The sequence below is a fragment of the Symphalangus syndactylus genome, chromosome 2 (genome assembly GCF_028878055.3).
Source record: "Symphalangus syndactylus isolate Jambi chromosome 2, NHGRI_mSymSyn1-v2.1_pri, whole genome shotgun sequence".
Classification (NCBI taxonomy): domain Eukaryota; kingdom Metazoa; phylum Chordata; class Mammalia; order Primates; family Hylobatidae; genus Symphalangus; species Symphalangus syndactylus.
Window position 1 is genome coordinate 31231770 of NC_072424.2, and position 1112841 is coordinate 32344610.

Sequence of the window (1112841 nt, forward strand, 5' to 3'; positions counted from 1 at the left end):
TTACATATATTACCTAATTTATCTGTATAGAACCCACAGTACAAAGTTGAATAGAAGTGGAGAGAGAAGTCATTCTTGTTTTTTCCCTTATCTTAGGGGAAGAGTATTCAGCCTTTTGCTATTAAGTCTGATCTTAGCTGGGGACTTTTCATAGAAGTCTTTTATCGGGTTATAGAAGAGCTCTTCTATGCCTGGCTTGTTGAGTTATTTATCATGAAGGAGTGTTAAATTTTGTAAAATGATTTTTCTATATGTATTGAAATGATCATTTGGGTTTTGTCATTTATTCTATCAGGGATGTATTACATTAATTTATTTTTATATATTAAAGAAGCCATACATTCCTGGGATAAATCCAACTAGATCATAGTCTATCATCCTTTTTATATGTTGCTACATATGGTTTACTAGTATTTTGTTACAGATTTTGCATTTATATTCATAAGAAATATTAGACTTCAATTTTCTTCTTATTTCATGTTTTTTCCCACTTTTGGTGTCAGAATAATATGACCTCATATAATTATTCTGAAAGCATTTCTTCTTTTTTTCTTTTTTCTTTTAATTTTTTGAGGATTTTTCTCTTTGTCTTTCAATATTTTTACTATGATGTGTCTTGGTGTGGGTCTGTTTGTATTTATCCTACTTGGATTTCATTGAGATTTTAAATTATTGGTGTTCTCATCAAAATTGAAAAGTTTTCAACTATTATTTCTTTTCTGTTTCTTCTCTCTCCTCTCCTTCAGTCATTCTCATAATGCATATGTTAGTGTACTCAGTGGTAGCCCATGTTTCTCTGAGGCTCTGTGCATTTTCCTTCATTCTCTTTCCTTTCTCTTCTCAGATTGTATTATCTCTACTAGTCTGTCTTCACTTTTGCTGATGCTTTCTTCTATCAGCCTACCTTTCATCATTTGTCACCAAAATCCCCATTATTTTCAAAAGTGGTTTTAGTTTCAATGACTCCACCCTCTTTTTCAAATGAAATGAGTTCATTCAGAGAAAGCTTTGGAGCTCTTTCTTACGCACAGCTTCTCTCCTTGGCAAAATTTCCAAGACATAGCTCCAAACCTGTGGACAAGACTAAAAAGTCTGCTTCTCTCAAAACAACACTTCAGCTGTGTAAGTAGAGAATTGTGCAGGGTCGGTGGCTTCTGATGTTCTTGGCTTGCCTTCCTCAGCATAGAATCTCCACTTTACAGGCAAGCTGGAGTAAGACCAATAAAGGCTCAGCATTCTAGGCCTGTTGTACCTAAGGTAGAACCTCCATGCTGTGACTAGGGACTGAGTACAGGAAGGGATTCCCTGACCTCTCAGCCACACTTTCCAGGAATCTAGTCTCGGCAATTTGCAGCTGAGAAGTGATGTGAAACATGGGGGACGTGTCCATCCCAGTGAAAGGCCACATCCTTTGACTGAGAATTGAAGATAGAGGGACCATTGTCTTTTTGGTTATCCCCATCTAGAGTGGTGCACCATGCTGCATTGGGGAAGGTGGAGGGAGGGACCAGGTCACAGACCAAGTGCCACAAATTCACCATTCTTTCTCAGATTTAGTAGATTTCTTGAGTAAATGTTTCTTCATGGTATGCCTATAGGATAATTTCCAGAAAATTTAAATTGTTACTGTTACTTTTTAATAATACTCACAAGATATGGTTGTTTCACTAGGGAGTAGGTCTACAGATCTTCTCACATAACCTCTCCAAAAGTGGAACGACTTTATTGTCTTACTAATGATTATAGGATTTGTAGTAATATCCTCCTTTCTCATTCTGATATTGGTAATTTGTTTGTTCTTTATTTGTACTTCATCAGTCTAGCTACAGAATTACTAATATTATTATTTTCAAAGATACATATATCAGTTTTATTGAATTTTCTCTATTTTTGGAAATCGTATTGATTTCTACATTTATATGGTTTCCTTCCTATTGTTTAATTTTTTCTCCTCTTTCCATCTTCACAGGTAACATTCTCAATCACTGATTTTTTTGGATTATTTCTTTTGTCTTTTATATGTATTTAAAACTATACCTTTTCTTATATGCACTGATTTAGCGATAAGGCCAAAACAGAGACATCAGATGAAATAGGAAAGGAAGATGCAGTTATACAGTTCAGAAAAGTATTTGCTACTTCTTTGGCCTGAGAACAAATAAAAAGAAATAAACGGCCGGGCACAGTGGCTAGCGCCTGTAATCCCAGCACTTTAGGAGGCCAAGGCAGGTAGAACACAAGGTCAGGAGGTCGAGACCAGCCTGACCAACATGGTGCAACCCCATCTCTACTAAAACTACAAAAATTAGCTGGGCGTGGTGGTGCATGCCTGAAATCCCAACTACTCAGGAGGTGGAGCCAGGAGAATCCCTTAAACCTGGGAGGCGGAGCTTGCAGTGAGCCGGAGCTTGCAGTGAGCTGAGATCATGCCATTGCACTCAAGCCTGGGCGACAGAGTGAGACTCCATCTCAAAAAAAAAAAAAAAAAAAAAGAAAAGAAATAATCTGGTGCCCCAAACCTGCCAGGAGGAATATAGAAGCTTCTATTTCCTTGATGATAACAGATTTAGTTGGTCAAAGAGCTGTCAAATTTGAGTATGAGTTTAAAGAGTAGGAGGTTGAAACATCGTTTCACAGCCAAATGCATCATGACCACCCACCTGCCTATCTCTTTCATTCAACAATTCTTTAATGAGCACCCAGTCTGTGCCAAGCATTGGACGAGGTCCAGGGCACTCCACAATGAACAAGGCACTTCTCTTAAAAAGTTGAAAACCTCAGACACTGTTTCCTTGTGGAAACTAAATTAGATTCCTTGATAGGTTAACACTTAAGATTTGGTATAATAAAATATCCCTAGTTCCAAATCTAACTTTTCAACTTAGTAGTTGTGTAAAATCAAAACCAGTTACTTAACTTCTCTGGTTCTCAGGGTTGTCACCTTTGGAAGTGAATTAGAATGCTCCTTAACTCATATGGCTGCAGAGAAAGCATTTACTATATAGAACTGGGGCAGTGCCTGTCATAACATAGGTATGAATTTATGTTGTCTTTTTATCATCAATGGTTACACCTCTGAAGATCTTTGTAGAGAACATGGTGAACAGGCTGGACCCCTGTGCAAGGAATGTTAGAGAAGCCAGAGGTGGAAATGCCTAGAAGGGAAATGTATTTAGGTATAATATATTTAGCTTTTTGGACTATGAAAGAAATTATTTTGCATAGAAGATACTTGCTACAGCACTGAAAGGATGTTGATGAGTTCCCTAGAATTGAGAGCATTTCAGAATTTCTGAGATTCTGATGCATGGACCTCAGCTAACATCTCTATTTTCTGGAAGATTCAGTCAGGTGTCTGGGTATTATTTTAAGGCACAGCTTGTTTTTTCTAGATGTTTTATATTGCTCTGACATGCTTTATTGACGGAGAATGAGTCCAGCCTGTTGAGCTTGTAGTTAAAAATCCTAATTTACATTTTCATGAATCTGGGAGTACATTTTTCTTCAGGAGAACATGTCAGTTATTTACAAGAAGAATTAACTCTCAAGAGAGCATAAGAATGATGTGAATACTGTGGATGGAAGTCATAGGTAAATTTGCAGAACAGGGTAATGCTGTAAGGAGCCATCTCTGGGGGAGGCCTTAATGCATCCATTGATGACCAATGTATAGACTATAATTCTAGAAAGAGAGACATGAATGTCCTCAGGTTTTAACTCCCAGCTCTCAGGCTACTTGATATGCCAAGCCACATGACTGTGGGAGCCCAGGGAAATCTTACCTCTCACTTTATGATAGGAAGGAAAAAGGGATGCACGATGGGAAAAAAAAAAGGAGTCCAAATTTGTTTTGTTCAAAATAGTAGAGCCCAAGATTTTTAAAATCCAGTATGCATCAAACATCTTCTGCTAAAGAGTTGCCCAAAATTCATTTGACGTATCACCCTTTACCAAGGCTCAGGTCATGTGTTTGAAATGAGCTTGCCTTAGTTACGACTTCAGGTTTGGGTCCTAAATTATTTGAACTGGGGTTTTTCAAACCAGGATTCACACTGGAATCACAAAGGGAGCTTTAAAAAAAATAATGCCTGACTCTCACCTCGAGATATTCTAAGTTAATTTCTCTAGGGTGGGAAACAGTATAAGTATGTTTCAAAGCTCCTCAGGAGATTGTAATGTGAACTCTTATACTTATGGTATAAGCTTGTAAACAGATCTAATCTCCCTAGCCATAGTGATTGGTTCACAGATAGGAATTCAACCTCTTTGGAGCCAGTGAGGGCCTGGCTCTGCATAACTGTTAAGGCCTAGGGAAGAGGAAGCTTCCTCTGTTCAGCTGGACCTCAAGATAAAACGATATAAGATGTGGATCTTCTGCAGCCACATAACAAGGAGAAAGCCATTTGAGAATAAAGCCAAAACACAATGAAAGGCAATGCTGAATTAAGAGATGGAGAGGAGAGGATCCTGGTGACATGATTCAAGCCACATCTGAAACCAGCCCTAAGTCGGAACTTTAAGTCTGAGAGTTAGTACATTCTTTAATTTTCAAGCTTGATCTCCCAGCAATATGAACCAATCACACAGTTATTGAAATTAGGGATTTCTAATCTATGTTTTTTTTAAATTTAGAAATGAAAAGACTAAGGTCTACAATGACTAGTTACTGATAAACTTGCATCAAATTCAAGGTTATTGACAGGAAGACAAGTGTATTGTCTTGTCCACCACCTATACTACTTTAATATTACTCAAAAAATATACTTGACTTTAATTATTGAGAGGCAACAAAATGCTCAGTTTTATGTATTGTTTCCTGCAGTAGAGCAAGAAAAACTAAACAGGCCCACATCCAAACATCAATTCATTAAATCAGCATTTTCTAAACAATCTTATATGTCTAACAAAATGTTAAGGTATGAGGAAAAAAATATATATGCAGCATGGTTCCTGTCCTCAACAAGTTTATATTCAACCGCATAAACTAAAGAGACAGTAATTGGACATACATTATGTATACACTGATTCATAGAAGAGAAGAGTTATGCAGCATAGCATTAATGATCAGGCATCAAGACTTAATGTCAGGCCTACCCTCCATCCCACCTCTTTTACTTACTAATATTTTGACCTGTACAGGCTACTTCGTCTATTTAAAAGCCTCTATTTTGTGGTCGGAAAATTAGGGATAACCATGTATTTCTTCCCAAAGTAAAGATTAAATGAAATATTGTAGGTTTGAGTGCTCAAAACAGTGCCTGGTAAGTAATGTTCAATAAAAGAATTAATATTTTCTTTCTGCGCATAAAATTTACATAATAAAATTCGTGATTTAAATATCCCCATAAGACTATGGTTTGCAAAAGATGTCACAAAGTGGCAGATGCATGCTATTCAGACGTTACATATTGGCAACTTGTGGATTCAATCTGTGTGACAGGTTCTTTTGTTTCACCTATACAGTGTTTAAAAAACCCCCAAGTTATTTGCTAATATCCAAAAATAGGAAGATTTCACATAAATAACTGGATTATTCTCTTCTCTTGGAAAAACAAAAGATCTGAAAATACTATGGTGAAATTTCTGCATGGTAGCAATCAGTGAGAGCAGAGCAGTGGCTGCTCGCTTTTTGTGAACATGCTCTTCCCAATTTGTCAAAGTCCCTACCTTGTCTCCTTTACTCATTTGCAATAGATGTCTTACCCTTGTAGACACTTGAGTTTTGAGATTCTAATCAGTGTTGCCGACAGAGAGGAAAACTCTGTAAAATATTTGAAGAGATTTATTCTGAGCTAAATATGAGTGACCATGGCCCGTGACACAGCCCTCAGGAGGTCCTGAGAACATGTGCCCCAGCTGGTCAGGGTGTAGCTTGGTTTTATACATTTTAGGGAAGCATGAGACATCAATCAAACACATTTAAGAAATGCATTGGTTTGGTCCAGAAAGGTGAGACAACTCAAAGTGGGGGCGGGTGGGGATGCCTCCAGGGTACAGGTAAATTTAAACATTTTCTGGTTGATAGTTGAGTGAGTTTGTCTAAAGACTTGGGATCAATAGAAAGGAAATATTCGGGTTAAGATAAAATACTGTGGAGACCAAGGTTCTTTTGGAGGGTTATAGCGGCTGCCCTTAGAGACAATAGATGGCAAATGTTAACTATTCAGACCTTTAAAAGGTGCTAGACTCTAAATTAATCTCTTCAGGATTGAGAGGGCCTGGAAGAAAAGGATCTAGCTATGTTAATAGAGATTCTTGACAAATACACATTTCCTCCCACAAAGGACAGCTTTGCAGGGCCATTTCAAAATATGGCAAAGGAACATGTTTTGGGGTAAAATATTTTGACTTTCTTCCTTGTCACCTAATGTTATGCCAGAGTCAAGTCAAATTGGAAAGGAAGTCATGATATATGGGGTGAAATAAAGCTCATCTGATGAGAATTTGTGGTTTGTAGGGCATGACTCCACAGACCTCATAGATAGGAATTTGGGCTTAGTCCTCAGTGTGTATCAAAGTATTGTATATTCCATGTATGATAAATAGTTTTTACATGTGCACATGTACACTCACACATACACACACAATTACATAAACACACAAAGAATTACTTAGTCAAAAATAGTTAGAAATGTTTCATAATAAATTCTCACTCCCTTGAAGCATCACAATTGACTCAAGTCTCCAAGAAATGCTTACGTACAGAAACCTTTTTGATTTTTAATTAATTTAACCCAGTTTTTTCAAACTTTCTCCCCCAAAGAGATGGTGTTCAGCAGTGGTGTTTCTGCAATACAATTGCAGTCTGCTGGTACAGATGTAAACAAACTGTGAGGTCATAAGGGGGAAAGTTTCATAAAAAGTTGGTTATGTCATATTTCTGATATTTATATACAATCTACAGAATAGGGCTTCAGAATGGAATTAATTATCTAAGAGTAAGGAAAAGTTGGGCACAGAATGGGTGGAAATAATGATGTGCAATGTAGAGATATATGTTGAATTCTCATGAAACGTGAGAGTTATGGGGAATTAATCCAAGTACAATTCTGACACTATTCCTTGAGATGAAAGGCCTCCAGGGCTATATAGCATAACATTTTAATACATCCTAGTTTTGAGCTATTGTCATCTTTGTGTGTCTCTTTTCCCTCATATTTTAAATTATGATCACATAGTTGACATCAAAATGTGTCTCTCCTTGGACACGTTTCTTTGAAAACTGTGTATTTTTCTGCGTGTACAGGTCATCAAAAGGATTGGAGGATTGGAGGGCTGGTTTGCTTTTCTTCTCTGACATGAACTCAGGGTGATCAGTAAACTTTTACATGAATCCTTTGTTTACTGACCTCTTTTTTCCTTCTTCTCTCTGGGGCATGTTACTCAAAGAAGCCTTGTTTTGTTCTGCACCCTTGGTTATACATGGTAAGTTTTCAGTTATTAGTAGATGCCAATAATCCATAATGAGACTGATTAAAATATTTATTACAGATAGAAAAAAATAAAAATTGCAGAATGGAATACATTCAATGAAAAATAAATCAACCAGCAATGATGATATCTGGTACTATTTTAACATGTTTCCGATGATCAATATTACCTTAGCATTCCCCTTAGTTTACTAAACTTTAAACAGGTTTCTTCCTCACCATAGGCCCTTCCTTTTTCCTAGAGCATTTACTTTAGAAAATTTGCAATTATAAATTCTTTCTCTGCCTTTTTGAGATGTAAGTCTTCTCCTAGCTTCTTGCCAGTTTTATAACCAAAGTCTTTGTTAAGGAGCTGGGAGCCATATCTTTGACATATAATCATCAAGTAAGATAGTGCCACTATCTCCTGTCTCTGTGGGAAAGTACAAACTAACTCCAATAAAAGCCAATTAGCAAACACAGAGGGGCTAATCACATAGACCAAGCTAATCTCCACCCTAATGTCCTCCAGCACTATCCCACTTGCTCATTCCAGTGATTAAAATTTCACCTGCCTTTTGTTTCAGTGGAGTTGACTTTAATCTCCCTCGCCTATTGCAATATTCTTGATTAAAGTCTTCCTTGCCTGTTCAGTTCTGTCTGGTACAATTTTTCTTTGACACCTATTTGTTTGTTCTCCCAAATTACAGTTTAACATACTATTTTGTATCTTATATAATATGTATTTCAATTATAGAATTATAAAAAGTTCATTCAAACATCATTTAAAATGCATCTAAGAAAACTACTCAAATATCAATCAACAATAGAAGAAAGCTTTGTAGTATATTTACAAAATTGATAATATACACAATAAGAGTAAATTACAACTACATGCAGAAGTGTGGCTGGATCTCATACACACAATGTTCAACCAAAGAAGACAGATATAAAAGAGTAGATGCTCATAGATAGTTTATTTATATAAATTCCCAAAGAAGCAAAACTAATCTATGTTAATAGAAGCAAGAATAGACATTACCTGGGCGTGGGGGAGGGGCTGGCAACAAAGACTGAGAGAGAGTATGTGGGTAGGATTCTGGAGTATGAGTAATGATCTGAGTTTTGATCTGGGATGCTAAGCTGTACTCTTTGGATGTATGCAAGCTTCCCTAAATGCATTTATTTTTAACTACACATGCACATACATTATATACACTAAGTACGTGTGTGTACGTACATGCATATATATTATATATAACATGTGTGTGTGTATAAATACAGTTATTTTAAATATGACTTCAACTGCAGTTGGAAGCAAATAACTTGCTTCTTGAAGATAACCCTCACATTTATTTATCACAAAATACTTAATTCTCATTTTAATCTTTAAATAAAATTAAAATGTCAGTTTTATAAAGATAAACCAAGACGTCAGTCTCTCAGTTCATTTTTGGGCATTATTTTCTAAATTTTAGAAGATCAGGGATAATTGATATCCATCTCATGTTTTATTTACTATCATTCAGCTCAAGCAAACAATATATGATGCCGATTCCAAGAGGCTGTTTCATTCAGCAAGGGAGTTTCTATCATCTGTGTGGTTGGAAAGACTAGGTCAGCAATGATCCATAAATATGAATTACTGTTACATGAGACACAAGCTGGTTTCAGGGATCTGTTTCAATACACATAATTATGGCATGTATTGTCAAATGTAAATAAAGAGTCTGTTGTAAAGGCAGCAGCACATTTTTTCCTCTTCAGATTAATTCCTATTTCTCATGTAGATTTTTTTCTCTTGAAAGACAACCTATTGATGATTTGGTGTTCTAGGGATGAAAAATTATTTTCTGCGGCATGCAGTTGTTACTTGTGATGTCTGAGAGATGTGCCTTTGGGATGATCTTTCAAACTGAGAATTGTATCCTTACTTTTAATAATGTTTTTTAAAGCAAATTTACCTACTTGGGACTGGAACTTCTCTCTTCCTGTTTCAAGGAGTGGAGACAGCCTAAGGGTTCTATAATTTCTCCATTTTCATTGTGGAAATGTTCTCCCGAGGGCTACAGCCTAGGCAGAATTTCCCTTTGGCCCCTCACAGGCTTTCGCTGAGTATGAGACAGCAGGAGGAGGAAAGTTGGCAAAGTCTCCCTAGCAACTTTCATATTAGAATATATTATATTAATTTGCTACACAATCCTGGCACTTGTCATCATCTATTAATTCTCAGAAGCACAGGCATTCTTCTTAAATGGTAAACACAGTTGTTTACTACTGTCAGAGCAAGTCTTGCAATTATAAATCTAATTACTAAGAGAAAGAAAACATGAAAATAATGAATACAAATTCTAAATGAAGTTTTTCAACAGCTTATTGTCAGGAAGTAAGTGGACTAACTGTCGCAGGCACTAAGAAATGATCATGACACAATTTTCTAGAAACTGGAGTGACTTTTCACTTGATGTCTATCTTACTTGATCACAGATTTGGAAATGTAGGATAACTATAAAGGCAAGAGTTTATCAGTTAATAAAGAATGATTGAATTCAAAGATGTAATGAAGAAACCTATATAAGTTTGCTGTCTCATAAATTACTAGGCAACTATTTTCAGGCTAGAATACTATGAAATAGAAGATAACAGGGCCAGGCACGGTGACTCACACCTGTAATCCCAGCAGTTTGGGAGGCTGAGGTGGGCAGATCACAAGGTCAGGAGATTGAGACCATCCTGGCTAACGTGGTGAAACCCCGTCTCTACTAAAAATACAAAAAAAATTAGCCGGGCGTGGTGGCGGGTGCCTGTAGTCCCAGCTACTTGGGAGGCTGAGGCAGGAGAATTGCTAGAACCCAGGAGGCAGAGCTTGCAGTGAGCCGAGATCACACCACTGCACTCCAACCTGGGCAACAGAGTGAGACTCTGTATCAAAAAAAAAGAAAGAAAGAAAGAAGAAAGAAAGAAAGAAAGAAAGAAAGAAAGAAAGAAAGAAAGAAAGAAAGAAAGAAAGAAGAAAGAAAGAAGGAAGGAAGGAAGGAAGGAAGGAAGGAAGGAAGGAAGGAAGGAAGGAAGGAAGAAAGAAAGAAAGAAAGAAAGAAAGAAAGAAAGAAAGAAAGAAAGAAAGAAAGAAAGAAAGAGAGAAGATAACTAATTGCCAGTTGATTTTTGAGGGGGTGGAAGAGGATTGTCTTCTTGAACTTGAGGAAATTGCTTTGCAGATGATTTGGTACTGAATTCACCAACATCCAGAGTATGTGATAATAATGCCAAGAGACCTTGGAAATCAAGACTTAAACATGACTTGGGTTTCAGATTTCTATGCCTTTATAAATAAACTTTGTTTTATAATAAAACACATAGGTGTATTATACATTCAAATGAGCAAATTTGTACAAATTTGAAAACTGAAAGTCGATACTGCAAAAAATTTTTACTGGCTATTGTAAGTTGCTTAGGTTGTGCCATAACCCGCAAGTAGCTGCCCTCACTCTCATCTGCCATCAGGAATGTCAGAGAAGTGCAGTGATCTGCCTTTTCACCAATTTTGAGATGACCCAAAGGGACACTCGGAAAAGTAAAGTGACATATCCAGATGATAGAGTGATGTCCATAAGCAGAGCTGGAGCTGTGTACCTCTTGCTCCTCCTCCTGGACCCCTCCAGTAATTCACACAAAGGGACAGGGGCCACACCAGTGATTGCTGAGCATACCCATGTAGCCGACTCTACCTGACCCCACTTGCTCTAGCCTGCATCTCAGGGCAGAGTCACTATATATGTTCTTTCTGGATTGAAATCAGCCCCTGGGTAAATGGTATCAGGTCCTGCTTTAGGAACCAGATCTCATCCCTTCCCATCCCATCTCCAACCTTTTGCAACATTCTTCCCCTAAAAGGAGCAAAGTCCCTGCACTCTGCATGGATCATTTTTAAGATTATTTACTCATTAATTTCCTCATGTGTTCATTTTTATTTAACAAATGGTTATTAATCACCTATTAGGTGCCACATATGATTTTACAGCTAAGTATATACCAAAAAGAAATTGGTACAGATGACCATGAAAAAGACATGTAAACTATGTTAGAGCAGCTTTATTCATCATAGCACAAATTGAAAGCAGCCCAAAATGTATCTACAACAAAAGAATGAGCATGTTAACGGAGACAGAGAGCCAGGTAAGCCAAACATAATCTCTTCCCTCTAGGGACAACCAGTCTAATCTAGGAAGAGAGAAGAGTGAATCTGTGTCTCTTCTCATATATTTTCCTCATGGACCTCATCCCCCAAGAGCAGGTTTACCTTCCTTTGTTACGTCACACTTTTTATTGAGAAATTACATACAGAATGAGGTGCATAAATCTTAAACGGTCAGCTCAATAACTTTCATATCTATATAGAATATTTCCAGCTCCCTTGGGGCTCTCTCATTCTCTTTCTCACTCAAAAACTGATCCAGAACTTACCACTATTTCGACTTCCATCACCACATACTGCTTTTTGCCTATTCTTTCACTTCGCTTATGTGGAATCATATAGTGTGCTTTCTGTTAAAACACTGGCTTTTTTGCTTAATAGCATGCCTATGTGAATCACTCAAGTATAGCATTAGTAACAGTTCATTTTAACTGCTCTGTAGTAGTTCCCTGCACCCATATACACAATTTATTTTTTAATTCATTGTGGGTAAACATTTGGGCTAATGTACATTCTCATGCATCACGATGAAGCAGAAAGTGCCATATAACCTTTCTCTCTTTAGCTAATTCCTTCAGAGGAGGGGAAAGACTTCACATTTCAGAGGCAAACCTGTTCAACAAAGTGTACACTACAGAAGAATATCTGTAAATAAATATTTAATGGGATTTTAAATTCAAAACATCACATCACCTTGTCACACCCTACATTTCTCTAGAGTCTACATTTTCCTCAGAAAAACCACAATGGACACTTCTGCCTTTTAACACAGGATGCGTTAGATTTTTCTATTCTTATTAAGCAGCTGAGGAGGAAGGGAGCTTGGGTTCTCACCACACTTAGATTCCAGCTGTATTAACAAGGATCTCTGTGATTGCTAATACAGATGATATTTGTCTAGTTGAGAGATTAGCAGAACTTCTGATATGTGCAGAATATGTTTTAGTCAACACAGTACTTCCATACACATTATTTCACTTGATTCTTACAACAAATCCATAAGATGGAAAGCACAGATACCATTATCCTCATTTCACAGTGGTAGAAATCTACTCAATTAATATTTCTTATGTCTATTCAGTGTCATCACTGTGTTGAATACGCAAATACAAAGTTGAGCAAAGCACATTTCCCCTCTTGAGAAAGTAATAGTCTGTTGCAGAAGATGGGTATGTAAACAGAAGATTAAAATCCATATTTTAATTTGCATTAAAATGCAACATATTATAGATAAACCTTATAATTTTACACACATGAAAACAATGAATGCTATAAGTTATCATTATTATTTATACATATTTTAGAATCAACCCTACATGGAGAAATAAAAGGGAACGTCTATTAGAGGTGAAACTTGAACGAAGAGGAAGAATTTACCAGAAAGACTAAAGGAAGGGAGGCATTTACAACAGAGATAGTATTTTGTCCGAAAGCCTGGTACATTATGTAGTTGCAGCACCAGCACATGAAGATGCAATTATTAAAGATCACGCTTAAGCTTAAATTAGGTGGTTTTTTCCAAAGGATCTTTCTCTCCAATTACAAGTGTTCAAGCTCTGACCAGCAAATTGCTTTGAGCTTCCAGAATGAACTACTGCCTGAGGAATTGCCTCTAAAATGGGGCTCAACACAAACCACTGTTGGCATTCTCGATTTCAAGCCACATTACATTTGGGGAGAAATCACTCTGTACTGAAATATCACAACAGTTATGGACATAGTAATAATATAACAAGAATAATCAAATGCAATTGAAATGAACATGTATCAGTTCAAGCTGAGTTTTAGCTCTTGTAATGTTCATTCAAGTTTAATGTCCCTTATGATTTTCTGAAAGCTGTAATAGACTGGTTTCTGTAATTTGGTTTTGTTTGGCAATTTGTATTTCCAACCACAGCCTCAAGTTTTAAAAGGAAAAAAAAAAAAACAATCCACATACTGTTATCTGGCCATATACAAATTAAGCTAGGGGTGTGCTCATGAAAGGTGAGCAATTTATAATTATGTTTGATCTATTATCATCAGACTCAGATTGAACTAGTGTAACTTTATGTATAAATAATCATTGAGAAGTGATTTTTTTAAAGAATTTGGTACTTTTGTTACTTTATTGAGGCTGGTCAGAGACTGTAGAATATTGTCCAATATTGATTATTCTATTCTGGTTGCTTGATCATTTGAATTATCTTAACTGGTGACAGTTTCTGCCATTAAATTTCTCTTTTTTTAAAGTGAGGAGTCTCCTCAGAAGTGGGGGCTACTAGACTTGTTTTGAAGTCTGCATTGTTTTTACCTAGACTGAAAGGCTGGAGGAAAAAATCGGGGAGCTTGGTGGCACGGCCAGAACTCTCCCATGTAACCTTTCAGTGGTAACCTGGTTGGAGTTCAGGTTTCCCTCTCTTCTACTCTTCCTCTCTTTCTCAGTGGGGTAAGCCTCTCCAAGTCACTGATTTTGTGTCATAATTAAGTCAGCTGTGGACACATCCTATAAATAGCCTAATGAAAGAAGACATTCTGGGTAGGAGACAATGCACATCAAAAACTGAAGACTTCATATTTTCCTCCCTGGATTCTCGCTCATTTGTATGTGTAGAGAAAACAACAAATCCTTCCTACTCTTTATTTTCCATTTAAGGTCCAATGGACTAAAACTGGAGGCCCAATACAGTAACTAATTTTCTAATCAAGCATTTTCTCAGCAAAGAAACATAACCTGAAAACACTAGATTGACATACTGAAGTTAGCTGTTGAATCCATTTACCTTGGCTGCATGGCCTAGGATTGTCTTGCAGTTTATATCTTACTAGCCTCTGTGCCAAGCGTGTATTTCTTGATATAACTAGGTCACCTCTGTGTGGGAAGAGGATGGCCTTTTCTAGAGTTCCACATGTCAGCCCTTAATGGAAATTATAGTGAATCAACCCTGGTTCACCTATTCCACCGTGACCTCAGATGCACTACGCAAACTGTAACCCAGGGACCAAATCCACATCTGTGTGTGTGTGTGTGTGTGTAGAGTTTGTTGTTGTTGTTGTTGTTGCGCACATATGTACAGTTTATTATTAGGATAGAGTGGTGTCTTCTGGATGCTAGATGGAAAACAAGCCCTTGAAAGTCACTCAAATGAGGCATCACTCAATGGTGAATTTCACTTACTCAGTACTTTCCTTTGGCTTCACTTCCTTCAGGTCACTTCCTGTTGTTTTAAATAAAGTTTTATTGGAATACAGCCATGCCCATTCATTTATGGTTCAATGGCAGAGTTGAATATTTATGACAGAGGCTAGGTGTTGTCTTCAAAACCTAAATTATTTACTGTCTAGGTCTTTACAAAAAAGTCTGCCAACTTCTCTCTTTTAGTAAGATTCAGACACAATGATCTCACTCCCTTGTATTATTTTTAGAAATAGTAATGGGCTTGTACATATTAGAAATTCTATTTTTCTTGCACTTCAAAGGAATCAAAGAAATAGTTGAGGATTGACCCACTAAATTGACCCTAAGTCCACAGTCACAAGAGATGGAAATAACTATCTGTATTATTATTCCTATTATTGTTATTATTATTATTAACATGCATTACCTATGTGAATGTTATGTGCAGAACATATTATGAATATCTCATGCAATCCCCATATCAATTCTCTGAGATAGGTAATATTATTATGCCCATTTTATAGATGAGGAAATTGAAATAGGAGTGTGGCATTCTTTGCCCCAAACACACACTTACCCAACTATGTGATAGCTAAAATCAGATTCTGAGTCTTTCTGATTTTAACTACAAAGATAAGCAGCTGCATGGAACATGTTCCATACAGTTTCTTTCATTAACATTAATTCCATTTGATTGCAATGAATTCAACTTTTATTTGAACTCTCCACTTATTCAATGCACTGTGGAAAATATGGAGGGACAGAGAAACATGAATAAGACACAAGCATGTTTTTAGGGAACGTAGGCTTGGGTTAGTTCGTACTCTCCTTTAAAAGATAAATATTCCATAAGTGATCAAACTTCATTCTTATCTCTAGCTGAATCTCTTTTATTAGTTTGCTTTCCTCTAACTCCAAGCTAAGTAAACTGGTTTCTAAGGAGGCATAACTGATTGCTAGCCATAGAACTTTCTGAACATAATTAGGGAATGTAAATTTAGCTATTAGGAGGGTGAAGGGATATGGGTTTGAACTGAGAATAATACTGTTAGAGAAAGAACAGAATGTGAATCTGGGCTGGGCCTAAGGAATGCAGCAGGAGTGCTTTAGGAGTCTGTGTAAATGAGAAAATGAGAGGCAAGAAAAGACCAAGAAATTGAATGAGGAGACCCTCCACAGCAAACCAGCCTAATGGATGATTTAATCAAAATCAAGCTGGATGGGTGATTTGATGTGAGAAGGTGAGTGAGTGCAATGGCAGCTTCAAGAATTTCTACACCGTGTTGCTAAATTTGGAGAGTCCAGTTCATTCGAGGGCTGTATCAGGTCCTGAATCCATGAAACACACTCTGTGATGTAGCTCCAGCAAATGAACCGATAAGAAGGGTGACACAATGCCACCTCCAGGGATGCCTCTGGTGGAGCAGTTTGGAGATGCGATCACCTGGGTGAGTGAATACTTGTCCTGCAAGCAACCCTACCTGTCTGGCATGAAGATCACTCCTCATCTCCAGTCTGATATTATCCTGGGACACAGTTCACAGGTCTATCCCTCAGCAACAATGAAGCCATCTTTGGGCTTAGAACTCGCCCAAGCCTTCTATACTCAGAGAATTTCAAGTCATTAAAGGAAGAAAATGTGTTCTTCTTTTATGCTGCCAACCTTCATTTGTCCTGATGTCTTTACCTCCAGTATCCTAGGTCTCATCTCGAGATGCCAATCTGAACATAAGGGTTTTAAACCCACGAAGACCTTCTTTAAAATTAATGAAAAGAAGGAAAAAAAAAACCTCATGAGAAAAGTGTACAGTACTGAAGCCATCAGGGTAAATGAAGACTGGCAGTTTAATTTTATTAATACTGTAGGAGAAAAGATGTCAGCCATGATGGCTGGTATTCCTGCTCTGGGTGACAGCGAGAGATGCTGCTGGAGAAAATTAATAGTCATTTTTTAAAAAAATTTCAAGATGAAAAGCCCTGGGAGTGACCCCTGTGAATAAAGACTACAGGCTATACTTTGCCTCTTTTTCCCTGATTTCTCCCATATAGGTTGAACTGGGCTTATTTATTTGCTAATGCATAAAACAGAATTCCAAAATGCCTCTTCGTGTTCATCTTACTTAGGTGGTGTGCCCTCTGTGCATCCTCAGCTCATGCTGTCTTTGAGGATGATGTCTCAGCAGTGACAAGTACATTTACAAGGCTCAGGTCTTCTCAATTCAAATGCTTCTCAATTTAGAATCTGTCAAACACATCAGGTGCAAGAGGTTTGACATTATTGAAACGGGCAAATAATGCATACCATGTTTTTACTTTCACTTGGACACAGGGACTACAGCCTTGGAATTAATTGTAAAGGGCAAGTTTACTGAACAGAGAAAGCAAAATCAGTACCACAGATTAAAAACGAATCTTCACTTAGTGGGAAGACAGTGAAAGAAATTAGGAATTTTAGACAATTCAGCCTGTATGCAAGTGTGTTAGGGGACAGTAGAAGAGTGAGTTTTAAGGTAGGGATGGTGCAGTTTGGGGAGGGAAGCTGTCAAAAATCAGGGCACCCAGGGAGTAGACTCTGGAAACAATTTTAAGGAAAGGTCTCAGGATCAACGCCCATAGAAGAAGTGAAGGAAGTAGAATTGTTAAGGAGAAATTCAGCTGTGATGCAGTCATAACAAAGGACTCAGCTGATCTTAAGGGGAACCCTGAGATTGGAAGGACTCTCTGAAGTTTTTCTAAATTTGGGTACAGCTGTGTTGGGCCTTTATATTTCCACATTTGCCCCCAGAGAAGAGGGTATGATGTTGGGCAAGGTGTTTCTTTTCAGCCGAAGGCAAGATCTGGATGATATACTTGTAAAATCTTAGTCTCCAAAACCATGTGCAGTTGGAGGAATAAGAGCTTCAGTTCTGAAGTGGGGGGATTAGAAAGTGACACACAGCATCCACAGCAGCTTTTCCCATGAGTCACTTGGATTCACTTGCTTCATATATGTTCTGGAAGCCACGTCTTCAGGATTCAGGTGATGTCTTTCATTAAAGTAAACTTACAAGAGGAAGTATAGGAAAAATTACCCCTGCCACTGCCTCTTGTCTGGAGGCCACAACTACACTCATCACCTCCTTTCTTTTTGTTTTACTTTTTTTTTTTTTTTAGAGAAAGGGACTTGCTGTGTTGCCCAGGCTCGTCTTGGACTCCTAGTCTCAAGCAATCCTCCTGCCTTGGCCTCCCAATGTGTTGGGATTACAGGCGTGAAGCACCATGCCTGGCCATCACCTCCTTTTTATACTATGCATTCTAGATTCCTCTTTCCTTGTCTAGTTTGCTTGCTAGTGAGGAAACTCAGATCTGTATTCCTAAGAGCTTGAGACCCTTCTCAGGCTGTGGCTGTTGCTCTTGTCTATTGACTGCCCACATTGGTATCAAGAGACAAAAATGTGGATCATATTTTTCTTCATCTTCATGGTAGAAAATTATCTCTACTTCCTCCCAGTGATCATATTCATTATTCTTGCTATCATGACAACACCTACAACACCTCCCCTTTCCTGCTGGTCCCTCAGTTCAAGGGGCCCCAACTAGTGGGGATGTAGTCATAGCTTACAATTTAATGGTTCTCTTAGTGTTTCCCTTTTTGATACATTCATTCTCTGAGAGCCAAGTCTTTTAAACCTGCAGAGCCCAGGATTGGGAAGACAGAAAAAAAATTGTTCCAAGTGGGTCACTGGGAGTGATTCCGTGGTAGACTACCACTATTTCTTCCCCTTACTTACCAGACTCATGTACTCTAGCTGTTAGACACATCATACCAGATAAAAGGCATTGATTTAGAGGATATACATCATCTTAGAAGTTGGTGCCTACCCTCACAAGGTGTCCACTCCAAGCTGGGGATTTAGTTATACCCTCAACAAGCTGTTTCATCACTTTGGCAGGCCAGCAGCTTCTGGGTGGTGTGTTTGTAATTGAAGCAATGGATAGCATGGTCATATGTGTGCTGCTGCACCTCCTTTGCTGAAAAGTAGGACAATTTCTCTAATGCAGTCTCATATAGAAGCCCACAGTGGTGAATCATACATTTTGTAAGACTTATTACAGTAGTAGTACTGGCTAAGGGAGGGTCCATTAGCCCCAAAATTAAATTTATTCCTTGAATTTGAAAAAAATACCTATTCACATCAAGCGGACTTACTATCCTTTACAGAATGGAAGAGGATAAATCAACACACTTGGCACCGGGTAGGTAGTTCTTCTCAGAGGTTGGTGTCCTACTCAGTATTGTCTCTCTCTGGATAGTTGGGCATTCAGCATCTAGATTAGTTAGAATAAACATTGTAAACGGGAGCTCAAGCTGTTGGTCCCAAACATTGCTTCCATGCCTGCCACCATAGCTACTTGGTGCAGGAGTTTATTGTGACAGCACTGGGGTGGCCAATTACAGAGGCTGACTGATAAAAATTGGCCAAGTCATTTAGTCTGCTTGATTGTATAGAATAACAAAGCTTGGATTTCATGCTTCTCTAACAGAGAATTATGGGGACCTTTCATGCAGCCACAAGCAGGGACTGCTAGAAAGGCACCGGGGCAATAGTGGTGAATAATACAGGAGTCTAGGCCACCTGCAGTTTACCTGTGCCCTCTAGCTCCGCTCATGCCTGACTCTGGATGTACCACTTCCATCTTAGTGTGCATTATTGCTGGGCCTTCATGCTCTTGTGGTTTGGAGGGTGTATCTGAACCCAACTCATGGTGGACACTTCTGCCTGAATGGACTTTAATTTCTCATTATCAAATATCCTGTATCTATTAGGGTTCAGTTGCCTGCCAAGGGCTGGTTTTAAGAGCTTAATACATTACTGCAGATTACCTTGTCATGCTCCAGAACACTACACTATTACATTGTGAGTCTCCTACTTGGTCTTGCTAGAAATTCCTCCTGCGTTTTTTCCTAACAGTCATTTCTAATACACAGGGCCTTACATGTCATATAGAACAAGCAGCAGGGCTGCTTGTACCAGAGCCTGGTTCTACTACAGAGCCTTTTCCTGATGCTTTTCATGTGCCCCAATATGTGTGTCAGTACAGTATTCCCAAGATGCAACTGCTGCCTCCAAATGCCAAAAAGGTCTGCTAAGCATTGTGCTTCCTTCTTCATGCGCTGCTTCTTCAGACATTGTGAGATGCAATAGTGTCCTCTACTTTGGAGGTGATTTCCTGGCATGGCTCATTGGATCCCTAAATAATTTACTGATGTAGCAAGTTTCCAAATATTCATGGCTTTTATATCCCACTCTCTGAAGTGCATGTCTTTTACCAAGTCGTCTAGTGAACTTGTCACTTCTTATCTGGTCTGATTAGCATGATGTCATCAATAAATTCATTACTGTGATGCTCTGTGGGATGCCCAGGTGGCCTGCATCTCTTCAGACTATATAGTAACCCAGGGCAGGAGAGGATAGAGACTTCTGAGCTTCTCAGTGACACTGGTTCCCTGTTCAGCAGCACATTCCTCATTGCTTTGATAAATGGATGGTCTTTCAAATCTTCCCATGGAAAAACATTCATCTAGTGGATTTTCAAAACTTACATGGTATGTAATTCTAAGACCACTTCCCTATATCTTTTGATTCCTTCATCTACCTTCTTCCATAAAAATTCTGGCATTTCTTCTTCACTCAGTGAAGGGCCTCACTTTCTTCAAATCCCAAGAAAGTAGCTTCATGTCAAGAAACTCTCCCAAGTCGAACTCTATATTCTACCATGCTTTATTCCACACCCTCAGCATCTAGTTCCAAATACACTCTCCCAAATTCTGTCTGTGTATGTTTGCTAGGTCTTCCCTTCTTTTTATAGTCCCTTTCCTCCATAACAACCCCAGAATTTGCTGGTTATATCCTGTTGTGCATTAACCTTAGCTATTGATCTAGTGGCCAAGAATGGAGGTGCTGTCTAGCACTGCATTAGTCCATTGTCACACTGCCAATAAAGATATACCTGAGACTGGACAATTTACAAAAGAAAGAGGTTTAGTGGACTTACAGTTCCACATGGCTGAGGAGGCCTCATAATCATGGTGGAAGGTGAAAGACACTTCCCACATGGTGGCAGACAACAGAAGAGCTTGTACAGGGAAATTCCCATTTTTAAAAACCATCAGATCTCACGAGACTCATTCACTATCATGAGAACAGTGCAGGAAAGACCCAGCCCCATAATTCAATCACCTCCCACAAAGTTCCTCCCATGACAGGTGGGAATTGTGGGAGTTAGAATTCAAAATGAGATTTGGGTGGGGACATAGCCAAACCATATCAAGCAAAGCAGAGGCTTTTGCATAATCTTCAGTGAAGAGGGTGGAGGTGTGGAGTAATAGGGAAAAGTAGTATACTTCTCTAAGCATGGAGAATTGAAGGGAATCTAGTGAATCAACATTTTTTGCTCATCAACCTAATCCTATTCCTTGAAGTTCTATTTCTTCCCAATTAGGATCCTGACCTTGGCTTAGCAGACCCACCAGGACTGAGAACCCCACACACTCTTTGAAGTTCTATTAGTCTTCTGAGTAAGTCCTATGACTGTCTTCCTCTTTTTCTGCCTTCTAGCTGCAAGATATGTGAATTTCTATAAATGCTTACAAGGAGGTCCTCTGGTTTTCATTTCCAATTTTTAATTACTAATGAACCGCCCCCAGCCTTTTATTATCTTGTTTTTTTTTTTTTTTTTTTTTTTTTTTTTGAGACAGAGTCTTGTTTTGTCACCCAGGCTAGAGTGCAGTGGCAGGATCTCGGCTCACTGCAACCTCTGCCTCCTGGGTTCAAGTGATTCTCCTGCCTCAGCCTCCTGAGTAGTTGGAATTACAGGCACCCGCCACCACACTTGGCTAATTTTTTTGTATTTTTAGTAGAGATGGGGTTTCACCATGTTGGTCAGGCGGGTCTCAAACTCCTGACCTCATGATCTGCCCGCCTTGGCCTCCCAAAGTGCTGGGATTACAGGTGTGAGCCACTGCACCCGGCCTTATTATCTTCTTCATCCAGTAACAGTGTTCTTCTAATTTCTATTTCCCAGTATTTCTCAAGTATCAGATATATTGCACTTTCTGGTGCACTTCTTTTCACAGGTATACAATCCCGGTTCCCTACTGGTAAAACGTATAACGTTGTATTGCTATCTTGTGCCAGGGCCTATCTGTGCTGCACATAACACCAGTGATGGGGTCCTCACTGCCAGCCTGCCAGTGGGTGCTTCAGCTCTGAAATCCTGTCTTAAGATCTCCTCTTTCAGACCACCCCTGGTCACAACTGTCACAAGTTTTGTTCCTGGGAGTCAGATTCTGGGATGGATATTGGGGTGCCAGGAGATGTATTGGAGAATGCTCTTAGAATCAACTCCTGTGGGAAAGTGAAGGAAGTAAGACTGAGCAGAGGGAGAAGTTGTGCTGGGATGCAGCCACAACAAAAGCCTCAAACAATCCTCCAGGGACTTTGGATAACCCCTTAGAGTCTTCTGAAACAGGAACAAGGGGACTGGACCTTTTTGTCCCACACCTACCATTCATTGTATGTAGATGCCCCTGGGAAAGGCAATGTGATTTAGACAAGGGGGCTACCGTTAGTTAAGGGTGATCTCTGGAAGGGACTCAGCACCAGTATGAGATGCCAGTAGCTCTTGGCCTCTGTGGGACTGGCCACTCTAATCCTTAGCCAGGGAAATCTAGGCAGCACAACACGACATCCAATATAAGAGCAGAAACATCAATAAGAGAATGAGAATGTGTTCAACAATGGAACTAAGGTGAGGTGAGTGAGGCACTTGTCTTAGGGGCAAATTTTAGAGACTTCCAAAAAAGCCAATAATCAAAAGAAATCATGTCTTAATCCAATGTTTTTAAATCAACATTAATGCAAAACCAATCAATGTTGAATAATATATAAAATTTTTAAATGGACACAGGAGCCATATTACTGGCTTTTTCTTTTGCCTCAGGCATATGGCTTGGCACATCATTGATGTATATGAATTGGTTTTATTTCTTGATAATTCCCTAAAAAATAACTTACTGTTCATTAACCCTGGGAATGGTATACCCCATAATGGAATCACAGGAAAAATTTACTGAGAATCTTTTATACAGGGATTGTGCTAGGGACTTTAAGGAAAGCGCAGCTCCAATATTTGCAAGCAAGCTATTATATCCCCCATTTTACAGAGGAGACAAGAACAATCCAAGAGATTAAGAATTTTTATGCACAGGAAATATCTATATTTACACAAATCATGGCCTATGTTTTTAAATAAATCAATGTCATTATTTTACAGTCAAACCACAAACCCAGGAAATGACTCAACAATCTTGATAAATCTTCACACGAGCTAATATGAAATATCATTGCAAATAAGAACTCCATAAAAGTTTTTTACTTGACATGTGGTAAGTATAGAACCACAGCTTTTGAAGCCTTTACAGCCTTACTCTTGGGGGGAAAAACCTTGCTTTAGAATTCAAGGTCATTAAATTCCACATTCCTAAGGATCCCCCAGGCACCACACATTGACTACTATTTCTCCATCATCACGGGTACCAGGGAATATTCACCTTCATTAGAACACTTTTCACAGAGCACCCTGGATTACCAAAGGCCAGGCTTAGAATTACCAAAGCTTACATATCTTTTCTCCATTAGACCATGAGCTCTCAGAAGATAGAGAGTGACATATTCATCATTATCCTATACATATGTTAGAGGGTGAATAAATGTGTGTTGAAACGCATTGAAAGAAGAGATGCTGTTTATACACCCCTGTGTGACTGCTGATTGTCTTTCTCTCTAGCTCATTCTCTCTCTCCTCTGCTTCTCCCTCTCTGTCTCTACCTCTATATGTATGTACACCACACACATGCGCACACACACACAATTTTAACCTGTTGTTTCTTCTGAGAAAAATAAATTAATCCTGACCTTTCCATCTGCACCAGCTCTCTAGTGGTGGCCTATTCAAAAAGAGGATTAAAAGGACACCTCCAAAGGAGGGACTTTCATCAGTTATTTTTAACTAAACTGGGGTTTTTAAAATGTGTAATATGCACATATTATGGACAATGTTAATCAAAGAGGTGTGAAAAAATGAAAATAGAGGTTGTGTGTATGTGTCCTACATTGGATTCTCCAGAAACAGACCCTGAGAGGAGGATTTGTGTGCAAGTGATTTATTAAGAGCATGCTCCCAGGAGAAATCACAAAGAAAGCAAGGGATAACCACATGTCAGGGAAGAGGAGAAAGCCAGGAAAAGATGTGATGATTGGCAAAACAAACAAACAAAAAAAAACATCAGCCTGATCTCATTGGGCACTCCAGAATAGAAATCTACAACTTAAAGTTTGCCCCACTTTCAGGCAAAGGAGTTGAGATTTCATTGACCTTTCAGTCAGTGGCTAAGAGATGCCAGTCAGATAAAAGTTTCCAGAAACCTCTAATATGAGCCTGCAGGTGAGTTTCTAGTAGCCCAAGATCAGTCTTCTGGAGAAAGTCACAAGGATGAGACATAGCAAAACAAAGCACTTAGAAGCTGGGAGTGAGCTCATAGAAACAGTAAAATGGCTTTGAGGCAGTAGGAGCAAGACAGCACCAGTACCCCCTCTAGTCTACCACTGGCGCCACTGAAATCCACTTGCTTCTCACATTACATTTACTGCATGCTGTGATACACTTTCAAACTTATTATTGGGCACAATTTCTGAGAGAAAATTTCAAGAAGAAGTTTAGCAAGATGAGCTATAGTCCCCATTGCTGTAATCTCCAGGATATAGCTGGTCTTCATCTTCCTAGCTCCAAAAAATAGCTGACCCATTCTTTCACATTCCACTTACCATTGGCTGTACTTCTTTTTTTTTTTTTTTTTTTTTTTTGAGACGGAGTCTCGCTCTGTCGCCCAGGCTGGAGAGCAGTGGCGCGATCTCGGCTCACTGCAACCTCTGCCTCCCGGGTTCACGCCATTCTCTTGCCTCAGCCTCTCCGAGTAGCTGGGACTACAGGCGCCCGCCACCACGCCCGGCTAATTTTTTTTTGCATTTTTAGTAGAGACGGGGTTTCACGGTGGTCTCGATCTCCTGACCTCGTGATCCGCCCGCCTCGGCCTCCCAAAGTGCTGGGATTACAAGCGTGAGCCACCACACCCAGCCAGCTGTACTTCTTTTTTTAACCTTCTTGGTGTTTTGTTTTGGGTTTTTTTTTGTCACTCTTCTTTTATTTGTTTCTTCAATTAACATATAGAATTGTATGTATCGATAGTTTACAACGTGACTTTTGAAGTGCATGTACATTGTTGAATGGTTAAATCTAACTAATTAACAAATCCATTACCTCCCATAGTTATTACCATTTTTGTGATAAGAACATTTTACATCCACTCTCTCAGCACTTTTCAAGAATACAATATGTTATTAACTATAGCTTGCATGTTATACAATAGATCTCTTGAATGTCTTCCTCCTATCCAACTGAAAATTTTTTTAATATACATATATTTTTTATTATACTTTAAGTTCTAGGGTACATGTGCACAACGTGCAGGTTTGTTACATATGTATACATGTGCCATGTTGGTGTGCTACACCCATTAATTCGTCATTTACATTAGGTATATCTCCTAATGCTATGCCTCCCCCACCCTCAACCCCACAACAGGCCCCGGTGTGTGATGTCCCCTTCCTGTGTCCAAGTGTTCTTATTGTTCAGTTCCCACCTATAAGTGAGAACATGCAGTGTTTGGTTTTTTATCCTTGCAGTAGTTTGCTGAGAATGATGGTTTCCAGCTTCATCCATGTCCCTGCAAAGGACATGAACTCATCATTTTTTATGGCTGCATAGTATTCCACGGTATATATGTGCCACATTTTCTTAATCCAGTCTATCATTGTTGGACATTTGGGTTGGTTCCAAGTCTTTGCTATTGTGAATAGTGCTGCAATAAACATATGTGTGCATGTGTCTTTATAGCAGCATGATTTATAATCCTTTGGGTATATACCAGTAATGGGATGGGATGGCTGGGTCAAATGGTATTTCTAGTTCTAGATCCCTGAGGAATCGCCACACTGACTTCCACAATGGTTGAACTAGTTTACAGTCCCATCAACGGTGTAAAAGTGTTCCTATTTCTCCACATCCTCTCCAGCACCTGTTGTTTCCTGACTTTTTAATGATCGCCATTCTAACTGGTGTGAGATGGTATCTCATTGTGGTTTTGATTTGCATTCTCTGATGGCCAGTGATGATGAGCATTTTTCATGTATCTTTTGGCTGCATAAATGTCTTCTTTTGAGAAGTATCTGTTCATATCCTTCACCCACTTGTTGATGGGGTTGTTTGTTTCTTTCTTGTAAATTTGTTTGGGTTCTTTGTAGATTCTGGATATTAGCCCTTTGTCAGATGAGTAGATTGCAAAAATTTTCTCCCATTCTCTAGGTTGCCTGTTCACTCTGATGGTAGTTTCTTTTGCTGTGCAGAAGCTCTTTAGTTTAATTAGATCCCATTTGTCAATTTTGGCTTTTGTTGCCATTGCTTTTGGTGTTTTAAACATGAAGTCCTTGCCCATGCCTATGTCCTGAATGATATTGCCTAGGTTTTCTTCTAGGGTTTTTATGGTTTTAGGTCTAACATGTAAGTCTTTAATCCATCTTGAATTAATTTTTGTGTAAGGTGTAAAGGAAGGGATCCAGTTTCAGCTTTCTACATACGGCTAGCCAGTATTCCCAGCACCATTTGTTGAATAGGGAATCCTTTCCCCATTTCTTGTTTTTGTCAGGTTTGTCAAAGATCAGATAGTTGTAGATATGTGGTGTTATTTCTGAGGGCTCTGTTCTGTTCCATTGGTCTGTATCTCTGTTTTGGTACCAGTACCATGTTGTGTTGGTTACTGTAGCCTTGTAGTATAGTTTGAAGTCAGGTAGCGTGATGCCTCCAGCTTTGTTCTTTTGGCCTAGGATTGACTTGGCAATGTGGGCTCTTTTTTGATTCCATATGAACTTTAAAGTGGTTTTTTTTTCCAATTCTGTGAAGAAAGTCATTGGTAACTTGATGGGGTTGGCATTGAATCTATAAATTACATTGGGCAGTATGGCCATTTTCACAATATTGATTCTTCCTATCCATGAGCATGGAATGTTCTTCCATTTGTTTGTATCCTCTTTTATTTCATTGAGCAGTGGTTTGTAGTTCTCCTTGAAGAGGTCCTTCACATCCCTTGTAAGTTGGATTCCTAGGTATTTTATTCCCTTTGAAGCAATTGTGAATGGGAGTTCACTCATGATTTGGCTCTCTGTTTGTCTGTAATTGGTGTATAAGAATGCTTGTGATTTTTGCACATTGATTTTGTATCCTGAGACTTTGCTGAAGTTGCTAATCAGCTTAAGGAGATTTTGGGCTGAGGGGATGAGGTTTTCTAGATATACAATCATGTCATCTGCAAACAGGGACAATTTGACTTCCTCTTTTCCTAATTGAATACCCTTTGTTTCTTTCTCCTGCCTGATTTCCCTGGCCAGATCTAACTGAAATTTTGTATTATTTGACTTCTGTTGGTTTCAAATGAGTTGCCAGATGGCATCATACAGACCTTAATGACTGAGGCATCTGAACTGTGGGTTACCATATATCTTTCTGGCCATGTCTAGTGTAATTACTGATTTAAGGTGAAACGTGTTCAAGGAAGTAGCAAGAGATGCCTGATGCATCACCTGAAAAACTAAAAGAAAGTGTGTTGTCAATTTCATATTGAATGACAGTTATAATTTACTGAGGGAGAGCAAAATGAAGATGCCGTTTGTTTCTTTTCTTTCTTTCTTTTTTTTTTTTTTTTTTTTTGAGATGGAGTTTCACTCTAGTTGCCCAGGCTGGAGTGCAGTGGCGCGATCTTGGACTCACCGCAATCTCCGTCTCCCGGGTTCAAGCGATTCTCCTGCCTCAGCCTCCCAAGTAGCTGGGATTACAGGCATGCGCCACCGCACCTGGCTAAATTTGTATTTTTAGTAGAGATAGGATTTCTCCATTTTGACCAGGCTGGTCTCCAACTCCCGACCTGAGGTGATCCGCCTGCCTCGGCCTCCCAAAATGCTGGGATTACAGATGTGTGCCACTGTGCCCAGCTGTTTGTTTCTTGTTCAAAAAAATTAATATAAAAAAGGGAACAATGTTAATAGACATTCGCAGTAAATGCACAGAGCTAGCCTAGAGGATTTTGAAAAAAGAAGTCAGAACAATATTTTTAAGGCTTAATTATAAAGTAACAGTCATCAACGAGGTGTCCTATTTGTGCAAGGACTGACATAGTTCAATGGGACTGAATTTAATCCAGAAATATATCCTTGCATACAAGACCACTGAATGAAGTCTCCATGATAATAGAGATGAAGGCTGTGCACAGATGCAATAGCATGGCTACATTTCACCAAGGCCACTAAGTACTGCTGCTGATCGACATGCAACCTCTCAGCATCAAAGGCAAACCCATCACAAAATACTGTGTGATGCACTGTATAATAGGACCAGTGGATACCCCAGTCAGTGGCTATAGCTGTACTTTTCTTGTCATAAAGTGGTCACTCTGTTTGAGGTGATAGTATCCACTGAACAATGTTGTTGATTCAAACAATGCATTAACCCTTGGATAATGATGCTAGCCACCACAGTCAGGAAAAGCAAACCATTACTCACAACCTGTGTGACTCCTGATCAGAATAAATAGTTGTCCTTTTCAAGCTGAAGAGGACGGACAAAATTAGCCAACTCTCAAGAAGTTGGTTGGTGTCCTTATAAGATAGTATCATATCAAGTGATCAGGGTTTGCCTTTGATGCTGAGAGGTTGCATGTCCATCAGCAGCAGTACTTAGTGGCCTTGGTGAAATGTAACCATGCTATTGCATCTATGCATAGCCTTCATCTCTACCGTCATGGAGACTTCATTCAGTGGTCTTGTATGTAAGGATATATTTCTGGACTCAATTCAGTCCCGTTGAACTATGTCTGTCCTTGCACAAATAGGACACCTTCTTGATGACTGTTACTTTATAATTAAGCCCTAAAAATATTGTTCCAACTTATTTTTTCAAAATTCTTTAGGCTAGCTCTTTTATAATTGCTTAAAAATTTTAGAATCAACTTGTCAATTTTATTTGTAACAGACTGCTGTAATATTCATTTGTTTTATGTTCAGTCTGTAGATCAAATTGAGAGACATTGATATGTGAATAATATTGAGACTTCAGATTCATGAACATAGTACATTTCTATTTATTCAGGTTTTCTTCTCTTTCTCACTGAATTTCAGTTTTAGTTTAGTTTTCAGTGCATAGATCTTACACATATTTTATCAAATTATTCCTAATTGTTTCATATATTGACACTATTATGAGTGATATTTTTTTCAATGTGATTTTGCGAGTTTTCCTTGAACATTCAATTGACTTTATGTGTGGATCTTCTTCTATCTTCTAAATTTGGTAAGTTCATTTATTAGCTTTACAATATTTTAATATTATGTAGGACTTTTCATCACATCTGAGAATAAATTCAATTTTACTTGTTTCTTTCCAAGGTTTTTGGTTTTTTTATTTGTTTTACTCGCTTCATTGTACTCACTGGGACTGTTAATATTATATTGAATAGAAATGGTGAGAGTAGCTATCTGTACCTTATCCCTACAGTTTAGGACAGGAAATCTGTCTCTGTACCTTAAGCATATTATCTCAAAGGGCTTTTAAGTTGCCCTTTGAGAAAGTTTCATTTTGTTTTTGTGTTACCGAAAGTTTGATCATAAATATATGTTGATTTTTGACAAGAGCGTTTTCTGCACATCTTTATATAGTAAGTGCTTTTCCTGCACATCTTTATATTTTTTAAACTGTAGTGTATTACTTTATGTGATTTTCAAATGTTAAACCAATCTTGCATTCCTAGGATACTTAATTTCATCATGATGAATTAACCTTTTTATGGTGAATTTGATTTTATTAGGAATTCTTGCTTCTATGTTGCTGGAGGATATTGGTATGCAGATTATTTTACTTTAATGCCTTTGACTGGTTTACTATCAGGTAAAACTGGCCCCATAAAATGATCTAGAAATTGTTCAAATACCTGAGAAACTTTATATAACCTGATTATTATTTTTTTCTTAAATATTTAATAGAATCCACCAGTGAAGACACCAGGAAAGCCATCTGAGCCTTTAAGCATTGAAGGTTTCCAATGCCTTTAAGCATTGAAGCATTATGAGTTTCGTTTTAAGCACTTTTTAAAATTTTAAATGTTTACTTTCTGTGAGTACCTAGCAGGTATATATATATTTGTGGGGTGCATGAGATACTTTTTGATACAGGCATGCAATGTGAAATAATCATATCATGGAGAATGGGATATCCATCCCCTCAAGCATTTATCCTTTGCATTACAAACAATCCAATTATACCCTTTTAGTTATCTTAATATGTACAATTAAGTTATTGTTGACTATAGTCACCCTGTTGTGCAAACAAATAGTATGTCTTATTCATTCTTTCTAACTATATTTTCTTATACCCATTAACCACCCCACTTCCCCTCAACTCTCTTGCACTACCCTTCCCAGCCTCTGGTAACCAACCTTCTACTCTCTATGTCCATGAGCTCAATCAACTGTTTTGATTTTTGGATCCCACAAATAAGTGGGAACATGTGATATGTGTCTTTTGTGCCTGGCTTATTTTACTTTATGTAATGATCTCCAGTTCCATCCAAGTTGTTGCAAATGACAAGATCTCATTCTTTTGTTATGGCTGAATAGTGCTCCACTGTGTAGATGTACCACACTTTCTTTATCCATTGACGGACACTTAGGTTGCTTCCAAATCCCAGCTATTGTGAACAGTGCTTCAGTAAATAAACAGTGCTGCAGCTATTGTAAATGGTGCTGAATATACCCAGAAGTGGGATTGCTGGATCAAGTGGTAGCTCTATTTTTAGATTTTTGAGGAACCTTCAAACTGTTCTCCATAGTGGTTGTACTAATTTGCGTTCCCACTGTTGGTGGGAATGCAGTTAGAAAAGGGTTTCCTTTTCTTCATATCCTCACCAGCATTTGTTATTGCTTGTTTTGGATATAGGCTATTTTAACTGTAGTGAGATGATATCTCATTATAGTTTTGATTTGCATTTCTCTGATAGTCAATTATGTTGAACCCTTTTTCATATGCCTGTTGACCATTTGTATGTCTTCTTTTGAGAAATGTCTATTCAAATATTTGGCCTATTTTTTGATCAGATTATGACACTTTTTCCTATAGAGTTGTTTGAGTTCCTTATATATTGTGATTATTAATCCCTTGTTAGATGGGCAGTTTGCAAATATTTTCTCTCGTTCTGTGGGTTGTCTTTTCACTTTGTGGATTGTTTCCTTTTCTCTACAGAAGGTTTTTAACTTGATGTGATCCCATTTGCCCATTTTGCTTTGATTCTAAGCACTTTTTTGGCTTCATCACACAAAAATGATGTTCTGTTTTAATTTTCACAAATCTCATTATTTATTTATTGATTTTCTTTATTTATTGAGATGGAGTCTTGCTCTGTTGCCCAGGCTGGAGTGCAGTGGCGCTATCTCTGTTCACTGCAAGCTCCGCCTCCCAGGTTCAAGCAATTCTCCTGCCTCAGCCTCCTGAGTAGCTGGGACAAGTGCCCACTACCACGCCCAGCTAATATTTTTTGTATTTTTATTAGAGATGGAATTTCACCATATTTGCCAGTCTGGTCTCGAGCTCCTGACATGTGACCTGCCCACCTCGGCCTCCCAAAGTGCTGGGATTACAGGCATGAGCCACCACTCCCGTCTGCTCATTTAAAAAAAAAAAAATCTCTCCTTTTTTTTCTTTGATTGAGAAATATTTCATGAGTTTGTTGCTCAATTTCTAAATATTTTGAGATATGCAACATATTGTTCTTTTATTAATTCCAAATTTGATTACATTGTAGTCAGAGAGCATGGTTTGTATCATCTCAATCCTTTTAAATGTATTATGAGACTTACCATATGGCCAAGAATATGGTCTATCTGGGTGAATGTTATTTGTGCACATTAAAGTAGTATGTATTCTGTTGTTTAGCATTGAATGTTCTCTTAATATCACTTAGGTTAAGTTGATTCATTGTTTTCTTGAATGTTATATATATGTATATAACATGTATGTATATACACACTGAATGTATATATACATACCCTGAATATATAGAGAGAATATATATTTATATATCAATTGCAATATCTCTCCTTATTCCTGAGAACATCCCTTGTCCTAAAGAGACTTTATCTCATAATAATATAGCCGTAGCCCACAAGAAAGGTACTGTTTGTATGTTTCACTGTTTTTAAGCCTTTTAATTCAAACCTATCAATGTTCTTATATTTAAAATGTATCTCTTAAAGAGAATGCATAGATGGTTCTTGTTTTTATTGTCTAGCATAACAAAATCTACCTTACAATTCAAATGTTTAGAACATTTATATTTAATACAGTTATAAATATGATTGGATTTACCATATTGTTCTTTGTTTAACTAGTTATTTCACCTATTATTTGTTCATTTTTTCTTCCCTAATTTCTTTTAAATTGTTGATTTTTACTGTGTATTTTTTAACTGTACTAATGGCTTTTCAGCTATGCTTTGTTTTATTTTATAACTGCTGCTTTAGTGTTTCCTATATACATATTTTTAAATTTTCACATGATATTAATCTATTTCATGTACATTTTGAGAACTTTCAAATGTACAGTTTCATTACTCTCCAGTTTTTCAATTATTTGTAACATAAATTTTACTTCTATAGCTGTTGTAAATTACATAGAATTATTTTTAGTCCAAACAATAATCTATTCAAAAAACTTTTAAAGAAGATAAAATTTGTTTTTAATATTTAGTCACATAGTAACAATTTCTATTGCTCTTTCCTTTGTGTAAATCTAAATTTCCATCTAGTATGATTTCCTTCTTATGAAAGAACTCTTTTAATTATTTCTTTTATTGCGGGTCTACTGGTAACACATTTTCTCAGCTACTTTTTCCTCTAAAACAGTTATTACTTTACCTTCATGATTGAGAAATATTTTTGCTAGGCCTTTATCAGGGCCCTCCCTGACTTTGCTATTGCAGATTGCTGAGAATAAAAATCCACCTTTCCTATAATTGTCTTAAAATTAAGCCAATTAGTCTTTCAGCTACAGAAGATGAGGGTCCATTTAAATGCCACCAAAGATATTCAAGCCAGTCTATATTCTATAGAATATTTTTCCTTTAAGAGTTTCTTGCTTGCCTAGTATTTTACCAGTAATGTATAGTAAGTCCTATCTGATACACACTTAATTTAGCCTTTTTTTCTCTTGTCCCCAGGATGCTTATGAAATCCTCTCTTTTTCACTGATTATCAAAAATCTAATTATGATGTGGCTTGGTATGACTTTCTTTGTATTTTTCCTACTTGAAGTTTATTGCGGTTCTTAAATCTGTCCTGTCTCGCTTCCTGAGAGCCTATTATAGGGGAATCAGGATGAGTTAGGAGGCAGGTGGGACTTAACTCTGGACCAAATTGAGGACTAACCGAAACTGGGTAGAGGCATAGAAAGCCCCTCTCCATAAGACATGCCTACCAGTGCCATTACAGTCGACCATTGTCATGGCAACAACTGGAAGTTACTGCCCATTTTCTATTCCTGAAAAACCCATTCCTTAATTAGCATGTCATTAAAATTTATATAAATACGACTGCAAAACTACCCCTAGGCTGCTACTCTCAGCACCTTGCATATGGGTTAGCCCCGCTCACAGGAGCAGTCACGGAGCTGTAGTATTGCCGCTGCCTCAGTAAAGCTGTTTTCTTCTGCTGCCAGCTTGCTCTTGAATTACTTCCTGGGCAAAGCCAAGAACCTGCCTAGTATCAAGGCAACATGATAATTTCCCACAGCCACCGATGTTTTGTTTAATATGCAGTCTTTTTTCCTCTCTATATTCAGTTTGGATAGTTTATATTGCTATGGTCTCAAATTCATTGATGTTTTCTTTTACTATGTCTTAAATATTTTTTACCATTTGTTGAGCTTTTTTCATTTCATCTTGTTACACTGAGTTTCTTCCAGGCCTGTTACAGAAACAGTCAGCAGGTAGATTCTCTGGTCTTATACAATATATTCCTCTGTAATACTCTCTAAGGGTAGTCTGGCTACCCTACTTTTTAAATTATGAGCGAATCTGGCAGTGTTTCAGAATTAGCTCCAGAGGCCCTTGCCAGGAATTAAATTCTGAGCCACAGGGCAGTGCACCCATATTGATAGGCTCTCTTTTAGCTAGCTTTATATTTGCACACACACACAGAAGTTCAACACCCTCAAGAGCTACCTCAAAACCATGTCTTTCTCTTATCTGCTAGTACATGTAAATCAGGTTCCAAAGCTCCATTGCTGAATAACTCTAACAACTCTCATGCTCCCTCAGAAGGGATGGCATTTTCTCATTGGAGTTATGTTGACAACTGAACCTGGCAATTGATCTGGCCTGGAGAGAAATTGCGAGTATGTCTAAAGAAGACAAGCCTTGTCTTTCAAAGCATATTTCACAAACAAGAGGAGGCTTCTATCTTCTACTGAGAGGGATTTGGTGCATTCTGTAGGCCCATAGCATTCAATGAAATATAGGGGTTCAAATTGCCGAATGCATCTACCCATATATTTCTATCTCAATTTTCATTGTCTGACCCCTTCTTTATCAGGGCTCTGACTTTGCTATTGCAGATTGCTGAGAATGAAATTTCACCTTCCTATGAGTCTCTTAAAATGAAGTCCTGGTCCAAATCTTTGGCACAATTAGCCCTTCAGCTACAGAAGTTGAGGGTCCATTTAAATGCCACCAAAGATATTCAAGTCATACCTTAATCTGATAAATGATTGACTTGAGCTTGTAATTTTCCCTTTCCGCAACACCTAACAATTCCACAACCAAACAATTCCACAGTCCTTACAACTACCATTTCCTTATATTTATTTCCAAGTGTCAGATATACTACATAAGCTAGTGCATCCTCACTTCACTGCAGGTGGAAGTTCTAGCAATTACACTGCTGCAGCCTGCAGAAGCTATTAAGACTCCATGTAGCTCCAGTAATAAGGTCCTTATTGCCATCATGTCTGTGAGTAATGCAACTCCAAAATCCCATATTAGAATCTGCTTTCTAGGTTCACTTCTGGTACCAAGTGTCTTATGTTAAGCTCCCTAGGACTGGGGCCTGTACTGAGGATTTGTGTACAAGTAATGTGTGATGATACTTCTCCCAGGAAGACTTATAAGAGAGTTAGAAGATAACAAAAATAAAGGAAAGAAGCAAAGCAAAGGTGCGATTTCACTTTAAGTTCCACTCTCAGCCTGCTGTTGAGGGGAAAAGAAGCAAAGCCCACAGAAATTGGGAGATGGATACACAAAAATTGTAAAAGAGAATCTGAGGGAATATAGATTATGCTTTGAGAGTGGCCTCTATGGGTATAGAAAAGTAATTCGCAACTATTTGATCAATCTCTTCTTACACAGTACCCATTCATCACTTGCTTTTCTGCCTAAGCTTGGCGTAGCTGAAATCAAATGTCTCAGAAAGTGTCTATGACTATCAGTATAGCTAAATGACTATTAGGTGTCATTGGAAGGAAAAATTCCAGAGTTCTTCAGAATTTGGAATTTTCTTCCTTTCAGCAAATGTTGTTCTCAGAGCACTAAGGCTTTTCTTTTTGTTCAACTTTATACTGAGATTGAGAGAACTAGAGTGCTGGAGCTGGAAGAAAAAGAGAGGTATAAGAAGAAGAAAATGAGATGTAAGAAGAATAAAATGCTTCTAATTCTTGATAAAACACTTTGCTCAAAGTTTGGGGGAAAATTAAATTGGTTTGTTTTCTAAAATCCTGATTGTTGAATTGATTGTTTATTTTTTCCTTTCTGAAAAAAAATAGCAATTTACTATCTTCTCAGAAGTCCCAATAATCTTGGGGGAAAATTGTATACCTATGTACTTGTATTAATGAGGTGTCACTTTTCATTTGACATGGACTCTCCATTATGTATTATAGCATTTTACTTGCAGTAGGTGCACAAGAAATTGATATTAAATGACAAACTCAAGTATTGTTTACATTTTTATTATTAGTTTTATCCTTCTCCAATAGGGAATATATGTGTTACCTCCCAACAGTTTTGTATAGTCTGTTAAATGATGACCGCGCATAAATTTTTATATTGTCCTATCTTGTTTCTATATTTTTGAGATGACATCTCATCACAGATGAAAGTTTAATTTAAAAGTTCTCGCCTCCAATGCATGGGATACAGGCCAAACTTACCCAGACAGTAGCCAGTGGTGGCACCTGCACAGCTAGGTCTAATTTAGCTTTATTATTGAAACTTGAAATTCTCTTAATAAAGAAAAAATTTTATTTCATATTTATTTTGACTTTGACAGCCCTTGTTCTCCTGACTCCAACTCCCACTTACAGTTTGTTAGGCAAGTAGTAGAAACATAAGCCAAGTGGGAACAATAAGGACAAATAAGTAAATCACTGGAAAAACTCACAGTATAACTAATATTGTGCCGGGAACCATGGGGAATTCAAATCCAGACAAAACAAGACCTCATAATCCATATACAAATTTAAAATGGCACATAACCCTGGTTCCAGCCATTATTCATACTAAGATGTAACTGACTTTCTTAACTCTTTACCAGGGTGAACCTTTATGCACCTGGAACAATATTCTCCTGTGACAGGGAGTGAGGCTTCATTGGGAAAATAGAAACTGACCTAGAAAGGAGAGCTTATGGCCAAAGCCTCATTCCAGCAGCTCAATTTCCTATGCTGAACCTTTCTGAAGATGCTGAGGCCATGGGGTGCACACCCACCAGCTGGTTCTCTCTGACCTGAGAATCATTTGGAAAACTTTATTATGACGCTTTACTATTTGACCACAGAAGTGACATGGTCTCTCTTTCCTTTGTTAATCTTGTGAGTATTTTGTCTCCTCATTCAAGGGCAGATAATTAGTCCAGCTCCTGCTCACTTTATCCCAGTTTGTTCTCATTAAGTTAGATCATCCCAGGGGTTCTTTTTTTACATTCTCACACTGGCATTATCTCCATGCTGTGAAAGTTAGTATACCTGGCCAAATATCATTTTACTTACTAGGATACCAAGGTATCTTTTACCTTATTCCTGCTCCTGGACCCAATCTGTTGATAGACAAATCAATCTAAGAAATGTGATTATCAACTGTAAAGGGCAGGAAAAAAATAAAAGAGAATGCTCCTTCCATGGGACAGTTTATGACTTTGTTGCAAAGTCAATATTAGTTACTAGACTTTACACAATTAGAAGATTGATTCAAGGAGTGTGATATGGTTTGGCTATGTCCCCACCCAAATCTCATCTTGAATTGTAGCTCCCATAATTCCCTCCTGTTGTGGGAAGGACCCAGTGGGAGATAACTGAATCATGGGAGCAGTTTCCCCCATAATGTCCTCATGGTAGTGAATAAGTTACATAAGATATGATGGTTTTATAAGGGGAAACCCCTTTCACTTGGCTCTCATTTTCTTTGTTTGTCTACTGCCATGAGAGACATGCCTTCTGCCTTCTGCTATGATTGTGAGACCTCCCCAGCCATGTGGAACTGTAGTCCATTAAATCTCTTTATTTTGTAAATTGCCCAGTCCTCAGTGTATGTCTTTATCAGCAGCAGAAAAATAGACTAATACGGTAAATTGGTACTCATAGAGTGAGGTGCTGCTGAAAACATACCAGCAAATGTTGAAGCAACTTTGGAACTGAGTAACACGCAGAGGTTGGAACAGTTTGAAGGGCTCAGAAGAAGATAGGAAAATGTGGGAAAGTTTGGAACTCTCTAGAGACTGGTTGAATGGCTTTGAATAAAATGCTGACACTGATATGGACAATAAAATCCAGGCTAAGGTGGTCTCAGATGGAGACGAAGAACTTGTTGGGAAGTGGAGCAAAGGTGACTCTTGTTATTTTTAGCAAAGAGACTGTCAACATTTTGCCCCTGCCCTAGAGATTTGTGGAAATTTGAACTTTAGAGAAATGATTTAGGGTATCAGGTGGAAGAAATCTCTAAGCAGCAAAGCATTCAAGAGGTGACTTGGGTGCTGTTAAATGCATTCAGTTTTAAAAGGGAAACAAGTCATAAAAGTTCAGAAAATTCACAGCCTGACAATGCAATAGGAAAGAAAATCCCATTTTCTGAGGAGAAAAGCCATCGGCAGAAATTTGCATAAGTAAGGAGGGGCCAAATGTTAATCACCCAGACAGTGGGGAAAATGTCTCCAGGGCATGTCAGAGACCTTTGAGGCAACCCTTCCCATCACAGGCCCCAAGATTTAGGAGGAAAAAATGGTTTCATGGGCCCAGCCCAGGGTCCCTCTGCTGTGTGCACTCTAGGAACTTGGTGCCCTGTGTCCCAGCTACTCCAGCCATGACTAAAAGGGGCCAAGGCACAGCTTGGGCTTTTGCTTCAGAGCATGAAAGCCCCAAGCCTTCGCAGCTTCCATGTGGTGTTAAGCCTGTGGATGCACAGATGTCAAGAATTGAGGCTTGGGAACCTCCACCTAGATTTCAGAGGATTTATGGAAATGGCTGGATGCTCAGGGAGAAGTTTGCTTCAAGGGTGGAAGCCTCATGGAGAACCTCTGCTAGGGTAGTTCGGAAGGGAAATATGGGGTTAGAGCCCCCACACAGAGTCCCTACTAGGGCACCACCTAGTGGAGCTGTGACAAGAGGGCCACCATTCTCCAGACCCCAGAACGGTAGATCCATTGACAGCTTGCACTGTGCACCTGGAAAAGCCACAGACACTCAACGCCAGCCCGTGAAAGCAGCCAGGAGGGTGGCTATAGCCTACAAAGCCACAGGGATGGAGCTGCCCAAGACACTGGGAACCCCCGTCTTGCATCAGTGCTACTATATAGTTACTATACTTTACACAATTAGAAGACACAATTACTATACTTTATACAATTACACATGTGAGACATGGAGTCAAAGGAGATCATTTTGGAGCTTTAAGATTTGACTGCTCTGCTGGATTTCAGACTTGCATGGGGCCTGTAATCCCTTTGTTTTGGCCAATTTCTCCCATTTGGAATGTCTATATTTACCCATTACCTGTACACTCATTCTATCTAGGAGGTAACTAAGTTGCTTTTGAGTTTACAGGCTCATAGGCTGAAGAGACTTGCGTTGTCTCAGGTGAGACTTTGGACTGGGACTTTGGACTTAATGCACAGAGAGAAATGAGTTAAGACTTTAGGGGACTGGTGGGAAGTCATGATTGGTTTTTTAATGTGAGGACATGAGATTTAGGAAGGGCCAGGGGTAGAATGATATGGTTTTGCTATGTCCCCACCCAAATCTCATCTTGAGTTGTAGCTCCTATAATTTCCTCATGTTGTGGTAGGGACCCAGTGGGAGATAATTGAATCACGGAGCCAGTTTCCCCCATACTGTTCTCGTGGTAGTGAATAAGTCTCATGAAATCTAATGGTTTCATAAAGGAAAACCCCTTTTGCTTGGCTCTCATCCTCTTCTTTTGTCTGCCACCATATAGCACGTGTCTTTTGCCTTCCACCATGATTGTGAGACCTCCCCAGCCACGTGGAACTGTAAGTCCATTAAATCTCTTTCTTTTGTAAATTGCCCAGTGCTCAAGTATGTCTTTATCAGCAGCATGAAAATGGACTAGTACGCAGTATTTTACCAAATGCTAACGTAGACTTCTTTGTTGATTGTCCACACAGCCCATGCTCCCCTCCACCCCATTTCTAAGGCCTAGAATCTCTGTAATACCACCCACAAAGACACACTCATTGGGCCAGAATTGATTGGCTCAAGAGTACACAACTGAATCAAACTGAACCAATAGGATCTCTCTCTTCAAAACTATAATTCCTGGGAGCCTTAAGCATTTGAACTGAAAGGATATGCAAGAAATGCATGTGCTGGGAGCTTAAGCATGTGAACTGAAAAAATTTGCAAGACATGAATGAGTCCTAACTGAAATATGTACAATGAAGTAGCTCATAAAACATCTCCATAAATGTAGTATAAAGAAAATATTCATAGGAAAATAGAGAGGAGGAACAAGAGGGAAAATGAGATGGATAGAGTAGCAGCTTGGGTTCCCAAGACTTCCAGATCCTGGTTGAAGTTCATTAGGCTCACGAAGACCAGCCCTTGGGTTCAAGGAGATACCCTTGGGATCTTCCAGGATGTCTTCTTCATTTGCTAAGCTAGTCTGAGAAGTGTCTGCTAGTTTTACCCAAAAAGGTACAGATCAAATATGATGCCAAGCAGTATAGTTTAAAGCAAATAGTCATAGAAAGAGGTCTCCACAGCCTTCCACATCAGTCAGGGGCAGCTTCACAGAGGAGAAAAGAGTTTATTTAGGACAAACAGCAATAAGTAACAAGAAATATTCACATAGGATCCCTGCCTATGTGGAGAAGGCATCACAGATGGTGAAAACAGCATGATTAATGGCAGAGAGGCAGGATCAGACGTGATATACGTGGGATACTAAGAGACCAACTTGGTTAATACAGAGAGTTCATGCTATGAGGGTGTTAAAACGCTGCTAATTACCTCACAAATATTCATTTTTGTGGATGGACATGATTGTTTGCCTTTTGTGGTGTCGACTTCAAAAGATGATGACACCTGTAAATGGATAAAGAACTCAAAGAAACAGCTGATTCCAGGGAAGGGTAGATTAAAAGTGAGCCTGGAACATGTTTAGGGGAGAAAAATTAAGAAAATACTAAGAAAAAATATATGAGGACATGTTCCAATGACTAAGGAGCCAGTTTGAAGTGACAACTTGATCATCAACATTAGTATGCATTGGAAAAATAGTAACTTGTGAATTTGTATGGTGATACGGCTTGGCTCTGTGTCCCCACCCAAATCTCATCTCTAATTGTAATCCCCATGTGTCAAAGGAGGGACCTGGTGTGAGGCGATTGGATCATGGGGGCGGATTTCCCCCTTACTGTTCTCATGATAGTGAGTGAGTTCTCATGAGATCTGGTTGCTTGTTAAGTGTCTAGCGTTTCCCCCTTCTCTCTCTCTCCTGCTGCCATGTGAGTTATGCCTTGCTTTCCCTTGGCCTTCTGCCATGATTGTAAGTTTCCTGAGGCCTCCCCAGCCGTGCAGAACTCTTGAATTGATTAAACTCCTTTTGTTTATATATTACCCAGTCTCAGGTAGTATCTTTATAGCAGTGTGAGAATGGACTTATACATATGGCTAGCTAGATAAATAAATAAGTGAGGGAGAAGGGAAAGCTTTTGCTTACAATAGAATGCCAAATGCCTGTGAATAAATGTGCAAGGAGTATGAGAGTTGGAAAGTCATCATTTTGAAACTGTCATACTAAAGATTAGATTAGGCAAAAATCATCAATGGATAGTAAACTTATGAGGAAATTCTGATGTGAACAAGGGTATTTGCATCATCTTAAGGGATCTCCCAACCAAGTGTTTATTACTTGTGATGAAGAAAAATAATAATAATTATATAGCACAAATACCAGGCAATACTATGGCAGAGTAATCCAAATATGCATTATCAATGAAATCACTGTGGGGATCATGTGCCTCTAGATTGATAACTCAGGAAAAATCTAACTTTACTTATGTAGTATTCTGGCACAGAATGCACATCCTAATTGAACCATGGATAAACATTAGACAAATACAAGGTGAGTAACAGTTTATTAACAAAGGAAGAGAGAAATTCTATTATTTCAAAATGCTAATGTTATAAACTAAAGCAGCAACAAAAACTGGCTGTAGAAACGTTCCAAGTTAGAAGGTGCTAAAAAGTCATGACAGCTAAATGCAATACATGAGTGTGGACTGGATTCTGTTTTGGAGGGGAAATAATGCTCTAAGGAACACTCTTTGAGTCAATTGATGAAATTGGCATACAAATAGTAAGAGAGAAAAGTATCGTACTAATGTTACATTTACTGAAATCGATAACTATTGTGGTTATGTTTTTAAAGAATTATAATCATTATTAGTGTTACAATTATTCCCACATTATCATTGCTATTTATTTAGCAAATACTCTGGTAAAAGTTTTATGCATGTGATCCCCTTCAATTCTTACAAAACCCCAAGGGAGAGACAATCCAGGAGATGTTTGTCCTTGTAAAGATTTTCCAATGTAGATGTCTCTGGGATTGCCAGCTGCTTATCAAATCTGGACCAGTGAAACCTTCTATGTTGTGAAATGTAGTTTAATTCTGCTTAGAAACAAATTCTGTCCCTCTTCAAGTCTAAGCACATCAAGGTGAACTTAATAGAACCAAGATGAGAGGCTCAGGAAGATGTACTTTGCTGTCATGTGAAGTGAGGACTTGGGATGGGATCTGCAAAGCATTGAATGAGAATGTCCTTACTTGATAACATGAGGCAAATGACAATACAAGGCAGTCATGTTTGAAGTGCAATGAAACTAGGAGATGTGTGTGGTTCCCAGGCCAGCTTGGGCATGCATCAAATTTGTTGTATGCTCCCTTGGGTAAGCCAATTGACTCTCAAGGCTGACATTCACACAAGACATCCTACACTTGTGATAGATAATGTGAGAAAGTTTCATCAGATCTATGGCTCTTAACACTGGCTGCAGATTAGAATCACCAGGGGTGCTTTCCAAAGTAAAATAGAATCTAGGTCAAATTAAATCTCTCTCTGGATAGTGGAGTCTGGAGAGAGAGAGAGAGTCCTTGAGAGATTTTTGTTGTTTTTGCTAAGGTATAACATACATGCAATAGTGTGAACAATTACTAAGTGTGTGGTTCAATTAATTTTTACCATGCATATACCTGTGTAAATACCTGCTGGATCAAAACTCATTAAAACAATTCCACCACTCCAGAAGACTCCCTCACTTTCCCTCCCAGTCAATGCTTCCCCCACCAAGCAAACCACCATGATGATTTCCAACACCATGCTCATTTTTGAAGAACTTATGATCACTGCAGTTAAGCAGTAGGTCTTATTTTTGTGTCTGGCTTCTTTCACTCAATATTAAAGAGGTACAGTTTAACCATAACGTTTTGTGTAGTTCATTCACTAATTATTGCTGCCTATTATTTGATTACATGAATATATCACAATTTTAAAATTTGTGTTATGGATGATGGATATTTGATTCATTTTTAAATTTTTTATTATTATAAATAGTACTACTGTAAATATTCTTGTGCAAGTCATGTAGAAAATAAACACTCTTCTCCTGGGTGTATACCCAAAAGTAGAATGGTTGAGGCACAGGGTAGCTGTATATTTACGTTCAGTAGCTATTACCAAAACATTTTTCAAAGTGGTTGAACAGATTTCACTTCCATCAACAAGATATGAGTTATCCAGTTGCTCTATGTCCTTATCAGTACTTAGCACTGTCAATTATTATAATCTTGGAACTTCTAGTGAGTGTATAGTGGTATTACATTGGTTTGGGTTTTTGTTTTAATTTTTGTAATCTCACTGATGACTGAGGCATTGCCTACAGACCATCTAGATATTCTATTTGTAAAGTACCTGATTAATCCCTTTCTTTATTTTTATATAATGGTCATCTTCTCCTGTAGATTTGTAGAAGTTCTTTATTCTAGATGCAAAACAGCTTTCAGATGTATGTGTTGCAAATATATATATTTTTTAATTTTAGACACAAGTTCTCACTTTGTTGCCCAGGCTGGAGTACAGTGGCATGATCGTAGCTCACTGCAGTCTTAAACTTCTGGGCTCAAGGGATCCTCCTGCCTCAACCTCTTGAGTAGCTAGAACTACAGGTGTACACCACCATGTCAAGATAATTTTTAAATTCCTTTTTTTGTAGAGATGGGATCTCGCCCTGTTGCCCAGGCTTGTCTCTAACTCCTGGCCTCAAGTTAACCTCCCAACTTGACCTCTGAAAGTGCTGGGTTACAGGTGTGAGCTACTGCACCCAGCCACATGTGTTGCAAATAACTTCTCTCAGGCAGTAGTTTGCCTTTTTACTCTCTTAATATGTTGAAGAACATAAGTTCTTAATTTGAATGACTTCTAATGCAGTTTGGGCTCTCCAGACAAGAGGTATTTTAGACAGTCTGGTGTTCCTAATGGTTATAGAGACCACCCTTTGGATCAGCACTCACAGAAAGAAATGAGAAAGGGAGAAGTTGGGCAATGATGCAGGCCCATTTGTCTCAGCTATGCAAAGAAAGCTCTGGAGCACATATAACCTCCTAGAATTGTCCTGCATCAGGTGAAAATGGTGGAAATTTACACCTCTGTCTTAATCAGTTTCTGGTCATAGCTGTCTCTGGAAAAACACGGCCTTGAACAAACTGACTCACTGCCCCAAAGGCAATCCCTAAAGTGAGACGATGGCTGGATATTGTCTACGGACAGCCCTCCCAGCAGCTGGGCAGCAGCTTTTTCCTTAAGGGGGTATCTGGGTACCACATCTCTATGTCCACCTCAATATCCAAATCATAAATCTTTTATTCTATGATTTGTGCTTGTGGTGTTATGCTTAAGAAATTTTGCCTACTTCAACATTTTTGGTATTCCCCTATGTTTTGATCTAGAAGATTTAAATTTATTTTTCATATTTAGGCCTTATAAATGTCTAATTTTTGAATAGGTTATGAAGAAAGGATCAAAGATACTTTTTTTCTATATGGATATCTAATTGAGCCAACACTATGTATATAAAAGATGATTGTTTTTCCTCTACATTTCAGTGGTCTCATTTTGTTTTTTGTTTGTTTGTTTGTTTTTAGAGACAGAGTCTTGCTCTGTCATTCAGGCTGGAGTGAAGTGGTGTGATCTTGGCTCATGGCTCACTTCACCCTCCATCTCCCAGTTGCAAGTGATTCTCATGCCTCAGCCTCCCGAGTAGCCAGGACTACAGGCACATGCCACCATACCATACAAAATACCTAATTTTTTGTATTTTTAGTAGATGGCAGGTTGCCGTGTTGTCCAGGCTGCTCTCGAACTCCCGGAGCTCAGGCAATCTGCCTGCCTTGACCTCCCAAAGTGCTAGGATTACAGGCATGAGCCACAGTACCCAGCTAGTGGTCTCATTTTTATTTTAACATTCAACCAAACTTAAAAATTATCGATGAATTTGGATACTGTCAGGTCTAAGACAATAGGTACAAAATAATAGGCATGCAAGTGTAAATAAAGGGAAGTTGTGACATTGGTTACTCCAAAAGTGGTCAGTAATAAAGGTGTGTAACAAATAGAAGTTATGGAAACCTAATAAATGTAGAAGAATGTCTGTGAGGCAGAACTTGTTGAAACGGTGTTTGAGTTTGTGTGAATAAAATTGAATTGGCGATGAAAAACTTGTTGGCTATGTGCACATTACAAAATACAGTGGAGACATATAAAATAGGTATAGATGCCAATGGAAAAGTCTTCCAGTCTATTTAGAGACAATTAGATACACAATTAGAAACATAAATAAGTTTTTTCTTTGGGCATCAGTAAATGCTTCTTGGAGTAGTCAGCATTTTGATCAAGTATTTTAATAAAGAATGGAGCATGACGAATATGCACATGAGAACTCAAGATTGAAGGTTGAAGACATTTGAGAAAGGATAAAGTCTGCAAATTTTTGCATTCCACCAAGGAACACTGAAGTCTGATTTGTTCTTTACCCTCTTTGAGCTGTTTTAACTTTCAATGTCATTAATCATTTTTTTAAGCCCATCATTCTCCAAGAGTCCTTTTGGAAACTATGTCCTCTAGGAAACTATCTCTTGTTAGTCTGTCTCCCAACCCATCACTGCTTGCTGCCAGCATAATATTTACCATGTCAAATCTTCAACTAGGCTGTAAGCTCTTCAGAGGCAAGGGCCATTAATTACCATCTTGCTCCCAAGTGACTGTCATGCAGGCTGGATCACAACAGGCCATCAATACATTTTTGTTAATCTGGAGTAAAGTTTAACAAAGATAAATCAAATGGTGTTATTTCTTAGCTAAAAAGTCTAAACTTGGACTTCACACACAGTAGGCTCTCAATAGTTAAGAAAAGTGAAAGTATGTGTGTTGGAAATAATGACTTGTTAATTTGATTAATGTATCATGCTTGTGAACTAGAGAAGTGAAAGAAAAGGCCAAGTGTTAGTGGTACTAAATCATGAGAGATGAGAATATCTTTAAATACCAAAACCCTACATTTGTCACAAGCTTTTTGTATTTATGAGCAAAAATGAATAGATGAAGTGGGATAGACTTCTAGAAAGTTGTATAATTGACTTATTTTCCAGAAGTTTGCATTTCACAAAAATTATGTCTTTCTAACAACCCTAACTTTGAGGATTTAGCTGTGGCCATGCATTTTAGCTGTCCAAATCTCCAATGCATAAACAAGCTAGGTGATTTTTAAACATGTTGACATTTAAGCACATACTCAGAAGTTTTCACTTTCTTTAAAAAAGAGAAAATAAACTTGGAACTAGAGAAAGTAGTAAGTATATCCTCCCTTGTCATTAAATCAATAAAGAATTTCAGAACATTAGCAAAAATTATGGCTCTTAGAAGGTATTTTCAATCGTTATTTTTATTTTTGCCTTTATTTTTACTAATTACAACATTTTTCAGTAGTCACCAAGTATAAAGATTCCTAGAATGAAATTCATAGCAAGATGTAGAAAAGATACTGCTTTTGCCTGAGTTTTATGAAGCTGATATCAATCTTGTTTCATAAACTTCAGACCAGTTAGTATCCTAAACACAGGCTTTCCTGCATTCAGTTGACATTGACAGGAATACAAATAAGAGACTTCTCAATTATGCGAACCAGTGGATCTGGGGAGGACTGCTTTCTTTCTTGTGCCTAAAAAATGCAATACAGGCAAGGTCACAAAGCAGCCAGGCTCTGGAGATAAATATGAACTCAACTGGCTCAATGAATGACTCAGAGGTACAGTTTTTGCTGTTGTTTGTTTCCCAATAAGAGGAGAAAGAACAAAGGTTTGCATTGAGCCTCAAAATATGGGCTGAGGGTGGTGTAATTGAAAATTCCCAGGCCCAGTGTCAGAGATCAAAAGGCTTTTTTTCTGACCCAGCTTCTAAGGATCATGTGACTTTAACAAAGTCATTCAACTCCCTGGACCTCAGAGATTTTTGGTTTAGTTTGGGTGCATTCCGTTTGTTGTTGTTGTTGTTATTGTTTGTTTGTTTTTTTGACCTGTGAAATGACAGCACTGAATTTCTAAAAGTGCTTTCTGGCTTAAATATTTATTGGTGGCCAGTATCAGCAATCCTTGTGAAATGCCTGACTACAACAGTTGACCACTCACAACCAGAGAGGGATGAAGAACAGATACTATTATCCCAATTTTATAATTCAGTAAACTGAAGCTAGCCTAGACAAATGACCCATAACTGACTAAAAGTTCTTAAATGTAGTTCCAGCACTCATGACTTTAAGTCATGTGCCTTTTCTTTCCTCTCACACTGCCATTCACTGAAGAAAATATATGATTTTTTTCTTTCATTGATCATTCAAGTAAATCTGAGTACTAGTTCAGTTAGTCTCCTGGAGACACCAAAGTATAGGGGAGAAAGGGAAATGAAGTCTTTGGTGGAAGGGCCCCATGTTAGATAAAAGCCTTATTTTTAACAAGGAGAGGATGGATAATTGTGGGTCAACAAAAAAAAAAATCAGGCAAAGGGAACTACCAAAGTCTTTTAAGCAATAATTCTGTCATTATATTGTGTGGGGAGGAAATGAATATTATGAATATTTATGTAGTCACATAAGACATTTCAAAATATGTAACTACTTAAACTTTACTGTCTTTAAGACAAGTTGAAGCTAGAAATAATATATGTAAAAATTAAACATGAGCCTCAGGAACCAAGATGGCTGACTAGATGCAGCCAGGAAAAGCAACTCCCACTGAGAGACCAGCCCATCAAGAAGTCTGGCACACTCTGAGCAGATCTTTGGAAGGAAGACATTGAGAGTGGATGGAGGGAGGACACAGACCCTGGGCTGATGAGGAGTGGGGAAGCTGGGAGCCCTGCACAGAGCTGCCAAGTACCAGGACTCATTCCCAGCCCTCAGCGGCTCCTGTGGAAAGGGTGAGTTAAGTAGGCAGGGAGTGGCCCATTCTCACCATGGACCTCCAGAATCCTAGCTGAAGGAGACTCCACAACTCCCATGGATAATTGAGCTGGCAGGGAGAGGTACTTGAAGAAGTGACAGGGACAGTACATCATACTATGTGGAGCCCAGAATGTTTTGTGTAGGAAGGGCTGCAGTGAAGCACAGCCAGGGACATTCATCCCCCAAAGCCCGCCATGCTCTTCTGTGTGTCTTTGGCCTTTATTGACTGTCAGACCTGGACAGTGCAGTGCTGTCCTGCACGTGGGATAGGGCCAGTCTAATCTGAGGACCCCACTGTCTGCCATCCTCTTCTGGGCCCCCTCCTTGATCATGCCCACTTGCAGTACAACTTTGAATTCTACTGCGGACACTTTCCAGAAGCTGCCATCACAGCTCCTTCACTGCAGATCCCACCTAAATATCAGAAAGCTTTAGCAGTTGGGTCCCTACTGACATTTACCTGCCCACAGCTTCCCCCAAATGCCTTTCTACTGCAACTTGCTGGTAGCCTACCCCCACCTGGTTGCTGATGTGCACTCATCACAGCCTACCCCCACCAATTTGCAGGTGTACTTTCACGTGCAGACTCTGCCACCACAGCCCCACACCTGCGAGTATACACACACACACAGACTCCACTGCCCCACTGCCAGCAAGGCAAGCACATGAACCCCACAGTGCTGTTGCCTCATTACCCCTGCCACACTGCTGCCCTGCTGCTGGCACACATGCTCACGTAGACCCAGCCACACCACTACCCGGCTGCTACTGGCGCACACATTCAAATGTGGACCTCACTGTCACTGCTCCCAATGAAATGTTTTTGCTGGCACTCCCCCATCAGAGTTTGTTGTTAGTAGACCAGGAACACCTCAGACATTCCAGTGAAGCTGGTGCTTAACCTCAAGGGCCAGAGAACAAGCCTGGTCCCAGCAGCCCAAGATTAGAGCATGAAGCCCAGGAGTGGTAAGCTGAGCCTGGGACCCCAGAAATTATCCAGAAATGAAGCCAGTTGACTGAACCCAACTAATACCACAATCAAACCCTCAAGGACCTCAGAGAATATAATAGCAACAAGCCCCATCCAAAAGACAACAACTTCCAAAATTAAAGAACCATCAGCCCACATAGATGAGAAAGAATCAGCATAAGAACTGGCAACTCAAAAAGCTAGAGTGTCTTCTTTCCTGCAAATGACTGCAGTAGCTCTTCAGTAATGGTTTTTACCAGGTCAAATGGCTGAAATGACAGACTTAGAATTCAGAATCTGGATGGCAATGAAGATCATTGAGATTCAAGAGAAAGTTAAAACCCAATCGAAGGAATCTAAGGAATATAGTAGAATGATACAAGAGATGAAAGACAAAATAGCCACTTTAAGAAAGAACCAAACTGATTGATAGAACTGAAAAACTCACTACAAGAATTTTAGTGTACCAACAGAAATATTATCAGCAGAATAGACCTAGCTAAGGAAAGAACCTCAGAGCTCAAAGACCAGTTCCTCAAATCAACTCAGTCAGACAAAAGTAAAGAAAAAAGTTTAAAAAAGAATGAACAAAACCTCCAAGAAATATGGGATTATGTAGAGACCAAACCTACAGCTCGTTGGCGTCCCTGAAAGAGAGGGAGTGAAATACTATATAAGAAGACCATCCCCAAGACACATAGTCATCAGATTCTCCAAAGACAATATAAAAGAAAAAAATATTAAAGGCAGCCAGAGAAAAGGGGCAGGCCACGTACAAAAGGAACCCCATCAAGCCAACAGTGTACCTTTCAGCAGAATCTCTACAAGCCAGAAGAGGTTGGAGGCCTATATTCAGCATTCTTTTTTTAATTTTTTTTTTTTTTTTTCTGAGATGGAGTCTCACTCTGTCGCCCAGGCTGGAGTGCAGTGGCATCGCTTACTGCAATCTCTGCCTTCCAGGTCCAAGCGATTCTCATGCCGCAGCCTCCCAAGTAGCCGGGATTACAGGCATATGCCACCATGCCAGGTTAATTTTTTTTGTATTTTTAGTAGAACAGGGTTTCACCATGTCGGCCAGGCTGGTCTCAGACTCCTGACCTTAAGTGAGTCACTCCCCTCAGCCTCCCAAAGTTCTAGGATTATAGGCTTGAGCCACCATGCCTGGCCCAGCATTCTTGAAGAAAATACATTCCAATCAAGAGTTTTATATCCAGCCAAACTAAGCTTCATAAGTGAAGGATAAATAAAATCCATTTCAGATAAGCAAATACTAAGAGAATTCATTACCGCCAGCCCTACCTTAAAGAGGTCCTTAAAGGTGTGCTAAACATGGAAATGAAAGATCATTACCAGCCACCACAATAACACATTTAAGCACATAAAACATTGACACTATAAGGCGACTGCACAATGAAGTCTACGTAATGACCAGCTAAAAACATGATAACAGGATCAAATCCGCACATATCAATATTAACCCTGAATGTAAATGGGCTAAATGCCCACTTAAAAGACATAGAGTGGCAAGTTGATTAAGGAAGCTAGATCCAACACTGTTTTAAAGGGACCCATTTCACTTGCAATGACACCAATAGGCTCACAGTAAAGAGATAGAGAAAAATCTACCAAGCAAATGGAAAATCAAATAAAGGACTGATTGCTCTTCTAATTTCACACAAAACAGACTTTAAATCAACAATGATCAAAAAGGACAAACAAGGAAATTACATAATGTTAAAGGGTTGAATTCAATAAGAAAACTATCCTAAATATATATGCACCTAACACTGGAGCACCCAGGTTCATAAAACAAATTTTTAGAGACTTACAAAAAGACTTAGATAACCACACAATAATAGTGGGGAGACGTCAACATTCCACTGACAATATTGGACAGATCATCAAGGAAGAAAACTAAAGAAACATATTCAGGACCTAAACTCAACACTGTGTCTGGGCACAGCAAAAGCAGTGTTAAGGGGAAAATTTATAGCACTAAATGCCTATATCAAAAAGTTAGAAAGGTCTCACATTAACAACCTATCATTTCACCCAGAGGAACTAGAAAAACAAAAGCAAAGCAGCCCCAAAGCTAGCAGAACACAAGAAATAACCAAAATCAGAACTGCACTGAATGAAATCAAGACATAAAAACCATTCAAAAGATCAATGCAACCAAAAGTTGTTTATCTGAAAGAATAAATAAGATTGACAGAGCACTAGCAAGAATAATAAAGAAAAAAAGAGAGAAGATCCAAATGAAGACAATCAGAAATGACAAAGGGGCCATTACCACTGATCCTACAGCTATACAAACAAAATAAAACCCTCGGAGACTATTACAAACACTTTTATGCGCACAAATGGAAAAATATAAAAGAAATGGATAAATTCCTGGAAACATACAACCTCCAAAGGTTTAACCAGCAAGAATTGAAACCTTGAACAGATCAATGTTGAGTCCTGAAATTTAATCTAATAAAAATCTTACCAACCAGAAAAAGCCCTTGAGCAGATGGATTCACAGAAAAATTCTACAAGGTGTGTAAAAAAGAGCTGGTACCAATCCTACTAAAACTATTACAAAAAAAAAAAAAAAAATTGAGGAAGAGGGACTCCTCCCTAACTTATTCTATGAGGCCAGCATCATTCTGATACCAAAACCTGGCAGGGACACAACAAAAAGATGATAGCTTAATATTCTTGATGAACTTAGATTAAAAAATATTCAGCAAAATATTAGCAAACTGATTCCAGAAGCACATCAAAAAGCTAATCCACCACAATCAAGTAGGCTTTGTTCCTGGGATACAAGTTTGGCTCAATATAAGCAAATCAATAAATACAATTTGTCACATAAACAGAACTAAAGACAAAAAACACATGATCATCTCAATAGATCCAAAAAAATCTTTGGATAAAGTTCAACATCCCTTCCTGTTAAAAATCTTCAACAAACTAGGCATCAAAATTTTAAGAGCCATCTATGACAAACCCAACATCATATTGAATGGGCAAAAGCTGGAAACATTGCCCTACCCTTGAAAACTAGAACAAGATAAGAATGTCCACTATCACCACTTCTGTTTAACATAGTACTAGAAGACCTAACCAGAGCAATCAGACAAGAGAAATAAAAAGCATTCAGATAGAAAGAGAGGAAGTCAGACTATCACTCTTTGCAGATGATGTGATTCTATACCTAGAAAACTCCATCTTCTCTGCTCAAAGCCTCCTAGATCTGAGAAACAGCTTCAGCCAAGTTTCAGGATGCAAAAACAATGTATAGAATTCAGTGGCATTTCTATACACCAATAATGTCCAAGCTGATAGCCAAATCATAAACACAATCCCATTCACAATAGCCACAAAAAATTAAAATACCTAGAAATAGAGCTACCCAGGGAGGTAGCAATGAGAACTACAAAATACTGCTAAAAGAAATCAAAGACAATACAAACAAATAGAAAAACATCCCATGCTCATGGATAGGAAGAATCAATATTGTTAAAATGGCCATATTACCCAAAGCAATCTACAGATTCAATGCTATTCCTGTCAAACTACCAATTACATTCTTCCCTCACAACTGCAAATTTTCTGTTTCTGCCTCATTATTTCCTAACATCACATTTTCACTCACACTGTTTCCTTTGCCTATAAAGGTATTCACCTTTACATGACTAAAACTACTATCTTTTTAACAAGCAAACTTTGTTTCTCTCAACTAGTTACTCTCTCTCTCTCCCCTTCTCCCTCTCCCCTCTCCTCCCCCGCCCCACTCTAAAAATCTGTGGCCATACTATTTCTCTGCTGTATTATAACCATTCTTGAACTTGCCTTATCACTCCTACTAAATGCTATATTATTTCAGGGCTAGAAAGTTTTGGTTTTCAACAGGACATGGAATTAGGGGTTCAAAGCAAATTTGTCTATTGTTCCAAGTTTTCAGAAAACCCAAGCGATGGTCTGATTAGATATGTTTGACTACCAAAGACATTGTAAGATAGTGTGTTAAAAAATGTTTTCAATTTTATTTGTTTCATTGGTTTGAGGCCCACTTAACATTTAATTTATTTCACTCAATATTAATGTATTTAATACTCTGAGTACCAAATATATGCCATTTCATAGTATATTAGTTTCCTATTATGGTTGTCACTGATTACCACAGACTTAGTGGCTTAAAAGAAAGCAAACAATATCTTATAGTCCTTATAGTCCTGGAGGTCAGAAGTCTGAAATGGATTTTACTGGACGAAAATTGAGGTGTTGGCAGGGCTGCATTCCTTCTTAAGGTACTAAAGGGCGATCCCTTTCCTTTCCTTTTCCAGCTTCTAGAACTTGCCTGCATTCATTAGCATGTGGCCTCTTCCTCCATTTTCAAGCCTGTAGCATATCATCTTCCAACCTCTCCCTCTAATTATGATCCCTAATTCCATGGTCACATCCCACCTCAAGATCTTTAAATCATATTTGCAAAGTCTCTTTGCCATGTAAAATGATATATTTACATGTCTAGGGGTTAGGATGTGGACACTTTTGGGATATTATTATGCATACCACAGATATAAGAACAAATTTGTAGTCTAGTTGAAAATTTGTAATTAGAATATTTCAAAGCATTTTCTCCTAAAAAAAGAAAAAAGAAAAGGAAAAAAAAGGGAGAATTGTGGACCCAGACTCAGGACTCTTTTCCTTGTCTCTTTGGAATTACCGGGGGAACTTTGGTTTTTGTCCTAATATATCAGAAATAAAATGAACTTTGTGATATATTTTCAAAGCTCCCAGATAAAGACAAAAAAGAAAAACTTTTTCATTTTGATGCTGTAAAACATTATTCAGTTGACTACTAAAACATACTTAATCGTGGTACATTTATAAAGCCATGAAATATTTACAATCCAATGCCTCAGGCAGATGTCATATAGTATATTTGTTCCACAGTTCAGTAAATTATGGATACAAACACTCAAACAGATGTTTTCAAGCATAAGTGGAAACAAACCTTTCCTTAAAAGTTAGTTTTTTTATTTGGAAATTATTATTTTTTATTCTGAAAAATGATGTTTTCTAGACACCTTTAAAGTGACATAAATAAGCTTAGCTTGTAAAATTATCTTTCAGCCAACAGTCAGTGTCTTGGTTCTATCATTTCTTTTTTTTATTTTATTTTTGGACTTTTCTCACCCTGTTTTATGGTGCTGATCTATCATTTCTATGCAAATAAGATGACTTAGCTATTCTTTACCAGATATTGTTACTCCATGACACATAATTTAAATAGATACTTTTAAGTGAACTTTCAAAACTATATATATATAATTATCTTAAATATTTATAAAATTATTTTCAATAAGCTGATTTACCCAGAGCTCTAAACAAGTCTTTACTACTGATTTGGTGTCTCAAAAGTAGTCCTGGCTTTATGCATGAGTGTGTTGTCCCTAGGAAACCAGAAGCTTATGACAAAAGGGACACACACACAAATGAGTCATACAAGAAAACTTTCCATTGTAGAAGACTGAACTTGTTGTGGTAACTTTTATCCTTTATACATTTCCTTTTTTATATTATACTGATTGTATGTTATGGTTCCATGACCATTATTCCTTATTTTCTCTTTTCATTTTAAGCAATTGTCATGAATCTAGCTCTGTGGTGCTCAGTAAATATTTATTTAATGAACAGAACATTATTTATGAAAACCACTGTGTACAAAATACGGTGCCAGGTTCCGGGATACAATACTGAAAAAGATGACATTTTTCCTGCCCTCATGGAGCATGTAGTCTAGTGGGAAAAGTGGACATTAGTAAATCATCATGGAAATAAATGGACACTTACAGCTGTGATAAATGCTGAGAAAGAAAGGCACGTGATAATGTGAGTGTTTATGACAGCTTATCAGGAAGGTCAGAGAGAACTTTTCTGAGAAAATATACGTCAGCTGAGATCTGCAGGATGAGTAGGTGATCAGGTAAAGAAGAGAGGAGCTACGCATTCCAAGCATCAAGAACTGTGCGTGCAAAGGCCTATCTGGGAAGTTACCAGCAGCTGAAAGAAACCTCTTTTTGTGGAACTAGAGCAAAAAGACTTACAGGAAATATGATGAGATAAGGTTGCAGAAGAAGGGAGACATGAGATCATGCTTGTGACTCCATGCTACAGGGTCTTTATTATAAGAATTGTGGGAAATCCTTGAAGGAGGCTAAGCAGAGGGGAGACATAATCAGTTTAGATTTCAAAATCAATGTTCTGGGTTTCAAAACCAATGTGGAAATTTGTGAAGACCATGGTACAAAACAAGAAAGGCAGTAGAAATGTATAGTCGGAAGAGGGAAATATTGGCCGGGTGCGGTGGCTCACGCTTGTAATCCCAGCACTTTGGGAGGCCGAGGCGGGCGGATCACGAGGTCAGGAGATCGAGACCACGGTGAAACCCCGTCTCTACTAAAAATACAAAAAATTAGCCGGGCGTGGTGGTGGGCACCTGTAGTCCCAGCTACTCAGAGAGGCTGAGGCAGGAGAATAGCGTGAACCCGGGAGGCGGAGCTTGCAGTGAGCCGAGATTGCGCCACTGCACTCCAGCCTGGGCGACAGAGTGAGACTCTGTCTCAAAAAAAAAAGAAGAGGGAAATATTAAGCAAATGACTATAAGAATTTTAATACAGTCTCATTTACTTATCTCTTAATGTGTGCCAACCATCATGCTAAATTGTCATTTCCAATCCTAAAGGAAGAGCCCATTTCTAATCAATTCCAAGTTTATCCTTGCCAGCCTGACCTCTTGTTCTGGCCTTTTGGCCTTCAGAGGTATTATCTTTTCAGAGAAAATAGCAATGAAAAAGATAATGGAGAAAAAGGTCATCATTATGTTGCCAGAGATTTGAAAGTGTGATGCTCATGTCAGTGGTCATTAATTATTTCATTCAGCTTCAGCTGGAGACTGGAGCTCAGAGGCCATCTGGTGGGCAGCCCCATGACCTCATGGGCTGGCCAGTTTCACATTGTTGTTGTGCTCCAGACTTCCTACTACGATGACCATTATGTGAATGTGGGTCATTGTCACAAGAGTACCAGCTGGCTGAGTGCTACCACCCCTGCGGAATCTCAGAGTATATGATTTATTGAGCATAGGCCAAAGGCATTATTTTGTAAAGAAAGAATGGCCCATTTGCTTACCATCTGGGGAATCAATACCAATGGGAACTCAGTGGAGTTCTAAACTCCTAGCTCATGCTACAGAACTGTCTGTTATGTTATATAGGTTGATAAATAAGGCTTTTACCTACTGGTGATTTTAATCACTTTTTCATGGTTTATGAGATGAATGTTTGTATTATAATTTGGTTAGGAGTACTCTCTATGTACCAAAGGCATTCTAATTAAATATTTGAGTCTACTACTATTAATTTCTGTCTTTGTAATTAAACTGAACAGAATACCGCCTGAGGATGGTGTCTCATTGTTTGCCAGTTCTAACATATTCGTGAATCCAAACACAACTCATTAGTATTTCCTCACCCTTTTCTTCAGAGGTGAAATCCCACCCAAACTTCAAGGTCATGCTTCCTACAACACCACATCTGTCGAGTTTTTGCTGAGCACTATTCCTCAGGTGGCTCTGACGGTTGTTTCCTGTGAATCTGCAAATCCTTTTGCTTCTTACGAATTAGGTCATGTTGCCCTCTATAACAGTAATCCACACATGTTATAATGTTAAGGGACTTAAAGACAGAGATTTGGCCCCAGAAGAATTTAGTACAGCATGTTATAAATGCTCCATATATTGATTTAATTTTCACAAATTTCAGGAGAGTCCCTGAGATCCCTAAACTCGAGGCAGTGTCCTCTCACATTACCTTGACTTGGCGGGAAAATAAGCTCCCTCGTTTTAAAGCTGGGCCAGATCTCCTTGCTGCCAAGCAAATAGTAGATATCAATCCAAGCTTCTCAACTCAGAGAAGCTTTTTAGCTGAAATGATTTCAATCCCAAGCGTTAAAATGTGTGAAAAGAGCCAAAAATAACAATGAGTGTCAATTACTGTGTATAATGAATTTCTCTATTCATTTCTTCTTTTTTTTTCTTTTTTAGCAGTTAGTGTTTTGTTCTTACAGTAACACTGTAACACTTCTTACAGTAGCCATACGAGGAGGGGGGCTTGCTCTTATTAGTTGATTGGTTGTTGGTTGGCTTGTTTTATTAGCTTCATAAGAAAATCTTTATGTCTAGAATAATAGTTGCTATGAAGAACTAATATAAAGGGGTTGTGATATGGACTTTAAAATTTCACAATACGGAGAAAAATAAAGACTATGTAAGTCAATCAACCTGTTAACAAGGGTGTAGTAAATATCTTTTCCCTGCATTAGGCTTTGTAATAGCTCTTTTAAAAAACTGCGTTGCACTTACTACATGGAGGGCACTGTTCTCAGTGCGTTTTGTACATTACATCATAAATCAACCTTTTTCATCCTCCAATAACACTATGAGTATGGTTCTATTGTTATTCCCATTGTATAGACTGAACTGAGGTACAGAGAGATTAGGCAACCTCCACAAGGTAATACAGATAGTGATTGTGTAGCTGAGAGAGACAATTCAAAAAACTGATGTACTAGGCCGGGCGTGGTGGCTCATGCCTGTAATTCCAGCACTTTTGGAAGCTGAGGCAGGCGGATCACCTGAGGTCGGGAGTTTGAGACCAGCCTGGCCAACATGGAGAAATCCCGTCTCTACTAAAAATACAAAATTAGCTGGGCATGGTGGCACATGCCTGTAATCCCAGGTAATAGGGAGGCTGAGGCAGGAGAATCGCTTGAACCCGGGGGGTGGAGCTTGTGGTCAGCCAAGATCATGCCACTGCACTCCAGCTTGGGCAACAAGAGCAAAACTCTGTCTCAAAAAATAAAAATAAAAAAAAAACTGTCAAACTCCACTACGTTATATAGTGAAGCTTAGCCATTCCAAAAGAAAGGAGATAAAAGCACTTCCAAAATATTTTAGAGCTATTATTTGACCACATGAAGTAGAAAGCATAATACATTTTTGGGGAAGAGAAATCAGTGTGATCTAAACTAAAAATTTAGGGAGGCCTCTTTAATTAATGTCAGTAATATTAGCCAGAGTTTGGCTTTGGAAATAAGGATTTAGACCATCAGAGGGAAGGGAGAATGTTATTGCAGGTAGCAAAGAGAGGACGGCATAGGGGATTTTAAAAAGCAGGAGTAGGGCCAAGTCTAGTGTCTAGTGAAGATATTACTCCCTCTGGAGGCAGAATGCAGAGGACAACCTCCAGCGGAGGCAGGGGGAGGTTAAGTGGTTTGAAACTTACCTCATGCCAGACTCTGGACTCACTTATCTTTTTAAAATATTAGAAATTGTGATGTAATTTCTAACTTAGGATGCTTGAAAGAATATTGCAAGAAATATTTATATACATTTAATCTAAATTCTCCAGTTTTTAACATATTGACAAATTTGTTCTATCTGTGTGCATGTGTGTATACACACACATATTTCTCTATAACTACTTGAGGGCAGATTGGAAATATTATGCCCCTTTATCCAAAATTATGCAATATGTATTTCCCAGGAAGAAGGACATTCTCTTACATTATCACAGTATAATTTTTAAAATCAGGAAATCTAACATGATAAATATTTAAAATTTTTTTTAAGTTTCGGGGTACATGTGAAGAATATGCAGGTTTGTTACATAGGTAAACATCTTTCATGGTGGTTTGCTGCACCTATCAACCCATCGCCTAGATGTTAAGCCAGGGATACATTAGCTCTTTTTCCTAATGCCCTTCCCCGCCACCTCCCACCCTCCTCTGACAGGCCCCAGTGTGTGTTGCTCCCCTCCCTATGTCCCTGTGTTGTCATTGTTCAGCTCCCACATATAAGTGAGAACATGCAGTGTTTGGTTTTCTGTTCCTGTGTTAGTTTGCTGTGGATAATGGCTGTCAGTTTCATCCATGTCCCTGCAAAGGACATGATCTTGTTTCTTTTTATTGCTGCATAATATTCCATGGTGTATATGTACCACATTTTCTTTATCTAGTCTGTCATTGATGGGCATTTCGGTTGATTCCATGTCATTGCTATTGTAAATAGTGCTGCAATGAACATACATGTGTGTGTGTCTTTATAATAGGATGATTTATATTCCTTTGCGTATGTACCCAGTAATGGGATTGCTGGGTCAAATGTTATTTCTGGTTCCAAACCTTTGAGGAATCACCACCCTGTCTTTGACAGTTGTTGAACTAATTTACATTCCCCCCAATAGTTTAAAAGCATTCCTTTCCTTCTGCAACCTCACCAGCATCTGTTATTTCTTGACTGCTTAACAATTGCCATTCTGACTGGCATGAGATGATATCTCATCATGGTTTTGGTTTGCATTTCTCTAATGATCAGTGTAACATCATACAATATTCTTATCTAATTCAAAAGATGATATTCAAATTGTGTCAAATGGCCCGATATCATCTTTTATAAATATTTTTACCAGGTACAAGATCTAATGAAGGATTACGAATTATGTATAGATTCCAATCGAGTTTCTTTAGTTTTCTTTAATCCATAAAATTTCTTAATCGTTCTAATTCTTCCTTGACTTTGGCATTTTTAAACAGTACAAATCAATCATTTTTTAGTTTGCTCCTCAACTTGGTTGTCCAGTGTTTTGTGGTGATAAAGTTCAGGCTATACAGTTTTCACAGAAATATGGTGGAAGACATTCTTTGTCTGTCTTAGCACAGCATATCAAAGAACACAAAATGCAAATTAGTTCTAATAATGATTATGTTAGTTATGTGTTCATGTAGCAGTGTGAGTTTAACCAAGAGACAGAGGCATCAGGGGATTAAATAGGAGAAGCTTAACATAAAGCATTATTAACTGCAATGAAAGAGCAATTATAAGATATAAGGAAACATTGTATGGTATCTTAGGGCTGAGGGAGGGTAGCCAAGGAAGCACAAAATCGAAAGGCATTCAGGCCCCTTTTGTGGTTCAGCCCACCAGATAGCAGAAAAGTTTGCTGGTTTGGCCAAGCTAGAGCTGGTTAGGAGTAGGTAGGCAAGCAATAGACGCCATTCTGTAGAGAGCTGACAGAGGTAGGAGGTCATCAGAGCATGCAGGCCATGGGGGTTTGCAGATCTGTGGGACCACCCAGGTCACAGGTAGGCTGCTAGCAGGCAACTTCACAGGTGGTTTTGCTTCTATTTCTAGAGAGCTGCAGAATGCTTATTAAAAAGCTGAGGCAGCAAATTTGCCGAAGGATCACGTCTGGCATTCTGGGCTCATGCTGGGGCAGACTCCACTGGATATCCGTGTGTGTGTGTGTGTGTGTGTGTGTGTGTGTGTGTGCAGTAGTACCCCCTTATTCCTCAAGACCCTCCAAGACCCTCAGTGGATACCTGAAATAGTGAATAGTACTAAGCTGTAGGTACTATGTACTAAGTACTACGATTTTTCCTATTCATACATACCTATGATAATGTTAAATTTATAAACTAGGCATAGTAAGAGATTAACAGCAATAACCAAAATAAAATAGAATAATTATTACACTATGCCAGCATCATTATTCTTGTGCTTTGGGGCTATTATTAAGTAAAATAAGGTTTCTTTGAATACAAGCACTGTGATTCTATGATGATTATTCGATAACCAAGATGGCAACTAAGTGACTACTGAGCAAATAGTGTAGACAGCGTGGATACACTGGATAAAGGGATGATTCAAGTCCTGGGCAGGATGGAGTGACTGTCGTGAAACTTCATCACACTGCTTAGAATGGCATGCAATTTAAAACCTATGAATTCTTTATTTCTAAAATTTTTCATTTAATATTTTTGGATAGTGATTGACCACAGGTAACTGAAACCTCAGAAAGCCAAACTGAGAGTAAGACGGGGACTACAGTATGTGTGTGTATAATTGGAAATATCAGTATATTTATATTGATATTTTCAATTCTAAGTCAACCCATTACAGCATATTGAGGTATTCTCCCATTTTATATTTGTAACTCCCTTCTCCAACAATGAGAACTGTGGCTCCTCTTACTTTCCATATTCATTTCCTCAGTCCTACAATACATGAAGGTAGCCTCACAACAGCAAACATGCCATTGACAAAAATAAACATACTAACTAGAGTTCAATGTTTATGGTTCTTTCCCTATCCCCATTTCTGGTAAAACATTCATACAGTGAAATTCACAAATTTTAAGTGTGAACTTGAAGAATTTTTTAAAAATGCCTATATTTTCACCACCCCAGGAAAATTTGCCTGTGCTCCTATCCCAGTCTGGTATTCTTATTTCCTATTTTGATTAGGGGCCCAGCTCAATGGCTCAAGCCTGTAATCCCAACACCTTGGGGGGATTGCTTAAGCCCAGGAGTTTGAGACCAGCCTGGGCAATATGGTGAAACCCATCTCTACAAAAAACACAGAAATTAGCTGGGCGTGGTGGCACACATCTTTAGTCCCAGCTACTTGAGAGGCTGAGGTGGGAGGATTGCCTGAGCCCAGAAGGTCAAGGGTGAAGTGAACCTTGATCATGCCACTGCACTCCAGCTTGGGAGACAAGCTGTTATTGTCTCAACAACAACAAAAAAGGTTTAGGTACATGTTTTCTCTTAAAATAATAACAGTTACAGCTACTGTTTATTGGACCTTTACTCTAAACCAGGCATGACACACATAGTACATCATGAATTAAGAGAATGATCACTATTAATTCACACACAAATTTTATAGTAAAGGCAATATTGTAACCTTCACTTTCCAGATAAATAAACTAGACTTATAACAAGGGAATTTTTTTCTTTTGGATCCCAGAAGCAGAAAGTTGAGTTAACCATTCTTTTTAGTGTGGAGCATGTTATTATAGTTCATCTGTGCAGTAAAAACAGGCTTTTATAAAAGAGTGGTTGCCTAGTGTTAGATCAAGATAGGTCTTATGCTAACATCTTGTTACCAAAGTCTTGACAGTCGTCTTAACAAATTTTGAACTTGAAAAATGTTGAATGGGAACCACTTTTGGAGAATTTGTGCTGAAATTTTGAACTTTGTCTGTCTGACTTTAACATTTAAACACTGAACCACCAAATCCTGTTATCCTAAGTGCTGTGGAGAACATTTCTTGCCACTGGTCACTGTGTATCTGTCTTGTGTAAGAGAAAGCACGCATTCCCATAGTTTAACTCCAATCCAACTTCGAATTCAGCTCCTTTTGCCCTTCATTGTGCTAAAGTAGTCGAAGCTTCTCAGACACTGACACACTTGCAATAAATTGGATTAAAAATAAAGGATGTGTGAAGAGTGCATAAAATGATTCTCCTGGACCACTTAGATCTTGTCCCCATTGAGATTCCTCTGTAACACTTCCCTTTTCCTTTTCTGAAAGTAATATTTTCATTTTTTATGAAATCATTTTCCTTTAAAAGCAAATCTCGAAAGAGTAGCATTTTCTGAGCAACACCCCTCTTTTTTAAGGAAACTTTGTGTCTCATTACACACCTTTCTCTTTAAAATGGTAACTCCATGAAGCAGGTGGTCCCCAGTATGATAATTATATCCCCTGCATTCTCTGGGTGCCTTCCCAAAATTATTGCCAGAACTTTTGGTGCTAGGGGTAGAGAAGTCTCCTCAGCATGGGGGCTCAAGTCTGCAAGAAAGGTCTTGGGAAATGCTAAGTCTCTGCTGACTTCACATCTTTCAGCGGATGGCAGCATCTCCTTCCCACGAGAAGCAGGAAAGAGAACCATGGGAAAAACAAGGGAAGCTGAAAACTAGGAAACCAAGTATATCCTCATATTTTATAAATCACGGTATCGAGAGCACTAAACAAACAATAATTCTAACATTATACCACACAGACATGCCAAAATCCCCTCTGGATCTAATTAAAATTTTTGACCAACTACCAATCACCATCATCAACCCCCAAAATCTGAAACATCCTAAGACTGAATAAAACATAAGACCTTCTGAGAGATAGTCTAAACCACAAAACCAAATGCATTCACCATCACATTTTATTTTTCTAGCCCGGAAGCTACAAGAGGACAATTCAGATGATGAAAATATTATTGTTTATTGGTTAAAAGAATTTGAAGTCACAGATGCAAGAGAGAAAGGAGACCCAGCTGTGTCAAAATTCTGGAGAATAAATGTTTATATTTCTAAATTTAGGAATGGTTTAAGAGAACTTTAGAGCAAAACACAGAACCAAATAAAAATGTAAATTAGCTAAGCCATTGTTTGTTTATGAAAATTGTAGTTACATAATCTAAGATATTAAGTGAGAGACTTTTGTACATGTAGTATCACTATTAGTTGTTTGTTTATTTTAATTCTCTGAATAGAAAATCATCCCACTTTGTTCTTTGGAAACATTTTCCTCCTTCAATTTCTCAGTACTGAATGGTCAGGAAACATTAGCAAAGTCAATTTCACAAACATATTTCCATTTAAGTGTCAGTCAGTTTCCAGCCAGAAGGTGGAAACAAAACCTCCTATTTTAATGGAAAGAATTCAATAGAATGTATTGTTACCTGGTATGAGAGAACCGAAAAAAAAAGAAAAATAGGAATTGGAGGTATCACAGAGGCAGAGGAAACAGTTACTACCCCTGCAACTGGCTGGACGAAGGGAAGGAGTTGGGCTTATTAAGTGTACAGACTAGAAGTAGCTACAGAAAGCTGGGCACTCAGGTCTTTGAGAGGGGTCTGTTGTTTGTCTGGTACTGGTACCCCAAAAGCTTAGAAGAGCTCCTTCAGAGCCAGGACTGGGACCACTGATCAGGAACTATTGCTAGAGCAGCAGCTAAGGAGCTTGGAGGTCAAGTGTTGTGGAGCTGAAACTCAAACCATGGAGGGGAGAGTACTGGACAGCTGATGTCTCTCTAGCCCAATGGATTTCTCAGTAAAAGAGTTAGAATAGTACACTAAAATGTATCTAAACTGCCTGCAAGATGTAAACAGCCCCACCAGTTACTATTAAATGTGCCTCCCATTTAATAGTAACAGTGCATGATGAAGCAACTTGTCTTGCACCTTGAAGGGGATATCTTAACAAACTTCAGACCATCAGACATTAAGAAATTGCCCAAAGATGGTGTGTCACTATTTCATAAAATTCATCTCCCACAATCTGGCTTGCAGGTGTCTTACTAAAGCAACTGAAGTAATTGATATTTTCTGCTCATCTGATCTGATCGGCACAATACCCTCAGCATAGTGGCCATTCTTAAGACATTCAAGATTTCTGCAGCCTATGAGTGACAGCAAAAGATTTGATGTTGCCAGGAAGCAAGTTTGTGAAGATGAATCATGGGGTAAAATTGAACTATCTCTGATGGATAGATCTTGCAAAGTGAAATAGAGAATAAAAGCATGTTCTAGCTGAAGACAGGTGTTATAGTTGCCAGCGGCTGTGCTGATTTTCTTCTCGAGTCACCTTGCCATATCTGCAGCAGCAGCTACCATTGTAGTTGTGACCTAATTTTGTGTATGATACTCACATTTGTTCTTAAAGTTCCATCTCCCTTTATCATAGGCTAAATAGGCATACTAAATGAGGTATAATAGGTATCAGCACTTACAAATATTTCGAGGTTTTCGTGGTAGCACTAACCTTTGCAATCCTATATGGATATGGTATGGTTTTTCCTTTGGCATTATGGTAGGAGAAGAGAAATTCCAGGGGCTTCCACTTGGCTTTTCCTTTCACAATAGCAGTCAATCTATGGGTCAGAGAGACAATATGTGCCTTCTGACATTTTAAAAGTCTGTCTATTAGAATTCCTCATTCGAGAACTGAGGAAATACACAAATATACACAGGGTATGGATAAAACTACTGAATCTATTGTAATTCAAACATATACCAAAACTCCATCTATTGCCTAAACTCCATTGGCCTCTAATTAACTTGAAGACCACTGTCATATCATGGATTCCTAGGAATTATTGTCAGATTGAAATGGTTTGTGTCTGTGTCCCACCCAAATCTCATGTCAAATTGTAATCCCCAATGTCGGAGGAGGGGCCTTGAGGGAGGTGATTGGATCATGGGGGCATATTTCCCCCTTGCTGTTCTCATGACAGCACATGAGTTCTCACGAGATCTGGTTGTTATTTAAAAGTGTGTAGCACCTCCCTCTGACCCTTTTCTCCTTTTCCCGCCAGGTAAGAGGTATCTGCTTCCCCTTCACCTTCTGCCATGACTAAGTTTCCTGAAGCCTCCCCTACCATGCTTCAATTAGAGCCTGTGGATCCATGAACCAATTAAACCTCTTTTCTTTATAAATTACCCAGTTTCAGGTATTTCTTTATACTAGTGGGAGAATGCATCAATACACAGATCAAATATAATATCTATTGAGCATGATAAATGCTAAGTATTTCTATTTCCTTTGTTAAAGTGCTCATACCCTTTGGGGAAGGTAGAGGAATATTTACATATATACTTGTGGCTACACGGTAGGTCCCATCCTTAGGGAGAAGAGATTCCTCCATTAAACAAGTGGCTGCAGATCTGTGAACTGACTGTGGTAGAAAAACTAGGTGAGTGTCCATGATTCTTAATGATAGCAATTAACCCACCAGAATTAGAAGTTTTGTTTGTTTGTTTGCTTGCTTGCTTTTTTTGTGTTGCTCAAGTAATATCTACTAGGCCAACCATTTATTCCTAGAGCATTTTCATCAATTAGCAAACCTCAAAATTTCCCTACAGGTCCAAAGACTCTGATTTCCACCACATCCTTGCAGTTCAGTATGGTAAATAGTCCCACCTTGTCCAAGGTAGTTACGTGCTGCCAATTGTCTTTTGTTCTTCTGGGATCCTATCATCTCCTTTGACTTCAGGGAGTTCTTTCTCTTCGAAGCCTAGATAGGAAAGTGATCACAGAGCTTATCAAGGACACTAGTACTCTCATTACTAATGTATATCTCAATGCCTTAGTAAACCAGTTGTCTTCTGGGCACTCTTAAGGGATGTCGTGGGAGGATGCTGAATATCCAAGGCTCAAATACTAATTACATTCCACATTTCCATCTTCCTGAACTTTGAATTCTTTCCTTTATGTTATTTCAGGGAAGTTGGGCATCTCAATCACATTAAACGAGGGAAACCATTAAGTTCTAGTTTTAGTCAACCAACAAAACTTGTCAGCTCTTCTAGATTAGAGGAAGTTAAGTCTAGTATTTGTGACAAATGTGCATGCATCGAAATACTTGGACTAATGAAGGATTATATTCTGTCTTAGTCAGTTTGGGCTGCTATAATGAAAACACATAGACTGGGTAGCTTAAAAAAGTTCCATTTATTTTTTCTAGTTCTGGAGGCTGGGAAGTCCAAGATCAGATGTCTGGTGAGGGAGGGCCTGCTTCCTGCCTTGTAGACAGCCACCTTCTCACTGTAGCTTCACATGGTCTAGAGAGGGAAGGAGAGCTAGTGCTCTGTTATGTCTCCTCTCATAAGGGCACTAATCCAATCATAAGGGCTCTAGCCTCATGACCTCATCAACTCCCCAATCCCATATCTCCAAAAACCATTTCATAGGACTTAGGCTTTTCAATACATGACTGTATGAGTTTTTGGGAGGGGGACAGAAATACTCATTCCACAGTATATTCTACCTTGCTTTATCTTTAAGGGGCTACCAAAGACACTGTTAAAATCCATTCTCAGCCAGGTGCAATGGCTCATGCCTGTAATCCCAGCACTTTGGGAGGCCAAGGTGGGTGGATCACGAGGTCAAGAGATTGAGACCACACTGACCAACATGGTGAAACCCTGTTTCTACTAAAATACAAAAAAAATAACCAGGTGTGGTGATGTGCTCCTGTAGTCCCAGCTACTTGGGAGGCTGAGGCAGGGGAATTGCTTGAACCCGGGAGGCAGAGGTTGCAGTGAGCTGAGATCTCGCCACTGCACTCCAGCCTGGCAACAGGGCAACAGCGAGATTCCATCTCAACAACAACAAAAAAATCCATTCTCATATGTATTTCCCAAGTTTCTGCTGGTGTAAATTAACAAAATCTTGGAAACTGTTTAGAATACTAATTATTTTCTTCTGGATTATAATTTGTGCTTGTTCTCCTAAAGGATTCTAAGATGTGACTCTAGGATTCTAATTTATGACCCTAGTGGCAATAAGGGTGTATATATGGTGGGAATGAGAAGAATAGGCATTCTCCTATAAGACACCCTCTTCTCCAGGCAGTTATTGTAATGTCTTCAAGAAAGAGATATACAGACTCTTCAGACACGAGAGAATAGGTTGTTTCTATTAGAAGGAAAGGATTCAAAATAAACGGAAAATTCAAGATTTTCAGCCTTATCTCAGTCTACTCACATACTCCCAGCCTTAATTGTATAGCCCCAGTACTTTTCAATAAATGCTCTTTCACGTGAGATACTTGGCAAAGCTGCAAATCCAATGTAAACTGAAATTTTGCAACTTTCACAATTAATCTCTGTGTCTGGATTATTAAATTTAACCCTGTGGCTACAAGAATAAGACATTCTTTTGGGGGGCAACCACAAAAGTCTTTTGGTTCCTTAACTATGGCCTGTGCTTGTGATTTCTTTAAGCGCTCCACGATGCTCAGAAGCAGTTATTCCACACCAAAGTCCTTGTTATTATCCTTTGTGCCATTATGGCACAAGGTCACTGAATCACACGACGTCACTGAATCACAAACAGCCAGGATGATCTTTTAACTAATTATCATTTCACTAATTGCTGTGTGTTACTAGCCTTCCAGCCCTGCCTACCTATATCAAGGAGTACAGCACTGCGTTGAATCCCAGAGACATAGACAAACCAATCTATAATTCCTATCTTTGAGGGTTTGTTCCTGAAACTATTCTTGTTATCCATTTCTATATTATTCAGGTTCCAGTCAAGAATAAAGAAGAACTGACCAAATTTTAACAAAGCAAATTCAATTAACCATATATTAGATAAGTGAAAACGCAAAAGGAGATCACAGAGCGAGTAGCTTTGACCCCGAGGGTGGGGAGAACAAATGGAAGAAGATGGAAGAGAAGGGAACCCCACAGAGCTGAGACTCAGCCCTGGAAGAGGGGGGGTCTGGTAGGCTGGAACTAGTGTCTCAGAATCTCAGAAACATACCCCTATCATGGTGGACCTCAAACCTCTAAGCAAGACATGCTAATATGTCTGAAGCAGCAGTAAGGGACCAGTTCTGTATTGTGGAAGAATGACAAACTGTAATCAGCCGCTGATACAGAAACCAGCCACTACAGCCAGGATGAAGAGCAGTTTCTGTGGTGACACAAACAGGAGCAAGTTTGTTTGTCATTCCCAGTCTTACAAATTCTATCTGGCTTTCCTTGTTGGTCGAGCCTAACAGCAAGCCAGCCCACAAAGGAGAAATGTAATTTTCACAGTCCCAGGCTCAGTATCATAGAGCGTGGTATAAAAGGGTGGGTTTTTTATTTAAAAAAAAAGAAGCACTACCTTGACAGTAACGAAACATTGAGAAATTGAAATAATCCCAATATCCAAATAAATTGCAGGTGTTACCAAAAAACAAGAATAAGGGACTAAATTTTGGCATTAGCTCAAAACTTACTGAATGTGGGAATAGATTTCCACATTAATGTACAGAGAAAACTTTGTTATTCTTCATGCTAGCCCAACTAAGAATAAATTAATGATGTGCTTTATAAAATCTACCCTTATTAAAATAAAATGAATTTTGCCATAATAAAATTGTGATATTCTGAACTTGGTGACTAAGAGTATTTGCTGAATTTCTGTGCATGAAGTACTTAAGAGCAGAATGTACCATCTGGATCAAAGAAGAATGAGCAATGAAAGAAGCAAGTTCTCTAGATAACCTTTAGAGTTTCTTCCACATTTTGGTAGTATTCTGGTATGTTTTTTAAAAAAAAAATCAATGTTCGTTTCACATCATTTTAGAATATATATCTTTACCACCAGTGGAGCCTGAGTTTGTATAGAGTTTTGAACTTTTAATAATGTTTACACTTGCGTTAGTTTTATTTGGCTGCCATAATAAATTCCCACAAATTTATTAGCTTAAGCAATATAAATATATTATCTGGAGCTTAAAAGTCTGGCTGGGTCTCACTAGATGAAAATCAGGGGATCGGCAATACTGTGTTCCCTTCTGGAAGCTCTGGGGGAAAATCCCTTTTCTTGCCATTTTTAGCCTTAGAGGCCATCCACATTCCTTGGCTTGTGGCTGCTTTTCTCCATCTTTAAAGCCAGCAACTTTGCATTTCTCTGACCATTCTTCTATGACGATGTCCCCCGCTGACTGCATCTGGGGATAGCTATCATATTTTAAGGAGCCATGTGATTAGATTAGCCCTACCTGAATAATCCTGCATAACCTACTCCTCTCTGTGTTTTAATTTAATCACACATGCAAAGCCCCTTTTCCCATGTAAGGTAATATAGTCACATGTTCTAGGGATGAGGGCAAAGCCATTTTTGGAGGCCATCATTCTGATGATCAAAACACTCATAATCTTTCTGAGGTGCACAGCCACCTGTAGAAATACAAGCTGGGCATTTTATGGGTAAGGCAATTGTAACATAGAGAAATTAGGAAACTTGCTAAAAATCACACCTCAAGTAAATTGCCAGAGCCTGAACAAAATGCACATTTCGGATGTTAATTTGTTTTTATACTGATGTCATGAAATCATAACTGCCAACATTTAAAAATTACCTAGCCTAGTTCTTCATTACACAAAAGAGGAAATAAGACCTAAAGAATGTAGGCTTTCCCCCAGATCAGTGCCAGTGAGTGAGAGACCTAGTTTTTAAAGAAAGGACCAGAAACAAAAGCAGAATCTCCGTGTTTATTATACCACTTTGCCACTACAAAATTGTCTCATATTTTTATAAATTGTTTTAAACATAAAATTCACAGTCAACATTCCTTTAAGCATCTGGGCACGTGTCCGCATGTGGACTTGACGTAGGACAGGCTTCACATGCAGAGAACTGGTTCAGCTCTGATGTTTTTAGAATTCCTGGACTCAAATCAAATTGTTTAAGGCTCAATATGTGTGTAACCAGTATGTTGAACAAGCACGACTCCTGACATAATCAAAACACAACTTTATTTTTGTCTCTCGCCATTCTTCAGTTCTGATAGTTTTTCTGCCCCGGAAGAAAACTTCAAGTCCATGATATTTTTATTTGTTTCTTTTTGTAATAAAATAGCCTGGAGCTACTTTAAGTAACAAACTGGTCCCAATTCAGAAATTAGAATGTCCAGTCCAAATCATTAATGCAGACTTTGAATTTGACTTAGCATTAAAATGCTCTCATCTCCCCAGCCTGCAGAAGCCTGCATCTCCTGGAAGGATGCAGTGGAAAAGAGGCGCAGCATTGACTTATTTTTTTATTTCATTACCTAGTGCTTTCACTCCTTCACCACCCTACCTTGTTAGATAGTTTCTGACTCCTACATAGCTGGAACAGGGTGAGGGTGGAGCAGAAAAGGAAAATTGAATCTTTTATTTTAAAAGATAATTCCATAAGCTAGTTTTCTGCTCTGTGCACTTGGCAACGATTTAGAGCTAAACTGTTTTGTTTGGATGCTCTCAGAGACTCTGTGGAGTTACTTTGCTGACCCCTCAGTCTGTAGATCATATACCCTCAGCATCAATTTGTGGGCAGTGGCTTACCGTAACCTCAGCAGCCCCTAGATATCCAGGGATGCACCTTAGTTCTTGCTGCTAGGAGTCGAAACTCTTACTCCTGAAACCTCTTGTTGGCACTACTGGACTGGAGCCACAGTGACCCCAGGCTGAATATTACTCTTCCATATGTCCACCTCTGGTCCAAGAGAAAACCCTGCATATCCTTCGCATTAACCAATTTTGGAGGTACAGGCTTATAGCAAGATAACCACAAAATAGCCCTTCCAGAACCATCTGTATTTCATTAGTGGGAGTTAGACTGTGATATTTGGTCACAGAAGTCATGTATTAAGTCTCTTGTGTTGTTTCAGGAATGCCTACTTAGCAAGAATTTGTGTGAAGGATTGAGAGCACCTTTCTTCCAGAGTTGCTTGGTCTTTCCTACAAAATCCTTTCTTTGATATGTATATATGTGTGAATGTGTGTACATATACACACGCAAACACACACACTTATACAGACAAATGTACAAATACATATAGCTATTGATATAAATACACAGAGAGGGTTGTGTGTATATATATGTATAATCTAGCTAAGAGTTTCAAAATTTGTGGAACTGGTTTAAAGAATTTCCTTTGAACATTTCCATGAATTAATTTGGAAAGTAACTTTAGAGGTTTTCATCTCTCGTACCTTGATGCCTAGTTAGAATATCACCTTTAATTAGCTTTTCTGTGTGAATCATCGCCAATTTTAAAAAATACATAACCTAGAGCAGTGCCTCTCAAACTTTTGTGTGCATCATAATCCTCTGGAAAGTTTTTAAACTTTCTGATTCCATGAGTTAAGTTGAGGACAAATAATTTACATTTCTAACAAGTGCACAGGTGACATTGATGCTGCTGGTTTGGAAACCACACATCAAATCTCACTGCTATAGGGCAAGAAAATGGAAGGGTAGCTCTCCTCTGGTACCATTTTTGGAGTTGCCTAACACTTAAGAATATAGAACACTTATGAGTGTGAAGTTCTTATATAAGATTCAATACATGTAACCCGTCCAACCAACATCTGTGATCTTAATGCTATTTTGAGTTAGAAACTTTGCTTCCAACTCGCAAGTGATTCAAAATAGCAGCATGCATAAATTTTGCTTATCAATCCCATCTATTTATTTAACTAATCAACAAACATCTATTAATACCTATTGGGTACCAGGTATCATTCCTCTGGGACAGTGTTTCTTGAAGTATAGTCTCTGGACCACCAGCATGAGCAAAGTTGTTCTCAATCTTTTGCATGCATCGGAATCACTTGGAGGGGTTGTAAAACACAGAGGACTGGGCTCCATCCCCAGAGTTTATAATCTAGTAGATCCAGAGTGGGCATGAGAATTTATGTCTCCAACAGTTTACCCATTGTTGCTGAACAAATGTGGGTAGATACTTCTAAATTGTCTTATAGTATTACTCATTTCTGTTTACTCTTTACAGTTTTCAAAGTAAGGGAAAAATGTATTTCTTTAACAGTGGAAGTCTCCATCTGAATCATTTTGAAATTTTTGCTGATGGTTGAAAATGGGTGATATTTTAGCAGCACAGAACATGTATCTTTAATGATAAAAAAACTACAGAGTTCACAGATCATTATAATTGCAATCTTTTTTTTTCCTCATTATTTTCTTTCCTCTAATTAGCTGTTTCAAAATCAAGTTAAGGGCTATAGGTGACAGGGATGGACAAGAATCTCTGTCATCCTGTCAATAAAAATAAATGTCCAGCATAAAAATGTCATACATTTTTGGCAATGACTGAAATCCAGTGATGTATTTAAAGGGGTCACATGAAAACAAGAGTGTTTTGATATTTTGGACTCCTGGTTATAGCCAACATGTAATAGCTGGAATCAGACCAATCCCCCTATTGAAAACAACTGAAAACTTAGGCAAGAACATAAAATAACTGTTTAAAATGCCTTGAAAATAAACTATGCCTAGAGGACTCAAGAGGCTACAATTCACACAGTGAGTTAAGCTCCATATTCCCAAGGTTTTATTCCTGAATCTGTCAACTCCTGCATGGAAGAACATTTTCCTAATTAAAAGGAGCAAGCACATTGGGCCAAGGAGACAGAAGCTTGAGTTTAGAGTGGACAAAGCAGCTAAGACTTTAAGGGTAAATATTCCAAATAAAGGAAACGTGTAACTGAGTATAAAATATGCATGTAATCTGCCCTTGAGTTGTTTGCAATTCAAGATTTGCATATTGCAGGATCAAACTTCAAGAAAAGTAGCAGAAATTAGCAGCTGCTGGAATATTAAAGAGTAGAGATCCACAGTGATTTTGTACTAGAGACACACACACAAAGTTGAAATTCGAGGCCCTTTGAAGTAGAACAGCCCCTTTCATAGTTTTGTTTGAGACCCCAGAACGTACAGCAGCTCTAACAAACTCTAAAGCCAAATCTCACCCAGATAAAGGTTGTGTATTCTATCCTTCATCCAGGAGAAATATTTTTACAATTGTAGTAGAGATAACATCATTTACAGCCTCTAAATATTTGTGTTTTGTCTAGGACCCAAATAAAAGTATAAGCACACAACAAAACAGGACAAAGAAATAGAGACAGAGAGAGAGCATACGAAATAGACAATAGAAACAGATACACAGATGATTCACATTTCACATAGACAGGTACTTTATGATAATTGAAATTAATATGTTCCAGAAAATATAGGAAAAGGCTGGGTGCTGTGGCTCATGCCTGTAATCCCAGCACTTTGGGAGACAAAGGCGAGTGGATCACTTGAGCCCAGGAGTTTGATACCATCCTGGGCAACATGGCAAGACCTCATCTCTACAAAACATAAAAATATTATCCAGGTGTGGTGCTGCGTGCCCGTTGTTCCAGCTACTCTGGAGCCTGAGGTGGGAGGTTTGCTTGAGCCCAGGAGGTCCAGGCTGCAGTGAGCTGTAATCACACCATTGAATTACAGCCTGAGTGACAGAACAAAACTGTGAAAGAAAGAGAGAAAGAGAAGAGAGAAATACAAGAGAAGAAAGAAAGAGAAAGAAAGAAAGAGAGAGAGAAAGAAAGAAAGAAAGAATAATGCCTGCAATCCCTAAAAAAGTAAATTACAAATTTTAGCACTGAAAAAATTGTATTTTGAACCTAAGAATTCAATGGAATGTAATAGAAGAAAAAACATTGTTTCATTGGAAATTATGTCAGAGTGCTATAATCAAAAGGATGGAAATACACAAAAGAGTGTAACAGTTTTATTGCAATTCTAATTGCAGTCCAGAAAGAGTGGAGAGGCAGAAAGATTCTGAAGCAATATTTGAAGAAATACCGGCCAATAATTTTCTAAAACTGGCAAAACAGTGAAATAAAGCATCAAGAATGAATAAAGAAAGTGTAATCATGAACTTGTAGCCTGGTATCATTACTTAATTAGAATTTTGGGATCTTAGTTTAGTTGTGTGACTTACTTTGATCTTGTGGAGCACAGAGTGAGCTTTTTAGATCTTTGGGTTTGGGCTCCATCATGCAACGTGCTTAGGCTAATGAGATGATAGCATATAAGACACAGAAGAGAGTTGAAATACACTTCGATAGTCATGCTTGCTCTCTGTGTCTTCTGCCATCACCATGAGAAGAAAATATTTCAGATAGCCTGCTGATCCAAGGAGGATGACACACATATAGACCACTTGTCTGAACAGTCTTCCACCTTTGGCCACTTCCTGCTAAATTGACCAAAAATACCCAGCCCCAGCCAACCTACAGATGGATGAATATGAATAAAAGACTATTGTTTGTGATTTCAGCTTGAACTTAATGGTTTGAAATGTGATTTCTTATACAGCACTATACAGTGACAGCAAACAATATAAAATACTAAATTCTCCAATTAAAAGACAAAGACTGACTTTGGTTTCTGGGAAGATGGAGTAGACATACTTCTCCATATTCATGATGGTGGTACATTTAAGAACTTAAGCCATTATATATTTAGCAAACATAAAATGACTTTGAAAGGTACAAACAAGATGGGAGATCAGCTAGGGGCCTTGAAGCACAAGTGAAGACATAGTGGTGAATTCTCTGGTTTTCTTGTTACCTTATATATTACAGATATGGATTTGAAAAAGTTGGCAACCTAGAAATGCCAACAGACACACACACAAAAGTCCTAATGAAAGCCAGGTCTCTCCAGCCAAAGGACTAGAAAAGATGCAGGCTAGCAAGACACAAAACTTTTACTCAGTAACTGTGCTACTCAAGCCAAATATCACAGAAAGAAAAACTGTAGTCCCATCCCACCCATACCAGCTAATACCAAGCGGAGAGACCAAACTTGCATCTTTCTCATGCTCTAACACAGTGCGCCAAGCAACCCCGATCAGAGAAGACAATGTAGGGAGCCAGGATTTTCATTCCCACCAGGCAGTAAAGAAGCCCTTCTTTCCCTGTAGTAGAGATCATGTGGAAATCCTGGACTGGAGACGGTCAGTGAGGAGTTGGAACACTCACCGCTGCCCATTGGTAGCAAAGGCCACTCTCACTTGGGTGTCACTGAAGGCTATGCAAGGAGAAATACAAGAAACTCCAGGTTAGTCCACTCTTGCAATGCTATAAAGAAATACTTGAGGCTGGGTAATTCATAAATAACAAAGGTTTAATTGGCTCATGGTTTTGCAGACTTTACAGGAAGCATGGTGCTGGCATCTGCTTCTGGTGAGGTCTCAGGAAGCTTACAATCAGGGCAGAAAGTGATGTGGTGCCATCATGTCACATGGCAGGAAGACAAGTAAGATAAAGAGGTGGCAGGTACCCAGCTCTTTCAACCACCAGCTCTCATGCAAACAGAGTGAGAATGCACTCGTTACTACAAGGACAGCACCAAGCAATTCATGAGGGATCCACCCTCATGACCAAACACCTCCTACTAGGCCCATCTCCAACATTGGAGGTCATATTTCAACATGCAATTTGGAGGAGATAAACATCCAAACCATATCAAATTCCTGCCAGCCAGGGTATTGGTGCTGGCCTAGTGAAGAACCAGAACTCCCACTCCAACCAGAAGTGTTGAGGAAGACACCCCTGTCTGTGTCAAAGAGACTGAGAGGGGAACATGGAATTATTTCCTCTTCTGTCAGTAATGAGGTAGCCCACTCCCCACCCCTATTCTTTCCCTTGTTGGGAAAAAGTAGCTGAAACAGAAGGCTTAAATAAGAGGCCAGGTTTCAACCAAGAATCTCTCAGTATACCAAGAACCTGAAAGATCTCAATCTCAATGAAAAAATGACAAGCAATCAATGTGTACACCAAGGTGACAGAAATGTTAGAATTATCTGAATACAATTTTAAGGTGGCTATTAAAAATATTTCAATGAACAATTATGATCAGTCTTGAATCAAATGTAAAAACACAAAGTCTCAACAAATCAATAGAAAGGCACAGCAAAGAAAGGGAATGTACAAAGAACTAAATGGAAATTTCAGAGCTGAAAAATGAAATAACTAAAACACAAAACTCAATGGATAGACTCAAGAACAGAATGGAGAGGACAGAAGAAAAAAGCAGCAAACTGGAAGAGAAGCAATGGAAATTAAACGATCTGAATAACAAACAGGAAAAATGATGAAAAAAGTTGAGCACAGCTTTAGGGACCAGAGGGACTGCAGCTAAAGGTCTAACTTTGGTGTCTTCAGCATCTCAGAAGGAGAATAGAAAGAGAGGAAATAAAAAATTCAAACAAATAATGGCTGAAAACATTACAAATTTGGCAAGAAACTTATACAGAGTCAAAAACCAAGTGGATATAAAGAAAAAAAATGAAAATCCACACCAAGACACAGTATCATCAACTTCTGAAACTAAACACACTCAAAAAGTTTTTAAATGTCTTTTCTGTTGCTTTTTAAGAAATTGTTATAAGAACACCCTGAAATCTACCCTCTTAAATTTTTCAGTGTATGATAAAGTATTGTTAACTATAGGGTTAACTATAGGCACAATCTTTCACAGCAGATCTCTCAAATTTATTCGTCTTGAATAACTGAAACTTTATATGTACTGAGTAGCAACTCCCCAGTTACCCCTGCTCCCAGCCCCGGGGAGCCAATGTTCTACTCTTTGCTTCTGAGTATGACTGCTTTGGATACCTCATATAAGTGGATTCCTGCAGGAATTGTCCTTCTATGACTGGTTTATTTCACTTAACATGATGTCTTCAAGGCTCACCTATGTTGCTGTATATAGCAAAATTTACTTTTTTAAAAAAGCTGAATAATATTCCATTATATGTGTATACCATATTTTCTTTTTCTTTAACTTTTATTTTAGGATAGGGGTACCTATGCAGGTTTGTTATATAGGTAAACTCATGTCACTGAGGTTTTTTGTACAGATTATTTCATCAACCAGGTACTAAGCCTCATACCCAATACTTATTTTTTCTGCTTCTCTCCTACCTCTCAGCCTCCACCCTCAAGGAGGCCTCAGTGTTTGTTGTTCCCTTCTTTGTGTTTGTGAGTTCTCTTTATTTAGCTCCCACTTATCAGTAACAACATGTGGTATTTGGTTTTCTCTTCCTCTATTAGTTTGCTAGGGATAATGGCCTACAGCTTCATCCATGTTCCTGCAGAAGACATGATCTTGTTCTTTTTTATGGCTGTATAGTATTCCATGGTGTATATGTACTACATTTTCTTTATCCAGTTAGTCACTGATGGACATTTAGGTGGATTTAATGTCTTTGCTGTTGTGAATTGCACTGCAAAGAACACATGCGAGCATGTGTCTTTATGATAGAACAATTTCTGTTCCTCTGAGTACATACCCAGTAATGGGACTGCTGGATTGAATGGTAGTTCTGTTTTTAGCTCTTTGAGTAACTGCCACACTGCTTTCCACAATACTTTAACAAATTTACACTCCCACCTACAGTGTATAAGTGTTCCCTTTTCTCCGTAACATTGCCAGCATCTGTTATATTTTGACTTTTTATTGATAGCCATTCTGACTGGTGTAAGATGATAGCTCATTATGGTTTTGATTTGCATTTCTCTAATGATATTGAGCTTTTTTCATAAGTTTGTTGGCTGCATGTAGGTCTTCTTTTGAAAAGTGTCTGTTCATGTCCTTTGCCCACTTTTTAATCGCATTGTTTTTCTCTTATAAATTTGTTTAAGTATCTTATAAATGCTGGACATTGGACCTTAGTCAGATGCATAGTTTGCAAATATTTTCTTCCATTCTTTAGGTTGTCTGTTTACTCTGTTGATAGTTTCTTTTGCTATGCAGAAGCTCTTAAGTTTAGTTAAAACCCATTTGTCAATATTTGCTTTTGTTGGAATTACTTTCAGCATCTTCGTCATGAAATCTTTGCCTGTGTCCTAAACGGTATTGCCTAGGTTATCTTTCAGAGTTTTTATAGTTTTGGGATTCACATTTAAGTCTTTAATCCATCTTGAGTTAATTTTTTTATACGATGTAAGGAAGGGGTCCAGTTTCAATATTTTGCATATGGTTAGCCAGTTACCCCAGCAACTTTTATTGAATAGGGAGTCCTTTCTCATTGCTTGTTTTTGTAAGCTTTTTTGAAGATCAGGTAGTCGTAGATGTGTGGCCTTATTTCTGGGTTCTCTATTCTCTTCTGTTGGTCTATATATCTGTTTTTGTGACAGTACCATGCTGTTTTGGTTATTGCAGCCCTGTAGTATAGTTTGCCATTGAACACTGATATAAAAATTTTCAACAAAATACTTGTAAACTGAATTCAGCAGCACATCAAAAAGCTAATTCACCATGGTCAAGTAGGCTTCAGGTAACGTGATGCCTCCAGCTTTGTTATTTTTGCTTAGGATTGCCTTGGCTATTTGGGGTCTTTTTTGGTTCCATATGAATTTGTAAATAGCTTTTTTCTAGTTATGTGAAGAATGTCCATGGTAGTGATAGGAATAACATTGAGTCTATAAATTGCTTTGGGTGGTATGGCCATTTTAACGATATTGATTCTTCCTATTCATGAGCATGGGATGTTTTTCCATTTGTTTGTGTCTTCTTTGATTTATTTGAGCAGTGTTTTGTAGTTCTTCTCGCAGAGAACTTTCAGCTCCCTAGTTAGCTATATTCCTGGGTATTTTATTATTTTTGTGGCATTTGTGAATATAATTGCATTCTTGATTTGGCTTTTGACTTGGCTGCTGTCAGTGTGTAAGAATGGTGGCACATGTATACATATGTAACAAACCTGCACATTGTGCACACGTACCCTAAAACTTAAAGTATAATAATAATAAAATTAAAATAAAAAAAGAATGGTAGTGATTTTTGTACATTGATTTTGTATCCTGACACTTTGCTGAAGTTGTTTATCAGCTGAAGGAGATTTTGGGGCACAACTATGGGGTTTTCTAGATATGGAATCACATCATCTGCAAGCAGGGATAATTTGACTTCCTCTCTTCCTATTTGGATGTCCTTTATTTGCTTCTATTATGTGATCACTATGGCCAGGGTTTCCAATACTATACTGAATAGGAGTGGTAAGAGAGCATCCTTATCTTGTGCTGGTTTTCAAGGGGAATGTTTCCAGCTTTTTCTGATTCAGTATGATGTTGGCTGTGGGTTTGTTTGTCACAGATGGCTCTTATTATTTTGAAGTATGTTTCTCCAATATCTAGTTTATTGAGGGTGTTAAACATGAAGGGATGTTGAATTTTATTGAAAGTCTTTTCTGTGTCTATTGAGATAATCGTGTTTTTTTTTTGTCTTTAGCTCTGTTTATGTGATGAATCACATTAATTGATCTGCATATGTTGAACCAACCTTGCATCCTGTGGATGAGGCCTACTTGACCATGGTGAATTAGCTTTTGGATGTGTTGCTGAATTCGGTTTACAAGTATTTTGTTGAAAATCTTTGCATCAATGTTCATCAAGAATATTGTCCTAAAATTTTCTATTTTGGTTGTGTCTGTGCCAGGTTTTGGTATCAACATGATGCTGGCCTCACAGAGTGAGTTGGAGAAAAGTCCCTCCTCCTCAATGTTTTGGAATAGTTTAAATAGGAATGGTACCATCCCTTCTTTGTACATCTGGCAGAATTCAGCTGTGAATCCATCTGATCCTAGGCTTGTTTTGGTTGGTAGGCTATTTATTATTGATTCAGTTTCAGAGTTTATTATTGGTCTGTTCACGGAATCAATTTCTTTCTGGTTCAGTCTTGGGAGGTTGTATGTGTCCAGGAATTTATCCATCTCTTCTAGGTTTTCTGGATTGTGTGCATAGACATGTTCATAGTACTGATGGTTATTTTTATTCCTGTGGGGTCAGTGGTAACATCCCTTTTGTCATTTTTAATTGGGTTTTTTCAATCTTTTCTCTTTTCTTCATTAGTCTAACTAGCAGCCTATCTTATTGATTTCTTTTCAAAAAGCCAACTCTTGGATTTGTTGATCTTTTCAATGCTTTTTTTTTTGTATCTTAATTTTATTCAGTTCAGTTCTGATTAGGAAAATATTTCTTGTTTTCTGCTAGCTTTGGGGTTGGTTTATTTGCATCTCTAATTCTTTCAGATTCTGCAATATTTTTTAACCTATTTCTTCATTAAGCTGTTTTCACATCTTGGCTATTATGAAAAATGATAAAGAGAACATGGGAGTGCAAATATCTCTTCTGGATTCTGATTTCAATTTTTTTGAATACCTGTCCAGAAGTGGGATAGCTGAAACATATGGTAGTCTATTTTTAATTTTTTGAGGAACCTCTATACTATTTTCCATACTTGTTGCACCATTTTGTATTCCTCATGACAGTGTACAAGGGTTCCAATATTCCTTCATCCTCACCAACATTTTTTATCTTAATTTCACAATAATAACAATTCTTAAAGGTGAATTGACCATACTTACTATGGTTTTGATTTGCATTTACCTAATGATTAATGATGTAGAGTACTTTCTTAATTTACTTGTGGATCATTTGTATTTCTTCTTTGCGGATATGTCTATTCCAGTCTTTTGCCCATTTTTAAAAATTAATTTTATTATTTTATTTAGTATGGGTATATAATAGATATATACATTTATAGAGTACACATGATATTTTGATGGAGGCATACAATTTGTAATATAGTCATATTAGGGTAATTGAGGTATTCACCACCACAAGCACCTATTTTTTTTTTGTTAAGAACATTTCAATTCTACTATTTTCATTATTTAAAAACATATAATAAATTATTGTTGACTGTAGTTATCCTGCTATCAAATAGTAAATCTTATTCATTCTATCTAACTATATTTTTGCACCCATTAACCATCCCCACTCCCTGCTACCCCAATCTCTGTTACCCTTCTCAGCCACCGGTAACAGTCATTCTACTCTCTATCTTTGTGAGTTCAATTGCTTTAAATTTTAGCTCCCACCTATGAATGAGAATATGCAAAATTTATCTTTTTGCACCTGGCTTATTTTACTTCACATAATGTCCTCTAGTTCTACTCATATTGTTGCAAAGGACAGGATTTCATTTTTTTATGGCTGAATAATATTCCATTGTGTATTTTATCATTATTTTAGAGTGTACTTCCTCTACTTCTTATAAAAAAAAATTAAGTTAACTGTAAAACTGCCTCAGGCGGTTCTGTCAGAAATAAGGCATTGCTATCATAGGAGATGACAGCTCCACAGGTGTTATTCCTCCTGAAGACTTTTCAGTGGGACAAGATGCGGAGGTGGAAGACAGTAATATTGACGATCCTGACCCTGTGTAGACCTAGGCTAATATATGCATTTATGTCTTAGTTTTTACCAAAAACTTTTTAAAGTTAAAAAGTTAAAAATAGAAAAAAGCTTATAGAATAAGGATATAAGAGAAGCGAACACTTGTCTACAGCTGTACAATGTGTTTATGTTTTAAGCTAAGTGCTATTACAATAGTCAAAAAGTGAAATAAGTTAAAACATTTATAAAGTTAAAAAATACAGTCAGCTAAGGTTAATTTTTATTGAAGAAAAACATGTTTAATAAATGATTGTAGCCTAAGTGTACAGTATTTATAAAGTCTACAATAGTGTATAGCAATGTCCTAGGACTTCACATTCACTCATCACATACTTACTGATTCACCTAAACAAGTTCCAGTCCTGCAAGCTTCACTCATGGTAAGTGCCCTACTCAGTTATACTATTTTATAATATTTTATACAGTATTTTTACTGTACCTTTTCTATCTTTAAATATTTTTAGATGGACAAATACTTACCATTGTGTTAGAATTGCCTACAGTATTCAGTACAGTAACATACTGTATAGGCTTGTAGCCTAGGAGCAATAGGCTATGCCACATAGCCTAGAGCCTACGTGTGTAGTAGGTGATACCATCTAGGCTTGTGCCTAGATGTTTGCACAACTACAAAATATCCTAAGGAAGCATTTATCAGAAACTATCCCCACCATTAAGTGTTGCTTGACTGTGTTAGAAAAGAGGAAAAATCACAAATCAAAAATCTAAACTCTTCTCACAAACCTAGAAACAGAAGAGAAAAACAAACTCAAAGTAAGAATAAATATGTAAATGATAAATATAAGAGCAGAAATCAATGAAGTTGAAAACAGAAAATGGTAGAAAACATCAATGAAACAAAGAGCTCTTTCTTCGAAAATATAAAAAAATGGACAACCCATAGGAAGACCAACAAAGGCAAAAAAGAGAAAAGACATACATTATCAAAATCAGAAATAAAACAAAGGTCAGAGCCTTTCAACTGATAGTTCTGGAGCACCTGAATATCTATTAAAAATACAAATAAAATGAAATAACTTTGACCTAAGCCCAACACCTTTGGCAAAAATTAACTCCAATTAAGTCATGAACATAAATGTAAAGTGTAAAATTTTTTTGAAGAATAGGAGAAAATCTTGGGACTCCAGGATTAGGCAAAGAGTTATTAGAATTGACACCAAATCATATTTCCACAAAACTAAATATGTTTGTTCAAGCCAGTCTCAGTGGCTCACACTTGTAATCCTAGCACTTTGGGAGGCCAAGGCAGGAGGATGGCTTGAGCCCAGGAGTTTGAGAATAGTCTGAGCAACATAGTGAGACCTCATCTCTATAAAAAACAACAAGTTAGATAGGCATGGTGGCAGACATCTGTAGTCCCAGCTACTCAGGAAGCTGAGGTGGGATGATTGCTTGAGCCCAGGAAGTTGAGGCTGCAGTGAGCTGTCATCACACCACTGCACTCTAGCCTGGGCGACAGAGAGAGACCCTGCCTCAAAAAAAAAAAAAAAAAAAAAAAAAAGGTCTGTTTTGTTTTGTCAAAGGCCCTGTTAAGAGGATAAAAATACATGCTAAAGAGTGGGAAAACATATTTGCTAACCATATATCTGACAAAGGACCAGTATGTAAAATACGTTAAAGAACACTCAAAACTAAAAAGTGTAAAATCAAACAATTTAATTAGAACATGGGCAAGAGACATGAAGAGTCATTTCATGAAGATACACAGATTTCAAACAATGCTTAATGTTATTACCCATAAGAGAAATGCAAATTTAACCCATAATGTGAGGTCACTATACACCTATTATAATGGCCAAAATTAAAAATAGTGACATCAAATGCTGGCAGATATGCAGAGGAATTCGATTGCAGTGCTGAATACACACAGTGATCTGAATTAATTTCCATAGAATCATGCCGAGTAAAAAATGCCATTCTCAAGAGGTTTATATTGTACAATTTTGTTATATAACATTCTTGAAATGATGCAGTTACGTAAATGGAGAACAAATTAATGGTTTCTAGGAATTAAGGAGAGTATGCGGTGTCTATCCAAGGGCTGCATTGTAGAATGATTAAATCAAGCTAATTAACATATCTATCACCTCACATACTTTTCTTTGTAGTGAAAAAAATAAAAATAAATTCTTTTAGGGCATTCAAAAGACCAACAGATATATGAAAAAATGCTCAACATCACTAATCATCAGGGGAATGCAAGTCAAAGCCACAATGAGATATCATCTTACTGCAGTTAGAATGGCTATTATCAGAAAGACACAAAATAAGAAATGCTGTGGAGGATGCGGAGAAAAGGGAGCTCTCATAGGCTGTAGGTGGGATGTAAAGTAGTACAGCCATCATGGACAACAGTATAGAGACTTTGCAGAAAACGAAAAATAGAACCACCATATGATCCAGAGATCCCACTACTGGGTCTTTATTCAAAGGAAAGGAAATCAGTATATCAAAGGAATACCTGCACCCTCATGTTTATTGCTGCACTATTCATGATAGCTGAGATAAGGAATCAAATTAAGTGTCCGTCAATGAGTGAATGGATTTTTTTTTAATGTGGTGTATATACACAATGAAATACGGCTATTTAGCCATTTAAAAGAGAATCAAAGCCTGGCACAGTGGCTCACACCTGTAATCCCAGCACTTTGGGAGGCCATGGTAGACGAATCACTTGAGGTCAGGAGTTTGAGACTAGCCTGGCCAACAAGGCGAAAACTGTCTCTACTAAAAATGCAAAGATTAGCTGGGTATGGTGGCATGCACCTATAGTCCCAGCTATTTGGCAAGAGAATTGCATGAACCCAGGATGTAGAGGTTGCAGGGAGCCTAAATCGTGCCACTGGGTGACATTCCAGCCTGGGTGACAGAGTGAGACTCTGTCTTAAAAAAAAAAAAATAAAAAAAAATATATATATATATATATAAAATAATAAAAAAGAATGAAATCCTGTCATCTGCAGCAACATAAATGGAACTGGAGGTCATCACGTTAAGTGAAATAAGCCAGGCACAGAAAGACAAATATCTCATGTTCACACTCATTTGTGGGAGCTTAAAAAATTAATCTCATGGTAGCAGAGAGTAGAATTACAGTTATCAGAGGCTAGGAAGGGTGACAGGGATGAAGTGAGGTTGGTTAATGGGTACAAATATACAGTGACACAGGAGTAAGTTCTACTGTTTGCTAGCACAGTTGGGTGACTACAGTTAACAACAATATACTGCGAATTTCTTTTTTTTATTTCCAACTTTTAAGTTCTGGGGTACATGCACAGGATGTGCAGGTTTGTTACATCGGGAAAAGTGTGCTATGGTGATTTGCTGCAGAGATCATCCCATCACCTAGATATTAAGCCCAGCATCCATTAGCTATTCTTCCTGCTCTCCTTCCTCCCACCCCCAATGTTCCAACAGGCCCCACTCTGTGTTGTTCTCCCTCCATGTGTCCATGTGTTCTCATCATTCAGCTCCCACTTACAAGTGAGAACATGTGGTATTTGGTTTTCTGTTCCTATGTTTGTTTGCTGAGGATAATGGCTTTCAGCTCCATCCATGTCCCTGCAAAGAAATGATTTTGTTTCTTTTTATGACTGCATAGTATTCCACAGTGTATATGTACCATCTGCTGCAAATTTCAAAATAGCTAGAAGAGACTATTCAAAATGTTCCCAACACAAAGAAATGATAAACATTCAAGGTGATGGATATTTTAAATACCCTGATTTGATCATTACATATTATAAGAATGTATCAAAATCTCACATGTCTACCATAAATAGGCACAACTAATATATAAATAAATCTTTTTAAAGTAAAAAAATAAATTCTTTAAGCAATTTTGAAATATACTGTACATTATTTTTAACTATAATGACATTGTGCAACAGATCCTATAAATATATGCAATCATTATTTGTCAATTAAAAAATATATATTTTAAAGGACAGCATAAAGATCTTTGCAGTGAAGAGAATGTTCCATATTGTGACTTTATGTCAAGATGTCATAATATCAATATCCTTATTGTAATTCTGCAAGATGTTACCATTGGGGGAAACTGGCCAAAGAGTACATGGGAATACCCTGTATTTGTTTATCACCACTACTGTGAATCTACAATTATCTCAAAATAAAAAGCTGAATTTATAAAAAAGACAAAGAATGACAGGCAGAAAGAAACGATGTGGTGTTTTAAAAGACAGACTTTAAGGTAGACTGAAGGCAAAAAATGGAAAATAAATACAGTACAAGTTAAAAAAGGCAAAACTATATTAATATACAAAGTCGATTTAAGGCAAAAAATAATATAAAGGAGAATTCATAATAATGAAAGAATAAATTTTAAAAGATGATATGGCAGCTCTAAATATATTTGACCCTAATAACACATCTTCAGAATGTCAATAACAAATTGAAAACAAATCAAGGAGAAACACATGCATATGATTGGCAATTTTGATACACCTCTCTTAGTAATTACAAATTAAGCCAAGAAAATTAACAAAATTATAGAATATTTGAACAACATAATTAACAAACTTGACCTAATGAACATATATAAAACACTAAGTGTAAATATTGCAGAACACACATTAATTCAAGTGTGCTCGGAACATTTACCATTATTGATCATAACAAACTCCATTAAGCAAGTTTCAACAAATTTCAAATAATTGAATTTGTACAATATTGTTTCTGATTGCAATGAAAGAAAACTAGAAAAATTTAAAAACATAATTAGAAATACTTGTCTAAGTGCAGTGGCTCACACCTGTAATCCCAGCACTTTGGGAGGCCAAGCTGGGAGGATCACTTGAGACCAGAAGTTGAAGACCAGCCTAGGCAGCAACATACTGGGGCCCCGTCTCTACAAAAACTGAAAAAACTTAGCCAGGTGTAGTAGTGACCATATGCAGTCCCAGTTACCCAGGAGGCTGAGGGGGGATGATCACTTGAGCCCAGAAAGTCAAAGCTGTAGCGTGAAGTGATCACACCACTGCACTGCACTCTAACCTGGGAGACAGGCAACCCTGTTTCAAAAAAAGGAAAAGAAAGAGAGAGAAAGAGAGAAAGGAAGAAAGGCAGGAAAGGGAGGAAGAAAGAAAGAGAAAAGGAAGGAAGGAAGGAAGGAAGGAAGGAAGGAAGGAAGGAAGGAAGGAAGGAAGGAAGGAAGGAAGAAAGAAAGAAAAGGAAGGAAGGAAGGAAGAAAGGAAGGAAGGAAGGAAGGAAGGAAGGAAGGAAGGAAGGAAAACAGAGGGAGGGAGGAAGGAAGGAAGGAAGGATTACATATAATACATTTTAATAACTCATGAATCAAAAAACAAAATAACAATAGAGATGTTTTAAAAATTAAACTAAGTGGTAATGAGTGGGTCATATCAAAACTTGTGAGATGCAGCTAAAGCAATGATTATAGGGGAATAAAAGTTTCAAATATATGTACACATATATATATGTGTGTATATAAGCAGAAATAAATTAAAGCAAAATATACAAAACAAGAATAACTCAAATTTGCTTTTAACAGTGAATAAACCTGATAAACTTCTAGTAAGTTTGATCAAGGGCAATGAAAGAAAACAAAAATTACCCATATCAGAAATCAAGAAGAGGACATTAATATAGATCTAACAGATAGCAAAATGGTAAGAGTAATAGAATAATAAAACAAATTTGTATGAATAGATTTGAAAATTCAGATGCAATGAATAAAGTATTTGAAAAACACGATGTACCAAAACAAACACAAAAAGAAATAAATTGGCCGGGCACGGTGGCTCACACCTATAATCCCCAGCACTTTGGGAGACCAAGGTGGGCCTATCACTTGAGATCAGGAGTTAGAGACCAGCCTGGTTAACATGGTGAAACCCCGTCTCTACCAAAAATACAAGAATTAGCCAGGCATGGTGGCACACACCTGTAATCCCAGCTACTCGGGAAGCTGACAAGAGAATCACTTGAACCTGGGAGGCAGAGGTTGCAATGAGCCGAGATCACGCCACTGCACCCCAGCCCGGGTGACAGACAGAGATTCCATATTAAAAAAAAAAAAAAAAGAAAGAAAGAAATCTAAATAGGTTGATAAATAGTAAATAAAGCTTCCCATAAAGTAAATTCCAGATCCAAGTAATGTCAGTGGTTATTTCATTCAAACGAATAAGGAAGAAATAACACTAATCTTACACGAACTCCCCCAGAATATAGAGAAAGGGTGAACTCTTATCAGCTTGCTTTATGGTGCCGCTTTAACCTTGATTTCAAAATCCATTAAGGACATTATACAAAAGGGAATTAAAAGACAGGATATCTCATGAATATGCTTGCAAAATCCTAAACAAAATATAAACAAATCAGATTCAACACCATAATAAAATAAAATGTTTTGTTCAAGTGGAGTTTGTTCTAGGAAGGTAAGATTAGCTTCACATTTGATAATTAGTTAATATTGACAGAACAGAGGAGAAAAACGTGACCATATTGCAAGATGTGGAAAGGCATATAATAAAATTCAAAACCTATTCATGTTGTTAAAAAGTCAGCAAATTAAGAATTTAAAAAATTAATATAATAAAGTGATTGGCAAGAAAAACTCCAATAAACAGCATACTTCACAGTGAAATAATAAAACCTTTCCCCCTGGTCTTTTGAGCCAATTTTCCCCATACAATATTGTAAATTATTACCATTTCTATTTAATATCATATTCATCTTCCTAGCCAATCATCAACCAATCAATGGTAGATATATTTCAAATAGAGAAGTAGAATTTTAATATGCATATATCCTTAAGTACATAAAAATTCTAAAGGGCACTAAAAATTATTAAAATTAATAAGTATAATTAACAATTTCACCAGATATAAGGTCAATATAAAATTAATTTTGTTTTTATATTCTAGCAATAATCAATGAAACATTAAGATAAATAGATCATAGTCACAATGCCACCAAATACCTTAAGTAACTGAAAATAAATGTATTAAAAGATGTGGCCGGGTGCGGTGGCTCACGCCTGTAATCCCAGCACTTTGGGAGGCCGAGATGGGTGGATCACAAGGTCAGGAGATGGAGACCATCCTGGCTAACACGGTGAAACCCCGTTTCTACTGAACAAAATACAAAAAATTAGCTGGGAATGATGGCAGGCGCCTGTAGTCCCAGCTACTCAGGAGGCTGAGGCAGGAGAATGGCTTGTACCCGGGAGGTGGAGCTTGCAGTGAGCCAAGATGGTGCCACTGCACTCCAGCCTGGGCAACAGAGCGAGACTCCATCTCAAAAACAACAACAAAAAAAGAAAGACGTGCAGGATTTCCATATTGGAAAACTAACAAATATTGCTAAGAGAATTTAAAGATCAAAATAAATGCAGAAAAATAATATATTAATGGATGGGAGGACTCAATATTTTTAAAATACTAATTTATCCCTGATTGATCTATACATACAATGCAATCCTATTAAAAAGTCCATCATTCCTAGAGTTGACAGTGAGATTCTAGAACATGCTGGAAGAACTAAGGGACTTCATATCAGGTTTTATGATGTATTATGATGTTGCAATAATTAAGAAGTGCTTTGTTAGCACAAAATTTGACAAACTTGATCCATTAAGGAGAATAGAAAATTCAGAAACAATCACACACACGTAGTCACTTGACTTCAATAAATGTGCATGGCAATACAAAAGGAAAAGGATTTTTAAATTTTAAATTAACAGTGCTGAGTTCATTGACATCCATATACTACAACATGAACCTTGAACCTTACTTCATGCCATATACATACAAAGAAATTCCAGATGGATTATAGATATAAATGATAAAACAATACAGCTTCTAGAAAAAATTTCACAAGCATGAGGTAGGAAAAGATTTATTAAACTGAAAATAAAAAGCATTAGCCATAAAGAAAAGGTTTGAAGTAATTGATAAATTGAATTACATCATATTAAGAACTTCTTTTCCCTTTTAGCTGTTATTGAATATATTTATGAGGTATAACATTATGTTTTAATGTATATACAAATAGTGAAATCATTACTAAAGTCAAGCAAATTGACATATCTATCCCCTCGCATGGTTACTCCTCCTTCTCCTACTTTTTTTGGTGTGGTAAGAGCACTTAAAATCTACTCTCTTAGCACATTTCCAGTATATAATACAATATTAATAACTATAATCCTCATATTGTATATTAGATTCTAGACTTATTCATCCTATATAACTGTAACTTTGTACTCCGTGACCTACATCTCCTCATTTAACACCCTCTGCACTGCTAGACACGAGTACAAACTGTTTTATTTAATTGAATAAGTTCAAGAACCGCAAAATTATTGTATAGTTATAGAAGTCAGAAGAGGTATTACTTTTGTCAGAGTGGATGCACATAGGTATTATTGACTGAGAAGGTACAGGATCCTGCTCGGATGCTGAGAAAGATTTCTGTCTTCATCTTTGTGGTTGCATTTGTGTGTAAAAATAAAATCACAGAAACAACATATAATTAAGATTTTGACAATCTTATGGATGTGGGTTAAATTTTAATATAATTTTCAAATGTTTAAAAAATGCTAACAAACATTGTCAATGTTACCGGGCAGGGTTCTCTTTAAACTAACTTCAGCTAATAGCAATAGGTTAGAAAAGAGGAACATTTTCAGTTGATGATATTTTGCCTTAAATTGCCATATTCATTGATTCAAGTTTTCTCTTAGGTGTAAATTTAGCTTTATGTGACATTTGTGGTGGGTGTTTATGATTCATCCTAGTGCTGATCGTCTGACAATATTAAGAAAGGCTATTAAAAATGTGAGAACATTAGCTATGTTATTCACTCATTCAAGAAACACTGTCTTCTCTGTGCCTGCATTAGGTTATGGACTGAGGTTAAGAGATAGATGACACAACCCCTAACCTACAGGAGTTTGCAGTCTAATGGAGGAGATGGCTAACTTAGAAGATGAGAATTTAAAAAGTACAATGTCAGAATAGGCATAGAGTGCCAAGAGAATATAGAAAAAAGAGATACTGTTTACCTACTTAGCACCTACAACAACAGAACCAAAAAGTACATTACAAGGTGATCTCCATAATGAGAACCTTTAAAAGTCTGTGGATAAATTTCAAACATTTCCTAATATCATGCCAAGATCTAGCGGATGATGGCACAGGACATGGCAGGCACAGACCAAGAATTATGCTGCAAAGAAGGAGGCCATCAATTTGGGGTTAAATCTACGGTAGCAGACATCAAAGAAACAAAAGTAGTTAATGTAAGTCTAAGAAGATAAAGCTACTAAAATCTAGAAATATCAGTGAGTTGGATGAGAGATGGAGAAATGGAGAAAAAGATTTTGTCTGCGGGCCTCTACAGAAATTGGGCCTTTGGATAACAGGCATAAAATACCAGTTTAACAATGAACCGATTGACTTCTTAGATAGGGACTCATTAAACCACACCTGGAGAACCACAGCTCCTTTTAGAAAATGAACAGGCCTCAGCTAATAATGTACCTCATAGCGATATACCTGATGATAGTAACTGAGCAGGTAGTTGAGTGGATCCTAATAACAGTTTTTCAACAATCATGGATCTACGTCTAGGCAGCTTATTAAAGCTCATTCATATCTTCACACTCTGTCTCCACAAGATGAACTGCATGTGTTGAATAAGGGATGTATTAAGGGATTCCCTGGCTGGGCGTTGGTGGCTTACGCCTGTAATTCCAGCACTTTGGGAGGCCAAGGCAGGTGGATCATATGAGGTCAGGACAACATGGTAAAACCCCGTCTCTACTAAAACTACAAAAATTAGCCAGGCACGGTGGCAAAGCCTGTAATCCCAGATACCTGGGAGGCTGAGGTAGGAGAACTGCTTGAACCTGGGAGGCAGAGGTTGCAGTGAGCCAAGATAGCACCAATGCACTCCAGCCTGGGAGACAGAGTTAGACCCCGTGTCCAAAAAAAAAAAAAAAAGGGGGGGGGGATTCCCTTGGACCTTTTCTAAAGTTAATTTCTCAAGCTGCAAAGAATAATTCAAGTGCATAGTTAAAAGCTCAGTCTCTTGCCCAATCTACTGTTGATGTCCTAGAAGCTTGCAAAGATGCAGATTGATGGTACAGTGTTTTACGTAGAACACTGGATTGGCAATAACTAAGAAGGCAGTAGTTTATCCCATCCTTTCAATTTGCTTCCAGAGTGAAACTTCTGCGTTTTCACACCTGTTCTCTACTCTTCTTTTTATATCTTCTGGGGCATGGTGGTCTTTAAATTCTATTTTTACCCTAGCTGGAAATAAGTTGATTTTTTTAAAAAAATGAATGGATTTTAACTCTTTGTCTGCCATCTAGAGAACCATGTTGAAGAACAGTGTCAAACTGAAGTTGGTATTTGAAGTATGAAGCAACTTTAACAGGTAACATGTATTGAGTGTTCACTCTGTCTCAGGTAAATCAGTTTTACATGAGGAAGGTGATATAACCTACATTTTGCAGATTAAGGAACAGGGATTCCAAAAGTCAAATGCTAATGTACAGTTAGTGAGTGACATGCATGGGATTTAAAAGCAGGATTTTGATTTTCAAGTTTAGGATTTTAAGCCCCACACTGTACTGCCTCTCAGCACAAGACAGACAGACACAACAGACTTTGTGCCTTTGACCGCCTCTCTTCTTTTCCTCTTTGGTGTCCCTCTGTGCCACTATCAGAGCTTAGCATACTGTTGGGAATATCTGGACTGGAGGCCTGCTCTTGGTCCAGATCAAACAGAGAAATGGGAAGCAGCATAAAATAGTTAATGTCTGTCCAACTGTGCTACTGATTCTTTGATTTGTTTCCTCCTTCTTCTGTAAGATACTCTTTGCTCTGAGTGAGAGGTCCCAAAGATCTCGTTTTTCAGTAGCTACTGTATATTTTATAGAGTTGTATTCTGCTGGAATATTATGCCCCAGAAGTCTACTGAATTTGGCTTTGTACTAACCTCATTCATCTTTGGATAGGTTCTTGTTAAAGGGGACAAAAACAACCAAAGACTTCTTATCATACAGAAGCTTTTGGTTGTGCAATCATCGGCCTTGAAAGAGTTTTCTGAGGTAGTGTTTTCTTTCTTTTGCCTCCTCTCCTCCAGTCAGTATTCCCGAAGCAACAAAAGTGAAATGTAGCTCCAACTTTAGTTTAAAATAAACTGAGTTTATTTTTCCTATTTGTATTTCTAGGGAAGTTGGACCAGAAAACGTGTTATGAAGTTGGTTTCGTGATTTAGTACATCAAAGCCTTTTTATATTAGACTTACAGGCTAGAGAAAGACAGAAAACAGAGAACACAGAAGTTACATTTTACAGTTTTCAGATCATTTTAAGACTGTAATAAAGTTATGTTAATGCATTCTCAGACTTTTTGGTAAAGGTATATTTTCAAAAATCTAATAATACAATCTTTACATAAACTTATTTAATCATAGTATATTTTTATCTATTTCACTTTAAGTATGAATATTAAAATTGGAAAAATATATATGCATATGTGAGTTTATATAATGACAGTGATATTATTTCATGCTTCTCTTTTCCTATTTAATTATGCAAACTATCCTTTGAAACCTGAAATGATTGTATAAGCACTGCATAATAGCTACACAAAAATAATGTGGAATTTTAATTCATGAATATACAAATTGGGAACAGAATTGGGCAAAACAAGGGGGAAAAGGATAAAAAGACAATCTGCTCTAAGTCTTCTCTCTAAGTCTGTGACCTTAGATAAATTTCTTTGTATTCTGTAAGATACAGGCAAAAACTGCCCCCTACCTATCTTTTGTAGCTGCTGCAAGATTTATTAAACTAGGGGGAAAAAAGCAAAACAAAAACTGTTTAGATGTGTGATGAGATAGAGGGTACACAAATCCAAGATAGTTTTGTTATCTCCAACGGGTGTCCAAGGTAGAATTAACTTTCATAACATCCTTATGAGTTAGGTGGATAATCTTAGCCCTGTTTTTAAAGATAAGAGGGCTTATGCTCTCCTATTAGCACCACTTAGATTGGGTGTATGAGAAGGGATACAATTACTGGATTCAGAGCTAGGTCTCTATTTACTGATACCTGAAAGTATTTTAAGGGGCAGGTTAAAAAAATCCCATCATTCTGTTGGCAGGCAATGAGAATAGCCTGCATATTATTCTCCCCAGTGTTCTTTCTGTGGTTCTTCATGAAATTGATCTGAAATGCAAGACAAGACACCTTGTCTCAATGGTATCCAAGGGGAGCCAAGTATTTTGAGAACTATTAAAAGACACTGTTCAAATGATGAGGCATATAATGTGATTTAGTGCAAACTGAAGCCAAAGTAGCCATCAGAAATCAAGAGACTTAGGAAAAAGAGAAGACAAAAAACCAATGAGACAGTTAACCTGTAGCTTATGCTGTAAGATTATGTGGGGAGTGGCTATACCACTCTCTTTAACACTACTCCCCACACACAAAATAAAAGCAAATAGAAATGGAGAGTATATATATTCCCCTCAGCCTAAAAATGTGCATACTTCTTCCCAAAATTGCTTGCTCAACATTACTAAAAATGTTTCAAGCTAATTAGAGTGCCTGACACATAGAAAATCATCAATAAGTGTTACCTGTTATTAGTCGGATTCGGAGTAAAACAGTATTTCATAAAATCAAGAACATACTAGGAATAAGAATGCCTACATAGAAACCTTGTCTCTTTGCACTAATTGCTCTGTGACCCTAGTTACTTAATATCATCTGTGAAGTGTGGAAAATGATAGTACTTATCTGATATAAGCTTTGTAAACAAAAAAAAAAAAAAAAAAAGGCATGAGCTGGTACATTACTCCATAGCATACTTTCTGGCATAGAGTATATATCTGATTTACAAAGTATTAGTTACTAAGAGTTGTGCTCCTAGGCTTGTTATACTGGTGCCACCCAGCTAACCAGCCATTATTTATTGAGCACTTAATAAACTAGGCACTGAAAGAAATGTTGAAATGAGGTTAATGTTGAAAATAAATGTTGAAATAAGAAGGATATGGCCTTTATCCACATGTGGATTTTTTGGAAGTTATTAACAAAAAAACAGGTTTAAGTAAAATAATTAAATGCTGTAATATACACTTAGAAAGATCTGGCAAGAGACTGATACAGAAAATGTGGAATAAATTTCTTCTTTAGGCAGAGGTTCAGGAAAAGTCTCTCTAGGGTTGTATATTTAAAGTGAAGGTCTCAAAGAAGAGGAGTCAGCCTTATGAAGTGGGGTTGGAGGGTGGATGTTCTAGGCAGGCGGAACAGCATGTGCAAAGGTCAAGAACTGTAAAAAACTGGGCACATCAGAGAAAAAGATAGCCCCTAATGGTTGGCATATTAGGATGAGGGTAGAGAATCCTGCCAAGTGTGATTGAGAAGTGAGTACTTGGTCAGCCATGGTAAGGAGTTTGGATATTATTCTGTTTGTGATGGTAAGCTGGCAGGAAATATTAAGCGGTTACAATAAATTATATTTTTTATCCTTTTGAAAGACTACTTTTGCTGCTTCGTAGGGCAGTGTCCACACTTTTTTGATTGTGCACACCAATCAGTATACAATGACTATATATGAATAAATGTTCCTATTCTTTGTCTTTCTGCCTCTGCTTCTTTCTCTATCTGCTTTTGTCTCTCTCTTTATACATATATATGCATATATAGGAATATATATATACATACGTTTATATTGTATATAAAACTATATATAACATAGGTATATTAATCAATAATTAAATATTTTAGCAAGGCTAAATTTTAATCTGATTAAAACTAAATACATCACCAAATTCTACTATTTTCATCTTGCACAAAAATGGATCACCTCAGTGTGCTTGTGCCCTTGTACTTGTGCCATCTTTGGAGATGACTATTGGAGAGAAGGAATGGAATAGTGCAATTACGGAGTAGAGTGAGCAGTTGTTGTGGTAGTCCAGATGAGAAATGATGATAACTTAGACTAAGTCATGGCATATTTGTCACGTGCACAATGAAAAGACTCCTTATTGGAATTACAGATTTATGTTCTCTACTAGCCTTTGATATCAATTACTTTCCTAACAAATGATTCATTCTTATTACATCATATTATATTAATACAAATCTATTGGATTGCTTAGTGGGTTGTTGGATTGAAAACATCTTGAAATAGACTTCCCTCCATGATTAGCCTATTTATTGTAGTCTTCTGGAAAAGGGGAATAATTTAGGAAATTACTGGTACTTTCCTCTTCTGTTTGTTGGCAAAAGTAAACGGGGAGCAGAGCCACAAAAAATAAAATGAATCCATCTATCTACATATGAACAATACGACTTGCAGCCAATTTCATCCACACTTGTGTAACTTCTGTCTCAAATGAATAATTAAAATCAGGCATTAAAAACTTGCCTGCTCTCTATGAACTCCCAGCAAATGGACTGCAAATGCTTTCACTTTAAAGGGATCATTCTGACAGGTGTGTTTGAAAAGAGGTTGTAAATTCTGCGAAGGAAAAATCAACTCTACTTGTACCAGCATTCTTCAGGAGGCGCTTCCATTTTGAAACCAAAATAACATAAATGTTGGTAGGGCAATGATAGACTAAGGCCAGGAAACTGAATCCACTAATGTCTTCTTTTCCATTTTGCTTCTTCCAGCCTATATTTGGATGATAATTTATTTGGGTTCTGATTCTTTAATCTGGTTTTCCTTTCTTGGAGGAATTCCCACATACTTGTACTTATCCAGACTGGAAAGGAGGTTAGCAGGGCATAGAAAGAAGTCATTAAGTAAATGATCCTGCAAAGCTCTAAAAACCTTTCTGAGGAAAGAAAAAACGACCGCTCTGGGTTTTGACAAAGAACATTTGCAATTTGAGGAGGAGAGAGGACCTCTGGCTCTCCTCTCCTCCATCTAGAGGCCATAGCCTGCCAGACAGCCTTTCTGTTTTGGAGCATCCAGGCATAAAGGTGCTTTTGCTTGTATTTCTTCTTTAAGGACAAACGGGACACTCTTTTGTCCTTTTAGGTACTCAAGTTTAATGGCTGAGAAGCCTGCCCTCCTTGCATTTGCACTTTTCCTGCGCTGGTCATAAGAACAATAACTTGGGCCGATATTTTCACCACCTCTCTGGATTGGATTGATATAACAGACGTTTTCTTGGACAACATTAGAAAGAATTTCATTAATTGAAGAGTAATTATCACTGTATTACTTTGAACTCGGCCTCATCGCAAACACAGTATACAGATTTTTCAGTGAGGTTATCATTCTAGTATGAAAATGAACAAAAATGTAACTAGAAACTGGAATTGGCACTATTTTGTTGTGTCATTCATGTATTCAATCAGTAAATATTCATTAAATAGTGTAATAACTAACATGTACATAAGAGAATATTACGTATATGAAGACTGCAAAGAAATTTGAAACCATTTCAACCCTTAGAAGCAAACTGTCTAAAAAGGATTCGATTTTGAGAAATTCTTTGCCATTTTCAAAGCCCATTCACCTGCTATAAATCTTCATCTGAACTTGTGAACAGTAGCAGGGGTGCTAGGCTGGGCAGATACTATAATCATACAATTATAGAATTTTAGGAGCGGAAGGGCTTTTAAAGCTCATCTAATGTGACCATTTAATTTTAAAGCTTAGGAAGCTGAGAGACTGTGATTTGTCTGAGGTCCCAAAGCAAACCAGTGGCAGAGCACCATCACAGACTTGCTAATAGGGATCTCAAAGCATGTGGCAGTAGCACTGGGCCGGGCACCAAGTGACACAGAATAACTATAAGTACTGTGCCTCCTTTCCTGTATTTATTTGTTATGCAGATATACATTAGACTCACAATCAATATTTATTGAACTAATGACTAGCAAATTTCCTCCCATGTAGGGTACTGTGCCACGTCTTGAGGAAAATGGTAAACAAAAAACAGGTCACTTCCTCCAAGTTGCTCGAAATTTGATCTTCCTGTCCTCAATGAGTTTGCAGTCTCTTAGGGAAACCAAGATATATCCGCTTAAAAAACGCGTAGTGGAAAGCGTTTTCTTAAACATGATTGCATGCAGGAAGATTGGGTTCAAATTCAGTGAATGCTTTAGGAGGTTAGGAGAGAAATCTAAGCGTTATAATTAATGGTAAAAAAATCCCCCAAACTAACACACACACACACACACAAACACACGCACACACACACACACACACGCACACACGAGATCATTTAATTACATCACTCTCTGCTGCTGCCTTTCCGGGATCTCCCCCAGGCTGGGACACACAGGCTCTGCTGCGGGTAAGGTCAAGATGCCAACTCAGGAAGCATAAGAGAGGCAAGGAGCAGAAGCCCAACCATCCCTATCTCCTCAACTAGAAAAGACCAGAAAGACGGAGAAAAAAGGAAACAGCAACATAGACTGATAGAAACAATAAAGCAGAAATAGGAAGCTCCCGACACAGCGACTGCTCCAGGAGCCCGGGGTCGACCGCCCCCGCGGGCAGGGTGCGCGGACTCAGCGCCGGGACCCGCAGCCGCGGGGGCGCAGAGTGGGCGGCGGGGAGAGGCGGCGACAGCGCCTGCGAGGCCGAGGAGAGGTCGCCGGCGGCGCCTCCAGCGCCCGGAGACCCGGTGCGCAGCGCAGCTCGGCCGCGGGACGCGGCGCCTGGAGCCCCGGCAGCGCCTGCCCTCCCTCCCGCGTCGCCCGCCAGCGCCCGCGCCCGCTCCGCCAGTGACTTCAGCTCAGCTCCACCCCCGCGCGGCGGCGGCTCGCTCCGTCCGGACCCGCGCTCTGCACAAGCCCAGCCCGGGCGAGCGGCCGCCACCTGCCTGGCGCCGCCTCCGCCCGCCCCCACCGCGGCCCAACTTGGATGGAGTTGGGGTCCTGAGCGCCGGCCCCCCACAGCCGCCAGCGCAGAGCTCCGCGCCGCCACCTTCGGTTTGGGACCCCTCTCTCCGCTGCTCTTCGCTCCCGCGATGGGAAAAGTTGGCGCCGGCGGCGGCTCTCAAGCCCGGCTGAGCGCGCTCCTCGCCGGCGCGGGGCTCTTGGTCCTCTGCGCCCCGGGCGTCTGCGGCGGCGGCTCCTGCTGCCCCCCGCCGCACCCCAGCTCGGCCCCACGCTCGGCCTCGACCCCTAGGGGCTTTTCCCACCAGGGGCGGTCAGGCAGGGCTCCTGCCACGCCCCTACCCCTCGTAGTGCGTCCCCCGTTCTCAGTGGCCCCCGGGGACCGAGCGCTGTCCCTGGAGCGGGCTCGGGGCACTGGGGCATCCGTGGCAGTTGCTGCACGCTCCGGCCGGAGGAGACGGAGCGGAGCGGATCAGGAGAAGGCAGAACGGGGAGAGGGCGCGAGTCGGAGCCCCCGGGGAGTGCTAAGAGATGGAGGGCAGCAGGAGCCTGGGACTCGGGAGCGGGACCCGGACAAAGCCACCCGCTTCCGGATGGAGGAGCTGAGACTGACCAGCACCACGTTTGCGCTGACGGGAGACTCAGCACACAACCAAGCCATGGTCCACTGGTCTGGCCACAACAGCAGCGTGAGTAGAATGGGACTGAGGGCAAAGGGGTGGAAAGATGGAAAGGGTTAAAGTCGGCTGTGTGATCTGATGGAGAATTCGGGGGAAATAGGGTTTCTGGACTTGGGAGATGCTGCAAACTGGTCTCTGCCCACTTCCCCCAAGAGTTAGCATCACCTACTAGGAGACCAACCTCCCCATCTCTCCCACCAACACCATCAGAGAGAGTCCTCTCCAAATGCCACAGCTTCAAACTGAGGAGTCAAATCCCTATTTCCTGTTGCCTTGGTCGCATTGGTGTGTGGAACTGAAGACCAGGCAAACAGAGGGGTTAAAGTTCTCCTAATACAGAGATGAAAGGGTTAAATTTCCAGGCAGGCTGACATCCCCTCAAGTGACTTTCCCTTTACCTGCCAGACCTATGTACTGGCTCAAGGAAGATTAAGAAGACCCATATATGTAGGCGTTTTATTTTTTATTTTATTTTAATTTCATGCAGAGCTCCTAAACCCTTCTTCCCCACAAGGTAGAACTGCAGTAGAGAGTATATAAGGTGTTCTTTAGTGTATCCTCTGCTTTAGGGACCAAGTGGATGCAAGTTTCAGGGCAGGAACTCTCCAGCATCTTCTAACAGCACTAAGTGAGTGTGTTTTGAGAACTGGGGCTTTCCAGCCCGTGAATGAGCGGTTGTTCTCTGGCATGGTCAGTCCCAGGAAGATCAGATATATCCCAGTGACAACAACTCCCTGTTCTCCCCCATTGCCTGACCTCCTCTAATGAAGAGCACAAATAAAGACTTAACATTCTCTTTATGAAGGCAGGAAAGGAATTGCTCAATTCCAGGAGGCTGGATTCCAGGGGACTTAGGATGCAAGACCATGAGCTTTGGTCATATCAGGAAAGGTTTTAGATTTTCAGAGAAGCTTGCATGTCTGCAATCTGAGGGAGCTATTCCCGTTTAAATTGAACCTAGAAACTTCAGTGAGTTGAAATAGTAAAGAACCAGCTTTGATTGTAATAACTAAAAGTGATTTTAAAGTGTGGAAACTTCTCCAGACATAGACAAGAACATAACAACCAAGGATTGGTAAAATGGGGGAAAAAATTTCAAGTTTTACAGCTTCAACCAGGTAATTGAGATTGTAGTGTTTGTAATATGCACAATTTACGCAGTCTGGTACCTTTCAAAACGTTTTCTGTTGTGATGTAATTCCCAGAAACCTTCCCAGAATAAGTGCCACTTTAGTGAGTTGTGCTCATTGTCAGCTTTTTAATGAGAGTTGTGAACATTTTAAAATACTAATCTGTCATCATGAATTCCTTGGGTACATAGATATAAATTGTATTAAGGCATATCATTATAGATAATATTTAGCATTGATATATCTGTCCTGAGAGTAGTAGCAGGGTTTTCCCTACAATTCCTCCTTCATGACAGAGTCTGTGATTTTATATGGTTCTCAGGAGTGGTTTGATCAAATAAATGAAGCTGAGATTCTTTCCACTCAAGTTCTGGAGACCCTTGCCCTCATTCCTTACCTTAACTATTATATCTTTCATATCATAGCCACTAAAATTAATCCTCTAATTTGAACGTGAATCTTCTTAAACTGACTGAATAATTTTCACACTGCTTTAAGTGATTAACTCAAAGCTTCTGGCTTTAAGGGGAGATTTGAAATACATCAAACATGTTAGCTCTTGTTGTGTTAAGAAGTAAAAGACTTTGGACTCAAAATGTTTCTGGCTTTTAATGTAACTCAAGCTGTAAAATATCACTCACCCATTAGACCTCTTTTTTTAAGCTCATCTCTTGAAAGATCTTGGAAAGAAAGAGAAAAGTAGAATACATCTTTGGCAAATTTTTAACCTCCATTTAGGAAATGGTGCCAAGCACTGCCAGCATTAAAAAATAATAATAAATGGTGCTTATAATTCTATCAGGGCTTTTTAGGGTCAGGGCATTGAACATGCAGGCAGGTCTGAGATAACGTAGGAAATAAGGTGATGAGTGTTAAAGTTTTGATCACTCAAATCAGGTTAACTAATGAGGTGAGATTTCTGCCCCCTGAAGTCTCTTATTCCATAAAGACCTCTTCTGACCCAGTCTCTGCTCTGGTCATCACACACAAAGGTGTTTCTTCTTTTTCTTTTTTAAGTATATACATACAGATAGCGGAGAAAGAGAAATAGTCTTTATCTATGTCCTCCAAAACAAAGCCAGTCCTACGTATCTGGACCAGACTCAGAGAAAGTTTAAAATATTTTTTAAAGGGAAAGAAAGCATAAATAAACTTTTTTTTTTTTTTGGCAGTTTTGTAGAATGCAAAGCAGAGTGGAGACCTGAATTCTAGTTCTGCTTATTTGTGGTTTGACCGAAGCAAGTTGAGTGTCCGCTGAATGTGGATTTTTTCATCTCTAAAGTGGGGGCTATGCCGGTCAGATTAACTACAGAGAATTAGGATCCAGGCTATACATAAGAGGGCAGTGTGACTTTAAAGCCTCATACACTTGTTTGGAACTCTCAACAGCACTTCACTTTACCCCAGGGTGGGAAATCCACTAATTTAAACCGGAGGGCCAGATTGGAGTGGTGGTGGTGGCTGGGGGAGGGGAGTGGGGCATGGGGGACTCTTATCTTTTCACATTTAGATGTCCTCCCCTATAAATCTGCCCCCAAACCCATTCAGGGCCACAGGCAATGCACATCCTGTGAACCCCTCTCATCTTTAGCAAAAAGCGTTTGCTAAGAAGAGTCTCTGATTATGACAACACCTGCATTCAAGGTGCAAATGCATGGTAATTATAGGCTGCCTGTCAATCTGGTGAGGAATTCTGGATGGTTCACTCACCTCCTTCCCTTCTCTTTCCTGCCCCCTCAGCTGTTGGACTTGAGCAGTTGTATAAAGACATGTCTGTTTTGCCTCGTCTGTGGGTGTGATGTGATTCCTCTGTACTGCAGTCTCGATTGATGGAAACTGTTGCTAGAGTTGGTGGAACACCTGGGGGGATCTTCTGGCATGAAAGGTGCTGGGTATGAATCATTTGTCATGAGCTTGGTGTCGTAAGCAAGAACATATTGTTCCCACCCTACTCATCCCAGGCATGCTGTGCCCTGATCTAAATTTATATAGTAATCCTTAGAGTGTTAAAATATATATTTGCCTTTATATGTATGCATAATGGTGTATGTGTTTATTCCTTATTTCCAAGGGATTTTAAAGTGCTGTAGCATTAATCTTTATAAAATCCTTTGTAGGTAGTAAGTAGGTGACGGGTGTTAATATCTCTTTTTCATATTTTTATGCTGGAGTTAAGTTTAGTATTTCAATTCACCACTCTGCCCCTTTCTCACTGGCAATCGTATTACAAGATTTGTTAACAGAGGGTTTTACTTGACTTCTATTTTGCCATGATGACATCTTTAATGTTACATTTCTCATAGCACATAACGGACTGCTTGATTTCTGCGTACCTCTTTGCTTCTAGTTGTTCTGGGATTTGACATTTACCATCCAACATTAGTGAATAAATTGAGTCCCAATCTGGGCCAACTTTTGGGGTAGATGCTTTACATTCATCATCTCACTTAATTTTTCACAGAAATGTCATGTGTAGGTGTTATTATTGTCATTACATACAGGAGGAAACTGAGGTTCCAAGAGGCTAAACGAATTGCCAAATAGACACAGGAGGTCAGTGGCAGAACAGAGACTGTCACCCAAAGTGATCCTATTCCCAAACTGCACAGAAGGGCTTGTTCAGTAGACTTTAAAGTAGGACGGAAAAACTCAGACCTTTTGGAATCTGTATTTTAGATAATCCTATCTTGAGTTGATTTCTGATGATGGTGGAGGAGGACGTACTCTTAGCTGGAAGCTCCATCTCCTTGTAGAAAAGCGAGGACATTAACATGTGCCTGTCACATTGCACCCTTTACCTTAAGTAGTGATTTGGTTGTTCTCTCATCCACCCACCTCTTCATCTTCAGTGAGACATGGAATCTGCACCTGGTGATTCAGTGAGCAAGAGGTAACCTGCGATCATTCAGCTTTCAGCTCAGTTGTTCTTCAGGAATAGATTCCTTTTCTAATTTAATGACAAATCTGATATTATAGACACATTGGCTATGAATGTTTGACTTGGCTATACATTTTGATACAGTTTTTTTTTTTCGGTGGGGGGGAGCTGACCTTTTAAAAAGTAAAATGATGAAAGATTTTAGCTTTCTCTAGCAAGCCCACGTAATTCCCTCTCTCAGTACTTAGTGCTATATGAATGCTAATGTGGTGTGATTTGGAAGGCAATGGGTTTGAAATCAAACAGATTTGAGTTAGAATCTTAGTTGTCCTGCTAAATCAGCACATTGCCTTGAGTAAGTCACTTGAATTCTTTGAGCCTCAGTCTCCCCATCTAAAATATGGGGATAGTATATCTTTCGGAGGTTTTTTCCTCAGGAGGCAACATCGTGGATATAAAGTGCTTTATTCCTAGTAAATGCTCAATAAATGCTACTTACTCACGGGAAGAAAGAGTTCTCTACTGGGAATTAAGAATTGTGGGTTATAATACTGGCTGTATACAAAAATTTGATATGTAGTCATAGCATGTTGAAATATTGTAGCCTCAATTTCATCCTCTGTAAAATGGCACTAATAGACTAAAATCCATTGCAGGTCAAAACTACTTTAATACTTTGTTCATACAGATACTGGATACCTGCTGCATTTACTAAGTAAAGTGCACTAGGAGTGTTGGGGATGTAGAAATGACACAATGACCTATACCCTTGACCTGTAAGGGAACAAACCTTTTATTTCACAAGGTTCTTCCTTTTTCCTTAGTTCATATGCATATCTCTTTAGGGGAAATCAAGTAATTTAAGATCCCAGCAGGCCTTCATTTCAATCTGGGCACATGGGTTTGCAGCAAAACATAGTTTATTAGGTTTATTGTATTACATCTTCATGTTAAGGAACTTGCTAACTTTGGACCCCTCTTCCCCCACAAAAAAAAATGCTTCATGTGAAATTGGAAACTAAAAATCTCTTAGTTATTTAATGAGATTTTCTAGAGAACATTGATATGAATGTTGACTGTCAGAACTACATCCACATTTTTTTAAAGAGAGACCTTAGAAGTTCATAGAACAGGGCAAAAAAGCAGATACATTAATCTCATTTATATATGAGAATAATAATTGCTCCCATTTAGGAGTAATTGCTATGTGCCAAAATTATGCCAAGAGCCTTACGCAAATTATTATATTTAGTTTTAATTCAACAGGTATTTATTGAGCTCCTAATATTTGTCATTCACTGGCATAGGGATATTTGTGAAGTGCTACACAAGATGAAAAGAAATAATTCCTGCCCTCAATGAGCTCTCGGTCTTGTACCCAAAGAAACTTCTTAAGAGACAGCAGGAGATGTGTGTTCTCTGAGGACAGAACATGCTGTAGGAAGTCAGGGGAGAGTTGGGCATCTTCTGACTGGGATGGCCTTCAAGCTGGATTGTAGAGTAGGTACTTCAGACAAACCTTGAAATGTAGAGAAGATTGTTAAGTAACAGTTGGAGATCATTACAAGGATATTTTTAGCTGAATGGATATCATGACTAAAGGTCAAGAGATGTAAACATTCCTCTTTATATCCAGGAATTTAAATTACTTGATTTAAAAACTATGTTTAACCAAAGTTTTAACCTTAGGAATGATTGAAAAATATGAGTTAAGCAAAAAATATACACATCAATCTTGTAGTAAATTTGGGTACATTCCAAGCCCAGTAGGAAAATAAAAACCTTTATGGTCACTGAGAGACATGACTGACCTTATTTGCACATTAAACCTTAGCTGGAGTCATCATTGTTTCATTTTTACCTTGATATTTTCCACACAGAGTTTTCACAAAAGGACTTTCTTTTAAGTTATTGATGAGAGAGATCATTGTTCAGGCTGCCTTGAGGATAAATTAATTTGGCTCCCTGCCAGCTTATATTCAGTCGCTAAATGTATGTAAAATATTTGTCCTGTTTTTGTGTATGTCTTAATTACTGTCCCTTATTTTGCGGCTAAAAGGTGTGGAGGAGGCACTTGTGTCTCCTGGAGGGGAAGCTGGCCAAGCAGCGTCTCTGCAATGGCCAAAGGGGATGGCAGAGAAGAGATGTGTTCATTGTGAGGTGAGGCCAGGCTCCATAAAAGTGCAGTGGTTCCTATCAAGGAGCTCAAACTCTGTTCCGACTGTACGGATGGAGTAAGCAAACAGTTGGCAAGAAGCAAAGGTGGAATCTTACTGTGCAACGTTTAGAATGAAAGAAAAGGGCTTATCCTAGAATGTAGATAGGAGTAAAAAAAAGGATGTGGATGCTCTGTCGGAAATCCTATGTGAGATTTTACACACATATGAAAGATATTGTGTCTATTTCTATAGCACTCCTGAATGTTTTTATACCACTTTAGATCAGTTATAGCCCTTTTTTCTCTTTGCAAAATGCTTCAGTTTTCAAAGATCAACACATTACTTCCATTACTTAAGGTATTTTTTCTCACCACAATTCTATAAGATAGGAAAGACAAATGTCATCTACACTCTCAGATAAAGAAACCAAGATGTTCCTATTAAGTAGGTCAGTTAGTGGAAGAAGAAGGTCAAATAACATTTGGTCACACTATAGGAGTGATTCTTGGTTTGGCCCACTGCTGGCTTGCCACAGGCAAGAGTTAGAACACAGCTGCACCCTAGCCTTGTGGTTTGTCTGAAGCCCATCACAGGCAAGAGTTAGAACACAGCTGCACCCTAGCCTCGTGGTTTGTTTGAAGCCCATCACAGGCAAGAGTTAGAACACAGCTGCACCCTGGCCTCGTGGTTTGTCTGAAGCCCATCACAGGCAAGAGTTAGAACACAGCTGCACCCTGGCCTCATGGTTTGTCCGAAGCCCATCACAGGCAAGAGTTAGAACACAGCTGCACCCTGGACTTGTGGTTTTTCTGAAGCCCATGCACCTGTATCCATAAGGTTTTCCGTTGTGGGAAAGAGAGTGAATATTGGCCTAAGAGCTCCTGAGTTCTAGGTTCAGCTTTTCAAGTTGTTTGTCTTGGGCTTCAAAACAAGTAGCCTCATGCAAAGTCATGCTCTTGGCATTGTTTAAACCACTTGAGTTACCTTAAAGAGTGATGATGGGACCTTCTGGAAGTGAGGTTCCCAGTAATAACCTGTCTGCCATATGTATTCCACTGCTAATGGACTTCAGAGATGAGACTACTTATGACTGGGTTTATTGCAATAGCAGCTTGGGGTAGAAAGGAGGTATAGCCATCTCTTCCTCTCTTTTTCTTATGCAGATAAAAGCTAATTAAAAGTAATATTAAAGGTGGTCTCACTACGTCTTTCCATATAGGAAACCTAGGGTGTCCATCAACATTTTGGAGCAGCAGTAGTCAAACTGAAGGACTGCCTGTTGATGCTAATGGGTTTTACTTGCTCGAGGATTATAATTGAGTTACCAGCTATAGCCTTTTCTACTACTAACTTTTGGGGTGAGAGTGGAAGAAGAGAGCAAAGGAAAGTTTGCTGAATATCAAGACAACTCTATCTACATAAGACATAGTGATTATAACAGAAGTCTCCTTTAACAAAAATAATATAAATAACCACCAATTTAGTGAACAGCTTCCCTGGAAATAGGATCTGGAACATCACCACATGATTTCACTTGATTCTCACAACACCTTTATGAACTATGTATTGTTATCCTCATTCTAAAGCTGTAGAATTCAAGCTTAAACAACTTGCCCAAGGTTACCCAGCTAGCAGGTGGCAGAGCTGGGATTTGATTTTTGCCCTTTCTGGAACCAAAGCTCTTTCTGCTATAAATCATGCTTTGTATGGGTTTATTTTTGTTTAAGTTTATTTTTGAATGGGTTTATTTCTGAGTTTCTTTAGAAAGAACTCCACAATTCAGTACAGATGGGGTAGTAGGGGAAGTCTTGCTATGAATGACATATCTTGGGGGTCTCCCTTTCACTTCACCCCATTGTCAGGTCACTGACACTTTACTTGGCAATCACCCGCTCCATGATGCTGTTTGGGTTGAAGCCCCCACCTCTGTCCATCCCCACAAGTGGCTTCTGGGGTGGCAATCACCTGCTCCATGATGCTGTTTGGGTTGAAGCCCCCACCTCTGTCCATCCCCACAAGTGGCTTCTGGGGGTTATTAATGTGTGTCATCTTGTTGTCCTGGGAGGATGTGTGGGATGGGCTGTTTGGTTTCTCCCTGCTGACTAATGACCCTACAGTGACGGTGTGCACAACGTGTACACTTTTTAAAGAAAGTGCTAATAAGAATCACGTTATCAGACAACTAACTAATCATGTTGTGCCCTGGGACCAATAGATTGATGCCTCTAGTCATCTTTCCCTAACCAGAGTAACAGGAGCTATTGAGACACAAAATCATGGGCCATCAATCCTTCTGCTGCAGGGCCTTTGGTGGTTTGGGGCCGGGTAGTTTGGGGCTGGGTGGTGGGTGGGTAGGTGGAGCAGATTAAAAGCGAAAGATCTTCCCCTTATCTCAGCAATTCCCACTGTACATTCTTGATTATAATCATTAAAGGGAAAAAAGCTATTTTAGGCACATTCAGCACCCTGGTTTAGAAATTTATCGTCTGCAGCCCTGCTCGCCCTGACTTGCATTTTGCTGAAATTATAGAAGAAATCTTAACTGGGCAGGCATGGGCTCACTCATAGGTGCCTGGGGCAGCATTTCTCAAAGTACTGTCCTCATGGGTCCTGCTTTTGAATGCCCTGATAGGGAGAAGGGACCAGGAATCTGTATATTTTACAAACTCCCTAGGAGTTTCTTGGGAGCACTCAAGTTTGAAAACCATTTCCTTAAGATTTGCACGTGAGTTTAAGAGTCCATGGACTTCTTCCATTGTCTGCATAATTTTGTGTTAATATGCTTTAATTTTTCCCATGGAGAGATGCAGCCCACAGTGTTTATCAGCTTCTCATTGGAAACCATGACCCCCTACAGTGAAGACCTGGTGGAATGGGAGGCTCTATAAATCACATGGGACAGTACAGTGTCGCCCAGGTGAAATTTCTGTCATTCGGTGTATACTAAAAAATTATCTTCCATGGCTGTCCACATAACCACAGGCAAAATATGTCTTAAATGGCAAAAAGTACACATGATTTAAAATATAATTTATTGGGTTAATTGCCAACTCTACTATCCACTAGATATGTGAACTTGTGCAATTAACTTTATCTCTGTCCTTAGTTCCCTCATCTGTAAAATGAGGATACTAATGGTATATTTCTTATATGGTGGCTTGATGATTAATAGAGATAATATGACTTCTTAACAGAACATCTGGCATACACTAAATCATCAATAAGGGTTAGCTGTTATTATAGTTTCATTGATATTAATAGTGCTCTAGTATGGCCTATTAAAAGATGTTTGTAATCTGACATTCATGATGTTGTTTCTGTTTCTGCATTTAGGTTCTCTCGCTCCAGTTCTATTTTCTTATATTGAAGATTGGGGCACTGTCCTAATCTTTTTAGCATCCCTCTCAGCATCTCTAGCTGTTTCCACTTAATACTTGCTTACTAAATATATCCAATTTTATTTGCTTTTTCCTTGGGAAAGTTTTTTTTTGTTTTTCATGTGTTATGAACAGCCTATAACTTTGTACCTGTGTGTTGTAGAATAATGAAGTCATTAAAAGGTTGATTATAAAAATATATATTTTTAAGTGGGAAACTGTCCACAAAATACCAGAATAAAAGATTACAAAATAGTACAAACATAAACCCATTAAGTCAGAGTTTTTGTCTATGTTGTTCTCTCATATATCCCAAGTCCCTAGAAATATACCTGGAGGCCAGGCGTGGTGGCTCACGCCTGTAATCCCAACACTTTGGGAGGCCGAGGCGGGCAGATCACTTGAGGTCAGGAGTTTGAGGCCAGCCTGGCCAACATGGAGAAACCCCATCTCTATTAAAATACAAAAATTAGCCAGGCGGGTGTCTGTAGTCCCAGCTACTTGGGAAGCTGAGGCAGGAGAATTGCTTGAACCTGGGAGGTGGAGGTTGTAGTGAGCCAAGATGGTGCCACCGCACTCCAGTCTAGGTGACAGAGCAAGACTCCATCTCAAAAGAAAAAAAAAAAAAGAAAGAAAAGAAAAGAAATATACCTGGAAATAGTAAGAGTTTGAGACAGATTTTTTCAATTATTATATACTGTAAAATTAAAATTTTGTGGAAAAAAAGCAGGAAAGATATGACTCAAAATGTTTGCCAGTGATAATGATGAATGTTAGGATTCTATGCAAGGTTTCTTGTGTTTGTTCATTTTTTTGTCATTTCTCAGTAAATGTGTATTGCTTGAGTTACTTTTAAAAGTTATTTTAAAATGAAAATAAATGAAAGAGAGAGCAAATGAGTTTGTGAACTTGGCCTCATTAAAACTGAATTCCAGGCAACAACTGTACAAGAGCTCACATTCAAGTTGCCTGTTTCCCTTTTAATCACTATTGTTGGGAGACAGTCTGCTGTCCAGGCTTTTTGCAAAAGAGCAAGATCACTCTGTCTGTTTCCTGGGTATGCAGCAGCATGTGCTACCAGGCCTTTTGTTTATCATTGCCTTTGTTGATTCCAGAGAGAATGATCAATGGTAGTTTCACCAGCCTGACTATATGTCCCAGAAATTCCAGTGACCTCCATTCACCCAATAAAACAACATATGTTTCAGTTTAAGTCTCAATCTCTGTCTTTATTTTGGTCTCCATCTCCATATCATATAAGTACATATAAATATATAAATAATAAATATGTGCACTCTTATATGTCTGTATACATTCACAGCAACATAAGCACCAATGTACAACATTTAAGTCTCCACTCTTAAAAATGAAATATTAGTATCATAAGGCCACAGTAAGGATGTTTACTGATTGTGAGTGCTGACTGGAAAGAGAGCTCCAGAACAAGGAGAGATGGAAAAACAAACAAACAAACAGAGAGAAGGAGACAGAGAGACATAAATAACAGATATATGGAAGACAGAAAATGAATAAGAGAGAGAAGAAAAGGGAGAGGGAGAAAATGAAGGAGGGAGAGGGAAGGAGGGAGAAGGGAAGAGAAAGAACATAAGTGCATGACAAAGACAGAGAGAGACAGAGGAAAGCCAGAGAGCAGAGGCAGATTGAGAAGAGGAGGAAAAAAGAAAGATGAGAGACAAAGAGACACAGAGAGACCACAGGCAAAGGAAGTCATATTGGGAGACAAAGACAGAGCTGTGATGGAGGCATATAAACAAAGCAGGAGAATCACAAAAAGAGAATAAGAGATGAAAATAAAAGACAAAAGTGTCAGTGAGTGTATTAGTCCATTCTCACACTGTTAATAAAGACATACCCATGACTGGGTGATTTTTAAAGGAAAGAGATTTAATTGACTCACAGTTTGGCATCACCAGTGAGGCCTCCAGAAACTTACAATCATGGCAGAAGGGGAAGCAAACAGATCCTTCTTCACATGATGGCAGAAGAGAGAGGTGCAGAGTGAAGGGGAGGGAAAGACTCTTATAAAACCATCAGATCTCATGAGAGCTCACTCACTATTATGAGAACAGCATGGAGGTAATCACTTCCATGATTCAGTTACCTCCCACTAGGTCCCATGTGTGGGGTCCCCATCCAGGCTGCTTACATGGGTTGGCATTGAGTGTCTGTAGCTTTTCCAAATGCATAGTGCAAGCTGTCAGTGGATCTACCATTCTGGGGTATGGAGGATAGTGGTTCTCTTCTCATAGCTCCACTAGAGAGTGCCCCATGGGGACTCTGCGTGGGGAACCCAACCCCACATTTCCCTTCTGCTCTGTCCTAGCAGAGGTTCTCCATGAGGGCTCCACCCCTGCAGCAAACTTCTGCCTGGACATCCAGGCATTTCTGTACATCCTCTGAAATCTAGGCAGAGGTTCACAAACCTCAATTCTTGTCTTCTGCACACCCACAGGGCTAACAACATGTGAAAGCTGCCAAGGCTTAGGGTTTGCACTCTCTGAAGCAATGGCCTGAGCTGTACATTGGCCCCTTTTAGCCACAGCTGGAGCTGAAGCATCTGGGATGCAGGGCATCATATCCTGAGGCTACACAGAGCAGTGGGTTCTGGGCCTGGTCCACTAAAGCATTTTTCCCTCCTAGGCCTCTGGGTCTGTGATGGAAGGGCCTGCCTTGAAGGTCTCTGACATGCCCTGAAGACATTTTTCCCATTGTCTTTGTGATTAACATTTGGCTCCTTGTTACTTATGCCAATTTCTCCAGCAAGCTTGAATTTCTCCCCCCAGAATTTATCTGCTTCCTCTTGAATGCTTTGCCACTTAGAAATTTCTTCCACCAGATACCCTAAATCATTTATCTCAAGTTCAAAGTTTCACAGATGTCTAGGGCAGGGGCAAAATGCCACCAGTCTCTTTGCATAGCAAGAATGATACGGTTTGGCTGTGTCTCCACCCAAATCTCCACTAGAATTGTATCTCCCAGAATTCCCACTTGTTGTGGGAGGGACCTAGGGTGAGGTAATGGAATCATGGGGGTTGGTCTTTCCTGTGCTATTCTCGTCATAGTTAATAAGTCTCATGAGATCTGATGGGTTTATCAGGGGTATCCACTTTTGCTTCTTCCTCATTTTCTCTTGCTGCCACCAAAAGTGCCTTTTACCTCCCACCATCGTTCTGAGATCTCCCCAGCCATGTGGAACTGTAAGTCCAATTAAACCTCTTTTTCTTCCCAGTCTTAGGTATGTCTTTATCAGCAGCATGAAAACAGACTAATACAAAGAGTGACCTTTACTCCAGTTTGCAACAAGTTTCTCATCTCTATCTGAGATCACCTCAGACTGGGCTTCATTGTCCATGTCACTACCAGCATTTTGGTTAAAGCCATTCAACTAGTTTCTAGGAAGTTCCAAGTTTTCCCACACCGTCCTGTCTCTGAGCCCTCCAGTTCTCTAGGAAGCTCCAAACTTCCCCAGATTTTCCTGTCTTCTTCTGAGCCCTCCAATTCTCTAGAAGTTCCAGACTTTCTAACATCTTCCTGTCTTCTTCTGAGCCCTCCAAACTGTTCCAACCTCTGCCCACTACCCAGTTCCAAAGTTGTTTCCACATTTTTGGGTATCTTTACAGCAGTGCCCCACTACTCAGTACTAATTTACTGTATTGGTTCATTCTCATGCTGCTAATAAAGATATACCCAGGACTGGGTAATTTATAAAGGAAAGAGGTTTAATCGACTCACAGTTCAGCATGGCTGGGGATGCCTCATGAAACTTACAATCATGGCAGAAGGGGATGCAAACACCTCCTTCTTCACATGGCAGCAGGAGAGAGAATTGTAGAGTGAAGACGGGGAAAAGTCCCTTGTAAAACCATCAGTTCTTGTGAGAACTCACTATCACGAGAACAGCATGGAGGTAACTGCTCCCATGGTTCAGTTTTCTCCCACCAGTTCCCTCCCATGGCACGTGGGGATTATGTGAACTACAATTTAAGATGAGATTTGGATGGAGACACAGCCAAACCATATCAGTGAGTGAGAAGAGCTTATAATCAAATCAAGGGCATAGAAGAACTGGTCCTAAGAAGATTGTGCTGTTCCAAAAGCACAGTGCTTCACTTGCCTTTTGCTTTGAGTGATTTTGCACCCAACCATGTAACCATGTAACATGTGGCTAATGCACAGGTGGCCACTCTTGCATGTGTGATGGCTTTGAAGCCATATGTTTGTCAGATGGGTGTGGAGTGGAAGGGGTTTGTGTAGTATTTATGCATTATTAAGAATCTCTTAAGAGTGATTTTGTTTTGGAAGTAGGACTGATGTTCTGAATGGTGGAAAGACAACTTTTAACCTTTCCTTTTATGCCAGTTATGCTGTTCTGAATTTTTAACATGGGCATGCATTTCTTTAATAATAAAAATACTAAAACATGTTTTAAGTGGCTGTTGTGTCAGCACTGTGCTGAGCACTGGGAATACAAAGATGAATAAGATCTGATCTTTACCCTTAAGGGTGCATATTCTGGTGGAAATAGACCCATAAACAATAAATTGCAATTTACTGTGATAAGTGCATAATAGCCCTAATAGTGTTTTGTGCAAAGTGCTATGGGAGCAAAGATGAGTGGGGGACAGCTAATTTTGCCTGAGAGTGGGAGGTAAGGTTTTAAAGGGAAGTGACATTTAAGCTGGGTCTTTATACAAGATTAAAAATTTTGCAGACAGAATAGGGTGGGGTAGGAGAAAAGGCCATTAGTGCCTGTTTTTAATTCTTCATATCTTGGGTCTTGGGTTGATCTTAGGTTGTTAGCACAATCACCAAGCTGTGACTGGGAGAACACTTCCTTCATCATCTCAATGTCTAAGATATTTGGAACCAAGGCTAACAGTGTTTTAAAATATCAGATTAGATTCCACATCTTAGAATGTCGTGTTCTTGTCCTCAGACTCGACAAAGGAATTTGATTTTCTCAGAGATAAATTGCCCCCCTAAATCTACACCCAACCAACACACACAATCAAGAACGCACATGCATGCGCACATACACAAAACCATTTTAAAGCATCATCATCCTCTCTCTTCACAGTTAAATCTGATTAGCACAATGGTGATGGGATTTTTTATTGTTTATTCTGTATGTTTCTGCTTTTAAAGACTTAAAAGTGGTTGTTTTTGGTATTTTCTTGGACATGCTTCCCAAATCAGCATTAGAGACAAGTATATTGGGATGAATCGGATGGTTACCACTTATGATTAAAGCATGATTTTTTTTTACAGCAGTAAGAAAATGCAATAGAATATTCCACTCCAGTGTTATTCATGCTTGGTTATGCCTTGCCAACTGGAGATAGTGTATGTACACTAAATACATGGAAAAGTCCCAGAAAGCAAAGTTAGCTTTTAATTGGTTGGCCCTTTCCGTTCTTCTTGTCTACCTTCTAAATAAAAGAAAAAAAGAACAGAAAGCATGAAACTGGGGAGGAAATGTATGTATAGTCAGAGACAGAGGGAGTTGTGCTCTCAGGGCCGGCTTACCAGCCAGAAAATAGTTGAAGAGATACCTTCGTGGTCTTTCAGTTCCCTTCTTTCCTTGCACAGAAGTCTCAGCAGACTGCTGTTTGAGATGATGTTACAAGGTCCCGATCTGGCTTTAGGGTGTTGTGACTTTAGATATTTTTGCCTAGCATTTTTTGCTAGATAGTAGAGAATCAATTTAGGAGTTTCATCATTTTAAGACAAAAATTAGTTAAGACAGAGCTTTTCAGCAGATCCCAAATATGACCTGAGACAAATAAATGACTATCCCCAGAGAGGATAATCATTAGCTCCCTTCCAGTCACCTAAGTCTTGGTTTAATACCCTCTATGAAAGTCTCCTTGACATTCATTTAGTTTAGATTAAAATCTTAGGGCAGGGAGAAGGGAAAATTATATTTGCCTTAAAAGCTCACCAACTTTATAAGTACCCTAGTACCTCTTACTCAACTTAAATCCAGATATTGAAAATATCTTTAAAGAAAAGTTTGCATTCCCCATTAGAGGGAAAGACATAATTTATCTTCTGTTGCAGGCAGGATTTGACGTAGTTTAACGTAGCGTTTGCAAATTATAGCCCATGGGCTATATCTGTCCTACCACCTGTTTTTTATGGCCCACAAGCCAAAGATGGTTACTACATTTTTAAATGACTAGAACATCCAGAGAAGAATGATATTTCATGACATGTGAAAATTATTTGATATAAAATTTTATTGGAACATGGCCACACTCATTCATTGACATGTTGTCTATAGCTGCTTTCCTGCTACAACAACAAAGTTGAATAGTTGTGACAGAGACTGTATAGCTCACAAACCTAAAATATTTACTCTGTGACCCTTTACAGGAAAGTTTGCCAAGGTCTGATTTAGGAGATTGGAGAGAATGTAAGCAGTGAGGCACAGTAAAGGTCCTGTGGTTGTCATCTGCATGCCAACCTGAGAGTGTTTTTTGGACCCTTGGTTTTCCTGGCTCAAAGGCATACACACTCCTAACCATTACAGACTTCCAGTCACAAAGTGCATCATTTATTTTCCGTCCCCGCCCCTTTGCTCAAGCTGCCTAAAACTTTGCTGCCTCTGTTTAAAAACTCAATCTGCCATGTCTGTGTCCACTTAAATCCTTTCCATTATTTAAGTCCTCATTTGGATATTACCTCCTTTCTGAAGATTTCTCCAACACTTTCAAGAAGAAGGGAAGCCTGAATATCATGAAGAAAAGATCTGATCTTATGTGCCAGGTCACTCTCTCTATGTCTCCCTCCAAGCACTAAGCATCATCTAGTGTGTGCTCCAGTTAATAGTGAGTTTCTCAAGGGCAAGGCTTCATTTCATTTATTTTTATATGCCAGTATTTGGCACATAGGTGGTTTGTAATAAGCATATTTTTTCAGGACGCTAAAGCAATATAGAATCTTTTTATTTACCTCTCTTGGTATAGAAGATAAATGGTCAGCATTGATATGCCATAAAGAAAGGCTGCCTGGATAGTTTTCACTGTCCTGATTCTTGAAGTATAATCTGTCTAAGTTGTCTCATCCAAATTGTTCTACAAAAGTGGCCAAAAATGAGACACAGCAAGAGAGAGAGGGGATAGAGAAAGAGAGACAGTGAGAGAGACAGAGAGAGAGAGAAAGAAGCATAGATTCAGATCAAATCAGATGCATTGGAGGCCACAGCTCCCTTGTGGCAGGGAGGGTAGGGGTGCACTTTGATAAAGCATGCTGCTCCAGTGGATAGGATAGGCTGATGGCTGTCTAGTTAGGGCTAGCACTGCCAAAGGCCTGAGGGAGAAAATAGCTTCATGCTCTTCATTTAAGGAGCTGAACTGAGAACCAGCGCCCATGATGCAAAGTCTCAGCAGGGCAAGAACGTTTGAAAAATGACGAGGACGTATTGCATCATGAGAAAAGTAAAATTGCATTTGTGATAATGGACTGAACTAAGAGCACTGTGCCAATAAGAAAAAGAATTGTAGCTTAAACTTACATTTTCTTTCAGGCACATTTACCTGAAGGGGTAAATTGAGAGTTGCTGGGTTTATCAAGTAAGTTTGGGTATGATAGAATTTCAATTAAAGGTAGGTAAGGACTTAGGGCTTGGGTGATAGTTAATATAATAATAACTAATACTTACTGGGTTTTTACTGTGTGCCAGGCACTATTTGAGGGGAAACACATATCTGCAACAGTAGGAAGTAGGTACTGTTATTATTGCCTAGACATGAGTACAAGGAACTGTACTATTCCCAGTACAATAGGAAGTAGTCACAATCATTATTCTCTAAATTAAAGTCTAGGTTAAGCTACTTAACCTAGGATGAAAGGTTAAGTAATTCCCCCAAGGTCACATAGAAAGCAGATGGTAGAATTGGGAGTTGTGAAGTTGGGGTCTAAAAACACCAGACAGTTTATACCCCATGCAGTTGAGGTCTGAAAAGCTCAGCTCATAACCACTATATTCTACTGCATTTAGAACACTATGACATATCATCTTCAGGTAGCCTCAAGTTTTTCCTGTATTTAGTGATTGTTAATTGGACACCTGGTGTATGTCAGGCATACACCAGGTACTGGGGATTTATTCATGTTGAAAACCAGCCATAGCCTCGATCCTCCATGAGCTAAGAGCATGGGGCATCCACTCACGCTCTGTAGTCTTTGAGACATTATGATCCAGGATTCTTTTCAGGAAGTAGACTTTTCAAAACCCCCAAAGCTAACTCATTCGGAGTTAATTGAAAATATTTAGAGGAAACATTTTTTGAAATGAGATGAACATTTTTAGGTAATAGGTGGAGTGCTGGTTGTCATGGTTTAAATACCGTAAAAATGCATTTACAGAAATCTGTACCCAAAGAGACAAACGCTTAGGGTTCTCCTTATCATGGACATTGGTGAGTTAGTATTTGTGTGTGTGGGTGTATGTGATGGACATTTTTACAGACACGCATGTTTCTGCTTCTACATCTATATTATAAGCTATACTTACACCTGAAACTGGATAATCTCATTCAGTGTCTCTGCTTTGTCTTCAAATTTTGAGGCAAATTCTGTTATGTAAGGGTGCAATAAAACTGTAGAGCTACTTCCCTGTGAAAACCAGTATGCTTGCCCCAGTGGTATGATTAAACAAACAATTTGTGTGTACATGACAAAATGATGAAATTGTTTAAAGTTCAGTGATAGTGAAGTAAGGCACTGACTTAAAAATAGAGCTGAAATGATAGTCATTTTGCAAATAATTTGGGCTCCTTTCTTTTTGCAATAATTTCCTCTCTCACCTGGATAATGCTTCTCTTTGTTTAAAAGTTGTCCTTTTTTCTCCCAAATCAGAAACTGTTTTAGTTAGATTGTGTGTGTGCACTTGCTAACTTGCTATATTTCACCCTAACATTTAAGTTGCCTGAATTCAATCGGAACAAATTTGAATTGTCTGACCTTGATTTATTATTAAAACTTCCTTGTAGCCAACTTGTTTGTATTTTTAATGGACTTTATTATTTTTAGACCTGCTTAAATTTTATTTATGCTCAATTATTTTCAAAATCATGTTTATAACTTTATTTTCTTTGTTAAAACACTTGGTGCATGTGGGTAAATTTTCCTGCACAGTGATTTAGAGTAGGACAGACTTTCTTAAAATGCAGTATTTGGACCACCATCAAGAAAGAAAACCAGGATGATAAATGGTTTTTGCATCTTTTAGACAAAACCATTTTTGTAATCTGCCAGTCTGGGATGACTGACGAAATGTTTCCTTCCCAGAAGTTGCTGGTCTTCTGGCCTTTCTCCAGGCTCCTCATTTTCTTCTTTTGGTCATTTAATTCAGTCACATTCACTTTTTCCAGAATTCCTGGTAGTTTAGCTAACTTTTACCATCAGGAAATGCCAAATACATTTGCCCAAGACTTTCCTACCAAACACTGTGCTTTATTCATTGCTTGCCCCATCTCATCTCCCACTACCACCCACATTGGTGTTTATCACATTGTTTGCTGGTGGATATGAGCGGAGAAATATAAGTGCTTTTACACCTCTCCCTGCATTCACTGGAAGATAGAGATTATTGCCACCTTGTTGAAGAGGGAGATAGATTAAATAGCACCATGCATCCTGATGGCTTAATTCTTTAAAGGAGACACTGCAGAAGCCTTAGCATATTGACATAACTATTCTTTTTTTTCCCCTTTTTAACAGTGTGATGTGGATATTTGTCACACATATATCCTTATAATCCTGTAAAAAATGCAGGCAAGTGACAGAATGCAAAATGTCTCTCTGTCCCTATCGTGATGCTGTCATTTCTCAAAATTGTGACCACTCTTCTATTGATAGGTTCTAGCAAAGCTGTGCTGAAGAGGGAGAGGAATGTCAAGGAGTTCAGCAGGTGGAGCTGTTCCCTATGAGGCAGTGCTGAACCTGGCTCTTCAATTGGGGCTCAGCTGCTCACTACCGAGTGCCCAATATGGCAAGGCCACAGGCTCTTGTTTGTTTGACAGAGGCCAGCTAGCTGCAGAGTCATGTTTTTTCTTTAAACCCAGGTGATATTCCACAGGGATACGCCTTGTATATGATGAGATGTGAGAGTTGTGTGCCTAGCTCTGTGTCTGACCATTTTGATATCAGGCACATCGTCTGTGGTCAGCAAAGAGTTACAGGAGGAAGGAGAGGGTAATGGTTAAAAACATGGATGCATGTACCCAACAGTTTTGAGTTTTGCTTACTAATTCTTCATCTTTGTTTTAGTATTATTAACCCTATCATGTGCTTAACTTTCTGGTAGGGCTAAGAACACAGAAATAGTCCTCCTCCCAAGTAGTTCAAAGTCTAAGGGGAGAAATAAATAGTTGAAATATAATTTGGTATGTGCAATACACAGGTATTTACAGAGGAGGAGAATCTAGCCAAATGGGAGTAGGGTAAGGTGAGGGTATCAGCAAAGATTTTGAAGAAGATATCACATATGATGTTTCTGGTAAATATAAAAGATAAATAGGATTTTCCAGATGAAAACATGAGACAAGCAAGCTCTAAGGGGAAGGATAAGGATGTGTGGCCCCTCAGAGCACAAGAGGGAACAGCCCATGAAAGGAAGGGAGAATACAGAGCGGAAGATGGGATGGGAGATGAGGCTGGAGAGAAAAACAGGCATCATACCAAAAAGGGCCTTGCAAACCAGATTGAAAGAGCTTGGGGCTGGGCGCAGTGGCTCATACCTCAGCTCATTAGGAGGCTGAGGTGGGTGGATGGCTTGAGACCAGCAGCCTGGGTAATACGGTGAAACCTCATCTCTACAAAATACAGAAAAATTAAGCCGGGCGCGGTGGCTCACACCTGTAATCCCAGCACTTTGGGAGGCCAAGGCGGGCAGATCACGAGGTCAGGAGGTCGAGACCAGCCTGACCAACATGCTGAAACCCTGTCTCTACTAAAAATACAAAAATAATTAGCCTGGTGTGGTGGCGTGTGCCTGTAATCCTAGCTGCTCAGGAGGCTGAGGCAGGAGAATCGCTTGAACCCAGGAGGCGGAGGTTGCAGTGAGCAGAGATCGAGCCACTGCACTCCAGCCTGGGTGACAGAGGGAGACTCCATCTCAAAAAAAAAAAAAAAAAGAAAAGAAAAGAGAAGAAGAATTAGCTGGGTATGGCGGTGTGCGTCTATAGTCCCAGCTACTTGGGAGGCTGAGGTGGGAGGATAGCTTGAGCCCTGGAGGTGTAAGTTGCAGTGAGCCAACATCCTACCACTGCAGTCCAGCCTGTGCGACAGAGCCAGACCCTGACTCAAAAACAAAAACAACAAAACAAAACAAGAGCTTGGACTTTATTGTGAAGGTATAAAGGAGTGACATAATCAGCATTTTAGTTTGGAAGAAAAACATATATAGCAAAAATAAATTATCTGGGTGAAACATAGGAAAAAGGGAGACCAGTTGCAAAGCTGCTTGTAGGAGTCATTCATCCATTGAACTCATTTTCAGGGCATTGTGTGAGTGCCTGACCATGGATACTGATGCTGCTTGTGATTTTTACACATACTTTCTCAAGGTAACACATAGAAGGCAGGGCCAGTGCACAGTCTGTCACAAAATGTGTATGATCAAGAGTGATATCCTTTGTCTGTTAAATACTACTTCGTCCTTTGCTTCTGGAGGTATAACATATGTGACCTTAGCAATTTTAGAAACTACATACAGGGAGGCCTGTGCTAGGAGTCAGGACACCTTGGTCTTGGCCCCAGTTCCACCACAAATTTCCTGTGTATTTAATGAGGGTAATTTCAGTTCTCTGTCTTATTTCCTCCATTCCAAAATGAGAATGCCAGACTGGACAATAACCAAGGCCTCATCTGCTCCATAACCCTGTCAGTGTCACCCTACCTGTGATCTAGCGATGATGGCATTGAAGAAGAACTGGGAGAAGAACCACAGGTGAAACTGGACATTAGACTGAAGTACTAATGATTGAGAGAGATTTCTAGGAATAGAAAGTATGCATTTGAGCCATACTAAGATATTTTAATATAGACCAGTGCACAAATAAAATATATAAATTTAGGCTGTGAATAAATCTTCTGAGTGTGATGTTTAATAAATATTCAAAGTAAATACTAAGTAGCTTTACGGAATAGAGGACATCTACTTTCTTCATCACTATGCCTAACACAGTGCCTTTCTCACACTGGTATTTGAGAAATGTCACTTAACGAAGAGGATTTAAAACATTTTGGAGTGTAGTTGAACACTTAGGGAAGAAGAATACTTGTGGTTTTAGCTGCTTCTTGCAGCGCGGGTTCTCTGTGCCACAAAATCCAAGCTCCCCATCACAAGCTGATGTTCGTAAAACTCAATCACTAGTAGGAACTCTGCTAGAATCTGCATCTCCTGGGCACACATTTCAATATCATTTCCTCCTCCCACACCTCTGCCAAAGGCTGCACTTGGAAACCACAAATAGATGGAGAATGGCCCCTGGGAAGTAGCAAATAAGAGGACCAAGCCAGGGTCCATTTCCCTAGAATTGAATAGGAAAGCCGTGGGAGATTAAAGTGATTAAATTGGTTGGGGAGGATAATTCAAGGTGCCCCAATGTCTTTTCCTCCTCCACTTTATCTTCCCACTCCTTAGAATGAAGGAGATTCAGGTGTGTTTTAAACTGCCAAGAACTGCTTTCCCATAGCACTGTAAGTCTAGGAGAAAGAATGAGAATATTTTACAAGAAGGTGAATGCTGGTGTTTTTGATTGTGGAATATTCAGTGAAGTGAAGGGATGGTGCCACAGACAGAAAATCACTCTGCTGCCTCAGCATAGTTCCCTGGGTGCAGGACATACTGCTGGGACTGTGCTGGGGGAAGCTCCTTAGTGGAACACGAAGCCAGGCATCTAGGGAGTCATGATCAAAGGCAAAAGCTCCTCCTTGTTACAGGCAGCCTTTAAAATAGACCCAATTAGGGCCTTAACTGGAAACCCAAGGGATTCCTCTGCCCCACACCCGTTACCACTGCACTCTGCGTGGGACTTCTGCATACACACAGACTAGGAACAGTAATAATAACTTCTTTTTATTACATGATAATGAGCCAGGAACAATTTTGAGCCAGTGATCTGAGCACTGCCCCAGAGCAAGTCTGTGTTACGTAACTACCACCTTTTTGAAAAATAGTCCAATAATCCCCATTGGGCTCACTGCATACTTCCTCAGCTTGGAGAGTATGAGCAATGTTAACAATAGGCTCTGGAACGAAATGCTGAAGTTTATGTCATTAGATGGAGGAGACAATAATAATTTAAATTTGTTTCAGTATTAAATAACGTGTGTGTGCCCCTCCCCTCCGTTGAGTTCCTCTCTACAAAAGTGGCCAAGATAAAACTTGGCCCAAGGGGTTGCTTAGTCCAGAATCTTATGAACTCCACTTGAGTGCACGTGGGATTTCGCCTTTCATTCCTTGCTTTTCCACCAGTCTGATTTTGGTAATTGAGTGTAGTTAACGTGGGTCGCTTATGAAGAAGAAAGATCTCTGAGGTCATCTTCTCCAGTGTCCTCATTTTACAGATGAGAAATCTGAGGACTGTAGAGACTGAACTAAATATGCTGCGAAGGACTTCAGACTGTGGAAGCCCTTGCTTTTCATAAAGGGTTCAAAACACTGGCAGTGTAATGTGGTAGTTGAAGACTGGGTTTGAATTCCTGGTTCTGCCATTTACTGGTTGAGAAATATTGGACTGGTCATTTAATTTTTCCAAGATCATTTCATGATTCATAAAATGAAACTAATATTGTGACCACTAACAGTGTTAACCTGAGTATTACAAGAGAGCATGCATGTAAAGCATTTTGTCCAATGCTCAGCCAGAATTACCATGTGTGTTATATGTTGGGATATCAAATGACGTCTTGAGACAATAGAGCTATAGATGTCTTGAAAGCAATTTCTTATGGGACTGTGTATAGGTATATACAAGAATATATATACATAATATTAACTATTTCATCACAATGGTTGGTAAGAGAGCTAGTCTTCGTAATGTAAGAATTTTCTACTAAAGGCAGGTTGTAGAATGCATTTCACTTAAAAAACATTATAGGCATTCACAGTAAACGTGGAATTTTAGCTCAGTCTGTGACAACGTGGGCCAATAAGAACAAATGTTTGTTCATTTGTTTGAAAACTCAACATTTACAAGTCAGCCACAAAGAAGCAAACCACAAAAATGATATTGTGGAATTATTGCTGACAGTAAAACTGCATATGTCATGAAATTAGAAGTTTGAATTTCAACAACTTTTAACATAGCATACTTTTAGAAGTCTTTGAAGCCCTGTATTGCTGGAATCAGTATGTGAGAATTATTGTGATGTTGTAGTAAACTCAACTTCATAGATACTGCAAGGAAAGTTTGGTAGCTGAAACTTGAGCTATTTAATGTATGTTCACATAAACATAAATACACATGTATTTTCTTTTTGAATGGTAGATAACAGAAAAAATGACTGGCTGTGAGGTCAAGATGGAGATTATTTTATTACTGGATTTAATTTGAATGCTGTTGCAGTGTTAGCTTTGCTCTGATGAAGGGGTGGAATGTCATGCTTTAGACAATCACTGGAGGCCCATGAACCTGGGTTTGAGTCTTTCTCCACTTTTTACTAGCCAGGTGACTTCGAAGAAATTACTTAAACGCTCTAGATCTCCATTTCACCAAATGCAAAATGGGACTGATGCTAGCAACTCCATAGGAGTGTGGTGAGGACATACGTGAAGCACTTAGTGTTTGGCCAGGTGCATGGAGCTGCTGAATGTGAGCCAGTTACCAGCTCTGCCTGGGTTGTTATTATTATGTGTTGGTCACTCCAGGTTTCTCGGAAAGGACTGTGCAATCACTATAAATAGTTCAGTGAAGAGCTTGCCAAAAGACTGGATGATATGGTTTGTCATATGGAGAGCATCATAGCAGCCATTTGGTGATGAAACGCCCTCATGTATTTGGGCTTCACCAATCTCTACTGATTGTGTATATGTGTCAGGGCCTGACTATACCTTTGAGAATCTGCTGTCTGTTTTTTCCGCTCTGTCTTTCCTTTTCTCTTTCTCTCCCGCTCTCTCTTCCCAATCTCTCTGGCATCCCCTAGAATTTGCTGGGAGCTCACTGCAGTCACCAGTTGGTTGCAGGACCAGATCACAGGGTCTAGGTGGCAGTGTCTTTATTTCATTTAGAAAGCTTTTAGATAGATAAATAGTAATAGAAATTGCATTTTGTCTTGACTTTTTTTTCTTCAGATTTTCCAAATAAGCCAATCTTATATCAACATGGCTAAAACTAAGTGCACAACTCTGCCTATTACTAGCTTGGTTCCTGTTTTTAAAAAGTGTGTTTCTGGCTTTCCAAGACTAGTGACTTATCCTCTTTTCTACCTGCAATTTCTTTTTAAAGAAAGAATTTCCAGATGATTTAAGCAAATGGGAATTTAATTCATCAGATTTAATCTTATTTTCGTGCTTAGATTCATAGCTTTAATCTGTAAATAAGCACATCATTAGGGAGATAGGTAATTACACAAATTAGATTGGAGAAACTTTGCCAGGAGAGATGGATTTTGTTTACCCTCATTTGGTTGGCACCAGAGGAATTTCTCACACAAAACTCCATCTTACGTGGCTAGAGAAGAGGAAAAGAGTGAAAAGTCTAGGAAAGGAATATGTTTGTCCCTGGGATGAAATCTTGAAGCAACGAACATTTGTTCTAGCCTGCTCGTGGGGGTCAGTCTGCAGTGAGGGACAGCGGAAAGTATGGACCGCATAGAGGCACTGAGGCTTCACTCCCCCAGGGGCCTGGCACATACATTTTTTTTTTTCTCAAAATATGTTATTTGGCTTCAGTGACAAATCTCCTAAAATTTTAAGATGTGCTCTGCACATGAAGTGCACTTATGAACAATTAAATTGCCCTGAAAATCTTTACTCTTAAAAATAATTTCTAAGCCTGAAAGAAGATATTTTGTCCTCAAAGTGTGAATAATCTACATGAGAAATAAAATGTAAATGTGAACTGATGTCTCTGTCTGCCTATCTTAAAAGAAGAATGGGTAAAAGATTGACGAGTGGTGTAGACCATCAACCCTGGGCACAATTTACCAGAAGGCAGGATTACTGAGGGTTGGAGCAAGCAAGCAAAAATAGGAGGGGAAAAACTGTGTATGAAAAGGATGCAGTAAGAAAACACATTCTCTTTGGACACATAGATCCTCGTAAAGAATAATAAACAATGAGTCTGCAAAGACAGTTCAGATCCTAGTCACCAAGTATTGTCTTTCTCTTATGGACAGGTAGGGAGCCAGTAAATATTTTAAGTAAAGAATGAACTAAAGAAAGTCACATGAGAATAGGAATGGTTAGCCATGAAATTCAGAAAGGATTTGAGGGGTGGAGAGATCATTTAGGAGATAGAGGATTCATTCTTTTATTAAAAAAAAAATATTAATTGACCACCTACTATGTGCTAGTCACCATACCATTTGCAGAAATGAAAATATAAGAGAAATTATTTTGGCTGTGATTATTGTGATAATAATGGAGGATTATCTGCTCAATAACTCGTTTAACACATATAGAAGGCTTATTATATTTCAGGAATATAATGATAGGTGTCAGAGATCCTGTAATGAACAGAATACACGTGGCTTCTGCCTTCATGGAACTTGGAATTTAGTAGGTAAAAAAGGATATAAAATAAATAACAGTATTAATTTTTTTTTTTTTTTTTTTTTTTTGTGACGGAGTTTTGCTCTTGTTGCCCAGGCTAGAGTGCAATGGTGTGATCTTGGCTCGCTGCAGCCTCTGCCTCCTGGGTTCAAGCGATTCTCCTGCCTCAGCCTCCCAAGTAGCTGGGATTACAGGCATGCGCCACCAGGCCCAGCTAATTTTGTATTTTTAGTAGAGACGGGGTTTCTCCATGTTGGTCAGACTGGTCTCAAACTCTTGACCTCAGGTGATCTGCCCGCCTCGGCCTCCCAAAGTGCTGAGATTACAGGCGGAGCCACCGTGCCTGGCCTCATTCTCCCAATGGTGCATACTTGAGTAGTTTTCAGTTTTGGGCCACATATTTTTGCTATGAATATTCTTGTAACTGACACTATTGCATCACTTTTGATACATTCTAGTACATATGGAGGGGATTTAAGCTAGTCTGGCAGGGTAGTAAAAAAAAATTCAAGGAGTTGAAATTTGAGTTGTGGGGGGTGGGGGGTGCAGAGTCTGGTCAGAAAGAATGGTATACTATATGCTGACATCCAGGACAGGATGAGATTGGATTAAAGTGTTCCTATAGGTCAAAAAAGGCTGGGACCCAGTGGGATCAGTACAGTTGGCCTCGGAATGCTCTGGCACCTGTGTCATCCAGTGCCTACATAACACCCAAAGTTGGCTTCATCCTCTGCCATTCCTACTTCTCAGCATTCTCTAGTGCCTGGCTTCCAGGCTGGAGGAATGATGGCTGTGTCTCCAGGCTGGTAACTACATAAGGGATATCCTTATGGGAACCAAGAGTTAAAGGCCCTATGGGGAGCCTTATGACCACAAAGCCCCAGATTCTTCTGTTGGTGAAACACTTCCTTTCCAAAATGGAACACTGGACAAGCTTTTATCTAGAGTAGGGGCTAGACTGTGGTCTTATGCCTGTCTAAGGTAGAGTGATTGGAGGGGAATTTGTTCCCAGATAGAGTTAGGTGGAGCCGACTGGTCCTCTCAAATTTCCAAAAGGAAGCAGGGGATGGAGGGGAGTTCTGGTGGAGTGCAGAGAGGCTGTCGGTGTAGACAGAATTAGCTACGAATATGAAACCGGACGTCACATAGCCTGTGCTTGAAACCTAGTACTCCTGCTTACTAGCTGGGTGATCTTGGCCATGATGTTTCACCTCCCCGTGCCGCCATTCTCGTGTTTAACCTGCACTTAAATGTGGTTATGAAGATCAAATGATATATGTGAGGCAGTTAAAACAGCATCTGCTGTACCTCAGCACTTTGTAAGTGTTGGATATTATTGTTAATTGGGCACCTCATTTACCAGTTGTGACTTTGGACAAGTCATTTTCCCTCTCTAAGCCTCATTTTTTTCCTGCACTGAAACTCTGAGGTCTCCAAAACCCTTGACTACTGCAACATTCATGATTCCCCAAAACTAAACGATTAGATCACACAGCTCAGTACACAAATATGTTTTGTGTGCTCCCAACATTGACAATTACAGGCCCAAAGTGGTCTAGCAAAACCCACTGTTTTCAAGCTTTGATGGCTATGCCATCTGAACGTGATGCATTTTGTTTTTGTTGTAGGCTATATGGAACCCCTAACTTGGCTCAAAAAAATAAAGACTTACTGTTTGAGCTCCATTCTCTCATTCTTTTTGGTTTTTAAGATTTCAGCTGATCACTTGTATGAAGAAAGCCAGGACTTTTGTCCTTTCCCCTGCATATGGGTTCCAGAGTCATTCCTGTGAAAAGTCTTTGATGAAAAATGTCCTCCTAAGTTTTGTGTAAATGGATTTCTCGATGTTGCCTCCTTGATTTTAAGTTACCTTTTCTTGTCATCCTTTTTTTGTTTCTTTCCCATTTTTTTTCTACAACTGCACTCTTTACTACTAAACAAGAGCCACCTTTTCCTTTCATCTTGATGAACAACTTAAAAGAAAAAACAGAGGTTATTTATTTGGAAACAGGATCATGGCGAGGGGTGGGAAAGAATGAGAGAGAGATCAGGGGCTGCTTTCAGTTGCTATAACAACCATATGTAATATCTGTATTTTCTTCCCTCTTTGCTTTTAGTAGCTTCTCTAATCTGTCTTCTGGCTGTTGATTCTAGAAATCCCCTGGGATTATTTTATGAAAGGACATGTGATTTTAATAATACTTTTAAAAAGAAACATAAATGCAACAATGGCTGTCTGGTATCGTGGGTCTCCTACTGGCCAGGCACTTTACCGGGTGCTTAATATATGTCATTTCATTATAATACTCTCTGTCTTCTACAGAATTGTAGAGAATAATGCTTGGACATAATTGCTTTCTGGACAATATGGTGTTAATCAGATACACTGATAGCTGGAGCCATCAGGAAACTTCCAATGTATATTCTATGTCAGAGCTTCTATAAGGAGCACCCTTCTGGATTGGCAGGTGCTGTTTAAGGAGGATAGTTTGATCAATACCCTTTCATGATTTTTCCAGCAACTTGTGTTTATTTGATACAATTAAAGTTACGTTTGGTGACGTAATTGTCTGGTTATATTTTTTCTTTGTTGAGGGGAATTCTGATCTATGTGTATGATACTTTTGCCTCTTTAATTTTTAATGAGAAGAGGATATCAGCCATTTTTATACTTCAGTGCATTTAATTTTGCATGTACTATGTGCAAAGCACTGTGCTCAGTGCCAGGTGGGAAGGTAAAAATAGTCTTCAGCCTTCTGGACTTCATATTTCAATAGGGGAGAGAGGCACATATGTGAATAATGCAAATAATTTTCCAATTGTTTTAGAAAGGACATGAAATCATTAAAAGAAACTAATGATCTTACTGTAATAAATTATTTACCATAACAAATAATTACCTGTATATTAGTTCTTTCCCACAGTCCCCTTTTGACTATTTGAATTCAATTCACAAACATTTAGGAAGCTCCTATTATGTGTTAGGCCCTGTGTTCAGACAGGACAGATCCTCACCCACATGGAGTTTATGGGAAAGAGGTATTTGTACATATTTACCTGCAGAAAAGCATGAGTGTCATTTCCACAGCACCTTTTTCTCCTTTCCAAATCTCTTCCATGTGTGTTTCTTATCACAGGCAAAGCCACGGTCACTCAACTAAGGGCCCAAGACATCATCTGAGCAACTAGAGTTAAGTTTTTGAAAGACGCATTTGATTGCGTTACTCCCGTTAAAATCCTTCAGGGTTCCCTATAGTGTATCTGGAACAATAATGACTTTTCCTCTGCTGACTTGTCCCATTTCTCATCCCGCCCCAACCCTTACACTGTGGTCCAGTTACACTAAGCTACTGTGGAATGATGGAATATAAGTATTTTTTTTTTTCTTTGAGATGGAGTCTCAGTCTGATGCCCAGGCTGGAGTGCAGTGGTGCGATCTCAGCTCACTGCAACCTCTGCCTCAGCCTCCCAACTAGCTGGGACTATAGGTGCCCGCCACCATGTCCGGCTAATTTTTTTGTATTTTTAGTAGAGATGGGGTTTCACCGTGTTAGCCAGGATGGTCTCGATCTCCTGACCTCATGATCCACCTGCCTCGGCCTCCCAAAGTTCTGGGATTACAGGCGTGAGCCACCGCACCTGGCCGGTGGAATGTAAGTCTTAAATTATTCACTTTAGTCAGAGGTGGAAAGAAGGGAGGCTGGTCAGTAGGAGTTAAAAGCGTAAAGTTTAAAAAGCTGTGAAATATTTATAGTAAAATGATAGTTACTTCTTCATGGAATTAATTGTGGCCACATAATTCCTTTTTTCCTTCATGACATCAGTTTCTAACTCCCCCTGGTCCCCAATCTATTAGAGTGAAAGTATGCCAGTTACTTTTCCCAGGGCCAGGAAGACCCTCTGACTCCTTTATTGTCACCACTACTACTAGTACTGCTACTAGTAGTACTGTTACTACTTACTAGTAGTAGTAATAGCAACAGTAGCAGTGCATAGGGAGAGAATTCTGACTCACACAGAAATGTCAGCAATTTGTGGCAAAGTTTGTTGGAAGCTGTAGTTCTGCATATGTTTTCTTCGTTCAGCAGTCTTTTGACACAGTGTAAAGGATTGCTTGAGTATGCTATTTATGTTTGTTAGAGAGACAGAAAAGACAGAAGAAAATCTAACTAAAGTTGAAAGCTGGGGATCTATTGGACTTCCATTCATTTCACGGATATAGCTAGATTTGTTTTTGGTTGGCACATTTCTAAAGTTCTGAATGTTAGAAAACTGCAACAGTTGTCTCCAAGTGCCAACAGTTACATACATGCACCAAGGATGGTGAAACAGACTCAAGGGAAGAAAGTAAGAAAGGCAATGAGGCTGAGTTGTGGGTTCTTTCCACAAAGGCCTTCCAGCAGCCTAGGTTTCTAACTCTATAAAAACATCTTCTATACCTGATGTTGGGACTCAGAAAATGATACCCCCAAATGTACTGCTTCAGCACGCTGAGTACTCTGAAATAAAGAATATTGAAAGGCTTCAGAAATAGCCTCAAAATCAAGGTCTTTCTGACCTTCTTCGGTCTTTCTGACCTTCTTCGGCACTCTACCCTTCCCTGCTGAAACACAGGGAGGGGCTTTCTCTGAAGTTCCCTTATCTAAGTAAGGGAAGTTTCTAGAAGGAATGCAGTTGTCTTGAGCCGCCTCCCTGTAATATCAAACAAAAGATTAGCTCCCTGGAAAGGAGACCAAAGGTCCATGGATCCTGTTCTTCTGAGGACTGCTGCCTGAAAAGCTGTATCCGCCCAATAAGACAACCTTTGTTCACAGTGCAGTTCCTCCCCTCACCTTCTCATAGTTTTTCTGCAGAAGGCTTCAAGCTCCTATTTATTTCTGTAGTTCAACATTCTATTTAAGATTCAACCAATCTGGCCTTTCTTTGAGTCTCTTATTTTGTCAGACTCCGTGAATACAAACCTAATAAATTTGTATGTCTTTTCTCCTGTCTAGTTTATTCCTGAGATTGAACCTTCAGCGGGTGTAAGGAGAGTTCCTTTTGTCCCCACACTGATAAAGGGGACGAAACAAAATTACTCTGACTCTTCCAAAAGTGTGGTTGTTGTTTCAAAGGAAGGGAAAAGCTTGTGTGTATGTTGAGTTGTGCAAGGTCTTGTTTTTTTTTTTTTATTTTATTTTTGAAATATATGAGAAGGGGAATAGCAGAAATATGGTTATACACGTGGAGTAACAACGGGGCTGTTGAACGTGGTTATCTTAGTGAATCTGGTTAATGCTTTAGCAAACAGACAATAATCACAATCAGCACATTGATTCTTTGAATGGAACTAGGCACGGAAGTGCTGCCTAAAATAGTGTGTTGATTTTCACATAAAGTAGGCCAAATTCTGTATGTTTACAGTATTAATTTGCTTAGCCAGCCCTTTATTTCATTGACAGTACGGAGATAAACTTCAGCCCAGCTGTGACTGAATTATCGAATCAAGCAACAAGTATTTGTTGTCTACTGTTAGTGTGCTAAAGATTGCTTGCCACCATGATGGGTACATGGTATAAATAACATCATAACTCCAGTTTTCAAGGAGCTTGAGTCTAGAACTAAGGAACTACCAATTTGAAAATTAAGTGCTATGTTGTGTAAATTAACATATGGCACCGGAATTAAGAGCAGAATGGGTGGGATAGTGCTAAACAAGAGGGGCTCTCACTGAATTTTTAATAATAGGTGGGTTTGGATAGGAAAAATGTGAAGTTGTCTATTCATAGGTAAAGCTTGGGTATAGGAATAAATAATGGGATTGCCTGGAGTTTATAAAACCTGACTGTCTTGAGGAGGTAAGGATGATGGGTGGGAAAGATGAGAGAGAGGAGAAAGAAGAGGGGAAAGGGAGAGATAGAGAAAGGGAGGGAGGGAGGGTGAGAGAGAGAGAAATTAATCTTTATTAGATGCCTTTAAATGCTAGGCAAAGAGAATTATCTACAAGTTCTTAGTTGAGTCTGAGAAGTTTAACTTTCTAGGTTTTACTTTGCTACTTTCTTCTCAAAGAAAGAAACATTGATGGAAAACAAATTTTCTATTTTTCAACCAACAGCAGTGGTTCATGTTGGAAGGAGGCCTAAGGGCAGTGGACAAGAAAGAAGTGGAAAGAAAGGGAGATAAGATTTTTCCCACCTCTCATTGTGCCTCGGCTGCTCAATCTGTAAAGTGGATTGACAATAACTCAGTCACAGAGGATTTTCATGATAGCATCCTCTGTGTAGCAGACTCTGCCTAGCATTATTCTAAAGTATAAAAGAAAGAGACTTTTGTTTTTGAGACAGTCTTGCTTTGTGGCCCAGGCTAGAGTGCCATGCTGTGATCTAGGCTCACGGACCCCTTAGCCTCCTGGGTTCAAGAGATTCTTGTGCCTCTTGAGTAGCTGAGACTAAAGGCACCTGCCACCACACCTGGCTAATTTTTGTATTTTTAGTAGAGATGGGGGGGTTCGCCATGTTGGCCAGGCTGGTCTCAAATTCCTCACCTCAGGTAATCCGCCCGCCTTGGCCTCCCAAAGTGCTGGGATTAAAGGCGTGAGCCACTGCATCGAGCCAAAAGAGAGAGGCTTTCATCCAACATGCTGTAGCATCCAAGAGATTTTCTGCAGCTAGACTGTGGGAGCAGCAGTTTGTGAGGAAGGCTCTATAGTTGATGATAGATTTGTTTTAGAAAAAAGAGGTAAGACTTGGAGGAGCAGGAGTTGGGTCAGAAGACAAGGCAGAAATGTGATGCGAAAGATCCAAGTCAGAGACCTGGGAAGAGGACATGCCAATAATAATGTCTGTGTCAATACCAGGGGTCAAACATTAAAAGAAATACAAAAGAAGCCCAAATGCAAGAATGCTCAGAACTAAGGACAGGTAGTATAAAGAGCAGGAGAGTGTCTATAGGGCCTGGACACCTACATGTGGTGTTTGCAACAAGGAGGCTTTGAAAAGGGAGTTCAGATTCTAGCCCTTATCACTTATATGAGTTACACAGAATAGGCAAATTTGCAAAGACAGAAGAAAGTAGACTAGGAGTTACCGGGGGATTGGGAGGGAGGAACGTGGAGTTATTGCTTAATGGCTCCAGTGTTTCTTTTTGGGAATGATGGAAACGTTCTGGAAATAGATGGTGGTGATGGTTACACACCATTTTGAAGGTACTTACCACCACTGGATTGTACATTGAAAAATGGTTAAGATAGTAAGTTTCATTTATGTATTTTTAAATTCCAATGAAAAGAGTAATCTAGCCTTTAATCTAGGATTAAAAAAAAATAAATTTCTGTGAGGAAGGAGCTCTGGGTCCCAGAGTCCATAGGGAAATCTGTTCACCTTCAGGTAGGATAAGGGCCAAAGTGGGAGCAAAAGATGTTAGAGAGATTCTAAGTCGAAAGACTTTACATTTTTGCGCTGCCATCCACTGCCTGTCTGCTGCACAGAAGCTCTTGTCAGCTGTGTGAGGCCGTTATGATGTTGAACTCCTCTTACAACTCTAAATAAGTTGCTCCCAGCCTTTGCTCTTCTGGATAGATTTTGGAAAGTTTTTGATTAATCATTTAATACCTAGTTTACCTCTCAAAATTATTTAACATCTGTTACTGCTTTAATACTATGTTTTCTACTTTAAAACTATTATAAGTGTGAAGCTTGATTTTGAGAAATGCTGATTATTTGTTGCTCCGCAGTTTGTAACTGTATAGCAGAGTCCACTTGTTCCTTCTGTAAATAAAAGTAGCCATAAGATGAGAAACTTATTTTTTTTTTTTAATTTTCCTCTGCTTCTACATAAGGACGCTTGAATGACTAGGTTATCCAGATTGTCTCATTTTTGGTGGTTTGACTGAGAAAGTTTGGGTTCTCTTAACTCACAATGAAGTCTTAAAATTAGGATTGGAAAACAGTGATTCCCTCCAGTTGGATGATCCTTTATTGCGTGTGAAACATTTTTTCTTCCTTGATAGTTTGTTCTTTTTCTCTAGAATATATAGAAAACTTGGACATATTGAAGACATTATTAAGTCTGCTCAAGTTAGATGATGTGGATCCTCCTCTGTAATGCAGAGCAACATGATTTCATTCCTAATGGATAAAGGTACATCAACAAGCACAGAAACTCCCACTTGAACAAAGCAAAGCTTTTGTGAAGTTAAGGAAATGATCAATGGTCTATCACATAGAATCCAACAATAGCAATAGAGTGAGTGATGGGGTAACTAAAATCAATAAGTAAAAAGAGATTTCATCCAAGCCATCAAAGAAGTTATTAGGGGCAGTGAGAAAGGAGAATTAGAAGAGCAGTTGGAAAGGGTCTTAAAGAGCTTCCTTTGAAGAGGTTTGTTTCGAAGAAGCCTTTGGAATGTAAGATGACAAGAACACACTCCCATTTTCAAGTTAAATGACAAATTGGGAAGAGTGAGTAAAATTTAAAACTTAAATTATGCTCGTGTGAAATATTTTCCTAATTAATACGTTAAACCGTCTCCACCTGGTTTCTCCCTAATGAACAAAGGCAATTATGTTATTGTTCAGGCTCATGTGCAGCCTTTGATAACAACAGAGTTATTTGTACATTCTTTTTTCTCCCTTCTTTTTATGCCAGTGAGCAATTGAGCCAAATCATTGTATTTCTCTTAACGTTGAAGGAACTGGCAGCTCTCGCTTGAGCCTGATGGATTTATTCTATGTTCTTTCGTCCCACGGCAACTAAATTCCAGTTAAATTTATTTTTGAACAAAGGTAGTCAGCCTCCAAGAGATTCTCTTTTAAATGAATGACAGCAGACAGTTCCAAGACCATTCATTTGCTTATATCTATTTGCTGTATCTAGACAGCTATTATCATGCATGTGGTACTTCAGAACAGTTTCACCCAGTCTGCTGTCAATAGCAACCAGCTGAAGAAGCCTGCTCCAGCAAGACTTGTACTTGGTGTCTTGAATCTGAACGGAAACTTTTATTATTGCCTTGATATTTGTATGAGTTTGTGCTCAGAGACTGGTGTTGAGAAAGAGCATCCTTTTTTGCAAATAATTTATTGGTTTAAAAGGGCTTCAGATGTGCATTATATGTTTTTAGGCAGCCCTCTTATTAAGAAGTTTGCAGAATTTAATGTATTTTTATCAGAGTCTCATCACCAGGAATAGTGGCACGACCTGGGAGTAAGACCCAGGACACCTTATTGGAGATTGAGATCATAGCTAAAGGGCAGTGGGGAGAAATGCCAAATAACTGATGTTAATCAACATCACCCATCAGCATTATGAAGCAAGGAGAAAATAGAAGAAATGCTCCATCTCCACGATAAAGGGGTATTAGAATTAATGAAGTCCCAGCTAGGAAAATATTCCTTAAGGAACTAATGGTAGCAGTTCTTCAGCAGTTCCCTATGCTGTGGTTCAGATGTGTGTTTGTGTGTTTTTGCTAAGCACATTCCATGGATTTGTTTCATTATATTTAATCATCACAAAGTACTGTTGTTACTTCCATTTTAGAAATGAGAAAACAAGTTCAGACACTTATCCAAAGCCAACCACCTGGTAAATGACAGTGATGATTTCAAAATCTAGACTCTATTGCCTCTTCTGCCTTTCCTCCTTGCCCAGTGACTGTGAAAGGTCACTCTTGAGATTTGCAACTTCCCTAACTGTGAGAGCAAGATGGGACATCATGCAACCCGATGTTGTGTTCACCCAGAGGACACTTTAATCTCTTGTTTCTTTTGTGTAAATTCTTTCTCATGAAGAACATGATTTAGGCTTAGTTTATTTTTATCTGGAAGAGGGGCTTATATTTATCTGGAGAAAAGGATTACTTAAATTTCCTAAGTAGAAATGGAAGTGCTATGGAATTTGTTTCCTGCCTATGAAGATTGTAAGGCCTTATACTTATCTTGAAGAATGTACAAGCAGTAAGTAGAAATATTGGAAGGAAAATAAAATAATGTGTTGAGATCCTCCTGAGTTCCAGTCCCTTTCATAGCTATTTTGCAGAAATACTTGTATTCTATGAAATCACTATAAGTGTGACCAATTTACAATGAAGAATCTGAGGTTCCAAGATGATACATTACTGGCCAGAGTTCACACAGCTAGTAAAGGAAAGAGACAAGATTTAACGCCAGGTGTGCCTGACTCAAAAACCAGCCTTTATTGCCACATTCACCCCACTCTCTCAGTTTGCCTCACATTCAGAGGTGGAGGTGGGTCATACCTACCAGGTGGAAGAAATCTGGTAAGGCTGTATGCCCTTGAACAATGCCAGATGAAAAGGCAGCCTTTGAGCATGAGGGCAGAAGGGGAAAGCTGTCTATGCAGGTTGGAAGCACAGTGAGGTGATGCAAAATCAGAAAAGGCGTGAGATGCGCACAGGAGGACTTGACTAGAGCCAATTGCTTGTGTAAGTTCCTTTGCTATCTTCAGGAACATGATCCCATTTCCCTACTGTCCTAAGAATTAGCCAAATCATAGACAAAGTTATGCCTGTGGGGAAGATGCACAAAAAGGATGCAAGAATACTTAAGAAAATGAACGGAAAGACATGCCAATGACATAGAATCGCCAATACACGACCTGTATTCTAAGGAAATCTAAGTAGTGGAGGAGTCCAGACCTATGGAGGCCCAAACAGATATATCCTGGAAAACTGGAATTTCAACTATGGTGCTGAAAGTAAGGGAGCTATATTCAAGCAGAAGTGCATTCATTGGTTCCAGCCACGTAAGTATAAGAAATGCCCCAAATAGCAGCATAGAATCCTGAATCAATTAGTTTTCATCTAGAATCTCTCTAAGCTAATGGCAAGATCTGGCTCTTTATCAGCAAACCTCCTTGAAAAGCCAACGTAACATGAGCATTTTTTTTTTTTTTTTTTGCAATTACATATCTTAGAATAATCAGCCTGCCACAAACAAGTTTGGGGTTGTCGTCTCATTTGCTTCCAAAGCCATCAAAGATCTGTAAATTATGTTAACCACTGCTGGGCTCAAGTGAGTGGGCTGGGGTGGAAAGGCTACTTGCCTGTGGCGCTAAGTTGTATGCTGTTCCCTTGCTGTTGCTATTTATGGCAAGCAGAGTGCTTACAAGTATTCTCCCAATTTGCTCATTAGTTCCTATCATATCTTTTAGGCTCGTTTTTCTGTCATGGACAGACTGTGTCCCTTCTGCTTGGAACTGATTCATTAATACAATTATGTTGAGGTCACAGATCCTCCCTCTCAACTGGGATGCAGGGAAATGCCCACGATTAAAGGAGATAAAATCCACATCCATCAAAAGAAGTGCCTCTGCAATGAGCAGAACTGTTGTGTCCCCTCTCCTTAGTGTTTCATAATGAGCTGATGACATGGAGACAGACTCTCCACAAATATGCAGAGAAAGGTCCCTAATGAGGATTTCTGACTTCATCCCAAAGGCTGGAAATGGTTTAGATTAAGTTAATGGAATACAGCATATCACAAGGGTCTTCTCTTTTAAAGGTCAACAGGAAGCCAGATTATTTTTATTTCTCATTAAAATTTGACTACAGTCTAAATCTAAGAATTTTAATAAGGTAGATACCTGTCTGTCGAAGACGTTTTTCTTGTTTATGAATCACAGTTTTCTGGGTGGTGCAGGGCAATTTTCAAAGATGCTGACTATATGGCTTGGAACTCTTGGTAAGTCATATTTTTCTAGGCTGGTGATCTAAGTGTTTAATGATAATTTAAAAAATTAGGAGCAGACATTGGAGAGTGTTTTGTTGTTTGTTGTTTGTTTTAGATAGGATGAAGTGATTGTTGGTTTTCTTGGAAGAGGTTAGGCTTAAAGTGAGCCTAAAATGAAAAGGACTATTGTCACTCAGGGGACGTTTCCAAAGCAAAGACTTATTCAGGAAGGAAAGAAAAGGGCCAAGGTCAAAAAGGAGGTAATAAAGTCAAGCAGAGATAAATGTGACCTTAAACAAGTATTTAATTAGGTTGAATCATGTTTAATCACGTGTTACAGACATTTGCCCAACATGTTAGCTTACTGGAAAATCACCTTAGGGACAAAAGGAAGGACACTCCAATTTACAAGCATTGGTAGCATTTCTTCTGGGACCTGAAGCATTTCCCATAATGATGGTTTAATACAATCGTGGTCAATTACCTCTTCTGAGAGGGCTAGGGATATGTGCCACTTTGCTGGAAATGTTAAAATCCTATTAAACTTCAGTTATTAGTAGCAGAGGGGCAAAAAAAGAACTGAATGATTCAATTAAGACACAAACCACCAGGTGTCGGTGGTACTGAATTAGTTTTCCTGTTATGACCAAGAAATACTGATTTTCAAGTTGGCTAAAAGCCTGTTTTCCCCCTTATTTCACCTTCATTATTTGCTTCCTAGCCTTCTGATGCAGTCCCAAAAGCCACACTTTCAGAGATCTTTGCCATATGCAAATGCATTAAGCAATGTCTTCTGTATGCAAAAATTATATAGCCACCACTAATAAGATGAGTGAGTAGTGACTGAGTGAATATCCATGCTCCTGACGTTTCTAAGATAGCCTTCCTGGTCAGAACAAGCACATCCAGGCAGAATGCCTTAAGCTGTTCCCAACTTCCAATGGTAAATCCAGAGCAGTTTTCATGTTGTAGTCAAATATCATTACAATCCTTGAAAATTTCTAGCTGAGCAAATTTGTGAAACTTCTAGGCATTTCTGAAATAAAGAAAATGAGCATTTTTGCTTTAAGAAAGCTGAGTGGGGCCAGGCATGGTGGCTCACGCCTGTGATCCCAGCACTTTGCGAGGCTGAGGCGTGCAGATCATGAGATCAGGAGATCGAGACCATCCTGGCCAACATGGTGAAACCCCATCTCTACTAAAAATATAAAAATTAGCTGGGCTTGTTGGTGCATGCCTGTAGTCCCAGCTACTCGGGAGGCTGAGGCAGGGGAATCGCTTGAACCTGGGAGGCAGAGGTTGCAGTGAGCCTTGATTGCGCTGCCACACTCCGGCCTGGCAACAGAGCAAGACTTCGTCTCAAAAAAATAATAATAATAAAATAAAGAAAAGAAAAGAAAGCTGAGCAGAGTGGGCAGTGAGGTAGAATTCAGCTTTCCACAGTTGCATTTTGCTGACCAAAAGGCTGACACTGCCTTGATCTGCTCTGTGAGTTTTGTAAAGAGAAAATTACACGTTTCATACACGGTCACTTATTTATCAGGTTTGGCTGATTTTCTGTTTTTTGTTTTGTTTGTTTTTCACTTTTGATTTTGTTCTTATATAAGTCCTCAAGTTGATGGATCACTGACTCATAGACTCAGATTGCCTGTTTTTCTTTTATCTTTTTTTGTGCTGCTCCACTAGTGCTCAGATCACATCGACCACCAGTTCCCAGGAAAATGTTTGCAGGGAAGAATTGATGCCATTAATGGTTTGTTTACCTTCCTTTTCAGTTTTCTGTGCTCAGTTAAGAGCATTTTGGAGCTAGTTTTCATAGTCACCGGTTTGGGAGAAAAAAAGGAAAATGGTCCTGATTCCATTTTATGTTACCTATCTGACAGGTTTCTAATTACATACCTAATTCTAACATTGGAACCAGGGTTGCAAAGGGAACAAGACTTAAATACATTTCATATGGACTCGTGTCAATTGCAGGCAGTGATCAAAATTAGGAACTAATTTTAGAACGAGTCATGAACTTGGAGGCAAGCTGAACACATCTCTCTTCCTGGGGCTCCTGGGCTCAGCAAGAACAGTGACAACACATACCTGTAAACACACTAGAACTGAAGCATGGTACAAAAAGTTTTCATATATTATTTAATTCTCACTCTAACCTTCACAGGTTGCATTGTCTCCATTTTCTTTTCTTTTTTTTTTTGAGATGGAGTCTCGCTCTGTTGCCCAGGCTGGAGTGCAGTGGCACGATCTCGGCTCACTGCAAGCTCCGCCTCCTGGGTTCATGCCATTCTCCTGCCTCAGCCTCCCAGGTAGCTGGGACTACAGGCACCCGCCACCACGCCCAGCTCATTTTTTTTTTTTTTTTTTTTGTATTTTTAGTAGAGATGGGGTTTCACCATATTAACCAGGATGGTCTTGATCTCCTGACCTCGTGAACCGCCCTTCTTGGCCTCCCAAAGTGCTGGGATTACAGGCATGAGCCACTGCACCTGGCAACCTTGTCTCCATTTTCAAATGAGGTAACTGAAGCTTCCAGTAGGTAATATGTTCAAGTCCCCTAGCTAGTAAATGACAAAGCATAGATTTAGACCCTTATTTTTTGTCTCCAGGGCCTGCAAATTTCAACACTAAGTTATATCCTGTAGGTAAAAGAAAATCCTCACATTTTGAGTTAAATTAAGCGTTCTAAAAATTATCCAATATATCATCTTCAACTCTGGACACATCTCAGTTTCTTGTTTATATTTGCAGCATTAACTTATGATACATTCTATTTATTGTGTTTCTCTCCTGTGCTAAGTACTGGGCTAATTTTGACATATTCCCTGCTTTCAAAGGGTTCTGCCTTATGACTTTCCATCTATCCACTGCAAGGTTCTATAATTGAACTTACTTTCAAGAATTAACATTCACATAATTCCAGTCCATTTTAGTTTCTTGTACTGTTTATTGAACAGTATGTGAACAGTATGGTTATCTTCTTTTTTTTTTTTTTTTTTTTTTTTTTTTTTTTTTTTGAGATAGAGTTTCACTCTTGTTGCCCAGGCTAGAGTGCAATGGCGTGACCTCTGCTCACCGCAACCTCCGACTCCCAGGTTCAAGCAATTCTCCTGCCTCAGCCTCCCGAGTAGCTGGGATTACAGGCATGCGCCACTAGACCCGGCTCACTTTGTATTTTTAGTAGAGACAGGGTTTCTCCATGTTGGTCAGGCTGGTCTCAAACTCCCGACCTCAGGTGATCCACCCGCCTCGTCCTCCCAAAGTGCCGGGATTACAGGCGTGAGCCACCACACCTGGCCACAGTATGGTTATCTTCTATATTGCTTCATTACGTATGCATATTAGTTCATCTAGTCTAAGCTTTCAACATCAGATGTGGGCAAAACTGTGAATACAAGTACCAATTATTTTATTATTTACTGGGGAGATGCAACGTCATTGAGAATGTTTACCGCATACCCCCTTGTAAGTTGGGAGCTGCTGTGGCTCTTCAGATACTTTGGGCTTCATTCAGTTTTGTTGTGTTTGTTCATTTTCTTCCTTTTTTTTTTTTTTTTTTTTTGCCAGTTTGTCTTTGCCTCATGATTTTTAGATGTTTTAACAAAGTGAAAAAAAGAAAGGGGAAATTGTGGGTGGAGAGGAATATGATTTCTCATCTTAAATGTGAAAGAAAGCCTCCCTGGGAAAGCAGTAACAGTGAACAGAAGGGGCTTGTCAGAATGACTGATACTGTCTTTGCCTCTCTAACAATGTCTAGGATGACATCAACAACTCTGAGCATTTGCTTATCATTATTTCAACTTGAGTTTTCCTTCCTTTTCCTTTTCATGCCCAATTCTTAGCTTATCTCCAGCTGCAAATTCAGAAGAGGAGACAAGTGCTAAATTGTTACCTCACTTTGGAGCCTGAAACAGGACTATTTTTTTTCTTTCCTGCTTTTAGTCCATAAGGAGATGATAGACATTTTATAATGTCTATGACACAGAGGTGCCATCATGCCATTGTGCCATCAGTGTCAAAGTTAAAGAAAACGTAAAAAGCTATTTTATCCATAAAAATAACTAAATGCTACAGCTATTCGTATATGCATCGTTTAAGATTAGGGTCTTACCTTATTTCCTTCTTCAGATAAAAGCACAGACACTCAAATGCTATGCTATTTTTATCTATAATTAGTTTGAGTAGCTTCTTCCTTACCTTTCCTGGTTAAGTGATCAGAGAGGCAAGAGCCACAGAACGCTGACGTTGGAGTGGAACTCTTGCTACTTACTACTCAGCACTTCTCTTTTTGAATGGGAAAAGAAGGAAGGAAATGAAAATCAGACTTCTAATGGTTTTACTTGAAGGAAAAATACATGGAAGAAATAGTACATGGAAGAAATATCAGGGTTGACCAAGGTCAGGAATGGCAGGCACTTGCTTGTGTTGTGCTTAGTTGTGAGAACAGAGAGACAGAAATAAGAATGTCATTTGAATGGGTATTTTCCCTTATGAGGTGACCTCTTTGTGCCCTCTGGAATAGACAAAGCCAAAACCAGTCTCCATAGCACTTCTCAAGACTGGCACTAAGTACAGAGGTTCACATCTACATTCACAGCACCATCAGGTGGCCGGTGCTTTTTCCCTTGGGACACTGCCTGTCCACCAAACTAATTTTTGGAGGTAGATGTGCTTGCCTCCTTTTTTCCTTTTCCTTCGTTTTTATTATTATATAATAAATATATTTTTGTATTAAAAGGTAAAAATAGTAAATAAAAATATTGGTTTCCTTTGATAGCCCCTCTTCCCATGCCCAAACCACAGACAGTCCTTGTGTCAAAAGGAACCACTGTATATTTCTTTCAGACGTTTTATATTTGTTATGCATAGAGATGCATACACAAGAAAATAATGTGTTTTTGTCCCTTATCATAACAATTCCCCAACTGTATGTACTGTTATAACAGTTTTATCTTGTCTCTAAATGATATTCCCTGGGGAATTGATATGCTGTTACTTAATACCCTGTGATTTTTTTTTTTTTTTACTGTAGAATCATGTTTGATCATGTTGTTAAATCACAGTTAGCCATTTTACATTTAATGCATGTCCCTCCAGTCTTAACAATAATGTAATAACAGGCATCATCTAGCCTTCTTTGTTGTACTTTCCTTTAAACAACTTAAAAGCTTAGAAAGGATGGTCCCAAAGACGTCATTGTATGAATTTTGTCCTTGAGAACCCAAGTCTTTGATTGCGAGCAGTGGGGATGCTTCTTCTGCTCATGTAACCACTTCTAGCTCTGAGCTCCTGCTTTGCCTAGGTCCATGCATTTTATGGATCTTCTCAACATTCTGAAACTTTTGTTTTGTCAAAAATGGCTCTCAGGATTGACAGAGAGGGATTATATTTTACTGAGCTACTATATTCCAGACAATCTCGCGAATAATCACATGGCATCTTGTGGCAACCCTGAGAAACAGGTGGTACTGTCTGCAGTTTAAAAGGGAAAGTGAAGCTCAGGAAAATGAAATAAACTGCTTGAGATTATAGACACTAAGTTGCATGTTATAAATTTGAAGACTTCAGCTCCAAAGACACCTGTGATTTTCACTGTGCCATGTTACCTTCTAACATGAACCTCATTTTCGAAGTGCTGGTCGCTTCTCTCTTTATCCTCTGCATTTTGGCATATAGACCCTAAGCAAAGCCATCCTGTTCCCATCTCCCTCTTCTCCTTAGCATAGATCATTTTTTCTTGCTTTTTTTTCACTTGAGACCTGAAACATAGAACCTAGGGATTTCCTCACTGTGGTCTCCCCTACGAGGAGCATGTTACAAGAAGGGATGTTGTATGGAAATTAAATGGGTTTGCTTGAATGTGGATAGCCTGCTTTCCGCATTTTCAGTTGTAGCAGTTTGGTGCCAGTGATGCATGGCCGGTTTAAGCAATCGTGCTTTGCCTCTCAAGTTAGTCATCTTTGGTTTCATAGATAGATTCCTTCCTTAGAGGAATAGCAGGTGGAAAGATCTATTAGGTTATCCTGTGCATTATGAGATTGCCTACGTCCGTGAATTTCCTGGTCCTTTCCTTTATCCTTATTTCAAGTGACCCATGTTATAAGTCTTTGGTCTCTGTCTATAAACTAATAAGTATCACTGGTGTGATTTGCTTAGTCTCAATGGCCTCTTACTTGTTTTGAATTTTCTAGTCTAAATCAGACACTTCCCATCAGAGAATAGAATAATATAATACTGTACAATCATGTCTTCCAGGTACTTGCCTACAGGCAGTGAATTTTTTTTATTACTTTCTTTATTCATGTATTTATTTATTCATTCAGCAAATACAAATTACTTGCCTGCTATGTGCATAGCACTGTAAGAGATGCTTTATGCTGTATTGATGTATAATGTATGATACATTTATATGTGATATATGAAGATGCCAAGTAGTTAACATTCATTCAATACTTACCCTCAAAAATCTTGACTTCTAATTATTTCTGACATTAAATATATTCACTTGCAAAGGTAAAACCAATTTGAAGTCTAATAAACAGTAAGAATGATAATAACACAGGAGATACATTATAAGGCAGGCCATGATGGAAAGCCTGGTAGTCATCCTAGATGGCATGTGCTTTGTGCTCTGAAAAGATATTCACACATACAGGAATTAACTGGAAGAAACCATGGAAAGCTTTTCTAAGTGAGGGCAGATTTGCGGTTAGCTGTGATCGGTCTTGGCTGTAAATGGGTATAGCTCCACAGATAGAGACTCTCAGGCCTCCTTCATTTTCTACCACTCCATTTTTCGGATGATAAATACTCTCACTCTTTTATCTATCTGAAATTAATTTTGACTTAACTTGTGACCTATCTACTTGTTTAGTCCTCAGGAAATATGAAAAATACCCAAATTCTATAGGTTATTAGAAGACATTTTTCTTAGCTCCATGACATTGGACAACTAGGTTAATCTGTCTATGGATTAGACTTCCTATTGTAAAATAAAATATTTGAAGGCTTCTAACAATAATTGAACTTTTTCCCTGGCCAGAGATTTTCTTGGATTATTTAATATGATTATCTCATCAACTGTATATAGGTTGTGACTATATACAATGTATATAGGTACAATACTCTCCATTTTCCTAATAAAACAAAAATCAAGGCCAAGCAAAGCAAAGTAACATTTTCTTTTTTTTTTTTTTTTGAGACGGAGTCTCGCTCTGTCACCCAGGCTGGAGTGCAGTGGCGCGATCTCGGCTCACTGCAAGCTCTGCCTCCCGGGTTCACGCCATTCTCCTGCCTCAGCCTCTCCGAGTAGCTGGGACTACAGGCGCCCGCCACCACACCCGGCTAATTTTTTGTATTTTTAGTAGAGATGGGGTTTCACCGTGGTATCGATCTCCTGACCTCGTGATCCGCCCGCCTCGGCCTCCCAAAGTGCTGGGATTACAAGCGTGAGCCACCGCGCCCAGCCTGCAAAGTAACATTTTCAAAGCCTCAGCCACAGTAAGATATTTCTGACTGCAAATCGCGTGTTTTTATTATTCCCTTGAAGGGTTAAATTGGATTACTGCTAGAGACTCTTGAAATGCAACCCTTATATACAAACCATAGCCTTTCTTTAAAACTAGTTGCAATACCTCAGCTGAGTGCATAAAATGTACAAAGTGCCACCATTCTGTAGGTAAACAATAAAAGCACATTTAATATTTCTTTGCTGTATCTATGTCTATCCTAGTCACTTTAGTGATTCATCTCTAAACTCTTACCAATTCTTTTGCAGTTTTGAAAGTGTACTTCAAAATCTACAGTGAAACTTTGATATTTTGCCTTTTCCCTTCACTTCCTATATTACCAGTTCAGCTACTTTGGAGGCTTGTCCACCACTTCCATTTCACTGGCTCTGTACTCATTTCATTATGGTATATAGCTGTCAGGATAGATTAGCTGATGCTGCAGTAAAGAACAATATGACCAGTGTGAGTCATGTGGGAGTTCTCATCTGCATAGTTATCACTCAGGGACCCAAGTGTTAAAGAGTCCACCAACTGTGGCATTGCTGGTTCTTGAGACTGGAAAAGAGAGCTGTGGAGCACCTCACATTATAAGTATTCTGACCTGGAAGTTATACATGTCATGTCTTGTCTGTATCCATTGCACAGACATAGTTATATGTTATTTTATGGTACCCAGAAATAGAGGAGACAACCAAAATGTGACATACTCAGTATATGGTTATTTTGACAAGAAAAAAATGTGGTTACTATTGCAGGTATCCTCAAAGACTAAAAGGAAGTGGAAATGGATAAGGGTGCAAAGACCTGAATAGATATTATTTACCTAGATATCAATTCATTTGTATAGTCACCCATCGATCTGTTTATCCTTTTGTGTAATTTTTTGCAAAGTCCCTCACAGATTTATGGAGTAAGACAGAGTTAATTTTTAAATCAAAGGACATTGGGTGTTAGATAAATCAGTGGAGGAAAAAAATGAAGCCCAAGGATAAATGTGTCATTGGCATATGCATATGATATGGTCCCATTCAACTGATGGATTGTTTCCTGGATTTACTGCAAGCTTTCTAGTAGCTAAAGAAAAAATAAACACATTGTCTTAGTCAGTTTTGGCTGCTCTAACAATAACATAACCTGCGTGGCTTATAAACAACAGAAATTTATTTCTCACAGTTTTGAAGGCTTGGAAGTCCAAGATCAAGGCAACAACAGATTTGGTGTCTGACAAGAGCCCACTTCCTGGTTCATAGATGGCTGTGTCCCCACATGATAGAAGGTAGAAGGGATCTTATTTATAGAGTTTCTTTCATAAGGACACTAATCCCATTCATGAGGGTCCTGCCCTCATGACCTATACACCTCCTATAGGCCCCACCTTTCAATATCATTACACTGGGGATAAGGTTTCAACATATGAATTTTGGGGAGACATAAACATTCAGTCTATAGCATTCTGTCCATAGCCCCTTGAAATTCATGTCTTTCTTACATGCAAAATACATTCATTCCATTCCATTAGCCACAAATATCTTAATTCATCCTAGCATCAACTGTAAAGTCTAAGTCCCAAGTCTCTTCTAAGTCTCTTCTAAATTAGGTACGTGTGAGACTCGAGGTATGAGTCACTGTGAGGCAAAATCCTCTAAAGCTGTGAACCTTTGAAACAAAACATATTATGTGCTTCCAAAATACAATCGTGTGACAGGCATAGGCTAGACATTTTCATTTCAAAAGGGAGAAATAAGAAAGAAGAAAGGGAGTAACAGAGGCCAAGTAAGTTGAAACTACGAGGCAAACTTCATGAGATCTTGAGAAGGGAAGGAATTAAGGGTCAAGAATAATGCTCTGGCTCCATGCTGTGGCTCCATGGTGTGCCTCCAATCCCACCGGAGCTAATATTTCAGCTTCTAGGCCCACTAGGGAAGAAGTCCTGAACTTGAAACTCTACTCTGCAGGGTTCTCACCCCCAGCGCTTTCTTGGGTACTCATGACCTCAGAGTTCTGGGGGGCCCTGATCTCACAGCTTTGAGAAGAGGCTTTCTGGCCTGTTGAAAGCAAAGCAATGATCTCCTGTTTTGAACCTGAGAAAGCGGCCCTGATGGTCTCTGAATTGCCTCCCGGGGTTATTTTTCTTGTCTTGAAGAATAATGTCTGTTCTCAGATATATGCCTCTCTGGTCCCATACTGCAAAAACAACAAAGCCTGATAGCTTTCCTTCATTACTTTTTGTTTCTTTTCTTTTCAGTTCTAACTGGCAGTTTTCCTGCTTGGGTGGTGGATTAAGTTAATAGTTCACACCCATATTAATCTTCTTTTCAAATAGGCAGTTGGCCATGCTTTTTCACTTTTTGCAATAGGGATAGACTAAGAATTTTTCAAATCTTTAAGTTCTCCTTTCCTTCTGCTTAATAATTCCCTCTTTAACTCATTTCTCCCATTTTCTTTTATAAACTGAAAATTGGATTTTAATTCTGACAAATTTGGATATCAACAAGAATTGTGTTACTCTTTAGTGTATCAGTTTATATATAGTTTCTATGATTATTCATTAACACCAAGCTCTTGGAATAAAATTAAACCAAGACAGTTAATAAATCTGTTGATAGCAAGATTATTTCTTTTATATTTTAAATATTTAATTGGCAGATAAAAATCATATATACTCAATGTGTACAACGTGATGATTTGATATGTGTATACTTTGTATAATGATTATAACAAATTAATTAATAAATCCATTACCACCCATGCCATAAATTTGATCCCTGGAATTTGTTCATCTTAAAATTGATATTTTGTACGCTTACATCAACATTTCCCACTTTCTTGCATCCCCTAGTCCCTGGTAACTTCCTGTTTCTGTGAGTGTGATTCTACATATAAGTGAAATTATACAGTATTTGCCCTTATGTGTCTGGCTTACTTCACTTAGCATAATGTCCTCCAAGTTAATCCATGTTTTTATATATGGCAGGATTTCCTTTTTAAAGCTATATAATATCCCATTGCTTGTGTATGTATGTATGTATGTATGTGTGTATGTATATTATGTATAATACATTATATATGTATGTGTGTGTATATATAATTTTCTTTATCCATTTATCCAGCAATGGACACTTTGATTAATTCCGTGTCTTAGCTATTGTAAATAATGCTGCAATGAATATGGAGATTCTGGTATCTCTTTAAGATGTTTATTTCATTTCCTTCGAAGATAGTCCCAGGGTGAGATTGCTGGATCATATAATGTTGTTCTACATTTAATTTTTTAAGAGCCTTCCTACTGTTTTACATAATGGCTATACCAATTTACATTCCAATCAACAGTGAACAAGCGTTTCATTTTTTCCCACCTTCACCATAATTACCTTTTGTCTTTTTGATAATGGCCATCCTAATATGTATGAAGTGGTATCTCATTGTGGTTTCATTTTTCATTTCTCTGATTATTAGTGATGTTGCGCACCTATTCATATTTTTCAAAGAAAACATACAAATAGCCATTTATATGTTTTCTTTGAATAAAAATGTCTACTTAGGCCCTTTGTGCATTTTTTAATCAGGGATTTATCTTTTTTGCTATTGAGTTGTATGAATTTCTTAAAACATTTTGGATATTAACCCTTCATTATACAGATAGCTTGCAAACATTCTCTCTCATTTCATGGGCTGCCTTTTCACTAGGTAGGTTATTTTCTTTGTTGTGCAGAAGCTTTTTGGTTTTATGTACTCCCATTTGTTTGTGTTTGCTTTTATTGCCTGTTCTTTTGGTGTCATATCCAAAAAATCATTGCCAAAGCCAATGTCAGGGAGCTTTTAAACTATGTTTTCTTCTATGAGTTTTACAGTTTCAGATCTTACATTGAAGTTTTTAATCCATTTCGAGTTAGTTTTTATATATGGTGTAAGTAAAAGAATTTAATTTTTCTGCATATGGATATTGTTTTCCAAGAATCATTTATTGAAGTGATGTTTCCCCCACTGTATATTCTTGGCACTCTCATCAAAGATTAGTTGATGACATATGTGTGTGCCTATTTCTGAGATCTCTATTTTGTTCCATTTGTCAGTGTCTCTGTTTTTATGCCAATACCGTACAGTTTTGATCACATGACTTTGTAATATACTTTAAAATCAGTCAGTGTGATGCCTCTACCTTTGTTCTTTTTCTTCAAAATTGCTTTGGTTATTTCAGGTCTTTTGTAGTTGCATATGAACTTTAGGATTTTTTTTCTATTTTCATGAAAAATGTCATTGGAATGTTAACAGAGATTGCACTGACTTTGTAGATCACTTTTGGCAATATGGACGTTTAAACAATATTAATTCTTCCAATCCATAAACATGGGATATGTTTTTATTAGTTTATGTCTTCTTTGATATCCTTCATCAGTGTTTTATAGTTTTTAGTGTAGGTATCTTTCACCTGCTTGGCCAAATTTATCTTAAGTATCTTATTTTTGATGCTGTTGTAAATGGGATCTCAATTTTTGTATCTAAATTTGGATATAGTTGTTTGTTAGGTGATAGAAATGCAACTGCCATGTGTATGTCAATATTATTTCCTGTAACTTTACTGAATGTATTTATTAGTTCTGACAGGTTTTTGGTAGAATGTTTAAGTTTTTCTGTATATATATATAGTATTATGACATCTGCAAACAGAGACAATTTTAACTTTTTCATTTCCAATTTGGATGCATTTTCTTTCTTTCTTTTTTTTTTTTTTTTTGAGACGGAGTCTCGCTCTGTCGCCCAGGCTGGAGTGCAGTGGCACAATCTCGGCTCACTGCAAGCTCCGCCTCCAGGGTTCACGCCATTCTCCTGCCTCAGCCTCACCGAGTAGCTGGGACTACAGGCGCCTGCCACCATGCCCGGCTAATTTTTTGTATTTTTAGTAGAGAGGGGGTTTCACCGTGGTCTCGATCTCCTGACCTCGTGATCCGCCCGCCTTGGCCTCCCAAAGTGCTGGGATTACAAGTGTGAGCCACTGCGCCTGGCCGCATTTTCTTTCTTATTAGCACACAATGTTTCTGGCTAGGACTTCCAATACTATGTTGAGTAGAAGTGATGAGAGTGTGTATGCTTGTCTTATTCCTGATCTTGAGGAAAAGCTTTAAATTTTTTCACCATTGAGTATTATACTTCCCATAAGCCTGTCATGTATGGCCTTTATCATGTTGAAGTAAATTCCTTCTATATCTAATTCGTTGAGAGTTTTTATAGTGATTGTTGAATTTTGTCAGATGCTTTTTCTGCATATATTGAGACTATCTATGATTTTTGTCCTTTGTTCTTTTAAAGTAGTGCATCACATTTATTGATTTGCATATGTTGAATCATTCTTCTGACTTGACATGGTGTACGATCCTTTTAATGTGCTACTGAGTTTGTTTCACTAGTATTTTGTTGAGGATTTTTGCATCTATCTTTGTTCATCAAGGTTTCTGGCCTGTAATTTATTTTCTGGTATTATGCTTACCTGGCTTTGGTTTGAAGGTTATGCTGGCCTCATAAAATTAGTTTGGAGATGCCCTCTCCTCTTTAATTTTTTGAAAGACTTTGAGAAGGATGGGCATTAATTATTTAAACGTTTGGTATAATTGACCCTGGAATTTTTTTGTCGGGAGGTTTTTGATTACTGATTCAATCCTCTCACTTGTTATTTGTCTGTTCAAATTACCTAGTTATTCATGATTCGTCTTAGTAGGTTGCATGTTTCTAGGAATTTATTTATTTCCTCTAAGTTATCCAATTTGTTGGTGAATAATTGTACTCAAGTAGTCTTTTATGATCCTTTGTATTTTTGTATTGTCAGTTTTAAGTCTCTTTTATAATTTTAATTTTATTTATTTGGGCTCTCTTTATTTTCTGGTTAACCTAGTTAAAGCTTCGTCTATTTGTATCTTTTCAGAAAAACCAACTCTTAGTTTTGTTGATCTTTTCTTCTTAGTCTCTATTTCATTTATTTCAGGTCTGGTCTTTATTATGTCTTTCTTTCTGCTGACTTTGGGCCTAATTTGTTGTTTTCCTAGTTCCTTGAGGTGTAACAAAAGATTGTTTGAGTTCTTTCTTCTTCTTCTTTTTTTTTTGAGACGTAGTCTCGCCCTGTCACCCAGGCTGGAGGGCAGTGGTGTGATCTCGGCTCACTGCAACCTCCGCCTCCCGGTTCAAGCGATTCTCCTGCCTCAGCCTCCCAAGTAGCTGGGACTACAGGCACACACCACCATGCCCCGCTAATGTTTGTATTTTTAGTAGAGACAGGATTTCACCATGTTGGCCAGGATGGTCTCGATCTCTTGACCTCGTGATCCATCTGCCTCAGCCTCCCAAAGTGCTGGGATTACAGATGTGAGCCACCGCGCCTGGCCTCTTTCTTCATTTTGATGTTGGCATTTATCACTACACAGTTCTCTCAGCACTGGTTTTTCTGCATCTCAGAAATTTTGGTATGTTACATTTTATTTTCATTTGTCTCAAATGCTTTTCATTTCTATTTTGTTTTTTTCTTTGAACCATTGAGTTTTCAACAGTCTGTTGTTTAATTTCCACATATTGGCGAGTTTTTCATAATTATTTCTCATATTGATTTACAGTTTTATACCATTGTGGTCAGAAAATATACGTGGGTTGATTTCAGTCATCTCAAATTTGTTAAGAATTGTTTTGTGGCCGAAAGTGTAATCTATCATGGAGAAAGTTCATGTGCATTTGAGAAGAATGTGTAGTTGTTGCTGTTGGATGGAAATGTTTGCTGTAAGTCTGGTAAGTCCATTTGTTTCATAGTGTTGTTCAAGCCTACTGTTTCTTTATTAATTTTCTGTCTGGATGATCTATCCATTGTTGAAAAATGGGGTATTGATGTCCCCTATTATTATTTGATTGCTGTCTATTTCTCCCTTCATTTCTGAAATATTTGCTTTATATGTTTAGGTGCCTCAATGTTGAGTGCATATATATTTACAATTGCTATCATCATGTAGCTACCTTTTTTGTCTCTTCTAACAGATTTTCACTGAAAATCTATTTTCTCTGATATAAGTATAGCCACCCATGCTCTCTTTTGGTTGCCATTTTTCATAGAATACCTTTCTCTATTTTTTTACTTTCAGTCTATATTTCTCCTTAAGGCTTAAGTGAGTCTAGTTTAGGTAGCATATTGTTGATTTTTTTTTAACCCATTCAGCCACTCTGTATCTTTAGAGAGTTACAGTCATTTACATTTAAAGTTATTGTTGATAGATAAGGATTTACTATTGACATTTTTTAATTGTTTACAATTTTGTAGTTCCTTTGTTTCTTTCTTCCACTCTTGCTGTTTTCCTTTGTGATTTGTTGAATTTTTGTATTGGTATGCTTTGTTTTCTTTCTTTTTATGGTTTGTGTATCTACTAGAGATTTTTTCCTTTGTGGTTACCTTACAATGGAGCATATATAAAACATCCTAAAATTATAATATTATAATTTAGCTGATAACAAATTACCTTCTTTTGCATACAAGAACTCTACATTCATACTGCCCCTTTCCCGTTTTTTTATATTGATAGCGCATTTTCATCTTTTTATATTGTGTGTTCATTAATAAATTATTACAGCTGCAGTATTTTTTAATGCTTTTTAACTTTTATACTAGGGTTAAAAGTGATCTGGAAGCCACCATTATAATATTAGAATATTCCGAATTTCACTACATACTTAAGTTTACCAGTGAGCTTTATACTTTAATATGTTTTCATGTTGTTACATGAAACAAAAATAACTCTTTCTTTCAAATTGAAAGAATCCCTTTAGCATTACAGTTGCTGAGTATAGTATTGTTAGTTGGCAGTTTTTTTCTTTTGACACTTTGAATATATTACCTTACTCCATTTTGGCCTGAAAGGCTTCTGTTGAGCTGTCTACTGTTAACTTTATGTGGATTTTCTTATATATGACAAGTCTCTTTTCTCTTGCTGCTTTCAAGATTTTCTTTGTCTTTGACTTTTAATAATTCATTTATAATGTGTCCTGGAGTTTCTTCTTCAGGTTTATCTTAGTTGGGACCCTTTAAATTTCATGAATCTGAACACTCATATTTCTCCAAAAGTCTGGATAGTTTTCAGTAAGTGTTTCTTTAAATAATTCTCTGTCCCTTACTCTCTCTCCTTTCTCCTTCCAGAAATCACACAGTTTATATATTTGTACAGTTGATTTTTGTCCCATAGGTCCCTAATGCTTTCTTCAGTTTTTAAAAATCTTTTATCTTTTTGGTCCTGGACTTGGCTAATTTCAAATGGCCTGTCTTTGAATTCACTAATAATTTCTTCTGCATAGTGGAGTCTGCTGTTAAAGTTGTTTATTGAATTTTTTAATATTGTCATTTTATCCTTCAGCTCTAGGATTTGTGTTTGGTTCTTTATCATGGTTTATATTTCTTTATTAAACTTTTTATTTTGTTCATGCATTGTTCTAATTTCATCAAATTGTCTATGTTTTCTTATATTTCTTTGAGCTTCTTTAAGATTTTTTTTTATTCTTTTTTAAGGAAATTTGTAGATCTCCATTTCTTTGGAGTCAATTATAGAATGTTCATAGTTTCCTTTGGTGGTGTCACGTTTGCCTGATTTGTTGTTATCTCTGTAGCCTTGCATTGATGGCTATGCATTTGAAGGAGCAAATACCGCTTCTAGTCCTTATAGACTAGTTTTGGCAGGAAAAGCCTTCTCATGTTGAGTCTCTGAGCTGATGGGATTGCCTATAGGATTGGAGTCTTGTGGCGATGGAGCTGGATCACATGAGTCCATGAGGGGACCCACAGTTGGCAGGCCTGTTACCAGTGTCTCTAGTAGGCTTGGCTTTTATCTGACCTCTTGGTGGACAAGATACCATTAGTACCTTGGCCAGCAGGGCTGGAACTGGGATGAAGAACCACTTGAAGGTATGCAGACAGCAGGCCTGTTACCCGTTGCACAACTGGGAGTGACTTCCCTCAGGTCCCTGGGAGTGCTCCTACTAGGTCACTGAATATATACCTGGGCAGGCAGTCCTGACCCCAGCCATGGCTTAAAGGGACTAAAACCAAGTCACAATGATATAGTCTGGATATTTGTCCCCACTGAAATCTCATGTTGAATTGTAATCTCTGATGCAGTGGTGGTGGTGGGGGTGGGGAGAGTTGGTGTGAGGTTTTGGTTATGAGGGTGGATCCCTCATGGCTCGATTCTATCTTTGTGATAATGAGTGAGTTCTCATGAGATCTAGTCATTTAAAAGTGTGTGGCCCCTCCTCCCCAGCTCTCTAGCTTGCGCTTGTGTTTGCCATGTGACATGCCTATTCCCTCTTTGCCTTCCACCATGATTGAAAGCTCCCTGAGGCTTCACCAGAAGCTGGGCAAATGCCTGCACCATACTTTCTATTAAGCATGAAGAACTGTGAGCCAATTAAACCTTTTTTATTTATAAGTTACCCAGTCTCAGGTATTTCTTTATAGCAATATAAGAATGGCCTAATATAGAAAATTGATACTAAGGAGTTGGGTATTGCTATAAAGATACCTGAAAATCTAGAAGCAACTTTGGAACTGGGTAACTAGCACAGGTTGAAAAAATTTGGAGGGCTTAGAATAAAAAAGAAAGACGAGGGACAGTTTGGAACTTCCTACAGACTATTTAAATGGTTGTGACCAAAATGCTGTTAGTGATATGGACAGTGAAGTTCAGGCTGCTGAGGTTTCAGATGGAAATTAGGAGCTTATTGGGAACTGGAGCAAAGAAACTGAACCCTTGTTATACCTTGTTGAAGAAGTCAGCTGTATTGTGATCCATGTCCTAAAGATCTGTGGAAGTTTGGAATTGAGGATGATGACCCAGGGTATCTGGCAGAAGAAATTTCTAAGCAGCAAAGTGTTCAAGATATGTCCTGGATGCTTCTAACATCCTACTTATCAGATGAGGAGCAAAGAAATGACTTAAAGTTGGATGTTATATTTAAGCAGGAAACAGAATATAAAAGTTTAGAAAATCTGCAGCCTAGCCATGTGACAGAAAAAGGAAAAGCTTTCTCAGGAGGGGAATTCAAGCAGGCTACCTAGCAACCACTTGCTAGAGAAATTTGCATAACTAAAAGGGAGCCAAGTGTTAATATCCCAGAGAATGGGGAAAAGGTATTTCAGAGACTTCTGTGGCAGCCCTTCTCATCATAGGCCCAGAGGTCTAAGCCGAAAGAATGGTTTCAGGGACAGGGCCCAGGGCCTCACTGCCCTCCACACCATTGGGATGCTGCTCCCCACATCCCAGCCCCTCTGGCTCCAGCCTTGGCTCAGAAGGCCCCAGATACAGCTGAGGCTGCTGCTTCAAAGGGTGCAAGTCATAAGCCTTGGTGGCTTCCATGTAGTGTTAAGCCTGCAGATTCAGAGTGTATGAGTAAAGGAGGCTTGGCCTCCGTCTAGATTTCAGAGGATGTGTGAGAAAGCCTAGGTGCCCAGATAGAAGCCTGCTGCAGGGGTATAACCCTCACGGAGAATGTCTACTAGGACAGCACAGAGGGAAAATCTGTGGTTAGAGGCCCCACATGGAGTCCTCACTGTGGCACTGCCTAGTGCATCTGTGAGAAGGGGGCTACCATCCACCAGACCCCAGAATGGCTGATCCACTGGCAGCTTGCACCACGCACCTACCTGGAAAAGTCTCAGGCACTCAACACGCTGTGAGAGCCGCCTCGGAGGCTGAACCCCGCAAAGCCACAAGGGTAGAGCTGCCCAAGGTTTTGGAAGCTCACCTGTTGCACCATCACCCCCATGGATGTGGGATGTGGAGTGAAAGGAGATTATTTTGGAGCTTTAAGATTTAATGACTGCCTTGCTGGTTTCGAACTTGCGTAAAGCCTGTAGCCCCTTTCTTTTGGCTGACTTCTACCTTTTGGAATGGGAATGTTTATCCAATGCCTATACACTCATTGAATCTTGGAAGTAACTAATTTGTTTTTTTTATGTTACAGGTTCATAGGTAGAAGGGATTTCCTTTGTCTCAGATAAGACTTTGCGTTTTGGACTTTTGAGTTAATACTAGAATGAGTTAAGACAGGGGGACTGTTGTGAAGGCATGATCATATTTTGCAATATGAGAAGGACATGAGATTTGAGAGGGACTGGGGTGGAATGATACAGTGTGGATTTTTTTTCCTGCCCGAATCTCATGTTGAATTGTAATCCCCAATGTTTGAGGTGGGGCCTGGTGGGAGGTATTTGAGTCATAAGGGAAGATTCCTCATGGCTTGGTGCTGTCTTCATGGTAGTGAGTGAGTTCTTTTGAGATCTGGTCATTTAAAAGTGTGTGGCACCTCCCAACTACTCTCTTGTTTGCTCCTGCTTTTGCCATGAGATATGCCTGTTCCTCCTTTGCCTTCTGCCATGATTGAAAGCTCCTTGAGGCTTCACCAGAAGCCGAGCAGATGCCAGCACCATGCTTTCTGTAAAGCCTGCAGAACAGTGAGCCAATTAAACATCTTTTCTTTATGAATTATCCAGTCTCAGGTATTTCTTTATAGGAATGCAAGGACAGCCCAATACACACAAGGATGCTTCAGGATATGCGGCTGAAACTAAGGTCTGCAGTCCTGTCTCTAGGATCATAGATAAGCGTGTTTCCCTCCAGATGCCTGGGCATGTAGGATTGCTCACAAGCAACAGCTCAGAGGGGTTATAGCTGAGTTTCAGTGCCATTTCAAGATCTGCTGTAGGGCTGAGTTTGGCAAGCCTACCCTGGGGACTCAGGCAGGCATTTCTCCCTCTGGGTTCCTGGATGAGAAGGCCTACTCTCAGTCCACAGCTAAGAGTGTCTACAACTCAGTTTCAGACCTGTTTCAGGGTCTACATCCAGACTCAACTTTGGCTGGCCTGTCTGCAAATGTACTAGTGTGCATGAAATTTTCTGGGCCTCTTTCCTGATGATTTTTTTTTATTTTTATTTATTTTTATTTTTATTTTTTTATATATATTTTTTATTATTGTACTTTAGGTTTTAGGGTACATGTGCACAATGTGCAGGTTTGTTACATATGTATCCATGTGCCGTGTTGTTTTGCTGCACCCATTAACTCGTCATTTAGCATTAGGTATATCTCCTAATGCTGTCCCTCCCCCCTCCCCCCACCCCACAACAGTCCCTAGAGTGTGATGTTCCCCTTCCTGTGTCCGTGAGTTCTCATAGTTCAATTCCCACCTATGAGTGAGAACATGTGGTGTTTGGTTTTTTGTCCTTGCGATAGTTTACTGAGAATGATGTTTTCCAGTTTCATCCATGTCCCTACAAAGGACATGAACTCATCATTTTTTATGGCTGCATAGTATTCCATGGTGTGTATGTGCCACATTTTCTTAATCCAGTCTATCGTTGTTGGACATTTGGGTTGGTTCCAACTCTTTGCTATTGTGAATAGTGCTGCAATAAACATACGTGTGCATGTGTCTTTATAGCAGCATGATTTATAGTCCTTTGGGTATATACCCAGTAATGGGATGGCTGGGTCAAATGGTATTTCTAGTTCTAGATCCCTGAGGAATCGCCACACTGACTACCACAATGGTTGAACTAGTTTACAGTCCCACCAACAGTGTAAAAGTGTTCCTATTTCTCCACATCCTCTCCAGCACCTGTTGTTTCCTGACTTTTTAATGATGGCCATTCTAACTGGTGTGAGATGGTATCTCATTGTGGTTTTGATTTGCATTTCTCTGATGGCCAGCAATGATGAGCATTTTTTCATGTGTTTTTTGGCTGCATAAATGTCTTCTTTTGAGAAGTGTCTGTTCATGTCCTTTGCCCACTTTTTGATGGGGTTGTTTGTTTTTTTCTTGTAAATTTGTTTGAGTTCATTGTAGATTCTGGATATTAGCCCTTTGTTAGATGAGTAGGTTGCAAAAATTTTCTCCCATTCTGTAGGTTGCCTGTTCACTCTGATGGTAGTTTCTTCTGCTGTGCAGAAGCTCTGTTTCCTGATGATTTTTATAATAAGACGAAGAGAAAATGGAGCCATAGCTGAGTCCACAAGAGGATAAAGCCATTTCCAGGTCTGCAGCCAGGACCATGATCACCAAGTCTGCCATCTGGGCATGAGTTGACCCTCTCAAAATGGCCCTACTAAATATCGGGCTCCCCTGGAATTTCACAACCTCCTAAATTAATCCAAGGCTCCCACAAAGGCTATTTTGTCTGTGGGTGGCTGAAAAATTATTGTTGCTGTGGGAGATACAATTAGGTGAGCTCTTTTTCCACTATTTTGCTAATGTTACCTCATTTCTTTCACACTTAACTATAAGCAGTCAGGAGGAGCCAAGCCGCTCTTTCAGTGCTTTGTTTAAAGATTTCCTCAGCCTAGTATCCAATTGCCTTGCTCACAAATTCTACTTTCCACAAAGTGCTGAAACACAAAATCAATTCATCCAAGTTATCTGCCACTTTATAACAGAGATAACCTTCGTCCACTCTCTAGTAATATGTTCCTTATTTCTGTCTGAGACCTCATCGGAATGACCTTTGCCATTCATATTCCTAATGTCAGGATTACACAGGTATTTTCTAAGATTGAGGCTTTCTCTGCATCTCTTCTTTTTTTCTGAGGCCTACCCAGAATCACTTTTAAAGGTTCTTTACAGCAATGTAGGCTTTTTCTAGCAGGCACTTCCAAACACTTCTAGCCTCTACCCATTGCCCGGTTTCAAAGTCACCTGGACATTGTTAGGTGTTCGGGATAGCAGCACTCCTAGTTCTGGGTAACAGTTTCCTGTCTTAGTCTGTTTGGGCTACTATAACAGAATGCCATAACTGGGTGGCTTTTAAACAAGAAAAAATTATTTCTCGAAGTTCTGGAGGCTGGGCTCTTGAGCCCCAAATCGCTTCACTAGTAGATTAGATATCTGGTGAGGGCCTGCTTCTTTATACATAAATGGCCATTTTCTCTTTGTATCCTCACATGGCAGAAGGGATGAGAGAGATATCTGGGGCTTCTTTTGTCAGGGTATTAATCCCATTTACAAGGGTTCTGCCCTCAGGACCTGATGAGCTCCTCAAAGCCCTGCCTCTAAACACCATCACGCCAGGTATAAGGTTTAAACATATGAATTTGGGAGGGGAGGGCATAAATATTCAGTCTATATAATGCACATATATTTCTAGGATTGATAATTTTAATTTGATTGAAAATATGGGTAAAAAGGAGAATCTTTATTCCTGATACTGAGAGCTGAGTGTGATTTTTCCTTGGTGATTCTACAAAAGCCATCCCCAAAGATATTTAATAGATGTAATAGTTTTTTGTTATAATGCCGTTCAATATTTAGATATATAATTTGTAGAAGAAAAGCACTTCTTCAGGAGATGAATAAATGCAGAATAAATAGGTAGTTGTCAGGTCTGGTTTGACCCAAAATAAAAGGCATTTAATACTCATCTGTTAATAACATCTACTTAACAAACATTGACTGAGCTTGTGATATGCTGTCACTGTTCTGCATTTGGGAAATACCAGAATGAGGTACTCATCCTGTAGCTGGATTGATTAATTTATTGCATGATCACTATTGGGGAAATGCACCTTGCTTTTGCCAAATGTGGAATAATGGTCAAGTCTGTTCAGTATAATACTATCTTAAGAGTGAGTCTCATTTATATCATCTGAATGTACCTAGTATTCTGATTTTTGAGAATATTTGAGAAGGAGATCCTCATCCATACTTCTCATTTTCTGCACCCAGCAAGAGAGACATAACCGTCTCTTCCTTTAATCAGCTCTGGGAGGTCCACGGAAGTCCAAATCCAATTTAGCTTATGAATGTGTTTTCTGCCTTTCTAACTTCCTGGACTTTTTTTTATGCTTCTCTCCCCTCTTTACACCCTTCTCATGTGGTGCTTCAGCCATCGAGAATTGCCCTTTCCTTCCTGATCACTACATTCTCAGACCTACCACAAGAACTTTGTATATGCTCTGTGTGATGGTTAATACTGAGTGTCAACTTGATTGGATTCAAAGATGCAAAGTATTGTTCTTGGGTGTGTCTGTGAGGGTGTTACCAAAGGAGATTAACATTTGAGTCAGTGGACTGGGAGAGGCAGACCCACCCTCAATCTGGGTGGGCACCATCTAATCAGCTGCTAGCGTGGCTAGGATAAAAGCAGGCAGAGGAACGTGGAAGGAGTAGACTGGCTGAGTCTTCCGGCCTCCATCTTTCTCCCATGCTGGGTGCCTCCTACCCTGGAACATCAAACTCAAATGGACTCTTGGACTTACACCAGTGATTTGCTAGGGGCTCTCGGGCCTTCAGCCACAGACTGAAGGCTGCATTGTTGGCTTCTCGACTTCTGACGTTTTGGGACTGGGACTAGCTTCCTTGCTCCTCAGCTTGCAGATGGCCTGTTGTAGGACTTCACCTTGTGATCGTGTGAGTTAATACTCCTTAATAAACTGCCTTCATATATACATCTATCCTATTAGTTCTGTCCCTGTGGAGAACCCTAATACACTCTGTTTGCCTTTAGATCAGCCTTCCTTACACTCCGACTTCTACTTGCCCTTCAGATCTTAACGGAGACACCATGTTCTGTACTAAGGCTCTCCTGACCCTCCAGATAGTTCATTGGAGCCATATCTGTGTTTGCCCCCAGAACTCATTTCCTCATTTAGGCTAGATATGTTAAGTGCTAAACACAGTTATTAACTCACTATTCGCTGAATACATGTTGACTGTTTGAGTGTTAGGATCGGTATCAGTATTATCAGTATTATAATTATCATGCACTTTTCAAATATATGTTGATTATTGAGAAATGAAATTAGACTTTCTGGCCAGTGTTTCTTTCTCCTGTTGATTCTTCTAACTATACCACAGGCATTCAGGTCATTCTTGCTTCCTCTAGTTCAGCTCTTGGAGATCCTATCTCCCACACAACTAAGGTTGTTTCACACTTGCCAGCTCTTTGTTTCTTAGCTCTGGCAACAAACTCCTGACCTGTTCTTTCCTAGAGCTTAGAACCTCGTTTGTCTCTGAAAAAGATAAGCAGTATGTGTGGATCTAGACATAACTTTCCTGCACTCCGTAGGGAATTTGGTAAAGGACAGCAGAGCAAAAAAGGGAGCTCTTTCATACCAGGATCATGTGAGGCTAAGTACTTTTCCAAATTGCCAAATCCTGGAAGGTCTTTCAGCCATCCCTCTCTGGAATGGACATCTCTGGCTCTGGCCTGTTAAACATGCTTTTTTTTTTTATTTCCTGGAAACATCGCACTTATGTTCCTTTACCATTCTCCAGTCTCAGTCCACGTGTGTACAGTAGAGCAGTTCCCACACTCCAGATCCTGAGGTGAGAGGTGACTCTGGTCTGCCAGTGAGGCCGCAGTATTTCTCTTGGCTAGAAACACTGTTTCAGGAGAAGGAAGGTGACCAAAGCCAGCCAAACGTATTCAATTTCCAAACTTCTTTTGGAACTAGTGGATAATAGGAACTTCTTTCAAACTAGGGCTGCAAAGCAGGGGAGGTAAAATTCAGTGGAAGAGGATTAAACTTGGTGAGAATTTGCTTGAATATAACCCAAAGCAAGGATAGCTGAGCTGAGAGGTAGGGAGAGACTAATTCCTAACAGTATCACTTAGCACCCTGAGGCAGTCAGACCTGCAGATTCATTCCTTGAATTTCTCAGTTGCACTGGCAGTACATTTCCTTGAGTATTCAGTACAATTCCTTGAATTTGTCAGTTGCACTGGCAGTACATTCTCTTTGTTGTTGAAGCTTCATACAGTTGGGTTTCTATCATTTGTGTCCAAAAAGGTTCTGACGAATCTGCCATCCATTAAGGCAAAGAAAAACCACGAGTGCGATCTTTTGTCCAAATAGAAGAGTGGCCTTTGAGGCAACTCGCAGTGAAATGATGGTCTGTTATAATTTGACATTTCCCGGCTCTAAAATGGAGCCCATGGCAGTGGCCACAGGTGCTTAGGAGGATTTGGTCTTTAAGTTTTACATGAAGGAGCGCAAAGGGGTTTTATAATGGCTACTGGATTCCTCTTTGGGATTCCTTTCTCTGCTTCCTACTGAAATGTAAATGCCTGCACAATGCAGATGGCATATTTCATTAATACAAACAAAAGTCCAGGCAACAGATGCTTTGGGGACTGAGGGGAAAGGAGATCTCTGTATTTCTCCAACAGCAACAACTCCGATGATAAATTTCTCCCACTGAGCATATTGAACCAAGAGCAAAGAAATGTGTAGTTTTCAAGCCTTAGACACTCTACAGTATTTAAAAGTAGGAAGATCAAAATCAGTATTTTTGGACAAAGAGACCTTATGCTGAGGAAGCTGCATTGAAAAGCAATGAGCAAGTAAAGCTTGAGGCATGCTTTGTGAATTTCACAGGGCTTGGGGATGGGCAGGACTTCCAGTGTTCTGTTTGTCTAGAGAGCATATATTAATAAACCTTAGTTGGGGCTACTGCCATCCACAATGACAAAAGCCAGGCCAGGCCAATTATTTGCACATCAAGGGCTGGGTTAGCGTGGCTTCTTTTCCTTTGTTTCTTACATTGTTTTGTGGGAAATGTAATGCAGAGATGATTAATTGCAGAGCAGATCCAACTCTTTCTCTGCTTGTGATAAGTTTAAGTAAAAATGCCAAAGTCTAAATTCTGAAACTATGTCAAAGAGTAATAATTCAAAAATTTATAAAAATTACACCATGCTTTCTGGTCATATTCTCCTGAGTTTATTGTGACTATGGGCAACTGCCCGGGCAGGAGTGTTGGAAGGAGAAAGATATGGGGGTAGAATGAATTAGATAGGCAAAAAATGTTATCTACATTATTTTGGTGCTATTTCACTGAAGACGGAAGATTGATAGCAAGCATTTGGAGGCAATATTACAGGAATTTTTGTGACTCCTCAGTAGGGTAAGCATAATGCTAATAAAATACTGTGGACAGGGATTGTAGGACATTTTTCTGTTCACAAAATGTAAAGATTTTTACATTACATTTTATAATATATTATAGTATATAATCTTTAAAATACTTGCCCCTCTAATTGTGTGTGCATTTTTAGCCTATTTAGTTATCAGAATAGAAAAGGCTGAGTTAAGCCGAAGAACCACAGTTTATAGCTTTGCATCTAAGACATAGATGCTCAGAGTCTTCTGGTTTTGCAAGGCTTTTTCCTCCTTTCTTCTTTATAGTGCTTAGGTAGAATGCTAACTAAATGCCCACTGAGCATAGGAAGCAAAATAAAGCACCTTTAACAAATCATAGTTAGCCTCCTTTTTTATATGTAGCTCAAAGAATTGATACCATAAAAAATGTCAGCCACTGACAATCCAATATCTTGCCACTGCTGGCAAGCAGTCTTCCCTTGGTAACACTTGTTTGTTCTTTATATCCTGATCCAGATCCCAACACCTTGACATTTCGCATGACTTCCCTATATCCAGAAGTCGTCTCAAATCCAGCTTCAGGACAGTGAGCCATGCAGCTCGGCTTGCATGAGAAGGGCCTTCATGTACATTAAATCCTCTCGTATCAGAACCAGCTCCACAGTGTCTAAATGAATAATAAGATTAAATAATGAAGGCTCAATAATGACAAGTCCTTAAAATGCAGTGACTATTACTAAACATGCATTTGTTCATTCTTCACTTATTGATGTAGCAAATACATATTATGTGTTGCATTATGCTAGTCATTAGGTGGAAAGGATGACCAAGATAGAAATCATTTCATAAGGTCTAGAAAGCTCCGTTATCTTTGATCCAGGCCATACTGAAAACACACACTAAATATTCTATAGAAATAAATAAAGGTAATAGGCAGAGTCACTATAGATCAGAGATTGCAAACTGAAAGACTAAATGGTCCATGTAGTTTACATATATATACAAACTGGGCCAAATGAGAGTTGATAAAGCATGATAGAACTTATAGCTAACTGGAAAATGTCATACTTAAAGACATTTCAGTTATTTTTATTACAAAGAATATTGAGTCAACCTTCCCCAAACAGAAACACACACACACGCACACACACACACACAAACACACACACATAATTAGCCCATGGAAGACCTGTTTCTGGAAATGTTTTGCTTAACGTACTTAAATTTGAGGTTACTATTTTTTATTCAAGCATATTCAGCACCGGTGCATTGGTTCAGTCCTATAATCCCAGGAGTTTGAGTGACAGAGATGGGAGGATCACTTGAGGACAGGAGTTTGAGACCAGGAGGGAGGGCTGTCTAGGTGAAGCACAGGGGAATTTTACTTTAGGGAAACTATTCTGTATGAGCCTATAATGGTAGTTACATGACATCATACATTTGTCAAAACCCATAGAGTTTAAACACAGTGAACCTTAATGTAAACTATGGACTTTAGTTGATACAGACATGTCAGTGTTGGTTCTTTGATTGTCACATAGTGAGACCGTGTTTCTACAAAACATAAAAAAATAGACCGGGCACAATGGCCCACGCCTGTAATCCCAGCACTTTGGGAGGCCAAGGCGGGTGGATCACCTGAAGGTCAGGAGTTCAAGAGCAGCCTGGTCAACATGGTGAAACCCAGTCTCTAATAAAAATATAAAATATTAGCCAGGTGTGGTGGCAGGCTCCTGTAATCCCAGCTACTTGGGAGGCTGAGGTAGAGAACTGCTGGAGCGTGGGAAGTGGAGGTTGCAGTGAGCCAAGATCGCGCCATTGCACTCCAGCCTGGGCAACAAGAGTGAAACTTGGTCTCCAAAAAAGAAAAAAAAATAGCTAAGTGTGGTGGTGCATGCCGGTACTCCTGGCTACTCAGGAGGCTGAGGAGGGAGGATCTCTTGAGTCCAGGAGTTCCAGGTTATTGTGAGCTATATGATTGCATCACTGCTCTGCAGCCTGGGTTGCAGAGCAAGACCCTGTCTCTAGAAATATATTTTTAAAAATACATGTCCATTATTTCTCATCAGAAAGAATTATTATTTTCTTAAAGAGGGAGAAGTGTAAAGTAACGTTAAGAATCTTGACAGATAAACTTTTGCTTCTATGTGGGTATTCCCTTGTTCTTTCTCCTGAACTGTCTGTAGGAGTTAGATCTTAAAATAATGTCAGGAGAGAGTAATCAAGATCCAGCCCACTAACCACCAAAGTCCTTGCTTAGAACTGGTGCTCCCTCCTCTAAGGATTGTTCAGCTCAAACAGCTGAAGATAAGAACTATTCTCCCACCAACTCGGATAACTTTTAAACCTACCCAACCAAAGGCTGATTTTCAGGCTCTTTCTTTGAGATTTTCAGTACCTGCCCTTTTCTCTGATGTCCCTGGATAGAAGATAGCTTTGACTGTCTCATAAAGGCTGCGTAAGAGACTATTTACTTACTTTTTTTTTTTTTTGAGGTGGAGTCTCTCTCTTGCCCAGGCTGGAGTGCAGTGGTGAGATCTCGGCTCACTGCAAGCTCCGCCTCCTGGGTTCACGCCATTCTCCAGCCTCAGCCTCCTGAGTAGCTGGGACTACAGGTGCCCGCCACCGCGCCCAGCTAATTGTTTTGTACTTTTAGTAGAGACGGGGTTTCACCGTGTTAGCCAGGATGGTCTCCATCTCCTGACCTTGTGATTCGCCCACCTCGACCTCCCAAAGTGCTGGGATTACAGGCGTGAGCCACTGCGCCCGGCCTATTTACTTGCTTATTATTACTATTTACAAAATGTGCTCTCATGTTTGAAAAACTCATATTTGAATATATGTGAGGTAAAAACATTTAAATGCTGGCTGCTAAATTCACATCTGAAAAACCTACGGAAATTTCTGGAAGGAAACTGTCCTTTAGTTAGCATGATGGTTTATGTGACCCAGAAATATTGCAGCTTCTCAGGGACAGACATGTCTGTTCCTTTCTGCATGTGCAAATATAAGAGAGTTTCCATTTACTGTGATCGCAACAAAATTAGAGGTAATAGCAAATAATCACATTCTGTTGAAACTACATGTTATATTATCTGTATTCCCTCCAGGTTTTAAGATCAATGAGGTCAGAAATCTTGTGTATTTTGCTGATTAATCTCTTACTTCAAGTACAATGCCTGGCACATAGTAGGCACTTAATACGTATGTAGTAAATCCATACAAAACAAATGAAAGAATGAATCTAGATCACTTTTAGTTATAATATTTTATTGTATTCTTTATGGTTTTATTAGATGAACCTATAGTTCCTTGGTTCAGTAATTTTAAGGAAACAAATTTCAAATGCATACCAGCATTGTTTAATATACACTTCTGCAGTGATGGAATACCTGCTTTGTTCAATATTGTAGCCACTAGCCACATGAGACTATTAATAGACTATTAAGTGTGATTAGTGTGACTGAGAATCTGAATTTTAAGTTTAATTTATTTTTAATTTGACTTAATTTAAATTTACATAGTTACATGTGGCTAAAGGCTAAAGATCTATGCATAGCGCATAGACCACTCCTTTAGGGAATCTTGTTTAACTGTTGATTAGGTCAGTATTTGGAAATGCTCATGGAAAGGGTCACATATTAAGAGATGGACATGTAGACTCCTCGAATTTTCTAGTGGTCTCACCCTCAAAAATCTTCTCAATCAAGAGTCCCTGAGAATTAAATTTGAGTTAACATAAAGAAATATATATCATATACTATGTAGTTAATAGAGAAAGAAAATATCCTGTATCAAGCTGCCCTGAAAACCGTTTATCTGCCAATCAAGACTGAACCCAACTTTACTACTCTCAGAATTTTTCCCTCTTTACATCCTCTGCAGCGCCGTAGAATTTTGTCAATGCCTTTAACGCCATATATGTCTTCACTATAGATTGTTTACAGAGCAACTAAAACTTCCTTAACTAATGGACACTATATCTTACAGTTATAGTGCAGAAGCTCGTGCTGGGACTAATTCAGTACTGTACACATTGTTGGTTGTTCATGAAGAGTTATTGAGTGAAGAATGAAATTTGGGGTCCAAAGATCTGAGTTCTAGTCCTATGTCTGCCATTTACTTAGTGACTTTGTGCCTGGAATTAAACACCTCTAAGTTACGGTTTTCTTATTCTTAAAATGGGAATATTAATATGTGTTTTCCAAGAGTAATACATGAGAGCCACATGGGAGAAGTCATGCATGTGTAAAGATTACCAAAAATCTAATTCTTGTCAATATGGAGTTTTAGAGCAATATCTTCAAGGAACTAATTTCAATTCCAGAAAGAAGTCATTCCAAAATTGTTAGAAGTTATGCCGCAAAGGCATTAATTAAATTTCCTCTTCCCTTGTAAAATAGTGGCATCTTTAACAACGAGGTGTTGGCTGAGCCCAGACAGAAAACAGTAAATTCTCAATTTGATATGCATTCCTGACACGTGATACATATGCACTCACCAGATCTTTTATGGAGATAGCCTAAATGCTGAATGGTGGAAAAAACCAAACCAAAACGAAACATACAATTATTGATTTAGACAATAGAGACAGCTCACCAGTCTGCATTAGGACAACTGACTTACTTCTTCAGTATGGCAAGCAGCTCCCAGAAACAATAGTTGTTTCTGGACCTCTTATTGTTTACTAAGTGATGTGCTAGATGTTCGGGAAAGAGGCGTAAGACTAAGGAGCTAAGTTAGATTCACTTGGGAGGAAAGATAAAAGGGTTCAATATAGATAAGTTGGTAAGGAAAGACATACTGAGAAACATCATAATAACCTACTAATATTTGGCAACCTAGATATTATGCCTGATGTAAACAACAACAACAAAAACTAGATATTACAAAAATTGGCCACTTTGCAGCTTACCTAATGATTGTCTACGTGTGACTAAGACATGACCTGCACAAGGAGAATGCTTATCACAATAGTGCTTTGCAAAAAATAACTGTTTTATAAGTAAGATGTACCAGATATTAATCGATCACCCTACTGTATAACAGGCATAAAATGGGCATTTTTACCTATATTACATTGTCTCATATTTTTATAATAGCTCAAGGATGTAGATTTGTGTGTGAGTCAGGATTCTGGCAGAAAAGAGATGGCACACTCAAATGGAAATTAGAAATTAAAGATAACTTAATGAAGGGACTATTTAAAAGTCAGAACTAAAGGAAACCTATAAGCAATAAGAAAGCACCCAGGCACTAGCCAATGTGCAGCTATCACCTCTGGTCTTAAAGAGGCTGAGAGTTTGGTGACCAGAATTGAGAGGGAACCGTAATAGCAGGGAGGGCACAGATGAGGAGAGCTGCAGGCCCAGGTAAGAAGAATATGGCCCCTGCGTGGCCTGGCAGAGAGGCTGGGGCTAGGGGTGGAGTGGGATGGTGGGATAGAGTATAAATACTTTGGTCTTTCTCTCATTCCAGCTTTGGAACCCTAGTCAGTTGCTCCTATGAACTCAGACAGGCACTTTGCAGGCCCAGTTGTTACAGCACCAAAACTGGCATCCTATGACACACAGTGTGGAGATGGAACGTAGGAAAGGACCTGGAAGACAAATGGAAATGACCCAGCCAGTTTTGTTGCCTTTATTTTACAAATAGGGAAATTGAGGCCCAGAATAAATAAATAATTTGCTTAAAGGCATGCAACAAAGAAATCATATGAAAGTATTCTAATTCCAAAAATGTGTCTTTTAATTTCTCCATTCCTCGTTCACTTGTTAAAAATAAATCACAAATTGGGCTGTGCTCCTGGACTTCATTCCCTGAGCACAAAGGTTTTTATTCAGTTCCTTTATTGAAAACTATGTCCTAACACTGGCCAGTCATTTCCCAGAACCTTGCATTCATCACAATTGGACATGGTAAAAGTGAGTGTGTGTGTTTCTGTGACTTTGCGAAAAGATCTCAATACTGAGAGGTTATTCTCCTTAAAGAACGTTAATTGTTGTTTAAAACAATTGAAGATTGAAGATTGGTGTGTTGGGATAGCATAGAGAAGTGAATGGGGGAAATGAGATGGGCAATCTAAATGAAAACTAGGAAAAAGGAGCTTATGGAGAGAATCTTGGGTTAAGAGTGAGTTGATGATCCCTTTTGTTAGGAATTTGGCCTTTAAGAATATTGATAGGGCCGGCTGCCGTGGCTCACACCTGTAATCCCAGCATTTTGGGAGGCTGAGGCGGGCGGATCACTTGAGGTCAGGAGTTCAAGATCAGCCTGGCCAACATGGCAAGACCCTGTCTCTACTAAAAATACGAAAATTAGCCAGGCGTGGTGGCGGGTGTCTATAGTCCCAGCTACTCAGGAGGCTGAGGCAGGAGACTTGCCTGAACCCAGGAGGTGGAGCTTGCAGTGAGCCGAGATTGCATCACTTCACTCCAGCCTGGCGACAGAAGGAGACTCCATCTCAAAATAAATAAATAAATACATACATAAATAAATAAATACGTAAATAAATAAATACATAACTAATAAAAATACTGATAGTTCTAGCAAAGCTTTACTGAGGGCATATGATACGGTAAGTTGTTTTGCTAAAGCTAAGTCTTCATGTACATGATCTCTGTGTTCCCTATAGGTAACTACTTAACCTTTTCAAGGTGAAAGAAGTTGAAAGTCATATCAACAGTATGTGGTAAAACATGATTTCAAACCTAGTAATCTGTTTACCTCATAGCCAGTCCCTTTTACCTTTTAAAACTTGTTAAAACAAAGCACAAAGCCTTCAACATCTTATTCATTTGTTAAATGCCAGTGAAACATAACTTTGACTGCTTCTTGCTTCTTGTAACAATAACTTAGCCATATATTATCTGCATTTAAGGTGACTGCAAACACTGGATAAAATGCAGTTCATCTATTAGCAAATCATGAGTAACCATTGCCAACTTAGTGCTGTATATCTTATAATGATATGGTTGTTTCCAGCTAGATGGAAATGGGGAATAGACAGTGAGGGTTTCATATATACAAGAGGAAAAATCCTGGATAAGTTGTAAAGTGTATCTTTATTCTTGTTTTTTTTTTTTTAATGCAAATTGAATTCCACTCGCCAATTGGAAATAACTGTGTTGGGGCTATATTATAGGTTTATTGTAAGCAGGGCATATGATATTTTTCATATTTGGCTTTATAATATTTTAGCTGAATCACCTTTTACCATGTTTCTCCTTGGATGGGAGGTAACTTTTTTAAATATTCCTCATGATTTCTGCCCTATACTTAGCCATTGGTAACTTTTAAAATTTTTATTTTACTGTAAAACTCAGCACTGATAAATCACTGGCCCTTACATATAGAGTGGATTTAAAATTTATACACTGTGACTGAGGTGGGTAGAAATATAACTATTTCTTCATAACTGAATACTGCTTGCTCACCAGCACCCATTTCTGCTTAAGGAAGGAATACTTATATGCCACTTGAATTTATCTTACTAACTTCCAGTTAAAATCCATTGCCTTTTGGATAAATCCAACTTTTTAGAACAGACACTTAAACTTTCAGCGGTTTTTTTCCTCTGCTCTTTCTTCTTTGCTTGGGTTCAGGGAGACTATGAGTTTCATGGCTACATGCAGCATGATGAGGTGGGGAAGTGGCATCAGGTCAATGTGTACCCTTCGGTTGTTGCAGGCTCCTACTAAAGAATGTTGTCCCTTGGCCTTGCATATTGACTCTGTGTCTGATGCAACTGTAGATGAGACAGATTGCTTTCTGTTTCCTTGTCTGTATTATGCATTGGCATCAGCCCTCTGATAGACTAAGTCCCCATCATAATGCTCGCGGGTGCTATATTTTTTCCCAAGACTGGCTGTGACTGCCACTTAATTCCTAGCTTGGGCCATTTACCCTAACTCTTTCTCCTCCACGGTCACTTCACCTCTTGCCTTAATGACCAGCCAGTGCTCTTAGGTAACATCTGTGTCCTACACTAGGCCAGGGGGAATTTTTACATCTTGTTAGCAGCATAGAGCTGTCCCGCGTTGGTGAGAGACACTCTGAAAGACTGCCTTCTCCCATGTTCCAGAAGATCAGGCAGTAAGTTTCTCTTGCTGACAGATCATCAAACCTGTCTATGAGACTTCTATTACTTTCCCAAGTGAAGGTTTTCACTGCAAAGAGTGAAGGGGCTGGCTGTGTCAGGGACCATACTTACATCTAACCATGTTGCTTCTCTCGTTCTTAGGGGTCCTCCCACCAAGTCAAATGCTACTCTTTCTTTTGGTCTGGCAAACTATATCCTTATCATTCCCCACCGAATGCATAGTGTCCTCTCTGATATTAACAACTATTGATATAAGGAGCCTTTTTGAAAAAAATTCTAAACAAAAGCCACTTCTATTTCTTGTATCTAATTATTGCCAATCAAAATGTCTTGGGCTCTAAATCTGTTGTATGATCTGTGGCCTTGAATAAAAACCATTTTTTGAAAGTCATAGGTGAATAATTTTTATTCTATGGTTTATATCTGTCATTCCCCCCTTTCTGAAATTATATACCTCACCTTCATAGCCTATTCGTAGTGAGAACAAAGTGCTTAAGGAAAAATATTATGAAGCAGAAATGTGATTTCAGTAATATTTAGAAATGTTTTTCAACTGCAGTAATAAATTGGAGTTTCTTAATGTCAGTTTGGAAGAATACTTAACAGAAAGATTTCGCAGTGATTTAAGATTCTCTATTTGATTGAAGGATGTTTCTTAGAATATCAAAGATGAGGTATTATACATTCATATGATAAATAATTACCATATGACACTGTTTGAGTGCTGGGGGTGTAGGAGAGAATTAAAAAAACAAAAATGTTTGCCCTCATAGATCTTATATTCTTAATTTAAAAAAGAGAAAATATATACATTAGTGAAATATGAAGGGCATTATATGATCATCACTGTTATGGAGAAAATGAAGTAAGGGAGAATGTTAGAAAGTCTGGGAGAAGTGGGGTTTTTGAAGTTTTAAATAGAGTGATAAGAATTGGAAAATCTCGAGGTGGCATGGGAATGAGCTATGTGTGCTTCTGAGGGATAGCGGTCCAGGCATAGGAATGGTGAGTAAAAAGTTCCTGAGGCTGGAATGACCCTGCTGTGTTCAAGAAAGAGCAAGAAGATAAAGTTACAAGAGCTGGAGCAGAGTGCAGGAGGCAGAGAACAGAAAGGGATGAGGCCAGAGAGATCATGGTGGAAGAGGAGTGATAGGCAGATTGTGTAAGGCTTTTCCATCCATCATGGGGAATGTGGCTTTTATTCTGAGGGAGATTTCAAACAGGGAGTGATATGAAAGACCCGCTTTTTTTTTTTTTTTTTTGAAACTGAGTCTTGCTCTGTCACCGGGCTGGAGTGCAGTGACGTGATCTCGTCTCACTGCAGCCTCCTCCTCCCGGATTCAAGCAATTCTCCTGTCTCAGCCTCCCAAGTAGCTGGGACTACGGGCATACACCACCATACCCAACTAATTTTTGTATTTTTAGTAAAGACAGGGTTTCACTGTGTTGGCCAGGATGGTTTCTATCTCTTGACCTCGTGATCTGCCCGCCTCGGCCTCCCAAAGTGCTGGGATTACAGGCGTGAGCCACCGCGCCTGGCCAAAAGACTTGGTTTGTAAGTGAATTGCTCTAGTTGAGAATAGATTGCAGGGGAGAGGGTATAATGAAGAGATGTCATTCAGGACGCTATTTCAGACATTGAAGCAAGTGATGGAGATGTTTCAGACCAGGGATGCAGCACTGTCGGTCAATCGAAGTGTGTATGTGCTTGGCATGTATCTGGAAATCAGTCATACATTTTGGGAACCAGTACTGCATCATGGTTAAAAAAATCATGGCTCTGCAGTCAGATGGCTTGAGTTCAAATTGTAGTTCGAGTGCTTACTAGCAATGGAATCTTGAAGAATTCCACTAAAGCATAAGCCTCATGAAGCTTTTGTAAGGATTAAATGAGAAATGACTGAAAAGTACCAAAGAAAGCTCCCTAGCTCATAAAACTTCAATCATTACCTGGCATTATTATTGCCATGGTTTCTTTGTTTCTTTTCTTATTGAACTTGAGAAAAGTTGGAATCATGAAGCAGTAAGGTTTTTTTTTTTTTATGGTCTTCTTTTAGCCCGTGAACTTGGGAATATTTTCCAAAAAGCTGAAAGTGCTTTCAGGATTTGTCTGGCATAGGTACTTAGAAGTAAAATATAAAGCCTTCTGTTTCTCAAGTCCTGCACTTGGTTTTCCAGTGAAAAGCCACAAAAAGATATACTTGGCATCTTATGGTTATTGAGAAAAGGGTGTAAAAATAAAGTTGTGATAGCTCTCTCACAGCAGGTTGCTTAGTTCTTAAGCCTGTTCTTTGCTAATCTGTAGTACGTGTTTGATTCCTGAATGGGAGCTCAGTAAGAAGAATGAAGGAGCCCAGCATCTGACTGGCAGGCATATTGGACCGCAGCCTTGTCATGTGCAAGGCAGGGAGAACGATAACATTGAGAGTAGAGCAGCACTAGCTGTCATGCATTCAGCACTTAAGTGTGTGCCAAGCCCTATGCTTGCATTGCCTCTCACCATGCAATATGGATATTATCCCTCAGTACTACTCACCTTCCATAACCATAAACGATGATCTCCTGAAGAATTCTTGTCTCTCATCCTGGTTTTCACTGCAGAAAGAGCTCATGTCAGTCTTGGGCAACATCAGCTCTTGAAGCGTTCTTGGCATCTTAGAATCACACAGAGGGTGTATCTTGCAGTTTGAGAGTCTCTCTCTTTCCTAAGCTCCAATTTTGCAGTTGCCTTTAGTATGGCTTCCAATCCTCCTGCTTAGAAACATTTCTGAACTTCAGATGTATGGATGTACCTGCTTTACCAAACACTTTCATAGTTGGCTTAAGTAAGAGATCTTTTTATCTTCCTTCATAAATCAACTTTCAATATTCTTAAATCACCTTTGCAGCTCTTCTCGGAAATCTCTTAGATTTACTGGCCTCTTTTGGTCCTGTAGCTACTCTGCTAGGTACTGATGTGCAGTGTCGTGTACTCGGATGGCATTATGTAGGAGCTCATTCATACATAAAGACAGGAAAGACAGGATAATCAGAAAGTGAGTGATGGGTCATGAAACTGTGTGGCAGCTACTTGGCCATTGCGGAATATTAAGATGTTTGCATTTTACCCTCTTTACCATCTGGAAGAGTGAAATGAGTTGAAGAAAATAAAATATAGCCAAATGGATCATTTAGGCTTTGAAGGACCAAAGTCCAGCTGTTAGAGGCACATGGGGGTCTCCAGCAGTTACTCTATCTTGAAGGGACTCTCAGGTAAGCAATATTTCAGAAGATGATTGAATCTCAGTGACTTATTCTCCTCCACTTGGATCCTTAATGTAGCAGCAAATGAACTCGGTCTCTGGAATTTGAAGTTCATGCCCATGCACAAAATGCTAAAGATGACTTTAAAACAGACACTCCACTCATCTTCCCAAGTTTATGGGACTGTCAGGAGGCCAGAGGCACAAGTTTAGAAACATCAGAAGAGTTATCCTCCAGGAAATGGAAATTAATGTCCCATCTTAATCTCAGCCATCCTCCTCCTGTTTATATGACCACATAAAATGATGAAACAATGGATTGTTATCATCAGAAGCCTGACTCATAGAAAAGGGAGAGAGAACAGTAGCATTTGCTTTGAATCCTAAGGCGTCAGTCATCACCGATGCTGGGGAACCCATAAGCAGGTGGTGAGGATTATGGGATTTATCAGGGAAGGCTCAAATGGGGCTACTCACCAGCTCTGTGGCATAGGCAGGAAGGGATTAGTAGAAGAGTCATGTCAGCAGCAGCTGCGTGATGAGATTTGTGACAAAATATGGTAAAGGATGCTGCATTAACTACTTTTGTTGGTATTTTCCCATGATGAACCATAACAGAAGGTTTGGGTCTCCCTTGCTTTTGCTTTCTCCTCCAGACACCTCATGGAGATAGAGCTTTTCTTTCCCATGTGTTTACTCTCTTCTAGGTCACTGGCTATCTTTTCTTTCATTTCACTCACCAATTGTGTGTGTACGTATGTGTGCGTGTGCGTGTGTGTGTGTGTGTGTGTATACTTTAGAATAGATACCTGGCCGTATTGTTTTGGACAATCAATTCTAGATCTAGTGTTGTTTCTGACAGTGTCTCTTTCCATATCACTTCCACTGGGAATAACCTGGGTTCTACATCCCAGCTCAGAATCTTACTGGCTAACGCTTCCAGAACTCTGTTTATCAAAATAAGAGCTTTGGTTCAAATTACCTGTGTAGTCAGTGAGGCTGTTGTTTCTAATTTTACCATCTCTTTCATGCCCAGAATCTCCCAACCCCAGCTAAGCATCTAGGCTTGGTGTCGGAGGGTTCTGCACGGTTGAAAAATAATAGCTGACATCTATCTGTAGCTTTAAATTTTACATAGTAATTACCTTCTGTCATTTAATATCCCCAAAAATATTGGAAGATAGAAATGGTTTTTATTGTTATCAGTCATAATTGTCATCATTAGTACTATCATTATTTTACTCATGAGAAAGGTAATGTTCGTGAAGCAGTGACCCAACCCAAATTATCAGTCCAAACTCCTCTGTGCTCTCTTCCTACAGGGACAATGCTAAAAATGATTAGTCACATAGGGGAAACATTTGATTTCTCCACAATTTACATGGTAACTGGAGGCTGCCATGTCCCATTCCATTTTCCTTTCTCCTTTACTTCCTCTCTCATGGTGTCCAATTGAGCCCATGCTTCTCCAGGGTTCTCTTCAGGGATGCATAAACTAGGACAGGCCACTGTTGGGGAAAGTGCTCGCAGTGTTCCTGCCCCCTGTACAAGGAATCTGAGTGAGTGGGAAGAGATTAAGAAGGCTTATTCAGGGGCCAGGCACGGTGGCTCACGCCTGTAATCCCAGCACTTTGGGAGGCCAAGACGGGCGGATCACGAGGGCAGGTGATCGAGACCATCCTGGCTAACATGGTGAAACCCCGTCTCTACTAAAAATACAACAACAACAACAACAAATTAGCCAGGTGTGGTGGCAGGCACCTGTAGACCCAGCTTACTCTGGAGGCTGAGGCAGGAGAATGGCATGAACCCGGGAAGCAGAGCTTGCCGTGAGCCGAGATCACGCCACTGCACTCCGGCCTGGGCGACTGAGCGAGACTCTGTCTCAAAAAAAAAAAAAAAAAAAAAGAAGGCTTATTCATCCCAGAGAGAGCCAGAGAGAGACCTGAGCCCATCTGCGTGGAAGCCATCAGGCTCTCCACCTTCTTTCATTCTATAATGCCTCTGTGTCATTGTTGGGTGAGTTGCAAAGTGAAATAAACACAGGCTTAAGGGATTTTGTGGGTCGATGGATCATTCTTCCTAGTGCCCTCTTCATAATTAAGTCTGAAAAGAGCTGCAGCAATCCGAGAGCCCTTTTAAAAATTGTAACGATGGATGGAATAAGTATTGTTAGACATGAGTGGGTTCATTTTGAGACTGTAAGAACTTACAGTAACTTGAATCTAGTTTTGTGCCATTTTTCTTGTGTTCAGTGCTTTACGTGGTTAAAGATGGGGTTTGGAAAAATATAGATGTGACAAATATCATTGTATTCGTTTTACATCTGGAATAACTTGTTTGCCTTTGCCTGACAGCATCAGACTTAAATCCTTTTGTCTTTTTGTTGAGTTATTTTACCTCTTTTTCATTTGTTTATTCCTTCATTAATTTATTTATATAAGAACTAGTTTGAGTCCCCTGTTCAAGGTTTGGCTCTGTGCTAAGTGATGAGGATACAGCAGTGAGGAGGAAAGATATTTTCTGACTCCCCAGAAATAGTATCTATTAGATGATATTAAAGCACATGGAAAATATGTTTTAATTTCTGCAAATTTTTAAAGACAAGATAGATTTTCATGCTTCTAGGATGACTTAAATTAGTCTTTTCTGAAGGTCAGAGAGATAGGCTATGTACACTACTCGTATGTGTTGGATGGGAATCACATAATAACTAGAATAGCTATGCCACTTTTTGTTTACCCCAATAAACATTTTTTAGTTCATGTCAAGTAGTATCAGCTTTACTATTAATATTTGTTAATTTTATGAAAACATTGGCTTTAACTTTTAGTTTACCTTAACAAAGATGCCAGCAAAACAAAATTAAAAAGTAAAATTCTAAAAAAAATAAGGTTTGTCATATACTTAAATGAAAAATAAGGGAATTTGGCTTTGGGCAATTATGACCATTGATATTTTAGAGGTTAGCAGTTGATCAATCCAGCCTATTTTCCATGAATGTCTTTTGTATATCACAAGATTCTAAGTCAGATGGTAACGGCAATTTGAAATAGATTAATGTATCTATTAATATTAGTAATAGAATTAATAATAGAAACAAATAATAGTAATAAATAATAACTTGCTCATATTAGCTTAAATAGAGGAGGCACTGATTGGAAAGTACACAGATCCTTAAAATTCTAGGAAAAGCTGAACAGGAAGTTTCTGGGAAATGGAGGAACCATGACAAATTCAGGGGCTACAATAGAAGTTGTTCATGAAATTTTATTCTAAGGCCCTACCATTTATGTAACTCAAACTCTGCATCTGAATTACAGATGAGTAGGAGACACATGCTAACTGTCCCAGTTTGGTTCAATTGTTCATATCTCTTCCAGTGATCTGTGCCCAGACAGTAAAGACAAGAAGCCACTGATCATCCAGCAGTAGCTATCAGAGCTGACTGAGAAAAGGTGGGTAAAATAATTGAACAATATGCCTACTTGGTTACATCGTTGGCCTGCCGTATCCATTTGCATTATTTCCCCTGTGAACGGGAGATACTCTAGAATACGAAAACCAGTCACAGACATCAGACAGACAAACAGAGTGCCTGCCATGCCCCACCCAATCAGGGAAATCCCACAGTTCCACCCAGGGGCTGCCTTCAGATGCAGTGCATTGAGTAAAAGCCTCTCGTCAGTCATTGCGTTTCCTAGGCGAGGTGCTTGCCTCCCTAATGTTTATCTTAATTTTGTCTCACAATTCTGAGATCTATGGATAAAATGGTGAATTTAACTACTTCCAGTATAACCGTGCAGAGTATTCAGGGGAAAGGGTGGGAACAACAACAACAAAATCAAGCCTTTAAAAAAAATAAATTCAGGCCGGGCGCGGTGGCTCACCCTTGTAATCCCAGCACTTTGGGAGGCCGAGATGGGCGGATCATGAGGTCAGGAGACGGAGACCATCCTGGCTAACACGGTGAAACCCTGTCTCTAGTAAAAATACAAATAATTAGCCAGGCGTGGTGGTGGGTGCCTGTAGTCCCAGCTACTTAGGAGGCTGAGGCAGGAGAATGGCGTGAACCCAGCAGGCGGAGCTTGCTGTGAGCCGAGACCACGCCACTGCACTCCAGCCTGGGTGACAGAGCGAGACTCCATCTCAAAACAAACAAACAAATAAATAAATAAATAAATAAAACAAATTCAGCTGGTTAGGCAAATTACCCAACCCACAGCAATTGAGAAACTCTAGCAACCAAAAGGGAAACAGGCAGGAGCTATGGGAAGGTTTCGGCAGACAGTTAGGAGGCCTAAGCCGATATTTATTTTCCCTCCTCGGCTATTAATTCCATCTTTGCCACATCTTCATTATACATGTTACCTTTGTTCTTCAAACGCTTGACTTCTCATGGCCCTGCCTATATAAGGTTCTAGAAACTTTCCAGTTAATCTTGTGCTACTTGTCACCTTCATTATCTTCACTATTGCTGTATATTGAGCATTGACCAGGTGGTAGGAAATTGACTTGGTATATTACGTACATTCTTATTCAGTCTTTACAATGACTCAAGATATGGTATTATTTAGAGAGGAGTTAGTGACTATTCCGTTAGGTTAAAACTGCCTAATATTACTGCTGGGAAGTAATAGAACCAATCAACATAGATGTGTCAGGAACTTTCCATTATATTACATTGTCTTTTATTTATTAAGTGAAAACATGTTTCTCCAGGAACACTAGACATATGGATCAAGGATAAAGCTACTTGATGAGACTGGACTGGCTAGGGCCACTATGCAATACCATGTTTTCCAGGAAAAAAAAAAAAAGAAGGATTGTTTTACCCCCGATAAGGCTCCATGTTTGAGGGGACAGCCAAGCCAAATGGTGGCAGGTGAAATGTAGTGAGTGCCTTCTCTTTTATAGGGGACAATTATTTTGTCTCACCAAAGACAACCCCAAGACTGACTTAAAGTAAAAGAGATGAAGCCACAGAAGAATAAAAATAAAATCTAAAATTGAAACCCTCAGTCTGGTGTTCTTTCTATGTCTGGTAATTTTTTTTTTTTTTTTTGAGACGAAGTCTCACCCTGTTACCCAGGCTGGAGTGCAGTGGCACGATCTCGGCTCACTGCAAGCTCCACCTCCCGGGTTCACGCCGTTCTCCTGCCTCAGCCTCCAGAGTAGCTGGGACTACAGGTGCCCGCCACCAATCCCGGCTAATTTTTTATATTTTTACTAGAGATGGGGTTTCACCGTGTTAGCCAGGATGGTCTCGATCTCCTGACCTGGTGATCTGCCTGCCTTGGCCTCCCAAAGTGCTGGGATTACAGGCGTGAGCCACTGTGCCCCTGTGTCTGGTAATATTTTCTAGGTGGAGTTAAATAATGTGACTAACAGAGTGCTGTATTCCCAAACCATGCTGGTAGATCACTGAATACGACTAATGACTATATGATGTATGTGTTTTTCCAATTGCTTTAAAAAAAGAGAACCACATAACCCAAGAGATAATTCAGATGTGCCTGAAGTCCACAGCTATAAATGGCAAAGTTAAGATATTGAAAATGTTGAATCTAGACCTACTTGACTCCTAATTCATGGTCTTTCCAATATGCCATATTATTTATAGTTTGACAAATTTATTATTTGAAGTATAAACAACATAGGATAATTTTAGGATATCTCAGTATTTTAAGCTGTTGTGTAGTAACTTCTCTTAGTTATTAAAAACTGGTCTTTAAATGAGGTTAGGTATCTGCCCCCAACCTCCCAAAATAATCCACCTGTGTCATAAAATGCATCATCTGCTCACTTCCAAGCTTTGAGAAGTGGATTAATTTTGCATCTGTATATTCACATTTTTTGTAGTCTTGGCTGGGTTTTACTATAATATACAATAGATTAGGACTTCTGTTTGAATTGTGAAACTATTAAATGATTCCATGTCTCTGGAAAGCAATGAGCCCTCTAGGTATTGTGCTTAGACGAGATTACACAGATGCTTCTCCAGTGCCCGAATTCTCTTCACTGTGAAAACAAGCTTTGAAAATCCTTATTTTGACAGCATCTGTGAAGTGCTTTAAACCTCAAGTCACTTCCAGGCTTTGGACTTCTTTATTCAACTGCATTCTTTTCAACAATATGGCTTGGAAATTTGTTTGGTAATGGGGAAAAGGCCTTGGTTTGTTTTATTGTCAAATTCCAATTGCTTTGTGAGTGACTGTAGAATGTAGAGCTAGTGTCTTTAATGCAATTGCCTCGGCATAATACAAAATGCTCATTGTCTACTCTTCTTGAGAAAAACATTGTATAGTTGTTGAAAAGGATTATTCATGTAATTCTACAGTGTTCAGCCAAGTAGGATCTTTAAAGATACATCTTCAATGTGTCACATATATTTGGGTGTCAACAAACTTCTGTATTTTCTGAGCTGGAGTAAATGCTCTCAGGAACTTGTTTTACTTATCCAATTCTCTTCAAAACTGCCCTTGGCATTTTTTTATCCCATATGTCTTCAGAGTGACATCTATCTCCCTTATTGTAGCCTTTAATGAGGATGTTATTTGATAGTAAATAAATTATTTAAGTGTTTAATAAAATAAAGCATAGCATGATTGTCCATAAAAGGCAAGCTGCAAAATGAGCTCTAATCATGTTCTTCTGTTTTGGAAGTAAATTTCATATGTGTTTGCATAAAACTAACCATTTTCAGTCTTAATGGTAAGTCACCCCAATTTGAGGAGAGCCATGTTAAGTCAGTAGGGATATTATGTGTTGATACTCTGGCCAATTTTTGTTCATTGTGTTTAAATGGTATTACCGAAGGACAAATCAGCTTTTCTAAAAAGACAATATAGTTTTCAGAGTCCTCGAGATAGAGTGATTTAGAGAAACCTAGAGACAGAAGAAATATTTAGTGACATCTCTGTCTATCTGCGTCTATCTCTGTCTTTCTCTTTCTCTCCATCTCTTTCTCTTCAATTGTGAATAGGCTAAGGTACTTGTGCTTCTAAGATTTTATGAATCTGGAACCCAAGATCTCTTCAATAAAACAGAAGCTTTGAGGGCTTCACACTGCTCTGAACTCTCATCAAGACCAGATACTGGTTTCAGAAGCTGTGCTTCTGAAGTTTTGCATGCCCTAGAGTTTATATCTGGTGGATCATCAATGTTTTAATAAGCTTGTAGTCAGAGTCTCATGAACAATTGGTTCTAGTGTTTTCCAGGAAATGGGATAGATTAGAGCCTTAAATAATTTTGGAAGCTGTAGTTTTTAAAAATAAACTCACAGTGACTTTTGAATACTTAGTATTTGTGGTTTTGTAGAATTTACTTAGTCTCATTATGGGTCAGGAAGTTAGTTAAGAAGTATATCAAGGAATGCATTACTGTACCTCTACCTTTCAGATGGAGAAGTCAAAGTGTGGATTTGATGAGCTTGCATTTGTAACTATTGTAGACTATTATTAACCATTCATAAATAAACAAAAATAAAATTACATTTTATTTTTTCATGTTCTGTTGTTTTTATGCCAGTAAATTCAGTATTCTCTCTTCTCTCTCCCCTCTTTTCCCTTCCCATACGTATACATACACAAACACATCTGTGGTCTTTACACAGACTGTGGCTTAAACAGAGATTTGTCTTCTGACACTAAGAAATAGTATAGTTCTTGTCCATTTAAAACCTTTTCCTGGCCAGGCGTGGCAGCTCATGCCGGTAATCCCGGCACTTTGGGAGGCCGAGGTGGGTGGATTACGAGGTCAGCGGATAGAGACCATCCTGGCTACGGTGAAACCCTGTCTCTACTAAAAATACAAAAAAAAAAAAAAAAAAATTAGCCGGGTGTAGTGGTGGGTGCCTATAGTCCCAGCTACTTGGGAGGCTGAGGCAGGAGAACGGCGTGAACCCGGGAGGCAGAGCTTGCAGTGAGCCGAGATCTCACCACTGCACTCCAACCTGGGCAACAGAGTGAGACTCCGTCTCAAAAAAAAAACAAAAAAAGAACAACAAAAATAACCCACCGTTTCCCCTACTATGGGCATTCACATCAGCTCTAGGTAATATTCTGTATAGTTTTAGATGAATACAGTTGAGAAAGTTGTGTTAGGTAGGAAATGGAAGGATATGTCAGAGTAATCCATACCTGAGTGAATATCCAACAGCATTCCATAGATTTCACCTTAACAGCAGGTTGAGAGGGCCATGCTAAAGCCTTGGTGTCATGTTCAGACCCTTCGTATAACTCCGTTCCAGTCAGAATCATAATAGATTGGCATGAGTCATCCCACTCCCCTCTAGGGCCTCCTTTTAGAGTGCTCGTATGCAGCCCTCATCCCCCTGCCCTCTTTCCTTTAAAGCAGTTCCCTTTGAAGAAGAAAAGCTTTCACTTAGAATAGCTCTGCTCACCTATAAGGCTAGGAGTGGGTTAAGAATCTTCTGAAAATGTGTCCCATTTCTTGGAATTGTGGAAGTAATTGGTCTGAAGAATTCCTTGGGTTCACAAACTACTAATGGCCACATTTAGCCTTGTAAAGATAAGGAAAAAAGTATGACCCATGACAGTCTTATCTTCTAAGTGGTTGTGTCTTAGTCATCAAGGATTTTAACTGAAAAACATGTTTAGTAAAATGGGATTGGAATAATAATATGAGAAACAATGCAAACAGACAATCAAAATCATTTGAAAATAAAATGGAAAAAATTGAAATAAAACACAACCAGAAGTCTAATTTGAAATATATGAGCTATAAGACTGACAGTCCGCAATGATTTTACCTCTTAGGATGTTGCTTTAGATTTAAGTATTCTTCCTTTCAAATCTGCTTACCACAGTTCCTAGTTCTCCTCAGAGACAGAGGCAATGAGCCAGAAGAGAAAACCTCCATCTTCATTTTGTTCCCTTTCCTTTGATAATAATAATAAACCCTTTCAAATACTGTATTCAAGCAGTTGACTTTCTTTTTTTTTTTTTTTTTTTTTGGGTAGGAGTCTTGCTCTGTCGCCCAGGCTGGAGTGCAGTGGTGCGATCTAAGCTCACTGCAAGCTCCGCCTCCCAGGTTCACGCCATTCTCCTGCCTCAGCCTCCCCAGTAGCTGGGACTACAGGTGCCCACCACCACGCCTGGCTAATTTTTTTTTGTATTTTTAGTAGAGACAGGGTTTCCCCATGTTAGCCAGGATGGTCTCGATCTCCTGACCTCGTGATCTGCCAAGCAGCTGACTTTCACAGGCTTCTCACATCAAGAAATCCAGCTCTTGGACTTTGGACTTAAAGGACATTTGTAAAAACAAAACAAAATGAAACACCAGGCCAGATGCGGTGGCTTACACCTGTAATCCCAGCACTTTGGGAGGCCAAGGTGAGCAAATCACCTGAGCTCAAGAGTTCGAGACTGGCCAACATGGTGAAACCCCATATCTACCAAAAATACAAAAATTAGCCAGCCATAGTGGCACAAGCCTGTAATCCCAGCTACTTCGGAGGCTGAATGAGGCAGAATAATTGATTGAACCCAGGAGGTGGAGGTTGCAGTGAGCTGAGATCGCACCACTGCACTCCAGTTTGTGCGACAGAGCATGACTCTGTGTCTAAAAAAACAAAAAAGAAAAGAAAAAAAAAGAAAGAAAGAAACACCACTTCTTCATGGTAGTAAACAAATAAAACAAAGTCTTCACCTTTGAACAGCACTGTGTGTGAATTAAAATGATAATTAAGTAGTATAAACAACAATAACCAAAAAAAAAAAAGGCAAAGCAAAACAAAACAAAACCTAACCAAACAAAAATCTCCTCTTAAAGAGTAGGAAAAAAAGTAAAGTTCCAAGCATTTGAGGCCATTTCATTTTCACCTCAGAGCCTCTGAGGGCAGACAAGGCCCTCTTCTGACAGGTGGGAAACCATGCCTTGAGGACAGAAAAATCTTTGCTCTGAGAGTTTCCGAAAGTGCAGGTGTGATTAAAAATCAAACAGACCCTGAAATTAAATTGAAGGAAAACTAGGCTATTCAAACAAATTGGACAATTAAGAAATGGCACTATTGCTTCAAACATGCCAAATGGGAAACTGCCACTGTCTCTTTGGGGGAAGTCTCTTTTATCAGTTTTATAGTGATTTTCTTTCTTCCCAGACATACAAACACAATATTCTTCATGTTATCTTTGCTGTGAGTCCAAAGACAAAGAGAGAATTTTTCTAGTACTTTCCCGCTAGTTCATGTAGCTCACAGCAATGGTTTCCTTTGTGAATTCTTCTCTGTGGTTTTCTGCTTCATGCTAATACCTCATGTCTGAGATAGCCACAGGAAGGGCGGATGATCTTTGAGTTGTTCTTGCATTTTCAGTTGATGCTATTCGTGCAGTTACTTCCTTATTCTGTTTCTCTTCCGATCATACATTTTTTCACTCTTTTTCTTTGTCTTTGTATATTTACTGTCTCAAAAATCTGCTGCATTTATAAATAGACTAAGTGATAGCCATAAGCAACAATACATGAACTATTAGTAGCTTTTCCTGAATAAGGAGAGAATTAATTGCTATAGAATGCAAAGAAAGAAAGCAGCATTCAAGGGTCAAGTCTCTCACCCACAGGAGGCAGATTTGAGGGGTGGTTGAGAACAGTTCTCTAAATGGAAAGTCTTGTGGGTCTGTGTAACAATGGTTTAGTATAGTGATAGACGTGTTCACATCATATATAAAAAGCAGTCAAGTCAACTTTTCTCTATTTCAATGAATTATAGAAAATTCCCTGTGAAAAAAATTCATGGTGGATTCCTATTAGATAATTTTATTTGGGGTTAGCCTGTGATGTGGTGACCTGAGACGTATTTCAGGAAAAATTTCCAGATGTCTTCTTACTTTACCATTATCCAGTGAGTTGTAAAGTTTGATGAGATTAGATTCTTCTAGTATAGATAGGGAAAGATTAAAGAGATAGTTCAGCAGAGTGTTTAGAGATACAGCTTTTAGGATTAGATCTGAAACTGAACTGTAGTTACGGTACTCACTAGCTTATGACCAAGTTGGTTGACTTCTCTGAACTTCTAAAATGGGAATAGCAATGACATTTCTTTTTATGGTTGTGTGACTAAATGTTATGATAAATGTAATATACTTAACACAGTAACTCTTAAGAAATATATTAGCTATAATCATGAAAGACAGAAAATGCAGAATAGAAAGAAAGGTCCTGGTGAGGACTGACACTCTGGGAACAAAAGGTGCGTTTTGAGTTTCCTATAAGATTTTATTGAGATCAGTTGACAACATGAGGTTAAAATTAATTTAAGAGATTGTGTGTTATTATTGTTTTAATAACTGGGTTTTAAGGATGAAAAAAGAGCAGAACTTGTTAAAAATTGCTTTTTGAAATATCATAGCAGTGGAGCAACTTTTAGCTCTTGTATGTAAAATGCATCTGACAGAAGTGCAATACTTTCTTAATGTGTTGGTTACAGAACTGCTGAAGGCCTTTCACATACAAAGCTCTTTATAAAATGATGCACTGTCTGATTACTCAGTGGAAAACCTTATCAATAAATATGTTGTTACTAGACCACATGCAACTCAGGGAAGAGTTTGTGGGTGGTTGTTCAAAGGGTAAAGTACAAGATTTTTTTAACCTAAGGAAAAAAATTGTCTTTAAATTGAAAGTATTGTTAGTGTTCACAGTCCCTTCTGGCTAATGCTGGAATGACTTGGGGTCAAGGGAGATAATCTCATTTTACTAGTTGCCTATAGGTTGCAGACAGTATTTCTGGGAGAGATTTAACGCAGGGGAACATAACAGAAAACCTTGCTTGGCAGTGAGAAGACTACACACTGCAAAACAACATTATGGCTTAATGTCAGCCACTCAGACAAAGCACTGGGGGTTTTGTCATTCATTGGAAGACTTTGAGGAAGCTAATAAAATACATTAGAAGCAGGTTGTTCAAAATGGTCCTAAAAATGGAAAAGAACCCACATGTTTATTGCAGCAATTTTATTGCTGGGAAACATGGGCTTTATGACCAGAGTGTTTGTAATATATTCAGTTGGGTCTCTGAGGAATTTCAGACTGCTGAGAATTATTTGGATTGCATGAGCATAATTATGTTACAATTTGAAAGCTAAATCTCTGTTTTTAATCATACATTTTATTTTGTTAATCTTTTAGATGGGAGCTGCTCATGAGGACGGTTGTAAGCTAGCCAAAGGCGAGAGCTGGGGTCCATCCAAGATACCTTAATTATTGGCCAGTAAATCCTGGCTTCTGTGTTAGCTTGGAGTTCTCCTTTTGGTGGTATTTCTGTGGCGTGTGTACTAACATCCACAGAGCTGTCAGTTTTCTAGGGCTCTAGTCAGATTGATTGAGTTTTCTCACTCTGGGCCTTCCTGGTTTGCTTCCGAAGTATCTGTGGCCTCAAATTTTTATCACCCATTTCGGAACTGGGGCGCAAATTTCTTCTGAGGGTTAATTAGCTGACATCCCAGCCTCTAGCAGCCTTTCTGTGTTCTGGCTCTTTGCCTTACACTGGCAAGATGGAGCAAAAAATTGTTAGTGGTGGTTCCTAGAGCAAGTGGTAACCATTCACTTCTTTCCTATCTTCTTCAGGAATCAGTACTGACATCAGGGGAGGCACCAATACCAACCCTCCATTATTACAAACAATGTAGAATGTGGCCATTTTAAATATGTGTAGTTTGTAGTCACTTAACAATAATGACCTAATTCCAGAAAGGGTCTGTATTGGCACATCCATGGAACTCTTCCAAAGAATGGTAAAAATCCTATATTTAGTGAGAGGTATCATGTCTTTCAGAGTCTTCCTTTATGATCTCAATACCATGTTTCTTTGTTGTTTTTTTTTGAGACGGAGTCTCGCTCTGTCACTCAGGCTGGGGCACAGTGGCACGATCTCAGATCACTGCAAGCTCCGCCTCCCAGGTTCACATCATTCTCCGGACTCAGCGTCCCAAGTAGCTGGGACTACAGGCGCCCGCCACCATGCCTGGCTAATTTTTTTTGTATTTTTAGTAGAGATGTGGTTTCACCACGTTAGCCAGGACGGTCTCGATCTCCTGACCTCGTGATCTACCTGCCTCGGCCTCTCAAAGTGCTGGGATTACAGGCGTGAGCCACCATGCCCAGCCGATCTCAACACCTTTTTTTTTTTTTTTTTTTTTTTTTTTATTATTATACTTTAGGGTTTTAGGGTACATGTGCACAATGTGCAGGTTTGTTACATATGTATCCATGTGCCATGTTGATTTCCTGCACCCATTAACACCATTTTTAAGCAGTTAACTCCTTGAGTACCTTTTGTGTAATTTGTGAAAAATACAATAAGATAAAATGTGACAGCTGACCTCAGAGGATCTCAAGCTAGTTGCAGAGAGTACTTTACACAAATACAACCACAGTGAAACAGTAAATGACCTTAATATTTTAAGTGCTAAGTTAGGAAATATGGGATGTAGTTTTCTTGGAAGAGGAGAGGGGTGTTGGTAAGTCAAGTTCACTGATGGTCCTCAAAAACGATCAAGTACAAAGCTTTAGGTAGTTCAAAATATGAAGAGTCCCTGGACATAGATGGGAGAAAAATGAAGAAAAGATCTGATACTGAGGGAGCGATAGAGAACACAACTGAATGGAAGAGGTGTGTCCAGAACAAAGGCATTCATTGTTTTTGGAATTGTTTTCATCACCAGAGAATACTTCAGCCTGAGATCTGGGCAAGAAGCTATGTAAAGGCGTTCACATGCAAAGTCCCAATCCTATAATTGAGTGTCCACAAACAGGCTCCTGTCCCTTGAGTGATAAATTAGCTTCTCATTTCTAATCTTATTTTGAATTGTCTGGAAGCTGAGCTAGAACTAGGCTAAATTGAATGAGTAATCTTTTTTATTTTATTTTATTTTTTTGTCCCAAACACTTCCACTACTCCAGCATGGAACCTCCTTTTACTGAGTATAAGTTATTTAACACCATGATCTTAGAACATTTTAAATTACTATAGTAAAATATTTTTATTGGTGAATTACTGAAAATAGACCCACTGTCCCAAAGTATTTTACACAGTATTTAATGTTGTACATCACATTGGAAAGACACTTTGAAACTAATATTGAGTGTTCTTTAAAATTTTCTAGTTTCTCTTTACTCATCTAACACTTTATATTCATCATAAGTTATTAGGAAACAACAATTCCATTTAACAGATGAGGACCATGAATTTCCCAGACATTAAATGATAGTTTGGAATTGCAAAATCAGTGAAAAGGATTTTCCTGATTTTTTAAATTCTCACCCTAATTCTCTTTCTAAACATTTGCCTAACTTTCTTCCTAAATGCTCCCTTCTTTTCTAATTACCATATTCTCATCTAAATCTCTTCTTTTCCATTGCTATATGTAGTATATTTAGAGTAGGTTTTCTGGAGGCAGGAAAGCTTAGTGGTTAATAGGGAAAACTCTGGAGTCAGAGAGATCCAGTGTTGAGACCTGCTTCTGTGCTTCATAGTGGAATGGCCTTGATCCAGGTACTCAGCTGTGCATTTCAGTTCTCTTAACTGTGAAATGGTTGTAAGAGATTCTTATGAGGATTAAAAGAGATCTAGTATGTGAAATGCTTAATACAGTGCTTGCTATATAACAAATCTTAAATAAACATCACCAATTATTAACTGTCTGTATAAAATATGTACATTTTCCTGTTTCATCCTGCACTTGTTCTATGTAAACATCTAAAAAAACCACAGAAAAATTGTGCCTTTAAATTTATGAATTTGAAAATAACTAGTGGTAGGTAAGTAGTAGCAGTTTTATAAGAATAGCAAGAGTTTATAGTATGTATTTCTTAAGCATTTTTGAGACTGAGTTTAGGATGTATACAACAGGTAACCTTAAATATGTCATCTAATTGGACTGAAAATAGTTATTAAATGGTATTCAGTGTTGAGGATTTGATTACTTAAATAATTATTTTCAAAACTAGAAAAATGGCTAAACCATATACTGGGCCTCAGAGACACCACAGGAGAAAAGCTAGTAACACATTAGTGGGGAAAAATAAAACAGAAACATGTGAAACTTTAGGTCAATAGAAACAGTCTGAAAGTATGAAGGAAGATAAAAATGATTGGTTGTGAAAAAATAGAGCAGATCCCTCCGAGGTAGAGTCATTAGAAGTAACACATGCAAATAATCAAGCTGCTTTCATCTTGAAATAGCATAACAGGTAAAGTGTACATATCAGATGTGAGCACTGCAATATAAGATTTTTCGCAAAGGAGTTAAATATATTGAATCAACACACTAACTGTTCTCATGATGAAAATGTTTTAGTCATTCCAATGTCCCAGACTCCTCCTACGACATTGTAAAATGTGGCTTTGGGGCTATAGTAGAATAACAGCCACCATCAGAACCTCAGAAAAGTAAACTCCAGGGAACATCTAGGAGCGTCCACTTCACCATGATGTTCCCCTCAGTGGGAGCTAAAATAAAATATGTACCTTAATTTACCCATAAAGAGCTACGTGTTGTTCTCCCAAAAGCCCATCCCTGGGCTCATTAAATGTTGACTCACAACAGGAGAGTGAATTATGCTTGTGAACCATGTGAATAAACAACTTGCTTTCATATATTAGTAATTACTAGGAAATGTTTGTTGGATGAATTAATTAAAATTTGTTTAAACATTGTGTGTTGTAGTTTGTTCAAATATTGTGTGTTACTGTTTTGTGCTCGCTGGTGTATTGTGCATGTAGTTTAGAAGAGATTACTGTGAGAAATACCAGTGCTGCAAAATATTAATAGGTGTTAACCAAAACGTTAAAAAAGCTTCCAAAGTCAAACACGTTTGGGCTATGCTGCCTTATGCAATATTAAGTAGATTCCTTGAGTGTAGGTCTATGGAGACTTTAATATGCTAATATGCTCTGTGAATCACCAAGAAGGCTATAGTGCTAAGTTTATTTCACTATAGCGTAAGTATTTAGATACAATCTATCTCACAGTACTAATGTTCTAGCAAATACAGTGCCGAAAACCTAGCAACAGACTTTAGTATTCACAGTGCCACTACCTTGTGGGTAGCTGGCTCTCAGAAGCCCATGATCTGAGACAATTGGCAATTTTGTCAAAGTTAGTATTTGAATTTCAAGCACTGTACAGAAAGTCACTTAATTAGTAGCTATTCCCTATATTCTTGATTTTTTTTTTTGGTGTCACCCTTTTGAAATAATAAAGTTTTGTTTCTTTTCTCAAAAAGGACATCAGAAGAAAGTCAGCTGATATGGCTGGTGACAATAATAAAATGAATGTAAAGCTCCCTAAGAAAATTGTTGCCTGAAAATGGAAAGTGTAGAGATATTAAAGAGCAGAAAATTGAATTCAGCTGTAGCTTTTCTTGATGGGAACACACCCACCATATAATTTGTATGGAAACAAGAAAGAATGATTGAAGAATAGGTTTCAGTAAGTTCCCCAGCTACTGCAAAAGTTGCTACCCATATATATATTTTAAAAATTTTATTGAAAGGTACAAATTTAGACAATTTCTCTGTGAATCTGTGCATAGGAAACGTGTAACTTTAGAAGCATATGAATGGAGAAATTCAGGAGCCCAAAGATACATCTCTATGTTTGTGAATTTGGGAATTCCTGACAGTCTTCATGATTTTTTCAGTGACAGTATCAACAATCCTGCTTCTACAGGATAATGTTTATCAAATACCCTCTGCCATCTTCTGTGCCTAGAACATTTATTCCAAAGAGTGTTGATGTCAACTTCACAGATGAGGAAAGTGAGATTCAGAAGGCACTTAAATTGCATCATAGAAGACCTTTGCTTTCCTTAGGCTTTGCTTTCAATCCCTTTCATCATAGAAAAGTTGGAAAGCAAAGCCAGGCTAATTCCAAACTCTCTTCACTGCATCATGCTGTTTTCTAATAAGCAAATGACTTTTTAAATTGGGATTAATTATGGAGCCACCATTTCTGGCTTGTGCTCAAATTACCTCAAGTTCTTGATTTTAACATATAAAATTCAAATTCAGTATATTCTGATTAGTTATAAAACCAAATTGCTCAGTTTACAAAACTCCCAAAGAATATGTTGAAGTTTTTTTCCATGCAAATGTACTTATTGAAATGTCAAATCAGTGAGGCTGATTTATAGAGATGTAGATCATCCCACTTTTGGATAGATGTGCCTTGAATATCTACTGTCAAACAATAAACACATCAATAAAGGTGAGTTACTGTTATTGATGAAAACAGTCAAGAGAATATACTTTGTTTAAAAAAACATTTACAAAGAACTCTTAAAACTCAACAATAAGAACTTAACAGATATGCCACCAAAGAAGTTATACAGATGACGAATAAGGATATGAACAAAAATGCTGCACATCATATTTCATTAGGGAAACGCAAATTAAAACAACAATAAGATACCACTACACATCTATGAGAATGGCCAAAATTGAGAACACTGAAAACACCAAAAGTTGACAAGGATGTGGAGAAACAAGAACTCTTCTTCATTGCTATTAGGAACGGAAAATAGTACAACCACTTTGGAAAACAGTTTGGTGATTTCTCACAAACGAATCATACTCTTACCAAATGATCCAGCAATTGCACTCCTTGCAATTTATCCACAGGAGTTGAAAACTTATGTCCACACGAAAACTTGTACACCACTGTTTATAGCAGCTTTGTTTATAATTGCTAAAACTTAGAAGCAACAAAAATGCCTTCTGGTAGGTGAATGGACAAAGAAACTGTGGCACCATCCAGAAAATGGAGTATTATTCAGCCCTAATCAGAAATGAGCTATCAAGTCATGACGAGACATGGAGTAAACTTAAACACATATTACTAAATGAAAGAAGCCAATCTGAAAGGACTGCATAATGCGTGATTCCAAATATGTATGACATCCTGGAAAAGATCAAACTATGGAGACAGTAAAAAGACGAGTGGTTGCCCATTGTTGGGGGAGTGCAGGAGATGAATAGGTGGAGCACAGATGATTCTTAGAGCAGAGAAACTACATCGTATATTATAATGGTGGATACACGTCATTATAAATTTGTCCAAATGCATAGAATGGACAAGGCCAAGAATGAACCTCAATGTAAACTTTGTCCTGTGGGTGATGATGATGTGTTGATGTGGGTTCATCAGTTGTAATGAATGTACCATTCTGGTGTGAGATTGATAACAGAGGAAGCTGTAAAAGTGTGGGAGCAGGGAATATATGGGAAATCTCTGTACCTTCCATTCAACCTAAAACTGCTCTAAAAAATAAATTCTATGTTACAAAAAATATCCAAGCCCAGGTGAAATGTTATTTTCTCAAAGTAACCTTCTTTGCTTTCCCAACCATGTAGTACTGGTGTCCATAGTGCTACATGACATTTAGCATTTCTCTGTTGTTTTTATGGGAGGCAACATGACCTAGGTAAACACAGAGGACTGGGAGTCAGACTGGTACTTGGAATTAAATTCTGCCTCCAGCATTTATTAGCTATGTGACTTGGGTAAAATAGCTTAAATTCTCTGAGCCTTGCTTTATCTGTAAAATAGGGACTTAGACTTATCTGCCTTACAGATTGTTGTGAGCATTTAGTGATATAATACATATCAGACATTTTGAACAGTGACTGCCAGCATTAGTATTCAATATGTAGTAGTTGTTACTGAATTCATGTCTCTAAGTCTAATTGAGGGTAAACTCAAGTAGATGGTAGAATCCCCTCAATTATAGAGGGCAGAATCCTTGAGGGCAGTGGCCATACCTGAGTCACCTCTATTTGGCAAATTATAGGTGCTGGATAAATATTTTTATTGAAGAAATGCATTAAATGAATGCCTATGGAGGTTTTTCTCATAGAATTTTGCTGTATTTTTAAAATGTGTTTTTAAAGAATTGTAAGTCAGCTGAAACGCTCCTTAGAAAATTAGTTGCATCTCTTTATGCTTTTATTCATGGTCTTTCCACCTTGGCTGATCTCATCTCTCCAAATCTTTTTCTATGTGTAAAGTAGTATCATTAGGAAAGAATTATGTAAGAATATCTGTGCTATATGCAATTGAAGCCGTAGCTTATTGTAATTAAAAGTAATTGAGACCAGATAGTGAATGGGTTTTAATAGGAACACAGCAGACATCACCCAGACAGTGTCCTGGTGCTTTCCTAGCCCAGTGAACTCTAGTAACCCTGCAGTGTTAGGGCACAAGGGGCCTTTGTATCAGTGTCATTGAATATCGCTGAGTGCCCTACTAGGAAAGTGGCCTTTTAGAAGGAGATCTGGTGTCCCGAGCTGGCTGTGGATGGTAATATAGTGTAGTTAAGAGCACAGGGTTGGAGGTCAGATATGCATATAGGTTCTGGGCAATTATTCAAACATTCCCAATCTTGGTATCTCGGTGGTTCTTTTTTTGTTTATTTATTTTGTTCTGTTTAGAAATAAATATTACACTAGATCTCTAGAGTTAACGCAAATAATGCAAGTGTTCTCGATCTCTCTCTCCCTCTCGCCATGTGTCTATATATGTGTGTATATATATATATGTATGTGTATGTATATATAAATATATGTAAGTATATGCAGATATATGTATACATACGTGTATGTGTGTATATTCAGAGAGCAGGGAATTCATGTTATGAAGATTAAGTGAAATTACAGATTATATTAACTAAATCGTTACACTCTGGAGCATGGGGAGTGCTCAGTGCAGGTGGCAGTGTTACTAGCCGTTCCAAGGCATCTATTATGTAGATGAAAACTTTTTCAATTGCTGATTTCAGAATTTAACAAAATCTAGAGACTTTTCGTTGAGATAATTTGCGTGCCAGTTATTATTAGCTCCAAACCTACCCCTCTGCACTCTGCTTTGGGAAGCTGGAGAGGCCTCTGCAGCCTTCCTGCTTTGCCTGCAGGCTCCCTGTTAAGCTCTGCAAGCAGAGGGTGCTTCAGGAAGACTGCAGGGTTGAAGGAGGGGGTCAGGGCTGGTTCCTTATTTGCTCCCTGTCTCCTTCCTGTTACCCTGAGCTTCATCCCAGCAATGCATCTTCACTTGGGCAGCAGGAGTTCTTTCCTGCAGCTTCAGCTGCATCCAGTTTGCAGTTTTTCCAACACTCCAGGAACAAATTGCATGGTGTTCCACCAGAGATGCCAGAGGAGCCACGCTGCATCCCATCTTCAGAGTTTTAACTCATTGGGTCTCTCCTCTATATTTCTGAGTTTTCATATTGCCAACCTGTTTCCATTTTCCTCTCAGCCCTGGGGTAGCTGCTTTCTGTAGTTGCTTCCTCTGTAATATCTTCAAGTTCTCTTTTTACATCTTCAGTTATCTAGTTAACAATACTGTAATAGTTAACAATACTGTAATAGTTAACAATTCTTCCATTTAAATTCTCTCTGTTTAAGTAAGTGACGTGGTTTCTGTCCGCTGACTGGGCTGACTAGTGTGAGTGTTAGAACCTGTCTTTGTTACTAGTGCCAGTTGGCAAAATGCTAATTGAGGGGTGCTTTACTAAGTACAGTTCTTAGATCCAAGGAAGTAGATTAATCTAGAGGGATGATTTTCCCGGGATGTGGTGCGCCCAGTGACAATTCAACAAAGAAAAGATCACATTTTTCATCAGAACAACTGTAGGAGGACATCCTTATTCACATTACAAGGGCTGCAGGGGTGAAATGACTCACCATAATGCAGGCAGGTGTCCTTGAAGAGGTTCGTAGGTTGGCTTCAGGGGATTCACGTAAGCTCCCGCAACTCTGTGTAAAAGTTGAGTACACAGACATTTTTCAAAAGAGAAGTTTTCTTTTTGTTAAGTTTTCATTGGAGCCCTGGCCCATAAAAACTTCAACCCTGTTACGGTAGTAAAGGAAATATAGATGGATAAAAAAAGAAGAAGAGGCTTGAGAATTATTTGGAGAGTGAACATAAATAAAAACAACCACTTAAAAAAATACCAGCGTTTTTTCTGCTGTAAAGGCTGGTGCTGCAGAGGACAACCAGTTTTCTCTGCCAAGGTCCATGCTCCCTCTCTTGGCAACTTGACTCTGAGGCAGATGGGCTGTGACTCTGACTCCTGCCGGTCGTTGTCCTGTGCCCAGCCTCAGACTGGGTATAGCCAAGGCAAATGTTTACATTTTGCATTTTTGCATTATTTAGTGTCAAGCACCTAGTAGATGCCACACGAAAGCCACCTGGTTACTGACTGAGGTCAGTAGAAAGCCTCATTTATGGGACTATTTTTTTTTTAAGGTATCTTACCTTCTATTACAATAATTACAAATTTCTTTATATAGCATACCTATTCATAGGAAAATTATATATATATATGTATGTGTGTGTGTGTGTGTATATGAATTAGATTCTCCAAGAGTATTCAGTAACATAGTCATTCAGTAAGTGATAATGACAATTTTTGTTTTGAAATTTTTGCTTTTTCAAATTTTATTGTGAAAATTTTGCTACAGTTCAATCACAAACGAGGTATTATTTTTCTGTATTACTCATATTCTGTGAGAACCAGTAGAGTGGATTTAAAGAATAAAAGAAATGGATTGTATAAATGATGAAAGTAAATTATTTGTCTTTCTTGGAACTCTGATTCTGTAGCCACCAAATCATAGTAGGAGGCCTAGGGAAAGATACTTTAAATGGAGGATAAGTGCGTGACACTTAGCTTTTAAATTCTGCAATTTTGTTCTGTTATTTTTCATTAACTCTTTTTCTCTCAGAGTGCAGAAAGAGACCATTAAGTGGAAGTGTAAAACTATGCAGCTACTGTGAAAAACGCTCTGATAGTCACTCAAAAAGTTAAGCATAGAGTTAACATATGATCCAATAATTTTACTCCTAGCTATGTACACCAAAGAACTGAAAACATATGTCCACACACACATACAAAAAACTGTTTACGAATGGTCATAGCAGCATTATTCGTACTAGGAAAAATGTGGAAACAACCCAAGAACAAATAAACTGATAATGGGATATTACTCAGCCATAAAAATGAAGTATTGATACATACTACAGCATGAATAAACCTTGAACACATTATGCTAAGTGAAAGAAATCAGGCACGAGAAGTCACATATTATATGATTCTATTCTCATGAAATGCTCTGAGTAGACACTTCCACAAAGAATATAGACAGAAAGTAGATTCATGGTTTTCAGGGACTGGGGAGTTAGGACACTGGGAAGTTACTACTATAGGGTTTCTTTTGGGGTGATGAAAATGTTTTCCGGTTAGATCGTGATGATGGTCACACAAATCTTTGAATATACTAAAAAGCACTTGATTGCATGCTTTTACATAGTAACATTTAGGATATGTGAATTATATCTTATTTTTTGAAAGAGGCAGCTGGTAAATATTCATTCTTTGCATTGAAGGTGATAATCATTGCATAAGACATTGTTTGGATTCTGTACTACTTCTTTCAAACAAAGACTAATTTATCTAATTCAAAGGTGCTTTTTAAAAATAGGCACATGGGCTGGGCGAGGTGGCTCACACCTGTAATCCCAGCACTTTTGGAGGCCGAGGCGGGTGGATCACCTGAGGTCAGGAGGTCGAGACCAGCCTGGCCAACATGGTGAAACCCCATCTCTACTAAAAATACAAAAATTAGCCAGGTGTGGTGGTGGGTGCCTGTAATCCCAGCTACTCGGGAGGCTGAGGCAGGAGAATCTGCCTGGGAGGTGGAGGTTGCAGTGAGCCGACATGGCACCGCTGCACTCCAGCCTGGGCAACAAGAGTGAAACTCCTTCTAAAAAAAAAAAAAAAGAAGAAAGAAAGAAAGAAAATAGGCATGTGATTTCTAAAATGTAGTCTGCAATAGAATTTCAGAAATATGGAAATAATAGAGGTGAATTCAGCTCTAGAGGTGCTGATAGGGTAAGCATAGATGTCACAGTTTTGTGATCACATCCCTCTTCTCTGGGTCATAGATTTCTCAATGCATATACTGGAGGACCACCTTAGCTGGAGAATGCTGCACTCCTCTGGAAGTGCTTATTCAATCAATAGTATACCCTTAATGTCAGAATAAATTCAAGGCACATTTTGGATTGAGAACTCAGTTTATAGTCAGAAAGATGGATGAAATAACCAGCTGCAACAACAAAATAACAAGTATATGTTTAGGCACCACTGGGAATCTATCAGTGATGTGCTGTCTCTCACCAGTTAGGTTTCATATATAATTGCTTATTGTACTTGGGCGATCCCACCCTCCACCCCAAGAAAAAAAAAGATCATGGTGAGCTTTCTTTTTTTTTTTGAGACAGAGTCTTGCTCTGTTGTCTAGGCTGGAGTGCAGCGGCACGATCTCAGCTCACTGCAAGCTCTGCCTCGCAGGTTCACACCATTCTCCTGCCTCAGCCTCCCAAGTAGCTGGGACTACAGGCCCCCACCACCACGCCCAGCTAATTTTGTTTTTGTATTTTTAGTAGAGATGGGGTTTCACCGTGTTAGCCAGGATGGTCTTGAGATGGGGTTTCACCATGTTAGCCAGGATGGTCTTGATCTCCTGACCTCTTGATCTGCCTGCCTTGGCCTCCCAAATTGCTGGGATTACAGGTGTGAGCCACCGCGCCCGGCACATCATGGTGAGCTTTCTGAAATGGATTATAACTCTTGAAGTTTAGAGTCAGGCTGACTTATGCCTGAAGTAATGCTAGTTCAAATACTTACTGGTCACTTAACCTTCAGAAAAAGACTAACCATGTTTAGTACCCGGTTCCTGGTGATTTGTCATAAGGTTTAACTGGTATAAGGCATGTGTGGCTTCATAATATCCTGAGGAATTAGTCTGTTGTTCCCCCTTGTTATCGTCCACTGCTTCACCAAATACAAGCAGGTAGTGTGCTGGGAGTTCAGTTGCCTCAGTGAGAAAATTGGTAGGAAAAACAATGGTTGTCATTGACAGATCTTTCAAGTCTTTCTTTCCAAAAGCCCAGATCTTGAGTGGATTCCAGATTTGTGGTAAAAGGCTTCCCGAAAGCAGATTAGAAAGAATTCCTCCAAACTAGGGAGGGGAAGGAGGATGATGATTTCTGAAAGCAATTCGCATGCCTCTCAGTAACATCATTTTGGTAGGGGCAAGCAAAACCTCAGAGAAAGAATGAGAGAGGGAGTCTTAAGAGGGCTAACAAAACTATTCTGTACCAAGCTTGCCATGGAAGCAGCGTTTCTTTTTATTTTTCTTTCTTCTTCCTCTTGACATCTTTGTGAGATGGGAGCTTTGAGTCATCATCATCATTAATGGTAACACTTGAGATAGCACTCTTAATGTACCAGGCACTTTCTGAGTACTAGCATATATTTATTTATTTAACAAATATGTAATCCTCACAACAATTCATGTGAGGTTGGTGCTATTTGTTATCTCCATTTCAATGATGAGGAAACTGAATGAGAATCAGAGAGGTAAAGTGAGTTATTCAAGATCACACCGTTAATAATTGAAAGAACAGGTATTTGAACTCAGTCCGATTCCAGTTGCTTTTATATGCCGTTGCATGCTTCTCTTAATGATAAATTAAATCTTTTTATATAAAATCATGAAAGTAGCCGTTTCTAAAAAGCTGTATTTATGGACTGAATTTCATGCCTACTCTTCCTAAAAAGCACACACCATTCCATATATCTTACCAATATAGTTATATGCATACAGAATTTACACTGGAATGTTTTGGAGTTCTTGACTAATTTATTTTCCATTTCAAAGGGACTGTTCCTGCCTGCAGTTTTGAGTCTATGAGGCCAATATGATCTTCTCCCAGACACACACAAGGATTAGGAGATGGTTACCCAGATAAGTGTCTGCAAACTGCACAGCAACCTGTTGGAAAAAAAAAAAAAAGTAAAGTTGAACTAACTAGCCACTCTTTTTCCTAAGGTTTGGATTTGAATCCAGGGAAACTATTAATATGTCAGTAAGGAGTCAGGAGAAATGATAGTACACATTGAGAGAGCAGGTGAGTCCGTGAATGCCAGAACTCAGGAAAAATGACATCAAAATCCCACAGCTGAAATCTCTAGAGCTGCTTCCTCTCCAGTATGAGTTTGAGTTTCAGCCAGCTCCCGTAAAACAATGCTACCCTACAAATAAACTCTTTGTGGTTTTACTGCACCCCTCCCACATTCCCCATTTTTTAATTCTCTGAGTTGTTTCTCAACTAGCAAAGAGCTGTGATTGACACAGTAGGGATAGAACTTCTCTGTGATATTCCCACCTCTAGTATTAGGGTTGGCTAATTAGGTAAGCAAGATTATATTACAGAGGGCCCAACTATGGCCAGAAAGATGATTTGCCATATCCCAAGATGACAAGTCAACAGTTGTCAGTTCTCCTTTCCTTCCATTTATATGGTTGGGAACACACTATTTATTCTCCCTCCTTTTATAGTACTCAAGTCTTTTTTTAGAGAACTCAGTCCCATTTTGAGTTTTTCCTAAAAGGATTTGGACAGTGTTAAAAAAATAATAATAGAAATGATTAAATTACTACAACAAAGTAGACATTTGAATCTTAAGATGAGAGTCAAAGCTTAACAATAATTAACTCAATGACTCTTGATAACTGTACTTCATTCCTCATTAGCCTTGGGTCTCCAGTGTCTAGTGCACTGCAATAGACTCATTTGTAGAGCCTTGTAGCAGATGGCTGGCTTTTCACTTTCAGATAGATACCATATTTGAAAAGGAAGACTAAAGATACTAAGTAATATTTCTAGATTTCCTTTCGGCTTGCATAACACATTCCCATTTCACTCAAAAACATTTTTATTTGGTAAAGCAATTGAAGGATAATGAACATGGTAGCAGCTCACAGAGTAGTTTTCTTCCTGAAGGGATTAGAGGCTCTTGGATCAAAGTACAGTGACAACTCCAGGGTTAAATGTAGAAGATATTTCATGAATAAATGGCAACAGAAAGTGATCATGAAGCTTGGAACCCCAAGCATGGACTCAGAGCTACAACTGCCCTCTCCGTTCCAGACCAAATGAGAAAAGGAGTCAGGTAGATTAATTTGATGCAAACTTAACACTTGAAAAAAAGTCATAAAAATATTAGTGACCATTAAGAGTTCCACCTCTCTTCAAAGATTCAGTCTCTGTAGAGACTGAGCGCTTACTTTATGAAGGTTTAGAGAAATATGTTTTTATTAGAATGAGAAGGTATTGGTTAAGCCATTGGTGCTAGAATCAAACAGGCTGGGTTTGAATCCTGTCTCTGCTACTCACTGAGCTTGGGAGCTTGAGCCTCAACTTTTTCATCTTTAAAATGAGAGAAATTATAGAACTCATCCTTAGCATTTCAGGCAGGATTAAATGGGATTATGGATGAAATGTTCAGCATAGAGCCAGGAGTGGTGGCTCATGCCTGCAATCCCAGCACTTTGGGAGGCGGAGGCCAGTGAATCTCTTGAGCTCAGGAGTTCGAGACCAGCCTGAGCAACATAGAGAAACCCCATATCTGCCAAAAAAAAAATACAAAACAAAAACAAAGCAAACAAACAAACAAACAAAACCAATTATCTTGGCATGGCGGTGCACCTATAGTCCCAGCTACTTGGGGAGCTGAGGTGGGAGGATCGCTTGAGCCCTGGAGGCGAAAGTTGCAGTGAGTTGAGATCACGCCACTGCACTCTAGCCTGGGTGACAGAGCCAAACCCTATTAAAAAAAAAGAAAAAGAAAGAGAAAGAAGGAAGGAAGGAAGGAAGGAAGGAAGGAAGGAAGGAAGGAAAGAAGGAAGGAAGGAAGGAAAGAAATAAATGTTCAACATAATATTAGAAGTTTTGAAGCACTCAGTGTTAACCATGGCTCTTTTTATTAAGCGTGATTTGCTGCATTCTCATGGCTGAGCCAAAACATTAGTTAGGGATACCGAGTGTGTGCAGAGCTCGCTTAGGCTCTGTGGTGTTGGTAGGGAAAGTGAATGCTCATTCATGTTACAGACATTTCTTGGATTTCTGAACTGGAAGAGATATTAGAAATGATTTACCCTTATCTGTCCCATCCCTGCCTCCCCCCACCCTCAATCAATTAATGCATTTGGCTTGATTAATTCCCAGTCTTCAACAACCTGTCAGTCAATGATATGCTTTTCCTACCTGAGGGAAATGGTAAGGAGAAGCAAATCCACTTGAGCTCACAGTTCCAGCTGTTCCCAGGGAAACAGTGCTTGGAGGCCGGAGTTGCCTTCCTTCAGGTTCTCTACTCTGCTTTGCCACTATTTAGATGGTGTCCTTAGGCACAAACCCTGAAATTCACTTTCTTCCTCTATTAAATAAGAATCACAGTGACTACCCATCATGGTTGTCTTGAAGGTGAATGAAGATCACAGAGAGGGAAGCTATTTGCAAAAATAGTTAATTCTTTTAATCTGTTCCAGGACCAGTAGGCATGTATAATAAAGTCTTGTAGAGCTTACAGAGATGGCATAATTACACAAAAATATAACACAGTGTATCAACACCAAAACAGGTTGCTGTCTGCAAAAGAAGAGAAGGGAAGAATTTAGTAGATCTCACTTCTGGATAGATGTTCAAAAATACACCTTCAGAGGATTAAGTATGAATAAAACTCCAGCATATAAATGCAGGTCAGCATACAAGATTGCCTACATAAACTGGAGCATGATGGGAAGCAGACTGGAGAAAAGGCTTCGCAGAGCAGTCTCTTTACTGGTTATCACCTCTGGCTCCCAAACAATGTTTCCTTGGGAATAGCAGGAACTGTGAGCTAGAGTGGATTTGCTTCTTCTCACCATTTCCCCCGGGTAGGAAAAGTATATCTTTGAGTGTCAGGTTGTTGAAGACTTAGAATTAATCAAGCCAAATGCATTAATTGATTGTGGGTGTCGGAGGAGACAAGGGTGGGACAAATAAGGGTAAATCATTTCTAATGTCCCTTCCAGATCAGAGTTTAGAATTCTAAGAAGGTAAGGCCCAGCTGCTGGTACTGTATTCAATCTTTTCTATCCCTAGCTAAGAAAAAATGTTTAAATGTTAAAATAGAAATGACTTCAACTCTTTTCGAAAGGAAAATTGAAAACCACAGATTGCCGTCTAAAAGGATTTTAAAGATTTGGGAACAAAAATTATTAGTGAAAGGAGTGGGGATGGAATAGGGGTATAAATAATGAAGATGGTTGGTTAATGTTTTTCGACTCAGTGAGGCCTAGAAAGTGTTGAATTCTACTGAACATTTTAAGTCTGATATCTTTACTGTTCTTCCCATTCTACATTCATTTCAAGTATTTTAAAATGCACTCAGATTTCAATGCAGCCAGAGAGTTACTGTCATGAACTCTCCATTTCTCATTGGGAATATGGAGGAATGAGGAAGAAGTTGCAAATTCATTCAGCTATGTAACTTTGGTATAAGAGAGCTAAGGATTGATGTCACAGTCTTACCATCTGCACCCACATGTGCTCATATTAATTGATAAACATATAAAGCTAAGTCTCTTTCAGGAAGAACACAAAAATGAAAACTCAAATAACCAGACTTATCTTAGACTCATAGTCAGTGAGAATTTGTGATTTTTATGATGACAGTGAGGAACCATGACATTGTGAATTGCCTTTCCAATTATCAAAAGGATATTAAATTGCATTAAACATCTTCTAGTGTCAGACATCCTAGTGCTTGAGAATTGATTTTTCTGGATATGGTACACATGGTTACTTTTTATTAACCAGAATGGGAAAAGCTACCAGCTTTTAAATGATTTTAAATGATTTGTCCTGCAGAACTTTGTCAGCTGTCCATAAGCTTGGAGTGCTCTCCTCTCATAGAAATAGTAATATACAAGTATTCAAGTATCCCCATTTCTTGTGAAACTTTTTCTAAAACAGTTTTATTTTAAAACTACTACCTATTTTAGAAAACATGAAAATGGAAAATCAACTACAGAAGAAAACAAAGACTCCCATATTCCACTAATCAGAAGTAACTCCTTGTATGTTGATGCTTTTCCTTACCTACCCATACCCATACCCATTTACATTTATATTTATTGATGCATATTTTACAGATGTGCATAAGCATGTATGTAGGAATATAATTATACTAGTACATATTCCTCTCTTAGCTAACTTTGTGGTGTCTCACAGTCATTCATCACAGAACCTCTCACAGAGCCTAGTAAGGTTCTTATGAGTCAAGGAAAGGTCATCTACTTCCTCTGGCTGATGGTCTGGCTTTACAGAAGCATATTTATTCCTGAGTAATTTGAAATAGGCAATATGGATTTCCCCCCCTTTTCAAAGAATTATTTGAAAAAACAAAAACAAAACAGCAGACCGAAACACTGTAAAAAGCACCTGAGTCTTCACACATCCTTACCACTGACTTCACATTTCAAGATGCAGTATCCTTGATCTTGTTGAGTTATGGGAATTGGAGAGAAAAGAGATACTGACGTAAAAGGAAAGGAGGTAATAAAGGCATGTCATAAACCTAGGTGCTTTGCAAATCCGATCACAATAGAGCAGTTGCATTCTCTTTTGTGGCAGAGTCTCTCTGGGGTGTTTGAGCAGTTAACTTCTAGTTTCTTGGCTCTGAAATTCTGACCATGTCCCAGCTAGGCTGCATTAATTATCGTTAGCTATGGTAGATGGGTGATCAAGAGTTCTAGCTTCCTGTGGTGATTTAACATTACATCTCCTTCTGTTTTCATGAGTATTTTAATTAAAAAGGTGCCTTAATTATAATTATGCTTATAATTATAATTATAATTAAAGTAACTGTAATTATAACCTAAATGTGCCACCACCCAAACTAATTTCATCTACCTCATTCCTCTGCCATGTTGTGGTTGAAATACTAGAAAACAATACTATTGAAATATTAATAAATTAAAAATGTTAATGTTAGCAAAATATGCTGAAGATCAAGGGGATAGCTTGTATTTTTCCATGAAATTTAGAAGAGATTAAATTCAATGTCAATTCTCCTTATAAATAAAGGTTATTGTTATAAATTTAAGCTCTTTGAAGTTAAGAAAATAAACTGTACATATTAAAATTGTATACAGGTAGCTTGCTAGCTGGGTGAATTTGGACAGATCACTGAACTTCTTTATGTGTCTCCTCATCTAAAGCTGAGGGACTTGGGGGTGGGGTACCAATACCTACCTTAGAGGATGGCTGTGAAGATTAATTGATATAATAAAGTGTGACATACATTTAACAGTGTCTAATGCAGAGTAAAATCTCAATAAAGGTTAGCTACCAATATGTCCGCTCAGATTAGCTTCTAATATTTATTTCACATATATTATTCACTTAACCTTATTCTGTTAATGTATTTCTCCATTGCCATGTAATCGGCATATTTGCAATTTTTAATGAGTCATTCATGTGTTTAGTATGCCCTACTTATTTCCAAAATAATTTTAAGTTATTTTAACATTATATGAGAGAGAGAAAATGAAGCCATAAGTTACGTGAGAAATAAAGCAAGCAAATAATGAAAGTAGTGAAATAATAATTAGACCAGAACTCAAGATCTATTGTATTGGAGGCTTATTTTGTACTGACTTGTTCACAAAAGGCAAAAAGGAAAACATAACGAGTTATGGAGCTTTTGCTATCATCTTAAAAGGAAAGAATGTTGGCTTTTTAAATATAGGGTTTTCTTCTCTTGTACTGTAGTATAAATGAGATGTATTGCGTTGGCTTTCACATAAGAGATGTCAAAAAACCTGATAGATGGTATCTTTATTATCTATTTTACTAAAAAATAGTGTGTTCTAATTTTTAAACTATTACTAGAAAAATAGTCATTTTCTTCTTTCGTACACTGAAAGTAAAGCATTTTAATTAGATATGTAGTTTTTTGTTATGATACCATACTAACGTTTGCTTGGGAATTTATTCCTTTTAGTTTTCATGTTATAAGTATTCATTACGGATGTTTTTGAACAAGTTATTTTTCTTTTATCCTTTATCTTTTGTTTGTATATGTTCTCCCCTGATACAGATGATAAGAAATGGTAAAACTTCTCGTTAAACACCATCAGATTACTTTGCAGAGAGTGAACTGGTTCATTTTTATGTCTAATTTTCTTTAAAATTGTCTTTCCTTTTTCTTGATGGAATACATCACTAGCATAGCTCTTATACTTGTCAGGCAAAATTACTGTTATTTTTTACTCATAGATATATCTGGCTGGAGTGGAAACAGAAGATAAATTTTTTTATTTAACTTGGAAAGAAAAAGGGAAAAGATATTTCAAAATGTGAGGACTTCATTCAGTACACATTTATTGAGAATTTTTAAGACGTTAGTTTAGAGGCTTGTGATTCAATAAAATTAACTAAAATATGATTTTTTAAAGCTCCTTAAAAATCTCATTGGAAAGAAAGACACGGTATGAGATAATAAAGGAAGTGCTAAAATGAGTTACATTTAGTACTTTTTTTCATGTAAAAAGATATTGTCTAAGAGTAAACACGACTGCAAGTGTCAAGAGAGGAGAAAACTGTGAGCCTCATGGTCACAAATATCACAAAGTAAAGGAAAAGGGTTGTTGGCAAAGATAAAGATTGGGCAGCTCCTTTTCCTGAGCACAGAAAAATGACTTTGATCCCAAGGAAGGTCCTTGAGGCCTGAGGGGATGTTGGGAAATATGAGGACTGAACCATCCTGTCTGAACAGAGGGCAGAGAAGGTCTGGCAGCTTCCATTTTTAGGTTTGCTACGTCTGAGGCTTCACTAAGCACATGACAATAAAAAATTATAGCAAAGAAATTTGCCTCACTGTACATTTTGCTATCCTCAAATGGCTTTCCCATCTATTAATTAATTTTAATCTTACGAGAACCCTCCTCAGTACTGGTACCCCACTTTTACAGATGAGGGGAAAACAGATTATTGAATGTGTTATAAATGATTGAAAATCAGATGGATAAAACATTCTGAAGACAGCATGTAAACTTCAGATCCTTATTGTCATTTCCATCCTTCTGTCTACGTTTTAATATTCCAGTGTGCATGTGTACGTATCTGATATGGGATAGTGTGTGTGTGTGTGTGTGTGTGTGTGTGTGTGTGAGATGAGGTCTGGCAGGAGATTTGTCAGCTAGAGTACAGCTATGTGCTATCAATGATAAGAATTCTGTGTATGAGGACAAATGGTAGATTAAAGATCACTGTGTCATCTGTCAGAAGCATTCTTTGACCCTCCTAATAATCAAATCTCTGGCATTCTAATGTACTTTGTAATTCAATTTTATTTCATTTAGTAGAATGTCTACTCTCGAGTCTGTGAGTAGATTACTGAGGTTTTTTTTTTTTTTAAATCTACTTTTGTTTTTAACATCCAAAAGCATAAAATAAAGTAGGGTCTCTACTGTCTGGATTGTGGATCATCAGCCTGCTTGATGGTAGAAGGATGGGCCAGATGGACTTCTGAGGTCCCTTTCATTTTACAGATTTCATTACTGTCTCATCTCCTATTGCTCCAAAGGTCCTTTCATAATAAAGCTCATAGTGAAAGCCCTAAACAGGCCCATCCTTTATACAGAATCCCTTGGATTCTTTACAAGAGCAGAGCTGCAGGTCCTTGAACCTGACATCCACAGCGTTTCAGTGACTTTTTCTTTTATTGTCACTTATGACCTCACAGGAAATCTGGGCTTCTTGTTTTACTGGGATCGTGTGCATCTCTTCTGTCATCTGGGCAGTCACCAGACAGCATAGAGCCTTTGTCTCAACCAGAGATAATGCCTTTAAACAGTGGAAAACAAAGGAAAGTAATTGCTTTTGTTTCAAGGTCCTTATCTTGAAGTAGAGAACATTGAAAAATAAGATTGTGTAGGAAACTATAGCCATATCATGTCACAGTTTCAGCGAAACTAGAATGCTTGCATTTGTCACTTTAGCTGAAAGAGTGTCTTTGTAATGTGTGCGTGGGATTTGCTTTTGGCCTCATTCTAGTTCTGTGGAGTGAATTCCCTTGTTTTGACTTGTTGGCTGGCCTGCTTGTAACCCTAGGTTCCGGTGAGAAAACAACAAAGACAGGTTTTTATGTCTTGTGTTAGAGATGATTTAGATTATGCTAAGGAATTTTTATATGAACACTAATCATAGAAACAAATTCAGATCAATGAAAATATAAAAATTGCTTATTAGTTTTCCATCACAAGATGCATTACAGGGAAGAGTTTTAGCACACGATAAAAACCCAGTGCAGAGCTATTAGCAATGTGCTTTTTTAGTTGGTGATGTCCTTAGTTTTCTCGAAAAAGCTGCAAAATTGTGTTTACCTTATTGCCATTTGATATTCAAACAGAGTAAGATTTGAAATGCTCTAAATTATATTACTTGAAAATAAAATCTTAAGTAACTGAACTATAAACGAAAATTTCATGTCAGCCAGTACTTTAATATAATGATATTTAGTAATTCCAGTATTTATGATTGCTAACATTTATTTTTTGGATTCCATGTGACAGGCCCAGTTGTATATTCTAACTCACCACCCTATGAGATAAGTATTATTTTCCCATTTTACTGATAAGGAAACTGAAGCATAAAAGTGGTGAGTAACTTGCTCAGGACCATACAGATGGGTGACAGGGCTGGGATTCAAACTCAGGCATTATGCACTGGGAGTTTCTACTTCCTGAGATAGTAAGGCAGCCTGGAGTGCCTTCTGAATCATGGAAGAAAATTATAGTCAAGATAATTGCATTGTTAGTAATATACTAACATGTTCTGGGTTTTTTGAATGACAATCCGCGTTGGCTATTTAAATAAAAATTATATATTAGCCAGAATGTGTATTAACCAGAAATCCCTAGTTCTCTGTCATGTTGAATAAAAGCTGATTTTAGGCCGGGCGTGGTGGCTCATGCCTGTAATCCCAGCACTTTGGGAGGCCGAGGCAGGCGGATCACAAGGTCAGGAGATTGAGACTATCCTGGCTAACACGGTGAAACCCCGTCTCTACTAAAAATACAAAAAAGTAGCTGGGCATGGTGGTGGGCACCTGTAGTCCCAGCTACTCGGGAGGCTGAGGCAGGAAAATGGCGTGATCCCGGGAGGCGGAGTTTGCAGTTAGATGAGATCGCACCACTGCATTCCAGCCTGGGCAACAGAGCAAGACTCCGTCTCAATAAAAAATAAAAATAAAGTTAAAAAAAAGTTGATTTTGGGTCTCTTACATATCTTTAAAACAAGGCCAGTAAGGCCAGGCACAGTAGCTCATGCCTGTAGTCCCAGTTTCTTGGGAGGCTGCAGCCAGAAGATTGCTTGAAGCCAGGAATTTGAGGCTGTAGAGTGCGATGACCATGCCAGTGAATGGCCACTGCACTCCGGCCTGGGGAAAATAGTGAGACTCCTCTCTAAACAAGCAAACAAAACACAAGGTCCATGGACATATTTCCACTATAGGAAGGTTGTTATTTCTGTCCTTTGACTGTTGCATTGTGAAAAGGATATATGTGTTCTTTTTCCATCAACAGCAACAAAAATGCTTGGCAAATCAAATAATGCAGTTCTATTAGACATTGTTAGAAGCCAGATTTAGAGAGGGCAGGAAAGAGGGAGAGAAAAGGAGAGAGGACAGAAGAGAGAGGAGACCTAGTGACAGCTCATGTGTAGAAACTGTATCTGGCTCAGTTTAACATAAGAAAGAATTACTTGGTTTGGATTTGGAGTCGAATGCAATTGGGCCCTTGTTTGCAGAGGTAGAAATTGGGAAAAGTGAGCCCCAGGTTTGAGGATATGACTCCCAAGAGACGGAGACTGATAGCGTTTTATAATCCAGGTATATAAAGAACAGGGCTTTATCTTAATTAATTCCTTTCTCTAAGAACTAAACCTAGATATTGAGTTGTGTGTTTCTGTGTGTATAAGAAATAATACATTTGCGGCCGGGCGCGGTGGCTCACGCTTGTAATCCCAGCACTTTGGGAGGCCGAGGCGGGCGGATCACAAGGTCAGGAGATCGAGACCACGGTGAAACCCCGTCTCTACTAAAAATACAAAAAAATTAGCCGGGTGTGGTGGCGGGCACCTGTAGTCCCAGCTACTCGGAGAGGCTGAGGCAGGAGAATGGCGTGAACCCGGGAGGCGGAGCTTGCAATGAGCCAAGATTGCGCCACTGCACTCCAGCCTGGGCAACAGAGTGAGAGTCCGTCTCCAAAAAAAAAAAAAAAAAAAGAAATAATACATTTGCTGAAATTATAATGATGGTCCCTTGTAAGTAAGATTTCTGTTCAAGAAACTCATTTTATGAATAAGTTTTTTCTGGGGACGGATCTCTTTCATAAAGTGGTTATCCACTAATGATTTAAGAATCAACAGCGCTGATTTCATTCTTTTCTAGTCTTTCATGCTCTAGTGGTGTGTATTTTACTTCTTTGTGTGTCCTAGCCATGCTCTTTGAAGTTTTAGTGATAACATTCAGGACAGCGAAAGATAGTGGTCAAGTGATTGAGGATTTAGAAAGCGGGAACTGGATTCTGAAGCCAATCAGGAAAGTCTCTGTGCACATGGTGACAAGAAAGCCACCGGGCATGCTGAAAGGGGGACAGGCATAAATAGGGAATGAACATAAACTCAGCTTAAATTGTCTTGTTTGAAATATATCAATTATCTGGCCTTTTGGTGACATGAACCTCTCCTACATTATTGGGTTAGGGTTATTTACTGTAAAACTATAGTAAAGTTAGACACAGAACTCTGACTTTCTCTATCTGTCCTGGAAGAAGTTTGGGTGAGCAGAGAACACGTTTTACCATTGCATTTGCAAATTGAATTAACTTATCTCCCCATTTCTTGTCCTCTTGCTTTTTATCACTTATAAATGGTTGAGTGAGAAAGAGAAATGTTATTTTGCTTTCCATAAGTGTTTGAATTAGCTATTGATGGTTATGTGCTAATTATATGATAAGAGATAGTTTACCTCTGTCCTCGTACGTTGCTGCCTTCTCAAAGCCAAGTTTCTGTGCCTCCAGAATACATGACACCTCATTCTCTTTCTCAGAAATCGGCAGAGAACAATTAAACTTCAAAGGAAAGCTCAGTGGCAAGAGAAGGACATTATATCTATGTCTTGCACACGGATGGCTCCTAGCTCTCCTTCTGCGTCACCCTGCAAGGTGAGGCAGTGATCGTGCTTCATGCTTTCCCAATGAGACAAGAGAGCAGAGTTCAGTAAATGACTTGTTCTTTCAGGGCATAGTGATAGTTTAGAATCCCTAGAGTCCTGGCCTATTGCTCAGCTTACTAAACCATAAAAGTACATTGCTTCATCTAGGCTCCTTTATGAGGTCCTTTCTCATTCCTGAGCACATTATTTATAATGGTTGATGGGATGTTTATTGTGATTGAAGCCCCCCCGACACTTTTACCCTGTAACAACCGATGTCTACAAGCAGCTCATTCCACAACTTCTCACTTTTTTTTTTTCTGCCAAATGTCATAAAGAAACTACTGGGTTCTGAAATTAAATGGCTTTGTTTCTTCGTGGCTGGAGCTCAGATTGTCAAAGGGGGGTCTGTAAAGAAGGGCAGTCTCTCAAAGCCATCCCCTTAGGTGACTTCAGTCTTCAGAAGAAAAAAGGTAGTTATGGACTGGCTCTGATAGAAACTCCCTTGAACAGAATATGTCTCCTCGTTTCTGTCCTGACATAGCTCATGCTGAGCTAGTCTGTGCTCTTAGCAGACTGGTGCCTGGTGTATCCTGATCTCATCTCTATTTCGGAAGAAACCACAAGGTAAATCCAGGTGTTAATTAGAAATGTTCAGCTGTATTATTTTTCTAGTCTCCTGTCACTCTGATGGGTCTCCCCTCCCTTTGAATCAAATGGCTGTTGCTGCTGCCCGGTAGGAAAAAAAGTGCAGAACTTTGTGTATTAACGGACGAGTTCTATCACCTGCTCAGATCCTGCAGAGCACACTTACAACAGCACTCATATGCCCAGAGCAATATTTTCTGCCCACTGGTGAAGGGTAAAAATACAAGACTGGCTTTGCTTTTTAAAATTGTTTTTAAAAATTATTTTTCTGTAAGTAATAAAAATGTACCAAAGTCATCTTCATTGCAAGTATCCTAGGAAAACTTTGGACATGTATTAAGACCTGCCTATATAACTTAAACTCACTATCTATTCCTTTACATCAATGCCTCTTTCCCCTGTGCCAGATCTCTGCTTCTCTTCTAAATTCTGGCTTAACATGAGAGATTACTAGTAATTTGAGGCTGTGTTTGATGTTGGTTAGAACACAGAAAGTAACAGGGATAAAAGAGTTGTTGATGTAGGCAAAATAAACCAGAAGAAACTAGGAAGGTGATGTGGTATGTTCTTCAAGACTTCACTCAGACACCTCCTTCTCTCTCCATGAAGACCTCCCTGGTCCCGTGATTCAAAATTAATCCCTTCCACTCTGTGCTCTTCCAGCATTATATTTCAGCTCCCTATGGTCCTCAGCACATTCTCTGTTGGATCAGAGGTATCTGTGTTCATGTCTGTGTCTCTGACTATCTGATGGGCTCTTCTAAGTCCTAATAAGAGTGGCTAACACTTATTAGGCATGTCGTATTGACGAGGGCTCAACAAATGTGATACCACTTTATCTTTACCTAGTAAGCCTGAGGAGGAAAGTTCACTATTAATTGCATTATACAGATGCAGCAAAGAGATGGTAAATAATTTGTTCAAGTCAGGTCAAAATAAATGTTGGGGCTCAATTTCACAACTTAGACAACTCTGGTTGTTGGCTTGTATAGCTCATACCCTGTGGTTTGCTGCTTGGCTGTTGATTAATGAATGTCCCAGGGAGTAGAGTTCACAACATTTAGATGACCTATTTCACTTCCTGCCCCAGACTGTCAAGTTAGACTTTCAGCAAGGCTGTGAATGTGACATTTCCATGGTTATCCTTGACTCCCTGTTAAAATTCTAGCCCTTTTGCACTCAGTTCCAGCCAGACTTTCCTTCCTTCTGTCCACCAAACGCATCCAGCTCTTTTCTGTCACACAGGTGACATATACATGGGAATCTCTCTACTTGGACTCTTTCTGTCTTTACCTGGTTCATTTTTTCCCCTTCTTTAGATCTCAGCTGAAGCTTCCTCAGGAAACCCCCCAACAAAAGTTCCCAATTATTACATATACTTTCTTTTAAAAAAATGTTATTATAGTTAGAATTCTGCATTGTTCCAGGGTCTGCCTCACCAACCTATCACAGTAAAAATGTTAAAGTCGTTAAAATATTTGCACTGTTGTTCACATTTTCACTTGCATCACCTCTGTTGCAAAGATTTTTACTTCTAGTATCCCCTCTCTGAATCATATTGCATATTCGTTTTCAACCACTTGTTGTCGAGTCATTTAAAAATAAATATCATCTAAATCAGTAGCCTTCAACACTTGATACATATTAGATTCACCTGGAGAGCTTTTAAAAATTCTCATAGTTGGGTCCTAATGATCAATTAAATCTGAATCTGTTTGGGATGGGTTCCAGGTATCAGCAGTTTTTTGTTCCCATAGAGGATTCTAAAGTGTGCAACAAAGGTTCAGAACTACTGACTTCAGTGGCGATTGTACCCCCATAGGGACTCTGTATAGAAACGAGTGCTGTTTGCCAGACAGGCATGTGCATTCCAGAAATGCAGACAAGGTATGTGCAGCAGGAGATAAACTATATGATTGAAGGAGCTCTTGGAAACCCCTAGCAGTGAAGGTAAGAAAGCAAAATCTTTACAAGATACCAGAGCTTCTGCTTATTTGTATTTATAATGAAACCTATTTTGCTTCTGAATCATTTGATTTGCCTCTTCTTTTGCCCCAGGCAGGTTTTTGCAAGCATTTTCAGTGAACTCAGTGGGAAAAATTTGTATTGCTATCCATATGTGAGTTGCAAATATTGTAACTCTTCAAAGATACAAGTCAACCCTTTTTTCCAGTTGGAGACATTTTTTTTTCAATTGACTAAAAATTCTAATTGAAGAAGAAATATACAACTGGTAAAGAATAAATATTCATGTTTGCTCGCTCTGCAGTTTATATACAACTACCTACCTAACCTTTGACTGTCATCATTTACTTGTGGCAAATTGTGACCTGTGGATTGTTTTGTTCTTGAACTAAAGATTTTAAAGGCTTCCAGTAATGGCAAAAAGCCTGCTAAAAGCTGTTCTTATTTCCATATAATAATCATAAATGTGTAAAGTGGATTTCCCCGGAGGTATGCATTTTAAAGTTTAAGTGGGGGGTACATATTTGGAGAGACTAATGCATCAGTACTCAGCTAGTGGAAATCACAATTAAAGAGTTTAAATAGAATTTGACTTGAGACAGGGTTTCTTAGACAGTGGAGTGAAATAACTGAGTGGCTCTAAGTGAGGGAAAAGCCTGATTTTTGCCTGTTCGCTTTTGATTTAGACATAGAAAATGTATTTCAAAGTTAGATATATCGTTGACTCATGGTTTTGCCATATTCAGAAAGTAGCTGATATTTGATTTGTATGGATTACATCCTTAAAATAATAGAGAGCCACATGGCTTTCAGTAAAAATGGTGAGAGGAGAAAGAGAAGAGTTCCTTTCATTGCTGTGAATCTTCTGTGGAACTCAATGAGAAAGAAAGGATCATTTTCTACAAATACCGATTTCAGGCCTTTTTCTATCACTAATGTTCTAATAAGGGCCTATTTCACTAGAATATAATTTACAAATTTCAATGAAAAAAATTCCCATTGTAGAACAGAAGTTGACAGGTAGCAGAAAACGAATTCATAGAGATATATGAGAAGAAGAGGAAAATAAATCCTTGGGAGTGCAGAAGCAGATTTAAGATTTCTGTAACATCGTTGTTCTGAAAGTGTTTCTGTGACCTTGGAGGTTGGAATTTAACTTATGTCTTTGCATTATCCTTTAAAGTGCTGATACTTACAAATGTGCTTACCAAGTAGTAGGTGCTCAGTAAATAATACTTGAATCTGAAGATGTAGAGAACTAAGGTGACATTCAGCCTGATTTATCCTGTAGGGTTTCATCACATTTGTTGTCCTGGGTAATTATACCCCCTTTAACTTTAAAAAAAAAAATCCCAGTAGGTTGATAATTTATATGGTCACTTTTCTTAGAAGCAGTGAGTGATACCTCTCAAGGTTCAGTTACCTGAGATGCAACTTGATTAGACAGATCTTGAAATCTGAAAATGATCCTTGATTTGGACTGGAGTGTCATCCCTGAGTCTGAGGCTGTCCACAGATTCCCAGTGCGGAGAAATGATAAATGAGTCTCTCGTAAGTAGCCAGCAGGCCTCCACAGGGAAGTCCAGAACCAGACATATTTAACAGCTTCATTAATGACCTGGAAGAGCTGTAATAAGCAGCTTGCTAATGAAACCTGCCGATGACACTAAATTCTAAATTCTTAGGTGTGGGTAGCAACAATTGAAGCATGAATAACAAAAGATCCAAGCCAGCCGGGCGCGATGGCTCACGCCTGTAATCCCAGCACTTTGGGAGGCCGAGGCGGGCGGATCACGAGGTCAGGAGATCAAGACCATCCTGGCTAACACAGTGAAACCCCGTCTCTACTAAAAATACAAAAAATTAGCCGGGCGAGGTGGCGGGTGCCTGTAGTCCCAGCTACTCGGGAGGCTGAGGCAGGAGAATGGCGTGAACCCCGGGGGGCGGAGCCTGCAGTGAGCCGAGATCGTGCCACTGCACTCCAGCCTGGGCGACATCGAGACTCTGTCTCAAAAAAAAAAAAAAAAAAAAGATCCAAGCCTAGGCTGAGGCTTGACTGTAGAAGTCCATTTAGGGTGACTTTGCAAAGCAGTTCTGTGCAACACCAGTAGTCCTCAAGACCAAGGCAGGGTAGGACACAGAGATGATTTATGTCACTGAAAAGTCTGTGCCAACAATTTTCTTAGTCCCTAAGTCAGGAAGAGGATATTGGCAAGGTAGGTTTAGCATCGAAAAAGTTGGGTTCAAGTACCAGCCCTTTCATGAATTAGCATGTCTTAAGCAACTCATTGCATCTCTGGAATTCTTGGTTTCCTTTTATAAATGTTAAATTATTAATGTATCTGAAAACGCTTGGCACAGACATGCAACCCAGTACAAATTAGTTCAATCTTATTTTAAGAGGAGCATCATAACACTAAAAATCATTCTACCACTCTGACAAGAGTCCATGAATCTCCAGGGCTTATACAAATCGGCTTCAAAAGATCCATGAACCCCCTGAAATAATATAATAAATACTTAGTGTGTGCCTAGAAGCATGGATGGGTGTTTTTCTGGACGAAATGTCTAAACTTTCTTCGTACACCCATTGGCGTTGACAACTAGAAACATGTTAAGAACCTCCACACTGGATTGTAAACATCTTTCAGGTTCCAATTCAATATTCTAGACACATACTGAGCTTTCTGTCCTATGGACTTGACAAAATGGCTCTCAGCTCAGAGCCTGGACAATTGTTCATCTACTAGATATTTTTATGGCTGGTAAGATTTCAGCTCCTTGGAAAGATCTGAAGTATTACATCAACTTTAGGCACTCTTTATCCCAGTGCATTGTTTTCTTATCCTCATAACACGTGGCTGTCTGAAATTTGAAATGTTCTCATTTATTGTTTCTGTTTACTTTTGTGCTGCCATCCACTAAACTATAAGCTCCTTGAGAACAGTATTCTAGACTTTCTTGCTTACTGCTGTGTGCCTAATACTTAAAAGAGTGCTTGATCTATTGTAGGTGCTCAATTGTTATTTGTGGAAGGAAGGGAGGGAAGGAAGGAGGGAGAGAAAAAGGAAGGAAAGAAGGAAGAAATGAACTTTATGTCACACAGAACCTGGTTCATACTATATATTAAACGATTTAAAGAATGAAAGACTGAAAGGATATATGAATGAATAAGGAAGACTCATCTAGATTGTTGTAAAGATGTGGAGGGAGGGATGATGCCTGAGCAATGGGAAGATTCAGCCCACTCTTCTTTGACATAGTAGAGAGCTTCACTCTCTAGCCTGAAAAACCATATATATATATACTTAAGAAGGTCTCGTTCATACGTTTGGTTCTAAAAAGAAAATACCCAGTCCCATTTCCTCTGTACTGTAAGAATGGACTGAAGTGTCCATTGATCCATTTCTTGGAAGTACACAGGAGCTTTGGTTCAACTGCTGACAAGATGAACTTGTGGCATATTAAATTCTATACAGAATTCAGTTTTGAGGAGAGGTGCCACTAAAGCCATTTTGTGCCTACTTTTAGCAGGACTAGAAGGTTCTGGAAATAAAGCCTAAATAGAGTGCCATTATTCTCACTGGGGTTTCTATTGAGCTGTTCTACAATCAAAATACATCCTTCAGAATCAGAAAGCAATGTCTTAGATTCTTCTCCTCACAGGAATCAACTGCTTCTGATTGTGGAAAAGGAATTTTCCCTATGTCTCAAGCATACACTCCTGTTCTTTGATTGATTCATTTCTCACATGTGATTTTTCTCTTTCAGGTGTTTAAAAGTGACCATTTTCTGTAAAAACCTGTCAGCCCTAGATGGTAAATTGCCAGAAAAAAAAAAGAGAAAGAAATCTAACCGTTATGTCTAAGCATCAGCTATTAAACTGAATCCACTAATACCTAAGATTCAGAAATACAACTAACAAATATATCTGTTTTGACTGAATCTCCCCCTTAGGCTAATTTTTAAAGTTAAGGGTTAAGGTTTTTGGCTGATTAGACCTTTTCTCACAGGATCATGTTTTAGTGGGCCAGATTCCTTGAAACACTTGGAATATGCATGTACACTTGTGGAAAAACTAATTTCATACACTGATATCCCTCATTAAATGGGCTTGAAGCCAAAATTCTAAGCTGAGGTATATTACGTTTCGTTTATTGATTATTCTCTCTTCACACAAAACATTAGCCAAAGGTGGAATTTTGGTAGCATCGTACATATATCCAAGACACCAGGAAAATTTTTATTCCTAAAAATCCAAATTCATCTTTAGCCTCTTGTAATTTTTACTGCATAATTAACAATAATGTTTGACACTGTCATCCACTTGACAGAATCTAATTTGGAGCATCTGGTGTTATTTAGCCAAGCGCCTAGTTCTATTCTCCCAGTACAAAAGGATTCTGATTAATTAATCATTGCCCAAACCTGAATAATACATTAAAGATAAACTTCAATGCTAAGTGAAACACAAAAAGGAAAGTTTTCTTATTTAAAGAAGCTGGAGTTTCCTAGTAATAGAAATGTAACAATGAGTAAGTTTTAGCACTTGAACTTGTGACAGGTCCCAACCCAAGCATGTAGCAGACAAAATATTTTCTTAGATGGCTGAAATTTTGGGTTCAGCCAGCAGAGCTCACCACCTGCCCTGGGGTGTGTATTGTCTGCTTCTCTCTCAGACACACTCTTTTGCCCTCAATGTGTTGCTATTCTCCTTTTAAAGAGTCGTTAGTACAGGTTTCTGAAACACAAAGTTACCGCTACTGTCATTAAACATGGCCTTAGTGCCATGTGGCTGTGTCAAAATAACTCCTTCATAAAAGCCATCCTTCTGTTTCTGGTTCTGTCCCTTCTGTGGTTTTTCCTTTGGGCTGAATACAGATTGCTTTTCTACTCCATCCAAAAAATGTTGTCACCTACGATGTGAATGGGTGTGAAAAGGTACACTTAAGTAAGCTTCCATAGAGGAGATAGCTCAACTCTGAAGGTCATGAGACATTTTCCATCTTCACATACCCCATAAAATATTTATTTATAAGTGCTTATTAGATATTATTAAATAATTCATTGAAAACTATTTACTTTGCAAATATCACATCCCTGGAAAAGTCCTAGGCGTTGGGGCTACAGCAGTGAATGAGACACAATGCCCTCCTACTTTCATGGAACTTATACCCTAATTGAAAGACAAATTAACAAATAAATGTAGAGTATAGGATTTAAAGTAGTGTTAAGGACTGTGAAGAAACATGAGGCAAAGTAAGTAGAAAGACAGTGAGATGATATGCTAAGGTGATTTATGTTGTTACAAAGACCTTGTCAGGCATTACTGAGCACCACTTACATGTAGTGCTGTATACTAAAGCTCACTCTCTGTAATGCACTTACTTTCAGTCTGATAATCAAGACAGAAAATACCTAATCATAACTAAAATACAGCGTTAAAATGATTGAGGCAATAAGAAAAGTACAAAACAGTATCAAAAGACTTAGAAAGAAGGAAAGGCCCCATCCAGGTAGCCAGAGAGTAAAGTCTTTTTGTTGTTGTTGTTGTTGTTGTTGTTGGACACACGGTCTCATTCTGTCGCCTAGGAGTGCAGTGGCATGATTGCAGCTCGGCTCACTGCAGCCTTGACTTCGCAGGCTCAGGTGATCCTCCCACCTCCGCCTCCTGAATAGCTGTGCCACTACACCTGGCTACTCTTTGTGTTTTTTTTTTAGAGACAGGGTTTCGCCACATTGCCCAGACTGGTCTTGAACTCCTGAGCTTAAGCAATCTGCCTGCCTCTGCCTCCCAAAGTGCTGGGATTATAGGCGTGAGCCAACGCACCCGGCAAGCTTCCTAAACAGGGGTGTGAGAGATGGGCTTGGGTAAAGATGGGGCTCTATTCTCAGAGAACAACTGGAGCAGGGACATAACATTGGGAAAATATTGGCAACGCACTGCAGTAACAAATGGTCCGTTTTGGCTAGAGTGTAGTAAAAGAGCAGGATACTATTGAGAGAACAGAGTGTGAAGTTAGCTTGTAGCCAAGTGTTGAAGGGCTTTGAATGCTAAAGTGAGAAGTTTGAATATAAGAGCAACTTTAACAAAAATATATACTTTTTCTGATAATCAGAATAACCCATTTTCCTTACGTAAAATAGATACCATGCCTAATAATAAAATTTCTGGTAGAAAAGTGAGTTAAAGCGACAGTAACGAAATAATAACCTATCAGGGCTGTATAGACAATCTTAAAGTTTCAGGGTTGCGCAGTGTCATGTGGGCTTATCGACATCCACTATGGTAGTTTTGTTTTTAATTACTTGTTCTACTGACATCTGGACTTTATCTAAAATAAAACAGAATGCTGGCTGGGCACGGTGGCTCACGCCTGTAATCCCAGCCCATTGGGAGGCCGAGGTGGGCAGATCACTTGAGGTCAGGAGTTCAAGACCAGGCTGGCCAACATGGTGAAACCCTGTCTCTACTAAAAATACAAAAATTAGCCAGGTGTGGTGGTGCACACCTGTAATCCCAGCTACTTGGGAGGCCGAGGCAGGAGAATGGCTTGAACCCGGGAGGCAGAGGTTGCGGTGAGATGAGATCCGTGCCACTGCACTCTGGCCTGGATGATAGAGCGAGATTCCATCTCAAAAAATAAATAAATCAAATCAAATCAAATCAAATACAACAAAACAAAACAAAACAGAATGCCAGATGATCCTTTCCTGGAAACTTTATGAAATCCAAATATGTAGCTACCATCATGATAGAGGGACTATTTATGAAATATCAAGCCTTCTTTGCTTTATGCTCTTACATACCTTCTATGCTAACTGGTAGACCCAGAGTGTTTTGGGTCCTCATGAGAGGCTTATCCTAATACAAGATTGCATTTTTCTGGGAGGTTTTTAGATTTCAGCAACTAACAGGAATTTAGAAAGCCAAATAATCCTTTCTTTGGAATCAAAGCCCTTCCTCTTTTCAGATTCTTTGCTTCCTGTTTATATCAAAAATATGCTTCTTTTCCCACCCTCTGACATAGATGAGGCTCATGTCAGCACCCAATGTGTAAAGAGTTTTTAAACCTCTGCATTTTCTCACCCATCCTTTCTGGGTTGTATGTTGATTTGTGTAGACCTTAGGCACTTTTGCATTTGGGGTCTCTTTATCCATAAAAATATATATTGATTGTATTTATATAGATATATTATTAGTAGTACAGAAATATGTATTACATATATTTATTGATAAACATAAATATTATCAATAAATATATTAATGTGGCCAGATGCAGTCACTCATGCCTGTTATCTCAGTACCTTTAGAGGCCAAAGCAGAAGGATTGCTTGAGGCCAGGAGTTCAAGACCAACCTGGACAAAATAGTGAGACAAAAAATTTAAAAATTAGCCAGGTGGCCGAGCACAGTGGCTCACGCCTGTAACTCCAGCACTTTGGGAGGCCAAGGTGGGCGGATCACGAATTCAAGAGATCAAGACCATCTGGCCAACGTGGTGAAACCCTGTCTCTACTAAAAATTCAAAAATTAGCTGGGCGTGGTGGCACGCACCTGTAGTCCCAGCTACTCAGGAGGCTGAGGCAGGAGGATTGCTTGAACCCGGGAGGCAGAAGTTGCAGTGAACTGAGATCACACCACTGCACTCCAGCCTGACGACAGAGCAAGACTCCGTTTCAAAAAAAGAAAAAAAAAATTAGTCAGGCATGGTGGCATCCACCTGTAGCCCCACCTCCTTGGGAGACTGAGGTGTGAAGGATTGCTTGAGCTCAGGCGTTCAAAGTTGTAGTGCACTGTTATTATGCCACTGTATTCCAGCCTGGGTGACAGAATAAGACCCCAACTGAGAAAAAAAAAAAAAAAAAAGAAGATATATATACACACAACACACACGCACATACACACACATAAATATATATCCATGTTATTTATTTAAACATTTTTCTCAACTTAAAATTCTTTTTCCTGACTTTAAAATAAATTAAAACATTGGCATGGCCCCTTAAAACTATTGTGTGCCTTAGGCATTCTGCAAACTCTGCCTAATGGATAGGTTGACCCTTTTCCCTTTCTGTGGAGAATTGGTGATGAGCTGAATTGAAAACCAGAATGCATGGCTGGGCCCAAGTTGTCCATGCCCTGCACACTCAGCAAATATGAAGTTCAAGTCAGATATTGCATACCCTGAAAATACCTCCCAGTTTTACAGTAGGAACATTGGGAAAGGTCAGATTCATTTTACTGACCTTTTCATTCTGGTCAATAGTGGCAGCTGCAATTTCCTATTTGCAGCAAATTTAGGAAAAGTATGGACCTCAGAGTACTTACCTGAAAACCACCAGGGTTAATTAAAATTCAGCTTCCTAGGACCCTTATAATGAAATCAGGTATTTTGGATCAGAATCTCAGTGTTTGATATATGTAAATCTTACGCATACTTAAGCTTATAGCCACTGTCCTAAAACAAAAGCGTGATTGGATTGCTCCCCTTCAGCAGTTCCCCATTGCAGAATAAAGTCCAGCTCTTTAACCTGGCATTGATGGTCCTTCACAATACGGTCCTGGTCTCTCAAGCCTGAAGGATTTGAAGTTACTCAAATGCTCATCCTTCTCTTTTGGCCTAAACTCCCTATCTTTCAGGGCACTGTCAGTTTCATATGAATTCCTAAAGCCTTATATCGAATGCCATCCATCTACTGCAGCATGTGTTAACCCTTCGATATAAAACTGGCCCCCCTTTCCATCTATCTGATGCAGCACCTATAATACATCATTGCATTTGTTTAGTTGTCACTTTATTTATTTATTTATTTATTTATTTATTATACTTGTTTTAGGGTACATGTGCACAATGTGCAGGTTTGTTACATATGTATCCATGTGCCATGTTGTTTTGCTGCACCCATTAACTCATCATTTAGCATTAGATATATCTCCTAATGCTGTCCCTCCCCCTCCCCCCACCCCACAACAGTCCCCAGAGTGTGATGTTCCTCTTCCTGTGTCCATGAGTTCTCATTGTTCAATTCCCACCTATGAGTGAGAACATGCGGTGTTTGGTTTTTTGTCCTTGCGATAGTTTACTAAGAATGAGGTTTTCCAGTTTCATCCATGTCCCTACAAAGGATATGAACTCATCATTTTTTATGGCTGCATAGTATTCCATGGTGTATATGTGCCACATTTTCTTAATCCAGTCTATCGTTGTTGGACATTTGGGTTGGTTCCAATTCTTTGCTATTGTGAATAGTGCCGCAATAAACATACGTGTGCATGTGTCTTTATAGCAGCATGATTTATATAGTCCTTTGGGTATATACCCAGTAATGGGATGGCTGTGTCAAATGGTATTTCTAGTTCTAGATCCCTGAGGAATCGCCACACTGACTTCCACAATGGTTGAACTAGTTTACAGTCCCACCAACAGTGTAAAAGTGTTCCTATTTCTCCACATCCTCTCCAGCACCTGTTGTTTCCTGACTTTTTAATGATGGCCATTCTAACTGGTGTGAGATGGTATCTCACTGTGGTTTTGATTTGCATTTCTCTGATGGCCAGTGACAATGAGCATTTTTTCATGTGTTTTTTGGCTGCATAAATGTCTTCTTTTGAGAAGTGTCTGTTCATGTCCTTTGCCCACTTTTTGATGGGGTTGTTTGTTTTTTTCTTGTAAATTTGTTTGAGTTCATTGTAGATTCTGGATATTAGCCCTTTGTTAGATGAGTAGGTTGCAAAAATTTTCTCCCATTCTGTAGGTTGCTTGTTCACTCTGATGGTAGTTTCTTTTGCTGTGCAGAAGCTCTTTAGTTTAATGAGATCCCATTTGTCAATTTTGGCTTTTGTTGCTATTGCTTTTGGTGTTATAGACATGAAGTCCTTGCCCACGCCTATGTCCTGAATGGTATTGCCTAGGTTTTCTTGTAGGATTTTAATGGTTTTAGGTCTAACATTTAAGTGTTTAATCCATCTTGAATTAATTTTTGTATAAGGTGTAAGGAAGGGATCCAGTTTCAGCTTTCTACCTATGGCTAGCCAGTTTTCCCAGCACCATTTATTAAATAAGGAATCCTTTCCCCATTTCTTGTTTTTGTCAGGTTTGTCAAAAATCAGATAGTTGTAGATATGCGGCATCATTTCTGAGGACTCTGTTCTGTTCTGTTCCATTGATCTATGTCTCTGTTGTGGTACCAGTACCATGCTGTTTTGGTTACTGTAGCCTTGTAGTATAGTTTGAAGTCAGGTAGCGTGATGCCTCCAGCTTTGTTCTTTTGGCTTAGGATTGACTTGGTGATGTGGGCCCTTTTTTGGTTCCATATGAACTTTAAAGTAGTTTTTTCCAATTCTGTGAAGAAAGTCATTGGTAGCTTGATGGGGATGGCATTGAATCTATAAATTACCTTGGGCAGTATGGCCATTTTCACGATATTGATTCTTCCAACCCATGAGCATGGAATGTTCTTCCATTTGTTTGTATCCTCTTTTATTTCATTGAGCAGTGGTTTGTAGTTCTCCTTGAAGAGGTCCTTCACATCCCTCCTAAGTTGGATTCCTAGGTATTTTATTCTCTTTGAAGCAATTGTGAATGGGAATTCACTCATGATTTGGCTCTCTGTTTGTCTGTGATTGGTGTACAAGAATGCTTGTTATTTTTGTACATTGATTTTGTATCCTGAGACTTTGCTGAAGTTGCTAATCAGCTTAAGGAGATTTTGGGCTGAGACAATGGGGTTTTCTAGATATACAATCATGTCATCTGCAAACAGGGACAATTTGACTTCCTCTTTTCCTAATTGAATACCCTTTATTTCCTTCTCCTGCCTGATTGCTCTGGCCAGAACTTCCAGCACTATGTTGAATAGGAGTGGTGAGAGAGGGCATCCCTGTCTTGTGCCAGTTTTCAAAGGGAATGCTTCCAGTTTTTGCCCATTCAGTATGATATTGGCTGTGGGTTTGTCATAGATAGCTCTTATTATTTTGAGATACGTCCCATCAATACCTAATTTATTGAGAGTTTTTAGCATGAAGGGTTGTTGAATTTTGTCAAAGACCTTTTCTGCGTCTATTGAGATAATCATGTGGTTTTTGTGTTTGGTTCTGTTTATATGCTGGATTACATTTATTGATTTGCATATGTTGAACCAGCCTTGCATCCCAGGGATGAAGCTCCCTTGATCATGTTGTATAAGCTTTTTGATGTGCTGCCGGATTCGGTTTGCCAGTATTTTATTGAGGATTTTTGCATCAATGTTTATCAAGGATATTGGTCTGAAATTCTCTTTTTTGGTTATGTCTCTGCCAGGCTTTGGTATCAGGATGATGCTGGCTTCATAAAATGTGTTAGGGAGGATTCCCTCTTTTTCTATCAATTGGAATAGTTTCAGAAGGAATGGTACCAGTTCCTCCTTGTACCTCTGGTAGAATTCGGCTGTGAATCCATCAGGTCCTGGACTCTTTTTGGTTGGTAAGCTATTGATTATTGCCACAATTTCAGAACCTGTTATTGGTCTATTCAGGGATTCAACTTCTTCCTGGTTTAGTCTTGGGAGGGTGTATTTGTCGAGGAATTTATCCATTTCTTCTAGATTTTCTAGTTTATTTGCATAGAGGTGTTTGTAGTATTCTCTGATGGTAGATTGTATTTCTGTGGGATCAGTGGTGATATCCCCTTTTTCATTTTTTATTGCGTCTATTTGATTCTTCTTTCTTTTCTTCTTTATTAGTCTTGCTAGCGGTCTATCAATTTTGTTGATCTTTTCAAAAAACCAGCTCCTGGATTCATTAATTTTTTGAAGGGTTTTTTGTGTCTCTATTTCCTTCAGTTCTGCTCTGATTTTAGTTATTTCTAGCCTTCTAGCTTTTGAATGTGTTTGCTCTTGCTTTTCTAGTTCTTTTAATTGTGATGTTAGGGTGTCAGTTTTGGATCTTTCCTGCTTTCTCTTGTGGGCATTTAGTGCTATAAATTTCCCTCTACACACTGCTTTGAATGTGTCCCAGAGATTCTGGTATGTTGTGTCTTTGTTCTTGTTGGCTTCAAAGAACATCTTTATTTCTGCCTTCATTTCATTATGTACCCAATAGTCATTCAGGAGCAGGTTGTTCAGTTTCCATTTAGTTGAGTGGTTTTGAGTGAGTTTCTTAATCCTGAGTTCTAGTTTGATTGCACTGTGGTCTGAGAGACAGTTTGTTATAATTTCTGTCCTTTTACATTTGCCGAGGAGAGCTTTACTTCCAACTATGTGGTCAATTTTGAAACAGGTGTGGTGTGGTGCTGAAAAAAATGTATATTCTGTTGATTTGGGGTGGAGAGTTCTGTAGATGTCTATTAGGTCCACTTTGTGCAGAGCTGAGTTCAATTCCTGGATATCCTTGTTAACTTTCTGTCTCGTTGATCTGTCTAATGCTGACAGTGGGGTGTTAAAATCTCCCATTATTATTGTGTGGGAGTTTAAGTCCCTTTGTAGGTCACTCAGGACTTGCTTTATGAATCTGGTTGCTCCTGTGTTGGGTGCATATATATTTAGGATAGTTAGCTCTTCTTGTTGAATTGATCCCTTTACCATTATGTGATGGCCTTCTTTGTCTCTTTTGATCTTTGTTGGTTTAAAGTCTATTTTATCAGAGACTAGGATTGCAACCCCTGCCTTTTTTTGTTTTCCAGTTGCTTGATAGATCTTCCTCCATCCCTTTATTTTGAGTCTATGTGTGTCTCTGCACGTGAGATGGGTTTCCTGAATACAGCACACTGATGGGTCCTGACTCCTTATCCAGTTTGCCAGTCTGTGTCTTTTAATTGGAGCATTTAGCCCATTTACATTTAAAGTTAATATTGTTATGTGTGAATCTGATCCTGTCATTATGATGTTAGTTGGTTATTTTGCTCGTTAGTTGATGCAGTTTCTTCCTAGCTTCGATGGTCTTTACAATTTGGCATGTTTTTGCAGTGGCTGGTACTGGTTGTTCCTTTCCATGTTTAGTGCTTCCTTCAGGAGCTCTTTTAGGGCAGGCCTGGTGGTGACAAAATCACTCAGTGTTTGCTTGTCTGTAAAGTATTTTATTTCTCCTTCACTTATGAACCTTAGTTTGGCTGGATATGAAATTCTGGGTTGAAAATTCTTTTCTTTAAGAATGTTGAATATCGGCCCCCACTCTCTTCTGGCTTGTAGAGTTTCTGCCAATAGATCAGCTGTTAGTCTGATGGGCTTCCCTTTGTGGGTAACCCGACCTTTCTCTCTGGCTGCCCTTAACGTTTTTTCCTTCATTTCAACTTTGGTGAATCTGACAATTATGTGTCTTGGAGTTGCTCTTCTCGAGGAGTATCTTTGTGGCATTCTCTGTATTTCTTGAATCTGAATGTTGGCCTGCCTTGCTAGATTGGGGAAGTTCTCTTGGATAATATCTTGCAGAGTGTTTTCCAACTTGGTTCCATTCTCCCCATCATTTTCAGGTACACCAATCAGACGTAGGTTTGGTCTTTTCACATAGTCCCAAATTTCTTGGAGGCTTTGTTCATTTCTTTTTATTCTTTTTTCTCTAAACTTCCCTTCTCGCTTCATTTCATTCATTTCATCTTCCATCAGCGATACCCTTTCTTCCAGTTGATCGCATCTGCTACTGAGGCTTCTGCAATCTTCGCGTAGTTCTCGATACTTGGCTTTCAGCTCCATCAGCTCCTTTACGCCCTTCTCTCCATTGGTTATTCTAGTTATCCATTTGTGTAATTTTTTTTCAAAGTTTTTAACTTCTTTGCTATTGTTTTGAATTTCCTCCCGTAGCTCAGAGTAGTTTGATCGTCTGAAGCCTTCTTCTCTCAACTCGTCAAAGTCATCCTCCATCCAGCTTTGTTCCGTTGCTGGTGAGGAACTGCGTTCCTTTGGAGGAGGAGACGTGCTCTGCTTTTTAGAGTTTCCAGTTTTTCTGCTCTGTTTTTTCCCCATCTTTGTGGTTTTATCTACTTTTGGTCTTTGATGATGGTGATGTACAGATGGGTTTTTGGTGTGGATGTCCTTTCTGTTTGTTAGTTTTCCTTCTACCAGACAGGACCCTCAGCTGCAGGTCTGTTGGAGTTTACTAGAGTCTGTCCACTCCAGACCCTGTTTGGCTGGGTGTCAGCAGTGGTGGCTGCAGAACAGCGGATTTTCATGAGACCACAAATTCAGCTGTCTGATAGTTCCTCTGGAAGTTTTGTCTCAGAGGAGTACCCGGCCGAGTGAGGCGTCAGTCTGTCCCTACTGGGGGGTGCCTCCCAGTTAGGCTGCTCAGGGGTGAGGGACCCACTTCAGGAGGCAGTCTGTCGGTTCTCAGATCTCCAGCTGTGTGCTGGGAGAACCACTACTCTCTTCAAAGCTGTCAGTCAGACAGGGACATTTAAGTCTGCAGAGATTCCTGCTGAATTTTTGTTTGTCTGTGCCCTGCCCCCAGAGGTGGAGCCTACAGAGGCAGGCAGGCCTCCTTGAGCCGTGGTGGGCTCCACCCAGTTCCAGCTTCCTGGCTGCTTTGTTTACCTAAGCAAGCCTGGGCAATGGCGGACGCCCCTCCCCGAGCCTCGCTGCCGCCTTGCAGTTTGATCTCAGACTGCTGTGCTAGCAATCAGTGAGACTCCGTGGGCATAGGACCCTCAGAGCCAGGTGCGGGACACAATCTCCTAGTGTGCTGTTTTCCAGGCCCGTTGGAAAAGCGCAGTATTAGGGTGGGACTGACCGGATTTTCCAGGTGCCATCTGTTACCCCTTTCTTTGACTAGGAAAGGGAACTCCCTGACCCCTTGCGCTTCCCGAGTGAGGCAATGCCTCGCCCCGCTTTGGCTGGTGCACAGTGCGCTTCACCGACTGTCCTGCACCCACTCTTTGGCACTCCCTAGTGAGATGAAACTGGTACCTCAAACAGAAATGCATAAATCACCTGTCTTCTGTGTCACTCAGGCTGGGAGCTGTAGACCGGAGCTGTTCCTATTTGGCCATCTTGGCTCCAGCCGTGTCACTTTTTTATTTTTTTGAGACGCAGTCTCACTCTGTCTCCCAGGCTGGAATGAAAGGGCGCCATCTTGGCTCACTGCGACCTTCGCCCTCCCTGGTTCAAGCCATTCTCCTGCCTCAGCCTTCAGAGTAGCTGGGACTACAGACGCCTGCCACAACACCTGGGTAATTTTTTGTATTTTTGGTAGAGACGGGGTTTCACCATATTGGCCAGGCTGGTCTCAAACTCCTGACCTTGTGATCTGCCCACCTTGGCCTCCCAAAGTGCTAGGATTACAGGCGTGAGCCACTGTGCTCGGCCAACTTTTTTTTTTTTTTTTTTTTTTTTACAAATTAGAATGAGTCATTTTTTAAATGCAGGACCTATTTCTTATTTATTTGTTTATTTCATAAATTACAATGCTTGTTTTTTTAAAATCAGGCCACATTTCTTATTTATTAGTGAGTTTTATGGGGGAAAGCATGTGTGTGTGTGTTTATGTATTTATTTATATTTTGAATCCCTAAGGCCAAACACAGAATTTGGCCATGTTAGTCACGCAGGATATCTTGACTTCTTTCTTTTCCTTTTCCTTGTTTTCTTGTTTAATGAGGCGATGACTAGGCATTTATTTGGTTAGATAAGATTGAGATTGAGAATCAAGGTGAAGATCACCAGAAAAATATTGAAAACAAATGGTTAAAAAGAAAGATCTCCTGATTTCATTATACATGGTTCTCCATCACAGGCTTTTTTTGTTGTTGCTAGCAGGATAGAGAAGAGAAAAATTAGAAAAGAATTGACATTGATGGTTGTAGGCAACCTGTTGTTCGTGTGAACAAGAATGGGAACACCAGCAAGGAAAGTCACATCCCGCCAGGAGAATATCAGTATGGACAAGCTGTGGAAGTCCTACTTTTATGGAACATTACCAAAGACCTAGACGTGAAGTGAGCAAGACTTTCGGAAAGATGATTTGGTTCCCCATTCAATGACTATTTATTGAACATAGACACAGATCTTCCTTTATGGAGCTTTTTATCTTAGTGGGGTAGACAGGCATTAATCATGAAATCCCACAAGGAAACACTCTATTGCCAAATTTAGTAGGCATCATAGGGCTGGCAGAAGGGGCTGGTGGTGGTGAAATGTGAGGCTGAAGGGATAGGTCAGGGCCAGATTGTGGCAGGGAGGAGGGTGGCTTGGGGGCCATGATGACCTTGAACAGCTGAAGACAATAGAGAAATCAGATACTTAGCAAGCTTGACAGGAAGGGAAGGAGCCCACCGCAATGAGTACCAAGACTCGTTAACTTGTTAAATAATGTTAAAGAAAATCAGAAAAACTGTATTGCTTTGTTTGCTGGAGAGCTGTTCTTCCTAAAACTCAGTGCAGTTATTGCCTGTTTGCCTTATGTCTCCATGAAAAGAGCATCGTTTTATCTGGCAAGGGAGAACATTAATCATTCAGACGGCAGAATCAACATTGTAAGACTTACCTCCCAACATAAAACCTGCAGGTTGAATGAAAACCCGTGACAGAAAAGTCTTGCTAAAATTCCCATTTGCTATGTCCTCCTCCCTGAAGACATGGGGCAAAAAGGGGTTTTCTTTTTCCTTAGATGCTTTCCAGTTTTTTACCCAGCCTAGATCTTAATGACTGAGGATCCAGAGAGAGGTCTTAACATTTCCCTGGAAATATTTTCTTATGATTAAAAAGGTTTGTCTTACAGAATTCTCTTTTATTATTTTTTTCCTTCTGACAAAATTTTTTTAGCTTAAGTTAATAGTGTATTTGAATGGGTGACACAGCATGAAAAAGAATGAATTAGAAGCCTGGGATCTTTGGGATAAATTGAGAAATCTAGTTTAAATATCTTAACATATAAGTTTATTCTTGGGATAACCACAGAAGCTCCAACATGGCCTTCTTGCCCATAAAGCTGTGTCAGTGTTTAATAGTTCACTTCCAGCCAGGTGTGGTGGCTCAGGCCTGTAATCCCAGCACATTGGGAGGCCGAGGTGGGTGGATCACTTAAGGTCAGGGGTTCCAGACCAGTCTGGCCAACACAGTGAAACCCCATCTCTACTAAAAATACAAAAATTAGCCAGGCGTGGTGGCAGGTGCCTGCAATCCCAGCTACTTGGGAGGCTGAGGCAGGAGAATCGCTAGAACCCAGGAGGCAGAGGCTGCAGTGAGCCGAGATTGCACTACTCCACTCCAGCCTTGGTAACAAGAGTGAAACTCTGTCTCAAAAAAAAAAAAAAAAAATAGTTCACTTCCCCGCTGGTAAAAATCAGGGGTTCCCTGTACACAGCATGAGAACCATCCCTTTATTTTTCCATGTGCAAGGAAGATATTGCCCATCTGTCACAACACATTCATGTGGAAGTAGGATGGCCTTAAAAAGTAGTCACTACCCAACAGATCCAAGTTAGCATAAGAGAGAAAACTTATTTACCAGCCTGATTCTAGATGCTCTCCAAAGCTCTTTATAAATCTAGATGATGTGAGTCTCTTTGAAAATTCTGTTTTAGAATTTGGTAAATGCCAGGCCCTTTCCTGCCAGGGTAAAGCTATTCGTTGTTATTATTGTCGTTTCATAGTTCTTGTTTTTGTTGTGCTGCTGGATAATTCTACAATGCCAGAAATGATTACACCAGACTCAAAGACAGAATGAAATTGATAGATACAAGTTCTAAACCACAGCAGGAGATCTGTGGCTGTCTGATTTGTCATCACCTTTTATTTACTGTGATTATTTCAAGCATAATTACAGGAGATGTGCTTAAGAGTTTGCTGTACTTTAGGGTTGACAGCACTGTGAAGTTTTAAAGGCTACCATCTCTTTGCTTGAAATAGTGCATTTTAAGGTTAATGAAATCTTTATTATGGACTCAGATTTGAAACTGGAACAAGAATTTTTAATTTAAGAAAGATTTGCATTTTTCCAAAATGCCATAAGAGCTGTGCTTTTCATGTTATCAAAGCCTAAAAGATAGATAAGGAACATATTATTATTCTCATTTGGGATAAAGAAATCGAGGCACTTTAACACTAATTGGTTTGTCTAGGAAACAGAGACACATGCTCTGAAAGCCTCGTTTGAAATGTAGTGCGTTAGCCCCTCTGTCAGACCAATCTAAGGGTTCTGAGGTCTGTGTTCTCACTTCCTCACCTTTCACTAGATAGCTGGATTTACATACTGGGCCTCTATATAAAATTCTGTTGAATATAGGAACAAAAATGTTTAAAAACCATGGGTGTAGGGGAAGGAAAAAAAACTGGGAGTTTGAGTGTATTTCAATTGCAAGTTAAAAATCACACGTGGGACTAAAACTGACTCCATAACTAGAGGAATTACTGCCCCTGTAACTAAAATTTCAAGCCGATAGACCTAGCTTCAGGCCCCCTTGGATCCTAATGCTGAAGTTATCAGAAATCTCCTTTCTCATTTCTCTTTCTTTCTTTTTTTTTTAAATCCCCTTTAGAAGTTGTCCTTTCTTGCTTTTCAACTAAACATTTATCTAAGTATATTTCATTCTTGGCCAGGACATTTCAGAAAGTGGCAGAGATAGACAACATCATGAAATGCTTAACTGCAGCAGCTAGAAAGACCCTGTTTCCAATGTGCTGTCCTGGGTTAATCACTATGTGGGAATTTATGTGGTAAAATATATTGTATTTTACTGTTTTTTTCCCTAAATTCAAATTATTTCCTATTACACATTTGTTCTGAACTTGCGTTTTTCCTCCTGCTTAGCAATAATACATCTTAGAGATTTTTGTGTGTGTCAGTACATGTAAATCTACCTTATTCTTTAACATGATTGCATAGTATTACATTGTACAATAAAATATTATTTAATGATTTTGTCAATAATGGGCATTTAAGTTATTTGAGGACTTTTTTGTTATAGCAAACAATGTATTATATTAACAGCCTCTTACATGCTCCTTGGGCTGTGTATGAGATTATTTCTCTAGGATAGATACCAGGAGATAGATTGCTGGGTTAAAAGTTTCCAACGCTGGTAAATACCATCTAACTTTCAGACATTTATACAGTCTCATTAGTTTTTTAAGTGCTAATGACGCTGCTGCTGCTGCTGCTGCTGCTACCACCAAATCCTTTTGACTACTCTGCCAGGTACTATGCTAAGTGTTCTATATACATCATCTTATGTAATCATTACAACACTCCTAATCAGGTTTCTTTATGAGATGCGTGCTGATATTATCATGATCATTTTGCAGAAGGGGACAGTGAGGCTTAGAGAGTTCTTGTCACTGGCTTAAATTCAGAAAGGTGCTTTTCTTGTCTTTATAAACTAAAGATTGGCTTTACATACTAAAGTTAGAGGGTATTTTACTTGTGACATCTCAGCTGCTCAGTGAAGAAATTTGTCCTTGAGTCTTGGGCCAAATACGATAAGGGGTGAATTCACAAATGTTCTGTCCCTGTGTTCTGGATATGTGATTTGGATTCCATATAGTATTTCTGCATTTATTATCTGGCATAATTAAATGTGGAGAGCAACCCAAAGTCAATAAAAGAAAATTGCTGCTGAAGTTCCTACTGATCTGAGCATAAGCCCCCAGAGAAAATTAACGTGGCAAGAAGAAAACTTAAAAAACCCCCAAAACCCTGGGCCATTAGTTAAAGCAACACACGTATCATATGGAGTCATTGGCTATTGTGTAGCATGGTTAGTGTGGTGATAGCAGTGACTTGGGAATCCTGGAAGGATATAAATATTATCACTTTGCCACTGGCTTGCTAGGTTTAGTGGTTACTTATTTATTTTTATTAGAGATGGGGTCTCACCCTGTCACCCAGGCTGGACTGCAGTGTTGTGATCCTGACTCATGGCAGCGTCAACTCCTGGACTTAAGGAGGAGCCTGGCTAATTTTTTTCTTTTTAGGTAGAAATGGGGTTCACTGCATTGTCCAGACTGGTCTTGAACTTTTGGCCTCAAGTGATCCTCCCACTTCAGCCTCCCCAGGTGTTGAGGTTATAGATGTGAGCCACTGTTCCGGGCCCTTAGTTGTTAGTAAGTAGCCTTATTTTACTATATTCTGTGAAAAAAATGTGTTTATTTAACCTTCGGTTATTGTGGTCAGATATCTAGTTCTATTTAACACAGATTGCAGTGGCGGAAGATGTCTAGTCTCTTTAAAAAACAGATCAGCTGCGGAGCTCTTAGGAGGTGGTTAATTGGTGACTGCTGAGACTGAGAGGCTCCCCATCCCTTCCAGCTGATCCCGCAGGGGAGCCAGAGAGGAAAGAAGGATGCTTCTTCCTGCTGCTTTTCCAGAAAGATTGGGCTGAGCTCAGTTATTCTGAGAAGCAGGAAAGAATCAGAACAGAACATTTAAGTGACTTTGGCTCATGCTAAAGAATATTAAAATATTCTTGGCACATTTACGTTTGAGAAGTTTCTATAGGACAGACAAGAGGGCAGCATTATATAGGGCCAGAATTTTCAGTTAGTTTGGCATACTTTCAGAAGTTTGTCATCCTTTTTTTTTTTTTTTTTTTCTTTTTTTGAGATGGAGTCTCGTTCTGTCGCCAGGCTGGAGCGCAGTGGCGCGATCTACGCTCACTGCAAACTCCTCCTCCCGGGTTCACACCATTTTCCTGCCTCGGCCTCCCAAGTAGCTGGGATTACAGGCGCCTGCCACTACGCCCGGCTAATTTTTTTGTATTTTTAGTAGAGAAGCAGTTTCACCTTGTTAGCCAGGATGGTCTCGATCTCCTGACCTCGTGATCCATCCGCCTCGGCCTCCCAAAGTGCTGGGATTACAGGCGTGATTTCTTTTTTCTTTTTGTTTACAAAGAAAGTCATCCTTTTTTTATTTTACACTTTTTAGATTACTTTCCTATTACTTAGCTTAATTGTGCTTAGTAGTTTCTGTTTTGCTTTGTAAATGACTCCTCTTTATTTTGCATTAACCCTAAAGGCGATTCCTTGGCATTTTTATTAGCATTCAGGATTGAAAGATTATCATGCCTTAAACTTTGGTTAAAGTTCAGTTTCGGTAACTTTTCTGTTAGTCTCCAAAAAAGAACTAATTGTTGCTAATCTATGAGCAGGGATTAAAAGACAGAATATAATATTGAATATTAAATGTGCATTATCTCATTTAGTCCTCACCACCACCACCCCGCCCCCCATCCCCAGCCCGGGGTTGGGGGTGGGCGGTGTCTACCTTCCTCTTTATCCCCATTTTACCAGCTTAAAACAAAGAGAATTTAAGCAGTTTGCCTGAGACCACATAGTTACTAGGCAGTCGATTCAGAGCTGAAAGTCACCTCTGTGTGATTTTCGGACCCGTGTACATTACATGGCTAAGTGCTTGCTTGCTTTTCCTTCTCAGCTGCTTCTCCCTACATTTTTTCCCACACGTTTTCTACAGCTGTAGGAGAAATTTGTTTTTCTTTTCGTTTTCCCCATCTAGGGAAGCTTATGAAGCTTCAGTTCAGTCTTTGATCAATCTCCGTTTTTCCTCTATAGCTTTGTTTGGTGACACCTGGCTGTAAATAACTACATGGAGGAATTAAAAACAAATAAAGGACCAGGTGCAGTGGTTTACGCCTGTAATCCCAGCACACTGGGAGGCTGAGGCAGGCAGATCACCTCAGGCTAGGAGTTTGAGACCAGCCTAACATGGTGAAACCCTGTCTCTACTAAAAATACAAAAACTAGCAGGGCCTGGTGGTGCACCCCTGTAATCCCAGCTACTCAGGAGGCTGAGGCACAAGGATCGCTTGAACCTGGGAGGCGGAGACTGCAATGAGCCAAGATCGCGCCACTACACTCCAGCCTGGGCAACAGAGTGAGTCCTAGTCTCAAAATAAATAAATAAATAAAAATCAATAAAGTGACCTCAAAACAAAGTACATAGAAAGTTTCTCCCTTTGAAATTTGGTTTGGCTCTTGATGAGCAAGTTTCTCCTATTAGCCTCTCTAGCTGAAGCAATTGGGACTAATGATCCTTTTCTGGTGTTTACCTCAAAGGGGTATTATAAGAATTGGATGAGTCATTTGCATGGAAAACAATATAATGTTCAATATTCTGAAAACTGCACAAAGTTTCTCCACAATTTTGCCTGAAACTGATTTTATATGAGAAAGATGCTGGCTTTCCCCACTCCCACAGTTCATTTATAAAATGTGCCAATATTTATTCAAGTTTCTTTGAGTCCGGGAGCTAGATAGAAATGCAAACATATTATGGTTGTTTGATTCTTATTGAGCTATCAGGGCTGTATGCAGTTCTGAAATGAGTACATTGGCCTACTGCTCCTCCCCAGGAGCTTGCGGTAGCCTGCCCTCACGCACTTCACAGCCAGTTACATAACTTGTGTCACCATGGAAGCATCTCACCATCACTGAGCCTTTCGGTAGACTGACTTCATATATTTGGTTCCTAATTTTTTGTTTTGTTTCTTGAGACAGTCTCAGTCTGTCGCCCGGGCTGGAGTGCAGTGGCGCAATCTCAGCTCACTACAACCTCCGCCTCCCAGGTTCAAGCAATTCTCCCTCCTCAGCTTCTTGAGTAGCTGGGATTACAGGTGTGTTCCACCGCGCCCAGCTAATTTTTATATTTTTAATAGAGTAGGGGTTTCACCATGTTAGCCAGGCTTGTCTCAAACTCCTGACCTCAGATGATCCACCTGCTTCGGCCTCCCAAAGTCCTGGGATTACAGGCATGAGCCACCGTGCCCAGCCTGGTTCCTAATTTAAAACATAAATAATCACATAGAAAACAAGCAAGAATGGAGCCTTCTTTATAAATAGAAGCCTGAACGATAAGGAGGATGATTATAGCATCCAATTAAATGTTTTAGAATTTGGCATTTTCTTAACCATGAGATTTCCTTCACTCAAATGAGAGTTGGGTGGTGGTCTGGGTACAGATATTTTCACAGAGGGTATTCATGAGATGCAGGATGAGAAGGAAGCGCTGCTTAAAAAGGTCTCAGTGCTTTGGATCTGAGGCAGTAGTCTGTTCTATCAGGTATAGCTCTCACGTGTTGAAATCTCCATTAAGAACAGTCCGGTGGAACCAGCTCAGGGAGATGCAATGACTCTTTGGGCCAGTCAACCCAAATAGCTTGATGAGGTCACCTCTAGGCTTGGTGGGCAGAGGACTTAAGTTCACTTATGCCAGTGTCATCAACTCTCTCCTCAATGTATTATAGGTCTGTATTATATATGTCTGGGAACATAGAGAATATTGGCACTGGTTCAAGACTCCTCATTTCTACCTCACCAATGCAATTGTCCCTCAGTATCCATGAGAGATTGGTTCCAGGACCCCATGAATACCAGAATCTGCAGATGCTTAAGTTCTTATATAAATGGTGTACTATTTGCATAAAACCTACACACATTACATTAAATTATCTGTAGATTACTTAGAATGCCTACTACAATGTAAATTCTATGAAAATAATTGTTATACTATTTTTATTCATATTATTTTTTATTGCTGTATCAAAATGAAAGGATCTAATAACTCAACATTTCTTATGACCAAACTGTTAAACGTTTTCACATTTTCCCCTTCAAGCAGGCTGGATTAAATGAAACTATACATACAGATGGGCTTTTAATCTCGCTCTACTCCTAGCAAATATAACGTTATGGGATACTAGAAATATGTAGGCTCAAGAATCACACTGTGTGGGTTCAAATCCTGATTCTGCACTTACAAACAATATATATATATTATTTACAAACTATATATATATATTATATATATGTTGTAAATATATATATTTTTATATATTGTTTTTAATATATAGTATTGAGATATAAAATGGGAACTATACTTATAAGGTTGATTTCATAGGATATTTGTGAGGATTAAATGAGGCCATCCAAGTAAAGCGCTTAAGAGTGTAAGTATTCTAGAAGTGCTGTCCCTTTACCTATTAGTCTGTTCTAAAACACATTAGTGATTTAATGATCTTCAAATGTGAAATAGCTTTTAAGTGAGATAGGAGCTTTTCCACTGACAGGCAAAGCAGGTTAGAAGAGGAAAAGCCCAAATTGTAGGTGATGTTTGCAATCAGTCAGTGAGCCCTATGCCTCATCTGTAGAAAATCTGATTGACCGTGGAGCTCCAGATGATTTAACACTATACATAGTTCCCTGAGTAACTTTTAATCTGTTACTAATGATAAACATGGGATTTTTTTCACTCCATTTTGCAAAAGCATGGTTCTGCTGGTATGGCGTTGCTTGAATGGTAGGGCGCTAAGCTGCTGGGTTCAGGTGAAGGTACTCTCATTTAATCATGTAATGGGAAGACACATTCCTGATGAGAAGCACAGCACCTGATTCACTATGCTTTCCTCCAAAGAGAACCATGCGTAATGTTACATGTGAAGTTTTTCTGTGTTTTTTTTGCTTTTGTTTTTTTGTAGATTCACTGGACCAAACGCTCTAAGTTGCCTTAGAAAAACACTGGCACAGAATATAAGTCTCCACATCTAAAAAGATGTAGGGGGCCTGGAAATCATCTGAATCTGGGTCAGTGCATTCCATCTAATCTAGATATTTCTTGGGATTAAAAAAAAAAAGGTGGTAATATACTAAGCTTTTTTTATATTACAGATGCCCAATTAAAATTGTACATGCATTTGTGTTCTTGATTTCACAGAATGGCGAAGTCATTCCAGCTTTTAGATATTTCTTCGACTGGATGATGATTACATTGATTATATCACCATGATCCAGAGATCAGCTTAGCATTCTTGTATAATTTAGTTAAAAATGAGTGAATAGATTAAATTATTTTATATTTGATTACAAAAATAAAACATACTGTTTATGGGGAAAAATTATAAAGGGAGTTCTGGTGGAAAAGTTCGGGAGTCAATGTCCAACTAATTCATCCTGCTGGGAGAGATGGGTCTTTCATTCTTTAGGTTTTAGATGGAGCTGCAGAGAGGCTTTGTTTCTTCCATGAACATTGCTTTTTTTTGAGATGGAGTTTCGCTCATGTTTCCCAGGCTGGAGTGCAATGGCGGGATCTCAGCTCACTGCAACCTGTGCCTCCAGGGTTCAAGCAATTCTCCTGCCTCAGCCTTCCAAGTAGCTGGAATTACAGGCTCCTGCCACCACACCCGGCTAATTTTTGTATTTTTAACAGAAACAGGGTTTCACCGTGTTGGCCAGGCTGGTCTCAACCTCCTGGCCTCAGGTGATCTGCCCGCCTCAGCCTCCCAAAGTGCTGGGATTACAGGCATGAGCCACCATGCCCGGCCTATTAGTGTTGTTTTTTAATTGCGGTATGAAGGAAAGAAAGGTGGAAAGCGCACACGTCTCTCACGCATACTTCCCTGATGAAGCAGTGTCTGCACTCCTGACTCTGGGCTCTTTTCTGATACTTGGAGCATGGCCAACTGTATTGACTCACCAGCCTTCAGCTCCCTCTCTACCCCTCCCCACCATTTCTGTTTATGAGATCTTCTTTACTACACAATCTAATTAAGACTTAACCAGGGTGCTTCCAGATGTGAGAAATAAGAGATTTTCCTGTTGAATTGATCTTCCTATCTCTGTTCTCTCCAAGCTGTCTATTGGAAACCTCTTTCCAAATGTGTTTGTGATGCTGATTAACAGTTTTCCCACCCCACTACCAATGAACTAGGGGATTAACTGGCTTATAATTGTATCTCACTTCTCCCAGAGCATCAGGAGTGATTAATGTGCCACATGCAGCTGCCTTGCATAACTCTGTATTTCTTTATCTGGAGGCTCACCAGCTCCAGGCTCCCTCACCCAACATGGCTGGAAAGTTCTCCTGGAAGCAGAAACCCACTTACTTGTACTAGAGATGGCAGAATTCTGAAAATAAGAGAATGCGGGTGAGGACTTAAGAAAAGCAGCAAAACTTCGATAAGCCTCAAGGAGGGGAAAACAACTAGTTAGCTAAACTCTAGCCACTTTCTTTATACTGTTAATGGGAGTATTTAATCTCTCTGATCTGTAGTCTGTAAAACGAGAGAATCTCTATCTTATTGAACTATTATGTGGTAATTTGCTAACTTAATTGGACTAAGAGCTTAGCATAGTTTTTGGCATATAGAAATTGGTGTTTACTTTTAGATGAATGTGTTTTTGTTCAAGTTCTCTATCATCACCTGTTTGCTATAGAGATCAGACACTTTGCTCAGCCTATGCTATGCCTCTGCCAAGAATCATATTATTGTCTTTTTGTAGCTGTGAGACTGAGGCTTTATGAAAAATAAGATTGGGAAAGCATAGCACATTTTACTGGTGTTTAGAAACATGCTGATATGGTTTGGCTGTACGTCCCCACTCAAATCTCATTTCGAGTTGTGATCCTCAGTGTTGGAGGAGGGGCCTGATGGGAGGTGATTGGATCATGGGGGTGAGGTTCCCCTTTGCTGTTCTCGTGATGGTGAGTTCTCACGATATCTGCTGATTTAAAAGCGTGTGGCACTTCCCCTCTGCGCATATTCTCTTTCCTGCTGGCTGTGAGAATATGTGCTTGTTTCTCCTTTGCCTTCCACCATGATTGTAAGTTTCCTGAGGCCTCCCCAACCACCCCTCCTGCACAACCTGCAGAACTGTGAGTCAATGAAGCCTCTTTTCTTCATAAATTATCTAGTCTCAGGTAGTTCTTTATAGCAGTGTGAGAACAGACTAAATACATATGCCTTCCTTTAAAAAAGAAGATGGTGAGATCGTTGTACAGGCAGATTTCAGGGTGGACAGGTTCAGTGGTGATTGTGGCAAAAATCCTTGCGGTAGTCAATTCTTGTTGCTAGGTTGATGACTGCAGCAGTCAGTGTGAGGGTATCATGTAGTTTAAGGTGCGCAGAGTGAAGAGAGGGTGGGAAGGAGCCTTAATTGTGTTGTTTCAGCCCCGAATGATTGCCTCTCTCAGTGAACAGTTTCAGCAATATCAGCTCTGTTGTCATTTCCCCTGCGGCATTAGGTGCTGTGGAGAATCGCCCAACTCACAAGACCCCTCTTTTCTGGAGACATCTCCACATATCCATAGGGCAACAAGGGGAGGTTCTCAGCAGGCTTATTTATAGTAAGTGACTCAGCTCTCTTAACTCATTGCTGGTTGATACCAGATTTCCCATTCCAGGAAACTAGAGGTAGAATTGAGGGGCAGCGGCGGTTTCTGTAACTGACAGAAAACAGAAACTTCAGGAGTTCTAGGGTGGACACGGTCACCCAGAATGTGAACTGAAGAGCAAAAGAAAGGAAAAAATGCAGATAAGCAAAGAGAAATCAAGGAAAAACATGGACAATGAGCACTACAGGGATCTTAATGGTTTTTATGTCCTAATTTCAGCCCTCAAGGCTTTTGATCCATGCCATGCCTCTTTATAAATGTAATAACTTTCCCTTTTTTGCCCTTTCTTGCTTAAATTAGTCCCAGCTGATGCCTCTTAATTGTTGCAACAAGAGTTCTTACTAATGGACGTGTGTCTGCGTGTCTTACATTTATTTATATATTTGGAATGCAGCTTAGGGCAACAGATCCAATTCAAACTGCAGTCCTTCAGAGTCTTAGTCCCACAGAGAAGCAGTAAGGCTGTCTGTTCTTGGCTCTATCAAAAGGTTGCAAATGCTACCACTGATTCCTGTGGGCACTCTTCACTCCTGTGGGACTTTCCACTTCACAAAGTTCACGGTACACTGGACTGTGCATATGTCTGGGATTCTAAACGTGGTGGAATAACATATGGAGAAGAATAACATGTCAATGTTAGTCCAGATTTCTGGCTTTGGAAAGCAGAAACACAGGGTCCTAGTGAAGAAAAGTTGGGAATGGGAGCTAAAGAGAAGCAGAAAAGATGCTGAGTTTGGTGTGGAACACAAATATGGTTTGAAGTGTTAGAGAGGTAAGTCAGAGAGGATGTCATTTTGGCCAGGCATGGTGGCTTATGCCTGTAATCCCAGCACTTTGAGAGGGTGAGGAGGGAGGACTGTTTAAGTTCAGGAGTTCAGCCTGTAGTGCACTATGATTGTGTCACTACACTCCAGCCTGGGTGACAAAGTGAGACCCTGTTCCCCCCCACCAAAAAAAAAGAGAGATATAAATTGGTTGTCATTCACATTTTGAGGCTATTAATGCAATATTTTTCTTTTCTAGTAACGTCACAGAAACCTTGCAGAAAACTCAGTCTTTTTCAATAAGAATGGAAATAAAGTCATTCAAGGCAGTTTGCCAAGTGATGTTACTCTGTGCCTCCAAGCCCTAGGCGTTGATTCTTGAAATGACTATAGGCATGATCAATTGCTTTCAGATTGCTCATTTGATGATTATTATGGGCCATGGCTAGAAAAAATGCATTAGAAATGGAAAAATCTGGCAAGAGTTGAAAAGGATCACTGGAAAGTTACCTTTTGATGAAACCAAATGAACTAGCTTAGCTATAAATGAAAGAAGAAACTATTGACACATGTAATAATTCTCATGGTCCAGGGGTTAGAAAAAAAGAGGTGGTTCTATCAATATTTTCAAACCAAGATGAGAAACTTCTGACTTTTTTGGTCTAATTTTCTGTGTAGACCTCTTCTTCCATCTGCATGAATACCCTCCACATAGGCTGAGCTGTCCCTTCAGAAACAAAGCAGTTTCTGAGAAAAGAACAGTTTGAGAACTGTGAGCAGTGGTTTTTAATCTAATTGTTTCTCTAAGAACAGTAATGGGAAGCATGAAATTCTGAGATTTGGGTGAATTGCAGAAGATTTGGCATCTCCTGTGCCCTCTACAGTGTGACCCTTTTCATTCATTCTTCTGCTGTTTGTCCTGTTCCTTTTTTGTCCTTGTGATTTTGTCATTTTCTTAGTTGTCATCCAATCATTTTTCCTTCTTGTATAGCTTTCCCCTTTATTTCTATTTTCCTTCCTTTGGTTTTTAAAAAAATCTTTTCAGTTTTAAATGCGGCATAATGTAAAAATAAGGCCTGTTTTTAAAATGATGGCTTGTATTGAGAAAAGTTTTATTCCTGTTCAAAATCAAGTGAGTTTTGCCACTACTGTGTTTTTTCATTAACTTTTCAATATGCCTCCAAACAAAGAAAACACCAAGTTAAATTGCTTTTTTCTGTGAAATTCAGCTTTAAAACCTCTTATGAATATGTGCCTACACCTGTTATATTTGTGATTTTCCTTTGTCCAGATAGCAGAGCTATGGGTGTGGAGAACTGAGACACAAAGTGTGGGACACAGGCAAACGCATAGAGAAGTTAGAATCATACAAATTGGGGTTTACAAATTGACCTCAGGCAAGATATTTAACTGCATTTTCTTATCTGTCACTTAGGGACAAAAATAATGCCTACCTCAGGGTGTAGATAGAAGATGAGTATTATATAATGGATATAGAGTACTTAGCTTAGAACTTTAGGCATTCTCAGTAAATGACAGCCATTACTTTTAATAATGCTATTATTATGCTTCTCTGCGGTCACCTGGTACTTAAGTATTGAATGTAGAGACTGGCACTTGACCCGACAAAAGAGATGTTCTTAAACTTAAAAAAAAAAAAAAAAAAAAAAAAAGCAACACGGAGTAGAACACTCCTGATGTCTTTAATTTTTTTTCGAGTAGAAAAATGGTTAAAATACTTTTAGACCCTCTAAGTTATTGTGCGACATGGCACTGCTTGCTGCATGTGTGTGTCCCTCCAAGGCTCACTTTAGGCTCCTCTACTTTCCACTCTCTGCCTTCCAAACACATCTGCCATCAACTCTTTCATTGCTGTGATGTTCTTTCCTAAGAGATGTCACATACGCTGTTCCCTCTACCTAGAATGTGGCTTATGTTTTCAACACTAGTAAGTCCCTAATACAAGAAAGATAAAGGGCCTGGCTGCCAACCTAAAACTTGGATAGGAGTGAGAAAATAGAATGAGTTTGTATGCATATATACATGCAGGTATGTGTGGGTGTATTTGGTTAGTGTCTGTTCCCCATTCTTAATTGTAATGTCTAAAGTATCAATGGCCTAATTTCTTTACCTTCTCCCATATCTAGAGTACCTAATTCTTACCAAAATAAAGTTTCAATATATATCTGTTGGATTAATTGAATGATGCATTGAGAATTTAGGCAATAGGATTAAAATGAAGTGGCTCTCCTTTCACTCTTAGGATTTTGCTGGAAGAGAGGAAGCTAACATTTACTGAATGTTTGCTACACACTGTGGTTATGGAGGATTGCAGGAAAAGGAATACCAAGACTGATATTTGCAGTTGAATGCGTGAATGAGAAGTGTATGGTGAGGAGGATGTGAGCTCCCACATAAGTAGATTTAGTGGGAATTCTTCCGACAAATATGCTCCAAAACAAGTAAACCCATTCTTCTGACTAGTGAAAGAGAATATTGGCCATCATGCAAATGCCTTTATGGTATCCTTCCAGTGTTACAGAATGATGCTAGTGTGCCAGTGAATGACCAAAACATCCTCTCATAAAAACAAACATAAAGTCAGGTTTGTCCAAGAATTTGCTTAAATGAAAGCGTAACTATTGATTGACATTCCATGAGACAGCATCTATCAAAGTATCTGTACATGCTATGGGCTTACTATATAGTAATCTTCCCACTAAAGCAAAGTTAAGAAAATTATTTGGCTTCAGTTGGTTTAATAGTTTTTAACTGGACTGACTTAATGATTTGGTATCTAGGAACTATGAGTGCTCATTTCCTATAATCACAAACCCTTGAGCCAAAAGACCCGAGAGATTGTCTAGTCCAACTGATTCATTTTAATGATGAACAAAGAGATGTCAGGCGAGGTTAAGTGGCTTGCCGGGATCACACATCTACTTCCTTCTTCCTTGATTTAGAAGTGAGCATATGCAATCTGTGATGCCCTTCAGTGAAAAGGAGAGAGATAATGAGAGAATGAATTGCTTACAGATGAAAACCTTGGGGTATACCAGCAGATGTAGCACATAATTAAAACACTATTTCCATGCTTGGATTGTTGGTTGGTTTCTACAACAGTGCTTGATTGAATTATGAAGGGGTTCCTGAGGATTTAACCAATATAGCCCATTACTCACACAAACCAAATATTGCTAATCTCTCTAAAGAGAACTGATTGATTAAAATGATGTCTTCTTACTAATGAGCACCTATGAAGTCCCAGGCAATATGTTAGAAACTTTACACTCAACGTTTCACTTACACTGTATTGTAGTGACTAAAATTGCATGTGGTCTAAATTACTACTCTGGTTTTACAGATAAGGAAACAGAGGCTCTTGGGAAACCAAGTCGGCCAAGGTTACAGAAACCGGAAGTGGTGCAGATGGGAGCATAACCCAAGTGTGTTTTAATATGAGCCTCTTTCTGTTCCCTGAGGCCCATTTCACATAAGGAAAAGGATGGGGAATTGAGCATTTAAGGGTAGTTATATGAGAAACTATTTAATGCTTTCTTCCAATATATGTTCGTGTAAACCCTGGAATTCCTTTTCAACCATCTGAGAAGCTTTACCAGATTAAGATACAGTGGCCACTGATTTACCTGGCAGAAGTCAAGCTAGAAAGCACCTCCTTCCTGTTAAGAACTGTTCATTAATTCAATTCATGAGTGATAAAATAAGACAAGAAGAGAAGCAAATTTAACACCAACTTCTGTTTCTTTCTTTGTTAAAATAACCATTATCTCATTCACCAAAACTCATTCATTCATTCCTTCACTCACTCACCATACATATTTTGAGGACTTCTCTTATGCCAGACAACAGGTAGAGAACTGTGAATACTGTTCTTCCCATCAAAGTGTTCACATTCTCACTGGGGGCTGACTGGCAGGCAAATGAGTAATTGTGATGCGGTGGTAGGGGTACCTTGACAGAAATCCACAGAGATAATTTGCCACAGAGATAATGGTTTGTGTTTGGAGTCTCGAGTAATTCTGTATATATGGACCTGCCACAGAAGTGGAGAAAGGGTATCCTTCCCTGTAGCAGCTGGTGACTGAAACTTCTGTGGTGCCCTTGCTGATCCTGCTAATAAATCAGGCTGGATCCAGAGTGTGGCTTTCCGTGGCTGTCCTTGAGGAGAGGTGTCATACTGCTGCTCGGGGATGAGTGTAATGGTTTATGACTTCAGCACCTGAAGTCCTATCACACAGCAGGTTCCCTGGAGATGGTGATCATACAGAACTAATATTGCTTAGCTGGTGATAATGTCACGCTGCCACGCTGAGTTACACGGATTGCCTGATTCCTGCAGCTAAAAAACTCCTGGCTGATTAATCCCAATGTCATGTAAATCGAGTCGGTGTCAAGGAGATCATTAATGAGAAAATGGATGCTCAGATGGGGACATTAGTGAGGAATGGAGAGCCACCATCACCCTACTCATCCCTGAGTCAGCCCCTAACAACATCATTATCCAGGTGAGAGGAGGCACATCACTCAGCCAGATCTTGGAAGGCTTCCAAATCTTCCTTCCTTATCCCATCCCCTGACTCTATTTTAAACAGTTACAAATCACATAACCAGGCTTTCTCTTTTCTGTCATGCCTTCAGAGAGGAGTTACAGGACCATTCTATTTTATATATATATATATGAGATATATATTTATATTATATTTTTATATATTTATATATATTTATATATGTATATATTTATATATATTTTATACACACACACACACACACACACCCCGATAGTCAAACACCTTAATTACCAACTAAATTGGGGCATGATTTATTCATATTTTTAAAGACTCATTAGAGAGTTCCTTTAAGAAATGCTCTCATATTTGACTTGCAGAAATTTAATTGCACATGTAGGCTAGGTTTCAGGTTTGTTGACAATCCGCTCTTTAATTGCTTTATACCCAGAGATGTACAAGTTGACCCATGTCAATTATCTTGTAATTTGGTGGCTTTACTGTCAATGTGAAGGGTCATGGCATGGCACGGTGTCACACGACAGTCAGCACAGCTCCCCTTCCCCCATGACACTTGCTCTCCTCTTTTATCTTTTTTTCTTCTCTCTTTCTCTGCATCTCTTTCTCTTTAACAACACCCAAAAACTTTTTTTTTTTTTTTGAGATGGAGTCTCACTCTGTGGCCCAGGCTGGAGTGTGGTGGCGCAGTCTCGGCTCACTGCAAGCTCCGCCTCCTGGGTTCACGCCATTCTCCTGCCTCAGCCTCCTGAGTAGCTGGGACTACAGGCGCCCACCGCCATGCCTGGCTAATTTTTTGTATTTTTTAGTAGACGCAGGGTTTCACCATGCTAGCCAGGATGGTCTCGATCTCCTGACCTCATGATCCACCCGCCTCGGCCTCCCAAAGTACTGGGATTACAGGTGTGAGCCACCACGCCTGGCCAAAACCCAAAAACTTTCTTTTAGGAGTAGCCTCTATTACAAGCTTTAATCAGGGCATCTCTTTCAAATAAATTTATTCCTCTTAATAAATGCTTTATTCCGTTCACCTAAAGAAATCCAGGTGAACAACATTTTTTCTCCATCTTGTTATAAACTTTGAAACATTCCAGTGTGTAAAGGAAAATTAACCCAAATTCATTTGAAAGTCTGCAGATTTGGGTCATGTATTCCTTAGCTCCATGCCTGTGATTTCCTTTTGATGTGTGTGGGGGGATCTCAATCCTGCAACCTATGGTGGATTTTCAGGTTGGAATTCATGGGGTCCTGGATGGGAGAGACAAGAGCTTTTGTGTTGTGTGAAGAGAGGGTGATGTAACTCTCAAGGCTGACATTCAATTGACCTTCTTCAACCATTCCAGGGCTTATCTCTTCATGCCAGCATTATTTCAGCAATCCCTTTGCTGGTCCTCCCACTTGTGGGCTCTCACGCTTGCTGACTGCCGTTGTCAGATGCACCTTCCTGAAGGGCTGTTTTTATCCCATAAAAGACTCCCGTGGTTCCTACTGCCTGTGGAATTAAGTTCCAGCTCCTCAGCCTAACATCTAGGGTCCTCCAGAAGTTAACCTTTGCCTGACCGTCTGAATTTATCTTCCTAAAACGTGTCAAAGTTTTTAAATTCTCCTTGGAGTACCCTTGAAACAGAAATTGACCATTTTGTTTTACCCTGTAATCAGTTATTTTGTTTTGGGTCTTATATCCAATGTATCTGATTTGCTTCATCTTCTCTATATGCAAATACACTAAACATCATGAAACAATACCACCACAGCTGGCCCTAGTTTAACCCCCTAAATAGCTTCCAGGATAGTTTATTTCATGTCCAGGCTTCCATTGTAATTTCAGTCACCTGATTCAAAAGAGAGGCACTATCCATGAAAGCCCACAGAGGTTACAAGGTTTAGCTGGAGTCTGCTTGAGCCTTCAAGAACTGTTTATACCAAAGCTAGCATTTATTGGGGTTGATTCCTTCTTTCAGACTTTGACAGGCAGATAGTTCTAAATCTGTTTTAGCTAGAACTTCCAGCTGGAGTGTTAGAAATTTATTTTTCTTTATAGACTAACCATTTGCAGGGTTAAAGGTTTTAACATTTTCAGTACTTTTTACTACCTAAGCAACCCATTGATAAGACTGTGCCTTTCATTTTTTAGATTTTGATGTGTGACCCTTGATATAACACCTGACAGAAGTCATTGGACATAATTAATATTACTGGTAACACACTGTGTTTCACATCAGGTGATTTTGTGGTTGATTATTCAGCTTCACAACACTCTAGTACTGATAATACTAACCCTTAGCCTCAAGCCAGCTAGTTAAATCTCTACTGATTCTTCCAAAATAGAGTATCCTCTTCTCCCTTAACCGTCTAAATCCTTCTGTAATATTTAATAATAGTCATAAATTACTATATTTTAGGTGCAGTAAATGTTTTGCAGTCATTTTTTTTTAAAGGACCGTGTCTTTTAAAGATGTACTCTGTGAAAAAAATTACCAATGAAGTGATAGAGTATATGGGATTTCCTTTAAAATAATCCAAAAATAAGGGGAGAAAATGGGCAGAGGTACAAATAAAACAAGATTGACCAGGTATTGGTACTTGTTGAAACTGGGTGATAGGTACTTCTGTGCTCACTATGCTACTACCTCTCAAAGCCTACACACAAATCATGTGATCTTATTAAAATGTAGATTCCTGTTACAGAAATCTAGAGTTGGCATGGAATTCCGTATTTCTACCAAATTCCCATGCTGCAATTTGGATATTTGACCCCCAGTGTTGGAAGTGGGACCTAATGGGACATATCTGGATCATGGGGGCAGATTCCTTGTGAATGTCTTGATGCCATCTTGGTAATAATGAGTCCTCACTCGTTAGTTTCCATGAGAGCTGGTTGTTAAAAAGAGCCTGGTAATTCTCTTCTCACTCTCTCACCCCCTCTCTTGCCATGGGATCTGCACACATCAGCCCTTACCCTTCTGCCATGAATGAAAGCAGCCTGATTCTCTTACCAGAAGAAGGTGCTGGTGCCATGCTTCTTGCACAGCCTTCAGAACCATGGGCCAAATAAACCTCTCTTTTTTTTTTTTTTTTTTTTTTTTGAGACAGAATCTCACTCTGTCACCCAGGCTAGAGTGCCGTGGTACAATCTCAGCTCACTGCAACCTCCACCTCCTGGATTCAAGAGATTCTCCTGTCTCAGCCTCCCTAGTAGCTGGGACTACAGGCATATGCCAGCATGCCCGGCTAATTTTTCTATTTTTAGTAGAGACGTGGTTTCACCCTGTTTGTCAGGCTGGTCTCGAACTCCTGACTTCAAATGACCTGAACCTCTCTTTATAAGTCACCCAGCCTTAGGTTTTATTTTTTGTTTCTTTTTCTTTTTTTTTTTTAGAGCAACACAAATAAACTAGGACCTTCCAGGTGACATTGATGTGGCTGATCCTCTGACCACACATTTGAAAGCTTTAGGAAGTAAGAATTATAATAGTTTCTCTTAATTTGTAAATATTTGAATTTTTTCAAAATAACAGCAAATTCCTCTGTTTTTCCTTGCTTGACTGAGGTTCCATGACCTTTCTGACATCTTTTCCTCCCATTTTAGGACAAATTGACCTCTCCTTGCTTTAAACTTCATTAGTCCTTCCAGTCTCTACTATATATTAATATATAATCGTGTACTATCTTGAATTATTAGTTTGAACTTGTGTTATTTTCCTAAGACTATAAAAATTCTCATGTCACAAGCTATGCTTTGTGTTTTTTGGATACCTATGCCCTCTAGCACATGTTTATGGAGTTAAATTTGGTGCATGAAAAATAAGGGTATATATTGCCTAAAATTTTGAAGTGCTAAAATGAATACAACAAATTAAAATCCCCAGAGAAGTGGTTTGGGGACAGAGTGGCAGAAAAATGTAAGAAAATTTATTGGCCTGAGAGGGAGAGCCCTTGATAGTTTTGGTTTGATGCAGGAAGGTCAGTGTTTCCTGGAAATCCTTGTGTGGCAGTGAAAAAGCAGTGTACTGAGAATCGAAAGACCTGGGGTTTGGGTCCTGATTCTGCAATAGCATACCATGTGGCCAGCAACTAATGATGGCTAGAATTACATACATACAGGCTCTGGACTCGGCAATTTACATGCATTATCTGATGTAACTCTCACAATAGCACTGCAAGTAGTTATTATGACCCCCTTTCTACTGAACACATACTGCACTGTGAACTTGGACTGACCACTTATCGTCTCTGAACATGTGTCACATCCGGATTCAGATCCAGGTCTCCCACTCTGGAGCCGAAGCCTTTCATTTACTGGGGTTTTACGGTTTTACTCTATTGAAAAGTGCCTCAAGTGTGTTGTGCTGTACCAGAGGGAAGATTACCCGGTGTGTTTCAGCTCCTCCCATCTTACACCTTGAATCAGAATCTTGGAGGTAAGACCTAGAAATCCACATTTTAACAAGTGATTCAAGTGCTTTCTTTACCCTAAACCCTGAACCACTGCTGTGTTGTTCTTCTGACTGGTCAATTTACTATGCATTTCTATACACCACAGTTAACCCACAGGCAAAATGAAGGTGGAGTTGAACTATCTAATCACCAGTGTTTAACCTTGACTACAGAGTTAAGTCACTTGTTTGGTACTGCTCTATCACCTGTGTCCACTGCCTTATTGTTAGACTTAACAGTGGAGGTGTTAGACATGCTAATGACTGTAGGAGATCTTGAGCTCACTACTTTGTGAACTCCTTGAGTCCAGGGAGCTTGCCTTAAGGATCTCTTATGTCCAGCATATGGGACCTAGCACATAAGGGACCTCAATGATTGTTAATTAAGGGTTGTTTCTAAAGCTAACATTTGGAAATTCTGCTAAATAATCTTTCACTTGTCCTTTACAGCTCCCACTGGACCTCAGTCATGGTTCCACTTAAAGTCTTGATTTAAGATTGGTCTGGACTCTGGACCAGTGTGTGTCATCATTTGTGTTGTTCTAATGAGAATGCAAGTTAATTAACCCGGCCTTCACCAGAGTTCTTTGAAAGAAGTGAACATCCTAAATAGAAGAGAGAAGAGATGCCCAAAATTTGCATATGGCAGAGGGTATGCCAAGAACCACTTGCCTGTGGGTTCTGAAATCTCTGTATTCCTTCCCTTCAGCCTCTGCAATCCTCCTCCATCCTGTAAATGAGGGAGAGGGCCATTAAAATTTCATCAAAACTTCTCGTGGAAAGATAACTCAAATGTTAATTGCTCAATATTGGAGATCAGAGCGATCCCCACAAGTGGGAGTTGGCTGAGCTATTCTGCTTCCATGTTTGCAACAATATCATTTCTCTGGTTGTTAAATCACTACATCTTATAAAAAAACTTAATATAAAGTATTTATAAAAAACAGTTTCCCCAATCATGTAAAGTAGAATAGAAGATGTTATTTGCTTAAACCAAAGCAAAAGATAGTTAATATAGAACTTCAGGAAGCCATGTAAATAATTGATCAGGCTAGTGAAAGAGTTTGTGAAATTTCATTGAAAGATATTTTAACTCTTAGGAAAGATATTTTATCAATTGCCTATAACAGTTTGAAATGATAGAATTAGGTATCAAGACTAAGCCTACCTGACTCTAACATACTTGCTCTTAACGAATTTTTAGATCAAGAAGGTCACAAAGAAACATGAAATCTCTAAAACTGCCCTGCATTTGGGAGGAGGGGTTGGGATAAATATGTGTATTCTTTTTTTTTTGAGACAGAGTCTTGCTCTGTCGCCTAGGCTGGAGTGCAGTGGCATGATCTTGGCTCACTGCAAGCTCTGCCTCCTGGGTTCACACCATTCTCCTGCCTCAGCCTACCGAGTAGCTGGGACTACAGGTGCCTGCCACCACGCCTGGCTAATTTTTTTTTCATTTTTAGTAGAGACAGGGTTTCACCATGTTAACCAGGATGGTCTCGATCTCCTGACCTCGTGATCCGCCTGCCTCGGCCTCCCAAAGTGCTGGGATTACAGGAGTGAGCCACCGCGCCTGGCCAAATATGCGTATTCTTAAATTCACGAACAGTTTTTCCACATAGCCGGTCTTCCTTCCCAGGTGTAGCTACTGTAAGGACACACACACAGTTTGCATTTATAGTATGATCCCGAATGCAAGGCTGTTGCTTGATGTAGTGTATTCATGTGTGTACCCAAACCCTATGCCTGTCTCTTTGTATGCAAAATATCTGGAATATAATAGGCATTCAATAAATAGCAAGACCTTCTCCCTTTTTAAAATTGTTTCCCTCTTTATTAAAAAAAAAGTGGAGAAAGTTTAATTACCCAAATGAATGCTCTATATCTATAAATAAAAGTGTGTACAATGTATGTAGAGATAGGAAAAGTGAAGTTGATTAAGTTGAGAATTTAGTGCTGTAGAAAAAAATATTTTGCTTAGAAAATTTAGGGATTGCTGCTCTATGTTATCCAAAATTCCTTAAAATAACATCGTCTGAATAAACTACCCAATCAAGTCTGAAATTTTTCATAGCCTCCAAAATTCTTTAGAAAGGTCTGTTTCTTGATGATTAGGGAAAGCTATAACAGGAAGAAAAACAGGACACACAAGTTCAGCTCATTTATTTTCCCACACTGCATGAGGGCTTGGGTTCAAAAAATAAATCACCAAACAGAATTCCCTGAAAGCACCTTTTGAGGCATATTGATCACTGTTAATAGATTATGTTTAATCACAAAAACATCTAGAAATTGCAAATCAAGTAGATTTTCTCCCTAAAGCTTTGTTCTGTGTCTTTAGTTTGCTAACATCTATAAGAACAAAAGTTAAATTCTTCAAACTTATGGATGCCAGCATTCCCTCTTCCTCCTTCCCCAAGGGCTGAAGAGGACAGATATTCCAGATAACACTTTTGGGAATCAGATTTGAACAGAATCCTACAGGCCTACTCATTTTGAGTTTGTTCTGATTCTGTACTGCAGTCTATTTACTACATGCAATTCTAAAGACAGGAACATTTTTATTTTAAGGCCATTAGTGAAGTCCTAAGATTAGAAGCTGTGCATTTGGTTAGCATAAAAGGTAAAGACATTTGTCCTATTCATATCTTGTTTTTATCATTCTTGTCTGGGTAGAGTGACTTGGATAATTTGAGGTAAAAGCACCTATCCCAAACTGACTTCATCTCAGTGATCATCGCCTTCGTGGTCACTGCCTAGGAAAAGGGAATGGGATGGCCTTGGCTCATTGAATTTTAGGTCCATATGTTTAATGATTTCATTGCTTCTAAAACGCCTTGTCAGATTTTCTGTAGTTCACAATGATTGTTCCTTCCTTGGGGCCCCAGAGCACTCACTCTGTTTGCAGCTCTTGCTCTGGCATTTACTTTCCTTGTCTATCCAACAGACTTCTGTGCAGTAGCTGCCTCCCTAAGTAGATTGTAAGTTTCAAAAGGGCAGAGATAGTCATGCCTCAATGGGCTCAGTACAGCACACCTCACGAAGTGCACATCTGGCAGATACCTGCTGTTGGAAATAAATGTACAGCCCGTCTGAGCATGCCTTTGGCATTTCTGAAATTCTAATTATACATTTTGATTGAATGGCATTTCCCCTGCTTGGACGGTTAGGGCATTAAATGGGTTGCCTGCTAGAAGGAGCCTGCAGAGACTGAACTATGCATCACACGAAAGAAATGGCAGAGTGAATGGGCTCTCTCTCTCAGCAGATCCTGAACCAAAAGTTCAGTCTGGAGCTTTGCAATCTGATTGAGCTTTCTAATTTAGACGAGTTTTTAAAAATCCTAGCAATTACATTTTCTGTGGATCCCAAACTCATATTTCTGTAGTACTCATTCTGTCAATACAAGTGAATGATAGGGACTATGGTGAGCCAGAGTACATGGTCCATTGAAAAACAGACGCTACTCAACTTTTACTCAGCTGTTGCCATCAGGAATTTGAGCCAAGGACTGCATGATTGTCTAATATTTAATTGTAATTTGAAAAGTAATATTTATGACAAATCTGATTTTTCAAAAATGTTTATTTTTTAAAAAATACAGGCTATATATAACGGCTACAGGCTAGATCTACAATCTACAAATACAATTTACCCACTAGTTCACATCATATATTTATGTGATGCTTAGGAGTTTACAAAACAGTTCACAATTGTAATCTCATTTAATATTTACAGCTGAGATATGAGCTGAGGTCCTCTTCACAGATGCAAAAAAACAAGGCTCAGATTGGTAAAGTAAGTTACCTAAAATTGTATAGCTATTGAATAGCAGAGCTGAGCCTAGAAGCTGGAACTTCAAGCTATTTGGTTTAGTGTTGCTTCCACCGAACTGTACTGTTAAAAGCCTAGATTATTTTTCTCTCAGTTTTAAAAACATTCTTTCTTATTAAAGTGTAACATACATACAGAAATTTGCACAAATCATGAAGTCACTGTTCAATAAGTTATTTATTATAAAAGAAACATTTCAGGCCGGGCGCAGTGGCTCACGCCTATAATCCCAGCACTTTGGGAGGCCGAGGCGGGCGGATCACGAGGTCAGGAGATCGAGACCATCCTGGCTAACACAGTGAAACCCCGTCTCTACTAAAAATACAAAAAAAAAAATTAGCCGGGCGAGGTAGTGGGCGCCTGTAGTCCCAGCCACTAGGGAGGCTGAGGCAGGAGAATGGCGTGAACCCCGGGGGGCGGAGCTTGCAGTGAGCCGAGATCGCGCCATTGCACTCCAGCCTGGGCGGCAGCAAGACTCTGTCTCAAAAAAAAAAAAAAAAGAAAAAAAAATTTTTCTATAAAACCATCACCCCTATCAAGAGGCAGAACATTCCTAGAACTCCAGAAAATCTAGTCCTGCTGCCTGCTGTTGGAGAGGAAAGTTTGTTGTTATTATTGTTTCTTTGTTTTTTCTTTTTTACCTATTGCTAGGTTCATGGCTAAGGCACTTATAAGAAAAAATTGATTAAGAAATGAAAAGCATACAAGCTTAATTAATGTAAGTTTTGTATGACATAGGCGCCTTCAGCAATGAAAACTCAAACCCGGAACCCTTTGTATTTTTATGCTTAGGTTTAATAAAGAGTGGAGAGTTGTGGAGAAGTGTGCTTGGACAAAGGGCATGTGATCTAATGGAAATCAACTAGGGGGAACTTAGCAAGACCAGTTTGTTCAGATTCTTCTCTGTGCCCCTGTGTCTTTAGAGATAAGGACATTCCTTTCCCCTGGGTATAGGGTGGGCACCTGTCTCAGAGTCTTATGACCTGCTTTAGAGGGAGGTCAGAAAATTTTTTTGTGCCAGGGTGCGGTGGCTCACGCCTGTAATCCCAGCACTTTGGGAGGCCAAGGCTGGTGGATCACTTGAGATCAGGAGTTCAAGACCAGCCTGACCAACATGGTGAAGCACCATCTCTACTAAAAAAAATACAAAAAAACCCCAAAAACAAACAAAAAAGTAGCCAGGCGTGGTGGCACGCACTTGTGCACTTGTAATCCCAGCTACTCAGGAGGCTGAGGCAGGAGAAACGCTTGAACCAGGGAAGTGGAGGTTGTAGTGAGCTGAGATCGTGCTAATGCACTCCAGCCTGGGTGACAGACTGAGACGTTGTCTCAAAAAATATTTAAAAATAAACAATTTAAAACTTAAAAAAAATTCTTCTGTGGTCTGCTTTGGGGAAGAAGGCAATAGAAGATCAGACAGTGACTTCCTGCTTTTGTTGTTTCCTCAAATGTCAAGATACTATATTTTAGAGTAGTGAATCCTGAACCCCATCACTCCCTTTTCTGTCAAAGCTAACTACACTTCTGACTTCAACTCCATAGATTGTTGTTGCCTGTTTTTGCTCCAACTGTAAATAGAACTATACACACTATTATTTTGTGTCTGTTTTTTGTTTCGTTTGCACCAACTTGTGATTCTGAGATTTATTTATATAGGTTATTTCATGTAGCAGTAGTTTGCTCATTTCATTGCTTTATAATTTCTATTGTATAAATATTCCAGAGTTAATTTATCAGTTTCATGGTTTATGGGCATGTGAATTGTTTCCAGTTTTTAGTTGCTACAAATAGTGCTGATACAAATATTCTTGTGTGTCTTTTAGGCTCAAATATATGCCTTTTTGCCAGTTTTATCTAGAAGTGGAATTTCTGGGCTATAGAGTAGGCATGGCTTACTGTTAATATACTCTGTCAAACACTTTTGCAAACTAGTTAATGCAATTTACAGTTCCATCTGCTGTGTAGGAGAATTCCAGTGGCTCCACATTTCACCAAGTCAATATTTTCATGTCTTTCTATTCTTCGCTAATGAGTATGTATAGAATATCACTGTGATTTTTATTTGTGTTTTGCTAAAGAATAATGAAATTAAATGTTTAAAAAATGATTATTAGCTGTTTAGCTCTCCTGTGAATTTCTTGTTTGTGTTCTCCCTCTTTTTTTTCTGTTAGGCTATCTTTCCTTTTGATTGAAGGATTCTTTATACATTTATGGTATGAGTTGTTTATTACTTACATGGATTGCAGATATCTTCTCCTATTGGATACCTTCCCTTTTCACTCTGATAATGGTTTCTTGTGTTGGGTAGAGGTTTCCAATTTTAAAATAGTCAGTTTACCATGTTTTTGCTTTTATGGTTAGTGCTTAAGTGTCCTATTAAAGAAATCCTTGTTTACTCCAAGGTTACAAAGATTTTCTTTTATATGATCTTCTAGAAATCTCATTGTGTTGCCTTACACATTTAAATATATAATCCACCTAGAATTGATTTTTTTTTTCTTTTTTGAGACAGTGTCTTGTTCTGTTGCCCGGGCTGGAGTGCAGTGGCACAATCTCATCTCACTGCAGCCTCTGCCTCCCAGCTTCAAGTGATTCTCATGCCTCAGCATCCCCGAGTAGTTGGGATTGCAGGTGTGCACCACTGCACCCGGCTAATTGAATTGATTTTTGTGTATAGTGTAACTTAACGGTCAGGATTCATTTTTTGTTTTCCTGTATGGATGTATCCAGTTGACTCAGTGCCATTTATAGAAAAAGCCATCTTTTCTGACTATTCTACAGTGCAACCTTTGTCATACATTATGCACCTATATCTTGTGAGCTGATTTCTGAATTCTCTGTTCTTCCATGTTTGTCAATTTGTCTATTCTTCCATACTATATTATAGATTTATTAAAAATATTCATATCTGATAGTGTAGCTCTCTCAAACTTTTATTATTAATGACATTCTTAAACCTGCTCGGCCAACTGTCTTATCATATTAAATAGTCTATTTTTAAACATTTGTTTTATTTCAGTAGGTTTGTGGTATAAGTGGTTTTTGATTACACAGGTGAAATGTATAGTGATAAAGTCAGAGATTTTAGTGTCCCCATCATCCAAGTCATTTACATTATACCCAATATGTAGTTCTTATATTAATAGTCTATTTTGACTTAGGTATTTTCTATTCCAAAGTTGCTTCTTTGATATCTTTACAAATCTGTCACCTTTATTCAAAATTATACAAATGAACTCTTCTACTTCATCAAATGTTCTCAAGGAGATAATGGGGAAAGAGTCCTTGCAAAACATCTGTCCTCATTGTTGAAGACTATAGATCATTGAGACAGCCAGGAGGCCATGTGTTGCATGATACGGTATTATTATAGTTTCCATTTTGAAATTATTTGTGAGTATGGATATTGTTTTCATATACAGCATCAATTCTCAGTGTTTTAATTCTAGAACAGTCACTGTCCAAGACAGGGATGTTTCTGCTTTTGAGCCTTTGTACTCACTGTCCTGATGCCTTAAATGCTTTTCCCTCAGTTACTGGCATGTCTAACTCCCTCACCTTTGTCAACTCTTTGCTCAAATACCACCTTCTGCATAAAACCTAAGAACATCACTTTAAACCTCCTTGCCCTGCTCTATTTGTGTGTGTGTGTGATGGCAATAACACAAGTCACCTTCTGACATACCATACAATGTACTTACTGGGTAAGGCCCATCTATTTTCTATCTCTCCACAACAGCAGAGGTCTTGGCTTTTTTGGCTAACATATCCCAAGGGAAGAACAGTACCTTGTACACAGTAGGTGTTCAACACGTATTTGTAGAATGCGTTGAATGAATGATTTCCTTCATGGAATCATAGGGTTCAGCATAATCTGTCTCTGTGATTTAGATATAGGGTATACTCTGGTGAAAGGATGTAGCTGCGCTAGAGAAGTCAGTGTTCACAAGGGTCTGAGGAGCGTCCTTGCAAAGAATTCATCCTGACTCTAAGCATGGGATATTGATTCAGTAATATATTCTCTTAGTAGTTGCAAGGGAAGGGTGATCCTGACCATATTCCAACCACAATTGCCTATTCCTTCCTTTAGGAATTCATATCAGCATCCTTAGAGGGAGAAAAGAATGTGGTTTAAGAACATGTACATATCCAAACTCATCAAATTGTATGCAATAAGTTTATGTGGTGAAAAGATAAATTTTAAAAAGTAAAACTTGTTTTTTCTCTAGAAATTCTGTAAAATATCTTCAAACTTTAAAGCCCATCAGAGTTATTTGGAGGGCTTGTTAAAACACAGACTGCTGGGCTCCACCTCCAGTATCTTTAAATTTTGGTATTCGACCAGACAATTTGCATTTCTAACAGGTTCCCAGGTTATGCAGATGCTGTAGGTCCAGGGGCCACACTTTGAGAACTGCTGCTGTAACATAACAGAAAGCAAGGGAATTCAGTTCCATTTTGGCTGTGACCTAAAGGAGGAAAGATGCATTTTGGCAATTCCTAGTTTCTCATTTTGCCACAGAAAACTTTGCAAACTTTTGACACCTTGAAACATTTTAACAGCTCTGAAGTATCCAGAAAAATGGACAGTGGCCCCCACAAGAAGGCTGATGCCCTGCAACACTAAGCAAAGGCCAGAAAAAAAGCTGGAAGATGTTTTCTTCCTCCTCCCCTATTTTGTTTCTTTCTCTCTCTCTCTCTCTCTCTTTTTTTTTTTTTTTTTTTTGATGCGGAGTCTCCCTCTGTCTGGTTCAGGTTGGAATGCAGTGGCATGATCTTGGCTCACCGCAACCTCTGCCTCCCGGGTTTAAGCAACTCTCCTGCCTCAGCCACCCAAGTAGCTGGGACTACAGGCATGTGCCACCACACCCAGCTAATTTTGTATTTTTAGTAGACGGGGTTTCACCATGGTGGCCAGGATGGTCTCGATCTCTTGTCCTTGTGATCTGCCTGCCTCAACCTCGAGTCCTGGGATTACAGGCATGAGCCACTGTGCCCAGCCTTTTCTCTCTCCTTTTAAGCCACCTCTAAGGGTAGCCAGAAGTAACTGGGTGGGCCTTCTCTGTGGCAATCTAGAGATTCTAAATTAGTAGGAACTAGAGTCAAGAGTCACATGGGTGACTCATTTTTACAGACCTTTTAAACTATGATAAGCTTGTTAGAAAGAAAATCTTCAGCAGCCTGGTTCTGTATCCTTGTAGCATGAGGAGGTCAGACACGCTGGCAGGAGGAGTCCTGGAGGGAATTTATGGTGTCATTGCACAGTGGATGTTTTATTTAATTCTGTCTTCCAACCCCTGGCCAAAGGTAGCCTACAAGCTGAGGTGGTCCTGCATGCTAATAAATATCCCTAAAGAGCTCTTTAGGTTTCATCTAGGCTTAATTACAATGTGTAAATACAAAGACAGCCCCATTATTGATGTTAATCCTACTGATACTGCAGGAAGGGAGAGAACAGCAATGAAATAAAATACAATGGATAATGGCCTCTTATTAGCCTACTCAAAGGAAAAGTGAGTCTCCTGCTGGCTATCTGTGTGTGACTCCAGGTTAACCCAGATCTGATTACCTTCTACTTGGTGGCGGGTTCCATCTCAGTGCTCAGTGGAGTTCCTAGCTAGATCTGAAACCTTTCCACGCCACTTATTATATATATTTTAACTTCTTCAAGGTTTCTTGCTGAATTTCAGTGAAACCTGGACTCGGTTAAATGTGACCCACATTACCCAACTTTTCCTAGTAGCTTGATCCCTTACCGTACCTCTTCCAAACATACTTAAGGCAGGTGAATTTTAATTTTGTGAAGGGAGCCTGCCAACAGCCAAGGGGCAGTGTTCAGACTTCTATTTGTTTATTTATTCAACATTAATTAGCTACCAACTGTGTACCAGGTACTCTACAAGACCCTAGGGATATGGAATTGAATGCCATTTCCTCGACCTTAAGGAACTCCATCAATGGAGAAAATTGGACACATTGACAGATAATAGGAGGCCAAGACATGAAGTGGCATTAAGGAGGTATAGAAGAGAAACAAGCAACTCAACCTGGAAGAGACAGGTGCAGACATCTTAGTGGAATTGATAGCTTAGGATGCATCCTTCATATTTGGTAAGAGTTAGTTAAGGAAATGGGCAAAGAGAGGAGCTTGCCAAAACATGCACAATGTTATAAATAAAAGTATAAAGATGATAAATCCCATGGTATCTGTGGGGAACTATAGGATTAAGAAAGTGATGGAGGAAAAGGGTCACAGTGAGTTAACAGTCCTTCTGTACCAGGTTCTGTTTATAAAGTAGTGGTGCAGCATGTGGACACTAGAGGCAGATTACCTGAGTTCCAATTCTGATTGTTCCATGAACTAGTTCTATGACACTGGACAAGTAACTTAACCTCTCTGTGCAGGTTCCTTAACCTCTTCATGTCTCAGTCTTCACCTGTAAAATGAGGATGATGATATCTTTCTCATAGCTCTGGTGAAAACAAAAGAAGTTAATATATAAAAAGTGCTAGCATAATAAAAGCTAAATGAATACTAGCTATTATTATTATCAAACACTTATGTATCATCTCCATTATTCCCACCAAAAACCCTATGAGCTGTGAGCATCCCTGTTTGAATTTTTTTTTCTCAAGCCCGTTCAACTCCAGCACTTTCGCTTTTAATTGTTACACTACACTGCAGTTCTGCAAGCCTCTGCTGACATATCTCAAATGTCTAGCCATAAAGATGGGAAGAGGGTGTGAGGGATGAGACTGGATTGATACCCAAGGCTGTTCCTTGAGGCTAAACCATAACGTGGAAAATGGAAGGAAAGCGTGAAATTGCAACTAAGCAAAAATGTCCCCGTTTCAGTCTTAGGCAAGGTCTTGGAGGAACTCATGAAAAAAATCTGCTGCAATAACAATTGATTCTACCTGTTGTCTGGGCACATTTGAACATGCTATCTTCAAGAAACTGCTTCTGATGTTAAAAATTACTAAAAAAATGATAAAACAGTAAACATATTTGTGGGCTTTTCTTTTCTTTTAGAAATGAAGATCTCGTTATTTCACCAGTCCTTATAGATATAAAATTGTGATATCTCAATGTTTAAACAGACAACCTTGTGATCCAATGTTTTATAACCCAGAATATTCCAGGTATGGCAGATTAGCTGGTTCTTTACTTAGGACCTCCATGGCATACAGTAAAACAGCCTGAGGATGAGAACCCTACATACAGTCAATGGCTTTTGGTGTTCCAGGAAGTTAAAAATAAGTAGGAGGATTGTAAAGAGAAGGTGAAACGTTCTGTCTGTTCTCTTGTATTATCTGACAAATATCTAGGCATCTCATTGGTCTCCAGTTTTGCAGGAGGTAACTTGTCAAGTTCTTTGGAGCATTGGAATTCTGCAAGGAGTTGTAGATAGCTGCGAAGTAAACCTTGTGGCTGTTAACGATTGAACAAGAGTCCGTGTAGCATCTAATGGAGTGATCATTGGGTAGCTTGCAGGGCAGAAGCAAAGACACAGCATTTACAGGAGAAGAGAGCAATTGTCTGAGGCTTGCATGAATGTGTATGGAGACAAACATGCTTTTCTCCCTTTTATGTGGAAGGTCATGTTTCTTATCATCTGCTCTTGATGAGTTTAATCACTACATTTCATTGCAGACTTTCAATTATTCCCCCATAGGAGGCGACATTGGCATAAGAAGTGAAAAGTGGTTTAAGAAATATGAACTGACAAGTTTTCAATGCTGTGGATAATGCTCTGTGAAAGGGAGAGTGGGTCTAAAACAGACCCAAGAAAGAGGGCTTTATTTTGTCCACAGCCAAAAAGTTAAGAGGTACATCAAGGAAGCTGCTATTTATCAGTCACCTGTCAGCATTACTTGGTGATTAGGGCAGAATTATTATTACTTTCTTTCCTCCTGAAGTTCCTGTCCTCCTGCTCATCCCAGTGTGTGGGAATTGCCTTCATCCGTCTAGGCAGATCTTACAGCGTGTTGAAGAATCATAAGGCTTGGCTCCATGTGGTTCAGTTGACTTACGCGTTTTCTGGTGGGGCATGTGAAAAAATCATTGTGTTCCTGTCTCAGTGGGGTGGTATCTGGTTTGAAAGCTCTGTGAGAGAAACTAAAATTACCTGCAAGACACGTTCACTATGGCGGAAAAGAAGCCATGCAGGACAGCTCTGCCAGTAGACACTGCGATTGCCCGTTATCTCCATTGGAAGCTGCTTACGAACTCTGTCTTACAAAAGGAAGGGGACTGCCAACTTATTCAGAGATCTGAGGCCTCTCAAAATGACCACAGGCCCCATGGTTAGCTCAGTTATTCAGTCGGCTCCTACTTAACTTTCCTGAGTTGGGCTGATGGTCCAAGTTTTGTGCTTTGTGGATAAGGCAAACGCCTGATGCAGCTTGATGTCACAAAGCTGTGGAGAAACACATCTGCAGGGAAGATGAACTGAGTGATGGATGTTCACCGATGCAGGATATTTAACTGAATGGCATTTTCTTTTCCATAAAATGGAAGAACTCATTCAGAGAAACTACAAAAAAAAAAAAAAAGCTATGCCTTGTGAGCAAGTAGCTGGGCCTCAACTCAGTGGAGCATGATTAAGCATGGCTGGGATTTTCTTTCATATTCTGTCCTGCAGAGCAACTGTTTGAAAAATTTTCTGGCCCAGTGGGTTTTCAAACTTACTTAGCAGGGAACCAATTTTATAAATCTTTTGTGAAATCTCCCCTACTTCATTCTTCAGAAAGTATTAAAACAGCATTTCATTTAATAACTGTATAAATTAATGTACTTACAAACTCCATAGCTTCAAATATTGAAGTTACTTTGATGAACAAACACTTGAAAACAGGTGTTGTAGATGACTGTTACTAATTTTAGAAATACGTTTGATGCAGCGATTAGATTCTTTTTTCAGAATTGAGACGATACTGGCTTCCATACATAGTTCCACATCTTAAGTTTTTCAACAGTTCAAATTTCAATCTTAAGATATACTTCAGTTTTTCTACTAGTCTTCTTTCCATACTGAATCAGTACCAGATACACTTCTGAGTTCCGTCTTGTGACCCTCCTGAGTTTCTTTTACTTCATTACTTACATAGTGTCTCCCTATGCACCTATTCTTTGTCGCTCTGATAATAATTATTTGCATCTCTCAATAGGTGAAAGAGCAATTTAAAGGATGTCAAAAAACAGGTTTCTTAGTAAGTCTAACATTTTCGTCAGAAAATACTTTTGTGCATATTATGAGGTTGTGATATTTTCATGCATATTTTGGTGCCTGTCTCCGCAACTACATGAAACAGAAGAATTTATTTTGCTCTATATGTTGAGTACGAACTTAACTTTGAATGTCATTCCAGTCACTTTATCCATAGTCCTAAACTCAACAACCTCGTGTCCTGTGTTACGCTTATTTTGCATATTAAAAACTATATTCTATTTTATGGAGAAAAAAAAGTAGTGATTTCTCTTCTCAATTTAAACATTCATACTTGCCCTTCATGTTGATCAGAGGAGCTGAACACTTCAGTTAAAAAATAGAAATCTGGAACTCTCTGCCCAAGTAATTCTAAAATGTCTGTAATTTATGAACAGTATACATTGTATTGTCTAAGCAACTGTAATTGAAAGATGGTGCTACTCCATGCAACACACAAAAACAACCTGATAATATTTGGGGAATAGCTTTTACAAGGGTCATATTTTACAGTTTTTCCTATTGTTGCTGTTTCAACGTCTATATGCAGATATCACTGCATTTTTCCCATACTTGATCATGTATTTAAAAAACTAATTCAGACCCTTCAGAATTTTTTTTGTATCAATGTGGAATAATTTAACCAAATAACAAATCTTTCTGGTATCTCTGTATGACCACAACTTACCAAAGCAAACAAAATAGAGAGTTACAATAACCTTTTTTTTTTTTTTTTTTTTTAGACGGAGTCTTGCTCTGTCTCCAGGCTGGAGTGCAGTGGCGCAGTCTTGGCTCACTGCAGCCTCCGCCTCTTGGGTTCAAGTGATTCCCCTGCCTCAGCGGCCTGAGTAACTGGGACTACAGGCACTCACCACCATGCCCAGCTAATTTTTTGTATTTTTAGTAGAGACGGGGTTTCACCATGTTGGCCAGGATGATCTCGATCTCTTGACCTCATAATCCACCCGCCTTGGCCTCTGAAAGCGCTGAGGTTACAGGCATGAGCCTGTTGTGGGAACATCTTTCATGTGATGAAGCAATTTATCTTAAATGCTACAACTGCATTTTAATCAATGTATTTGAATTATCTTTGCATGCTCTTTTAAATAACATTTACATGTTTAGTTGTCCCAGAGAAAATTTAGAATGTATATTTGTGTTTTATATAACAATGACCTTGTGACTTGGCTGGAACACTGTTTTGCATGATTGTACTGCATAAATTACATTGAGGGCTTGGACTTCTATCACCTTAAAAATGGAAACCGATGAAATTATACTGTCTTTTTGAGTGGCTTTATGAAAAATACTGGCAACACTACTATTTTATATACTATTGAAATTGTCACTGGTACTAGATGAAGAATCATATGATGTTAGTATAGAAAAAACTGCCTTCTCATTTTGAGTCTAACTGATGTTATCACAGTCTTAAAAAAAAATTATAAAACTAATACTCCATTTCTAATGTGAATAATTACTTAACCTACAATAAACAAATAAATCTTAGTTTTAGACAACATACAAAGCACTTTATAATATCATGGGAGGAGCTAAAATTTAGATCAGCACTGAAATTCTACAAGAATATGTTGTATATTCATCACTTCTCGGCCTTTTGGCCAAGAACAAGTGAAGAATATGTTGTATGTTCATTTGTTACTGCACGTCTATCAAGTAAGCGTAATGTGGGCCTGAGCCTTGCATGGTATTCAATGGGATGTGGCGTAGAGGTGCTGAAGTGTAGTTAGTGTATTCTCTACTAGAAGGCTCATGTGTAAAGGATAAACACAGGTCTGAGTTTTTACAATGTTTTCTAAAGATTCATGCAGAATGTTCTACTTACCTGTTTCTGTGTTACCAACCATCCTAAAACTTTATGGCCTAAAACCCCAACATGTCTTTATTTTGGTCATGAATCTTCACTTTGGGCAGGACTTGCCAGTGACAGTTGTATGAGGCATGAACTAGAGAGGCTCAGCGGGGGCTGGAGTTCTGTTTTCAAGATGGCTTACCCACATGACTGGTAAGATCGTGCTGGCTGTTGCCTGGAAACTCAGCCAGGGGATATCTTTCTGCTCCATTAGGGTCTCTCCAAAGTGTTCCTTGGGCTTCCTCACAGCATGGCAGCTCGGTTTTAAGGCAGAATGTTCCAAAAGACAGAAGTGGAAGCTAACAGTTTGTTAATGCCTCATCTGGAAAATGGCACAGTGTCATTTCTACTATGGTCTATTGTCAAAACAAGATCCTGCACCAGTTAAAAGGAGCAAGACAAAGACCCCCTCTCTGCCTTGGGAAGAGGCCAAAGAATGTGTGACTGTCTTTAATCACCACACACAGTTACCACCTTCATAGTAAATGAACCTTTTGAAGAAATTTCAAATGATTACACAGGGATTGCAGGGGAAGTTTTAGACCAAGGTTAACACAAAAACCAATTACTACAAAATTGAGAACAAACTAGATGCTAAGCATAGGTCTAGTCGGGACATGGAGATACAAGGGAAATGACTTAACCTAGAAAAAATTAACAGTTTGGAATGTTAAGATTTGCTATAAGCGCATTTGAGTATGTAAGTTTGTTTTTTATTTATAATCATTGAAAATATTAATTTAAAAGGAATGAGAATAATAGAAGAATCTGCAGTTCTGTGGGATGTACTTTGAAAGTAAGTATTTTCTTTTTTTTGAGACGAAGTCTCGCTCGTCACCCAGGCTGGAATGCAGTGGCACAATCTCAGCTCACTGGAAGCTCCACCTCCCAGGTTCACACTATTCTCCTGCCTCAGCCTCCTGAGTAGCCAGGACTACAGGTGCCCGCCACCACACCCGGCTAATTTTTTGTATTTTTAGTAGAGATGGCGTTTCACCATGTTAGCCAGGATGGTCTCGATCTCCTGACCTCGTGATCTGCCTGCCTTGGCCTCCCAAAGTGCTGGGATTATAGGCATGAGCCACCGTGCCCGGCTGAAAGTTACTATTTTCATGTTCCTTCTTTCAAAGTCCAATTTCTTTTGCCTTCCAGAAAGAAACAGTTCTGACTTCCTACTTGTTACCTTCCTGGGTTTCTTTCACTTGTTCATTACTTATATTAAATAATGTCTCCCTGTGTCATCTATTCTTTTGTTGCTCTGATGTAATACACCTGTTGTTCCTCCCAGTCTTCCTTCTTTCTTTCTTTGAACAGCTGCTTTTCTAGTACCTGCCAGGTGCTAAGCACAGGGCTAGCTGGATACAGACACACAAGGATATAAGTTAAGAGCTTTTTGTCATCCACATCTCCCTCTCCCCTGATGCATTGTTCTACTATGAGGACCTAGAATAGGGTTTATGGTATATTAAGGTGTCAATAAGTATGCGTTGAGTACATGAATGAGAGTTCAGTCTTCAAATAACTCAAAATCTAATAGGAAAGACATAAAGAAATAAAGCTGCTGTGCTGTGATATGTATTAAATTGGACAATGCAGGGAAATGTGAAGGGGAGGTGGGTCAAAATGCAGCCTAAAGATGACACACCTCAGCCCTGAACAAATTAGCACAAAATCAAGAATGGGCAATTGATATAATTTTCTATCATGGTGGTATAGAAATTGAAATATTTATTGATTCCAAATAATTCTAGGTTCTCATTTAGATAGTTATATTTAGGTGTCAACAATCTTGAATAAAAATGGGACCGAAATCTTCATATAATTTTAATGTCAGGAAATATGTGAGAATCGTATGCCTATTTTTGTCACTTTAAAATATTGTATGGTCCCACTCATTAAATAAAATTTCCCCATGATTACAACAGTAAAATAATCTTATTGTAGAAAATACATAGGGTACAGAAAAGTACAAAAAAGGAAAATTGTGCAGAATTTTACCAAGAGATAAATGTGTTAACATTTATTACAAAGTATACATAATATGTAGGTATTCATATGGAAAAAGGGAAATACAACTTTTAGAACATAATGCTTGTGCAGTTTTTAAAAAATTCCTGTCTTTCAGTTAACATTTTATCTTCAGCCTTTATTTGTGAAATAGTTTTCAAAAAAACATAATTTCTCATATCTATATGATTCCACATTTAAAATTTCTGTATTCAGAACAATCTCTAGTTTTTAAAGTTTATATAGTGTTCAGCTTTTTCTCCACCCCCAGCCCTACCCCCGCCCTCGAAAGAGACAAAGTCTCATTCTGTCTCACCCAGCCTGGATGGAATACAGTGGTGCAATCATAGCTCACTGCAGCTTCAAACTCTCGGGCTCAAGTGATCTCTCACCCCAGCCTCCCAAAGTGCTGGGATTATAGGTGTGAGCAACCACGCCTGTCTTGGCTTTTCATTTTCTATTATAAATAATGCCGTGATGGGATTCCCTTATGCAGAGATCTTTGACCATATCTCAATTATTTCCTTAGAATTGATTGCTATAGCTGGAATTTTCTTAGCTGTGACCACCCCAGGGCTCTTACTCTGTATAAGCATATTGTTTTTCAGTGGTTTACATTAAAATATCCTTCCATATTGGCAGGCAACTGGAGAAAGTTTAATCAGGGGTGGATGACTTGCTGTTTTTGTTTTGTTTTGTAGGGTCACTGCTTTGGCTATCTTTAGAAATCCACTTTCACATACACGCACAGGCGCACCCACGCATACATACCAGCATATTTGTGGGAATTTGTAATTTTATCCTTTAAAAATGCCTCAACTATTTTCCGGCCAAGATGGCCGAATAGGAACAGCTCCGGTCTCCAGCTCCCAGCCCCAGCGACACAGAAGACGGGTGATTTCTGCATTTCTGCTTGAGGTACCGGTTTCATCTCACTAGGGAGTGCCTAACAGTGGGTTCAGGACAGTCGGTGAAGCGCACTGTGCGCGAGCCGAAGCAGGGCGAGGCATTGCCTCACTCGGGAAGCGCAAGGGGTCAGGGAGTTCCCTTTCCTAGTCAAAGAAAGGGAAAACAGACGGCACCTGGAATATCGGGTCAGTCCCGTCCTAATACTGCGCTTTTCCAACGGGCCTGGAAAACGGCACACTAGGAGATTGTGTCCCGCACCTGGCTCGGAGGGTCCTATGCCCACGGAGTCTCGCTGATTGCTAGCACAACAGTCTGAGATCACGCTGCAAGGCGGCAACGAGGCTGGGGGAGGGGCGCCCGCCATTGCCCAGGCTTGCTTAGGTAAACAAAGCAGCCAGGAAGCTCGAACTGGGTGGAGCCCACCACAGCTCAAGGAGGCCCGCCTGCCTCTGTAGGCTCCACCTCTGGGGGCAGGGCACAGACAACCAAAAACTCAGCGAGAACCTCCACAGCCTTAAATGTCCCTGTCTGACGTGGTTCTCCCAGCACGCAGCTTGTGATCTGAGAACGGACAGACTGCCTCCTAAAGTGGGTCCCTCACCCCTGAGCAGCCTAACTGGGAGGCACCCCCACCAGTGGGACAGACTGACACCTCATTCAACCGGGTACTCTTCTGAGACAAAACTTTCAGAGGAACTATCAGACAGCTGAATTTGTGGTCTCACGAAAATCCGCTGTTCTGCAGCCACCGGTACTGACACCCAGCCAAGCAGGGTCTGGAGTGGACCTCTAGTAAACTCCAACAGACCTGCAGCTGAGGGTCTTGTCTGGTAGAAGGAAAATTAACAAACAGAAAGGACATCCACACCAAAAACCCATCTGTACATCACCATCATCGAAGACAAAAAGTAGACAAAACCACAAAGATGGGGAAAAAACAGACCAAAAAAACTGGAAACTCTAAAAAACAGAGCACCTCTCCTCCTCCAAAGGAACGCAGTTCCTCACCAGCAACGGAACAAAGCTGGATGGAGGATGACTTTGATGAGTTGAGAGAAGAAGGCTTCAGACGATCAAACTACTCTGAGCTACGAGAGGAAATTCAAAACAATAGCAAAGAAGTTAAAAACTTTGAAAAAAAATTAGAAGAATGGATAACTAGAATAACCAATGGAGAGAAGGGCTTCAAGGAGATGATGGAGCTGAAAGCCAAGTTTCGAGAACTACGCGAAGAATGCAGAAGCCTGAGTAGCAGATGCGATCAACTGGAAGAAAGGGTATCGCTGATAGAAGATGAAATGAATGAAATGAAGAGAGAAGGGAAGTTTAGAGAAAAAAGAATAAAAAGAAATGAACAAAGCCTCCAAGAAATTTGGGACTATGTGAAAAGACCAAACCTACGTCTGATTGGTGTACCTGAAAATGATGGGGAGAATGGAACCAAGTTGGAAAACACTCTGCAAGATATTATCCAGGAGAACTTCCCCAATCTAGCAAGGCAGGCCAGCATTCAGATTCAGGAAATACAGAGAACGCCACAAAGATACTCCTCGAGAAGGGCAACTCCAAGACACATAATTGTCAGATTCACCAAAGTGGAAATGAAGGAAAAAATGTTAAGGGCAGCCAGAGAGAAAGGTCGGGTTACCCACAAAGGGAAGCCCATCAGACTAACAGCTGATCTCTCAGCAGAAACTCTACAAGCCAGAAGAGAGTGGGGGCCGATATTCAACATTCTTAAAGAAAAGAATTTTCAACCCAGAATTTCCTATCCCGCCAAACTAAGCTTCATAAGTGAAGGAGAAATAAAATACTTTACAGACAAGCAAACGCTGAGAGATTTTGTCACCACCAGGCCTGCCCTAAAAGAGCTCCTGAAGGAAGCACTAAACATGGAAAGGAACAACCGGTACCAGCCCCTGCAAAAACATGCCAAATTGTAAAGACCATCGAGGCTAGGAAGAAACTATAGCAACTAACGAGCAAAATAACCAACTAACATCATAATGACAGGATCAGATTCACACATAACAATATTCACATTAAATGTAAATGGGCTAAATGCTCCAATCAAAAGACACAGACTGGCAAACTGGATAAGGAGTCAGGACCCATCAGTGTGCTGTATTCAGGAAACCCATCTCATGTGCAGAGACACACATAGACTCAAAATAAAGGGATGGAGGAAGATCTATCAAGCAACTGGAAAACAAAAAAAGGCAGGGGTTGCAATCCTAGTCTCTGATAAAATAGACTTTAAACCAACAAAGATCAAAAGAGACAAAGAAGGCCATTACATAATGGTAAAGGGATCAATTCAACAAGAAGAGCTAACTATCCTAAATATATATGCACCCAACACAGGAGCACCCAGATTCATAAAGCAAGTCCTCAGTGACCTACAAAGGGACTTAAACTCCCACACAATAATAATGGGAGATTTTAACACCCCACTGTCAGCATTAGACAGATCAACGAGACAGAAAGTTAACAAGGATATCCAGGAATTGAACTCAGCTCTACATAAAGTGGACCTAATAGACATCTACAGAACTCTCCACCCCAAATCAACAGAATATACATTTTTTTCAGCACCACACCACACCTATTCCAAAATTGACCACATAGTTGGAAGTAAAGCTCTTCTCAGCAAATGTAAAAGAACAGAGATTATAACAAACTGTCTCTCAGACCACAGTGCAATCAAACTAGAACTCAGGATTAAGAAACTCAGTCAAAACCGCTCAACTACATGGAAACTGAACAACCTGCTCCTGAATGACTATTGGGTACATAATGAAATGAAGGCAGAAATAAAGATGTTCTTTGAAACCAACGAGAACAAAGACACAACATACCAGAATCTCTGGGACACGTTCAAAGCAGTGTGTAGAGGGAAATTTATAGCACTAAATGCCCACAAGAGAAAGCAGGAAAGATCCAAAATTGACACCCTAACATCACAATTAAAAGAACTAGAAAAGCAAGAGCAAACACATTCAAAAGCTAGCAGAAGGCTAGAAATAACTAAAATCAGAGCAGAACTGAAGGAAATAGAGACACAAAAAACCCTTCAAAAAATTAATGAATCTAGGAGCTGGTTTTTTGAAAAGATCAACAAAATTGATGGACCGCTAGCAAGACTAATAAAGAAGAAAAGAGAGAAGAATCAAATAGATGCAATAAAAAACGAAAAAGGGGATATCACCACCGATCCCACAGAAATACAATCTACCATCAGAGAATACTACAAACACCTCTATGCAAATAAACTAGAAAATCTGGAAGAAATGGATAAATTCCTCGACAAATACACCCTCCCAAGACTAAACCAGGAAGAAGTTGAATCTCTGAATAGACCAATAACAGGTTCTGAAATTGTGGCAATAATCAATAGCTTACCAACCAAAAAGAGTCCAGGACCTGATGGATTCACAGCTGAATTCTACCAGAGGTACAAGGAGGAACTGGTACCATTCCTTCTGAAACTATTCCAATCGATAGAAAAAGAGGGAATCCTCCCTAACACATTTTACGAAGCCAGCATCGTCCTGATACCAAAACCTGGCAGAGACATAACCAAAAAAGAGAATTTCAGACCAATATCCTTGATGAACATTGATGCAAAAATCCTCAATAAAATACTGGCAAACCGAATCCAGCAGCACATCAAAAAGCTTATCCACCATGATCAAGTGGGCTTCATCCCTGGGATGCAAGGCTGGTTCAACATACGCAAATCAATAAATGTAATCCAGCATATAAACAGAACCAAAGACAAAAACCACATGATTATCTCAATAGATGCAGAAAAGGCCTTTGACAAAATTCAACAACCCTTCATGCTAAAAACTCTCAATAAATTAGGTATTGATGGGACGTATCTCAAAATAATAAGAGCTATCTACAACAAACCCACAGCCAATATCATACTGAATGGGGAAAAACTGGAAGCATTCCCTCTGAAAACTGGCACAAGACAGGGATGCCCTCTCTCACCGCTACTATTCAACATAGTGCTGGAAGTTCTGGCCAGAGCAATCAGGCAGGAGAAGGAAATAAAGGGTATTCAATTAGGAAAAGAGGAAGTCAAATTGTCCCTGTTTGCAGATGACATGATTGTATATCTAGAAAACCCCATTGTCTCAGCCCAAAATCTCCTTAAGCTGATTAGCAACTTCAGCAAAGTCTCAGGATACAAAATTAATGTACAAAAATCACAAGCATTCTTGTACACCAATAACAGACAAACAGAGAGCCAAATCATGAGTGAACTCCCATTCACAATTGCTTCAAAGAGAATAAAATACCTAGGAATCCAACTTACAAGGGATGTGAAGGACCTCTTCAAGGAGAACTACAAACCACTGCTCAATGAAATAAATGAGGATACAAACAAATGGAAGAACATTCCATGCTCATGGGTTGGAAGAATCAATATCGTGAAAATGGCCATACTGCCCAAGGTAATTTATAGATTCAATGCCATCCCCATCAAGCTACCAATGACTTTCTTCACAGAATTGGAAAAAACTACTTTAAAGTTCATATGGAACCAAAAAAGAGCCCGCATCGCCAAGTCAATCCTAAGCCAAAAGAACAAAGCTGGAGGCATCACGCTACCTGACTTTAAACTATACTACAAGGCTACAGTAACCAAAACAGCATGGTACTGGTACCACAACAGAGACATAGATCAATGGAACAGAACAGAGCCCTCAGAAATGATGCCGCATAGCTACAACTATCTGATCTTTGACAAACCTGACAAAAACAAGAAATGGGGAAAGGATTCCCTATTTAATAAATGGTGCTGGGAAAACTGGCTAGCCATATGTAGAAAGCTGCAACTGGATCCCTTCCTTACACCTTATACAAAAATTAATTCAAGATGGATTAAAGACTTATATGTTAGACCTAAAACCATTAAAATCCTACAAGAAAACCTAGGCAATACCATTCAGGACATAGGCGTGGGCAAGGACTTCATGTCTAAAACACCAAAAGCAATGGCAACAAAAGCCAAAATCGACAAATGGGATCTCATTAAACTAAAGAGCTTCTGCACAGCAAAAGAAACTATCATCAGAGTGAACAGGCAACCTACACAATGGGAGAAAATTTTTGCAACCTACTCATCTGACAAAGGGCTAATATCCAGAATCTACAATGAACTCAAACAAATTTACAAGAAAAAAACAAACAACCCCATCAAAAAGTGGGCAGAGGACATGAACAGACACTTCTCAAAAGAAGACATTTATGCAGCCAAAAAACACATGAAGAAATGCTCCTCATCACTGGCCATCAGAGAAATGCAAATCAAAACCACAGTGAGATACCATCTCACACCAGTTAGAATGGCCATCATTAAAAAATCAGGAAACAACAGGTGCTGGAGAGGATGTGGAGAAATAGGAACACTTTTACACTGTTGGTGGGACTGTAAACTAGTTCAACCATTGTGGAAGTCAGTGTGGCGATTCCTCAGGGATCTCGAACTAGAAATACCATTTGACCCAGCCATCCCATTACTGGGTATATATCCAAAGGACTATAAATCATGCTGCTATAAAGACACATGCACACGTATGTTTATTGCGGCACTATTCACAATAGCAAAGAGTTGGAACCAACCCAAATGTCCAACAACGATAGACTGGATTAAGAAAATGTGGCACATATACACCATGGAATACTATGCAGCCATAAAAAATGATGAGTTCGTGTCCTTTGTAGGGACATGGATGAAACTGGAAAACATCATTCTCAGTAAACTATCGCAAGGACAAAAAACCAAACACCGCATGTTCTCACTCATAGGTGGGAATTGAACAATGAGAACTCATGGACACAGGAAGGGGAACATCACACTCCGGGGACTGTTGTGGGGTGGGGGGAGGGGGGAGGGACAGCATTAGGAGATACACCTAATGCTAAATGACGAATTAATGGGTGCAGGAAATCAACATGGCACATGGATACATATGTAACAAACCTGCACATTGTGCACATGTACCCTAAAACCCTAAAGTATAATAAAAAAAAAAAAAAAAAAAAAAAAAAAAATGCCTCAACTAGAGTGCGGATGAAAAGTTTTATATTTTTAATGATGCCAGCCCGCAACCCAAAGTATGGGCCTATAGAAGAGTATTATAAGGAGGGCTTCCCAGAAGAGTAGCCACTTCTGGTAAATCATGAAGTTTGATCAGGAAAAGATATGGTTTGGCTGTGTCCCCACCCAGATCTTACCTTGAATTGTAATAATCCCCACAAGTCAAAGGTGGGGTTAAGTGGAGATAACTCACTCATGGGGGTGGTTTCCTCCATCCTGTTCTCATCATAGTGAATAAGTCTCATGTGATCTGGTGGTTTTTAAATGGGAGTTCCCCTGCACAACCTCTCTTGCCTGCCGCCATGGAAGACGTCCTTTTGCTTTTCTTTTTTTCTCTGCCATGATTGTGAGGCCTCCTCCACCATGTGGAACTGTGAGTCCACTGACCACTTTTTCTTTATAAGTTACCCAGTCTTGGGTATGTCTTTATTAGCAGTGTGATAACAGACTGATACAGGAATTACCAAAGAAGGGGACTGAAAAATGATTGTAGAGACCTGTTTAAAAATACAAACTTGGATATCGGGAGTTATTACATATAATGCCAGTAGTATTCTCTGCTTTAAAAAGGGATTTGCTATGGATTGCTTTTGAATCATGAGTTTCTGTTATAATATTCCCTGCCTCCTTCCTTTTTCCCAGCTATTCAGGGCCATGTTAATTATGTGACGAGAGGCACGCTAGTCCTGAGCCAGAGGCAGGATCTTCTCTGTGAGATGCCTTCATCTCAGGCAGCCTCCTTCACAAGGCCAGAGACTCCATCCAGAATTAGACCAATACTGCAGATAATGTCATTACCCTAAGGATTACAGTACAACATGATGGTGCATTTTTATGGCTAGATTTTTAGATCTGAAATAGACACTAAGAATGCATTAGATCCAATATTCTGCCTTAGGCATTTATTTAAAAGATTAATATTCTTGTTGTATGAGATAGCTAAGAGGAAGTGAGTCTCTGGATTACTACACACACACACACACACACACACACGGGAATTTATCATTCTGTCTATACACACAACACGTGCATACTTTGGCTATACATAAATATACATCATATTCTTATATTGCTACCCCATTGGAAGGATGCTGATATAAGCTGCAAATATATTACTTATGCTGCTAAGTACCTATTGTAGAACAACTTTTTTTTCTTTTTCTTTTTTTTTTTTTTTTTTTTTTTTTTTTTGAGATGGAGTCTCGCTCTGTGGCCCAGACTGGAGTGCAGTGGCGTGATCTCGGCTCACTGTAACCTCCGCCTCCCAGATTCAGGCGATTCTCCTGCCACAGCCTCCCAAGTAGCCGGGATTACAGGCACCCACCACCTGGCTAATTTTTGTACTTTTAGTAGAGACAGGTTTCACCATTATGGCCAGGCTGGTCTCGACCTCCTGATCTCAGGTGATCTGCCTGCCTCAGCCTCCCAAAGTGCTGGGATTACAGATGTTAGCCACCACACCTGGCCTAGAACAACTTTTTATAGTAATGAGTGGGCCCAGTGATACAAACCAAAGCTGATTTCTGTAAGACTGTGAGTCGCCCAATGGAATCTCAGTAACAACTCCCACCTTGAATGATGCATGTCAGCAATTAGTAGGACAAAAGGATCTGGCACTTGTACATCTGTGTTTAAAAATAACCCTTGTTATTTCCTCTAGGTTTTAAAATCAGACTTGTTCCATTATGAAGAGACAATCATGGAACCTACCAGTTGCCTCTCGGTAGACACAGATGACATTCTCTGTATGGAATGCGGCCTGGATTTTCTAGGCACAATTATCTTAGTTTGCGAGTATGCAATTCCAGCAAACATCCAATTCATGTAGTATAGCATATTCAGGAAAGCTATGCTATGTGTTCTTACATTCTCCCAGGTTTTTGGAGCTATAGAAATGAGAACTCATTAGCTAGAGTTTCTGCTTCACTATGTGCTATGTGGGCTGGAGACAGTTGCTCACAGTGAGAGAGACAAGGCATCTAATAGCCCAAAAGAGCGGCTGTTTCTCGAAGCTTCCTCAATTAGCCTCAGGTAGGAGCTTTCCCAGGCTCCTGGTCTGACACAGTAATTAAAGGAGACTGGGAAGATTCACTCATTCCATAATTATTTTTAGTTCCAATACAATCTGACCTTACTAATTCAGAATTATTGAGAGAGATATTAGTTTGGCTTAATGAGAAGCATGAAAAATGTAACATTTTAAATTGAAACATGGCTTTATTACTTGGGGCTATATTCAAAACCACAAACTAATAGCTTAACACCTTTTGTGGTGATGCTCCTGGGTCTGCTTTAGTAATGAGATAAGGATGATTTTTAATTTGCTCAGGGCCATTCTTGTCCTTGGCATACAAATTCAGTGGTCTTCGCTGTGTTCATTTGCTGTGTAACACATTTTTTAAAATTTATATATTCTTGGATTTTTTTACTTTAGAATCATAAATGTGACACATTACTACTGTAAGAACCCAAAGGAAAAGAAAATAGATGAAGGAAGAAAAGTTAATAAATTCCTTCTCTTTCAATTCAAATCTCACATATAACCAATAGTAACAGATTGGTGGGAATCCTTTTAGAGCCAGGTTTAACTGCCTTTGCCAGAGAACATAGAAGATGCTTAATAAATAGCTGTTAAGCTGACTTGAAGAAATACCTGCTTATAAACAGTTTGAGCTGGGTGCAGTGGCCTACCCCTGTAATACCAGCACTTTGGGAGGTTGAGGTGGGCAGATCACCTGAGGGCAGGAGTTCCAGACCAGCCTGGCCAACATGGTGAAACCCTGTCTCTGCTAAAAACATAAAAATTAGCTGGGTGTGGTGGCACATGCCTGTAATCCCAACTACATGGGAGGCTGAGGCAGGAGAATCGCTTGAACCTGGGAGACGGAGGTTGCAGTGAGCTAAAATCGCGCTTCTGCACTCCAGCCTGGGTGACAGAGGGAGCCTCCATCTCAGAAAAATAAAAATAAAATAAATCATTTATTTCTATCTCTTACAATGTCCTACTTATTTCGTTCCTATTATTCCTATCACAGATTGAACCCCCATGTCTTTGCTTGTAAGTAGATTACTAAAAAGGCTTCTAACAGGCTTCTCCACCAGCAAACTTGACCCCTCTCTGTTCTGTATATGATGTTGGAATAACTGGTCTGAAATGTGCCTCATCCTACATTTCCCTGGCCAAGAGTCCTCCCTTTGCACTCCCTACTGCCTAAAGAGGTAATGACATTTTATTTTAGAGACCTTTACATCTGGCACCAGCCCAACATAACCATATTCCCTTTGCAACAATCCCCATCACACATCTTAAATTCCAGGCAAACTACACATTTAAAAATGCCTTGTCTACACTCTGCCCCTTCTTGCCCCTCTGCCTATTTTTATGCCGAGCTTCATTTTGGGATTCAGTTTAACATTAAGGAGCTCCTGTATTCAAGACTTGGGCTAGTCACTCCAGAGACTAGACTGGTAGTCATTAGGAAAACATTTTTGTTATTCTTCAATCCAAAGTGGCAAGATGTCAAGAAATTTATACAAAAAAATTCTTTACATCATCTCTATTAAATCTCCCACTATTTTTGCTTCTACAAATAACATCCATCTTCTAGTGTTCTCTCAAAATAGTCACTGATATCTTCCTTTCCTACCCTTCCCTAAACTGGCATTGCCCCTTCCCCTCACCCCTAGTCCCACACTTCATACCTGGCCTCATATTATATTTATTTGAGCCCATATGTTGAAGAGTATCTTAGATATATGAATATCACTTATTATCTTGTATTTATTTGTTCAAGCTTCTTGCCTGTACAAACTAATTGAAACCTTTATTTTGTGCAAGCCAGGTATTAGCTTGACGCATATAGAAATTCAGGTTTGAGGTAAAATTGACTCTTTTTTTTTTTTTTTTTTTTTGAGACGGAGTCTTGCTCTGTCGCCAGGCTGGAGTGCACTGGCACGATCTCAGCTCATAGCAACCTCCGCCTCCCGGGTTCAAGCGATTCCCCTGCCTCAGCCTCCTGAGTAGCTGGGACTACAGGCGCGTGCCACCATGCCCGGATAACTTTTCTTTTTTGTATTTTAGTACAGACGGGGTTTCATCATGTTGGCCAGGATGATCTCGATCTCCTGACCTAGTGATGCACCCGCCTCGGCCTCCCAAAGTGCTGGGATTACAGGCATGAGCCATTGTGCCCAGCCAAATGGACTCATACCTAAAAATCTTCCCAACATTTCAGTCGGTTTTTGGGGGAAAGATGGGAGCATGTTCTCAGGACCACTTTGACATCAACTGCTGGGTGTGCATTGCACACAAGAAAGTACAAACTTTTCTCTGTTTTTTACAGTAACAACATTTTAAAAAATTATTTATTTCAAATCATTGTTAATTCTGCAGACTTAATTGCTGATGGCGAGAGGGTGATGTGGTGTCACTGGGAGTACAGTTTTCTGCCCTATCATAGGTGGGTTCTCCCCTTACCCCCCTTCTCTACTTCCCTCCTCACCTGCTTCTTTCTAGCTTGCCCCTAGAAACCCCAAATTTTCCCTCCTGTGATACCTGGCCCAGCTGACATCTGCTGAGATTTTTTTTTTTCAAACAACAAACCATGATCCAGGTATATTTTCAACCAAACCCAATGTTACTCTTCAGAAGAATTCTGGTATCAGTTGTTAAGATAATAAAATTTCCCCCTATCCTGTTACACTTGAGAAATCCTGTTTTCATCATGAGGAAGTAAATTTGAGCCCAGCCCTTGGTTGAATTTGTAAAGCCTGAATTAAGGAGGTATAATCTGGAGGCTAGTGCCTGATTTGGAAACAAGAATGGCTCAGAAGTCCCTGAAGCTAAATTATTGTTTGTGAGAGCCAAGCTCCCCCTGGTGCAAATGGAAACAGTTTGTCTTGTAAGTCAACTCAAAGTGATTTCTCCTCTGACAAAGGGAAGAGATGAGAGAATAAATATGTACCCTGAACTCCAGAATCCTGTTTCTTCTGTGTAATTTAAGGCCAGGGACTAAGCACGTTTTCTTAAATGAAACAAATGGTGCTATAAATGGTAATAGAAACCATGCATCTTCACTTTTTGATGTGGCTCTGATGAGCTCCTGTTAATGAAACAGGACACAGCAGATGCAAAATTGTCAGAGTAGAAGACGGAAAATGGGATTCTGTGTGAAATACACACTGCAGTGCCCAGAGATCTGATCTTAGAGAAGACAAATGATGTTTGCCTGTTTGTGTGTGTGCGTGTGTGTGTGTGTGTATGTATGTTTGGTGGTGGCAGTCGTGTGTGCATATTTGCCAGTTTATGTGTGTGTATGATTGTGTGTATGTTTTTAGTGGTTAGAAGTGCTGGGCATTACCTGTTTTTTTCCATTAAGCCCGAATTATGTAAATCTATATTTTAATGCAGGCTCTTGGAAAGGCATTTTAGGACCTGTCTTCATTTGACAAAATGTGGTACTTTAGAAGTTTTCTTACTACTTATTTCTGAAGAATTTACTTAGAGTCACCTCTGACCAACCTCAGATTCCAAGAATTATTCAGCACCAAACTTCTGTAGTCAGCAACAAATGGGAGAACTCAAAAATAATACAAGGACATACTTCTTAATTGCTCATTTATTGTCTTTGCAGTCTGATTCTACTCTAAAGACTGTTACCTTTACTAACCACAGAAATTAATCTTTGCAAAGTCCTAAACTTTTGGAGCTCAATGTATCAGAGAGGTTATTTTTAGAGGAGATAAAACCACCAGTTTTTTAAAATGAGGTAATGGTGTGTGTATGTGGTAGGGGGTGGATTGGAAACATTTCGTGCTAATGAATAATTCAGTTTGATTTACTGGAGAAATGAAACGGGATGGCATTCTGCCCTTCTCTTAAAGTAAAAAAGATAATAGTGGTTTCGCATTAACTGTATATCTGAAAGTATCTAATACAGCTTATTTTTGTTCCAGGTCAAGTTGTCAGCCTTTAAAATAGTTTAAGACTGGCTGTCATATTAAAGTGCACCTTTAAGAATAAAAGGAGTGTGAGATGAAGTTGTGCCATTTGCTCCATTATCCCACCCCTACCTAGGTCTCCTTGCAAAAACAAAATGTGTTTCTTAATTGAACATCAAAAAAATGAAAGAAGCCAGAGGTTGGGAATCCTCATGACAAGAAAGGCCATCGTGAATGACCCTAGTAGTTCAGGTAACCAAGCCAGCATTATGAGTGCTGTTATTTTGACATTGCAAAGGCATGGATTTTCAGAAGCTGAGCTTATTCTTGTAGCTATTATTTTGCATGAATAGTTACACACTACCCTTAGCTCAGGCACTTTTAAATAAGAGGCCAACGAATTATGTAAAAGCAGCGGATATAAACATGTGAATGTATGTATTAGAATATGTTTGTGAAATTATGGGGCCTGACATTCGCATAAGAAGGCTTTGTACATTAAGCTTCTCTTCTTCTATTTGCAAGGCTGCTCATCTGTTGCATTTAAGTGAGGTCTTCTCCTTAATTAGAAGCAGACAGTGAACAAATCTGCTGAATCTGGGAAGTAACCAGAATATATGGTCACGAATGCAAAGTCCTTCCTCTTTCCTCTCCCTACTCATACACTTCCCACTAGGGGAAGTGGCCATTTGAGAGGGTGGTTACTGGGAGGTAGTGGTTAAGGAGCTTGGGAGACAGTGGAGAAAGAATGCTACCTAGTATGTTGGAGAGAAGTGGTTCACCAAGGAGAAGCATGTTTTTGAATTTATTTACTGTCTTTTTTTGTTTTGTTGTTCTGCAAAATGGCCAGGTTATACTCTTACCCTTTAAACTACAGTGTCTATATAAACATTTCAGGAAAGCCATTAGTAGAGGAGTATATATTTCTCTCATTTCTGATGCTACTTTGAAAGGTTTCCTAAGTAAAGGAAACTCTGTCTGGTCTTGTTTATAGTTTTCCTTCAGATGACTTGGAACATGGCTTCTATGTGGATGAGTGTAACATGCTTAGAGATGAGATGAATTGGGGCAATGTTTTACTGGGGGCTGAGTTGGGGAGAATTGTTCTGTAGCAGCATAAGTAATTTAGTATAGTCCAGATGTAGTCAAAGAGAAAAGCATTTGGTCAAAATAAGAGAATCTGTCGCAGCAGTGAAGTGTTAGGAGCATATCAAAGCTGCAAGCATGGGAAAATGATTTGTAAGTTCAGAGGCAGTGACAGTCAGGGACACAGAGGTGAGGGCAGGCACACAGAGAATGGCTCCAGGGACAGGCTGAGTTCACCAACTATTTATAAGACACCCACTGTGGGCCAGACAAGGTGCTGAGTCTAAAGGTAAGTAATGGATAGTTCTTGCCTTCAGGGGAGTTAAAATTACCAGGGGAAAGAATATCAGAGAATAATTTTAATGTGGTACCTGCCTTGGAATGGCAGTGCTATATGTAAGGGCTTAAAGAACCAGGCTAATCTGGTGCAGCTTTATAAAGAAAAAAAAAAGGGATGTTAAAGAGAATGTTATGCATTCCTCCTACCTCTTTCCTTTTCCCTAAATGAAAAGAAAATCCAAGAAAAAAATAGCAATGGAAATTGAGTCCCATATGTTTCTCTTGTGATTTTAGACATATTTCCTTCATTTTTAGAAAAAAACATGGATATTACTTATACTGCAAGATAGGAACTAAGCAAGGTTTCCTGAGTATTGGAAACATTGAGTTTAAGTCCCTTACAAATTGGGCTTTCTCATCTTCCCAAAGAGTACCGGCACTAATCACATTATGCAGGCGACACACTCTGGTCATATCATCCAGAATGATCAGCACTTTTCTTGCTTGCTGTGATATCATTGGGATGCCTCATTTGCAAATGGGAAAATTGTAGGGCTGAAAACAATATGCTTCTGATTTTTTTGGTACAACGAAAGGCAAGTGGTGGTCAGGGTAATGTCTGAGAGAACTTGTGCATTTGACTTTCATGTGTGGTTATAACTGATTTCTAAGGATCCTAGGGGCCAAGGTTGAGCTCAAATAATTCACTGGGTATAGGGAGAAAAATGTGCCTCGGCAGAAAAATATGCATTTTGTCTTTAGCATACCCTTCTGGTAGTTATCTGATTCTATGAAAGCTATTTTATAATTATTTAAATTGTAGATGAATGATAGCAGTGCAAAATAATTTTTAGCTATAGACAAGCAAAATCTGTTCCCTTGTATAGAGGCTCAGTTGACTCCCCCGACCCCAAGTAGTTTTGCCTGCATTTGTACATTCATTTCTACATTTTTTTTTTTTTTTTTTTTTTAGATGGAGTCTCACTGTCGCCCAGGCTGGAGTGCAGTGGCGCAATCTCGGCTCACTGCAGCCTCCCCAGTTCAAGCAGTTCTCTGCCTCAGCTTTTCCAGTAGCTGGGATTACAGGCCACCATGCCTGGCTAGTTTTTGTATTTTTAGTAGAGACGGGGTTTCACCATCTTGGCCAGGCTGGTCTTGAACTTGAACACGATCACAGGGTGGTCATGATCCACCCGCTTCGGCCTGCCAAAATGCTGCGATTACAGGTGTGAGCTACCGCACCTGGCCTCATTTCTACATTCTTTTAATCTGTAAAAAGTGGTGCTTTTTGAACTTCTCCTTTGACTAGTCACAACATTTGCCAGGTTCCCTTGTTATAAGTAAAATAAAATCTTTAACCCATATCCTTTTTATGCCTGCATGAAAATCATGATTTTGTCTTTTTTTGAAAATTATCACTTAGCATTGTATTATTATTGTTGCTGCTGCAATTGCTTACTGTTTCTACCATGACGAATATTTTTTGAGCAATGTCAGTGCTCAACTTCCCATGTAGCCCTAACTTAGGAAGAAAAGAACAATTTGACGCATTAGAAAAGCAACACTTCAGATAACTTTTATGAACATATATCTCACCCAGTGAAGTGAAGGCAAAATTCCACACCCACACAGGACTTTTTTTCCCATGCCTTCTCAACTTGTAGGATAACCTGTTGGTAGCTTTACTTTGATAATCCACGCCAGAGCATAGCAGAAAAAAACAAAACAATACACCTGCTGAACAAATCCCGTTAGTTTTCCTGCCCATCCAGACAGATGCAGTACCTTTTTATTCAAACTCATTTCTAAGGCTGTTCTTCTATTCTCTGTTACCTTATTCTTACCTTTTTTTTTTTTTTTTTTTGAGACAGAGTCTCACTCTGTCACCCAGGCTGGAATGCAGTGGCACGATCTTGGTTCACTGCAAGCTCCGCCTCCCGGGTTCACACCATTCTTCTGCCTCAGCCTCCCGAGTAGCTGGGACTACAGGCGCCCACCACCACACCTGGCTAATTTTTTGTTTTTTTTTTTTTTTTTTTTTTAGTAGAGACGGGGTTTCACCATGTTAGCCAGGATGGTCTCGATCTCCTGACCTCATGATCCACCTGACTCGGCCTCCCAAAGTGCTGGCATTACAGGCGTGAGCCACCGCGCCCGGCTGGCTGTTCTTACTTTTTAACTGCTAATATCCACTCTCCTGTGTGTTTTATTTTCCTCCTTTCAGTTATTGCTAATAGTCATTCTGTTGACAAGGTTTCCATTTAACTTTTATGAGAGAAACGGATAGATTCACTTTGCTTTCTGTGGAGAAAGGGTGGCAGGGCAAAATACATTTTGGTGCCTGCCTCTATGAGATGTCAACTCAAGCCAGTTTGCTGTCAATGAGTTATTGCCTCTTCATCTTCTCCTTCTCTTCAAAAATATTCAGCACCATTTCAGAATGTTATATCCTGAGTTGTTAAACCTTCACCAGTATTTTCACATTCAAGTAATGCTAAATAGCACGTTTGCCAGCAAAATTTAAATTGAATCTGAACCATTACTTTTACTTCAGGGCAAAAACAGCTCAGTGGCATATACTTCTGTCTGAAATAGTTTTAATCAACTGCTAAAATCAAAATTGCCATTTAAATTGATAGCATTTTCAAGAAAAAAATGGTTTCAGAGTCCTTTTCCAAACTGTCGTTGGCTTAAATACAGGTCAATTGCTATATCTGTATCTATGCCATCCTTATTTGATACTTCTATGGTATAATCCTATTTTTTTAATTCCCGGTTTTCTTAGCACTGAATTACATACTGAATAGTAACGTATACTGGTAAAGAAACAGATACCTGATTATATTACTTTCTTTGACTCCTAATTTTTAAGACGTTCAGCATATTCCAGACAGATTTTTGTCATGCTGTAGTCATTTTACATAAAGAGCTGACCCCCCAAAAATCAATTTTGTAGGTAGGAGAATTTCAGTATCATGCAGGTTTCCTGAAAGTCCTTGGGACTAGATTTAATTAGTTTTAATGGGCTTGTATTAATAGCAAAGTGGGTTTATTGTTTTTACTAAGACCATGAATTAACGAATTTGTTTGCTTCTCATTTTCTCTTTTTTTTTGAGATGGGGTCTTGCTCTGTCACCCAGGCTGGTGTGCTGCAGTGGCACAATCTTAGCTCACTGCAGTCTCCACCTCCCAGGCTCAAGCGATCCTCCCGAGTAACTGAGGCTACAGGCATGGGCCACATTGCCTGGCTAATTTTTGGTACTTTTGGTAGAGATGGGGTTTCACCATGTTGCCCAGGCTAGTCTCAGACTCCTGAGTCAATCAATCTGCCCACCTCAGCCTCCCAAAGTGTTGGGATTACAGGCATGAACTACCGCACCTGGCCGCATTTTCCCTTCTATATATGAAAATGTCCCTTCTTTATGTTACATCCTTGGAAAAATAAAATTTACTTTGTTGCATTTCAACTTTAAAAAGAGTATTTTTTTTTCCTTATATATACATTCAAACAAAGTGTAGACAGTTTCAACTGTGAACATTGGGGCATGATACTGTGCCTAATTTGAGCTAATACTTGTTACAGAATGAATAAAATACTATCCAGTTTTTAGCTTTAAGAAAATAATTTTTTAAAAGAAATGCCTGTGTACTCTTCTAGAAGTCAAAAATTCTAATTCAGAGTTCAGCCTCTATCATGTCCTTTGTGTCCTTGATAGTTAAGTCATTTATCTCTTTATCTCAGTCTTCTCATCTGTAAAATGGGACTGATAAAAAGGAATAGGGCTGCTTTGAGAGTAATATTCAAGTGTGAATATAGTTTGCAGTGAGATGTAATAAAAACCACTAGTGCAGCTTTGTGTAAAGCTGATGTCACAAACAAGTGAGAAGTCTACTGTCAGAGCCCATGCACAAAGATTTCCTGAAAAGACATGTATAGGTAGCGTTTCCAGCCCTATTTGGGCATCTGAAGAGGTGCTTAGAACGTTGACTCGAGATACAGTATCTAAACCTGACATGAAAGCCCTGTAAGAAATTAGCTCGGCCCGGCCAGGCACGGTGGCTCATGCGTGTAATCCCAGCACTTTGGGAGGCTGAGGTGGGCAGATCACAAGGTCAGGAGATAGAGACCATCCTGGCCAACATGGTGAAACCCTGTCTCTGCTAAAAATACAAAAATTAGCTGGACGTGGTGGCGCATGCCTGTAATCCCAGCTACTCGGGAGGCTGAGGCAGGAGAATTGCTTGAACCAGGGAGGCAGAAGTTGCAGTGAGCCTAGATCATGCCCCACTGTGCTCCAGCCTGGTGACACGGTGAGACTCTGTCTCAGAAAAAAAAAAAAAAAAAAAAGAAATTAGCTAGGTCTGGTGTAGTGGTGCATGCCTGTATTGCCAGCACTCTGAGAAGCTGAGATGGAGGATTGCTTGAGGTCAAGAGTTCCAGACCAACCTGGGCATCATAGCAAGATCCCATCTCTACAATTTTTTTTTTTTAAATTAGCAGGTGTGGTGGTGTACACCTATAGTCTCAGCTACTAGGGAAGCTGAGGTGGGAGGAACACTGGAGCCCAGAAGTTCGAGGCTGCAGTGAGCTGTGATTGTGCCACTGCACTCCAGTACCTTGGGCAACAGAGCAAGACTCCATCTCCTAAAAGAAAAGAAAAGGAATTAGTTGGATTTTAGAATTGACTAGAAAAAGGGGGTCTGCAATATAGATCATTAGGAACTACCTGTAGGTTTTCCATCTTGGAAAAAATTTTAGTAAATGTATGGTATTTTTTTACTCTGTCATGATCTATTGCTTTTAAGTCCAAAATCAGCCTCTATTTTCCTGGCTTGAGCTTATCCATAAGACCACTCTAATTCCTCATTATCATGACTACGAGAGGAAGTCTGAGCACTGTGAATATTGGGACGAATATACGGAAGTCAGGAGCTTCTTTGTCCACCATGCCTGTGCTTTTAAGTTCATGCCGAACAGTGCTTGAGAGAGGTGTGTACCGAGAAGTAAATACAAACAAGCATCCAACAGCCTGTCCATTGTGATCCTGTGTTGATTGCTCAGTCTTCACCTTTTTATTTTCTATATCTTTCTTCACTCTTAAGTTTTTGAGGCAATATTCACAATGAGTCACGTTATAACATGCGAAGTTTAATTGCGTAAAATATTTCATCTTTTTCAGATCTGTCACTGGTGGAAGTGGAGATAAAAAAAGATCCAAAAGAGTAATTTACTTTTACTCTCAGAATCAGATTCTAAATGTAGAAATTAATGAGACATTTATATAGTTTTAAAATGAAGCTACAAAAGAAAAATGCAAAAATGACTTTATACAACCTCAACTTCATCCTCCCTCTTCTTGTCTCTCCTCTTTCCTTGTCTGTCTTTTTCTCTTTACTGTCTTTCTCCCTATTCTTTTCCCTTTCCCCCTTCTAGTGATTTTTGTAATGTAGCGGGGAGTTAAAATCCAGCTCTGCTCCAGGAGTAATAATTTTTTTAATCAAAAGTAGATAATTATTAGTGATATTCAAAGCCAAAAATCATGGATTTACCCATTCTTGGTTCTGTTGACTCTGTTTCAAAAGGCATAACTACTTTTGTCAGTGAAGCTGACAGGCCTAAGTAGAGGACTCACATGGAGAAGATCTGTTCAGAGAAAATCAATTTTCAAGTAAGAATTGCCCACTATAATTAAGATCTGTGGGCTTTCAAACATCTCAGGCCAGCTCACCAGTTAAATCCAACTAGAAGTGTTCTCATTGCTTTATGTTTTAGTTTCATTTATTTGAGGAATAGAAAGGCCAAGATGTGAGTGTCATCTTCCTATCCAGCTTGTCAAACATGTCACTGTGGGGAGAATTATTGAGCCATTTGACTTCTGCAACCAGAAAACATGAAAGCTGAAATAACACTCTGGCTGGTAGAACACGTGCTGAATAGGTATTGGTGTGGATGGAAAGCTCTCCTGTATCCCGAGGGCCTTCCATGTCAAATATAAAATGTAAGTCAAAGGCAATGGAACATAAAGTTCTATGCTGTACCTGGTATTTGACAAATGGGTGAACATAAGCATAAGTCAGATTAGTTAGTCTCGTGGAATACTGAACAGGTGAAAAAGTGGCAGCTTTCTTTTCAACGTGATGTAGAAGAACTGAGCTCCAGTAACCAATGGCTAGGCATGAAGGTCCCTTTAAGCAAGATTATTTTAGCCACTATTATAACTGTGAAAAGCACAGATTTTAAAATATTCATTTTGCAAAAGGGTAGTGTGCCTCAAATAAAAGAAGTGTTTATATATTTTCTTAAGTTACAACCTCTTTTAATAAGAGTTTATTTTAATTGGTGGTTTTTGTCTGTTTAATTTTAACAGTGTACTCACAGTTTTTCAGAAGTAGACCTTATGCATTAACTAAATAAATGGGATGCAGGTAGAAATGGAAAATGGGAGATGAAGGTCTACATTTTCTCTGATCTCCTTAAGTCCTGTCATTATTAATTACAAACGTTTGGTCCCCATTTGCCCTTGTGATTTGTACTATCATACATCATGACAAAAGGACCAGCATTCGTTCTGAAGAAAGAAAAACTTGGCTGGGTGTGGAGGCTCATGCCTGTAATCCCAGCGCTCTGGGAGGCTGAGGCAGGCAGATCACTTGAGGTAAGGAGTTCAAGACCAGCCTGTCCAACATGGTGAAAACCCATCTCTACTAAAAATACAAAAAATAGCCAGGTGTGGTGGCACACACCTGTAATCCCAGCTACTCAGGAGGCTGAGGCAGGAGAATCACTTGAACGCAGGAGGTGAAGGTTGCAGTGAGCCAAGATCGCATCACTGCACTCCAACCTGGGCAACATAGCGACTCCATCTCAAAAAAAGAAAAATTTGAAATAGCAGTAGACTTCCAAATCTGTTAGAAGGACTTGTTTTTAGGATAGGGCGAATGTTTGCTTTAGTCAGATCTTGACTGGATGAAATATGTTAGAGTAACAGTCTCCTCTTGCTACTTGTTTCTGAGCAGGTAATCTATAAAGGAAAGCTTTATACTACTCCAGAGGTATTTTCATTGCAAAAGAAATGTTTCCAAGGTGGCCCTTCTTTGCACCTGTTCAATAAATGACCTTTAACATTACCAACAACGTGAATCAGGCTGAATTAAGAAAACATGGGTAGGCCGGGTGTGGTGGCTCATGCCTGTAATTCCAGTACTGTGGGAGGCCGAGGCAGGTGGATCATGAGGTCATGAGATTGAGACCATCCTGGCTAACGTGGCGAAACCCCGTCTCTACTAAAAATACAAAAAATTAGCCAGGCGTGGTGGCGGGCGCCTGTAGTCCCAGCTACTCGGGAGGCTGAGGTAGGAGAATGGCGTGAAGCCGGGAGGTGGAGCTTGCAGTGAACCAAGATTGCACCACTGCACTCCAGCCTGGGCGACAGAGTGAGACTCTGTCTCAAAAAAAAAAAAAGAAAAAATGTGAGTATATAAAGAGATGTTCTGCTTTGGAATGGTTTATATAAATGTATACAAATGAAGGGGCACAGTGCCTGTTGCTGCAACCAGGAAGCCCTATTCAAGAAGGGGGAGAGGATGAGGATTAGAAAGACTGCTGGGAAAACTACATTGTGAGTGGATCTTAAAGTGTCAAAGTGCCCTGCTGAATGGAAACAAGGAACAGATCATGCTTGAAGATCGGCAGTAGAGAAAAGGAGTGAGAGTTAAGTTCCCATACATCAAGGTTACTGCTGTTAGTGGACTTGGCAGAATCAGCGTACTGCCAAGGGAGATAGACAGCCTCGAAGGAAATTTTAGGGAAGGCACTTGCAGTATTCTTTTTTTTTTTTTTTTTTTTTCAAGGTGGAGCCTTTCACTGACACCCAGGCTGGAGTGCGGTGATGCAATCTCAGCTCACCTCATCCTCCACCTCTTGGGTTGAAGCGATTCTCCTGCCTCAGCCTCCTGAGTAGCTGACATTACAGGTGCCCACCACCACGACCAGCTAATTTATTTATTTATTTATTTTTCTGATATTTTTAGTAGAGGCAGGGTTTCACTATGTTGGTCAAGCTGGTCTCAAACTCCTGACCTTGTGATCCGCCTGCCTCAGCCTCCCAAAGTGCTGGGATTACAGGTGTGAGCCACCGTGCCCGGCAGGCACTTGCAGTATTCTAACATCATTTACATTAGAGGAAAAAAAGCCCCTCCTAGGGAAGTTTGATCCTTGTCTCATCAGTACAAGATTCTATTTTATAGAATATTCTCTGCCACTTTGCTTAGTATACTATAGTTTTAAGTGATGGGACTTCTGGCTTTTTCCCTTGGGAGGTTATTACAAATTCTGAAGATATTTCAGTGTTACAATTGTGTTAAAAAGGCACATTTTGAGACCTGATTTTTTATTTATTGTAGAGCATTGCAACCATTTATAGTGCTTATATGAGTGTTAAATATTAACGCATTTTTCCTACTCTACGAATTCCCAGGCATCCTGTGAGTGTATAATTCTGGAAAGGCAGTCGAAAGATTTCTAGGAGCTGTCCCACATTAGCCTTAAAAGGTGACCTTCTTGCAGAATTCTAAAAAAAAAAAAAAAAAAAAAAAAAAAAAAAAGTAAGATTATTTACTCACTTTTTGACCCAGTAGCTTCCTGGATAAGGGATTCTCTCCAGAAGGAGGCAGATTTTTTCAGACGCTAAGACGTCCAACTGAGAGACTGGTGTAATTCTCAACCCTCTAATTCCAACTAATGTTAAGCAGTCTTACCTTAGCCAGTGGTAGTCAGAGATAATATATTTTTCATCCACCAGCCTTCTTATCAGCTGAGATATGAATGCTGTCCTTCCTCTGGTTACACATCTGAAAAAATAACAATTTTAAAGCCACCACCATTTTAGAACTTGGAAGTAAGTGGCTAGATTCCTTTGCTCCCCAGGTGAAAGTGAGTATGGCATGACTCTTAATTTGTAGAATAAAGGTGCTGTCCAAAGTTGGCAGGTGAGCTAGCGGTCAGCATCTGCCTTTCCCACTACTTCTGTTGATGGCTTAATTGGACACAATACAGAAAAGTCATGGGGCATGGAAAGAAGTGGCAGATTGATCACTTCTCATATTCTTCTGTAATATAGTGAGAGAGAGGAAGATGAGTCTGGTGAAATGGCCTTTACTGTAACAGGGTCAGTATATTTCTGTTTTTATCACTTTTTGTTAAAGTTGGCCCTGAGGGAATTCACCTTGGATAAATTCAGAAAAGAAAACAAAAATCTTCCTAGAACATAAGTCAACAAGTGATTTTGTAATACAGTAAAAATTATCTTATTTAAAATAGGGTTAAGAAAGTAGACAGAACTTGAAAAAGACAGGGTTGTTATTTTAAGAAGGAGCCCCAGAGTGATAGTGGAACAGCTTATTACTAGGTTTTCTGCAGATAATAATTATAAATTCTGAGGAAGAAGAAAAAAATGTTCGAGGGCACTGGAGAGGGATCAACAACAGACAGAAACTGAATGGGTTTTAACCCATGAAAGAGGAGAACCTCAATAGGCAGGAACTATGTTTATACAGTTTCTCCCCTGAGGGCACTGCCTGGTCCATAAGGCATTGGGTGGCTATGCTCCAAGAAGAGAGCTGCTGCACACAAGGTGTCCATGGGTAGAACTTGGGGCTTCCAGAGTAGCTAGAGATTGTGGAGAAGTCCCAAGAATGAAGAAGCCATGGCAGTTAAGAGCCTCAAAATCTGAGTCAAATACTTGCTGATTCCTGAATTCTGAGGAGCAGATAGAAACTGTCAAGACTGAAAATGCTGAGAGAGGATTTCAGTTTCTGATCCCTGCAGGGGAAACAGACTTTGGAGTTTGAATTCTGCCATCTTAGAGGAGCATAGTAAGTAGCTGAACCTTCCATGAAAACACTCTTTACAAATAAAGACTATGTACCAGAGTAAAGGAATTTTCCATAAGCCTAAGTGAAAATCCAGAGTCTCATCCAAAGAAAATGTAAAGCTAAGCCTCTGCACGTTCCAGGTTATCAGCCAGTAATTTTTTAAACGCCTATTAGGAGTGAAAAAATTCTTCAGAAGAAGATAAGATCCCGTTCCCTGCAACATCATCCGTAAGGTTCGACGAACAATCAAAAATTACTAGTCATACAGAGAAAGTGGAAAATATTACCCATTGTCAAGGAAAAAAGTAGCCAAGAGAAACCAGCCTGAAGATAGCCCAGTTGTTAGAGCTAACAGCAAAGACTTAAAGCGACTATTGCAAATATGTTTAAGGGCTTAAAGAAAAAGATGAGAGAATAGATGGGGGTCACAGAAGAGAAGTGGCAACTATCATGATAAAAGCAAAATAAAAATTCCAGAAGTGAAAACATACCATCTAAAATGAAAATATTTATTAAATGGGCAGAGTGGAGACTGTGTAAGGAAAGGTCATTAAACTTGAAGAAAGACGAATAGAAATTATCCAATCTGAGGAGAAAAAGGGAAAGAATAAGTCTCAAAAAATAAATAAACAGAGCTTTAGTACCTGTGGGAAATATATCGAGCAATTTATAATCTGTGTACATAGAGTACCAGAGAGGAAAGAGAGAGATGGGGTATAAAAAAGTTACACACGGCCGAGCGCGGTGGCTCACGCTTGTAATCCCAGCACTTTGGGAGGCCGAGGTGGGCGGATCACGAGGTCAGGAGATCGAGACCACGGTGAAACCCCGTCTCTACTAAAGATACAAAAAATTAGCCGGGCGTGGTGGCGGGCGCCTGCAGTCCCAGCTACTCGGAGAGGCTGAGGCAGGAGAATGGCGTGAACCCGGGAGGCGGAGCTTGCAGTGAGCCGAGATTGCGCCACTGCACTCCAGCCTGGGCGACAGAGCGAGACTCTGTCTCAAAAAAAAAAAAAAAAAAAAAAAAGTTACACGCACACACACACACACGGTTGTATATATATTCTTAAGAATCAACTTCATATTAGGTAACAGTCTTGTCTAAAACAAATTACGGAAATAATGATTATTTTAGCAGTTTGCCTATGATATGGCTAAGTATGGTTTCCTTTATATCTAGCCTATTTTGGATTTGTTGAGCTACTTAAATATGTAAGTTTTTTAAACCAAATTTGGGGATTTTAGCATGTTTTTTACATGTGTGTTTGTATATATATTTGCTGTACATATGTGTGTGTATGTGTGTGTGTGTGTATATAGGTGTGTGTATATGTATGTGTGTGCTGTACTTATGTGTGTGTACACATGTATGTGTGTGTACACATGTATGTGTGTGTATATATAGGTTATACATATATGAATATACATGCTATATGTACATATATATCATGTATAAGTTAAAAGTTTCCAAATTTGTTTTCAAAAAACTTAACTCATTTAAGATAGATAAAAGGAACCCATATTTAGCCATATCATAATCAAACTGCTAAAACATAGTATTCATTGTTCCAAAATTCATTTTTGACATGACTGTTACCTAATATGAGGTTGATTCTTAACTTTTAATTGTTAAATCATGATCACCACTAGAACACAAGCATGTGGAAGGCACTTACTAGATCTATGAAGAGATAGACAAGGTTTGGGTCCTGTATCTTATGCTTAATGACTGAACCCTTGGGGAAAGGGGTACTCTGTGTCACATATTCATCATCTATAAGATTGCCAATAACTGTAGGGCTGTTGTGAAAGCTTAAATGAGTCCAGGTGCAGTGGCTCATGCCTGTAATCCCAGCACTTTGGGAGACCAAGGGAGGAGGATCATGAGGTCAGGAGATGGAGACCATCCTGGCCAACATGATGAAACACCGTCTCTACTGAAAATACAAAAATTGGCTGGGTGTGGTGGTGCGTGCCTGTAATCCCAGCTGATTGGGAAGCTGAGGCAGGAGAATCACTTGAACCAGGGAGTTAGAGGTTGCAGTGAGCCAAGATTGTGCCACTGCACTCCAAACTGGTGACAGGGTGAGACTCTCTCTCTCAAAAAAAAGCTTAAGTGAAATAATAGTACATGAACAGACTTCACGTGTTGTCTTGAACGTAGGTGACACTCTGTAGACATTCATTTCCTTTCCTCTTTCCATTCTTTTCTTCAAGGCATTTAGAGTGTTTTTAGCATAATTCTGGGTTTTCTATGTAGCATAAGACATAAGGATAGGCCGGGCGCGGTGGCTCACGCTTGTAATCCCAGCACTTTGGGAGGCCGAGGCGGGCGGATCACGAGGTCAGGAGATTGAGACCACAATGAAACCCCATCTCTACTAAAAATATATAAAAAAAAATTAGCCGGGCGTGGTGGCGGGTGCCTGTAGTCCCAGCTACTCGGAGAGGCTGAGGCAGGAGAATGGCGTGAACCCGGGAGGCGGAGCTTGCAGTGAGCTGAGATTGTGCCACTGCACTCCAGCCTGGGCGACAGAGCGAGACTCCGTCTCAAAAAAAACAAAAAGACATAAGGATATATTTTATAAGAGAAAAAATACACTTTGTAATTTCAAATCAAAGACCACTGATAACTTCATCTTGGTTTATAACATATTTCATGTAATGTTTCCACTCACAAGTCATTGGAGGACATGCATGATGATCATAGAACTATGACTACATGATTTGCTCACCCTATTTTATTTATTTTTTATTTATGTATTTATTTTGAGATGGAGTTTCACTCTTGTTGCCCTGTCTGGAGTGCAATGACGTGATCTTGGCTCACTGCAACTTCCACCTCCGAGGTTTGAGTGATTCTCCTGCCTCAGCCTCCCGAGTAGCTGGGATTACAGGTGCACACCACCATGCCCAGCTAATTTTGTAATTTTAGTAGAGATGGGATTTCACCATGTTGGTCAGGCTGGTCTGGAACTTCTGACCTCAGGTGATCCAGCCACCTCAGCCTCCCAAAGTGCTGGGATTACAGGCGTGAGCCACGGCACTCGGCCTGCTTGCCCTATATTTTTCAACAACTTAATGAGAAGGTGGTTCATGTTTACTAATGTTTTCATCATATTCCTGTGTCCATGAGGTTTCAGGATTGAAATCAGCTGTGAAATAAGTATAAAAGTGTGTGCCTATAAAGATAAAATTTAATTTCATGCCCTTTACTACCACACGAATGGTGATGATAACAGTAACTTTTACAATTAAGAATGGTAGGCCGGGCGCGGTGGCTCACGCCTGTAATCCCAGCACTTTGGGAGACCCAAGCGGCTGGATCACAAAGTCAGGAGATTGAGACCATCCTGGCTAACACGGTGAAATCCCGTCTCTACTAAAAATACAAAAAATTAACCAGGCATGGTAGCGGGCACCTGTAGTCCCAGCTACTCAGGAGGCCGAAGCAGGAGAATGGCGTGAACCCGGGAGGCGGAGCTTGCAGTGAGCGGAGATTGCACCACTGCACTCCAGCCTGGATGACAGAGTGAAACTCCCGTCTCAAAAAAAAAGAAAAATTTCTGAGAAATTAAGTTTAGCTCTGTCTAAAGTCTTGCAAAGGAATCAGAAATGCTTTAGACATCTGTTGGGCAATTTATATGTGAGTTAGTAAATAAGCTTGTGTCCCTGGGAGAAATATGTAAAAAATATAAACTAATCACTCTTACCTATAAGATGCCATGCTATCTTCCTAAAATCCGACTTTCTGATTACTGAGATAATACTTCAGTAGGACGTCCTTGTCTTTATGGTTCCCTTTTATAATTGACTAAAATATGTCAGCCTTTTAAAATATGTGGTCCAAGTCCTGTGAGACATAACGTGTATTGTTAATTTCCATTAACCCAGGAATTAGTAAAAGCCATTAGTTCCTGCATTTACAATTTTTTAATAACTGGCTTTTCTTTAAAATATTTCACCAGCTTTCTTATTAATTATCACCCTACTTCTGAATACCAAGTTAGATATGACCTTTACAAGTTGCCATTAAGGCCCTAGGCAACTTAAAGGTAACAAGAATTATGCTGTTTGGTCCTCCTGCTAGAAAATTTCCCACCATTGCTACGGTTTAGGTGATTTAGGCTTCGGTTTTGCTGTTGCTGCTGTTCTGTGTTAAGTTCTTCAATTTAGTGTTGTGTAGTAAAATCAGACACAGAGATGGCAACGTATGTATGAACTTAAATCTTTACCAGGGAACACTGTTCCTTAGTGTTCCTGGCTACTATTCCTGGCTACGAATAGGGGCAAAATCTGGTTTCAGAGACCATGGGCAGTGTTGCTTATGGGAACTCTAGTAGTGAAGAAAAGACAAATAGCTCCTTGGGAAATAGGAAGCACTTCTTGCTTAGATAGCTGACTCTTCAATTATTGTTATCAGAATAAAAGCAAGGCTGATAGGGTCCTCATTGTCCTGTGGAAAGAGAAGAACGATTTCCTCTGATTTTAGAATTCTACACATTAGATTGTCTACTACCTATGAGGTAAAGTATATAAGAAAATAATACTAGAGTGTAACTGTAAATAATACAAGCAACTATATATATATCAGAATATTATCAGTTTTAAATTTACCCATTAATATGTTGCTCCCCTAGTGTTAATTTCTAAGAATAGAAATATGTATATATATATTTATAAATAGAAATATGTATATATATATTTATAAATAGAAATATGTATATATATTTATAAATAGAAATATGTATATATATATTTATATATAGAAATATGTATATATATAGAAATATGTGTATATATAGAGACATGTATATATATTTATAGAAATATATATATATATAAACCTCCTCTGAGATAATGAGGAAATAAACTGTATATTGATGCCAAAATAAATATTTAAAAATCACTCATTTGCATGTCTTTTTTTTTTTTAAGCACCTTTAGTATTTCATTCATTTGATCAACAGTTATTAAATCTCTGTACCAGGAAGCTAGGCACTTGTGATATAAGGTGAATATAATAAGATCTCTGGTATCAAAAAGCTCTCAATAGGCTGCCTTCAGGACTAATCAAATGTTCTTTATTTGGTTATTTTTCTATTCTTAGAAATTAACCCTGGGGAGCAACATATTAATGGGTGAATTTTAAACTGATAATATTCTGATAATTTTGGAATGCAGTTTTAGTAAACTGCAATCAGCAAGCCAAAGCTTTGTTATTTCTAGAATACTTAATCATCCTGGCTGTATATTTTACCTGTAATAGTGATCCCTTTAAGGAACTGAGGACAAAGTCAAATCCATAAGAAAAACAAGGCAACAGAGAGTTTGTCTTAACAGTTGGATGCCTTGAAAAGATATTGTTCCTAAATGTTGAGTTCAAATAGATTTCTGGAAATGGTAATAGTTTGATGAAAGACATGTGCCCCCTACTCCCCCCTAAAATCTAAACCAGCTTGTCATCCTTGAAACTGGGCACAGTTCTCTGTTTACATTTCTGCATTTCACGGACTAACATACTGTGAAATCTCAAGCTAAGCTGTCTTGGCTAATGAATATACAGTATGCTGAAGAAGTGTGATCCTTACCATGGAAGGCAGAAGTACAATTTTGTTAGCAATTTCTCTATGTCAATATTTACTTAGCTATATGTATATACACACATACAAATTAATATTATCCTTACAAGTCAGCACAGTGAAAATCATAGGCATCAAGTCTTGGTTGAGTCTAAAGATTATATTTTCTTTGACTAGATTTCAGTAGTGGCCTTTATTGTGGTTAAAGGATCTAATTCAACCTTTTCTACACAATCTAATCGAAGACTATGTTCCAATTTTTCATATTATACCTGAGAACTCCTAGGTACCTAAATCCTTAACAGAAATAATTACTGTGCCTCGGCTAATGTATTGATGCCTGATTCTTGGTGACCTGGAACTTGGAACTCCACAAAAACAATGAAAGTCAATATGTTTGAATGGGTCTTGGGGTCAGAAACTCAGGAACCCACAATGAATGTTTTGTGCTTACACTATTTCGTGGGCTTCTCTTAGGAGATCCATGAAGACTTCAAACCCTAATAGACACCAGGAGCATGGAGTAGTTGGGAGGGCATTCACAGGAAAGAGGGACAGGAAGAACAAACAACAAAACAGTCTGTTATATGTTCCTTGGCAATGTGGTGAGAAAGCCTTGTCCTGCTTTCTTCTTTTGGATGTTGGTTATTTTCCTGAGCACGGCCATTTTTTAGTATGCCTCAGGCTATTGTTGGAGACGAGAAAAAAAATCCTCAAAGATGAAAAATACAGTTATTCTTTTGAGTCCTCTGAGATTATAAGTACCCAAGGGAAGTGATTACATCATCAGCCTCTGTGCTCTATTTTGAAAGAATGTTGGTTGTATGAGAAAGATCATCTGCATCTCTATAATTGAAGTTCTTTACCTAGAGTTAAATAAATGAACTTTAGAAGGTTGTCCCAGCATTTTGTTTGTAGTTGGTGTTTATTAGAAGTGGTGTATGTCGCATCCATAGCTCTCATCAGACACTCGAAAAAGTTTTTAACTTCAAAAAAGAGCCAGGTGCAATGAGCTCAGCACTCACAATTGCACTAGAATTCAGATTTAATTACTCTCCCAAAGAAAGCATTTGGACAGACTCCTGGTGGCAGATAATTAACACAAATGCATTCTTGCAAACAGATTGAAACTCCTTTAGCTTTCAGTATTCAGTGTTTTCAGCAACATTTCCTTCCTGTTGTATTTATTTATTTATCTGGAGGGAGGGATAAGTGTTAAGCTTCTTGCATACTGACAACCTAAAGACATTTTCTAGAATGCTACACTCCTGGAAAATAGACTTTCTGAGTCATTCTGATCTAAATTGTGATCTTTTTATTGGTTCAGATTCCTTGAAACTTAAGGAATTGCTTGCATTGTGCCACCCAGTTGTTTTTTTTTCCTCATAAACAAATGAAACCTTCAGTTCAAAGTTCAAGGAATCAAGCTTAAACGAAATAAATTAAAGCCCCCTGGGGAATGAGTGTTGAAGGAGAAGAATGAAGAATTGATGACCTGTTAACAGTTGTAATTCTCCACTTTGAATTATTGACAGCATGTGACATTATAACCTTACAAATTGCAATTTATAAAGCTTAGAAAATATGACCTTTGCATTACAGTTGGTCTCATGAAGCTTTCAGCTTATTACAAACAGCTACCACCAGCATATTTTCTTGTAGGCTGCGGAAAAGAGGGAATATGTATAACAGGAGCACTGGATGCTATTTAGACAGAGCTCAGCAAGGCCACTTACAGGCAGAGTGATAGATGGTGAGTGGCAGAAAAATTTCTCAGCCAGGATGAAGGTATGAGAAGTTTGCTTGTCATTGATTTGCAGTCACCAAATAGAAATAACTAATTAGCGAAAGTTGGTTGACTTAGCACTTTTTCTCCTCCACTTTTGAAGCAGGCAGGGACTGAGAATTTATAAACAGGACAGAGTTGCTCTGGGGTATTCTTGCCAGTATTTCTACCTACTATTGTTGTCCAGGATAGAATGCAACTAAAAGTCATCAAACTTGGTTTAACATGTGGCCTAGTTTTTACTGTTACCAGTGGTAGGATAAATGTTTATAATTCCTTTATGTAGCTTTGGCAAAAAAAAGTAGATCACAGACATAGTTATTATATGTTTGTTCCAATGTGCTACATTTGGGCATACCCCATGGAAATGGTTAGGCACATCGGCCCAACATCGTCTCTGATTGGCTTTTTTTGTTTTCCTTCTTGGTTCAGGGCATGCATTTGTTAGATGTTACAAATAATCCTCAATGTATTTGTGGTGGAACATGCTCAGAGTTTTGGAAATTGCTCTAGAGTCATTGGTTCTGCCACCAACTGCCAATGTGGACTTGGGCAATTTATTTAACTTTTTAAAAAGCTTTCATTCACCATAATGATGATAAACACAATATCTTACATTTGAAGGACTACCATGTGGCTGGGCTTCACATTCAGTATTTCACTTGATTATCATCATAATCCAATGAAGTATGAGCTGACAATATTCTATACCTTCATGATGAAGAAACTGGAGCATCTAGAGGTTAAGTTACCTCTCACAGTGGCAGAGTCAGGACACCAGCCTGGCAGTCTGACTCCATAGCATATGCATTGAAATCAGCCTACACAAACTTAAATGCCCGAGAGGGCCACACGGGTGATGGCAGAGGGCTCCTGTGAATGAATGGAGAGCCCACATCCTTCAAGCAGCGGGTAGCTGCCACACTCTTCCAGCTAATTTTGGTATGTGGGAAGATAAGCACAGTACCTCCAGATCTTCCAGTTTTTTGTTTGTTTGTTTTTCTAGAGAAGCAAAAACTCCAGTCTGATATTTTTCAATGCTGAGAACTGAGCCACTTTGTTTTAGAAACATACTGAGGGCTAATATTGTGTAGGACAAACCAAACATGATTTGAGGCCACTGTTGTTGCTGGTCAGTTCATCTGGTACAATATAAAATGAACTAAATAATCTCTAAATCCCCCTGTAGCACCAGAATTCTCTAGAATTCTGTGATTATCTTGACTCTGGGTTCCACATGTGTATCTTTTCGAATTGCTGACTTCCAAAGTTCCTAAGGAAGTTTTTCTGGAGTGGGTAACTAAGAAGACCTTGCCTGTCAAAGGTGCCTTTATGCTCCCAGTTCTCTTTGTTTAAAACCATGAAAAGATAGTGTTCATTCTCTTACTTTGTCCCATAAAGTATGCAATTATTCACCCTCTTTTTTCCTGGAACAACTTTTCTTTTTTGGCTCCATTTCGACTCCCACCACCCTGGGCCAAGCCTCCAAAATTTTATACCAGTACATTTGAATAGACTGTTGGCCGGGCGTGGTGGCTCAAGCCTGTAATCCCAGCACTTTGGGAGGCCGAGGCGGGCGGATCATGAGGTCAGGAGATCGAGACCACGGTGAAACCCCGTCTCTACTAAAAATACAAAAAAATTAGCCGGGCGTAGTGGCGGGCGCCTGTAGTCCCAGCTACTCGGAGAGGCTGAGGCAGGAGAATGGCGTGAACCCGGGAGGCGGAGCTTGCAGTGAGCCGAGAGGGCGCCACTGCACTCCAGCCTGGGCGACAGAGCGAGACTCCGTCTCAAAAAAAAAAAGAATAGACTGTTAAATGTCTTCTCTACCATTGTTTCTCTAGACCAGGAGTTGGCAAATTACAGCCTGAGAGACAAATCTGGCTCATTGCCTGTTTTGTAAATAAAGTTTTATTGGAACATAGCCATGTCGATTTGTTGACATATTGTCTATAGCTGCTTTTGCGATACAACTGCAGCATTGAGAAGTTGTGACAAACATCTTGTGGTCCACAAACCAAAAATACTTACTATTTAGTCTTTTTTTTTTTTTGAGATGGAGTCTCGTTCTGTCACCCAGGCTGGAGTGCAGTGGCGCTCTCTCAGCTCACTGCTACCTCCGCCTCCTGGGTTCAAGGGATTCTCCTGCCTCAGCCTCCTGAGTAGCTGGGATTACAGGTGCACGCCACCACACCCGGCTAATTTTTGTATTTTTAGCAGAGATGGGGTTTCACCATGTTGGTCAGGCTGGTCTCAAACTCTTGACCTCCTGATCTGCCTGCGGTGGCCTCCCAAAGTGCTGGGATTACAGGCATGAGCTACCATGCCTAGCCACTATTTAGTCTTTTAAGAAAAACTTTAATACTTGCTAACCCATTCCTTACATAGCTGTCAGATTAAACTTTGTATTTCTAGTACTGTATGTATCACCTCTGTGCTCAAAAATCTATAATCATTTTCCATACTTTATTGTACACATAAAGACTCCTAGGGATTTCTTAGTCCGGAATTGGAGACCACTCACAAAGGCCATCCTCTATCTTTCCAGTCATATTTTCTAACATCATTCTGATCTCCAACCAGGCTGGTTAAAATGATTAACCAACCACAGGCCAGGCATGGTGGCTCACGCCTGTAATTCCAACACTGTGGGAGGCCGAGGTGGGTGGATAACCTGAGGTCAGGGGTTCGTGACCAGCCTGGCCAACATGGTGAAACCCTGTCTCTACTAAAAATACAAAACAGTAGCCGGACGTGGTGGTGGGTGCCTATAATCCCAGCTACTCCGGGAGGCTGAGGCAGGAGCATCACTTGAACCCAGGAGGCAGAGGTTGTAGTGAGCCGAGATCATGTCATTGCACTCCAGCTTGGGCAGCAAGAGCAAAATTCTATCTCAAAAAAAAAAAAAAAATGATGAACCACAAACATATCATGCTCACTCGAACTCTGACATTTTGAAAATGTGCTACCATTCTGCAAAGTAATTTGCACTTCAACATTCTTTATGATATTCAGTGGGCATTTATGATTTGGATTAAACAAATTATTTATTGAAGCCGTACTATGGGTCAAGGTTGCTGGTATTCCAGCACAAATAATCTCATTTGTCCCATATTGGCTCATATTTAAAAGATGCATATTTGTATATTGTGTAATTATACACTGACAATATACTGGTGCTTTCTTTATGTCAGGTGCTGTCCTCTCACAAGAAATTATAAAAACAAAACAAAATTCAGCAGGAACAAATTCACAATCCAATGAATGACACAGGTTAAACAAATAATACAAGTAATTTGCTTCACTCATAATAGAAATATGATACTAAAGAAGCACAGATGATTGCCTGTTCACTCTGATGAACCACAATGAATGTTCAGGCCCCTGGAACTTTCTCAATTTCCAATACGCACTTAAAAAGCCATCTCCTGGCTGGGCGTAGTGGCTCACGCTTGTAATCCCAGCTCTTTGGGAGGCCGAGGTGCGTGGATCACCTGAGGTCAGGAGTTCAAGACCAGCCTGGCCAACATGGTGAAACTCCGTCTCTACTAACAATACAAAAATTAGCGGGGAGTGGTGGTTCACTCTGATGAACAGACAACCTACAGAATGGGAGAAAATTTTTGCAATCTACCCATCTGACAAAATTCTAATATCCAGAATCTACAAGGAACTTAAACAAATTTACAAGAATAAAACAACCCCATCAAAAAGCAGGCAAAGGATATGAGCAGACTCTTCTCAAAAGAAGACATTTATGTGGCCAAATATGAAAAAAAGCTCATCATCATGGATCATTAGAGAAATGCAAATCCAAACCACAATGGGATACCATCTCATGCCAGTTATAATGGCAATTATTAAAAAGTCGAGAGACAATAGATGCTAGCAAGGCTGTGGAGAAATAGGAACGCTTTTATACTGTTGGTGGGAGTATAAATTAGCTCACCCATTGTGGAAAACAGTGTGGTGATTCCTCAAGGATCTAGAAACCAGAAATAATTTGGTCCAGCAATATCGTTACTGGGTATATATGCAAAGGAATATAAATCATTCTACTATAAAGACACATGCACATGTATGTTTATTGCAGCACTATTTACAATAGCAAAGACATGGAACCAACCCAAATGCCCATCAATGATCGACTGGATAAACAAAATGTGGTACATATACACCATGGAATACCATGTAGCCATAAAAGAGAATGAGATCATGTCGTTTACAGGGACACAGATGAAGCTGGAAGCCATCATCCTCAGCAAACTAACACAGGAACAGAAAACCAAACACCACATGTTCTCACTCATAAGTGGGAGTTAAACAAGGAGAACACATGGACACAGGGAGGGGAACAACACACACCAGAGCCAGTTGGGGGTGAGAGGCAAGGGGAAGGAGAGCATTAGGACAAATACCTAATGCATGTGCGGCTTAAAACCTAGATGATGGCAGTGGGGTGCGGTGGCTCACGCCTATAATCCCAGCACTTTGGGAGGCTGAGTCGGGCGGATCATTAGATCAGGAGATTGAGACCATCCTGGCTAACACGGTGAAACCCCATCTCTACTAAAAATACAAAAAAATTAGCCGGGTGTGGTGGTGGACTTCTGTAGTGCCAGCTACTCGGGAGGCTAAGGCAGGAGAATGGCATGAACCTGGGAGGCGGAGCTTGCAGTGAGCCGAAATCACGCCACTGCACTCCAGCCTGGGTGACAGAGTGAGACTCCGTCTCAAAAAAAAAAAAAAACAAACCTAGATGATGGGTTGATAGGTGCAGCAAACCACCATGGCACATATATACCTGTGTAGCAAACCTGCATGTTCTGCACATGTATTCCAGAACTTAAAAAAAAAAAGTTGGGAAGGCTTCATGAAGGAGATGGCTTTTTTTTTTTTTTTTTTTTTTGAGACAGAGTCCAGGCTGGAGTACAGTGGCATGATCTTGGCTCACTGAAACCTCTGCCTCCCGGGTTCAAGCGATTCTCCTGCCTCAGCCTCCTGAGTAGCTGGGATTACAGGTGCGCCACCACTCCCTGCTAATGTTTGTATTGTTAGTAGAGACGGAGTTTCACCACGTTGGCCAGGCTGGTCTTGAACTCCTGACCTCAGGTGATCCACCCACCTCGGCCTCCCAAAGTGCTGGGATTACAGGCGTGAGCCACCACGCCCAGCCAGGAGATGGCTTTTTAACTGTGTATTGGAAATTGAGAAAGTTCCAGGGGCCTGAACATTCGTTGTGGTTCAAAGAAAGCAAGGAGGTCAGTATTACAGGATTGCAGAATTGCAAGAAGTGGCAGCAGACAAAACCAGAAAGGAGATATGTGCTATATAGAAAGGACTTTGGATGTCTTATTGAAGAATCAGGAGTTAATCCTGTAGGCAAAGGAACCTTCAGTGTTTCTGAAGAGGAGAGTGACAATCAGATTCTACCTAGATTGTAAATTCCTGCATGGCAGAAATTATATTTTGTGCATTTCTTTTTGTCCCACAGGGTCTACCAGCTGTTCCTTGAACATAGTAAACCTTCAATAGTTAGTTGTTCATTGATTAATTTCTTCCCAAGGGTGAAGCATTTCTGGCTGGCTTGTAGCCAACAGCATTCTGAGTTTTCTCTGAGCCCCATAAAATGCTGACACCAACATAGTTTTTAAAAAAGCAGCAAATATTGTTAAGGTGATGAGAAGCGGCAGATTCATGACATTTCTCAGTGCCTGTCAGCTTCATTCTAGTAGCCAGAAGTGTTGTTTTCAGCTTTCAGCAAAATGTTGGCAAAGTTGAAACTACCTAAAAGAAACTGGAAGTTTGTTCTCATTTAAACCATTTAAGGTAAGGTTGGGAAATTTTGAATCTCTAAACTCTGAGGGAAATATGCTGTTACTATTATTATTTAAATCAGAGGGAAATGAGATAATTGAGAAACTCTCTGAAGCAGTTGATAGAATGGGAGGGTTTTGCTTTTCCTCCAGATGTGTAGAACCCAAGCCCTTGGCCTTCTGTGTTGTAAGCGGTAGGAATTATCAGCCTGCACTAATTGTCAGGAGTTGCCAGGAGTGATAGAGGGCTGCAGGCATTGCTGATGTGAATGTTATACCTCAGGTTTTGTTTGTGGCATTGACAATTTAAAAAGAAGAGACATTTTGAAATTTGTCATTTGAGGTAGTTTAGCTCCCAAGGAACTGTTTTGTTTCCATCCTCAACAAAACCTTGGATTGCATTTTCATTCTCAAAACTGCGTAAAGCTGGGGTAATAGAACAGTTCTACCTTTGACTTGATTTTAAGAAGAGTACCAGGGTCCTCCTTTCTTTTGACCTGAACTGGTTTCTCCTACTGTAGTTCTGCTGCAGACAGCGTTGGTAATTAGCAAGGCTGGTAAATAATAACTTCAAAACCTTGCTTTGGAGACTGAATCTGGTTTTGGTTTCTGGTGTCTAGGGCCGATTTCTCCAGGGGCCACAGTCTCTAAAGCCTGTGAAGGTCACCGTGCATCCTTGTGGGTCTCTCGTTAAGCTTCTCCTGCCACCCTTCTCTGATTGCTGTCCTCCCCGTCACTGAGTTGTACCGTATCACCATACTCACTCTCCACCCAAACATCTCTGGGCTTCATATTTGCATTCCTCTGGTCTCACAAAGGCTTCTGTATTGAACGTGCTTCACATTTTCCAGCCCTTTGGCTAAATAGGCCTGGGTACAGTGAAACCATCTTTATAAAACCTTTCCAGATTCCCATCCCCCTACTAGGCATTTTGCATACACTTCTATCATAATACTTATCACGTCATATAAAGTTGTCTGAAGACCCCAAGGATCAATTTAAGAGCATAGAACTCATTGTTTTGTTGCAGTGGAATATCCCCATCACCTTGGCCCCATGTTTGGCCCACAGTAATTGCAATCATAAAATAAATAACGATAGCTATGATGTCATAGCAAGTTACCCTGTGCTAGTCATAACATCAAATGTAGTAGCACAAGTAGGTGCTCATTTAACCCTTGTAAATGGAAGAAAAAGCCTCATGACTGACTCGCACTGCACCCTATCCTACTCCAGATCCAAACAAATTCCTGTTATGCAAGGACATCACCTTTATCTTTATTGTGCCTGCCTCCCTGCCAGGCACTGCCATTCAATAATTCTGCCAAGTGGTGTCTTTCCTCCTGACAGAGTGCTAAACAGTGATTTATTGCTTGAATACACATTGCTTTCATGGAAGTGATTTGTTTAAAACAACGTAAAACACTAAATAAATTATTCATTCCATGCTAATTCTTCACTTTTATGTGCTGTAGTAAGCGTCAAAATAAGCAGCCTGTGGGGCATTTTATTTTTGCCACATTAATCTTGGACGATTTAAGGGGGAAAAAATTGAAGGAAACCTAAAGAAGAGGTTCCATTTTGAAGAAAATAGATTTTTTTTTTCTAGAGCCGCCAGCACAGCAGTTCTGGCAGACATGATTGTCTCTCCTGCCCCCAGGGGCTCTGTGAGTCACCTACAAGACCCCCTTCCACTCTTATTCCATGTTGTGAACAGTGGCTCTTTTTCTTGGCAGAGAGTGATTCACAATGGCCCCAAGCCTTGTCACAAGGCCAGGAAACAAGTGGGTTCTTTCCTGGGAGATTTGCATTTTCTGGAGCAGACAGGGTGTTGAGTTTCTAAATTTCACTGGTGTCTTGATTTTGGATTAAGGGATTATAAAGTGAGAGAAGCAGCAGGGACATACTTACCCATTCCTGCAACAGATTTCCCACTTGGAATAGAGGTATCATTTGTTTCTAGCCTTCCTTAACCTTCTTTACTGGAAATCGCCTTTCTTTGAACTGGGGACATTGGAGTGATTTTCAGTTTAGGAAAGTCTTCCCTTAGCAGAGGAGAAGACAGATGGTCTTGTTGTAAATTCTTGAGAAGCTTCACTCTTTTCTGAATACAACCCCTTCATGTTTTATACCTGCTGAGGGTCGAGCAAGGGTTTGTGCTCTCTGCCCGTGGAATCCACGGAGATCTCAGTGAATGTGATACAAAGATGACCCCTCAGCCTCAGTGGTAGAAGAGCTAACACAAGCCATCCTTGAAGGCCCTACTTCCAGATCAGAAGCCAAGAAGATCCAGGATTAAATATGTACTACCCAAGCCCCAGCCAGTTTTCATCTTCTCTAAGACAGCAACAAAAAAACATCTCCCCAGTGCTGTAGAATGCATTACAGGACATACTGTGTATAAAGCACCTAGCTGGTTATAAGAGATTGAAAAGGTCCCTACCTGCATCTAGCTAGAGATTGTCCCCTTCTCTTTATTCTCACAGTAATTCACCTCTAAAGCATTTAACTCAAACCCGTCAGCTTGGTAAGTCTCTACACAACTATGATGGGTAATGAGAGCAGGTATCTGTTTACTCTTGTCTACGGTACTGAGCTTTGGACTCAGACTGTTCAGGTTCAAATCTCAGCCTCCCAACCTAACTGATCTTGGGCAAGTCACTCAAACTTTATGGCCAAAAAAAAAAGAAGAAAGGTAAGACATATTGCTTTAAAGGATAGTTGAGAAGGTATATAGATTATGTTATTCAAAATGCTTAGGAGAATGACACAAATCAAAAATAAAGTCAGTGATAATCCAGTTAGAAGGGGAATTCTAATTTTCTTTTTTTTGAGACAGAGTCTCGCTCTGTCACCCAGGCTAGAGTGCAGTGGTGCGATCTCAGCTCACTGCAACCTCTGCCTTCTAAGTTCAAGTGATTCTCCTGCCTCAGCCTCCTGCGTAGCTGGGATTGCAGGTGCATGCCACCATGCCCGGCTAATTTTTGTATTTTTAGTAGAGGCGGGGTTTCACTGTATTGGTCAGACTGGTCTTAAACTCCTGACCTCTGGTGATCCACCTACCTCAGCTTCTCAAAGTGCTGGGATTACAGGCGTGATTGATTACAGGCATGAACCACCGTGCCTGGCCTGGGGAATTCTAATTTTATCAGTATCCTTTAATAATAAAAACAGGTTAAATGAATTAACTGAAGTCATACAAAGTGTTAAAATTGGCTCTGTAACCAGAATCTAGCCCTTTCAACCTCTTGCATTAGCCCTCACCCTGCCACCATACATACTCTATTTGGCCTTGCTCCTATTACACAGAGGAAGAGATTTTGAGAGTCTCAAAGGAAATAGCTGAAAAATCTGGAATTCAGACTTTGATTCAAAATCTGCACACTGTTATATTTGCACTGACCCAGGGCTGTCTTTTCCTAGATAGAAGAAACTGACAGAATGGGAAGTGGATCTCTGCAGTGTCCTGGCCAACCTTCAAAAATCCCACAGAGCCGTGCATGAAAGCTAACACTCTTGAATGGAAAGGACAGGAAAATCAATAAACCTTTGGATTAGATCATAGACATGTTTTACAACTACTCAGCCCTCACAAAAGAGTTACACAGCATTGAATTATGTGTAACATTTAATCCTTTAATCAGCCTAAGCTTTCAAGAGGAAATCCAAAGTATTTGGAATGTCATTCCTAAAATTGGAATTTGATAAAAGGGCAATGCTGGTAGATTGCAATTTCTCAGGGTATTCTGATGTGACTCAACTCAAGAGGCTAGTTACAATAATTGCTCATGTAACTGAAACATGTTGTTAATGTCTGGAAAAGCCCATCATCAATATAACCACAGTCATTCAGTCAGACGATCAACAAATACTGAAATTTCTTAGGTCAGCAAGAGGATATTACGTATTAGTTCACGTGGAATTGTGAGAGGATATGGGGCACTGGCATGATGCTGATTTGAACATGAGCACAGGAGCCAGCCCATTCTTACTTAGAGGTCATATTTTGAAATTTAAACTTTGAGATCAGTGAGAGGCTACAGACATGTTTTAAGGAGTGTGGAAAGATGTTTAGACTGCTATTTTTTAAAATATCGTGGTGGCAACAGTGTAAAAGGTGACCTGAGGAAAGCAAGATAAGATGCTGTAAAAGTTTTTGGAAGCAGGCTGGTCATGGTAGCTCACACCTGTAATCCCAGCACTTTGGGAGGCTGAGGCAGATAGACCACCTGAGGTCAGGAGTTTGAGATGAGCCTGGCCTGAAACCCCATCTCTACTGAAAAAAAAAAAAAAAAAAAAAAAAAAATTACCTGGGCATGGTGGTGGGCGCCTATAATCCCAGCTACTTGGGAGGCTGAGGCAGGAGAATTGCTTGAACCTGGGAGGTGGAGGCTGCAGTGAGCTGGGATCACACCATTGCACTCCAGCCTGGGCAACAAGAGTGAAACTCAGTCTCAAAAAATAAAAAAAATAAAAAGAGTTGTCGGAAGCATTGCGGTCTTTTGGTTGATGTAGCCCAGATCAGGTTGAGGTGAGGTTAGATGGGAGAGGTATATAAAACTTAGAGATTGGCCGGGTGTGGTGGCTCATGCCTGTAATCCCAGCACTTTGGGAGGCCAAGGCAGGCAGATCACCTGAGATCAGGAGTCCAAGACCAGCCTGGCCAACATGGCGAAACCCTGTCGTCTCTATTAAAATTTAAAAAATTAGCTGAGCGTGGTGGTGCGCATCTGTAATCCCAGCTACTTGGGAGGCTGAGGCAGGAGAATCACTTGAACCCAGAATGTGGAGGTTGCAGTGGGCAGGGATCACGCCACTGCACTCTAGCCTGGGAGATAAGAGTGAAACTCCATCTCAAAAAAAAAAAAAAAAGGTTGGTTACCTTTGGAGGGAAGAAGGGGAGGGGATAATAGAGTCAAGGAAGACTCAGAATTCTTAGTTTAAACAGTGACAATAGTACTTACTAAGACTGGCAACACTGAAGGTAGAGTAGGCCAAGGTATTCCGCATTGAATGGTATTATAATTGGAAGAGTCCCTGGCAAACGTGGTGCAGCCATAGAGGAAACTGAAGCCCAAAGAAGTATATTGACTTTCTCCCATCCAAGTACTAACCAGGCCTGATCCTGTTTAGCTTCCGAGATCAGACGAAAACGGGCACGTTCAGGGTGGTATGGCCATAGAGTATATTAACTTTCTTAGTGTCACAGAGTGTCGGCAGCAGAGCCTGGGCTCAGGTCCATATCTCCTGATTCATAGCCTAGGACTGCTAAAATGGATAGTTTCATTGAAAAGGCTTAATGAGCATCTAATGGGGAATCCTATCTGAAGGTGAATTTACAGTGAAGCTAATGAAGCTTAAGATTCAGAGCCTTCACGGGCACTGGCTCGTATGAATGCTGGGAGTTTGAGGAGTTGTCGATTGTTCCAGGCGGAGAGAGGAAGCCAGGGTGGAATCAGAAAGCATTTCTGTATACTCATTTCTGCTAAACCACCTGAAGATATCTCGGAACAAAAGTATGTCTATCTCTAAGGCACTATTAATTTCTTGTGATCTAATTTCTTGGGATAGTAAATATGAAGTTTTAGATCTCATTTTTTTTTATGACTTTGTATTATTTTTCTTAAAGAGAATCTCAACATTGAATAACTTTCATCCCCACAAAACCTGGGTCTAGTCCTGGTCCTAGATCTACTTCCCTCAACTCTTCCAACTCAGAACTGGCCCAATCCAGTCCTTCCTTGTGTACCTAGGCCTGCTTCAGAGACAAAATCAGCAAATGATATATTAAGATTATTTTTTGCTCTCAGATATTCCTTATTCAAGAACTGGTTCTTCTAAAAGTATAACCTACACTATTTGTGAAATGAGGTGGTTGGAGTTAGATGGAGTTAGATAATCTTTCCAGTCCCTTCCAATTTTAAATTTCTTTTAAAAGAATAACAAAATGCTAAATTTTTATACCCACCCACTAGCCATGCCATTGTAAAGAACTAGAACTAGAATCACATGGAAACATTTTGGTTCTGTGACTAAATGACAAGGAATATATAAAAATCACTTGACCTCCGTGGGATTTTTCCCTAACAGAAAGCCTTGTTATTTATTAATACATTTTACTTGGAATTTTAAGATGTTACTTACATTTTAGTTTCAAGCCAGATTTTTTTAAGCTTTGAATTTCCTTTTAGGCAAATTGTGTCTCACCACACCTTAGCACTCAGACAAGGCAAACAAAAGATCTGCTAATAGAGAAGGCAGTTGTTATTGTTGACTATAATTTCTTAAGAGAGTAAAATGTTTTTCTTCCTCCCTTGCCTACATTAAGACTTTCCCATAGTAAAAGATAAGATCTGATACTTGCTTATTGACTCTCTCTGTTGCTTTTGTTAGTTGTACTTATGGTAAATGAGAGGAGACAATGAAAAAAAAGTTAAAAGCTTGCATTCTTTTCAGTTTTTATTCCAGTTTCTTATTGAGGTTTATATTCTGACACTTGGAACACAGTAATATGCATAGCATTATTTATTAGCTTCCTGCAAGTGTCTTGTGTTAACCTTGAAAAATAATACTTTTTAGAATTGAGTTGACTTCTTCAGACCTGTGAATAAACAGCATAAAAAAACAAGATGGCGAAGTGGAAATGGAAAGACTTGCTTCATATCTTCCTATTGAAGCTAAATATATAAAGGCATAGGAATTGAAGGGCCCCTCATCACTAACACACAGTTTGCTGCTTAATGGTGTGTTCACTTTGTGTGTGGGTTCTCACATAGGAAGAATCTTAATATTTAGATAGTGTCTATAATTCAGACAGATACTGATTTGAAAGCATGGAAATCTGTCTTTCTCAGATCATCACATCAGGGAAGCTGGAAGAGAATTTCTCTAGCCCTTACTTGCCTTCCATCTCGCTCCTACAAAACCTGGGTTGTATCCCTCTTAAGTATTGGCACGTCTTTTCTCTTTTTCTTTTTTTTGAGACAGTCTTGCTGTTGCCCAGGCTGGAGTGCAGTGGTGCCATCTCGGCTCACTGCAAGCTCCGCCCCCCAGGTTCACGCCATTCTCCTGCCTCAGCCTCCCGAGTAACTGGGACTACAGGCGCCCGCCACCACGCCTGGTTAACTTTTTTTTTTTTATTTTTAGAGACGGGGTTTCACCGTGTTAGCCAGGATGGTCTTGATTTCCTGACTTCGTGATCCGCCTGCCTCGGCCTCCCAAAGTGCTGGGATTACAGGCGTGAGCCACCACGGCCCGCATTTTTTTTCTTTTTTTTTTTAATAGACTTTCAGAGAGAAGATAATACAATAAATATTTCCTTATTGTTTTACAGCTCTAAACTGAGAATTCTGTGCATTGTCTGTGTTTGTGCAGCTGCGTATCAGGTGAGCTAATTTGAGTAGGTACTAGCTTAAAGAAGGTTGGATATAATCTCTCTTCCCTTCTAAGCACTGGAGGGGAATGAGAACAGGGTTTATAGTTTGTTTCTTTAACTATAAAACAATGGGCTTGCGCAAGATATGCTATGTGGTTTCCTCCAACTGCAGGTCTGGAGACAACCACGCTAAGTTGCCAGCTTCTCCCCCTATTCCCTGGCCCCAGTTAATTTCAGGTCTTGAAGCCTTGGCTTTGGGTCTGTAGGCCTGTTTCATTTTTCTATTTTACTATCCATATGTAGAAAGATCTTGTCTTGAATATGCATTTTCCTCACATTTTGTATAATTATCTCATCTTGCTACTCTTTTGGGATTACATTGGTGCAGCTATTTGGTTTTTTTCTAGAAAAAATATTTAATTTAGCATCTCCCTTATTTTCCTGATTTAATGTAAAAGAAAGTCAAAATCATTTGGGGCAGAATAATTTACCAAGAGGAAGAAGAATATGCAGTGGTCAGCTATGTACTATATATGGATATATATTTTGAGAATTATCCTCTTTTTATTATTCAAAATAAAGAACAGGAGAAGGAGGTGGCAGAGGAGGAAACAGGACAAGTGTCCTCAGTCTCTCCGGTTTGAAAATGTGAAATTAATAGATTTTGGAGGGAGTGCATTTTTTTTTTTTTTTTGAGTGGATAGCATCTCTGAACTTGGGAAATAGATGAACCTGTCAAAGGTTAAATGTTGTATTTTCAAGATTTGCATCAAAAAGCAACTTAAGTCTAGTGGATTTGACAAGTTTACTTTTGTTTACTAAATATAAAGACCTGACTCTGTGACTAGAGTCTGATAGTTTGGCTTAGCCTTATTATAACCTTTTTATTTTTATTTTTATTTTTTGGGCTTGTTACTAACAGGAAGGAACTTAGCTTTCAGCAAAGGGAGAAAACACATGAGTTCCCTTGAGTGAGAGCTGCAGTATTTCTCACATGGCAGCTCCTGGGACAGGAAGAGTCCTGCAACTCAGGTGCAGATTTTATGTCTTAGCTACAAATGACCTCTGGCTCTGTGGGGAAACAGAGTCAGGAGGGTATAGCAAATTTACAAAAAGTTTTTTGCTCTTCACTAGGGCTTTCCGTGTGCTACAATTTGCTGTGTCTAATGTTGATTTGGTTATCTGTATGTCCCTAGCTCTGTCTGCATCACTGTTGGTTGGCTTGCCTTTTAATTTCCCCAGGGGAGTATGCAGTGGCTGTTTCACTCACTCAATTTCAGTGCCATGCAGAGGATTTTACATAAATAAACATGACATTAAATTATGTGTGGGCTGCTACAAAATATAAAGGGCATTTAGGGATTAAATACTTTTCAGAGGCAAAAATCCACTAACTGCTTTCTGGATGCTTTCCTGTACCTCAAATTAGTTTCACTCATTTCACTAACTCACTATTCCTACTGTTTTTTCATTTCGTCAAGTATGTTTGTCTATACCAGATTACTTTTGTCTGTTGACTTGACATGTTCGTGTGTGAGTGTGTGTGGTGTGTGTGTGCATATGTATTACCCACCAATTCCGGACACATTTCCATCAACCTTTCAACTCTCCTCTGGAGCACCTTGATCCAGCTTAGCCATTATTGATTTCTTTCCCCTTTGATAACTCAAAAAGAGTGTAATTATGCGTTCACTTAAATCTAAATGATGATACTATAAAACCATCTGTGGAAATCTGCAGTTAGCTGCATGTGCATTCGCTGTCAGGAACCCCTGATCTGGCAGCAGCCAAGTTCTCCAGTAATTTAAATGGAAGGATCAATTCCTAAAGAGGATTTTACCAGGGTTCAAAACTTTAAAAAATATAATAATTAAATTTTAAAATGACCACAAAATGCCACTGACTTGAGGTCAGTAAAGAGTAAAAACTCAAGCGTGTCTATGATCCAGAAAATATACTCCAGCAATGTCTAGAAGAAGGCAGAGTGAGAGAGAAGGGTTTGTGACTAGTACCATGTCTGACAGATAACGGGGCTTCGATAAATGTTTTTGAAATGAACAGAAAGTGAGGGCATTTCAGTGGTTCTGCCTTGCCTTTAGTAATCATCATTCCCATATTAGACAGGATACCAGAGAGGAAAGTTTAGCACAGTGATTAGGATTCCATATGTGATGTGAGTTAGACTTCAAATTACTAGCTCAGTAATTTAACTTACTTAGCTTCTCTGTGGCTCAATTTCATCATCAGAAAACAATGAGATAATTGAAATTTCTTAATTATTATATCTGGCACACAGAGTAGACATCAAATAAATGCTACATGTAAGTTCAGGTTTCAGGTGACTTACTGAAAATCACACAGTGGTACACCCTAGTATTTGCTACTCAGCAGCCATTCCCCACTCTTTCTTTGCTGGCAGAACCCACCTTTGATCATAGTAAATGTCAAGTGGAAATACCAGTTCCTTGTTTTCTCCATCTTTATTGCAACCGCAGGTGGGCATGTGGCAGAATCCTGGTTGGTGAGGGTAAAGGGAGTTTGCCGGCAGGGCTTTTGGGCAAGAGTTTCTTCCCTAGGTAGAAAAAAACACAACAAAAACAACAAAAACCCATGTATACACCAGAGGCCCTTCTTTACTCTGCTGAATATAGCCACATCTTCAGGTGATGAAAAGAAGTGTTATGACCGCTTTGCAAACATGAGGGTAAGTAGCACTGAGTGCTGACACTGTCAGAGAGGACACGTGGACATTGCTTAGGTCCTTGATGACATTGTTCGGCTAAATTAGTCCTGGAAATGCGTAAACTCTGGACTTCCTGCTATATGACATAATGAACCACTTATTGCTTGAGTCACTGTTAGCATTCTGTTTCTTGCTGCAAACGGCATTCTACTAGATCTGGTGGCTAAACCAGCACTCAAAATCTGGTCTTGACCAGGCATGGTGGCTCACACCTGTAATCTCAGCACTTTGTGGGGCTGAGGCATGAGGATCACTTCAGGCCAGGAGTTAGAGTCCAGCCTGGGCAACATAGCAAGACCCTATATCTAAAAAAAAAAAATTAGGCCTGGTTCAGTGGCTCATGCCTGTAATCCCAGCACTTTGGGAGGCCGAGGCAGGCAGATTAGGAGGTCAGGAGATCGAGACTACCCTGGCTAACACAGTGAAACACCATCTCTACTAAAAATACAAAAAATTAGCCAGGTGCAGTGGCACGCACTGGGACCTGAAGTCCCAACTACTCAGGAGGCTGAGGAAGGAGAATTGCTTGAACCCGGGAGGCAGAGGTTGCAGTGAGCCAAGATCGCACCACTGCACTCCAGCGTGGGTGACAGGGTGAGACTCCATCTCAAAAAATTAAAATAAAATAAAATAAAATAAAATAAAATATTAGCCAGGCATAGTGGTGTGTGCCTGTAGTCCCATCTACCCAGGAAGCTGAGGCAGGAGGATCACTTGAGCTCAGGAGTTCAAAGCTGCAGTGAGCTATGACTGCATCACTGCACTCTAGCCTGAGTGGCAGAGTAAGACCTTGCCTATAAAAAAATAATTAAAAATCAAAATCTGGTCGTCTTCTGGTTCCAAAGCCTTTTCTGTTTTGAGCAGAGCACACTACCAGCCTAATATTTAAGGTCCTCCACAATAGTGCCAAAGCCTATCTCTGTATTCTGACATTGTGTTGGGTCCCTACTCATACTCTAACCTTTAGGTAAACCAGAAGACTTGACCTTTTCTTAATGCTCTCTGAGCTTTCTCCCTCAGTTCCTTTCCTTACCGTACCCTTTGTATACCTCTCATCTTCATCAGAATCACACTCATCTTCTGCGATTTGTCTTAAATGCATCCTTTTCTAAGAATTGTCTCCTGATTACACTTCTCTTACTTGCTCCTTGAAAGACAGAAACACTTTCCTCCTGCTTCACATCTTTTTTCCTCATATTTTGTAAGTACCTGTGTACAGGTCTGCCTCTCCACAAGACTGAGCTTTTAGAGACTCATATCAAATATCATTCCTTTTTTTGTATCCTCACAGCATGTATTTTTTTTTTTTTTTTTTTTGAGATGGAGTCTTGCTCTGTTGCCCAGGCTGGAGTGCAGTGGTGCGATCTCCGCTCACTGCAAGCTCCGCCTCCCGGGTTTTCTCCATTCTCCTGCTTCAGCCTCCCGAGTAGCTGGGACTACAGGGGCCTGCCACCACACCTGGCTAATTTTTTTGTATTTTTAGTAGAGAGGGGGTTTCACCCTGTTGGCCAGGATGGTCTCGATCTCCTGACCTCATGATCTGCCCGTCTCGGCCTCCCAAGTGCTGGGATTACAGGCGTGAGCCACCGTGCCTGGCCTCTGCACAGCATGTATTTTAAAATTACTGCCTTTTAACAAAGCTTAATAAATGTTTATTGAGTTAAATCTGCAGAATTTTGGAGCTGAAAGTTCTTTTCTTCTAAAGAAAGCTCTTATTTTCTGAAAATTATGGAAGTTCTTATTCTTGGATGTATGACCTCCCAGGATTCAAGAGATGAGTAATACTATTAAAGTTATATTTATTCTTTTATGCCCATAAATTGTATCAGATCATATTCTTAAAGGATTCTTGGATCCCCAAAAGAATGAGAACCTCTGTTTAAGTTGGAAAGTCAAATAAATACTTACTGAGCCAAACACACACAATCTGGAACATGCATATTTTAAGGAAAACTAGTGTTGTGAGTTTGCTTCTTTTCCCTAAAATTGGAGTGCAAAGAAAACAATCAAAAACAAATTTCTGGCCATTGAACACTCCTCTGTTATTTTATCCAACCCTTCGATTCTCATGAAAGATTACTCCAAATCTCTTCAGGCTCCTTATTATTCTCTTCCCCCATATTTGCCTTCATCAGGATCTGTAAATACATCTAAACAAATGGTTTCTAGCAAGCTGCTGAAATAAGCAGAGAGGTGGCTATCTGAGCTTGGACAATGAAAAAACACTAAGGCATGCTGTAAGATAGTGGGAGTAGGACAAAGGTAGCCAGCATCAGCACCGCCCAACCTGCTGGCATCTTCAATATGGCTGTTCCCTTGCTCACCCAAGCCAGACTATGGCCCACCCCAGGCAAGAGCAATTATGACTATTAGTATGGCTGAGTGCTGTGGAGTCTTCCCATGTGTTACAAGAAGCACCTGCCCATGCCATCCCTGAATCACCTGTGGTTGAGAGGAACACAAAAGAAATAGTGCTGTTTTATAGACTAGGACCTAGTCATCATCTGCATTATTCAGGATTTGGAAATATAGACCATAAGGAATGGAAGACATTTTAGGATCGTGTACTCTAATCCTAAGCCCATACTTTTGTTTCTTTTGAGATTTGATACTGCTTCCACAGTTGGACATAGAGGAAAACAAGAATGCAAATTATTAATTGAAGAGTGAAGAGATATGTCCCCATTTTCTTTTTCTTTTCTGTTGTGTGTTTTTTTTTTTTTTTTTTTTTTTTTGAGATGGAGTTTTGCTCTTGTTGCCCAGGCTGGAGTGAAATTTCGCGATCTTGGCTCACCGCAACCTTTACTTCCCAGGTTCAAGCAATCCTCCTGCCTCAGCCTCCCAAGTAGCTGGGATGAAGGCATGCACCACCACACCAGGCTAATTTTGTATTTTTAACGGAGACGGGGTTTATCCATGTTGGTCAGGCTGGTCTCCAACTCCTGACCTCAGGTGATCTGCCTCAGCCTCCCAAATTGCTGGGATTACAGGCATGAGCCACCACACCCAGCCCTGATATGTCCCCATTTTCTAAGATGTCCTTGGATGAGCAGTAGGCAGGCTAAGTATCCTTACAAATCCACTGACACCCCCCCAACCTCCCGATGCAAAGCAGGTGAACCCCACAATTGGGGCTTAGCCTGGGAGGGTTCTTGACTTCACTCAGAAAAGAATTCAAGAGTGAGCTGATGGTAGAAGAAAGCAGGTTTATTAAGTGGCAACGTATAGCAGAATGGCTACTCCTTCCAGAGCAGGGCTAACCCATAGGCAGTGTGCTCAGAGTAGCAGTGTATGGGCTGTTTGCTAGCAATATTTATACCCACTTTTAATTACTTGCAAATTAGGGGGTGGGCTATTCACAAATCTCTAGAAAAGGAGTGGTAACTTCCAGGTGTTGCTATGGAACTTCTCAACTGTCACGGCACTGGTGGGAGTGTCTTACACTAAGGAGAGCAGTGAGGGCAACTAGAGATTGCCTTTGGCACCATCTGCTAGTTCTGCAGTTTTCTTCATTTCACCCTGCCGGGACCAGGAAATAAGTTCCTCCAGTCTCTTGCCTCACTTCCATCCCACTTTCTGTGGGGTGAATTCTTTTGTAAATAAAAGGAGGAAGACACTATATTTTTGTTTTTAAGAAAAGAAATGGAAAATTCCTATGCTTCTATTTAGAAAAGCATAGAAAAATTTTGGTTCTCTACAATCTAATACTTAGTTAATACATAAGTTGTCAAAAGTTGCTGTGTGTAGAACCAGATTACCAGGAAGGTGTTCTCAGGTTCCTTAAATGTTTGGGGTTTCATTTCTAAATTATATTTTATGTTAATAATAAAAACCATGCTGTCATAGTCAAAGGCGTTACATGACTGATAATTGGCAGAGGAGAGACTGCCTGTCTTATGCTGCTGGCAGGTTAATTCATTTCAATGCATACCTGTAAATAAGGCTCCTTGCCCTACCGTTTTGATACAACAGAATATTTTTCACTGACTTTTGGTAATTTACAGTGGAACAGTCTTATTAGTCATCCATATACCAGCATCTGTTTGTGAATGTTTTTGTTCTGTAACTCAGTGCAGAAAGAGGTTGGGGCTAGAAGGAAGGAATGAATTGACATTTTCCTCTCACAGAGTCCTTTGTGATGGTTTCTCAACTCCCTACCCAGAGGGAGTGAGGGCTAGAATTGATGGAATTATTCAGTAGGAGCTTTGTAAGGGCCTGAGCAAAGGGTCACTAATAGTTTGGGAGCCCGGGTTATGAAAATGTGGCTCAGTGCTGTGGGAGAAGAAGCCCTTGCTCACTCCCTTGGACCCTCTCCCATTCCTGCACAGAACCTGACCTGGCACTGTTTCTGGCACCCTTCTACCCTCCAAGGAATGAGTAATTTGAGAACAGCAGCTTGGTGAGTGGGCACTGGCATCCTCTCTCTGAGTATGGACTGGCCGGGTGCGGTAGCTCACACCTGTAATCCCAGCACTTTGGGATGCCGAGGCAGGTGGATCACGAGGTCAAGAGATCGAGACCATTCTGGTCAACATGGTGAAACCCCCTCTCTACTAAAAGTACAAAAATTAGTTGGGTGTGGTGGCACACGGCTGTAGTCCCAGCTACTTGGGAGGCTGAGGCAGGAGAATTGCTTGAACCTGTGAGGTGGAGGTTGCAGTGAGCCGAGATCGTGCCGCTGCACTCCAGCCTGGCGACAGAGCGAGACTCCGTCTCAAAAAAAGAAAAAGAAAAAGAAAAAAAAGTATGGACCAAGTGAAGTTCCTCCCAAAAGTTTTGTAAGCGATAGATGTGGCAAGAAGGAGTCACAGTGAAAGAAGAAGTGCAGATGTCATGTGGTGACAGCAAGTCCTAGACTGGTGAGGGGGATACTTGAAGCATGTCACTGTGGAAATCCCAGAAATAACTTGATGCTGAGGTCCTGGTATGGCATAGGGGAAGGTTATCAAGTCGTAGATAATTTGGGTCATAGCTATTTAAAGATAATATCCTAAGATTTAGCGAGGAACCTTAAAAAGCTAGTACCATATGGTGACCACTTGTTTTGAATCAGGGATGTTTGAACACTATATAATGAAAACAAGATACAGAAATAAATGGGGTGCTGATGGATATGCCACTTTGTGTGGGGGTATATGTGTTCATATGCATTTTGAGATGTATATGTGTTCATCAAAACAGTTTTGCTTTTTGGTTGAACTTGAATACACTTGAACTCAGAGTTTTTCTGTACATGAAAATTGTGTGCTGAATGAATAAAAATAAATTATGTGTATATTATTTAAGCACATACAACATTTCACTTAATTGAAAAGTTCCACTGAAAGCTGAACACAGTGTCCTGCACCTTACTCCCAGCTACTAGGGAGGTTAAAGTGGGAGGATCCCTTGAGCCCAGAAGTTGAGACCAGACTGAGCAATTGCGCGAGACTCCCATCTCAAAACAAAAACGAAAGCAAACAAAACAGCTCCATTTTCTTCCATTTTGAGTTTGAAAAATACACAAAAACAACAGAGAATATAACCAGAATAGGGAGACAATTGCATTTTTTCACATTTTCTCATTTAAATGTAGTGATTTTGGCTCTGGCTCCCTTAACAGAAACTGATTTGTTAAATAGTATTGCCGTAACAGAAAAGCAAACAAACAACAAAACATATCTAACATAAGGATGCATCGTTGTTCAGCAATAAGATGGTAAATAATGCACAGAGGCAGTGAAGGGAAAAAAGAAAAAGAAATCTCAAATAATCGATTGAAAACATAACTGAAGGTTAGCATTTCTCCTTTCTTGCTCTTGTTCGGAAAACAGAAAGATTAAATAGATTGATTCAAGCAGATATGCTTTCAAATGTCATAAAGGACTCCCCTTCTGGTGCTGTATTGATAAACTGCCTGAGTGTATCACTGGCATTTCAGTTTTACTAGCCCTGCAAGAAGAGGCAGGGAGCGGTTTCTACCGCCCTGCCTGCCTGCCCTGGGATTGCTTAAACAATTTCTGTGTGCTCGTGCGAGTGGCTCCACACCATTACATGCTGGGTTAAAGGGTTCCTTCTCCAGGGCGCCTTTGAATTCCCTCATCACAAGAATGGGAGACACAGCCTGTGATCAGCTGAACTTCATTATTTAGTTTAATGCTGTCTTGTATCAGGAGAGCAACTACCTAGAAATGCTTTATGCCCACACCCCTATTTTCTTGGTGGGGGATTTATAGGTTTATTCGGCAAAATTGTACTGAGTTGGAGTAGCAACATCATTCTGTGTCTTCAAACAAACAGCCACCCTGCTGCCACTGATCAGCGTTCCTGGGATGGCGGTGATTGAAATTTAGCACTGAGAGCGACTTAATTGGCACATAGATCTGTTAAGCATATGCCCCCACCACAGGCATGCCATCTGATGTGTCCATAGGGTGCCCCGCACCTCACACATGCTCACGTTTTGCTAAAGAAGCAAAAGTTTTGAACAGGACCTGGAAGGAAGGAAGCTGTGCTGTAGTTTAGGAGAGGGGTGGCCTTAGATGACAGGTACTCAGGGATCTCTGCCTGTTTTTAAGTTACTGTAATTTTTTTTTCCTTGAACTCAGAACAAACCTAAGGTTTGCTTGCTGTGAAATTAAAAAGTTCAGAATGTGTTCACTGATGCTTGTGCCTTCAATAAATCAAACGCTGTGCTAGTAGAGTGGAACTTGGACTCAGCATTCCTCAGCAGCTTGCAGCCCCGGAATTCAAGGTTAGAATGTTCTATGCTCACTGTGGCCAGAACGGACCCCTTGGCCTTCAGAGAAGAATTCAGGAAATCAATGTCAACATTTTTCTGCTGAGTTGGAAACAGCTGGGCTGGGCCAAATGTTCTAGGTTATGAGTACCAGGAGGAAAATACGAACTTCGACAGAAAACTGAGCAAACCCATAATGTTTTTCCCTAACGTAAGAAGAGCAAGTAAAAGGTGGAGAAATCAGTGGTTAGGAACACACATTGCTCTGTGGAATCTTCGCAAGTGTCCTTGGGCTCATGTATTTCAAATAACCAGGTGGACTCTGTTCATTGCTGCAGACACCAGAAGAAGCTGTCTTCCGGAGCAGCTGTGATGGGAAGGGTTGCGGTGTGACTGAGAAAGGGGTATATAGCTCTATCAACTTCCCTTTTCTTTCCTGAGCGCTTCTGTCCTAACTGGATCACAGACTCATAGACTGAATCTGTTTTTCTTTGTGTTCTCTTCTGGCATCAGACAAAATCCTGGGCTCCTAATAAATGTTTAATAAATGTTTGTTGAATTCTGAAAGAATGAAATAGTTTAGGTTCCTCTGGGTAAAGTTGGAAATAGTGCTGCTTTCGGTTTCAGAGGAGGATTTGCTGTGAAGCGAATATAGCTTAAATTTAGCATTCCGCAATTCTACGGCTTCTTTCCTGACACCTGTTTCTAATTTTTGATTTTTCTCTGTTTCCTATGGACGGTTCCATAAGAAATATATTACACCGTAATTATCTGGACCCCATGAAATAGATTTGCTCCTGTTAAAATGCTGTCGTTTAGCCCTGCCAATGTGGCTTCTATTTAATGGCTTTCCTAGAAATTGGAAATCAGAAGGAAGTTAAAACCAAGCTCACATAGGGCAAAGGGAAGGAATTAACATTTAAGAATCCCATGCTAGGCCAAGTGCGGTGGCTCACGCCTGTAATCCCAGCACTTTGGGAGGCTGAGGCAGGCAGATCACCTGAGGTCAGGAGTTCAAGACCAGCCTGCCCAACATGGCAAAACCCCATCTCTAAAAATGCAAAAAAATTAGCCGGGCGTGGTGGTGGGCGACTGTAATCCCAGCTACTCGGGAGGCTGAGGCAGGAGAATCGCTTGAACCCAGGAGGTGGAGGTTGCAGTGAGCCAAGATCGTGCCACTGCACTCCAGCGTGGGCAACACGTGCGAGTGAAACTCCGTCTCAAAAAAAAAAAAAAAAAGCCACATGCTAATAGATATGTAATTTGTATTTGTTTCCTAATTTAACTTCAAACAGCAGTTCTTTTGGGAGATAGCATTACTCTTCATCCCCCTTAATAAATGGGCATACTGACATTCTTTCAAATAATTCTTTGCTGTCTCCTAAAAAGATGGTAGCTAGGCACATTGGGTAACCTGCTCAATGCACCCAGCTACTAGGGCTGGAAACTAATCATTGATCTTCCTTTCTCCCAGGCATCTGCTCAGTGAGTACCTGAGTCGTGTGCATATTTGGCAGCTCTGCCAGCCTTCCCTAAAAGTGTTAAACCCACTAGGGAAAGAAATGCCTTCAGGAGCAGGTAACCGTTGCTGCAGGGTGACAGGGAGAAAGGTGGGGAGAGGATAGGCCTAAGCAGAAAGACACGCCAACCCTTCCCCAGTCAGTGCAGCAAATGCTGTAACAATTCATTCAATTATGTTAAGCGCCTATTAAAGGAATCCTAAGCCCTCCCTTGGGCCATTTCAGTTCTAAGAGATTGTAATTGTTTGAGACTAACCGTGATTTCTTCTTTTGCCTTCAGGTGATTCTCATTTTGACAAAGCTCTATGACTATAACCTGGGGAGCATCACGGAGAGCTCGCTTTGGAGGTATGTAGATAAATGGAGCTAATAATTACCGTGTTATTTAAGCGTGATGCCTGCTACTGCTGTCCCGCCCACTTTTTCCTGGCAGGAAGGTTCCTGGTAATGTGCACTGCTTGCTTTCTCTCTTTCTTCTCTGTTTCCTTTAGTGATGCGCTGGGCTTCATCTCCAGGCAGGCCAGAGCTTTACTTTCTTTATAGACCCCTTCTTTTAGTCAGCCAGATTCTTTTGCTAACCTGTACAATAGGTTGTGTTTATGCACTGTCTCACTGACCTGTGAGTTTATAGGAGCAGAAGTGAGACTGGAAGTCTCCTTGCAGAAAAATCAGCACAGCCTCTAAGTCTGCAGAACGAGGCTCTCTACCAGGGAAACATTTTTTGAGACGGAGTTTTGGTCTTGTTGCCCAGGCTGGAGTGCAATGGCACGATCTCGGCTCAGCGCAACCTCTGCCTCCCGGGTTCAAGCGATTCTCCTGCCTCAGCCTCCCCGAGTAGCTGGGATTACAGGCATGCGCCACCACGCATGGCTAATTTTTTTGTATTTTTCACAGAGACAGGGTTTCTCCATGTTGGTCAGGCTGATCTTGAACTTCCAACCTCAGGTGATCTGCTGGCCTCAGCCTCCCAAAATGCTGGGGATTACAGGCATGCGCCACCACACCCGTCTAATTTTTTTTTTTTATTTTTGGTAGAGACGGGGTTTCTCCATGTTGGTCAGGCTGATCTTGAACTTCCGACCTCAGGTGATCTGCCGGCCTCAGCATCCCAAAATGCTGGGATTACAGGCATGAGCCACCACGCCTGGCCCAGGGCAACATTCCTTTGCTAACTTCCCTTCCATGGCGGTCCTGCAGCTCACCAGCAGCACAGGCATACATACTCATACTCATGCACACCCTTATCTTTGGGATTCACACTGTATTGCTTCACACGTATAGAGTGTGGAAATGATACAGGATTTTTTCAGTGCCTCTTCGCCAGCCAGAGACCTCTGCAGCCAGCAGTACCTCTGCTTGAGTTTCGCTTGTGCCCACAGGGCTTGCTCTGCCCACTTGGCCCATCAGGCTGCACTCAGCTCATACTACTGGTCCATATCTCATGCCTGCCAAGGGCAAGCCACGTGCACCAGCTGCTGTGGTGGGGTGGGCAGCTCCAGACATTGGCTCTGTGCAAGGCTGTGGCTGGACCAGGTGTACAGCAAGGGGCTTCCGCCTTGGGTGCTGGTGTCTGGATGAGGGGAATGCGGTGGCACCCTAAAAACTCGGAGACACCAGCAATCATGGAACTCCAAAGGGGGTGTTACAGCATGACACAGCCGTGGCTTGGGGAGCTGAGGTCTGGGTCCCCAGAAGGGTCACAGGTCTTCTCTCCTTCCCACCCAGAAGGGTCACAGGTCTTCTCTCCTTCCCACCAACCACAGTGCAGCAAATGGGGTGGTGGGGGGTTTCAGCTCATTTGTGTTACAGCTTGTTCAGTCCCACTGCTCTGCTCTAGCCCATGGCTCCAAGGCTGGCCTGGCCCCACTGCTACTTCCTGTTGTGTGGGGCAGCTGCCTGGCACCAACAGAGGACAGGAAGACTACAGTGTTACAGCTCCTTTCTCACTCACTGTTTGGTGGGGCCCAGGTTCTTGTCCTGCATCCAAGAAGAATGAGGTTATACGGACAACTGGAGCGTGATCAAGGCAGAGAGGAGTTTTATTGAGTGATGGAACAGCTCTCAGTGGAGAGGAGACCCAAAGTGGGTAGTCCCTACCAGAAGGCGGGTAGTCCCAACGTGTGGCTGAGGGCAGGGTTTTTTTTTTTTTTTTTTTTTTTTGGAGACGGAGTCTCGCTCTGTCACCCAGGCTGGAGTGCAGTGGTGCAGTCTCGGCTCACTGCAAGCTCCGCCTCCCGGGTTCACGCCATTCTCCTGCCTCAGCCTCTCCAAGTAGCTGGGACTACAGGCGCCCGCCACCACGCCCGGCTAATTTTTTTGTATTTTTAGTAGAGACGGGGTTTCACCGTGGTCTCGATCTCCTGACCTTGTGATCTGCCCGCCTCGGCCTCCCAAAGTGCTGGGATTACAAGCGTGAGCCACCGCGCCCGGCCTAGGGCAGGGTTTTTATAGGCTCAAAATGGGAAGGTGTGAGCCATAGGTAGAAAGAAAAATACATATTGGGTCTCAGAAGAGTTTCCCATCCGTGATTTTAGACCCTTGGTAGCCCAACCGCCCAGTCATGCTGGTATTCAAGGAGCTCCTCTATGCTAAGGGATTTGTACCTATTCGTTTGAAAAATTTCTGTGATAGTGGTAAAAGGCCGACAAATTCCTAGGCAGATAGGCACAAGCCCCCAGTGAAACCCAGCCTTCAAGCCACAAGACAGCCTGAAGCCTGAAAACCAAGCTGCCAGTTCTGGGTATAGTCCCTAGTTACAGGGATGTAAGCTGAAAGCGTGGGAAGTTTCGTAGAGGCCTTAATAAAAGTGTAATTTTTTGTGCAATAAGGAGCCAGCACCTACTATATTGCTTCAATTCTGTAACCCTTCATCAGAATCTCTGTGACTCTGAGCAACTTCATACTTCCCTGATAGATTTCTCTAGTGGATCTCCATGTACAAGAGTAAAAGCCAGCATTTTTTTTCTGCAGTGCATTTTCCATATAAAGTATAGTCTGCATATTAGAAATTTAATAGATAATGCAGTTTTGTCTCACTGGGACAGAGGCTTCAGCAGTCATAACTCTCCACCTGCACAGTGGAAAGGGCATGCTTGCGGGGCCTGAGGAGCAGGTCGCCTTAGACTGTGGAAGCTCAGATTCAGTACGCTTTTCTCTCCGTAATGGGGCATTGTTACTAATGGCCCAGTCTAGGAAGAATATCCTTTTCAAACTTAGTGGAAAGGGTTAATTTAAAAAATGGCATCACATTCCATTAGTATCAGGCTTCCCTTCTGAAGGAGCAGTCTACTTGGGTGAAGTCTGGGAAAGTGTGGTGAGAATTGACCTGCTGGCTTCTCAATCTTAAGATGAATTTCACTGAAGGATGCATACTGTCATGTGCTACATAATGCCATTTTAGTCAATGAAACCATATACAATAGCGGTCCTGTAAAATTATACTGTATTTTTCCTGTACCTCTTTTGTTTAGATATGTTTAGATATACAAATACCATGATGTTACAATTGCCCAAAATTATACTGTGTTCAACACAGTAACATGCTGTACGGATTTGCAGTCTTGGAACAATAGGGTGTACCTTACAGCCTACATACGTAGTATGCTATACCTTCGAGGTTTGTGTAAGTATACTGTATTATGTTCACACAATGAGAAACTCACCTAAGGTCATGTTTCTCAAAATTCACCCACCTCATTAAGTGATACATGACTGTATATATACATATAGTCAGCCTTCCCTATCTGTGGGTTTTAGATCTGTTAATTCAACCCATCTTGGATCAAAACTGTTGGGGGAAAAAATTAAAAAACAACGCAACGCTATCACCTATACAAGTAAAAAAATACAGTATAGTAATTTTTAGATAATATTTATATTATATTTGGTGTTAGAAATAATCTGGAAATGATTTTAACTATACTAGGGAGAAGGTCAGTAAGTCATATGCAAACCCTACACCATCTTCTATCAGGAATTTGAGCATCTGCAGATTTTAGTATTCATGGGGGGTTCTGGAAACAATCCCCTCCAGATACTGAGAGATGACCATGTGTATACACACACGCATGCATGTGCGCGCGCGCGTGCGCACACACACACACACAGTACTCACAGATACACATTTTAAAAATATACGCCTAATAGTCATTTGCCATATATCATATACTGGTGTGACTACTGCAGGTATGTGATATATTAGAAACTGATAATTTTATTTATTTTAAATTATTATTACTATTTGAGACAGAGTCTCACCGTCACCCAGGCTGGAGTGCGGTGGCATGATCACAGCTTACTGCAGCCTCAGACGCCCAGATAAAAGTGATCTTCCCACCTTAGCCTCCCAAGTAGCTGGGACTACAAATATTTGCTACTACCCTAGGCTAATTTTTTAAAATGATTATTTTTATAGAGACAGGGTCCCACTTTGTTACTGAAACTGGTCTTGAGCTCCTGGGTTCAAGTAACCCTCCCACCTCAGCCTCCCAAACTTTCAGGATTACAAGCATGAGCCACCACGTCTGGTCATTTTAGTACTTTAATAGGAATGACACGTACCTTACTGAAAATGTAATTTAGAAAAGACAGAATAAGGTGGAAAAACATGTATAATATTTTATATTATAATATAACATATAATATGTCATATATAAAACCTCGGTAGGACTTTTGAACAGCTCACAGTGCCCGTACTCAGAGTCCATGGAACCTCCGTAGGTATGTTAATACAGAGGAGGAGTGGGATAGGCCTGGGTGGGTAGAGGACAGAGGTCAGGAAGAGAAAGCCTTATGGTTCTGAGTTGTCTAGCACAGCTTTGCTTGAGGGAAACTAGATGGCCTAGCACAAACTGACTTTCTCCTGCACCAGCTCATACTGTTACCAAAACACCAGGGATCCAATCTCAGCCCTGCTGGTCACTGCACAGAAAGCCAATCACTGAGACAACTATTATTGCCAAGGAAGAAGGCTTTAACCAGGTGCTGCAGCTGAGGAGATGGGAGATGAGTCTCAAATCCATCTCCCTGACTCACTAAAGTTAGGGGTTTAATATAGCAGGGAAGAAATGTAACAGTGTGTTGGAAAACAGGAACTAGGGAAGGGTAAGTAAATAAAATGAGGGGCCTGGCATCTCATTGTCTGAATGCAATGAGCTGGTGAGATTTAGTTCTTTGATACTTTTTGAGAGGCTTCCAGGGCCTTTCCTGAGGAAGGAACTCAGTTGAAACAAATGTTAAGTTTCAAGCTTTAAGACAGGAAGGGCCAATTCCTATTTTTATCCAGAAGAAGTGTCTATGGGACTACTGGGGCGGTTTCGGTACTTCATGCTCAGAAAACCTGCCTATGCCAAAAATTGGGGACTATGACCTCAGGCAAGTCTTAGACATCTGCAAGGTGCCCATAGCCCTGAGTACAGGACTTAGCATATAGCTAGTGCTCAGTAACTCTGTTCTTAAACAGAGCAGTTAACACAACAAACTTCACGGTCATCCAAAGATAATTTTATTATATTGTATTTTATTTCTTTTATTTATTCAACGGTGTTGTATTGATTAATTCCTTTATGCCTTGGAACGATCTGGTCCAGTGAGGGGAAGGTGTGTGTGTACCTAGATCAACAGCAGATAGGCTCTGTCCTCCAGATATAATTTTTTTTTTTTTTTTTTTTTTTTTTAAAGAAACAGAGTCTCGCTCTGTTGCCCAGGTTGGAATGCAGTGGCGCCATCTTGGCTCACTGCAAGCTCCGCCTCCTGGGTTCACCCGCCATTCTCCTGCTTCAGCCTCCAGAGTAGCTGGGACTATAGACATCCGCTACCATGCCTGGCTAATTTTTGTATTTTTAGTAGAAATGGGGTTTCACCGTGTTACCCAGGATGGTCTCAATCTCTTGACCTCGTGATCCGCCCGCCTCGGCCTCCCAAAGTGCTGGGATTACAGGCGTGAGCCACCGCGCCCAGCCAGGTGTTCCTTTTTAGAGGGGGACAAAGATCTGTGGACAGTCAAGGTGAGAGGGAAATACACTTGCATGTATCCCCCCTTATGTAATTGTGTTGAGTAAGTTATTGAAGCAGCTGCCCAGAAATGCCAGATCCCAGAATAAGATAGATATAATGTAAATAGACTCTTACACAACCATAAGTGTTGTAATAAAAATATGAGATAAGTGGTACTTCTTTACTTTGCTCATGTGGATATTTTCTCTTAACTCATCTTTGAGTCCTTGAACCCAGCCCCTTGCTGGTTTAGTGATGATGGTAATAATGATAATACTGAAAACCTTTATTGGTTATTCACTATGTGTCAGGCATGATGCTGAGTGTTAGACATGTGTTATTACATCCTCTTAATTCATTTTTATGGTGCACCCAAGGTCGCACAATTAGCAAGTAGTAGCCTACAGACTTACAGACGTGTTACTGAACTCCATATGTTCATTGCTTATCTGTCTTCCAGAGCTCTGCCTTCTGGTGGATCTTTCTATACCCAAACAAATAAACAAGATAATATTTTATAGAAATATATGTGTATATTATTATATAATATCTATATACGTATTGTGTGTATATATATACACAAAGACACACACACGTACAAACATTATATACAGAGTGGATAGGGTTTTCTATGTGCTGTAACATTCTGAGCAGCAATTGCCTTACTCCTGAAAAATACTGGGTGACAGAGAAATGGCTTCTTGTCCAACAAGTAGATACATGCACTTTTCAATTGAGCCCTTATTCTTTACAAGTTTTAGCAGCTGGAGAGTCAGAAAGGGGCAACTGGCAAATACCCTTGAGGTGGTAGGGTAGGCAAGAGGCCAAGAGGCTATTGACCTTATAGTGATGTCCTAGGGCTGTAAGCCTTGCTGGATATCAACAAACCAGGGAAGACAGAGCGAGATGTCACTGTACCAGATTAATGAGCTTTTGCTCCCAGTTGGTCTTGTCATTGATTACACCTTAATCTTGGAGCAAGGTGGTGATTTTTGTTTCATTTTGTGGTGTTCTTCACTCAGGGAGTCAAACTGAGAGGAAAGGGGGATGATTTGATGCAGAACAATTAACTGCACCTTAAAATTGTCTTAACTTTATAGTGGATTAAGCTTTGAGAATTGGAGACCGTGGTGGTTTTACCATATTGACGCAAGATAAGCTTAAAGGTTGAGATAAATAAAATGTCAAAATCTAGAATATAGTACTTCTGAGAAGAAATATATTCATCTTTTTTTCCCTGTTGTACTAGGGCAATCAGCACTCTGTTGAGAGAGGCTTAGCTGGTGAGAAAGCCGTAGGCAATTCTGGAAGGAGCTGGAAGTCTACTCTCTTAAAGCAGCACACAGCCTGCAGTGCCTGTCTTAGAGGTTGCCTGACGTAGCTGACTTCTCAAATTCAATGTCCTGTTCTCAGATCCACATGGGACACAAGCAGGCTTCTAACTAGGTCTCCAGAAGTACGTACTTCTCAAACAGCAAAACCTGCTTTTGGAGGGGCACAAAGCAAGTGCAGTTTAAGGAGAGAGAATGTGTTAGGCTTTTGATGTGATTCTGTATTGGTAGCCAGCCCTGTCCCATTTTCTCAGGAGACACATTTTCATGGGCATTACACATCGTGATTATCAAGAGAAGTTCCCCAGTAGTGTTTGTGAATAATAGCCTTGAGTCAGAGGCTGTGTAGGGATGAGGGCAGCCTGTGCTCTCTGGAGAACTCCTTGGGTTCAGGCTGAAGGGAACTCACGTGCGTGTTTGTGAGCCCTCTGCGAGCCCTATGGGTGAGTCCCAACACCTCCCTTCTCCTCCACGCCACATCCAGGGGAAGAGCAGTGGGTGGCTTGGGTCAGATTGTTAGTCCCTGCTTTGAAGGATGTTTTGCTACCAAATCCAGTTTTCACTCCGCTATAAACACAAGGCTATATGCACATCCTAAAAAGAAAAAAAATAATAATAAAACCAGAGTGCGATAACTTCCAGGCAAGAGAATTCTTCATGTCACACAGATTTAATGATGCTGTTCACACCTGTGCATACAAATGTTTAGTACCTCTCCAAAGTCTAAGGGAGCTAGTCAAACACTCAGGCAGGATCCGGAGGTGTTCTGGATTGTGACTCTTTGGATTCTAGATTCCTTAGTGTTTTGTAACTCCCATTCCATATTTGTGTCACTTGGAGCTGCTTGTGGTTCCTGAACTTACACAATTATTATTATTTTTGAGACGGAGTCTTGCTTTGTCGCCCGGGTTGGAGTGCAGTGGCGCAATCTCAGCTCACTGTAAGCTCCGCCTCCCGGGTTCACGCCATTCTCCTGCCTCAGCCTCCCAAGTAGCTGGTACTACAGGTACACACCACTGCGCCAGATTAATTTTTAAATTTTTTTGTAGAGACGGGGCCTCACTTTGTTGCCCAGACTGGTCTTGGACCCCTGGCTTCAAGCAATCCCCTTAACTCAGCCTCCTAAAGCACTGAGATTACAGGTGTGAGCCACTCCACCCTGCCTACATTTATTTTACTAAACCTTGTTGTTTTAAAAAAATCGCAAAAGTAATGTATGCTCATTACAACGAGCCAGAAAAAATACAGATACATTTTTTTAAAAAACTATGAATAGTTTCTTACATACCACCTAGATCCAGCTTTCCTGATATCTGTGATGTTGAGTTATTGCTTTTTTCTCTTCATATCTTTATGACTCAACTAAAAAATGTCAACAGCTATATACATACCGTAGGTCTACTTTTTCATTTGTTTAAGAAAATAGAAGTATACTATTCACTGGACTATGACAACCTGATTTATTTCACTTAACAATGACTCTTGGGTGTCTGTCCAGATGAATGCATTGAAAAAAATGGGCCAGGCGTATGAGCATCCCAGAGTATGCATATTGTACAGTATATTGAATTCAACAACTGCATGCTTAATTAACTTATGTATTGCTTCCTACATAGCAAGAAGTGTTTTCAGTGATTTATCCTTTTAACAACCCCATAAAATAGGCACTCTTTGTAGCTGTGGTTTCTTTTTTTTTTTTTTTTTTTTTGTTTTGAGATGGAGTTTCACTCTTGTGAAGAGTGATGGCATGTTCTCGGCTCACTGCAACCTCTGCCTCTCTCTGGTTCAAGCAATTCTCCTCCCTCAGCCTCCCGAGTAGCTGGGGTTGCAGGTGCCTGCCATCACGCCCTTCTAATTTTTTTTGTATTTTTAGTAGAGACAGGGTTTTACCACACTGGCCAGGCTAGTCTCGAACTCCTGACCTCCGGTGATCTGCCCACCTTGGCCTCCCAAAGTGCCGGGATTACCGGGGTGAGCTACCGCGCCCAGCTCCAGTTTCTAGATGAGAGAAGGAAGACTTAGAAAGATTTAGTAGCATGCTCAATGGTCTGACAGCCAATTAGTCAGACAGAGCTGGCTCCTGACTATTCTCTGAATGCCTGCGCTACACTGCTTCTCTATTACCTTTCCGATAGATCTTTAGTTCATTTCCTCAAGAGTTGTTATTACACACAGTGCTCTGATAAACATATCTGTAAACATATCCTTTTACTTTGGTAATGTTACCTCCATAAAGTACAAGAGAATTCTTAAGATGATATTGTTGTATCAAAAATGAATGCATTTATATTGTAAATGATACTTGAGATTACATTCCAAGAAGGTTCCAACAAATCATACACGTGCAAGCAATAACAGTTTGCAGATTTCCCCGGGCTTTCATCAGGACTGGAATTTCCAATACATAACTTTTAAATCAGTATTTTGGATGAAAGTGATGTCTTGATCTCAGTGTATTTTAATGGGTATTTTCCTGATCGCAAGTGATGGTGATCATCTTTTCATATGTGTATTGGTCTGTGGCACTGTGGACCTCTCTTTCTCCCTCACTCCTCAGGCAAAAATAATTGCTTCTTTCTCATTAATCTTGTAGTGAATTATGTATCTTTGACTTATAATGATTATCAGATATATATTTATTTTGTTCAACAAACATCTCTTAGACCTATCTGTATGCCATGCCAAGCAGTGTACTACATAGTCAGTGGGAATAAGCATATAAGTAAATAATTGTTCCTGTCCTGCAGAAACCCCAAATCTAGTTAAGAGCAGACTTTCAGTGGTTAGTTACAGACGTGTGCTAAACACAGGGTAAAATGTGTGCATAAGTTATTGTGATGTTTGTCTGTTTCCATACTGTATTATTAGTCTGTTCCCATGCTGCTAATAAAGACATACCCAGTACTGGGTGATTGATAAAGGAAAGAGGTTTAATTGACTCACAGTTCCACAGTGCTGGGGAGGCCCCACAGTCATGGTGTAAAATGATGGAAGAGGCCGGGCGCGGTGGCTCACGCTTGTAATCCCAGCACTTTGGGAGGCCGAGGGGGCGGATCACGAGGTCAGGAGATCGAGACCACGGTGAAACCCCGTCTCTACTAAAAATACAAAAAAATTAGCCGGGCGTGGTGGCGGGCGCCTGTAGTCCCTGCTACTCAGAGAGGCTGAGGCAGGAGAATGGCGTGAACCTGGGAGGCGGAGCTTGCAGTGAGCCGAAATTGCGCCACTGCACCCCAGCCTGGGCGACAGAGCGAGACTCCGTCTCAAAAAAAAAAAAAAAAAAAAAAAAAAAAAAGGTGGAAGAGCAAAGCCACGTCTTACATGGCAACAGGCGAGAGAGTTTGTGCAGGGGAACTCTCATTTATGAAACCATCAGATCTCGTGAGACTTACATGCTAACATGAAAACAGTATAGGGGAAGACCCTCCCCCATGACTCAATTACCTCCCACCAAGTCCTTCCCTTGATATGTGGGAATTATGGGAGCTACAATTCAAAATGAGATTTGGGTAGGGACACAGCCAAACCATATCACATACTAACCTGGAAATCCAAAGACTATGACCATGTCTTATTTTCATTTGGTTCACACCCAAAATAGAACTGGTCTTATTAAGTATCATTAAATGCTTTTTGCTTTGAAGCAGTATGTTATGAAATGACTTAGTGTCACTGAAAGCCAGGCCTGTGTCATATACTTGTTTCTATCCTGAACTTTTAACCTACTGCCTTACGTGTAGGTGATACAGTTCTGAATAATGTGCCGCATGACCTCGTGAAATTCCATGACATTGCTGTCAAAGAAGAAGAGCATAACCAGTGCCAAGTGGGAAAAGCCTAGAGATTCAAGGAATCTGTTATTTCCATAGAGCTCTAGGCATTCCTGTTCAGCCCCCTTGATTTTAACAAAATGTTAGAACTCACCATGTGAAAGCTGGTTCTACAAGGATCTACATGTCTTCATCCAAAAGATGCTGTAGACCTTCCTGAGATGTGTGAGGCTCTCTGTGAGAGTCTGGCCTCAGCTTGCACCCGTGCTCTCCTTGTTTGCCTCACTGAATGACACCCTGCTGAGTTCCCCACTTCTCCTTTTAGCAAGTAATAGATGAAATAACACAGTAAAGCAAACACTGTCTTGAGGTCCTAATAACTTTGCCAATGTGAGCTGAGAAAGCAAAGGCAAAAAATTTTACTAGAGAAAGCAAAGCAACTGACATTCTGATATCAAACCTGGCTATAGAGTCAGGAAGTATTTAGAATATGAATTCCCGTTTTAGTACATTGGTATGAACACCAGGTGGTAAAATTCTACATCTGTGAAGTCCCTTGAGATACAGATCACCACCATCCAATTACCTTCCACATCCTCATGGTTCCTCAGAAGGCTTTACTATGTATTCACTGTTTTGGATTGTCCTTTTATGTCAAAATTTAAGTTTAATAAGCAATCAAACAATGGAAATTAAGTGCTATTTGAGTGTACTGTCCTGTATTGGGCACAAAGAAAGTAAGAAGATCCTCAGAACACAATTTCATACCTTCTAGGAACACAAAGTCTCTTTATTCTTTCAGCATGACTAGATCCTCTATATTTTTCAGGTGATAGTCCAAATACCAACTTCTTTTTAAGAAGCCATTCATATCTGTACTATTAAAGCTAGGCTTGGCTGGACATGGTGGCTCACGCCTGTAATCCCAGCACTTTGGGAGGCTGAGGTGGTTAGATCACTTGAAGCCAGGAGTTCGAGACCAGCCTGGCCAACATGGTGAAACCTTGTCTCTACTGAAAATACAAAAAAATTAGCTGGGTGTGGTGGCTTGTGCCTGTAATCCCAGCCTCTCGGGAGTTTGAGGCAGAATTGCTTGAACCCGGGAGCTAGAGGTTGCAGTGAGCCAAGATCACATCACTGCATGTCAGCCTGAGTGACAGAGCGAGACTCCATCTCCAAAAAAAAAAAAACAAGGCTCTTTGTTTCTTTCATTCACTACATGTGTCATGATCTAGAATGATTTTATTTATTACTTGTCTATTGTCTGATGCCACCATTAAAATATAAACTCCCTGAGGGCAGAGACCTTGCCTGTCTTATTTTCTGTGTCCAGGAAATTGCCTGGCACAAAGGTATTCAGGTGAAATTTGGCAAATTAATTGAATGTATAAATACATACATACATAGACCCATGCTAACTGGTATAAATCCAGATATAAAGAAGATCAGATTGTTGTCCTTAAGTAATTTGCAGTCTGTTGGGGAGGCAGACAAATAAATGAGAGATTACGTCAGTATGTCAAGTGCCATAGTAGAAGTACCATAGGTTCTCTGGATGGGGAAGGAAGAGCTTCCTGGAGGAGAAGAGACCTGAACTGAATCTCAAGGAAGGAGTAGGAATTAGACTAGTAAGGGAGGCTGATTATTTAGTGAGTACTTCCCATATTTCAGGCACCTGTAGGTGCTGGCAGCATGGCATATTGAGGAAATTGCGCTAAATCACAATACAGTCTGTGTGTGCAATGGGTCAGTTCTGTGCTAAGTATTCTGACATTTATCCCAGAGGAAGTAATGCATCTTTGAAAGGTCTGGGGCAAGTAAAAGGGTTGATGAGATGTGAATTTCACACAAAAAAAATTACCTTGGTGCCATGTTGTGGATTCACCTGGCAAAGAACAAAACTGGTGACCATGAACATAGTAGTCAATGAAGCAAGAAGTAAGAGATGAGAAGGGGCCAACCTTTTTAGAGAGTGGGAAAGTGGAGTATGACATATAGAGGGTGGGGGTGATTTTAATAGATTTTGTAAGGGAAAGATGAACAGGACCAGTTGTTGGATGAGTAAGAAGGTGAAAGGGAGAGACATATCTGCAATGACTTTCTCACTTTTGTCTTGGACATTCCAGAGGATGGTGAGATTATTTTCTAGGAGAAGATGGAGGAAGACAATTTTGGAATGGGAGATGGGGATGAGGTGAAGAGACAATTAATTAATTAATTTTTTGAGATGGAGTCTCCCTCTGTCGCCCAGGCTGGAGTCCAGTGGCGCGATCTCGGCTCACTGCAAGCTCTGCCTCCCGGGTCCACGCCATTCTCCTGCCTCAGCCTCCCGAGTAGCTGGGACTACAGGCGCCCGCCACCACGCCCGGCTAATTTTTTTTTTGTATTTTTAGTAGAGACGGGATTTCACCGTGTTAGCCAGGATGGTCTCGATCTGATCTCCTGACCTCGTGATCCACCCGCCTCGGCCTCCCAAAGTGCAGGGATTACAGGCGTGAGCCACCGCCCCTGGCCTATTAATTTATTTTTTTAACAGATTGAGGTTGAGAGAGAGTTAGACAAGTCAAATGGAAATTTTCCGATAATTAAAGTATACATGGCCTTGGAGTCCAGGCGGAAGGACTGATGTGAAGACATACTTGGAAGACATGAGCTCAAGCAGTGGAAGCTGTGTTCATAGGAGCCTAGGGAGAGTGTGCAGAAGAAAATGAGAGAAAAACCGAGGAGATCCCCAGTTTCTAGACAAACAGAAGTCTGAGGAGGAGTTGGAGGAGTTGCTCCTTGAAAGCTGGAAGAAAAATTAGGCAGAGGAACAAGTGAGAAGAACATTAAACACCACAAATAGTTAAGTAAGAAAAATATGTGTGAAGTAGCCACCAAATTTGTCAATGCAGAAGACATTGGCTCAGCCGAAGTGCTGGAGGGAAGGTTGGGTAGCAGGTGGCTGAGAAGGTACATCTGTCTGTCCTAGTGATGCCCACTGAGCATCTCTGACTAGTGGATGAGCAGTCAGGGAATGGGGACAGGATATGAAGACAGCTCTCTCAAGAAGGAGCTGTGAAGGGAAATAAAAGGAAAAGACGTGATTTTGCAGAAAGGAGGTGACAGACTAAAGGAACATTTTCCTTCCTTTAAGTGAGAACAAACCTGGCCATGTTTACATTTTCCAGGGAGAAATCAGTGAAAAGAGACTGAAAATATAGAAAAATTAGTGGAGAATAGAACCGACAGAGAACTGATAGAGAATTGAGTGGTAGAGAAGGTATGGAATCCAAGGTCAGGTCGAGGAATTATCCAGTCGTAGTAGATCAGGGAGGGAAAGGGGTGGACTGAGGGGAGCTTTCCTTTTACCAAGAAAGGAGGCAAGGAGGCCAGGATAGGGATTCCCACAAATCAGCTTTCCTGAGCAATGTGGGTTGAGGGGTGTCCTGCCATTTGGTTGTACGTTGAGTGGGAGATGGACGTGAGATGGGACTTGACATTATGGAAGAGTCACTGAGAAGACAGGAGAGGGACAGCTCAGGAGCTGGCATGCACTGTGCTGAATAATGCTGAGATCCAGATGAAGCTACACCCTGGGGTCAGCATGGCTGTGCTTTTTTTGTTCCAGTGAGGCTTGTGTAACACACAAGAAGGCATTTGGTTATGATTCCAGGAGAAAGGACAAGAGGTTGGGGAACTGAGGGGCTTGAGTAGTAGATAAGAGGTCTTGACCAAATAGAGAAAGAAGAAAAGGAAGCCGGAGGTGGGAGAAGGACAAACAGTGAAACAGTAGGACCTCCGATCCATTCATATTTAAGAGCCTGAAGAACACTTAAAAAATAATACCCAGAGCAGTGTGAATTTTTGTATTATAAAACTTGGAACATACCTTGTGCCCAGGGAACTCTGTGAATGGGAACTGGTCAGAGCAGGTGGAGTTAATCAGAAAAGCCTTTTATAAAAGCTACTTTTAAGAAATCCACTCAGCTCTCTTAGGAGAAGACACTGCTATTTTTCTGCACGTATATGGAACAACTAGATCTACTTGTCAATTCTCCCCACATCCCTGAGTTATTTGTGAGTGACAACCCACCTCCACACCTTTGGGGAACACTAAGCAGCCTTCTCCATCCTGGTTATGGGAGATTTTCTCCAGGCAGCTCTCTATTCCCAGAACTAAGACTTACAGATTAACCACAACTGGCAGTCCCTGTGATACCATTGTCAACACAGAGTGAGTCACTCAGATGTTAGGCTGAAGTAATACTGGTTTTCTTGCTAGTCTCCATTTTTTACCCTACTACTTACTCTGAAGCCCATTCCAAAATTTTTTCCTTTTATAGTTAAAAATACTTTTTAGAGTTTAGTTTTCTGGAGTCTAAGTTGACCTTACTTTGGCTTCTCCAATCCCTCTCCTACTGGGAGCCACATTCCTTGGTATCGTTCACTTCACTTACTAAAATTCTCAATAAAGGAAGGCTATTGTGTGTTCTAGCCACGGTGAACTACTTATAGGTTCTGCCAAGGCAACATGTGCCCTTGGAAGGCCGTCCATGTCATGGGTCAGCACGTGGGCTTTGGCCTTAGGCTGTCTGGGCAGGAATCTAGGCTCTGTCCATTTACTAGCTCTGAGACTGTGGAGAGAGTTTTTTTTAAGTCTCTCTGCTCCATTTCCTCATCAGAAAAAGTGTACTTACCTAATAGGCTTATGGTGACACTGATGTTGAGTGTGGATCACCTACGAAACATACTTTAATAATACAAAACTAACAGACAAACACAAATCTTGGTCTTGTACTTCTGTGGTCTTTGCTGGAAATGCCTTTCCCCTTCTATTCAATTTGCCTAAAAAATAATACTGATAGCCATTTATACTGACAATTTACTATATGCCAGACATGCCTTCAAGTGCTTTATATGTATTAACTAAACAAATTCCGAAAATAATTTTATGAGCTCGGTACTATCATTATACCCTTTTTGTAGACATGGAAACTGAGGCATAGGGAGGTAACCCTAACAGGGTCATAAGGATACTAAGTATAAGGAAGAGATCTGAACCCACTGTAGCTCCAGAGCCTAGGCTTTGAACCCCACAAGGACCATCTTTTGTGGAATCTTTCCCTAGCCATCTCTATCCACACAGAGAATTTTTTTTTTTTTTTTTTTTTTTTGAGACAGAGTCTCATTCTGTCGCCCAGGCTGGAGTACAGTAGCACAATCTTGGCTCACTGCAAACTCTGCCTCCCAGGTTCACACCATTCTCCTGCCTCAGCCTCCCAAGTAGCTGGGACTACAGGTGCCCACCACCACGCCTGGCTAATTTTTTTATTTTTAGTAGAGACAGGGTTTCACCGTGTTAGCCAGGATGATCTCGATCTCCTGACCTTGTGATCCGCCTGCCTCGGCCTCCCAAAGTGCTGGGATTTATTATTATTTTTTCAGATGGAGTTTTGTTCTTGTCGCCCAGGCTGGAGTGCACTGGCACGATTTAAGCTCACTGCAACCTCCACCTCTTGAGTTCAAGCAATTCTCCTGCTTCATTCTCCTGGGTAGCTAGGATTACAGGTGGGTGCCACCACACCCAGCTAATTTTTGTACTTTTAGTTGAGATGGGGTTTTACCATGTTGGCCAGGCTGGTCTGGAACTCCTGACCTCAGGTGATCCGCCTGCCTCAGCCTCCCAAAGTGCTGAGATTACAGGCGTGAGCCACCATGCCTGACCAACACAGAGAATAAATTACTGCTCATGTGCTCTTTCTGTTGTACGTATTTTTCCTTTTGAATGTATTGGTTTAAATTGTAAGCACTTTCTATTCATCTCTTACCTGTACCAGGAACATTTTGAAGGACACATGCTACCTTCTTCATTTTTGTATACCCAACACCAAGTACAGACCTTGGTGCATAGTATGTTCAGTAACAAGAAGTGCCAAGTTAAATGTAATGAGGAAAGGAGATTTTTAAAAAATATATTATCTATGTGTCATCTGTGGGTTTAATTCTTATAAAGCGTGTCCCATATTAGGTAGCACAAGTAATCAATGGCTAAGAGAAGATAGTTTACTCAAATGTCATGTTTTGCTCTATCTATTGTCATTGCACTTGAGGGAGGTGATAGATATTAATTTAATTTCAGCATGTAGCTTGACACTGCTATACTGAATGTCTGTAATGATGCTTCCATGAGTGCTGGAAGCTAATCTGACTCTAAAGCAGGGGTACATTTGTTCAAATACAAATGTAATGTCTGGCGCATTGAATTCCCAGTCCCAAGGGCTGCACCTTGTGCTGTCTCCTGACAGTTCACTTTAGGTAACCGGACACAGGACCCCACTATGGACCTGGCTCAACTTTGAGCAAAGGCCACCAGAGCTATGTGTGGCACTGAAGCGAGTATCCATGGCTCACGGGGCATTGCCCTGTATATCATAGGACAAGGAAGATGAGAGCAACAGTACTGGAGAACTTTAGAAAAACCTTTTTCTTATTTCAGGTGAAGTTTCCGAAATACAGTATTGCTCCTCCATAAATCAGGCTGGGACACTTACAGCTCTTCTCCTCCTTCCAAAGGGAAGTGGTGTGCTGAATAGTTATTCCTCAGCACGGCTTTCTTTCTTTCTCCTGCTGGGATGTATTAGCAAGGTCATCACCTTTGGTTTATTGGCTTCAAACAATCTGTGATTGCAGAGGATTATGACTTCTTAGCTTGCAGAAGCAGGAGATGCAATCAATTCCTGAAAGGCACAGGACTGCGTTTTCTTTCAGAAATGTGTATTTATTTCTGCCATCACTTCTGGGGACCAAAACTTTAAAAAGACTTTTGAAAGGAATTTATCTTTGAATGTCCCGCATCATCGCCCCTTTCAAATGAGAACATTGAGTCAGGCCAGTGTGAACTTCGCTTTAACTATCTGAGTTTGAAAGAAGTAAGATAATTTCACAAGTTTGACTTCCCCATCTCCAACCCTAAACCAAATTAATTGGGAAATTTATACTCATTGCATTATTCCAAACATATACCCTTTGAAATAATTGAAGCCTTGGATTAGCCATGCCTGCAGGTTGATGAATACGTTCTCTTTGCTGGGGCAAGGAAAATGTTGTCTGGAAATCTTTGGAACTAGATTGGTATTTATCATGATGTCAGTTTTCTTTCTTATTTTGCCATTATCTGTCAGTTTCCTAGATCATTTTTCTTAAATTTGGTATTGCCCTTCTCCCAATTAGGAATCTATCACTTCTGACCTCAAAAAAGAGTCAGAATTTACACTATTCTCTTCCTTCTACATTACATGGGACATTTTCTCTTTAGGGTTACAAAAACACAGTCCCAATAATCCGTCTCTTCAAAACTTAACAAATTAACGTCATAACATGGAGACTATACTTTTGCTAGGCAGCAGGAGGTCCCAGCCTACAATAACCTTGGCAGTCAGAGTTTTACTGACACCAAGTGCTGCACTATTAATAGAGGTCTGGCCTCTGAGTTCCCATTTTGGCAGCTCCCCAGAGGTCAGAGGTTGATGTTCTGATGCTGATATGACATAGGAATTTGTGGACTCTGCTTAGAATAACCACTTTGTTTCTTTGAGTAGTTTTACAGAATCTGCAGAACTGAACAACTGTTACTCAAAATGGCTGCTGCCTACTTATTCTTTGGGCCATCTAAGCACATGATACAATTGCTCCTCCTGTCACCAGGAAGCATGTGGGAAGGAGGAAGGAGTAGTGAGATCAGCTACTGTCTGGACTGCAGGACGCAGGATGCGTCTGCAATGGCTGTATCCATGGTCGTCCTGATTAGCTTAGCTTTACTAGCTAGCGTGGTTGCCTGAGGTCCATCAATTTGCTACTTCTGCTCTTGGGAACTAATTCATCCATGTTCCCCATCTCTCCAAACATAAAACTCTACAGGATATCATCAGACTGAAAACATCTTCAGGCCATTTTTCTTATTAGACTCATTGTAGTAGGGCAAAGATCAAGGTGCAGCTACCAAGCTAGTGTATAATGACAAACATCAACTTGATGTGCTAAGTTCCCGACATAGGCCTGTACACTAGAGCAGATTGAGATTGTGAATTTTGGTCTCTCTTCTCTCTACTTCCTGGGCCTGCTTTCTTCATTAATTTGACACTCCCTGCCAGACCCTAGTTTCTGCATCCTCTTCTCTTCTGAATTATTTATCCTTGTAGAGAAGATAGAGTTGAGATGGATATCTAACCTGTCCAAGCTGTGGTTAATGATGCCCTCTCTGGACCTCATTTTCCTCATCTGGTGTATTAGACCACTTCCTTTCTTTTTTTTTTTTTTTTTCTTTTTGAGACAGAGTCTTGCTCTGTTGCTCAGGATGGAGTACAGTGGCTTGATCTTGGCTCACTGCAACCTCCGCCTCCCAAGGCCAAGCAATTCTCCTGCCTCAGCCTCCCAAGTAGTGGGGAGTATAGGTGCCTGCCACCATGTCCGGCTAATTTTTGTATTTTTAGTAGAGACGAGATTTCACCGTGTTGGCCGGGCTGGTCACAAACTCCTGACCTCAGGTGATCTGCCTGCCTCAGCCCCCCAAAGTGTTGGGATTACAGGCATGAGCCAGCATGCCCAGCCTAGACCATTTTCATACTGCTATGAAGAAATGCCTGAGACTGGGTAATTTATAAAGAAGAAGAGGTTTAGTGGACTCACAGTTCCACATGGTTGGGGAGGCTTCACAATCATGGTGGAAGGTGAAGGAGGAGCAAAGGCATGTCTTACATGGCAGCAAGCAAGAGAGCATGTGCAAGGGAACTGCCCTTTATAAAACTATCAGATTGGCCAGGCACAGTGACTCATGCCTGCAATTCTAGCACTTTGGGAGGCCGACGAGGGCAGATCACTTGAGGTCAGGAGTTCAAAACCACCCTAGCCAACATGGTGAAACCCTGTCCTACTGAAAATACAAAAAAAAAAAAAATAGCTTGGCATGGTGGTGGGCACCTGTAAATCCCAGCTACTCAGGAGGCTGAGGCAGGAGAATTGCTTGAACCCAGGAGGCGGAGGTTGTAGTGAGCTGAGACCGCATCACTGCATTCTAGCCTGTGCAACAGAGCAAGACTCTATCTCAAAAAAAAAAAAAAAATCAGATCTTGTGAGAATCATTCACTATAACGAGAACAGCATGGGAAAAACCTACCCCCATGATTCATTTACCTCCCAGTGAGTCCTTCCCATGACACGTGGGATTATGGGAGCTATAATTCAAGATGAGATTTGGGTGGGGACACAGCCAAACCATATCATCTGGTAAATGGGGTTATTAGTACTTCTGCATTTTAGACTGGAGTGGACACATATATGCTAATTTAAGATTAGATTGAGTTGATAGTATTTAACCACAGCATAGATTTTTCAGAAGTGGAGTGGTCATGAAGACTTGCTAGTAATTTTGTCCTTGAAGGATAGTTTCCTACCATATCTGAGAAGTCAACTATTTTGTTTTCCATTATCCCTTTAGAGTTGAACCTTGCATTATATTCAAGGACAGTCTTTGCAGTTGATGCTTCCTCTTAAGGGAATGAAGATATAACTTTTCTCAGGGGTTTATGCCAAATTTCTCATCATCAAGGCCATACCTGATCTTTGGAGGAAATCAGAGTGCAGGAAGTTCCTGAACAGTAGGTCTGCTTCCAGCTTCCCAGCATTCACAAAAACTTATTCCCTCACATATATATCTCATATAGACTTATTGCAAGGAAGAAGATATTTGAAGCTCCAGATGAATAGTAGAATCTCATTAAATGTGACTTCTCTCCATTAGTGGCATGTTCCATACATTCTTCTCTTCTTGATGCCAGAAAGTATTGGTGTTGGTTCACTGAAAGATGCAATAGGGTTAAGAAAAAGCCTGCCTTGAGATTGTCTAACCAAATCTATGTTCCTGTCTTGGACTTGAGCAGCTCTTCACTGCATTTCATCTCAGTTTTGTGCTGTTTCTGGGAACAGGATTCCATGGAATAGTTAGCAGCCATCTTATTGTTTGCCTTAGAAAATTATGCAACTGAGTGCCCATGAGATACTGGTCAGGATGTAAATGGAAACAAGAAGGAAAAAGATTGGTGAAGAGCTGTGTCCCAAAGTCTAAGCACAACTGATGGCTTGAGGCCAAGTCAAAAATTAGAGAAAAGGGGAAGTGAGATTTTCAGCAATTAGTCAGTATTTAAGAATAGATAGCTTCCTGCACCATACTGCAAAGATCACTTTTGCAGATTTTCAGGAGGCAGTAAAGAATAGTTAACATTCAGATATGCTCCAATCAGATGATAATAGGGGTAATTTGAGTTTACAGGCTACCAGTTCTTAAATTTAATTCTCAAGTTTCAAAGTACTTTCTGGAAATGTTAGAAATTCTAAATGCAAATTGGAATAGCTTCACCTACTTGAATTTCCCTCAAACTTTTGCAAAGACAATCAAAACAGTAAAAAGTGACATCACTTTGATGAATCCTGTGAAAAGTAAATAGTATGTTCTGTGCATATTGAGAGTAGGTGTGAGCATGTCCTGTGTTCTAAACTTAGCACTGCCACTAATTGTGTGATCTTGGGCAAATTGTTTTATTTCATAGAATCTTGGTCTTCTCATTTTTAAGAAAAAAAATTTGTAGTAGACAGACTGATTTTCAACCCAGCTCTAACATTCTATATTTCTAATAATTGCTGCCCCAAATATTTGCCTTGTTTACAGCAGGTGTCCTTGCATATTTTGGAATGCTAATGATAAAACATTGCTACTCCTATTTCTTCTAGGAATTTTTTTTTAAATGTATCCATTATAACTCATTATTGGTTGACTACAGGTAGACAGACCCCGACAGGTCAACCCACTATCATTTTGCAGGTAGGAAGTCAGGTATTTCGTGACTACTAAATTAGAGGACTTAAAATGGTAAATATTAGAATATTATCTCCACCAAGTTTCCGTATCTCTTCAGACATTTGTTTCTATATTCTATATTAGGGATAATAATAATTTAATCAACTTAGGTTACAGTGAAGAGTAAATAAAATATTTTAAGGACTCGCTAGGCACATTCTAAGAGGTAGAAACATAACTGAAACTCAGGTCTTCTGACTGTAAAAGCAAACTGGGAAAAGAGCTAACTATAAAATGCCTAAATGCTTCTGAGTCATTTTCCTCATTTGTAAGTGGGTATTCCAAAAATTATTTTCTTTTCGTTTTTTATTTGCAAATATTTTTTAATTTCAATAGTTTTGGGGACACACGTGGTTTTTGATTACATGGATGAATTGTATAGTGATAAAGTCTGAGATTTTAGTGTACCCATCACCTGAGTAGTGTACATTGTACCCAATATGTCATTTTTTATCCCTCACTCCCCCTTCCACCCTCCCTTTTCTGAGTTTCCAGTGTCCATTATGTCACTCTGTATGCCTTTATGTACCCATAGCTTAGCTCCTGGTTATTAAATGAGAACATATGGTAGTTGGTTTTCCATTCCCGAGTTACTTCACTTAAAATAATGGCTTCCATCAACATCCAAGTTGCTGCAAAAGACATTATTTTGTTCTTTTTTCATGGCTGAGTAGTATTCTGTGGTGTATATATACCACATTTTCTTTATACACTCAATGGTTGATGGGCATGTAGGTTGGTTTCATATCTTTGCAATTGTGAATTGTGATACTCAGTAGTGGGTTCCTGGATTGAATGGTAGATCTACTTTTAGTTCTTTAAAAAATCTCCATACTGTCCGGGCGCGGTGGCTCACGCCTGTAATCCCAGCACTTTGGGAGGCCGAGGCAGGCGGATCACGAGGGCAGGAGATCCAGACCATCCTGGCTAACATGGTGAAATCCCATCTCTACTGAAAATACAAAAAAAATTAGCTGGGCGTGGAGGTGGCCGCCTGAAGTCCCAACTACACGGGAGACTGAGGCAGGAGAATGGTGTGAACCCGGGAGGCCAAGCTTGCAGTGAGCTGAGATCGCACCACCACACTCCAGCCTGGGTGATAGTGCGAGACTCCATCTAAAAAAAAATAAAATAAAAAATAAAAAATCTCTATACTGTTTTCCCAAGAGGTTGTACTAATTTACATTCCCATAAGCAGTGTATAAACGTTTCCTTTTCACCACATCCACACCAATGTCTATTATATTTTGACTTTTGAAATTTTTTTTCTTTCTTTCTTTTTTTTTTTTGAGATGGAGTCTCCCTCTGTTGCCCAGGCTGGAGTGCAGTGGTGTGATCTCGACTCACTGCAACCTCCATCTCCTGGGTTCAAGCGATTCTTCTGCCTCGGCCTCCCAAGTAGCTGGGATTACAGGCATGCATCACCATGCTCAGCTAATTTTTTTATTTTTAGTACAGATGGGGTTTCGCCATATTGGCCAGGCTGGTCTTGAACTCCTGACCTCAGGTGATCCATCTGCGTTGGCCTCCCAAAGTACTAGGATTACAAGTATGAGCCACTGCGCCCAGCCAAAAATGTTTTTCATAGTTGAAGTTGCTATTGATATCTGGTAAAGTTAATGATGCTCCGTGTGCTCTACAAGTTGTGGAGTCCTCTGTGGGTGTTAGCTATCCTTACTTGGGAGTTGGAGCAGGTAAAACTTGACCTTTGTGCTTTCCTCTGCCATAGCTGGGGGTGGGGGGCATCCTGGATACAACTGTCTGTTCAGATATCATTGTGTTTCACTGTTGGACTTCTTGAGAGTAAGTGTTTAGTTTGCAACTTCTTGGCCTTGTAGCACCAGAGTTACCACATAGTGGTACTCATTAACTAGTTGTTTAATAAATCAATGAATTAATAAATCATTGATTGTATTTTAACTACCACTGTATTGATCCTAAGCCTGGAAATATGCTAAATACATTTTATACTCAGTGGCTATCAATCCTGTGAACATTAAAATCTTCTGGAGAACATTTTAAAATAGTGTATGTGTGGCCCCACCCGAGACCAGTTGAATCAGAATCCCTAGGACTGAGCCCGGGACACAGATAGTTTAAAAGCTACCCAGGTGATTTTAATCTGGAAAGTACATAGAATCGATGAACTTTGGCCCATTATTTTTCTGGGGTTTGCTTGACTGAGCTGCTCATTAATGCTGCTGATACCTTACTTCCGGGCTTTCTAGTTTCAGTGAACATGTTCTCCCATCTTGCCATTCGTCATGGCTAAAATATTCTGCATTTACAAGGATGCAAATTCATCATCCACATGTAATCTCTTTTGCATTTAGACCTGAACAGGATCGTGCTGTTCGGGTAAATCATAAACTTAGATCCCTTTGTGGTGTGAAAGAAACGTAAATTAGGGTGGGGAAAATTAATGTTGACAAAATCACTGATATGCTTTAAATTGCAGAGGCCTAGGTCTCAGATTGGTTTCAGAATCACAGCTATTGGTAATCATTCTATAACATTATAAAGTGAGGAGGCAGTGCCTGGAAAGTGGTTTGAATTGGAGTCTAATCCCCACTTAAGCATTTAGCTTGCAACTGTGTTGGCACAAACCAGCTAAAATTTACCATTGCTGCGAGGGGAGTGCTCACCTTGAAGGTGCTTCTGATTCTACAGAAGGCAGAGCAGACAAGCTCATTTTGCATGTTTGTCAAGGGTGTCCTTAGAGCAAAACTTTGTCTAGATTTCTTGGAATTATGGTGCTTTGTTTCTCTTGGATAGTTAACATTTTCGTTTTCCTGAGTCTTGCTAAGGTGTCATTTTGTCCAAGAAGCAAGCATAAGTTGTGCTGAAGACAGGCATACACATATGTGGTGGGAACTGGGGAGAAAGATCACCATCACTCTAAGGCAGCAAGGTATACCTTTGCTTTGTCATCAGTGACAAAGTTAAATAACAACTTAAGATTCCAGTAATAACACAGGTGACAGCAGTGCTGTGAGTTGCTTCAGGAAAGGGGGATTCGATGCCAAATAAATGGTATCAGGGGAGCTATCAGCAGCCAAATATGAAGTTATTTTTACTCAAGACAATGCTTTCTACTTTGTTTTTTAAAAATTTCAGGATATACTCAAATATATCAAAAAAGTCACGTAGTTCTCAAAAATAATAATATGTAGGCTGTATTAATACTATAGTATGCTTCTACCAGTGTGTATGGAAGGGGGTAAAAATTCACATAACATCAGTGCTTTGTAAATGGGGGATCAAATTGACTAATGATCTGCTTGACACAACCTTTCCCCATGAGAACCTCCCCAGGGTATAACTGTCAACGTCCCCAAACCCTGTGCTTTCCTAAGCTTCCTGGAAGCATTCAAGCTTGTGAATATTACTGCTGTTATGGAAAAAATTGTCTTTTGTTTTTCCCCATGAGATATTTTTCCTATCTTCCTAGCACATACGACCAGCATTCACAGTGCATTTATCTCCTATTACCCTTTTGTTTTTCTTTTTGCTCTTACCTTTGATTCCAGAAATGTTTTTAAAATAATGGATGGTAGTTAATAAACTGCACGGCAGGCAGGAAAAATGAACAGCAGTGAGTTCGTTTTGATAGACTGTGCTGTCTGCAGATAATTTACCAGGGCAGACTGCTGACATACACAACCCTAAAAGAAGGACTTATCCCTGTTCTTAAACCAAAATCATTCTTGAAAGTTTCCATTATTCATAAAGCACCATCCCCGAAAACTGCAGGGGGCTTTCCCATGATGATGCCTCTGAGCTAGTGGCTCTCCGGTTCGGGAGTTACAAACGAGCAAACATCTCTATTTGTGCACTTGGGGAGATTGCCATCTTTCAGAGGACTTTACACTGAAGGCCAGCATGGTGAAACAGTTTCCTGTCCTTATTACCAAGTATTTTCCCCACCAACTTCCGTGCTGCTCTTCTCAGTGAGTTCTGACTTCTGAGATTCTGCTCTTGCAGTTGTTTTTGTAGCTCCGTTGTGTTGACTATATTTCATCACTTTTCTGTCCTACTGCTACTGTAAACCCCTTGATGGTAGGACCACGTTTCCTTTTATGTCACTAGTTTACTGGAGTGTACATTAAGTAGGCTTATCAACATTAAATTAATTAATTAACAGCCAAAAAAGTATTTCTGGAGCTCGCTACATAGGATTTAAGTACAAATGCCTCTTAAGTATTTTTGGTCCCTGAGAGTCTTCTAGGAGAAGAAGGGTAGGGCAAGGATTTTGATGAGTCTTCTTAAAATTAGGAAGGAAATTAGACAACCGGTGTATATTTTTCCAGGATTCAACTCCACAGCATGTGGCTTTTCCAGAATCACATGGCTATAATTTGTGGTAATTGGTGGGGATTATAAAACCACAGTATCTGCATTAATACATTTCATAGCCAGTTCCACCACAGTTGTATCTTAGGAAATTCTGATTGCAAAACTCCCCTGAGATCTGCTGAAATTACCTTTTCTTTGAAGGGCAGATTCCCCATGTCTTGATTGAGAAGGCTTTGAGCAGATGTGGTTTTAGAAGGAGTTAGTGGGGAAGCATTAGAACACTAGGTTCACTGGACTTTTGAAGAACTTTCACCTAGAAGCCTTATATGACTAATCATATTATTAAAAAAAAAAAAAAGAAAGAAAGAAAAAGTCCTGACTCCTAAGAACCATCATATCTTTCCAAATTCTGAAGAAAAAACCAAAACAAAGCAAGATGAAACAGAATGCACCTGATTCAAGCATGTGATATATAAAGCCCTCCTGTGTTGGTGGTATGCCTGTGAGCTGGCTATTTTCTTGAATGTGAAGATAATAATTTATAATGAGATGCTCAAATACATAAATACACACATGAACATACAATGCCAGCTTCCATGTATCCCGGCAGCAAAATGAAGCAAGGATAGCTGAGGGTTCTGCAAATAATTTGTATTAAATATACAGCAGCCCTGCCACTTATTTTGCAGGTAGCTGATGACTGTTTACCCTAAGCATAATGACTCTGTTAGGAGTGACCTTTCCTGGTGATTTTGTAACCAATCAGTCTTAACCTTTTAATTCATTAATTTTCTTAAGCAAAAGAGGTCCTCCCATCCCTTCTCTGTTAGCAATCATTCATTTTACTCCATATTCAGAATATTAGTTTAGGATTTTTAATGACCATACTCCATTTATTCTCATCTTTCTTGCTGGGATCTCAGCAACCGAGTGCTCTGATTAATACTCGTGTGTGTGTGTGTGTGTGTGTGCGCGCGCGCGCACGCGCGTGCGCATGCCAGTGCCCTCACAATTGTGTGTGGTCATTTGTTTGTTATAGGAACCTTGCTGACTACTCCAAAATTCAGCCAGGAACAGCAGCTTAAGTTGACAAAGTTTGATTTCCCATAAACTCAGGCTACTAAAACAATGGAGGGAAAATGAACCAGAAAGCCTGCAATGTAGGCTTTTTTTGGTTGATCTGCTTTTCCAGAAGCTGATTAGCACTCTAATCTGTCTCAGTGTGGCTTCACTGTTAGAGAGGGAAAAAGAAAATGAGACAGAGCTTTTCTTTTTATAAAAGGTCATGTTAGTAGGAAGGGAAAGTAAACATAAGCCACATCTCTGTAGATCTCAGTTTTCCCTAATGGGCCAATTCACATCTCTTTTTAATTCTGATACCCCAGGTCTTTTCCCTTCTTTCTTTCTTTCCTTTTGTGATTTGAATTTTTCTATTAACTGCCACAGGGATACCCACATAAAATGTATAGTGGAAAGAAGATGGAAAAAGGATGAGTAATGCACAATTTCTAAGGGTTTTAGAAATCATTTGTTCTGGGGAAAAATTCATTCTCTTCTGATCTAAAAGTATAATCCCCTTCTAAGTCTCTCCTCTAAGGCTAAGCCACCCTTGAACATGAAGCAGTTCTTAACTACTGAAGCATATTCATGGAGACAAAGTGACACAGAAGGAGCCATTGCTTTCATACCTATGAGAGCCTGTGCATTTCTTATGGATGATTTAATATGTCTCATCATCAGTATGCTTTAATTGCATGTAACTGCAATTTTAAAAAGATTTGTTCTTTTTTTCCTATAAAATTATATATATATAAAATTTTAATTTTATAATTCAGTGAATATATATGTATAGGTATATATATTTTCACTGAAAAAAATAGAAAAATGCAGAAAGTTTATTTGCTATAAGGCAAAAAATAGATAAAAATTAGTTATTGGGGGGTAGGTGGTCAGAAGCTGTTAATTCCTTTTCCCCTTTTGAGACAACTTTTAGCCTTTCTTTTTCCTACTCCTCTTTCTCCCTTCCCAGAATGGGACACCTCTGCTCATAGTCAGTGTGAGATGTGAGGTCGCATGCTCACATGTGGCTTTGCTTCTGTGGGGTATTACGTTAGAAGCTCAGGGCCTGGCTGTGACAGGATCACGCACTCAGCTTTTTTCTGTCCTGTCACTCTCATCCAAGTACCTACCTCCGAAAAACTGGTGACAACATTGAGCCATGTAGTATTGTATTATGTATTATTGTATTGTTTTTCTATTTATTTTTCACTCCAGGAACTGGATGGATAAACTGATACTACAACCAACATAGGCATTTGTCATTATCTCTCTCTCTCTCTGTGTGTGTGTGTGTGTGTGTGTGTGTGTATATATATATATATATATATATATATATACATATGTGAATATATATGTGAATATATATATGTGAATATATATATATATATTCCTTAGAAATTTTGGAGGAAGAATGGCTATGGTTTGAGACCCTTGATCTAGTACCATCTTAATGCTACTAAAATCCTTAAATGCTACTAAAAGCTATTAATAATTATTTTACTTCAGAGTTAACACCTGCTATATTTGTGTTTGTTCCTATGGATGAGACTTTATACTCTAGTTTGTTTACTGTCTTGTTAGTTTTAACCATATGAGATTTTCAAATGTTGACTACATTGAAACTATAAAAATGGCAATTTTATGTGCCTCAACCTAATAACAGTAAATGTTCAATAAAAGGTAACTTTATAATTGGCTAAGCACTTCAAGGGTATCATCTCATTTAATTCTCACAGCAGCGCATTCAGGCAGTTACTTTTTTGAATCCTCACTTTTCAGATGAGACAGTTGAGGCTCAGGAAGATAAAGAGATGAGTTCAGTATTAAATAGCTGGTTAGGAAGCAAGCTACTATTAAAACTCAGTTATTTTTGACTTTAGTCTTTTTATTCAATGCACACAATTATTCAAAAAGCACATATTCTTAATGGCTGCATAATGGCTTGTATGGATTTACTTTATTTTTATCTTAAAAAGATTAACCCCCTGCTTATCATTTAGGTTGTTTCTATTCTTTCATTACCACAAAGAATGCTGTGATAAACATAACTCTAAGGATACAAATAACTCTATGCTTTAGCTGGGATTGAATGCACTTGCCATATCTTGATCTACTCTTGTGTTGTGCATTGATGGATAATATTTGGTATAAGCCTCATGATTTGCCATCTAGGAAATTATTTCTCAGTCTTTTTTTTCTTTCAAAGTGTCTTATTTTAGAATTATTTAAATATCAAATTTCTGATAAAGTCTATAAAATATTATTTATTTTTCATAAATTGTTTATACACAGTTGTCCAGGAACACAACTATTTTAGAGAGCCCAATAAACCTGTCATTGCAGCCCCTTACCAAGTCTTACCAAAATCATCGGCTTTACCTCTCCATGGAATGGGGACCCTCCCTCGGGCTCTAGTGTTACCATCAAATATACAGTGCAATTGTTCTCTCTTGTGTTGTTTTGCTGGGAAGGTACAATTTCATCATAAAAACACAGAAATACCCTTAAAGCAATTATATGTAAAATGCTGCATGAACAAATTTTTGGTTATCTAGATATAAAAGTAAAAGCTTGTTGTTTGAGCTAAAATATTCTCACTTCTCAAAAGCAGTTGTTAAGTGGAGGGAAGAGTGAGGGAAGAGATTGCTGCTGGGGTTAGAGAGACTCAATCTGATTTTGTCTTGGGATATGAAGAGGTTACGTATCAGTAAGCAAGCTTGAGGCCATCAGGAGGGGCTGCCTCTTTGCCTCTGTATTTCAAGCTATTTTCATGGTAAGCAGGGAGCCAGTGTAATTTAGGTAAGTTTATGCTGCAGGGACAGCCAGTTAAGTGTGGGTCCCGTCCAGGAATCCAGAAGCATGGAGTGAATGCTATACCTTGTGCAGCACTAATGATGCAAAGAGGGCAGCCTGAGTGCTGGCCCACAAAAGGCCCTGGAGGAAAATCTGAGGCTGGGCCAGAGGCAGATAGGATAGGGAAAAGGGCCTTTCTGCTGTACGGAAAAAAAAAAAAAAACCAAAAACCAATAGAGAAGACAATCATTTATGCAGAATTGTGAGTCTTCCTCTTCTCCAAATGAGCAATACTGCCAGAGCTTTGATATTTTAATTTGCAAATAATCATTACAAAATGATTTTTAAGTACATAAGATATGATATATAATATAGCATATAAAAGTACTATTTTAAAAATAATTTTTGAAGTAGATATGGTTTAGAAAGTATGTGTTTCTTTAATGTAAATATATCTTGTGAGTGAGGAAAATAATTGTCATTTTGCATAGATCAGAACATCTGAAGTTTGTTGAAAACAGAATGAAAACATATAAACCTGAGATACTTATGAAAGTTACACAAGGAATACATCTTGCTTGTCCGTTCTTGTCAAAATAAAAAGCATTAATCCACACTGCAATCAGGTTGCCTTAACGTAAAAAACAAAACAAATCCCTGCAGTTAAATGTAAAAATTAAAAGAAAAAAAAAGACTTGGGAATCCCTATTAATCTGTTTCTCAGGGCTGTCACTAGCAGCAGCACCAACATCTGTAAAAATAGAAAGTGAGGATGGTGGACAATTATTTTTGACAAAGTCCTTCCAGACCACCTATCTTCTTGTTCTTATGCTTCCTTTCTTTTCAATTTCCTCTTTTGGCTTTTGCCTCCATATGTTTTGGAGTAGCTCCTGCCCAGTGCAAATTAGATAGATAGATAGATAGATAGATAGATAGATAGATAGATAGATAGATAGATAGATCCTGCGCAGTGCAAATTAGATAGATAGATAGATAGATAGATAGATAGATAGATAGATAGATAGACAGACAGACAGACAGACAGATAGATAAACTGGAATTTTCATAATATTAAAAATCAAAATTTTATTTGCATGTTTTAATTTTGCTTTGCTTTATTTTTACCACATTGTTTATCTAATACAATAAAATGTTCCTTTCAATCACTGAGCAATTCCTCAGACACTCTCATTATCATGCATTTCTCACTAAAGCAAATTGTTTTTAATTAAAAAGTCGATTTTTTTTTTTTTTTTTTGAAACGGAGTTTTGCTCTTGTTGCCCAGGCTGGAATACAGTGGCACGATTTTGGCTCACTGCAACCTCCACCTGCTGGTTCAAGCAATTCTCCTGTCTCAGCCTCTCAGGTAGCTGGGATTACAGGCATGTGCCTCCACGCCCGACTAATTTTGTATTTTTAGTAGAGATGGGGTTTCTCCATGTTGGTCAGGCTGGTCTGGAACTCCCGACCTCAGATGATCTGCCCACCTTGGCCTCCCAAAGTGCTGGAATTACAGGCGTGAGCCACTGCGCCCGGCCAGATTATTTTAAAGTCATTTATCAAAAGCATGAGAAGACAGTCCACAGATTGGGAGAAAATATTTGCAAAACACATATCTGATAGAGAACTGTCATCCACACTATACAAGCACTATATTACAACTCAATAATAAAAAAAGCTTTCTTTAAAAAATCAAACACAAACAAACATGCAAGCAAACAAAAACAGGCAGAAGATCTGAACAGATAACTGGCCGAAGAAGATATGCAGATGACAAATAAACATGGGGAAAGATGTTCAACACCGTGTAAGAGAATTGCAAATGAAAACAATGATATGCCACTGACACTTATTAGGATGGCTAAAATCCAAGACACTGACACCACCAAATGCTGGTGAGGCTGTGGAGCAACAGCAACTCTCATTCTCTTTACTGGTGGAAATGCAGAGTGGTTCAGCCACACTGGAAAACAGTTTCGCAGTTTCTTATAAAACTAAACATAATCTTACTGTAAGATCCAACAATCAAGCTGCCTTTACTCAACTGAATTGATGAAAACTTATATATTCACACAAAGTTCGTTCAAAACCTGAATTCATCTAAGATGTCCTTTAGTAAGTGGATGGATTTTGGTACATCCATACAATGGGATATTGTTCAGCTAAAAAGAAATGAGCTATTAAGCCATAAAAAGACATAGAGGAAACTTAAATGCGTATTACTAAGCAAAAAAACCAATCTGAAAGGGCTACATTATCTATGACTCCAAATATGTGACATTATGGAAAAGATAAAACTATGGAGACAATAAGAAAGTCCATGGTTGGCCGAACGTGGTGGCTCCCGCCTGTAATCCCAGCACTTCGGGAGGCCGAGGCGGGTGGATCACGAGGGTCAAGAGATCGAGACCATCCTGGCCAACATCGTGAAACCCCGTCTCTACTGAAAATACAAAAATTAGGCCGGATGCAGTGGCTCCCGCCTGTAATCCCAGCACTTCGGGAGGCCGAGGCGGGTGGCTCACGAGGGTCAAGAGATCGAGACCATCCTGGCCAACATCGTGAAACCCCGTCTCTACTGAAAATACAAAAATTAGGCCGGATGCAGTGGCTCACGCCTGTAATCCCAGCACTTCGGGAGGCCGAGGCGGGTGGATCACGAGGGTCAAGAGATCGAGACTATCCTGGCCAACATCGTGAAACCTCGTCTCTACTGAAAATACAAAAATTAGGCCGGATGCAGTGGCTCACGCCTGTAATCCCAGCACTTCGGGAGGCCGAGGCGGGTGGATCACGAGGGTCAAGAGATCGAGACCATCCTGGCCAACATCGTGAAACCCCGTCTCTACTGAAAATACAAAAATTAGGCCGGATGCAGTGGCTCCCGCCTGTAATCCCAGCACTTCGGGAGGCCGAGGCGGGTGGATCACGAGGGTCAAGAGATCGAGACCATCCTGGCCAACATCGTGAAACCCCGTCTCTACTGAAAATACAAAAATTAGGCCGGATGCAGTGGCTCCCGCCTGTAATCCCAGCACTTCGGGAGGCCGAGGCGGGTGGCTCACGAGGGTCAAGAGATCGAGACCATCCTGGCCAACATCGTGAAACCCCGTCTCTACTGAAAATACAAAAATTAGGCCGGATGCAGTGGCTCCCGCCTGTAATCCCAGCACTTCGGGAGGCCGAGGCGGGTGGCTCACGAGGGTCAAGAGATCGAGACCATCCTGGCCAACATCGTGAAACCCCGTCTCTACTGAAAATACAAAAATTAGGCCGGATGCAGTGGCTCACGCCTGTAATCCCAGCACTTCGGGAGGCCGAGGCGGGTGGATCACGAGGGTCAAGAGATCGAGACTATCCTGGCCAACATCGTGAAACCTCGTCTCTACTGAAAATACAAAAATTAGGCCGGATGCAGTGGCTCACGCCTGTAATCCCAGCACTTCGGGAGGCCGAGGCGGGTGGATCACGAGGGTCAAGAGATCGAGACCATCCTGGCCAACATCGTGAAACCCCGTCTCTACTGAAAATACAAAAATTAGGCCGGATGCAGTGGCTCCCGCCTGTAATCCCAGCACTTCGGGAGGCCGAGGCGGGTGGATCACGAGGGTCAAGAGATCGAGACCATCCTGGCCAACATCGTGAAACCCCGTCTCTACTGAAAATACAAAAATTAGGCCGGATGCAGTGGCTCACGCCTGTAATCCCAGCACTTCGGGAGGCCGAGGCGGGTGGATCACGAGGGTCAAGAGATCGAGACCATCCTGGCCAACATCGTGAAACCCCGTCTCTACTGAAAATACAAAAATTAGGCCGGATGCAGTGGCTCATGCCTGTAATCCCAGCACTTCGGGAGGCCGAGGCGGGTGGATCACGAGGGTCAAGAGATCGAGACCATCCTGGCCAACATCGTGAAACCCCGTCTCTACTAAAAGTACAAAAATTAGCTGGGTGTGGTGGCATGCGTGCCTGTAGTCCCAGCCACTCGGGAGGCTGAAGCAGGGGAATTGCTTGAACCCGGGAGGTGGAGGTTCCAATGAGCTGAGATCACACCACCACACTCCAGCCTGGGGACAGAGTGAGACTCCATCTCAAAAAAAAAACAAAAACAACAACAAAAAAACTGCATGGTTGTCATGGGTTGCAGGAAGGGAGGGATGAATAGATCAAACACAGAGGACTTCCAGGGTAGTGAAACTATTCTATATGATACAAAATGGTGGACACATTGTTATTATACATTAGTCCAGACTTGTAGAATGTATAAGTCTAGGATGAACCCTAATGTAAACTGCGGATTTGGGTGATAATAATATGTCAATGTTGGTTCATCAGTTGCAACAAATGTACCACTCTGGGGGAGATGTTGATAGTAGGGGAGGCTGTGTGTGTACAGGGGAGGGGGATAGGAGTCATATGGGAACTCTCTGTACTTTCACTTAAATTTGTTGTGAACCTAAAGCTACCCTTAAAAAACGCCTAATAAGAAAACACTCCCAAAATGTCTTTGAATGGTTTCGTTATTTGATGGTATCAAAGTTTTGACTTTATTATCAACGGGCTTTTGTTTTTTCTTTGTCTATTTGTGTTGTTTGTTTATTGTTGGAAGCCCTTCAGGGGATGACAGAAGATCTATCCAGGTGCCAGAGTCTGCTGTAGTCTTCATGTTGAGAAGTCAGCTGCTCTTATCTCCCACATCCCTAGCAAGGCAACCCTGTAATTTCTTACTCTGTTGAGGTTCTATGTTAGTGCTCAGTGGTAGTTGTGTGTTTAGCGTATGTCACCTGGAACCCACCTCTGAAATTCATAACTTTGTCCTTGGCTCAAAATTAAAGTGCTGAAAGAAACTTATCCCTTTCATTCTTTCCTAAGCTCTAATGTAAGCTTTGTTCACCACCCGAGGAGACCTGTCTACTCGATAAGACTGTCCATTTACAAGTGGCATTTTCAGATTTTTGACCTTTCTTATATTTCTTAATGTTTTTCTACTTCTGGGACTTCAAAAGTTCAGCAGATCAGAGGGGATTTCTCAACTTGGTATGAGATGCAGCACAATGGAAAGCAATTTCTTAGATTTCCCTTATGGGAATAAGGTGCGTGAATTATATGAGGTCAGACCCTAGAGAGGGCCTTTCTGGAAACGCAGGCAACATAGCAAAGAAATAAGCATTGTTCAGATTGAATTTATAATAGGTGGAGGATAGGTGTCGGCTTGCTTACCTGGTTTTGCCTTTTGGGGCACTAGACCCTTAGCATTAATACCCACAGAGAGTTTATAGTTTCTTATTGTTTTTACTGAGTCCTTATAGTTTCTATAGGGGTAGCAATGCAATGGATGTCATGGTTCCAAGGCATGTGTGAGACAGACTTTCTCCTTCCTCCCCACTCCCTGTGTCTCTTGCACTGATTTATTAAGCCAATGATTCTTTTAATAACATTTGTTATTAAATGATTATGTAATGATCCTGTTTAATAACATTTGCACTCTTCAATCAAATAGAGGAGTCAGATAAAGAATACTGAAATGGAATTAAGAGAGAGAGAATACTCTAAGTCTGATATATCCAGATGAAGTTATGCTCTGAACTCCATTTTCCCTATTTCAGGAATTTGATTCCTGTTGCATCAGTGGAGCCTGATAAGGACCAGGGAAGCAGAGGCATTCTGTAGGTTTTGTATGTAAGGAGCTGAGTGAAGAGAACTTGAGAAAAAGTCATCAGAGTTCTGGGCTATTTTCTTTCCCCATCACATAGGGGTAGGAGGAGTCTTCCCCTCACTTTGAGCCCCATGAATGTATGGGCTTCAAGAGAGCTTTACCTGTATCTCTCGAAATTTGGGGCTATAAAAACTGGAACATAACGTTTGACTGAGATAATCAAAATGGTTTGTAGATTGAGATGTGATGCCTGCCTGGGAAATCGAGAGGGAGAGGCAAGAGCTGACCACCTGCAAGATGATGAGCTAGAGATGTTCTTGCCGTGGTGCCTTGGAGCTGGAAAAATGGGAGTGTTTTCCCAGGAGCATGCCATGGTGACTGTTGCTGGGGTCCTCTTAGGTCTCGTTCAGCAGACTTCTCTGGAGGGACAAGCAGGCCTCATGGGGAAAAGGGCTGGAGTTGAGCTGGAAGTTGACAAGCAGTTGAGGAGGGTGACTCCGCGTGCTATTTGGACTGGAGATGCATCCATCCAGGTCATAAGACCAAAAGGCAGAGATCCATCAAGAGATTCTAAAGAGTACACCAAAGAAAAAGAGTCACTTTCACCATCTGCCAGGCCCAGAGTGCTGGAAACCACCCAGCCACAAAAGAACAGCCCTCACTTCCTACACGCTTTTCTCTCCTGCTTTCCTGGAGCAAGGCGGCAAATTGAGTCAAGAAACTCCATTAGGCTCATTGAAGAGCAGATGACCACACACCGTTTCTGCAGTGCAGGTGTCAGCCTGAAAAGGGTGGGGGAATTCAGGGACAGGGTGGGTGTAGGGATGAGGACATGGGAGGGAGAAGGGGTGGATTTAATACAGTTGTATAGAGGATTTTGATTACTATCTTCAGTCGGACATTTTAGTTACAGAAATTAAGACCATGCATGTGATTTAAAGTGACTCTGGGACTATCTATTACGAAAGAATAAATAGAAAGCCTGGGGGCCTGCCAGAGATTGTATGCAGGAGCAAGGGAGATTGCTCCCGAAGAATAAAACCTAAAGAAAGAAACACAGACCATGCTTTAAGTCACTAGTCCTGTTTGCTTACCACTGTGGTTACAGACATAGGTTTGGATGTGAATGTTGGCCTTGAATCCCAGTGGGTGGGCAGTGGCTCCCTGCAGCTCCTGCTCACTGTCTGCTTTTCTCTTTGTCGGGGTTGTTGTTCTGGCATAAAGTGGTGACTGGGGGTAACAGTGGTGGCTGTCCAAAGCTGCTTTTTTGGGAAGTGATAATATAATTTTGGAAGGAGGAGGCATTTACCACCTACTCCATAAAACCTTTCTGTCGTCATCAACAACCTCTGAGGAGGAAGCATACCCATTTTAAAAGTGACTAAATCTGAAACCTGATAATATGTTAAACCAATCAGGTATATTGTGAAACTCAAGCCATATTTAGCATGACTATATTGTTTATCTTGATCAAACTGGAACCTTTTTAAGAATGGGCACTATAAATATTCATATTGAAACAATGGGAATAAATTAGGATTGTCCTGAGCCAACCAGGACATACATGGTCACTCCACTCATATTCTGTTGCTCCCAATCTATAGAAAAAAGCATGACTTTATTTATGTATTTTTATTTTTTTTTTTTGCTAGAAGTGAGAACTAAAAACATCCTGCTTTTGAGTAGTTTCATGACATTTACTATGTAGTACCGTTAGGCATCTCTGAACCAAGTAGCTCAGGGAATTTCCTTTTTTTTCACTTCATGCTCTGTGGTATTGCGGGTTACACACACACCTATCAGAATCCAGCCAAGGCACTTAAACCAAGGTATCTGATATTGAAGCAATGTGTATCTCTTCAGGAATCCTTACATGTTCCTGGACAGGGGTCCCAGTAAACATCCTCTTCCCAGGCAGACCATATTCCAGTGTAAGAGAGAGAAAAAGACTACAACTCGCAGGACAGAAAATGGGAAATCAGTAGTATTAGATGTTTTCCATTTAAGAGTCAGTGGGATCAAAAAGGGGAAAAAACCCATATGGTTTAAAAATCAGAAGACCTGGATTTAAATGCCTCACACTAATATTGTGTGAGGTTTGGCAAATATTTTACCTTTCTTCAGTGAAAAGGGCATAGCTATCATACCATCACCTCTTTAAATAGAAGTATTTAAGTGGTCTGTACTGTAGAAGACATTAAAATGCACAATATGCAGGCCAGGCATGGTGGTTCATGCCAATAATTCCATCACTATGGGAGGCCAAGGTTGGTGGGTCACTTGAGACCAGGATTTCAAGGCCAGCCTGGGCAATGTGGCGAACTCCATCTCTACAAAAAAATACAAAAATTAGCTGGGTGTGGTGGTGCACACTTATGGTCCCAGCTACTTAGGAGGCTGAGGCAGGAGGATTGCTTGATCTCAGGAGGTCAAGACTGCAGTGAGCCAAGATCATGCCACTGCACTCCAGCCTGAGCAACAGAATGAGACTGTCCCAAGGAAAAAAAAAAAAGAAGAAGTATAATACGCTCTACAATTTTCAATTATTTTGCAGTTGTATAACAGGAAGTTATTATGAAAGCTCCTGGTAGTTAATTTTTCAGTAAAATTAAGTATAAAACTTTTTCAGCCCTGCCTATTCTGTTCATCTGAGCCAGATGTTGAAACCTCTGGTGAGGAGATAATTGCTTGTTTTTTGCTTTTTTGACCACTGAATACTCCCTGCCCCCCCTCTCCCCTTCTCCCCCTTTCTCCCTCTCCTCCTCTCCTTATTTTGCTCTTCCCCATCTCCCTGTCTCCCCTCTCTTCAGTACGCCTACTGTTTGGTGAGACATTGTATGTGAGAGTACGTAGCAAAAGACAAAGTTCAACCAGGATATCCGCTATTAAGAAACATCTTTGGCCAGGCGCGGTGGCTCACGCCTGTAATCCCAGCAATTTGGGAGGCTGAGGTGGGTGGATCACCAGGTCAGGAGATTGAGACCATCCTGGCTAACGTGGTGAAACCCCGTCTCTACTAAAAAAATACAAAAAAATTAGCCAGGCGTGGTGGTGGGCCTCTATTCCCAGCTACTCAGGAGGCTGAGGCGGGAGAATGGCGTGAACCCAGGAGGCAGAGCTTGCAGTGAGCCGAAATCGTACCACTGCACTCCAGCCTGGGCAACAGAGTGAGACTCTGTATCAAAAAAAAGAAAAAAGAAACGTCTTTGCTTGGGTTCTCCGCTGTCTGGCAGAAGGCACTTCAGTAAAACAGCTGCATATTCTTACCCTCAGGAGGATGTCCTGGACAGGAAGAATTTTTTTAAAAGTTACAATGATGGAAACTTAATTGGCGAGTTCAGGGAATAGTAAATAAGATAAAAATTTATGTACTGTTCCAAGGATGTTCAAAATGAGCTGCAGCTATTGAGAAAACAATTACTAAGGAAGAAGTTAGCATAGGCTCCTGGCCAAACTGGCATCAGTTTCAAGTACTTGAAGCGAGCACCACTCGTAGGAGCTGACAGATATTTTTAGATATTTGTTCTATACCTTGGCTGTAGTGGAACAATTCCTCTCAGAGTCTGAGGGACTCTTTAGAACCCAGAGATTCCCAAGCCACCTTGCAATCTATTAATCAACATTGATTAAATTAAGCACTTAATCCACTGCTTCTCAGCAGGGTGTCAGGGGCAGATTTTGCCCACATTAGGATATCTGGCAGTGTCTGGAAACATTTTTAGTTGTCACAACAGGGTGTGGGAGATGCTACTGGCATCTAGAGGCCAGGGATGTTGCTAAACATGCTGTAGTACACGGGGCATGTACTGCATGAAAAAGAATCATCTGTCCTCCAGGGTTAATAATCCCCGGCCTAATCTAACTGTGGGTTTAGTACCTTGGGGGATACTAAACAAGCAAAAATATCATGTCTTTCCTCAAGAGATATAGAGCCTTGATGCAGAGGATACCAAAGCTATAGACCATTTAGTGGAAGTAATTTTTCAGCCGACAGTACTTACTGAGCACCAACTATGTACCAGGAACTCTGCAAGGTTAGGGTATTAATTACAATTATAGCAAAATAGATGTAGGGCCTGTCCTCAAGAAGCTTAGAGTTTATCAAGAAACACAAATGTTAAAAAAAGAAACACAAAATTTGTTGTATATTGGGGTAATCATATTTGGAATGGAAAATTAGAGCTGCCCTGAGAGAGATTATACAGGAGTTTTGTTAGATTGGATGGTCTGGGAACACCTCTCCAAGAACATCATACTTCAGCTGAGAACAAGCTGGCCAGGTGAAAAATGACAGGATAAAAAAGAAAAATTGGAAAGTAGGCTGGGTGCGGTGGCTTATGCCTGTAATCCCAGCACTTTGGGAGGCTGAGGCGGGCAGATTATCTGAGGTCAGGAGTTCGAGACCAGCCTGGCCAACAGGGTGAAACCCCGTCTCTACTAAAAATACAAAAATTCATAGTGGCACATGCCTGTAATCCCAGCTACTTGGGAGGCTGAAGCAGGAGAATTGCTTGAGTCTGGGAGATGGAGGTGGCAGTGAGCTGAGATCGTGCCCCTGCACTCCAGCCTGGCCGACAGAGTGGGACTCTCTCTCAAAAAAATAAAAGAAAAATTGGAAAGTAAACCGTCTTCTTTGTTAAGCTGATATAGGCACCTTTATGTAGAAGAGATCTTTAATGGAAATATATGTATATATTTATATAATTTATTATTTTATTTTATAAATTTTTTTCCAGGTCCAATTTCTGATTTCTAATTGTGCATATGTGTGTGTGTATATATATATGTACACAATTATATATCATTGTGTGCATATATACACATAATTATGTATATAATATACATAATACATATATACATAATATATAATCATATATACAATTATGTGTATGTGTATACACACACACACATACACAATTAGAAACAAAAAAGTTGGACCTGGAATAGCCAATAGTATAATGGAAAAAAAATGTATTGCCATCAATCAACTTTCCACTTCATTCATTTATTAAATAAATAGTTTGAGTGCCTTTGATGTACTAGACCTTGGAAACATATTAGTGACCAAAAGCAGAAATGATTTCACCTCTCAGAATGTTTACACTTTAGTGAAAGGGAATGCACTAAAATAAAAAAAATTAATTGAATACAGTATCAGAGTTAAGTACTGGGATGTGCAGATCTTTATCTTTATGAAAGCCTATACTAGAGGATTCTACCTAGGCAAGAGTGACAGGGAAGATTTTTTCAGTAGAGTGATGAGCAAGAGGTGTGTAGACATTGACCAGGTGAAGTAGGTTAGAAGGAAGTCTCGATAGAGGCATCAAGGTTTTTAGGATACCTTTCATTGCAAGCAATCTTTTCCTGCACCTTTCTTATCAATTGGCTTTCTCTTAGAAGTTTCCATTGCTCTTCCTGGAGGAGAATTTGAAGCCAGGTCCCTTCAAAATAGGTTATGGCTCACTCTTCCTACTTTGTGGCTCTCACTTGGTCCAGCTGTCCCAAAACACTCGGAGTGCAACAAACTGGAAGGGCGCAATAAATTATTGGAAGTCAGACATCTGTAATGAGGCCACTCTTCCTCACTTAAAACAGCCACGCAGCCTCCGTTTTCAGCTTTTTTTCAGTGTGAGTCTACTATGTTGCCCAAATATATCATACATATCAAATTCTCTGGGAAATCACCATGTGGATCCAAGAAGCACAACAAGAAAGAGGAATGGAAATGACTCCAATGTGACTAGATTAGAGTGGGCCTGGGAGAGTGGGGTGTGAAATGAGACCACACAGGTAGGGAGGAGGAGGAGGGAGGTGAGCAGGATGGCAGTGGAGTGGGATGGGGAGGGGAAGGAGTGGGCAAATATGCATTTTGAAAGGTCGAAGAGGAAGTGCTGCCAAATCATGTAGCAAAATATTATAGAAACAGGGAAGGGATAATGTATAAGCTAAGGTTTTATTGGTAGAAATGCATTGGTTTGTTTCTATTTAAGAAATTCTCAGGGAGTAAATGATAGCGCTTGGGGATGAACCAGTTAAAGGGATAGAGGTGTCAAAGATGAGGGCTAGGTGCCTAGAATGCCTAACAGGACAGATAGTGGTACCATTCACTGAGAGAGGAAACTCTAAAACAGGACCCATTTTGGAGGAGAATGTCACAAGTTCAGGTTTGGAAAAGTTGACTTTGAGGTCAGTTTGAGACACCTAAGCGTAGTTACCAAATGCAGGTCTGGAACTGAGCTGAAGATAAGCAACCACTGTGCTCCTGCTTAATGAAAAGCTGACACTCGTCCTTCTGTTAGTGGATGCTATCTCGCCCCAGTCACAGTCTGGTATCTGTTACTCCACATGCTTGAAATGGGTACATCCTGCTGTCAGCACCACTGATTGGAAAGTGAGCAAGGAGCCAATGGGAGTATAAATTCAAGATCAATGTTGAGCATGTGTTGAAGGGAGAAAGTGAATGACTAGAAATTTGCCAGCATGAGGGGGCACCACTTCCACCTGCCATAATTTGGAGAGATGAGAATTAAGGTCCCACACTAGTCATTCATGTAAGCCCTGAGGTAACTGATTAATGTTGTGCTGGCTAATGAGCTAATTGGATAATTCGATAATAGGACTGTAGCTTGGAATAGGACTTTCAAAGTGATCTAGGTCAATCCATGCCTTTTTCAGTTGAAATTGAGGTCCAGAGAGGATAAATGACTTATCCAAAGTCACGATGCACAATAATGACAGAGCATGGCCGCCATTGATCTCAGTTTATTTCACAGTCTTACTTGGTTCTGTCCAGTATTTTTGCATGTGAGGGGAGTGACATACAGTATTATTTTACTGCCTGGCACATTGTGTATAGATGTTGGTCATATAGCCCCAGGCCCCTTTAGTTAAAAGAGACAGTGTTTTATGGCTTTTTGCTAGCACATACTTATAAATCACCCCCCGGAAATCCAGAATAGCTTGGATGATGATATGAACCTTAACTACGAATTTAACAGTCTGTAACAGCATCTAGCAGTTTTAGTTTATTACTGTCCCAAGGGGAGAAAGGAGAAAAAAAAACAGCATAAGAAACAAGCTAATAAATTTGTTTTTAAAATCCAGCATCCTCCTCCCTTCCTTCAGCAAATGTTGTAAATTCTGGGTGTTTATAGTTTGCTTGAGGAAGGAAGCTCAATGTCAAAAGTGTTTTAATAGCCTTTGATTTACTTTTTAAGTGCTTATTAGAATGATTGATGACAGTGTTTTGAAGTCAATCAGAGACTTGAGAGAGATGAGAACTTCACAGCCATCTTCCCACTGGATGGATGTGTGTATTGGTTGATTTGGTTTGGTTTGGGGAGGACCTACAAGCACAGAAGGGACTCAGCTTGTATTTTCTTTTCTCTGTGAGTGGCAGGTGGCTCTTATTTTTCACTTTTGCCTCCTAAAAGAATGTAGCAACTCAAGGACATTTCTTAGGCTTCTGTCCCTCAGATGCTCAGTTCCAATGGCCACCTGCTGAGTGAGATTTGAGTGGCCTGCTCTGGGGGTTTCACCCTGCCTTCAGCATTTACAGGAAAAATGATCTTTCTGTTTGAAGTTATGAGCTGAGACAAGAACTAGTACTCCATTTTGCATGCCTTAAAGTCCTACTGAAAAGCTCACCAGGCAGTTGAAGCAATAATTGGCTTCAGTTTGCATTTGTTCGTGCCATAATAACCTCCTCAGCATACACAGCACCCAGCTACGAAACCCCTGTCTCCTTAATAGATAGAATTAAGTTGCATTTCATCCTGTGCTCATTCAGGAATCCCCAATAGCCAGCATAACTGAGAAAGCTGTAGAGTAGGCTTTTGAGATGTAAATACTATTGCCTCCACATGAAAATCCATGAAGTCAGTTCCTGGGTCTTTACTTACAAGATATTTAAATGAAGAATTGGTGTATTGCAGTTCCAGCAGCACCTTTCTTCTCTCTCAATCCAGCCGCAGTGTTCATCAATGTGTTTAATAATGCCTGGGGAGCCTTTGGTTCTGGCATTGAATAAGGAACATTCGAAGCGCCCACTGCTTTAAATACTTTCTAAATTTGTGTCCCTTTCTGTGTGCAAATGGCAAATGGACAAGAAAGAGACTTTTCTTTTTCTCACTCTGAAGAGAATTGACATGGAGGAGTTTGTTTTGGAAATGACACCTGGTCAAAGAAAAGACACTTTAGCAATGTAAGCCTTGCATTTTTTTTTTTCTTTACAGTCCAGTGGCATTGCCATTATCACACAGGCTCACAATCTGGCTTTTAATCAGAACTCTATATGAATCTTTAAAAAAATTCAGCAATGCCTGGCCAGGCGCAGTGGCTCATGCCTGTAATCCCAGCACTTTGGGAGGCTGAGGCGGGTGGATCACGAGGTCAGGAGTTTGAGACCAACCTGGCCAATATGGTGAAACCCCCATCTCTACTAAAAAATACAAAAATTAGCCGGGCGTGGTTGTGTGCACCTGTAGTCCCAGCTACTTGGGAAGCTGAGGCAGGAGACTCACTGGAACCCAGGAGGTGGAGGTCGCAGTGAGCTGAGATTGAACCAACGACGCGCTCCAGCCTGGGAGACAGAGTGAGACTCCATTAAATAACACAACACAACAAAACAAACAAACAAAAAAAGCAATGCAGGTACTACACCAAGGATGCATGGGGTAGAACCAGGAATCTCTATCTTATATTTCTTCTTGTTTTGCAATCAGGGCAGAAAACCCCAGAAGGATTATACAGTGATCCTTAATGCAATCACTTAGAAAGCAGTGGTCCGAAACTTTTGTGGGCTTAGGTGCTCTGGGGTACCTATTGAAATGCAAATTCCTTGGCAAACAGAGATTCTGATTCCCTTAGGTTGGGAGTGAGAATCAGAAATTCACACTTTAACAAGATCTTCCCATGTAAGAAATAAAAGGATCATCTCATAAAAAAAAGCGGTACAGGTGGACTGTCAGGGGTGGGCACTATTGTGTTTTGCTTCGTTTTGTTTTGTTTCATGTTCGGTTATTCTGACTTATGGGATTTGGCCAAACTAAGCACAATAATTGGATTTCATTCTTACTGTTCTCCATGCTCAGTAGGTGTAGCCTTACCGTCTGGCCACGGTTAACCTAAAGCAGCAGAAGAAGCCTTTATTTCTGAGCAGCATTTTTTTTTTTTTTTTTTGAGACGGAGTCTCAATCTGTCGCCCAGGCTGGAGTGCAGTGGCACAATCTCAGCTCACTGCAAGCTCCACCTCCCGGGTTCAGGCTATTCTCCTGCCTCAGCCTCCTGAGTAGCTGGAACTACAGATACCCACCACAACACCAGGCTAATTTTTTTGTATTTTTTTGTAGAGACGGGGTTTCACCATGTTAGCCAGGATGGTCTTGATCTCCTGACCTTGTGATCTGCCCACCTCAGCCTCCCAAAGTGCTGGGATTACAGGCGTGAGCCACCACGCCCAGCCCCTGAGCAGCTTTTAATATAAACTGATGCCTGAGTCCCCCGCTTCCACCAACAGATCCTAATTAAATTGGTTTGGGATGGGTCCCAGTTATTGGCATTGAAAATAATCTCCCAATGTGAATCTAATGGACAACCAGGATTGAGAACCACTGGTGTAAGTACTCTGCAAAGCCACAGGAGTTCTTGGATCAGCCGAGAAATGCCAGGTGCCGATGCTGTGACTGCAGGTGCTGACAGTATTTAGTGAGGTCAGTGACATCGCCTGTGGGGACTACACTGCCCAATACTGAGTTCGCGATCCTGGCTCTCTGGTACTGATGCATGCAGCTAATCTATAAATAGGATAGGGCTGAGGCTGTGTGACTGAAAAAAAAACAAAATTTAAGAGGAGAAGAAAAGGACATTTGCAGGTTTTGTTGTCCTCGGTGGACATGAGGGTGGTGTTATCTGTACCAACAGTGACCCCACTGCTACTACAGAAGGGAATCTCAATGTGTCACCGGATGGTGGTACACTCTGCTGTAAATCCTGAGTGAGACACATCAACCAGGGAGCTTATGAATGAAGAACGTTCACTTCCCTTTGAAAAGCCAGCTTTTCTGTTGTTGAAAGCTAATCTACTGGTGTCATCAGCCACAACAAAGAGTTCTTGGACATTTACTGAAAATTAACACCATGCACTTGCCCAGTGGTTTACAGTTTACAAAATACTTTGACTTGCATTTTCTTCCTTGATCTTTACAAGAGATCTGTGAACTGGACCAAATGAAGCACCTGGAGCTTAGAGAGTTTAAGTGATTCATCCAAGAACAGGCATCAGAAATATATAAGACCTAGATGGGATAGTAATTCAAGTCTTACTATTCTGCTTCCAAATCCAGGTAATTATAGTTGAAACATGGATAGACAGATTTAAAATGTTAGTTATTGCTACTTATGCACATTAAGCAATGATTAACAGCTCATTAGACCTATGATGTCATAGTTATTATCTTAGAACAAAACTAAGAAATATCGTTGATTTAAAGAAAAAAATAAAAAGTGAACAATAGCACGTGCCATGGTCCAGGATCAGGTAGAATCCTGCTGGCAGCACACTGAAGGACCATGGATGGGCAATACTGCTGTGGTCACATTATCATTGTATATGTATCTTTGTTCAGTAGATAATAATTTGATATGTTCAGTGGAGGAAAACTGTGCTATTGAAAACCAACTGTCAAATTACTAGAGCTGTTTTTGCCTTCTGTGAGAGACGGTTATATTAACTGATATCATTGGTAATAATCTATCTGTATACTACACATTTCTTCAGTGACTGATGGGATGAGACCTCTTGCATGACCCCCTGTCTAAGGCAAACATTTAAGAGGATTAACTCTGTGCCAGGTGCCAGATGAGCACCTTTTCCTCTCATTTAAGCTTCATGCAACCCCATAATACGATACTGTCATTAACTATATAAAATGTGGCGCTGTCTCTCACTCGTGAGCTCTCTCTCTCTCTATATATATATATATACACACACACACACACATAATGTAAAGAGACGGAGGCACAGAATCGTTAAGTAGATTACCCCAAATTTCACATCAGTAGGAAATCAGGCTTCTTGTATCCAGAGCCCAGTTATCAACTACTTTCTTCCACCTCAACTATATTTAAAACTTGTTGTATGTGCCAAGGATATCAAAATCACATATTAGTTTAGAGGTAGAAGCCACAGAGAATAGAATTGCTTTGCATTATATATTTAGATAAGTTATTTGACCTTGCTAAAACAGAGAGGCATGGCTATTAAAAAAATTCCAGTATGTAGGTAAGAGTGAGTGAAAATTGCTAGACAGCTTTTAAAGTCATTTTCTTGCCATGATATACAGCATGGATTCTTCCCCACTGTGACAAGCTCTGGAGACTTAACCATTCCCCCCACATCAGCAACCACATGCATAGCAATACCTGCAATCATATTGGGTGGATAGGTATCATTTGGTCAGTGCATATGTGTGTGTGTGTGTGTATGTGCATAGATATTAAGGAAAGGAGAATGAATTTCATGGACAGTGGAGGTCCACTGGAGGTGATTTGTAAAAGAGATGGAGAAACCAGGTTGGAGCCAAAAATAATTTAAAAAATTAATCATTCGCAGAATGCACAAAACTCTTGGGAAGGATGTGGGATAAAGGGATTTTATGCTGTCAACTGGATAGATAAGCACACACCACCACCCCCTACTTAGACCGTAATGCATAGTAACTAGGAAAGGCATGCCCATATGCTGTTTTGCAGAGGTTAAGTAGAGAAATGAGAATGTGAATTTCAGAGTTGGTCTGATGCATGGTCTGGAGGCAAAGAATCCCTCTCTCTGTAACCATCTAGGTGTGAGTCTGCATTTCTACCTCCCAATTTCTATTCCTGAGTATATCCTCTCTCTCTCTCTGTCATTTGTATTCTCCTTCCACTCTATACCTATAGCTACTTTGCAAGGAAAAGATGGTGACTTGTGACAAAAGGAAATGCATTCTTTTCACCCCAGTGAAATCAGCAAGGGTCCTCAGCATGAGAGCAATAGATTGAGGGCAAGCAAGGCAGCCAGGCAGCCAGGAGAAAATTGAATGCAGTCCTCAAAGACCATATGTTCTGTGGATTTTCAAAAGCCCGTGTCAGAACCTCTCTCCCAAACATCAAGGAGCCTAGGATACCGCACCCAGTGAAGGAGAAGAGTGGAGAGGGCAAGGAACTGCTTGCCTAGTGGCTGTTGTGTGGTTAGCTGAGGTGTGCATCTCAAGAAACAGCTGACCTTGGAAGACAGGCAAACATTTCTTCCAAAGAATCTGAAGGAGCAGAGAAGACAGGGAGGATACAAGTACCATGAAGACAAAAAAAAAATACTGGAGTAAATGGACAGTTTAAAGATGGCTGAAGAAACAGAAATTGGGTGGTGGAGGCTGAAGATGCCTAGGGCAGATTTTAATGGCTTCCATAGATGTAGGTTGGATTCGTTCTTGAAGTCACCAATGAACTGCTCAGAGGCTGACTGGGAAAAGCGGAGTTGTGCAGCTGCTCACGTAGGGTGGTTTCCATTGCCTCAGAGAGCGCCATTCTGTGGCAGGCTTCCTCCATTGTTAATGGCATGCTGTGTGTAAGGGCTGCTGGGCTCTCAGGAAAGAATGGACAGAATGGACGATCCCACTGAAGATGCATCCAGCTTGGGCCTTGCAGGGGACAAATTCCCCCGAGCAGAGCTTCAGCCATAGCTCTCTTCAGCTGTGGCTCAATCCAAGAAGGTTCTGTCATCCACACCAGCCCAGAGAGGGGACAGAAGTCATTCACTCCAGCCCAGAGAAGGAACAAAAATGCTCATTAGAATAAAAGAGGATCCAGCGGAGGGCTCCTGGAAACCATCAGTGTTGATAGGCAGTTACATCAGCTTCAGGTTTGACATCTATATTCTACGTAATGGTGTGCTCATGAAACTTCTTAGAACAACTCAGTGGTAAAAACTCCTAACCCGTATTTAAGACATATGCCAGTTAGGAAGTTAGGACAAGGGGTGCTGGCATATGCCCCCAGCTCATAACCCGTGGAACTGTTACCCAACAACATTAGGGGAAAAAAATGAAAATAGTTGAATGTGACACTATATCAGCTGCCATTTAGATGCCAGGGATTCAAATACATAAAGGGACATATAAATACATACATATAAATAATGACATATAGTCCTGACCTGTATAGAGAGATCTCTACCCAGAAAAATGGTCAGTAAGAACTTAAGGCACCATATGCTGAGTGACAAATGATGGATACTTTTAAGATGTCAGAGAAAGGATAGTAGTCTGTGGCTATTAATAAAACTCTCCCAAGAAATTTGGAAATAGGATGGTAATTTCAGTATTAATGGAGTTTCTGTATATGTGACATAATTTTTTTTTTTTTTTTTGAGTACAGTGGTGTGATCTCGGCTCACTGCAACCTCCACCTCCCAGGTTGAAGCAATTCTCTTGCTTCAGCCTCCCAAGTAGCTGGGACTATAGGTGCGCGCCACCATGCCTGGCTAATTTTTGTATTTTGGGTAGAGACAGATTTTCTCCATGTTGGTTGGGCTGGTCTCAAACTCCTGACTTCAGGTGATCCACCTGCCTCGGGCCTCCCAAGGTGTTGGGATTACAGGCGTGAGCTACCGCACCCAGCCATGACATAATTTTTTAATCTTATTCATGGATACTCATTTTTGTTATCAAAATAAGAACATATTTACTAATTTGCTGATTATCAGAGTAATATTTACTTATTTTTAAGATTTCAATATTAAAATAATTGAAATAATATAAAATCCACTGTAATCTTAGCACCTTCGGATAAAAACTGTTAATCTTTAGGTATATATACTTCCTTGTTTTCTGTATGTATGGACACAAATAGCTAGTTTAATGACAATATATTTGAACTGTATCCTTTATTTCTTCTATCAGTGTGTACTAATCGTATTTTCATGTCAGTCAGTATGAATCTATATTATTTTATTATGTCACAATATTTAATGGGTATGTCATAAAATATTTATTGGTTTTCCTGTTATTAAGCATTAGTTTTTTTCCAGTGTGGTGTTATTGTATGTAATACTGGGATAAAACCCATTGACCTAGCAAAGTCACTGCTAGGAAATAATAAGAAAATCTTGCAAAGATTCCAGCAAAATCATGTATGGGTTACTCTCTAGAACAGTTGCACTAAATATGCATCTACTGGCAAGTTATTTGGGTGCCTGTTTCCCCACACACTTGGCAGCAATGAGTATTATCATTGTTTTTCAATCTTTGTCAATATGTTAGCTTGGAAGAAAAAGCATGGTGAAATAGCATTGTTTTAGGTCTATAATACCTTTATTGTGTTTGGATGCTGATTCTTTGATATTACAGCAACTTTGTCCATGGCACATTCCCTCAACCGAGTACTCAGCCCCTCCCTGGGTGTTACAGTTGAACATCCCATACTCTATTGATGACAGATGCTTTGGGATCCAAGCGGAACATTGAATTTATGTATCTGGATTCTCAGGTGTGTATCTGAAATCAGACTCACCTGTTATTGTTCTAATTAGGTTATAGTCATGATATGGTTTGGCTGGGTCCCCACCCAAATCCCAACTGAATTGTATCTCCCAGAATACCCACGTGTTGTGGGAGGGACCCAAGGGGAGGTAATTCAATCATGGGGGCCAGTCTTTCCTGTGCTGTTCTGGTGATAGTGAATAAGTCTCGCGAGATCTGATGGGTTTATTAGGTGTTACTGCTTTTGCTTCTTTCTTATTTTCTCTTGCTGCTGCCGTGTAAGAAGTGCCTTTCACCTCCCACCGTGATTCTGACTGAGGCCTCCTCAGTCATGTGGAACTGTAAGTCAAATTAAACCTCTTTTTCTGGCCAGCCACGGTGGTTCACACCTGTAATCCCAGCACTTTGGGAGGCCGAGGCAAGCAGATCACCTGAGGTCAGGAGTTCAAGACCAGCCTGGCCAACATGGTAAATCCCATCTCTTCCAAAAATACAAAAATTAGCCAGGCATGGTGGTGGGCACCTGTAATCCCAGCTACTTGGGAGGCTGAGGCAGGAGAATTGCTTGAACTCAGGCGGCTGAGCTTGCAGTGAGCTGAGAACATGCCAGTGTCCTCCAGCCTGGGCAGCAGAGTGAGACTCTGTCTCAAAACAAACAAACAAACAAAAACCTCTTTTTCTCTTTTTCTTCCCAGTCTTGGGTATGTCTTTATCAGCAGCATGAAAACAGACTAATACAAGTGGTTAAACCTAAAAGTTTTCCCAAAGGTTGGAAGAGTGTTGATGTGAGGTAGATGACATTGAGTTATAAGAGGATAGAAATTAAGTTAGTTATGACCTCAGAGATAGTACAAAAAGTTTGCAGATTATCAGAGAGACTGATAATACATTATGGGATTGTTTTAAAGCGAATCAGAGCCTTTTAATTCTAAAATTCAGTGTTTCAATGTTTGATAGAGTTAGCAGACATTCGATAACATTTATCATTCTGATATACACACAAATGCATACAGGCACACGTGTGTAAACATGCACCCTCTGCTTGTGTTATTGAGGGAGAAGGTGAGACTCACAGAAGTGGAGATTTGACCAAAGCCAAATGGTGTAGTATTGGAAAAACAGCCCTAACCCTCTCAGCTTGTTTTGCAAATGTTTTCCTTTCCATTATAACTATTTTAATTAGAAAATTACCTGGAAATTAAATTTATATATGTTTAAATCACTTGCAAAATGGCCATCCACTACAAACTTTTCTTGAACAGGGCGATGTAGGGAGGAGGAAAGAATAGTTTTCTAATTGTGGGACAAGAATACTTTTATAATCTTGCTCCACAATTCTGGTAACATTTAAAAATCTTTATTATATTTTGATAATGTCTATTTTCTTAGAAATGTATTTATTCCACCTAGATTTTCAAATATATCAACATGGAATTGAAAAGAGGAATCTATTTATAATTTAAAGATTGTGCATTTATCTTTTCCTTCTCCAACTTAATTTTCTAAATAAATTCACCAGGTTCATACATTAATGCTTAATATAATGTACTAATTATGTTTTCCTAAGAAACAACTCTTGGATTTATTTAGCAATTTAGTATTTTTCTTTTATTTTTCCTTCTCTAAGTCAACCTTTTCTGCCTTTACTTTTATTTGCTTCCTCCTGCTATTTTAGAATTGCGGTTATTTTTCTACTTTCTTCAATTAAATAATTACTTTTTAACTTTAACTATTGTGAAAGTATTTAAAGTTAAACATTTATTCATCTACACAGTAGAGTTGTGTTATATTCCGTTTTTGACAGCAGTGTTTGCATTTTCATTATTTTCTAATTAGTCTGTAATTGCAGTTATTATTTCCTCTTTCACTCAATACTTTTTGTAGGGCATTTTTGATTTCTGAGTATAACATTGTTTTTATTTAAAATGTGTTTAATTACATAATTTTACTTCTTGAAGTTAGCAAATTAACATTGCTCAGTACAGAAGTCTCCATTGCCAACTTTTCCCCTTAGTCTAGATGGAATATCTCAATACAAATGGGCCAAAACGGGCCTATCAGTTGGATCCATTTGTGGGATAATTAGGTAAGATTTTTCTAAACATGGCATAGTTTAGCTAAAATCTTACTTAGATAGTTTAGCTGCATTCCGTCCCGTAGCTGTGCATCTTTTTATGACTTTGCGGGTTTGTCCAAAGTATGGGATGGAGGTCTGGATGCCCTGACAGTTAATGATCTATTCCAAGTCTCAGTTTAGGCACCAGGCTTGCTCTCCTCAACAGTCCTCTACAGTCCTCACACACCCAGAGCTGTGATTCTTTTCCCCATCAGTAGATGCCCATGGTACTTACATGCATTCCTCTCTGTGGCACTTTTTGTTTTTCCCCTTTTGGGGCTGAGCCATTGATATGTATATTTCCTTTTCTCCATTAGAAGGTAAATTCCTAGAAGGCCCTTATATGTCTTGATTAGAGCTGAGGATATTCAATGACCATAAAAAGCGCTAAGTAAAGGTTTGTTAAATAAACATTTAGACCAAGTCTAACTTTTAAATTTGGTATAAATCTGCTTAATTGGCAAATTCCATGACCACCTATAAGATAGATAGTGATATTAGATCTGTATAATGAGGATATCCCTAGTATCTACTATTGAAAGTATTCTGGAGAGAAATTTAAAGGAGCTGGATTATATCTATGATTTCAGTAGCAACTTCATAAACTTAGGCAATGCCAATTAATTTGTCTCTGTTTCATCTATAAGCACAAAACAGCTGTGTTTTTCAAGAGATAAGAGTTCTGATTGCTGGATTCTAAGTGAGGATTGAGGGAAGAAGGATGATTTTTCGAAGTCGTTATAAGGAAAGCAGTGGTAATGATGCAACCCATCATTTGTTTCAGAGAGACCACAATAAACAGGCAAATAAAACTGTTTTGTCCCATGCATACAAGCATGGACATAAATTATGAGATTTGCAAATATCTACAGACTAGTCCCTAAAGCAGAACCAACCAAAGCAGAAAGAAAACATTTTCCCAAGCTAATGCAAAATCTCATAGTAAGTAGAATTTGATCCCTTTGTCCTACTGAGAATGTTGTTATTAATGTAATTTAAAGGTAATTAAAAATACATTTGGTTTATTGTTGCTTTCCCTTCAAAATCTTCACTCTTTTCTTTTCTCTGAAAAAGTCCTGCTGAGTCAGTTTGATCTTCCAAAACAAACAATGTTCATTAATTTACAAAATTTCAGGCAAATTTGTTGATTATGGAGAGATGATGGTGTCGGAAATTAACACAGAGCCAAGTAACAATAGGATTGTCTTGGACTATAGATTTATATTCCGTAACGTTTGTTGTGCCGCAACTCTTGGAGAGGACAAGAAGCAACTGGCACTCACAGTAAACCTTTTTTTTCAGTCAGGAAAGCAATTCATTACCAGATGTATGGCCTTGGCTTTACTGCTTTGTATACTTGTCAACTTCCATTTTAATGGAAACCTCAAAAACAAATGCTTTCATAAGAGTCCATGAACCCTTAGAATTAGCAAATGCCCATGAACCACAAGACTCTCCAATGGTGGATATTATGGTTGGAAACATTAAAATGTAGGGAAAAAGGAAGCATGAACCCTCCAGATTTGGAGGATGAATTAGGCAAAGAGAGCACTACATAAATTATTTCGTTTTACCAGCTAATTATTTTATTATTATTTTTGAGACAGAGTCTCGCTCTGTCATTCAGGCTGGAGTGCAGTGGCGTGATCTCCATTCACTGCAACCTCCACCTCCTGAGTTCAAGTGATTCTCCTAACTCAGCCTCCTGAGTAGCTGGGATTACAGGCACCTGCCACCACACCTGGATAATTTTTTGTATATTTAGTAGAGGCGCGGTTTCACCATGTTAGCCGGGATGACCTCAGTCTCCTGACCTTGTGATCTACCTGCCTCGGCCTCCCAAAGTGCTGGGATTATAGGCGTGAGCCATTGCATCTGGCTCCGTAATTTTAATTTAATCCCTGGTGTCTTGTTATGCAGGAATAACCACCTATTGGTTTACTTCCTAAGTATAACAAATTCATATTTTAAAATAACTTCATATAAATATAAAAATTATGCATGCATATTTTATAAATGTAAATAAAAAAGTAACCCATAAGACCACCACCAGTTATAACTATGAATCTCTTCAAGTGATTTTCTTTTATCTTGATTTATTAATATTTAAAATAAGTTCATGCCAAATATGAAATTATAAGCCCTGCATTTTTTAAGCTGTCTATATTATTTTCTCATGCCATTTTGTAGTTTTCAAAATCTCAAACTTTAATGTTTAAGTATTCTAATGTATGTTTAAATCATTTATTTCTTTTTCTTGTCTTAGTGGGCATGTAGGTGATTTCTTTTTAATTGGCTATTATAAATAATATTTTGATGATTTTCAAGACAAATTTTTGTTGTATGTAAGTATACATGGGTGTGAGTTGTATTCTTAAGGCAAATCCATGCGGGGAAAATACTGGACTAAAGGTTAGGGACTATTTTAAAAATCGCTAGATCAAGTTTAGGGTCTGTATCAAGAAACCTATTATAAAATGCCAAATGCATTTTGAAATAGATTTCACCAATTTATACTCTCGTTGATATTATACCAGAGTGCCTGTTTTACTAATTACATGAGTATTATACATTATCATATTTTAGTATTTGCTAATATTGTGATAGAATAGTAAAATATAATTTTTTTTTTGAGACAGAGTCTCGCTCGCTCTGTCACCCAAACTAGAGTGCAGTGGCGTGATCTCTGCTTACTTCAAGCTCCGCCCCCTGGGTTCACGCCATTCTCCTGCCTCAGCCTCCCGAGTAGCTGGGACTACAGGCGCCCATCAGCACGCCTGGCTAATTTTTTTGTATATTTAGTAAAGACAGGGTTTCACCATGTTAGCCAGGATGGTCTCCATCTTCTGACCTCGTGATCCACCCACCTCGGCCTCCCAAAGTGCTGGGATTACAGGCGTGAGCCACTGCACCTGGCCAGTAAAATCTAATTTTTTTAACTTTGTGGCCAGGGACAGTGGCTCATGCCTGTAGTTCTACCACTTTCAGAGGCCAAGGTGGGCAGATCGCTTGAGCTCAGGAGTCAGAGACCAGCCTGGGCAACATGGTGAAACCCCATCTCTACAAAAAATACAAAACAATTAGCCAGGCATGGTGGCACATGCCTTTAGTCTCAGGTACTTTCGGAGGCTGAGGCAGGAGGATCACTTGAACCCAGTGGTTTGAGGCTGCAGTGAGCCGAGATCATGCCACTGCACTCCAGCCTGGGTGACAAAGTGAAACCCTGCCTCAAAACAAAAACAAAACCAAAAAACTGCATACCTTTAATTTTTATAAAGTTGAACACTTGGATGTGTTTTCCTCTCCATTATTTGTACTGTAGATAAATTTCTGTCTCTTACGTAGCTTTCTACCATGTCTAGTTTGCATAAAAATTATAAAACAAAACAAAAAAAATGATGGAAATGTACTTTTGCTTTGTGCATTGCATTGGGCTGCTTTCTAATACCTGTAAATTAATCCCTCCTATCCTAGGTAATCACAATGGCAGCCCTGTTCCTGCGACTCCCCTTGAGTGATCTCTGTATTATTTTAGGGAGAGGTTTAGTTTACCACTCTACTGAGTTGCCAGGTTCAGCTATTTTAGGTGCTGGGCTATAATCCTTCTCCACAGGGCTGCCTTTTGAATCAAGGGCACCATCAGCCGCTGGTATGTGAGCATTTTCATTAATGATGCTAAAGAGATCAGAAGAAAGTTAGTGGGAAAAAAGCACACACACACACACAAATCAAAACCAAAACCAAAATGTGCAGACCCGTTTATGATAGATTGTCCTTTCAACGACATGTTCCAAATTTACCGAACTTTAACCTCTCTGTGCCTCAGCTTCCTCATCTGTATAATAAGGATGATATGAATTCCTACTTCACTGAGTTATATAATTATTTTTAAACTTAAAAACATAGTATTGGGTACGTCTTAGTCGAGTTCAACCAGAAACAGATTCTGAGGGTAGGATTCTGATATAAGTCATTTATTTGCAAGACAAACCCTGAAAATAAAGTTTGGAGAGTGGGGAAGTTAGGGATGGAATGTCAGCCAATGTTTTGGAGCCATTGGAGCCATTCACCACTGGGAATGATTGAAGCTTAATCTCACTGGGAAAGTGTAGAAGTCACTGTAGAGCACACCTCTGAGTTATCCTATAGGAGGGATGTATTTATATAACCTCTTTTTGGCCATTGGTTGAGGGCTGCTACAGTGGGTGTTAATTCACCTGCATGTGCTGTCTGACTCTGTAATCACTGAAGGGGAGGGAGACTCTTGCAACTAGAGAAAAGCCACAGAGAACAGTAGGGCGCTTAATAGGATATAAGTGGATATTGTATATTGTATGATCAATAGCTTTTGATTTCAATTCTATTCAACAGGCGTTGTTACCAGACACAGGGAAAGGTACCGGGGATATAATGGCTGAGACATGGGCTCTGAACTCAAGTAGCTCATAGTTTTGTTTTTACAAACAGAGAAGTAAGCCAACAGTGTGGTAAGTGTACACTGTTTCAAATGCAAAAACAGGATGCAATGAAAATTCATAGGAAGAGCAATCATGAGAATTCATGATGGAAAATATGCCTATTTAGTGTGCGGTTTGGGAAGGATGGTTCCGAGGGAGATGTCCCTTGAGCTTCTTTTTTGAGGTTTGAGGAGTAGGTAGTAGCCTTGCAGAGAAGGAAGAGATGGACATCTCATGGAGGAAAAAAAAATATGTGTGTGTGTGTAGGTACACATATACATATACGTATATAATATGTAGAGAGAAAGAGTGCAAAAGGATGGAATAGTGAAATAACATGGCTTATTCTGCTATTTACATGTAACCCTATATACTTGGAAGGAAGCATTCACTTGGGCAAGTGGTAATTGTTGAATTTAAAGATCCATGCTGGTGCCAGGAACTTATGAAGGAAGTTAAGGGATTTTGAATCTGTTTTGAAAGCCCTTGGGAGTCATTAAAAGACTCTACACAGAAAAATCTTCGAGTGACATTTGGAAGATGCTTTGTGGAAATGCAGCCCTGGAAGCATAGAGACCAGTTCAGAGGCTACTGTAAACATTTTGGAAAAAAAAAAAAAAAAAAAAAAAAAAAAAGCCCTGGTGGCAGAATGGATTTAAGTAATAGTAAACAGGTGGAATGAAAAGGAAGTAAGTGAGATAGCGCAGCCCTGGATGATCTTTTAGAACTTCAGATTAGACAGCTGACTTCATAGTCCCGCAGCTCATCCACACGGGGTGCTGGAGGGACAGTTGGCCGGTTTTGAGGGGAGAGGACTGGGATATGTAATAGGGCAGGATGTTGCTTATTTATCTTTCTTTAGGATCCACCATTCCTTCCCTCACTCTTCGCCTATTAATGCCTAGTTTAGTTTTCAGTCTACATAGAGAATGTTTTACTTTTCTTGCCAAACCTATATTGTTAAATCCCCAGGGCTTAGTGAGGAATTCAGAGAGGGAACTTCATGGCTGCCACTTGGGTTCATGTGTAGACTGACAGGAAGAGCAAATGTCTTAGAATAGGGTTGGCTTATAACTATTACAGAAAAAATATGACTTGGTTCTGTGTTGTCAGCGCTACCACGTTCTACTGGTAGGACTTTGGAATGGGTCCTTCACTACCTGGAAAGATTATTGTGAGAAATGAATGATTTATGGAGTAAGAATCAATGCCTGGTAAACCACTAAGGACCATGTAAATCTAAAATCAATTAATCTATAAACTAGAGAAAGAAATTAGTCCAAAACCCAGCACTATTCTTACCAAAGAAGTCAAGACCAGGCAGTGAGTTCCTTTACTTAGGAGCTGTGGACAGAGTATAAATAAATGGGCCTTTGGGTTTGTGGGAAAAGGTGATAATAAAGATAAAGGCAACAATGAATGGCTTAGAATGGAAAAAGGACCGTCAGAATTGATCATTACAATTAGGAGCTATTTCTTTGGGAAAAAATAAGGAAAACCCAAGAGGGAATAAGAAGAATGATCTAATCAGGCTGGCAGCCCTGTGTCTTCCACTCCCCCACAAGTCTGGCTCCAACTGCTGTCAGCCACACCACCTACATCTTCTCAGCAATGTATCCTAGATTTGCACCCTGACAGCTACCCCCGACCCCCTACGCAAAAATTATCTTTTGATCAGTGACAGTGGCCATTTGTTTGATGCTGGGAGGTTTCCAGTGCCATGCTCATTTCGGAATGGTTGAAATGGTTGTCTTTTCATGAGTAAACAGAGGAAGAAAATTATGACGCAGGTGGCTAACTGGTTCCTAATGTACCTGTAAAACTCCTGCATAGAAAGCCCAGCAGAAGGATAGCAGTCCTGCTGAAGTTGGCTGTCAGACATCTAATTAGGTGGAGGGTGATTAGCAGGCTCTGCTGTAAGTGGGTTTATTTTAATAGATGTTTTTAGGACATCATTGGGCAGAACAGTATCTGATCAGCATGGATTTAAAGAAATCTGAAGAGCAAAATGATAAGACTGGAATTAGAAACATGGAGACAGTTTCAAAACCTTTCCATAGAGAACCAGGAGAGTAAGGGGATTTCACATTGCCCTAGGAGCTTGAGATTACAACCATGGCATTGCTCTTTTGAAAGAGCTGTGGAAATAAACATCGTCAGGCAATGTTTTCTAGTTGAAAGCAACAACAACCCACTCTGGCTGTTTTCACCGAAGGGGAATTTACGTGCAGGATAAGTGGTGTTTACAGAATCGCCATGGGTCCCAGTGAAGGAATGGCCAGTGGCCAAGGCTGCACCAGAGGACTGAAAAATAGGAACCTTAACAAGTCAGGATGCTGTTTAGCAAATGCCCAAACACCGAATGTTTGTTCCATTCTTATGTTTCTCAAAGTTCAAAGTCCTGAGCTCATGTGTCCTATTGACTAAGCATTGGTTACAGTCTCACTCTGTGGCTCTGCATAGTGGAAGGACAAGGATTTTGGCCCCTTTAGTTCTGGCCCCTTTTTTAAACCATCCTATTCATGACATTTTTTTTTAGTGATAGAGAGGTTAATTTACTGAAAGGAAATTTGAATGTTGGGAAGGAATAATGGCTTTTGAGTCACATACAGAAGCACACATACATGTACACACACAGATACACAGAGGGGAATTTCCAGTGTGGAAATGGTATGGAGGTGTTGGAAAAACCCAACCACAAAAGCTGATGTTTTTATGATGGGATTGTAAAATATTAAGATGTCAGGCCAAGGAGAAGTGAATAGAAAAGATATATCTTTTTTTAATGTAGGACATACATTAAGGATAAACTGAAAGAGGATCATAAAAGGCAACAGAAAATTGATCATGGACAATAAATTCTAAAAACCTTTGTCATTTCTGGACCAATGCACATAAACAGTTTTGGGGGCCAGGTATGGTGGCTTATGCCTGTAATCGCAGCACTTTGGGAGGCTGAGGCAAGAGGATTGCTTGAGTCCAGTGAACTATGATGACACCACTACACTCCAGCCTGGGCAACGGAGCAAGACCCTGCCTTTAAAAAGTAAACAAACAGGCTGGGCGCAGTGGCTCATGCCTGTAATCCCAGCACTTTGGGAGGCCGAGGTGGGTGGATCACGAGGTCAGGAGATTGAGACCATGTTGAAACCCCATCTCTACAAAAAAAAAAATACAAAAAAATTAGCCGGGCGCAGTGGCAGGCGCCTATAGTCCCAGCTACTGGGGAGGCTGAGGCAGGAGAATGGCGTGAACCTGGGAGGCAGAGCTTGCAGTGAGCCGAGATTGCGCCACTGCACTCCAGCCTGGGCGACAGAGCAAGACTCCATCTCAAAAACAAACAAACAAACAAACAAACAAAAAAAAACAGTATTTGGGGCATAGATTATGGAAATAGAGTGAGTAATGTGTAAGAACATCTGAACCTGTGACCTTGAGTCATTTGATCTCCCCCTGTGAACTCTAACACTGAGCTTCAGTTATATAAAGTGTTAATATTTGTAATATGTTATGGGTTGGTGCTTTAGTTGGGGAAAGTTTCCAGGGAGAGTGGATCTAGTGTGTCAAAGTTCATTTCAATCTGTTTTGTAAAAAAATGTAAAAAACATATAACCTAAAATTAACCATCTTAATTCCATCTTATCCATTTCTAACTGTACAATTCACTCGTGTTACATATATTCACATTGTTTTGAAGCAGATCTTAAAAAAAATTTTCATCTTGTAAATTTCAAACTCTGTATCCATTAAGCAACTGTTGTTTCTCCCCTACTCCTAATCCCTGGTAGCCACTATTCTACTTTTCTTTTTTCTTTTTTTTTTTTTTTTGAGACAAAGTCTCACTGTCACCCAGGCTGGAGTGCAGTGGCACAATCTCGGCTCACTGCAACCCCTGTCTCCTGGATTCAAGCAATTCTCGTGCCTCAGCCTCCTGAGTAGCTAGGATCACAGGCACCTGCCACCACACTGAGCTAATTTTTATATTTTTAGTAGAGATGAGGTTTCACCCTGTTGGTCAGGCTGGTCTCAAACTCCTGACTTCAGGTGATCCACCCGCCTTGGCCTCCCAAAGTGCTGGGAATACAGGCATGAGCCACTGCACTCAGCCTCTACTTTTCATTTCTATGAATTTGACTACTTTAGATACCTCATGTAAGTAGAATCATACAGTGTTTGTCTTTGTGTAACTGGTTTATTTCACTTAGCATAATGTCCCCAAGTTCCATCTATGTTCTAACATGTTTCAGAATTTTCTTCCTTTTTAAGGCTAAATATTACATGTGTGTAGGCATATGTGTATGTTTGTGTACATGTATATGTGTATGTATGATAACCTTTTGTCCATTTATTCATCGGTGAGCAGTTGGGTTGCTATTGTTGGCTATTGTGAATAGTGTTGTTATAAACATGGGTGTGCAAATATCCCTTTGAGACCCTGTTTGGACATACACCTAAGAGTGGGATTACTGGATCAAATGGCAATTCTATTTTTAATTTTTTAAGGAACCTCCATACCATTTTCCATAGTGGTTGTACCATTTTGTAATCTCACCAACATTATGCAAGTGTTCCAGTTTCTCCACATCCTCTCTAATTTATTATTAGTAGTAGTATTTTTGAGACAGTCTTACTCTGTCTCCCAGGCTGCGGTGCAGTGGCACAATCTCAGCTCACTACAACCTCTTCAAATCAAGCAATTCACCTGCCTCAGCCTCCCAAGTAGCTAGGACTGCAGGCGCACGCCACCATGCCCGGCTAATTTTTGTATGTTTAGTAGAGACCAGGTTTTACCATGTTTGTCAGGCTGGTCTTGAACTCCTGACCTCAGGTGATCTGCCCACCTCGGCCTCCCAAAGTGCTGGGATTACAGGCATGAGCCACCAACACCTGGTCATCTCCAATTTATTTTTACCTTCTAAACAAAACCTGAAAGTCACAGGTCATGCATAGAATTAATGAGGGTCTAGGGTAAGTGAGGACCTCTAGCACAGCTGTTTCATATCATTTCCTGGGCATTCCAGATGTTTCAAAACCCCTGCTACAAAGGGAAGGGACAGAGAAAGCACAAAACGGACTTGAGGAAGGTGAGAGCAGGAAATCGTCTAACTGTGAGGTCTTAACACTCTGACAAATGAAGTAGGGTGAGGACAGTATGAAAGCTTGACTAGGCCAAATTTACCTGGTTTTCTTCATCAGGATTTCTCCCAGTTGACATCTGGTTTATATCAATCATGAAAAAAGCCAATATGTTGGGGTACTTACAAAAAAAGACTCATGTAATCCTCTCAAATGCCAAATAATGTATATACTCTCATTATCCCCATTCCATCAGTTGAGAAAGCCAAGGCTTCTGAAAAACTGTTTACTCAAGATTACATTGAGTGTTTCTGAACTAGCCAGAACTCCTGGCTTTCTTCTAGAATTTAGGATCCTTGGCAATGTCAGTAATGTGATAAAATAACAAGTCTTTTTTTATTTTACCAGCTTAGAAAGCCTGTTTTTGTGGTACTACATGTACCTAAAACTAAGTATAACTTTGTTTGAAACTCATGAGCAACGCTTTTCTTAGTGGAAACTGTCAGATTGATGGCTCCCTCAGTTCCTCATATTCCTTCATTGGCTACACAGGTTTATTCCACACAGCACTTGTAACTCTACCATGGAGGTCTCCAGCATTTCTGCTGTCAGTCTTGGGGGTTATTTTTGTATATCTACTTCTTTTAGGACCTGCCTGAGATCACCAGATCTCATTTAATAAAGGTGGTCTGTTTAGCCCTTATAATTCCTTTAGACTACTGTCAACATGGATTGGAATTAATGTCTTTAAAAAAAGTTTTCTACCCAGAACATGTAACAGCAACCTTTTCCCCTTATCTGCACCACAGAGGCCTTTCTATTCTCCCTACACGCACACACACACACACACACACGCACACATGCACACACACACATGCACACACACAAGCACACATGCCCCACTAACTTCCTACATGCTGACGGATTTTCCCAATTTGCTGTTCATTAAGTTACATCAACTGTGGAAATAAAATATGTCACATGATCAAATGTTATTAGATAAAAATGAATTTGCCACCTGCTGCTTCCACCCACCCCTCTGGGAGAGAAAAGGAATTGAATTTGCTGAAAAATCCTCCTAATTTGTATTTTTTTTCTTTTAAGAAGCTCCATATGTCAGGGAGAGAGCCACAGCTGTAGTAAGTGGTTGAAAGTCCATCTCTGTTATTAATGAAAAACTTCTGTGCAAATAAAAAGCTCCATTTTATAAGATAAACTTCCTGTTTACTTGCAAACTCATGTTTTAATATCAGAACTGATGATGTATTCAACCTCATGCTGCTGGCCCAAAGAGCTGGAGAGATAATTATCCATTTTTGAAGGCTATGAAGTATTGAATAAAAATGTTTAGTTTGTCATTTGAGCTGAACTCCACTGTTTCTCCTATTTTTTTTTCCACTCGCATTTTTTTTTCCCGTGAATCTTCTACAAAAGAAAAAAGAAATTACCTTTCCTCGTGCACTGAAATGATCTGCAGTAATCTTCTAATAATTTTTTTGCGTGCAATATGTGGCAACATCATGTTTTAATTTGAAAGCTATTTAGAGATGTTTATAATTTTTGGTGTGTAAAATTATAGCGCATTGATTTAATTCATCATTAACTTATTTATTTCCTAATTATTGCATGTAATATATGCCAGGCATTGTGCTAGGTGCAGATAATACATGAATTATCAGAAGTACATAGCCCCTGCCCTCAGAGAGCTTACAGGCTAATAGGGAAAAAAGAATAAAAAATAAATATAGTTAAATTTATTTAACTGTATGTGTTGTTATAAAATCTGAGCTAAATGTTTTAGATAAAAACAAATGTTTCTCATTACTTTTGTTGGCTTCATCCATTATTATTTTTGCAAGTATTTATTGAAGGTGACCGAAAGCCCTATGCTTGGGTGATGATAGGGGAATGGCAATTGATTAAAGTTTTCAAGGCTGGGCACGGTGGCTCACACCTGTATTCCCAGCACTTTGGGAGGCTGAGGCGGGTGGATCACCTGAGGTCAGGAGTTCAAGACCAGCCTGGCCAACATGGTGAAACCCCGTCTCTACTAAAAAAAAAAACAAAAAAACAAAAAACAAAAAACTAGCTGGGCGTGGTGGTGGGCACATGTAATCCCAGCTACTTAGGAGGCTGAGGCAGGAGAATTGCTTGAACCTGGGAGGCGGAGGTGGCAGTGACCTGAGATCATGCCATTGCATTCCAGTCTGGGCAAAAAAAGCAAAACTCCATGTCAAAAAAAAAAAAAAAAGGCTTTCAAAATGCCCCTTTTTTTTCTGTGATTTTATTGAGTGAGTTTTAGACACTATAAAAAATACAGTTAAAATTTTTCATTTGAAATGTGCAGTTCTCAGATAAGCTGTTTTGGTAAGTGGAGTTTAATTTATCTGGAGACATATAGAAGTTAGAGGGCTGGAGACTTGACTTCATTTGGCCAGTAATACTACACACTGTGAACTCTGGCAGGGTTGAATTATCCTCATTTATATTTACATCTTGCCTAAAGGAAGACTTCATGATAAATTGTGAAATAAGTAGAATGAATGTATAAATGAATGAATAAATGGGTGGATAAATCATGGGTCTTGATAAAGTCCCAACATATATGTATGTACAACTTTGTTATTCAAATTTAAAGCTTTGAACTGTGAAAAAATTTTGATAAGTGCCTGCACAGAAGAGTGAAATGTGCTAGGTGTTCTCTGGAGCATAAAAATTACAGTCACTGAGCTTTCCAGTTAACACGCTGTGATGGAAGGCATTGTCCAGAGACTATTTGAAGTAGGTAAATAACCACATCTGTTTAAACTAAGTCAAACTCCAGGTGACTTAGAATAAAAGGTTGTTTACGAGTAAGAGAAGTAGATTGCAGTTGCAATCCTATTTGAACGTTGTTTAACTCTAGGGTGACCAAAGAGTGTTGGTGAGTTGTTGACACGTGTTCCCATTTGATTTGGCTTCAAGGGAAATCTTGGTCCATTTCATTCAATTTCACATCTGCAGATCAGCCTAGTAGCAAACTCATGTAGGTTATAAAATGCCAGGAACCTTTGCTCTGAGACATGGAGAAGGCTTTGTGTTCAGGGTCACATGCAAATGTAGTCTGGCATAGAACGTTACATTTGGAGTGAATTGGTCAGAATTAAGGCCATTTTGATGCTTACCCGATTAAGAACGCTGTGGTAGTAGAAGGAATGGTTTACCTCCTGTTCCCCAGCCCTGGACCCTCACAGGAAATGAAAGAACAGTACATTTCTTAAGTGATTTAGGCATGGGAGTAGCTTGTCAAAACTACAGGCCTGTTAATTCTCCTGTATGTCTTTAACAAAGAAAATGGATTGGTTTAGTTGAAGCCCTAAATTAAGACAAAAATCTTCTTTGATGCTGATTCCTTTTGGTCTGTTTTAATCTTTATTCTGTGTAATTATCAAAGAGGATCGTTATACTCAGTTTAAGGAAGATCCCTGGCAGGATGCCGTGGCTCATGCCTGTAATCTCAGTGACTTGGAATGCCAGAGTGGGAGGACCACTTGAGCCCAGGAATTTGAGGTTATAGTGAGCTATGGTGATGCCACTGCACTTCAGCCAGGGCAACAGAGCAAGGTCTTTTCTCAAAAAAAAAAAAAAAAAAAAAAAAAAAAAAGAATTCCAATTGAAACTTCTGATTACTTTCTTGTCTTGATATAGGTCAAGAGAACAGGAAACTCAAATCTGTCCATTCATTCATATATTTGATACCTACTCGATACTTAACTGTACAAGAGGCATTTTCATTCATTCTGATCACTCTATCAACTTTTTGCTAACTTGTTGTTCATCTAAAAATACTTTTTCTTCAGATTTCTAAGGGGCCACCGGTTATTAGCACAATTTACAGGTGCACTATAAAAATAGCTTCCTATCCCCTCCAGACCAGTCATCAGCTTGATTAATTTCATCAAGTACTCCAGTGTGACAGTTCATCCTAATTAATAATATTCTGTTTCTTAGTACTCTTAGGACCTAGATATTTTTGTTATGTAAAGTAATACAGGAACCATATTGCTTTCCTGTTCCTGAAGGCCTGGGGGTTACTCAAGTAGGGGATAAATTCAGAAGATATGTTCCACTAAGAGTGAGTCAGAGAAGAAAATGTATCATAAATACTACTAGAGGCATTATCCTTGAATCAGGAGCACATGTTGATTGCTGCTCTTTTTGCTGGAGCTGTCATGGTTACCATAAAGTAGAATCGATGCTCTGAACTCTGCTTCATAGGATTACTTATTCAATTCCTATTGAGATGTGGTGTCAAGCTTTTACTTTTAGCATGATTTTCCAGTAAAATATATATATATATGTATATAAATGTAAAACCACAAATGGTGCCAGTAACTGACATTCTACTTTGGTTCATAGAGGTACAAACAGGGCCAATGTTAGGGCTCTCTACATCATAAGCGAGTGGATTTGTTAATTTCAAAACTTTTGGTAACTTAAGAATTGAGACGAGTCCCTTGTGTTTCTATTCAGCATTCTCCCCTAGTAGCCCACTGATTTATTTGACCAGTTTGTGTTCCTTTGTCTTCCTAAGATGTCATTTAGAAAAGTTTTCCCATCACTAATGCCTCTCAGGGCTGGTTTTACATACTCATCACCAGCAATCACATTTTAATTACATAGACCTTTGTTTTGTTTTCTCCTTTTTAATAAGGCTCCACTGAGGAAATTTTCCCCTTTCTAGGTATAATCAGGTTGTCAGATCAATTAAGGTAATTGATGGCAGGCTTATCACATTCCTTAATCAAGGGTGTAGCCATTTTATTAGAGGAAAACAATCCCTAGATTATTTAGAGATAGAAAAAAAGGTTCAATCTGTGTAAATGGTGAGTGGGGAGAGGGAGAGAAAGACAACCTGAAGTGTCAGAGTTCCCAGTGAGAAAGGGAAATGGGAGGGAAATAGCCAAGGGTTTTCAGTCACCAAGGAAGAATAGTGCACAAAATTAACTGTGCATCAGAAGCACCTTGAGTGATTATTTAAAATGCAGACTTCTGCTCGCCATCCCGGTAACTTTACTAGGTATGTGGTAGAACTCAGAAGTCTGTATTTTTACAAAAACCCCAGATAATTTACCCTTAGGTTGTTCCATTGCCTGCTGCACTTTGAGAAATAGTAGTGTAAAGTCATCAGAAGAGCAGGGTGTCCTAATATCAAGCTAGGTCTAGGGAAGTGCTTTTTTTTTTTTTTTTTTTTGAGACGGAGTCTCACTCTGTCACCCAGGCTGGAGTACAGTGGTGGGATCTCAGCTCACTTCAAGCTCTGCCTCCTGGATTCATGCCATTCTCCTGCCTCAGCCTCCTGAGTAGCTGGGACTACAGGTTCCTGCCACCACGCCCAGCTTTTTTTTTTGTACTTTTAGTAGTGACCGGGTTTCACCATGTTAGCCAGGATGGTCTTGATCTCTTGACCTCGTGATCTGCCCACCTTGGCCTCCCAAAGTGCTGGGATTACAGGCATGAACCACCGCGCCCAGCTGATTTTTTTTGTATTTTTAGTAGAGACAGGGTTTCTCCTGTGTTAGCCAGGATGGTCTTGATCTCCTGACCTCGTGATCTGGCTGCCTCGGCCTTCCAAAGTGCTGGGATTACAGGTGTGAGCCACGGCACCTGGCCGGGAAGTGCTTTTTATACCTAAATGGACACACAAATTACCTGGGGCTCTGTTTTGTTATGGATGGTGTGTGGTGTATGGTGTGAGAGTCTGTACTCCTAATGAGCTCCCAGGTGACGCCATTGTTGCTGGTCAGTGGAACACATTTGGGGTGGGAAGGCTCTACAATTGCTGTCTGTTTTTCTTGGTTCTTTGGTGCTGTGTTGGCAGGAGCAGTGGCTGGGTTGTATGTCCATTAGGGCACTAAGTGTCTTGAGGCAAGGAGATTGGGCTTTCTGCCAAGCTCTTGGCTGCCTGGGGAACCAGAGAAGAGGATGCTTAACCTAGTATCTCAAAAAGTAACAACTTGCCTTTCCCCATATTTCTCTGAACCCATAGAAAATTGTTTCTAATTTCTGAATACTTTTGAGTAGAGACAAGTATTCTTTCCATAAAAAGTTTTACCTCCTATTGAAAAAAAGGGTTTATTGGAATGACCTTGATGTTTTTCACATCTTTATTCCCAGTACTTTTTTGTGTCACATAAACCTTTCTAAAACCGCACCTTGTGATTTTAAATACTTTCAAATTTTACAGATGCTTTCACATCTGTGGTTAATTAGTTTATTCAGCATAAGCTCTGTTCCATTCCTGCAGTGGCTGGCACAATGTTTGGAGCAAGGTCCAGGACGTAGATTCTCCTACTCTTACCAGCTTACAATCTATTTGAGGATATAAGATATCATTTCATGCTTTGCATTGTTGGTTATATTTATCTTTTGACATGCAAATAGGATATTCAGTCCAGTTGGAGAGTAGGTTATTTCCATTTGAGATGGTTATCGAAGTGACACTTAAATTGGTCATGGAATAGAAACTTGTGAAGCCAACAAGGCACATTATTACTACCCTCATTTTATGTAATGTAACCAAGGCTAATTGATTTCCCACTAGTAAAACCAGGATAGAAAACTTTCATTCAAGAAATATTTATTGGTCATCTATGGTTTCCAGGTACTTAGCTAAATACTGACCCTACTTTTATGGTAAATAGGGCTGTCTTGGTTCTTTTGCTTATGTTGATGATAGTCTTGATATTTTCTTCTTTTCCAATGCTGTTTCTATCATGAAAAAAATTTTAAAGGCATGAACCTCCTTAATGTACAGGCACCAGCACCAAATACCTTCCAATTGTTGAGCAGCCTCGGTCAGTTTGATCTTACTAAGGAGACTATGAAGTTAGAAGGCCTGAGACTTAACTTCTGTATTTGGCCGATAGTATTTTACTTTTTTTTCTTTTCCATCTGTTCTATAAACCACTACCTCAAATCAGCTTCTGAAGAATGGAAGAATAGTTTGTGTTCCATATTTTTCTACAAAAACCCAAGAACATTCTCAGATTCTATTTCACTTATCTGTATGACACCATGGATTGCAGAGAGGAGCCAGCCGTTTCACCATTTATAGTTGGCAAGACTAAGGCCCAAGGAGTTGGGAATTGGGAATTTGCTTCATGTTACATAATAAGTCAATGATAGAGGGAAGAGTAACCTGTCCAGGTGAGCATGCAGTTTGCAGCTTTGTCTACGTAGTCACTCCATCTTCAGTTAGAGTGTATCTGTATGCAACAGAAAGAATACAGAATACCGTGTATATCACTAAGTTGCCCACATGTTAGAAAACAATGTATTTGTAATGAAAAAATAATAGTCATGTAAACATTACAGAATGTAGCTTAAGAAAGCAAATTTCCAAAGTCTTCAATACTAGATCCTTTTAAGAGTGATTCTGTAACTGTCAGTGCATGTGTATGTTTTAAGCTAATCATTTGTCTTACTGCTAATAATTACCACTTATTGAAAGGCTATTTTCTAAGCACTTTATATGTGCTTCTTTATTAGGAGGTTATATTTATTTATTTTTGAGATGGAGTCTTGCTCCATCGTGTAGGCTGGAGTACAGTGGCGTGATCTCCTCTCACTGCAGCCTCCGCCTCCCGGGTTCAAGTGATTCTCCTGCCTCAGCCTCCTAAGGTTATATTTAAACTTATAGTCTCTGTGCCAAAGTAATAACATTTTTCATTTTCTGATAACTCTCTAATCCATCTAAGATTACCGAGTGTCAGGCATGATTTTGCCATCTTGATTTCTATTTTTTAACCCAAAATACTATAAAGATGTGAATTATTGCTAAGTTCAAGTAGTGATATTATTTCAAAATAATATTCATCAACATATTTTAAATGTCATTTTCATTTTAATGTATCAACAGTTCCTTAGTTTTAACAATTCGTTGAATGTTATTACATGTATTGAAAAAGCGCAATTATGGCCAGTTGTTAAACGGTATATTAATTAGTGATAATACATTAATACTGTCTCATGTGACTGATGTGTGCTTTCATTGGTACTCTGTGGTGTTTATGAATCTGTTGGTAACAGACTTGTTGTAATTGATGTTTCTACTCTGTTTCAGAAGCCATTGACTCTCATTTATGAAGACCATTGTATTTTCAAGGTCACAGTCTCTAGGTCCCTGGTCATCTTTTTCTAAACATTCTCTGCTTAGTGCCTGGCATAGTCCTGGGCACATGATAGCTTAATAAATAACTGCTGTTTGCTGAAGATAACTACTCTAGCCTTTGCTTTGCTCAGTTATTTGTATCGTCTAATACATTTGAGCTTCCATATTACACTTTCACGTAGAAACTTCCACTTAAATCTGTCTGAACTTTATGGCATTATAGGGTCTGGATTCTAGAAAGAGAATGGATCTGCTGCATAATTTTTCTGTATGCGTGAATGTTGGTACATTTAGTTTACTTCTAATGAATGATGCCTGCAGAGTAGATATTCAGGATCTTTAATAACATCCATCCTTCTTCCTTCTTTCATGACCAGCCTGGTAAGGTTGAGTTGCAATGAGCTGAACAGATCGATAGTAATCACAGGGTACTTGGAAAAGACAGCCTCCTCTATAATCTTGGGAGAGCTTAGTTAGCGTTGTCACTCAACCCAAGATGACAGAGTGTGTGTGTGTGTGTGTGAGATGTTTGATTCTAAGAATTACTAAGAATTACTAATTTCTGGAAAAAATCTAGGAAAAAAATTTAGAAAATAATCCACCATGGTGTATTAGTCCATTTTTATGCTGCTGATAAACACATACTTGAGACTGGGTAATCAATACAGAGAAAGAGGGTTTGGGGTGTTGTTGTTGTTGTTGTTTTGAAACAGTCTCACGCTTGTCACCCAGGCTGTAGTGCAGTGGTGTGATCTCGGCTCACTGCAGCCTCCACCTCCTGGGTTCAAGCGCTTCTCCGCCTTAGCCTCTTGAGTAACTGGGATTACAGGTGCCTGCCACCATGCCAGGCTAATTTTTGTACTTTTAGTAGAGATGGGGTTTCGCCGTGTTGGCCAGGCTGGTCTGGAACTCCTGACCTCAGGTGATCCGCTCGCCTCGGCCTCCCAAAGTGCTGGGATTACAGGAGTGAGCCAGCACCTGGCCAAGAAAGAGGTTGAATGGACTCACAGTTCCACATGGCTAGAAAGGCCTCACAATTATGGGGGAAGGTGAAAGGCACATCTTACTTAGTGACAGGCAAAAAGGGAATGAGAGCCAAGCAAAAGGCATTTCCCCCTATAAAGCCATCAGTTCTCATGAGACTTATTCACTACCACGAGAGCAGTACGGGGGAAACCATTCCCGTGATTCAATTATCTCCCACCTGGTCCCTCCCATAAGAAATGGGAATTGTAGGAGCTACAATTCAAGATGAGATTTGGGTGGGGACACAGCCAAACAATATCACATGGCTACCATAACCTTTTCTTCCACTATATTAGAAGATAAGCACGTAAATCATACTTGAGCATCCTTGCTTCCCCTATTCTGAGGCTGCCCGTTCCTTCACTGTCCTCCAGACAGCCTTGTTAGTTGCTCACATTTCCTGCAACGATGAAAGAAGGGCTCTTGTAAGACCTGCCAAATCTCTTTCCTTTGCTGCTGACCTCATGGGCAAAAATCATTTTTAGATGTTTGGCCATGAATTCTTTTCTTCAGCCTAATTATGAAGCATTCAATAATTGAGATCCAAAAAGGAGAGAAACCAGAACATCCAGTTCTATTTGATCTGAGGCTGACTAGAGGAAATTGAAAACTAATTTTTTCTTTCCCCTTTCTTCAAGTTCCCCCCCTACTTTCTCCTTAAAAACTTTATTATATTTCTAATAAAAAATCATACATACAGTTGAAAATTAGAAAATACAGAGAAGCAAGAAGAAAAAATGATATGATTATTGTAGCACTTAGCCTCTATTTATCTGTTTAAATTGGCTATTTACAATATCTTTCTTGTTTTATAAAGCCTTCCACAGAAATTCTAAACAACATAGATTTTCTACTATCCAAAATCACACACCGTCTTCAGTATAACAAGGGATCCATGATTTTATCAGGCTTTATCCTTGATGATTACATGTTAATTTCTAATTGCTAAGGTGCTTTTGTATCCCAGTGAAACTCATAAGCTTCAGTAAAGGTTTAGGCCCTGCCCTGACTTCTTTCGTCAATATCAGATGTTCACATACTTAGACCATTGAATTGATTTTCAGCATCCAGTAAGACAGTGTTTTATTTTGTTTTTTCATTGCCACCATGAGATAGATCACTTTTTAGTATGAAAAAATATTCTAACTCTTGGATAAATAAATATTCAGGTCTTCTTTTAAAAACTTCTCAATTATGATGTTTTTTTGGGCAGGGTGGCAGTTTTCCTAATTGACAACCACGGGTGATATTCAGCATCGAAAGTGTTCATGCAGCAGACAAGTGGAGGAAAATTTAATTTGTCGGGTATGGGCTTTAACTGACAAATGTTAGAAATTGACCTTTTCAATGGAAATTTACTTGGAAGTCCTAAGTGAAGCTCTGCTTTAAGCTAAATTTGTCACCAAGACATGATTAAATTCTCTTAAATGTAGATCAATTGCACATATTATTAATGGGAATTGAAATCTCCCTAAATGGTGTCCATAAATTTAAAAGAAAAAAAAATAGAATGTGAAGGTTAAGGTGCCTCATCTGCTGAGTGGGAAAGCTTTTCCAGAATATAAGAGAAAAGACAATCTTTGATGCTTCCAGAGAAAGGTGGTTATAGCTTAGATAATCTTACATTATCTCAGCACTCTATTTGAGAGAAAGTTGTTTTTTCCACAATAGGCTGTGACTAGACTATTCAAAAGCTTGTAAAAAGGAATTTAATGCTTAAATTTTCATATCACTGGAATCCAAGAGCCTTAGTTCTCACAGAACATTGTAGGAGTGCCATGAATATAGTTACAATGAGAGAAAGAAAAAAGGAGAGAGGAAAAGAGGAAATAAGAGAAGACAAAGTAAGTTTTTACAACTTTCCCAGATGCTAAGTAGTTTACAGAATTAGAGAGAGGAAGCAAGGTTGTAGATATATATTATGGCTTGAGAAATGACTTATGTTCTCAGCAAAAAAAATAACAATCTATTGGCTCAGAACTCTAGCTATGGGTGCATTATGAATTTTGAGCAAGACTCTGTACCGGACTGCAGATGCCAACATAAAAAAATAGTGAACAAGCCAGGTTCTTCCTGCTGTGACACTGTATGAAAGGTCAACTTACCTGTGCAAGATCGGAAATATCATCATTTTCTTTTCCCTGGTGAGTCAGAGAAGCTTAAGTCAAGGAAATGAGTAGAGCTGGCAATAGATACACAACCAAGACCACTGGTTAATAGATTTGCAGGCTGGGGGTGGTGGCTCACGCCTGTAATCCCACCACTCTGGGAGGCTGAGGTGGGTGGATCACGAGGTCAGGAGATCGAGACCATCCTGGCTAACATGGTGAAACACGTCTCTACTAAAAATACAACAACAAAATTAGCCAGGTGGCAGGCGCCTGTAGTCTCAGCTACGCGGGAGGCTAAGGCGGGAGAATGGCGTGAACTTGGGAGGCAGAGCTTGCAGTGAGCTGAGATCATGCCACTGCACTCCAGCCTGAGTGACAGAGCAAGACTCTTTCTCAAAAAAAAAAAAAAAAATACATTTGCTAATTATATTTTTAAATGATGTTGCACTTTAGCTCCTATGGCCCCCATTCAGTCTTTGAGCATGGCATAGAATCTGCAAGATCAAAGGGTAAAAGAAAAAAATCTATGAAAATGTTATTAAAATTCCTGACAATATATGCTAAACTTATAAACCTCACCCCTCATTCAGAAGCACTTTGAAGGCTTATAACATGCTTATGTTGATCATACATGTATCTCAGGTTGGCTACAAATGGGTCTTCTAAAATCAAATCAAATTGAAAAACATCTTACTCTGAAATGTCGGTGGCTTTCCACAAATGGTGAGGAAAACGTACTGGATGGATATCTCCAAAGATGCTGGGACACCTTCTGTAGAACCTCTTCTAGGTCTTTCAACAATTATTTCTGCAATCATACGGCTTTTGTAGACGAAATGTTATATAATGTGTATGTGGTGATGGTCATTCAGTGTAATCAGAATGGAACCTGATTCTACGAAAGTTTTGCTGGGGTTTTGTGTTTGTTTTTGAAATGGAGTCATTCAGTGTTCCACCTCAACAATCATCAGGAGGTGGTTTTCTTTTTTTGTTTTTTTTGAGACAGAGTCTCGCTGTCGCCTATGCTGGAGTGCAGTGGCGTGATCTCGGCTCACTGCAGGCTCTGCCCCCCGGGGTTCACGCCATTCTCCTGCCTCAGCCTCCCCAGTAGCTGGGACTACAGGCGCCCGCCACCTCGCCCGGCTAATTTTTTTGTTTTTAGTAGAGGCGGGTTTTCACCGTGTTAGCCAGGATGGTCTCGATCTCCTGACCTCATGATCCGCCCGCCTCGGCCTCCCAAAGTGCTGGGATTACAGGCGTGAGCCACCGCACCCGGCCAGGAGGTTGTTAAGTGCAGAGTCCCACATCCAAGCCTGTGCTGCATCTCCATCCAATGTAATTCCTGGTTAATCTCATTAAAATTCTCTAGTGAATACCTTTGTAAGGAGAACCACTGTTTTGTTTTCGTTTTTGTGTTTTTATCTCCGCCTCCACACAAATAGATTGCGTATGTGTGCGTGTGAGTGTGAGTGTGCGTGTGTAATCTCAGGTTAAAAAGCTAAAAAGTCAGCAACTAGGAATTTTAGCCTAAAGTATCTAGACTAGGGTCAACAACAGCCAAATTCTGCCTACCACCTGATTATAAATAAAGTTTTATTGGAACACAGCTACACCTGTCTGTTTACATATTGTCCATGCTCTAATGGGAGAGTTGAAAAATTGCAAATGAGATTCTATGACCCACAAAGCCAAGAATATGTAGTGCCCGAACCTTTATAGAAAAAAGTTTGCCAAATGTTGACCTAGACCAAGCTTGTCCAACTCACAATCCAGAATGGCTTTGAATGCAGCCCAAAACAAATTAATAAACTTTCCTGAAACATTATGAGATTTTTTGATGATTTTTTTTTTGTTTTATAGCTCATCAGCTGTCATTAATGTTAGTGTATTTTATGTGTGGCCCAAGACAATTCTTCTTCGTCCAATGTGGCCTAGGGAAGCCGAAAGATTGGACAACTCTGGTAGACCATATTCCCAATAGTATGCTCAGATTCACAGCATAATGGTGAAACCAGGGGAATTGCAGTTCATTCTCCAGGTATCTTGGGTGAAGCTGGGAATGACAAATAATAACTCAGAAGCAACTGTACTAAATCCAGAGGCAGAGAACTTAGGTATTTATTGCCTCCGTGGAGCATCTGAAAGAGGTAGTAACTTAGATTTCACTTTAGCTAAGCTTGCCCTCAGAGATCCTAGGGAGCAGCCAACTAACTTCTGTTCATTTCTGTGCCCATAGTATTTTGCAGGGCCTATGGCATACAATAGAATGTTCAGTACATGTTGGTTGGATGAATACAAGCATATCAAAGGGGGATTGTTGCCATAATTATTACCAATTGACAGGGGATAAATAGGATACCGGATAAGAAATCTATTCTAAAAATGGTAGCTTAGTAAGGTGGCAACAAATTTGAATCTTCTCAGCTCTTGCTGTTAAGCCCATTGGTCTCTAGTGACATCAGCTGTCTCATTTTAATTCCTTCCCTACTTCGTGAGTACATGTTGTAGATAGAAAATAGGTTCGAGTTTTATTAGGTGGGATTTGAAGAAGGCATTTTTGGTATAAATGATGTTACTGGAACAAATGACTAAGAGATGTTAATGAATTTCCTTTTCTGGCCTTTAAAAAATAATGGGATGCAAGCTTTTTTCTCTGAAAAGGTTAAAGACCAGGAGTGGGATTAGTCAATTTGGAATATATTTATCACCTTTGGAGCTTTTGTTTCTAACAGAGAGCAGACAAAAGAATAGATATTTATTAAATAGCTACAGTTTTCCAAAATGACGATAGTTTATTTTAATCTTCAACACTTACTTAAGGATTAGGCACTGCTGTTCCTATTTTGCAGAGGAAGACACTGAAACTTAAAAAGATGGAGAAAATTCCTGTAGTTACCTTGTGAGTGAACCAGTAAGGATGTTAATGAAGGTCTAGCTGTCCCTGAAGCCCAAAGTCTTATTACTGGACCACATAGCCTCTCTGTTCAAAAGTCATTGCTCTTTGTCATGTCTTTTGAGGAGATTTATTCTGCTTTTTTTTTTTTTTTTTTTTTTTGAGACAGAGTCTTGCTGTGTCGCCCAGGCTGGAGTGCAGTGACCTGATCTCAGCTCACTGCAAGCTCCACCTCCCAGGTTCACGCCATTCTCCGAGTAGCTGGGACTGCTACAGGCACCCACCACCACACCCAGCTAACTTTTTTGTATTTTTAGTAGAGACGGGTTTTCACCGTGTTAGCCAGGATGGTCTCCATCTCCTGACCTCATGATCCACCCGCCTTGGCCTCCCAAAGTGCTGGGATTACAGGCGTGAGCCACTGCGCCCGGCTTATTCTGCTTTTGAAACTGGGCCTACTGCTTGTTTCTTAGGGTAGTAGCTGAATTTGCACAAAGAGGTATACTGATACACTTGTTCCATTTCTCTTCTACTTCGTTGTTTGTTAGGTTATTTTTAGCCTGTTTATCCTATGGAGTTTCAAACACTCTTCATATAATTCCCTTACCTAAACCTTTTCTCAAAGTAGATTGTACCAATTCTAGGAAGCTTATTAAACTGTAGATTTATGAGCACTTCCAAGACCTGTTGGTTTAGAAGCTTTGGGAAAGAAACCCATGAATCTGAATCTTTAACAGACTATATCCTTCTCCCTGCTTCATAAATGTCAGACAGACTGTCCTTTAGAAAATTGGCCCTTTAATGCCCTTCAGTGACATATTTAGGAACTCTTCAACTGAAAAATTTTGTTTTCCTAAGTATGTTCATAGGTATTTTTTCTTTTAACACAAAAAAGATGATTTTATAGTTTTTTAGCACCAAAGCTAGTCTTTATTTCATAGTATCTTTAAATGTAGTAAGACTGAAGTGCAACAATTCTTTTTATACCTTTGACTATCAGGAAGAACAGAGCATGCTTATTCAACAAGTAAAATGGAACTCTCATACCTAAAGACTTCATTTTGAACTATCACTGAAGCCTGATCAATATCTGTCCCAGGTTCCAAATAATGATACTGTGAACACTTTGCATTCCAGCCACCTTAGCCACCAACCACCTTGTGCTGTCATTATTAGTTTTATCAGAACTAATATCTCACATGAAAATATATTAGCTTTCTATTGCTTCCTAACAAATTACCATAAATTTAGCATCTTAAAAGTGTATACATATATTACCTCACACAATTCTGTAGATCAGAAGTCCAGATGAGCTCAGCTTGCTCACGGCTTAGGGTTTCACAAGGCTGATGTTAAGGTATCAGCTGGCTGGACTCCCATCTGGGGGTTCTGGGGAGGCGTTCTCTTCTGTGCTGATTCAGGTTATTGGCACATCCAGGTCCTAAGGCTGTAGGTCTGAGTTCACTGTGCCTTTGCTGGCTGACAGCTAAGGCTTGTTCTCTGCTCCTGCACACAACCCACAGCTCTCCTCACCTGGCCCTCTTCATCTTCAGCAATGGCAGGGGCCGTCCTTCTCACACTTTAAATCTCTCTTTTTCTTCTGCCTTTAGGAGCACATGAGATTATATCAGGTCGGCCTGGGTAATCCAGGATAATCTCCTGATTTTAAGGACAGCTGATCAGTAACCACACTTAACATCTACAAAGTCCCTTTTGTCATGTCATCAAACGTATTCATTAGGGAAGAACATCTTTAGGAGAGGAGGAGGGAAAATTCTGCCTACTTACACTCACCTACACATGTGATTAAAAATAACTAAATAATCCCCTAACTGTAATACAATGTAGAGATAAAAAGAGTGTAATATATAATAACTGAATTGATTAAAAATGTATTTTAGTATGTGAGTGTTTAGACATTACACTGCCAAAAGTAATAAAGTTGTCAGAAGAGCTGTGAAGACTGATACAAGTGAGTAGGGTTGGCAAGTTCCGTGAGCAGTGTGGTCATCAGTTATGTGACTTTCATAAATGGCATGCTCACCATTGCTCACTCTTGATAAGTTATCAATGATTTTTTTTTTTTTTTTTTTTTTTCCACAGAGTCTCACTCTGTCGCCCAGGCTGGAGTGCAGTGGTACCATCTTGGCTCACTGCAAGCTCTGCCTCCCGGGTTCACGCCATTCTCCTGCCTCAGTCTCCCGAGTAGCTGGGACTACAGGCATCCGTCACCATGTCTGGCTAAATTTTTTTTGTATTTTTAGTAGAGACGGGGTTTCACCGTGTTAGCCAGGATGGTCTCAATCTCCTGACCTCGTGATTCGCCAGCCTCAGCCTCCCGAAGTGCTGGGATTACAGGCATAAGCCACCGCGCCCAGGGAAATTTTTAAAAAAAGAATACAGTATTTCCTCACTTACATGGGAGTCACATTCTGTAAACATTAATATATGTAAAAAATGCAAAAAACCTAGAGGATTTTATGTAAAATTACATATAAATTTTACAAAAAATTACACAAAAACCCAGAGGGACATATAAAAATTATGTGTGATGACATCAACTTCCTGTCTTAGTCCATTCAGGCTGTTATAAAAAAAATATATATATACTAGGTAGTTTATAAAAAACAAATTTCTTTCTCAGTTTTGGAGGCCGGGAAGTTTAAGATCAAGGCACTGGCAGATTTGGTGTCTGGCAAAGGCTCTTTTTGGGGTTCATAGATGATATCCTCACATGGCAGAAAGGGGCAAGGCAGCCCCTTAATAAGGGTGTTAATCCCAGTAATGAGGTCTCTGGCCTTATAACCTAATCGCTGCCCCAAGGCCTCCAGCTCCTAATACCATTATATTGGTAATTAGGTTTCGACATATGAATTTTAGGGGGAACACAAACATTCAGAACATAGCATATCCCCGGGCCCCCTGCAGTATATATATGCCTAATTATTGTGACAAGTTTATAACCTCCCACAAGGAGTCCCCCAGAAGACAGTGGTACCCCAGCTGAGAAACAGTGGCAAGGTGAGGGAATTCTGTAGTATCTGGATTAAAAAAAAAAAAAAAAAAAAAAGCCCTGTCGCCCTGTCTGCTCTTGGTCCGCTCATAAAAATTTACTACCTTGCCAGAAACAGAGACCTGAAGTCATGTATGGTATGACCTGGCCATTTATACCATGGGGACATTCATAGACTAGGAGTAGGAGTAGAGAAACCAGCAATATACAATTCACTCTTGGATAGTATGTTAGAGAGAGAGTATCGGGTAGAGATTATGACTAAGGACTTTGGAGTCACACAAACTGACATTTGGAACCCTCCTTACTACTCTGAGGGTTGTTTCCACCCTCTGAAAAGTAAGACACTGTGTCTGTAAGAATACCCCGCCAGGTATTATGGAAGAATCTTCCTCCTTTTTTGTGGCATGTCTCCTCCCATTGCTTCTCTTCTCTGCACCACAGAACCCGAACACGGTTCTGCATTTCGAAGGTGATTCATCTGTAGGAGTAATTCCTCACTGAAGCTGTACACTGAGTGTGGCTTCCCCGAGGGACTGGATTCTGTCAGGACCCGCATATTCCCAAATTCTAATCTAGAATTCTAATCCCGCAAATCCTAGATACATAGATCAAATATTTATTTTATTTCCCACCTGTCACCAAACATTACCCATGTTTTTGCTGGGCCTATATTCAGGTATTTTTTTTTGTTTGTTTTGTTTTGTTTTGCGATGGACTCACTCTGTCACCCTGATTGGAGTGCAGTGACACAATCATAACTCACTGAGAAACTGGAACTACAGGCATGCACCACCATGCCCAACTAATTTTTTTTAAAATTTTTTGTAGAAATGGTCCTTCTATGTTGTGCAGGCTGGTCTGGAACTCCGAGCCTCAAGCAATCCTCCCTCCTCGACCTCCCAAACTGCTAGGAATATAGGCATGAGCTATTGTGCCCATCCCCACTGTATTCTTTGAATAGAGTTCTACTTGTTCAAAAGTAGACTGATACTAGAATTTTCTCTTACAGCCCATTAACCAGCCTGAGTTTGATCCCTGAATTTTTGAGAAGATTTTGTATTGTTCATAATTTGTATAAAAATCAAGCTGTGGCAAAAGAAAAGTTCTCCCTAAAGATTTTCAGGCATTTTAAAGCACAAAAGAGTTGAAATGTTTTCCAATATATAAAAATAGCCAGTGATTCTCATTAGCCTCATCATTATCAGAATCATTAGGTAAATGTCTAATTAATAAAGACTTTATGCTAGGCACTTTACAAAGGAAACAGTACAGGCACAGTCTTTGTCCTCCAGAAGCTTACTCTGGAAAAACCTCTTAATGACATGAAAATGCCACCTCTTCAGTTATCAGAAGAGAAGGACTTATTGAAGTGGCTGTTCATGTTGGTAGTATTTGCAAGAGACACGAGAAGTTATATTGTGACATGGGAAATTAGTTTAGAGCAGAGCTAACAACATAAGTGATATAATAAAGAGCTGAAGACTGAATGAATGAAGTAATGAGTCCTGGAGACTTCTTTCCCAAGCAATCTCTGAACAGGATTTTAGGAGATCATAACTCATTTTGAGAAATTAGGCTCATGGACTCTGATGCCAGACCACTTGGACATCCTGTCCGTCATTCCACTGCCACCCACTGTGTGGATTTGACACACAGTCCACATTACTTACCATGTTTCTTCTGGGAAGCAGCCAGAGAGGGCATTCCCTAGAGCAACCAGACTGGCATTAATCTCCAGCAGTGTGCTTTCATTTCACTTCCTGTAAAAATCCATCTCTAGATCCTGTGCTTGACCTAAGGTTAGATGTCAGAGGAACAAAATACTGATTCTCATTTCACATCGCAATTGTTGCTGTAAATAGCGAATTTTATAACCTGGTAGATGCAAGGGATGCAGAGTGATGGATGAGCTTCTGCTGATTAAAAAAAGTCCATAACTTCTAACTACAGTTCAAGTTGAAGTAAACGATAATAAAGCACAAATAATGCACTGCTGAATTATTCATGTTGATTATAAAAACCGCACCCTCAATGTCAGAGAAGCTGCATTCTTTACAGTGTTATATTTAACCAGAATGCTTCAGGAATTGCCTGCTTCTAAGTGAAAAGGAAGGTTCAGGCACTGAATCAGAATTATGCCGAAGAAGAGCTTAAATTGAAGAAATATTAAAGGTCATAACTAGAAAATAATATAAATAATAAATAGAAATTATTTTGATTTATAAATCAAAATAATTATAAATGACTATATTTTGAGGCAAATGATAACTGATCATAGCCTATATTTCTAACTGAAAAATAAAGCCCAGAAGTGACTCCTAGCATAAGTCCCTAGTCTAAGCCATCAGTGTCACTTAACTGGGCTCCCTACTTTTTCTACTTCTGTCACTCTGTATTTTATTCAGCAGCCAAAATTGTACTTCAAAAGTGTTGTCAGAAATAATCCCTTCAAAAAGTGGGCAAATGACATGAACAGACATTTCTCAAAAGAAGATATACAAATAGCTAATAAACATATGAAAAAATGCTCAACGTCGCTAATCATCAGGGAAATGCAAATTACAGCCACAGTGAGATACCACCTTACTCCTGCAACGATGCCCATTATTAAAAAGTCAAAAAACAATAGATGTTAGTATGAATATGCTGAAAGGGGAACGCTTATACACTGCTGGTGGGAATGTAAATTAGTACAACCTCTATGGAAAGCAGAATGGAGATTCCTTAAAGAACTGAGAGTAAATCTACCATTCAATCCAGCAATCCCACTACTGAGTACATACCCAAAGGAAAATAAGTCATTATATGAAAAGATACCTGAACGTGTATGTTTATTGCAGTTCAATTCACAAGTACAAAGACATGGAACCAACATAAGTGCCCATTGACCAATGAATGGGTAAAGAAAACGTGGTATATATACATCCTGGGATACTATTCAGCCATAAAAAGGAAGGAAACAATATCTTTTGTGGCAACTTGAATAGAGCTGGAAGCCATTATTCTAAGTGAAGTAACTCAGGAATGGAAAATCAAATACCGTTTGTTCTCACTTAGAAGTGGGAGCTGAGCTATGAGTAAGCAAAGACATACAGAGTGATATAATGGACTTTGGAGACTCAGGAGGAGAAGAGTGGAAGGGGGATGTGGGATAAACTACATATTGGATACAGTGTACACTACCCAGGTGATGGGTGCACTAAAATCTCAGAATTCACTACTATATAATTCATCCATGTAACCAAAAATCACTTTTACCCCAAAAGCTATTTAAATAAAATAATACATTAAAAAATAAAAACAAAGCAAAACAAGCAGAAAAAACACAAAAATGTTGTCAGTTCATGACATGTCTTTGCTGAAATCCCTCATATGATTTCTTACTTTACACCTAATAAAATCCAAATGTCTTATCCTGTACTCCAATAAAGGCCATACGTGACCTAGCAACTGCGTGCCTCTTTCTATTCATCACCCTCTGAACTATAAGCATATGACTCTCTTGTGGTTCCTCTAATACATGTTAAAGGCATTTGCACTTGTAGTTTGTTCTGTTTCCAGTGCACAGCCATGTGCCTCCCAGCTTATGTCATCTCCTAGGAGAGGTTTTCCAAGGTCATCCAATGTAAAGTACTGTCACTTTTTACTGCAACACAGTTTTGTTTTCATCTCAGTACTTATGTAAACAAGAAAATGTCAATAGTCAGGTTGGTTGGATTGATCATCTTTTATGCTAAAATGCAGGCTCTTGAAGAGTAGGATCTTTGCTTGTTTTATTGAGTATTTTATCCGAAGTAAACAAAACAGTGTCTGTCATATATTATCCTTAGTTCACTTGGTTTCTTGAGTGATAAGCTCAGTTGTACACACACTTTATTATGAATGTCATAGTAATTTATTTTCTGCATATAATTATGCCACTTTAATGGACTAGAATCATTGTTTTCTTTGACTTGTAAGTGACTTCTAAAGCTTCCCTGATCTAATTCATTCTCCTCACTTAGGATAAGAAACCGAAATCCTCCCAGAATGCTGATAATATATAAGATTTAAAAAACCATTTCAGGCACAATGTTGACTGTTATTATGAGGTCCAGACAGAGTTTTCTGTGGTTATGCAAATCTCCTGGCTCTTAGATGCAGTGTGCTCATTGTATATTAGTAAATATTTATAAAGTACTCTATATTGACTAAATGTTTCACAGTCAGGTTGATTAGTAGTAATTCCTCCCAGCAACATTGTGAGGTCAATCAGCATTTTTAAAGCACAGCCCAGAGAGGTTGGGCAGCTTGCCCAAGGTCATTCAGCAGGTCATTGGCAAAACCTGCATTGGCGACTTCAGAGCCCATTACTGTGACAAGCCCTGGCACTGACTCTTTTTGGAAGGGTGACCCCTAATTGCTTTTCTTGTAAGGTAGGCATATAAACATTAAATGTTCTGAAGTGAGAGAAGTACAAAGGCCTTGAGGTGAAGGAGTTATTGGTGCAATTAGAAATTGGAGCCAGTTATTGAAAATTGAAAATGCTGTCTAATTGAGGTGAATTGGAGGATATATTATTTTTCGAGAGAATTAGAGAAATATAGTTTGAAAAATAGAAATCTAAAAAGCAGGAACCTATGTCGAAAATTAAAGTAGGTGACTTTGGCAGGGGTAATAAATAAGTCATAGGGCCAAAATGGTTTAGGAAGAGTTTATGTAGGCCATGGTATCAGAAAGTCTGTTCTCTAACAATATATGCCAACCATTCACCTTCCTCAAGCAGTGTTTTCTGAAGTTAGTATGGAGTATTTCAGTCCTTGAAGCCCAACATGCAAATTACATAGGCCCCACTATTATTAACATGCCCCGCTAAATATCCTCTAGGAATATAAATATCAAGGAAATTATCTTTTTTTTTTTTTTTTTTTTTTTGAGACTGAGTTTTGCCTTGTTGTCCAGGCTGGAGTGCAGTGGTGCAATCTCGGCTCACCACAACCTCCGCCTCCCAGGTTCAAGCAATTCTTCTGCCTCAGCCTTCCTGAATACCTGGGATTACCCATTTATTTCTGGGTTCTCACTCTGTTGCCCAGACTGGAGTGCAGTGGCACAATCTCGTCTCATTGCAACCTCTGCCTCCTGGGTTCAAGCGATTCTCCTGCCTCACCCTCCCAAGTAGCTGGGACTACAGGTGCTTGCCACCATGCCCAGCTAATTTTTTGTATTTTTAGTAGATATGGAGTTTCACCATATTGGCCAGGCTGGTCTCGAACTCCTGACCTTGTGATCCGCCCACCTTGGCCTCCCAAAGTGCTGGGATTACATGTGTGAGCCACCGCACCTGGCCAAGGAAATTATGTTAATTTTAAGAAAACATGATGCATCTTTACTTTCCATTCTTTTTTCTTTATGTTTGTTTCTTCCTTTAAGATTTAAGATAAATAGATTCAAGATAGCAATAAATTTCTGTCCTGTCTAATTTTGTCTTTTGGTACCTCAGATTATATCTCCTGTGTTTCCCTGGAAGCAAATTATTATGACTAACCATTGCAACCACAGTAGTAACTGCTTATATTGGTAAATGCTTACTACATGCTGAGAACTTTCTAGGGAGTATCTCATTTAACTTTTCCAACATTCTTATGAGAATAGGCATGCCTATCCCTATTTTGCATTTGGGAGCTAAGCTTCCAAGTGTAACTCCAGAGCCATTATTCTATTGAAACCTTAGTAAAGTCATGTTCTCCCCTCTCTCAGAACCCTCCACTGACTTCACATGGTCTGCAAGGCTTATTGTGGTTTAGCCACAGTTATCATGGTGAATGATCATCTTTGCTACAACTCTCTTCCTCACCTACAGACTTTGCCTCAAATATGCTCACCACCTAGTCATAAGTCAGATATCCTGAGCTTGGTCTGACTTGGTGTCCTTGCACTTGATCTTCTCTCTGCCTGTTATATACTTCCTCAACCCATGCACCTGGCCCAATTATGTCATTCAGATTTATTCTCAAATGCGTTTCAGGGAGGCCTTCTTCGGCTATTCTATATAAAGTAGTAAACTCCATTTTAACTACCTATTTTCCATAACTGATTCCTTTTTCTTCATGGTATATACCATCCCTTTAAAAATTATTTATACGTTTGTTTATTGTTTGTACTCTATTTCCACTAGAATTTAAGCTCCATGAGGACATCAATTTTGTATTTTATTTTCTTTATTTTTTTCATTGTCAGTGGCCAGAACAAGTCATGGAACATGGTAGACTCTCCATAAATAATTGTTGAATAAATAAATGAACTATCACAGTACATTGCTACACCAAGTTTTTTTTAACTTTAATTTTAGGTTGGGGGATACATGTGAAGCTTTGTTGCATAGGTAAACTTATGTCATGGGGGTTTGTTGTACAGATTATTTCATCACCCAGATATTAAGCCAAGTAGGCAATTGTTGTTTCTTCTGTTCCTCTCCCTCATCCTCCACTCCACCTTCAAGTAGACCCCGGAATCTATTATTCGCTTGTTGGTGTTCATGAGTGCTCATCATTTAGCTCCCACTTATGAATGAGAACATGGGGTATTTGGTTTTCTGTTCTTGTGTTAATTTCCTAAGAATGATAGCCTCCATCTCTATTCATGTTCCCCTAAAAGACATGATCTTGTCCTTTTTGATGGCTGTATAGCATTTAATGGTGTATATGTACCACATTTTCTTTATCCAGTCTGTAGTTGGTGGGCATTTAGGTTGATGCCATGTCTTTGCTATCGTGAATTGTGGTGTAATGAACATTCACATGCATGTGTCTTTATGGTAGAATGATTTGTATTCCTCTAGTAATGGGATTCCCAGTAATGGGATTGCTGGGTGGAATGGTAGTTCTATATTTAGCTCCTTGAGGATGGGTGGAATGGTAGTTCTGTTTTTAGCTCTTTGAGGAATCGCCATTCTGCTTTCCACAACAGTTGAACTAGTTTACATTCCCACCAATGGTGTTTAAGTGTTTCCTTGTCGGCCAGGCGCAGTGGCTCACGGTTGTAATCCCAGCACTTTGGGAGGCCGAGGCGGGTGGATCATGAGGTCAGGAGATCGAGACCACAGTGAAACCCCGTCTCTACTAAAAATACAAAAAATTAGCTGGGCGTGGTGGCGGGAGCCTGTAGTCCCAGCTACTCAGAGAGGCTGAGGCAGGAGAATGGCGTGAACCCGGGAGGTGGAGCTTGCAGTGAGCCGAGATCGCGCCACTGCACTCCAGCCTGGGTGACAGAGCAAGACTCCGTCTCAAAAAAAAAAAGTGTTTCCTTGTCTTTGCAACATTGCCAGCATCTGTTATTTGTTGACTTTTTAGTAATAGCCATTCTAACTGGTGTGAGATGTTATCTCATTGTGGTTTTGATTATATTTCTCTAACGATCAATGATATTGATCTTTTTTCATGTGCTTTTTGGCTGCATATATGTCTTCTTTTGAGAAGTGTCTGTTCATGTCCTTTGCCCACTTTTTAATGGGATTGTTTTTCTCTTATACACTTGTTTAAGTTTCTTATAGTTAATGGATATTAGACCTTTGTCAGATGCATAGTTTGCAAATATTTTCTCCCATTCTGTAGGTTATATGTTTATTATGTTGATAGTTTTGTTCTTTCTTTTCTTTTTTGCTGTGAAGAAGCTCTTAAGTTTGATTAGATTCAATTTGTCAATGTTTGCTTTGGTTGCAATAGCTTTTGGTGTCTTTGTCATGCAATCTTTGCCTGTTCCTAGGATGGTATTTGCCTGTCTAGGATGGTATTGCCTAGGTTGTCTTCCAGGATTTTTATAGTTTTGAGTTATTCATTTAAGTCTTTAATCTATCTTGAGTTGATTTTTATATACGGTCTAAGGAAGGGATCCAGCTTCAATCTTCTGCATATGGTTAGCCAGTTATTCCAGCACCATTTATTGAATACAAAGTCTTTTCCCTGTTGTTTGTTTTAGTCAACTTTGTTGAAGATCAGATGGTCATAGGTGTGTGGCTTTATTTCTGGGTTCTCTATTCTGTTCCATTGGTCTATGTGCCTGTTTTTGTACCAGTACCACACTATTTTGGTTACTGTAGCCCTGTGGTATAGTTTGAAGCCAGGAAATGTGGTGCCTCCAGCTTTGTTCTTTTTGCTTAAGATTGCCTGGGCTATTTGAGCCCCTTTTTTGGTTCCATATGAATTTTAAAATAGTTTTTTCTATGAAGAATATCTTTGGTAGTTTGACAAGAATAGCATTGAATCTGTAGGTTGCTTTGGCCAGCATGGACATTTCAATGATGTTGATTTTTCCTATCCATGAGCATGGGATGTTCTTCCATTTGTTTGTGTCTTTTCTGATTTCTTTGAGTAGTATTTTATAATTCTCATTCTAGAAATATTTCACCTCCTTGGTTAGCTGTATTTCTAGGTATTTTATTCTTTTTGTGGCAGTTGTGAATCGTATTGTGTTCCTGATTTGGCTCTCGGCTTGGTTGTTGTTAGTTTATAGGAATGCTAGTGATTTTTGTACATTGATTTTGGATCCTGAAACTTTGCTGAAGTTGTTTATCAGCTGAAGGAGCTTTGGGGCCAAAATTATGGGGTTTTCTACATATAGAATCATGTCATCTTCAAACAGGGATAATTTGACTCCCTCTTTTCCTATTTGGATGCCCTCTGTTTCTTTCCGTTGCCTGATTTCTCTGGCTAGGACATCCAATAACATGTTTAATAAGAACAGTGAGAGAGGGCATCCTTGTCTTGTGCTGGTTTACAAGGGGAATGTTTTCAGCTGTTGCCCATTCAGTATGATGTTGGCTGTGGGTTTTTCATATATAGCTCCTATTATTTTGAGGTATGTTCCTTCAATACCTATTTTATTGAGAGTTTTTAACATAGAAGATGTTGAATTTTACCAAAAGTCTTTTCTGCATCTATTGAGATAATCCTGTGGTTTTTGTCTTTAGTTCTATTTATGTGATGAATCACATTTATTGATTTGCCTGTGAACCAAGCTTGTATCCTGGACATGAATCCTACTTGATCATGGTGGATTAACTTTTGATGTGCTGCTGGATTCAGTTTGCAAGTATTTTGCTGAGGATTTTTCCATTGATATTCATCAAAGATATTGGCCTGAAGTTTTCTCTTTTTTTGTTGTGTCTCTGCTAGGTTTTGGTATCAGGATGATGTTAGTCTCATGGAATCAGTTGGGAAGCAGTCCCTTCTCTTCAATTTTTTGGAGATGTTTCGGTAGGAATGGTACCAGCTCTTACTTGTATATCTGGTAAAATTTGGCTGTGAATCCATCTGTTCCTGGGCTTTTATTGGTTGGTAGACTGTTTATTGCTGATTCAATATCAGAGCTTGTTATTGCTCTGTTCAGGGAATCAATTTCTTTCTGGTTCATTCTTAGGAGGGTGTATGTGTCCACAGATTTATCCATCTCTTCTAGGATTTCTAGTTTGTATACATAGAGGTGTTCATAGTAGTTTCTGATAGTTATTTTTATTTCTGTGGGGTCGGTGGTAGCACCTCCCTCATCATTTCTCGTTTTGTCTATTTGGATCTTCTCTCCTTTTGTCTTTATTAGTCGAGCTAGTGGCATATCTGTCTGCTAATGTTTTCAAAAAACAAACTCCTGGACTCATTGATCCTTTGAATAGTTTTTCATGTCTTGATTTTCTTTAGTTCAGCTCTGATTTTGGTTATTTCTTGCCTTCTGCTAGCTTTATGGTTGATTTGTTCTTGCTTCTCTTTCAGTTGTGATGTTAGATTGTTAATTTGAGATCTTTCTAAGGTTTTGATGTGGGCATTTAATGCAGAAATTAATGTCTTTCTTAACACTACCCTAGCTGTATCACAAATATTCTGGTATGTTGTATCTTTGTTCTCATTAGTTTCAAAGAACATCTTCATTTCTGCCTTAATTTCATTATTTACCCAAAAGTGATTCAGGAGCATGTTGCATAATTTCCATGTAATTTCATGGTTTTGAGCAATTTTCTTAGTCTTCCACATTTATTGCACTGTGGCCTGAGAGTGTGTTTGGTATGAATTTGGTTCTTTTCCATTTGCCAGGGATTGTTTTATGTCCAATTATGTGGTCAATTTTAGAGTTATGCACCATATGACGATGAGAAGAATGTATATTCTGTTGTTTTTGGGTGGAGAGTTCTGTAGAGGTCTATCAGATTGATTTGGTACAATATTGAGTTCAGGTTCTGAATATCCTTGTTAATTTTCTCCCTCAGTGATCTAATACTGTCAGTGGAGTGTTGAAGTCTCCCACTATTATTATGTGGGAGTCTGTGTTTCTTTGTAGATCTCTAAGAACTTGCTTTATAAATCTGGGTGCTCCTGTGTTGGGTGTGTATATATTTAGGATAGTTAGGTCTTCTTGTTGAATTGAACCCTTTACCATGATGTAATGCCCTTCTTTGTCTTTTTTTATCTTTGTTGGTTTAAAATCTGTTTTGTCTGAAATTAGGATGGCAACATCTGCTTTTTTCTGTTTCCTATTTGATTTTCCTCCATTTCTTTATTTTGAGCATATAGGTGTCATTACATGTGAGATGGGTCTCTTGAAAACAGCATTTCATTGGATCTTGCTTTTTCATCCAGCTTGACACTCTGTGCCTTTAAAGTGGGGCATTTAGCTAGTTTACATTCAAGGTTAGTATTGATATGTGTGGATTTGATCCTGTCATTGTGTTGTTAGCTGGTTATTATGTTGGTTTGTTTTTGTGGTTGCTTTATACTGTTACCGGTCTGTGTATTTAAGTGTGTTTTTGTATTAGCTGGTAGTGGTATTTCCTTTCTATACTTAGTGTTCCATTACTCACTCAACATTTGCTTATTTGAAAAGGAACTTATTTCTCCTTTACTTAGGAAGTTAGTTCGGCCAGATATGAAATCTTTGGTAAAGATTTTCTTTTCTTTAAGAATGTTGAATATGGCCAGGTGTGGTGGCTCACGCTTGTAATCCCAGCACTTTGGGAGGCCAAGGCGGGTGGATCACGAGGTCAGGAGCTCGAGACCATCCTGGCTAACCTGGTGAAACCCATCTCTACTAAAAATACAAAAAATTAGCCGGGTGTGGTGGTGGGCGCCTGTAGTCCCAGCTACTTGGGAGGCTGAGGCAGGAAAATGGCATGAACCTGGGAGGCAGAACTTGCAGTGAGCTGAGACTGCACCACTGCACTCCAGCCTGGGTGACAGAGTGAGACTCCATTTCAAAAAACAAAAAAAATTAATATAAGCCTCCAATCTGTCCTAACTTATAAGGTTTTAGCTGAGAGGTCTGCTGTTAGCCTCATGGGATTCCCTTTGTAGGTGACCTACCTTTCTTCTCTGGCTGCCTTTAACATTGTTTTTTTCCATTTTGACGTTGGAAAATCTGATGATTATGTGTTTTGTGGATGACCTTCTTGTGTAGAATCTTGCAGAGATTCTCTGTATTTCCTGAATTTGACTTTTGGCCTCTCTAGCAAAGTTGGGGGAGTTTTCATGGACAATAACTTGAACCATGTTTTTCAAATTGCATGCTTTCCCCCCTTCCCCTTCAGGGATGCCAGTGATTCATAGATCTGGCCTCTTTACATAATCCCACACTTCTTGGAGTTTTGTTTTTTTTTTTTTTTTTATAATCTTCTTCATTATTTTTTCTTTTTGTCTTACTGTCATATTGCAGATAACCAGTCTTCCAAGTTCTGAGATTCTTTCCTCAGCTTGTTCTATTCTGCTGTTAATACTTGTGATTGGGCCGGGCGCGGTGGCTCACGCTTGTAATCCCAGCACTTTGGGAGGCTGAGGCGGGCGGATCACGAGGTCAGGAGATCGAGACCATGATGAAACCCCGTCTCTACTAAAAATACAAAAAATTAGCCGGGCGTGGTGGTGGGTGCCTGTAGTCCCAGCTACTCGGAGGGGCTGAGGCAGGAGAATGGTGTGAACCCGGGAGGCGGAGCTTGCAGTGAGCCGAGATTGCGCCACTGCACTCCAGCCTGGGCGACAGAGCGAGACTCTGTCTCAAAAAAAAAAAAAAAAAAAAAAAAAAAATACTTGTGATTGCATTGTAACATTCTTATATTGTGTTTTTTAGCTCTGTCAGATATATTAGGGCATTTTTGTATAAGCTATTCCCTCCTTCAGCTCCTGTATTGTTTTATAGTGATTTTTGGTTTCCTTGGATTGATTGGGTTTTGTCTTTCTCCTGAATCTCAGTGATCATTTCTGTTTATATTCTGAATTCTATTTCTGCCATTTGAGCCAGCTCAGCCTGGTTAAGAACTCTTGTTGGAGTACTGGTGTGGTGATTCGTAGGACATATGACACTGGCCATTTGAGTTACGAGAGGTTTTGCATTGGTTTTTTCTCATCTCTGCATGTGGGTGTTCCTTTAACTGTGGTGTAGATTAAATACAGTCAATAGATGTCTTTTCTAAATGTTCTCACAGGGTCGAGGTTTTCTGCAGCGTTTTTATTTGAAGCTGACTTCTTGTTTTTGATTTCACAGTGGGGTTTTTAGCAAGATATTTTTGGTGCTGAGGCTTTGAGGAATGATCCAGTAGGTGGTGCTTCGGTGTATTTGTCAGTTGGTAGATCCTTGCTTGGTTGTGTGGCTCCCCCATGTTTCTTCTCCTTTGCAGCCTTGTTCCCTCTCAGTGCTCTGAAAGGGTGGGCTTTTATCCCCCTTGAGTTCTGGCTGTAGATCGCAGCTTGGCACTCTTGGGCTGCCCACTGCAGCTCTGGGAAAATCTCAGGGTTTATGTTCCTTCCCCAACTTGGAGATAGCAGAGGAAGAGACCTTAGTAGTGGCGTGGCTAAAGGTCTTTTGCATGTCTCCTGGGGACTGTACCCCAGAGAGATGCAGGTCAGCAGTCGCTCAGTGTAATCAGCCCAGGATGGAGGGTCTGTGCTATGGGCCCAACCTGCAGGTTCCCTGTCTGGTAATGAGTGGGGTTGGAGGGGATCCATGGGAGATGGAGTGACCTCCTCTTCTTGGGTTGACTGCAGCTTGTTGGAGGTGTGGATAAGGCACTTAGGGTCTTTGCTGTTTTGTTTGTTGGAGGGTAGCAAGGGCAGTTCCACTGCAGAGTCAGTGGCATAGAGGCTTTCAGTTACCCCTGGGGGCTCTGTCCAGGAAGTTACAGAGCTGCTATTGGCTCAATAGCCCTAGTGGGGGGTGGCCAGTGAGGAGATACGGGAACAGGCATCCACATAGTCTGGCCACTTTTTTTTTTTTTTTTTTTGAGACGGAGTCTCTTCTGTCACCCAGGTTGGAGTGCAGTGGCGTGATCTCAGCTCACTGCAGCTTCCACCTCCCAGGTTCAAGTGATTCTCCTGCCTCAGCCTCCTGAGTAGCTGGGATTACAGGTGCATGCCACCACACCTGGCCAATTTTTGTATTTTCAGTAGAGTTGGAGTTTCACCACATTGGCCAGGCTGGTCTTGAACTCCTGACCTCAGGTGATCTGCCTACCTGGGCCTCCCAGTCTGGCCACTTTTTATTTATTTATTGTTATTTTTATTTTATTTCATTTATTTATTTCTTTGAGATGGAGTCTCGCTCTCTCGCCCAGGCTGGAGTGAAATGGCACAATCTTGGCTCACTGCAACCTCCGCCTCCCAGGTTCAAGCAATTCTCCTGCCTCAGTCTCCTGAGTATCTGGGATTACAGGTGCCCGCTGCCACGCCTGGCTAATTTTTTGTATTTTTAGTAGAGATGGGGTTTCACCATGTTCCCCCAGGCTGGTCTCAAACTCCTGAGCTCAGGCCATCCACCCACTTAGGCTTCCCAAAGTGCTAGGATTACAGGCATGAGCCACCACGCCTGGCCCAGTTTGGCCACTTTTTAATAGGGCTGCTGTGGTATGTTGGGGGTCCGCTTCAGTTCCTAGTCAACTTGGGTTTTCCAGTACCTGGAGGGATCAACAGCGAACCCACAGACATGGCTGCCTGCCCCTCCCTCTGGGAGCTCTGTCCCAGGAAGGTATGGACCCATTGCCAGCTCAAATGCACCTGTAGGAGGTAGCTGGAGATCCGGGTTGGGAGGCCCCACACAGTGAAGAGGAACTGGATCAGTGACCCACTTAAACAGCAGTCTGGCCATGTTTTTGTATAGCAGCTGTCATCACATTTTTGTATAGCAGCTGTGCTGTGCCAGGGGTCTGCTTCAGCCCCTGGTCACCTATGTCTCTCCAAAGCCCAAAGGGCAGGACAGCTAAGTCACCAAAACAGCAAAGTTGGTGGCCCACCCCTGTCTCTGGGAGCTGTCTCAGGGAGGTTTGAAACCTCTGTTGGCCAGTGAACACCACTGAGGGTGGCTGGAGACCCTGGTTTGGGAGGCCCCCCCAGTGAGGAGGAACAGGATCAGGGACCTTCTTTAAAAAGCAGTCTAGTCACATTTTCATAGAGCAGTTGTGCTGTTCTGGAAGTCCACTTCAGCCCCTGGTTACCTTGGTTTTTCCAAAGCCCGAAGGCTGTAAAAGCTAAGTCTGCCAAACAGCCAATATGGCACCCCCTACTCCTACCCCCCAACCCTAGGAGCTCCAGCTCAGTGAGGTGCAATTGTTGCTACCAGTGGCTGGCTGGAGTTCCACATCAGCAGGTCTTATCCTGATGTGTTGTGGGAGTAGGGCCTGCAGATGGATGCTACTCATTCCCCTGGATTTAGCCTTTTCCTAAGGGTATATATGAGGGTCTAACCTCCTGCTTTGCCAGAGTTTCAGCTGCTTTTGCCGGGAAGCTCAGAAAGCCCGAGTATCTAAGGCTCCTGCATCTCTGCATGTGCCCGAGTGGCTGCTCTGCTAAGCCTCCACTTAGCTCTGTGTGTTAGACTAAAGGCCATGGTGGAGTGGGTTCACATGGGGATCTCCTGATTCGAGGGTTGCGAAGATCCACGGGAGAAGTGTGGGTTCCCAGAGTCACACATTCACTCACTGCTTCCCTGGGTGGGGGAGGTTACCCTGGCTTTGTGTTGCTTCCCGGTGGACCATCATTCTGCCTTGTTTTTCTCTGTTCTCCGTGAGTTGTTTTCTTGATTAGTCCCAATGCGAGCACCTGGTTGTTTCAGTTGAAGATGTTGTATTTACTCACTACTTTCATTTTTCTCCGTGACAGCCAGGCACACTAGCTGCTTCTAGTGAGCCAACTTTAGATTTTTTTCTATATTAAGTTTCTAATAATTGGATTAACTTCACACAGGCTACATGTTGTGCGGGTTGTGAAGAATCAAAGTCTTGGGCTTTGGGTGAATATTTTGCAGCATCTGTTACTGGTTGTTCAGGTCTTGCCTTTGCCACAGAAAGAACCCAAGCCAAGAAGAATCTGAGTGTTTTCGTCTACACTGTGTTCATCTCAAAGCATTTAAGAATCCAGGGAAGGGACTCTGGAAAGATTGTGAGATGGGACTGGCAGCTTTTCCTGTATTACTTTTTTTTTTTTTAAGGAAAATCTGAAGGCAATGGGAATCTGGCAATTCTCCTGGGACTTGTGGGCAAATGTCAGCGTGTCTAGTGTGATGGTGCATATTAGAGCTCCACTCCCTGTCAGCGGTACCATCCAGATTTTGTGAAACAGATATTGCCTGTGACTTGGTTGGGAATCACTACATGCAGACTGGAGGAATAGAGATCAGTGACTGAAGGGTATCTTGGCAAAAAAAAAAAAAAAAAAAAAAAAAAGTCTCTATTTCATGAGGGATGCTGGAATTCATTCTCTGTAAGCATTTCTTTTCTTTTTTTTTTTTGAAATGGAGTCATGCTCTGTTGCCCAAGCTGGAGTACAGTGGTGCAATCTCAGCTCACTGCAACCTCTGCCTTTTGGGTTCAAGCGATTCTCTTGCCTCAGCCTCCCGAGTAGCTGGGATTACAGGTGCATACCACCACACCTGGCTAATTTTTGTACTTTTACTAGAAACAGGCTTTCACCATGTTGGCCAGACTGGTCTCGAACTCCTGACCTCAAGTGATCCGTCCCCCCCCCCCCCCATTCCCCTTGGCATCCCAAAGTGCTGGGATTATAGGTGTGAGCCACCGTGCCCAGCCCTCTGTAAGCATTTTATATAATATTTTTATTTTTAATATTCTCTTAGACCTTGCCTCTTTCCCAAATGTACTACAGTTTTCAGTTGGGTATGATTCTGAAGTGTAGCAGGACACAGTTTTTTACATTTGTAGACCTCTTTGTTTGTTTCTGTTTTGTTTGTTTGGGGAGAAATCAACTTCTACAGAAATATTATCACATTTTTTCTTACAGTATTAGCTAATTCTAAAATGGATACACTTTACAAAATTTTTTTAATCGACGAGTTGAAGGTGCCTTTGCCTATTTGATGATGTATAATTCTAAGAAATATCTTACCATGAGAATCAGAAAACCTGGATTCTTTTCATGACTTTGGTCTCAACTAAATGCTTGACTTACTTTAATCTAAGTCTCAGCTACTTCATCTGCAGAATCAGAATGCTGAAACTTTTTTTTTTTTTTTTTTTTAGTAGAGACAGGGTTTCACCGTGTTAGCCAGGATGGTCTTGATCTCCTGACCTCATGATCCGCCGTCTCAGCCTCGCAAAGTGATCCGCCGTCTCGGCCTCCCAAAGTGATCTGCCGTCTCGGCCTCCCAAAGTGCTGGGATTACAGGCGTGAGCCACTGCGCCCAGCCAAACTTTTTATTATATGAAAACTATTTTATTAATCCTATGAAATTATATGAAAATGTGAAACAGTTAATAAGGAAGGTAAACTGTGTGTGTTGGGTTGGGGGTGAAATGGAGAACAAGTGTTTTAATGAGGACTAGGCTTGGGCTTAAACTCTTCTGCCACTTAAAAAAAAAAAAACATTGAAGAGAGATGAGATTACTTCTAAAATGTCATTGAAGCTCTAATTTTCTAGGATTTTTAGGTTTCCTCAAAGCAATGGGTAGGGACAAAATAAATGGTGATATTAAAAGACATTGTAATGATACGCACAAATAGGCAAACCATGTTTTCTGGATAGCATCAATTATTTCACCCTTCAAGAAATTAAGCAGAAAACAGACAGGATGTAATATACAAAGAAGACGTACCTTCACCCTGACACTCTGACCCTGAATGTCTCCAGTGATTTGGGGATGATATTGATCCATAAGTTTAACTTTTCACGTGTGTAATAGGTTTCACTATAGATGTTCAGTTCCCTAAAACTCCCTAATACTGGAATTCTTAAATGGTAGAGTCAAAGCTAGAGATCAGCTGGTCCAGTCGTCTCCAATTACAGATGAGGAATTGATTTATTCATTTTTTACCTCATTCAACCTTTAGAAAACTAAAAGTAACAAAAGCTCAGTTAAACATGTTTCTTATGAGACTGAAAATCCCATCATCTATGGTTAAAACAAGAAAAAAACCTAACAAGTTGACATTAGACTATGACACCTAGAGAACAGCTTACACTTTTTTTGAGATGGAGTCTCGCTCTGTCACCAGGCTGGAGTGCAATGGCACAATCTTGGCTCATTGAAACCTCCGCCTCCTGGGTTCAACTGATTCTCCTGCCTCAGCCTCCCGAGTAGCTGGGACTACAGGTGCATGCCACCACACCTGGCTAATTTTTGTATTTTAGTAGAGATGGGGTTTCACCATGCTGGCCAGGATAGTGTTGATCTCTTGACCTCGTGATCTACCTGCCTTGGCCTCCCAAAGTGCTGGGATTACAGGTGTGAGCGACTACGCCCGGCCAATTGAGGGTATTTGAATCATTTTAAATTTAAGGGATCAAGTAAATTCCATTGTCACTGCTATATGTTTAGTAGCTTGTCCTTCTAGAATACATTTTTCATAATTTGCATATGTATGTTTTGATGGAAAAGTTAGGAGAGCCAAGTAACATTGACTTCATTTGGCAAGTATTTTATTTATTTTCACATATTCTTTTTTTTTTTTTAAGGCAGAGTCTCACTCTGTCCCCCAGGCTGGAGTGCAGTGGTGCAATCTTGGCTCATTGAAACCTCCGCCTCCTGGGTTCAAGCAGTTCTCCTGCCTCAGCCTCCCAAGTAGCTGGGAGTACAGGCGCACACCACCATGCCTGGCTAATTTTTTTTGTATTTTAGTAGAGACAAGGTTTCACCTTGTTGCCCAGGCTGGTTGCGAACTCCTGAGCTCAGGCAGTCTGCCTGCCTCGGCCTCCCAAAGTGCTGGGATTACAGGCATGAGCCACGGCACCCGGCCTATTTTTGCATATTCTTAAGTCAGGACAATAACACTGCGTCTTCAGCCAACTGAGTACCGTGTGAGAAGAGAGTGAAACACACTGGCAGAATTGGAGCTCCAATTCATTTTCTAACAAGGGCTCTAAGATAAAGGACGTGTATATGTATGCCATTTCATTTTAAGCACAGTGCATTCACAACTGGGAGGAAGTCTGCAGTAATCCATGTTACCTTCAATACAGTTGAACTCCTAGTTTACTAGAAGCTTGGATTAAGGATCCTCATTCTAATAAAAAATTGAATTTAGGATAACAACTCGCCAATATTACAAACAGCAGTGGTTTGTTGTTTGGAAGGCAGGTGATGTAAGTTCTGGGAGCTCCATTAGGAAAAATCGATTCTTTTTCAGACACACTGCCATCATTCTATGAACAGTACCATATCTAAATGGACAGTTCACCGTATCTCTGTATTAAGCATGCTGACTTTGGAGGCTAACTGCCTGAGTTTGAATCTAGGCCATGTTCATCACTCCTGTGTGGCATTGGGCAAGCTGATCATCTTCCTTAAGTCTTGGTCTCCTCGTCTGTAAAATGTGGATCATACCAGTACTTAACTCGTGCGATGTTAGAGAATTCAGTGAGGTAAAACTTATGAAGTGCTTAGCCCAGTGTGTGGTATCTTAAGCGCTCAATGAATGTTCACTATTATTCATAAACCACATAATTTAGGAGTGTAGGGTAATGCAGCCTATGAAGATTTGACCACAGTGTGATGAAGGATGCTCTGCCTGTCAGACTAGAAGTACCTGGAGATTGGAGTTGTATCAAAAGATAGAACATGTCAGAAAGCTAAAAAGATATGTTCCTCTCCTCCTAAATTTATCTTTACCCTTATGACTGACAAATGGATATTTTATTTTCCATAGCTGTATTTATAGACATTTAAACAAACTGATATATAATACATTTTGCATATGCATTTGTATGAGTTCTTCCTTAGTGAGTCACTAATCTCTCTTATATTTATGTCTCATAATTATTCCTACCCAACACAAACTCAGCTGGAAGCCCTGAAGTTTTCTTGCTCCCAAACCCTCCAAAAGGAAATGCAAAACCCAAATGTGAAATTTTTCAAACTGAATTTTCTGGTGATAAAGGAGAACTTTACAGGATAGCGTGTTCGGTTCAACCTAGCAACACCGAGCACCTTCTGGATTGTAAGAAGCAGCTAAATGGTGGAGAGAGATACAGAAGAGTAAGCATAAATGCATTTTGCTCCTAGTAGATGGCCATCTGGTAAGCGAGATCAGATCCATGTAAATGTAATACATGGCAGCATATAAAGGCCAATAAGGAGAGATTCAAATGAATCACATACGGTATAAATGAGAGAGGCATTCCATTCAGCAGAGGGATATGAAAAGGTTCAATGAAAGAAGGGATATTGACCAGGCACAGTGACTCATGCCTGTAATCCCAGCACTTAGGGAGGCCAAAGTGGACAGATCACTTGAGGCCAGGAGTTCAAGACCAGCCTGGCCAACATGGTAAAACCCGTCTCTACTAAAAATACAAATGTTACCTGGGCACGGTGGCATGCGCCTGTAGTCCCAGCTACTCAGGAGGCTGAGGCAGGAGAATCGCTTGAGCCCAGGAGGCGGAGCTTGCAGTGAGCCGACATCGCGCCACCACACTCCAGCCTGGTGACAAAGCGAGATCCTGTCTCAAAAAAAAAGAAGGGATTTTTGAGTCCAGCCTTGAAGTGTATGAATGAATTGTGATCGACTGAAAGAAGAGTGAAAGGATAAATTATTATCTATCCCTGCCTTTAGAAAATGCAGTCTATTAGCACAGACAACTGTGAGCATTAACAGCAATGATGCAATGCCAAGGAATCTGGGTTGTCATGGAAGAAAGAACACAGGCTGACTGCTAGTTGATTGGCATGGTCTGGAGTGGCATCCCTGGGAAGAAAACTGTGGAGTAGAATGTTAAAAGATGAGAAGGAATACATGCCCTATGCCCTCCTCACCAGTACCAGCTTGTCTGCTTAGCAGTGGATATTGCCTTTGCAAAGACATGGAGGTATGAGAGAGGCCGCATCTATGAGGGGGAGCTGCTAGTAAATTTACCTGGACTACTGCAACAAGTTCTAGCCACAGCAGAAATAGTGATGGCCTGCCCTAGGAATGGCAGTAGAACTAGAGTGGAGGGTACATATTGGATACACTGGGCACAGACAATTGTGTGTTTGTATAAGAAGGATGTCATGGACATCATCTAGTGAAGGATAGTACTCCAATTTGCTCCTAAAGAGATGAACAGGAGACCTCTGCTTAAATTACTTTACCCTTTCTTATGCAAAATAGAGATCCAGGTATCAGGGCCAATGTAAGTTACTTTTATACTCAAAAATAAACCAGCAGACATGTCAGTGGTAAGGGTAACCTACAGCAGAAAAGTCACTGTCTGCACACAACCCCAATCAAATGCACCCAAATTTTTCTTGTCTTTTTTTTTTTTTTTTTTTGAGACAGAGTCTTGCTCTGTCTCCCAGGCTGGAGTGCAGTGGCACAGTCTCGGCTCACTGCCAGCTCCGCCTCCTGGGTTCACGCCATTCTCCTGCCTCAGCTGGGACTACAGGTGCCCGCCACCACGCCTGGCTAATTTTTTTGTACTTTTAGTAGAGACGGGGTTTCCCCTTGTTAGCCAGGATGGTCTCAATCTCCTGACCTTGTGATCCGCCTGCCTCGGCCTCCCAAAGTGCTGGGATTACAGACATGAGCCACCGCGCCCGGCCAAATGCACCCAAATTTCTTATCTCACCGGATCTGTATGACTAGAAACATCAAGAACACACAATAAAGATATAATTAGGAGAAGAAAAATGGAACAGACTACTAGATAGACGAGAACTTCTATCACTTATTAACACAAAAGTACCTTATATTTAAAGAATAAAAGCTTTTGATGTGATATTAAAAATTCTGTGATATAAGACAGAATGGAAATATTTTTATGTCAATTTTACATGACTTCCCCTTAACCTACTGTTTAATCCCTTTAGCTAATTCTGCAAGTTAACCTGAAAGGTTCAGGGAATCCAGGAAAGAGAGGGAAGCTCATTCAGCTCAGAATGCACCATAATGTCTCGGCAGCACATTTAAATTATATGTTTAGGCTGACAGGCAAACGTATTTCAGGGCAGAATCCTTAGAAAGCAGGAGACAATTTCCTTCAGCTCCACGTCATCGTTTGATGTAGATTTCCTATTATATTCTTGAAGTATTATGAAAAATGGATTTGAAGATATTTTCTTGACAGTGGGTAGACTAGTGGAATCCAGTGACTGTATTTAAAATGTGCAGGGGTTTGTTATAACATGGTAATAGAAATATCAATTGCACTGACAGGTTAAAAAAAAATCTGTCAATGAATGATAATGAAGTTATTTAAATGTCGACTCACTCGCAAACATTTTCCAAACCCTAAATTATTCTCACTGCTTTAACCTCATGCATCCTAAGTTATTAAGGAGCAGAGTCTGTGATGCAGCCAATGCGCCCTTGGCTTTTGGAGCTATTTTTATGCTGCCAAATGCACTAGGAGCAATGAAAGTGGCTGCTCTTAATGATTTTAGGAAAGAAACAAAACACAGACACTGCAGCTGCTTGATTTGGAGGTGAACACTGTTCTGCTTTCAGGACATCTCGTGGGCAGTGATTTGAGTAATGCCCTGATGCTTCCTGTGCCCAAGCTTCCCTCTATAGCCTGAGTCTTTGCTTTGTGACCTTGGCAGTATGGCTCTGTGTTTCTGAAATAAGGCATCTTCCCTCTGTGGGGTTTTGGGTAGGGAAGGAGATGGTCAGGATATCTGTATGCTTTCTAAAGCCTTACTGAAGGAGCAGCTTGGCTCATCCCTGGTTCAGTACGTGCCCTTTAGGCATTCATTCACCCTTCATGTGGAGAAGCCACCTGATTGTGCCAGCACTGTCCTGGGGACTGGGGATCTGGGGGTGAACAAAGATACGTTCACTGCTTTCAGGGCACTTAGAGTAATCAGGAAATGGGTGCCAGGCAGAGATTTTCTGATTAAAAGGAAGAGAGGTGAACTACTGGTTTCTGGTCCAGCATGTAAGAAGTTCACAGTTTGTCCATTTTCCTAGCAAGTTAAAAGCTGAAGAAACTGAACAATTAACAACTCTGTTCAGATCATCCTACAACTGAAGTCATAGGACAAATGCTGTCCCCCGAATTGGAAAGACCAACAGGCAGACACAGCAAATCACAATTTACCTGAGCAGAAACTCACAAGGAGAAACTTCCACAGGAACCAGTGCTAAGTTACAAAAACTTAAACAGTAGTTGATGGTTTGCTGGAGGCTCAGTGTGGACATGTCTGAGAGTTAACAACTTCGTGGGTACCTAGTCAGAAGGGCCCTCATACTTTTGTGAGTTTTACCTCCAGGAACTTTACCAGCTCCCCACAGTGACAATTGGTGGAGGAACTTACCTTTGTACTTCCAGCAGGGAGAGGGCAAAAGTAACCATTTTGAAATACACCAGAGCATTCTGTCTTTTTTTTTTTTTATCATACTTTAAGTTTTAGGGTACATGTGCACAGTGTGCAGGTTTGTTACATATGTATCCATGTGCCATGTTGGTGTGCTGGGCCCATTAACTCGTCATTTAGCATTAGGTATATCTCCTAATGCTGTTCCTCCCTCCGCCCCCCACCCCACAACAGTCCCCGGAGTGTGATGTTCTCCTTCCCGTGTCCATGAGTTCTCATTGTTCAATTCCCACCTATGAGTGAGAACATGCGGTGTTTGTTTTTTTGTCCTTGTGATAGTTTACTGAGAATGATAGTTTCCAGTTTCATCCATGTCCCTACAAAGGACATGAACTCATCATTTTTTATGGCTGCGTAGTATTCCATGGTGTATATGTGCCACATTTTCTTAATCCAGTCTATCGTTGTTGGACATTTGGGTTGGTTCCAAGTCTTTGCTATTGTGAATAGTGCCGCTATAAACATATGTGTGCATGTGTCTTTATAGCAGCATGATTTATAGTCCTTTGGGTATATACCCAGTAATGGGATGGCTGGGTCAAATGGTATTTCTAGTTCTAGATCCCTGAGGAATTGCCACACTGACTTCCACAATGGTTGAACTAGTTTACAGTCCCACCAACAGTGTAAAAGTGTTCCTATTTCTCCACATCCTCTCCAGCACCTGTTGTTTCCTGACTTTTTAATGATGGCCATTCTAACTGGTGTGAGATGGTATCTCATTGTGGTTTTGATTTGCATTTCTCTGATGGCCAGTGATGATGAGCATTTTTCCATGTGTTTTTTGGCTGCATAAATGTCTTCTTTTGAGAAGCGTCTGTTCATGTCCTTCGCCCACTTTTTGATGGGGTTGTTTTTTTTCTTGTAAATTTGTTTGAGTTCATTGTAGATTCTGGATATTAGCCCTTTGTCAGATGAGTAGGTTGCGAAAATTTTCTCCCATTTTGTAGGTTGCCTGTTCACTCTGATGGTAGTTACTGCCCAAGGTAATTTATAGATTCAATGCCATCCCCATCAAGCTACCAATGACTTTCTTCACAGAATTGGAAAAAACTACTTTAAAGTTCATATGCAACCAAAAAAGAGCCCTCATCGCCAAGTCAATCCTAAGCCAAAAGAACAAAGCTGGAGGCATCACGCTACCTGACTTCAAACTATACTACAAGGCTACAGTAACCAAACAGCATGGTACTGGTACCACAACAGAGACGTAGATCAATGCAACAGAACAGAGCCCTCAGAAATAATGCCACATATCTACAACTATCTGATCTTTGACAAACCTGACAAAAACAAGCAATGGGAAAAGGATTCCCTATTTAATAAATGGTGCTGGGAAAACTGGCTAGCCACATGTAGAAAGCTGAAACTGGATCCCTTCCTTACACCTTATACAAAAACTAATTCAAGATGGATTAAAGACTTACATGTTAGACCTAAAACCATAAAAACCCTAGAAGAAAACCTAGGCAATACCATTCAGGACACAGGCATGGTCAAGGACTTCATGTCTAAAACACCAAAAGCAATGGCAACAAAAGCCAAAATTGACAAATGGGATCTAATTAAATTAAAGAGCTTCTGCACATCAAAAGAGCATTCTGTCTTAACAAGACCTGCCCTCAGGAGAAACTAGTTAACAGAGCCTCACCTGCTGGGGATCTATCAGACCATAACTGACTAGGGGGAAGGGAAATAAGCAACTGCAACTTCTTCTGGCTACTATGTTCCACCTAAGCAGGGAAGAAATCTGAGAAGCACTGGTAAAGTTCACATTCCAGGGGCAAAGGCTCCCAAAAAATCTGAGAGTTAGTCATAGAACTAAAGAATGTTTTGCCTGGCTGGGCGGGGTGGCTCACGCCTGTAATCGCAGCACTTTCGGAGGTTGAGGTGGGCGGATCACCTGAGGTCAGGAGTTCGAAATCAGCCTGGCCAATATGGTGAAACCTTGTGTCTACTAAAAATACAAAAATTAGCTGGACGCAGTGGCGCATGTCTGTAATCCCAGCTACTCAGGAGGCTGAGGCTGGAGAATAACTTGAACCAGGGAGGCTGAGGTTGTAGTGAGCCGAGATGGCACCACTGCACTCCAGAATGGGTGACAGAGCGAGACTCTGTCTCAAAAAAAAAAAAAAGAATGTTTTGCCTCCCTCTTCGCCTCCCCGTATTACAACCACACAACTAAAGGCCTATTGACTATGGTTCCTTTTACCTAGTACCTCGTGTCAGCTGTTCAGGCATTCTAAGAGGCAAACAATCCAGTTTCTAAAGATTAAACAAGCATCAGAACCAGAGTCATATATGATAGGAATGTTGGAATTAGAAAAACCGATAATTTTTATAAATGTATGATCAACATGCTAAGAGCTTTAATAGAAAAAGCAGACAACATGGAAGAACAGATGGGTAATGTCATCAGAGAGATGGAAATTCTAAGAAAAGATCAAGAAGAAATGCTAGAGATCAAAACCATGTAATAGAAATGAAGAATGCCTTTGATGAGCTCATTAGTAGACTGGACATGGCTGAGAAAAGAATCTCTGAAATTGATGATACCTCAACAGAAACTTCCAAAACTTTAAAAAAGACCATCAAAGTGCAAATACAGAACAATAACTGTGGGGCAACTACAAAAGCATAATATACGTATAATGGGAATAACAGAAGGGAAAGAAAGAGAAAGAAGTAATGTATGAAGCAATGATAACTGAGAATTTCTGCAAAATAATGTACCAAACCTCAGATCCAGAAAACTCAGAGAACACTAAGCAGGATAAATGTCAAAAAGCAAAACAACCACCACAAAAACCATCATAACCCCACCTAGATATATCATATTCAAAATTCAGATAATCAAAGATTTAAAAAAAAAACTTTTTTTAAGGCAGAATGGGGAACACCTACCTGTAAAGAAGCAAAGATGAAAAATACATCTGACTTCTCAGATCTATACAGGCAAGAAGAGAGTGGTGGGGTGAAATATTTAAAGTGTTGAGAAGAAAAAATAATGAAAAACATCAAGAATTCTGTACCCTGCAAAATTATCTTTCAAAAGTGAAGGAGAGATAAAGACTTTTCTCAGACAGACAAAAGTTGAGGAAGTTTGTTACTGGTAGACCTGCTTTGAAATAAATGTTAAAAGAAGTTCTTCAGAGAGAAGGAAAGTGATACAGGACAGAAACTCAAATCTATGTAAGGAAAAGAAGAGCACCAGAATGAATAAGTGAATGTACCACAAAAACCTTTATTCTTCTGAGTAATAATCTCACAGATACCACTTTGTTCAAAATAATACCAACAATGTATTCAATTATGTACGCTCATATATATGTATACACACACACATACACACCTGGTATGCTTATGTACAGGTGAAATGAATGACATCAATAATAAAAGGATTGGGAAGGAGAATTAGGAATAAGTTGTTACGACAGAGTGCTTGCACTCCCCATGAAGTAGTGTGTTGTTATTAGAAGTGAACTTCATCAGTGGTAAATATGTATTGCAAACTCTACAGCAAGTACTAAAAAGAGTCAAAAAGAAGAGAAAAAAATAGGCTAAGAACGGAGAGAAAGTAAATTCGTATAAAATGCTCAGTTAAAATCACAAAAGTCAGAAAACGTGAAAGATAATAGGAACAAAGAATAAAGGAAACAAAAAGAAAATGGTAAAAATGTGATAGGTAATAATCCAACTATATTAATAATCATTTTAAATGTCAGTGGTCTAAATATACCAATTAAGACAGAGATTGATGGGGTGGATCAGGAAAACAAGCCCTAACTATATGTTGTCTATAAGAAACCCACTTCAAATACAAAGATACATTCAAATTAAAAGTAAATGGATAGAGAATGATATACCATGCTAACAGTAATTAAAAGGTCTTTGGAGTCATTAATTTTATACAGGGCAGATTTCAGAGCAAATAAAATTATCAGGGTAAAGAGGGGCATTACATAATGATAAAGGGGAGTCAATATGCCGAGAAGACATAAGAGTCCTTAATATGCACGTGCCTAACATGAGTGTGTCCAAATACATGCGGCAAAAACTGGTTAGAACTGCAAGTGTAAAGATGAATTCATTATTATAGTTGGAGACCTTAACATCGTCTTTCAAAACTGAACAGATCTAGTAGGCAAAAATTATAAGGACATATTTGAACTCAACAACACCATCAACCAACAGGGTAAAATTGGTATCTCTAGACAATATCACCTAACACCAACAGATTACACATTCTTCTCAAGATCACATGGAAAATTTGCTAAGACAGACCACTTTCTGAACCATAAAACACACCTTAACAAACTGAAACAAATAGAAATTATGCAATGTCTGTTTTTCAACTACAATGAAATTAAACTGGAAATCAATAAAAGAAATAGCTGAAAAATTTCAAAATAAGTGGGGATTAAACAACATGCTTCTAAATATCAAATAGATCAAAGAAAAAATATGAAGAGAAATTAAACTATAATTTGAAGTAAAGGAAGATGAAAATGTAACTTACTAAAGTTTGTGGGATGCAGTAAAAGCCATGCTTAGAGGGAAATTTACAATGTTGAAAGTATAAATTTAAAAATATAAAATCAATAATTTAAACCCCCACCTCAGAAAATTAGGGAAAAAATGAGCAAATTAAATTGATAATAAGCAGAAAGAAAGAAATAATAAAAAATTAGAGCATAAATCAACAAAACTGAAAATAGATAATCAACAAAACCAAAACCTGTTTTTTTGGAAAAAGAAAAATCAAGAAAATGGGTAAGCCTCTAGCCAGGCTAAGAAAAGAGAGGGAGCACAAAATACTAATGTCAAAAATGAAAGAGGAGAGAACACTACAGATCCTATGGATACTAAAAAGACAATAAAGGACTATTATGTACACTTTTCTACCCACAAATTTAATAACATAGAAGAAATGGACCAACTTCTTGAAAGACATGATCTGCCAAAACTCACATAAGATACTGTAGAAATCTGAATAGGCTTGTAACTATTAAAGAAATTGAATCAATAATTAATAATCTTCCAAAACAGAAAGCACCAGGCACAGTCAGTTCACTGGTGAATTCTCCCATACATTTCAGAAATAAATTATGCCAGTTTTCTACAAACTCTTGCAGAATACAGAAGCAGAGGGAATACTTCTCAGCTCATTTTATGATGCTGGTATTATTCCAATATCAAAAATCACCCAATGACATTAGGAGAAAAAAGCAAACTTACAGAAAGTTCTCTCTCATGAACAAAGATGCAAAACCCCTCAATCCAATAATGTTTGGAAAGAATTGTGCATCATGACCAAGTGGAGTTTATCCAAGATATGTAAAGCTGGTTTAATATTCAAAAATCAATTAATGTAATCATCACATCAACAGGCTAAAAAAGTCACATAATATACCAATAGATGAGAGAAAATACCAAAACTTAATACCAATTCATGGTAAAAACTCTCAGCAACCTAGGAATAGAGGGAACTTTCTTTTCTTTTCTTTTCTTTTTTTTTTTTTTGACAAAGTCTTGCTCTGTCGCCAGGCTGGAGTGCAGTGGTGCAATCTCAGCTCACTGCAAACTCCACCTCCCGGGTTCAAGTGATTCTCCTGCCTCAGCCTCCTGAGTGGCTGGGACTACAGGCATGCAACACCAAGCCCAGCTAATTTTTATATTTTCAGTAGAGACGGGGTTTCACCATGTTGGCCAGGATGGTCTCGATCTCTTGACCTTGTGATCCGCCTGCCTCAGCCTCCCAAAGTGCTGGGATTACAGGTGTGAGCCACCACACCCGGCCGAGAGAACGTTCTTAAATTGACAAGAAACATCTACAAAATACCTTCAGCTAGCATCTTAGTGGTGAGAAACTCGAAGTTTTCCCACTAAGATCAGAACAAGGCAAGAATATCTCCTCACCACTGCTTTTCACCTGGAAGTCCTGGCTAATACAATAAGACAAGAAAAGGTAATAAAAGTTACACAGATTGAAAAGGAAGAAATAAAACTATCTTTACTGCAGAGACATAAGCATCTATATAAAATCTTAGAGAATCAACAGCAATGAAAAAAACTAATAAGTAATTGTAGCAAGATTGTAATTAATATATAAAAGTAATATATACTAGTAATGAACAAGCAGAATTTGAAATTAAAAACACGTTACCATTTACATTAACACACCAAAAAAGAAAATAGACATAAATTTAACAACATATGCACACAAGATCTGTATGAGGAAAACTATGAAGCTCTGATAAAAGATGTTAAAAAGCTAAGTAAATTAAAAGATATTCCACATCCATGGACAGAAAGACTCAATAATGCCAAGATGTCAGTTCTTTTCAACTTGTTCTGTAGATTCAACACAATCTCAATTAAAATGTAGCAAGTTATTTTGTGGATGTTGACAAATAATTCTAAAGTTTATATGGAGATGTAGGAGACCCAGAATAGTCAACTGAGTAGTGAGGGAAGGAAACAAAATTGGAACACTCATTACCTGACTTCAAGACTTATTGTAAACCTGTAGTAATCAAGACAGTCTGTTATTGTGTGAAGGAATAGACAAATAGATCATTGGAACAGAGTAGAGCGCCCAGACATAGAACAATATAAATACAGTCAATTGATCTTTGACAAAAGACCAAAGCCCATACAATGAGGAAAAGAAAGTCTTTTCAACAAATGGTGCTGAAACAACTGGACACCCACAGGCAAAAATAAATAAATACAAATAAAAGGAAGTTGGAACACAGACCTTACAGCCCTCACAAAAATTAACTCAAAATGTATCACAGACCTAAATGTAAAATGCAGAACTATAAGACTCCTAAAGATAACTAGAAGAAAACCTAAATGATCTTGGATGTGGTGATGACTTGTTACATACAAGACCAAAGTCACAATCTATGAAAAAAATGGATAATCCAGACTTCATTAAATTTTAAAACTCTGAGAATGACAATACCAATAGAATGAGAAGACAAGCCACAGACTGGGAAATAATTATATAAGACCTATCTGATGAAGACCTGTCATATACAATATACAAAGAAATTCAGCAAATGGTGTTGGAGAAACTGGACATGCACCTGCAAAAGAATGAAATTGTATCCTTATTTTATATCATACATGAAAATCAATTAAAGATTGATTAAAAACTTAAACATAAGACCTGAAACCATGAAACTCCTAGAAGGAAACGTAGAAGAAAAGCTCCTCAATATTGGTCTTAGAAATGATTTTATTTTAATTTGACACCAAAAGCACAGATACCATAAGGAAAATCTAGGAATATACTAATGAAAAAAGTTTCTGCACAGCAAAGGAAACAATCATCACAATGTATAAGAAACTTATACAAGTAAATAGCAAAATTAAACAAAAAACCTGATTAAAAATGAGCAAAGCACCTGAATAGGCATTTTTCCAAATATGGCATACAAAAAGCCAATAGTATATGAAAAGATGTTCAACATCACTAATCATCAGGGAAATGCAAGGTAAAACCACAATGAAATATCACCTTACAACTATTAGGATGGTTTTTATCAAAATGTCAAAAGATAACAAGGGATGTGGAGAAAAGGGAACCCTTGTACACTTTTGGTGGGAGTGTAAATATGTAGCCACTATGGAAAACAATATGATGGCTCCTAAAAAGTTAAATATACTCCATATAGATCCAGCAGTTTTATTCCTAGGTGCATATCCAAAGGAAATAAAATCACTATCTTGAGATAGCTGTACTTCTGTGTTCATTGCAACGTTTTTCACAATAGCTAAGATATGGAAACAACCTAAGTGTTTTGAGAAATCAATGGATAAAGAAAATGTATTATATATACAGTGGAATATGATTCAACCTTAAAAAAAGGAAATCCTGGCCGGGCACAGTGGCTCACGCCTGTAATCCCAGCACTGTGGGAGGCTGAGGTGGGCAGATCATGAGGGCAGGAGATGGAGACCATCCTGGCTAACACGGTGAAATCCCGTCTCTACTAAAAATACAAACACAGAATTATCTGGGCGTGGTGGCAGACGCCTGTAGTCCCAACTACTTGGGAGGCTGAGGCGGGAGAATGGCGTGAACCTTGGGGGCGGAGCTTGCAGTGAGCCGAGATCATGCCACTGCACTCCAGCCTGGGCGACAGAGCGAGACTCCATCTCAAAAATAAATAAATAAATAAATAAAGGAAATCCTGCCATTTACCACAACATGAATTAAATTGGAAAACATTTTGCTAAGTGAAATAAGCCAGACATAGGAAGACAAATGATGCATGATCTCACTTACATATGGAATCTATAAAAGAGCCAGACTCATAGTAACAGAGAGTAGAGTGGTGGTTACTAGTGGCTGGGGGTTGGGAGAAAGTGGAAATATGAGTCAAAGCATAAAAACTTTTCATTATTGGATGAATAAGTTCAGGATACTTCATTTACAACATAGTAACTCTAGTTAATGCAATGCATATTTGAAATATGCTGCTAGAGAACTCAAGTGTTCTCACTGCATACACACACAGACAGTTAATGTTTGAGGTAATGGACATATAATTAAGTAGATTGTGGTAATTATTTCAAAATGTATACCTATATGAAAACATTATATTGTATACCTTAAATACAATTACATTTGTCACTCATATCAGTAAATTGGGGAAATACACACACACACACACACACACACACACACACGCACATAACTCTTAAAACTCAACAGTAAGGGCCAGGCGCAGTGGCTCATGCCTGTAATCCCAGCACTTTGGGAGGCCGAGGTGGGCGGATCACCTGAGATCAGGAGTTCGAGGCCAGCCTGGCCTACATGGTGAAACCCCGTCTCTACTAAAAATACAAAATTAGCCGGGCATGGTGACACATGCCTGTAATCCCAGCTACTCAGGAAGCAGAGGCAGGAGAATTTCTTGAAACCGGGAGGCGGAGGTTGCAGTGAGCTGAGATCACGCCATTGCACTCCAGCCTGAGAAACAAGAGCGAAACTCCATCTTAAAAAAACAAAACAAAACAAAGAAAACTCAACGTTAAGAAATTTATATTTAAAGCCATTTTTAAAAAATGACAACCTGGCTGGGCGCAGTGGCTCAAGCCTGTGATCCTAGCACTTTGGGAGGCCGAGGCGGGCGGATCATGAGGTCAGGAGATCGCGACCATCCTGGCTAACACGGTGAAACCCCGTCTCAACGAAAAATACAAAAAATTAGCCAGGCATGGTGGTGGGCGCCTGAAGTCCCAGCTACTCAGAAGGCTAAGGCAGGAGAATGGCGTGAACCCCGGAGGCGGAGCTTGCAGTGAGCCGAGATCGTGCCACTGCACTGCAGCCTGGGCGACAGAGCGAGACTCCGTCTCGGAAAAAAAAAAGACAACCTGAACAGACATCTCATGAAAGAACAGGCCGGACACGATAGCTCACACCTGTAATGCCAGTGCTTTGGGAGGGCAAGGTGGGCAGGTCACCTGAGGTCAGAAGTTCGAGACCAGCCTGGCCAACATGGCGAAACCCTGTCTGTACTAAAAATACAAAAATTAGCTGGGCCTGGTGGTTCACAAGGGTAGTCCCAGCTACTCAGGAGACTGTGAAAGGAGAATCACTTGAACCTGGGAAGTGGCGGTTGCAGTGAGCCAAGGTCACGATGCTGTTGCACTCCAGCCTGGGAGACAAGGTGAGACTCTGTCTCAAAAACCAAAAATAAATAAAATAATAAAATAATAGCATATACAGATGTCCAGTAAGCATATAAAATATGTTAAACCTCGTATGTCTTTAGGGAATTACAAATTTTAAAAAACCAATGATACACTGCTATTTACCTATTAAAATGGGCAAAATCTAAAACACTGAGAACACCAAATGCCAAGAAGGATGTGAAGCAACTGGAACTCTGATTCATTGCTGGTCAGAATGCAAAATGATAGTCACTTTGGGAGACAGTTTGGCAGTTTCTTACAAAACAAATATACTCAATATACAATCTTACAATCACATGCCTTGATATTTACCCAAAGGAGTTGAAAACATGTTTACAAAAAGTTCTGCACATGGATGTTTATAGAAGTTTTATTTATAATTGTCGAAACTTGGAAGCAACTGAGATTTACTGAGATCAGTAGGTGACTGGAAATTATGGTGTACCTAGACAGTGGGACATTATTCAGCACTTAGAAAAGAAGCTATCAAGCCATGAAAAGGCATGGAGGAAGCTGAGATATATGTCACTAAGTGAAAGAAGCCAATCTGAACAGGCTAGATGCTGTATGATTTCAACTACAGGCATACCTCAGATACTGTGGATTTGATTCCAGACAACTGCAATAAACCGAATATCACAATAAAGCAAGTGAATGAATTTTTGGTTTCTCAGTGCATATAAAAGTTATGTTCATACTATACTACAGTCTATTAAGTGTGTAATAGCATTATGTCTAGAAAAACTGTGTGTGTGTGTGTGTGTGTGTATTTTATTGAAATGGAGTCTCACTCTGTTGCCCAGGCTGGAGTGCAGTGGTGTGATCTTGGCTCACGTCAACCTCCATCTCCTGAGTTCAAACAATTCTCCCACCTCAGCCTCCTGAGTTGCTGGGATTACAGGTGCATGCCACCATGACAGGCTAATTTTTGTGTTTTTAGCGGAGATCGGGTTTCACCATGTTGGCCAGGCTGGTCTCAAACTCCTGACCTCAAGTGATCCGCCCTCCTCAGCCTCCCAAAGTGCTGGCATTACAGGTGTGAGCCACTGCTCCTGGCCACCAATGTACATATCTTAATCAAAAATATTTTATGGCCGGGCATGGTGGCTTACATCTGTAATCCCAGAACTTTTGGAGGCCAAGGCAGGCAGATCATGAGGTCAGGAGATCTAGACCATCTTGGCCAATGTGGCGAAACCCCATCTCTATTAAAATGCAAAAAATTAGCAGGGCATGGTGGCGCACACCTGTAGTCCCAGCTACTCAGGAGGCTGAGGTAGGGGAATCACTTGAACCCGGGAGGTGGAGGTTGCAGTGAGCCGAGATCATGCCACTGCACTCCAGCCTGGCGACGGAGCAAGACTCCGTCCAAAAATATATATATATATAATTTAAAAAATGTGAATTATTATCTGAGCCTTCAGTGAATTATAATCTTTTTGCTGGTGGGGGGATCTTGCCTTGACGTTGATGGCTGCTGACTAATCACAGTGATGTTTGCCGAAGATTAAGGTGGCTCTGGCAATTTCTTAAAATAAGATAACAATAAAGTTTCCTACATGAATTGACTCTTCCTTTCATGAAAAATTTCTCTGTAGCATGCAATACTGTTTTGATATCATTGTACACATGGTAGGGCTTCTTTGAAAATTGGAGTTCATTCTCTCACATCCTGCCATTACTTTATCAACTAAGTTTATTTAATATTCTAAACTCTTTGTTGTCATTTCAACAATGTTTACACCACATTCACCAGGAATAGATTACATCTTAGGAAACCACATTCTTTGCTTATCCATAAGAAGCAACTCCTCGCTGTTTCAGTTTTGATCATGAGATTACAGCAATTCACTCACATCTTCAGGCTCCACTCCTAATTCTTTTGATATGGTCACCACATGTACAGTTACTTTCTCCACTTAAGTCTCAAACCCCTCAAAGTCATCCACGAGTATTGGAATTAACTTCTTCCAAATTCCTGTGAATATTGGTATTTTCATCTCCTCCCATAAATCATGAATGTTCTTAATGGCTTCTAGAATGGTGAATCCCTTCCAAAAGGTTTTCAATTTATTTTGCCCCCAGATCTGTCAGAGGAATCACTATCTATGGTAGTTGTAGCCTTACAAAGTGTATTTCTTAAATAATAACACTTAAAAATTAAAATTACTCCTTGATCCACGGACTACAGAATGGATGTTGTGTTAGCAGGCATGAAAAAAACATCCATTTCCTTGTACATCTCCGTCAGAGTTCATGGATGACTAGGTACATTATCAGTGAGCAGTAATATTTTGAAAGGAATCTTTTTATCTGAGCAATAGGTCTCAATAATGGGATTAAAATATCCAGTAAGCCATGCTGTGAACAGATGTGCTGTCATTCAGACTTCATTGCTGCATGTATAGAGCACAAGGAGAATAGATTTAGGATAAGTCTTGTGGACTCCAGGATTTTCAGAAAGATAAAAGAGCATTGACTTCAACTGGAAGTCACCAACTGCATTAGCCCCCAACAAGAAAGTCAGCTTGTCCCTCAAAGCACTGAAGCCAGCATTGACTACTTCTCTCTAGCTTTGAAATTCTATATGGAATCATCTTTTGATTGAATGTTGTTTCCTCTACATTGAACATCTGTTGTTTACTGTAGCCACTTTCATCAATGATCTTAGCTAGATTTTCTGTATAACCTGATGCAGTGTCTGTATCAGCACTTGCTGCTTCACTTTGCACTTACCCATTATAGAGAAGGCTTTTTTCCTTAAACCTCATGAACCAAATTCTGCTAGCTTGAAACTTTTCTTCCACAGCTTCTTCACCTCTTGGCCTTCATAGAGTTGAGGAAAATTATGGCCTTGCTCTGGATCATGTTTTGGCTTAAGGAAATGTTGTAGCTGGTTTGATCTTCTAGCCAGACCACTAAAACTTTCTCCATATCAGCAATAAACCTGTTTGACTGTCTTATTCTTGTGTTCAGTGGATTAACAACTTTAATTTTCTTCAACAACTTTTTCTTTGCAGTCACAGCTTGACTAACTGTTTGACAAGAGGCCTAGCTTTTGCCCTGTCTTGCCTTTTGACATGCCTTCCTCACCAAGTTTAATCATTTCTAGCTTTTTATTTAATGTGAGAGATGTGCAGCTCCCCCTTTCCCTTGAACACTTAGAAGACATTGTAGAGTTATTTACTGGCCTAATTTCAATATCATTTGTCTCAGGCAACAGGGAGGCCTGAGGGGTGGGAGGAAAGAGAAGGAGGGAGAAAGGGGTAGTGGATGGCTGGTTGGTGGAGCAGTCAAAACATACATAATATTTATTGATTAAATTTGCCATCTTACATGGGCATGGTTCAGGGCACCCCAAAATGATTATAATAGAAATATCAGAGATCACTGATCACAGATCACCATAACAGATATAATAATAATGGAAAAGTTTGAAATATTGCAGGAACTACCAAAATGTGGCACAGAGACATGAAGTGAGCACGTGCTGTTGGAAAAATGGTGCCAATAGACTTGCTCCCTGCGGGATGCCACAAAATTCCAATTCGTAAAAAATGTAATGTTTGCAAAGTAAAATAAAGTGCAATAAAACAAGGTATGCCTATATATGACATTCTAGAAAGGGAAAAACTATGGAGAGGGTAAATAGATCAGTGGTTACTATGGGTTAGGGGAATAGGAAGAAGGAATAGGAAGAGGACCAAGCATTTTTGACCTAGTGAAACTATTCCCTATGATATCAAGTGGTGGATACATGTCATTATGCATTTGTCAGAACCCATGGAATGTATAACACCAAGAATGTACCCTAATGATTATGGGTGATGATTATGCTTCGTTATAGGTTCTTTGATTGTAACAAATGTAACACTCTGAAGGAGGATATTGATAATGCGGGAAGCTATGCATGTGTAGGGATGGGCTATATGAGAACTACTTATTTTCCGCCCTGTGTTGCTGTGGACCTGAAACTGCTCTAAAAATCAAGGTTATCAATTTAAAAAAAGTAGAGGGCATAGAACCTAGTCACCACCCTAGTGTCCCTTCTTTCCACACACCTGATTGTATCTTCTAACAGCAGGGGCTATTGTAGCCAAAAGTCCTTGCCAAACCATGTGAGCTTCTCAATTTTTCTTTCATGGAAGTCCACTGGGTAACACAAGAAAAGCAAGCATCCATCAGGCTAGCAAGAAGTCGAAAGCAAATAGTGCCTACTGTGCCTAGGGTGCTGTTCTGAGTGCTAGGAAGACATCTGTGAACAAAACAGACATCAGCCCTGTTCCCATGGAGAAAGACACAATAAAAATAAGTAAAAATCTATCAGATAGGGATAAATATTGTGAACAGAAAATAAAAGCACCTAGGAAGGGCAGAGTGTGCTGAGGGGTGGGTGAGGGAGGCTGTTACTTCATACAATATGAGCATTGTTCAGAAAGCAATAAGACAGTTGTCTATTAGGTGTCTGGGAAAAAAGCTTTCCAAGTGAAGGGACAAGGCTGGAATGTGAGTGGAGTGGGGAGGAGGCAGAGAAAAGAGAGGGATTGGGTATCAGGCAGCTCACAATTATATTGCAATCCTATTACGTGACAATTGGAATGCAAATTATACATGAAATTCTGTGGAGTACTGAGAGATTTATTTGCTGTAGAAACCAGGGCACTGACTGCCTACTAGATAGTGATGTTATTGGGGGGTCTCAGTTACCCCAAAGGGGGCTTTTTCCTGTTTGGTGTTGCAAAAGCCAATACACAAAACTGAAAGTGAGTGTCAAGCAGTACTGTCTTTATTCAATCATCATGGAATTGCAGAAGTGGGAACGTAGCTCACAAATTAATTTCCCAGCTCCTGAGAACCAGGCAGTTACAAATACAGGGTCTCTTTAACATAGGGGGTTGGGTTGAAGAGCAAGGGGAGGAATATTTATGCTTTTCTTTTGAAGGGACTGAGACTTTCCTGGAATCAAGGAGCTGCCTCTTTTCTATTTTTTCTTGGTCTCCTCCAGTCATTGTCATGGTAACTGTCAACTGTGATGATACTGGTGGGAGTGTCATTCAGCATGGAAATTGGATTATAATGAAGCTAGAAGTTCTTCAGAGGTTGAGTAAGCTGCAGTTGTGGATTTTGCTAACTTCAGCTGGTTTATTTCTAAGAAGGAACTCCTGACCACAGACATCCTGTTTGCTAAAAATAAGCAGAGTTAAAGCTGAATAGGAATCTAGTTTTGACATACTGGCATTGCAGTGGGCAACATAAGTGGGCTAGGAGTCCAACTAAGTCATGTAGGCACTGCAATGGGTAACGGTGAGAGGCTGATTCCAGTTGTGTTTTGCTTCAAGAACTTGCTTTTTCTATTAGACTGAGATATCTTGCTAATCTTGAGAAGGCATCATCAAGTCATTAATTGGTTGAGCCCAATCACTTTGTCCATATTTTCAGCCTTCACAGGAGTCAGGCTGGATCAGATAAAGGATATACCTTCTTTTCCTCATAGATCCTCCTGAGAGTTTCTGCTTATGGGTGATGATTATGCTTCGTTATAGGTTCTTTGATTGTAACAAATGTACCACTCTGAAGGAGGATATTGACAATGGGGGAAGCTATGCATGTGTAGGGATGGGCTATATGAGAACTACTTATTTTCCGCTCTGTGTTGCTGTGGACCTGAATCTGCTTTTTTTATTTAATCAATTTTCCCTGGCGGGTCTGTCTTTTAATGGGTATAAAGAAAAGCCAGGCTTTGGTCTACACCATATAAAATGGGAAAGAGTTTTAGTTAATGTTTCTTTTACTGAAAAATGCTCAACTAGGTTTTCTGAATACATCTTAACCGCAGATTTCTCCTGGTGGCTTTTGACAGAGGCACAGCAGTATGGAGTTAAGGATGCCGGCCAGTGTGCACTCAGCACCTCCCAAGATCTTTTTTTTTTTTTTTTTTTTTGAGACCAAGTCTGTCACCCAGGCTGGAGTGCAGTGGCGCAATCTCAGCTGACTGCAAGCCCCGCCTCCTGGGTTCATGCCATTCTCCTGCCTCAACCTCCCGAGTAGGTGGGACTACAGGTGCCCACCACCATGCCCAGCTAATTTTTTGTATTTTTAGTAGAGACGGGGTTTCACCGTGTTAGCCTGGATGGTCTCGATCTCCTGCCCTCATGATCCGCCCGCCTCAGCCTCCCAAAGTGCTGGGATTACAGGCGTGAGCCACCGCTCCAGGCGCACCTCCCAAGTTCTTTAGTCTTAAGCAGGCAGGTTACACTTTTTAGTCCTCCTTATTTGTAACATGTGATATTAATATCAGTGTCCATCTCATAGGATTCTACATGTGAAGAGCTCAGATAACATTGTATGTACTCAAGGAGCATTCATTGTTATGATGTTATCTGTTAGGACTTTTTTTTTTTTTTTAGACGGAGTCTCGCTCTTGTTGCCCAGGCTGGAGTGCAATGGTGCGATCTCAACTGACCGCAACCTCCGCCTTCCGGGTTCAAGCGTTTCTCCTGCCTCAGCCTCCTGAGTACCTGGGATTACAGGCATGAGCCACCATGTCCGGCTGATTTTGTATTTTTAGTAGAGATGGGGCTTCTTCATGTTGGTCAGGAAGTTCTCAAACTCCCGACCTCAGTTGATCCTCCCACCTCGGCCTCCCAAAGTTCTGGGATTACAGACATAAGCCATCACGCCCAGCTTCTGTTAGGATTTTTAAGCATAATGGTCTATTCAGAAATGGAATTCTGACATAATTATTATAGAAGCAGAGTGTGGAATCTTTATTTCTTATATTCCAGTTCTTACCATTGACTCTGTGATCCAAGTACCACGTAAAACTACTGCACATATCCTTCGAGATATGATAGACTAAATTATGCTACATTTTTAAAATGTTGTAATTGCTTTATGAATATCTTTTCTTCTAAGCAACCTAACTCAAAATTATTTTCAGTGGTTGGGGTTTTCCTTGAGAGGGTTCATGTTATAGGTTTTAGTAAGTATTGAGCAAAGAACACCAAAAACAATCAAGAAAAAAAGTTAGAAAATGAGTAACAAAAGCTGTCATTTATATTTTGCTTCTGTGCCAGTTATTGTGCTTATGGGTTAATTTAGATTATAATGATTCTATGTTTATTTAGGATCCCATTTGATGGCACAAGATTATAGTGAAGGAATTCCAGTCACACACTGCATTTCTGCAACTCCTATGGAAACTAGCTGTGTCCTATACTGATCCTTTTTTCAAGCGTGATAGGAGATTTTGCCACCTCAAAAAGATTATAACCTCTTGGAAGGCGCGTGGGATGCCTCAGATGGTGGTTTCTGAACTCTGCAGAGCAACTTATTTCAGCTCTATGTATATAGTAAATACTTAAATAGAGACATACTTTCAAATGTTCTAAAAGCCACTAAGATATATTTGTGAAAACAGTAGTGTAAGGATTAAAGATCAAAAGCAGAAGAAAGTAAGCCTTAATTTAATCACTTGCATATTTATTTTCATGGAATGCTTATTTTGTTAAGCTTTTAGCTTCTTCTGGCACAGTATAGGTGTTGACAGAAGCTCTTTTTTTCATTTATAGATACGTCAACCTGTAAACAAAGCCTGAAAATAAAAATGCTTGCTTTGAAATGATTTTTTTTAAATGGTACAAGTAAAGAATTCAAGGCTGCATATGTCGCATCTTAATTATGACTATTTAAGATACACATTTTAAGATCCTTTCCTTTTTTTGTTTTTTGTTTTTCTATTACAACAGTAGTCACTTTATGGTTAGTATAGGCTGGCATTTCTGTTTGCAATTTTCATTTAAGATACTTTTATAGTTCCTCTTTCTTATGAAATTAAGATCCATACCTTTCTTTTTCTTTCTTTGTCTTTGATCTTATGCTTCCCCAAGTGTGTTGCTCAGAACACTAATCTCATTAGATATCCCTCAAGAATGGATCCTATCATCAAATATGTTTGGAAAATGTCGCATGAAATATGCTTTTAAGAGGTACAATGTATATTAGAATAATATAGTTTGTGAAAAGTTATGAAGTAAAGGAACATTAAATGTTGACTAATCATATATTTCTCAATATTTTTTGTTCTTGGAAAATGTCCTCTCCCATACCTAAGGATGATAGTTAAAATATTTAACCAGCACATCGGCTCACCAGCCAGTCTGCTGCCCAACCTCTTTGTTGGGCAAAAAGCATCCTCTGCTCTTTTCGAGCTCATGTCCATAGGAGACTACAGCTCCCATAAATGTGCGACTAGAACTGGAAGCATCTCTTAGCTGTGAATCAGGGCTTACAGATGGGCACTAGAAATTGCCTTCCATGGCCGGGCGCGGTGGCTCATGCCTGTAATCCTAGCACTTTGGGAGGCCGAGCCGGGTGAATGACAAGGTCAGGAGATCAAGACTATCCTGGCTAACACGGTGAAACCCCGTCTCTACTAAAAATACAAAACATTAGCCGGGCGTGGTGGCGGACGCCTGTAGTCCCAGCTACTCGGGAGGCTGAGGCAGGAGAAAGGAGTGAACCCGGGAGGCGGAGCTTGCAGTGAGCCGAGATTGCGCCACTGCACTCCAGCCTGGGCGACAGTGCGAGACTCCGTCTCAAAAAAATAATAATAATAACAAAAGAAAGAAATTGCCTTTCATGATGCAGTGCCAACCCATGGTCACTGTGTTCCTCACTGGCGAGCAGCCTGATTGGCAAAGGCATGGACAGATCAGCACAGGTGTGTTGGTCTTGGTGCTGGAGCAAGTTTTTTGAGGATGTCTGCTCTGCCAGGCCTCAATCTTTTGATTTCTAGACTGTGAGGAAACTTGAGAGGCCCCTGAGTGAGAGACCATAGGTGATAAGGCTCGCAGGAACAGCTACACAGAGAACTTGGTGCAGTAACTATTTGTCAACTGGTTTGAAAGTATTTACTATTTTTACTTCTGTACCACCATACCAATGTATGCCAGCTGATTGTTGGTTCTACTGATGAAACTTGTCAACACTCTATCTAATTCTAGTTCTTTGGTACACCCTTGGACAACCGCTAATCTATACCACTTGGATGTGTGAAAATGCATCATTTTCTCCCTATCAATTGCTTATTACAAAGCCATGGTATTTAAATATGCAATTCTGCTCGAGTGGAGAATTATCAAAATTTGGGTTAACTTTTGAGCTTTGTAAAATCAAGAAACAAGAGATGGCATCAAAAAATAATGATAGATACCTTGAGGGATCTGGATTGGTGGATGAATTATGTTACAATAAGATAAAAATGTCCAATAACATAGTGTAAGCTTTCTGAAAAAAATGTTGCTAATATAAATCCGACTAAGTCACTCTATTGTCATCTTGTCCTATTGGGATTAGAGTTTAATACACACCCACTCACCCACCCACACAAACACACACACATGCAAATAAGGATGATTGTATGTAGCATCCTTATAATATAATCCTCATTTGCCTTTCTATGGCTTGTTTTTTTAAATGTAAAAATAGTCATCGAGTAGCTCAGGGATCAAGTTAATAGAAATTGTAAGAAACTCATCACACTCTCTATAGACTAGTTCCTACTTTTTTAGTCTCTTTTTTCTTTTTTTTTTTTTTTTTGAGACGGACTCTTGCTCTGTCACCCAGGCTGGAGTGCAGTGGCGCAGTCTCGGCTCACTGCAAGCTCCGCCTCCCAGGTTCACGCCATTCTCCTGCCTCAGCCTCTCCGAGCAGCTGGGACTACAGGCGCCCGCCACCACGCCCGGCTAATTTTTTGTATTTTTAGTAGAGACGGGGTTTCACCATGGTCTCGATCTCCTGACCTCATGATCCGCCCGCCTTGGCCTCCCAAAGTGCTGGGATTGCAAGCGTGAGCCACCGTGCCCGGCCTTTAGTATCTTTTTTCATTATTCCACTAGGAAAATTGAACCATTCTCTCGTCTCTCACGTAGTCTTACTGATTTCCACCTATCATCAGGCTAAATTTATTAATGTAGCGATATTTACACGTTTCATTCTTCTCCCACCATCCCCTGCCCCCAGGTAGATTTTGCATCTGTTTTTTTGTGTTCTGGAACTTGTGAGTATTGTTCAGAATAATGAATAGGAAAAAAAGTGTACAATAAAAGGAGGTAGTTTGTCCGGAATTGGTGGGTTCTTGGTCTCACTGACTTCAAGAATGAAGCCGCGGACCCTCGCAGTGAGTGTTACAGTTCTTAAAGGCGGCATGTCCAGAGTTTGTTCCTTCTGGTGTTCAGATGTGTTCAGAGTTCTTCTTTCTGGTGGGCTTGTGGTCTCGCTGGCTTCAGGAGTGAAGCTGCAGACCTTCGTGGGGAGTGTTACAGCTCATAAAAGCAGTGTGGACCCAAAGAGCGAGCAGTAGCAAGATTTATTGCAAAGAGCAAAAGAACAAAGCTTCCACAGTGTGGAAGGGGACCCGAGCGGGTTGCCACTGCTGGCCCAGGCAGCCTGCTTTTATTCTCTTATCTGGCCCCACCCACCTCCTGCTGATTGGTAGATCCGAGTGGTCTGTTTTGACAGGGCGCTGATTGGTGCGTTTACAATCCCTGAGCTAGACATAAAGGTTATCCACGTCCCCATCACATCAAATACAAAGTATTGACCCAAAGGTTCTCCAAGGCCCCACCAGAGCAGCTAGATACAGAGTGTCAGTTGGTGCATTCACAAACCTCGAGCTAGACACAGGGTGCTAATTGGTGTGTTCACAAACCCTGAGCTAGATACAGAGTGCCGATTGGTGTATTTACAATCCCTGAGCTAGACATAAAGGTTCTCCACATCTCCACCAGACTCAGGAGCCCAGCTGGCTTCACCCAGTGGATCCTGCACCGGGGCTGCCTGCCAGTCCCGCGCCGTGGGCTCGCACTTCTCAGCCCTTGGGTGGTCGATGGGACTGGGCGCCATGGAGCAGGGGGTGGCGCTCGTCGGGGAGGCTCGGGCTGCACAGGAGCCCACGGAGGTGGGGGAAGGCTCAGGCATGGCGGGCTGCAGTTCCGAGGCCTGCCCCACGGGAAGGCAGCTAAGGCCTGGCAAGAAATCGAGCATAGTGCCAGTGCGCTGGCACTGCTGGGGGACGCAGTACACCCTCCGCAGCTGCTGGCCTGGGTGCTAAGTCCCTCATTGCCCAGGGCCGGCAGGGCTGGCCGGCTGCTCCGAGTGCGGGGCCCGCCAAGCTCATGCCCACCCGGAACTCCAGCTGGCCCGCAAGTGCCGCATGCAGCCCCGGTTCCCGCTCGCGGCCTCTCCCTCCACACCTCCCTGAAAGCTGAGGGAGCCGGCTCCCGCCTTGGCCAGCCCAGAAAGGGGCTCCCACAGTGCAGCAGTGGGCTGAAGGGCTCCTCAAGTGCCACCGAAGTGGGAGCCCAGGCAGAGGAGGCGCCGAGAGCGAGCGAGGGCTGTGAGGACTGCCAGCACGCTGTCACTTCTCAGTAGAATAAGGCTACCGAGATGCGGGAGACACACAAGAAAGAGAATGTTGACTCAGGAGGTTAAGATAAGAATGGAAAGAAAGACAAAACACCAAGAGTGGACTAGGGGCTGGGTGCGTTGGCGCACGCCTATAATCCCAACACTTTGAGAGGATGAGGTGGGTGGATCACCTAAGGTCAGGAGTTCAAGGCCAGCCTGACCAACATGGTGAAACCCCATTTCTACAAAAAATACAAAAATTAGCTGGATGTGGTTATGTGTGCCTATAATCCCAGCTACTCGGGAGGCTGAGGCAGGAGAATCGCTTGAACCCAGAAGGCGAAGGTTGCCGTGAGCCGAGATCACCGAGCTGCACTCCAGCCTGGGTGACACAGTGAGACTCCGTCTCAAAAAAAAAAAAAAAAAAAGAGTGTACTGGGCTAGGAAAGAAATCTTAGATATTTCTTAGAGAATACCAGGGAATTCCCTCAAATAAGCTATGAATTTTGTAGAAAAAAGATTTGGAAGGAAGATGTTAAGAAGTTTTGTTGTGATTCATTAATAAGATATCCGTGAAATAGTTCTGGAATGCTCCTCAAATATTCTTGACTATCAAGCTAATGTGTGTTTGATTATAGTAGTGCAGAGACTGCTCCTGAAATAAGCCAGGTATATATTTTTGTTACAAAGGTAACATCTAGTCTATGATGCTCTTTCTAATTTTGTTTTCTAAACTTACCCATTTTCAGGGTTCATAGTTCTTTCAAGAAGTTTTGTGCAGTACTTTGTTCCTCAGCGATTAGGAATGGCATCTAAATCCTCTAAAGTGTTGACCGTTTTCTGTTTGCCATCTATGTATAAATTTTAGGAAGAAATATCTTGAATCTCCAGCCAGAATAAATCCTTAATTCCTAGCTCCAGGATCACTTTTATGCAGCTTTCTTGCTCCAGTGTTTGGTCCACCGTGTATACTGAATGGATGGTAGTGAGGTTGTTAACACACAATTCTGCTTAGTCGATATGGCCTATAGGAATTTGTAACTTTTACCAGTTTCAGAAATTAATTAAGATGATTACAATTTTTGTGTTTTTCTAATTAAATCAACTTTAATTTCTAAACATTGTTAACTCATATCTCTATCTTTGCACTTAACATATTATAAATATTTGTTTATATTTCTTTCTTTCAAATAAAATTGTGACATACTTGAGAGTAGAGGCTGTGTGCTATGTCCTTGCACTTAGCAACACTGTCTGGTATGTCTTAGGAGTGCTACAAATATGAATGAATGAATGAATTTTATCAACAATCTCCTAAGAAAAGAAAGCTGAGAGGAAATTTTATATCATTTTATGTCTATCTCCTTTTTATTTATTTTTTCTGAGATGGAGTCTTGCTCTGGACAAGACTCTGCCTAGGCTGGAGTGCAGTGGCACGATCTTGGCTCACTGCAACCTCCACCTCCTGGCTTTAATCAGTTCTCCTGCCTTGGCCTCCCGAGTAGCTGGGATTATAGACGCCTGCCACCACGCTTGGCTAATGTTTGTATTTTTAGTAGAGACAGGGTTTCACTATGTTGGTCAGGCTGGTCTCAAACGCCTGACCTCATGACCTGCCTGCCTCAGCCTCCCAAAGTGCTGAGATTACAGGTGTGAGCCACTGTGCCTGGACTTTTTTTGTTTTGAAATAGAGTCTTGCTCTGTGGTCCAGGCTGGAGTGCAGTGGTGTGATCTCAGCTCACCACAACCTCCTGGTTTCAAGTGATTCTTGTGCCTCAGCCTCCCAAGTAGCTCAGACTACAGGCGTGTGCCATCAGGCCAGGCTAATTTTTGTATTTTTGATAGAGAAGGAGTTTCACAATGTTGGCCAGGCTGGTCTCGAATTCCTGACCTCAAGTGATTCACCCATCTTGGTTTCCCAAAGTGCTGGTATTACAGGTGTGAGCCACTGTGCCCAGCTCTATATTCTTAAATTTTTTTTTTTTTTTTAAAGAAAAAAAGGCCGGGCGCAGTGGCTCACGCTTGTAATCCCAGCACTTTGGGAGGCCAATGCAGGTGGATCACGAGGTCAGGAGATCGAGACCACAGTGAAACCCCGTCTCTACTAAAAATACAAAAAAAAAAATTAGCCGGGTGTGGTGGCGGGCGCCTGTAGTCCCAGCTACTCAGGAGGCTGAGGCAGGAGAATGGCGTGAACCCGGGAGGCGGAGCTTGCAGTGAGCCGAGATTGCGCCACTGCACTCCAGCCTGGGCGACAGAGCGAGACTCCATCTCAAAAAAAAAAAAAAAAAAAAAAGGAAAAAAGAAAAAAAAAAAAGCTGAGGTATAATGAAAGCAACATGGGGCTTAGGCTAAAATATCTGAATTCCATTTCTAGCTGTCCATTTATCAGGAAGTTTTTTAAGTTTCTTTAAACAAGTCACTGAAGTTCAGCCATTTTCATCAAAGACAGATAATAATCCCTACTGTACATAGTTGTCATGATGATATGATAAGATTAAAATTCTGAAATAGAGTAGACCTTCTTAGAGAAGGTAATTAAAAGCAATTTATTTAATCTGAGTGAATAACTTATGACCAATGGCTAAAGTTGAGAGACTCTATAGGAAAAACAAAGTCAGTGTCGAGAAGTCATGTCCTCCTGACTCAGGATTGCTTAACACTGGAAAAGGCTATGGAGTATGAAATTCATGAAATCTCACTTATTATTGAGACATTTTCTTGCTCTCAGAAAAGACTGAGTGACCTTTGAAGGGACTGACCCACCATATATTCCCTGACTCATGGAAGAAAACACAATTTGTAGATAAATCAGGAGAACCTGCTTTTCTGCTGTGCCAAACATAAAGTAAAAGTTTGGAAATGTCATATCTGACTAAAAACTCTTTACTTCTTTGGTCAAATCAAGGGACACCCTCATCTCTTAATCTTTTTAAATTAACCACATTCTTTATGCAATGTGTGTACGTTAAGGAGCAGTAGAGAGATGGAGTTTTAATTTTTACCAATTCAATTTAAATGCAAATTTTAACCACTCACATGATGCTACTGTGTACATAATTAAGCATCATTATATACTACATGAATCATTGAGAAACCTCCTGAGAGCCATTCTACTATGTAAAGCATGCATTATACTGACAAGCAGCCAAATGACATATACTTCTGTCCTCATTAATGCTGTTTTTGAATTATAGGTCAACCGATTATGGAACAACCTATGAGAAGCTGAATGATAAAGTTGGTTTGAAAACCATTTTGAGCTATCTCTATGTGTGTCCTACCAACAAGCGTAAGGTAAGAAATGTATATTCAGCATGCTACTCATTCATGATGTGACTTCTGTCTTGGTTGGCTAACCTCTCTAGCTACCTAAAAATCCATTACAGTTAAGCTGGGATTAGAAATGTAAAGATGGGTTGATGGATGTTAAGGTTGTAAAATGTCTGACACATCATAATTTTCAGATCAGCAGCTGTGAATGTAAGAGGGCGAGGGATAGGTAGATCATTACCATTTCTGAAAGGCAGCTACAAAGAATGAGTCTTGTTGGGTGGATGCTGCTGACTCTCTACTAAGAGTTCTGACCAGTCAATCACAAGAATCAGAATGAGTCTTGACAAGACAGCAGAAAAGATGGATTTTCATCTGATGTCCCATTTTTTCCTTGACATGGAACAAATAGATCAACTAGAATTTAAGTGAATGCATTGTCCTACAGCAGATAGGAAGTTTCATTTTTAAAGTTTGTTCAGTCTGCACACAAATGTCAGGATGAATGCAATGCATTTAGCAGAATAGAGTAGCTTGGAAAGAGTGATAAGATTAGTCTCTTCTGAGCATGGATCTTAGCTGCAAGAAGCCTTGGAGATCATTATGTACAACACCGTTATTTTACAGATAAGAAAACTGAGATTCAGAGGAAAGAAATAGTTTGTGCCCATTGCAGAGTTATGGCCATAATTAGGGCTAGCATTAAGGTGTCTTGGTTAGCAGTCATACTTTTTCTACTATGTCATACATTTCCAATTAAGAGAGCTTATCTACTCCTCAGATATGTCATTTTTTAGGAAGAAAATATTCCTTTTAAATGAGGAAGACATTTATTTGTCCCTGAAGGGGAGTGGTATTACATCTATACCTTTGTTTTTATAAACTTGCATTATCAAATTCTGAATTCTGACATACAATTGCCAAGTAGTACATAGGTTACATGAACTAATAGTATTAATCAGGAAATAGAAATGTGTCATTCATTAACATACCCTAAACCATAATGTGTTATGAAGGTAGCACTGATGTCTATGTTCTCATCTCAGATTTTTCATTTGCTACTGTTAGTGACCTTGGGTAGGGTCTGCATTTTGCCATCTGGAATATGGAAGGTGATGAAAATATCTCTTAAGCAATCACTGTCAATCCTGGCTGCATGTCAGAAGGTACACTCTCAATTCTGGCTGCATGTCAAAAGTGGTCCCCAAATGTGCAAGCTCTAGCCCCACCACTGTTGCTCTGGATTAGGGCTCAGGTAACTATATCTTGATAAAGCTCCCAAGATGCTTCTGATAGGTATCTAGGATTAAGAACCACTAATATGAAGTGTAATGTTCACTCTGGCTGTAAGCATTTCAAGTTCTTCAGTAGAAACAGCATAACTTTTCAGCTGAGCATAGACTCTGGAGTAAGAAGAAGAGAGAAAACCCAGCGAAACTGATTACAAAGTATATAAGCATGGTGACTTACTTAATCTCTCCAAGCACAGTAGGATTCAGTTTAAAAGGCGGACAGTTATAGTACCTACCTACCTCATGCGGGAAGTTGTAAGGATTATATGAAATTAGACATTTCAAGTGCTTAGCACAGAATAGTAAAAGCTTAATTAATGTTTTCTCTTCACTTCATTCTTTTTTCTTCCTGCACTGTCCAGCAGAACTTGATGATAGAAATTTTCTTCTAAGTTTTCCTGTACTTTAGACATTAACAATTTATGGCTTTTGAGTATTTGAAATATGGCTAGTGTTACTGAGTAATTGGATTTTAAATTTCATTTAATTTTAATTAATTTAAATTGATGTAGCCGTGTGTGGCTGATGGCTACAGTACCACACAACCAATAATGTCAACCTCACAAATTTAGAACTATACCCAAACATTCCTATCTTCCCTTTACTGGCTGGTTACTTCATCAACAATTACGTCTAAACAATTTTGATCTGCTGTATGCAGTCCCAAATTAAGGAACTGAAGTTATATCTTTTATTTTTATAATGAAATTTAATTGTTTGTTGGCTTTGTATTGATGTTTACAATCTCTCTTGATTTTTCTTCTAGTTCACATTTTTAGCAAATTTAATTTAACAATCAACAAACTGTGTGCTAGGCAATGTGCTATGCACTGTAGGATATAAAGAGAAATAAGCCAGCAACTCATCCTCAGAGGTCCTATATTCTAGTACTAAATGTGGCATGACGTTTTGTAATTGAAAGATCCCTGAACTAAGATTCAGAAATCTAAGTCCCTGCCTTGAATCTACTTCCACCTAACAGGTGACTCCGGGTGAATCATTTACATTTTCTCCATTTGTAAAGTAATACAGGAAAACGGAAGAAATTTATGCCTGGACGAGACCTCAGAGTAATCAATGATAGTCTCTGTTTCATTGGTGCTGTTAGAGGGAAACATGAAAAAAAAAAAAAAAAAGGTGCCAAATGTCAAATCTGACTATAGGCTTTTCTGTAGCTGCAGAATGTATGGTGATGATCCAGAAACTCCAGGATTGTTTTCAGGAGCAGGACTTAAGTAGTGAGATGCTCAAGTCCAGATACAGCTGCTAAGACTGGAAGGGAAGCAGAGAGCTAATAATACAGCAAAGAGCCTAACCATCAAATCCACTCAAGTCAATATACCATGAATCAGGCTGCATAATTAGTCCATAGTTATCTGAAGGACGTTTAAAAGGGCATTTAGCCATGGGCATTTTACTGTTCTTAAGACTTGACATACCCTAGTTCTAGAAAAAGAGAAGTCCCTGTGCGTGACTATGAGGGAATGGCTTTCTCTGGGACTGTTACCCTTCAGAGCAGAGGTGGTCCTGAGCTGTTTAAATCACAATGTTATGAGTGAACCTAAAGGAAGGGATCTTTTCCTCTATAGATAAATGAGGCCTTCATGGTCACTTTCTGAGATGGCTGATAGATTTAAGAAATATTGGAGGACGATGAAGGTCTTAACAGTGGTACACAAATCAATAAAGTTGACATCGCAGTATATTTGTGCACAGTTTTTCTACTTATAAGGTGAATTTATCACCATGAAATATGTACTCCACCCACCCAAAGGACATATTTGAATCAAAGAGATAGTACTTGCACAACATTTTAAAGTGTGAATATATTTTCTCCAATCAATGAGAATTTTTGTTAAAACAAATAGAAGAAAGAAATTTCAGGCTCTGTTAATTATGCAGAACAAAGGCAGTGCTCACATTTGCTCCAATTCTTCTAGGACTTAAGCTATCCTCCAGTGAAAAGGGCAGACTCCTTTAAAAGTTGTATTTATTCTCTCAGGTCCCCGGGGTGCTATCTAGCAAGTCAGAATCTTTTGTACCAGATACTTCTCTCTGCTTTTCACACTAGTGAGAGCAACTGGAATAAAACTGACAACATCAGGGTAACTCTCTGCATTCCCCGAAACCTTTTTTGCCTTCACATTCTTATAGCTATTTTTAGCCATTTGTGTGGACAAGAGCAGTTCTTCAATCGTCATGTTGGAAACAGCAGGCTTCATGCCTTGCCTTTGCAGGCAGCTTGTTAGGGGCACTACCGGGGATCAGAGTCCAGAATAAAGCAGGATCTTATTTACAGTTTGAATTAATGATCATCCATTGGCTGTTTCCCTGCAAGCCTGCTGTAAATTACAGCAGCTTTCCTTGGCTAGGTCTGTTACAGTAAAAACTGTAATCTCAACATATGTCAGTGTAAGAAATCTTGACTAAGAGATACAAAGAGGGGTCCTAGGTATTAGCCTAGATTGTTCAGTCTCTTTCAAAGGAAACCTGCATCTGGCCACTGATACATGAGGTTGGCCCAGAAGAAAAGGCTGAGTGGTCCCAGTGCCAGAGGAGAGGCAGGCTGGCTATCTGTCACCATGTCTCAGAGGGAGAGCAGTTCCTCCCACCCCAGTTCATGATAAATCCCAAGGCTTGTTTGTGTCAGCAGAGGTTTCTTAGTCCCATACAGTCTGCTATAAGAAAAGATGATCGCCTGTAATCCCAGCACTTTGGGAGGCCGAGGCGGGTGGATCACGAGGTCAGGAGATCGAGACCATCCTGGCTACCACAGTGAAACCCCGTCTCTACTAAAAATACAAAAAAATTAGCCGGGCGAGATGGCGGGCGCCTGTAGTCCCAGCTACTCGGGAGGCTGAGGCAGGAGAATGGCGTGAACCCCGGGGGGCGGAGCCTACAGTGAGCCGAGATCGCGCCACTGCACTCCAGCCTGGGCGACAGCGAGACTCTGTCTCAAAAAAAAAAAAAAAAAAAAGAAAAGATGATTTAACCTTTACTGGAAAGGAACAGCTGGGATGCAGAAGGTGATGGGAAAAACTAATATAAATGTAGCAAAGAAAAAAAAAAAAAAACATGGCTGGGCGCGGTGGCTCACGCCTGTAATCCCAGCACTTTGGGAGGCCGAGGCGGGCGGATCACGAGGTCAGGAGATTGAGACCAGCCTGGCTAACATGGTGAAACCCCGTCTCTACCAAAAATACAAAAAAATTAGCCAGGCGTGGTGGCGGGTGCCTGTTGTCCCAGCTACTCGGAAGACTGAGGCAGGAGAATGGTGTGAACCTGGGAGGCGGAGGTTGCAGTGAGCTGAGATCACGCCACTGCATTCCAGCTTGGGCCACAGAGCGAGACTCCGTCTCAAAAAAAAAAAAAAAAAGTTGAAATCTCAATTTCACTCTCAAGTTCTCTGAGTTGATGTGTATTCTGCCTAAAAAGAAAACTTATATATACTCTGTGTGTCTTTATCAGCCATACCTTTCCCATCACCCCCAACCAACCTGAGCTATTCGACCTTCACAAGGGATCATGTCACATCTTCAAGGTTTAAAGAATACAAAACCCCTAGTGGAATTCACTGGGGAATAAAAGAAAAAAAAAGTGTTTTGTTTTGGTTTTTTACTTGGAAAAGCCAATTCTTTTAGTTGTTTTATCCTTGTGGTCTCAGCACACTATATTCTAGCAAAGAAAAAACGTAGACAGCATTTGTTCTTTATGTTTTCTGCACCCCCTTCACACTCCAGTTTTTTTCTCATTTCTGTGTTATCACCACTTAATTTACATCATTCCTGCTGAGAGACTCTTCCAAGACTTTGATTCTATAAACAGGACCCTAGCTCCTCGGAATACATTGGTCATTCCTATGGGTCTCTTGGTACATAGCAGCATTAAACGCTGTGTTTTCTCCAGATATTTAAGTTTTAATTACCCTGTTATATGTGGCACTTTCTAAATAAGGGTTTAATTATTGACTTCTTGTCTCTTTATATAAATAAGGGTTTGATTATTGACTTCTTGTCTCTTTATATCTGAGCATGCTTAATTCCTTTTGTCATTTGGTTGAGTACTTTGTGTATCACGTATGTGACTTTTCTTTTTTTTTTTTTTGAGATGAAGTCTCACTCTGTTGCCTAGGCTGGAGTGCAGTGGCACAATCTCAGCTCACTGCAACCTCCACCTCCCAGGTTCAAAAAATTCTCTGCCTCAACCTCCCAAGCAGCTGGGATTACAGGCGTCTACCACCACACCCAGCTAATTTTCATATTTTTAGTAGATATGGGGTTTTACCATCTTGGCCAAGCTGGTCTTGAACTCTTGACCTCATGATCCACCTGCCTCGGCCTCCCAAAGTGCTGGAATTACAGGTGTGAGCCACCACACCTGGCCTTTTTCTTTTTTGAAATGGAGTCTTGCTCTGTTGCCCAGGCTGGAGTACAGTGGCACAACTGCAACCTCCACCTCCTGGGTTGAAGCGATCCTCCTGCCTCCACCTCCTGAGTAGCTGGCACTAAAGGCTTGCACCACCACACCTGGCTAATTTTTGTATTTTTGGTAGAGACGGGGTTTCACCATGTTAGCCAGGCTGGTCTTGAACTCCTGACCCCAGGTGATCCACCCGCCTCGGCCTCCCAAAGTGCTGGGATTACAAGCGTGAGCCACCACACCAGGCCCATGTATGTGACTTTGGAGGACAGCAAAGAGGAATGGTTGATAGGATCCACCACCTTCTCTTAGGAAGAATCATGTATCATTGAATCTGAATCTAAAAGATTTTGGGGATATTAAAATTCTACTCTTTAACAGATATGGAAACTGAGTCCCAGAGAGTTTAGTGACTTGTCTGAAGTTACATGCAGCTGGGGAATGATAAGCTAAGATCATTAGACCTTGAAAGTAAATCTTAAATGCCACCTCTTCCATAAAATTTAATCAGTTTCCCTAATGAGACGCTCACTCCATCTTATCTCCAAGACATCTGTTTTCTTTTTTCTAGCACTTTACTCTCACTTCTGATTCTAGTTGTTCTTGACCATGTTTAATACTCCCTTTAGAATGCAAGGTCCTAGATGGCATAAAGTGCCTTAATCAGTTACGTATTCTTTAATGTGCTGAGCATAGGATTTTGATATACAGTAGGTGTCCAATACATGACTGAATATTTGAATTGAACTTTGGTTCACTTTTGGACTTCTATGAAATGCTTAAATGAAATGCTCTGTGAAATCAGCTTTGACTCCTTTATTTTCTCTAACTATAGATTTAAGTATTTCAAGTGAGTAAACAAGAACAGTAAAGAATCTCTGTAGGTTTTAGTCATTTCTAGGTCATAATGTATAATTTTGTCTGTTCTAACCAAGAAGAACATGATTAATATTTAAAATGCCAGGACTTTGCATAGCACTCACTTGACATTATCTATGGAGGCCAAGAGGAGCTAGCATATTGTATAATACATCAAAGGGGGTGCCTGACATTCCCTTGGTGGACAAGCAACACTTGCTCATTCCACCCTAACTCTTTCATCTGTCCCTTTGTACACAAGATCATCCATTTGCCTCTAATCTTTTAAAAAAGAATATATGTTTCATTCATAAAGAAATGGGCCAGGAGCGGTGGCTTACACCTGTAATCCCACCACTTTGAGAGGCCGAGGTGGGTGGATCACCTGAGGTCGGGAGTTTGAGACCAGCCTGGCCAATATGCTGAAACACTGTCTCTACTAAAAATACAAAAAATTAGCCGGGTGCGGTGGCAAGTGCCTGTAATCCCAGCTACTTGGAAGACTGAGGTGGGAGAATCACTTGAAACTGGGAGGTGGAGGTTGCGGTGAGCCGAGATTGTACCACTGCACTCCAGCCTGGGCACAACAGAGCAAGACTCCGAAAAAAAAAAAAAAAAAAAGAAAGAAAGAAAAAAAGCCACTCATGAATTCAGAGACATAGTGGAAGTGGCATTTTCCAGACTTCAATAAAAGTGACTTGTAGTAAGTAAATCCTTACTTCCCTACACTTCACCTGAGGAATGATGGCCAAAGGGAAAGGTCCTCTCCTTTGATCCTTTTTTGGGTACCACTGAGTGTTTATACTGTTTCAGTCCATGAAGCGTTGTTCTGTTTTCTTCTTGAGCATTAAAAATATAAAATCCAAGAAAGCATGCTGCATCTGTCTTTTTACTCGGAGTGATTTTCCAACAGTTATCCCCTGGGTTTCAAATGAGCTACAGAATAGTAAGTGCAGAATGCTCTCTTTGAAACAGGGTTAGAGTGCCAGGAGCAGTGCCCACTCCACAACCCCTCGTCACTCCAAGAAGTCCCTGCAGAAGCCTCTGGAACTCGTGGGCTCTTTGGAACATAGAGAAAAACAACACTGTTCTAAGACACTCTTCTCTCTGTACACTGACCTATACCTGAAATTGCCATATATCCTATATTAGTTTATATAAATCAAAGCACCTATTATAACATTCATAAATTTAAAAATGCTAATAGCACTACACTCTTAAATTTTAATACAATATATTACATTACACAGTAAGTACCTACTTGATTTTTCTGGGATATTATCTGTGTCTATCTAACACTGATGTAGTAAAAAATAAATTAATTAATGATAAATTAGATTCAGGCAATAAATTCTGATCAATGCATACATTCCAAAACTTACTTTTTCCTTCCTCCTATCTTTTCTTGTCCCCCATATCTGCTAATTTGCCTGGTTCTCAGAACTGATCAGGTTAACTGGTGGTTTACTGTTTTACTTCATGTGGTATTAAGTAGTACTAAGTACTTTTTTTTTTTTTTTTTTTTTGAGATGGAGTCTTGCTCTGTCACCCAGGCTGGAATGCAGTGGCATGATCTCAGCTCACTGCAAGCTCCGCCTCCCAGGTTCACACCATTCTCCTGCTTGAGCCTCCCGAGTAGCTGAAGACTACAGGCGTCCGCCACCACACCCGGCTAATTTTTTTGTCTTTTTAGTAGAGACGGGGTTTCACAGTGTTAGCCAGGATGATCTCGATCTCCTGACCTTGTGATCTGCCCGCCTCGGCCTCCCAAAGTGCTGGGATTGCAGGCGTGAGCCACCATGCCCTGCCTAATACAAAGTACTTTTTTGATAGGAAGAAGCTTCCTGCTTAATTAACATATTTGTTATTCTTCATTTGTAAGGTGTTATGTCTGTCACATATAAGAAGCATCTAATGCATTACATATTAATCATGAATTGGTGACTTTAAAAACTAAGTTATATCTGTATGATGATCAAGTTTATATGTTATTGACATTGTAATTCAAAATTGTATTAGCTACATTTATGTATTCTTAAAAGATACAGGTATTTAGCTAGCTCAATAAATAGGTAGAAAGGTAATAGATAGGTCCACCTATAAATCTCTTCTAAGTTTAGATAATGCTTTTTTCATTAAAAAATAGAACTCTATCTTTTGGTTTTATACCTTTGTAACAAATGAAATTAATCAGGGTGATGATAGCCTAAATTACTCTCTAAATATTATGAAGATTGATCAGGAAACTGCATGTTTTTTATATCACTGAGTGGTTCTTGGAAAATACGTTGCCTCTGTGGCCAAGTGATCAGAAATTCTCAGATACAAAAGGAAACCTTTTGGAAGCTGACCATTCTTCAAGTAAGCATAATAGACTATCTGCATAATCTTCTTTGAGAACAATTTGTTTTTAAAGTTATCTGTCTACTTATTTATTTATTTTTGTCTCATCATCTGTCCTTATTAGAGCTCATGTTCTCTGAGGTGTGACTGGCCAAATATTAAGTGCCCATCCATTACCCTTTTATGAAGGTCAAATGCATTATTTCTGGTTGGTTCCAAGTTATGCTCTGCTGTGGAAAATGGTCAGAGGTCTTTTCAACATTCTGGTCTGTTTGCTTCCAGCACACTCCCTGTGGTTTCGCAGGGGTTTCCATCATCTTGTGTTTGACATACTGTATCTAGAACATTTGTTTCTAGTGAATAGCCTGTGCTGCTCTTATGATGGATGGAGATGAATGCTGGCCGCTACAGGAAATTTGCGATATTTACTAGGGTGGAGATGTTTCACTCCAATGTATCAGAACTGCCCCAAGCTTTCTCCTGGTGCTGTCATGAAAACAAAGTCAATATGGATGAATCTTTAATAAAACCACTATTTTCTCCCCTGGAGAAATTAAGAGTGCACCACCAGCCTCAGGGGCTAAATTGTTTCTATTCAGACATTTCTTTTGCTGACCTGACCTTTCCCTTGACCAGATCTTCTTCTGATGGTTTTGTCCCTTTTTTTCCTCCAATCATCACTTCCCTATTTTACTGGGTCCTTGACCTCTAATGTGCTCTTGTTTTACAACCTTTCAAGTCAACTACTTAAATTAAGCTTTGCAGAACAAAAACTATAGCTTGTAGGTAACAAGTAGGCTTAGATGCTCATAGGTGAAAAGGCCTGCTGTATGGGATACATACGATATAACAGCTGGGAGAGAAAAATCTTTTCCTGGCTGCTTGGGGCAGTATGTGTGTTTGGGGAGTAGAATACTAAGTGTTGCCTTGATTGACGGCATCTGGCACCAGGAAATGAACATGCTTGTAGTGGAGAAAATGACAATGTGGATGAATCCAAAAAACAAAAGATATGTAGAAAGAAAATATCTGGAAAACACAGCCTCTCACAGATAAGAGAAGAGGCATAGAAGGAAGGATACAGAGGTAAAGCCGAGAGAGAGAAGACAACAGAGATTACTATGAAGAATTTAAAGTAACCAGAGTAATGGGAGAATGCTAATACAAAGAGCACAATGAAGACAGAGGGTAGAAGAAAAAGAAATAATAAAATTGTAAATATTTTCAGCAGTAGAAGTTTAAGAATCTCTTGAGATCTCTCAGAGAGAGGAGAGCTAATTTACCAGGAACTTATTAAGGCTTTCAGAGGGAGTACAATTTACCCTTATCTTTCTGTTCTTCCTGAGTGGTTTCAAAGGGGTAAAAGATGTTGATGGCTGTGGTTGAAATTGGTTTTGCCAGGAAGGAAAGCACAATTATGACTCAAGTGTGGGGGTGTGGTAGGCCTAGATCTAGGTTCTCCAGCTCCCCTGCAGCAGATTCAAATATCATCGCTGCTGCCCACACTTAATGGATTTTTGTCCTTTTAATGCTCTCTCTCTCAGCTACTCCCTCATACCACTGTGCAGTGATCTCTTGTATTTATATGTATACCTTGTATTTTCTGCACTCCTCACGTATACCAACTCAGCACCTATTTCCTGTCACTGCAGAAATACCCTTTGTTATTTGAAGGTGGTCATTATGAATTTTTGCTCAGGGGCGTCATTGGTTGTGGAACAGTATTTAATATAATGGACCCTGGAGCCAGGCGACCTGGCCTTAAATTCCAGCTAAGCTACATACCAATTGTGTGCCCTTAGACATTTTATTTGTTGGTTTATTTGTTGTAAACCCCTGCATGACACAGTTTCCTCCTCTCCAAACTAAAATATAATGATTGTGTCAGTATCCTAAAGTAGTTGTGGGAAATAAAGAGTCAAAACCAGCAAAGAACAGTGTCTGAGACCTAGCAAGCATTCAACAAATGTTAGTCTCATTGTTACTCTTCTTAACTGTTCCAAATTATATGGCCGTGCCTTACGCTGTCTTTTGTCAACTCAACCAGAACGTATTAAATGCCTATTTTGTTCCAGATCTTTTTTAAGAACTGGGAAATAGAAATATAAGACGTTATTCTTGCTCTTAATGATTGCAGAGTCTGGTCGAGGAGATGAATGTATAAACAATCTCTTACAGCACAGTACTTACGTATCATGATAGCTATGTACATAGAACTGTATCTTTGGAGACTAGGAAGGTTTCACAGAGATGCACATATTTGTCAAAGGAGAAGGGGAAAGGAAGATGAAAACAGTCTTTCAGTGTATGTACTATGAGAACCTAGTGTCCACAAGCGCACAATGCGTATCTTGGCGTAGTTTTCAGATTTAAATGATTAAGAGTGTCTATTTTGACTTGTAAAACATGTTAATTTCCACTGATATCTTACTATACTAATTAAATCCTAAAAAAGTCCAGCCGGAGGCGGTGGCTCACACCTGTAATCCCACCGAGGCAGGCGGATCATGAGGTCAAGAGATCGAGACTATACTGGCCAACATGGTGAAACCCCGTCTCTATTAAAAATACACAAATTTGCTGGGCCTGGTGGTGTGTGCCTGTAGTCCAAGCTACTCGGGAGGCTGAGGCAGGAGGATCACTTGAACCAGGGAGGTGGAGGTTGCAATGAGCCGAGATCTCGCCACTGCACTCCAGCCTGGTGACAGAGCGAGAATCCATCTAAAAAAAAAAAAAAAAAAAATCCTCATGACCTATTTGAATTACAGTTTTTATGTAATAATGTAATTTATTTTCAGTTGCAATAAACTTTCTTCCTGTCTTGCTTATAAAATCAATAAATGGGCAGTGGTGACATTATTAATATTGAATTAATAGAACTAAAATTCACCTTATTACAGATTTGATATATTCAACATGTATCTTAAGTACTACTGGCCAGTCAGAACTATTGATGAAATTTGGGGGTATAATATTAAGAAGAAATTAATTGACATGTTTTATTGAACACCTGGCTTGTGCCTTGTTCTCTGCAAGCATAAAGATGAATATAAAAGAAGCATGAACCTCACTCTGCTCTTACGGAGTTTACCATCCCAGCTCAGGGATGCAATTAAATAACGTAAGGTAGTAGAGTGGATTGTACAGATGGCAAAGGCTTTAAGAGTTTAAAGAGGGCTGTAATCTCACATAGTCAGGGAAGCAGCATAAAAGGGCTTAAGCTGACCAATGAAGCAGATCAGCATAACACAAAGTCATTACATTCACAACAGAAAAATATCATTTAGTTGAACCAATATTTATTGACTGCCAGGCAGTAGAGATACAAACATGCATAACACAGGGCCCTGTCTGCAGAGAGCTCACAGATGGAAGGGAGAAGTATGTAGCTGGAAATGAGCATCAAGTTTATACTGGTAAAGGTACTGTATCTTTCATTCTCTAGAATCTTAATAATTTGGTATTATCTGTTACACATTCTACTCTTTTGCCTCTTAAAGCTTATAAACTGTTCCTTTGATAGATAGTTTATATAAATTGCTGATGTAGAGAATACAGTCTCTCTAAACTTATTGGACCCTGAGGAGGTGGTATGGATCACGGGAGTGGGTGAATATTGGGAAAGATGAGGAAATGAGAAAAATAGAGTAAAGCATAGCAATAAAAGAAGCAGCCTTCCCATTTGTGGGGAAGCAGGAGGGGCCTGGTGTTCCAATGATTAGTACTTCATCTTTTTCTCTACTACTTTCTAAAAGGGGCCCAAATTCCCTTGAACAAGAATAACTACAACTTTAATTACAGATGCTATCCCCATCAGCATCCAGATTTCACTGGGATGGATGTAGCTTTTCTTAGGAGCCAAACCCATCCAACTTGACTCAAATAATTAAAGTGTTTGGATTCTAGGCTGTCCAGGAAAACAGCTGAACTTGTGCTGGGGAAAGAGATGTTCGATCTTATAGGAAGGCATGTATTTGATATTGAAATAGTTTGTTTTCTTTTGAATCTCTGTGATGTGGTATGTTTGTGTGTGTCCACCACTTTTGCTTTGTTAGTGCATTATTTAACCAACTGATTTACATATTTTCTCCACTCACTAATACTGTCTTTGTTCCTTGGGCCCAAGCCCTTTGTGCTTCCATTTGGAAGTACATTGCTGACATTTACAGACTCCCACAGAGGACTCAGTCAATTACTATCATAGATGCCCATTGTTCCAAGAGAGCTGACCTTTATCCCTAGGCACCAATTAAAATCCATTGCTTCTTACCCCTGCAGCGCCAGTGCTTGCTGTAATTCTGGCTGGATGCGCATTGCAACTGGTGGGATGCATTCATTTTAGTCTTCGTTTTATTATTATTATTTTTTTCAAACAAGAAGAGAGGGACCTGCAAATGAAAATGTATGCTTTCTTCAAAAGAGGGGCAGACCACCAGAATTACCAATCATTTTCAATTAAATGACCTTTTGTGTCAACATAAATAATGACCCTAAATAAATAAAATAATTAGGAAAAAATTGGGAAGTTGCCTGTAGGATTATCCCAGCTTCAAAAAACAGCAGAGCTCTCTAATTACTTCCTGATGATGATTTGTTGCTAATTGCAGGGCTGTTCTGCCCTAGGCATAGCTGGGTATGCTCTATGGCAAGCTGACAGAGAGACCAAAGTCCCAGCATGTGGGACATCAGGCACTGAGCCCTCTACCTATCAAATTATATGAGTTACCAGCACACTGCTAGGCTGGTAGCCTCTCAGGTAAACATAAGTTTCTTCCTATAATCAAATTTAGGTTTAGGGCATTTAGAGACAGAACTAGATTGTCTGAAATCTCAGATGTTCATTGTAGCAAGATTGGTACTTCTGACTGACCAGTAGCCTTAAAGATGTGCTAATTTAGAGAAATAAAAATGAAAAGGTATTGAAAGGTTTATAATTCCCTTTGTAACTTTTTTCACTCTTCTATTTCCACTACCTTCTGTTGTGTTAAGGGTTTGATGCTGCTGACATTTTAATGGAATTCGAAGCCAAATTCTACCAACCAAATTATTTTGGTACAAATGGCCATAATATAAACACAGTGGCCCAAAAAGAAGTCTTGAGTATACTCAGATTGAGACAAGAAGTCCCAATTTGCTAAAAAGTAAATGGAGCTTGAAATTTGCCTTTCCCTGTTTGATTTAAAATTCCAGATCTAAGCAAGTTAAAGCTTGACAGAAAGAACTGGCCTCTTCTTGTAGAAATAGCCTCTTCCTCCCACTTCCCCCTTGCACTTTTAGTGCTAACAACCACATGCAGAAAATGCAATTAATTATTTGATCTGCAGAGGAAGTGATTTCTGCAGTTATATTTCCCTTCTCCCCTGTATTTACTATTTGAAATTTTATAGACTTGTGAAGATTATACTTACACGAGGGCTTAAAAATTCCCAAGAGCCATAGATTCTCACTTATCCTACCCCACAGGCCTTGGTGGTATAGACTGGGAGTATAATATGATGAGTAGGAGGCCATCTGGCTCCCTGGAGACCCAAGTCAGCATTCTCTTACCCAAGTACCAATGGAAACTGATCAAGCTCATTTGATAAAGCCCAGAAGATTATCAAACCCAAACCATTTGGCTTCAGTTATTACAAATACAAAGTTTTGCCCATGGTTCATCATGTTCCTCCCATACATACCTAACTCGGGGGAATTACAGAGAACACTGAAATAAATATGTGGGAGAGGGCCTTGTTGAAATTGGATATTACGTATCTACAGCTGCTTAGTTTATTGCTTCTTTATCTTCTTCCCTCTCTCCCTCCCTTTATTCCTTCCTTTTTTCTTTCCAAATATCATTTATTAGAAGGACAGAAGCCAGGTTGGGTGGCTCACGCCTGTAACCCCAGCACTTTGGGAGGCCAAGGTGGGTGGATCATGAGATCAGGAGATCGAGACCAGCCTGACCAACATGGAGAAACCCCATCTCTACTAAAAATAGAAAAATTAGCTGGGTGTGGTGGCATGCACCTGTAATCCCAGCTACTCAGGAGGCTGAGGCAGGAGAAAGGCGTGAACCCGGGAGGCGGAGGTTGCAGGGCAGGGAGCTGAGGTTGCGCCACTGCTCTCCAGCTTAGGCAACAGAGTGAGACTCCGTCTCAAAAACTAAAAAATAAATAAAAGGACAGAATATAAGACCACCTTTTTTTTTTTTTTTTTTTTGAGACAGAGTCTCGCTCTGTCACCCAGGCTGGAGTGCAGTGGCACGATCTCGGCTCACTGCAAGCTCTGCCTCCCAGGTTCATGTCATTCTCCTGCCTCAGCCTTCCTCCGAGTAGCTGGGACTACAGGCGCCCACCACCACGCCTGGCTAATTTTTTTGTATTTTTAGTAGAGACGGGGTTTCCCCTTGTTAGCCAGGATGGTCTCGATCTCCTGACCTCGTGATCCGCCTGCCTTGGCCTCCCAAAGTGCTGGGATTACAGGTGTGAGCGACTGCGCCCGGCCAGGACCACTTTGTGTATTTACAACACAGTATATTTTCAGAATGATTACAGAACTGTGTGTATGAATGTGTAATCATCTTATCCTTATAAAAATACCATGAGGTGGGTAGGAGAGGTCTAAGGCATTGCTGCTTTATATGTGAGGTCTAGTTAGGGACTGGTTGCCTTTAACTAGAACCCCGATCTTTGCCTTTCTGGTCTACGTTCTTCTGTCATAGTTTACTGTTTTCCAAACCTTGCTCCAGTTTTCTTGTCTGGAAGGTTAGTTTTTACTAGTGTTCTTCAGGCTGATTCCTCTGTAGATCTTCAATAAATTTCACGTTTTAAATATGAATTATATAATCTCAGATAAAATACAAAGCACAGAGAAAATGTAAAGGCAAACCATATGTCATATTTTTAAGTTGCCTTATGTAAAATAATTCAGCTTGTCATTTCTGGATAACAGCCTTGACAGATTTATAGGATAAGCTTGATGCTTTTAGAATTCTGAAAAGGATTCTAGGCCGGGCGCGGTGGCTCACGCTTGTAATCCCAGCACTTTGGGAGGCCGAGGCGGGCGGATCACGAGGTCAGGAGATCGAGACCACGGTGAAACCCCGTCTCTACTAAAAATACAAAAAATTAGCCGGGCGTGGTGGCGGGCGCCTGTAGTCCCAGCTACTCGGAGAGGCTGAGGCAGGAGAATGGCGTGAACCCAACCCAGGAGGCGGAGCTTGCAGTGAGCCGAAATCGCGCCATTGCACTCCAGCCTGGGCAACAGAGCGAGACTCCGTCTCAAAAAAAAAAAAAAGGATTCTACATCGAGGATCCCAAGAAAACCTTGCTGTAAGTCCAGGTCTCAGTACTGGTTTCTAGGAAGGACTCAGTAAATACTTGCCAATAAGTCAATGAATAAATATACGCATGGATGAATGAATGTAACAGATAAAAGGAAGTTGATGGATTTTCTCGTTGGTATTTCTTTTGTTTTTGTTTTGAGACAAGGTCTCACTCTGTAGCCTCAGCTGGAGTGCAGTGGTGTGATCATAGCTCACTGCAGCCCTGAATTCCTGGGCTCAAGCAATCCTCCCACCCCAGCCTCCAGTGTAAATAGGGATGACACGCACATGACACTGCCCACTGTCCCCTTTGCCAGCTAATTTAAAAACATTTTTTTTTGTAGGTACATGGTCTCCCTATGTTGCCCAGGCTGGTCTCAAACTCCTGGGCTCAAGTGATCCTCCTGCCTCAGCCTCCCAATGCTTTGGGATTGCAGGCGTGAGCCCACTCCGCCTGCCCTTGATATTTCTAAGATTAGAGTTGCCAACAATAATCAAGATAGGTTTTCAATGGCAGGGAGATGTCATGCCATTTCTGTAACAAGACTATATTTCTTGTTCTAACTTTAAGATTTCCTGGTGGCCCACAGCTGCCTCTCTTTACTCACAATGTACATTTGTTTACTCTGGGTTTCTTTTCTCCATTGGAGGGAATGCATTTCAGAAATGCGCCTGTCAGGCCGGGCGCAGTGGTTCACGTCTGTCATCCCAGCTCTTTGGGAGGCTGAGGTAGGTAGGATCATGAGGTCAGAAGTTTGAGACCAGCCTGGCCAACATAGTGAAACCCCATCTCTACTAAAAATACAAAAAATTAGCTGGGCTTGGGGGTGGGTGCCTGTAATTTCAGCTACTCGGGAGGCTGAGGCAGGAGAATAGCTTGAACCTGGGAGGCGGGCGTTGCAGTGAGCCAAGATCTCACTATTGCACTCCAGCGAGGGCGGCAGTGCAAGACTCCATCTCAAAAAAAAAAAAGAAAAAGAAACAAAGAAATGCGCCTGTCCTACTCACTTACCTGTTGCCAGTGTCATGAGGCACAATACAATTCGCTGATGTTTGGTGCAAGGATCTGCTTAGATTCCATTGCCCTAAATGATGCTCCTTGGAGAAGCCACAGCTGAGAAATGGTTATTACATTATTGCATGTGTGTGCTGAGAAGGACTTGTTCTTTCCCTTGTACAGCTTTATTCATGGGCTCCGATCAAAGCTTGTGGCTCTATCGTTACCTTTAACCTTTGAGATATACTACCATTAAATCTGTAGGTACTTGCTTTTTCTGTAGGAACTACTAGTCTTTCTCAGCTCCCTAGAAAAGAGAGATGCTATTCTTCCATGAAATTTCCTCTGTAGTATAATAGCTATTAATATATACATAATATACATACATGCATACATATATGTTGCATTTACTCTGTCAAACACTGAGCACATGGATCCTAGTGAATAATCCTCCCCCACTTTTTCAGTGACAGACACTTTTTCTATATCAGATTTATAAAAGAAACTAATAAAACTACCCACAGGGAAAGATATAAAGAAAAATATTAGAAAGCTGTTTACAACTAGACCTGAATTGGACTAGAAATCTGCCTTTGCCTTTTGAGCTAAGTGGTATTTAAAGTAACCCACACTCACATGTTTTAAAGAAGAAATAGAACAGCAATGGCTCCAGCTTCTCAAATCAGTGATTATAATAAACTGTAAGCTCTAAGATATGCATATGTGAAATGTACTGAGAACATTCCCACGTATGGTGGTAGTAGATGCAGAAACAAAACAAAACTGCAGGCCGGGTGCGGTGGCTCATGCCTGTAATCCCAGCACTTTGGGAGGCCGAGGCGGGCAGATCACGAGGTCAGGAGATTGAGACCATCCTGGCTAACACGGTGAAACCCCGTCTCTACTAAAAATACAAAAAATTATTCGCCGGGCGTGGTGGCGGGCGCCTGTAGTCCCAGCTACTCAGGAGACTGAGGAAGGAGATTGGCGTGAACCGGGGAGGCGGAGCTTGCGGTGAGCCGAGATCCTGCCACTGCACTCCAGCCTGGGCGACAGAGCGAGACACCATCTCAAAAACAAAAACAAAAACAAAAAAAACTCTGAAACCATCAAGGTAAGTAGGATAAACTCCATTTTCAAGTTGAGGAAATGAAGATTCAGTGAGTGGATTGTCCAGGTCATGTAGCTGGTAACTGTGCAAGGATGTGGCAACCTGGAGATTTTCTCGAGGTTTTTGGTTAACATTCACATTCTCTACATAGTAACTAAAGAGTATAATCTCCCTAGGGCCACAGTTATTTCCCCAAGGGTGCATGGGAGTTAATAGCAACTGCTCAATGAAGCAAGTAGTAACAGTAATTTCTGTTTCTTAGCCATTTATAGCAGAGTGCTTCTGCTTGAATGTTTTGATATCTTTTGCTTTTCCCAATATAAATGAAAATCCTAAAGATATGCCCAGTTGCCTTTCAAGGGATTAGTGGGATGAAGTGGCTAAGTTACTACTGAGGTTCTTAAACATCCGCATATATGAAAATCACCTAGGGAGCTTGTTAAACTGCAGATCTGGGGGCCTATTTCTCAGAAATTCTAGGTCATTAGTTCTGAGAATCTGCATTTTAACAAGCATGTGCCACTTTTCCATCTCCCTGCAGTTCTGCTGCACATAGACCAAGTACTACACTTTACTAAACAGAGGTGAGCTGTGCCAACAGGAAGGTATTATTTTTCAGTGAAACTCTTGGTTACATTTTTTCTTTATGAAAAGGCTCTTGGTGTTGGTGATGCAAGGATAAAATATTGAAGTTATGTGTTTGAAACCAGCTGTCGTCTACTGGACGGTGGAAGTTTAGATTTGAAAACTTCTGGTGGCTCACGACTGTAATCCCAGCACTTTGGAGGCCTTTTCGGGTAGATCATGAGGTCAGAAGATCAAGACCAGCCTGGCCGAGATGGTGAAACCCCGTCTCTAATAAAAATACAAAAATTAGCCGGATGTGGTGGTAGGTGCCTGTAATCCCAGCTACTTGGGAGACTGAGGCAGGGAATTGCTTGAACCCAGGAGGCGGAGGTTGCAGTGAGCCGAGACTGCACCACTGCACTCCAGCATGGGCGACAGAGTGAGACTCCATCTCAAAAAAAAAAAAAAAAAAAGGAAAAGAAATTATACCCTTTTTCTCCATTTGTCCCTTTGACATAAAAACTAGCCTCGTGATTTCTCTCCTAGAAGACAGCTGTATTTTGCATTTGGCTGCTGGATGGGTGAAAGAGAGTACATAGACATGCTCAGAGCATCATTGAAATTTAAGGAAATGGGTAGCCACAGCTTTTAGGAGTGCATTAGGAGAGCACAGTGAGCAGGTAGCCCTTTCCCCTCTGCTCTTCCACCTAGGAAATGAAGTAGGGACTGGAATTCATAATTCTTAGTTACTTCATGGCATAGAATGCTTATTAGCAGTTGAACTTGCCAGAGCCCTGGCAGGCCACTATTATGGTGTATTCAGAGACATTTGTTAAGCCCAGGGAGGGGAGCTTCTTGGAATTTTGTTTTTGGAAAGTTCCACTCCATTATTCCAGAGTTCTAACTTTATTCCTTAGCCCAGCAAGTGACTCTGTCTTGGTATGAAATACAGGCATCCCACACAGGCTTATTAGATACAAAGTGCTGTTCAAAGAGCCCTTGAAAGCAAAACATTTTTTTTTTTAAATGCAGGTAGTTTTTTAAAAACAAATTTGGGAATACTAACATGTACCATTGCCTGCAAGATAAGTGAAGAGGTGGTTATATTGCTTTGAATTTGGACTCACGTAGTTTTAAGGCAGCTTGGACTAGTGGGCTAAACATTTTTTTTTTTTTTTTCCTGAGACGGAGTCTCACTGTGTCACCCAGGCTGGAATGCAGTGACATGATCTCAGCTCACTGCAACCTCTGCCTCCCAGGTTCAAGTGATTCTCCTGCCTCAGCCTCCCAGGTAGTTGGGACTACAGGCACGTGCTACCACACCTGGCTAATTTTTGTATTTGTAGTAGAGACGGGCTTTTGCCATGTTGGCCAGGCTGGTCTTGAACCCCTGACCGCAGGTGATCCGCCCGCCTCTGCCTTCCAAAGTGCTGGGATTACAGGCGTGGGCCACTGCTCTCGGCTAACTTAAACATTTTTCACCTCCCCACAGAAAGATGCTATTAATCATGGACATGTTTTATTCCATAATTGTAGTGCCTCCCTTCTGCCATCCACAAACAATAGATGTGCCTTAAAGTGAAATAACAAAACACAAGGGAAGAAAAGGACTGTTATTTGAAAAGAGACAGACACAAATACACAGAAGAGGGTTCTTTCACTTTAATAGAGCACCAGGTGCTCACATCAGCCTACAAACAGATTCTGGAGATCTTTATATATATATATATATATATATATGTATATAGTGAAGGGGAGTCTATGAAGGCTGTAGAACTGATGGAAGAATAAATGGTCCAGATACCACCAGATGTCCCCTTTCCTAGCCCCTTCCTTTGTACTCAGGAGCCCAGCCTTCCTCTGCCCAGTGCTACCAAAGCTGGGCTGTCACTCATCTCCATTTTGCATTTTGGCTGTCATGTCTTTCACGATCCTGCCGTGATGAGTGGAATCGTACAGGGCTAGCAGGGGGATCCTGGCATGATGGGAGAGCCTTCCTGAGAGCCCAGTACAGACTGGATCATGCCGTCTTCTCCAAAGGGCAGCCTGGCTGCAGAGCATCTCAGCCAAGAGAAGAGTGAGCTCCTCCAACCCTGGCATCTTCTGTCCCTGTGCCAAGCCCAAGGTCAACTTCATTTCCAATGTCTAAGAACTTGGAGACTTTTAGTCTGGGAGGTTTTTTTTTATTATTTATTTATTTTTTTTGTTGTATACCTATTCCTCCCCATTCTCACCCCTCCCCTCACAACCACAAAAACAAAACAAAACAAAACAGAGAAGAAGAAAGAAAAAAGTCTTGTCTAGAAAAAAGAAAATCATCATGCAAAGACTGAATCTGAGTCTAATGAGTTGGCTTGAATCCCATGTCTTGTTTACTTTACAACTGGCGGTAAAAGGGACAACTGCTTCATGATTCCTGGAGGCTTATACCTTGAAGTTATTATTTTGACTTGGTTTATTCAAACACATGCAAAGAAATTGCCACCTCTAGAGTGGAGGGAGTTTCAGATTGAGAACAAAGATCTCTAAATGGGATGAAGGTAGTGGAGTCCTCTGGTTTGATTACCCCTCCAGCTAACAGAAAGACATTCAGAAACTTTGCTTTAAATATACTCTTGTCCAGTGGCTCATGCCTGTAATCCCAGCACCTTGGGAGGCCGAGGTGGGCGGATCATGAGGTCAGGAGATCGAGACCATCCTGGCTAACACGGTGAAACCCTGTCTTTACTAAAAATATAAAAAATTAGCCGGACGAGGTGGCGGGCGCCTATAGTCTCAGCTGCTAGGAAGGCTGAGGCAGGAGAATGGCATGAACCCGGGAGGCGGAGCTTGCAGTGAGCCGAGATCACGCCACTGCACTCCAGCCTGGGCGACAGAGCGAGACTCCACCTCAAATAAATAAATAAATAAATATACTCTTTTCTGTTGTGCACACAAAACCACACAGTTTTGGGTGCCACTCTTACTTTATCTCCAAATATTGATAATAACACATATTCTGTTAGCTCATTGCATGCGAGTGAGGGCCAGGAGGTCACAAACAAAAGGATGAGCATTTATTGAGCTGAATTTAATATTTAAAAACAGCACTAGTCCAGGTGCGGTGGCTCACGCCTGTAATCCCAGCACTTTGGGAGGCCGAGGCAGGTGGATCACCTGAGGTCGGGAGTTCAAGACCCACCTGACCAGCATGGAAAAACCCTGTCTCTACTAAAAATGCAAAATCAGCCGGGCGTGGTGGTCCATGCCTTAATTCCAGCTACTCGGGAGGCCGAGGCAGGAGAATTGCTTGAACCCAGGAGCAGAGGTTGTGGTGAGCCAAGATCGCGCCATTGCACTCCAGCTTGGGCAACAAGAGCAGAACTCCGTCAAAAAAATAAAAATAAAAATAAAGGCACTAATACCATGTAGAAGAAGAAACTCGGAAAAGGGTGCAATTGATCTCAATCTAAGAGGCTTTTGAAGGACTCATTGGAAGAGAAGAGATTTGAGCTGAATCTTGGCAAATGGGAAGATGTAAAGAATGCATTGACATTGCAAACTAATACAGCAATCATTGCAGATGACAAAGGAGGCTGTGGCAGTTGGGGCTCACTGTATGTATTCCTTAAATGACTTCACTCCAGAAACTGTTTTGACCCAAACATAGTTGGAGCTTAGCTGCTGCTGTATTCTTGGCAGAGATGCAGAAGACTGCATGGGAAGAGGCTTTTGTTACAAACTACCTGGTGGAATGCAATTACTTGCAATGGATTCTGGCCAGGGCAATTGCTGTTAATATTACTACCTTTTGCAGAAAGTTTCCAGGGAGTCTTCCTTAAATGACTGAGCAGTCAGGGCCTTTGTTTTACATCTCAGTGAAAAACCTGCAAAACCACAGCCAGAAATCACCAACCAAAAGAAATTACTTTTCTTGCATGGATCTACCAACAACTGAGCTCAAAAAGCAGGGGCAGGCAATGGGGCCTTGGGGTTCTTACGGGAGAGATGTAATTGGGAGTCCCAGTGCTTAGTGAATGAAACAATTTATTTTATCATGTCGTAAATGCCATTTAAACAGAAGTTTAAAGTTTCAAAAAAGACACTTTACCATTCAGTGCTGCTATGTGGTCTCTACACACAAACAGGAGAAGAAAGTTCTTTATCTACAGTCCTTGCACTCTCCTACTGAGATTCCTTCTCTCTCCTTTTCCTTCCTTCCTTCTTTCCTTCCTTCCTTCCTTCCTTCTTCAAAGCAGATTGTTATGTTAGCAGAAAACCTTTGATAGTGTCATTGACCAACACTGCAGTACAAGCTAAGTATTTAGAGAAGTAATCTAAAGAGAAAGATAAAGAAAGGGAAAACTAATTGGGTTTCCCTGAATTAATCTTATACTAAATTATGACAAGAAGTAGGATGGTGAACATATGTGCTTTTTTTCCCCTTGGCTTTATTGATATTGTGTTCAGGATTATGGGAATTAAAATACACAATCTCAGCTCCACTTATAGCATGATAGTATGTGAATAAGGCGGGATGTTGAAAAGAGCCAAGCAATTATGCATTTGTCATGAATAATAGGGAAGGTGGAGTTTTCTTTATTTGAAAGCTTTCCTCTCCGCCGGGCGTGGTGGCTGACGCCTGTAATCCCAGCACTTTGGGAGGCCGGGGCAGGTGGATTACGAGGTCAGGAGATCGAGACCATCCTGGCTAACACAGTGAAACCCCATCTCTACTAAAAATACAAAAAAAAAAAGAAAAATTAGCCAGGCGTGGTGGTGGGTGCCTGTAGTCCCAGCTACTTGGGAGGTTGAGGCAGGAGAATGGCGTCAACCCAGGAGGCGGAGCGTGCAGTGACCGGAGATCGTGCCACCGCACTCCGGCCTGGGCGACAGTGTGAGACTCCGTCTCAAAAAAAAAAAAGGCTTCTCTCAGATGAGCTGTAGTCCCTCAGGATTTATACCCATGGGTAGAGGCTACTCCATGATTTTATTTTATTTTATTTTATTTTTTTGAGATGGAGTCTTGCTCTGTCACCAGGCTGGAGGCTGGAGTACAATGGCGTGACCTCGGCTCACTGCAACCTCTGCCTCCCAGGTTCAAGCGATTCTCCTGCCTCAGCCTCCTGAGTAGCTGGGACTATAGGCATGCACCACCACGCCTGGCTAATTTTTGTATTTTTAGTAGAGACAGGGTTTCAACATGGTGGCCAGGATGGTCTTGATCTCTTGACCTCGTAATCCTCCCGCCTCGGCCTCCCAAAGTGCTGGGATTACAGGTGTGAGCCACTGTGCCCAGCCTACCCCATGATTTTTTTTTAAAGTCTATTTCCTTTAGATCGTTATGATTTATATGTATATATCCAGAAAAAATTAATAAATGGCACATCCAGATACCATATAGGCAAATCATTTCTCTTATGGCACGAGCTCAGTATTGGAAGCTATAGATGGCAAGTGAGTCAACAAGCAGGGTGGCCTTGGGCAACTTGTCTAATCTTCCTGGCATTGGGAATAAAGCACTTAGCATCATAGGATCTTTTTTAAATGAGTTAAATGGATAGTAACCTTAAGATCTATTGGCCGGGCGCAGTGGTTCACGCCTGTAATCCCAGCACTTTGGGAGGCCGAGGCGGGCGGATCACAAGGTCAGGAGATCGAGACCATCCTGGCTAACACGGTGAAACCCCGTCTCTACTAAAAATACAAAAAATTAGCCGGGCGTGGTTGCAGGCGCTTGTAGTCCCAGCTACTCGGGAGGCTGAGGCAGGAGAATGGCGTGAACCCGGGAGGCGGAGCTTGCAGTGAGCCGAGATAGCGCCACTGCACTCCGGCCTGGGCGAAAGAGCGAGACTCCGTCTCAAAAAAGAAAAAAAAAAAAGATCTCCTATAAATGTCATGAGGTCCTTTCTACTTAACATATTGTAGTTCCTTTGATGTCTACTGCAGTCTGCTGTCTTTACTTGACCTTTGCTTTGTAAAACTAAGTAGTAATTTGCAGCTGCTGGCTTTCTGCACGGGGGGGCCCCCAAAGATAATAGATTCCAAGCCTCACAACATCAGAGGTACCTCTTCAAGGAGTAAGTTAATCCTTTCAAATCTCCCTAGTTAGTTTCTTAAGATCCTTATCAGACTCTCTGCTACTTGTTCAATAATATCCTTTAATCTAACCCATTGATTTGTTATCTCCAAACACCATTTTAGTTTAATTTGCAGCTATGATGTCCATTAGCAAGTGATTACAGTGAATGAACTTAACTGCCGTATATTGAGGTAAAATATGTTTTTAAGTCCTTTGGAAGGCCTGGGGAGTGATAAATCTGTAGTGCTCAGGAAGGCTTAAAAGGTTATGACAATTGGGTTCTGAGGTTGATACAAATGGTTTTGAAATTCACTTTCTCATATTATAGTTTGCACATAATCTTAGGGTATCAGTGAATGGTCATTCCGAAAATACTGAATAACCAGGAGCTAGTTTGCAAAAGTAAATATAAATGAATACCATTTCTTAGTGCACTTATATCCTATGTAATGGTTATCTATCTTTAGAAACAATGACATTCTTTCTGGGACCACCTGCTTTAATTCTGAGTACACTTCTGTACCAGGGGTTGCTATAATATATGTTCATTAAGAGGTCCATATATTTCACTATCACTCGTGAGTGCACCATGCTAGGAAAAGTCTATTTAAGTGGATTTCCTAGATAACTGAAGCTTATCTTCCACTGAAAAATATTTCAAAATTAGATTACATTCTCATCTTCCTTTTTCAAGCATCTTATATTTGGCATTTCTTTTATTTTATGAATTTTAAATATGTTTTTGTTCTTTGTAATGGTTCTGGTATACTTATAAGCTTCTTTTTACTTTATTGATTAAATTTAAGTTGTGTGTGTTTGTTTTGATTTTTGTTGTGGTTAAGCAATGTTTCTTGCTTTTGTTTACCATGTAGAAGGATTCTTCTTTTTTTTTTTTTTTTTTGAGATGGAGTCTCGCTCTGTCGCCCAGGCTGGAGTGCAGTGGCGCCATCTCGGCTCACTGCAAGCTCCGCCTCCTGGGTTCACGCCATTCTCCTGCCTCAGCCTCCTGAGTAGCTGGGACTACAGGCGTCCGCCACCACTCCCGGCTAATTTTTTGTATTTTTAGTAGAGGCGGAGTTTTACCATGTTAGCCAGGATGGTCTTGATCTCCTGACCTCGGGATCTGGCCACCTTGGCCTCCCAAAGTGCTGAGATTACAGGCATGAGCCACTGTGCCCGGTCAGAAGGATTATTCTTATAACTAAATTGTTAAGATTTTCAATTTGTTAGGTTTCTTTTATTTTATTTTCTCTTCGGAAACAGAGTTTCACTCTGTAGCCAGTCTGGAGTGCAGTGGTGCAATCATGGATCACTGCAGCCTTGACTTCCCAGGCCCAAGCGATCTCCCACCTCATCCTCCTAAGTAGCTGGGACCACAAGTGCTCACCGCCATGCCTGGCTGATTTTTAAAACATTTTTTTGTAGAAACAGAAAGTGGCCCTGGCTGGTCTCAGACCCCTGAACTCAAGTGATCCTCCCACCTTGGCCTTTCAAAGTGCTGGCATTACATCAAGAATGCTACTCTCATTCTTGAACCATGATTTTCATTTATTGGTACGTTGGTTAAGCTTCTTATAAATATTGCAAGCTGGCTGATTTTGGTTTGGTGAGCAGAGGTTTGGGCCCAAGGTCTGTGTTCTAGGTTGGTGTGAGCCTTCACGCCTCGCCTCATTTTGGTACTTTTAACAAGGAATTTTAAAATCTGAAGTTAGAAACAAATGTTGTATAAATACTTAATTTGAAACAATTACAATTACATTTTGAATTGGCCTCTGATTAAGGTGAAAGAATTCTGTGGACCTCTATACAAGTGCCTTCCATCCACACCTGCAGCTTCTCTGTATTAAGGAGGGTCATTCTTATTAAATGCTGTACCTTTTCTCTACTTTGCTTTTGACTCCCATCTCAGATGGCAGTCATACTTTCAGATGGTGGTATTGCTCCTCACCTGTTGCCTCACCTGTGAAACTGTAGCTTGATATACCCAAATTTCTAGGATGCAGAAATTGCCAGAGTAGTATCTATATTTGAAGTTCCATATTAGATCTTCAGAGGACAGTCGCTCAATATACCTGAAGCTGAGAAAATAAATGGGTACCTTCTCACTTCTGATAAAAAAGAGACAAGGAACCATCTTCCTGTGCCTACTTTCATCCCCACCTTTACCTCCAAAGTGGATGGCAGAGCCTCACAGAGACGGACCTTGCCTCTATCAGTGTGACATTCCTAGGCTGGATAAGAATTTTCTGTTGAGGCCGAGCGCGGTGGCTCAAGCCTGTAATCCCAGCACTTTGGGAGGCCGGGGCGGGCGGATCACGAGGTCAGGAGATCGAGACCATCCTGGCTAATATGGTGAAACCCCATCTCTACTAAAAATACAAAAAATTAGCTGGGCGTGTTGGCGGGCGCCTGTAGTCCCAGCTACTCGGAAGGCTGAGGCAGGAGAATGGTGTGAACCCGGGAGGCAGAGCTTGCAGTGAGCCGAGATCGCGCCACTGCACTCCAGCCTGGGGGATAGAGCAAGACTCTGTCTCAAAAAAAGAAAAAAAAAAGAATTTTCTGTTGAAGAAGGAACATGACCCAATCTTAAACCCTATCCCTGCACCAGTGACAGTGAACCAGGTGACTTGTGGTTTTCACTCTGGGATGGGGATGAAAGGACTTGAAAGAGCAATACAAAATATATCTGAAGAGGGGGGTCAAATTCCACCATGGGTTTTCGGATTACTTTCAGGCCACTCAACAATATTTACCAAAATTTTACGGTCCTATGCTGAGCCCCCAGCTCTGTCTCCAACAAGGTCATCCTCTTTAATTGATTCAACCAGCATTTATGGAGTCTTTACTATATGTGAGACAGTATTCTACGTGAGAGGTAAGATGGACAGATACATCTTCTCTATAGTTTCTAATATAGAGGAAAATGCATATTATATGGCAAATGTTTAACTTCCAGGGGTTGTGACAAGTAAGAGGCAGGGTTCCTTAAAAGCCCATAAGACAAGTACCTGGCCCAGATTTGAGATAGACAGACAGTTGGGAAAGATTCCAAGGGGAGTCATCTCTAAATAAGATTAAAGAATTCAGCTATTTTCAGAGGGGGATAAAAAAGTATGTCTGGCTGAGCAAACAGCAATGAGAAAGACAATCCATAGGCTCATAGAGTGTTCATGAGCAGGGAACCTGGAGTTGTGGATGTGAGAAGTAGAGTTATGAGTAGCAGAGAAGGGAGGCCGGAGTAAGATCATAAAAGATTTTGTGTACCAGCTGCTGAGGGGTTTGAATATTATGCTGAAAAAGACTGGAATGCATTGGAAATTTTAAGCAGAAAATGGACTAAATGTCCATTTTGGAAAGTCAGAGAGGAGCAGGAGTGGAGGCAGTGCAAATATTTAGGAGCCTGATGCAGCAACCTCTGAAAGAGAGAATACATTTCTATTTACCAGGCAGCTGACTTCGAGTGAAAGAAATTAGCAAACGAAACCTACTACCTAGTAGAACCATAAGATCTACATTATTCATCATGAATGAGACAGGAAGACTTATCTATAATGGAAGCTGTAGGATTGAAACAAGAGAGTTGATCAGAAAGTATACGTCAAGTCCGGCACAGAAGCTCATGCCCGTAATCCCAGCACTTTGGGATGCTGAGACAGGTGGATCACCTGAGGTCAGGAGTTGAAGACCAGCCTGGCCAACATGGTGAAGCCCGTCTCTACTAAAAATACAAAAATTAGCCAGGTGTGGTGGTGTGCACCTGTAATCCCAGCTACTTGGGAGACTGAGTCAGGAGAATCGCTGGAACCTGGGAGGCGGAGGCTGCAGTGAGCCAAGATCAGGCCACTGCACTCCAGCCTGGATGACAGAGCGAGAATCCATTTAACAAAAAAATGTGTAAGTCAAGCATATTAAAATATGAAAATTTAAAGTTTAGGAAAATTAAAAATAAAATAACAAATTTTTCATATCAGTAACGTCCTGGTGTAAGAGACTAAGAGCAGATGGTCTCTATACCCGAGAATTTAAAGAATTCCCACATTACTAAGTTGCTATGTAGAGACTGAGGTAAGCATTCTTTTTCCCATTGATAAAACTCTTAAAATACCTAAAGTTTGGCCAGACGTGGTGGCTCACGCCTGTAATCCCAGCACTTTGGGAGGCTGAGACGGGTGGATCACAAGGTCAGGAGATCGAGACCATCCTGGCTAACACGGTGAAACCCCGTCTCTACTAAAAATACAAAAAATTATTAGCCGGGCATGGTGACGGGCACCTGTAGTCCCAGCTACTCGGGAGGCTGAGGAAGGAGAATGGCACGAACCCGGGAGGCGGAGCTTGCAGTGAGCCGAGATTGTGCCACTGCACTCCAGCCTGGGTGACAGAGCGAGACTCCGTCTCAAAAAAAAAAAAAAAAAAAAAAAAGTACCTACAATTTACTCAGAGACTTCTGTGAAAGGATTTGGCTTTGGTGATTTAAACCCAAAGTCCTCCACATTTAAGAATAGTATTACTTGACCTTAGGTTTCAGAGGGATTCCAAGGATCTTTCTCGATGTTATGCTTTTTTTTATTTTTTATTTTTATTTATTTATTTTTTTGAGACAGAGTCTTGCTATTTCGCCCAGGCTGGAGTACAGTGGTACAATGTCGGCTCACAGCAACCTCCGCTTCTGGGGTTCAAGCAGTTCTCTGCCTCAGCCTCCTGAATAGCTGGGATTACAGGTGCCTGCCACCATGCCCAGCTAATTTTTGTATTTTTAGTAGAGACGGGGTTTCACCATCTTGGCCAGGCTGGTTTTGAACTCCTGACCTCGTGATCCACCTGCCTCGGCCTCCCAAAGTGCTGGGATTACAGGCATGAGCCACTGTGCCCGGCCTGTTTTGCTTTTTAGAACAGAGTTCTTTCATGGTTTTTGGATGTGTTGCTAGAATACCTTTGTCCATCTCTTGTCCAAGAAGACAACCAAAAAATATGCAAACTGGATTCATGATATCGCTGACCTAGAAGTTTCTCCTTCCCAACCAGTGTTTACAGATGTCCAAATTCCACAACATAATCCTCAGTTGTCTGTTCTGAAAAACAACATTCCACTATAAATTTTCCCCAAGAGCACAAGATTAATTATTTCCATACACAGTTGTTAATTATGTTTCCAAACTGCAGCTGATATGGCAAGAAGCCAAATTTGTCCCCAAGCACACGGTCCTCATTTTTGATAATGAAGAGATTTTCTTTGATACAATAATTATGATGAGTACTTTTTCACTCTCTCCCATCAGTTTGTTTAGATTACCTGTGGCTTGCCCAACTGACTTCCTCTTTCTAATGAAACACTCAGGTTTGGAAATTCCTTTCTTTTTCAGATGCTATCCCCGCAAATTGGCCCCATAGTCTCCTGGAATTTAACCTGTAAAACAGGCTGATTGTTAAATGGTCGCGTGTGACTTTTGTTCACATGAGTCATCTGTACAGTAGATGTTTAGAGATTCTGATTTGAAAAATGTCCTTGCAGAAATCAACTGTAATGGGAAACGGTTCCCAGAAATTCTCTGCTGCAAACCTAGATTGGGAGCCAGGGAGAAAATGCACAGTAATCTATTTCATTGCATGCCTTGGCTGTAACAATTCTGACAGACACTACATTCAGAAACTCTTTTATCAGTTGTTCATAACTTTCAAAGAATGTTCTACCCTCCCTACATTATTCACATCAGTCAATAAACAATATATAAGCTGGAGAGACACCAAAATGTATCACTGAGATAACGAGACCTAAAGAGCTGATAGAGGTTGGAGAGAAGATACTGAGTATGAACAGTACCCAGAACAGATTGGAGTCTGACCAACAAGCAAACCAAACATTGCATATTCTCACTCATAGGTGGGAATTGAACAATGAGAACACTTGGACACAGGAAGGGGAACATCACACACCGGGGCCTGTTGTGGGTGGGGGGAGGGAGGAGGAATAGCATTAGGAGATATACCTAATGTAAATGATGAGTTAATAGGTGCAGCACACCAACATGGCACATGTATACATATGTAACAAACCTGCACATTGTGCACATGTACCCTAGAACTTAAAGTATAAAAAAAAGACATACTCAAGACTGGGCAATTTACAAAAGAAAGAGGTTTAATGGACTTAAAATTCCACGGTGTTAGGGAGGACTCACAATCATGGCAGAAGGTGAAAGGCATGTCTCCCATGGCTGCAGGCAAGAGAAGAGAGCTTATGAAGGGAAACTGCCTTATAAAGCCATCAGATCTCATGAGACTTACTCACTGACACAAGAACAGCATGGAAAAGATCTGCCCCCCCAGGATTCAATTACCTTCCATCAGGTACCTCCCACAATACATGCGAATTCAAGATGAGATTTGGGTGGGGACACAGCCAAACCATATCAGGACCCGTAAGAAATGGTACCTCATATTTCAAGGAAAGTTCCGGTAAACTTTCTGTGTCAGATTGCTTTATATCTTAGCCCATCTCTGCCTACCGTTAGTTTTAAAAACATATTTTAGAGGATTCCGTGGTTATTTTTACTTTTTACATCTGTGTGCCACTCTGGGGTTGCCCTGCTCCCTGGGTGCCTGGACTGCACAATCAGAGATGCAGTCTGAAAAAGCCATCATCTGGGAGCGTCTGGCTGCATGGACTGAAGGGGGTAAAAGCCAATTGGCCATCTGCTGGGGCTGGTATAGACATGGAGATGATACTGGATAATATTCAGATTGATGTTTTACCCCAAGGGTGCTTGGAGAGGTTTTGTTTTTCGTGTTTTTCCGTAGACCTGGTTTAAAAATTCATGAACGCACCTGGTTGGTTGTTTCTGCTCTCTGTTTTTCACGTATTCTGGCGTAGCTAAAAAAACTCCTCAGCAAGAGACTAAATTGGAAAAGGATTGTATTCAGAGTTTAGAAGAAAATCTGTGTGGTTTTCATGAAAATCACCTAAGTATAGATGTTGGGGTCAAGATTTCCAAGAGTTAACGACATCATGTAGTTTACTTTTCAGTCTTAGAGAAATTTAGCCAAATGATACATTTGAAAAAAAATTTGGATATTTGGGTTAAATGCCATTGTCTAGGAATTCCAAAATTATCAGAGATTTTTGAAACACTTTGATGCAGATAAAAAGAGCCAGAGCAAAATGACAATGTTTTTCCCAGTAAAGAATCTTACTGAATCTCTTAGAATAAAGATGAAAGATAAGTAAAAAAGTAGTTGTTATCCTGTCTGAGAAAGGTACATTCTTTTATTTTTATTATTATGTTTTTGAGACTGAGTCTTGCTCTGTCGCCCATGCTGGAGTGCAGTGGCATGATTCCAGCTCACTGCAACCTCCGTCTCTCAGGTTCAAGTGAGTCTCCTGCCTCAGCCTCCGGAGTAGCTGGGACTACAGGCACCCGCCACCATGCCCAGCTAACTTTTGTGTTTTTAGTAGAGACGGGATTTCACCATATTGGCCAGGATGGTCTCAATCTTCTGACTTTGTAATCCATCCGTCTTGGCCTCCCAAAGTGCTGGGATTACAGGCAAGAGCCACTGTGCCCGGCTAGGTACATTCTTTTCTAGGTAAGATTTACTTTTGGTTTGAGTGGAAACTCTAGTTCAACTATGGATTAGACAAATTAAATTTGGTTAGGATCCAGGGAACCAGTTTCAGATCCCTTAGTGAAAGTTTCTATTTCCCAAACTCTGCTTCTTTCTCCCCACCCCGCACTGTCCCCATCCCTGTCAATCTTTGTTTCTCTCTCTTTCCCAGGAAAAGGGAAGAAAGATATTTAGCCTAAAGCCTGAGCTTTAATACAGAAAATGACCTTTACATTTTAGCTCAAAGAAGTAAATATAATCTTATAAGTATCATTGGCAATTGAGCCTTGCCGGGATGGGACTTATGAGTATAATTCAGCAGTAGAAGAATTTACCTTCAGGGAAAAAAACAAATTTGATAAAGGGACTGGTGAGAAACATTGTATGTCAAGAAGATCTACATCTTGAAAATTTCTGATCTTAGATTTAGAAACATGCTGAAGTTTCTGTAATTTAAAGCTTCCATTTAGCACAGACTTTCTGCCTGCTGTGTCCTTGGCACCCTAGGTTTACCTTGATTTTAGAAAATCTGAACTGTCAACATGTAAATGTAGAAATTCTTCACTTTACACAAAGAAGCAGTGCAGACATTTTAAAAAATAGCAGGCAGTCCTTGTATGTTTTGCTAAACAAGGGCAAAACTTAAGACTAAAATGCTAAGATCCAGTGCCATAGGAAGATCAATTAGTGGTGAGAAATGGCATTTTTGGAAAATGTAATATCAATTTATAGGTATATAAAATTTGATTCACTAAAATTTGATTTGCTCATAACCTCACTAGCATGCATCTCTCACCCCAGAAAAACCATATGATGTTTGAACTGGAAGATCACTAGAAACTTTCTCTTCTAACTCAGCATTTGATGATGATGAAATTGGGGCTCACAAATGTTAGTTGGTTTTCTGCCAGTGTCTTAGAACTAGACAGTGGCAGAGATGGACCCCATATCTCATTCCACGGCACACTGCCTCCCCCTGCTGTCTCTTAGAGGTTGACCCACCTTTACAGAATGTTCCCATTGAATCTCTTTCTTAATTCTAGAGTTGTAGCAAATTTCCTTCATTATATTGGATAACTTCGGAATATGTAGCAAATACCTTGATCCCTATAAATACCAAAGATCACACGAACACCCATTATTTTAATGGCTCAGAATGATGTGGATTTGATCATCTCCCGAAACAGGAAGAATCATTATAGCCAGAGCTTCTTATCCCTCTTTTTAGCCAGCAACCCCATATCACGTGGTCTAGTCCTCAGTGTTCCTACTGTTATTATTTTGCATCTTGTTTTCACAGATAAACTCAAAAAAACTGAATTTGATCTAAACCTTACAGAAATTCTAAATTCAGTTCTAAGAATGAATTGATAACTCTTAAGTATCTGCTATGTGCCAAAAAGGGATACTAACCAATCACTAGTATCCCAAAATATGTTTCTCAGAACCTTAGTTCTCTGGAAGCTTCCTGGGCAAAAAAACAAAAACAAAAAAACTAGATTATATCTTTGAATACATTTGGCAAATTATCTTCGACTCTTCTTGCTGCAGGATGCACTTTCCGAAGACTTTAATAAACCAGAGGAACCTGTTTTATTTTCTGTATTCTGATATTCCCCAAATTTACACGACTGTTGAATTCTTATGGTGTTATAACTTTTAATTTCACTTAGAAAATGCTACATTCATTGTGTTAGCTCCATCAAATCATAATGAACACCTACTCTGTGAATTGTGCATTGTTAGCCTCATTTCATAGCTACAGAAATAAAGGATGAGACATAATAAGTGATTTCCTAAGGTCATGCGAGTGAGCAGAATTGGGAGACCCCTGGTAAAGTTTATGATCTTAGCTCCTACAGGAGTCTCAACTCAAATACCTATTGACTTACACAGGTAATTGTAGATGAATGGAGTGACTAGGGATTCTATGAATATAGAAACTTTATTTTAAGAAAAGGAAACAATGAGGGCGCCGCACTGTGGCTCACGCCTGTAATCCCAGCACTTTGGGAGGCCGAGGTGGGCAGATCCCGAGATCAGGAGATCCAGACCATCCTGGCTAACACGGTGAAAACCCGTCTCTACTAAAAATACAAAAAATGAGCCAGGCGTGGTGGCAGGCGCCTGTAGTCCCAGCTACTGAGAGAGGCTGAGGCAGGAAAATGGAGTGAACCTGGGAGGCAGAGCTTGCAGCGAGCCGAGATCGTGCCACTGCACTCCAGCCTGGGCGACAGAGCGAGACTCTGTCTCAAAAAAAAAAAAAAAAGAAAAAGAAAAAGAAAAGGAGACAATGCTAGTGAGCATAGGACTTTGTAGGAAGTGAGGAATATTTCCAGTGTTTAATGCTCTCTGCCCACTAAATCTGTTTGTTGTTCTGTTTGAACAGCCAGAAGGATACAGTACTTTGTCTTAGCTAAGAATGTATGCTTTCTTCCCCTTACATCAATAAGAAATGCCAACAGAGACCTGCTTTTAGTTTTAACAAGATAACAAAAGATGATGTGGGCGGTGGTAACCTGGAAAGCTTATGACCTCTCTATAGGGGATAGCATTTCTAGAGTTCTTGTAGAGTATGGCCATATGGGAATAATGTCCAGGACATCTGGACATTGTTGGAAAATCTGTTAAACAGTGCTCTTTGGGCCAATATTATCTACATCAAACAGAACTCGGGTGCTGGTCAGAGTCAGTCTGTGGACTTTGGGGTTCTAATGTTTGCATTTCACTATGCTCCTTGCCAAAGAAAAAAAGTCTGCCACTGAAATCATTCTTTGTAGCCTGATGGTTTCCTTTGTGGCAATTCTATATTCTGTGGCTTGAGGAATTTGTTGAACATTGAAAAGGCACATGTGCTCATTTACATTGTTGGCAAGTGTTAAATTGGGGAGACATATGTTTTGTTTATTCTCTCTTCCTGTTAGATCCTTAAAGAGGATTGGTTGTCAGACTCAGCAGTAGCTTTATAAGTAGTGTGTTTTGGAAAAGTATTTTCAGAATTGCCAGTACTTATACATTTGGCTGGAAATAACTATAAAGTATGCTTGGAATCCTGGTGGACGTATTTTGGGTAATGCTTAACTGGTCATCTGCCTGGATTTAAGAGTATTTTTATTTTGCCTAACGCTGTTATTGTGTGTTTCTGAAACACTCGTCTTAGCTGAACCAATGTAATAACCTCTTAGCTTGAACTTCCTGGCCCCCATTCTCTTGTCTTTAATACAATCTCTGTATTACCTCCAAAGTGATCATTCTGAATGAGCTGTACTCTTTCTATTCCCCTGCTTAAAAATCTTGATTCTGTATGTATGCCCCTGAATAAATAGGTTCTGTTGCTATTTAAGTCAAAATCCCTTTACCTGGGAAGTAAGGCTCTTTCAACCTGGCTATAGACTGCTTTGCCTAACTTTAGCCAAACTGAGGAACTTGACATTACCAAAACATGTAATGCACGCCCGCATTCCTCTGCTTTTGCATACGTGATTCCCCTGTCATGAATCTTTCCTACTCATTCTGTTAAACACCTTTACTTCCTTCAAAACTAATTTTGGTGTCAGGTATTCTGTGGTTGCATCTCTTATTCCAGCAATGGAAAAAAAAAGTGCTTTTCTGTGTTCTAGTAAAATTTTGTATATTTCAATAGCTCTGCAACGGTAGTTTCACTGAGCTGTTATTTTTGTGGTGTTATCAGTTGTAATAAGGCATTTAGTGTCTTTTTCATTATTTAATCCCAAGTCTTAAGCACAGGGACTGTCACTTGGTTGCAGAAACTTCTTAAATTAGATTTTTTTTAAAAAAAGGAAATGAATGGTTGAATGATGAACATCTGCTCATCCCACAAAGAATGAAATTTTCCTCTCAAAAAAGTCATGTTTTTCCAAAAGTCGTGTTTTACTATTTGTTCTTGAAAGGCCTAAAAAAGGATTCTAAAAATTTTAATTTTTTTGAGTTTTTATATATATTCATTAAAATATTTTATAGACAAGGCACATTATAAGGTTCCATTTAGTGTATCACTTATGAATTGAGTGTAACGTGTGTCAAATAGAGAATTTCTATTTATTTCACATTTTCCCTTATGTTTTAGACAAATTTTAAAATGTTGGTTAGTTACTCTGTAAGCCCATGCTTACCGTTCAGAAGACCTGCTTATTATGTGCTCTAATGGTTAAGATGCAGTCCTGGGAAACCAGGTACTTGGGTGTGAGCCATGGAAATGCCAAGGATGCTCTGGAATAATCTTGGAGGAATGATTATGCCTCTCCATGCCTAATTTCACTCTCTTGAGGTTTGCTTCAATTTCCAGTTGGAATATCCTAATTAACATTTGTAAAGCGCTGTGTAATGCTTAAATGAAAAACGTCATGTGAGTATAAAATCTTTTAAAATAGCAGTTTAACAAATTTGAGTTTCTTGTGCAGTGAGCTATTTTTTAACATCTTAGAATTTATGATAAAAGGATAACCAGAAAGGTTTGACTGGGAATTGATGACATAGTACAAAAAGGAGAAATAATGTTTTTCTACGGCTCCTTTATTTTGGGAACACAATTACTGAAATATGCAGTTTAGAGTTTCTAATTTCTTAATTGTCTTCGAGCTTGAAATACGCACTTGGGATCGCCCATGTCTATGTGTGTATAATAGGTGCAGAATGCTACTGTATTGTCTTTTTCCAGAAATGTAGATGAAGATAGAAAGTGTGCATAAGCAGACTTATAAACAGACTATGAAGTAAGAATAACAATGTATATAAATCAATAAGTAAAAGAGATATACCCTTAATTTTAAATGGAGAAAAACATGACCAGTCCGTGTATCAAATGAGGATTTCAAGTGAGTAAACATAAATGACAAAAGGATAAAAGGGAGGGAAAAAGGAATGAAAAAATTCACTGTCATTAGGAATGAAAGTGGTATGTATTGACATAAAATAAATCTTTTTCTCCAGTCATCTTAGAAAACAATATAAAAAGACAGACAAAACCTAGTGTTGTGATAGGCACTTCCAATTCAATTAGTATACTCTTCTGAAAAACACTTGGTAGTGTGTATCAAAAGTGGTTACAAAATTCATATTCTTTTTTTTTTTTTTTTGTCGTCAAAATAGTGTCTCACTCTGTCGCCAGGCTGGAGTGCAGTGGCCCAATTTCAGCTCACTGCAACCTCCGCTTCCTGGTTTCAAGTGATTCTCCTGCCTCAGCCTCCCAAGTAGCTAGGACTACAGGTGTGCACCACCATGCCTAACTAATTTTGTATTTTTAATAGAGACAGAGTTTCACAGTGTTGGCCAGGATGGTCTCGATCTTTTGACCTCATGATCCATCTGCCCGCCTCAGCCTCCCAAAGTGCTGGGATGACAGGTGTGAGCCACCATACCCGGCCAAAATTCATATTCTTTATCTATAAATTTCACTACTAGGAAATTACTTGAGGAAATAGTAATTGACATACAGAAATATTAATCTACATTAATCATAATATTAGTGAAAATTAGAAACCTGGTAAATAAGAGATTAATTACATAGTGGCATATTTGTACAATCAATACTATGTCACCAATAAAAATGATAACACAGAAGAATATTGAATACCATAGAAAATCTTCGCAGTGTGGCTTTAAAGTGCGAAAAGCAGGTTAAAAAGCAGAAAGTGTCATGCGACACCCTCTTGCTATATAATTTTCTCTTTCTCTCACTTTATGTCTCTTTCTGACACCCACAAACCTTTATGTATGTGTGTGTATATATATATATATATATGCATAAAACAAAGATTGAAAACAAACATTAAAGTGTCAGTGACAATAATCTCTGCATAGTGATGCTTAAGTGATTGTTCTTTTATTCTGAGTACGTTTGGGGGGACATTTTTCAAAAATGTCTGTAATTAATACATATTTTTTCTTGTTCATATTTGGACACAATACGTAAACTTTAAAGCAAATAATATGACTAAATGAAAAGAAAGAAAATTATTGTATCTTTGACACAAAGATTCATACCTAGCAAGAGCTAGACGTCAGACAAGTAGCTTAAAAACCTGTCCTGCCATCACTAGGAGCACTCTTTGTCTTCATTCTTTTATTCTGAATTTGAAGCCAGCCCAATAGTCCCATAGACTGTCCTTTTGGATAAACATAGAAATTGAACTTTCTGGTCAATTGAAGCTTGAGGCTTATGTTTGTTTTATCTGAGTTCCTTCCTTAGGAAAGGACCTTCAAGCCTCTCAAAAAAACGTATCAAATAACTGAAACTCACCAGATTACCACATCCTGACAATGAGAAGCTTGGACCCCTCTTTCACTTTGATTGCTTCCTTGCCCTTCCTTAGTTCCTGTTTTCTTACATACGATTATATTTCTTCCCTGCTATATAAACCCCCAGTTTCATTCAGTCAGGGAGATGGATTTGAGACTGAGTTCCCAGCTCATTGGCTGCAGCACCTGATTAAAGCCTTTTTCCTTGGTAATAACTCATGGTCTCAGTGATTGGCTTTCTGTGTGGTGAGCATCAGGACCTAGACCAAACCTCTGGTGTTACAGTAACAAAGTGAAGGAATTAAGTCCAGTACAGATTGTTTATGAATTGAGGAGACACCATGATGTGGTTAGGCTTTGTTTCCCTACCCAAATTTCATCTTGAATTGTTATTCTTAGGTGTTGAGGGAGAGACCTGGATCATGGGGATGGTCCCCGCCCCACCGTAACTGTTCTCATGATAGTGAGTGAGTTCTCAAGAGATCTGATGGTTTTGTGTTTGGTAGTTCCTCTTGCTCACCTCTTCTTTCTCCTGCCGCCCTGTGAAGAGGTGCTTTCTGCCATGATTGTCAGTTTCCTGTGGCCTCCCCAGCCATGCAGAACTGTGAGTCAATTACACTTCTTTGCTTTATAAATTACCTAATCTTGGGCAGTTCTTTAGAGCAGTGTGAGAACAGACTAATACAGTGAATTGGTACTGCAGAGATGGAGTACTGATATAAATTGAAACTGCATAACAGGCAAAGGTTAGAACAGTTTGGAGGGATCAGAAGACTGGAAAATGTGGGAAAGTTTGGAACTTCCTAGAGATTGGTGAATGGTTTTGACCAAAATGCTGATGAGTGATATAAACAGTGAAGTCCAGGATGAGGTGGTTTCAGATAGAGATGAGGAATTTGTTGGGAACCAGAGCAAAGATCACTCTTGCTATACTTTAGCAAAGAGACTGGTGGGATTTTGCCCCTGCCCTAGAGATCTGTGGAACTTTGAGCTTGAGAGAGATGATTTAGGGTATATGGCAGAAGAAATTTCAAAGCAGAAAAGCATTCAGGAGGAAGCAGAGCATAAATTTGAAAAATTTACAGTCTGACAATGCAATAGAAAAGAAAAACCCATTTTCTGGGGAGGAATTCAAGCTACCCGTAGAAATTTGCATAATAGCAGGGAGCCAAATATTAATTGCCAAGACAATGGGAAAAATGTCTCCAGGGCATGTCAGAGAACTTCATGGCTGTCCCTCCTATCAGAGACTTGGAGGCATAGGAGGGAAAAATGGTTTCGTGGGCCGGGCCCAGGGCACTGCTGCTGCTCTGTGCAGCCTAGAGACTTGGTGCCCTCTGTCGCAGGCATGGCTAAAAGGGACCACCGCACAGCTCAGGCCATTGCCGTGGAGGGTGCAAGCCCTAAGCCTTGGTGGCTTTCACATGGTGTTGGGCCTGCATGTGCGCAAAGTCAAGAATTGAGGTTTGGGAACCTCCACCTAGATTTTAGAGGATGTATGGAAATGCCTGGATGTCTTGACAGAAGTTTGAGGCAGGGGCAGAGGCCTCATGGAGAACCTCTGCTAGGGCAGTACAGAAGGGAAATGGGTCAGTGCCCCCACACAGAATGCCCACGGGGGCACTGCCTAGTGGTGCTGTAAGAAGAGGGCCACTGTCCTCCAGACCCCAAAGTGGTAGATCCACTGATAGCTTGCACTTTGCCCCTGGAAAAGTCACAGACACTCAACAGCAGCCCATGAAAGTAGCTGGTGTGGGAGGGGTGCTGTACCCTGCAAAGCCACAGGGGGAGAGCTGCCCAAGACTGTGGGAGCCCACCTCCTGCATCAGCATGACCTTGATGTGAGACATAAAGTCAAAGGAGATCATTTTGGAGCTTTAAGATTTAATGATTGCCTCGCTGGATTTCAGACTTGTGTGGGGCCTGTAGCCCCTTTGTTTTGGCCAATTTCTCCCATTTGGTGGAAGCATTTACCCAATACCTGTACCTTCATTGTATTTTGGAAGTAACTAACTTGCTTCTGATTTTACAGGCTCAGAGGCAGAAGGGATTTGTTTTGTCTCAGATGAGACTTTGGACTGTAGATTTTCGAGTTAGTGCTGAAATGAGTTGAGACTCTGGAGGACTGTTGGGAAGGCATGATTGGTTATTAAATATGAAAAGACATGAGATTTGGGAGGGGCCAGGGGCAGAATGATATGGTTAGGCTTTATGTCCCTACCCAAATCTCATCTTGAATTGTAATTCCCAGGTGTTGAAGGAGAGATCTTGATCATGAGGGTGGTTCCCCTCATGCTGTTCTCATGATAGTGAGTGAATTCTCATGAGATCTTTTGGTTGTTTGATTAGTTAATTTATCATCCAAGTCATATCTGAATGTCAGTAATAATATTTATGATGGTGCTATAGGAATAAGCCAAGACTTTCAAAGGCAACATGTAATGTATGTTCACCCTATTCATGACACATTCAAAGAAAGCCAAACCATCTATGAACTGTCTTTCACATGATCAAGGCAGCTCTTGAATCAAGATCAGACAACTTTTAAAATGACAGTATCTTCATGAGCTTATTCAACTTATCATGAATATGAACCTGGGTCTGAAAATGGCTTTTGTATAGTCACAAAACAGAATTGGAGCTTTTATAATTGGACTTCGTGGTCCTTGATTAGGAGTTATTCTGATTGATGAGGATCCTCACCTATAAGCAATTGTGGTGACTAGCTGTATAAAAGATACTAGCCCAGATCCATAAAAGACATAAAAGATCGTGTTGTTTGAAAAGGTATAAAGAAGGCAACATTTTTGTTCCCTTTGCATACAAAATACTTTTGGGGTGTTGAGAAATACCACTGAAGTTAAGAGAGCTGATTTTGTGGTTATTTTCTTGAAGTGTGGATTCCCTGTTGGTAATAACTTGGAGCAGATGAGTGTTTTATAGGGTTGGCATAGCAGCAGTAGGAATTGAGCTATGCAGCAGGATGCAAATACAATTTTAAAAAATAATAAAATAAAAATTTTAGATGGTTTTATGTGGGCCTGGGCATGATAAAAATTGAACTTTCTGTATGTTTCTAGAATACATTTACCATTCACTTTCAGACCTAAATGGCCTTTTGTTGTTGTTGTTAGCCCAAGGATACCTAAAAATTAGTAGGTTTATTTTAAGATCCATTTTCCAAACTGAAGGGAACACTAAGTATCCTATTTTCAATTTCTGGTTTATGTTGTAAATGATACTGGTGCTTTCCCTGTGAGCATAGAAGAACAAGGACTACTTTGCTCTTAAGAAACCCATATTTCATGGTATCAGATCCTTAATTAAATGAGGGGATTATAATGCTTAGATATAGGTTCTCTTATTAGAGAGTTACTTATGCACACTTTAATGAACATTGTACTGGTCTATTCTTCTATAATTTAATCTGGGTAATTTATGTACCCTGAAAATTCACACACTGAAATTACTCAACCTTGGCTCCCTTAATGTCCCTGAGAGGGACTAAACAATGCAATTCACTTGGTCTTCAATAAATATACTCACGTTAAACTGACAACAGATTAGAATTTTTCAGCCTTCAAAAGTTTAAGGTAAGACCCAGTGAAAAATCAGGCAACTGCGAGATAATCTATATCCCAGGAATACTGTGATTATGAGGACATTTTAATTCATATTGAATATAATGATTACAACTTTTTATCATATCTATTTTTAAAAATTATAAATGACAAGCTTTACAGAAGATAGTTGTGGTTACTTATCTTCAATATGGCTTGCCTTCTGTGTGTGTGTGTTTGTGTGTGTGTGCCTGTGGACGCTTTTCTTCCCTTGAGAGGTGAAGTCTATTTTTTTCCTCCCATTAAATCTGGCCCAGAATTCTTTGACCAATAGCATGTGGCAAAATTGATGTCCTGGGTCTTCTAAGGATGGGTCATGCAAAGCTTTGCACCTTCCACTTTAGCCTTTTGGAATACTTGATTTTGGGACATTCACACTGAAGGAAACCACTGCTATATAAGAAATTCAACTATTATGAAACTGTCATGTTACGTGATGTTCCGCCACGTGGGGGGTCCTGGAGGACGTGATGCCATGCAGGGAGAAAGAGAGAGGCTAAGCCAGATACAAGAATGAAGGAGCCATCTTGGAAGTGAAATATCCAACTCTGGCCACCACAGTTGACATCATGTGGATTTGAGACTACCTACTCAGCTCAGCTTTTCCAAAATTCCTGACCCACAAAATCTTAAACAAAACAAAATGCTGGTTTGAAGCCACTGTTCTGAGATAGATTGTTATACAATACATAAGTAGAACAGAACTCCTTTTCTCTTTAATATACTATGTCAGTTCTACTGCTTCTGAGATAAGTATATTGAGATAGAATTAAACCTAGAATATGCAGTCATGAAAAAAATCATCTTCATAAAACACCGCACTACTATCTTTCCTGCTGTGGCTGAAATCCAAAAAGAGAGGAAAGCAGCAGATGATGTAATTATGCTCTGGCATGTCAATTAAGCACATTGACCCTTTTCCACCTCTCAACAACAACTTGAGATGATCAATGTTTGTCATTAAATAACTGAAGAAGGAAGGAAAATTTTACATGAAATGGATCCCATTGTTAATATGAGAGACTTCTTCCTGGATGACCCCCTCTAGGCCCATCTTCCAAAGAGCTCTGCAGTAGAGCTGCACCAGGCTATTCTCATCACTAATCTGTAAATCCTGTATAAGAGAAATCCCTGGTGGTCTCCATAGTCTTTTCAGGAAAGCTTTAATAGTCAAATACATTAGCAAGGTCTCACGCGGCTGAGACTTCATTCATCTTCCCCAGTACACCCTAGTATATTTGCCAGTTTATCATGAAGCATTAATATAAGTAAAATTAAAACGTACTTGTTAGTGTAGGAAAGGGAAAAAAATTCCCTCTGCCCTCTGAGTGCTTCATAATTGAGTCCATGAAATAAACCATCACTGGACAGATTAATAAGATAAAAGGTAAACAAATGTATGACATGTACAGGGGCATCACATGAAAGAAAAGTGAATACCCAAAACCCAGTAAGATCTAAAAGCTTATATGCCCGCTTCATAGGAGGGAGGAGAAGAGGGATGTAAGCAATTTAGGGAAAAGTAAATGAATTTTGGGAAAGACGTATGGGCCCTCAGAAGAACAAGTGATAGCCAGTCTGGGTGTAATGTCACCTTCTAGTCTCTTCTGTAATCTGAGTTCATCTTTGGTTGATGAGATTCCTGGGGAAGGAATTTGTGACAATTGAGTTATTTTAGGAGATCAGTCTTTAGACAGATAAGGAGAGCTCAGAGAGAGCTCCTGCCAGCATGGGCTGTTCCCCAAGGGCCCTCAGTTTGAAGTAATCAGTGTACCAAAGCAGCATATTTTGGGATGGCATTTCCTGAACTCCTTCATTAGGATGATGATACAAATACAGCAAAGGATGAAGAATGTGGATGAATTCTGTTCACTGATTTTTAGAGTGGATTAATGTCTATGGACTTTTCATTTAACTTTCCTGACTTTCAACTTGACACTTATTCAAACTCTAAAATCAAGTACACAACTTACAGATTTTACCAAAAATGGATTTCCCTCACTTAAATCAATGGTAAAATAGACTGATAGCTTCTCTTTCCTGCTCTCTCTTCCTTCTCACCTGAGTTTCTTTATCATTTCTTGTGGAATAAAGAGATTTCTTATCATTAAATGAACATCATTTCTTGTAAAGTTTCCCATGAGCAAAGAAGATGAATGTCTGTTTCTCTTAGCATCATGGCTCCTTCTCATAGCAGCTAACCTTTTAAAACGATGTAACCTTTTGGCATTTATAGATCTTTGGGGATTTAAGAGAGAAGTTACTTTGGGACTTGTAATGATGAAGGAAGTGTGTTCTGATTGGGTTGGAATGGGGGCTATAGGATAATGAGATTTTTAAGGTGGCTCAAATATTCTCAAGGTATTTAGTTATCATAGTGACTGCAATAATAAAAACATTCTTTGAATGTGTACATCATTTCCCTCTAAAATACCATGTTTAGGGTGTTTGTTTGTTTGTTTGTTTTTGACGGAGTCTCGCTCTGTCGCCCAGGCTGGAGAGCAGTGGCGCCATCTCGGCTCACTGCAAGCTCCGCCTCCCGGGTTCATGCCATTCTCCTGCCTCAGCCTCCTGAGTAGCTGGGACTATAGGCACCCGCCACCAGGCCCAGCTAATTTTTTGTATTTTTAGTAGAGATGGGTTTCACTGTGTTAGCCAGGATGGTCTCGATTTCCTGACCTTGTGATCTGCCTACCTCGGCCTCCCAAAGTACTGGGATTACAGGCGTGAGCCACTGCACCCAGCCCCATGTTTAGTTTTTTAAACCAGATGACCCAATGCTAAGCATTAGTGAATATTCCATATTCTCCACTATCACCTCATATGATATTAATAATAGCAATTTCTCCAGGAAAATGAGTCTGTTTTTTTAAATGACAATTAAGCATGGGATGCATTTATTAGGAAAACAGTTACACTGTAATAGTTCCTCTTTGCTTTAGCATAAACTTCTTTGGGAACTAGCATGTGGGAAAATGTTTCTCCACCAATAAGAACATTACATCAGATATTTTTGCCCATTTCTATTATCCTTTTCCCATCCATTTTTGTGATAAAGCATAAAATCCAATCTACAGAAGAATCATGCTGGAAGGACAAGGTAAAGGAAGCCAGAGCCATTGTGAAAAATCTGGGGTATGAACCATGACTGGCTAGTTTGATCCTCTGACTCTATATTTAAAACCAAGAAATTATCTTTATTTATTGAAGAATATAGTGTCTTACTAACACTTGTTACTGAAATTCTCCATTATCTTATACCCCATTTCTTCTTGCTGCCTCTTTTTTTTTCATCTAGGCAATATTTTAATGAGATATTTGCAATGCCAGATTTATATCTCTCTGCCTTTTTTGGAATTCAACTGTCATATTTTAGCAGAACATAAAGTACTAAATATGCCACCCTTTGTGAGGTAAACGTAGTAATATTTGCACAAAACTTAACAGTGCTTTTGCACAGATAATCTTATTTGATCTTCACATGAATCTATGCAGGGCATAGATAACCTTACCACTGACTAGCTGTGCAACCTTGAGCAAATTGCCTCATCTCTCTAAGCCTGATATCAAATGGACATAATGATATCTACCTAAAGTAGTTTTCATAAACAATTTAATGGAATAATTTAGTTTAAAGCTTTCGCAGGGAGCCTGATACACAACAGCTCAATAAATGGCAACTTGTTTATGGTATCACTACTATCTTCAATGAGGAAAATGAGACTCAAAAAAAGGATTATATGATCTATAAGGTATAAAGTGGTACAACCAATAATAGCAGAGAAGAAATTCAAATCCGAGTTTTTAAACCCAGGCCCCTTACTATTTCTTGTGATTGTAGTGTACCCTTCTTCTCATGGTGTGAATGCCCTTCACTAAGCACACTCCCTTCTTTTCAATTTTTTTTTTTTTTTTTTTTTTTTGAGACAGAGTCTCGCTGTCGCCCAGGCTGGAGTGCAGTGGCGCGATCTCGGCTCACTGCAGGCTCCGCTCCCCGGGGTTCACGCCGTTCTCCTGCCCCAGCCTCCCGAGTAGCTGGGACTACAGGCACCCGCCACCACGCCCGGCTAATTTTTTGTATTTTTAGTAGAGACGAGGTTTCACTGTGTTAGCCAGGATGGTCTTGATCTCCTGACCACGTGATCCACCCGCCTCAGCCTCCCAAAATGCTGGGATTACAGACGTGAGCCACTGCACCCGGCCCTTCTTTTCTATTTTGTGAGGAAAAGTACACATTCATGAAGACATTGACTAGAGCCAGGTTTAGGATTAGGTTATGGCTCTTCCTGTGGAACACAAGTCTGTGGTGCACCAGCGCCATGCTCAGCCCTGCAGATCAACCCGCCATGGAAATATATACATGGACATACATTTCCTTTATAGAAGTTCAGTGCCATTCACAGTGGTGGAAGCAGATTCTCACATTAAAATAGTGTTTGTACGTTTGGGTTTCTCTGAATTGTCTCAAAGGAGAAGATTGTGTTCAGTAGTCCCAGGTGAAATAAGGAGAGATGTCCTATACGTTTTCTTTTTTGAATCATCTTCCAAGGACTGTAACTCATATGTTGTCATTCCTGATAAACCTTACTCATTTCGTATGCTCCATGGAATTGGGCAAGAGGTACTGAATGACTCCTCATTATTGTTACAAATAATAATGGATTGGGTCTCCTGACAAGGCAATTAACACACATATGAAGGACTGAAATTACATGCTCCTTAAAAAAATGTTTCTTCCCAGCCTTACATGGTGGCTCATGCCTATAATCTGAGTGTTTTGGGAGGCCGAGATAGGAGGATCCCTTGAGCCTAGGAATTTGAGGCTGTGATCATTCAACTGCTCTCCAGCCTGGGCGACAGAGCAAGATCTTGTCTTAAAAAATGTTTTTTATGCATGTTTTTTTCCCTTAAAAAATCTGAGTCTCTGGATCCTCATGAGAAAACCAGTTTGAAATCAAAAGGACAGAATAAACTCTTTAAAATACAATGCCATAGTTTCCCAGTCATTTCACTGAATCACTTTCTGAGTCTCAAGTAGACAGTCTGTTGCCCAAATGTTCTGTTCATCTCTTAGTATTGAATGACGCGATTTTGTGCTAATAAACAAAGATGGCACATAGGTAAGCTTCGCTGAGTTTGGAAGGATGGGATTTAGGAAAATTGGTTGTGTCATTTCCATCTTCTTACAGACTCATTTCTATCAGTGTGTGCTTGATTTGAGCTTTTTTCTTTTTAATCCCCTTCCTCCGCTTCCTTCACTGTTTGTATTTCTGTGATTTTCTTTCCATGGATCATTCTGGGATCCTGTTCAACTTTCCCTAACACTGTCCTCCAAATAGTTGCCAATTGATAAGCACTTAATTGCTCTTTCCCTCAGCTCATCTGGGAAGGATAAGTGCTCAGCCCTCGTTGAGAATAGGTAGCTTTTCCACCCTCATTGGTCAGCAGATGACTTACTTTCTCTGATTACATTTTGCTTAATTTGTTTTTAATTTTGAGGTCAGAGGTTTGCAAATAGACTTTTATGCTGTTTATAGAGAGAAATATTTCTGTTTGAATAAAGTGGGTAGCAGTAGATAACTGGAGTGCCTAATTGCTGCTGTTGCTGTTTTTCTTTGCTGTTGTCATTATCATTATGAAAAGCATTTATTATGCACCTGTGATATGGGCATCTGGAGCTGAATTAAGCTCTGAGTAAAGCAAGAGAGATATCCACACAGCAGCCCATTACCTCTGCTTGATTCCAGCCCATTTATGACAAAGAATAGACAAATGAGCAAACAAATAATGAACAACACATAAAATAAATACTTTTTCCATTAGGACTGAAGAAATGGTACGCAAAAGTATATGCCCAGAGGTGGTGAAGAACTCTTTATTAACTCCACGCCACATAAACCAATAAATGGTGGAATTCCAAGAAAAACATATCTAGGAAAAGAATTTGGAAAACTAAATAGTAGCAGCATTCCTCTGGGAAGAAGGTCCACAGGAGACGACAGCTGGAACGATCAGAAAGCTGCCTGCCAACCTTTTGTAGAATTACTTCCTGTAGCCATATGTTGGATCTGGAGCAAGCCAAAGACAGTCAAAGTGCATTTAATTTTTGATGACACTGAGCTGTCAGAAGGACTAATACCAAAAAAAAAAAAAAAGAAATGACGTATTTGAAATCTATAAATTGCATTTCATGTTCATTTGTCTACTCTAGGAAAAGCAAATAAAGTTTCTTCCTCCTTCTGAAGTGGGTGATGAATGATTGCTTGGAGTTGGGTGGTAGGATCCTGTGTTGCCATTATTGACTTTCTATGGAAACAATTCATCTGCAGGTGCAGTCAGTCGGCACACCCTGCAAGGCGTAAGTAAACTGGTTCTAATCACTCATGGGTGGATCTGAACAGGGAATAATTACTTTCCTGATAAAGGCAGTCTCTTTCTCTTATCTTCACCTTCCTTGCCTCAAGCAGAACAGCAAGGATTTGCTCAAGGGGACTGGAAATCCCAATGTTGCAGGGGTCCCTGGGCTGCAGGCAGCAGAAGGCAGGAATGACAAGGACTCGTTCATTTATTCATTCCTTTATTCATTTACAACGGTATGTGGACCTACTATGGAACAAGCTTTGATCCAGGCAAACAATGACCTCTCTTTTTAGAGAGCTTACTAAATTTAGGAATCTGCAAAGCTTGGATTCATGCCTCCTAAAATTCTGTTGTCCAGAACATACTCCAGAATACAGAGAAGTAAACACAACAAAACATTATTTGTTCAAAGTTACATGAAGAGTCAGAAGGGGATAAAGAGTCATTCTAAACTAGCAAAAATAGGGATTGTTAGGCATCTTTAAGAAATGTAATCTATTGTTTTTGAAGAATATTTGCTAATTTGAATTTACTATTTTGAAAATATTTCTGAGTAGAAAATCTTGTGAGAAGATATGACTTATTCATTTATGAACAATATCATCTATGTCTAAGGACTGGATCACATTTATTATTTACAGTGTTTATTTCTCAAGTATGTTAAGCCTTTTTTATTTAGATCTCATTAAACTTTTTACTTATTTGCTTATTTATATTTTATTACTGATAAAATGATAGGACAAACATCAATTCATTTGAAGCAAAATTATTAAAGAATTTGAATTTAAGACCAAAATAATAAGGTTTTACTTATTCAATTAATAATTAGGTACATACTATGTTTCAGTCATTACAACAATCATAATTTAATTAATTTGAAGGTTGTGATTAATTGGAGTACATTATACAGTCGTGTGTTAATGTGTGTGCATTTGTGTGTTTATGGCTCAGTTAAAAATGAATATTTGGGGGGCTGGGCACAGTGGCTCATGCCTGTAATCCCAGCACCTTGGGAGGCTGAGGCGGGCGGATCACCTGAGGTCAGGAGTTCGAGACCAGCCTGGCCAACATGGCGAACCCCATCTCTACTAAAATACAAAAATTAGCCAGGAGGCAGAGGGCAGAGGTTGCAGTGAACCGAGGTTGTGTCACTGCATTACAGTCTGGGCAACAGCGATACTCTGTCTCAAAAAAAAAAAAAAAAATGGGTCATAATGTCAAACTTAAAAAAAAAAAAAAACCAGAATAAAATCCTCAATCCACACTAGGATATAGAGCTGTGGATAAAGAAGTAGAAAGAAACACAAACATCGTTTAACTTGCAATGATAGGGTCATGAGTTTTGTTTTTTTTTTTCTTTTGAATTCTATTAGAGGTCTTATGGAGTTGTTTCTGCAATAAGAAAAATAACAAATTATTTGGATCCAGATTGACCTGTTTGTTCTAAGTAGAATTGAACAGAAATTTAAGAGAGCAACCACTGGAATGTTTCTGTAGTACAGACATACCTATAAAGCTCACCGGGAAATTTCTGACTATTTCCCATTATTTCCAAAATGTCAAATTCTCAGATGGAGAGTTTTAGGTGAGGGCTGCATAGAGAAGGTGGGATTTTGGTCTGTCTATTTTCAATATCCAGAAAAAAAGCCAAGGATACGAGTCGCTTTATTTGTATAATATTAAATTTCCATCTGTTGGGAAATACGTGCATTACTCTGCCACTCGCACCCAATATTACCTGATGCATGATGTCTTAGGCAGTCTGATCACGTGGAGCATAAATGGGTATCAAAAGTACTTTAAAGTGATTGATAAAAATCAGCCTGCTTTGGGAATATTCTGTAGGCCTAGTTTATAATTGTGTTTAATTTTTATTTTGATTAAGTATTCTGCCAGGAGAAGCGGGTGGGGAGAGCTATACTCATGGGAAAAGAGGAAAGCATATTCTGGCTAACAGGGAACTAGAAAATCAGTGTGGGGGAGGGAATCACCTTGCCTGAGACAATAGATATTCTATAAAATTGAGCCTCTTCATATTATCATGGAAATGACTTTTTGGCAGTAGTGCAAAAAGGTTGTTTTACATTATTGTTAATTGTGATTGGAGACAAAACAATATGATCATTTGATGGCTTGTTATTCAAAAAATGACAGCTTTTATGTGTTCATAAATATGAACTCACCTGGAAATATTCCTGTGAATTTAGGAGCCATCTAAATGTACTTGCTTAATGCATATACTAGATTTTAATGAAACCATATGAGTTTGTACTTAGCAGATTACCTGATGGCTCCTTGTCAGCCATCCGATGAGGGAACGCTGTCTGCTTGGTGAATGTGAGACAGAGAAATCCGTAACTTTGTCAGAATTTATGGTTGGTGGGCAGTGGCTTTCCTGGAACATGGTACAAGAGGCAATTAGTCTTCAACTTTGTGTGCGCTTTTCATCTTGTCGGGAGTGTAGCTGACAGCAACAGCATTGCCTTCACCCCATTACATCCCTTTTCTCCTCTTCAAGAAGGGGAGGTTGAAAGAACAGCAAGGTACCTTAAATTCGTCCTGGATAACATAAACAGAGTTTGGGCAGAGTGTCTGGCATGCAATCCTTTCGTGCCATTTACAGAGACAGGACACCACTTTCAAAGATGACACTAACTGTTCGGCGACTTTAATATGATTGCCTCCAAATGCTTGAGAAAGCTCCATGTGTTTACCTGGCACTCTGCTCTTTTAAGATATGACTCTGTTCCCCACCCCCCCCCCGCCCTCTCTCTCTCTCTCTTTCTGGGAAGTGCAGCATCCTCAGCTGGTAATCTTTAAGCCCTGGGCTGCAGTGATTTCTCTTCATAACAGCAACATGTTAAGCACGTATTTCATGCTTCCCTGAACCAAATTCAGAAAGTGCCAATTAATGAGTTGATGGGGAAGAGGTCAATGGGTAGCATTAAGGCCACCTGTCTGGAGACATTAGGTGCACACTTTGAGTGAAAGGAGACCCACAGAGAGTTGGGAATGAAGTAATTTATCACACATTCCTGAAGGCACAAAATGAGAGGATTTAAGGCAGTTTTGAGGGCAGCTCCTCCATCTTGCTGCTACTGTGATTGATCCCATTGCTCTGGACAAAATTGGGCATCCCAATGAGACAGTGTAAAACGTCTGAAGCTGTGAATTTTTTTGTATTTATAGCTTCTTCTGTGGTGCAGACTGTGCAGATCAACCAACTTTTCTTTCAGAGAGTTTTAGAGAGTCATGTGGACTTAGAAGTTGTGAAGCTTCCATCCATATCTCAGAGTGTTCTGGGCATCTTTCTATGCACTCATTTATTCATTCATTTGACAAATATTTATCAGTGTACCATACATACTGGACCTTAGTCTAGCTGCTGGGAATACATCTGTGAACCATACAGACAGCTATCTCTGTTCGCACAGGGTTCATTTTTTTAGTAGAGGTTATATAGACAAGAAATAAATAAGTAAATTATGTAGTAGGCTAGAAGGTGATGAGGGTGGTGGGGTAAAATAGCCTTTGTGAAATTCCTAGAGAAAGCTTTAGAGCCTAGACTTTGACTTAAGACTCAGAAAATCAGGCTAGGTTAGGATGACATAGGAAATCATTGAAATGGAATGAAAAGATTTGAGGTAGGGAAGAAAAACAATGGACTCCATCGTCTTTCTCTTCCACCTTTCCCACAGCAGACTATAACCAGTCTTTTAGTCCCCCAAAATGGAAAGTACATAAGGCACAGTAGGAAGAAGTGAAGAAGGGTAAGTGTTCCAGGTTCAGGAAATAACCTTGGAAATAAAACAAAGAGTCCCCTAAAAGAGAAGAGAATACAGTTGTCTATTTCATCCCTCATTCTTCCAGCTTCTCCTACTCCCTTCATTTCTTTGTAGAAATATTTCTGTAGCATTGATCCAAGATGGAAGAATAAGCCTGACAGAGTCAAGGTCCCTGTTTGGCCAAGCATTCTTTGCCTGCCCCTGTCCTTCCCTTGTCAAAATTTAGCTAATTTTCAAGTTTTGCAAATTTGTAAACTTAATTTTCTGTTGTTTCTTTCTCCAACAATTCTTTGCCGCAGATAATGTTACTCACAGACCCGGAGATTGAGAGCAGCTTATTGATCAGCTCAGATGAAGGGGCAACTTATCAAAAGTACCGGCTGAACTTCTACATTCAAAGCTTGCTTTTTCACCCCAAACAAGAAGACTGGATTCTGGCATACAGTCAAGACCAAAAGGTGAGCATACTTACCTTGTTTGAGACAATGAAGCACGGTTCTCCGGGGAAAATCGTGCTAATTTAATCATCTCTCCATTTCAGCTCAATGATCATTTTTGTTCTGAGCAGTAGCCTGACCTCTGTGCTAATGGGACAAGGGAAAGCCAGGAGAGTCTCAGGTTGCTTGTTTAAATCATGTAAATATCTGAAACCACTTACCAAATAAAGATTAGGTGTACTAAGTAAGACATGGTGGAGAAGCAGTTCTCAGCATAGATGCTTAACGCAGTCAGGAGCCTCTGACCCCCACTGAATTGGAGACAGTGTCTTACGTTTGTGGATTGCTGATCATTTCTCTTGGCAAAGGACCCGTGGCTTTTCTCAGACTCTTAAAGGGAAGCATAACCCTGAAAAGGTTAACATCACGAAGTAGGGTTTTTCTAAAACACTGAGAGAAATGGCCAGAGGAATAATAATGATGTATATAGGTAACCTTATGCAGAACCTAGTCATCTCAGAACTTTTCTTCACTTGGTGGTAAGGTTGAAGGAGAAGTCCACTTTGTAAGAAAGGATTAAATGAGCTCATGGTATTAGGTGTGTGTGTGTATGTGTGCATATGACCCATAAAATGTCCTCCTATAATATATATTATGTACTCTATATGACATATATGCTATAACATACATATGGTCCCTGCCTCTTAGGAACTTGCATTCTCAGGTAGAATAAAAGGCTAGCAATAGCTAATAAAATTAAATTAAAATGAAAAGAAAGAGCATTTACACAGGCAAATGTGAGAGAGACTCTGGCCATAAAAGCCAGCGGGATAATTGTTGAAATACTAGAATACTCCTTGTGAAATGCATTATTCAGTGAAGTCATTCTGAGGATTCTCCTTAGAGGAATCATGAATTAGAAATTACATATATTTAAAGAAATGCTGGACTTAACTAAGTGAGGGGAGTATTCTGGGGTTTTATTTGTCTGGGTTTGCATAGATGGGTGGCATTTTTGAAGGTAGGAGAATGGTATGAGCAACTTCCCAAGGTCTCTACTGACAGGAGCATTTTAAAGGAAGCAAATTAAAGTTCTTAAGATTGGAGTTTTATTCATGATGCCCCTACTGCCAAATAAAATGCACATTAAGCCTAAAAATAGAAAGAATTTACATTTCATTTTTTTTTCCCTCTTGAGCAGCCTGGCTACCCTTTCAGCAGAATGTACAATTTTGTTTCTGGAGTCAAGCCACAGTGCATCTGGTCCAGGATGGTGCAGTTAACAGAGGCAAAGCCTGACCAGCTCAGACAGAGTATTAGTCATTTAATCCACAGGGTTATTACATTTTATTCGACAGTTGGTTAATTTCCCCCCCTCCCCGATGCCAGAAGCACAGCGAGGGCCAGATTTACCTGCCTAAGTAAAAACTCTGCATCTTTGCAATTATGCTGGAGGAGATGCCCAAATATGTAACCCTTTCGTTCCCAGCACTTCAAAGAGTGCCTCCCGTGGTCACTGTGGCAGAGTGGATGATACAAGACCAGTTAGGATGCCTGAGCTGTGACTTCAACCTAGCTACTTATGGTGAACAGTATTTAGCGTTGGTTTCCTTTGCGTTAAAATGTGTTTGTATGGATAATTATAATTGTAGGTACCCTTCCAAAGTGATTTAAAAAGAAACAAATATTAGATGCCACATCTCTTTTAAGTGCCATGCATGATACAGTGTTGATATAAAATAACAATATTCTGTCCATCTGGAGATAGATGATTAACACATATGAGGTGACCAATAGTTTAAGAGAGGCCACAAAGGCAGTGCTGTCACTGAATGTTAGTTATATACAAGTGACTGAACGAATTACATTAAATTGGTAGCCCAAAGTTCAGGAGATAGAGATCTAGTAATCTGTCTTCTCTAGAGGTCTTACAAAATGACTTCAGCTGGACTTTAATGGCGATGTTGGATTTGTATTGTAACAGTAGGGGAGGCCAATTTTTTACCACAGGAATGTCATATACATGAAATTGTAAAAATCATGTTCACAAAATTGCAAATTTTTCTATTTGGCTGAAACTAAAATTTGTTGTAGGTAGTTATAATTTACACACACACACTAACACACACATACACACTTTGGAACCTAATCTTTATTATTTTTCACTGTTTTGGCTGTTTGATTTTTTAGGAAAACTAATTTTTGTTTCCTTAATTAGGAGTCTTCAGAAATTTGGGTCCAGAGAATGATATATTTAGAGCTATAGATTTCAAGGGTTAATCGGTAGTAATATGAGTATAAACTATGGTAATATAAGGTCAAAAACAAGACCAGTTGGGATGATATTACAGCAGTCCTGGCATCAGATGCTAAGGATAAGAACCAAAAGGTATCTTTTGTGACCACAGACCCAATGATTCCTGTCATTTTAGCGTTGGAAGCAGTCTTCATCTGTTTGTTGTTGTTGTTGTTTTCTCTGTATGAGGCTAAGGATCTAAATATCTAAGAGGTTAATAAATTTTCTCAAAGGGAAAAATCGCTAATTGGTATCACATGTGGATATTCTACAAATGGGGTAAGGAGCTACCTGACATTTGATAGTATTCTCATTCTTTTTTTTTTTTTTTTTTTTGAGATGAAGTCTCGCCCTGTCACCCAGACTGGAGTGCAATGGCGCAATCTGGGCTCACTGCAACCTCTGCCTCCAGGGTTCAGGTGATTCTCCTCCCTCAGCCTCCCGAGTAGCTGGGATTACAGGTGCACACTACCATGCCCAGCTAATTTTTTGTATCTTTAGTAGAGACGGGGTTTCACCTTGTTGGCCAGGCTGGTCTCGAACTCCTGACCTTGTGATCCGCCCGCCTTGGCCTCCCAAAGTGCTGGGATTACAGGCATGAGCCACCACACCCAGCCAGGGTTCTCATTTTTGAAGGTGTTATTTTGAGATAAACAGATGGGTAAGAGTCAGCCTTTCTATTGACCTCTCTGTTTCTTTAAGAGACTGATGAAGGATAAATCTTACTGGAAAAAACACATTGTGGATAGCCAGCTATACAAGTAGGAATCAGAGAAGACCTCCATATCTCAAGGCTTGAATTACAGAATAGGGAGTGGGGCATTCACCGGAAGGGAGTGAGCCGCAGCCGTTAGCTGATGGCATTGGCTGGAAGTCAAGTTGAGAGGGTCTGTGGCCACTCAGGTGGGTCAGTGATATGGAAATAAAAGCTGACAGGCACCCATGGGTCATGGAGCTTTTAGCACTGATGAGATGTGGCAACAAGGAGGACCATGTGCTGGTGTTGGTTCGCCAGTGACTGCACATGCCCAGGAAATAGGAACATTTATTCTTTCATGTAAGTTTTGCTCGTCAGTTTTTCTGTGACAGCTGCTAATGTCACTGCTGCAGATCTCCCAGCTAGGATCTTAGTCAGTGTTGTCTCTGCTGGATGCTGTTTTACATCAAATTGTGGTGAACAATCCCTTAGAAAATGCCTTACTGAGGTGGCAATTCCTATGAACAGGGTCCTCCTCTTTTCTTTTTATTTGCTGGCTTCTTTGTTTTTTTAAGGCATACTCTCTGTCTTTTGAACACATAGCCACATTGATTTTTCCCTTATCTCCCTGACATTGCTTTTTCTCTCCTTCAGTGAATGCGACGTTTAAGCTCCTAAGGACAGAATTTGGAGCTCTGGCCTGCAGGATAGACCCCATATGAGCTGTGGTACCCTGCTCTGTGTTTCATTTTGGGTGCCTAAATCCCAGTGGAGGCTTTTTGATGTGGGCATTATAAGGGACTCAAAGAGTTTTGTTGAACAGATGTTCCTTTCTGGCCCAAAATAGAATTTTACTGGGTATCAGTTCTATGGGGGGGTCATATTAAGATTTTAAAAGGTAGTTTTAATCAGGGAAAAATGTGTATGGCCAAATGTCCTCAGAATTCACAAACCAAGGTTTTTGATATTTTTTCTTTTTACTTAGAAGGAGAAATCTATTTGTGATATTCAACATCTAGGTGGTTGTATTATTAAGGGTTCTCCAAAGAAACAGAACCAATAAGGGGAGGGGAGAGACGGAGAGAGAGAGAGAGATTGATTGATTATGGGAATTTACTCATGCAATTATGGAGGCTCATAAGTCCCAAGATCTGCCATCTGCAAGCTGGACAACCGAGAATGCCGGTGGTATAATTCAGTCCAAGTTGGAAGGCCTGAGAATTGGGTGGGGGTGGAACAAATGGTGTAAGTCCTGGTCCAAGTCCAAAGTCCTGAGAACCAGGAACTCTGATATCTGAGGGCCAGGGGAGACGGATGGATATCCCAGCTCAAAAAGAAAGAGGGAATTCACCCTCCCTCTGCCTTTTCTATTCAGCACCTCCAAGGATTAGATGATGCTCGCCCACACTAGAGAGGGTGGATTTTCCCAGCCTACTGATTCAGATGCTAATGTCTTCTAGAAAAACCCTTACAGATACACCCAGATAAGTTTTATCAGCTCTTTGGGCGTCTCTTAGCCAAGTCAAGTTGACACATAAAATTAACCATCACCATAGTTGCCAAGAGGTAAATGCTATCTTGTCTGGGGATGTGGCTATCCAGGCACCACTAGAATGACTGAAAAGAAAAGGCGTGGAGCCCTTTACCCATAGAAATTCTTAAATAAGTAGCATAGGTACATAGGAAACCCTGCCCTGAGACTTACCGAGTAAAGACATAGGAGCTGGACTTGGCCTCTGAAGGGCCTGTGTGAGGATGTGCCTTTGGAAAGCCCTGAAATTTTCAGTAAAAGGAACATTATAGATACAATTATAGAGATTCTGTTTCAAACGGACAGGGGGCTACTTGGTGTATAAAGTCCCACCCCTCACATTTTTAAAACAATGAATCCTTGTGGAAGGTATGAAGAATTCCATGGCATTTATTATAGGAGCACCAAAATGTTGCTTTCTTTTATTAATTTACTTTTTTATTTCTATAATTTAAACAGTAGGCAAACCAAGCATTCTACCCATTTAAAAAAATGTCTTTATATTTGGAAACTGAGCAGATAAGAGAAAGGAGATATAGTCCTTTACTTCATTGCTAGCTGACTTTCTTGCCTCAATACAGGAAACCACCCAAGGAAGGCTTAGCAGAAGGCTGAGTCTGCCAGATTACATCTTTGTTTTAATTTGGCAATAAACTAGTGTACAAACTGTGCTATAAAACATTGCCTCCAACGGCATCTCTCAGTCTGTCTTAAACACCTCACTAAACATGATGTGTTGGGAAACATTTGAAACGAGAGAAAACAAAGAGCAGATGTGACTGTAAGGAAATTAAAAAAAAAAAAAAAGCAGGAGAGAAATACAAGAATCTGTGTATACCTCAGCTTTGCTGTCTATGCCGGGGTAAGGGCTCGTGGAGCCTCTGTTAGGATTTGCAACGGAGACGTGATTTGTAAAGGGGAGAGTGCAATGTTGTGAAACCAACATGAACGCTGTCAGGACTCGGGCTGCTGAGTGGCTGGAGAGCAGAGGCCCCTTGCTGTCCTTATCCAGACCTCTTCTTCAGGTAGCTCCAGAGAAGGGCCTGCTGCCCCTGACCATGAGCAGGAAGGGCTGCTCTTCTCCTGTCCTGTGCAGTCCCCACCCTTGTGGACGTTCAAGACCACCTAGAGCATGAACGCAGTTCCTACACAAACAGGCAAGAAGTACAATTGAGCAAAAGAGGCTGGGTCCAGGCTGTGGGAAGTTGGAGAGCAGGTGTTCATTTAAAAGGAGGGAGGGATGTTGTCAAGCTCTAGCCTGCTGTTCTTGCCATGTAGGAAGGTGGGTTCAATGTCACCAGACCTTCAGAATTCTTTCTTTTTTTTTGAGAGAAGTAATTCTGCTTTGTTTTCAATGTGAAGTTTTCTTATTTTTATGTGTGTAACAATGACCTCAGAAATTTAAAAAGAAGCACTGCATAGGACGAATAAACCTCATCTGCTGCCCTGTGGTTGTCCTTTCTTCTTTCCCATTCTTTGTTTTTCTCTGTTCATGGGTCTCTCTTTTGATTTTATTTGAGAAGATGTTAATTTTTTTTCTTGCGATTTTTTGAAAAAATTACATTCAAATAAATGATTAGTTTTGTCGAGGGAGAATAAAACTTTTAGGACAGTTTGGTGGGCCACCCTTTATTTTGTGGCAGTTCTAGAATATTTGTAAGTTTATATTGACTCGCTTATTTTGGAGCTCTATGAGTCTGCAGTCCAAGTAAGAACATGTGGAAAACTTGCTTCATTCCTGATCTTCTTTAAATTCCAAAGGATCACAGTTTATGAAATAAACAGAAAATCCTAAAGCCTGTATGTTGGCCTTCCCTTCAACATTTTTTGGTACATATATGTCAGATACCAAAACATACTTTTAAAGGCAGAAAACAGGCTTTGATAGGGAGGTTCTGTTTACAAATAATGGAAAATCTAATTTTTTTTCCTTTTTTTGAGACATAGTCTTGCTGTCTTGCCCAGGCTGGAGTGCAGTGATGTGATCTTGGCTCACTGCAACCTCTGCCTCCTGGGTTCCAGCGATTCTCCTGCCTCAGCTTCCCGAATAGCTGGGATTACAGGCACCTGCCACCATGCCTGGCTAATTTTTGTATTTTTTTTGCAGAGACTGGGTTTGACCATGTTGGCCAGGCTGGTCTCGAACTCCTGGCCTCAAGTGATCTGCCTCGGCCTCCGAAAGTGCTGGGATTACAGGCGTGAGCCCTGTGCCCGGCTGGAAACTCTAAATATTAACAGCTGGCATTCTCTCCATAAACGAAGTCTGACTTTCAGTTAAAATCATATGTTGATAGAAAAGGAAAAATGGACTGCCAGTGTGATGAACAGCCAATGACAGAATTTTAGTAACATGAATAAAATAAGTTTTATTTTAAAAGAACTAATTTTAGTTCTCTGCCTTCTCTCTCTCTCTACCAGTCCTGCAATGTTTTTAAAGTTTCGTATCTATTCTACATGTATATTTATAAACATATCTATAAAAAACTCTTCTCTTTATTCCTTTTAATTGTTCCTTTCTTTTTTTTTTTTTTTTTTTTTTTGAGACGGAGTTTAGCTCTGTCACCCAGGCTGGAGTGCAGTGGCACGATCTCAGCTCACTGCAACCTCCACCTCCCGGGTTCAAGCGATTCTCCTGCCTCAGCCTCCCGAGTAGCTGGGATTACCGGCACCTGCCCCGATGCCTGGCTAATTTTTGTATTATTTAGTAGAGACGGGGCTTCACTGTGTTGGCCAGGCTGGCCTCGAACTCCTGGCCTGGTGATCTGCCTGCCTCGGCCTCCCAAAGTGCTGGGATTACAAGCGTGAGCCACCGCGCCCAGCCAATAGTTCCTTTCTTTTCCTGAGTGAGCCCTCACGGAAGGGCAATACTTATGGCTGCTTTGAATGGCAGACATTCCCTGGGAAATAATGACTACTAATAAAGAAATAGATGCTAGCACTTTCAAAATCTCAGTCATATTTAGGTTTCTCACCACTGACCGACAGTAGAGTGAGCTGGTAAGAGGATCAGCTGTCTGCTCTGTCAGGTCCTACCCCTGCTCTGTGATCTTCAGTAGGTCATTTAAATGTAGTTTCTCCAACTGTAAAGTGGAAACAATAATAAGAGTACCTGGCTCATGGGGCTATTTGATGATACTGAGATAACGCATGCAAAATATGAACACAGAGCCTGGCACATAGCAAACATGGCATAGATGCCAGCCAATGTATTATCCAAAGACCTGAAAGATAGCACCCCTGGTGTGGTGCAGCTGGAATTAGACAAAGCCTGTCTAAGTCAGAGGCTGTCTTATCCCAGTGTCTTTCCAGTACGTAGCGCTACAGGCACTTTAATCAATTTAATTTAAATGCCTTTTTAGACAATCACTAAAAGGTCCCATGGCAGCAGAATGAATGGAACAGGACAGATGAATATGTGGTACTTAGAAATATTATTGATTATAATAATAGAAAACCATTAAATATTAAAGTATTTATCTTCACATTAACTCTATTTGTTTTTTAATAGACCTAGCAGCCCATTAATGTCAAAAGGGCAAGATTGAGATAAAGACAAATTGATCCTTGAAATTCAACCCCCTGGGGATATTCAAATGATTTCTGCACAAGCACAAACACTTAGGAAACTGATACCTACCTAATGCCATCATGTTTCCCCAAGGCACTGCATTAAGTTAAAAGGCACTCGGTTTTTTATAAGAAATATGTTGAGCATTATATACCATGCTGGTTTGGCAGGATTTTCATGTGCTTGAAATTTCCCAATGTCAGAGCTGATTTCTAATCTCATGAATATGTAAGTAATTTAAGTATCCAAGTACTAAACTGGCAATTAGAGTGGAAACCAGGGAGCTCGCTAAATGTCAACCCCAACACTTGTTTATAAAACAAATTCTCAAGCTGAAATGCCATCATATGCAAACAAGGAAGGCTTACGTTCACCTTAGATACCATGTTTAAACAGGTTGTATCATTATTTTTCAATTGCTACCTGGAACAGTTTGATTTGCCTGTTTCTAATCATTTGGGGAAAAAAAAACAGAGCTACAAGAATAATGAGAAATGAACATTTTAAAACAAGCAATTGGGTTTAAGATTTGAACAGGCACAATTGTGCTGTTTGATAGTTTTGTAGGCTTTGAAAGAGAGGTATTTGTATGTCCAAATTTTTAGCTAGTTCTTCATCTGTTCTATGCCACCAACACTTGTCTTTAAGAACCTTTAAGGGGCCGGGCGCGGTGGCTCATGCCTGTAATCTCAGCACTTTAGGAGGCCAAGGCAGGCAGATCACTTGAGGTCATGGGTTTGACACCAGCCTGGCCAACATAGTGAAACCCACCCCCCCACCACTAAAAATACAAAAATTAGCCGGGTGTGGTGGTGCATGCTTGTGATCCTAGCTAATGGGGAGGCTGAGGCAGGGGAATCGCTTGAACCCTGGAGGCAGAGGTTGCAGTGAACCGAGATGGAACCACTGTACTCCAACCTGAACAACAGAGCGAGACTGTCTCAAATAAATAATAAATAAATAAATAAGAATCTTTAAGGCCAAGATTTTATCTTATCATTTTCCTATATACCTCCAGACATGGATGCACAGGAGGTGTTCACAAATCAAACTCTCCCACAGTCATATATTGACCCTCCCTTCCCAACCGACTCCAGTTCCATAAGTCTAATCTTCCAAGCTTCAGAGCACCACCCTCAACTGTAGGGCATGTGACAGACTTCAGTGACAGCTGGGGAATGGGCAGTGACAAATTTGATAAATCCAGCTGCAGGAGAGATTGATGGAACCAGCAATAGGCCATCATTCCTGCCCAGCCTTCATCAGCAAAGCCTGACTGTCCAGCTTTGATACTCTTATCTTTTGACCTTAATGACATTTGGATCCAGTCTACATCAGCTCCCCACAAGTATTGGTAAGATTGCACCTACCCAGCCTGGTTCCAGGCTCTCTTTATAGCCCCAGCTTCTACTTCACTCTGTAATGCATCCCAGCCAAACTGGGTCTCTTGCTATTGACCAAAGAAATGAGAGAACACCACCCTGAGTTTTGCTCCTCTGTTTATTTGCATAGACTGACCCATTCCCCTAGAACAGTTTTTCTGCATGTCTTCATTCTAAGACATGTTAATTGTATTACAAAGCCCACTGTGAATTATTTTGCAAATTCCAAACTTTTTCTCTACAACATAGGCCATTACAACACTGTGCACAAAATGTTACACATTACTGTAGGTTGTCTGTGATATCACTAATACACAGCGTTTTCTTTGAGAAACTTAAATCTATTGGGGCAGGGTTGGGTGTGGGGATCTGGATTGGGCATCATGGCTCTCTCACTATCTGCTGTCTGTACTGAACAGCCAAGGTAAAGACTTGTGTCAGCTCTTAGTGAAGTTTACGGAATCCTTTTAAGTGTTGCAGATTTTGGTTCCCCTTAGCATGGGTTCTGGCCCCCTCCTACGCTGTGGAACCAGAGCATCAGAACATACTTCTGAGGACCACATTTTTCTCTGGACTGATTCTCTTTCTTCCCATTGAGGGTGATGGAATAAAGAACTTGATATTTGTGATGCCTCAGGCCTGGCATTAGGAATGTATATGAAGTCCTTAAGGTACCATCTCTTTGTTGCTAAAAAAGGATGCAGGAACAGCAGTGAGAAGCAGAGAGTCATGAGGTGGATGAGTGCTTTTTGTACCCAGGCCATCCCCAGGGCAGTATTAGAATGAGGCAAAGAAAACAGAACTGGTAGGATTTTCTGTCAGCCTTTTCAAGAAGTACAATTTGCAGGCCCCCTGCTTCCAAAATGTTAAGAGGAGAGAAGGAAAGAGGAGTGGGCAGGCAACCTTGAAAAGAGCCGACAGCAGGATGTTTTCCACCAACGCAGGCGCCTCCTAAGGAGCCTGTGTGGAGGATCCCCAGGAAACTGCCCCCTGACCCCTGACCGGGGAAGCCACCGTGGGAAGCTTTGTGGTGAACAACATCTGGTCCCATGAACCAAAGACTTAAAACGTTATCACAACTCTTAGCTTCTATGGAATTCTCCTAGCACAAATTTCTGTGAAATGGATGCTCTTTCACTCATTTCCCAGCTGCAAAAGAGAATTCCATCACATGCACCTGTCTAACAATCTGAAAAGAGAGGATACATTGATCCGATTTAGGGATATTGAAAAGACTTTCTAGGGACACTGACAATTGCAAGCTTGTGGATCACCACAAGGAGATGAATTTCTTATCTAGTAGCAAGTTGTCACTCTTCTAGGGATTTAACCAAAATGTGAATGTTAAGGTGGAAATGAAAGTTGGAAATGGCTGCTACCCTTCTCTCATCCCATCTTCATCTGCTGTAGACTAGGAATTGAGCAAAACCAGTGCATCCCATTCTTTCCCTCCCCAAAACCAGTGCAACCCATTCTTTCCCTCCCCCAGGCTATTTTGTCCTGCTGTGGCATCCCTCTTTGTCAGTGCCCACCATCCAACTTGCAGCTCCGAGGACATCCAGAGGATGGTGCCAGAGATGCCTAACAGTTGGCTCAAAGCTCTCAATGAAACTAACCCTGGCAATTTCATCCTTTGGAATTAAGTGTATTTTTATCTGCATTCTTCTTAAAGCAAACAAAGACAGATGGCAAGGAAACAAGCCAATGTGAAAGATGTCTTTAAAAAAAAAAAAAAACCCTTCAGGAGAGGAACACGTCAAAATAGAGAGAGAAGTGCTAATAGCCCCAGACCAGCATAATGACAGTCTGGAGGGTTAGGCCCTAAGGCTGCTAATAGATCTTGAGCACAGGTGAGTGCTGGGTTTGTGCTCATTAAGTTGTATTTACTAATGCAATGTAGTCACAGATACTTTAGAATGATTTTACACAGAAAGGATTTTCTGTGTTGCATTCTTATTGCAGATATAACCAGAATCTTTCCCTGTTCTCTAACATTTCTGCTCCTTCAGTTCTTTTTCAACATTTATACTAATGTTAGCTAAACAAAATCAAACCCTCTAAGAATGGCATTTTGTTTTTTTTTTTTGGAGACAGTGTCTCGCTCTCGCCCAGGCTGGAATGCAGTGGCGCAATCTCGGCTCACTGCAAGCTCCATTTCCCGGATTCACACCATCCTCCTGCCTCAGCCTCCCGAGTAGCTGGGACTACAGGCGCCGGCCACCACACCCAGCTAATTTTTTGTATTTTTAGTAGAGACGGGGTTTCACCCTGTTAGCCAGGATGGTCTCGATCTCCTGACCTCGTGACCCACCCTCCTCGGCCTCCCAAAGTGCTGGGATTACAGGCGTGAGCCACCGCGCCCGGCCAAGAATGGCATTTTTAAGTTCATGACACGGCACTATAGAGGAATATTGCCCTCCTAAAACTAGTTTAAGTACTCTTTCATCCTCTTCCTAATCTTTCTTTCTCTAAGCTTGGCATAGCTAGAGAAAGCTGCTGCTGCTTTCTCTGATGTGACAGAAAGTAATGATAGTTCTCAGTTCTGTGTTCTGACAGTCAAAAGAAACCTTGGAGCCAGAGACAGACAGGGAGGGAAATAAATCTTACTTAGGTGCTGCCAACACTATGAATTTTATTAGAGGACATTGACTCATTCTACAGGGAAAGCCTTCCACTGGTGGCTGAGACAGTCATTGGGTAAAATGCTTTGCTACCATTATCTTCTTTGTGGAGGAGCACTTTGCTGCCAGACTGTGGGTTTAATTAACATGTTAACTTGAATGGCAGAGTTGTTGTTTTCTTTTTAGTAGGTATAACACCAGGCTGGACAATTAACTTTTTAGGGAGAAAATATCTGAAGTAGTAGGTGGAGAATACAGAGCAGTTTTGTCTAAAAGTGAATATTCAAGACTGCTTTCAAATCCTTGGGAGTTTCAAATATACTGATATTTATAGGGTTTTGTGGATGTGTGTTTTTTAGGTATACACCTCTAGTTATAAATCCATGGAAGCAAAACATATTCCTCTGATAAATTTTCTTTGTCCACCAATTGTGAAACCTGGGTTCTTTATTAGGTAGAAACATGACTAGGAAATTCACGTGGTGCAAAATCATTATCTTTTTCCTTTATCATCTACTGTGTTTGAGGCACCTGTACACGTAGAAGGATAGGATTTCCAACATCTAAAAGCTTTGCAATCTCATTAGAGAGGCAGGAAGTGATCTTAGATATTTTAGAATAATTTTAGATAGAAAGGAATTTCTACCTTGCCTTCATGAAAGGTTCTCTTGAAAGGCTATTAAGAGGCCGGGAGCGGTGGCTCACGCTTGTAATCCCAGCACTTTGGGAGGCCGAGGTGGGCGGATCACGAGGTCAGGAGACCGCGGTGAAACCCCGTCTCTACTAAAAATACAAAAAAAATTAGCCGGGCGTGGTGGCGGGCGCCTGTAGTCCCAGCTACTCGGAGAGGCTGAGGCAGGAGAATGGCGTGAACCCGGAAGGCGGAGCTTGCAGTGAGCCGAGATCGCGCCACTGCACTCCAGCCTGGGTGACAGAGCGAGACTCCGTCTCAAAAAAAAAAAAAAAAGGCTATTAAGAGAATTAAATATAAATACGTGGCTGGTAGTTTGATAGCATCTGCTCTTGTTCCACAGTTCTTTGGAGATGAGACTGGTAGGAATCTTGGTACGTAGAGGAGGGTTCATAGAAGAGGTGACCTTTCATCTGGCTCTGAAAACACGCCTGGTGTTGAAGAAGGAAAGTCTTGAAGCCACTTCTGCCAGAGTGGGCAGCCTCAGTGAAGGCACAGCAAGGCGTGTGTGGGAAGGTGACAGGGCCAGCCCACCAGGACCGAAAGATACCTTTGGAGAGAGTAAATTGAAAGAATCTCACTGAGCTGAATAAGAGAGGCTTGGTTTGGTGGATTGTTTTGTATACCCACTGCTTGAGGGGCCTCTATATGCTCACAAATAAGAAAGTTGCTCTTTGAAGATATAAACAAATGTCATGGGACATACCTGAGTGGTCCACAGGCTCCAGATTCAAGCTTAGGGGATAAATTTAAAAAGAGAAAAAAAGAACCACAAATGCTGGCGCCCAACAATTCCTCATAGAGATGAATTCTCTGTGGGAGCAGGAATAGCAATCCTTTGGTGTAGCCGTAGGAGCACACAGAGTTTATATATTATTCTTGCAGCATGTATATGAGTTCAGCCTGTTACCCAGACATACTATTATTTTGAACTGTCCTGATACTTTTACATTTGCATTAAGCTTTGCATGTTACTAAATATAGATATATCTATATGACATAGGCACACCACAATGGTATGAACTCTGTTCCTGTTAAACTTATAGAAAGAAGTAGAGCTCGGCTTAACAAAAAGAAGACAAAGGGGAGAGAGAGAGAAGCAGATACTCTCGGGTTGGGTGCCTGTTGTTGTTGTACAGTCCTCTGTGTTGAAATACCAGGTGTTCAGGACATGCTGAGAACAAGAAGCAGGCCACGCATACACTGGCTGTTTGGGTTCTCAGTTAAGACGGTGTGACCTGTCCCATCTTCTGTTATCTCTATGAGGGGAGTTGTCACCCATCTCTCCTTGGCGCTTATAAAATATATCAAACGTGAAATGTACCCAGGAAACCAGTCTCCCCCAGGCATGATGGCCAAAGAATGAATAATAGGCCGGGCACGGTGGCTCATGCCTGTAATCCCAGCACTTTGGGAGGCCGAGGTGGGCGGATCATGAGGTCAGGAGATCGAGACTATCCTAACACGGTAAAACCCCATCTCTACTAAAAATACAGAAAAAATTAGCTGGGCCTAGTGGCAGGCGCCTGTAGTCCCGGCTACTTGGGAGGCTGAGGCAGGAGAATGGCGTGAACCCAGGAGGTGGAGCTTGCAGTGAGCCGAGATCGCACCACTGCACTCCAGCCTGGGCGACAGAGTGAGACTCTGTCTCAAAAAAAAAAAAAAGAAAGAAAAATAAAAAAGACTTAGAAAGAAAACTTACAGATTCTCCTTGGCTAGGTGCCTGAATAATGTGTAATTATTACTTAGATAAGCTCACATAGATAAGCTAGGCTTATTTATATCTTGTCCCTGCCTATCTTACCACTTTGACTCATGTTGTTCCTTCTGTGAATAATGCTATTTTTGTCCATTTGAATGCTGTCATTCATTCAGGTCCCAGCTGTTTCACCACCGCATCTGGAAAGCATCCCTAAATTGGCTCCTGTCTTCTGCATTATTTTATCACTGGCTGCCTCATGCATTTCTCATTATGGGAGCCAGGGTCAGGTTACATTGCATGCTCTTCCAGAACCGGGTCTAGATTTTGTACTTCTTTGCATTCCGCACAATGCCCGGCACATGCTAGGTCAAGTGGCACAGCTAACTTTATCGCCAGGCAGAACAGGGTGTGCATTCCAGTTCATTCAGCCACTTATTTGGCATGTAATTTCTCACAAGTCAGTTAATCCTTCTAAGCTTCAGTTTCCTCAACTGTAAAATGAAGATATTAATCTGCCTTGCAGAATTTGTATAAGGAATAGAGATGGTACATGTGGAGCACTCACCTTGTATATGGCAGGTGTTCAATAAATGTTAGGTATTATTATTATTACTATTGATCCAGTGAACTGATGTTTGTATATTTGATGTACTATAGAACCTTAGTGCTGAGTAATTTCTGTTCTTTACAGTTATACAGCTCTGCTGAATTTGGGAGAAGATGGCAGCTTATCCAGGAAGGGGTTGTACCCAACAGGTTCTACTGGTAAGTCTCACTTTATCTTGTAGCACATTAAGATATGACCTAGTCATATATGACCTAGTAAATGACCATTGGAATCTTGTTCTCACCAGCGCTCTCACATAAGGTCTGTTCTTATTGGGACATGCCCACATCCCCTCAGGGCAGGATGTGACATTAGAGTAAGAAACACTTTAAGAGAATGTTAAAAAATGTGTCACAGTCTTTTTGAATTATGGAGGTTAGTGAACTGCAGGGGCTTTATGAGAATTGCTTTGTTATATTTTGGTGGAACCTTTGAGACAGACATTTTAAAAAATCTAATAGTGACTTTTTATTATTAAAAGCATTATATACACATATATCGCATATTCAAATGAAGATTTTCAGTCTAAATAAGTAGGTTTTATTTAGTCTAAAAGTAGATCTTCCTCTCATTCCTGATTTTGGATCTTGTAGGCCTTCTCCTTGTTATTTATTTATTTATTTATTTATTTATTTATTTATTTTAGACAGTCTCACTCTGTCGCCCAGGCTGCAGTGCAGTGGTGCGGTCTGAGCTCACTGCAACTTCTGCCTACTTTGTTCCAACGATTCTCCTGCCTCAGCCTTCCCAGTAGCTTGGATTACAGGTGCATGCCACCATGACTGGCTCCTTTTTGGATTTTTAGTAGAGATGGGGTTTCACCATGTTGGCCAGGCTGGTCTTGAACTCCTGACCTCAAGTGATCCGCCCACCTCACCTTCCCACAGTGCTGGGATTATAGGCTTGAGCCACCGTGCCTGGCCGGCCTTCTCCTTGTCATGTGGGACACAGTTGCTATTGCTAGTTTCTCAATTATCTTTCTAGAAATGTTCTGTGAATTGCCAAATGTGCGTGCGTGTGTGTGTGTGTGTGTTAGTGTGTGTGTGTGTGTGTTTGTGTGTGTGTAGTCTTACTTTGCTTGGGCTGCAGTAACAGAATACCATAGACTGGGTGGCTTAAACAACAGATATTTATTCTTCATTGTTCTGGAGGCTGGGGAGTTTGAGATCAAGGTGCCGGCAGATTTGGTTCCTGCTAACAACTCCCTTCCTGGCTTGCAGATGGCTCCCGTCTGTCTGTGTCCATACATGGTAGAAAGAGAGAGCTCTGATCTCTCTTCCTCCTTTTTTTTTGTTTTTGTTTTTGAGACGGAGTCTCACTTTGTCACCAGGCTGGAGTGCAGTGGTCCGATCTCAGCTCACTGCAAGCTCTGCCTCCCAGGTTCACTCCCAGGCCATTCTCCTGCCTCAGCCTCCCCAGTAGCTGGGACTACAGGCGCCCACCATCACGCCTGGCTAATTTTTTGTATTTTTAGTAGAGATGGGGTTTCACCATGTTAGCCAGGATGGTCTTGATTTCCTGACCTCATGATCCCCCCACCTCGGCCTCCCGAAGTGCTGGGATTACAGGCCTGAGCCACCGCGCCCGGCCTCTTCCTCTTCTTATCAGGGCATTATTCCCATCATGAGGACCCTATCCTCATGATCTAAGCTAAACCTAATCACTTCTTAAAGGCCCTATTTGCAAATACCATCACATCAGAGTGGGTTATGGTTTCAACATATGAATTTTGAGAAGACAGAAATATTCAGTCCCTAACATATATAGATAGAGATACTTGCATTTACATAAATGGTAGCTGTGCACACTGTTCTATGCCTTGTTTTTTTTGAGGGATGCAGTTTATTATGCATATATCATTATTTTTAGTTGACTACATATCATTTTGCTCTAAGAATATAGATTGGAGGTAAATCTTATGCCTAATTAATGCAAAATATAAACTATATATGTTAGTGGGATGTGTGTATGGGAAAAGAGAAATACATGAAGAGAAAGAGAGAAGGGGGCAGCAAGAGAAAGAAAGGGACAAAGGAAATAGCATTCCTTTCTTTAACCGCTTCAGTTCATCTGCCTAATTAAACTAGAGGTGGCTGCGTCCGTGGGAATGGGTGGGTAAAATTGAAAACAAGGAAAATATCAGAAGTTAACTGTGGCTTTTAAGTTTCCAAGATCTTAGATTCTGGCAAAGTAAGAACAAAGCACAGAACATTCTAGTGTGATTTTGATATTAATATTTATCAATACCTTTGAACGTACATCCTACCTCCTGCCAAAGACGTGATTCTACCTTATCCTAATTTCTCTAATCTGCCTGTGGAAAAGACATTTAGGTTGTGTCAAGATTTTTACTACTATAAACCGTATTACAAGGAATTCGCTCAGACAAGAGTTTAAATATCCTTTATTCATGTCATTCAGAAATCACTGTGACAGTGACCTTTTAGGAGCCAATGAGCTCCCTGCAATGAGGGCAGTTGAAAGTATCTCCTCTTGATTCCTCCTGAAATCACACTGCCTGTCATCAGCCTTTAGAGTTACAGGCAGAATAGATCACCAAAGCACATAATAGCTTCCCACCTCCACTCCAATTCTTTCGCTTTTATATGAACTTCTAAGAGGAATGCATTTTTATCTTTCTCATTTTCAAACACTGCCCTAAAACCCCTGTGGGAGTTGAAAGCCAGAGAACTACATTAGAGAAATCTCTTAAAAAGCTAGCAAAACTGCCTGAAAAAGTTAGACAAGCCATTTGCAAACAAACTGGCTCAGAGATAACACGGAGACTTCTATATGGTAAGATACCACTTTTTCCCCTATCGTAACGAGGCATTTGTAACTAAAGGAGGTTTTTGTTGCACAGAAGCTTATTTACCTCTCTCCCTCTGGTGCTCTTGTTCAGGATGCTGTGAGCCTTGCTTCTAAAGTCCAAATTGACATCTTCTGTCTCCAGGAACTCAACTCTGTCTCTTACTGAATCTCCCTTCTCTAGTCAGTGTTTTTTTCTCCCTCTCTCAACTAATTTTGTATCGTATTCATGAGAAACCTTCATCTCTGTGTGTTTTGTCTATAAAGTATAAAGTTAGTTTATGGAAGAGAGGGTTCCTGTCATTTTCTTTCATTCTCTGCCTTTTTGGGGGTATTATATGTGCATAGAAAGGCCTCAGAAAATAAGCAAATGAAGGACTGAAATAAATGAATGTTGTCCTCCTAGTTTATCCTGGAAATGGAGTTGCTGCTTTGCTAATGAAAAAGCATGCGGGATAAATCTTTTCTCAAGTCCCACTTTCTTTCTTTTTTTTTTTTTTTTTTTTTTTGAGATGGAGTCTCGCTCTGTCGCCCAGGCTGGAGTGCAGTGGCGCAATCTCGGCTCACTGCAAGCTCCGCCTCCCGGGTTCACGCCATTCTCCTGCCTCAGCCTCTCCAAGTAGCTGGGACTACAGGCGCCCGCCACCACGCCCGGCTAATTTTTTGTAGTTTTTTTAGTAGAGACGGGGTTTCACCGTGGTCTCGATCTCCTGACCTCGTGATCCGCCCGCCTCGGCCTCCCAAAGTGCTGGAATTACAAGCGTGAGCCACCGCGCCCGGCTCAAGTCCCACTTTCAAATGACTGCAAATATCTGTACATGGTGCCCAGCACTAGAGGGTAGGAAGTAGCCATTCAGAGGACTTTGCAGAAGTTGGTTCCTACCAATAGAAGCAATGAAAAATATTGAAAGGATGGGCAAGAAAAAGGAACTGAGATGAGAACATTTCCCATGTAAGTGGTACGTATATACAGTGTTTTCTATGTCACCAGAGGTCTTATTTATGCATTATTATAACCTGAGCAGACCTCACCACTGCTTCTACCAGTGCTAATTGCAATATTTTCTTACCTATTCCTTGAAGAAGGAATCTTCTGTGTGAAAGCTTGATTAGCAAAGCTCTTCTGATCAAAAGCCATAAAATTACCTTTATAAAAACATTACACACTATTGTGTATGAATTCTGATTGATCTGTTAAGTAAAAGAAATAAAACCTCCTTCTTTTGTTTTTGAATACAGACACATCTTGCCCATTCAAGTCTTAATAGTGCAACAAGCACTACTTAAACTTAAGCTATTTAATCCTCATAACAACCTTCTGAAGTAAGCTTTTCATTATCATCATTAACAGAGAGGGAACCTATGGCATACAGAAGGTAAGTAATTTGGCTAACGTCATACAGCTGGAAAGTGCCAGAGCCAGAATTTGAATGAAGGCTGTCTGTCACCAAAGTCTGTGCTCTACTAAATCAACAAATGCTGTTGTCTCTGCCTCTTAGCCTTATGTTCTTGGCTGGGACTGTGAGCCCTGGAAATCTAGCCCACTCAGGCATATCAATGGTGAGAGCCCAAAGTTCTTTTGACCACAGTGCCAACTGTGCTTGCCAAATGGCTCACAAGGGTTCCTTAAGCTTAGTTGATTTTTCTACAGAAGGCATAGGAACTTGTAAATTGCGTAGTACCATGACTGTTGATGAAAATCTCGGTCTCTGCCCACATGGTCTGTAATTTCTAACTCTGAGCAACTACCTTAAGCTGACAGAAAAGTTGTCAATCAAAGCAATATTTATTAGATTCACTTCTGGAAACCAGTTACTTCAAATTATGTAGGAACTATGGGGCTATCTAGGATAATTCACAAGTATAGTTAAAAGAAACTTCCTTTAATCATTTCTGCTTGGAACCTGGCTATTGGGGGTGTGTATGGGACTGAGGGAGATTTCTCTAGTGTTAAATCAAATTGTTAAGTTACCATGGGTAATAACATAGAATTTCCCTAGAGAAGAAATGAAGACAAATTCATATTTTTTCCTCATCACCTAACATATTGATAATTATTTTTATTTCTGGTAGCAATGGTCATGCCACCTCTGGAAGTAATAAAATAGCAATTGTGAAATAATTATGGCATGTAACAGCTTATTCTTATGTTATCACAGTGGTTTCTGCTAATGTTACCAAAGCACTGGAGGTTTGGTCAAGACCCTACTGCACAAAAAGCCAGTCACTGAGACAGCAAGTATTGCCAAAGAAGAAGGCTTTAATCAGGTGCTGCAGCCAAGGAGACGGGGGCTCAGTCTCAAATCCATCTCCCTGGCTAAAAGTATGGGTTTATATAGCAGGAAATCAATGTAACAGGGTGTAAAACAGGAACTAGGGAGGGGCAAGGAGGCATCTGGTTCATGATCTGGTGAGTTTCAGTTCTTTAATAATTTTTTTTTGAGAGGCTTGAAGATCCTTTCCTGAGGAAGGAACTCAGATAAAACAAATACAAGTTTCAAGCTTTAACAGCAGAAGGGTCAATCTCTATGTTTATCTAAAAGAACAGTGTATGGGAGTATTGAGCTGGTTTTATTAATATTACCATAGCAACCATAAATATGAACTTTCCTCCAAGGAGTTCAGATGGTTTCTAAAACTGATTTACATACATAGGACATCATGTAAGAGACAGCATAATATTACCATTAATAGAATAGGTGTCCTTTTAATTTAACCGACAGCAACAGTGGTCTTGTTCTTTCCTGTGCTGGAAATCAATTATATTGGGAGGCAGTACAACTTGTAGGTCAAGGGGTTCAAGGACACTGAGGTTTAATTTCTAGCGTTGCCATTTACCAAGTAAAAAAATCATGGGGAAGTTACATAACTTCTGTGTGACTCAGTTTTTTCCCCTGTAAAATAATTAATACCTACTTCATCAAATGAGATGCTTCTTGTGAGTTGGTTACGTGCCTTGTGCCTAAGAACCATATTGAATGTCCACTGGGTAACAGTGTTAATATTCTTCATATCTATTTCTATCTCTATTAGTTTTGTTTTTCTTTGTGTTGTCTTCCTGATCAGGTTTGCTTTCCCCATTTTGTGACAGCGGTGGACACTAGCAGCTTTAGGCTTACTTTTTTTTTTTTTTTTTTTTGAGACATTGTCTTTCTCTGTCACCCAGGCTGGAGTGCAGTGGTGCGATCTCGGCTCATTGCCACTTCTGTCTCCCGGGTTCAAGAGATTCTCCTGCTTCAGCCTCCTGAGTAGCTGAGATTACAGGCACATGCCACCATGCCTGGCTAATTTTTTGTATTTTAGTAGAGATAGAGTTTCACCATGTTGCCCAGGCTGGTCTTGAACTCCTGAGCTGAGGCAATCCGCCTGCCTCAGCCTCCCAAAATGCTAGGATTACAGGTGTGAGCCGGAGTGCCCAACCTAGGCTTACATTTTAACAGCTTAGAAGCCCCATCAAGCTAGTCTGTCTCTTTTTCTCTATTTCCAGGGATTGAATCTGAGAGGCCTGGCTTGGATCAAGGACATACAAGATAATTCATTACTCAAGTAGGTCAGACATGTATCTACCCCAAGAATTGAAATACGGTCTGGGGTTGAGACCTAATCAAACCGCATGGTTCAAGGTTGGAGGAAATGTAATTCCTAAAAAGGGAAAAAAAGACACACACACAAAAAGATTATGTTACTGTAAGGGAAGATGGGTTTTCTTATTAGGGAAAAAATATGTAGATGGGAGAACTGAGTGTCATAAGGATATAATTCCATCAGCGGATTTATATTTGTTGAGTAACTACATTGGTCTAGCTAGCCGGATGATAATCATGCTATTTGATCCTCTTAACAAGATTATATGGTAGTGGTTATTATCCCCATTTTGATGAAACAGAAAAGTGAAGTGATGTAGTTTATCCAACGTAACACATAATTTGTAACAGCCAGGTTTTGAAAGATCAGTTCAAATTCAAGACTTACTCCCTTCTCATCCTCCAATAAAAGACAGGAGAAAAAACTTTAAATTTTGAAATTTTATTTTAGTTTAGCACTTCAGTAGGTAAAAGCTAAGGTGCTGCATTTGACACTGAACAAAGAACATGGTGGTGGACGATCAGTGGTATCCAAATGCCTTAAATAAGGAAACCTCCTGCCAGAAGCCAAATTCTCTACTCGAGGATGGTGAATGTGGTTTGTTAGGATCGGAGTCAAGTATAGTATAAAGCAATGGAAGGCATTTCTCATTAGAAACTCTTCAGCAATCTATTAATTATCCAAAAGACAATGCAATCTTAGGGCTGTTTCACTTAATTAAAAATAGGTTCAGCCTTACCTTATTGATTATGTTGCTCTGACATACAGACAGCTGGCTTGAAGTAAGGACAGCTGAATGGTGATACATATTTTCTGTGACTAATTCACACATGGAAAATCAAGAGTTGGCTCAGCAATGAACCTTTGTTATTTTGGAATGCCAGCTATGTTTCAAGAATGTCCCTCCGGGGGTTATATGACATCTGTATTATATAGCAGAAGGATAAATGTTTATCCTTATGCTATACTCAGTGCATTTCAGCGTGTATACACATTCTCATTCTTCCCCACAGTTCAATGCCAGTCAATGTGAATGACTTCCCATTCCACATCTTTTTCAACAAGTCCCATTTGTTGAGCATTTACTGTGTGCCAAGCCTTGTGCTAAGTATTTTGCATATATTGTTTAAATCAATCCTCAAATAATTGATGTGAAATGGTTTATTGATCAAGACTCTTTCAAGAGATGTGATAGAAAAATGCATCCTGTTTTAAGAAGAAAAAAATTTTTAAAGAGATACTGGCTTATGCGTCTGGAAAGTCAGAAGGAACTTTATTAGACTCCACTATATCCATAGGCTTCTTAAAGGCATCAGATCTTGATCTCTCCCCATCATTCCACTCTGCTTTCCTCTGTTTTAGCTTCACTTGGGCACAATTTCTCTTTGCAGTGGCCTCTAGAAGCTTCTATCTTCCCAATTCACTCCAATGTAAAAAAAAAAGGACTTCTTGCTTGTTCCAGAAAAACTCCTAGAATTAAATCTTATGGGCTCTGATTAAGTAAAATGCCCATAGATAGACCTGGGGCTAGAACCAATTTTACTAAACCACATGGGCAGAAAGTAAGGAATATGATGCCCCAAGGGAGACTAAGGTGCTTTTACCAAAAGACATGGGGAGGATAATACGAAGACATCAACAAGAGGTACCCATTATCCAGAGATGTTTCGGTCGAGAAATAAGTAAGGTAAATAAATAAACACAAGCTTATATAATTTTGCCTAATGTCTCACACTAGTAGACAATAGTAATGAAATTTAAACCCAGGTATGTCTGGCTAGAGAGCCTGTGTTATCTGCACACTATGCTATAATCTACCTCCAGTGTATCTTCATGGCCCCCACTGCCATGGACCAATACAGTCTGGCTTGAGCTTGAGTTCTCTTCTTACGTAAAAATCCTACATTGGCAGGTACTTTATCCACATCCACTGGGCCTCACCACTACCCCTTGAAGTGACTTTTTTTTTTTTTTTTTTTTTGTATACCTGGCCTATTATCGCTGCCCCAAATTTTCTCCTCTAACCTTGAGTATCAAGGCTGACACGAAAGAGGCAGCTTCATAAACTTTTGATAACATACCTGTCCATGATCAGAAAACACTCCAGAATATAAAATAGCCTCTGTCTCTCTCTGATTCTGAGTTGTATCATTATCATTCATTCTCAAGGCCTTGTTGAATATTGCTGCCAAGCCAACTTCAGGTTTTTATCCCTCTTATTGTTGTTTGATGGTTTGTTTTATATACACGAGGTCACCATGGCCATTTCTCTTCCTCCTTCAGATATACCAGCCATTCAGCACAGCACCCCTAAGACTTCTTTAAGCCACCCACACCAAAGAGACTTAGAGAATGTGGCACGAGATGGCTGCAACTCTTTCCTCTTCCCACCCCTGGTGAATTTAGTGGATTCAGTAACAAGAGACTGAGCCTCTGCATTTTTCCTTCTCTAGGTTCTGCAAACTGGAAATGGGATGAAGTCTAAAAAGGTTACAAAAAAAGGAGAGAAAGAGCATAAAACTCTATTAGATAAAAATGACCAGATATACCGACAATATATTAGGAAGGGGGTATGGCTTTTTTTTTCCCCAAGATACTCTGCCTCATCTCTTACTCAAAGCTATGAAGCAGGTCACTGTCTGCAGAAAACTTCAAAATGAATACTATCACTCACTTTCAATTTATGTTGAGGTGGCAGTGGAATATCTTACCATTTAGAATCAGCTTTTTAAAAATAGGCTTCCATATTTCCTTATTGCTCCTATCCCAGCATGACCACTCTTGGGTCATATTTATCTCTGCTCTCTTATCTCTTCTTAAATATGTAGATTTCCAAGTTGTGTCAGTTCTTCCCTCATAGTATTATCCCTGCCCACTTCCTCTCCCATTCTCCTTAGCATTACCCTGGTTTAGCTCCACCACCAACACCCCACTGAGAAATAATGAAAAAGCCTCTCCATTCATCTTCCTATATCACTGCCTAAGGACTCTTGTGTCTCCCCAATCAAATATTTGTCTCATTCCTCATTGTTTGCAACATAAATTGAAGAGGAAGAATCTAACTAGGTTCTTGCCATTGTGGGCTGGAATGTACTTTTTCTGACCTACTACCCACGCCAATTCTGTATACTAAATTCCAGGAGGCCAGGTAAGTAATAGTAAGCACTAGTAAGTCTATGGATCTGTCAATACTTATTACATCTGTCCTTATTTATTTTAGCAATGATTAATTTTTAGCACCTATTATGAGCCAGGACAGTTTTCGTCTTTGAATACAAAGATGTTGTGTGAGGATTTTTGTCATTAGGATCACAGTGGATCTTTATGGCCTTATACCAAAGCCCACCTCTGCCATGGAGCCTTCTTTGGTTCTTCCTGCTTTTGGGGACAAAAGAAATCTCTGTCTTCTCTGAATTTAAATGTGATGATGTCACAGATAAAATGTAATATATCATACCATGTACCGGATTGCAGGTCTATATATGTGATTGGTAGGAAAAGCATGGATTGAGGATGAACATATTCAGGTGTAAATTTCTAGCTTTACTATTAATTAACTAGGTGATGCCAAGAAAAAATTTCACCTGCCCAAGCTTCAATTTCCTGCTACAAAGTCTTATTTTTAGAATTAAAAATGACATATTATCATTATTACCATTAAGTAACTTAGCATTTAGTATGTTCTCCATATATATTTCTTTATTGTCTTCTTTTCATTTCCTTCTAGAAGATAAGTTTTTTAAGGTTCAAGGCTCTGCCTTTAACATGTTTCTATTTTGTGTACTACAGTAAATAGAGCAGCAGAAACTTGTGCATACACACACACAGGGTACTAAAATTCATCAGATTTACACATGCTTGTACGTGTACACATATAAATCCATCAACACACAGACTGAAATATCTTGAGTAGACCTCATTAGTTAAATTAGAGAGCTATAGCAGGTAACCTCTGTATTTCCCTGTAGCATGAAAATGCCAGAATTCTAAATCACTGAAGTATATATTGAAGGAAGGAAAATTTTAGATCCATGAAAGGCACACTTTTGTATGCACTAGGCTATTTATTAACTCCTTAGGCTGTCCTAAGAAGTAATGAGATCCCTGTAACCAGAGAAATTCAAGCAAAAACAGAAAGACTCATCCTAGACTGCTCTCACAGTGCGAGCCTGTCCTTTATTGCTGATTTTGACAGGTCTTGATACATTTCAGAATATGGAGTTCAGGAGGAGAACTCAGAAAGCCCTTTTCTTTGAGAATGGACTTTATTCGCTCTTCTTTTATACTTCCCCTTATTCTCCCAGGCAGTCTCTTCTAATTCTGAACCCCTGCCCTCTGAGTAGAATCCTGTATGGTTTGGATAAGGAGCAGGGAGAAGTGACAGAGAATCGTCCCAGAGATCCTGTCCCAAGGTCTGCACTGAGGCATTTCTAGTGCCTGCACTAGGAGTGCTAGGTAAGAAAATTTTTATTACCTTGAGAGGCATGGTATTTCTTTTTTTATTGGTAATGATCTCCACATGAATGCTGCTCGCTAACCCTTTTGCACCTCCTCCACAATTTTTTTTTTTTTTTTGAGACGGAGTCTTGATCTGTTGCCCAGGCTGGAGTGCAGTGGCGTGATCTCGGCTCACTGCAACCTCCACCTCGCAGTTTCACACCATTCTCCTGCCTCAGCCTCCCTAGTAGCTGGGACTACAGGCGCCCGCCACCACGCCCAGCTAATTTTTTTTGTATTTTTAGTAGAGAGGGGGTTTCACCATGTTACCCAGGATGGTCTCGATCTCCTGACCTCCTGATCCACCCACCTCGGCCTCCCAAAGTGCTGGGATTACAGGTATGAGCCACAGCACTCGGCCTTTTTCTTTTTTCTTATTTTTTTTTTTTTGAGACGGAGTCTCACTCTGTCGCCCAGTCTGGAGTGCAGTGGCGCGATCTCGGCTCACTGCAAGTTCCGTCTCCTGGGTTCACGCCATTCTCCTGCCTCAGCCTCCTGAGTAGCTGGGACTACAGGCGCCCACCACCACGCCTGGCTAATTTTTTGTATTTTTACTAGAGACGGGGTTTCACCATGTTAGCCAGGATGATCTTGATCTCCTATCTCGTGATCCGCCTGTCTCGGCCTCCCAAAGTGCTGGTATTACAGGCCTGAGCCACTACGCCCGGCCCCTCCTCCACTTCTTAATCTTTAACAGTGATTAGCAAGTTTTCCCTTCAAATTAAGTTAAATTTCCCCTGCTGCAGTGTGAGCCCATCACTTTTCATGCAACCTTCATTCACTAATGGCCATCATTGATTCCTGTCATCCTTATCTTGATGATGCCTGTCCCCATAGGCTGCAGCTTCTCTATCTTTGAACAATAGATATTCAGTCACTTCTCGAGACTTCACTAAGAATTCCTGTGATGGCAGAATGCGAGTGATTGCCATGAATGAGGGTAAGAGGGAAAAAAAATCCTCATAATTGTGTCTTCTTAATTTAGAATTTTATTAGAAGGAATTGACTTGGCCCTAGTGATCACACCTCACTTAGCTTTCAAATTAAGGGCCTCTAAGTTTGCATCACTTCTTTGTATGCTTATCCTTGTTCATTCAGTCATCGACTTTGAATGTTGCCTTTAGTCAATAGGAGATGGTGTTTAATGTGTAAAAATGGGAGTTCTAGAGTCAGAATACCTTTGCCACAATCCTGTTTTCAAGGGGTGTGACGTTGAGCTCTTTAATTAACTTCCTTAAGCCTTACAGTATTCATCAGTAAAATGGTCCTCATAAGAGTATCTTCCTTATGGAAGGTAGATATCATTGTAAGGATTAAAATGAGATCATTCAGGTTGGTTACATATGTGATGAGTAAACATTAACTGCTACTAAAAAGAGGAATAGGGAAGAGTTGGGTATTAATGTGTTTCTGAAATGTGGCAATCTCATTTTGATTCGATTGAATAATTTATATTATCAATGGGAAATTTTAATGTGTGCATGTATTTTACTTCTTTCTTGTCCAGAATCAGGAACAGTGGATAGAAAATCAGCTGAAGGTTTTATTTGTAGCTTCCCAATTTTATATTATTCAACTCATTTAATTAATTTCAGTGGAGTGATTTTAGAGGCCAAATTCTGGCCGCAAAGATGTAGGAAACACAGTTCCTTCCATAAAGGGGCTTGCAGCTGCTTAGGTAGGACTGCAAAGAGAATGCCTAAGGAAGCATATGGAAGGATATTTCCCCTGCATAGCTACTGCTCAATGAGTTTGCAGCCAAGCAGCTTTGGGGCCTGAGGTCACGAGGTGGGCAGTCTCAAGTAAAACTGGGCATGGAATTGGGAAGAGAAGAACAAGGACAAACTAGAACCTGTCGGGACATCTGCATCTGCCTCTCTCACTACCTCTAACTAAAATGAGTCTTGGAAGGAATTGACTGCGCTCCTTTCCTGCCTTCCAAATCTCATATTTCTTTTTGGCGAATTCTAATATGAAACCATACCGAGACTCTGAGAAATATAGTTCAGGCAGAAGTAAATCACAGTCTACTCTTTGAAAACTTGTCACCTGTGCAGGTATTTTGAAACCATGTATAACTCCCAAATAAAAACAAAAGCAAAATTATGCTTCTACCTAGCATGATGGCATTTCTGCTCCTCCATAACTTAAATGTGATAAATAACTTTCCCCAAAATGGGAGCATTTGTGTATGCCACATTACGTATATTTGGGTAATATTCCTCCTCTGGTTGAGTCATGCTTCCCCTTTCTATATCCTGAAAGCAAAATACTGAGATGTAGGATTAGTCAATATAACCAATATTGACATATTTTCTGCAGAAAACATAGGTAAATGTGGGAGAAGACAAAAGGAAAGCATTGTTACACACACACACACACACACACACACACACACGTGTAAGAAGAAATTGACCACAGAGCGGAGACAGCAAAGTGCCTAGAACAGTTGGTGGCACGTACTGTATATCATAAAGTCTAAATTTTCATCAAAGGAAGATGCATTATTATTTTATATATCAGCAAAAAAATCCTGCCAATTAAACTATAGGTATATCTAAGATATATTGTGGGTTTCATTCCAGACTAGCACGAATAAGTGAATGTTGCAATATTCTTGCATCTCGGGGAATAGGGAGGCCTGAGGAGAGGGAGAGAGATGGGGGAATCGCTGGTCTGTGGAGCCATCAGAACACACATGCCATTTATCAATTAAGTTTGCAGTCTTATATGGTTGTTGTTTGTGGCACCCCAAAACAATTGCAATAGTCACATCAAAGATTACTGATCACACATCACCATAACAGGTGTTATAATCATGAAAAAGTTTGAAGTATTGCAAAAATTAGCAAAATGTGGCACGGAGACATGAAGTGAGCACGTGCTTTTGGAAAAATGGCACTGATAGAATTGCTGCATGAAGGGCTGCCACAAACCTTCTATTTGTAAAAAGCAAACAAACAAAACAAAACAAAAAAGCTCAGTATCTGTGAAGAGCAATAAAATGAAGTGCAATCAAAGTATGCCTGTATAACATTTGAACAATCATAAGATACCTACTGATGTACAAGATGTTAAAATGAGAAAAAATTAGCATTTTGGAATGGATGGAAGAGGCGCTCAATAAATATTTTCTGAGTGAGTGAAAAATGTAGGACAGATAATGGGGATGAGGTGGCATTATTTATTCATTTTATTTATTTTAATATTTCAATTGACACATAATAGTACATATTTATGGGATACATATAATGTATAGTTATCAGATCAGAGTAATTAGCATATCCATCTTCTCAAACATTTATTTCTTTGGGCTGGGATCATTCTATGTCCCCTCCTCTTGCTATTGGAAAATATATAATAGATTATTGTTAACTGTAGTCATCCTGTTGTACTATAGAACATGAGCACTTATTCTTCCTATCTAGCTGTCATGCTGTATCTTTAAGTACATTTTCAAATTGAAGGTTAAATAGGGTTGTCATAGTAGATAACTACTGAGATGCGGAATGCTAAATTCAAGACAGAAAAGTAGAGAAGACCCAAAAACTGAAGGCTGACTTATTTGACTGAGCAGAAAAGAAAGGCAGAGTAGATAGAGGAAAATTCTAAAACCGACTGTAAGACTAGTGAATCTATGTAGGTGATGAGCTCTGATGTATTTATGCATCGGAATCTCAGGATCAAAGAGAACTTAGAAAACATCTCATCTGACCCCCTATGACTTGCAGGAATCTCTTCTTAAAAATGCTAGAGAAATGGATGGAAACATCATTTTGGTTTGGGAATGGAACTTGGTCTGTCTGGCAGGATCTATCTTCCTCTAAAGAGAATAACTAGAGGAAATGGACCTGTCCCACTATTTTTTATTGTTGACTTTGGCACTTAAAACATCAACACCTCTAAACAGAACAATTCTATAATTTAGAGAAAGCTGTCAAGGTTTTCACAGGCATGGCAAGATGTGCCCTGGGGTGGGGGACAGAACCTGCATTTATGAGATTTATGGTAAAGGGTTTTACATGAGTACTGAAGTTTAAGGCAGATAAATCCCAGAAGACAAATACTACCAGTAATTAAATTACAAAGCCATTATCATGTGCTGAACAGAGCAATTTTATGACTATTGTGACAGGATGAAACTTGTTAGAATATTTATGCGCTTGGGATAGCTTCTGCTTCACCATCCCAGAGAACAAACCAGCTCTTCCATTGCCTTCTATGATCAGTTGGCCTTCCTGAGTAATTCAGTAGCCAAGGAAAGCAAGATGCCTAAGAGAGAGGAATCCAAAAGAGACATAGCAGACAACCACATCAGGCACAAGCCTCACATTTGACCTCACATTTCAGCAGCTCCTGGACCCAACATCTTTATGTTGTCATCTGCTATCAGGTTCTTTCAGTGGTAACCAGGGAAGCCCAAGGATAAATAAGAACTCTGGCTGTCAGCATTGTTTTCTGCTTATGAATAAATCAAAAATAAGAACATCCCAGAAATAACAGCCACTATAACAACCTTAACACTTTTTTGAAAAACGAAGTAGCTTTATTTTTTTGTGATTGTTGAAATGCCTGTATCATAAGTATAGGACACCTGAAGTGATACAGTTGTTTACCTGCTTTAATGACAGCATAACCAGTCCATTCCATGTGATGAGGCTGACTTACTAAATAGATTACTTTCCTCTTTGTAGGAAATTGTGGCTTTGCTCTAATTCATGTCCTTAATAAGATTGGGCATAGGATTTTTTTCCTCTTTTATTTAAAAATAATTTTAGAATTACAGAACAATTACAAAGATAATACAGAGAGTTCTCATATCCTATTCACCCAGCTTTACCTAATGTTAACATCTTACATTACCATAGTACAATGTTTACCAATAAAAAATTAACATTGGTAAAAAGCAGTGAACTAAAATAGAGACTATCTGGATTTCTCCAGGTTTTCTACTAATATCCCCTGCTTTTTTTTTTTTCCTGACCCAGGATACAATCCAGAATCCCAAATTGCATTTATTTTTCATGTCTTTTTATTTAGTCTCTTCAAATCCATAGGAGTTCCTCCATCTTTCCTTGTCTCTGATGACCTGGACAATTTTGAAGAGTACTAGTCAGGTATTTTGTAGAGTGCCCCTCAAATTGGGTGAGTTAGTCTGATATTTTCTCATGATTACAGGGTTATAGATTGTTGGGAAGAATATCACAGAAATGATGTACCCTTCTCATCACGTCATACCAAGGAGTATAAAATATCAATATGTCTTACTACTGATGATGTTGACTTTGATCACTTGGTGAAGGGGGTGTCTCCCAGATTTCTCCATTGCAAAGTTACTTTTTTTCTTGTCTCGTACTCTATTTGTTGGAAGCTCCCAGGTTTCTCCATTGGAAAGTTACTCTTTTTCTTGTTCCATACTCTGTTTGTTGGAAGCAAGTAACTAAGTTCAGCCCACACTCAAGGGAAGGAGACTTAAGCTCTAACTCCTGACAGGATGAGTATCGAAAAGTGTGTGAACATATGTTAATATGACCAGAAAATTGATTAAGATTTTGGAGAGATACTTTGAGAACATGCATTTTGCCCACTAACTTTAGTATTCGTAGCCAATCTTGCCTAGAGCAATTATTACTGTAGTGTGCTAATGAAGTTTGTCTTTATTTTGATCATTTCTTTTTATTAACTGGAATTCTTCTGGAAGGAATAATTGTTCCTCCTTCACCTTTTGTTTATTATACCATTGTTCAGTTGCTCAGTCAATGAAGAGACCAAAAAACACGGTGAAAAAGCTCAATTCTGGATTGTGTTTTGTTTCTTTTTTTATTTTTCTTTTCTCTTTTTTTTTGGAGACGTTGTCTCTCTCTGTCGCCCAGGCTGGAGTGCGGTGGCGCAATCTCCGCTCACTGCAGGCTCCGCCTCCTGGGTTCACCCATTCTCCTGCCTCAGCCTCCCGAGTAGCTGGGACTACAGGCACCCGCCACCAGGCCCGGCTAATTTTTTGTATTTTTAGTAGAGATGGGGTTTCACCATGTTAGCCAGGATGGTCTTGATCTCCTGACCTCTTGGTCTGCCCGCCTCGGCCTCCCAAAGGGCTGGGGTTACAGGCGTGAGCCACCGCACCTGGCCCTTGTTGTTTCGTTACTAATATCCCTTTCTCACTTTAGGTGTCCCTCTGCCCTGGCTCTGAGCTATTGTCCAGAGGATCCCTGTTGACCTGCTAATTAAGGGCAAGACTTTTTGGCTAATGAAGTTTTTGTTTGTCTTTTTTTAAGAAGCATTTTAGGGTCTGGCCTGGAATGGAGACGTCAGAAGAAAATGCACTTTCTCTGTGACTGATTTTCTTGGTTGACCATGGAGGCGGGGTTCTCACCCAGTAGTTCTGAGCTCTCCTCTTTGCTCAGCTGGGCAACTCACACATCTTTTCCAAAAGGAAGATGTTATACACATACACACACACGCACACTCTCACACTCACACTCTGTTTTACCTTTTCCTGTCTCTCCTCTGTCTTAGCCAAGGAAAAAAGCAAGCCTGGCTGCTCCTGAAAAACAAAACAGACCTGTAAGCAGGGTACTAATCTCTGTGTTTAAGTCATTTTAATTCCCAAAACAAAGAATGAATATTCTAAATTGACCGATTAATAAATACATGAAAAATATGGTATAGTAATAAGGTAAATATTCTAAACATTTTAAGCACTCTTATACCTTATGGACTTAAACTTTGTGGATAAGGGAAGACTACAATATTTCCTCCTATAACAGTTGTTCTTATTGAAAAACCAGAAAGATTAGAGATGCATACAGATATTTACCTACAAAGATCATCAGTGCAGCATCATGTCTAAAGGTAAAACGATGGCTGGGCACAGTGGCTCAAGCCTGAAATCCCAGGACTTTGGGAGGCCGAGGTGGGCAGATCATGAGGTAGGAGATCAAGACCATCCTGGCTAACACGGTGAAACCCCATCTCTACTAAAACTACAAAAAAATTAGCTGGGCATGGTGGCGGGCACCTGTAGTCCCAGCTACTCGGGAGGCTGAGGCAGGAGAATGATGTGAACCCGAGAGGTGGAGCTTGCAGTGAGCTGAGATTGTGCCACTGCACTCCAGCCTGGGCGACAGAGCGAGACTCTATCTCAAGTAAGTAAGTAAATAAATAAATAAATAAATAAATAAATAAAAGTAAAACAATAGCTATTACCAATACTCTGTGATCAGAAAACTAGTTAAGTCAACTATAGAATATTGTACAGCTGGCAAAACAGTGCATCCTAATATTACATTATGTGTTATGCTGTGTTCGTGATATGATGCAAAAGTCTTAGAAAAAAGAGTGCCTACACAAACACTGAAAAAGTACTGAAGGATTAACAGCAAAATATTAAAAGTGGTTAATTCTAGATGGTGGGATTGTAAGAATGTTTTAGTTTCCTTTATGTACTTCTGTATACTTAGTATTATATTTTCAATGAATACATATTCCTTTTACAGTCAGATTTTTCAAAGCAGTGTTATTTTTAAAGCATGCTATTTAAAGAAATTATACAGGCCGGGTGCGGTGGCTCACACCTATAATCCCAGCACTTTAGGTGGCCAAGGTGGGTGGATCACTTGAGGTCAGGAGTTCGAGACCAGCCGGACCAGCATGGTGAAACGCCATCTCCACTAAACATACAAAAATTAGCCAGGCATGGTGGAGTGCTCCTGTAGTTCCAGCTGCGCGGGAGGCTGAGGCAGGAGAATCACTTGAACATGGGAGGCAGAGGTTGCAGTGAGCCGAGATCATGCCATTGCACTCTGCACTCCAGCCTGGGTGACAGAATGAGACTCCTTCTCAATAAAATAAAATAAAATATACAAATAATGATAATAATAAAGCAGTCAAACGTATTTCCAGATGGATGGTGGTGTGGGGGGATTGGTGGCAGCCAGGCAGCAGGAGGGCATGGTGACCCCTGTGGAATAGTCACAGCAAAGAAAGTCTCCTCTCTCTGGCTTCTCTTTCCTTTCTATCCTCATTGTGTCTCCAGTGTTTTCATTTGCCCGTCTCATTCTCCTATCCTGTCTTTCCCATGTTCTCTTTTACTCCCTCTCTTTCCCTTTCCCTCCTCCTCTGCTCTCTTTTCTTTATCACATTGAGATATTTTCAAAACCAACTTTAGAAATTCACATCCATAGTGGACTACTGATTTAAAAACGGACCCCAAAATGACATAAATTAAAAGGTGTGTTTTTCTTTTTTTGTCATCACACTGGTTTCCTTGGCCAAGCAGTTAATGAGTTCAAAAGCAAACTGGCATAGCCTTCAAAGTATTTTCACAAAATAGCTTCCCTGTCTTTGCCCAGGTCCAAATCCCTTCACACCTTGTACTCAGAACTCCAGAAATTTTTCATCAACAAACAAAGTACAGGTAGTACATCCCTAATGTGAAAATCCCAAACCCTAAATGCTCCAAAATCTGAAATTTTTGAGTGACAACATGATGCCACAAGTGGGAAATTTCATACCATATTTCGTTCCTTGGGTTCTGGTCGAAATGCAGTCACAACTTGGTTTTATGCACACAACTACTAAACATATTGTATGAAATTGGCCAGGTGTGGTGACTCACACCTGTAATCCCAGCACTTTGGGAGGCCGAGGCAGGCGGATCACTTGAGGTCAAGAGTTTGAGACCAACCTGGCCAACATAGTGAAACCTCATTTCCACTAAAAATACAAAAATTAGCCGGGTGTGGTGGTGTGTGCCTATAGTCCCAGCCACTTGGGAGGATGAGGCATGAGAATCACTTGAACCCAGAAGACAGAGGCTGCAGTGAGCTGAGATTGTCCCACTGCACTCCAGCCTGGGTGACAGAGCTAGACTCTGTCTCAAATAAAAAAATGTATAAAATTATCTTCTGGTTATATGTACAAGGTGTTAAAAAACATAAATGGATTTTGTGTTTAGATTTGGGTTCCATCCCTAAGATATCTCAGTATGTATATACAGACATTCTAAAATCTGAAAAATAAAATCCAAAATCTGAAACCTTTTGGTCCCAAGTACTTCAGATAAGGGATACTCAGCCTCTATTAAGGAGAGCAGTTGCCATTTCACACGCCAGGAATTGCCTCTGTGATGAAGATCAGTCTAATTTTCTCCTATATCTAACCCAGTTCAATTCTTACTCCCTTCCAAGCTTTACTGACTGGATCTCTTTTCATTCTCAATTGAAGTATTTGAGGGCAATAGCCTCTAGTGTATTTTTGCAGAAGTACCAATACCCAACAAAAAGCAAGAGAAGGCTTTGTGTCATCATAATCTGACGAAGTATGGAAAAGTGACTACAAGGATAGCTAAACCAGCCTTACCTACAGGCCAGGCACTGAGTGTCCATGTAAAAACTGACCCTGTGTTTTCTGAGAAGGGAGAGAATTTATTAGTCATTTTGCAAGTGACTGCAAAAAAGCCACCTTCAAACTTAGAAACCCTGCTATTTAAGGCCTAAGCTGAAGAAATTAATATCTAGTCTGTTTCCAGTCTCTGGGACATGGGACCCCTCAAATATGTCTAGGCTTATGACTTCCAATACACATAATGCTTGCAGGATTTTGAAATGTCAGGATTTTCCACTATTTCTCCATATATATATATATACACATATATATACATATATATGTGTATATATATATATGTATATATGTGTATATATGTATATATATGTATATATGTGTATATATGTGTATATATGTATATATGTGTATATATGTATATGTGTATATATGTGTATATGTGTATATATGTGTATATATGTATATATGTGTATATATGTATATATGTGTATATGTATATATGTATATATGTGTATATGTGTATGTATATATGTGTATATGTGTATATATGTATATATGTGTATATATGTATATATGTGTATATATGTATATATGTGTATATATGTATATATGTGTATATATGCATATATGTGTATATATGCATATATATGTGTGTATATATGTATATATGTGTGTGTATATATGTATATATATGTGTACATATATGTATATATATGTGTATATATATATATATAGAGAGAGAGAGAGAGAGAGAGATATTATTTTTGAGACAAAAGAGTCTCTGTCACCCAGGCAGGATTGCAATAATGCAATCTCGGCTCACTGCAACTTCTGCTTCCTGGGTTCAGGTGATTCTCCTGCCCCAGCCTCAGAAGTAGCTGGGATTACAGGTGCATGCCACCACGCCAGCTAATTTTTGTATTTTTAATAGAAACGGGGTTTCACCATGTTGGCTAGGCTGGTTTTCAACTCCTGGCTTCAAGCAATCCACCTACCTTAGCCTCTCAAACTGCTAGAATTACAGGTGTGAGTCATCAAGACTGGCTTCTCTTTATCTTTTTAGTGTGTAAGACACACACATTACCTTCCTAGTTAACACTGTGTTGCCTCAGACACTAAGGGGTAATTTTTTTTTCTATGAAAAGAATTATTGAGATGAGTTAAGGACCTGGGTTAGTAATTCCAACCTTGATACACTCTGAGTGGTATGACTTTGGACATGGTATTTGCTCTCTGGAAGCCTGGGCTTTCTTAATTGTAGCAGGAGGTATTTGAACTAGCTAATCTCTAACAGACTTTCTGTCCCTAAAGGATTCCTTGATTCATACTCTTGACAATAGTAGTAGCTACACATATTTCGTCTTTTACCTTTCACAACAATCGTATTATTCAGTACTATTATCTCTACCCTTTTTTACAGGTGTTTTATAGAGCCCTAGAGAAATTAGAATGCCTAGGTTCCAGTCTGATTGTATCTTTTATTAGCTGTATACCCTTAGGCAAGTAAATTGCTTTCAGAGATAACCATGTCTTTCTCTTATCTTGTCATTATTTTTCCTGAATTTGTGTCATGTATGAATTTTCTAGGCACACAACATGTATTTTCACCCAAGTTGTTGACAATTGATGAGCAGGACACCAACAAGAGCATAGCCTTGCGGCTCTATATGACATCAATCTCACACTTAATAGATGGAAACCAGCCATTGATTGACACCGGGGAACAATGGGTTTTTTTTCCTGATGCAGCTAAATGCCTTGTATTTTATGTATTTTTCCTCACACAGCTTTCAAGAAATGTTATGAGCATCAACTGACATGTTTATTTTTAATTTCTCTGTGTTCCGTATTGAATTGTAAGCTTCACAAGGTACAGGGATTTTTCTTTTTTATTCAGTGCTAAACCCCTAATGTCTAGAACTACACCTAGCATTTGTAGTTACTCAGTAAACATAGTCAAAAATTTATTCATTTATTCATTAAAAAATTAATTCAGAATCAACCATCTGCCATACCTGGTGTTAAATATTAAGGATATCCCAGGAATCCTCAGTTTAGAGCAACAGTCTCCATGGTGACTTACCTGCACCTGCACCCTAGGGGGGTAATTGGTGATTCACTGAGGTGTGGGAAAAAGATACTTTTTGATTATTCTTTCCTCCTATATTAGTTTCTATTTTGTGTATATTTTCTAAAGTTAGTATGTAAGTACTGTACTGCATTTCCACAACTTATGTCTAATAAACCATCATGTATTAGGGATGCCTACTTTCACCCCCTTGCTTGATGTGTTCAAACAAAACATGTGGAGATAGCTGTTCTGGAATTCTCTTATGGAATATCATTTCCATGGGGTCAGGTTATCTCCAGCAGCAAAATGCTCAGGTTTAAATTTTCTTTCTTTTTTTTTTTTTTTTTGAGAGGGAGTCTCACTCTGTTGCCCAGGCTGGAGCTCAGTGGCGCGATCTTGGCTCACTGCAAGCTCTGCCTCCTAGGTTGATGCCATTCTCCTGCCTCAGCCTCCTGAGTAGCTGGGACTATACAGGTGCTCGCCACCACACCTGGCTAATTTTTTGTCTTTTTTAGTAGAGATGGAGTTTCACTGTGTTAGCCAGGATGGTCTTGATCTCCTGACCTCGTGATCTGCCCGCCTCAGCCTCCCAAAGTGCTGGGACTACAGGCGCTCGCCACCACAGCCGGCTATTTATTTATTTTTTTTGTATATTTAGTAGAGACGGGGTTTCATCGTGTTAGCCAGATGGTCTCCATCTTCTGACCTTGTGATCCACCCACCTCGGCCTCCCAAAATGCTGGGATTACAGGCGTGAGCCTCCACGCCCGGCTTGGTTTAAATTTTCAATTCCTTTTTATTTCTTTTTGAGACAGTCTCTCTCTCTCTGTTGCCCAGACTGGAGTGCAGTGGTGCAATCTCGGCTCACTGCAGCCTCTGCCTCCTGGGTTCAAGTGATTCTCCTGCCTCAGCCTCCCGAGTAGCTGGGATTGCAGGTGTGTGCCACCATGCCAGGATAATTTTTGTATTTTTAGTAAGATGAGGTTTCACCATGTTGGCCAGGCTGGTCTCAAACTCCTGACCTCAAGTGATCCACCTGCCTTGAACTCCCAAAGTGCTAGGATTACAGGCATGAGCCACCATGCCCAGCCAAAACAATGACAGTTTTCCCCAGGGGAAAAGTGGGCCAAACTCTGGACTTTCTTCTCTGAATTTCCATCTTCTCTCAGTTTTTGGCCTCATAATTCTTTTATTTCCTTGCTAGGTCTCTTACTACTTTTAATATTTACCCAACCTTTTTGGTCATCCATAGTGAGTCTATAGTTCAAATACCTAGTCCACTAACCTTGCCTTTTAAAACAATCCCTGGCTGGCCACAGCGGCTCACGCCTGTCATCTCAGAACTTTGGGAGGCCAAAGTGGACGGATTGCTTGAGTCCAGGAGTTCAAGACCAGCTGGGTCAGTATAGTGAGACCCTGGGATTACAGACGTGAGCCACTGTGCCTGGCCTTTTTAAAAAGTTTTAATAGAGATGGGATCTGGCTTTGTTGCCCAGGCTGGTCTCAAACTCCTGGACTCAAGCAATCCTCCCATCTCAGCCTCCCAAAATACGGGGATTACATTTGTGAGCCACTGCGCTGAGCAATTCCTTTAAACTTATATTTGCTCTACCCTCTAGTCTGAAGTTCTTTGTCCTTAACAGAAATGGATAAAGAGAGGAGAAGTAGAGAGGTTCTCTCTTCTCCTGTCTTCTGTTACTGTGGCCCCTCTGGCCCCACGCAGGATCTCCAGCTTCCTTCCTCTCAACGCTGAATTTAACAACAACACAAGCACGCCCCTCCAGGAGGTCCTTAGCACTGCTTCTCTGTCCAAAACTCTTCCAGGCTTTCACCTTCCTGGCCCTCTTACTAAGATGGTATCAGACTTATTAAGTATTCAAGATTTAAGAAAATCTCAGGTCTCCTCCCTATGGAAATGTCACTCATCCTTTTTTCTCTCCCTTTGTGATTTGTCCACATTTACTACCCACTTAGACTTTATTTTCCAGATGGAGAATATTTTCTTTTTATTAATAGTACAGCTGTATTAATTATTAGATTATTGCATATATACATCTTCCTTATAAAAATTCTTAAATTACTGATAAGGATAGGATCCCTTTGACTATTACCCACAAACCCCAAACTCTACCAAAAGTGACTACAATTATGAATTTTTAATGTGTATCTCCAATTTTTTTCCCCATTTATGTGTATTTTTTCTTTGGGTCCATCAATAGGCAATGACTGAATAAATTGGATATTTTCATTTAATAGGTTGCAATAAAATAGTTAGAGATTTATCTCATTAATTTTATGTTCTGGTATGGAGCCATCTCCAAGATATATTATTGAGTACATTTAACAAGTTGCTAAAAATATGCAGGGTATGATACCACTAAAGTTTAAAAAGATAAACCTTATTAAAAATATTTTAAGCTTTTCCTTTACCTTAATCTCATGCTCTTTTTGATCAGTTGAAATGCATTTCTCTGTATCTCATTGGCACTGTGATTTTTGTTTGGGGATCAGGAGCACTGATCTGAGCATGGTCCCTGGTATGTCTTTAGACCCCACACATACTTTTATCCTTTTTTTGCGGGGTGGGTAGGGGAGTGCAGTGGCATGATTTCAGCTCACTGCAACCTCCGCCTCCCAGGTTCAAGCGACTCGCCTGCCTCAGCCTCCTGAGTAGCTGGGATTACAGACATGTGCCACCACGCCTGGCTAATTTTTGTATTTTTAGTGGAGATGGGGTTTCATTATGTTGGCCAGGCTCGTCTCGAACTTCCAACCTCAAGTGATCCACCTGTCTCGGCCTCCCAAAGTGCATGAGCCACCATGCCTGCACCACGCCCCTCTTAAAAAAAATATTTATTTAAGAAACAACAAAGACAAAGAGGGGGCATAAAAGTGGGGAAATAAGAAGGAAACAAAAAAAGTGCAAACACTGATGGAAAAAGCAAAGTCATTAAATTAGAAAAGGGAAAGTGGGGAAAGGAAGGGGAGAGCTGCTGCAGAAAGCTTCTTGGCTGGTTTAGGTCTGGTCATTGTGATGTCTCTAGAGACAGGTTGCTTGTTTCTAAACATTGTTGTTTAAACTTTTAGTCCTATCTACCAAGCCCTTTGCTCAATAAATATCTTCACCTCCTCACTGCCCTCCTGAGCTTTATGTATTTCTTCATTCCAGGTCAGACTTGCGTGCCTCGCTTTGCTCCCCTACACCTATACACACACGCACTCACACGCACACTCACATGCACACACACACTTTGCTGCAGACATCATAGCAATAAACACTTGGGCTTCTGGCTTGGGTAGTAAGGATGAAAAAATGAAGCATGTGGAGGGCTTCAGGTTGCTGGCAATGCTGATTCTCAGTAGGCCATTATGCATTAAGGAGATTAAGCATCGTTTTTATCTGTCTGTTTATCTATTGATCTATTTATTTGTTATTTTTAGTAGGTACCTTTGGTTCTGGAGAACCAATGTGACAGTGTGGGGGGCCAGAGGAATAAAAGCAGAAAGCAGACATGTTTCTTAAGCTAAAGGGAGAGGTTAAATGGCGCCTTAGGCTGCTTTGTAGATTATCTGGCCCATTTGCCCTTGTTGGACAGCACTTGAGACCTCAGGCTAAGGTGCTGTATTCAAAAACAAAAGCTGTGGCCTTAACCAGGGTTATCTTGATGATGTTCGTCTGAGGGCCTAATTATAGTGGCAGGTGAAGGGGAAACCCTTGACTGTAGGAGAGGAAACCAGGGTATCTCACTGCCAATACCTGCCAGGCACTTTGGTAGCAGACAGGACCTGTTGCCCTCATGGGCTTTGTTTATGAAGAGGGGCTGTGGGAACATGAAGAGGAAGGCAGGGGTCTCCATCCTTCCAGCCTCTGTTCCTCTGCAGGTCCTTCCTCGTTTCTTCCCGTATGCCATTAACTGCAATTCTGAATCTGAATAAATAGGTGCTATCCCATCATGATATTTATTTTGTAATACTTGCTCTGACGTTATCTACATCAGGACATTTTGTGGCTCTGCAGCATTTATTGGGCACTATATTAAGCTGGTGTAAACTTGGACAAAATGTCAGGCGAATGATAAACTAGTGACATTTCTGAGTTTCTCTGTAGAAAATGTCTACAAAGGCTGCATGTGGCTGATTGTATTTCAGAAGGCTGATGTGCTGCTCACATCACTGGTATACTGTTTCAGAGTGTGATTTATTTTTGTTCATATTCTTGTCTTTAGTGATCTTTAGGTTTTATTTCAAGATAGCTTCTAAATGCGAACACCTACTTAAGATACTGGAAGTATAGATGCAGGAGGCTGCAATGGGCTTTGTCTTGTTTTCATCAACAAAACTCATCTAGATGACCTGTGCAACTTCACCTCATACTCCCTGAATAGCAAGGACCACACATAGACCAAGACTGAAGTTCTTTTCACCTGCTTATAAATGTATATGCTTACCTTTCTTTAGTGCCATCTCATGGCTTTCAGGATCAAATACAAAACCTTAGCATTACGCAAAAGGTGCTTTTTGATCGGGCCCCTCGTGTCTTTTCAGTTTTCTTTTACTAATCTACTTTGGAAACACTGGATCCAGCCTATTGACTTACAATAGATGCCTATATGGGTCGTCCTTTCTTTGAGCTAGGGCCCCAGTACCTGCTATTTGTCTGTAAATAGAATGCTCTTCACTCCTTCTGTCCATTGATCCTATTGCTGCATATACTTGAAGATTTGATTCATTTACTCCAAAGGGTTCCTGGACCTTGCTTTTCCTCCGGGTTTCCATCTGCAGGTGAAAGCTCATTTCTCCTGTGTCTTCAAATAGCACCTTGAATGTTAGAACCCTTTCTTCATTGGGTTACTGCCTCTTCTGTAGTTCTAAAGCTCTTAAGTGCAGTAATTATGTAGCCCTCATTCTTATTTCATAGTAGGGGTTTGGAAGGTTTCACTGACTAAATAAATGAATAAATAATTGAATTTTATTTATTCATATAGTTGATCTCTGAGCCATTGGCTCATTTTTTGTCTGTTGACTTATGACATTTAATAATTTTGATAAGTCATTTCTGTTAGCAAGGCATCCATGATATATCAAATTTTTTTTTTTTTTTTTTTTTTTTTTTGAGATGGAGTCTCACTCTTGTCGCCCAGCCTGGAGTGCAGTGGCACGATCTCAGCTTATTGCAACCTCCACCTCCCAGGTTCAGGCGATTCTCCTGCCTCAACCGCTTGAGTAGCTGGGATTACAGGCGCCTGCCACCATGCCCGGCTAATTTTTGTACTTTTAGTAGAGACGGGGTTTTGCCATGTTGGCCAGTCTGGTCTCAAACTCCTGACCTCAGGTGATCCTTGGATTACAGGTGTGAGCCACCGCGCCTGGTCAAGAATTTTTTAATACCAATATAAATTTTAATTTCTTAGGTATTAATATTCCCCCACCCATTTCTTGAAATAAAAAGGAGGAAAAAAGAGAAGAAATAAATTAACTCTATTTCCTGAGCCCTAGCTGTGTGCAGGAATCTTCTAGGTACTTAAAGATGTATATTACAGGAAAAATTATGTTAACTTATTTTAAAGACTAAAAAAGTGACAGCACAGAGATGTTAACTAACTTAACGAAAGTTACATACCCAGATAATACATGCTGATGTGGCTGGTTTGTGCACTTCTCTTTTCTCACAAACCATTCAGTTAATGCTTTTTGATAATCTATCTGTGGCATGAAGGTGCCTGGCACAGAGATACAGAAAGGTTTGAGTCTGTCTGTCAATAAAGGAGATTGACAAATGAGTCACCAATTATAACATGGCCTAATTTTTTCTGTGCAAAAGTATGTTCATCATTCTGAAAGTCTCAGAAAGGATAACCAACTTGGCTTAAGTGGCGCCCCTGCTGAGAAGCCTGTTTTCAACTTCAGTCATCTGCAGCTGAGCCACAGCAATAAGAGTTATGAAGGCAGAAGGATGAGAGGAGATCCCAGGCAGACACCAGGATGTACACAGAAAGACTCCCTTTCCCTTCCATAAAATACACTTCAAGAAGGGAGTTCATTTTCCTGGTTCAACATAAAGACAATATAAAGGTATACAAGATACATCTACCTATTGCCTTTTTTTAAATAATTAAAATATCCTAGACAAAATTTTTATCATATATTTACAGAGAGTCCCAGAAATGAATAACATGCTATATTGGACATTAGTAAATATTGACTGGTGCAAAAATGTTGTATATATATTTACTGAGAAAACTTGCTTCTCTGTACTTTGGCAAGCATAGAGAGTTCAGTGATAAAAGACAGAACACTTGCCTTTGGGAGTCCGGTGTAGTAAGAGAGTCATTTATGCAGACATGTGGCAAATCATTATGAACTATGACAGTGATATGTGCTGGATAATCTAGAGGCATAAAACAAAGGTGCCCGATCCCTTACGCTTAATACCAGAAGTCAGATTTGCCAACGTCTTTGGATAGAGATGCTTGAATATCAGTCTCAAGATCTCACTCCGCAAGTAAGACCATGAAGAGTTCATTTTGTATTAAATTCTATGTTGATGCTGTTTTTCTTTGATGATTATAATGATGATGACGGTGATGTTTAATGATGAGGATGATGATGAAACACATAGTTGGTCTTAAAACACACAGAATACCACCTAACTCCGTAGCTCCAGCTAAAATTTAGGAGCATATATAGGCTAGAGTAATGATATCATTTGGGTCAACTGCAGTGGTATGCTTTTCTAAGGTATCTGGTCAGTGACAGGACCATTAAAATCAGCACTTATACAGACATTCAGCATTGATTGGCCTCAGCAATTAAGAACTCACTAGGTCATAAAGTAAAAGCAGCAATAATTCTTTATCATCTGTGACTGCTAGAGATACTCTTGGACCACAGGTCTAGGAGTGAGGACATCATCAAATAAAAATTATTGGAAACACTGTGGTTTGACTTTCATATGTAAAGCTTTGTTTTGTAGTTGTAATTGTTTTACTATAGATGAGAAAACATTTAGGCAGAATAAGGAGGTTTGTTAACCACAGTAGATTTGGGGAGAACAAAGAACTCTGTTTTGCTCTTGCCTCTTTTTTCTTTTTCTTTTCTTTTCTTTCTTTTCTTTTTTTTTTTGAGATGGAGTCTCGCTTTATCGCCCAGGCTAGAGTACAGCAGTGTGATCTTGGCTCACTGCAACCTCCACCTCCCAGGTTCAAGGGATTTTCCTGACTCAGCCTCCCGATACAGGCATGCACCACCATACCCAGCTAATTTCTGTAGTTTTAGTAGAGACGGGGTTTCACCATGTTGGCGAGGATGGTCTCAATCTCTTGACCTCGTTATCCGCCTGCCTTAGCCTCCCAAAGTGCTGGGATTACAGGCGTGAGCCCCTGCACCCAGCCTTGCCTCTTTTTTGTTTGTTGATAAGGCAATGGGTTATGTCACTGGAAACAACAGCTTTGCCATTAAAGATAATACAAGATTTTAAAAAACTACTGCTATTATTTATGTGAGACCATAAGCACTTGGAAAGCTACACGGAATCCAGGGTAATTATTTTACCTCCCGTTGACACTAGCCATAAGCCAAGTAGATAGGCTTGCATGCTAGTTTTAACCTTGTGTTTCTGGGGTGCTGGGTTTCTCCTGGGAATAAGTGGTGGTAGTCATTTCAAGGATGAAACTTAAAGCAAGGTGGACAGTTGAACAACATGTAACTGCCCATTTTGAAATAAAACAGTTAACTGCCGAGCTTTCTGGATTGAGGCTTGTCAAGCAGCTCATTTTCTTTTTTAATGCTTGTGACTTGTGGTCTTGTCAGAAGAGGCCACCTGTGGATCCAGTTAATGCTTCAGTGTGAGGAGAGTCACCACCCAAAGCCTAGTAGTCGCTGCAGTACTTAACGGAAATGCTGATGAAAGGGTCACTTTCTGCCTGGATTCAAGCAGATTCCAGTGATTAAAATGTGCAAATGCATGTCCCATGTCTATATGAGGGAAGGGAAATTATGAAACCCTTATTAGGAAATATCTGCTTCCTAGGGGAAGAACAAAGTAGGATTTAATGTTTCAAGCATAGGCTCTGAATTTCAGGCCATGTATCTATCAGAGAAAACTTATTGACAGCAATAACAGGGCCTTAAGGAGACTTCTTTTCTCCAGATGAAGAGTGATTAAGCCAGCTAGCCCTCAGCTTCTTTGAGTTGGGAAAATGAGTTTAAGTAAGTAGAGTTCTGGGAATTCCCCTAGGACAATGATTAATGTACTTACTTCAGAAAACCCGCAGACCTTTATAGCTCCTTCGCTTTCTTTCTCTTTACCTCCTTCCTCTTGTCCTCCCTGCCTTTCCTCCTAACTTCTTTCCTTTTCTTTAGTCTTTCCTTCATTCCTTCCTTCTTTCATTTCGCATTTGACTGTTATATCCCAGGAAATATACCTATGAATATAAAGTGTGTAAAGAGAAGACCCTCCAGTAGCTTTATTGGGTATCTCTGTGTGTGTATCTTTTGTATTTGTGTGTTGTGTGTGTGTCTGTTGGGGGAAGGGGATGCCTTCATATTGGAAAAACACAAACATAATTCTTTATAACAAACTCTGATAAGGATCTTACAGGATTTATAACAAACACTTGCTGATAGGAGGAAAAGTCTTTCCCTGTCGTAAATGAGACATATTTAACAGAGGAAGTGACTTTTCAGTTGTGTCTTAAACTGTGATTCAGGGGTTAGGTGAAGCTGGAGAAGAGCATCTCAAGCGGAAGGCAGAAGCTTACAGAGACTCACAGAGGGGCGAGGAAATGAGTGTGGCACTTTCAGGCAATGGCAACATCTTTCAGTGTGGCAGGAGATGAGGCAGCAAAAGTGAGATGGACCCAGTCTGTGTAGGGTCATGGATACCACACTAGGCTCTGGAGGAATAAGTGCTTTTTTTTTTTTTTGAGACGGAGTCTCACTCCATCGCCCAGGCTGGAGTGCAGTGGTGTGATCTCGGCTCACTGCAAGCTCCACCTCCCGGGTTCACGCCTCCGGAGTAGCTGGGACTACAGGCGCCCACCACCACACCCGGCTAATTTTTTGTATTTTTAGTAGAGATGGGGTTTCACCGTGTTAGCCAGGATGGTCTCGATCTCCTGACCTCGTGATCCACCTGCCTCGGCCTCCCAAATTGCTGGGATTACAGGCATGAGCCACCACGCCCGGCCGGGGATAAGTAGTTTTAACATCTGCATTTTCTAGCCTTGATTGAGTGGCCCGGCTGAGTGGCTGGAGGCAGGCAGAGGGACCAGTTTGGAGGCATTTCACTGTTTTCTGTGTAGAAATGGAATAAATTAAAGTTCTGCAAAGCCTGATTTTTTCCAAAAGTGCAGATGTTCCCAAGTTTAATTAATCTCATTGTATAAAATGTGATAAAATGTGATTGCCCAATTTATTTATGTTCCAGAATAATAATTATTTTCTATTTAATACAGCTTACTGCAGGATTACACAAAATAATATGTGTCTCCAAGGCATTTTAAATAGGCTTTTATTTTGCTTACACATGTGGTTTCAGGCACGTATCAGAAAGTGAGGGGCATCTATTTCTCTTCACAGGGGTTCAACAATACAGAGAATCGTCATTCTGCTGTAACTGCTGCTGTATTGGTTGAGTCACAGGGTTTGCTCATAGGGCAGTAGTAGATGGTTTGGCACATTTCAGTGAAAAAATTAATTAGATCAGTGTGCTACGGGAATCACTGTTCGAGTGACCCAGCTGAAGCAGCATGCCTGGCATCTGCCTAATAAGTTTTGAAAGTTGTTTTTTTTTTTTTTTTTTTTTTTTTTTTTTTTTTTTTGAGAAGGAGTCTTGCTCTTTCACCCAGGCTGGAGTGCAGTGGCACGATCTCGGCTCACTGCAGGCTCTATCCCCCGGGGTTCACGCCATTCTCCTGCCTCAGCCTCCCGAGTAGCTGGGACTACAGGCGCCCGCCACCTCGCCCGGCTAAATTTTTGTATTTTTTAGTAGAGACGGGGTTTCACCGAGTTAGCCAGGATGGTCTCGATCTCCTGACCTCGTGATCCGCCCGCCTCGGCCTCCCAAAGTGCTGGGATTACAGGCGTGAGCCACCGCGCCCGGCCGAAAGTTTAATACACTGTCACTGGGGTTGTTGCAACAGTACACACACAACATGCGTAGGACCTGTATGCAAGTCCCAGCTAATGACATGCAACATCCTTGCTGGAATGCAGCCTGCCTTTCGTCAAGTGAAGTTTTCATTATCATTTTTATTTTAAGTGGAAATTTTACTGTCAGGCTGTATAAATAAATACAGTAGGTATATTCTAAGGATTGTGGGTTTAGATGCCTGTGGATATTAATAGTCTGGGGGCTCTGCCGAGTTCCTCTAAGGCACACGTGAAGTCATTAATATGGATGTTTCTTTTCATGTTTCTCCATTTTTTAGGTCTGTGATGGGGTCAAATAAAGAACCAGACCTTGTGCATCTTGAGGCCAGAACTGTGGATGGTCGTAAGTAAATCAGCTTTGCCGCAATGTTCATAGTAATATTAGTTCTATGACTCTGTCATGAACTGAGTCTGTGTGATAATCTCATGGTGTATGCAGAGTAATAGTGGATGTGTGGTTTCTGAGGATTTGGGGTTGCAGGGGTGACGTGCTTCTTTTGACTATAAGCTAGTAAAGTGCAGGTATCTTCTGTTCAGAAGAGCTAAGGATAGGTAGGTAGGCACAATGGCACAGTGGCAATAATCGTGTGATTTGGGCATGAAGACATTTCCTGTCTTCAGTAATGCAAAATAGTCTTAATAATTTTTCATAAATATATATTTTCATATATACTTATAAATATAAATATATAGGTTATCTAGAAATATGTATATTTTGATAGTGGTGATACCAGCACAGCCCTCTCATCCAATCAAAGTGTCTTTTCAGGTAAAGAGAATACCTCCAGACTGTTGATTCCTGAAGTGTTTTGTTGTTGCTGCTGCTGCTACTGTTTTGTGTTGAATTGTTTCTTCAGTCTCCTTATTTTGTCAGATACCATCCAGGCCATGCCTCACTGTCTTGTTTGGAGATTCACAAAACACTTGGAAAGAATTAAAAAAAAAAAAAAAGAGAGAGAGAATTTTTCTGTATGTCCCCATCAGAGGCAGCAGGAGGAGAGTCAGTTGAGTGAATTGCTCACCCGTCAGTAGTTCTCATCAACTTCAGTGGTTATGCTGCAGTGAAGGACAGGACTACACTTTGTGGCCTCATGACAACATTGTAGGTTGTTTTTCTCATTTCACATATGAAGAAACAAAGGCATAGAAAGCTTAAGTAATAATATAGCTAAGCTAATATGGTAAATAAGTAGAGGACAGTGATGTCTATCTCACAGAGCCTATTCACGTAAGAATTCAAGAAACCCATGCATATAAAATACTTCACACAATGCCTGACCTACTAACACCAGCAATGAATGTTTCCTTCCCCTTTTCTGGTACGGAGGATCCTCAGAAGGGCTAAGCATTTGAGGGGGTACCGCTAGGCCTAGGGTAGAGCACTCCAGGTGAGAGGGGTAAAAGAAAATGAGAAAAGGGGGAAACTGTATATAGAAGTGGGTGAGGGGAGAAAAGACAGGGAGAAAGAAAGAGGTCCCAGATGTAGAGAGGAACAGAATGGACTATCCACAATTACCACAGAGCAATGAGGCTGTTGTAGGCTGCCCAGTGCTGGCCCAGCGTGACCATCTCATTTCCAAGACATTCCCAGTTTCTAAAATATCCCTCACAATGCAAAAGTACCCTAATCACTGCCGTTGTGCCTGTCTACCATTCCTCAGTTCTCCTGAACACCAAGGCAGAAGGTCCTGCACTTTACCAGCTTACAGCCAAACAAAGCAAGTCACCCCTACAACCCAAACTCCCCAGAAACCACACATTTTTCATTACTATGCATGTACCTTGAGATTTCTCATCTCTAAAGGTTTGTTTCCCTTTTGGGGGAGTGAATATATTTTTTGACAGAGTCAGTGGGGGCACAGGTTAGAGGTCAAGACTGGCGATCATCCTCTGTAACCCGGGCCAAGCTGCCACGTGTAACATGCCCAGCACTGTGCCTGACACAGAATGAGCTCAACAGGTCAGAGCAGCTTTCCCACCTCCTCAGGGGGCTGGCTCTGGTGGTGACTACTCCATTTCCCTGGAGCAGGTGATGTTATCTTGGATTCCAAGGTCCAGTTCCTGCTACATAACAGAGATCAATATTTTCTTAATGCAAAAGTAAACACATCATTGTTTAAAAGTCTTGCTTACTAGAGATAGAGACCATCCTGGTCAACATGGTGAGACCCCCATCTCTACTAAAAATACAAAAATTAGCTGGGTGTGGTGGTGCGTGCCTGTTGTCCCAGCTACTTGGGAGGCGGAGGCAGGAGAATCACTTGAACCCGGGAGGCGGAGGTTGCAGTGAGCTGAGATCGCGCCACTGCACTCCAGCCTGACAATGGAGCGAGACTCCATCTCAAAAAAAAAAAAAAAAAAAAAGTCTTGCTTACCTCCCATTGCTTTGATGATAAAGAGCTAAATTCTCATCTTGACCTATAGCTCCAGCATAACTTGTGCCTGCCCATTCCCTCAGCCTAATCTTAGTCTGCCCTCTCCTCACTCCTTGCCTTCAGGCCTTTAGGCGGGTTTTCAATTCTTGGAACATACAGGGGTGTGTGTCTTGCCATAAAGCCTTGGTACATGCTGTTTTCTCTATCTGGAATATCCTTCTTTCTTGCCCGTACCCTGACCAATCGAGCATAATTCATTACTGTGGATGGTTCAGACCTCAGGTTAATCGCCTATTTCTTAGAAAAGCCTCTCATAAACTCTCAGTCTAAATGAGTTTCTTATTTTGATTGCTTTTATACAACTATGTTTTTTTTTCTTTATCACGTTCTTCTCTGTTTGAAATTATACTTTCTTTTTACGTGATTATTCAATCACACTGTTTCTCGCCACCAGTCTGTAAGTTTTATGAGAGCAGGGACCATGTATATCATATTCAATATTGTATCTCCAGAGCCAGCAATGGTAGCACACATCTGTAGTCCCAGCTACTCAGGAGGCTGAGGCAGGGGGATCATTTGAGCCCAGGAGTTCAAGACTGTAGTGCACTATGAACACAACTGTGAATAGCAACTTTACTCCAGCCTGGGCAACATAGTGAGAGCCCATCTCAAAACAAAAACATTATGTCTCCAGTACATGCCATGGCATCTACATGTAGAGAGATCTCACTAAGCATATGTTGAGTGACCGCATACCCGGCTGACCAGTTGTCAGGGCTACCAGTGGCTATCTCACCTCACTTACCAGGTTGTCTGAAAATGCTAGAGCCTCGCATCTTAAACCTTAGCATGTATGCTACCCACCTAGGGACCTTGTTAAGATCTGCATTGTGATTCAGTAGGGGCCTGAGAGTCTGCATTTCTTTTTTTTTGTTCTTTCTTTCTTTCTTTTTTTTTTTTTTTTCTGAGGCAGAGTCTCGCTCTGTCGCCCAGGCTGGAGTGCAGTGGTACTATCTCGGCTCACTGCAAGCTCTGCCTCCCAGGTTCACGCCATTCTCCTGCCTCAGCCTCCTGGGTAGCTGGGACTAGGCGCCCACGACCACGTCCAGCTAATTTTTTGTATTTTTAATAGAGACGGGCTTTCGCCATGTTAGCCAGGATGGTCTTGATCTCCTGACCTCGTGATCCAGCCGTCTCGGCCTCCCAAAGTGCTGGGATTACAGGCGTGAGCCACCGCACCTGGCCGAGAGACTGCATTTCTAACAAGCTCCTAGATGATATCCATGCTGCGGGTCTGTGAAACATGCTTTGAGTAGCAAAGTTCCACAACAGAAAATTAGTGAAAGAGTTTGAGGGTCTGTTTCCCATGATCGCACACCTACTTTAGGAAGCTCTGGATGGAATTGGTGGCATCCTGGGTTGCTTTCATTTTCAAGCTTTTGGGCATATGCTGCTGTTTTCTGGCTTGTGGCATCCAATGCACATGACGCTTTATCCTAAAAACAATGGGGCCATCACTCTCTGTGATCTGCACATTTTCTTACAGCCAGCATTATTCCCGTGCTCCCTGAAGGCATGGCGGTTGATGATGCCAAACTGTCATCTCAGGCTTAGCTTTCACAAAGCATGAAATATATCAGTTCTAATTTTATTTATTTTACTTTACTTTTTTTTTTTTTTTTTTTGCAAAGGCAGCATCTTCAGAAACTATCCAAGAGTGAAAATTCAATAAAAGGATTTAATTTGAAAAGTTAGCCCTGTCAAAACAAAACAGAAAAAAAAAAAACCTACCAATTGACTTAAAGGGTGTAAGCATAACACCTGACCTGTCACAGTGTAAAAACAAACAAAAACAAAAAACAAAAAAAAAAAAAAAGAGAGAGAAAGAGATGTCTCAATAACCAAGGCTCCAGTTAAAACAACAACAACAGTAACAAAATAAACAGAAGGAGGTTGGAAGTAAATAGCCCAGAGAGGTCAGGGTAGCAAGGTGTTAGCAAATGTAGCGGGCAAAATTTGACAGTGTATTTATCAAAATCAGGTTACAGTCTCATCAATTGCCCTAAGAATTTCATATCTCTGTGTTATCTCTTTCTCATTTCCTTTTTTTTCTTTTTTCCCGAGACAGAGTCTCACTCTGTCACCCAGTCTGGAGTGCAGTAGTGCCATCTCGGCTCACTGCAACCTCTGCCTCCTGGGTTCAAGCCATCCTCCTGCCTCAGCCTCCCAAGGAGCTGGGACTCCAGGCGTGCGCCACCACACCAGGCTAATTTTTGTATTTTTGGTAGAGATGGGGTTTTGCCATGTTGGCTAGGCTGCTGTCGAACTCCTGACCTCAAGTGATCCACCTGCCTCTGCCTCTCAAAGTGCTGGGATTACAAGCGTGCGCCACCATGGCTGACCTCTTTCTCATTTCCTGATGAGATCCTCTCTTTTTTTCTCCATCCGTTCATTATTGTTATTATTATTTATTTATTTATTTTTGCGTGTGTGATGGAGTTTTGCTCTTGTTGCCCAGGCTGGAGTGTAATGGCGTGATCTCAGCTCACTGCAACCTCCGCCTCCTGGGTTCAAGTGATTCTCCTGCCTCAGCCTCCTGAGTAGCTGGGATTATAGGTGCCCGCCACCACGCCCAGCTGATTTTTTGCATTTTTAGCAGAGAGGGAGTTTCACTATGTTGGCTGAGCTGGTCTGGAACTCCTGATCTCAGGTGATCCACCCACCTCGGCCTTTCAAAGTGCTGTGATTACAGACATGAGCCACTGTGCCTGACCCCATTCATTATTGTTTACGTATATGGAACCCATTGTTTTTATTCTAGGTTGTACATCTTATAGAATATATGCCAAATATACTTTACAATAATATAAAGTTTTTGTTTTGTTTTGTTTTGTTTTGTGTTTTTGAAATGAAGTCTCACTCTGTTGCCCAGCCTGGAGTGCAGTGGTACAATCTCAGCTCACTGCAACCTCTGCCTCCCGGATTCAAGGGATTCTCCTGCCTCAGCCTCCCCAGTAGCTAGGATTACAGGTGCCTACCTACCACCACGCCCAGCTGATTTTTGTATTTTTAATAGAGATGGGGTTTCACCATGTTGGTCAGACTGATCTCAAACTCCTGACCTCAAGTGATCCACCCACACTGACCTCCTAAAGTGCTGAGATTACAGGCATGAGCCACCACACCTGGCCATCATGTTTTTGACTTTGAACCAGAAATTGTTTTCTGATTTTAGTGTGTTCACATATTTTGTAGTCAAGACACTGAGACATTTGACACAGGAAAAATCCCTCACTTGCCAGTTTGGCTCTTCCCCATGGAGTGTGTTGTGAATCTTTATCTGGGTTTGTTATTCAAAATTTAGTTTTGGTCTATTTCAGATGTCCCTGGATTACATGTTATACTTAATTTCTGTTTCCATTGAAGTTCCCATATTTGAGGGGAGCTGAGCTCTGGAAAGCTTTAGTTTTTTACATGAGAAAAAAGAATTATATTTTTATTTTTATTTTTTTATTTTTATTTTATTTTATTTTTTTATTTTTTTGAGACGGAGTCTCACTCTGTTGCCTAGGCTGGAGTGCAGTGGTGCAATCTCAGCTCACTGCAACCTCCACCTCCTGGGTTCAAGCGATTCTCCTGCCTCAGCCTCCTGAGTAGCTGGGATTACAGGTGCACACCACTATGCCCAGCTAATTTTGGTATTTTTAGTAGAGATGGGGTTTCACCATGTTGGTCAGGCTGGTCTTGAACCCCTGACCTTGATATCCGCCCGCCTCAGCCTCCCAAAGTGCTGGGATTACAGGCGTGAGCCACCATGCCTGGCCTTATATCTTTATTTTTATAAACCTTATAACTTACAAGATTACTTTCAATGGTAAGGGTTGAAAATAAACTGGAGTAGTATTAGCAATATAAGCGACTTTGTTGCAATAGAAATCACAGAAATTTTTAAATCATAATACAGTCATTATATCTGAAAATATTATTTATGCTCATCCTTTCCTCAAAATTGTAGTAGTTATCAGACCTGCCAGTAGATCTTGATATATAATATATTAATTTAAAAAGTACATACAAGAGTATTAAATATTTGTTTTATAATCTTTTAATAACTTTATTTAAATTTAATTGAATTAGTTTTTTTGGTCCATTGTGGGTAATTTATTGTATGCATTAAAAACATTCTGGGCTGGGCGCAGTGGCTCACGCCTGTAATCCTAGCACTTTGGGAGGCCGAGGCGGACGGATCACGAGGTCAGGAGATTGGGACCATCCTGGCTAACACGGTGAAACCCTGTCTCTACTAAAAATACAAAAAATTAGCCGAGCGTGGTGGCGGGCGCCTGTAGTCCCAGCTACTCGGGAGGCTGAGGCAGGAGAATGGCGTGAACCTGGGAGGTGGAGCTTGCAGTGAGCCGAGATCGCACCACTGCCACTGCACTCCAGCCTGGGTGACAGAGCCAGACTCCATCTCAAAAAAAAAAAAAAAAAAAATTCTGAAAAAATGGGTCCACAGGCTTTCTCAGATTGCTGATGGGGTCCATGGCACAGATTCTGAACCTTTGCCCCCAAAACGACAAGTGTCTGCATAGGAATGTGTGGTTATTTATATAAACTCGTACTTTATCTTAGATCCTCTAGAAAGCGTTTGTTCTGTGAGAGTCTACAGTTGGCACTGATGTTTCTTACCAACTCTCCTCTGATACGTAGATATCCTGTAGTTTACATCTGTGACAAGGATGTTATTCTTTCTTGTATTACTGTCTGCCTTGGGAGGTGAGTGAAAAGAGCAGGCTCAACTACAGTCAATCACGGGATGTATTATTGGAAATTTTTGAACATATTTATTGGATGTGGCATTTATTATTGGCCCGAGTTCAAAGAGGACAAATTGACAGGTCCTTATCCATGAAGCAAATATTTTATTGTTTAAATATTCTCTGTGTGTGTGTGTGTGTGTGTGTGTATGTGTGTGTGTACATTGTAGGAGCCCAGTACATTAAAATACTAAAAAGGAAACCTACATTCTATTGATTTACCTAACATAGGTGCATTTGTGTGTGTGTGTGTGTAATGCATATAGTTAAAGAGAAACTGCTGACGAAACTGTTGGATTGAAAGCTGTGTGAAAAGAGTTGTATCTTATTTAATCTCCGTTTTTTGTCCAAAAGATAACTTAGAGCCCAAAACATTTTTATTTTTATTTTATTTTACTTTTTTAGTAGAGATAAGGTCTCAACGTGTTGCCCAGACTGGTCTTAAACTCCTGGGCTCAAGCGATCCTCCTGCCTTGACCTCCCAGAGTGCTGGGATAGGCATGAGCGACCACACCCGGATGAAACATTTAATATTTGTTGAATAAATATATTAGTGTGTCACTGTTTAGGTATATCTACTGAAAGACGGATCTTTAACCACTGGGTCTGTGAAGTCCTGGAGCACTAACAGATGAATGCAAGAGACTTACTACCTCCCTGAAACTGGGTGCCACATTTTATGCATATTTGATTTTGGAGGAAAATAACATAACTTTTATCAGAATTTTTCACATGGCAATTACACATGGATTTGTAGTTGTATATTATGGTCATCTGTAAGAGAACCTGCAGTACCACCTTTGGCCATTATTGCTTCTCCCTTTTACTTCTGAAATAAAAGGCCCAACCCACATCCTGAATGTTTCTGTACTGGTGGTGATCTGTGCCAGCAGGAACAGGGGACAGGGGACAACTACTGGTCCCAGTGTTTATTTGCATGAGTAAGTAACCTAATAACAAGTTTCCCAAGGACTAATCTCATTCACTGGGGAACAACAAACCTTGGCCCTTTAACCAACTGTGAAAATGACTGCCTGAGAACTCTGTGAAATGAACCTCAAACTAGCATTTTAACAAGCAGAAATAAAATAAAAGAAAGTCACAACTTTATATAACGATGCATCCCACTAATTCTGGTCTTGGGTAAGAACTGGAAATCTCATTTTCTATTTCCTATCTGCCAGCTTTCCAACCTAGTTTCCATATTGAACAGTAAGTGTGTCAAAATCTGGATAAGGTAAGCGCTGCTGAAATGCTTTGGGGAGGTAATAGAGACCTCAGTTCTCAAAGTCTTCAATATCTCAGCTATAGAGTGTTTTTGCCATGAAAATAGATTACTTTTATACCAACAAAAATAGCAATGATAACAATAAAACGATATATATATATACACATATAAAACCTCATCTTTTTATTGTTATATATATATATGTGTGTATATGTATATTTGCTATATTTCTCCAGAAATTGTTTAGGCTTATACAGATGAAGATGTATATGTATAGACACATATACTTACATGCATGTTCTTGCTGAAAAATTGTGGCAAATTTAGTGTTTGTGAATATAAATATAAGTTAAAAATCTTTTCCTATCAGCACATAAATTTAGCAACTTCATGGTAAATTGATATATACAACCCCATTATAAAGTCAACTATATTTAGTAATTACTAAATTATAGAGACCTTTGTAGATATAGAGACCTCTGGCTATTTCAAACAATGCGAATATATACACATGCACACATATTATTTATTTGGTTGGTCAGCATTCAAGCTCGTGTAAGCAGCAGATGGAAAGAGAATTTGATGAAGGAAAATTCCTGGGTCAGAGAGTATATACATTTCAAATTTTTGTAGACATCGTCAGATTGCCTCCTGAAATATTTGCAACAATGAATAGTCTATCAGTATGCAAATGCCTGTGTTTGCAAGCCCTCAGCAATCCTGGACATTATCGAAGACTTTTCAAATATAACTCATCTGAGAGCAGATTTTAAAAAGGCATATCCTTATTGTTTTAATCTGTATATATTTAGTTAGGAGTGAGGTTGAGAATTTTTATTTGTTTTTCTTCACTACTTTTATTTCTTCTTCAGTGAACTTTAAAAAATCAAATCTTTTGAACATAAAAGATGAAACCTTTGGCATTGATACACACATTTAAAAATATCGAATTGGCATCCCCACTTTGGCCAAAGTTCCAACACTAGCACAACAGTTGCCATTATTAGACCCCGCATTTCATAGTCTTCCTTTATCTTCTTTTTTAGTCAATTTATTAATAACTTCCAAGGTAGACCTTGGAAGAGGTCAGACGTTTCCATTTCTGGTCAACTTCAGATTCTGACAGATCCTTACCACTTCCCGACATGCTGAGAAAATGCACATTCTCACCTCTCTTCTATCCCCAAATAAAGCATCAAGGTTTAGCTAGTACAGCCAGAATCTAGTACTATGCTTTTTTTTTTCTAGCAGTGTTATTCTGACCCCATATTTCATATCGCAAAAGGCTCTTGATTTCAATGACTAGTGATATCCACTTGGCCTCTCTGATTTAGCAGCCTGAAGACAGCCCTAACAACCACCCAGAAAAGCATGAAATAAGATAACACGGGCCTCCTAGCACAGCATTGAAAAGCCTGATAGTGACAGTACAACAACAGGCTTAGCTGGGCAGCTTTCAAATTGGTTCTTTGTAGCCATTATATGCCACTTCCTCTGCTTCCCAGGTGCCCACCCACCTGCATGAAGGTCTGTGTCCTTATCTTCCATGCTGAGGCTGAGAGAACAAAGGTGCACAAAAAACTTTTCACTCACAGGCCTTAACTTTAGGACAAAGATCTAGGCTTTGGGTCTTTGGTATCTTTCAGAATAAAATAGCAGCACTCCATATAACATGCAGATGTGGTAATCCCGAAGTGCTGAAAAATTTCTAATGTTCAGGCCAGGTGCTGTGGCTCATGCCTATAATCCTAGCACTTTGGGAGGCCGAGGCGGGCGGATCATGAGGTCAGTATATCGAGACCACGGTGAAACCCTGTCTCTACTAAAAATACAAAAAATTAGCTGGGCGCGGTGGCGGGCGCCTGTAGTCCCAGCTACTCAGGAGGCTGAGGCAGGAGAATGGCGTGAACCCGGAAGGCAGAGCTTGCAGTGAGCCGAGATTGTGCCACTGCACTCCAGCCTGGGCGACAGAGCGAGACTCCGCCTCAAAAAAAAAAAAAAAAAAAAAAAATTTCTAATGTTCCTGGCTTCTGCTTTAAAAAAAGGTAGCATCGTAAAGACCCTGGCATTTACTCACATATTTTCTTCCTTTGTCCTGTAAATTCTCAAGCAACAATGATGTTAGGATCATGCATTATATTCCTATTATTTATCTGGTGTGAGCACACTAGATACTTTTCAGGTGCCTTACTTGTAACAATCCTTGGAGGTAGATACTATTCTTATTTTCCTCATTTTAATGATGGGGAAATGGGGCTTACAAAGATTAAGTGTTTTTTCCATTGTTTCAGAGTTAGGATTTAAAGCCAGGTCTGTTTCACTCTGGACCTATTATTCATTCGTTCAAAAAATATTGTTGGACATCTACGCCACATCAGATGCTCTTCTAGGCATGAATGAGGGATGATTAGGAATTGATGCAAAGGCTCTGCTCTTATAAAGTTTACCTTCTAGTTAGGGGAGATGTTATAAAAAATGTATGAGGTATTTGTATGAGAAGTGGAGCTACAAATGTATGAGAAAAACAGAGTAGGGAGAATAGAGAGTGATCAGAGAAAGAGGGCCATCAAGGAAGAAATCTCGGATAAGGTGGCATTTCGTATTTAAGCCAAGTCTATATGGAAATATGGGAGAGACCTGTGTGTCTGCCTGGTGGAAGAGCATTCCAGACAAATGGAAGAGTATATGCAAAGGATATGGATATGAGCATGCTTAGCATGGCTGAGGCATAACAGAAGGCCAGGTGGCTGGAATAGAGAGAGGGGCGGGCAAACGTGTCATCTGTCTTTATTCCATTATCTGAGACAAGGACTGTGCCATACTGTTCTTTGTTGAGCATCTCCTATGTTTCAGGTATGATAGCTGGTATGGAGGGTGATAAAAATAATCAAGAAATTGTTAATTGAGGCCGGGCGCAGTGGCTCACGCCTGTAATCCCAGCACTTTGGAAGGCCAAGGCAGGTGGATCACAAGGTCAAGAGATTGAGACCATCCTGGCCAACATGGTGAAACCCCGTCTCTACTAAAAATACAAAAATTAGCTGGGCCTGGTGGTACTTGTCTATAGTCCCAGCTACTTGGGAGGCTGAGGCAGGAGAATCGCTTGAAACTGGGAGACGGAGGTTGCAGTGAGCCAAGATGGTGCCACTGCAATCCAGCCTGGTGACACAGCGAGACTCCATCTGAAAAAAAAAAAGAAAAAAAAAAGAAACTGTTCATTGAATGTATCCACATATCTTAGAGGCAGTGTCTCTCTGTTCTGAAATTAATCTTACAGCATGTAGACACATCTGAGTAAATGTGCACACCTTCTCCCCTCGCTCCCCCTTCCAAAAATAAAAATAAAACACCTGGAGAAGAAACTGGAAACTGTATGCTTTCTCCTTCATGAGCTAAATGGTTTCATTTCTTCCTCCCGCCTTTCCACTTTCATTCTTGCTTGCTTTCTTCTTTTCTTCCTACTTTTTATCCTTCTCTCTCTGTCTCTGTCTCTCTTTAACTCCTTTCCCTACTCCCTGCTGTCTTTGTAAACTTAATTTGGACATGAGAGGTGAAGCCGGCTGGGCTTCTGGATTGAGTGGGGACTTGGAGAACTTTTGTGTCAAGCTAAAGGTTTGTAAACGCACTAATCAGTGCTCTGTGTCTAGCTAAAGGTTTGTAAATGCACCAATCAGCACTCGGTAAAAACGCACCAATCAACAGTCTGTGTCTAGCTAAAGGTTTGTAAATGCACCAGTCAGCACTCTGTAAAAACACACCAATCAGCACTCTGTAAAATGGACCAATCAGCAGGACATGGGCAGGGCCAAATAAGGGAATAAAAGCTGGCCACCCCAGCCAGCAGTGGCAACCCACTCAGGTCCCCTTCCATGCTGTGGAAGCTTTGTTCTTTTGCTCTTTGCAATAAATCTTGCTGCTGCTCACTCTTTGGGTCCGCACTAACTTTCTGAGCTGTAACACTCAGCGCGAAGGTCTGCGGCTTCACTCCTGAAGTCAGCAAGACCACGAGCCCACTAGAAGGAAGAAACTCCGGACACATCTGAACGTCTGAAGGAACAAACTCCGGACACACTATCTGTAAGAACTGTAACACTCACCGTGAGGGTCTGCGGCTTCATTCTTGAAGTCAGCAAGACCAAGAACCTACAGGAAGGAACCGATTCCGGACACAGAAAGTTATGTGATGTGGTTCTCAGTTCTCCATGATTGAGTGTGACTTTGTATATGATTTTCTGTCTTTACCCAACTAAACTAGGTTCTAGTGTGGGTTTCCAGTAGGACTTTCTCACAAAACACACAGCCAGTGTTCCTCAAACACATCTCACATTCTCTCATGCCTCTCTGCTCCTGCCCAGTGCTCCTTCTTTCTGGAATGATGAGTTATCCTTGTCATCATTCCAGGCAGCCTTCTAGGCTTTCCCTCAGCTTTTCCATCATGTCCCCGTCCCTGACAAAAGTAATTCCCTCTATAACATAGACTGAATAGTAAAATAGTCTCTAGCCTAAAGAGGGCGAAATAGGCCATGGAGGAATAGCAAGTCCACAGCTCTGTGTGATACTAAGTGAAATAAATTCAGGGTCACAGGAAAAGTTTCTAGCACAGAGTAAAACATCTGTGCAGAAGTATGAGGATTAAATATCTCACCAGCAAGCCCATAGCACTTCCATTCCTCCTAGCAGGCACTTACCATGCTGCATTGTAATTGGACAGTGAACTTTCTGTATTTATATTATTAGATTGGTGCAAAGGTAATTGTGGTTTTTGGCAATTACTGCAGTTACTTTTTGCCCCAACCTAATAGTATTCTTTTGTTTTCTCTCTCATGTTCCCAGTTTTTAGTTTCATGCTTGGCTAAATTTTATGATCCCAGAATTTTCCGTGAATGCCTAAAGGCCAACAATAAAATACAATATTTAGTCAATTACACTGGTCCCAAATCAAGAAATTTCATAGAAGAAAGCAATGCTATATCACAAACTCATCATGCCAAGCTAGAACATTTGATGTAAGTTTATAATTTTCACAGAAGTATCTTGTCCTCTGTGTGGACTTTCTGGAGCCAAGACTAGAATCTCACTTTTGATATTCTCAATTTCTAGCTGGTACATGTGACAGAGGGCACTAGAATCCTGATAGGAATTAACTATATGAACAGCAGTGTGTTGACACGTGTGTGTGTGCGTGATGAGTGAGAACACTTAATGCAGAAGTTTCAAAATAAGTAATAGAGCAGTAGAACAAAAGGAAAAGTTATATGCACTTGTATGGGCTTTAAAATCTGTTCTGCTTTTAAACAGATTGCTTAAATTGCTGATTTAAATTGTTTCCAAGTGGAAACAATGGGGAATAGGTGAGTTTTAAAGTGCTTATGCTTGCATGCATCGTTTCTAGCTTTGTTTATAATTAAACTTCTACAGTATTAGGGAAAATTAAAGTATTTGGTGCTAAATAAATACTTGTTGAATGATAGAATGGATGGATAGAGTCCCAGAGATCTGTAATATTTTTTTGCTCTGTTGGTCAGGCTGGTCTCGAACTCCTGACCTTAAGTGATCCAGCCGCCTTGGCCTCCCAGAGTTTGGGGATTACAAGTGTGAATCACCGAGTCAGGCCTGGATTTTAAACAAAGTTTAAGAGAGAAAAAAAAAACATGTGATCCACTTAGCACAGTTCCTGATCCCAAGGAAAGGTTGCTCTGGTTGTTTTGGATGTTAATGCTGCTGCTGCTGTTATCAATGAAGACATTCTGGGGATGGAAAGGTTTGTCTACGCCCCAGGAAAAACTTCACAGAAGAAGGTCCAGGAAGTATTTGGACTGAGTAACAGGAAAGGAAAAGGCAGTTCAAACCAGCAGAACTCTGAATGAACATAGGGAGTCAGCCAGGAGTAAGCATTCTGTTTAGAAATAGCAGAAGCCCTCAAGACACAGACTTGCCAGCAACATCACAGAGCTTTGTTTTGTTCTGGCAGCAGTGGGAAGGAAACAGGTTTCAGTGGATAATTTATGGTAAAGATTTGTTGGATCTTAAAGTCATAGTCTGATTTTTAACATCTGTTTTGTTTCTAAGCTTCTAATAACTCCCATTATGTAAAGAAATAGTCTAAAACCGAGCTTGGTCAATGACCTTCTCAGAGAAGCACGCCATGCTGGAGATGGAACTACAACCTAGAAGATCGCTCCAACAGGAAGACGGAACGCCTGCCACACCTGCTGATGGGCCCTGTGTGTTGGGTGCAGAGATGACTTCCACATTCTCCTTGTAGCCCTGCTTATTTTGCAGTGCTGTCTGCTGACCACTACCACACACTGTACTGCCTATGCAGACGATCTGTATTTGTATTAATTGTTATACAAGGAGAATATTTTTTCATGGTGTTTTTAAAAATGTACGTAAAAAATCTTTAACCCAAACAAAAATAGAACATAAAAAGAAAGAAGTGGCCGGGTATGGTGGCTTACTCCTGTAATCCCAGCACTTTGGGAGGCTGAGGCAGACGAATCACGAGGTCAGGAGTTCGAGACCAGCCTGACCAACATGGTGAAACCCTGTGTCTACTAAAAATACAAAAATTAGCTAGGCATGGTGGCATGCGCCTGTAATCCTAGCTACTCAGGAGGCTGGGGCAGGAGAATCGCTTGAACTCGGGAGGTTGCAGTGATCTGAGATCGCTGCCACTGTATTCCAGCCTGGGTGACAGAGTGAGACTGTCAAAAAAAAAAAAAAAGAAGCTGCCTCAGGTAGAAATATCCTTAACACTTTACAGGTGGTTAGTTTGAGACACACTGAGCAGTATTGGTAATTACAGAGAGAGGACTTAAATACCAACTACAGCTACCATTATGTGAGTACAGTCTAACCTGGCGCTAGACTCAACACATTTCAACACTAGGGTCATCAAATGTCATAACTTCTGGCAAGATGGATATTCTTTATCCTCATTTTCTAGATCAGAGTTTGGAGACGTGGAGTGATTTACTAAGCTAGCAGGCCTTGAGCCTGCATTTATACCTCTGATCCTCTGTTCAAAGCCTACCTTTTTAAAAACAGCTTCCCTTCTCTAGAACAGCACAGGTTTTGGGTGGATGGGGATTGCATTATTCTAAGCAGCGGCTGTTGCAGAGAGTGAGTGAAGATGCTTGAAAAGAACAGCACAGTGTCCTAATTACCTATGGCAAGGAAAACTTCTGTGTAGGAAAAGTAATGAAATTAATTCTAATGTCTAGCAGTTGCATGCATTAATTGACATTAATTAATGCCAAATTACAAGATACCCTCCTATGGAATCACATCACACACTCACCAGAATTGAATATGGAAAGAGTTCATCATACTTAATGCTATTACAGCAAGCCCCAAGGGGAGTGAATGCTTGGTCCCTCATTATGAAGTGCAGCCGATTTCTTTTTGTTTCCATTAGGAGAAAGGGAACAAACCAGGAACACTTTACCACGGGTAGACTGTTCAAAATGGATCATTTCCCCTTCAGCTTGCAAATTTCACTTTGAGCCACTCAGAGCAAGAAGTGGTTTGAAGACCTCTTCTGGGGCTTTTCTTCTGTCCCTACTTTTACACTTGGTGATTCTCAGACCAAAGATAGGCTTATTGCACAGCTCAACAGCCATATGAGGCATGGGAAGTCGAGAAAGAGCAAGCAGAGAGATTAGAGGCAGTTGATCGCACAAGTCCATCTTGACTCCCCGCTCCCCTACTTGCCTGGCTATAGAGGGGCTGGACTAGGGATTTGTTGTACAGATTGCCACCTCTTTCACATTAGTGCCTCTCCACTGTTGTTGACATCTCATACATATCTTTTATTCATTTTTCCTGTGCAAACATACATTTATAGGTATCTATATATACAACTTGCAAAAAACTCAGGTCCATAATGCACATATTTTGGTAACCTACTTTTTAAAAACTTTTATTTTGGAATAATTTTAGATACACAAAAATGTCACCCAAGATAGTACAGAATACATGTACTTTATACCCAGCTTCCTCTAATGTTAACATTTTATGTAACCATGGTATATTTTTCAAAGCTAGGAAATTAACATTGGAATAATATTACTAATTGGTAACCTACTTCTATAATATAAAATATATTAAGTATTTCCTCATAAAAGCAAGATTTTAATAGCAAACTCTAAATTTTCCATAGTTTATTAAGTTCTTTTTCTATTGTTGGCCATTATGTTTTCTCTAAAATTTTTTATTATAAATAACACTGATAAATATCTTGGTTGTTAAATCTTTGCATTGATCCTTGATTTTTTCCTTGGATAGAATTCTCAGAAATAAACCCTAGGTCAAAGGGTATCTTTTTTTTTTTTTTTTTTTTTTTTTTTTTTTTTTTTTTTTGTTGAGGCAGAGTTTCACTGTTGTTGTCAGGCTGGAGGGCAGTGCCGTGATCCCGGCTTACTGCAATCTCCATCTCCTGAGTTCAAGTGATTTTGTTGCCTCAGACTCTCAGCCAAGTATCTGGGATTATAGGCATGTGCCACCATGCCTGGCTAATTATTGTGTTTTTAGTAGAGATGGGATTTCACTATGTTGGTCAGGCTGGTCCTGCATTTTTAAGTATCTTGATTCATATTGCCAAATTACCACACAAAAATATTAAGGTGTTCTTATTTTGTATCTTGGGGTATCTGTTTGAACATTAGATAGAAGCCAAAATATACTTAACAAAAATTGGCCCCAAACTCACTGGGATTTTTCATGCAACATAGTATCGTAGAAATAAATCAAAGTTGGAGTCAGCCTGACCACATTGCAACCACATACTGCCATTTCTACAAATCACTATTTTTTAGCTTCATTCTCTTTATCTGCAAAATCAGTTGGTATACTCTGTAGTGTTGTGAAGATTAAATGTGCTATAGCTATGTGAACATGCTTCAGACTGCCTGGCTCACAGATGATCAACAAATGTTAAATTCCATCTTTGTTTTCTCCCTAAATTCCTTAGATTAATAATTTCTATATAGATGAGTTAGAAACATGAAAAGGGTATGTTACTATTTTCCATCTTACGTTTGTACAGAGACCTCTGAAGAGGAGACTTAGGTCTTAAGGAAAAGAAAAGAGCCATCAGATACTAATACAAACAAAACAAGAATTGTGTATGCATCAAGTCCTCATTAGGTGTCAGTCTTAAAAATTCTAGTTAGAAATTGTATTTGTAATTTGAAGGTCAAGACCTAATCAAGTTCTCATTGTGTTTAGCCATTGTTTTTGTTCATTATCTCACATAACAAGAAGCACAGAGGTTGGGCAGCTTGAGGCTCAGTACCATCAACAGCTCAATGATGTCATTAGGGAATGGGTACTTTCCATCTAGTTGTCATACTCATTATATAAGCTTGACTGTAAGACTGGCTCCTTTGGGCAACCAGAAGCCTAGAGCCATTCACATTGAGACAGAGTGTTTACAGAGGCAGAAGATCTTCTGCTGTATCTCCTGATATCTCTCAGATTCCCCTTAAAAGCTCTCTCCTCACTTCTCATGTACCAGTACTAGGTTTAAATGCCCTCTTCTAAAACAACCAATGGCAAGTGGAGAAGGAAGGCTTAAGTGGGTTTAGAGTGACAACATTCATCCTTACATATGGGAACTTCTGAATCACATGGAGAAGAGATGAACTGACAGATCCAATACTGGATTTTTCAGCAAAAAGGCAGAGAAGAATGGGTGTTCAGCAGCTCACCAAAGAACCTGATTCAGAAATATAACTGGAGTATTTAAACTTGGCTTAACTAGTCTTTTTAAGTGTGTTCCCAAAACTTCTCATCATTATGAAAGGCAGCAAAACAGAAAACAGAAATATTATCATTCTTAATCATAACAACTAACATTTGTATGAGTTTGAGTTTCAAAACATTTAGCATATATGTTATTTTAATTAATTCTTACAGCTAAAGTACAAGATAGTTGATATTGGCATCCTCCTTTAATAGATGAAGGAGGCAGTGAAATTGGCCCAGTTGTCCCATAGAACATGATGTTTATGCTTTCTTTTGAATAAACACAGAAATTGATCTTCCCAGTCTTCAAACTTGAGAAAGTTACATTTGTTTTATCCGAGTTCTTATCCGAGTTCCTTTCTCAGGAAACCAACCATCAGCCCTCCCAGGTATCATCAACAAACTTAAGCTTACCAGATCACTGCATCTAGACAATGAGACACCAGACCCCTCACCCATCCTGATTGCCTAACTGACAACTTGCTTCCTGTTGATCAGCTCTTCTTCCTTACACCCCCTAATTCCTATTTTCCCACACATGGTTACATTTCCTCCCTGTTATATAAACTAATTTTAGTTTGTCAGGGAGATAGATTTGAGACTAATCTTCCATTTCCTCAGCTGTGGCACCTGATTGAAGTCTTCTTCCTTAGCAACATTCACTGTCTCAGTGATTCGCTTTCTGTACCATGAACAGAAAAACCAAGACCGAACATTGATTAGCATTGCAGTAACAGCAAGACTCAGGAAGATGAAAGGATTTCCTATGAACTACACAGCTAATAAGTAAACCACACCAGAATTCAAGCCCAGTTCTTATCGTCATAAATCTCCATTGTTTCTATGACCCCCAAGCTACATTTTAGAAAACAGAAGTCACTTAAAATCTGTAAAACAGTCTGGTGGAGTGTAAAATTGTGAGGTAAAAATTTTGTGTGCTAGAGGGAGGATCATTCTGGGAAGGGATGAGTCCCAGAAACTGTCTTTAAGGAAAAAGATCCTGTGTTCTGCTCTAACATGAAATTACAGGAATGCCTGAAAAAGGAGATAAGGAAGGAAGAATAGAGGACTCTAATTTAATTTTGGAGGTGGCTTCACCAGGACTAGACAGGTTAAAGCACTTGAGAGCTATCCCCATCTTTGGAAATGGCCGCAGGGTGAAGGAAGATGGTGTGTAAGGCTCTCCACCATTGTCTACTGAGAGTTTATCAGAAACTCCATCAGTCATTGGTCAGAGGGAGCAAGAGTGCACGCCGCCCCCTGGTGGCACTCTTTGCAGAATACAGGTACACATTAGTTCCTTAAGTAAAGGTGGTCCTGGACAATTCTGCCTTCCTAGTTTTCTTAAGAGAAATCTTTAGTGAATCCTTATATCTAATCTATCTATACATACTATTCCCCACCTCAATTTCCTGTAAATAATCATCTTCTGATATTTTCATTTGGAAAAATGGATTTCTGCATAAGTCTCTGATATCTTAAAATCAAACCCACCTACTCATTAAGCATCAAAAACAAGTAAAATAACTCATTTTTTATACTCAAAGGGATATATTTCAATAAGTGGCATGGTCCAACAAATACTCATTTATTGCCTACTATGTGCCAGGAACAGTATCAGGATCTGGTGGACACAACAGTGAATAACAGCAACAGCAACACAAACAAAAAAGGCATTTGTCTTTATGGAGATTACATTCTAATGAGAGCAGGGCTGAGTAAGAAAGAAATAACAAGGTAATTTTATATTGTGATAAATTCCATAGAATTAATAGGATGGTGTGTGATGAAGAACAATCATGGAAGATCCTCAGATGTAACAGTGAGCTAGCTGAAATCTAGAACCTGCTTTGAGAACAGCCTGGGGAGAAGCATTTTAGGCAGAGGGAATACAAATGAAGAGTCTTTAAAATGGTAGAAAGTTTGGCTAACTTCCTGAACATAAAGTAGGGTGGATTAGAAGAATCACAGAGAGAGTAGAAGAGATTAGCATGGTTGAGAAGTGGGGGAGGTTGGAGGGTTGGCGTGGTGGGTGGTGGAGAGTTTGAATTTATTCTCAATGCAATGAGGCAAAAGGGGTTTTAAGTAAGGGAGTAACATAATCTGATTAGATAGAGGCCAGGATAGTGTGCTCAAAAAACTGGAATAGCCTCCCTGATAAAATATATTTCCAGCAATAGAGACCAAACTGATGTAAGAGTTGTCATTACTGATATTGTATTTATCTCCAGGTGAGATCCAGGGTCTCAATTGATTCAATTGTAAAATAAAAGCAAAGTCTTGACTCAAGGAACTCCTCCCAATTCGGTTTTGCTTTTTTTTTTTTTTTTTTCTGTCAGCCAGGGTGGAGTGCAGTGGCGTGATCTTGGCCCACTGCAACCTCCGCCCGCTGGGTTCAAGCGATTCTGTTGCCTCAGCCTCCTGAGTAGCTGGGATTACAGGTGCCTGCCACTGCGCCCAGCTCATTTTTGTATTTTTGGTAGAGATGGGGTTTCATCATCTTGGCCAGGCTGGTTGTGAACTCCAGACCTTGTGATCCACCTGCTTTGGCCTCCCAAAGTGCTGGGATTATAGGCGTGAGCCACAGCGCCCGGCTCAGTTTTACTTCTAATGAATTATGGAAGAAAAACCCTTATCTTACTTAACCTAGAATCTTATAACCACATCATTTTTATCATTAGATGATGAATCATTAGTTGTATGTGTGTTTTCCTCTTTGTCAGAGATCAAAGTGTGAAGGTGAAACCTAATGAGAAAAAATTGACCATGAAATCACAAGTATTATTGCCAGTTTTTGAAAATATTTTCATTTGGGTTTGGGAGGGAAAAAATAATTAGCAATAATTTAGTATTCTAGGATATGAAGACTTGTTGGAAGCACCAGGAGATGATGTAGGTGGTATTCGGAGCAAGTAAGTAAAATAATAATGATAATAATTTAAATAATAATAACAATAACAAAAACGGATTTAACAAAGTTTGTGAGGCTTGTTTAAAGAACTGGAAATTGTGGCCAGGCGCGGTGGCTCACGCCTGTAATCCCAGCACTTTGGGAGGCTGAGGCAGTCGGATCACGAGGTCAGGAAATCGAGACCATCCTGGCTAACGCGGTGAAACCCCGTTTCTACTAAAAATACAAAATATTAGTCAGTCATGGTGGCAGGTGCCTGTAGTTACAGCTACTCAGGAGGCTGAGGCAGGAGAATGGTGTGAACCCAGGAGGCAGAGCTTGCAGTGAGCTGAAATCACACCACTGCACTCCAGCCTGGGCAACAGAGCCAGACTCTGTCTCAAAAAAAAAAAAAAAAAAAAAAAAAAAAAAAAAAAGAATTGGAAATGGTAAGGGAAATAGCAAACGTCCACCCTGACTCTAAAGCTCTGTCTTATATCCCCCTCAATCCCATGTTTTTTTTTTTTTTTTTTTTCAGATTCACATTATCTAACTTGCCGAATGCAGAACTGTACAGAGGCCAACAGGAATCAACCTTTTCCAGGCTACATTGACCCAGACTCTTTGATTGTTCAGGATCATTATGTGTTTGTTCAGGTATAAAAAATCCACTTCTGTTGATTGTCTCAAACTTTTCTTTTCCTTGTTTCTGTCCCTTTTGCCTGCTTTACACTCCATTAAGAGTCAATAAGAGAGGATGGCAGGGAGGGAAGGAGGTAGGGAGAGAGGGGAAAATCACTATCTTTTCAACAAAAGGATAATTACTGAGTGTGGAATCTTCTATACTAACAGAATAGTCATGAGTTTCTTTGGGCTGTGTCCGGAGGGTCTTATCAACATGGGGTCATGAAGGCGTCGCATGGAGTAGTGAGATTGTCTCTAGGATGATACCCAATATGATCTGTCCCCCACACCTGCATTCCAAAGAAGCTTCCAGTTATCAAAGGGACTGAACAAATATGTCGGTCTCTTTCTATGTGGGAAAGGGTCAGCCAATCAGCCCCCTCCCCAATACCCACCTTAAAAGTGGAGAAGCAGGAATGGGAAGGGAAGCTGTGGGGTGGCTGGAGATAGTGGGAGGCAGAGGCCAGGGGGAGAGTAATCAGTTTTTATTGTCATGCACCAACTGTGATTAGAATAAAGACGCTTCAGAGCAGATGTATTCAGCCAGGTTTTTCACCCCCGAGAGAGTGGAGAACAGTTTAAGAAGCTGACGTTTCCTGAGTTGTCAGTAGAGACAAGAAGCAAATAGGCTGCGCTGCTTTTCAGCATTCAAGGAAAAATGTAAGCCTGTTTGGACAATGCATTTAAAAACCCAGTTACCGCCTTCCATGTTAAAAATGACAAAGGTACAATTACTAAATAGCTTATACGTATATATAAAAGTATACATATATGAAGACCCATTCTAGACAGTATTACATGTATTTCGACAAGAAATTGTGATTTAGAATATTTAATTACATGCTTTGAGGATGCAATTTGTTTAAATGCCCACCAGCCTGTGTACTTTTAAAATGTTTCACATATGATCACACACACACACACAAACACACACACACACACACACCATTTCTTTATTCTTCAGGGAAATTAGTAATTAATACTCTGACAATTTCAGCATCAAGTTGTCAAGGGACGTTCGAATAGTTACACGTATTGGTTCTGTCTATAATAATTCATTTCTGTATCAGTGCTGCTCCCAGGAACCTTTTCTGGTTTCTAATAACAGTTTGTGATCCACATCTATGACTTACAAATGAGAATCAAGTCTGCATTTGGAATTTCATACAGTCTTTACCCATGCCACCATGAACATCCTGTAACCCCTCACTAGACCTAAGAGGTGATCTGGCCACATGACGGTGAAGATGATCTTTCCAAGTCACATTCCTAATGTGATGAACTCGCACATTTATTGACATTCTGAGTATGCAAACTCCAGCTGTCATTGAAACTCCAGGCATTTAGAGGGGTTAAGAGTGGCTGTGAAGGAGAGAGTGAGAGAGACTGGTGGTGGTGCCCTTGACACTGTACCTGCAGGTTGCTCATATGCTGGCTGGAGACCACACCTGCCCTCTCTACCTGCCCTCTGTACCTTCCTGCGCTCTCTCACACCCACCAGGATTCATTGGGCTGCATGCTTTGGACAAGACTTTGGGGGAACTGGCTGTGGTGGCACCTGCTTATAGTCTCAGCTCCTGGGGAGGATCGCTTGAGCCCAGGACTTGAAGGGTGCAGTGAGCTATGATTGTCCCAGTGCACTCTAGCCTTGGGCAATAGAGTGAGATTTAGCTTTAAAAAATTTTTTGAAAGGCTGGGCACAGTGGCTCATGCCTGTAATCCCAGCACTTTGGGAGGCCGAGGCAGGCGGATCACCTGAGGTCAGGAGTTCGAGACCAGCTTGGGCAACATGGTGAAACCCCCCCATCTCTACTAAAAGAATACAAAACATAGCCAGGTGTGGTGGCAAGGGCTTGTAATCTCAGATACTCGGGAGGCTGAGGCAGGAGAATCACTTGAACCTGGGAAGAGGAGGTTGCAGTGAGCCGAGATGGTGCCATTGCACTCTAGCCTGGGTAACAGCAGTGAAACTTCATCTCGAAAAAAAAAAAAAAAACTAAATTAAATAGAAGAGACCTAGATTGAATTTGGACACCAATCCCAATCCTATCCTGGTTTTCTGTCTAATATGCCAGCACTCCTGTCTGTGCCATGTGCCCATAATCATCAGTGTAACACCATCAAACTGGAATTCAGTGCCCAGAGATGTGAGCCTCCAGCTCTGCCACTGTTTGACTTGGGCCATTTCATTCTGATATGGCACAGGGACCTATTTGTAGGGTCATAGACTTGGGTCTAGAGACCTGGGCTGGTGATGGCAATCAGCCAACATACCCCAAGGTTAGTATCATTTGAAAAAAATAACTCAAAATTTTTTCTGGCATCTGAGCCACAGTGCAAATTTAAGAATTGTATTTTTGTCCAGTAGGTTCAGTTTGGGCCTCTGACCAGCTCACGTACTCTTTATAAGTTGTGTTTGAACTGAATGCCAATTCTTTACACTTGTCCGCAATAGACATTAATGCCATTTGTTGTGTTGGAAGCTACCTCCTTCCATTCAGGTGGCTGTTCTGTGACCTGTGCCTGTTATAGTAGCTTGAGCTTCTTACAATCTTGTTTTTATGATCCAGCTGACATCGGGAGGGCGGCCACATTACTACGTGTCCTACCGAAGGAATGCGTTTGCCCAAATGAAGCTTCCGAAATATGCTTTGCCCAAGGTATGGCCTAAATCACTTTCTTCATTTCACTCTTGACTCTCATTCACAGAAGCCAGCCTCCATCCCTTTCCCAAGGACTCTTTCAGCTTCTCATAGTCATGTTTTCTTTACGTCTCTCATCTCTGTTTCCCAAGTTTGCTCTGCCTTACTGTCTCTTTGGTCAGTCTTACTACCCTCCTCTTGTTTCCTCCCTCCCTCCCTTCCTTTCTCTCTCTCTTTCTCTTCCTTTCTTTCCTTCTTTCTTTCTTTCTCTTTCTCCTTCATCTTACTTTCTCTTTTTCTTTCTTTCTTTCATCTTACTTTCTCTTTTTCTCTTTCTTTCTTTCTTTCTTTCTTCTCTGTCTCTGAGATTGTTGCTATAGGAACATTCATATGAATTTTAATAATTGATTTGCTTTTCAATAGTAAAGATTTTCAAGCCATATGTATTTGTTTTCTAACAAGACAGAAAATATTTTTCGGATGTGTTATGTATCAGTGCAACAGCTGCGATCCATTTCTGTCCCATTTGATTATCAGTTGTTTACTGAGCGGTGATGCCGTGACGTGGCACCAGCCTTTGCTTTCTCTCTCAGCCAGTCAGCGCCCTGTAAACTTATGAGACTGGTTGTCTTTAGAGTTCTGAGGCGCAGCTAATTTTTTAGACTTCCCCAAAGGTGTACCCTTTGGAAAAAAGAGGCAAACAAAAAAGTTAAAGACCCTCAGCTGTTGACATCCCCAGGCTGTCCTTCCAGAAGTGCTGAAGAACTGCGTTAATATGGAGCGCCACCTAGTGGAGGTCAAACTGTCTCGGGAGCTCACAGCTGTGTATTTGCGATCTTGCTGCCATCATGATGTATTTGAAGTGACTGTAAATGTATTGTGCCTTAATCTTAGAGTAAGGGAGATGTATGTGGCTATAGGAAAGGGACTCTGCAGGTTTAAATAGAGTTATAGCTCAACTTTGAAGCCTTTGGATTGCACAAAGAACATACATAACTTTTTTTTTTTTTTTGAGTTTCCATGCCTCTTTCTCTTATATTTTCATCCGTGACTTTGTCGTATGTTGTCTTGAACCAACACCAGATAGCTGCCCAGGAAGTTATATAATAGACATAACACAAGGGCACAGCAGGCCTCCTCTCCCGGGAGGGCCAGTGTTAACAGATTGTTCTGGTTTCTCCAGGATGAATTCTCTTTCTTGGCTACCACGCTTCCCTCACCCTAACATAGTGAAAGGTGGGCTGTGAGCCTCAGCCCATTAGAGGTAGTAACACACTGAGTTGCACTGTTAACTCGAAGGAACTATAGCTATGTTCATAGTTGTTATTTTCAGCTGCTGAGAGATTAATGACTGTGGTAATTATCCAGAACTGTATGTATGTCTGTGTCTGGATACATTTAAGTTCTTGTTGTTCTTGATTTGGCTTAAGTTTTTTTTTTTTTTTTTTTTTTTCCAATAAGACAAGAATTTACAACATTTAAATTGTGCCTTAGATAAGAATTGGATGACATCACTGTGTAAAAGGAAAACTGAGTGTTGTTCAAATTGCCTCTGATAATCTCTTAGAAAGGTCTGTCAGAGAAATGAACATGTAAACTCAATAAATACAACAGAGCCGGGTTTTGTTTTGTTTTTTTTTTCCTCTTTAACATTGAAATAAATTGTTGTTTCTTTGATTGACTCATAAATGAAGTAGTTGACTTGCAGGATTTGCACCTTAAAAAAAGAATTATCTTCAATGCAATGACATGCTGCTGTTGTTCAAGAGGGATGTGGAAATGGAGACCATATCCTCATCTTATGCGCACTCTTGGGAATAAACTGTTTTTTGTTTTTGTTTTTGTTTTGTTTTGTTTTGTTTTTGAGACAGAATCTCGCTCTGTCACCCAGGCTGGAGTGCAGTGGCACAATCTTGGCTCACTGCAACCTCCGCCTCCCAGGTTCAAGCGATTCTCCTGCCTCAGCCTCCCGAGTAGCTGGGACTACAGGCACGTGCCACCAAGCCTGGCTAATTTTTGTGTTTTTAGTAGAGACAGGGTTTCACCATATTGGTCAGGCTGGTCTTGAGCACCTGACCTCATGATCCGCCTGCCTCAGCCTCCCAAAGTGGTGGGATTACAGGCGTGAACCACCATGCCCGGCCGGGAATAAACTCTTTAAGTGACATAAGTTTTGGTTGAAATCAAATGCTATTTGTAGCATAATTGAGGCTAGAACTTAAGTCTCCTGACTCTCAAGGTAGTATTTTTTTATATTATACTTACTTACCTTGAAGGTAAATTAATAGCTTCTGTTATTAAAACATAGCATCACCACCCATGAAAATTCCATATACTGTCAGGGGCATTAAGAAGAAAATCCCATTGACTTAAGGAGCCCCAGAAATCATAGTTTAAAATCAAAGAAACGTTTGTATACTCATTGCTGGAGGTTTGGGAAACAGATACTTTGCATTGCTTGTTCATAGCCATCACACAGATAGATCACTGCTGACAGTTGCCCCCAGTGGCATCTAGCCAATATGGAAGGAAAAAGTTTTACTTTGAACCCAAATTTGCATCTGTCTTTTTCCTCCTGTTCTCCCAGAAGAGCACGTTCCATTACTCAGTCTTATCTGGGTTCTGAGGGTAGAACTCAGTGATTAATTTAGCTTGTTCCTAGAAAAAATAGGGGCTAATACAGCAAATGAATGTATTATTTGGTCCAGGTGGGTGTTTATTATTTAAGGCAATGAGATTCTTTATTACAATCCCATTATACCTTCAAAAAGAAACCCCAGCTTGGGTGGAATGATCTGCGACAAAGGTGCGTATATTTCATGGCCTGTCAGGGCTGGTGCAACTGGAAATGAGCAAAGCTTCATGCCGACCAAAGGAATCGAGACAAACCAGTACATTTATGCGCAATTTTCTTTAATCACCCACTACCATTGTATCAGCTCCTGAAAGATCATAGTCACCCTGAGCTGTGCTCAAAAAAATATTTAATAATATAATAGTAAAGAATGACAGTGGGTAGGGAGATTTTAATATTGCCATTGCCATTAAGAGCATGTGGCCCTCCAGACAGGGAAATGTAGTGAGTTTTCCTTCCTTTAACTTGCTGGGAACCCATTCAGAGCTACTCAAGTGAGACAAATGAGGCAATACATACGAAAGTGCTTTGAGCATTTTGGAGGATGGATACTCTATAAAAGCAAGGTAATATTATTAGTAGTATGGATCTAGTTGTCTCCGTGGTGGAAGATCGATGTGGACCAGGATGCAGGTGATATGAAGGCTGCTTGATTAGCAGCAGGAGACCTGGATTAGGGACCCAGATCTGTCACTAACTTGCTTTGAAACCTTTGGCTGGTTTGTCAATGTCTCTTTTCTTTATTTTTTTTTTTTAAATAAGGAGCTCAGATTCACAACAATATTTTCTCATATATGTTACTTAGAATAAAATGTCCTTAGTAATCCTTCCTGAGAATTTGGTTGTGTGGTCAAATATGTCTGAAAAAAGGAATAAACTTCATTCTGTGTTTCTTGCCTAGAGAGTAACAGTAGCTCACGGGTATGTTGAAGGTTTAGAACATCCAATGAGCAAGAAAGCTCTTTAATTCACCGTTACTTAATATGTTTTACCAAAGGATCCCTTCCTCCTTTTCAAGTCTACTAAAATCCTAACAACATTGCTGTCCTACAGAGCAGACTTTAGAAAATGCTTCAATACAAAATCTGTAAGATCACGCCTTGCTCTCAGATTCTGTGATTCGGTTAAAGCATTCAACATAAAGTGCCACATTGGGAGAAAAAGCACATTTCTCCCAATAGAAACAGGATTTAAGGAAGGAGAAAAAAGAAAGATGATATATAAATATTTTAAACTTTTCAATTAAAATATTTAAGACCAATATCATTTGAAAATGGCTGTTCAACATAATTATATGAAACAAAGGAAGGATTGGAACCCAGCTCATATCTAGAGATGGCCATTTTAATCTGTTATCATTGTGTGACTACTTCTCTAAGTGACCTAGACCACAATATTTGATACAACTGTGTTTTCTTATCCAAATCTACAAAATAAAGTCTTGGGAGAAGTGGCCGGTATAGGTGATGCACTTTAGTCTTCCAGCCTAGGATTATTTAATCAAATGTCTATTGTGAGAAACTCAGAGGTTCACCAGTGCAGAAATTCACTGTAAATCACAGAAGTGGGAATTAGCTATGCGGGGGTCAGATTATTGTTGAGATATTTTAACTTGGCTTCAGGGATTATGCTGCATCTTACTGACAAAGAAGGGAAGGTGAATTGGGAGTAGTTGTTTGATGCTTCTCAAGGCCAAAGTAAGGATTTAGGTCTTTGCCCTATAGGATGGGGAGCCATGGGAAGTTTGGTTGTCAATGCAGGAACAGCTCTGGAGCTAATTTCCACAGACAAGTCTCTCCATTAGAAAGAAACCAAACACTTGGATATAGCTTCTCCTGGTTCAAAGAATTTTAAATTTTATTTTAAACAATAACAACAAAAACACTTGGGTGAACCACTTCTTGTCGTGTATATAGTTAGGACTTGAGTATTTGCGATAAACAGAAAGGTCAAATGAACCTGGATTAATCAACAAAAGGGATGTAAGGGCTCACTTAACTGAGAGTAGCTAACATACCTAGAGCATATGCTAAGTGCCAGGCCCTATTAGGAGTGCTTAACACTGATTAACTGATTTCATCCTCACCACTCCATGGGGGACCTACTATCCTTGTCTCTGTTTTGCAGTTTGAAATTATAAGACACAGAGTTTCATTCACATGGCTAAGTTATAGAGCCAAGATTTGAGCTCAAGTAGTTTTACTCCGAAGTCCATGCTTCAGCCACTTTGCTAGACTGTCTTCTTTAACTGAAAAGTCTGGCAGTGGGATGGGCTTCTTAAAGGTCCACATTTAGGGACCAAAAAATGTCACAGGATTGGGTCATCTCTCTCCATCCGCTGACCCTGTTTTCATCAGGATTAGTTTCATCCTTTACCTCTAAGATATGTCTCCAGCATATCTGGAATTTTCTTTTTTATTCTTACTGCTTACAAACCAATAGTGAGATACTAATTTTGTCTCTCCCTAATAACTCTGCAGTCATTCTAGGAACATGTCATATTGACTTTATGTGGGCCACCTGCCCATCACCTATTCAGTTGCTGTTGTCAGAGAAATGGAATATTCTGAATGCCAGTTCTAAAAGCTCATTTCTTGTGCTGCTGATAGAATAAAGTAGAAAAAATTTAGATTTAATATAGAAATATATCTGAGAGGGATGAGGCTGTTTTTCAAAAAACATCAATCATACAGTTGGACCTGTGTCTCCTCAGGTTCTGCATCAGATTGAAAATATTAAAAAAATACAAAGTAATACAAATTAAATAAATGATACAACTATTTACATAGCCTTTACATTGTATTAGGTATTATAAGTAATCCAGAGATGATTTAAAGTGTACAGGAGGATATGCATAGGTTACATGCAAATATTATGCCACTTTATATAAGGAACTTGAGCTTCTGTGGATTTTGGTATCTGAGAACAATTGTGGAACCAGTCCCCCTGCAGATACCTAAAGAGAGCAATAATTACCAGGAGAAACGTAAATAGACATTCAACGGATAGAAGCACTCATTAAATTAATGGGCAGGATTCATTTTTTGACCTATCCACTTGGGGTTCTTTCTACAAAAATGTTACCAAACTTGAGTATGTCATATGGTGCCTGAGTAGAGGTGAGGAATATAACGCCCTTTGGATATGGACTTCTCCCTCTGGGATCATGAGTTTAAAGAGGATAGGGAGTCTTGTTCCTACACATCTAGAGCAGAGTCAGAGCTGAAATGCTGCTTGATTGAGAACATGGGCATATATGACAATGAGAAATTTAGGTTAGTAGTTAGGTAGAATTTCCCCGCACTGGAATTGTTAACAGGAAGATTGTCAGATCTCCTAAAATAGAGTATGGTGCATCTGGAAAGATTAGAGTACTAAGTGATGCCAAAAACAAGAATTGTTCTATGTTGTTCTTCTACCTTTGTGGTTATATGCAATCTTTGTTTTTATTTGTTTGTTTTGGTTACTTAGCTTTAATTTTTTACTTTGGAAGTTGTTTTATGTCTACTATCTTGGGCAAAGAGTAAAATGCAGGCAAGAACATATGAACAGACATCCCCTAAAGAAGAAAGCAGGCCTTAGTCTGAGTCAGCAAGCTTTGGACTGTGGTAGCTTCCATTGTACTTCTCTAGAGTTATGAATGGGGGAAAAAGAATTTGAAATTCCCACCCCGGGGCCATTTGCTCACTGCCTCCATGCTACCTTTGCTTTAATTCTATCTTCCAGGACAACCAGGCTCTGAAAACGTCATCAGTTATGCAGACTATCTTTTACCCTTTTTCACTGGAGGATTCCTGCAGAACCTCTCCGTTTAGATTTTGATAAGCAGCTAAGTCTTTGAACACACTAACGTGAGGATTAGTACTTTGGGTTTCTCTAGTGAAGGTTTTCTTAGGGCTGAGGGTAGAGGAGACTGGCTGGGCGTTGCTGAATTCGGGCAGTGCTTTTCAAACTTTAATATGCATGGTAATTATTGAGCAATCTTATTAAATGCAGATTTCGATTCACCAGGTGAGGCCCAAGGTTCTATATGTTTAATAAGCTTCCAGGTGATGTCCTTGCTGCTGGTCCATGAGCCACGCTGAGAGATGCAGGGTTTGTCTATTTTCTCTCTGTTCCTCCAGCTTTTCCTCATATCTACCCCATATAGGCCTTCTGAGCAAGTATCATATTTGTGCTTGGCAAAAATATCAGGATGCTTGATTCTCCAAATCATACATATTTAAGAAAGTGTTTTTCAAATTATGTAATGAGGCAATTAAAACTGATCTATCAAACATCCCTCCATCCTATTTTCTCATGACCTTATTGCCTAACTCCACAAGTGACAAAGGAAACATATGATTAATGCTTAACTAATTATTATTTCTCAAATATGCAAAAGGAAGCTATCTTCCATTAAAGTGCTCATTCTGGTGTTCCTCATTTGATTCCACACTCTTTGGATGCCTGCCAGGTTAATGTATAAAACTCTTTTTCCCTCTTCACGACCTTGTGTCTTTTCACAGGACATGCATGTTATCAGCACTGATGAGAATCAGGTGTTCGCAGCGGTCCAAGAATGGAACCAGAATGACACGTACAACCTCTACATCTCAGACACACGTGGTGTGTACTTCACCCTGGCCTTGGAGAATGTCCAGAGCAGCAGAGGCCCTGAAGGCAACATCATGATCGACCTCTATGAGGTATGTCACGAGGCATATGTGGTCCTAAACCACAACAGTGCCCAACTGGCGGATGGAAGCCCCACATGGACTCTTTTCCTGGTCATTTTAATACAGTTCCTTATGTGGCCTTATTTCTCTTGGGAGATGGAGAGATTTGCCGAACATTTTTATTAGTTAATTTGCAATCCACAGAAGATCTCTGGGGGATTCTGGGAGGGATTAATTTTTGACAAACTCCATAGGACATGAAGGCTTAGCAGACTTGTGGAATGTCTGGGGAGGCAGTCAGTTACAGGGTTTGATGAGAGTGGTCTGCATGTGATGTTTGGACATAGTTCTGAAAGGCAGACAGGGCTGTGAGTAAAGGGATGGTGGATGGCACTCCCTTGTCTCTCAGAAGAAAGAATGAAGGGGATAAGGTCTCCTGCATCCAGTCAGAAGTTACTCCATTTGGACTTGAAGACCTTTCTGGTTAAATAAGCTCCCTTGGCTAATGGCCTTTTTCTCACAGGGCCAGAGAATGAGATAAGATTAACAGGTGCTTGTCTCCTAAATCCAGAAAAATAAAATAAACAACTACAGCAACAAGAACAGAGCTTCGCAGAGTCTTTGTTTCTCAGAATGGCCAAGATTCAAAAGAAAATCATGTATGTTGGATTGGTTGGCTTTCATGATAAATACCAATGCTTTAATTGCCATTGAAGGCACAGTTAGCTAAAAAGAAAACTGCTGCTTTGGGATGGATTTTAGCCATTCGTCAGTCTTATCATGAGCTAGGAAAGATTTATAATAGGTTATAATAAGCCATTTGAAAACATTCAGAATTTGGGAAGTGCAACAATATACCTATATTCTATCTGAAAAAAATCTAAAATGGATTCAGATATGTACAGTCATAATGACACTGTCATTTAGTTGAGAATAAGTGCAGTGAGTCAAGAGGTTGTTTGTCTAAGAAGTAAGGGTATATCCAGTATGAAAGAAACTAAGTTCACTTAAGAAATTTTAACCTATCATTATAATTCCTTTCAATGTGTTCTGTCTTCCTTCTCCCTCAGAGGTTCTTAGTGATTTTCTTCTAGTATCTAAACTTCTATGTATGTATAAAAGCGTATTAGTAAACTGTATGCCAAATTTAGAGCCCAGGTATTTGTAATAGAAATTATGGCAGACTAGCATAGGGTCTAGTTTATGTGTATATGTTTAGAAAAATGCACTGCAAACTTTTTCATACTTTCCTAAGTTTTTCCACTTCTTCTCCTGCCCATGTTTCAGATAAATACAGTATCATATACGACAGCCTCAAACTGTATTCTAGAAGAAATTTACATGTTGTGATGATTTAGTTTCAACTTCGTGTTGAATAAAATTTAATTTAGAGTACAGATTTTGGATTTAGGTTGCCTGTGCTTAAATCCTAGCGATGCCACTTCTATGTATTCCTTGAGACAAATCCAGTAATTTCTGAGCCACAGTTTCCTTGCTTAAAATATGAAGATAAACATGATACCTACTAGATGTGATTTTTCTGAGGATTAAATGAGTTAATCCTTTCAAAGCACGGAGCACAGGGCTTAAAATACAATAATGCTCAACAAATCATCGATAGCATCATTAATATTATGTTCCAGTGTGTTCAAGCACCACTACATAGCCTTAACATCTACCCGCATTGTTTAAATGCCCAAAACATTTATATTATTTTGGATTCCTACATCTTCCCATATTGCAATTAGTGCAGCCATATGACATTCTTTATACCAAGTAGTTGTCTTTTTTTTTTTTTTTATTTTGAGATGGAGTCTCACTCTGTCACCCAGGCTGGAGTGCAGTGGCACGATCTCGGTTCACTGCAACTTCCGCCTCCTGGGTTCAAACTATTGTCCTGCCTCAGCCTCCCGAGTAGCTGGGACTCCCACCACCATGCCCAGGTAATTTCTGTACTTTTAGTAGAGACGGGGTTTCACCATATTGGCCAGGCTGATCTCGAACTCCTGACCTTGTGATCCGCCCACCTCGGCCTCCCAAAGTGCTGGGATTATGGCCTATACCAAGTAGTTGTCTTCTCATAAACAAGTGTAAATTACCATATTTCTCTTTTCATTTGTAAATAGATTATAAACATTTTAACTTGAAGTATGTTTTGTTGAAATGCCATGCATTTTCTTGCCTTGACTGAACACTTAAAATGGAAGGATTCTTGCTGTGAGCATCCACTGGCATGAAGTCAAAGCAACTGCCCAAGCTTAATCCCCAGTTTTCTTTCCTGGCCCTCTTTCTATCCTTAGTCTCCCAAAAACATATTCTGACTTTCAGGTTCCATTTTCCCCTTCCTGATTATCCTCTTCTCTCTTTTTGAATCAACGTGGAATTGATTCTCTGGATAAATTTTGTTTCCTGCCAGAAATGAAACCATTTTAATTGGTGCCTTGATGATGAAAAAATAACAAATTTAAACAGGAATGACTTTGCAATGTCTTGTTATTTGCAGCTATTTTCATGACTAGTTTTCTGAATTCAAACATCGTTACCAGGTATGGAATGAAAAGAGGAAACAAGGCGACCTCTGGACATGCCAAACATTGCTTTGTTAATCGTGTGTTTCCCCTTTGTGCCTCTCTTGCAGTTGACTATCTGTAGGGAAACTACTGGCTCTTATTATCATCATTTTGAGCAGTGGTGTGACTGTATTATGTAAAGGTGCTCTGCATCCTGGGGCTGGGAAAGAGGAGTCTTTGTTTTATTAGCCTGACAGTTCACAGCAACTTGAATTGAAATTGATGTGATCAGAACGGCAGTGCCGTATCTGCTGATTACCTAGATAGAAAGAATATTGGCTGACACGGAGCCTGGCACAAATGTTCCCTTAAATCTGATTGTTCTGGCTAGCAGGAAGCTGAAAGCCATCCAGCATGAATTTCCCAGTAGAATTGCAATGAATGATGAGAGTTTAGAGATAAATGAGAAGTAAGAAAATCCATAAATTAATTACTAAGGAGCAAAGATGAGCAACACATGAGGTGGGGGTTACAGAGATAGCATACATGGAGTGCATGTCTGCTCACATTTAGGGTGAGTGAAGAAGATGGCCTTTGTTCTTTGTTTGTTTGCTTCTGCATGCCAATTATGTGCTATTCCTGCATTTGTGAGCTCTTCGGGCTATTTTAGCAGAGGTGAACTGTATAATGTATAAACATGTAGATCTGTGTATCAAGGATGTGCATTGCTGGTGGGCCTTGTACAAAATGCAGAAGGAAGCACTGTGCTCATTAAAATTAAGCATTTTGTTTGCAAATATATTGGAACCTGGCTACAGATTCTGTGTTCTTTACCCTAGAACTATGTGTATGTGTGGAATGAGAGAGAGAAATGCTGGAGACAAAGTGTTGAGGGTACAGATTGTATGGTTTAGTTATTGAAATATCAGAATTTTCCACCAGTGTCAATTGGACTCCATTCAGGAGAGCCAAGAAATGAGAGCTAGGAAAGTTGGCCTCAGAGCAAAAATACTAGAAATGACTTTTGTTGATATCATTAATAATGGCTAATATTTTGGGCCACTTTGTGCCAGGCATGGTGTAAAGAACCTTCCATACTGTCTCATTCAATACATACATTAACTTTATGAGGTAGGGACTGTTGTCACTTTCACTTCAAATATAAGTAAATGGAGGCAGAGAGAATACAGCAACTTTTGCAAGACCCCATAGATGGTAAGTGGCAGAGTTAGGACCTAAACCCTAGAGTGTGCAAACTCTCAACTGTAGACTGTCACATTTTCCCTGAAGGATCAGCATCTGGGCTTGTATTTGGTTGTGGAAGAGTGATAGCATTAAGACTGAAGAACATAGAAGGGCAGGGTAAATAGGGTTAGACTTTGCATACCAGTGGAAAACAGAAGACTGGAAGAAGAAAATGATCTGGGGAAAAGTCAGTGTAAAGAGAATCAGAAGTTTGATGCTTGAGACATATCTATGCAGCACCTTTAGTAGCAAGTCCTTAGTTATAGCTAAGTTCAGGCCATATTTACACATGGCTCATAGTCTTGTCAGGTGGATGTATTTGTGTAAGAAAAGCCTGGAAACAAGTGTCCTAAAACTCCATCACACCTGAATAGAATGAATGGTCCAGTGCATCATGTGCATTATGCAGTGCATCAGACTGCATGTCTGATGGTGGCCAGAGCAAAAAAAATGTGCTGAGTGTCTGTGAGAAGAGTGATGCCTGATGTCTTTGTGTAGTGTGGATGATGAGAGGGAGCCTGACAGGTTTGGATGATACCTTCTCTCCTTTGGGAAGGGAATATTAATTAATGATGATGAAGAGCACTTTGACTTAATAGACAATGACAGTTCACCCCAGCTGAGTGCAAAGGGTTGTGTTGGGAGTGAAGCCACCTGGCTGACAAATACAGAATACACAAGAATGTGTGCATATATGAGTGAGTCCTGGTGGGTGTCATGAAGGACAGCCAGTGACCAGGGCATGTTCTGTTACACACAGTGTCTTCTGTACATTATGAATACCCTCTCTTTGAAAGAGAAAACTCAACGGTTATGATAATATAGCATACACCTTGATTTCTTGGAGAAAGACTGCCTCTTACAATCTAGGTTAGGAGGTAGAGAAGAAAAATGCTCTCCTATTGAAGATACATTTATTACAGGATATTGAATGTACTATTGGCCAGGTGCAGTGGCTCATGCTTGTAATCCCAGCACTTTAGGAGGCGGAGGCAGAAGAATGACCAGAGGCTAAGTGTTTAAGACCAGCCTGGCCAACATGGCGAAACCATCTCTACTAAAAATACAGAAATTAGCTGGGTGTGGTGAAGTCCCAGCTACTTGGGAGGCTGAAGCAGGAGAATCGCTTGAACCCGTGAGGTGGAGGTTGCAGTGAGCCGAGATGGTGCCAGCTTGGGTGACAGAGTAAGACTCCTCCTCAAAATGATAATAATAATAATAATAATAATAATGATAATAAAATAAAAGAATGTACTATTATTTCAGGCTACTGTCTCTTGAGGAGGAGAGTGCTGTTTGAGGAGGGGAGTGCTCTTTGGTTGGGGCAACAGAGAAGGAAAGAACATTTAGGTTTTTCTTGGCCAATGGGTTCCCTGATTGTGAAGGCACCCCGGCCTCATGTTTATCCTTCCTGCTGTCCTCTCTTGAGAAAAAAATCTCATCCGCAAAGCCCAAAGAAATTGTGGCCATGAATATGTTCTCTTTCTTGCCACGGTTGTTGTTTCATCTTTTGAATTTATTTTTCAAATTTTGGCACTTAGGATTTGTAATTTAAGTCTGAGATTGAGAGGGTGGTAGTATTCATCTTTTAGTCAGCATTAAAGGCAGAAATAAGCAAAAACTCTTGCACAGGAATCTTCCCAACTTAGCCTCTGCATGGAGCTTACAAAAGGTTTTCTTACACAAATACATAAGTTCCTTTGAATTGATTTATAATAAAGAGCATAAGGAGTACTAGAGATATTTATGGGAAGACTGATTCCCATAAGAACAGAACAGAACTATTCAGAAAGTAAACCTAAAAAGCAGGGGAGATATCTGTGTTTTTTTCTTCAAGTCACCAAAGAAACACAAATTCCCAGCACCTAGCACGTTTTAACTCTCAAAAAAGATAGCTGTTGAGATCTTCTACGTATTATATCTGCAAGTGCCTAGAAGATCATATGATACGTAGTAGATGCTCAGAAAATATTTGTTAAATGACTAGAGTAAATGTACTAATGACTGAATAAAATACAATTTCTTTGAGTAGAACATTCTGATATGATATTTCTCTCAGGCCACTCTAGGATGAGAGAGAAATTTGAAGAGACAGTACAGCCACAGGCCTAAGGGTGTAGACTCTGTAGTTAGACAGACTGACTTGGAGTCCAGATCTAAGATTCTCCAGTGGGATGACCTTAGGCAAGTGATTAGCCACGTCTGAACTTCAGTTTTCTCTTCTGTAAAATGAAGATAATTTGAATTCTAAAGCATGCAGAGATTCACAAGTTCATGTTTGCAAAGCCTTTCACGTACAGGTTGAGTATACCTTATCTGAAATGCTTGGGACCAGTAGGGTTTCAGATTTTAGATATTTTTGGATTTTGGAATATTTGCATATATATAATGAGATATATTGGAACTGGGACCCAAGTGTACACACAGGATTAATTTATGTTTCATATATATCTTATCACATAGCCTAAAGGTAATTTTAAACAAGTTTAATAATTTTGTGCATGAAACAGTTTTTTTGTATTCTAGAAATTTATTTTTTATTTTTTATTGGTACATAATAGGCACACATTTTCAGGGTATATATAATAATTTAATACATTTATGTAATTAGTAAATAACATATTAGTATACTTGAGATTATTCATCACCTTAAATATTTTTCTTTAGAGTTTTGATTATGTTTTGACTGTGACCCATCACATATGATTAGGTGTAGAATGTTTCACTTATAGCATCATGTCAGTGCTTAAAACATTCCAAGTTTTGGAGCATTTTGGATTTTTGGATTAGGGATGTTCAACCTCTGGTACCTGAAATTTAATAATCAATAAGTTTGGGTTGCCATTATTATTATATCTTTCCTTTAAAACAGCTTTATTAAGATATAAGTCACATATCATACAGTTTGCCCACTTAAAATGTAAAATCCAATGGTTTCTAGTATGTTCACAGAGCTGCACAGCCACCACCACAATTTTAGGTTATTTTCATCGTCCAGTACAGAAGCTCTACAACCATTAGTAGTCATTCCCCATTTCTCCTCCTCGCATCTTCTCCCCAGTCGTGGTTACCAGAGGCTTGGGTGTTGTACCTTCTAATGCAGAACTCTTACTGCCTATTTCAGTAGGAGCAAAAACAGGGGCTGGCGCAGTGGCTCACACCTGTAATCCCAGCACTTTGGGAGGCCAAGGCAGGTGGCTTGCTTGAGCCGAGGAGTTTGAAACCAGCCTGGGCAATGTGACAAAACCCTGTCTCTACCAAAAACAAAAGAAAACAAACAAACAAAAAACCCCAAAATTAGCTGGGCATGGTGGTGTGCAACTGTAGTCCCAGCTACTTGGAAGGCTGAGGTGGGAGGATTGCTTGAGCCCAGGAGGTCATGGCTGCAGTGAGCTGTGGTCACACCACTGCTCACCAGCTTAGGTGCCAGAGAGAGACCCTGTTTCAAACAAACAAACAGGGTTCTTTGTATAAAGTTACTTTACTATTATTAATTTTAAAGAGCAGTTTGGTGGAGTGAATGACAATCCGAAGGTTGTATTAGAGTAGGAGACCATAATGTGAGAGGTCACGGGATGACAAAATTGGAATTAATTTATGATAAAGAGTATAAGGAGTACTAGAGATGTTTACGGGAAGATCGAGCCCCATAGGAAGATCCCACACTTCTTGACAGCCAAGATACAGGTACCATCTGTATGAGAGACAAATTAAAGAACAGAGAAGAAGTGTTGGGATAATCAGGATGAAAAGAGATTCTGGTTTCTGGAAAAGGTTTATGAGCTCAATCTTGAGGGATGAATAGATAGAGGCACATCAAGTGGCTTTCTGAGAGAGTTGGGGGTAGCCTTTGTGAACAAAGAGAGTCAGATAAGAGAAGGGAAGGAAGTGTTCTGAGACCATCATATTGGCAACGGGAAATGCACGGATGTACTTTGTGTTAGGCTTAAGGTTTGAGCTATAACACTTCATATTTAGTCTAATTAAAATGATATCTTGACTTATGTGATATTAAATAATAAGAAATAACTATTAATTACTTTTGAGATGTCTGATAGCAAATTTCTCTGTAGGAGAAGCAAAGGGACTAAAGTAGCATTCCAGCACACTCAGAATTCTTAAAGATCTTTATGCAGAATTCAGAAGGGCAGTAAAGGCAACAATTCTTTTCCCAAAGGTGAACAGACTTCCAACAGTGGGGTGTACCATTCCCATGGGAGTTTTGTCATCAGAAATTCTGTGTCTATGGGAAGACATGGCTTCTGTAGGAAATATTACTTTCCTGGGACTACAGTTGCACACCACCATGCCCAGCTAATTTTGGGGTTTTTTGTTTGTTTGTTTTCTTTTGTTTTTGGTAGAGACAGGGTTTTGTCACATTGCCCAGGCTGGTTTCAAACTCCTCGGCTCAAGCAAGCCACCTGCCTTGGCCTCCCAAAGTGCTGGGATTACAGGTGTGAGCCACTGCGCCAGCCCCTGTTTTTGTTCCTACTGAAATAGGCAGTAAGAGTTCTGCATTAGAAGGTACAACACCCAAGCCTCTGGTAACCATGACTGGGGAGAAGATGCGAGGAGGAGAAATGGGGAATGACCCTACCCCATCCCTCAGCTCCACTCTATTCCATAAATATGCATGCAGTGTGGCTACAGAGAGATTATCTAGAAACATAAACATGACCCCTCATCCTCAGTGGAACCTCAGACCTTACAGTCACACAAAGACATATACTACATGAATAGACAGGTACACACATGTACACCCACACACAGTCCACATTTGGGGCACTAATGCTTGGTATTAGTTCCCTTGATATCCAGAGTCCTACAGTGAGAGGGTAGAGGTTCCAAGAAACATAAGATGAGACCTTAGAATAGAGCACTGGAAGAAAGTGGCTCGTGCGTGCCTAGGGGTTTCCGTGAGACACACAGAAAGACGGATTTCTGAAGCTCAGAGTGAAAGGAACAGTGAATAGCACAAAAACCTAAGACTAGGACTGACCACCTTTGCAGACCAGGCCAAAGCAGCAAAAGAAAACAACAAAACAAAAAACTCTACCTTAAATGGATAAAGTGCCTTGGCTGCAAGAGCAAAATAAGCAATAAGCAGACCCTCTCCAGCTCTATCCCCTGTTGATACACATTCTCTTTACTTTGCCAAGTTTTTATTCCTCAAGATAAACCTGAAGGCCAAGCTGCCAGAGATGAATTACAAAGCGCAGCTCTTTGCTCAAGTGGCATTTGATAATGCCAAGCAGTCGGGGGCCAATAAAGTCACCACTTCTGCAAATCAAATGAACCAGCTCCCAAACATGCATAACCCTGCGCTGGTACCCTTGCCAGAAGAGGGAGAGGGTAGGAAGGAAAATGGGCAATGAAACTACTGGAATAGGTAACATTTTTATTCCTTCTGCCCTTATTGTCACCTTTTAGAGTGTTGAATGGCTAAGACAGGGTCATTTGTCATTTCTGGGAATGATATAGAGGAAAGGCCAGTATGACTTTGTGAAATCCTGATTTACATAATTTAATTTTTTAAAGAACTGGCAGTTTATTCATATTTAAGTATATAACAGCTTCTTGAACATATGCAAAACCAATATGGAGTTCCCTGGTGGGCAGCCCTTGCAGAGCTGGTGTAGTGAATTACTAAATATTATTTGTAATTAACACACTGCTGTTGGGAGGTAGAGTGCTCCTGGAGCTTATGCCTTCCACATTTGTTGAGGTTAGACAATGCACAAGAAATTGTTCTGGCTGCTATTGATTGCCCAGAATGCACCTTGTTTCCTGAGTATAACAGTTCAAAATATTCCTCTCCACAACTCATTTATACCATTTAGTTGTTTAACATGCTTGTTGTTTCAAAAGAGTACAAATTTGGCCCAACTATAAATTATCCCAGATAACAGATCAGCAGGTACACACTAATGAGGTCTGACTGTCAAAAGCAAAGGCAAAATGTGTGTCTTCTGTCGATTGAAACCCAACCTCTTAGAATTGACAAATTCAAGCTGTATTTGTTGAAACAATGTTGGAAGTCAGGCAGATCTGGGTGTGAATCTCAACCTTCTGTGATTTCAGTTTCTTCATCTGTAGAATTGGGGTAAAAGCTGCAGGTGCAGGTTTGTAGTGAGTATTGGAGGTTTTGTAAATAAAGTACTGCACATAATGCTTGGTGTTTGGCAAGATCTGAAGAGGTGACAGCTATTGCTTCACTAATCTGCTTAAAAATTTTTCGTGTTATAAAGGACCCAAGTTATGTAGGTTCAGATATGCTTGTTAGCCTGCTCACTTACTCCGTAGGTGTGTTCCAGAAAGCCACCAAGTCAAAGTGTCTATTTCCTCATCCTCAAAATGTGGCTAATGATAATTATTCCGTGGTTATTCTGAGTATTAAATGAGGTAATATACATGCAGCATTGGAATGCATTCCTCAACATGTTTCAGTCCTTTTCCTCATTGCCCTCCAGTTTTCCTGGGTTGTTACAATTGCAAGCAGGGTAAAATATGCATGAATGTGTTTGATAAACTCCAAAACACAAGAAAAATAGAATGCACAATTACTTGCTTTTGCAATATTTTGACAACTTACTAATTATTGCTTCTTACCTAACATATAGAAGAGAGAAGACAATCATATTTTCAGAGCCAAATAATTAATAGCATCTATTTAGTCTGAAAACAACCATGTTATAAAAACAAAGTAGGGAGTATTGGATGATTTAGGGAAACCGCCATTTATTTAAATTTAAAAGCTGTCCTCTTAGGTTCAGTGTATTCTGGTGGCTTAACAGAGAGATCTTACACAGAAATAAAGCGACAGTAATTGGTTCAGGAGCTTTAACTGACCTCTTTCAACTGCTCATGCCTGCAGATAGCTTGATAATTGGGGTAGGCGTTAAGAGCATGAGCTGTGAAGCCAGAGAGTTGTGGGTTAATAATCCCGAGTCTGATACTTACTGTGTGCCCTTGGGCAGTGTGACCTTAGTTAAGTCACTTTGTTTGGATGAGCCTGAGCTTTCTTCATCTGTAAAACAGAATAAACGATACCAAAGAGGAGTGTTTTAAGGATTAAGTGACATCAAGTATTTGAGACTCTGGGTGCTACGCTAGCAAACAATAAAAGTAGCCCCTATTTATTATTACTTACCAAGCAAGAGAGCTGAAACCATGAGAATTTATCTCTTGGCAACTGCAGGCTCCTGTCAGCCTATGTTAGGGGTAATAAGGAGCCCCTATCAAACTCTTGTTGTGACCCCCATATGATAAGGATCACCAATCTGTTGTTGTTTGTCCAGTAGCCTGGGAAGTCATTATACCTTGAGCGTCACCTCCTTCCCCCATCGTCAACCCTTCTTTCCTCCAAGACAAGTGCTCTCAGCTGACTCTGACAGCCTTCTTTTCTTTTTTAAAGTAAACAAATGTATCCCTTCTCAAATTGATGTATTTTTCAGCCATGTCAATTTTTCCCAGGTAGCAGGGATAAAGGGAATGTTCTTGGCTAACAAGAAGATTGACAACCAAGTGAAGACTTTCATCACATATAACAAAGGCAGAGACTGGCGTTTGCTGCAGGCGCCGGACACGGATCTAAGGGGGGACCCCGTGCACTGCTTGCTGGTGAGTCTTCATATTGAAGCAGAATGCCTCACACAGTAGAGGGATGGAAATGGATATTTAGCAGAGGATGAGGATAGTTCTGGGACTTTTGCTCAGTTGATGAACAAAAGGGAGCGGGGAAGGGCGTGAAGGCAAAGGGTGTAGAAAACTCACAGCATTGCCTAGTGTGATGTGCCAAAGAGATGGGAGAACATGGGCATATTTCTTGTGCCCTTCCAGGATCCTTGGTTCCCGCCCAAGCTCTGATGAGGGCCTCAAATGGTAGTTTGAGGGAGAATATGACAGTTTCTATCCCTGGTGAGGATACACACTGAGCAACATACTTTCTCATGAGTAACCTGTTACAGAACTAATGATACATAAATTCAGCTGTAGAGTTGATGAAGTGAATGCAGAGTCGTGTAGGTGTATTTTCCTGTGGAGATGTTTAATCATATTTTCAGAGGAGTTTATGCCTCAAAAAAGGTAAGAACCACTGATTTATACTCTTATTGGTATTCTTTATAATATGTTCTCTTCATTTATGTCTTATTCCGTAAAACTGAAGTTGGCAAACTATAGCCTGTGGGAAAAATATGGCCCACCACTTGTTTTTCTAAATAGGGTTTTATTGGAACACAGTCATGCTTATTCATTCATGTATTGTCAATGGCTGCTTTCACTCTACAAAGGCAGAATTGAGCAGTCATGAGAGAGACTGGTGAACAAAGGCCAAGGTATTTATTTTCTGTATCATGAAAAAAAAGCCTGATATTTATTATCTGGCCCTTTACAAAGGTTTACTGACCCCTACTTTAAAGTATGACTTTCTTTTAGTTGTCTTACATTTGTGCAGTGTATAGATTAGTATGAATTTATTTTTATATTTGATATATGATGGCATCCAAAAGGAGGATCAAAGATGAATCCTGCTTTCAAGGAGTTTGCAGTCTACTTGGCTACTTGAATGTGACTAGATTAATAAATGGAAGATTGCAGGGCCACATCTTATTCCTCTTAGTAGCTCTGATGCCTGCCCCAATTTTGGTACCGAGTGAATGCAGAAGGAGGTGAGGAAGAGGCAAACTGCAAATTGCAAACATTATTAATACTATCAATGTCTGTAAAACACTTCAGAAGTTGTGTCTAAATTTAGAAAAAGGAGAGCTGATTGTGTAAGCCTAGAGGGAGGACCACTTCATCTGAGTAAGAAGGGTTCGTAGGGGAGGAGTGTGTGTGTGTGTATGAACTACACGTATATAGTTATTCACACTCTTCATGCGGTTCTGACTTTGATGTTATCCGCACTCAGCTTGCTTCCTTCCATCCCATAAAGTCTGGACAGTCACTTTGCAGGTTCATCTCTCATAGCTAGCTGTAGGTGGGTCACCCTCCTAGTTGAGAAGATGCCAGCAGCCATAGCTTGACCTTATTAGTTGCAGAGGATATCACAGTTGTCACTGTGCATCAGGGAAGCAGTCTAAAATTCACCCTCCCACTCAGCTTCTATCCTTATTACTGGCAATTTACAGGGGGAAAAAGCCAGTTGTTACAGTAAGTGCACAATGCCAGTGACAGAGTAAGTAAATGTAGCAGCTATTTATTGAATACCTACTCTACACAAGGCACAGTTCGGTGGCATTTTGAAAAACAGGGCCACTTTCCTAGTTCAGCTATAGCCAAGTTGGAGCATAGTGCTGCTTAACCAAAGATGCATGGGATATGCCAGTTCCTTAAGCTGGTCTCTACTCTGCACTTTGGAGATTAAATGCCTGTGAGAGAGAATTAACCATGTCACCTAAATGGGCTTGCCTGGAGACTCTGGCATCATAAATGAATGATTAAAAATGGCTTTTAAGTGCTTAGCAAGGTATCCCCTGCTTAACACCCAACCCAGTGTCAGAAACTCTTATTGTTGTATTTCCAAAATATAAATGTAGTATCACCTTACTTCCCCATCACCACTGGGACTGCCCTAATCCAAGCCAGCATTGTTGCTCACCTGATCCACAGTGACAGGCTTCTGACTGGTTCTCCCACTTTTACTTGGCAATCAGTTCTCTAGACAGCAGCCAATGGGACCACTTTTTTAAAGAATCAACTTTATTTTGAGGTAAAATATACATACATACCGAGTTTAAGAGTATAGTTCAATGAAGTTTGACAGATATCTATGTATACCGATATAACCATTACTACAATCAAGACAACATTTCCATTGCCCTAGAAAATACCTTTGTGCCTCTTTGCAGTTAGAACCCACACTCTCAGCCCAGCGCAACTAATGATCCACTTTATTTTACTATATATTAGATTGCTGTTTTTTAAAATTGTGTGTAAATGTTATCAACTTGAACTTTTGAAAAATCAGATCATATCCCTTCTTTCCTTAAACCTTCTAATGGCTTCTAATACATGTAGAATAAATAAAAATACTATATCATGAGCGATGAGGCCCCATGTGATCTGGCCCCTGTGTAGTTATCCTCTCTGGTCTCCAGCCTCTCCCTCCTCCCTTTCTTCTTTATATGCAAGCCAGGGTGGAGGAGGAGTGTTTCTTTGCGTACCGTGAACTCACCATGTTCATGTATGTCTTAGGGTCTTTGCATTTGTTATTATTTCTCTTAAAATGTCCTTCTCTTTGTCTGGCTTCTTCTTGGCCTTCCGATCATTGCTTCATTATCTTAATTTTAGAGAACTTTCTTGAGCATCCCCTAAAGTTGTAATTGTCTTAACTCTTTTTTTCTTCATGGTCCTTATTGTTATCTGAAATGAGCAGGTGTACTGCTTAATTTTCTTGTCCGTCTTGCCTGCTGAAGTGTGGGCTTCATGAACCTAGGGACGGTGCCTGTCTTTTTGACCATTCCAAAGAATCAACTCCAGGAATCATACCTGCCATGTGGTAGGGGCTCAACCCATGTGGGAGGGGCTCAACATTAGGGGTGCCAACTTGGGAGTATGCACTCCATCGAAAGGTATCGTGACAGTTTCGCATTTGGATTTTAATGGAAGCCGTTGATTCCCTCTGAGAGTCCACTGGAGGATTTGTCACATTGTCTACCTTCTGAAGCTCATGGGCTCAAGTGGAACCCAAAGTTAACAAAAGCAGGAAGCTCATTAAGATAGAAGAAAGAGGGATTATTGGGATACAGATGTATGGAACTCAGGAGTCTTCCAGCCTTCCTTCTTTGTTAACCCTGTTGTTTAATGTAGTTTCAACCCGAGCTTCAGAAAGCAGGCTGCAGGTGAGAAGGGGAAAATGACAAAGGGAAACAGGGAGGAGAGACCAAAATCACTTTACAAAGATCTGCCAAAGGCACTAAATAGGAAAGAAAATCTTTGAGCTACAGCAGACAAAGACTGTTAAAAACCTTCTTTAGGCTTGGGAGCTGGTGGCAGAGATGAGATAAAAAGCGATTTTAGATTGTGAGTACTTGGAAAGTGACAGTGTCACTGAAAGCACAGCCTAGTGATTAGAAAAGAGATTTTTCCAGCAGGGCTGTTACAGATGTGGAATAAGTTCAGAATTACAGCCCGAATGCAGTGTTCCTGGTAAAAATGTATGCTATGGAAATAAAACATCTAGGGTAATTTGGGCTATATTTTTAGGACTTTTAGACTGATTGCCTGGAAGGCCCAGCTGGGATTTCTTTCCTCTGAAGACTGCATTGTACAATTAGATAGAATATTACAGGTCATGGTCCACCTGCCTCCAGTGCATCAGGATTGGGCTCCCAAGAGGCAAGATGTGAGCTGAACTGAGCCTGTGACAAATCCTTGGGCCCTTAGGGAAAGCACAGTGTTTCATGGAAAGAGGTGCTGACTTTGTGGATTCATCTGGCAGTTTTCTTTTCTTTTCTGTTTTTTTGAGACTGAATCTCACTCTGTCGCCCTGGCTGGAGGGCAGTGGCACGATCTCAGCTCACTGCAACCTCTGCCTCCTGGGTTCAAGTGATTCTCCTGCCTCGGCCTCCCGAGTAGATGGGATTACAGGTGTGTGCCACTATGCCAAGCTAATTTTTGTATTTTTAGTAGAGACAGGGTTTCACCATGTTGGTTGGCCAGGATGGTCTTGATCTCTTGACCTCGTGATCTGCCCGCCTTGGCTTCCCAAAGTGCTGGGATTACAGGCGTGAGCCACCGCGCCCGGCCTATCTGGCAGTTTTCTACTGGAGCTGAGCAGGCAGCTACCCCAGGAGAATCTGTTTTTCACCTTTCTTCCATTGGAGAATCTGTTTTTCACCTTTCTTCCATTGTCTGTGACTCTATATATTTTGCTGATTTGGGCTGGAGCTGAATTCCCCATACCCAGCCAGTTGATCCAGGGGCGTCCTTCCTGTTTGCTGTTGACTCTTTATTGAAGATGTAATAAATTTGCGTTCCAAGTCAGGGAAAGAAATTACACAAATGAGTATGTATTTCGGGAGGGAGAGTGTTGGGGATACTATTTGGGAGCTTGTTCTTTACAAAAGCTCTGATCTGTCTTTTCAGTACAATATGCAGATTAGATACCATGGAGATAAAGGTACCATGAAAATAGGATCTAAAGGCAGTTGATACAGAGGCTGAGGAGAAAGAATTGGGATTTGAAGCTGGTTGACCCTTAAGTAATATAACAGCTTTTAAAGTTGATTTCTTACATGGTGGGGAAATGTATTCCATTATATGGTAATTCCCCATTGGGATCCACAATGCTAGAAACACAGCAGATAATTAATGGATCACCTGGAGAACATTATGCTAAGTGAAATAAGCCGGGCACAAAAAGACCAAGTCTGCATTTCTCCCTTGTATGTGGAACCTAAAACAATCAAACTCATAGAAGCGGAGACAGAATGGTAGTCACTGGAGGCTAGAAGTCAGGGGAAATAGGGAGATATTGGTCAAAGGGTACAATGTTTCAGTTAGACAAGAGGAGTAAATGATAAATATTTGAAGTAAACAATAATAACGGATCAGTTAAATTCAGCAGACATTTATTGAACACTTGCAATAGCCAAAGTATTTTGTTGGTTAAAAGAATCAGGCAAAGAAATGTAACTAGTAACTAGTAACTAGAGGTCCACTTATGGGTTTCAGGGGTTTGCAGACTCCCTGAAATTAAGTGAAAAACTCTGTACACTTGTCTGTGTGCACTTTTTCTTGGTCTTTAGTTTGCATCAGATCCCCAAACTTTGTACCTGACCCAGAAAAGATTGCAGACTAACGGTCTAGTTGCTCCTAGAATTTACCAATTGATAATATGCCATGGCCTGTGACTATGTGTAAGGATGCAAAGGGCAGCTTCCAAGCATGTGTGCTGGTCGTTCTGTCCTCTGTAGGTCAGCTGCTGGCATTGGTGGTTTGGGTGTACATTTCCATATTTTCTTAATGTGGAAAGGTCAGGAAAATGGAGAACTGCTTTTGGAACAGGCTGTGCTTTGACTGTGTTGACTTGGAGATAACTATTGTGACTATTAGCATATGTAGATACTCAGCACATATTTGCTAATGAGAGAAAAGAAGGCAGAAGACAAGAGAAAGGAAGAGAGGGGCCTATGATGTGCCCCCAGCCTGGGCAAAATGTGCATAAGGACTGGAGAGCTTTGTCCTGTGTCCTCCAGAAACTTGGAGGGGTTTGATAAGCATTAGGATAAAATATACTAATATAAACTATATTAATTGTTTATGACTTAACTTGGACAAACGTCCAAAACTCGTCAGTACAACAGCTTAAGTTAAAAAAGTGAAGATGAATCACTTCACAACGTTTTTTCCATAAACCTTTGTGTAGACTATGTAACTTCCTTGAAGAAAATGAAAGAAAAAAAGCCACAGAATATTTTCCTTATACCAGCTGGGGGCAATCCAGTACCACAAATGTGAGAGTGGAGAAAAAAGTGCACCAAAAGATCATTTCTAATGTTGCTGTTACTGAGTGAACTGGTGTCTTTTTTTCTCAGATTAATGTATCTCAGCCCTCTGAAAGCCATAGCAACAGAGGCATGCTGAGGTAGCCAATGGAAAAATGACATCTTTCCTTTGTTCTTGTTTTTTGTTTTTTTGTTGTTGTTGTTGTTTTTGTTTGTTTGTTTTGGTTTTGTATTAGAGATGGAGTCTTGCTCTGTCACCCAGGCTGGAGTGCAGTGGTGTGATCTCCGCCTCCCGGGTTCAAGTGATTCTCCTGCCTCAGCCTCCTGAGTAGCTGGGACTACAGGTGCTCGCCACCATGCCTGGCTAACTTTTGTATTTTTAGTAGAGACAGCGTTTCACCATGTTGGCCAGGTTGGTCTCGAACTCCTGACCTCAAGTGATCCACCTACCTTGGCCTCCTGAAGTGCTGGGATTACAGGCATGAGCCACCATGCCTGGCCTGACATCTTTCCTTTGTGATGGCAATTGCCCCTTACCAAATAATCCTTAGGTCAGGTAGCAAATAACTTGCAAAATCTTCCAGCAGTGGCAAGCAACTGGCTTAAGATTGCAAGTTGGGTGCTCTCCTGGCTAGGGATGTCCTCTCTTTGGTGGTGCAGAAAGTCCTCTGTTAAGCTCATATGTCTAGGGATAATCCACAAGCAGTAGTCTACTTCCTGGAATGCCACACAGATGCTCACAACATTATTCAGATTATGTGGTTGATAATCCAGCCCACATACTCCTGGCATTGCTCTAAGTAAAATAGTAAAGTGATATCTTTCATGTCCTAACAAAAAAGCATTACTTGATATTGCAAGCTTCTGTTTATTATCTTGTTTAGATTCTATGCTAGGTTTCACAAAAGATGCAAAGCAGTACTTAATCAGTTATCTTTTTTTTTTTTTTTTTTTTTTTTTGAGACGGAGTCTCGCTCTGACGCCTAGGCAGGAGTGCAGTGGCGCAATCTCGGCTCACTGCAAGCCCCGCCTCCCGGGTTCACGCCATTCTCCTGCCTCAGCCTCTCCGAGTAGCTGGGACTACAGGCGCCCGCCACCACGCCCGGCTAATTTTTTTTTGTATTTTTAGTAGAGACGGGGTTTCACGGTGGTCTCGATCTCCTGACCTTGTGATCCGCCCGCCTCGGCCTCCCAAAGTGCTGGGATTACAAGCGTGAGCCACCGCGCCCGGCCTCAGTTATCTCTATTTATAGAGTATATGCTTAGAGGGATATAACTGTATATACCTGAAATAGATAATACAAGATTGTGCATAGTGAAATAAATTGTTGTAGATTAGAGGAGAGGAGACCCTGATAGGCTGCAGTTATCAGGAAGACTTTCATGGAAAACTGGTTTTGCACTCCTGGTTTACCCTGTCTTACATCATCTGAGTGTTGTACTATGCTGTTCTGGAACATCCACAGCATTTAATTATACCTGTTCTAATCTTCCTCTTGGACAAATAAAAGCCAAGAGTCTAGGCCTGATATTTCTTCTAATAGGGGCTGTCTTCTTTACTCTTATAGAACGTTATAAAGTCAAAATTCCTTTTTTTGAAAGCTTTACGTGAAATTTTTATGCAAAACCGATCATTTGTTACTGTTAGTGCACCTTGAGAGTTTTACTTTGTTGGTAGTAAAGAAAATATCCAATTGTGATCTGCTGTTTTATTTCACCAGCGTTCTGGCTCTTTTTATTTCTGAGTTTCATTTTCACTTTGTCATTTACTCCATCCTATATAAATTTAATCATTGTATCTGTAGGTGTCTGAATGTCTGCTGGCTGAAACTTACAGAGCAGAATAAAAGTAATAACAGAGATACATTGGTAATTCCAGAAACTCAAGTTGATAAGATTAGAAAGTAATCTTCCTGAGATATGAAAAGAAATGTGGGTTCAAACACAAACTTATATTTTTTGACAACTCAGTACAAGAACTATTTTAAACAAAATTCATATGAGATTTATTATCCTTTTTTCTTGAAAACTGTTGATATTTCAATCAGATAACTTGAATGAGGTTTCTGCACAAACAAGTCCCTTACATTTTCACTTAAATTTTTACTACTAGTACGTTTTGTCTACAAGTATGACTTTTATATGGAATAATTCTGATTCTGATAATACCCTGGTAGAGATACTGGGTCACTTTTCTGGCAGGTGTTTGGATAATTTCACATACTTTTTCTATGCAGCTGAGACCAAGGTCTCAAATGGAGAATGACTAAGAGATACCAACCTACTTTTTTCAAAATCCTCCCAGCTTGACTTGACCTTCTCTCCTGGCTTCGTATCCTATTTCTCCTCTTCAGTCTTTTCTGATGACATACTGTGCTGCTCAGCTTTTCTGCCTCTTTTTCTTTATTATTGCTATTACTCAGGCTTGAAATATTCTTTAACCTCTTGAACATCTACCTACTGTTCACAGCCTATCCATCTTTGCTTCAGGCACTGTTTTCTTTTTGGAGTCATTCATGATTCAAAGTTCAGCATAGTCTCTCCACCTTCTAGAATCTCATACTATTTTGTCTCTTCATTTTTTATGGCTGTTAAAATATTCTCTTTTTATGCTAATTAATAGAAGGATCTCATGCCCTCTATATAAATTTTAAGCTCTGTAATGACAAAGACCAAATTATATTATACCTAAAATAACGGTGGTCTTTACTAACTTGAAGGCTGTTTTACACTTAGTGGACACTAGATATTTGGGGGATGAAAGATGTTAGGTAGGTATAGATACAATGGGTGGTTGGAGTGGTGCATGGATGTATGATAAATGGGATGGTTGGTTAGATGGATGGATGATCGGATTCTGAGCTTCAAATTACCATTTTGATTATGTGATTTTTGTGGCACTTATTATTTCTCTTTTCAGCCCTATTGCTCACTACACCTTCACCTGAAGGTCTCTGAGAATCCCTACACATCAGGGATCATTGCTAGCAAAGACACAGCTCCAAGCATCATAGTGGCATCAGGTAAGAAGCTTGCCTGGTTTGCTGGCTGTGGTAAATAGTGTTTATTTTAAGAAGCTAGATATCTGTACTTGGAACTTAATGAGCAAGCTGAAAATATTTTTGAAAGGCACCTAAACCACTGGCCCTGAAGCAAGTCTGCAGAAAACCCCTGCACAGACAGAATGCTTGCAGTCAAAATCTTTCTCAGGCAATGCACGTGCCAATATAGTCCATTGTTGCTTTTGCAGAAAGTTCTTTTCACTAATGGCACCGTTCTCTTTCTAGGTAATATAGGTTCTGAATTGTCAGACACTGACATCAGCATGTTTGTCTCTTCAGATGCAGGGAACACCTGGAGACAGGTAAGAAAATACCCTGGGTCAAATCGCTGAAGTTTAAGTAACATAAAAATTGCCCAGCTTGGTTCAAATCTGGGAACTTTTTCAGCAGTACTACACATAAATCCTAATGACTGTGAATATGTTTATTTTTCCTTTTTTATATAAAAGTCTTAAATCTTGGAGTGTAGCAAATATTTATGGAATTTGATTTTTTATTATTTAATAAAGATGTTCCTTATTCAGAGCTTGTATGTAAGGATGTTTATAAGTCACAATGAAACCAAATTAAGTCTGACTAAATTTTTCCCACAGATGAAAACCAGAATTCCTAAGGGTTTATCATATAGGGAATATGCAGCCTTAAGGGTAGATTACATATCTAATGCTGAGTTGGCTCCATAAATTCCCCTTGCCTTGAAGTCAGAATAGGAAGGAATGCAGATATAGAAATGGCCATTACCCAGGTGGTGTTCTGAGATGTTTAAATCTCATGTGCAAAAGACAGAGTAATAACCATCAGGATGCATATGTTAGAGAAAGTAGAAATGGAATACTTTAAACGTGTGTGTTTAGCTTAAGTGCTTCCTGCCTTTCTTCTGAATGAAAATTAGATACCCATAGCTTACAAAACAGGCATTTAATGAGGTTTAGCAATCTTAACAAGATATGCGCCTAATGCATGGTTGTTATACTTCAATAAATATGTTTTAATAACCTACTGACGTTTAATTATCATACAATAACTAGCACTGTAAATTGAAATCTAATGCACAGGTAATCACACTTAGCGATGAGAGCACTCTGCTTTAAATTTTAGACAGAGGTGTCCACATTACGTTCCAATTGCCATTTCTTAGCTTCAGACCCTTTATAGATCCTCAGTGGGATTCTGATATTTTGAGCAGAGGAGGAAGGGAAGAAATTTGCATAAGAAACCCAATAGCAATTGATCTTGGAGGTGTGTAGAAACCTGGACTATTCTAAATAAACCTCCTCTGGAGAATAGAGAGCCAGGATCTCATTTTCTTCTTTCCAACACCCCAAACAAGGCAAAGAAGTCTTTATTTCTGTAGTCTTTGGTTGCATCTTGGGTATATGAAGTAAACAAAGTGGAAGAAGATTGTCTGTAATGTAACTCCAGGCAAGGCTACACTAATAATCTGACTGAGAAAACAGCATGCATCTTATACAGAAAGGATCTAGAGATTGTTTCCATTATGTCTCCATTTGACTTCAAATTTCTTTCTCTACATTTGGAAAAAGACCCAATGACACATGTACCCAAAGATGACGACAGAACTCACCATGATTTTGGTGGAACATCTATTAATTAAACAAGAACAGTTTTCTTTGATAACAGTTGTAACTTCAAAAAAATAAGATCTGGAAAGGGCACTGTAATGCAGCAAGTCCAAGCTCCATCCATTACTGTATGCATGATCTCAGGCAAGTTACCACATCTCTCTAAACCTTAGATTTCTTATTTATGAAAATGAGACTGTTGGAGTAAATGATCTCTAAGGTTCCCTCTGTCTAGAGATGTATAATATATGACAGTTCACCAATATTCTGACACCATCATAACTGGGAATCAATAGAAATTACCATGAAAATGAAGGAATCTAAGCATGAACCCATAAATATTCATTGTTCAAATTTATTTTATATACACCTAAAATTATTTTGTGTAACACCAATGGTACAGTAGCCCATATTGGGAAGAACTGTTCTATAGCTTTATTTTCCCAAAGATTTAGGGAAACCTATTTTTATCACGGGAAGGATTTTTGTTCTCATGTGAAGACTGATTCTCTGAAGCCTGGGTATGTGTGGATGTGGATGTGTGTCCATGTATGTGTTTTCCTCATCCAGATCTTTGAAGAAGAGCACAGTGTTTTGTACCTGGATCAAGGTGGAGTCCTGGTTGCTATGAAACACACGTCTCTCCCAATTCGACATCTTTGGTAAGGGCACCAGCTGCCTGTGAGATCTGCACCTGATGGTCCTGCACTGCTAAGATCACTCTAGGAGTCAGGCTATCAAACTGTGTCTGTTTTTGTAATAAATCTGTTACCAAAATGCCGAGGTTTGGTTCAGGTCCTGTTACCCACCGCACAAAAAGCCAGTCCACTGAGAGAACAAATATTGCCAGGGAAGAAAGCTTTAACTGGGTGCTACAGCCAAGGATATGGGCAATCAGTCCCAAGTCCATCTCTGTGATGACTAAAATTAGGAGTTTATATAGAGGGAAGAAATGTAACCAGGTGTGGGAAAAGAGGAATTAGGGAGGGGTAAAAAAAGAGGAGGTAAGGAAGAGGAAGTGGTCAACAGGAAGCAAGCTGTCAATTAGGCAATCATGATGGGTAAGTAGTCTGGCTTCTTATTGTCCAGATGCCTTTATCTGGTAAGTTTCAGCTCCTTGATACTACCTGGGAGGCCTGATGGTTAGTTTCCTGAGAGAAGAACTCAGATAAGACAAATGTAACTTTCTCAAGTTTTAAGACAAGGAGGATCAATTTCTGTGTTTATTCGAAGAAACCATAAACATCAGTACTATGGGACAGTTGGGTCAGTTTCAGAATGTCAAGGTCTACTAGAACAGTGGAGGTAGGAAAGGGAGAGCGACACAGAGAGACAGAGAGATTGCATTATACTTTGCAAGTGTGACGATACTTTCACCCTCACACCCTCACCAGTATATTCTTCTCTCAGCATGATTACAGGTAGAACAATGTTCATGATCAGGTATAGTCTCTGAATAGCTTGACTTCTTGCAGTCACCTTTCCCAAATAACATCTCCTGGAGTTTAATATCTGTATTCATTTTTACATTCCACACAGAGATGATCAGCTCATGACAGTTCTGCTCCAGTCTCATTTCTCCTGATCTTGCTTTCTTATTTTTCTTTTTTGAGGTGATATTCCACAATTCTGCCTGTGCATGTCCCACAGATGGATGTATAAGGACTAACTTCCAGAGGAGTTATCAATAGGCTCTTTCAACTGTGTTTTTGAAAGTGGTTCTCTCCATATATGAGTTTATCCAAAATCAAAAGCCTGGCTTTCCTTCTACTGTTAGTTAGTTTGAAGACTGAAGGGAAAGCTGCAAAAGAGAGAGAAAAAAAAAAGGCTAAGCTTGGGCAAGGGCATCCATAAAGAAACGCAGAGCAAAGAAAAGGTCCTGGGTGACCATCTTAGTTCATTTGGGCTGCTATAACAAAATACCATAAGCTGGGTGGCATAGAAACAACAGAAATTAATTTCTCATAGTTCTGGAGGTTGAGATGTCCAGTATCAAAGTGCTGGCAGATTCAGTGTCTGATGAGGGCTCCACTTTTGGGTTTATAGATGGCACCATTTTGCTGTATATTCACATGGGGAAGGGCAAGGCACTTCTTTTTTTTTTTTTTTTTTTTTTTTTTTTTTTTTGAGACGGAGTCTCGCTGTCGCCCAGGCCAGCCTCCAGGTGCAGTGGCGCAATCTCGGCTCACTGCAAGCTCCCGGGTTCACGCCATTCTCCTGCCTAAGCCTCTCCGAGTAGCTGGGACTACAGGCGCCCGCCAGCACGCTCGTCTAATTTTTTTGTAGTTTTAGTAGAGACGGGGTTTCACCGTGGTCTCGATCTCCTGACCTCGTGATCCGCCCGCCTCGGCCTCCCAAAGTGCTGGGATTACAAGCGTGAGCCACCGCGCCCGGCCAGGGCAAGGCATTTCTCTGAGGCCTCTTTTATAAGATCACTAATTCCTTTCATGGGTGGTCCGCCCTTAGGATCTAATCACCTCCCAATGTCTCCACCTTCTAATATCATCACATTGGTAATTAGATGTTCAACATTTGAATTTTAGAGAGGATACAAGCATTTAGACCATTCCAGTGACCACCAGGATTGAAGAATTATCTACTCTTGCTTTCAAGAGCCTATCCTGTACTCATTCATTCAGTGAGGTCAACCAGGATTTATAGTTGTAAGAAGGACACACTGAGGACTTGGTCACTTGGGGATGGGTTGGTTGAAATCTAAGTAAGTCTTACAAGGTCATCACTCTTCAGGATCACCTGTAAGACTTGTTAGACAGTAGAGAGGTTTTGGACAGGGTCAAGAGCTTGAGGTCTAAGATATAATAAAATATCCAAACTTTCAACAATGTTATAAAAGACTTACAGTTATTCTCATTTAATGTGGCTCTCCTTTTATTGATGTTTTAATACATCTGTGTCCTGATGGCTTGGCTAACTGTATTTCTACTTTCTGATATAATTAAGAATACTTATTCGTATGAAAGGCTCATTTTGACAAAGTCTTAGCTACTTTTAAAATGTATTATCTCTGGGTTGAGAGTATCTTTCCTTTGAAATGACATTTTTTTTTTTCCTTTGGAGATCCGATGACTGATATTTTTTATATCATTAGGTTGAGTTTTGATGAAGGGAGATCTTGGAGCAAATACAGTTTCACATCTATTCCACTTTTTGTGGATGGGGTTCTGGGTGAGCCTGGAGAAGAGACTCTCATCATGACGTAAGTTGAAAACTATGATGTGGTCCAGCCTTCACAGAAAAGAGTAATCCACAAAAATGTTTTATAGCTAAGCCTGTTTGATTTGCAGCTGTTATGTTCAAGGTTGTTGCATCTTACTGCAAGAGTGCACAGCAAATAGGGAAGAAAAATGTGGGCAGCTATTTTCTTGGTTCTTTGATAGTTTTTAGGAGACCCAGACTGAGGCGCTTGGAGAAATTAGAAGTGATGATTTCAATAGGAAATAAAGCTGTACATTTAAAACTTTAATAATAAAGAACGTGGATATGTAGAAAATCTCAGGTATATAGGAATGAGTTCACTTTAAGTCACAACATAGAGTTTCATCAAAATGCCATAAAGCATTGTATTTTTCCCTGGCTCTTTACCTAACCCAATTGTGAGGCATATTAGGAAAACCGTGAGAACAGTCTGTTCTTGTGAATTTGCATTTATACTCATTTTTGTCTGGAATGTAATTATCATTAATTTGTGAAAGATTAATGACCCTGCCTATGGGTTTCAATACGTGGACTTTGAATTTCAAGTAGGAAACTGTAATAGTTCCTTCCTTTGGAAAACTGGACATGGAAAATAGAAAAGGAAGGTTGTAAAGTAGTTGATCTGGTCATCAATGAAAACTTTCAAGCCAAAGTCAATACTTGGTAAGCTTTCTAATTCTCTCCCCTACCACTACTACTTTTTTTTTTTTTTTTTTTTTTTTTTTTTTTTTTTTTTTTTTTTTTTTTGAGACGGAGTCTTACTCTGTCATCCAGGCTGGAGTGCAGTGGCGTGATCTCGGCTCATTGCAGGCTCCGCCTCCTGGGTTCATGCCATTCTCCTGCCTTAGCCTCCCGAGTAGCTAGGACTACAGGCACCCACCACTACGCCCGGCTAATTTTTTTTTCTTTTTCTTTTTTTTTTTTTTTTTAGTAGAGACGGGGATTCACCATGTTAGCCAGGATGGTCTCGATCTCCTGACCTTGTGATCCACCTGCCTCGGCCTCCCAAAGTACTGGGATTACAGGCGTGAGCCACCACGCCTGGCCTACCACTTCTACTTTTTAATGGTAGAAAACAACAATAAAAATCTAATATGCCTAATAGCTACACTTTCCTCAATGAGAAACATAGCTAAATTAGCAATGCGTTCCATAATTTGTCTTTCTTCGATTTTTGTATTTTCAAAACAGATTTTAAAAAACTGACCCAACAGGCCACTTCATGGCTTTTCTTCAAACCTATGGTTGGTAATTCAAACATCTCAGTAAATACTTAAGTCTCTCTGCGTAAAGAGAGTAGAATGTGCAATGTAGGAAACCATTATTAGTACTTGGTTCTGCTGATCACGTTCACTAGGGGCTGGTGGGAAGGTAAAATAGCATGGAAACCATGGGAACTATGTACATTAGCAAGATAACCTAGAAGTCTAATCTTGGACTACACAGAATACAGCATTTACAATTGTTTTTCTCAACCATATTTTCCCAACCAATCCTGTGGCACAATATGTACAAGTGGGCTCTTGAATTAAACACTCTGGGTCTGGTTCTACCTGTTATTATGACTTGATTTTGTTTTTTGCAATGTTAACAAAACTCATTGAATCTCATATTACCTATCTGTGAAGTGCATCCAGTAATAGTACCCTCCTCGGCCAGGCATGGTGGCTCACGCCTGTAATCCAGCACTTTGGGAGGCCAAGGTGGGCGGATCATGAGGTCAGGAGATCGAGACCATCCTGGCCAACATGGTGGAACCCCATCTCTACTAAAAATACAAAAAGTTAGCTGGGTGTGGTGGCTCGTGCCTGTAATCTCAGCTAGTCAGGAGGCTGAGGCAGGAGAATTGCTTGAACCAGGGAGTCAGGGGTTGTAGTGAGCTGAGATCACACCACTGCACTCCAGCCTGGTGGCAGAGCGAGACTCCGTCTCAAAAAAAAAAAAAAAAAAAAGGTACCCTCTTCGTGAATGCGTTTTGAGGATTAAATGATAGGATTCGTGTAATGTGCTTAGCCCAGTGAACACTCCACAAATGCTCTCTGTTGTTATTACTCATTACATTGTTATCGTTGTAATTATTTTTATCACCATGAACTCTGTAGAGTGTTTGGACACTTCAGCCACCGCTCTGAATGGCAGCTGGTCAAAGTAGACTACAAGTCCATTTTTGATAGACGGTGTGCCGAAGAGGACTACAGACCCTGGCAGCTGCACAGCCAGGTAGGCGGAAAAGAACTGAGACTAAGGCCTGGGCAGGAAGCATGAGTGGTGTTGGGGGAAAGCTAGTTGCTAAGGTATAGGAACTAGGATGCTCTAGGCCACAATGTCCATCTACTGTTTTCTTACACATTTGTGTTCCACAGCAGTGAACAAAGTCACCATTAATAGCTTGTTGTGAAGTCCTTTCTGTTTTCATTGTGCTGGGATATAATGAGATAAAATTCGAATGTGCTTGGCTTAGGCTTACAACTCAAAATGAAACACCAATTCAGCACTCAGATCCAAACATAATTCATCTGAGAATGTCATATGGTTGCATGGTGGGGGCAGGGATGAGGAAGAGATCTTCAGTTTATCTAGCAATGCAAGCAGGGACATAAAATAACAAAATTATGCCTGGTGAGTGTTGCCGGAGAAATCCTTCTTCCCCTTTGCCTTGATTCTTTGGAACTATATGGTACTTTCTGCCTCCTTGCAAGGTACTCCTGGTATGAGAATGCAGAATTATTAATAGAAAACTTTCATTTGTCCTGGCCTCTCACATATTCAGCTTATATCAAAATGCTTGGATGGAAGTGTCTCTCCCTTGATTTCCCAAGGTACGAGTCATTCCGCAGATCTCTCAAAGGACATGGTAGAAGTACCTGCTGCAAAGCCATCACCATATTCAGGCAGAAAAACGTCAAATACCTCAAACTTAGACTAAGTAATATATGTAAATGTAGATGTGTAATGAAGCCAGTTAAAGTGAGTTTCCTCAAGAAAGACGGTGTACAGTAGATTAAGCAAAATTCTACTGGATCTTTCAGAAACACAAAAGGAGGAGTGTGTCTGATAGTGGGCCCTGCATTAGCTGGAAACACCCACCGTATTCAGAGGCTCAACAATAAAATCGCTCATTTACATTGCTGATATTTTCTCCTTTGGGATGCACAAGGATTGTGATATTCAAAGCTTTTATTTATTTTGTGGGAAAACACTGAATTTAGCTCTCTCGCTTGTCTGGTAGAGGAACATTAAAATCTGTGCTGTAAAGTTGTGTGGGCCGAGGCATAATAAATCGAGGCAAAATGGATCTTTATATTTCTTAGCAATGTTCCTCTTTCATGCTCTCATAAATGACCAGCTGTATAAATCTTTTATTATAGGGGAATTGAACTTAATTACTACAGATTTATTGGCAATACACTAGGTATACAGGCTGAGTGTGTGTGTCCTTCATAGCACTGCACCCAACACTTGGCCAAATAAAGGTTTGATAAGTGCACACAAAATTAAGGATGTTATTTAATAATCCTCAATGATTGTTAGGATTGCCTTTATAGTCAGGTTGTATAATAGGGCTCTAGACCGCAAAAGGACAATGTTGTTAGCACAAAGAGGGCTACCAAAGTTTACATTACACTAAGATGTGCAGATGTCTCCCTAAATGTCACTCATGTGGAGCAGGGAAAGTCCAAGCTATGTGCCCAAGTATCTGTGATCCTTCTCTGCTTACAGGGGGAAGCATGTATCATGGGAGCAAAAAGGATATATAAGAAGCGAAAATCAGAGCGGAAGTGTATGCAAGGAAAATATGCCGGAGCTATGGAATCTGAACCCTGTGTCTGCACTGAGGCTGATTTTGATTGGTGAGCTTGTGCAATTGTCTCCTGGAGCCATTCGGTGTATCAAATCCACATGGGCCTGAATGAAAGCTTAGAATTGAAATAATAGTAACATACATAGGGCTAAGTGGCAAGCTTCAGATTCTTATAAAATTACCTCATAGTTTACTAGCTATGTGCATGTGTATGTGGGATAATCAAGAGTTTCTTTATACTGAAAGAGGACTCGGAAGATGGCTGGGAATTATCTTCATTACCAGCAGATTTGGCCGGGCGTGGTGGCTCATGCCTGTAATCCCAGCACTTCGAGAGGCTGAGGGGGGCAGAACACTTGAGGTCAGGAGTTTGAGACCAGCCTGGGAAACATGGTAAAACCCTGTCCCTACTAAAAATACAAAAATTAGCTGGGCATAGTGGCGGGCAACTGTAATCCCAGCTACTCGGGAGGCTGAGGCAGGAGAATCGCTTGAACCCAGGAGGTGGAGATTGCAATGAGCCACGATCGCGCCACTGCACTCCAGCATGGGCGTCAGAGTGAGACTATCTCAAAAAAAAAAAAAAAAAAAAAATGCAGATTCTTTCTGTGCTCCTTCAAACAGCAACACTCGAAACAGTAAGTGGACTTTTTAGGGAGCAAACAAAGATATTTGTGCTCAAGATGAAAGCTTTCTAGAATCTAGGATTTCCTGCAGTGGAATAATAGCCTTTCAAGGCAGTAAATTTTCTGTCCCTGCAAGTTTTCAATTCGTAGTTAGCTGACCATAGCTTATGAGATTCATGGAAGATGTTGCTGAACTCAGAGCAGGGATGGATTCAGTGGCATTGCAAATCTGTAACTCGATGAACGTAGTGATAAAGGAGACTTTTTCCTTTACCAGGATTAAGCTAATTTAAACTGGAGAAGTGCTGAGACATTTAGAGGTTAAACTAAACTCAGAGTGCCATAGAGTCCTTCTTGAGACATTTGCTCAGCAGAAAGCTAGCTTGTGGGCACCGTGAAGCCCTTGGCTTGTTGTCAGTGTTAATTGTTCAGGTAAGGCTTACAAAGTATTGAGGACAAGTAGGTGGTAACTCCCTTGGTATTTTCCATCTCATTTTCCATTGTTTTCTTCCCTCTTCTTTTTGCTTTTCATGTATTTGTTTATTTGTTTTTAATTTAGAAAACACAATCACTAAATATGTACATATGTGTTAAAGAATTAAAACTTGTCCCGCATAAGAACTAAAGTCATTCTTCAACAATTTATTTCTAGCTGTATAGCAATCTCAGGTTACATATTGAATCATTAAAATATCAGTGATTGAACTGAGATACTGTGTACATACACATCACATATCTTAGAAAAGTTAAGCCTTCTCTTATGGTAGACATCTGGAGATATTCTCTGAATAAATAGTACTAGGAAGATCTGACAAGAGTGGCAGCCAGCAGTCAGACCAGTAGCCCACAGCTGTACCCCCTTGTTGGTGAGGACGCCAAGCCAAGAGCCAATGAAGTATCTCTTGGGGCTCAGCCAGAGAGCAACAGAGCTTCAGTTACACTGGAGCTCAAAACGAAATCTTCAGGGGCCTCTCCAGTTGTGACTTCTGTTTTAGTCAGTGCAATATTATTACAATGACAAAAATATTTTATCTCTGTACTACCCTTCGGGACTGACATCCTGAAATGCATTCACAGGGAAAACTACCATGAGATTTTAAGTCATTCATTGCATCCCTCTTTCTGAAGCCACTGCTTCTTCTTCATCTACCCTATTCAAGGAAGATTTGCAAAGGAAGTTAGCATCTTACATTAGTGGTTTAGCTTTTGCCGTAAGAAACAGCCATTCTTCAGCAGGAGGCAAATTTATTCTCTGGTAGAAAACCAAAGAGAAAAAAAAATGAGATGAGATGTCCCAATGTCCTGATTTCTCCTCGAAACATTTGCTTCTCTGGGAATCTTTTCTACAGGCTTCAAAGTAAGCCAGTCTTTTGTTGTTGTTGTTGTTGTTGTTGTCATTTTTCTTTTTCAATTGTAAGCTAGTCCAGAATGAAAGGAATACCAGATAAGGAAAGCAATTAGATTTCTCCTCTCCTGCATCCGTCGTGCCCCTTAGTCTTGGCCCAATCTCTGCATTCATTTGTGATTGGAATCCGCTACTCATCCCACCAGCTGAAATGCATTCTGAGAAGTGGGAAATGAATCATGAAGGAGTTCATTGTAAGGTTTTCTGGTCTAGTGGGATTTCTGTCACTGCATGATTTCTGAAAATATTTGGGAAGGCTTATCACAACCTTGTTGGGTTTCTGCTAGTAGCTGGAGTTTCAGTGATTACACCTGGCTGTAGTATAATGAAAGGTGATTGTCACTGAGTGTTTCTCCTTGGTTTGGCCCTCTCCTGGACAGTCCCCTAAATGACCTTGCCTGTCCCTCTCCAGCATTTGTAAAGTAACTCCCCGAAGCGAACACTGGTTGTCCTATAGGCAGCAATTCTGAAGTCTTCCTACCCATGCTGCATTGAACCAGCACCAAATCCTGCTGGTATGTGCAAAATTCTAAGTACCAGCTGCCTGGTGACAGGCCCCTGAGCTGAGCCTATTTCTCCCTTCCTGACCCTTGTGTGCCAGCATCTCACCTCCATTACACAGATGGGCCAGTTCATACTAATGCTTGCCGATTGATGCCTGCGATTCGTCTGTGCATGTGGAGGTGCGATTTGTTGTCATTCTCTGTGCCCAGGTTCATCTGCCAGAAGCCAAGAATATCAGGCAACTCAGAGAACCCTGGAAGCATGAATGAGAGGAGGCTAAGAGGGAAGTCTTTGACTATTTCCAAAGTAGAGAGAGGATTTAAAGCAGTTAGTCCTAACTGGCAACACTAACTTCCTAGTATGATCCATTTCCTTAGGGGAATGCTCGTGACACTCCTGAAGGACATTTCCTTTTTGGCTGTAACTTTGAAGCAAATGGAGTGTACACAGAGAGACCTGGCTCAGCTCTACTTGGTAGATCCAGATGTCTTGGAAGAGCATCCCAAAGACATCACCAGTAATGAGTACTGTGCCACATGTGGCCGTGTTAAACTCTGCGATGCTTTTCTCACCAAGGGTTGAGTTCCACCACTGCCTGTTTTCTCAATACCACTTTCTCTGGGCCCAGCCACCTGTATTGTGTATCCTTCTAATGAGAACACAATCTACTCTCTCAGCTTGAGAGTGTTTAAATGGAATGACCAGTTGTGTAGAATATTTTCCTGAATAATTGATAGATATTCTATGAAAAAAGTTCTATTTTTGAGAAGTCATTGATTCAGGGAATGCTTGTGTTTTTGTTTTTTGTTTTGTTTTTGTTTTTTTGACTAACTGATTAGTGTAGAACTTGGCTGTGGACTGACATGGAATTGTTTTCAGTAATTTCACCACCTACTGAAAGGTTTTTCTCGGCTCTTTCCTAACAGCGACTATGGTTATGAGCGACACAGCAATGGCCAGTGCCTGCCCGCATTTTGGTTCAATCCATCCTCTCTGTCAAAGGATTGCAGCTTGGGACAGAGTTACCTCAATAGTACCGGGTAAGTGTCTGGAGTAGTGACCTTGAGAGGCCAACCTTTGCTGCCTTTGAGCACACGTTATAATGACAGAATTACTTCTGATCAAGGACCAAGCATATTTCCTTACAGCACTATGTAATTGCTTTTGTTTATTTTAGCAGTGAAGCACAACTTTGCACTAATAGTGCAAGTTTCATGTGAGAATAAGATTCCAGTTGCAAATTTAAAAAAGAGAAATGTTTCTTGGATGAAGATCATGATGATGATATTAAAATAAAAATGTCTTCATTTTCTCGACACTTTGTTTTCAAGCTATTTAATCCTGTGAAGTTACCTTTTACCCTCATTGTATCCATGATGAGGAAGGCCAAATAGATATTTCATATTTGCATTTTCTGTTTTATAGATGTGGGACCTGGAATCACAAAAGGAACTCACTGACTTTTCAAAAGTGTACTAGTGTTAATACGAATATATTTTGCTTTCTCTTTATATTCAGTCTTGACACATATAAACATGCATTCTGACCTTTGTAAATCCAAAATCACATTCTAAAATTTGGTATTTAATATTCTGTGTCATGGGTCTTATGCAATATTATTTAAGAAATATTATAATAAAGAAAAAAAATTCATAAATTTGTCTCAAATGTAGTAGGTATCTATAAACTTTAAAATAGTGTGTGGACCCTATTTAAATTCTGATTCAAACAAATGATCTATAAAAAAGCACATTTGAGCCATTGAGGAAAATTGAACATACACTAATTCAGGTAATGTATTAGTTGGGGCTTTCCAGGAGAAACAGAACCAATAGGATGTATATTTATTTAGAAAGAGATTTATTGGCCAGGCACAGTGGCTCATGCCTGTAGTCCCAGCACTGTAGTTTGGGAGGCTGAGGTGGGCAGATCACTGGAGGTCAGGAGTTTGAGACCAGCCTGGCCAACATGGTGAAACCCCGTCTCTACTAAAAATAAATAAATAAGTAAGCCACACATGGTGGCATGTGCCTGTAGTCCCAGACACTCAGGAGGCTGAGGCAGGAGAATCACTTGAACCCAGGAGGCAGAGGTTGCAGTGAGCTGGGATCATGCCACTGCACTCCAGCCTGGGCAACCGAGTGACTCTGTCTCAAAAAAAAAAAAAAAAAAGAGATTTATTGTAAGGAATTGGCTCATTCGATTATGGAGTAGTTGGGTCCCAAGATCTGCAGGGTAAGTCAGCAAGCTGGAGACCCAGGAGAGCTGACAGTGTAGTTCTAGTTCAAGTCTGAAGGCCTGAAACCATAGAGCCAAAGTTGTAGTTCTATCCAAAGGCCAGCAGACCTGAGACCTAGGAAGAGCCTATCTTTCAGTTCAAGACCGAAGGCAGGAAAAGAAGCCAGTGTTCCAATTTGAATGCCATCAGGCAGAAGGAATTCTCTCTTACTTTGGGAACTGTCAGCCTGTTGAATTCAGGCCTTCAGCTGATTGGATGAGGCACACCCTCACTAGAGAAGTCAATCTGCTTTACTCAGTCTACTGACTTAAATGTTAATGTCATTTAAAAACACACAGAAGTGTAACATTTGACCAAATATCTGGGCATACTATGGCCCAGTCAGGTTGACATAATAAGTTAACCATCATAAGTGATATTAAACAATTATATATTTAGGCATGATAAAGGCATTTTGGCTAGGCTAGGAAAAAAATAAGCATCATTTTTTAGAGATACATATTTGTATGAGTTTTGTTTTAACGTGTTAAAAAACAGATAAGTATTGATAATTTTTGGAGATGGGTAATGAGTACATGGGAATTTATTACATTACTTTTCTTCATACATATTTGAAAATTCTGATAATAAAAAGCTAAAAAGCAGCTGGTGTGGTAGCACATGCCTATAGTCCCTGCCACTCAGGAGGCTGAAGTGGAAGGATCATTTGAGTCCAGGAGTTCAAGGCCACCCTGGGCAACATAGGGAAATCCCCATCTCTTAAAAAAAAAAAAAAAGAGAGAGAGAGAGAAAGGGAAGGAAGAAGGAGAAAGGAGAAATAAGGAGGCAGGAACCTTACCAGTCAGCCAGTTCTACTTGACAAAGCCCCTTCTCCTTTCTTGAGCCAGCTACAGTACAGAGAATCCACTTGAGGAGATGAGACTTCCATTTATGTACTCTGTATTTGAAATTTTAAATATGTTTAATTTTTTTTAAAAGATTATCAAAATAATAGATACTATTCTTTTCAAGGAAGGAAAAGGCATAGAAAAGGACTGCAATGATTCCTATTTCTGATGTTAGGGATTCCTAGAACCTTTGAATAAAGGAATAAGCTATGATTTTTTTGAATGATAACACGACATCCAAGGAAATACAAATAACACTTTTACAGCAATGGGTCATAGCATAGTACCATGGGGGAAAAAAATGAAAAGGTTGATAAAATAACTAAACTTAATGGGGAAGGAATGCAAAAGACAGGAGTTTTATTACTTGCAGGTACTAGCATGTTTAGACACTGTAAAGGGCATTGGAAACCCCTCAAGCTAACGTAAGAATTGATTTTTTTTTTAACCAGCTCAATCAGTCAAGGAAGTTATATTAGTCTGTCTTTGGTACTGATGACAGGAGGCTGAAACACAGAGGGATCAAATTGTTCCAGATGCTACTCAATCATAGACCAGGGCTGAATGACACCTGTGACCCCTCACTCTTCAGTTCATTGAGATCTTTTTTTTTTTTTTCTTCTTTTTTGTTGAGATGGAGTCTCGCTCTGTCACCCAGGCTGGAGTGCAGTGGCGTGATCTTGGCTCACTGCAACCTCCACCTCCTGGGTTCACACCATTCTCCTGCCTCAGCCTCCCAAGTAGCTGGTACTACAGGCACCTGCTACCACGCCTGGCTAATTTTTTGTATTTTTAGTAGAGATGGGGTTTCACTGTGTTAGCCAAGATGGTCTCGATCTCCTGAACTTGTGGTCCACCTGCCTCGGCCTCCCAAAGTGCTGGGATTACAGGCGTGAGCCATCGCGCCCGGCCCATTGAGATCTTACAGATTCTGACTAACATCAAATAAAACATCAGCGATGATTAAGTAATTTTATATTCAAAAGGAATACCATGTATGCCATATAAAATTAAAATTATAATGTCAATTAAAATGTAACTTAGCAATAAGTGTCCAGGTATATAAATGTTGGTCAATGCAGTTGTTATGTTTAGTGGTCACAAAATTACAACACTACCTTCTAGGACCCCACCTTCACTCTCAGGGGCTTGTTCATTTCAGTGGGTATTACACGATAGCATCTGACCCCAGATGATTTTTGTTAAGTTGCCACATCCACTGGTTTCCCCTGTTCCATTTAAACATTTTGCAGAAAAGCATCAGCATTGGTGAGCAAGCTGGTGTAAAGAGAACATATGATAAATACCAGCCATCAGCGGGTATGGCAAATGTCCTGCTCTGATAAGTAAGATGCTCATAGGTGGAGGAGTGAATACGCAAATAGGGCCTTACACACTAAAGTCACGGGAATGGTTGTCAATAATAATCCCACTGATCAGCATGTTGTCTAAACTACACATTTTGCATTAGGAACACGAAGACTCTTACCTAGGACAAAGGCCTGAAATCATCTACAAAGAAAGCCTCACACCACTGAATTCCCATTTGCAGTGTCTGTAGCCAACTCAAGAGTTGGCAAGAGGTAAAATGTTGGTGAACTTGGAAAAGAACTTTCTGCCTCCCTTAATGTCACTCCAGCCCCTCACCATAGATGTCATTTGGCTATGTGTTGATTCAGTCGTATTTTATAAGCAGATTCAGTATATAATGGTGCAGCCACTAATAATGCTACCACTATACATTTAGATTTTTACTTAAAAATATTTAGTTACAAAATAAATGTGTATATTTTATATGTTTAAAAGCCAATTTACATCATCACCTTAATCCTGGCCCCGTTTCCCCACACAGCTGTGATCTGTTTGATATGCATGCTTCCAAACACTTTTCTTTGCATTTGCTAGTAAATACTTGTCCCAAGAGAAAATACACAAATTAATTTGGGAGGTTGTTTTTATATGTGATTTCCTGCTAGATACATTGTTCTTCTATTTTCCTTTTTCATTCAAAAATATGTCCTAAACATCTTCCTAAGTCAGAATATATAAGGGTACTTTCTCATTTCTTTAATTCCATAGTATTAAGTGTTATTATAATATTATCAGTCATCCTTCTTCCATGGACATTTGGGTTATTTTGTTTATTCTGCCACTATAAATAATGCTGCAGTTAATATTCTCATCCCATAAAACTTGTTATATAAATAATACAAAGATAATGAAGTCTTTTTTGGCAACTGGAGGTGTTTCTGTTAGCTCATAATGCAAATTCCACTCAGCCAACTGGGTATGTCTCAGACCTGGGTATCAGGCATTGCCACATCTCTCCCTTATAAGGGTTAAAACACTAGCTTCCTGCTCACAGGCTGCCTGTGAGTCCCAAAAATTAGAGATTCATTTGTATTAAGTGCCATCCTCCTTTAAAATTCAAATGCCAGTGGATTCTGTAAAGGAAAGCTGAGGGGAAGGAGAAGTAGGATTTAGCCAAATTAATAAGGTGAGGAAGGTCATTTCATGCAAAAGGAACAAGAAATGATCCTGGGGAAGGGCCACAATGGTAGTTTTCTCAAGGACAAGCGCAGATGCCAATGCCTGCATGCTTACAGAGTTAAGCAGCCACCGGGAACCCTGTGTCCAGTGCCATTTTAAGCCATCCATGGTCACCTCATGCTCAGTCAGTGCAGAATCTGTATTAGCCTCAGGGCTGGGATGAAGCACAAAGGAATCGCAAGTGTAGGGCTGGCCAGAGAGTGAGCCCCTTCATAAATGTTGCTCCCTAGGCACCTCATTTGTCTCACCCTTTTCTTACAGCATAGCTCGTGGTACAGACATGCAGTGGGAAAATGAATTGAGTGGGGTGAACGACCAAACCTCCCAGCATCACCTTTCTGAGAGTTTACTTGGAAGCATGCAGGAAATCTTTCCTTTATAAAAAAAAAAAAAAAATGTTCTTAAGTACCTCACTTTATAAATGTCTGTGGTTACTTTCACTGTCACCTTATTACCCTGTGTATATAGCAGTGTTCTCAGGTTTACTTGCTTCTCCACGATGGGGAAATCCTGGCATCGGTTATTATTGTGCCCAACAAAATGCTATTTTGATGAGATGCCAAAATATTTATCATCTTCACTATGTGGAAGTGAATGGTTGCGCAATTTTTGTTTTAGTTGCTGGCTAGGACTTAGAAAGGATGGATGGAATAAAAAGTGAACTCGGTACAGACCCTCCAGGTGGCTGTAACCACCAGTCCTGCTCCTTTGTCCAGCGGCATCAGGGTTTCTCATACCCACATAGTGGAATGGTAGAGCCTGCTGTGTTCTCCACGATTGGCTCCCTGCCTCTATTCCCCCTCTGCCCTCACAGCTTCTACAAGTCATTTTACATGAAGGTGGAAAGCAAGAAGGCTGGTACTGGGCCCTCAGCCTGTTATGGATTGAGAGTGAAATACAATTGGGGATGTTTTCTTTGGTGAAAAAGGGAGTAATTGGAATGAAACAATTAAGGATGTTCAATCTAACCTCTGCCATTTACTGTTATGTTTAGTAAGTGACTTTGTTTCCTTGACCTTAGTTCCTTAACTTATAACATTTTGTTATTTGCCTTCAGAATTTGATTAAATGTGACACTGTATGTAAAGCATGTAGCACAATGCCTAGCACCTAGTCATCACCTTATAAAATGTGTACAATCACCAATAGTTATTGTCTGAAGACTCCTCTAGAGTAAAGAAAGAAGGGAAAAAACTTATTTTTATGATGAATCCACAGTCCAGACATGTATTTGATGTTTAATTGTCACTGCAGTAATAATATCTGAGACATATTTAATGTAAGTCTCTGTTTTCTCATTTGTAAAACAAAAATAGTAACCTGCATAGGCTCATAAAGTTACATAATTGGAAAGTGATGAAAGCACCGTACATCAAAGCACGTCTGTCCCTTTATGCCACTCAGGCCAGATAATGTGTTTAGCTGATTCCTGAACGAGTTCCTTTTGCTCAGATAAAATGAAAGCAGTATTTATTTGTATTTTATTTCATGTTAGTGCTGAAATAACCCCAAGATTATTCCTCTTTCTCTTTCGGTATCTATAAATATCTCAGTATGTACATCCACAAGCACAAGCTCATTTAGTGATACTTATATATGGTTAAATCTTGTTTATACTGTTTTGGAACCAGGGAGCATACTGCAAAATTTAAGTTGCTAAATTAACTAGCATGTTGCTTGTTTCATGCCAATGGTAAAAGATTTTGTAAATATAAAATAAAGTGGGCATTGGGTTGGTTTATTCTAAGAAACCAAGATAATCTTCTCAAGGAAAAGATTTCTTCTTGCTATTAAGTTGGAGATATTTCTAGATGTGCTTTAAAAAGTATGTATAGAAATTTCTATCTGTAGAGTTTCTTTATGGGGCCATTAATTCCTCACGGAAGAAGGTACAAAGACCGTTCTTACTGCTCTTCAGGGTTAGTTTCTCAAAATGCAATGGGGACTTTTTTTTTTTTTTTTGAGACAGAGTCTCACTCTGTTGCCCAGGCTGGAGTGCAGCGGCGTGATCTCGGCTCACTGCAACCTCCGCCTCCCGGATTCAAGAGATTCCAATGGGGATATTTATACAATAAAGACATTTTTAAAAAGTTTAAGTTCGGTATCTATTTACAAATATATAGTGGGTCCAAGAAAAAATACACGCATAAATTCTAGCAAAATAGTTATCTTTATACTACCAAGATACATTTGGAATGTTTTAAAAGATGCTTTTTATAAATAACTTTTGGTGTTTTATTTCACAGTAGAGTGACTATAGTTAATAATATTATGTTGTATATTTCAAAATAGCCAGAAGAGAGAAGTTTGAATATTCTCACCACAAAGAAAGGATAAATGTTTGAGGTGATGGATATGATGGATTTAATCATTACGCAATATATATATGTATCAAAACATCACACTGTACCTTATAAATATGTATAATTAATATGTCAATTAAAAATAAAAACTTGAAAACTTCCTCTCTACCTAAGCCATAAAACACTTAGATTCTGCTAACCTGTCATTTCCTGGATCTGCTATTTCCAGTGTCTCTGAGGGCTTTGGTCTTTTCCAGGTGATTCTGTTTTGGTTGCCTTGTGGGGGTTTTGATGTTTGGTCTCATCTCCTCTCAAGGATATTTTTCAGTGTACGTCAAGGAGAATAATTGGCCCTAAAGACGGTGCATGTGTTTAAAGTCCACGAAAAGGCAATCACTTGCATTATTTACAGACTCATCACTGCAGGGGCCTCTGTAGCTGTTTTCTAGCCAAGAACCGTACAGCCTCACTGCACACACTCAGTAATTGTTGGTTGCTACAGAGTCAACTTTCTTAAGAAAACCTTTCTTAAATGAAGTGTTCCATCTTTTCATGCATGACATTGGGGTTGGGAAATGAAGGAAACTGTACGTGGAGACTTGCTTTCTCACATGGCGATTCTTGCCCACATCAATGGCCTTGGCATTAACAATTCTTATCCTGGTGCTATGGTACGGTGGCAAGAGAACACCAAACTTAGTCCAGAGTCCCAGACATGCCAGTCGTCCCCTGTGTGAGGTGCAACTCTCTAAACTGTGTTTCATTTTCCTTATGTGCAGAACAGAAGGATAGTATTGGATGATCTTAGAGACCCCTTCAAGCTTTAACATTTCCATGACCAATTGAAAGGATTCAATATTAGAATTCCTTGGACTGTAGGCGTGCAAAAGATAAGAAAACAAATTCATATACCTTAGTCGTACAACTAGTGGGCTCAGAGAGTGGATTCTGTGAGGCATTCTCAATCAGTATGATTCTTGATATTAAGTGATTTAGTGAAGCGTGTGTGGCCATATGTTCCATTTCACCATTTCGTCAAGCTCATGTTCAAAACGAAGTCACATTCCTATTACTATTCAAATTAGATGACGTCTGCTTCCATCCTGCTTAATGCAAGACAAGCTTTCTTCTTTTTACCTGGTCTTCTGTCTTATGCCTGTCCCCTAATTTCTAGGTCTGTTTGCTCCGTTGAGGGGAATAGTCCAAAGAGCTGTTGCCTTGAAGAGAGAAACTTGGAAAGCCTGCTTAGCCAGCCATGGAAGTCTATTCCTGATTGCTGATGCTGTGGCTCCTACATAAGATTATTGTTGTTATGTGGACACAGTGCCACCCCTGAGCATACCTTGTCACATGGGATCCCAGTTAAAGAATAAATGACCATTTTGGGGCTGCCTGTGGCTATTGATGAAGAGTCACAATGGTTAATATACAGCCACCAATGAGGTCTGTCAGCCTGGAAGTCTGGTATAATCCCTATTCACTGGAGATCAGGAAATCTAGGCTGCCACCACTACTACTTTTTCAGAAGCAGTTTCTATGGATGCAGGGTAGAAGAATCTCTCTCTACCCTAATTGTTAAGCCATGCCATCGTAGCCCTGTATCTTCATGTCAGAGAACTATAGTTACTTAGCTCTTTTAATTTACACACATGAACATAACACATATAGCTGCTTTGTCATTGCACACCTACATTACTAAGGTGGTGGATTTGGAAGATTTTAAGTCTTAGCCATATATTCTACCCAGGACTAGCCTCCTTCTCCATCCCCAAGGCTTCCTTCATTTCCTGCTTCATTAAGTCTAGTGTCATTGTAACAAGGCAGTATTTTCCCTTGAAAGCAAATGCACATAGCACAAGCCAAGAAATTAGACTATTTATGCTTTTTTTTTTATTGTGAGTGCAAATGAGAAACACTGTTGCTCAATGACAATAACACCCCCTGGGGTACAAGAAGACCTAGAGTTCCAGTTTCACCTTGGTTGCCTGTGATAACTACCGTGACAAAAGGGAAGAGGAGGTTTCACAAAAAGCATGATTTTGAAGCTGATTTTTTTTTTTTTTTAAGAATGAGTAGAAGTTTGCCAGTAGGAAATAGCATCCCGGGCAGAATGAACAGCCCAGGCAAAAGAAGGCATTTAGTATACAGAATGGCTTGGCTCAGGGCGCATGTCAGGCCATGGAATGAGCTGATGCTAGAAAAATGCATTGAGGTCAGGTCATGGATCTTTACTTTAAACCTGAACTTGACTCTTTAGAATAAGCCCATGGGAAATTTTCAATGATTTTAAGAAAGGAATTGACATAATTGGATTTGATCTTAAGACGACCTTGGCAATAAGAATGTCATTTTTATTTTGGGGAAACTTGAAATATCATAGCATTACTTAAATACTTTCTTCTAACTTTTTATATTTTAATATTTATTAAGTTCTAAATGTGCCAAAATCTATGCTAAGCCCTTTTCAATGCATTGTCTCATTTAATCTTCCCAAGAACTTTAGGAAAAGATTCCATAATTATCCCTAATTTGTAGGCAAAGAATCAAAGATTTGAGAGACGATGGGTAAATTGCCCAAATTCATAGAGTAAGAGAATGAATTTAAACTCAGACAGTTTGGTTCCACAACACTAGTTTTAATCTTCTGATCAGTAGTGTTTATTTTCTTGAAAAAATAAATATATACACACACACACACATACACACACACACACATATAGTGTTATATATTTTTGAGATATATATTTATTATATATATATTAATTCAATACCTTTTGGAGTACAAGTGGTCTTTGGTTACGTGGATATATTGTGTAGTGATGAAGTCTGTGCATCTGTGATCCGAGTAGCATACGTTGTATCCAAAATGTAGTTTTTTCTCTCTCACCCTCCTTCTTCTCTCACCCTTTCTGAGTCTCCAAAGTTCATTATACCCCTCTCTATGCCTTTGTGTATCCATAGCTTAGCTCCCACTTATAGGTAACAACATGTGGTATTTGATTTTCCATTCCTGAGTTACTTCATATAGAATAATGGCCTCCAGCTCCATCCAAGTTGCTGCAAAAGACATGATTTCATTCTTTTTTTATGACTGAGTAGTATTCCATGGTGTATATACACCACATTTCCTTTATCTACTCATCAGCTGATAGGCACTTAAGATGGTTCCATATCTTTGCAATTGTGAATTGTGCTGTGATAAACATACATGTACAGGTGTCTTTTTGATATAATGACTTCTTTTCCTTTTGGTAGATACCCAGTAGTGGGATTGTGGGATTGAATGGTAGATCTAATTTTAGTTATTTAAGACATCTCCATTCTGCTTTCCATAGACATAGTACTAATTTGTACTAATTTACATTCCTACCAGCCATATATAAGCGTTCTCTTTACAGCACATCCACGCCAACATCGATTGTTTTTGACTTCTTAAATTTGTAGTCTTTAACCTTGGCTACAAACTAGCATCACCAGGGGAACCTAAAAACAAAAACAAACTGATCCCCATAATTCTCAATTAAATCAACATTTCTGGTTGCAGAGCCTGGGTATCCATCTATTTTAAAAGTACCCCCAGCTAATTCCAAAGGGTAGATGGGGTTGACATCTACTAAGCTACTAAGCTACTGTCACTTAATATACACTGAACACTCAAAAACATCTGTATTTTGCCATCACCACCTCAAAATGTCAAAAAAACCCCACTGAATAGAAAAGTCACAGATTACAAAGACTTTTAATACTTCCTTCCAGTTTTACTTTCACAAAGAAAGATATTGCCTTCATCTTTTTTCTTTTCTTTTGTCTTTTTTTTGAGAAAGAATCTCGCTCTGGAGTGCAGTGGTGCAATCTCAGCTCACTGCAAGCTCCACCTCCCAGGTTCACACCATTCTCCTACCTCAGCCTCCCCAGTAGCTGGGACTACAGGCGCCTGCCAGCAAGCCCGGCTAATTTTTTTGTACTTTTAGTAGAGACAAGGTTTCACTGTGTTAGCCAGGATGGTCTCGATCTCCTGACTTCGTGATGCGCCCGCCTCGGCCTCCCAAAGTGCTGGGATTACAGGCATGAGCCACTGCGCCCAGCCTATTGCCTTCATCTTTTTTAAGACTTCCAGGTAGCAAAGAAGCAAAGTCAAAGAGGGTAGGGGCAAAAAGGAAAACGTGACAGAGGCATATCAAGATAGGGAGGAAGAGAATAGCTGAAATTGGGGTTGTTGGAGTAGTAAGATCCTATGTACTGGTGAGCCATCGGTAATATCAAAGGCACGTTTGCAGAATGTTTCCTTTTCAGTAATTGTACAAAGACTCCCTTGCCATTACAAAGCACTTTTCTTCTTGGCAGATTGAAGAATGCTTTACCAACTAAATGCATCCCAGTAATATTCAGAGCGCAGGTCCAACATAATCATAAGTTGCCTTGTTATTACGGAGGTAGCAGCCCCATTTAATAACATATTAAATGCATTATTCATTTATGTAACTCAGACCCAGGGACAGCTGCTGGGATGAAAATAGAACCATTCTGTAATGCAAAAAGCAGGTGTGTGCTTACTTGAGTAAATGAACTCTGTATTACGGCACAATTTTCTTCTAAATTTCAGGGACAGGTCTGGTAGGGCTAATGTGATGCCATTTTCATACAGGAAATAAAATGGTTTCAGAATGGTTTTTAATGAGCATTTAAAAAAATTACCAACAGCCTTTTCTGTGGCATAGTCCCAGGGGGATGGATTCGTGCTTTGGATTTAAGCAGAACTCCTGTTATTGCAGGATTCAGGAAAGCCTAAGGTAATGATTGATCAGAACAGTGACAAACAAAAGAATATTCTCTAGCTGATGATGCTAGTGGTGATGGTGAACCCATGTTTCTAGAGCCGCCCACCAAGAGAGAATCACAGGTGTGCTTGGATGCTGAGTGATTAAAAATCATAACCTGACTTCAGTTTGCACAGTGCCTCGCCTCTGAAACCTGTAGACAGTCTCTGGTGCATGGTGAAACTCACTGAGATGCCACAATTAACCTGGGTGGCATCGCTGGTCGTTTTTTTTTTTTTGCTCCTATTGCTGGTACCAGGGTGCTATCATACACCAGTGTCTGCATTTTGTGTTTTATTTCCTTCTCTCACCTGCCCTTATTTTCTCTTTTACATATACTTATAAGCAACTACAAAGGATTTTTTAAAAAATAAATATCAGATGAGGCCAGGCTTGGTGGCTCATGTCTTTAGTCAGCACTTTGGGAGGCTGAGGTGGGCAGATCACTTGAAGCCAGGAGTTTGAGACCAGCCTGGCCAATATGGTGAAACGCCATCTCTACTAAAAATACAAAAATTAGCCATTCGTGGTGGCACATGCCTGTAATCCCAGCTACTTGGATGGCTGAGGCAAGAGAATCGCTTGAACCCAGGAGGTGGAAGCTGTGGTGAGCCACAATAAAGCTGCAGTGAGCCAGGTAAAGCCTGGGCAACAGAGCGAGACTGTCAAAAAAAAAATCAGATGGAATGATGTTCAAATTGCTTAGGCATAACAATGACCAACCAGCATGGGCAGTTATCTCGTGTCTGGAGCGGAGTTTTGGTGACCCCCTCATGGGCTAGGTGTTAACCCGTAAGTTTCGTAATTGTGAGAAGCAAGGACTCTAAGGGACAGGGATCAGCATAGCTGGGTTGGTGAGTGAGATGCTTGGAGGGTTTGGGGATGTGGTGATAACCAATTACTATGCAGATATTTCCACATTTAAACTGGTACAGTTACTGGTATGGACCTCCTGATTACCAGCTTTGAATATCTGGAACACAAGGAGGCCCTCAAGGAGCTTGAATTTCACACAGTCACACCAGGAAGAAAATCACACAAGGTATAAAGAATTCCTATCAAGTAAATCATAAGGATACTTTTAGGGGTTTAGAGGAAGGATACTCTTACTCCATTTAAAGTAGCATTGCAGTAGTAAAGAGGGGATGTGTGCTAGAGACAAATTGTCTAGGTCCTGGCTATTTGATCTTGAGAAAACTAGTTGGCATCTATGAATCTCAATTCTTCCATCTGTTTATTGGGAGTAATTACAACATCTTCCTTATTACGGATACTTCTGAAGTTAATGAGTTAATTTATGTAAAGAACTTAGCACAATAACTAGGACATAGTAAACACTCTCTAAATAGGAAATTCCTGCCATTTTACTCTTATATTCAGGAAAATTGTCTTAGAGAAGACAAGAAGTAAGCTGTACCTTAAAGGGTGGGTAAATTTTAGGCAGCTGCTAGGGCATGCAGGAGGACATTGAAGCAGAAAGAGAGAGAGAAAAACAGAAGTACTCTCAAGAAGATTAAAAAGAGAATGGACATGGGCTCATGAGGGAGAAAGAGTCCAGTAAAGTAGAATAAAATTAGCTAGTGGAGGGCTTCATGCCCAGGATTACAGAATTTACAGCTTATCCTAAGGTCATATGAAGTCCATGAAGGTTTTGAACAGAGAAGAGAAATAGTAATAATATTAAATAGAAATAATTGGTAATATTTTATGAGCACTTGAAGAATATTAGGATACTTTCAAGTACTCTGTGTACATTAACCCATTTAATTCTTATATTTAACGTACGAGATGAGTTAAGCATTAATAATTGACATTGTAGTGATCTATAGTGTTCAAAGTACTTTTCCAGACAGTATCTCCTTTGACTTTCTCACAGAGGAAAGGGCATTCACTAGACTTAAACGCATTGGAAAACTATGCCAGTTTTGTAAATAAAGGTTTTCTGGAATCCAGCTACGTACGTTCTTTTATGTGTTGTCTGTGTTCACCTTCATACAGCAAGTGCAGAGTTAAGTAGTTGTGACAAATTCTACATAACCTGCAAAACTGAAACGTTCACTGTCTGGCTCTTTGTATAAAAAGTTTGCTGACCTCTGGTCTAGAAGAGTGGAAAGTAATCTTTGATTGCCTCTTATTTGGGCTTTACCACTAACTCTAGACAAGTAAACTTGGGAAATCAAATATATACATACATAAAGTGGTTGCTACAGACCCAACAGTATAAAACGATAATGGCTAGATAACACTGAACCTCAAAAATCTTGAAGGTTTGTCATCCTAAAATTGTAAATTTTAATTTTGTATGAATCTGATAAATTATATAGGTTAATTTTGTAGAATTATTTTTTCCTGTTAAAGCTAGAACAAGAAATAAGCAAAAGAGCATCAATCAGCAAAAACGGAAGTCTCTTTAATGTGAGGTTTGATCATTTAACCAGTATAACCTGTCATGAAAGACTGAGTAAAAATATCAAATTTAGCCAGGGTTTTCTATGCTACACCATTACTGTAGCAATCTCTATGAGATCTATGAATGTTGAGTCATATATCTATCATAATCTATTCTTTCTCTGAATTGTAAATTCCTTTGCAATATTTATTACTCATTCTAGTCCTTAATTATGTAGCCTTTGAATTATCTTCTAGATTAGCCATCTATGTCTCTCCAACTAGCTTATAAACTTAGTGAGAGTAGGGGCTGTATCTTCTATTTCTGTGCATTTCCCACAACTCCAAAATGAAGTGATTTCTTAACTTAATAGATGAATAAAACTCAGTTACAATGCTAGTAATAGATACAACGTGTGACCATGATTATCTCTCTGTTGGGTGCTTTATATGCATTAACCCTACTCTTCATAGTAGCATGAAGGATGGTTAGGTGCTTACTGATGGTCTTCAGGGCTAGGTACTATGTCTAATTTAAAAACGTGGGAATGATTCACATTATAATGAGCTGGTTTACAACTTGAGCTTTTTTCCATTTAGGTACAGGAAGGTGGTTTCCAATAATTGCACTGATGGAGTAAGGGAACAGTACACAGCCAAACCGCAGAAGTGCCCAGGGAAAGCCCCACGGGGGCTGCGGATAGTCACGGCTGATGGAAAGCTGACAGCAGAACAAGGACACAACGTCACTCTCATGGTGCAATTAGAAGAGGTAGGACTGATTCCTATCTCCCCCCAACCTTCTAGGGCCAGTGACTTTTCTTAATAAAGCATGGCTTTGTATCCATATCTATGTCAACTTTCTCCATTTTAGATGCTATTTAAAAATTTTTATTTTACTTTTAGTTCCTTGTTTTTTTTTTTTTTTTTTTTTTGTTATCACTTCACCTTCCCTGATCTATTTCTTGAATTACTTACATTTCACCGCAAGTTGTTCTTCACTCATACTTAATCTCTTACTTTCGGAGGATCTGTTGGATTTAATCTTGCCTTATTGGCATTTTTAGCAAAATCCATTTTCTCAGAATACATAAATAATATTCCTGAAATAATTTAATACGTACACTTACTAAACTAACCTAAGAGATGCTAATACTTTCATCGTCTCTCAGCCTGCAGGTTTTCTTTTCCAAGGGCAGCACGATGGTCATGCATATAGCACTGAGGCCAATGTAAACATAATTGGGTGTAATTTCTTTGGCAGTTAAGAGTTTGTATTGTGTAGCACCTCAGAGATCTCATTAAAAGCATACATTATTATATGCCAGATTATGGTTGTCTGAAATGTCTGAAATTTATGTGGTGGATAAGATGAAATTTATCTTATATATTTTTGAATATATACAAGAATTCTGTCATCTTTTAAATGAGGAAGATGGTCTCTAAAGGATAAGTACTTATATTAAATCATCTCAATTATTAAACCAAGCAGTCCTATCCTCAGTCACGTTTTCTGGGTACCTAATTATGGTTACCATTGTGTAAAGTCCTGTAAATACGAAGGGATTTTAAAGACTAACAATGACATCCAGGATTAAAATATATAACATTGACTTCCAACTTCCTCTGCTGATAGTCCAGGGACCCTCAGTTTTTACCATGTATAAGAAAATCACCTGGAGAGCATTTGGAAACACAGTTTTCTTGGCCACATCCTTAAAGATTCTGATTCAGTAGGTTGGAGTAGGGCCCAAGAATATACATTTCTAACAAGTTCACAGGTTGTGCATTGTGCTTCAGGAAAAACAAAACAATGGCAAGGCTAGGGGTATAGAGAAGTTGGAGGCTCTGGAGTGTGACAAGACGGTGGAAAGATGAAGCAATTATGATTGCTTTGTCAGGTTTGATGAAAATTTTTAGTATTTTAATTCTCATAGGAAAAATAACTGTGAAATAACAAGTTTGAAACTCTAGCTCAAATGATGTGCATATTTCTGGTCCAAGGGCCATTTACAGACTGTGTAACCCAATACTCCTTTCCTGATTATCTCCTTAATGAGTGCCTCTCAATTATATCCAATCTTCTAAATACTAAGGTGCCCAAAAATTCTTTAGTTGGAACTAGAAAAACACAGGCCAATTTAGGCAAATTGGAGTTGCTCATCTTTCACATAAATAAACTCTTTGGGGATTTCTGCTTGAGACTATGACAGATTAGCCTGCAGTAAACCAAATATATGCGTATATATTTAGAGCAAGAGGGACAGAGAGAGAGAGAAGAAGAAGAAAAATGAAGAGGAGGAAAAGGAGGACTAGGAGTTGAGAGAACTGTCAAGAGGATTGAGAAGCTAAAATTCCTTTCTTAAGAGATGGGAAATTCACTGCAGTGAGTCCAACATTTTATGCTATATTTTCCTTTCGAGAACTTTAGCAATTCATATGCCACACTATAGAGGAGGTTCAAATTTCAGATTTCCAGTAAAAGGCCAAGTAGAAAGTGTTGGCTAAACAAGTGTTAAAAACTCACAAGGCTTGGAAGATAAAAATTGGACTTTGAGGATATTCCAAAGCTGAGACTGATGAGGTCATGTCCCAGGGAGAAGGAAAGCACAGGGAAGCAGCACACATACAGGACCTTTTTCCTCTCTGAGGTATTTCATGATACCTAAGTAACACAGGAAACATAGAAAGTAGTCAATAAGAGGCTGAGAAGTTAAAGTTTTTAGAGTATTACCCTTTGGAGAGATAAAAATTTGAATTCAAGACCTATCAAGGAGGAGGACCCTGGTGAACTATCTAAGACTTGGTTCTTGGAACTTCTGGAAATCTCTATCCTAGGAGTAAAGGCAAACCCAAATTAGAACAAGCCCTCTGTACCCAGAAATCCAATCTGAAATCACTTCAATCTCTGAATCGATTAGAGTGATTCTCTTCAACTCTAAAATGATTGTTAGAAACCAAAGTAAACCTTCTTTAGTGGAAAATAACATAAACCAGAGCTTTACCTAATATTTTTCATATAAAATGTTGGGCATTTAGAAAAATCCAAGTATATCAAGATACAGGACCAAGAGGGGGAAAAAACAGAAAAGAACAACAGTTGGATGAGATGTAGTGTTTATTTAAGATATCCTGTAAAATAACAATGATTAATATGTTCATGAATGTGAGAAAAGGTGGAAAATTGAACCCCAGAGTGGTAATCAGTAAGAAATACCAAATAGAAATTGTAAAAGTAAAGATATAATAACTGATATTAAGAACTTAGGTTTACAGCAAATTGAACCCATATGAATAGAGGTTAAATGCAAGAAAGGACAGCAGGAAATATACCATCTAGAGCATAAAAGAAAGAAATAGAATATAGAGAAAAAACAGTAAGAGACAACTGGAAAATGATAAAAAGGTCTAACACAGATGCAATTGTAGCCCCAGAAGGAGAGGAGAGAGATAAGGAACCAGAATCATTTTTGAAAAGGGAAGGGCTGAGAATTTTCCAAGCCTGATGAAAGATATCAACATATTAACCTATAGATTTAAAAGAATCAGCAAACTCAAGAAGAATATGAGCAAAGAAAAATCACTGAGCTATTACATTCAAACTGCTGAAATCTAAAATCAAAGAGAGGTGTTTAAAAAGTCCAGAAGAAAATGGAATGACACCTTTGAAGAGCTGCAGAAAACACAAATGGTTTTTTAGATAAACAATAATAGAGATATTGAAACAATAAATGTTCCCTTGTCTCCCTAGCAGGCGTGTGATGGGGGTGTGGCTCGCTTCTTCAGTGCCCCACTGCTCAAACCTCTAGGGGAGCAAACGGGGGCAGGCTGTGGGGCTCTGACCCCACGGCAATGTCTAGGGGTGAATGTTTACAGCTCCTGAAGCCCCAGTAGGCGTTTGCTACCATGTGCTCTTTTTGTTTTGTGGTCTATAGACAGCTTGTCCTAACCAGCTCAGTTAGAACCTCTACCTTGTCACAAGGACAGATGGCTTTCTGTATCACGGGTTCTTACCTTGGTGCACTGGAAGAATTGGATCACACCTGGGCTTGGAGAGTGAGTGCAAGGTTTTACTGAGCGGAGGTAGCTCTCAGCAGATGGGGGAAGCCAGAAGGGGATGGAGTGCGAAGGTTTTCCAATGGAGTCGGGCCACTCAGTGGCCCGGGCTCTCCTCCAACTGCCCCAGCTAAACTCCGTATAGTTCTGCTGGTCCATGGCCTGCTGGCATGCTGGTGTCTGTCGGTGCATTCCTCTCGACGTCCACCTGCCTGTGTGTCTGCTTGCTAGGGTGTTGGGGGTTTTTATAGGCACAGGATGGGGGCATGGCAGACTAGAGTGGTCTTGGGAAACACAACATTTGGGTGCAAAGGCAGGAGGGCCTGCCTGTCCTCACCTAGGTCCCAGGGCACAGGCCCAGGGGTGGAGCCCTAGCTAGGGACCATGCCCTCCCCACCCCGCCCCGCACTTCTGTATCATTTAAAGGGGCCATTCCCTTCCCTTCCCAGCACTTCCTTCCATAGCAATATCTGTCATATAAACCAATGTCTATAAAAAGAAATGCTAAAAATAATTCTTCACACATAAATAAAATGACCCAGACAGAGGCACCACACACACACAAAAGAATAGAATGAATGAAGAGCAAGAAAGGGGGATAATTGAAATTAATAATAATTGTGTAGACCAAAAATGATAATAAGCTGTGGGATTTAAAATATATGTAGAATTAAAATATATTAGAATAATAACACAGTATGTGAAGCGAATTAAATGGAGTTAAAGTAGTTTAAGGTTCATGATACATCTATAAAGAGATAAAAGTACTAATTTACATTAGACTCCAACATATCCAGAATGTGTGCTTCAATATCTATATTCAGTAACAACTGAAGAAGTAGTAAGAGAATCTTATCATCAAGCTACTGACAGGGGAATTAAAGTAACTTTAAAAGGGTTTCATTAATTCAAAGTAAGGCAAGTAAAAGAGAAAAAAAGAACGTAATACTGTTGAGACAAATAGAAAACAAATACTAAAATGGTAGATACAGGAATGGTGTGGTGGATCCCAACATTTTGGGAGGCCAAGGTGGGAGGATCATTTGAGCCCAAGAGTTTGAGACCAGCTTGGACAACTACCAAAAAAATAAAAATAATTTAAAAAATAGCCAGGCATGGTGTCGTGTGTCTGTGGTCCCAGCTACTTGGGAGGCTAAGGTGAGAGAATCACCTGAGCACAGGAGTTCAAAGCTACAGTCAACCATAATTGCGCCACTGCACTCCAGCCTGGCTGACAGAGCGAGACCCTGTCTCGAACATATTAAAATTAAAATTTAAAAATGGTAGGTATATACTCAAATATCAATAATTACATTTTGAAAATTAGTGATTTTTGTCACTTCAGTGCTTTTCATCAGGCTTAAGAAGTCTTTATCTAAACCAACATTGTGAAAAATGTCATACCACAAGATTTCTCTTTAGGTTTCACATTAATGTGTATGATTTATCTTGAATAAAACTCTTTCAGGTTTCTATATTTCATCCACATGCATATCCAGTTGTCCCAATACTGTTGAAAGACTGTTCATTTCACACTGAATTGCTATGAGCCTTTGTCATAAATCAATTGACTGTCTATTTGTGGTTCCATTTCTAGGCACTCTATTCTGTTCCCTTGGTGTGAATTTAAAACCTATGTTAATTACTAATCTCAAACACATTATATTTTCACTAGAGTTAGGGTGAGTCTTGATACCTGGACATATAAATCCTCTACACAAGTAGAAAATTATGTGTGTGTATGAAGTTTATAATAGCATCAAAATACAACAAATATTTATATTCAAATCTAAAAACTTATTTTCAATAGCACTACCCAGAAAACAACACAAATTTGGAAATAAATTTTGAAAAAAACCTAAATGAATGGAGGGATGCACCCTGATCATGGATTGGAAGACTCAATATTATAAAAAGACATCAATTTTCTTCATATTGACTTGAATTAAAAGCAATCTGAATAAAAATCTCCAGCATGTTTTGTGTATTAAAATTGACAATATGATCATAAAATTTACAGAAAATGTCAAGACCTGAAGAATAGCAAAGATACTTTTGAAGGTGACTCACAAATTTGGATGACTGACATTAACATATATATAGATATATACACACACACATATATATACATATATATGTATGTCTATCATACACAAGCTGAACAAGGAGAGTCAAGAAACATATATACATGCATATATTATATATATATATATATATATATATATATATATAGACACGCACACACCCACTTTATGACAAATGAGACACACTGCAGTACAGTGGAGAAATTATAATCTTTTCAATATGTGGGTGCTACAATTTTGAATATCCATATGGGAATACATGAATATCTCACATAATATACAAACATAATTATAACTGGATTGTCAATCAAAATTAGAAAGCTAATACTAACATTTATGTATTTATTTATTTTTTTTGAGTCTCACTCTGTCGCCCAGGCTGGAGTACAGTGGCGAGATCTCAGTTCAACTGCAACCTCCGCCTCCTGGGTTCAAGTGATTCTCCTGCCTCAGTCTCCCAAGTAGCTGGAACTACAGGGGCATGCCACCTCACCCAGCTAATTTTTGTATTTTTAGTAGAGACGGGGTTTCGCCATGTTGGTCAGGCTCGTCTCGAACTCCTGAACTCAAGTGATCTGCCCACCTCGGCCTCCCAAAGTGCTGGGATTACAGGCGTGAGCCACCGTGCCCAACAATAGTAACACTTCTAAAAAAAAGCACAGAAGAGTGTCTTCATGACCTTGTGTTATGCAAAGACTTTTTTAAAACAACAAAGAAAACCCATTAAGTATAAAGGAATTATACTAACAAACTTCTTTATAATTATACTAATTTTATTTTTATTTTTTTGAGATGGAGTCTACCTTTGTCACCCAGACTGAAGTGCAAGTGGCATGATCTTGGCCGCCTCCTGGGTTTAAGCGATTCTCCTGCCTCACCCTCCTGAGTAGCTGGGATTACAGGTGCCAGCTACCACACCCAGCTAATTTTTGTGTTTTTAGTAAAGACAAGGTTTCACCATGTTGGTCAGGCTGGTCTTGAACTCCTGACCTCAAGTGATCTGCCCACCTAAGCCTCTCAAAGTGCTGGGGTTTACAGGCATGAGCCACCATGCCCAGCCTAATTATACTAATTTTAAATAGGACTACATTAAAATTAAGAATTTCTGTTATTTAAGGCATTATTTCGAAAATGAAAAATTAAGCCCTAGAGGGGAAAAAGGTATCTGTAATAATACCTTTTCAATAAGCTATTATTATTAAATTAAGCCCTAGAGGGAAAAAAAGTATTTGTAATAATACCTTTTCAATAAGGTATTATTACATTAATAAAATAACAAAATTATTTTATTTGTTATGTTTTTTATTTTTATTATGCAAAATAAATATAATTTCAATGAGGGAATCATAATTAGAAGAGTATAAATAAATTCTACAAATTAATAAGGGAAATACTGGTAACTCAATAGAAAATGAACAAATGACTCAGAGTAACCAAATAGCCAATAAGCATATGAAAAAATTCTGAACATCCCTACGTAATGCAACTTAATTTATAACAATATATTACTCTGCACCATCAGAAGGTTTATATTTAAAAAGACTAATAATAGGCTGGGTGCGGTGGCTTACACCTGTAATCCCAGCACTTTGGGAGGCCAAGGTGGGCAGATCACTTGAAGTCAGGAGTTCAAGACCAGCCTGGCCAACATGGCGAAACCCCATCTCTACTAAAAATACAAACAAACAAAAACAACAACAAACAAAATGAGCTGGGCATGGTGGCACGTGCCCATAGTCCCAGTTACTTGGGAAGTTGAGGCAGGAGAATCACCTGAACCTAGGAGGTGAAGGTTGCAGTGAGCTGAGATTGCACCACTACACTCCAGCCTGGGTGACAAAGTGAGACTCCCTCTCAAAAAAAAAAAAAAAAAAAAAAAAAAAGACTAATAATACCACGTGTTATTGACAACGTGGAGCAGCTGGTCATTCATATAATGCTATTTGGAGTGTAGATACATACTGCCATTTGGGACTTGTTTGACATTAACTGTTCTAGCTGAACATGTATACCACCTATGTCCCGGCGTTTCCACTTTGAAGTATATACTCATCAGAAATGCATACACATACGCACCAGAATGTATGTAAGATAATATGCATTGCAAAAGTATTCATAAGAGCCCTAACTGGAAACAATCTAAACATTCATGAATAGTAGAATACATAAACTATAGTATATTTACAGAATGGAATGTCATACAGCAATGGAAAAGAACAAACTACAGCTGTATGCAAAAAACTTGGATAAATGTCATATCCATTGCTGAGCTAAAGAAGTCAGACTAAAAAGAATATATGTTGGATTATTCCATTTAATTAAAATGCAAAAATAGTCAAAGCTGTTAATAATTCATGGTGGCCAGGCGTGGTAGCTCACACTTGTAATCCCAGCACTTTGGGAGGCCAAGGCGGGCAGATCACAAGGTCAGGAGTTCGAGACCAGCCTAGCCATCACAGTGAAACCTCGTCTCTACTAAAAATACAAAAATTAGCTGGGCGTGATGGCGGGCACCTGTAATCCAAGCTACTTGGGAGGCTGAGGCAGGAGAATTGCTTGAACCTGGGAGGCAGAGGTTGCAGTGAGCTGAGATCACACCACTGCACTCCAGCCTGGGTGACAGAGCTAGACACCGTCTTAATAATAATAATAATAATAATAATTCGTGGTAATAGAAGGGAAAATTGTTAACTTTGGAGGTGGAGTGATTGGAGAACTTTGGGTGTACTGGCAGTTTTCAGTTGGTTCATCTGGGTAGCAGTTAATGGATGCATTCATTTTGTAAAAATCAATTCAGTGATTTGTATGTTTTTAATGTATATTTTACTCAACAAAAAGCTTACTTAAAAATCATTTTGGAAATCCATATAAAATATAGTACTTTATATTTAGGTCTTTGGGCTAAAAAAGGAAACATAAGAAAAACCTTTCTGGTATGCTTAGGGCCGACCTTCCACCCTGTGTTTACCTGCAAGGTGAATGTGAAGGTCGTCTTCCTAGAGACATGAGGCACCTGATCCTGATACCCAGAGAAGTGTCATCTTTTGAAGCAGCAGATGTTTATACTATGGCAGAGTTCAGAAAGTTTTTCCATTTCTAAGAACACAATATAGCAATATCTGAAACAAGAACTTCTGATTAGCTCCAACCTTTGTGCAAATGATAGAGAACACACTTCAGGGACAGAGGCCTGGTTCTCATCTGTTCAGCTCTGCTTTCCATGTAACAAAGATCATCATCAGGCATCTCACACTGGGTTGAGTGATGTGGGAACAGATTGGGGAATCTGGTTCAAAGATATGTGAATTCATGCCTTCTGGGCACAAGAAGGAAAAAAGATAACAAGTCAGTTCATTCCATTTGAGCGGGCAAAGCTTCAACAGCAGGGATGAAATCTGCTGCCTCCAGCTGTCAGATCTGGTTTCTTGACGCTCTGTTCTCCTGGTGCAGAGCACCAAGCCAAGAGCACCTTCTTCGTATCAGGAGGCCCTGAGGACCTCACATGTGATTGTGAGATGCTGTGCTAATGATTCAGACTCCTCCTTGCAGAAAAAGACCCTCAATTTCTCTGTGACCCTCTGGATTAGATACGTAGGCACGGGAGGTGCATGTGATTAGCAATGCAGAATGAAGAGACACAGAGTGTTTCTGAAAAGCTGGGGAGAATTGACACTCGACACAATGATAATAATGTGATTATCCAACATTTATTGAGCACCACTGTTCCAGTTTGTGAGTGCTTTTCATGAAATATCTCATGTAGATCTTAACAGCAACTCTGTGCAAGTAAGTGTTATTGTCATTTCAGTGTCATTTTATATGAGGCACAGAAAGGCAAGTAACTTACCTGAGATCACACAGCTGCTAACTGTTAGAGCCTAGGGTCTAATCCGGGATCTGTGCTATCTTGTTTTTCTGTTGCTTCTCTATGGTGAAGGAACCGTTTTCTAAGAAGAACTTCATGTAGCTCCTAAGCCTCTGTAGAAACCCATGGCTGGGATTATAAGTAGTCACAAAGATCAAGGAGTAGAAAGAAAAGGCCAAATCATCAATGACCAAGCCAGTTTAGCCTGTGGCTCTTATATTCTTAGACACTAATCCATAAATCTACCAGAATTTTCCTCCTGGCTTCTCTGAGAATACTAATGGCTTGGGATCCATTTGTGGAAAAACATTTCAGCAAAGAGAGATGCGAAATCCTCTCTGGGTTCCCCCTCTTTGGAAAATGATGCCTTTGTTGAATGCCTAGTGTGCCTGACACTGTTTATCTATTCTAAACCATATTGCAAAAACGTAGGATATGAATGCAGCACCCAAGGAATTTACGATACATGTATTTCTTCAGAGGCTTGGGTATAAATTAGGCCATAATATTTTTTAATGAAATCCAAAACAAAAACAAAAAATCCCTGGCATGTGCCCCTACTAGCAATACATGGTGTCTTTATTCTCCTCAAAATCTATATGAGTGTATTTCTTATTTGAATTTGATCCTTCTGAATTTACTTTGAAAATAGTGCCTGACTCTTGCCCCATTTCTGGTACTAATTCTTTATAAAAACAGGGATCTTCTGAAGTCAGAAGATCATGCTTCTGATGCCTGTAAAAAGCAAGTCTTCTAGGTACCAAAGAAACCTGGAGGTCCCTGCTAGGTTCTTATATGACATCACAGTGTGATTAATGCAGAGAGGGCAAAAGATTCACCTCCCCAAGTTGTTACAATATTTTTTTTCATGTGAGTACCACAGCTTGTGCCTCTATCCATGTTAACTCATGGTTCAACTTTCTCCTACAGTCTTGTCTTCCTTTGATGGGGCTAGATTGGGTTACGGACTGATCTAAGCCTCTTCTTTCTCCCAGTTACTTGCATACAAACCCCTCCATGTAATTTCCATCTCCTCCGCATTTCATCTAAACCATTAGAGACCTGAGGAATCAACTGTCTCAGCAAATAGTTAGATATTTGTATTTATTTATTTGTTCTTTGACAAATATTTTACCAACTGCCAATTTTATGTCATGTACTTTTCATTCATTAATGGACTTTAGTTTGTGGGAATATATGTTTTGGTTTGACTAATAATTTATTGCATTATTTTGTAATAATATTTTTGGCATCTGCCAGTAAACTATACATATCTTTAAGAATCGTGTCACTCCTGATTGCAATTCCCACATCTCTGTACGATGTGCCTAACATATTGATAGAAACTCAATAAACGTATGTGGATTTGGATAGGCTTCCCTAAGAAGCATAGAGATAAAACTGAAACTTGAAAAGACACTTAACATTTGAAAAACAGTCAAAACATGGTAAAGTCTTCATCTGAAATCTAAATCTCTTCCTTAATCCTTTCCTAGTGCATGTCCTAATTCTAGCATAAGAATATCAATGAAAGCATGGCTAAAACCAGAGCAAAGAGCAGAATTTCTTATTGACAGAAAATAAAGGCTAGGTACACTGATACTAGTTTGCAATTTCATATACAGTAGTATGGACTCAAGCCAGAAAATTACAGATTTAGTATGTGTAAGAAATGGGATTCTTTCCTGCAAATAGCATATGAGGTCACCCTCAAAACCTAGATGACAGAAATACCTCCATAACACAATTCCTCCAAAATCCCACAACTTGGCTCACCTGATATGTTACTCAGAGAACCACATAGCTATCCTGAGGTTGATGAAAAATTCCAATGTCATCAATACCCCCTGCCTCATTTCCTGCTGCTTTTAGGGTTCTCTCCAAGTGTACTCTCATGACAGAACCTTCGTTAGCAGCAGAAGGCAAAGGAGCAGTCATACTTCCATCCCAGACTCACTGTGGCAGATGCAAGAAGAACACACGTGTGCGCACACACAAGCACACGCAACGCATTTATGCATCATTATTGCCTTAAAAATAAAGAACAATTAATCCAAGAACCAACTGGAAGAGAAGTAGAGAAGTCCATAAAGTTGAATCTAAGATCCCGAACATTTTCAAACTATGCCTGACTTTTACGAAGCCAATTGAAGGTGTTTTGCACTGAGACCCAAGCATGCTGTGAGAGGTGGCATCTCTGTGCTTGGAGACTCACTCAAGATGGATGTCCTCTGGACCACTAATGAGAACCTAATGAGCCTATAGACTTTCAACACAATAACTCAGCTTCCCGGAGAAATCCAATGCAAGAACCTGAAGGCACAGGATCGATGGCAAAGACCCTAATCAGTCTGAAGAACTCAACAAAACTGATTTGGGAGGTATTCGTTTGAGAGAACTGGTAGGCAGAAGTAGTATCTGCATGTTTAGGAAGATAATTAAATCTGTTTTAAACAGCTGTAAGAACAAAGAGATGCAATTCTCTGCATAATTTAAGACTTTCAAATTAAATCTGAGGCAAGGGACAAAAATTAAAACTTTGATCTGTATCTCATTGTCTTAATACTTCAATTTACATACGAAGACTGAAACTTAATAAGGAAAATTCATGATTATCACTTTTGTGAGATTTAACTCCAAAACGTGAGGACTGTGTCCTCATTAGACAGGTTTCAATGATATGTAATTTCACATACATTGAAAGACTTATGGGAGCATTAAAGTACCCACAGTGTAATAATACTTCATAAGTATTGCAGGATGCTATCAGCCATCAGATGGTAGAGAAGATGGCTGTTGATAAAAATTTCTGCAAGATACTCACTCGTCTGAATTCATGACAGAATTTGACCTACTTTTTCATCTGCAGAAAAGGCTATTTGGAGCCTTTAGTGGTGGCACAAAGGGTTAATAAGCAGTGTTATGTTGAGGCAGGCATCAGTTTCTTTCTTTTCTTTTTTTTTTTGAGACACACCCTGTTGCCAGGCTAGAGTGCATTGGCGTGATCTTGGCTCACTGCAACTTCCACCTCCTGGGTTCAAGTGATTCTCCTCCTTCAGCCTCCTGAGTAGCTGGGATAACAGGCACGTGCCACCATGCCCAGCTAATTTTTGTATTTTTAGTAGAGACAGAGTTTCACCATGTTGGCCAGGATGGTCTCCATATCCTGACCTCGTGAGGCAGGTATCAGTTTCTAAGCCAGCTTAGTTCTGACGTAGATGCCTCAACTGTTTTCTCCTTCCATACAAAGAAGTGGAAGCTGATTTCAATGAGCCTTAGAGATTTGAGGCTTTCTCCTATGTTATTCCTTACTCTGTTCAGCATTATTCTCTTTGACTCTAGCAAGGTAATTGAGCCACTTCATTTCTTCTCGCTTTTTGTTGTTGAAGGAAATGAGGCAGGCAATATAGGTTGTCTCTAGCCAGAAGCCTAATGTCTGAAGTTCAAGTTGGATTGGTTAGCAACTCTTTCTAAGGCTCCACTTCTCTCTCCCCTCAAAACTAATCCACATATATTGGAGTATTGCTGTTCTTTAGGGTCTCAAAAAAAGATGTTTGGTAAGAACTTTAATCTGACTTAGATACCTGGCTCATTACTGACAGTTCCAGTTCAGCAAACATCCCAGAGGCTGGATTCATGAAATAGTCTTCAGTTTGGATTTTCAGTCTCCTAGTCTGCCTACTTGAGGCCCTGACAATACTAATGTCCCACTTCACCCACATGGGTGTTCACCACCCCTGAATCAGGGTTTCACCACATCAAGCAGTCCTCGCCTGAGTAAGTAACTTCCTCAGGCTTCTGGCTTTGCACTTTGCCATTTATTATTCCATGACCCTCTGCTCAGCTGCTTAGTCCTCAAGCTGGTCTACCATTAATGTGCAGTGGAAAGTCTCTACCTGTGACAGCAGCACTCAAATCAGTTCTGTGTCTTTACCTGAGATCTGAGCTTATCTCGCAGCTCAAATTGATGTTAGAATATATATATATATATATATATATATATATATATATATATATATATATACACATGTGTGGATGCACAATAATGCCAATAACAAGAATAATAGAATTGTAAAAATCACAGATTATCTGACTTGGAAGTGACAATTAGGATCATCAGGTCTTACCATCTTTAATTTACAGGTAGAGAAATTGAGGTCCAAATAAACAATGTTTTTCGAAGGACACAAAACTAGGTCTTCTAATACCCAGGTTGCCACCTGGCTTTTGTAGGGCACCTCTTTCATATACAGCATCTCTTTAAAATAAATTCACAACAACCTAATAATTTAGAAGGGGGATGAAGTGACTTCCAGGGCAAGAAATCATATATCCATTTCATAGAAGAGATCTTATGACTTGGTGAAGACCACCAAGTGATACTAGGTATAAAAGTTTAAGCTATTTAAACATGTTGAGTGCATAATGCTAACAATAGTATAGTGAGTGATTCCAGTGTTATAGGGGTGGTATCTGTGTCCATGTGCATTCTCATTGATTAAAATGGTATTCACCAATATGTTAACAAGGTAATCTGTGGGCGATACAATTATGGGTGATTTTAATTTTCTTTGTCATTATTTTATGTATTTCTATATTTTCCCAATGAATATACTATGCTTTTTTTTCTTTCTTCTGATAAAGCTAACATATTTCTGTTACATATTTTACTACTAGGAAACCTGGTTCTATAGAGATTTATTCCTAACGGAAACTTCCTACTATTTTTAAAGTATATATAATTTTGTTCTAATTACATAGCTGAATGTTTTTACTTTATGAGTGAATTCCAAAAGTCATTCAAAAACATTTATAAGATTTATGACATTTGGCAGTCCCCTGGTTTTCCAGCCAGAGCCTGCTGATGTAATTCCTACAGCCACCATGCAGTGGTAACAGTATAGCAATGTCCCTTATTATCTAAAAAGTGCTTCCAAAGTGCAGTGGGTCAAGATTCTGAACCTCTCTGTACCACAATATCTAGAGGGATTACAGAGGCCCCAGCTCATAGTCATTATCTGCTTACACAAGCTAAGTATTCTTCCTGCCTTATGTATTCTGTTCCATTTTAAACCAGACACCAAGTACAGAAGACATAAAAGGGAAATTTGGGATTCAGTCAAATACATGGTAATATCACCCATTTCTAAGGGAAGGACCAAACCACCTTGTGATGTTCCTATTGGAATGTCTTGATCTGGGCATTAGATCCAGAAGTATTTGGGTATTTACTTAGGCAAGTCCCAAGGATCTGAGTCCTCATAGAAGGGCCCCAAAAACCAGCCATCTTCATTTCATCTGAGAGAAGGTGAAATGTCATAAATCTAGGCAAATGATTTGGTGTGTTCAAAGTGTGCTGTCTCTGAAATTCATGGCCTTGACAGATCTGAGTTCTCTAGAAAAATTGTAAAACCTTCTGCACTATCCTCTTCACTGTGGCAACTCTTCATCCCCCAGGTCAGAGCATCTAAGTTACTGTAGGTTTTGCTTGCAGAGAAGCTCAGGAGGTCTGCACATTTGGAGAAAGACATGTGCTTTAGAAAACCATCTTTGAATAGGCAAGGGGAGAAGACTGACAATAGTCCGTAATTATGCATGGATTTGGACATTTTAGAGTCATCTTCCAGAGCTCAGTTTTGAAAGTGAAGAAACACCTATAGGGCATGATTCAAACCAGACATCCTAGGAACACTCTGTCCTAGCTGCTTTGGTGAGGAAACTTTGGCTTTCAGCAGTGCCAGCACCTCTTGGAGGAGAAGCCAGAGAGGACAAAGAACTTGCTTGGGAACAGAAGTTAGGGCATGTGCAGCTGCCTTTTATCCTAGACTGGTTTTTAACTGTTCTAGAAAAGCTCAGTTTACTATTATAAAATGTCACACAAGAAGGTCCAACACAGTTACAACAGTTGTTTCCTGATTAGTCATCTCAGACTTTGTCAAACACTCACACCACCAGGAATCCTCACAAACACATTTTGTAGCTTCTGAGGTATTTTACAGAGCCTGGAATATTACACTGGGATCATCTTACATCACTTTGGCATTCCTCTAAAGGGTTGTAGTTAGCGAAGCTTGCAAAGTTCTTTGGTTTAATACATCAGTGAATTCTTTCTTTAGCACCCATCTGGGAATGAGCACCACAGAGTAGTTTGAGTGTTTTCTATGAACGAGTTGTAAGTGTGCTGGACTCGGAGTTAAGAACAGCCTGATTCAAACTAGTCTTGTGACTCTAGGCAAATTTGAACAGGTCTGAGTTCTTTTAGGATTGAAGTTTGCTATGGTTTGGCTCTGTGTCCCCACCCAAATCTCATCTTGAAATGTAATCCCTATAATCCCCAGTGTCCAAGGAAGGACCTAGTGGGAGGTGATTGGATCATGGGGTGGTTTCCTCCCTGCTGTTTTCATAAAAGTGAGTGAGTTCTCAGAGAGCTGATGGTTTTATAAGTGTTTGACAGTTCCTGCTACACACACCGTCTCTCACATGCCGCCATGTAAGACGTGCCTGCTTTCCCTTCCACTATGATTGTAAGTTTCCTGAGGCCTTCCCTAGCCATGTGGAGCTGTGAGACAATTAAACCTCTTTTCTTTATAAATTACCCAGTCTCAGGCAGTTCTTTATAGCAGTGTGAAAACAGACTGATACAAAGATTAAATAAGATAATATATAGAAAGTAGTTGCTATTATTTCTGACACAGTAAACTTTCAAGAAATGTTCTCTCTCTTCTCCCTTAGTGACCACCCAGGGGATCTTATAGAGCAATTGTTTCCCTTTTCTATTTTTTTTTTCTTTAATGAGAGAGTAGTTCACTCTGTTATCCAGGCTGGAGTGCAGTGGTGCAATCATGGCTCATTACAGTCTTGACTTCCTGGGCTCGAGTGGTCCTCTCACTTCAGCCTCCCGAAGTGCTGAGATTACAGTCATGAGCCACTGAACTCAACTAGATCAATCTTACTTGCACTCTCACTTTGTGTACAAAGTTGCATGCCATGCATTTACTACACTGGCTTATGAAATCTCTTCTCTGAATGCCAGGGTACTTTGAACTGTTATTTCCTTTTCCACTCCTTGTTGAGACCTTGGTAACCTAAGTCTGCCTCCCTAGAGTAGGGTATGCAGGATAATGGTGAGTTACTTTTATTTCATACCCCCTACTCTGCCTAAATACCCTTAGTCATACGAAGAAATGGCTGAAATATCTGATTTCCTTTCTGTCACTCAGTGCCGCTTAATGATATGTGAAAAATCTTACTTTGTGGTCAAAATAACACAAAAATAACAACAAATTCAGTTGGTTGTATTCCATCATCAGTCAAAACAAAGTCTTTATTACATTGGTTATTTCCAATGTACTTAACCCATATTTAAATATTTACAGTAATAGTAGAGATATAATGTTGTATTTTGTAGTTTCTTGTGTTGTACAGTACTCTACCCCCTTTTAAATTTGGAGAAATATTTATTTCCCCTCATTCACTCCTTCTTTCTTTTAATCCGGCTGTTCCCTTCCTGCCCCTCACTTCACTCCACTCCCAGGGTAATCAATATCAACAGTCTGGGTTATCTTTTCCATCACCTTTCTCTGTACTCACACAAACACATACAGATTTATGGTATATTTACTGTGTTATTTGTTGCTTATTTTTTTATTAAAAATGGGTTATACTAGTGATTTTTCTGCAATGTAGTTTCTGCTGTCTTCCAAGAAAAATGTTGATGAAGGTTGAGTGAGGGCCACTGTCGTGCTTGCATGGACCAGGTTCTGATATATGAGCCTGGTGTCTGTCTGCAGTGGGTCTCTGATGCCTTAAGGGACATCTTGGAGTCTCACTTCTGGACTGAGGCTGTCCGTGATGAGTTTCCGTAGCATTTATTGTCCCAGTGTTCTCTGAATCTGTGTTACAGGAACTGATGGGTTCACACACCTTTCATTGCTCAGGTTAATATTGGCTTCCTGGTGGCCATTTGATATATTTGTTTTTCTATTCTAGAAGTCAGCAATGCCCTTGGAGAATAGAATCATGACGTGGATTTCATGTGGGTTTTGTGCCTTTCTCAGGCACTTCTTTTGAACTAGTCTTCTCAATTCTGTGTATTAGGCATGTGACTAAAGAGCATTAGATCTAAAGAATTTTATAAAAGTCTAGATGTTTGCCAGCCTGGATTTAGTTTCAGAAATGATTTCTTTTGATTTATTAGATTGAAGTATTTTTCAATTAATTATACACGAGACTTTCCTTACTGCTGATTATGAATACCAGTTGTTTCTCATATTCTCTATCTTCTTTACGGCTTAAACATGATTCTGTTTTACTAGCGGGTAGACAGAAGCGGAGTATTGAGTAAATGCCAACCTGTCATTGTTAGAGAGGAAAAGAGAGTCAAAGCCAGGAATACAGTCAAGCAAGAAAAGAAAATAATGCTTTATCTGTGTTACCACCATCCTCTTGGTCTGAAAGAAATATTGCAAGTAATTTCAATTAAAGAAACTCAAAGAGAACTGAACTGAATAGGTCAAGTCAAAGCACAGATCTTCTTAAACCCTTTTGTAGGTCTCTAACTAGCTGCGTGACTTTATGCATCTTACTTAACCCCTCTGTGCTCCAGTTTTTCTGGTATATCAAACATAAATAACATCTGTCCTTTCTATCTCCTAGGTGTCCTAACATGCACATGAGATAATATGTAAGAAAGAATTTTGACAGTCACACACAATAGAAATGTGCAATTTTCAAATTATATGGAACTAAAAAGGATCATTGCATTAAGGCACTGAAGATACGGCCATTAACAAGACACTTCCCAGCCCCGCGGAGTTGACAGTCTACCCTAGAACCACCAAGCAACTCATTTGCCTAGCGAAGTTTGCTAATCTTGGCTGCATGTATCATGACACTTTGGTTTGTGATTATGCTCCAGTCCACAAATAATGAGTTTAGTCTTTCCATTTCCAACTTTATTAATACGCCCTTGGTACTTACAATCCTAAAGCTTCCTGGTAAAGCTTTTTCATCATATTAAAATCAAATAAGAATAGCATCAGCTTGTGCTGTGGTGTTCATCTTCAGATGAATCTGACCACAAGAAGACCAAATATTCAACAATCAGAATGAAAGGGCCTCAGCATTTGCTACAGCCCAGCATCGGCTGCAGACCTCAGACTGCAGCACGACTGGGCATCATCTGAGAGGCCTCAAAACAGTGCTGGGTCTTGGGTAGTAGTTGGACATCCAGATTAAGAAATAAAACTCCTAAAAAAGATGTTGATATCAAAGGCTCAGAATCACTGATTTCGTAACCAATAAACTATGAGAGTTAATTTTGACAGAAAGGTGCGTATAATTTTCTGCTGGAGATTGTTTGTTTGTTTAATCTACTATCATCTATCCTAGAATACCTCCAAATTGGCTTTCCAGCACACTTGGATCCCCTTCCAATTCATCTCCATATCATAGCCAGAGTGATAATTTTGAATTAAAAATACCATCATGCCCTCTTCCTTTAAACCCCTACTTAGAACACTTGAATCATTAAGTTGATGTCACAGAATAGGAGAATAGCATGGCAGCTACAAGAGGCTGGACCGGGAGAGATTGGTTAATGGGTCCAAAATCACAGTTAGACAGGAGGAATAAATTGTAATATTCTGTAGCACAGTACAGTGTTAACTATCATTAACAATAATTTATTATATATTTCAAAATAGCTAGAGGAAAGGAATTTGAATGTTTCCAACACAAAGAAATAAAGAAGATCCAAGGTTATAGATATCACAGTTACCCTGATTTGATCACTACACATTATATACATGTATTGAAATATCACATATACCCCCATAAATGTGTGATTATTATCAATTAAAATTTTAAAAACATTTGAAAATTAAAACACTTGAATGGCTTCTCATTGCTCTTAGGAGAAAGACAAAAATCAGGAATTTGACCCACAAGTCCCAAAAGGTATTTTTCTCTGCTTTAACCTCATTTGGTAACATGTTCTTGTTCTCTCTCTCTTTTTCCTCCTTCTTTTTTAATTTCTTCAACCGTACTATCTCCCTCTACCACAGGGCCTTTGCACATGTGTTCCCTCTGTTCCCCTGGCCTGCACTCTCTCACTTGTGCCTCACTCATTCATCTCCTCCATTTGGTTAATTTACCTTCTTCTTTCAGGTCTTCTCAGCTCAGATATCACTTCCTTTTGGGAGCCTTCTTTGAAGTTCCCAATCAGATCAGCTCTCCAGTCCTGCATATTGCAAAAGCTTACAACTCCATGTACCTTTCCTTCATGTCACCCTGCAGTAATTTTTATTTGCATGATTAGTTAATTAAAGTGCATGTGTTTCACTAGTGATCTGTGAGCTCATGAAAGCCCAGGCCACATTTGTTTTGTTTGTTTGTTTGGCTATTGCTTGCTTAATAACATTTTCCCATTTGGTGACTGACATGAGATAGACACTCAATAAATATCTGACAGTTGGGTGAACAAGTGAATGACCAGAGCACCGGCAGGGTGAGTGTGCCTACTCAATAGTTATTAGGACTTGGGCTGCCATCCCTTGCTCAGTTTCTTATTCTCTGAAAGTGGCTGGCATCCTTGCTTCCAGTGGTCATTTAAGCCCAGGAACACCAGAATCTGATGACAGATGAGCCCCAGTGTGAAGCTGTTACAGTGGTAATAGTCTCACCACTCTCCTGAGAGCTCCTGAAGGAAAAGGCATGGAATCCAGTTTGTTCACCTTTAGTGGAAAGCGACAGCAGGAGTATAATCTGCTGTCTTCTGCTGTCATACATGGCCCCTTGGCATTCTTATCTCCTAGTGCAGAGTCCAAGCCATGAGGCCTGTCCCAATATCAGGAGGTCCTGGGGACTTCACATTTGATTGGAGTATTCCATGCCTTTGTCTTCAGGGGCTGTCAGGTGCATGTTAAACCTAATACCTGATTCTATCATGTAAAGTATGATCTGTTAGATAATTATATGTAAAATACCTGACCTAACACACTAACAGCCTGACTGAAATGGAAGCCTTACTAATGCCCTAGTCCAAACATTGAGTAGCTCCATCCTTTCACCCACTATATACGCAGAGAACATTCCATGAATGGACAATGAAGAATCCTATGATGAAACAAAACGCAGCAAGACAGACAGTAGACATCACGAGAGATAGAAATTGGAGGGCTTTTATGTAACTGGGCTTGATCCAGGACAACAAAATGGAAGTGATGAAGACCAGACAGAAAGGGCAAGGCAAGGTAGACTCAAGTAATGGCAGCCAAAGTTGTATTCTTCCCAGCTGTGTGAGTGTCTGCTGTCTCTCAATGGAGGCTAGAGTAGAGTTGACTGAAGGTGTGAATCTCCCCTCTGTCCTTTTGCAAATGATGGCCCCTGCCTGATGCTTACTCTGTCTCCACAAAGTACATTAAACTTGTCTGTCTCCCTCTTCCCTCATGTCCTTCCCCCTCTCTAGTAGAAACTGCATTCTTGTTTTATTCCATGGTTAACCCCAGATACCCTTGCTGTTTCCCTCAGATACTTGCTTCAAAAGTGGGCTCTTTCCCCTTGCCCACACCTAGCGCTGGCTTCCCAGAAGCTCTGTTGAAAACTAGGGGTGGAAACTAACTGGAAACAGAATGAGAAGTTGATCAGTCCACTTTGGTTGTTTAAATGAAGGATACATCAGCAAGAATAGTTGACATTTATATTTATTAGTGAAGGGAATTCAAGTAAGTGCACAATGTCTGGGCTTTGGATATTTATTTTGTAGTTTTGAATGGAATTTCTCTGTTTACCCTAGGGGAGAATTTGTGCCTATGTACTTATTGAGAGTCCGCTGCTGTGAGCCCCACACACAATGCTTGGCTGGGCATAGAGCAGAGGAGTAGGTCACACAGATTCATAGGATTTGAACTGCTTTTCTTTTCCCTGTGAATTAATCTTTTAAATGTCAACATTTTAAACTTGGCCTTTTCAAAAAATATGATACCATATGAACCTTACTTAATCGAAAATACATTTCTAGTTCAAAGGTTTTTGTTTTTTTCTTTCCTGAAAGTGGGAAAGGCTAACAACAGCAAAATTTGTTAAAGGATGGACTGTGTGTGAAGGAAGCTGGTTTTTGTCAATGGGGTCTAAGCAACTTTTTTTCCTTAAGAATCTAAACTGTTGTTCCGAAGGCCATTTCTTTTTTTTTTTTTTTTTACAGGTCTGGGATTTTATAATGCAGAATTTATCTTTTTCTGCCTACCCATGGGAAATTTGGAATCATACAATTTCAATTAACCTTTAAAGGGACAATTGTAGGTCTTTTATAGCTACATTGATTTATAGTCATTTTTTATGTAGCATTGTACAGATGACTAATTAATCTGTAATTAATTACCTGCATATTTTTTACAACAACTCTTTAAGACAGGAAGGTATTATTATACCCAGTTCATAGATTTGTCACTGAGACTGAAGGAGACTGAATGACTTGCATGAAGTCTTCCAGCTTGTTAATGGCACATGAGAATTCATGCCCAGGGAAGCCTTGATTGCCCACAGTGCTATATTCTCTCTATAATGAATGACCTGGAAGTGCAGAAAGGTGGGTTAGAATCCCAGGACTGCCACTTACTAGCTGTGTTAACCTTGAATGAGTGATGACATCTTTTTTGACTTCAGCTTCTTCATCTGTAAAGTGGGAGAAGATTGCCTACTCCTCTCTCCAGACTAGACTAAGAATCTGTGAAGAATAGCATGAGATCATTTTGATAGTTTGAAATGCTAAAGCATAAAAGAATTAACCACTATTATCTCAGATAATAATAGGGCTGGGTACAGTGTCCTATCAGATATCAGGCAAAGTGTCTTCAATCCTTCCTATGATACAATTAGGGAACAAGAAATAACAAGGGGGATTCGGGTTGAGGGGTGGTCTTGAAGACACAGGAAGTGAAGTGGTCCATTACCATGTCAGTCAAGTAGGCTACATTTTTTGGGTTTCTTTCTTTCTTTTTTTTTTTTTTTTGAGACGGATTCTCACTCCATCATCAGGCTAGAGTGCACTGGCACGATCTTGGCACACTGCAACCTCTGCCTGCCAGATTCAAGCAGTTCTCCTGCCTCAGCCTCCCCGAGTAGCTGGGACTACAGGCATGTGCCACCACGCCCAGCTAATTTTTGTATTTTTAGTAGAGACGGGATTTCACCATGTTGGCCAGGATGGTCTTGATCTCTTGACCTTGTGATCTGCCTGCCTCAGCCTCCCAAAGTGCTGGGATTACAGGCATGAGCCACTGTGCCTGACCCAGGTAAGCTAAATTTTTAAAGTTATGTGTGTGTACACCTTTTATCCTTGTGGATGCTAAGACTATTACCAAAGCCTTTGGAGGAATTGAATATCACATTGCAGCTGATAATCAAGCACTATTAATTTTCAACCCCCTGAAACTTACAGTAGTTGGTGTCCTTCAGATTTGGAGTGTATCCATCACAGCAAACTCTTGCCTGCCAGGGAATGTCACAGGGATTCTGTCAAAGGCAGGCAGATGCTCCTAGCTGTAGGAGCGAGCCAGGGCTGCTGTCATGCCTGAGCCAGGGATTGGGACAAGCCGTAGTCCCCAGTCCCCTAGGCAGGAGCAGCCGAACACTGACTCATTTCCTCTGACGTTGGGTTGTTTTTCAGGGTGATGTTCAGCGGACACTTATCCAAGTGGACTTTGGCGACGGTATCGCGGTGTCTTACGTCAATCTCAGCTCCACGGAAGATGGGATCAAACACGTCTATCAGAATGTGGGCATTTTCCGTGTGACCGTGCAGGTGGACAACAGTCTGGGTTCTGACAGCGCCGTCCTGTACTTACATGTAACTTGTATGTTATTACTGTTGTTGGTTTATGACCTATCTTAAATATTGTGTCCTTTTCAAATTGAATTCACAATGTTATATCTAGAAAAAGTACACTAGTTATCTTTTAGCAGAAGGGGAATGGGGAAGAAATGATTAAGAGATCAAAATAAGGAAAGAGTAAGAAGAAAATCAAGGAGTAAAATTTGAATAATCCTGGACTCTCTGGATTGCTTCAAATTCTCATTGCATTTCCTCTGCTTACCCCGGGTGCCTTGAAGATACGACACTTGAATCTGGAGGCTGAACCTGAGCAACTTGCAGAGCTATTTGGTTGAAACAAAGAAATTTGGTTTTGGGGGGGTCAGAAATTGTTGAAAACAATCCACATGCACCACTCAATCTAATGCACTGAGAATTAGCCCAAGTAAAGAAATTTCTCCCCATCTGATTATTTCTGTCCTCTCATAATATGTTGCTATTAATAATCCTTTTAGAGTTTTGCTCCTTTTTCCTGGGCTTCTATCTGTGGATGACTTGGTGTTAGAGGGAAGGTGGTGTAGAAAGAAAGAGTATAAAAACAGTGTTAAGGAAACTATGGTAGGAAACAGTTCCAAGAAACGCTAAAGCTTTTCCCTCACTGGGGATTCTAAAGATGTGAGTAAGTATGATGAGACAATAATAACTTCTAAGTTATGTGTGCTTAAAACATGTGTCATTGATATGTTAGGTGTAAGGGGTTTCCCAGTCATAGGACTTGTGTTGGTTACTAAAGAAATTGTTTCTTTAAATGAAAGTAGCTCCTTTATATGAATGGCCTTGTTCAAATATCAAGTTTTAGTCCAAGAGTCTCAAGGCCAGGCATTATTACTCCATGCCTCTCCTCTGCACCTTGCCCATGGAACAAAACTGAATGCACAAAGTATCAATTAGAACATTTTCTTTTTTAGCTGCTGTGGTCCAGTGAGAGGGCAAGACTATTAAGGGATGACCAAGAGATGTTTTGGTTGTTGAGTCTTCCTAACATGTCAGTAATTCTGATCCCTGTCTCCTGTACTCTCACAGTAGAGGTGCTCCAAAGAAACATGCACTCCTTTATTTGGATCTGAACAAAGTTACACATGATTCTCAGTATGCCAACTCAATCTGCCTATTTTTGGCTATAGTTTACAATGTGTTCCAGACTTTGTACTAAACAGGCTCTTAATATATGTTATCTCACTTCTCAAAACAGTCCTGGGAAGTAGGCACTATTAGTAACCCTATTTACAAAAAGTGTTGAGGTTCAGAGAGCTTAAGTTACTTGTTTGAAGTGGCCTACCTACTACCTGAACCAGGCTTCAGACTCAGGTCCACCTGCTACAAGGATCCTAGCTCTTGATAACTAAGGTCAGTGTCAGTGCCAAGAACGGCTTGGGATTGGAGGAGCTGTCTCTATTAGCTTTTACCATCTACTCCCTACGCTTTAAAGATCATCTTGAAGAAACATAAACATTTTGGTTAGAAGCAGTGTGCTTGTTACACAACTACATAGTTCAGGACTCATATCCCTAACTCGTCCTGTATAGACTTTCAGGACTTGCCACTTACTAAGACATAATACCTCCCTGTAGGTTAGTACGTAGGGAAATGATAACAATGGTATCATAGAAATGATCGTGCTAAAATCTTTAACAATACATCACAAACATTAATGATTAGTAGCAAAAATAACTTGCAATAAAATTGTTGGCACATTTGCCGAGAATGGCTCCTACCTAGATCATGTCATATCTCATAGCTTATTCTATAAGGGGTAATTTTGCTAGAGAGCTAGCTTCCTTACAAATTATAATTGTGATCCATATACCACAAATTTGTTATACATCTACCATAGTCCAATCACATCTAAATACTGATTTAAAAGCCAGTATCAGCTTCTGATCTAAATTTTTCAGGGTCTCCCATTAAATCTTCCATAGCTTCACCTCCTTGTCACTCTAGGTTTTTTTCTCATTCCTGTGTGTGTGATCATACCCCTTGGGGTGTCTACTGCTCCCCGGCAAGACTCCTCCCTAGTTAACGAAATCCTCGAGAGGAAAACAACACACACAGAGATTGTCTCTGCTCAAGATTAAGGGCTGTGGAAACCCTTCTAAAAGAAACCAGTTTCTTCGTTCATTTGCAATTCTTTCATTTCATTAGCCTAGTTGATTGGACAAAATATTTGATCTTAATCTTAGAGGAAGATAATTTGTAATGGAATGTTTCATGTTCTGATTTTAATTTTGTAGACTCATCTTGGGTTAAGTGGTTGGATAAGCATGCCTGATATAATGGAACTTCTTTCTAAGCCTGGCTCTTTGGTACTAATTGTGTTAAAAGCAAGGTCATGTTTGAAGCTGTTTGCTAACTCACATACATATAAACTCATGTCATAACTGTTTCAGCAGATTCTGACATGCTTGGTTAGCGACTCCCTCCTAAAGGATCCAGGGTGCTTTGCTATGCACACAAACTCATTTTGCTCATCTTCACATCTATGCCATAACAGACTTCTGGCCTTTTCTTTCAGATGGAGAAATCAAGGATTGGAGAAGCACTGTGACTCTGGCATCACTTTACTCTCAAAGCAAGTCAGAACAAGAACATAACTGAGTCACACTCTCAGGCATCTTAAAGCTGGAGGGTGTCATCAGTTACTGTGGATGCCAAAGTCCCATGATATGGCAGTGAGAGCTGGCTTTAAGGGGAAAGAAAAGCATTGGACTGAGTCGGGCATTCTGACTAGGTCCAGATTTTGGTTCAAACTCCTGGGGAAGTCACTCCATCTCTCTGAGCCTTGATTTTCTCCTCTGTCAAGTAGATGCGCATCTCGTTCCCAAAAGTCCCATCAAGGAAAATATATGGTACCCTGGCACCTAGTAAAACTTGATTTTTCTATCATCACAAAGTAGCATATACATTTGGACTTGGTGGATTGTGAGGGAGAGGAGAATTAGCCGCAACTCTTAGCTTGCCAAGCCTGTGCTCTGCCCCTCCCCAATTCCTACCCCCTGGGGCAATCCTGAAAGCCCTTTGCCTGTCTCACATACACATTCCGACCACTCTCCAGTGCAGAAAAATGATTTGATTCCAAACTGGGGGGTTTGAAAAAAAAACATGTATTTGCAAAGGTCATCTGAAACAAATGGAGCCGTAGTGTTTCCAGGAGTGGGCCGGTCTTGCTGGGCGCCTGGTAATCTCTTGTAGGCTGACAGTTGGTAATTCCTTGGGGATGGTATTCACTGTGCTCTGCTAGTTTGCAAACTAATGAGACACATGCTGCAGCCAGTGTTGCCTTCAGTCAGATGGGGCAGAGGATTTAGAGAGCATGCAGATTTCTGCTCAGAAAGCTGCCCTGTCGCAGCCAGTCTTGCAGAAAAAAATCACTGAAGACTGTAAACTTGCAGAACAGGAAGTGGAAAAAAAGAAGATAAGGTGGATCTTCTAGTCTTTCCTAAAGCGCTTCTCTTAGCTGTTCCCTTATATAGGGGTCATGTGCAGATGACTTTCTGGCCCCCATCTTAGAGTAAAGTTATCTGTGTTAACTTGAAAACCTACGTAGTTTTTCAACTATTCACACCATCATTTTATTGACCAGCAAACGTCAGACTAGGATTTTGTAAAGTGTGGCTTAATGAGCCACCTGCCCTCAAATTAAATGATAAAAATGTAGTGTTCTGGGTCTTATCCCAGACCCACTGAATTAGGATTCCTGGAAGTATGGCATCATAATCTGCTTTGAATAGATTAGTATGATTTTTATGTACACTGGAGTTTGAGAAACTCTGTTTTAGGATCTCACCTTTATAGTTTGAATCACTCTTATTTCTTCTAGTAGCTTTTTAAAGCATTGCAGACAAATAGCAATGTGATATGTGCATAATATTTAATTAGGTGGCCAAAAGTCTCCAGAACATAAATGCAGGCAGGCCAGAGCAGCCAGTACACACACACACACACACACACACACACACACACAATGTGCAGCCTCACAGGCATTAGTTGTTCCCTGCAGCACAGGAGGGCTACAAACAAGAAAAGAGAGTGGAAACCCAGTTCACACAATTCCCCAATTCTCTCAACCACCGTTCCAGAAAAATTCATTTGGAATGATGCGGCGCCACCTACTGTCCCTTTTGTGCATTGCAGGCACCTGTCTGATGGAGCTGCATCTGCCAGTTCAGCTGCCTGCTTAATGCAGCCAGCCAGCTGGGGGCCTCCAGGGTCTGGAGTTTCACCTCTGTGGCTCCATTAGGGCATACTGCACCCTCTGTGATCAACAGAGATGGTCAAAGAACAGGCTTTTGGATAGCAGGAACCAGGTATTTTAAACCTGTGAAAAGTAAATGAATAAAAGAGGCTGTGGGAATCTGAAAGATAAATTTCATATGTGTATGCATAGATAATGTATATGCATGTAAGCGTGAACTTATACAAACACACACATACGTATTTCAGGGCCCAGGAGGCCAACATACTATGTGTCTTGAATTTCTCTTAGAAAATTCATCATTGGCCGGGCGTGGTGGCTCATGCCTGTACTCCCAGCACTTTGGGAGGCTGAGTCAGGCAGATCACCTGAGGTTGGGAATTCGAGACCAGCCTGGCCAACATGGTGAAACCCCATCTCTACTAAAAATACAAAAATTAGCCGGGCATGATAGCGGGTGCCTGTAATCCCAGCTACTTGTGAGGCTGAGGCAGGGGTATCACTTGAACCTGGGAGGCAGAGGTTGCAGTGAGCCAAAATCATGCCACTGCACTCCAGTCTGGGCAACAGCGAAACTCCGTCTCAAAAAAAAAAAAAAAAAAAAAATCGTCATTGACCAAAACGTGGTTATGTGAAAATAAAAGAAAAAAGAGAAAGAAAAGTTCTCAAACATGGCAGGCATCCCTCTTCCTCATGGTCTTTTCACTTACTCTACCCTCACCCTGGAACTTTCCAAATAGATACTTGGTGCTGTCTTTCATTTTATTCAGGTTGCTGCTCAAATGCCATTTCTTCTGAGAGGCCTTCCATGACTGCACTTTCAAAAATAGCACTCTGTCACCTACCTCTGCTTTATGCGTTCAGCACCCTCCTCCCTCAGAAACACCTAAGCTCCACCAAATGCCAGGTATCCCCAGCACCTAGAATAATACCCAACAGATCACAGGACTCAAAAACTATTGAGTCAGGGCCGGGTGCGGTGACTCACGCCTGTAATCCCAGCACTTTGGGAGGCCGAGGTGGGCGGGTCACTTGAGGTCAGGAGTTCGAGACCAGCCTGGCCAACATGGTGAAAGCCCGTATCTACTAAAAATACAAAAATTAGCCGGGTGTCAAAGAATAGCCAGATTTGGTGGCACGTCCCTGTAATCCCAACTGCTTGGGATGCTGAGGCAGGAGAATTGCTTGTACCCCAGAGGTGGAGGTTGCAGTGAGCCGAGATCATGCCACTTCACTCCAGCCTGGGCAACAGAGGGAGACTCTGTCTCAAAACAAAACAAAACAAAAAAAAGAGTGAATGAATTACCATGTTTTACTAACAAGATTCGAATTTTTTCGTTGAGACAATGACATATAGGCATTGTTCTTACTCTGGTTTATGACTTTTAAAAAATGCTCAGCCGGGCGCAGTGGCTCACGCCTGTAATCCCAACACTTTGAGAGGCCGAGGCGGGCAGATCACAAAGTCAGGGGTTCGAGACCAGCCTGGCCAACGTGGTGAAACCCTGTCTCTACTAAAAATAAAAAATTGGCCAGGCATGGTGGTGTGTGTCTGTAGTCCCTGCTACTCGGGAGGCTGAGGCTGAGGCAGGAGGATTGCTTGAACCTGGGAGGCAGAGGTTGCAATGCTCTGAGATCGTGCCACTGCATTCCAGCCTGGGCGACAGAGTGAGACTCCGTCTCAAAAAAAAAAAAAAAGCTCACATGTGAGAGACAAAATGAACCTCTTTAGAATGGACCTAGCATTTCTAGCATAGCTTATCTGGTCATTGTATTCTAATGGATTCATTTAACTCAGATCGAGGGACTCAGGAAGAATTTCACAGAGGAAGGGATGCTGGAACTGAGATTTGAAGACTGACAGGTGCCATAAGAAAGGTGTGTAGAAGCAAAGGCCCTGGGGTGGACCAGGACATGGCTTGCTGGAACAAACCATTTGAGAGGGAAATGGCAAGACTTGTGCAATAAATGAAACCCGGTGGAAAGTGCATTTTCCAATGCCTGGAACATATTTACCTGATCAGGAAGCAGCAACTCTTAATAGCTATTTTGTTTGACTGGAAAGGTTCTTTCAAACACTTCCATCTGCTCAGAACAAGGGCTCTGAAACCAAACTGCTTTCCTAGCTGTATGACCTAGGGAAAGTCACTTTACTTTGTTCATCTCTAAACGGGGAGGATATTAGTGCCTACTTCATAAGATTGTTTTGTGAGGATAAAATAAGAAAAACAGAGTCCTTAGCAGAACATTTAGTTGTAGTCATCACTCAGTAAATGTTACCCTTTTATTATTTCATTGAACTGTTCTGGCTTATAATCAACTGCTTCTCAACATATGCTTTATAAGCCAGAAGATCAGTTTGATTCTGCATGCTGATTCACCAGACTTTTCATTCTCTAAAGAGGGAGTAGCATGAACAAAGACAGACATGGGAAGTTACATCATTTGTTTTACCTGGTGAATACTTGAGCATCTATGAGCATCTATTATGTCTTAGAAACTCTGCTAGTCTTTGTGTATGAAGATAAATATAAAGAATTCTTACCCTCAAGAAGTTTTCAGCCTCTGTCTTCTGTCTCACAGATTTTAAATCAATATGTGTTAGCTATCATTATTATTATAACTGGATCATGGGAATCTTTTTTTTTTTTTTTTTTTTTTGAGACAGAGTCTCGCTCTGTCACCAGGCTGGAGTGCAGTGGTGTGATCTTGGCTCACCGTAACCTCTGCCTCCCAGATTCAAGCAATTCTCCTGCCTCAGCCTCCTGAGTAGCTAGGACTACAGGCACACGCCACCATGCCCAGCTAATTTTTGTATTTTTAGTAGAGATGGGATTTCACCATGTTGGCCAGGATGGTTTTGATCTCTTGACCCTGTGATCCACCCACCTTGGCCTCCCAAAGTGTTGGGATTACAGGCATGAGCCACCACACCCAGCTAGATCATGGGAATCTTAATTTTGAACAAGTATGGGTAACTTGATCAGCTTGGCTTTCTAGAAAAATTACTGTTGCAGCCATTTGGAGGATGGATTCGGGTGGTGAAAGGTTACAGGCAGGAAAATCTGGAAGAGAAGTGAGAAAGTGCTTGGAGTATGAACCAGGGCCCCAGATTGGGGAGGCTGAGATAAATATCTTAGAGATATTTATGAAACCAAATCATCAGTTTCCTAAATGGATATGAATGACAAAAAAGAAATTGAAATTGACTTTCTGTTTCTGCAGTGGGCTCCTGGATGAATATGAGCATTAATCACCAAACTGTAGAGAATACAGGAGAGGGAATTAACAGGGTCCTTGAGAACATCTGACTGCTGGAGCCAAAGAAGTCTAGACCCCCCCAGAAGGAGTCTAGAGCCCAGAAAGGGGTGTTAGAGCCCTTCACATGCATTTGATATTTGAAGGTTAAGATGTGCATGGTGTTGCCTAGTAGAAAAGTACGTAGAGAGTGGAAAAGTCTCAACACAGGACTCTGGGGATTACATGTACAGGGCAAGCAGAAGAGGAGGTACTAAACCAGGTGAATAGGCCCAAGGTATTCCTCTCTCCTCCACCTCATGGGACCAAGATGGGGATGGCAAATGCATAGGAAGCTGCATTTTGCCTGGAAACAGTGACTCAAAGAGAAGACTGAGGGTTGAAGGAAAGGTCCTAGTGGTTCTTTATGAAGAAGCATTCATATCTTTGTGAGGTTGGTACATCTAATTAAGGTTTCCCGTTTCTATAGGCCACTGTAGATAAAATCATTCTATATTTTAGGTGAGCGTCTTCTGAGAACCACAGAGCTCTCTATCTACTCACACACACACCTCTGTCCTGAATTAACTTAATTCAACCCCAAACACAGTGTGTGTGCCATGCTTACCTAACTAGACAGCTTTGCAGACACATGCACGAACACGTTCCCACATACACAGACCTTTAAAACCCAATAAATAATAAAGGGTAATTACATGGAGAGTGGTTTGAAGATTTGTCCATCCACCCTTCATCAGTATGGATTCTATGAGGTCTTCACAACTCTGGTTCACCACCAAGGATACAACCTCTTGGAAAGACTGCATTGCCTTGTGAAATCCCAAATGATGCCTGTTCGTAAGGACTTCATAAATTACCTGTCATTTTTTTTTAACTTTTACACACACCTAACTCAGGTTTTAGAACTGGTAGAAAGATTGGTAAGTGCAAAATGTCAAGATGCAATTGTGCTCAATGTATTCTTTCTCCAAAGTGGGGAAAGCATCTGAACGCTTCTTTGGGGGAATATGGCAGCCGGGTTTTGGGGGCTTCAGGAGTAAATGTGTGTTCTCTTCAGAGCAGGGAGGACAGAGCAGAGGAAGCTCTTCCCCCTCCATGGCCTCTCTTTCTCTTGTGCCTCAGGTCCCTTGGAGCACGTGCACCTGTCTCTTCCCTTTGTCACCACAAAGAACAAAGAGGTCAATGCGACGGCAGTGCTGTGGCCCAGCCAAGTGGGCACCCTCACTTACGTGTGGTGGTACGGAAACAACACGGAGGTGGGTTCACCTTCCACATGTGGTCTAGGGACAGAAGCGCAATTCACGCTGCCTGAAGCAAAGAAGGGAATGAAATGGCTTATGAACCCGAGTGTAGAAGCAGTTGTAGCTTCAAGGACAACAAGCTCCCTTGGCGCTCAAGTATCTCATCATTATGTTCTCTCTCTCTCTCTCTCTCTGGCCCCTCTCCACCTTCTGCATTTCATCTCTGCCTTCCTCTATATTTACATTTTTCTCCAGCTGTACTTGTCTTTGCAGTGACCCTTAGCAGCCCTAGCTTAGCAGAGAAATTAAATTCTATTTCCTGAAAGTTGTAACAGCAGTCCTGAAATTGAGTCTTACTGGTCAGGCCTTAATCACAGTGCTGGGAGTAGAGAGGTAGGTGAGGGAGTCAGTCTCCTTGGAACCACGTGAACTACAGAAGGGGAGAAGTGATTACCAAAAGAAAACAAAGCAACTGGATGCTGGACAGGCACAAGCAACAGATATCCATTACAACCCACCCCCGATGGCCTCCTTACCCTAAATCAAAACTCTTATTTATTTAGGTCAGCTTTAACATTTGTACGTTTTTCCAAATATTCCCTATGCTCAAAGGTCAGTGGCAATTTTAAATCTAGTAGACACCTAACACCTCATTTACTCTAAGTCTTTCATTTTGCACATCAGAAAAGTGAGGGTGATGCAGCTGGAGTGGTTTGCTTTGATCTCTTCCAGCTGCTTCATAAGAGGCCAAATTTAAGGTCTTCTGATGCCTCCACTAATTTTTCTTTCCTCTGCACCGGGATGGATGGTCTATTTCAGTTTTGAACCCATTCCATTCTCAGAAATTAAAGTGCTTCCAAATGTAAGTTAGGCAATAGAGCTGAGGCCCCAAAGGACACTGGGATGAACTGCTCTGGACTGAAACCCTCCATCTTCTTCCAGCAGAGCTGCTTTCACTTGGTGACATTGCTCTTCAAATATGATGTCTCTTATTTTAATAAAAACACTGTTCTGCTCTGGAGCTGAAACTTGGCTTTAGCTGGAGACATAATTTTGCACAGGCCCAGGAGGAACCTAAACAGTGGAAAGAACCTCTCGCCTCTACTGCAACCATAACTAAACTGAAAAGAGACCCTTTTTAATTTCCTCTGAAACTACGTGTGTAAACTCAGCCCATGGTGGGCCCTCTATCCATAGTGGAAGAGCAGGAATGCATCTATGTCATTTCCCTGAAAACTAGTGCTAGAAGGTGAACGTACTGAGCAACTTTCTTTTGTACCCCCTGTTGTTTTTTTATTTTTTTATTTTTCCTTTTAAAAGAAAACCAGACTCTGAAGAGACCCCATTGAAAAGGCTTCACATGCTGGGCGTTAGTCTTCTTTCTGCTATACAGGGAATTAAATGAATTTTGATTTTTAAATTAATTAAGAAAAGATGGGAAATAAATGTTTGTGAGGAGTGTGTCGAGGGAGGTCAGGAGGCTAATATTTGTTCCTCTAGGACCCCAGCATTTGATTGTATTGCAGGCATCACTCCAAATTTTTTTTTCTTTTTTTTCTATTTTGAATCCTCAAACCACTATCCAATTAGTGCTTGTTTCCACAGCAGCTACTTCCAGGAAACTGCTGATGAGGCTTCTCAGAGGGGGTCAGCATACAAGGCCACTGCTGTTTAACTGGTGTATGGTTTTGGTGTACCGGATTCATGTTCCATTGTAATTCTACAGAAATCGTACACCCTGGAGATGAACACATGGCAGCTTATAGATTTTCAGTAACTGCTGCTTCCGTCTCGGTTAATATGAGCCCCTGTTCTCATTTGCTTCGATCGTTTCCTTGTATTAGGGATCTGCTTGATATGAGTAGGTCATGCATAAGGAGAGACATATATTCCACCAGCAAGCAAGACCTGTCCATCTCCCCAGCCCTGAATCAGGATGATATCAGGAATTCACAATGAATAGGCAGACTTGCTTGGAGTCATTGCTCCAATAGCCTCTTTTCTGCTTTGGACTTGAGATGATGGGGAGGCATAGAGGGACTCAGTGCCATTGTGGTACATCAGGAAGAGCCTCTGCTGGGTTAGACAGCCGATTGTTGGCTCAGAGTTAGTGGCTGTCTCAACTGTAACTAAAGAGCTTTTCTTTCACTCTGGGCCCTTGTGTGTTTTAGCCTTTGATCACCTTGGAGGGAAGCATATCCTTCAGATTTACTTCGGAAGGAATGAATACCATCACAGTGCAGGTCTCAGCTGGGAATGCCATCCTACAAGATACAAAGACCATCGCAGTATATGGTGAGTGCCCATCTCAGTGGAAAAGACCATCACAGTATATGGTGAGTGCCCATCTCAGTGGATCTACTGCTGTCTTCATGCTCAGAGGAGGTTCTCTTGTGCCATGATGCCCGAGACCATCCCCCAGCTGTGACTTTTACCTGGAGAATGGAGGGCAGTAGTTGAGAAAGAGCTGAGGCAAGTCTCATCTTCTCCTGTAGGGAAATTTGAATCACTGGTAAAACAGTGTTACAAGATCCAGAAAGGGTTTTCTTAGAGGTAGAGTGACTATTCACTCACTCATAGGGTAAAGTGGATTTTAGGATGTGTAAGGCTAACTCATGTCACTCAGAATGTTAGTAATATTTGAATACCAGTTACAAAATAAAATAGCTTATGTTAAATCTCTTTTTTTCAAGTTCAACTTTAAAATTCTTGATTAGTAAGGGAAATCTGCCATTGTCTAAATACTTTAAAAACCTTTTCCACAAATCTGTATCATAAAAAAATTATCTGCTAGATTGAGAGTGATGGAAGAGTCATAACAATTATATGTTGTGCATAGCCATAGACTGGATATTTGAACAAATGGCTAATTTTGTGATCAGTTGGGGAAATTGAATATGGTCACAGGATTAGATGGAATGAAAGTGTACTGAAATAAAAAGATGGAGTCATTGATTGAAAACTGGAAATAAAAAAAACCACGATGGATTGATTTCATTTTGGTAAATCTTTGTCTGCATAGAAAGATAGTCATATGGATATGCACTAAGTGTTACTAGTACATGGCAAAAATATTTATTATTAATATGGAAATGGTACATATGAATCCTGAAAAATTAGCTTTTGAAGTATAAGAAGTGGAAATTAGATAGGAAAAGGAGATGCTGTGCAGAGAGAGGAGGAGGCAGAAGGAGGGAGGAAGGAAGGAGGATGAGAAAGAGAGCAAGAGAGGCTGGGTGCGGTGGCTCACGTCTGTAATCGCAGCACTGGGAGGCCAAGGTGGGTGATCACCTGAGGTCAGGAGTTGGAGGCCAGCCTGACCAACATGGTAAAACCTCATCTCTACTAAAAATATAAAATTTAGCCAGGCATGGTGGAACATGCCTGTAATCCCAGCTACTCAGGAGGCTGAGGCAGGAGAATCATTTGAACCCGGGAGGTGGAGCCTGCACTGAACAAGATCGCGCCATTGCACTCTTGCCTGGGCAACAAGAGAGAAACTCCATCTCAAAAGAAAAAAAAAAGAGAGAGAGAGAGAGCAAGAGAGAGACAGACAGCCTAGCTTGTGGTCCAAATAATGTCAATTGCCCAGTTCCAGAATCAATTGATTTTGATGAGATAATTTGGGACTGGATTTTCCTGTGAGGAGTCAGGTTCTGTTAATGCTCATCTTGCCAACTTGACCTTCAAAACCAGAAAATAATTTGTAAGCAACTTTGAACACATCTAAGGATCAAAAGGCCTTAAGGACACTATTCTTTTCATGGCTGGGTGTTAGATTTTCTAATTTCTTCTCTCTGCCTTCCTCCTGAAAGGCTTGATCAGCCCAGATAATAAGAAATAAACCAGGGCTGTGACTTTCCTACCAATGTCCCATGAGCAAGGTACGAGGTGGCCAAACAGTGGCTGTGTAGAGTGCGGCAAAGTCTGCCTCTCTTCCCTTCTCCATCTCCTTTCTGTGTGCTGGGAATGCATTTATTCTTCATAACAACCCTAGTGTAAAGCAGGTGATATTATGATCCCCGTTTTTTTCAGAGTGATGAATAACTTGCCCCAGCTAGCAAGTGGTGCCGCTGTGTTTGCAACCCAACCCATCTAGACTCAGGGCCCATTCACTGAAACTATCCTACTTAACTGATTCACATTTATTTTCACTGGATTTTTTTTTTCCTTTCTCTCCCTCTTGGATGTCACAGGTTGCACTAATGGGCACTGACCTATTAGCCCAACAGATGTCCTCTTGGTTATGCATGTTGGTGATGTCATTAGAATCATGGAGATAACCTTAAATCTTGGCCTTATCTGGTCCAGCCCATCGTTTTATAGGTAGGAAATTATGGCCCAGACATAGGGAATTACTGGCTTAAAGTCATTCTGCTGTTTGGTGACAAATATGATAATAACAATGGTGGTGGTGACAGTAATTAACATTGATGAAGACTTTACTAGCCACTGGCATCTGTTCTAAGCATTTGGTTTGATCTGCTTTATTAAATCTGCTCGGATTTATGAGAAATATTCTATAATTATGCATTTTACGGATGAGAAAATGAGATAAGTATAATAAACGAGCTAGGAATTCTGAATCCAGAGGGTATGTTTGTAAGCACCTCCCATGCCTTGCTATGCTTGCTTCTTCCTCTTTCTACAATTTCTTTAAAGGTATCACCCAAGGGTGAATCACTCTTTATAAAAATAGGTTATCATATGTCTCTTCGTTAAGAGATTTGACAAGGTTCTGCTCCTAATCAAAGTCCTGCACCATCAGCCACCCTTAATTTGTCTTCAGTCAGATGAGTTATCCAGAGATTCATATACATAATTAGAAAGTTATGGGGTCTCCCTGTGTTGCCCAGGCTGGTCTCAAACTCCTCCCTCCTCAGCTTCCCAAAGTACTGAGATTACAGGCATGAGTCACCACACCTGGCTCCATGATCGGACAGTTTTAATGACAGGTGTGACTCCTTAAACAAAAGTTGCACCAGGCAAAGTTAAACAGGAAAGATTGAACCCAGCTGAAAGAAAAGGCAGGAAGATTCGTAAACGCTGGGGTTAGCTAGTGGGAAAATACTGGAGGACTTTAGGAAGCACGTGGGTTTGCAGTGTGATTAGACCATCTGTGTGAGTTAAGTGCTGCTTAGGGAAGTCAGTCTCCTACTCTCCCGCAGAGACTGGGAGACAGGGAGGGGTGCTATCTTTCTTGATGATTACATTTGAAAGGAATGGCTCCAAGGTCCTTGAGAAAGACATTCATGAGTTGTAGAAGATTTACATCTCAAGGGACAGAGAAGGAATTTACAATTGTAAGTTTTCCAGAATACTCTAAGAAAAGCGAGTCCAGGAGCTTACAGTCAGGAAGAAATAGAAACTTGTTTGAAGTTTACTGAGATTGACGGGAACATGAAGACTTGTCATGATGGGACTGAAAAAAGCATCACATTTGGGAAATTGACAGGGGAAGGTTTGTCTACCCAAAACCACACTTTCTATTAAAAGAAATAAAATCTAGTTTGCATTGTTTCTTCTAATTTGCTCCAGGGCACAAGTTTGCTTGTAAATAAAAATATGCAAATGTATAGAATTGATCTCTCTCAACAGCTGCAAAAAATATATATTATTGGTGTTTACCCTTTTCAGTCCGCCCACACACATCCCCTATTTCTTGAATCAACTTAAGTACATTTCCCTGCCATTCTCCCTCCCTGCCATGCTGCTTAGTATGGTAAGTAATTACGGAGGGAGCTGCATCATTTTCTCATTTGTGTCCTTTTACTAAGATAAACATTCCGCCTTGTGGATGAAGTCTCTGCAGTTTGGTAAGAGGTACGGAGAAAGTGAGAATGACATAAACTTACATCTTCGTAGCAAAAAGTGAGGACTTAATGGGTGATTCTTTGGCACTGCTGTTTACCACACTATTAGTTAACATACGTTTCGTTGTTCTCCATCAGGTTAATATTCACATAGGTGACCAGTGACTCATAAAATAGTCAAGCTTTGAACAATACCTCTTTGGAATATATTAACTGCCATGAAAACATACCTTATAATGTCAGAGTCTTCAAAACATGTATTTGATAACTCCTTAGCATTGTTAGGAAATGTACAACTGAGCTTTTATGCTTCCTGAATGTAAATTGGCATCCCCAATGTCGCTTAGACCCTAATGAAACAAAAGGGCATGCTTAACATAAAAAATATTTTTTAAATAAATAAATGCATAAATTTCAAGGAGCCCTCCATCACAAGTTAAGTGTACATTTATTCAACAAATGTTTGTTCTAAATGACTCATAAATAGTAACTGAAAACCTACTGTGTGTGCTAGACACTGTCCCAAGGGCCAGGAACACAGAGCCATCATCCTATTGAGCTTGAAGGACATAACGATGACAACAAAATAATTTAAATAGCGCTGAGTATGAAAAAGAGACAAAGGGTCCAGTGATGAAGGGTGCATGGGATGGTGGAAGGGAGGCTACCTGAGGTTGGGTGGTTGGAAAGGCCTCTCGGGGAGAGACTGAATGATGAGAGGGGAGTTTGCTACAGTGCAGTGAAGTGGAGAGAGCTGGTATGGACAGAGCCAGCAGGATTGAGGAGCACAAGGAAGTACAGGTCCTGGTGCACAGAGAAGGCAGGAAAGCCAGTTAGGACAGGAGAAAGGAAAGGAAGTCCCCACCAGGTTATGTAGGGCCAGGAAGGCTGTGGTAAGAATCTAAATTTTATTCTAAATGCAATGTGGAGACACTGGCAGGTTTTAGGGGAGCCATATGATCTGAGTCTATTATGTGCCAAACACTATGTTGGGTAAGGAGTGTTGAGGCCACAAGAATTGGCTTCACAGACCTCCAACTCCAGAGAGTGTAATTGACCAAGGCCACCAGTGCTGTGCTCTGAAGCTTATCACCAAGCTAGGGCTAGGGCTCACCTTCCAGGGGCTTACCCCTGCCAATGACAGAGTATGGCAGGGATACTAAGGCTGAACCATTCCTGGGATGCAGGGGACTCCTCTGCCAGCGACTTTGGCTACAAGACTTCTGAACAGGCTTACTGAACCTTCCCCAGACTGCAGAGTAGTCATCCACCCTTTCTTCCTCTCTCTGACTGTCCTATATGCATGCACAGTGGTCGATGGTTCTCCATGACTCCTGTGGCTTCCTGCTCACTTTCTCGCACAGAGAATTCCCCTCGTATAATCCTTGCCTGTGTAATTACCATCTTACTTCCTGGAGAACCAAACTAACTCCGGTGCTACAGAGGCAATGAAGAAAATCCCTGAATAAAATAAAATTCCATTAAATGAAACTTCCATGCAAACAAACAGTAGCAATAGAATGATTACAGTGATAATTGTAAATATCTAATCATCATAATAATTATTCCATAATCCTATAATAATAATAAAAGTATGTACAAAACAGAGTAGTGCCATAAAAAAGAAAATTAAAATGTGATGGGGGAGGGTAGTGAGCCAGGGAGTGCTTGAACTAGAGCTTGAATATGTTGTGCATGGACAGTGGGGAGAATGGGGCATTCTAGGCAGAAGAACAGTGTGTGCAAAGGCCCAGGGTTGTAAACCTGCCATGCATTCAGGTTGCTCCAGATCATTTACTATCCGGGAGTGCAGAACCTAGAACTAGGAATAATGGGCAAAGGCTGCAAAGATAGGCATGGAACAAAGTTAGGGGTTTGGTTTAGAAAATAAGGGCTACCAGCTCTTAGAGCCTGCTGGCAACTTTTGGTATGCAAATGCTGGCCATTAGAAACCGGGTCCAACCAAACATGGCAATTCTCCGCCCTCTTCTTGCCCTTGCCCTCACATGTGGCTGGCAACATGGCTGCCCCCACGTATCCCTATGTGTGTAGAACAACATGGCACCCTGTATTTGCATATTAAAAGGCTAGGGTGGGAGGGCTACTTTTTTCCCTGTCTATATCATGAATGACATGCCTGGTCAAACCAATCCCCTGAGCCCTGTGCAAATCAGACACTGCCTCCTCATATAACTGGCTGGTATCCGGCACACTGCGGGGGGGGCGGGGGGGCGGGAGGGGGAGAGAAGAGGGAAAGGGGGAGACAGGGGAAAGGAGAAGGGGGGAAGGGGGGCAAGGGGTAGTCTGAGGGGGGGTCTCCTCTCTCAGCTTTGGAGCCCCCTCCCTCTGTCTCTATACAGGGGAGCTTCTTCCTTCTTTCTTCTGCCTTCTTTCCTGCCTATTAAACTCTCTGCTCCTTAAAACAAAGAAAAAAAAAGGAAAAGAAGGGGCTGGTGAGATATTCACAGGGTAGTGACTTGCCTTCTAAAAAGGTCTCTATGGTAAGTGTAAAGGGGAAGGACCCTCCATTTTGTATGAAATGTAAAGTCTAACAAACCTCTTGACAGGACTATTTGACTTATAATAATCCATCTACTGTTATATCCCCAGAGGAATTCCGGTCTCTTCGCTTGTCCTTTTCTCCAAACCTGGATGACTACAACCCAGACATCCCTGAGTGGAGGAGGGACATCGGCCGAGTCATCAAAAAATCCCTGGTGGAAGTGAGTGCACACAGTTTCTCCTCTTCCCGGGTACCTTTTCTGTCTGTCCTTGAAGAATTTCACGGAAAGGGGAGCTTTGTACAAAAACAAACAAACAAACAAACAAAAAAACCCAGCAGGAAGAAGCTAAAGCCCATGGGAAGTTCTGGCCTGATGTCTGCAAACCTGAGTCCCACACATACAGACATATCAAAGGCCCTAAAGGGGATGCAACTATGGAACCATGGACAAACATGGGGTCCTAGCCGTCTGTGACTCTTCTTCTGCTTAGAGAAGGAGGACAAGTATATCCTAAACTCCCTTGTCCACATTTCTGTAGCAGAGTTCACAATTAGGCCATTAGGAAGTGTAAAACCAGCTACTGTACATGCCAGTGAAGGAACTCAGCATGCAAGTGTCCTCGGATGACTACAATTAGTAAGAGTGGTCCCAGGTTCCAACTTCTGCAACTGTGAGCATAACAGTGCAGTGAGCATTCAGTATATGATGGTTAGTCATATTTCTATTTCCTCATTTTTTAAAGAAAATTTCTGTACTGTAACAGCCCCCAAAAGGAATTATTATCCACACTTTGTAGATGAGGCAACCGAGGTTTAGAGAGGTTAAGTAACTTGCCTAAACTCTCATATCTAATAGAGGATGAAGCTGCAAAATTGAAATTCAGGGCCTGAGTCCAATGTCTGGGCTTTTGTGTATTTGACAAAGCTTCCTAAGGTTTCTCAGAGAATAACAAGGTGGTTGTGGTTTATCCTTCCCTGAGCAAATGTCACTGGCAATTAGAGAAGACACCTTCTTTTAGGCACATCTGCCCCTCCTTGTTCTACTTTTTTTTTTTTCTTTTATGAGATATAGTCTCACTCTGTCACCCAGGCTGGAGTGCAGTGGCTCAATCTCATCTCACTGCTACCTCTGCCTTCGGGTTCAAGCGATTCTCCCACCTTAGCCTCCGAGTGGCTGGGAGTACAGGTGCTTGCCACCACACCCAGCTATTTTTTTCGTATTTTTAGTAGAGACGGGTTTCACCGTGTTTGCCAGGCTGGTCTCGAACTCCTGACCTCAAGTGATCCACCTGCCCCAGCCTCCCAAAGTGTTGGGATTACAGGCGTGAGCCACCGTGCAGGCCCCTTATTCTACTTTCATGAGTGAGCAGAGGAGTGGGATAGCCGCTCACGGGGCAGCTTGAGCTTATTGTGCAAACGCGGAAAATCAGAAGTGAGTTATCCACTCCTGGGGCATATTCTTAGCTCAGAATAAAAATCAATTTAGGTTTGCTGAACATTCTTTCCTGCTGCCAACACATGGTGCCACAGGACACAAAAAGATGATGAAATAAAGGCATTCAGATAACTCCTGCTCAGAAAACAGATCTTACATCCAGCCTCTTGCAAGGAGCTGGTCTTCCCCGCCTTCATTACCTTTGTTAATATTTAGTTAGCACTTAAAATATTCTAGGTACTCTTTTGAGTGCTTTGCATTATTTTAACACGTTTAATCCCCCAAATAAATCAGCTTATGATGTTGAAACTGTGATTGCACAACTACCCATTCTGTAGGTGAAGAAATGAAACTCAGAGATACTAGGTTACTCATCCAAAGTCATGCACTTAAAGATCAGACTCTGGAGTCAAACCATCAAGGTTTGAATCTTGATTTTTGTGTTTTCCTAACCACTCCACTCTAGGGCCATCCTTTTCCTTATTCCAAGGAGAAACAGGGATAGATGGAATACTGGGGTAAAGAAGGGGTATCTTCATGTGCCTCTGAGCAATGCCACCCACCTCTGTCTCTATGGCTCTCAGCATCTGTGACATGATTGGTGGTTACACATTATCACCACCAGGAGGCACAACTACCAGACTACAACCCTAAAAGGAATAGGCCTTTCTGCCCTGAGCCATCTGTCTCCAGGGTAACAACTGGTTTTTGTCCTCTGCTGTCCAAGAAGGATGACTTATGCTCTTTAACGAACCCACTGCCCATCTCTTCTCATCTGCAGCATTCTAGGGACCTGTGTCCCCATAGGTCCTCCATCTGTCTAACTCCCCCAGGTGATGTATCAACCAAGCACTAGCTCAGCAATGTCCAGCCTTCCAGGCTGATTTCTCTTCACACTTATTACCTAGAGATCAGATGCCCTGTACCTCCACCTTTCTACCAGCTGTCCATTAGGCTAGAAATTACTGCTCATCAATATTTCTAGCCTGCTGTGTAGCATAATCAGGAATATGCGGAATAAACAGATTGACTCATTATCTCTCAGGGCAGGGTTATAGCAGCGATGGTGGTGGTATTAATACCTTCTAGTTCCCAAGGCTCTCTAGTTACCCAATCCCAAGAGGCAGTTGGTGCAGAGCTTGGTTCCTAGCAATTTGCATTGACTTTGAGATCAGTAATTGCACTTGGCCACTTTTTTAAGTCCCAAGGGACCACATTGCCAAGTGTACACTAATAAACCCTATGAGAGGTACAAGTGAGAGTCAGCTTATTTGCAGTTTTCTTCCTATTCATTATGAAACAAAATTTGGTATTAAATTGTTTGCCTTTTCTTCATCAAAATGGCTTTTGCTATTGACATTTCACAATGAAATCTTTAATTGAATGTCATTATAAACATTTTTGTGTGCAATGAAGATTATTCAGGCACAATCTCCGAGTTTACAGTCTAGTAAGGGCATAAAACAGTATGGGGTTTGCTATAATAGGAGCTGTTGTTTGTCAGTGTCTGGAGAAGGGAGGTACAGAGCACTGGGTCCCAACACAGGCTTCACAGTCAGACCAGGCTTCAAAAGCATCAGCAGTCACTTCCTAGATGTCACTGTCTAATCTTCCTACAGCCACCATCTTTCCTGGAGTGGAAATTGAGATGCACCACCCAGATCTCTGTTCAGGGAGACACTTACTGTCTTTTCTGGGAGGGCTATGGGCAGAGTCTTCACCAGCCTGGTTCCAAGTTGTGTCACTTCTTAGGGTGGCTCATGTCTGATGACAGGCTGGTGCAGTTATGTAAAGTCCTGGCCTTCTCAGCCCAATTTAAGACAACTCTGAAGGGCCATTCTGTCTCCCCTTGGGGTCTCTTGAAGTTGTCATGGACCTACGTGGCAGCTCAATTTTTCCCTTGTCCATGTTTGTTTCCTTCCCTTTGCCCCCATAGGTGTTGTTCCCAAGAGTGCTTCTTAATAAACATCCTGCATACTAAACTCAGGGTCAGCTTCCTGAGGACCCCAGCATGTGATATGTCCTCACTGCAAAGTGAGGTGTAATCATATTTGCTTCAAAGGGTTGTTGTTGGAGGTTGCCTAAAATAATACTATAAGTTACTTATAATAGTAACATTGTTGGAGGTCGCATCAAATAATATAAGTTACATAGCACAATGCACCCAGGAAGTACCTGGCATTGTGCTAAGTAACTTATAACATTAGGGTCGGACCTAATACCTGGAATTTCTTGCCACTTCAAAAAAAAAATGCAGCACAGTGGAGTTCAAAAACAAATAATCACCTAATTGGGAAATAATGAAATAAATAAGCTTTAAGATGACTCATGAAGGATAAGTAGCAAAGGCAGAGAAAAGACATTCTGGTGGAGATAACATGCACAGAAACATTTGCAGGAAAAGGCTGAAATATTGAGAAATTGTATATCATCCCATTTGGCAAGAGCATAAGAGTTGTGGGTAATTAATTTGGAAAGGAAGCATGGGACCATATTGCAAAAGGCCTTGAATATGTCCTTAATCCTGTTAGCAATGGGAATTCTTGCAAGCATTTTGGACAAGGGAACATGATCTGAATTGGACTGCTGGAGAGAGAAGCTGGGATTATAGTTATTGACTCTAGAAGCATCTAGAGAGAGGATTCAGGGGAAACCCTGGGGTATAAGCTCAAGAGAGAGAACAGTGAGCTAGGATAAACAAGAAGTCCTTAAGTGCTATCTGTAATTTTAACAGAAGGGTCAGTGTGGCCAAGGGGAGGGCTCAGGGTGCTTCAGGGAACAGGGCTGGTCATCAAGTCTGATGCTGCAGAAAAGTCAACAGGAGCCTCCTGAGGGTTGTGATATGGGGATGTCGTCTTAGGTTAGGTGGTTAGCATGTCATGGGTCTATTTGGAGAGTAACTCCAGTGGGATGACGAAGGAGGAAGCTAGGTTGGAAAGGGCTAAGGCATGAGGGGCAGATGATAAAGTGAAGGTCTTCTTACTGGCATGGTCCCCACCTTGGAGATGCTCTCTGGGAAGAAGAGCTAACATTTGAATCCCGAGGCCCTACCGTAGATGCTTCATGTGTCACTCATTTAATCCTCAAAATCACCTATGAACAACACAAGTACTGCAACTGTCCTGTCTTCTATTTAAAGGAATGTAGGCATAGAGAACACAAGCAATGAGCTTAAGGTCTCACGGTGTTGAAGCTGGGATTAAATCACAGACAGCCTGACTCCAGAGCCTGGACCTATAGCCCAGTGCTGTCTCTCACATACCCCCTGCCTGATACTCCCAGGCCTCTGCTTTCAGGCCCCTTCTTGTGTCTTCTGCCTACCCCTGATCCCCCAACCAAATACTTGGTCCCTTCTCAGCTTTCTTCTCTACAGCACTAATGTGAGCCCCTGTGTCTGTCCCTCAGGCCACAGGGGTTCCAGGCCAGCACATCCTGGTGGCGGTGCTCCCCGGCTTACCCACCACTGCTGAACTCTTTGTCCTACCCTATCAGGATCCAGCGGGAGAAAACAAAAGGTCAACTGATGACCTGGAGCAGGTGAGCCCCCTGAAAAAGGAGACATTTTCAGCTTCTCTCTGCAGTCAAAGCCACATCCACTGCTAGTCCGAAGGGCCTCTGGAGAATTGGGGCTTAAGAGTGAGGGCACCAATCGTCTGTGGAGTCTTCAACTTTCTGAGCCTCCATTCTGACCCATAAACTGATGATCCTAACTACAGCTTCACCAAAAGCACATGCAGGAACATTCATGCTAGGTGTATTAGTCTGTTCTCACACTGCTAATAAAGACATACCCAAGACTGGGTAATTTATAAAGGAGGTTTAATTGACTTACAGTTCAGCATGGCTAGGGAGGCCTCAGGAAACTTACAATCATGGCGGAAGGGGAAGCAAATATGTCCTTCTTCACATGATGGCAGCAAGGAGAAGTGTAGAGTGAAGCAGGGAAAGCCCCATATAAAACCATCAGATCTTGTGAGAACTCACTATCGTGAGAACAACATGGAGGTAACTGCCCCCATGATTCAGTTACCGCCCACTGGGTCCTTCCCATGACAAGTAGAGATTATGGGAACTACAGTTCCAGATAAGTTTTGGGTGGGAGCACAGCCAAACCATATCAGCAGGGAATGGCTAAATTATTTACAGTGTGGAATACTCTGTGGAGTTTACAATGAATTAGATTAATCTATGTATACCGACACAAAAAATTGTCCATGATATCAAGTGGAAAAAAAAGCAAGTTGCTGAACAATATCTTACTTGTCACAGGAGTGCCGTGAGAATCAAATGACATGATATGCATATCTTTTTTAACAGGTACAACTTTTATACAAATGACTAATCCTTTGATGATGTAATTTGTGTTCGTAATGAGTAACATTGGCTCCAGAGCACCTCCACTGCCCTGTGGGGTTCACCTCCTCCTCATCTCCACTACCTTCTGAGCATTTGAGTGTGTGTGTGTGTGTGTGTGTGTATCTGTGTGTGTATTTGTGTGATTCTCCTTCTCTTTTCCCCTTTAGTCTTCTTTTTTCTTCCCTTTCCTCCTTTTAACTTTAAACAACCCTCCCATCTCTGTAGTGGGGATTATTATGTTGTTGTTATCCTTCTTTGTCCATTCAGTTAAAATGATCAGTCTTGGTGTAGTTGCCCTTTTAGAAACCAAATGATTTCGATTTATCAGTTCTTCCAGGTAAATAGATTAAAAATAAGATTCCTCTCAGCCACTAAGTAAATATTGGCTGTTTCCCTTCCAGTACTTGGAGATTTTCTGTTTACTAAACCCATAATCTAGCCCCATGATCTTTAGTCTTCTAGGATGACTTGAGAACCTTCTATAATAGTCTTATTAAACACAACCCCAAATTATGGCATGGCCCACCTCCTAGCACACACCCTCTTTTCAGCTGCCACTTTCTCACTTTGCAGAAGGCTCACCTGTATAATTTTCTCTGTGTGCAATTAATGAAGAGCAGAGCTCTCATGGAAAGCCCTGTCGAACCCCATTTCCTAGTGAAGTGGAGTTGAAGGGTGGGCAGCAGGTAACCCCTCAGATTTGCATCTAACCTCACTCCCCACCTCAGCTTCCCAGCATTCTCTACAAATTATTATCTGCACCTCATTATGGTGGGAGAAAGAATAGATTATTTCTTACCACAACATTGTCAAGAACCTAGAGGGAAAGCAGATCCTTTTCCAAAGCCTTTAGATAGGAACATTTGCAGTTGTACCTCCTCTAAATCTTACTGGTTTTTCATGAAACCCAGATTTTAATCTTTTCAAATATGGAAGAGGGTACAGATTTAGAGTCACCTTTTTTTCCTAGTTACCACATCGTCTGTGCACTTTTATTTCTCACACTTCCCATGTTTTTTTCTAAAAGTGTTATATTTTCTACATCATTATTTGAGGAGAAATTTGGAAAGAAGAGGGGTCCATTCTGTGAAACTTCTTATGCTTATGTGTGGATGTGTCTTGCTTTGACTGTCTGCTTTCTCTAGACTTCTTGTTTCCCTTCATTCTCCATCTCTTCTGGGTGTTTCCTGCAAAGGCATTCTCGGAGAGCTCAGTGTGGCCCTCAAGGCAGCCTGTATCAGTCATCGGTGAACCATGACATCAGAGATCTGAAACTAACTAGCTTGTTTGAAGGCTGTGTGACTTAGAATTGGCACACATGTAGAGAAGTCTGTCTATTTTGTTAGAACACAGGTTTACATAAATATCAACCAGTTTCTAGTTTCATCTCTGATATTTATTATGTCCATTTGAGGAAAGTGAGGACAAGAAAAGTTGAATAATTGAGCCAAAGTCACACTTATCTCATGGAGCATCTGAAAGGATTAAAGAAATGATACAGCAAAGTACTTGGCCTTGAGTAAATGTTCACTGGTGGTACAGAGATAATGGTTACATTCATGTTCATTATATGGTAAGAAGAGATGTGAAAAATGAAAAAAAATAAGTTTAGGCCTATTAAATAGACTGGTATAGTCAAGGGCATGTATTGGAAGAGAAGATGGTGGGAATAAGGGAAAAAACATTAATGAATGCAATTACTCAAAATGGAGAAAAACAAGGACAATAAGGAAAGAATGTGTCTGAATGGCATGAGCTCATGCGAATTATGCAGATTTATAGCATGAAAAGAAAGTAAAGTACCAAGCTAGAGACTGTAAATTTGTTTAAGGAAATTGCCAGTGTATCAGCCTATTCCAGGACTCAAAGCAAAGTAGACACAGTGACTTTACAAATGCCAAACAGAGCACATCAGAAATTAGTGTCTTAGCTGTGGAGAACATTATTACCCTGATGGAAAAACGTACATGAAATCAACTTATTAAACCAAGGCACATGTCTAGACCCTGTGAGACAGGGGTGTCTCCTGGAGACCCATAGTTTTCAATCCAGGAGGGGTCCTTTCATTCTCTGCTCTGACTTAATCACTTAACTTTATGGGTAAAAAAAGGGAGTTTTTGAACGCATTTAACTGAGAAGTCCAGAGATACAGTTGAGGTGTAGATGAATTCAGAACCACTCAAAAGTATCACTAAATTACTTCCCTCTCTTCCTCTCTCTCCGTCTGTTTTCTTGGCTACCAATGGGAAGTTGGCCTGAGAATGAAGCCAACACATAAGAAAGTCAGAATGGCCACAGGCATCCCCAACTTCTGTTTAGCCAGTTCATCAACCCAATGCAAAGATGGTACCTCTCACCTGATTGCACCAGTGAGAGCTCCAGGTTCACAGTGTTCACTGGTCTGACCTGTTTAAAGTGGTCATCGCTTAGCTAGTCCCTGCAGTCTTGGGGATAATGTGCTGTCAGTGACAACTGAGATGTTTTATGCCCTCCATGAACCAAATGGACCAAGACTAGACAAGGACATGGATTCCTCAAAGAACAATGTGGGGAAGGGAGAGGGAATGCTGGGAGGCAAACGCAGCTGACTTCTGGTGTCATAAATTATACAGAAATTTAAGACAAATGCAAAGCAAACCCAAACAACAGAAATGAACCCCCTCCTTTGATGGCTGTACTCTAAATCTCAGCTGAAACTTGAGAAGGGCTGTCCTTATCCCCTCGTTTCAAGCCTTGGCCCCCTTTCTTGTAAAGGTGCAGTGCAGATCCCCCTACAGTGAAAGAACTGGGATCCTAGACAGATGTGCCCTAAAGAATGGGAGGGCAGGGCCCCAGCAAAGGACTTTCAGTCCTCCATCCTTAGCTTCCTCTGAGAGCCTTCCTGGGGAGCAGCGATGCTGGCTTGGATCGAGCTATCTTGTCTATGAAATAAATTGAAAATTCTTCACAGTGAGAAGTACTTGACCCTGTTATCAAGATGAGGTGGGCTGGGTTAATCAAGTGACCTCTGCCTGGGAGGGTTCCACCAGCCTTTATTTAGGATCTCTGGTGAGTGAGAAAAGGCTCTTGTGCCCTGAGCTGGCCTCATCAAGGGTAGTGCGTGCTGCTGTCCTGAGGCCAGCTGCTCAGATGTGGAGCAAGCCCTGCCCCTCAAGCATCCCACTTCCTTGCTCCCCTCAGAGTCGTCAGGGGTGAACAAATTTGTTTCTGTCTCTCCTGTAGGGAGGAAAGACCACCATGCTCTATCGTGATTGTTTGTGATTTTGTGCTGGGGAGATAAGGAGCCTAGGTGTGTTGTCTTTCAGGATCCTTAAAGGACGTTAGAACATCTAAAAAGAACAAAAAAGATGTGAAAAAAATGTCAACCACAAAAATATATATATATTTCTTCCTTGGCTGTTTTTATTACTCTACATGGTTGGCAGATGCAGAGCCTGAAACCTAAGGAAGAAAGGGAAGGCAGATCTCAACAGGGAGCAGGGTGACAGCTTTTAAGAAAACAGAAATTTATTATGAAATGGAATTCATCTCTATTTTCTGTATATCCACACATTTTGCTTATCAGTCCAGATCTTTTTAACATGGGGAGTCAAATTACAAAAATACTCTGGAGTTTACAAGGAAGGTCACTGAAATAGGAGAACTATAACCGCAAGTGGAGCAGGTAAGAGGTAGACCAGAGCCAATGTGTCAGGAGGAGGTAGAGAGAAGCTTAAAGTGGGTGATGGGAAATCCAAAGGAAACACATATTTATGATGGATTTGTGTCTTCATGCACCATTATCCAGGAGACCCCTTAGGCACTTTAATCAGGCTAAATTTGTGTGTGTGTGTGTGTGTGTGTGTGTGTGTGTGTGTTATGAAGGAATGAAATTGAGCTACTGTTAATTAGAATTTAGTATTTGGCTCCATTGCTTCCCTGTCATTCAATGCAAAAAATGTATGAATTGGAAAACATCTTCCTCTGTTTAACACAAAAGGAATATTCCTCAACTGCTACTTGAAGAGATTTTAATAGTGTGGCAGAATCAAGATTGACCAACTGAGCCAGCTCCCAGGTCATCCCAGGCAACACCCTCTCTAAACATGGCACTAGAATGCTATTATGTTCAGTGAGATTTGCATTCATCCTACCACCTTCAGAATAAATATTAGTATTTTGGCCCAGGGTAGCTTTGCCATTAATAAATTTGTCTAAGCCTATTTGCATCTGTATTTTTACCTTGTACCACTTCTTTGGATTACGTGTTCTGTGAATTTATAAACTACTCTACTGTCCTTAAAATTTTTATTTTTTCATGTTTCAAGAATTGCCACTTTCCTTCTGATCATCTGACGGTGTTTCCCCCTCTTGGTTTCATTAGAAATTGTTTGGGCGTTGAATGTGTTCTTTGTGTGGTAACCATCACTGTGTGACTAAATATTTCCAGCCCACTGCTTTCAGTGTACATGTTGGGGCTGTACCCATGAGTCTCTTCTGCTGGGGCAGAGCCTCAGGACTGTGGGAGCAGAAGTGATATGTGCCACTTCCAAGCTAAAGTATTCAAATGCACATTGTAGAATTTTGCTAGCTCCTTTTCCCTCTTGTGCTGTATGTAGTGAATGGAAATGCTTGTGATGGCCGCTCCACCAGCCAGTGTCCCTGTGTGACCACAGCGAGCCCAACACCACTGCATAGCTGCCATGGATACAACATGTGAGCAAAAAATTGACCTTTCTTGATTGAAGGCCCTGACCACAGCCGTATATAGTTGATTCTGAGTGCTGCATTCATTCAATCTTCATCTTGTGTGAAGAAGACAATAAGGAACATTGGTGTTTTCCCTGTCGTAGGTCCCTCCCAAGACATCCTTTTGATGGTAGCTTTCCTAAAATTCGAACTGAACCTCCACTGTCCTTTTAAGTGGTACTTTAAATGAAATGTAGGTTGCACTTGAATAATAGGCATATTCCACCAAATAGGCAGATACCAAGAATAATGTGTTGTTTCTACGGTCGTGATTGTTTAGCTGATGTGGAATAGAAAATGGACTGTGCTGGAAAGCAGCAGAAGAGGGATGAGTGTATACAGGATAAATGAAATTTGTTAAGACAACACGCTTTTCACCAGACAGAAAAAGAAAAAGAAAGAAATTCAATTTGCTTTAGCAGGTTCAGTCTCCCTCCTAGAAATCACACAGTATTTCACTTGAGTCTCTATCAGGCAAGTGTTTTTCTTCTCGTTTGGGCTGTTGCCATATTTTTCAGTAGAATGCAACTTATTCTACTCCTTTCCATAGCTGAAGACTCTCCCAAACATTAGCCAATTGTGCAACTGGTGAACAGAAAGCGGCCCCTCTGAGGATGGTGTTAGGAAATCCCCACTCCTGTAGCCCATATTGGTCACTGGGCATTGGGGCGGATGTTTTAACTTCGGGTGCTTCACAGACGAATGAGAGAAGGCAGCATAATTAATAAAAGTGCTGTATTTTCTCATCTTATAAACCTATCCTGCCAGAGTTCTCTCCAACTCTTCTGCTGTCTCTCTCTTTGTCAGCTTGTTCAAGGAAAATATTTTTAATGGAGATACCTTAGGATTAGGAGTCAAACAAAGCTAAAGTCTAGTCTCAACTCTTCAAATATTAACTGAATAAACTTTGGTATTTCCTTTAAGCTCCATATTCCTTTCCGTGAAGATGCCAGCACTAACACCTAAGATGTGCTCTTTTAGAAAAGATAGTAAGAAATAAGCAACTTTACCAAAATAGTGTTCACAGCATATATAATATCCTTTAGAGTATATGTAACTACTTGTAATCTTTTGAAAAAATACAGGATAAACACTTCTACAACTGGTGTGGAAAACATTTAAAATATTGTCAAAATCTGTCAACAGTTTCATACTCATTTATTTCAGTAGAAAAGCACATAGTTCTAATTGAGATTATTCTTGTATGCAATGTAAATTTTATTTAGTTTTGTTTTCTTATGCAAATTTTTTCTCACAAAGCATGTGTTCATTGTTGAATGTCCTTTGATGCAAGTTAAATATATGAAACATACTTTCTGTTACCAGTTAATTTTAAAATTTAAATTTCCTTCTTAAAATTTTGTAAGCGATACAGATAGAGCCAGTGAAACAATGTTATAAACCAAAACAAAACCAAGTAGTTAATTATTTTCACAAGGGTCTCTCCTGGAGATTATAAATTAAAAATATGTTATTTTGATAAACTCCATTTTCTGGTTTAGCTATTTGTATATCTCACTTGAAGAGAAAACATTCTCAGTGATAAAAAACAAATATTGCAGCCAGGCACAGTGGCTCACACCTGTAATCCCAGCACTTTGGGAGGCTGAGGCGGGCGGATCACTTGAGGTCAGGAGTTCGAGACCAGCCTGGCCAACATGGTGAAACACCGTCTCTACTAAAAATACAAAACAAACAAACAAGCAAACAACAAAATAGCCGGATGTGGTGGCAGGCACCTGTAATCCCAGTTACTCAGGAGGCTGAGGCAGGAGAATCACTGGAACCAGGGAGGCGGAGGTTGCAGTGAGCCGAGATCAACGCCATTGCACTCCAGCCTGGGCGACAAGAGTGAGACTCCAACTCTGTCTCAAAAAAAAAAAAAAAAAAAAAAAAAAAAGAAATATGGCTTCACCTGGTTGAAAGCGGAGAGTCTTTCTCCACAAATACATATAGTTCCCTTTAGTCCATGTGATAGATTTGGCAAAACAGGCTAATTCCTTAATTACTTTTGACAAGTCTTTCGTATTTGAATAAAAAATATTTTTTCTGCAATTCTGTATCTCTGTGTGTGTGCATGTATGTGTGTGTATTTCATAGCTAAAACCTTTGTAATAGACCTCTAAAAATTCCACTGTCTGATTCCTATAAAGACTCTGCCAATTAAAAGATAAGAACACGGAGGAAAACCATTGTATGCAATCTGTGTTAGAAATCCACTTCTCCACTTCTTCTCCTTCTTCTTCCCCTCCCCCTCCTTCTCCTCCTCCTCCTCCTCCTCTTTTTTTTTTTTTTTTTTTTTTTGAGTCAGAGTTTTACTCTGTCTCCCAGGCTGGAGTGCACTGGCATGATCTTGGCTCACTGCAACATCTGCCTCCTGGGTTCAAGTGATTTTCCGGCCTCAGCCTCCCGAGTAACTGGGAGTACAGGTGTGCACCACCACGCCTGGCTAATTTTTTATAGTTTTAGTAGAGATGGTGTTTCACCATGTTGCCCACGCTGGTCTCGAACTCCTGAACTCAAGTGATCCACCCGCCGCGGCCTCCCAAAGTGAGCCACCGTGCCCAGCCAGAAATCCACTTCTGTAAACCTGGATCGTTCTGGATGATTCCCAGCACCCAAGAAAGGAAGTAGCCTAATATGCAGAATGAAGTTGTTTTTGTTTTCAGCATAGTTTTATGACAATCTTGTTTTTCTACATTGTTTGCTAAATGACAGCATTTGAAAGGCTGAGCTTGCACTGGATCCCAGGTGCTCAATGACTGGGCAGTGACAGTCATCCTCTGTTCCTGTTGTTCAGGAGAGAAGTTTATCTGTGGGGCAGTTCAGTTCTATCACCAATCAGGGGCTTCTGCAGGTGACTCTCTGTTTCCTATCTAAGCCATCAGGCCCTGCTTAACAAATAAAGGGATTAAAGGTGTTATTTTGGCAACTCACTGGAGTAAATAAAACTCAACAAATAGAAAAGGAAAAAAAATTAAGAATTTAATTAGCAGAATGATGGTCAGAAAGCATCTAATTAGACTTAAATAACATGTTAAGTAAAATATTAAATTGATTATTAGAATATTAAAAATAAGGCTAGCAGACCAGATAAAAATAATAGGAGTGGGCCGGACGCAGTGTCTCACGCCTGTAATCCTAGCACTTTGGAAGGCTGAGGCGGGCTGATCACAAAGTCAAGAGATCAAGACCATCCTGGCCAACGTGGTGAAATCCCATCTCTACTAAAAATACAAAACCTAGCTGGGTATGTTGGCTTACGCCTGTAGTCCCAACTACTCAGGAGGCTGAGGCAGGAGAATCGCTTGAACCCGGGAGGCGGAGGTTGCAGTGAGCCGAGATCATGCCACTGCACACCAGCCTGATGACAGAGCAAGACTCCATCCCAAATAATAATAATAATAATAATAATAATAATAATAATAATAATAATAATAAAATAATAGGAGTGTTGTTATCCCCGTAACTTTTCAGAAATTCCTCAACATTATAAAGGAAACAGCAAATGGAGGTGGGTTTTCTACTGTAAACAGACGAACCGTTTTACCTCATCCATAAAACCTTACCTTACACTATTTCTACCCAAATGAAGTTATTTGCCCCATGCTTGGGGTTAAATATTTCGTAGTCCAGAATTCCATGGGTCTGCCCAGTACCCATGTGTCAGCCTGAGGAACAGTTTAGATAATATTTATAAGCATGAAATAAAGGTTAGCCAATTTGTTACTTACATTATGGCTGTACTTTGTTTCAATTGTGTATTTTAGCAGAACTATATTTACCATACAATAAATATTCATAAAGTGTTTCGTGAAAATCACATGGTTTGGGAAATAGAATGGAAATAAAATGAATATATATGAATCTTATCAGAATGTATAAATTGTATATACTTCTTTTAAGTCCTTATGCATAACAAATATTTTCACAAAAGACTGGGGGTAAGTTTTCTAAGATCATACAGAATAATTTTTAAAGAGTATAATTATTTTCATTCACTAATAGTTTCTTCTATTTTGTTGCAATTAGTACGTAAAGACAGGTCATGCTTAAAAATAATTGTATCTGCATATTCTGGAATTAAATCAAAATCATATAAACCTTATTTATATAACTCACGGGTATAATATTGTGATGCCTTGGTGAAAAAAGTAAATATTTCTAAGCTTATTTGTTTATAATCAGTATGACACTTTTGGTGGCACTAACTATGCTTCTTTTTTCAGATATCAGAATTGCTGATCCACAAGCTCAACCAAAACTCAGTACACTTCGAGCTGAAGCCAGGAGTCCGAGTCTTCGTCCATGCGGCTCACTTAACAGCAGGTCAGTGTCCATGTCCCTGGGTTTTGGCTGGTGGCTCTGGCAAAGGGAATCCCAGTCTGTGCTTCCTTCCTCATAAAAAGGCTAGATGGTAACAATGCTGATCAGAAATCAAATCAGTCATCAGATCTTGGAGGTTCCCTTGCTTGGTGTTTCTGCCTTAATGGAGAACCAGTTAAACAACAGAAAAAGGTGACACTTTCGGCTGGGCTCGATGGCTCACGCCTGTGATCCCAGCACTTTGGGAGAACTGAGGTGGGTGGATCACTTGAGGTCAGGTGTTTGAGATCAGTCTGACCAACGTGGTGAAACCCCATCTGTACTAAAAATACAAAAATTAGCCGGGCGTGGTGTCGCCTGCCTGTAGTCCCAGCTACTTGAGAGGCTGAGGCAGGAGAATCACTTGAACCCGGGAGGCAGAGGTTGCAGTGAGCTGAGATCACGCCACCGCACTCCAATTTGGGTGACCCAGTGAAAAGGTAATATTTTATACTTGTCTCTGTCAAAAACTGTCAGCGAACCGCTTAGATACATCTCACATGAAAGCATGCTTTATTTATCTCATCAGAAATCTTGAAAATAACATTAACAAATACATTTGTGGGGGTCTTTCTGCAAAATCTTATTTTCAACATATTCATATTACAAATAATTTGCTTTCTTTAAGTTTCAGGATAATGTAGCACAGTAGAGATAGCAGGAACTTAGAGTGGTACAGGGCCATACCCAGGAACTGAACCTGGAATTGGTCATGGTCTTACAGTTTACTTAATGTCATTGAGCTTCCATCTCTTCAACTGAAAAGGTGGTGGTGAGGATGGGGGATCCTCTTTCTAAGGTTATGGAGAGTTTTCAATGATAACACAAGTAATTAGAATAGATGATAACACAAGTAGCTTAGAATAGTTTTCAATGATAACACAAGCACTTAGAAATGATGTTGTTGTGATATATTCATAATAAATTAACAATATTTATTGAGTACTTATTTTTGCAGAGTACCATGTTTGTGCTCCATGGAGTACAAACACCAGTGAAAAGTGGTCTTTGTCTTCACAAAACTTATAACCTGGTTGTGGTGTGGGGAAGTTCGGTGTAGCAATGGCAGTTGTACTGTGGGATGGGAAGAATAGGCAGTGGAGAGTAGTCAATGAGAAAGCCGCATAAATGCTTATATAGAGAGAGACTACGTAACATATTTAAGCACTTGGAATTTTTTGTTCCAGTCAGAACATTGGTTTCAATCTTGGCTTTGTTACTCACTATGTAATCCTGGGAAAGACATTTAACTTCTGTGTGTCTCAGAGATGGTAATAGCATCTCTGCCAGTGGGATTGTGTGAAGATTAAGTTAATTCAGGTAATGCACTTAGGATAGTGCCTGAAACATAGCTTTAATATTTATTTTTACTGTTATTATTATTAGCAACTAAAGCTGTAGAGGAAATTTAAAGCAGAGATGAGTTACATCCTGTCAAAATGATACAGGATTGTTTCATGGAGTAGGTGGTTTTGAGGAAGAACCTTAAAGGGTGGATAGGATTAAATGCAAGAGGTCATTCTAAGCACCAAAGCACCAAGGAAGTAAAGCCTAAAGGGCTTTGGGGATGCTGAATAAATGAGGACAAAAAGTAGCTATTACAAGCACCATTCTCAGGTTTCCTGGAGATTTCACGAGGCTCTGCTAGGTCTAGCGGAAGGCCAAGCAGGCTGACCACTGACTTCTCACCCTCTTGGATTTTATCTTTTTTCTTTTTGGATTTCATAGAATATTTTATTGTTCTTGCTGTTTTTTCAATCACACTATTTAAAGTCACTGTTCCTCAGCATGGAGTATGGAGGTGTGGAGGGTGGAAACATGCCAGGGTGTGCCGTTTGTACTTTAGTGAGTAAGCCATCCAAGGTCTGGGAAGACATCAAGACCTTTGAACAGAAGTGTGACTGATTCAGAGCATTCCTTGAAAAAGATGACTGTAAGGATCAAGGAGGATTGAGTAGGGCTCATCTCCTATTCTGCAACTTTTCATCCTAACACATCCATTGAACAGATACTTACTGAGTGCCTGCCTACGCTGGGCCAAGCAATGTTGTCAGCATAGGGGACAGAGTCTCTGCCCTCATAAACTACTATTGCTGGTAAAAGCCACTTTCTGAATTGTATGCTGGTGAAAATTCTCTGAAGAAAAGGCTGCCAACTTATCTCAGGGAATTTGATGGTCCTGACTGGCCTTTTCCTGCCCAAAATGTTGAGCTTTGGTGTTTGGTGAATGGGGGCAGCACATGGCAGAGTCACACATGACTAGTTGTGTGGAAGGATGACCAAATTCCAGAAACAAGAGTTGTAGTCATCCTAATAGCCAAGCCACTGACAAACGTTGTCAACTGAGTAGAAAGTAACCATTGAATATCGGTTTTAAAAGATTCACTGATTTATTTAATCTAATCAGACCATCAAGCCTGTTTAGGTAGCAGACTGAACTTCATCAGCCACTACTTGTTCCATCTGAGATTAGAAATTAAAAACAACTAAGCCTGATATTCCATACTGAAGTCTGGGTTTGAAGGGCTGTGGCCAACTTGTCTATCCTTCGTGATACAAAATTTGCTTTTACAGCATAAGCAGCCTTTGAATGAACACTATCTTTAGGCTTGGTGTATCAGAAAACAGTGCCTTTTTGAGTCCAGAGACCTTGCTCTGTTGAACAGGAGAGCATTGGAGGTCAAGCTAGGCCTGGAACTAACCCTGTTTCTCCCATTCTTCAATTCTGGAGGCCACTCACATTTCACTCTTTTTCTTCCTTCCATACTTCTCCTCCATCTGTGTCTGGTTTTTATTTAACTGATTATTGCATTATGTTCTAATGATGGTTCAGATCATTTTGGAAGATAGTGAATGTTCCCACCACAAAGAAATGATAAGTGACTGAAATGATGGATATGTTAATTACCCTGATCTGATCACTGTGCTTATGTATCACAGCATCACCATGTACCCCATGAATATGTATAATTGTTATGTGTGAATTTAAAAAAATTTAAAAGATTGATATGTTACCGTATTTAACTTTAGGGAGAAGTGGTATGTAAAAAAAAGGAAACCTTATTTTAAATGTTACTTAAGAAAACTTTCTTCAATGACAAATGGTTTGGAGCTGGGACCGAGCTGAAATATTGAGATCAAAAAGTGGGTAATTAGCTGAGACTGGTTTGGCCAGGTGGCTTGGCCAGAGAAACTGAATACAGCAAAGGCATCCAAAGGTCCTTGGATTTATAGCTCCGTGTGGGAAGGGAAGTCAATTCCTGATAACCACGAGACATTAATCCCACTGGTAAAAACTCCAGATGGCAAAAAACAATGCAAAGTTGGGAAGAACTGAAAAATGTTTCCAATTCATGTTTGTAGTTTATTCTATAACTAGGAGTTTCGGAAGCAGGACTAAGACTCCTGGGAAGAAAGGCTGGCAAAAGGGAGGTATATTTTGGGGACCCAGATATGCACACTGAGATTTAAAGAAGAACCCCTCGCAATATAGGTATGTGTAACACAAAGTCACCAAAGAAAAAAAAATCCATTTCCAAATAAAAGCCCAATCTTAGCCTGGACCAATTTGGAGAGAGTGAGAAAATTCTTTGACTTCCAACCATTGTAGAAATATTTCCTGTTAGTTTTGATAGTAGGGTCTTTCGGCTATATAATTCCAAGCCTGATCAACTGGCATTTTAAGTTTTCTGTCATGGCTAGTTCAGCAACTGGAGTAGATATAGATTTATATGTGGATAATTAGCTCCAGTTTGGTAAGTAAATGAAGATAATGTCATGGGCTGATGGAATAACTGAGTCTTGGAAACTTTTGCTATACTAAGTTTGGCTATGCTGGTCATAACGCATTAGAGCTGGCGGTGTCCACAGGCGCACAGTCACTCAGGGCTCGATTTTCATATGCAAAAGACAAACATGTGTCAACTGGAACAACAATTGTGATAAGGAAGTAAAATATGTGAGGGATCTGTTTCCTGTTGGTGACTGCTCCTACGTTACCTTTAGCTCCCTGATTAAAAGAAAAAAACTATTTGAATAGGGTGGTAGACCCTACATATACAAAAAACAGTAGAGGGAATTCCCCCTTCACTCATGGAATACTTGGCATGTTGGTAGGGTATCAGTGGGCCCAGACACTTGCCACAGTTTTGTTTCTTCTTTTATCTTTTCTTTTTTTTTTTGGAGGGGGGGATGGGGTCTCACCCAGTCACCCAAGCTGGAGTGAAGTGGCGTGATCTCGGATCACTGTAACCTCTGCCCCCTGGGCTCAAGCCCTCAGCCTCCCAAGTAGCTGGGACCAGATTCATGCCACCATGCCTGGCTAAGTTTTTTTGTGTTTTTGGTAGAGACAGGGTTTCACCATGTTGCCCAGGCTGGTCTTGAACTCCTGAGCTCAAGTGATCTGTCTGCCTCAGCCTCCCAAAGTGCCGGGATTACAGGCATGAGCCACCACAATTGCTTTTATTAGGTTGAAATTAACACATTAATATTTGGGTGGCTAGGAAGAGAAGGAGAAGGAAGCCTGAAAAAAAAGAGAAACAGTGGGGAGGAGTATTAGATGCAGAACTTCCACCTCCACTCTGTTTCTGTTTCTCTCATCCCCCCTGTAGGCAGGGGAAAATAAAAATTAAAAAGAAAAAAAAAGAAAGAACCATTGTTAGCAACATTTCATGTCTCATAAGCAGGATTGCTAATACCTTCCCAGGGACCATTACAACATGCTGCTGCATCCCATTAATTGCTCAGCAGATGTTCAGCAGCCTTCTTTTAAAAATGTTTGAGCCAGAGTATGTTGTTGATGAGAGAAGCCAATGCATAATTTGGTTTGTCTCCAAGGAAAAAAAACTGTCTCTTTTCAAGAATTTACTAGCCTTATTTTGGTTTTCAAATTCAGTTCCCTGTTTGCTTTTATGGGAACACAAGGAAAGCATTTGCAGATACCTGAATGTCATTAGAGACTGGATTGTGTCTGCCCCCTACCCACCAACGCGTTCCATTTGGGAATTCATTAACTGTGGTATCTAAGCTGAGCTAAATTTTGAATGTAGTCCTTGTTTTGTTTCTAGCCATTCCTGTGCTTCTTGGCTTTCATGCAGTTTTTCTTAAGGGTCTAACCACTCCTGACAGGTATGTTTCTGAAATTCTCTTTGCAGAAAGGAGAGACTTGAACCTGTATGAGAATAAGGGAGAACGAAAAGCATGTTATCCAGAAGGTTGAGGGAGGGTCATGGCCTGAGTGGCTCCCTTTGACTTTTAGTACCTGATGGCAGCTGGCATCCATGTTTAGCAAACAAAGGCTATGATGTTGCAAAAACAATACAAAGATTTGGAAAAGGGAATAGAATGCAGTCAAGCTAGTGTTAGACTGGAAGCACTGCTGTCTTGACCAAAGTGTACCTCTACTCACGATATTCCAGATTGGAATATTTCTCCCCGCTTCTTCACCTATTTCTCCCCGCTTCTTCACCTATTTCTCCTTGTCCACCTGTACTTTAAGGCTCAGCTCAATGACAACATTTGCATGACATCTTTCCGGAGACATTTGCCTGGATAACACCTTCCCTTTGTCTGTAATCACATGGATTTTTAGATTTCTATCTGTCTGATGATGATGAGGATGATCATGACCATCACCTTTTGAATCACTCCTATTGAATTTCTTGTGGATATGGTTCATCATATCTTTATATCAGCTTCTTCATATATCTTTATATCATCTTCATCATTATACCTAGCAGATAACTTGCACATATCAGGTGCTTAACAAATACTGTTTTATGAGTATATTATATGCATAATTTATAGCCTGCAGAGATATATTCAAAATCCCATTCCCGCAGTTAACCTTCAGATCCAGTTTATTCAGTTTATTCATTTGTGAACCTGTCCCCATGACATGCTTTCTCTTATCAAATAACTCATCAGTGGAGACTTGCATTCATTTACACAATAAGCATCTAGGGAATCTTTGTATTTTTTTTCTTATGGCAGGTGTTCTTTAAATGTGCATTGTAATTGTTTATATACACATTGTGGGGAATGGTCAGTTGAAGGAAAACTGGGCCCATCCTTCCTGGAGTTCTGCGTCCCAGAATGAGAGATCTGAGAGAGAATGGGAGAACGACTGGTAGGCGACTGTTACCAAAAGAGACTGAATCACTGGTCCTTATTTTATTGCTCTGGCCACTGGAAGACATGGTTTCAGTATCAGAGCAGCTTCACTTCATGGCATAGCTCATGGTCACATACCTTGGACTGCACACTCCTCACCTTAACAAACCAGCCAAACCTTCTTCACATCTTTTGTGATGCCTCCCTTGTCCTCCCCATCTCTCATGTATGCATTTCCCTGGCCTTCTGTATCATATATCTTAAGAGCTATAATGGGCTGGGTGCACTGGCTCATGCCTGTAATACCAGCACTTTGGGAGCATGAGGTGGGTGGATCACCTGAGGTCAGGAGTTCAAGACCCGCCTGACCAACACGGTAAAATCCCATCTCTATCAAAAGTACAGGAATTAGCCAGGCATGGTGGCGTGCACCTGTAGCCCCAGCTACTCGGGAGGCTGAGGCACAAGAATCACTTGAACCCAGGAGATGGAGGTTGCAGTGAGCTGAGATCGTGCCACTCCACTCCAGCCTGGGCAATAGAGCGAGACTCCATCTCAAAACAAAAACAAAAACATAAAACAGCTGTGATGTCATTTTAGGGAGAGTTTTTCTAGCAAGAATCTGGAAGGCTCTGAATCTAATGCACACCATTTGATCCGTATAGTTACTTGTGGAAGAACAAACCTGAGCCGTTAAGAAAATATCCCTAAAATGCCAATAGTTTTCTCATTGCTCCTAGTAACTTGAAATTTACTCAAGGGCAGGATCCATTTTTAGATTTATCATCTTATTCTTCACATGACTCTGTGCCTTACTTTGAAATTATTCCTTTAAACCTGTAGTTTATCAGGGCATATGAGATGAGTGAGGGCCCTCACTCACACTAAGCTGGCTAGACCTGAGGCACAAATACTAGTTGCATGAAACTTTACTAAATTCTAAATGAGGAGAATGAAAAAATGTTCTATGCAGAAGATTCAATAAAGCTGAGTCTTTAAGGCTGAATAGGAATTCACCAAAAAAAGAGCAAATAAGCATTGCAGGTTGAGAGGCCAGGTTGCGCAAAGGCACAGAAAGGTGGAATTATATGGTTTATGTATAAAATTATGTGTTGTCTGACATGGATTGGGGCTTCTAGATATACCCTCAAATATTCATAATTAGTATATTTACTGAGGGTAAAATTATGAGCAGAGGGAGAGGGATAAAATTCAGGAAAAATAATATGCTAGTATATTATAAACTTTGTTGTCCATCATCCATTGTGTGCTAATGAAGAAATTTTGTTAATGCAAATTTGAGATGATAAGGTATAATGAATTTGGAAAATGAGAAAAAAAGGCTGCTAGAAGGAATTTGGTGTTTTTTTTTCTTTAATAATAGGTTTGGGCAAAACTCCATTATCATTTCTCTTTTTAACAAAGTATTTATACACAGAAGTTTACAACTCAAGTGGCAAGATGTGGTAATTTATTTAGTCGAGATAGAGACCTGGGAGGTGGACTTTTTTTTTTTTTTTTTTTTTTTGGCTGTCAAAGACGATAAATTTGGTGGTTCATGTTGGGTTGGATGTCATCAAATATATAAGTGAAAAACCCCATCAGGAAGCTGGAAATAGGGAGTGGAAACTCAGGTCAGAAGACCAGGACCAGAATATACATTCAACTATGACCTTTAATTTACCATCTCATAGCAGATAATCAGGTGAGGGGAACCTGCTGACAGGTGATAAGTTAAAGCCTTAATTGCTGGTTTATCTTTCAAACTCTATCAAACCCTGTATCTTTGTTCTCATGAGAACCCTTGGTCATGAGTAAATTTAGTCCTTATATTTGGTGGGGAGAAGGAGGGAGTGGGAAATGACCTGAAAACCTGTTGACTCTTCTAAGACAGAATAGGTAAGTTTTCCATGAGAATAGAAAGTAAAAAGAGGGCAAGCAAGGGGCAACACTGACCTTTTATTTGAGAAGGCAAAAGCCTAACTAGATGGATACCTCCTAAATAGCAAATAACAACCCTTTAGGCATTATTTGCACTTTGTAAGTTATGTACTGGGCAAATGAACTGCAATTTGGATGGTGGGACTTCTGCTCAAAGTACTAAAAGAGCTGGAGCTGACTAGTTCCCTCAAAGCATTTGAGATACATGAAACCCTGCCCCGTAGTTAGAAAACTCTTTCCAACTCAGGGTGGGAGATATCTGCTATAAATAGCAGTTCTTCTCAAACGTGATGTTACATTGCAATTAACTTAGGAAGCTTTATAAAAATAGAGATTTTCTAAGCCTCACCACACACAGTGAAGAATCCCAAGGAGCCAAGAATCTTCTTCTTCTTCTTTTTTTTTGGACGGAGTCTTGCTCTGTTGCCCAGGGTGGAATGCAGTGGCGCAATCTCAGCCCACTGCAAGCTCCGCCTCCTGGGTTCACGCCATTATTCTGCCTCAGCCTCCCGAGTAGCTGGAACCACAGGTGCCTGCCACCACGCCCGGCTAATGTTTTGTATTTTTAGTAGAGATGGGGTTTCACCATGTTAGCCAGGATGGTCTCGATCTCCTGAGCTCGTGATCTGCCCACCTTGGCCTCCCAATGTGCTGGGATTACAGGTGTGAGCCACCGTGCCTAGCCCCAGGAATCTTCATTTTTAGCAAGTTTCTGCTAATGATGCTTATGATGGTGGCCTCTTCACTAGTCTCAACAACCACTGTTCAACAGCCTTTCACAGACAGAAATCCATCTGCATAACAAGGAAAGGTGAACGGCTATCTCCAGTAATACATCTGATTTACAACTCAAGGCATCCACTAAAACAGAAGCATGAATTAAATAAGAAGAGCCTGTGATATTAAGTACAGGAGGAAATTAGTAATAAACATTAAAATCTAATTTCTTGGAATATTTGGAGCTAACCTAATTGGCAGAATGGGCAAATGACAATGAGTAAGGGGGAGAAAATGAAACATGCCCCTGAATCTGGGGCATATTAAATCCATAATCTAGATGAATGGCAAAGGCCAGCCAAGAGCTGTGGCCATGAGGCAGTTGAAATGTGATTAAAGTGTGAACTGGCATCTTAATGGCAGATGTAATTGAACAGCCGTGAGTTTTATGAGAGTTAAACAAATACTATTATCTAGATGCTGTTCATGTGCCAGTGTGAGCATAAAATGATACAGCTACATTTCACTATATTTTTGTACATATTTCAGAATTCAGAGGTTGCCCTACGCTGGGCTTTCCGGTTTGGTCGCTATTCATCTGGAGTTCTGGATAAACGCACAATATAAAAATGGTAAAGGGTTAATATTTATCAAAGGAAGAGCCTCAAACCTCAGGTTAAATAAAAAACATGACCAAAAAAAAAAAAAATACACAGAAACATTGCTTCCACCCGCTCCTGTCTATCAGTTGCCTTATTTAAGCTGCTCGGTGTAGGAAAACTGTCCTTTGTCAAGGGTATGTGTGGGTTTTTTAATAAAACTGTTATCTTGTGTTATCTTGGCCTCTATGGCTGCTGCTGACTGGCTTAATTTCTTTTGCAGGTGTAATAAAAAGATGTTATCACAGAGATATTAGAGAATTAATATTTCCAGGCTTCAGTTGCTACCACTGGATGTGTTATGAGTAAATTTGGGAGGGAATAAGAAACTTCAAATTTCAACCTAGGTCGTGATATATCATGAATTCTGCACTACAGTTTCACATCGAGAAAAAGACTTTCCACTTGAAGGGAGAATTACCATTCGTCAAGAAGTTTTAGAAACTACAATATAATCTCAGCCACAACATTATGGATGCAGATGCCAAACAGGAGTTGTGGAACTCTGAACTGTAAAGTGGAGTAAATTGTTGCAATAACATTTTCCATTTAGGGATGAAATTAGTACTGGTGAAATTCTTCCACAGCTAGTAAGTTTATCTGTCTCTTTAGTTTCCGGTCACCGTATTATCTACATAGTAATTATTTACAAGTCTTTTCTAAGTAAAGCTGTGGTACCGATATGTTTTCTTCCTTTTATTTTTCTTCCTTTTATTTTTCCTCAAAATATATATATATATATATATATTTTTTTTTTGAGATGGAGTCTCGCTCTGTCGCCCAGGCTGGAGTGCAGTGGCGCAATCTCGACTCACTGCAAGCTCCGCCTCCTGGGTTCACGCCATTCTCCTGCCTCAGCCTCCTGAGTAGCTGAGACTACAGGTGCCCGCCACCACGCCCGGCTAATTTTTTGTATTTTTTTAGTAGAGACGGGGTTTCACTGTGTTAGCCAGGATGGTCTCGATCTCCTGACCTCGTGATCCGCCCGCCTCATCCTCCCAAAGTGCTGGGATTACAGGCGTGAGCCACCGCGCCCGGCAATAAATATATTTTTTATCTTCAAGTAATTAGGTAGTTGCACAGATACATAGACCCAGCGGCTTTTCATAGTTATTTAATCATTATGGTGTTATAAACAATAATGGGTTTATCATGTAGATATATATCTAAATATATCCCTCCCCGCAATATGATTAAATGTGATATTTTCATCTACCTACCAGCGTGCAGCAATGAGGTTGCTCATTGGCTTTGTTTAGACACGGGATCTAGTTCTGTTATCCAGTCTGGAGGGCAGTGGCACATCATAGCTCACTACAGCCTTGAACTCCTGGGCTCAAGCGATCTGCCTGCCTCAGCCTCTCAAGTAGCTAGGACTACAGGCACGCACCACCATGTCCAATTAATATTTTTATTTTCTGTAGAGACAGGGTGTTGCTATTTTGCCCGGGCTGATCTCAAACTCTTGGCCTCAGGAGATTCACCCACTTCAGCCTCCCAAAGCATTGAGATTGCAGGCATGAGCCACCATGCCTGGCCTAACTTCTAATAAATTCTTTCTTCACCATTTCTTTTTTTCTGAGATTACAGGGGACCATAAAAGGGACTGAAATGATCACAGGGTAACTAGACTGAGTTAGCCAGGCTAGAGGAGATGTCTGGAAACTCTTGGTTACAGAATGGTCAGCAAGGAACAGTCAGATGAACAGAAACATGGGCACAAATATGCGTCAGAAATGCAGTTTCCCAGGGGAAGGCAAGGCAGATAGTCAAGAGAAATTAGCAAAAAGAAAAAAAAAGTAAAGGAAAGAAGGATAACACATATAAAATACAGACAAGATGCCAGAACATAGGACAAGCTACCCTTTAGACACCAAGTTTCTTATACCTAGAGTGATCAGGACTCTCCTGGGTTATCTATGCTATATCAGCGTAAGCTTTAATAGCAGCGAATTTCATTCTTAAAGTGTCTTATCTTTGAAAATAATATGTATGGTCTTCTTACTTTTACCCTTCCACCCTGAGAGTGGGGATAGAAGACTATACCAAAAATTGGCTAATGTGGAGCTCAAAGTTAATAATTGGTAATTGAATGTTTAACCGGTTGAAAGAGACCTTTGAGGAAAGTAAATAAGCTATTGCTATGTAACAAACCACCTAGAAGTTCAGTGGCTTAATAGTAAGCATTTATTATTGCTTATGCATCTAGTCTTATCTACATTCACTTGTCTGTCTGCAATCAGCTATGGGTTGTTGGTTAGGGAGCTCTGCTGATCTTGGCTGGTCTGTCTCACATGTTAGGGGTCAGCTGCCTTCAGGCTGCTCTAGCATGCTTTGGTTGGAATAATTAACCTGGCCTCTACATGGCCTTTCATCCTTTGACTGTTCTGGTCTTGCTCACACATGGCAGTGGTAGGATTCCAAGAGAAAAAGCAGAGGTATGCAAGGCTGTGAAATTCACGATTAGCACACCATTGCTTCCATTGCATTCCATTGCCAGATGCGGATTATAATGATAGCTCAGATTCAAGGCATGAAGAAACAGATTTTACCTCTTGCCTTTTAGGTGAGACAAGCTTCAAACTCATTGCAGAAAGTTTAGACACAGAGAAGGGTAGAGAATTGAGCCAGCAATGTAATCCATATCTACATGAGGCTGACTGCTCACTTAGGGGAGACTTGAGATGCTTTTTTTTTTTGAGATGGAGTCTCGCTCTGTCACCCAGTCTGGCGTGCAGTGGCGCAATCTCGGCTTACTGCAAGCTCTGCCTCCCAGGTTCACGCCATTCTCCTGCCTCAGCCTCTCCGAGTAGCTGGGACTACAGGCGCCCGCCACCAAGCCCGGCTAATTTTTTTTGTATTTTTAGTAGAGACGGGGTTTCACCGTGGTCTTGATCTCCTGACCTCGTGATCCGCCTGCCTCGGCCTCCCAAAGTGCTGGGATTACAAGCGTGAGCCACCGCGCCCGGCCAAGATGCTTTTAGGTAGTTTAAAAAACTTTCTTCTGGAGCCATCACCAGATTGAGCTACTATCAACAGCGAAGGGGCACATTTGTGTGTGTAGGGGGAGGTATTTTTGCTTTGTTTTAGTGATCCAGAGAACATAAAAGTCAGGCATGCCCTAAATACAGGACTGGAAGTTTTATGAGTGAGAATAGCTGGGGCCAGCTATGCAGTATTCTCAAACTGTTATACATAATAATTACCTGTGTACCTTGTCACATATATGGATTTTGGAGACCTACTCTCAAAGACTATACTTTTTTTTTTTTTTTTTTTTTTGAGACAGAGTCTCACTCTGTCGCCCAGGCTGGAGTACAGTGGCATGATCTCGGCTCACTGCAAGCTCCGCCTCCCAGATTCATGCCTTTCTCCTGCCTCAGCCTCCCAAGTAGCTGGGACTACAGGCGCCTGCCACCATGCCTGGCTAATTTTTTTTGAACTATACATATTTTTTTCAAGTGAAGCCTAGCTAACAATATTTTCCCAAGTGCTCCAAGTAATTCTGATTCAGGTAGTCCGTAAACTACACTTTGAGGAATATTTCACATAATAGCCAGGAATCATCACCTTCCAACCTTAGAAAACCATAAGTCATTCTTCTCGTCTTGTCTGTTTATTATGTTGATGCTTGGTCTTGGAGTTACTGATGTTTGTCATTACTTGGCTAAGTGACCTCAACTCCCTGTCAGTGGATATTACTGAAGATTCACCCTCAGTTTAAATTCAGAAACAATGCTTCACTTGTCATTAGAGCTACTAAAGGACAAACTGTGACACATTAAAATGTTAAAGAGTTTATTTGAGCAAACAATGATTCATTAATCAGTTAGCACCAGACCACAGTTGATTTAGGGCTCCCTAAAAGGCATGAGGCTTTTATGGGGTGAAGGTGAAAGCTAGGCAAAGAAAATATTTGATTGGTTAAAATGGAGGAATAGCCTTCTTTGGATCATTCTAGTAGAAAGTCTCTCGTTAGATATTAGTTACTGGTTTCTAATTGATTAAGCTTAAGTTTTGTTTTCCTAGAATATGACTATTTACTCTTTACTTGGGTTTTGGTTTGCTTACATAGGAACCCAGGACGCCAGAGCTGCCTCAGTCTAATGGCCTCCCAATTGGCTACTTTAACAAGAGACTTCCCTGGAAATTCCCACCTAGTCTTGTCTGCAGTCTTGTGGCTTTTTCCCAATAACATAGCAAACTTTAAGACTCTGATGATTGGATTTGTTTCTAAATGGAGGGAAGGCCCGTTGGACAACTGAGAGTACTCTGTAAATGGAAGCCTTTCTGCCCATTCTGCATTCTGGATAAACTTTCTCTGTGCTATTCCCATATCACTGTAATTTCTGAAAAAATACTTCAGACCACATGGATTTTGTGATATTCAAGGCATGTAACTCAAGCCTGAATTGAGTCTACTTTGGGGTCAGGAGAGGAAAAAATAAAAGCAAGGTATGGTAAATTACTTCTACAACATCCTGACAACACTAACTCTTGGATTAGAATTAGAGTTGAAAGTTTCAGGGTCATAGTGCAAGTAGCAGTTCTCCAGGAATGTCCTTTTGATAGAATGAAAGTGAACCCTAGACAACAATAAGATTGTTCCGCGTGGCTTCACTGGGTGATGCTACCATGTTATTGACCTTAAAACTTGGAAATAAACCAAGCAAAGGGCAAAACTGCAGCAAGGGGGGGCCGGGTGCCATGGCTCACACCTGTAATCCCAGCACTTTGGGAGGCCAAGGAGGGTGGATTGCTCAAGGTTAGGGTTCGAGACCAGCCTGGCCAACATGGTGAAACCCCATCTCTACTAAAAGTACAAAAAAAGAAAAATTAGCCATGCATGGTGGCAGGTGCCTGTAATCTCAGCTACTTGAGAGGCTGAGGCAGGAGAATTGATTGAACACAGGAGAAGGTTGCAGTGAATCGAGATCGTGCCACTGTACTCCAGTCTGGGTGACAAAGCAAGACTTCATCTAAAAACAAAACAAAAAACAAAACAAAATGAAAAATCTGCAGCAACAGGGAAAGCAGTGCCTGGGGAGAGGCATTTCCTAGAGTGTTACGTGGAACCTAGTTCTGCAAAGGGTCTGTGGTCAAATGAGTTTATGAAAGACTATGGTAAAGTTAAATGTGTTCTTTTCTGCAAGGGCTGCTGTGACCCTTTAATATACTTATGTACATTGTGAATCTCCATATGAGGAATGCTGTATATATCATTGCCCCAAATTATCTCACCAGGGAACTGTCATCATTTTTCAGGATTTTTTTTTTCTGTAGAAGAATACACTTTCAGAAATATGATAGCAATAATATGACAATGTTAGAAATATTGGGCGTGTAGTCTGTCCCAAATACTATGACAGTGCTTTATAAATTCCATCTCATTTTAATCTCACAAATTTCTAGACTAAACACTAGTTTCATCTCCATTTTGCAGATGAGGAAACTGAGATTTAGTATAAGTCACTTAGTCTGTAAGTGACAGAGCCAGGTCTGATTCTGAAAAGGGCTCATATCATTACTTAACCCCAAATGTGGAATTTTGAATTTGTTCTCATACATACAACTATAACCATTTATTTAGCACTTACTACATGGCAATCACTTTTCACAAGAAAATTGTTGTTATTATTGTAAGTGTTCCCATTATTATCATCCCAGGTCCTCATGAATAAAATATAAAAATTCAGTGCATTTCCAAATTCCTGAAACGATTTTAGAAATGATATGTGCAAGTAAAAAATGTTGAGTCACTTGGAGTACTGCTTGTATCCAAGTTTTACTTTGTGCATGAATAATGGCAAAACCTGCTTCAGCACTTTCCCCCTACACGTCTACCTTGTTTAAGCTGCAAATGGAAAGGGATTAATGTATGCTAATTCCACACAACAAGCTAAAGCTCATTTATCACAAGTTTCCATTCCTCAGCAAAACACACACAAATGCACCTAAGTGCTGGGCAAACTAAGAAATGCAGCTGCTGTTGTGTGGAGCAATAATAGGTCCGTTTATACTCAGTCACCCATCAGCAAACAGACGCCACCCACGGAACACAGAGGGCAGTGGTAACCAGTCTCTGGCCATTGCTGCTGGCTGCTTCCTGCTTCCTGGTTCCTGCTTCTGAGAAGTGACTGACTGATGCAGAGATGGGGAGGGTGAATGGATAACATACATTTTAGAAATGGGATACAGAAGTTCATTTTCCCAGAATAATATGCTAATTACTTAACAGTGTTAATGCTGCTTGTTGAAGAATGATGATTTAAGTGTAAATGATTTAGAATTGAAAGACTTAACCTGGGGATGGGGAGAGAAAGGAGGAAGGAAAGAAGGGAAAAGGTTCCTGTGTGTGTGTGTGTGTGTGCATGCATGCATATGCGAGTTTGCTTTCTGTGTTGCTGACAGCTTGGACAAAGTAATTTCCTCTCTTAGTTTTCCATTTATTTCAAATGCCAACCTTTTCAAGCAAGCTCAGTATTCTTAGTTGCTTCATATCACTGGTATTCTGGTTGTGCTGAAAGAGCATTTAGTTAGGAGTGAAAAGTTTAGCGTTATTTCAACCTCTAACCATCCCAATCATCTATGGCCCCTCTCTGAGCCTCCATTGTTCCCTGACAAATTAAGGGTTTGCATTAGAAGATTGCCTTTAAAACATCTTCCTAATATAATTTCCTTGATGTGTTGATGGTATTGTGATAATGATGAGAGAGAGAGAGAGAGAGATCTTTTAGAGTCATAGGTGGTTAAATTATAGGTTTTCCAAGATTTACTTCAAAACAATCCAATGGTTGGAGGTTGTGGGATTGGATAAAATAGGATTGGCTGTCAGTGATGCTTGTTGAAGCTGAGTGGTAGGTACATGAGGCTTCATTTCTGTATTCTGTGTGTATGTGTTTGCATGCACACATACATATCCATACATATATACACACGTATGCATATATGTATACATATACCTGTCTTCCAAACTTAAGACTACATGATTTATTATTCCTACTGCTCTTTTTACAACTTAATATTTTAACTTGTGCCACTTGTTAAATTGCTTCTCGTGCTATAGTCTTAGTCCTAATCCCCATCCTCAGAAATATGTCTTTTACTGAAATTAGCCCAGGATTGAGAATATAGAAAGTGTGTGTGTGTGTGTGTGTGTGTGCGTGTGTGTGTGTATGATGATTTGGGTTCAAGTCTTAGTTCTTCCGTTTACTAGTAAGTACTAAGTCCTTTTAAAACAACACTAATCAATGAGAACTTCATTGTTATCTGTTTAATGAGGATCACAGTCGCTGCCTTCCATTTGTGAAAATCAATTGTGATAATGTCTATGACAAATGGAAGGTGTTCTCTTCCCCGATGACATCCTACCAGTTGCAGGGTGAGTTCTGAAGAATTTCTGGACCTCTCTGCCGATGGCATTGAGAGCTTTGTTTTCTAATTTTGAACCAAAAGAAAATTTGCCTTGGGTGTTCCATGGCAGTGAGACCCCACCCATCTTTTACACACAAACTCACATACTCCCATTTCAAAACTGAGGTGATGTTTGACTTACAGGGGAGAGAAAATAGCAGAGGGTTCCTTATATTCAGTGCCTCCTGAAATGACTATTTTCTGAGAAGGAAGGGGTGGCTTTCATTTTTCACCAAAACTATGTGGTTAGATGGAATATGTTTTCCGGTATCAATACGGAGTGGCTGAGATGTAATCCTGAAAAAACCAGACAGAGCAGAAGCAACTGAGAGTCTTGTCTGAGACCATCAGTATTATACTCACTTATTCTTGAACTTTTTTACCTGGGTGATTAGAACGTTGCCCTCTCAGCTCACACCAGAGAAAACCACAGAAAATGGTGATTAAAGGTCACCTGTATTTCTGGGTATCAGGCTTTGCTTAAGTTGATGGAAGGTAAAGGTCAGCACCAAGGCTTCCCTGGAGTACATGTGGCTTGTCTTTTATGCGTGAGCTGCGCTACATTTGCAAAATGTCAGCTTTTAAGAGGGTAGAAATTAATTGCAAAGTCTACAGGTACAACAGGTTTGACTGTGAGATGGGGGAAGGTGTAGAGGTGGAGAGAAGTGTTTTCCAGACCGCACCTAAAGGGGAAACTCAGGGAGGGAGACTCTTTTATGGAGGCAGAGGCTTCTGTTTTGTCTGAGAGAAAAACTCCCTGTGTTTGAGAGGCTGGAGCATCTTGGTGAGGGCTGTCAGAGCTTTTGGGAAATTGTGGAGACAGCCAGGTGGCATATCCCTCCTTCAGCATCTCAGCGGCTGCCCTTGTGAAATATTCACTTGGCCATCAGTTTCCTGTGTACAAAAATACAAGCATGCTCCATCACTTTGCTGTTCTTTCTCTCACGTGTGACAACTTTCCAATTATTTTTCTCACATGACAACTACTGGAGTAGGGGTGACGGGTTGATTGAATCCACAAATATATTCCTGCAGGTGGTTTTACTGGCGATCTGTTTTGCTTCGTGGAAAAAGCTTATACTCAGAGTATAATAAAATATTATTACATTTATTATATTATATATAATATATATTATATTGTAAATATTGATTAATAATAATAATACTAGCAGCAGTGGAAATGAAATCTAATAATTACATGACTTACTATGTGCCTGGCATTTTTCTCAATGTGCAACATACATTAGCTTACTTAATCCTCATAAGAACCCAATGAAGTATATACCATTATTTTTATTTTACTACGTAAGGTACATTAAGGTGAAGCAACTTGCGCAAGACCGCATAGCTAGTTAGAGTGGGACTTGAATCCAGACAGCCTGGCCCTGGGGTCTGTGCTTTTCATTGCTCTGCTGCAGAGCAGGAACATTTAGGGTGGGAGTAGGGGTGGGCTCAGATGCATCCCATGTCAGCCATGTGACATGCATCTTGTGTGTATACCCCACATGGTTTTCCGGGACTTACCATGCTTGTGTGTGAAACATTTGAGCCTCTCATAGAGTCTCACCTGCCCAGTTCTCTGCTCATCTTTCTCTGCTCTGTTTCCTCCCCAAGCCCCCCTGGTGGACCTCACTCCAACCCACAGTGGATCTGCCATGCTGATGCTGCTCTCAGTGGTGTTTGTGGGGCTGGCAGTGTTCGTCATCTACAAGTTTAAAAGGTGCGTGTCCCTCCATCCACGTCTCCCCACCCCTGACCTCTTCCTTCTCCCTGACAGGTTCAGAAGCATGTGTTACAGTGATGTGCATAGCAGTGATGGTTTCTATTAATATTTTAGGAAGATCCCGGGGATTAATGTTTATGCCCAGATGCAGAATGAGAAAGAACAAGAGATGATCAGTCCAGTCAGTCACTCTGAAAGCAGGCCCAATGTCCCTCAGACTGAACTAAGGAGGCCTGGCCAGCTTATAGATGAGAAGGTGGAATCCCAGCTCATAGGTAAATGATTCCCAGTAGCCATCAGCTGTTCAGCTGAGTAGGCAATGGCTGACTCTCTCTCTAACCCCTTTCTGGCTTCACATAACCACTTTCTTTTGCTCTAACACCCCTGAGAGAAACAGCTGAGATGGCTTTTTCCCTGTTTCCTCTCATTGGGATGGGGGAAAAACAAACCTCTTGCTTCTATCTAGTTTTTTTCTCTCATTAGTTTATTCCTCCTTTTGCAAAACCCTCCCTAAAATATTGGGCTTAAAATGTTGAAATGTTATATGTTTATGGGCAAAGAGCAAAGCATTTGCTTTAATAATATATAAGAAGGAGAGGCCTCAGAAGCTAAGGCTGGTGGACCAGAGGGCTGGGTAGGGTTTGCAGGACACGGTATGTATTGACTAGAATGAAACATGGTAGCCTCAACTGGATACAGCTCTAAGGAGGGCAAACTGCTCTGGAACGCCAGTAGAGGAGTGACATAATGAGAGTGGCCAGCCTGACCATCCAGGGAATTTTTTTTTTTTTTTTTTTTTACATCTATTGGTAGTCTAGGAACTTTCCCTCAGGAGATTTGGAACCTCAGATTGAGAACAAGATGCATAATGTTTGCAGACATCCAGGCAGTGGAGCATCCTGAGAGAGAACACTGGTGGGTGAGACTATTACAGAGCAGATTAGCAATTTTCTTCCTCTTTTTTGACTGTCCCTTACCAGAAGTTGTAAAATGGACTTTCTCATATTTCAATGGCGCTCTCTCTGCCTGTGAAGTAGGCACGGGAATCCAACAACAAGGTATAGAGAATCTGACGTTCACTGGCTAAATTCTGGTATTTATTGCAGCAGAAATTTTCCGGGAGGCTAGACAAACCTATGAAGCCACTATTGCTGATCCATTTCTCTGTTTGGTTCCTCCTGTCTGTTGGCGTTAGGAGTTGAAGCCTTATATGTTTACATCTAGATCCTGCATTGCTGACAACAGTGAATAAATTATTATATAACCATTCATGCTCCACGCTAATGTGATAATGCCAAGCCACCTAGAAGGCCTTTACACACAATTTTTAATCTTACTTGGAAAACAATGAGTATATAAATGGAAACATAACCCTTTTTAAGTGAATATGGGAAAGGTCTGTGGCTGTGTTAAGGGGAAATGTAAATGCAGTGACTGGCTCCTATCATAGATAATGATAACAACTGCAGTCACATCTGGTGTCCAATTTTCACAGTGCACTTTATTTGGAGAGGCGAAGTAATAAATGTGTAATTGCTTGGGGTTAAAAAGAAAAAAAGTCTTTTCTGTCTACAAGTCCAGAGCGGCATTCACCCTGTCTACTCATTCCTAAAGCTTCTAAGTGCATTTTGGGGATCATTTGGTTCTCAGTCGCATTTCCGTAGGGTGTGAAGCACAGCCTCTATTTGCTTTATTAAAGCAGTAATTCCTCCTTCTCCAGAAGATACCGCAGCACGTTGCAAAGTCTCTGACACCTTTCCCTTTCCAGTGTCATTAAATGAGTAAGTGTTACACGTTTTCTCTTAGGAGAGTAGCTTTACCCTCCCCTCCCTCCCCTTCTGCTCAACCTGGTGACTCATCTCTCCGATTGCAAAGAGCAAGACACGCCACTCCGCCTTCAACGCCAAAGCGGGGATCTGCTGGGGCACAGTATGCAATTTAAGGAAAACCCCCAAAGGCAACAGGCGACCTGCTGATCAGGAAAGAATTTCGCTCTTGTCAAGTGCATCATCCTTCATGACCACTAACTTTGTGTTTTTTTTCTTTCCTTTGTTGTTCTGTTTCCTATTTTGCCAGGAAGTATTTCCATAGTTGCTGAGAATCAAAGCACAAAAGAAACCCCTACCTATGTAAATGTTTGAATGGAGGACGCCAGTAAAAAACCAAACAAAAACAAAAACAAAACATAAAATATAAACAATCAAAATCCAAACAAACAAACAAACACTCACTGCATCGGGACTTTTTAATTCTTCAGACACAGACAACAAGGGTTTTTAGCTTTAAGCCTGTGCATGTGGACAATACTCTGAGAACATGTCTGGAGGGGCAGTGTACAGGTGCTCTATTTTAATGGAAAACACTCCCCTCTCCCTCTTTCTTCTTCTCTCTCTTTTTTCTGATCGGTCGTGTTTGTAGAAAATTCATAACATATATAGGCCAAGGAAATCTGCATGTATTTTTGGAAATATTCTTGGCTCTAGATTTATCACCTATTTTAGCATTAAAGGCTGATGGGTGGATTAGCTACCCCAGCTCCTTTCATAAGACACAAAGACATGCACAGGAGTTTGCAAACCCTGAGCTGTTTCTCTGTTCCACTTTCCATATTGTCATTTCCCTTCTAAGTTAGCTTTGGTAGCTCTGTTGGTCAGCAGTGGCCACAAGGCTGCTTTCTGCACTCTCTGTGGCCACAGGAACAAAGATGCGAGTTGAAGATCCCTTTGTGCCGGTAGAATAAGGAAGGAAGGGAGGCAGGGAGGCAAAGAATGTCAGAAACGGACCTTGGTTTCCTGTTCACCTCTTTCCACCATGATTGCCTCCCCTTGCAGCTTTCCCTACTCCTGCCCCAACTGCAGTAGGAAATGGAATCCCATTAGTTACCCATTGTCCTGTCTTCACATTTGTTTGTCATCCATGTGTGACCATGATCTGTTGATATCTTTGAATCTCTTCCCTCCAAACCCCAAGTAAGTTGTCCTTCAACTGTTCTCAATTTTTCTTCCCAAACATATTGCTAGATTCTGGACATTAACCCTGACATTTCCTAAATACTGGCCTGGCCTGTGCCGCCCCCGCCTCCACTACTCGCAAGTTTCTGAGCCCTTTGTCAGTTTTGTACATTCCCAAGCATGCCAGCTTCTGTGCCCATGGACCTTGCTGCATCCTGCACAGCAGGGTTCAGTTTCATGTATCTTTGTCTTTTCCTCTAGAACCTGCCTTTTTCAAATATCCCTGCCTCTTCCCACCTGGAAACATATACTGTATGTGAAAGAGTTGATATATGCAAAGCAATTCAAACCTGGCCATGTACTTTGGAAAAGAAAGCACAGAGATGAATTGTGGTGTTCTCACACCTCAACAAAAATCTCGTGCGATCTGATTCCAGAAGAATCTTGTGAGAAATATTTTGAATGTGTGACAATTTTGCAGGGCAGTTTCCTCCTGTGATGGTTGCTGTTACCCAGTATTTCCACTCTCACAATAGAATAGAAATGTTTGTGAAATAAAACTGATTTTAACTGGAAGGAGAAACAGGTTAATGGACTTTGTGTTTAAGAGTGTCAAACAGTCTGAGAATAAGTGGGGGTCTTGTCTTAACATTAGGGTGAGAGTTTGATTATTTAGGATGATCCCAGTGATTTCATGTGTGCTCTCTGACCTCTGAGTATCATAGTATCATTAAAGGAAAGATTTAAGTCTCTATAAAGGAGAAAAGTTACTGACTGGCAAAAAAGATTGGCACAAAGCATGAAGAAACCCCGTTTTTCCCAGGGTAATCATGAAAGAAGGCTCAGAGAAAGAGAAAGGCAACAAAAGTCTGTTCAGCAGAGGCCCCTTTAGTATTATGGACTGGGCAAAGCCCACTATAAACTATAGGAGAAAGAAGTTCTGATAAACCTGTTAGTATGCTCAGCCTCCTTCTTTGCTATGTCCCTAAGCCAACAGGGTATAACACAGGCCCTGGTGATAATGAGGGTGTCCTAAAGATCCTGATGTCCATGATTTCATGTAGTTTAGGCACAGAAAGAATATCAAAGCTGCTGTCAGAAGTTTATCAGGCAGAGATGTTTATGGTTGAGGATACCCCATGTGAATCTGGGAAATGGGCTAGGCCTGAGGCAGTCACTTGTTTGTAGAACTCAGTTGATCCCCAACCTGCCAGGCTTCCTATCTCAAAGGAAACATCCTCATTGATCCTCTTCAGTTGGAGCCTCCCAAATTTAATCTGGAAGACAAAGTGTTGGAAAATCAAAAGAGGCTCACTCAAACCAGCACAGGGAGTCCTCAGAGTTGCAGTTCAATTCATTTTAATTAGAAGAGTATGAAAAAGGAATAACACTCTTATTCTAGCACAGTGCCTTGCCTAGAGTAGTAGTATGAAAACTATTTGTTGAAGAAATAAATGAATGGGAAGACATAGGGAAGAATGGGCTGTAAATCCTAATTAAAAATAGAGGTCGACATGAGATGCCTGGCATTTTGGGAAGTGACCAAAGATGGCCAGCTAGAGATTCAGCATCTCCAGGATCCTCATGTGCCTCTCCTCAAAGCTCCCTCCCATCTGTAGGAGATTAGTGAGGCAAGGTGCTGCTCAGAGAGGACCTCGTTGTTCTTATGACCTTGGCCAGTTGTTCTCAAAAGTGTGGTACCTGGATCAGCGGCATCACTATCACTTGGGCTTGTTAGAGATCCAGATTCTGGATCCGTAGCCCATACCTACTGAATTAGAAACTCTAGGGGATGAATAGTGGTGTTCTCTGTTGCTAAGTGATAGTGGGCCCAGCCATCTATTTTAACAAGCCCTCCCAGTGATTGTGATACATACTAAAGTTTGAGAACCATTGTACTAGGCCATTCCAGCTGAATCTCAAAGAGAAGGCAGTAATGAGAGCCTACAAATGGGAGGGACCTAAGTGCCTACCTACTCGCTAATCGCAGGTGCAAACGCACAAGGCGTTTGGTGGGCTTAAGGTCAGAGGAGTGTGTAGGGAGGGATGTATGTGGAAGGTAAGATTCAGGGCAAGCTAAAAATCTGATACTGCAACGTTTTCCAAAATCCCAGAATGCAAACTGTGCATGTTCTACCCTGAACCACCCAAGCAACACTTTCTCCCTTGCCTTATTTTTAATTGGATTCACTGTCCAAAATGCAGAGGTTTGCTTTGCTTTTTTTTCAGAAGTTCCAAACAGCAACTTTGAGAGCAATGGGGTGCTTGGCAGCTGTTCTGTGTTTTCCAGGAATCCAACTGAGCATTGAAATCTCTCATTTGCCGACTTATTTTTATAGGAAGCCAATTTAAAAAAAAAATGAAAGTTTTCTTATAGTATTGGAACTACTTCTAATTTTAAAATGACTTTTTTGATGTATTTTTTGTTAAAGACTATGTAGTGTAATGTATAATTGCTCTTGTTTATTGCTTTTACAATCATATTTATTAAACAGATAATGTCTCTAAAGTCTTTGCCTCAGGTATTTTTTTTAATCCTAAACCCTTGATGTTCATTCTAAATATAGAAGTGTTGGATGTATAGGATTTCATAAAGGCTAATTGCATAAGAAATAATAAACACCGCAGGCTCGAGGTTTTTTGCTGTTTTTTACTAACAAGGCAGAATGTATGTATACCTGAATTCTACCTGCATTTCAATTAACTATACAATGTCTGTTTATTAAATTACTTTGATTTAAAAATTAGTCCAAGCTGGTTATTTTAGAATGAGTACGTCTTCATTATTATTAGTTCAGAATTAGAAATTACTGATGGGGAACAAACCCATTCAAATTTGTTCATAACCTTGTGGTTACCAAATGACTGAACCTGCATGGAATGAACTGAAACATGGGGAGTGGTAAACAACAGCAGATGAGTAAAACCAGCTGTGGACCTGGAATCAGGAAAGAAGATTTCGCCTCTGGCTACACCAGCTGTGTGACCTTGAGCAAATCATTTTAACGTATAAGAGCTTTAGTGCTCTCGTGCATCTAATTTGGAAGAAGATCCCTTCCAGCTCTGCCATTCCAAATACTATAGGTGAGTCATTCCCCAAGAGTCCCAAATATTTGATTTAAAGTTAGCAGGAAATATCGTGGTAGACTGGATCCATCTTTTCAGCTCTGTGGCATTTCTCCCTGGGCATCATTTGGTGCTGATATTTGGCTGAAACATTTGTACAGGCATAAAACCCTCCCTAGCATTCCCGAAGGCCTCCCAGACAGAGAGGGGTGTTGCCTCAGCTCAATTTCAGCATGTGTGAAACTTCCTGTTACTTTAGGTGGCCCTTAACCTTTCCATTCCCACAGACTAAATTCCTGAATCTTTATTCCTTTCCAGGCCAGAGTCCATGCACCTCCTTCCTATCAGGAGCAATGTATCACCTGTGTCAGGCAAACAGCACGCATCCCTATACACATCACACAGAGGGGAGTTAATACAGAAAATTTGTTGCTGGGTTAATGGAAGAACAAAAATACCAAATAGGAGCAGGTGAGGCAACTCTAAGATCAGCCTCATTAGGAAGCCTCTCACTTCCCTGTGCTGGAGAGATCCGGGTATTACCAGAACCCTGGAGTCAGGACCACCAGGTTGAAGCTGAAGTCATGGAGGACTTGTCTGGCAGGAGCTGGAGCCACGGAGGAGACGTGACCACTGCCTGTCCTGTGGTGCTGCGCAAGCAGAGGGGTAGGGAGAAGTAGCTTGCTTTTTCCCTTGCTCTGGTCTTCTCTGCTGTTGCCAATCCTTTTAATTGCACAAACCCAGCCACAAGCCAGTGGGCAGTGGAGCCTGGGAAATGTTGTTTTCTGGAATACAAGGTGAACCGGGAGGGAGTGGGAAATGGATTTGAGAGAACACAGGCAGGTGACTGGCACACCACCCCTTTCATGGCCAGCCCATATCATAACCAATATATCTCCCCCAACCCAAATGCACCAGGTACTGTAGCTCACACCTGTAATCCCAGAGCTATGGGAGGCCAAGGTGAGGGGTTGGGGGAGATTGCTTTAGCCCAGGAGTTACAGCCTGCAGTGAGCTATGATCATGCCACTGCACTCCAGCCTGGACAGCAGAGCAGGACCTTGTGTCTAAAAAGTAATAATATGTAATCCCAGCACTTTGGGAGGCTGAGGCGGGTAGATCACACGAGGCTAGGAGTTCGAGAGCAGACTGGCCCACATGGTGAAACCCTGTCTCTACTAAAAATACAAAAATTAGCTGGGTGTGGTGGTGCATGCCTGTAATCCCAGCTACTCTGGAAGCTGAGGCACAAGAATCACTTGAACTCGAGAGGCAGAGGTTGCAGTGAGCCAGGATTGCGCCACTGCACTCCAGCCTGGGCGACAGAGTGAGACTGTCTCAAAACAATAAATAATACATAGTAGGTGCTCCTTTCTCTGTGACTATGTTCACGTATTTTTCTTTAAACATCACATATTTAGAACTTGGCTGTATGTTTGTGTGGCACTTACGCCTTTCTCACCAAATTCTACACTCGTTTAAAGAAGGATCTTTATTTTATTCGTTTATTTCAGCATGTAGGACTGGGCATTGCCATTAGGGGGCACTAGATAAATGTTTGCTGGAACTCAGCCCTTGATTTTCAGCGTAATGTGAGCAAGTCCATTTTATTCAGTGATGATCTCTGAGGTGGCTTCACAGTCCGATTCCTCTACCCCAGCTAACACCTCTAATTACATGTTCAGTTAGTGTTTGTCAAGAATCAACATATCCCTGCCCATCTCTGTTACCACTTAAGCTGCTGTATTCCCGGAGCTGTTCTTAGACATTAAGTGAAATAATTGCAGTTTAAGAAGAAGAAAAAAAAAATGGCTAGAAACTAGCATAAAAAACAAAGGTCTAAGTTTGATTTCTGGATTAATGTATAATGTGTTTACCTATTCCCCAAGGAGTTAACAGTACTATGAAAATGCATGTTAGTCGGAGGCTTGTATAGTAGGGAAGTCCAAAATAATTCCAGATGGACAAATACAAGGAAATGGCTGTTATAAAGTTTTCGTGTTAAACACATGGAAAGAGACCCGTGTTTTACAGCATAGAGATATTTATTGAACAGTATGTGGTGGACACTGTTGTAGGCAGTGAGAATCTTCTGTGAACAAGGCAGATGACATGTCTGCCTTTATGAACTAATATCTGAGTAGGAACAATGAACAAATAATATAATTTAATGTAACATATGCAATGCCGTCAAACATATGATTTCAATATATCAAAATGTAAAAATAAAACATGATAGGCGACAGGGTGGCCAGAGTGACTAGGGGTGGGGGCAGGAGATGGGGAGAGTTGGTCCTCGGAAACAAAAAATGTCTAGATGCTGAACAAAAACCTCTTCAGGATCTGAAGGCTAAAAAGGAGACAGCCACTTAGACACCTGCATGGTCCCAGTATGTTCAAAAGCCACCTTAGAACAACCATGCCCAGAAAACAAACAATTTTGAACCTAAACAACAATTAGAAATGTTTCTGAGGTTAAGGGAAAATAGCTCTTCCATTGCACGTAAGCAGGGTCTTTCCCAGAGATCATCTGTACTCTCAGTTGTACTATTATGTAACATGTGTGTTTCCAAAATCATCCCTCTATGCCAAATGGTATACTAAAGCCCATAAAGCTTAGGGAAAAAGGTGGGGCTGGGGCACAACACACAAAAACTTTGTCATATCTCAGGTAATGTGTCTCCGGACACATTTTTAAAAAGGTACAAACCGAATAAAAATAGTAGCATAGTTTTACACACACTGAATAGTTAAGAAATGCACAAAACACTTACCTTGAAAAAGACTTGAAGTTTGCTTATGAGAGTGGGCGTTGGAGTGCCTACAGCCTGTGAGTTATTGTGAAGTGGTAGAAGGGAAGTTACCTGGAATCAGACGGAAATTGGCAACACCAAATACAGATAATGTGGCTGTAATATACACGGCAAGTGGACACGGCTGGTAGATGTTTGAGGGGTGTGTGTGCATGTGTGTGTGTGTGTGTGTGTATGTGTTCTATGTACTTTTACACAGCTGGTTTCAGCTGGGTGCAGTTTTCTGCATTCATCTAGTTTTTCTCATTGACAAAATCCTGCATAAGCAAACACAGCATTTGAATTATCCTCAAATTATTCCTTAATGTATCAATTACATTAGAACAAATTTATATTTTCAAAAATGCTTGATAGCAGAACTGACCATAATTTAGATGGTAGTTTAAAAGTACAGGTAGAGGGAAGAAACCCTACTTGACAGCAGAGGAAAAAGATAAGGAAATAGTGCCAATCCTCATTAAAATTGTCATCTCTGCCTGAGACCTTTTGGTGTAGGGACCAGCAGTCCTATTCACTTATACAGACCTTAGAACATCATCCAATTTCCACCTACTCCAGCAACAAATATTTAGAAAGAGGCTTTGGCCCAAAGAATGTTAAGTTGTGGTGAGAGCCCCTTGTTAAAGAAAAACATGGCTGGCCGGGCACAGTGACTGACACCTGTAATCCTAGAACTTTGGGAGGTCGAGGAGTTTGAGACCAGCCTAGGCAACATGGGGAAACCCCTTCTGTAATAAAAATACAAAAATTAGCTGGCCGTGGTGATACAAACCTGTAATCCCAGCTATTCAGGAGGCTGAGGCATGAGAATCGCTTGAGCCTGGCGGGTGGAGGTTGCAGTGAGCCAAGATTGCACCACTGCCCTCCAGCCTGGGCAACAGAGCAAGACTGTCTCCAAAAACAAACCAACAAAAAAACATGGTGTGAAAAAGACATTTATGAAGTATTTGAAGAAAAGTAAAACAGCTGAAGATTTGAAATGTTTAAAAATAAACTCAAGGCCTCTAGATAATCATAAAACATTTTATAAACAATACTAAGTAAAATATTTCAATATATGTGTTTATACTTATCTTCATAACATCTTTCTGTTTATGTGAATACTAATAAAGCTTGTAGATGCAGAAAAAGGATTCAGTAAGCACTATGTATAAACTAGTTAACAATCATATGCATATAATAGAATATAATTTCGTTAAAACTCTTCTAAAGAATAAGTACATGAGAAATTTTTCATGTGGTGTTAAGAGAAAGCAGAATTTAAGGCTTTACGTAGTATCATAATTTGTACAGAAAATAAGGACAGAACGAGATGAAAAATAGTAACACAAGTTATTTCTAACTTGTAAAACTATGGGTGTTTTAATTCCCTTCATCTTTGTTTATATACTTTCTAAGATATTCTAATATTTGCTAATTAAGTTAGTTATGTAATTATAAATAATATATAAAAGTTATAGGAAAATTCATAATTGTTGACAGCATATACTTAAATTCCTTTAATAAGTTAAAAACAACTTCTGTAGATAAGACAGTTTTTTACCTTATATTTATCAATTTAAATTCGTATTGAGATACAAATATTATTTTGCAATTATGGCACCTGCAGTTTAACGCATGAAATTTCAAATGTTTAAAATTTTTAAACTGTTTAACTTTGTGATCCATGTGTATATATGTAATATACATGTACACACAGACATATATATACAGACATACATGCGTGTAATTAATAACATTTTACAGTATAAGTGTAAGGTAAATATGTGTACATACATATTTATACATTAGTTTATTTTATTCTATTTTATTGATTTACCTTTGAGATGGAATTTCGCTCTTGTTGCCCAGGCTGGAATGCAATGGGGCGATCTCAGCTCACTGCAACCTCCGCCTCCCGAGTTCAAGTGATTCTCCTGCCTCAGCCTCCCAAGTAGCTGGGATTATAGGCATGCACCACCACGCCTGGCTAATTTTGTGTTTTTAGTAGAGACGGGGTTTCTCTATGTTAGTCAGGCTGGTCTTGAACTCCCGACCTCAGGTGATCCACCTGCCTCAGCCTCCCAAAGTGCTAGAATGATTACAGGCATAAGCCACCATGCCCAGCCTATACATTATTTAGATATGTGCACATACACATAGAAGTAAACACTCTTGCATAGATATAAAACAACAATATGTTAATAGTAGTTAGTTATGGGTCATAAACATACAGAAACATGTGCTACTAATGGGCCTAGACCCATTGCTTGACTGTGTGCTGAGTATCACAAACCAATACTGTCTGAAGATTTTGTTGTTCCTCGGTTATCATGACTGGGGTAAGCAAGAGAAGTGAAGGCAGAAGAGTTATTTTTAGGGGAGAAGATGCAAACCTGCTGGAAGATACCCTTGCTTTAACTTGTGTAGCAGACTTCTTAATTGCCCAACCAGCAGCCACTCACTTTCCTTAACACCTTTCAGCCACAAGAAGAATGCCAACCTTACTTAGTAACAGCACCAAGATATAATACCTCACATGCACATACAAACATACACACACACTTGACAAATGACAGGGACTAGCCTCACCGAGTGTCTGCTGAATAACTGGAGGCAGGAGGTTCTCACTGGCCAAGGCTAGGGCACAGAAGCAATGCTGATTGTCAGGTTGTGAGTGAACCAAAGTCTCAGTGAAAAATCCAGGGCCAAACACTGGTATGACCACATGTGAACACTAAGTGCAAAGGGGCAAAGGCTACCAAGATTTTAATTCCCAAGTGCACAGTTAAACATTACCTAAAAATAAAAGATGTGAATGAAGCAAAAGTGTAGAATAAGGAAGCTGTGCGTGAAAAATATATGAATGATGAAAAAACAGTAAAGCAGCTACCATTTTGAATATAATGTGTCATCTGTGTACCCATTATCTCATTTAATCCACACAAGCTCTCGAAGTAGGAATGCTTTTCTTCTTTTACATTTGGTGAAAGTGGGGCTTGGACAACTGAAGTGATTCACTTGTTCATCATGATCATGGAGTAGGAGGTCTCTATGACACCAAAATGCTCACTTCTGTGCTGTATTTTTTCCTAAAAGACGAATAATATGTCAATCTCATCTTTGGGGTACATAATAATTGAAAGGTTGAGCTAACTCAAAGAGTGGGTCAAGAAGACTTGAACACTAGGTGGGCCTCAAGCTTGGGAAACTTAGAAACCCCACTGGATCTGTTCCACATCAAAGCCCACTTAGGTGCTCGAGTAAATCAGAAAACTGCTCAATACAACAGAGACTGTTTTCCAAATTCTTCAGTGTGCTGCATTTCAGATGGCGCAAAAGCAAGGCAGACACAGTTGTCCTTAGTGACATGCACAGCCAAGTTTCTGTCTGGAAGAAAGCCCAGAAAAGATTCAATTCTTCCTTCTTGTTCTACAGAGCTTTTTCTCCTAGTTGGGATTTAATAGATGTCCCTAGGGATTTATGGAATCAAATCTGGGCATCTGGAGAGGGAGGGTAGATGAAAGTTGGTAAAATCTCTCTCTCTGGTTAAAGTACTACACTGGCAAGCACATGGGAAATAATTAACCTGAGATGGGATTTTTCTGTAGAAACAACCTGACATTGCTTCTAGTATATCTAGGAGGGCAGATTCGGTTTGTTTTAATATGGCAGGCAAATCAGAAAGTTATTTTGTTTGTTTAGTGCATCATTCTAGATATTATTTCCAAATGTACTGTAAATCTTTTTAGCCTCTTGAATTTACACAAATATAGCCTAAACAGTGTTGAGACAGAAGAATGAATAGTTTGATATAAGTAGAGGGCAATGGGCTATAGGAAAGGAGAAGTGTTAAAGGTGGTGATTTGTGGTACATTCGCTATGTTATAAGGAATAAACGAATACATGATTTAAAACCTGCAAACACTTTAAGGTAGGTGTGTTTATTTTATAATGTAGAAACATCAGTCTGGAAAGTTCAATTCACTTGTCCAAGATCACATGGCCAGTAAAGTAGGAAAGTCAGAATTTCAACCCATGATTCCTAATCCTCTTTCACTCTACCCATACACTCCTCCAGTCTTCCTACAGGTAAGCCCCAAATAAGAGATGGTTCAAAACAACAAAACTGCATGCTCATGCAGTTCTCTGCTCCAAATGTGGCTGCTGGAAAGAATTTACACGAGGAAAGGAGCTATTCTTGTAAATGCATATACCAGATTCTGCCTCAGCCCCACTTTGAGTCACACAAATAGAGACGTATTCCTTTTGACCTTAGTTGATAGGGTACGTAGGGGAGGTGGGCCATCTAAGCTCTTTTGAACTAAAGAACTGATATTTGCTACTCACTTCAGTAAACAAGCAGATATAGAGTAAGTATTTTCCAAATACCAACACTGAGTCATCTGAAACCCAGCAGCTCATACAGCACCCAGAGTGCTGCATATAAGCCATATATATAGATACGGCTTAACCTATTAGAGATGGGATCCCCTTTGTAATTCCCATGCTCATGCATGAATTTTCTCTTCAGTGGCCTCGTTGTAGGGCAAGACCTTCCTTCTCCGCTTTGGCCCATGAGTGGAAAATTTCTTTAATACAGAATGAAGCCTCGTGGCTCTATTATATCTGAAAACATTTTACTAAGCATTTTTTTGGTTTGGTTGGTTTTATTCATATATATATATATATATATATATATGAATGGTTTTATATATATATATGAATTGGTTTTATTCATATATATATGAACATGTATATGAATTATATATATGATTATATATATGAATATATATGTGAATTATATATATGAATTACATATATGAATATATATATGAATTATAATATGAATTATATATATGAATTATAATATGAATTATATATATGAATATATATGAATTATATATATGAATTATATATATGAATATATGTATGAATTATATATGAATATATGTATGAATTATATATATGAATATATATGAATAATATATATGAATATATATATGAATTATATATATGAATATATATATGAATTATATATATGAATATATATATGAATTATATATATGAATATATATATGAATTATATATATGAATATATATATATATATTTGTTTGTTTTTGTTGACTGATGAGAGCCCACAGTATTATTGCAAATAGCAAAGAACTGGTTTGGGATGTCCTGATGAGTCATGAGGCATTTTGAAACTCAAGTGGGAAGGAATAAGAAAGTAAGACAGGAGAGGACTGGTGGGGCAGGACTGACCCATCGGAGAGACTGCTTCTTGAATTTAATGTAGCGTCTGAAGAGGCATACAACACATTGACTGTGCTGGGCCCAAGCCCATAGGCGAAACACATTACCTCAAGATTCCAATCAGTGATTATGTCAGCAATCTAGCTGGTGGTTGTAAGCCAGGTGGTCCCTGGGTATCCACAACAATCAATATCAGTCTGTTATGAATAAGGGACCTGGGATGGGAGGTTGGGAAGGGCAAACTCTGTAGGACAGAAGGTGGCAGAGACAAACCCAGGGCATCTGGGTTCAAGGGGCCATTGTCAGGTATCTGGAGTCTCAGCAAAAAACTGAGGCAAAGGCCAGGTCCCCACGTCTAAGCCATGCAGTGAAGACAAAGTAATAGCTGAAATTCACGAAAAATATGTGTTCAGAGCTAATCTCAGGCACACCAGACCCACATCTAAAAGCTTCCTAACCTCTCAGATTGAACTGGTGACTCGTAACATGCTTTAATCCTTGGTGGCACTGGTTCTGGGACACAGTGGATTCTAGTTCCTCCAAATTCCCTGGGGATTGATTAGTAATTTCAGAGCTTCCTTGACAGTCCCTCAAAACTGGCATGAAGAAGGGCCACCTACATAAAAGCAACCGCCCGTTTGTTATCAGGTTCAAATGAATTTTTTGTCTGTACTTTCTTTCCCTCCACATTCTCCACATTATCATTTTTCCTTTGTTATCAACGCTGACTTTGTCCTAGTTCTGCATAGTTATAGGGGACAACAAATAAAGTGAGTGAACATGTAACTTGCCTTGAACTCTTTTGCAGACGAAACTTTTTGGTGAACCCAGCAGGTTTGTGTACTTTGTGTATATGCAGATGTGCTCTTTTTGGTAGAATGTGTGGTAGGCAGTTTCTAGGAACAAAACGAAAGCGATGCCAGGATGGTTTATTAAGCATATTACAGTAGCCCACTCTGCATAATTTCAGAGGCATTACAAATGGTACTGCCATCCACTCCTGGGAAGCAGAGGCAGAAAGTAACTCAGCATGGGTTCAAATTTTCAGAGCTCAGAGGATATCTATATCCTCTGAGAATCAAGTCAGCACTGCTTCGCTAGAATCATAGATGCACGGAATTCTAGAGCTCAAAGGGAAATTAGAAGCAATTCTGTAAGTATTTTTGAGTGCTGATTATGTGCTATGCATCATGCTAGACCACTGACTTGAGCAGCACCTCATGTGATCAAGTTTCAACAATTTCTTCATGAACACATAAGTTAACAGCAAAGACTCCTGCGTCTTCTTTCCTAAGCCACATTGCTAGTCTTGGTTCTTTTCTCCGTGGTACCTTCCTCTATCCCCATCTGTGCAGAACACAGCCAAGATCCTTAGAATGAGTAGAAAAAAGTTCAAGAACTGTGAGAAAAATAACCCACAAAATCCATGGTTTGAAGCCATGAGCTGTCTCTCAACCCATAAAAAATAAAGCATTTGAGGCCAGGCACGGTGGCTCATGCCTGTAATCCTAGCCCTTTGGGAGGCTGAGGAAGGCAGATTGCTTGAGCCCAGGAGTTCAAGACCAGCCTGGGCAACATGGTAAAACCCTGTCTCGGGGAAAAAGTTAGCCAGGCGTGATGGTGCATGCCTGTAGTCTGAGCTATTCAGGAGGCTGAGGTGGGAGGATCACCTGAGCCAGGGGAGATCGAGGCTGTAGTGACCTGTGATTGCTCCACTGCACTCCAGCCTGGGTGACAAAGTGAGACCCTGTCTCAAATAAATAATTGAAAAGAGAAAAAGAAAGCATTTGTTTATGAGTCTATTCATTCACTCATCCAGCAAACACAGTCTGAAGACTGAATCACAGGACAGTCTCTGAAGCATATAACTTTAAAAGTAGCAATCTAGTCATCAACTTGTAATAAAAAAACTCTAACCCTCACTTGCGTCTTTCAAGGAATATTGCTAGGGATGTGATTCATAACTCCAGCAACAATTCTCAAAAGCACCTTTTTCTACACCTCCCAGTTTTCCCCTCACAACTGCTTGGGAGTCTCTCAGTCAAACCCGCGCTCCTCCAGCTTTTTCTTTATCTTCCACTTGGGTCTGCACTTACCTCCCTGGGTTCTTTATTGTGTAAATCAGTTTAGATTGCTGCTTAAATCTAATCTCTGATCTAGTCTCTACCCATTCACCTGATTCTTCATTCCAAAAGGTTCCTTTTAAACAACTAGATGAAGGGAAGAGAGGAGAATGCTTATACTTTAATAAATCTTGTCTGAAAATTGTATGCATGATTACATCACATAAGGATTAATTGTGTGCAATTACATGTCAATTAAAAACGAAATAAAACTTTAAAAAAAGAATAATTAGAGGAAGTGTCATCAGGAAAATTTGGTAATATGTTAAACATGAGAAACCAGAAATAAAGAGGAGTTAAATGTGAGATTTGGAGCTGGAAGCATAACAATTCTCTTTGAAAAGAAGATGTTGGTAAACATAATGGTTTTGGATTTAAATACATTGCATAGAAGCCATAAGGACTGCTGATAACATTGGTGAGAGGTACCAGCAGATAGCCTAAGGTAATCAAAATGTTATAAGAGGCCTAGGAGTGGTGGCTCATGCCTGTAATCCCAGCACTTTGGGAAGCCAAGGCAGGTGGATCACTTGAGGTCAGGAGTTCAAGACCAGCCTGGCCAACATGGCAAAACCCTGTCTCTACTAAAAATACAAAAATTAGCCAGGCGTGGTGGTGTGTGCATGTAGCTTCAGGTACTTGCGTGGCTAAGGCAGGATTCTTGAAGCAAGAATGTCTTGAAGCTGGGAGGCAGACCTTGCAGTGAGCCAAGATCACAACACTGCACTCCAGCCTGGATGACAGAGTAAAACTGTGTCTCAAAAAAAAAAAAAAAAAAAAAGTTATAAGAGGCAGAGAAATGTATAAAATCCAAGACATCAAAGGTACTTTAATGAAGGAATAAAAAAGGAATTAAATATGTAAGCAATCCTGGAAGGTGTCTCTATGAACAAAAGGTGTATGGTCATAATGGTGGTTCTACTTCAGAAAGATCATTTGAATTATGTTGAGTCTTTTTTTTTGATGGGGGAGGGGCCACGAGTATAGTGTATTTTCTAAAGATCCATTGACAATTATTAAAATGCCTTTTGGCATTTAAAGTGAAATGCTTCAGTTATTTTTAAGTGGAAAAAAAAAAGCCTTATTTTTGTAAAACTCTTAGCGGCCCAATGATGCCACATAAATAAACTAAATGGAGTGTGATTCTTCTATTTTTCAATTATTCTAAAGAAGCAGGCCATTCTGTAGATATGATTCCTAGACTGCATTTTGGTAATAACTAGTCATCCTTATTTGTTCAGTATTAACCCATTTCTCACCATGGCCAGCGACTTAGAAATTGCCCTTGTAAGACTAGTGAATGAAATTACAAAAGGAGATTTTTATCAATGTGCATGGAGTCTCTAACGGCAGAGCCTCAATTCACAAGTTACTAATGGATCGTCCTGAACCGAAGGTCAGGGTCCTGGTACCAATATGCCTTTTGGAGTTAGATCTGAGTTAATGTCCTGGATCTTCCTCTTACTGATGGTTGTGGGCCAGCAAGGTTTTCTTTTCTTTCTTTTCTTTCCTGGCCCTTCCTCTTCTCTCTTTTTTTAAATGTTTTCTTTTTCTCTTTCAACTCAATTGTATAAAATGTGATATACAGCAACTTCAAATGGTTAACGTGTGGTTTAAAAATATAATCTACAGAAAATATTTAGTGAAGGGTCTGGTATGTACTAAGCAGTCAATAAATGCTGGTTAGGAACCATAGCAGTAGTAAGCAATGCTAGCAGCAGTACAATAGTACAGATGTTTATACCTGGTTGTTTAATAGATGATAAACATGGCATAAATGCAGTATTGTCATGTATTAGTTCGGGTTCTTTGGAGAAACAGGACCAAAAGGATATATACATATATAGAGAGATTTATTTTAAATAATTGGTTCACATGATAATGGGGTCTTAGACTGAAATCCACATGACAGGCTGGCAGGCTACAAATCCCAACAAGAGTTGATGTTGCAGTCTTGATTCCTAAGACACAATTCATTCCTCCTCCTGGGAGCACAGTCTTTTCTCTTAAGTTGTTCAACTGGGTGAGGCTTACTCACAATAGGGAGGGTAATCTGCTTTACTCAAAGTCTACTGATTTCAATGATAATCAGATCTAAAAAAAAAAAAAATGCTGTCAAGGCAACATCTAGACTGTGTTTGACCAAACAACTGGGCACTATTGCTCAGCCAAGTAGGCACACAAAATTACCCAGCACACGTCGTCAGTACCCCAGACTATACACTTTTTTCATATAGGAAAGCTGGCAGATTGTCATTGTCTAAGAAATGTCACACAATTATGTGACAGTCTTGAAGAAGAAAATATAACTTTCTTATCTTCCAGATTAAAAAATTGAATGGGGTTTGGCACCTCAGGAGGATGGAAGCATTTACAAGTCACTGCCTACTTTAAAGGCATATCAGATGGTTGACTCATGCCTAACTATTCTATTCCCATGGGGGAGTCTAGCAAGAACAGGCCTCAGTTTACTCACATGACTAAATTAAGATTGTTTAAATGGACAGAGTGTAACAGGACTTGAGATGCCCCCATCGTCAACACAAAAGCACCAGGCAGGAGAAATCAAAATTCTGCCTTTGCTAATGCAGCTACTGGTGCCTAAGGACTGAGATAGAATTTTGTTTTTTTAGTGAAATTAAAAATGTTAACTGTTTTTGCATAAGCACACTTTCCTCAAAGTAAAAGCATGAAGAACAGCACTTAAGCATATAACAGATAAAAGAGAAGAAAGAAAAGGATTAGAGATAAATTTCTCTAGCCAGGTGACGAATGAAATAGAGCACAATTTTTTAATATCAGGGAGGTTTCATATACCTCCTGGTCAGGCAGAGCCAGAATGGTGGACACCCTGACACAGTTCAGAAATAGCAGCTCTGGAGGAAGTGGGCCCAAAGTCAATAGAGAGACAGAGCAGAAAAGAGGATGGAGTCACACTCTTGACCAACCAAAACAGTTATTCCAGTGTCCTCATCTGCAGAAATACCAGATGACACATAATCTTTTTTTCTGAGATGGAGTCTCACTCTGCTGCCAAGGCTGGAGAGCAGGGGCATGCGATCTCGGCTCACAGCATCATCCATCTCCTGGGTTCAAGCGATTCTCCTGCCTCAGCCTCCTGAGTAGCTGGGATTACAGGTATGCACCACCACGCCCGGCTAATTTTTTGTATTTTTAGTAGAGGTGGGGTTTCGCCATGTTGGCCAGCCTGGTCCCAAACTCCTGACCTCAAGTGATCTGCCCACCTCAGCCTCCCAAAGTGCTGGGATTACAGGCGTGAGCCACCGCACCCAGCCGACCCAAAACATATTCTTATCTTCATCTTTCATTCTAAGTCTCTATCCTTCTGCTGTAATTAAGAGAAGCATTCATGTCTGTATTTCCTTAAGGAAAAAGGTTTTAAATAATGATGAAGCTAAAAGTCTCTGTGATCGTCATGAAAAACTTTACTACATTTCTTTTGGGAACAGGATTAAGATAGGAAAGAGCATATTAAACAGAGAATAGATCATCTTCCAGATTGGCTGAAACAGCAATGGCAATAGAGAGTATTCTGGGATATCAAGCTGAAGAGGTGGGTTGGCGATAGATCATGGAAGGCCTTAACTAACAGACTAAAAAGATAGGTCTTTATCGAGAGCAGAAAATTCAATTCCAAAGCCTTTAGAAGTTTTTAGCAGTGAAATGGTATGCTCAGAACTCTGCTTTTAAAGTTTACTTTGGAGCAGAGTGTAAGATGGATGGTGTATTAATTATCTATCACTGCGTAACATATTGCCCCAGAATTTTGCAGCTTAAAAAAAAAAAACTTTGTTACTTCTGCAGTTTCAAAGAGGTAGAAATCCAGGAGTAAGCTAGGTGATTCTGACTCAAGGGTTTATGAGGCTGTGGTCAAACTGTCGGCCAGTACTACAATCATACGAGGACTTGAGTGGGCCGGAGGATCCCCCAAGATAGCTCAATCTCATGGCTTTCACTGGAACGTTTAGTTCCTCCCCACCTGGGCTTTTCTATAGGCTGCCTAAATGTCTTCATGACATTTCATGACATAGCTTCCCCTAGAGCATTCCAAGAGAGAGTGAATGAGGAGGAAGCCTTGTGCTTTTAATGACCTAGTCCCTGAAGTTGCACCCTGTCCCTTCTGCTCTATTCTATTATTAGAAATGGGTCACTGGCCAGGCGCGGTGGCTCATGCCTATAATGCCAGCACTTTGGGAGGCCAAGGTGGGCAGATCATAAGGTCAGGCGATCAAGACCATCTTGGCTAACACAGTGAAACCCCGTCTCTACTAAAAAAACAGAAAATTAGCCAGGCGTGGTGGAACGTGCCTGTAGTCCCAGCTACTCGGGAGGCTGAGGCAGGAGAATCGCTTGAACCCAGGAGGCAGAGGTTGCAGTGAGCCGAGTGAGTGAGACTCTGACTCCGTCTCAAGGAAAAAAAAAAAAAGAAAGAGTGGGTCACTAAGTCCTGCCTACTCTCAAACACAGGCAGGGGCAGGAGTCAGAGGAAGGAATTGGGTTCCAACTATTGAAGGGGGCGATAACAAAGAATTTAGGGACATGAATTATTAATAAGACCAATATAGATGGTTTATCATTGGAATGTCTTAGGGATTTTTACCTTACATCTAGTGCCTCCCATTCCAGCGGATATTTGGGGCAGGAAAACAAATCAGAAGTCTGGTGCAATGGTAAAGAGGTCAAACAAGGAGACCTCAGCTAAGGCAGTGTGTTGAACAAGAGGAACGTCAGGAGCAACATTTATGAGGATCAATTATAAGGGTTGTTTTTAGCAAGACTTTCAGTAAATTAGATATTAAGAACTATTCAAAATTTTCTTTTTTTAAAATTATCTGTCGTCATCAGATAGGGTATATGGGACTGGGCAGATGATGGCATCATTGGCAAGAATAAAGAAGTTAGAGGACATGTTGAGACACAGAGAGATAATGTGTTTGCTTCTGGAAAGATTGACTTTGTAATATCAGTGGGCCTCCCATGTGCACACACCTAGCAGGCTGTTGAAATACTAACCTAGAACTGAACCATGAAAAATAGGGGATGAGCAGTAGTGTAAATAAGCAATCATATAAACTAGGCAAGGAATGGCTTGGCCAAAGGGGAAGGAATGAAGACGGTTCAGTTTAGCCTCTTGAAAAACGGATACATTTGCAAGAAGGAGGAAATAACCAGAATTTTTGAAAGGAATCAAGAAAAGAGTTCAGAATTGCACGGGACAGGATAGCAGGAGGAAAGGGAAGATGAGGTCAGTTTGCAGTGCCAAATGCTGTGAGAGGTCAGGAAGGACGTGGACTGTGTGGGGATAAGTGCGTTCAGAGATTGTGCTGTCTGTGATATCTAGGAGAAGGTTATAAGCAGGATGGGAAGTGAAGAAAAACACATGGCATGGAGTTGAGCAGTGAGAGGACAACCTCAGCAGTGTGCTGAGAAAGGTTTAACAGCTGGCTCTCCATGTAGGTGAGTGGGTGGAAACCCTGATGTGTACCATTTGCTGGATTCCAGTGTGTAAATATTTCTACCATGGCCAATTTCAAGCTACCTGTGGTTAATAACTGCCTCACAAGTTCCAGAAAAACTTAGCCATCAGTTCTCACAAGTCTTTATGAGCTGGCTACAGTACATCACTGGAAGAATTAAAAGATAAATGCATATATTCATCTTCTAAGCCTTATATTATATGTAAGGCATTCTTTTGAACTTAAAAAAATATGGGCCTGGCATGGTGGCTCATGCCAGCAATCCCAGCACTTTGGGAGGCTGAGGCAGGCGGATCACCTGAGGTCAGGAGTTTGAGCCCAGCCTGGCCAACATGGTGAAACTTCATCTCTGCTAAAAATATAAAAATTAGCCGGGCATGGTGGTGGGAATCTGTAATCCCAGCTACTCGAAAGGCTGAGGCAGGAAAATCGCTTGAACCCAGGAGGCAGAGGTTGCAGTGAGCTGAGATCGTACCACTGCACTCCAGCCTGGGCGACAGAGTGAGACTACCTCAAAACAACAACAACAACAAAAAATAAACATCTTAACATACACTTATGCCCTATAAATGTGGAAAAGCACAATAGCATCTCAGAAAGCTTTCCATAAGCCCCATAATTTTCAGAAGCCAGAGAAAATCTTTTTTTGTCTTACCTTCTCGCCTCTCCTATCAATGTTACAGGGACACCTGGGGCTCACATAGCCATCCAGAGTTCACATTTCCCTTCTTTTGTCTCTCTCTTCCTTTCTGTCACTTTTTCCTTGGGGGTGACTTTACCTCACAGCAGCTACATTTTTCCATTATGAATCTTTTGCATTAAATGCTCACATTCTTCATGGGTGAAGTATTGCAAAAACAAGCAAGCCTCTTACTTTCTAATACCCACAGTCTCTCAGAGTAGAATTTTGACATGTCATGCTTAAAGCCTTCTTCCACACCAGGGATAAGAATAGTGGGGGACAAAAGGACAAATGAGGAAGTGGCCTAGGTCTTCCCACACTTACAACATGTAAAATATTCACAGTGCAAAACTATCTACTCACTATCTCCCACTGTTAGAACTTGTATATTTTTTTCATCATCGTTGAGATTTTGGTCAATGGTATCTTTGTTTTTGAGCCGCCAGGCCCCATGAAGAAATCCATACAAAGACAATCCAAAGACAAGGGCTCACTTTAACCTGCAAGTATTTCCGCCATGCCAGGGCCGAATATGCTTACTGGGGAGTTCTAAAGAAACTCAGTGCCAACATTTATTCACGATGTATGTTCTTCCAAGCCTAAAATTACCAGACTTGAAAGCTGTGTGATTTTAAAATGAATTGATCAAGACCATAACTGTTAATAAAATGCATGACTACAGTCTGTATATTAACTATGATCTCTGAGAAAATATACTTGGGAATCACAGACCTGTATTTTGCACTTGATCTTAGAATCCTCATTTTTAAAAATCCCACTGCTAATTAAACCCAACTGAATATTTCCTTTACCTGAAGATAGAGAAGTGCTTCTTGTTTGTCAAATCCCTTTCAGCCAAATAACCACTTAACTAATCTCAAATTGAATATCTTATTTAAGATTTTGAATTATCCTTTCTCTCCAGAGAGCTGCTGTTGAATATTGTAACAGCATCATCCAGGGAAATATTTCTTATCCTCTTGACTGGAGGAAAGGGGGAAAAAACATGTTTCGTTATATCACTGAGTAGATTGAAATCTGGGAAAATGAACAAGCTGACATTTTTAAGCCAAAGAGCATTAGTAGGAGGCAGAAGTGGCTTTCATCACTGCATACAAATCCTAGTCCCGAGCTCACCGAAAAGAAAAGAGGAGGTGGGTCTTTTCCAACCTAGACTAATTCGATGATTCCTGCTGAGAGTGACTGAGATGTCAGCATATCATAGGGAAAAGAGGAACAGACCTGTCTCCTTCACTTGCTACCTTTGTGATCTTCGATAATTCCCTTAAATACTTTGAACTGCAGTTCAAATGGCATCTTAGACATTCCTGAAATAGTACCTGACTTTTTGCTATTAAGTCCTATTTTCATTGAAATTATGTCAAACAAAACATATTGCAAAATTAACTCATTATTTCTCTGTTCATACCATGAAATGGCTCACCATTTCACTCTATTACAACCCTACATCCTTCATCTTTTCAGTGGCCTATGATCTGTCGCTCCGCTACAGCTCCAACCTCCATCCCTGTTCCTCTGTCCTGTGCTCCCACTGTGCCAGCCACACTAGCCTCCTGCCTGTCTTGTAGAGAAGTGCACTCTTACACCAGGCCCCTGCACTTCTTCCTGGAATGTTCTGATTTTCCACACGGCTTGTCCTCTCATATCTCGGTGAAGTCTTCTGAAATGGCAACACTTCAACACGGCTGCTAACAGTCCTTACCCTTCTGTTAAAAGATAATTTATTAAAAAAATCCTCAGTCTCATATAAATATCTGTCATGGTTAATTTTATATGTCAACTTGGAGAGTGTTTTGGAATGAGATTAACACTTAAATTCATGAATTTCAGTAAGTAGGTTCTCCTCCAAAATGTGGGCAGCCCTCATTCAATCTGTTGGAGGCCTGAGTAGAATAAAAAGACTGGCTTCTCTGAGCAAGAGGGAATTATCCAGCAGACTACCTTCAGATAGGAACTGCACCTTTGGCTCTCCTGGGTCTCTGGCTGCTGGCCCACACTGCAGATTTTCAACTTTCCAGGCTTGATAGTTGTAGGAGCCAATCCCTTATAATAAACCTCCCTCTGTATTTGTACACATCTTACCAGTTCTGTTCCTTTGGGGAATGCTAACTAATACAACATCAAATTCACAAGTGTCAAATATTTTACTTAACTCACTAATTAATGAGTAAACCACTAAGATGTTAAGACAGATGACAATGAAAATTGAACTTACAGTTTCCTTGGGCCAGGCATATGGGCATAATTAGTTCCTCTGTGTAGTTGTCTTAACAGGCTGCAATCAAAGTGTTGACCAGGGCTAGGTTATCACATAGAGGATCAACCAGAGAGGAATCTACTTCCAAGCTCAGATTGTCAGCAGAATTATCTTCCCATAGTTGTAGAACTGAGGACCTCGCTTCTTGTTGGCTGTCAGCTGGAGGCTGTCCTTAGCTCCAAAAGGCCCTGAAGTTCTTGTATGCTGATCCTCATTCCTTCCCATGTGAGTTTTAATTATATGGCCACTTACTTCATTAATCCTGCAAGGAGATCCTCCAGAGCAAGTCTGCTAGCAAGATGCAGATGTATATAACATGAAGTAATTATGGAAGTGACATCCCATCTCTTTGTTACATTCTGTTGGTGAGAGTAGAAGCAAATCACAGATCCATGATTACTCAAGGGGAAGAAATTACACAAGGACACAAATACCAGAGGTATATACTATTGTGATATACCTTAGAGTCTGTCTGTCACACAGCCAAAGTAATTCAAAGACTCAGACTCCTATGGAATCATATACTCCTTGGGGGGTCTACTACATAAGACAGCCATTTGGAAAAATGTCAGTTTCTTAAAAAGCTCTACACAGTCTTGCGATGTGTCTGAAAAATCATGCTGTTAGTTATTTCAATCATGATTTGAAAGCTGATATCCTCACAAAAACCTGCACACAAATGTTTATAGTAGCTTATTTCACTGTCATCAAAAACTGATTGCACGGGGTTCTGAAGAAACAGAGGAAGAGCTGAATAGGACAGTGAAACTATTCTGTGACACTATAACTGTGAATAAATAACATTATGCAACTTTCGAAACCCACTGAACTTTACTGCACAAAAAATGAAGCTTAATGTGTGCAAATTAAAATCATTTAGAAGTTCTGGAGAATTCTAGGATGGAATGCAGAGTTTGAAGTTAATCAAATTTATTCTTAGGTAAATTACTGTCTTTTACTAAGGAGAAAGTGTGAAAGGAAAGAGGGGAAAAGAAAATTGCTGCTTGTCTAGCAACTCATACCCTCTTCACATGCTAACACATTTGATCACCACAACCATCCTCTCAGACAGTCCTTACTATATTCTCATTTTACAAACCAGGAGTTTGAGGCTCAAGGAAGCTACATCACTCTCCCAAAGCTATACCTCAAGTAATGAGCAAAGCCATAATTTTAACTAGAAGAATCTTATGTCCCTAATTTTTCCCTACCAATCAATGATTCTTATTTTAGGATATAAAATATTTTCTCTGAGATTTGGAAAGCTTTTTCTCCCCTTTAAAAAAAAAAAGTGGTCCATTTTTAAGTTTGAACACTACTGCCTATTCTATGGTCTCCTGGAAAAATATTACATCCTTTCTCCAATGTGGAAGTGGTTTCTTCCTGTTAAAACAAATGGGGGAGCAGTAGAGAAATGGAAATTTAGGCACTGGCTTTGAAAACAAGTAGGGAGACAGCAAAAATGAAAGTACAAGTTGGGGGGCAAATGGAAAGAGACAGTGATGGTGATGGGATCAGTTCAGGAAAAGGCAGATTGGTTCCTTCTTAATGGTTCCTTCTTAATGAGTTCCAGCAGCAAAGCTCCACTGCAATACATGATCAATGCCCAAGATTGAGCCAGGTAAGGTTCAGAGTGGCAGAGACTCTTTCCCAGTTTGTTGGCAGCCATGGAGCTGGCGCTCATGGAGTAACTATCTGGACTAAATGGGCTGTCCATTTTCTTACCAGTCCTAATAGTCACTTGTGTTAAAATGAAAAGGACATTCTCTAAACTCTAGTGAGTACCATTTTGCTACCTGATCAATGAGAAAAATGTGTTCAGTTTCCACCAATAATGGTTTCTACAATTCCTTTAAGTAGTCATCAGAGAAAAATAACCTTGGCACCTGTGAGAAAAAAATGAGAATGTTTTCATTTGTTGTTTTGTTTTGCTTGTTTGTTCTATTCATCTATCATTTGGAGGGATTTTCTTTCCCTATGAAGAAAAGTCTTTACTCATCCTTACATTTATCCACAATATAAATCTGGCATTTGTTGAGAACCTACTCTGTGGACTGTTTTAAATATTTCATGTGTATTTAATGACTTGACTGTCACAATAATGTGAAGTATTATTTCATCACAATAATGTGATGAAGTAAAGCCTGTTACGAATCAACTTTACATATAAGAAAACTAAGTCACAGGGAGGTGACATGCTTTACTCAAGTCACATAGCTAATGAGTGGTAATTCAAACTCCAGCAGCTTATAACTAAACACTCCTAATGAGTGTACTGAGATATAGAGATGTCTGAAGAGGCTGCTTTTGTTCTTGTGTATGTGTGTGTTTGAGAGTGGAGGGTTGGTTTTAATACAAAACAAAAACTTAATGCATTTTCTAAAAACACACACTGAGTTTCATGAAAAAGGAAACAAACAAACAAACTACTGGATACACCCACTAGTATATACTCCACTTAGAACCTTGGAGTCCCAAATGCAGAAATGGTAGAGGATGGTTGAGGGAGAGAGGACTTAGTCACCAATTATTTATTGAGCATCTATTATGTCCCAGGGATAGTGCTATGTGTTATGGTAAGTAACAAAGGAGATTGAGTCCTTCAAAGGGGCCTCAGGGAACTTACAAATCAGGTGAGAATATCAGATATAGACCTAGTAAGAAGAGAAAATGTCTATAGCATCATTCAGCTGGGTACAGTGTTATTTTCAGACCTCTTCCTGTTGTAAATAATAGAATACCAATTCAAACTGACTTAGGCCTAAAGGGTTTTTATGAGCACATCTGCATCCAGGATTTTGCAAAGTATCATCTGGAAAGTAACTATCCCTTGGTTCTATGTCACTCTTTGTCTCTAGAATGGCTTCTAGAAACTTAGTTCTTTCAGCTTAGTAACTGCAGCAGAAGAAGGGTATCTTTCTCAGTAATTCCCTTCCTAAACGGGCTGTCCATTTTCCTACCTGTCCTACTAGTCACTGGTGCTAAAACAGAAAGGACTTTCTCTAAACCATAGTGATAAATAACACTAGTAAGCCTGGCTTGGATTATGTGCAGTTGCTGACCCATCTCTGTGACGAGCAGGAAGAACTTCTCTGACAAGACCTAGGCTGTCTGTCTAGCTCAGTCTTAGGGTGGGTCAGCACCATCCCAACCACTTTGACTAGGACTTGTGATTCCCCCACATGAAAATCAGATGCTCTTACAAGACGAGGGAGAAATGTAAGCCATGTGGGCAGAAACCACAGTAATCCTCTCATGTGACTATAGAACTGTGTGTGTGTGTGTGTGTGTCTGTGGCCACACTTAGTGACTTTTAGACTTGTCACAGCAACGTTAACCTCATAAGGTACAGCTCACTTTGTGGATAACACGGAAGCATTCCTTTGCCTGAGTTTAATGTGCAGCTTCTTCTGAAGCCAGTTGGGTGATTTCCAGTTCAGGACATTAGCTTTTTAATTTACACTGGCTCTTGGTCAGCTTCCAATTTCAAGTCAAGGTGTTGATTTTAATCTAATGTTCAAACTTCTAAAGCACTGGCTACTGTAGTTGCAATAGTACAACTTGCATTTTTGGTTCTGCAAACCTAGCTGCCTTAGTTTGATGGCTAAATTGTAGCCTCATTTCCAGAGCTCCTACCGCGGTTACTATAACCCCTTGTTTTGATTCCCTCTGCCTCCCACTCTGAAAAAAATATTTAAGACATATTCATTGATAGGAAAATCTAGCACTGGCGTCAATAGAATTAAAACATCCACATAAGCTCTAGGAAAGACCTTCAATTTTGCTTACTGTTTTGCCTGTCTGCCCGCCCGCCTGCCTGCCTGCCTCTCTCTCTCTTTTCTTTTCTTTTGTTTTCTTTTCTTGTGAAAAGCTATATATATTTAGAATTAGCCATCCAGACTCAATTTAGATGACTCCAATTTTGGTGACAACATCCAAAGCATTGTAATCAGGAGCCAGTTGAACATAAATGCCTTCTGTTCATCAGGACTGTGATGGTTAATATTGAGTGTCAAATTGACTGGATTGAAGGATGCAAACTATTGTTCATGGGTGTGTCTGGGAGAGTGTTGCCAAAGGAGACTAACACTTGAATCAGTGGACTGAGGGAGGCAGACCCACCCTCAACCTAGGTGGGCACCATCTAATCAGCTGCCAGCATGGCTAGAATAAAGCAGGCAGACAAATGTGGAAGGAGTTGACTTGCTGAGTCTTCAGGCTTCATCTTTCTCCCTTGCGGGATGCTTTCTGCCATTGAACATTAGACTCCAAGTTCTTCAGCTTTTGGACTCTTGGACTTACACCAGTGATTTGCCAGGGGCTCTGGGGCCTTTGGCCACCTACTGAAGGCTGCACTGTTGGCTTCCCTACTTTTGAGATTTTGGGACTTGGACTGGCTTCCTTGTTCCTCAGCTTGCAGACGGCCTATTATGGGACCATCACCTTGTGATCGTGTGAGTCAATACTCCTTAATAAACTTCCTCTCATTTATACATCTATCCTATTAGTTCTGTCCTTCTAGAGAACCCTGACTAATAGAAGACCTAATCAGGGTGTTGACCTTGGCCACATCAGTGTCATAGAGCTTCTTCACAGCCTGTTTGATCTGGTGCTTGTTGGCTTTAACATCCACAATGAACACAAGTGTGTTGTTCTCTTCTATCTTCTTTGTGGTAGACGTAGTGGTCAGTGGAAACTTGGTGATAGCACAGTGGTCAAGCTTGTTTCTCCTGGGGGCAGTCTTTTGAAGACACTTGGGGTGCTTCGGGAGTCATAGTGTCTTGGGCCGCCGGAAGGTGGGTGACTTGCAGATCTTTTTTTTTCTTGTGGCTGTGGACATCTTTTAGCACTGCCTTCTTGGCCTTCAAAGCCTTCACTTTGGCTTTGGCTTTAGGAGGGGCAGGAGCTTCCTTCTTTGCCTTCAGCACCATCTTGTAAAAAAAAGGTCAAATGCCTTTATTATATGTATCCACTGTATTTTTTTTAATTGTGGTAGGAAGTACACAACATAAGATTTACCATCTTTTAAGTATACGGTACTGTAGCATTAACCATATGCACGTCATTGTGCAACAGAACATTGCTAGATCATATGGTAATTCTATTTTTACTTTTCTCAGCAATCTCCATACTGTTTTCCATAGTGGCTGAAACATTGTATTCCCACAAACTGCACAAGTCTTACAATTTCTCCACATGTTTGTGAACACTTCTTATTTTCTGTTGTTGTTATTGTTGTTTATTTGTTGAGACAGGGTCTTGCTCTGCCACCCAGCCTGGGGTGCTGGAGTATAATCACTGCTCACTGCAGTCTTCACCTCCTGGGCTCAGGTGATCCTCTTGCCTTAGCGTCCTGAGTAGACAGGATCACAGGTATGAATCACCATGCCAGGCTAAATTTTGTAGAGATGGGATTTCGCCATGTTACCCAGGCTTGCATCAAATGCCTGAGCTCAGATAATCCTCCTTGCCTCAGCCTCCCAAAGTGCTGAGATTACAGATGTGAGCCACCATGACCAGCAGTTTGTGGGTTTTTTTTGTTTTTGTTTTTATAGTGATCATCCTGAGAATCGTGAAGTGATAATTCACTGTAGTTTTCATTTGCATTTCCCTAATGATTAGTCATGTTGAGCATGCCCCAGTCAGATAGCAAATCATCCTTCACCATTATAAGATGGCAAAGCAGACATTAAAACAAAAAGAGTACTCAAGGAAATAAGAATAACTTAGCATAGATAAGAGATTTTTGAAAGAATATAAAATAGAAGACAAACTTTAGAACTTGGAACCTAGATATTTTGGGTGGGGGAAGGTTGAAGAAAAAGAGAGACAAAGGGGATAAAAAATGCAAGAAGGGCAGTGGGACTCAAGGATTGTTTAGAGATTGGATTTGGAGAGGCCACGTAGACCAGAGATAAGGCAGTATCCAGCACTGTTTTATTCTACTCAAGCACATGTCAACACAGCCTGGGTGCTGATTTAGTGACTACAGACCGTATTGTTTCTAGATGCATGATCAACTTCCACTATCTACTCTAAGGAGTGTAAAGGGATCTAGTAAAAGTCAATCATGCACATTAACTGCTAAGTCACTAATTTACAACTCAGCAAGAATAATTCCCATCTGCGACCTGAGCTATGTTAGGTTTTCACTGAGTTTACACCATGTGAATAATTTGCCTCACCCCTTCCCATTTTAATGTTCCAAGATTCAACAGTCTTGGGAACCCAGAGGTTCCCAATAATTTGGCCCATGCCAATAATTTGTTGGAGCTAATAAAATGAGCTCTACATAGATCCTGATTTGGGAGAGTGACAAAATATATACCCAATTTGGATATATGGGAAAGACATGCTTTTTTTTGCTACGGGCTGCCTATACATAGGCTTGTTGACTGTGAGTAATATGCATGGCATTTAAACAAATGGAGCCATTGATAATTTCCACAAGGTGTGTCTAAAAGAGAGCAGCCAAAGTGGTCTGGAATGAACTAAGTTGTGTCATAGGAGAAATAATTGAAGGACCAGGAAATGCTTAATTTGGACTAGAGAATGGCTAGGGAACTTGAGGGCCGTACTCGTGCATCATTCCGTATAGACTACTTCACTTCTGATTTGAATACAAATCAGATGCGAATGATGTAAAAAATTAAATTCTGAATGATTCCAATGGCTAACATAAGGGCCAGATATTAGAAAGTATAAGAAGAAAGAATTTAGGCCAATTTAAGAAGGCACTTTGTAATTGAGTGTTCTATCATGGGATGGGATTTCTTCTGGGAGGCACTCAAATATAAGCTACCAATGAAGCAGAAACATTTTGTAGGTTGTTCAGAAATCACGCAAGGATTAACTTTAAAGTCTTCTTTGTTCTTTCCTACAATGGAATTGCTCTACTAAAAAGAGAAAGACTATGATTTATTAGCTATTTGGCATGACAGAAATACAAAATTCCGTATTTTATATGAGATTCAGAAAGTTGAAAATTCAAAGTGTCTTGTGAAAATGCTCAATCATAGTATACTTTATAAAAATTTAAAATACATATGGAGAGTATGGGGTTTCCATCCATTTTTGTACATAAAAGAGCATAAAAAACCACCCTAACAACTATAAAGCCTGGCAAAATAGATTGACTAACAGTATTCAGACTTCAGACACTAGGTAGTGCCGGAATATGATACCTGAAAGATGAAAAATAAATGAAGTGAGTACTACAATTTTCCTGGCTCTCTACCTAGGGACAGTTTTCAAACCATTGGTACAGGAAAGGGAAAAACAAAAAGGGCCCGGTGATCTTGCTAAATGGAAAAAATAGAGATCAAAGTTCAAGGAGACCGAAGTATCTGCAAGTGTAGCTAGAACACTGGAAAAGAGAAAGCAATGTAGAAGAAGATATCTAAATACCTCTGTAAGGTTCTCAAAGAGTGAAACTTTACAAGTATGAAAAAATAAGAATCACAGAATAATGAGCTGAGCGACCCAAAGCTCACAGAAAATAAAGAGACGTTGAAACTTCAACCAGAGTCGGGTCCTCAGTGATCTGTCACGGTAATTAGTAAATTTCCCAGAAATTTGATACTTCAAGAGTGAGGCTGAACTATCCTGAAATTAAGGTTGCTCTAGTTTAGATGCACTTAAGAAAAGCTTAAAAACAAACGGCAAAAGGACCATACTAATCCATACATAATTTAACTGCCTGACAGAACAAAGCTCAGTGTTCTTTAAAGGAAGACAACACAATCTAGGTACTCAACAATGTAACATTCACAATATTGAGCTATTACCAGACATGCCAAGAAGCAGGTAAGTGTGCTTTATAACTAGCAGAAAGATAAGTCATTAAAAACACAACCAGTGGCTGGGCGTGGTAGCTCATGCCTGTAATCCTAGAACTTTGGGAGGCTGAGGAGGGTGGGTCACCTGAGGTCAGGAGTTTGAGACCAGCCTGGCCAACACAATGAAACCTCATCTCTACTAAAAATGCAAAAATTAGCCAGGCGTGGTGGCACATGTCTACTAAGGAGACTGAGGCATGAGAATCACTTGAACTTGGGAGGCAGAGGCTGCAGTGAGCAGAGATCGTGCCACTGCACTCCAACCTGGGCAACAGAGTGAGACTGTGTCTCAAGAGAAAAAACAACAAACAAAGAAAACCCATAACCAGTCCAGAAGAATGTTAAAACAACTTTTATAAGTATGAAAAAGTTTTAAAAGATTAACATGAGAGAAGAAAAAATACATAAAAGAACCAGTGGAACAAGCACCTAGAAATTAAAAATTAAAAAAACCCAAATTTAAAAACTTAAGCATAAAATGAATAGAAGATGAGAAATTTCAGAAGAAAATATAATCAAAGTTGAACATGAAGCAATAGAATATATCCAAACTGAGCGAAAAGACAAAAAGCAAAACCCACTAGAAGAGTATTGCCTAAGTGACATATAAAATAGTATCAATTGATCTAATATACATACATATAATCTGAGTCCCAGAAAGAATGAAAGTGACAGAAAAATATTTGAATAAACAAGTACATTTTCTCAAATTTGATGAAAACAATAGACAGACACATTATAGAAATCCACAAAAAAGCACATTTTAATCAAAAAGATAAAAATCTGTAACCAAAAAATTGCAAAAGCTTTGAGAGATAAAAGACACATCAAATACTGAGAAGCAAAGCTAAGAATTATGACAGAGAAAAAGAACACACCAAATGAAGAGGAAGAAGAATAAAAAAAATTTTTAAAGAAATCTCATAAACTATGCAAGCCAGATGATAATGGAGCAAAATTTTAAAGTGCTCCTGGTGAAAAATCTGATAATCTAGAATTCTGTACCCAGGAGAAAAGTTCTTTGAAAATTAAAGTAAAAGAAAACTTTTCAGGCAAGTGCTGAAAGAATTTTCTGCCAGCTGACTTGTACAATGAGAATATTTTAAAAGTTCTTCAGGTGGAAGGAAGTGATGACAGAATGACACTTTGATTTACATAAATCAATGAAGATAATTACCAATGGTAAATATAAAAGACATTTGTCCTCATTTTTCAGTGTCTTAAAAAATAAACTGCTTAACACAAAAGTAACAATTGATTGTGGGTTTTAAAATGTATGTTAAAAAATTCATTATGGTAAGAATAGCCAAGGCCGGGTGCAGTGGCTCATGCCTGTAATCCCAGCACTTTGGGAGGCCGAGGCGGGCGGATCATGGGTTCAGGAGATCGAGACCATCCTGGCTAACACAGTGAAACCCCATCTCTACTAAAAATACAAAAAATTAGCCGGGCGCGGTGGCAGGTGCCTGTAGTCCTAGCTACTTGGGAGGCTGAGGCAGGAGAATGGCGTGAACCAGGGAGGCGGAGCTTGCAGTGAGCCGAGATCGTGCCACTGCACTCCAGCCTGGGCAACACAGCAAGCCTCTGTCTCAAAACAAAACAAAACAAAACAAAAAAGAATAGCCGAAAGGACTGGAAGAAAAAAGTGAAAGAATATTGTTGTAAGGCTTATACATTTTTATATTTTGGATGCTTCTGCAAACTTTATAGCAACCAGTAACTAAGAGATGAGATAAAGTAGAAGAAACATCTGAAAGTATAAAACCCACTGATAAAAATAAGTACATAGTCAAATTCAGAATACTGTAATGGTGGTATGTAAATCACTTATATCTTTATTATGAAGGTTAAAAGACAAAAATATTAAAAATACTATTAACTAACTGCAATAATTTGTTAAAGGATATGCAATATAAAAAGGTATAAATATTGACAATGCAAATTCAAAATTTGAGGGGAAGTGGAGTAAAATTAGAGATTTTTTTTCCCAATCAACTTTGTTACTAGCTTAAAATAGTCTGTTATAACTATGAGATATTTTTTGCAAGCCTCATGGTAATGACAAAGCAAAATCCAAGAGCAGGAAAGTAAAAAGCAAGGAATCAAAACATATCAGTAGAGAAAATCACTTAGCCATAAGCAAAGACAGCAACAAAGGAAGAAAGAGCAAAGGATTTACAGAACAGCTAGAAAACAATAACAAAATGGCTGTAATAACAGAAACAGGATGATATTGGCCTAAAACCGCCGACATTTAGACCAATGGAAAAGAATAGAGATCCCAGAAATAAATATATGCATTTATAGCCAACTGATTTTAGACAAAGGTGCTAAGAACACACAGTAGGGGAAGAACCAGTTTCTTCAATAAATGGTATTGGAAAACTGGATAGCCACATGCAGAAAAGTAAAATTAGACCCTTATCTCACATTATATAAAATCAACTCAAAGTGGATTAGAGATGTAAACATAAGACACGAAACTCTGAAACCAGAAGAAAACATAAGGGAAAATGTCCATGGCATTGGTCTGGACAAATATTTTTTTGGATATGGCCCGAGAAGCATAAGCAACAAAAGCATATATATATATGAATGCAGCCAAAGCCCATTCAAGTCTTTGTAGTAAAATATGTAATATGTCCTAGTGGACATATGTCTTTCAGGAACAAAATTTCTTCATTTTACTGTCTGATCCTAAAGTAAGAGTTCTAACTTTTCCCAGGATTAAAGTTACATTGGGCTGAGCTATCTACATTTTACTGTCTGTTCTGCTTTTGATGAAGTTGCCATTTATATTAATATATAAGGCTAGTTATGATACAGGCCCACAGGGCATGATCAAGGTGCCTGCTTGCCTGCCCAGGACTCTGGTCTCCCTCCATGCCCTGTACAATTAGCAAGGCAAATCACTAGAGCTCAGGAGCTCCTACTTATCCAGACAGCCACAGTTCTTCATACTTACATCTGACATCCGAGTAGAGCATCAGAGCCTGATCCTTTCTGCTGTACCTCTAACTCTGAAAAAAGTCTATGATGGTAAACCAAACTTTACCTTTATCACTTTAAGTGATAAATTTTATAATTAACTAAATGTATTAAAGAGAGTGTGGTTTACTAAAAAGTTCTTCACAGTTAATTTTGGTCCAAGATTTGTTTGCAGGGTTATTGATAAATTTACGTTTATCTCTCTTTCTCAAGGGAAAAGGACTTTGATTGAGCTTTGTTCTCTCAATAGTCTAAAACCATTAATTCATAGCATTGCTCTGTGTTATATATTGTCTTTCCAATCATAAAGCATTTTCTTTTGGATTAACTAATGTACTCTGGTTATCTCATATACATGGAGGTGGTTTCCCAAGTGGACTTGAGGTTTTTGGTGGTCCCATACAAGCCTGAATTCTGCAACATACCCCAGCCGTGCTTGGTTTCATCTGAAAAGTACAACAGGCAAAAACATTCTCATCAAGAAATTGTCTTTTTTTTTTTGCACGAGTGCACTGACCTTTAATATCACTGGTGGTGAATCTTATAGAGCAGTATTTTTAGGTGTGTTATACAATTTACTGATGATGAAAACACTTTTTCAGATGCCACACAGATACTTTTTTAAAACTTTTGATACTTTTGTGTTTATTTTACTATGCATTATAAACTACATGAGCAGAAAATAAATCCTATAGTTTTATGGATTATATTTTTAAGACAAGCTTTAAGATGGATATTGGCTTGAAAATAAAGCAAGGTAAATAAAAATTTTCGTTGATATATGAGCACACAGATGTGGCAAAAATCACAAGGGTGATATGGAAATACCTGAATTTTGTGGGTGGAGAAAACAACTTTAAGACACATGCTAGTAGGATTTATTACCTAAAGTTAAGCATTCTGATTTTCAGTGGCATGTTATATAGCCACCCTGCACCTCGCTTCCTCTCTCTCAGTTGCAGGCACAAACAACCCTCACCTCCTTCCTGGTTATGGCAATAGACATGCACACACATATACCTCCAACGGCAAATGTTCCAACTGGCCATTGTTTTAATGATGGCAATGACTTACTAGTGACCCTAACAGAGTAGGTAGGTATAGAGCCCAGATCTCTGAGCCAGTCTCCTGACCTCTAGCAGGTGTCTACCTCTGGTTTATCAAGAGGAGGCTTGAGCGAATGGATTTCAGAGAGTTTGCTGTGATTTATGAGCTTACAAACCAAGTCATGAGTGGCGAAATAAGTTCCATTTATCAGCTCTCCAGAGTCAACAGCACACAGAGTTGGAGTAAAAGCTGGCTACTAGGCCCAGCAAGGAAATAGCGCCCATCTACCAAGCAGGGGCAAAGAACACTAGTCACCTGTAGCCAGAAGCAGGGACGCCATCATATATCTCAACAAATACTAGTTTGCCAAGTAATTTTTCATTTCCAGTTGGAAATCTTTTTAAAAAAGTCAGAATTAATGTTGAGAATTGATGTTATGAATAAAAAAATTGTGCCAAATTAGCACTTCAGATTTAATTTTATGTGTAGCATGCTTGCCAAGCAATTTGGAACATTTGTGGGTTGTTGGAAAATAGTTAGAAATGGCACATAACTTCTTCCACCACATTCTCTTTTCCTCCCCTTTACCCATAGTGTCTCCTCTGGGAGAGACACTGATACTGGATCTCTCTCTCTCTCTCTCTCTCTGTGTGTGTGTGTGTGTGTGTGTGTGTGTGTGTAGGGATATAGGTGTCAGAGGGACATAAAGTGATTGTAGGAAATTTTTAGATTTTTTTCTAATCTGCATTCTTTTTGTTTGTTTTCCACTGAGATGGAGTCTCACTATATTGCCCAGGCTGGTCTCGAACTCTGAGTTCAAGCGATCTGCCTGCCTCCGCCTTCCAAAGTGCCGGGATTCCAGGCATGAGCCACTGCACTTGGTCTCTAATCTGCATTTCTTAAGAATTGCAGGACAAGGAATTCCTTAAATTCGGATACCTGCCCTTGAATTCACATTCCCTTGGAACAGAAAAGATGAAAAAAACAAACAAAAAACCTCACCTGTTTTCATAACCTGTTTTCTCCAAGAACTCGTAAGGACACATTGTACAGTGTCTCTCTCACTCGGGTCACACTTCTTAAAAGATGCAATTAAACAAATAAAGTGTGTGCTTTCCTTCATAACAACATGTACTTTAGGGCAAACTCATTTTAAAATATCAAGACATAAGATAACCTGCTTTTTATTTACATTGAGCACTGCTCTAGGGGGGGTTCTGAGTTGTATCACATGGCACCTAACTTCTTTCCCTCTATTGTCTATAATCTGACTCCAAATCAAGTGATTATCTTGAATAATGTCAAATGTTGGCTGAATTATATGTGCCTGATCCACTAAAATGGGGCTTCAATTTTCTTAAATTGGACATCAACATGCTTCTCCCATTTTTAACCAAACTCCTTCATGCTGTTCTGGTTTACCATGCTATGTGTCATTCCATGTATGACACATTTTATATTCATATAACTGTACATTTTGAAAGAATGTGAGAAGACATCTGGTTCCTTCTCTTTTGCACGAGAAAAACTGAGGTTCATAGGCAAGTTGCTTACCCAAACTGACATAGAGAGTGACTGATAGGAATCTGATCCTTCCTGTTTTCACTTTTAGGCCCAGACGTTTTCAGTGACACTCCTCTGTCTCAGGTAGTAAGCATGGGGTCTGTTTTCAAGTGAAGACTCACCTTTGTTCTCTCTGGAAAGAATGTCTTGAATGGTGAGTGCATTTTTTTTTTTTTTTGAGGCAGAGTCTCACTCTGTTGCCCAGGCTGGAGTGCAATGGCATTGTCTCGGCTCACTGCAACCTCCACCTCCCGGGTTCAAGAGAGTCTCCTGCCTCAGCCTACCGAGTAGCTGCGATTACAGGCACGCACCACCATGCCCAGCTAATTTTTTTTTTTTTTTTTTTTTTGAGACGGAGTCTTGCTCTGTCCCCCAGTGGCGCGATCTCGGCTCACTGCAAGCTCCGCCTCCCGGGTTCACGCCATTCTCCTGCCTCAGCTTCCCGAGTAGCTGGGACTACAGGCGCCTGCCACCACGCCTGGCTAATTTTTTGTATTTTTAGTAGAGATGGGGTTTCACCGTGTTAGCCAAGATGGTCTCGATCTCCTGACCTCGTGATCCACCCGCCTCGGCCTCCCAAAGTGCTGGGATTACAGGCTTGAGCCACCGCGCCCGGCCCCCAGCTAATTTTTGAATTTTTAGTAGAGATGGGGTTTTACCATGCGGGCCAGGCTGGTCTCGAACTCCTGACCTCAAGTGATCCACCCACCTCGGCCTCCAAAACTGCTGGGATTACAGGCATGAGCCACTGAGCCCATCTGGTGAGTGCATTTTTCCACACTTGGCTTCAAAGCTGCTCTTGAATTTTTAATGTGTTTTCTTGTCCATTAACAAAATATTCAGACTCCTACTCTGCTTGGGTGCCCTGGAGTCTAACTGCCTTCAGCACTGCCGGTGTGAGTTTTATTCTTTGTTAATAAGCCACAGTGGAGTGCAGAGCTGAAAGCTGGCTGCCTAGAATATGCAGCAGAATATGAAAAAGGCAGGAGCTGTCCACAGACTGGGAGATAATGCAAATATCAGACTGTTGTCAGGGCAGAGGAACAAACAAGTGAAATATCCAGAGGCCACACTCCAGGAGCCAAGTGACTCACCCATTTATTCATTTTTTCACACAACAAATATGACTGAGTGCCTATCATATCAATGCATTCTGCTAGATGCTATGGAAAATGCAGAAACAAATAGCTCATGAATTCTTTTCCCCAAAATTGAATTAGAAAGCCACACCTAAAAAATTCTAAAAGAGGGGGTCCCCAAAACAAAAAGAGTTTATGTTAATGACCAAATGAGCGGCACAGAAAAAAAAAGTTGTAAAATTTCTACTTTGAAGAGAAAGAGTTTATTAAGGCTTTGGGGATTATGAATTGCAATACAAGTTAATATTTCTCATTCACTTATTATGTGCCAAGCACTGTGCTGAATGTTTTATGTCCATTAGCTTATTTAAGTTCCTACAGTAGGCTAAACCTTAGTAAGCTTTTGGAGTTTGTTTCTATGTTTGTTTTTTTTTTGAAACAGGGTCTTGCTCTTCTGCCCAGGCTAGAGTACAATGGGACTATCATGGCTCATGGCAGCCTCAATCTCCCAGGCTCAAGTGAGCCTCCCACCTGAGCTTCTGGAATAGCTGGGACAGGTGCACACCACTACTAATTTTTTTTATTTTTTGTAGAGACGGGGTTTTGCAATGTTGCCCAGGCTGGTCTTGAATGCCTGAGCTCCAGTGATCCTCCCGTGTTGGCCTCCCAAAATGCTGGGATTACAGATATGAGCCACTGTGCCCAACCCCTTGGTAAATTTTAAGTAACTAGTTCAAACTCATACAGCTATGAAGTATTGAAGCCAGAAGTCAGTTTCAGGGATTTTCATTAAACAGCCAAACTTTCACCAAGGAAGTCCGTATTGAGGGTATGGAAGTGAAACAAAGATTATTTGCAGTTTGAGTAGATGAGTATGAAAAAGAAGGGAAAATCACTGGAGAGAGTAAGGAGAAGGAGCAGCGTACTCTATGGTTTAGAAACTTGTCATGTATTTGGCCATTATATCTACTGAGATTATTAATTGGTAGGCTGGTAGTATGACATAGAAGGACCTAACAGTGATTGTTTGGAATACTGTGTCCTGGAACCAGAGAAATAAATTACATCCCCTACTGGGATAGATGACTTATGGAGCTACTCTCCATCTGCCCCTTCAACTAAAATGAAAGAAAGGGAAACCTCTTGAACCATTCTCTCATTTTTTTTTAATCTCATAATTTCCTCTGCCCAAGTTTCTGGGTAACATCACTAATCAAACCTTCCCACCTTAGGAAAATCAGCTGGGAGAGAAGAAAAAGACAAAGCTCAGGCCTGTAATCCCAGCACTTCGGGAGGCCGAGGCAGGTGGGTCACCTGACATCAGAAGACAGAGATGAAATGAGTTACACAGCTGAAACTGGAGAAAATATCATCTTACATTTAAATAGCGCTGTATTATTTTCTATTGACTTTTGGTATATCTTATTTTTATATTTGATCTGGTAATATATCCTCCTCTTCACAGTTGGGGGATCTGGGACAAGACAGTCAAAGATTTTCCCAAGGCAATGCTGAACTTAGTGATGGATCTAAGCTGCACTGCAGGTCTTCCAGATTCCACCTGATTGACCTAGAAGGTATTCACCCTTGTTATTTTATTCCTATTTATTTAATACATTCTTGGGGATCTCTTATTGAAGGAAAATTAAATTTTTGTCATAATTGCTGCTTTCATTCTTTATAATCAAAATGTTTATTTGTTAAGTATATCTATCCTCTTACATTAGAAGTTTCTTGAGTACTGGGCTCATGTCTTAACCATCTTAGTATTTTTCACAGCCTTGAACACAAACCAAGGCCCTATGCAACAATGTTCTGATTTATGTGTTGAACGAATAAATACACAGATGCCACTGGTGCTGAGTGGCAGCATCATGGTGGTTAAGCACCTTAGGTTAAGAGGTAAACAGACCAGGATGGGCGTGGTGGCTCATGCCTGTAATCCCGGCACTTTGGGAGGCTGGGGCAGGCAGATCACTTGAGGTCAGGAGTTCGAGACCAGCCTGGCCAACATGGCAGAACACCATCTCTACTAAAAATACAAAAATTAGCTGGGCATGGTGGTGTGTGCCTATTGTCTCAGCTACTCAGGAGGCTGAGGCAGGAGAATCACTTGAACCTGGGAGGTGGAGGTAGCAGTGAGCCAAGATCGCGCCACTACACTCCAGTCTGGGAGCCAGAGCGAGAGTCTATCTCAAAAAAAAAAAAAAACTAAATAAATAAAGGCGTGGGGGTTGGGGGTGGTATACAGACCTGCCTCTGTTATTACCATCTCCAGGATTTGGGGCAAATTGCTTCCTCTTTCTAATTTTTGTATTTGTTTTTAAATTTGTAAAATTAATTAAGATAGAACTTTCAAGCCTCTGTGAAACTTGAACTGGATTAATACGTGTGACATGCTTAGCACCATTTGGCATTGGCGTTGGTAGGTTTTTGATTAATCATCAGTGTTATTCTCTAACCCTACTCAGATTTGGGAACCTAAGAATCAAAAGGTCTTGCGTTGCCACAGTGGGTTACTAACAAGTTCGAATATGTAATGTTTTCATTTGGTCAAAAACCCATTCCTTTCCAAAACGACATTTTACACTCAGTAAAATGACTAAAAAGGCAAGTGTTAACTTACAAAGAAGTGCATTGTGTTCTTTGAAGACAGCCTTGAGTTTTCTGTGTGTGTGGGAGACAATTTAGTGATTGGTTCTCTTGTCATTAATGCAAGAGAGATGGTTCTTGTGATTTTCTGTCCTTTTCACCCTGGTAGCTCAGTTGCGAGGAAATGGTAGCCTGTGGTGGTGATATTGCATTGATGATGCCCGCCAGCTTCTCTCCCTGTAGCTCTGAGTGTCTGTTTTGTGTTTGAATCAGTGGGTAGAAGGTCTCACTGCTCTTCAGAATGACATACACATTGCCAGTAATTACTTTCCTAAAATGGAAAGGGAATTAAAATAAAAGCCTGAATGTAGAAGGGGGTGGCAGGTTTTTGGAAGTGTATTGGCAATTTGAAGCATGAATAATTAATTTTGTCTTGAGATTAAGTTCAGCCTGTGTTTATAATCTGTTGGGGGAAAAAAAAAACCTCTAATGGGTTCTAAATAAATTCAGTATCAATTTAAACTATTAGAGGAAGTTAAATCAAAATAATTAGGATATTAAAATACTTTGTGCATTTCCAATCACTGCCTTATTGAGGCTCTGGATCTTTTCCAAGGAACAATAATAGCATGAATATATTAGGATGTTTGCTTGCCTTACAATGTGACTGTTTGTACATGTAAAGATGATTGAGAACTTGCGGGAGACAGAAAGCCAGATTAATGTGTTGACATATTCAAGGGATTGGGTGCTATATAAATGACGAATTATTTTGTACATATAGATTAAAAACAACATAGTGACAGTTCACTGTTAAAATAGTTGAATTTGATTATTCCTTATTTATAGTAATTGCTAATTTCATACTACAGTAAGGAAGGCATTATTTTTGTGACATCTTTAATTACTACAGAATGGGTAGGTAAATCTAAATAAGATTAAGGTGAATTCCAATAGAGCCCAGCGATTGGTCATTTGGTCACTTTGCTTATGGTTGTCGATACTCATTGTAATGTAAATTGAGATAAAGAGATTCTTCCCCCATGTGTTATTTATTAGGATTCTTCTCCCCTCCTTCTGCCCTTAATGCGCTTGGAGCGTAGCAAGTGTAAAAATTTGAACAAATATAAAGGATTTTGAGACAAGTTTTTCCCCTTTTCTGAGGTAACAGCTCATTTTCTTGTAAATAATTTTGGTAAACTTACACAGCGGCTGCCATAGTGGAGTGATCGTGAACATTTAAGAGCTTATACATTCTCTGGATTTAATTCTAGGGCTTAAATGAATTGGTTTCTAAGAGATTTCTCTGCAATATTTTAATTTTTTGTTTTTTTTTCTAAGCAATATGCAGTTCATCTATATTTAATATCTCTTGAAAAAATATTTTTAATTAATATAGCACTAACATAATTTATACCTGGCTATCAAAACTAACTGACTATTATTATGGCAATTTATGGCTTGCTTTTTTTTTTTTTTTTTTCTTCTGGAGAAAGAAATAGAGAAGACAGAATTTCAGGGCATCCAAAGTAATTTATTCTGAAACTGAAGTATTGCATTAAATTTTTTGCTTCCTGGAGAATCAGAAGAGATAACAGGGTTTGCCAAAATGGATCCTCCATCCCCAAAAGACATCGTAAAGTATAATTTCTAGCAGTATTATAAATGATTCAGCAAAACAATAGTATTTTGAGTTCCAAAGAACTCAATAAAAATATAAACAAAAATTAACAAGCAACTGCAAAATAATTCTTAGTAGAATTATGAAAATGTTTGTTATGTGTCTTAATGAGAATAAATAATGGGTACTTAATTCACTGTTTATATACATACAGTGAGTTTTTCCTTGCTTGAAATATACTTGCCAGTTTGTATGTTAATGGAACTGCACTGTTTCTCTGCCTCGTTAGAAAAGGGTTGTTAAGCTTTCAAACAATAAGTTTTTATACATTCTAAAAGAGAGCTGAACATCAACAGCTTGAAAATTATATCTTTAAAGGCTTTTGTCTCACTTCAGAAGACGTGAATAGAGCAGGCTGTAGTATAGATGGGGACAATATCTTTTTCTCTGAATTATATTTTCATAATATTTCTAATAGATAAGCAAGGTCTGCATTTGTTTCAGGACTATGCTTGCTCACTTCTGTCATTTTCTTTCTTTGGGGTCTGTCTATACTTAATTCCTCATATGTAAAATGGAGCTAAAATCGCCCCCTTTCAGTCTTCCCCTATTTGTGGATATGCATTGTGTAAGAGAAGCCAGAAAGGCTGATAAGGAGAAGGTCAGCCAACATGATGCAGAAACTTTGGGTGTGGAGCCAGATAGTACTGGGTTGTCTTGCTGACACCAGCACTGACTTTGGGCAAGTATGGGGGAGTTCAGGCAGGCTGGTGGGAAACATTTTAAAGATAGTTATAAGAAATAGTCACAAACCTTCTTGGAAGGCCGGGGGTGTTGCATAAGCTTCAGTAATAGATCTGGCTGAAGGCAGCCTAATCTTTACCTTGAGTAAATATCTTAAAGTAGGTACCAAGGAATGTAAGGGAGTTTATCTAAATATCTTGTTTACTCATGTGATCCTAAAACTAACCTTTGATCTTTTGAGAGCAGGATGTCTCTCTTGGGGAGAGGGCGACAGGGTTAATTACTCTCTAGTGGTGTTGACTCAAAACCTTTGTCATTTAATGTGTGCTGAATAAATGCCAGCAGGGCCAGCTATTCCGGGCCATGGCTGCTACAACTCTTTCAGTCAGTGGCCTGGCCCACTAGCCTACTCTTCCATTGAATATCAGTGTCTGAGTACGTTATTCACCTATTGTACAGCTGGGGTCTGCAGGACAGACCCTGGCACAAGTAGCTATATTTCACTGAACTTCTATTTCCTCACTTGTAAAATACTTAAATTGACAATACCTACTTGCAAATTTCTCATTAAGTACTAGAGATAATTTATATAAACTGCTTATTATAGCACCTGGTAAATACTATTTACTCAATAAACACTGACTAATAGTAACAGAGGTGGTCGAGATCATAGTCGTTGTAATAGTGACTTTACTGTACAGGTTAGGTATTCTTTTGTTATTGGTGAGCCTTATCATATACTCATGAATTATTATTTTTTTAATTTTGGAGCCTTCTACATTCCATGGGATGTTTCTAAGACAGTTCTCTGCAATATTTTATTTTTTTTTCTTTTTTTCTAAGCAATATCCAGTTTATCTATGTTTAATATATCCTGAAAAAATATTTTTAATTAATATAGCACTAACATAATTTGTAACTTTCAGTAGAAGACTCAGCCACCTACCATACAGGTTAGGTATGCTTTTGTTATAGGTAAGCCTTATCATATACTCATGAATTATTTTTTAATTTAATTTTTTAAAAAATTTCTACATTTAATTTCTACATGCAGCAGAAATCTCATCCACCTAGACAGCTTGGATGAATGCATTAGATAAGCTGTGATGTGAGGAACAGCATGTGGCATGTGGGCTCTGAATTAGGGAGGCAGCAAGCAGCTATGGATCCCAGAACACCAGAGAAAACATGCCCTGTCTAAACGAGGCAGGCATCATTTGCTTGCTTCCAGCTAATTTTTTTTTCTTTTGAGAAACAAAGACCTCTGTTTTATCCATTTTTTTTTTCCTAAGAGAATCTAGAAAATCTGGATTTTATGCAAAATATCCCTCTGTAAATATTGACAACAAATTCAAAAGTATTGTGTATGCCAACAGTGTTAGGCTGAACACAACATAACTGTAGAATAGGTTCAGCCTGTGGATGCCAGTTTGAAATCTCTCATCTATCTAACAGAGAGCAATACAGTTACTATTTATTTACACAGCATATACTATTGCTGGTAGGTACTTTTTAAGCACTTTACATATATTTATATTACATGTACTTATATTTAAGCATCCCAATGACCCTAGAAGATCGGTAATAATAATCAGTATTATTATAATCAAGTCCATTTTACAGATGAAGAAACTGAGGGAAAGGGAAGTTAAGTAACTTGCCCAAGCTGTCTGTTATTTAGCAGCAGAACTGAGATTTGAACCTAGGTCATCTGATTGCGAAGTGTTTGCATTTAATCCTAGAGTTTATATTATTTGAAGTGAGTTGGTTGAAAAAAAAAAAAGATAATCCTAAGGTATATAAACTCAAGTAATGAATTCTTATTTGCAAGAACTATTTTTAAATGAGATCTTGAAGGAGAAAATTCTATAGGACCTAAATTTCATTTCAGGCACGCACCATTCAATAGCATTTATTGAATTTGTACAAAATGCCGAGTTCTCAACAAGGAGCAGTAATGAGGATAAAGACAGAAGTCATGGACCTTGTCTTCAAGCATTTTTCAAGTAGTAAGAGAGAAAATGAATGACTAACATAGCATCACAGTATATAAAATATTTCCATAGGATATTTCTAAGGCTTTTGAAGAAGAGGGGGATTGTGATTAGCTTGGTAATGGATGACTTCACAAACATGGTGGCATTTCAGCTAACTCCTAAAATGTGGGTTACATTTCAATAGACAGAGATGGAGGTAGTAAAGACTCAGTATTAGCAAATATTTTGTGGCAGGAGAGACAATACTTTAGCAAATACAGGCAATAGTCTTGTTGTTCTACAATTAGGATTTGCAGAGGAATAGAGAAAAAAAGAAGATCGGTATCAGAGGCCTCAAATGTGCCTGTGAGTGTGTTCTCTGTATCTCCCTGTTATAATTATATGAGTCCATTCCTTAATCATCATTTCTCTCTCTCACACATACACATATGCACAATTTGCATTCTCATGAAAACAATAACACCAAACTAGTAGGAAGTTTTCAGAAGGACCAAAATGTCTGTAACAATTGAGCAGAGTCCGTTTTTGAAATGATTTACTATTGTTGCCCCCTCAACAGAATTGTAAACAAAGAGCTATAAAAATTATCCTTGTTTCATTTATAAAATAAAAATCGCAGGAGATGGAGATATTTCAGAATGAGACCATAGAAAGGAAGATAAATTTTAGCCAAAAGGAAGGGGTTATGGATGACCACAAGTGTCAATTGAGAATTACTGGACCACTACCTAGACTGAATTATGATTCCTTCTCCCCTGCAAGACTAACACTAGCTCTCTGTGATCTATTGCATGCACAATACTCTTAGGTACACATAGTGATTTCAGAACTTCTTATAAGTGTTAGCTTCTACAATAAAATGCTAATACTTAATGATTACTACTAAGTAGAGGGAGCTCATTATTTTCCTTTTACTTATTTTTAAAATTATTATTTTAAAAATATAAATGAACCTGCAGGTTGAACTAATGTGAAACTATTATGACACAATACACAATACTTACTAGAAATAAACTAAGACTGTGAGGGAAGGTTTTTCTTATATTTTGACTCTTAAACCTCCCTGTTAAATCATCTCTTCAAGTAAGCACATTTTATATATATAGAATGTTTAGCACACTGCGTGGCATGGAAAACTGCTCTATGCATTTGGCTATAAAAACAGTATTACTTGTTCTTATTATTTCTATCACCATCAGCAGCAGATCTCTTCCCAGGCTGCATTGGAAAACTCATACCTTCAATTTATCTTGGTCATTAACTGCTCTGAAGATGGCACTGGATTCATGAAGTCTGACAAGGCAGAGTTTGGACAATAACCTGTGGAAGGCCATTGAATTTCAGTACCAATCACTGTGAATCTATTTACTTGCTACCAAAGCCTTTAATTTACTGTGTTAAATCGCAACTGTAAAAATTGTCAGCTCAAATATTTCCCATCAACTATAAAGCACTAAAATACAAATTACATTTTTAAAACACACGTTTATTATTCTTTCTTATTTCTTTCCCTTCTACTTTATTTTCCCCCAGGGGTTGGGAAGAGTGGTTCAAGAGGGGCCTGCCTTTGAAGTTATTTTAATCTTCATTCTACCTAGTCCTTTCCTGGACTCATTTAATATACTTGATTTTTAAGTCATAATTATATTCTCCAGATACCAATTCATGACATCCTTCCTAAGAATCGTTCATTAAAATCTAATTTTTGCCTTCTAATGTTGGCTTTTTAGCTAATGAAATCTGCAGTAATTATAAATTTCCATCTTGCAAAACCTTCAAATTATTGGCATTTATATATAAAGTCAGGCAGTTGGAGAATGATATTAACATTGAAGTTAGCTCTTTCCTTTTCATTTCAATGAAGTTAAGGTAGTACGTATATAGTTATGTATATTTAAATAAGAGAATCTCATTTAGCTTCTTTCAATATTTTTACACCGTCATTAGAACTCTTTTGAATGGTACCCAAGGGATATCACATCTAATTTAAACTTCAAGGCAAAAAAGACATCAGGAAACTTCAGATTCATTATTCAGCTTGATGATCTGAAAAGACTATAAAAAAGTTTGTGTAGTATTGGGCTCTGATCTACTGAAGGTGTCCTGTAGTTTTCTGAATTATCAAGTGAAATTTTATCAAAGAGACAAATCATTTATGAAAAGTTAGAATACTTCCCTGGCTCACGAGTTTAAGCCATGTATAAGCAAAACAATAAGCTCTAAATTCCCTTGGCACTAACAATGTGAGAGTGGCCAGGTGCAGTGGCTCACGCCTGTAATCCCAGCACACTGGGAGGCTGAGGCAGGCAGATCACAAGGTCAGGAGGTCGAGACCATCCTGGCTAACACGGTGAAACCCTGTTTCTACTAAAAATACAAAAAGTTAGCTGGGTGTGGTGGCAGGTGCCTGTAGTCCTAGCTACTTGGGAGGCTGAGGCAGAAGAATGGTGTGAACCCAGGAGGCGGAGCTTGCAGTGAGAGGAGATTGTACCACTGCACTCCAGCCTGGGTGACAGAGCGAGACTGTCTCAAAAAAAAAAAAAAAAAAATGTGAGAGCTACGCTATGCATCTGAATGCATCTGATATGAAAGGAATAAACTTGAAGAAAGCTCAGTACTAATCAACATCCAACCTGTATAGTCTAAGAATAAAGATCAGATCGTGAATGAGGAAGTTCCACAAAATATGAGTTCCACCGAAGTTAGCTGTTGGAGGGGAGAATGCACAGGTGATGTAGCAGAGAGAGGACACACTTTACCCAAAGATACAGAGTTAGAAATTGGCAAAGCCATGTTTCAAATCTGGGTCTATATGACACCAGATTTATAAGATGTATATGAGTCTCCATTCCATTATCTACAAAATAAGAATAATAACACCTACTTCAATAGGTCTGATTTGAAGTTTAGATAAGACATTACCTATGATTTACTGAATACTTTGTATATACCAGTTTACCATTTTCATTTAATAGCAAGTGTGCCCTGTGAACTAGAATGAGAAATTAGCTGCCATTCTAAAGCCTATTGCCCACTAGAATCAAATATGAAATAAAGCCCATTGTTCACAAGCAGATGGCCCTCAGTTTCTTTCCCTTGATCTGGTGTCTTAGACTCATGCAAATACATCTTTATATATCTTCCTTAGAGATATAGACTCATGCAAATATATCTTAGACGCATGCAAATATGTCTTTATATACCTTTCTTAGAGACAATTGAGTGGGAAATACAAATCTTTGAGCCCCTGCACTGACTTTGTGCTTTGGGAAGGCAGCTGTGCTGACATTGACATCAAAGAACTAGTACTATGAACATTAATTTTGAGAAAAATAATTTGTATTCTTCTAGCATAAAATTGAAAAAGACTTAACTAGGTTAATGTACTTCCTCTTATTTCCACACCAAACTTAATTTCAAACACCTTTTCTAAATCTGATAGTTTTAGAAACAATATTTAATAAAGGGTTATATCATCTAAAGTCTTTTATTCCAACATCAAGAAGCATCCATTCTTTGTGAAATGAGGAAATTCTTAATATTATTTGGCTTATTTCTTTTCATTTTAGCTTTAATAAAAAACAAATTATTTTCTTAGGGATTTCTATAAAGTTTATTGTTTTCATAGTAAGTCAGAATCCATGATTATAGAACCATTAACCAATAAGATTCTTGAGGTTCAGTGTTACCTATTCATTATTTAGGTGGGGCCCAGAGCAAGCACTGTATTTATTCATATATTTATTCATTAACTTAGCATGTATTTAGTATTTATTAATATGCACCCAGACACTTGCAGGATAAAAATATTTTTACATGTTTTTATTTTTCTTGCCCTCTAAGATCTTAGAGATGATTCAGAAAGGCATGATTAATGAGTAAAACTAAGTTTTACTAGAGAATAAAAATACGTAAGTGTAAAATGTACAATGTAGTAATAAAAAATGATACCACTTAACTGATAGCTATGTGCCAGGCACTGCATATTTATTATCACATGTAAAAGTCACACATGATCTTCACTGAAGTCAACAAGATACATACACTTCATTTCCTTCTAAAGGGAAGAAATAGAAATAGTGAATGATTATGTGGCTTCTGGATGCCACTTTTGCCAAGTTAGTGAAATAAGTAAGACTGGGACCAAAGGGGGTCCCAATTCTGTCCACTCTTTGAGACAGTCTTCTTCACATAAAGAAAGTCAAACTGAAAGCCTGGGGAAGAAAGCGTGGAGTGAGATTGGACAGGAAAAGGTCCATAGAGTTATATAGTCTCTCTTTATAGCAATATATGTCTGTTTAGATTGTAAGCTTTTATAATACTATAATCCTTTCAAAAACAAGTTATTTATTAATTGGTTTGTACTGATGTAGAAATGATGCATTTTTCATAAATATTAAAGTCTTTGGAGGCCTATGGGTTAGAAATATGGATTCATTTGCTGGGTGAAGTGAGAATACATCTGCAATTGGGAGACGCACAGGCTGAAAGACCACTGAAATCATAAGGTTTAACCTTCAGTTTTGTAATCAAAGAATGGAAATTTAGCAATGTGTTCAGTTCTGTGTACACATTTAAGAGAAAAGTTGAAAAACTGAAACGTGTTGAATACTTATACAACATCTGAAAATGACAAAGACAATAAATGTACAATGCATTCTCAAGTATGAGATAAAGACCATAAGAGTTATAAATGTATTTCCGTAGCGGTCTGTACACACTCAGGTTTGTGCTTATCTCTTCGCATTGTAATTATTTACATGTTGACCTTTTCTTCTGAAATAGAAGAATTTAAAAACCCAGACCTGTGTCATACTGATATTTGCATCTCTGACAGCTAGTGACTTTGTATCTTGCACATAGTAAGTTAACAGTGAATGAAAAAGAGATCAATAAAAGATCAGTAGTTCAAAAACAGTTCACACAGGTCCTGTCCTAGTCCATTTTGTGTTGCTGTAACAGAATAACACAGACTGGGTAATTTATAAATAAAAAGGATTAGTTTCACAGTTCTGAGGACTGGGAAGTCCAATATCGGTGTACAGGCATCTGGTGAGGGCCTTCTTGGTGTGTCATCCCATGGTGGAAGGCAGAAAGGCAAAAAAGCATGAGAAAGGAAGAGATCAAACTTGTAGCCTCAAGCCCTTTTATCATTGGTATTATCTATTTATGAAGGTGAACCCCTCAAGACCTAAATCCTCTCATTAGAGTTGCATTGAGAATTATGTTTCTGACATGCTTTTCTGAGTAATTCAAGCCATAGCATTCTTTCCCTGACCCCCAAAATGTATGTCCTTCTCACATGCAAAATACGTCCATTCCATCCCAATAGCCCCGAAGTGTTAACTCATTTCAGTGCCCACTCAAAAGTCCAAAGTCTCATATAAATCAGATAGGGGGAAGCCTCAAGGAAGGATTCATCCGGAGGCAAATTTTCTTCATCTGTGAGCCTGTGAAATCAAAACAATTTTTGTACTTCCAAAATACAATGGCAGGACAGTCATAGGATAGACATTCCCATTCTAAAAGTGATAAATAGGTAAGAAGAAAGGGATAACTGGTCCCAAGTAAGTCCACAACTCAACAAGAAAAATAGTGTTAAGTCTTAAACCTGGAAAATCATCTCCTTTGATTTCATGTCTTGCATCCTGGGCACACGGGCAGGGACTGGCTCCCAAGGCCTCAGGCAGCCCCATCCCTATGGCTTTTTTGGGTGTAGTCTACTCAGTACCTCTCAATGGATGAAGTCTCATACTTGCATCTTTCCCAAGTTACAGTTGCATGCTGGTGGACCTACAGTTCTGGGGTCTGTGAGATGGCTTTGCTGCCATGGCTCTACTAGGCATTGCATTAGTGGGGGAATCTCTGTAGCAGCTCTGCCCCCACATTTTGCTCAGCATTACCCAAGTAGGAGATCTTTGCAGTGGCTCTGCCCTTGTGACAAGTCTTTGCCTGGGCCCCCAGGCTGTCAGTGACATCCTTTGGCCAGTGGCTCTGCCCCTGTGACAAATTTTTGCCTGGGCCCCCAGGCTGTCAGTGACATCCTTTGGAATCCAGATAGAGGCAGCTGTGACCCCACAGGTTGTATGTTCAGTACATCTGCAGAGTGAGCACCATGTGGATGCTGCCATGGTTTAAGGATTTGCTTCCAGAGTAGTGGCACAAGCCACATCTAGGCCCATTTGAGCCAAAGCCGGGATGGCTGAAAAGCACGATGCTGGAATGCAGGGAATAGAGACAAGATGGTGCAGGGGCAGCAAATCCTGAGGTTCTGCTGGCACCTCTGTGGAAGCCTTGCCTTCAAGATTCTGGCTTGCCTCAAAAATCTCTGAAGGGTTATCAGGGTTATTCTCTTGTTTTCTTGATGAATGGAATCTAGCTTTCTTCTATCCATACTAATCTTCTTAGCAAACTTGTTTGGCCACACTCATGGTTTGTTCTCCTAAACATATCGTTTTCTTCATTACATAACTAGGCTGCAAATTTTCCAAATCTTTCATCTCTGCTTCCCTTATAATTATAAATTCCATCTTTAAGGCATTTCTATTTTCTCTTATTTTTCTGTAAGCAGCCAAAGAAGCCATGCAGTATCTTGGATGCTTTGCCACTTAGATATTTCTTCTAGTTCATCACTGTTGAGTTCTGCATTTCACAAAGTCCCTGGATGTGGACGCAATTCCTCCAAGTTCTTTGCAACTGTATAACAAGGATGGCCTTTACTCCAGTTTCCAAGATCTTATTCTTCATTTCTATCTGAGACCTCATCTGAATGGCCTTACTATCTGTAATTCTATCAATATTCTGATCCCAATCACTTAAGTAATCTTTAAGAAATTTCAGAGTTTCTACAACTCATCTCTCCTGAGCCCTCACCAGAATGGCCCTTACGGCTCCATCCATGACAGTATAGGCTTCTTATAACCTGCTTCTCCAAATTACCCATTATCAAGTTCCAAAGCTGCTTCCAAATTTTCAGGTGTTTATGATAGCAACAGCCCCATTTCTGGTATCAGACTTCTGTCTTTGTTTTGTGTTGCTATAACAGAATTCCAAAGACGTGGTAATTTATAAAGAACATTATTTGTCACGGTTCTGGAGGCTGGAATGTCTAATATCAAGGTAGCGGCAGCTGCCAAGGGCCTTCTTCCAGCTTCATCTCATGGCAGAAAGGCAAGAGAGAGTGAGAGAGCAAGAGATCAAACTCATAGCACCGAGCCCTTTTATAATTGTCAGTAATCTATTCATGAGGGGGGAGTCTTTGTGACCTGATCCCTCCCATTAGCCCACATCTTCCAACACTGTTGCACTGGGGGCTAAGTTTTCAACACATGTTTTTGGGGGGACATATTCAAACCATAAGAGGGTCTGAGTCCAGATATCAAAGACTGAGTGGGATTAGAAGGGGGAGAAGGGAGCAAAGAATATTTGCAGCATGGATAACTTGATGGCATAAATCATAGAGGTGGAAATGATTGTTGAATGTTGATGCATCAGGAAACCATGAGTATTTCCAGCAGAAACAGGATAAAGACAAGGGAAAGAGAACAATAGGGAAGGAGATTCAGCAGGCCACAGATCATGAAAACTCTTGAAAGTCAGGATAAGAAATTGAAATCCACAGGTCTTACAGTAAGAATGAAGAGCTTTGGGAAGAGGAGTCAGAAGTGAGATGGTGGGAATGATGACTAAATATGTAGGTTGAACAGAGAGATACAGAGTGAACAGGAAGACCACCTGGACAGATCCCATGTGACCGATGTCAGCAATAGAGCAGTTGCCTAATAACGTCCAGTAATCTGACTATTATTCATGGCTCATCTTACAGAGGTTGGGGAAAGTAGATCTTTGCAGCTCTATTGCATTCTCAAAACTAGAGGATTCATTCAGTCATTTATTCAATATGCATTTCTTGAATATCTATCATGTGTCAGGGAATATGCAATTTGTTGAGATTCAAATGTTCAGAAACTGATTAAGGATCTGGAGCTCACTCTGTCACAGAATGTTCATCTCAAATCTCTAATCAATTTGTACTCTAAAATTCTTGAATAAAGGATACTTTCTTTTGTAATGTCTTATAATCAATTTTGCCTTTAATACCATGGCATCAAGCTTTTCTCAGTTGTATTATACTGTCGTGGTACAATATTTAGGGTACTATCTGATTGCATTGTAGACATGAATATTAGGTAAATCAATAATAAACGGAGACAGTATCACTCTAGAACATTCAATTTTCTGAGAAAATGACAAAACTTCAGGTATAATAATATACTAAATACTGTTGAAATGGGGCTGAATCATGCTTAAAATATGCATCGTTTTGCTACTGATGTTGATTTCACTCTGTTAATGATATGAAATTGTATCCCATAGGTCAATATTAATCACTGTGTTGATTGCTTCTGAAGGAGGTAAACTGCTATAGTACTTATTACAGAAATTCCAGGAAATAGAAAGTAAGCCAAGAGTTACTAGCACTCAACTAAGAGAAGAGCAAATACATCTGATGCTGTCTAGATATTTTGTTGGCCTGATGATTCCATGTTTCAAGGGATGTCATTGCCTAGATTTGCAAATATACAAGTGACAGGAAAAGTTGACTTCTAGGAATTAGGAGAAAATGGCTTATTTAATGAGGGAGTCATAAGACATCCCTATGTATCCATATTTATGGTATACATTCATGTCTATTGTATACTAATGTGAACCTACAAAATTAACAAGACTATCCTGTTCAGGGGTAAGCTGAGATCACAATAGCAGTAATAATATAATTTTGTTATGATTATAGTTGTTTGTTGTGCTCATCTGCAAGAACTCCACTTTCCTCTAATTCTTCCTGATTTTGATGAGCTCACACATGAATTATATTTCCTTTAATTTGTGCCTTTTCTATTTTTTCTATTCATTATGTATCACCTATACTATCAGGCTAAAAGGTTACAAAAATGTAGCTCAATCCAAACAGTTATTGAAGTATCCAAGGGGCATCTTACACGCTCATGAACCCTTTTTTTCTTTATGAAGTATATTTTTTATTTTACATATGTATTTACTTTTTATTATTTTTATTATTTTCCCATAGCTTATTGGGGTACAGGTGGTATTTGGTTACATGAATACGTTCTTCAGTGGTGATTTATGAGATCCTGGTGCACCCATCACCCAATATGTTGAGAACTAAGCTATGAGGACACAAAGACATAAGAATGATACATGCTAATGAACTCTTGCTTATTTTTATTTGTTTTTCTCCTCCGCTGTTGTATTGTCTTCTGCTGAGGCCATCAAAGACTCCTCGATATGCTATGCCATTTCCTTCTTTCTCTGGTCCAGCTCTTTGCTCACACTAACTTACGTATTTCACATTTTCCAACACATGATGCCAAGAAAGATGATATTTCACTCCCCTGCTTTTGATTTATTCTATTACCTAGGTTGCATAATAGAACTAATTCATTTCCTCATTGCTTTCAAAAAGTTTGGTAAAGGCAGCTCTTCTATTATTGCTGATTTTATTTTATCTATCTATCTATCTATCTATCTATCTATTTATTTATTTATTATGAGACGGAGTTTCACTCTATCGCCCAGGCTGGAGTGCAGTGGTGCGATCTCGGCTCACTGCAAGCTCTCCCTCCCGAGTTCACGCCATTCTCCTGCCTCAGCCTCCCAAGTAGCTAGGGACTACCAAGCTACCAAGCCCGGCTAATTTTTTGTATTTTTAGTAGAGACGGGGTTTCACCGTGTTAGCCAGGATGGTCTCGATCTCCTGACCTCATGACCCTCCTGCCTCGGCCTCCCAAGGTGCTGGGATTACAGGCATGAGCCACTGCAAAATTGTAACTAATGGACTTAACTGTCAGATCTAAATTTATAAAGATGGGATGATAAAGCTGTGGGTGGTCAATACTCTTCTCCACTCAAGACTGACCTTCCTCTTCAGCATTGTTCTATTGTCCATGTACCAACTTAGTGTTCCTCATCTTCCTTTTCTCTTGAGATGAGTTATTTCTCAGAAGGCCATCAGATCTGTTATATAAATAGGCTTCTGGAGGACCTGAATCACCTGTCTTCAGATGTATCTGAAATAATGGAAGAACATAGTTTAGCTTTCCAACTTGGGAGCATCCACTTTACTGTGTAGATGCATCATTATTAGTGCATGTATTTTACATTCAATATATTTTTTTCATTGTGTACACATGTCTACATGTGGAGTAAATTTCAATTGTAATATTGTCACAGAGGGCCTGAAGGGTATTTTTTTTCATGTATTGTTATTATTATTTGAGATGGAGTTTCGCTGTTGTTGCCCAGGCTGGAGTGCAATGGCGTGAGCTTGGCTCACTGCAACCTCTGTCTCCTGGGTTCAAGCGATTCTCCTGCCTCAGCCTCCCAAGTAGCTGGGATCACAGATGTGCGCCACTATGCCCAGCTAATTTTTGTATTTTTAGTAGAGATGGGGTTTTGTCATGTTGGCCAGGCTAGTCTCGAACTCCTGACCTCAGGTGATCCAGCCATCTCAGCCTCCCAAAATGCTGGGATTACAGCTGTGAGCCACTGTGCCCGGACAAGTTTTTTTCATATATTATTATGTACTTAATAGTTAATTATAAGATCATAATGGGGATAAAATTTGGATTATTGTTACTTTCCATTTTAATACTTTAATAATTTAAATATTTAATGGTGACTATATGATTTGGGTCTAGTTATCTTGGTATACATCTCCATTGAGGATAGGGCAGTTAATATCTTCTTATCCAAACAGGAAATGGGGAGAACACAGAGTGATGTAAGCAAAGACATACTATTGCTTTTATTTGAGGTTAGGCTGCAAGAAAAGTTTTTATCTATAATACCCTAACACAATATGTAGTAATCTCAAAAGCAGGTATATGAGCCATTGTGTAGTGGGTCAAACCCCAAACTGTTTTAATTGATAGAATTATTTGTTATGACACCACATAGCTGCAATGCTTATGTTAAAAGAGTCTACATATTCTTGAATATCCATCTGTAATTTCACAATGTAAAGACTTTATATCCCTTTACAATTATTTCTATTTGAAAATTGAGAGTTAGGTTTAAGGTATAACTTGTTAGATGCTGTAACTAGTACTCAGTGACCCAGTGTAGATCTGACTTACTATGCAAATAAGGCAGAATAATATATTCTATTTAATCATGTATAATTTTTTTTTTGCTTGATAGAGTGTCCAGGCACACAATGAATATTCTATGAACCCTAAATCTTCTTCAGAAAGGAAGATATTTATATAAGGTTGTAATAGCAAGGTGCCAGAAACTTGATTTACAGAATTTGCTTGGTCGATTATAGAAAACAGTTTGTCTTTAAACAACTGAATCTTATAATGAGAAAATTATCAAAAGCTTTTAGCTACTCAGGTTATTTAAGTGAAAGATGAATTCATCCATTATGAGCTATAAAACCCATTGATTACTTGGCTTAATTTCTTAAACCTTACAGCCTGAGAATCTTGTCTGACTGAAATATCTCCCCTTCAACCAGAATGTATTTTTGAAGAATGATTTTATGATACTGCAGCATTTCAGGTAAGCACTGTTCTCTCAGCAAACATGAGGAGATAATTCACATGGGCAAATGGTAATATATTTAGAGTGCAGCAGCAGTTTCTTGGCAGCTATTAACCATTGTCACACCTGGTGCCAAAACTCACATCTCACATCCAAAACCTGAATTCAGTGTGAGAACCATGGATAATTTTGCTTCTAGCATGTTTTCAGAATCCAGATACCTTTTAGCAATTTATCTTTCTTTATATAAAGATTAATATACATGTCAGAAAAGAGTAATTGGGAAAATGGTGAATATGAGAATCATTGCTATGTCTAGGTTGATGTGGGTTGTTTGGAGAAATGAAAACAAATATTGTACAATTCTTTCATTTCTTGTTAAACTTTTAGGTAGGTACTTTTTTTGTTTTTTGAGATGGAGTCTCGCACTGTCACCCAGGCTGGAGTGCAGTGGCGTGATCTCAGCTCATTGCAACCTCTGCCTCTCAGGTTCACGCCATTCTCCTGCCTCTGCCTCCCGAGTCACTGGGACTACAGGCGCCCGCCACCACGTGCGGCTAATTTTTTGTATTTTTGGTAGAGACGGGTTTCATCATGTTAGCCAGGATGGTCTTGATCTCCTGACCTCGTGATCCACCCGCTTCAGCCTCCCAAAGTGCTGGAATTATAGGCATGAGCCACCGCGCCCAGTCTTAGGTAGGTACTTTTGTACTTATTTTATAGATGGGAAATCTTCAGAGAAGTTAAGTAACTTTTTCAAGGACATTCAGCTGAGAAATAGCAGGGCTTTATTTTTTGCATGCTCTTTGAAATGTAACGTTACTGGTTTTAGACCTTTGGTTTTAGAAACTATAAGAGGAACACCATGATAAAAGTTAGATGCAGGAAGCAACCTCCCAAAATATAAAAAACTGCACTAATATGTTGTTAACATACCAGTATACTATGAACTATATAATTTGATACCTGTGTTTGGCTTATTTTGAAAAGCAAATCAGTGATAATGACTAAGTTAGCAAAGATTACAATATTCATTGCAATTATTTAATACCCAAACTGATTAGAATTCTTCCGAATTTCCTTCTGTGTCTCCAAACTGTGAGAGATTGATGAATTCTTTCAAGAAGGAAATTTTGGAGCTTATGATTTTTTTTTTAAAAAAAGAAAAGAACATAAAAAGACAGAATTTGCACTCAAACTCCGATTTTAAGGATCTGTGATTTGTGATGTATGAAGCAAGCCAAGGTCAAAATTAACTCTTGATGTGTTCTTAAAATTATTATGACCATCTGTTTTCCAGTATATTAATGCAGAACAAATCTCTGAAAAATGTTCCTCATTACTGAGATAATAATTCAGAGTGTTGTACAAATTGTGTTTATTTAATTGCTGAATCTTGAACAGCCTTTGACGCTTCAGGGCTATCTCTTTAAAAATGTTCTATAATGTTTTGAAACAATTCTGGCCATTTTCTCTATCTTGTTTTCGTTATCTTTTTTTTCCCTGATAATCCTTGCATAAGTCAGTTAAATGGAAACATAATTTTTACTTTTAAAACTTTATTCGTACTACTGTATTTCTACCTTAAGTTATAAATTCTGTTTTTATCATGAGGTGCCATGGGGATGAATGAGCTGCTTTTTTATACATGATGGGTAGTTTTCTGGTCTTGTGATTTGGGAAAGAAGAGGATCCAATTTCACAAAATCCCTTCACGTTCTTGTTTAAAGCAAAGCCGAGAAGAGCAGGAATGAGAAACAGGCCCTCTAATGATGATTGCCCAAATGCCTTTTCATAGCTTTGTCATTTCTTCCCTGTAGCTGTAGTATTATGAGTATATATCCTTCTTTTCATGGTACAGGTTTGGAGCAGCAAGAGAACTAAGAAACAAATGCATAAAAGTGGAGCTTATAGCGTATCCAATGGCTAATCAAGATAATGTACCAGTAAACTTTGGCCATTGGACTGTAAACTCTCTGAAACGAGAGGCTACTGCTGCTTTGCTGTTGTACCTTCAGTGCCTAGCACATGGTACCAGGTCAATAATTTTTATTTAGAGAGTGAGGTTGGCAGTCCCACTTTCTTTTACTCTCTTTATCTAGGTGTGCCCATACCATCAGGTTTGTGACTTTTATGCTTAGTTAAGGAATTGAAGACTTCTTGGGGGTGATAATTCAACTGTTGGAGCTTGTTAAGGAAGGAACGCCTGAATTTTGGGCAATCCTGTGTGCTGCCAAAAGGGACAAATCTGGCGGAAGGATGGACAGATGGATAAATAAATTGCAGTAGATTATTTTACAGCTCTATGAGTGCAATAGGAGGAGAGAGCCAGAGACTTTCAAAAGAGATTTGAAACAAGTACCAATTTCAGTGACCTTGCAGGGCTACTATGAAGGGCCTATGCTTTGAATCATATAAAGTATGGTAAATATGCCAGAAGCGACTGTTGAGGGTTTGAAACTGTTAATCGCATGCATCCCCTGTCCAAATTCTGAATCAGTGGAGGAGGCCTCATTTCTGCCTGTTATGATTAAAGAACATAGCAGGAATGAGAACTTAGAATAGGCTTCCTAATAACGTACCCAGCTGGTTGCATGGAAGATAGTAGCTGACCTCGTAGCTTATCAAGTGCAGAAAGGCCAAGTGGCACATTGAGCCTTTAGCATATTAGTCCTCCCCAAGAGGGAAATAAAGACCAATGATAGTTGCACTTTGGCAGCCTCAACAACCAGAGAAATCATTCCTGTGATGGTTAATATTAGAACTCGAATACACCCTCCAAAGGTAGGAAGCTACCAAGAGAGGCAACCAGAGGTAGATTCTTTCTTTCCATTACCTCTGGGGACAAGTAACGATCTCTATTAACATTATTTTCCACATTATTATTGTGGCCTCTCTTCTCTTTTCAGTGACGCAGGATTCAGCTCTCTGTGAGGATCTTACAGGCATAGGCTTAGTTTCTTTTTTTTTTTTTTTTTTTTTGAGACGGAGTCTCGCTGTTGCCCAGGCTGGAGTGCAGTGGCGCGATCTCGGCTCACTGCGGGCTCCGCCCCCCGGGGTTCACGCCATTCTCCTGCCTCAGCCTCCCAAGTAGCTGGGACTACAGGCGCCCGCCATCTCGCCCGGCTAATTTTTTTGTATTTTTAGTAGAGACGGGGTTTCACTGTGTTAGCCAGGATGGTCTCGATCTCCTGACCTCATGATCCGTCCGCCTCGGCATCCCAAAGTGCTGGGATTACAGGCGTGAGCCACCGCGCCCGGCCGGCTTAGTTTCTAGCTCATAGAGTTGGGTTAGAAAAGCAGTGGTATAACTAGCATTATTCCTCTCTGGCTTCCATAACTCATTCTAATGACACCACATACTAAACTCTGAACCCTGGTTATTCTATACCCCGAATATTCTTCCTAGTAGGAAGAAGTAGTTCCTACCTCACTAGGAAATCCACCAACCCTGTAGGAAGGATTGGGTGGAAATACCTTTAGTGACTTAGGTGAGTATAAAAACTCTAGACACATTCCTTTTACAGATTTTGCCCTCATCTGACTTCTTTTCATAATTCACAGAGACTATCACATTGCCATAAAATTAGAAAGACACAAGCTATAAAACTTAATCTTCGTAGGGTTTAGATAATTATCTTCTCTGTTGTTCACACACACACACACACACACACACAGCCAAAAAATTGTGATTGCATGATTTATAAACATTCCTACATAAATGTGGAATGGAGATCGTGTGTGTATGTAAACTTATGCAAGGATCATTATTATGAGACAGTCATGACAACAGTGGTGACAATTATAAGCTGATTACATATATAATTGACAACACAAGTGCACAAAACTTGTATTCCACTTGTTTCAATTGTGTTTAATGTAAGTGGCATTCTGTATTTTTCAGCAAGTGAGGCTTCTAATCAAGGCACAAATAATCTTCTAATTAACTGCCTTTGCTTGATCCTCTGAAATAAAATGTAGTTTTGTTTAGGGAAATGAAGTAGGTGTTAGAATCATCCCAGCCTTTATCAGGAGGCCAATCTCTCCTCTTTTCAATGGCTTTGTTATCAAAGCCAGAAAATTAGTGCTTACACATTGTAAGCCTCATGCAATCACTGAGTAAATCGTGCTGAATTGCGAGTTAGCTATATTTTCTAAATTTGTATCCAGTGGCATCAATTGTCATCACAATCAGTTTGTAAAGGCGTTTCCCTGCCAGTGATTTTTAAGCCTGACTGACTGCACATTAGAATCAACTGCAAGGTTTTTAAACACCACAAATGCACAGGTTCCCATTCCATATCAATTTAATAAGCACTCAAGAGGTGGGACTCCACAGTAGGTGATTCTAAATGTCTATCAGAGTTGAGAATCATGGACCTAGACCAAAGATCAGAAATTTTTTTCTGTAAATGACCAAATGGGAAATATTTTAGTCTGTATGGGTCTCTATCACAGCTACTCTGCCATAAATGCAAACATACACAATATGTAGACAAATGGATATGGCTGTATCTCAATAAAACTTTATTTATAACCAGAGGCACTAAGCTAGACTTGACCTGACATTAACAATTCAAATTAACAACATATTAATACTTAATTTAGTCTCAGAATCCAGTAATGAATTTAATAAATGAGAACCACTGTGTTGACAGATGGCAAAATATACTAAAGAAAGCATTAGTCTTATGATCAAAAAGGTATTGTTCAAAACCTTGCTTGTACTACCACTATTTGCTATATAAAAATATGGAAATGTCATTTAACCTGCCTGAGATGCAGCTTCTCCACTTCTAAAATGGGAAAAATGGCACTTCAGTCCAAGGACCATGGTGCTGCTGGATTTCTCATGAAAATTCAATAGTTTCTCTAGCTAATAGTGCCTTTTATTCATTGAGCATTTACCATGCGTAAGACACTGTTCTAATTATTTTTTATTCATCAACTTATTCTGTTCTGAAAAAAGAAGTGGCAAATACTCTTCTTCAATGAAATTTCAACATAGTGTAGAAAAATATAGTCATAAATTGCTGAATTTCAAGGGGGAATATGGTAAATGCTAAGAGATTTACAACAATATATTCGGTTTCATAGATGGGGAGGTCATATACAGGTGGGTTAATTAAAATCTTCAGAAAAAAACTGGTAACAAAAACTGATAGCTAAAGTCTATGTATAATTTCATTTTGCAGATCTAGGAGAAGCGGAAGGAAAAGTATGGGAAAAAATGTGGAAGTGGGAAGCACTGGATATGTTTATAGATAGAAGCCAACAATATGGAGTTATAGTAGCAGAGTCGAAGGTGACAGGTAGGAAAGTTAGAGTCAGAACATGCAGGACTGTGAATTTCAGGTTGGGCAGTTGAACTTATTTATTAATCAATAGAAACATACTTAAAGTTATAAGAGATAAGTTCTATGCTCTCAGCTATGATTTGGAAAAATTAATCTGACAGTGGTGGATATATTAGAAAGGGTGGAAACTGTGGTATTTTTCTTTTATTACACTCATTACATAAAGTTGTTGGAATGATTGAGTTCATATAGGTAAACCTCTTAGAGCAATGACCTGGCAAAGTGCAAGTAGCATGTAATTGTTAGGAATTATTATGGTTCCATATAAGGTCAAGTATTTTTCTTTATTTAAATTATTATTACATTTTTTGCTTTGCCTAGTTTAACATAGCCCTAGAAGGTGATTATAGATGTATGTGCATCTTATATTCATTACTGATTTTAAGAAACATGCCAAAACTTGGAAATAAGTCAAAGGTGGTGATGAGTCTGTCAATGCCATACTTGTTTGTTGTTTAATAAACCTGTTCACACATTATTTAACTTAGACCTAATACCTTTGCAAATGGAGCCCCTGAAAGCTTTGAGCAAAGGTAGGAGTCATGCACAAAACTTGTGAATTCTCAAGGAAGAGATGATTTATGGTGGAGATGTGGTAAATTGAATTTGACTGTGTTCAATTGGAGGCACTCAGAACGGAGCCATCTTGCAGGCAGGTGGAAATGTGGGAGTTAATCAAAACCAAATGGAATTCTAAGTGCTCGGAAGTTGGAATAAAAAGGGAGAACCTGTATTTTCAGAAATTGGATAGCTGTAAAAACCACGAAAAATTTCTGTGCAGAAACTACCTCTTCCTTTCTTGTTGGCTCAAGATTTGATCACAGCAAAGCAAATGATAAAGCATATACTTGATTGTGCATGAAGCCTAATTCACTCCAGAAAATCCCTAATCTATTCTAACTACTATGTTTAGGGTAAGATTTTTTTCAACCTGTCACCACTTAAGCAAGTTTTACTCAATACCTCTTTGATGAGATCTGCATTTCGTAGTAATGCAGATGTTTTTTTTTTTTTTTTCTGTTTTCTCATCTCATGGTTAATACATTTTTACATGCTTTTAAAAATGTACTCAAGGAGAATGAGCACTAAATATTTGAAGAAGTCAAAACAATCAATCATAAAAAATTAAAATGAGAAAATGTGCAAAAAGCCCACATAGCTCTCTGTGCTTTTTTCCTAGAGAATAGTGGGCTCATCAGTGATATAGTCCAAAAATTACTGTCGATTAAAAGTTTCATAAGAAATGGTAGAAATGAGAGAAGGTTAAATGAATGGGGAGCAATTGTTGAGGGTAATTGTGAACCAGAAAAAGTTTCTGAGATGAGTATTTGTACATCCATTTATTTTTTTAAGTGTGTGACCTGTACCGTATTACAGTAGAAGAGACTAAAAAGAGATAGGTAAGTGAGAAAGCTCTTGAAGTAGTACATGAGGTTGTAAATAATAGAAAAATATGTGAAAAATTGCAATAGTAGAACTGATCATGCTTAGCAAATGGTTAGATAAAAGTAAGCAATAGTGAGAAATATGAATCAAAGGCCATACATGTTTTTTAAGCCTGAGTAGCTGAGGAATGCTGGTCCTAGTAAACGACAGAATTGCTGGCAGAAGACATGATTTTGTTGTTTGTTCTGGAATGGGGACGGTTTGAACATGAACATTACATGTTAAAAACATTTCGAGAAAGGAGAGATGATCATAAAGAGATGATTGGGGAAAGGAAAAGGGCTTGGGTTGATCTTAGGCAAACCGGCAAAGAGCATGCCTTTGTTTTGCTAACACACTAATTATATGATCCACCAGTGGACTCCAAGTTCCAGATTCTTGAGAGTTTCTCGAATCCAGCTTCTAGGAAGCATCATTACAAGAGACAGAACTTCCGTAGTCAGTCCTTCTCCCAATAGGAATCCCATATACTTGATGGGCCACTGCCTTAGGATCACCAAGGGGAGGGTGGGGGTGGGGATGGGGAGGGTGTGTCTGTGCAATGAGTGGGAAGCAAGAAACTCCCAGACCCATTACAGCTGCTAGAAAACTGTAGGCTCTTTATCCAATGCATATACCATCTTCTGATGTTGTTTGTTTCTTTTATTTTTAATTTTTGTTTTGATTTTTTTTCTTAGACAACCCAAGACTCCCTACAACATGCTTGCCAATTTCTCTAAATAAATGCCTGCTGATATCACTGTAGCAGTTTAGTAAAGTACAGGCTTTGGAATGCACTACTCTCAAAATATCTGGGTGGCCCAACTTCTGCATCTCACCTTCCTATCTCATTGAGAAATTAGTGGGTTTTTTTGTTGTTGTTTGGGGAAAGCTATAATTTTTGCTAAGCTTTGTCCTACACATTCAGCTAGCCTAAGAAATGTAGTGGCAGCTAACAATAGATTGTGGTTAAGTAGGCTGTAGGATGGTGCTGCTGCTGATGACCACTGTTTAGAGTGATTGAACTAAATCTGCCATTGTTCTGTGACTGCAGTCCCATATCCTCCCAGCAAAAGAAACCTTCACCAAAACAAAGCAAACACACACACACACACACACACACACACACACACACACAGCCAGGGAATGTCTTCCTACACCATTAGTTTCACATAACTAGTTAGTAATCAATTGTTGGGATACTCAGCTGGCATTTTTACTTAGTATTTTTAGTCTGTAATTTTCTTTCTAGTCCTTCTGTACAGTGAGCACATTTCTCAATTGTGATAATTAAGCTGATGCTTTCTTCAGTTATACTCAACTCTGCTTCCTTCTCTGGCCTTTCTGAAAAATTATTCTTTAAGTGAATGATGTCAACATTGTTGTCTCCATAACCTACTATAATCATGTCTTGTACCAGTTTTAACAGTGTCTGTTGATCTAGTTAATTTAAATGCCATTAATTGCTTAATTGAATTAACCAGATTTGTGTTGGTAGTTAAAGACACTCTTACACTTCCCAAGGAGGATTTATTATCAAGTTAAAGAAAACCATTCTGTTTGACAGCAGCAAACACCTTCTGTTATCTTCTCCATTAATTTTTTTTTAATCAGTATTGTTCATTTCTGCTAGCTTTCCAGTTTGGGAGGACCAATTCTACGATCACTCAAAACATGCAAATCTTTACTTAGCTGTGTCTTTATCCTGTTCCCTTTAAAAAAAAAAAAGTAGCTTCCCTATTCCATAATGAGACAAATAGCCTGCTGTAGAGGGGGAGATTAAATAAACCCATCTCTATTTTGCTGCAGCTAGTGACACCACAACCAGGCACCCTCTCACCAGTAATTATTATGTGGCAGCTTTCATTTCAGAAGGTAACAATGAATGGAATCACACCAATCTGTCTCTAACACTGCTGGCATGTCAACAAGAGAAATTGCAGGGGGGAAGAAATCTGTCTGAAACAAAACAAAGCATTCAGGGTTCCTAGGAGGGTTTTAATCAGCACAAACACTAACAGTTTGGTGATGATGACTCATAGAAGTAGGAATAAAGAGGCTCTTATTCTTGGTAGGGGTGTTATAAAAGCAGTATATCCTGTCACATGCCAGATGTTGGTGGCGACAACATTTTATAAATATAGGTTCTTTCTTAGAGAAAAAATGTTATTCTTTGCTCACTTGGTGCTATCATTATCTCCTTATATCTTGCACTTCATTTAGATTAAGATGCTTATCATTAACTCCTTAGAACACTTAGCATTTCCTGCTCTTCAACTGAATGCAAACTAATTCAAAGGGTGTTAAGCTATAGGAAATCTTCTGCACACCTCCCTTCCTCAAGGTCATATCATTACAAAGCCCAGTATTGGAGTTTGCTCTATGCATAGCTATGCTCAGGACCTCAAGTAATATCATTAGAGCTTAGTCTGTTTCTCTCTACGTAACTTCTGTCCTATCCTTGGGTTGTGTTCTAAGCAGGTTTCTACCTTCTTATGGTATACACAGCCCTGGGTTTTTACCTATCAGCTGAACAAAACAAACAATTCCCATACATGTATTTCAATGGCAGGCCCATCTTTGAATCAGTTACTCTAACTGGATTGCCTAAAGTGCATCTAATTGGCTAGGCATGGGTCAAAATTTGGAATGAAAGTAGAAGACAGATGGGTTCCCTTTGAAAAATCATGGTGTAGTTATTGTAGTTATTGGTATATGGGTAAATGGATGCCAAACATACACAAACAACTAATTTCCAAAATCCACCAGTCTTTGAAATGTATTAACCCATGGGTTTTCTTGGCTTCCTTTGTAAAACAAAACCCCTTTTAGTCCTTGGGCAGGGCAAATCCTTTGCCACCTCTTATTTTCTTAGTATTCAAATGTACTTTGACCACGGCCTTCACTACATTGTTGCATAATTATAATTGACATTACTGTTTTTTAGACATCTGTCTCTCCCACTGAAAAGTGGGATCCACAAAGACAGATAAATATTAAGGTTTTTTTCAGTCTTGTATAAATTCCAGTAGTGTCCAAATAGTAGAGCCTCAATAAATGTTCATGGTGCAATGATAGTTGGTTCACATAGATTTTAAACCATTGGACTCTGGTTGCCTTTTTGTTTTCTTATAGTAAGTTTAGGCTATTTTTTCCCTGAGAAGAATTCATGAATAGATTTTGCTTTACTCTGTATAATCAACAATAAAATAGGTAAGGGAAGCCTGTGCTATCTCCCCCAAGAAGTCTTGGGTTCTCTTCTCTCAATAGATGATTGACTTTCCTACTTGTGTTAATTAATAATATCCTTTCTTGCTAACTTAACACCATTTTATGCGTTTTAAAAAATCATGTACAGTCAACTATATTGAAATGCCATATCTTACCTCATACTTCCAAAGCTCTTCAGAGCAATTACATCATTGCTTGCTTAATAAATGTAAAGTGTGAAATACAAGAAATAAAAGTCAAGAAAATCTATTAGGAAATCTGAAATAACTTAAAAGATTCAAGCTCAGTATATACACCAGTGACATAAACTAAAGTATCAATAGTCAAATCTGCCTGAAGGTAAATACGGGTGACATCTCTTACATTTCCCAATTTTCTACCACAGATATGTTTTATTTGTATTGTTAGAAAAAAAAATCAGGTTTTAAAAAATTCTAAAGGAATTGGTTTGGCCTAGCATAACCTAATTCTAATTCTATAATTTTGACATAAATTATCCTTTTGCTTGTGTGTTTGTGTATGTGTACCTATGTGTGATTATATATGGTTTGTTAAAAACTACAAATCAACTTCTTATCATAGATGTTACAAATACTGTACTAGTGGTGCTTCAAATTAATAATGTCTTATACTTTGGGATTTACTATTGTATTAATTCCCATGTAAAGTTCAATAGGTAACAATTTCTTTGCCTATATCTCTCCCAAGACATATGAATAGTATTTAAATAATAGAGTGATTATCTTAAAGCATTGTATCATAACTCAGTGGAGAAATAGAAGACCTAATAATGGATGTTATTTCCCTAAGCGCTGGGTTAAATGTTAGGCAAGGAAATATCACAGGCAATTTGTGATACACATATCTGATGAATGTCTCAGGTGCCCTCTATCCTTCCATTTTGATTAAAGAGAGATATTCATGCTTTCGAGTTTTACACGTATAGGTGGAATAAGTTTAATTTTTATTCATATATTCTCTTCTAGTCTTTATTGATTAAATAAAGTAATAAAAGAGTCAAAGGGATTAAGTTTACACTTTCCTGGAGAAATTATTTAGTTGAGACTCCAGATTTTTGTGCTGCTTAATATAGGAAAGATAATTTTTATATGACAATATTAATGGTACGTGTTCCAAACTCATGGTCTGAACTATATAGATGTCTCATGTCAAGTGGTCATTGAAAAAATTTACAGATTGTCTATTACTTGTCTGGCTCTGAGCAGGGTGCTTGGGACAGGTGAGGCATAACACACAGCGTCTGTCATCAGAAACCTGAAAATATGGTAGAGGAACATAATAGAGTTTGTTAAATACAATGATGACTATAGTTCAACAGACTTCGGTGGCTGGCTTGGGGTTCAGGGGGCAATTGGTAAATGAGTTAGGTCAAAATAGCCTGTAAGAGTTTGCCAGTGGGCAGAGGCAAGTTGTGTAACATACAAGGAGAGCTGTTTAATCTGCAATAGAAATGTTGAGACTTCCAAAATGTATGGTGCCTATTAGCATGACTTGGATCACTATTAGATTCCCAATAGTAAACAGATATAAAATTAAATTTTTTTTATGATTGGTCATTGATTTTTTAGAGAATGCCTACTAAATATAATGATTTTTTTGTTATAATATAGTATTGAGGTCATCTGTTTCACTATAATTTACCTGAGTCCAATATCTTAAAACACTTTGAAATTTCCTAACTTTGTAATTGTAAAGTTATAAATCATTATTATTCTTAATTTTTATTTGCTAAGGCTTTTAAATGATGTAATTTCAATTTTTAAAAATATGATAATAATGATAATCTATATCTAATATGATATAGAGAAATATTTTGTAATGTAACCTGTAAATGTGATGTTTTGCCCATTTCTGACTTTGACAATTTCTTTTAATAGGAAGAATTTGAGACACATTACTAATTTAGGATTTGTACTAAGATGATAAAACTCGGTCTAGCTATTATCTGTAGAATCTAAGGCTGACAAGAGGCTAGGTAACAGTACAAACAGTCTTCCTTTGTTCTTAGTCATTTTCTCAGTGATGTTAAAGAAATGCAGGAATGTTTAATGATAAAAAAAGTTGTACTTAAAACTAGTTGCTCCTTATGAATGACATTAGATTAAAAGTTCTAATCTAGGCTGAGCGTGGTGGCTCATACTTGTAATCCCAGCACTTTGGGAGGCCAAGGTGGGTGGATCACTGAGTTCAGGAGTTCGAGACCAGCCTGTCCAACATGGTGAAACCCCATCTCTACTAAAAATAATAATAACAATAATATAATAATTAGCCAGGCATGATGGCAGACATCTGTAATCCCAGCTACTTGGGAGGCTGAGGCAGGAAAATCACTTGAACCCTGGAGGTGGTGGTTGCAGTGAGCCAAGATTGCACCACTGCACTCCAGCCTAGGCGACAGGGTGAGATTACATCTCAATAATAATAATAATAATAATAATTTAAAAAGTTCTAATCTAGCTTTTTTAAAAAAAAGAAATCAGCATCAAAGTTCAAAGTATTGTCTTACATATTAATGGACTCAAATTTTTTGAATACATGTTAGAAGCATGATTTCTCTACTCTTGATGTTTCTTTTCATGTGGATTAATACCAACTAGTACAGTATTTATCATTTCTCTTTGCATTTTTACTCTGCCCCCGGAGAGATGGAAAGATCTCTTCTCTTCCTTCTCTCAGGGTAATATAGTCAAAGACTTATGATTTGCTTCTACTCTCTCTGCCGTATTTCCTAAGGGGGGGCAGGAGATACCCTGTCCAGGGATACCTGATACTGACGGTGCTATTGCATGGTTATGAAGGTCATTGTTAGGGTCATTTGCCCAGAAATACTCAACACATTAATGAGCAATAAAGATATTTCTGGTCTCTACTTGGTTTATTCCCTTACAACAACTTTTAATTAATACAGAACTCGGCAGGGAGAGAGGAGTTTTTATTTGGTGTCCACGAATTCCACCAATGTGATTGTCTGAAGTAATCTGTCTTATTTTACCATCCCACAGAGGCAGATTCTGAGATAAATATTTGCCTGCAAATAGATTAGTAGAGAAATCAGGGAAGGGAGATGGAAAAGGGTAGGAGGTAAATAAAGAATATGTAGCTTAATAAGCTACTTTCCATGGTAAACAACTAGGGTGGCTCGTTGTGACTTTAGCTGGAGAACTCTAAAAAATAGTGTGGAACATGGACCCAGAGTTATACCAATGGAGAGGTGATGAAATTGAGCCATATATACACCAATAGTCTTCAGTCATTATTTGGGGGCTGCTCTTAATGGGCATTAATTCCCTGATACTTCATGCTACAGGGAAGAGAGGCAGAGAGGCTCTGGAGTCCCGAGACAGACATGAATGGCAAACGTATCCATGTGCCAGCAGTTGAAATTCTAGTCCATGTACACTGAAATAGAAAAGAGTTGGGTGACATGTTGTAGGGCCTGACAGTATCTTCTATAGGGCTGGACATGTAGGCTTTATTAGGTATTAGGTAAATTAAATAGTTGGCATAGAACCCCGCAATTAAAATAACATATCAATTCTTCTGATGTTGAGATATCCTGAAAGCTGTTTAATGTGACTCATAATATTTTTTAGCTGATTATGATACCATATCTCTGCTTTAGAGAACCAATATATAAAATTTGGAAACCTTTTGTAAAGTCAAGTTTGTCTCCCTGCTAAGCTAACATCGAATGCTTACCAGGTATGTCATAACATTAGTTATTTTTCTTATACATTTCTGCATTCAAAACTCAAAATTCTGTCCTAGCATATTATCTCTACAAGCAAGTATATTATCTCTATAAGCTGGTGTGGTGCAGCTGAAATTTGAGAGATATTAAAGTCAAGTAGAACTAGATTCAAATTCTAGCTGTGTCACTGAATAGCCATTGTCTTTGGTCAGGTTATTTAACTTCTTTGACCTTCAGGTTCTCAACCTATATATTGGAGATGATGCTAAACACCTATCAGACTATTAAATGAAGTAATGCATCCACATTATCAGCAGAGAGCTTGTCATGTAGTAGACATCTAGCAAAATGTTTTTTTCCCAGCACCATTTTTATATGAGGAAATGGAGCCTTAGGAAAGTAGATTTTTAAAGGTCAGACCTTTAAAAGTCAGCTTTGGATCCAAGATTAAATCCATATCTCCCAAAGTAGATACGATAGTACTAGTCATCAATAGATCTGTGCCACTGCTTTTTCCTATTTATAGCAGGTGCCATACCACTGGTGACTATAATTATTTTCCCAGATTAAACAAAGACTTCCCATTGATATCTATTACAATCCAATTTATGTTTCAGAAGTTTAAATTGCTAATTTAATGATTTCAATGCAAACTTTTAATCTGGATCTTAGCTATGTATGAAGTGCTTGCTATTATTTTGCTGTATTTTGTGATGGGGCTGGCATATATTTAACCCCATTGATGATACTTGAATTGTATCAAAATGATGTAGCTGAGAATTTGGGCTCTGAAACTGGACTCTGTGGCTTTGAATCCCAGTCTGTCATTTACTAGCTGTGTTTCTGTCTCAGTTGCTTCATTTATAGAGCATGTAGAGTACCTTTCTCCACAGAGTTACTATACAGATCAAAAGACTGAATACATGTAAAGTGCTTAAAATGGTGCCAAGTCTATAGTAAAAGTTCAACAAATATTAGTTATAATTCAGTAGAAAGGCTTCCTTAAAAATGTGTGATTATACTGTAAGATTAATCTATAAAGAAATGTGGGGTTAGGAGGTACTTGACTGGAAATTTAAGTCCTTGGAATAGCAGTAGAGAAGAAAGGAAGAAGAAAAAGATCCTACCAGAAATATGAGTATCTAACAATCAAGGGAAAGCCACATAAAACAAGAACAAGATTGAAATTACAGCGAAAGGAGTTTGGGACTGTTTCCTCCTGGCACAGTGTTTCCCTAAGCCTCCAGTCGAAAACAGTCTGGTTGGCATGATTATTTAGTGGCCAGCAAATTCCTAAAAGATGAGAACAAAAACAATTAGTTTGGTACCTAGAAGATGGTACCAGATGTGACAGAGGGCAAAAGTGGCAGCCCTTTGTGACATACCTAAAAATATATTTACTACCTTTGCCTGAGATAGTATGTGTTCTGCATGAAACAGTCATGAGAAGGAATGAGTCACTTCACCAGGAAGTGTATATCTGAGGAATTTTAGGTGATACAAATAGAGTCTGAGTAAGGAAATGGTGAGACACTCTCTCCTACCTTATTTTAATCACTTTCCTCTTGTGGCCCTGGGATCCAACCTGCCTCAGTGCTGTTAAACCAGCGACTTTCCATATGGGGTTTTCCATTGTTTCTAACCAGTGAGGCTGAGGTCCCTTAGTGTACCCAGTCTATGCTGGAACTCCACTCCAATTTTGCATAAAATTCTTTTGCAAAGTTCTCCATCGACACCTGCCAATCAAGGACCATCTTTATAACCTTTGTTACAGAATGTTTGGGGAACTTTGCAATGGCCATAGAATGTACCAAAACAGTGCTGCTTGACAGGCTGCCACTCCCAGGGAATTCAGAGGACCTCTGGGGGAAGTTGTTTCATTCTAGATGCCAACCTTGTATCATCTCATCTCTAAACTATTGTACTGTTACACAAACTGAGTTTATTACAGTGTGTGTAGATGTTACCAAAGAAACAAAGAGCATACTAGCATACTATGAGAGTACATCATAGAAGCTGAGCTAGCCTGGTAAGAGACATTTACTGTGCCCTGAATTCGTGAGAGAGAAATAGGAAGAACCTGCCAGAGGTAGAACTCCAAAAACAGAAGGCTTTTTTTTTTTCCTTTGAAGAGCTGAAAGAATTTTGGTACAGGTTTATGGGATCAGTTAAGTCTAGTAGACTGCCAGAGATTGGAGGTAAATAGACCTCTGTAGCCACAGGTAAAAGCAGATTCTGAATTCAAATAGTCCATAGTCTTGTCTAAGTTCATGTTACTCTCTAAAGCATTATTTGCAAGCACATGTTATGGGTGGGATGCATGTTACACACCTAGATGAGAAGGTAAGAGGGTATCATGAAGGTTATAGAAGTAACAAGACAATTCTAAGACCTCTAAATCCAAGCTTAACCATCTGCTAGCTCTCTGGAGGACTGATTTTATTCTTATATGGTGGTGCATTTATTTTGTTTCATATGTTAATTCAACACTAAAATTTACCATATTAACTATATTTACTGAATTGCAGACATAGTTGTATTTTTTTTGTGTGTTTTAAGGCCTCTTCTTGAGTAATGCCACCTTTTGTCTACTGTTTAATCATTTAATGCCAGGTTCTCATGGGAATCAAAATAGGCAATTATAAGTGACCCAAATGAAATAATGAATTTAGATGGACTTTCTCTGCAATTGTAGATAGAAACACAATGGCAGTAGGAAAGACTGAATGAGGATGAGAGAAAACATGCTACGGATATTGGAATTTGGCCTAATGGTGGATCTGTAATGGAGATGGTAGCTCTACCAAAGGGAACCACACACATAATTATCTATCAATCCATGAGTATGTAGAAGTATAGAACATTTCTGGACTCTGGAATTTTTGGCTTTTTATACCTTGCCGTATATAATGAATACAAGCATGGCTTAAATGAAATAGGCTTTGACCTTTGGTAAACTAGAGAATAGACTTCAGTTATAATTTAACCAACATCGCGTGGCAAACTCAAGAATAGCTATATATCCATGAATTAACAAACACCATGTGAAAATGTTACATTCAGAAAGAAAGACCTATTCCACTAAAATTTCCTTCCCTGTAAGGGAAAGATCTATTTCTATCAACTCTGGTCAGACTATGGGGATATAAGATTCATACAGAAAAATATCAAGACACAACATTTAAACCCTGGACATATTCTTTTGTGATTTTAATGAAGTGATCAAGAATAGAAAGTATTTTGGATGGATTCCAAAAATATTCAATAAAATGAAAGCAAGGAAGCATTTATGATACAGTGATACTAACGTGATTATTTCTGAATGGATATAACCAACAGAAGCACAGTCAAAGCTGTGGCAGGCTGGGTGCAGTAGCTCAGGCTGTAATCCCAGCACTTTGCGAGGCCAACGTGGAAGAATTGCTTGAGCCCAGGGGTTCAAGACCAACCTGGGCAACATAGTAAGACCGCCATCTCTATAAAAAATTTAAAAATTAGCTGGGCATGGTGGCACACACCTGTAGTCCCAGCTACTCAGGAGGCTGAGGTGGCAAGATCCCTTGAGCCCAGGAGGTTGAGGCTGCAGTGAGCCGAGATGGTATCATTGCACTCCAGCCTGAGTGACAGAGTGGAACCTGTCTCAAAAAAAAAAAAAAAAAAAAAAGTAATTTTGGGGAAAGGGGAAAAAAAAGTGTGTTTTGTCTTCTGTGTTTCTATCATTTCCCAGCATGTTTGTCAGGAATCTGAGCTGGAAGCAGGCCCATGCCATCCAGAGTTGGCTATGCTTGGGAAATTAGTAAGGATCAGTATAACCAGAAGCTGTGTAATCCATGCCTTAGCGTGCCGATGGTATTCTGGACCTGATTTACACGCTGTTTTTGTTCCAAAATGTGGTGTAACTTGGTTGTTGCAAATTCTTAACATGTTTCTTTTAGAATGATAATTCCTTTGTCAGACCAGGATCCCCAAACTGATTTAACATGTAATGCAACTGAATATATATAATACCAGTGTGGTGGTTGAATTTTTGAATCACAGAATCAAAAGATGGAGAGAAGAGAAAGAATAAGAGGAGAAGATGAAGTGAAAGTGAAAGAGAAGGTGAAAAGAAAAAAAAGAAAGAACAAGAAGGGGTGAGGATCTAAATAGAAGGTAGCACCATTTCTTCCCCATTCCAGAGGAGATGGCTGACTCTAGGCAAGCTGAAGAAGATTTATTTTGGGAGCCTCTTTTTTCTCTCTACTTCTCTTACCTTCTACTTGTCATCTAGGCTTTTATATGTTCCTAAACCTCCCACTGTGATGGCCCATTCTTGCCTATCTTCCACCCAACCACGTCTCATGCCCCAAGAGTACACCCTCCTTCCCTGTCCCATCTCCTTGGTACTTCTGGAATTATCTATTCATAAAATTAATGGAAACTGAATAATTCACACAAGATTCAGAGCTACTGACAGAATGATAACACTCCGAGTAGCACTTTCATTTTTTAAGAACCATTTTAATTTAACACAATTTGTTAACTAATATGATTTCAGATGGTTTGAGGATAAATGAACACATTCAGGTGGTATAGAGGGAAGATAATTTCAGGCTTGGGAGCCTAGCAAACACACAGAACAATATTGCTCGGGAGATTGTTCTCACGCTAGCTGCCCTTGCCTTTCATTACTTAACCCAAAGAATTTCTAAAAATTCTTAGGCTTTTCGAAAGGACCTCTATGCTGTTTCTTAAGTTTTTCTCTTTTTCTCCCATGAGATAATTAGTGCCATTGAAGATAGGACAGTGTTAAGTCATCTTACTCTTTTTTTACTCCTCCCTCCATCTTGCAGCCTATACATGACAATAAGTGTTCAATGTTTAATAATGTTTAAATGTGCAATACCATTTTCTCTACTTTTCTTCTAAGCATCAAAGCATTTGAAATATTTTATTATTGCTTTTCAAAGAAAAGAAAGGATAGCTTTCATTCCTCCTTCTAAAAATAGAAAGAGGCTGGACATGTTGGCTCACACCTGTAATCCCAGCACTTTGGGAGGCCAAGATGGGTGGATCACCTGAGGTCAGGAGTTCAAGACCAGCCTGGCCAACATGGTGAAACCTCGTCTCTACTAAAAATACAAAAATTAGCTGAGTGTGGTGGCACATGCCTGTAATCCCAGCTACTGGGGAGGCTGAGGCAGGAGAATCACTTGAATCTGGGAGGCGGAGGTTGCAGTGAGCCAAGATTGTGCCATGTACTCCAGCCTGGGCAACAGAGTGAGATGCTGGTTCAATTTAAAAAAGAAACAAAGAAAGAAGAAAGAAAGAAAAAAGAAAATAAAAATAAACATAGAAAGAAAGCCATGGCATGTTGTCATTTATCTATGATTTTAAAAAAAGGAAGTTTCCAGTGAAATTACCATATATACAAACATATGGATCTGCTTTTATAACATAGGCCATTTTCCCTGGACACAAAATTGAGACAACTTTAAATCCATTTCCAAACTGAAACCAACTTTGTCTTCTCTTCGAAATAAAGGGAACTTTGAGAACAGGTCTCTTTTAAATAATCAAAGGCAGCTCACTGCCATTCTTATGGTATTTGATATAGAAGAGGCTGGGATGGGAAGAAAGACTTCTAGTCACTGGAAAGATCTGCATCCTGAAATGATCTAGGAGGCATTCAGCCAAGAGAGAGATAAAAAGATCGTGACTCTGTAACACAGAGGGATTTTGATTATTTCAGCATGTGGTCTAATAGGCAACAAATTCAGCAAGATGAGGATTAGCATAATGTAATGAGACCAGAATTAAAGAACCAGAAAGCTAAAAAGAAACTAGTGAGAAGATATTACACTTAGGCAGACAGATCAGGGTAGAATATGAGAGAAGGAGCAGAAAATTTCTGTCAACTAGACACCATATTCTCCTAGAATCAACCCCTTTCTTAATAGAGAATTCCCCTGAGGCAGGAGCATCATAAAAACTAAGGTATTTCATAGATACTTCTCTGGGTGTCAGGATATTTTCTTTTCTTACATAACTCAGACAACTTAGGGGAAATGGGACTGTTTTAAAAAAAGACAAATTAAATTCTATTCGCGAATGGATCAGTAAAAATGCCATGTTGTCAGAATTTTAAAACTATGAAGAAAGATGGAAGACATTTGCTTCATAATTACGGAAATTTGGGTGACATCACTGGGTGCTAATTGCCTCTTCACAATTGAAGAAGGGGCTTGTTAAAATTGATTTAGTTGGATTTAACACACAGTCCAAGAGCAGGTAAATGAAAATAATGTGCTCCATAAACAAGGTGCTATTAAAAGAAGCAGATTGCTGTTCATGAGGGGACTCCATAAAATAGGCATAAAGAGGTGATGATCAGTTACAAGCCAGAAACAATCGAATCATGTCCTAGGAGAAAAACGACAACTTATAACGTGGTTTTGAGATCCTAATGAGGAACTTATAGGCATTTCAAGTCAAGTATCATTATTTTCCTTTCTGTTAAAAAACAATATTAACCTTATGTTGGTTCTTTGAGTATTACTACCAAGTTTTCTCTTTGCTGACCAATTGCTGTAATAAGAACATTGACCATGATGATCAAAGGGGTGGGGAGGAGATTTGCATATTCTTGTCTTTTGCAATGAATATGTTGTACTGTGATGCATTTTACTTCACATAAGAGGATATTTTAAGTGGGCTTTATTTTGTTCCTGGAGTGATTATGGATTATTATGCAGTGTGCCCATCAGGAATTCTTTGAGGTTATTTATCTAGCATGCACTCACATTTGAAATGAAGCTGAGAAATTTACAATAACTCTGTGAAAATCTTCACAGCAAAGACTAGAAAATATAAAGAGAAAAGTTCTTTGTATTATTAATGTGTCTCACATTTCATGGTTTTTCTTTTCTTATTTTGGAGGATGAGGCATTTGAGACAATGCATTACATCATGTGTATGCAGTTCTTGCACCAGATTTAGTGTGCAAGGCAGGCTTTGGTGGCTTTCTCTGTGATAGAGTAGGAAGTTGGGAAAACATCTCCAAAGATTTCACAGGGAGGATAAAACATGTTGAGCAGTCATTTGTGACCCTGTTTGACCCAGGTTTACATGTTTTTAGGTTATGAGCAGTATGCCCTTTTCTTGTATGAGTTTTGGGTGGACTTGCTATTCTTTCCAGTTCCCATGATATGGATAAGTTTTGCTTGTTTTTCTCCTTTTCTTTCCTTCCTTCCTCTCTCCCTTCCTCCTCTCTTTCTTCTTTTATTTGCATCATGCATCAGATGACATATGATGCTAAAAGCAGCTTCAGATCACACCATTTGGGGATTGAGGTGGTACATTATTTCATATTCTTTTGTTGCCAGCAATAGAAATGGTCAATGTTAAACTTTACTGAAACCCTGGGATTCTGAAAACCACAATGTTTAAGAAATCCTCTAAATCTTTTGTGTTCTGGGAAACAGCTTCAAGGAACTACCCTTCACTATATGACTTAAATATGATTCATGGACACCCCCCTTGTTTACCTATGGCAAGACCTTTTTTTTTTTTTTATTTAGGTTTTAGGGTACATGTGCACAATGTGCAGGTTTGTTACATATGTATCCATGTGCCATGTTGTTTTGCTGCACCCATTAACTCGTCATTTAGCATTAGGTATATCTCCTAATGCTGTCTCTCCCTCCTCCCCCCACCCCACAACAGTCCCCAGAGTGTGATGTTCCCCTTCCTGTGTCCATGAGTTCTCATTGTTCAATTCCCACCTATGAGTGAGAACATGCGGTGTTTGGGTTTTTGTCCTTGCGATAGTTTGCTGAGAATGATGTTTTCCAGTTTCATCCATGTCCCTACAAAGGACATGAACTCATCATTTTTTATGGCTGCATAGTATTCCATGGTGTATATGTGCCACATTTTCTTAATCCAGTCTATTGTTGTTGGACATTTGGGTTGGTTCCAACTCTTTGCTATTGTGAATAGTGCTGCAATAAACATACGTATGCATGTGTCTTTATAGCAGCATGATTTATAGTCCTTTGGGTATATACCCAGTAATGGGATGGCTGGGTCAATTGGTATTTCTAGTTCTAGATCCCTGAGGAATCGCCACGCTGACCTTTTACAGACCCTACAAATTGCTTTTTCTTTTTTTTTTCTTTTCTTTTCTTTTTTTTTTTTTTTTTTTACTTTCATGAATAATTAGCTGAACCAATTGTTCCCACTGATCAGTTTCAACAAAATGCTTGTTAACCAAACTTGGGAGGGGTCCCATTCACAGTGTGTTTACTGAAGTTGTGTGCATACTCATTTGAGGTGTTTTTCCCTTACCAGTCAAGTGTTCCTAGAGGAAGGGCATATACCAGTTAAACTCCACCATTTTGCCTCTTACTGTGCATGCTTGAGCCCAGTTGCCCAAATCCTGAGATCTTATTGGGAAGCTGCTGATCACCAGCTTCAGGTGTTTTCTATCTATTGGGAGACTACTTTTCCCTGGCACTGGCTGCAACCAGTTATTTTAGAGAGACAATTTAACAACCGCCTGACCATCACCTGATGGTTGCCTGACATTTCTGGTGGGGGAAATCCTCTCCCACACTGCTCGTGTCTACCTAACTATCAACCCTAACTATACAGTATCAGAGGAATTAATTACTATGCAGTTGACTTTTTGTAATCCATGTGTAATCCATGTGTGTGGATAAAACAGACACTAAATCCTAATGATCCCCAGACAATCTTCAGCTTTTAAGCAACTGTGCAGAACGATTTTACTCTGGCTTTACATTTTCGCTTCTTTATTTTGGCAATGAACTATCATGAACTAAATTTTGGGAGCTTTTCATTCAATACCAAGAATATGATATTTTAAATGTTTAATGACTAAGCTAGATTTTGGTCTGTAGGACAAAGCCCATTTTTTTTTTTAATCAAAAAGCAAGACACTTTAGACATTTTTTCTGCTTGAGTACGTATATTTGTGTGTGTGAGAGAGAAAGAGAGGGAAAGAGAAAAGGAGACAGAAAGAGAGACAGAGTTTTTCATTTTTAAAAGACTAACAATGATTTTCACCGAGGGTGGATTATCAAGACTTGCTTATAGAAATCCCATACATATTTTTAATGAGGGCAGTTGCTAGAACTGTTACTGAGTTTAGCCTGGTAGTTCACTTAAAGTCAGGACTGAAATGTAAGCCATGGGGTGAGATTTCATTTGTAAAGTGTATTATGGCACAAGATATAAGAGTTTAGCTGGGCCGATTCACAGATCAAGGGGTTCAGATATAATACACAACAAATTGGTAGACAGAACCATAAAGGAAATAGAATAAAACAAAGTAAAACACCAACACCATCATCAAATCTCCATGCAAAGACCTAGACAAGAAAGAACAACTTCTCCAAGATTAGAAAATGATTACATATGAGGTTTTTAGAAAGCGGCAAGTATTACCCTAATGTTCATCACTGAGGCTCAATTAACTGATGGCAATTGATTGAAACAGATCTTTCATATCTGCAAAAAACATATATATGACTGTAACTTGTTCTGTAAATATAGACTCTGAACCTAGACTCCCGGGTTGAAATACTGGCTCTACCATTTGCTAATTGTATAACCTCAGACAAGTTACTTAAATCTCTCTCTGATATGGCTCACCTGAAAAATGTGGACAATAAGAGTAGCTACTCCACAGTTTGTTTCAGAAAGGACTACATATATTAACACACAGAATGCTTGAAAGAGTGGTTATCACACAGTAAATTCTCAGTAAGTACTACCTATGTTTATTGCTATTGTTATGTTCATTATCCCATAAGTACTGACAGGTAATAATTAACTCATCGCTTTGGGAAACTCAGGTTCTCTGAACCCCTGTTGCCTCTCCTATAAAATGCAACATGTTAACTATCAGTCTCTTTCTATATGATTATTTCTAAATTACAGGACCATTTCAAAATATGATACCTTGCAACCCTCACAACAACCTTAGGAAATAAAGAGGGTAGGTAAAATTATTTTACATTTTATAGGTGAGACAATGAAGGCCCCAAAAGATAAACTGATTTGCCCAAAGTCAGTGTATTGCCGTGACTTAAATGGAATATTTGTGATATAAAGTCCTGTAATCACCTGATGGGTTCTTCCTGCCCACTACATAGACAAAATCAATTCACTGAGATTGTGGCTTTGTAGTAAAGAGTTTAACTGATGCAAGTCTGGCCATGTGGTTGATGGAGTTACCACTTAAACCAGTGCCCACAAAGGCACAGAGGTTAGGGTTTTTCAAGGATAGTTTGATGGGCAGGGGGCTGGGGAGTGGGAAATGTTGATTGGTTGGGAATGAAATCATAGGGAGTGTGGAAAATGGTCCTCGTGCACTGCTTCTGCCTCTGGATGGAGGCCACAGGACATGTTGAGTCAGGAGTTGCAGCCAGAGTAGAGTCAACAGATCTTCAGAAATGCAAAAGTCTAAAAAAAATCTCAAAAGGCCAATCTTAGGTTTTAAAATAATGATGTTATCTACAGGAATAATTGGGAAAGTTACCAATTTTGTGACCTGCAGAACAATGGCTGGCTATTGTTTATGGCTACATCTTAGCAGAATTCAGGCCCCTCTCATAATTCTAACCTGTGGCCTTTCATGGGTTTTATAAAGGAAGTTTAGTTTTGGGGAAGGCTGTTATCATCATTGCATTAAGGGTTAAACTATAAACTAAATTTCTTCTCTCAAAGTTAGCTTGTTCTACACCCAGGAATGACCAAGGACAGTTTAGAGGTTAGAAGGAAAATGGAGTCGAGTATGTCAGATTTCTTTTATTGTCATAATTTTGCAAAGGCAATTTCGGTTTTGTACACTTTCTAGCATGATTTCTAGAATCTCCAAAAATAATGATGCTATGGAATTTCAACCTTGTTGAAGCCATTACTTTGGTAGACAGGCAGTCATTCATTAAAAGTCTCTCTCTCTCTCTCTCTCTCTCTCTCTCTGTTTCTGTAGTAGCTGCAGGACTGCATAATGATGTTATAGTGTTAGGGTCTACGTAGTTTGAGCACAAGGCATTTAAGTATCGTTGAGAGCATTAAGCCCATGTGATTCTGCTCCTCTGGTTCACAGAGAGTCATTTGTTTTTTGTATACACACCAAAGTGATTATTTTTACCAATGGCTCTGCTGTCAGCTGATCTTATGATGAAGCCAGAGCATGCCTCAGAGTCTTCTGTAACTGCTGTGGGATAAAACCAGCTGGAAATTCTTAAGAAACTTGTTCAGTCTAATTTCTAATGTCATGGTTCGTCTTAATAGCATGACTTGCAATGCCAAAGTCTTTTAGAATGGTTTATTAACCTGTCAGAGGCACATCTATGAATGATAATGAAGTCAAGGAGGTGATATTACCTTACAGCTAAAAGAGTATATTGAAGAGCTTTCTCTGCCTGCAGCTTTGTCCTATAGAATGTGATCCAGGACAGCAGTAGCACTCTTTCTGCCTCCAAGCCTTCTTCATGCCGTGTATTCCTCCAAAAACTCAACATGTCCAGCAACCACACAAATAGTAGCTTTAGATTATCACCAATAACTTGTTACAAGCAAAGAGGAATTCCTTTAATTCCCCCAACAGCACAGATGTGCACTTTATCCACAGGTATTTCAAGAACAGTGTCAGTTACCCTGATAGAACAAGCCCAGATTGACAGAAAATGTCATACATCAGCTTCTCAATGCTCTGTGAGATAATTTATATACCATTATTCCTCTTTAAATAAAATGTAGCTAAGGCTGGCACTCAGGTTTGTAATGAGCTGAGCATCACTGACGTTTTCCGTATAGAAAGACAGGCAACACATTCTGAAAATTCCCAGAGAAGAAGTCTTATCATTTTTAATGGGAACTAACAGTCATCTGGTATTTATTGGGCATTTACTTTACTCAGCCCTCAGCTAAACACTGTGTGGGAGCCTTAGAGTAAGTAAATGAAGCAGTTTCTCCTTTAGGAATTCATGACTTGTCCAGGGAGCTAAAAAGTACATGCTGAAAGTAATGTTTAAAAACGATAAATGAACCAACTGCTAAATTGAACATAGGCAAGTGCATTTATGAGAATGATAAAAGGGAATATGTGTTTGAATGACCAGGAAGGGAACAAATCTCCTGTAGTGTGGCCAAGGAGGGATAGTAAATCAATTTCATGCCAACCACCTAATACACAGAAGACAATGTGCTAAACATTTTGTTTACATCAGATAAGGGGAGGATAAGAATATTATCATGAAGAATACCTAGGTGAATTGAATTCTAGGTTCCAATTTTTCACTTTCTTATAGCAGAGTTATAAATCTACCCTATTGCCATGATCCATGGTGGGTGAATGTATCCTTCCTTCACTTTGGTCTGGGCCATGACACTTTGTTTGGTGAATACGTTGTTAATGAATGTGATAGAAGCAAAAGCTTAAAATGTGCTTAGGTGGTTAGTACCCTCTTGTATTTCTTGATCTGCCATGTAAAGCAGGTTGCCTAAGTACTTCCCTTTCTGCCCAAATAGGAAGGTACATGGAGCACATCTAAGCCCAACCCGTAGATTGCATCCAAGCACAGCTGGATGGGCGTGCTGCAGCACATCTGCCCAGCAGAGCTCAAACTAGATCAGTTAATTGGTGCTTAACCTGCAGAGCAAGAGCAGAAGAATAAATGCTTTGAATGTTATAAGCCACTAAGATATTGGAATTTTTTGTGACACAGAAAAAACTGGCTAATATAGAAATTAAGGCTGCCTTCTATAAGTTTTAATTTAGAGGGGACATAATAGTTTGTGCTTAAATAACTATATTACTCATTAAATAGAATAAGTGTTTTGAGAGAAGTGTAAAGTATTCTGGGGAGCAGGTGACATGGAGGAGGTGAGAGGTCTCAGGTTTATAAAGACTTTATGAGACTGGTGGGAATGGTGATGCCTTGAAGGGAAGGTGAGATTTGAGTAGATTTGTCGTAGACCACAGGCTCTTAGGCTTCCCATGTAACAAACTAACAAGAGGCCAAGAAGATTTCCCAGACAAGTCTTTATTTTGGGGCTTGTGCTAGAGTGCAAGGGAGATGGCAGAGATGGAAGGATTCTCTGGCTGGCTCCCCAGAAAGAGCATGTAGGGCTTTTTTTTATGAAGCAAAGTGCAGGAATTGACATTAGGAGTAGGGTATGCAGGTTTGCATATCTGGTTGCCATGGTCATATTGGGTAATGGGCAACCTGGTGGTCTGGCTGGAGGCAGCAAGGTGGCCAATGAATTGTTCAGCACATCTTTTGGATGTGGGACAGTCTGCAACTTGGTTCCATATTTGAATCTCCTGAGGCCAGTTTCTGGAAGTGTTTAAGTAAAACACTGCAAGAGCACTGAAGAATGGCTATTTTCTTTGTATGTATGACTAAAGCATCGGTGTGAGCAGCTATAGCATCAGTAAGGTAGTGGTGTGGGTTTTGCTATCATGAGGAGAAGAAAAAAGAAAAAGGAGGAGCTGTGTCCCACTCTTATTCCATCTCAGACTGTAGAGGGGCAAAGGAAAGATGCAGAGGTATCACAGCTTTACAAAGCAAAATACACCGAGAATAATAAAGCGGTGTAAAAATGAGAGTGATCTATTCAATGCCTGTTGTTGCCATAACAACTTACCACAAATTTAGTGGCTTAAAACAATACCAGTTTATCACCTCACAATTGTTAGTTCAGAAATCTGGATGCTGCATCACTTAGCTTAGAGTCTGGGCACTCTGCTTACAGTCTTACAAAGCCAATGGCAAGGTGTCAGCAGGGGTGTGTTCTTTTCTGGAGGATCTGGGCAAGTATCCACTTCAGGCCTCATTCAGGTTGTTGCCCAGATTCAGTTTCTTGCAGTTGTAAGACTGAGGCTGCTCTTTCCTTGCTGACTGATATTGTTTGGCTGTGTCCCCACCCAAATCTCATCTTGAATTCCTACGTGTTGTGGGAGGGACCCCGTGGGAGGTAATTGAATCATGGGGACAAGTCTTTCCCGTGCTGTTCTCTTGATAGTAAATAAATCTCATGTGACCTGATGTTTTTAAACAGAGGTGTTCCCCTGCACAAGCTCTCTCATTCTTTGCCTGTCACCATCTGTGTAAGATGTGACTTGCTGCTCCTTGCCTTTTGGCATGATTGTGAGGCTTCCCCAGACACAAGACTGTATGTTCAATTAAACCTGTTTCTTCTGTAAATTGCCCAGCCTTGGGCGTGTCTTTATCAGCAGCATGAAAACAGACTAATACACTGACTCTGGTGGGGCCCAGTTTTTACACTTGGTGGCAGCCTGCATTCCTCTTGTCAGAGTTGTTTGAACCAGGGCAACTCCATCTTGAATAGGGGCTGGGTAAAATAAGCCTGAGACCTACTGGGCTGCATTCTCAGGAAGTTAGGGCATTCCTAGTCACAGGATGAGAGAGGAGATCAACACAAGATACAGGTCATAAAGACCTTGCTGATAAAACAGGCTGTGTCGTAAAGAAGCGGGCCAAAACCCACCAAAACCAAGATGGCAATAAAAGTGATCTCTAGTTCTTCTCACTGCTCATTATACACTAATTATAATGCATTAGCATGCTAAGTGACACTCCCATCAGCACCATGACAGTTTACAAATGCCATGGCAACATCAGGAAGTTACCCTATATGGTCTAAAAAGAGAAGGAATGCCCAGTTCTGGAAACTGTCCATCCCTTTCCCAGAAAACTCATGAATAACCCCCCCCCGTTATTTAGCATATAATCAAGAAATAACCATAAAAATGGGCAACCAGTGGCCCATGCTGCTGCTCTGCCTATGGAGTAGGCATTCTTTTATTCCTTTACTTTTTTGATAAACTTGCTTTCACTTTATGGATTCGCCTTGAATTCTTTCTTACATGAGATCCAAGAACCCTCTCTTGGGGTCTGGATTGGGACCCCTTTCCGATAACACTGTCACACTTTTCATATGGCCTCTCTCTGGCAGTGGTGGGTTGGTGAGTTCAGTCCACTTCATGTGTTGAATCTCTCCTTCCTCTTTTACCTCCCATTCCGATTTTAAGGGCTTGTGTGATTATATCATGTCCATCTGGATAAACCAGGGTAATCTCCCTAATTTTAAATCAGATGACTAGTAATTGTCATTTCATCTGCAGTTTTTTCACAGAAACACCTAGATTAGTGTTTGAATAACTAGGGGGCAGGAATCTGGGTGGGGTTGGGAAGACTTCTTTAGAATTCTGCCTACTGCAGGTGGTGCATAAGGAAATTAGTCCTATTTGAATAAAATGTAGGAAGCATGTAGGAAAGTATATGTGTATAAGACCTACATGTAAACAGAACTTCTAGCTGTTAGCTGCAACTCTTCCTTCCACAGGGCTCATAATTGGGCTGGGAATAAGGTCAACAACATGCTGTCTTATTTGCTTTGCCATACCCCTTCCTAGTACCTATAAACTTCCTCCCCTCTTTTTCAGCCAAAACTAAAGCTTATTATGCTTTAATATAATTTATATAAATTATATTCCCCCCCATTATATATTAAATATATATAAACAAATATATATTATATATACTTAATATATGTACTATATATAATATATATTAAATATATATAATACTTAAATATATATAATACTTATATATATGAGGGAAATATATGTAAAATGGGGAAATATAATTTTATATATATAATGGGGGAAATATAATATTTGACAATAATAAGAAGGAAAATAAAACTTATGCATTACAAAATGTGATCAAATGGAAAGGCAAATGAAATACCAGCAAAAGTAAATTTGTAAAATTTTTAAAGGCAAGGTACACTAATACATAAAGAGCTCTTGCATAAGCAACCCAAATGAAAAATTGCAAATTTAAAGAAAATTTCAAAAAAGAAATATAATTGTTTGATAAGCTTATGAAACTATATCCAAATATGACACTATATATTCCAAATTCAAATATCAAGGTGTTGTCTCCTATCAAGTATATAAAATGGTACTGTTATACATGTTTTGGGCAAGATGACAGTGGAAGGGTTCATCATATGTGGCTTTTGGAAGTGCAATTATTACAACTTCCCTGAAAATCATCTTAAACTGTTCACTTTCTTCAGCTAGTAATTAAATATCTAGTGTAAAATCAGAGATAAACACAAATACATCGTAGTGTTACTGATAATGTTCAAAATTGAAACCAATGTAAATGTTTAACAATATCAGATTCCCTATTGTATTAGTCTCCTATGGCTGCTGTAATAAACTGCCGCAAACTTAGTGGCTTATAACTATAGAAATGTATTCCTTCACAGTCTAGAGGCCCGACATCTTAAAGTGTTATCAGGGCCACATTTCTCTGGAGGCACTAAGGAAGAACACATTCTTTGCCTTTTCCATCTCCTAGTGGTTGTCAGCATTCCTTGACTTGTGGCCACATCATTCCAGTCTCTGGCTCTGTGGTATCATTGCCTTCTCCTCATCTCTGTTTGTCTCCTCTGTGTGCCTTTTATAAGGACATCTATTGGATTTAGGACCCACAATAATCTTCTTGTCTCATGATCCTGAATTTAATTACATCTCTAAAGGCCCTTTTTCCAAATAAGTCAATGTCCACAGGTTTCAGGGATTCAGCTAGAAATCATCTTTTTTAATGGTCACCATTCAACTCACTATAGCTATTGTGTTTTGGTAAATCCGTATGCTAAAATATGCAGCCATTAAAATTACATTTGAGTGGCATGGAAAAATGATAAACATAGGAAGATATAGTTGTATATGCTGTACTATTCCAATTTTGCAAGAAGAAATTAAGGAAAATAAAGAAAATATAAACACCTCGTAAGCACCCTATCTTAGTCCATTGTGTGTTTCTATACAGCATACCACAGATTGGGTAATTTATAAAGAAAAAAATTATTTCTTACAGTTCTAACGGCTGAGAAGTTCAATGTTAAGGGGTCCACACCTGGTGAGGGCCTTCTGTCTCATCCTGTAGTGGAAGGGAATAGGGCAAGAGAGCACTAGACCACAAAGGAGCAAGATGGGGCTGAATTCATTTTTATAACAGGCCCATTCTTGTGATAACTAACCAACTCCCAAGATAAAGGTAGACATTAACCATTCATGAGAACAGAGCCCTCATGACCTAATCACCTCATTGTGTTGAGAGGCCTTACCTCTTAACACTTGCACTGGGGGTTGTTTTCAACACATTAATGTTTCGGGGAGACTTTCAAACTATAGAACAGAGATTTTTTTTGAAGAGGACAAAGACCAGGCATGGCGGCTCACACCTGTAATCCCAGCATATTTGGGAGGTCACAGTGGGAGGATTGCTTGAGGGCAGCAGTTTGGAACCAGCCTAGACAACATAGTGTGACCTCCATTGCTACCAATAAAAAAAACCTAGTAGAGTGTGATGGCACACACATGTGGTCCCAGCTGCTTGGGAAGCTGATGTGGCAGAGGTGGCGGTTTCTTTGAGCCCAGGAGTTTGAAGCCGCAATGAGCCATGATCATGCCACTACACACCAGCCTGGGCAACAGAGCAAGAACAACCTGTCTCTACAAAATTTTTTTTGAAAGTGAACAAATTTATATTATAATGTACCACAATGCTTTTCAAACTTATCTCTTTCTGAATGGTGGGATTTAAATTTGCTTTTATTCTTTTATTTTGTTGTTTGATTGCAGCATTTGTATCTTTTAATAAGAGCATGCAATTATTTACAGCAAGACAAGAAATTTGTTTTATTCTGTTTTTCAATTAAAGAGTAGAACAAATTAAGGCCAAACAAAATTTTAAAAAGTTAACCATAATGAAGTAAATTAAATAAAACACAAAATAAAAAGATGTTTAATTAAAATAACCAACTATATATGAATAAATGAAACGCATGGGGTTTTCAAATATTTGTAATAAATTAGAAACTATAAAAGAAAAACCCACAATGCTTTTTAAAAAGTTTGAATATAAATTAATATATTGTGGAGAAAAATTGAAACCTACATGGAGAAAACCTACATGGAGAAAAATTAAAACTCTATTGAGAGACAAAAAATTTGAAAAATGGAGACAAGTTTGCATTATTTGATGGGTAGATGACATTGTAAAATGTCAAATCCTTCACATTGTATAATGACTTAACAAACAAAAGGGGTTTAGAGGAACATTAGAAATCAGCCCAGGGAAAGGACCATATGTAGTCTCTAACACCACAATAAGGTTAAGGAAAAACCTTGATTTTATGAATGTGTTGAAACAACAAAATCTCAAACCTGGTTTCAAGTTACTAGCTTCAATCCCCAAGTCAATGATTAATTTCAGCGGAGCCAAATTTACTCATCTGTAAAATGGGAATAACAATAACCATCTAGAGGTTTATTGTAAAAGTCCATCAATGTAATAGACATATAAGCACTTAATAAAGCTGTAAAGCAGCCTGTAAAATTTATAGTTCTTTCTGCCTACAGTATATGTGTTTAAGCGATTACAGTTTTTTAGGACTCAGAGGATGTCAAATACAGAGACGTTCCTGAGGATATATTTTGATATTTCTTTTATTCCCACTATTCTAAATAATTTCCATTATCATTTTTTTTATTTTTTATTTTTTATTATACTTTAGGGTTTTAGGGTACATGTGCACAATGTGCAGGTTTGTTACATATGTATCCATGTGCCATGTTGATTTCCTGCACCCATTAACTCGTCATTTAGCATTAGGTGTATCTCCTAATGTTGTCCCTCCCCCCTCCCCCCACCCCACAACAGTCCCCGGAGTGTGATGATCCCCTTCCTGTGTCCATGAGTTCTCATCGTTCAATTCCCACCTATGAGTGAGAACATGCGGTGTTTGGTTTTTTGACCTAGCGATAGTTTACTGAGAATGATGTTTTCCAGTTTCATCCATGTCCCTACAAAGGACACGAACTCATCATTTTTTATGGCTGCATAGTATTCCATGGTGTATATGTGCCACATTTTCTTAATCCAGTCTATCGTTGTTGGACATTTGGGTTGGTTCCAAGTCTTTGCTATTGTTAATAGTGCCGCAATAAACATACGTGTGCATGTGTCTTTATAGCAGCATGATTTATAGTCCTTTGGGTATATACCCAGTAATGGGACGGCTGGGTCAAATGGTATTTCTAGTTCCAGATCCCTGAGGAATCGCCACACTGACTTCCACAATGGTTGAACCAGTTTACAGTCCCACCAACAGTGTAAAAGTGTTCCTATTTCTCCACATCCTCTCCAGCACCTGTTGTTTCCTGATTTTTTAATGATGGCCATTCTAACTGGTGTGAGATGGTATCTCACTGTGGTTTTGATTTGCATTTCTCTGATGGCCAGTGATGAGGAGCATTTCTTCATGTGTTTTTGGGCTGCATAAATGTCTTCTTTTGAGAAGTGTCTGTTCATGTCCTCTGCCCACTTTTTGATGGGGTTGTTTGTTTTTTTCTTGTAAATTTGTTTGAGTTCATTGTAGATTCTGGATATTAGCCCTTTGTCAGATGAGTAGGTTGCAAAAATTTTCTCCCATTCTGTAGGTTGCCTGTTCACTCTGATGATAGTTTCCCTTGCTGTGCAGAAGCTCTTTAGTTTAATGAGATCCCATTTGTCGATTTTGGCTTTTGTTGCCATTGCTTTTGGTGTTTTAGACATGAAGTCCTTGACCACGCCTATGTCCTGAATGGTATTGCCTAGGTTTTCTTGTAGGATTTTAATGGTTTTAGGTCTAACATGTAAGTCTTTAATCCATCTTGAATTAATTTTTGTATAAGGTGTAAGGAAGGGATCCAGTTTCAGCTTTCTACATATGGCTAGCCAGTTTTCCCAGCACCATTTATTAAATAGGGAATCCTTTCCCCATTTCTTGTTTTTGTCAGGTTTTTCAAAGATCAGATAGTTGTAGATATGCGGCATCATTTCTGAGGGCTCTGTTCTGTTCCATTGATCTATGTCTCTGTTGTGGTACCAGTACCATGCTGTTTTGGTTACTGTAGCCTTGTAGTATAGTTTAAAGTCAGGTAGCGTGATGCCTCCAGCTTTGTTCTTTTGGCTTAGGATTGACTTGGCAATGCGGGCTCTTTTTTGGTTCCAGATGAACTTTAAAGTAGTTTTTTCCAATTCTGTGAAGAAAGTCATTGGTAGCTTGATGGGGATGGCATTGAATCTATAAATTACCTTGGGCAGTATGGCCATTTTCACGATATTGATTCTTCCAACCCATGAGCATGGAATGTTCTTCCATTTGTTTGTATCCTCTTTTACTTCATTGAGCAGTGGTTTGTAGATCTCCTTGAAGAGGTCCTTCACATCCCTTGTAAGTTGGATTCCTAGGTATTTTATTCTCTTTGAAGCAATTGTGAATGGGAGTTCACTCATGATTTGGCTCTCTGTTTGTCTGTGATTGGTGTACAAGAATGCTTGTGATTTTTGTACATTAATTTTGTATCCTGAGACTTTGCTGAAGTTGCTAATCAGCTTAAGGAGATTTTGGGCTGAGACAATGGGGTTTTCTAGATATACAATCATGTCATCTGCAAACAGGGACAATTTGACTTCCTCTTTTCCTAATTGAATACCCTTTATTTCCTTCTCCTGCCTGATTGCTCTGGCCAGAACTTCCAGCACTATGTTGAATAGGAGTGGTGAGAGAGGGCATCCCTGTCTTGTGCCAGTTTTCAGAGGGAATGCTTCCAGTTTTTGCCCATTCAGTATGATATTGGCTGTGGGTTTGTCGTAGATAGCTCTTATTATTTTGAGATACGTCCCATCAATACCTAATTTATTGAGAGTTTTTAGCATGAAGGGTTGTTGAATTTTGTCAAAGGCCTTTTCTGCATCTATTGAGATAATCATGTGGTTTTTGTCTTTGGTTCTGTTTATATGCTGGATTACATTTATTGATTTGCGTATGTTGAACCAGCCTTGCATCCCAGGGATGAAGCCCACTTGATCATGGTGGATAAGCTTTTTGATGTGCTGCTGGATTCGGTTTGCCAGTATTTTATTGAGGATTTTTGTGTCAATGTTCATCAAGGATATTGGTCTGAAATTCTCTTTTTTGGTTATGTCTCTGCCAGGTTTTGGTATCAGGACGATGCTGGCTTCGTAAAATGTGTTAGGGAGGATTCCCTCTTTTTCTATCGATTGGAATAGTTTCAGAAGGAATGGTTCCAGTTCCTCCTTGTACCTCTGGTAGAATTCAGCTGTGAATCCATCAGGTCCTGGACTCTCTTTGGTTGGTAAGCTATTGATTATTGCCACAATTTCAGAACCTGTTATTGGTCTATTCAGGGATTCAACTTCTTCCTGGTTTAGTCTTGGGAGGGTGTATTTGTCGAGGAATTTATCCATTTCTTCTAGATTTTCTAGTTTATTTGCATAGAGGTGTTTGTAGTATTCTCTGATGGTAGATTGTATTTCTGTGGGATCCGTGGTGATATCCCCTTTTTCGTTTTTTATTGCATCTATTTGATTCTTCTCTCTTTTCGTCTTTATTAGTCTTGCTAGCGGTCCATCAATTTTGTTGATCTTTTCAAAAAACCAGCTCCTGGATTCATTAATTTTTTGAAGGGTTTTTTGTGTCTCTATTTCCTTCAGTTCTGCTCTGATTTTAGTTATTTCTAGCCTTCTGCTAGCTTTTGAATGTGTTTGCTCTTGCTTTTCTAGTTCTTTTAATTGTGATGTTAGGGTGTCAATTTTGGATCTTTCCTGCTTTCTCTTGTGGGCATTTAGTGCTATAAATTTCCCTCTACACACTGCTTTGAACGTGTCCCAGAGATTCTGGTATGTTGTGTCTTTGTTCTCGTTGGTTTCAAAGAACATCTTTATTTCTGCCTTCATTTCATTATGTACCCAATAGTCATTCAGGAGCAGGTTGTTCAGTTTCCATGTAGTTGAATGGTTTTGAGTGAATTTCTTAATCCTGAGTTCTAGTTTGATTGAACTGTGGTCTGAGAGACAGTTTGTTATAATTTCTGTTCTTTTACATTTGCTGAGGAGAGCTTTACTTCCAACTATGTGGTGAATTTTGGAATAGGTGTGGTGTGGTGCTGAAAAAAATGTATATTCTGTTGATTTGGGGTGGAGAGTTCTGTAGATGTCTATTAGGTCCACTTTATGTAGAGCTGAGTTCAATTCCTGGATATCCTTGTTAACTTTCTGTCTCGTTGATCTGTCTAATGTTGACAGTGGGGTGTTAAAATCTCCCATTATTATTGTGTGGGAGTTTAAGTCCCCTTGTAGGTCACTGAGGACTTGCTTTATGAATCTCGGTGCTCCTGTGTTGGGTGCATATATATTTAGTATAGTTAGCTCTTCTTGTTGAATTGATCCCTTTACCATTATGTAATGGCCTTCTTTGTCTCTTTTGATCTTTGTTGGTTTAAAGTCTATTTTATCAGAGACTAGGATTGCAACCCCTGCCTTTTTTTGTTTTCCAGTTGCTTGATAGATCTTCCTCCATCCCTTTATTTTGAGTCTGTGTGTGTCTCTGCACGTGAGATGGGTTTCCTGAATACAGCACACTGATGGGTCCTGACTCCTTATCCAGTTTGCCAGTCTGTGTCTTTTGATTGGAGCATTTAGCCCATTTACATTTAACGTTAATGTTGTTATGTGTGAATCTGATCCTGTCATTATGATGTTAGTTGGTTATTTTGCTCGTTAGTTGCTATAGTTTCTTCCTAGCCTCGATGGTCTTTACAATTTGGCGTGTTTTTGCAGTGGCTGGTACCGGTTGTTCCTTTCCATGTTTAGTGCTTCCTTCAGGAGCTCTTTTAGGGCAGGCCTGGTGGTGACAAAATCACTCAGCGTTTGCCTGTCTGTAAAGTATTTTATTTCTCCTTCACTTATGAAGCTTAATTTGGCGGGTTAGGAAATTCTGGGTTGAAAATTCTTATCTTTAAGAATGTTGAATATCGGCCCCCACTGTCTTCTGGCTTGTAGAGTTTCTGCTGAGAGATCAGCTGTTAGTCTGATGGGCTTCCCTTTGTGGGTAACCTGACCTTTCTCTCTGGCTGCCCTTAACATTTTTTCCTTCATTTCAACTTTGGTGAATCTGACAATTATATGTCTTGGAGTTGCTCTTCTCGAGGAGTATCTTTGTGGCGTTCTCTGTATTTCCTGAATCTGAATGCTGGCCTGCCTTGCTAGGTTGGGGAAGTTCTCCTGGATAATATCTTGTAGAGTGTTTTCCAACTTGGTTCCATTCTCCCCATCATTTTCAGGTAACCAATCAGATGTAGGTTTGGTCTTTTCACATAGTCCCAAATTTCTTGGAGACTTTGTTCATTTCTTTTTATTCTTTTTTCTCTAAGCTTCCCTTCTCTCTTCATTTCATTCATTTCATCTTCCATCAGCGATACCCTTTCTTCCAGTTGATCGCATCTGCTACTGAGGCTTCTGCAATCTTCGCGTAGTTCTCGAAACTTGGCTTTCAGCTCCATCAGCTCCTTTAAACCCTTCTCCCCATTGGTTATTCTAGTTATCCATTCTTCTAATTTTTTTTCAAAGTTTTTAACTTCTTTGCTATTGTTTTGAATTTCCTCTCGTAGCTCAGAGTAGTTTGATCGTCTGAAGCCTTCTTCTCTCAACTCGTCAAAGTCATCCTCCATCCAGCTTTGTTCCGTTGCTGGTGAGGAACTGCGTTCCTTTGGAGGAGGAGAGGTGCTCTGCTTTTTAGAGTTTCCAGTTTTTCTGCTCTGTTTTTTCCCCATCTTTGTGGTTTTATCTACTTTTTGTCTTTGATGATGGTGATGTACAGATGGGTTTTTGGTGTGGGTGTCCTTTCTGTTTGTTAGTTTTCCTTCTACCAGACAGGACCCTCAGCTGCAGGTCTGTTGGAGTTTACTAGAGGTCCACTCCAGACCCTGTTTGGCTGGGTGTCAGCACCGGTGGCTGCAGAACAGCGGATTTTCGTGAGACCACAAATTCAGCTGTCTGATAGTTCCTCTGAAAGTTTTGTCTCAGAGGAGTACCCGGCTGAGTGAGGTGTCAGTCTGTCCCTACTGGGGGGATGCCTCCCAGTTAGACTGCTCAGGGGTGAGGGACCCACTTTAGGAGGCAGTCTGTCCGTTCTCAGATCTCCAGCTGCGTGCTGGGAGAACCACTACTCTCTTCAAAGCTGTCAGTCAGACAGGGACATTTAAGTCTGTGGAGGTTCTTGCTGAGTTTTTGTTTGTCTGTGCCCTGCCCCCAGAGGTGGAGCCTACAGAGGCAGGCAGGCCTCCTTGAGCTGTGGTGGGCTCCACCCAGTTCGAGCTTCCTGGCTGCTTTGTTTACCTAAGCAAGCCTGGGCAATGGCGGGCGCCCCTCCCCCAGCCTCGCTGCTGCCTTGCAGCTTGATCTCAGACTGCTGTGCTAGCAATCAGTGAGACTCCGTGTGCATAGGACCCTCTGAGCCAGATGCGGGACACAATCTCCTAGTGTGCCGTTTTCCAGGCCCGTTGGAAAAGCGCAGTATTAGGATGGGACTGACCCGATATTCCAGGTGCCATCTGTTTCCCCTTTCTTTGACTAGGAAAGGGAACTCCCTGACCCCTTGTGCTTCCTGAGTGAGGCAATGCCTCGCCCTGCTTCGGCTCGCGCACAGTGCGCTTCACCGACTGTCCTGCACCCACTGTTAGGCACTCCCTAGTGAGATGAAACCGGTACCTCAAGCAGAAATGCAGAAATCACCCGTCTTCTGTGTCGCTGGGGCTGGGAGCTGGAGACTGGAGCTGTTCCTATTCGGCCATCTTGGCTCCACCCTGTCCATTATCATTTTTAAAACAAATTTTTGACTCATTTGATTAGTAGACACAATTATTGTTGGTAATTTAATCATATGATCATCCAGTTTTAGAGGCAGAAGAGAACTTTGGGATTACTTAGTGCAATTCCCTTATTTTATAGATGAAGAAAAAGCCCCCAAGCATTAAGCAATTTGCCCAAGTTCCCCAAGCTGCTGTGGGTAAAAATAATAAGTAAGTAGTAATAGATAAGTAAATGGTTACATTGTGGCTTGGGACCTCTTGTCTGGACACTAATATAAGACCTCCACCACCTTAAATTGAGTGAAGTCACCCGTATATCAACAGCATTAAATAATACCTCATTGGATAAATGTTGGGCAACATTTATCTGACTTAGGGTAATGGATTCTGGTGGTCTCTGTTTCCAAAATAAAAAGGAGTCTAATTGTATCTAAGTAATACGCTTGTAACAGTTATGAGACTGGATGCTGCAGAGGTTTAGTTGAAATTATCAGTTTTAGGGAGATTTAGGACCAAGTGCCTGAGAGTTGTCCCCTCCCCTAAAAATCACAAACAAGGTCTGGTTTAGCAAAGAGTAGGAAAATCAATAGCATTTAGATTACAAATGAGTCTTGAAACTAAAAAAAAAAAAAAAAATGTGCTTATGAGCTTGTCTGAGGTTTGCCTTGAGAATGATAAATAACAAATTGAGGATGGATTTTGTCTCAGTCACACTATGCTCCTCAGACAGGAGTTTGGACTCACAAGTAGATGAACCACAGCATGAACTCTAGAGGGGTTGTTCAACTGTAGCCAGTTCTTGCTCCTGGCCCATGAAGACCACCTAGATTATAAGAAGTATCATAATTCTTGAACTCCAACCTCTAAAGAATTTGGACCTCCCACAATTGCTCAGTGAACTCACAAATTTTTTAAAGAAATTCTGGTTCTGATAAGTCAGAAGACAAATTGAAAGGCTGTGAAGTGCTTCTTTTATGTAGCAGATTGCTTATAGCTTATTACATTTCCCTTTCTTCTAAACAAGGAAAATCACATTAGGAAAGAAGAAAAGTACATTACATTATCTTTGCACTCCTTTATTTTCCCATAATCACTGGGCTACTGGTAGCCCTAGGCATAACCTGATAAAACTAAGAGGAGTATTAGGTAGAAAGTATCTCCACGAGATGATAGTCACATTTGTGCTTCGTTTTGATTTTCTATATTCATAAAAATCTTGCAGTGCTGAAGAACTAATAAACTCTGACACCTCAAATATTCTTTGTTTTTTTAATTCTTTTTCTTTATAACTGGAGACAAAATGTTACTATGTTGCCCAGGCTGGTGTTGAACTCCTGAGCTCTAACTATCCCACCACCTTGGCCTCCCAAAGTGCTGAGATTACAGGCATGAGCCACTGCACCTGGCTGCAAATATTCTTTACATGGTTCTATAGCATATATGAAAACCACATTTTTCCCCTTGTACTTCAGTATTAGGTTGGTGCAAAATTAATTGTGGGTAAGCCTGCAATTAATTTTGTACCAATCTAATATTGGATCAAAAATTATATTGAAAATTTAGGAGCAGGGCACATTAAATGTTAGATAGGTATAAGATAAGGGGTGAGGTCCATTTCTCAACCTGACACTACTTAGGTTTACAGATGTCATAATTGCATTTTTTCAGGGATCTTGACTTCCTGATGGTCAGCATCTTAGAGACTGTGCTTGCTCTAAAGGAGACAAGCAATAGTCACTGGGTCATGGGAGAATATATTGTCTGTTGACTCTTCCTCTGAGAAATTCTGGGCTGTTGGCATCTTTATCCAGAATTCACTCACAGCAGCATTAAGAAAATATTGACCACAACCCTGTGAAATCTAAAATGAATTACCTTATCCCATTTTTCTTAGACTGTCCAGATCTTCCAGTAGTTAAAACAGAACTGTTTCTTCTCTGAGATTTTAAAAATTGGTAGATTCATTCATTGTTGCTGGGTTTTTGTTTTGTTTTGTTTTGTTGTTGTTTGTTTGTTTGGAGACTTTTTCATTTTTTGTTGTTTTTACTGAAGTTTGCAATGAAACTTGAATCCTGTGCTATTTAGTGAAGGCACAGTGTCCAGCTTCACTCTCCCATAATACAATAGATATGTAGACACAGCAAGTTGCCTATGAATAGAGTCTAAAAGAACTACTTTTGTTTGGGCAATCCACTCTCTTAAGCATGGACATATTTTTCACTAAGCCAGTCCCGGTAATCTCATCTCCTTCTTCCTGTGAATGGCTTGGGAATTGGTTTACAATATAATTCTGGCCAAGTGCAGGCAAGGGAAAATCAGGGAGACTTCTAGGAAAGCTTTCCCTAAATATACTAAGAAATTGTCCTTCCTCTTTTGGAAATTTTTACATCTGAAAGTTATATCTAGAATTGTGGAAGCCTTTTTTTGTGACCACAAGGGTAAGCCAACAAGCTGAAAATGGCTAAGAGGGAGGACCGATATCACAGACATGTGATGGTTAATTTTGCATCGGTTGACTGGGCTAAGGGATGCCGGATGGCTGGATAGCTGCTATAATGTTATTTCTGGTGTTTGAGTGAGGGCTTTTCCAGAAGAGATTAGCATTTGAATCAGTAGACCTCGTAAAGATCTCCCTCACCAATCATCATCCAATCTTAAGGGCTTGAATAGAAGAAAAACACAGAAAAAGGGCAAATTAGCTTTCTCTCTGCTTGAGCTAAAAAAAAATCCATCTTCTCGGCCAGGCGCAGTGGCTCACACTTGTAATCCTAGCACTTTGGGAGGTGGAGGCGGGTGGATCGCCTGAAGTCAGGGGTTTGAGATCAGCCTGGCCAACATAGTAAAACCCTGTCTCTACTAAAAATACAAAAATTAGCTGGGCGTGGTGGCACGCACCTGTCATCCCAGCTACTCAGGAGGCTGAGGCAGGAGAATTGCTTGAACCTAGGAGGTGGAGGTTGCAGTGAGCCAAGATCACGCCATGCACTCCAGCCTGGGCAACAGAGCAAGACTCCGTCTCAAAAAAAAAAAAAAAAAATCCATCTTCTCTTGCATTTCAACATTGGAGCTCCTGGTTTTCAGGCCTTTGGACTTGAACCTGGACTTACACCATTGGTATCCCTGACTCTCAGGCCTTTGAGTTTGGACTGGAACTATACCGTGGGCTTTCTTGGCCCTCCAGCTTGCAGATGGCAGATCATAAGACCTCACAAGTTCCATAATCATGTGAGCTCATCCTTTACAATAAATCTCTTTCTATTTATCTTTTTATATATCCTGTTTGTTCTGTTTCTCTGGAGATCCCTTACTAATATACAATGGGTTCATGATGTTGTTGAGCTGATGAAAGCTGATCACTTTGGAGCTACCCTACCTTGGAACTTCTCGGGAGTTATTGTCCTTAATATTAAGGATACTTTGAATTGGATTGTCTATTACTTAGCCTAAATGCACTAACTGATGATTTGCCTTTCCAGTCTCTTCAAGAAGACAATAGAATGTGCTTTAAAAAGTCAGTAGGCTGGAATAGGAAGAAAAATCTGAAGGTAAGGGCATTGGATCATTTTAACACTGATTCAGAGAGTATTCCACATTGTTAGAGGACTAAAAGCAGGGAAAGAAAATTCTGTCACTTCTTGTTGACATGTATAACTTCTCAGATACAACTTGTAAATGTGAAAGTGCATCGAAAAACTTTTTGAAAACTAAAGTGCAGTCAGATCACTAACCACTATTATTTAAAGCACATCGCAGGCATTGAATTGAGCAGGATTTTGAATGTGGGCCCTGTCTCAAAGCAGAAGTTTCTGGGCATAAAGATCTCCCATAAGCAAATGGGGCCAAAATAGAATGAGTATGCAAGAATGAGTATGCAAGACTCAAAGCAATAAATAAAACTTCCTAGATTTATGTGGTTTCAACCAATTCATTGAACTATTTTTTGACCAGAAACCAGTGATCTTAGCATAAGTTTCTACATGCTTACTTATGGCAAGAAGTAGTTTAGCACAGACATACACACATTATTAATCTTTCTGAAGGCAGGTTTCACTAGAACAAGTAGTGCAAATTAGAACTTGTCTCAAAAAGATGTGCCATTTTGATGCAAGCTAAATGACACTTTGATATAATTACCAGTTAAAATATAATTATAAAGAAACTGGATTCATAATAAAATTCCAAGACTTCACTGAGGGGTCAAAGGCGTATGCATTCTTAGATACAATGTTAGTAGAGAATGAGAATGTATATGGAAAGCACCTGCTTTTACCAGATTTATGTTGAAAACTTCAAAAAAAAAAAAAAAAAAAAAAACAAAGAAACCACACACACACACACACACACTCTCTACAGATCTAGGACAAAGACAAGACAAACAAAACATTATATGATATTGATGTTAAATTCCAAGTTAAGAGAACTAATAGCCAATCCTTGTATCATCCCGAGGAATATACTGGGGAAAACCTTACACTGCTTCCATTTTCTGCTTTTTAATTTGACAGTCCTTATATTGAGGTTCAGAAATCAAATGATAATTAGTGTCTTTCCCTTTAAAATGTTATTTAACCCTTCAGCAAGACAGAGGAGGAAAGAGTCAAATTTGTGTGTGTGTGTGTGTGTGTGTGTGTGTGTGTGTGTGTGTGCTGGGACTTGCTGCTGCACTTCAGGGAAAAGTGGAGCTTTTTTGGTTTAGGTTAAAGTATGTCTTCAGCTATGGTCACTGCATCTTACATCTGGGGAATGTAGCTACCATATTGTACAGTGCAGGTTTAGAAGGCATCTCAATTAGAATGCTTTTGACGAGGCCACTGAAGAAACTCAAAATGGTGAAGAAATAAATACAGAGGCTGGGTGCCGTGGCTCACGCCTGTAATTCCAACACTTTGGGAGGACGAGGTGGGCAGATAACAAGGTCAGGAGATCGAGACCATCCTGGCTAACATGGTGAAACCCCGTCTCTACTAAAAATACAAAAAAAAAAAAAAAAAAAAAATTAGCCAGGCGTGGTGGCACGTGCCTGTAGTCCCAGCTACTTGGGAGACTGAGGCGGGAGAATCCCTTGAACCTGGGTGGCGGAGGTTGCAGTGAGCCGAGATTGTTCCACTGCACCCCAGCCTGGGCAACAGTGAGACTCTGTCTCAAAATCAATCAATCAGTCAATCAATCAATAAAGAGATGGGGTGATCCTAGGGCAAATTCCATGACATTAAAGATTAAAGTTCTTTCCATCATTTGGTTCTTCACTCCTCAGTAAGTTAGCTTTGTACTTGAGGCCACTCCACAAAACAACCAAAATTCCGCTGAACATGCTGTGATTACCTCTGAATTAGATGAATTTTCATGTTTCTTTAAGTTTTAAAATTCCAATTTACTCTACCCAAATATATTACAGAGAATCAGCCATATGTCTTTAAATCCGAAATCTCCCAAAATACCTTCTGAAACAAACTACAATGATGCAGTGTTTAATTCTGTGAAGGAACGTATGTTTGGTGGAAGTGGAAGGCTAAACATAAATTTAATAGTTCCTTAATGTTAGTGAGCAAAGTATTCACAAAAACTGTAATGAATAAATAAAAGTCAATTAAATCCACTTAAATTATTATAAAATAAAATAAATATTTAAGATGGATTTAAGCTATCTGCTGCTGATTGTAATTTGAAAAACTGATCTATATCAGCAAGCTTTGGGTTTCATTTATCCAGTACTAGAATGGACAGAGAAACCTTTCAGTTCTTTAGGATTAGTTCCCCTACCAGATTTTTAAAGGAAACAGTCACAATTTGATGAAGCTATCCATCATTAAAAGTCTGAAATGTAGAGGGTATTAGCATTCTTTGTCTCACATGATGAGAATAATGAACATTTACTCTTTTTTAAATAATTGTACTTAAAAAACAATTCACTACCCACTATTAGCATTTGGAATAGGCTCTAGTGAATTTTAATTCAAGGAAACAAATGTAAGGAGCTTAGAAATACACCATTCATGTGTCACAATGGCAAATTTTGATAAGCTATCACTGGTGATTTTAAACAATAAACAGCTCAATTTTCACTGCTTATGAATAGGTTATGTTCAGTGCCTCGTGGTTCCAGTCAGTGTAGAAATGGCTCCAGAGCAACTGCTGTAACAGGATTTTGGCTCACTGGGCTTCTGTCAAAACTCACAACTAAAGATACTGCTCTGAATATAGGAAGCGAGGAAAAGCTTCAAGAGTGCAAATGATTTTAAAGCTCAAAATAGCTTACATTGACTTTGACAGCAGTTGTTCTTTTTCTCCACCTCCATTCCTAATAGTGGGTCAAATCCAAGCTCATTCAGGGTCTTTTGTAAATAGACTGGGCAGTTTGTAACTTCCATCAGTGATCTCGTGATAATCAAGACTCACTTTTCACTGTTCTTTTACTGTGGAGGAGATGGGGCGAAGGAGGCACCCACCAGAGGCAGGATGCACAGTTCTGCTGCTAGTGTGATGCTCGGCAGGTTGAGCCTTGAAGCAAAAGGAAGCTGGTGAAAATGCCCACTCCTAGGGTCCCTCCACGGGTTAAGAGAGTTAGTGCATATAAAGGAAGGGCCTGGCACATAGGAAATGCTCAATATTAACAAATGGATCTGTTCATTTAGTTTATTACTAAGAAGTCTCTTTGTTTGCTGCACTCAGCTAACTCAGATGTTCATCCTTTTGATTTTTGCTTTGTATAGGTTACATTCACTTCTTTAGAACTACTGCAACCATCAAGGCATAATTCTTAATAATCTTGATGATATTTCATTCAGTCTTAAGTGGGTAGAAGTCCATAAATCTACCATGGAGAGCTCCCCAGCATTCTGTAACAAGGGATAAATACACAGCTTTGAGAGGGTGAGGAGAGCCAGCTTGCTGCACCAGAGTTTTGACAGAAGTTCTTGGAGTAGTTATGAAGTCTGTGGGTATGGGGCCAACATTTTTTTTGGTAGACTTTAATCTTTCATCCAAGTTATATTCATTGCCAAAGATGTTTTCAGTTCCTGAAAGCTCACTCATTTTACTTTAGACGTATAGCCAGGAAGACTGTTAGAGCTCCTAATTCTCTTAAATCCTGTGGATGTGAAATTCCTCTCAGATAATATCACCAACCTGGAGTAAGTACTAGGTGATTTGTTAACATGATAAAACTAGTACACCACAAAAGACAGGCAGCCCCCTGAGGCCTGAGATTTCACACAGCACTTTCACTTTATGGCCATCTCCCTCATCCGGAGCATAAATTTGATTATTTTAATGCTCTGGAAACATAGAGAATTTGTAGGGCACTTAAGATATGGAAACTTAGTTTGGCCATCACAAGGTCAGATTTCTTTTTTTGTCATGGTGCAATCTAAACAAATGCTCTTATATCTTTGCTTATGGTACTTTTCAGTCAAGGCTGAGAATAAGTTTACATTTTAAAAAGGAAAATCTAAAACTTCGTTTTTTAAGTGCAAACTTAGAAACGGGTATTTAGAGATGGGGAGTGTTGCTGTCATGAATTACCTGCTTTGTCACAAACTTCATGACTTCAGCTATAGCTCTTCTTTATTTTCAGAAGCCTTAATAAGGTGACCTGAGATGAGTTTCTCAGTCACAGCCCCCATGACGTGTAATTAGATAATGAAACTCAAATTTTTAGGGAGGGCTTTGTACTAAATAAGAAGTGGAAGAAATGACTTAACTGGGCTCTAATCAAAGAAAAGACCTGTGACAGAGAGACAGCTGGGGAGACGGAATGACTTATGAATTTGCCCTTGTTTTAAATTATAACACTATAGCCGGGCGCAGTGGCTCACGTCTGTAATCCCAGCACTTTGGAAGGCCAAGGTTGGTGGATCACCTGAGGTCAGGAGTTCAAGACCAGCCTGACCAACATAGTGAAACCCCATCTCTACTAAAAATATAAAATTAGCCCGGCATGGTGGCGCATGCCTGTAATCCCAGCTACTTGGGAGGCTGAGGCGGGAGAATCGTTTGACCCTGGGAGGCAGAAGTTGCAGTGAGCCGAGGTTGCACCATTGCACTCCAGCCTGGGCAAAAGAAGTGAAACTCGATCTCAAAATAAATAAATAAATAAATAATAACACTATGTCTTGAAAAGTGGTGAAAAAACTGGGCATTACTTTTGTTACATTTTCATGTTATTGATTTTATTGTAAGACCTACAGCACTTATTCTCAGATTTTAGTGTTCTTAGGAGTCACTCTTGATGCCTATTAAGATGGGAAAATTCTTTTTCCACCTCAGAACTACTACAGTAAATGAGGAATCTGAATTTTATGCACAATAAAATTTAAGATTAGCTGCCATAAAGTATTCCCCCATTTCTTCCTGTTGTCAAATTTGCCTTTGCTAAATCTATAACTGGAGTCAAGTCACCTTCTGTTTCCCTTGATTAGACAAAAAGTATTTTTTCCTGTCTTGAAGGTAAAATCATTCTTAGATTTTCAGAGATGCTAGGATCAATAGGAACTTAAGTTCAGTCTAGTTTTTATAATATTTATTTAGCACTGATCTCCTACTACATATAGAACACCTGGGCCTCAGATCCAAACATGGACCCTGCCCTCAAGATCCTTTTAACCAAGTAAAAGATGCAGAAAAGCTGACGGACCTGAATCTGGTCAATAAACTGTGAGAAGTGCTCAGAGTACGTTCTGAGGAAGGGCACCCACCCTAGCTTTAGGAGTGTGGGGATGGTCAGGAAATTCATTCTGGAAGAGGTAACACCGTAGACCCATCTGAAATGATGATCGGACTTTAGCTAGGATTTGGGTTATTCAAAGGACAGGGAAGACATTATGGGGTGGGAGAACATTTCTGGCAATGCCATGTTAAAAAGACAACATGATATTTATGGAGATCACATATTATTAGGTGCTGGAAATGAGTCTGGAAAATGAAGCCAATTTTTAGATGTCATATTTACTAAGACTTTGTCCTAAAAATAAAGGGAAGGTTGGCAAGAAGCTTTTTTTTAGACACACCCATATCAAAGATGACACACAATTGCCACAAAACAGTATTGCATGGTGAAATGTTTTGCTCATCAAGTCAGTTTGCATTTAGAGACAAAGGCATAATTCTTCCTCCTGTTGTGGTAGATAAGAGCAAACGCCCTTTTGCAGCAATCACTCACAATCTTATCTCTAAAATAAATAGATAAGATTAATGCGTGGTGTTTATGTTAGCTGGAGATTTATGCAGTTGGTGTAGAGACATCATTGCTTGTACTGGTGATGCTGTAATAGAAACTATTCATTAGCACTGCCAAAGCCATGCTTTAAAGCAGTGGTCCCCAACCTTTATGGCATCAGGGACCAGTTTTGTGGAAGATAATTTTCCCGTGGACCAGGTTGGGGGTTTTGGTATGATTCAAGCACATTTCAATTATTGTGCACTTTATTTCTATTATTACTACATTGTAATATATAATGACATAATAATACAACTCACCATGATCTAGAATCAGTGGGAGCCCTGAGCATGTTTTCCTGCAACTAGATGGTCCCATCTGGGGGTAATGGGAAACAGTGATAGATCATCAGGCATTAGAATCTCAAAAAGAATGTGCAACCTAGATCCCTCTCACGCACAGTTCACAATAGGGTTCACGCTCCTGTAAGACTCTAATGCCGCTGCTGATTGCTGATCTGATGGGAGGCGGCACTCAGGTAGTAAGGCGAGCAAGGGATGGGGAGCAACTCTAAATACAGATGATGCTTCACTCACTTGTCTGCCACTCACCTCCTGCTGTGTAGCCCAGTTCCTAACAAGCCATGGATGGGTACTAGTCTGTGGCCCGGGGTTTGGGGACCTCTGCTTTAGAGAAAACTATTATACATAGAGACAATAGAACATGGTGGTTAGGGACTCAGGCTGTGGATTCAAATCTGAGCCCTGCCATGTTCTGTTTCTGTGACCTTTGGTAAATTATCTAATTCTCTTAGCCTCAATATTCTTCTTTTTTTTTTTAAGTCTGGGTGATAGTTCATGATAGTGAACAGCAGTGATGAAAATTAAATGAGGTAATACACTGTTATGGATTGAATTGTGTGCCAGAAAAAAGAGATACTGAAGTCCTAACAGACTGACACCTCAGAATGTGACTGTATTTGGAAATAGAGTCTTTACAGAAGTAATAAAATTAAAGTGAGTTATTAAGGCAGAATCTAATCCAGTATAACTGGTGTTCTTATAAAAAGGAAAAATTTGGACACAGAGGCAAGTATACAGGGGGAACATATGAACATGAAGGCAGAGATCAGGGTAATGTATTAATAAGCCAAGGGATGCTACAGATTGCCATTAAACCCCTAAAAGCCAGGACAGAAAAATGGTAAACTTGCTCCCGCCAGCTCTCAAAAGAACCCACCCTGCCAACACATTGATCTTAGACTTCTAGCCTCTAGAACTGTGAGACAATGAATTTGTGCTGTTTGGCCACCTAGTTTATAGTACTTTGTTATTGCATCTCTAGCAAACGAATACATTCACGTAAACACTCCAGCACATAGCAAGTGGGCAACATTATCATTATCAGTCTTCCTTTTTTTTTTTTTTTTTTTTCTTTTTGAGATGAAGTCTTTCTCTTGTTACCCAGGCTGGAGTACAGTGGCATGATCTTGGCTTACCACAATCTCTGCCTCCTGGGTTCAAGCGATCATCCTGCCTCAGCCTCCTGAGTAGCTGGGATTACAGGCATGCGACACCACATCTGGCTAATTTTGTATTTTTAGTAGATACTGGGTTTCTCCATGTTGGTCAGGCTGGTCTCAAACTCCCGACCTCAGGTGATCTGCTTGCCTCAGCCTCCCAAAGTGCTGGGATTACAGGCCTGAACCACCGCCCCCAGCCTATCAGTCTTTCTTATTGCTGTTAATACTATGTTTTATCACATTTCTAGATTTCTTCTCAGACTCTTCTTGTCCAATCTGGCTCCTTTGATGACAGCGCATTGTTCTATGTGTCATGGACAGGAAAATCAGAGGTATAATGCAGAATGTGATGTACAGATTTCTTACAGCTATGTGTATAGGGCAGGGCCATTCTGGAAGCATTGAAACCAGTTATCAGCCAGTCACAGGTAATGCTAGGATGGTGACATGACAGAGCAGAGTAAAAAGCAAAGGCTTTGTATATGAACAGACTGGGCCTCACATCTTCAGAAAAAAACAAACTAATCAACAAATGAAACAAAACGACAAAACACAATACAAACAGCTTAATGGTCTGATTAGGGATGAAGGAGAAGTTGAACATATACTGATAAGATGCTTGTGTGGTTGCGTATCTTATTTTTACATGAGTCAAAGATATCTATTTGTTGTATAGTATTGACCAGAACTAAAGACAGTTGCAAGAAGAAGAATATAAAGGAAAAATAAGAGGAAGAAAATAGGAGAAGGAGAGAAAAGAGGAGGAGGAGAAAGAGGAGTGTGTGTGGAAATCAGCCTTGTAGATTCAGGTAGTTCCTTCTATTGTGAACACAGTATTTCGGCATAATTTCTCAGGAAGGTGTGATGGAACCTTTACCAACACAATTTCATTTCAAGGAGGAGCTTTTGCTTTGAGATTTGTGAGTCCATTCAATCTGAGCTTAATGTAACTGGGCTCTGCCAGTGTACTTGACCAATAAGCAAGGGAGAAAGAAGAGAAAATATCTGGAAGTATTTGTATTCGTTTGGGAGGCCGTGGGAAGTGATAAAAAGAATAAAAAGGAGGGGAGACAGAGAGAAAATAAGCAAAATAAACAAATAAACAAATCAAAGGATGGTCAGCATTATTGCTAAGTACCCAGGTTCTAAACCCTAGCTCTGTCACCTCAGGCACATAATTAACCTCTTTTAAGACTCTGCTCCCCCATCTATAAAATGAAGTTAATAATCACATTTATCTCATTGAGCTAATTATGAGGATTAAACTAGCTAATAAAAAACTTAGGTTGTTTCTATTCATGAATTATTACTGTGCTGGGTATTCATCAAGAGGAGAGGATTAAATAAATCATGGTATATCTATTCTGTGATGGCATTAAAGTGAATGTGGTAAGGCTTCATGTATGAACGAGGCAAAATGTTCAATATGAACAGTTAAGTACAAAACAAGACTTGTATAAGATAGTGCATAATATCTACCCATTGCCTTGAAAAATGATATATTTTCTTGCAGATTTATATATGTAGATTGTTTCTGAAAGAGTGACTAAGAAATTGGTTATAATGATTCTTCTGTGGAAGTCATCTGGAAAACCACAGAGTAAGAAACATCATATTTTATTGTATTCCTCTTTGTTGTATTTGAAATTTTGTCATTTGCATGTATTATTTTTTCAATGAAAAATAAAGTAAAAAATGAAAAAAAACCCAGAAAAGTAAAACTAGCTTCTGTTGTATAGTTTGAGAAGATTAAATGGGATAATATATAAAAGTTAGCATTGTACCTGACAAAAAGCCCTACAATTATTATTACTATTATTAATAAAGTCGTCTTTAACTTTCAGTGTAACTATTGAATGTTAAAAAAAAGGGGGGATGTTTATGGAAGAAGGAGGCATTGGGCTTATCAATGATGCCGCCAGAGTTGCTCGGCTGCCTTCTTTTTGGGGGTATGATTAACCACACTTTGCATGGTGTGGTTTACAGGTATGGCGAATGTTAGCTTACCTTCATGGCTTCCTGGTCTTTTAATGACATGGATTCATGTCAGAGCACCCATTTTCACATTATCAGTTTAGAAAAGTTTAGAGAAGGCCTCCTGAGACTCTTCACTAACAGGAGGCCTCCTGACCCCAAGGTCTACAGATTGGCTCCAATGGAGAGCTGTAATCCCGTTTCATGCTAGGGTAAAAGTTTTCAATTTAAGGAGGAAATCTCAGCAGAGGGATACATGTTTTAAAGCTAATAGTGTATAAGTTAATTTTGGTTCTTCAAACTAGAGTGGCAGAGAAAGGGAGATTCTCTTAAGCCTTGGATTGTTTCTGTTAAGCAATTTTCTAGAAAAACCAGGGACACTATGTGTAGTGTGAAAGTGTTTAAATTGTGTGTACACCCTCCCCCCCGACACACACACACAAAATAGAAACAGAAAAACTAGACTCTTTCAAGGTCAGTCCTTACCTAGGTGGCTAACATAAGCTGTTCTCATTGTTCTCAGTTTGATCCTTCAAAAACATTCTTTGTTTACGAATTTATTCAAGAAGCCACTGTGAGCCAATCTATCTCACTTATTTCAGCATACTGGTGCTGGGAAATCTGTTTTGTTTTCTTTTGCTGTACTTAGACCAATGGGAGACTACTTTAAATTGGTGATTTGTGGAAAAGCAACTAGACTAGAACTTATTAGTGGCGAAGCTGGTGACTCTGAGGCAACCCATTGGAAATGAGCTGAGAAAGTTGTCCTTTCATTGCAAACTTGCTGTCTCACAGCACCATCTAACACATGTAAAAACAAATATAACCTCAGCACTGGGGAAACGCTTTGTTTTTCTTAAATGTATGTGTTATATATAGTTAAATGTACTGCTATATATATAATACATATATATGTGTGTGTATGTGTGTGTGTATATATATATATGTGATATATATGTATATATATATTTCTTTCCACCTTACTTGGCAAGACACGATGCTCCAAGAGCACAAATAGCCTTTGAAAGACTAATAATACTGTTTCTTCTCCCATTTCTTGGGTTCTTTCATTAATCTATAGTTTTCAGGTTGGTTAATTGTATTTTCAGTCTGTACATTGCATGGAAAATAGTAAACCTATTTAGTGAAAAAACATCTGTTAGTTGCTGAGGTTGATAAGACACTGAAGACATTAGTCACCTTAGAACCAACGCAAAAAAATAATAGGTTTAGCTATTCCCTTCAATTGCTTTGGAAAATAGATGTGGTGGCAAGATAAGTATTAGGTTTCATTTTCTCAAAGTTCTACAACTAGGTAATCTGAACTGTTTCCCAGATAAGTCTGTCTGTGTCCTTAAGTGTCAGCTAAACTACAAAACTTTAGTTCCTAAAATTGTAGTTTCAGGTTTGCTTGGTTCAATGCTCCTTTCAGAACCATATTTTCATTCATTTATTCGTGCATACATGTTTGTTTTCAACCAAAATCTACTGAGCACTTATCATATTCTAAGTCCTGGTTGAGATGCTGGAAAAATATGAATGACAAGTAATGCAAGATCTGATTTGAAGAAGGTTTGGCTTAGGAAACAGACATGTAAATAGATAATTCCACCACAGTGTCTCAGTGTTAATTATAAGGTATTCTAATAATATGGAAGAAGAACACCTAATTTAGACTGGACTGGGCTGTGATGTAAGGGAAAGATTCCAGGAAAAGTTGACAACTGAATTGAATGTCAAAAGGTAAGTATATGTGGGCTAAATAAAGGGTTGTACAAACTTATTTTTCTGATGTTTTAAATGACCTCTCCTTACTAATTAAAAGAATGTGGTGAAATTAAAGTCCATTGAAAAACTCCCAAGAGGAAACAAATATATTTTTGTAATGAAAACATTGAATCTAGAGTACTTGGCAGAGTTACATGTCTAGTGTAATGACACTCTGAATGGAAAGGGAAGATGATGAAGATGACATCATCGTCCCCTTAGGCAGAAGGATCAACATTTAGTGACTTCAAGAATCACTCAGCATGCTTTTAAAAAATAATAATTTCTAGGTTGTCTCCATGAATTCTGATTTAGTATGTCTGCAGGGAGGCCTAGGAATATGAATTTGTAACATGCCACCCAGGTAGGTACAGGGTTTTTTGCTCCTTGATTTTTATTTCCATCATCATGCTGTGCTCTTTTCTGTCCTACTACTGGCACATTCACAAGAGGCTGCTGTTTTCAAAACAAATTTTTTTTAATGCTAAGTAACAATGGAAAAGATATAAAATAAAGAAGTCATACAATTAGTTAAGCTTATACAGTATGAAGGTCCTGCTGCTACTGTAAATGCAATGTAGGCTTTGAACTTAGGACACCTTTATAGGGCCGTTCTTAGATTATTTTCCTTCCCAGCAAAGGATTTCCCTGTGAGACTACTCCACTTTACTTCCTGCCACATAAAAGTTTGTCAGTTGTTCACTTTACTTCTAACTCATTTGAGCATAAACATCTAATTGTAACTCTATTGCTTACTTGACCTTCTTCAGCTCCCTTTGAGTTTCCTACTCAGAGGAGCGTTCTTATCCTTAGCTGATTTTAAAGGACATATTAATATCTCAAATAAGCCAACACTCTATTTACTCTACACAGAAAGGGACCTTTGTTGGATCCTTCATAATGATAGCACCACAGGTTAGAGATAGCTTCTCCATAAAATAATAATACCTATGACAAAGGACTTACACACATAACATCCCAGGCTTATCCATGATGCTCAATAGATATTTGTTGAAAACTAGATAAAGAAATTCATAATTGTGAGTCACTCAAAGACATTCTTGTCTCAAGATACTTATGTCTAGAAAGAGAAAAGTGATATCTCATTCCAGATCTTATATTTGACATGGGAAAAAGTGACTAATGTCAAAAATAGCCAAGGTGCTATTTTATTTTTATTTATTTATTTATTTTTATTATACTTCTAACTTCTAGGATACATGTGCACAATGTGCAGGTTTGTTACATAGGTATACATGTGCCATGTTGGTTTGCAGCACCCATCAACTCGTCATTTACATTAGGTATTTCTCCTAACGCTATCCTTCCCCAAGGCCCCCACCCTCCAATAGGCCCCAGTGTGTGATGTTCCCCTCCCTGTCTCCATGTGTTCTCATTGTTCAACTCCCACTTATGATTGAGAACATGTGGTGTTTGGTTTTCTGTCCTTGTGGTATTTTGCTGAGAATGATGGTTTCCAGCTTCATGCATGTCCCTGCAAATGACATGAACTCATTCTTTTTTTTTTCTTTTTTTTTTTCTTTTTTTTTTTTATTATACTTTAGGGTTTTAGGGTACATGTGCACAATGTGCAGGTTTGTTACATATGTATCCATGTGCCATGTTGATTTCCTGCACCCATTAACTCGTCATTTAGCATTAGGTGTATCTCCTAATGTTGTCCCTCCCCCCTCCCCCCACCCCACAACAGTCCCCGGAGTGTGATGATCCCCTTCCTGTGTCCATGAGTTCTCATCGTTCAATTCCCACCTATGAGTGAGAACATGCGGTGTTTGGTTTTTTGACCTAGCGATAGTTTACTGAGAATGATGTTTTCCAGTTTCATCCATGTCCCTACAAAGGACACGAACTCATCATTTTTTATGGCTGCATAGTATTCCATGGTGTATATGTGCCACATTTTCTTAATCCAGTCTATCGTTGTTGGACATTTGGGTTGGTTCCAAGTCTTTGCTATTGTGAATAGTGCCGCAATAAACATACGTGTGCATGTGTCTTTATAGCAGCATGATTTATAGTCCTTTGGGTATATACCCAGTAATGGGACGGCTGGGTCAAATGGTATTTCTAGTTCCAGATCCCTGAGGAATCGCCACACTGACTTCCACAATGGTTGAACCAGTTTACAGTCCCACCAACAGTGTAAAAGTGTTCCTATTTCTCCACATCCTCTCCAGCACCTGTTGTTTCCTGATTTTTTAATGATGGCCATTCTAACTGGTGTGAGATGGTATCTCACTGTGGTTTTGATTTGCATTTCTCTGATGGCCAGTGATGAGGAGCATTTCTTCATGTGTTTTTGGGCTGCATAAATGTCTTCTTTTGAGAAGTGTCTGTTCATGTCCTCTGCCCACTTTTTGATGGGGTTGTTTGTTTTTTTCTTGTAAATTTGTTTGAGTTCATTGTAGATTCTGGATATTAGCCCTTTGTCAGATGAGTAGGTTGCAAAAATTTTCTCCCATTCTGTAGGTTGCCTGTTCACTCTGATGATAGTTTCCCTTGCTGTGCAGAAGCTCTTTAGTTTAATGAGATCCCATTTGTCGATTTTGGCTTTTGTTGCCATTGCTTTTGGTGTTTTAGACATGAAGTCCTTGACCACGCCTATGTCCTGAATGGTATTGCCTAGGTTTTCTTGTAGGATTTTAATGGTTTTAGGTCTAACATGTAAGTCTTTAATCCATCTTGAATTAATTTTTGTATAAGGTGTAAGGAAGGGATCCAGTTTCAGCTTTCTACATATGGCTAGCCAGTTTTCCCAGCACCATTTATTAAATAGGGAATCCTTTCCCCATTTCTTGTTTTTGTCAGGTTTGTCAAAGATCAGATAGTTGTAGATATGCGGCATCATTTCTGAGGGCTCTGTTCTGTTCCATTGATCTATGTCTCTGTTGTGGTACCAGTACCATGCTGTTTTGGTTACTGTAGCCTTGTAGTATAGTTTAAAGTCAGGTAGCGTGATGCCTCCAGCTTTGTTCTTTTGGCTTAGGATTGACTTGGCGATGCGGGCTCTTTTTTGGTTCCATATGAACTTTAAAGTAGTTTTTTCCAATTCTGTGAAGAAAGTCATTGGTAGCTTGATGGGGATGGCATTGAATCTATAAATTACCTTGGGCAGTATGGCCATTTTCACGATATTGATTCTTCCAACCCATGAGCATGGAATGTTCTTCCATTTGTTTGTATCCTCTTTTATTTCATTGAGCAGTGGTTTGTAGTTCTCCTTGAAGAGGTCCTTCACATCCCTTGTAAGTTGGATTCCTAGGTATTTTATTCTCTTTGAAGCAATTGTGAATGGGAGTTCACTCATGATTTGGCTCTCTGTTTGTCTGTTATTGGTGTATAAGAATGCTTGCGATTTTTGTACATTAATTTTGTATCCTGAGACTTTGCTGAAGTTGCTAATCAGCTTAAGGAGATTTTGGGCTGAGACAATGGGGTTTTCTAGATATACAATCATGTCATCTGCAAACAGGGACAATTTGACTTCCTCTTTTCCTAATTGAATACCCTTTATTTCCTTCTCCTGCCTGATTGCTCTGGCCAGAACTTCCAGCACTATGTTGAATAGGAGTGGTGAGAGAGGGCATCCCTGTCTTGTGCCAGTTTTCAGAGGGAATGCTTCCAGTTTTTGCCCATTCAGTATGATATTGGCTGTGGGTTTGTCGTAGACAGCTCTTATTATTTTGAGATACGTCCCATCAATACCTAATTTATTGAGAGTTTTTAGCATGAAGGGTTGTTGAATTTTGTCAAAGGCCTTTTCTGCATCTATTGAGATAATCATGTGGTTTTTGTCTGTGGTTCTGTTTATATGCTGGATTACATTTATTGATTTGCGTATGTTGAACCAGCCTTGCATCCCAGGGATGAAGCCCACTTGATCATGGTGGATAAGCTTTTTGATGTGCTGCTGGATTCGGTTTGCCAGTATTTTATTGAGGATTTTTGCATCAATGTTCATCAAGGATATTGGTCTGAAATTCTCTTTTTTGGTTATGTCTCTGCCAGGTTTTGGTATCAGGACGATGCTGGCTTCGTAAAATGTGTTAGGGAGGATTCCCTCTTTTTCTATCGATTGGAATAGTTTCAGAAGGAATGGTACCAGTTCCTCCTTGTACCTCTGGTAGAATTCAGCTGTGAATCCATCAGGTCCTGGACTCTTTTTGGTTGGTAAGCTATTGATTATTGCCACAATTTCAGAACCTGTTATTGGTCTATTCAGGGATTCAACTTCTTCCTGGTTTAGTCTTGGGAGGGTGTATTTGTCGAGGAATTTATCCATTTCTTCTAGATTTTCTAGTTTATTTGCATAGAGGTGTTTGTAGTATTCTCTGATGGTAGATTGTATTTCTGTGGGATCGGTGGTGATATCCCCTTTTTCGTTTTTTATTGCATCTATTTGATTCTTCTCTCTTTTCTTGTTTATTAGTCTTGCTAGCGGTCCATCAATTTTGTTGATCTTTTCAAAAAACCAGCTCCTGGATTCATTAATTTTTTGAAGGGTTTTTTGTGTCTCTATTTCCTTCAGTTCTGCTCTGATTTTAGTTATTTCTAGCCTTCTGCTAGCTTTTGAATGTGTTTGCTCTTGCTTTTCTAGTTCTTTTAATTGTGATGTTAGGGTGTCAATTTTGGATCTTTCCTGCTTTCTCTTGTGGGCATTTAGTGCTATAAATTTCCCTCTACACACTGCTTTGAACGTGTCCCAGAGATTCTGGTATGTTGTGTCTTTGTTCTCGTTGGTTTCAAAGAACATCTTTATTTCTGCCTTCATTTCATTATGTACCCAATAGTCATTCAGGAGCAGGTTGTTCAGTTTCCATGTAGTAGAGCGGTTTTGAGTGAGTTTCTTAATCCTGAGTTCTAGTTTGATTGCACTGTGGTCTGAGAGACAGTTTGTTATAATCTCTGTTCTTTTACATTTGCTGAGAAGAGCTTTACTTCCAACTATGTGGTCAATTTTGTAATAGGTGTGGTGTGGTGCTGAAAAAAATGTATATTCTGTTGATTTGGGGTGGAGAGTTTTGTAGATGTCTATTAGGTCCACTTTATATAGAGCTGAGTTCAATTCCTGGATATCCTTGTTAACTTTCTGTCTCGTTGATCTGTCTAATGCTGACAGTGGGGTGTTAAAATCTCCCATTATTATTGTGTGGGAGTTGAAGTCCCTTTGTAGGTCACTGAGGACTTGCTTTATGAATCTGGGTGCTCCTGTGTTGGGTGCATATATATTTAGTATAGTTAGCTCTTCTTGTTGAATTGATCCCTTTACCATTATGTAATGGCCTTCTTTGTCTCTTTTGATCTTTGTTGGTTTAAAGTCTATTTTATCAGAGACTAGGATTGCAACCCCTGCCTTTTTTGTTTTCCAGTTGCTTGATAGATCTTCCTCCATCCCTTTATTTTGAGTCTATGTGTGTCTCTGCACGTGAGATGGGTTTCCTGAATACAGCACACTGATGGGTCCTGACTCCTTATCCAGTTTGCCAGTCTGTGTCTTTTGATTGGAGCATTTAGCCCATTTACATTTAACGTGAATATTGTTATGTGTGAATCTGATCCTGTCATTATGATGTTAGTTGGTTATTTTGCTCGTTAGTTGCTATAGTTTCTTCCTAGCCTCGATGGTCTTTACAATTTGGCATGTTTTTGCAGGGGCTGGTACTGGTTGTTCCTTTCCATGTTTAGTGCTTCCTTCAGGAGCTCTTTTAGGGCAGGCCTGGTGGTGACAAAATCACTCAGCGTTTGCTTGTCTGTAAAGTATTTTATTTCTCCTTCACTTATGAAGCTTAGTTTGGCGGGATAGGAAATTCTGGGTTGAAAATTCTTTTCTTTAAGTATGTAGAATATCAGCCCCCACTCTCTTCTGGCTTGTAGAGTTTCTGCTGAGAGATCAGCTGTTAGTCTGATGAGCTTCGCTTTGTGGGTAACCCGACCTTTCTCTCTGGCTGCCCTTAACATTTTTTCCTTCATTTCAACTTTGGTGAATCTGACAATTATGTGTCTTGGAGTTGCCCTTCTCGAGGAGTATCTTTGTGGCGTTCTCTGTATTTCCTGAATCTGAATGCTGGCCTGCCTTGCTAGATTGGGGAAGTTCTCCTGGATAATATCTTGCAGAGTGTTTTCCAACTTGGTTCCATTCTCCCCATCATTTTCAGGTACACCAATGAGACGTAGGTTTGGTCTTTTCACATAGTCCCAAATTTCTTGGAGGCTTTGTTCATTTCTTTTTATTCTTTTTTCTCTAAACTTCCCTTCTCTCTTCATTTCATTCATTTCATCTTCTATCAGCGATACCCTTTCTTCCAGTTGATCGCATCTGCTACTGAGGCTTCTGCATTCTTCGCGTAGTTCTCGAAACTTGGCTTTCAGCTCCATCATCTCCTTTAAGCCCTTCTCTCCATTGGTTATTCTAGTTATCCATTCTTCTAATTTTTTTTCAAAGTTTTTAACTTCTTTTCTATTGTTTTGAATTTCCTCTCGTAGCTCAGAGTAGTTTGATCGTCTGAAGCCTTCTTCTCTCAACTCATCAAAGTCATCCTCCATCCAGCTTTGTTCCGTTGCTGGTGAGGAACTGCGTTCCTTTGGAGGAGGAGAGGTGCTCTGTTTTTTAGGAACTCATCCTTTTTTATGGCTGCATAGTACTCCATGGTGCATATGTGCCACATTTTCTTTATCCAATCTATTATTGATGGACATTTGGTTTGGTTCCAAGTCTTTGCTATTGTGAATAGTGCCACAATAAACATGAGTGCATGCGTCTTTATAGTAACATGATTTATAATCCTTTGGGTATATACCTAGTAATAGGATCACTGGGTCAAATGGTATTTCTAGTTCTAGATCCTTGAGCAATTGCCACACTGTCTTCCACAATGGTTGAGCTAATTTACACTCCCACCAACAGTGTAAAAGCATTCCTATTTCTCCACACCTTCTCCAGCATCTGTTGTTTCCTGACTTTTTAATGATCGCCATTCTAACTGGTGTGAGATGGTATCTCATTGTGATTTCGATTTACATTTATCCGATAACCAGTGATGATGAGCATTTTTTCACACGTCTGTTGGCTGCATAAATGTCTTCTTTTGAGAAGTGTCTGTTCATATCCTTTGCCCACTTTTTGATGGGGTTGTTTTTTTTTTTTTTTTTTCTTGTGAGTTTGTTTAAGTTCTTTGTAGATTCTGGATATTAGCCCTTTGTCAGATGGATAGATTGCAAAAGTTTTCTCCCATTCTCTAGGTTGCCTGTTCACTCTGATGGTAGTTTCTTTTGCTGTGCAGACACTCTTTGGTTTAATTAGATCCCATTTGTCAATTTTGGCTTTTGTTGCCATTGCTTTTGGTGTTTTAGTCATGAAGTCTTTGCCCATGCCTATGTCCTGAATGGTATTGCCTAGGTTTTCTTCTAGGGTTTTTATGAGTTTAGGTCTTACATTTAAGTCTTAAATCCATCTTGAGTTAATTTTTGTGTAAGGTGTAAGGAAGGGATCCAGTTTCAGCTTTCTACATATGGCTAGCCAGTTTTCCCAGCACCATTTATCAAATAGGGAATTCTTTCCCTATTGCTTGTTTTTGTCAGGTTTGTCAAAGATCAGATGGTTGTAGGTGTGTGGAGTTATCTCTGAGGCCTCTGTTCTGTTCCATTGGTCTATATATCTGTTTTGGTACCAATACTATGCTGTTTTGGTTACTATAGCCTTGTAGTAGAGTTTGAAGTCAGGTAGCGCGATGCCTCCAGCTTTGTTCTTTTTGCTTAGGATTGTCTTCGCTATGCAGGCTCTTTGTTGGTTCCATATGAAATTTAAAGTAGTTTTTTTCCAATTCTGGGAAGAAAGGTAGCTTGATGAGGATAGCATTGAAACTAGAAATTACCTTGGGTAGTATCGCCATTTTCACGATATTGATTGTTCCTATCCATGAGCATGGAATGTTCTTCCATTTGTTTGTTTCCTCTTTTATTTGGTTGAGCAGTGGTTTGTAGTTCTCCTTGAAGAGATCCTTCACATCCCTTGTAAGTTGGATTCCTAGGTAGTTTATTCTTTTTGTAGTAACTGTGAATGAGAATTCATTCATGATTTGGCTCTTTGTTGGTCTGTTCTTGGTGTGTAGGAATTCTTGTGATTTTTGCACATTGATTTTGTATCCTGAGACTTTGCTGAAGTTGCTTATTGGCTTAAGAAGATTTTGGGCTGAGATGATGGGGTTTTCTAAATATACAATCATGTCATCTGCGAACAGAGACAATTTTACTTCCTCTTTTCCTAATTGAATACCCTTTATTTCTTTCTCTTGCCTGATTGCCCTGGCCAGAACTTCCAATGAATAGGAGTGGTGAGAGAGGGCATCCTTGTCTTGTGCTGGTTTTCAAAAGGAATGGTTCCAGTTTTTGCCCATTCAGTGTGATATTGGCTGTGGGTTTGTCATAAATAGCTCTTATTATTTTGAGATATGTTCCATCAATACCTAGTTTATTGAGAGGTTTTAGCATAAAAGGCTGTTGAATTTTGTCAAAGGCCTTTTCTGTATCTATTGAGATAATCATGTGGTTTTTGTCATTGGTTCTGTTTATGTGATGGATTACATTTACTGATTTGTGTATGTTGAAACAGCCTTGCATCCCAGGGATGAACCCGACTTGATCATGGTGGATATGCTTTTTGATATACTGCTGGATTCAGTTTACCAGTATTATATTGAGGATGTTCACATCGATGTTCATGAGGGATATTGGCCTAAAGTTCTCTTTTTTTGTTGTGTCTTTGCCAGGCTTTGGTATCAGGATGATGCTGGCCTCATAAAATGAGTTAGGGAGGATCCCTCTTTTTCTATTGATTGGAATAGTTTCAGAAGGAATGGTACCAGCTCCTCTTTGTACCTCTGGTAGAATTCGGCTGTGAATCCGTCTAGTCCTGGACTTTTTTTGGTTGGTGGGCTATTAATTATTGCCTCAATTTCAGAACCTGTTATTGGTGTACTCAGAGATTCAGCTTCTTCCTGGTTTAGTCCTGGGAGGGTGCATGTGTCCAGGAATTTATCCGTTTCTTCTAGATTTTCTAGTTTACTTGCATAGAGGTGTTTATAGTATTCTCTGATGGTAGTTTGTATTTCTGTGGGATCAGTGGTGATATTCCCTTTATCATTTGATTCTTCTCTCTTTTCTTCTTTATTAGTCTGGCTAGTGGTCTATCTATTTTGTTGATCTTTTCAAAAAACCAGCTCCTAGATTCATTGATTTTTTGAAGGGTTTTTTTGTGTCTCTATCTCTTTCAGTTCTGTTCTGATCTTAATTATTTCTTGTCTTCTGCTAAGTTTTGAATTTGTTTGCTCTTGCTTCTCTAGTTCTTTTAATTGTGATGTTAGAGTGTCAATTTTAGATTTTTCCTATTTTCTCTTGTGGGCATTTAGTGCTATATATTTCCCTCTATACACTGCTTTAAATGTGTCCCAGAGATTCTGGTACGTTCTGTCTTTGTTCTCATTGGTTTCAAAGAACATCTTTATTTCTGTCTTCATTTTGTTATTTACCCAGTAGTCATTCAGGAGCAGTTTGCCCAGTTTCCACGTAGTTGTGCGGTTTTGAGTGAGTTTCTTAATCCTGAGTTCTAATTTGATTGCACTGTGGTCTGAGAGACAGTTTGTAGTTATTTCTGTATTTTACATTTGCTGAGGAGTGTTTTACTTCCAATTATGTGGTCAATTTTAGAATAAGTGTGATGTGGTGCTGAGTAGAATGTATATTCTGTTGATTTGGAGTGGAGAATTCTGTAGATGTCTATTAGGTCTGCTTGGTCCAGAGCTGAGTTCGAGTCCTGGGTATCCTTGTTAATTTTCTGTTTCATTGATCTGTCTAATATTGACAGTGGGGTGTTAAAGTCTCCCATTATTATTGTGTGGGAGTCTAAGTCTCTTTGTATGTCTCTAAGAACTTGCTTTATGAATCTGGGTGCTCCTGTATTGGGTGCATATATATTTAGGATAGTTAGCTCTTCTTGTTGAATTGATCCATTTACCATTATGTAATGGTCTTCTTTGTCGCTTTTGATATTTGTTGGTTTAAAGTCTGTTTTATCAGAAACCAGGATTGCAAACCTTGCTTTTTTTTTGCTGTCCATTTGCTTGGTAGATCTTCCTCCATCCCTTTATTTTGAGCCTATGTGTGTCTTTGCAGGTGAGATGGGTCTCCTGAATACAGCACACTGATGGCTGTTGACTCTTTATCCAATTTGCCAGTCTGTGTCTTTTAATTGGGGCATTTAGCCCATTTACATTTAAGGTTAATATTGTTATGTGTGAATTGTCATTATGATGCTAGCTGGTTATTTCGCCCATTAATTGATGCAGTTTCTTTATAGCGTCAATGGTCTTTACAATTTGGTATGTTTTTGCAGTGGCTGGTATTGGTTGTTCCTTTCCATGTTTAGTGCTTCCTTCAGGAGCTCTTGTAAGGCAGGCCTGGTGGTGACAAAATCTCTTATCATTTGCTTGTCTGTAAAGGATTTTATTTCTCCTTCACTTATGAAGCTTAGTTTGGCTGGATATGAAATTCTGGGTTGAAAATTCTTTTCTTTAAGAATGTTGGCTATTGGCCCCCACTCTCTTCTGGCTTGTAGAGTTTCTGCCGAGAGATCCGCTGTTAGTCTGATGGGCTTCCCTTTGTGGGTAACCCAACCTTTCTCTCTGGATGCCCTTAACATTTTTTCCTTCATTTCAACCTTGGCGAATCTGATGATTATGTGCCTTAGGGTTGCTCTTCTTAAGGAGTATCTTTGTGGCATTCTCTGTATTTCCTGAATTTGAATGTTGGCCTGCCTTGCTAGGTTGGGGAAGTTCTCCTGGATAGTATCCCAAAGAGCGTTTTCTAATTTGGTTCCATTCTCCCTGTCACTTTTGGGTACAACAGTCAAATGCAGATTTGGTCATTTCACATAGTCCCATATTTCTTGGAGGCTTTGTTCGTTTCATTTCACTCTTTTTTCTCTAATCTTGTCTTCTTACTTTGTTTCATTAATTTGATCTTCAATCATTGATATCCTTTCTTCCACTTGATCAAATCGGCTATTGAAACTTGTGTATGCTTCACGAAGTTCTTGCACTGTGGTTTTCAGCTCCATCAGTTCATTTAAGCTTTTCTCTACGCTGGTTATTCTAGCTAGCCATTCGTCTAACCTTTTTTCAAGGTTTTTAGCTTCCTTGAGATGGGTTAGAACATGCTTTTTTAGTTCAGAGATGTTTGTTATTACCAACCTTCTGAAGCCTACTTCTGTCAACTTGTCAAACTCATTCTCTGTCCAGTTCTGTTCCTTTGGAGGAGAAGAGGTGCTCTAGTTTTGGAATTGTCAGGCTTTCTGCTGTGGTATCTCCCCATCTTTGTGGTTTTATCTACCTTTGGTCTTTGATGTTGGTGACCTACAGATGGGGTTTTGGTGTGGATGTCCTTCCAGTTGATATTCCTTTCTGTTTGTTAGTTTTCCTTCTAACAGCTGCAGATCTGTTGGGGTTTGTTGCAGCTCCACTGTAGACCCTGTTTGCCTGGGTATCACCAGGAGAGGCTTCAGAACAGCAAATTTTGCTGCCTGATCCTTCCTATGGAAGCTTTGTCCTAGAGGGACATATGCCTGTATGAGGTGTCTGAGGGCCCCTACTGGGAGGTGTCTCCTAGTCAGGTTACACAGGGGTCAGGGACCCACTTAAGGAGGCAGTCTGTCCGTTATTGGAGCTCAAACGCCATGCTGGGAGAACCATTGCTCTCTGCAGAGCTGTCAGGCAGAGACCTTTAAGTCTGCAGAAGCTGTCCACTGCATTTTGTTCAGATATGCCCTGCCCTGACAGGTGGAATCTAGAGAGGCAGTAGGCCTTGCTGAGCTGTGGTGGGCTCTGCCCAGTTCAAGCTTCCTTGCTGCTTTGTTTACACTGTGAGCATAGAATCTCCTACTCAAGCCTCAGCAATGGTGGACACCCCTCCCCCTGCCAAGCTCTAGCATCCCAGGTTGATCTCAGATAGCTGCGCTAGCATCGAGCAAGGATCCGTGGGCGTGGGACCCAGGCAGGGGAGGGAATCTCCTGGTCTCCCGGTTGCTAAGACCATGGGAAAAGCTCAGTATTTGGGCAGGAGTGTACTGTTCCTCCAGGTACAGTCACTCATGGCTTCCCTTGGCTAGGAAAGGGAAATTCCCTGATCCCTTGTGCTTCCCGGGTGAAGTGACTGCCCCCCCTGCTTCGGCTCGCCCTCCATGGGCTGTACCCACTGTCCAGCCAGTCCCAATGAGATGAACCAGGTACCTCAGTTGGACATGCAGAAATCACCCATCTTCTGTGTCAATCTCACTGGGAGCTGTAGACCGGAGCTGTTCCTATTCGGCCATCTTGGAAACGACTCCAAGGTGCAATTTAAATACTCATTGAAATAGCATGTAATCATCATCTCCTGTCTTTCTCAAGTTGTTAGCTGATCTCCCATGATCCCTTCAGAGCTGGTCTATTAACTAGGCTACTTGCTTTTCCCCCAAGAACTCAAAACTGTCAAAGTGAAATTATGATACAGATGATTTGAAGCTATTTATTTGACAAACATTTTGGAAGTTCTTTCATGAGCTTTAGACGTAGGAGAGCAAAATATTGTTGTCCACTAAGAGCTTATAAGTAGACAAAGTTCACATAATACAGTAATGAGCACATTTGATTAAAACAAAAGGAGTCTGTATTTCTGCAGCTATATAGAAACCAGTAAACCTTTGGAATATGTCTCCAGTACTGAACAGGGACCTCTCTTCAAAGTGAGGGGGCCTGGAGAAATAATTCAATGATGTTAGGAGGTCTGATTTGGAAATGCAGTTATTAAATGAAAGTATGTATTATGCTATAAAGTCCCCAAATGCCCAAACAAATGTAGAGACCAGAACAGGGAGATTTATAATTTAAATTTGGTTTCAAAATCTTCAAGACAACACCTATTTTTCTAATTTTATTTATTTTGGGAGAGGGATGGAGTTTTGCTCTGTCATCCAGGCGGGAGTGCAATGGGGCGATCGCGGCTCACTGCAACCTCTGCCTCCCAGGTTCAAGTGATTCTCCTGCCTCAGCCTCCTGAGGAGCTGGGATTACAGGCATGTGCCACCATGCCCAGGTGATTTTGCGTTTTTAGTAGAGATGGGGTTTCTCCATGTTGGTAAGGTCGGTCTTGAACTCCTGACTTCAGGTGACCTGCCTGCCTCAGCCTCCCAATGTTCTGGGATTACAGGTGTGAGCCACGGTGCCTGGCCTACATCACCTATTTTTATTTTTGAAAATTTAGTTATCTGATGTGTATAGTGAAATAGGGGAAAGCTTACAACAGGGCCATGTGTGGCCTTGTCTCTTTCATTTCTCCTTTTGATATCTCTGAGTCTATAGCATAATCAATCAGGTGGGCTCATTTTCCTGAGAAGGCTGCTCAGTTAGGGGTTACAACAAGCTTTGAAAGAGAAAGATGAAATGCTGACGACCCAACACAGGAATTAACATTTAAAAATTGTTCTGTACCAGCTCACAACATTGGTAACAACAACAGTAATTATCATTGTTATTTTAGAAAGTTGTGAGTCTCAAAGTGGGTGTGGAAAGTCAAACTGGAGAATAAACTTCCTCTGTTTGATTGACATTTTGGGAGCAATTCTTCTTTACCCTAATTATCAGCTCAGATTTGCAGAAACAGTCTCTCTCTGAAAAAATCACAAGCAAGTTCCAATAAGGTAAGACTTCTGTTTGAATAAAATGAAATAAAGGGAAAATCAAATCTAATTCAAAGTACTTAGCTATTAAAAAATTATTCCTTCTGGCTCCGTAGACACATGAAATACATATTTAAAAGTTAATTGAAAAAGAAGGAAAACAAATCCCCAGTGCACCTTTTTATCCATATACAAATTTTAATGTATTCTCCAAAACAATTCAATGTTATTTGCTGTGGATATCATTGGACAGACATTGAAAATGGTATTATTTTTGCTCTCTTGTTTTGTTTTTTTTTTCTTTTTTAGATGTGTCTCACTCTGTCACCCAGGCTGGATGGAGATCAGCGGCATGATCTTGGCTCACTGTAACCTCCACCTCCCAGGTTCAAGCAATTCTTCTACCTCAGCCTCCTGAGTAGCTGGGACTGCAGGTGTGCACCACCACACCTGGCTAATTTTTGTATTTTTAGTACAGATGGGGTTTCACTATGTTGGCCAGGCTGGTCTCAAACTCCTGAGTTTAAGTGATCCACCTGCTTCGTCCTCCCAAAATGCTGGGATTGCAGGTCTGAGCCACTGCCTCCCAAAGTGCTGGGATTACAGGCATGAGCCACCGTGCCCCATTTAATTCCTGCTCTCTTGAAACGTACATTCCATTGTCCTCAGATCTCTTCACAGTGTTACTTCTACTTACTCCCTAGTTGATCTCATCTATCTCATAGCTTAAAAGCAATAATTTTCTTGATCTCATTCTAGATAAAAATCAAAGCCCAAAAATGTCTCCCCAATTATCTTTAGTCAGGACTTATCCCTTGAATTTCATAATCATATATCTAACTCCCTAATTGACATTTTCACTGGGATAATTATTTTGCACCTCCAGTTAACTGTCCCAAACGGAACTAATTCTCCTCTCACCACCCACGTCTCTGAGAATCTATTCTTTCTCTACCCTTCTACCCAAAATGCTAACTTCATTCTTCCAGTCAATCTGGCAGAAAATCTTGCAGACATCTATAATCTCTCTTTATATCCCTGTCCCTCCCTCTCCCATCTGTCTCCTGCACTTTGATGTATTAATATACAATCTATGCCAAATTTTCTTAATGGCAACCATGAAACATAACCCAAATTCCATGAGTCCTAAATATTATCTCTACTGTTACCCTACCTAAGCTACCATGTTTTCTTACCTGGAATATTGTGATCACTTCCAGCTGGTCTCCTAGCTTCCAACACTGACCCATACATTCTATTTTCCATAGAGCAGCCAGAAGGACCTTTTAAAAAATGTTAGCTCTTGATACTCTTCTACTCAAAACCTTCCAGTGATTTTCTATCCCACTCTAGATAAAAAACTACACCACAAGAATGAACTCCAAGGCTCAAAATGGTCTGCACATATCAGTTCCCTAACCCCCAACTCTATATTATTTCCTGCTTTTCTGTCAAGCTCCTTTCATTTCAAGCACATTTTCTCCCCCAGATTTTGCATGTGGTCTTTGCTTTGCTTGGTATGTTCTTTTCTTCATATACCTGCATGACTCTTTCATTTTATTTAATGCTCTATTTAAATTTCACTTCATCAGAGTGGTCTTCCCTGACCAAGCCATCTAGAATAATCCATCCACCCTCCTTACTCTGTCTTTAAATCTTTCTTCATAGTATTTCTTATACTTCTAGTTATCTGTCATTACAGTTGATTCTCATTATTTGAAGATTCAATATTTGTGAATTTTCTTACTTGCTAAAATTTATTTGTAACCCCAAAATCAATAATCATGGCACTTTTATCATTATTCACAGACAAGGGCAGTGGTGAAAAATTTGGGTAGGCTAAGGTGTGCATTTTCAGCTGAGGTCTAACAAGGAGACATTCTGCCTTCTTTTTTCAGCTCCCCTACTGCAAACAAATGTCCTTTCTTCAGTCTATTTAGTGCCCCATTTTTACCATCTTTGTGCTTTTTCTTCTTGATTTTGCTGTTAAAAAGGGCCTCCAAACATGGTGCTAAAGTACTGTCTAGTGTTTCTAAGTGCAAGAAGGCTGTGGTATGGCTTCCAGAGAAAATATATTTGTTAGATCAGCTTCATCAGGCATGAGTTAAAAAGTGCTACTGGCCATGAGTTCAATGTTAATAAATCAACAATATATATTAAATAACATGCCTTTAAACAGAAACACACTTTAAAACAAAGTTATATATTGATCGCTTGATGAAAATTTGGTGACCAGAGGCCTGCAGGAACCTAATGTATATTTCCCTTAGGAGTGATGATCTAGTATTCACTAATTCAGTGTTAGGCATGACTTTATAGAACATAACTACCACAAATAATGAGAACTGATTATATCTGGTTTTTCTATTTCTTTATTTCCCTCTGATAACAAATAAACTTATGAGAGCAAGGACTTTGTGTTCACTCCTGTATCTTCAAAGGTACTCAATAAATATTTAATGATATAATGAAAGGAAGAAAGAAATTCTCATTGTAAAATAATTACAATAAGTTAGTATTTTGAGAAAAATTCTGTAAACTGGTAAACAAACCAATTAAAAAAAGAAATTGTGAAACCATCCCGGAAGTTGATGTACAAGCTAATGAGGTAGAACAACCAGTCGGCAGGGGTGTTGTCATTTGAGTTGAGCCCTAAGGGAAGAAGAATAAGCCAAACCTGAGCAGCAATAAGGAAACAACATTCCAGGCAGAGAGAATAAGAAGTGAAGACTCAGTTGGGCATGGTGGCTCACACCTGTAATCCCAGCACTTTGGGAGGCTGAGGCGGGCAGATCACCTGAGGTCAGGAGTTCAAGACCAGCTTGGCCAACATGGTGAGAGCCTGTGTCTTCTAAAAAAAATACAAAAATTAGCCGGGTGCAGTGGCACATGCCTGTAATCCTAGTGATTTGGGAGGCTGAAGCAGGAGAATCACTTGAACCCCAGAGGCGGAGGTTACCGTGAGCCGAAATCGTGCCACTGCACTCCAGCCTGGGCGACAGAGTGAGACTCAGTCTCAAAAAAAAAAAAAAAAAAAAAAAAAGAAGTGAAGACTCACAGCAAGAGGGATGGCAGCAGAGATTAAATGATAAAGTGAAGCCAATGTGAGCAATGGGAAGAATGCTGACAAAAAGGTGAAAGACATAGTGGAAGAAGTGGGAGGGATGCTGGATCAGGAAAACATTTTGTATTTTGGATATTCTAAGAAAAATAGGAGTCCATTGAAATATTTTAAGGAACATGAATTGATAAATGTGATTTATACTCCAAGGAAAAGAAAGATAAAGAGGAAAATTATTGGTCAACTAATAGGCCCAGTTTTTGGTTGCCATATATTCTGTCACCACCAAATAATGGTCTATCCTGGGATGGCACCTTAGCTGGTTCAGGTACTACACAGACTGCTATGGGACCTCTAGTTTGATTTCTTAAACTTGAAGAAGCTTTATCAGAGTTTCAGGTGTATAATGGGTAGCTTTGGCCAAAGAATTCTTCTCCGTTTGGAAAGCACCTCTTCTTCAAACAAATGTGCAGATTTGGAAAAAGACACACGGAAACAAATTGGGGAGACAGGAACACTTTTGTAATCATAATGATCTGTCAAAGGAACCCTGCTGTGTGGTGGCTCATGCCTGTAATCCCAGCACTTTGGGAGGTTGAGCGAGTGGATCACCTGACGTCAGGAGTTCAAGCTCAGCCTGGCCAACATGGCGAAACCCCATCTCTACCAAAAATACAAAAATTAGCTGGGCCTGGTGGCATGTGTCTGTAATCCCAGCTACTTGGGAGGCTGAGGCAGGAGAATTGCTTGAACCTGGGAGGCAGAGGTTACAGTGAGCCAAGATTGCACCACTACATTCCAGCCTGGGTGACAGAGTGAGACTCTGTCTCAAAAAAATAAAAATAATTTGAAAAAAAGGAAGCCTGCTGATCTGGAAATCAAGGAGTAGCAAATATTGCAAACAAATTCACTCAATTTTATCGGGTATGATATATTTTAAAAGTCTTGTATCATGCTCAGCACTTCAAATGTGCTGCGTAAATTGGTAGTGATAATTATTATGACTTCTTTTAATGAGTTTGGAGGTCAGTGGTTTTGAAAATTTGAAATCAATACCAAGAGGAACTCTCAAAACCACACAAGTACACGGAAACTAAACAATTTACTCATGAATGACTTTTGAGCAAATGACAAGACAGAGATAAAAATAAAAATGGAAAGAAATAGAAATAGAGATGCAACATGCCAGTACCTCAGGGAAATAGCAAAAGCAGGGTTAATAGGAAAGATTACAATTATAACTGCCTACATCAGAAAGAAAGATCTCAAATTAACAACGTAATGTCACATTTCAAGGAACTAGAGAAACATCCACAAAACAAATCTAAGCTAGACAAAGAAAAGAAATAAGAAAGATCAGAGCAGAACTAAATGGAATTAAACCAAAAAAAAAGCATGCAAATGTTCAATGAAAAAAAAGGTTTTTTTTATAAGAATAAACAAAATTGATAGTCTACTAGCTAGGTTAACCAAGAAAATAAGAGAGGAGATTCAAATAAGCACAATCAGGGCTGGGCGCGGTGGCTCACGCCTCTAATCCCAGCACTTTGGGAGGCTGAGGCAGGTGGATCACGAGGTCAGGAGATCGAGACCATCCTGGCTAATATGGTGAAACCCCGTCTCTACTAAAAATACAAAAAATTAGCCAGGCGTGGTGGTGGGCGCCTGTAGTCCCAGCTACCTGGGAGGCTGAGGCAGGAGAATGGCGTGAACCCGGGAGGTGGAGCTTGCAGTGAGCCGAGACTGCGCCACTGCACTCCAGCCTGGGCGACAGAGTGAGACTCTGTCTCAAAAAAAAAAAAATTAATTAAAAAATAAGCACAATCAGAAATGATAAAAGGGACATTACCACAGAAGTACAAAAGGTCATCAGAGACTACCATGAACATCTCTAGTACACAAACTAGAAAACGTATAGGAAATGGATAAATCCCTGGAAACATAGAATCTCTCATGATTGAACCAGGAAGAAATAGAAATCTTAATCAGACCAGTAACTAGTAATAAAATTGAATAAGTAATAAAAAAAATCTATCAGCGAAAAGAAAGCCCAGGACCAGACAGATTCACAGTCAAATTGTACCAGATTTACAAAGAAGAGCTGGTGTCGATCTTACTGAAACTATTTCAAAAATTCAAGAAGGGTGGATTCCTCTTTAACTCATTCTGTAAAACCAGTATTATCCGGATATCAAAATCTGTCAAGGACACAAGAACAAAAACAAACTACCAGACAATATTCCTAATCAGTACAGATGCAAAAATCTTCAACAAAATACTAGCAAACCAAATCCAACAGCACATCAAAAAGATAATCCATCATGATCAAGTGGTTTTATTTCATGGATGCAAGGATCATTCAACATATGCAAATCATAAGTGTGATTTACCAAAGAAGCATAATTAAAAACAGAAACCATATGATTATCTCAATAGATGCAGAAAAAGCATCTGATAAAATCCAGCATTCTTTTATGATAAAATTTCTCAACAAACTAGGCATCAAAGGAACATATCACAAAATAGGAGCCATATATGACAAACCAACAGCCAAGATCATGCTGAATAGGGAAAAGTTGAAGGCATTCCCCTTAAGAACTGGAACAAGATAAGGGTATATGCTCTCACCACTTCTTCTTCTTTTTTTTTTTTTTGGTAGGGATTTTTCTTTTTTGTCGTTGTTGTTGTTTTTTTTTAATACTTTAAGTTCTAGGGTACATGTGCACAATGTGCAGGTTTGTTACATATGTATACATGTGCCATGTTGGTGTGGTGTGCTGCACCCATTGACTCATCATTTACATTAAGTATTTCTCCTAATGCTGTCCCTCCTCCTTCCCCCCACTCCACGACAAACCCCAGTATGTGATGTTCCCCTTCCTGTGTCCAAGTTGTTCTCATTGTTCTATTCCCACCTGTGAGTGAGAACATGTGGTGTTTGGTTTTTTGTCCTTGCGATAGTTTGCTGAGAATGATGGTTTCCAGCTTCATCCATGTCCCTACAAAGGACATGAACTCATCATTTTTTATGGCTGTATAGTATTCCATGGTGTATATGTGCCACATTTTCTTAATCCAGTCTATCATTGATGGACATTTGGGTTTATTCCAAGTCTTTTCTATTGTGAATAGTGCTGCAATAAACATATGTGTGCATGTGTCTTTATAGCAGAATGATTTATAATCCTTTGGGTATATACCCTCCATGGGATTACTGGGTCAAATGGTATTTCTAGTTCTAGATCCTTAAGGAATTGCCACACTGTCTTCCACAATGGTTGAACTAGTTGACAGTCCCACCAACGGTGTAAAAGTGTCCTATTTCTCCACATCCTCTCCAGCACCTGTTGTTTCCTGACTTTTTAATGATCGTCCTTCTAACTGGTGTGAGATGGTATCTCATTGTGGTTTCCATTTGCATTTCTCTGATGGCCAGTGATGATAAGCATTTTTTCATGTGTCTGTTGGCTGCATAAATATCTTCTTTCAAGAAGTGTCTGTTCATATCCTTCGCCCACTTCTTGATGGGGTTGTTTGTTTTTTTCTTGTAAATTTGTTTGAGTTCATTGTAGATTCTGGATATTAGCCCTTTCTCAGATGAATAGACTGCAAAAATTTGCTCCCATTCTGTAGGTTGCCTGTTCACTCTGATGATAATTTCTATCACTGTGCAGAAGCTCTTTAGTTTAATTAGAAGTCCTAGCCAGCACAGTCCATCAAGGGAAATAAATAAAAGACATCCAAACAGGAAGAGAGAAGTCTAATTATCTCTGTTCATTGATGACATGATCTTATACCTAAAAATCCCTAAAGATTCTTTCAGAAGTCTCATAGACTAGATAAATGGTTTCTGTAAGGTTTTAGGGTACAAAATTAACATTCAAAATTCAGTTGCATGTCTATGCACCAACAATACTCATGCTGACAACCAAATCAAGAACTCAATCCCATTTATGATAAAGACACAAAAACAAAAATATCTAGTAATACAATTTAACCAAGGAGGTAAAAGGCCTCTACAAGAAGAACTACAAAGTACTGATCAAGAAAATTGTAGATGACACAAACAAATGGAAAAACATTTCATGCTCATGGATGGGGAAAATCAATATTGTTAAAATGACTATGTTGCCCAAGCAATCTACAGATTCAATGTAATTCCTATCAAATTACCAACATCATTTTTTCACAGAATTAGAAAAAAGTATTCTAAAATTCATATGGAACCAAAAAGGAGCTTGAATAGCCAGAGCATCCTAAGCAAAAAGAACAAAGCAAAACAACATGTTACCTGACTCCAAAGTATACTATAAGACTATCATAACAAAACAGTATGATACTGGTACAAAAATAGACACATAGGTCCATGGAACAACATAGAGAGCCCAATAATAAAGCCACATACCTACAGCCAACTGAGCATCAACAAAGTTGAAAAATATAAACAATGCGGGAAGGACACCCTATTTAATAAGTGGTGCTGGGAAATCTGGCTATTCATATGCATAAAAATAAAACAGGACCCCTGTCTCACCATATACAAAAATTAACTTACAATTGATTAGACTTAAATGTAAGACCTTAAAATATAAAAACTCTTGAATAAAACCTGGGAAAAACTCTTCTGGATATTAGCTTGGGCAAAGAATTTATGACTAAGATCTCAAAGGCAAATGCAACATAAACACAAATTGATAAATGGAATTTAATCAAACTAAAAAGCTTCTGCACAGCAAAAGAAACAGTCAACAGAGTAAGCAGACAACCTATACAATAGGATAAAATACTTGCAAACTATGCATCTAACAAATGACTAATATTCAGAATCTGTAAGGAACTCAAATCAATGAGAAAAAACAAGCTCATTAACAAGTGGGCAAAGGACATGAATAGCCATTTTTCAAAATAATACATACGAGATGCCTACAAACATGAAAAAACAATCATCACTAATCATAAGAGAAATGCAAATTAAAACTATTATGGGATCTCTCACATCACTTGGAATGGCTATTACTAAAATGTCAAAAAGTAACAGATGTTGGTGAGGATGTGGAGAATAGGGAAAGCTTATGCACTGTTGGTGGGAATGTAAATTAGTTAAACTATGGTAAACAGTGTGGAGATTTCTCAAAGGACTAAAAATAGAACTACCAATTCAACTCAGCATCCCACAACTAGGTATCTATCCAAAGGAACAGAAATTGTTTTATCAAAAAGACACCTGGACTTGTATGTTCATTGCAGTACTATTCACAATAGCAAAGTCATGGAACCAATGTAAGTGTCTATTATTTGCTGACTGGATAAAGTAAATTTGGGATATATGCATCATGGAAAACTATGAAGCCATAAAAAAGACGGAAATCATGTCGTTTGTAGCAACATGGATGGAACTGGAGGCCATTATCCTACGTGAAATATCTCAGAAACAGAAATCAAATACTGCATGTTCTCATTGTAAGTGGGAGCTAAACAATGGCTACACATGGACATAAAGATGGAAATAATAGTTACTGGGGACTTCAATGGGAGGAGGGTAGGAGGGGAGTGAGAGTTGAAAATTTTACCTATTTAGGGTACATTGTTCAGTGTTTGGGTAATGGATTAACCAAAAGCCGAAACCTCACCATTATACAATATATCCATGTAACAAACCTGCAGATGTACCCCCAAATGTAAAATAAATTAACAAATAAAAGTCAGTGGTATTAGGCTTTTCTAATAAGTTTCAGCTCAGACAAAGAAATCTGATTTCTAGTGGCCTCTCAGATCACTATGTTAGGAAGGCGCTACTATAGAATCTAGGCTCAAAGGGTACCACCATCAACTACCAATGTCTGCTAAAATGAGGAGAGGGAAACTGTAATGTGCCAAAATTTCATCACGCCTAAAGTAAAATACCCTGAAAAACTAACCTCTGATAGAGCAATATGTTGTACTGAAATCAGCATGTGATTAATATCAGACAGAATCATCTTCAAATCCTTGCTACACAATTTCTAAGTGTGTGTGTCATTTTAAAAGTACATACACATCACTGTCTCTACACAAGGGGGGCAGCACTATCTACTTTTGATGTATAAAATGGTGACCAAAGAAGATCATGGATGTAAGTATATAATTTAAACTTGGTAAACATTAGCTTTCTTTAACTTCCTTCCCATTTCCCTAATATCTCTTGGAAAGACCTTTTTTGTTTCAAGGCTTAGCAGCCATTTTTGGCAGGATGCTCACTTAGTGGACCATTCATAGAATTCAAGGCTTACTTTTGTTACCTCTCTCCATGGATTAACGTTCCATCCCTCCCTACCTCTCCCCATCCAATTTATATAATTATAATTGTTTTTTATATATGTAGTAAACTGGCGTTGAAAAATGTCTAGAAATATTCCTTAAAAGCACTTACTAGAATAGGGCAAGTATGTCTAGGACCCGAATTAAGGTACCAAGGTTAGGCATAAAGAACATCACAAATTTGAGTTATATTGTGAAAGGATCCTATGTTAGAATTTGTGGAGTATACTGATTGCTGAAATAGTTTAGATCTATACTTGCATATTTTATTTTTTATATTAGAATTTGTGGATTATACTGATTGCTGAAATAGTTTACATCTATACTTGCATATTTTATTTTTTATATTAGAATTTGTGGATTATACTGATTGCTGAAATAGTTTAGATCTATACTTGCATGAGAGCTGTTGCTCACCACAGCTCTCATGAGTGCTGAAATCAGGAGACATTTGTCTTTGGAGCCTGCCCTCTACTTTGAGTCAAACCTCCTGCCTTTCATGCAAGTCTAAGCTAGTCTCCTAATAGGGGACCCTGAATTTTTGACAAAAGACAGGAATTGATAAATTTAATATATAAGAAAGTTAATCCTTCATCCCTCCAAGAGATAGCTGTACTTTAAAATGCTTTTCTAGGTGTGAGAAAAAGTTGCTAAAACAAACGTTATCAAATGGAAGAATTTTAGGTGTTAGGAAAGAAATGATATATACTATAAATCTGATTTCATGGATTAAAAACTCTATGTTGTAGCCACAGCTGGAGCCTAAGTCCTCTGCACAGACACTCTAGTGTGGCTCTTTATGCTTAATTAATTCACTTTGTTTTCTTGTATACAAACCCTATGTTGTAGCCACAAGTGGTAAATCTTATATTCCATAATTTGACATGTTTTTATTGAACATTTTCTGTGTGCCAGGGCTGGGCTAAGTACTATAGATTCTAGGAAGGAGACTGTGTTCTTTCTAATTGCTAAGGGAAATAAGAAATGGACAAGAATTAGATTCTGTGCAGTATTTGGCCAGCGGTTACCACAGAACTTAAATGGTAAGTATTCCGAGACCTGAAAGATCATCTTTCTCTGTGAACTAATCAGAGAAGGCTTCATGGAAGAAGATGGCATATGAAATTTGCCTTAAGAAATGGAAGGCTCTAAATAATATGGATTAAATTAAAAGGGAGAGAAATGTACAACTATAGGAGCAACATATGCAAATATGCCAAATATCTTCAGGACATGGTAAAGGGCCCAGTGTGGCCAGATTTAGGGCATACGTTTATATGGAACAGGCTTGGGGCAGGTTTTTAAGTGTTATGCTTTTGTGTGTAGGATTGATTGAAAAAATAGAGAACTGTTAATTTTGAAGAAGGAATGGTGCTAATAGAACAGTGATTTAAGAAGAAAATTTTGCAATTTATATATATAGTAAACTGGAGTTGAAAAATGTCTAGAAATATTCCTTAAAAAGCACTTACTAGAATAGGGCAAGTATGTCTAGAACCCGAATTAAGGTACCAAGGCTAGGCATACAGAACAAAGCAAATTTGAGTTATATTGTAAAGGGATCCTATATTAGAATTTGTGGATTATACTGATTGCTGAAATAGTTTAGGTGTATACTTGCAGGTAAAAAACTAAGTCCTGAAGTGACTGAGCATTTTACTTGGATATTCGACAACTACATTGGAAATGCATTGCTGTTACAAAATAAAAGAGAAAATAAGCAACTTGTTGCCATTTAAGACTTTCAGTGTGGCTGAATCGTGAATAAAAGACTTCTGATTCCCATATCTGAAATAGTACATTTGATTTATGATACAGAAAAGGAATGTAAAAAGTCCTCAGTCACCCATATAAAATATGCATGCCAAGAGAGCGTGCACTTGGTGCCATTCTATCATATCTTCTCTACACTTTTTAGGTCAAATGAAATGATTTATCAGCTTGTGCTAAATTGCCAATTCTCAGATAACGTATACCTCCACCTCAGATCATTTGAAAGGATTTATCTCGGCTTGTAGAACACTACATACAAAGTGGTATTGTTTTTCTTCTCTGACCTTGCTTGCAGTGGAGACATTTAATACACAAAACTATTGATTTTTTTGTTTCATAGATGCTTCCAAAGCTCTTAACTTGACCTTATCCAGCCAAGGACAACCAGTTTACATTTGCTCATGATCACATGCAGTTTCAGAACATTTTAGGCAGGCTGATTCTTTTCTCTTGTCTTTTTTGGGTGATAACTTCAGTTTGAACTGGAGGAACAGACTACCGGAAACTGAGTATCAATGATCTAGAACCAATCATGTGTAGATTTCTGCACAATTTTATAAATCTTATTTTATCTTTTGATCTAATCCCAAATATTATTCTTAAATTTTACTTTTATTGAAATAATTATATACATATTCTAATATATAAAAATAATTTAAAAGTACATACAATAAAAATGTAAACTTTAACCCCTCCAAAAAACTCAGTTAACATATTTTGTGCACCTTTCCAGAAAGTTTATATGCATATATGAATGTGTGTCTGTTGTGTTTGTTCTGTTAAACTGTTTATTTTTAAATTAATATAGAATAAAATTTAGTTTATATTGGTGTACAGTTTTATGAATTTTAGCATGCAAATATTTTTGTGTTAACCACAGTCAGGAGAAAGATCAGTTTCTTCATCTGGCAACCACTGATCGAATAATTACTATAGTTTTGTCTTTTCAAGAATGTCATCTAAGGGGAATCAAACAGACTACAACCTTTGGACATTGTCTTCTTTTGCTGAACACAATGCCTTTGAGATTTGTTCAAGTTGTTGCATCTATCAACAGTTTCTTCTTTTCATTCATGAGTAGTATTCTATTACATAGATATATCACAGTTTATCAATTCACCCATTAAAGTCAATTTGGCTTATTTCCAGTTTGGCCTAATTTCCAGATAATTAGGAATAGAGCTGCTATAAAGATTTATACAGAGGTTTTGTGTGAATTTAAGTTTTCATTTCCAAAGGTTAAATACCTAGGAGTTAAACTTCAGGGGCCACATGGTAAATGTATAATCTATAAGAAACTGGAAAGCTTTTCCTAAAGGTTGATTCCCACTAGCAATCTTCGAGAATTCCAGTTGCTTCATCATGTCCTCTCAGCACGTAGTCTTGTCAGTCATTTTTATTTTAGACATTCTGATAGGTTTGTAGTCATATCTCATGATGGTTTTAATTTCATTTTTGTAATGACTAATTGTATTGAGTATTCTTTCTTGTGCTTATTCTCCATTCATATATTCTCTTTGGTGAAGTGTTTGTTCAAGTATTTTGCTGATTATTTAACTGGGTTATTTTTTTCTCTCTTTCGGGTGATTTATAATTTTTAAAAAATTAATCTATTATTTGTAATTTCATTTTCTTAACAGTATCTTTCTGCAGAGCAAAAACATGTAATTCTTTGGAAGTGTACCTTATCAATATTTAGTTCAATGCATCGTTCTTTTGGAGTCATGCCTAAATGTTTTTTGTTTAAACCATAAAATTTACAAGATGAAAAAAGACAAATTCATAATTACAGTTGGACATTGACACTTCTCTCTCAGTATAATTAATAGAGTTAGTACATAGAAAATCATTCTGTATATAGAAGAATGGAACAACAACATCAACCAACTGGATTTAATTGACACGTAGGATTCTCCAACCAATAGTATAATACATATTCTTTCCAAGTGCAAATGAAACATTCACCAAGATAAATCATGCTCTGGGCCATAAGCTAAACCTTAACAAAATCAAGTTTTGTCAGGTTTTGAAATCATGCAAAATATGTTTTCTGACAATAACAGAATTAATCTAGAAATCAATTACTAAAAGATAAAAAGAAATTCTGCAAACACTTGGAAATTAAGCAACATATTTCTAAATAACCTATGGGCTAATGAGAAAGTCTTGAGGGAAATTAGAAAATATTTTTAACTGAAGAAATACGAAAGTACCACATAAAATTTTGTGAGATGCTAGAGCTTTGTATAGGGGGCGGAATTTATAGCAATAAAACTCATATTAGAAAAGTTCTCAAATCAATCAGCCAAAAGGTTTCTTAAATCAATAATTTAAGTTCTGTTTTAAATCTACTTTACCTGATATTAATGAGCCACTGCAGCTATCTCCTTGTTTTAAATTTTCCCATTTTAAAAAGTATTTCTTATTATTCATTCAACAATATAAGTATTTAAAGCTACTCTATTTTCAATAAACTTTGCTTTAGCTGGTCAGTGAAATTGTGTTTTCATTACTGCAATTAAAATTTTGATTTACTTTTAAAGTTAGAAGAGATGTTCTATTATTTGATACTCTATCATTTGATATAATGTTTTAATTGTATTGAATATCATTCAGAGAATACCATTTTTATTTCTATTTTGGAAAATCTATCAGTATTTTAAATAAATATGTGCTCAGTTTTAGTAAATGTTTCATAGATGCTTAAAAATATTTTCTCGTATATCAGGATTTATATATTTGACAGAGATGACCATTTGTTCATTATTCCCTTCTGTAATATAACTTTTTGATGGGCCTATGACCTCTTAGAATAAAGATACTATATTCAGCCTAAATACAGTTATATGATACACTTCTGGGCAATGGGATATAAGCATGTTATCTTTCAATTTCTAGGAATTTCTTAAGAGATATATATGAGCCATTCTTGGCCTGCTTCCCTCAGTCTTCCCATTCTACAATTTAGAATATGAATGATTGCTGGAACTCTATCTTATATCATAAGAATGAATATCACTTCTTTATGACAGAGGACTACAAAACTGGAGGAATGTGGGTCTCTAAAGTCTTTGTAAAACAAATCATATTTCAGGCCTGGATTGCCAACTAGATAGATTTTATTTTGTTTAAAACACTATTATTTTAGGTTTTCTGTTACCTACACAAACTTAATTCCAGGTAAAGTATTGTACTATGTTTTTCTATATCTGTATTTTTAGTATGTTGATATGTTATCATGATAGACATCACTACCATTAATCATTTTAAAATTTATGGTAATTTTTATTGGGTATCTGTACAGATCTCCTTCTGTTTCCTTCACGTACCCTGGGAGCCTGTTTCCTAGTGCCCTCACCATCTCTGAATATTGTTATTTTTGGTTTACTTAATATTCTATATTAGTTTGAACATTGTTTATTGGATTCCTAACCCATAAGAAAGAACATGAAGTGTTTGCTCAGAGAAAGTGCCTTGACTTTGAAGCAGTTAGATAACTATCTGTCATGGTGCTATGAATGAACTGTGATAAATCAAGGGCAGATCTTAGAAGGGATTGTATTCACCATGTTTTAAAGACCTAGAAGAATAGTTTTGGATGAGTTACTTTATGACTTTGCAGTAAAACATGTGCCACTCACGACCTATGAATATTTTAGTTTCTTCATAGGGCAATTACATTCAACTAAGGCCTTCTTTTTTACCTCATCACATCACTTTTAAAGTTTTACAAGTATTTTCTTCATTTGTAGTCAACCTCTATTAAAGTCTGTTGGCTAGGAATCAGAATTGTGCCAATATCTAGTGAGAGGAACAAATAGCTAAACTTATAAATCCCTCACTAATTTTACTTTTCAATGGCTAAAGTAATTGACTCTGAGCACTAGTAATGTTAGCCAGTTCTAGGGAAAATCCATCTTTCCAACCCACCCTCTAGATAAAATTATTGCACTGTAGATAGGACTCTTCCTTTGAAAGAAATTAAAAGCTATCATTACAAACAATAATAGCTTTCTGCAGATTCTAATTAAAAGATAATTTCACACTTTTACTTGATTATAAAAGAATGAAAGAGTAGAGAATTTTTATATTTAAATATTATTATCTACAGGTTTGCATATCCGCTCCAAGAGCCAATGTCCTATGGCTGCTGTAAGAGATCACCACAAGTTGAGTATCTTAGAACCACGGAAATGTGTTCTCTCATGGTGTTGGAGGACAGACTTCAGGATCAACATGTAAGCAGGATTAATTCCTCCTGGAGATTCTCAGGGAATGCCTCCTCTATGTCTCTTTTCCTAGCTTCTGGTGGCCTGCAATCCTTGGCATTTCTTTGTTGGTAGCAGCATAACTCTAATCTACTCCCATCTTCACAAGATTTTCCCCTCTGTGTGTCTTTACATGCAAGTTTCCCTCTTGCTTTCTCTTACAAGGACCTCTACATCAGGGTGACCTAATCTTGAGATCCTTAACTTACTAATATCTGCAAGGATACTTTTCTCAAACAAGATCACATTCACAGGTTTTGGAGGTTAGGACATGGGCATCTTTTTTTGTGGTGGGGGTGGCGGGTGTGAAGTATGCACTATTCAACCAACTACAAAGTCTATTATTTACTTAGGTAAATGTGATTCATTTTCACATCCAGAAGCCATAGAAGATGTCCCAGGACCTGAACAGGATGTCTCTCCTATGCAACCAAAAGGAAGAGGTAAAGTTGGAGCACTCATAGTAGGGGAGGAGATAGTCTCAGAACACAGATTTCATGCTGTGTGTTACTGACGCATATGTCTGTCTTCTTAGAATATTGCTACTGTATTACACGGTGTGAATATAGGAATTATATTTCACAGAAAGAAATTGTTTTACACAAAATCATTATTTTCACTCTAGGATTTCAGTGTAACATAATACTTTCAAAAATAGCTGTTGATTAAAAACAGGTAAGGGTGCACTTGGGCAAAATAAGCATGCAAGGTCTGAATGATTTACCATCTAAGGTGTTAATGGATTTTGTTGGAAAACTTACTGAACTACTGCTGATGGTTATTTATGAAAATTTACTGAGAACTGGGAAATGATAGGATGGAATGCCAACATTGTATCAATTTTCCAGAATAGAAAGAACCGTTATCGTGGTAATTATGATTCAATGAATGTAACTTAAATCCTTCGGTAACAGAACAACTATTAAAAAAAGAACCTGTAAAAGCCTCTCAAAGGTAACAAAATCATGAACAATGAATAGAATTGGTTTATAAAGAAAAAAGTTGTGACAGATGGAGTTTAACAGCTTTTTGATAGGATTACCAAATTAATAGACTATGGAAAGGAAGTGATTGTAATATGTTTTTATTTTATTATATGTTATAGTCTCTAGTGAAATTTACATCAATTCAAATTTTCTGGAAAATGAATAGCACCTTGTGGTTTGAAAACTACTTAAGGTCTCAAACAGTAAAAAATCAACAGCAAAATCTCTAGTTTGAAGACAAGTAAGCTCTTCTGATCCATTTAGATTTAAAGTAAAGCTGAATTTTAATAGCTCATTTGAGATCTCAAAGAGACAATTTTGTTGCTAGAAACATATCAGTTTAGAAGAATGAAAAACAACGCATTAATGCATGCCAATGAGACTAGCACACTGTGGCCATTTTCTCTTACTCAAAAGAAAAAAAAAAGAAGTAGGAAGGCGATAGAATTTGAAGGTGAACAATCTAGTAGTTAAAATTAAGAAAAATAATTTCAACCTGGGCTTTAATTTAGTTATGGATGCTATATTTTGCTTTAGAAGGCTCTCTGCTGTTTTGTATCCCCTATTTTTTTAAAGAGAATTTTTTTATAAAGACATTTTCTAGTTTTAGGGTATACAGCAGATCCTTGAGTGATGTTGTTTTGTTCAAGGTCATTTCATTATAACATTAACAAGGGGGAAAAAACACAATTCCTGGCCAGACCACAGTCTGCTGGAGTTTTCACTCTCCCCCCATTTCTTTGTGGGTTTTTTTCTGGGCAGTCCAGTTTTCTCCCACATCCCACAGCTGTGCCCCTTAGGTGACCTGGCATGTCTAAATGGTCCCAGTCTGAGTGAAAGTGGGTGTGTGTGAGTCCGTCCTAGAGTGGGATAATGTCCTGTCCGGGGCTGGTTCCTGCCATGGCCCTGAGCTGTTGGGACAGGTTCCTGCTAACCTTAACTAGAATAAGCAGAGTGGCAGATGAATGATATAATTAATTAATACAAGCTATTGTAAAATAAAAATTCTTGAAGCATATGACATTTATACTGATGCACAACAATAAACAATATGGTATGAAGGCACTCAGTGAGCCTGCCATATTTATTTTTGTTTGTTTTTGAACTGTGTGGTAGAAGAGGCTCCTTCCAATTTTTGCTTTGCAAACATTTATTCCTTGATTTAACCCACCACCACTACAATTGCCATCACTCACGGATTGAGCAAAAATTTGGTGGATTCTTTCACTTGCATTTATTTTAATGTTTGATATTAAAAGTATCTTGTGTCTTTCTTGATTTAGAAGTTTGGTGATGTTTTTGTGACCAGAAATATGCTACAGGAACTTAATTCTTGTTTATATCCATTAGCCTGTGGTAAAATTGGTTTCATCATATGTTATTTTGCTTCAAGTCTTGCAAGAACCTATGCACAACATTAATTGAGGACTTAACTATATTTGATCCTTAAGTGAGATTGCCTTGAGAAGATTTGGTCCGAAAAAGAGGAAAGAGGTGTTTTTGTTGTTGTTGTTTTGTTTTGTTTTGAGATGGAGTCTCGCTCTGTCGCCCAGGCTGAAGTGCAGTGGTGCCATCTCAGCTCACTGCAACCTCCGCCTCCCGGGTTCAAGTGATTCCCCTGCCTCAGCCTCCCGAGTAGCTGGGACTACAGGTGCATGCCACCACACCTGGCTAATTTTTTGCATTTTGGTAGCGATGGGGTTTCACCATGTTGGCCAGGATTTTCTCGATCTCCTGACCTCGTGATCCACCTGCCTCGGCCTCCCAAAGTGCTGGGATGGAAAGAGGTTTTTAAGTTTGGAAGGATATGACTTACATTGGTGGGACTTAGAGGGTTGTGTCGGGGAAGATGAAATAGAATCAGAAAGGTAAAGAATTTCAATTGAGACAAAGTTCATCCACAGCATTGCATGAAAGATAGTGTAGTTTTAAGCATAATATTCACCAAGTATTTCAAAAGGCATAAAATTATGGGATGCATTAAATGAAAAAATGTGAAACTGTATATTATAGCATTTGCTCAACTAAGTAAAAATATTCATAAAAAGTGAAAGAGATATGTTAAAATTATAACAATCATTATTATTGCATGTTAGGATTATAAGTGACCATTATATTCTTTTTTATGACGAGTTTTCCAAATTTCTACAATGAAAATGCAATTCAGCATTAATCAACCCCCTGAAAAAATAAAATGTTTATACACACCACTAGAAATTCCCTGGGATAGAACATGAAGTTGGTGTTAAGAATGAGTAATGTTTAAGTATTTATTATGTGACAAAAATGTGATAGGGCTTTATGTGTTATTTCCTTTAGTCTTAGAGCAACCATTTGAGATAGATGTCAGCTCTAATGATTGCTTCACAATATGGCTTTGGGTTTGGGACAACATACTGCTCAAAAGATGCCAAATGAATAAATCAGGGACTATTTAGAAAAGAGAATGATTAAAGAGCTTCAGGTATTGATTTATGATGTAAGACAGAGTGTATACCCAGTTCTGTCAGGCATAAATGTGGTCGAGACAAAGTAGGAGCATAAAATGGCAAAATTATTTAGAGTATAGATTGGGTAAAATTGGTGGAAAAAATTGAATTATCATGTGACAGTGGAGCATATCTAGGTTGTCATCAGAATCTAATGAGGAGCCTATAGTTTGAAAACAATTATTTCGTATTTAAAAATTAATACTTGGGGCCAGGCATGGTGGCTCATGCCTGTAATCCCAGCAGTTTGGGAGGCCAAGACAGTTGGATCATCTGAGGTCAGGAATTCAAGACCAGCCTAGCCAACGTGGTGAAACACCATCTCTATAAAAACACAAAAATTAGCTGGGCATGGTGGTACATACCTGTAATCCCAGTTACTTGGGAGGCTGAGACAGGTGAATCACTTAAACCTGGGAGGTAGAAGTTGCAGTGAGCTGAGATCATGCCACTGCACTCCAGCCTGGGCAACAGGGTGAGACTCCTTCTCAAAATAAATAAATAAAAAATATTAATACTTGTTAACAAAGCTATTGCTTTGTAATAGCAAGATAAACTGGACAAATCCTAAGAACAAGTAAGAAGGTACAGAAGACACAGTAATTTCCACTGGGGCACCAGTTAAGAGACAACCATATGAATAGATCTTCCATTAGAAGACAAGCTGATAGGCACCATTATAAATGATGCATCTGACTGACCACACCTAAGCCTACCTATCAGACTTAAGATCACAAAAAGAGGGAACTAGAAATTTGGTGATCCTGGATGGGATGCAATGGATAACATACTAAATCACCTATAAAGTGTTCTTGTCCAAAAAATCGAATCTTGAAATATTAAACCTAAATCTAATCATGCTTCTAGATTTAACTTTCAGATACAAACAATATGGGGGACAGAGAAACAGGGGAAGGAAAATCAGAAAAATAAAGAAAATAGAAACGTCTAGAAAACAGATTCAGTTTCCTTAAAATAGTAACTATAAGAAAAGAAAAAAAGAAAAGGAACAAAAGGGACATATAGAGTAAAAGACAAGAGGGAGGCCGGGCACGGTGGCTCAGGGCCATAATCCCAGCACTTTGGGAGGCCTAGGCGGGTGGATCACGAGGTCAAGAGATCAAGACCATCCTGGGCAACATGGTGAAACCCTGTCTCTACTAAAAATACAAAAATTAGCTGGGTGTGGTGACGCGTGCCTGTAGTTCCAGCTGCTCGGGAGGCTGAGGAAGGAGAATCATTTGAACCCTGGAGGTGGAGGTTGCAGTGAGCCAAGATCGCGCCACTGCACTCCAGCCTGGTGACAGAGCGAGACTCCGTCTCCAAAAAAAAAAAAAATAGGCGACGTAAAACTCCAATTGCTGGTGAGAATGTGAAGCAACAGGAACTCCCCTTCCCCTCCCCTCCCTTCCCCTCCCCTCCCCTCCCCTTCCCTCCCTTCCTTCCTGCCTTCCTGCCTTTATTCCTTCCTTCTTTCCCTCCTTTCTTCCTTTTCTTTTCTTAAATTGACTTAAAAATTAAATATACTTATCATGTAAAACATGTTTTGAAATATAAGTACATTATGGAATGACTAAATCAAGCTAATTAACCTATATGTCATCTCACATACACTTATCTTTTGTGGTAATGTATTAGTCTGCTTGTGTTACTGTAAATTAATACCTAAGAAAAAAGGTTTAATTGGCTCGCAGTTCTGCAGGCTGTATGGGAACCGTGGCGCCGGCATGCGCATCTAGTCAGGACCGCGGGAAAGTTTTACTCATTGTGGAAGGTGAAGGGGGAGCTGATTTGTCACATGGTGAGAGCAGGAGCAAGAGAGAGAAAGGGAGATCCCAGACTCTTTTTTTACACCAGGTCTTAAGTGAATTAACTGAGCCTGAACTCACTTATCATCAAGAAGATGGTGCTAAGCCATTTGTGAGAGATCCACCCTCATGATTCAATCACCCTTTACCAGGCCCCACCTCTAACACTGGGAATCACACTTCAGCATGAGATTTGGAGGGGACAAATATCCAAACCATATCAAGTGAGAACACTTAAAACTTACTCTCAACAATTTTCAAGAATATAGTACATTGTTATTGACTGTGAATAGACCTCTTATTCTTCCTAATTGAAGTTTTTTATCCTTTTAACAGGATCTCTCCACCCCACCCCACCCCCTAGTTCCTAGTAATTACCATTCTACTCACTATTTCTATGAGTTCAACTTTTTAAAATTCCACATATAAATGAGATCTTTCAGTATTTGTCTTTCTGTGACTGGCTTATTCTGCTGGATGTAATTGGTGAATTTCAAACTGTTATTACACATGCACTTCGAAAGACAGTTCATCACTTTCTTACAAAGCTAAATAAAGTCTTCATATGTGATGCAGTGATTGTGCTCCTTGGTATTTACTCAGCTTATTTGAAAACTTATGTGCACATATAAACCTGCAAATGATGCTTATAACAGTTTTACTCATAAATCATCCCAAACTGAAAGGTGTACTTAAATAAGTGAATGCATAAGAAAACTGTGGTACATCCATACAATATTGTTCAGTGATAAAGACAAATGAGCTCTTAAGCCATGAAATGACATGAACAAATCTTTTTTGTTTCTAATATGTGATGCTTTATTTTTAGGTTTATTTTTCCTGAATTTTCAAAATTAAATTTTATTTTAAAAAAATATTTAATTTTTGATTTTTGTGGGTACATAGTAGTTGTCTATATTTATGGGATACATGAAATGTTTTGATACAGGCATGCAATGCATAACAATCACATCATCGACAATGTGAGTATCCATTCCCTCAAGCATTTATCCTTTGTGTTACAAATACTCCAATTATAGTTATTTTAAAATGTACAATTAAGTTGTACATTGATTATTGTATCATTCACTGAATTGTTTCATATATTTATAATGCAGTTATACTTTTTGCCAAGTTCTGCAAATATACAAATGAAGCTGCACATTTGATTATTGATTATAGTTACCCTGTTGTGCAACCATATAGATGATCTTATTCTTCCTGTTTTTTTGTATCCATTAACCATCCCCACCTCCCCTCCATTACTCTACTACCCTTCCCAGACTCTGGTAACCATCTTTCTACTCTCTATGTCCATGAGTTTAATTATTTTGATTTTTAGATCCCACAAATAAGTGAGAACATGCGATGCTTGCCTGTCTGTGCCTGGCTTATTTAACTTAACATGATGATCTCCAGTTCCATCCATATTCTTGCAGATGACTGGATCTCATTCTTTTTTATGACTGAATGGCACTTAATTGTGTATATGTACCACATTTACTTTATCCATGCACCTGTAGACGCACCCTGAGGTTGCTTCCAATTCTTGGCTATTGTGAACAGTGCTGCAACAAACATAGGCGTGCACATGTCTCTTCAATATACAAATTTCTTTTATTTGGGGTATAAGCCAAGCACTGGAATTGCTGGATCATATGGCCATTCAATTTTTAAATTTTTGAGGAACCTCTAAATTGTTCTCCACAGTGGTTGGACTAACTTACATCCTCACCAACATTATATGAGGGTTCCTTTTTCCTCTACATCCTGGCCAGCATTGATTATTGCCTGTTTTTTGTTTGTTTGTTTGTTTTTGTTTTTTCAGATATAAGCCATTTTAACTGGGGTGAGATGTGATCTCATTGTAGTTTTGATGTGCATTTCTTTCATGATGAGTGATGTTGAGCACATTTTCATATGCCTGCTTTCTATTTGTATGTCTTGTTTTGAGAAATATCTATTGAGAGCTTTTGCCCATTTTTTATTAATTTATTAGATTTTTTTCCTATATGGTTGTTTGAGCTCCATATATATTCTGGTGATTAATCTCTCATCAGATGGGTAGTTTGCAAATATTTTCCATGGGCAAATATTAGATTCACATTTGTAAGTGAAAGAAGGCTGCCTGAAAAGGTTACATATTATATGATTCCACTTATATCTGGAAAATATAGAACTATAGAGATATTAAAAAGATCAGGGCTTGCAGAAAATTTGGGAAGGAAGGAGGGTTGAATTGGTGATACAGGATTTTTTTTTAGGTTTATTAAACTATTCTGTGTACTATAATTGTTGATGTATAGTAGTACGCATTTGTCAAAACCCACTGAACTTTATAGCACAAAGAATAAAGCTTAATGTATGTAAATTTAAAAAAATAGGAAGCTGGTGGAAGCCCATGATAAAATGCAGAATTTGGCAAAAAGTGTAACTGCATTATAAATATATGAAACAGCTCACTGAAGGATTTGTGGAAAAGGTGCTGATTAAGTAACTTTGGAACTGAGTGGGGTCTATAAAAACAAAGCAAAATAAACTGTGCATAAATACTATATGCTGGTTGATAAAGTCGTTTTCCATAGAGATATGAGTTAACATATCTAATTGTATTATACATGTACCCTGGAATTGAACAATTAAATGGATGGCAGATGGTGTGAGCAAGGTTTGTCGCTGTTGCAGTGGGAGTTTACAGATGAGAAAGGGGAGGTGCCTAGAATGACTCATGTGGTAATAAATTGGAGTTAGAGACATCAGTATAAATTTATGTTTGGCTTAATACAGATGTGGGTGGTTACATATAAATATGTTTATAGATATGTGAATTCAGAGTGTTTAATATATGCATATATGTTTCTTTGCTCTGTCAGCTAAGAAGGCATAAAAGAAATGACACCCAGTAGCTTAGCTTTTAATACCATTCTCCAATAAAGGAACAAGAAATACTTGGAGAAATCGTGTATTTTCTGTCGCAGAAAATACGCAAGATGAGGATGGAGTATCTTGTTGTGCTAGAAAGTAAGGAAATACTCAAAAACAAAATAAAACGCAGCGATGAATGTATGTATCAAACGGGCACAGAAGCCTGCTGAAAGAGCTCCCAAGGGCTACAGCTGAAACACTTAGAAAAGCAAAATGAAGTCGTATTGGATTGTAAATACAAAACAGATAGAGTATACTGGATTATAACCCAAAGTATAAAATAAATATAAGTCCATGCTGATAAAAGTAAATAATGGAATGAATACATAAATGGGGGAGTAATGACACATTTTCCATGCAAAAATTCCAAATAAGCTTTGTGGATCCTCTGCATTCAAGAAGATAAAGCATGATTATTCAATTCTTAAGAAGGGAAAGTGTGATTATCCACTCCTTAAGTCTGGGTTGTACATGGTGATTTCCTTCCAAAAGGAAAAGTATGGAAAAAGAGGAAAAAAATAACATTATAATGGAGAAAGCTGACAAACACAACCTCAGCAAGGAGATCAAGGTTAACATTAATAGTGATAAGCTGTATAAATATATACCTTTGATATGACATGATAAAAATGACACCTTTCATCACTCATCTCTGTGATTTTCCCCTAAATATCCACAACTCAATCTAATTGTAAGAAAATATTAGACCATTCTAGCAAAGGGACATTCTACAAAATACCTGACTAGTATTCCTCAAAACTGTCAAGGTGATCAATAACAAGACAAATTTGTAAAATGTCATAGCCCACAGAAACCTAGGGAGATATGATGACTAAATGTAATGAGGTATTTTGGATAAAATTCTGGGACAGAAAAAGATATTAGGAAAAACTCTAAGGATATTTAAATAAATATAAACTCTAGCTAATAATAATATATCAATACTGGTTCTTTAATGATAACAAGTGTACCATAGTAATGTAAGATGTTTGTCTTTCCTTTGACTTGTGAAACTGGATCTAAGGCTATCATTCCTTCCTTCCTGTATGTCTCTGAGTGTTCCCTTCCTTCAATGGGTCATGACTTTTTTATCCAATTTGGAAGCTTCGGTCTCCCTCCAACAGAAAGATATCCAAGTCTCAGTATCCCCTGAGAAAGAAATCCATTTTTTACTGGACCTTTTGGCTCCCCAAAGTCAGCAACCATCCCCTGTCCCAGAGCAAATACTAACTAAAGTGACAAAGTCTGTATGGGACACCAGTGCTCTGGAAAGGCCATCAGTACAAAGCCTGTTAAAATAAAACTCAAGCCAGCCATATGCTACCCATGCAAACTCCAATATCCTTGCAGGCCAGAAGCGCAATAGAGGATATGGCCCTTCCTGGAAAAATTTCTATAGCATGAGCTAATACAGCCCTGCCAATCCCCCTGTAATACTCCAATCCTGCCTGGGGAATACTGCTTTGTTGAAGACCTTTAGGCAGTGAATGACTCAGTTGTTCCTGTTCATCCTATAGTCCCCAACACATACACACTCCACTCCCAAATACCTGGGTGGACTAAATTTTATAACATGCTGTATTGAAAGGATGGTTTTTTTTGGTAAACTGTTACATATTGATTCCACCTACATTTTGCCTTAAGTACTAGTCATGCTATCACTATATTATCTTTTATTTATGGCCTGATCCACCTAAATACTACAGAGCAAGTAGAGGTTAACATTCAGGCAATGTAGTTATACTCTTTTGGTAAATGGGACCCAAGAACTGACTCAGTGTGGAATGCTGTCCAATCAGCCTTACCCTTTATAACTTGGTTCCTTCCTTTCTTAGGGCCTGTGTTAGCTGTCTTTCTTCTTTTAATCTTTGAACCATGCTTGTTTAACTTTCTGGTAAAATTTATGTCTTCTAGACTAAAACAGTTTTATGCGAAGTGAATGGTCATTCAAGGCTTCCAGCCTGTTCCAGAAACTGCCATCCAAAAGCGATATAGCCCATTCCACTAAGCCACAAGAAATTTCTACTCCACCTAGGAACAGATATAGGCACTATGTCCTTGCTCAGCAGAAAGTAGCTCCACAACAAAAGACCTTCACTCCTTAACAATAAGGAGCATAAAATCTCTCAAGCGGGGAATGAGACAGGCAAGTTTGCTGATTTCCTGTTTGAATATGGTCTGGAGAAAAAGAACGAAAGCCCCTTACTCAAGCTGTAGCTTATTTAATCTCCAGATAATCAGCATCAAAGGCCTAAGAAGCTATTTTTTTAAAATTTTTGTTTATTTATATATTTATTTTGGAGACAGAGTCTCGCTCTGTCACCCAGGCTGGAGTGCAAATGGCATGATCTCTGCTCACTGCAACCTCCAGCTCCCGGGTTCAAGTGATTTATCTGCCTCAGACTCCTGAGTAGCTGGGATTATAGGCACCTGCCATCACGCCTAGCTAATTTTTTTTTTTTTTTGTATTTTTAGTAGAGACGGGGTTTCACCATGTTAGCCAGGCTGGTTTCGAACTCCTGGCCTCAAGTGATCCACTGGCCTGGGTCTCCCAAAGTGCTAGGATTACAGGCATGAGGCACTGTGCCTGGCCCCAAGAAACTATTAACCACATGTATCTGCTTTAGGGGGCTAGAGACTTCCATGAGGTCCTGTATGTGCAGCTAGGCTTAAGTTTCAACTCATAGTGAACTTTCCTTATTTTAATAATAAAAACCATGCCCAGGTATAGAAATTTAAAATGCTAATGTTACATGAGGTGTATGTTGAAGCATGTAAAGCCACTATGTAAATGCTAGAGAAACCCCTTCTATACATGCCCTGATATGATCCCTTCCTATAGGAAAGTTTTATGAAACTAACCCACACTGCCCTCAGAGAGGAGTTCACCTTTTTCCTTTCCTGTTGCTGACTTCTCTTGTGCACAAGCTAAATAAATCTTTCTCTTTTTCTTTGCTGCTATGTCTGGAGACCTTTCCTGATTTCTGTTCTGGGAGATTGCAAGAACCCAGGGTGCCAATAGCAGATTGGCCATGTGTTAATAATTGTTGAAAGTAGGTAATGGGTATGGGTAGTTTATTATATATTCTCTCTACTTCTGTATATATTTTAAATGTTTTAAAAAACCAAAACACTTTTATTTTTTAAGTTTGAGAGACAATATGTGGAAGAAAATGAAAGAATTACTAGGTATAAGTTAAAAGCCACTGTTGTGAGTTGCAAGGAATGCAGTGCAAATACATTCTGAATTTTACTCTTAAGTTTATCCAGTGTTGAGGAAGCTTATGTCCTAAGTGGTTTTAGATGTCTAGAAACAAGTGTATTTCTCACATTTAGAATAAGTTATGAGGGCAAAGGGAAGTTCAGTCTCTGGAAAATGTTTGATTTCGCTACTCATAAACCATTGCATTGAAAACATTGTTGTCCCATAATCATCCATAGTACTGGTCTGCCAACCAATTTATAATCCACTGAATAAGTTCATGGAAAGGGATGCAAAAAGACTTTTTGTTTATAAATGAGCCTTAAAGCCTTTCTTTAAAAACAGACATCAATTATTTTTGGTTTCTGTTAATTTTCTCTTTCTTATTCACCAATACTTAGATATGTTTTGGTACATATCTGTGTGTGGAATAAAAATCTCTTTCTCTGAAAATTTTCTCTGTGCTAAGCAATCATTTTAATTATTGCTTCATACAATTTTTAAAAGACAACAGTAAATGCTGCTTAAATTCTAAGTAAATCTATAGAAACCTCTACCGTTGTGAAAATAGTTTGGTCTTAATTTGGTAGTGTGTGACTTGCTTTAGGAAAATGTGTTATGACCTGTTCTGACTAGTTCATATTTATTTCTTCTTTCCCCTTTTTTTCTGCACCTCTCAGTGTTTTGCAAGAGTGTTTGAGAAAATATGGCCACAGTGAGAGCAAAGGTTTAATTTTTGGCAAACTACGAATAATCATGATGTCAGCCATATGATCCCAAATTTTGTATTCAAATAATTTGCTTTAAAGTAGATATTTTACTACTTTACTGTTGAGAGAAAGTAAGTTTATTAATTGAAAAGTACTCAACTACATTTACTAATTTATTAAAAACACACACTGTATGCTGTATAGTCCTGGAAATATTAAGGACTTAATTCTCTGTCTCACTCACTGGCTTGCTATAGTTGCCTCTCTGTCACTGGAGATATTTACTCTCTGAGTTGGAAGTGATTTTCCCACAGTCACACTGTTAATTAGTAGCAAAAGCAATCTAAAAATCCACTTATCTTTCCACAAAATCTCCAATGTCTCCGTTGAGTCTTGAACATGTTTATTGCACCCTCTTTGTATGATCCCTTTAGAGAACAAGTAACATAAAGAAAATTGTTTTTCCACTTCAAATGAGTAATTATGTATGTTTTTGCATGTGGACGATATTATGTACATGTGTATGCATGTGTGTGTATTTGCTTTGCCAAAATATGGCAGGGGAGGCAGATGAAAAATGCTGTAAATGAACAAACCCTGGACTCTGAGTAAATTGTCAAGTTTACTTACACAGTCTATTACGTGTAATATTCATTTAACCATTGGCTAATATCTCTGTCAGTAAGTGATCAAAAAATGTGCCTATTTGTGATTAGAGTTGTTGTTTTCCACCTTAATGAACATCAGAATGTCTTCATTAATTTGTTATGTAACACCGTGATCTATTGCCTCTAGGACAAAATCCTAAATGCTGGCATTCAATCCTCTCTTGGTCTCCATTTTCGGTATCATCTCATACTATTCCTCACCATAAACCATGTTTACTATTTCTTAAACCTGTCCTAGCCTTTTATTTCTCTGTTGATGTCACTTCTAGAAATATCTCACTCCATACTCACTTCCTTCACTGGTAATTCTCATCCTAGTTACCCTTAATGTGTGCAAACTCCATAAAGCTTTCTCTGCCTTCACAAACTTCCCATGATTTCTTCCCTTTTTTGAATCCCTGTAGGAATAGATCTTATTAATAAATGTGCAGCTTTTGTGACTTTTGGCAAAATGTAGACAAGGACTCAAGATTATATATTTCTGTATATAAAAGCCCAAAGTAGAAGCAATATAAATGTTAGTGAATCTAGTAAACGATGGGCAACTTTCCCAACCCACAGTGGTGCATCCTAAACCCCCAGTCGTTAGTGGATAACAAGAAGGAAGAGGCAAAATCACCAGCCTAGAGCAGTGGTTCCTAAAAACCTGTGGACCATGGATCAGCTAAAGGCGCTGCGTCATAATCACTTTGAGGACTTAAATAATTCAGAGCACTGTCGCAGAGGGCTTGATGCTGGTTTGTGGATGTGTCCCACAATTTGCAAATGTAGTCAAAAGAGCACTGAGGTGGGCACTTGCATTCATAAAAAGTTGTCATTTTCTGGCTTTAGGCAAAGGTTTCCAACCATAGCTGCACATTACAAACACCTGGGATGCTTTCAAATTAAATGCATGCCAGGCTTCATCTCTAGAGATGTTCATATAATTAGTCTAGACTGGGCCCTGGTATCTGCATTCCTAAAAGCTCCCAGAGTGATTCTAGTGTACAGCCAGGATTGAGAACTATTATATAGACATCCTTTTAAATTCAATCCATGGAAGTTATTGGAAATGTCTCTCTCTGGCCTCTAATTCAAGTCATTTCCTTTGCCTTCTCTTACCCCACTCCACCTCCCACCCAAGCCAGGAGATACTTTCTTTTTGCTGGAGTGAATTTTTTCCCACTTAGTTTTTATGAGTTTTTCTTTTATGCAAATGCCTGTTGGAATGAGTTCACCTGGGAAGGCCTCCAGGGGGGATAATGGGTGGTGAGGTGTTTACAGCATGATTCATTCCACCATCCTATTTATCTTCTCAATGAGCAAAGTAGCTTACAAAGTATTTAAAACTGCTTTATGTTACCAAGATAACTAACTCCCTGTGCTTACCTAATAGTGGGAATTAATTCTTTGAGCATATCTAAAATAGGTCACCATGAAAGGTAGTTTTAAGAACTAAAAGGAAAAAATAAATACTTATGAATCATGTTGCCTGTTTCCTGGCAACCCAAGCTCACTTGTTCTCTTAATCCACAACTGCCATTATTTCACCGGAGACCCATGTGCTTTCTTTCTTAGTAATTGATCACTTTTTCCGGAATTGAGAGTTGTCTTTGGAAGTGATTCAATGCTAGGTCAAAAGCAGGAACAAACGCTTACTTTTTAATCATTCTGTCACCAATTTGAGACCTGAGTTTGAGGCATAATTTATTCTCTCAAAATAAAAGAAAACAAAGTATTTTTTTTTTAAAGTGAGCCAAGCAACTGAAGGGGACTGTTGTCTCCTTACAGATATGCACAGGTGACAAACACAGGTCCGCTCATCTCTAGAATATCATAGATACATGAGTTTTTAACTTCAGACAATTGCAGTTGAAAAAAAAGAAAGAGGAAATTCTATGCTTTGGCCTTCAATTAATTGGGTCCTCAAGGAACCAAAGGCTGAGCCTACTAGTTTTAGAAGCAAAATAAAGTGTGTCTCAGAATACAAAGGTGTTAAGGATGCATACCACCCCCTTTCATGGGAGATTATAATGCAGCTTGTGGTTGGCCTCTTTAAATTGGCCTCTGTCTAGGGTTGCATTGGTATTCCTATTGCAGGGGCTTTTGATGTGAGGTTTATGGATATAACCAATGGGGTGTTGATGATGAACTTGCTTGTAGAGCTCCAGCCTTTCAGCCCCAATTGTCTGGTTGTTATTGCAGTGATGTTCTTGAAGGAAGCAATGCCCTGTAGTTATTGCAGCACAAAATGAGTCCCAGAAAATGTCTGTCTTATTTCAAGGATATGTTTTTAAATTTTAAAGGGTTGTCTATGAGTTGCTGAGTGCAAAAATAGTGTGGTGGACAGCCACTAGGACTACTTCCCATTACCCCCTGCTTTTATTGTACATACCCTTATGTGATCCCCATCCCTTGAGTGTAGGCAGGACCTGTAGTTTTCTTCTAAACTAAAACAATAGCATATGACAAAGGTGATGAGTATCACTCCCCTGGTTGGTTTATGTTACATAGCAAAGATGATGAGCTGTTACTCCCATTTACCTCATGTTGCATAAGATTCCACCTAAGCTCTTTGTAGGGTTCATGAATTCAGTACTCATGTTGGAAAAGCTCATGTGTCCAGGAATTGCAGGGGGCCTCTACCAACTATGTGTGGCCTCTAGGAGTTGAGGATAGTCTCCAGCTGAAGAGCCAACAAAAAGCTTGAGCCCGTCAGTCATACAACCACAATTAATCTGCCAACAATCTGAAAAAAACTTAGAAGCTGATGCTTCCCCAGTCAAGTCTTCAGATGAGAATACAGCTCACCTGACTTATTGATTGTAGCCTTGTGAGATCAAAAGCAGAAGGCTGAGTTAAGCCACATCTAGACTTCTGACTTCCACAAACTGTGAGAAAATAAATGTATTTTGTTTAAAGCCACTGATTTTGTGGTAATTTATTATGTAGCAATAGAAGACTAATATAAGCAGAGACCTCCTGGAGGCTTTTAAATGAAAAAATTTGCCTAGCTGGCATTTGCTTATCTGAACCAGGTAATTAAGAAAAATAGCAATTTAAATCTGCAACAATATATGATGCTCTGACTTGACAGTGGAGTCTAATAAAAAGGAGAACTTTCACTCATTCCTACCAGAAACCAAAGGTTGGGGTAGGGGGACAGTGTGGAAATAAACTTTTGTGTTATATTCTTACCTGCTCTCACTATAACACTTTGACATTATGCTATCTTTTTGCTATTTGTTCTCATAAATTTTCATCATAGAGAAGAGACAGTAATTTTCATTTCTCATCAATGAAAGTATTGTTTCCCATCTACATTTCTCAAGGAGCACTTTAGAAAGGTAATAAAGGGTTTTATTACAGAAGCTGGGCTTCTGGGGCTTGATAATTTGTCCATCTTGTTATTCACTGTTCAGTTGTTAGAGCTCAAGGAAGGTGCCTCCATCTTTATAGTAGGACAATGATATAATATAATCCAAATCAGTGGATAGAAAAAAGGGTGCATCTCACATGATGTGGAATTCAATTAAGCACATTGGTTGGTAAAGAAGAAGCTCTGCATTATTTCATACACATAGTCCAGCTGTTAGAAAGACATTATTCATTTCTTTCTCTGTCCAATAATATTTTTCTGTTTCACCGCTCTTAAAAAGTAATGTAATTGTTTCTTTATATATTTATTAGGATACTACTAATTTTATTTTCTATTATCATCTGGGAAGTAACTATATAAAAGCTAACAAAAATACTTGAAAGTGTCCATTGATATCAAGACAGGAAAAAATGTAATTTCATCAAGAATTCTATTTGGATCAGGATCTAGGATGATTTTTTTTTACCAACTGCATAGAAGCACTTATAGCCTTTCACAGGGCTGCTTTCCTTTTATACAAAATGAGTGACCTTGAAATTTAAATATACTTCTACCAGATGGCCATTGTTCCTCAGTCATAGCCTAAATAATTGTTTCAAAAATAATAAAATAACATATTTTTTAAAATTGACAGTGATACACATTACTAGCACATACATGTAAGTGGTATGTGAGAGAATGAGTGTGTGAAGATTTATCTATCTACACGTGCACACACACACACACACACACACATACATCTTTGGGGACTCAATTTTATTCCATTGATCTATACCTCTCTCCTTATCCCAGTACTACTGCTCTACTGAGTACAGTAGCTTTGTAGTAAGTTTTGAAAGTGGGAAGAGTGATTCCTTGTTCTTTTTCTTTTTCAAGACTGTTTTGGCTATTTTGGGTCTATTGCATTTCAAAATGAATTTTAGGATCAGCTAGTGAGTTTCATCCAAAAATGAAGTTGGAATTTTATTAGCGATTGCATTAAATCTGTAGATCAGTGTTGGGCATATTGCTATTTTAACAATATTAAGTCTCCTGAGTCATGAAAACACTTATTTACATATTCATTTATTTCCTTTCAGCAATACTTGCAGTTTTCAGTGTATACATCGTGTACTTTTCTTGATAAGTGTATTTCTACTTTGTTCTTTCTAATGCTATTGTACATGAAAATATCTTCTTAATTTAATTTTAAGATTATTAGTTGCTAGTGTTTAGAAATACAATTGAGTCTTTTTTCTATTTGTGAAAACATTGCTTTTTACAATTGAATTTTGAATATGCATCTTGTATTTTTTAACTTGCTAAACTTGGTCAATAATTCTAAAAGTTTTTTGGTGGATTCCTCAGGATTTTGTATATATAAGTTTATGCCATTTGCAAATACAGATAATTTTCTTTTTTCCTTTCTAATATGGATATCTTTTATGTCTTTTTCTTGCCTAATTTCCTGACTAGATCCTCCAGTGACAATGTTAATAGAAGTGTTGAGGAAGGACATTTATGCCTTCAGAGTTTTCAGTATTTCACCATTTAGTATGAAGTCAGTTGTGTGTTTTCTTTTCGTTGTTTTTTGTTTGGTTGGTTGTTTTGAGACAGAGTCTCACTCTATCGCCCAGGCTGGAGTGCAGTGGTGTGATCTTGGTTCACTGCAAACCCTTCCTCCTGGGTTCAAGCAATTCTTCTGCCTCAGCCTCCTGAGTAGTTGGGACTACAGGCACACACCACCATGCCCGACTAATAGTTGTGTGTTTTCAGAGAAAACTTTATCATTTCCTATTTCTAGTGTTTTGAGTGCTTTTCTCATGAAAATGTGTTCGATTTCATCAAATAATTTTTCTGTGCCTTTCGAGATGTGTGTATTTGACTTTTATTAATAATGTAGATTTTGTCCTGTATTTTATTAATATGATGTATTATATTAGTTGACTTTCATATGTTGACTTGACCCTGGATTTCTGAGATGAATTCCACATGGTTATGGTGTATATTATGTGTTTCTTGATTTAGTTTGTTTGTTGAGGATGTTTGTGTCAATATTCATGAGAAATATTGATCTGTTTTTTTTCTTTTGAAATCTTTGATGCCTCCCATCAGAGTAACAGTGGCCTCATAATATGAGTTGGAAAGTGTTTTCTTCTGGTCTAATTTTTGGCAGACTTTGTGAAGGATTTGTGCTAATTTTTCTTTAAATGTATGGTAGAATTCACCAGTGAATTTGGTACTGGACCTTTACTTGTGGGAAATTTTTGTTGTTTTTTTAATTACTAATTCAATCTCTTGTTATATGTCTATCCAGAATTTCAACTGTTAAAAATTAGTTTTAGTAGTTTGTGTATGGATAGGAATTTATCCATTTCATGTAAGTTATCTAATTGATGACATAAAAAAAGACATAATTCTTTAAAATCCTTTCTTTTTCTCTAAGGTCAATAGTAATATCTCCTCTTTCATTCTTAATTTTGTTTTTCTCTTGTTTTCTTGGTCATTCTAGCTAAAAGTTTTGTCAGTTCTGCTAATTTATTTAAAATATTTTGTTATGTCAGTTATCTCTAGTTTTTCTATTTCTTATTTTATTTATTTTCTCTCTAATATTTATTGCTTTCTACCTCTATTTGCTTCGGGTTATTAGTCTTCTTTTTCTAGTTTCATAAAGTGAAGGAATAGGTTATTGATTTGAGAACTTTCTTTTTAAATGTGGTGTTTATACTATAATTTTCTCTTATAATTTTTATTACTATATTTTTTCTTATAATTTTCTTAAGGACTGTCTTTGTTGGATTCAAAAAGTTTTAGTACTTTGTGTTTTTGTGTTTATTACCACAAATTTTCTGATTTTATTGTGATCTCTTTTTGGACCCCTTGCTTATTTAGGAGTGTGTTAATTTCCACATTTTCCCAAATTTTCAAAATTTTCTTCTATTATTCACTTCTAAGTTGATTCTATTGTGGTAGGAGAGCATACTCTATATGACTTCAATCCTTTAAATAGATTGAGACTTATTTTTATTGGTTAATATATACTCTCTCCTTGAGAATGTTACATGTGTGCTTGAGAACTATGTGTATTCTGTTGCTGAGTGAACTATAGATATTTGTTAGGTCTAATTGGTTTATAGTTTTCTTAAAGTCTTCTATTTTGTTGATTATCTTTGTCTTGTTCAATATTTATTGCAATTGGGTAATTGAAGTCTCTATTATTATTGAACAGTCTATTGCTGCCTCCGGTTCTGCAGTTCTGCCTATTTTTGATACACATATTTTGGGGCTCTTTCGTTAGAGGCTTATATGTTTATATATTTATATCTTCTTCTTCTTTTTTTATTTTTTGTTTTTTTTTTTGAGACGGAGTTTCACTCTTGTTGCCTAGGCTGGAGTGCAATGGCGTGATCTCGGCTCACCGCAACCTCTGCCTGCTGGGTTCAAGGGATTCTCTTCTCAGCCTCCTGAGTAGCTGGGATTACAGGCGCATGCCACCATGCCCAGCTAATTTTTGTATTTTTAGTAGAGACAGGGTTTCATCATATTTGTCGGGCTGGTCTCGAACTCCTGACCTCAGGTGATCTGCCTGCCTCAGCCTCCCAAAGTGTTGGGATTACAGGCGTGAGCCACTGCGCCTGACCATATTTACATCTTCTTAAAGCTTTGATAGATTTAACACATTTTAAAGTGCTTTTTAATCTCTAGTAATAGGTTTTGTTTTAGAGTTGATTTGTCTAATATTTATTATACTCACTCCAGTTTACCTTTGTTACTATTTCCTGGTATATATTTTGTCATCTTTTTACTTGCAACCTATTTTTGTCTTTGAATCTAAAGTGTATCTGTCATGGATGATATATAGTTAGATCATGTTTGTTTTTATTTTTTACTTTTTTTATCATTCTGTTTACTTCAACTGTAATATTTACTACAGTTTAATGTAATTACTGATAAGGTAGGATTTACATCTTCCATTGGTTATTGTTTTCTATTTGTCACACATTCTTATTATTCTATTTCTTCATTACTATTTTATTGTGTATTAAATGGATATGTGCTAGTGTATAATTTTATTTTTTTCATTTCTTTGACAATACTATTTTAAAAATTATTTTATTGGTTGCTCTGAAGGTTGCAATCAACATCATAATTTATTACAACCTACTTTGAATTAATACCAACTTAATGCAATATTTTGCAATTGGATATGCCAAAACTTTACTCCTATATAACCCCATTCCCTCTTCCCCACTTTGTGCTGTTATTGTCATGCACAAAATTACATATTTGTGCATATAAAAGTATGTATATCAACTCAGTTTTATAATTAGTATTTTATGCAGTTGTTTTTTTAAATAATTGTTTTTAGGAGAGAAACAATTATTAAAATCAAAGATATATTTATAATTTGTTCTTTGTATTTATCTTCATAATTATCTTTAATGGTTCTCTTTAATTTTTCATATCACTGTCTAGTGTATTTTCATTTAAGCCTTAAGGACTCCCTTAGACAAGGCTTTATGGTAGCTCTGCTATAAAACAAATTTCTCTCAGATTTGTTTACTGCACAGCCTCTTAATTTCACCTTCATATTTAAAGAATAGTGATACTTGATATAGAAAATTCTTAGTTGAGTCTTTTTCTTTTTAGCTATCTTAATGTCATTTTACTATCTTCTGATTTCTATCTCCATGATTTCTGATATTAAATCAGCTGTTAATCTTACTGAAAAACACTTGTACATAAAGAGACACTCTTGTGCTGCTTTCAAGATCCTCTCTTTGTCTTTATCTTTTGACAGCTTAATTATCATGTGTCTAAGTGTAGTTAGCATTGAGTTATACTACTTGGAATTTGCTGAGCTTCTTGGATGTGTAGGTTAATGTTATTCTTAAAGTTTGGTAAAAGTTTAGTCATTATTTCTTTGAACATTCTTTCTCCTTTTTCTTTCTCTTCTATTCTGGGATTCTGCAGAATGTGTATGCATACTTGTTGAACTTGATGATGTCTCACGGGTCTCTAATTATCGCTTCATTTTTCTTCATTATGTTTTTTTCAGTTTTTACGACTGGATAATCTCAATTGACTTCTCTTCATTTTGCTGATTTTTTATTCTGCTCGTTCAAATCTGCTGTTGTAATCCTCTAGTGATTTTTAAAATGTTTCAGTTATTGTATTTTTTAACTTTCACTAATTTCTTGAACGACATTTGTGAGTCCTTTATTTTCAGTTTGTGACAATATCAAAACCTCCCTGGTCTGTTGCTATCTCAGTATTTGATTATCTGTTAAAAGAAGTTGATCTAACTCAGCTAAGCTCTTTAAACTGAAATGGAACTTAGGCTTCCAACGATGTATTTACATAACAAGGAAGACAAAATGCCAACTGTAAAGAACATCTCGTCACAGAGAGTATCATCAGTGCTCTTTACTGCTTTACTCCTAAAGCAGGTAACTCCGCCTTACTCCTGTACTCCCTATTTTTTATTTATTAACTATTAACTTAAAATTAAAGCAACTTGACAACATTACATTTCTCATGCAGAATAGCTTTAAACAAATTCTTGTTCCAGGTTAACCTATTTTTTGAAAATTTAAAATATACAAACAAAAAAAATCAATGGATAGTAAAAAAGAAATACAGTTGCAGGAAATGAAAAAAATTAAAACTACCTCAGATTATATCACCAAGAGACGACCACTCCTAAAACTTTGTCATATATACTTTCTGATCTCTGATTTTTCCCATGTATGTACATAAATTTATGTACAATGCATCAAAATATATTATACTCATTTTTTTAATGCAGTGAGCCGAGATCACACTCCAGCCTGGGTGACACAGCGAGACTCCGTCTCAAAAAAAAAAAAAAAAAAAAGAAAATATATTCTATATGTGACATATTCTTACATTTTTAATGGTTGTGAATTATTCCATTTATATTCCTATGATTTAAAGAATCACAGCTATCAGATATATAGATGACCCACACTAATCCCAATCATTAGCAACCAATTATGGCCATAAATTAGCTTCAATATATATTTGCATATTTGAACATTTACCTTGAGAAATTTATAGAATTGAAATTGATGGATTCAGTGTCTTTTATTAGACCCTTGATATGTATAACTAAATTTCTAGTATGTTCCTAGAAAATAGCATAGCAATTTATACTTTAAGCAACAGGTTGTGAATACTGATTTCCCTTTTAAACAATACTGGGTGTTCCCACTTTTTTCAATCTTTGCCAATCTTTTGTTTTACTTTTTTAAACAATAAGTCTTTGAAAACTAGAGCACCTGTACTTATTTTTATCTGTTGTTTTTTTTAGATGTATTTTTCTTTTTTCCCCAATATTTTTCTATCATTTTCGTGTAGCATTTGGGGTTATTTTTTCCCTATTAATTTGCAAAACATTTTTATATATTTAGGATATTTACCGTTTTTGTTTTATACATATAGTTTGTTTGGCCTTTAAGTTTGTATGTTAGTTTTGGATTCTTCAGAGAAACAGAATCAATAGGATGTATATATTGAAAGAGGTTTATTTTAAGGAATTAGCTTACATGATTAAGGAGACTGTCAATTCCAAAATCCATATGGAGGACTGGCAGGATAGAGATGATGTTGCAGTACAAGTGTGAAGAATATCAGCTGGCAGAGTTGCCTCTTGCTAGCAGGGAGGTCTTTTGTTGTATTCAGTCCTTTGTTGATTGGAGGAAACCCACAACATAGACGGCAATCTGCTTTATTAAAATTTCACTAATTTAAAGTTAATCTTATTCAAAAATAACGTCACAAAAATATTCAATACATTGTTTGACCACATATCTGGGTACCATGGCCCATGCAAGTTGACACATTACATTAACCAACATGGGTTGCTGTATTGTTCTGGAGCCTTCTGTCATGTTTTGACCCTATCTGTCATGACCCTTCCTGGAAGAAAAATTTTATAAATGATGCTGTCATAATTAACATTCAAATTTTAATCTCTGCATAATTTACTGAGGTATACAGTGTGAAGTTTAAATACAATTAGGTGTGTTTGAATGTGTATGTGTATATATAGTTATACACACTATATATACAGAGAGCTATATATATAGAGAGAGAGCTATATATATATAGTGTGTATATATAGATATTTCTCTATTTTGCTACATATAGATATTGCTGTCTCTCTCTATATATATACACACACTATATTTAGTGTATATAGTAAAATAAATTTAGAGAATCATAGCTATCAGATCTATAGACTTCCCATACTAATCATAATCATTAGCAACCAATCATGGCAGTAAATTAGCTTCAATATATATTTGTGTATTTAAAAATTTACTTTGAGAAATTCATAGAATTGAAATTGATGGATCAATGGCAATCTGAAGAACTGATGACAGTTCTTCACACTTCAACTGATGGATCTATTTCAATTCTTCACACTTCAATTGATGGATCAATTTCAATTCAATGATATGACACAAAGGCTGTTAAAAGAGAGAAAGAGAGAAAGAAAGTTAGGCAATTTATCTTGCATCATGTGATGAATAGAACCCACCCAAAGATGTCTAGGCCCTAATCTCCTGAACTTGTGAATATGTTGCCTTATATGGTGAAAGGAATTTTGCAGATTTGATTAAGCTAAGGATCTTGAGATGGGACATTATGCTAAATTATTTGGCTTTGCTCAGTGTAATCGTGGGTCTTTGTAATAGGGAGGCAAGAGGGGCAAAGTCAGAGAAGGTTGTATTGTAACAGAAGCAGAAGTTGGAGTCATGTGCTTTGAAGGTGGTAAAGGAACTATGAGCCAAGGAATGCCACCAAGTTCTAAAAGCTGTGAAACGCAAGGGAATGGAAACCTAGCACCTCCAAAATGGACACTGCCCTATGGACACTTGAGTTTAGCTTACTGAGACTAATTGTGGATCTCTAACCTGTAGAACTGTAAGAGAATAAATTTATGTTGTTTTAAGCCATAAGGTTTTTTTTATAATTTGTTATAGAAGCACTAGGAAGCTAATATATACCATTTATTGAACAATTACCATTTTCTTCACTGATCCAATATTCAGAATTTATCATAGCTGTTCCAGGAATAATATTTAGCAAACAACAAATTGATGTATTTGGATCTTAAATCATGTTTTCTTGTAGCTTTCCATCTCCGAGGCCTAACTCCCAAGTTTTTTGCCTCAAATAAGGAAAAGTAGCTACTTGACTTCTTTAGCAAGACAATCAGTTTGGTAACCAGAGAGACTTCTCCAAAGTTCTTTTGCCTATTACATCCAGACAAAGTCTTGCTGCTAAATACTAGAATGATATGACACAAAGACTGTTAAAAGAAGCCAACCCTTTTTAACCCAGTGTGGATTAAAAGGATGGAAGAGAGGAGAAAGCAGTAGGAAGGATTCTCCCACATATACCCTTAGCTAGCTCTCTAGGAATGAGTGGCTTTCCCTCACACTCTGGGAGAAACTTTTCCACCTAGACCCCTACCTTACAATGTGAGGCCCAAGCAGAGTTAAATGGGAAATGTGTCTCACAGTGAGAAGAGAAAGAATTTAATAGTTTGCCCTCACCATCCTTCCTAGGGAAGCCTCCGTATATTTGAACACAAAGTTGAGAATCAGTAGATCCGCAACAACGCTCATCAGTGTAGTGGTGACAACCTAGCCAGAGGCTAGAAAGAGAATATGGCCAGCTCCAGAAGGTCTTTTTTATTGTTAATTAAAACAATCTGTATTATCTTTAATTAACAAACAATAATTATATGTTTATGAGATATTATGTGATCTTTTGATGCTAGCTAGATTCAGCAGAGAGAAGGCTGCTTGAGTAGGTAGGATCTATGAGGTTAGAAAGAGCCCAATGAATATGTTCAAGAGCTGAAATTTAAAAAAGAAAAAAGACCACACATTCATCAGCTACCACCTGGACCAAGCTGCCATATTTCTCATGTGGGTCATTTCAGCAGACTCTTATTTCCCTGTTTTTACCTTTTGTCCCTGTGCAGTCCATCCTGCATACAGCAGCAAATATTCGTTAACCCTCTGCTCAAAGCTCTCCAATGGTTTTCCACTTAGAGTAAAAACCAAAGTCCAATTTGATGTAACTGCTATCATCTTTCCAACCTCAATTCCTACCACTTGCCCTGTCAATCATTCTTCTTCAGCTACCCTGGCCTCTTCTGTTGTTCCTTTAACGTGCTGAGCACACACTCACCTCATGGGCTTTGAGCTTTTCTTTTCCTTTCTTGGAATGCTCTTCTTCCAGGCATATACATGACTCACTTTTTTCCAATCTCTGCTCAAACATTACCCTATTAGACAGTTATTTCCCCACTGCTTTATATAAAAAAGCACCCATGTGATGTCTTACTCTCCATATTCTTTTTCCTGCTTAATTTTTCTTCTTATCTTTTATCATCACCTGAAATATGATACATCTATTTCATTATTTCTGTCTTTTCCCACCAAAATATGAGGAGAACCATGCCTGGGCCATGGCAAAGATACAACATATATCTGTTTATTTTAATGAATTAATCACCCATAGCCAACAGAACTGTAGTAGAGTGGTGAGGATATGTCTATTATTTAATATTGAGGAATGAAGTGTAGTCATTTGGGATATCTCTATTTTTTTAACTCATTTTATTCTTATCAACTTTAAATGAGGGTGGGCTACATCTGCACACTTCCAAATTATGGCCTTGGACTCAAGATTTTAGAAATATTTCTGCAATTAGGGATAAGAAATAATGAATTATAAAATTTGACTTTAACCTCAGAAGCTTCTGGTGAAATTTAGATAAGAGGTCATAGAGAAAATAGTTCTGTTGCTTTCATAGAGCAGGAATATTCATGCCATCTTATTTTTAAAAACCTTCCAGAGTTTCTTTTTTTTAAAAAAGTAATGCATGGCTGAACTCTTCTCACATTGTCTTTTTTTTTTGCCTCCAGTAAAATTAAGCACTGTATGAATGAAAATAGATAGAGATAGTAAAGTACCTCTTTTCCAAAAATATAACATAAGCCTGTGAACATTTCTTAGGTCATGGTCATATCCTACCCTCCACCCTCAAACATATGCTGACATGTCACATGAAATGATTAGCTATCTTTTGGTATATTGGAAAAGTCATTATGAATCAGTGATGTAAGTACATCACTATGTACTTACTTATGTAAGTACTTACGTAAGTACTTATGTAAGTGCTTACTTACGTAAGTACTATGAGGGAAGAGGTTACCAACACAGGATAGTACCATGAGTCCTCTGAATCTTAATCCATTGTCTTGACTCAGAGGATCTTCAAACAAGTAATTTCTAAAAATTATGACTCAACTCTATTAGAATTTAATGGGGACATAGATATAGAGATCAAGTTTTAAGAGAAATATCATATACGACTGTAAAGCAAAGTTACTTAATCTGTTTCTATCTTTGCCCATGAAAATCTCAAAACAGCATAGTTTCTCAAAAGCAGATCAAACTTGAGCCTGAGAAATGTAGACCGGAAAGCTCAGCATGAAATTTTTTATTTTTGTCTAGTTTGAGCTAGAGAACATGTGTGCTAGGATGGAAAGAGTCCTACTCTAAGAATAAGAGAACCATAGGTTCCATCCAATTGGATCACTAACTGTATGACTTCAAACGCCTGTGGACTTCAGTTTCTTCATAAGCAAAACAGTGGGGTTGCATAAATGACATTAGGGGCCCATTTCTGACTCTAGCTTATCATAAGACTGATAAAATTACCAAAAAAATCTAACTTCTGATGAAATTTAAAAAATAATTTTGATGTTTTGCTAATTTTAACTGGGGGAAGCTGAAGAAGAAACTGAATCCATTTGGGATTACTCTCCAACCTGTAGTAACAAGGAGATAATTTGGCAATTTGACAAGTGAACATAATGAACATTTTAGAAAACTCCTTCTGGTCCAACCGTATATGAACTCCAAAGCCCACATTAAATCCTCTCCTTTGTGAGGAACTTTTCCGGATTAAAAATGTAAGAATTCCTCATGACTCCAAAGCTTCAACCAATTGGATCCAAGCTTTCAAAATACACTCTCCAAATACAATAACAAATGACCTAAAACAGTACATTAAAATACTTTGCCAATATTTTCTCTTCTTTTTTTCCTACTGAAATAGTAAATATCTGAACAAAGAGACTATTTCTCTTTTTTTCTTCTTTTAAATTTCATCAAGTGACTAGTTTTGAGCTCATGTTCATGGTTTGGGTATTGAACATTTCATCATTTTATTATGGTGAATAATGTATCCTGTAAAATCAGGTTCTGTGTTTATTCTTATAACATCAGATTTCTGCTGTTCCACAAATTAATATTAACTGTGTTTTTGAGAATATGATGATAAAATGAAAGATAAATGATCATTGACTGATGAATTTATTGGAGGTGGTTTGTTTCACTTAGTTTTAGATTGTCAGCATCTACTCTGCTAAAGGCATTGGATTTCTATTTGTGATACGTTAGATTTATCTTTAAAACAAATGAACACTGGAGACTACCAATGCCATAGATGAGCTCCTGCATACTAACCTTTACACCACATTTTGCCTACAATTTATTCCTTCTCTGACATGTTTAAACAACTTTCTGAACTCCAAATGGTTTGGTTCATGACTTTCTTGAGATATAAATGTGTTGGCCCTAACATATAATGTATCCCTGCAACCAAGGAAACAAAAAAGTTCTGTAATGTTCCATATCTAATTCCAGGAAAAAGCCTTTTCAGTTGTCTAGAATGTTATATGGTCTTAATAGAATTCAGTGAAGATTATTTTATGCTTATACAATATTGCTTCAGAACCAAGAACAAATGGTACATCTGTGTATAAAAGTTAATTTTTCAAGGCACGCTTCATTCTAACATCAAATTTAAAATGCCCTTTGAAGAGCCTTTTGAATCTGAGAAAACAACAAATCAAAGATTGTATATCTAGAAAACCCCATCGTCTCAGCCCAAAATCTCCTTAAGCTGATAGGCAACTTCAGCAAAGTCTCAGGATACAAAATCAATGTGCAAAAATCACAAGCATTCTTATATGCTGATAATACACAAACAGAGAGCCAAATCATGAGTGAACTGCCATTCACAATTGCTTCAAAGAGAATAAAATACCTAGGAATCCAACTTACAAGGGACATGAAGGACCTCTTCAAGGAGAACTACAAACCACTGCTCAATGAAATAAAAGAGGATACAAACAAATGGAAGAACATTACATGCTCATGGGTAGGAAGAATCAATATCGTGAAAATGGCCATACTGCCCAAGGTAATTTATAGATTCAATGCCATCCCCATCAAGGTACCAATGACTTTCTTCACAGAATTGGAAAAAACTACTTTAAAGTTCACATGGAATCAAAAAAGAGCCCACATCACCAAGTCAATCCTAAGCCAAAAGAGCAAAGCTGGAGGCATCACGCTACCTGACTTCAAACTATACTACAAGGCTACAGTAACCAAAACAGCATGGTACTGGTACCAAAACAGAGATATAGACCAATGGAACAGAACAGAGCCCTCAGAAATAATGCCACATATCTATAACCATCTGATCTTTGACAAACCTGACAAAAAAAAGAAGTGGGGAAACAATTCCCTATTTAGTAAATGCTGCTGGGAAAACTGGCTAGCCATATGTAGAAAGCCGAAACTGGATCCCTTCCTTACACCTTATACAAAAATTAATTCAAGATGGATTAAAGACTTAAACGTTAGACCTGAAACCATAAAAACCCTAGAAGAAAACCTAGGCAATACCATTCAGGACATAGGCATGGGCAAGGACTTCATGTCTAAAACACCAAAAGCAATGGCAACAAAAGCCAAAATTGACAAATGGGATCTAATTAAACTAAAGAGCTTCTGCACAGCAAAAGAAACTACCATCAGAGTGAACAGGCAACCTACAGAATGGGAGAAAATTTTTGCAATCACTTGACAAAGGGCTAATATCCAGAACTCCAACAAATTTACAAGAAAAAAACGAACAATCCCATCAACAAGTGGGTGAAGGATATGAACAAACACTTCTCAAAAGAAGACATTTATGCAGCCAAAAGACACATGAAGAAATGCTCATCATCACTGGCCATCATAGAAATGCAAATCAAAACCACAATGAGATACCATCTCACACCAGTTAGAATGGCAATCATTAAAAAGTCAGGAAACAACAGGTGCTGGAGAGGATGTGGAGAAATAGGAACACTTTTACACTGTTGGTGGGACTGTAAACTAGTTCAACCATTGTGGAAGTCAGTGTGGCGATTCCTCAGGGATCTAGAATTAGAAATACCATTTGACCCAGCCATCCCATTACTGGGTATATATCCAAAGGATTATAAATCATGCTGCTATAAAGACACATGCACACATATGTTTATAGTGGCACTATTCACAATAGCAAAGAGTTGGAACCAACCGAAATGTCCAACAACGATAGACTGGATTAAGAAAATGTGGCATATATACACCATGGAATACTATGCAGCCATAAAAAAGGATGAGTTCATGTGCTTTGTAGGGAGATGGATGAAGCTGGAAACCATCATTCTCAGCAAACTATCACAAGGACAAAAAAACCAAACACCGCATGTTCTTACTCATAGGTAGGAATTGAACAATGGGAACACATGGACACAGGAAGGGGAACATCACACACCAGAGCTTGTTGTGGGGTGGGGGGAGGGGGGAGGGATAGCATTAGGAGATATACCTGATGTAAATGACGAGTTAATGGGTGCAGCACATCAACATGGCACATGTATACATATGTAACTAACCTGCACGTTGTGCACATGTACCCTAAAACTTAAAGTATAAGAAAAGAAAAGCAAAACAAACAAAAAGACCCTTTAGTACGTAAGGTTTATCTAGGTGCTGTGCAGAAATTTTGGCAAGTTAAAGTCATGGTCCTCTAGAACTAGTGTTTCAGAAGACATGCAAATCTAGAGAGGATATAAGTCAGGAGATGGCAAATATGGGAAAGGAACCAACTGGTTAAAATATGAATAAAGGTTATGCATTTTCCTCTTCATATAGAAAGATTGTTTTAGAAGAGGTATTGTCTGAGGAAAGGAGTCACACATCCTGGCAATTTATAATAGTAACAGCAGAAAACATTAAGAGAGTGGGGAGATTAGAGCATTGGTAGGAATGATTTTTCTGTTTCTACAAAGCCATCCTTAGGTAGATCTTTCATGTCATCACATTAAATGTGAAAAGCATTTAGTTAGAGTGTTCATAACAAATGAGCATTTTTTACTACTTGTGCAAAAACAGAATGTTGAGGTTACTTTTAGTTTTCATCACTGCTTTCTGCCTGTGATGAGCAGAGTATTTACCTTTTTCTCATAATCCATTAAAACTTTTACTCTCTCTCTCTCAATTTTAGCTTTAAAATGGTGTTATTCTTTCCAGCACTTGCCATAGAGGTGTAGGAGGTATATGTATTTATGACGTACACCAGATGTTTTCATACATGCATGCAATGCATAATAGTCACACCATGGAGAATGGGTTATTTATCCCATCAAGCATTTACCTTTTATGTTACAAACAATCCAATTATACTGTTTTAATTATTTTAAGATGTACAATTAAATTGTTATTAACTATAGTCACCCTGTTGTGCTATCAAATAGTAGTTCATTTTTTCTAACTATATTTTTGTACCCCTCCCACCCTTCCTACAATTCTATTTTTAAATGTTTAGGGAAATATTTGCGTGTGTCTTGCCTCTCTCACAGTTCCACCAGGTCAGGAACTGTGACTGTTATGTTCATCATTTCCCTAGCACAGGCAGGTTATCATTAAATATTTCACAGGCAGGTTATCATTAAATATTTCATAGGCAGGTTTTCATTAAATATTTCACAGGCAGGTTATCGTTAAATATTCTTTGTTAAAAATGAGATGAGATTTTTGCTTGATTTGTGAGAATAAAATACAGATATGGATACTAATTTAGTAAAATTATAATATGCAATTATATTATGATATAAAATTAATTACCAATTTACTTATTTTTTTCTTTTTAATTTTTATTTCAATAGTTTTGGGGGAACAGGTGGTTTTTGGTTACATGGATAACTTCTTTAGTGGTGATTTCTGAGATTTTGGTCACCTGTCAGCCAAGCAGTGTACACTGTACCCAACATGTAGTGTTCTATCCCTTTTATCCCTCACGTTCCTCCCAGCCTTCCCCCCAAGACACCAAAGTCCATTTTATTATTCTCTTGCATTTGTGCCTTCATAGCTTAGCTCCTACTTAGAAGTGAGAACATACAATATTCAGTTTTCCATTCCTGATTTACTTCACTTAGAATAATGGTCTCCAACTCCATTCAGGTTGCTGTGAATGCCATTATTTCATTCTGTTTTATGATTTAGTAGTATTTCATGGCATATATATATATATCTCACATTTTCTTTATTCACTTATTGGTTGATGGGCGTTTAGGCTGGTTCCATATTTTTGCTGCTATGAACACGAGTTTGCAAGTGTCTTCTTCACACATTGACTTCTTTTTCTCTGGGTAGTACCCAGTAGTGGGATTACTGGATCAAATGGTAGTTTTCCTTTTACATCTTTAAGGAATCTCCATACTGTTTTCCACAGTGGTTATTCTAGTTTACATTGCCACCAGCAGTGTAAAAGTGTTCCCTTTTCACCCCATCCATACCAATATCTATTATTTTTAATTTTTTTTTATTATGGCCACTCTTGCCGGAATAAGTGGTATCCCGTTGTGGTTTTAATTTGCAATTCCCTGATAATTAGAGATGTTGAACATTTTTTCATATATTAGTCGGCCATTTATATATCTTCTTTTGAGAATTGTCTGTTCATTTCCCTTGCACACTTTTTGATGGGATTATTATTTTTTTTCTTGCTGATTTCTTTGAGTTCCTTGTAGATTCTGGATATTGGTCCTTTTTTGGATACATAGTTTTTGAATGTTTTCTCCCACTCTGTGGGTTGTCTAACTCTAATGATTTTTATTTTTCTGTGCAGAAGCTCTTAAGTTTAATTAGGCCCTATCTATTTTTGTTTTTGTTTCATTTGCTTTTGGGTCCTTAGACATGAACTCTTTGCTTAAGCTGATGTCTAAAAGAGTTTTTCTGGTGCTATCTTCTAGAATTTTTATGGCTTCAGGTCTTAGATTTAAGTCTGATCCATCTTGAGTTTTTTTCTGTAAGGTGAGAGATGAGGATTCAGTTTTATTCTTCTACATGTGGCTTGCCAATTATCCCAGCACCATTTGTTGAATTGGTTGTCCTTTCCACACTTTATGTTTTAGTTTGCTTTGTCAAAGATCAGTTGGATGTAAGTATCTGGCTTTATTTCTGGGTTTTCTATGCTGTTCCACTGGTCTATGTGCCTATTTTTATGCCAGTACCACACTGCTTTGGTAGCTATAGCCTTGTAGTATAGTTTGAAGTGTGATGCCTCCAGATTTGTTCTTTTTCCTTAGTCTTGCTTTGGCTATGCAGAGTTTTGTGTGTGTGTTCCATGGGAATTTTAGGATTGTGTTTTCTTTTTTTTTTTTTTTTTTTTTTTTGAGACGGAGTCTCGCTCTGTCACCCGGGCTGGAGTGCAGTGGCGCAATATTGGCTCACTGCAAGCTCTGCCTCCCGGGTTCACGCCATTCTCCTGCCTCAGCCTCTCCCAGTAGCTGGGACTACAGGCGCCCGCCACCATGCCCGGCTAATTTTTTTTTGTATTTTTAGTAGAGACGGGGTTTCACCGTGGTCTCGATCTCCTGACCTCGTGATCCACCCGCCTCGGCCTCCCAAAGTGCTGGGATTACAAGCGTGAGCCACCGCACCAGGCCAGGATTGTGTTTTCTACAATTACATATTCAATTAATATAATTTCAATTTTCTTAAATTTTACTAAGACTTGTTTTGTGACCTATCATATGGTCTATCTTGGAGAATGTTCCATGTGCTGATGAAAAGAATGTGTATTCTGAAGTTTCAGGGTAGAATATTCTATAAATATCTGTTACGTCCTTTTATTCTAGGGTATAGTTTAAGTCCATTGTTTCTTTGTTGACTTTCTGTCTTGATGACCTGCCTAGGGCTGTGCGTGGGGTATTGACATCCCCCCCTATTATTGTGTTGCCATCTATCTCATTTCTTAGGTCTAGTAGTAATTGTTTTATAAATGTGGGGGCTCTAGTATTAGGTGTATATATACTTAGGATTGTGGTATTTTTCTGTTGGATTAATCCTTTTATTATTGTATAATGTCATCCTAACGTCCCTCGTTGTCTTTTTTTTTTTCCTGTGGTTGCTTTAACATCTGTTTTATCTTATGTAAGGATAACTACTCCTGCTTGCTTTTTGGTATGGTTTGACCCTGTGTTCCCACCCAAATCTCATGTTGAATTATAATTTCCAATATTGGGGCAGGGACCTGGTGGGAGGTGACTGAATCATGGGGGTGGTTTCTAATGGTTTAGCACCATCCCCCTAGTGCTGTCTCCAGACAGAGTTCTCATGAGACCTGGTTGTTTGAAAATGTGTAGCACTTCCTCCTTCACACTCTGTCTCTCCTGCTCTGCCATGGTAAGATATCCTTACTTCCCTTTGCCTTCCACCATGATTGTTAGTTTCCTGAGGCCTCCCAGTCATGCTTCCTGTACAGCCTTCGGAACTGTGAGTCAATTAAACCTTTTTCTTCATAAGTTATCCAGTCTCAGTTAGTTCTTTATAGCAGTAGTTCTTTAGAGCTAGCATTTTGTTATGGACTAATACACTTTTGGTTTCCATTTGAGTGGAATATCTTCTTCCATTCCTTTACCTTAAGTTTGTGTGAGTCCTTATGTGTTAGGTGAGTTCTTGAAGACAGCAGATATTTGGTTTAAGATACTGGGTTGGTGGATTTTTATCCATTCTGCCATTCTGTATTATTTATTTATTTATTTATTTATTTATTTATTTATTTATTTTGAGATGGAATCTGCTCTGTTACCCAGGCTGGAGTGGTGTGATGTTGGCTCACTGCAAACTCCACCTCCCGGGTTCAAGTGATTCTCCTGCCTCGGCCCCTAAGTAGCTGGAATTACAGGTACCCACCATCATGCCTGGCTAATTTTTGTATTTTTAGTAGAGACGGGTTTCACTGTATTGGCTAGGCTGGTCTCGAACTCCTGACCTCAGGTGATCTGCTGACCTCTGCCTCCCAAAGTGCTGGGATTACAGGGGTGAGTCAATTTTGTATCTTTTAAGTGGAGCATTTATGCCATTTACATTCAATCTTTGCATAGACATGTGAGGTACTGTTCTATTCATCATGCTAGTTGTTGCCTAAATACCTTGTTTTTCATTGTGTTATTGTTTTATAGGCCCTGAGAGATTTGTGCTTTAAAAAGGTTCTATTTTGGTGTATTTAAAGGTTTTGTTTCAAGATTTAAGACTCCTTTTAGCATTTCTAGCAGTGCTGGCTTGGTAGTGGCGAATTCTCTCAGCATTTGTTTATCTGTAAAAGACATTATTTCTCCTTCACTTATGAAGCTTAGTTTTGGTGGATACAAAATTCTTGACTGATAATTATTTTGTTTAAGGAGGCTAATGATAGGACCCCAAACCCTTCCGGCTTGTAAAGTTTCTGCTAGGTAATCTGCTGTTAATCTGATAGGTTTTCCTTTGTAGACTACCTGATGCTTTTGTCTCACAGCTCTTAAGAGTTTTTCCTTCTTTAGATAACCTGAGGACTATGTGCTTAGGAGATGATCTTTCTGCAATGAATTTCGCGTGTGTTCTTTGAGCTTCTTGTATTTGGATGTCTAGATCTCTAGCAAGGCCAGGGAAGTTTTCTTCAATTATTCCCTCAAATAAGTTTTCCAAACGTTTAGATATCTCTTCTTCCTCAGAAACACCAGTTATTCTTAGGTTCAACCATTTAACATAATCCCACATTTCTTGGAGACTTTGTTCATTTTTTCAAATTATTTTCTCTTTGTTTTTGTCCAGTTGGGTTCATTTGAAAGCCTTGTCTTCAAAATCTGAAGTTCTTTTTTCTACTTGTTCTAGTATACTGTTGAAATTTTGCAGTGCCTTTTGTATTTCTCTAAATCTGTCTTTTATTTCCAGAAGTTGGGATTGTTTTTTCTTTTTGATGTCTATTTCTCTGGAGAATTTTTCATCCATATCCTGTGTTGTTTTTTAAATTTCCTTAAGTTGGTTTACATTTTTCCCTGGTATCTCCTTGAGTAACTTAACAATAAATATTCTTAATTCTTTATCCGGCAATTCAGAAATTTCTCTTGGTTTGGATCCATTGCCGGAGAGCTAGTGTGATCTTTTGGAGGTGTTGCAGAACCCTGTTTTGTCATATTTCCAGAATTACTTTTCTGGTTACTTCTCATTTGGGTAGGCTATTTCAGTGGAAGTCTGGAACTCAAGGCCTGCTGTTCAGATTCTTTTGTCCCACAGGGTGATGCCTCGATGTGCTGTTCTCCCCCTCCCCCTAAGGATGGGGCTTCTTGAAAGTCAGACTGCAGTGATTGTTAATGCCCTTTGGGGTGTAGCCACCCAGTGGGGCCACCAGGCTCTGGGTTGGTGCTGGGGAATATCTGCAAAGAGTCCTGTGATGTGATCCATCTTTATGACTCCCAGCAGCAGACACCAGTACCCGTTCTGGTGGAGGTGGTAGGGGAGTGAAGGAGACTCTCACTGTGAGAGTCCTTGGTTGTAGATATGTTCAGTGTGTGGCTTTCTCAATGCTGGTTATGCTAGCAATAATGTTGTTATGAGGTCCACAGACTCAGGACCACTGGTTAGCCAGGATTTTGAAGGCAGTGGAATTAGATATTATTTTCTCTTTCCTGGCAACAGGGTTATTCTGTCATTAGTTGCTGTAATGGCCTGAGTTGGTTGGCCTCCAGCCAGAAGGTGGTGCTTTCAAGAGAGCACCAGATGGGTGAGTAGTAGGGGGATCTAAGCTTGCCCTAAGTTGGCCAGGGTAGGTACTCTGATTTCTCACGTGATGGGCAGGGCCATAAAGTTCCCAGGAGTTTATGTCCTTTGCTTTTGGCTACCAGGACGGGGGGAGAAATACCGTCAGTTGGGGGCAGGGTTAGGTGGGTCTGGGCTCCGACTCTCCTTGGGCGTGGCTTGCCATGGCTACCGTGGGGCATGTGGAGTGGTTCTCAGGCCAGTGAGGGATTATGTTCCAGAGGGGATTGTGGCTGCCTCTGCTTTGTCATATAGTTCACCAGAGAAGTGGGGGATAGCTGAAAGTGTAAGACCTCACTCAGCTCACACGCAGTTGGTGAGGCCAGTCTCACTCCTGCAGGGCTCCGTTCAGACCTTACTCTAGGGTGTAAGCTTCCCCCGCTGTAACCTTGTGAAATTTGCAGAAGTGGGCTGCTTCTTTCAAATGATCTGTGAATTCTTTTGGTTTTCCTGTTATGTTCCTGTGGTGGTTCTTGGCGCAAAAGTTTACGGTGTGAGTCTCCATACACTGTTCTGTCCATCCAAGTGGGAGCTGCACATTAGCCCTGTCTCCTATATGGTAACATCATATGAACAAGAAGGTGAGATTTGACTAAAAACCAAGGCAAAAAATAAATACTAAAGTCAGGCAGATAGGAGATCCAAATTTGAAATGATCAAATACAGCCTTTGAAATAGCTATTATTAATAGGGGATAAGCTAGGGAATTTAGGCATGGATCGGGAAACTTTAAAAATATGCAATGAGGGTTTATAAAAGTAATGATCCAAATAGTCAAAAAACACATGAAAAGTTACTTACTTTTGTTAGTGGAAGTTAAAATATAACTAAAGTAACAATTTGCTCACCCATCCAGTTGGCAAAACAAAGAGTGAAAACTTACTTTCCTGGTAGGAGTGCAGAGGAAAAATGTAGTTTTAAATATTCTTGACAAAATAGAAATGTTACAGCATTTCAGAGAAATAATCTGGTAATATCTTTGTTGTTTTCAAAATTACATGTCTTTTAACCTAACATTTTCACTCCTACAAATATATCTCATGGCAAACAAATAAAAGCATCAGTATTTAAAGATATATATATATATATATATATATATATATATATAAACTAAACAATGGAAATGAATATTTTCAAAAGGGAATATTTTTCCAATGCACAAAATAGCTAATGTTGTATATTCATATAATTAAATATTGTGAAACTTAATTGAAGTCTGGTATATATTTTTAATTGAAAAAATATATTTTAATTAAAAAAATAAAAGCATCAGTATTTAAAGACATATATATATATTTATATAAATATTCTGGACAATGGAAATGAATATTTTGAAATGGGGTTACTTTTCAAATGTACCAAATAGCTAATGTTGTATATTCATATAATCAAATATTGTGAGACTTAATTGAAGTCTGGTATATATTTTTAATTGAAAAAATATATAGTACAATTCCATTTTGGAAAATGATCAATTGCTCATATAGCAGACACTTTTAGTGCTCTAACTCAGTGGTCCCCAGACTTTTTGGCATCATGGACTGGTTTCATGGAAGACAAATTTTCCCATGAATGGGGGTTGGGGGATGGTTTTGGGATGAAACTGTTCCACTCTGGATCCCTTGCATGTGCAGTTCACAATAGGGTTTGTGCTCCTATGAGAATCTAATGCTGCTGCTGATCTGAGGCAGAGCTCAGGTGGTAATGCTCACTTACCCACCACTCACCTCCTGCTGTGCAGTTTGGTTTCTAAAAGGCCACAGACCAGTACTGGGGGCTTGGGGAATGCCTGCTCTAACCAACATCCATTCACAAACACCCTGTCCATCCTCAGCCCCCAAACCCTACACATTCTAATGTAAATGTGATTTTGTACAGATATCCACTCACTTCTGCATGGTCATGGAATTAAAATAATTCCATTCCTAACTCAGGGAATAAATAGTAATTGGTTTAGGCTAAGAATGATGGTTCCATCTTATCTCTTTAGCAAGTCAATGGCTGAGGGGAAATAAAGGGAGTCTCCTGGAGCTTCTTGGAAAGAGTTTTCTCACTGAAATGAGAAGGTGAGAGAGAATGTTCCTCCTGTTGATTGCTGTCATGCATGTGTGCATCATCTGGAGCCATAGCAACATTGTGTGACCATGAGTAGGGTCAATTGTACACATTGAGGAGAGCAGATGAAAGAGTATTGATTCTGAATTCGTCAATTCTGATGCCACTCTACCTCTTAACTTCTTTCTATTTGAAAGAATTAATTTACTATATTGTTTTATCTAGCTCACTCAGAATCTTCTGTTTTACAGCTGAATATATCTTAAATGATAAACTTACACACACACACACACACACACACACACACACTCCTTTGTGTGACCATGTGTCCAGCCTGAAGACAGGACCAGATCAACCTGGAGACAAAATTCTTGTCATAGTTTTATGTTGCTATTTGAGCCAAAGCCTTATTTGGAAGCTATTTATCCAGGAAAATAACTGGGGGTAAAATATGTATTCCCCAAAACACCTTTCCCTAAAGATTTCTATTTTGAATATCCGTATTATCTGTCCAAAGAGCCATCTCAATGTTAAGTATAGGATGCCTTTACTATTTTTCTTTCTCAGAGCAATAAAACTGTTAGCAGCCATAACAAAGACTATGCATAATGTTTGGTAAAATGGTGAGCTGTGAGTTAAGAAGAAACAATCATAATTTGTTAATTTTCCTAAAATGCATTTAAAAACTCTTTCACATTAATCTCTGTGATTCATAAAGAAGGGAGGCAGGCTGGCAAAATTTTTAAATGATTGAAAATGATGCTGGTGGCCTTCTGCAAAATCTGATTACAGCTTTGATGATTGATAGCTTGCCATTAGCACAGAGGGGGAAAAAGCCTAGAAATTGAACCAAGTAAATCAAGCAAAATCTTTCTAGTTTATAGGGAACACTTAGACATGATTCAAAAATGTTTTAACCAAGATTTCATTTTCTTTAAATATATGTTGCCTTCGAATATGAAGCATTCATTTCAGTGACTTTTCCCTGAACTGCATTTTAATCTTGTCTTCAAGAAAGTTCAACTTGCCCTGCCACCTTCCCTGGGATTCAAGGCTGGTGTGATTTACTTAAGTGACAGTGTGCCACTCTATTTGTATTCCTGTTTTCATTTGGCAGCTTCTAAAGGATGCATGTTGCTGTCGCTGGGCAGACATGGACATTGGAAAAATCAAAAGTGAGAAAAGTAAGGAATCTGCTCTTTGCTTGGAAACTTTCCTGCATTTGCTAAATTTCCCATGTCGATTTGACATATAGGACAAGGTGTCACAGATCATTAGCTTTAGTTTTAGTGCAATATTTATATATTCAGGCCTCTCCCTAACATCAGGTACCAGCAAAGACAATTCATAGTACATCACAACTACATAGGAGTATTTCCAAGATAGTTTAAGCAGATAATTACAACCGTGCTAGGGTTTACTATCAATTGACATATTACACAGGCCATATTGTTGCAAATTTCCAATAATTGATCAAGTAAATTACGTATAGTTATGGAGAAAATGTATACATATTTGTATAACATCATTGCATGCATACAACATATTTAATACAGCTTAAAAGTATTGAGTAGCCTACCATGTTTTTATTAGCTAAACGTATCCTTACCAGCAATGCTGGTAAATATTTACTGACACTTACTGTATGCAAACACCATAAGAACTTACTACAAGTCATTATTACTGAGAGTTTACTATTTGCCAACATTGTAGGGTCAATATGTACTGAGCATCAAGTGTGTAAGACTATAAACTCTTTGAAGGTGGAGGCCATGTCTTTATCTTGAGAGTTCAACAAAATGCATAGTACAGTGCAGTTATCTTTCTTGCAAACACAGTTTTTTGATAAGTACACATATTAAACTGTACAACTTTTGCTTAAATCTAACTTCCACTTCCTTCTATAAAAAGGCAAACCATGAAATAGATGTTTTTATTGATCTTGTTCTACAGAAATTTAAACTGAGACCTCAGGATGATTTTTTAACCTTCCATGAATACACAACTGATTCATGTGGTAAAGTAGCATTTTCAAGATAATTTGAGTATGTGAGGGCATAGATAGTCACTGGGAAATTTTAGAGGGGTGAGGTGGCCAATAGAAAAAATGTTATAAGAATTTACTCTGTGAATGAGTTGATGAACTTCTTTGACCTCCAAGATGCTCTCTTAGTTAACCATCATTTAAGTCATTGCAATGGTTCTGTATTAGTTTTCTATTGCTGCAAAACAAATCACCAAAAAACTTGGTGGCTTAAAATAGCACAAGTGTATTATCTTACATTTCTAAAGGTCAAAAGAACAAAATGGGTTTCACTAAGCTGAAATCAAAGTGTTAACAGAGCTGTATTCCTTGTAGGGTCCCTAGAAAAGAGTCTGTCTCCTTGGTTTTTCTAGCTTCCAGAGGTTGCCCACACTCTTTGGCTCATGACCCCGCTTCCATCTTCAAAAAACAGCAATGGCCAGTGGAATGTTTCTCACATAGCAGCACTCTGACTACACTTTTGTCATCACATCTCTTTCTGTGACTCTTCCTATCTCTTTCATTTATAAGGACTCTCAGCATTACACAGGACCACCCAGATAATCCAGGAAACTCTCTTGTTTCAAGATCTTTAGCTTAATTACATGTATAAATCTCTTTTGCTATGTAAGATCACATTCAGAGGTACCAGGGATTAAGACATGGATATCAGCTGGGCATGTTGGCTCAAGCCTGTAATCCCAGCACTTTAGGGGACTGAGGCAGGTGGATCACATGAGGTCAGCAGTTCGAGACCAGCGTGGCCAACATGGTGAAACCCCATCTCTACTAAAAATACAAAAATTAGCTGGGTGTGGTGGCATGCACCTGTAATTCCAGCTAGTGGGGAGGCTGAGGCAGGAGAATCGCTTGAACCTGGAGGCAGAGGTGGCATTGAGGTGAGATTGCGCCACTGCACTCCAGCCTGGGGGGACAGAACAAGACTCCATCTCAAAAAAAGTAAAAAAAAAAAAAAGAAAAAAAAGACATGGATATCTTTGAGAGTCCATTATTCTACCTACCACATGGTCTATACAGAGAATAGAAAGAAAAAAAAATTGGGAAAACATTTCAGAAGTTTTATTTAGGAGCATTCCTCAACAGGTAAGCCTATCAGCACCATTCATCTAATGTAATATATTAAGATTGTTTAATGAGACATGTTTTGAGTCAAATCAAATGCTAATTTACCAGTATAATTTTGCCTTCATTTAGGATTTTGGACTACTGTTAAAGATATAAACAACTAATGTAGGTTCACTTTGTCATGGATTTGTGAAAAATAACTAAGGAAGAATAGTTTCATGTATTTGATTTCATATACAAAAGTATTCAAACTTCTAAAATTGATAAAAGGTAGTAGAGCTCCATTTCCTTCTCTCTGGAAGGGGACACTCAGAGACACATCCATATTTGTGGTTAGATCTTTATTGCCATTCACATAATCTTGGTTTCCCTACAAGAATCTTTGTGGGGCACTACAACTAGACTCTAGTTATATTCATTTAATCACCTTGTAGGCAATATTTTAATCTGCCAAATCAGACTCCATCTAAGTCAAATTATTTTTTTCTTAACATAACTTTATTTTTTTTTTGGCTCTAATTCCTCATTCAATTTCCATTGTGTACAGGATTACTCAGACTTCTATTCAAAATTCTCCTTAGGCTACTTCCAGGTAAATTTTTAAGCTTTCACTGCTCTTTTAAGGGAGCTCCTGTTTTTCTTTATTTTACGTTTCTTCCTCCAAAGGTGCTCTGCAGATCCTCTGGGGCAAAAGACAAGCTGGTGGGAAGATCTCTGGATTTTCTTCTCCAACTTCAATCAGAGTGCCTCCACTTTTTCTGAGGTATGCATTGGATTTCACTGCAAGGTTATTGTTAAAAAAATGTTTCTATAGGCTGGCATGGTGGCTCATGCCTGTATTCCTGGCACTTTGGGAGGCTGAGGCAGGATGATTGCTTGGGCTTAGGAGTTTGAGACCAGTCTGGGCAACATAGGAAGATCCCCATCTCTGAAAAAATTTTTTGTAATTAGCCAGTTGTGGTGGCATGTGCCTGTGGTCCAGCTACTCTGGAGGCTGAAGTAGAAGGATCGCTTGATTCTGGGGAGGTCGAGGCTGCAGTGAGCTATGGTCGTACCACTGCACTCCAGCCTGGGTGACAGAGCGAGACCTCATCTTAAAAAAGAAAACAAAACCAAAGTTTCTTTAACATGAAGGAATTAAGATGGCTGTTCTCTGTAAACAGTGTATTTAGCCAAGTTATATCCTTTACTGGAAACCAAACATCTCTCACATTTTAGCTTCTCACCTTTTGCTTCTGCCCCTTCCTAGCTTATTTTTCCTATCCAGATACTCCATCCTCAAGGGCCAGCTCAGGGTTTATCTTCTGTGGGAGGCTGTTCCTAATCACTTCAGCACAGAGTCATCACTCTGGAAGGCTAAACGTGGCATTTAATCATATCTTTATTGTCTGGTTCACTTTTATTAAGGAATGGCATGTAGTGGGTTTTACAGAAATTTAAACTGAGACCTAGAGATGATTTTTAATTTCTAGTGGGTATACAGTACATGGTGCATGATGGAAAGAAGGAAGACAGGAAGGAGGAATGCTAGACAGAAAGAAAGGAAGAAAGGAATTTGATATTGCTTGCGTATTTGATATTGAAACATATTGTAGTGTCACTGATCTACCCTTTTTTAAAATTTGTTTAACTTTGTAAATGTAAATAAATATCTACCCAATTACTTTAAAGGGAAGAGAAGACTGCAGGTTTAACATTTATCAAATGCTATATTGACATGCTAGGTGCATTACATGATTATCCTTTTTAATGTTCATGGGAATCCTATGAAGTTTTGCCAAAGAAGCTGAGAAAATTAGGCAACATTCCCCGTGTCACATAACACTAGTGGGGCTGGTCTGATACCTCAGAGTACACTTTACACATTTCCTCAGCCTCTCTGGAAGCTAGTCACTGCTTTCTAAATGTCACAGACTACCTGGCAAGAAGGAAATACTCATTTCATATTTTATGAATAAATAAATGAATTGCCGCATGACTTATTGAAGAAGGATGACATTAATACTTTTTATTATACTACCACACCTCTACAGTGTTGCTATTACCACCTCTATTTCTACTGCCATTGTTGGTTACAGCCCAGATACTACAGCCGTTGCTTTGGTTGCAGTTGTATTCCTACCACATTCCAGCTGTATATTCACAGTCAAGTCTCTCCATCAACTTCTCTGCCTCTTTTCATTTGTTGCAGGAGGAAAATAATTGCAGTGATTTTATAGAGTTATTACAAGGATTCAATGCATTTAGCCCAGTTTCTAAACCATAATAAGACTAACATTTTTTCAGAACTAACTACTACCGCAACCTCCATCAATGTTTATTGGGCGTTTAGTAAATGTAAAGGATTTGTGTTAGCATTCTCTTTTTAAACGTTTTAACAGCCCGTAAAGTAGGTACTGTTACTGTTCCCTCTTATAGATGAGAAAACTGAAGCTTAGAATAGAAATTACTTGCCTAAGATCACTCCAGTAGCAAATGGCAGAGCTGAACTCAAACCCAGGTATGCTTGATCTCCATAGTCTAAATTAGTGAGACCAAACTGAAAATGTTAGCCTTTAAAAAAAAATTCAATAGCTTTAGGGGTACAAGTAGTTTTTGGTTACAGGAAAGAATTGTATGGTGGTGAAGTCTGGGATTTTAGTGTGCCTGTCATCCAAATAGTGTACATTGTACCCAATACCAATAGGTAATTTTTCATCCCTCACTGTCTTCAGACCCTCCTCCACCTTTGGAGTCTCCAATATCAATTATACCACTCTGTATCGTACTCATAGCTTAGCTCTCACTTAAACATACAGTATTGAGAACATACAGCATTTGGTTTTCTGTTCCTGAGTTACTTCACTGAAGATAATGGCCTTCAGGGTCGGGCCCAGTGACTCACGCATGTAATCCCAGCACTTTGGGAGGCTCAGGCAGACAGATCACGAGGTCAGAAGATAGAGACCATCCTGGCTAACATGGTGAAACCCTGTCTCTACTAAAAATACAAAAAATTAGCTGGGCTTGGTGGCGGGTGCCTGTAGTCCCAGCTACTCGGGAGGCTGAGGAAGGAGAGTGGCATGAACTCGGGAGGCAGAGCTCGCAGTGAGCCAAGATCACACCACTGCACTCCAGCCTGGGCGATGGAGTGAGACTCCATCTCAAAAAAAAAAAAAAAAAAAAAGATAATGGCCTTCAGTTTCATTCAAGTTGATGCAAAAGACGTTTCATTCTTTTTTATGGCCAAGTAGTATTCCATGGTGTATTAGTCCATTTTCATGCTGGTGACAAAGACATACTCGAGACTGTGAAGAAAAAGAGGTTTAATTGGACTTACAGTTCCACATTGGCTGGGGAGTCCTTAGAATCACAGCGGGAGGCAAAAGGTACTTCTTACATAGCAGCGACAAAATAAAATGAGGAAGAAGCAAAAGCAGAAGCCCTTGATAAACCCATCAGAACTCATGAGACTTATTCACTATCAAGAGAATAGCACCGGAAACACCAGTCCCAATGATTCAGTTACCTCCCCTGGGTCCCTCCCACAACACATGGGAATTCTGGGAGATACAATTAAAGTTGAGATTTGGGTGGGGACACAGCCAAACTATATCACATGGTATATACATAGCATATTTTAAAAAATCCATTCATTGATTGATGGGCACTTCAGTTGTTTCCATATCTTTGCAATTGTGAATTGTGCTACAATAAGCATACATGTGCATGTGTCTTTTTCATATACTGACTTATTTCCCTTGGGTAGATACCCAGTAGTGGAATTGCTGAATTGAATGGTAGACTTACTTTGACTGTTTGAAAAATCTCCATAACGTTTTCCATAGAGGTTATACTAACTTAAATTCCCACCAACAGGAAAATGTTGGCCTTTATCTGGTCTGCTATGGTTTGGCTTTTTTTGTTATTGCCTCTGTGTACAGCACCTCTCCCAATATACGTTATGGATGGCAAGTCCCTTGTATTATGTTCAGTAGTTCAGTATTGTCCCGATTCATTCCTTATTTATCTATATTCAGTGGGTAACCCTATGACTCTTCTACTTTGTTGGAGATTAATGTCAGATATGGAGTTCCATGAATTTGGGAAGGCAGTTGAGTGTTACAGTTGCCATCCTGGATTCTCATTCATTTGGTTGGTACCAGTTGTTACACACACACACACACACACACACACACATTTTTCTCCTCTAGGTTCACAGAGAAATTTATCTGTTATGAAAATGGGATGATAACAGTCAGAGGCAGCACCACGGATTTCTTTAAGTATTCTCATGACTCAGGGGATATCCTTCTCTAAAATAATGCTCCCAGGAGACTCTCATTTAATTTTTCCTCATAAAAGCAACAACTTACAATAAGCAATGTTTAGTAGGGCTACGTGCCATATATGTTAATTTACTGTCCAGAAAATTCTCAGACCAAAATAGGCTGATCTCCACTACTCTGGGACACTGTGGTCTCCTTAGGATGTACCCAGCGAGCTGGGAACAAAGTAAAATATCTGATTTAGGAGGCTTGTTCTTTCAGAGCTACAGCAGTAAACTCTGTCACCTTTCTTTATCTCTTTTCTACAGGGTAAAGATATAACCCACTGACTTTGTTTTGCGGTATCCCAAGGCAATTAGGCAGTTGTTTTTGTAGGAGTGCCTATGGTATGCGATTTATTCAACATATATGTATTTAGCTTTTTCCATAAATACAGTGCTAGGAGTTTGCAATACAATAAAATACATATTTTCAAGGGGATTGGAATTCAGTAATACCAGATACAATACTACATGACTTAGCATAAATTTTCTTACTTAATTCTCATAGTTGTCCCAAGAAAAGCAAATCATTATTTTGGTTTCTATACATGAGCAACAAGAGGATCTGAGAAATTTGCTAACTGATATTTGAATTGATAATTATATAATTCTGAAACCCCTCCACATTATACTATATTACTTTCTCTGCCAATCACCGCTACAGGAAGTCTCTGGGACCTTTTTTGTAGCATAGTGCTTAAGATTGCAACTTTGACATCAGACAGATCTTAGTTCAGGCACCAGCTCTTTTATTTATAAGTTTTATGACCTTGTGTGTATGTGCATACACGCACATATACATGCACAATGATAATAATTTAACTATATTATAGGGTTGCCATGTGGATCAAAAAAGATATTGCCTTAAGCTTACTAAAAACCTAGCCTTTTAAAATGGTAGCTGCCATTATATTATTAGTAAAGGGAGTTTCTGTCTGACTGTCTTGGTTAGAGTACCTGGTATTCAGTATAACTTTATTCTTCTACAGAAATAAGAAAAAGAAATTGAATCAGCTGTGGATAAAACAGAATTTTGTCAGCTAGGCAACCATCATTAACAATAATGAGTAAGCCCATCCTTTCCTCCTAAGACTTTCCAGTTTATTATTTCTTTCACAGAATGATCCTTTTGAAAGCAGCAAGAATACATGGAATGTACATTTTCATTATTTATAGCTAGTTGATACTTGGACTAATTTTTGAAAATTCAGTGTCAAGCAACAAAAGATTGGAGAAGTCTCATTATAATGCTATGCTTTCATTTAAATGAAGTGTGTCATGAGGAACCTGATAGGAAAATGCACAACCTTCTTTGTCTTTATGTGACTTTGTGGCTCATTTGCCCAAGGAAAGAGGAAGCATCACCCCAATAATATTCCTAAGGATCTTGAATGAGTATAGGGCCAATTTTGACATTTTCCCCCCTAGTGATCCACAAATATATATTTCTGACTTGGAGGCTAGCTATGGAATACAGGTATTCATTTGCTACTTCACTCAGCAAATATTTATTGAGTCCTTCTCTGTGGTACCTTCCATCACATGGAGATTATACTGTTCAGAGACCCCTTCTCTCATGTCTGCCACACAGCATGTCACATTTGCAGTTACCTATCATATGCTTATGTTGTGTATTTGAGTACTATAAGGTTAAAGTATTACTATAATTCTGAAAAAATAAAGGTATGTGAAAAAAGATAGCAAAGGACAATACAAAAAGTGATCACTGTTTTGTACTGGTGAGGTTCTGGGGAATTTTTGGTGTGTGTGTTTGCTTGTGTTTGTGAATATACATATGTGTGTATTTTCCATGATCTCTAATGTCATTAAACCTTATGAGACATATTTTTGTCTCTGGTAAGATTCCTAAAGCCATCTTTGACTGAGCTCTTAGGAACTCTGCTTTGTATCTATGATGTCACTTAGCCTTCATTACTTGTTATTCTTTATGTTCATTCTTCCCTCACACAGTAGGTGATTTAATCTGGACTCACGGCTTTAAATACCACGTATTGCTGATGAAGCCTCCGCTTTATCTCTAGCCCTGACCTCTCTCCTGAACTGCCCACATGAAAATCCAGGTGCCCTCTTGACATCTATTGAGCATCTAATAGGCATGTCAAAGGTGACATGCTCCAGGCAGTACTTCTGATACCTCCCCAACAGACAGTACCTAGTAATTTTCTTATAGAATTCATCTTTCTGGATAATTGCAAGCACTACTTTTAAATGAATTGTTGAGATAAAAAATAGTGAGTTTTCCTCCATCCTTCTCTTTCTTTTATACCTTATATGTAATCAGCAAGTTCTCTAAGCTTTATTTTCAAAACATATCCCCAATCTGACCACTTCTACTTTCCATCCTACTCCAAGCTGCCATCCTTTCTGGGCTGGCCAGCGATGCTGATCTCTGATATGGTTTCCCGGTTTCTTTCCTCACCCTCCTCACATCATTTCTCCACACAGCAGCCAGGGTGACATTTTAAAAATGCACATCAGAGTATGCCACTGATCTGCTCAGAACCATTCAATGAGCTTCCATCATATTCAGAATGAAATCCTTACTGTGACTGAACAAGGCTGTTTCTTATTTGTCACAGGTTACCTCTTTGACCCAATCTTCTTCCACCCTTCTTTTCTCTCTCATTGCTTCATCCACACTGGCTTTCCTGTGGCTTCTTGTGCACATCAACTTTATTCCCGACCAGCAGCATGCTGTCCCTCTGCTTGGAACACTATTCCTACATCTTCATGTCGCTCACCCCTCTTACTTTATTTACCACTTTTTCAAATTCACCACCTCAGAGAATCCTCATATGACTCACCTAGCTAGAACTTCCACCTCCTTTGCCCATTATTCACCTACTTTTAGCCATTCTTTATCTTCATCTGAAATTATACATGAATACACACAAATGCACACATGCATATCCATATTAATTTATTATCTGAATTATCCACAGCATTTTCTTAATATGCTTCTCTTATAAAACTCTCTCTTTCTGCAAGATTGTGAACACTCAAGATCTGGGACCATATCACAGTCAGGACCTACTGCAGGAATCAGCACATAATAATTACTCAATAAATGTTTGTCAAATTGAATTGAATCAATATAGTGCCCTTGGCAGTTATTACTAATATACTTGTATAGATTTTTGAATTGACTAAATGATTAAACAGGCCATATTTGCAGGCTCATACAAAGCATTAAAATAGTTAAAATAGAAATACAGGCTTAGCTCTCTACTTTCAGTTAAATGCCAATCCTTATATAACCGTGCCAATCTGATAGCTTTCATATGTAACAACTCTTTGAGGTAGATAGAGAATAAATACTTTTATTCCCAACTTTGGGTTAAGAAAATTAAAAGTCTGCATTGATTTTTAATGCCAGAAATTATAAAAGTCCAAATGAATATTAGAGATTAACTAGCTAAATCCCCATAGAGATGAATACACTAAACTTAGACTAAGAACAAGTGACAGATTTTTCCAAGTTATTACAGACGCTTCGTGGAATGCAAGCCAAAATGATCAAGTATTGGCAATGCTGGAATAAAAAAGTATTTTTTTTCCTCATACATGTTCTGGAGTTTTTCCATGAGTCTGTCTTGTCTTTTTTTCTCACCTGGGAAGGTGGCATGCTAACTGGCAGGAGACCTAGTGATGAAAATACTGTGGATCTTTACACATTCCTCAAAGCATCCAGGTTGACATCAAAGAGCAAATTTCGATTAATAGTAGAACTTGGCAGCAATGACAATCACTTTGGTCCTTTCTCTCCACTGCTCTTCCAGGGTGCCATAGTTCCTCATAATATTTAATTATAATTCAGCTTGTAATGCACCTAGATGGGTATAAGTATGGTTAAAACAGCGTGTTTTTTTTCAGATGTGTTGTTTACCTTTTTTAATCCACACTTAGTATAGGAATCGTGTCTGAAATAGCCAGGCAGGGTGTCTGTTCAGTTGTGTTATTTATCTTTAATTTATCTGGAAGGGATCTTAGGTTTAGAAATTTATGAAAATAACAGAAAGATGAATTGAGACTGAATGAGGCCACGCTATGGAATAAGCATATACACTTTGCTACATAATCTATATTAGCATGGTTTAATATGGCAACATTCAATGCTACACATAGGGATGCCACTATGCATTTTTCTTTTTCATTAAGAGCTGGTAAAAGTGCTTAGCTGAGTACAGCTGAGAAAAGAGTCTGTGTTTTGATAGAACCTCACTTTATACTTACTTTCTTCCTCATATCCTATGAGCAAGCACATGGCAGTCAACACTGAACTATTCTTTCCTCATATCATCTTATGATTTTCAGAAGATTCTTTTTGTTTTGTTTTTAGCTTTTTTTGAATTTTTTATTTCAATAGGTTTTTGGGGAACAGGTATTGTTTGATTATATGAACAATTACACAAATTGAAATAAATGATTTCGATTTTGAGAAGATTCTTGACACTGTTTATATATTTACACAAAGTTAACTTTAAGACTTGGGAATTTCTTCGTTTCAAAATTACAAAAAGCCCAATGCTTAGGCAAGAGAGCAGACCTCATTATAAGGATATAGGACTTTCTCCTAGAACCTTATGTTGGGAAGTAGAGTCAAGTCCAAGGGTAGTTTGAAACCTGGTACTGTAAAGCTCTCAAGAATCAAAGCAGGTGCATAGAAAGCCCTCTCTTTCTAGACAGGTGATTTCAACCTTTTTCTTTTTAGGGGGGCATTTTTCCTTAATTTTTCAGCTCCCAAGTTTACAGGTCTGGATCAAATGGCCAGCAGAAAATGATAAGCATCAATTAATCCTGATTCAAACAATCAAGACAAAGTGGATGGAGCAACATGGATAACATATCTGTCTCTGCATCAATCAGGTGTGGCCATGAAAATAGGACCATCAGGGCAAACAGGCAACAGGGTCGCGTAACTTAGATTGAGCAGGGAGGGAAGTTATCACAGAAGGGAAGTTATGGGTGAAGCAGACACTGCAAAAGTTGTGCACTGGCAGCAAAAATGTCACTTACCAGTAGAATTGCAAGGCGGCTTTGCTTCCCTCCAATATATTAATATTTAGTCTTGCAGATTGCTAGTTACTCATTGAGGAAGGCTTTGCTCTCTGTGTTTAGTCCCCACTTTCTTTCGCTTTGCTCTGAATGTTTAATGTTCTCTTATCAGTATCTTTGGCATCACAGGGTCAGTGTTTACAGATTTTACATCATTTATTGAACAAATATTTCTTGGTTGTTCATGTCTAATATCTCTATGTCACAGAAAAAGTGAACTTACCTTAAAATATTGTTTTTTCTTTCTTACACCAAAATGCCAAGGAATGGTGAAGAATAATCAAACATAGTGAGTATGTGTATTCCTCATTTCAAATGTAGACACAGTATTCTCCAGTAGTCCTACCCTACAGGCCAATTATGTTTATTTTCCTACTCTCCAAATGACTTATTTTCTCTCTTCAAGCCTCATCCATTTCAACAACCTCTAATTCTCAGCTATAATTTCCCTCATAGTTTATTGAGCTAATAGGAATAAAGGTACTTATTTATCTTTTCAACATCATATTTATTAACCCACCTGCATTTATGTAATATACTTATTCTGACTGTCCTTCTCTTACCATGGCTGAATGTATTCTTGTTCCTAGATGAGACCAACCCTCCCCTTTTAGTCTCCTGAATCTATCCTCTTCTGTTCAAGGACCTCATGTCTGCTTTACACAGAATTCTTTTTCCAGAATAATCTATTTCTCCTTCTCTGTTGAACAATTCCACTATCACTATATCCCCTATTGATATCTCAATATTTCCTATCTTAAAGTACATTCTATTGACTCTACTGCCAACATTATTTTTCTTCCTATTCTCCTGTAAGATTCTTTAAATGTGGTCTGTAGTTGCTGTTCCCACCTTATCTTCTTGCATTCTCTTATCAACCCACTATAATTGTACTTCAGTCCCTGCCACTCCATTGAGACTCTTCTCATTTCATATCGATGACATCCACGTTGCCAGCACACTGATTATGTCTCTGTTCTTTTCTTAAACTGTCTTAAACTGTTAAACTATCTTAAACTCCGTTCAAAAGCACTGATTGTGGCTGTTTATTCCATGACTATTCATATTCTGTTTTCTTGGCTTCTGTGAACAGCACACTTCCCTGGCTTTTCTCCTACTTTGAGGCTCCTTTGAGGCTGCTTGTTCTTGGCCTACTTTGCTAACTGCTTCTCCTCTATTCAGCTTTTAAATATTGCATTGCTCCATGGCTCCATCCTAGACCCCTTTCTCTTCCCTAAGTACTCACTCTTCTGAGGCGAACTCACTTAGCCTCCTGCCTGTAAATACCATGCATATGCCCTTCACCTTCCAATTCACTACTCACAACATGACCTCTTCCCACAACTCTGCACCAGTGTATACTACCTACTTACCACATGTTTAGATTTCTCATAGATATCATAGACTTAAGAGGTCTGAACTAGAGTTATTTATTTTAATTTCTGTGGGTACATAGTAGGTATGTATATGTATGGGTTACATGACATGTGGCATGCAATGCATAATAATCACAAGCGTGAATGGGTGATTACCCATCACCTCAAGCATCTATCCTTTGCATCACAAACCATACTCTTTTAGTTATTTTTAAATTCATAGTTATTTTTAAATTTATAGGCCAGGCGCAGTGGCTCACACTTGTAATCCCAGCACTTTGGGAGGCCGAGGCGGGCGGATCACGAGGTCAGGAGATCGAGACCATGGTGAAACCCTGTCTCTACTAAAAATACAAAAAAATTAGCCGGGCGTGGTGGCGGGCGCCTGTAGTCCCAGCTACTCGGAGAGGCTGAGGCAGGAGAATGGCGTGAACCTGGGAGGCGGAGCTTGCAGTGAGCCGAAATTGCGCCACTGCACTCCAGCCTGGGCGACAGAGAGAGACTCCGTCTCTAAATAAATAAATAAATAAATAAAATTTATATATTTTTTTTAAATTTATAGTTATTTTTAATTTAATTTAATTTTAGTTTTTTAATTTATACTTTTAGTTGTCTTTTAATGTACAATTAAATTATTTTGACTATAGTCACCCAGCTGTGCTAGCAAATACTAGGTCTTATTCTTTCTATTTTTTTGTAGCCATTAACCTTACCTACTCCCCCACCCCACCTACACTTCCCAGCCTGTGGTAACCATCCTTCTATTTTCTATCTCCATGAGTTCAATTGTTTTAATTTGTAGATCTCACAAATAAGTGAGAACATGTGATGTTTGTCTTTCTGTGCCTAGCTTACTTCACTTAACATAATGCAAATGACAGAATCTCATGCTTTTTTATTGCTGAAGAGTACTCCATAATAGCCAAAATTTGGAAGCAATCTAAGTGTCCATCAACAGATGAATGGATAAAGAAAATGTAGTACATGAACTAGATCTTGACTGTCACTTATTCTCACTCAACTCTTCCTATATTCTTTCCCATACCAGTGAATGGTAAAACCACCCACTCAGTTGCATATGTCAATAAGCTAAGAGCAATCCTCAAACTTATTTTCCCCTCTTACCATATAAGATCCACTACCACATTTTTCTTGCCTCTGCTTCCAAAATGCATCAAATATGTACCCACTTCTCTGTCTCTCCGCTCCTACTGCTGTCATTCAAATCACCACCCTATCTTGCCTGGATGTCTTTAACAAATACTTGGCTTTCAATTTTTTTCAATAGAACCCTTTGTCCATATGCCTTTTATGTTAAATTTTTAAGAAGTTGAAGCCAATAACTTGGCTCCCACTGCTGGAAATAAAACCCTTCAGTGGAACTTGGATTTTAATCTAACTCCTTACTCTGATTTATAAAATTTTATCTGACCAGGCCTGTGACCAGTTCTCTGACCTCATTATTTATACCAGATTTTCCTGAATTTATTGTAATCAAGAAAAACAAAATAAAACCATCAATCCCCCTACCTCCCATCCTAATACACCCACAAATATACCACACTCACATATATGTAGTGGCTTCTTTCCATTCCCAACACACCAAGCTTGCTCACACTTCAGGGTCTGTCTCAGTCAGCTTGGGCCGCTATAGCAAAAATCCTATGGACTGGGTGGTTTAAGTATGTTTCTCACAGTTTTACAGTCTGGGAAGTCTGTCACTGAGGTGCTGATAGATTCTGTGTCTGATGAGAACCCTCTCCTGGTTTTCAGATGGCCACCTTGCTGGATTTTTACATAACAGGGGGTGGGGTTAACTCTGGTATCTTCTTATAAAAGCATTATTCCATTATGAGGGCTCCACCCTAGAACCTTATCTAAACCTAATTACCTCCCACAGTTGTCACCTCTAAATATATCACACTGGGGAGTAGGGGTTCACCATATGAATTTTGGAGGGTACATAAATATTCAGTCCCTTTCAGGGTCTTTGCACTAGCGTACTGAAACATACTTTATTTTTGCGTGGCTACCTTTCTTGTAATTCACATTTCAACTTTACTACTGTCTTTTGAAACAAGCCTCCTCTGACCATCCAATCCTTTTCTATCATGTTGCCCTGTTTTCATCATCCACAGAGCACTTATCTCCTGAGACCGAAATGGAACCTGTCTTATATCTGCAAGTGCTTGATAAATATTTGTTGTTGCTGTTTTTGCACAAAGCCTTTGACGTTTTGTAGGGCAGAGATTTACTTATTTTATTTTGTGTTCTAAATAAGTAAAAGAACAACATCTAATTTGATTTGAATTATAGTAATTAAGACACAATACAGAAATGCAATTAAAAATAAAGCAAGGAGCAAACTGAACCCTAAATTGCATATTTTTGGAAGCAGCATGCAATTAACCAGAATGAAATAAATCTGCTTCTGAGAACATGGGGTGGGAATGAGAATCTATAATGATCATAGTTCTTTGGATCCTGTTTTTACATTTCATGAAAAAGAAAAAAAATTATACTGGCTGATTATCTTTACTCTTTGCTGTCTGTAAACTTCCAAAGCTCTGTGGTAGGATTTTTGTTTTTTTTTCTTTGAGACAGACTCTCGCACTTTTGCCCAGTGATGTGATCTTGGCTCATTGAAACCTCCACCTCCCAGGTTCAAGTGATTCTCCTGCCTCAGCCTCCCGAGTAGCTGGGATTACAGGCGCCCACCAACACACCTGGTTAATTTTTGTAGTTTTAGTAGTGATGAGGTTTCATCATGTTGGCCAGGCTGGTCTCAAACTCCTGAACTCAAGTAATGTACTGGCCTCGGCCTTCCAAAGTGCTGGGATTACAGGCATGAGCCACTGCTCCCGGCCTGTGGTACGTTCTTTATGGGAAGATTGAAACTAGACCAGTGCTTTGTCCTTTTATCTCATGCATGGCCTTAATAGTAGCCTAGGCAAAGAGACTTTGGGAATTCCAGTTTTACCACTGACTGATCCGTGGAAATCAACAAGCTGTGTAATGAGGAGACTCAGACAGTGAACTATAGTTTTCCAAAGAATCGCTCTTGGTTTTTACACATTGCACTCGTGGATATATTCTTCAGGAATTAGAAAAAAACGTGTGTATGAGGTGGGAAAGTTAGATGATTTTCATATCTATGGATTTAAATATCAACTAACTAGTCATTTTTACCAGGAACACAAATGTTTATGCTGTTTATATTGTCTAGAAATTATTCACCCTTTTCTGATAATAGCAGTTCAGCTTTCCCCTAGGGGAACCCCCTCTTTCTCCTACTTACAGCTTACAGGTTTTCTGTGGAGTCAGCTAAGCCACCACTCCAGGACCAGACATGCTTCTTAGCCTGGTCAATCAGAATATCTCATGCCCCTGGCTGTGGTAATTGGTTCACTGACAGGCAGATAATCAGAGTCAATACAATGAAATGGGACTGTTGTTGGGATTGCTGAGAGAAAAGCACTCTTTTCTGTTTCTCCTTCCTTTATCATGACAGAATGGAGGCTTAGATCTGCTTGACCAGAGGTCTCCAAACTTTTTGGCACACGGGACTGGTTTCCAGGGCACAGAGAGCAATCAGGGTATGACTTACAGTTGGTCCCATTCCTGGCTTTCTTAGTTATGTAAACAAATATGTGTCCATTTTGAGTCATGTTTTCTGTTATTTGATGTTGAAAGTGCTTCTTGAGAGATATTCAACTTATGCCTCATTTTCCTCATTTTCCTGTTTCCTGAGTGTGTGTGTGTGTGTGTGTGTGTGTGTATGTGTGTGTGTGTGTGTAGTCATCCTTTCTGCCTTGCCTTGTAGGTTGGGATCCAGGAAAACAGATTTACTGTACTCTTGATTTTGATGGCACAGTTATGTAGACTTGTATTAATTTCCAATTTTTATTTATGGCTGTCTTATGGTACTATGGCCATGTCATACTATATTTCTGAGAGCGCTGAACATCAAAAATACTTACTAATATGGATATACTATTGATAATTATCTTTGCACAATATTTTGTGGATGTCATGGCATTGGGCTTACTAGGAGTAACAAAAAGGTTTAAAAATCAGCTCTTCTTGTATCCAACTTTCATTTCTGACTGGGAGGATAGGATTGCTTATATGAAGCAGTTGAATTGGGAAATAGCTTTCTATAGTTGTGAAAATGGGAGGTAACCTTGAATTTAATAGTTTAATAAAGGGATAGATGACTATGGTTTGAGGTATCCATAGAAGAATTCATGGAGTAATGGGGAATTGAATTAAACCTTAAGGGATAGGCAGGCTCAGTGTAGTTGGAGAGGATTCAGGAGACTTTTTGGTGAGAGGCAAATAGCAAAACTTTGTTGCCGTTGGAAAACAAAGTGAGTGGAACAGCGGATGTTCCTTAATTATACAAACTATTCTTATTATAATGTGTCAGGTAAGTCATTTTCAGAATATAATTTTGTGAAATCTAAAACCAAATTTACATGAGAAGGCCTTATTTTTAGTTTATGGTTCAGAAAGTTGAGGTGCAGTTACATAACTTGCCCACATTACTCAGCTTATAGGTGGTATAATGATGAGGAAAACGGACTATAGATCTCACTACAGAGTTTGTGCTTTTGAGGGTTGCACAGGCAAAGTGGTACCAGTTCATAGAGGACCTCCAAAGCTGGCCTGAGGAGTCTGGTGGGAATTCTTGAGACGGGTCTTTAAGGTAATCTTCTAGTAGCCCACATAGTGAGGTTTTTGAGTCAGAATTTTGGTTTAATTTGAAATAACCTAAGTAATGAGGCATCTTCTTCCATGATGACATTCTGATAAGGAAGATTCCTCTAAACTGGAAGACAGCTTTCTTTGCTTCATATCATTCAAATTTCCTTAGGAGCTTTCTGTCCTCGTCCCTAGATCCATTACCCAGCTGGTTTCTACAGGTGAGTGTGAAATTAGAATTGAAACAGGAAAGTTAAAGCCTGTTTTGCATTAGATGTATTTAAAGTCTATTTGTAAATTTTTCTAACAGCTGCAAAGTGGCTTTTTAACACATCCAGTAATTGAAATTATTTTGTAATGCAAGTCTTGTCATACATCATTAAGATCATCCTTCTACCTCTAGGCCGATTTAGGAGTGGCTCAGGCATTTGGACTGCCCTGCTGAATGAATCTAATTTGTTTATAGCTATCAGGGATGCAACATTAGGTTTGGTGATTCCACAGTGACTGTTATATTCAGACATTCACAGTTTTACCAGCTCTGGAGTTACTTTGCAGAATCCATCCTTGTCTTGGTTACTAGGGTGTGGTAATGCCAGTCTCTTATTATTCATTATAGGTAATAATCTTTTCCCCTGAGATCTGTGCCTCTGTGTCTCACCATTAAATTTGGAAATAGAGAATTGCTCAAAATGCTGTCTTGCATTGGTTCCAGTGCCTCTGTCTTTAAAACTCCTTTCAGTCTTTGACTTTTTCAATAGTTTTCATTATCTCTTGTTGCTGTCATAGCAGTGCTGTTGCTCATTTACATTCATAGTGGTACCAAGAATGAGTAAGTTGCAAACAAAAGTTTTCACTTTAGCTAATTTTTATAGAAATACTGGTTGTATAAACTCTTATTAGTCTAAGCATACTAGAATTAAGGAAAAATACAGCATACAGGGATACGGCAACCATGTCATAAGCCAGACACAGGCATCAACACACTCACTTGAAGAAGTCCAAAGCTGGAGAGAGTAGAGTATAGCCAGGTGATAAGCAGGTGTCAAAACAGAGACATAGGAACAAAGCCAAGGTAAAGCCACAGCTGAAGAGTAATTCAGGGCAGTACAGAAGCAAAAGCTTGAAGGCCAATGAGGGTCAAAACCCAGCACACATCAGATGTTTCGTTGGGAGCCAAGAAATGACACTGAGAGAGAACTCTGTTGGGCTGGACCTGATGCTGTCTGCTTTTGTTTTTACTTGTTGTTGAATCTGTTCCACATTCAGAAGCTTTTACTTTCAGAGATTCTTTAAACATCAAGTGATTTATACCACCCTTGATTGAGAACTGATGCATGGTGCTTTGCATATATTAACTCTAATCCTCATAAGAACACTCAAGGTAAGTATTTTTACTTAAATTTTACTGATGAGGAATTTGTAACTCAAAGTGATTTAGTAAATCTATCTAGGGCTATACAACTATGATGTGGCAGAGCCAGGATTCACAGCCAGTTGTGTCTGAATCCAACGCTGGTTTGATTTTCTCTGAATTTTCTCACAATGCTTTCCCTTCATCTGATGGAATTCCAAGTCAGAATGTCACTTCTTCAGTTGAAATCAAAACCACACATGCACAGTAGACAGGGAGCTGAAATAAAATGTAGAGTTCAATTAGTTGAATCCATTATCTTTTCAGATAAGCTCAGACAAGTTAAATAACTTTTCAAGGTTGTTCATACCAGTTTTGCCAACACCAGGAGACTAAAGCCAATGTCTCTAGATTCATAGGCCAGTATTGTGCCCCTAGACTGTAGACCCTTTAGACCATGCCACTGACTGTCATAGCTAGGAGAATTTGGAATTTTTGCCATTTACATTCTCTCCTCTGTCACCCCTGACAGCCTGTTCACTTTGAATCCAGAAATGCATTCACTGACTGAGCAAATACTTTGACCTGATCAAGGTTCAAGAGAGGTTGCTATCCAAATGAACATTTCTGTAGAAATAATTTCACATTAAAAAGGTCATAGGTGAGTCCTTGGTGTCAAAATCAACCCATCATACATGAACAGGCAGTATGTGATTACATTTTTTGGTGGTGGTTGATGCTAGGTAATAATAAATTCCTTTAGCCTCAAGGGATTGTTGTGGCTTGAGTTCTACCATGGACGGTTTCATCAGTCTAGTGGCAATGAAGTACTTCTCTAAAAGAGGTGTGCAAATGGTTTCTGAAATTGCAAAAACATCCCACAGATCTAGTTATTTGCATGGAAATTAGATGAAGCCCTGGAGCATGGGAACTGGCTTTGTTTTGGATGTCATTGAAAAAGAAAAACACTTATAAGATGCCAGAGACCAAATAGCATTTTCATTCAGTCAGTTGTAATTTTTAAACTGATAAGAACAACAAAAGTAATGTAATTTTCAGTTCTGCTTGCTAGAATTACTCCAGTCACCAAACTGCCACCTCAATGATCTCTCTAAAATGGTAGTTCTCCCCATGTCTTCCTGGCAAATAAAAAAATGTTTATAAATTAAAAAGTAAAAATAAAATAGTAGTTCTCAAAATGTGGTTCCCAGACAAGCAGCACCAGCCCTTCAGCATCAGGGCTGGTGAACATGTTAAAAATGAAATTCTTAAGCTGCACCCAAAATGTAATGAATGAGAAACTCCAAGGATGGCGTCCAGCAATCTGTATTTTATCAAGCCTGCCGGGTGACTCTGATGCCCACTAAGGTTTGACAGCCACTGCCCTAGAGTCTGGACCTATTTATGCCACACTGGCTTATATATTAAGACTATGTTGTTTGCGTGTGTCAGGAACTCAATTCAAATTAATTTAAACCCAGATTTTTATTGGCTCTTTTACCTAGGAAGTCAAAATGTGCAGCTCATACACTGGAGCTCAAATTACATCATCAAGGCATTGTTTCACTGCAGCTCTTGGGTCTGTTCTCAGGGTTGTTTACTTGTTAGGCAGTTTCTCTCTATTTGAAAAGCGGCACTGGCAGTCCTAGGCTTGCATAATTCTCATGGACCTTTATCATAATAGCCTCAATCAAATTACAGGGATGGGGGTGACTCACATTGGCTTCTCTTGGGTCACTTGCCCAACCCTGAACTAATCATCAATGTGGCCAATTAGATGGAGGATTCTGATTAACCAGCTCTGGGTCATGTGTTCTACCTGGAGTCAGTGAGTGATGTCAGCACCACCTGAACCGCATCTCCCAAGTATGGGAGGACCATTTCCCAAAGAAAGAGATATAAAATAACAACGGCAAAAATTTAAAAAGCACAGAAATTCATTATGAAATCCTTCCCTTACAAGGTTGTTATGAGTTAAAATGTGTGTTCCTAAAATCTGTATGTTGAGGTCCTAACTCCTCAAACCATAGAATGTGCCCTTATTTGGAAGTAGTGTCATTGCAGATAACACTGGTCCAATATGAATAATATCTTTATAAAAAGGGAAAATTTGGACACACACACACACACACACACACACACACACATACACACAGACACAGAAAATGCCATGTGAAGATTGGAGTTAGGCTGTCACAAGCCAAGGAACTACCAGAAGCTAGGAGAGAGGACGGCATCGGATCCTTTCCTTGTACTTTCAGAGGGAGCATGGCACTGCTGACACCTAGAATTTTAGACTTCTAGCCTCCAGGACTGTAAGACGATATATCTATGTTATTTAGACAATATATTTGTGGTATTATATTACAGAAGCCTTAAGAAACTAATAGGAAAACAAAGTGCTTATTCCTTCTAATGATACATAAGGTTGCTATCAATGCTATTCAACATTGCCTGCATATTAAAACTCTTCAGGCAGTGTATCATACAGGTTTTCAGAACACAATGACATACTCAAGAATAAATGATGAGAATTTTGTAAAGTTACTACTTATAGAAGTGTGGGCAGGGTTATGGGAACCACCAAACGATGGTGAAGCATCTAGAGCTACAGGCAGCAAAATGCTGTTAGGAACTCAGCTGAGCTGGGAAAGGGAGAACTAAGCTGCCAGGTGTCAGTGTAGCCAATTAAAACAAGCCAAAAATGAGAAAGTTAAGCCTTTAATCACTTATTGCAATAATAAAAGCAAGAGTCTGAAACTAGAGAAATCACCTACTCCTACCGTTCCATTTTTTCCCCATGGAAGAGAGCACTAGTAAAGGCCCAGGTGGATCAGCACAGATTTGGGCAGATTTGCACTCTTGAGGGAGCCCCAAACGAAAGACTCCGGCAGTTGATGAACCCTGATTGTGTAGGAAGTGGAGTGGGGAAGAAAGGCTAGGAGTGGAAAAGTATTAGATATTGTGTCAGAGTGTGGAAAAAATGTCTTCAAGATTTCCGGAGTCTCCCCACATAAGGAGCTCTTGTTGGAGGCACCTGACGAAGACCTCTGCCCAAGGCCTGAGACACTAACCTAGTACTGAAGCTGCTAGGGCTGGGAATGCAAACCTGTGTTACAGTGTGATTGGCCAGAGGGGCCCGAGTCCTTGGCTGCAACTCGTCCTAGAGACTGCACTGTACTGGCTGTGCACCAAGTTGATGTGGAGACCAGCTGTCCCACGTGAGGCCTCTCAGGTAAAACTTTTGTCATTGCCTAGGGGCAGGCCTGAAAAAGCACATGCAGGGTTTTAACCAGGAGCTGAACTCCTCAGATGCTATGAGTACCCCAGGAAAAAAGGAAACAGTGCAATCGGAGCAGAGTGAAAGTCATTGTCATGGCAGTGATCACCTGAGGATACTAAGCCATGCTTAGAACCACAGTAAGGCAGGCGGAGGGCGGGGTGGGGGGAACAAATGCTTTCATATTGCTCTCCTTCTCTTACTAATGGCTCCCCCAACCACTTTTGCACTGTGATTGGCCAAATCCAATGGGAAGGCAGAGGGCAGGGGAGTTGGAGGGATGCATTTCTTAGTCTTAAGCCTTCCAGGCACAAATCAGGGCAGAGAACAAGAGGAGGGGGAAACTCGGTACTCTACACCTTTTTTTTTTTTTTTTTTTTTTTTTTTTTGAGAGAGAATCTCATCCTGTCACCCAGGCTGGGGTGCAGTGGCATGATCTGGGCTCACTACAGTCTCCACCTCCTGTGTTCACGGGATTCTCCCACCACAGCCTCCAGGGTAGCTGGTACTACCAGGCGTGCACCACCATGCCCGGCTGATTTTTTTGTTTTGTTTCGTTTTGGTAGAGACAGCATTTCACCATATTGGCCAGACTGATCTTGAACTACTGACCTCAAATGATCTGCCCGCATCATCCTCCCAAAGTGCTGGGATACAGGCATGAGCCGCTGCGCCCGTCTCCATCTCCCAAATTGCTGGGATTACAGGCATGAGTCACCACGGCCGGTCCAAAGAATCTTCTATATAGTGGTGAGGACAAGTTATCCAAGTGATTTGAGTACAAGGCATTGAGTTAATGAATATTAATGACTCTAGCATGTTATAATAAAGGAATAAATGTGATTTTTTTTGTGGGAAACAAAAGGTGTTGCGTAAGTACACAATTGAGATAGCAATGTCTAGTTATGCAAGGTAGATATTTAGACATTAACAATCTAAAATCCACCTGTATATTGGAAAGTATGGCAAAGGATACTGAAGGTCTATTTTAAGAAGAGATGACTCATTAAGACACACACACTGAGCATGAAGGCTGAAACTGTAATGCATAACTCAGTTCAGCCTTATTTAATTTCAGGTGATGAACAGCAATTTGAAGTTTTACATTCAAATGAGACTTAGTTGACTCTTTTTATCAAGTCAGTGTTGTGTGATTAGGGCCATAAAGTTGTGCTTAGTGGTTAAATCTAGTTAGTCCCTTTTTGCACATAGCAAATATATTTAGAACTTAGTTGAAGAGAATGATATGTGACAGGGACTTCTCTAGAGAGAATCTTGTCTCCTTTTTTTAGGAGAGAAATATTTATGAAATAGCATCTGCTCTGTCCACATAACTCTGAATAAAGGCCAGCCTTGCACAGGAATCCAGATTGAATGGGCAGAGGAAATACCTTTCTGGTTGAAGTTCATAACTAGACCCTTTCTTTAAGTGTTTGTTCATAAGCTGCCTTGTTTTAGTTACACATAAAGCCATGCTGATGAAGTGAATTTCCAACGGGATGCTCTGACTAGGAAGCTAATTCAGCTGATAATTTCACTGGGAACAGTGGCTTTTGAGAGCCTTGCTTTGAATTATGAATTTGCCATAAAACTCTTAAAGCAACTATTTTCCTTTTATTTTTTATTTCAGAAGTTATTTTCAATTTGACAGCTCTGTGCCATATATTTATAAAACTTCTTTTTAATGACTTTAACACTGTTTTGAATTGGCCGGGTGCGGTGGCTCACGCCTGTAATCCCAGCACTTTGGGAGGCCGAGGCGGGCGGATCACAAGGTCAGGAGATCGAGACCATCCTGGCTAAACAGGGTGAAACCCCGTCTCTACTAAAAACACACACACAAAAAAAATTAGCCGGGCGTGGTGGCGGGCACCTGTAGTTCCAGCTACTTGGGAGGCTGAGGCAGGAGAATGGCGGGAACCCGGGAGGCGGAGCTTGCAGTGAGCAGAGATCGCGCCATTGCACTCCAGCCTGGGCGACAGAGCGAGACTCCGTCTCAAAAAAAAAAAAAAAAAAAAAAAAAAAAAAAAAAAAAAAAAAAAAAAACAAACACTGTTTTGAGGTTCATTATTCTGAGAAAAACCCCAAATTTTGCGGTTAGTATGACACTGTTTACCATTCCTGTACTATGGAAAAATTTCCAATATTGACAACATCAAAATAATCTCTGATAACTGAAATAGTTCTAATGGACTTTGAAGACAGGCTCAATCTCCCAAATCTCCCTCAGACACTCTATGTCCTTGCCTGCCGACCATGGTCACTCACATTGAGGACTGGGGAGGTAAGGTTTGAAGAGATTTAGAAGACTTGTATGAGCAGAGGTAAATCTATGAACTCAAGTAATGTTTTAAATACATACAATTTGAGCAATAGTAGTGGCTTTTAATGAATATTTCCCTCTGCCAAAGAAAGGATAATATGCCAATGTGTCTTATGTTCAATAGGTTAAGGGATGACGATTTCCAAAATTCTTAAGATGCTCGTTCTAAACAGTATGAGTATAAGTAAGTGAGTATAAAGTTTGTAGAGCAATTTTCTCCACATACCCATCTTTGGACCAGTACAAGTGTATGGTTGCAGTTTCAGTGGTCCGTACCACAATAAGAATGCTTTCTGTCCTTCCTAATGCTATTGTTATTCATTTTAAAAGGTTTTTCTATAATAGTTCCCCCTTCCTATATTTTTGGCTTTAAAATGATTACTTCTTTTATGAAATATCGAGGTGGTACTTGGTAGAGGTTGTTATTATTACTGTTAATGTTTTATTAATGCCCTAACTCGTTTGTTAAAGCAAACAACTTTGAGTGCCATTAAATTTTTTAAAGTCTGTTCTGGTAATGACATAACACTAGGAACTGCTGTTTACAGAGTGCTGTTCTTAATGATCGGAATCTAGAGATAGGTATGGAATTCTTTACATTTCTACTCTGTAGACTGTAATATGCATGTACACTGTAAGACAAAGGATAAGGAAAATGTGCTCCCAAGATGCATTCTTAATTGACAACTTAGCGTGTCATCCCTCAGTTGGTCATTTAAGAGAAGGGTTTCCAGGAATCGCTCCTTTAGTTTCTCACTTGTCTTCATCTCCACCAAGACTATACAAGGAAGAATTGCTATGGATTTGTCTGATTTTTGCATGGCTGTAATTATTGTGGATAGATGTAGCTGGCTTTCTCACACTGTGTATTCCATGCTGCCTGAGTGCTAAAAGGATCTAGTACAGGAGTGGATCTGATTTTATTCCCCTTTATCCTTCTCCTTCAGTGGTTACGTATCCAGTGTTTAGCTAGAGTGCAGCAATATCTGAGATTCATGTTTCAGTGTATGATTTGGGGATCGTCACACACTGCTATTCTACTTCGTGATACCCATTATTTCTTGATTATATTGTTCTCTTAAGAAATTTGGGCGTAGATATGTATTCTGAAATAGGACTTGAGTATTTCTAGATTTTCTGGCTATTTCTCTACCTAATAGAAACTCAGTTAGAGATTAACATCTAATATTCCAGTACAGTCATTCCAGTAACCGTGGGTGATTAGTTCTAGGACCTCCCTAGGACACCCAAATTCCTGGATACTCAAATCTCTTATATAAAATGACCTGGTATTTACATATAACCAATCACATCCTCCTATAAACTTTAAATCATCTCTAGATTACTTACAATACCTAATACAATCTAAATGCTATGTAAATAGCTGTTATACTGTATTGTTTAGAGAATAATGTTGAGAAAAAAACACTCTGTGCATGTTTAGTGTGAAACAATGTTTTTACAAATATTTTTGATCTGCAGTGGGTTGATTCCCTGGATACTGAACTCACAAATAGAGAGGGCCCACTGTACCTGGAAAAATGTCCACTCGACTCTTCTGTTCTAAGAAGATATTTCTATAAAACTCAGAACAAGTTTCTGAGATTATTAATGGCCAGTTTTGTATTCTCTTTTCCTTAGTAAACTTTCTTTACTCCATTAATCTGTTTATCCCTTTCTCCATGAGATCACCATTTACCTAATAGAATTGATTCTCATAGCACATATTATGCTTCATTGCAAAATGTTGGTGGAGGTTTATGTGTCTCCTAAACACTAAATTCTTGAGTGCAATGGCTGAATTTCATTTATCTTTGTATCTCCAGCTCTTATCACTGTGCTTGACATGTGATAAACATTCAGTGAAATTTGTTCAATGAAGACAGGAAGGAATACATGAATGATTTAATTGATTTCATCAAATTTGGTATCCATGCAATTGCAATGAATATTTTATTATATTCTCATATTAATAGATATAATCACCCCTGTCCTTAATATTCAATTCCCCTCAATCCTAGTTCTGTGAGCTGGTAATAGGAACTCTATTTTCTAACCTTCGTAGGTTCGCAGATTGAGTTTTCTTTGGTTTGAGATTCCCTGGGATAGCCGTGAAAGTGTCAGTCATTCCTTTGAGTGAGGCCATAATCAATACTTTCCCTTGTCCTTACAATGACATCGTATGACTTTTTTTTGCATGTTAAAGTAGTGTGACACATATTTAGAAAAATAAATTAACACCCTCATCTGATCTGACTTTATATGACAGTAACAGCAAGTTCTTATGCCAGTGCATAGGCTAACTGACATCACACAGAAACTCTGAATTGCACATATATTTGTATTTCTATAATAAATATTGCAGCCTCTGAAGTTTCATTTTTCTTGTTTTGTTTTCTCAGCACATCAGTTTACCTTATAAAGGCATTCTTTATATGTTTAGTGAGTCCCATGTAGGTCATTTTTCAGACACGAAATTTCAGCATAGAGAGAAAACTGATTTCTCTTTTTAGTGTCTATAAATAGCTGTATAATACTTTTTACAGACACTGGAAGTAAGAGGAAAGAAATCTGGAACCTATTACCTCCTTGTCATCAATAACTACAGCTTTATTAATTCAGAATGGGATGGCTTTTTGATAACTTCTTTTGTTTGTTTCTTTCTTTTTTGCCAGTGCTATAATTTATTAATATTCAGATCATTGCTTGAGATAATCTGCCTGTAACTTTATGTTAGTCTTCCTGTAAACCCATAAGTTTGCAACTTTCCTGTAAACCCATATGTGAGCTATATAAGTAACCACCCTGTACGCTAGCCCCCTTGCCTTCAAAATGAAGATTTGGACTAAAATTTCCTGCAACTCTGATATACTATAAATCTATGAATATTTATTGGGTTTTCCCTACAATCTCAGCTAGTTCCTGATTTTTTAATGTATTTTATTCAAGAATACTTTCAGGTTTATGTTGCTGCAAATTTGAAAAATAGTGCCTCTAACACCTTCACCAAAGTCACTGACAAAAATATTGATCAAGATAGACTGGGGACCAAATCCTGCAGGGAATCAATTCATCAGTTGCTCCTCTTTGGGCATGGTACTTCAATCAATTATGAATCTACTGAATTTTACTAGTGTCTTAAACTTCTTTTAATACTTTATATACAGTTATCAGGAAAGGATTTTCAAATGCCTTACTGCAATCCTACTAAATCATGTGTATATCCGTCTGACTTAGCCATCTTTCAACTCTATAAAAATGGAATGTGACTCACTTGATACTGCCCATTTTAAATTACTCATGTTTTTAGCAAACCTATTTCATCCTCTTAAAACCCACAAATCACTCCATCGCAACATAATTCTAGAAGCCTTCCTACACAAAACTTGCCAGTCAGAAGTTAGTAAAATCTGTGTTCTACATGCTGAGACTAGAAAAGACCTTTATTTGCCCATCTTTAATGTCTTTGTATCATTCCCATTTTATCTGTTTCTTCCAAGGAGATGGATATGGCTCAGATAACTAATTTCCCTCAGCATCCCAGTATGCAGGTTGAGCCTAGAATTGTTATCCTCTGTCTCAGGTTTTCACTCATGTTGGAATTCTGTAATTTTTTTTTTTTTTTTTTTTTTTGAGATGGAGTTTCACTCTTTCACCCAGGCTGGAGTGCAGTGGTGCCATCTCTGTTCACTGCAACTTCCGCCGCCCGGGTTCAAGCGATTCTCCTGCCTCAGCTTCCCGAGTAGCTGGGATTACACGCACACACCACCACACCCAGCTAATTTTTGTATTTTCAGTAGAGATGAGGTTTCACCATGTTAGCCAGACTGGTCTCGAACTCCTGACCTTGTGATCTGCCCGCCTCCGCCTCCCAAAGTTCTGGGATTATAGGCGCGATCCACCACACCCAGCTGGAATTCTGTAATCATTTACCATAATTAATTGCATATCACTTTTTTGTTCATCAAAGAAAGCAGAAAATGTAGGGGTTGAATAGCCTAAGTATCTGTCAACAATAGCATTAAAACAATAGAATCTTTGTGGAACTCTCATTTCCTTAGTACTTTCTACAAAGCCACTTTAATGTTGCTGATGGTGATCATTATGACTTATCACCACATCCTTTTTCATACGCTGTCTATATTTCCTCACTCATTTGGGCTCACTGAATTTTTTTTTTTTTTTTTTTTTTTGAGATAGGGTCTCACACTGTCACCTGGGCTGGAGTGCGATCTTGGCTCACTGCAACCTCTGCCTCCTGGGCTCAAGCAATTCTCCTGCCTCAGCCTCTCGAGTAGCTGGGATTACAGGCGCCCGCCACCATGCCCAGCTATTTTTTTGAATTTTTAGTAGAGATGGGGTTTCACTATGTTGGCCAGGCTGGTCTCGAACTCCTGCCCTTGTAATCTGCCTGCCTTGGCCTCCCAAAGTGCTGGGATTACAGGCATGAGCCACCACGCCTGGCCTGAAAATTTTTGTATGTAACCATGCTGGTTTCTGTTTTCTGCCTCACTGAGGTATTTCACAATTGCAAGGTCAAAATTATATTTCTTACAACCTTACAATCAATTATGAATTATAATTCATAATTCCAGCCATCTTCCTTTCAGTGTGATCTGCCAGGGAATCACTCCTATGACCTCAATATTTACAATTTACCTACTAAAAGTTTATGCTGGTTATTTGATAGACAGACTTCACATTTTTAGATAGTAGATCTTAATAAGTAAAATTGTTAACTTTATTCACAATTTTCGTTTCAAAATCCGTTAAGAAGTTCTCTCACTTTTTTTTTTTATTATTATACTTTAGGTTTTAGGGTACATGTACACAATGTGCAGGTTTGTTACATATGTATCCATGTGCCATGTTGATTTTCTGTACCCATTAACTCATCATTTAGCATTAGGTATATCTCCTAATGCTATCCCTCCCCCCTCCCCCAACCCCACAACAGTCCCTGGAGTGTGATGTTCCCCTTCCTGTGTCCATGAGTTCTCATTGTTCAATTCCCACCTATGAGTGAGAACATGCGGTGTTTGGTTCTTTGTCCTTGCGATAGTTTACAATATTAACGTTAAATGTAAATGGGCTAAATGCTCCAGTTAAAAGACACAGACTGGCAAACTGGATAAGGAGTCAGGACCCATCAGTGTGCTGTATTCAGGAAACCCATCTCACGTGCAGAGACACACATAGACTCAAAATAAAGGGATGGAGGAAGATCTATCAAGCAACTGGAAAACAAAAAAAGGCAGGGGTTGCAATCCTAGTCTCTGATAAAATAGACTTTAAACCAACAAAGATCAAAAGAGACAAAGAAGGCCATTACATAATGGTAAAGGGATCAATTCAACAAGAAGAGCTAACTATCCAAAATATATATGCATCCAACACAGGAGCACCCAGATTGATAAAGCAAGTCCTGAGTGACCTACAAAGGGACTTAAACTCCCACACAATAATAATGGGAGTTCTCTCACTTTTATTTCATTAATCAATGTTCCATTTTGGCTGGAGTTAGAGTTTCCCTTGAGCAGAATTTCTCAACTTCAGCATGATTGAATTTGGGTCTGGATAACTCCTATTGTGGGGTGCATTCCTGGGCACTGTAGGATGCTTAACAGCAGCATCCATGGGCTATATCCACTAAATGCCAGTAGGACCATTTCCCAGTGAGGACGATGCCTCCAGATATTGTCAAATGTCCTGTTAGTGAGAAAATTACCCTGGTTGAGAACCACCGTCTTACTTGGTTCCGTTGCTCTGTGGGAGATACAAATTTCCAGTCGAGATCTTGCTATTTCTTTTACCATCTCAAGCAGGTCCTTTAACCATTACACTTCCCTTCTGTGACTAGAACATGATAGACAGTAGAGATCCCTTCCCCTTTCTGGGGAAGTAGCTGTCATAAAATATTTTTTCTCTTTTTTTAAAAATATTTAAATGCCTCTACTTTATTATACTCTGCCTTAATGTGTTTGGATTTTAAAGCAGTTGTATATATAATTACAATACAGAGCTACTATTTCCCTTCAGGACACAATTGCGATTTTATATTGTTGTAAAATAATGTTTGCATTTAAACAATATATCTCTTGAAGAGTTAAACAATGAAAAAAAATGCTAGTACTATCAGCTTGTAAGTGAACGGTGAGTATGATACTATTAAAGTTTGAGTAAAATATACACAACTTTTAGTGTGACATTAACAAGCTGAACAGAGAAGGTAGAATGTTGCCTGGACTTTAAAGGAAATTAGGATCAGATGAAAGAAAGGGAGAGTGAAAATGTCACAAGTGGTAAAATGGTGAGCAAAAGCAAAAAACTCCAGAAAGCAAAAATATTTGGGAAAGGGAGGTATAATCTGTGAACCAGTTCAGCTGGAGAAAAAGGTCTGGGGAAATGATAAACATTTTTTGGATATTGCATTTCTTATCTATTTTTGCCATAACAAATGACCACAAACATAAGGCTTAAAACAGCACAAATGTATATTCCCACGGTTATGTGGTTTGGAAGTCTTCGTTGGGCTAAAATCAAGCCTTTGGCAGCTCTGTGTTTTTCCCTGGGGAATCTGTTTCCTTCCTTTTTGCAGCTTCTAGAGACAAGTTTCATTCCTTGGCTCAGGGTCCCCTTTCTGCATTTTAAAAGCCAGAAACAACAGGTATAGTCCTTCGCGTGCTGTATCTCTCTGGTTCTTTTTTTCCAGCAAAGGTACTCTGATTTTAAGAACCCATTTTATTAGATTCGCATGCACAAATAATCCAGAAATTCTCCCTGTCTCGAGGTCTTTAACTTAGTCACATAAATGAAATCCCTTTTGCCATATTAAGTAACATATTTCCAGATTATGGAATTATGATGTGAATATCTTTGGGGTGGAGGACATGATTCTGCCACCCACAGATGGATTGGCTACATGTAGAGTGCCTTGAATCACTGCATACAGGTATTTTCCCTACTTCTCTGGGGAAGAAGGAGCTGTTGAAGAGGATCCAGTTTCATAAAGCAACTCAGATCATCATCACCACCACCATCATCATCATCACACACAGTAAAGTGTTTCCATCATTTTAGTAACCTTCAAATTTATTTCTATTCCTCCTTTTGATCTGGCTTTCCTGCTTCATCCACTCAATTCTTCAGCACCTGGGACCATCATTCAGCACCTTTGCTACCACTTACAATGCAACTAGGATCCTAGCATTGATAAATTTTTGAGTGGGAGTCTTGACATCCTCTTTGTTCATGTGATCCAAACCAATGTTGAAGATAAATAAACCAGGGTTAGAATACTCAGGAGCAGACCTGGAATAAAAGTATTAGCTCTAAGTCACAAGGAACGTGCAGCCATGGGGTAAAGCAGAAGCTCACAGGAAACATTCCTCCATAAAAATAATGGTGGTGACTGGCCAGAGGTTAAGGCCGTGAAACGGGTAAAGAAATCAGAGCAACCACAACACATGATGTGTGACAAGAGTTGAAAGTTAGCTGGGCACAGTGGCTCACTCCCGTAACCCTAACACTGTTGGAAGCCGAGGAGGGTGGATGAAACCCCATATCCACAAAAAAATTCAAAAATTAGCCAGGTATGGTAGTGCACACCTGTAGTCCTAGCTGCTAGGGAGGCTGAGGTGGGAGGATTGCTTGAGCCCAGGTGGTAAAGGCTACAGTGAGCTGTGAGCATGCCACTGCACTCCAGCCTGGCGGACAGAGTGAGACCCTGTCTAAAAAAAAGAGACCGTTGAAAGTTGAGGCCAAGCCTGTTTCAGCTAGAAATACTGTTAGATACTCCCTCTTGACTTGCTTGTCCGGATAGAATTAACCTAGTGCTCAAGCTGTCATGATTAGCATTTCTCCCTAAGACCTAGAAGACCTGGAACTCTTCTGATAGGATAAACATAGAGTGTTGGATACAAAATACACTTAATAATCAACAGTTTCCAAATATACTTTGTAATCTCCTGGGAAAAATTTAAAAATGCGTAGTCCCAGACCAGCCCAGCCTGCTCTATCAGAATCTTCAGGGAGAGGGATCAAGATATCTGTATTTTTATACAAGCTTCCCCAACAATGACTCTAAAGAGCCTGACACAGATCAGTGGGCTCACTGTGGAAATAACAGACATATACCTGTGTTCTTACTTTACACTGAGTGAAATTAGGGTCTAAAGGAGTTTAAAAATTTTTCCGAAAGTCACACGTTCCATAAACTAGAAATCCTCAGCCTAAATACCTCAAGTGCAATCACCTGAACATGACAATTTGGAGTCTGAGAAGACATACAGACACATAGAATATATTCTGGCCAATGAAAGGTTTTGTGCATAAAGCTTCTTTCTCCTTTGCCCCAGACAATTCTGGACTTGTCATTAAAACATAGCAAAAACTGAAATATATCACTCAAAGACCCGATGCTAAATGCCTGACTAGACTTATGTTTTCATTTGCTCCAAAGAATAAATGGACACTTTCCCACCTGTATCATCAAGAACTTAAAGCCACCTGATCTAAAACTTCAGACCTCTTATTTCCCTCCCTACAAGTCAGTCTATTGTGCTTGAAATATTAGACATTCATGACTTTTCTTATTCCTGAAATACATTCTCTGAAATCATTCCAAAGAATGGGAATCTGAATAGCATGATACATTTGAAATGTCAGAGGTCTTTCTACCTCATCTAAAAGAAATCAAAAATGTTGACAGATGTGCTCAGAGATAATGGGAACTGAAGCAAATCCTCAGAAGCCCTTATAAACTACCTTCGTTACTCAGTCTTTCACTTTCAATTGTTTCTGTTAGGATTAAATAATAAAAAATATATTCGAAAAAATAGTTTTTTTTTAATCCGTTAAACCAAAGTTCTAATATGTTTTATTTAATGCCTCTACACTCGATCCTTCCTTCCCAGACTTGTATGGAATGAATAGAAAACTTCTTATCCCAGTTCACTTTTCTGTTTAAGGAATCATTGCTTATTGCCAGAGTTTTTTGGGGAAACATTAATTCAATTTATTCAATAAATATGGCCAGGCGAGGTGGCTCACACCGGCAATCCCAGCACTTTAGGGGCTGAGGTGGGCGGATCTCTTGAGGTCGGGAGTTTGAGACCAGCCTGGCCAACATGGTGAAGCCCCATCTCAACTAAAAATACAAAAATTAGCTGGGCATGGTGGCAGGTGCCTGTAATCCCAGCTACTTGGGAGGCTGAGGCAGGAGAATTGCTTGAACGGGAGGCAGAGGTTGCAGTGAGCCAAGATGGTGCCACTGCACTCCAGCCTGGGCTACAGAGCAAGACTCTGCCTCGAAAATAAATAAATAATAAATAAATAAATATTTACTCTGCCCCTGTGGAACAGACTGACATTAAGGTGGGCCCCATAATTTTTACCTCCTAGTGTTCATGGTGTTCATGATCTTATGTGATCCCTTCCCCTTGAGGGTAGGAAGAACCTGTAACTTGCTTTTATTCAATAGATATGGCAAAGGTGATGGGATGTACATGATTTTGTGATCATGTGTTTATGTCTCATAAGATGGTAATGTCTATCTTGCTGTAAACCTCCACCCCACCCTCTCTCTCTCTCTGGCTGGCTCTGAGGAAGCAAGTGGGGAATCTTACATGGCAAGGAACTATGGGCAGCCCCTAGAACTGAAGGAGACTTCCAGCCACCAGTCAGCAAGAATATAAAGCCCTCTTTCTTACAGTTTCAAGAAACTGTGTCCTCTGCCAATAGCATGAGTGAGCTAGGAAGTACATCCTTCCCTGATGAGCCTCAAATGAAGCTGCAGCCCTGGCCTATACCTTGATTAAAAGCTTGTGAAACCCTAAGCAGATGACCCAGCTCAAGTTTATCTGGATTCCTTAACCACAGAAACTGTGAGATAATAATGTCTGCTGTTCTAAGCTATTACATTTGTGATATTATTGTATTGCAGCAATAGATAACTAATATATCCTATAATGCAGCAAACGTGGTTCTAAGTGTATGGATACAATAGTTAGAAAACACCACACATAAAGCTCCTGCTTTCATAAAGTTACACTCCAGAGATGGGGCAGGTAATACACAAACTAATAAAGCAATTATCGCTTATGGTATGTTCTATGTATTGGTGCATATGTGTAGGGGAGTGAAAGGGTTGTCTGGGAAGGCTTTTCTGGGAATGTGATATTTAAACTCAGATACAAAAGATGGGGACCTGCTGCACAAATAGTTGAGGAAAGAGAGTTTCAGGCATAGAGAACAGCAAACACAAAGATTCTATAGCTAGAAAAATTTAGGAATTAGTACATTGATATGCATGGAACATAATGATTTAGTGGACAGAGTGGCAGAAATATATGATCTCATGCATTGTTTGATGGGTTGGGAAGCCAATGAATGATTTATTCTCAATAGTTTTTTCTTTTAATTGTATTTCTCAGTGCACTCTGCTTCAATCAGTCTGTAAGCTCAATAAGGGAAAACTCAGTAGGGCACTGTGCTGCACAGTCAGCAATGCTATGTGTTGGATGCATCTAACTAAGTATGCTTGTGTTAAAATAGCTTATGACATTCTACAAAGATTAGACTATTCCATGGTAATGGATGAGGGGATTAAGGTCCTGATGATAAAATGCCTTAACCGGCTGGGAGCAGTGGCTGACGCCTGTAATCCCAGCACTTTGGGAGGCTGAGGAGGGCGGATCACGAGGTCAGGAAATCGAGACCATCCTGGCTAACACGGTGAAGCCCCATCTCTACTAAAAAAAAAAAAAAAATACAAAAAATTAGCCAGGCGTGGTGGCGGGTGCCTGTAGTCCCAGCTACTTGGGAGGCTGAGACAGGAGAATGGCGTGAACCTGGGAGGTGGAGCTTGCAATGAGCTGAGATTGCACCATTGCATCCCAGCCCAGGTGACAGAGCAAAGCTCCGTCTCAAAAAATAAAATAAAATAAAAAATAAAAGTATACAGATTTTCTAACCACAAAAATCAAGAAAAGAATAAAAGTATAGCTACATAAAAATGTAACATATTTTTCTACTGAATAGCAGAAAGAATACAAAGTTAAAAGAAAAATGAATAGCTAGAAAATATATTTGCAACACAAAAGGCTAAAGGAAATTATTATGTGAATAACTCCTATGTAGTAACAGAGAAGGGCAGATGGGTTTCCAAGCTTTTTCCTCTTCCTAGTCACAGATAAACTACATATCCTAAACACTTAGCATCTAGTTGAAGTACTAGTTTTAAATGATGAAATGCAAGTGGCAGTGATGTGAAGTGTCACTTTTAGCCCAAGACTGGCAGGTATGCTGTATCCAAGCTCTTCATACTATTCATACTCCATCTGTTTGCTGACTGTATTAGAACTATAGCCTAAAAGACAACAGATTCATAAATGACTATATAGGACAAATCTCCAGCCCACCTATACACACACATCACATTGGACTGAAAATTGACTGTGCAATAATCTTTAATGTCCTAAACCAATCAAATTTTGAGGTGTTTTATATAACAGCTAGGCTAATATACATGTTTTCAAGAAAGAAAATGTTATAAATGTGGCAGATTACATTTTCCAAAATAGCTTAACAATATCTCCAATCAATATGTTCTTATAATATTCACAATTCTTCCACCAATAATTGGAGCCTCTGGTCTCAGGTTTTATCTGATCTCTCAAGGCTAGGATGATTTATTTCTAGATGGGTAGGTCCCAAAAGCTCATTTTTAGCAGGTTGCGAAGTCTCATGTCCTGTGAAGAGAAAATAGTGAGGAGGAAGGGAAAGAAAACAATGACAAAAGAACAATCCTTAAAAAATCAATATAGGCTACATAACTCCAAAGTCCATACGTTAGTAGGCAGGTATGAAAGTGGCTTATGTATGTAAATAGGCTGCTGTTATTTTCTTCTGAAGTTTAAGTTGTCTGGCTTCACTTCACAGGGTTTTAAGACAGCACAGCTTAGTTTTCAGTGAGTCTGAATCAGCAAAAATGGAAAAAAAAAAGAAGGAAAAAAAGTCGAAAACAGTATGTTGAAGACTTATAGCCAAGAAAAATTAGAATTCGATCCAAATTTTAAATAACAAACACTGAAAAAAAAAGAAAACATTAGGCAAAACTAGAATTTAAAAATAGGTGTACAATCATTTTAAAACGTTTTCTTTCTCTCTCCAGTTTCCCATTTTACTAAAGACAAATCATGGTAGGACTGGTTTGCTTATTATACTTGGGCTAATTATTTGTATACAGTGCAGCAAGACTAATTATTTTTTATATTGGCATTGATGGAACTTTGCTCCACAGGAAGTATCCCAGATAAGACTTTTTGAAAGCCCAGCACAACCATGGATTTGTGCCATCAATTACCTATGAATTTGGTGAATTTCCTCTCCTCTTGAGGTTCCAAGATAACCCTGGGACTTCTGCACCTGTCAGAAAATGACACTTTTACTTACCACAGGTCAGAGACCCTGTACAGGACTGTGTACACAAAATACAAGGCCAGTTTACCAAGGGCTTTATTGGCCCCATAAGTCAAATTTGATTCCTTAAAGGAAAGCATTCCATTCCAGTCAAAGCCTTGGTAAAATAATCAATTTCTCCAATTGTGTTCTGCTACAAATGAAAACAGATTCTTACTGCACTTATGCAAACAACTATATTGCCAGAAGTTAAGAATACTCACAAATAGTTTCCAAAATCTGGAGAAATCAGGTAGAGAGAAAAAAAATATGCTCCAAATTTTGTTCATAGGAGTATACTAAACTGTTAAAAGCTGTCATTAGCTCAAAAGAAAAGTTTTAAGTCTCTGAAAAACAAAACAAGGATCAACAAACATTTTAAGCAAAAAGTCAAAAAGATTGGTTCAGTCCATGTAGTTCATTCCTGTTCTGCTTGATATTCGTGTATATTTTACTCTCCATGAGTACTGAAAGTTTTTCCTCTATTCTGATGTCACAATCTCCAAAGTTATCAGAAACCTGCATTTAAGAGCACCTGTTGGAGTTTTATAGCTGATTATTAAACCACTTTCTAAAGAGGACCAAAACAAGACAATTGACCATGGATGAAAAAAAGTTTTAAGGCAGCCAATTTAAAACATACAATTGACAAGGAAATTTTACCATAACAATTATGATTATTACTAATAATGTACACTAAGTTATATTAGAATTACAGGAGTTTCCCATTACTTTGGAACACATACCAATAACACATTTATACAAATACACCCCAAAGAAAACCAAACACCATTTTATATTTGACAAATGCTTCCTGTATAATTTTTATACCAAATAAGCCAAATTTTGTCATTTTTGGACTTTAGGAAACCTAATGTTTTAAAGGATTAGTTAGGTTAGAAAAATATATAATTTATAATTTGATTTTGGAAAGTTTGTCAAATATAAAAGGTTTAAAACATTTGATATTACAAAATAGTATTACAGGTCATTGTGAAGTCATTTATTTAACCAAAGCGATCGTTCAAGGATTTTTGTTTTTTAGTGAAAACCTGCATTCTTTGAGAGAGGAGACTTAATTTCCTAAATAACAAGCCCTAATAAAAACAGCATGAAGCCAATTACATTTGTTTTTCAAAATTTTGTAAACAATCTATAAAATTTAATTTTGATTATAAAATATAATTTACATAAGCCTCTTATAACCTTTATCACTTTTATTAAGGAGCTGGTTAATACTTTAAGAAAACCTTGTTAATCTGACACAGTGATCCATATACTGGTTTTGCATCAGCGTGCATTTGACATTAATGATTAATATGTAGAGAAACTGAACTTATTTTATCTTTCAAAATTGGCCCTTACAATCTTACATGCCCATCTCTTCTGTGATAGTCCCTTGGCCCTGAAGAATTGAATAGCTTTAATTTGTTTTTGCCCTGTGACTCAGGAATGCAGTTTATTTTGATTGGCATCTTCTATGGGGCCTGATGATGAGGCTTCAATTGCTGTTAATGTTTAAGAGTTAGTAGGACTTGGTGTCCTTTTCAGACCCAGGAGTTAAAGTCCTGTAACTCAATGTTATAAGGACTTTGAAAGTATATACAGGAAGATACATGGATGTAATGACCTTAATTAAAAATTTTTTTATATCAGTTTTTTCCTAAGCAAACCAAAAGATTATAATATGACAAGTTGATTATATAAAATATATATTTTTTAAACATATAAATCCTCTTATTGGGACTTACACTGACCATTACATGCATGCTCAGACTTTCTGGTTTGTTCTGAACATCATTCCTTTTAAACAACCAGTTATTTTATTTTAGGGCTAAGTTTACCATACAATATTTTTTCTATATAAAATTATGTTTCTTTAAGTTTTTTTTAACTTCAAAAAAATCCTCTTTATTTTTATAACTTTCTTTACATCTTTTTTTATTTCCTGGTTCCTTTTTCCTTGTTTTATACATAACCTTTAAATAGGCTTTGAATTAGACAAAACTTGTTCACTTTTCTTAATGGCTTCTCTCTTTTTTTTAGCAAGAGTATTTTCCTACAATATATATTTATTGGAAAATGCCCAAATAATGAAATATCTATTATTTAATTTAACTTTATATTCTAAATTATGAACAGCTTGTCTGCAAGTATTTATCCCATTTCATTTTCCTAATTATTTTATTTTAATTATTTACCTAAATTATTTATGAAAACTGTGATAGTCATGAATTTAAAGTTATGAAACTGCCATTTTAAAATTTTAACTGAGACAGTGAAAAAAGATTTGACCTAATTGACTCCATCTTGCACTTAACCTCCAAGCTGTCTTTGTTCATTCCTGGGCATAGGCTGAACTAACTTTGGGAGTAACTTAGTTTATAGTTTAGATTTGAAACAAAAACAATAACATTCCTTTCCCAAAACAAGCCTTCTTATTGTCTCTGGACTAGATTGCCTAGAGCTGCAGGATTAGAAGTTATGGTAATCTTACTAAATTCAAGATGTAGCTATTTTCATTAAACCCATATCAGTGTCTTATTTATTAAAAATTACAAAAACAAAGATAATTCTGATTCCATATGGGTTTATAGTTTTGTAACCCGTATGCCAAATTTTGACACCTTATGGCATATGGCAGGGATAAGTATGAAATTGATTTATTGATAAATGCAAACAAAAATGTATGCTGGCAATTCTTAAGACATTTGTAATATTACTTTACCAATAATTTTAAACCTAGCTTATTTATTAAAGATTTTACTTAAGTTAAATAAAGTTAAAAAAGCGTTTGACTAGTCTTTTCTTTTTTAGTATCTAAGTGCTTTTACTTTTCGTTAAGCCAATTAATTAGAGCTCTTTAATATATTTTTAGTAGTGAAACCCTGTGTACACAACACATAAATACATATAAAGACATATTAGGCATGTTGATGGAAATACATTTTATAGATTTTTTTTCCTGTCTTAGACTTTCAGATTATTGATAACCTGTTTCACAACCCTAGGCAGTTGTCAGCTAAATAGTCTTAAATTTGCACATTAAAGGAAACAACGAAGGTGAAAGTCAAATAGCAACATTTACGTCATAAGGTACAGACAGAAAAAGTCTAGTGGTGCTAGAGGGAGACACTTTTATTTTTATGTGAGCCAAATTAAACATAAAATTAAACTACACTCTTCCTTAAAAACTCAATAGTAGCCTCTGTTGTAATAACTATTTTAGTCACACACACACAAAATTAAGATGAAAACAGAATTCAGTCAACTGAGAAGAAAAGGAAAAAAAATTTGCTCAAATAAGACAAGGTCTTAGGACCTTTCAAATTAACGAATTGTCCTAGAAACACTAATAAATACAAACAACCTTCCTTCCCCCACCTAAAAAATACCATTTTGTCATATGCTAACTTCTCTTTGGGAAATTTTAAATTTCTTCCACTAATCTGGTTAACATTATTACTATTTTAATATTTGAAAGCAGAAGAAACTTTTTATCATTATTCTATTTCAAAATGGCCTTGTTTTGCCTAAATATTTAATTTATTTAGTTTTCCATATGGATTTTGATAAATATGCTATTTCATAGGCATTGTGCATTTACTTTTAAAATTTGTTCCCAATTATTTTATATTAGTGATTTTGTAAATGACATTTTTTCCTGTCTGTGTGTGTGTGTACACATGTTTTTAACATATCACTGAAGGTAGATATAAAATTATTAGCATATAATTATCATATAAATATACTTTATCACTTTAAAGCACTGTTATTGATTCTAACATGATTTTTTTTCGAATTTTTTTTATTTCTATGATACATTTTTATTCCAAGTTATCTTTTCCTTTGGATTTTAAGTGCTATTTTTTTGTTTTTGCTTTTCTGCTGTAGAATATTTCATTCACTCCTTCATATATTTCTGCCTGCTTATTTAAGATTGATCGAGTAAAAATTTATAGAGTCCTTTAATTTGCAGTGTTTTTTTTTATACTCTCAATTTCCCTATTGTTCAAATATGTGCAGTTAGAGATAGATGGAGAGCTGATGTAAGTTTTACTGTCCACTCAGTGATCTGAAGGCTTAGCTGGTTGGAGATGAAGAAGAAGCTGGTGTTACAAGCACTCACATCAAGATATCATACCAAGTGCACTCTATATCTGGTGCCTATTATTGCCTGCCTTATGAGTCTGTCCAGTTTCTTGAAGCAGATACTTGGAAAAGATTCCTGCTTTATCAGGATACATTCTCCCACCCACTTTGGCTTTTTACTTGATGTAGCTTCTGTCCTTCCATTGCAGAAGCTATTACACAATGGTGATCAGTCACAGTATGTTAGTTTCCACATATGTGTTGCCTGTGTTGTCCATGGTGCTCTCTTACCTTCTTCCTTCCACGTTGGAGTGTGTTGATGGGTTTTATCTGATCCTCTTCCATGTATTTTGCCAACTTTGGACCAATCTTCAGAAAAACTACATGGAAAGGATTCCTACTATCTTCCACTGATCTTATTTCAACACTATGAAGAAATTCAATTTCTTCTAAGTTGGTAATATGGGATAATCATCATGTGGAAGACCATTCTAAAATTTGCACCTAATCTACTTTTTAAGAGAAAAGCTTGTCTATTTCTTTTATTTTTCTCATAGATTCAACATCCATATTTACATTTTGTCCTAATACTTCCACAAGTACACTAGCATTTAGCATGTTACGTTGACTTGGAAAATGTGTTTGCTATACTTTTTGTCTTCATTTAGCTGCACATTGGTTGCTTTCTCTTGTGCTATTGTTAGAAACATTATCACTGCTGCCCCAACAACTGCTGTGTGTTGAATATAAGACAGTGTTTCTCACTGTTTTTTTTTTTTTTTTAAATTATGGACCATCCTCCTATAAGGATAATTTGTAGACCTTTTTTTTTTTTTTTTTTGCTAATTAGCATCCCAACATTATTTTTAATATCATGGGTATACTGTATAACTGATTATATACTGTGTCCTTTGGAATGCCACAACATATCCTAATTTCTACATTTTTTTCACCTCCCAGAAACCAGTTTTCACGTCCTGTGGATAATATTGCCCATACTGAGAACACAGTGCAATCTATATGCCAGGAAATTCACTACGTATTTTGTATTCATGTTTATAATATTTTGTTGTTAATAGATTATTTTTTAGTGTGTGACTGGGCATTTTCTACTTATAGGTGAACATAAAAGTTATCCTACTTATACGAAGTACCCTATAAATTCTGCCTTCCAAAAGGCTGTACAGCAAATACCATTCTTTTGGACCTTCTTTTGATTTTTTTCCTGCCCATTCCTTCACCGTATGCACTTCTATATACTTTAACCATGAGAAATAAATACTGTCAAAGTACTGAAAGGCTAACACTACATCATACCATGTGGCTAAGGTAGTGTCTACAACTGCTATGGGATTTTCAAATGTAAATTGCTTTTTATTTTTCTTATTAACTACATACTTCTGGAACCAGGCTGAAAAAGATACGAAGCTATGTGTCTCTTTGGAGTGGAGTGCAGTGGAAATCCTGTCTGTCCTAATGTGTTCTACAGAAATCCTCCTTGCTGTGTGCAATCAACTAGTTCTACTCACACAGCACATTTTTAAATAAAGAACATTGCCAGCACCTTTCGCATTACTGGTATCCTCTGGAAGCCTAATTTAAGTTATGGTTTCAGAATATAATTGTATTTACTTATGAAGCACTCATTACTATATCCATACTTATTTGCATTCTACACGTGTTTTGCAAATTGCTTTACAAATAATAGCATCCAAGGGATGTGTTTGCAACACATGCTCTTGTCCTCAGTGGCTGCTGTTAATTGGAACATGAATGAATGGCTGACTCAGGCTTGGCAGCCATTGATGGGCTGGTTGATTAAATTACCTATTGAAAATTTGAGTGAAGACTAAAGACTAGGATCAAGCAGTAGTCGGTAGGCATAGAAATCAAAAAAATTATCTGGAGTGAGCTAGAATTAGCCTTATGAAATTGAATATTATTCAGCCTTAAAGAGGAAGGAAATGTTGACACATGCCACAACATAGATGAACCTTGAAGACATTAAGTGAAGTGAAATAAGCCAGTCACAAAAGGACAAATATTGTCAGGATTCCACTTATATGAGGTAACAAGAATAGTTAAATTCATAAAGACAGAAAGCAGAATGGCAGTTACAGGGGTGAGGGGAAGGAGGAAATGGGAAGTTGTTATTTAAATGACTACAAAGTGTCAGTTTGGGAAGATAGACATAAGTTCTACAGATGGACGGTGGAGATGGTTGCCCACCAGTGTGAATATACTTAACGTCACTGAGCTTTATACTTAAAAATGGTTGATAGTAAATTTTATGCTGTGTATATATTACCACAATTTTAAAAGTAAAGGAAATCTCTCTGTTAAGAAAATAAAGAAAATGCCACAAGAATATTGACATTAAAAGCGAACAAAACAAAGAGCTTGTGGAATTCTTAGTTTCTGTGGACCAGTGAAGAGCAGAAACTAAAATCTGTACAGTTCCAGGGAAAGCAGATAGGATGATTTTCTGACATTTTGTTCTTGCAGTTGGATTATATGGATACTTTAAACCCCCCTACCCCCACCTTTTTTTTGAGATAGCATCTCACACTGTCACCCAGGCTGGAGTGCAGTGGCGCAGTCCTGGCTCACTGCAACTTCTGCCTCCTGGGTTTAAGTGATTTTTGTACCTCAGCCTCCCAAGTAGCTGGGACTACAAACACCTGTCACCATGCCTGGCTAACTTTTGTATTTTTAGTAGAGAGGGGGTTTCACCATGTTGGCTGGGCTGGTCTTGAACTCCTGGACTCAACAGATCTGCCCGCCTCAGCCTCCCAAAGTGCTAGGGTTACAGGCATGAGCCAGCGTACACAGCCTTTATACCCTTTCAATGGACTTCTGCTTAACTCTGACTTCTTTGATCATAACCAAAGGGTCTTAGCAAGGATTCTTTTGCCAAAAAACAATTCAGGAAGAAACATATATCCCATAAGAATATTAGTGCCATGAAATTTGTTCATTATGTTGACCATTATATTTCTGCTGCTTAGAGCAATATCTATTCCATAGCAGATGCTCCATAGAAATCTATTAAATCAATAAATTGAAATCTACATGGTTGACATGCACATGCATTGCAGAATCTGGGATACCTCCCAGATGTTGAAATGAAGACATAGAAGTGGGTCGTGTGGAGGAATAATCTGAATATGAGGAAACTTATTTCATTTGCCCTTTCTTTCTTTGTTATCCTGGTGTGAGGTTGGCTTTGCTTTGTTTTGACTTTCGTTTCTTTATAGATTTCAAGTAAGAAACTGAGCCTTGGCTGCCAAATGCCACTCTTCACTATTCTTAACAGAAAGCACTGTAAAGATCTTGATTATTTGACATGCTATTGATTGATTATTTGAACATGTTTTCCAGAAAAATACCCCAGACATTCTGCACAAAGTGCATATAAAAACACCTTTTAATGACACAGCACTCTTCCTCAGATGTTTAGATTTCAAAGACTATTAAAATTTCAAAATAATTTTTCGGTGCCAGTTAAGGTTGCTTGTTTTCATTTACCCAAGTAAAAACATTAATCATAGCAAAAAAATGGATTAATTTCTGTAGGAATTAATGGAAAAGAAAAGAAACACGAAAAGGTGGCTCCCCAGTCAGGACAGATTTATTTTAGAGAAAACAAACCTGAGTGACGTCTTCTGGCCAAGTTAGGTCAGAGGCACACTTTCTTACAGACTAAGAGTTTTGAAGGATTCAGGGTGGGAGAGTTTATCAGAGGCTGGGACTGCTTCTGTGTCTTTTTGTTGTGCTTACCTGGCAGGGAGAGTTATGTGTCTGTTTCCATACATCTTTTTGCAGCTGCAGGCTTATCCCCCGAGTCTGCTTTTAGCTTTCCTATCTTAGTGCACCTGAAGGGAAAGGAATGTGCTTATTAAGGCTCGCTGTTTTACTGGGGCCCATGGTATGAGGGTGAAGTTTGGCAGTTCCTTAAGAGACTTTTCCCCCACCTTCCTCTGTGCCCAAGTTGTTTTATCTGTGTTTTACTGTCTGCTCTTCCTGGCTGCTTGCAGTTAGAAGAGAAGTGATTTTCTTGAGAGGCATGAGGCTAGAAAGGGAACTGGAATTGAAAGTGGCCGTGTTTGTCAGAGATGATGGTGCTCCTGCTCTGTCAGTTTCAGCATTATTTCGTAGGGAAAAATGATAATAAAAAAGCTCAGTGCAAAGAACATAATTTCAGAATAAAAGATACCTTAAAATGAACATGCTCAGTTTAATGTAAGGTTTACTACGTTGCTTAATTGTTCTTATTTTCCGGCGGTGTGATGAAGACTCCACCTCTCACAAGAGTAGCTCTTCCTAACCTTTGGTCCAAGATCAGTAAGGGTTGATGGTCTGTTAAAAACACTGTACTTCAGAATCTGAGATTCAGACCACTAAAGGACCAATGTTTTTTATTCTTGCCTTGCCTTGACATAGACCAACTTACTCCAATAACCAGTAATGATTTCATGCAGATGAGTAATGTTGAATGGCAATTACATATGCTTTTGTAATAAACAACAGTCATTTTAAAGAGCACTTAATAAATGCCATTTAGTTATTGACACAATGAGGGAAATTACTATCCTTTTTCTATTTTATTATTAAAAAATCTATTTGGCAAACGGCATTGGCAGTTAAGTCAATGCTGATGGAACTAAAGTAGTAAATTCAACCTCATTTGATTTTATCTTCTTGACCAGTACTTTGGTGTGACCTAGCCATATTATGTATAAGAAGGTGCCACTGGCAAGTGAGGCCTAGATCAAAGAGGGGGAATAACTTTCTGTAATGTTATCCATATACACCCACACTCTTGTGGCTTTATATTAAATCAATTTCTACCACTGAAGTTACAGACGTTACTATGCATATACAAGGGGAAACCTGTGGTCCATTATGATACCTACCTCTAAAGATACTTAAATTTTAACAACCCACAAAAAGCCCAATCTATGCAAAGTCATTTTGCTATTAATGTTAACTGGGTTTTTGCCCAGATTTTTTTTTTTTTCCTTTCAAGGGTCAAACACAGTGGAAGTTGAGATCTGACTGAATTGCTTTTTAAAAAATTGTAATCAAGTGTTACCTCAGCAGGCAACAGATGGAGGAAAAGCCATTTGGTATCAGTTCAGTAGCAATGTGCCCAGCACATGATATGAAGCACAGATGTTTATCTGGAATGGCCATGAAGTTGGAAAATGAAAACTTGGAAGAAAGCTATTGAGTTCCAAAACCTGTCTAATGCCATATTGTAAACAGACAGGACAGCCTCCAAGGAGTAGTATTAATACCTGATTCTTTTATGATCTTTTGGTAATAGAGTATGTACAGAAGTGCTTGTGCTCAACACTAAAACCTCAAGTCAGAAATGTCTTCTCATCTTCTGAACAATACTTTCTGTTAATTTTTTTTTTTGTGAAAAATTTCATTTCTTTTTCCCCAGTGGCTCTTTGGAGTTTTACAGCCAACATTTATTATCTCTCTCATGCATTACATGATGAGAGTACAAACTGCTTCTCTCACATCTTTTTATTCCCTTAAAAATATGCGGTTTCAAACATTTGTGTATCAGGTATGTTATGTCACAATAATCCTTCAGATAACTATTTGTTGTCCTGAATGGTTGTCAATTTTTAAAAAATGTGTTTGCTTTTATAATGAGGTAGAATTTTGCATTCTGACTTCTCTAGAGGCTGTTCCTCACTCAGCAAAGAGGGCAAACATTTGCGTGAGTTGTCACTTGAGACCATGAGAACGAATGAAATTATCTACTCCAAGTGGGATTTCGAGTTTCTAGATGTAAACAGGCCCAGCTCTAACATTTGTGTGACTTGAGGAAAGAGGATGGGTGAAGAATACTTGGTCAAATGTCTAACTCTGAAATTCGTTTCCCTGGTTCCAGCCTGAAGCATGTTTGTGGACATCTCAAACCACAAGTCCTATCTCTGACAATTAATGCCTTCTTTAAAGAGCTGCCCCTTGAACTACTCCCAGGATATAAGGGTACATACATCCCAACGGCATGCTCTGCCCTTGGGAGGACAGACTGAGGAAGAGGGCTCATGCTTCTGTTAGCAGGTTTGGGGCTATTTGGGCAGAGAATTCTGCAGACTTGAGTACCCAGAAGGCAGCATAAAAGTGGAGGTATGTGAGTTTGTCTTCATCATTTCAGGCTGCTGTAATAAAATACCATAGACTGGGTGGCTTAAACAGCACACAGTTCTCATGGTTTTGGAGGCTTGAAGTTTGAGATGCCAGCATGGTTGGGTTCTTGGTGAAAACTCTTTTCTAGGCCAGGCACGGTGGCTCAGGCCTGTAATCCCAGCACTTTGGGAGGCTGAGGCGGGTGGATCACGAGGTCAGGAGATCGAGGCCATCCTGGCCAACACGGTAAAACCCGTCTCTACTAAAAACACAAAAAGAAATTAGCCAGGCATGGTGGCGGGTGCCTGTAGTCCCAGCTACTTGGGAGGCTGAGGCAGGAGAATGGCGTGAATCCGGGAGGTGGAGCTTGCAGTGAGCTGAGATCGCGCCACTGCACTCCAGCCTGGGCGACAGAGCGAGACTCCACCTCAAAAACAAAACAAAACGAAAAAACCAAACTCTTTTCTTGGTTATGATCTCACATGGTCTTTCTTTGGTGTGTATACACACACACACAGACAGAGAGAAAGCGTGCCCCACACTCATTACCTAATTTAACCCTAATTACTTCCCAAAGGCTTCACTTACAAATATCATCACTTTGGGAATTAAAGTTTCAACATACACATTCGTGAAGTGGGGAGAGAGAAACATTCAATCCCGAGCAGAGTCCTAGTTTGGTTATTTCCTGGGCCTCACTTACTTATTGCTTTATATGGAAAGACACAGCTGGGAGAATGCTATAGCAGGGACCTCTACAGTATAGGGCCAGCGACAGCAGTCTAGTTGCCCAGGTCTAAGGTTGATACTGTCTGTAAGTTTTACTCCTTTGTAAACATAAAGAAAATGAAAATGAGTTATAATTCATAGTCGCACAAAGACAAATGTCCAGTCCGTATTTGTGAATATTATTATGCCAGCCTGATTAATCCATTTATATTGTTTCCATGTGTGGTGGCTCCCAATGACCACACCCTTGTATACCCTCCTCTTCTTGAGTATGAATGGGATACGTGTCTTAATTCTAACCATTAGCCTTTTGCAAATGTGTTTGGAAATTACTCTCTTGATCAGGTAACGTTACATGGCAAAAGTGATGATGCTTATACTGTAAAAGATTCCTTCTTAGGAAGCGGAGAGAACGAATCTCCCTGCTAGTGTTGAAGAAGCAAGCTGTTAGGTTGTGAACAGTCTATGGAGAGGGCCACATGGCAAGGAACCGGGACAGCCTCTAGGAGAGCCTCAGTCCTACCATCCACAAAGAATTAAATTCTGCCAACAACCATATGAGCTTGGAAGTTGCTGCCCAGCTCCAAAAATATCATAGGCTGGCTGACACTTTGATTGCAGTCTTGTAAAATTCAGAGCGGAGAACCCATTATGCTATGCCCAGACTCCTGACACTGTGAGATAATAATTGTGTGTTGTTTGAAACTACTAGGTTTAGTGATAGCTTGTTACACAGCATAAGATAACTGATACATTAGTTTTTTGGAGATTGGGCATTTGTTCTTTCTTGTGTGTAGACACTTGTTATATTGGCTTTGGAGAATCTTTGGGAATTCCCAATTCCCTGAATTGTTTGAGTAAAGTCTTTTATTTATTCTTTATTTTTTATTTTTATTTTTTTGAGATGGAGTCTCACTCTCACCCAGGCTGGAGTGCAGTGGCACGATTTCAGCTCACTGCAAGCTCCGCCTCCCAGGTTCACGCCATTCTCCTGGCTCAGCCTCTCTGAGTAGCTGGGACTACAGGTGCCTGCCACCACACCCAGCTAATTTTTTGTATTTTTAGTAGAGACGGGGTTTCACCGTGGTCTTGATCTCCTGACCTTGTGATCCGCCCGCCTCGGCCTCCCAAAGTGCTAGGATTACAAGCGTGAGCCACCGCGCCTGGCCAAGTCTTTTAAAACACATACTTATTTGATACTATAGCTGAGCAAAGATTATCATGTTCAAAGACACCCTAGATTTTTTGAAGACTTTGCTTGTGACACATCCCCTTTCCATTTTTTTCTAATCTATTCTTCAAATATGCACTCATTCCTCTGACATCTTCCTGATTTCTTATTTTGCCCCTTGACACAGGCAAAAATAATATTCTTTCTCTTTAGATAATAAACCACTTTCCATGCTTTCCTTTTAAGACTTTTTTCTTTCTTCTTCTTCTTCTTTTGTCTTAATTCCTTACTTAGTAATTTTAATTGAGCTCTTCCTTTCCTAATTAAATTATATTCTCCTAGAGTGGAGAAAGGGGCAGGCGCAGGTCAAGTTTTTTTTCTGTCTTTATGACCTGTCCTCAACCCAATCATGCCTTGGATACAGTGGGCTCACTTTTAGCTACTTGCATGTATCAATGAAAGTGATGTTGTTGAACTGCATAGTTTACAGCCCATAGATTTCTCAGGAAGATGATCAACTTTTTTTTTTTTTTAGAATCTAACAAAAAATAATCAGAAGATAAATGTCTCATTAAAACTCAAGTGAGCTTTTCCATCCTGAAGGTGACATTACCTTATCGATAGACTTGGTAACTTTGATTCAGCAAATTCTCATTTGCTTGGAAAATTGGATGCCATTAAAAAATACAGCAGCCTTAGAGGGCAGTTGAAGTGAATGATGTGGTTTGATCTATAGCACACTGATAAAAAAATACCTATGAGTATTTTTAGAAGGACAGATAAGCACCGAAATCAAGTGGGTAAATCTGGTGACTAGCTCGTATTTCTGCTCCAGTTATTCCCTCAGCTGGAAAGAGTGAAATGCAGCCTCCTGTGGGTTCTTGTCATTCTTGGTTGAGGCCGTGGATGTTGGCAGACTGTCCCCACAGGCAAAGTAAAAGGAAGAGTTTAGGCAATTATCAGGGTAATTCAAGCAGTGTGTGTGCTAATAAAGAAAACAGGTGCTTTGAGCTTGGTTGAACCAGCGTGGAATGAATGCCCTGGATAAATGTCCTTCACACTGCTTTCTGTTGCATGACTAGAGGCAACTTGAAATGTCTGCCTTATTGATGCCCTTGCAAATCAAGACAAAGCCTCCTTATGAAAACATCCGGATTGCTCTAAATTCAACCTACTTACAAAAAGATTATAAACCTCAGCCATAATTGCAACATCTTATTAAAGTGCAGATTTTCACTTCAAATAATATTGGTGATCTAAGATTTGAATGATAGGAAAGAAATGATTTGAGGACTCAAATGGCTTGTCACAATAGGGAAAATTCAGCAGAGATGCTTTGTGTAGAGAAAACAATATTAGAAGCAATTTGACTTAAAGTTTCAAGAGCTTGCTTTCTATGGATTAAGTATACCATTAATGTTTGGTAGTGGTGATGGGGTGTCTTACTCTAACTAGCCTCACCTCACCACCACTGTGCAGAAGTAGTAGAAAGGGTGGCTGACTCCACATACTCCATATACCACTGCTCTTTTAAAAGAGAAGATGTGTTCACTCTTTGTAATACTGATCGCAACATCCACCATGGGACGACTAGATATCGTTGAACCAAGCTTTCTCTGCAGAAGTTCTTAGACGTTAAAGGGAATATCCAAAAGGATCCATGTGATATCTTCATTTGATTTTAACATTTACTGAAGACCAGTCAACAAAACAACGTGAAATGGCAGAGCCCATAGAGTTCCCTTATAGAGCCAGCAAGTGGAAATTTTTTTAGCTGAAGTAGGAGGGAGAAAAAGATCACCCCAGATCTATTTACAATCAGCGTGTATTAATTCTAACAGAATTAAAGCAGACTAACTCCATGTCAAGGCTGGAATGAAATAACAATGGGCAAATCATGAAGACCTATCTCAGAATCATTTTGAATCTCTTTCTTCCTCCTGAATTTGAATATAATTGCTGATTATATTTGAGACTGTAGTACAAAATTTGTTTTATTTTAGTTTTTCAAATTTTCCTGTAATGTAAGAATGAATTCTCTTTGATTATTTAACTTCCGTGAAAACTGCCTTCAAGATTTAGCTTTTAGGAAATTTGTCTTATTCCTTAAATAAAAGGATTTGTATGTTACAGTTAAAGATCATATATATTGCTTCATTGCAATTCAGAAAAAAGTATAAATATATAAAGATAACACCCCCCCATTCCAATAATACAATTTCTTCAGAAATAAACTTCATTTTATTTGCCTGAATTTATCCACCCCTTTCTTTATGATCATATTTATATTTGGGTATACAGACGGTCCCCAACTTAACAATGGTTCAACAATGATTTTTCAACTTTATGATGGTTCAAAAGAGATACACATTTGGTAGAAATTATACTTGCAATTTTCAATTTTTCTTTAAATTTTAGAGACAGGGTATTGCTGTGTCACCATGGTTGGAGTGAATGGTGTAATCAGAGCTGCTGCAGCCTTGACCTCCTGGGCTCAAATAATCCTTCTGCCTCAGCCTCCCGAGTAGGTGAGACTATTGGTATGTGCCACCACACCAAGATAAATTTTTATTTTTTTGTAGAGACAGGGTCTTTTTATGTTGCCCAGGCTGGTCTCAAATTCGTGGCCCCAAGTGATCCTCCCACCTTGGACACCCAAGGCACTGGAATTGCAGGCACATACTTTATTTTGAGCTTTGATCTTTTTCTGGGCTAGCAATATGTGGTAGGATACTCTTACATTGCTGAGTAGTAGCAGTGAGGCACAGCACCTATTCAGCCATCAGGAGGTAGACAACTGGAGGATAAACAACTGCTACTCTGCAGTGCATCGTGTTGCCAGATGATTTTTCCTAGCTGTAGGTTAATGTAACATGTGGCGGGCCGGGCGCGGTGGCTCACGCTTGTAATCCCAGCACTTTGGGAGGCCGAGGCAGGCGGATCACGAGGTCAGGAGATCGAGACCACGGTGAAACCCTGTCTCTACTAAAAATATAAAAAAAAAATCAGCCGGGCGTGGTGGTGGGCGCCTGTAGTCCCAGCTACTCAGAGAGGCTGAGGCAGGAGAATGGCGTGAACCCGGGAGGCGGAGCTTGCAGTGAGCCGAGATCGCGCCACTGCACTCCAGCCTGGGCGGCAGAGCGAGACTCCGCCTCAAAAAAAAAAAAAAAAAAAAAAAAAATGTAACATGTGGCAAACACTTTGAGGTAGCCTAGGCTAAGTTATGATATTTGGTGGGTTAAGCGTATTAAATGCATTTTCGATTTATGATATTTTCAACTTAATATGGTTTTATCAGGACATAACCCACTATAAGTCGAGAAGCATCTGTAAAGAAATACTGTCTCTTCCACTTCTTTAACTGCATTAAATTATACAACACATATTATCATCTTTCCATAAAGAGTGAATCCATTCTTTTAATAATTTGTATATACTATAGTTCCATACTTTGGATATAACATATTTTATTTAAACATATTACTACTAATAAACACCACTTATGACAGTTCTGATTTGGTTTTATAACAATGCTCAGCAACTATCTAAATATATGTGTCTTCTAATATTTCTCCTGTATGATTGATTCTTAAATGGTAGGGTGCAGGACCAAAGTTATGTATGTGTGTGTGATTTCAATGGACACCTAAACACACTTTAAACTATATACTAAGTAAGTACTCACAAGCTACAAAAGGGAGAAGATTGGGCCCCACTTGTCTGTAAAGAAAATAAAGGCCTTCTTTACCTCCAGAATCTTAATACCATGTTCATCTTTGAAAATAAGGCAAAAATAATTTTTCCAAAGTTCTATACTTTTTATTCTCAGTCTTAATTATATTCCTATATCCAAATTAAAAAATCTCATTTAATTTCACCTGTTGAAAATGGATTATCGTTTCCTTCTACAAGTACCTAGAACAGTCAACGAGTTAGAGTGAGGCACAATAGCATGCATCTATAGTCGCAACTATTCAGGAGGCTGAGATAGGAGGATTGCTTGAGCCCAGGAGGTCAAGGATGCAGTGAGCTATGGTCGTGCCACTGCACTCCAGCCTAGGTGAGAGAGAGAGAACCTGTCACTAAAAAATAAAATAAAAGCAAAAATAAAAAATGAAAGCGAGGCAAATGATGTGAGATTGAATTAGGAAACGGGAGATGAAAGTTCTTGTGTAGAAACACTGGTAATCATTGGTGCCTGACTCGTTTTTTGGTTAATTGATTCATCTTTAAACACATTTATTGAACATCTACTATGTCCCAAGCATGGTGTTGAGCAATATGTACCATATTTGACTATTATGCATATACCATATGCATAATTGGACTTCGCCAGTCTCTGCTTTACTCACTTTTGGTCTAATAGAAAGTTACTCATCAAGTAATAATGTATATATTTTTTAATGAGTATGCAATTATAAACTGAGATAAATTCCATCTTCAACAAGGTAATTACAAAACAATTTGGCTTCTCTGAGGAAAAATTACTTACAATATTAGTAATACATAGAAAAGAGAGTCAGTGAATGGTGAAAGTGCATGGAGAGCAGCCACAGCTATATGTACAGAGGAGTGCGGATTGTCTGAGAAGTTAACACAAGCATCGTGTAGCTGAGATAAGAGTATGGGGAGAGCGTGTTGGAAAGAGTGAGCAGAAATCAGATCACGCTGCCTTGCAGGCCATGTTAACGATTTTTGGACTATTTTATGTGCAATGAAATGCATTGGAGGATTTTAAGCAGACATTGCCATAGTGAGATTTAATCTTTGACAGTTAAACTTGAAAAGTTTAATACAAATAAAGAATCTCCTTTTGAGTTATTGACCACTTTTTTTTTTTTTTTTTTTTGAGATGGGGTCTTGCTCTGTCACTCAGGCTGGAGTGCTGGAGTGCAGTGGTGCGATCTCAGCTCACTGCAGCCTCAACCTCCTGGGTTCAAACGATCCTCCCAGGTCAACCTCAATAGTAGCTGGGACTACAGGCATGTGCCACCATGCCCAGCTAATTTTTTGTATTTTTCATATATACAGGGTTTCACCAAGTTGCCCAAGCTGACCTCAAACTTCTGAGCTCAGGCAATCCACCCACCTCTCAAATTTCTGAGATTACAAGTATGAGCCACCACGCCCGACTTTCTCCCTTAAAAAAAAAAAAAATTTGGTATTTCTTTTAGTAGAGACCGTGTTTCCCCATGTTGCCCAGCCTGGTCTCGAATTCCTGGTCTCAAGCAATCTGCCCTCCTCGGCCTCCCAACTGACCACTTATTAACCAGAGGCAGTGCTTACTTTCACACACAGTGAATGCATGTGCCATTGCATGAAATTGATCCTTATAAAAATTTACTTGTGCCCTTACATTTTCTAAGAAGTGTTTCAATAGAGCCACAACCAAGTATAAATCCCACAATTTTCTTTTAGATACGGCCATTATCAATATGTATTTAGACTGTTTATATGTTCCTTAATTTCCTTTTCTTACTTCCAAGTTATAACACCGGCCAGAGACTGAATATTTACATAACAATTTCTAGTTTAGTATTGAATTGGTGAGCCTAAAAATTGTTATTACTGATATTGGCACAGTTTCAAACTTTTTAATCTTTTCATAAGAATGACAAAATACAGCAAATTATTAATATGATTGCATAAGTTAATAGTGACTATGGCCACTTGCAGTTAGATTTTTGCACAGACCAATTTCATGCAATGGCAGACAGGAGCTTTAATGATTCCTGCTTCTTTGTGTTCATGCTGTTATGTGATCCCCTACCCCTGAGTGTGGGTGACACCTGTGATTTGCTTCTAAGCAATATAACAACAAAAGTGACAAGATGTACATCATTATTTGTATATAATTTTATGATTAATTTACATAACATTGCAGTGCTGGACTTGCTGGAGGAAGGACTCATCTTGAGGAAGCAAGTGACCATGTTGGAAAACCCCATGTTGTATGGAATTGTGGGTGGCCTCTAGGAGTTCAGTGTAGCCTCCAGGAAACAGTCAGCAAGAAACAAGCTTTCATTACTACCACTGCAGGAGACTGAATCCTGCCAACTATATGAGTAAGTTGGAAAGCAGAAACTTCCTCACTTGAGCCTCAGATAATACTGCAACCCAGATCAATTATCCCTTTTTTGCAGATTCCTGAGCCATGGACACTGTGAGACAATGAATATGTGATTGTTAAGCTTCTAAGTGTGTGGATATATCGTTGTGCAACGCTCAATGAATAATATGATTCTGATGCCAAAATCGCACTGTGCAGAGGAAGAAGTATCACTACTCAATGTGTAAGATGTTAGTGGATTGTCAATACATGAGAAACGGAATTCAGCCTGGGAAACTTGGTTTAGGGAAATCCATGCATTTTTCTGAAACGGTGTGTTCTCACGGAGTCAATTGTATTAATGTAGAAGAATAGTTGCCTGTTATTTTGGGCAAATCGCAACTTCCCTGGCTTTAGTTTTTTTCTCATCTGTAGCGGGATAATATTTGTCCTTCCTGTATGGAGATTGCGATAAGATTAAATTGAGATCACTGTAATTCAACAATCAAGTTTACACTTGTATGGTGCTTTCATATATTATGCATGGGCTCCGTTGACAACTGTTGAATCCTAGCTATTCAAGTGAGAGTATCAACATAGTACAAATGAGCTCTCCTCCATTCTTTGTGACCCACTATCACTAATACATCCGATGTGGACAGATTCTCCATTCAGAGTTCCTGATTTTCTCTCTATGTCTGAGTTAAGAATAGATGTTTGTTAATGCCGTTGTTAAAACACTCACAGTGTGGCCCTTCATTTTACCTGTGGCAGGTGTATTATTCCAGTCTAAGTTACAGGAATTCTTGTAGATGAGTTACCTGCTTTACCCTTAAACCTTATTCTTGGATGCGGTGGTGTACTTGAAATTCTCTTTTGTAAAATCCAGTGCTTTCCATTTGTTCATGCTTTGCCATTAATATTCCCTTCACATTTGCAAGCTTGTCACAAAATATGAATTTATTTTCAATCTTTCACCATTTGTGCAAATGCTGTTGTCACTGAAGGGTGAGGATATAGACAGAATTTAAATGCATAATATCACAAATGTTTTCTAAGCCTTTTTGTTAATGCAGTTAACATAAATAATATTGTTTTTAGTCTACTGGTTCCCAAAAGCATTAAGATGCAAAGGCAGATTGTGGGGGGAAAGGATTCTCAACATGGTTAAAAAAATTTTACTGACTGCATGCAAAATGTGGTTCAACTGCTCCTGTAATAATAATAATAATAATAATAATAATAATAATAATAATAATAATAATATCTGCATTATTGGAGACCTTTTCATTGTTGTCCATGTGTTTTTCCTATTGGATGATGTTTCAGCTTATAAAGCATCCTTGCTATCTGGGTGAACCATCTGTGATAGCTCCATTTAAACTGATTTTCTTTTTTTGTCAGTGACAAGCCCATGTGGGAAAGAGTAAGCAACATAGACAAGTGTTCAATTTGATGTATATCATTATTTCTTTAAATCAAAGAGACTTGGAAAAAACTTTATTTAAATTAAGAAATATCCCTGAAAATTGCAGTCCTCGGAAAATAAGTTCTTCGAGGTTTCAAATTAACTTAATACAAAATGTATCACCTATGTAGCCAGCAATGAGCAGGAAAGAAAATAATCACTATAACTTCTTGAAACATCTTAACTAGATTTTCAAGATTTTGCTGTCCCAATAAATGGGAATTAATGACAAAGGAAATGTAATTTATTTAATGTAAATATTTTGTTTCCTTAAAAATTTAGCAAAACAACATAATTCACATAATTACCGAGAAGTTATCCAAAGGAAAACCGAGTCTTGGTTAACATTTATTATATGCTTACTATGTGCCAATTTATATTTGTATGTCTCTACACAGATTACACGGTTTATTCTTTACAATTAATCCTATCGAGTGTGTATTATTATCATCACCACTTTACAGATGAGGAACGTGAGACAATGAGATGTTAGGCCATTATAGCCACAGGCCAGACAGTTGAGATTCAAATCCAGGCTCTGTAGGAGCTGAGAGCTCAATCCAGGCAGGTGAATTAAAATCTAAGCCAACCATGAATCTTTGGCGTAGTGAAAGTAGGGCAGATTTTGTAACCAGTATGAACTGGAACTGTGACCTGACTCTGCTACCCAGTAAAGGTCTGATCTTGGGAACTTAGCTCCCTCTTCAGTGAAGGTTGCATGTCAAAATAAGAAAATAAGACCCAGGATTACATGAATGTGGCTCAAGTTTCTTCCTCACATTTTGGAACCCCATGAGGGTGATAATAGTACACCACACCAATAATTTCCTAAATCCTCTCCCAGAATCCTCCTGCCTTCTTTCCTATGCCCATTCTATTTTTTTTTTTTTTGCCTTTTGTTTTTTTTCTACACCCATTCTTGAAATGCAAGAGATGAGAGGGATGGAAAGGATATTGAGAGAGTCACGCCAAAATTCTTCTTAGCGGGCAAAAAGAAAGCTATAGTCTGTAGCACTCATCCATTACACGCTTTTGTTTGGTTACAACATTATTGTTATACATTTAGAGGCATCCACGGTATACATTTGGGAGACTCCAAAGGTTGAAAATGCTACAGTTTAAAAGTTGGCCCTCTCATATGAGAAACAAAAGTATGTAGACTCGTGATAACTTTATGTGGCTTTTATATTAGACAATTCCTTCTAATGGAACTCATGTGGATAGGCAGGGATAACATTAAAGAACAAGATTCCTAATAGATTAGTTGAAGCTTGTCTGACCAAATATCAAGATGGGCTGTTTGGTTTAAACAGTAAAGCCTACACTATTGTTTTGAGGTTTTGATATAGATGAGAGGATCTGTGTGAGACATATTGATGATTAATACCAACTTACTGGGTAATGACAGAGCTTTAGTAAGTTTGGAATTAAGGTATAATTTCATCTTTACTCCTAAGTGATCCAATGAGCATCGCATGAGTGACCATTTTCTCTACGCCTCATGATAGCATCACTTTTAAGCCACATATATTGAGGAGGGACAGCTGGCAGCCAACGTGTAATATCATGTTCCTCATCTCTTCAAACCTTCACCTACTCACCACCTGTCAACAACTTATCTGCTTACTATTTCTATAATTTTGTATTTTCTAGAATGTCGCTTAAATCAATTCATCCAGTATGTAACTCTTCAGACTAGCTTATTTTATTTAACAATGATGTTTAAGATCCGTCCGTGTTTTCAGTGGCTTGATAGCATATTTCTTTTTATCATTAAATGTTAATACTATTCTACTGATGAGTATTCCACTGAATAATAATATTTCATTGGACAGTATCTTACAGTATGTTTATCCATTCACCTATTGAATAACATCTTGGTTGCTTCCAGTTTTGGATGATTTTGGATAACACTGCTATAAGTTTTCTTGTGCAGGTTTATGTGTGGATGAGTTTTCCAATTATTGGTTAAATACTTAGAAAGGCAATTACTGGATCATATGCTAGGACTATGTTTAGCTTTCAAGATGCTGCAAAACTGTCTTCCAAAGTGGAAATACTATTTTGTATTTCCACCAGCAATGAATAAGAGTTCCTGTTGTTCCGCATCCTCCCCAGCAGTCGGTATTGTCAGATTTTTGGATTTGAGCCACTCTAATAGGTATGTGATGATACCTTATTGTTGTTTTAATTTGTATTTCTCTAATGATGAGTTTTGAACATCTTCCTGTGTGCTTATTTCCCACCTGTATATTTTCATTGATTAACTGACTGTATATATCTTTTACCCATTTCAAAATTTGGGTTGTGTTCTCAATTTTTATTTATTTATTTATTTATTTATTTATTTATTTATATATTTATTTTTAAAATTTTATTATTATTATACTTTAAGTTTTAGGGTACTTGTGCACAACATGCAGGCTTGTTACATATGTATACATGTGCCATGTTGGTGTGCTGCACCCATTAACTCGTCATTTAGCATTAGGTATATCTCCTAATGCTATCCCTCCCCACGCCCCCCAACCCACAACAGTCCCCAGTGTGTGATGTTCCCCTTCCTGTGTCCATGTGTTCTCATTGTTCAATTTCCACCTATGAGTGAGAACATGTGGTGTTTGGTTTTATGTACTTGCAATAGTTTGCTGAGAATGATGGTTTCCAGCTTCATCCATGTCACTACAAAGGACATAAACTCATCCTTTTTTATGGCTGCATAGTATTCCATGGTGTATATGTGCCACATTTTCTTAATCCAGTCTATCGTTGTTGGACATTTGGGTTGGTTCCAAGTCTTTGCTATTGTGAATAGTGCCACAATAAACATACATGTGCATGTTCTTTATAGCAGCATGATTTATAATCCTTTGGGTATATACCCAGTAATGGGATGGCTGGGTCAAATGGTATTTCTAATTCTAGATCCCTGAGGAATCACCACACTGACTTCCACAATGGTTGAACTAGTTTACAGTCCCACCAACAGTGTAAAAGTGTTCCTATTTCTCCACATCCTCTCCAGCACCTATTGTTTCCTGACTTTTTAATGATGGCCATTCTAACTGGTGTGAGATGGTATCTCATTGTGGTTTTGATTTGCATTTCTCTGATGGCCAGTGATGATGAGCATTTTTTCATGTGTCTTTTGGCTGCATAAATGTCTTCTTTTGAGAAGTGTCTGTTCATATCCTTCACCCACTTTTTGATGGGATTGTTTGTTTTTTTTCTTGTAAATTTGTTTGAGTTCATTGTAGATTCTGGAAATTAGCCCATTGTCAGATGAGTAGAATGCAAAAATTTTCTCCCATTCTGTAGGTTGCCTTTCACTCTGATGGTAATTTCTTTTTCTGTGCAGAAGCTCTTTAGTTTAATTAGATCCCATTTGTCAATTTTGGCTTTTGTTGCCATTGCTTTTGGTGTTTTAGACATGAAGTCCTTGCCCGTGCCTATGTCCTGAATGGTATTGCCTAAGTTTTCTTCTAGGGTTTTTATGGGTTTAGGTCTAACATTTAAGTCTTTAATCCATTTTGAATTAATTTTTGTATGAGGTGTAAGGAAGGGATCCAGTTTCAGCTTTCTCCATATGGCTAGCCAGTTTTCCCAGCACCATTTATTAAATAGGGAATCCTTTCTCCATTGCTTGTTTTTGTCAGGTTTGTCAAAGATCAGATAGTTGTAGATATGCGGCGTTATTTCTGAGGGCTCTGTTCTGTTCCATTGGTCTATATCTCTGTTTTGGTACCAGTACCATGCGTTTTTGGTTACTGTAGCCTTGTAGTATAGTTTGAAGTCAGGTAGCATGATGCCTCCAGCTTTGTTCTTTTGGCTTAGGATTTACTTGGCAATGTGGGTTCTTTTTTGGTTCCATATGAACTTTAAAGTATTTTTTCCAATTCTGTGAAGAAAGTCATTGGTAGCTTGATGGGGATGGCATTGAATCTATAAATTACCTTGGGCAGTATGGCCATTTTCACGATATTGATTCTTCCTACCCATGAGCATGGAATGTTCTTCCATTTGTTTGTATCCTCTTTTATTTCATTGAGCAGTGGTTTGTAGTTCTCCTTGAAGAGGTCCTTCATGTCCCTTGTAAGTTGGATTCCTAGGTATTTTATTCTCTTTGAAACAATTGTGAATGGGAGTTCACTCATGACTTGGCTCTCTGTTTGTCTGTTATTGGTGTACAAGAATGCTTGTGATTTTTGCACATTGATTTTGTATCCTGAGACTTTGCTGAAGTTGCTTATCAGCTTAAGGAGATTTTGGGCTGAGACAATGGGGTTTTCTGGATATACAATCATGTCATCTGCAAACAGGGACAATTTGACTTCCTCTTTTCCTAACTGAATGCCCTTTATTTCCCTCTCCTGCCTGATTGCCCTGGCCAGAACTTCCAACACTATGTTGAATAGGAGTGGTGAGAGAGGGCATCCCTGTCTTGTGCCAGTTTTCAAAGGGAATGCTTCCAGTTTTTGTCCGTTCAGTATGATATTGGCTGTGGGTTTGTCATAGATAGCTCTTATTATTTTGAGATACATCCCGTCAACACCTAATTTATTGAGAGTTTTTAGCATGAAGGGTTGTTGAATTTTGTCAAAGGCCTTTTCTGCATCTATTGAGATAATTTGTTTTTTGTCTTTGGTTCTGTTTATATGCTGGATTACGTTTATTGATTTTCATATGTTGAACCAGCCTTGCATCCCAGGGATGAAGCCCACTTGATCATGGTGGATAAGCTTTTTGATGTGCTGCTGGATTCGGTTTGCCAGTATTTTATTGAGGATTTTTGCATCAATGTTCATCAAGGATATTGGTCTAAAATTCTCTTTTTTGGTTGTGTCTCTGCCAGGCTTTGGTATCAGGATGATGCTGGCCTCATAAAATGAGTTAGGGAGGATTTCCTCTTTTTCTATTGATTGGAATAGTTTCAGAAGAAATGGTACCAGCTCCTCCTTATACCTCTGGTAGAATTCGGCTGTGAATCCGTCTGGTCCTGGACTTTTTTTGGTTGGTAAGCTATTAATTATTGCCTCAATTTCAGAGCCTGCAGTTGGTCTATTCAGAGATTCAACTTCTTCCTGGTTTAGTCTTGGGAGGGTGTATGTGTCGAGGAATTTATCCATTTCTTCTAGATTTTCTAGTTTATTTGCGTAGAGGTGTTTGTAGTATTCTCTGATGGTAGTTTGTGTTTCTGTGGGTGAATACTATAAATAAGAGTAGGGAGGACTATCTATGTGAGCCTGGCACTCTGGCATGCATCATCTCATTTTTAGCCTCAACCTATTCCTATGAGGCAATATTATGATTCTCTTTTCACACCTGAGAAGTCTGAGGTTAAGTGATAAAACCTAATTTGTAGAGGCTACAGAGCCAGTAAGAGGTAAGACAACCTTTTCTTAATAAAGTCTAAAAAGTAGTTTTTATAACCATCAGGCCTAACAGCCTTCTTTTTGTTACAAATATTTTTATATCCCATTTACTCACAAAATGAAATTCATAAATAGTATAACCTAATTAAATACAAAATTAAGCAAATCAATATAAAACCTTGTATGTAATATGGAGAAAAAGTAAAAGGAAGGAGGAATAAGAGGAAAATAGTGAAATAATATGTGTTTATATATTGAATACTTTTGCATGATTATATTAGGTACAATATTAATAATAAATAAACCCACTTATAATAAATACATTTATTTGTAAGAATCCAGAAGCCTTTTCATACAATAGTCTCAGGAAGTTAGTAGAATTTAAACAAGAAGGTGCTAGAATAAAATCTAATGTTAGATTAACTATTGGCCAACTAGACTTACTTGAGAATTACACAAGAAGGAAAGATAATGCTTTATGCAATAGGAAAAACATGCCAGGATAAATTTTAAAATCTAGAAATGAAGAAATAAAGTAACATGAAGTATTTGCAAGCAAGAGGTATTCAAAAGTCATGCAGCGTGTGGCAAAGGTCTTTAATGGATAAAACTTCTTTACGCATTTTGGATGTTTGAAATACCCAGCTACTAGTTTTCAGTCATATGCTTCATTCATTGTAACAACTTAAATCATATTCCAATTTCTTTACTGTCTCCTTCTAAAGCCATACAGTAATTGGTCTAATTTGTAATATGTAATTTGGGGATTACTGTGACATGCCAGGTTATAAAATTTAGGAACATTTGAGACTATTTTGGAAATATTAATTTATGGCAATAGAAATGTCAAAAATTAGTAAAGTTCAGTGTTTAAATTTGCCAACTGGTGGCCTTGAATCAAATGGGTCTTATCTTTGGTAGCACAGGCACATTATAAAATTAATGAAATACATTAGCTAGAATAGAGTCAGATACTAAATATTTGGAGCAAAATTGGCCAAAAATTCTTTAAAATAATCTCCTTGGTTCTGTTTCATGAGTCCTTCAGCTGAAGATTACCCTTGTAATAGTAACACTGAAGGATGTGATGTAGAAAAAGCATTGCTTTTACTTTCATAAACATCCAATACATATTATTTTAGTTACTAAGAAATACGCCAAGTAGCCATGGAGGATAACTATATAATCAAAAAAGTTCCCTTCTTTTGCATTTTTAACTTCTTTGACTATAATCTGAAAGATTAAGTCAATGTGACATTCAAAATCTTAAAACGCCAGTATGACCTTGACATTTTTGAATTTATCTGAATTTTTATTTTCATCCTGGGTCACTTCTTGTGGTCATGCATTTTATAGATTTATTCCCTGTTCTATCAAACAAGTCTTGTGTTTATTAGTCTTCAATTTTGCTCTCTTTATTTTTAAGTGAAATTTTTATCATGCTAGCCAGATAAACGGACTACAAGAACAGTCAAACTAGAGTGGGAGTGTAAGGGGTTCCAGGGATTTTGACTCTGAGCAAGAAAAAAGATGTGGCCACGAGGTGGCAGCAGAAAATACAAGCTTTTTTAGGTGACCCTTTGATAAATTTGCATGTAGGGGCTGTGACAGGGGTGCCACCCAGAAAGGCGGGAAGGCAAAGAACTCCTGAAGGAAAGACAGATCAGAAAGGCAGCACCTGTCTCCATGATATCACTCAACAGCATGGGGAGACTCTGGGTCAGAGAGCTGCAAAAGGCAGCAGTGGCATGGGGTAAATATAGAGCAGGGGCTTAGCTTACCGATGACTAGCAGATGTTGGCACAGTTTTGTGGGGTATGCAAAGCAAGCAGACTCTAAGTGGCTAAAAAATTCTGCTTATTATGGCCGTGTTGAAACAACTGGACATACAAAATTCAGGTTTGGTGCCACAGAGCTTTTAAGCGAATGGGTCTCATCCAGATGTGAAGAAATAAACAGCCCAGTGGCCAACGTACAGAGGCCAATTTTGGCCCTTTTCTATAAAAGGGAGGCCCTGTGGCATGGTGAAAAGAAGGTGGGTTTGGAATCAGACAATCAGGATTTGAAATCCCTATTTTATTTCTTATTAGCTGTGTAACCTTTGTCTATTTCATTACCTTTAAAAACCTCAGATATCTAATGTGGGACAAGGGGATCAACATAGCCAACAAAAGCCTGGGATGAAGATTAAACAAGGTAGCACTTGCTGACCACCAGGTACATAGCTTATGTTCAATAAATATTAGTTGCTTTCATAATTATTTTCCATACTTTGGGGTATGTTATAATTCGAGTACCACTTGGATAATTTGAGTCTTGGATAACAGAATTTCACCGAAGAGTTTGCATGCAGGTAGTTTATTTTGGAAAGTGATCTCAGGGAATAGAAGTAAGGGGCTGAAGAGGGGGAATTAGGGAAAGAAGAAGAGCTTATGTATAGATGTGCCCTATGGTCTGTTTTTGTAGTGATCACCTGTGGTCTGAGTAGCAAATTGAATGTGCCGCAGGATTACCCAGCAGAGGGACAGAAGAAGAATGTATCTGTGGACATCTCCCTTTATTCTCCACCAAACTGATCAAGGGTTACTCTTTGGGATACTAACTTCTTCTCACTTCTGGTTTGCACGTATGTGAGTGCTGGGTGGTTTCCAGCAGCTGTTCAACACTACCACTGCACACCCAGAGAGGCACAGGGGCAGAAAGCCATAGAAAACGCTGCCACTGAGGTAAGAAGTTTTGTAGTTACACCTCTATGAAGTTGGTTGCTGCAGCAATGCTTGGAAGACAAGGTGGGTCCAGAGTTTGGAGAAGGGAAGGCACATGGCGTATTCAATACAGAACGACAAGTCAAACAAAAGCGAGATAATTAGTCCATAATGGGAAAGACCATCTTGAAAAACATGGGTCATTTTTAATAAAACCATGAGCTAGTCCATTGATTTTTCACCTCTGACATATAAGATTTTTGTGAGCTGCATGCTCTACAATTCTCTCTGATAATTTTTGAATAGAGCTAATTTTAGTTCTTGCCAATTGTCTTTCCAATTTCTCTGTAAACAAAGTGATAAAGCACACTTTTCAGATTTTTCCAGTCTATTTAGATTCTTTGGGTTGCAAAAGACTAATGCTTTCTTATTTCATATAAAGCATCAGTGATTATTTAACAAGATGAGCATGTGTAAAGATTCGGGGCACATTCTGAGACAGCCACATTTAATTTGTGCAAATTCCATTTTATTGGCTTTTCTATGAGGAGAGGTGAAACATTTGAAATGCATGAGACATTTTTGTGACTATTCCACGCTCAATTAGCATATTCCAGGAGTAACCATCAGCTGGAAAATGGGAATTTGCTATTTCCTTGGTCATTCTCTCTTCTAGTGAAAACATCACATGAAATCCTGGGGATTACAGAGTTTAAAGAAGCATAGTTTTTTTTTTCACACGAAATTTCTTACAAAACAAGATAGCCACTTCATCTAGTACTCAATGAAAGAAACCATGAACTGGTTCAAAGCTAGGAGAAAAATAATAATATTTGTGTCTATATTGCCATTCTCCCAAAGGATTTTTAAGGGAAATTATAACTTTATTCATTTTGGGTAAAATGCAATGCAACTGATGAGACGGATCAACAGGAGGGAAGAATCACTAGAAACCCCAGGGCCATTGAAACGTTTCACTGCTTTTTTTTTTTTTTTTTTTTTTTTGAGATGGAGTCTCGCTCTATCACCCAGACTGGAGTGCAGCGGCGCGATTTCGGCTCACTGCAACTTCTGCCTCCTGGGGTCAAGCGATTCTCCCAAGTAGCTGAGACTACTGGCGCGTGCCACCACGTCCAGCTAATTGTTTGTATTTTTAGTAGAGACGGGGTTTCACCATGTTAGCCAAGACGGTCTCAATCTCCTGACCAAGTGATCCGCCTGCCTCAGCCTCCCGAAGTGCTGGGATTATAGGGGTGAGCCACTGCGCCCGGCCTTGTTTTGTTATTTTACACGTTCTATACATTGATCTTTTTTTTTTTTTTTTCCCTCAGTGATGCTCCTTTTCCATAAGCTTGGCTTACTCACAATTTTATATATTAGGACCTGTCATGGATTAAATTCTGTTTCAAGGTATTTTTTGATCATCCCTCTTTTTGGTAATGGCCTAATTTTCTGGTTTTGTTAGTTTCTTTTAGCTTAAATTCCTGAGAATCTACTTGACCCAGCCCATGATTTATTTTTCAGGATTTAGCATTTCAATTGTTGCTGACCAGCCTGAAAATTTACTTTTGGGGGTATCATTGTCCCCCTAAATCCTATTATTTCTTGGGGATTGGGCAAGGGTGTAGGATCTGCATAGGGTTTTGCAAACAACACATGAGGGCTATGGGTGAAACAGTTTCATGCAGAAAGGGGCTATGGCTCTGACAGGCAATCTAAGAACCGGTCCATTTCCCCAGTTATTTAGTACAAGGAGTATTCTCTACTTTAGTGAACAACAGCCAGCTACGTGCAGTCCTGTATATCATTCAGATAAAACTGCACTTGGAATTGAAGCTTCTTTAGCAAGAATTTTGTATCTAAAGTTCCTTGCATTTGTCTTCTCCTATTCTTGTTTTTGAAGTTGTCTAATTTTCCTCAATCTAAATAGCTATGATTTTTATGATTCTTATTCTCTATATTCTCACTTAACTTTCTTTTGATTATTAAATAAATAAACAACAATAAAACTCTTATTTTAAACTTCCTTGTGGACCAGTAGAACTGGAGAACTTAAATGTTGTATCATAATTAAAATTCCTTCTGCATCGTAATTAAAATTGCTAGACATTTTGAGAATATCCTAAGCTAAAGAGGACAAGGGCTTAGTTTCAATCAAGGACAAGGAAAAAATGTTTTGTGGGGATGTGAACATCAATGTCTACTTGAAATCCAGCCATTTTGAGAAATATTTTGTTGGCTTTAATTAAGATGCATTTGTTCTATAGAGAAAGGTTTAAAGCATCCCCTCTTTAGACTATCATTCCAAAATAGTGAGAGAAATATTATTATTCACTATATATTAGCCAACTTCTTGAGGAATTTGAGTATATTTAAAGTGGATAGTATATAAAAGAAAAAGCAAATTAGATGATATATGGAAAAGGAGAAAGAACAAATTCATTAAAATTTAATTTCTATGATTTTTTTCACTCATTAGGCATGGCTGAGCATGTTTTTATAGCACATATAATATTTTATAGCATTAAGTTAAATGGTTTCAGGTTTCATATAAATTCTTTTATTCTGTAAGTGCTTCAGGATATAGCTCATTTCTGAGAGAGGTTATCTCATTATGTTTTTAAATGACAGCAGTATGTTCAGGTATTTTGCAAAATATATATTAATTAAATTCCGTGTATCTTTCCAGCATGATCTATACCATATAGACTATATCAAGATTTTCTCAGTCATTACAAAATATAATGATGCAAAATTTCAATTTTTAAAATATATTCATCCAACCATCCTCTCATCCTTAAACAATTACTAAATGCCCTTAATGAGGAGTAAAAGAACCTGTTTGTGTTTCAATAAGATGCAGAGATGAGTAAAATAACCTTAAAGAGGAAGAAAACTATAAATGGTTATAATACAAATGAGTATGTGCTAAATGTCATAATAAAGGTAGCAATAACAAGATTTCTGAGTTGAATATTGAAGAAATTGCTAGGTGCATGATCAAGAAAAACTGCATGAGGAAATAGGCATTTGGGATGCTCCTCAAAGAAGAGGTAAGAAATTAAGGGGATTAAGGGATATTAGGCAAGGACGAAGAGACTATAGGCAAGAGCAATGGTACACCGAAGACGGAAGCATAAAACACTGGGGAAAATCCATAATAAACATCAAATGGTAAGAGGAAAATTCCGCACAATAGAGCTGAAAAGGAAGAATGAAGCATGAGTGTTGGGCACCTTGAATGCCAAGCTAAGGAGTTTTGGTATTTTCTTTTGTTCAATGGATGGGACACAGATAGGTTACCAGATGTTTCAGAAACTAATCTGCTACAAAAGGACATGTTAGACCTCTTTGAACTCGAGTATGCAAAATGTGATGTATGTATTTATTCAACTATGTCTTAAGAACAATTTTTTTCTCTGCGCAACTGAAATTGCCGTTGAGAGGGGCAACATAGCCCCAAACATGAAAAAGATGAACTATTCTAAACAGCTACATCTTTTGTAGATTAATTTTTCTTCTCAAATAGCTGGAATAAAAGTCTTTCTTTATTGTTTGATCCAATGAATCACTGCAGAGCAAAACCGCACTTCATGCTCTACAAGGTCAGGTGCCTCTGAGAGGAACATCTCAGTGAAACTTCAAAACTGCTGTGTTTTCAGATCTTGGTTGTCAGGAGAATAGAGATAGGCAGGAGCAGGGGAAAGATGGTTGTTCTATGAACATTTGCAGCCATTTCTCTCCGGTGGGTGCTCACACAGGGAGATCTGATGCTTGATATGAGTAGAAAAATACTAACTGCCATTAGCGAGGACGTGTGGCATCATTAACAGGCACTATCCTTTGTTGTCTGGGTTCCTCAAAGAAGAATAAATGAAGAGATGCAAAGAATATTAGAAGCTCCAATAAAAGAAAATTAAGCACATTCAGAGTTGCACATTGAAAACTTATGAAATCAGAAGGGCTCTAAATAGCTTTGGTAAGAATAATGAGGAAACAGTATAATCAATGTAACTCAGCTAAATGGATACTTTGCAAGCCAAATGCAGTATATAGAACATAGAGACTCAGGGAGGCAGTCAATAGATATTCATTAATGATGCTAAGAATCAGAAGATGGTTTAAAACTCATGAAATCAAGCATATGTGTCTTTATTGTTGGAGTTTTTCTAGATCTAGATAATTCCAGCCATTGCTTTCAGGTTCACATGGAAAAGCAAAATATGCTATTCTCTTTGGGCCTCAGTTTTCTCATTTGCAAAATAAAAGGTTTGGACAGAGATCAGAAAACTACAGCCCAAGGGCCAAATCTGACCCATTGTCAGTCTTTATAAATAAATTTTTGTTAAATATAGTCATGTCTATTGGTTTATGTATTGCCCATGGCCATTTTTGGGCTACCGTAGCAGTTAGGTAGTTGCAACAGAGACTGAATGGCTTGCAAAGACAAAAATTTTTCCCTTTGTCCCTCATAGAGTTTGATAACTACTGGACTGGATGATCTCTTAAGTCAGTTAAAACAATCCACAGTGTAAGAGTACATTCCAATGTTAATTAGAGCTGAAGTCTATTATTCAATTTATAAAGGAAAGACTTCCAGAATATGACACATTTGTGTTCTTGACAAACACTGGGTTAAGGGATTTGTGTGTGCACTTGCACAAACAATTAGCAAGTTCCTTAAAAGCCACAGACTCTTCTCCTAAAGCAAAATAGATCCTAAATAACCATTCTTCCTTCTCTCACTGGGACTGCACAATTATTGCTGCATTCAACTTAATTAGTTCAGACTTCATTAACTTGAAATTTTCTACAATCCAGAGAGACTGGACTGCAATATACCATTATTGCTTTTTTTTAAAAAAAAGGATTTGTTGAAGATGTACATAGTGAAAAAATGGTTATGGGGAAGTATTTTACCCTACAAACTGAACCTCCTTAAAATATGAATTAATTTGGTAATGACAATGTTTCCCCCCAGATTTTCTGTTTGCTGTTGAAACAGATTCCAAAATATTCCCCCCTCCCCCATGAAAACCTCAGTTTACCACTTGAATTGAAGACTTAATGGTCTGTTATTTAGATTGAAACGATCTGGGTCCCAATTGCAGGGCTGAAAGTTCATCAGGTTTCTTAATTCCTTTAAGTCTCATCTACCCCAAATTTGTTGATCCTCCTCCTGTCAAGTGGTGGGGACTATGTACCTTCCCTTTGAGTCTGGGTGGCTTGTGACTCTTCAATCAATTCAGTATGACAGATTTCACTTAGCACAGCATCCTCCAAGTTCATCCATGTTGTCACAAATGGCAAGTTTTCCTCCCTTTCTATGGCTGATGTTGATTAATTTGATTGTGGTAACCATTAAATGTACACATCTATCACATCATCAGGTCTTATACCTTGAATATATACAATTTTTATTTGTCAATTATTCCTCAGTAAAGCTGGAAAAAAATAGGGTTTGGCAGAAGTAGGTATGGTCATAGAAGATGATGCAGTTTCTGCCTTGGTCTCTGGAATACTTACACATGGGTCTCTGAGCCACCAGGTTAGAAGTCTGACAACACTGAGGTGGGCACGCTGCAAGGAAGGCAAGCCACTCAGTAGTCTTGGTTTTCAAGTCTTTTCTGCCTTGATGCCCAATGTGGGAGCAAAGGAGATCGCAGGTGAATTCTTCCTTCAATCCTTGAGTGACCCTAGCCTTCAAGCCTTCTCAGACATGATTCCAGACTTTGGAGAACCAAGAAAAGCCATCCCCGCACATAACAAAATACGAAATAAATAATAAAATGTTTGTAGTTTTAAAGCTACTACACTTTGGGGGTAGTTTGCTTAGCAACAGCAATAATAAAACTGTTCTGCCATCTACAAAAGAGAAACAATATTACTCAATGTGATACAACTGTGTTGGGAATACTAAACAAAATCATAAATAAGATGCTACAATGCCTGATCCATCACAAGCAGTAAATTATAGCTATTCATACACATTTCCTGAAAATGATCATTTAATTCTACTTTTGTTCATTATGACTAGGTTCTGTATTCCTTTTACTGCTTCTCTATAGTAACCACATATCCAGTCTCACTACCACAAAAATAGAAGCTATGAATTTTAAAAGATCAAGCTCAGACATTCACTAAAGCAGACTGATTCCTAACAGATATGTATATAATAGGAAACTAGAATCCAGATAAAAAGTTAATATAAATTATTATTTTTTAACCAATTTATAGGAATAAACATTTATAAAATGCCTACAATGTGCCAGACCCTCTGATACAGCTCATGATAAACATCCATGGGGAAAATGTCTGCTTTGCCTTTGACCTAACACAATAGCTGCTGTAGTTCCTTATTTAGTAACACCATCCTTTTTGGCTAGGAGTTAGTGATCCATTATCTTTCATCTTCTCAGATCTGACAGACACTGGCATACATCATAAGACCATAAATGATCACCAAATCTCAGGACTTTCTCTCATTGAGGATTCAGATCTAAATGTCTCCATGAAGTTTATCCTGCTCTTTTGGCTTGTCAGTAAACAGTGTTGTGAGTTTGTGTGGCAGATACCACGGGTGAGCAGCATGAAATTCAAATGCACAGTGAATTGAAGTGACATTTTTTTATCCAAAGCAATTCCATTCAAAGTCACATCATTTCAGAACGGCACCAGTACTGATGATAACAATTGTGCATTGAGACTACTTTGAGTAGACAAATTGTCTTGCATTTTAGCTAATGAACAAGCACTGTGGTAAACAGTTCTTTGCTTCGGGGTCATAATTCAACTTGCTATTTGCTCCTTTGGACGTTCATACAGGGTTTGTTAAGTTAGGCAGTAATTTTTGATTATGTGGTGCCATCCTAATGGTTATGATCTTTTGCAGAACTCTTAACAGATTACAATGGGATGGGACTGCGGAGATATACTAGGAACTCAAGGGAAGGTAGAATTAAGAAGCAATTTGTTGGCCAAGAGGCCTCCATCTTCTTTACCCTGCAGACATTAGAAGAAATAAAAGACAATGTTGGATTGGTGGGGGGTGATGGTAGTTTGGGGTCGATTAAGTGCCAAGCATTGTTATAGACACTCCATGTACATTTTCCCATTTAATCTTCATGATAACTCTGCAAGGGAAATACTTATCTTTCATTATCTAGAAGAGGAAAGTGAGGTATAATTTAAAGGACTTGCTCAATGTGAAAAGAATTATGACTTTCTGAAGTGTGAGGTTATAGCTGTCTCACAGGCAGAGCTGTTTAAGTCCATAAGTCAAATGGTTAAACTGCAGGCATAAATCTCTCTACCATATTTTTAGAGTATTGATACATGGCTTTAAATAATCCTTAAAAACATTATAAAATTAGTGCATACTTAATTAGGAAAATGGGAAGACAGTAGCTGATAAAGAGTTAAACTGATACTACCTTTAATCCTACTACCTAGAAATAACCATTGATAAGATTCTGATGGACTATGTTTACTTATAACATTTTTGCTATGATTTTGACCTAAAAAGTCCCCCCCTCTTATACTACAAGTAATACATTTATTTATGAAAGGCAGAAATGTATAAAGAAAGAAGTAAAAATCACAATTTCACACAATCCAGATATATTACATGTAGGGAAATTTTCATACAAAACGTACCTGTATACTTATACGTATATGTTCATGTATAAGTACATAAATTAAATATATTAATTTATATTTTCTACCAAATTGGCATCATATCCTTTATACAATTGTATATGCTTATAAAACCACTATCATTGTCTTGCTAGGGAAATTATCTATTTAAATCAGATTTATTAGGGGAGAGGAAGAAGAAGAGAAAAGGTAGAAAAGGAAAGACAAGGTGGGGAGGGTTGGAAAGGAAGGGAGTGGGGAATGAGAGAGAAAGGGACTAGTCATTAGTTGCATAAGTTCTGACTCTATCAGCCTTTAGAATAAATGCAATAATTCATCTTCATCTATGTTTTTCTATTTTAGTCGCTATTGTACATCATTATCAAAGATTATTATTAGGAACAAATTTATATTGCATTTAACAGCAGAGAGCCAATTTATAAGTCTTGTAATCCTAGGACATCTCCCAATATCACCATTATCATACCATCTCCATCCTAATCATCACCATCATCATCATCTAACACTTGTTGAGTGCTCAACCCTGCCAGTTCTTCAGATTTTATGTAAGACATGACACTTGATTCTTACTACCTTCTAAAGTAGGGGCAATATTTAATTTCATTTTGCAGATGAGAGATCTGAGATTGAGAACTATCAGATACATTTCTCAAAGTCTCACCACTAGGAAATAGTGCTGAGGTTTGAATCTAGGTTTTCTGACTCCTAAGGCCATGATTCCAGTTCTGAAAATTATACTATACTGATCAGCTTGATCAAAAGTTGGGATCATAGCTGCGGTATTTGCCATATAGCTTGACAGTAGAGTCATAGGTCACAGAAAGAATTGTCACATTTTAGAAATGGAAAGAATCTTGGTTGATAGCCTAAGGTTCAAATATTAAATATGAAGAAAATATAAGCCAGAAAAGTGAAAATGCCTTGCCGAAAATCACCTAGCAGTCTGAAGACTTATCCTACATGACTTTTAGATCAGTGCCCTATAAACAGAAAAGCAAACCAGAACATAGAATGGGAGGAAGGTCAGTGCTCTGAACCGATAGCACTGAGACCATTTCCAAGTCCAACCATGTCGTAGACTTGTCATGTGACCTTAGTCTAGATATTTAATCTCTCAAAAATCGGTTTCTATTTTTCCTTTTATTTTTCTCGTTGAAATAATGGGGGTTAGAATAAGTGACACTCAAAGGCAAAGGCTGAAATACAGGCTTTCACCCCTGAATGTGAAGTTCAACTTCAGCATCTGTGGGTAGATCTTCTTACCTTGGGTAAGTCACTTGGCCTCTCCAACCCTCATTTATCCTAACTTTAAAATAGTGATAAGAAAAGTCCCTCTTCAGGGGTTGATGTTAGGATAAAGTGAGATAATCTAAACAAAATGCCTGGCTCATCATATGTACTCAATAAATGATAGTTATCTAAAGTTCCTTTAGGCTCTAAAATTAAGTGTTACAAATCAGTAAATACTCACTGGATATCTACCATGGCCCAAGGTCACCTACCAATACCAACTTTGAAATGTACATTGCTTACAGAAACTTTTTATTTTAACTTCCCTGAATGTTAGGTCTTTGAGTTGAAAAAGTAACGTTCAGTTTAAGTTTTCTAGGCTCATGCAGAGAGAAACAAAGAGGGGGAGTAAACACACACAGAGACCATTTTGCTATATGCCTTTCACAAGTTTAAATCCTTTAAGCCTGAACTAGCTCTTTTCTCTCTTACAATTTCTATTTGAAACCTCTTCATTTTAAGTGTCGTATACATATTTATGGATGGTTTTATTTTCCTGTATCTCTTCTAGTTCAACTCTTGCTTTTTCAAAACAAAAAGCAAGGAGCTATACTTTTGTAACTATTTTCAGGAAGTAAGAGCTACTTCCTGATAATGTGGCATGCTTCACTGATACCATTTCAACATTCTATAGTTTGGATACATTTTATACTACAGTTTTGCCTCCAAGTGGCATTGTTCTTTTCTTCTCAGTTAAAGTATTGGCATATATTGATGTATTGACCGTATCTAATTATTCCTTTCAGCTTTGTTCACAAATACTAAAAGAAAAACAATGCAGTTATCATTTCTATATCCATCCTTAAAAGACCCATCAATACTTAACTCTTAGGTTTTGAGTTTTCCTAAGTTTTTCTTAAGTCTTTCATTCATCTCAAAGTATCCCTTGGTAATGTTGGAAGTGTGGCACATGAGGTTGAATTGTCTCCTTAAATTAAGGCATACCTCTGAATGGCACATGAGGTTGAATTGCCTCCTTAAATTAAGGCATACCTCTGAATACTAGAAATTTATGAAGAGAAATTTATTTGCCTCTGTTACATCAAAGTGATTAACATGTTCACTAAGCAAGGTTAGGTGACAAAATGCTGACAGTGTGACACTATTCTCTCTGCCCATATTAAATGGCTTCCATTACATATGACAAAATATACAAAGTGCCTAATGTGTGGTAGCCACTTTGATAGAGTTAGGCTATTTCAGGTGGTGAGAACAGAGATTGACTAAGGGGATGGGATCAATTTTGAGGATACAAGAGGAGGTCAGGATGCTCAGGAAGCCATGTCAGCAACCCTTTGGTGATTTTTTATTTATACAGACTATCCTGCGCTTCCCAGTCTACTTCTATAGCAATTTCTAATATTCGTTTCACTTATTAGTACACACCTTATACCAGCTACTGTGTCATGCATTTTTTTGCATTTATGTAATCTTGCCTTCAAATACCCTAAGACAGAGCTTCTGATGGGCTTGGTTAATGTCTCAGTATGTAATATTGAATGTCCTTTGGGGCTGTTTGTGTGTGTGTGTGTGTGTGTGTGTCTGTGTGTGTGTGTGTGTGTGTGTGTGTTGAGACAGAGTTTCACTCTATTGCCCAGGCTGGAGTGCAATGGCACGATCTCAGCTCACTGCAACTTCCACCTCCCAGGTTCAAGCGATTCTCCTGCCTCAGCCTGCTGAGTAGCTGGGATTACAGGCTTCCGCCACCATGCCCGGCTAAGTTTTGTATTTTTAGTAGAGACAAGGTTTCACCATGTTGGCCAGGCTGGTCTTGACCTCCTGACCTGGTGATCCACCCAACCTCGGCCTCCCAAAATGCTGGGATTATAGGCGTAAGCCACCGCGTCCGGCCGGGGCTGACTTCTTATCCCAGGAGATCACAAAGCTAGAGTCCTGTCTGTAGATAACTTATTTTGGCTCAGGATGTGAATCAGTAGATAACTGTATGATTGTGTGACAAAGTATCCTTTAGATCAGTAAACCTCTTTATCTGTTTTAATGGACAGGAGCCAAATAACAAATAGGCACATCAAAGCTTCTGTCTGGTTAGGGCAAAAAGGGAAAAATTGTAGATAGTATTACCAGTAGTACAAGTGTTATTATTATCACAGTAGCTAATAGTTATTATCACATCAGCTATTATATCAATCACTTCTTATATGGAAACCTTTCTTCTTTATGGAGATGAAACTTACTGTCATACATTTATGTCATTATATCTTTATAGAAAAAAAACCTAAGGGAGAAATGTATGCTTGCTTTATACTAGTAATTAAAGAGTTGGGGCTTTAGGAGATACTTGGGTTTACTGCAAGTAAGCTGTTCTGATTTGGGGAGAGCAGAATGGAGGGGGTGACTAAAACTACATTTGAAGACAAAAATCTAGTGGAAGCAGGGTCTTTATTTTGCAATGTGTTCACTCGAATTTAGCAGACAAAAATAATTTCTTCTGAAAAGAATGTGAGAGTTCATTAAATGTGCGTAACCTTTTTCTTTTCTTTTCTTTTTTTTTTTTTATTTCTTGAAAGCTTCTATTCCTTTGGATGTCAAATGCACCTAATTAGTGTAAGTTGATGTGTGAATCTTATTCCACTTCTTAAGACAAGAGGGAAAAAGTCTCATTTGTATAAAATTTAGAGTTGTGAATTTTAAAGCATGGTTAAAAAATAAAATCATACATCTTAATTAAACTAAAAAGTTTATTTGTAGAATGACAGATAAAATTGAGTTTTTTAGTAATACAATTATGTGTGATGTAATAGAAAGTACTTTTGAAAACAAGTCAGGATATCTGAATGCTGGCTCAAACTCTCACTATTTCTGGTATATTGGGTAAGTTATTTAAACTTGGTTGTTTTGATTTAAGTTTCCTCATCTGCAAAATGATGTATTTTGATTAAATGATTTCTATTTTCTCCAAAAAGGTTGGAAATGCATGGTATTATATACATATGATCTATTTACATCAATTTTCCTCTGTATTACAATCACAAATGTAACATAAAAATCATGAAAACTTACCAAGAACTTAGGTTTCTAATCAAGAATATTGAATTTCTATGATTGAGTGTATTCAGACATTCAATAGGGACTTGGGAAAACATTTAGCTCCTGATACATGTTGTTAGGTTTGAAAGGGAAGGCAAGGGTTAAAGAAAGACACACACACACACACACACACACACACACAGAAAGAGGGTGGCTCAACAGCAAATGCAGGCTTTCTGCCCAGCATAAAACCTGCAGAAGTGGGGGACAAGCCTAATGCCAGAGCCCACCGCTGCTTACAGGCTGGGGGTACTTATAGGTACGGGAGGGAGGGGTCTGGGCAGTATGGCTTGCTGCCCAGCAGGATACTGATGAGATGTTCCCATGATGAAGTGGTTCTGGGCCTTGTTCTGGTGGGATGTCATCGTGGTGTTCCTTGGATCTTTGTCCAGCAAGATACGATAGGGATGTTTCTTTAGTTGGGCCTTTGTCTGCCTTGTGTTCAGGTGGTTAGGCAGGAGATTTCTCATGGCCCGAACCCCCGTGAAATGTTTATCTTTGACTAAGGTCTGCAAAATAGCAGGGAGCTTACAAAACGGTGCAGTTTGGACTAACACATATCAGTATCTTTCCGGTACTTTCATATTTCTTACTAGCAAGGCTTCTTTAAATACTGAGCCAATTAACTGAATTTTGGAACAAAGATACCGTTTAGCCCACCAAATCTAGAAATAACATTCTCTCTACAAATTGTATCCTGAGTCCATTTATGACTTTCTACCCTTACTCCACAATTCCGCCTCCACCTGCACAACTCACGGATATACAGGAGGTTTTGTAGCAACGTCGAATGAGGAAGATCAGCTCTCACAGGACAAAGTTTCAAGCATTTTGCAAATTCTATCCAGAGGAAAAAAAAATCCCCAAAACTTTAGCAACTGCTGCGCTCCCTTAAGGATGAAGATGACAGCTGTTTTAACAGCTGGAAAGTCACGTCTTCTGACAGCTCAGCAAAAGAGCTGTAGACTGCTGAACGTATCAGAAAGAAAGTGTGCGTGAGCAAGCTGTCTTAGAACTTCTACAAGACAAATTGATCTAACAGCTTTGCTCCTCTGAATAGTTTATAACCAGAAGCTGTCAGCAGGTCCGATCTAAGACCTGGGAACATTTCCAGCTCTCCATTACGCTGAAGTCCCTCCTAGGGTCTCAGATTAGGAATGCTTTAAGGGGAATGAAAGCTCTTACTTGATAATTAGTGATACTGATCTGAAAAAACATAATACCTGATCAGTTGTATTTGATGAAAGCTGACTGAAATGCTACATGGGGAAGGGGAGGGAGAGAGGCTCTTGAAAGGTTTTATAGAAAAAGTTATAGGCTAGGGAAAAAGGAAATACATACAGTTAATTATTTTTAAGAGTAATATGAATTGTTTTGCCCAATTTCCAGCATGAAAGCGTAACATTTTAAATTAATGTCTAAATATAGTTTCTAAGATATCATTCATTTGTTCATTCATTCATTCATGCTTTCCATGTGCTTATTGAGCACTTACTATATCAATCATCTACTATATGTTAACACTAGGTTAGATGCTGAAATATATATTACCTGCCCTCATGAAACTTGCTAGGGAGACAATTATTAATCAAAGAATTCTAGTGAATAGTATGTGCAAATGTCTATAAGCAAAACAAAACCCCCCAAAACCCCAATAAATTGAAAGAAAGAATAGCAAGTCAAGACTTTGTAGGCCACATAAACTTTAGACTTTACCTTAAACATAGTCAGAAGCTTTGGAAGCCTCAAATAAGAGGGAAAATGAGACATGATTAGAGTTTCCTTTATAACTGATCTTTCGGCAACAGAATGGAGATTTGCAGAAGTGCTTGCAAGACATGATGGAGAATTGGCTTTAGAATGTAAGTTAAGAAACTATTGCTGTGGTCAAGAAAGGAGATGATACTGATGACGTGGCCAGTTGTGGGAATATAGAGAGGTAAACAGATTTGAGAGACAAGGAAGCAGAATGCATGGGACTTGGCTCTCCATTCGGGCCATTGTGCATAAGGAACAATCCGAAATATTAATTTTCTCAAATCTACAATAATTTTAAATCAATATTTTACTGAGTTAATAGAAGTAGCTACAAAGTAGTACTAATTTATTTCACTCCTACTTGTGTGTGTGTGTGTGTCTGTGTATAAAGTATGAAAATAGAGAAAAGGATGGTCCATGTTCAATTATATATTTTATCATAATCATAATTAACTATATGTGTGTATATATGTATGTATATGTGTGTGTATATATATGTCTATGTGTGTGTATATACAGAAATGCACACATAGTTATTTAACTATATATTTAAATTTCTACAGTTGTATAGAAAATAATAAATATAGATAAATATTATAAAATTATATAATAATTCAGTTATATATGTAATTCAAGCTTCACAAAGGACCACGAATAATTAAATAATTACATATACACATATATTTATATACAGATACAATTATTTAGTTATTTTTGGTCCTTAATGTAGCTTATAGAAAAGCTGATGGTTTCAACCCAATGATAAAAGAATTATCATCAAAATGCATATTCAGTATCAACTGTTTCTTATTCCTCTATGGTAGAGATTGAAAAATTGTAGACTATGCCCCAAATTTAGCTCATGGCTTGCTCTTTTAAAAAAGGGTCAATTAGAACACAGATATACTCCCTTTACTTTACATATTATCTATAACTGCTTTTTAATTACAATAGCAATGTTGAGTAGCTGTGATAGAGAATATATGGCTCACAAGTCTAAAATATTTATTATCTAGCTTTTTACAGAAACACTTTGCCAATCTCTGCTCTATTGGTACATAAACTAATCCTATAATATTCATTTAGACTGTTGATTAGAACACTTCTTTCTGGATATTTTACAGCGTAGAAAATGAATTACATTGTGGGATTGTGAATTTTTAAAATATTCATAAAAATCCTCATAGCCTTAAAGGATTTAGAAAGATATGTTTACCACTGAGAAATAGTTACTACAAAGGAAATAATAATTATATTAGCTAGATGCATTTTAAAAATTATGATTCCCTTCAGAAATCTGAAGAAATGGATAACTTTTATAGGCTTTGGTGTCACTTTTGGATCCCAAATTCTATAAGGGTCCATCCATCTCATACTTAAGAATTTCAAAGACTGTATTGAATGTGGCATACTGAAATGTTTACATATTTGTAAAACAGATAAATTGAGCCAAATAAATACTTGCCAGTATTTTGCATTTGGAACAGTGAGTAGATCACCTGTTACCTAAATTACAGGTTAAATAAATATATAGACTTCTCTCTCCCATTCCCACCTAGCCAAAACTGAATTACACATTTTCAGTGTATATTGATAGCTGCTGGAGTCTTTCTGATGCTACTTAGATATCACATGGCAAAAAAGAGAGGCTTTTAAATTTTTTCCTGAAGTTCTTTCATCCTGATTGCTTATTATAAAACTATTAGCCAATGTCAAATCAATTTGACTGGATTCCTACAAAAATAAAGTTTAGGTTCAAATTAACTTTTCACCATATGATTTTCACAAAGCATGAAATTATCTCAGTGCTGCGAATCACCAACTAAAATTACACCCTTGTCAAAATTTTCCTAATTAGTCATTACTCACAGCAACTGGCTCTTTTTTTCTTTCCTTTACACAACTGTAGCTATTTGCATTGAGAGAGGATGATGCTTCTCCTCTCTCCAGTAACCAATTGTTACTGGAAACTAGCCCTGCGAATAGATCCCCTTGCAGCTGAGAAATTCCTCGTGGGTTGTGTTAAGCATATCCTTGACAACAACAGCAGTCATAGCCACATTCCCCTTGTGAGAAAGTACCATGGCAGAGTCGTTAGAAAGTTCTAGCAACATGCCTCCTGTAAGCTACACTCCATATATCAATAACTCTGTTAAAAGACAGTTGTCTTCCTAAAGGAGAGAGAGTCTGAGTGTTCTCTGTACTTGCATTATCCTTGGTGTTCTTTATTCTTCAATAACCTTGGTGACCTAATACAAAACTGTTCATTTTTTAACATTATGAATATAGGCATTTTTCTGTATGTGGCTATACACATATGTACTAATTTCTTTCACACCTGCTTTTGTGTGTGTGTGTGTGTGCATGTGTATAAACACTGTGTTTATATCCACATGAAGTTCCTCCTAGGATATACATACATATCGCATCCCTCATACTATATATTTTTTTGTTTGCTTGTTTTGAGATGGAGTCTCACTCTGTTGCCCAGGCTAGAGTGCAGTGGCACCATCTTGGCTTACTGCAACCTCCGCCTCCTGGGTTCAAGAAATTCTCTTGTCTCAGCCTCTCGAGCAGCTGGGATTACAGGTACCCAGCTAATTTTTATACTTTTAGTAGAGATGGGGTTTCATATTGACCAGGCTGGTCTCAAACTCCTGACCTCAGGTGATCCTTCTGCCTCAGCCTCCCAAAGTGCTGGGATTATTGGCATGAGCCCCCGTGCCTGGTCTATATTATATATTTGTATGAGAGCTGGGATATGTGTGTGTATATAGATATATCTTAGTTATTGTGTAATTTCTCAGCTGCAAGGAGATCTACTCACAGGGCTAGTTTCCAGTATCAATTGATTAGCAGAAGTATCATCCTCCCTCAATGCAAATAGCACCAGTTGTGTAAAGCGGAATAAAAAGAGCCAAAAAAAAAAAAAAAAAAAAAAAGAGCCACGAGATAAATTAAGAGCAAAATCTGGCTTTTAGAATTCGGAGTACACAGTATAAAGAATTACATACAATACTTTGTACATATTCTTCAGTGGAGGCAAGTAGATTCTTTCCTCAAACTTAAAGTTGAATTCTCTCCTATTCCATCAGATCTTAATTTTATGTGCTATTTGTCACTGAAATGAAGGAGAGATTATTTCACAATGTATCAAGATCTTATTAAGGAAAAAAATTGTCTGTATATTTCCATTCCTTTCTTCAATCACCGAACACCTGATAGAAGCCATCCTTGAGGATGCAAAAGTGAATTCAGACTTTTTTTTTCTGATATGATTAACAATTAGCCAGGTGCATAAGGTAGAAGGAGCGTTAATCAGGCAAAAGGGACCACATGTGCAAAAGCTTGAGGTAATAAGAGAGCTCAATGAATTTTATATGTGCCTTGAATAAAATCCAGACCCTTAAAAGGGCCTGCAAAGTCCTGGATCATCAAGTCCCTCCATCCCTCCTGACATATTATCCTACTTTCCATTTCATGATCTGTGATGGTTAATATTAAGCGTCAACTTGTTGGGATTGTACCTGGCTGTTTCCGGGTGTTGCCAGCAGAGATTAACATTTGAGTCAGTGGACTGGGAGAGGAAGTCCTACCCTCCGGAAGCCCCACCCACAACGTGGGTGGGCACCATCCAATTGGCTGCCACAGTGGCTAGAAAAAGGCAGAAGAAGGTAGAAGAAGCTGACTTGCTGTGTCTACCAGCCTTCATATTTCTCCCATGCTGGATGCTTCCTGCCTTCGAACAACAGATTCCAGGTTTTTCGGTTTTTGGACTCTTGACTTAACACCAGTAGCTTGCCAGGGGCTCTTAAGGCCTTTGGCCACAGACTGCAGGCTGCACTGTCAGCTTCCCTGCTTTTGAGGTTTTGGGACTCGGATTGAGGCATACTGGCTTCCTTGCTCCTAAATTTGCAGACGCCTATCGTGGGACTTCACCTTGTGATCATGTGAGTCAATTCTCCTGAATAAACTCCCTTTCATATATACATATATCCTATTAGTTCTGTCCCTCTGGAGAACCCTAATGAGACAAAAGAGTTCCCTGGACCCCTTCACCGGACTTGGATCAGGGTTGTGGCTTGCTTACTCAACCACTGCGCCCAAACCCCTTATGGGAGGGGGAGCACCCAGGCAAGCAGGTGCTGTGGCTGGGGTGAGCTTTGGGCTCCAGCCCCACGGTAGTGTCTACAGGTGTGTTACAGTTAATGCTCTTTCAGCAGTTGCCATCTGCAGATGGCTATGTGTTAACCAGCTCAGTGGAGAGTCAAGGTGACAAGTCTGTTACACCCTGCCCTCTTGGTACCCAGGTCCTTGTCCGGTGTCCAGGAAGAATCAGGTCTCATGGACTTGAAGGACGGTGAATGCAGAGGTTTTACTGAGTGATGGAGGTGGCTCTCAGTGGGATGGATGAGCTGGAAAGGGGATGGAGTGGGAAAAGGGTGATCGTTCTCTGAAGCCCAGCTGCTCATCTTCGGAAGTTAAGCCGCGTCTATCTGTAATCTCCCACACTCAATTGCCTCTTCGCCTCTCAACATTCAGCTGCTTGTCTCTTTTCTCCTTCTCTGCCCTGTCGCTCTGCCACTCTGCCATTCCCCTGCTCATGGAGCCTGGGGTTTGGGGTTCTTATGGGCACAGGATAGGGGGCGGGGTGGGCCAGAGTGGTCTTGGAAAGGGCAACCTTCAGGCATGAAAACAGGAATGGCTGTTCTCATTTAGGGCTGTGGGCCCAGGCTTGAAGGTGGAGCCCTCGCCGGGGACCCCGCCCTCCTGCCTCCTGTCCATATCACTAATACTTGACCTATGCATTTTATCCAGGCTTTTGACAAGGCGGGTTCCTTCTTAAACTTTAGATCTATACTTAACTATCACTTGTTCAGTAAGCCCTAAACCCACCCCAGACTAACTCCTACTTCATTATTCTGTTACCACACCTTCTTTATTTCATCATTCTTACTACCTGCCATAATTCTCTCCTGTTCCATCAGACCTTAATTTTATTTGCTATTTGTCATTGAATTCTGAGTACAGTGTGTATTCAGAATCCTAAAAGCCATATTTTGGTCTTAATTTGTCTTGTGGCTCTTTTTTTTTTTTTTTTTTGGCTCTTTTTATTCCGCTTTCCCCAACTGGTGCTATTTGCATTGAGGGAGGATGATACTTCTGCTAATCAACTGTTACTGGAAACTAGCCCTATGAATAGATCTCCTTATGGCTGAGGAATTCCTCAATAACTAAGATATATATATATATGATATATATATGATATATATATATGATATATATATGATATATATATATGATATATATATGATATATATATCATATATATATGATATATATGATATATATATATGATATATATATATATGATATATATATCATATATATATGATATATATGATATATATATGATATATATATATCATATATATATCATATATATACACACACACATATATATATGGCGACAGGTTCCTAGGGGGTGTGTGTGTGTGTGTGTATACACACACACACACACACACACACATATATCCCAGCTCTCATACAAATACATAGTATGGGCCAGGCACAGGGGCTCATGCCAATAATCCCAGCACTTTGGGAGGCCGAGGCGGGAGGATCACCTGAGGTCAGGAGTTTGAGACCAGCCTGGCCAATATGATGAAGCCCCATCTCTACTAAAAATACAAAAATTAGCTGGGTACCTGTAATCCTAGCTGCTTGGGAGGCTGAGACAGGAGGATTTCTTGAACCCAGGAGGCGGAGATTGCAGTAAGCCAAGATGGTGCCACTGCACTGTAGCCTGGGCAACAGGGTGAGACTCCATCTCAAAACAAACAAACAAGCAAACAAAATATTTAGTATGAGGGATGGGATATGTATATATATCCTAGGAGGAACTTTATTTGGTTTTTAATTAACTTATTGTCTTTCTTTATTTGGTTATTAATTAACTTATTGTCTTTCTCACCCATGTGGACTTTAATTGCTATTACAACTGTGTTCCCAGGGCCTAGCACAATGCTTGGTTCATGGTAGAAATATAGTAAATACTTTAAAAACGCACGTTCTGAAAATCTAGTGGACAAAATCCAATGATAATGCTGGACAGTTAATCAGAAGTCAACTCATGTAGACCGTAAAGACCTTGTCAATAAGGACTTTAAAGTTTATTTTAAGAGCAATAGGGAGTTGTGGATAGTTCTAATCTGGGGTTAAACTATCGAACTACATGAACCATCCTTTCCTCTTTTTTATACTTTTTTTGTAATGCCATAGTACCTTCCTGTTGTTGAAGTTTTCCTTGGATTTCCAACCAAGAATCAACCACCCCCTGCTGTGTGACTCTTACAACAATACTCTACTGTTAAAATTATTTTTCTTAGGTGTGTGTACTATAAGATTCTGAGCAACAAGAGGGTGATAATCATTTTATTCCCTGTGTCACACATAGTGCCTGCTCAAGAGCTGGTGCTCAGTATTTACAAAATGATGAACCAATAGAACAGAGAAAATCTGGATACTTGGTACTATAGAAGTGGGAGGGTTGGAGGACTATGGGTTTTGGCTAAGTTTCCTTGGACAATAGAGTTTAGAATCATTATTACTGTCAAGACATATTTTTAATTTGTATACTACTGACTTGGTGAGGGTTAGCTTAAGAGACAAGTTCATTGCGAAGGAAGTCAAGGCTTTGTAATGAAGAAAAATACCACCTTATTAGTTGCAATGGAAACAATACTCTATTTCCTTCATCATTTCTGCACCAATAATTTTGCCCTCTTACTAACATGTGCTGATAGTTCCAAGATCTTTTAGTGTGGTAAGGCTGGTTCACCCTCATCCATGGCTGGTATTGCAGACTGTAGTTGCTCATCTCTGTATTTAAGAGGAAAAAGGCCTCCTTGTTTCCTTGAGTATCTGTGACTTAGTGCATGTGTATGCTGCAATAGCATACCCCCAAATCAGCCCAATTTTGAATAGGTCAGGGTGGCTCAGACTCATGAAGATGATCTCCTATAAGGCAGAGATTGATAACTGGTAGGCCCTTTGGCTAGCTCTGAAGAGTCTGTGGTTTCTATTGCGTTGTGCGTCTGTAGTACAGAGGGCATGTTTATTGTTGATAGTTTATGGTACAAATATAATACAAATGTAATTGAATAAAGGTTTTTTTTTTTTTTTTTTTTTTTTTTTTAAGACAGAGTCTTGCTCTGTGGCCAGGCTGGAGTGTGGAGTGCAGTGGTGCGATCTGGGCTCACTGCAACCTCCGCCTCCTGGGTTCAAGCAATTCTCCTGCCTCAGCCTCCTAAGTAGCTGGGACTACAGGCGCCCGCTACCACACTCAGCTAATTTTTATATTTTTAGTAGAGGCGGAGTTTCACCACGTTGGCCAGGATGGTCTCAATCTCTTGACCTTGTGATCCACCTGCCTCGGCGTCCCAAAGTGCTGGGATTACAGGCGTGAGCCACCGCGCCCAGCCTACATAAAGTCTTAACCAAAAGAAATCATTTGAATATAGGGTAACTCTTAAACATCATAGAAAACACTTTAGAAAATAGACATACCAATTCTACTTGTCTGAATAGCGTTTACAAATCCACTGAACTATTTATTTTTAATAATTTTATTTTCTTCAAATAGGAAGTCATTAGAAGATCTACATATTTCTTTTTAGCAGAAGGCCTTCCAATGGGCTATTCTATTCAACAATTCAAGAGGAATGTGATTTTTAAAAATAATGCCTTCTCCCCCATCCCATAGTCAGAAGGTATAACCATTTAAGGAGTGAAGCTAATTTTATTGCCTTTTTTTGTTTTATAGACTGCATTTACTACATTCAGCCCCAGGGTAATTACAGTCACACAAACCTTAAAAACAATTTCATCATGGCGTTTAAGGACAAATTCTACCCACTTTCATTATAGAAACTGAACAGTATTCTTCCTCCTCTGAATTACCCTTGGAAAAAAACGTTTCTGTGGTGAGTTTTGTGACATAATTTGCAAAATGTTGGCATTTGGGAATGAGGAAACAATTATTTCTTGTCTTTATGTTAAAGTCGTCTCTGTGAAACTCTATTCTCAGGTCCATGGCAATTAGGATGGCAAAATAGCTTATTTTTTAATCAAAAAATAAGTCATTAAAGCCCATTTTCCCCTAAATAAACACACACAACTTCTGGTTTTAGAGATGAACAATAATCAACTAAATTTAAAAAAATATATTTATTTACTGCCTGTGGTCACAAAGAATCAGGCTTTGATAGTGTGAGAGACGCAAAGATAAAAGGAAGGTGATTTTTATCTTTGAAGAGATTAGTTCGAGGTTGGAAAAGAGCGAAGACAAGTAATTCTGAAATCAGCCTGAGTTAAGCAGCGCTTCAGTAGAGGAGTAAACATGCATCTGTATATCATAATGAGTCAGAGAGAGCTTAATGCTCCTTATACAAACTTATGGTATTGGTTACCCACATTTTTAAAAAAATGAAACAAATATATTCTCTTTGTCAGAACTCATAAGAAAGCAGGAACAGGTCCCTTGGAAAACAGGGCTTTGTTATTTGCTCAAAACAATACCAAGTGTGGTTCAAATACCTCTCTGCACATCTGGGCATCATGAGAGGTCTCTGACCACCAAAACAATAGAATATGTCATGTTTCTGTGTGGTTCAGTGGCCACAGAAGCTTGACAAACTCCTGACACCCTCTTTCCCTCAACATGGACACAATCTATTGTAGAATTTCAAATAATGGTCTGGGAGCTTGGTGGGTAGAAAGAATTTTCTTCTTGAACTTTACAACTTATTATTCACATGATTGTGTAATGACAAGGGGAAAAATACATAAAAGATGCCTGTTTGTGAGAATTAAATTATTTTATCGTCAGTGGTAATTATGTGACAAATTTTCTTTTCACCCCTAATTGACAGGGATTTTGTAGTTTGCAAATTGCAATTCTGGTTAGAAAATTAAGCAACAGTACCAAAAGCTAAAATGTACTTAGAATTGTTTTAAAGAACAGTTACCTTAATATAATGGTTTGAACTAAGCTTTCTTTTCTGAAACCTGGTTTTCTTTATGGGAATACTAACTGAAAAAAGAAGCATCGTGTTTATACTAAATAAAGTCAAATATTGATTATAAGCATATTTTTTCTTAACCAATCCCTGAAATAATTGGCCCTTCAGAAGTGTAAAACATCATTGATAATTTTTGGAACACCAGAGAATGAATCAGTAATGCTCATGGATGATGAGAAGTGGGATAAAGTATCTTGAGCTGTTTTGGGGGGTATTTATGGTAATTATCCTATTATTTTGTTGCCATGAGGATCTAAAAATCTTCTTTCTTGTACTATACCAAGCATTGCATGCTAGAGGTCTGTTCCAAAGAAATATTTTCCATCCTGACAGTCTAATTGGGTCAACCCAATTGTTAACCCAATCAACCTGAGATTGAGCAGGATTTTATGTAACAATAAAAAAATTAGAAATTTATCAAATGTTCCATTGATATGAAATCCTTACTTGTGTAGGGGTGTGACAAGAATAAAAATAACAAACACTTGTTGAAATTTATGTTGTGCAGGCAATTTTATAAATGCTTTACACATATTAACTATTAACATCCGCTACGACAACCTCATGGGGTAATGAAGATGAGAGTTTCTCTTTAATTTCCCAAAGTCCTACAGTTAGTAAGTGGCAAAACCAGGATTGAAACAAAAAAATTTGTATCCAAAACTTATGGTCTTCACTTATGTAACTGTGGTACATTGTTCTTATAACAGGATTAAATAGTTTCCATTTGTCAGTGAGAAACAGTTATGTGAGATATTTAGGATATTAGGATATTTAGGAGACATTAAGGGTAGAAGGTTCTTGTTAACGTCACCTAACAAGATTCTTGCTGAATGCAAGCCAAGGACTTAAAAGTAGGGAATTAAAGGCGGGGAGTGAGCAACTTCATCAGATACCAAGGGTGAGGAGATTCTCACTAAATTGTCTTAGCAGGTTTCTTGCTAAGGCTACCTTAGGCAGGCCAAAGACAGGACAGGGCCAAGGTCAAGGCCCAGTTGAAAAGAGCGGTCAGTGGAGCCTGACTAATGCTTGAGCAAGGACAAGATGCTTGTTCAAGAGACAGTCTTCCTCTGAACGGTATAAGTCTTCTTTCTTTTTTTTTTTTTTGCTCTTTTTTTTTATTATACTTTAAGTTTTAGGGTACATGTGCACAATGTGCAGGTTTGTTACATATGTATCCATGTGCCATGTTGTTGTGCTGCACCCATTGACTCGTCATTTACATTAGGTATAGCTCCTAATGCTAACCCTCCCCCTTCCCCCCACCCCACAACAGTCCCCGGAGTGTGATGTTCCCCTTCCTGTGTCCATGTGTTCTCATTGTTCAATTCCCACCTATGAGTGAGAACATGCGGTGTTTGGTTTTTTGTCCTCGTGATAGTTTGCTGAGAATGATGGTTTCCAGTTTCATCCATGTCTCTACAAAGGACATGAACTCATCATTTTTTATGGCTGCATAGTATTCCACGGTGTATATGTGCCACATTTTCTTAATCCAGTCTATCATTGTTGGACATTTGGGTTGGTTCCAACTCTGCTATTGTGAATAGTGCCGCATTAAACATACGTGTGCATGTGTCTTTATAGCAGCATGATTTATAGTCCTTTGGGTATATACCCAGTAATGGGATGGCTGGGTCAAATGGTATTTCTAGTTCGAGATCCCTGAGGAATGGCCACACTGACTTCCACAATGGTTGAACTAGTTTACAGTCCCACCAACAGTGTAAAAGTGTTCCTATTTCTCCACATCCTCTCCAGCGCCTGTTGTTTCCTGACTTTTTAATGATGGCCATTCTAACTGGTGTGAGATGGTATCTCATTGTGGTTTTGATTTGCATTTCTCTGATGGCCAGTGATGAGCATTTTTTCATGTGTTTTTTTGGCTGCATAAATGTCTTCTTTTGAGAAGTGTCTGTTAATGTCCTTTGCCCACTTTTTGATGGGGTTGTTTTTTTCTTGTAAATTTGAGTTCATTGTAGATTCTGGATATTAGCCCTTTGTCAGATGAGTAGGTTGCAAAAATTTTCTCCCATTGTGTAGGTTGCCTGTTCACTCTGATGGTAGTTTCTTTTGCTGTGCAGAAGCTCTTTGGTTGAATTAGATCTCATTTGTCAATTTTGGCTTTTGTTGCCATTGCTTTTGATGTTTTAAACATGAAGTCCTTGCCCATGCCTATGTCCTGAATGGTATTGCCTAGGTTTTCTTCTAGGGTTTTTATGGTTTTAGGTCTAACATGTAAGTCTTTAATCCATCTTGAATTAATTTTTGTATGAGGTGTAAGGAAGGGATCCAGTTTCAGCTTTCTCCATATGGCTAGCCAGTTTTCCCAGCACCATTTATTAAATAGGGAATCCTTTCCCCATTGCTTGTTTTTGTCAGGTTTGTCAAAGATCAGATAGTTGTAGATATGTGGCATTATTTCTGAGGGCTCTGTTCTGTTCCATTGATCTATGTCTCTGTTGTGGTACCAGTACCATGCTGTTTTGGTTACTGTAGCCTTGTAGTATAGTTTGAAGTCAGGTAGCCTGATGCCTCCAGCTTTGTTCTTTTGGCTTAGGATTGACTTGGCGATGCGGGCTCTTTTTTGGTTCCATATGAACTTTAAAGTAGTTTTTTCCAATTCTGTGAAGAAAGTCATTGGTAGCTTGATGGGGATGGCATTGAATCTATAAATTAACTTGGGCAGTTTGGCCATTTTCACGATATTAAGTCTTCTTTCTTTCCTTTTCTTTTCTTCTTTTTTTTTTTTTTTTTTTTTGAGAAAGGGTCTGGCTATGTTGCCCAGGCTGGAATGCAATGGCACAATTTTGGCTCACTGCAACCTCTGCCTCCTGGGTTCAAGCAATTCTCCTGCTTTAGCCTCCCAGTATCTGGGACTACAGCTGCATGTCACTGAGCCCAGCTACTCTTTGTATTTTTTGTAGAGATGTAGTTTTGCCATGTTGCCCACTCTGGCTGGTCTCAAACTCCTGGGCTCAGGTGACCCATCTACCTTCCCCTTCCAAAATGCTGGGATTTCAGGCATGAGTGCCTGCACCTGGTCCTTTTGGTCTTCTCTTATCTATTAAGGAACAGCTGAACTATCTGTTGAGACTTGGTATTAGAGGATATTTGCCGGATGGTGTGAGCCATCAGGTACTCAATGAGTGGCATTTCTATGATGACAAAATAAAAACAAAAATGAATGATTGTAGCCAACCACAACCCAGTTTCTGATTCTGAAGAGCAGCTGGTGAAGATATCTGGATTTTAGGCCCAAAGCTTCTTTAAGTGGTCAGGTGAGCATGGTGAGATTTCTTGGTTGGAAGTTTGAATGTCTTTCATGTCATAGACATCAGTGACCGAGTAGTTATTTCTGGGAGAAAAGCATGGAAAATGCAGGTGTTTGGCAAACTTCCTGAGCAGCCTGCACAATAGCAGGGATGAAATTTGCCCAATCTGTTGTAGTGATGAGCTCTTAAAGCTTATATTAAGCTGTCTAGCTTCACCTTCAAAGGCTTCTTTAGATCTTAGGGAGAAAGGTCAACTATAAGACAACTTAGAGTCCCAGTAAATTTCTGGGCAGTCAGATTTTAGTTCACAAAGATCTAAATCAGGAGAGTGGGAGACAAGGAGACAAATTTGAAATGGTAATTTGGAGTGTTGTAGAAAAATACTGAATAAAAATACAAAATTGAGAATTGGTAAGAACTGACAAAATGTGCACGACAGCAGGACCCAGTCTAATTTATAGTAGATAAAGAATAAATAAAATGTAGCTTAACAAGAGGGGAAAAACAGCTCATATTTAGGCTTAATATTAGGCCAGTATTTCCTTGTGTTATTGAAAAGTAGGTTCTGTCTATGTAGCACCTAAGATGGCTGCAGGTTGAATTACACAATACCAAATAAGAAATATATATGGAAAGAAAGATTGTGTTCAATTATAGACATATTGAATTTAAGGTATCTGGAACTTCCAAGTGAAGATGTACAGCTGACATTTAGTTAAACGAGTTCTCAGAAAGAAAGTAGAAGTTAACATTAAAAGCTTTGGAAAATTTTAGATTACTTTTCTGAGCTTCGGTTTATGGGGCTAATAATTAAGATTTACAAGAATGTCATAAGGATTAAATATGACAATTTACATTCACAGAATTAGAAGAAACTATTTTAAAATTCATATGGAACCAAAAAAGAGCTCACATATCCAAGACAATCCTAATCAAAAGGAAAACTACCAGACTTCATGCTACCAGACTTCAAACTACACTACAAGGCTACAGTAATTAAAATAGGATGGTGCTGGTACAAAAACAGACACAGAGACCAATGGATCAGAACAGAGAACTCAGAAATAAGACTGTACATCTACAACCATCTGATCTTCAATAAACCTGACAAAAACAATAGGAAAAGAATTCATACATTCATTCATGTAGACAGCAAACATATGAAAAAAAGTTCTACATCACTGACCATTAGAGAAAATGCAAATCAGAACCAAGATGAAATACCATCTCATGCCAATCATAATGGCTATAATTAAAAAGTCAAGAAACAACAGATGCTGGCAAGGTTACAGAGAAGTAGAAACACTTTTACACTGTTGGTGGGAATGTGAATTAGTTCAACCATTGTGAAAGCAGTGTAGGGATTCCTCAAGATCTAGAACCAGAAATATCATTTGACCCAGCAATCCCATTACTGGGTATACACACAAAGGAATATAAATCATTCTATTACAAAGATGCATGCATACATATGTTTATTGCATCAGTATTGATGATAGCAAAAGACATAGTGATACGGTTTGGCTGTGTCCCCAACCAAATTGTAACTCCCAGTATTCCCATGTATTGTGAGTGGGAACCTGGTGGGAGGTGATTGAATTATGGGGGCAGGTCTTTCCTGCTCTGTTCTCGTGATAATGAATGAGTCTCATAAGATTTGATGGTTTAAAAAAAAAAGGGAGTTTCCTTGCATAAACTCTTTATGCCTGCCACCATCTATGTAAGATGTGACTTGTTTCTCCTTGCCTTCCACTCTGATTGTGAGGCCTCCTAGCCATATGGAACTGTAAGTCCAATTAAATCTTTTATTTTGTAAATTGCCCAGTTTGGGTATGTTTTTATCAGCAGCATGAAAACAGACTAATACAGTAAATTGGTACCAGGAGTGGGGTGTTTCTGAAAAGATACCTGAAAATGTGGAATTGACTTTGGAACTAGGTAAGAGGCAGAGGTTAGAACAGTTTGGAGGGCTCAGAAGAAGGCAGGAACATATGAGAAAGTTTGGAACTTCCTAGAGACTTTTCGAATGGCTTTGATTAAAAGCCTGATAGCAATATGAACAATAAGGTCCAGGCTGAGGTGGTCTCAGATAGAGATGAAGAACTTGTTGGGAACTGGAGCAAAGATGACTCTTGTTATGTTTTAACAAACAGATTGGCAGCATTTTGCCCCTGCCCTGTGGATTTGAAGAACTTTGAACTTGAGAAAGACGATTTAGGGTATCTGGCAGAAGAAATTTCTAAGCAAAGCATTCAAGAGGTGACTTAGGTGCTGTTAAGGCATTCAGTTGTATAAGGGAAGCAGAGCATAAAAGTTTGGAAAATTTGTAGCCTGACAATGTGATAGAAAAGCAAAACCCATTTTTTTCTGGGGAGAAATTCAAGCTGGCTATAGAAATTTGCATAAGTAATAAGCCAAACGTTAATCCCCAAGACAGTGTGGAAAATGCGTCCAGGACATGTCAGAGATCTTCATGGTAGCCCCTCCTATCACAGGCCCAGAGGCCTGTGAGAAAATGGTTTTGTGGGCTGGGCCCAGGGTCCCTGTGCTATGTGTAGCCTAGGGACTCAGTGCCCTGAATCCCAGGCACTCCAGCTGTGGCTGAAAGGGGCCAACATAGAGCTCGGGCTGCGACTTCAGAGGGTGCAAGCCCCAAACCTTGGCCACTTCCACATGGTATTGAGCCTGTGAGTGCACAGAAGTCAAGAATTAGGGTTTGGGAACCTCCACATAGATTTCAAAGGATAAATGGAAATACATGGATGCCCAGGCAGACGTTTGCTGCAGGGGTGGGACCCTCATGGAGAACCTCTGCAAAGGTAGTACAGAAGGGAAATGTGGGGTTGGAGCCCTTGCACAGAGTCCCTACTAGGGCATCACCTAGTGGAACTGTGAGAAGGCCACCATCCTTCACTCCCCAGAATGGTAGATCCACTGACAGCTTGCACTGTGCACCTGGAAAAGCCTCAGACACGTTGATCTACATCAACCTGTGAAAGCAGCTGGGAGGGAGGCTGTGTCCTGCAGAGCCAAAGGAGCAGAGCTGCTCAAGACCATGGAAACCCACCATTTGCATCAGTGTGACCTGGACGTGAGACATGGAGTCAAAGGACATCATTCTCAGGCTTTAAGATTTGACTGTCCTGATGAATTTCAGACTCACATGAGGCCTGTAGCCCCTTTGTTTTGGCCAATTTCTCACATTTGGAGCAGCTGTATTTACCCAATGCCTGTACCCCCGTTGTATCTAGGAAGTAACTAACTTGATTTTGATTTTACAGGCTCATAGGTGGGAGGGACTTGCCTTGTCTCAGATGAGACATTGAACTGTGGACTTTCAAGTTAATGCTGAAATGAGTTAAGACGTTGGGGGACTGTTGAGAAGGCATGATTGGTTTCAAAATGTGAGGACGTGAGATTTGGGAGGGTCCAGAAGTGGAATGTTAGGAGGTTTGGCTGTGTCCCCACACAAATCACATTGTTCCTCCCACAATTCCCATGTATCATGGGAGGAAACCAGTGGGAGGTGATTGAGTTATGGGGGTGGGTCTTTCCTGCACTGTTCTCATGATAGTGAATGAGCCTCATGAGATCTGATGATTTAAAAAAAAAAAAAAAGCAGTTTCCCTGCACAAATGCTCTTTTTGTCTGCCGCCATCCATGTAAGATGTGACTTCCTTCTCCTTGCCTTCCGCCATGATTGTGAGGACTCCCCAGCCATATGGAACTTTAAGTCAAATTAAACTTCTTTCTTTTGTAAATTGCCCAGTCTTGGGTATGTCTTTATCAGCAGCATGAAAATGGACCAGTACACATGGAATCAACCCAAATGCTCATCAATAATAGACTGGATAAAGAAAATGTGGAACATATACACCATGGAATACTGTGGAGCCATAAAAAGGCATGAGATCATGTCCTTCGCAGGGACATGGATGGAGCTGGAAGCCATTATCCTCAGCAAACTAACACAGGAACTGAAAACAAAACACCACATGTTCTCACTTATATGTGGGAGCTGATCCATGAGAACACATGGACACAGGGAGGGGAACAACACACACTGGGGCCTGTAGTGAGGTGGGGCATGGGAAGGGAGAGCATTAGGCAAAAGAGCTAATGCATGCAGGGCTCAATACCAAGGTGATGGGTTGACAGGTGCAGCAAACAACCGTGGCACACCTTTACCTCTGTAACAAACCAGTACATCCTGCACATGTACCCCGGAACTTAAAATTTAAAATGAAAAAATTAAATAATTTAGTAAAATACCTCATATATAGCAAGCATTTAATTACACTTATCCATCATCATTAAATCCTGATCATGACCTATCAGCAATAAATTAGTGCTACTACATATAATTCTTTAGGTGAGTGTCACTCTGCAAGTTGTTACCTGTCCATGATGAGATAAGTTCTAAAATTGAGAATAAGCACTGATATAATTTTATAGCAGATTACAAGTAATTTTATGCCTATTAAATCTAATAATAAAAAGGCTTACATTTTTTATGCCTTTGATTTTTTATTTCATTTTTCTAGTAATGTATATTTACTATATTTTGCAAAAATATCAATCTGTGGTAGATTTAAAGGAGATAAAAAAGTAACAACTGTCGTTTGTCAGTCTAGAAATACCGATCTAGACCTCAGGTAGAAATCAGGGACCCATTTGTATACTAATTCTTCTAACTGGCCAAGAATTGTTGGCCTGGACCTACCACAATAACACAGCTAAAATCCAGCATTTTCTTGCCCATAATAGGTTTTTCTCCTCTTCACAATGTTTTATCTTTCATGGGATGTCTATGACCTATACATATATCTCCAGGGCACACTGTAAGGAGTGTTTCTCAATTTTTCATTGTTTTTATTTTGCCACAAAGTTTTATGAAAGTTTGCTGTACATACTCCCATACAATCCTGATGAAATAACAATCATGGACCATTTGGTGAAGTATTACAGGGTCTTTTGCTGTCAACCTGGCTCACACTGCCGAGTACCTTGAAAACTTAAACTCACTTTGTAGAGTGCATTTGTGACAAAGAAATTACAGCGTTCCATATCTTAAGCAGATGAGTGAATATAATTGTGAAATGACTTAAATTCTACCTACACAATTATTGAAACTGGAATTCTAAGTCAATCCACTGTTATTTCTTCTCTCTACTACTAACAGTGAGTTTGACTTTCTTTCCCCTTAATCAACTGGTTATGGCATTCTGTATGCAGAACCTTAATAACTCCTTCACGGGTATAAGTAATCAGAACTGCATATTGATTAGATTTCAATTATAATGAAACAAGATTTTAAGAAATCCCAGAGGAGGGTTTTTGAATCAAGACAATTAAGGCTTTTATTGAACTTCAGAGATTTATAATATTCTGACATGCTTCTTTTCTCCTGAGTGATTGACGTTACTCATAATTTAAAAGGGAAACAAAGGAAATATGTTTTTTCAATGTGCAAGAAACACAATTTCACTTGTACTAAATTATCTCCTTTTAAATAAAGGTTTTTAGAATTTTTTTCCTTCTTACTATGAGCTTGTAGTGTTTTATCTGTGCTATACTTTAGTGTCTTTACAGTTTGCATTTTCTTAACAGATTTGTTTCTCACAAAAACTTGAAAACACTTTTGATCTCAGATTTCATTATTATCCACTGAAGCTTCTTAGTCCCCTTTTCACAGCACAGCAGTTTCTTGCAGGAAACAGAAAAGCGTGATTATATTTAGCAGAAAGATTCAAACTCCTTGATGAATTTAGTGTGATCTTAGGTGTTTAACAAAGCCATTGTGTTTGAGTGCCCTTTCATGCCATCTGGGAATAATGCTGGTCCTAATGATTTCACTAGTGGCTTTGTGTGAAGATTACATTATGTGTTAGATAATAAAATTCATAGGAACATGCATTAAATGTATTCAAAATGCAGAATATTATAATAGTTTCTTATCAAAGAGACTCAGAGAAGTATTTTTTTCTTGCAAGGAATACATAAATCAATGCTGGGCAAGCCATGTAGGTTTTGATGACCTTGTAGCCTGTAGGCAATGCATTAATAAGGAGGTGCTGTGCAAAGGTTGGATCTTTGCTTTCATTATACTTTTACAACTTTAAAGCTTCTGCCACACTTTTGTTCAATCTTTGTCCCCATGGCTTTAATCTTGGCCTTTAAAAAAAAAAATCAGCTCTACTAAGTTACTCCTCCTGTCCAGGGAGGTAAGGGGAGATTCTTTATTATAAAAATTTGGCTTACCCAAAGTGCAGAATCCTATTTATGGATCTAAGATTACCGAAAATTTACTTACATTTTTTTCCCCAGGTGGGCGTCAATTCCTACTTTCTTAGAGTGTTAGTGGTTTGACTGTAATGTAATTGCAACAGAAGCTCCGAAAATCATGTGGGAAGCTTTAGAGTTGAGATGACCCTTCAGAGATTTTCTAAAGTGGCCTGGATCTTTGCACCATGGCACTGGCCAGTCACTGGGTGAGACCTGCCTCTAGGAAGAAAGTACAAACTTGGATGAGGCAACTTCCTTCAGCCAAATAAAATTATTAGAAAGAGACCCAGTTATTAGCAGCCAATACTCCCAGCAACTAGGGAATGGGTATTCTTTTACTTTAGACGATACCTGAGTGACACCTTATTGCATTCACTATAGGGAGGTATTGGGAATTTTCAAGCAAAATGTTGACATGATCTTTTCTTATAAGCATTATTCTGGTTTCTGTATGAATATGTAGGGTATCAAAAATAAAAATAGTGGGACCCCTTTAGGGGCCATTTTAATAATCAAGGCAAGAGAAATGGTGGTTTGGGTGGAGATGGTAGCAATGGAGGTGGTAGGAAGTAAAACATGAATGTATTTTGATATAGAGCCAGTAAGATTTAGAGATAACTGGATGTGGCAAGTGAGCAAAAATGACATGGCTGACTCCAAAGTTTATGAGCCAACTGGATAGACGGAATTGTTATCTGAGAATGGGAAGACTGCAGGCATAGCACATTTAAGAAGGAAGTTCAGGGAAACCATCTGGGACATCCAAGTAGAGATGTAAAAAGACAGTTATACATCTGAGTTTGAGAAATAGGTCAAGGTTGATTATATTTATTTGCAGTCACTGAGGGCTTCTTGCTGTTCAGCTGAATAAAGTGGTCTTTATTTTACTGCTGTATGATTTCAAAACATTCAAGGACTCCCTGTTGAGTCGTTCAGACTTAAACATTTTAGGCTCGAAATTCTTAATTCGAGTAAACTTAACATTTGCATAATTTTAGTTTAAATATAAGGAAAATGTGGAGAATACTACTAACATCTGTATCTGCCATCTAATTTTAACAAATCTTATCTTTTCTGTTTTATATTTAGATTACATTTTTTCTCCTGTTATTGCTCTTTTTACAGCTACAGTTGGTTATGCCTTTGATGCTTTCCCAATCTCATTCTACCCTTTATTCCAAAGGTAACCAGTATTTTGGATGTGTTGTTTACTGTCCTCATAAATATTTTTAACACTTGTCAATGATATATGTGCAGCTGTAAGAAGCAAACTATATGCATGAATGTATATTATATATAATATATCATACTCTGTTATAATCTCCATATTACATTTTATATGAGTAATATCACACTATATTTTCCAACTGCAACTTCGTTTATTTAACATTGCTTTTTTTTGAGATTTATCTAGCTCAACAGGTAATGACCTAGGTATAGATATGAATGTAGCACTGTAGCTCTGTCATTTACATTGCTGCTTTATGGCAATCCACTGTGTGGCCTTAACCACAATATATTTATCCAGTCTCCTATCGTGAATATTGAGTTGTTTCTAATTTTTCACCATTACAAATCGTGATGTGAAAAATATTCCGTGATAAAACTCCTTGCTTACTTTTCTGAGCTTTTTGGGAATAAGAGAATTGCTTGGTGGAAGGAAGTTATACATCTTCTGTTCTAGAAGATATTACCATAGTACTCATTAATAAGAGCTATACCAATTTACCCTCTCCACAGTAAAGTAAGTGAGTTCCAGTTTCTCTCTATTTTCAAACATAAAAAAGGACACACCAGCATGATGTGATATATTATTGTTTTCATTTTTTATATTTCAAGTGAAATTGAGCATATGTCCATTTTTTGTCTATTTGTGTTTTATCTTCTGTGAATTGTCTGTTCATAATCTCTGTCCATTTATTGTATTTATTTCCTATTGATTTATAGGATGTAAGGGAGAAAGAGATATTTATATACTTTGAACACAAAATATTGGCAGTGTTGTCCATTGCTATTATTGTCACTTTCAATATCACTTGTCTTTACCTATCTATGCATTATGTACATGTTTTACATAACTATTTCAATAAATCAATCTTTGCTCTTATGTTCTATGCTTTTACTATATAATTTGTTCTCAATGTTCTGGTCATTAAAATTGTTCTTATTTAGAAAAGTGTTTTTAAAAGTTTGCTTTTTATAATTAGATACTTAATATGTCTGTAGATTATTTTTGTGTACCATATAAAGTACATATGCATATAAATTACGAATTATTTCAGCATTGTTAATAATTTTATCTCTGGTATGTTATTGTTACGGGATCTTTGGGGTGTCTTCTCACCAGATGGAAACCTCTGTGGCCAGTGGCACCTTTGTTTGAGTTTTGCTCTGGCATGCTGGGCTCATTCTGCCCACTTGGGCTATCAGGCTGTGCTCAGCTCACAATACCGGCCTGGATCCCATGCCTGTCAAGGGCAAACCAGGTGCAGAGCAGCAAGGGGTGTGTGAACAAGCACGGGCTCTGGCCACTGCACACAGCCAGACACACCAGCTGTGGTGGGGTGGGCAGCTCCAGGCACCAACATGGGTGTCAGCTCCCTGCAAGGCTGTGGCTGGACCAGACTTAACCATGAACAGCTTCCATTGACACTGCAGAATGTGGTGGCACCTGGAAGCTTGGAGATGCCAGGAACCACAGAGCCCTAAAGAGAGTGTGTGTCGCAGCCCTCACTCAGGGAGCTCCTAGGTCTGAACTCCCCAAAGGGCTGCAGCTCTTCTCTTCTTTCTTGTCACCTGCAAGGTGATGTGCAAGGGGTGTGTTTCAACCCTGTTTGTGTTACAGCTCTTTTAGCCCTGCCATTTGGTGGGTCCCCAGTTCTTGTCCTGTGTCCAGGAAGAATGAGGTACATAGACAACTGGAGGGTGAGCAAGAAGGAGCTTTATTGAACAACAGAACACCTCAGAGGAGACCCGCAGTGGGTAGCTCCTCTTCATAGGCAAGATGTCCCAACAAGTGTTTAGCTCTTAGCAGAGAGAGTAGCTCCTCTCTGTAGCTGGTTGTCCTGTTGTCTCTTCAAGTCTGGCTGAGTCCAGGGCTTTTATGGGCCTTAGGGGAGAAAGTGGTGCCTGTTGTTCCATAGGTGGCCATGGTGGGCCTGGAAAAGCACAGCAAGTTCCCAGTCTGTAGGACCGGCAGCCCAGCCGGCCGCCCCCCCATCCTGCCATGGTGGAGCCTCTGGGCTTGGGAGAAGGTCCTGCCCAGCTGTGCGAGGGTGGGAGTGATACAGTCAGCTGCATTGGGGATGTGGGGCACAGGGGTCCCACCACCACCACTGCTGCTCCTATAGCCAGCACCCACACCTCCCTGCTGCAGCTGCAGTGATGGCAGTGGCCACTCCAGACAACCTGCCATTCCCATCATTATCAAGTTTTAAGATACTCATGAGTCTTTTTCTGCACTTACTATTCTGATTACTGGTCAATTTGTCTATGTGCCAGTTATACTATTATAATATCATACATTTTGGTATTATATAGTAGGTAAGTTTTCTCCCTTCATTCTTATTCTTTAAAATTTTCTTGACTGCTCTTGATCTTATAGTGATAGATAGATAGATAGATAGATAGATACTCATAAAGTTTCATGAAAAACACTATTGGGATTTTAATGTAACTTTCATTATCTTAGTTTAATATTTTAATTAGAAAAACACCAGTAAGTTTTTACTATTTCATCTTCTCATCCATGATTCTAGGATTATAGCAAGTCCTTGAATAACATAGCTTTGTTCAACATGTTTCATTATAACATTGAGAAAAATAGGAATGATTTCCAGCACCAGCCCCTGTCTGTGTGGTTTGCATGTTCACTTCATGTCTGTGTGGATTTTCTCTGGGTAGTCCACTTGCCTTACGCATCCCAAAGATGTGCACGTGAAGTGAACTGGCATATGAATGTGGTCCCAGTCTGAGTGAGTCGGGGGGAGGGGTGTGTGAGCATGCAATGGGATGGCATCCTGTCCAGAGTGGGCTCCTGCCCTGTGCCCTGAGCTGCTGGGACAGCCTCCCAGGATGGGCCCCTTCAACTTGCATAAGCAGATTGGAAGGTGAATGAATGAATGTTAATTATTGTAAAAGTAAATTTCATAATCATGCAAATGCATGACAATAAACAATGTGCCATGAAAGCATTCAGCTTGAGTAAATAATTACCTTGTTTTTCTTAACCTTTCTTAAATGTACATATAACTCATATTAATATCAGTGATTAATATTAGAAGTATTTTGGGTCTTTATTTAGAATTTTGATGATCTTATGACCAGAATTATGCCATAGAAACTTAATTATTATTTATATCAATTAGTCTGTGGTAAAATTGGTTTTGTTTTATACATTGTTTCCCTTAACAGTCACAGTTTCCAGGAACCTACCGATGTTAAGTGAGGACTTTCTCTGCACTATATCTCTGCATTTATTAATGGCTTTTGTATGTCCATCAATAATATTTTATAATTTTCTCTGTAAAGCCTTGTGAATTTTTTTTTTTTCTGTGTATCTTAATTTTATTATTTTTAATGTTATTTTGCATGATTTTTTTTTTAAATAGGAGCCATAAGCTTAGGGAGTAGTCGATTAATAACTACACTTACATCCTTGAGGAATTGCCACACTGTCTTCACACTGGTTGAACTAATTGACGCTCCCACCAACAGTGTAAAAGTGTTTCTATTTCTCTACATCCTCTCCAGCATCTGGTGTTTCCTGACTTTTTAATGACTGCCATTCTAACTGGCGTGAGATGCTATCTCATCGTGGTTTTGTTTTGCATTTCTCTAGTGACAAGTGATGATGAGCTTTTTTTTTCATATGTTTGTTGGCCGCATAAGTGTCTTGGATCTAGAACAAGAAGTACCATTTCACCCAGCAATCCCATTACTGGGCATATACCCAAAGGATCATAAATCATTTTACTATAAAGACACATGTACAAATATGTTTATTGCGGCACTGTTCACAATAGCAAAGACTTGGAACCAACCCAAATGCCCATCAATGATAGACTGCATAAAGAAAATCTGGCCCATATACACCATGGAATACCATGCAGCCATAAAAACGGATGAGTTCAGGTCCTTTGTGGGCAGCAAGCCACCCAGGCGCCAAGGCAGGAGACAGAGGACGCGAGCTGTTCCAGTATAATAAAATATAAAACAAGAATAGTCATACCAGATATAGATCTTAGATATGATTATATATGAATATCATTAATCATTAGTTGGTAGTAATTACTCTTTATCCCAATATTATAATAATCCTCACTGTATAATCATAACCTAGGAAAAACCAGGCCATACAGAGATAGGAGCTGAGGGGACATAGTGAGGTGTGACCAGAAGACAAGAGTGCGAGCCTTCTGTTATGCCCAGACAGGGCCACCACAGGGCTCCTTGGTCTAGTGGTGACGCCAGCGTCTGGAAAGATGCCCATTGCCAGGTGGACCATGGTCTAGTGGTAACAAAATGTGTCAAGGAATAACACCCGCTACTTAGCAGACCGGGAAAGGGAGTCTCCTTTTCCCCAGGGGAGTTTAGAGAAGACTCTGCTCCTCCATCTCTTGTGGAGGGCCTGACACCAGTCAGGCTTTCCCACAGTTATCCGGAGGCCTAACCATCTCCCTGTGATGCTGTGCTTCAGTGGTCATGCTCCTAGTCCGCCTTCATGTTCCATCCTGTACACCTGGCTCTGCCTTCTAGATAGCAGTAGTAAATTAGTGAAAGTACTAATAGTCTCTGATATGTAGAAATAATGGCGTAAGCTGTCTTTCTCTTTGTCTCTTGTCTCTCTCTGCCTCAGCTGCCAGGCAGGGAAGGGCCCCCTGTCCAGTGGACACGTGACCCACGTGACCTTACCTATAATTGGAGAAGACTCACATTCTTTACCCTGCCCCTTTTGCTTTGTATACAATAAATAACAGTGCAGCCAGACATTTGGGGCCACTACCGGTCTCTGCACATTGGTGGTAGTGGTCCCCCGGGCCCAGCTGCCTTTTCTTTTGCCTCTTTGTCTTGTGTCTTTATTTCTACACTCTCTCATCGCCATAAACAGGGAGAGACCCACTGACCCTGTGGGGCTGGTCCCTACAGTCCTTTACAGGGACATTGATGAAGCTGGAAACCATCATTCTCAGCAAGCTAAACACAGGAATAGAAAACCAAACACTGCATGTTCTCACTCATAAGTGAGAGTTTAATGATGAGAACACATGGACACAAGGAGGGGAATATCACACACCAGGGCCTGTCAGGTTGGGGGGAGGGGTGCTAGGAGAGGGATAGCATTAGGAGAAATACCTAATACAGATGACAGGTTGATGGGTGCAGCAAAGCACCCTGGCACATGTATACCTATGTAACCTACACGTTCTGTACATGTATCCCAGAACTTAAAGTATTAAAAAAAAAACAAAGATTTAAAAAATGTATCTTTTCTCCATGTACCAATGTGGGGAAAAAGACAGTTTTGTGATGAATAAAATGAAAAAAAAAATACTTACAAAAATCTTCTTACATGATAATTACATGTTTACAAGTTGGTTCCGCAAGTCAATTATCTCAGTGGATGCCGTACAATTTGTAGGTCTTCATTAAATGTCAGATGGTTGGATGAATGCCTGAATTACTATATTTCAATTACTATTTCTCTATATTATCAAGAACTCCTTTGTGGTCCATTTCTGTCTGCTTTTTCCTAATCTATCAAATGAGGTTAGTGAGAAATTAAAGCTGTCAGGGTCTGTGACAGGTTATAGATTCTCTTGACTCTGCAGCATTGGACTTGACTGTCTAGAGTTTCTTTCTCAGCACTTAGGATTTACTGTTCGAAGTTGCTCAGGTCTCCAGTTCTGTGGTGTTAAAAATAACTGCTACCTTGATAAATTCCTTATACTGACTTACTCTTTCTTGAGATGAACGTGTTTAGAGATGACCACACTGCCAATCAAGGGCAAGCTGTGAAACAAAAATGATCTGAGCCTGCACATGCAAACACTAAATTTTTAGACGGTTCTCCAAATCTTTCCGACAAATAGATTGTTTCCAGATTTATTTTGTACTGGCCCTGTTGCAAGTAATCTCTGGGGAGGTCTGTCTACTTGTCATGTAGAGCTTTTTGACTCACGAATTCTTCTAGAACAAGGATAATATTAACAAACAGAAAAAAAGAAATCGCAGTAACGAGGGATTTGGATTTGCAATTTAAATAAAGTTGCAAGAACAGGCATTGATTTATTCTCAGTGTGCTTTCAGGGTTGGGCAAAGACCTCATGCTCAAGGATTTTGGTTTTTATGGGGCATTTGTATTACGAATAAAATATTTCTTGGTGTCCTAGTAATAATACACTAAGTTTGAAAAGAGACTACTTATCAAAATCTTAGTGCTTTTTTTTTTTTTAAAAAAAAAAAGAAAAAGCTTTTTGTTTTTCTGCCTAGTATGCCCTGTCTCAGGAAGTTCAAGTTGCCACCTACATTTTTTTTAGTCTCTATCACTTGGACTGAGTGTTTTTCATTAATCCTGTTCCAGATGAATTTGAACTGTATATCCTCATTTTATTCTTCCGTTTCACTGCAAGAGATAATTAAAAGTGCTCTGATGCAGATAAGAAAAAGGCATAGTACAGTACACTCCCCCAAACCATGAATATTCTCTTTTCCAAGATGGAAGAGAAAAATATTAAGGTAGTTGTGGTGGATAAGCCTGAAGCTAAGTATGTATCTATTTTCTTTAAATAGCCCAGGGAGCAGAGTCAACTTACTTTGGGAAATAATAAATGATTTTCAAAAACAATGCTGACAATCTTATCAATACCACCATAATAATAACAAGTAATATTGAATACATATATTCCAGGAGCTATCTACATTATCTCAATACCCACAAATATCTTATAGATGGATACTTTTACCATCATTTTACAAATAATAAACTAAGACATAAAAAAGCCAAACTGTCTTCCCAAGATCACACAGGTAATAGGTGATTTTAGCATCAAACTTATGTTTTTCTGACTTTTAAACCAGTGCTTTTAATTACTGCACTATATATTTTGCTCACTGTAATAGTGGTAAGACTGTGTAGAAAAGGAATGCAAAAACATATATTTGACATTAATGAAACGAGATCATAGAGATCATACTTATTTCTATAAGACAGAACAATTTGGATTCATTTAACCTTTTTGTTTGTAGAGACTGACATTCAATTCCATATTGAGCACAAGATAAAATATAATTGGATGTCATTATAGACAGGTTGGAGTCTTCCCATTGAGAGTGTCCTAAAGCCCACTGAAAAGGATATCCTGTATATTAATAACAAATATCATTTGCAATTTTTTTTGACCAATGTGTCTTTTTCAGGATCCACCTGCCATTTTCTTTCTTTCTCATTTCCTTATTTCATCTTTATTTTTTCCTTTTCCTCTCTGTTTTTTTTTTTTTAAATAACTGTGGCTAATGTTGATGCACCTTCCAAAAGCAAAGGATACTTATTTTAGTTATTAAGTCTGTGCTCCAAAGGGGTGTGATTCCACTCTTGATCTACTAGAGGCAATTTTTCATGGTGTCTGAAATCAAGAACTTACTGTCCTCCTGCTAGTCTCTATGTTTACTACTTATAAAGATTTTCATGTTTGCTATTCACAAGCTTTTTGTTACTGAGCTGGCTGGGTTATGTACTAAGCTAGATGTCTGCATCATCCTGGCTCCTCTGGAGGGATTAAAATAAAAGCAGCCATGCAATGAGGGATCAGTGTGTCTGGAGTGCAGGAACTATCTGCTAAGAACTTCCTATTTCTCTCTCTGCCCTCCCTCTCCCTGGGAAGATTGTTTAGTGTAGCTGAGAGGGATGTTGCAGGCACAGAAACTTGATTTACTGAAAAGGCTCAACACAAATCTTCGCTTTGGTAGGATTAGTTGCACTTGTAACATTGGCAGAAAAGTCACCATGAAGTAACTATGCAATTGGTAGAAGGGCCCAGATAAGGGGATGGATACTCAATTTTCAGCTGAGTATCTGAAAAAGCTATTTCAGAAGAATTTTCAAGACAAGAAAACAATTTTAGCATGTGTTTCAAGGTAGAAATTGGTTATTAACTCTAGTTACAACTTTAGTCACTAGGACACTGATAATTCAAAGCCATCTCTATATTTGGTTAGCTTCAGTTGCTTTGCTAAGCATCCTTTTCAGAAGTTAATACAATCATCACATACAATATTCAATAGTAAAGGAGATAATACTGTACTGTCTATGTATGTGCTACTTAGGGGCTAGAATTTGTATGAATTATCAGTAGTTTAATGCAAGTTCTTAATTTCTGAAGTCAAATTACAATGCTTTGGGCAATCAAACACTTTTGGCATCAAGCAAAAATTTAGAATGCTGGCTAATGCTTACAAGGTTAGACCAGAGTCTGATTCTGTAACTTTGCTTTGCTCAAGGAATAGGGAAACCTATTCTTGATATAAAATCCTTAATTTATTAGAAACACCTCATAAAAGATGACCAGTCACCATTCCATTTTCAGGCTCATGACATATTAAGTATATGACTAAAAACAAAAGGAAAGATACTTTTAAAGCCCCAATATTTAAAAACAAAAGCATTGTCTTCTGAAAATCACTTGGCTGAATTTAAAAGATAAAAAATGAAGACAGGGAAACTGATTCACGAGATGCCAGGGATGAAAAATTTTTTGATATCAAGATGCATGGTAATCTCTCTAAACTTTTCCTTCAACATCTCATTTAAAAATGATCTCTGATTGAAAATGAATTCTACAAGTGCTGTTTTGTAATTATTATTGATTATTCTCCCCTCAAAAAAAAAAATCCTTCATTTACTTCCAAATATCCTGATTACTCTTGGGGTTGAGTTACAATGATGTGCCCTTGGGACCCTGGCTTCAGAAGGTTGTGCCTCCGTGGGGCACTCTGAACTAAGAGAGGAAGGGAGAGGGACTTTCCTCTCTTTTCAAGTCCTTGGGTGAGAAGTTTATAGGACCACCAAGGTCTGCTGTTTCCCTTTTTACTTTGAGTTCTTGAAGCTATTTGGGTAATAGAGCTTAATTCAATAGCAAAAGAAGTTCTATGAACTTTAAAGAGTAACGTCCTTTAACATTTAATATTCCTTCTTCTGTAAGAGCTTCCTCTTATATGCCTATTTTTTTTGTTGTATGTTCATATGTCTCTTATTTTGTTTTCTTATAGAATATTTAACACATGCTTTTAAAGTCATGAATATAATACCTTGTTGACAGGAACACTAAGAAAGCCTTGAAGAGCTAGATGACATTAGTTTTATCAAGATTCTTTATTCACATTCAAAACATCAGTTATTAAATATTTGAGGAGTTTACAATGTTGAGCTGTAAGCATTCCTCTTATTTCCATTGCAAACAATTTTTTCGAAGACCAGCAAATTTTTAATCATTTATATTAATATACACAGGCCTCAAAATAAATTCAAGCAGTTGTGTTATGGCCTGTGTTAATTTTTAATTTGCTTTTTACAACAGAAATAATCAAAATGAATTTTTTAATAGTTATTGGCATTTAGCATTGATGTGTACAATGATTTACAATTTTCTGGACTGTGTAGGTAATCAGCAAGTGTGCGTTTTTAATTATTCTGCAAAAGGAATATTAAATTGGAAAGAAATGGCCAGCTTGACATGCATCTATTTCAGCCTCATTACCTGAACTGTTAGATTCCAAGTAAAGAATAGTTAAATACCTATTTGTTATCTAATTGCTAAAGAAGCCTGATAAAGTTGCTGGCTCGCTGAAAAAAAAGAAAAGATAAATTGAGAAGTAACTGAATGATTGATTCATCTCCTCCAGGGAAAAAAAAATAAAACATAAATGTGTCAAATACAGTTATAGAAAATTGATGTTTTATGTAACTCCTTTTGAAGTAGAAATTAAATTTCCTTAAAAGGTTATATTAAAAAAGAAATGGGATGGAACCATGAACCAACACACACCATTACTCTAATAAATCTGGGGGAAAATACATTTTTGAAAACTTTTCTGAAGTGTGATATTAAATTGATTTATTCAGTCCTAAGCAGTAATTATAGAATGTGCTTATCTGGAAACCCTCTGCTTTTATTGATCCTCATGTCTTCTGATGAAAAGCTCATAATTCATTACATTCTTGAAGGTTAGAATTGTTAGAATTATTTACGATCCATGGTCCTAGGTGCTGGTAACTAAGGTAGTTGGAGTGAAAATTTTACAATGTAGCATACTGGCTGTTTTTCTGAGCCAAGTTAGTAGCCGATGGATCCAGGCAATGTACACAAACAATGCAGGTTTCCTATGAAATTTTGGAGACTCATTATTGTGTCTGGAAACTAAGGAATCTGTAAGAATGTTAGATGTTTTGATGGTTTTCCTCTGTGTTGCTTTGTTGGTTAAGGGGGACTAACCTTCACTGTATCTGCTTGCTTAGATTTGCAAAATACAGTGAACTTACAGTCCTCTGGAAATACAGATCTATAGATTTCTGTTGTATGTGCCCTAGGCAGGCATAGCTCTAAGCAGTGTAGTGGAAAGGACATGAAGTGTTAAAGCACTTACCTAGTCAAATTCCCGTTTTCAGTGGCTATACACTGTGACTTAAATCTAGACTAGCTTTTGCTTTTTATTTTAGAATTAATATTGCATCTTGCAATCACTCTCAAATGTATTCCTTCTCCCCATTTCCTATTTCTGTTGATGGCACCCAAGTTGATCCAGTCACTTAGCACTTAAGCATGGAGGCGTCTTTGACTCTTTTTGCTCTCTAATCCTCTTATTCAGTTAGTTACAGTGTCCCATCAAGTCTGACCCCACACATGTGTCTCCCATCTCTTCCCCCCCCCCCCCCCCCGCATTCCCACTGTGACGGTTCCTTGTTTCAGGACTTCATTACATCTCATTTGGAAGTAACAATCTTCTTCAAAATGTGCTCCCTGATTTCGGTCTCTTCCTTAGCCAATCCTTCCTGCTGCCAAATTAATCTTCCTGAAGCACAGCTCTAATTATGTCATTCTCTAGCTCAAAAACTTTTAATGGCTCCCCTTTGACTCATAAATTACATTTAAATTCTTTCACTTGGCAATCATGACTCTGGGCGATTTGAACACACTAACCTCATCTTTGAACTTTTCCAACCATTATTCCACTGCTTGGTCTTGTCAACCAGTTTCTAGACTTTGGAATTTCTTGCACATTATTATTATGGCTCTGTGCTTTGGACGTGTGCTTAATAAGGTCAATAAAGTATTAAAATATATACAATTGTCATTGCTATAACTGTGTCATTATTGTTTGATGGAATAAAAATGGCTTTAACTTAAAACATAGATTACAAATGTGGAAAAAATAATTGTTTTTAAAATGAATGAATTTGTCTTTATAAAACACTAATGATGCTGTTTTTTTTTATATATATTGCCAAGAACCTATGGATAACTACCATAATAGTGTAGAAACTGCAGTACCAGATTACCTAGCAAACACATCTTGTGCCTTCCTAACTTTGGTGATGTTCTTCTATACGTCGGAAGTGTTTCAAGGCCAGGGATTGTGTCTCATTTTTCTTTGGATTGCCAGAGCCCCATGTGCATGAGAGAACCTTGATGACATTCTCAGCACAGCTACTGGCTCATATCCAATAAGCTGAACCACACGTTGTTCCTAAGGGTGTTCTACCATGAAGGATCCTGTGGTCATTCAGTATTAAGTAAATACAGCCAAAATCTGGACTCTTCACTGGGCTGTGAATGAGAAACAACAACTGGGAGAGCAAAAGAAATAAACAATAAAGAAAAAAATGAAGAGCAATACATTCCTGTTTCAAGTGCCTATTTCATTACATGGACTTGATTATTTTGAGAGTTGAATCACTTTATACTACTCAGATGGGGATTTCTAGTTACAGTACATGTTTTACAAATGATTAGGACACATACACTCATAATAGATGATAATATGTGAAATTGGTGTTGTCCCAAAAATCAGGAATGTCATAAATTGAGGATCCACAATCTTTTTCTGAAAAAGACTGTAGTAAGTATTTTAGGCACCATGGGCCAAGCACCATTCTATCTACTCAGCTTGGCTGTTGTGGAGTGAAAGCAGCCATAGACAGTAGATAAATGAATGGACATGGCTGTGTTCCAACATAACTTTAAGAGCCCTGAAATTTGAATTTCACATAATCTTTAGACGTAAAATATTCTTCTTTTGAATATTTTTCAGCGATTTAACCGCAAAAAACAAAAACAGAAACAAAAACATTCTTAGCTCAAGGGCCATATCCAATTAGCAGGCCAGATTTGGCCGATGGTTCTTGGATTACTAACACTAGTTACAGATGCAGTTCCAGCTCACATAGCTGAATACATTGTTTCTAATTATAAAAAGGCCTAGGTGTCTTAGTCCATTTTGTGTTGCTATAAAGGAATACTGAGACTGGGTAATTTGTCAAGAAAAAAGGTTTATTTGGCTCATGATTTGCTGGTTGGAAGATTGGGTGTCTGGTGAAAACCTCAGGCTGCTTCCACTCTTGGTGGAAGGTGAAGGGGAGCCAGTTTGTGCAGAGATCACCTAGCAAGAAAGGAAGCAAGAGAGCAGAGCAAGTTGGGAGAGAAGTGCCATGCTCTTTTCAACAGACAGTTCTCATGGAAACTAACAGAATGAGAACTCACTCACCTCACCAGGAGGGCATTAATCTATTCATGAGGGTTCGACCTCCATGATCCAAACATCTCCCACTAGGTCCTACCTCCCAACACTACCACACTAGTGATTAAATTTTAACATAAGATTTGGAGGGGACAGACACCTAAAGTATAGCAATAAAAGTTATTTTAGTTTCAATATAGTCAATTTAAAATGGTTTAGCCTAGTTATTTGATAGCAAGGTTATAACTGGAGCTTTCTCAATCTGTAACTATTTCTGAAATGTTTCTTAAATATATGAACTCCATTTAGTAATCTATCTACAGGGGAGAGTGGAGGGAATTTTTTTTTTCCTCATGAACAGTATTTAAATATCTGATTTGTTTTCTACGGACCAGGGCCTTAGGAAAAGTTGACCATGTGGAAAGACTAACTTGGGCTGTAGGGGAAGACTGTCTTAAATTATGCTTTGGATTTGTTTGGTTCTGTGTTTTATATTCAAAGACTCTCAAGTGATTTGATAGTCCATCTCCAAAAGGAATATATTGTATCTAGACTTTAAATATTCACCACAGGCAGAAGAGACCTGACAGGAATTTCTATTACATTTTTTTAAGGTAAAAGTCAGCCGTGTTTTCCTTTCTAGTTAAAGGTTTTCATACTTTTTAAGGGTGCATTTTTAGGCAGTAACTTGTCTTTTTACATACCCTTCTCCTGACATTGTTTTCCTTGGGGCCTTCTGTTCCATTTTAGGTGAGCAGATCTAACTCAGTCTTGAAATATTAATTGTAGTCTCTGGTGAAAGGATAAACTTTCATGCCTTAAGGATATCTGTAAAAATACAGACATAAAATGTGAGTCTCTTTACTGTCCCATAGCGTTCAGCTCTCAATGCTTCCAACGTCTTAGAAGCTAAAGGAACCCTTCTCTTTGGTTTTAGATTATGGCTTAGGTTAACAATTCTCTATCATTAAATGTTTAAATTTGTAGGCTATTTAAAAACTTTTGCAAACTATTTCATATTGCAGAAGACCTATGCTTAATAAAACAAGCAGCAGGTTACATAAGGAAAACAAGCCACCTCATTCATATTTTCTCATTTTTTTCCTATACTTTCTTTTCTACCACAACCTTTCTCTAAATCTTTCAGTCCAAATTCATGCATATGGAGCAGCCATGCTTGGATTTCTGCCCCCTTAAGAACTGTTGAGAATCCAACTTGCTAAAGCAACCCCTAACTCAATATAGCTCTCTAAAAAGAGATCCAATCATAACCAAACTCAGGAGCATCCCTTTACGTGAATGTTCTAACTTCTACTAATACCTTATATTTGAATAGCATGTACCCTTTTTAAAGTCTGTTTTAAAATTGATTTTAGAGGGTGTGTAGTGTGAAAAACACTGGCATGAGACAGATTTGGTTAGCATTTCAGATTGCTGTAATTATTCTGTTTATTCTTTCAGCAAATATTAAATACATATGAGCCAAGCATTTCACAGACTTTGAATAATACAAAAATAAATGGGAAGAGGGTTCTTCTTCTAAAGAATGTGTAATGTATAGATCAGAGTGGATTAGGCAAGAGGACTTGTTCTAGGCTAATATTGTTTGAATTTGAATTCCAAGTTTAGCCAGTTAGTAGTTTTGTAATCTTGGGGACATTATTTAACTTCCCAACACCTCAGTTTTCTTATCTGTAACTTGTTGAAAACAACATCACTTTTAGAGGGTGCTCTAAATAAGATGATACATGGGATGTGTGCTTATTACAGAGCTCATCATAGAGTAAGCCCTGAAACATTCATTCTTTATTTCCAGACAATTATTACTATTGTTGTTAAGAAAAAAACAGTAACAATAGAAGCACCTGACCTAGTTTAAAGCTTGGACTAGAAGGTATTTGGGACAGTGTTTTGGAGAAGATGATGCCTAGGTTGTGCCCTAAGTTACTTAATCAAGTTCTTCAACTGTCAAGATAGGACTGGTGAGTCCCATCTTGCCATATATTATACAGATCAATGTTCCTTTCCCTCTCTCCTCTTTCCCTTGATCCTCAAAACAATTTAATGAGTATGGCCTCTATATGTACAGATGTGATTTCTCCATGTTGTCTACCTTTCTGGTTAGATTCTAAAAGTGTTTTCTTAAGCTTCTTGTGTAAACATTTAGAATGCAGAGTTGAAATGGAGTTGTCGAAATAAACTGGAAATGAAACTTCATTAAACCCTATAGGCTGGTTTCAAGTTTCAATACTCTTCAGAAATTCTAAGGTCTCATGAAGATTAATAGCCTCGAGAAGCAAAGGTGTAGTTTCTGATAACAGACAGAATGCAGGTTATAACAGGGCTTGATAACTATCAGCATGCAGATTACCCAAAAGGACATTCTAGAAATCAAACAGTCACAGTGAAATTTTTCAGCAGGACACAGCTCTGAGCAAGGTACAAGGTCCTCAAATGTTCATGAATAACGGAGATCAGCTGTGTAATTGAACATTCTTGATTCCTCATTCATATTGGCAGCCGTTATTTTTGTCTGCTGAAAGTGAGAGAAGGATACTTCCCACTGGGAGAGGTGAGATGAGTCTAAATGAAACCTGTAATTCATGTGATTATAGCCACTGCAAATGAAAGAATCTGATTTGCCAAGAAACCTAATAATAGGCAAGACTATGGGGCAAAATAGCAATCAGAGATTAGTCAAGCATTTTCTACATTTATATAGGAAAAAAAATCAGTGTTTCTTTTATTTCTACTCAGAGTCATGCAGAGAAGCAAATGTTTTCACTCAGTCTACAAAGCCTGCTGCCCATACCCAGACACATATTTGCATATATACAGTTCTTACTTCCAAAGGCTGATTGTGTTGATAATCCCAAGAAAGTTACTTTCTATGATTCAGATTTGGTTTTGTTTGTTTGTTTGTTTGTTTTAACTTGACTAGCTTCTCTTTGCTACATTTTTTGACCAGAGCACCCACATGAAAGAACGGTTTGCCTCTTTGGGCTCCAGTGACCTAATCCATAAAACACAAGTGCCTGAGATCCCTTTTGTACTAACATCCTATGGTTCTTGTCTGCAATTCTCAAAGGAGCTTTGGACATGGATGTTATTTTTTACACTATGAGCCACCTGGTTTCACAAAACCAAAAAAGGCCCCAAAATTATTTTATTCTAAATTTAAATATTTTTTTTCTGTAACAGAACAGTTGGTACAAGGGCATAAGTAGGTCTCAAAATAATAATTTTCAGTAGCTTGTTTTTATTATTATTATACTTTGTTTTAGGGTACATGTGCACAATGTGCAGGTTTGTTACATATGTATACATGTGCCATGTTGGTGTGCTGCACCCATTAACTCATCATTTACCATTAGGTATATCTCCTAATGCTGTCCCTCCCCCCATCCCCCACACCACAACAGTCACCGGAGTGTGATGTTCCCCTTCCTGTGTCTGTGTGTTCTCATTGTTCAATTCCCACCTATGAGTGAGAACATGCGGTTTTTTGTCCTTGAGATAGTTTACTGAGAATGATGGTTTCCAGTTTCATCCATGTCCCTACAAAGGACATGAGCTAATCATTTTTTATGGCTGCATAGTATTCCATGGTGTATATGTGCCACATTTTCTTAATCCAGTCTATCATTGTCAGACATTTGGGTTGGTTCCAAGTCTTTGCTATTGTAAATAGTGCTGCAATAAACATACAGATGCATGAGTCTTTATAGCAGCATGATTTATAGTCCTTTGGGTATATACCCAGTAATGGGATGGCTGGGTCAAATGGTGTTTCTAGTTCTAGATCCCTGAGGAATCGCCACACTGACTTCCACAATGGTTGAACTAGTTTACAGTCCCACCAACAGTGTAAAAGTGTTGAGACAGCAGAATCTATTTTCGGAGAGCCGCTTTTAAATGATTCATTTTGAGATTAAAAAATAATAGTAACATATTATTTTCCCTTACTAATGACTTGTAAAGGAAGTGTAATGAGCAAAATTCCTTAAGTTCCTAATTTTAGAGTAGCTTGGAAAAGGTCCCAGAATTTTAGGTGAATATTTGTTATTGTAACTCACAGGTTACTTTTTAATTTTTGATAAAGACATTAAACCTAATGTTTTAGCTATGCCATTTATTCCTTTTCTGCTTTTCTTTGTTTCCTCTCTCTTCCTTTTTACAACATTGTTCAGTTTCCATTTCTCTGTTTATTTGTTCTTCTAATTTCTATTGCATTTCTCCTAGCCTGAGAGTTTTCTCTTTCCAAAACTTATCTCGGATAGAATCTTTCTAAAATATATTGTCGCCTAAGACTCTAAAAATGCTTTTATTTTGTTCTTTTTCATGGAGTCTTTAAATAAATCAACAAAAAGTGATGAAAACTGCTATCATTGCTTTTTTCCAGGGAGAGTTTGTGTCAATATCTTTTTCATTAGCATTGCTTGTCCACATAAGTTTCCTTAAAACCCACTGAAGTATTTTTAGCCTCCAAGAATTTAAGATCCATATTGGAGAGCACATTATTGAGCTGCTGGTATGTTTCAGGCCATCTTTTAGGTGGACAATGTTACATTTATTATCACATGTATGATTAAATTTTTTGAGGTAGGCATTCTTATCTTCATTCTACAGAACAATGAGGTAATGGAGTGTGAGTACTATGCCCAGGGTGAAGTCATTAGTTAACTGGCAGTGGTTGAAATAGTGGAGAGTTTGGACTTAAAACCCAGATGTAGAGAATCCCAAAGCACATCCTCTGTCCCTTAGCACCATTGATTCTACAAGCCCAGGTATATTAATGCCAGCAGGGAAGGGTTTCTTAAATTCTAAAGCAAAACATTTATAGTGACTAAAAATCACTTTTTGACAGTTTAAAAACTGCCTTCAGCCCTTCTTGCTTATCAGAGGCCATTCATTTTGGGGAAAAAGAATGGTCAACCAATTAACTAAAGCATCACAAGATGGTGGCACAGGTGATGCCCTGATTGGGGTTTTGATTTAATGATGGGGCCTGGGGACTATATCTTCACAAGACAAACATTTGCACTTTCTTGAGGCATGCACATTTATTACTAAACTGCCAGCAAACATTCTACTTCCTTTTCTTGTATCCTAACAGGAGTATTTTTCTAATCCAATTGTAACTCAACCTTAGCTAGAATGCAGCCTTTCTCCAGATTCCAATATGGTAATCATCCATCACTTACCAGGAACAACAAAACTCTGCCTCTCCCCCAGCTACACAGATTTTGTTATATTTTATTTTCTGTAATTTGTAAAATGAACATCACTGTTGTTCCTTAAATACAGATCATAATATTACATTTTTATGTTTAATTATTTGGCTTTTAAAAATCTACCTCTTAATCCCTCCGGAAGCAAAGAAAATAATTGCTACACTTGAGCATATGGACTCACAGTATCTTAGAAAATACATGGGATTTTTCAGTAGCTAGGACTATGGTGAAAAGACGTTAGAGGGGTCAGTGTGAGACCGCTAAAAAAAGGTACATAAAAGGTTGTTTGTAGGGAAGCCAAGATGGAAGGTCTGTGGCTTCTCCTTCAAAGCATCAGTGATTTCCTTTTATACACTGGTGAAATAAATATAAAATACATTTGTGTTGTTGGATCTGGCTTCCCTAAAAGCAGAAATCTGTAGACATGGATATTATGTAGACTCTGAATTAATGCTTGCTTAGATGAATAGCGTGAAGAATTGGATGAGACCCCTTTACTAAGTTTGCGTAGTGTCTGTGTCTGTTTAGTGCAGGTTCTTTAACTTTTGCCCCAAGACTCCATCCAGGATTATAGGCACCTATGAAATAAAGCCGTCATGAATATCTGAATGTTTGCTTCAGGGAGTCGATCCAATTCTCTACTTCTTCCAGCCCTTGCTTTCCAACTGTCTGTCCCTTACCTTCTGACACATCATGAGTTACCTTCATTTTCTTACTCTCAATGCCTCACCTCTAGGCTCCTTCTCCCAACCCTGTCCTAATTTGGACAACTGGGTACTCAGCTCTAGATTATTACAGACTTGGAACCCGACCAGGTACTAGAGGAGCAGACATTTTTACCTCATTTTATTTATTGACCATGGTACATATTGGTCTGGATCAGTGAAATAATAATATTATTAAATGCCCCATCAGAGGATTAGATCAGAATCATGCCCGTAGCCTCATGTGCACAGAAATAATAAATATATATTTTTATTTTGCAGTATATTAGTGGTCTCACAAAACTTCAGGAAGCATACATCAATTCTGGCTGAAAAAATAGAGGGTATCTCAGCTGCTAATAGAGTATATTGGCCAGTACAAAGTATAGGATCATTAAACATCTGTGCAGCCTCTTTTCAGGAGAAGAGCAATTTTTTACCAAAGGGAAAAAGAATCCCTGAATTCTTCTTAACTGAAAGAGAAATATCCCCCAGACTGTAAAGGTGATAATTTTATTAGAGTTTTACTGCCATATAATCAGATAAACAGGAAACCAACATTTTATCTTTTGTAAACAGTGTGAGAAGTATTTGGAATTAAAAAAATTTGATCTTACAACCAAAACATATGCATAGTTTCTTGAAACATAGTTTCTTGAGATATACACACATAAACGCACATGTACCTCTCAAAAAACTGTATGTGTATTTAATATTCTTATAAAATGCATTGTTTGAAATACTTCCTGTACCCCATAAATATATACACCTACTCTGTACCACAAAAATAAAAAAGATTTTAAAAATAGTTTTATAAGAAGTATTGTTTTACAAGAAAACTGAGCCTTACAGAAGTGAAGTAATATACTTCAATTTTATAGTTTAGAAGATAAACAATTTGACTGATATTTTAAAATTAAAATCAGAATTTGAACTCAGGTCTATAAAACCCCAAAGCCTCTGTGAGATCTTTCCACTGTCATGGCTTCCTAAGACAAAAGTTTTAAGGAAAATGTGTCAGAACTTTTCAGATAGTTAAGACATTTGGTGGAAAAAAAAAAAAAAACCACGCAAAATATCAAATCTTGGCTATAAAAATCACTTCCAAAAATAAGCAAAGATGCATCTTCAATGAGCCAAATAAAGGGCTCCCAAAAGTACTGGTGTACTTAGTAGAGAAGAAAAATCCAAAATGGCAAAGTGACAAAGCATGTTTTAGATCCTCTAAACGGGTTGAATAACCTCAAAGGTTGAAACTATTTTACCCAAATTGAAAGGCACAAAAATATGCTTTTCTCTTGAAACTAAATATTCTTAATCATTATTTTACATTATTTAATATTATACTATTAAAATAAATAATAATCATGACAGTAATAATGACGCCTTGGCCCTCTGTGCACCAGGGTGGAGAGATATATGTAAGCTGGTCCAGAATCATTTGAAATAATTATATTTGGGGAACAGAAGCAGTCTCCAATACACCCTAGGAACAGATGGTAATAATAAAATCAGGTTTCCGAATTGATTGCATATAATTTCAAATCAGGAATCATTGCTGCTCTGAGAGTAATAGGAAAGATATTTTGTAAGCTTTTCATATTAAATTTGGTCAGTACTGAAAACTACTACCTCACTGTTCCACTTCACCAAAATTAATGGCTAATCCAAATAAAACTGGCTAGTTTTGCACTCATCGTAGAAATGATCTGGTCTCAGCACAGTGATACAAAGGAGTACATAACAACTTCAAAAGCTTTGAAAAAAAATGTACAGCTTTGCTGAAGATTTTTGAATTGGGCTTCTAAGGGAAATTATACACCACATCACAAAGCAAAATGTCCTGAAAGTTGTCTCTACGCAGTAACCTCCCTGAAGTAATGCCCACCATGAAACAGCTGTCTTGCAAGGCACAACTCTATTAACTAAAGTCTGCAATCTGCACACAAGGATCTACTTATCACATTCCTTAAAGATGGCAGGTTCCTTAATCCTTTCAATGTTGCATAAAGACTATATAACACTTAACTACGAAGAGTCATGGGAAGATCTTTCTCATTGCATTTTCTTTTAAATTTCATGATTGTGTACTTATAGTTCCTTTATAATGGGACTAGATTACCAGACTCTGCAGTATCTCACTTATTTTTGTGCGTGTGACTCTATACCCTCGTTCCCTACGTTGCTTAACATCCTAACATCTCATACCATTAACTTGATCCCTTGAGACATGTGTTTATAACCATGAACTCTTAACACTGCAACACAAGCAATCTGGCTCTGTTAATGATGTTATAAGCAGGGAGAAGCTCATTTAATGACCTGTGTGAGAACCACACTTTCAATCACATGGATGTTCTGAGCAATAAAAGTGGAAGATCATATGAAAGTGGGTGAACAAAAGACACAGGGTTTTAGAGATGTGTGTATGTAACTGAAGCCATTGTATCGTGGAATACAAGGACAGTTGCACAAAAGCAGTATGTGGTATGTAGTCCCATTCCTAGATATCATTGGCCATTTCCCTAGCCAGACACCAAATAGCATGTGATACTTAAAAATAAATTGATCCAATAATAGCTAGGATTCCAAGAAATAGTAAATATATTTATGAGGTTATTAACCGAAAAATATCATTGCCATTGCTGCATTTATTCCTAGAGATGGTAGTGAGCTCACACAGGGCACACAGCAGTACTGAAAAACTCTCAGTTGTTCATTCTTCTTCCCCTTCTCTTTTCTCCAAAATATTTTTTGTTTGATTGCTTTAGGGTGGGTACAGAAAGATTCTCCCCTTTCCAAGTTAACAGAGAGAAAAAGCTGTAAATCCACAGATGTATAGCTAAAGAAGGCCACTGAGAGCCTCGCAACCCTTTCAAATAACAGAAAAGAGAGCCAAAGTTGAGAAAAGTAAGATGACTTCTCATGGTCAAACAATGTGGCGGAGGACAGTCTTTTCCCCTTACCATCACAGCATGGATACCTAGCATATGTCGGATACTTCCCATGCACTCTGTAAATGTTAATTTAGTGAATAAACTGACGAATGTATTTTTTTAATGCCATAGCTATTACCAGTATTCAGAATCCCTAATTCCTTGTATTTTTTCCTGTTCTAGTTCACTGTGACAGTTTCATTTGTGCTGTTATCCTCTTTCTATCCTCCCTGAAAATGCAGGGAATGGTCATAAATGTGAGACGAAGAACAGCAAAAGGTCAAACAGTTGACAATTTTGGGTGAAATGATGGATTCTAAGGCACAGGAGCAGAAAAGTTTGTTCAGGACAAATGACCAGAAACTATTTGAGCTTCATTGAGGTATATGTCTAAGGTGTTAATGTTTGAAATCGGAGCATCAATGAAATGAAAAGTATCAGAATTTCCAAGTCTTTTGGAACATGTACAGATGCATTCATTATTTTTATGAATGTCTTCATTGTACAAAAAAATATTCAATTTTTATAATTTAGTTCACTTAGAATTCATGAACATGTTAAAAGAACCACTAGAAATGTTACCATATAGATAAAACTACCGTTAAAATATTCGTGCTTGTACATTCAAAGTTTTCCTATGCCAATATCTACATCTGTGTGATTTCTCGTTTTGGAAAATTAAAATGATGAATATTAAATGCCGTTTTACCCTCTCTTGCTTGTGGGACTTTCTCACCTTTCTCCAATTTCACTGCTATGTGAATTTGTTTTGATAACAGTCAATTGCTATGGGAACATCAATGTAGCTATCGTTATTATCCTGAAAAAGGTCCAGGTATTCTGCACTGAGTCATGCCTTCAAAAAAATTTACTCTGTATATAAATGTGTGTGTATGTAGCTGTTTCATATTTTAATTTTTAATTAAATGTTTCTGATGTAGATATTAAAATGTTTTTGCAAGGTCAACAAATGAGGGTGAAAGTCAGGATTGTGAGCGAAAAGAGAACCTAGAATTAAACATTTCCCCGTAAGTCATCTATATAGTGAAAAATTTAGAGCTAAAAATGGTAGAATATTCCTGACAAAGTAAGACTTCTTGTTTCTAAAGTGATCAGTGCCTTGGCAGCCAACCAGCCTTCAAGTAAGGAAATGAATTCACTAGTAAGTGGCATCCAACTGTAAAACAGAGCATCATAGAGACTTGGAGAGTAATTGAATGAGTCTTTCTGTGCCTTTGAAGACAAATAAGGAAAAATAAATACTATATTCAGGAAGCTATGTCAGATGTTGTAGATCTGGACTGACCAATATGATACCTAGTAGGCACAGGAGTGTATTTAGACTTAAATTGTTTTAAATAAAGTAAAAAAAAAAGTTTTAAAGTAGATTTTTTACTTTAAAAATGTTTAAGTAGGCCAGGCACAGTGGCTCACGCCTGTAATCCCAGCACTTTGGGAGGCCGAGGCGGGTGGATTACGAGGTCAAGAGATCGAGACCATCCTGGCCAACATGGTGAAACCCATCTCTACTAAATATACAAAAAAAACAAATTAGCTGGGCGTGGTGGGGGGCACCTGTAGTCCCAGCTACTTGGGAGGCTGAGGCAGGAGAATGGCATGAACCCGGGAGGCAGAGTTTGCAGTGAGCCGAGATCGCGCCACTGCACTCCAGCTTGGGTGACAGAGCGAAACTCCGTCTCAAAAAAAAAAAAAAATGTTTAAATAAAAATTTAGTTTCTAAATGGCTTCACAAGCACCTGTGGCCACCAACTGTTGTATAGAACAATGTAACCTTAAACTGTTTTCTTCAATGCAGAAAGTTCTATTGGACAAAAAGTTCTCTGTTGGATTACACAAAGCTTATAACCTCCATGGCACAATCAAAAAGAGAAGACACAAACACTTAAGGTTAAACAACAGAAGAACTATCATAAGGTCATACATATTGCAAAGGAATGAGAATGATGGTCACTGCTCTAGCTTCAGCTCAGGTAACACGGACAAGATGGCACTTGAAGTGAACATCAAAGAAAATTTGTATATGGGATGATAGAAACTAGGGCGAAATACTTTTTTTTCAGACTTCAGGTCCAAGGACAAAAGAGGTAATGGTTTCTTTTGAGAGAATCTGGGCATGACCTGATAGCCTACTAGCCTAAGGATCACTGTTGTTCATTGAGAATTTAACTGTTGGTTGTATCATAATGTATTAGGTTTTGGGATATCTTAATGTAAAATATTAGTCTCTTTCCTTTGAGGGTCCAACTTCGATTGTGAGTATCCAACTGTGTGCCAAGCACTATGCCTAGGAAGTCACAATTTCATCTCCTGTGTACGTGAAGCATTTTTTCTGTATAGCTGAACTTGATGCTTTTACATATGCTTGATATTTTATCCAGTTTCTCAGAGTAGCATGGTCTGCTTCAAGTTTTTTATATCATTTAAAGATGGAAATTAAAAATTAATTTCTTTTCCTCTTTTGTGATAGTAACATTGCTGTTTTGTTTTAAGAGTGGTACTAAGCAAAAATGAAAACAAAAGAGTATTGTTTTTCAGAGTGACAAATTCTTAGGGATTTAGGGATTGGTGGTGCTTCAAGGCTGACTTGGCACATATATCTGTTTAGGAGTTTCATACTTTATATACAAATGGAACTAACTTGATACCCTTTCATATGGTTTGGTTCTGTGTCCCCACCCAGATCTCATGTCGAATTGTAACATTAGATTATTTTAAACACCCCGTACAACTTCAAAAAATTCTGAGATGGCATTGTCAGATTCAGCAAATAAGAATATGGGACACAAAATAAAATCTAAGTATCAGCAAGATAATAGTTTTTAACATGTAAGTATGTCTCAAATATTGCACAGGGCATACACTAAAAAAACAAAAAACAACAACTTGGTGTTTATCTGAAGTTCAACTTTAACTGGGTGTCTGGTAGTTTATTTAGCCAGTGTAGGGATAGTCATTCATTTCACAAATATTTATTGAGTATTGTTAGAATAAAAATCTTAGACGAAATATATTTAACAGAGTTTAATTGAGCAAAGAATGTTGTGTGAGTCGGGCAGCCCCTAAAACAGAATAGGTTCAGAGAGACTCCAGCACAGTCACATAGTGAGAAAAGATTTAGGGATAGAAAAAGGTAAGTGACATACAGAAAATGGAAGTGAGTTACAGAAATAGCCAGACTGGCTACCGCTTGGCATTTGCCTTATTTGAGCACAGTGTGATTAGTCGACTGACTTTGATTGGTTGAAACTCAGTGATTGGCACAAGAGTAATTTATAGTCTGTTTACATATCCAGTTAGGTTGTGGTTTTATGTATGGAGAAGATTTTATGCTGAACTTAAAATATGCAAAGAGGCAGAGATAGTCTAAACTTAATTTAATAGTACCTGCTAGGATTCATGACTGGTCCTAGGTCCTAAGAATACAGCTATTAAAAAATCAGTTGTAGGTCTTGGACCCCTGAAACTTACATTTAAAAGAGATGCTTCTCAATTTTTAGTCTCAATCACCAATTATGTGTTTTTCTCAAAATTAATTTAGTAAGTTTTCACTTTCTCTGATCGTTCCTAGTAATTAATTCCTGTTAATTATTAATAAACTAGTACAAATTATTTTAAGCAAATGACTGAAATCCATTAAATATATTTTGGATGTTTTTAAGTAGATTGGATAGTTTTCTACCTTTTACGAAACAATGCACTGGTGAGAGGAATTTTATCAGCGACATACATTAATTTTCGCCACAGAATTATCAAACAAAAATATTTCTAAAATCCATGTTGAAAATGCTCTCTCAACAGAACGCTTTTAGAGAAATTCATTATTATAGTTTCAATAATTATTTTTATTTGTATTTATTTATTTATTTTGAGATGGAGTCTTGCTCCATTGCCCAGGCTGGAGTGCAGTGGCGTGATCTCGTCTCACTGCAACCTCCACCTCGTGAGTTCAAGCGATCCTCCTGCCTCAGCCTCCTAAGTCACTGGGATTACAGACATGCAGGACTACACCCAGCTAATTTTTGTATTTTCAGTAGAGATGGGGTTTCACCATGTTGGCCAGGCTGTTCTCAAACTCCCGACCACAAGCCATCCACCAGCCTGGGCCTCCCAAAATGCTGGGATTACAGGCCAATTATTTTTATTTTTTAAATGACATCATTAAAATATCATTTCTGTAAATGCTAACTTAACTGGTACTCTTTCTATGCAATAGCTGTTGAAGGACTCACCTATGACAAGTTTAGTCATTTTCTTATTGTCTACTTTTGCTTGTATTATGAATATTTTCTTCAATCCATGTGCCTATCTATTAATTTTTTAAGCTTTGTAGACATTCTGTGAAGGTTAGTAAAACTAGTGTATATTTTCTCTCGGTTGTCTTAACTAGACACATAAATGGGACACATAAATTGTAGAAAGTTGAAAATAATTTTAGGATATTCTTAATAATTCTCTTTTTAAAAAAAAATACTTGAATTTCTTTTACACTTGATCTTAGCCAAAAGGCTGAGAAATGATTACCTTGGCTTTCTTTTATTGAAAATGTTTTCACGTATTAAATTCAAATTGTTAAAAATTATATGTAAGCACATAATGTACAATATATTTATCTAAAAATATGTGGGTAACAGTTTTGAGTAAGAAACCATTTGAAATTTAAAATTCTTTTTTGTGTAACCAATGCATGTATGGGTTTCTTTTATGTTTGAGTCACTAGTTTATTATTCGTGATGATCCACTAGTATACTCACTAATGCTCCCATAAGACTGCCTAGCTTATTCTTTTTAATTATTGTTGTCTTCAGAACACTTAACAGGAGATCTACCCAAATAATTTTTTGTGCAATACAGAATTGTTAACTTCACCATGATGCTGTACAGATCTCTAGAACCTAATCATCTTGCATCACTGAAGTGTCAGTTATTAAACTCTGAGTTTTAAAGTCACTTTTTCTATCAAAACATCTTTTATTGACTATGATAAATAACCACAACAACAGTAACCACAACAGTAACCACAGAAGCAACATATATATGAGTAAAGCTTGCAGTTTTAAAAAAGTAAACATAAATACAAATATATTAGTTCTAATATTTTCTTCCTTTATACCAGTGAACTGTCTTTTGCTTCCCAGGTTGAGGACCACCACCAGGGATAAAAGCTTAGGCCATTGCCCCCATGTATAACTCAGCTAATCATTTACTGCACTAAAATAGTGCATGTCAGCTACACCACCATTAAGTAAGCCTTAATTAGCCCTTGTGATAGTAAGGAAACTTGACATTGAATCAGCATTCCTAAGAGTACAGAGAAGCAAATGGAACACAGGATGAAATTATTGCATGTGAAACCTTTCTTTCAAGAGAACCAATAACTATAATTGAAACATCTCACAATATTTGATTTGCGTTCACCCCATAACCAAATGCTTCAATTAAACTCATTTGTATTAGAATGGCTGAGATCATTTCCAACACTTTGTCTAAATTACTACAGGCTTCAGTCTGGAATATCAAACTCTGACTTCAGAGGACACAGCCTGGGCTTTTGGCAGCCTGTGGACAGAATGTAACAGGGATCTTTATCATTCCCATATGGGAGTTCTCATTAGTGACTATAAGCACTTTTTTCATATACTTGAAGCAAAATTTCTTCCACAGAGAGCTAATCAGCATCCACAGCCAGCAAACAGGATTCCAAAGTAGTTTTTATTTTTAAAGAGGTGTCTGGTTTTACACATGGTAAAGGAATATGGAAATACTCCTTCTGCTTGCATTTTGGATCTATTTAAAATATTGAAATGTTGTCTAAGCAGAGATGAATTTTAAGGTCAGCTCTCCCATGGGACACCTGCCTTTGCTTCCCTCCCCTGAGGAAATAATGTGGACTAAGTTCTGAAATATTTGTCCAGTTATTTTGAGGTCAGGGATTTTACTCATTAATACCAACTGAAATGTAAGCACCTAGAAATATTGTGGAATGCGAGAAAATCCTAATGTACATCCAAACTGCGAAGGAATAGTTAACCTTTCATAACGAGTCCTACTTTTGGGGAAGGAGCTCATCAGTGGCCTAAAAAGACCTTAATGCATAGTGGTAGCCTGGACATTGGCTGATAATAGTCACTGTTCTCTGATACCATGAATTCTTTCCTCTGGTACCATAAACTTTCAGAATTCAAAGAAAGCAAAAATGCAACCCATGCTCCTCTAGATAACAATCTGAGGCCATGGAAGAGAACTGGCTTGGCCCGAGGTTTCACAGCTCTTTTGGGACACAGCAAAGGAAGCTAGAATCAAGACTTTGTGGATCTCAATATTCTTCTTTGTCTTAGTGACTCTATTAGCTGAAAAGTACTGATTTCCAGCACTTACACATCAATTTAATGCAGATAATTTAAATAGAAGACAACCTGATGAAGAATGATCACCTTTAACACAAGTTTTAAAAAACATCTGAATTGTGTACATGTACACTGTCCGAATGATCATAAGCTTTATGAGGTTAGGGACTGAATATTTAATTTCATGGGATTTTTTTCCTAGGCAGTGTGAATCTTTCCTCAATATAAGTGTTTAGCAATTGCCGATTAGTGGGGAAAAGCATAAGGTCATGAAGACTGTGTTATCTACCACTCTCCTCTTTATCCATGCCTATAAGATAAAGTGAAAAAATTATGGCACTGGGCAGGGAATATCTGAGCAGGTGAATACAAATATACTTTTAAAAGGATACCTTTAAAATTCCTCCTTTCTTTTCTCCTCTCCCTGCTCCTGCTGTGAAATGTAAGATGGGATTTTTATGCTTTTACACATCCTTAGTTCTGTGAGAGGGGACAGGTTTGAGGGCTTAATCCTCTTCTTAAGCGGCACAAAAACAACGAAGCGATCAATCTTGTCTTTGAAGTTTATAAGGATTTTTTGAGCCAAAACCTTTTGTCCTTAATAAGTAATAGATCTGCAGGTAAGCAAAGTCCTTAGATGCTTAGAACTGGCTACTTAATTGGCAATAACGTTAGAACTACTTTGATGTATTTTAAGGTTGGATGAGATCTCCAACTCAACCTCCTTTTTAGTAAATAATAATTTGCTGTACTATTGCTGACCAGTCCTTTCTTTGCCAGTTTCAGAGAGTGTTTGATGATTATCATCACCACACAGGAGTAAACATGGTAAGGAAGAGAAACAGATAGAAGATTCTTATGGCATCATTTTCAGCTAGCCAAATAAGAAAGAAAAGTGGTTAGTTTCTAAGTATGAAGAGATGCCAAAATCTAAGAAAACAAAAGCTATTATTGGAAACAAAAAAACAACAAAATAAACCAACACCATATAAGATATATTTTATTGCTTTAATTTCCAGGATTTCTGTGTAACCAATATTTGTTGACTCATATAACATGAAGTTATGGCTATCTAAATAAATTTAATCACCAAAGATAAGCAAAGGTTCTATTAAAAAATTTAACTGGGGCCGGGTATGGTGGCTCACGCCCCTAATCCCAGCACTTTGGGAGGCCAAGGCGGGCGGATCACGAGCTCGGGAGATCAAAACCATCCTGACTAACACGATGAAACCCCGTCTACTAAAAATACAAAAAAATAAAATTAGCTGGGCGTGGTGGCAGGCACCTGTAGTCCCAGCTACTCCAGAGGCTGAGGCAGGAGAATGGTGTGAGCCCGGGAGGCGCAGCTTGCAGTGAGCCAAGATCGTGCCACAGCACTGCAGTCTGGGCGACTGAGCGAGACTCCGTCTCAAAAAAAAAAAATAAAAATTTAATTGGAAGGTCATTAGGCATCTTGGGTTCCTACGTAAGCAAACTGAAGCTCAAGAGAAACAGTAAAACGAAACGAAGCTTAAGCTTAAATAATCAGAGACTTTGGCTAACCTCTAACGGGATATTCCACTTTAACAAATCAAATATTTTTTTTTGTTTTGCTTCTGCAAGTACCTTATACAAGTTTACTTTCTTGCCCTCTCTGCCCCTCATCCCCAGAGGAATGCTGAACCACTTGTATTTGAATTGGTGTGGCCCAATTCATGAATCACCAAATGCCCAAATAAACTCTTTAAATTTTTCATGTGCCAAAGTTTATCTTTTAACAGATAGAAACCAAAGGTTGGAAAGTATGGTGGGAAAAACTATTGGCTCATGTGATGTTAGGTCATGCTAAAATATCAAATGGGGGTCGTATTAGTCCGTTCTCCCATTGCTGTAAAGAACTACCTGAGACTGGGTAATTTATAAAGAAGAGAGGTTTAATTGACTCACAGTTCTGCAGGCTGTACAGGAAGTATGGCTGGGGAGGTCTCAGGAAACTTACAATCATGGCGGAAGATGAAGAGGAAGGAGGCACATCTTACATGGTGGGAGCAGGAAAAAGAGAATTAAGGGGGAAGTGCTACACACTTTTAAACAACCAGATTTCATGAGAACTCACAATTACAAGAACAGCAAAGGGGAAGTCCGCCCCCATGATCCAATCACCTCCCACAGACCCCTCCTCCAACATTGAGGATTATAATTTGGATTTGGGTGGGGACATACAGCCAAACCACGTTAGGGATATTTAAGATAGTATCTCTATTCTCTATATAGATGTTGTGCTTAAAGCGAATACACACTTTTTTCCTCATGTCTATTTGGAATAGCTTTAACATTAAAACTAACCTCATAGGCCCATCAAGCTACCTTAGGATATTATGAAACCCAGCACCAAACTGGTATTACAAAACTGTTCTCCAAAAGCAGAAATAACTAGTGGGCTTGAAAAGGGACCTTTGTTTCTCAAAGACTGAGAACACAGCAGGGCAGGGATCAGCATGTGTAGTCTTCTTGCAAGTCAAATGCTTTATTTGTGAAGCAAAACACTATGCAGAACTCTGGTTTTGCCAGAGACATAGCAGTAATGACACTATTAATTTGTAGTTTTGGTTGAATATGTGTCGATGAAATAAAAAAGCTTAGCTCCTGGAGTTTTAGAATTAATGTTTTTCAAAGTTGTAAGAAAATGTAAGGCATTCTGGCCATGTTAGCACAATACAAAATTGTAGGGAACTGGAGGACAAAATTCAGAAAAAAAATATTTCCTCAAGACTTTTTTGATTTTTAATATTCAGAAGGCATCGCTACGTTTGTACAAATGGCTATGGAGAATAAAACTGAAACAAAGTTCTAGGAACATAGTGGATGGAAAAAATTCATTAACCCTCATATCTATACAACATTCTTTTCCTATCTGATGTTCTGTATTATATGGAAAGTCAGCAATATCTACTTTCATTTTAAAGATGGGAAACTGAGGTCTTGGAGAAGTTGAGGCCATTTAGTGAAGAGACATACTGTAACCAAGGACAAGAATGCAAATATCCTAACATTAAAAATTCTCTTTCAGTGGGATGCAATCCAATACCAACTCTCCTAATTTGAATTTGAATCGGATTTCAATTCATTGACTGTCAAACTCAATTAAGAAACATTTATTGGGAGCCTCCCATTAGCTGGTACAACCTTAGGGACTAGAAATAAAGTGAGAGACAGCTCTGTCTTCAGAAATCGTACAGTTTATTTGGAGAAATAAGCAAGAAAACAACAACTGCAAAACATAGGAATATGAACATTCAACAAATGGGCCATTGGAGCACTCAAGAGACTCTAAGTTTAAGATCACTGTATATCCCACTTTACCTGGGAGAATTCTGATTTACTTCAAATGTTCTCGAGTAATTATTGTTGGTACCCAATTTCACCCTGGAAAGAATCCTGGTTGCGATTATAAATTATATAACTACCTTACTCAACCTATGCTAGGAGATGAGAAAAAGCCTTTTTAAATGAAGTTACTTTAAACTAGTTACTCCCATATAGTTTTCCAACTAATTTCAAAAACTCCTATTTAATTTATTTCCAGTATATTATCTGTATTGCCACCAAATGATCATTCTAAAACCCAAATCTAGCAGTGTCATACCTGATATTTAAAAAAACTTCATTAGTCCCTTATCTATAGGATAAATTCCAAACTCTTTAGTACAGTATGTAAGGTATCCCCTGTCCTAGCCTCTGCCCATCTGTGGATATTCATTAAAAATAAATTTAAAAAAATGCCTCTGAGTTCTTCAGTCGTAGCAACCTACTTTGAATTCTGAATTGTGCCATGCTATTTCAAGCCTCTGTGCCTTGACACATATTGTTCCCTGTGACTATAATTCTCTTCCTCCAACATTGATCTGCCTAGTGGATACCTAGTTCTTTCTTTCGTTTTTTCTTTCTTTTCTTTCTTTCTTCTTTCTTTTCTTTTCTTTTCTTTTCTTTTCTTTTCTTTTCTTTTCTTTTCTTTTCTTTTCTTTTCTTTTCTTTCTTTCTTTCTTTCTTTCTTTCTTTCTTTCTTTCTTTCTTTCCTTTTCTTTCTCTCTTTCCTTTTCTTTTTCTTTTTCTCTTTCTCTCTCTCTTTCTCCTTCCTTCCTTCCCTTCTTCCCTTCCTTCCCTCCCTTCCTTCCCCTCCCTCCCTTCCCCTCCCTCCCTTCCCCTCCCTTCCTTCCCCTCCCTTCCTTCCTTTCCTTCTGCTTCTTTCCTTTTCTTTTCTTTCAAAAAACCTTTCCTGAGCCTCACAAGCTGAAATTTGCCCCCTTCATTTCACTACTGAACAATCTCTACATTGGTGTGCATCACAGCACATTACATGTTTTGTCTACATGTCTGTTTCCCTGACATAGCTGCAAATTTTTTGAGGGGTCCAACCTGTTCTCATCTGTGTCTCAGTGTGCCTGTGCCCATTTAATAAATGCTTGTTTAGCTGCATGTCTTAAAAATTAGTTTAGCAGGAAAAAGGTAAGTTAGGAGAAGTTTTTGAAGGATGACAGAATTTGCAAAGGTATAGATATTTAAGAACATCAGATAATCTCTGGGAACTGTATATTGTTTAATGTGTCCAGGTCATTCGGTAACTGTGGGAGAAGAGATTAGGGAAGGAAAATTTTTGTGTGTGTAATTATTACAAATTCCCATGGGTTTTGGGAAACAAAAACCCTGTGGATTATCTATTTTGCTGGAAAGTATATTTTGAAAGGTGCAGACAGGCTAAAATTTTAATTCATTTGTTTTCTAAATGAGTAATGATTTACTACCATGTAGTAGGTATTGTGCGAAGCAGATTGTGTACTGTGGTTGTAAATGAGCCCATTAACATTGGCTCCTCCCTAATGTACTTTTCTGTGTTCCATTAAGGGAATCTCGGAAGTGGAAATGTCTGAATTAAGAAAGGTCTCAGGCAGGGTGTGGTGGCTCATGCCTGTAATCCCAGCATTTTGGGAGGCCGTGGCAGGTGGATCAAGAGGTCAGAAGAGCCAGACCATCCTGGCTAACACGGTGAAACCCCATCTCTACTAAAAATACAAAAATTAGGCCGGGCGCGGTGGCTCATGCCTGTAATCCCAGCACTTTGGGAGGCAGAGGGGGGCGGGTCATGAGGTCAGGAGATTGAGACCCCCATCCTGGCTAACGCAGTGAAACCCCGTGCCTACTAATAATACAAAAAATTAGCCAGGTGTGGTGGCGGTTGCCTGTTGTCCCAGCTACTCGGGAGGCTGAGGCAGGAGAATGGCGTGAACCTGGGAGGCAGAGCGTGAACCTGGGAGGCAGAGCTTGCAGTGAGCCGAGATTGTGCCACTGCCCTCCAGCCTGGGCGACAGAGTGAGACTCCGTCTCTAAATAAATAAATAAACAAATATTAGCCAGGTGTGGTGACACGTGCCTGTAGTCCCAGCTACTCAGGAGGCTGAGGCAGGAGAATCGTTTGAATCCGGGAGGCGGAGGTTGCAGTGAGCTGAGATTGTGCCATTGTGCTCCAGCCTGGGTGACATAGCAAGACTCTGCCTCAAAAAAAAAAAAAAAAAAAAAAAAAAAAAAAAGTCTCAATTTGGAGATTAACATTTAGTGAGCATCTGAGCATCTACTCTTTGGCACCTCTCATTCCACACAAAACCAAAAACCAAAGATAAGGTCATAGGGAATATCAGTAGCAGAACCAGCATGACCCAGAATGCACTCAGACATGACTCTGATCCTAGAGGATCCTGTGATCAGTCAACTTGCTTGGAAAAACAGTAGAAGAAGCAACTTAACTGGCTACTGAAAAGCATACATTCACTCCTGCCTGGGATATGCAAATGTCTGACCATTCTCCAGCACTGATGGGATTTTAGTGAATGTTAGCAAAAATTAAAGAATCAAGAAGCTATTGAAACAAACACCCGATTAATTATCCTGCATAGACTTCAAATACAGTGAACTTGAAATTATCTCTCACCTGTTCCCCATAGGGTGATTCATGGCATTAGGTTTTTTACATTCCTGGAGCCATAATGGACCAATAGGTGTAGAATTCAAGAAGTTTTTTTTTTTTTTTTTTTTTTTTTTTGGTGGGGTGGGGAGGTCTGGTATTAAATAATTATGCACTTTAGAAGATTTTTTTTTTCTATCTATCTGCCCTGGGAAGTTTACTGGAACTTTGGTGAGGAAGGAGGATTAAGTTAAATCATTTTCAATCTCCACTGAAGAAATGAGTGTAGACATTCCGCAACAAAGGTTGACTGTCATTAAAAGAGAGATAACTAGATATTTTTTGCCTCCTAATGAAAAAAAAACACATCATTTATAAAATAGTATTGAAAAAAGAAAATCTAAGCTGAATCAGATCAAGCTTCTGTATCTAATTTCCAATTTATAGGAAGTACAGAGGACAGAGGAGCATGTTAAATTCTATGGAGATGCAATCAACAAAATATTCATTTTGTAATAGTCCACGAACAAAATTACCCTGTTTATTTGGCTAACAAATTGCAGGAGAGGGACAGAGCAAAAACAGAAAGGTTATATAGATTAAAAGAGATTTAAAAGATAAGCAATCCCAATGTCGGGGCAGTATTTAAATCTTAATTCAAATAAATGTTTAAAATAAGCAAGAACTCTGTAAGACAATGGAAATTTGAATACTAGCTGCAAATTTGATTACATTGAAAATGATTCTTAAATTATTTTTGGTGTGATAATGATGTTTTTGTGTCTAAAAAAGCCCTTGTGTTTTAGAGATGCATACTGAAATACTTATGAAGAAAATTACATGGTATATAATTTTTTTCAAAATAATAGAGAAAAACAGTGAATGGTCATAAATTTAATGTGAGTCACCACGAGTTCATTGTTGAAGCTAGGTGATGGACATTCGCAAGTTTATACATATTATTCTGTCAATTTATGTCTTATATTCTCCATAAAACATTGAAAGCTACTGGAAGGAAAGACAATATATTAATTAATGTAGATCTCTCTTCACTAAAACAAACATGTTAATTCCCAGGGAGATGAATCTGTCCATTTCACTGTGAATTATTTTATTTTATTTTTTGTAGAAAATATGCATTACAGAGTAGCAATACAGAAATTTTTAACCTGGTATATAAGTCCAGGAGTGATTTAGTAAATCTGTAGTTACCCAGAACTATATACAAAATTGATATTAGATGTTTGTGTTTTTGCATTCTGGAAATCAAAGGATTCGATAAATCAAGAGTATAAAATAAAACACAGATATTATTGTTTTTTAAAAAAGAGATTGCAGAGAAATTTTGATTGTCCTTATGTGATCTGGAAACTGAAATAAAAAATGCATTTCCCAAATAACATAATCAATGAGAAAACATTTATATTTTGTCAAATTCATGCATATTGCAATGTATAATTTGAGGCAAACTTGTTCTTTGAGCAAAAACAATGATATATCCTTGTGTATTGCAGCTTGTAGTTGACTAAATCTGCTTTGTCCATGTTTGTGCGCTCAAAACCATCTCCTCTCTAGATCATGTCTCTTCACTCATTTAAGGCAACCTCCCTTCTAGCCCATGGCCTTCTCCAATTTACCTTGGCCAATGTTGAACTGTAGGAACTCTATGAGCAACGTTTAGATTTCTATGTGTATCGTTTAATAAATGTTCTGTCTGCAAGTTCAGGGTAAGTTCTCTACTGGCATAGACCATAATTTTGCTGCCTATGTATTCCTCTAGTTGCGTTAGTCTGGTGAGTAAGAAAGCATCACTATTCACGGTGCTTCCACTCAATTCATTTTGCCCTTGATCTAGAAGTAAAGACGCCTAAATTAGACATTGTAGAGGAAACCAAATAAATGCCATCTTTGAAGAAATATTTGTATAATACTTTTTAAATTCCCTAAGTTTACTCATATACTTTTATTCTACTTAAATGTGAAAAATTAGGCACACGTGGAAATATTCAATGACAAAACTGTAGGCAAATTTCTTTTTTCATATAGTTCTTTTTTTAGTTCTCATTTTGTTGTCATAATTAGGCATTTTAAAGTCCAAAAGACAAATTCTAAGACAAAACTACAGTAAAAACCTTTCCCTTCATGTAAGTTTCCTTGTAAGGTCATTTTGAATATGATCCTTTTTTTACAGCTTTACTTACATTTGTTTTTTTAAAGTACGTAAGTTCACATATTTAGTAGGTTACCATGATCTCTTATTCTCACATTTAAAACTGAATTTAGGAAAATATAATATCTAGGAATATTTTCATGAGTTTTTCTCATCAGCAGTGTTACCATTTTTCTGCAGTGTAACAACTTTGGTACACAAAGGCATTTGAAATAGGCATCCTTGATACAAATTGCAGATTACTTTCTCACTACTCCTGGCTGTGTACTCCCAAATCAATAGAAATTCATGGGATCTGAAAATTAAATCTTGCAGTCCATTTTTAAAATTCTGACTTTATTGATAAGGTTATAATCATTCTGCACCATTTTAGCAAGTTCAGGTGGAAAAGTATTAACATTGGCATTTGAAAATGAATGTATTAAGTAGGAGGGGAAGGAGATGTAAAGTCTCTACATCCCTAGGTCCTTTTTAAATTTCACAGACTGCACTGAGTACATCAGAGGCATTTTGCTGAAACAGTCTGCTATTGCCAGGTTGGTTCCTTTTGCATTACCTTAATGCAAGAAACTAGACTCATCCCAAGTGGGGAAGAGTAAAGCTCAGTCATTTCCAATTAAGAAACCGCTCATCTTGGTCGTCAAGACTCTGAGAGCTCTGACAAAATCTAAGACAGTTTTGTAAATACAAAGGCCACATACTCATTTCTGAAGGGCTAGCATTTGGAGCTCTATTAACAATAAATATATTCTGAATTTACACTACATGCTATTTAATAGCCAAGAAGAACCTGTGGAGACTTTATAACTAAAGTCTCACAATCATGAGGCCTCACAATCGTGGCTAAAGTCTAGTTCCTTTTGAACTAAAGTCTAGTTCCTTTCCCCTCATGTAAGTTTCCTTGTGAGGTCATTTTGAATATGATCCTTTTTTTTCTTTTCTTTAGAACTAGATTTTATTCTAGTTCTCCTTGGCTATAAAGTAGGATGTAGTAAGAAACAATGTGTTTATCTAGCTCTTCTTCTTGATAAACAGTATCATAAGGACTGTGATTCACCACTTCAACCAAACTCAAAAAGAGTATATTTTTTATAATTTATCTTTCCCTGTTAAATAGTTTGGAAAGAACCAATCATTCCCTATGTCCTTGCTTATGTCAATCACCATCGCAAGTCTAAAATTCCTTGTTTCTACACCTAGATGGATTTTCCTCCAATGTGAATATGTAAATCCTGTTCATTATACTGTTCATTAGTCCCCCAAAACTCTCAAAATATTCAAAATCTTCTAGCATCACAAAAATTCTGTCTCTTTAACCTTTTCAGTTATTATTTCTTCTCCTTGCCATGAATAGAACACTGCATCTCTACTGAATTCACTGAGGCTCTGTGAATTTGTCACTATTTTTTGATCCTCATAATCCTTACAACACAAATCCCAGAAATAAGACTTTCTTAATTGTGGCTGTTGTTTCTTTTCTCCCTCAAAAACCCCTGCTATTTGGTGTCATATATGGCCACTTGCTATTCCTTTGTATTAGTCTGTTCTCATGCTGCTAATAAAAACATACCCGAGACTGGGTAATTTATAAAGGAAAGAGGTTTAATCGACTTACAGTTCCACATGGCTGGGGAGACCTCACAATCATGGCTGAAGGCGAATGAGCAAAGTTACGTCTTACATGGCAGCAGGCAAGAGAGCTGGTGTAGGGGAACTCCCTTTAGAAGATCTTGTGAGACTTATTCACTATCATGAGAACAGCATGAGAAAGACCCCTTCTGGTGATTCAATTACCTCCCACCAGGTCCCTCCCATGACATGTGGGAATTATGGGAGCTACAATTCAAGATGAGATTGGGTGGGGACACAGCCAAACCATATCACCCTTCTCGTTGTTATTGTTTACTAATCTTCCAATTTTAACACTAGTCACTTTTTTTTAATCCTTAACCTGCAATCTTTCTTGGGGACAGTAACAGTCATGGGGATAATTCGTTGTAAATGGCTCTCATATTTTTACCACTTTACCCAATTGTCTCTTAATTGCCTAGTCATTGTTGTCAGTACTATTTATACCGTCTTTCCAAAGCCTAAATTTCAAATCTCTCTGATCACCATTTTCTATATTTTATGCTCATTTACTCCATTCCATCCATGACAAAAATTTAACTCCATTTGAACTTCCAACCCACTTAGACTACAATTTTTCCACTTTCTCCTGGCTTATGTACTCATTTTCCCTCTTAACCAGCTTAGGGTTCATGGTCCATCATTGTAGTAAGTTGTTTAACGTACTTTCAAATCCTTCCACCTTCCCCTGACACCCGCTGACAATCTCACAAAACTCCAGCACTACCCAAACCTAACTTCCTCCCTAACTTGTCTCCCTCTGCTCCCAGTGTCTGGAGGAATCACACAGCCTTACCACTAGGACTCCATTTTAATTCAGAACAGCAAATTTTAAGTGAGTACCCAGGACCACTCAGAAGTGCCCAGACACCCTTCTACATTTGTCTAGTGAACTCACTTTAGTTCTTCTTTCAAATTCCACATTCTCTCCAGACCACCTTTACTCTCAGTGAAAAACTCATGGAAGTAAGAAAAATTCTCTTCCACCATTGAATCTACCAACCTGTATGCAACTGGACTCACATTCTCAGCATTCTTTCTCACTGCTATTGTGACATCCCTGCCCCTGTTACTAACTGGATATTACACTCAGGCTCTAAGCCCCATTGCTGCTTGTTTTCTCTAGGACTTCCTGATTTTACTTCTGGTTTCTCTAACATTATCACTTTTTCCATGTGTACTGCACCTTTGTGACTCAGTACACAACTATGCTGCACAATTTACAATGTAAAAAATTAAAAACCCTCGTCCGCCTTACGCAGTCTAGTGAGGGGACAAAAATCCCACCAGCACTGGTTTGGAGTAAAGAGTTAAGGTGACCAAAGTCTAGCTCAGGCTTATTCATGTTTTCAGGATGGTCTCAAGTTTCCAGTCCAGTAAGAGAAAAGTGTGCTGGCACGTTTCAAGTTTCTGTTTATACCATGGTTGGTACATGTGCATTGGCTAAAACAAGTTACAAGGCCATATTCAAGGGATTGAAAAGCTAACTCAGTCACATTGCACATGCATGGATACAGGGAAGAAAAGAATTTGTGGAAAGGTAGTAAGGCTCCATAAAGAGGAAGTGGCTGTGTGATGTGTCTAGGAAAATGAGGCCTTAGGCAGTCTTGCAGATATTTGATATTTCCAGTGGCTCTGCAAGGCACAGAAGTATCGGGAAGACTCCTTTGTAGCCATAAATGACACAAAGTTAATAGAAAGAGGTGGTTAATAGAATGGGGCTTTGTGGATGGGCACAAAGAGTGACTGAACAATGAAAAGCTGAACTAACAGCATGATGAGCTCTCATACCTTGATACTCAGAGTCAGCATAGGGAGAAAAAGCTGTGAAGTGCAGATAAACTGAAATAGATCAAATATTCCAATACCTTTGCAGAGAAGGGGCTTAAAATAGAAATTTAGTTGCAAAATAAAAAATTAAAGAATTTTGATTCATTGCGTCTCTCAGTTTGTGGCCTAAAATTCATTATCATTACACTTGAATTGTCTACTGTTATTTATCTAATGCTTCCCCCATACGTAAGATCATACTAGGGTGTCTAGCCAGGGAAAAGGTAGCTTTTACCTGGCAAGAACCAAAACAATGCTTTTTTTCCTTACATTCTTCCTTATTTGGGGAGGTTCCTTTTCCAAAACTCCACTGCCTTTGGCAACGTTCACACAATTTTAGACCTCTTATCTTGGCCAGCAATTGTGCCAGTGACTTCACTGAGTCCTGGATAAATTAAACCTGGTGAGAACACTATGGAGAACTGAGTCCCTGATAAATTAAACCAGGTGAGAACACTGTGGAGACAGCTGGCTGAGGCTTGGTTTCAGCTTGCTTAGTGCACTCTTTGTAATTATGTTCTTCCTATTTTATCTTTTTAATAATTTTATTTCTTCATTTATTCCCTCTCTCTCTCTCTTGTTCCCCAGTCCAGCTCACTCTCAATTTTATTTTCTTCCATTTCTTTTCTTTCTTTTTTTTTCTGGTTACTCTAAATATTGAATGGCATAGGTAGTCTTTAGGGACAAAATCTATTGAGATCTAACTGAATGATATGATTTAATACTGTTTTAAATATTTTATTCATATTACATGGCCAGGACATTTGAATATTATTAATAGCTTTCCTCATGTAGCATGTAAAACTTATTTCACAGACATTTACATTGCTTCCAGATTTTACCATTATATGTTGAATAATCCCATGATTAATATTTAGCATTCTCTTTTAGTCTATATCATTATTTTATTTACTGGGTAAGTATGGTTAAAAATCTTGCTTAATTCATACTGCTAAATTGCTCACCAGTAATGAGGATGTCTTTCTAATGAGAGTAGAGTTACTCTTTAATACTAAAAAATCTTTTAAGGAATAGTATCTTTAAATCTTTAGAGGAATAGTAGTAATAAGTCTGGGCAGGCTGTAAAGAGAGTCCTATTAAGAGCTCTGAGTGTGGCTTGGGCACCAAAAGGACACAACTGAAATTCACAGACTAGTCTTAGAGCCGGAGAACGCAACTGTAATAACAGGGTACAAAGCTGTTCAGGAAAGAATACTCATATCCAAACAAGAAATTATTTATTTATATATATAAAGCAATATAGTTATAAATGTATTTATGTTGTTATAAATATTGTACTCTCTGAAACTAAAAGTCAAATGTATACATATATATATTATACTAAAAGTCAAATAATATAAATAATTTGACTTTTAGTTTCAGGGGGTACATGTGCAGGTTTGTTACGCGAGTAAATTGTGCACAAATTGTTGCATAAGATTGCTTATAATTGTTGTATGAATGATCCCGTCACCCAGGTAGTGGGCATAATACCGGATAGTTAGCTTTCCAACCCTTGTCTCCCTCCCGTCTTCCCCCTTGAGATGGTTTGGCTCTGTGTCTCTACCCAAATCTCATCTTGTAGCTCCCATAATTCCCACGTGTTGTGGCAGGGACCCAGTGGGAGATGATTAAATCACGGAGGCGTTCTTTCCCCTGCTGTTCTCATGATAGTGAATGGGTCTCACGAGATCTAATGGTTTTAAAAATGGGGTTTTCTCTGTACAAGCTCTCTTTTTGCCTGCTGCCATCCACATAAGATGTGACTTGCTCCTCCTTGCCTTCCACCATGATTGTGAGGCTTCCCCAGCCATGTGGAACTGTAAGAACAATAAACCTCTTTCTTTTGTATATTGCCCAGTCTTGGTTATGTCTTTATCAGCAACATGAAAAAGGACTAATACACCCCTCTATTGGTCCCCAGTGTCTGTTGTTTTCATCTTTATGTCCATGTGTACTCAATGTTAAGATCCCATTTCTAAGTGAAAATATGTGGTGTTTGGTTTTCTGTTCCTGCTTTAATTTGTTTAGGATAATGGCTTCTAGCTGCATCCATGTTGCTGCAAAAGACATTATTTCATGCTTTTGTATGGTTACATAGGATTCCATCATGTGTATGTACCACATTTTCTTTATGCAGTCCAATGTTAATGGGTATCTAGGTTGATTCTGTGTCTTTGCTATTGTGAATAGTACTGTGATGCACATAGAAGTGTCTTTTGGTAGAACAGTTTATTTGTGTCTCTTTGGGAGAACAATTTATTTTCCTTTAAGTATATTCTTAGTAAAGATATTGCTGGGTCAAATGGTAGTTCTGTTTTAAATTCTTTGAGAAATCTCCAAACGGCTTTCCACAGTGACTGAACTGCTTTATATTCACACCAACAGTGTATAAGCCTTCCCTTTTCTCCACAACCTCGCCTACATCTGTTCTTTTTCAGCTTTTTAGTAATAACCATTCTGACTGGTGTGAAATAGTATCTCATTGTGGTTTTGACTTGCCTTTCTCTAGTGATTAGTGATGTTGAACGTTGTTTCATATAGTTGTTAGATGCATATATGTCTTCTTTTGAGACGTGCCTATTGCTGTCCTTTGTCCGTTTTAATGTGTTTTTTTGGGCAAACAAGCAATTTTAAAATACAGAAATTATGAAAACAATACCAGATGATAACAAACTGGGAGTAAATGCGTGGTGTGACAGGGAAGCTTCAGATGAAGGGTAGTCCACATTGATTTTTCAGTGATAAATCCATTCTGGAGATTCTAGGTAATGCATCTCTCAAATATTAGCATGTTTATTATTCACTTGGGCCTGTGGGATTAGGTGGGGCTGAGGTGGGTTGGGTGCTGGAGGGTTGCTTATCCAGAAATTATGATTAGTAGAGCTGAGTTGGGGTCCAGGTGATTCTGACGGAGATGTTCAGTCAAAGGCACACATTCTGAGCACATTGACTTTAAAGGTAACTGACTTGAGTAATCCCTGCAGTCCCTCAACAAACATTAAACAGTTTAGTTCAAATTCCTTTCAAATATATATTTGAGGGTCTTTTGACTCTCACTCTCATAGTCTGGGGATATAAAGTTTAGTAAGACACCTTACGCTTTCCCTTGTGAGGAACTTATCCCGGGGGCAGCTACCTTTCTACCTACTTTTAAAACCTTAGCTGACCATATGCAGGTGCTGTGCACTGAGTCTGAAAGCGCAGTTTTTATTCATCAGTTTGTCTCTCCTTCTACCCTCTCTTCTCACTCTTCCTCCTTTGTACCTTCAAAAAGGGAACTCATTTAATGACACTCTGTAGCTGAGAAGGTAAAGCTGGATTTCTCTGAGCTGAAAGCCGTCTTCCTTCCATGGCAACAAGGTCAGACTCATCCTACACAGACAAGAAGCATTAGCATCTGATCTGCTTTATCCTGCAGCAGCAGGAGCCCAAGTGCTTTATGGCGGAAAGCAGCCCTTGGTGTATTCGTGGAGACAGGGAGCTTCTCCTTGCTCAGCTTGTTCTAGGATCAGTATGTCAGCTTTGTTTCCAGCAGTGTTATCTGTGACAAATGCCTCCCCAAAGCCAGACTGCATCTGTTGACTGACGCCCAGTCCCTATCCTCCGGATTTCAATTAGCATGTACCTTTTAGCAGTCCTCTGAAAGAAACGCTTGTTGCAACAGAACTAGCAATGGACTCCACTGCTCACTCCAGACTTTCTTTGGAAGAAGTAAATCACATATGTAATATTATGCAGATTTGGTCTTTTCCAGTACCATGGTTCTGTTATAGGCTAAAGGAAGGAACAGAAAATAGCCATTTTTACTGATTGCCTTTGAATTGAGAGAGGGGATTGGCAAAGAAAGACAGAGCCGGAAGTAATACTGATTTGAGCTCCCTGTGGTTACACAGAAGCAGAGACAGCTTAGATGCAGTCCCATCTCTGCCGAAAGAAATGACTGGATTTGAACTTGTCCGAGCAGAGCCCTCAGAAGATGAAGGATGCTGTACAATAGCAGCTTTCCTTCTGAAAATTGAAATGCAAAGTTGCCTAAATTTGAATAGGCAAAAGTAGTATTAGGAGTGTCCCCATGATTGACACTCACTATCACCCTTTTGTCTGCCTTAGGTCTTCAGCTCTCCCTCTCACCAGCACCATACCTGCCTCCCCTGCCTAAGTCTGAATGGAAATCTTTTAGCCAGTTCTCTTTAGAAAAGCTGAGACACTGGCATTTTAAAAGAATTTTATTAACTGCTGAGAAAAACACTCGCAGAAAATACAAACAGAACTGAAACAGGTTTCTAAAGAACATCTGCTGATCCTACAATCACAGTCTCTCAGAGTCAAGAGAGACCATGGTACACATCTTTCACTTTTTGTTTCTCATTCCATCGTCAAATAAAAAATGGTTGCACAAATTGTGAAATTTTGTGAAAAATCTACTTCATATATTGACACTTTAGATTTTCCACTTAACATTTCCATTAGAAATTGGCACTTTTTATAAGTTTCTAATGGATGTATTTATAATCTCTGAAGCTAAGACCAGAAGTCTGAATTTGAGGGGGATCTATGTGATAAGGCTTAAGACAAATCCCCCTGCCCTCCATCACCCCATGAACATGTTAGAGTTCTGCTACCAAATGTTTGCCAAAGTCTCCGATATTGCCCCAGGCTTCCACTTTCTCAGCTTGTCACATCTCCATGAGGGAGATTATTTCCCACCCGAGTGATGGGGTCTCGCCATGTCAGGACCCATTCAGTGTTCTCCAGTAGTAAAGAGACCAGGCTGAAATCATCCAGGCCTGTTAAGTTTCTGTCTTCCATGTGGAGGGACATGTGTACACAGGAGTGATATTTTTCTTCAGATGTAACTTACTTTACATCCCTGTATTAGTCCATTCTCACATTGTTACAAAGAACTACCTGAGACTAGGTAATTTATGAACAAATGAGGTTTAATTGATTCACAGTTAGGCGTGGCTGGAGAGGCCTCAGGAAACTTACAGTCATGGTTGAAGGGTGAAGGGGGGAAGCAGGTACATCCTTACATGGTGGCAGGAAAGAGAGAGAGTGAAGGGAGAAGTGCAACACACTTTTAAACAACTAGATCTCCTGAAAACTCAATATCACAAGAACAGCAAGGGGAAAGTCTGCCTCCATGATCCAATCACCTCCCACCAGGTCCTCCCCCAACATTAGGAACTACAATTCAATATGAAATTGGTGGGGACACACAGCCAAACCATATCAATCCCACACAGAGAGAGGCTAATAACAGTCATAGCACAAGGAAACCTTCACCATTTAAGTACTAGAGCCATAAAACAAGAACCAACTAGTACCCAGCAGAGGGAGTAAGTCTCTTACCGGTAATACTTACTTTTAGTATTTCCCCATGCTCTGAATCAGGACTACCCATCCCCAATAACAGACAGATTTTTCATACATTTCTCCAGGTTACAAGTGGGCTGACAGCCAGTCTTCTAATTTGCTACTTACAGAAAGCACTGTATTGCAACACTCGTTTAGAAATTTAGGTTTTTGTATATTTCTCTGAATAATCACACAGGAGCATACTAAACAATAGGATCTCTTCATAAAGTAGCTGCCTTTTCTTAACCATTCTCTCAATCTGGTATTGGACTCCAACTTCTGAGTTACCCACAACTGATAAACAGCCACAACAAAATATATGTTATTTCATGTAATATTCATCTTCAATATTGGCTGTTATGTAACTGGGGCTCAACTCTGGGGAGAAATTAGATGGAGTTGGGCAAGTTGACCAGCTCCATCTAATTACTTCAAATTGACCAAGTGTCAGAAAGATAACAGTTGTTGGCATCTGTTGATAATCTATTTTACTCTGGGTACTATGCTAAACCCTTTACGTGGGTTATATCATAGTCTTTATGGTCACCCTGGGTCAGATACTGATATTATCCTCATTTGACAAAAGTGGAAAACAGGCTTGGGACATTTAGGCAATTTACTCAGCTCTCAGCTTAATTGAGGTAGATGACTAGAACTTGAACATAGCCTTAATCTGACCCTGGATTCTGTCCTCCTAACCAGAGGAGGTTAACTGGCTAACTGTACTCTATTCACAAAGACAAGTGGGACAATCTTGATTTTTGATCTCTAGGTTTTTGACCTCTTAATCTATTCCTGTATAATTTATGAAGTTCAAAAAAAATACAGCCAAGTTCAAGTAAGTAAAATATTCTGTATTTATTTATTAAACATCTAAGCATTTGGGCTTTAAGAATAATAATCACATTTATACAAAAGCCCATATACGTATAGAAAATGCAATAGAAAGAAAATGCACTAAAATGTTAACATTTTAGTTGTGGTTATGTCTGTGTAATTAAATGAATTATGGGTGCTTTTTGTTTTGTTCTTGACAAAGAAGACTGTACCAGTTCTGACTTTTATTGACTGTGTTAAATGCATTTTGTGATTCCCCTGATGTTTCAGTTTCCTCATCTGTAAGATGAAGAAAATGAGAATATATGTTTCACAAATATTATGCTGCATCACATGAGTTAATGAACATAAAAATAATTAACAAATTTTAATGTAATGTTTAAATATTAAATTATTGGAAAACAGTATAACTTTATTATACGTATAAGTTAACAGCAAAAAAAAAAATAATAATAATCATATCTGGAGATTTATTATAAAAAGTTCACAATTTGTAAATTTGGGCCTCCAGTTCCTAAGCTCTGGGTATTATTTCTGATGGATGATTACCTGATAAAGAGAGTATTAAGGCTGTTTGTTGTTCACTATTTTGAAGAGCCAAGTTATAGCCGTCACCAGTCTCTCTCAGGCCTGTACTTACCAATAGCCTTTTGGCTTGAATTCTAAAGATATTTTTAAAGGGCATGAGAAAGAAACATAACAATAAATAAATAAATGCAAAACACTCCCATAAATCCAAAAAGGTCTTCATACAAAGCAGTCTCAAATGCCACTGTATTTTTGACCTTCTGAATAGCAACCACTTATATTGTAAACAGAAGACTATCTAAAGGTTTATAGAGCTATTGCAAACATTTTACACAGAGCTGAAAAGCACAAAAAAAGAACTTATGGTTTAAAAATACCTTTATAAAATCTATTCTGTATCATTTCCACCAAGTGATTTTATAAATTGTTATTCATAGCATAGACTTTCAAGGAGCAATTATGTATCTAGTTCTCCTTAACAAGTTAAATTATGAATTAGGAAAGACAAAAAGGTATTCTGTGTTTGCATCTGTGGAAAAGATCCCCACAGTGGCTCTTAAGTGTGTCCTGAGAATGACTTACATTGTGTAATTTATAAATAGGCAGATTAATAGCTCTCAGAAATTATGTGTAAGTTTTTTTAACATATTTGATAATAGTATCTTAATATTGTGAGTTTTTGGAAAGATAGGAGTTTAATGACATATATCAGGCAATTTTACTCCCATGGTATCTCTTAGTCATGTTCTATAGAATCATTCTTTCAATATTTTGGGCAGATTGCATAGGTTTCCTCTGCAAACCTATGGTCACATTTGGTGATAAAAAAGTTCAGTTCAAGTTAGTCCAAGTACAAATGTAACATATTATTCAAATTAAAGCCCTTCCCTCTCTTGGTTTAGAGACTTGCTTTGAGAATGGGACTGGTCAGTCTTTCTCCCCTTGAATTTGATTTCTCACTTTGGTACTAACTAGTTTTGATTTGTATATGTATATATATACAAATTATACAGGAATAGATTAAGAGGTCAAAAACCTAGAGATCAAAAATCAAGATTGTTCCACTTGTCTTTCTGAATAGAGTACAGTTAACCTCCTCTGATTAGGAGGACAGAATCCAGGGTCAGATTAAAGCTATGTTCAAATCCTAGTCATCTACCTTAATTAAGCTGAGAGCTGAGCAAATTGCCTGCATGTCCCGAGCCTGTTTTCCACTTTTGTAAAATGAGGATATTATATATATATATATATATAAAAAATAAATGAGGATTATATATATATATATATGAGGATTTTATATATATAAAATGAGGATTATATATATATATAAAATGAGGATTATATATATGTATATAGAAAACTTTTCTGGGCTGACATTAGAGATAGAGAAATAAAACAAAGCTGTCTCTTAATCTAAAATAATCACAGTATGGTGGGAAACAGAGACAATGAAATAATGGTTTTATAATACCATGTGGTAAGAGCCACAATGAAGGGCTAATAATGAACATGGAAGTAATAATAAACACGGAATTTTATTATTCAAGTAATAATGAACATGGAAGTAAATTGTCAGAGTGGATTTTGTAGAGGAGAAGTTGGAACTGGGTTTTGAAATCTATTCTGAGGGTCAAGTAGAGAAAAGACATTCTGGGAATAAGTAGCAGCATTGCACACAGGCTAAGAGGACAGAGACAGTCTGATTTTTCAGAGAACCACAGGTAGATACTATGTCAAATAAATGATGGTCAACAGTATTGGAGAAGAAACTAAAAAACAGGCATTTATTGCATTGGGCCCAATTTCTAACGTTAACACTCAATTACTATGGGTTTCTCTTCACCATATACGAAACACAGCAAAATCACATGTCAGATAGGAGCTACGATGAGAACTTTGGGAGATTCAAAAAGAAAGGCCCATGGGATAGGAGTTCTTAAAGAAGACTTCAAAGTTTATTGAGGTGACTGTCACCCACTCATTCTACTACTATTTACTGCCGCTAAACATGTGTAAAACTATTTTTTACTTTTCAGGGGTTCAAAGATTAATGGCATAGTCTCCCATTGCAAGAAACTTATAGAGATTTTGAGGATGTAAAAATGTGGGAAGTGCCTTAGGAATGGCACAGAATGCACTGACTTCAGAGTAGGAAGTCATCATTTTGAAATAAGAGATCAGGTACAGCTTTATTTTTGTGATAGCAAGTGACGTTTGACTGAAGCCTTGACAAGTGAATATAATGGTAATAGGTTAGGGCAAGAGCTGAAGCAAAAGCATAGAGGTGAGCAAACAGAGACATACCAGGGTTGTAGTAAGAGGTCTGGCCCACGTAAGAGAGGAGGGGGAAATACAAGTGGTAAGTATGTTGTGAATGGGAATAGATGGCCTCGAATGCCAGGCAGAACATTTTCATTGGTTAGCAGTGGAGACTCACTGTCAATCTTTTTTGAATAGAAAAATAACAAAGAGAATGTGTCACGAACCTTACTGTGGCAACAGTGTGATGGGTGCATTGAAGAGATGGGGCATTCAGATTAGTTTAGACAAAAGTTGCAAGAGCCCAAGAGACAAGTTGTGAGGGTAACAGATAAGTGTTACATGATGATAGTATAGGAGGAGTGATAAAATATAGGAGGAGTGATAAAGAAAAAGAGAAATCAGAGTAACAACTGGTCGTAAGTTGAGAAGATGAGTGCTGCCTACATTAAGCTGGATCCTATATTTATGATAAGAGTTGGTTGAGCTATGGCACACAGATACGTATGTGAATAGCTTCATTACATGTGTTGGCAACTATGAGTGAATTACATGAAACAACTAGATGATTAGTTGGTCACCCAGTGGGTATACTATGTGAAAAAGAAAGAATTCAAAAAAGTAGGCCTTCAAGCAGCAAAACTTTCTCTGGACAGGTGTCTTCCAGGTTTGAATTGCATGAGCACACTCAGGTACACAGGTCCTGGCATTCACACGCTGCATGCAGTATGTTTTGTAAGAAGATTGGCAAGGAGTAGTACTGCTTTGCCAAAACTGTTTTTGGCAAATTATTTAGATAAAGGAAACCTATGGTAATTGAATGTTAACATTATCTAATTATTTTTAATTAATTTATTTATTATACTTTAAGTTTTAGGGTACATGTGCACAACGTGCAGGTTAGTTACATATGTATACATGTGCCATGTTGGTGTGCTGCACCCATTAACTCGTCATTTAACATTAGGTATATCTCCTAATGCTATCCCTCCCCCATCCCCCAACCCCACGACAGGCCCTGGTGTGTGATGTTCCCCTTCCTGTGTCCATGTGTTCTCATTGTTCAATTCCCACCTATGAGTGAGAACATGCGGTGTTTGGTTTTTTGTCCTTGCGATAGTTTGCTGAGAATGATGGTTTCCAGCTTCATCCATGTCCCTACAAAGACATGAACTCATCTTTTTTATGGCTGCATAGTATTCCGTGGTGTATATGTGCCACATTTTCTTTTTTTTTTTATTTGTTATGTCTCTCTTTTTTTTATTATTATACTTTAAGTTTTAGGGTACATGTGCACAATGTGCAGGTTAGTTACATATGTATACATGTGCCATGTTGGTGTGCTGCACCCATTAACTCGTCATTTAGCATTAGGTATATCTCCTAATGCTGTCTCTCCCCACTCCCCCCACCCCACAACAGTCCCCGGAGTGTGATGTTCCCCTTCCTGTGTCCATGAGTTCTCATTGTTCGATTCCCACCTATGAGTGAGAACATGCGGTGTTTGGTTTTTTGTCCTTGTGATAGTTTACTGAGAATGATGTTTTCCAGTTTCATCCATGTCCCTACAAAGGACATGAACTCATCATTTTTATGGCTGCATAGTATTCCATGGTGTATATGTGCCACATTTTCTTAATCCAGTCTATCGTTGTTGGACATTTGGGTTGGTTCCAACTCTTTGCTATTGTGAATAGTGCCCCAATAAACATATGTGTGCATGTGTCTTTACAGCAACATGATTTATAGTCCTTTGGGTATATACCCGGTAATGGGATGGCTGGGTCCAATGGTATTTCTAGTTCGAGATCCCTGAGGAATCGCCACACTGACTTCCACAATGGTTGAACTAGTTTACAGTCCCACCAACAGTGTAAAAGTGTTCCTATTTTTCCACATCCTCTCCAGCACCTGTTGTTTCCTGACTTTTTAATGGCCATTCTAACTGGTGTGAGATGGTATCTCATTGTGGTTTTGATTTGCATTTCTCTGATGGCCAGTGATGATGAGCATTTTTTCATGTGTGTTTTGGCTGCATAAATGTCTTCTTTTGAGAAGTGTCTGTTAATGTCCTTTGCCCACTTTTTGATGGGATTGCTTATTTTTTTCTTGTAAATTTGTTTGAGTTCATTGTAGATTCTGGATATTAGCCCTTTGTCAGATGAGTAGATTGCAAAAATTTTCTCCCATTCTGTAGATTGCCTGTTCGCTCTGATGGTAGTTTCTTTTGCTGTGCAGAAGCTCTTTAGTTGAATTAGATCCCATTTGTCAATTTTGGTTTTTGTTGCCGTTGCTTTTGGTGTTTTAGACATGAAGTCCTTGCCCATACCTATGTCCTGAGTGGTATTGCCTAGGTTTTCTTCTAGGGTTTTTATGGTTTCAGGTCTAACATTTAAGTCTTTAATCCATCTTGAATTAATTTTTGTATAAGGTGTAAGGAAGGGATCCAGTTTCTGCTTTCTCTGTATGGCTAGCCAGTTTTCCCAGCACCATTTATTAAATAGACAATCATTTCCCCATTGCTTGTTTTTGTCAGGTTTGTCAAAGATCAGATGGTTGTAGATATGCGGCATTGTTTCTGAGGGCTCTGTTCTGTTCCATTGGTCTGTATCTCTGTTGTGGTACCAGTACCATGCTGTTTAGGTTACTGTAGCCTTGTAGTATAGTTTGAAGTCAGGTAGTGTGATGCCTCCAGCTTTGTTCTTTTGGCTTAGGATTGACTTGGCAATGTGGGCTCTTTTTTGGTTCCATATGAAGTTTAAAGTAGTTTTTTCCAATTCTGTGAAGAAAGTCATTGGTAGCTTGAAGGGGATGGCATTGAATCTGTAAATTACTTTGGGAACATTATCTAATTATTTAGATAAAGTTTTGATGAACATGGAAGTAATAATTAACATGGAAGTAATAGTGAACATGGAAGTCAGTCAATCAAAGGAAACTTTGGGTCCTCTTCTGGGTTGACTGAGGCAACTGTCTCAGTTTCTCAGTCCCTTACTAGAGTATAATGAATCCAAGAATCTATTCCAGTGGACTTTACTGCCATAGGAGTAGAAAGAAGTTAGTACAGTGTAAGGTCCCTCCCAATCTGGACCTATAGAGGAAGAAAGGGAAAGAAGCACCTTTACCAGCATTAGGTCCCCTGGGTTGAATACAGGTGGCCCTAGTTCGTGGGAATGGGTCTCTGGCAGTTGTTTCAGTTCCTATTAGAAATGTGCCAAAGAAGTTACATGTTTATTGAATCAGAGGTTTCTTGGTCTAGCAAGAAATCATTGGTGAGAAAAGGCCATTCATACATCATTTCAAAGGAACTTAAATCTAGCTTTGAAGGAGTGTTTCTAAAATGTAATAGGGTTATGGGAAGAAGGGTAGTCCAGGGGAGATGAGTGTCTCCTGAGACAGTTTCCTGAGGTGTCTTTTGATGATATCATTTGTCTTTTCTACCTTTCCTGAGGATTGTGGTCTCCATGCACAATGAAGATGGTATTGTGTGCCTGGTGCCTTTGAGACTCTCTGGCTCACAGCCACCTTGAACGAGGGGCTACTATTGCTCTGGAGGTACGTGGGGAATCCAAAGTGAGGAATTATCTCATTAACTAATACTTTTGTCACCTCAGAGGCTTTCTCTCACTGACATGGAAATAAATGCTTCTATCCAGTTAGTGAAGGTATCTACTCATACTAGGAAGTACTGGATGCCTCTTGTCTTTGGCATATGGGTGAAATCCAATTGCCGGTCTTCTCCCAGGTAGCACCCTGTCCTTTGGGTTCTGGGGTAAAGAAGCCATCCATTGAGGGGATTATTTTTAAGGCAAATCTTGCAAGCATTAACAACCTGTTGACTGTTTGTAGCAGATTTTCACCTGAGAACAATCTCTAGGCCAATTGATAGGTTTTATCCTTACCAAAGTGGAAGTCCTGGTAAAGGATTTCAAGAAATTTCCATTGGCTGGTAGCTGGTAGATGAAGCTTGCCATCCTCCAACTGCAGCCATCCTGAGGACTGAAAGATGTATCCCCAAGAGATTCTATTTCTGCAAGAGAAATATTGAGGTTTTATTTCTCTTATGGAGCCCTCCCAGATTAGAAGGGCTTCAAGTGGATTAGAAATCTGGGGCCCTCTCACTGCCAATTTAGCTGCTTGGTCTGCCAACCTATTTCCCTTGGCTATTACATCAGCCCCCTTCTGGTGGCCTTTACAATATATTACCGCCACTTCCTGTGGGAGGAACACCAAGGATAATAGTCTATTAGTTTCCTGATGGTATTTAATGGGAGACCCACTAGCTGTGAGGAAGTTCCTCTCTTTCCAGATAGTGGCATGGGTATGGAGGACTAGGAAAGCATACTTAGAATCAGTATAAATGTTAACTTATTTCCCTTTGCTTAATTTGATCACTCTTGTTTGGGCAATTAGCTCTGCTAGTTGAGCACTTATACCAAAGGAAAGAGATGTGCTCTCAACAATATCATTCAGCATAACAATTGTATACCCTACTTTATGGATCCCTTGTTCTACAAAAGAACTTCCATCAATAAGGAGAATCCAGTCTGGGTTCTCTCAGAGGGTTTCCTTAAGGTCCTCTCTGGCCACATAGGTTTGTACTACTATCTCTTTGCCGTTATGTTCAAGCTCCCCAGCTTACTCTGGTAGGAAGGTGGCTGGATTTAGGGAGGGACACGTTCTTAATTGGACTGCAGATCCCTGTAATAGCAGAACTTGATATCTGTGGAAGCAGTTATCCATTAGCCAGAGACTCCCCTTAGAAGACAGCAGTCCTGCCACATCATGTGGGGTATAAACACTTAAGTTATTGTCTATGATTAACTTAGTAGCCTCTAGTACCAGCAAGGCTGCCACTGCAACTGCCCGGAGGCAGGCCAGCCATCCTTTGGCTACTAAATCAAGCTCCTTACTTAGCCTACAGGCTGCTCGGCTGGATCTCAGGCCTAGATTAGAACTCCCAGGGTCATTCCCTTTCTTTCTGACACATAAAGGTTAAATGTCTTCCCTATGGAAAGACTAAGTGCTGGTGCCTCAAGCAAGGCTTGTACTAATTGGTCAAAGTCCTTTTTAGCCTCTGGTTCCCAAGTTAGGGAATGAGTTTTAGATGCCTGAGTCTCCTTTATTAGGTGATACGAGGGATGAGCCATATCACTGTACCCAGGTATCCATAGTCTGCAGAATCCTGTAATGCCCAAGAATCCCCTCAGTTGCTTAAGGGTTTGGGGGAGGGGAAAGGAGGAGATGGGCTTAATCCTTTCTTCGCCCAATGCCCTGGTCTCCTCTGACAAGACCAACCCTAGGTGCTTCACTGAAGTCTGACAGAGCTGAGCTTTAGATTTTGAAACCTTGTATTCTCTGTTAGCTAGAAAATTAAGAAGAGCCTTACTGACCTCCCGAGAGAGTTCTTCAGTTGAGGCACAGAGGAGAACGTCATCTACTTATTGTGAAACTTTAACCTGAGGATAAAGAAACTCAGAGAGGTCTTTGGTCAATGCCTGCCCAAACAGGTAGGGGCTGTCTCAGAATCCCTGAGGTAACACTGTCCAGGTTAGCTGGGTGGTCTGGTTGGAGGGATCCTCAAATGCAAATACCAGGAGTCAGTGTGTAATTGTATGCAGAAAAAGGCATTCTTTATGTCCAGGACTGTGAACCATTTAGTTCCCTCAGGTATTTGAGTTATCAGGGTATACAGATTGGGAACCACTGGGTGAATTGGATCCACATCCTCATTAACAAGGCAGAAGTTCTGGACCGGTCTCCATTCCCTGTTGGGTTTTTGTACCCTCCATATCGGGGTATTACAAGGACTATTGTGGGGTTTGAGGAGGCGTTGCGTCTTCAAGTTATCAATGATGGCTTCTAGTCCTTTCCCAACTTCTGGTTTCAGGGGATGTTGTCTCTGGTGGAAAGGAGGTGGGACCCTTAAGGTGGATCTGGACCAGTATGGTGGTTATAGCTTGGCCAATTTTACCTCGAATTGCCCAAACTTCTGGGTTAATATTGGTCTCCACTAGGGGGAGACAAATAGTTTGTCCCGAGGCCATCAGGATGTGGTCCCCACATGGGCCAGAATATCCCTGGTCAACAGAGGAGTTGGGCTTTCAGGCATCATTAGAAAGGCATGGGTGAAAAAGAGGTTTCCCCATCTACAACTAAGGGGTTGGGAAAAATACCAGGTTAACAACTTCCCTGAGATGTGCCTCATGGTTGTGCTAAGAGGATGGGGGACCCTGGTTGGAGAGGAGAACTGAAAGGTCCACTCTGGTGTCCAGGAGAAGGTCTACCTTCCTCCCTTCAATTACCAGAATCACCTGGATGCTCCTGTATGGTAACAGTCATCTGGACCATTGGAGCCAGGGAAGGAGCCCTGGAACCTGTTGGTCTTGCTGGACAATTTGTGAGACTGGCTCTGGACCTGGTGACCTGCATCTCCAGGGACATTCCGCCCTTCAATGGTCCCCATTACAGATTGGACAGGGTCGAGGTGGCTCCCTCATGCTGTCAGGACAGTCTTTCCTAAAATGCCATGGCTTGCCACATTTGCAGCAGTTGGTAGGTGCATTCCAGGGATTCTGGAGCTTGTGGGCCTGAAAGGAGGCCATTAAAGCCTCTGCCTTTTTCTTGTGTCTCATCTCTCTCCTGGGCTTCCTCCCTATCTCTATTGTAAAAGTCCTAGGTGGCCACTTTCAGGAGGTTCTGTAAAGCACTGTCTTGTCCCATGACCTATTTCTGCAGCTTCCTCCTGATATCAGGGCCTCCCTGAGTAAAAAATTAATTGTGGAATCAGGAGATAGAGACATGTGTTTTACCAAGGCCCCCCTTAGCCTTTCCAGGAAAGCAGTGGGATTCCCATCAAATTCCTGGTCTAACATGGATAGTTTGAAGTAGTGGAGAGGCCTAGATCTAGTCCTACGGAAGCCCTCCAGTAAGCACACCTGAAAATATTTCCCCTTCCATTCTCCCATTTCATTATTGGGACCTAGGGTCATCCAGTGGTACTACTTCTCTTCCAATTGGATAAGGCTCTTCTCCTTCCCTGATACTATATGAGATACAAAGCTCATCCCCAAATCTTTCTGCCACTTGCAGATCATCCTGCTTCTCATTGTTAATCAGAGTTTGATTCAAAAGTAACATAACATCTTTCCAGGAGAGTTCAAATACTTGGTTTAAGTTCTGGAAAGCCCCTATATACCTGTCAAGGTCATCTGAAAATTTGCCGAGATTCCCTTTAATTTGCTTTAAGTCCTGTAGAGAGAAGGGGACCTGGACCTTACTAGGGCCATATTCACTAGGCATCTGTCATAGGGGCAGGAGTGAGACTGGGGCCTGTCTAGATTGAGGATTTCTAGGAGAGGACAAGCTAGAGGAGAAACTCCTCCTGGGTGGACCCAGAGGAGCAGAGCTGGAGGGAGCTTGTTCCCTGCTGGAGATGCCTCTGTGGTTTGTTTCTTTAGTTTTCTGCAATTGTCCCTTGCAGCCTTACCTGAGCTGGCCAACAGGAGGGTTGGATCAATCTTATAATGTCGGCAAAGATCTGGATTACCCTGCAAAGTAAAGAAAGCCTGCACATACGGGGCCTTGGACCATCTGCCATCATGTTTAAAGAAAAGATCCAGCTGCAGGATGGTGTTGAAATGAATGGTTCCTTCCTGAGGCCAGGCAAGTCCTTCCTGCAAATCATACTTTGGCCAGACCTTTCTGTAAAGGGCTATGAGACATTCTTTCTCCATAGTCTGAGGGCCAAAGCAGTCCTAGTTGTTTAGGATACACTCCAGAGGAATGTAGACTGAAGATGGCTGGTTACCCATTTGAAAGAGAGAGGGAACTAGGCATCCCTTAGTTCCTTTCTCTCTTTGAGTGAAAACCTGGAGTGTGTGAGGGAGAGAAAAGGTGTCTCCTTTTTCCTTCCATCTTTTTATCCATGAACCCCACTGACCTAGACAGATGCCACCCATGGATGCCAGTGGGATCTGCACCCATGAAGCATGGAGCCTAGAAGGCAGATTATTCTCACTTACCTATGCTGTCTATCCTCCCTACTGTCAGTAAGCTACAAGTTCTATAGACCTCATTTATTCCATGGATACTAACATGACCTCTATCCATGAAACGAAGGTTTAAGCAGCAGGAATTAGTCCTGTCCACCTATGCTGTGTCCCTTTGCTTCCATTGTCATCTGCCTGGGGATCCCTCAGATCTAGTTTTTCTTTCTTAGTTTTTTTTTTTTTTTTTCTTCTTTGAGTTGGAGTCTCGCTCTGTTGCCAGGATGGAGTGCAGTGGTGTGATCTTGGCTCATTGCAACTACCACCTCCTGGCTTCAAGCGATTCTCATGCCCCAGCCTCCCGAGTAGCTGGGATTACAGGCATGCATCACCACACACAGCTAATTTTTGTATTTTTAGTAGAGACAGGGTTTCACCATGTTGGCCAGGATGGTCTTGATCTCCTGACCTCGTGATCTACCCTCCTCTGCCCCCCAAAGTGCTGGGATTACAGGTGTGAGCCACCATGCCCAGACACTAGTTTTCCTTTCTAGGGCTTCAACCTGAAACTTGGAATTGAGTTTGGGACAAAAAGATCTCTCAGGGGGGTGCATAGATTCATTTAAATTAAATCCCAGATGGTCCTCGCCAAATTTGCTGCCAGCAGCTGTGGGGGTCGTTCCTCTGTTGCTTCTCTATCATAAGCAGAGTGCGAAGGTAGAGAAGAAAACCCTCTCACATAGAAAAAATCCTGGTATTTGCAGGGCTGTGTAAACTCCTGACATGGTCGAGAAAAGAAAAAAAAAAAAAAGCAGCTTAAATGCAGGGGGTTGGGGGGAAATTCCTGGAGAAAAAAAACATCTTCCTCTATGCACATAGGTTCCTTCAACAGGGGAGGACTCTTAATTATTGTACCCTCCTTGCCTCTAAGAACAGACGGAAATTGCATTGTTCTGTACTGCATATCTGATGGTGTGGCCAAACGCTCATTCTACCTAGTAATATTTCACAGTTTGTAGTAACATCCTTAACATTATAAAAGAAGACGTACAAGACATTTCAAACCATGAAAGAAGGAAGGAAAATACTATAAAAAAAAGTCTGGGGGTCTGGGCTGATGCCCCAAAGGGTGGTTGGGGAGGGAGCCAAATCTAGGGGCCTTCCAGCAATGCTGAGGAGTGGCCTCAGCGAGATGACTTCAGTTGCCCCAGGACATGATTCCAGTCCCATGCTATGAGCAGACCTCCATGAAGTGAAAAACAACAACAACAACAACAACAACATTCCTTTTACCCAAGAGAAAGAGAGAACTGGCAGGGCTGCATCCTGTCCTCTGTAGCTGTGTCATTTGCCCTTAACTGGCCACTCAAAGGTTCATTGCTTCATCTGTCTTCAGAAGACAGTCTGAGGACAAGAAGTCTGGGAAAAAAAAATGGTGAGGAGACAGACCTGCATTTACTCAACCTCCTGGGTGAAAATCCCAGGCAAGCCCCCCAGATGATGCAGGATTTTTCTTGGCCTCTTTTGTGGAACTCCCGACAGGGGTGAGTGTTTACTCGGCCCACCACACTGAACCCCTTGCATGAGGCAGCATGTAGGCATGCAAGCCTGGATCACAGCCAGCTGCTCTAGGTGCCTGCAGGAGCAAACTCCATGCAGGGCTCACAGCCAGGTCAGGCGTGAGCAAGCGAGTGTGGGATCTGGCTGGCTGCTCTGGGTGCTGGTGGGAGCAAGCTCCAGGTGGTGCCCATAGCAGCACCCAGGTGAGGGTGCCTGTGACCCCGAAACCCCAAAGGAAGTTTTACAGTGCTCTCTTAGGTCCACCATCCATAGACAGCTGTGTTTAACAGCTTAGTTGGCTTCTTACCTTGTTGCATGGGGGCTGCCTGCTGCCAGAGAGTGCAAAAGACCAGTGTGACAGCCTTTTTGGGTCTCAAGCTCTTGTCCATCATCCAAGAATAATGAGGTTGCACAGACACTTGAAGGATGGCGAAGGTGGAGAATTGTATTGAGTGGTGGAAATGTCTCTCAGTGGAGTGGGGAGCTGGAGAGGGGACAGGAAGGGCAGGTAGGCTTCCCTGAAGTCAGGTCATCTTCTCCCCGAAGTCAGGCCATCCCTTCCCTGAAGTCAAGCCATGTCCCTTCTCCAAAGCCATCTCTTTCCTCTCTACTGACTGAGTCTAGGGTCTTTATAGGCACAGGATTAGGACAGGGTTGTAGGTAGTTTTGGAAAAGGAAACATTTGATTGGTAAAAAGACATTATTCAGGAAAAAACAACTGTGAGAGAGTGGGCAAATAGGAATAGAAGTTCTCATTTTGGGCCGCATGTTTCAGGCTAGTTTGGCTTGAAGGTGGGGTTTCACTGAGGATCACCCCTGCCTCCTTAGAATTTCTCTGCCTCCTGCTGCTATCACTTTCATCCAGAGAATGTAGTATCTTTATAGGAAGAAAGAGCTACTGTCATTCTCCCACATTAGATTGAACCATAAGAAAATTACTGTTGCAGGAAACAAAAATGGTAATTTATCAGAATGGTTCAACCTCTACATCCCTAGTAAGAGTGACAGAAAGAATGTTGAGTAAAGAACAAAGAAACCCAAGTTCTGGTTCTGATTGACCCATTAGCTAGGCATGATTATTATCACTCAGTTCGATTTCAAAGCTTGGAACAAATCGAGAATCACAGAATTATAGAGCCAAGAGAGACCAAAGATGGAAGGTTTTTTTGTGTGTGTCAGAATAGGCAGCTATTATTAATGAAAGTATTATCACTCATTCAATAATATCAGTTATTTGGACTGTAGATTGTACTGGTGAAGGACATAGACTGTAAAGCCAGTTTGCATTGGTTTAGATCCCAGCTCCATCACTTACTATCAAATTGGGAAATAAACCTTTGTGCTTCACAGCTTCTTAATCTGCAATATGAAGATAATAAAAGCAACACTTTATTGGATTGTTGTGAGAATTGAAATAGTAAATATTAAAATATATAAAATTTTAAAATTTATATAACATTACTACATAATAATGTACCTGTACTTATTATTATTGCTATTGTAAGGTAGTTCTTTGCTAGAAGAGTCCTGCTACCTTCACTTTTCATTTAGTCTCAATGGACTAGTGCTAAACTGTCTATGGTCAACTTTGAGACCATGAACAAATCCCTGGGGATGGGAATCAATAATGACAGTAGCTAATTGTGATGCTTGATCATGGGGAATCTTAATGGAAACAAATCAATGGTATCAAGGAATGAGATAAATGCCCAACTGAAGAAGTTTAAAATGGAAAATAACAAGGGCTAAATTACACTTTAAAATTTTCGATCGAATCGTCAGCCAGTAGAGAACAGGGTGTTTTATTACAGAAAAGTAACCAAGCAACTATTGTACAGAAAGCTACCATGTTTCAGGGGGTACTGATGGAGTGGAAAGCTCTTAGGTAACATTAATACCAATTAACAACTGTATATACTCAGTAGTCCCTTTAGCCAAGGGGAAGTGAAAAGAAACTACTGAAATCTGAGAATATGGGAGTAAAGGGAGAAATCAGCTTCAAGGTCAGCCACTAGTTTAAAAAAAAAAATCAGTTTTGCTTTTCAGTCTTTTGCCTTTTTATTTGTTATCTGCCATTTATCTCTGCCCTTACTTCAAAGGTAACTTTCAGCTCTCCCAGCCACAAATGCTTGCCAGACTGCTGCAAAATAGAAAATGCTCATGACTCTTTGTATGTAGCAGACAGTGAGAGACAGCTTTACATACAGGCTCTCTTTCTACAAAAGAAGTTTGCATAAAAAAAGCTTTGAGCAGAATATCTAAAAAGTGAACAATGAACTTTATTCTAAATTTTGAAGATTAATATTTGCTTACTGAAATAACTCTTGTCATTTGGTTTGCTACCGCTGATGGTAGCATTGAGGCCAGCAATCAATAAACTCATTAGGATTTGCAAGCATCTTTGATTAATACTCCTTGTCTAATTCCCTGAGAAATGTGCTATGTCTTGTAGCTTAATGAAGACAAGGCTGAGTTATTTAGGTGTTTGTTAGTGAGCCTTATTTGCATTTAATTAGCTAGATTCTCTGTTTATAGCAAGCAGTAAAAACTTTGTATCAATAGATCCGTTTCCACCAAGTTCTATGTGGTTAACCAAATGCTTTTGTTCCACTAGAAACTCTTTGATTGAAAGAACGAAAGTTTTTATCGATTAAAAAACATAAACCCATAGAAAAATGGATTGGAGTCTTTATTTATTGAGAGTGATTTTCATATTACATTTAAAAAAAATGAATAAACTTATATTTAGAGAAATTTTAGATTCACCGCAAAATTCAGAGAAAAGTACAGAACGTTCCCATATTCTCCATGTTCCCAATAAGCACAATTTCTCCCACCATCAGCACACCACACCAGAGTAGTACATTTTTTACAATCTATGAACCTACATTGACGCTTCATTTTAACCCCCAGTCAATAGTTGACATTAGAGTTCACACTGGTGGTGTATATTCGATGGGATTTGGAAAAAAATATAATGATATGTATCTATCATTATAGTATCATACATACTAGTTTAGTTGCCATAAAAATCCTCTGTGATCTGTCTATTGATCCCTCCCTCCCCACCTAGCCCCTGACAACCATAAATCTTTTTACATCTTCATAGTTTTGCCTTGTCCAGGATGTCATATAGTTAGGACCGTGCAGTATGTAGCTTTTACAGATGGGCATTGTTCATTTAGAAATGTTTATTTAAGTCTCTTCCATGTCTTTTCATGGCCTGATAGCTGATTTCTTTTTAGCATTAAGTACTATTTCATTTTCAGGATGTGCCACAGTTTATGCCTTCATCTACTGAAGGACGACTTCGTTGTTTTCAAGGTTTGTCAATTATGAATAAAACTGCTATTTGCAGATAAATATCTGTAAAGGTTTCAATTGATTTGGGTAAATATCAAGGAGCAAGATTTCTGGATCATATGGTAAGAGTCTAGTTTTGTAAGAAACTGCCAAATTGTCTTTCAACGTGTTTGTACCATTCCGTATTCCCAACAGCAATGAATGAGATTTCCTGTGGTGTCAGCATTTGGTGATATCAGTATTTTGGGTTTTGGCCATTCCTTTTTTTTTCTTTTTTTTTTTTTGAGACAGAGTGTTGCTCTGTCACTCAGGCTGCAGTGGCGTGATCTCGGCTCACTGCAAGCTCTGCCTCCTGAGTTGACACCATTCTCTTGCCTCAGCCACCCAAGTAGCTGGGACTACAGGTGCCCGCCACCATGCCCGGATAATTTTTTGTATTTTTAGTAGAGACGGGTTTCACCATGTTAACCAGGATGGTCTCGATCTCCTGACATCATGATCCACCTGCCTCGGCCTCCCAAAGTGCTGGGATTACAAGGGTGAGCCACCGTGCCCGGCTGGATTTTGGCCATTCTAATAGGTATGTAATGCTATCTCTATTTCAATGTGCAATTCCCTAATGACATATGATATTGAACATATTTTCATATTCTTCATATCTGTATGTCTTCTTCTTTGGTGAGGTTTCCAGATCATTTTTCTATTTTTAAATTAGGTGGCTCATTGTCTTGCTGTTAGGTGTTAAAAGTTCTTTGCATATTTTGGATAATAGTCCTATATCAGATAGGTCTTTTCAAAATACTTTCTGCAAGAGACTGTGGCTTGTCTTTTTTGCTTGTCATTGTTTTGCACAAAGCAGAAAATTTTAATTTTGATGAAGTCTACCTTATCAGTTATTTCTTTCAGCGATTATATACACCTTTGGTGTTGTATCTAAAAAGTCACCACCAAAACCAAGGTCACCTAGGTTTCTCCGGTTATCATTCAAGAGTTTTATAGGTTTGCATCTTACATTTAGATCTGTGATCCATTTTGAATTAATATTTGTCAAGGGTGTAAAGTATGTGTCTAGATTCTTTGGTTTGCAAATGTGTGTCCCATAGTTCTGGAACCATTTGTTGAAATAATTATCTTTGTTCCATTGTATTGTGCCTTTTCAAAGATCACTTGGTTATATTTATATTAATTTCTGGTCTCTCTATTCTGTTCCACTGATCTGCTTGTCTTTTCTTTTTGCCAATACCACACTCCCATCACTACTGTAGCTTTATAGTAACTCTTAAAGTCAGGGAGTATCAGAACTCTGACTTTGTTCTTTTTCTTCCATATGGAGTTGACTATTCTAGGTAAGTCTATTGCCTGTTCATATAAATTTTGGAATCGGCTTATCAATAACCACAAAATAACTTGCTGAGACTTTGATTGGCATTGCATTTAATATATAGATCAAGCTGGAAAGTACTGAAATCTTGCCAACAGTGAATCATTCTATCCATAAACATGAAATATCTATTCATTTACTTAGTTCTTATTTGATATCTTTAATCAGAGTTTTGTAGATTTCCTCATACAGATCTTGTACTTTTTGAATATTTATACTTAAATATTTCAGTTTTGAGGGTGCTAATTTAATTAATAATGAGTTTCTAATTTCAAATTCTGTTTGTTCATTGCTCGTATATAGGAAAATAATTACCTTTTATATATTAATCTTGTGTCTTGAAATCTTGTTATATTCACTTATTAGTTCCAGAATTTTTTATTTCAGATTTTCTATATAATCATGTCATATATAAACAAAAAGTTTTATTCCTTCCCAATTTTTATACATTTTATTTCCTTTTCTTTTCTTATTGCATTATCTAGGAATTTCAGTACAATGTTGAAAAGCAATAGTGAGAGCTGACATTCTTGCCTTGTTCCTGATCTTAGCAGAAAATCTTTAGTTTCTCATTAAGAATTGTGTTAGCTGTACTTTTTTTTTTGGTAGATGTTTTTTATCATGCTGAGGAAGTTTCCCTCTGTTCCTAGTTTGCTGAAAGTTTTTGTCATGAATGGCTGTTGAATTTTGCCAAATGCTTTTTATTCATCTACTGATATAATCATGTGATTTTTCTTCTTTGGCTTCTTGATAGGGTGAATTACATTAACTGATTTTCTAATGTTGAAGCAGCCTTGTCTTTTTGGAATAAATCTCACTTGCTTATTGTGTCTGATTCGTTTTATTCATTATTGGATTCAATTTGCTAATTTTTGTAATGATTTTTGCATCTATGTTTGTGAGAGATAGTAGTCTGTGGTTTTCCTTTCATGCAATGTCTTTGTATGGTTTTAGTATTAGGATAAGGCTGGCCTGAGATAATGAATTAGGAAGTATTCCCTCAACTTGTATCTTCTGGGTAGAATTCCTCAGTAAACCTATCTGGGCTTAATGCTTTTCTTTTTTTGGAAGGTTATGAATTATTGGTCAGATTTCTTAATAGATATAGTCCTATTCAAATTGTTTATTTTTTCATATGTTATTTTTGGCAGATTGTGTCTTTAAAGGAATTGGTCCATTTCATCTAAGTTATCTAATTAGTGAACATAGAGTTATTTGTAATATTCCTTTATTATCATTTTAATTTCTATGGGCTCTGCAGTGGCGTTACCTCTTTCACTTGAGATTATTAGTAATTTTGTTAATTTTTTCTTAGTCTGGCTAAAGGCTTATCAATTTAGTCTTTTCAAAGAAAGAGCTTTTGGTTTTGTCAATTTTCTATATGAATTTCTATTTTCAATGTTATTGATTTCTGCTTTAATGTTTATTATATTTTTGCTTCTGATTACTTTGGATTTAATTTGCTCCTTGTTTTCTAGTTTCTTTAGGTAGAATCTTATATTATTGATTTTATATTTTTCTTCTTTACTAATATATGTATTTAATACTATATATTTTTCTGTAAAAACTACATTTACTATATCCCACAAGTTTTGATAAGTTGTATTTTTATTTTCATTTATTTCAGTATATTTTTTAAATTTTTCTTGAAATTTCTTCTTTGACCTATGTGTTATTTAGGAGCTTGCTGTTTAATCTCCAAACATTTTGGAATTTTCCAGCTGTCTTTATGTTATTGACATCTAGTTTAATTCTTATCTAAGAGATGCTGTATAATTTCTATTATTTTAAGTTTGATAAGGTGTACTTTATGGCCTAGAATGTAATCTATCTTGATGAATGTTCAATGTGAACTTGAGAAGACTGTGTAATCTGCTGTTGCTGGATGAAGTAGTCTATAGATGTCAACTATATTCAGTGGATTGATGATGCTGTTAATTTCAACTGTATCCTTACAAATTTTCTGTCTGATTAATCTATTTTCGATAGGGGGGTGTTAAGGTCTCCAACTATAATAGTGGATCCATTTATCACTTCTTGTGATAATATTCTCTTTTTGCTTCACATGTTTTGATGCTTTGTTGTTAGGCACATCCACATAAGGAATATTATGTCTCCTTGGATAGTTGACCTTTTATCATTATGTAATGCTCCTCTTTTCCCTGGTAACTTCCCTTGTCTGAAATTAACATAGCTACTCCTGCTTTCTTTTGACTCATGTTAGCATGGTGTACCTTTATCCATCCCTTTATTTTATTCTATATGTGTCTTTGTATTTAAAGTGAATTTCTTGTAAACAATATATAATCAGGTCATCTTTTTTATATACCTTGATAATCTTTGTCTTTTAATTTATGTATTTAGACTATTGATGTTTAAGATGTTTATTGATGTAGTTGGATTAATACTGACCATATTTGTTACTGTTTGCTATTTGCCACTCTCATTCATTTTTCCTATTTTTGTCTTCATACTTTATTTGGCCTCCTGTGATTTTTAATTAAGCATTGTATATGTTTCTATATTCTATTTTTTCTTTAGCATATCAATTATACTTTTTAAAAACCATTTTAGTGCTTGCCCTAGAGTTTTCAATAAATTAGGTTAGTGCAAACATAATTGTGCTTTTTGCCATTAGAAGTAATGGCACCCACCTGATACATTTACAACCAATCCAAGTCCACTTTTGAACAGAACTATCCTGTTTCATCAGTAGTATTTTATCATAATAAAATAGTTCTCATTCTTTCCCCTCATGCCTGTGTCATTGCTGTCATTTATTTCACTTACCTATAAGCATATAAATATATATTTGAAATATATGTAAAATGAAATACATTGTTGCTACTGGTATTTGAAGAAACTGTTAACTGTTAGATCAACAAAGAGTAATAAAAATAAAAGTTTTTATTTTACCTTCACTGATTCATTTTCCTAGCCTCTTCTTTTCTTTGGGCTCTGGTAAAATAGTTTTTCTTGAGGGCAGGCTTTGTTAAGACAGAATATTGTGATATATTCCAAAACGGTTACTTTCTCCCTCCTCTTGCCTGAAACACTGGAGGATTTTTCTCTGATATTCACTGTGAGAATCTGGTTGATCTTCTGGAGGTAAATCTCACAATATTGTGGAGTGTCCCTATGACTTTGTTCTCCGTGAAGTTTTTAAATCTTAGAGATGTCCATGCTGAGCTTCCAGCAATTCATCAATTATAGTTGAGGTTCTTCTGTCCCGGTCCTGGTTCCCATAGAGATTTCTGCTCATAGATTTCTACTTGGAAGGTTGTGGTTCTCTGTATTCACCTGTCTGTCTCTAATTTGGAGGAAATGGTTTGCCCTGTGATCTCATTTCTCTGATGAATCCAAGAAGAGTTGATTTTTCACTTTGGTCAGTTTTTACTTGTAAGGGCAGAGCTTTAAGCTTCTTATATGCCAGCCTGGAAGCCTATTTCTACCTTTTGATGTCATTTTTCTTTTTGAGGGAAGAATGAACAACCAAAAAAGCAAACATTAGGAAATAATAAATTTCAGTATACGAAAATAATAGCAGGTCTTATTAGGCTACAAATAGTAAAAATTGACCTGGTTTTGTCTTTTGATTGCTTGTCATTTAATGTTCGGGTGAAGTAAGTTATTTGGCCAGAGAATTACACCTACATACCTGTCTGTGTTATAAGGAAATGATGTATCTGAATTAGATTACAAGCTCCAAAAGGGCAAGAAATATGTATGTTGGTTTTTAATACCTACTGATCCTTCAAATGTTGAATGAATAAAGGAATAAAAATGTATAAATGCATTGCAATTTGTAAAGTATTAATATAAGGCAGGTATTTTCAAATATTTCTACCAAAGTATGCAGGGAGAAAATGCAAATTCTAGGGCTATGGAGTCTATAACCAAGAATTGTATCCATCCTTGGAGCACACAATTTTTAAAATCTCAAATGTTGTCTCAAAAATAAGTTTAAATATTGTTTAATCAATCTAACTTTGTTCTACTATAAAATCAAGTTTTACAATTCCTGAGTAAATTGAGTACTCCCAAAAGGTTTTTCTCCATTTTTTCTGTGCCTCAAGGAATCGCTAGCCAGTTGGAAAGTAGCATGGAAGTCTTCGTTTTCTCATTTGAAAAGCACAGAGTGAGGTATCATTGCTGTAAATTTATATCACCCAGCTGAGATCAGATTACATACCATAGTATTCACTAAAAATGATGAATATTTATTACCCTGCCAAGCAAACCATGTCACATGGCTATTTTATCAAATAATATCGTATGTAATCTAAATAATTTACAAAATTTAGTAAAAGCTGTCTATAAAGTCGGCCTAAACTGAACAGTATTTCTTAACACTTTTTAGTTCTTAGATTCTTTTGTGAATGGGGTGGAAGCTATGAACTCTGTCCTAAGGAAAATGGATATATGCAGATATACTCAAATGTTTTATTCAATTTTTATGAATCCGTTATAAACCTAGATAGCAGGCTGAGAAAAGTACCATGTGGATTATAAATTGGAATAATTGTAAAGGTAATACATCTTAGACATTTTAAAATGAAAGTGTGATTTATGGTCGGTACCTCCTTCCTCCACTTCTTCTTTGTTTTGAGAGGAAATATAGCTTTTAGTGTCTAGATGTGTGTGTGAGGGGTAGTATTTTTCTTAATATACGTGCATTTAAAATTTACCATTGGTAGGAAAGGTTATGTAGTGAATATTTCCTCTGTCCCAGAGGTGAAAGTTATTACCAGTTTCTTTGTAAGATAATTATGCATACATAAGCATATATTTCATATGCACACATGCTAAAAACACGAAAATGTTTACATATTTTGCAGACTGTTCTGTGCTTTCCTTTTTCTCCCATATCACACTTAAATATGTTAAACTGTTTTTAATATTGCAGAGTATTTTATTTATGTACTCTTTATTTACCCCATCTCTTATTTTTTGATATATATTTAGGTTGTGTGTTTGTGGTCCTTTGCTACTGAAACAAATGAAACACTAAACATCCTGATACACATGTCTTTTATGTGCATAGGAGTCACTCTATTTTAAATACACTGAAAAGCTAGGGCAGTCATGGAATGACTGGCACTTGGTCGCAGGCTCACCACATTCAGCACAGCATGTTCAATCATAAGAATGCTATAGGGAAATTAATTCATTATATTCATGCCACCTAAGGGTACCAATCATCCTTTCTATTCTTGTTTCCATGTCTCTCGTTGTAGCTTAGTTCTGTAAGGGAACGGAAATGAGGCTGAACCTTAATTATGTTTCACCATGTAGTTTGCCTGAATTACAGAAGAAAAAAGCTTTCAAGGCTCTGTCTCACCCTGCCCACACGTCCTTCCCACAGATGCTGTCCAGAGTATTGTACACTGATTGTAGTCTGTGGTGGTGGTTGGCAGCGTCTGACACTGAGAGTCTCTGTGGGTGCATTGGAGAATAAAGGGTGACCTCTCTGGATTTCTGGTCCATGCATTTTCTTTATTTCTTTTTAAATGGACAGATAACATGATATGTTTTTATCAATAATATGATGTTTTGAAATACATATATATTGTGGCATAGTTATATCTAGCTAATTAATTATTTACTTTCCATAGCTATCTTTTGTGTGTGGGTGTGTGTGTGTGGTGACAGCAACATAGTATCCATTCTCCTTACATTTTTCAAGAATACAGTTTATCATCATTAACTGTAATCACCTTGCTGCAAAAAGGTCTCTCAGAATTTATTTCTCCTGTCTAATTGTGATTATGTATCCTTTGACCAACATCTGAAAAATTTGAGAAATTAAAATAACAAAAGGCATACCTGTCAAATTTCTCTAATTAATTGAGTCAAGGTGCTGTAGTTATACATCAAGGCCAAAAAGTTGATGCATGATAAGTGTTTCTGTTCCAGAAGGCAGCAAGCATCTAAGACACCTTCAAACCTAAGCCATTCAGTTATCTCAATATCAGTGCCTATTTTTTTTTTTTTTTTTTTTTTTTTTGACAATCTCACTCTATCACTCAGGCTGAAGTGCAGTGGCATGATAAGAGCTCACTGTAACCTCAAACTCTTAGACTCAAGCAATCCTCCTGCCTCAGCCTCTTTAATAGCTGAGACTAGAGGTGAGAGCCACCACTTCTGGCTATTTGTTTTTTTGTAGAGTAAGGGTCTCACTATGTTGCCCAGGCTGTCTCCAACTCTTGATCTCAAGCTGTCCTTCCACCTCGGCTTCCCAAAGTGCTGGGATTACAGGCATGAGCCACCGCGCCCAGCCTGTGCCTCTTTTTTACTCAAGTTGGCTCTTATGACAATTTTGCACATGAAAGGTAAATGCTGTTTTTTGCTGGATATGCTGATTTCTTATTTTTATCTTATTTTATGGCAAGCTTCCCTAATTTGCACATTGGCACTGATTTACTTCTGGCATTTGACCCATTGTTTAAAAATATGTCCGATTGGTTCTTCCAGACTGTATGCTGTTTAGAAAACTTATGATTCAGAGTACATCTAAATGTGTCACCATGTCCAACTGGTCTGTCTTCCTTGGATGGGCTTTATTCTTGTTCTTTCATGGTGGCATATGTATTCATAGGTGATTGGGGTTGTCAGGACAGAAGCCAGAACTGGGAAACAAGAAGCAGGGTACAGAAAGGTCTTATAGGTATCAGAGGTCAGAGTAGAACACGAGTCAGGCAAAACAGATGCTGAATAGATTCATGACAGAGGATCAGGATTTAGTTAGATGACTTACAACAAAGAAGACTCCAAACTCAAACTCACACAGGAGAGCTCACAGCCAGGTAAACTGACATGGACCAAGAGAGCTATAAGTGCTGTCGGGGAAGATAAAATGGATGAGAATAAATAAGGAACCAAGGCCAATAGAAGAGCTTACAACTCATTCAACAAATACTTGTGATGCAACTACTATGTGTTGGAGTCTCCTTTAGACATTAGAGCTACAATAAATTGTGGGGGATATAATAGCAAAAAAAATCTCGATTCACATAGAGCTTATCTGAAGCAAAGTGTCTCTTTATATAACTAAAGTGAAAGGAAGAATCAAATTCCCCTGGATGAGTGACCCGAGATTTGTATTTAGAAATAATGTATAATTGAGTTTTATAGAACAATATTTCTTTCTTTTTCTTTTTTTTTTTTTTTTTTTTTTTTGAGACGGAGTCTTGCTCTGTTGCCCAGGCAGTGGTGTGATCTCAGCTCACTGCAACCTCCATCTCCCGGGTTCAAGCGATTCTCTTGCCTCAGCCTCCCAAGTAGCTGGGACTACAGGCATGTGCCACCATGCCCGGCTAATATTTGCATTTTTAGTGGAGACGGAGTTTTACCATATTAGCCAGGCTCGTCTCAAACTCCTGACCTCAGGCAATCCACCCGCCTCAGCCTCCCAAAGTGCTGGGATTATAGGCGTGAGCCACTGCACCTGACCAGGATAATAGTTCTTTAAGCATCTTTGGTGGAAAATAATTTTATAGACTTTTAAATATATATACACATAGAAATTCATGTGTTCTCAGTACCTTTAGTAGCCTAGGGTCCCAAATGGGCTTAAAGAGAGTTAACATTTTGAGTGTTTCCTAAATGTACATATTCATGGAATCCTTTTTGAAATTGAGTATCTTCTAGAACTACTAGTCCATAAAACGCATTTTTGACAAATGATGACGTAGGGAATAAGTGAGTAGGGAAAAAAGAGGTAACTCCTCTCACCTGATGCCAAGTAATGCTTCCTGTGGCTCTCCCTGCTCCTCCACTGCCAGTCCTCCTTGTGATGACACCAACTGTGCATGGCTGGGTGGGGGAGAGTGGGGGCAGAGAGACAACTTCAGCTACTTCTCTCCCTTCATCTGGCATGAGAGCCATTGGACCACATGAGGAGAGTCTATGAATTCTTTCCTGCAGCATATGGAGAAGTCAGTGTCAGATGTTGACAGAAAAGATGGCAGGTGCCTTCCTTCTAGCTGGAGTGGCTGCTGACTTTAATACATGAAAAAAAGTGTTGCCATCTGTACTTGAAATCAGCTGTCACCCCAAATGTGAAAATGTGGGAAGTGGCTATCTCATATTGCCATGCTGTTTTGACAGGTGGAGTAGTAGAAGGATTTTCTCTAAATCTGCATTTTGTGCAATTCTTTCTAATGCAAGTCAGTCCAATCTCATTGCTTCTGTGAAAAATTCCTTCTGCCAGCATCTAATATGTATCCCTCACTTGGAGACTTAATTGCAAGGAAACCTCATAATTGTTCATAGTTGCCACCTGTATTTCTGTTTACTTCATTATAATTTGATATATGATATAAATTTATACATTTATCTAAAAAATCAATTATCTGATTTGTATTTGTTAGGTTATTGAAAGAGAAAGAATAATATGTTTTAAGGGTTGCACTGTTTTTTACTTTTGTAAGAAACATGGTTTTACAATGGTTAATGAAGTTTTTTTTACTATTTTCATAATTTCAGAAACAATTCATCTACCTAATGGCTCTGATATATAATAGAAATAGAGCACACTATCTATATACTTGTAATCATAAGAACAGAGAAATACTTCAATAAAATACTCAAAGCACTGAAAGATAACTGTATGAATTGTATCTGATACGAAAGAGAGGAAGTACCCCTATTGCTAGTTTGGCTGAAACAAATGTAAATATTTTTGAAAACAATAGAGGTAAATATACCTTTCTTTGGTTCACAGGATGGTGAGTTCATTAGCTACATTAAATTAGTACATTTCTCATGGAAAGTGGTTAACCATATAGTTCAATAGACTGAAAGTAAAATAAGGTGTTGATTAGCACGGGTATCTGTGCAATGCATCTGGGTATTTTGACAGTCTGTATCCAATCTGACACTAATTAATGTATGATTCACAGGGGATGAGAGTTCAGTGGCAAAATGTTCTAATTGTCACAAAAGTTTTCTGCTTGAGTTGACGAGACAGAAACATGGGCAAATAACTTGTCTGTGATGATAAACATCATAGTGAATTAAAGGGTCAAGATAAAATGTGTGTAGAGAAAAGTAACTGAAATGCACAGCACCCTCCTCCAATACCTTTTTCTTCTTGGAGATAGTTAGGGAAAAGGCAAAAGGAGACTGCATGGACATAACTGAAGATAACTAGCATAGCTTTCAGAAGGCAGCATAGCTAGACAAAAATGTCCAGTCCTCAACCGCAGATGGAGTTAGGTCAAATTTCTGTTCTAGCATCATTTACTGGAATAGTTCCATGGCCTTAGGCATGTCTCATCATCATGATTTATAAATATATATTTATAGGAAGGGTAAAATGAAATAATATATAAATATGTCCACTACAGTAGTCATCATACTACAAATGCTTAATAAAAAGTGTTTTTATTGTTTCATCCTTATATAGCATTTATATTTAAATCACATGCCTATTCTATACCTTTAATTTTCTTTTGTGTCAGAACCTCACTTTCAAGTGACCCAGATTCAATTTTTATTTCATGCAATGTGCATTATGCCTGTGTGTGTGTATAGATAAATCTCTCTCTATATACAGACAGACATATATGTGTGTGTAAATATATACACATGTGTATAGATGTATGTTCGTATATATAGATATGTGTGTGTACATGTAGATATCTGTGTATATAGATATATGTGTGTGTAAATATATACACATGTGTATAGATGTATGTTCGTATATATAGATATGTGTGTGTACATGTAGATATCTGTGTATATAGATATATGTGTGTATATATAGTTACATGTGTACACATAGATATGTGTGTGGATATGTGTGTATATAGATATATCTGTGTAGATATAGATATGTGTGTATACAGATATATGCGTGTATATAGATATATGTGTATTTATAGATAGATGTGTGTATGTCGATGTGTGTATATATAGATATGTGTGTACATATAGATATATGTGTATATAGATATATGTGTGTATACAGATATATGTGTGTATATACATATATGTGTGTATATATAGATATATGTGTGTATATAGATATGTGTGTATATATAGATGGGTGTGTATATACAGATATATGTGTGTGTATATAGATATGTGTGTGTATATAGATGTATGTATGTATATAGATATGTGTGTATATATATGTGTGTGTATTACAGATATATGTGTGTGTATATAGATGTGTGTGTGTATAAATCTAGGTATAGATATATCTATCTTTATCTAGATATGTATCTATATACAGAGAGAGAGATGCATGTGTATATAGATATGTATCTAGATAGATCTATATACACAAAAACATGGGTTAATATTTTCTATTTTCTTTTCTTTGTGTTTTTTTTTGAGACGGAGTCTCACTCTGTCGCCCAGGCTGGAGTGCAGTGGCACAATCTCAGCTCACCACAACCTCTGCCTCCCAAGTTCAAGAGATTCTTCTACCTCAGCTTCCCGAGTAGCTGGGATTACAGGCATGTGCCACCACGCTAGGCTATTTTTTGTATTTTTAGTAGAGATGGGGTTTCACCATGTTGGCCAGGCTGGTCTTAAACTCCCGACCTCAGGTGATCCGCCCACCTCTGCCTCCCAAAATGTTGTGATTACAGGCACGAACCGCCGCGCGCCTGGCCGGGTTAATATTTTCTAGAAATACATAATAACATGGATACATTTGCTTTACCCATTCAGTAGCTCCCTATCAGAGCATAGCTTTGAAGAAATAATAGGACAGCAAGAATCATGTCTGATGATTGAGAAAGGTAAAACTCAAGGCAGGAATGTCTTAGGAAAATGAAAACAGCCAATGTCCTGATCCTATGCTTCTATTCTCCTCTCACAGTCACTTTTTTTTTACTACTGTCATCCTAATGGCTCTAATGAGTACCATTTTGTTGTCTCTCTGTCTTCTCTTGCTACTCCACTGCATGTACAAGCCTAACCTTCTTCATAGAGGATAGAAAGGTTTAAAGTACCACTCTTTCCAGGTTTTAAGAATTTAAGAATGTCATCATTAGTGCATAAATGTCAACAGCGCTTTTAAAAAATGCAAAACTGTTTATCTTTATTTCTCAGTATATCTTCCCTGAAAACCTCTTTGCTTACAAATAGAATGACCTTACCCTTTTCAATACATAAGGACCCAAAAGCCTAGACGGAATAAACAACTTCCTTTGTTCACTGAGCAATGAAGAGGATGAGAATTTAGGCTCCCGATTCACTGATGTTCCTTTTACTCCATCTTTTCTTGTTTTTCACCCTGTTTCCACTTAAAACCATTCCCTCAATTGCCTTTAGTAAAATCCAAAATTCAATTCAAAATTCTAATGGCATTCTAACCAAAATACTCTGGAGAGGAAAAACATACTAAAATTCATTCATTGGTGGCTCTGGATATCTATTGACTTTAAATGCATATTATTGAATTGGTTGAAAGACCAATTAAAATATAATTAGACTTTCTCCCAGGCAGAACTTTACCTTTGAGGCCGATTTGTTGATAGCAACCAATAATATTCCTTTCCAATTCCATCAGGTACAATATTCTAAACTGAAGCCCCTTTTTTTTTTTTTTTTTTTTTTTTTTGGCTATAACCCACACCAAGGCTGTGGCATTTGGCAGGATGGCAATACAAAATTGCAGACTTCTTCTGTTCATTCCACTACTATACATCTAGATATTAATGATATTAATGAACTTTCAGGGATAAGGGGAAGACTTAATTATTATTTGGTTGAAACCTATCATTTTACAGAAGGAACTTGGTTCAGAAAGGGAAGTGAGCCATTCAGAAAAAGCAACAATTAGTGGTGGGTTTAGGACTACAATTTAGATATTTTGACTCTTCTGACACTTGGTTTAATATTTTTGTTTGTTTTTTAACTGTTAACTCAATGGCCCCTTTTAAACTTACATAACACTACACATTTCCTGACAACTTACAAGTTTTAAGGTTGTATTCTGCTGGGTGCTATGCTCAACAAAGTGCACTAAATTTCTGATCACCTATAATCATATTGAACATTGCTGATCTCTGAATTATCCTTTAGGGTAATCATATGTCTTATAAGAACAGAGATTTTTAGCATCTCCATTAGAAAAACCTAGTTAACTAATGACTCCTCACACTGAAAAGAAGGAAAAAAAGGCAAATGAGATTCTTAAAGATATCTATTCCCAGATCGACTTTAGAATTAATGGATCAAAATTTCCACACATGATGTCTAAAAACAGACAAACAAAATACATAGGGTTATTCTGTTATACTACACATGGGAATCTCTTCACTAAGCTACCCCAGGAGGCAATACAATAAAAGTTTAGTGCAGGGGTGTCCAATTTTTTGGCTTCCCTGGGCCACATGCAAGTAGAATTGTCTTGGGCCACACATAAAATACACCAAGACTAACAACAGCTGATGAGCCGAGAAAAGAAAATCGCAAAAAAAAAAAAAAAAAAAAAAAAAAAATCTCATAATGTTTTAAGAAAGTTTACTAATTTGTGTTGGGCTGCATTCAAAGCCATCCTGGGCTGCATGAGGTCTGTGGGCCGTGAGTTGGAAAAACTTGGCTTAATGGTTTTGGAGAAGATGCCTCTTGATGTTACTGACTAATCTGACACTGGAGAAATCTGGAATGCGTAATATCCTTATATGTGAGCTATTGGGAACCCTGTCCGAGATGCCGTGCTTTTCAGGGGCCTGCTCTTGCTGTTCCCAGCTGTGCCCACCCCTTCTCCAGAACAAGGATTCCTCTGGAGCCAGTGAAATATGTCCAAAACTGGAATATGTATTTATGTTCTCTTCCAGACCATATTTTAGATTATCTGGGACCCAGAAGGTTCTCTGCTCAACCTGTTTTAAGTTTGTTTCAGGGTCTATGAGGACCTTTTCCCAAAATCTATCCTGCTGAAGGCACATTAACCCTTTAAGGAGAATTGCTGCTGGCCCTAGGCCCTGTGGGTATGAAGTGTAGATGTTTGGACAGATGTCTGTACACATACCAGCTAGGTCTGTGGCAGTGGATGGGGGTTGGAGTGAAGAAGGTGGGAGTTATCCACGTATACTTTTGTTCCTAGTTTTCCAAATGTCAGGAGCAGTCTGTTTGAGATTACCTGATTTCATAAAAGGTAGTAAGTCAGGACTAAGAGCTTCTCATACATCATGTTCTTGTTTTAATGATATGATTAAGGTACAATGAGAAACTAGTATATTGGTTACAGAAAAATATGAACTAGGTGAAGTTTTTCTTTTGGTGCTCCCCCAAATTCAAAGTGCTACATGCTTTCCACAACTGTGATAAGCCACACCAATGCTTCCCTTGTTACGCAGTGCCTGAGGTTGAAAGTAGTAATCGATTATAAAATAGATCTTTGCTCTGTTTATCAAGTGCCTGCTGTCTTCTTTCAGAAGCTAATCAGCCATATTTCCACATTACTAGGAAACATATGAACCCAGCCATTAAAATGTACATGTCTTAATATATGGTACATCACCATGCATGAACCCCTTCCTTTCTTTAGAATTAAATGATTCATCAAGAAGTCGTGTGAGGTGAGTGTGTTAGTAAAATGTTACATTTTACTAATGAGGAAACTCAGCATGGGAACATTCTGTTTTCTTGTGTGAAGTTAAATACTTAATAATTGGTAGGACTGAGACTTATTGGGGGACATAATTCAACCCAAAATTCTACATATGTTGTCGTAGGTAGAAAATGTTAGGGGTAAAAGAGACTGAAGGGGAGATTATGTTGGATTCTTGTTTGTGCCTATAATTTGGAGGCAGAAATATTCTTAAGTTTAGGAAGATAATAGGGAACATTTTTACTGTGATCCATACATACAAGGAACCACCTGAAGAATACAAAAGGTAAATATGGCAAGTAGAAAACACAAAAAATAATATCCAGAATAAATCCTAATAAATGAATTGTTATAATACATGTAAATAGGCTAAACTCATTGTTCAAATAATGGCCAAGGTGAATAAAAATCAAGAACCTCTAAAATTATTATAGGAAAGATGCATATAAAGTGATTATTTTTTGTTTGGAAAAAAATGTATAATCTAAAAGAAATGCAGGTTAGGACATTTAAAATCAAACCAAATTTACTATAAGAGTAGATGAAAGGGAAAATGTATGAAAAAGATACAAGTGATGGTTAGTATATATTGAAAAATATTTTCAAATCCATAATTTAGTTGACAGAACTGTATGAGAAAAAAATAAACAATTATAGTTCAGTAATGTAAAATACTCTTTCCTGAAAGTAAGATGTTAAGCAAACACAAAAAAGAAAATATGTAGGCCATTTGAAAACGATGATCCAGATAGAAATTTAGTCAACAAACATGTATTTTTTAAGGATACACATATATCTAAATAAGTATAAAGAAGGGACATTGTAAAAATATGTAATCCTAGGAATTTGGGAAGCCAAGGTTGGAGGATCACTTAAGTCCAGGAGCTCGAGACCAGCGTGGGCGACATGGTGAAACTCCATCTCAACAAAAAATACAAAAAATTAGTCAGGCATGGTGGTGCCTGCCTGTAGTTCCAGCTACTGGGGAGGATGAAGAAGGAGGATCGCTTGAGCCTGGGAGGCAGAGGTTGCAGTAACCAAGATCATACCACTGCACACCAACCTGGGTGACAGAGTGAGACACCGTCTCAGACAAACAAACAAAACAACATATATTAAATATACTAGTGCGAATATTTTTCAGAAGAGGGAGAATCTCAGTAGGAAAGAGAATGAAGAGAAAAATAATGAAATAAAAGGAGCTTTGTAAGGGTGAGTCAGGAGAGTGGGCATGAATAATTTAATTCTGTGTACCTAAGGTACAGATAAAATTTTTTAAATAAAGTGAAATTGACTAGTGATAGACATACATATATATGGAGCTTTCTATTTTCATGTTCCTTGCCAGGCTTTCTTAAATTACAAGTTCTACAGATACAATTGAAATAGGATTCAAATTACATGTTTTTTATCCCTGTGAAAAAATATGTAACTTAAGGTGAATTTCACTTGGAGTTACTTTTCAGGGAATCATAAGTTTTCTCCCTTTCCTTGGCTGGAGGAAACAGAATGGATAAGTTTGGATATTTCATTTTTCTTTTCAGGCACTAAAGATAAAAGGAAGTCTGGTTTTTAGACAGCCTTTGAATTGACATGTTGCCACCTTGGCTCTAAATCAAATTTCCCAAGAGTCCAGCTGACAAAGTAAGCCCCTCTATGAATATTCTTTCCTGATGCTGAATTGAACTGGGGACCCAGTTTTATTGTAGCCCAAACACCTATTGTAACAATACACACATGAACAAATAATGACAAGACAAACAATAAAAATTTTTGAGCAAGTATTATTTCATTTCACTGATGAAGAAAACTGAGGCACATGAAGATTTAGTGACATATTTCAAATCATGCCATGAATCAGATAAAACTTAAGTCAGAACTAGAACCATATTTTCTGACTCCTAGCAAGCCTTGTTTCCACTATGTGCTCCCTAATAAAGTATTCAAGCACATGTGATTCAAGGTATGATAAAATGCATCACCAATATTTAAGATTTTGTATATGATGCTTTCCATGGAGTTTGAAGGTTTATAGGAAGATGCAAAACAGCAATTTATGTCTAAAGTAGCGACATTTTAAACTAAAGTTTTAATTAACTGGTATTTTTTCGTCTTGTCACAGTGCACAATAAACTTTATCTGTTTGCTGTCTGAAGCTCTGTGTTTGCAAATTAGGAGCTCCAGCTTCTTTCCATTTTAATTAAAAATTGTGAGCTTGACATAATCAACTTCCTTCCTTTTTTGGTTGTTTAATGAACATTAATGAAACAAAATTAAAGTGCTATTTAACATTCTGCCAATTTATTAGTGGTTAGGCAGGATAACTTTGTTTTCAGGGACTGAAGTTGAACTTAAATAATTTAGGGAAATTAACTTTCCCAATAGCATTTAATAAAGTCACAGTGGGCCGTGAGACCTCAAAGCTGGGTCAACACATCATTGATGTTATTGTTTATATTGAGAAGCATCTTAAAATCAGAGAAACAATCAGAAGCCTAATCAACAATGGCTTCCTCATAATTAAAATTCTGGCATTTCAGATGAGGGCAGAGTGCCATTCTTCCATAATAGTGCTTTGCCCACTTTATTCATATATTTTATGTATTTGCGTACATGCCCCCCAACTATCTTTTTTGTGCCTTATCTGCTTACATATTGAATGCCTTTTAAAAACCTAGTCCTACCTTATATTTTATATATTGTACTCTGAAGTTAATTTTTAAAAGTCTGTAAGAGGCAATATAAAAGAATATTCTGTAATAAGTCTTCAAACTTTCACATCAAAAAGACCTTAATGTGAATTCTACATCCGCCTTTTACCAGCCATGTTACCTTGGGCAATTTATTATTTTCTTTGATTCTCAAGTTTATCTCATCTGTTTGCAACATAAAATTGATCATTCAATCAGGAAATAGTTTATGCCAGATTTTGTACTGGGTCTTGGGCTGAACAAGATGAACATCTAGGCTTGCAGGGAATTTACCATGTAGCAGGGGAGATAAATGTAAAATATTAAATCATGCATAGTGATTATTTACTTAAATTTTTACCAAATTTTAATGAAATGCTTAGAAGTCTGAAAATCATTATAGAGTCCCTTAAAAAAATTACAAAACAGAACTTGAAAGAAGAGCGGAAGTTGGCCAGGAGAAAAGAGGTGGAAAGAGTGGCTCCGGGAGAAGAAAAAAATGTGCAAAAGCTGTGAACAGGAAAGGAGTTTGTAGAAAGAAGAGAGTTGACAGATGTAGGCACAAAGTTGATCATACAGCACCTTGTAAGCTAAATTGGGAATGTTAGGTGACCCTTGAGTGCAATAGCAAGTCACCAAATGATTTTAAGCAGTTCAGGAAATGAGAGTGCACTTGTTTTCTATCACTGTGATAAACAACTAGCACAAACATAGTGGCTTAAAACAGCACAGATCTAGGATCTTAGAGTTCCCTAGATCAGAGGTCCAACACAGGTCTCCCAGGGCTAAAATCAAGGTGTTGGTAGAACTGTGTTCCTTTGTGGAAGCTCTAGAAGAATCCATTTCCTTGCCTTTTCTGGCTTCTGGAGGCAACCCACATGTCTTGGTTCATGGCCCCTTCCCTCTCCTTCAAAGCCAGCAACAGTGAGTGGAGTCTTCACTTTTCATCACTCTGACTTCCTCCACTTTTAAGGATGTGTTGTGATTATAATGGACCCACCTGGATAACTGAGGATAATCTCCCTATCTAAGGTCAGCTTATTAACAATTTAACAATCATAATCTCATCTACAAACTTAATTTTTTTCCATATAACATACTTATTCACAAGTTCTGAGGATTAGGACATGAAAACTTTTCTGGGGAGGTCTCACTCTGCCTACAACAAGAAGGAAGCAAAGCAAGGATATGATCTCAGGAAAAGTCCTGTAGAAACACTTTGGAATATAGATCCACGTTAGAGTTAAGAAATAACTCTAAGAATAACCCTTAAGAAATAAGGGTTGCTCCAGTGAGAGGTAAATTCTAAGATTCTTCAGTTCTTATAGTCCAAAGACAGACTTCCTAAAGAGATGGAGGTACAACCAGAACAGAAAGTAAATCAAGACATGTACAATGCACTACTATTTTATGTAACACTGAGAGAGAATATCCTGGTAATTAAACTACATCAATTATGAGACATTTCTTGAATTTAGCAATGATAAAATGCAAAAAAATATGCATCTTACAATCAAGGAAATAAGACAATGATATAAACCTTTTATAAAGCACTTACCCTAGTCAACTGGTAATTCTAACTATCATCACTGTCATTAATGTGAGCTACATATGCCAATATAGAACATGTTGTGAAGTTATACTCTCCCGTTTGTCTGCTCCTTTACTCTCCTAGCTAAACAAAGTATTTGCAACGTACTTATACATTAACATGGACATGACAAACATGAGGTATATAAGCTCTGCAGCCATCTCTCTCAGGTTTAAAACTATTCATAACTCTGGGGAGACATCACAAATCAATCAAAAATATTTCTATGGAACTTTAGGAAGACTGAGGGTCTTTCTCATAGGTGAGGTGACGATGTAATTGATGATTGAAACTAAGACCCTCCTGTGAATCAAAGAGAAATCTATTGATAAATATGCTTCAATAAAATGTCTGAAATGGTAATAACATCCTAGGCAAACTGGGATTGACTGTTTGTCAACTCATGTAAGTTCCGTAATTCATAGCCGATGGATTAAAGTTAGTGTGCAAGTTGAAACCTCTTTACCATTCCTGTCTGAAAAATGCATTCATGATATAGTTAGAAACAGTAAAAGAAGTTCCTGGCTGGACTGGAGAGGATGTGATGTGACGATTTGTCTGAGGAATCCTGGCAGTTGTTGCCTCCAGAGAGCTCTCTGTTCTGTGTATTCCTATCTCCCGACTTGTTTTCTCCCTGACCGTGGTTAGCTGTGTAGCCTTCACTTTGGTTTCATCATGCTGGAAACCTGAACAGCTGTTTGCTGAGGTGGCCACTGACCCTTCTCTGTGTCTGGCTATTTCAGTGCCAATGTCGCCCTACTGACTACAGCAGCTTAGGAGCTGTCACCAGCCATACTGTGGTTTTGACAATTGATGTGTCAGAGAAACACAGAAGAGAGAAGTCAAAGGACAATGAGCCACAGAATAGATACCCTTTGCAAGAGTGGCACTATGTAATGAAGAAATTATTAAAAATCACTTAAAATAGGACATTCGTAATTGTAAAAAGTATAAACATTGTCTCATTTCTGACTAGAGCTTTGTGAAAAATGTAAGGGAACTATGAATAACTGTAAAGGAGGTGTAACATAAAGAAGTGAGATGAGAAATAATTCTATTAAATAGTTTGTTTTATGTGTATAATGCAAATGACCTAAACAAGTGAAAATATGAAACATAGAAAATTGTGTTCTATGATTTGGAACACAAAGTAATCAGATACTTTGTGTTTTATAATTTAAAGTACATAAACACAACCATATACCATGCACACATACACATACACAAGAATTAACGCCATGACATTTCTTCCTCATTTAACAACAAAATATTAAATCACAAATCAGGTTGATTCTACTCTCTTCTGACTCTAGGATAAAAAAATAAAGGCCACATGGATTAGAAAATCTACTATTCTACTCTTTTTCATAGCACAATTATTTTGTCTCTTTTGAAAAGAAGAATTCAAGCATAAATATTTCTATCATAAATATTATAGCTTATATTTTAATCACATAGCCTGAAGAAAGAAGTTTAGAAGAAGAGAGACAAGGTTAGAAAGAAGACAAAGGAACAAAAAGATAATAATTTTAGAAAGCTTTCTAGGTAGCTGAAGACAACCTGCCTACCCAATATTTCCTCTCAAAACAATTCAGAACAGTAAAAAGAGGAATTACATAAAGATATAAAACATATTATAAATATATAACATATACAACATATTTAACATATAAAATTTTATATATGTATATATAACATGTATATATAATGTTATATATGTATATAGATAATATGTATGTGTGTGTGTGTGTATATATATGTATTGCTCTGGATAATTAAAAAACCATAACATGTTCAATTTTCAGAATACCTTAAGTAAAAGAAAAGTCACCAGATCCTAGCTCTATACTCTCTCATGCTCCCCCTCTACCCCTGCCCCCTGCAAAACTTTGTAACAAAGAAACATAGATGGAAAATAATTTTGAAGAGAGAAGGCACAGTTACCTATGAGGCCTAAGTTTAATTCAAAGCCACAGCCATTAGTGTGAAAATACTAAAAAAGTGTCAAGGTAGATCAGAGCATAGACTATTAGGAGAAATTTTAAAGTATGCATGATTTAGAACAGCAGTTCTGATATGCATAGTTTCTGAAGGAGGAAAAGGGAATAAAAGGAAGAAACAACCCCCTTTGTTGGATTATGAAGGGGAAAGAAGAAAAAAGAAAAATTTAGGTCTTTCAGATAAAACTTAGGATCTGCAAGCCACAGTATCTAAGAATTTTAAATCCTCCCCTACCACAAGAATAAACAACAAAATCCATTAATATCTACATGGACAGAACAGGGCACCTCTAAAAATCCTGTAAAATACCTCAATACCACAAACATTCACAAAAGGAAAATTAACAAATGCATATAGGGCTATTGTAAAAATTCAGAAGACAAAATGCCAAATACATCAGCTGCAAAAATTTCTCCAGGAAGCAGAGAAAACTGCAAGCTAACACTCCAAATAGAATTAAATATACTGAAATAAGCATTTGAGGATATGAAAAACACATTGAATGAGAAATTTAAAAACGAAACATCAAAATAGACAAAAAGTAGAGAGAAATAAAAAGAGACTTGATTGGACTCAAGAAAAAATGAAAAAAAAAAAAAAAAAAAAAAAATTATTTGCAGGATGAAAAATAAACTACAAGAAAGAAGAGACCGAAATAAAAATTTAATACAGGGTGATATAGTTTGGATGTGTGTCCCCGCCAAAATCTTATGTTGTAATGTAATCCCTAATGTTGGAGGTGGGACCAGATGGAAGATGATTGGATCGATTGGATCGTGGGGGCAGATTTATCATGAATGGTTTAGCACTGCTCCTCTTGATACTGTCCTTGTGATAGTGAGTGAGTTCTCGTGATATCTGGTCTTTTAAATTGTATGGCACCTCCCCACTTGCTCTCTTGCACCTGCTTCCACTATGTGATGTGCCTGCTCCCACTTTGCCTGCTGCCATGACTGGAAGCTTCCTAGGCCTTCCCAGAAGCAGATGCCACTCACTATGCTTCCTGTACAGCCTGCAGAACCATGGGCCAATTAAACCTCTATTCTTATAAATTACCCATCCTCAGGTTTTGTTTTTGTTTTCTTTTCTCTCTCTCTCTCTTTTTTTTTTTTTTGAGACAGAGTTTCACTCTTTTTGCCCAAGTTGGAATGCAATAGTGTGATCTTGGCTCACTGCAACCTCCACCCCCCAGGTTCAAGCAATTCTCCTGCCTCAGCCTCCCGAGTAGCTGGGATTACCGGCACACACCACCACACCCGGCTAATTTTTTGTATTTTTAGTAGAAACGGGGTTTCACCATGTTAGCTAGGCTGATCTGGAACTCCTGACCTCAGGTGATCCACCCGCCTCGGCCTCCCAAAGTGATGGGATTACAGGCATGAGCCACTGTGCCCGGCCCCTCAGGTATTTCTTTATAGCAGTGTGAGAACGAACTAACACACGAGTTTTTGAAGAATGTCAGAGAATCAACCAAGAGAAAGAACATGAGATAGAGTTAAAAAATGATAGAAGAAAAGTAGGAGAAATAAAAGGCAGAGAATGAATAATAATGATTATTATTATGAATAATAATGATATTAACAGAATCCCTAAAGAAGAAATGCTACATAATCAAATAGAACGAATAAAGAGAGTCACCATTCATAAAACACCATCAAAATAATTATTTCAGGCAAAAACCACTGATGAATGATAACATTAGTGGGGGAAAGTACTGTGAGAAATAGAAAATGTGCATATCTCAAATTGACTCTTCACTATATACTTATTAATTTAATTACAAGGGAAAAAATTGCAACTTTACAATGGAGAAACCTGGCAGACAGCACTCTAATCAAGTCATCAAGGTCAACACTATTAATAATAAGATATACAAATGTATATCCTGATATGATGCATTGAGAAAGACACACCGCCTCTGTGTTACTCTTGTTGAAACTATGTATAACCTCATTCTAAACATGAGGAGACATAAAACCTCATTGAAGGACATTCTACAGGAAACAATCACTGTTAAAAGTGTCAGGGCCATGAAAGACAACGAAGTGTTAATTTCCTGGCTTCCATAACTTTAGTGTGGCTATGTTAGTTGTATATGTTAGGGGAAGCTGGGTAAAGGATATAAAGGTACTACTTTCGCAGCTTTTCTTCATCTAAAGCTATTTCAAAATAAAAATTAAAAAGAAAATCAAATGATGGTGGCCACTATTTTTATTCTATAATGTTGTTCTGTAAGAATAGAATAACAGTTTATGTATCAATGCCATATATTTTAGTTTAGCTTTATTTATATGTAAATATAAATATACAGCTTATAATGTGTATATATATATATTTATGTATGTAAAATCATCAAATATAAGCTATCTCCCAGTGGAGAAGATTCTTCAAGAGGTTTTCTTTGTTTTACACACTTGATTATTTAAACTCTTTTTTTTTTTTTCCGATGTCAAGACTAATGATGGCTACTTCTTTAATCTGTTCTTTTTTTTTATTATTATACTTTAGGTTTTAGGGTACATGTGCACAATGTGCAGGTTTGTTACATATGTATCCATGTGCCATGTTGACTTCCTGCACCCATTAACTCGTCATTTAGCATTAGGTATATCTCCTAATGCTGTCCCTCCCCCCTCCCCGCACCCCACAACAGTCCCCGGAGTGTGGGTGATGTTCCCCTTCCTGTGTCCATGAGTTCTCATTGTTCAATTCCCACCTATGAGTGAGAACATGCGGTGTTTGGTTTTTTTCCTTGCGATAGTTTACTGAGAATGATGTTTTCCAGTTTCATCCATGTCCCTACAAAGGACATGAACTCATCATTTTTTATGGCTGCATAGTATTCCATGGTGTGTATGTGCCACATTTTCTTAATCCAGTCTATCGTTGTTGGACATTTGGGTTGGTTCCAACTCTTTGCTATTGTGAATAGTGCCTCAATAAACATACGTGTGCATGTGTCTTTATAGCAGCATGATTTCTAGTCCTTTGGGTATATACACAGTAATGGAATGGCTGGGTCAAATGGTATTTCTAGTTCTAGATCCCTGAGGAATCGCCACACTGACTTCCACAATGGTTGAACTAGTTTACAGTCCCACCAACAGTGTAAAAGTGTTCCTATTTCTCCACATCCTCTCCAGCACCTGTTGTTTCCTGACTTTTTAATGATGGCCATTCTAACTGGTGTGAGATGGTAAACTCTTATAATAGATTTTTACTTACTAATTAATTTGGTTACCAATGCATGTTAAAATCTACATGTAATACAATTTTCACGTATTTCATTAAACAATGTTATTTAAATTCTCTAAATCACCTTTGCCATCGGTGTTTTCATTGTCATTACAGTCACATTTTGGATCCTCTAACACAGTTATCTAGAGCATATCATCTTTATTTTTTTCTAAATTACTTGATATATGGTACTTTTGAATCTGTTGGTGGGGCTGTCCCTAAAATTTTTATTCTTAGACGTGGTACTAAATTGCAAACAGGTAACACTGGTTTTTTTTAATCCTTTTACACATTTCATCTTAAAATAGAAAAATTTGGTTGAATGATGGAACAACTTACTCTACTGGGCTTTAAAAATTTTTAACATTTAAGAAAGTTTTATTTTTAATTGACAAATAGTAATTGTACATATTCATGAGGCGTACAGTGATGTTTTGATACATATATAGTGATAAGATCAAGTAGTCTGCAACTGCTTTGTAGTTTGCTGATTAAAAAGTAACACTCAGAGCTATAAAGAATATTTACCATTCTAAAACTTTTAGTGTCTTTTTAAAGTTTTCTGTCCCACAAGTTTTTAGTCATCAATACTTTTATTGTTTGAGATCTCTTCAATCTAATGTACATTCCCCAAACAGTTCTTTAATGTACAAAATGAATTAAGAAACCATTTTGTATATACTGTGTTTCTTGCATGTTTTTTACTTTAGAGGAAAATGCCAAAAATCCACTGGACTTTTTAAAAACTATTCGTGGCAGTGCTTCAGAAATGCGTACAGACTTCTAAAGTGGGATTGTTACTTAAAATCACACCTCTGTGCATTGGGCTGGCTGGACCTCATAGATCCAAATCGTTTTCCGACCTTTCTATCCATGCTATGGTTCCAATTAAAGCAGAATGGCTACAGGAAAACCTTACAGTTGCAGATAAAAGTCTACCCATTTTGGTAGAAATGAAATGATGTCTGACAACTGGTTGGCAATAAAATGAGATGAGAAGGTGCCTGCTTCCTGAAGTGGTCAGGTCCAGTGCATTCTGCTGTGCACCAGCTGGAGATAAATCTGTCAGCAGAATTTTATTTTCCTCATCTGTAAGTCCATACAACTCTCTTCACAAATATTTTGTTTTCTTTCAAAGACCTGCAAATATATATATATATATATATATATATGTTTTGTTGTTGGTGAGATTCATGTGGTGGATGTGATGTAGTTACCAAACTCAGGTGAACAAAAGAACACTGGGGGGTGGGGGAAGGGTAGGAATTCTATTAATACCTCACTCATTTATGGGAGATGTCCGTGCTTTTAGGGAAATCCAGCAAATTCTAGTTTCCATCCTGTCATGGTTGTTGCTGCTGGCCTTATTGTTCAAGTCCATGTGTTTCCTGGAAGACTGGCGGCTCTGGGGTTCTGTGATACAAGATGGCGTGTGATTCTTCACTAAAGCAAGGGAAGCCAGGAGTTCAGGGGCCAGGGGCTGTCCTCCCTAAGTATGCCAAACTTCAACCTCGGCATGTTTCACCAGCACGCTGAAGTGATGTCCGGAATTGGATAATGTGTTCCCACTGCCTGCAAAACCCAGAGACCTCTAACTCCTACTCATCTGGGGGGAAAAATATCTCATTTTCTCCTCTTATAATCTAAAAAGGTAGAGACTCTCTGATATGGTTTGGCTGCGCCTCCATTCACATATCATCTTGAATTGTAGCTCCCATAGTTTCCACATGTTGTTTGAGATAACTGAATCATGGGGGCAGTTTCCCCCATACTATTCTTGTGGTGTGAATAAGTTTCCCAAGATCCGATGGTTTTATAAGGGGAAACCCCTTTTGCTGGCCTCTCATTTCTCTTTTGCTGCCACCATGTAAGACAGGCCTTTTGCCTTCTGCCATGATTGTGAGGCTTCCCCAACCACATGAAACGTGGAACTGCGAGTTCATTAAATCTCTTTTTCTTTATAAATTATCCAGTCTCAGGTATGTCTTTATCGGCAGCATGAACATGGACTAATATACTCTCCTCCTTTTTCTCTAATGCTCCAAGAATATTTTCTTCCCTGATTTTAAACTTTTACTAAAGACATGAAAGAAACATTTCACTTTGAAGCTTTTGATTCACTCCTATAAAATTCCTGAGACAAGGAAACACTGGCATGGCGTGGATGAGGGGGCAGAATAGGGAAGAAGTGAAAAATACTCTTTTTTTATTATTATTATACTTTAAGTTTTAGGGTGCATGTGCACAATGTGCAGGTTTGTTACATATGTATCCATGTGCCATGTTGGTGTACTGCACCCATTAACTTGTCATTTAGCATTCGGTATATCTCCTAATGCTGTTCCTCCCCGCTCCCCCCACTGCACAATAGTCCCTGGAGTGTGATGTTCCCCTTCCTGAGTCCATGAGTTCTCATTGTTCAATTCCCACCTATGAGTGAGAACATGCGGTGTTTGGTTTTTTGTCCTTGTGATAGTTTGCTGAGAATGGTCTCCAGTTTCATCCATGTCCCTACAAATGACATGATCTCATCATTTTTTATGCCTGTGTAGTATTCCATGGTGTATATGTGCCACATTTTCTTAATCCAGTCTATCGTTGTTGGACACTTGGGTTGGTTCCAAGTCTTTGCTATTGTGAATAATGCCGCAGTAAACATACGTGTGCATGTGTCTTTATAGCAGCATGATTTATAATCCTTTGGGTATATACCCAGTAATGGGATGGCTGAGTCAAATGGTATTTCTAGTTCTAGATCCCTGAGGAATCGCCACACTGACTTCCACAATGGTTGAACTTGTTTACAGTCCCACCAACAGTGTAAAAGTGTTCCTATTTCTCCACATCCTCTCCAGCACCTGTTGTTTCCTGACTTTTTAATGATGGCCATTCTAACTGGTGTGAGATGGTATCTCATTGTGGTTTTGATTTGCATTTCTCTGATGGCCAGTGATGATGAGCATTTTTTTCATGTGTTTTTTGGCTGCATAAATGTCTTCTTTTGAGAAGTGTCTGTTCATGTCCTTCACCCACTTTTTGATGGGGTTGTTTGTTTTTTTCTTTTTTCTTTTTTTTTTTTTTTAGGTAAATTGGGCTTTATTGAAAATTAAAATATTTTGTGCATTGAAGGACACAATCAACAGAATGTAAATCCCATGGAATGAGAGAAAATAGTTGCAAATCATATACCTTGTTAAGGGATTATCTAAAATATGTAAAGAACTACTACAACTCAACAACAAAAAAGAAAAGCAAATTTTAAAATGGGCAAAGGGCTAGAGTAGACATTTTTCTTTTCTTTTTTCTTTCTTTTTTTTTTTTTTTATTATACTTTAGGGTTTTAGGGTACATGTGCACAATGTGCAGTTTTGTTACATATGTATCCATGTGCCATGTTGATTTCCTGCACCCATTAACTCATCATTTAGCATTAGGTGTATCTCCTAATGCTGTCCCTCCCCCCTCCCCCCACCCCACAACAGTCCCCGGAGTGTGATGTTCCCCTTCCTGTGTCCATGAGTTCTCATTGTTCAATTCCCACCTATGAGTGAGAACATGCGGTGTTTGGTTTTTTGTCCTTGCGATAGTTTACTGAGAATGATGTTTGTTTTTTTCTTGTAAATTTGTTTGAGTTCATTGTAGATTCTGGATATTAGCCCTTTGTCACATGAGTAGGTTGCAAAAATTTTCTCCCATTCTGTAGGTTGCCTGTTCACTCTGATGGTAGTTTCTTTTGCTGTGCAGAAGCTCTTTAGTTGAATTAGATCCCATTTGTCAATTTTGGCTTTTGTTGCCATTGCTTTTGGTGTTTTAGACATGAAGTCCTTGCCCATGCCTCTGTCCTGAATGGTATTGCCTAGATTTTCTTCTAGGGTTTTTATGGTTTTAGGTATAACATTTAAGTCTTTAATCCATCTTGAATTAATTTTTATATAAGGTGTAAGGAAGGGATCCAGTTTCAGCTTTCTCCATATGGCTAGCCAGTTTTCCCAGCACCATTTATTAAATAGGGAATCCCTTTCCCATTGCTTGTTTTTGTCAGGTTTGTCAAAGATCAGATAGTTGTAGATATGTGGCATTATTTCTGAGGGCTCTTTTCTGTTCCATTGATCTATGTCTCTGTTGTGGTACCAGTACCATGCTATTTTGGTTACTGTAGCCTTGTAGTATAGTTTGAAGTCAGGTAGCGTGATGCCTCCAGCTTTGTTCTTTTGGCTTAGGATTGACTTGGCAATGTGGGCTCTTTTTTGGTTCCATATGAACTTTAAAGTAGTTTTTTCCAATTCTGTGAAGAAAGTCATTGGTAGCTTGATGGGGATGGCATTGAATCTATAAATTACCTTGGGCAGTATGGCCATTTTCACAATATTGATTCTTCCAACCCATGAGCATGGAATGTTCTTCCATTTGTTTGTATCCTCTTTGATTTCATTGAGCAGTGGTTTGTAGTTCTCCTTGAAGAGGTCCTTCACATCCCTTGTAAGTTGGATTCCTAGGTATTTTATTCTCTTTGAAGCAATTGTGAATGGGAGTTCACTCATGATTTGGCTCTCTGTTTGTCTGTGATTGGTGTACAAGAATGCTTGTGATTTTTGTACATTGATTTTGTATCCTGAGACTTTGCATGATTATCTCAATAGATGCAGAGGACTTTGACAAAATTCAACAACTCTTCATGCTAAAAACTCTCAATAAATTAGGTATTGATGGGACGTATCTCAAAATAATAAGAGCTATCTATGACAAACCCACAGCCAATATCATACTGAATGGGCAAAAACTGGAAGTATTCCCTTTGAAAACTGGCACAAGACAGGGATGCCCTCTCTCACCACTCCTATTTAACATAGTGTTGGAAGTTCTGGCCAGGGCAATCAGGCAGGAGAAGGAAATAAAGGGTATTCAATTAGGAAAAGAGGAAGTCAAATTGTCCCTGTTTGCAGATGACATGATTGTATATCTAGAAAACCCCATTGTCTCAGCCCAAAATCTCCTTAAGCTGATAAGCAACTTCAGAAAAATACTCTTAAGAAAACCAAACTAATATCTCAAATTGCTGCAACTAGGAAAATTATAATTGACTAAATATTTGACCAAATGAATATCAGAAAAACCTGTTACCAATGACTTTTAAGGGGAAGGTCAAGACTACATATTTTGTTATAGTGATGGAAACCAGATTATTTGCATCCAGAGAAGCAAAAGCTGTGTATCTTCATATATCATCTCATTTGTTTGTCTCAGATGCTAACTTCTGTCATTCAAGAGGGCCTCCTCCCTCATCTGTGAACTCTCTAAATGCTATTCTGTTTGTCTGTTTTACTTAGCTCGTTGTAGCTTGCATGTATGTATATATGCTTGCTCTTCAAGTCACATGCTAGCTCCCTGAAGTTAGAACCCCTGTTTTCAGCATGTGGATAATGTTCACAGTATTGACCATAGTACCAAATTTACATAATACATACTTAATAAGTTCGCTAATATGAGCGTTCAGCATATGCAAATACAATTATGCAAGCAAAGAAAAAGTGCTTTTTTTTTTCTTAAGAACATAGATTTAGGCTTTTTTTTTTTTTTGGCATTTCATTTCTTGGGCACTGGGACACATTTGCTGTCTGTTCTCTGTATGCCTCAGCATTCTGTTTCCCTTACTATGACTGTAATGATTGGAAAGCCCTTGTCTTTAACCTAAGCCAAGCACAAAACTGGAATACAACAGTTTTATCCAAACTAGCAGTAAATATGGCTATATTCAATTTAGGGAGGGATAATACAATACTGGTCATTCAGTGGAACTTATGAGACACTCAAGGGTAGTGTTCATTTGAGGCAGCTTTCAGGTTATCCTATAATTGTTGAACCCAATCACAAGATGTGGTAAATCATGTGCATTGGCTCTCTTAGCTTCCTTTCTATCCATTTTCTCTTTAGAGAGGCTGAAAACTGAAAACTACACTTCCCACACCCCCTGGCAGCTGGGTCCAGTTATGAATCATGTAAAGCCATTAAAAGAATGTGTGCAAATCCATGAGTAGTTCCTTCCAGAATCCATCATTCAGCCCTTCTTGAGGGCTACTAGAAGTATTTACAGTAGCTGAATGTCTTGCTCCAGTGTTTAGTTTTCAGAATTGTAGTGGTGAGAGGCCTTTAAGGCTTGGGAGCTGCAGCAACTTGCTAACCTCAAGGTTGTAGCTACAGCAAAATCTTCCTAAATTTAATAAGCTGGAGGCTGACTTGTACCACTCTGCCCTTCCAACTATTTTGTAAGCACCTAATTACACCTTTTAAATCAGTAAGATTAGTTTTTCAAGAAATTACTCAGCACCTAAAAGCATGCCTATTTCCCTCAACCAGAAGTGTTGATAAAGAAAAACTATATATGAATGTATGTGTGATATAAATATGTATGTACGTTTTACTGATTTTATTACCTATAACATCATAGAATGTCACTGTAATAAGGAACCAGAAAAAGTATATGTCTCCTTCTTTCCACTACAGATGAAAGAACTAAAGGCAAAACTAATTTTGGCATGTCTAGATTTAAACCACACTGATCTAGAGCCAGAGCTACCACCCAGATGCTTCTGGCCACATGTTCAGGACCCTTTCTACCGTTGAAAAAAATCTGGTTGCAAAAGATTCAAGAAGATATTTTATAAATTTAAAGTCATTGTAATTTATGTATTCTATTCTCTCTTTGTTTTTCCTCTGTCTCTCCTCTTTATCCCTCTCTCTCCCCTATTCATTGACCCAGAGTCTAATTAATTGAAACTCAAATTTGATGCTTATACTTAAAGTATGAAAAATGAAAAATGTGTGTGTGTGAGGATAGATGCAAATGTCATGTGTTTTCAGGAATATCATTTAAGTTTGAAGATGATTTTAACCCAGTAGTTTTGTTTGTTTGCTTAGTTGTAGAAATGAGGCCCTTCTATGTTGCCTAGGCTGGAGTACAGTGGCTGCTCACAGGCATGATCATAGTGTATTGCAGCCTTGAACTGCAGGCCTCAAGCTGTCCTTCCATTCTCAGCCTCATGCGTAGCTGGGACTACAGGTGGATACCACCATACCTGGCAAGTAATATTATTTAGATGATGCCATTTACAAAGTACCAGTCACTTGGGATATTACCTATGTTTTAACACTTTAATAACTGTGTGACTTTGGAAAGTTTATCTTTCTGGGCCCCAGTTCAATCCTGTAAATTGAAGTTAGTATGAAAGCTATTAAACAGGGTCTTCCTGTGTGTTAGGTTGGTTATGCTTATGCATAATCAGACCAATTTTTCATCATCTGATCAACCTGATGTTGATCTCGTGATGCTAGGATTGCAAGCTCTGGAAAAATACAATATAGCACTCTTGGCACAGACATTGGTCATCTCATGATTAGCAGAGGCACCTGTGAAACTTCTCCAAGCAGCCATTTAAACAGAATTTGAAAGAAGGAAGGAAGGATAGAGTACATGTCTTGTGGTGACTTTAGATGACAGAAAGGCATATAGGCACATTGGAAGCACCCCATTGTGGGTTTACAAATATGTCTACTTTTGGAAGGTTTGCCACCTTGCCGGGGATAATAGATGTTACCGAGATAACATATTTTTATTATAAATTTGAAATCCTTAATAACAAATTATTTGGTATGAGAATATGCACTAAATAATTGGTATGCCCTCACTATACAGCTACTGTATTTTGTCTTTCTAATATAAAGAAGTTTTTGTCATTACTCCATGGGTGAAAACTTTTTTTGTACAACCAGTTTCTATAGTTAGCAGAGTTCTAGGGAACTCAGCAATAGCTAGATTAAGAGATGCCATCATCCCAAAATGATTAAAGACCCAAAGAAAGTCATTTACATCACTGGCTGAAAGACAAAGTTAGGGGCTATATATTTCATAAAAGATCTGGGCACAGACATTGATTCCGCCGTGGACCAACAGAGTCCACGCTCTGTCCTGGGGAAGCAAAATTTAGTGTTATTTTAAAAAGCTAATTAAACTCGCTGATGTATGTCAGTGAGCATGTCAGAATGCTGGTATTGCAAGAAGGCACTCAGAGAGAGCAGAGTTCATGCTGGAAAGGATGTCTTAAGAATGGTGCCAACTCCTGCCCTCATCTTTCCAGAGAAGCCCTGTTTTTAAAAATAAATAAATAACAATAAATACCCAGATAATATAATCGCTTCTGAGAAGTCTAATGGCATAATATAACGAAAAGAATGCCAAAAAAGGGCTCTATACTCTTTCTTCTCTCCATTTATTTATTTTAAAACATTTATTGAGCACCTAGGCCCTGTGCCAACTCTAAGATATAGCACTCAACAAGAAAAACTAGGTCTTTGTCTTCATTGAGCATACACTCAATAGGTTCTGGTTGTACTCACTGTATGTATGTCACAGGTTACATTTCCTCTCTGTGGTTCAGTTTTCTTATCTGTTAGTTGACTGATAACCTGTGATTCTTTTTGTCAGACCCTGGGAAATAGGCATGCAAGATGACAAATAGATTTGGAGGACAGCAACAGAGAGGTGATGGGGTTTCATTTGGGACATAATGAGTGTGAGGTCCACCAGGGATTGGAAAATTTTGGATTGAAACTAAGGATGGAGGCAGAGATTTAACATAAAGAAGAAATGAATTTACAGGGGTAAAGTATTATCAACTATCCTTCTGAAGGGGGTTCCACAAGGGAAGGGGAAAAGAGGATGGATGAAAGGAATGCACAGTGTTAGCACGCTTACCACATCTTGTGATTCCTGTTGTTGAGATGAGAAAACTGATATGCAGCAAGATTAAAATGGCCATGATTACACACTCTGGACCTTGAGGCATCCTCTCCAACCCAGTTCATTCTAACTGTATAGCCTATATTTCTCATTCTTTAATATGTGGCCTGTCCTAGAGTGTACAAAGAACAGAAAAGCAGCAAAGAAGGAAGCAGTGTTTCCCACTGGGTTAAATCTTGCGGAGTTTTATGGAAGAGGTAGCATTTAAGCTGGGTTGTATTAGGACATGTGGCAAGGAGTGGCAGAATTGGCTATCAGTCAAAATGCAATATGAATAGAGAGAGAGTAAAAAGCCAAACGATGTAGAATGAACAATAAGATTGAAGCTTATGATATAGCAAAGAGACGACAACTTAGAGTGGAGATGTAAGTTAAAACCCGTTTTTCTAGGCTTTGAATACCAGGCCAAATATTTTAGACTAATGCAAAATGGCAGAAGATCCAGTATGGAAAGTCTATGAGCAAAGCAGTGGTGTCCTCAGAGTTGTACTTTGTGAAGTTTGATTTTTCCATCATTTTCAGATTGACTGAAATCCTTGGTTATCATCACCAAAAAACTTTGAAATCTAGAGGAAGAAAGTCTTAATTGTGGTGCCTGCCTTTTTCGCAAAGTTGGATTTTCTATGCTAATTCTATTGGTTTATTTCTGGCTCCTGTTAAAGTAAATAAAAATGGAGACCAGGCTTGAAGAATCCCTGAGCAGACAAGGCCAATTAGGCCTCATAAGTGACTTTAACCTTAAGGTTAAATGAAACTTAACCTGAGCCATTTCTTGTAAATTCCTATATTAAAGGAAAACAGAACTTAAGCTCAACCAATTAGAAGTAGCCACAAATGTATAATTATATAACTAGAGACTTGCTAACTGGGCACATCAAATAAGGCAACTGTAGAACTATAACCAATCAAAATATTTTCCTTGCTTTACTTCCATGTTTGTCCAAAAAAAAAAAAAAGCCCTCTTTGTTGTACTTCCTTGATGGGGCATCTAAATGACTTCTGGCTTGGAGTTGCCTGATTCATGAATTGCTGTTTGCTCGAGTAAACTCTTTTAAATTTTATTGTGCCTCAGTTTACTTTTTAACATTCCTCCTCCCCACCCACATCTCCTAAAAATATGTTGGACCCAGTGTCCTAAAATATTTTGACAGAATTGCAGGCTTCCCTGTTCCCATTCTGTTTGGTTAAGTCATGGCACACCGCTCTGTGTGTTCAGTGAGCTCTGATAAACGTCACTTCCTGTGTTATTGCATTTCTCTGTTTGTCTCCATGTATCAAATTAATAAGTATGTGTCCATGAAACAGAGTTTCAGACACAACCTCTTAGATAGACATAAATAAAGCTCCCTGCATTTTGCCTTCTTCTCTACCCTAAAACCTGTCCCAGTGCAACATGGGCTTTCTCTGTTAGCTAGAAAAATCCTCTGGGGATCTGAGTAGATGGCTACAAGAGTCAATGTGGGCTATTGTTTCACCAATCCATTTTCACTGTCATCTGAAGGCCTCAAAAAATAAAGGACAAAAATAACAACAGCTCCTCATTTGTGTGTCTTTTTGGAACTATTCCCTCAAAATGATACCCAAATGCCATTGTGTTTTGGATACTTTTAAAAGGGAAACAATATGGTTTTGGTTCCCCAGGAACATGTTTGTAGACCTGGATGAAGAAAACCTGTTCTACAATGAACATCTATCTCTGCAGGCAATACCGTAATACTGTTCACAGTAGGTCCTTCTCCAAATGACCATGTAATCCTACCTTCTGATATCAGGCCCATAGCATTTTCCTCCTAATCTTGAAGCTTAGCTTGTCTTTGTATTTTTTTTTTTTTTTTTACTATCGAAAAGAATTAATTTATGTCTTCCATTAACTAAGTTACTTTATAAGACTCTACGCCAAAATAAATAAGCATATGAAATAGTGGTTATTCTTTCTCACTTACATGACAAATACAGAAGTAGTTCCGTATTGTCTCACTGATAGCTGGGTACTAGATGCAGTGACTACCTCATTATGCATGTTTTATAGGAAGCCTAAATAAGAAACATTAATGGTTCTTTTCCTGTTATACTTTAAACAATAACTTAGAGGTGGCATATGCTAGAATATTTTCTTTGGGATTATTCACCAGCAAATTTGGAGAGTTTTTAGATCTCACAAGATTTGTAATACAGAATATCCCAAGAATGTAGGCTATGCGAGACACTTAATTTACTGTAAAATATTGTGCCGCTCAATATTAAAAAAGACAAACTGTTCTAGCATTAGCTAGCTATTTCTTTTACCAGAACATTAAATCTAAAATTGTAAGTAAAACTATCCAAATTGCTAGAATTAATTTTCTATTAAAATGTTTGTCTAAGGTGTTTTTCCACCCATAGACAATTATTTGTCATTACAAGTCTGCTAGAATGCAGGATGCCTGTCAGTTATTAGCAAGAAAATAATGCATAGTTTGTAACTTTGGAGTCAGGAGAGAAAGATGCAGATTATGGATGACAAATGTGAAGTGAAAACGTCGCTCCTTAACAGCTGTGAAATCCCCTTTGACCCTCCTCCTACTTTTAAAAATCAACTTGGTGCTTAGCATTTTCCTAAAATGAAACTACAAATATTTCCTTCAGTAGAGAAATATGGTCTCACTCATTATAGTGACCTATAGTACACCGAACAAAGAGGGTTCTATTCTGAATAGATTCTATACACACAAAGACAGAATGGTCTGCAAAGAGATTGCCCATATGCAAAGTCCAGAGAAAGTCAGTTACTAAAAGAATTGCATAAATTCTTCCCCCTTGCTTATCTGGAAACCCAAATGGCAAATTCTCCCAAGAATTTTATATCGTCACTTTTATTATGCCCATAATATGACCCTCCAGGGTTTGCTTGCAGCTCATCTTCATTTTATTTTCTTTGATTATTTAATCATTCATGAAAGCCTCTCTCCCGTCTGGCACTTTCCAATTCTATAGAAGCTGATAATAGAAAGATATATTTTTAAAGCATCCAGTGAGGGACTTCATTAATTCCACACACTCTCAAGACAGCATCTACTTGAAGATGATCAGGATGTTTTGCTGGCTAATACATGACTCCTGATTCTTGCTCTTTGAAGGTCATTTGGCTGAAAGCAATTCTACTTGTCTTTTGTTTCTTTAACCTAATTATTCCCAAACTTTGTATCTTTTTTTTAAATCAGATCTCAGCTAATAATCAGATTCTGTCATCAATCATGGAACAAGCCTTTTGTTGGCAGGAAGTATGAAAACCTAGGGAAGCTCACTGAATTTATAATGTAGATTTTATGTTTCATTTTCCTTACAATTTTTACTATGATGTTCAAAGATTTATTATTATTATTATTAAGACTTGCATTGTTCTCTATAAGACCAAAACTGATTTTCAGAACTTAAAGTTCCCACTCAAATGCTCTGTTATTTGGAAGCATCTACTTCTGCCTCCATATTACCCTGTCCTTCTATTCTACTCCTCTTACTTTTTCCTCCAGCTTTTTCCCATTCTCTGTTGTTTTTCCAATGACCATGTTGTCAAGAGTTAAGTATGGCACATATTGAAAATATTAGCATGCAATTGTCAGATGAATGAAAGGTAAACCTCATAGCTGTGAAAAATCACATATTGCTATTATTTTTTGTTTGGTTTTGTGTGTGTGTGTGTATGTGTGTTTGTGTGTGTGTTTGAGACGGGGTCTCATTCTGTTGCCCAGGCTGGAATGCAGTGGCCTCATCATAGCTCACTGCAGCCTCCCCTCCTGGGCTCAAGCAATCCCCCCACCTCAGCTTCCTGAGTAGCTGGGACTACAGACATGCACCACCACACCCAGCTGGTATTGTTTTTATCTTTTGTAGAGACAGGGTCTCACTGTGTTGCCCAGGTTGGTCTAGAATTCCTTGGCTCAAGGGATCCTACTGCCTTGGCCTCCCAAAGTGCTGGAATTACAGATGTGAGCCACTACACCTGGCCTGTATACTTTTTAAAATATAAAAAAATTAATAATATCACAGTAATAAGTAGATGGCCATTACCTTAGCTATGTGTACACTTTTGATAATGCATAGAGAGGTTGTTTGTTGCTCCTTCTCTAAAGCGTATTCCTCTAATTTGATCACTGTCCTACTTCAGTGATCAGACCTATCCTTGGCTACTTTTTCTTGCTGGGCATTATAAGAAGTTGTGCTGCACTCTAAATCTGCTGCTGTTTCCTGAGGCACAATTCTAGAATTGTGAAAATTGTTGATCCAATTAGATGAGAGAGTCTTGTATAACAGCAGCACATTTTAAGCCCCCATTACACAGCAATTCCAGCATAGAATCCGTTCTAAAACAATGTGTGCTGGGTGTTATGATAGGAAGTATTAAAAATTAAAAGGCTATATGATGTAAATGCACTATGTATTTTTTATTTTTCAGAAAGCAAGCTCTGTATCAATAAATATGCAGTTACAGTAGTAGCCTTTTGAGGTGTGTATATGTGTATGTCCATGTAAGTATGTGTATGAAGGAGGAGAGAGAATGAGAAGAGCGTGTGTATAATAAGAGTAACAATAATATAAATAATGTATAATATTTATTTAGTGTTTAGTATATATTAGATAAGACAGGGATGGGACTAGGATGAAAAAGGGAGGCACTCATTTCAGAAGCAAAATTTAGGAATGTGCCAAAGTCAGTAATCAAAATTAATAATATTTTAAAGCAGAGTTTTTTAAAAATCATAAGACAAAATATTTCATGATGAAAAATATCTGATTATTAAATAAAGCAGGTTTAATAGTAAGGTCCAAAACTCTTTGCTTACATTGTCTGGTTTAATATCCCTAACATCCATATAGAGTTGGTATAATTGTTATAGGTGTTTTACTGATAAGAAACCTGAGGTCCAGCATGGTGGCTTGTGCCTGTAATCCTAGTGCTTTGGGAGGCTGAGGTGGGAGGATTGCTTAAGCTCAGGAATTCAAGACCAGCCTGGGCAAGGTAGGGAGACCCACTCTCTAGAAAAACATGATTAAAAAATTCTTAAATAAAAAGAAGAAAAAATATAAACCTGAGGCTTAGAGTCATGAAGAACAAAAAGAGAGCAAATCACCTGACAGTTTGCAGCCCCAGGTTTGGAAGAGCATTTACTGGAAGTTCAGAGGTAGACATAGGGATCGCCTAATGGCCATTGTGCCCTGGGCAGTGCACAGGAATCTAGGCAGGACTAGATGGTAGATGCAGAAAGGAACTATGACTAATGGTTTTTGGCTTTCCAGCTGAAAAGTTGGGGCCAGTACTGATCTCCCTGATGCATATGAAGCTGGCTTGTTATAATGTGGTGGACTAGTAGCCTCCAAGCCCTGTTCTTGTGCCTTGATATCCAGGGTTGGTGGAACACTAGTACCTCTCCTGACATAAATAGGAGCAAGAATCCATACATTGGTTGCAGCTGGATTGTTGAAAATTTTCTGTCTTGCCCAAACCTCAACACATTCTTAGTGAGAGGCCCAAGTTCCTCCACTACATGATATAACTTCAGTACAGTCCGCTGCTGCCTCAGAAAACTATGACTGATTGCCTGAAGCTCCCGGGTGTGGCCAGTTTCCAGGGAGTGGTTTTCAATTCTCAAATGGCCTTGTTCTGTAGGAGACCAACTGTTTTGCTGGGAGGCCATCCTTCAGGAAAACTCATCTTTCAGGGGCTTCCTGAGTTAGTCCTTAACTCAAGTATTTACTGTATTCATGCAAGGCCATAGAGCCAATACATTTGGAAAGTAAGGATTCAAATACAGGTCTGTCAGATTCCATAGCTCAAGCATTTAGCCACTGTGTAATATTGACGTCATGTATTCATTCATCTGGAAAATATTTAATCCAGCTTATCTTGTGCCAGATCATTTTCTAAGTGCTGGATATACAATAGTAAACAGGACAGTCACCATCTTTATCTTCACAGGGTTTATTAGTTAAAGGACAAGGAACGCAAATCTTTACGATTTTAAAGAAAAGGAAATCTTTCAGTGGGTCACTCCCCTTTCTCCAGGTTTATGTTGTGTGACATGCTATAATGGACCATGCAAGACAATCATAATGTATTTAAAGTGAAATCCAGTCCAGGCCCCAGCTTGCAAGGCTGTGAATTTGGAGGCCCTTGCTATCTTACACCATCATTTCATACAACAGTCTCCCCTGCTTGTTATATTCCAAAAATTCTGGTCTTGCTTTTTAGTTCCTCAAACATACCAAGTTCCTTTTTGCCTTGGGAAATGCTCTTCTCTCTATTGGTAACTTCCCTCTACTGGCTTTTCTCTCTAAGCTATTTCATCTTTTGGGTCTCAGTCTAAATTTCCATTCCCAGAGAGGCCTCGCATGACCACGCTAAGACAAGTGGATGACCACTTTAATCATTTTAGTTCTTTCTCTGTCTCTCATTGTTTCTTGTTTCCTTATTGCAAATTATAATTTGTAATAATTGTATGTATTTACTCGTTTAATTTTCTTAGTCTTCTTTAACAGACATTAAGACTGGAAACAGGTTTGTCTTGTTTGCTATTACATGCCTAGAAAATTGCAGAGTGTCTTACATAAAAGAAGTGCTCACTAGATATTTGCTGAATGCATGTTATAATACTATGCATGTGGCAGTAAGAGCTACATTCAACCAGGATCTAATCTGTTCCGAACACTTCTTTAAGTGCTCACAACAATTCATAAGGTAGAAGCTATTTTCATAAAAACATCTTATTTTATAACTATAAAATAATCTTTTATAAAAGAAGAAATGCAAATAGTGCAGAAGGTTTCTTTTATCTAAATCAACTTTCCAGATGTAACTACTGTTCATAGCAAACTACCTATTCTTGCAGATATGTTTTTATGACTATAAATGCTCTCAGATTCATCTGTGCCCCCAAACGTCAGTAACTCCACATTTTAAAGTGAGTCTATAGACCAACTATAGAGAACTTACAAGAGTTGACTAGGAGCAAAGAAATAAAATTTCTGCTATTGGTCACACATCTCCATCCTTTAAGACTCAGGAAATCAAAAAAGAAGATGCTGAAGTTTAGATAAAGGATTTATTTGGAGGACTTGTTGGTGCTGTGGGTTCTATCCATGCATGCCTTGGCCAGGGTGTTCTTTTCCCTCACTTCAAGCCTCCTCTAAAACAGTGAATCAGATTTTTCCCCATGAAGATTTCTGGGTCAGCAAAGGAGAGGTTATATCTGTGAAGCAATTTCATTTCTGTAGGTGAGAGATCAACTGTGCATGTTTTCATTTGGCTAGATATGAACCACGTGTGAGAAAGAGCAGCTCTGGTATTGTTGGAGAGAGCTGCCTAAAGGAGCAAAGAACCCTATGCTAAAAGTGTTGCCACCAAATGCCTGAAGGTAAAGGGAAATCTGAGTCACATTTATATGAGTCAATTGAGCTGTACTTGTTTCTGAAGAACTTACAAAGTACCACAGAGAAGAAAAAGTTAGCCTAACATATACCTGGTTCAGAGGAAAAAATGACAGTTTGCATTAGTACTAGTTAGCAAGACCTTTGCTGGTCCTACCTGCCCTCCTGCTTTTGCAGAAAGAAACAGGGATAACAATAGCATTACCTTGTAGTTGATTGTATATTGACATGGAAGTATTTGCATGACATAATGCAGAATAGGAGGCATGGCATGCTCCTAATTTTATTTTTTTAAAGTGTGTACGTGTGTGTGTGTGTGTGTGTGTGTGTGTGTGTGTGCAGTTGATCAAATGGGACTCCAGGTACAACAAGAAAACAATTGAATTTCTTTCCCCCTATCTCTCATTCAAACCCTGCTATTCATTGAGAATCAAGCTCACAAAAGTGGTCATTGGGGAACCAGGCATTCAAAGAGTACTGTCTTATTCCTTAACCTGCACTCCTCTGCGTTGTTCTACTTTAGCAAGCTGTATATAGTCCAAATTTAGCAGGCATAAAGGGAGGACTATTGTTAATTAGGATGCAATGTGTGCATATCTTAAGGATTATTATATCTTTTATCAGAATGGACAATAACTTTTTGTACAGCCAGTACCTCTGGATGAGGTTTTGATTGTTGCAAGTCTAGGAGAATTTTGCTAATGTTTGTTGTGTTGCATAACTTTAAAAGTGAAACCCCACTGGTGTGCAGATATATGTGCCATTGCACATAGCTTAGAATCAAGGCTTATGAAGGTCATCAGGGTCAGAACTTGGCTCTGCACTTACTTACCATGTAAGTAAGAGCATGGACAAGTTGCTTCATCTCGAGCCTCATTTCTAAAATTAGGTTAAAAATACCCATCTCATGTGTTTGTTCTCTATTCAAAAGAAAATGCTGTTTAAAAGCACTTAGTTGGCATGTGTTACAGGCTCAAAATTTGTAGCCATCATTATAACCCCATTTCTCTTACTTTCTGCTCCAGTTGGATGGAGGTAAGGGAAAGGATTTTCTATTTCAACATATCCAGGGCCATTATCCAAGCTCTGAAAAGACCTTGGTAAGCGGGGCACGGCCAACAAATAACTTGTTCTGGTCTCATGTAACAACAATGGCAAACTGCCTTGTGTGGGAGGCAGGACCTTTATGATCTATGAGACTTTTACTATGTTGATATTGCTGCAGATGTTACAAGAGTGTCTTTCTCAGAATTTATAGGCAGAAAAACGCATGACCTTGCAATCTTTAAAACAGGAAGAATAGAAACTGAAAAAATTTTTACGTTTTTCTTTTGTTGTTTGTTTTTGTTTGTTTGTTTGTTTGTTTGTTTTTTTAGCACATCCAAGATTCTTTTATTTGGACTGAACCCTGACCTATATATTCAACAAGAACAGCTAATTAGCTAATTTTTCTATGTCTGTTTACATGCATCTAACACTGATGAAATTTTGGGGAAGGCATTAGCGTAAAGTACAGAAAAGGAACATTGTCTCTGCTCTTTCTACATCATCATGACCCCACCCCAAATCCAAGCTCCACATGGCAGCCAAGGGGGTATTTTACAAATACCGTCTTGACTTGTGTAATGGACTGAGTTGGGTTTCCCCAAATTTACATGTTGAAGTTCTAGTATCTGGTGTCTATATTTACAGATAGGCCTTTTAAAAAGTAATCAAAGTTAAATGAAGTCATTAGGAGGCATCCTAATCTAATAGGATTCCTTATAAGAAAAGGAAGAGATACCAGGAGTGTTCAGGCACAGAGAAAAGGCCAGGTGGGGATGCAGCCATAAGTCAGCCATCGCAAGGCAGGGAGAGAGGCCTCACCAGAAACCAACCCTGCTGCCACCTTGATCTTGGACTTCCCAGACTCCAGAACTGTGGGAAAATAAAATTTGGTTAAGCCACCCAGACTCTCATATTCTGTTGTGGCAGCCTTAGCCAACTTATAAACCTTAAAAGTCTCTATCACTCCCCTTTTAGTTCCGAATAAAATTGAGTCTTCTTAAGATGACCTCTGAAACCCTGTATCTGGCCTTTCCACTTTTCCAAACTTATCTCCTGCTCTTTACTCCTACTACATGCTATCCACAGGGACTTGAATTCCTTTGACAGACAAAGTTTGTTGGAAAAAAAATAGTTATCAAGGTCCTTACACTTGAAGCTTGTTTATCTGGAACTCTGTTTCCCTGATAGTTTGCAAGCCTTCTTCTCTTTATTCAAGTCTCCTTTTAAATGCTTTCTCATCAGAGAGGTTATATCTGAGCATTCCATCTCAAGTGTCTCTCCTTCTCCCCTACCCTCAGTACTTTTGACCGTCTTATTTTATTCCCTTATCACCATTTATTACTATCAGACCTTATCTCCTTTATTTACCATCTATGTGTTTATTGTACGTCCTTTCTCTCTAAAATGAAAGCTCTGAGAGTGCAGGAACCTGTCTATCTTGGTGAATGTCTGTTCTCTATCTCATTGTCCAGCAGAGAGCCTGATATATGAGCTGCCCAGCATGTGCATATTGGATGTTGAATGAATGCATGCTTTTCTTCTTTCTGTTCCCTATTTCCCATTTCCCTTTCCACTCTATGCCTGTCTCATAGCTCATGTCCCAAGCTTCATGCTTTCAGATATCTGCTCCAATTAACTAAAAGCTCTTATCAAATCAAGATAATTCTTTCACAGGTGCAGTTGTATTTCCCTTGAAATTGGACTTCTTAGGTTGGAAATTTAGTCAAAAGGACAAATATTGACAGATACATGCCTTATTCAGTGCCCCTCAAGTTGAGATCACCATCAATAGCCTTTTATTCTCTCATCCCAAAGCTCTTATAGGGTCTTTAGATCTATAAGAGATAGTAATCTTATATGGGGTAGAACACTGGCTCATTTTGAAGGTCTTTCATTGCACCAGGGCTTCAACAAAAGAGAATTCCTTCTGCCCTGGAGATATGAGAGGGAGAAAATGTGGGAATGTGTTGGTCACAAATACAGAAAAGCTCCATAACCTGACGACATTGAAAATCTGTAGTGCATAGTATAAACCACTAAACTATGGCTAGATTGACTTACAGCAACTATACCACTTCACATGCTGATAAGACAAAAAAGTAATGTGTTTAAAACCAAATAGAATTCCTAATCACTAGTTTCCTCGTTTTAAGATGCCCCCAATCTATTATCAAACCCTTTATCTCCATCTATTCCTGCAAATTGTTCTAACTGAAGCCTTCTGATTAATGCTGTGATCTTTCTTGTCATGTTTCATTACAAGTGTTTGTATAGGAAACATTATCCCGCCTTCATGGAGGAAGACTCAAAGTTCATTTCCTTCTTCACTTCATTATGCTGAGCCTAAGCTCAGTTTCAATATCAAACACGGAGAGAATGATCTGAATCTAACAGAGTAGAGATTGGTTACGGAGAAGAATTGACCAGGCCCCTACAAATAAACATGGTTTCTCAACCAGTATCTTGCTAACAGCTCCTTCCCCCTATTTTATTAAAATAGCTTGACTAATTGGAATGGTTCCAGATTTGTTTTCCCATTGGCATCCAATGCATAATTTCAGTAATTTGCAGATAAAATTGTATTAGGTGGTATTATATACTTAGCATTGAATATATAGTTATTTTCTCCCAATTGTGCGTAACAGAAAAAGGCTACTTTAGTTCACAGAATTCTTAGCACACAGATGGCTTACCAGTTCATTGAACAGCCCTAATAAAAACAGGCCTCTGTAACTTTAAATGCTACCTTCAATCTATCCCATTTGGCTTATCCCGATTGCCTATACATGTAGAACCGTGTCCCTATTTTGCTTTAAACTCAATTTGATTAAAGAGAAGCTGCTTGTATTTCCTTTGTCACAAACATAAAGAGCAAAGGCAAATCCTAGAAACATCCCTCACCTTTAACAGGAGAGAAAAATAACCATGACATCAGATCAGCTCAGAGGGCTGATGAGACAATTTGCAGCTGAAAAGAGAAGTGAGGATAAGGAAAAAAATAAAAGGTTTAGAATTATAATAGACTGGGAGATGAAATATATTGCCTTCACGCCCTGGCAATGATTTCTGCTGAGAAGGGCATAGTCTTCTTTTCCCCCTTTTCCCCTTAAGAAACAGTTTTCTAGGAATGTGAAGTGTTTTTTTCCCTATTAAATGGAAAATCATTGCAGTTTTGCAGTAATACTAAAAAAACTAATAAAAGAATACATTCTGTTTGTAAATATATTATCCTTTGGCAGACTTAGAAGAACAAACCAGCAGTGATGTTTGGTCTGGCATTTATTTCTACGTATAGGAACTCTCCCTAAAGTAAGTTGCTGATAACATTAAGTACAGCTTATTAAAATAGATGGCAAGACTTTTAAAGGACTTACATCTTCTTTGCTTATAAAGAAAGAAAAAATTCTAGTAAATAAAACTTCTAATGTTTATATAATCATATGCTATGGATTAGCCATTTAAATATATGGGATATAAGATGAAGCATGAATGTGTATTATCAATATTTTTATGATCGCTTTTGTTATTCTTCACAAATAGCAATCTTATTATTCACTGTGCCAACCTTTCTCCAATTCACAAATAAGAAAGATGAAAAACTCTGCAACCACTTATTTACATAATCTTTTTCTTGATAAGCTCTCTAAGTTAGTTGGCGTGATATTTTCACCTTGTGATCAGACTCAATTTCAAACCTACTCAATATTATGGTATTTCCCTTAAGATGACTGCAGACTTGTTTAGCTGGATATATAGTAATAATAATGTTTGTTAGGGTAGTAAAATAATAAAATAAAAAGAACTAACCCTACTCCAGTATGCCTATTTTCTAATTTAGCTCATTTTTAAAAACAATCTTTAATTTCACCCTTAGATATTCTATATTTTGTTTCTCATGTATATTTTATTTAAATAAAAGTGTAGTGGGATACATATTTTTTTTATTTTCATTTCCTGCATATCTTAATCATTGTTCCTTGTCTCGCGTTTTACGAACAGCAGTCTCCCTGAGGACTGCTTCTAGAATGAAGTAGTACCTGTTCTGGCCCTCTGAAAACTCTGAATCATTATGTTGCTCGATAAAAGTTTATGTTTATTTGTTATTATAGTGATTGTTGTATTTAGAAAAAAACACCATTTTAACCTCTGCAATTTATTTAATAATAGATAACATTTATTTAATAGATACTGCCTGATGGACGCTGTTCTAAGTGTGTGGTAACCCAAAAGAGAAGAGATGCCATATTCAAAAAGGAGGATTTGGGAGTTTAATTAAGGGGCTATTCACAAAAATATGGGCAGGATGAAGGTGGTGAGGTATCTCTAAACTAGAAGGAGCAAAAGGTGGGAGAGGTTAACAGAACTTGGCAAAGCTGTAGGTGTGGAAGAATGCCACTCAATGTCTGCCACTCAGTACTTCAGTTTTGGTAGACAATTGCAGCACTCTCTATCTGTGGCCTGGCAGGGAGCTGGCCCATAGGGAAAAGTATACAGACCTCATTTTCCTCCTGACCTCCCATCTCCTGTGGTGTCTTGCATTTGCTGAACCTGATAGGAAGCCAGAAGAGAAGGAGGCTTTATCGCAGCAGAATACACAAGCCTGCCTCCCAGGCACCAAAATGAGGGGAGAAAAGTGGATTGTAAACCCATGGAGGCGAGTGGAAACCCTCCAGCCCAAAGTGATTCCTGTGGATCCCTGATTTAATCATGACAATGACTATACCATACCGATAAATAACATTAGTCCTATTTTACAGGTGAGGCAACTGATTTAGGCACTCTGCCAGTAAGTCATACATTTCTTGAGCAGCAGAGGAAAGATTTGAACCCAGACAGTCTTTTTGCACAAACAGTACTCTGACTCACTACAATGTGCTACCCAAGGAATAGCTTTCTCCCTGCTCCAAGGCCAAAACCCAAGACACAGAACATGGCTCTCTTCCTGGAGGGTTTCTTCCTTTTCATGCTTTCCCATTTTTGTGTCTACATATTTAATTTGAGAACCATAGCAGCCATGGGATAGTGTGATATTTGTCATTCATCTTAGGATGTAGATAACCATGTGAGACATTCTTCTCAGAATAGTTATATTCTTTGAATCAGTGAGCTATTTTAAGAAAATAGTCCCAGGACTTCCTAGAATTATTTTAAAATTGCAGGATAAGAGTGAGACACAGGGAAGGGTGATAAAAAGTATATGGAGAAAAAAACTAAATATTGACTATATGATATGCTAGGTATTTTCATGTAGTAATATTAATAGTAGTAGTAATAATAGAAAATGTCATAATAATAGAAAACATTTATTGAACATTTACTACATATCATCCCCTAGATCTAATTTTTGCATATTATGTTATGTAATCTTCATAACAAATGAATGGGGTAGGAATTAGAATGCTCACGTTATACATAAGAAGTTGAGATTTTGTGGGGTTAAGATCGTCACATAGACACAAACAAGTTAGAGCTCTAAATCAAACATAGGATTGTCTGATGTCAAAAGTCCTGATCCTAACCAATGTGTATCCTTACTGTGAAGCTTTGTCAGATGATCATTATTCAACTAGCATTTTTAGATGCCTAACGGACTTATATAGCTCATCCAGTTTTCCAGAGTTAATAAAGGACAAGGCTGGAATTGGAACCCATCAATAGGACTTCAGTACCACTTCTAATAAGAAGCACACGAAGGCATCAATTGTGTAATTTTATCTACTAGCACAATGAAGTCTCCTAGAAAAAGTAAACTGCTATTTTCATTGTGCTCACTTTAATAAGCCATAAAGGTTTAAGGTATATCTTCTGTAATAATTCCACTTATGACAAATCAAAAGTAACATCAATGGAATCAATAGAGTGAGTGGACAGTTAGCTGGACAATTTGTTTCTTTTGTCACTTAGTCACTGCAGTCATTTACAAACCATCTAACCAGGCCTAGAGATTTAGTTTTCAAATTAGTTATTGATCTAAACTCTAGGAAGCGCAGTTTTGTTTTGTTTTTTCCAGATTCAGATGAATCCACAAAAGAAAAGCTTCAGAGTTATGATGAAAAAATATCTCATTTTTAAAGAATTTTGTTGTAGTTCTGAATCTCTACCTTAAAGAGATAACACATTGGTATTTTCTATAAGGAGTGACTCAAGAAAACATAGTGAGGAAGGATCTTAACCTAGTACTTTTTTTTTTTTTTTCTTTTTGAGACAGAGTTTTGCTCTTGTTGCCCAGGCTGGAGCACAATGGTGCAATCTTGGCTCACTGCAACCTCTGCCTCCCATTAACCCTAGTACTGTTTATCATACCCCTCTGCAATGACTCAGGTCACAGTCACATTCTGATATTGTAATTTGCATGGTTTATTCTTATATGTATTAGCTTTCTATTACTTCATAACAAGTTATCAAACACTTAGAAGCATAAAACAACACACATTCATTATCTCACAGTTCTGTGAATTAGGAGTGTTGGTAAAGCTTAGCTAGATTCTCTGCTCAGGGTCTTGTAAGGCTGTAATCAAAGTGTATCCAAGCTGGATTCTCATCTGGAGGCTGGACTGGAGAGGAGTCTGCTTCTAAGCCTACTCAGGTCGTGGCAGAATGCATTTCCTTGAGGCTGAAAGGTGTACATCCTTGGCTTCTTGCTGACTGTTGTCCAGGGGTCGCTGTCAGCAATAAGAGGCCAATTGCAAATCTGTCACATCACCCTCCCTACAGGCCCTTCTATAACATGGTAGCTTACTTTTTCAAGGCCAGAAACAGAGAGGAGGAGACTTTAGCAATACCTAGACAGGTACTAGAGACTTATGTAATCACCATAGTCTTTGCCGCACTCAGATTAGAAGCAAGTCCTAGATCCCACCCCCCACTCAAGGTAAGAACATTTCATAAAGGTATAAATGATAGGAGTCAAGAACCATGAAGGCCACCTTAAAATCTGTCCTACACTGTGCTAAAATGGAAACAAGCTCATTCTGGAAAGGTGCATTGAATAGTTCCAAACATATCATTGAAAAGGCCAAAGTCTAGAGTTTTCTGGAAGATAACCTTTAGCCATGTGTAGTAAATAGATTTTTAGGAATCTTACTGTCTTGTAAGTATTAGTGTCCCAATAAATCTAGCTTACACTATAAAAAACAATTTGTAGACAAGAAGCTACCTGTCTCACAATATCTGGTCTTTGGGCACAGTTTGGAATCACGTATCAAGTAGTTGTAGGAAAGCAGAATTTCTCTATTTCCATCTCTTGTTTTTGTTTCATTTTGAGCTGTTGTATTCTCCTTTCATATTGTAGACAATTTTCTCTTTTGTATTGGCCCACATGCAGGAAAATGGTTGGAATGGAAGAAGGGCTTAAAAGAAGTGTCCATTTATGCACTTTGGGCCAAAAATTTAACTATGAACTATACATTCATGACCAAGGGGCAAAATTATGTATCTGACTGTGCTTACCTCAACCATGGTTTACTTGGAGGTGGGGAAAAAAGGAAGACTTTCTAGAAAAGTGATAAATGATAGAGTTGGAGTCTTTTCTGCCTTACTTCATGTCTAGGAAATCTCTCTCTCTCTCTTTCTGTCTCTATTTTTCTGTTTAGTGAGTGAGACATCAGACTGTGCTTTTCGTGAACTTGAGTCTTAAGGTCCTGAAGGACTGGCATTTTTTAGCACTGTGATTTATACATTCAAATATTCAATAAATGCTGAATTTAATCTGTTCTGTTTTCAGTGACAGCAAGTCAGAATTTTACTCTGCTGCTTAAAGCCTTCCAAAGGCTTCCTATTTTCTTCAGGACTTTCAAAGATGATGGGCTATGTGGCTTATAGGATGAGGCCACTGTTTCTTCTCTGAACTCATCTCCACCTACTTTTCCTCTCATTCACTGAGCTTCAACCACACTGGCCTTCTTGGAAACACCAACTAGCTTTTGTCTCAGGCCTGCATGCTTGCCCCCCACCGCCTTTTTTTTTTTTTTTTTTCAGACAGAGTCTTGCTCTGTTGCCAGGCTGGAAAGCAGTGGCGCCAGGCTGGAAAGCAGTGGCGCCATCCTGGCTCACTGCAACCTCCACCTCCCAGTTTCAAGTGATTCTCCTGCCTCAGCCTTCCGAGTACCTGGGACTACTGGTGCGCACCACCATGCCCAGCTAATTTTTGTATTTTTAGGAGAGACAGGATTTCACTGTGTTGGCCAGGATGGTCTCCATCTCTTGACCTCATGATCTGCCCGCCTTGGCCTCCCAAAGTGCTGGGATTACAGGCGTGAGCCACCACATCCGGCTGATGACCACTTTTTAAATTGCAAATGCTCTTCCTTGTTCCTTCATTTCCTACTGGCATTCCCTAATTTATTGCATCTACAACATTTATCATCAACCAGCATACCATATACTCTGTTTTACTTGCTCATGTGTTTGGTATATATTTCCACATCTAATATGTAATCTCCGTGTGGGCAGGCATTTTTATCAGTTTAATTCAATGTTATGTTGCTTGTGATCAGGGCTTGGTACATAGGAATCTTTAAATATGTGTGTATTTATCACAATAATTGACTTTATGGCCACCCATATTATTTGTTTAGATTGAGACTGTGGGAAAATTTCTTTGGGCCATTCTTTGCAGCAGTGTGGAAAAGGCGTATTCCTAGGGCATGCATAGGATGCCAGGTGGAAGTAGAAGGCACTGGGGAGTGTGAAAGGAGGATGTATGAGCTGCAGTTTGATGTAGTTCTATGGCCTCTGAAATTCTTTGTTTTATACATCATTGTTCATACATACTTTATAATTTAGTGCCTCTTAGTTTTCTGGTCACTGAGAGCTATGCTCTTTGCGTTGTTTCTGCAGCTTTTTAAATTTAAACATTGAGTAGAATATTCATATAACTAGAACATAAAAAAGAATATTGTCAATGTCAAAATCATATGCTGTAAAAATGACCATAAAATAGCAGTCTTTTGGTTGTGCAACTGATGTTATACCTTGTTTTATTAGCCCTGGCAGAATTTTGTAAATTGGATTTATATTTCCTAATTTCTATCAGTTTGGCTTTTTCATTAGTTTCAGCTTGGACAATCAAAATAAGGCATTCATCATGTTTCTCTGCTGTGTTTGCACTTCTATCCAGGCAATAAACAGGAGAGATGCCTGCATATACAAATCAGATAGAGAAGAAACTCTGCTTGCAAATTGAAGACTTTATAGCTGATCTCATGGCCTTTCTCATTCACCAGGAAGGTTGGGGCAAATTCAATCCTTTTATTAGGGGGAGTAATATAAAATAGTTTGGGTGACTAAGACAAATGATTTCAGTGATTAGGGATAACATAATACGTCATAAATGCATTAACTTGTTCCCAATCTTACTCACTGCGTCAGGCACTGTTCATGCACCACTGCATAGCCTCTCAGTTTTGCCCGAGTCTTATTTCAGCAGAGGCTGCAGTGATGCACTCTGAAAGGATTCTGACCAGCTTCACTCAGGCTCAGCCTGCCAGTGTCTGCCTCATACCTGTGCCATGTGCTTCTTGCCTCCCACCCTGGGTCTTCTCTGATGATGTGGGGCTTTGCATGTGGTGGACTTTGCTCTGTGACCATAATAGTGAAACCTGCTTTCTTCTTCACTTTCCTGACCTTTATCCTGCTCGCTGGGATGCCGTTCCTGAATAAAGCAGTGCCTTATAAATCTTTGCATTGTACTCTGCTTTGTAGCAGAAGGCAGATTAAAACAGTTGGTATTGGGGAGGTGGCAGAGCTCTAGAAAGAAGATGAAAATTTGGAACTTGATGACTCTTTGATCTGGTGACGATAAGATCGTTGCCGGTGATAATTGGGGTGGTTGTAACCATCAAGGCTTTCAATTGTGAATAATTGGAACAAAGGGCAGGTAGAAGGTGAGCCACTGGGTTTGCAGTGGCTCAGGGCTTGGATGATGTGGGGGAAATGATAATCATAAGAAATGTGAATGTGTTCTATTCTTTTTTGGAAAACTTGAAATGAGAACATGATAGGCTCGGGGCAGCCAACTGCTAACTCAAAGCAAACTATAAAGCCAAAGAGCCTCTGGGACAGCTATGAAGTGTACTTTCATCTTCTGAAGCCGTAGCACAGAATGCATTGAAAGTCAGGCTCATTTTAATAGTGACCCCTCCATGCGGCATCCTTCCTCCAGAAGACTGGCCAGTCCCATGGTGGCAGGTCAATTAATTTGGATCCCTTCCACTAAGAAGGGAGAGAATTCCTTCTTACAGGAATCAACACCTATTCCAAATATGGGGCTTCCTTCCCTACCCACTGTATTTTCACCATCACTGCTTAAGGACTTAAAAATGCCTAACTTATTGTCATGGTAGCCCACACATTATTTTGGAACAAGGGATTCTTGTACAGCAAAGGAGCTATGAAAAATGTTGCATGATAACAGATGCATTATTCTTATCATAAACCCCATCACCCAGAAGAAGCAGTAGAATGCATTGTTAAAGGATTAGCTAAAAGGGTAGTGAGGGATCAACATCCTGAGACACTGAAGCACTGCCCACCGAAATACAGTCTGTTTGCTGGACCAAGAGTGCTCATAATAACTGGTATATATAAGCCTGGGAACTGAGGAGTAGAAGTAGGGCTGGCTTTTCTCACCTTACCCCAACGATCTGCTTGTGGAATTTGTGTTTTCTGTCCCCCTGACTGTAAGCTTTGCCAAGTCAGTGGTCATAGATCCTAAAAGAAAGAATGTTTCTCTTAGAGACACTAATGTTTCTGTTGAATTTTAGGCTTTAGCTACTTTCTGGTTGCTTTGGGATTCTTAAGATAGGGAACAGGCGTAAACAAAAGAGTTACTAGATTGTTATGGGCAGCAGACCCTGATTACCACAATGAGCTAAGGTTGGTTCTACATAGTTGGGGGTGAGAAGAAGGTATGTTTTGAATGCACAGGGTTCACCTTGGCACCTTGTGTTTCTGTACCCATGATAAGAATAAACTCTTGATAAACCTTTAAACTCTTGATAAACCTTGACTTTAAAAAAGTAGAACAATTGAAAACACAGATATGGAAGGGATAAGTGCCATGGTCACCCCACCAGATAAGCCATCCAGATAAACTGAAGTGCTGACCAAAAGTGAGGGAAACTGAGAATAGATTATGGAGCCAGATATGATAAATACCAAAGATAATCTTGGCGCAAACTGTAGCAGTGTGGATGGTAGCTTTTTCACTAGCCTTCTTGGCTTACATCTTTTCAGAAACCGTGTCTGTTCCTACCTTGAAGGGGATTGTGTGATAGATGGGGTTTGTAATTCACGTTTCAAGGGAAAACAAAGCATGCTGTCCCTATTACAAATGGGAAATTCATACTGCAGTATTGGAGCTGGATAAAATGAAGCACGTACAATGAGACATGGTTTACATGACATCTTGGAGGATGATCACAAGACGGAGCAATCACTTGCCCTTTGGAGCTGTGAGCTCTATAGTATATCCTTGTCACAGGCTGACCCTCCTTTCCTGCTCTGCTCTCCTAGTCCCTCACTCCTGCTCCTCGGGATTGCGCTCGAAAATAACAAAGCAACACAGTAAGATTTTGCTTTGTTTCTGCTTTTGTGGGGATGTAAACTGAGATATCTACTATATATTTTAATAATTTAATAATTTTATCAATAAAGTTTTATTATTTTAGCTTCAGACCGAAGAGTTTAAAATCATATTATCAGTTGGGTGATGTTGGGCATGTGGCTTAACCTTTCTGAATTGTTGCTCCTTGTATAGGTTGAGGTAATATCAAGAAAGGTTGTTGTAATATCAAGAAAATATCTTCAAAGCACATTAGATATTTAATAAATGGTAATTATTATTGTTGTATTACAAATTCCTTGTTCCTGGTTGAGCTAACAAGTAAAAAGGAGATTATTTCCCCAGATTACATGGAGGGTATGCTAGAATGCAACCCAATCTGTGGATCCACCAGGATAATTTCCTTTGTATAGTATCGTCCTAGAAAAAGGAATCAATCCCAACCATTCTATAAAGGTATAAGCATCTGAATTGACACCACCTGGCATTCCACAGAGAACTGTCTGGGCTCTACTGGCTGAGATGACCATGGATGGTGTCCTGGAAGCAGTGCCCCTTAGCTTTGTCCTTGAAAGCTGAATGGGTTTTTGTCTCCACCTTACTAGCTTATTTACACTTACTTCACTCAAGTCATTCACAATAATTACCTCTTACTACTTTTCTTTCGTGGTTTTAAGATGAATCACAGATGCATATCCTAATATAATCAGTAGAATGACAAGGTTTGGGCCTGAAAAATCATAAACTCTAAAAGGACTGGGTAGCTCTTCTTAAATAGCTGAAGGGCTAAGGAAGAACTATTCTGCCTTCTGTATAGCTCCAAATGAGAGAACTGGGACCAGTAGATATACATTTAAGGGAGACATACTGTAGAGTTCCAATGACAAGACATTCAGTAAAAGGCAAAACAGTGAAAAGATCAGTAGTTGCCAAAGGTTGGGGAGGTGGATGGAGAGATAAACAAGCAGAGCTTAGATATTTTTTAGAGCATTGAAACTATTTTTTATGATACTATATTAGTGGATACATGTCATTATACATTCATCAAAACCCATAGAATGTAAAATACCAAGATGGAATTCTAATGTCAACTATAGACTATACATGATAATTATATGTCAATGCAGGCTCATCAATTGTAACAAATGTACCACTCTCGTGGAGGGTGTTGATGGTAGGAACGGCTGGGGGAGGGGAGGGAGAGGAAATACACAGGAACTCTTTGTACTTTCTGCTTAATTTTTCTGTGACCATATATACATTTCATATATGTATACATATATACACACACATATAAATAAGAAACAAAACAAAATATAATAAAAACAAATTGAGAGTCAGAAGCATGTAAAAATGGAATGGGTTGCCTTTGTCAATAGTAAGATTCCCATCATTAGCATTTTTTAAGCACAGAGTGACCAAGGGGCCAGGTATTTCACAGAGGAATGAGATGACCTTTAGAGTGTCTTCTCATCCTGAGACTCCAAGCGTCAAGAGATCCAAAGATTCAAGTTTATTTTCTAAATCAATTTAGCATCTGCCTGTTTTGTATTCATTGCCTGATTCCATTTGGATACTGTTTTTAATTATCCTGATAAATAGATGGCAACTGCCTCCTTGATTCCCCTACAGAAACTTGTTCTTCGTGATATATCAGGTGCACAGAAAACAAGAAAAACAAAGTTCTCAAGCAATGCCTAAGATGATAATTGGGTGATGATTAGCTCTCAGGTTCAAAAATACATACACTTCACATATAGCAAGCTGGTGTTTAAGCAAAAGGCTTTTCATAAGAAGTGCAGATAAGAGCTGTTTGTTATTTCTTTAGAGTAAAAGGAAAAAACACCTTAATCATCGAAGGGAAGAAACCAACCTGATAGGCTAATGAGATGTTTGGCCTCGATAAAGGAGGATCAGGAAGGAAGTATTGCCAAGATCAGGTTTTGCTGCATTGCCATGTTAGGAAGTCACGGAGCAAAGAGCAGAGGAGGAAAAGTTGAACCTCAGGTGCTCGGCAGGAATTATAGGGGGTGTGTGGACTACAAAACAGCATGGCAGCAATTCTGCTCCACGCTATTCTGCTCTAAGATCTTTTTTTTATTTTATTTTTGAGACGGAGTCTTGCCCTGTCTCCCAGGCTGGAGTGCAGTGGCATGATCTCGGCACACTACAACATCCGCCTCCCGGGTTCAAACAATTCTCCTGTCTCAGCCTCTTGAGTAGCTGGGACTACAGCTGCATGCCACCATGCCCGGCTAATTTTTGTATTTTTAGTAGAGACGGGGTTTCACTATGTTGGCCAGGCTGGTCTCGAACTCTTGACCTCAAGTGATCCACACGCCTCAGCCTCCCAAAGTGCTGGGATTATAGGAGTGAGCAACCATGCCCGACCCAAGATCTTTTTAGGTAGGAGTGATCCTCAAGGTTTGCTATGTGGACTTTAACAAATCATTTATCTTTTTAGAATTTAGAATCATTTGCTATAAAATAAATCACAATAATGTCTTTATAATACTCTAATTAGACAATATTATTAGCCTGTTCTATTGCCTATAAGCTGAACATTAATACTGGAATTATTATCTATTCTTCCTATTCTGAAATGGTTTTTTTTAATTCTTGAAAATGTGCAGCCTTCACTAGTCACTAGTTTCTGCTGTTTGTCCCAAGAAAATAAGACATTCATCCTAGTAACCCATCAAACTTTGCTCTGACTTACAGTAACTTTATTTTCTTGGATATGATCTTCAAAACAACTAGGATTCTCATAAAACGTACCTGAAAGTAGTCATTAAGGCTTGGGTGGAATGGAAATGTATCATTAAAACAATACTGCTGTCTTATGACTGTAACACACAGGTTCAAATAAGCATTAAGACTGTTGAAGATGCTGTACAAGACATATTATAGAGAAAATGGCTATTTGTTAGAAGAATACCAGGAGTGAGATCTAAGGGGAAGAGACTGAGTCTTACCTGGCAGATGCAGACCTTCCTCAGTGACCTGCTACTGGTTTAAGCCGGCAATGGCTTTGTGGGTTTTATTTCAGAATCTCAATGCCCAGCAGAAAAAGGGAATTTTTTTCCAAAGTAGATTTTGGGGAATTATACACATGAGGCTGGTGATAGAAAGTATGAGTTGCATATAAAATTATCTGAGCACCTAAACATATCTTTGATTAGTTGGAAATTGCAATTATCTTGTAATAATACTTTAAAAGCAGCTTGTAAGAAAAAATTTGACCTTTTCCCTCCCATTTGAAAACACTTCTTTGAGATTAGTAGGAAGTATTAGAGAAATATCTGCTTTTTCTGCATCTAATCCTTCGAAGACAGGATGGCTGGATGTTTAGACAACTTCGTCAAAGTAATTACGGGTCTCTTTGAAGAGTTGGGATTATTTAGATGTTCTGAGCCAATTATAGGGCTCTCCTATTTTTCTTGGTTATACTACAAAATTCAAGTCAAATTTTCCACCTGAAAAATGCAGATGAATTGTTATATCTGGCAGTGGCAATAATATCTACTTCTCATGGGATGATCAGTGAATATTCAAATTACAAATATAAAGCATTTTCTTAAACATCAAATAAAGTCTAATTTTATTATTCTTACCCATTCGTTTGTTTCTTAAGTGGGAAATACAGTTGGTAAAAATTACAGATTTGTTTCTTTTTCTGAAGCTGGCCAGGAGTCAATCATCATTGTGAAAACTTTCTTTGGTTAGACCCTAAATACGGTCTTTGTTTTGTTAGAATCTAAATATGGTCTATATATTCTGTATTCTTATTCAACAATGTTGAACCATGAAGAGAGGCATCAACCCCTGCCCCAAGGAAAAATGAAAGGATGGATTGTAACAATGTGGTCTTAATATGTTAGAGTCAATTCTCATTGTGAAGTCTGTTTGTTAGACCGTATTTAGGTTTCACAATGAGGATTGACTCTAACATAATTAGACCACATTGTTACAATTTAACCTTCCATTTTTCTTTGGAGCAGGTTTTGATGTCTCTCTTCATGGTTTAACATTGTTGAATAAGAATACAGAATATATAGATTTCTCTACATATCATCTATAATCGAAAGTGGTTATTCATTGATGAAATTATTTTACTCACCACAGCAGTCTCAGCTGTATTTTCCAATATAGCTGCCAATTATCTTACAGATTCTATGGACACTCTGATGTTGTCTAGACAAGAATGTGAAATCATGTATATACTTTTTGTAGCTCGAATGTACTTAGAAATTAGTGTCATCGTAAAAAAATAAAAATCAGAAATTGAATTAAAGAAGCTGAGACTTACTCACTAATTAGTTCCTATATTTTCTTACCTAGCATTAGTTTAACCCTTCTGTAAACAAGGACTGTGAATTACATTGCCTATCGTTTTAGTTGTCCCTATCAGATTATCTGGTCCATCCTTCTCACCCTTACTTTTAAGCTTTAATCAACAAGGAAATAAAAACTCAGGAAGTTGAAGTTATCTGCCCAAATATATACAGGTGTGGGTATGTGTGTGTGTTTGTGTGTGTGTGTGTTTGGCAGAGCCAAGAATAGTACCTAGATTTAGTTTCAAGGTCAACACATTGGGTAAATTTTCTTGTTGATCTCTGCCTATCTTTTGAAATGTTAAATAGATGAGATTATATACCTCCTAGATTATCAGAAAGAAGCTAGTAAAAATAGATGTTTCATCCTTAAAAACTGAAGGCTAAGAGTTGATCACAGTAAGTCACCTTCAGGAGTGGAGCAGTGTATGATGAAGTTATCATCATCAGCACCTAGTGTCATCTCCCTGTTACTCTTCCTCTGAAATACCTAAGGTCATACCCCTCTCAATGCAATTTCTGCTTGATATGGTTTATTATTTATTAAGAGCAACTTAATGTGGCTCCCACAGCTCTCTCAGCCCAGAGGACTGAAACCCCCAAATTAGATCTCTGAAATGATGCCACCAAGCTGAACCCATTTAATTTTGTCTGGTTCTATTCATTTGCATAATGAATATTGAGCTTATTTATAGCTCTATGAGAACACTCCATGTTAGCTAGTGGCAAAATAAAACTCTTTTATCACAAGGATTTTGTAAGTAGCATTCACCCAAAATAACTGAAGAAAATATTTAAATTGTGAATTCAACTAAAGATAAGTCTATCTGTATATTTTCAAAGTTAAACAAAAAATTGGAAATAAAAGGAATAATTTGTTATTTAGTATAATTTAGTAATAAAACTAAACGGAGAAGAATTGGGAAAGATGGGTGATTAAATACGTGTTTCTCGTCTGCACTTTTTGTCATCTTCCTGCTTGACACTTGAACACCTAAAATAATTAGAACTGGCTGTACTTGCCTAGTGGAGTACCAGACATACAGGTCAAAACACTCATGAAAACAAATAGAGGCCGAGTGTGGTGGCTCATGCCTGTAATCCCATCACTTTGGGATGCCCAGGCAGGCAGAGCACTTGGAGCCTAGGAGTTTGAAACCAGCCTGAGCAACAGGTGATACCAGGTCTCTACAAAAAATACAAAAATTAGCCAGGCGTGGTGTCCCATGCCTGTAGTCTGAGCTACTTGGGAGACTGAGGTGGGAGAATCACTTGAGCCCAAGAGGTCAAGGCTGCAGTGAGCTGTGAGTGGCCCACTGCACTCCAGTCTGGGCAACAGAGTGAGACCCTGTCTCAAAAAAAAAAAAAAAGGAAAGAAAGAAAAAAAACAGATGCAGTTTAAATTGTATATGCATCAGAAACCTGCAGGAGCACATAATATTGAGCTAAGCCAAATACCTATGACCATACACTTAATGATTCCATTAATATAAAGTTCTAAATAGGCAAATTTATAGTGATAGAATTCATAATGGAGTGTATTACTTATGTATCACTGCATAACAAATTACAACAAATTTAAAGGCTTAAAACAACACATTCATTATTTATTTCATGATTTCTGTGGGTTAGGAGGTCGGGCATGGTTTAGCTGGGTCCTCGGCGTAGGATCTCACAAAGCAGAGATCAAGGTGTCTGCTCAGTTGAGTTGTCACACGCAGGTTTGGCTGAGAATTTCTTTCCAAATGTGCCCAGGTTGTTGGCAGAATTCATTTCCTTGGCGCTGTAGGATTGAGATATCCCAGTTCTTGCTGACTGTTAACCTGAAGCTGCCCACAGGTCCTAGAGGCTTCCTGCAGTTCCTGCCCTCAATTCCTGACCATGTGGTTTCCTCAACATGATCACTTACATCATCAAGCCAATAATAAGTGTCTGCAGAGCCAATTTGCTAGGAAATGAAGTCATATATAATATAATTTAAGCTCGAGTGACATCTCATCACCTTTGTTGTGTTCTTTTGGTTAGAAACAAATCACAAGGCCTACCCATACTCAGTAGGATGGGTTTATACAAAGGCATGAATACAAGAAGACAGAGTTATTGGTAGATGTATTAGTCTGCTTTCACACTACTGCTAAAGACATACCTGAGACTGGGAAGAAACAAAGGTTTAATTGGACTTACAGTTCCACATGGCTGGGGAGGCCTCAGAATCATGGCAGAAGGCAAAAGACACTTCCTACATGGCAGCAGCAAGAGAGAATCAGGAAGAAGAAGCAAAAGCGGAAACCCCTGATAAACCCATCAGATCTCATGAAACTTATTCATTATCTTGAGACTAGCATGAGAAATACCGGCACCCATGATTCAATTACCTCCCCCTTGGTTCCTCCTACAACACATGGGAATTCTGGAAGATGCAATTCAAGTTGAGATTTTAGTGGGGACACAGCCAAACCATATTAGTAGGGCTTTGGGGGAAGCCCCTAAAAGTCTGTCTGCCTTGTATGTATACAAAGTTGTACAGTGGGAAATTACTGAAATGGGGCACAAGGGAGGTTTTTTTGAAACTGAATATATGGCATTTGTTTTGGTGGTGGTTACAGCAGGATGGTCATTTCATAATAGTTTAGCTAACTATGATTTTATTTTTGCTACTTAAGAATGTTATGTTTTCATTAAACGTGTATTTAAAATAAAGGAAATGTATATGCACGCATTCATTTACAATATATATTTTGTATTTACTATAAATATGGTAATACATTATGTAAATGCAAAAATAGAAACTGGCTTTATTAATAACAATGTTTCATTCAATGCTAACTCCGTTATTTAATAATAAAGGGATAAGTTTCTTTTCCAATGTATACAACCTATAGTGATAGACTAGTCATTACCTTCTTGTACCAAACCTCAAAGCAGGGAAATACATAAATGAAGGTATTTTACAGAATTTGATACATCCAGTAGTCAAAAGTCAAAATTTGAAATACAATCAAGTATTTTCACAGAGATCATCACATGTATACATATTCTTTTCTTAAATAGATGAAATATTCACCAAAAAGCCCACTAATGTAATTATTAACAGAAAATCTAAACTTCCAAATATTTGGTACTTTATAGGATGAATTCTTTTATCATAGTCATATCAGATTACATAACAACAAAGAAATGAACCCATAACAAGTAAACAAAATTTTACCCCTTGAAAGGTAAGAAACAATATTATAAATATTTCCTAATTAAAGTGATGTTAAACCCAGAATTATAAATTATCTAGATGGGAATCAAAGTAACAAATCATAGCAAAATATGAGTTTAAGCTAAAGCTACACCCGGAGAAACATTTATACCTCTAAATATTTTTAAATTTAAAAAATAAACTTGTGAATAAATTATTTCTTTCAAGAACCTAGTAAAGTAAAACTAAAAACCAAAATATTGAGAGGAATGTTTTAATAAAGATACAAATCAAAATCAATGAAATAAGAAAGTGGAGAAATTACATGTAATCCAATAAACAGCTACTTTTCAAAACATTGATTGGTTTGATTAAAGAAAAGAAATAAATACATCCAAAATTAAGAATGAAAAGTATTAACCTGATTTCTGTAAAAATTATAGAAAGTTACAAAATACCATTGTGTAGAACTCTTTGAAAATATATTTAAACTATGAAAAATAGATAATTTTGTAACAAAATATAAATAATACTGAGAAAGTTATAAATCCCTAACAGAAAAATAATCAAAGGAAAGTTTTAGAAATTTGTTAAATAAATGTAACTTAATTTTATTTATTTACTTTGAGACAGACTCTCACTCTGTTACCCAGGCTGGAGTGCAATGGCGGGATCTTGACTCATTGCAACCTCTGCCTCCTGGATTCAAGCAATTCTCATGCCTCATCAAATACAAAAATTAGCCAGCCATGGTGGCGGGTGCCTGTCATCCCAGCTACCGGGAAGGCTGAGGCAGGAGAATTGCTTGAACTTGGGAGCTGGAGGTTGCGGTGAGCCGAGATCACGCAATTGCACTCCAACCTGGGTGACAAGAGTGAAATTCCGTCTCAAAAAAAAAAAAAAAAAAAAGTGCAAAACTCAGATGAGTTTGCTAGTTCTTCAGGAGTTACATAAAAATTTAGTTAAAGCTGATTTATAATTCTTATAGGTCCGTACCAAAGAAAAGTCCAATTAATTTTATGGGTTAGCATAAATTTTCTTAACCAAACCTAAAATAGATAGTGCAAACGCCATAGACAAAACTCATTTATAAATATAGGTGTGAAAATCCAAGATAAAATATCAATAAATCATATGTCACAATAAGATACTTCTCAGCAAGTTGGGGTTATTCTAGGAGTGCCAGAAATATTCAGTGTTAATCTATCAAAATGTGAACACTGTCTTTAAATTAAAAAGTAACATCCACAAAATATTAAATGAGGCATATATTAATGTAAAAGAACAAAAATACAATCTAAGTAAAATTCAGTGAAAGTAAAATACAAATAGTAGGAAACTACCTATATATGATCCTATTTATCAGTCCCAAACTAATAGCAAGCATCATCTTAAAAAGCTAAATGTTGAAGTCATTTTCACTGAAATCTGGATCCAAACAGGTATGATTGATATCGCCACTATTAATCAGTACTTTAACAGATGTTTATCCAGTTAATATGATTCAAAATATTTCATAACATGAAAAAAATACAATTAACTTAGAAGAATTGATTACATGCTTGTATTTTAGAAAAATCCAAGTGAATCCAATATATTGGAATTAATAAGTTAATTAGATGTTTGATTACAAATCTAGAAATTCCGAAAGTTTTCTTTATTCAAAAGTAATGTCAAGAATGAAAATGAAAAAGAATATTTATTATAATGACCACAAAAATATAAAATACTTAAAAATGAATTTAATAAGATAGATATACATGTATATATATGGCACCTAATATAAAGAAATCTAAAGAAGTTATAGAAGAGCATAAAATAAGATCTTGATAAGTAGAGTAACATCATTTTACTACATGATATCAATTAACATGAAAATGATGTTTCCTACCAAATATATTAACATCGGATTATTTAATTATACTTTTAAAAATATACTTTGAATCATATCACCAGCTGACATTTTTTAGAAAGAGAAGAAAATGTAGGCCCACAGGTAATTTCATGTAGAAGAATAAATATATGGAAATAATTAAGAAAAGGAACAAAAATGTGGTCAATAGTGATAAAGCCTTTGTATCTACCTCACATTAGAAAGTTCCTTTCATGTTAATGGTGTGTGATTAGAATAAGGATAGGGAAGTGGATAAGCAGAAGAAAACAAAGTTCAGGAAACATTTTTATTTAATAAAGTAATTTAATATATGTAAAAGATGGCCATTAAATTTAGTGGAAAAGGGATCGATTATTTAATCCGGAATAACTAGATACTTTCCATTTATCCCTCTATATTGCTGCTATAAATCACATATGTAATTTCAAACTGTAGCCACAATTAAAAAGTAAAAAGAGGCGGGGCATGGTGACTCATGCCTGTAATCCCAGCACTTTGGGAGGCCGAGGCCGGTGGATCACGAGGTCAAGAGATCCAGACCATCTGGCCATCATGGTGAAACCCCCTCTCTATTAAAAAAAAATGCAAAAATTACCTGGGCTTGGTGGCGGGCGCCTATAGTCCCAGCTACTTGGGAGGCTGAGGCAGGATAATCGCTTGAACCTGGGAGGAAGAGGTTGCAGTGAGCCGAGATCGTGCCACTGCACTCCAGCCTGGCAACAGAGTGAGATTCCATCTAAAAAAAAAAAAAAAAAAATGTAATATATTACCATTTCAGTGCAATGAATATAAACAATTATAAATGAGTATTGCATATTCATTTTCTTTGTTTTTCCTACTAATTCTTTGAAATCCAGTACTTATTTCATACATACAGAACATCTCCAGACTGGCCACATTTCAAATACTCAGTAGCTGCCTGTAACTAATGCCTGCCATACTGGATCCTGTTTCTAACCCTCACCATTCACTGAGAATGAGTCCACCATTCACTGAGTCCAAAGGTGTGGACTATCTTGATCGGTCCCCTTGTTATCTGGTTTCTTATTGAATTCAGCCTAAGACAGACAACAAAGAAAGAGATGGACTTAGAGAGTAAAAGGAGAGCGATGTTGTGTATATATTCCTCCATGTACCTCTCTGTTGGACTGTGAGTTTGTTTCATTGCTCTCCTGGGGCAATAAATTCATTTAAGTGGCCTTCTCCTGCAAGGTCCTGATAACACATCTCTCCTCCTCTTACCTCTCCAAGTCTAATGAAGGAGAAGGATGCTTCACTGTTTCTTGGTTTCCCTCAACCTTGCCCTCTCCCTTATAAATTATCCTTTTATTAAGTTGTCTACTTTTACCCTGTTTGATATTTTTCATACCAGGATCCTGATTGATATAACTATTCCATTAGAAGAATATAAAAGTATACCTCATCTCATATCACATGCAACACACACACACACACACACACACACACACGATGAGTTACACCTTTAAATATAATATATAAAAGACAAAACTTTTGAAGAAGATACTTGTATAATTTTGTGGAGAGGAGCAAAAAAGCCAAGAAGCCATAAAGTAATAAGTAAAACAACCCCGACAGATTAGATGACATTGTACTTAAAATTTTTATATGGCTAAATTTGGGCTCATGCTTGTAATCTCAGCACTTTGGGAGGCCGAGGCGGGTGGATCACGAAGTCAGGAGATCGAGACCATCCTTGCTAACATGGTGAAACCCTGTCTCTACTAAAAATACAAAAAAAAAAAAAAAAAAAAAAAAAAATTAGCCGGGCATGGTGGCAGGCGCCTGTAGTCCCAGCTACTCGGGAGGCTGAGGCAGGAGAATGGCGTGAACTCGGGAAGTGGAGCTTGGAGTGATCTGAGATTGCGCCACTGCACTCCAGCCTGGGTGACAGAGCGAGACTCTGTCTCAAAAAAAAAAAAAAATTATCAAAAATAGTCAAAAGGAAAAAACAAGAAGAAAATATTGACATCACAAAAAATGGGCAAAATGTTAATTTCTTTAATATAAAAAGATCTATAAATTGTTTTTAAAAAGAACAACAGAAGGAAAATGGACAACAAATTTGAGTAGGAAATTCACAAGAAATTAAATGCAAATATCAAACAAGCCCATGAAAAGACATCCAACTTCACTAGTAGATAGATAATTGCAAATTAAAACAATAATATGCCTTTGTTTTTTTCTATTGGCAAAATGGAAAGGATTATTTTCAGTTGGTGCTAAAAAAAAAAAAACCGTAGGAATAGCTGCATTCTCATAGACGACTGATGTGAGTGTAAATTTAAACAACCATTTACTGTCCTTCTTGGATAGTAAACCACATGATTACTCGCCATAATGAAGTAAACGTATAAGTTAATCTTATCAAAAAAGAAAATAATAAAGGAAAAACACATGCATTTATATGTATATAGAAAACGATTATGAATGGATAGGTATAGTATTAAACAATTATATCAATAAGTTGGAAGTGAAGAGGGAGAAGTCATAGTATTACAGTTACGTAGAGAAAAATACGTAATTGTTCAAATACTTTGAAATAAGAATAAAGAACAACAAAGGAAAACTATACAAAACATTATGTAATCTTTAAAAAATATAACAACAATGTTCTGTTAACATCCTAATCTCAGATTCTGGCTTCAACCTGGGTACCTGAACGTTGCAAAAAGAGAAGGTTTCCACTCATACTAAACCAGATTCCTATAAGACTGACCTACTGTCAGACCTTCTGTGCATAGAGATCAGTTACCAGTTTAGTTCCTTATGATCATTGTGTATTTATGAATTCATTAACTAATATTAATATAATTATTTGAAAAACTTATTTGACAGTTTTGGCAATAGATCTGTCCAAGTTTAATTCAGGAAAAAAAAGTCTGAGTTGGGAAGTGTGAGTTTCTATATCAACATTTTTTTCTATATTAGGGGTACATAGTCAGTTTTATACATCTTAACCTAAAATGGTTTTGTAGCACCTGAGGAAGTTGAATAAAATCTATGTCATTTGTTATTAGAACTTTTAATATTTAGTAATCCCTATTCTTGTACTTAGCTATTCTTTAGTAAAGATTTTACTATTTTATTGTAAATGATAATTTCTTTGTTAATTTGTTTTCTCTGCAGATATCTGTACGTAATCTGATTTTATAGTAGTATTGATATAGTTTATGAGAGCAAGAAAGAAAACTACAAATTCCCGCTATTCTAAAATAAATGTCTGTTGGAAAATGGCCAACAGATACATGAAAAAGTGCTCAACAGCATTAGTCATCAGGAAAATACAAATCAAGACCGTAATGAGATCTCTCTCACCTCTTAGGATGGCTATATCAAAAGGACAAGAGAAAAGTGTTAGGAGGATTTGAAGAAAAGGGGATCTTTGTACATTTTTTATGGAAATACAAATTAATACAGCAATTATGGAAAACAGTATGTTTGTTCCTCAAAAAAAAAAAATTAAAAATAGAACTATTGCATGATTCAGCAATCCTACTTCTGGGTATATTTTCAAAGAAAGTGAGATCACTATTTGGAAAAGTTATCCTTATCCCTATGTTTATTGCAGCATTATCCACAATAGCCAAGATATGAAAATAACTTAAGTACTTGTTCATTGTTAAATGGATTTTTAAAATGTGATAGCCACACACACTGGAATATTATTCATTTTTTAAAAATAAAGAAACCTGACATTTGTGACAACATGGAAGAGTCTGGAAGACATCATGCTAAGTGAAATAAACCAGAGGCAGAAAGATAATTACTTAATAGTCTCACTTACATGTGGAATGTACTCTCAGAGAAACAGAGAAAGAAAAATGTTACCAGGGATTGAGGACCAGGTGAGGTATAAGAAATGGAAAGATGTTAGTCAAAAGTACAAGCTTTCAGCTTTAAGAGGAGTAAGTTCTGGAGACCTAAAGTATGGCATGGTGACAATAGCAAATAGTGAAGTAGTGTATTCATGATATTTGTTAGGAAAGTAGATCTTAAGTATACCTACCACAGAAAACAAAATGATAGCTATGTGTGCTGGCAGATTTGTTAATTAGCTTGATTGTGGTAATCACAATGTTCATACATATCAAAATATCACATTGTACACAGTAAATAATACAATTTTTATTTGTCAATTATACCTTAGTAAGGCTTGGGGGAAAAAAGAGATGCCTCTCTTTGGAACTCAAGACGAAAAAAAATGAAAGTTCTTGAATATAACCAAAAGCAAATAAATAAATACAAACAATCAGAATGTGCTGCCAAACAAAACTTACCCTCTGCTTGTTAGGGCTCTCTCTCTTGCCCTTGCTCTCTCTCTCTCTTCTCTCTCTCTCCTTCTCTTTCTCCTTCTCTCTCTCTATGTATATAGATACCTCCAATATCTATCTATCTATCTATCTATCTATCTATCTATCTATCTATCTATCTTCTATCTATCTGTCTATCATCTATCTATATCTATCTATTGAGAGATACTATGCTATTATGCAAACTGAGGAACTAGCAAACACAGTGGTGTCATTCAGTCCAAGTCTGAAGGCCTGAAGACCAGAAAAGCCAATACTATAACTACCATTCTTATTCCAAAGTTATGAAAACAAGGGGTGAGTGGCAGTGATTTAAGTCCCCCCAGGCCAAAGCCCCAAGAATAAGAGTTCTGATGTCTAAGGATGGGAGAAAATAGATGATCTAGCTCAAAAAGAGAGAGAGAGAGGAAGTCACCTTTTCTCTCTCTGTTTTATTTGGGCTCTCAATAGATTGGATGATGTCCACTCACACTGATGAGGCTGGACCTTCTCAGCCTACTGATTCAAATACTAGTATCTCCAGGAAATATCCTCACAGATACATCTAGAAATAATATTTTACCAGTACAGCTATCTGGGCATTCCTTAGCCCAGGCAAGTTGATACATAACATTAACCATCACATGCTCTAAATCCAAAATCCTAATATAACAAGTCTATAGTTGGCAATTCTGACTGGCTGTTATCTGGGAGACTACCAAACTTAACATAAATTTATTTTGCTAGGAACCTATGAAAAATCTTTGTAGGTAACAATATGTCTTTTTAGTCCTGCAATTTTCACTTCCTGGCAAGTCCTACCCAATTCTAACCATACCAAATATTTTTTCTACCCAGTCCTTGTTTAAATTCGACATTTTCCCTAATGATTTTCTTAATTACAGTGACTGGAAATTAAATTTATTTTATCTTATCTAATACTGCCATATAATTTTGATAAGTGTCATGAGTTTTGGGATTCTTAATACATTATAAACTTCCAGTTAGTCAAACTTTGCACATGACATCTTTTTTCATAAGAAAAATATTGAATATCAAAGGATCTGTTATCCTTTTTACACCATGTTAAAGTAATTCCTTAAAAAATTTCAATATGGATGTTTTGGAGAATTGCAGGTACAGCCCAAGTTTCATAACAAAAACTAGTTCATGAGTTAGAAAGTGGGAAAACAAAAGGCAGTCCACTGGTTCTATATCTATTTTATAATACTTTAGAGACCAGAGAATATTGGAATCAGGAGATTTATAAAACACTAGCCGTCCAGCTTTCCAATGTTTAGTTTTCCAGATGGTACATTGCATATTGTGGTTATTCATACAATACAGAGAAGATTAATCAAAAGAGCAAAACATGTAAGTGTCTTTTTAAATTATTACTTTAATACTCTCCTTTCTCCACCTCCAAAGATTTGGATAAAATATTTTTCCACATTGGCAGTATTTTTCTTTGGAATGCAAATTCCTAGTGTGGACCAATCCTATAATTATTCAGGCCAGATATCTCTAAAATGGTAAACATAAGCTGAAGGTTTACCTCTAAATTTGTAGTATGTATTCAAACTCACTGATGATTTTAGATAAACATAAGTAGAGAACCTAAATGAAAATATTTACTTACCTTAGGGAAATAAAGCTTGGAAAGCTGGTATCAACTTTCCTTCTGTCATATAAACCTTGCTTATCCCTACTTCTGACCATTTACTCATGCACTTCCATGCAAAACTTTCCTCTTCTCAGCTCCTTTTTATGAGTTTATATTCAGTGGTTAAGTTCTATCTCAAAACTAGTTTCCTCCAAGTTACTGTTAAAGATTTTCCTACTCTGAAAATTTCTTTACCTAGATTTCCGTTTAGTACATATCTAACCATTGTCGTATAATTTTCTTATCATGTATATGTTCTAACTTGCTAATATGTTATTTTGCCATTATTGGATGGGATTGTCTTTTGTACTTGGAATATAAGCTTCTTAATATCAGAAACTTTGTTTCAAGCTTGTCTAACCTGCAGCTGAAGGGCCATGTGTAGCCCAGCATGGCTTTTAATGCAGCCCAATACACATTTGTGAACTTTCTTAAAACATCATGAGTTTTTTTTGGCATTTTTTTTCTAGCTCATCAGCTATCAGTAGTATTCATGTATTTTATGTGTGGCCCAAGACAATTCTTCTTCCAATGTGACCCAGGAAAGGCAAAAGATTGGACACTCCTGCTTTATTCCATTAATGTTCTACTTAGGGGTTAAATATTGATGGTGGAAAAACACATCATTAATATATTAAATGAGACAGTTAAAAAATATTAGAAAATACTGAAATCCTGGACTTTGATGAGGTGAAATTTTGATAATTGTATTATCTTTTGACTCACAGAAACTACAGCCCAAATGCATAATAGAGATATATTGTAGCATAGAATTATATGTGAAAAGGCCAGTGTTCTATTTGGCTCTAAACTAAGTCATTGGGAATCAAATCTGCATGTTATAGAAATGATACCTATTGAGAATGGTTGGAGTTCATGATACAAAACTGAAGGAAGGCTCATGAGATAGGTAAAGCACATAAAAGTCAGTTCATGAAAGCCTTGCATGTCATTATTTTTAGGCCAAGATTTATTGAGCACTGAACGGATGACAGACACTGAAATTAATCAATTTCAATCCTTGCACTATCCCTAGGATATAGGTGGTTTTATCCACACATTATAAATGCAAAACCTAAGCCTTAGGGAAGTAGAATAGCTAAAAATAAGTAGAGAAGTTTGTATTGGTTATTTGCTATGAAGTTGCAAATAACCAAAAAGACAATAGTCAGTGAAACAATTTATCCCAAAGAGTGATAGTGTCAGATGTAGTTATAAGACAGAGGGAAAATTCCTTGATTTTCTGTAAAAAATAGTAATCATGAGAGGCGGGAGACCTGTATGCAATTTGGAGGGGAGAGGATAAAACTTGAGATTTTAGTAGCCTCTCTACTCACCCATTTGAGAATCACTGTTTCACAAACATTTGTTGACAGCAACATGGAGGGGGGACTTCTATTATGCCCACTTCAATTTAATATTCCAAGAAAGAGAATGTTTGGTCTGTTCTCTGCATGGTCTGTTCTCTACTTTTAATACATCATTTATTTGCAAGGCACTAATTAAGATAAATTGATAAAGTGCCTGTTAGGTTCAAGCAATTAGGATGGTGAAGGGAAAAAATCATTTTATAATCAAAAAGAAATCTGGATATGTATTTAAAGAAGAGAATATTTGTGCAGTGGAGGAAATATGCATTTTGAGTGATCACAAAATATAACTTTTTCAGGGTTCAGCTTGATATAAGTAATTTTTCATAATCATCTTCTACATTGGAATGGATCGTCATTGAAATAGGTGAATTTCTAATCACTGAAGGTTTTAAAACATGCTATGCAACCTCCATAAAAGGCATTATTCTCTCCCAGTTTTTCCACTGGATATGTGAAATTCTTTAACATCAGTATTTTCTATGTTCCAAGCCTACTCAAACCAGCTTAACTTACAAGGGAATTCATTAGCTTATGTAAATGGAAGTCAGGAGATAGGGCAAGCTTCAGGAATAGTTAAGACCCAGAGGGTTATCTACGCTTGACACCAGAGGTATAGTTTCATTTCTCAGGCTTGCTTTCCTCATGTTGACTGCAGGTTGGCATTGCTCTTGAGTTACATGCATCTTGGTTCATATTTAGACAAAAGAAATGTTTGTTTCAATACATTTACCACATTCAGTTTCATATCTATCACTGATAGTTATAATGGTGGAGGTCTCCGTTATAAGCCCATCTCTGACCCAAAACTGTCAGAAATAGATTGTGAATATATTGATAAATTTGGCGTATTCCCCTGAGCAAGAGTTTTCAAACTTTTGCATCGTAAGAATCACCTGTATTGCTTGTTAAAACACAGATTCCCAGGCCCGACATCCAGAGTTTCTGATTCAGCTGGTGTGAGATCCAATGATTTATATATTTTTCTTTTATTGCATATGCTTATTGTATGCAACATGACATTTTGAAACATGTATACATTATAAAGTAGCTAAATTGAGTAATTAACATATGCATTCCTTCACATAAAATTTGCATTTAACACCTCCCCAGGTGATGATGATGATGAACCACTGCCTAGGCCTGATCTCAAAATAATTAAATGGGAATCTCTGAGGATGGAACCCAAGCATCTGTATTTTTTAAATGTGCATACAGATCGCCTGGAAATCCTGTTAAAATGCAGATTCTGATTCAGTAATTCTGGAGAGGGGCTTGAGATTCTGAATTGCTAATAAGCTCTCAGATGAGGTACTGACTTTGAACAACAACTCGACAACATTCAGGTTGAATTAATCTGAGGAAGGGCCAGGTGTTTCCAGTGGGTAGACGTAGCTGAGAATCATTTTCTGATGTCATCAGGACCCAGGAATTAAAACTCAATGCAAGAGAAAGAGGAGGAGTGGGTTTCTTCTGGAAAGACAGTCCCTTTGCTAGGCAGTGGGTAATTGGATTGGTTGGGTGATCTTTAAGGTATGTTGTAACTTTTAGTTTCCAGGAATTGTCTTGAGTTCCTTTGTGTTAGCCCACAAAAAAACAGAACTTAGCTTCAGAATCAATTTATAGTTGAAAAATCAACTTAAATATAAATATTTGTTTTGTTTTGTCAACTCAAAAGGAATCTGAAATCATAAAAATCTTCCATTACTGGGCTCCAAATCATCCTGTTTTAAGTCACCAGCATCTTAATCTTTCCTTAGAACCTTAGGCACTTACACAGCTGTCATCATGGAATAAAAGGAAAAAACATTTTCACATGCCACACAGAATTTGGATAAGCACATCAGTGATTTTTTTCCTAACTCTTCTGCAGTGTTTAGTTTACCTTACCAATGTGTCTTGCTTACTAATAGCTGCTGATCAGAGCTGAATGAATAGATTTGTTTATAGGAAAGATTTGCATGATTGAGAATCAATAAGGCACGTTTAGATCCTCAGGTGACAGGAAGACAGGAAATAGGACAGATTAAGCTGGTGAGTGTTTACAATGTAATTGTGAGCAGACAGGTGAAAAAAATCTACTTTGGGAGAAAAAGAAACAAAGTTCTATAAAGTCAAGGGTGAAAATATCAGAAAAATGTAAATAGAGGAATCTGGATATTTTTAGCCTTAGCCCACACTCATTAAAACTGATTTGAGCTAGTGGTCCATCTGTCCATTATCAATGGGAGAGAATGGCTTCAGCAAATAACTCATTAAATATGCACTCTGTTTGGCCCAATGTGAAGTGATATATCTAAATGGCATTTGTAATTGCTTATGTGTAACTACTTTTAGAAGTGTCTTAAACCACAAATAAAGAGATAGAAGGAAAAAGAGACATCTTTCTGTGGATGCTTTTGTTGTTGCGGGTACTCATTCTCTTTAATTCTGAAGCCTGGTTGGTGGAACTGAGATGAATTTGTTACGGTCATATTTTAAACCTCAGGTAGCACTTCCCCAGCTATCCACTATCTTTCCATGGCATATTTTATAGTTTAGATCTGCAGGGTAAGCCTCATAAAAATTAAAAATTTTATCACCCCACATTAAAGTGACTGGTATGACGATCTGTATGAGTTAAGAGCATGGCTAATTATCTACCTCTTAGCATTTGCAAGGTCAGTGCATCAGCCGCTAAGAAGGTCAGTACTGGGTGAAGGGCTGACAAGAATTTGGGAAGTTTTGTGAAAAGATCAATGACCTTCATTTGTCTTAGGAGGCAAAACAGGCTGAAACAATTCCAGTAGAGGGCAGCAATACCTACATCAGCATGGCACTGTGTCAGAGGCCAGCAGCAGATGGCAATAATGATAGTTGTAGCAATAACAACAATTACCAATAATAGAGTTTATTACTCTATGTCAGGCTTTTTATATGTATTCTTCCGTTTAATTTTCAAAACAACCACATAAGGTTT

General features: G+C 39.1%; 1 protein-coding gene across 9 annotated transcripts; it reads left to right on the plus strand.

The window, feature by feature from the left end:
- Positions 1-97943: 97943 nt before the first annotated feature.
- On the plus strand, positions 97944-706884 carry SORCS1 (sortilin related VPS10 domain containing receptor 1). 9 transcript variants are annotated; one of them, XM_055249851.2, is made up of 27 exons: positions 97944-99038; positions 322251-322318; positions 448189-448288; positions 501143-501301; positions 516460-516533; positions 549106-549170; positions 570426-570544; positions 573142-573231; positions 580357-580536; positions 591735-591881; positions 600633-600735; positions 601000-601076; positions 602928-603019; positions 605467-605574; positions 607676-607793; positions 609294-609424; positions 612837-612950; positions 627695-627866; positions 650766-650952; positions 659542-659675; positions 661832-661955; positions 668084-668196; positions 672817-672948; positions 682725-682824; positions 701316-701421; positions 701539-701699; positions 702531-706884. In XM_055249851.2, exons 1-27 carry the CDS (start codon positions 98481-98483, stop codon positions 702617-702619), a joined length of 3621 nt encoding a protein of 1206 aa, XP_055105826.2. In that variant the 5' UTR covers positions 97944-98480; the 3' UTR covers positions 702620-706884. The 9 variants fall into 9 exon arrangements, 8 of the variants coding, with proteins under 8 accessions (XP_055105826.2, XP_055105833.2, XP_063474062.1 ...); XM_063617992.1 differs by having other exon boundaries at positions 98111-99038; positions 703231-706884; XM_055249842.2 differs by having other exon boundaries at positions 98244-99038; positions 703501-706884.
- Positions 706885-1112841: the final 405957 nt, after the last annotated feature.

Bases quoted from the DNA above. Each gene is read 5' to 3' on its own strand.
- SORCS1 (XM_055249851.2), top strand. From the start codon at position 98,481: ATGGGAAAAGTTGGCGCCGGCGGCGGCTCTCAAGCCCGGCTGAGCGCG. The intron at 570,545-573,141 runs GTATAAAAAATC...TTTATGATCCAG, and splicing joins ATCATTATGTGTTTGTTCAG to CTGACATCGGGAGGGCGGCC. The intron at 661,956-668,083 runs GTGAGTGCCCAT...TTATATCCCCAG, and splicing joins AAAGACCATCGCAGTATATG to AGGAATTCCGGTCTCTTCGC.